Raw genomic sequence first — 1,153,433 nt, 5'->3', positions numbered from 1 at the left:
AATTACCAAGGCCTGGGTCAAAAGGAAGTCACATGCTGATAGAGGGAGAAGCGCCTAAGCCATCCCTGCCATGGTCCCTCTGGTCTCTCTGTGTCCTGTGGAGGACCCCCTCACTTTGACCCTGCCCTCTCCACTGACTTCCTGGAATCCCACTCTATGTCCATTTTCCCTCCAGCCCGAATGAGGCCAGAGCCGTTTTCTCTGTCTGTTCTTAACACGGCTGAGGTAGGTATGACTTTTCTGGAAGTTCTTTACGAAAACATTATGTAAGCCAGAAAGGAGATACAGGAGAAGTGAAGGCCATTAACTGTGTATACACACAACATAAAGATTTCTGGATCTGTGAAGTTCATTGAACATGGTGAAGAACTAGACATAGAACCATTTGAGCCTGCGACGGCTCCCTTGACACAAGCTGGGGGGCTAATATAGCAATACCTTGGTCAGCCTTTCCCTTCTCACCTCCGGTGTCCGCTTGATGCCCGGGAGCTGTCTTCCCCAGCCTTGTCCTTCACACAAGGCAAAATGCCAACTTCTTTTCTCCCAGCTCATACTTCCTAGGCTTCCTCCAGAACTCAGATTTTCGAGCTGGTCCACCGTTCACTTGGGGGCCGCAGTGATGGGTAATCATTCCAAGAAGCCCCAGCAAGTCACCTAGTCACCCTGATTCACATTATCAGCTACGTTTCCCTTTTCCGTCTCCCTGTCAATGAGTCTGGAGCCTGGCTTCTTCCCAGGGAAGTCAACTCTTAGAATGATCGAAAAATCAGTTTTAATTTGCAGTGTTACCACCCTCTGCTGATTAAAGGCAGATGCTGTGATATGGTTAACCCTCTCTATAGCCTCATCACATGCTTTTTACAAGCCTGCCAAAATATAAATATATATCCTCCAACCCCTTCGTCACCAACCCCTTGCTGACAAACCAAACTGATGAGAAAACGGAGATGAAAGTATTTCGAAAACTCCACAGCCCTTTATAAACTGCAAGCCTCTCCCCTCCCACCATGCTGTGATAACCCACTTCCTATTAAAATAGCTTCATTTGGTCAAATCGTCAAAGCCTCTCATTAAATTGCAATATTTTACCAAGGAGAATGACACGTGAACGCGTTAACAGGAATTTGTCTAGGAAAACTGCTTTTATTTGAAGGAGGGGAAGTGTGGTAGACAGAAAGGAGAGTGCAGGGTCTTTCCGGAAGTGAGGGGCCATCGGGGTTGGGGGCAGGAGACATGAGGGTCTGTGGGCAGATGGCCCAGGAGGAAAGTCCTGGAGAGGGTGGGGGATGATGGGTATAGATGAGAAGATCCGGAGATAGTTCATCAGGGTATATGGGGGATACACAGATCCAGGAAGAAAAGCCAGCTCTTGCCCAAGCTTTGCCTGGGACTGATTGAAATCCCTGGACGAGCCTGCTTGATTTTAAACCGCAATCAGCTAATCAATAATTTACAAATTTGGAAAGCTCAACAGCACATCCAAGTTAAAGGAAGCAGCGGACAGGGTAAGATGCAGAAAAAGAAAGAAATGTAATCACTTGACTGCCCCAGTAAAAAAAATATTCAGAGACATCAAGATCTTTTAAAACGTCTACCTTAGAGTGAAATGTCCCTTGTTGGCAAAAAACGATCCTTAGAAAATGTTCACGGGTGCTTTTACCTGAATAATGAAATCTTCCTCTGAGGTGAATAGAGAAATCTGGGCAAGTAAATTATTTGAAAGGATTCTGACACAAGCATCCTAAGCGCTAACAAAAACAAAAGGCGGTTGTTTTAAGTACAAGAAGAACCACGGTACTCACGGCGGTGCTTTAATCCTAGCAGGCATCCCCGTCCACGGCACACCCCTGTCTCCCCTTTGCAGGTCTATTTGCGTGTACTCAGGACACAGCAAAGTCTAATTTTCATACCGGACCAAGGAAGGCTTAATTAAAAGAAGCGCTTCTCAAAAATCATATACCACATTCCTTTTCTTAAGTCAAACCCCCGGACTCTGTGTTGGTCACAAAGTATAAAACCCCCGCATTACTCACGACGCCCCAAGTGAGCAGCTCATCTTAGCCATCACCATTGGCACTAATAGCCGCTCGCCTTACTTATAATAATTTGCAAAGAGGCCTGTCTTTCTTTCCTCATGCTTCTGACACACTGCGTCAAATTCATCTCTCTCAGCTCAGAACTCAACCCTTCTTCCCTCGGAAAACCTTTGGGCTCCGATGTCCAAGGACCCTGACTGCCCGTTAACCCCCTTACAGACAGACCTGATACCCCTGTTTTCTCGACTGCAAGATTTAGGTCATCTCCTGCCAATGGAAGTTTTGTAAGGCATTAATTTATTTTCCTAATAAGTTTCCAGAAGAACAAACCTCAAATTGCATTTGGTCCGGAGTCAAATGACCAAGAGGCAAAAACTTACGTGTGACTGAGTGTGCAGACACCTGAGGAGGCCGTTCTCGCTTGGTTTGCTCTGCAGCTCTACCTAACACAGGCTGTTCTTTGAACTCCTCCAGGTTTCCCACCTCTGAGCTTTTAGTCATGATGCTCTCTGCCTGATGCCCTCCTCCTCGCTCTCTTCGCGCCTGTGGGTTTCACTCCCTCCCTCAGGGTTCACACCAAATACCCCCTCCCTGGTGGGGCCTGCGTCTCTCTCCCTTCACCAGGGCAGCCAGGGTGCCTCCTGCTCTATCCCCTGGAGCCCCCCACCTGCGTCCTGGGGCAGCACCTCGCACAGGGCAAGTCTCCACGGCGTTCAACTCTGTCTCCTTAGGAAACAGCAAGCTCCTTGAGGAATCCCTTGCTGCTCCGGGGTCACTGCCTTTTTAAACAGAGTTTCAATCAAATCTCTGGCCCCTACCATCCAAGGAACTGAACTCAAACTTGGAGGTGCCAGCTGATAGAAAGAAGGGGTGAAAAAGCACATGTCATCCAGCACGACTGGGACGTCAGACCTTCGTGTTTGCAATCGGTCTGATTTCTAAGAATACAGACAGGTAGTCTGGGTCACTGTGACTCTTCATCAGTCTTGGATTTCATGATTTGAAAAGCAGTTATTTGGCTTTTTACCCTTTCCTTGGTTTCATTGCTGATGGATAGGGTCCCATCAAACAGAGAAATTAGCACGTGCTCTTCTGTTTCAGGGCTCAAGCCTTGCTTAGTTAATTGGCCTTGTGGGTGGGGAAGAGCTGCCATTTAAAATATCCTGAATCCAGATGTCCTACCTGGAAAGTGTAAATGTCAACATGCCCCTCCCTCAAGCTCGGCTCATTTGGCCATTTCATTGCACGAGCATCGCATGATACCATTTAACAGTAAGGAAAATTATTTTATCTGGAGAAAATAGACCTTAGAGCAATGATATATTTCTTTTCTTATTTTTAAAGTGACAGCCACAGAATTAGTTCAGCGCGTTGGACACATCGCTCTGTGGAGCATTTGATCCCACCATCTCACTTTTGTGGGGATCCGTTCCCATACCCCCTCTCCTGCAACGGGCTGCAATGATAATAGCTACAATGGATGCATGTCATGTGGAGTCCTGCCCGGCTCATAGTGGGCGTTCAATAAATATGTGATGATGAATAGCATTTTCTCTGTGTGCCGTTTTTTTGTGCAAAATGAGGTTTATCTCTAAATTCTATTATGCAAACAAGCACACCAGGGAGCGGAGATTATAAGTAAACTGGCCCAAATCATAAAAATCAGTTACCAGAGGAGAAGCATCTCCCCAAGGATGCTGACTCACAAGTTTCTCTCCGGCATGTCAGAATGAGTAGAAAGTCGGTCGTCCCCCCCGCTGCTAATGGTATGCAGGGTGCAGGCAAGCCATAGTGTCTGTATTTTTAAGTACCTCTAAACCACATAAGCACCGCACCTCATTTTTAAAACTTCTAAGCCAGAAACCTGGTTATGTGACTCGACATGTTTTCCAAAAGTGGATGTAAAAAACAGCGTGTCTGTGGAACAAGAACACTCCCAGGTTTGTATAGTTTACGTTCACATTTAACAGACAGGACGCTCTGTGCTACAAAGACATCCTGTGTACCTTATTTATATTTATCTGGCAGACTAGCAAGACCAATTTGTAGACTGTAACAGGAAGGGAATTGACTGGGTAGGCAAGATTGAATTTGCAATGACCAGCAGAGACAAACTTCCTCAAAGTGCTGCATTATTCTGCAACAGTTCTGAAACTGACTGTTGAAATGTTAGCATGCCTTTGGGTGATTAACGGTGGTACATATCCTGAGACTGAGGCTAAATAGAATCACCTCTACTTTTTTGAGCTAAACAAAACCTCAGCTGCATTGCTGTTTGCATAACTGGAGTGTCTGGAGATATACTCCACCCTCTGTCCCAACCCACCCACCCTGGATGTGTAAACATCCCCATCAGCCCTGTTATGTATCTCCCCCTACAACTAACGGTGAGCCCTCCACAAAAGCCACCTCATCACCTAAGTAGTCAAATCACTACATAAACAAAAGCTATTACCTATGAATCTTGTGGAAATTCTGTGTAGGAACGCAGTGAACAATAATTTGCATTCCAGGATATACACACAGGGATGCAAAATATTTCCCATAAATTCAGAGAACTCATGGCCCTCTTGGTGATCAGCCGAGAAATAAATTCAGGTAAAGATTTCCTGGCTCTTTCTAGGTACTTCATGTATGTTAACCAACATAAACTCCCCTCCCTTTTTTTTTTTTTTTTTTTTTTTTTGGCTCACATAAATGTATGGCAACCTCCATATTTTTCTTTTCTGAATACGGACTTCTTGATCCAGTACAATAGCACTGATGTTTCAGAATTCACAGGATGGCTAAGGACAGATATTATTTTACGCACTGAACAAACAGACCCAAGGCTACTAAAAAGCCCTAAAACAGTGACTTTAAATACATGTGAATGTGGTCAGCTACAAATGTCAACAGGCAGTTTTGGAACTGTCGCCAGCCCTCACTGCTGCAATGAGAGGTCTGTTCCCTCTGACTGTCACTGCAAAGTCAGCCTGCAGATGTCTGCTTGGGTTTGGGAGTGAACCCTGTTGTTCTGGCTCACCAGCTCTGGGTCAGCACAAGAGCTTTCTCTTCAGCCTGAGCCCTAACCTCAGCTTTACTTCTTCCCTGTCTTCATTTTCCTCGTAACAACTGCTAGAAGAGTTTTGAAGGGGCTGCAGGGCAAGGCTGCAGCCTTGCTGAGAAAAATCCCACGTGAGTGCCCAGTCAGTACGTGGGGGTACCAAAAGGCACCAGTAGCAAACTGGAACTTGTAACCTCATACAATACACCTTACTGTCATACCCAGTTTTCTTTCTCTTTCCTTGTGTGTTTCCTAATGCACAAGGGTGCTTGCTGATACCTCAGAATGCTGGAGCTGCACAGGGCTCACCACGCAGGGGCACCAGGGATGGTCAGCATCATCATTATGAGTTGTTGAGTTGTGATTCTTTGTGAACAAATTAAAACATCCCTGTTACATTTTGGGAGGTTGGACGTTTTAGGTGAATGGAAAAAAAAATACTATAATGGACAAATAGCTTTCGAGAATAATTTACTGCAGCTTAGCAAAGAAAAGAGCCTATTTTACTACTCTTTTATCCAGTATCAGTAGCATAAACTTAAGCATGCTTTAAAAATAAAGGCACCATTACATTTCACCCCCCTCGTATTAACTTTACCCGGCAACTGTTTAATTAGACTTTATCTGACATCTAGATCTAAATTCAGAACTTGGATCCAAAAGCATCTATGTGATCATTGCTCATGCATGAATCGTAAAGTTAGAGAAAAGCATTAATTAGCCCATCAAAGACACAGTGTTGGTCAAGTACCTGGGTCTGGCTGAACAAACACTTGATCCATTTCCTGGTGGAACAGTTACAGGTAGTTACAAGCCTCTTTAGTTCCCATTCTTCCCGATCAAGCTGTGTTGAAGCAGTAGACAGTGGTAGCTGCTAGCAGCTGATGGCACACCCCAGATCTAAAGCTGTTGTTTCAGGCTTAGAAACTTCCCATTAAAACCCCCGAGTTAAAGGAGCATCGCCTTTCTGTGTGAGGCATCATTAGCGGCCAATACGGCTGCTTCTTTGTGGCGAGCCATGATTTCAGTTCTGCCTCAGCAACTCTTCAGAGGATTCTGCTTCAGTGAGTAGAGGCAGTATCCTAGCAGTGTGTCTGAAATCATCTTCAAGAAAGCATTAACATTCAAAAGGAGTACGGGGGGGGGGGGGGGAACATCACAGGGCATTCCCATACCTTTTCAAAATCAAAGCCATAAATCTAGCAGTACTCTGTTCTTCTGTATCGATTGTTGACACGGTTCCTCTTTGGGGATGTCAATTAGCACCTTGCAGCGACCAGCCTCCATATTGATTACGGTTTATGACCTTCGGGCCAACTTAATTAAGAGGAAGACTTCTAAGGAAGGGCATCAACATAGTATTTGGGAAATGAAGGAAAGGCTGTTTTTCCTAAAGAAAACAAAACTGACCTTTCAGAAAAGTAGTAATGATAGGAGGCACAAAGGAAAGAACAATTTAAAAAATCATATTTTTACCACCTGTTTGTAAATTTGCTAGGCTATAGTTTTCCAGGTCCCGTGTATCATTGGTCGGCCTGCGTAATTGTGACCTTGGCCCATACCCCACCCCACACAGGCTGTCAGAGACTGCTGATGAATAGAGCTTTGGTGAGAGAAAGTTATTCTAATTCTACAGATTCTAGTTACATGGCACAATACTTAAATTATTTTCCTTGGATAGAGTGCCTAAATAAATTTGGAAAATATTTTAGGATAAAATTCATCTTTAAAAAAAAAATTGCTTCTCTGGAAAGAATTCAACACAATCCCTAAGATGGAACATCCTTGTTTTTTGGCAACTCACCACTTTCTTTGTTGAAGTGGAAACACAGTTAGCAACAACACCCACCCACCAAATGATGGGGTGCATGGTATTTAAAGCTCACTCTGACTGTGCCTGTCAGCTTTGCTGTCTCTTTGGCTCTTGCAAGAAGCCGGCCATTACCCGGTAGCTGTAGGGGCCTGGAACAGAGCTCATTTTCTAAGAAGAAAATTTCCATCTGCTAGCAACAGACAACAATCCTGGATAGACCTCAGACCCAGGAAAATGTCATTGCCAAATGTTATGATCTAATGTCAGAATCAAACGCTTGCCATCAGAAGCTAAGCCCACCAGAATATGAGGGTTCTCTACACATGTTTTCAAGATTTTTAACTGAATCTCCTTCTATTTAGTTTTTCTGACTGTTTTACACACACACACACACATACACACACACACACACACACACACACAGAGCAATGGGACAAATGAAATCTGACAAAGCACTATCATTCAATACTAACTGGTATCCTCTGTGCTTTTCAGCCGTCGGCGCTGGTAGATGGAGGGACCTGTCTCGGTAATGCCCACAGAGTGTGGCTCAGGGAACATTCTGACCCCACCCTTACTTATCATTCCATGGGCTGAGAAAGCGCTCTAGTTAGAAATGAGCCTGAGTTACTGTGAGCTCACCCTGCCCATGAGGCCTCCTCAGATATTGTTTTCCTCTACAGACTCATAGAGGTGGTAGAGAACATGAGAGGCCGGGGCTGCCCTTCAGCTCCCCCGCAGGCTGAAACCATCCCAGAGAGATGAGTGCCTGGCCTATTTTTAACACTCTCCAGAGAATTAGATTCCATACCCTGCTCTCACAACCTCTGTTTAAACTAACGTCTCCGTTGCTGACTTAGTCTAAATGGGATGGCATATTTCCTTTTCATGATATCCTAGCGGCAGAAAGTCAGTCATTATCCACCATACAATTCTGTGAGAGCGCTCTTCCCCCAAGGAAGCTGAGCTTGGTCCACCAAAGAACCTTTGGGGAAGGTCCCACAGCGAAGGTTGGCTGTTTCTCTTATAAGATCATTGTAATTGAAATTATAAGACTGAGCCCTCCCCCCATGCAGCTACACTTTGTGACTCGTCGTGACTTCTGAAACAGTCAATAAGGATTCATGAAAAGTCGAGTTCTTTGAACGTTTCATAGTAGGTCCTGTTTCTTGATTCTTTAATACTCTTTTTACCTCTTCTCGGAATTCTTCTTCAAATTTCTGCTTTCCAGCTTTAGACAGGGAACCTAGAAGGCTACACAGAGCTGTATAAAGCTCAGACTAATATGGATTTGTATTGAATAGAATGATTTCAAGCTGTGCTTCTCTTATATATTCTGATCCCAGGGTTACTTCTCAGTGTTAATTCAGTCTTTCTTTTTAACCACGTAACATCATGAGTCAATATTATTAGAAATCTACTTTTTAAAAATATTTATTTTTTGAGAGACAGAAAGCGTGCACGTGAGTGGGGGAGGGACAGAGGGAGAGGGAGAGAGAGAATTCCAAGCACGCGGTGCACTGTCAGTGCCGAGCCCAACATGGGGTTCCAGCTCATGAACTGTGAGATCATGACCTGAGCCAAAACCAAGAGTCAGATGCTTCACCGGCTGAGCCACCCAGACACCCCTAGATATCTATTTTAAGAACTTTGTCTACATTGTAATTTCAAGTGTCACCTTGAATATTCTTTAGATTACAACTCTTCCCTCAATGTTCCATGTCACACTTTTTCATAAGGTAACAGACAATGACTATTAAAAAACAAAGAAAAAACGCTCCGTGAGCCATCACAGCTTTATGCCAACACAAAGCTGTTGTTATTAACATGACCATTGTTGCGTTTCTTTCTGACTGCCTGATTCTCAAAATGGAATGGATTCTTGGTTTGATCTTCAAACTGATCTTCCACATAGAAACATGACTCTCTTTTCATGTTCACCACTAGGTTCTTTGTAATAATCTGTTTCTTCCCTTGTGTACATCTTCCTTTCATGTAGTCCAGAAGCATTTGCTCAGTTCATTCATGAAGCGTCAGATGTGTTCTGTGTTGGGTGTTGAAAGAAGGAAAAATAGGGGAAGTCAGTCCGTGCGTGAGTTTATTCAAGGTTGTCACTGCACAACTCTCAGAGGCTCCCTGGTGAGGAGCTGGAGGAGGTCCACATCCAGCAGTGGTGGCCACACTCCCACACAGACCAGCCCACCTTCACTGCCTCCTGCTCCCGCACACCCTCTTCACTCCTCAGCCAGCAGACCGCTGAATTATGTCCTCACTCTTCTACAGGACTTGATTTCACAAGGTCGTCTGTGGCTTCTCATTGTCTCAGACAAGCAAACAAAAAAAGTTCTTGCATTTATCGTCTTCGCTCCCCCTGGGGCAACACTGAACATAGCTGTCCGCTCTCTTCAGAAAAGTTCTAATAAAAGGACACGCAGAGTGAGGCAGAGCAGCAGTGCTGATATCTCATTTCAGCCCTCTTCCCTCCTGGTCTACCCCTCTGCCCTGATGCCCCCTTGGCGCCTCTCCTTCCTTCATCTCTCATCTTCCCTTAGAGGCTAAAGCCAAGTTTAACTCAGGAAACCACCAACCAATATGAAATTAAGGGTGGAAAAGCAGGCAGGCTAGGATGCGTGTTAATGGCTCCACCACTTTGAACTCATAAAAAGAAAAAAGTGAAAGTCATTTTATTTCTTATTTTTATATTTATCTCTTCTTAGTTTAAAAAAAGTAAATCAATATATCATGTCATATAAAGTTGGGTTTTTTTAAATTAAGATAAGCTCTATTTCTAATAGCCCTCTGATTTGCCAGGTCTAAGTATAAGTTTATTTATCCACTCAGCTATCTTCATGGGTCGGTGAACATTCAAAGCACAAGGGACGGGAGGGAAGGTTTAATAATATTCACACCAAGCCTATAAATTAGGATCTATATTCAAGCATTATTAAAAGCAAGCAGGTGAAAGTCCAGCCACAAATTGGCAGCCTCCTGGTTTGATCTTTTCTTGTATGCATCTCTACCCATCACAACTGTGATATGTTGAATGCTCAATTAGCAGCTGATGAATCTGGAACAGAGTAGTATTTGAAATGAAACGAGGAACAATCAATGCTGCAACTCAGTGGAAATGTATTTGCAAGAAACAAAACACCGACAGAATGTAATACATGTGAAGACTTCAGACTGCCCTGTAAAATGAACAAGTTCACTCATTTTTCTCTTTACAAGTAAAAAAAAAGGGGGGCGTGCCTGGGTGGTCAGTCCATCAAGCATCCGACTTCAGCTCAGGTCATGATCTCACAGTTCGCGGGTTCGACCCCCATGTTGGACTCTGTGCTGATAGCTCGGAGCCTGCAGCCTGCCTCAGATTCTGTGTCTCCCTCTCTCTCTGCCCCTCCCCCGCTCACACTCTGTCTCTCTCTCTCTCAAAAATAAATAAACATTAAAAAAAAAAAAGTATCAACGAAGGAAATGCATCTTGAAAACACTGATGTCCAACCCTGTTCTATTTAGAGACAATATTTGCAAACTTTCAGATATTAATTCTAATTACAGCATGAAAGTATGAGAACGTCAGTATGGATTATTCACTCTTCGAAAGAAATTCATACTGAGGAGTTAACAGCCTGGTGGATAAATTTATTCTTTTTAAATGACTTGTACCATAATAACAGTTTTCTTAATGACTCTGAAATGCTTAATGCCTTTAAAATGTCATATAAAGTGCCAATTAGAGTTTTATACAAACCACCCCTCTAAATTTTTATGCTCTTATTTTGGCATTATTCTTTCTGTTCAACAGCTGTACATTAGAAGGGACCTCTACTGCGTGGAAAGTTGGAGGACTGCGCAAATTACAACATTGAGATGATTTAGAAAATAAAATAGAATAGGCCTGAGAATTACTTACCTGTTAGCCTGACTTTTATACCTGACCAAATTCTGGAACTAAAAATCTTGCCACTGAAAATCAATTTGAAAATCCCCAGAGGAGAAAAATAATCATACGAGGCCATTTAAAAACGCGGGTTAAAAAAACTTATGAAAAACGAATCCCAATTTCTGATATTTCAGCTTGTGGAAACGATGGAAAGGAGGCTAAAGAAATGGCCCTAAACAGAAGTTATGATACACAGTCGCTGGATGCAAATTTCAGCTGCCTCAGTGGGTGATGTCACCAATTGCTGCTTGAAAATCACTTAACTTTACAAGTATTTCAATATTTCACTGAGATCAATCAAAAGTTCTGGTCATGTAGCACATTATTTTAAAAGGCAGGCATTAAGAATACATCTTTCTTTTCCAATCCTATGTTTCTTTGTTTTTTTTTAATTTTTTTTTTCAACGTTTTTTATTTATTTTTGGGACAGAGAGAGACAGAGCATGAACGGGGGAGGGGCAGAGAGAGAGGGAGACGCAGAATTGGAAATAGGCTCCAGGCTCTGAGCCATCAGCCCAGAGCCTGACGCGGGGCTCGAACTCACAGACCGTGAGATCGTGACCTGGCTGAAGTCGGACGCTTAACCAACTGCGCCACCCAGGCGCCCCTCCAATCCTATGTTTCAAACTTTGATAAGCAGCCTACCGTCTATAATTTTGCCTGTAAATAATATCTATTTTATATTTATATATATTAAGTGTGTGAATATTATCTGTCATCTGTATTTCTATTATATGTGATATTAGATTATCTCATGAGCTTGTTAAGCATGCAGGTTTGAGGAGCCCAGGCCCACGTTTGCCTTTTTTTTACTTTTTATAGACCCACATTTTTTTTTAATTCATTAAGGCCAAGAATCTGTAGTTTGAATAAGAAACCTATATGACTAATGAGATGGGGAATATGAAGTCTACCCTCGGAAAATGATAAAGTTAATTGGTTTTTTTCCCTCCTTGACTGGCCAAATTAGGCATTTTATTTTACTATTATTTTGTAATTGAAATACAGTTGGCATGCAATGTAACATTAGTTTCAGGTGTATAACATAGTGATTCCACAGTTCCATCTATACGTTTTGCTGTGTTCACCACAAGATTAAGCATTTTAACTTCTTGAGGGAAGAGCTTAAGCTTAACTCTGGGGGTATCCCAGATTCTTTGATTAAACCCATGGACCCATCACTAGAAATATGTATGTACTGTAGCCTGCTTATAGAACTTCTGCCTGAAATTTCCTTTCAAAATACGTGCATCTTCTCTTTCTTCCTCCCCATCTTATGTGCAATAAAGTGGTAGTGAACAGTGACCACAATAAAGGCCGGTAGTGATGAAGACAGCAGAGTGGAACTAGAGGCAGAAAGGAGTTTGGTCTCTTTCTATTTCGGGGACAGGAAATGAACCAAGGAGGGCTGACTGGTGAAGCGAGCTCAGAAAACATGCAGAGGGGGCTTCAGCTGGAACTGACATGGGGGAGGGGGGCACCTTTCCAGCAGTGGGGTCTAAGCTCAGGAAGGAGAAACGGGGCTACAAACAGGAAGAAGTGCAAGGTCTGGGGACAAGCGAGTGACGCCCCTGTCTTTTGTGGTTGTACACTATCCAGTGGGCCCGGGAACCCTGATGTAATTATCAGGAGAGGCAGTGGTGAAGATTGAGCCAAATTGTCACTTAGGACAGCAGGGTAGGAAAAGAGAATGTCAGCATTGATAAAATAGGAAAGCGTGAGGTCAATTTGTTAATAAGAAAATAACCAGAAAACCTGAAAAGAGCAACTGTTAAAATTTTGTTCTGTCTGAGATGAGACCTGAGAGGGGAGGGTAGCCCCCGGGAGGGCTACTTTTCACTATAAGCCTTTCTAAGCAATTTGATTGTTTAACCATGTGCATATTGTTTAACTATGTGGCATTTCACTTTGCAAAAACTGTAAGAGTAATATGGGCAAACCATTAAAAAAGAAATAAAATGCTTGCTTGAAACCCAGGCAAGGAGTCTCTTTATAATGGCATTTTAGGGTCCAGCAACAAATGAATGGATAATTCTTTGGGGATGGGGGCTTCTTTGAACCCCTGAATCTCCCCCACCCAGGATTACAGTCCTTTCTGCTTATAAGTAAAACTAGTCCTTCTAGGCACTCTTCAAACATCTTGGGTGCCCTTAAAACGTGATTTCTTGTAATCACATGCAATGCAATAAAAGCTAAACTATGGCCCTGATTTCCCCGTATCATTCAGACATCATCTAATTTTTATACCTGCTATTTAGCTAGCTAGCTAGCTAACTTGTGTTCAATTATTTGTTCATTAATTTATGTGTATATATTTATACCCCATTAAATTTCAGAAACGTGTGAAGAAAGTTGTCAAGTAGATTATACATCATTAGTGGTAGCAAAATACCACTTTTATTATGTATTCAGTGAATTTTCCCATGGCCAATCTAAAAAAAGGCTAGATGTACTTGTTTTCAAATTTTGAAAAATAAAATCTTTTCAGAATGGTTTCTTGGCTGAAGCACTAGACACCATATTTAAAAATTTTAAAAACCTTGTTTTTTTATAAACTTGACTTTTTAGGAAATATATATATATATATATATATATAACAAATGCAACCACATAGCCATCAATAAGTTCAGTGCATATTACTAATGCCAAGCTGAAAATGTTGCATGGGTAATTAATAGAGATTGAATATTAATTCAGGAAACATTCTCAAAGAGCTTGTGAAAAAGGCAACTCTTCACTTGAAATGCTGGAGAACAGCACCTTTAAAGTGCCCTGAGGCAGAACAGACTGTCACTAAGTCTCACTTTCTTTTGCTTTCATCCTCATGAGAATGCCCTTCAGCATCACTATTAGGAAGGGTCCTTGCTCTTGTGCTCAACATTTTTCTTAATTCAAAAATGGATATGGAGTCAATTGAGAAAAATGAACATTTAGCATTGCCAATAGCCATGCAATTGGTATTGCATATCATGAATATGGTTAGGGGCTTGGGTTAAATGCCAACACGATATTCAGTGGACTATGGATTACTAATGTATAAGCCCAGAAAAGCTGTGTTTGCAGATGAGAAAAGGATGAAGAAAAATCTCTATCACTCCCGGCACATGCCCACATTTCTAGGCCAAGTCAGGATGGCAGAATGGGCCATTCATCAGGAACAGTCACCCCTTCTCTGGTCCTGCCTTCGAAAATTAGCCTCTATGATTTCAGATGAGCTCTTGCTGGCTCTGGAGCTCTGTCTTGATTTCCATCTGAGGATGGAGTCCAAGCCTTGTCTATCTACCTGATTACAGTTCCTTACATCTTTTTTTCCCCCCAAAACCTTTCTCATTCTGTAGTCCCATCGCTCCAGAACCACAACTTTTCCTCAAGCATCTGTTTATCTAAAATAACAAATTGCCCTTCTCCCATCATGTATTGTCCATTCAAAAGCTACCTGGCTTAGGAGACTAAATATGACAAAGACAAACAATGTAACTTATTTTTGCAACTCCAATCCACAACCACTCTTTTGATAGCTTCTTAATGTCTAACACCACAAAAGCAACAGTAACATAATAATTAGAATAACAATACAATTGCAATAATAAAATTCAGCAATCTTATACCTTCAGTCTCCCTAGACTTTAAACTCTTGCAATGGCAAGAATTGTACCCGTTTACTTGTTTTATCAAGTGAACGTAGGGTGTGTTCGTGTGTGTGTGTGTGTGTGTGTGTGTGTGCATGCACGTGTGTGTGTGAATTTGTTCTCACTTTCTGATTAAACCAGAAGATACTTGAGAATAAAGGAGGCTGAGCCTTCTCTTAATTTATTTATTAATTTATTTTGACTGACTATGATATTAGCAGAAGTAACAACTTTACCCACAGACTACATTCTCTATTACACATTGTCCTAAATAAACATTATAGTTGTATTTTTTTCTTACTTGTTTTCTCTTGCAGCATCATTGCCATACTTTGCCAGCCATATTAAAATAAGTCTAACCAAGCATAACCATTAATCACTAGCTTGCAACCAGTAATCTGCATTTGTATCTGTCAAGATGGGCTAGATAATGCTGCAATTAAAAAACGAATGCATTTTCAGTGGCAGAAAATAGCAAAATTTATTTTTTACTACATGTCCATTAAGGGTTACCTCAGGATTCTGTTCCAGTGTGATCATTTTCCTCATTCCAAGACCCAGACAGAGAGGAGACAGCCTCTGCCAGCCATGGAGGTCATGGGAAAAGAGAGCATAGCAAATCATGTGTTGGCTCTTAAGGCTCTACAAGATGGCTTAAATTACATGGGCAAAGTAAATCTCGTGGCCATGTCTGAATTTCATAGGCTAAGAAGTATAACTCTTCCCTAGGAAGGAACATGGGACACTGTCAAACAATGTCATAGTCTACCACTATGTTTAACTAGCGTTTTACTCTTTACATAATGACTTCCCATAGATGGTGCACCCATGATAACCTTTGTCTAGCATCCCCTGTCATCTCAGCATCTTTGAGCTTCATCCTGAACCAACATTAGCTCCCATCCGGTCATTACTCCAGTTTGCCTTGACCTTGGCTGGATCTTCTGCTTCAACCTCCTTGTCTTCCCTTTGCTCCCAATCTCAGATTGGATTTTCATGCCTGGGTTCATTTGGTTTCTCTAGCCTCTCATCTCCTGGGTTCTCTTTCAGATTATGTCTCGTCTCCTCTCTAGCTTGGCACAATAACACAGTCCATCTAGCATGCTGCCCTTCCAGCGCAGTTCCAAGAATCTTTGGCTCTTGCGTAGAGGGCAAAGTCACAGCCTGACATTTCTAGATCTGCTCCCATACCCGGACACCGTCCCTAATGGGTCAAGTGTCACAACCAGTACCTCACAGGGGCCATACCCTCCCAAGATGGTTAATATCATTATTCCAATTTTATAGCTACATAGACAAGGTTTGTGGAGATGAAATGATTTGCTCAAGAACACAAAGATTGCATTTAAAGTATTTTTGCCTACCTCTCTTTTGTAGCACCTCAGATAAATAGACACTGTGTCTCAGAATAACTCAAACTCTGATAGGGTACTCTGGAAAAACATTCATTTCTTAGTGGGCAGAGAAAGGGGATGTGGACACTACAAGAGACTGCATCAGATCTGGAGTTTGAGCGCTGACCCTCTGGTCTGCAGAAATGTCTTATGCCAGCAGAAGTCAGGAGAGAGCATGGTGTGGGGGAGACTGGGAGGCAGGTGGAGGGCAGGGAGCTGGATCTCCTCCATGATAAGGCAACCAACCCTTTCTCAGGTTTGAGATCCTTAGAGGAAAGTCGTTTAGGTACTCCCTTTTCATATTTTTGACCTACCTGCCGTGTCTCAAAAATAACCTTCTTATTAATCAGATTGCTTTTGTCTTCCTTGTTCTCTTTTATTGTTTCGTTTTTTTTTTTCCTAACTGCACACCCCTCTCAAATCCTTGCAACCACCTTGAACTTGGCCACGCCCTCTCTTGGATGCACGTAGAATCAGAATTCGAAAATAGCAGCCACATTTTTTTTTTTAAGGATAGACTGTATTTACTTATTTATTTTTTCAATATATGAAATTTATTGTCACATTGGTTTCCATACAACACCCAGTGCTCATCCCAAAAGGTGCCCTCCTCAATACCCATCACCCACCCTTCCCTCCCTCCCACCCCCCATCAACCCTCAGTTTGTTCTCAGTTTTTAACAGTCTCCTATGCTTTGGCTCTCTCCCACTCTAACCTCTTTTTTTTTTCCTTCCCCTCCCCCATGGGTTTCTGTTAAGTTTCTCAGGATCCACATAAGAGTGAAAACATAGGGTATCTGTCTTTCTCTGTATGGCTTATTTCACTTAGCATCACACTCTCCAGTTCCATCCACATTGCTACAAAAGGCCATATTTCACTCTTTCTCATTGCCACGTAGTATTCCATTGTGTATATATTTCTTTATCCATTCATCAGTTGATGGACATTTAGGCTCTTTCCATAATTTGGCTATTGTTGAGAGTGCTAGCAGCCACATTTCTAATAAGGTGGAAGTATTAGTTGAGACTGCTAGAGAGACCATAAGGTGTAAACATTGTGTAATGGTTTTGTTTCCTCTCTGTCCTCGGAGGAGAACAGAAACCTGATACCGTCCTGCATGCAGACACAAAAAGCTCCTCAGGGCTACCAAAATGAACAAAATAAAACAAAACACCCTCACTTGATGTTGGTGTTCTTGACAGGGACTGGCCCACTCAGCTTCCTGTGTAGATTTAAGAGCTTTTAAGTTAATATGGGCCTTGAAGAGGCCACTGTGTGGTAAGACCACTAACCCAACTAGTGGACCGCTGAGATCCCTTGGTCCTTGGCTACCTGTCCCCACCTCTCACACTGAGACACTTGAATTTGCTCTTGAGTTAAAATATTGTATCATAGGTGGCTCCCCTCAGCATAGCAATGGGTCAGGGGTTGGTTGAGGGAATAGATTGTCTAACCCATAAGTCCACAAAGATATTGTAACTTGAGGGACACCTGGGTGCCTCAGTCAGTTAAGCATTCAACTTCAGCTCAGATCGTGATCTTCCGGTTCGTGGGTTAGAGCCCCACGTCGGGCTTTGTGCTGACAGCTCAGAGCCTGGAGCCTGCTTCGGATTCTGTGTCTCCCTCTCTCCCTCTCTGCCCCTCCCCTGCTCACAATCTGTCTCTCTCTCTCTCTCTCAAAAACAAATAAATATTAAAACAAATTTAAATATGTTATAACTTGATTTAAAGAAGAAATTTCCATCAATGTTTTTGATGTTTGTGTTTAATAGTATAAAACCATTTCTCACAACTGTACTCTAATTAGCTTGGCACCAAAAGAGAGCTCCACACTCCATCTCTGTGATGTTTTACTGCAGGGGGTATCAATAAATAAAGCAATCAGAGTTTTGCTAGCTTAAGAATACTGAGTTCCTTTATTTCAGGGAGAATTTTTTGAGTCTCTGGCTGTATATTATGACAAGAATGCAAACAAGCTGCAGTTTGGAGGGAATCTTATGCAACCGTGGACACAATAACTCATTCAGAGCAGTGTAATCGACCACTGAGAAAAGACGATGGAACGTCGTGGGAAGACTCGTGGGTCCTTTGGGTTGGGACGTGTGGGAGGTGAAGCAGTGCCTGGAAGTTTGAAACTTGTATTCTGGGGCACCTGGGTGGCTCAGTCAGTTAATCATCCGACTTTGGCTCAAGTCATGGTCTTGTGGTTCGCGACTTTGAGTTCCGCATCAGGCTCTCTGCTTTCAGCCCAGAGCCAACTTCAGATCTTCTGACTCCCTCTCCTTCTGCCCACCCCCCACTCATTCTCTCTGTCTCTCTCAAAATAAATAAGTAAGCTTAAAAAAAAAAAGGAACTTGTATGCTTACAGTGGCTGTGGGACAGTTATCCTAAGCACGATAGCCCTTGGGTCCTGCTTTCCTCAGCTGCTAAATGAAAGAGTTTATATAACTAGACCTAAAATGTTGATTCTATGCCTATCATATGCACACAAGAAAAGTATCACCACCATCTTCCCATGCTTGGGTGAGCCTTCCAGAGCACATACCACCTTCATCAGGATGACTGGAAGGAGCACATAGCCCTTCAAGGACTCCACTCTTCCAGAGTAGAATGGTTACACCAGCATTTCAGGAAGAAAATTAGAAGGTAATTTTCAACTGAAGGATGAGAGCAATTTCTTGAGGGTTCTTGGACGTATTTCAGGGGGCTGAAGTATTGCCTTACAGACTGCTTCTCTCAAAGAAAGAAGAAATGGGGGCAACTCTACTATTTGCCTCGAGACTTCACCTCCACAGGCAGAAGTCAACTGTTGAAATCTGAGGAGTGAAGGCTCTGAAGCATGGCAGGAGGTGGTGAGCCGTCATTCCCTGCTGCAAGAGCTTCTACCCAAATCTAACATGTATGCTTGCCACCCTCTGGGGGGCAGAAGAGACGATCCAGTAGGACTGAAGTACAGTTACAATTTCCATACACAGTCCTGCCTCTCACATCGAAAACATCCAATATCCGGAAGTATTTTCCACAATCCATTTGAGTATCAAAATAGTTCAGTGTTGCCTGTAAACCAATCATACGGAATTATAGTGTTATTCTAAAATGCTTGAGTTTTCTTCTTACTGATAAACGATGAAAAGAAAAATGCAATTCTACAAGCATGTTTTCATAAACACAAAGAAAACTAATCCAAATCCATCATGATTTGAGTAATGGTTCAATTCAAACTTAGCGGCTGGTAACAGCACTAGCTATGTTCCCTTCAAAGGCTACTATTTATAAAATGAAAATAAATTCAATGGATTTCAAGCAGAAGCATATTCTGTGAAGACCTAAATAAAGACTCATTTCAGGGAGTAATTAGAAATCATGGTGCTTTCATCTGTACTTTGAATGGAAATTTTCTCATGATGCTTTGCTAAATGAGTTTTTGCCATTAAGATTCCCCCATAAAACAACTAAGTACCTACACTCCAGCATCTTTACCCTTTCGAATGCTGGTCGTATTGAAGCGTAATGTAATTTGAAAATTATTTCTGTTGTTAGCAATTGTCATTTGTGTTAGCTTCTCCAATTCTCTGACCCATCTCTTAATCCTCTCCAGAAACCACTCATCCACCATAATCCATTCCTCGATTAGCTTGGCCCTATCCCCAAATGATCCTCCATAAAATACACAGTCAGCAAAATCTTAGTATAAATAATTCATAGACAAAATTTCACTTAAAATATTACACTAATAGATGACAAACATATAAAAGAATGAGGTCTAAAGGATGGCCAGGAGTTCATAGTTACCATGAATGTAAGACATAAAGCAATTTGAATAACTGCATTGTCCTTTTCTCTCAATTTCCTTGTGCCTGTATTCTTACATATGTAAAATGGGTTTAATAATAGCACTCGCCTATCTTCTAGAGTTGTTGTAAGGATTAAATGAATTAAAATCATATAATCGAGCTTAAAATCATTCCTGGCACATAGAAGTATAGTCTATTATATAAGTACAAGCTATTATATAATCATAATATTACTTTTATCTTTTTTCTTCTGATGACACTAATGATCATAGCACATTTTCCCATGATAGAGTACGTTATAATTTTTCATTTCAGCATAAATCCAGTAAATTCAAATGTAAGCAGAGTTTTAAAACCTACTACCTAAGCTTAAGTTGGAATGGAAACCTTAAAGAAATAGTGAGATCTATTCTGAATCATTAACGTATATGTCAGAGTTATTTTTTTAGCAAACTTTCACTATATGCCAAGCAGCTTAAAGATGCTTTACATGTAACAGTTTATTTAATCCTCACAAATTAGGTATTATTATCCTGATTTTGCAGCTGAGACATAAGCTGGTTACGTGACCTGCCCAATATCACACAGGTAGAAGGTGATGAATGAAGGATTCAAATGGAGGCAAGTGGCCCCAGAGGTCATTTGTTTACACTCTATCCTGTTCTTGATATGGATGGAAAATTCCTCATCTCACTTCCTGAGGTAGCAGTTACCACTGTGCAGTAGTCAGTGCTAAGCAACTGCCTCTGTAACTTGGCAGAATTGCTCAAGTTCAGATCCTTTACAAGGAGCACAGTTTTATTTAATGGACATACTTCTACAGAGTATATATCCTATCTCCCTAATTACGTATGAACCTTCATAAGGAGGCTTGCATCCTCCAGAAAGTCAAGCATGGCTTAAGGCATGTGGGAGACCCTCCATATATATTGGGACATAGATGATACAATCCCATCTGATTGTAAGCCTCACAGAATTCAGTTTGAATGAGGTGATTTTTCCACTTCTGGTTAAGGACAGGCTTCCCCTGACAGTACTTCTCCCTTACGGCATGCATCTGGTCACTCTGTACTGAGTTCACTGAGCCAGGCTTTTTTTTCATTCTTTTGAGAGCCATCTGCCTCTCTCTTCGTTTTAAAAGAAAGTTACCACTCAGCCCTTGATGTAAATATGGAACTCTCCAGACAAGGTTAGCTTAAGAGCTGAAGTTGTCATATGTGGGGCTTCAAGACCTTCTTCCCAGGAGTCTTGGTGTACGTAACACAGGTCATATCATGCATCTAAGGGAAATATCCTCACAGGGATGCAAGGTGCTAAGTTGATATCTTTAAACTATGTCCAACGGAGACAGCTAAATCTAGACACGTAGCTTTCATTATATTCTACAACAGGGTGGTAGTTATGGTATGGAAGAAGAAGCCTAAAATTTCTACTCGATAGTACAAACTCTAATTCTGCCAGTTCCCAAATTCTATACACTTGGGTAATTGACTAATGTTTCTGAGCCTCAGTTTTCTCAGATGTGAAATGAGGATAGGTGTGCTAACCCTCCCATATGCTCTCCGTGAGTGCCTTCTTGTGCTTTATTTAACTCCTGGGAACACTTCAACAGCTGAGTATGCCTTTTAAAAGGCATACTGTGTAAGGCGCTAATGAGGAGTCAGGATCATCATTCTAGAAAGCTTGTTCTTTCTTCCGTTCCTCCCTGACTTTTTCCTCTTTTGAAACATTAACCAGTAGACAGGACTTTCGGAAACTTCACAGGGGAGTGGAGCTTTGAAAATGTCCATCTGAAAGCACGTACCCAAATAAACTGGTGATTAAGACCTGTTAACTGAATCTCTCCTCCATCGAAATCCTGCCATTTGTAGCAACGTGGATGGAACTGGAGGGTATTATGCCAAGTGAAATAAGTCAGGCAGAGAAAGACAGATATCATATGTTTTCATGCATATATGGAATTTGAGAAACTTAACAGAAGACCATGGAGGGAAGGAAGGGGAAAAAAATAATTACAGACAGAGGGAGGCAAACCATAACAGACCCTTAAATACAGAGAACAAACTGAGGGTTGATGGAGGCGGGAGCAGGAAGAGGGAAAAATAGATGATGGGCATTGAGGAGGGCACTTGTTGGGATGAGCACTGGGTGTTGTACGTAAGCGATGAATCATGGGAATCTACCCCCAATCCAAGAGCACACTGTATACACTGTATGTTAGCCAACTTGACAATAAATTATATATACACATATATATGTATGTATATATGTGTGTGTGTATATATATATATATACACATATATGTATATTTATATACATTTGTATATGTATACTTATATACATATACATATGTATATGTATATACATATATATGTATATATGTGTATGTGTATATATATATATATATATATATATATATATATATATATATATTTATAAGACCTGTTATCTGAACACAACATGCAGTGGATTTATGCATTGTCAGTGTCCTCAACCTCAAAGATAGGATGGAATTGAATGCAAAATGGTGAAGTAGGTAGAGGGGAGGAGGCTGTGAATTTAGAAGTCAGCTCTGTGGGAGAATCTTAGGGAAGCATTGCTTCTCTCCACCTATCATTCTTTCAGATGTGAAACTCTAGGCCCAGACTCTTGTTCAGCCCCTGAACTGCCAAGGCTCTACTAGGGACAGTAGAAAATTCTCCTCCAATTCTGTTAGCAACACCCATTTATTTATTGAAATTTAGAAGATTTTGGATATAAAGCAAATTTTTCCTTCTCCTATGGATTCAGTTTTCTTATTTACTCTGGAAGAAGCCATTTCCTTCTGACTCACTGTAATTATAGGGTCACCTCAGCTTGCATTGGCCATTATGGTTAAATACTCTTGGTGGGGGGAAAAAAAACCTCCACGAATATGAGATGTCTTGAAAATATTAAGTACTAATAACTGATTATGGAAAATGTAACCACCCAAGGCACTTAACTCATTTCCCCTCAGAGCATCACTTTCTTTGTGTCTACATTTTATTTATTATTTTTTAATGTTTATTTTTGAGAGAGAGAGAGAGAGAGAGAGAGAGACAGTATAAGCAGGGGAGTGTCCGAGAGAGAGGGAGACACAGAATCTGAAGCAGGCTGCAGGCTCTGAGCTGTCAGCACAGAGCCCGATGCGGGGCTCAAACTCACAAACCATGAGATCATGACCTGAGCCCAACTAAGTCTCTTAACCGACGAGCCACCCAGGCGCCCCTTCCCGTCTTCATTTTAGAACTCACTGTTTTATAGTCTAAGTCAGGGGTCAGGAAACTTCCCATAAAGGGGCAGAGAGGAAGTATTTTCAGCTTTGTGGGCCAGGCAGTCTTAGTATTTACTACGAAATTTTGTTAGAGCAGGAAAGCAACCAGGGATAATGTGTAAACAAATGAATGTGTCTGTGTTCCAGTCAAACTTTATTTATGGACACTGAAATTTGGCTTTCATATAATTTTTCACGTGTCACATTATATTATTTTTCATTTGATTTCTCCCTAATCACTGATTTATTTTTGCTTAGTATTTGGGGGGAGGGGCAGAGGGAGAGAGAAAGAGAGAGAATCTTGAGCAGGCTCCATACTCAGCATGAAGCCCCAATTGGGGCTTGATCCTAAGACCCTGGGATCATGACCTGAGCTGAAAAAAAGAGTCAGATGCTTAACCAGCTGAGCCACCGGGGTGCCCTTCCCACAATCATTTAAAAATGTAAATGCAGGGGCGCCTGGGTGGCTCAGTCGGTTCAGCGTCCGACTTCGGCTCAGGTCATGATCTCGCCATTCGTTGAGTTTGAACCCCGTGTCAGGCTCTGTGCTGACAGCTCAGAGCCTGGAGCCTGCTTCGGATTCTCTGTCTCCCTCTCTCTCTGACTGTCCCCCGTTCATGCTCTGTCTCTCTCTGTCTGAAAAATAAATAAACATTAAAAAAAATTTTTTAAAAATGTAAATGCATCCATAGCTCACAGGCCATTCAAAAACAGGTGCGCCAATTCTGACGCCCAGGCCCTAGGTCCTCTGCCACTGTTTCAATTCACCTATGAGTCCTTTGAAGGCAACCGCCATATTTTCTTCAATATATGAAAATCAGATTTTGTAATATCAGCAATGAATATTAATGCCAAGAATCACAGGAATGTGCAAACCAGTACAAGAAGGGAGAAAGGAAGGAAGAACAGGAATGAACGTAACTGCAATGTCACATCTTTAAGAGATGCTCAAATTGGCCTGTGCTCGTGTGAAAACATTTCTTGATGAGTTATTTGGAAACATTACCTTTTACTTTCTACGTTTGGAATTCTGGTCACAGTTGAACATGGATTGCTCCGTGGCGCTTCAAGAGGCTGCTGGGGCCTTGCCGTGATTAGCATCAGAACTGAAAAGATGGGATACGAGCCATGATTGTTAATGGAAGCAACGGCTTCAGCCCATTATCATTCTGCATGACAGACAGGCAGAAAACAAATCCAAATAGAAAGAAAGAAATCTCAAGCTTGTTTATGTGTCTTGGTGCTGAAGAGCATTTTCAGAATAATTCAAATAAGGCTACATCTCTCCGAGTCGAGGAAAAATCTGTAGTTGAAAAGATTCTTTCAGAGTTGTATGGTACTTCTGGATTTCAGTTAGCCATGTGAGCTCTGCTGGTAACTTGTGGTGTGAGTTTACCTGTTGTCCAGGGGGAGAAATGGGCTCCGTTCCAGTTGAGAAAGTTTCCCACTTGTTACTCTCCTGATCACCATGGATACAGTCTTTCTCAATGAGTGGCAAGATCACTAGGAGAGCTAATGCAAGGCCCAAAACAAAATCTTTTACTTTCAGATATTCATACTTTTTAAAAAAATATCACACGACTGCAGCTAGAAATTCACACAGATGAGTGCCTCTATGAAAGTCTCAAGACTTCTAAAACTTGAGCAACAGCAAAGACAGAAGGTCTAAACTATTTTCATTCCAACAGGAAATATCTTAGAATTACCAGGTTGGAGTAAACGTTGGGTATCACGTAGCATTCCTCAACAGTTATCAGAACAATACTGAGGTCATTTCAGTTAGAAGAAAACCCCAAGTCCTACATACATACTAGATCTCCTGTCCCAATATATATGGTCACCCCCACACACACACACCCACACACAGTAGATATTATCCTTGTGCCTAATTCGCATCCTGGAAGGCAGTTCACCTGCAACGCCTATTTTTCTGGAAACTCACTGATGATTTTACTAGCCCACAATACCAACAGCTGAGGAAAGAACTTTGAAAATTTTGCTGAGTTTGTAAGAACTGGGTGAGGTTCTTTTCTCCCTCTGCATTGGTGACTAACAAATTTTGCTAAATAGGAAAAGCAAGCTATAAAGATGACTCAGAAAACTCCAATCAAAAAGTCTGGTCCCAGAACAGTCCCCTAGTCTAGAAATTGAAGTGAGAAGATAAACTTACTGTGCTTAATATTATTCAGGAGCAACCAGTTTTGAACCTGAAGCTTTTTGTCTGGCACAATACAAGCTCATTTTCTACTTTTCATAATGCAAGCTCTTCTTTCATCTTTCCTAGGTCAACCACATCTATATTCTCTCTTCAAGTATACAGCTCCTCCCACAACATACATACCCTAAAATCTTGCTGGCTCCCTCTGAAAAACTGTGGGGGTCTCTCCCAAATCTGCTTCCTCTGAATATGTATTCTGATGATTCTCAGTTTTACCTACTAGAAAAAATGTCTACTGAAGTTGGTAGATTAGGGGCGCCTGGGTGGCTCATTCAGTTAAGTGTCCAACTTCAGCTCGGGTCATGATCTCACCTTTCATGGGTTTGAGCCCTGTATTGGGCTGTCTGGTGTCAGCACAGGGCCTGTTTCAGATCATCTGTCCCCTCTCTCTCTGCCCCTCCCCTGCTCATGCACGCTCACTCCCTACCTTTCTCTCTCAAAAATAAATATTTAAAAAACTAAAGTAGATAGATTATATCATCCTTTGAATGTTATAATGTGAATATTTATTTATGTAGTGGAACTGTTGAATGTTTAACATGTCTGCATGTATACAGATTTTATATCTTAGATTGACATTTAGGGTCGGTATAGGAACTGAGTTTAACTTATTTGGGGTCCCAGAGTTGTTCCGAGACATTGTCTTCAGTGCTGACCCTTTGTATTGTCAATTCACATGCTGACTTGAGAAAGTGCTTTCTATATTTCCCTGCATCAAAATTTACCAACTTCATTAGCACTCTGTTCTCAACTAGCTGTCAGTTAGGAAGGAGTTGTGATCAACACAATGATGTTGATGGATATTCATGCCTTAACATATGACTTTCTCTGGAATCCTGTACTTTAATTAGGATTATATTGAAGGGAATCAAAATGGCAGGAATGAGTGTGTATCACAGATGGAATTACAGGCAAAGAGGGAGGTATTTTTTGCCCCAAGAGCTTTCTCGAGATTCTCATATACAAGGAGACAGGTGCCTCATTCCCCACAAAGCTAGCCTAAATAGCCCAGCCCAGAGGAGCACTTAAAACACAGTCTTGATAGTAATGACTATATACACAGATTGTAAGTGAAAAATATTCATGCCCAATAGTATACATGGCAATATTTTTAAGGTTATGATTGTAAGGGGCCTCTTTGCATAATAATTATAAATAATGAAAAACCTCTAATCTCTGTTGAACTTATTTAAATAATGCTGTAATCATCTGAACTTCATCATATTGGCTATATGCTTCAGCTACCCATGGGCTTATGACCGTAATTAGTCAATTCATGAATTTCAACCCACTTATACTTCTAAATTTTTAAAAAAATTTTCTTGTATAAGTGGCTCAATCTTAAATAGGTCATTAGCTGCAATGAGAAAAGGAAAAAAAATATTCATTTGCCTTTCAAGGAGCTCGTATTTCAACCAGGCTTAATGTTTCTGGTGTGGTCTCTAATAAAGGCATACACAAATGTTTCTTGAATATATCTGGCAGCCAAAGACATGAGTGGTCAATGACCATATCAAGGAAAAGTAGTGAGAAAATTCACAAATCACTCTTCAGTATATATTCCTGTGATTAAAACAGGGAACAATTTTTAGGTTAAGCAAAACCATATGCCTTTATTATAGGTATAAATATTTGAGATAATTAACTGAATTTGTCACTGCTATTAAATTTCTATGAGTATTCAAAAATTTTAATGAAGGCAGAATATTTTTAAATAAACAAATGATTAGCAGGGAAAATAGATATATTTTTTAAATGTTTATCTACTTATTTTGAGAGAGAGATCTCACGAATGGTGAGATCATGGCCTGAGCCAAAGTCAAGAGTCAGACCTAACTAACCAACTGAGCCATCCAGGCGCCCCAAGAATAGATATGTAAATGGATTTTAAGTTATAAATGTGTTTATTTTTTCCTAGACACAAGTAATAACAAGAATTCTCTTTCTTTTTTTTTTTTTTGCCATGCATAAATATATATTTATTTAGGCAAGCTTTCAGGAAGAATTTTGAAATGTGTTTGGAAAAGGTGATATTGTGGCCATAAATACACTTCATAAATATATATCCAACATATCTAAAGGGGTTGGTTCCTCACATTTTTTAATTATATTCACTGACTTTTCTGATGAGAGAAACTCTTTCTGCCAGAATTCACTATTTATTGCTTAAAATGTCTCATTTATTCTCACAGATTCATTTAGAAGTCATTTATTTTAGTAATTACTTTGTAGCTGAAGGTAGGGAACATAAGTGTCTCTCTCTCTCTCTCTCTCTCTCTCTCTCTCTCTCTCTCTCTCTCTCTCTCTCATTTTCGCTCTCTCCTCCAGGTAAGGAGGCAAAATGATTTGCAGAGCAGAGAAGAAATTTTTAACCTCCTGCATGGCCATGCAATGTTGAAATCTATCGTGAAACATTGCTTTGTGTCAAATTCTTAAGATACTTGTATCCATTCACGCTTGGTTACTATTAGTTGGATGCATGTGGGGATCAACAAGCAGGCTAGTGGATATTTAAAAGAAAAAAGAAGGCAAACTTTAACATGGCCGCATTCATTTCTAGATCCCTTTCTACGCTGTGGGGAGTAGTGGTCCTCGTGATGGGGACAGACACTAGAAATGACAACTAACCATGGCACCCAGCCTCCTCCAAGACATGAGTAGCAATAGGATAGGGGTATCCTATTTTGCTCACTTCTGTAGTAAAGGGACCCAGCCTCCTTCTTCTGTAGTAAAGGGACCCAGCCTCCTTCTTCTGGAGTAAAGGGACCCAGCCTCCTTCAGAGATATTATATCAGTATTTCTTCCAGAGCCCTGCCAACTAGTTTCTGCAATCACTCTGAATGTGCTAATAAAGTGGAGTGATTGAGTATGCCGGTAACCTCCAAAATCCACACATTTTCAGCAATAACAAATAAACTTTTAGAGTTCTGATGGTTGGGAAATAAAAAAAAAAAAGCCCCTTTCCACGGAGTACTAATGATTTATACATTCATGCCAAGAAGGCAAAAATGACATTCTGAAAAAGATTACGTTATTTCTGAAGAGTCTAGTTTCCAACAGGATGGCCAGAAATTCCCTGTCACCTCAAGGCTGTGCGAGCCTAGCTCTCGCCTTGATTTTGCTCTTTAAAAAGTTGCATGAGAGCAGGACAGTGTGGACCGTGTTCCCTTTCTCCTCCCTTGTGTAAAATCAGGTGAAGAAAACTTCAAAGCCTGAGGTGTTGGGGTGTGGGACAAAAGCATGTCACCTTCTGACACCAGACATCCATCCTGAGCTTAGTTTAGAATCCAAGGCTCACGGCTCTCAGGAAATTTTCCACGGCAACCAATTGGCTGTACATTTGCACATGGTTGTGTTATTTGGAGTCTTATTCTCTTTCATCTCTTTGTGTCCACTTTGCACACACAAGACAGGAAGGCACAAAGCACTCTCATGCTTGAGCCCGGCCCTAGATTCTCAGAGGACCCTGAAGGCCTGAGGAGAGGCAGTGCTGAAGGGACAGCAGAGGGGCCGGGGAGGGGGGGAAGTGCACAGCTCCCGTTAGAAACACTTCTGGGGTGAGTGGGTGCAGTTGTACAAGTGTGAATGAGAAGTGGGAAGACTCTCACACCTCCTTTATGGATTTCACAGCCCTGCCATGGGGAAGCGACAAGATTATGCACAGGAGTCTCACCAAAGTTTTCTTCTAGGCTCATGGTATTCCAAGAACATATTTCACCTAAGTATCTTGAATAATGGGGAAAAGGTTGGAATGGAGGGCATTAATTGCTTTGTGTGAGTGTGTGATGTATATACCCCTGTATAATCTTACAAAATGTCAAACATATATAGAGATATGAGTCAAAATGCTTTAAATTCAAATAAGAGAAATATAGTGTGTATATTTGTGTGTAAAGTCATATATTCACATATGTATATAATATGTAAATTAATTGTGTGCATATGTATATTGTGCATATTAACATATAAATAGTTGTTCATTAATATGTAAATGTATATTCATATATGCATGCATCTATATCTATATATACATATATAGGTATGGTCTGATTATTCAAAGCATCTTATATTAACATTAATGGAGCCGTTCAGCCTCTCTCAGCAGTGTTTTTCCTTCCGTGACAAACCTAGAACTTCTTGACAAAAGGACAACCAGGAATTTGAAATCTCCTTACGTACTCTAGGATCTTTAAATTAGACTCACAATCTGTATTCCAAAATATGCCTCATACAATCATCCTTTCCAACCCAATCCAAAGTGGTAGTGCCATCCACAGAGGCATGCATTAAGCAGGGGTCGTTTGTTCCCCGAGTATTTACACACAGACATACAGATACACATCCAACTGTGTGATACGCTCAAGTACCCTTTGCACATGGGGAGTAAAAACACGTGCCTCTCTCAATCCCACCCCTGAACATCGTTCAACCTCGGAAGAAGAGGGAGAATAAAGAGGAAGTGGAAACCCTAGATCTATTTACCAGAGACACTTGAGATCAAATCTACAAGTAACACAGATTGCTTGAAAGTAACCGGATAAAAAAAGTTCCTGCTATTTGGCTGAGTAAGAAACGGAAGCATTCTATTCTGAGTTCAGAATTAAAAAATAAAGTTGCCTTTATTTTTCACACCTGAAGTTTATGACTGTAAGTTACATAACCAGCTGTGTGATTTTTAACTTCATTCACATCATAAGATTCAAAGCCAATATTCAGAAACTTTGGGAATACCAAATGGTACTCAAAATAGTGAGTTGTACGTCAGATAGGAGTTTTGCTGGGTTAATGCAAAGCAGATGGCATTAAAAGCTCTTCTGTCTTTAAAAGCAACTTCCAATATATATTTTAATTCATATGCTTTGTAACAGTTACAGTCTGACAGTTTCACAATGGGCTGGTCCTCATTGTTTATTTTCAACTAAATAAAAGGATTGGATGGTATGTTTTCTAGGCAAACCAAAGAGACTCTGCAGAATCGCCCATGACAAATATGATTTTCTTGAGGATAAACCGCAGAAGATATCAGCTATGAAATACAATTTTTTAAAAAAATCTGACGTTAGGATTAGGGCCATAAAACATAAATGAAGAAATTCCTTTGCAAGTTCTCTACATAAGCAATTAATTCAGATAGGCCGCAACTGAACTATTTCTGATCTCTCCTAGTCAGGTGAAAATAAACTTAAAACAATTTTTCCTTTCACAAAACAAAAATTGCCTTTGAACTTCATTAGTAACTTTTGTAAACAAAAGCAAAGTCATTTTCATTTCAGTAATAACCATTAGTTATCATTATTTTATCTGTCAAATCTTGACACAAAAATTAAAGAGAGAAGACTTTAATGAATTGAATAGATGGATTTTGACAGCATGGTTCACATTGTCTGAGGGAAAGCGTGGATCAAAACCAATTAAGAAGAGAGAATACCCACTGTCATAGGTGTGGAGACATGTTCCACTTCCAGGTGGTACTTGTGGCTGATGGGGCCATGACACGTCCTGCTGATGTCCTGAGGCACAAAGAAAAAACAGTACCTCACCAGTGAAATTCTCAAAGACGTTCACTAATGCTAATGTCATCCCAAACACTTACATATTCTAAACAACTGGCCATAGTTGAACTGAGTGCCATTAATTTATACAAAACAAAGCATACTAAAACAATCTAATAAGTGTATATTTCTTTGACAAAATCACTAGAATTCTAGTCTTTTTTAAGTTTTTTTAATGTTATTTTAGAGAGAGACAGACAGACAGACAGATAGAGCACGAGTGGGGGGAGGGGCAGAGAGAGAGGGAGACAGAATCTGAGCTGTCAACAGAGAGCCTGATATGACGCTCGGACCCACGAACTGTGAGATCATGACCTGAGCCAAAGTCAGACATGTAACCAACTAAGCCACCTAGGTGCCCCTAGAATTCTAGATCTTAAGATTAATAAAGATTAATTAAGATTAATAAAGATTAATAAATACAAAGGCATGTATTTTGGAGTGGTCTATGTGAAGAATGACAATCAGAAATCTCCCAGAATTGAACTGAAAATCAGACACACAGAACACCTCAGTTGCCAGAGAAAAAACAATTTTTCTATGTTCTTCAACATAGCTACCCATGTCAAGAGCATGGGATTCCTTAAAGCAAAATTGAGCTACAGACCTTGTCCTATTTTATAAGGACTCTCTTCTCCCCCTGACTGCTCCATCAGGGGAAGACATTCCCAGCCTTCCAGATTTCCTGCCAGGATTGACTTTGATACAGTCCTTGCTTCTATTATGCATAATGATTATGTTCTCTCAAAATAAACGTGGCAACCATCACATTCCCAGAGGTACCTATCCCTCATTAATGGAAAAATAGTGTAGCGTCTGAAGGATTAGATATAAGGGTGATATATTCTTACTCAGGTAAGATTGTGTTTTCTTCTTCATTCTTGTATATGGGAACCACAAGCTCTTACCACGATTTCAATTAAAAAAAAAATGACATCAATCTTTCGTGTAAACCATAATTTTTTAAATGTTTTAAATTTTTTTTAACATTTATTTATTTTTGAAGGACATAGAGACAGCAGTAGTGGGGGAGAGGCAGAGAGAGAGGGAGACACAGAATCCGAAGCAGGATCCGGTCTCTGAGCTATCAGCACAGAGCCGAACGCGGGGCTCAAACCCACGAACCATGAGATCATGACCTGAGCCAAGTCAGACGCTTAACCGACTGAGCCACCCAGGCTACCGTAGACCATAATTTTTTATTATGCCACCCTTCATTCTCAATCATATATCATCCTGGATCTTATCAGTGGTTTCAGTGACTTTCCTGGTACCTATCTCTTCCCTCTGGTTTGGGGGAAGGCCCACAACAGAGAAAAGCATTCTGCACTGTCCCTGGCTACAGGTTTTCCATCTAAACCTGTGGCACATTGACCCTGCATCCTGGGTACAGAGCAGCCTTCTTGAAATCCCTCCTCACTCTTGTCCCAAAGGTTCCTTTTCCCTCTCTTCTGTGTTGGATTTCTTGTTTCCTGTGTTCCATGTTTTTTTCCTGCTCCCTCAGTTTGGGTGTGTCGCATTTTCTGGAAAATGATGTCCGTCACGTTTGATAACATCTGTACTCTTTCCTCTTATTTGATTGATATTTTGGCTCTGTATTAAATTCTACCTAGGAAATAATATTCTTGTTGAGTTTCGAAGGGATTCTCCACTTTTCTAGCTTACAGAGTTGATAAGGTATTTAACATTTTGTATATGATTTGTTTTTCCATATGGACGCCTTGAGAATCTTTCCTGTGCCCAGTTCTGAAATTTCACAGTGACGTGCCTTACATAGACCTACTTTCGTTCATTGTTTGGGCCTTCTAGGACCCCTCTTAATCTGGACATTCGTGACCTTTAGTCCTGAAGAAATGCCTTCAATTTTTATGATTTCCTATCTTCTATATTTTCTGTTTTTGTTCATTTTTTTAAAAATACAAGTTATTTATTTTCTTCCAAGTTTTTCTTTTAATTGAAGTTAGTTAACATATAACATAGTATTTGGTTTCAGGAGTGGAACTGAACAACTCATCACGTACACATCCAACACCCTCCCAAGTGCCCTCCTTAATGCCTATCACCCATTTATGCCATCTGCCACCCACCTCCCCTCCATCAACCCTCTGTTTGTTCTCTATCTTTAAGAGTCTTTTATGGTCTGCTTCCTTCTCTGTTTTTATCTTATTTTGTTTTTCCTTCCCTTCCCCTATGTTCATCTGTTTTGCTTCTTAAATGCCACATATGAGTGAAATCATACGGTATTTGTCTTTCTCTGGCCAATTTATTTTGCTTAGCATAGTAACACTCTAGTTCCATCCATGTTGTTTCAAATGGCATATTCTGGTTCCTTTTAAACTTCTTTTATATGTATTAGATTTTCTGGACTGTTTTCTAAGTTTCTTATCGCTTCTCACCTATTTTTTTGTCATTGTTGCTCTACTTTCTGACTATTTCTCTAACTTTATTTTCAACTTCTCATGGAGTTTTTCAATTTTTAATCTCCAAAAAAAATCTTTTGGGATGCCTGGGTGGCTCAGTCGGTTGCGTGTTAGATTCTTGATTTCAGCTCAGGTCATAATTCTCTCAGGCTGCTCAGACTCCCCAAACGAGAATCTTCCTTTGTCCTCTCTGTGTGACGGAAGCCTAGCCCGGCAACCAATCACTCTGCATCCGATATGCGTATACATCCGCCTGAATCTTGTTTGCAGGCTGGATGGCGTATCCTTCCTTTGGAGACTGGTGCTCTAAACTCTCATTACTGCCCCCTCCCGGACCTCGCCATCTCGCAATCCATTTGCAACTTGCTGCTTTACAGTGTTAAACGTAAGGAGTGTGTTTCCACCTCATTGGCCACATCTAGTCATTGACTCATTTGTTGTTCGGGTATGAAGGAAGGACGCATACGATGATTTCTACATACAGATGGGAAAACTATGTCTTGGTGGTGACACTGGCTCTTCTGACCAGTACGCTGCCCTATTTACCTGGGAACCCTGATAATCATCTTATTTCTCAGCGTGTAACCCTCTTTCAAGTTCTAGTGTAGAGCCAGCAAACTGCAACTAAGCCAGTGTTTGTGAAGAGTAAGCACATAAAGCTATGGCAAATGTTTAGTGTGACTACGGTCTAAGCTTGCACTTTCTCTTAGTGCTGTAGATGGACAATAGCCTTCTTTTCCTTAGGGAAATTAGCTGAGGGAAACAGTAAGAAATGTAAGCGCAGGTGACAGTCATAAGAAATTCTCAAATATTTCTTCTCCTTCAGTCATCCATGCACTAATTTTTCACACCAAACAAATACTTCTTTTCCTTATGGCTTCCCCTTGGTCTCCATATTTTTATTTATGATGGTTTTTCTCTTCTATTTGGCATTTTCTATTAGTGTCTTTTCTTTCCCTTTCTTCTGCTTCTCCGACCCCTTTTCTACAACAGTTTCTCTTCCCTGTTTACGGAGTCAGCTCATGATCAGTGACATCTTCTAGCCAACAGAGTTCTACAATTATCAATAAATCAGCTGATAAATGATTATCTGAATAGAGTGTGTGTGTGTGTGTGTGTGTGTGTATGTGTGTGTGTGTGTGTGATGGAAGAATGTATAAACCCAGGAAATAAGACATGAGAGGTATAAGAAGCCATATTCATGAATATTCTATGAATTCTCTATTCCTATTCTATGAATATTCTAGTTAGGTTAAATGTATATAAAATGTAACATAAAAACGTGGGAGATGTATCTCTGATTAAATTTCCTCCAGCTGGTGCTTTGCCCTGACACTGACATTGCTGGGGATGATTAGCTTTCCACAACACCCAAGTTCACAGGGTCAGGGGTTGTGCACTTGTCCAGATGAACGGAAAGTCATTCTGATCCTGCTAATATCATTAACAAAAAATAACACGCTGGCAAAATTTGGGTTTGAGCTTCTGTCCTTTATCTGCTAAATTTCCATTTTAAATGTAATCAGAACACACTTTTCATATGGAAAGCGTCTCTGTAATAGCTGACATTTATTGAGCACTCACTACCAGTCATTCAATGTATAAAGATCACGCATTATCATATTTCATCCCTTCAGATCTCTGTGAGGCACTTGTGATTACTCTGCCTGCTTTACAAGTGGGAAAACTGGGTCTTCGATTAATAATGTGCTCACGGTCACATAGCTGGAAACATGTAAAATCTAGTCTTCATAGTTCCATTGTCCACGCTGTTAACCATGATGCCTTAGCGTCTCTAATATTGAGTAGGATAGCCTGTAAACAATCCATTAGAAACTCAGGGTGATCATTTTCTGTTTTTCTCTATGTGATTTTATTTATTTTTATTTTTTTTTAATGTTTATTCATTTTTTGAGAGAGAGAGACAGACTGCGAGCAGGGGAGGGGCAGAGAGAGGGAGACACAGAATCCGAAGCAGGCTCCAGGCTCTGAGCTGTCAGCACAGAGCCAGATGCGGGGCTCGAACTCACAGACCGTGAGATCATGACCTGAGCCAAAGTCGATTGCTCAACCGACTGAGCCACCCAGGTGCCCCTTTACTTTTTTTTAATGTGTATTTATTTTTGACAGAGACAGAGCATGAGTGGGAGAGGGGCACAGAGAGAGGGAGACACAGAATCCGAAGCAGGCTCCAGGCCCTGAGGTGCCAGCACAGAGCCCGAGACAGGGCTCAAGCTAGGTTAACAGCAAGATCATGACCTGAGCCGAAGCTGGAGGCTTAACTGACTGAGCCACCCAGGCTCCCCTGCTCCATGTTATTTTATTAAGAAAACATGGTAGATGATAATAAATAAAGAAGTCATCCAGTCCTACGAATCATGATGTATTCTTCATACTTCAAACCGGACTAAGCATTTGAATCGCTGTCTCTGTTACAAAGGTATTGGTAATTTATTGTTGCGGAATAGGAAAAGCATTCCTGTGTTTCTTCTCCTCTACTAACCTCTTCTGACGCCAGCTGTGTGAGTTATGTGACACGAAGTGGCTAGACTTAGCACAGTCCCCACAGGTTAAGAGCTCCACGTTACCAGACTGCCCCCACTTCAGATGCTAATCACAAGTAGTGGGTCCCCAGGTTACTCTCAACTACTGCCTGACTCCCCGATATAACCAAGAGCTTCCCGTGACACGATAATGATTTTGAAAGACCGGAAGTTCTGACTTGGTATAAAAGCCTGGCCCTGCTGATTCGAAGCTCAGCAATTCAAATATGAAACTTAATCCGAACTGCGGTTTTATCATCTGTAAGTGGATCCTAACACTGCAGGTTTGTGGTGAAGATAAAGCGGAATAGGGCATATAAAAGTACTCAGCAAATGACTGGCACTCGACAGACATAGGTTTGCCTTTTTCTTTTGCATAATTGGGAGAGATTGAGACCCCAAGACAGAGAAGAAATGTTCTATGCTCCCAACCTCCTTAAATTACCTGGCCTGCTCAAAATTATAGGACTAGGAAGAGATGTCTTGTCTGTAAAAGCTATGTCTGGAATAACCAAGGTATATCTATATAAGAAGAAAATTTCTCTGAGCTTCTGGAAAGTTTACAGACAATGCTGTTACAATTAGCAGTTCTCCGTGTATTCTACCATTTTCTAATGGTCTTTAAGAGAGGGTGTTTTCTCCCTAAAATGTTTGTCAATACTTCAAGGAATATTCTTTGGGTTCTTTTGTGTTCTCTACTGTTACTAGTAGCTTCCAGCTAATGTCCATTTTTATAAAAAACTGGGGTGTATAGCCTGACATACAAATGGGTTGTTAGAATGTATTAATTTACACGTGAATCCTACTAACGTTAATCCTACTAACATTATACAAATGTGATTGCATTAGTTATACTTTTAATTGCCCCTATTGAAAAGAAAAAAAAAATCCACAAAAACTAAACTATCCATTAAGGTCACAGTGGCCATGGCACTCACAACCCCTGGTATAGTTCTGGGTACTCTCCAGCCTTGCTTGTACAAGAAATCGCAGCTTTTTGGGATTCAGTGATTTCCAAGTCTTGAGAGCTACAAAACAGACTTCTAGGCTGGTGGAGAACAGGCACCCTTTCCCTGAATGCTTGACATCTCAACTCAAAAAAGTAACCTAATAGCCGTTAAACAGCCACTTCTTTCCCATCGCAACATTTTTATCTAAAGATAGTATAACAAGCACATAGTAAAAGGTACTCAGGATGGGAGAGCCTGACCTACAGAATCAATACTTAATGGTAAGAGCAGGAAAGGAACATTGCCAAGACAAAAAAGCCCAGCAAACCCAAAGGTTTTCTAATTAATGGTCTTAAAGTCTAAAAGTAAGTAATTAAATGGGCAGTGGACTATGTGGAAACAGAAACACCAGGGCAGGAAGGGCTCATGGTCACATTGTGGCTGTGGTGATTCCGGACAGTCCCAGGAGGAGTCTGCTACTTCTCAGGTAAAGGACTTTGTCATGAGATGTTTTCTTTTGAGGAGACTATGAGCCCCAGTTGTGTCCAGGTAAAAATAATCCACATTTAGTCGCTTTCTGCTTTGATTTTCATTCACCTCCCAATTACGGATGTGCATTCCAACACTGGGAAAGAGGCATCCAAGATAATAGATCTGACATCCACCAAGACACTATAATACTCGTGAACATTTACACAACTAATCACGTTGCTTTAATATAAGTTGAGGCTGTTAGATATTCAGGGGGGAATCGGCAAATCCATAATTGTACTGAGAGAATTGAATATAAATGTCTTAGAAACTGTTTAAGACAGTAAGGTCATAGAGGATTTGAGGTTTATCATAACAAGACTGGATGTTTAAGCCAAGAAATTGAGAATATACATTACTTTCAGAAACTTATTAGAACTTCACAAAAATTGACATAGTTAGACCAGAATAATCTTTAGTAATCAAAAAGCAGAAATTAGACCACATTCTTGTGCTATGAAGCAATAATTTTATAAAATACCTAGAGGGAAAGCCTATGAAAATTGAAATTAAAAAAATACTTCTCTTGGGGCACCTGGATGGCTCAGTCATTTGAGCTTCTGACTCTTGATTTTGGCTCAGGTCATGATCCCAGGGTCGTGAAATTGAGCCCCATGTCAGGCTCCACACTGGGCATGGGGCCTGCTCAAGATTCTCTCTCTCTCTCTCTCTCTCTCTCTCTCTCTCTCTCTGCCCCTCTCCCTTACTCTCTCTCTCTCTCTCTCTTTCAATTTAAAAAAAAAAAAACAACTTTTCTTAATAATGCAAGTTAAAGAAAGAAACTAAAACTGAAGAGGATATTTTCCTCAAAACAAACTGCGATGTTTTAGTCTGAAAGTTTTAGACTGAAAGAGCAAAGCCCAGAAGCGAGCACATGGGTTTTTGAGCCGATGGGGGAAGAATGTGTAACTCCAAATGGCTACCCATTTGGAAAAGGAAAGAAAGCTGTAGTTCCTTCTGACACTGTGTGCAAAAATTAAGTTTGTCTGGATCACAAAGCTATTTTTTAAACCACAATAACATTAAAAGGAAATTTAGGAGACATTTGTTGTAATATTATAAAGAGGGTGGCCTTCTTTAGAAAGCTACATATTTGCAAAGTCATGAAGAAAAAGATTTGCTTATATAAAAATGTAAAACAACACTTTTATAAGTATGAAAAACAACAGTCTGGGAGAAACTATGATTTCCAGTATACAACAGACAATGGGAACGTATTCAGGATATTTAGAGTACCTATGAATAAATAATTACTTGTGGTGAGAGACTGCATATACAGACAGAAAGGTTAGACCCTAAATAAAAATAGAACTCTGTAGCAAACAGCCCAGGAAGTCACTTACCCTGGTAGCACTTGGTGCAAAACAGCCAAGACTTGATTATTTATTAACTGACAGCTCTCTAATTTAAAAAAAAAATTTTAATGTTTATGCATTTTTGAGAGACAGAGACAGAGCAGGAGAGGGGCAGAGAGAGAGGGAGACACAGAATCTGAAGCAGGTCCCAGGCTCTGAGCTGTCAGCACAGAGCCCAAAGTGGGGCTCAAACCCATGAACCGAGAGATCATGACATGAGCCCAACTCGGATGCTTAACCGACTGAGCCATCTAGGTGCCCTTAAGCTTCCCTAGTTTTAACCCTGCTCACACCCTTGGACCAATAGGAAAAAGCCAAATATGTACCCCCAAGCAATCCTATAAGATGCCCTACTTCTGATTAGCCCACCTCCAGCTTCCCCATGCCAACAACCTCCAATCAGGACTTATCCTATGCCTTCCCTCTTCCCCTGCAAGGATTTCCCTCTTCTTTCCCTGCCTTTGGGTCTCTGCTGAACGCAAGTGATGGCGGCTGGCTCCCTTGCTGTAGCAAATTCTGAATACATAGTCTCTGCTTGTTCTCATTTGGGGCGGGGAGGGTCTTCATTTATTTCCACAATGGGAACTCACCCTATTCATTAACTTTCTACCTATATGAATTTAGAGAAAAAAACATTATAAAGGCATATTCTTGATTATACACTGATTGAGGATGGGGGGAGGTGGTCTCAGAGATCAAGGGGTTTTCACTTTTTTCTTACACATATCTGTATGATTTCAAGAAGGCCCAGTCCTGCTTTTGGGTGGCTCAGGTGGTTAAGCCTGTGACTCTTGATTTCACCTTAGGTCATGATCTCAAGGTTCGTGAGATCAAACCCCACACTGGGCTCCACGCTGAGCAAGGAGCCTGCAAGAGATTCTCTTTCTCCCTCTCTCTCTGCCTCTCCCCAACTCATGCACTTGCTCACTCACTCTCTCTAAAAAATTAATTAATTAATTAGTTAATTAAAAAATAAAGAAGTTCCAGACCTTTCTGTTGTGTTCTGGTGATAACAAAGCTACGGTTCTATTGTCCCTCCAATGGATCCTATCAGGAGTAGAATAAAAGTAAACCTGACCCAAAACTACAGTTTAGGTCACGTGGCAAGGTCCCAGAGCTTATCTCTCTCTGTGGCCCAGGGGCACAGCAAGTCCACAGGACAACATTTAAAGGGCTCAGCACACGCACTTTGCCATTTCACAACTCTCCAAAGCAAGCAATGAATTCTGATACTCAGTGGCTCAGTGGGTTAAGCGACTGACTTCAGTTCCAGTCATGATCTCACAGTCCGTGGGTTCAAGCCCCGCATCGGGCTCTGTGTTGCCAGCTCAGAGCCTGGAGCCCGCTTTGGATTCTGTGTCTCCCTCTCTCTCTCTGCCCCTCCCCCACTCATGCTCTGTCTCTCTCTGTCCCTCAAAACTGAATAAACTTAAAAACAAACAAACAAAAACAACAAACGCAGGAAGGGCTGATCACAATAGAGCCAGGGAGACCTGTATTTAACCTGTTTGACGTTTTCGTTGGGGTGGGTGAGGTTGGGTTTGAGATGTTTTCAGAATTTGCCAGAAAGGGAGCAGCCAGAATCAAGTGAACTAAAAACATCTGGACAGGAGAGTCCTGAATGACTTTCCCCCAAAATACGGTGACAAAGGACAGGAAGCAGAGTCAGGCCCACAGGAGAGAGGGGCATCCTGTCTGGGAAGCCTGATGCTTCTGAAACCATTTCATTTGAGGAACACAGCTCCTAAAGGGCACACTGAGCACACGGCCAGTGAGGTGGTTTCGTTAGCAGAGTCTTCAAGTCATTGGTATCCGCTAGCGTTTCCAGAGGTCTCCGGCAGCCGCGGCGACTTTTGTTTACCGACAAAAAAAGAAATGCCAAAACAGGGATGCAGCGTTGTGTCCGCATTTGAAATATTCAGTCCTGGCCGTGTACCTTTGTGACTACCTGAATAACTCGAGGCGGAGCTAACGTTTGTGAGTGAAGCCTAGGCACCACACAGAAGAGAGAACCAAAGGTTGGTTCTTAAAGATGAAGGTCCATCCAACGAAGACGGGCAGTACGTGTGATCAGAAGTTATTTCTTTCTCACATTTTGCTCTTAGTAAGGTGTATTTTCTTACTTTTAAGGATGAATTAACCTTCATTGACTGATCAACATTGATATTTTGGTCTGATTTGTGTTTATTTCCTTTTACAGTGTCTATACATTCTTCTGTCCATTACCCACCATGATATCAGCTGATAGGCTGCCATTTTCCAAATACCGTCCCTGCCCCAGTGTCACTTTCCTAAGCAACCCAAGGCAATTGGAATATTCTGTCTTACTAGCCCTCCAAACTTATACTTTAAAAAAAATTATTCAAGGGGCACCTGGGTGGCTCAGTCAGCGAAGCGTCCGACTTTGGCTCAGGTCACGATCTCACGGTCCGTGAGTTCGAGCCCCGCGTCGGGCTCTGTGCTGACAGCTCAGAGCCTGGAGCCTGCTTCAGATTCTGTGCCTCTCTCTCTCTCTCTCTCTCTCAATCTCTCTCTCTGCCCCTTCCCCCTCTTGTTATCTCTCTCTCTCAAAAATAATAAATAAATGGTATTTTTTTAAAATATTTAAATATCAGCTAAAATCGAAGTCGTCTCAGCCTCTATTCCAGCCTAATGTCTTCAAGCAGATTTTTCTCCATCCAGATCATTTATTCTGAGAAGCAAAAATGTTAGAGAACATATTCTAATTCCAAAAACATTATCACAGATGTCAGTGACAAAGTTACTAGGAAATAACTATAAATTCTTGGAAGGCAAACTTGAAGCAATTTGTCTCCTGTAGAATCTCGATGAGTTGCAGTTTGTAATTTATGAAGATGTTTTCCAACACCAGGACATTGTAGTCTAGTGAATAATAACCCAGTAGCAAAAAATATTGAAAAACAGATTACAAAATAGTGCAGAAAAGTACTTTTAGGACCTTTACAAGTAAAGGTGACTTGGAGACGTTATGGAAACATTCCATGAGGCCCAGACAGATTGGTTCTTCTCTTCTTAATGTACTTCCAAAAATACAAATGTTTAACAAATCAATTACAACAATTTAGAAGTCTAGGCTCCTGATTTCTATATATAACTAAAGACTAGAGCTGAAAGGCAAAGTTTCCTTGGGGTTACTTCTAACTGAAAGTGTATGGATGGAGTTTAGGATATGTTTTTTTGTTGTTGTTTGTTTGTTTGTTGTTTACCTAAAAGATGTTTCTGACTTCCATTAATACGCATTAGTTAGTAGTCAAAGAACAACTTCTCTGAGATAAACATTAGCACCAATTGTAAAATATGTTCCTCCTTCTTTCCCCCAGACAAGACCCAAATTTACTGCTGTGATAATTCTATGTCAGGGGCTTTTCCAGATCTTGTGTTTCCTGGAGAGGACAAGGCCTTCTCCCTGAGAGCAGATCTGAGGACTGTGGGATCATATTACTTATCAATTGTGTTTATATCATCCACCTAAATATTCTCCAAATAGAGGAGAAATGTTAACTCCTGAGCATCAAAGTAATCATCATTTTAAGTCTTTTATGAAACAATAAGTTCCTTTAGACTCTAAATCACTATTTCCTCTCAAACACGTAACAAGTTGATATCATGGAAAGAGGAGTGTTATGGGGTTAATTGCATACTCCCAAATTCCATTTGTTGAAAGTCTAACCCCTGATAGCTCAGAATGTGGCTGTATCTGGAAATGAGGTCTTTAAAGAGGTGATTATGTTAGAGGTCCCTGGGTGGCTCAGTCAGTTAAGTGTCCAACTCTTGGTTTCAGTTCAGGTATGATCTCATGATTCGTCAGTTTCAGCCACACGTTGGGCTCTGCGCTGACAGCATAGAGCCAGCTTGGGATTCTCTCTCTCCCTCTCTCTCTGCCCCTCCCCACTCTCTCTTGCACACACCCATGTGCACATGCACTCTCAATCTCACTCTCAATCTCTCTCCCAAAATAAATAAATAAACATTTTTAAAAACAAAAATAAAGAGGTGATTAGGTTAATCTGAGGCTATCAGCATGGGCCCTAATCCAATACAACCAACGTCCTTAGAAGAAGATATTAGGACAAGGACATGCTATCCAGGAAAGCCTGTGTGAACACATAGGAGAAGACAGCTACTTGCAAACCAAAGAGAGAGGCTTCGGAAGAAAACACCCTCACTGACATCTTGATCTCGAACTTCCAACCTCTAGAATTAGAAGAAAACAAATTTCTGCTGTTTAAGCCACCCAGTCAGTGGTACTTTGTTACAGCAGCCCTGGGTGACTAATACAGAGGCCAAGCCCTAGATTCATGGCCCACAAGTGCGCTTTCCTTGGGAGTGACTTAAACCCTCAAGATATCAGGATATGTATCCCCAAAGTGGACATAGTGCTTTCATCAAAACCTCCTAACAGTTTTATGGTTTTAAATTCTGTCTCTACGTGGCTACGCCTTCATGTCTATGTCCTGCCTTTTCCCAAATTCTATACCTGCTGCCATCTGCCCTCTCACATCTCCACCAGTGAGTCTAACGGGCATCTCAGATTTCAAATCGCCAAAGCAGAACTCCTGGTATTCTCCACAAAAACAGAATTCTCCCTAGTGGAAATTCTAACATTCTACTTGTTCAGGTCAAAATCTTAAGAGTCATGCCTCACTCCTCGTTTTCTGATGCCCCACATAAAATTCATCACCAAACCCTATCATCTCTACCTTCAAAACACATCCAGGTTCATGAATTGAGAGAAAGATCAATGGAATTGACTAGATAGTCCAGGAATTGATCTACTTTCAAACAAAAACACCAAGAACAAAATCAAAAGACAAGTGTCAAACTGCAAGATAATGTTTGCAACATAGATCTCAGAAAAAAAAAAAAGGCTATCATCTCTAATATACAATAAATGTTTTAAATGTTGATTTATTTTTAGAGAGAGAGGCAGGGATAGGGGCAGAGAGAGAGGGAGAGACAGAATTCCAAGCAGGCTCCATGCTGTCACCATAGAGCCCGACGTGGGGCTCGAACTCACGAACCATGAGATCGTAACATGAGCAGAAATCAAGAGCTGGACGCTTATTGACTGAGCCACCGAGGCCCCCCCCACGGTAAGTTTTTTTAATTGACAGAAAATATTCTATAGAAAAATCAGCAAGAGATATGAACAGATGATTCACAAAGTGGATCTAAAAATGTCTGTTAAAACCATATGAAAAGATGTTCCATTTAGCAATAAGTGGAGTACAAATTAAAGCTACACTGAGATACTATTTCTCATTCAACAGACTGGCAAAAATTCAAGAGCTTGACAATATAGTCTCTTGGTAAGGCCTTGGGGAAACAGGCACTCTCATACATTGCTGCTGGGAATATAAAATGATATCACCCCAATGGAGGACAAGTAACAAAATTACAAACGGATTTGCTGTTGACCCAGCAGGTCTCACTTCTGGGGATGTATCCTGAAGATACACATTCATCAATACAAAATATGCACAGAGTTACTCGTTTTCGGCATTACTTATAATTGTAAAACGCTGGTAACTTCCTAAATGTTCAAGTAGGAGATTAATCAGATAAACTATTGTGCTACACCCGGTGGGAGTCTATTCAACTGTGATTTCCAGGAGATATTAGCAAGTGGAAAAAAAGCAAAGTACAGAAGACCATATTTAAAATGCCAAAATTGGGGCGCCTGGGTGGCGCAGTCGGTTAAGCGTCCGACTTCAGCCAGGTCACGGGAGTTGGAGACCCGCGTCGGGCTCTGGGCTGATGGCTCAGAGCCTGGAGCCTGTTTCCGATTCTGTGTCTCCCTCTCTCTCTGCCCCTCCCCCGTTCATGCTCTGTCTCTCTCTGTCCCAAAAATAAATAAACGTTGAAAAAAAAAATAAAAAAATAAAAAATAAAATGCCAAAATTTTCATAACAAAGAAGAGAAAATAAGAAAATATGCACCTGTTTTCTTATCCTTACCCCCCCCCAAAAAAAAATCAAACAAACAAAACACACAGGAATAATAAAAACCCAGAAAATAATGAAGCTGGTGGTCCATAAGGCAGGGACGGTAGAAGGGAGACAGGAGGGGGCGACACTTCTCGGAGTATATCAGTTTGCATGGTTTTGGGTTTCGAAAGCATCTTAATATCCTACCTAGTTGAAAATGGAATTAAATCAATATGGACAGAAAAATAAAATTGACACTGGAAGCAAATTGAAACAAATGAATCTAACTGTGTGGCAAATGAATACACAGAAGGAAGGAAGGAAGGAGGAAGGGAGGGAAGAGGAAGAGAAGGAGGTTAAGGCCTTATCTCTGTGGCCTCATCCCATACTACTCACTCACTCAGCTCCAGATACTGGGACCGTCCTGCTGTTCCTTAAACATGCCAAGCAGCTCCCACATGTGGGTTTACACACGTTTACGTTTCTTCTCATTTACTTTAGGATTCTGGTCACAGGTCACCCTAATTGAGCGAGCTTGCCTGCCTACCACACTCCTTTTTCCTCTTTCGACATACTGTTGTTTTCTCTAGCACTTTCTGAAAGATACTTATATACCTATGTAAAATATAGGTGGTGTGTGTGCGTGCATGAGTGTGCGTGGGTGCATGTGTGTGTGTGTGTGTATAAAAACCGGGCACATAGGTAGTGCTCAATGACTATTTGGCGAAAGAATGGATGGTATTGTTGGGCCACGTGAATGAGCGCAGATCTGAAGGCCCAGACGCTGAACAAATGTTCTCATTCTTCACACACCATTCTTTGCTTTGGGGATTTCCATTTTAAAGCCTAGAACCTAAAAACCAGTCAAGAAATTCAGCTAAAATAGCAGGAGGAGATGTGTTCTGCCTCTAGCTCTTTGTGACTAATCAACTCAGCTTCAAGGGCCCCGAGGAGCTATTTTTCTCTCTACTATAGCAATTCCATTTAAAATGGTAATCCCAGGTCTCATTTTGTATTTTCTCCCGTACAAGGATGTGAAGGTCACCCATTTAGAAAACTCTTCAGTTGATGTGAAATGCATTTGGAAGCAGCAACTAAGGCAATATAAAAGTGAAGATGAATTGAAGTTATTTATATTCAGTAAAAATGTGCCGGAGGAGTAAGGTAAGAAAAATGTGGTCTCTCTGGCAGAAATGCCTTATACATGGTTACAAAATACCCATGGGCCACCAACCACCAAACTACAGTTACAAACCTCGCTTCTTTCCAGAAGCAGCCGGGGCAGGCAGCAGGCAGGGTAATGAGGATGTGCCTGGGGCACTTCCAAATCAGAGGCATCAAAGAGGTTGAGAAAAACCTTGAAATGATTATAGATATTGATGGCACTGAAGTACTCACCTTTGGAAAAATAAGAAGTCAACTGGTTTGTTATGCTTATTTCCCAGTTTAGTCTTATTTTCCATTTGAATTCTAGAATAAAAAAGCATCTTAATCTTTTCTGGGCTTCAGGTTCTCAAGATGGTCATTCCACGCTTTTCTAGACGCCCATTCAGGTCTCCTGCAAAAGTAAACTCCATCTTTCATTGGTCTAAACCTTACCTTTCCCAGTCATGTCTTCTCCTCTGACCCAACAGAAGAACACTGACAATCTTGGTATTTTTCCAGAATAAAAATACTCAGACCTTGTAACTTCTTTTGGGGAGGGAGACAGGGGTTGCTGGCCACAAAGAAAAAACATAGTAACATCTGATTCCCTTAGATACATGCATTTACCTTGTGTAGACATTCTGGATGGAATCCTCATGCTAAAAATGGAACCACAGGTGTTTATAAGCAGTACAACAGATTCCAGAGGAAACCGTAGCAACAATGTGGGCGGGGCAAAACCACCGCTGCAGTTTTTAAAAAAATAATTATCTTTATTGATAGTCTGGGTCACTCAATATCATTCTTTCAGAAGTCATTATAAATCAAACAAAAATAATTTTAACAAAAGCATTTCAACCATAATCTTCATGATTCAAGGATTTAACTTTTAATCTTTTTATAATACAATGTGTTCCAATAATTCATTTCACTTCCTCAGGATCATGTGTTTTTGTTTTGTTTTGTTTTGTTTTGTTTTGTTTTGTTGTTTCTAACTCAAAATAGGTTTTTGTATCATTTCGTAACACAGTGGTTTTCATACTGCTGGTCATGAAATCCATTTAGTGGGTCATAACAAGTGGCTTCTTAAAGAAACAGAATAAAATAGAAATATCACAGTACAGCTGCAAGAAGGGAAATTAGTTTTCATTAACTTTTGTTTCAAAACTATGTAAATGTGTATGTATACTATGTATATATTTGGATACACTGTAAAATGTACCTCTTACTGTGGATTGCAACAACAAAAAAAGTGTTTTGTTTTGTTTATGGAAGGCATGAATTTAATATTTGCGCTTAAAATTTTTTTTAATATTTATTTATTTTTGAGAGTCAGAGACAGAGTGTGAGCAGGGGAGGGGCAGAGAGAGAGGGAGACACAGAATCCGAAGCAGGTTCCAGGCTCTGAGCCGTCAGCACAGAGCCCGACACGGGGCTCGAACTCACAGACCGCGAGATCATGACCTGAGCCAAAATCGGATGCTCACCCGGTGAAGCCACCCAGGAGCCCCTGATATTTGCACTTTCATAAGCAATTAGCAAATACCCATGATAACAAGTAAAATCTAATTCTTAGGTGCCCCTGGGTGGCTCAGTCAGTTAAGTGTCTGACGTCAGCTCAGATCATGATCTGGTGGTTCATGAGGTCAAGCCCTGCATAGGGTTCTGTGCTGACAGCTCAGAGCCTGGAGCCTGCTTAGGATTCTGTGTCTCCCTCTCTCTGCCCCTCCCCTCCTCACGCTCTCTGTCTCTCTCTTTCAAAAATAAGTAAATATTAAAAAAAAAAAATCCAATTCTTAGATTAACTAAAAATGAAATAAGACTATCTGTGTGAACTAATTTATAGACAGACATTTAAAAATATTGATATTTTTCAAGAAAAATGGGTACTTTACTACAAGGAAAACACATTCCTGACTTCTTGAAAATCATATCCCTGAGTCACTTTATAAGCTGAAGGGTTAAAAAAAAAAATCTTACTTACCTTAAATAAACTTTCAGATTAGTATTTATGATAACTGGCTTGGTTGGCATTTTAATGACTAATTTGAAATTTTTTTTTTTTATTAAAACGAAATGCAGACAGATTTATTGAGATTTAAAAATCCTAACAGAGGCCTTTCCAGGGCTTATTTCCTTACGACAAAAGCTGTGATAACACTCAGTGGGGAGAAAGACATCTTTGGCAACTTGATGAGTGACATCAAATATGGGCACTTAGTAGAAGCTCTTCTGGTCTTTACCCTTACTCTGGAACCTTCGGCAGCTCCCCGTGTTGATTCCACAGAGAATCCGGCTGGGGAAGGAGTGCACTTCCAATGCCCTATGGAAGTCCATGTCAGCAGAATAAAACTCCAGCATAGGGGCTGCTCTGGAACTGAATGAAAAACCTAGAAGTTACACCTATAGATTTACCTTTGGGAGACTGTGGGGCAGTGATGGCTGAAGGTGTTTCTTGACAGCCCCCCCCCCCCCCCGCGCTTCTGAAATAACCTTGAGTGTATGGGGTCATGTCCTGTGCCAGTCTGGGGTATAGTTCTCTGACTGTGACCATTCAGCCTATTTTGCCCTTTGTGGACCACTCTAACCTTCATTGCTGTTTGCCAGAATCTTGGGAATTCTTTTGTCCCTATCTTGCTTCAAGGAACCCTTTCATTGAATGCCCCCCCCCTTTTCTGAATACAAAATCAACATCAAATGTGGTACCTGAGTGAAACCTGAACAGATGACTGAAGTACCTGCATCTTGATTTAATGCTTTTGGAAAAAATCTTGGTGTAAAAATTAATCTAGCCCATCAATAAGAATATTTGAAACTCATTGGCCAGCCTCTAGAAGCCCTGACAGGTCATTTTCAAAATGGCACAGACTATAAATGGGAAATGGAAAATGGAAAATGTTTTTGCTGGGAAGGAATCCAAAAAAGTAAAGCACTCCTAAAATTTATTTCACAGCATCTAGATATTCCTGCCCTCATTCTCTTTTACAAACAGCGGTATAGGTTTAAGAGCGAAGCTCCTAAGCCCAGATTCTATAAATAAACCTTCAGCAGAGAGACCCCCTGTGAGACAAGATGGTGTAAATATTAAAATTATAACAGTGGCTGCAGCTTAAACTTCTTCTCCTCAGTTATGAGAAGAGTGCCTGATAACTCTAAGGCATCCTGCTGCCCTCGTGTTCAAAAGTAAGCCCAGCGAGAAAAGACAAGACAGTATTTGTTTATTGTGGTGTACAGAATGGGATACATAATGGCCCCTCAAAGGTGTCTGCGTCCTAACCTCCAGAACCCGGGAACGTATAACCTTACGTAGCAAAATAGACTGAGCCGATGTGATTACGTTAAGGACCCTGATATGGGCAGGTTATCCTTACTACCTGGTTGTGCCCAGAAATCACAAGGGTCCTCACCAAAGAGGCACCAGGGGAGTCAAAGTCAGAGAGAGAAGCTGTAAGCAAGAGTCAGAGAGGAAACAAGACGTTCTGCCTCTTGCTGTGAAGGTGGAGGAAGGAGCCGTGAGCAAGGAAAGCAGGCAGCAGAGAAGGAGCTGGAAAAGGCAAGGAAAGGGATTCTCCCCTTCAAGCTTCCAGCAGGAAACAGCCTGATCAAAACCTTGAGGCTGGCCCAATGACAATGTTCTGACTTCCCGAAGAGTAGAGAATAACCCTGTGTTGTTTTAGTGCCTGGGTTTGTGGTAATTGATTACAGCAGCAATAAGAAACTAATGCGTTTACCAAGCTCCTAAAAGAATGAATGAAAATAAAGAGGGGAAACCGCTTCTATCACTTTTACTTTGGGTGAATATATTCGATTCTTAGAACAGTGACAGGGTTCCCACCCCCTTCCCCACTTTTCCAAACCAAAAAGGCCTTAGCCTGGGCCATTTTTGCCAGTTGCTCCTCACTTAAAAGCAGAAAATGGAGGATGAAAAAATGCCCTCACTCACCCAAATAATCTGAAAAATCCCATGATGGAAAAATGTTTTGACATAACATCTCAGGCAAAGTAGATGATTTCAGAGAAGTAAAAATTTTAGAGAGATAAGAATACATTCCAAACTGGATTAAGTACAGGAACTATACTTACCAGAACATATATAAACTGAAGTTTTATATGTAAGTCAGGCTTCCTTGAATAGTGTCCTAATTTTCAGAATTCCTCAGACTTACCTTTGCTTACCTTGGTCTGCATAGAAGTTTCTAAAACAAGAAGGAAGGGACTCAGTGAGCTTTTCTTCCTTATACATACATTATATTGCCAGGGGTTTTTTTCCCCCCATACTTAATACATATTTTGCTGTTTGCTTTGGAATGAATCAGGTAATTCAACTGAAATACAAATCAACCACATTTCCACAAGTAAGGTGATTTCGCTATTTTAAATCAAAACCTGTCAAATATTTTCTCCATCATTAAAACTTCAAGAACAATTTTGTGCTGTCAGGAACATATACTCTCCAAACTCTTTTTCTCCCTTCTTATGTCAGAATTTATCCCTAAATGAAGGACTCTTCCTTAGTATCTTACTTATATTAGTGATGCTTCAAACTAGGTTGGGTGAAATATAAATGCACATGGTTTTGATCATCTATTAATGTTAGGCTTTCGTATCACACACACACACACACACACACACACACACACACACACAAGTTTAAGGAGAAAAGGACGTTAAGAGAATGTCAGACTCTTTAGTTTGAAGCAGCTATCTCTTCAGTTTCCATGAAAGTGCTTACAAAACATAAAGAGAAATCATGAAAAGTGAAATTTGCCTAAGATTTGAGATATGAAAGTCCAAATGGTAGAATTCCAGAGTTTGCAGGAAAACGTAGGTCAGTGTTTCATCTTATCCGTGTTGTAAGTTTCTCTCTCTCTATTTTATTTTATTTTTTTACCCGGGACAGTTGGCCCCAGTGTAAAATACAGCCTGAGGTACAGAAAGTTCACACAAGAAAGTATTCACCCTAAAAACTTGCAAATAAAAAAGGGCCATGCAGCAAGCTGGCAGCAAAATGAGAAACAACCTCTCAGAGAAAGGTCAGGAGATGATGTGGAGTGAAAAATCTCCAGGGAACTGTCACTTTCTGAAAATGAAAATGACAAAAGTGACAAATTTCAGAGAGTCTGAGGAGAGCAAAGGACAGAGGTTGGAAAACAGAGAACAGAACCACCTGCCATCTTCTTTTGAGAGACCATTCAAGGTCATTTCCTCACAATCCCTTAGGAGTTCACTGGTAAAGAAAGAAAAAAGGGAAACCCTTACCCGGATCATTGTTAATAGGGAAGAGGTGCCTCCCTGACCAAGGTGAATCTAAGAAGACAGATCTGGGTTCCCTGAGCTGGCATCTATGGCCCCAGCCTTATTACCCAAGCTCATTGAGGCCTTTTTTTTTTAATATTAAAAATAAAAATGGGGGCGGCTGGATGGCTCAGTCAGTTAAGCATCCAACTCTCAATTTCATTTCTGGGCATGTCATGATCTTACAGTTTGTGAGTTCAAGCCCCGTATTGGGGTCTGTGTTGATAGCTTGTAGCCTCCTTGGAATTCTCTCTCCCCCTCTCTCTTTCTGCCCCTCCTCCCTCTCTAATAAATAAACTTTAAAAAGTAAAAATAAAAATGTATGTATGTGTCATACCAATCTTCTTCATAGTGATCTCCTGAGCAATAAAGACCAAGCTTAAATCTATACCTTCAGCACGCGCGCGCACACACACACACACACACGCGCGCGCGCGCGCGCAGGCACGCACACACAAACTCACAGTAAAGAGTTCTTAAGTCACTCCCCAGATGGCGACAACTAGCCCTGTCTAGCAGGGAACCATTTGTCTCCTCTTTCTTTCCCATCCTGTAGTCTCTTTCCACGTCCCCCTTCCCCTCAGGGAGCTTTAAAGGTATTGTGGGAAGCACCCAAAACATTTTACTTGCCCTGCTGATAATATTCAGCAATTTAAAAGGTTCCCAAGCCTTACCCTTTGTTGTGTTTTTAAGCATTCTGAGTAACAATGCAGCAACTTTAGTCAGAGAGCCCCTGACTTGGGGCCAAATGGAAGCTGAATGGAGAACAGCCCTGAAGGTTTTCAAATAAATATGCAAGCCCATCTTCCAACCAGTCACTTCAGCCTCAAAGAGATAAAGACTTGAAAAAGCCTCTCTTTAGAAAATAAAATATGTAATTATTTGTCCAACCACGAACATTCTTTGCTTTTTATTTCATTATCTCCAAATTTGGGATGTAGATTAAAATATACAGATATCCATCATTTAACTACTTTAAGGTAAGTTTATATCTTTGGGGTTTTAATCATTTCTTTTAAAAGTTATTTTTAACGATGTTCATTTTTGGAGAAAGCACTAAAATACAATGTCATTCTGCAACAGCGGTTTTGCATCAAATGCTTTTTACTTTAAGTTGTGAAAACAACATCGATTATACTGCCAAATGCTGCTTAAAAAAATGCTCTGCACCATAAAAGGATTTGGAGCCTTGTTTATTATCATCTAAATTGTACATTGTACACTTGTCGGCAACATATTGTATGCTAAAAAGCCTTTCCTATCTAAAACAATAGATGTTATAGTAAAACAGTTCACAAGTTTTTGGAAAAGCATGATTTGGTGGATTCCTAATCTAAAACAAATCTTTTTGTTCCCCGGAGACAAATGCTGATTGTGTGCCTGCCTCAATTGTTTCACCCCTTTGGTAATCCTGGTCACTCAGAACAGCATTGAAAGAGATCAGAGGGAATGACAGAGCTGTTGAAAGTGTCTGAATGCCATCCCCACGGAGCTGCCCTTCTGAGGCACAATGACTGGTTTTTGTGTGCATCACTCGGAGGTACTTCTGTGTTCCTCCTGGGAAATATCAAAGAAATTTCAGAAAGACAAACCTATTACCATTGATCGGAATCCAAGAGTCTGTCCTGGTCAAAGCTAACATAATTTGTCTGATTTCAAAGTTTATGTCACTTTGGAATCTAAATATGAGGTCCCAGTTCCCATGGTGGTGACCATGTTTCTTCAACCAAGTAAGACAAGGGGGAGTCGAAGTATTTCTGTGGTCCTAGTGCAAGTTCAAAGTGTTGAAAACATGGGTACTGATCTCATGAATTCCTAACATAACCGCAAAAAATGAAGATTGGAGCCTGTGCATTGTGATACGTAAAAATACGGGGTGATAATGGATAAAAACTGATGTAGAATTCACTCAGCTGGCTTTTGTGACACAGGAATGACCTGGCTTAGCCAATGTCTCCTATACTCTTATATACAGTACTTGATGGAAGATGATAACGCTCGATTTGATATCTGCCAATGTCTAGTTTCTTACAACTGGCAGAATATTCTAGGCTGAACTTAACACATTGAATAGTTAAAAAAAAAAAAAAGGATTTGAGTTATACCACTATCGTAAAACCCTTTTGCATTGGATTTATTACTGTCAGAAAATATAAGCTTTATACCTTTTATATTATTCACAAAAATGTCCCCTCCTTACCTGATCTTACAGATCTTATTGCTTCCTATCCAGAGGTGGGAATCTATGTCTCTTTCCCTTGAAACTGGGTGGGCCTCTCACCAATCAAAGGTGGAAGATGTAATGCCACATGACCTCGGGGGCTAGGTCAGAAAATACAACGCAGTGTCTTCCAGTCTGTCTTAGAAGAGTCATTCCTGGAACCCCAAGCCTCTATGTCAGTAAGAAGTACCAGGAAACCATGCTGTGAGGAAGGCCAAATTTGGCCAAAGAGGCCTCACGGTGGGGCCCCGATTCTGCATGAAAAGAGAGTGGTGCCTGGCCAACCCCCACTCTCTGACCACACTCACACAAGAAACCTGAGGCAGAGCCTACTCCCTCCCACCTCTGCCGGTCAAGCCATTTATGAATTCCTGACCCATAGAAACCAGGAGCAATAATAAATTATTTGTGTTGTGTTAAGCTACTATGTTTTGGGATAATAGGTTACACAGTTTTAGATAACAGAAAGAAGACTATCTTCTCCCTTTCTTAAGAGACCTGTTCAATAAGGGGCCTTGCAATAGATCTATATAGCATAGTGATGAGATTCTGCCTCCATTTCTCTGCATCCCATTTAGAACCAAAGAACTCATTCCCCAAGGTGAGAGGAATATTGTCTGCTGAGGGCTCATAGCTGTGTCCTTTTCCAGGAATTGTCCTCAGCCAAAGGACAGCCCACATCCAATACTGGTTGGCTCAGGATATGAAGCTCTGGCCTCCTTGCATTAATTCTGGTCACACAGAAGGGTCGTCACAGCTCCAGAGTTCCTTGGTGGGTAGGTTAAGATTTTGGTTGCAACTGTATCCATCCAACTTCTTCCCTGGCTCAGTCTTGCTTCCCTCACTACCTTACAGGTATTATGCCTGAACGTCTGCCTCAATAAACTACTACACACGAATCTCCATTTCAAGGACAGTCTCCAGATAACCTGAACCAAGACCGGACTTAGTCAAGGGTTAATTACCATGGAAAAGGAAGGTGAAGTCAGGCTCTAAGGTACTGTAATTCCCTGGTTTTCTCAGTAGACAGCAATAATAATTAAAGATTCACTGATTCTCACAATGACATGAACAAAATTTCTAACCAACTGACTCTTACCTGTACTCTAAAATGGTTTCCCTGCCAGTCTTTAAGGCATCTTGTACTCACGCTGATCCTTGCTGGGCATGATCTAATTTGCTTGCCAAAAACCTATTCTGGTTTGGGAAGCTTTCACTCTATGATGTGTCTGTAGAATGTTAAAAATGAAGCCATTAGCAATGAAACACTTGAAACAAGACCACACCCGTTCCTAAGTCGTGGTCTTGGATACACGGCAGAATTTAGATAGAATTCTGCTATGACTGTTTAAGAAAGAAGACTTTTTACAGAAAAGCTTATGAGATTTGAAGGTGCTTATGAGATTTGTTCCATTTTTCCTGAAAGCAAATATTTCATGTTTTATTTGTTGTTTCATCTCTTATTTTATCCAGGTGTCTTTTTTCCAAAATGATTCATCATTTCACAAAGACTGTGAAGAGAAAGATGGAATTCAGAGATCACTGCTAGAATCTGATGGTATGGAGACAGCTCAATGATTCAAACCACAGGACTTTCTTATTTTTCAAAACAGGTTCTAGTTTCCACTTCAGGCATTTATAACTAATTCATGAAGACAAGCTTCGGGCTTATTTTCTTACTTGTGTATCCTGTGTTTGCAGGCTCTTCCATAGCTTTACATGAGCCTGGCTTCCAGCAGGGACTACTGATTTCTCTAGTTTTTCAAAGTTTTCTTGAAGCCATTATATCACCACTAAAAACAAGTGGCCATTGAATGGGAACACCAATTTTTTGGCTTCCCAACAATCTGCACAGTGTAATATGGAATTGTCTGTCCTACATTACTAACTAGGGAACCAAAATAAGGTGCCATTCTTTTTAATATTCAAATTAAGTTTCCCTAACCCCCAATCCACCTGTGGGGGAAAGTATTTCTTCCATTCCTGTGGTCTTTCTTTCCCAAGACTCAGAGGCATTTGATGAGTCCAATGGGCCAGTTTTGATGACCAACTCTTCCAGGAGAGAAAATAGAACACCCTCCTTGGTCAGAGTCTTAGTCTGATCAGGCTGTTGTAAGAAAAAATACCATAGACTATATGGCTTAAAACACAAACACTTATTTAGGTGGATGGGTGACTCAGTTGGTTGACTATCTGACTCTTGATTTTGGCCCAGGGTCATGGGATTGAGCCCCGCATCGGTGTCTGTGCTGAGCATGGAGTCTGCCTGAGATTCTCTTTCTCTCTCCCTGTGCCCCTGCTTGCATGTGCTTTCTCTCTCTCCCTCTCTCTCTTTCTCTCTCAAATACATACATACCTACACACATACATACATAGGTACACTTGTTTCTCATAGGCTGAGAATTCCAAGCTCAAGGCCCTGGTAGATTTGGTGTCTGGTGAAGGCTCTCTTCCTGGTTCGTAGAAGGCTGTCTTCTTGCTGTGTCCTTACATGGTGGATATATCAAGGGAACTTTCAGAGGTCTCTATTATAAGGGAATGAATCACCGCTCAAAGGCCCCCACCTCCAACTATTATCACATTGGCAGTTAGGATTTCAAGATATGAATTTTGGGGGAATACAAACATTCATCTACAGCAATCAGTCAAGTAGGTGGCTCTCTTTAGCTGTAGTGATTTTATTGCCACTGTGCCAATGCAGTCTTTGTCTGCTGGAGAAATCATAGCACATCTGCCAATGTTGACCTGATAGGAGTTTCTCCCCATTCACGGAAGAGCAGCGTTCGTGTCTCATTTCGCTGAGATTGCTCTCAGACCTATAGCTTTATAGAGACACAGTTCCCCACCCCACACACAAACTCTGTCACTTTCCCAAGGTCACTCAAGATGGTAAAGCAGCTGGGGCAGAGGTGTCCAATCTTCCAATACATGTTCTTCCCAGGATTGCATCCTCCACCCAAACGGCACTTACTACTATGGCTTAATTAGGAAACACTCCTTGGAAAATGAGTGCCCAGTTCTGCTTTACTACACGCATGGTGATAGGCCAGGATCTACCGAATCGGAGGCGCTGACGACAGTCCAGGCTCCGTAAAGCCAAGGGAAGGTCAATAACCACATTAGATCTCTCCATCCTCCTACTCCAGGGCCCACCGACTTCCTGACCTACCGGGATTCATGGCCTGCCATCAACAATATAGACCCACTATCCCAACACACACAGACTTGATTCCCCATAACGCATCAACCAGGAGTAAGTAGCAGGAGTCTTAAAATAGCATTATTACACAGTTCTCTGATTCAGCTCCACTAGGTCTGTGGGAACTCGAGTACCTCTCCCCTCAAAATGTAGCATGACACCTGTGGGAATTCTCAGGGGTTCCTACACATGTTTGGTGAAACACTTCTTTGAATATTCGGGTTTTGCTTCTCTCAACAATCACAGCTCTTTCTGGCTCTTCACCACAAAACTTTCTCTTGTTGTGGCTGATCCAAAGCCCTAGTTCCAACTGCAACCCGTCGTCAGTCAGCAACATCAATGCCTGCAACACCAGCGTGCCACACTGCCTCCCACCTGGCCAGGTCCTAGCATATGACAAAGCCACTGGTGGTTCCCAGCAAAGCCACATCAAAGCTGGTGCTGTGCCCACTGAGGGAGCTACGTTCCATCAACGCCAGCTCTGGAGGCCTCTGTTGCGGGTTCCTCATCCCCAAGAGCTCATTAGCTTTTTCCCTGTCTGACTTCAGTGCTTCTCCCTTGGACACAGGGAGAAGCCACCTAAAAGCTTCCTGATGACGAGGAGGTGGAATGATCCGGGGCCACCCCTCAGTTATGATATTTTCATTTTGCCCTTGCTTCATCACCAAATATCCTTTTGATTTTCCTTTAGGACCTACACTTTCCCACACAGATGAGTAACGCCGTGTTTGCTGTGTGAAGAGAGAGACCCTCTAAAAGAGAAGATGTCTATTTTATAATAGCCTTCTCCACAGGCCCAGGGATTTAGAGCACTGTAGAGTTCTTTGAGGAAAAAATGTCAACTTTCTTAAATCCATGAGGGGAAAACTGTCAGCTCTATTCCTAAGGAGTCAATTAATTAAAGTTAAGTCCCCTCAAACACCACCAAATGCCAGCTCCAGATTAAAGAGTGTGCGCATGCATTACGCTTTGACCTCTTGTCACCAGTCGAGTACCTGGCAGATTTGTGGAAAGTAGCTTGTGTGCTGATCCAACAGAAATGGGTATTAGCTCACAAGGAAGGAAGATAATGAGTTCAAGGACAATCTCAAGCATTTTAAGTTTGGGACTTCTCGTCTTTTTCCCCAGCCCCCTCTGCTCCTCTTTGCAAAGCTTTCATCTTTTTGCTTTCCCCACCCACACGTGTATTGCTTGAATCACTCCAGTACCGTCTTCTCATGGGGTTGTGACAGGGTTGAAGGACTACTTTGAAGTCTGTCTGGTTTCACGTTTGAATAGGCACCTCTCTGAGGCAACCCTACCTCCCCTCTGGATGTTGCAAAGATGCAGAAAGATCCTGACGCAAGGCTCCCAGCTCAGTGCCAGGCTCGGAGGCTTACAGAAGAGGCAGCTGTCATCAACTGTAAGTAAGAGCTAAATTCCCACATTGGGAAAAAGGTTTGCCATCTGTGGAGCACCAACCTCATGGGGGTGCTTAATGTGGTCCTTCCAACCCTAACCCTGTGCCATCAGGGTGACACCAGTGGGAAAGTTCAGGATCTGAGATTTCTTCTCTACTTTTCATCTTCCACATACTTCTGTTAAAAGGTAATCTCCAGTCTAAGCAGTTGCCACTCCTTTCTACCATTAGAGATTAGTTTACTAGACTACTTTCCCAAATAAGTAGAGGAAACAGGGCACAGAGCAGGAAAGTTCAAGAATGCTGGGTATTAAGAATGAAAAGAGACACACAGCTAAGTGAAGGAGAAAGAAGCAAATAAATGGAATATCCACAGTGTACCACAACAACCCAGTTAAGTAGGTATTAATCCCCCTAGAGTAGGTACTCATTATTTTGGGATTTTTAAGCATGAGAAAACTGAAGTTCAGACAGGTTAATAATTTGAGCCACCACTGACTATGAACTAGAGATTCCAAATCAAGATAGCCCAATCCTTCTGTATGGTACCTCCCGGGAGTCTAACTCATCACTTGAACCACTTTCCCAGGGAAGCCCCAGCTGGTAGAGTCCCCACCCCTCCTTACCCTGGGGATGGATGGTTGCAGAGATATCTCTTTGGAGGCCTGATTTCTCTGCATCTTCAGCTGCTGGTTGAGAGTCTAGTTGGAGATGTCTTAAGGCAGATGCCCTGTAATAACCATTAAAGATAACTAGCATACTAATACTATTGTTTATAGAGATTCTGCTGCATCGCTCTGCTAAGCAATTTACAGACCCTGTCTCAGAGAGAATGCAAGTTAGTCAAATACCATCACCGGTCATTGGCAGTCGACCTTTTCCTTGGAACCCCAAAGCCACACAGTCTCAATGTGTGTTCAGGTCATGGAACGAGCTTGTTAACTGATCTAGAAACCAATTTCCTTTTATTTTTCTCTGCCGATTAAACTCCCTCACCTGCTGTCTCCCGATCCTGAAATAAAATTTTAGGGATGTCTCTGGTTTCCAATAATGCTTACATAATAAAAGTTCTCTGGTTACCTTCACACATTATTAAGTCCAGTCCAGCTGAAAATTATAGAGGTCAGTCTGTTCTAGGAGAATAACAAAACTCCATACTCATTCAGAGTTAAAGCCTCTCCTTATCCCTCCATCCGGTTCTGTTCTACCCTGGAATTCTGCCATGAGGAAGGAGAGGGGCAAATGTTGGGCCTCTTCTCTCTTGTCCTCCCATCTCTCCCCCGCCGTTTCTGTTTCTCATTGCTCCGTGACTAGGCCCAAGGGTAGAGGAGAGAGAGAAGGCACAGATATAAATTGGTGTCAGTGCCCTTTAGGCAGGGGGCATATCTGAGGTTGGCTTCTTTCTGGTAGGTATGTCAACAGGTTCCTAGGAAAATCTAGCTGGAGCCTTTGGCCATGGTGCCTTTTTCCTGGCCACCTATCACCCCGTTGACCTCTGGGCTTCAGAGGTCTATACCTCCTTAGGGTCCTTTTACTCATCCGGACTATCCTTGTGGGCAGGCTGGCTCTCTCATGTGAGGCCCAGAACTGATCCAGGGAAACCATTACTTCTACCCTTCCAGCTCCTTCCCTCTCCAGGAGGCACACCCTCCAGTTCCTCTGCCACATCCAGGCTGACCTAGCCAGAGAGTCAAGCCTGGGGACAGGCTGTGCGAGACACAAAGACCACTATTTGCGTGCTCCCTCGAAGCTCCCTTCACTTGGCTTACGGGGTAAATTCTCCCCTTTTCCATAGCAAAACTTGGGGTGAGGGAGGGAGGGAGAAGAGAAATACAACAGCACTTTGAACTGCCTGCAAAGAAAATGTCTGAATTCTTGGTCTATTTCACAGAGCGTCTGCCATCTCCTTAACAAATGGGATCTAACGTACTTAGCACCTCATCTTTTATTCTGTGGTTGGAGGCTCCACTGGGACAGCACAGACCCATCTTTGGGTCATACAAGACTTCATCTTGTATGGCAGAAGGGGAGGGTTGCATTCTGTGCTCAAAAGATTCTCAAAGAAACCACAAAGACAAGGCTGGGCAAAGCTCCACAATAGAGAAGACATCAGTACATGCAGCTAGGAGTATATACAACTGCAGGACAGACAGAGGGACAAGGAGAGGCATAAATGAGAGCAGATCCATAGACCTAAGAAATAATAGGAGATAAAGATTTCCCTACCAACATAGGGGCGCCTGGGTCACTCAGTTGGTTAAGCATCCGACTTCGGCTAAGTCATGATCTCGCGGTTTGTGAGTTCAAGCCCCGTGTCGGGTTCTGTGCTAACAGGTCAGAGCCTGGAGTCTGCTTCAGATTCTGTATCTGCCTCTCTCTCTCTTCTCTTCCCCTCCCCTGCTCACGCTCTGTCTCTCTCTCTCTCTCTCAAAAGTGAAAAAACTTAAAAAAAAAAATTCCCTTCCAATGCAAGAGAGACTCACAGACTTTTTCAAAAGTGAGACCATACCCAGCCATCTTTAACTGTCATAACACTAATACAGGGACCTGGACCGTGCACCTGATATGGTCCTCCTTTGGGTGTGATGAGAATAGCGACTGAAAGAATATTAAGGCTGAGAAGTAATCATTTCAGCCCTCAAATAACCCCCAGGAGTTTCTGAAAAGTTTTACAGAAAATTACAACCATATGAAAAGCAAGTTGCCCCAGACCTGGTGTGAGTCTTTTCATCTTATAAATCAGTGTGTCCAAGCCTGTGCTTCTAAGTGGCAGAAAACATCAACAAAGGAACCAACTAGTTTGAAGTCAGAGGTTTTTTCAGGCATTGAGCAGAGTTTAGAGTCAGCTTATTTACTAGCAGTAATCAGCTTTCTACTTTCCAGAGATCTTCTTTGCCTGGAGTTAATCTGTAGATAATCTGGATTAAAGAGTTCCAGCCTATTAATAATATGGACCACCTCCACCTGTTTCTGTGACAGGTACAAGACTATGGAAACATAGTTAGTCACTACCTTTTGCCCTCCTCAGCTTTCTTTTCTTTTCTTTTCTTTTTTTTCTTTTTTTAATATGAAATTTATTGTCAAATTCATTTCCATACAACATCCAGTGCTCATCCCAACAGGTGCCCTCCTTAATGTCCATCATGCACTTTCCCCTCTCCCCCACCCCCCATCAACCCTCAGTTTATTCTCAGTATTTAAGAGTCTCTTATGTTTTGCCTCCTTCCCTCTCTGTAACTTTTCTCTCCCCCCTTCTCCTCCCCACTGGTCTTCTGTTGAGTTTCTCAGGATCCACATAGGAGTGAAAACATATGGTATCTGTCTTTCTCTGTATGGCTTATTTCACTTAGCATAACACTCTCTAGTTCCATCCACATTGCTACAAATGGCCAGATTTCATTCTTTCTTATTGCCAAGTGGTATTCCTTTGTATATATAAACCACATCTTCTTTATCCATTTGTCAGTTGATGGACATTTAGGCTCTTTCCATAATTTGGCTATTGTTGAGAGTGCTGCTATAAACATTGGGGTACAAGTGCCCCTAGGCATCAGCACTCCTGTATCCCTTGGGTAAATTCCTAGCAGTGCTACTGCTGGGTCATAGGGTAGATCTATTTTTAATGTTTTGAGGAACCTCCACACTGTTTTCCAGAGTGGCTGCACCAGTTTGCATTCCCACCAACAGGGCAAGAGGGTTCCCGTTTCTCCCCATCCTCTCCAGCATCTATAGTCTCCTGATTTGTTCATTTTAGCCACTCTGACTGGCATGAGGTGGTATCTCAGTGTGGTTTTGGTTTGTATTTCCCTGATGACCTCCTCAACTTTCTAAGGAAGAATCTTTGAACTGCTCAGCTTTGAACTCTAAGGGCAATAGGTAAAGTGAAGAAAAGTGCTTAGAGACACTTCATATTCACATAAATTCAAAGAGGGAAGGGAAGGGAAGGGAAGGGAAGAAGGAAGGAAGGATAAAAAGACAAAGAAAGGCAGAAAGGCAGAAAGGCAGAAAGGCAGAAAGGCAGAAAGAAAGAAAGAAAGAAAGAAAGAAAGAAAGAAAGAAAGAAAGAAAGAAAGAAAGACACAAGTTCTCTGAAAAGGAAAATTTCCAGAAACATCAGGGAGAGGAGGAAGCAAGTGTAAGTATCTAGAGCACTGGAGAGAAAGCCAGCATGTCCCGGAGATTTGTAGACTGTTGGGAGAGCTTTGAAAGAGCTACTCCTGGGCAGGGTGGGGCCTCACAGAGTGGACCAGGTAAAGAGGTTTCCAGGCATTTCAGTCTTCCCTTACGTGATGCAACCCTCCTTCAGACACCTTCACTATAGACGTTATGTTTCAAGACTTGTGGAAAGCGGAAGTGTCTTTTATACATGCTATTGACTTGGGCTAGATCTTAGACCAGGGGTTGATAGACACAATTTGGGTGGCAAATGAGAAAGGGTCACATTAATGAGATGATGGCAGTTGACCTGCCCTTGAGAATGAAATGTCATGGAAATGGCCCAAACCTGGCAAGAGCCTTTGACCCTAACTCACATGTGCTTATGAGCAAGACAGATGAGCACCCACATGACCTCCCCCACATGTCCACCCCTGCTCCTCTCCCCTCAGTGCATCCTTTCAGTGATGGCTGAGCCCTGCCATGTCTGCTGGAACCTACATCACCTCACTCAGGCCCCACCACATTGTTTCCAGGAAATAGTCCCAAAATATACAACCATTTCTGACTGTGCTTGATTTATTTTCTTCCATGGATTTTTCTGTATTTTCCAAATGTACTGTGATAAACAAATAATATACATGGTTATAGTCCTTTGATAGGCACACATGTTATTTTTTTTTTAAAGCAAGCAAATCATCTTCTTAATTGTAATAGTGATTCAACAGTCAGTCAATTATAGTTGCTTATAGAATCCATGTCTACGGACATTTCCAAAGAATAACATCAATGACTCTGACTTTGGTAATTTGGAAGTTAGCCCTCTTGGAAGGATGGAACTCAAATCAATCATCCTTAATTGGCTCTTCTCTGTAATAAGGAAATTCTACTTCCTCCCTTAGCTTCCTCCCTGCCAATCCATTTTTATGCTTTAGCCTGAAAGATCAATGTCAGATGACACACACTTGGGCCGTCTTCAGAAATATACAGTGTTAACAGCTGAATTTAAGCCACACGGCTCTGCAAGATTTTTAAGGTCTTCCGTACACCAGCTACTTCACCTCTCAGATCCCACCAGCTACAGCTGACACCCTCCATGTTCCAGCCCCAGCCCTAGGGCTACCTCTGCTCCTGCTGGAGTGAGACCCCCACTCCCATCATCTCCCCACTGCCCACATCCACTAGACGCTTTAAGGTCCAGATCAGGTGTCCCATCCTCCCATGCACCCTCTCCTGTCAGCCTTCATCCATGCCATGTCGACAGCTTCCATCTTTAAATTTCTTTGAGTTTATCACTTGTACTATCTGCAGGGTTTTTTTCTGTCTCTGATTCTCTACTTAGTTGTTCTGCACAATTTAACTCTTTGGTATATTATAGTATATCATTACAATCCTACTTACGATGCCACTGTGGCAATGAGAGAATGATGCAGGCCCTCCCATGAGCGGACTTTAGACTGCATCTTCTGGCAAGGAAGCTCACCGAGTTCAGTCGTCAGTCCATCTGATCCCCAGAGATCCATTTACTTCAGATTCATATTTTAATTGACTTAGAAGGGTTCTTTTACTACCATCATAAAAAATAACCAAGAAAGTTACCTTAAGAGGCAATAGTTTCACATTACAGGCTATAGAACCAATCGTATTGCTAAGCATGTAAATGACACATTTAAATTGTACAATAAAATGGATCAAAAATTTGTTCTTTGGGATATTTACAGACACCAGACATACCTGCAAAGAATACACAGCAGTCAAATACAATCAGTAAATACTGGGTCAAATGAGCAGATGTCTTTCGTGTAGACTTTCTTGAAGTTTCATAACATTGGCACTGGGGATCTCCCTGAGCGGGTTAGTGTACGTATGTGGGTATTTCCGCAACAGAGATGACCAGAGGCCCATTTTCCTATGGCGTGAGTTCTGGGGTGCGTGTTCCATGGCACTCATGCTGGCTGATGTTGATGTGGTTCACACGTTCCCTTCCAAAGCCTCCTCGGCAGGATCTTGCTTGAACCTTCAGCGAGGGGCCTCTAAGGGAAATGTTTATTTTCTGTTCCTCACTTCCTCTGTGCTCTGTTCCTCTTCTGGTCATGGGAAGGCCCTTTGCTCCTGTTCTGCGCATGTCACATGTTTAGTGCTGAGCCACATCCCAGAGTGCGAATAGTTCTTAGCCTCTTTCTGCATTTGTTCAGTTGGCATTGCAGTTCAGGAGGCAGCCCCATGTGCTGACTGACAGTGTGGACTCTGGAGTCCCACGGCCTGGCTTTCAGTGATCACTGCCCCGGCTGTATAAACCGGGGGCATTTCTTCAACTCTCAGTGCCTCACGTATAACGTGGCAACAATTACAGAATACACTTCATGGGATTTTGTGGGGAGTTAAGACAGAATCTGACCTCTAGTGCATGCTGTTGGTGTGAATCAGTGTTAATCCTCAAGAATTCTGTTTCTCCGACCATAGCTTCTTGCTGTTACTATTGGCTATTGCGAGGACCCATGCAAATCCTAAGACATCAGGAAACCTAGCTCATGATTTTTGAAAACTAATTGCTGTACTTGCCGGAGAAAAATTTTCTTTCTGTTCTTGGGTGGGAAAAAGAGAATAATAGCAAGAAACAAGTACCTGTTCTTAAGGAGAAGAGAACAGTTTCTGGGCTAAGTGTGACCTCAAGGAGTTCTTTTCTATTACTCTGCTCTGGGGGTCAGCAACCTTCTGTCAATAGCCAGACAATAAATATTTTAGGTTCCGCAAGATGAAAGGTCTGTGTGGCAACCGGTCAACTCTGCTATTATAGTGTGAAAGCAGCCATCAGCCATACGTAACTGAATGGGCATGGCTATCTTCCAGGAAAATGTTATTTACAAAACCAGAAAGCTGGCTGGATTTCACCCATTGGTCTTGTTTTGTGACCTCTGCTCTGTTATAAACCTTGGATTTCCCAGCCATGGGATTTGAATAGGAGTTCTGGGGTGTCTCCGTCTACCAAATGTGAGTAAGGCATCTGACCGCTCTGGAAACCAGTAGAAGTGAGAGAAGCCAGTCCAAGGGAAAGACCAACAAATGTTGGAAATAACTGCAGGGAACGGATGCACAGTCCCGGCCACGTTGTAAACTTTTGGATCAACTCTGTCGAAGCCTGACCTACCTCGGGAGTCTTGGTTATATAAACCCATAAATTCCCATTATTGTTTAAGCCACACTGAGGCGCGTTTTCTTGTCATGTGGAAACCAAAATCTTCTACTGAGACAACATGCTTATAGCTCAATGAAGTACACCAATGAACAATTTATGGTGGACGCTCTTGGTGTTCAATTTGCGTTTTATCTCTAGTTAAAACTTTTGCTGACTGACTCAGAAAAGAAATTTAATGATGAAACCCCCATCCCCAGATGAATTCAGAGTCATTCATTTAAACATTTCTAAGCGCTTTCGTCATTTCTAAAGTGCTTGAGGACATTATCCTTCAAGTATATGTTATTTCTAGTTTATTTATAAAGCTCTCTTGTATTTTGGTTTTATTGCTTCTGGCTCTTCTGTTATTTTACATAATAAAAACAAGCAAAGTCACCCATCAATCTACAACCCCTCAGAGGTCTGACTCTAGTTGAAAAGGACTCTGGATAAAATCAGGAGAGGCTTTTGCAATGCCTTCATAAATCAACTTTTGCTTGTAAGCTTTCTTTAATGCCTCAGTCAGCCCTAAACATAAAGTTCCCTGATGCTGTGGCTACCATTTCTGTCTTGTCTAAAGCAGACATTTCTGTCTTGTCTAAAGTAAAGGTGGTACTCAGGCAGAGGGGTCCGGAAGTGTTTTCCGAGTCCACTAGAGATTCTGCATCTTGAACACAAGAAATGGTCAAGGACTCACTGATGGCATTTATGCCACAGGTAGGCACCTTCCCTATGAGGTCTCTGAGTATATGGCAGAAACTCCACACCAGACATCACCCATCCTTGCTCATTCACACCCTCAGACATTCCCTGTGCTCATGGAGCCTCACTGACTTGCAGACCAATCCCCAGAGGGCTGAGAATGACCCAGTCTTCGCCTTGTACATCAGTTCCACACCGGCCAAATGACAGCACTCATGAGACCCAAGGTCCCACCTGGACATTAGGGATGAGTCAGTGATTTTGTTCATATGATGAGTCAGTTTTCTGTGTTGCTGTAACAAATTACAATAAACTTCGTAGCCTAAAACAACACAAATTTCATATCTTACAGTTCTGTAAGCAGAATTCTGATGTGAGTCTCACTGGACTAAACTCAAGATGTCAGCTAGGCCTTCTGGAGGCCATAGGAAAGAGTTTCCTCATCTTTTCTGGCTTCCAGAAGCTGCCCGTGGTCCTTGGCTCATGGCTCCTTTTCACCTCCAAAACCAGCAAACAGGGACTGAGTCATATCAAGTTGCTCCAATTTATTTTCTGCCTCCCTCTTCCACCCAGCTAATCCAGGATAATCTCCCCATCTCAAGGTCAGATGATTAGCCATTTTATTTCTACCTGAAGTCTTAATTCCCCTTTGTCATGGAGCCTATCATATTCATAGGTGTCAGGGATTAGAACGCAGACATCTTTGGGGCCATTATTCTGCTTACCACAGGGGGATAGACAAGGAAAACACAAATAAAATATACTTAATGATAGATGATGATAAAAACAATAGAGAAAAGCAACAAAGGAGAAGGAATCGGGTATGCTAGACAGGTGTATTCTTTTATACAGGTTGATCCAAAAGGTATCATGATTTGACTCTCGTGAGTAAAAATCTCTGAGAGATAAGGGAAGTATCCAGGAAGGTATCTTTGGGGAAAGCCTTCCTGCAAAGGGGACAATTAGCATCAAGTGAGGGCAGGCTGAGAGTGTCCAGGGTCAGAAGAAGGAGAGGGTAGCTGAAACTGTCTGAGGTACAGAGGGAATGAGAGAAGAAGATGGACAGAGTGTGGGAATGGGGGGCATCACATCACACTTTGCAGGCTAATGAAAATGACTTTGGATTTGGTTTAGCATAAAATGGAGAGGTGGGGGTTTTTTCTTCAGTTTTTATTTATTTATTTATTTATTTATTTATTTATTTATTTATTTATTTATTATTTTAGAGAGAGAGAACACACATGTGAGCAGGTAAAGGACAGAGAGGGGGGAGAGAGAATCTCAGGCACGTTCCATGCTCAGTGCAGAGCCCAACACAGAGCTCGATCCCATGACCAACATCGTGACCTTAGCCGAAATCAAGAGCTGGATGCTTAACCGACTGAGCCACCCAGGCACCTCATCTTCAGTATTTTTAGAAAAATTTTATTTTTAAATAATTGTCGATTTCCAGAAGAATTACAATTATCATCCAGAAAGACCCCATATACTTTTTACCCAGCTTCCGATCATATTAACATCTTTTATTACCCTGGCATTTATCAAAACTAAGTAATTTAAAGTTGGTACAAAGCTATTAGCTAAACAGGTTACCGATTACAGGTTTGGGAGAAGATTCCCACGGAGGTGAGTGCCCTTCTTTTCATATATCACGGGGCACACGATATCACCATGGCTAAGTACCGGTGGTGTTAACTCTGATCACTTGATTAAAGATGTGTCTGCCAGGATTCTCCACTGTGAAGTTCTTTTCTCCTTTCCATACGCTGTTCAATGGACGTGAATCCTACGTTCAGCCCACACTCGAGGGAATTAAGTTCCAGCTCCTGTAGTAAAGAGTTATCAAAGAATTTGTGAATATATGATAAAACTGCCACAGTAATTAATAAGTATTTCGCAGCAGATACGTTGAGGCTATGGATGTATCCTGCTTCTCCTTAAAGCTTTACCTGCTAATATTAGCATCTATCAGTGGATCTTGACTATGACAAGTAGTGTTCTTATGCTCATTTTCTATTTCCTTCATCCCTACTATGTTGACTATTTGGAATTCTTCTGTAAGGAAGATTTAACCCTTCTGCCCTATTTATTCAGTTACTGATATCAGGATACACTCGTGTATCATCATTTTGTTCTTTGGATTATAATCCAATACTGTCATTATTTTCTTGTTTCTCCAACTTTTCTGGCTTTGGACATTGAGAACTCTTTCAGATTAGTTCCTGTGTCCATTTGACATGCTTCCATTTCCTTTTTTGTTTTAAGCATATTCTTCTTCTTTTTTTTTTTTTTAATTTTTTTTTCAACGTTTATTTATTTTGGGGACAGAGAGAGACAGAGCATGAACGGGGGAGGGGCAGAGAGAGAGAGGGAGACACAGAATCGGAAACAGGCTCCAGGCTCTGAGCCATCATCATCCCAGAGCCCGACGCGGGGCTCGAACTCCCGGACCGCGAGATCGTGACCTGGGTGAAGTCGGACGCTTAACCGACTGCGCCACCCAGGCGCCCCTGTTTTAAGCATATTCTTACGTTTTGGTACTACAAGATATAGTTGTATTTTCTTGGTACTACAAGATTCCTTGAGGGGTGACGTGGTGGCTCAACCAGGCAAGTGCCTGACTCTTGATTTCGGCTCAGGTCACAGTCGCATGGTTTGTGAGATCAAGCCCTGAGTCAGGCTCCATGCTGACAGCATGAGGCTGCTTAGGATTCTCTCTCTGCCAGCCACCCCCATCCTGCTTGTGCTCTCTCTCTGTCTCAAAATAAATCAATAAAATTAAAAAAAAAAATTCTTGATACTCCGGGCTCATCTTGTATTTTCTCTATACCAGCCCTAGAATTACCCACTGCTCTTAGCAACCCTGGTTCCTCTAACTGGGGCATGGTATTAAAAACCCAAGATCTGGGTGCAGGTGTCTCACTGGAGAGATTTGGGGAGAAGAGATACACATTCTGACTTATGTTTTCAAATGATGAGTCTTCTTACGGCTGGGTTGAAAATAGCTACATGGGGGTGATTATTGCAATAATCCAGACTCCCTGACTTTAATCTAGGAAAGTTGTACAGTGAATAATCCCATCACTGTGAAGTACCTCAGAGCCTTTTCCATGAGCCAGCACACAAACCACAGCTATCCTTTATTTGTCAAACTCTGACACTGAGCCCCACCGTGTCTCAGGCATTATGCTCTCTGCTGATGGTGCAGATATGAAAAACAGCACTCCCTCTCCCTGGGACTTTCACAGACTGCTACAACAGGCACAGCACAGTGTGATACGGAGGGGAGTAAAAAATTGTAAAAGGTAAAGCGTTGGGATAAAAGAGAGAGTAACTTTTTATCGGAAGGCCAAGAAAGCAGAATGCAAGGTTGAGAAGGTAGTACTGAAGTCCTATTGATGTGGTTGGAATCTGGCTTTTACCCTGTATTAGCTGATGACTCTGAATCTTCGAGCCTCAATTCCCTTACCCGGAGGAAATGACATCACCTACTCGTAGGGACCCTGCCACACCCACCACAGAGTTTCGTCCTCATCCTGTACTTCACGGTTCTCCTATAGCTGCGGGGAGAGGGGACCCTATGTCAGATTGTGGCCAATACAATGCGGAGGAAGTGATGGAATCCCACTCAGAGACCTGGCCCCTAAAGCCCCCCTATGATCTCTCACTTACTCCCTCCCTTCTATGCAAAAGACTTCAGGAAAGTGGAGGTGCATTGCAACCCTCTGCTCACTGCTTCAAGGACGGCACTCACGAGAGCCGTGCAGTCACGAGCATAGCTCCAGACACTGCACGAGAGCAAGAAACACCCTGGCTGCAATTCTGGGACTACATACTGCAGCGGTTAGCCTATCCTGATTAGTATACCACGTCAAAGTTTGCTGGAACACTAAGGGAGATCAAAAGCCTGTGATAAGCCCTCAGTAACTGATAGCCTTTGTTATCTTAGCCATGATGTGTAGGAGAAACACTGAAGAGTGGGGACTTGAAAGTATTTACTAGGTGCATGGCAGGCGAGAGGAGCTTAGAGCTTTGAGATGAGGGTACAAAAATGCCAAGTAAAAAAAAAGGAAAAGGGGGAGAAGTAGTGTCAAAAAGGGAGGAGGGGGGGAAATGACATGAGACAAAAGGAAGCAAGAGCCGTCCGTGTCACTGGAGAAGCAGCTGCCCTAGACATGTGTCCTTCCCCGCACGCCCCCCGCCCCCCAGCATGTCCAGCCTGTGACACGCACAGTGGCGTGGCCAGGCTCGCCGTGCCTGAGACAGCTGCCCAGAGCCTCGCTGATACTCCTCCCTCAGCTGTTCCAGATCCAGACTAAGCAACTGGAGGCCTGGCTTTTTCATTTGTTTGAACCTGCTGGCAAGATCCTTCCTGGACCCGCTTGTTTTTACTATTTGAAATGTGTTTCTTTTATCACCTTCCGGTCACAGGAATAGTCTTAATGGAGTGTAGGATCCAAATTGGGGGCAGAAATTCTCCACTCAGGAGACGCCAACCAAACAAAGGACAGAGGTGTTCTTTGTCTCTCTGGCCTGTCAGGGAACAAAGGACAAACGCGTAGAATAGGGTTAGAAAAGCTGCAAAGGATACTTTTCTTTAACAACCCCTGTGAGCAACACAGACGTTTCCCTGGGCTTTGGGGCTCACCATGTAGCCAATACAACTGCTTTCAACCGTGCACCAGAATGTTTGAGAAGAGTCTTCATGCTTTTGAAAGGTACTATTGGGGTGCCTAGGGGATTCAGTTGGTTGAGCATCTCTTAATTTCATCTTGGGTCGTGGTCCCAGGGTCGTGGGATTAAGCCCTACAATAAGGCTCCATGCTGAGCATATAGTCTGTTGAGGATTCTCTGTCTTCATCTCCCCTCTCCCCTGCTCGCACTCTAGATAGATAGATAGATAGGTAGGTAAATGGTACTACCTATTTAGGTTTTTGCTAAACTCAGTAGAGTTCACTTAACCAAAAAGTCATTGTCCTGGGGCCCCCATAAATGTTGTTGAGCTCTGAGGATGGTTAGGTTATGGCTTCTGCTTAGGCGATGAATAGGAACCATGTCCACAGCCAGAAAATTGACACCTGGCCGATCAGACCAAATCCGCCTCATTTATTACAGAAATCTTATCCCCCAGAAAACCACATGTTAGGAAAAATCTAGGAGTCAGTGTTTCCAGGCAAAAGGACCACCCGTGGCTGAAAAACAGGAAATAGCTAAAACAAAGAAAACCAGATCCAAATAAAATTTGGAGGCATGTGAAAGTTATGAACCCTTTAGAGTGAGATGTTGAAGTCCCGGCCTCAAAAATTCTGTGTCCATGTCTTCCCTTCCCACCTCCTCGTCTTGGGGGTTTTCCAGGTTTCCTGTCTACCCGTAAGCATTTGGGAGCAATGCTTCCTGCTTAAAGAGTCACTCTAAGCAAGCCCTGACTACAATACAGGCTTCTAAAAGAGCCCCGTGTGTGTAAATTAAAGCACATTAGCCCATCACGCCCTTTTCCTGGAAAGGAAATCACATCTCCTTATGTGTATCTGTAAATCAAAACCTACTTGTCTATGGCTTTCTCTTCAGCATGCCAAAACAAAACCCGGTGCAGGGTTGGCCTGGAGGAGGGCTGAGCACACAAAGAGATCCATTCAAGCCTTTGGACTTCAAGAGAATCATATGGTCCAACCAAGGTCAACAAGATGATTGCAGCCTGATATCAAAGATTAGTTTTTAAAGGGACAATACACAACTGCTGCTAAATTCTCTTTTCCTTTACAACAAATGCTCAGAAAAGAAACAAGCAGTGGAAGAAACATCTAATCTGATTTGTGGTCCTATCTCTGAGATACGCAATTATATAGTGAGTTGAATCTGAAGTCTAATACAAAAAGAAAGAAAGAAAGAAAGAAAGAAAGAAAGAAAGAAAGAAAGAAAGAAGGAAGGAAGGAAGGAAGGAAGGAAGGAAGGAAGGAAGGAAGGAAGGAAGACTCCTTACATTATGGGATTTTACTAATAGGACATACTGTGGAAAATTCCCTGACATGTTTCATCAATACTTAAACACACAAACTTCCTCCAGATCTCAGCTGCCATAGTCTTTTGGGGGAAAATTATCTTCCTTTCTCTCTTTAGCTTCCTTTCTTCCTTCCTCCTTCTTCTCCCTCTTCTCCCACCTACCCGCTCTTTTCTTTTTCATCCTTTTTTAGGAAAGAAAGGGAAACAGAAATATACTAACATTTATTGAGCTCCTGCTTTGAGATGAGAGTTTTCCATGTGTTATTCAACAACTATAAGGATTCCTTCCCTTGGCTCAGTCTGACCTGCCATGCTTCCAGTGAACTCACTTTTAGTAGAAATCAAAAAGTAACTAATGCAATTTATGACGTGCCAACAGATGTCAGAGTCCTCTGAATGACTAATATGCCCAACCGCATCTAAAAAGCTACACCACCTACTAATGTGCAGAGAATACTTTTTCTGTTTTTCATACAAAAACGCACGCACACACACGAACAGATGTTCTTTCTTTTCATTCTGTACTTCATACGCTAAGTTTTATTGGTGGCGGGTTCTCTATCTCCCCCTCCCCCTTCTAGGACTTGATTAGCCTCTGGGAATGGGGAGTATCTTGAACAGTGTTGAGAAAAGCAGCTTCTCTGCCCTTCTAAATGCCATTCTCTCCCCTTCCCCATCTTATTCTTGCCCTCACCCACTGTCCCACTCCGCTACCCCGGGCTTGACATCTGAAGACCTTCCTGCCCCATCTTCCACCAGGCAGGAGTGCGGTTCCCAGGAAGGGAACCTGGTCCGAGAAATCAAGGAAGAGGCGTGTGATTACTCCGTACTTTTCCAGAGAAATATCTATTATTTCTTCAGATTAAACATTTATGGAATAAGACAGTTACTCAAATGGAAACAGGTTGTGTTTATTTAAAGGATTATGTGGAATCTTGATATATTAATACACAGCGTCCCTTATACGGACCCCACTTTCTCCTCGACACCCCCGCTGTCATCACTTGGCCTGCGTCCCCTGCACACCTTCCCAGGCAGCCTGGGGCCTTTCAACAGACAGGATCTGATGTGGCTTCACAGACTGGCTATTCCAAAGGGAAGGGCGCCGTCTGCTTTTTTGCCAGAAACCTCATTCCTTCTCCTCCATAGTAGTCAATTCCTTCCTTCGTTGCTTCATCATACTTTATCCCATGATAATATGATTTCATCCAAATAAACTTTATAGGGAAGAAAATCTAACTCTTAACCAGAATGGCTTCTCAGACGCATTTAGGGAAGTTAGCTTTCTCCCCAGGAGCGTCACACCCTCGGTTGGGCAGGTGCTCTCCCTTGGTCTTCTAACAATAACAGCTCGCACCTGTTGCGCTGTTTCTCCCCTGATCTTCTCCAGACTATCAGAAAGGGACTCTTGTAGCGTCATCTTACCATGAGGAAAGTGAAGCACAGAAAGTTTAAGCAGCCCACGGCCCATAAGTGTCTGACTGAAAAGCGACATCTTTTCTCCAACCACACTTTCACTCGTGCAAAGGGCCTCGGGAAGCCTGGCCCACGACCTTGAATGCCGCCGCCCACGCATCGCCCAAGTGCTCAGAAAGCCTCGTTTACAGGTGCAGATGATGGTAGCAATTACCCCGCTGCTTATGGGGAACCTGATCGGGCTGGTTTTTCGTGGGCTAAGCCGTGTCGCAGATGAGGTTGAGGCGCGAGGTGACGTCGCTGAGGCATGGTTGGTGCCAGTAAGTAAAAGGTGCTGTCCTTCTGTAGCAGGGCTCTCCCACAGAGGGACGGGACACGGAGGCTTTTCTGTCCAGGAAGCTACTTTATTCATCATGCTGGCATGGGGTCAAGGGCGGGGGGGAGGGGTCGTACCTTAAAAACTGAGCCCTGAGCACAGCCGGGTGTAGCCTTTTATGCAATTTCTACTTCTTTGTCTCCCATATATGGTGACGTATAGTCTGATTGGACACATTCCAAGGTGCAGACTGGGGTCAGAGCTACGGGGGACGTGTATAGGAGTTGATTGGACCCCATCGCTTTCCTTTGTTCGGAGGAGGTCTCCACCACATTCCGTAGGGAGGGGCTCAACCCCACTTAAGCAAGAAAGTTTCTTCTGTGTCCCCGGATTTCTTATGGTAGGGATAGGAATCTCTAAGTGGAAGATAAAGCATGCTAAATTTTCTACTTGTGTTTGGTCACAGAGTCTTTTGCGTGGCTAGAAGCAGGGGGCTGCGTATTTGCCAGACCCCTGACAAGTTATATTCATGGTGTATCTCACTTAAACAGTTTTTGTAGCGTATGCCTGTGAATTCGTTTATCAGGATTTTTTTTTTTTTTTTGGCGGGGTTGGGGGTGGGGTTGTTTTTAATTGTAGAAAGAGCCGGTACAGCCGGGAGCATGCCTGAGGGTGCCAGCAGGGCTGAGTCAGACGGAGGTGGTGGTGTACTTGGGTAAGTGACCTCCCTCCTTGCAGCCTCAGGTTTCCCCTCTACAAAATGGGTGCGATAAAATCTCCCATGTGGTGTTGTGAAAATCAGAGCGGAGGGTGGTACCTGGTACAGAGTATGTACGTGGTCAGTGCTGGCTGTTATTTATTATCCTCTTCGTTCTTAAAATGAGCATGATGACCGGGGACAGTTTTTGAAAATCCATCTAGTCTCATTTCTTTCTCTATAAAGTAGGAATCATATTTTACCTTTCTAAGAGGGTTGAGTTGATACCCAACCTAGCTCTGGGATGCCTGGGAGGCTCAGGCGGCTAAGCGTCCGACTTCGGCTCAGGTCACGATCTTTCGGCTTGTGGGTTCAAGCCCCATGTCGGGCTTTGTGTTCACAGCTCGGAGCCTGGAGCCTCCTTCAGATTCTGTGTCTCCTTCTCTCTCTGACCCTTCCCTTTTCTCTCCCAGTCTCTCAAAAACAAATAAACGTTAAAAAAAAAAAAAGAATGTTTTTTAAGCCTAGCTCAGTGTCAGGCACTGAGTGGTTTCTCAGCATGTGATGTTACCCTGTCCTCCAGCCACCCCCGCCCTGATAGTGTGAGGCCCCTTCAACTCGTTTGCTTCCGTCCTGGAAAAGAAATGAGGATTCAAAGGGCAAGAAAATCTCCTACTTCTTAATCCCTCTTTTGCCTTCTACTTGGGCTAATTTCTTTCTCCTGGGTTCACTTAGCCCATCAATCAAGCCTCACACACTCTATTGAGAAGCCAGTGGTTTCGTTTCCATTTTTAGAGGATAAAGCACAAAGCACTCTGTGATTAAAGATGCCGCCTGACAAGGCTTCTGTATGCACAGAAGCTGCCGTGAAGCCCCTAACGGAGGGCTCCCACAGCCCGTTCTCTCTCACCAGAGGGCACTTACACCTGACCTGATAATGGATGTGCCCAGGCTAGGCCAGGTCCTTGCAATTCTTTTCAGTACAGAGGACCTGTCAGCACTCAACAGAATCAAATCGTTTTGTAGTAAATGCTCACTTCCTTCCCCCCTCCTAAAAAATGCAAGACTCCGTGTTAGGGAAAACATCACAGATAAAACAATGAGCCAATTTTGCTTGAATGAACTGAAGCAGTCTTGACACAAGGGTCAGCCTCCTGAGGCAAAGCCGGGAGAAGGAAACTAGACCGTTAGCAGCTTGCTTGGGCCGCTGTATTTCTGTGCAGTCACTCACAGAGTAACATAAATGAAATGTCGGGGCAGTTTTGCTAAATCTCCGTGGAAGAACCCGTCATCTTGGTTTCCTGGAGACATCTGTGCTGTAATGCGTAAAGTGGGGAATTTCATTTTGCCGTGTTGCTGTCCAGGAGAGACATTCTTGTCACACCAACCCTTTGGTTGCAGAATTTGTAGTAAAGCCATGTGCAAAGTTGATGGTTTTCACTCGTTATCTAGCACAGAAGAGGCAGGTAAGGGATAGCATAGACTGTGTAGGCATGCAAGTCTGTGAAAAACATACCTTCTTCGTATCTCCCATCCGTATTATTAGATTGCTGAATTAAAAGAAAAATCTGAAAACACTGTAACCTCAGTAGCAGAAATGAAGCGAATAAGGATGGGGTAGTGGGAGAGCTACCTCATTATGAGCCTTGTTTTAATGTGACGTATTGTTGTATTTGAAGAAAGCTTGGCACGGGAACGCTTAGACATTCTACATGCAGCTGGTGCCCTCTAGTGACGGGGAGTGATCTCCAGCCATTGTAGCCTCTCCTTTTGAAGCTTGAAGAAATCCACTCTTCCTAATTTATCCTACCCCAGATTTACAGGGAGGGAAGAGAAAATGAAGAAGCTCTAAGGCAAGAAGGTGCTTTGGAGTGCCTTTGTAATTCAGAAGGCAAATGCCAGCGGGCATCCTTGGGTTTACAAGATAAGGGTCCCCAGATGAAGACGCTGTTCTGCCTGGTATCGCTGGGAGACTTCCTAGCTGGAAACAGGTTTTCGAGGTGGTCTCTGATCATTGAAATAAGCTCTAAAAATCACACAGTTGCTCTTGGCACTGAGAAATGGTGGAATAAGGGGACATAACTCAAACATTGCACTATCTCTAGCCAGAATAGAACACAGACCTCTTGTGAGCTGAAATACCTTCAAGCCAGCAGAAGACCAGAGCTAATATCCACCTAAGTATCCCTACATAGCTATTTGCTGTCCGGTCTTTGTTCCCATACAAATGGCTCTTAGGCCTGGAGGATCATCTGTATCGCTGGTACCCACCTGTCTCCAGGGCAGAGCCCACATTCCTCCTGAGTTGACATCTTTCGTCCCCCATTCATCTGTCCTGGACACTGCGCCTCAGTTCAGGCCTTGGTCATTTCCCATTGTGAATTTTTTTATGTCTCCCAAGTTGGGTATCTTCTCCCCCACCCACTGACTTTTTTTACACGGCTACTAACTGGTTTGTCTCAAAAATGTATTATCTGGTGAACTTAGGAGAAAGTACAACAAAATGAAATGACCCCCCCCCCTTACTTCTTCATTGGCTTCTCACCTTTCCCCTCCTCATCTTGCTGTGCTCACACAGGCTTGGCCCTCGGTGCAGAGCTCTACAGACCACTGGCCATCCTTTGTGTCCTGCACATGTCCTCTCCAGGAAGCATCCCAGTATCCCAATGGCTCCTGCCCATGATCTCACACCATCTGCTTGGACAGCAGCACTGCTCACAGGAATCTTGCTTATGCCACTTGCTTATGCATTTATCTCTACTTTGACCTCCTCCAGAGCAAAATTCTACATTTTAATTTAAAAACTGATTTCCTTATTATATAAAATACAGTGCGCAAAATCTGCATAAAATGTAGTTTTTAATTTAATGTTTATTTTTGAGAGAGAGGGACAGAGACACAGGGTGAGCAGGGGAAGGGCAGAGAGAGGAGACACAGAATCAGACTCCAAGCTCTGTCCTGTCAGCACAGAGAGTAATGCGGGGCTCAGACCCACAAATTGCAAGATGATGACCTGAGCTGAAGTCAGACGCTTAACTGACTGAGCCTTCCAGGTGCCCCACTTTTTGATTTTGTTTTGTTTTTGGGATAAAAAGGACATAGAACATTTTATTGGTTTCTGGGGTATAACATCATAATGCAATGTTTGTATATTGTGTAAGGATCCCTACAATAACTGTTGCTAACACCTGTCACGAATGGAGTTAAAAAACCTTTCCCCTGGTGATGAGAACTTTTAAGACGTATTGGCAACTTTGAAATACGCAAAACACGGTGACAGTCATGATGTGACACATGATATCCCCATTACTTTATAACTGGAAGTTTGTACCTTTTGACGATCTTCAGCCCTTTCACCCTCCCACCCCACCCCCACCTCCTGCGTCTGGCAACCACCCATCTGTTGTTTTGTCTTTAGCTAGGTATATATGTATATAAACCTATTGTATATATGTTGTATAAGATACTACACAATTTTGAACATGAGCATCGTTTTATCCATTTCTCACCAGTCAAAATAGGAGTATGACATTCCACACACCAGACAGGACAGGGTTTGAGTCTTGCTGTCACTTAATAGCTGTGTGCCCTTAGGTAAATACTTGAACTTTTTGAACCTCAGTTGTTCCACGTAGAATGGAGATAGTACTTCCCTGCCAGGTGAAGACTAAATTACTTCATGTACGTAAAGTGCCTAGGCTTAATTGGAACTGGGTGCTCCCTGAATGGAGATGAATCCATCCATTTGATATGCAGTATATGTATGTATATAATTGAGTAGATTTGATCTTTCTGCAGCAACAGTGGAAACTCAGAAAATCTAGTTGTCCCTTTGATCTCCTGCTGAATACATATTTTCCACCGTGATTCTGAGCACATTTGCACTAGGATTTGGCATAGACTGATTTTTTTTTTAAAGTAATAGACGCTTATTCAAATGGCAATTATTGCTTCATGGAAATATTTGTCTACCGTTCCTTAGTTCCATACCAAGAAGCAGGGGGAAAGTCTATTTTTACTACTAGGCTATTGAATCATTTCTTTCCCTTTCACCGTGTATGTATCCAGTGGGGCCAAGTCAGCTGAAAAAATAATAAAATCATATACTCAGACTTCTATTTCATCATCTTGTCTCAGAAACCCCTGCTGGCAACACATATGTCATTTACCCCAAGGTGGGGCGTCCTAAAGGAGACCGGCTGCATCCCCCTAATTTACTGCCTTGCTGTTCATAGCATCATATGCATAAAACATCACCTGGGTGGTTGGCTGTCTCAGTGTCTTGAGGCTGAAGCAAGGCACAGGGGGTCCGGGAAGGAGACATGAGTCGCCAAGTCCCTGCTGACAAGAATACTTGACTACACCCTTTTAAAGCATTTAACACAAGCAAAGAAGCAGAGGAAAAAGACCCAGCTTGCCAACAGACCATTACGCAAATCTAAAAATGTGGTATTAAGTTTTGCTCCATAAGTGTTCTTTCCGTGACAAGCCCTGTTAATTAAGCTTCAAAACTATTTCAGTTTTTGTTACAGAAAAGACCTAAGAATCTGGTTAGCTGTGTTTGTTGGACACATTTGCATTTTCATGTTAAATAAAGTAGTGATAAGGAGTAAAGCTAGTTGGACAGTTTTAGGCCATTGCACTAGGTCCTGATGTTCTTCAGAGTGTTGGAATTTACCCTGTGTGTACCAGCTTCTGCAATGGCGGGAGAGAACTTATTTTTATGTTACTTTTGGAAAGCATGGGTGAAACAGCCCAACAATAGGAAAACAAAAGAATCATAGGTAATCTTAGTGACAGACAGCTAAAATGAATTGATCTCAATATCTACACATTATGTATACTATCCCATGCAATTTATGCAATAACCATTTTGGGAGTTGAGTAGGTACAAACATAGATCTTAGTGCCGCGCCACACCTGTCGTAGAGCTCTATTCATTTTAAAGCTCTTGGGGAATTGACATGAAGATTTGTGTAATCTTGTACATTCCAGTAATTCACAACTGGTATCCCACACGCTGGATCCCAAACCTCTGTCATATTTTCGTTGGTCAGGGTTCTAAGAATTGGGCCATTTTCTATAAAAATCCAGACATTTAGCTGGTCTTGAAAAAACCAGATGATCTGGCCTCACCAAGGCTCACAATTTCACATGACAGCAATCAGCTGAAACTGAAAGCACCTGTTTCCCATGGGTGGGCTGTGGCTTCTCCAGGGTATCCCCTCCATCCTTCTCACCTGCACTGCCTCCCTGACCCTGACCCCTGCAGGCACTTGACTTTGCCTCTGATGCTCTTTTATATACCGTGGTCATTCGTTTCTGTATTCGCTTGCTCAGGCGGCCATAACAAAATCCCACAGCCTGGGTGACTTAAACGGTAGAGATTTATTTTTCACAATTCTTGAGGCTAGAAGTGCTGACAGCAAGATGTTGGCAGGATTGGTTTCTTCTGAGGCCTCTCTCCTTGGCTTGCAGATAGCTGTCTTCTCCCTGTGTCTTCACATGGTCTTCCCTTTGTGTTTCTGTGTCCAAATCTCTTATAAAGAAACTAGTCATATTGGATTAGGACTCAGCCTAATGGCCTCATTTCAATTGCCTTAAACTGTTATTCCAAATACAGTTGTATTTTGGACTGCGACAATTAAAAGGGGAGAGTCACAATTCAGCCCGTAACAATTTCTTACAGATTAGAAGCCAAGCATCAAGTCCATTCCATTCTGTTCCAACCCATACTTCGGTAGCAATTAGTTTCTACAAAATGGGTAAATGGGTAGATTGTGTAATCTGGAAGTCTGAATAGTTCATGTAGCACCCCTAAATTTCAAAATCACAAACACATGTGAGAACAGGCATCTCGGAACATTACCCCAGTTTCTAGTTCATCCCATGTTGTTTTCATTGGCTTAGATGAGACCCTTGTCAGGCTTGAAAGTGCTCATTGCATAGTTCTCCCCCATCGTTCTATTTTTTGTCCTCTTTCCATAACTTAGCATCCTCAGCCCTTTATTGATATCCTCCCTTTCCATGAAGCTAACTTCACTATTTTTTTAAACAGATATAGTTGATATATTAGTTTCAGGTATACAACATAACCCGATAGGTTTTTTTTTTTTCAACATTTATTTATTTTTTTGGGGGGGGGAGAGAGAGAGACAGAGCATGAACGGGGGAGGGGCAGAGAGAGAGGGAGACACAGAATCGGAAACAGGCTCCAGGCTCTGAGCCATCAGCCCAGAGCCTGACGCGGGGCTCGAACTCACGGACCGTGAGATCGTGACCTGGCTGAAGTCGGATGCTTAACCGACTGCGCCACCCAGGCGCCCCCCGATAGTTTTATATAAATGATCACCACAGTAGTCTAGTTAACATCCATCACCCTACATAGTTAAAGCACTTTTTCTTGTGATGAGATGTTTTAAGATCTACTGTCTTAGCAACTTTCACCTGTATGTCTACAATATTATTAACTACAGTCACCATATTATACACTCCATCCCCATGACTAAATAAGTCATAAGTTTTATAATTGCAAGTAGTAAATTTTGACCCCTTTCACTCATTTCGTCCAACCCCAATCCCTCAGCTCTGGGAACCACCAATATGTACTCTATTAGGTTTGGTTTTGGGGGTGGGTTTTTTTTTCTTTCTTTTAGATTCCACACGTAAGTGATATTGTACAGTATTTGTCTTTCGCAGTCTGACTTACTTAGCATACTGCCCTCTGTCCATCCATGGTGCAAATGGCAAGATTTCTTTCTTTTTCATGGCTGAATAATATTCCAGTGTGTATATATACTACAAATTCTTTACCCATTCATCCATAAGTAGACAGTTAAGTTGCTTCCATGTGTTGGCTATCATAAATAATGATGCAGTGAACATGAGGGTGCCTATACCTTCTTGAGTTAGTATTTTCATTCCCTTTGGATAAATGCCAAAAGTGAAATTGCTAGCTAATTTGAAATTGCTAGATAAGTTGTTAATTCTTTTTATTGAAACTCTACACTGTTTTGTGTAATGGTTGCACCAGTTTATATTCCCACCGAAAGTGCACAGGGTTTCCCTTTTCTACACCACCTCACCAACACTTGTTATATCTCTTTTTTCCAGTTTTATTGAGATAGAATTAACATGAAGTACTGTTTATTGTTATACCATAAGTTTATTAAACTTATTACACCATAAGTTTAAGGTGTACATCGTGATTTCAGCTGCATATATCATTAAATAATTACCACAATAAGTTCAGCTAACATCCATCATCTCACATAGATAATATATATCTATATAGATATATAGATCTATATAGATCTACCTATATATAGATAGATCTATATTTATATAGATCTACCTATATATAGACAGATCTATATTTATATAGATCTATCTATATTTAGATAGATCTATAGATATCTATATGTAGATATATATCTATATATATATAGATCTATATAGATCTATATATATATAGATATACAGTCTACAGTCTATATATAGATAGATATAGATCTATATATATTTTTTTCCTTGTGATGCAAACTTTTAGGATTTACTCACTGAATTTCCATAAATACCATACAGCAATGTTAACTATAGCAATCACATTATAGATTACGCCCCCAGTGCTTAGTTATCTTAGAACTGGAAGTTTGTACATTTTGATGTCCTTCATTCAATCTTCCCTGCCTCTAGTAACCACAAATCTGATCTCCCCTTTTCTATGAAGAGTTTGGTTTGTTTGCATGTATGTTTGTTTGTTTTTATTCCATACATGAGTGTGATCATACAGTAATTGTCTTTCTCTGTCTGGCTTACTTCACTTAGCTTATGCCTGCAAGTTCCCTTTATGTTATCACAAATGGCAGGATTTCCTCTTATTTAAGGTTGAACTATATTCCATTGTGTATGTATGTATGTACATAGGTGTATAATATACACACCAGATTTTCTTTATACATTCATCCTTCAAATGCCACTTAGGTTATTTCCATGTCTTGGCTATTATAAATAATGCTATTAACATGAAAATACAGATATCTTTTTATCATAGTGTTTTAATTTTCTGCAGATATATTCCCAGAAGTAGAATTGATGGATCGTATAGTAGTTCTGTTTTTAATTTTTTAGACGAACCTCCATACTGTTTTCGATAGTGGATGCACCAATTTACAGTCCCACCAATAGGGTATGGAGGTTCTCTTCTCCCCACATTGTCCCCACTATATGCTCTCTCTGGTTTGTTTAATATTAGTCATTCTGACATGCATGAGGTGATACCTCATTTTTGTTTTGATTTGTATTTCCCTAAGGATTAGTGATGTTAAGCATCTTCCCATGTACCTGTTGGCCACTCATATATCTTCCTTGGAAAAATGTTGACTAAGGACTTTTGCCCATTTTTCAGTTGGATTGTTTGCATTTTTTTGCTATTGAGTCACCTGAGTTCTTCATATATTTGCATTTTTACTCTTTATCCTACATATGGTTTACAAGTTTTTTTCCCATGCTGTAGATTTTCTTTTTTTCTTTATTTTCTTTCTTTCTTTCTTCTTTTTTTTTTTTTTTTTTTTTTTTTTTGCTATACAGAAGTTTTTCAGTTTGACATAGTCCCACTTTTTAATTTTTCATTTAATTTTTCATTTGGTTGATTTCACTTTAGTTGTTATATCCAAAAAAATCTCATTTGCAAGGCCCATGTCAAGATGCTTTTTTCTTAGGTTTTCTTCTAGAAGATTTATGGTTTCCAGTCTTATATTTAGATCTATAATACATTTCAAGTTAATTTTTGGAGTTGTGTGAGATAGGGGTCTAGTTTCATTCTTTTACATGTGACTAGTTTGTGCAGCACCACTTAATGACAGTACTGTCTTTCCTCCATTGAGTATTCTTGGTTCTCTTATCCAATATTAGTTAACTGTAATGTGTGGGTTTACTTCTGGACTCTTGATTCCATTCCACTGGCTTATACATCTGTTTTTAGGCCAGTACCATACTGCTTGGATGACAATAGCTTGATAGTATAGCTTAAAATAAAAAAGTGTGATGCCTCCTGCTTTATTCTTCTCTCTCAGTCCTGCTTAACTATTAGGGGTCTTTTATGGTTCCATATAAAGTTTAGGATTGTTAAGATTCTTTAGAGATTCCGCTGGAATTTTGATACAGATTGCTTTGAATCCATAGATGGCTTTGAGTAATATGAACATTGTTGCAATATTACTTTTTCCGATGCGTGAACATGGGACAGCTTTCCAGTTACTTGTCTTTGATTTCTTTCATCAGTGTCTTGTAGTTTTCTGAGTAGAGAGAGGATCTTTTACCTACTTGGTTAAATTTATTTTTAAGTATTTTGTTTAGGATGCTATTGTAAATGGGATCATTTTCTTTATTTATTTTTCAGATAATTTATTGATAGTGCACAGAAATGCTACTGAGTTTTGTATGTGAATTTTGTATCTTGTAATTTTACTGAATTTAATGATGAGATCTAAGAGTTTTTAGGTGCAGTCTTTACAATTTTCTGTGTATAGAATCCTGTCATCTACAAATAGAATTGTAATGAAGGAAATAAAATTTTCTCTAAGACTTGGATTTCTTTCCTGTTTTTTTTTTTTTTTTTTCCTGATAGGTCTGGCTAAGACTTCAATTTGTATGTTGAACAGGAATAGTGTGAGGAGACACCCTTGTCTTCCTCCTGATCTTAGAAAAAAAACTTTATATCTTTTGTCATTGAATATGGTATTACCTGTGGGCTTATCATATATGATCTCTGTTACCTTGTGCTACATTGCTTCTGTTCCTGATTTGCAAAAACCTTTTGTCATGAATGAATGATGAATTTTGTCAAATGCTCTTTCTGCTTCCATTGACATGACCATATGATATTTAGCTTTCATTTTATTAATGTGATAACTTCACATTGATTGATTTGTGTATGTTGAACTACCCTGGCATCCCAGGGGTATATCCCATTTGATCTTTGCGAATGATTGTTTTAATGTGCTTCTGAATTATGTTTGCTAGTATTTTGTTGAGAATTTTTGCATCTGTATTCATCAGGGATATTGGTTTATAGTTTTCTTTTCTGGTAATGTCCTCATCTGGCTTTGGTGTCAAGGTAATGCTGACCTCAAAATTACTTTGGAAATGTTCCCTCCTCTAAGATATTTTGGAAGAGTTTAAAAAGGATTGGCATTCTTTGTTTAAATGTTTGGTAAAATTCATCAGTGAAGCTGTCTGGTCCTGGGCTTAACTTTGTTGGAAGGTTTTTCCATTACTCATACAATCCCCTTGCTACTAATTGGTCTATTAAGATTTTTTGTTTCTTCCTGCTGCAGTCTTGGTAGATTGTATGTTTCTAAGAATTTTACCTTTTCTTGTGGATTATGCAATTTGTTGACATATGCCTTCTCATAGTAGCCACTTAGGATCTTTTGTATTTCTGTGGTATCAGTTGTAGTGTCTCCTTTTTCATTTATAATTGTGTCCATTTGGGTTCTCTTTTCTCTCCGGTTAGTTTTCTTTGGTTAGCTAAAGACCGTCAGTTTTGTTTATCTTCCAAAGAAGCAGCTCTTAGTTGTGTTGATCTCTTCTATTATTTTCCTGTCCTCTATTTCAGTTTCTTCTCTAATCATTATTATGTCCTTCCCTATACTAACTGTAAGCTAACTCTGTTCTTTTTCTAGTTCCTCAGAGCATAAAGTTTTGTTTATTTGAGATCTTTTTTCTTAAAGTTGGCATTTATTGCATAAACCATTAGAGCAGCTTTGACCAAATCCCACAAGTTTTGATATGTTGTGTTTCCATTTTTGTCTGTTGCAAGAAATTAAAGTTTTCCTCCTGTTTTTGACTTCTAGTTTCATACCTTTGTGGTCAGAGAAGATACTTGGTACAATTTTGTTCCTCAATTTGCTGAGGCTTGTTTTGTGGCCCACGTAAGGCCTCACTTAGAAAATGTTTCATGGCCATTTACTAGGAATGTGTATTCTGTTGTTACTGGATAAAATGTTCTATGTATGTTTGTTAGATCCATTGGGCCTACAGTATTGTTCAAATCCACTGTGTCCTTATTGATTCTCGGTTTGACCCATCCGTTGTTGAGAATGGAGTATTAAAGTCCCTAATTATTATTGCATTGCTATTTATTTATCCTTTTAGCTCTTAGTTTTGCTTTATGTATTTAGGTGCTTCAATGTTGAGTGCATAAATATTTACATTAGTTATATCTTATATAACAAGATGTTTATATACACACACATATACATGTTGGTGGAGATATATATGTAATTATAACAAGATGTTTTATCCATATATAGGCATATATATGTTGATGGATCAACTCCTTTTATTAATATATAATGCCCTCCTATGTCTCTTTTACCTCTTTTGAAATCCATTTTGTCTAAGTACAGCCATACCTGCTTTTGGGGGCAGGGTGGGCGGTTCCATCAGCTTGAAGAAACTTTTTTTGTCCGTTCACTCACAGCTTATGCGTCTTTAAGGCAAAAATGAGTCTCAGGTAGGCAGCATATCATTGAGTCTTATCTTTTTATTCATTCAGCCATGAATGTTTTTTGGTTGGAAAATTTAATCTTTTTATTTTGGGGTAATTATTGATACATAGGACTTTTGCTATTTTGTTCATTATTTTCTGAGTGTTACGTAGATCCATTTACACTGTTTGCTGAGGTGAACGTGACAACCACTATACTACGGGAACTGGCCCATTTTCATTGTTTTGTATCCTACTGTTTTTCGTGTGATTTCATGTCTTTTGGTATCAGTGTACTTTGACTTCTCAATCATGTTGTGTGTGTGTGTGTGTGTGTGTGTGTGTGTGTGTGTGTGTGTGTGTAATCACTATAGAGCTTTTCCTTATGGTTACCTGGTTACCATGAAGTTTACATAAAATATCTTAAAATTATAACATCTCATTTTTAACTAACAACAACTTTGATAGCATTTCTAAACTTTATACTTTTACTTCTTTCCCTCACATTCCAGGTTATTGATGTTACTCTTTCCATATTTTTATATTGTGCAGCTCATAACAAATTGTAGTTAGGTTTTGTTTTTGCTGCTTATTTTTAACTTGTAAACTAGAGTTGTAAGTGAATAATGCAGTATTATTACCATATTCCAGCATCTAATTTTGACTGTGTATTTACCATTACCAGTGAGATTTTCTTTTTTTTTTTTATTTTTTTTAATGTTTATTTATTTTTGAGACAGAGAGAGACAGAGCATGAGTAGGGGAGGGTCAGAGAGAGAGGGAGACACAGAATCCGAAACAAGCTCCAGGCTCTGAGCTGTCAGCACAGAGCCTGACGCGGGGCTCGAACCCATGAACCGTGAGATCATGACCTGAGCCGAAGTCAGAAGCTCAACCGACTGAGCCACCCAGGTGCCCCTACCAGTGAGATTTTGAATACTTGTTTTACATTTTAGGATGTTAACTAGTGTCCTTTTACTTACACTCAACTGCCTGCATCATTCCTTAGAGGGCAGGTCTAGTAGCGATGAATTCCCTTAGTATGTGTTTGCTCAGGAAAGTCTTCATCTCTCCTTCATGTCTTCATCTCTCCTTCATTTTTCAAGGATTGCTTTACCAGGTGTAGCCTTTTGTTTGACAGGCTTTTTTTTTTTTTTTTTTTTGAGACAGGGCACAAATGAGTGAGGGGCAGAGAGAGAGAGAGAGAGAGAGCGAATCCCACAAGGGGCACAGAGAGAGAGAATCCCACAAGGGGCACACAGAGAGAGAGAGAGAGAGAGAGCGAATCCCACAAGGGGCACAGAGAGAGAGAATCCCACAAGGGGCACACAGAGAGAGAGAGAGAGAGAGAGAGAGAGAGAGAGAGAGAGAGAGAGAGAGAGAGAAAGAAGTGGGGCTTTCCTGAAGCGAGGTTCATGTTTTTTACCCAAGATGGGGCTCATGTTCACTAGAAACAGGTCTCGGGCTCACCCACTGTGGGGCTGGAGCTCACCCAAAGCATGGCTCAAGCTCATGAACCATGAGATCATGACCTGAGCCACAGTCAGAAGCTCAACCGACTGAGCCACTCAGGTGTCCCTGACAGGTTTCTCTTTGAATATTTGGAACATATCATCACATTCTCTCCTGGTCTGAAATATTTTTCTTAGAAATCTAATAATCTTATGGGAGTTACCTGGTGTGTAATGTCTTGCTTTTCTTCTGATGCTTTCAAAAATTATTTCTTTGTCTTAGAATGTTTAGTTATATTGTGTCCTAGTGTAGCCCTATTCATTTCAATCTCTTTGGGGTCCTTTGGCCTCATGGATTGGATGTCCATTTCTTGCCTGAGTTTTGGGAAGTTTCCACCCATTATAGTATGAACATACTCTAAAATTTATTTTATTTTTTTAGTAATCTCTACACCCAATATTGGGCTCAAACTCAGAACCCTGAAATCGAGAGTCACCTGTTCTACCAACTAAGCCAGTCAGTGCCTCGTTATATATACTTTAAATGTATTTGCTGTCCCAATCTCTTTCTCTTTTTCCTTCTGGAATTGACATAATCACAATATTGTTTCTTTTGATGATGCTGTATTATTTCTATAGATTTTCTTCTATCTTTTTCATTCATTTCATTCTTGTTATTGTTGTTCCACTGACTGGATAATGCCAGATTTCTTGTCTTGAAGGTAACTGATTGTTTCTTCTAAATGGTTGAGTCTGTTTTGAAGTTCTTTATTGACTGCTTCAGTGCAATCATTGTATTTTTCAGCTCTAGAATTTGTTTGGTTTTAGGTTTTTTGATGGTTATGATTTCTTCATTGAGCTTCTCATTTTGTTCATGCATTGTTTTCCTATTTTCGTTTAGTTCTTTGTGTGTTGTTATAGTTCACTAAAATACTTAAAGAGAATTATTAAGAATTATATGTTGGATGGTTTATAGTTCTCCATTTCTTTAGGATAAATTATTGGAGCTTTATTAGTTTCCTCTGATGGTGTCATGTTTACCACATTTTTTATGATGCTACATTTTTTTACCTTAGTATCTGCACATTTGAGTAAGTGGCCTCCTTTATTAGACTTTACAGATTTGTTTGGCAGAGACCATTTTCCATCAGTCAGCTCAGATCAGATGTGTGGATGTGTCTGCTGGTCATGTCTTTGGGCAGGTAGGGCTTGCTATCAAGGTCAATGCTTTGAATCAGAAGGAGAGGACATGATGCAAGCTGAAAAGAGTTGAGTAGGACTGCTGGTTTGCTTTCCTGCCTAAGTGAAGTTCTAGGAGGAACTATGAATTTTCTGAGTTTTTCTTGTCAGACTTACTATACAGTCAGACTGGGTACTATTTGCAGCAGTCGATGGAGTTATGAATCAGCTTCTCTGTTTTAGGGAGGGTAGCAGGGCTGGGCCCAGGGCCCACCCAATGTATTATTTGTTGATACTAATCAAAAAAGACTGTGTATTAAAGTCACTGGGCAGACAGGACCAACAGTTGTGCTCTGTCGATTGGGGAAGCCGTTAGTTTTTCTGCATGGGTGCAGTAGAAGAACCAGCTCGGAGGCAGGTAAGACTCTTTGTTGTCTTGATGGTGGCTGATAGAGGCTTCAAGTTCTCTGGCTTACTAAGGCCAGTGGCTTATTCTGTAGACTATCAGCTCTGGTTGCCAGACTTTGCTCAAATATTTCTGGATATATAGCTTTACATTTGTTCCTGTAGGGTTCTGGTGTGGTGGGGCTGAGATCTTCACTCATCAGTGGCTGGGGCAATGACTGTGCTCACCTTAGATGGGCAAGAGAAGACCAGGAGGCAGGCCTGGAAAATTTGCAGATCCAAAATAGGCAGACCTGCACCCCCAAGAATTCCCTGCTCTGAGTGTACCATGGGCTTGATTCTGGTGATGAGCAAAACTAAACTACTGATTAGGACTACTTGGGTGCTTCAGTCTCCATCCTTAGTTTTCGAATTCTCTCAATAGTGTCTTGTCCAAGAATAGTTGTTAATCGTTTGTTTTGTGAATGGGAGTGAAATAAGCAATGTTCAATGTCACCATCTTGGTCATTCTTTCTTTTCTTTCTGATAATAGCCATTCTTTTTTTTTTTTTCTTAAGTTTACTTTTAAGAGAGAGTACAAGCATGAGTGGGGGAGGGCCAGAGGAAGAGAGAGAATCCCAAGCAGGCTCCACACTGCTAGCACAGAGCCTGATGCTGGGCTCGAACCCATGAACTGTGAGATCATGACCTGAGCCAAGACCAAGGGTCAGATGCTCAACTGAGCCACCCAGGTGCATTGATAATAACTATTCTAAAAGGTATGAAGTGATACATCATTTTGGTTTTGATTTACTTCTTTCTCCCTGATCATGAGTGATGTTGAACACCTTTACATGTTCCTTGGATATCTGTATGTGTTCTTTGGAAAAACAGCTCTCTGTATCCTCTGCCTTATTTTAATGAGATTGTTTGGTTTTTGCTATTGAGTTGTATGAATTCTTCATGTATTTTGGATAGTAAATCTTTTATTAGATAAATGGTTTGCAAACATTCTCTCCTATGCCACAGGTTGCCTTATCAATGTTGGTTGCTTTCTTTGCTGTGCAGAAGCTTTTTAGTTTGATATAGTCTCACTTGTTAACTTTGGGTTTTGTTTTCTTGCTTTTGGTGTCAAATCCAAACATAATTGGCAAGATCAAAGTTAAGCAACTTGCTGCCAGTTTTCTTCTAGGAGTTTTATGGTTTCAGGTCTTGAAATATTTCATCCATCCTGAGTTGGTTGGATGTTGCATCTGGCATAGGTTGCATATGGCATAAGAGAGTGGTTCAGTTTTATTCTTTTCCGTGTGGCAGTCCAGTTTTCCCAACACCATTTATTGAGGAAGCTGTCATTTCTTCATTGTATATTCTTGCCTCCTTTACCCTAAATTAATCAACCATGTACATGTGGGTTTATTTCTGGGCTCTCTATTCTGTCAAATGGATCTTCATGGTTTTTTTAGGCCTTTTACAATACTTTTTTGATCACTATAGCTGTAATACATTTTGAAATAAGGAAACATGATACCTTTAGCTTTGATCTTCTTACTCAAGATTGCTTTGACTGTTTGGGGACTTACGTGGTTCCTTAGAAGTTTTAGAATGGTTTATGCTGATTTTATGAGTGCCATTGGAGTTTGGATAGAGATTACATTCAGTCTGTAGTTTTCTTTGGGTACTATGTATATTTTAACAGTATTGATTATTCAGTCCGTGAGCATGAGCTATCTTTCCATTATTTTTGTCTTCTTTAATTTACTATTTCCATTACTATATCAATACCTTACAGTTTCCACCCCCCACCCTGCTTAGTTAAATTTGTTGCTAAGGTATTTCATTCTTTTTGATGCAGTTGTAGGTGAGATTATTTTCTTAGTCTGATAGTTTATTATTATGTAAAAAAAAAATGAAACAGATTTTTGCGGGTTGATTTTTTGAATCCTGCAACTTTATTAAATTTGTCAATTAGTTCTAGCAGGTTTTGGTAAAGTCTTCAGGGTTTTCTATATAGATTATCAGGCCATATGCAAATAATGATAGTTTTAATTCTTCCTTTTTGATTTTGATGCATTTTGTTTCTTGTCTAATTACTCTGCCTAGGATTTCTAATAGCATGTTGAATAAAAGTGTTAAGAGCGGGTATCTTGTTTTTTCCTGTTCTTAGAGGAAAACCTGTCAGCTTTTCACCATTAATATGATGTTAACTGTGAATGTGTCATATGTGGAGTTTATTAGGTGGAGGTACTTTACCTCTATACCCACTTGTTGAGTGTTTTTATCATACATGCATATTGAACTTGGTCCAGTTCTTTTTCTGCATCTCTTAAAATGATCATATAATTTTATATTTCATTGTGTTAACATGGTATATCAAACTGACTTGTGAACAGTGAACTGTCTTGCCTTTCTGGAATAAATTTCACTTTATTATCATGTATGATCTTTTTAATGTACTGTTAAATTCAATATGCATATATTTTGTTCTCTTTTTTTAAGTCTTTTTATTTTTTGTAGTAATCTCTACACCCAACATGGGGCTTAAACTCGTGAATCTGAGATCAAGAGTTACATGCTTTTCCAAGTGAGCCAGCCAGGTGCTCCAGAAGACTTTTGCATTTTTGCATTTATATTCACTAGGGATATTGACCTGTAATTTTATTTTCTTGTGGTATTCTTGTCTGGTTTTGTTATCAAGGTAATGCTGGTCTCATAGAACGAGTTTGGAAGTGGTCCCTCCTCTTGAATTTTTTGGAATAGTTTGAGAAGACTTGGTATTAATTTTCCTTAAATGTTTGATAGAATTCACCAATCAAACTAATCTCATGGCCTTTGGATTCTTGGAAGACTGTTGATCACTGATGAAATCTCCTTACTCTGTTCAGATTTCCTATTTCTTCATGATTCATTCTTTGTAGGTTGTATATTATTAGAATTAATCTGTTTCTCCAACATTTTTCATTTTTTGTTCTATAATTGTTCCTAGTAGTCTCTTATGATCCTTTGTATTTCTCTAGTATTGGTTGTAACCTATCCTCTTTCATTTCTTTTTTTATTTAAAAAAAAAATTTAATGGGCCGCCTGGGTGACACAGTCGGTTAAGCGTCCGACTTCAGCCAGGTCACGATCTCGCGGTCCGGGAGTTCGAGCCCCGCGTCAGGCTCTGGGCTGATGGCTCAGAGCCTGGAGCCTGTTTCCGATTCTGTGTCTCCCTCTCTCTCTGCCCCTCCCCCGTTCATGCTCTGTCTCTCTCTGTCCCCAAAATAAATAAAAACGTTGAAAAAAAAATTTAAAAAAGAAAAATAAATAAAAATTTATTGTTTATTTTTGAGAGAGAGACAGAGTGCAAGAGGGAGACCCAGAACTCAAAGCAGGCTCCAGGATTTGAGCTGTCAACACAGAGCCTGACATGGGGCTCAAACTCACAGACTGCGAGATCATGACCTGAGCTGAAGTTGGATGCTTAACTGACTGAGCCACCCATGTGCCCCTCTCCTCTTTCATTTCTGATTTATTTGATTCTTCTATTTTTCTTGATGAATCTACATAAAGGTTTGTCAGTCTTTTCAAAAAACAGCTCTTCGTTTCATCTTCTCTATTGTCTTTTTTGTCCCTATTTTATTCGTTTCTGCTCTGGTCTTTGTTACAACCTTGCTTCTACTAACTTCAGACTTCTATATTCTTTTCCCCCACCCCCAGTTTGATGAGGTTTAGAGCTGCTTTTTATCTTATTTTTTTATATCTTCTTTGACCCATGGGTTGCGTAGTATCATGTTGTTTAATTTCCACATATCTGTGAAGTTTCCATTTTTTTTCTTATAAATAAAGTTTTAAACTGTTAGAACCAGGAAAACTGCTTGTTATGATTTCAGCCTTAAATGTAATAAGAGTTTTTTGTTGCTCAATATATGATGTATCCTGGAGAATGTTTCATGTGCACTTTAGAAAAGTGTGTATTCTGCTTTTAGATCGAATGTTTTATAAATATCTATTAATTCATCTCAATGTGTAAGTCCAATGTTTCCTTATTGGTTTTTGTTCTGGATAATCTACCATTGATGAAAATAAAGTGTTGAAGTTCCCTACTGTTACTGTGTTATTGTTTGTCTCTTTTGGTCTTGTTAATGTTTGCCTATCTGTTTAATTGCTCCTTACTGGTTTGGGGTGCATAAGCCTTACGAGTGTTATACCCTCTTATTTGATCGCTGTATCGCTGTATGATGACTTTGTCTCTTAATGCGGTCTTTGATTTAAAGTAAATTTTCCCTGATAAAGAACAGTTATCTCTGTTTTCTTTTGCTTTGCTTTCTGTTTGTATGGAATATCTTTTTCTATCCCTTCACTTCCAGTCTGTGTATGTTCTTAAAGCTGAGGTAGTCCCTGACAGGCAGCACGTAGTTAGGTCTTTTTTTTTTTCCCTTTAAATTCATTCAGCCAGTCTGTCTTTTAATTGGAGAATTTAGTCCATTTACTTTTAAAGTAATTATTGATAGGGGCACCTGGGTGGCTCAGTTGGTTGAGCGTTCAACTTCAGCTCATGTCATGATCTCACAGTTTGTGAGTTCGAGCCCCGTGTCATGCTCTGTGCTGACAGCTCAGGGCCCGGAGCCTGCTTTGGATTCTGTGTCTCCCTCTCTCTGCTCTTCCCCTGCTCACATGCTGTCTCTCTCTCAAAAATAAAAAAGATTAAAAAAATTTTTTAAGTAATTATTGATGGGTATGGACTTACTGTAATTTTGTTCATGGATTTCTGACAGTCTTTTAATGCTTTTGTTCTCTATTCTCGATCTGTGCTTTTGTTGTTTGATTTTTCCACAGTGATGTGATTAGAATTCTTTTGGTTTACCTATTGTGTATCTACTATAGGCTTTTGGGATTTTTTGTTGAAGTATAATTAAATACAATCATATATTTTAGGCGTACAACATACTGATTTGACAATGCTATAAGTTACTTAATGTTCACCATGATAAGCATAGTCCCCATCTTATCACCATACAACATTATTGTAATATTGTCTATATTCTGTATGCAGTATTTTTATCTGACTTTGTAAGTTATAAACTTCCAGTTTTGACATTCCTGTCAATGAGCACGGAATATCGTTCTATTTATTAGTGTCATCTTAAATTAATTTCATCAGTGTCTTATCGTTTTCAGAGGATAGGTCTTTTACCTCCTTGGCTAAATTTATTCCTAGGCATTTTGTTGTATTTGATGCAATTGTAAATAGACTTGTTTTCTTAAATTCTCTTTCTCCTACTCTCTTCTAGTCTGTGAAAACACAACAGATTTCTGTGTCTTAATTGACTATCCCGCAACTTCACTGAACTGATTTGTCAATTCTCATAGTTTTTTTGTTTGTTTGTTTGTTTGTTTGTTTGTTTGGTGTAGTCTTGAAGGTTTTCAGTGTGTAGTGTTATGTTACATGCAAATAGAGAGTTTTGCTTCTTCCTTAATAATTTGGATGCCTTTATTTTTCCTTGTCTGATTGCTGTAGCCAGGACTTCCAGTATTGTATTGAGTGAAAGTGGTCAGAGTGGAAATTCTTGTCTTTTTCCTGATTTTAGGGAAAAAAAAGTTGTATTTATCACCATAGAGCATAATGTTAGCTGTGAATTTGTCATATATGGCCTTTATTATGTTGAGGTATGTTCCCTCTGAACCCACTTTGTGGGAGTATTTGGTGGCTCAGTCAGCTAAGCAGCCAACTCTTGATTTCAGCTCAGGTCATGATCTCACATTCAGTCACTCTGTCTTTTGGTTGGATCATTTAGTCCATTTACATTTAAAGTAATTATTGATCTGTACTTATGGCCATTCTGTTACTTGTTCTCTGGTTGTTTCTGTAGTTTGTCTCTGTTTGTTTGCTTCTCCACTTGCTTTCTTCCCTTGTGGTTTTTGATGGCTTTCATTGGTGTTAAGCATGGCTTTCTTTCTCTTAATTTTTTGGGTATATATTACAGGTATTTGATTTGTAGTTACTATTGGGTTTATTTATAGCATCATTGTGTATAACAATCTATCTGAATTTGAGGGTCACAGAAAGTTCAAACACATTCTAAAAGCACTACTTTTTTATTCCCTCTGTGAATATGGTACATGATACCATATTTTCCTTTTTTTTAATTTTGCTTATCCTTTGGCTAATTTTTGTAGAAATAATCTCTTCTACTACTTTTGTATTTTAACCTCCATACTGGGTTTACAAGTGATCTACTATTTTACAAAACATTTGCTTTTACCGGTAAATTTTTTTGCTCTTCCAATTTTCTCCTAGTTGTAGCCTTTGCATTGAAAGAATTCCCTTTAACATTTTTTGTAAGGCTGGTTATTGTGGGTAAACTCTTTATCTCCTTTCTTTGATCAAGGAAATTCTTTATTTCTCATTCTCTTCTGAATGATAAACTTGCTAGGCAGAGTATTCTGGGTTGTAGGTTATTTCCTTTCATGATGTATTTTTTGGAATAGATCATACTATTCCCTTCTGGGTTGCAAAGTCTCTGCTGACAAATCAGCCCTAGCTTTATGGGGCTTGTTGTTTGTATATATGTAACTATTTTCTCTTGCTGATTTTAAAGTTCTGTGATTTTTGCCATCTTAATTATTATGTGTATTCATGTGTACCTTCTTGTATTCATCTCGCTAGGGGTTCTCTGTGATTTCTAGCCCGGGATGTCTGTTTACTTAACCAGATTAGGGAAGTTTTCACCTATTAATTTTGCAGATAAATTTTCCGTCCCCTCCCCTTCCTCCCTTCTCCCTCTGGAATCCCTGTATGCCAATAGTATTATACTTGATGATGTTTCTGAGTTCCTTTAACCTATTGTCATTTTTTATTCTTTTTTTTCTTTTTGCTCTTCAGCTTGGTTGCTTTCCATTACCCTGTCTTCCAGATTGCTCATCTCTTCTTCTGAATTCTCTAATATGTTGATACCTTCTAGTATATTTTCAATTTTAGGAGCTGAATTCTTCAGCTCTGATGCAGGTTATTGCTTTGTGGTAAACTTAAATCTTATATAAAACAACTTCTATTAGCCTATTTTAAATTGATAATAACTTAAGTTTGAATGTGTTCTAATGCTCTACATTCTTATTCTTCCCCTGCTTCCATGTTTTATGTTTCTGATGTCACAATTAATATTGTTTTATCTTGTGTATCCATTAACTTAGTGTAGTTATAGTTACTTTTACTAAATTTATTTTCTAAGCTTATACTAACTTTATAAGTCATGAGCATACAACCTTCACGCCACTAGATTATTTTAAATTTTAACATAAATATTTATCTTTAATAATGAGATTTATAATAGGTTTTCCTGTTACTAATTATCATTCCTTTATTTCACCTTAAAGAAGTTCCTTTAACATTTCTTGTAAAGCTGGACTGGTGGTGATAAACCTTTTAAGCCTTACCTTATCTGTAAAATTCTTTCTCTTTCCTTAAATTCTGAAGGACAACTTTGCCAGGTAGAGTATTTTTGGTCACCTGTTTTTTGTTTGGTTTTGTCTTTAATTTCATTTCAGCCCTTTGAATATATTGCATTTCATTACGGCCTGCAAATCTGCTTAAAAATCTGCAGATAGTCTATGTGAATTCATTGTATGTAACAAGTTGTTTTTCTCTTGCGGGTTTTAAGATTATTTCCTGGTCTTGAACTTTCAACACTTGAATTATAATGTGTCTTGCTGTGGGGTCTCCTGGGGCTCCTCTTGTTTGGGACTTGCTGGACATCCTGGCTCTGCATATCTGTGCCTTTCCAGGTTAGGGAAATTTTCAGCCATGATTTTCTTCAATTAAGTTTCCTTCCTTTTCTCTGTGTCTTTTCCTTCTGAGTTCTCTGTAATGTGAATGGTGGTCTTTTTATGATATCCCCTTAACCCGTTAAGCCATGTTTACTCTTTTCATTCTTTTTTCTTTATGCTGCTGTGATTGAGTTTCACTGCCTTAGCCTGAGTTCATTGATCCTTTCTTCTTCATTTAGACTTCTGTGAACCTCTCGGTGTTTTTCAGTTGGCTTATTATATTCTTTATCTTTTGGACTTTTATTTTGATACTTTATTGTATTCCCTTTTGGTTGAAATTCTTTTCATCCATTCTTCTCCTTAGTTAAGTGGGAATATTTATGACCATTATTTTGAACTCTTTATCAGGTAAGTCACGTAACTTCGTGTCATTAAGGTCTTTCTCTGAAGTTTTGTCTGGTCCTTTCATTTGGAACACATTCCTCTGTTTCTTCATTTTCCTTGATTATCTGTCTTGGCTTCTTTGCATTGTTTAAAGCAGCCACCTCTCCCATTCTTGAAGGAATGGCGTCAACATTCAACCTTGTCCTAGTTCTTGGTTGTCTACCAAACCTTTGCAATTTTCCAAGCAACTAATTTCTTTCTAGTGGCTTTAGTAGTTGAGGGTGTAAGAGCTGTCACTGTTCCAAAGAGGCAGATCTCAGCACCTAAATGTAGGCTGAGTGGAAGCCAGATCCTTAGGCAGCAGTATGTATGTATGTATGTATGTATGTATGTATGTATGTATGTATGTATTTAATGTTTATTTTTAAAAGAGGGAGAGGGAGTACAAGCAGGGGAGGGGCAGAGAGAGAGAGAGAGAGAGAGAGAGAGGGAGACGGATGATCCAAAGCAGGCTCTGTGGTGACAGCAGACAGCTTGATGCTGAGCTTGAACCCACTAGCCATAAGATCATGACCTGAAGTTGGACAGTCAACCATCTGAGCCACCTAGAAGCCTCCAGCAGTTTTTAAAGTATGCAAAAATACTTCTTTCAGGAGAAGACTGGGAGGGTGATGTTTCTGCTTGTGTCCTCTGTGCTGAGCCCTGGAATGACCCACAATTAAGAACTGCTTCTTGGGGCACCTGGGTGGCTCAGTCGGTTAAGTGTCTGACTGTGGCTCAGGTCATGATCTCATGGTTCCTAAGTTTGAGCTCTGCCCCTGGCTCTGGACTGACAGCTCAGAGCCTAGAGCCTGGTTCGGATTCTGTGTCTCCCTCTCTTCTCTGCCCCTCCTCGTCCCACCCTCTCTCTCTCTCTCTCTCTCTCTTTCTCTTTCTCTCTCTCTCTCTCTCAAAAATAAACATTAAAAAAAAAAAAGGGACTGCTTCTTGGTTTACTACCATCCCATTGAACCTGTCAGCACAAACCCTACTGGCCACTAGAACCAGACTATCAAGGGATGTCCTCCGGGCAACAGACATCATGGCCTAATTGCCAGATATGTACATAAGGTCTTTTTTTGGAGACTTGAACAGCCCAGGGTGGGGCAAAAGAAGAGCATGAAGTCCGCACCTCTGGCCTCTCTAGTCTCTGGAAATGACTGCTGTCAGCCTCCGGATGTACGTTTAAGTACAAACCTGCCCCTCAGGCTGCAGCTGCGAGAATAAGCTCAGGGGACTCTTTCACAGACAGACTGTGGGGACAGGTGTCATTCTGCTGTCTCTGCGCTTGCCCTGCAAGGGAGGTAGGTTGTTAAAAACTGTCCATTTGTAACAGTCCCATGGGGCCTGCTGGCGCAGATCCCTCTGGCCACCAGAGCCAGGCAATTAACAAGTGTTTACCTTGGCGGCAGCCACAGAGATCAGGGCACCAGATGACTGGTTCCCCAACCCCCACCCCCAGGAGATTCCAGTGACCCAGAGCGAAGCAGAGGAGAGTCACAGAGATGGTGCTCACAGGCCTCTGTCCGCAGACAGTGTCTTAGTAGGTTCCTAGTTGGGAGCCAGACCAGAAGCCTGCTTCTCAGGCCAAAGCACCAAGGCAGGCACACGGGTCTTGTTCATACAAAGACTGGAGATGTTACAGTCTGATTATTCAGTACTTATCCAGATGTTACACGCAGGTATTTTTCTGCATGGAGCCATAGTTTCAGTGCATATGTAGGAGAAGGTGAGTTTAGGAATCTGCTTCGTCACCATATTCAACCAGAACCTCATTTTTTTTTTTGCACTCCGGTAAGAGTTGTCTTGTTGTCCTATTGGGAATGTAACACGTTTTTGTTTGTTTGTTTGTTTGTTTAGTTGGTTTGGTTTTGTTTTTAATTGTGTGATATTCTAGTTGAGGTTGTCATCAAATTTCTTACTGCTCTGGTTTCCAAGAGGGATGAGTTCTGAATAATCAGACCCTAACACCATCCGTTCATGTAACTTCTATTTCTTAGACGCAATTATACGGAAAGCAAAGGTTTTTGGGAATACATTTATCCAGTCACAATAGAAGTGTCTGTGTGGTGAAAACCATCCTTGAAAAATCAGCCCTGAAGGACTGATAGAGGAGAGCAACGTGGACGTGTCATGTTATGCCCAGCGTAGCACATGCCGCAGTGCTGGGTGGATGACTGGTTGGCTAGCACTTAGGGTTTCCATTACATGAAACATTCCCGTTTTCCAACATCACAGCCATCATCATGGTGGGCAGATGTTCAGAGTAAATGGACTTAAAGGAGTTGACTGTGAATATCACTTAATGTATTTCCCACAATGGTCTTGTGCCTGTGGTATCAGCACTTGTGTATTACTCATAAAAAATGTGAGGCTTGAAGAGATGAAGAATTTGCTTGAAATTACCCAGGTCCTGAGGGCTGAGCCCGTGTTTCAAATCCAGAGTTTCTAACTTGGAGCTCTCCCATTCTGCAATGGTTGCTTTCAGTTCTTCACTCCTCAGGAGTTCAGTCTGCAGCTTTCAGTAGTCTGGTCGTTTCAAGTTGAACACTTCTGATGGACAGTCATCTTTAAATCAATTTAAACTCCTTCTTTCATCATTAAGTGACTGACAGTCCTTTCAAAGCCAGACTTGCATTTGATATTTTTTTTAAAATTTTTTTGTTTATTTTTGGGACAGAGAGAGACAGAGCATGAACGGGGGAGGGGCAGAGAGAGAGGGAGACACAGAATCGGAAGCAGGCTCCAGGCTCTGAGCCATCAGCCCAGAGCCCGACGCGGGGCTCGAACTCAGGGACCGCGAGATCGTGACCTGGCTGAAGTCGGACGCTTAACCGACTGCGCCACCCAGGCGCCCCGCATTTGATATTTTAAAAAAGTTTTCGTACTGAAAAGAAAGAGCACAACATACGCATTAAATAATCATCCTGCATGGTACAGAAAAAAAAAAAAACTGGCCTATGGGGTCATACACACTTGAGCTCCTTTAGTCACAAGATATTTACCCATTTTTGTATTAAATTTATTAATATTTATAATCGTGTCAAGCCCTGAAGTATAATGGTAGATAGGACCTCCATGGTGTTGGTGTTCCATGGGCCATCCTTTGAGTGGAATAACCTTTTTAAAAAATGTGTGAAATGATACTAACACTCACTTTGCAGGGATGCACTAAGAATTTGGAACTAGGCATTAAAAGTGGGTCGTATGTGGGGCGCCTTTGTGGCTCAGTCACTTGTGTCCAACTCTGGATTTCACCTCAGGTCATGATCTCACAGTCCACGACTTGGAGCCTTGCATCAGGCTGAACTGCTAGTGTGGAGCCTGCTTGGGATTCTCTCTCTCCCTCTCTCGCTGCCCTTCACCTGTTCAAGCTCTTTCTGTCTCTCTCTCAAAGAACCATGAAAATTTTTTTTTTAAAAAAGAGGCACCACTCATAGAAACCATCTGGCTCTTAGTACCTATTATTGAATTGATAGGGAATAATGCTAATTACAAAGCCTCCTAAGAGGCAAGTAGATTTTAGGATGATGGGCAGGTACTGCGTTGTGGTCAGGAAGTTAAATCTGTACTCTGACGAGTGGCTGCTTCTGAGCAAAAGCCACCACCACAAACCGCGATAATCTAGGTATCTCCTACCCCTCTGACATGCGATAACCTCACTGGTGTGCAGGGTGTGTGGAGGTGTAATTTGAATACTCCGATAGACTCCTCTATAGTTCTACTTGTTCTGATATATTTCAAAAGAACTTGCTTGGAATTTAATGGTTTTCTGCAAAGGACTTTGGATTTGAAAATTCTATTAAATGATAAATCTCTGCATTTCCCTGACCATATACTTAGAGACACAATAGCTTTTATTTAAATGACAAGGTGAGTTTTACTTTTAGCAACAGCAACTGAGATTTTTAGATACAACCCTCCCAGAAAGAGCAAATGAAAAGCCAGACAACATATCGTATAAAAAAACAAAAACAAAAACAAAAAACATTTAGTTGAAATCAGGAAGCTGCGAAAGAAGTGAAAACTTGTGGAACCAACGTCCAGGAGTGAAGGGAGAACAAATTTTCCATGTATGTAGAAAAAGGCATAAGCCTGGCACCAATTGAATCACTGGGAATATTGCGAAATATGAAAGCGGTGGCTGAGGTAAGAAATGGAACACAGCTTTTGTCAGTTTCGCAGGACTAGGGAGAGAGAAACGGAGTGTGAGACCTGCCACGGGTTTCAGGTACATTCCAGGAGTAAGACTGAGCCAAAAATAGAGCATCCCACTCCTCAGAAGGATTAAAAGCACCTTAAATTATTTTAATGTCTTAGTGGGTTAAGTTGATATGCTGCTAACCTGGTTCCTTGCAAAACTAGATCCTCTCTGAAGGAAAATACAGAGTCTCAAATTACCATGGCGGTTCTCATACACGATGTTTAGCCCTCAATCAAAAATGAGCAGCTGTTACAAGAAGACAGGTTTTTACCAGAAACTAAGAGAAAAGAATCAGCAATAGAAACTGACCCACAGGAGGTTCAGAAGATAACGCTACCAGATGGGATCTTTAAAATAACCAAAATTAATATTTTGAAGGAACTAAAAGAAAAAATGGAGACTTTTATCCAAAAATGGAAATTACCGGGGCGCCTGGGTGGCGCAGTCGGTTAAGCATCCGACTTCAGCCAGGTCACGATCTCGCGGTCCGTGAGTTCGAGCCCCGCGTCGGGCTCTGGGCTGATGGCTCGGAGCCTGGAGCCTGTTTCCGGTTCTGTGTCTCCCTCTCTCTCTGCCCCTCCCCCGTTCATGCTCTGTCTCTCTCTGTCCCCAAAATAAATAAAAAACGTTGAAAAAAAAAAGGAAATTATCAAAAATACAAAAATAGAAATTGTAGTGCTGAAGAAGAGAGTATCAAGAACTCAGTAGATGAGTTTAGTAACAGAGTAGGCACAAGAGAGGAAGGAATTAGTAAACTGAATGCTAATTGGAAGAAAATGACCAGACTGAAGTTCAGAGTGAAAAGGACAGAATAGAGAACAGAGATCAGGGACACAGTGAAAATGTCTATTGTACATGTAGCTATAGTCCCAGAATAGAGGTCTACAGAATTTGGAAGTAATGGATTCTCAGCACATCATGGTACATCTGCTGAAATCCAGAGGCAAAGAGAAAATCTTGAAGGCATTTCGAGTAAAAGCCTGTATCACCTGTCTTCAAAGAAACAACATTAAGACTGACAACTGGCTTACAAATAGAAACAATAGAAGCCAGAGGATATAAGTATGTTATCCTTAAAAGTGTTGAAGGAAAAACATATGTGAAACCGGAATTCTATAACCAGGGAAAGCATCCTTCAAAAATTATGAAAAAAATTATGGAATACATTTTTAAAAAAAGGATGACCCCAGAAGATGCACAATAAAGGACCTGTAGAAAGCGGTTTCTTCAGGGTAAAAAAGAAAATAATCCCAGAAGAAAGTTCAGAAACACAAAAAGAAATAAAGAGCAATAAAAAGAGTAAATCATAGGTAAATATAAATGAATGTTGATTTTATAAACAAAACCAATGATGTATACTGAGATTTAACATACGTAAAGGGGTGCCTGGGTGGCTTATTTGGTTAAGGCGTCTGACGTTGGCTGAGGTCCTGATCTCACAGTTCATGGGTTCAAGCCCCAAACTTTGTGCCAACAGCTCAAAGCCTGGAGCCTTCTTCAGATTCTGTGTCTCCCTCTTTCTGTGCCCCTCCCCTGCTGGTGTTTTGTCTCTCTCTCAAAAAGAAACATTAAAAAATTAATAAAATACACAAAATTTCTCTTTTTAAGGAAAGAGAAGCACATATGGTAGAAGGACTTTAATCCAGTTAAAGTGCTGTAAGGTCAGTAAATCTAAGGATGGTCTTTTTTTTTTTTTTTTAATTTTTTTTTTTCAACGTTTATTTATTTTTGGGACAGAGAGAGACAGAGCATGAACGGGGGAGGGGCAGAGAGAGAGGGAGACACAGAATCGGAAACAGGCTCCAGGCTCTGAGCCATCAGCCCAGAGCCTGACGCAGGGCTCGAACTCACAGACCGTGAGATCGTGACCTGGCTGAAGTCGGACGCTTAACCGACTGCGCCACCCAGGCGCCCCTAAGGATGGTCTTTTACACAAATGGTATCAGCAAAACTGTATATTTCTATTGAGGGGAAAAACTTGTAACCTTTATGTCATGCCCTTTATACACATATAAAATGATTCCAGAGGGTCTGTCAATCTCAAATACAAAAGCAACAACAGTGAAGAATGTGTAAGTCAATGTAGAATGTCTTCAAGAACTTGGGGTAAAGATTTTCCTTTATTTCCTTTTTTTTTTTTTAATAGGACACAAATGGCACTAACCATAAAGGAAGAGAGAAATAGCCCTCTCTGTTATAATCTAAACTTTTGTTCAGTGACGCATACCACAGAGGGAGTGGAAAGACAAGTGTGCGGTATCTGTAACATGTATTACTCAGAGTATATAAAGAGTTTCTAAAAATCATTTGAGAAATAGAAAAAACTTAATGGGAAAATAGGAGACTTAGTACTTCATAAAGGAAGATAACAAAATGGCAAATATATGAAAAGTGGCTCATATTCATTTTTTTTTTAATTTTTTCTAATGCTTATTTATTCTTGAGACAGAGACAGAGCATGAACAGGGGAGGGGCAGAGAGAGGGAGACGCAGAATCTGAACCAGGCTCCAGGCTCTGAGCTGTCAGCACAGAGCCCGACGTGGGGCTCAAACCCACGAACTGTGAGATCATGACCTGAGCCGAAGTCGGACGCTCAACTTGACTGAGCCACCCAGGTGCCCCTCAAATTCATTTTTTAAAATTTACTTAAGTAGGCTTCATACCCCATGTGGGGATTGAACTCATGACTGTGAGATTGAGAGTCACATGTTCTACCCAATGAGTCAGCTAAGTGCCCCTTAAGTTTATTTTTATAACTTATTAATATTTATTTATTTTCACTTATTTTTTAGAAAGTGTGAACAGGGCAGGGGCAGAGAGAGGGGGAGAGTGAGAGAGTCCCAAGTAGCGTCCACGTCCAGTGTGGAATTCAATGTGGGGACTTGATCTCACGACCCGGAGATGGTGACCTGAACAGAAATCAAGAACGGGTAACTTAGCTGACTGAGCCACCCAGGTGCCCCTCAGATTCAGAGAAAAGTAGATTGAAACCCTAATAAAAGGAAACATTTTAATGAATTGTAGCAAGAGTTGGCAAGGATACGGAATTATTAACTGTAGGAAAGCAGAAGAAATACGTACTAATGGTGGGAGCGCAAAGTGGTTTGATCACTTAGACCACATTGTGACAATACCTACTGGAGTTAAGCGTATGCGTATATTATGACCCAAAACTTCCACTCTTCTGTATATTTCTAGCAGCATTGCTCTACATGTGCATCATAATAACTGTACCAGATGTCTGTCCACAGCTGCATTACCCATTATGGTTAAAAAAAAAAAAAAAAAAAAAAAACCAAGGGGCCCCTGCGTGGCTCAGTCGATTGGGCATCCAACTTCGGCTCAGGTCATGATCTCACAGTCCGTGAGTTCGAGCCCCGCGTAGGGCTCTGTGCTGACAGCTCAGAGCCTGTAGCCTGCTTCAGATTCTGTGTCTCCCTCTCTCTGACCCTCCCCTGTTCATGCTCTGTCTCTCTCTGTCTCAAAAATAAATAAACATTACAAAAAAATAAAAAAAATAAAAAAAAAAAACCAAAAACCCAGCACTGGAAACAGGCCCACCTGTCCAGTAACAGAAGAAAAAAATGCATAACTTACAGTATATTCAGACAACAGAGCACTACACAGAAAGGCAAGCGGACAAATAATGCTGTACCAACATCACAAATGATTGACACAGACACGGTGTTGAAGAAGAGACGCCACAGAAGTATTTAAAGTCCAACGACAGGCAAAAGCCTTATTGGTGTTGGAGCGCGGGATAGGGGTTGGTCACCTTTGGGTAGGAGGTAGAGGACTGATTTCAAGGAGGCCTACGGGGTGATTTGAGGGGCTCGCTTATTGATCATAGCGGTGGTCGTGTGAGTGTGTCCACCTTATGGTAATTCATCAGTTCATTTGCTACTTCTGTGCTTTTCCCTCTGTATATGTCGACATGTGTGGCAAAATAAACAGATACTCTGCTTTTTTGTCTTAAAGTGAAGAAATTCTTAATTTTCTTTTTTTTTTTTTAATTTTACTTAACATTTATTTGTTTTTGAGAGACAGAGCATGAGTGGGGGAGGGACAGAGAGAGACACACACACAATCCGAAGCGGGTTTCAGGCTCTGAGCTGTCAGCCCAGAGCCTGACACAGGGCTCGAGCCCACAAACTGTGAGATCATGACCCAAGTCCAAGTCAGATGCTCAACTGACCGAGCCACCCAGGCACCCCTTAATTTTCTTCTTTTTAAAGGCTGCAGAAGTGATTTCCACTTTGTACAGTTGAGAAAAGTTTTTTGCACCAGTTAAGTACACAAATCCTATAGATTTTTTTCAGAAAAACCTGAGGAAATTAGTATTGTAGCACTTAACATTGGTGAGGATGTCAGATCAAGTATTTAGAGTTCTGTTAATTTATGGGGAGGTGTGTTCACTTAGATTCTGTATTGCTTTCATAAAACCTTTCTCCAATAGTAGTTGATTTTTGAAGCATCCTTCTAATATTTGTGTTGGTGCCTTGTGGACTTTCTGTTTTGATGTGTATCCTTTATGTACATTTGCATTTCTTCATAGTTGTAATTTTTCCTAGCTGACCCGTCTGTTCATTATTTGAATATTAAATATAACTTGCCAGATTTGTTGCACTATTGGCTCATAATGATACACTGGTTACTCCAATTAATAGTTGACTGTCAGAGGCTGCCTTTTTCAGATAAATATTGTCATAGTAACACAAACTATTGTTGTAGAAAAATCAAGTACGTAAACACGTGAATGGTATTGTTAGAGAATAACTGATATACAATGTAGTATTAGTTTCTGGTGTATCGTTTCTGGTGATTCAGTATTTATATACATTAAAAATAGTCACCACAATAAGTCTAATTCATCCATGTTGTTACAAATGGCAAGATTTATTTTTTAAGTCTGAGAAATACTCCATTTATATATGTGTGTGTGTATATGTATGTATATGTATGTGTGTGTGTGTGTGTGTGTGTGTGTGTGTATATATATAAATCGCATCTTTATTAGTTGATGTGGACATTAGGTTGCTTATGTATCTTCGCTATCATAAATAATGCTGTCATGAACAAAGGAGTGCATGTCTTTTTAAATTAGTGTTTTCATTTTCTTCAGGTAAATACCTAGAAGTGGAATTGATGTGTTGTATAATATTTGTATTTTTTTAATGTTTTTTTTTTATTTTGAGAGAGAGAAAGTGTGAGTGGGGAGGAGTAGAGAGAGAACGAGAGACAGAGAGAGAGAGAGAGAGAGAGAGAGAGAGAGAGAGAGAGAATCCCAAGCAGACTCCGTGCTGTCAGTGCAGAGCCCGATTAAGGGGCTCAAACCCACAAACTGTGAGATCATGACCTGAGCTGAAATTGAGAGTTGGACAGACTGAGCCACCCAGGCACCCTAGTATTTGTATTTTTAATATGTTTAAAAATCTCCATGTTTTCCCTAGGGGCTGCACCCATTTACATTACCACCAATAATAGAGCACGAGGGTTCCCTTTTCTTCACATCTTCAGCAACACTTATTTCTTGTCTTTTTGATCATAGTCATTCTGACTGGTGTAAGATGATAACTTACTGGGGTTTTGATTTGCATTTCCTTGACGGTGAGTGATGTTGAGTATCTTTTCATGATAGGTTTGTATCCTTTGGGGAAAATATCTATTCAGGCCTTTGCCCATTTTGTAATTGTTCTTTTGCTATGGAGTTGTAGGAGTTCTTTATATACTTGGATGTTAAAGCCTTACCAGTTTCATCATTTGTGGTTATCTTCTCCCTTTCGTTGTGTGGCCTTCTTGTTTTGTTGATGGTTTCCTCTGCTGTGCAGAAAGCTTTTTAATTTCATGTCCCATTTGTTTGTTTTTGCTTTTGATGTCCTCGCTTAAGGAAATAGGCCTCCCAAAATATTGCAAAGACCAGTGTCAAAGAGCTTACTGCCTATGTTGTTTTTTTCCTGTGAGTTTTACAGTTTCAGTTCTTATATTTAAGTCCTTCATCCATTCTGAGTTTATTTTTGTGTATGAGGTAAGAAAGTAGTACTCTATTATTCTTTGCATATAAGCTGTCCAGTTTTCCCAGCAACATTTTTTGATGAGATGGTCTCTACCTCTTTGGAGATTTTTGCCTCCTTGCTGTAGATGAATTGACTGTATAAGTGTGGTTTTATTTCTGGCCTGTCTGTTCTGTTCGATTGATCTGTGTATCTATTTTTTTGCCACTAACATACTGTTTTGAACTGTAACTTCATAGTATAGTTTGAAATCCAGGAACAGGATACCGCCTACTGTGTTTTTCTTTTTGAAGACTGCTTTGGCCCTTTGGAGTCATTTGTGGTACTATATAAATTTTAGAATTGTTTATTATAGTTCTGTTTTTGAAAATGCCATGGATATTGTGACAGGGATTGTATTGAATCTGTAGATTGTTTTGGGTGGTTTGGACATTTAAACAATATTCTTCCAATCTGTATGATAGATCTTTCACTTTGTTTTGTGTCATCCTCAGTGTCTCTCATCAATGTGTTATAGTTTCAGAGTACAGATCTTTAAGCTTCCTCCTACGTTTTTTTTTTTTTTTCTTTTTGATGCAGTTATACATGGAATTGTTTTCTTAATAACTCTTGTTGATCGTTGACACATAGTTCACGTGTATAGAAATGCAACATATTTCTACATGTTAATTTGGTACCTTGAAACTTTACTGGACTCATTTCTGCCAGTAGTTTTTGGATGGTGGCTTGAGGGTTTTCTATGTATAGTATCATGTCATCTGTAAATGTTGATGGTTTTGCTTCTTCCTTTTTAACTTGGAAGCCTTGGTTTCTTATCTGGTTGCTGTGACTAGAACTTTCAATAATACACTGAACAAAAGTGGCAAGAGTAGGTATTCCTAATTCTGGTCTTAAAAGGAAATCTGTCAGCTTTTTATCATTGAGATGATGTTAGCTATAGGCTTATCACATATGGACTTCAGTAAGTGGTGATATGTTCCCTCCATACCCATGATATTGAGAGGTTTTATCAAAAGTGGATGTTACATTTTGTAAAATCCTTTTTCTGTATTTATTGGGATGATCATAAAATGGCCTTCATTTTGTTAATGTGGTGTATCACGTTGATTTATAGATACTGAACCATCCTTGCATGCCTGGAAGAAATCCAACTTATTCATGGTGTATGATCCTTTTAATGTGTTAGTGAATTTGGTTTGCTGATGTTTTGCTGAGGATTTTTGTATCTATAGTCATAAGGGATACTGGCCGATAATGTCTTTTGTAGTGTGTTTGTCTGATTTGGGTATCAGAGTAATGCTAGCCTTGTACAATAAGCTTGGGAGCATTACTTTCTCTTGTTTTTAGATAGAGATGGGATCTTGTAGTTTCTGGGTTGGTGAGACTCAAAAGAATCCAAAAATTTTTTTCTTGGATTTTAACAAAATGTTTTGAAGAACACACACTTGTTGAGTTATAATTATATGTATGGAATGGCAAAATTGCCATTTAAAGAGGTAGGCAGATTTTTAAAAATTCTTCTCTTTTCCCCCAAACCTATTAGGATTATGCTTTATTGTTTTGGAAGAGTATTGTTCTTAGTTTTTTCAAATGCCACTTTTACCACCTTACCCCAAAACTTACTCATAAAGGTTTTTATTTTATAGCTTCAATTAATACAAAAATTAATAGACTTAATTTTCACCTCTAACCTATTCTTCATATTCTCTCCCATATTGTTTTCTATTGTATCCTCTTAATTCTTAATCTTGGATTCTACTTTACACATGTGGGCATGTATGAAAAAGCCAACACAAAATTTAGTATCACCTTTCTGAATTACAATCAGTAATGGCAAGTTCCTTTCATTCCTTATATTTTCTAAGCCTAGAAAATTTTCCAAGTAGGTTTGTTTCTACAAGAATTACCAAATGAAGTGTCTGAAGAAGTCACATTGTTTATTTGAGATCTTTGTTTCTTAGTGTAGGCATTATTGCTATGAATTCCCTCTTAGAACTGCTTTGGCTGCATTCTGTAAGCTTTTGCATGTTGTTTTCATTTTCATTGTCGGAAGATAATTTTTATTTTCCCCTTTAATTTCCCCTTTCTGCTGTTTCCTTCTTTATTCTCTGGATGATCTGTCCAGTGTTGAAACGTTGGTAGAAAAGCCCCAATTATTGTATTACTGTTGATTTGTCTTTAAGCGATTCATTTTTCCTTCATTTATTTAGGGGTTCTGATATCGAGTGCATAAATATTTACATGTGTTACATCTTCTCAGTGGATTGATCCATTTATCATTATATAATGTCGTCTCTTATTATTGTAGTCATTCTTAAAGTCTATTTTGTCTGACAAAAGTAGAGCTTCCCTGCCTTTTTATTTGCTTGTTTTTGGTTACCATTTGCTTGGAATATCTTTTCTCATCCCTTTATTCTCAGTCTGTGTCCTTTTTAAGGCTATAGTGAGTCTCTTGTAGACAACATATCATTGGATCTTGTTGGTTTTTTTGTTTTTTGTTTTTTTCCCCCAGCAGAGCCATTCTTTGTGTTTTGGAGAACTTAATCCATTTAGGTTTAAAGTAATTATTGATAGGTAAGGACTTACTATTGCCATTTTGTCGTTTGTTTTCTGGGTGTTTTGCAGATCCGTTGTTCATTGTTTCATATCCTCTCATTTTGTGTTTTGATATCTTTTGGTACAGATATCCTTTGAACTGTAATGTTGTTTGTGTAATTCTTTAGGTTTTTCCTTTAAAGGTACCATGAGGCTCACATAAAATATCTGAAAATTGTAACACCCTATCTTAAACTGAAAACTTAACTTGAATAGCATTCTTAAACTTCATGCTTTCCCCACCCCCATTTTTGTTTACTGATATTATAGTTTGCATATCTTTAAATATTTGGTTTCTAGTAACAGACAGTACAGATATGGTTATTTTTACTATGTTTTAAAACTTCAAGTATAAGTGCATTATCTACCACCCTTCCATGTTACAGAATCTAACTTTGATTATGTATTTACCATTACCCGTGAGTTTTATGCTATCTTCTTACATTTTTCTGATGTTAATTGGATTCTTTTTATTTCCACTCAAAGAACTCCCATTAACACTTCTGGTAGGGCAGGTGTAGTGGTGATGAACTCCCTCAGCTTTTATTGATTGATAAAGTTTTCACCTCTCTGTTGCTGACGACCAGCAGCTTGGCCGGGTGTGGAATTCTTGGTTGAGTTTTTTCTTGCAATATTTTGAATATATCACTCCCATTCTCTCCTGGCCTGGAACATTTCTGCTGAGAGATCAATAGTCTTTTGGGAGCTCCCTTGCATGTAACTCTGCTCTTTTTTCTTGCTAGCTTCAAAATTACTTACCTTTGACTTTTCACAGTTTAATGATAATGTGTCTCTTTGCAGCCCCTTTCGAACTCAACCTATTTTGGGTCCTTGGGGTCAGGTTTTGGGAAGTTTTCAGCCATTTTTTATTTAAATCTACTTTGTCACTTACTGTTTTTCTTCTTCTTCTGGAATTCCCAAGGAGTGAATATTGTTTCTTCTGATGGTGTCCTGTTGGTAGTAGGCTTTTCATTCATTGTTTTTTTTTTTTTTTATTTTTCCCCCTTTGCATAATTTCACCTGTTCTCTCTTTTAAGTCACTAATGATTTCTTCTGCATGATCAAATCTGTTTTTGAAGCTCTTTATTGAGTTCTTCACTTCAGTCATTATACTTTTCAGCCCTAGGAATTCTACTTGGGTTTTTGTTGTTGATGATTGCTCTTTATTAGTGGAACTTTTCAGTTTGTGCATGCATTGTTTTCAAATTTCATTGAGGTATCTGTGTATTCTTACAGTTCACTAAACATTTTTTAAAGAATTATTCTGAATTTTAGTCTGATATTTGAGACCTCTCCATTTATTTAGGGTCAGTTACTGGAGTTTTATGTTTTCTTTGGTGCTTCTTGCTCTCTTATTTTTAATGATCCTGAATTCTTGATGTTAGTATTTGCACATTTAAATAAGCAGTTCCTCTTCTCTACTTTACAGATTCGATTAGGCATAGACAGTTTTTCCCCAGGAAGCTCAATATGGTAGGAAGTATCTGCTAGGCGCATCGTTGGGCTGGTGAGGTTTGCTTGCAGGGTCTATTGTGGGTTGAGGCCACTGCCCAAGCTCTGGTCTGGGTTGGGAGGTGGGGTGTGGCTTTGAGAGTGGTTGGACTGAACTCCTGGTTTGATTCCTTGCCCAAGTGAAGTGGTAGGATTCTCTGGTCAGGCATACTAGATGGTTGGGACTGGATACTAAGCAGCGTGGGGAATTAGCTTCTGTGCCCTGGCAGGGCAGCAGGGCAGAACCCAGGACATGCATGGTTCATTGATTGGGCACCTGAATCACACAAGAGTACACAATGTATTTCCTGGCCAAACAAGGCCCCTGGTTTTGTTCTTTATAAATGGGTAAACTCGTGAGCTATTGGATGGACTACATGTGCTCTGGCTAACTTCTCTGGGAAGGCAGGCTGAGGCTTTATTCAGCATTGAGTGAGGCTATGAATTAGTTTCTCTGTCAGAGCACATTGGGAGAACCAGCTCCAAGGTGGGTGGTAAGGCTCTTTATTTATAGTCTTGTCTTAAACCATTCTCTGCCTCAATTTCCCTACCTGACCAGGGTTACTAGCCTTGCTCCGCAGACTGTCAGCTCTGCCTTCTACATTCTCTGCTCAAGAATTGATAGGCTACTTAGCTTTGCAGGTGGTTGAGCCAGGCTTTCTGGCTTGGTGGTGGTGGTGGGAGTTTTTACTTAATGGTGAGTGGGGTATGAATTAGCACCTCTGACTGGGTCACCTGGCACTGACTTCATTTTGTGGATGATCAGCTCTGCCTACCATACTCCTTGCACGAGCACTGCCAGGCTATGCAGTTTCCAGGGGTTTCTGCTAGCCTTTCTGGGTCATATGGGGCTAATAAGAGTCACACTCAGCAGAGGGCTGGGCTCTGATTCAGTTCCACTGCCTGGGTGGGTGCAGACCAGGATCCAGGTCTGGTGAGGCCGTTGATTTATAGGACTGAAAGCAGGCTGACCTGCTCCCTGCTGAGTTCCCTCATCAGACTGTGCCACATCCTTGGTGCTGCAGATGAGCAAAACCACTTGTTGGGACCACTGCTTGGGGGCTGCAGGGAGGAAATGGGTTGGCCAAGGTGCCAGTGCTGGTTGTTGAAAGCCTCTGCTTATTTTTCCGTCATCATCAAATTCACTGTGCTCAAGTCCTGCAGATTCGCCCACAGTACCTAGGATTCAAAACTAGAGTAGGAGCTCCCAAGAAGTAACCCATAATGTTGGGGGAGCTGGATGTCCAGCCTGGGTTCTGTTCCCCACGGAGGGACAAGAGGCTCAGGGAGGCTTTCTCGGTGTGGTGCTGTGCCGGCCTGGTGGTGCGGCAACAGAGTCCCATACCGTCGCTGCTCCTCCTGCCCTTTTCACATGGTAGGTCCTAGTCTCTATGGCGGAGGGGTACATCAACCTCACAACCTTGTTCTGATCCTCTCAGTGGTATCTGTTCCACGAATAGTTGTTAATTGCTGTTCTGAGAGGAACGGGGAAGTTAGGAACGACCTATGCTGCTATCTTGGTGACCTCACCCTCTAAAATAACTTAGGACATTAAGAATGAGTCAGGAATGCTATCACAGCAGTGGTTCTCAAAGTGTGGCCCTTGGAGCAGGAGGACTGAAAATATTAAAATACATTTTGAAAGGTATGTGGTCAGTACCTTGCCTGAAGACTAGACAGTAAGGACATTTCTGGCTCTAATCCTAAAAATGATACTCAAATGTGAGCCTAGTTTCTGGATTGTTGCATTTGGGAGAATATTCAATTATCACAGATACATTCTCATACCCGTTGGGAAGCCCCAGGTAGCACTTGAAACTAAAAGGAAAAAATATGAAGAGTGTTTCTTAAACATAATATTGTAAAACTAAAAGTACACCAGGGCAGAGTCTCAAGGTATGAAGTTGCATTCGACAAACATTTAAAAGATTAGCTGTGTGCCCACTTAGTGAAGCAAATACACAGGATGCTTTGGAAGAGAAGGGTTTGGTAACACCCTCCATGTGACTCCCTTCTCTGTAACTCACTTGCTGGGATGATACTGATGGAACAGCTGATTCCGTTTCACTTCCATCACCTATAAAAATACGTGTCTACTGCACTAACCAGCAGTATGCATTTATCACGTAACTGTCGGTTCCTGGTTTTCTCTCAGCTTTAAATTACTTCACATGCGTTCACATTAAAGAGAATTTCAAAGATACCCTTCATGTGTAAGTTTCTCTTGCCCAAACTTCTCCTCCAGTTAATTCTGAAACAGATTATAAATTTAACAGGACCTTTCCTAGGTTCCAAATGGGTGTTTTTCTAGTCTTCTGCAAACAATATTGTTTTCCTTTGGCAAACAAACAAAACACCCACATGAACATTTCGTTGTCTTTTGTAAAGTACACCCTTGCCTACCAAATCAAAAAACTCTGCCCTGAGATCACAGGCTCAGAATAGCATGTAACAAGGTGGTTTTGTTGTGTTTTTAAAAAAGGTGTTTGTGGAGGTTAAGGGTAAATTAACCCCCTAGTCAAGAGATCTCAGGAATGCAGGCCATTAACTTCTTGCCCATCGACTCTATCTCTAGAATATCCTCTCCCCTTAATATTCTGAGTTCTCTGAACTTGAAATCAGCATTTCTAGTACATCTGAATGCTACCATTGAACTGGGAAGATGTGTTTTAAGTTGCTACCGTGTAAGAATTCTTGACAGCCAGTAGCTAGTTTACACGAAGGAATGTAGGTCCTCCTAATACGTTAATATGACTTAGCATTAAAAAAAAAATCACTATACACCTTAGGGCAATAAATTGAGGTATTATTTATTTATGACATATTTACATACTTACAAAATTGTTTTTATCCAATATGTCATCCTGCATAGTATCTGAAGAATGAACATCATATTCTGGGAGTAAAAAATCCAAGTTTTTAAATAATTTATACATAACCCAACATCTCTTGGGTCACAAAATACCAATTTGGCTTCAGAGAACACATATACCGGTTTCGGGTTTTTTGTAGTTGAGGAACAAAGTAAATTTAACAACATATTAAAGTAATTTAGCTGACCCTGAGTATATCACGAATTTGCGTAATTTTCGAATACATGCATATAATACTTTCCTTAAACTTAGAATTGCACTACCATTTGGCTGTATATTCAGTCATCTCGATTTTCTACCTCATTAATCCTTGAGATAAAAAGGAACAGAGAGTGGAGAAGTAGTAAAGAGACCAGGAGGGGAAAACTACAAAGACTACCTGAAGCTTTCCAACTGCACGAGTCCGCGGCAAAGCTCTGGGTCTGGGGTTACGTGACAAGCTTATTAAGAGGAGGGTCTTGAACTGAACCATCTGAGAACCTTCTGTCAACTGAGGTTACATGACTCTTCCTGCATTTTTCCTGTCGTCTTTGACACTACTTAATTAAAAGTGTACAAGCTGAGAGAATTCAGTTAAGTAATTACTTGAGCACTTCAGAAGAAAAACGTACTGTGGCCAGAAGTAAAGGGCCGTGTTAAAGTCTGGTTTTCCTGAGAAGCTTGAGGGACAAAAAAGCAAAGACCCCTGGGCTGACGGATGACCTGAGTTATCTCATGCCAGCACAAGGAAACCCTGCCTGCCTGCCGCTGCCAGGGCGTGAACAAGATCACACGTTACTGTTCTCGCCCCGAGTACAACAAAGAAAGCTAACAATGAAAAAACAAGCCTGAGGTTGGGAATACAGCATGTGTGCAGGCAGTCACGCTCAGACGCCTTTCAATGGCCGAGAAAGGAATCCAGAGGCCGGAACCAGATCACATGTGCCCTTCCCGGATCCAGAGAACGGAAGGCTCAGCAAATTGGCAGGAGCGAGGAGATCACTTGGCTTCCTTCACCCAAGTGGCAGAAGAAGTGAGTAACTGGAGAAATGTGGGAAAACTGTCATCTGAGGGAGGTCCGTTGTTGTGTCCTTAAAAACATAAAATATTTGCGACTTGCTAAAATAAAACAGACATTCCTTAGGATCTATAAAATTCGCTATAACAGGAGGGAAAGCGGCAGAAATATGGTAGGGGCACCCTTCATCCCTAACTGTGTTTTCTCCTCAGGCCAATGCCGCAATAAAATACTGTTAGCTAAGAGTACCTTTTTAAAAATAAAGGAGAAAAGTACATGGTAGAGAAAAGCTCTTTTTTATTAACAAGATGGAGGAAACATAGATAGACTGTTCCACAAATAGCAATAAAAGAGGAGAGAAAAGTATTCGATCCCTATTATGCCACAGCAGCTGGTTACAAGTCTTTTCTCTCTCTCATTACTTTTAATGACAAGTCTGAATTTCACCAAACCACAGTTGTGAAATTAATGCTTCTCATCCTCAGGTAAAAAATAGCACGGATCAATTAAGTACTCAATACAAAGAAACCGGTACATGTAATGACAGTGCAGGGTAAGAGCTTTGATACCCTTTATAAGATTGTGCTAATTCTGGTCCATCTAAAGACTTGTATAGACGAGTAAATAAAAATTAAATTACACTTAGGTAAGAAACTGTCTTCAAAAAAGTTATATGAACTTGCATATATAGAGTCCAAAAGTATAAGACAAAACTATTTAAATTTTGATTTATAGAAATTCAAAAACGGTAAAATATATTATTTGGGGGAAAAAGAAGCTTTCACTAAATACAAACACAATGAAGTAGATAAACCAGAATGAGTATTAAATAGTTTCACTGAAAACTTCCATAAAGAGTAAAGGCAGAATGGCACCAGGTTAGAAAAGCAGTGTTTAAGGCAAACTAAACATTAAGTAACCTTAATTAAAATAAGAGGCGTACAATCCCATAAATAACAAAGCAATTCCTCTGAACAATTTCTCTACAACGGCTGAGAAAACACGAGTGGAAAGAGAAATAAAGGCCAACATCAGAGTTTACTTGGAAATACTGAATAGTATTACATGAAAATAACCCAAATGTTTCTGATGTAAAATACACTTGAATCATGTGCCACTTAGTTGTCCCACAGCCACGGCAAACAAAACCCATCACGCCAACGTTTGACAGTATATATCTGTGAAATGCCAAAACTTACTTTGAAAAAAATCTTTCCTTTTTTAGACTATGTATGTGTGTACATGATAACACCAACAAAATTATCAATTTCATTATTTTGGCCCATGTAAAAAATATGCACAGAAATGCAAACCATCTCCCTGCAAGAAGGTGTCTGAGGGTCAACTACGAGCACATGGCTCAGTGTCTGACCTGAGATCACCTGCACACACAAGAAGCATCAAAAACTAAGAAGGAAGAGATTAATCTTGAAATAGAAGAAACAATGACACGTTCTTTAATGAGTTAGGTCTTCTTAACGAGAAAAATCAAGTACATATCATTAAGTTAAATGTAGTAGGCACATGAATTTGCACCTTATAAATTTGGTATATCAAAGTATCTTATAAAAATATTTATAGATTTTCTTTTTTAAGAACTGTGGTACACGAAATGACACGATCAAAGAAAGGATCTGTTTCTTTTCATCTACTGGAATGACCCCGTGCCTTTCTAAAAAAGAACAACCGCAGCGCACAGGCAAACTATCAAGACGGCTGCGTTCACTGAAGCTGTCCACTTAGGGGAGGTACAAGGTCTAAATACCGCCAGGCCCCAAGCGAAGGAGTCTCCGTGCCCGGGGCGAGCGTTCCCTCACACGGTCCTGGGGGGCAGGCGCTGTCTATACATGCCGGCAAGGGCTTTGGCCGCACTGTAGATCATCTGTCGCCGAGACATGCCGGTGAACGTCCTGTGCCAGTCAGTCCGGGTGACATTTACTAAGCTCTTTTCCAGAACTTCACCCACCGTCACCAAAAGGCCTGACCACCTCAGATGGTAGTCTTGGGGAGTGAGACTTTGAGCCTATGGAAAAAGGAAATTTATCAGATTTATAATACATTTTAAAAACGATTGGACCTAGCTCTGACATTCCAAAGTCTCTCATTACTTTTGCTACAGATGAGGACAAACCCGGAGAAGCTATGCGAGCAGCTACAGGAAGTGACCAGGCTACAGAAGAACCTAGAACAATGCTGCACACACCTCCTGTGTTTACTGTCCACAGTAAGCTCATTCTCTTGCTCACATGTCACGTCAGCCCTAATCGAACGACTCCCTCTAACAGAGCTCAGTGTCCAAGGGTTGAGGTCTCAGTGCCAGTCAGTGTGTTGGTCCAGGTAAACAAGCTGAGTGGTGAGAGAGCGCACCTTCCCGTCCTTTTCCACAGTCCCTCGCTCATCAGTGTGCTCTTCGGAACCTTTCCACCATGTGAAATTTTCATTTACACGTTTCACTTCTAAAGTGTCTAGTCTGGGGCATGTCTGAGGATCTAACATTTTATCAGCAGGTCTGATTTTTGCTCTGTCAGTACACACATACCCTTCTCATCCCAATTTGCTAACAGGTTATCGCTGTGGTTATTTGTAGCAAATACATGTCAGTTCTGTAGAAATACTTTTTTCTTCTTCAATAGGTTTTGAACTGTGTGAGTTGATGAGCTGTTGCTTGAACCATCAGACCGTTTCTGGCATAAACCTATTGTGGCTAGGCTAGAATATCGGTGATACCGGGACTTACAATAAAAAATATACTTACACGTGACCACTGAACAATGCAGGGGTTAGGGACAGTGACCACCTGGTATAGTTGAACACCCACATATAACTTGTGATTCCCCAAAAACTTCACTACTAAATAGCCTACTGTTGAGCAGAAGCCTTTGTAATAACAGAGTCAATTAAGACCCACTTTGTACCTTATATATATAACATATGCTTACAATAAGCTAAGCTACAGAAAAAAATGTTAAGAAAATCATAGAGAAAATAAGTACTGTAGAAAGTCTGCATGTAAGTGACCTGTGCGGTTCAAACCCATGGTGTTCACGGGTCAACTGTGCTTGGTCATCCCATCCCCTCCCAACTCAGGGGAGGGAGGGAGGCTGCAAGGTGACCAAGTAACCACGGGCCCGATGTACCAATCATGCTTATCGAATGGACTCCATAAAAACCCAGAAGGATGGGGCTGGGAGAGCTTCCAGACTGGCGAACATGTGGAGATCAAGGGAGAGGGGCGGGCTGGGAGAGGGCATGGAAGCGCTGCACCCTCTCCCAGTACCTTGTCCTCTGCCTCTCATCCATCTGGCTGTTTCTGACTTGTATCCTTTCGTAACAGGCAAGCCATCTAGTGAGTCACCAGGCTTCCTGAGAAGGAAGGTGTTATGAGAACCAACGTGTGGCAGTGGGGCCAGAAGCAGAGGTGATCACCTGGACTTGGCCCTGGTGTGTGAGGTTGGGGAGGGGCTGTCTTGTAGGACCGAGGCCTTACCCTATAGGATCTGACACTATCTCCAGGAAGACGGTGTCAGAACGGAGCTGCAATGTATGATACCAGCTGGTAGCCTAGAATTGCTGGGTGGTGTGGAAAAACCCCTCCCACACACTAGAAATGGGTAGGAGACCTAGTTAGTAGGTGTCAGAAGGGGTAGCTGGCTTGCACAGCCGTGGCTCATGGAAACATGTAGCTTGCCAAGAACAAAGATGAAAAATGAGGGAGGAAGACCGTCTGGTTGCGGGGCGGCCACCACTTGCATAGAACAGCATCTGGGATGTACTCGGTTACTAAAAGGTCAAGTTACCAGTGAAAATTAGAGACGGATCCAACTCCTGGGAAGCTGATTTCTTGGAAACCCAAAGAAATGCAAACTATTAACAAAAAGGCACAAGAGTCCCTTGGTGGTTGTTCTCTACCACAGCTACACTCTAAAAGAAAATGGTGAGTCCAGCCTTGATGCTGGGCCCAACTCAACTTGTCTGGCTTCGCTTATGCCACTAGCCTCAAGGCCACCCTCTCCAAGGTACAAGTTATGCACGGACAACACAAAGAACCTCTCAGACCTCTGGTCACTAAGAAGGTGGTCAACGGAGAGGGAAGACCTATCCCTTGTCCCTCTTGCTGGAAACACAAAGACCTGTGCACACAAGCAGAGACAATGGCCAAGAGTGGAGAAGAGAGGTTTCAAGTCCCTTGAGCTGCACTACCAGGCCTACTGGTGAAGCCGTGATGAGAGCTACAATTAGAAAGTGAAAATGGAACGGTTGATTGGGTTATGGAAGCTGAATTGTTTCAGCAAGTTTTATGTGAAGGTGTCTCCTTGACTTGGATTTTATGTGCAAATGGTGATCATGTCTGTTTGGGGAATAGGTGCCCTGCCTATTATTGTAAAACCATATCCTGTGGATAAGCTCCAAACAGAGTCTAGCGTTAGGGGGATAAAAGTACAGATCGAAGTACCAATGTGTAAGGAAACCGTTAGGTTTGAACAAGCTTTATGTGAAGTGTTTTTTTTTTTATCTGATTGCATTTTGGGCATGGACACTGTAATCACTGTGGAAAGCTTCCTCAGCCTAGTGAAGGGCTGTAAATTCACCCTTCAAGTATCATTTATTGGCCATGCTATACAGTAACCACTAGGACTGGCTGAGCCCACACTGTGTGAGGCAGAAGCTGTGAGCTGGCAGTGACAAACTCTGTGCCAGTCCGATGCGGAGCTCAGACTGAGGCTTATGGCAGAAATCTGAGTGCCATCCAGCGACATTTCCTGGGACTCGGGAGTAGCAGGTTTCCATCTGAGGGGCATTTACTACCTTGCTACCAGACTATTAGTTAAAGCTACCCCGTTCACTGAAGGACATAAAATGATTTTGAAATGTGAAATACGCATAACGTCTAGGATGATATTGCAGAATCCCTTAATAGGACGGCAGTGTCCAGGAAAAGTTCCCAATATGGAAATGGTTTACATACAGGATCATGATGCCTAGGGAGACAGTCATGACCAGGGCCCCTCTTTTCCTCTAGGACTCACTTTGGAGCCATGGGAAAAGCTGTGAGAACCAACTGCCATGTAGACCGTGCCCAATGAACAACTCTCAGCTGAAGAGCAAAGAGCTAACTGCTTGGTCCATGGATGGCAGTTCCACAGGTGAGGGGACAGTCTACCTGGAAGGCCATCACTTGGACAGAAGAAGGTAAAAAGGAATCAGCTCCATGGGCTAAAATGCACACTATTTTCTCAGCATGATTGGGGGTTTTACCAGTGTTTTTTTTTTTTTTTTTTTTTTTTTCCTGTTTCAGTTTTTACTGACTCAGGGCAGTGGCCAATGGTCTGACCATATGGTGGGGCAGGAAGGCACATTGGATATGTTACCTATTAAAAGGTTGCCCATGTGGGGCACAGCCCTGTGGAAATGAATCTGAGGGGTGCAATGAAGCAGGACAGGATCCCATCAGAACTACTTCCAGGTTTGGAAGGTGAGTGGAATGGACAAACAGATACCCCTGTTTTAGATGGCTACCTGGGTCTACAAAATGAGTGAATAAATACAGAGGTAGGCTGAATCTAGACAGAGTCCTCTTGCATTCTCTGAGACAAAAAAATGCTAATATGAACTGTCTCCCAACCGGAGACAGAAAGCATGCAAATGGTTATGCAGCACGTTCCCTGCTGGGAAGACCATAAACACAGACGACGAAGGAGACTGATGGCGACAGCTCTGGGGGCTACAGATGAGCCTTGGCAGGAACAGACGTTGACTTTGGATGGAGCTTTCCTTACTAAGGGGTAGGTGCAAATGTTCAGACAGCCTAACAGAACCTGAATAGAAGATACTGTGCCAATATGGATGGCTGAGCGTTTCTCCAGAGCAAGGAACACACCTGACAGCCCGTGTCTAGCAATGGACACGATGGACAGAGATAACCTCCTTCGAGAACGAGTTTGGTCCAGAACAGAAATGGGCAACAGAAACACAGTTGTCTGAAAAGCTGCAGGTGTAGGCATTTAGGTGCCGGCTCACATGAGTGTGGCACTGAGCGTGAGTGGGATGAAAGAGATGAAAAGCTCTCTTTTCCTGTGGATGTGGGGCAGGGGGCAGACGAGGATGATGGTCTCACGCTGCAATTCTGGCCAAGGGAGGGTGACCCTGGTATAATGACTTGTTCTTTCTTCCTTAGATCACTTCAACTTTTCATTCCCCTGTTCGATGTTGCAAACACAGACGTGGAAACAGGGATGACTCCTAAGCAAGAAACTCTAGGTATGGTTTCAAACTTGACATTACAAAGTTCCTAAGGGCCTACGGGGCAGGATGTGCCCGCACTGTCTGTGGCAAAACTGGGTGACAGGGAGTGTGGCTACACGTACCAGTGGTGGAGACAGCCCACCATAGGGAGGCGTCATTTTGTTGCATCTCGCTTTACCGCGTGTTGCTGGTACTGCACTTTTTACAAATGGAAGGTTTGTGGCAACAGTAAGCAAGTGTATTGGTGCCACTTTTCCAACAGCGTTTGTCATTCTGTCTCCTAAATACGTAATTCTCACAATGTTTCCAACTTTTTCATTATTTGTGATCTGTGATCGATAATTACAACTTGCTCGGTGCCCAAATGAATTTTTTTAGCAGTCATGTATTTTTTAATTGAGGTATAAACGTCATATTGTTTTTTTAAATATAATGCTAATTTGGGATAGAGGCAAATAAGACCGGAAGCAATGGGAGGAATAATTCCAGAAAAAAAAAATCACTAAGTAGAAAATTAAACTTGCCAGTTTTATGAGAGAATAAATACTATTTTATCAACATGGGAAAAAAATAATGCTATTGTATGTTTAACAATATAGTGTATCTCAGGTCTGGAAGCAAATCTGCAAGATCTCTGCACCTCTGTAACCTCACCTTGTCTGAATACAAGTGGACTGAGTGGGGATGTACTTGCTAGACTACTACGGCCGCCTCCAAAGCATGCCAGCAGACGCAAGGGAAAAAGTTTGAGTATGAAAAGGAAAACAGGGTAAATAGTAGCTATGAGTAAAGGAACGAATTAATGGGTTATACAATGAGGGAAACCAAACATTATGCTAACACCTCAAAAGGCCAGGGCAAGAGCTAACACTGGCTCTGAGCTCCATTATACCACAGGCCTGGAAGGGTAAGGCCACCACACCCGGTTTAGGAAGCCGACAGAAGCCTACAAACCTGAGTGGCCTCTCCCTGTGGACATTTTGACAGGATGTGATGACACACTAGATAGTTAATTATTACTGAATGGGACTCTAGTAATGTGCAAGTTGTCTTAAACCTTTGTGGTGGTTTTGCTATAAGGAATTTGTGTTTGAAGACCAGGCGGTGGACATGTAATACTGTGGTTTATAGTAAGAAATACATATTGGATCTTGGACCCCAGTTTTTGGCACAGTGCTCCTACCATCCTTGTAATTTCTTAAGGACTGAGAACCACAAAGATATCTTTTGTTAATCAGGTTGAAAGCCCGAACCTATGGGCTTGGTAACATGCCTCCATAACATACTCGCCATAAAAACCCACAAGGATGGGGTTGGGAGAGCTTCTGAGTCAACATGACAAATCTGGAAAAGTGGAGGGTCCAGCCAGCATGGGACCTCTGTCCCCCTGCCCCATGCAGTTCTTCCATCTAGTCATTCTGGAGTTAGATCCTTTTATAATAAATCCATAATGGAGAAAAAGTGGGTTTCCTGAGTTCCAGGAACTTGTTAGAAAAGATGAACTAAAAAGGAAGATCAAGGCAACAGACAGGAATAATTAAGGGAACCAAAATGGTAGATAACGAAAAGTGGATATAAAACCAGAACTGGTAAATCGTTTTTCTGTTGTTAGTAGCACAGCACAATCATAAAAACAAAAGAGGAAATTAATGATTAAGGTTGCCAAGTATTATCTTTTCAAAGACAGCTGGAAAACGAGGAAGGTACTCAACCTGAAAGAAATTGGAAAGCAAAGAGAAAAAGCTGAAAGGGGAAAGAATTAAGAAGCAAAATCAAAAATGTATATCCAGTGAAAAATCTAACAAAAGCTTTTATTGTTAAAACAGTATTTCAAGTTTCTGTGGAGTATAATGAAAAAGGAGAAAACCAACCTGTTGTACAAATTCCAAAGGCACTGGTGTGGCCTGGGTAAACGTTTCAAGGTGAATGCCATGGGCAGGATCTTCAACTATCAAACAGCCAATGTCAAACCACCTACAACGGGATGGATGAGGATTAAGTTGTTGATGTGCCATAAAAAAAAAAAAAAAAGTTACAGTGAATAGACAAAACTAACCCAAAAACTATTATCGTTCAAACAGGAAATGTTTTTCTAATCAATTTTCAAGAAAACAATCCATAAGAATAATACATAAAATTACCTATTAGCTTAATTCCAAGAGGAGGGAGGACACTTGGTAAAATATGAGAAATTTTACATTACCATCTCCATCGTTAATACGTAGCTGATTTGCAAAGTTAATAGCAAATTAAGCTCAGAGGAAATAAATCTTCTCATTTTTGATAATCAGTCTTTAAAAAACACTTCAAGAAAACTTTCTTCTATTTAAAGTTACTCATAAATTATAAAAATACATTTTATAATTGCCTTAAGTCATCTGTAACACTACCAGCATTTTAGATAACTAGAATTATGCAACCACCAGATGCCATGAAATCATAAGCCTGAATAACAAGAGGATATATACAGCAAAAAAAGGTCACTATTTTTAAAAGTATGTAGATCTAATAAAGTGTGATGGAAGAGAAAATGAATTAGGTAACTTCTATTTACATATTTAAAGAAACAGCAAAGTAAAATATAGAATAAGTTTTGCTGAGGATTAAAATGATCAGACATTACATTCTTAGTATTCATATCCTAAAATCTGGTTTCAAAATAACAACATTAAATCACACTATTTATTTGGCATACTCATCAGTAACTTGTGTATAACTGTAGTGACTGTTAGGCAAGCACTTGCTGAAAATGAGATTCACTGAAGGTAAAAGTCCCTTGGAGATGCTGGTGAAGACGCATTAGAAGAACTACAAGGTCCTCTTTGTTATCTACAATTCCATCAGGCTCTTGAGCATGTCAACAGGGATGTGGCTAAAACTGCAACCAAGATCACGCCCTTGGAAACCTCCTGCATTTCTTTCAAGAGTGCTATTGGCCAGGGAAACTTTGGGTCCTCCTCCTCTCCCATATACTATCCTTCAAGAACTCCAAGGGTACTCCCCACCACACATTCATGGACAATCACTGAGGATCCCTCTCCAGGTAGCTGCTAAAATAACCAATCTCATGTGGCTGCCATTTTGACTAAAAAAGAGCTCAAGAATTGTGATTCCAAGATACTTGAATACCTTTTACCAGCAAAAATCTCAAAACAGAATGTGGGAACCGCCACTCTATTTTACAAAGACAGACCACCTACCACCACCACGTCAATTCACACACAAAAAAGACATTTTAATACTTTTAACACAAAACCTAAGATTTCTGAACTTGACAGGTTAATCTCTGAATAAGGATAGTCCATGCTTACACGGGCTTTTGTCCAGGCATGGTACAGACCATGTTAGTTTTCCTCACATAACATGAACTGATATAAAATTCATCAGAGAAGTATGTCTGTACTGGCTCTACTCTTGGTTATTAGGCGTCAACACATTTTTTCGACTGACTGGCTCTTCCTGGATGGGTATCTTCTTAATTGTAACCGTGGTTTTGACTTTATCTTCCCGGCATTTATTTCCTACAGGACCAGGACCACAGCAGAGAGAAAGCAGGAACTGTCAAGTGGTTTGATTCTAGGTTTGCTATTTGCTCTGTATGTTCTCCCTCTCGGCTCGTCTGCACTTTCCTATCACAGCCTTTCCGTCCCCTCCTCTTTAATCCACACTAGAAACCAACAGATTTCCTAATACTACAGTATCCCCTCGAACAATGTGGACATTTGGGTTGCCATGACCCCCTAGTGCAGTCAAAAATCTAACTTCTGACTCTCCAAACACATAGAAAAGCCTACTGTTGACCAAAAGCCTTACCAATAACAGTCTATTAAAACATGTTTTGCATGTTTTATAGGTATCATCTACCATATTCTTGCAATAAAGTGAGCTAGAAAAAAGTAAGAAAATCGTTAAGAGGGGCACCGGGCTGGCTCAGGTCATGACATCACAGTGCACAAGTCTGAGCCTCATGCAGGGCTCTGTGCTGTCAGCACAAGCCTCATATTCCGATCCTCTGTCACCCTCTCTATGCCCCTCCCCTGCTTGTGCTCTCTCTCTCGAAACTAAACACTTAAAAAATCATTAGGAAGAAAAAAAGGCATTTATAGTACTGCATTCTATCAGAGAAAAGCTGTGTAAGTGGATCTGTACAGTTCCAATCTATGCTTTTCACGAGTCAATTTTTTTTCTATCCCTAATCTTCCTAAACGCCACTGTATTGGTTAAAAGGTAATTGGTAGGAAAAATGCCACAGCTAGCTACAATGGGGCAGTTTATGGCAGACCAATGCTCCCAATGAAAAGGTGGATGAGGTATGTAAATCCTATATGTAACCAAATTAAAGAGCTGTAAAAGCCAGGAGGGCAAAATGGAGTAACGCTCTGGATGGGGAAAAGCTTTCAGAGTGAAGACTTTCAGTTGGACCTAAAGTACCACCTAACCTTAATTCAGCAACTCAACTAGAAGTGAAGGAAGCTCATTCATTAAGTCCACAGCATCTCCCAAGCAGTGGGGAAATTGTTAGACTTTTCTCTGGGGTGGGAGGTGCTCAGGACCTGTGACAATGCAGACAAGCTGGCATGCCACCTCAGTGAGCCCTGGCCCCTAGGACACACACACCAGCTCAAGCCATCTTGTGAAGGTGATGCCAGCATGGTATGCCCTGGGACCTCCCAAGACTCCAAACACACATCTACACAAAGCCACGCCTTCAAGACTGAGAAAGGTAGGTGTTTTTGCCTAAATCACAAACTCCTATGCTTCAAAAAAGAAAAAACTTAGAGCTACACAATCTAACGGATAAAGCGTTCAAAGTAATGGTCACAAAAATGCTCACTGGACTGGAGTGCGTAAACTCAAAACATAAAAAAGAACTAATCAGAGTTAAATACAATAACTGAAATGTCAGACTAGAAAGAAGAACAGATCTGTGATCTGGAAGAGAGGGTATCATAAAGCAAAGAGGCTGAAAAGCAGAAAGAAAAAAAATGAAGATAGGTAAAAGTGATCTCTGGAATAATAATAAGCATACTAACACTCACAGGGTAGGGGTCCCAGAAGAGAGAGAAAGGAACAAAACCTTCCCTGACCTGGGGAAAGAAATAAATATCCAGGTCAAAGAATCACAGCCCAAAGTAAGATGAACCCAAGGAGGTCCACATAAAAAACATAAATAAAATATCAAAAAATAAGAAAATCCTGAAGACATCAAGAGGTAAACAACCAGTTATATACAAGGGAAACCTCATAAAGCTCTCGGATTTCTCCACACAAACTTTGCAGAAAAGAAGGAAGTGGCATTATAATCACAGTGGAGGAAAAAAAAAGCCTACAGTCATGACTATTCTACCTGGCAAGGATAATAGTCACCACTAAAACAGATAAGTAGTTCATTACCACTAACCCAGGCTTGTAAGAAATGTCACAGACTTTTCTAAGAAGCAAAGGCCACAGAGATAACACTATAAAGGAAAAAAATTTACGGGTAAAAGCAAACATACAGCAAAGGGAGTAGATCAATCACTTATACAACTGCAAAGGTTAAAAGGCAAAAGTAGTAAAACCATATTTACATTAATTAAGGGATTCACGGTAAGATGTAAAATATGACATAGAGAAAGGGTGGAGGGATGAGTAAAAATGGAGTTTTTGACTGGTGTAAGTTAAGAGACCATTAACAGACTGCAATATAGGTAAGGTGTTATATAGAAACCTTACGGTAACTACAAACCCAAAACCTCTAATAGATAAAAAAAATAAGGCTACGTATAACACAACAGAAAGTCATCGGTCATAATGAAAGAACGACACAACTACAAAACAACAAAATGTCTAAATGCTCCAATCAAAAGACACAGGGTGACTACATAAAAAGACAAGATGCATTTATATGTGGCCTAAAGGAGACTCACGTCATACCTAAAGACACATATAGACTTTTAAGTCTGTATGTCTTTTTTAAATAAAAAAATATTCCACACAAATGGACATGAAAGAAACGAAAAAAAAACTGGGGGAACAATACTTAGACCAGACAGACTTTAAAACAGACGATAATGAGAGACAAAGAAGGGCATTACATAATAATAAAGGGAGCAATCCAACAAGAGATTATAACAATGGCAAATATAGATGAACCCAATAATGGAAGATATATAAGGCAAAATTAGCAGATACAAAGAAATTGACAGTAAAACAGTAACAGTAAAGAACTTTCCCACCCCATTTGTATCAGTGGACAGATCACCCAGACAGAAAATGAGTAAGGAAATGGTGGCTTTCAACAACACATCACACCAGATGGGCTTAACCGATCTACATAGAACATTCCTTCCAAAACCAGATGAAAACATACTCTTTCCAAAAGCACATGTAATGTTCTCTAGGATCACTTAACAACCAAGAAGGTGAAAGATCTCTACTCTGAAAACTGTAACACAGCCAAAAAAAACCTGAAAACTCAAAATATATAGAAAGATATTCCATGCTCCTGGACTGGAAGAATTACTATTGTTAAAATGTCCATACCATCCAAAGCGATCTAAGATTCAATGCAATCTCTATCAAAATTCCCATGGCATTTTTCACAGAAAGAGAACAAGACCCTGAATAGACAAAGCAATCCTGAGAAAGAAGCAGCATCACACTCCCCGATTTCAAACTGTATTTCAAACAATATATATTACCAAGCTATACTCATCAAAACAGTATGGTATTGGCATAAAAACAGACACACATCAATGCAACAAAGTAGCTGACAAACCTACACACATGGCCAATTAAAATTAATTTACGACAAAAGACCCAAGAATATACATTGGGGAAAGGAGAGTCTATAGGATAAACGGCCCTGGGGAAACTAGACTACTGACACCATACACAAAAACTCAAATGGATTTAAGACTTGAACTTAAGACCTAAAGCCATAAAACTCCTAGAAAACAAGAGGGAGTAAAGGGCTTGCTATCAGTCTTGGTGGTGATTTTTTAGATTGGACACTAAAAGCAAGGGCAACAAAACCAAAAATGATTCAGTGGAACTATATCAAACTAAAAAGGTTCTACAGAGCAAAGGAAACCATCAACGAAATGAAAAGGCAAGCTACTGAATGGGAAAAATCATTTACAAATCCTTTATCTCGGAAGGTATTAACATACAAATATATTAAAAACTTCAAGAGCACAAAAACCAAATGATTAAAAAATGGGCAGAGGCTCTAAATAGTTTTCCAAAGACATACAGATGGCCAACATGTACATGAAAAGGTGCTCAAAACCACAATGCGATCTCACCTTACATCCATCGGTATGGCTATTACCACAAGTCAAAAAAATAACAAGTGTTGGCAGAGATGTGGAGAAAAATCCCTTGATGAGAACGTAAACTGGTACAGGAGTATGAAAACAATATGGAGGTTCCTCAAAAAATTCAAGCATATGATCTATCAATTCCCCTTCTGAGTATTTATCTGACGGAAATGAAAACTAACTTGAAGAGATACATGCACCCCTCACCAATGTTCACTGCAACAGTATTTACAATTAGCAAAACATGGAAGCAACCTAAGCACGTCAGTGGAAGAATGAAGAAACTGTGATATATACACACACACAAACACACACACACTATTCAGCCATGAACCAAGAAGGAGAGTCTAAAGGAAATAAGTCGGAGAAAACAAATATTGCATGATCTCACTTATATATGGAATAAAAAAAAACAAAAAAACTCACAGATACAAAGAATAGACTGACGGTTAGCAGTGGGGGGGGGGTGGTTAAAATGGGTGAAGGAGGTTAACAGGTATCAACTTTCAGTCATGAAATAAGTCGGGATAAAATATATAGCACGGTGACTATAGTTAATACTGTACTGTGTATCTGAAAAATGCTAAGAGAGTAGATTGCGAAAGTTCTCATTATAAGAAAAACAAATTTTTAATTATGTTAAAAGAAAAGAAGGCTCTTACTTGTCAGGTAGCAATTCTGCGATGAAGTTTTCTACTGACACAGCAATCTGTTTTTCATGGATCACTCCATTTCGACGCAAACTATCTATCCGTTCCTGGGCGCCCTGAATGACAACGGCATAGGTTAGAAGCCATTTCAAGTTACTCAGTATTCTATATACTAATTCATGGTTACATAAGTAATATATACATCTACACCAAACACACCTATATACCCACTGCATATATCCAAAGAATACAGAAGTATCAACAGTACAAGAGTCCAGTCATGTTCTCCTCCGTATTAACGTTTACAGAGCACTTTCCATATACACTATTACTTTGGTTGTTACTATAAAATGGATTATTTTTACATTAATGTTCTAATTGGTACTAATTGTACTAATATGAAAACTGTGTGGTACTTCTTAATGTTGATCTGTCAAGAGGATATCTTACTGATAAATGTTTTTTTAGTCCTAGTAGTTTTTATTCAATTTGCTCTTGAGTTACCTAGGTAGGCAATCGTATCAACAGTAAATGTTTTTCCCTCTTTCTTCTTATTTCCTTTAAATATAGCCTTAAAATAAGCACCAAAATGACGGTTGATGTATTTTTAACTGCAAATGGATATACTGCACCAAGATTTATTCAGGAAAATACATTTACAACAAAACTGAGGGGCTGACAATGCTACATAACTCAATATCATCGATACATATCTTACGACACAAAACTACAAGTTAACAATAAGGTTGCTGTTTACCTACTTTCATCTTAATTACTTCATAAACAGTGATAAGGGAAGTGACAGGAAATGTCTAAAAAGTTAGACAAATGTGTTCTAATTTTTAATAAAACTTGCCATGGAGAATACATTAACCTATTTTTACTATGGGTAACAGAGCTAAGTAGTGATTAAGAAAAAGTGGTCAATGCTTATCAAATGAAAATTTAAAAGCAAGAGCACTTCTAGAGACAACTGAACTGATTTTAGAGACAACAGAAATAAAGAAAGTGATAACTGCAAGAAAATGGGTAAATCAATTTAAGACATTAGCTTATAAAGATGGATGAAAGAATGAACGAAACTGTAATAGTATCAAGACTGTATTTTTGCTTACTCTTATCTCTCCAGTACCTCACATAATGTCGAACTACATGAAAAAAATAAAGGAAGAAATAAAGGATTTCTTAAAAAATTTTATCACTCATGTTAATCTTAATAGTGTAAATTTTCTAGTAACAGTGAATGAGGAGGCACCTATTGGATTTGAAAGAAAATCTAAGAGATGTTATACTGGAAAATGTAAATTTGCCCCAGTTACTCCTCCCAAGAGGAAGTTAGTTATGGTTAAATTCTGATTATGAATAAGTTTACATAAATGTTATTTTACTGTTAACTCAGTAAAAACTATTAGGAGATTCAACCCTCTTTGAAGAAGGTATCTCAGCTATGCACAACACAATATTCCTAGATTTAATGCTTTCAGGAAAATAAACTTGTTCATTTTTTACTATCCTACCACATAGGGGTTTGTATTTCACAAGGAACACAAAGAGAGGGTTATATGTGCCTCTCTTCTCCCGTGACGTTAGGTATGGCATCTTCTGGAGTCACAAATAAAGACACTTTAAGCAGAGCCCCCATCCATGTTTTGAGAACACATTTTAACTTCATTTTCAGAAGTGTAAGGAATCAAGAATTAGGTACTTTTGAGGCCACAATGAAGTAATGATCTCAAATGGAAGCAATCCACAAAAGGCCACCAGAGCTTACACTAAGCAATTTGGTTTAATCAAAATTCCATACTTATAAAATGCATGTGGATTTTTATCTGTATCTGTTGAATAGAAGTTATAAAACAGTGGTCATAACTATCATTGGCTTTTCCATACAATTAATGGTTGGCATACACGTTTCAGAAGCTTCCTAATTTTAATTACGGCAGGTTTATTTCCTGAAACACTCTCATGTGCTTAAAGGAAAACTTGGGTTTAGTTGAGAAAAGTCATTTAATTAAAATCTGATGGAGAGTAAAAAATCTGTGTTGAAATTTTAAATTCTAGGATTCTAAGTTACTTTTCTTCTCATTAGCTCCCTCTGCTGTTTGTGGGGAAAAAATAGTTGATAAATTTATGAAGATTTTCCTATGTATCAGTTTCTGTGAATTTTGATTTTAAGCTTCTTATAAGAAATCTGTATGTCTGAAGGGAAAAAACCAATAATAAAAATGAATCTGTCAAACACTAGAAAAGAGCTATTAATATTATCTATTATCTAAAAGATGAAGCTCTTCTTGCAGAAAAAAATTTCCATAAGCCTTTCAAAAACAGCACCTAATGATTTTAAGTATCTTCTTTTGAGACAGAGGGAGCACGAACAGGGGAGGGGCAGAGAGAGAATCCCATGCAGCTCTACACTGTTAGCACAGAGCCCGATGCAGGGCTTGAACTCAAGTGAGAGAACCATGAAATCATGACCTGAGCCAAAAACAAAAGTTGGCTGCTTAACTGATGAAACCACCCAGGCACCCCAATTTTAAATCTCTTCTGTGTAATAATATTTGACATAACAAAATATTTCAGACCCATCTTTTAAAAACCATGAAATTTTGAGTTACAGTCCAAATATCACATGGTGATTTATCTTCAAAAATTATTAATGACCTATCAAGCTGACAACTGTGTCGGTCCTTTTTCAGTATTGATGAGAACAAACAAGATTTTACTTCATCATTATGTCATTTGTATTCCCAACACTTAACACAGTAATTTGAACCGTCCCTTCAAATGACACTCAAGAGCATTTTATGTTCTGGGGCAATGTACCATATGAACATTTAGTGGGGAGGAGGTAGGTCTCATTTCCCAAAGGGAAAGAACAGAGCCTCTCAAAGGCTGAAGCTGAATTCCTTAAAGCTCTTGGGCTCTCCTGAGACCCTGCAAAATGTTTGTGTCTCCACAGAGGTACTTCTAGACCAGTCTTAAGACCACTGTGTGACTGTGGAGGTACAATCAAGGGATAGTGATGGGTGGGGGGCAGCTAGAGTGCTCTTAAGTGAGCTTAAAAAATCTCTACTCTTCTCATGAAACCGATAGGACGTTAACCAAAACTGAAAGCAGATCCCACAATGAAAATGTCTTGTGTATCAGACTGCTTACTTGAGAAAATTAATAATTTTAAAAACATACCCTAGAATTTTTAGTTCTGATGTTTGCAATTCAGACATCTTGAAAAAACTGTTAGATACTCACTTTGAAAGCACCAAGCACTTTAAGAGTTCACATCTCTGAACCAAACCAAAATTCCTACTCCTGAGGAACTTAATTCTTGTGGGGACACATTCCGAAACAGGAATACAAAACAAAATGACACAGTGTATCAGAAGGTGCTGAGAACCACAGAAATAAAATGCAAAATGCAGGACAAAACAAGGCAGTCAGGACAGGCCTTGCCGTGCAGGCAAGATGTGCATGAAGACTTAAAGGTTTAAAGAGCCTGCCAAGCACATGTTGGAGGGAAGAACGTCCCAGACAGAGGAAAGACCTAGTGAAAAGGCCCTACAAAGACAAGCAGGCCAGGCAAGTATGAACAGCAGCAAGGAAGCCACTGTGACTGGCATGAGTGAGCGAGGGGACGACCAGGAGTTGTAGCACTGAGAGAAGAAACAAAAGGCCACGTCAGCCAAACTGTGAGGGGCCGTGGAAGCCACTTAAGGAACGTGGGCTTACGATGAGTGAAATATAAAGTGTTGAAAAGGAGAGTGATGTGCTCTGATGTATGATATGAAAGGATTATCTGGCCACTCTGCTGAGAATGACCTAGAGGGCTACAAGGTCATTACCCTGTCAGGGTAACCGTAACAGCTGGATGGCCTAGTCAGAGAGGATGGCAAGATTCCAGCAAGGCACTGCAGTGGCGGTAGAGACGCGAGAAGTCAAATGCTGGCTGGACACACCATGAAGGCAGGATGAACAAGATTTCTTCATAAACTGAACATGGGGAAAGAGAGAAGGGTGACTCTAACATTTCTCACTGGGTAAGATGGAAGGATAGTGCTGCCATCAATCAACAGAGATGGAGAAGGCTAGGGGCAGACTGGGAGGAAAGAAAAGTAGGTGGATGTTTGAGGCACTCAAGTTAAGATGTTGAGAAGGCAACTTTTACATAAATCTAGTTTACATGAGAGGTCTGTGCTAGAGACAGAAATCTGAAACTGTCAGCACACAGATGGCATTTAAAGCCATAGGACACCATGAGCTCACCAAGGGAGGGAATGCAGACAAAATCATCAGAGGGAACCAACAAAGGAAGCACAGGGGAATGAACAAATAGTGAGGCGGGGGAAAACATGTGGAATCCCAGAAGTGAAAAAAACATTAAAGAAGCCTAAGTGTCTCAAAAGCTACAGACGGGTAAAACCAGATGGAGACCACTGGTGACCTGGACAGCATTCTCTGTGGGGTCAGGCTGATAGCCTGGCTGGGCTGAGTTTCAGAGACTATGAAGGCAAGAATTAGAGATACAGGATTAGCAACTCTTTGGAGAAGTTTTGCTGCAAAAAGAAGCACAAAATAATAAAAAATTAAGGTGAAAGATGATGAGTTAAATGAGGTAAAAAATTTTGTTAAAATTTCTTTGGTTTATTTAAGGTGAGAAAAATATTTGCATGCTAATGACCTGTTCAGTATTCATTTGCTCGAGCATTGCACGTCTATATGCTGGTGGTAAAAAATGTATGAAAGAAAGGATAGGATTCTTGGAATTTTAATGTTTGCGCGAGACACAGACAGAGCATGAGTAGGGGAGGGGCAGAGAGAGAGAGGGAGACAGATTCCGAAGCAGGTTCCAGGCTCCGAGCTGTCAGCACAGAGCCCGACGTGGAGCTCGAACCCACAAATCATGAGATCATGACCTGAGCCGAAGTCGGAGGCTCAACCGGCTGAGCCACCCAGGAGCCCCTGGATTCTTGGAACTTGAATCCTCGCTAGCTTAAGAAAACCAGCTCTAGTTCACTGGGAACTGGACAGGTTTTACACAGATTAGGACAAGGTTTTGAACTGTAACAGGCCAGAAGACAAACTGTAAAATTTAAATGGTGGTGTGAGTATGCAGTGGTGTGAAATTTCTCTTTAAAACAAGTCATTCTATCATCTGCCCCTGCTACAAACTTGATCACAAGATCCTCTTCCTTCATTATGGAGAAAATAAGACCGCATCTTCCTTTTGATATTAGTGCTAATGAGATTTTAAAAGTTTCTATACACTGAGGAGACCCTGAAAAACTCTGGTTATACACAGGTATTGTACCTATAAGGTAGGTGCCAGGCAGTCAGGTCTTTAAGACAAAGGAATTAAAAGGATGGAGGAGAGGAAGAATCAAGGCAAGGAAGCTAAGAAAAGCTTTCCAGACGACTGCTAAGTCCCTTCACCAAGTACAAGGCAAAAGGGACATGTGTAGGGTCAATCGAGATAGCACCTGCCTACTGGCACCCCATTAATAGTCGGGAAACTTTCAAATATATTAGACTTCCCCAAACCATGAAGAAATACATAAGTATAAAGTATTACTTACAGTGAAGCAATAAAAAGCTTAAAGAATTCAAGAGATACTATAATTTCAGTATAAAATGATAAATTACATGCTAACACTGGGTTAAGATCTCTCCTAGCACGAACTATTCTTTGTGTTCTCCACGTGTTTCCTCCCGTCCCATCATTGAAACCTACCCTTTCTTTAAAGTAAAACTACACAACGGTTGTCTAATTAAAAACCAAGACGATCAATATTTCAGAATGTAAAAAGCCATTAGCGCCATAAAGACCAAAGGATTACTATCAGAATTCTGAAAAAATTAGCTTCCAGTTTCTATATACTGAAAAAGTTTTCAATTACTCACTTTTAACCCAGCTGCATACCCGACCGGCTGTGGGGCAATATTGGACTGTCCAGCTTCCCCTATCACCACAGCTAAGCCAAAGACCTCCTGGAAGGCATCTCGGACGGCGGCAACTTTCACTTCTTTATTCGAGGTCACTACGATATCCAGTTCACCTCCAGATTCTACCAAGACAAGAAAAAAATTTCAACTCCAGATTAATGGAATTGTCCTAATCATTGTCATATGGTAACATTACATAATTATTACTAAGCTCACAAAATAACGCAAGACACAGATTATCAACTTCTTTATAGGCTGAGGAAGCTAAGACTGATAAGACCTTGCCAACAGTAACATAACAATTTTGCGATGATGTCAGGATGCAAACCTAGGTCTCTCACACTCCGAAATCCTCTTTCACTACACCATCTGCTCTATCAGACACACTTTCACCCTCTAATCTAACAGCATCTTATTCCAAGTGTTTGGACGCAAACTACCAACTTTTCCTGACTTTTAAAAATGAGCATTTAATGCATTACCTGAGACAGTCTAATTTGCAGGCGGGAGATACTGCATACCTTCTCAATGTTCTGAACATCTCATCTGCCACAAATAGAGCACAACAGTTGTTTTCCTATGAAATGCTGTTCCAGGGTACATTAGTAGATCCCTTTAAAACAGCCATTTTGTGATCAAACAAGCTTGAGAGATGCTCTACACATTTCTCTCTTAGAAATCCACAGGGAGGGGCGCCTGGGTGGCTCAGTCGGTTGAGCGACCGACTTCAGCTCAGGTCATGATCTCACGGTTTGTGAGTTCAAGCCCCATGTCGGGCTCTGTGCTGCCAGCTAAGTGCCTGGAGCCTGCTTCTGATGCTGTGTCTCCCTCTCTCTTTGACCCTCCCCCATTCATGCTCTCTCTCTGCCTCAGAAATAAACATTAAAAAAAAAATTTTTTTTTAAAAGAAATCCACAAGGAACATTAAGAGTCTCAGAAAACCAACAGTTAAAATTCATGGCTTTAACCCAGTACTTTCCATACTTTCCATCTGTTCATGGACTACTTATTTAGCATCTAATGACGGCTCCTACAAAGTCTTCCACAGATGTCAATTTGGGAAATAATGTTTTAACAGCTATGAAAAAAGTTTAGTTTTCTATTATGTTGCTCTATTAATTTCACAAGATTTCATTTTCTGGGAAGTTTACACTTTGGATAAAACACATTGCCATTTTTAAGGCTGCAAATCACAATGGATTTCCTGCTTTCAGTTAACAAAGACACACACCTGTTATGCGTAAACTTCTGATACCATGAGGGTGCTGGAGTTCCAAGTCCTTCAACTAACTGAGCGATCACAGAAATTAAATACGTGGCTTGTGGAACCCAAGTTGCACATTTAGGGTATGTTACAGAAAATGAAAATGAAGGCTGTTATTGACAATAAGGGATGTGTCAGAGTTGTAAAAAAGTTCTGCACTCAACAAGGGCTGCCATGAAACGTACTTTTTTTCTAGAAAATAGTTTACATGGTGAGTCAACTTTTTTATCCTACGTCTCCATCATTAGAAGAAAAAAACAGCATATGCCATAAATAAATGCGTTATCTGGCTATAAATTGTACATCTATTATTGTCCTAATATGCAAGCATATAAGGAAATGGAAGTACCAACACATATAAAACTTGAAATCTAAAAAGGCAAAGAGCAATATGAAATAAAAATTCTGAAACAGTTTTAATACATCACTTCTAAAAACGGTGTTCCATTTACACAGGGTAATTTGATAAATACACCTAATTATTTTTTTAAAACCTTAATCTAACATTTTGTGACATACTGAGTTCAAAGACCTATTTCTAAGCACTGCATACGTTGCCACCTGGCGTTAATGGCTGTCACGAATCAAATACAAAGATCAAGAGAGCGGTTTGTATTGTAAAATATTTTGCCCCAGAGACAATGTTATGGTATGCCCTAATAAACATCTTGTGGAACAGCTGAAAATATTTTCAAAACATCTGGGCTTTTTATCATGAATCTTTCTTCCTATTTAATAGGATGATCCACAGATCCCATCTGTACTAGAGTTTCTTAAGTTACTAAAACCTAAAAGCATTGAGTCTCATAGGAGAGAACAAATACACTTTTTTTTCTAACTTTTTCTCCATGTGGCACCTATCTCTTGACTCTAGCTGAGTACCATTCGATTAAACTTCAGCTCAAAAGGCTTCTCAGCCTTTTTTTGATGAGCAGTGCCACCTTTAATGACGACGAGGAAAGTAATTTTAAGAATTCAGGAAGCTAAATTGTGTTAAAATCCATTTCTAATATTCTTGTGCCTTCTTGATACAAATGAAACTGTAATGATTTCTAGAATATTTCCGTAAAAAATTTTTTTTTTGAATTTTGTTAGAATGGTCTTGCTTTCACCGTCACTAAAGACTTGGCTTTTTCACATCAGTTTTACTGCTTTTTATAGTTAACTGATTAAGACTATATATTACGTTACGATATTTGCTGGGAGACAATTTATTTGATATTTTCCCTTGCAACCCGACCCCTTTCATTTTCTGCCTTTTTCATGATGCCACGCAGACCACTGGCCTGAAAAAAAGCCCAGGATGTGAGTCCTGACTCGATTAGCTTGGTCACCTCGGGGCAGTCAATGAGCTTGTTTTTTCACGGAAAAACATGTGCCACCTCAGGGGGCTTGTTGTTATGGTAAAGTAACTGCTTTCACAGTCTAACACAGTACCTGTTAAAATAGCAAGAGCTTCAAAGATACTAATTGCTTTCCTTCCCTCATTCAAAACATGAGCTTGCGAAGAATATATATGATGCATGAATTATGTCAAACTTGATTATTATGAATACGAGAAATCAGTATCTATGACAGGGTCTAATTTCTAAATCCTCTGGCAGTTACAAACACAAAGAACAATTCAGCTGATTTAATACTTGATTCAATTTTCTATTTCCAGAGAAGCAAGTGGCTAAGTGTAAAACAAATTGAACATGGGTTCAATCTAGCTCCACCAAATTGTATACGACCTACGATAATAATCTCTCCTAACCAAGGTTCTTCATCTCCAACTTGAAGAAAATACTTACCCTGCAGAGGTCTTATGACAAGTACTGCCTGGCAGAGCAACCACTTAATAAAGGATACTCATTCCAATTAGGTCCTGTCCTTTGACATTTACTAGCCAACCACCAAATATCAAGACTCCTGAAAGCTACTAACTTTTCCCTTGCTACTCAAAATCTCTGTTCAAGTACCTGGTGCATGGCTCCGGCTTTTAAGTTGTTATCTTTAATAGAATTACTAATAATTGGTCACTGATCCTGCTAACGATTATGCTTGTTCACATATTAGAACATGTACCTTCAAAATTAAACAGCATAGAACATGTGTGTCTATGTCATCTGTCTGGAGAATTCTTGGTAATGGGGATTCAAAGGTGGTTAAAATAACTTCCCCAACAGACCTGGTAATCAGACATTATTAGTAAATAGATCAACTCCCTCTAAAAATATTCCCAGGGTAAGCACAATCACTTAATTAAAATAGATGAAGTGGAGAATTATCAAAACCAAGTATAAACAAAGCATCATTTCAAACGTCAACAGTGAATAAAATACAATTCACACAAAACAATACCAACCACATTTACAATTAAAATACACTAACTGCAATTAAACTATACTATACCAATTCATATGGGTTTTACTCCTCCCAAAGTTGATTCTGTGAGTTTTCAAAATGTATCTGTGACTAAGAAAAAGTTAAGATTGCCAACACTAAGACTTATAATCAAGAACATAAGATCTCCAATGATTACAAGACTATGGGTCACAGTGAGTGGCTGACAAAGGCATATACTTTAAAACCATACGGCAGACGCAGCTCTATCTTAAGTACATACTGATATACGGAGCCATGCCAGGGTCCAACGTTGTAATCATACTTTCCACCGAATGTTTTGTTTTGTCAAGCACAGATTTCACCATGGGATTTCCAGCCACACCCTGCACAAGACAAATTAATATATAAATGCCCATTCTAACTACAGAACACCTGACGGTGGAAGAAAACTTTTTTGAAGTTTCTGATACATGGTAGACCTGTGATTTTGTAAAATGTAAGACAAACATGGTTATAGCCATGTCAAATTGCTGTTAAGATTTCAAAATGCTTACCCTCAATTTCTCTTCTTATCGCAGACCCACAGCAGTCTACAGACCACACTGGCCTGTACATCCACATGTGTATGTATTCATTTTGTGGATGTATATATTCATACGTATTCATTTGAGACACACACACACGATCATTTCTCTGTATGTACATATTCTTATTGCATTTCATTTCCACTTATTTATATGAAAGACTATGCAAAACTTATCCATTAAGGTCCCAAATAAAAACTGTAATGAGATGTCTCCATAAACTCATACTTGATTCCCTAACCAAAAAATAAAAACAGTAATGATTCTCACCCTTATTCCCCACAAGTTACCTATTAATATGTATCACTTTGCTATGTTCTACTAACGTTTCTTTTTTCCTGCTTCTTGTTTGTTGCGTTCATCCCCAAATTCTCTCCTTTAACCCAGACCCATTCCTCTGAATTCTTACAACCACACTATTAAGCAGAAGGAACTAGGTCTGAGTATTCCCTTCTTATGCTATACTTCTCCCGTGGTAAGAGACTTCTAGGGAGAAGTGCCTCCTGAGATGGCATCTGACTAGCAGGCTTTTCCAATCTACCACTGAACTAACTGGAATCAGAAAAAAGTTGAGTTCATAACACATGCTATTAACAAAGGAAACTAGTAGTAATCCCTATATAAGGAAAAACGTTTAAAAAGTACAGAAGGATTTAAAAAAAAAAAAAAAGGAAGCTTAGAAAAATACCATCCCTGTGTAACATAAAGCTCAAATGTAGTAAATAAGTTAGCTACTTAGCAATTTAAAAATATGTTTAATATATAATTAAATTGTAGCCAAACTCTCCGCAGAATACTGGGAGAAACTCTGTCAGAGTGATTCCAAAATTCATTAAGAGAAATAAATGCAGAAGACTAGTAAAAAAAAATTCTTAAGAGAAACCTGCAAACTTATAAAATTAAATACTGATAAATCACGGCAAAAGCAGGCACTTGGAAATGACCTTTATATCTTACTCATCAATGAATATTCCTAATCTCCCTGAGCACAGAGTCAACTTTCAATAAATAATAGTATAATAATAAACAGAGTTAATAATAATCGAAATAGTGAGGTACTATTGCAGGGGCAGGCCAAACAGTGGAAGAGAAACAAGTCCAGAAAATGACATTAACACACAGTTTCGTAATTAAAATAAAGATGACGTATCAAAACACTGGGATACAATGTTGCCAGAGTCGAGTCAGTGGTCAGAAAAAAATTAAGTTTGACTTCTACTTCATGTAATAAAGTATCAGCAACAAAAAACTGGTGGGTATAAAAAAAATGAAACCATAAAAGAATTAGAAGAAATCACAGAAAAACATTCATGATATATTGTGGTGGTAAAAGGTCATTTTTAACATTAAAAAACAAAACAAAACATAACACTGATATGAAGAACTTCTGCAAATCTAGATTTTGTCTCAAAAAAGGATAATATAATTTAAATGTATGATAAAAATAGAGAAAACTGCAACATATGATGGCATATAATAAAACATTCTTACTACATTAGGAGCTCTTATGAATTTGTGTTCAGGGACGAAAAATCATCCCAATTCAAAAATGGGCAAAGAAAAGGACTAGAGACTTAAGAAAAAAAATACGAATGGCAAAAAAAATCACATGAAAAAAATGTTCAAATCTGTTGAAGAAATGCAAATTAAAACAAGGTATGTGTTTTGTTTATCAAATCAGAAAAAGTTGTATTTCAAATTCATAATCAGTGGTGACAAATGAAAAATGCTGGGACAGTCAGACATTCACTCTGTTCACGCTGACATTCATCAGAAATTAACCTCAACAAAACAGAGATGAGCACAAAGATCTGCCTACAAGCATGCTCATCACAGCTGTATTATAAGAATTACAATGGAGAATACTAAAGTCCGTTAGCAAAATATGGGAAATAAATGCCACGGCATGAAGGGCAAAGCAGCCATAAAGAAAATTTCTGAAGAATGTTTATGGCTTGGAAGATGTTCCTGACATGTGCTACATAAGGACAAGCGAGACACAAAATAGTGTCCACGTGTCACTACCCCATTTTGACTTTAATTTTAGAAAAGATCTATCTACGCAGATAAGCACATAAAAAAGATGGAGAGAAACTATAAAAAACTGGTCATAAGAATAAAAAGAATTTTTACTTTTCCTTATATCATTTTGTTCTTTAAAAATTATTCTAGGGGCGCCTGGGTGGCGCAGTCGGTTAAGCGTCCGACTTCAGCCAGGTCACGATCTCGCGGTCCGTGAGTTCGAGCCCCGCGTCGGGCTCTGGGCTGATGGCTCGGAGCCTGGAGCCTGTTTCCAATTCTGTGTCTCCCTCTCTCTCTGACCCTCCCCGGTTCATGCTTTGGCTCTCTCTGTCCCAAAAATAAATAAATGTTGAAAAAAAAAATTTTTTTTTAATTATTCTAATGGCCATCTAATAATTTTAGAATTAAAAAGTTCAGCCTAGTTTTTACACTAAATACCCCTTACCTTAATAAAACCCCAGAGTCCGCCAGCAGATGCTTCATCCTGACCTCTACCAACTCTGGGATCTTCTTGTTCCTCTGGAAAAGTAATGGCTGATGTGGTTCCAGGTCCCTGTGCCAGAGATGACAAACTGGCTTGCTGAGTAATGGGAGTCGGCAAAATACCTAGTAAATGGCAAAAATTTCTAATATGTGTAATTTATTTCATAAACTATTTCCTGTAAAAAGATGTATGAGATGAGTAGCTCAAAACAGCTTCAATAATGTGAATATATACTCAGGCATTTCTTTTTTTTTTTTTTTTTTTTAATTTTTTTAATGTTTATTTATTTTTGAGAGAGACAGAATGAGCCAGGGAGGGGCAGAGACAGAAGGGGGGCAGGGGGACAGAGGATGGGAAGAAGGTTCTGCAGTCAGCATGGAGACTGAGGTGGGGCTTGAACTCACAAACCGCGAGATCATAACCTGAGCCGAAGTCCGACGCTTAACGAATTGAGCCACCAAGGCACCCCTATACTCAGGCATTTCAGGACTGAGTTATGTACTCCAAGAATCACCTAAATCTTTATAAAATACAAATGAAACAAGATTCCAAAGAACAAATTTCTTTCCCTTTCTGTAGACATTTTTATGAAGTGTCCCAAAAATGGACCAAATGTATATCAAAAAGTACTTCCTATTGGCCCTATTTAGCACTTGGATGTGGGCAGCTATAATAATTCCAATCCCTTTAATGCATAAAATTAATTGATGTGAGCACCCAAGCCTATCATATAAAAGAATATGACAATAAGTACATATTCCATGTGCTCTACTTGAACTCAAAATAGAAAATTCACACATTCATGGACGTATTACACTGTACTAAAAATTCTGTTTTTAAAGGTAGATAAGCAGAAACCTTGGTAATAAAAATCACAAAAAAGTAGCTTCTTTTTGTAAAAGGAGAAGTAACAGGCAGAAGATGACAAGGCTGAAGTTTGGATACTGGTTTTCAAAAACCATTCAGGGAAGACAAAAAAGTAGGTATAACCAACTTAGAAAAGGAAAATGGCCCAACACCACAAACTTAAGGTATACATGAGCTTTTATTTGGTTCTAAATTTTTACCTGGCTAAATAAAACTATTTCCTGAACCATTCTGCCCATATAACCTTTCAAGTAAAGCTTTAAGAAACTCTAGAATTTCACCCTGGTATTTCTCTGTAGGAGAAACTGCACTTCATATACTAAACATGTACATTTTACAACATATTAACTTTAGCATTTACTAAGTTAACAATAGCTTTATTTCGATAGTTAAATGTCAATGGGGCACCTGGGTGGCTCAGTTAGTTGGGCATCCGACTTCAGCTCAGGTCATGATCTCATGGTTCGTGGGTTAGAGCCCCGCATCCAGCTCTGTGCTGGTGGCTAGGAGCCTGGAGCCTGCTTCAGATTCTGTGTCTCCCTCTCTCTCTGTCCCTCCCTGCTCATGCTCTGTGTCTCTCTCAAAGATAAATAAACATTAAAAAATATTTTTTAAAGAAAAAAAAAAGTCAAAACATGAGAACATTCCAGAGCTTAAAGGAGCTAAAAATAATGCAGCAAGAAACAACAAAGTTAAAAAAAAAAAAAAGTAACACAGAGACAGTGCTGAGGAGAAAGTGAAATGGTACAACTGCTTTGGAAAAGTCTAGCATTTTCTCAAAGCCAGCAATCCTGTGCCTAGGTATATACCCAAGAGACATGAAAACATGTCCTCATGAAAACTTGTACACCAATGTTCATAAAAGCAGTATGCATAACACCAAAAAGTAGAAACAAAACAAAGTTCATCAACTGATGAAATAAAATGTGGAAGGAATATCCATACGACAAACAGAGTACAGAAACATGCTACATATGCTAAGTGAAAGAATCCTGTCACAAAAGCCACACGCTGCATGATTCTATTTATATGAAATGTCCAAAATAGGCAAATTCGTAGAGACAGAAGGCAGATGAATGCTTCCTTCGGGCTGTGAACGTTGGGAGCAAGTCAGGAGTGACTGCTAAGAGCAATGGGGCTTCTTTTCGGGGGGGCAGGGGGGGCGGTGTGATTAAAAGGTTCTAAAACTGATGATGGCGATGGTTGCAGGACTCAGTAAAAACTCTGACAACCACTGAATTGTATATTTTAAAGGGGTGAATTATATGGTATGTAAGTTATTTCTCAATAGAACAGTTATTAAAAAACAACAACCACATACTTAAACATTACCTACAGCCATTTACTTCAAAGTATCAGTAAGAGAGGATTACCTGTGACGGGAGGTGCAGAGAACGACGGCATCAGGGGTGTCTGGGGAGCTCTTCCTGCATGTCCCCTTGTAATGTCATAAGCCGCCCCAACAGAAAACCCCGATGTGGGAGGACCAGAAGAGGGTGCAGGTAAGAGCGTGTTTGGGGCAGAAGATGGAGGAGGGAAGTGGGACAGAGGAGGGCTAGTGAAGGCGGCAGCAGGTGCTGGCGAACCCGGAGGTGGCACGGAGGCAGCAAGCGCTGGGACAGAAGGGACGGGTGAAGGTGGCACCAAGGGCGCAGAGGGCCTCACGGGAGGAAGGGGCGGCTGGGGGGTGGCATACACGTGCGGCGGCAAGGTTTGTATGGAGGACACATTGGGAGAAGAAAAGGAACCGGTTGCAGCTAAAAAAACAGGTGGGGAGGGGAAAAAAAACAGAAGACTGAAAATGTTTTCACTTGATTTTCAAAGTATCTTATCACATTTTTCTTGCAAAATCTAACACATTAACAAGCAAGCCATAACTGAGTATTTAAAATGTACAATTTGAATTACACAACAAATATGACTGAGTGCAAATGACTTTCAACTCCCTTAAGTAAAAGAGGCAGCCGTATATAATTAAGTTACAGTCCCATTCATGAGCAGATCTTTGTGTTTTCATTCATTTTGGATGTGTTTTTAATAAAATAGAGCTGTTTTTCACCACTGCTAACTTCAGCATAAAAACCTACATACTGGCTGAAAAATTTTGGCCAGAAAGTTAATCATCAAACCCACAGAACATGAGACAAAACCAATACGTGCTTCTTAGGATATTTTTATAAGAAGATGATTTAATACAGTCAGTATAAATACAAAGAACAAAACTTGACCCCAAGCAAAACAACGTTTTCTACCTGCGGGCTTAAATAAGAAAGGCTCCTTCCTTTCATCCTGGCAAAGATCACAAGAGTTGTAAATATGTAGTCTTCTAACTGACTCTGAGAAAAGTTAAGTGTCTTCACCGCCCTCCAGACACACTAGACACTCGACAGCTTCATGTACCTGAAGGAAGGGGGGTTGAAGACACAGCAGCCGCGGCTGGTCCTGCAGGATGTGGAGGAGGAGTCCCGGGCGGGGTGGTCTCTATTCCGCTCTCTTCCATCATTTTTCTTCAGTTATGGTTTACTGTAAAGATATAAAATTGTAATAAATATTACACGGTAATCAAGTGTACTTCTAGAGAATAATTTTAGAAAATAATCATCAAGAGACAGAGATCTGTCTTTGCTATTTATAATGCCATTTATTTCTACATAAAGGATCTGTCAAAACTCCTAGGAAAAGTCTGTGCTTATGTTTAATATGCACATAATATGGGACATTTTCATATACTATACTTTGTAATTAGGAAATAATTTGATGTTAACTAATTACCCCAAAACTTCAAACAGTAAATGACTAATTTTCTATCACATGAATGTATGTAAGTCTTATATCTAGATTCCAGTCACTGTTACATTTAAATTAAAAATGAATTTTTTAAGCATTAAGTATTACTCAGTATTTTTTGAGGGGGAGGGGACAGAATCTTAAGCAGGCTCACACCTAGCCTGGAGCCCGACACAGGGCTCATTCCCACTACCCGGAGATCACGACCTGAGCTGAAATCGAGAGTTGGACACTTAACCGACTGAGCCACCCAGGTGCTCCTATTATTAAATATTCTTAACATTACTTCTCTCCCCATAATGTATTATGTGGGCTATTTCTGTTAACATGAAAATAAAACTGAAATGTGCTCCATTCCCAGTATCTCTAGTTCACATCTTAAGTCATCTTTAGTAACTGTGAAATGATATGTTTCACGTACTGGAAACATTAACTTCAGCAAAAATGTTATACAGTAACTAAAGGGCAGGTCTGGGGCGCCTGGGTGGCTCAGGCAGTTAGGCTGTCCGGCTTCGGCTCCGGTCATGATCTCACGGCTTGTGAGTTTGAGCCCCACATCGGGTTCTGTGCTGACAGCTCAGAGCCTGGAGCCTCTTCAGGTTCTGTGTCTCTCTCTCTCTCTCTCTCTCTCTCTCTCTCTCTCTCTCTCTCTGCCCCTCCCCTGCTCACACTCTGTCTCTGTCTCTCAAAAATAAATAAACATTAAAAAAAAAATTTTTTTTTAAAAAGAGCAGGTCCTAAGACAATAATGAAGTACAAAATATGGGAAAACTTCCTTAAAAATGACAAATTAACAAGCTTGTCTCAAATATAAAATCAAAACTTCCAAATAAAACTTCAGAATTTGCTTTTGATGTTTCTATTCATTTAACAAATACTCAGTGAAAGTCAACTGTTTGCCAAGCACTGTACTGGTGCCTGTGGACATACAATGTATGCAGAAACAAACAGGATACATACAGTCCAGTAGGAGAGACAATAAAATAATACCACCCATGTGCAATGAACTGAATTATGTGCTCCATGGGTAAGAACACAGTCTTGAGAGGAATATGATTCTGAGTTGAAAGGGAGGAAAGACAATCACATATAAGCAGAGATCTCAAAGATATATAGAATTAAGCAAGGGAAAAGAACTAAGGAGAGCAGATTCCAGACAAAGTGAAAATAAAGGAGGTGAACAAGCCCTGTAAGGGCGGGGGAAAAGACAAGTTCAAGAAAATCCATGTGCACCGAACAGAAAAGAAGAATGAAGACTGGAGACACAGGCAACAGCCCACATTGGGGTGAACCTTATACACCAGGTCAAGGAGTTGGGGTTTTTAAGAACAGAAAATCATCGTACAGCATTCAAGCTGGAAATGAAATCTCTGTCTTCTGTTTTAACTTTTTAAAAGAAGTTTTAGAGGCACCTGGGTGGCTCCAGAGGTTAATCGGCGACTTCGGCTCGTGTCATGACCACAAGGCTTGTGGGTTCGAGCCCCACACTGGGCTCTGTGGTCACAGCTCAGAGCCTGGATCTGCTTTGAATTCTGTGTCTCCCTCTCTCTCTCTCTCTCAAAAATAAATAAGCCTTAATTTTTTTTTTTTTAATTAGATTCAAAGAAAGATGCAAAATAGACCAGAGTTCTTGGACTACCCTATACTCAGCTTCTCCAGCAAGAGCATCCTACCTAACTGCAGTACGGTGATTAAACCCAGAAAATTAACATTGGTTCAATACTAGTAACTACAGATTTTATTTGCATTTTCACCTGTGTGTATGTTTGTGTGTGTAGTTCTATGACGTTTCATCATCTGCAAAGACTCATGTAACCAACACCACAATCAGGTTACAGAACTGTTCTATTACCCTAAAGAAACTCCCTCTGAGTGTTCCTTTGTCGCATCCGCCCACTAACCATAAGCCGTGGCAACCGACTGTTCTCTATCATTTTCTCATTTCATGAAATGTTACCTAAATAGAATCATACAGCATACGTTTTTTGAGATCAGCCTTTTTTTTTTTTTTTTTTTTTTTTTTTTACTCAGCATAATGCTCTGGAGATCCATCCAAGTTGTTGGCTCTATCACTAGGTAGGTTTTTTTAACTGCTGAACAGTATTCCATTTTATAGATGTGCCACAGTTTAGCTACTGGTCTGCTCAAGGATGTATTTAAAGCTAATTCCAGCTTTTGCCAATTCGTATTTGTGTCCTAAGTATGAAAACATTCCTTTGACCACAGTATGCAGACAGGGACACGGGACAGTCAGAGTAAATGCAGAGAGACTATTAAGAAGGACAGAAGTGGTTCATATAAAACTGGTAACACTCTAGACAAGTGGCTCTCACGTGCAGGAGGAAAAGAGGATAATCCTGCCTCTCACGGTCATTTGCCAACGTCTGAAGACCTTTGTGGCTGTCAGAACTAGAGGGACTACTATCATCTAGTAGGTCAAGGCTAGAGATACCACTAAAGATCCTACAATGCACAAGACAGCCCTCACAAGAAAGAATTATCCAGCCCCAAATAGCATAAGTGCCAAAGGTGAGAAGCTCTGGCCTAGACACATGATGATACGGGAGAGAGAGGAGAGTAGGTCGACTGAAGAACTGGATACAGGGCAGTGGCAGGAAGAGGCATGACTTGCACAACTGCACAGATGTCTACACCATTCACAAAGACAGGGATACAGGAAGAGGTCAAGGTATTTGTATGACATCTTCTTTCTTGGGAAGGGGGCATTGTGCAGTGTTTAATACTGGACACGTCAAGTTTCAGCTCCTTGAAACACCCAAATAGAGACATGTGACTTGCTCTGCGGTTTCAAAGTAAGTGGGGGTGGGGATGTCTTCAGTTTACTGATAGCCTCTAAAGTCACGTTCTGGAATGAGGTTACCTAAGAGAATACCATGAAAAGAGAAGATGACCCCATCAGTCCTTGAAAAATAGTCTGGCAGAAAGAAGATGAGCTTACTGAGAAGAGGGAGACGACCAAAAAGAAGAAAACCAGGAGACCATAGTGTCCAAAAGCTAAAGAAGAGTTTCAAGGTGGGAACAGGCAGCAATATCAAATGCTGTGGAAATGCCAAATACGATGACTGATGTCTGAAAAAGTCAATGGCTTGCCCAAACTAAGATATGAACACAGTGACAGCGATTTCCATGCAGAGTGGGGCTAGAAGGCAATTTCAACCACAATGAGTAGAAGGTGAGGCAGAAATACACACTTTCAAAAAGTATGGTTGTGAACCTACAGGAAACATCTGTGTCATTAAGAAGGAACGGGGATCAGGGAGGCAAAATCCTTTCATTCAGTACCCATACACCTAAGGGCAATAACCTCGAACACAAATGGCCTTCTGGGGACTTTATCACTCCCTGCGAAAGCTACCTCGTTTTATCTCCCCATTTTCTGTTGGTCATTCAGTCTCCTACAGGTGCTGCCAAATCCTTACACTGGCTGGTGGAAGTCAGGTTTAAAGATAATCTTGATCCATAACACTAACGAATGTGTTGGCAAAATGACCTATGCAATGCAAACAATCTATAACCTGCAACAAAAGGTCAATTTTTTTCAGTCTTTAAAAGATACCGTTTAAGAAACAGCTTAATGACAATACTGGATAAATGTTGTGTGCATAAACATGAACCCTTCTAAAGAAAAGCTATCGTGACAACAGTGAAATGTCAAAGTTGATAAAGGTTTTAGCGCAGAAGTCTCAGCGTAAGAAGTATTATAGATGTATTAACATTAAAGAAAGTGATGAAAACGGCTTAGAAAAATTGAGCCCTCAGGCTTTGGCCAGACCCTCCTCTTCCAATTTGCTTCCCATCAGTTTTCTGTTAAAAAGTGAATGCCTACTTATTAGAATACAATAAAAGAAATGGAATAATGCAGCTTTGATGATAAAAGCACTAAAAGCCATTACTGATGTTCTACTAGCGCAAAAGACGGTCTCCACTAACAGACAAAACAGTGCCAAAGCAGGATGTGAGTTTTGCCTTTGCATTCTCAGTTGTGAGGCCAAAAGAAACTTCCATAAACGTTAAGTGAATGAAATAATGGCCCTACAGGAGAAAGGCTGGCATGCCAAAATGTGTCACTTTCGCGGGAATGTCCACGGTGCCTCTCAAAGTACCTACTTTGAAATGCAGAAATGGATGTATCACTGGGCCAATCTAGAAGAGGAGATTTCCTGCAAACTTGCCTAAAGACTTGGCTCCAGGGAGGAACAAAGAGACAGCAGAAGGCAAACATCCTCTGGAAAGGGGCTCGGCCCGACTGGAGAAACCTAGGGAAAACAAGCTACTTCCCAAGGGCGGGCCTGGGGTGTGCACCCCAGAGCCGAGAGAAGGCCGAAGCTGCCGAAACTCTGTTCCTGGAGGCAGCGGCCTCCCCGCAGGCTCTGCCACGTCTCCAGGCTGGGCTGGGCCGGCCTAAGGTCAGCGGGCGCCTGCCGCCGGTCCCGCTCCCACATTCAGCGCTCTGGAAGGCGGAGCCAAACGGCCAGGGGCGCCAGTCTGGGTCGGCGCCCCGGAGCGCAGGGCCGGCACAAGACCCACAACCCGCACTCACAGGGCTGAGCACGGCAGGGACTGCTGGCCTGGCGAAGCACGCTCGCACAGCTTACGCCCGGACTCCACGACAGCAGGGCTCCGACGCGACCCTAACCATCTCCGGGCGCCGGCCGGCCCGCCCACCCGGCAGGGACTGCGCCCGTAGGCGCCCGCATCCCATCCCGCCGCCCGCAAGCACCCGCGTCGCTGCCAGGCTGACGCTCACCTGGGGGGGGGCCCGACAGAGCGTCTGCGTGGCAGTTGAAAAGCGCGGGACGTGGAGTTCGGGGTGCTAAGAGTAAAGCTCGGAGAAGACCACGAAGACGCCGGCAGAAGCTCAGCGCCGCGCGTCCCCGCCTCCAAGATGGCCACCGGAGGCGCACGCCCCTGCGGCTGCCACGTCGACCGCGCGTCGCCCCGCCCCGTCCGCTGGGAGCCCGGTCTCTCCTCGCCCCGCCCCGCCCCCCGCCCGCCCAGCCGAAGGACGCTAGTCAAACCCGTCCGAGTACCTCCCACCTAAGGTGCCGCTGCCGGCGGGGTCTCGGCGCATTCCCCCCAGAAACGTTCTTCTGTAGCACGGTCATGCTTTCCACTCCACATCCCCGCACCCGAGAACGGCACCCCCGTTACCAGGTGTAGCTCCCTTTATCCTGTGCCGTGGCTGCCCACGGGATGGAGATGAGCCAGCCAAGGTCGTCTAGTCCAGCCCCCACCTGCAAGCAGGACCCCGCTTCACAAACGGGGGACTTGCATATTTACAAAGATTTCCAGATAACAGCAGTGGCTTGCATCCTGAGAAAGAGACAGTGGGCGGGTAAAAGGTAGCAGCTACTGTTACATTTTCCTCAACCACAGTACGTGTACATTATTTTTTCTTTTTAATTGACAAACCAAACACAAAGATTATCAACCTTCTTAACTTTATGTGCTTCACTTAAAACAATACTTGAAACAGTTTTGGCTCCATAATGTACATTAAATAAATAAGCGAATGGCGTGCAATGGAGGAAAATAAGGGATTTGAAATCACAAGTCTGGGTTTGGGGCTGAGACTACCCTAATGCCAGTGGTGCAGCTATGTCCTTGTACAGGTCGCTCAGCCTCTTCCCGTCTCCCTATTTCCATCTGTAAGCTGAGAATAGTATCATAGCTGAGAATAGTATCATCTGTCATCTCTAAGTCAGGCAGGTAACAGTCCAAATGAGATGTATGAAAGCACTTCTTAAACTGTGTCGTGTTAAACACATGAATATTTGTTTTTGCTGTTTCCAGATTCCTTTAGGAACCTATAGATTTCACATTAATAGATCTCTTGGACTTGACAGTCATGAGCACTCTAACATGCCTCACTAAAAAGTTAATGGTATTTAACTATGCCCAAACTTTAGATCATGCCTTGCCACTACAATGGGTTGTTCCTTTTGGTGGTGACTCTTGTCCTGCCCATAGAGAATGGGTGTAAGTAGGTATCCAGGTTACTCTTCCAAAAGTACTGTTTGGGGTGGGGCTGAAAGTAGTTACCATCTCCAACCTGTTTGGCTGAAACCCTTAACAGCTATAAGGTTTGTTGGCTTCTTCATTCATTCAACAAATATTCATTACTGGCTGCAATGTACTGCACATGAATGCTAGAAATATAGAATGAACAAGACAGACAAGGTCCTGACACTTCATTTTCACAGCAGACAGAGACTATGAACAGGAAAATACACTGTAATGAGCACTTTGAAGAAAATCAATAAACCAGTAAGTTACAGACAGTAATTGGTCACTTTGGATAGGGTGAATGAGCAAGGCTTCTCTGAGGAGGTTTGAACAGAGACCTGTAAGGAAGCAGGCCTGTGGTTGTCTGGATGGAAGGAAGGGCACACAAAGGCTCTAAGAGAGGGTGCTTAGCACCTTTCCAGAACAACAAGGAAACTGGGACTGGGGGGTAAGAAATGAGGTCAGAGAGATAGGAGGGCTAGATCATATCTAGGCTTGCAGGCCCTGTAAAGACTTTTGGGTTCTATTACGAGAGAAATGAGGAGTGGAAGGTTTTGAGCACAGGACTCAGAAGATTTGACTTCAGGGTGAAATCACTCTCTGATTGCTGTCATTGTAGGGACACAAGGACTAACATGGGGTTGCCAATAATAGCACGTGAGTTGACCTGTATCTCTAATTGGGCAGGAAGAGGTGATACTTGGTCTAGGTATATTTTGAAGGTTGATTACCGATGGATTGAATGTGAGCTGTTACCAGTTTCCTGGGACTGCCCAACAAATCACCACAACTGGTTAGATAAACAACAAACGTTTTTTTCTCTTCCAGTTCTAGAGGCCAGAAGTCCAAACTCAAGGGTCAGCAGGGATTCTCCAAAGGCTCCTGGAGAGAATCCTTCCATGTGTGTCTAGCTTCTGCTGGATCCAGATGCTCCTTGACTTGTACCAGTGCAACGTCCATCTCTACTTACCATTGTATGTCCTTCTCCCTAGTGTCTCTGTGCCTCAAACCTCCCTCTGCCTTTCCTTAAGCATACCTACCATTGCACTGAGGGCCCATCCTAAATCCACAGTGATCTCATCTCTATATCCTTAGGGGTCTACACCCAATTCCCAAATAAGCTCCCATTCACAAGTTCCCAGTAGACATATCTTTTGGGGAGGCCACTATTCAGCTCACTACATGGGCCATGACAGACAGGAATCAACCGAGTAAGATTATGACCTCGAATTGCATTTAAAACATTTTATGTTTTACTTTCCACTTTCCATTGAAACTTCAAAAGAATGTGTGGCAGGTAAGATTACTGTTCTAACATTAGGAGAAGACTTTGAAAATTGTGTGTAGAACTGGAATTGAAACCCAGAATTCTTTACCCCAACTGCAGGCCTGCTTTTGGGTGGTAATAAAATGTGTTCCTAGATAGAGGGCAATGAGGGGCATTGACAGAAAATTGCTGCCTAATGACACAGAAAAGATCTGCTTAGTTTGTTTAGTTATTACTAACAGATCTCACCAAGTTTTTTCCTTCTGGGAAGTCTCTCATAAATAAGAAAGTCCAGAGGCGCCTGGGTGGCTCAGTAGGTTAAGCGTCGGACTTCAGCTCAGGTCATGATCTCACTGTTGGTGGGTTCCAGTCCTATGTCAAGCTCTGCACTGACAGCTCAGAGCCTGGAGCCTGCTTCGGATTCTGTGTCTCCCTCTCTCTCTGCCACTCCCCAACTCACACTCTGTCTCTGTCTCTTGAAAATAAATAAATGTTAAAAAAATTTTTTTTTTAAATAAGAGAGTTCATTTTTCAGCCATAATGAGAGATACCATGTTAGAGTGGAAATTTGATTTTATCACCCCCAGGCAAACGGAACTATTTCCCACACGAGTTGAAGTTTTTTAGCTCACTACAGAGTCTACACTTAAATATGCTTAAAATAGTCTATAAAATGTGTAATATTCATATGGATATTAAAGCATGTAGTTTGGTTTTATTTTTTTATCATTTATTATTTTTGAGAGACAGAAAGAGTGCAAGCAGGGGAGGGGCAGAGAGAGAGAGAGAGAGAGAGAGAAAGTCAATGCAGCCTCCAGGCTCTGAGCTGTCAGCACAGAGCCTGACATGGGGCTCAAACCCACGAACTGTGAGATCATGACCTGAGCCAAAGTCTGATGCTTACCTGACTGAGCCACCCAGGTGCCTCTAAAGCCTGTATTTTGAGGTAGGAAGGAGAAGAGGCTGGAACTCTGGGCATCTGCAGCATGACCAGGAATAAAGGCAGAACTGAACCTGGTCAGAGATACCATGGGCTGGGCTGAGAAAATGCTCCACGAGGTCCATATACACAAAAGACACATTAGCAGATACATCAAGGCTACCAGCCAACACATAGGGACCAGGGGCCCACAGCCAGGCAAACAGGATCTAGAAGTTTCCTAGGAAGGAGAAGTATTGATCCAAACATTGCATGGGAAATGCTTGTACTGAACGATTATGCATGGTTGCTCTGGAATTCAAGTTTAGGAGTTAAGCAAGGTATGACTTAGAGTCCGCAAGGCAACGTGGTATAGATTGAGACACAGTTCTTGGTATAGACAACCTGGATTTGAATCCTTGCTCCAGCACCTGCTATGCCAACAACTAGCCCTGGGCATGTCACTTAAGCCCTGCCTGGATTTCTTCACCCATGAAATGAGAATATATTAATACCTACCTCATAGTTTTTTGCTTGAAGAAAAAACGTGTTGAGCGCTGGTGTGAACAGCACCTGGCATAACATTGTCTAGGTAAGTGTTACCTCTTACTCTTGAACTTTGAAATTGTCTAAATAGTCCTCTGATGATGACTTTTAAATCAAAAAGAAGTTTACTTAGATGAGCCTGAGTTGTAATTTCCAATTTTTTTTTTTGCTTGTTTGCCATCAATGAAAAATTTCCTTTAGTTATAAATAGGGTGGCCCTGCCTCTCAATTTGCCCAGAACTCTCCCAGTTTAGGACTACTGTCCTGGTATAATTATGAAAAGTTCCCACCTTTTATTCTCAAAAATGTTCCAGTTTGGACAATATGTCTTATACTCATTCTAGCTACAGAGATATTAAGAAATTAATCTTCTTTCCAAAAAAAAAGTTATTCTTCTTACACATGAGTTATAGTGTGAAAATTTCAATACCTGCCTCTCAACCACACACATGTAAGAATCCATTTCCATTTGCTACAAAGAAGAACTTATCTTTTATATATATATTATATATATATATTATATATATTATATATATATTATGTATATAATATATATATAATATATATATAAAAGATAAGTTCTTCTTTGTGTGTGTGTGTATATATATATATATATATATATATATATATATATATATATGTTATGAAACATTCTTGGGCACCTGGGTGGTTCAGTCAGTTAAGGGTCTGACTTATGATTTTGACTCAGGTCATAATGTCACAGTTGGTGAGATCCAGCCTGGGTCAGGCTTTGTGCTGGCAGCATGGAGCCTGCTTGGGATTCTCTCTCTCCCTCTCTCTCTGCCCCTCCCCAACTCGTGTCCATCCCCTCTCTCTCTCCCTCCCTCCCTCCTTCTCTCTCTCTCTCTCTCTCTCTCTCAAAATAAGTAAATAAACTTAAAAAAATCTATGATTCTCCACTGCCTGAATGATAAAATCTTAAATTTACCCTCACTTTCTAGACCCTTTCCTCTTCCCGAATCTTCCTTCATAATCCCTAGCCATCAGCTGCATAGATCAGCCCCCTCTAGAAACCATCTGCCTTTGCTTCTATCAGTCCCTCTACCTGAAATGCTTTTTTTCTCTTTCCATCTTCTGCTAATAGGTATGCCTCATTTTTTAAGGATGTGATCAAAGTTTACTTCCATCATAAAACATTTCACATTGCATCTTTGTTGGTTGTACATGTCTACAGTCCCTGTTTGCTTATGAGCTGCTTGACAGCAATAACTTTGCTTTTAGAATCTCAATACATTCAAATTTTCACTCTATGAACATTTTATTGAATTGATTTGAATTTCTGATGAAGACAGAAGTGTAGTATACACATTGCAAGAAGTCCTCATAATCCTTTTACTCCCCTAGATATGATTTCACTAAAAATAATCTTGTAGGAAATAGAACAAATATGCCTTTCTGGCAACTTTGAAATTTTACTTTGAAAAAGAAACCATGCAACCCGAGTGAGTTCTCTGGCCAAAGAAAAACTGTTAAGATGCAATAACATATTACAAAGTATTTACATTTTTTTTCTAGAATTTCATGTTTTTGCAAAGTCAAAAGTTTGCATAACTTCAACCAGCAGCTCCCAGTGCAAAGTAACTCCTAAATATTCATATCTTGTAGTAGTGCTTCTCAAAGTCTTTGAATTCAGTTTTTGCCTCTAGGCGTTTGTATCACAGTTTAGGAAAAGAGTAGGAAACATAACACAAATGTTCTTACAAGCATCTTCATTTTCAAGGAACGTTTAAAGCTCACAAGTTGCACCCATTGTGTTGGCAATTCAGCATGTCTCTAAGGCTTAGAATTGAAATTTGAGGAAGAGAGCCTAGGAGATGAATAGATCCAAACCATATAATTCACGTATAAACCCAACTGCATGTGAACAGCCACTCAGTGTCCTCCCCACTGTGGTCTCATAGAACCGCTTCTGAGCGGGTCATCTAGGTAAGATGGAACACACAATGGATACGGAATCTAGTGCAATCACTAAGTAGCAATGCACCTCTGGGGTTATCGCCTCAGAGCTTTAATTTCCTCCCTTGACAAATGAAGGCTAGTTAAGGGATTTCTGCAGTGATGTTAATTATGGTTGGCTTCCTAATGAGACAAGAAAAGGAAATGCTAACACATTTTTACATACCAGCACAGATGGAAAATCCTAGATGAAATCTTAGAACATGGAATTGAGGACTGAGTGGGCATAAGGATGATAATACATTATGATTAAGGGGGTATTTTTTGCCCCAGGAATAGATGGGTTGTTCCGTTTCAGAAAAATGTTTCATCTGATAGAGGGCATCTACAGAATAACATGGCAAATATCATACTTAACGACAAGATATTAGAAGCATTTCACTTAGTAGCAATGTAAAAGGAGACACAACTTTGTAACATAAAATGAAGGAAATAAAAACTACTCTTATTTGAAGTAAAAATTCATGTTGAAATGATCCAGCACTCAGTTCTTGGGTCTCTTTTCCCAAACTTTTGTGGACTCCCCCAGGCCATTGCTTTCAACATTTATATTCTAATGATGCCCACATTTATATAGCTAACCATAACATCACTTGTAAACTCTACACCTCTTCAATAGCATTACTTTGATGTCTAGTCAGGAGACTAATTAAAATTCTTAATGTTTAAAAAAACAAACAAAACAGGGGCACCTGGGTGGCTCAGTAGGTTGGACATCTGACTTCGGCTCAGGTCATGATTTCATGGTTCGTGAGCTCAAGTCCTATGTCGGGCTCTGTGCTGACAGCTCAGAGCCTGGAGCCTGCTTTGGATTCTGTGTCTCCCTCTCTCTCTGCCCCTCCCCCGCTGATGCTCCATCTCTCTCTCTCTCTCTCTCTCTCTCTCTCTCTCTCTCTCTCTCTCTCAAAAATAAATAAACATTAAAAAAATTAAACAAAACAAAACCCTGTTCCATTTGTGTTTCCCTGGTTAACAAATGGAATCTCTGGTTTTCCAATTGCTCTGGTAAAAAAAAAAAAAAAAACAAAAACAATGAAAAAACAAAAAAACAAAACAAAACAAAAAACTACCTTGGATCACAGTCAATATCCACAGTGATAAGTCACGTTGATAGACTCTGCCCTTCACAGGCTGTGAGGAAAAAGGCACTTTCCTCCCCCCCCTCCCCCCACCATAATCCTGGTTTAGTCCTGGGAACAAAGATGAATTCTACATATCTAACTAGTATTCCTCCAAACTGGCAATGTCATCCCAAGTAAGGAAAGTCTGAAAAACTGTTGCAGCCAAGAAGAGCCTAAGGAGACAAGGCTACGGAACACAATGTGGTCTGAACGCAAACCCCACCCAATAAGAACAAGAAAAGGTTCTTTATTCAGACTTTCTCTGACTTTCTCTGGCTGGTCCTAAATTGGAAGCTGTCAATTATTAATCGAACCCTGGCCACGTGGGGCTGAATGCGACAAGGTTTGCTGTCTGGCTTCCTCGACAGCTAGCTGAGGGGTCAGAAGTCTATTCTTATATATGGTCTGGCCATTCAATCTCTGTACGTTCAATCTCTCAGTGGTATCCTGGTTAAGATCCTCGACCTGAAAGGAACATGACGTAAAAACTAAGGAAATCCGGATGCGAGTATGGGCTTTAGTTACTAATAGAACAACAGTGGTTCATTCATCGTAACAAAGGTACCATACTAACGCAAGGTGTTAATAGAGGAAACAAGGTGTGGGGTGTAAGGGAACTCTGTACTATCTTCTCAATCTTTCTGTGACTCTAGGCGTGCTTGAGTGGCTCAGTCGGTTAAGCATCCAGCTCCTGCTTTCTGCTCAGGTCATGATCTCGTGATTTGGGAGTTCATGGGGTGCCCGCATGGGGCACACTCTGACAGCAAGGAGCCTGCTTGGGATCCCCCCCCCCCCCCCGCCTATCCTTTAAATAAATAAACTTTAAAAAAAATATTAAAAAATCTTTCTGTGGCGGCGCCTGGGTGGCTGAGTTGGTTATATGTCTAACTTCGGCTCAGGTCATGATCTCACAGTTTGTGGGTTCAGGCACTGAGTCGGGCTCTGTGTTAGCAGCTCAGAGCCTGGAGCCTGCTTCAGATTCTGTCTCTCTCTCTTTGCTCCTCCCCTGCTCTCTCTGATTCTCTCTCTCTCAAAAATTAAAAAAAAAAAAATTAAAAATTAAAAAAAAAATCTGTGAATCTAAAATTGTTGGGAAATATAAAGTATATTTTTAAAAACACCACCACGTTAGAAAAATCCTGGACCCCTTGCTATCTTTCACCCTCCACATCCAGTCCTCTAACACGTCCTTAGACAGGACTTGACCACAGCTCGTCCACTCTGCTGCTGTCACGTTGGCCCCGACTTTGTCATCTCACACTTGGAAGTCTTCACCAGCACCCTGAGGGCCCCCCTGCTCCTGCTCCTGCCTCTACAGAACTTTTCCACAGACCTCTGTGTCAGACCTGCAGGATACAGCCCCCGACACCTGTCTGCCTCGCTGTTTCCACAGGGACCTCGGTGCTGTTTCTCGAGTGCATCCACCCACTCACACCTTGGGCTGTTTGCATCTGCTGCCTCTTCCTGAACACTGGTTGACTTCCTCATGTCATTTGAGACCCAGAGAGGCCTTTGCTCAACCCTCGCTTTCTTTTTCTTCCTAACACTTAGCACGTTCTGACATTACCCTATAAACGGTGATATTTCTTTGCTTCCAGTAATGTCCTGCATTATAAATGCAAATATCGGGGCACCTGGGTGGCTCAGTCAGTTAAGCATCAGACCTCAGCTCAGGTCAGGATCTCACAGTGCGTGGGTTCAAGGCCCATGTTGGGCTCGGTGCTGACAGCTCAGAGCCTGGAGCCTGCTTCGGATTCTGTGTCTCCCTCTTTCTCTGCCCCTCCCTTGCTTGTGCTCTAAATAAATAAATACATACATAAATAAATAAACTTAAAAAAATTTTAAATATATATATATATATATATATGAACTCAAGAACAACTTTCTGTTTTGTTCACTGCTGTCTCCTCAGTGCTACTCTCAAACATCTGTGAAATGAATGAATAGATAAGCGAATGTACTGAGGGCCAGGAAGCTAATGCTGCAGAATGCTCTCATCATTCTTTTCTAAAATCTCATGATTTTGATTCCATCAAATTAAGAAAACAATTTTAATTACTTTTTTCTTTTTTTTGATGTTTATTCTTTTTTGAGACAGAGCAGGGTAGGGGCAGAGAGAGAGGGAGAGAGAGAATCCCAAGCAGACTCCATGCCCTCAGCGCAGAGCCCAATGCAGGGCTCAAACTCACGAAGTGTGAGATCATGACCTGAGACCCGGCTGCCTCACTGACTGAGCCACCCAGGCTCCCCAAATTAAAAATATTTTTGCAGAGATCAAGTTCTTTGTTTGCTTCATGCACATAAAACACATTTTGTTTAGTGTGGGTCCATTCAATGTGGCCTCAGAAATGTGATCCGTGAAGGCAGTTCAGGAAGATTCCTGACATAATCTGTGAGCGTAGGCCTGTGACATCGCCCACAGCTTAACTTTGTAGATGTCACAATTTCTGGAAACATTTCCAAGTATTCACTCAAGCAATGTTTACTGACTGAAACACTACGCTGGAAGCCACGGGCCAGAAATAACATGAACTAATTCCTGCCCTACAAGAGATCCCAATCAGTAGGAAAGATATGCGCCCCAAACACAAAAAGACAAGGAGGAAGACTGAGGGTCTTCTAACAACTACACGCACAATGCCAGGGAGAACATAAACTTTGGGACAATAACTTCACAGCGCTGTGGAAAACACCTTACCTTGTTCATACAGCTTTTGCAGCTGGCTACGAGGAGATAGACCTTGGTGGTTTTGTTCCTCAGACTTTCACACACCATTACTTTTATGGAATAGGCCATTCCTTTTTGAGAGCCGCTCTTCCCTTGGATCTATGATGCTGCACTAATTGTTTCTCCTACTCCCTCTGACTACTTCTGTCTTACTAAATTTACTATTTTCTTTCAGTCCTGCTGTCTTCTCATTTGAGAAATACCTATTTCACATGGAGATCCTGCACTGGAGTCATTGAACAAAGGTTTAAACTCCGGCTCAGTCACATTTTGTTCCTGCTGTCGCCAGACACACACTCATGAGAGCCAAGAGAGGAACGTGTCTCACACTCCTTCTGTTGAGACGGGCAGGAAGCAGCACACAGTTGACAAATCTTCACTCTCCAGCTCAAAAGAGTCAATGCGTACCACCCCCCCCCCCAGGGCCCTCATGCCCTCATCTTCCTCTCCAGACGCTCCCCCATCAAAGCATCTCACTTTTCAAGACTGCCAGGCCCGTGTGTACATTCCCTACTTATAGACAAGGCGAAGAGTCTACTCTGAGAGCTTTAACAGAAACCCTCAGTTCTGCATGTCTGTCTCTAATTCGTCTCTACAACATTGAACCACCTAGAAAGCTCACCACCTTCTCATGCTCAACCAGGTAAGAGAGAAACTCGTCATCTTATCCATGTAACTACTTAAAAATTTTGCCTTTTCAATTTCATTGAAACTGAATTGAATGATATCACTATTATCCAGTACTTAGAAATGTGGTCGCTCTCCCTCCTCCACCAACCATATTCATCAAGCCCCAGACGTGTTAAAGCTTTTTATTGCCTCATAGACCATGGTGAAGCTCTGTGGGTCCATAGGAATGTAGGGAGATTTCCAAGTGAGCCATGATGAAGCTGGGGCTAAGATTGTAGCAGGGGGCATGGCGAGCATGGGCTCAAATAATGACCCTGCCTAACTCTGCAGTTTGCTGTTTCCAGACACTGGATCCTGCAAGCACAGGTCTTGCTTGTTTGGTAAGCACAAATCCAGATTTCTGTTTTACATGCTAAGCACTTTTTAAAAGTTTTATTTGATTTGGTATTTTTTTTTTCATAGACAACATATGGACACAGTGCAAAAATAAAAGATACAGAAAGGTGTGTCATGACAAGTTGCTCTCAGAAGCCTGTTGTCCAACCTCATAGTCCCACTGCTCTGTATCTCAGAGGCATATATATATGCATATGCTTTCTCTTGTATTTTTTACACAACTGGAAATATGCCAGATATACTACATTATACCTTAGTGCTCAGGGTGTGTGTGTATAAAATACCACTCTATGTACACACACATGCACTCGCACACACATGCATATATCTTGGAGCTCAATCTCTATCACTGTATTTACAGCTACTTCATTTAAAAGAGCTACAGATGCTTCCATTAAATGGATTACATTGTCAGTAATTTCTTTAACTTGCACCAATTCCTGAACATAGTTGATTCTAATATTTTGCTGATACCAGCAAATCTGTATTGATTCTACTTAGATACATGTCATTTTACACACATCCAAGCATAACTGTTGAATGAATTCTCCTAAGTAGAACTACTTGATCAAATGGCATTTCTATGTGGAATTTTGATACATACTTCCAAATTGCTCTGCATTGAGACTGTGTTAGTTTCTACTCCCACCAGTTAAGTAGGAGCTAGCTTTTCTCCTTCTTCTCCAAATGTAGTGTTTTATCAGATGTTTGACTGCTGATTTGCAAATGGAAAATATATCCCTTTGCATTTATCTTAAGAAGACTGAGGCTGAACATTGTATGTAATTAAGAGTCCTTTGTATTTCTTTTGAAGCGGTCTCTATCTTCTGTCATATTGTTGATTTTTAAAAATAGTTTATAGGAGGTTTTTATGCAATAAAAATTGTCCTATTTATGCAATACCCATTGCAAATGTTTTGCCTTCTTCGTAGTTTGGATTTTGACTTTGTGGGGTGTGTGTGTGTGTGTGTGTGTGTGTGTGTGTGTGTGTGTTGCCATATAGAAAGGACTGTAGAAAGAGTCAGAGTTATTAACTTTTAACAACCAGTTCATCTATGTTAAAATAAAACTCAGATGACATTTTCATTGGAAGCCTATTATATAAATAGAGTTAGAGAAAATTGACATTTTTATAGTGCTTTGTCTTTCTATCCATCAGTCTTTTATATGTCCCAGCAGTGTTTGATTTTTTTTTTTTTTACAAAATACAAAACTTTAGTATTTCTTAACCTTTTCTTGGGTATTTTATCATTTTTCTTGCCATTGTCAATACAGTCTTTTCTTCTACTGCATTTTCTAATTGATTATTACTTCTGTATAGGAAGGCTATTTATTTAATAACATCAATTTTGTAACGATTCACTTTACAGAACTGGCTTACTTCCAATAGCCAATGAAGTGATTTGCTTTTATTTACTCACCCTTTATCATATTTGCACTTATTTATTTCTATCATCTAATTTTCTTAAGTGGACCAAGATTTTGCTTGTGTCCTACAGGATGGTCCATTAACTCCAATATTTTATGGGTGCGTGAAAATAATGTGAAGGCATGAAAACTTCATTCCATGCAAAGCAATTATACCTATGACTTTCATTATGCATATGTTCCACCCGACAAACATTTTTTCTTCACCAGCTATGTCATGAACTGAGATGCGGGAATTGAAATCTCCTATTTCCTCTTAGGTTTCCTGTAATTTTTGCTTTAATTATGCTGCCACAAGGTTATTTGATTCATAGGTATCCATAACAGTGAGATCATCAAAGTGGATATACCCTTTATTATCTTCTTCACATTTGCCTGACAGGCCTTCACTCATGATCCTTTGCTTTTCAGTTTTTAGGAGCTATTTTATTTTAGGTATATCTCTTGAATTGGGAAATAAAATTACATTTTGCTTTATGATTAAAACTTTTATTTCTGTCTTTCAATGAGGAGTTACTCAACCTACTTTTATTTATACGACACGTATGTTTAGTTTTTATCTGACATGTTTTTTGTTACATTTTTTCTTTTTTATAGTATTTTGTTATGTTTTCTATAACGTATGTGTGTGTGTATTGTCTGATCATTTAGAAAGTTCATGTTTTTGTTCTGATGTTTATCTTTGTAATTACTACTTTATGCAATAGATTTGACCCCCTCTAAAGTATCTATGGAAGATGAAACCAGGAAATGCCCATGGCCTTTCCTTACTGCTACCCACCCACTTTAGCTGATTACCTATTTTTGGTAGTATCTACCCTTATGTTTTGTTTTTTTTTTAATTTTTTTTTCAACGTTTTTATTTATTTTTGGGACAGAGAGAGACAGAGCATGAACGGGGTAGGGGCAGAGAGAGAGGGAGACACAGAATCGGAAACAGGCTCCAGGCTCCGAGCCTTCCGCCCAGAGCCTGACACGGGGCTCGAACTCACGGACCGCGAGATCGTGACCCGGCTGAAGTCGGACGCTTAACCGACTGCACCACCCAGGCGCCCCTACCCTTATGTTTTTAAATCAAACACCTGTGTTACTGGATTTACTGGTTTAATACAATTCCCAAGAGTCTTCTTCATCTACCAGGCCATATCTCCAACCTTAACCCTTACCTCATCTGAGGGGCAAAACCAGAGACTAGGACAAGCCAGAAACCCAGTCCCTGCAGCAGAAAATCTGACAGGGCATATGCAGACATCAGTAGCTATTGGCAATTCTGAGATCTTATAGTTTCAGAAATCTGGAGAAAGAGGAGCAAGGAGACATTAAGGAAAGCAATACTTTCAGTTAGGTTTGGAGAAGCAAATAAAAGGAACTTTGCTTTTGAGACAATTCATGAAAGCCAAGTACTTTAGAACGTTTGTAGAGTTGGAGTCTGTGAAGGGGGTCAGTGCAGTCAAGTTCATGTTCTGTACATGGGGTTTTGGCTGCTACCATAAACAGAAGAGAGGACACCTCTTGGTATAAAGCCTAATAGTGCACCTGAAGATTAGCAGGTAAAATGGGTTTTGCTTCTTTGTAATGGCAAAGGGTGATCTTGCTAGATCAACTCCTGCAACGACAACTAAACTTTTGATGGTGCATTTCTCCTGGCAAGTTCTTGCCCCATCCTGTCCTCTAACATGACTATCAAGTTCTAATACACACAAAGAAAAGGAAGGCTAGTGGGGGCACCTGAGTGGCTCAGTTGGTTACGCTGACTTCGGCTCAGGTGATGATCTCACAGTTTGTGGGTTTGAGCCCTGCATGGGGCTGTGAGCTGAAAGAGAAGGGCCTGCTTTGGATCCTCTGTCTCACTCTCTCTCTTCGCACCGTCCCCACTCTCTCTCTCTCTCAAAAATAAATAAACGTTTTTAAAAAGAAGAAGAAAAAAAGAAAAGGAAAGCTAGAAAAGTTACTAAATGTGGAGTGCCTGGGGCACCTGTGTGGCTCAGTCAGCAAGGCACAGTCTGACTTTGGCTCAGGTCATGATCTCATGATTTGTGGATTCAAGCCCTGCATCTGGCTCTGTGCTGACAGCTCAGAGCCTGAAGCCTGCTTCAGACTCTGTGTCTCCCTCTCTCTCTGCCCCACCTGTGCTCGTGCACGCTCTCATTCTCTCTCTCTCTCTCTCTCAAAAATAAAGAAACCTTAAAAAAAAACCTTTTCTAATAAAACATAAATAAAAAAATAAATGTGGAGTGCCAATGGTGTACCAGGCTTTCTCTGGAGTTTTCCTGTGTTAGCTCAATCAAACCCCAAATAATTCTACAACGTAATGATATGATGTTCATATTCTCATGAGAAAATTTAGAAGCCAAAGCCCACACAAATGCCAAATGGGAGGATTAAACTCTGTGTCAGATTTCGAAACTCTCTCTCTTTTCCTTTTTAATTAATACTCCATATTTTAGAGCAGTTTTAAGTTTACAGTAAAATTGAGTGAAAAGTACAGTTCCCATATACTGCTCCCCAACCAAAGCTTCTCACATATTAACTAACGTCCTGCATTAATGTAATATATCCATTACAGTGATGAACCAATATTGAAGATACAGTTTCACTGCGCTGAAGTTTCCCAATATTCCACCCGTTCACCCATCACCCTGAACCCCTGGCACCACTCATCTTTTTTTTTTTTTTTTTAAGTTTTTAATGTTTATTGTTGAGAGAGACAGAGAGACAGAGCACGAGCAGGGGAGAGACAGAGAGAGAAAGACAAAGAATCCGAAGAAGGCTCCAGGCTCTGAGCTGTCAGCACAGAGCCTGATGCGGGGCTTGAACTCTCGAACTGTGAGGTCATGACCTGAGCCAGAGCCAGACATTTAACCGACTGACCCACTCAGGCACGCCACTACTCGTCTTTTTAATGTCTCCATAGTTTTGCCTTTTCCAAAATTTCATATAGTCATGCAGTATTTAGCCTTTTCAGATTGGTTTCTTTTACTTAGTAGTGTGCATTTCAATTCTTCCTTGTCTTTTCCTCGATGGCTCGATGGCTCTTTTCTTTTTATCACTGAACAATATCCCATTGTACGAATGTACCACAGTTTGCTTATATATTCACCTATTTTTTTTAAGTTTATTTAAGTTTATTGACAGAGAGACAGACAGAGCGAGCAAGGGAGGGGCAGAGAAAGAGAGACAGAGAGAATCCCAAGCAGGCTTCTTGCTGATAGCATGGCTTGAACTCACAAACTGTGAGATCATGACCTGAACCAAATGACCCACCCAGGCACCTCCAATTTTTGTTTTCATTTTCATTTAGTTCAAAATATTTTAAGTATCTCTTAAGATTTCTTTGATCCTTGTGTTAGCTAGAAGTGTGCTGCTTAATCTCAAGCACTGTGAGATTTTACAGCTTTCTTTCTGTTATTGATTTCTAGTTTAATTTCACTGTGGGCCAAGAGCATACATTTTATGATTTCTAATCTTTTAAATTTGTTAAGGTGAGTTTTGTGGCCCAGAATGTGGTCAGTCTTGGTAAATGTTCCATGTGAACTTGAGAAAAATGTGTATTCCACTGTTGAAGTAGTCTATCAGTGTTAATTAAATTCAGTTGATTGATGGTGTTGTTTAATTCAACTAGGTTCTTACTGATTTCCTGCCTACTAGATATGTGAATTACTGATAGAGAGATGTTGAAGTCACTCATTTTAATAGTGTATTCATTTATTCCTCCTTGCAGTTTTATCAGTTTTTGCCTTATGTATTTTCATGCTCACTTGTTAGTTGCATACACAGTAAAATGGTTACATCTTCTTGAAGTGACCTTTTTATCACAACGACTTCTTTATCCCTGATAACTTTTCTTGCTCTGAAATCTGCTATCTCTGAAATTAATGTAGTTACTCCCACTTATTTTTTATTTGTATTAGCATAGCCTATTTTTTCCATCAATTTGCTTTTAATCTATATGTGCCTTTATATCTAAAGTGGGTTTCTTGTAGACAACACATAGTTGGGTCTTGTATTTTATGCACTCTGACAGTCTGCATCCTTTAAGTGGTACATGTAGACCTTTGATATTTAAAGTGATTAATGACATAGTTAAATATCTACCATATGTTTTCCACAAAATTTCTATTTATTGTCTTTTTTTTTCTTCCACTCTTTTTCTGCCTTCTGTGATTTTAACTGACCATTTTGTGATTACATTTTTCTCTTCTCCTATACTTACATTCTTTTGGTAATGACTGTCCTAAAGTTAGCAATCAACGTTTACAACTAATCCAAGTTCATGTTCAAATAACACTCTACCACTTCACAAGTGACACAAGTTCCTTTTGATGGAGGATTCTCAAATCCCCTCTCCCATCCTTTATGACGTTGTTTTTCTCATTTCATTGATTCATAAGCTATAGTCACTGAATATGTTGCTGCTATTATTATTTTGAACAACCTATTAACTGTTAGGTCAATTAAGAATAAGAAAAATATTTTATTTTACCTTCATATATTCCTTCTGTAATGTTCTTCCCTTCTCTATGTAGCTCATGGTTTCTTGCTTTTAAAGTTTTTTTATTTTGAGAGAGAGAGAGAAAGAGAGAGGGTGAGAAACCTATGCAGGCTCCACATTCAGCGTGGAGCCCGACGGAGGGCTGGATATCACAACTGTGTAGCTCACTGTTCCTAACCTGTATCATTTTCTTTCTTTCTGAAGAATTTCTTGTAACATTTCCTGCTATGCAAGCATACAGTTAACAAATTCCCTCAATTTTTGATCTTTGAAAAAACTGTTATTTCTCTTTCACTTCTGAAGGTAATACATAAATCTGTAGATACAGAAATCTACATTGTGGGATTCTCTTTCAAAGGTTTAACTATTTCACGTCAATTTCTTTTTATACATGAAATGCATGCCACTTTGAATATGTACAGCTCATATTTTTCTGTCCTGATTCCAGTCAATAGATTTTGTGTATGAACATGATCTCATGAGTACTTTTTGTGTGTGTGTGTGTATATATATATATGTATATATGTATATATATATAAACATACATATTTATATATATATATACATATATACACATATACATATATACATTTTATATATATATATACACATATACATATATATACATATACATACATATGTATATATATATACACACACACATACAGAGACAGAGTGAGTGGGGGGGGGGGGCAGAGAGAGGGAGAGAGAGGGAATCCCAAGCAGGCTCTGCACTCACAGCACAGACCCCAACATGGGGCTCAAACCCATGAACTGAGATATCATGACCTAAGCCAAAGCCAAGAATTAGCAGCCTAATGGACTCAGTCACCCAGGTACCCCTCATGAGCACTGTGCTTCATAATTTGATTATAGCTACAATGTACCTTTATTTGTTTTATACTTACTATTTCCTAGTTGCTGATCCAAGCATTTTACCAAGACTAAATTCTTGTCATAATAATTCTCTGAAGTAGATATTATTATTATCATACCTATTTTACAGCAGGGGTAACTGAGACAGATAGAGACTAGGTTCTCCAGCACAATAAGCATGTACAGCCAGCACCCAGGCTTCACCCAAGCTCTCTGGATCCAGAGTGTGCTCTCATAATCTCTTGGTATGATCAAGTTATTGATAAAGGAAGCACAGCCGATCACAGAAACATTCACTATAAAATAGCATTTTTCATCATCCTCTCAACTTTCATGTGTTTTAAAAAAAATTTTTTTCAACGTTTATTTATTTTTGGGACAGAGAGAGACAGAGCATGAACGGGGGAGGGGCAGAGAGAGAGGGAGACACAGAATCGGAAACAGGCTCCAGGCTCTGAGCCATCAGCCCAGAGCCTGACGCGGGGTTCGAACTCACGGACCGCGAGATCGTGACCTGGCTGAAGTCGGACGCTTAACCGACTGCACCACCCAGACGCCCCTCATGTGTTTTTTAAAAAAACAATCTCTCTCTCTACTAAACTATAAACTCCATAGGAACAGGAACTTTGCTTTATTTTTGCAACTCAGAGGTCCAGGTACTCAATAAATAGCTGATGATTTGAACTGAATGAGATCATGACGGTTTATCTATAATGACGCACCTTTTAAGAACATTAAAAGAAAAAATTAACTCATTTATTCATGAAATGTGTGCAAATTATTAAAAAAAAAAAAGGAACCTAGAAGAAGTGAGAAACACATAAAGTGTTTAACAATAAATATTCATCAGCATATACACATAGAGAAGATACTCTCTTCCTGTTTTAAGTTTGTTACATTTCCTCAACCACAAAATGACAGACTGGACTAAATAGTATTGAGAGCTCCATCCAGTGCTTTCTAAATTCTATGATTTAATCTCTTAGTTTGAAAATATTTTTGTGTCATTTTTATAAATATCCACCAGGGGGCGAGATAATGTGTCTCTCCTAAGTAACATAGGCGAAAAGTATAGGCTATTTCCACAGCACCAACAGGTGCACATCAATTCATTGCCACCACAGACACTTCATTTGCAGTGAAGCAGCCAACCGAATTCTTAAAATTTTAAATACATCTTTACGTGAGATTGATTCCTTAATTTGTCTTACTGTTTCTGGGAATATTCTCCCTGGGCCACAAGAGGGAGCTCAAAGCTTGTTTGTTTTTTTCCTTCTGCTCTTTGAGCACTTGATTACCTAGACTCCTCATCTTTAAGACCCTGAATTTTCCTAGACTGTTTACAAGATAAAATGAAGTGCAGGAAATCTGCCTTCATATAATCATATGGTTGATCACTTGGATAAAGACATTAAGTTGCTGATAAGGAATTACTTATGTAACTATACAAAAATATTATCTCAGTATACAGTAGTTAAAGAATTAATTTACTTGTTGTCATTTTAACCATGCAAAAAATAAAAAATAACTTTAGGGGCACCCGGGTGGTTCAGTCACTGGAACATGTGATTCTGGATCGCAGGGTTATGAGTCCAAGCCCCACATTGGGTGTAGAGATTACTTAAAAATGAAAAATTAAATCTTAAAAAAAAAAAAGGAAATAACTTCAGAGAACCTCAAATATTAAAATGAAAAAATAAGAATGAATCATTTTTTTAAAAAAGCCCAGAGTGTATCTATGATCTAATATAATGAAATCTATAAGCAACATCCTACTGGCCATTTAGTAAAGGTTAAAAATTTTATACAGGTAAATTTTTTACTATATATTTATATATAGGAGACATATGTGTGTGTGTGTGTATACATACACATTTTTCTTTAAATTAGATTTTAATGCACAAATTTGGATAGTGATTTTCTTCATAATTCTAATTATTCTGATATTCTTCTTCTTCTTTGACAATGACTCATTTAGAATCGTGTCTTATATTTCTCTACACATGAGGATTTTATTCATCTTTTTATTTATCTACCTCTAATTTTATTGTATTGAGACACAAGAACATGGACTATAGCATGACAGTCCTTTGACATTGAGTGTTGAGACTTGCATTGTGTGTGTGAGTGTTTTTTTTAAGGGCTTATATTGTGGGTGCAGAGTGGTTTGTGTGAAACAAGATATGACTTTTTTTTAAGTTTTATTTATTTTTGAGCAAGAGAGAGAACAGAGGAGGGGCAGAGAGAAAGAGGGAGAGAGAGAAGCCCAAGCAGGCTCCTCACTGTCAGCACAGAGCCCAAAGCAGGGCTTGAACTCACAAACTGTGAGATCATGATCTGAGCCAAAATCAAGATTAAGACACAACCAGCTGAGCCACCCAGCCACCCCAAAGTGTGACTTCTTTTGTTGTCTCGGTGTTTCAGCAGAAGTCAGGAAGCCAGTCCCTGTACCTCCTTGCTAGGCATTCTAAGAGAAGAGGAAACTAGTTTCACTACCTATAGGTCATCACTCACTTATAGGTGGTATAGAGAGTAAACTAGGGGATTGGTTATGTGATGATGAAGGGTCAGAAAGGACATATTTCTTTGGAGAGAGTAGGAGAGCCTCAATCTTTCTCCTCTCCATCCAGATGTGGTGCTAATGTCACTCTTCTTTTAATCAAGGTACACATTTCAAAGAATCAATCAGGCAGCTAGATAGGTGCTCCCTAGAAATTTGGGGACAGAGTAATTGGTACCTGACCCATGAATCAATATTCAAAAGGTGAGGGACTGGCTAAAGCAGTCTGTCTGAAGATATGATGTACTTTCACAGTCTGTTAAGGAAGAAGCAGATGCCTAATTCCTTCAAGATTTTATGGATGCTTGAGAGGGAGACACCCCCAAGAGCACAACTCGCAGGGGGTGAGGTGACTACAACAGAAGGGTAAACTGTTAGAAGTTAATGGCCATGCAGGGGATTTAGAAACTGCCATTAATAAGGGTGACTCAAGGGGCACCTGGGTTGGGTGGCTCAGTCAGTTGAGGTCTGACTCTTGACTTCGGCTCGGGTCATGATCCCAGGGTCGTGAGATAGAGCTTCATATCAGGATCTGTGCTGGGCTTGCAGCTTGCTTGGGATTCTCATTCATTCTGTCTCTCTCCCCCCTCCCTTGTTCATGCACTCTCTCTCTCTCTATATATATATATAAAATAAAATAAATAAGGTTGTCTTTAAAAAAAAATCTCATAGAAGTACCTAAAAGAAAGAGCCAGAAATTTGAGTGTGGCAGACAGGGCAAACTTCGAACCAGACTGATTCTGTTGAGCCTCCCAAGGTTCTTTCCTTAATCCCATTTTTATGCACTTCCTTCTCTTCCCCATTGGCAAAACAAAACAAAACAACACAAAAAACACATCTAGGAAGCAAAGAAAGGCACGTACAAAGCAAGGAGGAGAGAAGCCAACAACCACATCCTACTTCCCCATGTAGGCTGTTGAACCCATGACTGCTAAGCTAAGGAGAATCATCTACAATTGGGTAAGACTGTGGAATTGGTAATATTGGACTAGACTAGATATTTTTTAAGGGACTGGAGGAGCTGAACTCGTCAAGATTACATCTAGAAGAAAGTCCTTAGAGGTGGAAAGATTAGCTGGTTTCTCCTTGCACATTACAACCAACTCGACAATTCAATACCTGATATATAAAGACACACACAAATATATCTGTATCTTTATCCGTATCTATATTTATATCTACATACACAATCTACACACACACGCGCGCTCATTTATGTTCACCAAAGTTTGTTAAATATGCTTTCAAAGCATGTTCTACTTTTCCCAACTTTGACATTTTTCACTTTTCCTTGAAATTCTTTCCATTTTTTGTCAATTTCAGGCTCCTAGTTAGGCTCACAAGGACTCAGAATTACGGTTTCTAGCTACATTATGTTATCTGTATCTAAAACTTAGCGTCCCTAATAAATCTTTCACCTTACAGTCTATGTGATTTGACATTAATCTAATGAGCCACTTTTCTATGGCATTTGTTTGCTGTATCTTTTCCCATCTTTGCAATGTCTACTTTCCTGCATCATTATGGCTCTAAGAATGTCTTTTAAATATCATAGAGCTGGATTTTATTATCTCATGTAAGACCCTTTGACTTACATGAGATATCTGACAAGTTCAATCTATTTTATTATTTTTATTTATATTTTAGATTTACTTCTATAATTTTACTTTGTACTTTTATTTTTATGATTTTTAGAGATTTTTCTTTTTTCAATTTGATTAATAAAGATTTCCATAACTTTTTTCCACTTCACTGACTGCCCCCCCCCCCACTGACTTTATTTCTATACTTTGTAGATACACTTAATTGAAAAAGTTAAATTTCTTTTTTTTTTTTCAACGTTTACTTATTTTTGGGACAGAGAGAGACAGAGCATGAACGGGGGAGGGGCAGAGAGAGAGGGAGACACAGAATCAGAAACAGGCTCCAGGCTCTGAGCCATCAGCCCAGAGCCCGACGCGGGGCTCGAACTCACGGACCGCGAGATCGTGACCTGGCTGAAGTCGGACGCTTAACTGACTGCGCCACCCAGGCGCCCCAAGTTAAATTTCTTAATACAAGAAACTTAATACAAAGTTTAAGGCTTATTATATAAAGGAGTAGGCTCAACCTTCCTATTCTTAAATCCCATTCCCCAGAAGCAACCCCTTTGAATACTTTTAACTCTATTCTAATCATAGTTCTATCTCTCAGTAACATTTTTCTGCTACTTTTAAATTTTAGACACTATCTATTGAGTTACTGCTATGGCTATTTTCCTAGAATTTTCTCTTTACAATTATCCTGGTTTTAAATGTTTTAAATTTATTTTTACTTTTTGAGAAAGAGAGAGTGCATACGTGGGCGTGCAAGCAGGGGAGGGGCAGAAAGAGAGGGAGAAAAAGAACCTTAAGCAGGTTCCATGCTGTCAGTGCAGAGCCAAAGGCAGGGCTCGAACTCATGAACCCCATGAGATCATGACCTGAGCAGAAACCAAGAGTTGGACGCTTATCCAACTGAGCCACTCAGGCATCCCTCTATCCTTATATCTGTGCACTCTCTTTCCTGTCCCTAGACCCCATGATTTATTTCTTAGTTTACGCACTTGTTTTGACAGACTACATCTTTCTGTAGATTACTTACAAAGGAGTTTCCCAGGAGGCAAATTTTTCTCTGAACCTGCATGTCTAAAATATATATATATATTTTATCCCACTGTGATATTTGATTATTTGGCCAGCTATGCAGGTATGAAATTCTAAATTGAATATCACTATCCCTTGGAATCTTAAGGGCATTTTCTCATTGCATTTTATCTTCCAATATTTCTGTTGGGAAATGCAATGTCATTCTCTCTGATTCTGTGATTTCTCCTGGAAACCTTTGTCTCTTTATATAGTGTTCTGATATTTCACAGTCATGTGCTTTAATAAGAAACTATTTTTTCTGGGGTACCGGGGTGGCTCAGTCAGTGAAGCATCTGACTCTTGGTTTAGCTCCAGTCATGATCTCACGATTCGTGGGTTCGAGCCCCTCGTGGGCTCTGTACTGGCACTGTAGAGCCTACCTGGGATTCTCTCTCTCTCTCCCTCTCTCTACCCCTCCTCCACTGGCACTCTGTCTCTCTCAAATAATAAACTTTTTTAAAAAATCTTAAAAAAACAAAAACCTTTTTCCCCCATTCATTCTACTGTGCCCTCACTGGGATGTTTCCAGTCTGGAGTCCCATGATCTTTCGTTCTCAAAGTTTCCTGTATCATGTCTTTGATGTTTTCCTTTTCTGGGTTTTCTGTCCTCTCTTTCTAAACCCCCTGTTATTTGGATATTAGAGTTCTTGAACTGTCCTTTAATTTTCTTATCCTTTCTCTCCTATTGCCAGTCTATGCTTTCTGTTCTACTTTCTGGAATATATTTTTTAATTTTGTTTTCCAACTCTTGTATTAAAATTTTTGTTTCTGTATTCCTGTTTCTCCTTTCCCAAAGTTTTTTTACTCTCTGATTTTTCACGGAAAGAGTGTAGTAACTTTTGTCTTTCATAGAATATTAATCAGGGTTACATTGACTTATGTTCCAAGTTCCTCTTTTCCTCTTCCATTATTTTTATTTCTCCCTTTTTGTGAGGGTTCCCTTTCATGCGCAGCAATCAGGAGCTCTCTATTCATATTTAAGAACAAGGCCCTTAAAAGCTGACCAGAGTTTCCGTCACTCTGTTGACCTCCCCACACGATAGAGGAGGCAGAGTTTTGTTTTGTTTTGTTTTGTTCTTTTAGGGTTGGTTAGTTCCGTCAAAGAGGAGTCTTTGTATCTTGTATCTGACAGTGTCAGCCTGAGGTCCAGCGTTCTGAGCGCCCGGAGAGAAGCTTACAGAACCTTACTCAACTACCTCTCATTATTTAGCACCTCACCTCTGCGCTCAGATCTACCCAGCACCCACATCTCTAGAACTTGTCTAGGCCAGCTTCTTCAGAGAAAAAAACTATAGTTTCTGCTGCAGGGAGGGAAGGATAGTCCCCTTGTTTGCAGCACAGAAGCGGTTTGAGGTTCAGACTCTTTTTATGCTGCTTTTTTTTCTTTTTTTTAAGGTTTATTTTGAGAGAGAGAGAGAGCATGAGCAGGGGAGGGGCAGAGAGAGAAGGAGACACAGAATCCGAAGCAGGCTCCAGGCTCCAAGCTGTCAGCCCAGAGCCCGACGCGGGGCTCGAACTCACGAACCGCGAGATCATGACCTGAGCTGAAGTCGGAGGCTTAACAACTGAGCCACCCAGGAGCCCCTCGTGCTGTTTTTCAATCAGTCCTCCTAGTTTGCCCATCCTCCAACCCCAGCTTCGGCAAAACCCACTGCCTCCACTGCTGTGGCCTTTCCTGACGCTGTGGCACGAGTCAGATTGTTTCTTACGCGCTTCAGAATTTTCCTTTTCCCTGCTCTAATCCATTCTTCTAGTTCGTAAACTTTGTCACCATTTTTTCCCCCTTAAACACGGCCTATGTGTTGTCATCCCCTCTGTTTGCTTTTTTTCTTGTGGGCTTATTTCCTTCTTACTCATTTATTGCCATTTTGATGGGATTTGGGGAATAAATGGTGCTTAACACATATATACAAACTGGCATGTTTGTAAGAAAGCCTACCTTCACTTTTATAGGCCTACTTGACTTAGAAAGGATAAATTGATTCAAATAGATCTACTGTCCTCCTGAATCATACAAGGTCCATAAAATGATTAACAGTACTTATTTTTCCATCTCCCAAGCTATTAGGATCTAGTTGTTTTTTTAAAAATCTCACTAATTATATCATTTTGTGGCTGTGTTTATATTTAATTCTACATATTAAAATATCCCCATTTTGAGGCCTCCCTGGGTGGCTCAGTCAGTTAAGCGTCTGACTTCAGCTCAGGTCATGATCTCATGGCTTGTGAGTTCAAGCCCCATATTGGGCTCTGTGCTGACAGCTCAGGGCCTGGAGCCTGCTTCAGATTCTGTGTCTCCCTCTGTCTTTGCCCACCCCCTCCACTCACACTCTGTCTCTCTCTCTCTCTCTCAAATATAAACAAACATTTTTAAAAATCCACATTTTATCAATATTGATTGATTCTAGGGCCCTTTGCATCCTTCTGGGTTCCTTATTTTTTATTTCTGAACTACATTAGCAAGGGCCTATGAGTAAAAAGTCTTGCCCTCAGTTTCAGATGATAGTTTATGTCATAGTTTTGCGTTCTAGATGATTATTCTCCAATTTATATTGCAGATCTTGTTCTGCATTCGCTTGGGTCCCCTGAGAAGCAGCCATCATGATGGGATTAGAGTAGAAGACATTTACTGAAAGCCATGATGATGAAGAAAAAAGGGAGGAGGTGGAAGAGGATGTGAGCTGACTGTGGTGCAGGTCTAACCCCTGGGAAGGAGGGAGGGAAGGGTACAGTGTTAGGTAAGCAGGGTCTTAAACGGCCTAAGAAAGTTTCAGTCAGACCAGTGGGAAGCCTTGGCATAAATCACTTATTCATGGGAGTCTTGAGAATCTCAGGACGAGGTCTGCCTCAGTTTCCCTAGTACACTCAGGCCCTGGGTACAACCAGGCTTTTGGAAGCATGTCCTCAGCATGAACGAACATGGTGGCAGATTCAGGGCACAATAACTGGGCCACCCATGGATTATGCGCCCACCCCCCAACCAGATCTGGGTGACACAACATTATGGCTGCCACAGATTCCTTGGTCACCTGTGTATGATCAACACTTTAACCCTGACAATGTCAAGGACACTGTGCTTCATGTCTAGAAATTTCATTTCACTCTTTGTGAAATCTGTTCATTCTTTGGTCTTGATGCCTTGGCTTTCTGTATGGATTCCATTCCTTTGTTTATCCCTCTCTTTAATAAAAGCATAATTTCTTTGCTCTCTCAGATTGCTCTATTATCTCAGATTCTTGGAGGTGTTACCCTTCTGTTTACTGTGTTTATTGATTTTCACTCAGGATGTATCATTTCCTTATGTTTTCAAATACTGATTGTGAGTTCATCTTTAGTAGGAGTTACTTTACCTTTGATAATCCTAAGGGACCTGGTTTATAGAAATGACACCCCCAAATCGTATTAATTTGTACAATATCTGATACTATAGGGTCATCACTGGGCTCCGAATGATTTAATATCAAATTTTCATCTTGATGATTGTTTTACCAGGTGAATTGTTTCCTGGAGATTTTTTTCCCCGTATGGATTGCTCAGGACATTCTTTACCATCCCGAAGATGTAGGTTTTTTTTTTTTTAGCTTCCTTTGATGGCAGGAGTGGCCCTTCCTATCTTCATGGAGAGTTCCAGCTCTTGTCTTCACGGGAGACCAACGCTTTGACTTTGGTTTCTGTGTGGACATTAAGTCTCGAGCTTCAAGGCAACTAAAACCTAACTTTGGGTCTGATATCCAACCTCGTGACCACAGCAGGAACAGTTTCTACCGCTGCTTTGCCTTTCAAATTATTCTTTTGTTCTGACACGGGAGGACTGCCCTATCCCCCCTCCATTTTTTTTTTCCTTTTGCAACATCAACCATGTATTTACATTAAAACAAACAAACAAACCCTTTCCCCCAGAATCTTCAGGTGTTTGTGGCAGAAGAGATTCCAGGTTAGCTGAGTCTATCCTGTTTGGGAAACTAGAGAAGTCCTTCTTTGTTTATTCCTTCTACCTGGAATGATCTTTTGCATTTTTTTTTAAGTCCTTGTTCTAGTCACTCTTGGGTCTGGCTTCCCAAACCCTACACCTTCAGCCAGAAATAATCACTCTCCTCTCTGCACAACCATACTACATTATTTAATATCTGTCTTATGGCATAGCCATGCCCCATTTAATAATAGCTATTGGAATGCCTTGAATTTTGACGAAAAGGGCATGTATCCACAGTCAAACCTGTAACACAGTATTATCTATAAGCACAGTGTAGTGGGGGAAAAAGGCAACATTGAGGGCTATTTACCTAAGTGCCTTAACTTTTTACTTATCTATAATATGAATTAGCACACCCACTCTACTTACTTTGCAGAATTACAGGGGAGAACATAAAAACTGTTTATATAAAAGGGCCTTCTTAATTTTAGTGAATTAGATACATCTAAAATATGTTTTATTCCACACGGCATCAGTGTTTGTTCAATCAAGAGACAGCATCTCAAAGGGTATATTTTATGATTTCATGGAAATGCAGTGAAGAACATTTGGAGAGGACGTGACGTGCATGTTCATTAAAATGAATCTTTCATTCAAAGAGAAATAAACTTAATGATGAAAATAGCAAACCTACATTGCATTTGAAGTTCTGGGGGAATTATAAACTGCAAGCATGTCACACACATACAGAAGAAACATTTCCTTGGTATTTGAAGGAGCATAAAATAACTTAGAAGGTGTGTGAAAATACAGTCTCGCTGCCCCATCTGTTGAGTTATCAGATTTCACTGTTAATGCAAGTTTCCTTATCCCCTCTCCAGCATTTTGGTCCTGGAATCTGTGAAAGGACTCAACCAAATTAGGTCTGTGAAATTATTATTGCTTGAGTATGCATAGTTTAGTGGTTAAGAACACAGGATCTGGGGGCAACCCAGTGGCTATGTCAGTTGAGCATCTGACTCTTGATTGCAGCTTGGGTCACTATCTTGAGGTTTGTGAGTTTGAGCCCCACAGTGGGTTCTGTGCTGACAGTGCAGAGCCTGCTTGGGATTCTCTCTCTCTCTCTGCCCCTTCCCAACTGTGTTGTCTCTCCCTCTCTCTTTCTCAAGATAAATAAAAAAACTTAAAAAAAAAAAAAAGAACACAGGATTTGGAGCCAGACTACCTGGGTATAATTTTCTGATTCTATGACCTTGGACCATGATTTAAACTCTCGGCTGTGTTATCTGTAAAACGGAAATAATATTTCTTACCATTAATACTCCTCGTTGTGAGTATTAAATGAGTTATTACAAGTAGGGTTTGGAACAACACCTGTCATATATATGTAGCAGCTACAAGGACAAGACATGTACTACTGGCCAGGCAATGGGTTAAGTACTCAGAATATGAAGCTGAACAGGGTGCTTCCAACAAAAAGGTAGGAAACTCATCTTGAGCTAAATATTTGTCAGAGAGCACAGATTAATGGTTGGATAGCAAGAGAAACCAAAGAGACTCGGCAAAAATCTTGATGTAAAACATCAAATTACCTTTGAAGCATTGAAGGGAAGGTACATTTAGCTCTTGTTACCTGGAGTGATAGAATGAAGCAGTGGTACCAATCATCGCAAATAAAAGATGTTCTGAAATCCATTTCCATTTGGCTTTAACGAGCATAATGTCATCAGGAGGGGCCAGTTTGTCTTAGGCTATCTTACTGAAGTCAGCATTAAAATGATCTTTCGTTTTATGAAGACACCAGTCCATCATGGAAAGAATCAGTACATAGCTTGACAAAGGAAATCCAATCTGTATCATTATGTGGTCATAGATAATTCACCGAATATATAATACAGATAGAGGAGAATCAGCATCAGGAAATGTTCTCACATGAAACAGGAATTCGACATCAGCGTAAAATCATTTTTTTCTAGAGAGAGGGGTTAAAAATCTCGGAATCTGTTCTATTATTGCATTAAATTAAATCCTTTTTTTTTTAACCTTTATTCATTTTTGAGAGAAGACAGAGACACAGTGTGAGTAGGGGAGGGGAAGAGAGAGAAAGACACAGAATCCGAAGCAGGCTCCAGGCTCCAAGCTGTCAGCACAGAGCCCGACGCAGGGCTCGAACTCACTGATGTGAGATCATGACCTGAGCTCCAGGTGGACGCTTAACCAACTGAGCCACCCAGCACCCCTAAACTAAATTCTTACTGTAAATGAAGTTAACATTTGTCTTTAACAATTACATTCTTTGTACTGTTCGAGTATACCTTCTCAGAAACTTCTTGTTGTTAGAATAACTCCCTCTGTGGTGGAGTACAGAAGGAGCTATGGTTTCTCGTGGAAATAGAAGCTCCCTAATATTAGAAAAAAAAATCAGTGACAAAACTAAATTGTGGAATAATGAATAATTCTCAGTTGTGTTTGTCATTTTTACAACCTTCATTTTAAGTGACCTATCTTTTTGGAAATGTGGAATGTAAAGCTGGTAAAATTCTGATCTTCATTCAGAATATTTGTAAATCCTTGTTTACTTTGTTTCCTTTTCTCCTTGGGCTTCTGTTGCAAACTGGTGGTCACATCATAATGAAACATTATGAATTGCCTACTATACGTTTTTTCCACTTTTCCCAACCATAAGCCTAAAGGGGTTATGGGAAAATTCATTTAAAAGAAAATTATTCATTTTTACTATTCTATTCATTTTTACTAGGTTCATTCATCAAATTATTTTTCTTAGTAACAATTGAGGTAAGCTGTAATATAGAAACTATATTCATTTTGAAACAATTCTGAGAATGCAGGAAAGAAACAAAGAGACATGTGGAGACAAAAACTAATTGAGGATCTTTTTGTGACGATACAGAAGTGCAATGACTTTGGAGTTGCAAGCACATTCAGAAACAAAGACCTCAAAGTTCAACATGACATTTCTAAAACTTTTGAGGGAAATCTATCAAATGGGGGACAAACACAGTACTTCAACCCTTATCATAAGCTACTATGTTTCATACATTCAAATATTCCTTTTTTTTTCTGCCACAATCACGGAATTCTGAACTCCAGCAGACAATGAACAGAAGCCCAAAGATCAACGTGTTTGTAAAGGATTATATTGCCGCCATTGCTTCCCAGACTATTGGTTTATTGTGAGAAACTTAACTCTTTCAGACTTTTTAGTAATTCACTCCTTTTGTCTATGTCAAGATGAAGTGGTCCCTTGTTTCTAACAATGGGCCACATCATCAAAGCCCCTGGAAATGCACAAAGCAAGGGGGAATGTCACACTGTGCAAATGGCCTTCAGCTTGACTGCCATGGTAGTGTCACCATTGTGTCACAAGCCGGCAAAGCCACTGCCACAGAGGATAGAGAGCCATTGGGCTGGGCCATTTCCCTGGATGGAAGAATTCACTTACAATACAAATACACTCCATGACCGAACTCTTGGGACAGACTTTACTTATTGATAGCAGCAAATCATGATTCTCAACCCTGTCTGCAAAATGCCTAGAAATAAAAGCAAAGAATGGGGAATGATAATCAGAGAATACGGTGTTGAAAAACAATCCTTCCCCATGGTGAGAATGGCATATTCTATTTAGAAATAATTCCTCTTGGGTTTTGTTTGTGTGTGCTTCCTCTGTTCATGACAATTTGGCCATCCTGGCACAAAAGAATCTCATGTTTCAGATTGGCAAATGAGGACTATTTTCCAAAGATGTTGGATGCAAACAATATAGGAAGAAAAATAAGGGAGGAGGTTACTATTAAGCAATACTTTCTCCTATAACTACTGCAGTTAGGTTCTTCCTTCCATCTGCACGAACCTATTTTATCACCATTCACACTACATTGTCATTTTAAAGACAATGTCTGTTTCCTTCATGAGCCTATGCCCTCCTCGTGGGCACAATGATATCCCTCTTATTTTTCTACTGTTTTTAAATTTTGCAAACCTGCTATTTGGATATGGTTTTAAAAAAATCAGTATAGGGGCACCTGGGTGGCTCAGTCGGTTTAAGTGTCCGACTTCGGTTAAGCGTCCGACTTCGGCTCAGGTCGTGATCTCACGGTCAGTGAGTTCAAGCCCCGCGTCGGGCTCTGTGCTGACAGCTCAGAGCCTGGAGCCTGTTTCAGATTCTGTGTCTCCCTCTCTCTGACCCTCCCCTGTTCATGCTCTGTCTCTCCCTTTCTCAAAAATAAATAAATGTTAAAAAAATTTTTTTAAAAAATCAGTATAGAAATATATACAATGGATAGGAACTTTCCCACCCATGATTGGTTTTCTGGCACACGTCCTTCAAGAGATTTTCTGTATGCGCACACGTCTAACAAAACGGCACTGTTATAAAACCTATTCTGAGCATTATTTATTTCTCTTTAACAGTATTTTTCACAAAGCTTTCCACATGACCCTATGATTAACCTCTTCCTTCTGAATAGCAGCAAGACATTCCTTTTTCTGGATATTACATATTTATTTAACAGATTTCTTATGAACAGACATTTGCATCATCTGTTTTTGTGATAAACAAAACCTCAATGAACATCCCCCTTTGTTCCTTTGAGCACCTATCTGAGAATACCTATATATTAAATTTGTAAAATCCAAAAGCGTATGATAGTCTCTTTGCCCACATTTTAGTGCCATGTACTAGTAAACATGATGACCTTTTCCAATTTGATAAATAAAACATGGCATCTTATCTAAATAAGTGTTTTTGAAAATTATGGGTAAATTTGAACATTGAAAACTATGTCGTCTCAATTAGCCTGGGGTGCTAGAATACAAACAGCATAGACTGGGTGGCTTAGACAACTTAAATCTACTCCTCATAGTTCTGTAGGCTGAGATGTCAAAGATCAAGGTGCTGTTTGGTAGCTGGGGAGAGTCACTTTCCTAGTTTGCCTCATCAGCTGCTTGGTGTATCCTTACACAGCGGAGAGAGAATCCACCTCTCCTGTGTCTCGCCTTAGAAGGGCGCTCATCCCATTCATGCGGGCTCCACTCTCATGACTTGGCCTCAAAGGCCCCACCTCCAAATACTATCATTTTGGGCATTAGGGCTTCAACATACAAGTTTTGGTGGGACACGAACTTTCAGACCACAGAATATGTATATATTCCATTTATATTTTATAAGACATTTGGGAGCATAATAGTAAATAGTTTTGTAAAGTATTGCAGGAGCAGATTTTAAGGTGTGTTCTCTCCTTTTAGACTATAGAGTTCAATGTATCAAGTTCAATGCATTTTCTTATTTATTAAGTTCTTTTCTATCCTTTCCTATTTGTCTGTTTGGTCTGTCACAGACCGACTTGAAGAGTAAAGTCTCCAACTACTATTGTGTTTCTCCCTTTTGCTTCTTTTATTTCTTATCATTTTGACTTAGGACTTCTGATTGTGCATATGCATATAGTTTATTAAAGCACTTGTTGCTATAAATTATCTTTCTTTTTTAAGGTTATTTATTTGGAGAGACAGAGAGTGCACACATGCACGAGTGGGGGAGGGGCAGATTTATATATATATATATCTGCAGATACATACACACACACACACACACACACACACACACACACACACACACACACAAAGAGTGACAGAGAGAATATGAATCTCAGGCAGGCTCCACACTGTCAGTGCAGATCCCAAAGTGGGGCTCGAAATCATGAACCATGAGATCATGACCTGAGCTGAAGTTGGATGCTTCACTGACTGAGCCACCCAAGCACCCCAAGAAAGAAATTATCTTTCTTTCTCATTTAATGCTTACTATCCTAAGTTCAGCATTTTCTGATATTAACATCAAAATTCCTGATTTTTAATTTTTTTAAATGTTTTTTTATTTATTTTTGAGACAGAGAGAGACAGAGCATGAGCAGGGCAGGGGCAGAGAGAGAGGGAGACACAGAATCTGAAGCAGACCCCAGGCTCTGAGCTGTCAGCACAGAGCCCAACGCGGGGCTCGAACTCATGGACCACAAGATCATGACCTGAGCCAAAGTCGGATGCTTAGCCAACTGAGCCACCCAGGCGCCCCTAAAATTCCTGATTTTTTAATTTTTCTTGGTATATTTTGCTCATCCTTTTATTTGTAACATTTTGGAGTTATTGGAGTTATTTTGGAGTCATGCCATTTTGTTTTACATGCCCTTTTTTAAATAATTCTTTAGATGTTCATCTTCTGCATAGAATGTGTTTTGTTTTGTGTCTTTATCTTCTAGTAACTGGGAATTTGCTTCTCCCCCCCCCCCCACCCCCATTGAAATGTAATCTTTATAATTGGATATAATTTACTTAAATCTGTATTCTTTGATTAGTCCCTTTCAGGCAGCATCTATTAGCTGCCCACTATGTAAATGAAGAACTGACATACTACCTTTCATCCTTCACTGAGATGAGGCATTCCCCAAACTGCACCATCTAATTTTTGCTCATTATATTATTTTTAGTTCTCCTAAGTTATATCTCTAACATGTTAAAATATTCTTTTCTTGACCTATTGTCTAGAGACAGTATCTTTTAACACACACCCCGCTGTGAAAGATGTGTCAGTCAACATACTTATATTTGTTATGTCTTATCTTTTCCTTCTCATGCCACCAATTTGTGTCTGTTAGTCATATCACTACTTCTAAATTTTTTTGGTTTATAACATTTATATTCTATTCAGAGATGTGAATTCCAAGTATCACAAGGCCAGACATCTGAGAAACTCTTCAGACTCAACAATCTACAGACTCCATGCAATCCCTATCAAAATTCCAATGGCATTTTTCGCAGAAATAGAACAATCCAAAAATTCCTATGCAACTCCCAAAAACTCTGAATAGCCAAAGCAATCTTGATAAAGAAGAACAAAGCTAGAAGCAATACATGTGCTGATTTCAAATTATACTACAAAGCTATAGTCATCAAAACAATATGGTATGGGCATAAAAACAGACACAGATTAATTCAACAGAATAGAGAGGCCAGAAATAAACCACACATGTACGGTCAATTAATTTACAACAAAGGAGACAATAATATACAACAGGGAAAAGACAGCCTCTTTAACAAATGGTGTCAGGGGAACTGGACAGCCACATGCAAAAGAATGAAACTTGGCCACTTTGTTACACCATATACAAAAATTAACTCAAAATGGATTGAAGATGTGAGTCTTAGACCTGATGCCATAAAACTCCTAGAAGAAAACAGGAAATAAGCTTCTCCTGACATGGGTCTTGGCAATAATTTTTTGTATTTGGTACCAAATGCCAAGGCAACAAAACCAAAAATAAACAAATGGAAGTCCATCAGACATTAGACAATACACTTCCATAAAATACGAACACCATAACAAAATGCAAAGGCAACTTACCAGAGTAAAATATTTTCAAATCATGTATTTGACAAGATGTTAATGCCCAAAATATATCAAGAACTCATACAACTCAAATGCAAAAAACAAACAAATTTGTTTAAATAAATGGACAGAGGACCTCAAAAGACATTTTCCCAAAGATGACATTTAAATGGGCAACAGGCACATGAAAACGTGGTCAACATCACGAATCATCAAGAAAATGCAAACCAAATCCACAATGAGATATCATCTCCCATCTGCCAGAATGGCTATTATCAATAAAGGTAAGAAATAAGTGTTGGTGAAGATATGGAGAAAAAGTAGTCCTTGTGCACTGTTAGCAGGAACATAAATTGGTGTAGCCATTATTTTCATTCTTATGTGGATCCTGAGAAACTTAATAGAGGATCGGGGGGGAAGGGAAAGGGGAAAAAAAAAGTTACAAAGAGGGAAGGAGGCAAACCATAAGAGACTCTTGAATACTGAGAACAAACTGAGGGTTGATGGGGGGTGGGGGAGAGCGGAAAGTGGGTGACGGGCATTGAGGAGGGCACCTGTTGGGATGAGCACTGGGTGTTGTATGGAAACCAATTTGACAATAAATTAAATATATTTAAAAAAAAAAGAATATGGAACTTGCTCAAAAAAGTTAAAAAAAAGTATGTGCCCCATGTTCAATGCAGCATTACTTACCATAGCCAAAACCTGGAAACAATCTAAGTGTCAATGATGAATAAATGGATAAAAAAAATGTGGTATATATTCACAATGGATTGTTACTCAGCCATAAAAAAAAAAGCATTCTTGTCATTTTAGAGAAGTCTCATTATACTAAGTGAAAAAGTCAGAAAGAAGAAAACAAAAACTATATGATCTCACTTATATGTAGAATCTACCCTCTCCCCCCACCAACGTTGGTAAAAAAAAAACAAGCTCATAAATACAGATATCAGATCGGTGGTTGCCAGAAGTGGGTAAAAAGGTACAAACTTCCAGTTATAAAATATATGAGTCATGGGGATCTAATGTACAGCATGGTGACTATGGTTAATAATACTGTTATTTATTTGAAAGTTGTCAAGAGAGGAGATCTTAAAACTTATTCGAAAACATGTGATGGACGTCAACGAGATTTGCAGTGATCATTTCAAAACATACACAAACACTGAGTCATTATGTTGCACACCTGAAAGTAATACAATGTTATATGTCAATTATACCTCAATTAAAAGAATGTGGAAGAAAAAGATTTTATCAGCATATCCATATTATTTCTTCATAGCTAAACCTGTAACATATAAAAGCCATCAAAGGTGTATCTGTGTATCCCTGATGAAACATAATGAAATTGGAAATTAGTCCCTATGTATTGTACACACAAAAAATAATGCATTATTGATTATATTAGCACTTGGGACTCTGAGCGAATAAAATATTCTTACTGACATTTTAAGTTAAAAAAAATTTGGAAACATAACAAAGCCAGACATCTAAGAAACTCTTCAGATCCAAGCATCTCTTTATAATTCATTTCAGTTCAGACGTACGTGCTTGTAGCTAAGCCAGAATTGACCTGAGCTGAGGCCCAAGGCCAAATGCGGTTTACCTGTCTCACACGTTTCTGACATGGACATCCACACACGTGAATGTTTGCTGGGTTAGAGAACACTCTTTAGATGTTCACGGGGTGCCTTTTTAAATTGGGTTGCTTATTCACGTGGAGTTTTGCCTCTGATTGAATATAAATCTATGGCAGGGGGCTTAGATGCCTCATTCCAAACTTGGAAGAATTCCTACTCCTTTCTGAACATGTACTGAGGCCAAATTCCACTTCTTGTGGAACTCATTTGATTTCTGATGGAAGCTTTCATCTAGGAGAACTCCAAGCCCTCTATGAAAAATGTCAAGCTATCATGAACTTAGACGTGCTGCATTTTGGCTGTTGCACAGAAACTTTATGAAGAAAAAAAAAACAAATAACAAAGCCATGGGGTGTTATCTGTGCAGACTTGATAATGTGTCACACTCCAGTGTAAGCTCTGAGCTATGGACTGCTTGTTTTAAAGCCTAGCCCCACCTCATTGATGTGTTGAAGGACTGTGAAAAAATCCTTAGCTTTCAAAAGTGATAAATGACCATACTCCACTTCCATTTAAGCCCTGGAAATACTTAAAAAAAAAAAACTTAAGATGGATCACATATGATGAGGAATCTGGGCAAAACATTCTCTGATAGCAGGAGCAGAGATGATAGCAAGTATTGAAAAGTCATGAGACCAGTGAACAAGGTATCTGAAAATAGTTGCAAAGAAATAAAAGGTTACCAGCAGTATCCAACCTCTATTTCTTTTGAGTTTGTCTTAACAATTTATGCAACTATTTGGGTGCCTTGATCAGAGATAAATGAAATCACTTGCCGCTTAAAATAGAACGTGATTTATGGCCCAGCAATGTGTCGACAGGAAAGGATTCGGCCATTCATCCATACATGTTTGGATGAGAAAAACAGAAGGAAAAAAAAAGAAAAAGAAAAAGCATAGAATTGGGCTGTTGAAATGAACTTTAGATTCTTTCAAGGGAAGAAGCACCAGACCCAAGCAGTGAAAAAATGCCCGCTTACATTTACTTTAATGACTATTTTTATTCTGAAGATGCATCATTGCATTTTGACATTTGAGAACTTTATGGATTCTAAGACTAGCAAGTACCAACAAAAGATATTCATACTTTTCCTCGCGGCTTTGCCATCACGTACAAAAACAGTTAAGAGTTCCGTTTGGACTGGAAGCTCTCCAAGGGCAAGGGTAATTTTTTTTTTTTTTTTTTTACTCTACAATATTCTACACTGCACCATATATGGGAAAAAACATGATATAAAGAAAAAATTGAACTTTCAAAATGCACATGTCTTCTATTAAAAGAAATCAGCTGAGGGGTGCCTGGGTGGCTCAGTCAGTTAAGCCTCTGACTTTAGCTCAGGTCATGATCTCGTGGTTTGGGAGTTCAAGCCCCACATCAAGCTCTGTGTTGACAGATCAGAGCCTAGAGGCTGCTTCTGAATTCTGGGTCTCTGCCTCTCTGCCCCTCCCCCGTTGGTGCTCTGTCTCTGTCTCTCTCTCTCTCTCTCTCAAAAATAAATAAAAATTAAAAAAAATTTAGAAAAAAAGAAAGAAATCAGCTGAAATGCTAATCATTGAATATTTCCAGTAATATAAAGTAGGCCCTTCTGAGTGTGTATTTTTTAATTTATTTTTAAAATTTATTTATTTAAATTCAAGTTAACATACAGTGTAGAACCTATAAGTAGAACCTATTGGTTCAAGACTGACATAGAACACCCAGTGCTCATCCCAACAAGTGCCGTCCTTCATGCCCATCACCATTTTAGCCCACCCATCTCCCCTCCAGCAACCCTCAGTTTGTTCTCCGTATTTAAAAGTCTCTTATGGTTTGCCTCCCTCTGTTTTTATCCTATTTTTTCCTTCCCTTCCCCTATGTTCATCTGTTGTGTTTCTTAAATGTCACATATAAGTGAAATCCTGTAGTATTTGTCTTTCTCTGACTTGCCTTGTTTAGCATAAGACACTCCAGTTCCTCCACATTGTTGCAAACGGCACTATTTCATTCTTTTTTGATCGCCCAGTAGTATTTCACTGTATATACCTACCACCTCTTTTTTTTTTTTTATCTATTTATCAGTTTTGAACCAAGGAGTAAAGGTCTTTTGCTTAATGGAGAAGAAAGAATCTGATGTTTATTCTGCAATGCAGTTTCTCACTCCTAATTTTCAGAAGTCATCATCTCTTTGACATAAAAATGATAGTTCAGACCTCCGGTTTTGAGTCCAACATGTAAGGAGCTTTGAAATCACTGCTCCACCCTAATAACCACTGGAAAGAGGAATACACTGAGAAGTCAACTCTTTTTAGATCTGTCAGAGAAGTGAGGTCACAGGGCAAACCACTGCTCCCCAAGCTGACAATACAGGTGGATAAAGAGAATCACAACTTACCAGAGCAGAAACCCTTGCAGGAACTTGTGTGGACCTGAACAGCAATGAGCAAATTGCTGGAGGCTCAGTGTCGACCAGCCTGAGAGTTAAAAACTCCAGGAGGACCCAATCATACACAGTTCCCAAGTTGTTGTGAGTTTCACCTCCAGGAGCTCCAACCCGTTTTTGTCAGGGAGCCTCAGAGAAAACCCCCTAGTAAAGAGGGCAAATGAGAGCGAGTGGAACCATGTTGGAATGCACCAGAGCACTTTACTCTTAACAAGGCCCGACCCCAGAGGAAACTCGTTAACCAAAGCCTAACCTGCTGGGCTTTCTTCAGAGGCGACCTGACTTGGGAGGAGGGACATACCCACCTCTACTCCCTCTAGCCATCCTATCCCGCCTAAAAGGAGGGGCAAAAAAAAAAAACCCAAGAAGCACCTGTGAAGATCACAGCCCAAGGACACGTGCTCCTGAAAAGCTGAGACCAATCACTGGACCACAGAATGCTTCCCTCCCCCACACTCACCACTACATTACCCTGGTTCTTTTTTACCTAATACATCACATCCACCTTTCAACAAAAATTTATAAGGCATAGCATAAAGCAAAAACAAAGCTTGAAAAGATGGAGAAAGCATCAGAACTAGAGTCAGATATGGCACAAATGTTGGAATTACCAGACCAGAACTTAAAAAAAACCTGTAATTAACATGCTAAGGGATTTAATGGAACAGTAGACAACATGTAAGAACAGGTGGATAATGTTAAGCAGAGAGATGGGAATTCTGAGAACAAAAAAGAAGTGGCAAAAATCACGGTCACTATGCCTGGTGGGCTCATACATTGGACACAGCAAAGGAAAGAATCTCTGAGACTGAGGACAGGACGATAGAAACTCCTATAACTGAAAAGAAAAGAGAAAAAAGACAGAAGAAAAACCACAACAAAGTATCCAAGAACCGTGGGAGAACTATAAAAGATGTAAACACATGGAATAGGAAGAGCAGAAGGAAAGGAAACCAGAAAAAGGAACAGAAACAGGTGTTAAACAATAATGACTGAGAATTTCCCCCAATTAATGTCACACATTAAACCACAGATTAAACAGAGAAAGTTGGTGAAATAGACAAAGAAATTAATTGGAACAGAATAAAGAGCCAGAAAGACCCACATAGATGTAGTCAACTGACCTTTGAGGAAGGAACAAAGGCAATATAATGGAGCAAAGAGTCTTTTCAACAAATCTGGAAAAAACTGGACAGCCATGTAAAAAAAAATACAGACCGTGTGACCTTCTCCAAAATTAATTCAAAATGGATCATAGACCCAAACTTAAATGCAAGACTATAAAACCCGTAGAAGATAGTATAGAAAAAAGCTCCACGTGACCGTGCATATAATGAAAACTTTTTAGATACATCATCTGTGAAAGAGATCACTGATGAGAGACCCATCTGGCAAAGGACTGTCATTCAAAACATGCAAAGAACTCTTTAAACAGGAAGAAAATAATTGATTAAGAAATGGACCAAAGACCCTTAACAGATACCTCACCAAAGAAGATACTCAGATATGAAATGATGTTCGACATCCTATGTCATTGGGGAATTGCAGATAACACCCCTACGAGAGTAGCCTAAATCTGGAACACTGACAACACCCAATACTGGTGAGAATGTGGAATAGCAGTGACTGTCATGCATTGCTGGTGACAATTCGAAATGATACAGGCACTTTCAAAGATAGGTTGTTGGTTTCTTACAGACCCAAACATACTCGCCATACGATCCAGCGATTACACTCCTTGGCATTTACCCAAATAAATCGGAAACTTATTTCCACACAACAGCCTGCACCACAGATGTTTATTCATAACTGACAAACCTTGGAAACACCCAAGATGTTCTTCAGCAGGTGGATGGATCCACAGTGGTACACCCAGGCAATGGAATATTCTTCAGTGCTGAAAGAAAACGGCCTGTCAAGCCATGAAAAGAAAACTCAAATTCATATTACTAAGTGAAAGAAGCCAATCTGAAAAAGCTACACGCTGTATGATTTCAGCTATATGTATCGTAGAAAAGGCAAAACTACGGAGACAATAAAAGAATCTGTGGTTTCCAGGGGTTAGTGGGGAGGGAAGAATGAGATAGAGCACAGAGGGTTTGGGGCCAGCAAAACTATTCTATATAATAATACAATCGTGGATACATGTCATTAAACATTAGCCAAACCCAGAGAATGTACATCATCAAGAGTGGACCCTAATATACACTATTGACTTTGAGTCATAATGAGGTGTGAGTGTACGTTTGTCAGTTGTGACAAAGGTACCACTTTGGTGCAGGATGTCAATATTGGGGTCGTGTACGTGGAAGGGCAGGAAGTATATGGGAACTCTGTACTTTCTCCTCAATTTTGCTGTCAACCTAAAATTGCTCTAAAAAATAAAGCTCATTAATTTATTTAAAAAGGAGTATTTGACTTACAGGAGATGATGCCTATATTAAAAAAGTACTTGCCATTTTTATAGCAACATTATTCCAAAAAGGTTAGGGCTTTTCCAGAGATTATCACGTGGACATTTTTTCCCCCTGTCATTATTTCTTTAACGTGGTCATCTGCTGGAAACCCCAGATGTTACTCATATGGGAGAAGGTAAAGGGATTTAAACAGCCCAGAAGGTTCTTCGGCTGAGCAGTTTAAATCAGGATTTGAAATACTGATTTTTCCTCTTCATGGTTACATCCATGACACCATCCTGTAAGAATCTATGGAATGACCAGTCAGCCCAGCGATGTGCTTTATGTCATTCTGCTAATTGTGGAAAATTGCACCTATAGATCTCTTCCTTCTTAATCCTTCTACAATGATAATTTTGGTAAATGTGAGTTTCCACCAACTATTTCAGTAACTCTTAAAGCTGTTTTATATTATTTTCCAATATTTGGAGTTTTCAAATATTACACATCACATGTTCTGCCAATTCTATGAGGAAGAACAGTAGCAGTATGTTTTCTTTTGGTGTGAATAAACCAGAGTCAAGTGAAACGAATTACCTTGACCACGATCACACAAGGCATCAAACCTGGAAATTTGTCACCCATCCTGCCAACTCCATATTCCCTCTTGTTTCTATCATTCTCACATGATATTGACTTAGAGTATGTATGTTCCTCTTGATCCTAGACAGAATTTGTAGTCATAAGAATAATCACTTCCACAGCACTGCAAAAATAAGCAATGAAGATAGTATGGTATGGGGCGCCTGGGTGGCTCATTGCTTAAGTGTCTGACATCAGTTCAGGTCGTGATGTTGTGGTTCGTGGGTTCAAGGCCCACGGCGGGCTCTGTGCTGACAGCTCAGAGCCTGGAGCCTGCTTTGGATTCTGTGTCTTGCTCTCTGCCCCCTCCCCCCACTCATGCTCTGTGTTTCTCCATCTCTCAAAAATGAATAAACATTTTTAAAAAATTTAAAAAAAAATCTTAAGATAGCGTGGTATAAAGAGAGAAGGTAAACTATGCAAGTCTGGAGACAAATAATAACTGGGACTAACCATAAAACTGAGATCAGAATTCCTTAAAAATAATAGCAAGGTCTTCCTTGCATCATAGAGCTATATTACTCAGAAGACATGGTGTGGTCTGTAGGGGGAGTGATGTGGGCAAAGTGGGGGCCTTCAAGGAAGGGTGAGGTGACCCCGCAGACCAGCAGACAGACAAAAATCAGATCAACACCTTCATGTTGTATTTAGGAAAGTGACAGACCTTCTTCCCCGATCAACAAAGCAAGGGCCGTGCACAAGCAAATCTCTCCACTTCCGCGTGCTTTAAGTAACAAGATGCCGTGAACAGCTGTGAGTCAAAATATCAGGAAGAAATCCACCACGACCAGAGGATTTGGGTGCGGGTTGATCACACCCGTAAGAGCTGAAGTCACCAGCCAGTTCTGTCATTGGATAAAGGGCTGTGCCCTCACCACCTCTCGAGGCCATTGGTGGTTTCCCCAGATTCCTCCAAGGTTTTCCTGGAGAACTTGTTTTCTCTTAGCCTCTGAGCCCAATTCTAACAATCTAAGAGCTCTGACTATAAAGTGGTGAGTCTAGTTTTGAGGAAAAAAATGAATAATTCGGGATGTAAACACCCAAGCTAACGTTTTCCTTGAAGTAATCAAGATTATTTGAAAACTAGCTGCCTTGGGTTAAGTCAGACTCTCTATAGAACCAGTAGCAGTCAAAAAGGAATTGTATTGTATTATGTATCGTCTTGTGTCATGTAATATGTAAAGCAACATGACAATGTTTTAGTACATTGTGCTGAGGCATTGAGCTTTTGTTTAATAGCACCGTGACTTTGTATTATGTGTGATATTTAAGACTGACTTTTGCTTTAAAAGTGTCTAAAGCCTTTAATGAAGTACATAATGCTCTTATGTTTGTTCATTCAGTCAAAATCATTTACTGGAAACCATTTTATACATGTTAGGTGCTGAGCTCATCAAAGAATCAGATGCTTTACTAAGGGAAAGGGCACTCTTAATAACCAAAAAGGCATTTTCTAGTAATTAATTTGGCCACATGGTTCCTCAATGCAGGCTTAACGGGATTCACTGCCAATCACCTTCTACTTTTCTCTATGAGGGAAAATAGCAATATTTTGAGCCTCTGCATCTTTTTTTCCAAGGCTTCCCCCCTTTTTTTCCTCCACTCTTTAAATAATACATTCTCCTGGAGCTCAACATCTCAGGCAAGCACAAAAAACCCCTGCCTTTCATCCTGCTGTTTTAAAATCATCTTTGTCAAGCGACTCAACTCTGGTTTGTTTTCTGCCAGAAATAAAATCTACCTGCAGTGCACATAAAATATTCGGGACATTTTTAAAATTTAATTTGCAGCCGCAATTCAAGCATAAAGGCCACTGCTATGTATCAGTGCCTAGAGATTTAGTGAGAATTACTAAAGTGAATCTTTTGAAAACGAGTGCAATATGAAGAAAAGAGTCAATCCAGTTCTAGAACATGGTCATCCATTTCTCCTGGTCTCTGTTAGTTGGCTGTGAGTCCAAAAGTCTCATGTGGGTTCCACTACCCATCTACAGGGGTAAAGAAGTCTGTCTGTGTATGGGTATAAACAATGGTGATGAATAGCTTTGTACCTCAGTGCCTTTTCCCAAAGTGGCAATTCATAAATAGATCTCATGCTATGAGTTCGTATGTTATATGGAGCCTAGGACTCTTGAGTAAGGTCACCTTCCAATTCAGTGCTTCCCAGAAAACCTAAGATGGGGACTCCTTCATGGCTGAATAATTAGTCTAAAAATCTCCCAAGAAAGAGAGAATCCAGTTCCTATTGTTTTTTTTTTCTTCTGATAAAATGAACACTGAAGAGAAATATGTGCATTCGAAGAAGTCTGGCTTATGGCATTTTCAGTAAACAGTGCTTATTGAATGTATAAACTTTCTGGACTTCAGTTTTTCCAGATGTGAAATGAAAATGGGTCAGAATAATGTGCTCTGAGCTCCTCCCTTCCAGCCCATACATTGTATGCACCAGCGTCAGGGTTTTGACTTGGGTTTGTGGACTCCTTACTTGGACAATGGGAAATGAGGGTTGTGGTAATGATGTGCTGAAGCGGTTCGTACCGGCATGTGAGAGCCAGTTATTAAATTTTCAGGAATTCTGTGAGCCAGCTGTTAAACCCAGCCATTATTAAAACGAAGTATATAAACCTACAATTCAATACTTTATATTTTTACAGGTAACAATACTCAAAACTCAGCAATTTTCATTATTTTACTACCTTCTACTATGAGGAATGATCTTGAGGTCATTTACATCTATCATGCTTGTATTGTGGAAATACTATGCAATTGTATGATAATGAGCATGTCTTCTTAACTCCACATCCTGTGACACCATATTGGTACTTTCAAATTGGCCACGGTGGGAGTGTTTATACCATGGAAATGGAAAAATGCTACAAATCAATGCCTTTTAATTTTCTCAGAGAGCTGGTTTCAGAGAGCATACTGCTGGGGTCACCAGGCTGAGACCAAAGAGAGAAGGGAGCCATGAATTTTAAATAAGAGTATCAGAGTGCTCCCATAAAGCAGACCATACAGATGTTTCCACAGAGCAAATTTCACAAGGCAAAGTTTTATGTGGAAACCCCTGGGTCATATATTCTCTTTAGCCTGAGTCAAGTCTGGTCCTGTGAAGGAGAGAGTGAAGGAATAGTCTACAATGCAAGCAGAATTCTAAGAAAGTTTAAGTCTGGCCAGTGGGGATTCTTTGAGCCAAAACGGACTGTCAAAGGAATCCCTCATTTCACAGGCAGAAAAAGCTTTCTTTGGGTTGCCCTCCTGCACTCAGTCCCTGTGAGAGAGCAGCCTGTCAGAACCATGGCCTTAGGGCAGATTTTGTGGAGGTAGGGACAGGGACAGAGAGACAGAACACAGGAAAGTGCAGGGAAGAAGATGGTGGGACCTGGAGAGGACACCAGAGACCAGCCAACAGTATAACATGGCTGTAAAACACGGCTCAATAGAAGCAAAACGTGAGAGATGTCAATCATCACATGTTTAGTTAAAATCCACTCTCCTGTAACATCTATTCATAAACACAACAGAAATGCTCTCAGCATCCAACATCACTGTAGCTGGTAGTCTAAGCTTTGTGGGTAAAAATATCCAAGACCTGACTTGAGCTTTGAAATAAAGTAAGAAAATATTTTGCTAGCTAGTCACGGTCTTGTCCTACATCCCTTCAGATTACCAGCTTCCTGAACTTGCAGCTGTCAGCGTGAACGACTGCAATCGTAGGATGGGACGACAGGAGCAACATCTCCAAGCCACCTGAGAAGAATGACAAGGAAGAGCAAAGCCAAACCCGCAGTGCCAAAGTAAGCAGGAGCCATTATTCATTCATTCCATCTATCGATCTCTATTGTACCCATATCATGAGTCAGACATTAGTGTTCTTGTAATACAGCAGTGAACCATTCAGAAAAGACCTTGCCCTCGTGCAGCGTACATTCTAGCTGAAAAGTCAGACAATGAAAGAATAAACAAAGAGATCAAATAGTATTTAACTTCAGAGACCAAGCCTCCATGAAGGCAATTAGCCAGGGTAATAGGATACAGGGTGATGGTTTTTTTTCCCCCACACAAGTGGCTAAGAAACACCTTTCTCAAGAAGTAATGATTGAGCAACAGCCAACATTAGAGCTTTCCCCATTCCTGATGAAGACTATAAATTCGATTCCAACTATTCTAGCTCCCTCTGGCTAAGAATAATTGCATATCAACTAACACAACCTCCGTTTGATATTGACCTCATTTTCTACCACCTGCTCAAGAGTTAACAGATATTATAGATAAATACATTGAAGCAGAATAGTCTATGCTAGCTTCTTTATTCCAAGAGCAATTGTTATAAAAATTGCTGCAATGTTTTGGGGGATAATAGTAAATTATTAAAGATAATAATAACTAGAATCCCATGAATATGTAAGCAAGCCACAGGGATTTTTAAAAAGCTTTACTTTTTTTCTTTAAAAAGTTATTCTTTTAATTTTTTTCTCAAGCTATCAAAAGGGTGCAAAATAAAAAGTTCTTACACATGTAGATGTGTACAACTTAACATCATTGTCTTAAATTATTAAATTCCATCCAATTTGGGATAAAAAGGATGATAAAGTAGTTCATATGCAAAATATGAGGGGCCCAGAAAGAACTAAAACCCTCTTCTTGCATGTTACACACAGGATTTAGATATTTAATCTGAGGCAAAATAATTCAGCATTTTGGCTTTGATATTTTGACTAACTTATTTTTTTTTTAATTTTTTTTTCAACATTTTTATTTTATTTCTGGGACAGAGAGAGACAGAGCATGAACGGGGGAGGGGCAGAGAGAGAGGGAGACACAGAATCGGAAACAGGCTCCAGGCTCTGAGCCATCAGCCCAGAGCCTGACGCAGGGCTCGAACTCACGGACGCGAGATCGTGACCTGGCTGAAGTCGGACGCTTAACCGACTGCGCCACCCAGGCGCCCCTTGACTAACTTATTGTATCATATAAAAATATTATATTACTGCCAAGCCAGGCTTACCAGTCATCTATATGAGGTAGGTAATAAGAAAGAGGATCTCTTTCCCATTAACTATAAAATCAATTTTACAGCATGACTCCAATCATCGGAACGTGATGGCAAATACTCTCTGTGCTTTCTTCGTATCCTCCGTGGTGGGTCATGCTTGGTAGAACTCAGGCATGAAGGTTCCAAACCCGCCTGTGATATGTAATGACTACTGTGTCAATATGCTTTGGCTTTTGCCTACAATCACTAAATTCTTTACCTTCATTTCAGTATGGCATCTAAAGCTCTATTCTAAACACTTGGGAAGCTATGTCTCGAGTCCCTGATCATGGCTGGCACTTCAGAGAAGACACTGTTCCTACCTGTTCTCCTTCCTGTCCCGATGTCCAAGATGGATCTGAAATAAAAAGGCTCAAATGTTGAGCGATCTAGTCTCTGTTTTGTGTTGTATTTAGTAGAGGTTACAAGAAATCTGCTCTTAGGTATTTCAAGATGGCTTGTTCCATAAGTGTCTTAATCCTATGCTAATAATCAAAAATACCATGGCAGCCTGGCCACTTTGTGGCATATGTGGATTTTTCTATTGCTTTATCGTCATTGAAGAAATCCAGGCCAACAACGTAGGAGGAAGAACAGCCCTCCATAAGCCAACAGCCATGCAAGACTTCCAATTTTCTTCCTGAACACACTTCTGATGATTCTTTGATAAATTCAGTGAAGGATGATAAACTGGTGCTTTGATATGTCTAGCATATCTTGTGCCAGTCCATCACACAAGCTCCTTTTCCTCTTCCCGTTGCCCTGTCTCTTGTGGTCCATGCTAGTCGGGTCAGAGGTCTCGAGCAGAATGGAAAGTGGGCTATTTAACAATCTGCTGGGCAGTAGCCACGCTGTCCTTGGGAAGATGGGCAGTTGATGCCGCGGTGGGAGAACAGCGGGCAGCTATATAACCCTTTCCCTGCCCTTTCCCACCTTGGCCCCCTCCCCATTCCTGCTCCCACCAGACACTTTATCTATCCAGCCTTATTATCTTGCCCTTATGAGCCATCTGCTATTTCTGCTTGTGCCATTATGAGTTTGTTCTTCTAGCCTCAGAGTCCGGGAATGTCACCAGGATTTCTCTCCGCCCCATATATACGTATTTTTCATTAATTCTGTTTCATCAGCCAGGTAGGTCCTTTCACAACTGAAAGATCTAAAGGTCTGAAAGATTCACATTATGAACGGATATAGGTTATGGAAGTTTTCTTTGATTGTCTCTTTGATTACTATTTCTCCAGGGCGCCTCTGTTCCCCATCTGTATTAGCAACTGTTTCAATATTGGGTCTCCTGCTTGAGTTTTCCTGTTTTGCTTACCCATGATTACCATTTCTGGAATTTTCACTTGGTTGCATTTCATTCTCTGAAACATGAATTCGGCTTTAGCAGTTACTGACCTCTTTTTTTTTTTAATTGCTCTATTGAAGTTTTAAATTGGGACATCACTGTTTTCAGTTCCAGGAAACTCTCTATGGTCCTCTAATTATATCCTTTGTAAGAGTTTAACTCCTATTTATCCAGGTTTTCCTCCATTTTTCACATTAGCTCCACCTCCATAACAGAGGTTTACTGTGGTTTTCCATGTCAGCCTCTTCCCATCAGTCTGAGCTGCAATGTTCCCATCACGTGGTTGCCTTGTTTCTCTGTCTCTTCACGTGAGAGCGTGTTGGCTTTCAACATCTCTGCATCTCTCTGGTTCTTGTTTGTGTACTGACAGCCAGGGTAGGGATTTTTCCTTCAGTGGGCTGCCAGTGATGCCCTTTGTGAAGGCATCTCAGGTCACAAGTCCAAGTAGGGATAGGCTGACCTTAGCCCAACATGCAAACCTTGCCTCCAGAGATGCCATCAGGGAAGGGACAGTTAGCCTTTCTCACGGCTGCGTCACACAAACAGCAGAGAATGTCTTTCCTTCCCCCAGGTCAGCTGGCCCTCCTCTCACACCCCCTCCCCTACAGTCCACTCCCATCAATTCCAGCAACTCCCATTTACATGTTGCCTCCCACGCCCCCTGCCCTGCCATTTGCACCTTCTTTCAAGAACTTGGTATCTCACTGTGTGGAACCTCTTCAGGTTGCCAAAAACAGTCCCTGACTTTTTCTTAATGGCTGGATTCTCCAGGATAGAAATGTGAAGCCAGGTTACCATCTTTCCAGAAACCCACATCCACACATTTTCAAAGCCTCCTCTATTCTTAGGCGCTGGGAGATGAAATCATACGATTCTTGCTCTCCTAAATTACCACTCTAGTAATAAAATACATATGGAATTTTGTGATAGTACAAAAATAGATCAGGATAAGGTCACACAAATATGTAGCTTTTATAATATTCATTAAATGCTCACTCCTGATTTACCAGCCTCATCATTCATGTGGTTATTGCAAAATGGCTCAGGTTATTAGCTAATTTTTCATAATAGTAATGATAGCTAACATTTACCAGCTGCCTACTATATGTCAGGCACTGAAGTGTTGTGTACGCACGAAGTTATTAACTTCTCACAAAACCCCTATGAAATAGGTACTTTGATTTCCAACATATTATAATATAGGAACCAAGGCCCTGAGAAGTTAAGTAACTTACCAAAGTCACGCGCCTAGTAAGATGATTCATTTGCCTGATTAAATAATGAGCTACTTTAAAATAGCTCATGTATCATTGTTTTCTGCCTCCCCAACTGTGCTTGGCACTCAGGACCTCAGTAAATAAACAGCAAGTGAGAGAAGGAGCAATGTTTTATTCATATTTGATCCCTAGAACAAAGTGCTATAAAGCGGATACTCCAAAAATGTTTTAATTATAAAAGAAGGAATTAACAAGCTCCTGAGATTTAAGAAACAACTTCACATAAGATAACCTAAAGCTATTTACAGATACCTGACTTTCAGCCACTAACCTGGGTTCTGGGAATCCAAATATGTACAGAATGGTGCCTCTGCCCTTAAAGAACGAGTGATCTGAAGGGGAAGCAGATACATGAGCAGTTAAATATAATGAAGTGCAATTGTTTTTACATGTCTCTATCAAGGGCTATGGTGTCACACGTGAAAAAAATATTAATTTTTCCAGTAAGATCATAGGTTCTTTTATTCTCATTAATTAACAATAGAATCAGACATAGAAATAAACGCTAAAGTTTTTTTTAATTAGAAAGTTTATTGCATTAATCTATAAACTCATTTGGTGATATAAATGACAACGGAGGCGAATACTGACCAAAGTTAACCATCTTTGGAAAATAGAGATATTTTCACACTGAAAGCATTTTTTTTGTTTGCTACAATCAAGAAAATTCTTATGTATTTGGATTTTTTTTCCTTAAAAATATATGTTGCGATTTGTTCATATCAAAAGGAAGCCTGGACTAAATACGGAATGAAAACAAGCAGACCCAATGTTAGGTCACCACTAGTAGGAAGACCCTAAAAGGGCAGTTTGCTGTACATCTTTAGTCAAGAAATAAGCACTCATCCACACCACGGGACTCACACTTGCACATCTATATACACTTCCGTGACATAAAGCCTTTAAGACCAAAGTATCTATTAAATACTTGGTTCAAATAACAAAGACATTACCCAAAGATAGAAAATTTGTTATTTGAAAGAAAACGTGACCTTAAAATGTAATTTTTTTAGGACTTTATCTTATTTTAAGTGGTAACCGGACTTCTAATAATGACACGAATTCTAAAGAGTAGGGTAATCCTTTTGTACAACTTTTTCAATATACGTGGATTAAAAATCCCCAATAAATGTCAAGTACTGCTGTGGCTCTTTGGATGTCCACATTTTCCTAAAGTTGTTTGCGTTTCTCTCAAAACACGTTGGTTGTGCTAATGGAATTGGCTGGGAGGTTATAACTATCTTATAAAATTCCATATTGTTTTTCCTAAACTTGGTGAATGTAATTTACCATAGAGAAAATGCTAAACACATTAAGTTCTTTCTTAGCATAACTGCTATAGCATGTGAGAGGAATTTATATCAAGTATTGTAAATAATTATGAAATATTCCTTATCATATAATTACCTATAAATAACATATTCTCCATATTGATGCAAGTACGTAAGCTATTAATCGGGCCAATTTTGATGTATTTATACAAAATACAAATAGTTCATAAATTTTCTGTTACATCAACCTCTAGGGAAAGAATAGTTTGGCTGACATTCCCATGTGAACGGCTTTTCCTTTGTATTGCCAAACTCATGCCCTGCTCTGACCACTGTAGGATGTAGAGAAGAAATTAATTTTATGGTCCCAAATGAATGAATTCAAAGGTCATGAGAACAGATTCACTGCGTGTGATGAATGACATCACATTAACTTACATTTGATATCTCTGGAAGAGTCCAAAGGTGGTCATTTCAGGGAAAATAAAAACGTGTTGGGTCCTTTTGTCTTTTAAATTTCATTCTGACAGAAGTATTTCTCTCTTTACCCAAATCAATATAAAATATCGAGGAAGTTTTGACTTCTTAACCAGACCTCTCAAATACAACATGTTGTTTTACCATTTCCAAAACGCTGTATGTGTTCTGTTATTTGAAATATCTTGAGCGAACCCTGGTGAGTAAGACTCACCTCTGATGCAAATGCAGTGTCAGGACAGCAGCAACCCTGAGCAACTGAGTTGCCAGAAAGAACACACAGGGACGGACGGCAGAGCCCCGTTGGAGTCGGCATCTGCTGCCCAGGCTTTCTGCTGGAGATGCTGTTGCCTTTGTATGCGAAGATTTCAGGGTTGTCTTTTTGGTTTTTGTTTTTTTGTTTATGTAGTGGAATGAGAAAAAGAAAGTTGTTTTTGTTCAACTATCTCTAAGGAATAACGGGGAAACTCAATGTATCGCGGAGCACTGAAGAGATGCTGCTTTAAAAAGAAGGGGGAAAAGGTTCTTTTCTTAACCAAAAAAGGCCACAAGTGTCTCAATTTGACGCCTACTCCCTACTGTCCAAGGGTCAGCCTAAGGCTAACTGTTGGAAAAAATCAATTGTTTCTAAGGTGTGCTCCGGGTAATTCTGTGTTTCCTTGAGTTAACTTTGGGGTTCTCTGTAAGAAGCAGCCAAGCCATCAAAGGAGTGAACGCTGCAGGTGTGTGTTCTATCACCTCCCTGACCAAGTCGCCATCACAGGTGCTGGTGTGTCACGTGAAATCCCTGCAGATAAGTGGCAACTCAATAACTGGCAGGGACAGTGTCTCACGTATGCTGCTGGCAGAATGGATACACAATACACATAGGTTAAGTGACTCACCGAGACAGGATACCACAGAGGGTTTCATGCCTTTAAAGATTCACAACCAATCGTTCTTTCTCATGAAGTCGCTTCCTCATGCAGCTTTTTAGCCCTTCTCCTTGCTCAGGTAGGTCAAAGAGAAACCAGCTTTCTTCCATTCTATTGGCATTCTCTTGAGACAACTGCTTTGAAGCGAAAAATATTATTGCCTGATAGGTATGCACAGGATGAGCATCCATTCTGGGTTACCTGGGACGGTCCAGATTTAGGCCCATTGCAGGTTAATTATTAACAATGCCCTCATTTACACTCAAAAGTGTCCCAGTTTGGATGATCAATTATGTGATCACCCTAATGAAGGTCTTCGTAAGAACAGCCTGTAGTACGTGCTCAATAACCAATGGTTCCTCGCTCCCCTTCTCCCTGCTTTAACCAAGACTCAGAACACACAAATCAAAAGGAGCTCCATTTTGAAATAGTAACAAGTTTCTCTATTTCAAGCATGAGCCATTCGCCTATGGTTACTTTACTATTTTAGTAATGACCAATTTTAATAGATTTGATTTTATATATTCTCATCTCCTCCCTCCAAAAGGAAAGAAAGAACAATGCATTTTTGTCAGGCAAAAAGGTAAGTGGCAATAATACAAGAAACAGAGAACATATAACATAATTTTTTTTCATTAACAATCCAAGCACTACAAAACGTAGACTATACAACTTAAAAATGGAAATACAAATTAATGAAAAACGGGGTACATGTCATATTAGCAATGCAAAAGACCAGCTTAAGCATAGTTTCTGTAAATCGACAATTAATAAAAGGAAAGTGCCCTTTTCTCAAATATGCACAAAAATATTTCGGTCACGTCTAGGGAAAAATTAATCAAAACTTTCTGCTAATTCTATATTACAGCATGTGTCGCTAATGGTTTACAAAACCAAAACGTCTTCTTACACTTAAAATTTACACCCTTTCCCAATCATTATACACTCGTTCAATCCCGTCTGTCAAAAATAAAACAATCTATTTTCTGTATTTATGAAATAATTATTGATATGTCATGGACCTTACATGGTGAATGTGTATGATGGGGACAGGGATCAGAATGATGTCACAGATCTAAAGTGGGCCAAGGGTCAAAGAAGATTAACCTCTGCCTGCCACATCTGGACAGTGATTTCTGAAATAATGCTACTATGGCTAAAATAATTCTAATTTTTTATTTCTTCATCCTAAAAAAGTCTAAAGTTTTCATATTTAAATTTGCTAACCAGTTCTAGAGTTTATTCAAAGTCTATCCAGTATGCCACTCGACAGAACTTTTCTTCCTGGGTTCATATTATCCCTATAATTCTAAATCCAGGTGCAAAAAAAAAAAATGTAAGGACTCGATAATACTCCCCTTTTCTTCTACATGTTTAGTGATTCACACCAGATTTTATGATAACTGCACAATCCTAGGTACAGGTCTGCAATGCAAATGAGAAAGAAAATACTTAGATTTTAAGGTTCAACCAAACACCAATGTCACTGCAGCCCACAACTCCCTCCCAAGGACTTCTACAAGTTCATGCTTTTAGCCAAGATCTTATAGGAAGTCATGCTTCACGAGCGCAGTTCTAAAACTAAGAAGAATAGGAAGTCACACTGATATCTCCTTCCAGGCCACCAGTACAAGAAGGACCTACGATCAGCCAGCCTCAGCTTTGAGCTTTCTGGTTCACGTCCAACAGTTGCCTACCAGGGAGATGAACATTCCCATAAGGTGGCAAACTCGAGGATAGAGGAGAACCAACTGCAGTTCTGGAAACTTCCAGTGGCTACCAGGCGGATCTTTGGTGTCATTCGCTGCTGCTGCTGCTGCTGCTGCCGCCATCCTCTTGCTTGGGGGAGGAGGAACTGTCTCGGACCGGCAGCAGGTCGTAGTGGCAAGGGATGTGACTGTTCTTTGGGAGGTCATATGGATCCTGGGTGAGATGCCCATTGTTGCTGAATATTCCTTGGACAACACTCACTGTAGGTTCTGTGACAACCAGGGACACGTGAATTCATCAGCAGTGGAAAATTTAGACAGAAAAGAGTATGGCATTTCTTGCAAATCTCAAACATACAAGAGGGGCATTTATAAAAAGATAAATATTATTTTATGAAACAAATGATGCTTTTATAATCACTTAGGGGTGGCTACTCTGGGCTGTGAGACCAGCTGATGCACACAATGGTGTTCTGCATGCCACTGGTTTGGATGGAGACATCCAAGGAATACACAGAAATCCTGGATATGAATCATTGTCTGAAAAACATCTTGGAGATGATCTAGTCCAAACCCCTGACTCCACAGGTCAGAAGATTAAGGTCCTTGTAGGCTAACTCAGTTCATGGAAATACTTAACAAGTTCATTTTATGACTCAGGACCCACGCTCTCGGTTCAGCTCTGTGTTAAAGTGGTGGGTTTACAGGACGGTCCAAAGCGGAATAGTAACTGACTTTTCAACGATAAATCTAGGTCACTACAACTTCCACTGTAAAAAATCTGCCTTAATTCTTTATGAACAGTTATTTATCTTCTCAGTGACATGTCGATGGCCTAAGTTGCTAGTGACTAGAGTTAAATCGGCCACTTCATTTACAAGTAGTAGAGAATTTTCTAAAGTTTAAATCATAAACGCTGAGAACGAGAGAGAAAAATTAAAATACATGGCCCTACTCTACCTACTCAATGATACTTCTGATTTGTTTCAACTTTCCCCGAACGGTATTTGTAAGGGGCAATCAAAACAATTCTAATTTTAAATTGAATTCTTATTAAGTTCCATCAGATTCACATCTGAGAATATTAGCAATGTATTAGACACATTTAAAAGTAAAATGTTCAATCCTGCTAAGAGCATGAATGTAATGGATGCAATCAGGAAATGGAACCACCTGCTTCATCCACCTGAACCGCTTGTTTTGGCCAACGCGACATAATAGCTGAGGTGACACATGCGCTATTCCACATGGGGGCTCAAATATTCACTATGGTTCCAAAGCAAGAGATGGGTGACCAGGTGAGAGATAGGAAAATTTACTTTAAATTTTCTAGCTGGTATCTTCCCTTAAAAATTTAGGTGACGCCAATTAATATGATCACTGTAAACACAGGTTTGCACTTAAAATATGACCACTGTTTGGAATAACGTTTATATGAACTGTTATTGTACTCTCAAAGACTCCCAAAGACTTTAAAATCGTTTCAAAAAAAATTCTTAGGTGAGGCTCTTCCTTTGGTTAGGGGAACTCACCAACTTCATAGACATTCTTGTTGGCTGACGTTGAGTTATTGATCTCTGCATATGGGGAATCTCTCCGTGCTGGTGACTTCATCTCCACATAGCCACACTCTGAGTTTTTGGGGATGAGTACAGGTGGGTCTTTAATAGTGGCATATGGGTTTTCAGAACTGCTTAGGGAGCAATTACTTGAATTATATTCAGAATTCTTTCCCAAGTCTGTGAAGAGAGATGGGGGAGGAAAGCATGGACAACATTGTTTTTTTCCCCTGGGATGACTTACTTGGACAGATTACTTCTTTTCCTTTGTAGCTAGTTTTCTCTAATTGTATACGCCGACAACAAAACCATACATTCGTCACTTACTTTGGAGAGACTCTGCTATAAAATGACTCAGGCATAGAGTAATTTCAGCTCCTCTCTAAGGTGAGTATCCACGTATACACTGTGGATTTGATTTAATTTTGATTTTCACACTCCAAATTAATTCCATTTTAATTTACTAATTCCCAAAGGCTTCAATCAAGAAACCACCTGCTGATGGCCCCGGGAGCACAAGAAGGTTCTATCATCATGGCGAGGGAGGCATGCGTGACATGAAGATTCCTGGTAAAACCCCAGGACTGGGCACATGAAGTTATTCATGTAACCATGTGGAGCTCTTCTTACTTTCCCTGCTGTTTCCATTTTTGCATTTCTCGTTCCCCATAAGTCATATATCTTTTCAAGGAAATATGAGTGTTTCCCCAGCAAACTGAAAAACCTTTGTTCCCCCAAACTTATGCCCTAACATGATCCACCTATGGTCATGCTTTTGATCTCAGTGAACGTTGTTTGTGTTGTTTCATGGAGTAATTAACCACACTAACAACTCTACATTTTCTCTAAACTGCCACTCTTGCTTGTTTAGCAAATTATTTCAGTCTCTGAGATAAATTAAAAAAAAATTATGATTCTGATAAATGTACTTCTTCCTTAAACTTAGACCATACCTTTCAAGGATTTTCCCATATAACTTCTGTCAAGTCCAAAAGCTCCTGTGATAAAGAAGAAAAAAAAATGCCCAGTGAGATCTGGAAACGAGAAAAATCCACTTAATGTTCCAAGGTCATGGAGGAAGCTCGTTTGAGCACCTACTACTTCCCTACCGCAGGAAATAACCGAGCTGCTGCTTTCCAAACCTTTGTACCCAGATCACTCATACCTGGTGTCTTCAGTGCTTAGAATTTAAAATACATATATATGTATCATTCTGATCATTCTGCTCATTTACAGTGCATTGTGAAAGGTTAATCAGTAAAGGTAGAGAACGGGGCATGGATGGATCGGTACACTTGATTCAAGGTTGTACTATGGGAAGGACAAAGCCAGGACTAGAACTGAGACAAAGGACTTGCATTTCATCACTTGCCCACCACGTGACTTAGACAAGAGGTTCAGCTCTCTCGGTGTCAACTTTTTTGTCTCTCAAATGAGGAAAACAAAACCTGCCTTGCAAACTTTACAGGGTGGGTGTGATCATTAAGTGAATTGGAGCATATGCAAAGCCTCATAAATTCTGAGGCACCGTATAAATGAGTGGTGTTTCAATGACCGTAATGTTGAACGTGTCCTGTGACCCCCAACTTCAGTCTACATGCAAGCATTTCAAGGGCTCCTCAATGATCTTTTAAAGAAATGTTATAGACTTGGATTAGAAAGAGAGAATCAAGTAATGACTTGTGATGAATAGTCACATAAGAAGGAGAATGGTAAGGAGAAGGCCCCCGGCCACTGTGCATGTATTCCTTGTATGTCCTGTGGGACACACTTTTGTGGAGAAGAAGGGAGGATCCCCTAAAGGGAGAGGATGTGTGTAATATCAATCATCATGGGACGGGAAATGGGAATGTCTTCCTCTCTCAGAGGCTGTTTTCCTTCCTCTTGGGTCCAGATTGTGAAGCCCAGTTCCCAGGTGGTGGGAAAGGTGCCCAGTTACACAGGGAGGCAGGACAAGGATGAAGAGTGAATTAACCTAACCAAAGTGAGCCTCTGGCTTTCACCCTAAGAACTGCCTTAGAAGGTGATCTCTATACCCTTGGGATATCCCACCCAGTAAACGTGTTTTTGTTTATCTGGGGCCTAGGGCTACACTGGATCGTCTAACAAAGTGATTTATGGAAGGGGGCTTGGCACTTGGTGTCACTTTAATCTCCAGATGGTCTGGATGAAAGGTTAACGACATGGGTGGTCAACTGTGTTGACCTGATCGAACTCTAATAAAAATTCTAGACGCCAAGGCTGAAGTAAGCTTCCCTGGCTGGGAATACTTCATGCATATAGTCATATACTGTAGCCAGGAAAAGTTAGCACTTTCCATGATTCTACTGAGAAAGGATAAGTGGAAGTTTCTGACTTTGAACTTTCCTTGATGCTGCCCACTGTGTCTCTTCCCTTGGTTGATTTTAATCTGTATCCTTTGGCTGTGATAAACTGTAACCATGGGTATTAACAGCTTGCAGGGAGTTCTGTGAGTCTGTCTGCCAAATCATTGATCCTGAGGATGGTCTTGGGGATTCCCAAACTTTATAAAGAGACCGCATGAAGACGGGCAGGACCTGTGGCCTCTGAGAGCTCCCTATCAAGGAACCCTGTCCTTGCTACTCTGCCAGATTCATTTAGCTGTCTCCGAATTGTAGCAAAGTCTCATGAGATGTCCATCTTGGTCTTCGCTATGCAATGGCTAGAGTCCCCCAAGGGGCTCAGGAGAGAATCAGCATGAGGCAGATAGTAAATTAGGGAACACGAGTGGCACTGTTAGACCAGCGCCCCTGCCAAGTTCTCTCTGGGTGCTGTTTTAGCAAGGGAGCAGGCGGGTGTTCTCATAAACTCCCCCATGTCTCAATTCCTGGATAGATGCTTTCAAAAGCCTACCTTAATCTAACTCATTCAAGGAGCCACAACATGATCACTATTCCTAAGTCACAATGAAGAGATCAGCTGCAGTGGAGTGATTAGCCCAGCGCCCTATCACAGAAGTAGGAATCAATCTCAGGGCTTTTGTGTCAAGTTCAGGCCTCTTTCACACAACATCACAACAACTTTTCCATCATTCAAATCACCTACTCAGTTTATCATCCATAGGGTGCCTTATCCTGTTCTTGGTAAGGGCAGACTTTTTCTGTGCAACAACTGTAAAGGACAGACGGGAACACATGAAAGAGATCCAGAATTTCCAATGAAGATTTTATACTTTTAACAATCAGTTCCGTGGGCAGAGAAGTTTATCTGTGACCATTGTAGTGACTGTGTTCTACAGTCAGGACCATGGGTAGCAGGTGTAGGTGGAATAAGAGAACTTTTCTCTCATTGGTGCCAGGTAGTACTTTACTAATACCAATTCATGTATTTCTTTGAGCTACATTACTCATGTAATTTAGACTTAAAAAAAAATCTCGGGGTGCCTGGGTGGCTCGTTGGTTAAATGTCTGACTTCAGCTCAGGTCATGATTCACGGCTTGTGAGTTGGAGCCCCAAGTCAGGCTCTGTGCTGACAGTTCAGAACCTGAAGCCTGCTTCGGATTCTATGTCTCCCTCTCTCTCTGCCCTCCCCCACTCTCTCTCTCTCAAACATAAACATTACAAAAAATTTATAAAACAAAATCTCTCTGATGTTAAATGATTTAACCAATACATATAGTGTGAATCTGGTATATAAATAATTCAACTATGTTCAGAAATACACAGCTACTTGATAATGTTCATGTAGAATATAAATAAAAGTAAAAAATTTGTACTCATTTTCCTACTTTAACATTTGCATTCCAATAGTAATAAGGGATTCCAGAGCCCTTAAAGATTGGTTCCTACATCCAGCTCAGGTGATTTGACATATAAGGGCTTCACAGAAAGAACAGTGGAGGAGTAGTTGGAAGACCACCTTTGAGACCTGGCTTTACCCCATTCCTCTATGAAATCTTGGATGATAAGAGAGTTAACCTCTCTTTGATGACCAGTTTATTGCTCTATAAAACAAGATTCATAGAAAGGACCGCCCAGGAGTGTTGTCAGATGCAGCAAATAAAAACACAGGAAGGACAGTTACATGTGAATTTCAGAGAAACAACAAATTATTTTTAGGGGAAGTATGTCTCTTACAACATTTGGGATATACCTATGCCAAAAATATTTGTTGCTGCTCTGAAATTCAAATTTAACTGGGTTTTCTGGAAGCCCCACCATCAAATAAATACAAAAGAAAGGGTTCATTACCCATAAGGCAATGCACACATCCGTTATGGTGTCATCAAGCACCTCTTTGAAAATGAGGTGCAACAGCTTGGCAATGGCACTATTCTTTCATTGGGGAATCACAGCAGCTCTTTAAGGGTGGTCTAGGAAGCCCTACCCCCTTTTCAGCAGTGCCACGAGATCAAAACTATTCTCATAATAGCACAACGACATTATTTTCCTGTTTCTCTCTCATTCTCTCTCAAATGCATAGTGGTTTTTCAAGAGCTGCACCAAGTGTGGGATCACCACTGACTGAATGCGGAAGCAGATACGAGAATCTATCCTCTACTGAGCCAGATGTTAAAGAGATTTATAAAAAAAGGTAGAGCAGTGCCACTCTTCTCACTAACTTGTTTTTGTTTTAGAAAATGTAGTGATTTTTTTCATAAAAATGTTTTATGTTATCACGAAATGAGGTGACCTCTATTACAAGCAAATAAATAACTACTTTAAATGGTCTCAGTTTTAATTTGGAATATGGTGAATATCAAAAGATATAACCCATAGTGACAGAAGCTCTTTGGGGTTCTTGGTAACTTTTAAGAGTGCGAAGGGGTCCTATTCCAAAATGTTTGAGAAGCATTGGCTTACTGTACTCCTGTTGATAGTTTCATTTCTTCACCTAAAGCGAAGGGGTTCTCACGTGTGGGTGGCCCGTGGTAAAAGAGTGCAAAGAGGAACACATAGCCTGGTACCACCCTGACAGGATTAAAATCCCAGCGCCACCATTTAATAGGCTTTGAGACTTTTCTCAAGTTACTTAACCTCTTCGTGACTCAGTTTCTCAACCGTCGCACGGACACGATGGTGACGGTAACAGAACGTACTTACCAACAGTGCATACTTGTCAGAACGACGTAAGTTAACATATGTGGGGTTAGAATGGGAGCTACACGCAGCCAGGGATTCTTGTCTCTTTGTCTCAATCCCCGGCACATACCAGGACCTTAACAAATGTTTGTTGGATGAATAAAGCACCTAGGACAGCAATAAGCGCCATACGGGCATTCGGTATAATTCTATCATTCTGCTTCTTTAGGGATGTTTCCAAGAAATCGGTTTGGCAGATCATCAACCTGTGACTATCGGAGGTGACTAAAAGATGAAGGAGCCCGCTGAGGACGGACACGGGGAGAACTTGCCCAGCTCGTTGAGGTAGCCGCCGTGTTTCCAGTCTGCCGGCAGCGTCCCCGTGCAGTCCGCCGCGGGGCCCCTCTTCCCGGGATTCACATTTTTCAGATTCACAAACAGCTGGTTGTTCTTTGACTGTTAAAAACACAAACCGTAAACGGCGTCAAAAGAGAACGCAGCATGGCACAGCACAGTGTTGCCCATCTGGGGAAAGCGTGTCCGGGGCAGGAATCGAGGGCTGCTTTTCCAGTGAGGACGCACAGAGGGGCAGAGGTGACCACCGGGCAGGCCGCAGAGGGCAGCAGGAGTACGTGTCTCTTGGCCCCAGCTAAACCCCCTCTGGCCTCAAGTTCTTCACTTCACTTAGTCGCCCTGTTCCCATTAGATTTTACTTGGGTTAACGTGCAAAGAACTTTGAAGTGAAAACACCAAACTCTGGGTTTGAGCTCTCCCGCCAAACACTGCATGATTTTGTATGAGTCACCGGTGACCCTGAGCAGTTTTCTTAGCTATAAGTACGAGGATGAGATGAGGGACTTTGCCTCCTTCTCTGAAAATGTAGGCGAACAGACGGCAAGATGCACACGGAAGTCTCCCGGGAAGGTGAAGTACTATCTACCTATCAGGCACTGTAGTTAAAAGCCAGCTGCATTAATTTAATTGCAACTGGATTAATTTAACTACCTTGGTTTTTCTTCCAGCAGAGAGCTGGAATCAGACGATCGGGATTGGAGGAGCACCTGGGTGGCTCAGTTGGTTAAGTGTCCAGCTCTTGATTCGGGCTTGGGTCATCATCTCATGGTTCCTGAGATTGAGCCCTGCATCAGGCTCTGCACTGACAGCATGGAGCCTGCTTGGGATTCTCTTCTTCTCTCTCTCTGCCCCTCCCTTGTTCTCTCTCTCTCTCTCTCAATAGATAAGTAAATAAATAAATAAATAAATAAATAAATAAATAAATAAATATTTTTTAAAAAAGACAATGGAGACAGGAAATATAATTTGGGGCGCTCAGAAGGAAGAAATGTTTGGGATTTCGGAGCAATCTAGAAGAGACTGGGGTGAGGTGAGTGACACAAGAGGAGAAGCCTGGGTATCCAACCTCTCTGTGCATCTATATAAAATGAGGATAAAAATCACTCTTGATTCATAGAGTCGGTATGAAGATTAAACGAATTTATATTTGTAAAATGATTAGAAATGCTTGGCACCTAGTTTGTTGCTATTTGATCATTTAAGAAATTTCAGGTGGTTGAACCCAAATAAATGCATGTGGTTGTTGTTTTTGTTAGGAAAGTGCAGGGGGCCCCCAAAGGGCATTAGAAGAGACGTGGTCAGAAAAGACAAAAGCAAAGGCCCAGGATGGAGTCTGCTTAGGCCTGCTCTGAGACATCCTTGGAAACCTCATGCAGTATGAGAAACGTTTTTCCAAAGAGGTGCAACGGAAACAGCGCAAATTGGAGACAAGGAGACCGGGGACCATGACTCACCCTGCAGCTGCCTCCCTCAGCAACTAGAAAGCTGTGTTTTGCAGTGACTTAAAATCCCCAAGGCTTGTGTGTTTTACCCGTAAACTTGGGATTCTAATACGCACCCGCAAGACTGTTGGGAGGAACCAACGAGATAAGAGATATCAAGCTCCCAGAACCCCATCTGGGAAACGGCAGCTCTCCCCGATATGCCCGTTCCTCTCCTCGCCCCCCTACCCACCTTCGGCGACCTGGAGCCATTTCCTCTCACCTTTGCGATGGTCATCCTGTCTCTGTTGTTGACGTGCGGAGATGTGGCGCACTGGGTAAGCGTGTGGTAGCTGGGGTTGGTGAAGTAATGACTGTTAGCATTTCCGCTGTTGCTGTGGGGAAGGGTTTCTGTAAGAAGAGAAGGAAACGGTTAAGGTGACAGGCTCTTCTAAATCCGTGCAGGCAAAAAGAAGGCAAAATAACAAGTATGAATATTGGTACCATTCCCAAATCACAGGCTGGGCAGAATCCCCTCCTGCTTAGCATACTCAGCAAAGCTTCTAGAAGCAGCAGGTGTCTGCCCTCCTACCTGCCTCCCAAAAAAGTGTGCCCGGGTCCTCAGACAAGTCCTCTTTGCTTTGAGGCTTACACACCTGGAAAGCCATTGTGTTGAAACGAATCCTGTTGTAACTTTCCTCTTTTTTTTTTTAAGACACTTAAGCTCTTGCCATAATATTCTTTGCTAGAAATACACTATTAAGTAAATCAGCTGCTTTGTGTATTCCCCCCAGAATCAGTGTATTTATAGACATGTGACCCACCTGAAATCCTGCAATAATTGCCCAAAATAATAAATACTTAAGTGTTCAAGTTTATGTGGTTACTTCTGATGGATAAGCAGGTCACTTAAAAATCTACCTTTATGGGGACGTGTGCCAGAGAGATTCTAAGGAGTTTTCTTAATGAACGGCTTTGGTTCTTGGTAATCCCACAAAACTATTTCTTATATAACTTGGTTGCTATGCAGTTAATGATGTGTATGGGCCCAGGGACAGGTTAGAAGGCACTGTGTTAAGAACCCAAGGCCAGAGACAGAAGACCTGCTCCATGACTTTGCCAAAATTATGGACACCTCCTTCTCTCCACTTCCTATCCCTGACATATGGCAAAAGCTTAGATGCCCAGGAAAGCTGCCACCAGGTTGAAATTCCCTAAGTCTAAAGCAACCTCAGGGATGCCTCGGTGGCTCAGTCGGTTAAGCAGCGGGCTTCGGCTCAGGTCATGATCTCGCGGTTTGTGAGTTCAATCCTCATACCAGGCTCCGTGCTGACAGCTTCGAATTCTGTGTCTCCCTCTCTCTCTGCCGCTCCCCTACTTGCTCGCTCTCTCTCTCTCTCTTTCAAAAATAAGCAAATATTAAAAAACTTTAAAGCAATCTCATAATGAATTCAATTTCAAAACCCTCCTAGAAGACAACGGTGGTCATTCTGCTCCTGTCAACATATAAAACACAGCTGCAACAAGGGATGTTTTCCCAACATACGCTTTCCTCCAGGCTGATGGACGGCACAGCCAAACACCCAGTTTCAGAGAGCCAGGATGAAACCTTACTTTTCAAGGAACAGGATGGCTCTAGGGACCAGTCTTACCTGAAATGGCATAGTCTGCATTCATGACCCTGAGAGCAGGGGTGTAGGTAACTGCTGGCATGCTCGATTCCTTTCCCTTCTGCTTCTGTCTATAAATAACGAACAGCGCGAGGAGGAAGAGAACAACCAGCACCAGGATGATGATGCCGACGATGGCCCCGATCTGATAGGAATCGGCAGGGAGAGCCGTGCTGGTCCTGCTCAAGCTGTTCAGATTTCCAACGATTATGACACCAGCTGGCCAAAGGAAAAGAAGAGATCTGAGCAAGGACAACAACCCGCCAGATGAATGTTTGCACTCTATTCGCACGACTGTCTCACCGTGCCAATGACTGGGTATGTTCAGACAGTGAAATGCTAATTCGGAAACCTTTGGAAACAGCAGGAAGGAAAAACAAACATTCTTCATTTGCAGATGCTCTTGGTTTGTCTGTGCCCAGAACAAGGCTGCTCCAAGCCTCAAAAATGAGACCAGATTTCCTGAACCCAAAGACCCCACACTAGGGTTTGGGAGCTTCCCACACACTGCAGATTAAATGCTTAGACCAGAGGCGGAATTCATTGGTGGTAACGACTTATCTAGTTTTTACCATGCTTTATTTATTACGCAGTAGCAAGCTTATGAAGGGCTTACTACTATCCTCAGCATTTCTTTTTTTTTTTTTTAATGTTTATTCAGTTTTGAGAGAGAGAGACAGAGAACAAGACAGGGAGGGGCAGAGAGAGAGGGAGACACAGAATCCGATGAAGGCTCCAGGCTCTGAGCTGTTAGCACAGAGCCCGACACAGGGCTCGAACCACGAGATCATGACCTGAGCTGAAGTCACTTAATCAACTAAGCCACCCAGGAGTCCAAGTATTTCTCTTTTTTAAATTCTTTTTGAGAGCGTGTGCACAGGTGCACCCCCTGCTTCCCCCCCGCCCCACAAGAGCGTGTGCAAGCAGGGAAGAGGGGCAAAAGGAAAGGGAAAGAGAGAATCTTAAGCAGGATCCATACCCAGCATGGAGCCCAACGTGGAGCTCAATCTCATGACTGTGAGATCATGACTGGACCCAAAATCAGGAGTCAGACGCTTCACCAACTGAGCCATATAGGCGCCCCTATCCTCAACATTTCTAGGAATAATTTTCCTTCCAAGGAAACTCCATCAAAAATCTAGTTCAAGATGAGGGTCTGCCTTATCCTAATTTCAGTGGACTCTTTACCCCAAGTTGTATTGTTCCATATAGTGATATTTTTTTTGTGTGACAGAAAGGTCTGTTCCAATAATAGCTGATGACATCACCTTAAAACCTTACTCGTTAATATTTAAACTTTAGCTTTATATAATTTCTCCTCGCGTCCCATCCAATGGGGACAGGAAAGCTCTGAAGTGGGAGTCAAGAAACCGGGCATCTAAAAAACTGATCCAGATGTCCTGAACTTTCCTTTAGGCACTGAAGGCTACAGTTTCACCATCTACAAACAAGGCACCTGGCCGCCCAGAAGGTGCTTCCAGCTCAAACGTCCCTGTGACCTCATGATTCTAAGCATTAGACCTCCTCATTAGAGAGCGTGCCCTGAAACACACAGCAGTGTGCACCGTGATCACAATGCATGTGTCCTGATGATGTGACTGTGGAACAGAACATCTTGTTGTTACGACAGACAAATACAATTCATGAACATGCAAAAGTTATTTAATGAAAGACAATGAAACAGGAATACATACAGAATGTACGTTTTAAGATGACTGCCCCACAACACGGTATGAATTTTCCAAAGCCCCCTAGAGCCCATGTGGTTGTTACCCTCTGAAGCAGAGTCACACATTTCAGGAGCTCTCTGGTGGCCACGCTTTAGAACCATCAGAAGAACTTTCTCTTTCTTTCGTTTTCATTTTCATTTTTTTTTTTGAGAGAGAGAGAGAGAATGCATGAGCAGAGGAGGGGCAGAAGGAGAGGGAGAGAGAGAATCTTAAGCAGGCTCCACTCTTAGTGCACAGCCTGATACAGGGCTCGATCCCACGATGCTGAGATCATGACCTGAGCTGAAATCAAGAGTCGGACACTTAACTGACTGAGCCACCCAGGTACCCCAAGAACTGTCTCAAAGGCCCCATCCGTTCCAGAATCAGAATTGCCCAAGTAGGACTACCTATCTGACCATTCTCAGGTTACTGTGATACACCCTTGTCAAAAACCATAGGCACAAGCTTCTTAAAAAGGTAAACATATGCCTGTCATATGTCATATGAGCCTATCATTCTACACCTATAAGTTTATCCGAGAGAAATGGAAGTATGTATCCATACAAAGGCTTGACACATTATTGTTCATAATAGCTTTATCTATAATAGCAAAAACTGGAAACAATCCAAATGTCCATCTACGGGTGGATCAGTAAACAAATGATGATATATCCATGCAGAGGAATACTGCCCGGCAATAAAAAGAACAGAAGTATGGATTCATACAGCAACGTGGTTCAACCTCAGAATAATTTTGCAGAGCAAACAAAAGCAGACAAGAAAGAGTACAGTGTGATTCTACTTACATGAAATTCTAAACAATACAAACCCATCTGTAGTTACATCAGTGGTTGCCTGGGGCCCCGGGAGCAGTGGTGGCAGAGAAGGGCATGAGGTAACATTTGGAGGGGGGCGGGGGGCGGGGGGCGGGGGAGGGATGTATTCATGATCTTTATTGTGGTTGTGGTCTCATGGGTATATCTGTTTGTCAGATTGTATCAGGTTATATATATACTGCATGCTGTACATATATACATTGTGTATGTATGTATATATGTGTGTATATACATATATATTTATATATATACATATATATATACATATATACACATAATATAATGGCATACATGCATTGCTTTTTATGGGTTAGTTATATCTCAATAAAGGTGAAAACATTCGTAGGCACAGCGGGAAGTTCCTGAGCTTTGGAATCAGACAAACGCGGCATCTAAGCCCTGACGTACATATAGCTATGTATTCGATATTAGCTACGTCACGTTGGGCAAATGACTCAACCTCTCTGAGCCTTACCTTCCTCACCCATAGGACAGCAGCAGTGAGGCATCCATCTGGCAACTAAACAACCAGCTACACCTTGCAGTGGAGGTGCAAATACTTCATGTTGCCTGGTACATGGTGGTTACACAGTTTGAGGCAGTAGGACCTTTTACTAGTATCCTTACCTTGATCACATCGCGCCCCCTTCCAGCCTGGGCTGCAGTAACAGGTCCCAGTGATATGGTCGCAGGTGGAGTTGTTCAGGCAGTCACATATCTGGCGACAGCCATAGCCATATGTTCCTGCAGGGCACTCTGAGAAGGAGATGAAAATCCAACGTAAGCTGTCCAGCCTTGGGGATGTGGGGCAAGGCTGTCTCTTACTATATGATCCTCTGTGTCTCAAGGGCAGCCCTTCGGGGGATCCTTACGCAGGCAGACCCACCCTGGAAGTCCTAGAGCTGGCCAGGATTCCCTGCCACATGGGATTCGGGGCCATGAGGCACAAGGCCAGACACTGAGCTCCTTGCCACAGCTCCTGACTCCTGCAGCTTCTATGTACCCACTTCCCTGATGGGTAAGTTGAGAGTCTGCAGAACCCAACGGAACTGATGAAGATCGTGAGCAAGGGCAACCTGAGATGACCCCGCTGGGCAAAACTGTGAGATAAAACACTGAAGAGTATGGACAAGAGATGGCATCCTTGAGAACGTGAGCACGTTCCTGACGACTCGGGGATCTTCCAAGTGGCGCATTCCGACTCGGATTAGCTGGGAACAGGGACAAGGGAAGGGCAAGTCTTGTTAATTTTCTAGGTAAGAACTTCATTTGCCATAGAATGGCTCAAAATTTGGATGTGCAAGTTGAAGCCTGAGAGACGAAAATACTGATATTTTTATGACGCACTCTTTATAAGAGTTGGGTGTGAATTTCAAAGAAGAGTCAAATCCAAAAATCATCACCAAATACTGATGTTTTCTGTAAAGTGAGCAGCAGGGGGCAATGTTCTATTATTATTGGAATTCTCTGTCAGTGTTTCTGTTTACAAAAGAGCATCAGGAGAGTTCTCCAAAAATAGGGATATTTTAATTTGATGTTCAAAGTAATCACGGAAGCACTTAAGCAGCTTTTATTTAATAAGAACCATAACCGGTCTGGCATTCAAGGGAAAGTCAGTTTAGAGTCTGTTCTGATTCTAGGTATGTGCACATATGTTTAGACATTTATGCACACATACACACACACGCATACACATACACACACACACACACACAATATTTACATACACGAGGGGTATGCAGGAAACCGTGTGACTCAGTACGTGTTTCAGGATGAAATGAATAGCAGTAAAAAACTAAAATTGGGACATCCGTTTCCAGGCTGATTCCTGGAGGTCACTCCTGTTATATTTACTATACAGGAAGATATGCAAAAATAACTCAAGGGTTTAGTACACAAGACTGAGACGACCTGGATATTCCAGGGGTGCTGTGAGGTGCTGCTGGGGTAGAGGGAAGGCGATGGTTTATTGCCAAAGCCCCGTCCTGCTGATCTGCCTTTCCGGCCATAATGCTCCCACAGCCCTGTAATCTTTGCTGCGTCCTTCCCAAGAGCGCCCTCTCTGGTAAGCAAGAACGCTCCTGTCCCTTTCTTGTCATCTATGATAAAAGACTGAGCCCCATTACAGCTCTAAGACCCTATTTATTCATTCTGAATATTGAATGAAAGTCACAGAGGAAAGTAACAAGAGACTACTTTGAAATACTCAATCTAAACCTAATTTTCTTATACCCTGCAGACGCATAGCTGTAGCGGCAGAAATGGCAAAAAAGGCTGCGTAATTCCAACAGAGCATATTTTTCTGGAGTGGGATTTTTACAGCAAAAAATTTTAAGGCGATATATTGTCTTAAATGTCGTAAAGACCGAGATGCACAGTTGCTAGGGGAAACAGTAGAAAAATACTATCTAGCAAAGGTTGTCGGAAGGGGGGCAACGTTTGCATGGACCTCATTCCACACCCACTGAGGGGCTGGGAGCCCCTGCCTGCCTTTTGTGCACTCAGCCTGGCCCCAGAGAATGCATTCTCCTCCAGTGTGGACCCGGGCTCTGACTCTGACTGGCTCGTAACGCCCTTGAGCAGCCACGTTCCAAAAATAAGCAGGAGAGTTAGAGAGAGCCAGGGTGAACAGATGGAAAACCTGAATTCTGTCTTCCTTCTTGGAGCCACACCCCCTCCACCCAGAGCACTGATTACTTACCCAGAAGAAGTTTAGGGGGAAAGAGAGCCAGCAAGGACCCCGAGGTGGCCAGCTCTCTGGGAGGGTTGACCGTAACGGTCAACAGTGCTAGTAAGTGACCAGCCATCCATTCAAACAACTTGACAGATGCAGGTCCTGCCTTCATATTGTTCAGGCATGTAGGAAAACGGATTCTAGGGGAAAATACCAACCAGACGGGTCACCCTCCCGTACTTACTCTGTTCACAGCGCTTCCCCATGAACCCGGTCCGGCATGTACACTGTCCCGAGATGTGGTCACAGTCAGCTCCATTTTGACACTGGCATATCAACGCACAGTCCTTTCCATAAAACCCCAGAGGACATCCTGTGCAGGACGGAAGGACAGCAGAGTCAGAGGCTGCTGAGGAAAAACACAGCTCTTGCTTCCCACTGTTTGTGTTTAAACCTGAAAGGTTCTTAGCCACTGGAGAGTGAATAAAGACAGTAATGCAGATCTCAGCTTGTCACAAAGGCTTCTTTGAAGTCCCAAGATGGGGCGCGTGCAAGGAGGTCATAATTCATGAGCAGGAGGCAGAATGGTTCCATACCTGGTGCTCCTGGAGACAAGACTAGTATCTTCTGACAAAGCACGCCATCAACCCCGCGGAAGTATGGGGGCAATTCCTTGCATTCTTTCCCTGAACTACTCGACTCCTGGACTCAAATGCCATGGACTGAAATGGGTATTATATATTAAAATTACCCATATGCTTTTACTTACAGCACAGAACGTCTCTCAGTCTGCGGCTAGCCCTGTCCACCGTATCTGTCACTGACTCAGATAACATCTCCTTCACCAAAGATATAGAGTAGAATGTTAAACTCAAAACAAAACAAAACAAAACAAAACAAAAAACAGCACTTCATAGGTGCTTTGTAAAAAAAAAAAAATCCATAAACCTAACACTGCTGTATGATTTTCCAGACCCAGACCTCTTGGCTGAGGACACACGTAAGCCCCACGGGCTGTCCTGGGCCAGCAGCTGCCCAGCAAGGGTGTGGGCTCTCTGGCATAACAAAAAGTTCAATACAGGCTGCTGGGATGGCTACTTCTAAGTATCCCATGTGGATTTTTATTTTCTCTTTTTCTAATGGAGGTTTTAACCAAAGTTCAACTTCCAAGAAACAGAGGCAGAGCACAGATGCCAGCATGCAATGACAACTGCCATTGCCATATATTTATTTAGCACCTAATCGATGCCAGATGCTTTGCATGCATCCTCTCACTGAATCTTGACCGCAGTGCAGACACACAGGGATGGGTATTCCTACCTATAGCTGGGAGCTCAGCCCCAAGCGCTCTAAGTCACACAGCCAGCACACTCAGGCAAGTCTGGCTCCAGACCCCATGTCCTTCCCACTTTCTTGTGCTATGTCCATTTAAAAAGGTCCTCTGATTAAAGTAGACCCTAATATTGGAATGCTAAATAGTAATGTGTAAGTAATTTTCTCTAAGTAGCTGAAAAACTTTCTATATATACAATCTTGGCAGAATATGCCTGAGACAAGATCTCTACTTGCCAATGCTCCCTTTTGAACAATGGCTCAAGGTTTACACCCACTTCCAGGAAGTTTCAAAACACTTGTCCAGCCTATTCTCCAGTTTTCTAATTAGTGTTAAACAAGCGATGCCCAATTGTTTCATTAAATTTTTTAATGTTTATTTATTGTTGAGAGAGAGAGAGATGAGCAGGGAAGGGGCAGAGAGAGAGGGAGACACAGAATCCAAAGTAGCCTCCAGGCTCTGAGTTGTCAGCACAGAGCCCGATGCAGGGCTCAAACTCAAGAACCACAAGATCGTGACCTGAGCCGAAGTCGGATGCTTAACTGACTGAGTCACTGAGTGCCCACCTAATTTTTTTTTAAAGATTTTATTTTTGAGTGACCTTTACACCCAACATTGGGCTTGAACATAAGACTCTGAGATCAAGAGTCACATGCTTTAATGACTGAGCCAGACAGGCACCCCAAGAATTGCCTAATTTCTGACCTATTTTTCTTTCTCATCTCATTTCTGGGATTTCTGGGTGCTCATCGATTGGGAGAATAAATATTGTTGAAATTTCAGTACTACCCAAAGCAATTTGCACATTCAATGCAATCCCAATCAAAATTGCACCAGCATTCTTCTCGAAGCTAGAACAAGCAATCCTAAAATTTGTATGGAACCACAAAAGACCCCGAATAGCCAAAGTAATATTGAAAAAGAGCGAGGCATCACAATCCCAGACTTTAGCCTCTACTACAAAGCTGTAATCATCAAGACAGCATGGTATTGGCACAAAAACAGACATATAGACCAATGGAATAGAATAGAGACTCCAGAATTTGATGCACAAATGTATGACCAACTAATCTCTGACAAAGCAGGAAAGAGTATCCAATGGAAAAAAGACAGTGTCTTTAACAAATGGTGCTGGGAGAACTGGACAGCAACATGCAGAAGGATGAAACTAGACCACTTTCTTATACCATTCACAAAAATCAACTCAAAATGGATAAAGGACCTGAATGTGAGACAGGAAACCATCAAAACCCTAGAGGAGAAAGCAGGAAAAGACCTCTCTGACCTCAGCCGCAGCAATTTCTTACTTGACACATCCCCAAAGGCAAGGGAATTAAACGCAAAAATGAACTATTGGGACCTCATGAAGATAAAAAGCTTCTGCACTACAAGGGAAACAATCAACAAAACTAAAAGGCAACCAATGGAATGGGAAAATATATTTGCAAATGACATATCAGACAAAAGGCTAGTATCCAAAATCTATAAAGAACTCACCAAATTCCACACCCGAAAAACAAATAATCCAGTGAAGAAATGGGCAGAAGACATGAATAGACACTTCTCTAAAGAAGACATCGGATGGCCAACAGGCACATGAAAAGATGCTCAACGTCGCTCCTCATCAGGGAAATACAAATCAAAACCACACTCAGATATCACCTCACGCCAGTCAGAGTGGCCAAAATGAACAAATCAGGAGACTATAGATGCTGGAGAGGATGTGGAGAAACGGGAACCCTCTTGCACTATTGGTGGGAATGCAAACAGGTGCAGCCACTGTGGAAAACAGCGTGGAGGTTCCTTAAAACATTAAAAATAGGTCTACCTTACCACCCAGCAATAGCACTGCTAGGAATTTACCCAAGGGATACAGGAGTGCAGATGCATAGGAGCACTTGTACCCCAATGTTTATAGCAGCACTCTCAACAATAGCCAAATGATGGAAAGAGCCTAAATGTCCATCAACTGACAAATGGATAAAGAAGCTGTGGTTTATATATACAATGGAATACTACTTGGCAGTGAGAAAGAATGAAATATGGCCCTTTGTAGCAACGTGGATGGAACTGGAGAGTGTTATGCTAAGTGAAATAAGTTATACAGAGAAAGACAGATACCATATGTTTTCACTCTTATGTGGATCCTGAGAAACTTAACAGAAACCCATGGGGGAGGGGAAGGAAAAAAAAAAGAGAGGGAAGGAGGCAAACCATAAGAGACTCTTAAAAACTGAGAATAAACAGGGTTGATGGGGGTAGGAGGGAGGGGAAAGTAGGTCATGGGCATTGAGGAGGGCACCTGTTGGGATGAGCATTGGGTGTTGTATGGAAACCAATTTGACAATAAATTTCATATTAAAAAAAAAGACTCTGAGATCAAGAGTCACATGCTTGAATGACTGAGCCAGCCAGGCACCCCAAGAATTGCCTAATTTCTGATCTATTTTTCCTTCTCAGCTCCTTTCTGGGATTTAAAATTTCATATTATGATTAAAAAAAGAATAAAATGATATATTATTGGGGCACATGGCGGGCTCAATCAGTCAAGCATCTGACTCTCGATTTCCGCTCAGGTCATGATCTCATTCGTGGGATCGAGCCTTGTGTCAGGCTCAGCACGGAGCATGGAGCTGCTTGGGATTCTCTCTCTCCCTCTCTCTCTCTGCACTTTCCCTGCTTGTGCTCTCTTTCTTTCTCAAAATAAATAAATAAACTGAAACCAAGTGTATACTATTATTGGTAACCATCATGCGTGCTTTCCCGTGCTGTCTCCTTTATTCATTTGAAGGCAAGAAGATAGAGAATAGTCTTTTTTCTCCCTGACAGTGCTGAGCTGTGGACTACTTTGCACATTATATCCTATGATGGTAAAAACCTCACAGAAGAAGAAATGGTTGGGGCACTATGTGATATAAAATGGAAAAAAGAACGAGTGGTTCTTGAAGCATGATCCCAGACTGGCATCACCATGTGGAAAGTTGTCAGCAATGTGAATTCTCAGGTCCCACCCCAGACCCAGTGAATCAGACACTCTGGGAGTGGGGCCAGCAGTCTGTGTTTGTCATGCCACCTGGGTGACTCTGGCGCTCACTTAAGTTTGAGAACCACGGAACAGACTCTTCTCCAAGAGCACACATTACGTCGGGGAGCAAGGCTTGTGATCTTCACTGTCTTTCTAGCCACAGTCACTTATCCCAACCTTTGTGCTGTTGGAATAAATGACAGGGTGGACATCCATGTAACCACCACCCCACTTTGAACCATTATATAGAACATTTTCATCACCCTTCATGCACCTTCCCAGTAGATAATCCTAACAGATCAATTTGTTTGTTCTTGATCTTCATACAAAAGGAATCACAGGGATGTCTGGGTGGCTCAAGCGGTGGAGGTCTGACTTCGGCTCAGGTCATGATCTCACAGATTGTGGGTTCGAGCCCTGCATGGGGGCTCTAGGCTGTCAGCACGGAGCCGGCTTTGGATCCTCTGTCCCCCCTCTCCCTCTCTGCCCCACCCCCTTTCACACTCTCTCTCTCTAAAAATAAATAAAAACATTAAAAAAATAAAAGGAATCACATACTACAAAAATGTGTACATATGTCTGTACAAAGATACATGTATTGATAAATGATAGGGAGTTTGGTGCATATACATAGGGTCTGGCCAAAGGAGAGTGAGGAAAGAAACTGCACACCATCACATACAGCACTGCTCCACTTCGGTGTCCTGCAATGACATACAGACAGAAAACTTGGAACGTGACAGCTCATAACCACACAGAGGCAGTTAGACGTCTAGTGGTCACGGCGGAGATGAAACAACACTCCAACGCCAGGAACCCTGGGTGAGCTCAGCTCTTGCATGCAAAGGGCGAGGCTTGGTTCCGTCCCCCTTGGGTGTGGCTCCCTTGGTGAGTCTCGGAAGGCTTGTCACTTACTCTGAGTGCAGTACAGCCCCGTCCAGCCGGGAGTGCATTTACATTCCCCATCATAGGCGCTGCAGAAGGCCCCGTTGTGACAGTTGCACGTGTGGATGCAGTTCGGGCCCCAGTGGGCAGGCGGACAAGCTGAAACCACAGCACGCATGGAGAGTTCGGTTAGAGCCTGGAGACCAGCACCCAGCAGAGGGAACTCCGTCCTGCTGCCCATCTCCTTGCATATGGGAGGTTAGCGGTGTGCATCAGGACTAAGAAAGCACGGTGCTCCCAGACTGACTAATACCCGGATGGCAACATTGACTGCAACGGCAACCATCATTACTGCCACTGTATTCATGGACAGACTGCGGAGTGAGGCAGGCAGAACAAAAAGTATCTACAGTTCATAGATTTACTTGCCTAACAAATGCACGCTGAGCTCCTATGCGCCCAGCACTGTTCTAGACACAGAAGAGATAGCAGAGGACCAGGCAAGGTCCAGACCGCCCTTTGAAACCTTATACAGTAAAACCTTGTTTTGCAAGCATAATTCACTCCAGAAACATGCTTATAATCCAAGGCACCTGTATATCAAAGCGCATTTCAAGAACCATTGGCTCAGTTGTGATCATGTGACGTTGGGCATCATGTGCTCCTTGTATTGCAAGACATCGCTCACCAGAGCCACTCCCTCAGGGAAGGCTTCCCCAAGGAGAGAACATTTAAGCAGAGATAAGATGGACAAAATGATAGGACTAAGAAAAACTAAGGGATCTGGTGTCACGTAAGTCACACACCAGTCGCTCTGCTCCAGAGTTGTCACTAGAGATTTGTTTACAGTTTAAGGTGTAAATTATACGTAAGAATTGGTTTACTCATGAAAATTCTTAATTGCATGAAGCAGAAAATAATAAAAGGAAATCATTGGAGGGTCACTGTCCATTTAAGAGCAAAAAGAGCTTCAGATAAAGTATCTGTGAAATAATATCATATTATGGGGTAAAACGATTTGATTTACCAAAAACAAACAAAAAAACACACAGAAAACCTTTTCATTTGTACTAATGCTTTGAGAATAAACCTGCTTTGGGGCACCTGGGTGGCTCAGTCGGTTAAGCGTCCAACTTCGTCTCAGGTCATGATCCCAGGGTTGATGGGTTCGAGCCCCGCATCGGGCTCTGTGCTGACAGCCCGGAGCCTGAAGCCTGCTTTGGATTCTGTGTCTCTCTCTCTCTTTCTGACCCTCCCCCACTCACACTCTGTCTCTCTCTCTCTCTCTCTCTCTCTCTCAAAAATAAATAAACATTTAAAAAAAACTTTAAGGAATAAACCTGCTTAAAATGAGGACAACCATTGTATCTACGTGAGAAGATGGGTCTTAGCAGAACCAGCTGATCATTTCAAAACAAAAAGAGACCAAACCATCATGCTGTTTACATTAAGAGTATACAGTGATGTATGTTAATTATTTCTCAATAAAATCGGAGGAAAACAAAGCAGGACCATCTATAATTTTTATTTGGTTACCCAGTAGGGAATATGGCCCATTGGAGATAGTAAGTCTGAAGTAAGTAAAAAATAGAAAAAAAATTCTCCTGAAATTGTGTGCACCATAATTTGCCCAAGAACAAGGGAAAAATGATAGGTGATGTTCAAGGTCTGAAATTAAACTTAGAATGGATTTTCTGAGCCCAATACCCTCATTTTACAGATTAAGAGTTACTGAAAAGTGAATAAGCATGCTACCCATTTAGGCTCTTTGCAAGACCTTATTTGGATTTAACATAGGAACACTGCACAGAGCTCTTAGTGGGGGAAACAGCCATTTAAAAATTAAAATAACGTATATCATAATTATTCATATATTATTTCTTGATTATATAAACACTCTAAACTATAGTGTATAGTGTATATACTAAAGTATATAAACACTTTAGTCCTAAAGAATTTGAAAACCAGTGAAGATCAATGGTTGTTCCTAAATAAGACTTACGTTGAGAGCAGTCACTGCCAATCCAACCCGGGTAACACTGACAAGATCTGTCAATGGGGTTACAGGTTCCATTGTTGGTACAGGTACAAACCCCTGCACAGTTTTTCCCAAATCTGCCGCTGGGACACACTGTGAATAAGTTTTAGGTCAGTAACGCACAATTACATCTCATCGCATGGAACTCGAGAGTCTCGGGACAGAAAACAACTTTGAAAGCCATCAGCCCGGCTGCCCATTTAGTAGCTGCCTCCTCTCAACAGCACCCCGTCATCTGGAATGGGCTCATTTTTAGAAACACATGAAGCCCACCATTCTCATTAAGGCATCACAAACCAGGAGACATCATCACGTTTCTGGAAATCTGACTTCATGGCTTCTTGCTCAGGGAGTCCAAACCCTCCCTGATATTGATTTTTCATGGGATGCTGTTTCCAATTAAAACCGAAGAGCAGCACAGCTCAGAGAGTAGAGAGATTCTGCCGGGGCGGCAAGCCAGCTTTTCCAAAGTCATTTCTGCAGAAGCTGCAGAAAGGGCATCCCAGAAGGCCTTGATAGCTGGTGGCTGAAAACGTCCTCGGGGAAGCCCGAGAGGAAGCCTGAGGACAGATTGCACGGGGCTTGCCCGGCACCACGCACCTCCCCCCAGACACTGTGCGCCTTACTTACCTTCATTGCAGAGAGCACCTGTGAAGCCAGGCAAGCAGTCGCACAGGCCCGTGATGTGGTGACAGGGCCCACTGCTGTGCACACACTGTGGACACGTCTGGCTGCAGCGATGCCCATAAAAACCGGGGGAGCAGACTGAAAATAGAATGGAAATCAACAGTTATCTTTCCTGAGACGTATTCCTCTCAAATTCCACATCAGGATCTAGTTGAAGTTTGGGGCAAAAAAATTTTTTTTGTTTAACGATACTGAGGATTTTCCAAGTCTAAAACAAGCACCAAAGGAAGAAGGGTAGTCCTTAATAATGAAAAGAAACCATTAAACTGAATTGCTGGAGGGCAGGCAACTGTCTCTGTCCTCTTTATTTTCTCACTTATGGTCCCAATTAACCTGGGGCCTGGCACACAACAGAGGCTTGAGGAATTTTTGTTGAACAAATAAATGAAAGGAAATAAAATTCTAAAATCTAATAAGGCCACATAAATACTCTCAAGCCATGTCTTGATCCTTTTTTCTTTAAGAGTCATTACTGGCAATAAACAGATCTATAGTCTGAATTAAAAGATTGTTCCTCCTCAACGTGGTCCAGATTAATGACTGTGATTGAGAAGTGAGCAAGCAAAATGCTACATAATTAGGTTCTCCTCAAGACATTACTTGGATTTAAACGCAAGACAAATGCATAGAGCTTTCGCTGAAAAAAGAAAAAAGTCATCTAAAAGTAAGGATAATGTGTCTTAGAGCCATATATTCTTTTCTTGATTACATTTACCAAAAGATTTCGTAAAATCTTACGGATCCCCTCCTCTCTTAAAAATCCCATTAACCAATGTCAACGGCCTCCATTTTTAACTCTGCAATTCTATTTCCCCCACGGCGCTGGCTGTGAGACTACTAGCAAGATGTATGATTCGCCGCAAGGTTTGGCTGATGTTGACTTCTGGTAATTGAGGTAAGGCCAATGCCAAAATTGCTGAATCAAATATTTACAGGTCAATGGATTTCTGGAACACCATTTGCAAGATTTAAGGCAGGATCAAGAAACGTATTCTGACGACGATGCCAATGAGGCATTGAAATCATTACTGAGAAGGCAAGGCCAGAGCCCCATCTGTTAGGCTCGTCCTGGAGGTTGGAACGAATAAACCTCTTCAGGCAGTGCTATCAAGGACAGCTCCACAAGGGACAGAGACCTATTACAGTCTCCTCCCCACTCCACTGCAACAGAACAGCGCCACGAACTGAGGTGTGGGACAGAGATAATAATCCTGCACACGGTACCTGAGAAGGGAAGGCAGACCTTTCCACGTACGGAGACACTTACTTCTCTGACACGTGGTGCCTCGGAACCCTGGCGCGCACTCACAGATGCCATCATCTGGGGAGCACGAAGCCCCATTTTTGCAGTAGCAGGGCAGAGAGCAGTTGGGGCCCCAGCGTCCCTCAGCACACACGCTGTCACAGTGGACACCTGAAACAACGCACACGGGCAAGGCTGACTAAGAGGCAGTGGGGGCTGGTGCCTCTGGGACACAAAGTCCCAGACGAGGAGGAGGAGGAGGAGGACGGTCATGGTATCCAAGCTGGGTTATCTCTCCAACGATGAGCGGGATGGCATAAGGTTTAAAATTCACTTATATACGTCAGTACATCATCATACACTGTGTCATCAGGTATCGTATCATCATAGCATTAAAATAACCCCAGGGTGATTTTCTACCAAGTCATAAAAGAGCAGGCATAAAACACCTTTGTTATACTGATTTTTTTATTTTTTACATATACATAATTTATTGTCACGTTAGTGATGTTTCTTTTTCAGAAGGATGAAGCAAATGGGAAGCCCAAGGGCTCGGTCTCTTAAAGGGAAAATTTATCAAAAATATTTTTATCAGTGAGCCCTCAGCAACTTCCTTCTTCCCCCATCCTTTATCTTTACAGAAAAACCAAGTGTAAAAAAGATAAAAAGAAGTAAAAAGTGGTTAAATTGTTTTACATAAAGAAAACTCTCCCCCTGGAGCACACACCATCTTAAAACATTTTGGCGATAGGGGCACCTGGGTGGCTCAGTCAGGTGAGCGTCCAACTTTGGCTCAGGTCACGATATCTTGGTTCATGGGTTCAAGCCCTGCACCCGGCTCTATGCTGACGGCTTGGAGCCTGCTTTGGATGTTGTGTCTCCCTCTCTCTCTGCCCCTCCCTAGCTCATGCTCTATCTGTCTGTCTGTCTCTCTCTCTCTCAAAAATAAATAAGCATTAAAAAATTTAAATAATAATGAAAATTAAAGAAAAAAACATTTTGATGCTACATTGTACAGGATGGAAAGATATACTAATCGGTGCTACTAAATTCCTCTTTAAGAATTGAATCTGGGACTGGGCAGATAAAGGCAGAATATCACAACTGATCTTATTTGCAGCTGTTGTCCAAGTTATTGATTATTAGGATACTACTCTATGTAGGTGTTTAACTCTCACCCGGAAACAGAAATTCTAGAGTTGGTCACGAATGAACAAATGCCTAAGGAAAATGCAAGGGAAAAAGCAAAGTCGCAGAAATAAAAATAAAACCAGGTTTTACGTGAGGTAAAGAGAAGTCTCTTTGGGAAGTTTGTGTTTGAAATACAACAGGGGCCTCTTTCTTGTAAGTCAGAATTCTCCCCAACTCAAAGACACGCTCTTTGCATTGAGAAGCAGCGAGTTATAATTAGTAGTGAACTGGCAACCGCTGGCTTCACACCAAGTGCAAACACAGTAAGAACAAGCACGCACACACTTAGGGATCCAGAATGCTGTCACCACCCAGCACCAAGGAAGCTGAGAAAGCCATGTTTCGTATTACAGTTTTTGCTTCGAAATTGATTAGGAGAAAAGTTACCGTGGCCCAAACCTTACAACAGAAGCAGCCCCAAACCATAATGTGAACGTTGCTGATTGGCACAGTCATTTCTGCTGAGCCATAACTCCACTTTTGACTGTTCCCGTTTCCTCCTTCTGAAAATCTCCCACATGGTAAAGGCTGTTAAGTAGGCATGAAAGCTCACAGACCTCATTGTGTCTAGCTTGAGCCAACAAAAGACTATTATTTTAGCTCGCGCGCTGGCTGAAGTAGGAGATCAGACCCGTTAGAAGCTGACTGGGGTTCAAGGCTTCCCTGTAGAATAAAATACGGAATTTTGGCCTCCTGTGATTTTTTTTTTCTTGAGTCCACAAACATACGATCTTTTCTTTTTCTTTTCAAATCTCTTTTGAAAAGCTGAGGTGGAATCCCACAATGCTATGCTCACCAAATGTGATTTAGCAGCTATAGAGTTGTATCTGGTGTTTGGGCTCGCACCTACACGAGGCAGGGCATTTATTAAGGAGCAAACCACTTCAAAAAGAGGCTGCAAATGGAAAAATTGTGTTTTATGAACTTAAAGGAAGTACCAACAAGGGTAATCTTGTGAAGGGTCACAGGCTTCACTGTCTTTTCAAATTCAGGTTCTGAGCGCTGACCATGAGCTAGGGCCCTATTTAATGGCACCTAAGACGGGGACTCCTGCTTGACAGATATTCGGACAACTCTGGCCATTTTTGTTTGCAGCCGTCCATGCAAATCCCAGTAAGGACTTTGGAGAAGTAGAAGTTGAAAATCATCCTGAAAATTAGTCCTCATTTCTGGCACATTGTTGTGTGGTGGGAGCTTGAGGAAAGGGGAAGGGGCGGGATTTAGCCATTTAGGCTGTTTTGGTTCATCAGCTACTTGCCAAATCTCTCCACCACATTAAATAAATGCAGCTAAATCAGAAGGGAACACACTTGAGGTCAAAATTATCTGCTGCTTTTTTTGCATTATAGATTATCATAATTTATATGTGCCTTAGCACATTCTCAGTCAGAGCATGTTAAGAAAACTGACCCCAGCACAGATTGGTAAATCTGAATACAGTGATCCTTTATTTCCTATCTGATTCCTCTTCCCTAATAGGTTTGTCCAGCTGGATAGGACAGCCATCTGTCATAATCAACTTTATCGAGGTAATTTTCATAGAGTAACAAGGCCCACGATATAGCAAAGAGATCCATTACAATGATACGCTTGTTTCACATGATTTACCCATGATTTCATTTCCAGAGAATCACGGGGAATTTTAGAGATCATCTATCAAATCTGCTGTCTCCAATCATAAAAGAATATTTCAGCAGAACCAAGCCTACTTTTAAATATCTTTTATTTCAGGATTGCAAATAAGTCTCCCCTTTGAAAGTAAGTTACAGTAATTCTATGACCAACTTCCTCTAAAAATTCAACCTCTTTTCTTTTTCTCTACCATCAGTAAAATGAGTCATCACTTTTCAGATATTAATGCCTAATCTATTTGTAGACAAACATAAAGTATGCCTCAGGGGGCAATTCTAGAAAAAAGCATGAAGCTGCATTTTTTCCTCTTGCTGTCCTATTTTCTCCTACTGATACTCCTCCCCCTCAGAGCTCTGTGCCCTCCTATTATCTTTCCTTTCATCTTATAGTCAGGAAAAGGTAAGGTAAATTGATTACTGTTGAGTTGTTACCTTCTCTAGGGAATACTAATATTTTAAGAGAATACACACGTGAGGAGCCTAAGAAATAAACCTCTAATTGTGAAATATCAGACACTGAGGCTCACAGAGGGGGTCCCTGGGTAAGTGTTTCTCTAGGCCACACTAGGTATACGGCTACTGATGTGACCTCCCTGTAAGACTAACCCTTCAGTAAAACTTTTTTCAGGATAGACAATTATAAGTTTGCTTTAACCTGTGTGTGTGTGTGTGTGTGTTTCCTGAATTATTTCCATTCAACTCATCCCAATCTTTGCAAACTTGCTGGAGTCCTATAAGACATTTTTATGTTTCCTTTTTTATCAAAGACAGAAAAGAGAATTCAACTTAATGAAGATTCAAGGGATCCAGTGGCTATTGGCTTCCCGGTGATAGGTTCTCTAAGAAAGAACTTCAACTCTAGAATGATAATGGCCCCAGAATAGGCACACCTAACCCTGTCTTGGGATCTCAGTCAGAAAAGGAGAGAGCCTGGGAAGGTGGAGAAGGGCTCCAAGCTAATGGAATGGTGGGTGCAAGGCCCAGAAGCCCAAAGAAGCATATGGAAATGGAGGACAGCTGAAACTGGGGCGGGGAAGAACAGGAGAGGTGTTTGGGCAGCCAGGCAGTGGTCACATACCCAAAGCCAGAATGCCACGCTGTGAAGTGTGAGCTTCCCCCTTGGGGTTGACAGGGACCAAATGGACAATGAAGCAGGAGAAGCACATAACTGAATTTGTGGTTTGTAGGAGGGCAGAAGACAGTTTGAGGATGATGGGTCTGGAAGAAAGAAGACCTGTGTCAGGGGGCTGTTTGGGGTTATCCAGGTAAAGGAAAAAAAAGACAGACATGACAAGGTCTTAAACTAAGTCAAGGGCAGTTGGGATGCAGGTGGGGGGGGGGGATAAATTCCTCAGAAATGCAAGAGACAATGGAGGTGAAAGATCTGTACTTGCACTGGCTCCTCCCGCCCCCATATTCTGCACAGGGAAATGAATGAAGTCTGGAGCTCTGTCAAACAGAGACGGTGTTTCTGTTCACCACAGTGCCCAGCACACGGAGGGTGTTAAAGATTTGTTGAGTGAATCAAGAAGCACCGCCTCTCTTTCCAACTTGATACTCAGAACTATTTCCAACTGGATGGGAGCAACCATATAATTCTTTCTTTCCCTAAAGAAGTGATGAGAGACCCATGCAGACCAGATAACCCAGCATATGTATATTTTATATGCCTCAAATGGTGACCTTTCCGATCGAAGGGGGTAGAAATGTCTGCCTTGCTGATTTTTGAGAAGATATACCTTCATGAGCTCAGGCCTGTGTTTTTTAATGCTAGCCCAGATTACAAAGCAACTGAAGAATTAGGGAGGCATCTTGAAGAAATTGTTTTGGAATGTTTAACGAAGAAGAGATAAAGGCTCTAATGGGAGTTACTTTAGGAAACAACACCCTAATGCTTTTGGAAGAGGGCACAAAATGGGAAGGGGGGATCTTTAAATTTGCAAGGATCTCTGGTTCAGTGGAAGCATTTTTTCCTGATCAACGTTCTAACGCTGATAAGGCGATCTGTGAGGGACTGTTTTTGCCAGGACTGAGGACAAAGAGCTCTTTGATAGCCTTCCCAAGTTGCTAGGCAATGGCTGAATGATCGTGATAAACTTCAGCTAAGCAGCTCTAAAGAAATGTTCGTGCATTTCATGCCTGATGCATTATGCCAGCGGCCTCAATGTGAAACCAGCATTCACTAGGCATTTGTGATTGCATGAATGCGGTAAAATAAATCATCTCGGGTGTCATTACTTCTCCCTCTCAGAGATAGAACCCAAACTCCTCGTCTTGCTAATTGTTCGTATTCCTAATGCCCGTACTGCACTCTTTGGGGGCATTAGTGAACGAAGGACATGATTTTGATGCGATGTCTGGTTCCTGAGCAACAAGCTATTAAACATCTATTAGAAGGAAGAGAGGGATTTGTTACTAATAATTGGGCTTGATGAGTATAGAAGAGAAGAGCCAGAGTAAGCGTCGTAATACTTTTGCTGCTTTTCTAATCCTCTCGCTAACAAAGCAGAGGCTTACTGTTGGCGTAGAGACGTTCTTCGTTGGTGTAACCACCTGTGCCCACGCTGTGTCCGCCCTGAGAGGACGTGAATTTCTGCAGGCCAGGAGCTGGCCTCGCTTCACCCTCGCGCTCCCAGCATCCAGCACTGTGGCTGCACACAATTTGGAGGCACTCAACATGTGGTTGTTAAATCAAATCTTTCTATTTGGATACTATGAGTTGTAAAGGTGGATTAAAAAAGGATCTGCTTTACAGAGACGACCAGGTTGAAAAGGACATCCTGATAAATCATATAGATCATCGATGTGTGCATTTGTAGCTGCAAGACAAAAACACCAGAGGGCATGACCTGCCTCAGTGCGGACCTGGATAAAAGTAAACAGCACAGACTGCTAAGCAGACGGGGGGCCCTGGGAGCTCTGGCTTTTTCTGCAGCCATTCTTTTGGGAAGGCAAGCCCCTTCCTCCACTCTCACCTCAGGGACTCCACCTTCTGCTTTTCCAGGACTCCCTCCCCCACAAAACTGCACAGATAGAGAGACATAAATGCTGCATAAATGTTGTCCACTCTTCAACACCCTGCTTCATTGGATGCATGCATGTTAATTGAAGCTCACTTCCCCTTGCACTTTGATGTCACTGCATGAAGAATTAGGTTCCCCCTCATTATAACAACTCAGGCATCGCTAACACCACAGGAGAGATCACTTTGGCACAGATCAGTAGCTAAAGCCGCAGTTCACTTACTCACCTGGTCAACCTTGGAGAATTTGGGGAAACACACACATTTCCTCTTTGTAATGCCCCCTGCCTCCTGGCTGGGCTCCAATAAGCACCCCACCTCTCTCCCTATTCTCTGTGCCCCTCCTTACCCTCCTACATAGTTGCCAGTCCCTCTCTCTTTCCCAAGGCTTCGAGAGGTTGATTTGGTGCCTTCAACTCTTTCCTCTTAGTTTAGCATTTAACTTTTTTTTTTTCTGCCATGAATGCATCCCTAAGCCTTTTGCCACTGGTTATGAGGATTCTGCCACAGAAATGCTCCCTGCAACCCCCACCTCTTCAATAGTGAGAGTAAACATGCATGACAGAGGCCAGTCTACGGACGGGTAATTGTCACTGCATGAGCCACTGGTGCAACCTTTTTTAAGCAGGCTTCACACCTAAGAGCCTAACATGGGGCTTGAACTCACAACCCTGAGATCAAAACCTGAGGTGAGATCAAGAGTCAGATGCATAACTGACTGGGCCACCCAAGCACCGATGTATAACTTGTGAAATGACAAATGAGGCCACCAAGTAAGGTTGTGCAGGCTGTACACTACACAAGAGCCTCTGGCCACAGGGCTAAGTGAGGGCAGAAATCCACCTTGCCCTCCAGCTGCCAAGCAGTACAACCTGAAAGATTTCCAAACATTCTCCAAATTTGTGCAAAAGGTGCTTTATGGTCAGGCAATAGCTCTGCCCTCTTCATGCACCCCCCAGCTCATCATTCACCAGGTGTGAGGTGGGGACAGGGAATACACAAGTTAAAAAAGTTCCCAGGTGACAGTGATCTTAGCCAGAACTTGGAACCAGGCTGGGGACAGCATATGTTCCCCCACAGCCAGAATGAAATCTTGATTAGCTATAATACTCAGTGAAGAGGTGTTTTGGCTGACTGAAGTCAGGGCAAAAAGGGAGGAAAAAAGTCAGCATGTGTCTACTGTTTTTGGAAAATACTTTATAAAGCATTATTACTTTACTACTGTGGAAATACACAAACATACACAAACACAACTAATTACATTTCTTTGACATCTGGGACTTCAAAATAATCATTTGAAAAGCCAATCTCACTTTACAGCAGTGTGTGTGTGTGTGTGTGTGTGTGTAGAGGTGTGGGAGAAGGAGCCCAGGACACAGCCTATATTTTGGATAGTGTTTCATTTTCCCCCATTTTTTTTGCTACAATCTGCCTCTTTTGGTAAAGTAATCAATGGGCTAAAAAATCCATATATTAAGGTTTTAAATAACTACATATAGTAAAAGTCCTTGTCTTTTTTTTTTTTACGTTTTTTATTTATTTTTGAGACAGAGAGAGAGACAGAGCATGAACAGGGGAGGGGCAGAGAGAGAGGGAGACACAGAATCAGAAGCAGGCTCCAGGCTCTGAGCCATCATCCCAAAGCCCGACGTGGGGCTCGAACTCACAGACCGCGAGATCGTGACCTGAGCTGAAGTTGGACGCTTAACCGACTGAGCCACCCAGGCGCCTCTGTCCTTGTCTTTTTTTAATGGTACATTTCTTTCGGAAGTAGTATTTGGGATGTCAGATGTACCTTTTGCTTTGAGTAATCTGTATGGCCGTACATTTTGAAAACTTGTTTTAGAGCCAGGTAAAATGGAAATATCAATGATAGAAATAGAGACTCAGTTCCTTTAAAAGAAAAAGCCAGTCAAACATTAAAATGATGGTAAAGTCATGAGGAGTGGTGGATGAACCCAACCATGAAAAAGCAAGCTGATTCTCTTAGGTTGGCATATGATTTCCTCAATTTAGACGTGTCAATTTCTTCGTAAAAAGGGATAAAGCTCTCCCTTATCTCTGGCTTTAAACCCAGAGGACTGATGAGCAACTCCCCACAGCGTGCTCAGTGACCCAGCACTGTTGGTGACTCTGTGCCTTCTTACTGATTTGGTCAGGGGAAGAACCCAGTCCCCGTGTCAACTGCATTGAAGCCCCACTATTAATCTACACATGACTACCTTGTCCGGTGATACTTAACATCTCAGCTAAAGCAATCTCGGCAACAAGGAGAAGAGGAGTCTGAATCATTTACTTCCCTAGGCTCATGTTATTTATCTGGCCCTGCACCTGGTATCCAAATGAAAAGCAAGGCTTTCTTTATGTTGAGAAACATTCTTACGAGGCACTTACTCAAAAGCAAGCTTGTTGATAAAAATTTCTGGGTCTCCCCAGGGCTGACAATGAAATGGTATTCTATGTAAATTACACAGAGTCTACTCTTCCTTCCTTTTGGGAAAATAAACAATTCTTCGTGCAATTGGAGGGTGCTTTCTGGAGCTCCAGTAGCCTTCTTTTCCTCTATCTACATTTGCTTATACCAAGTGTGTTCTGTGAATGTGGTGGATGACTTCTCTTTAAAAAAAAAAAGTCTCAGAGCAATCTTAGATCCTCACAGATCAACAGCTTACACAGAAGACCCAGAGAAATGAGACACTGGGGCCATGAAGCAAAGAGACAGTGGGGCAACCAGTCACAGATGGACAGAGCATTACGAGATTATGCTGTGTGACAAAGTTGCTGCATTCCCGCAGGAGCTCCATAGGTCTAAGGCCAGATGGGATAATTTGTCTTACCCCATGACCCAGACTGTGGAATGTTACAAACACATTTTCTGGCTGGCTTCAGGCCAAATCATATCTCCTGCTTTTTTCATGTAGACGAGAGTATGCCTTTCACAGTCTGGCTCTAAATCATCAAAGCAGGTAGATACTTGAGCAGTGACTCGTGTGTTCGAGAACACCTCACACTTCCTCTAAAGTCATAAAACAAAAGTGGATTTGGTGGAGCATGGTCCCAAACGGATGACAGGGCCTCTCTGTTAGAAAAGTTCTGAACTTGCCAGGGGGTTCAACTATTTAACCCATTGCTATTTAACTTCATTGTGGTCACAGAGAACTTGGTACCAGTCATTCGATTTGAGAACTTCAAGAACCCTAGGGAAGTCACAAAATCTGGTCTATTCCCTAGAGCGATGTAGTTGTAGCACTGAGTGAGAGCCCCGCCGAAACATGGGGAGGTGGAATTTCACAATGTGAAGTCAGAATTATCTCAGCTTTTGCAAGTCAAGGAGAAACTAGAGGGTGAGGGAGTCCTTGTGTTTGTGGATAACTCCTATTGACAGAAAAAGTCCATGACCCCAGCCTTGGTCTGTTTCCCAAGGTAGCTCTCAGACACTAGAAATCAAGCACATGACAGCTCATCTCAGTTTACTCCTGTCAGAAGCCAAAGCAGCTCTCAACAAATTCCAAAGGACTGAGAGACACCGCTGAAGAGGTCACTGATGACATTTCCCCTTCAAGGATGTGAAGACGTGTATTGTCAGGTTGGTAATACTCCCCACATTGATCTATAAACTCAATCCTCATTATATCCACAGTGTTTCTTCACAGGAATTGGCATGTTGGCCCTCAGATTCATAGAGAAGTTCAAAGGACCCAGGATAGCCCAAGCAATCTTGAAAAAGAAGACAGAAGTTGGAGGACTCACACTTCGCACATTTTAAAACTTTCTACAGAATTATAATAATCCAAACAGCATGGGGCTGACATAAGGATAGACACACATATCAATGTAATAGAAGTGAGAGTCCAGACATAAATACTCTCACATTTATGGCCACTGCTTTTTGGCAAGGGTATCAAGATGGTGAGGGTGGGGCAGGGGAAGAAGGATCTTCTCAACACATGATGCTGGACCAACTGGGTATCAGCATGCAAAAGAACAAAGTTGGACCCTCACCTCACACCATATATAAAAACAAACTCAAAATGGATCAGAGACCTAAATGTAAAAGCTAAAACTCTGAAATGCTTAGAAGAATACACAGGCATGAATCTTTGTGACCTTGGATTAGACAATGGTTTCTTAGACTTGACACCAAAAGCACGAGGAACAAAAGAAAAAAACACAGACAAGCTGAACTTCATCACAATAAAAACTTTTCTATGGAAACAGACAGCATGAAGAAAGTGAAAAAGTAACACACAGAATGGGTATATTTGCAAATCTGATAAGGAATATCTGATAAGGAATATATAGGTAGAATGTGTAAAGAAATATTGCAGCTTGGGGTGCCTGGGTGGCTCAGTTGGTTGAGCATCTGACTTCCAGCTCAGGTCATGATCTCGCGGTTCATGAGTTCGAGCCCTGCGTCGGGCTCTGGGCTGATGGCTCAGAGCCTGGAGCCTGCTGCAGATTCTGTGTCTCCTTCTCTCTCTGCCCCTCCCCCAATCGTCCTCTCTCTCTCTCTCTCTCTCTCTCTCTCTCTCCCTGTCTCTCAAAAAATGAATAAATGTTAAAAAAATTTTTTAAAGAAATATTATGACTCAACTATAAAAAGACAAATGACCCAATGAAAAAAATGAGCAAAGTATGGGAATAGACATTTTTACAAAGAAAATATACAGATGGCCGAAATGAAATCCAAAGATGCTTAACATCATCACCTATTAGGGAAATGCAAATCAAAAATTCAATGAAATAACATTTCACACCACTAGGATGGCTTTAATCAAAAAGACAGATAATAAAAAGTTTTGGTGAGTATACAGGAACCTCACATAACTGGTGGGCATGTAAAACAGAGCAGCTGCTTTGAAAAACAGTGTAGCAATTCCTCAAAAAGTTAAACTGAGAGTTATCACACAACCCAGCAATTCCACCCCCGAATACATACCAACTATACACACATCCAGACAAAAACTTGTACTATGTTCATAACAGCGTTATCCAAAATAGCCAGAAAGTGGAAACAACCCAAATGTCCATCACAGATGAATGTGCAAATAAAATGTGGTCTGCCCACACCATGGAATATTAGCCAGCACCCAAAAGGAATGAAAGAATGATATAGGCTCCAAAACGAATGAACCTTGAAAACAAGCCAAGAGAAGGAAGCTAGTCACCAAAGACCACATATTCCATGAATCCATACAATACCGGAAGAGGCAAATCTATGGAGACAGAAAGTAGATTAGTGGTTGCCTAGGGTATGGAGAAGGGAGATAAGGTTGCCTAGTGGTGAGTTGGGGGTAAATGGAAATTAGTGAGTATTAATGGGGTTTCTTTATGAATTGATGAAAATCTTCTAAAAATGATAGTGATGATGGTCGTACAATTCTTTGAACATATGAAAAGCCAATGAATTCTACAATTTAAATAGGTGAATTCTATGGTATATCTTTCTGTCTCTGCCTCTCTCTCTCTCTCTCCATATGCATATATATACATGTAAACACACACACACACACACACACACACACACACACACACACACACGAAGAGGTTGCTGCTTATCAGCACTTATCACCAGGTCCTATCATATAATTCTCAGAAGTCCTCATCCATGCTCAATTAATCTCCACCTAACTGCCCCTTCCCCAGCACTTTCTGGAAGAAATGTGTGCATGGCAGAGGGTGCAGTAATTAAGAGAGCTGGAGATGCAGTGGAAAAGCAATGGTGCAAATCCTGTCTCTCACGTTTACTGACCCTGCAGCCTTGATCAAGCCACTCAACTTCTCGGTGCCTCAGTTTCTTTGTCTGTAAAGAAGACAGAAAAATATTTTCTACCTCACAGAGCTGCTGCGAGCCTGCAGTAAGCATTCAAAAAACATTACTTATTATTTCTTTGTTCTTCCTTTTATGCATTTTTGCTAAAAGGTAAGACCACCTTGACTCCATAATTTCCTAAATGTCACATCTCTGGTATGGATGCATAAGACTCTACTCTGAAAGGTCCACGTTCTTAAAATATAAACCATCACTAAAGGGGGCACTGGCTTGTTACTACCAATTTCTCTTTTAGAGGACAAGTTAAGAAACCATGTTGGAAGGTACTGAAGAATGACCAACATGGAGATAGTTCTGCCCTACAAGTCTCCCTCTCTTCTCTAAATATAGATACAAATATATTTAGATACAAACACAACATATACAAACATACACACACACACACACACACACACACACACAGATGACTTCGAATGAGAATTCTGAAAAGAGAGTTTTGGTTCATCTAACTACCTCCGGTCCCTAGTTTCCCAGCACTTCACTCTCAAATGGCACATTAGCAATCAACATTTTATTTTACTTTCAGAAGAAATGCTCACAAATACACCCAGTTCATTCATCCCAATGTTCAATAATTTTCTTGGTGCACTCCCATTTGTAATTTTCCTAAATAAGCTTTTAAAATTCTGCTCATACTTTAGGATTTTGTTTTCATTTTTGTGGTTTTTTTAATTTTTTTAACGTTTATTTATTTTTGAGACAGAGAGAGACAGAGCATGAACAGGGGAGGGGCAGAGAGAGGGAGACACAGAATCTGAAACAGGCTCCAGGCTCTGAGCTGTCAGCACAGAGCCCGACGCAGGGCTCGAACTCACGGACCGTGAGATCATGACCTGAGCCAAAGTCGGACGCTTAACCGACCAAGCCACCCAGGCACCCCTCATTTTTGTTTTTAAAAATAGGCTTGACTTGGTGTGAGAAACAGAAAAGCAAGATCTCCCTTTGCTTGGGCATTTAGTTCCCTCTCCCGAGTCTGTTGATCACGAGCAAAACGTTGTTCTTTTTCCAAGTCCACTGTTACTTTGGTAAACTTCCTGTCTGGAGCCATGAAGCCATATTAATAAGGAGAAACTTCCGCCTTTTGGTCACAAAACTGACACTCAATCGTATTAGGAAATTTATGACTTAAGAATTATTATAAGAAAAAGGAAGTTTTAAAGCTTTTGTGTCTAGCAATGAATATTTTAATACTTGCACGTTGACCATATTAATATTAATACTTAACATTCTTGCCTCACCAAGGTGAACTTAGTTACATTCTTGTGGTTTATTTCAATCGTTCTTTCCTCAAAGTTCAAAAATACCACAGAAGCCTTGATAAACCCTTCACAGCAAAAACATTTTCCCCTCTTGCTGCCCTGAATTCTAACAGTTGGATCTTCAATTGAGGTTCAAGAGAATTGCTCCTATATGTTTCAATAAGAAGTCATTTGGGGTGCCTGGGTGGCTCAGTCGGTTAAGTGGCCAAGTTCAGCTCAGGTCATGATCTCGTGGTTTGGGAGTTTGAGTCCTGTGTCGGGCTCTCTGCTTTCAGCACAGAGCCTGGAGCCTTCTTCAGATTCTGTGTCTCCCTCTCTCTCTGCCCCTCCCAGGCTCACACTCTATCTATCTTTCTCTCTCAAAAATAAAACAAAACAAAACAAAAAAAGAAATCATTCTCAGATTACAGATTAATTTGGTCTTCTTGGGTAAAACTGTGGCAGTTGACTGGAGACTTTACCCTTTTTCCTTCTCTCAAAAGCTGACCCGTGTGCATTTCTGGAAAGTAGCAAGGGAGAGCACCAGGTGTAACTGACATGTTTCCCGATTCAAGTAGCGGTCCTCGGCTCACCTGACCATCCAGGAAGGCAGCGGCAGTGGCCCGTGGTGGAGTGGCAGCCATCCGCATGGCTACAGTCACAGCGCTCCGCACAGTTCAGCCCATACGTGCCGTCCTGCGTGGGAGACAGCAATGAGGTCATGGAAATCCACAGGGAGAGACGACAGGGACCTTACTCAGCGACTTCAGATCCAGGATCTCCTTTCCCAAACACCTCTCAGCAACATGCATTATAATCACCTCTTCCCGTGTCTTCTCAGCCCCCCAAATGGAGGAGGCAGTGTTTTAAAGTCACTCAAACTGTAGTTTTTGTCCAACAAAATCATGGTCGGTCCTATGAATGATGAAACCAACTATGCCACTAGGCTGATGGGCACATATGCAAATACATGTAAACATGCTAATTAATTAACAGAATCTTTTTATCTTATCCTAAGCCACCACCCATAAAAATATTTTCTTTTGGGGCGCCTGGGTGGCTCAGTCAGCTAAATGCCTGACTTCGGCTCAGGTCATGATCTCAAGGTTCGTGGGTTCAAGCCCCGCATTGGGCTCTGTGCTGACAGCTCAGAGCCTGGAGCCTGCTTTGGCTTCTACGTCTCCCTCTCTCTCTGTCCCTCTCCCACTCATGTTCTGTCTCTCTCTCAAAAATAAAAAAAAAAAAAAAAAATAAAACATTAAAAAAATTTTTTCTTTTGCTCCTAGAGATTTTTATACAGTAGTTCAGTGTTCCCTATAAGGCATGCTACTTGATGGTGGAAAGGGAGGACACTGACTCACGTAAAGAAGCTCTAAACTTAAAAGGAAATTGGGACTCCTGGGGGGCTTAGTCAGTTAGGCATCCAACTCTTGGTCATGATCTCTTGGTCATGACTCTTGGTCATGGAGGTCATGATCTCACAGTTCATGAGTTTGAGCCCCCCATCAGGTTCTACGCTGGCTCCACGGAGCCTGCTTGGGATTCACTCTCTCCCTCTCTCCATGCCTCCCTCTCTGCCCTTCCCCTGCTTGTACGTGCACACACACCCCCTCAAAATAAATAAATGAGCATTTAAAAATAAAGAAATAAAATTAAAAGAAAATCATAGTGCTAGTTGAATTAAGTTCATTTCCATAAACTGCCAAGGTGATACCAAGAACCGTAAGGAGAAGTGAAAATCTTCTGTTACTTTTCCTAATTAATGTCCTCTTCTCCGTGAAGAAGTCTAAACAACCCGTGTATTCTGATTCCATCTAATAGAAGGCTGGAGTACTTGTTGGCAAATATTCCTCCCTGGTCTATTCCCAGGCCTTACAGTTTTCACAAGTGCATCAGTTTGGGTCCAACAGAGACAAAACTCTTTGTGGACGTGACCAGTTAGCCCATGGGAGGAAAATGGACAGCTTTGCCTATACAAGCCCTGCCCTTTCAGGCCAGATCCTGATAAACGGAGGAAGGATACCGTAAATCTTCAGGGGGTTCACCATTACCAAGGGCGAGGAACCTGAGAACCAGCATAAAACAGGCTGTGGGTGTCTGAACACATAATCATTTGTCTAGGGTTTACTAAAATAAAAATTAGGCCCCACTAATGTTTGCTGGGGCTCCATGGCATTTAGCTTTGCCACCATATGGGCCACTTAAACCACCATCAGCTTCCACTGAATTTTCTAATGCATCTAATATATTAAAAAAAAAAAAAAAAAAAAAAGGACAAGATTATGCCGGGGGCTTTGCTCTCTTTGTCTATAATCAGACTGGGAGCGAAAGGTACTCTCAAGCCCATCTCAGAGCACCAATAATTTGTTCACTGGTGGATAAGAGGCAGCAAAGCTAACTTCACTTTGTCCTAGGGGGTTGGAGGGCAAGGAATAGCCCAGGGTGGGATGCTCTCTAGTTGGGAAATGGGTTGTACTTGATGAGGGGGAAGCCCAGGGGGAAAGCAGCTCCCAGCGCGAGGGGCCCACTTCAGGGGTGGGGCATGGTATCATCTCGCCATCTCTCCCGGAGGCAGAGAACACACATCACTGAGAAAATGCTTAATGGCTCAGGAGGCAAAAAAAATGAGGAAGAAAGAGTAATGAAAAAGAGGGCAAAGAAACGGGCCAAGGGCTTCAGAGGAAGAAAGAGAAATCGGCCTGTTACTGCGGAACGTGTGTCCTGTTCGCAGCCTCTGCCTGCCTGCGGTAGACAGAGTGCAGGATTTCTAACTATGAGTACCTCTAAAGTAGGTCAAGGGAGCAGAGTCAGCATCGAACAAGGCAAATCTTTGGAGCTGTTAGTGACTCTGGACACACTTATGTTAGCAGACGGTTGTTTCTAAACCTTTCACCATCTTGACGAGCATTTCTGTGACGCCCGTCACCACCCCCTTTCAATCCCCTGACGCTTTCCACCCCAGAGGCGGCAGGATTTCCATGATAATGGAAACACAATATTGGGGGAGTTGACAGGTATACGCTGGGTGTTTGACAAATGCTGTTGACTGGCTGCCACAAAAAAATGGGTAGATGAGAATGGAGAAAACAAGAAAGGGCAGTGGGGGTGGGGGTGGGAACCAGGGCAGAGATGAAGGAAAAGAAGGGAGTGATTCTCGCAGAGCCACCTAACTGATTTCCACGTCTGCCCCTTTTCCAACCGTATGGCCCGTGTGAGTTCAAAGACCTCAATTCTTCTAACAGTTTCATTGGGTTCACACTCGCACATGGGAAATCAGGAAAACTGCAACCACGAGCCAGCACTCTGCAGGCCTCCGAGCTGGGGCGCTGGTTCAGTCGTACCTGGCAGGGAAGTTCACATTTTTCCCCGCGCCATCCAGGTGCACACGTGCACGTCCCGTCCAGGGTGTTGCAGGCCCCGCCGTTGAGGCACTGGCAGGTTAAGTTACAGCTGAAGCCCCACGTACCGCTGGGACAGCTGATGGAGCAGTCCACCCCGTGCCAGCCTGCCACGACAAGAAGGCCAGAGCATGGAGCAAACACAAGCAGCAGGGAGTGTGGACGAGCCTCTGCAAGCCACGTTTCCCTGTAGACATGCTGGAGGTGCACAGCAGGGTCCCCGGCACAGAGAGCCATGGCCCTGCCATGTACAGCCTCCATCGGCAATGACCGCGGTACCCAGAATCCACCTTTGCTGTATGATGGGTCAAGGATGCCAATACCAAGAAGCGCCATGGGGCTACTGGGAGAAGATACGGAGTGGGGGAGCCTGTAAAGTGCAGTGATGCATAATGCACAATGCTGAGTATTTTTCCAGTTGAGAAAGCGAAATATTTACATGGGAGGGTAAAGGAAGGTTAGCGTTTGAAAGAGCAACCTCATCTTTAAAGCAAACGCCAGTAACCAATGAACAGTGAGCATCCAGGACCCTGGCTGTTGCAGCAACAACAGTTAGACACGGTTTGGCCCTCGCATAACATTGGAGCTTGGCTGCATTTCTTGTTGTGACTCTGGGCCCGTCAATTTAGGGGTGTGGATACATGTCTACCTGCTTACTTTTACCCAAAGCACAGAGACTCCCAGACTTCTGGAGCTGGCGGCAACCTCAGAGATATTATATGAACCCCTTCTCTTGGCCCAGAGAATTAAGAGAGCCCACCCTGGACAACGGGCTGGCTCAGTTCAGAGGCTGAATGTTGGCACAGCTGAAGCCAGAACCCGAGTCAAGGTTTCTTCCCCGTGACTTTCAGAGGTACCAGGATAAGGATCAGCTAAAAGACTCATTCACCCACTTACCTGCCTTGCAAGCGCAAGACCCGTCCACAGGTGAGCAGACAGCATCATTTTTACAACCACAGGGAGAGGAACAGTTGATCCCATAGGTTCCCAGCGGGCATGGGATAGAGCAGTCAATTCCCTAGACAGGCACGGATAGGAAAATGCAATTATACTGAATGAAATATGGCCAACACAAATAAACAAAAATACCTCTTGACAATGCTAATTATAATCCCTCTCTAATTTTAACACTTGTATTTTTTAAAATTGCTAAATGCCACCGGTATGCAAATTTTAAAGCTTCAAGGGCAATGCCAGCTTGCCTGTTTAGGATACAGTTATTAAATAGGGGCTGTTATTAAATAGAAAAAAGCCTGCTGCCTTCATTAGCTTCCCTTCCTAGCAAATACAAACCCCTTTGTCCTGGCTCAGACGGGCAGATATAGCACAATAAACTACAAATTACAGTCAATAAATAAATACGCATAAATATAAATTATACACTAAATGGCATAGCACCCTACACTTCTTTGTATAACGTGCAATATGATTAGCGGGTGAAGCAAAGCATCAGAACATACCCTCCGCCTGCAGCATGATTCAATTTATTATCTGACAATAAGCCTGAAACACAGAAGTGGGCTATCAAGGATGACCGGAGGTCATCTCCTCTCAAAACAGAAGAGACTTCACGCAAGGCTAATTCAGGGCTCCAGCAAAGAATACTGACATAGGCTAGAAAACCTGTAAAGATCCTCTCAACTCTGAGGCTTTATCACTTACTCCACATTATATGCTCTAGAATAATCACCAATGTCTTCATTGGTTAATACTGTCCTCTTTCAAATGGGAGAAAATACTCAAGGCCATTTTCCTTTAAAACAAAGATTCCTAATGCGTAGCTAAGAAATCCTAGAAACCAGGCAAAATTCTGCTCTATTAGCACACAGGCATATGTGCAAGGTCTAGACTCTCAAAGGCACTGAAAAACCTACAAAGCGCTAACCATCACATGCAAATACACAATAAATACTAACTCGATACGTTCTGTGCCTTCAAATTGCACGAGGTTAAGACAAAAGCCATTAACAATAGTATATACCCTACTTGGAAAAGTCATTTCTTTGTTGTCTATCTAACGTAGTAAAAGAATAGTGTAAGGAAACAAATAATTATGTAAGGAGTAATTAAAATACAGCCATATATATATATGACATATATTAAGCCATGACATATATTAAGGAAATCATTAATATCAATGCAACATTTATAGCTTTACCTGCTCTCCCATCATTATTCTAAGGGAATGACTTATGTTTCTTATCAGTACTTCTCTCTTTACTCTCTTTCTTGCTAATGATGTGACCGATTTTAGCACCTTTGTTTGTACGTCAGAAAAGGTCACATACGGTATATGGTATCAGTATGCTCCACGTCGTACCCCTCGGCTCCTCCCTCCAGAGCCACTCACTTTGAATCCCGGGGCACAGGTGCACTTTCCAGTCACACTGTCACAGTCAGCCCCATTTTGGCAGCTGCAGATCTGTTGGCAAGCTTCCCCGAAGAATCCAGGGGAACATGTTTCATTACAGTAGAGTCCCGACCAGCCCGGCTTGCAGGCACACTCTCCAGACATGGGGTGACAGCTGAGAGACACGGATGAAAGGAGAAAGTCACTCCCGGGTAAACATGACACCCAAGGCCCATGCAAATGTCGCCTTAGCCATGAGCAATTCAGGGGTGGGTGATTCCATGCACAGTAATTTAAATTTCATTCCCAGGCTTGCTATGATTGAATTAATTGGCTGAAACCCGATTGGTACCGCAGAAATGTTGCGTGAAATCGGCATCACGCTCTAACAGGAAGACGATCACAACCACATCCTTTTGTCTGGAACTCACTGTGATTTTCATAAACTGAAAGCGCTAATTCGGCGAGAGGCCAACTAGATGAGAAGGCTTCAAGAATGACTCCGTCCAATGAACAATACCAAATCAGTGAAGCAGGGTGATGGCCGAGGGACTCCAAAAGCAGTGACCTGGTCGACCTGTTTCCTCTCTCGTTTCCCTGTACCTGGTGGTGGCGCAGCTGTCCCTACCTGAAGCAGCAGCTGCTTTGACAGGCCAGGCAGCCAGCTGTCACTCCAGAGCAAATGGACACATCAGCTGCGCCGAGAGGCAGGCGTTGGTGAGGCTGACACAATAGGGCGCTCTGTGGCATGCAAAACACATGTGCTTCTCACCACAGGAGAATCTCAACCATCAAACAGGCTCCACTCACAATTGAAACACTGTTTGTTAAAGACGGTCTTCCTCCCCCCAGTGGAGATAAAGCCCCTCCCATTAATGAGAGCCAACAACAGAACCCACTGTCTCATCCCGACATTTGGTAAGTGACTCTCATCTGAAGACAACCCATAGATTTTCTACTCTTAGAAAGAATGATCTGCTGGGAGAGGGGAAGGCTGAGATGTAACTCCAGCTCTCCCACCACCTGGTTACCTTAGTGAAAGCACACAACCTCTCCGGCCTGACGTCCCAATCTGTCCAGCGAGGGCCTCCACCGCACCCCTGTGGGTAGGATGCTTTGCTCTTCTGCTGCAACTAAGTGTCCACAAGCAAAGGCCTAGGCGTCTGTCAGAATCATGACTCAGGGAACACGCTATGAAGAAATACCCAAGGACCACTCTACATTGAACACGGGTTCTTGGGTATAGAAGGTCTGGACTTAAAAGGCAAGGGTTAGTTGGGCATCTGGGCGGCTCAGTTGGTTAAGCGTCCGACTTCGGCTCAGGTCATGATCTCACGTTTCGTTGAGCTCGAGCCCCGCGTCGGGCTCTGTGCTGACAGCTCAGAGCCTGGAGCCTGCTTCAGATTCTGTGCCTCCCTCTCTCTCTGACCCTCCCTTGCTCATGCTCTGTCTCTCTCAAAATAAATAAACATTAAAAAAAATTTTTTTTTTAAAAGAAAGGTTTGAGTGTCAAGTCAAGGTTTGAGTGTCAAGGTCTTACTTAGACCTACTCAGATCTACTTATCTGCTCCTTATCCTTGAGCAAACACTGGGCACCGTCATCTCAAACTTAGCATGTCAAATACCGAGTCTGTTCTTCCCTCTCTTCATTCCCCAGGGTTTACTCTCAATCGCCTCACCGGAACAACGGCACCACCAGCCAGTCAGTTGTTTAAAGCAGAAACCTCAGAGTTATTCCTGGTAACCCCTCCCTCATTCCACTTATCTACTTCATCACTAGAACCCAATACCCTGCCTCCACCATCATCTCTCCCTCCTCCCCGTCACCATGCTACCCGAAGCCACGGCCGTCTAGCTTTGAAAATCGGGACAGCCTTATGCCCTCTAACACGAGCATTCACTCATGCCTTGTCACCCAAAAAAGTCGACGCTATCCTATCATTCTTGTTAAAACTCTTCAAAAACTCCCACTACGCTTAGAATAAAATCTATGCTAACATGGCTCAAGTGACTGTGTCATTTATTGTCTAAACCAGGACATTTTCAAGAGCGAAGAGGGAATTCTTCATAATTACATTAAGAGAACAGGCCCTAATGCAAACAGTCCCTGTGACCCTAGAAATAAGATCACCCTAAATACAGCCCACAGGTCATTGTTATCTGGCCACTGCCTACTTCCCCAACCTCTTCTTTAGTCATTATTCTCTCTTTATTACTACACTTAACTGCAATGGATTTCTTTTTACTGATAAAAGCATTGAGCGTCAGGGTGCCTGGGTGGCTCAGTCAGTTGAATGTCTGACTTGAGCTCAGGTCGTGATCTCATGGTTCGTGGGTTCAAGCCCCGTGTCAGGCTCTGTGCTGACAGCTCGGAGCCTGGAGCCTGCTTCGGATTCTGTGCCTAAATCTCTCTCTGCCCCTCCCTTGTTTGTTCTCTCTTTCTCTTTCAAAAATAAACACTAAAAAAATCATTACAAAAAAGAAAGCGCTGAGCGTTGCCAATGTAAAGCCATCACATGGGCTGTTTATTCCATATGACTAGAGTACCATTTCCCCTTTCTCTGCCTGGCCCTCTCCATTCGACTCATGTCTTCCTTCCCCTCTAGACTGGGGGTTCCCTGAGGGCAAGAACCAAGCATGTTTTATTACCTGTCCCCAGCCCACAGTGGGTGCACAGCAAATACTGATTAAGGGAGTGAAAATAGCTTGGCTGAGGGGTAGTGGGATTTGACTGTGAATTCTTGCTTTCCCACATGGACCTACTTCCCCCATATCTCCGAGTCATCCAGCAGGACTGAATGATAATCTGCACACCTGCACTGAAAGGCAAGATTCACCCTAGAATTAGTTTTTAAAACATCAACGTTGTGGCTGAAAGGGAACCACCATGAATTTCAGGGAATACTCACTTACGTGACATTTATGATGACACTGTAAATCAACGCATAGGCCAGCAGCTAGCATTTACCAAGCCCTGGATAGGAGCTAACATCATGCTCCACAATCCATGTGCATTACTTCATTTAATACCTAAAGATAATAAAACTACTCTACAGGTTGGGTATCCACCCACTTTGTAAATAAGGCAACAGGGACCTGGAAAGAGTAATTGTTCAAAGCCCAGCACGGGTAGAGCAGAATCAAAACCGAACCCAGATTTATTTGTTTTTACATCAAAGAAAAAGTTGGGTAGCAACCTGCTAGGTGGGCTACTTAGGGAAAAAAAAATGGCTAAAATTTAGGATTTAGCACAGATCAATGGGACAGCAGGAGCAATAAAAGCCTGTATTGTGCAAAAGCAGGGACAAATTTAAATTAAAACTTCAGAAGGTTCCGACAATTGAGAAAAGGAAAAGAAATATTTCAAGCCACGGATTGGTTGAAGTCATTGACGTTATTTCAACATACTGTTACAAGGACATCTTTTTGTAGAAACTATTACTTTACATTGAAAAGTAGAAAGTCATATTCATGGTATAGACATAAATGTTAAATGAAATAGATTATCTGGGGACAGGGAATTGAACTAAGCTACAGGCAGACACAGAAATTGATATTCAATGCCCCCTAGTGAGTATTAGTTCAGCACACTGGTTCTCAGATTGATTGACACCGAAATTAGTATTCTGTAATTTGTAATTAGATGTAGGAAGCCAGAGCACTTTGGAGGCATTTGATGGGTTCTCAGGCAGGCAGCTTAATTGGTAATGAGATTTACGTGTTGATGTTAGTGCGGCAGACTGGAGGCTGAAGGGTAATACACTACTATCCGTTTTCTTTCTACAGAACAGATTGCTTTGTGTATCTGAAAATAGGATTATACATGTATAGGAATACCTATCATTTCATCACATATGTAACTAGATACAAATACTCTGGTAAAACTTTCAATTTCACAGCAAATTATTACAAGGGTCCAATACAATATTGGCTAAAATAGAATGAGTCCTTGAACTTCCTTTTATTCATTTCCTTAGATGTTATTAATGCTCAAATGTAATGACAATTATGTGGCATTTGCAAATAGGCACATCCTGATTGCCCACAGCTATTAAAAGTCCTTATTAATAAGACCTAATATACATATCCCATGGGGAATCTTAATAAATTTCAAATTTTATTTTCCTGTTCAAAATCATTTCCACCATAAAAGCTAGTTTTCAGCTGAAAAGTCCAGGCCACAGCGAATGTCTTAAGGCTCTATAATAGGGCTATACCTGAAAACAGAAATGTCACTTATAAATAGATTTAAATTAGTTTCAACCCTATGATAGACTGCAAAAACAACAATGGCCACACATTCTTCGCAACTCCTCCTATCAGTTGAAACTGTAGTTGGTGTAGACCTGTTTTGACTAGAGGGATGTTAGCAAATAGGAGATAACCAAAGGTTTGAAAAGTGTTTGCACGTTGGGGCCTTTTCCACCTCTTTTTGCTTTTGGAAGCCAGGCATTATGAAAGAAAGCCAAGGTTAAGGTGCTAGCTGCTGAAGACATGTGGTTCAGGCACCCATCAACCAGCCAAATGGTAGACAAGTGAGGGGGGAATTCTAGGACCAATCGACCTCTACTTGATCTGCCGGCTGAATACCAGGAGAAAAGCAGAAGGACCACCAAGATGTGCCCAGCTCAAATAGTCAAGCAAAAAATCAACTGCTGGGATGCCTGGGTGGCTCTGTCGGTTAAGCGCCCGAGTCTTGATTTCAGCTCAGGACATCATCCCAGAGTTGTGGAATCCAGCCCCACATCAGGCTCTGCACTGACAGCACGGAGCCTGCTTGGGATTCTCCCTCCCTTCCTCTGCCCCTCTCCCCCGCTAGCTTGCTCTCTCTCTCTCTCTCTCTCTCTCTCTCTCTCTGTCTCTCTCTCTCACACACACACACACACACATACATTTAAATGGTAAAATGAACAAGCTAGATTTTCAATTAATACAAAGATTCTATACCTCTTGGTTCAAAGGAGCCTTGTGTTTCCAGGAAACACATTTTCACTCACCAAGTGTTTACTTAACCTTGTCATGTAAAGAGCGGCAACATTTTCCAATGAAGAAAACCAAAGTTGATTAAAGCAGCTTGCAAAGTTGCTTGAGATACATTAGGAATGCACTTCTTTGATATGTCCCACTAAAATGTATTCCAAATATTCTCTCTCTCTCCCTCGTTTGCTCGCTTAGAGTACAAAGTCTGCTTTTTCGTTCCTAACAATGGTTTAAAGAAGAGACCAACCGCACACTTCTATTTACATTTACCTTTTCTGCATTTGAGATTTGACGTGGCCACAAGTTACTTTTCTGGAGCATAAACGAAGTAACAGCTGTGCGGAATTCAAATAAGTAATTCTTGTAACATTTGAACTGCTATATAATGCACTACATTTTTGTCAGACCGAGCTTTTCCGGCAGTCTGCAAAGGAGACCCAGAATCTAAGTGATAAGTATGTGGTCCTTGGGGGAGGGAGAGGAAGAAATGGGGTAGAAAGATGTTTTCAGGGGTAGGCAAGGAACACTACGGTGGGTGGGATCATGGTTTCCTGTTCTTAAATTCTTCGAGAAAGTTTTGAGCTAAAAGGCCCCTGTGAGTCCTATGTCAGAGTAATCAATTCTGAAAACATATTTCACATGTGACAGCCACATGCGAAACACTTTTACGAAACTTCCACCGGTACCCTTCTTTTCTACACAGATGTGCTGTCATGTCAAAGATGCTGCAGTGAGAACCATTTTTGGGATACTTTTACGTACTACACTGGGCTTAACTCATGTCTTTCATTGCATCTTTGCTTCTAAGGGAATGTCACAGAATCCCCCTCTTAGGGAAACATTCTACGAACCTCAGCAAATTTAATTTTTGGCAATGGCCATCGATAGAGAATAGAATTTGATATCCACCCAAGAGCCTCTACCGGTTGGAGCACTTCCGGCCTGGACTGTCACCCACTAAGTAAAGAATTCTTCCACTCACTTAGCGGCTCCTCCCCAGAATGATGCAGAGGCGGGAAGGGTCTCAGGGTGGGCATCCCCCTGTCAATCTCTCCTTCCAAAGAGTGGTCACTGCAGTTCAAACTGTAATAGGACACATCCTTCCAGGGGCAGCTAACCCTCACCTATGAGTGTTATCCAGGTGGCAGGGACACCGCTTGTCACACTTGATGCCATACAGCCCTTCTGGACACAGACGCGCCTCGCAACGCTCGCCAGCAAAGCCTGCTTCGCAGAGGCACGAACCGCTCACGTGATAACATTTCCCTCCATTGACACATTGGCAGGTCTCCGCACAGCCAACTCCGTAGGTGCCAACGGGACACTCGTCCTGGCACCTGTCAAGCAGGAGGCGAGAGCAGAAGACAGATTAGTCAGTGCCGTGTAAAAATACACAGTCCATTCTGATAGGCTTTGTGATGTATAAACTGAACCTGCTTTTCGCATTTGATACATTGTTTTCGCGACAGTCCCGTTACAGGTATAAAAGCAGTAAGCTGAATCACTCTGGCTACAGATAGTATTAACAGCAGTATGAGTCTGTTCAAAGGAATAACAAAAACGAAACCAAAATAAAATTATGAACTTGCCACAGGAAGAACATTTTTTACCTCGTGCTTGCTAAAGATATATAGATATAGACACAGATACAGATATATCACTTGAGGAGATACCGAAAACAGGAGAGGAGTAATTGCCCAAATTAGGAAATTAAAATATTGAAATAGATGCTTACCCCATTTTAACGATAAAACTTTGTGGCATATTTCAAACAATGTTAATTCTCTTGGCTTTCACGGTGGCATCAGTATTTAATCTCAGCCATGTGTCTGCTCTTTTCAAAGCTGAATGACAATAATTGCCCCTCATTTAGAAAGTTATGCATTTAATAAACACAGTCCTCTTTAGATCCGGGGAAGTCAGAGCTATAGCTATCAGGTTTCCTTGATTCCACCTGGGGAAATCTTGCCAGGAGATTCAGAGACGCACAGAGTTTCCTAGCACAAATTTTTTGCAAAGTGGGGTATCGTCCTCCGTAAGAAGGGTTGACCAACAGCAAGGAAAAAATATCCGGTCCCCAAAATTGACTTTATCTTGTAAAAAATAACATTAGAGTCTGGTCCTAAAGGAAGGACAGGGTCTGGATAAGTTGGATCAGGTGGGAAGCTAAGTGGCCGCAAGGAAGTATGATGGAGAAGAGAAAATTCTCATCACGCCATAGAATGCATGACCAGTTGTCCAGCCAGCCAAGTTTCTTTGTGACCCGGCAAGGTGACTTCACGGAGCCTCCCAAAACAGAAGGAGCACTTCCTGCCAAGGGAGAGTGAGATGGGGTCTCGTCTAGCCAAGTGCCGGCCATAAGTAGGGTACACTTTGTGGATATCAGCAGACACTTCCCATGTGGCTCTCATGTCATGCCAGAACCACGGTCAAAAAGGTAGGTCAGCACTGCATTTTTTTAGACCAGTATAATGCCAACAGCAAGTTCAAAACAATGAATTCAAGGATACCTAAAGGCACTGGCAAAGGGGCTGAAAAGCAAACATTTTCCACAAGGTTTGCTTATGTTTTATGGGGCGTGATTAGTAACAATACCAAGACTGGCTGGGATTCTATTTAAGAGTAGAAGATAAATCTCCAGATCCCTTTGACACTTTTCTGGTCAGGCCTGGCTCTAGCATGTATTTCATGAGACAGAGGAAAGGAAAGGAGCCTCCGGTAAACTTGGTTTCACCTGACTCTTAAGACCATCTTTAGGCATGTTTGTCAAGAGGCAAAATCTTCAGATCAACTGCTCAACAGATCATTAGCAAAGTTCTGTAGTAACTATCATTTAGCATAAAATCAGATGTGTGTCTTAAGGTTACCCAGGAGTATACCTATTTTTAGACCAGAGTATTTTTAAAGGGTACTCTATTTTTAACTTGTAAGAAGCTTTAATAAGCCAAGTCACTTAGTTTATTCCTTAAAGATGTAAACTTTAGAGAAAGAAATGCTGAAGTACAGTAATTTGGCCTCGTCATGGCTCGGCTAAAGGATGGTAAGACAACTATGCAACCTGTTCATTCAGATCTTCCTGCAATTCAGTCCCAAAAAGATAAAGATAAACAAGGTGAAATAACATTGCTTCCTCTCTCTTATATGGATTTGAAAACTAACCAAAATGTGAAGCTTTGGGATCCATGATTTTAACTTAGTAAAAAGCTTAGCTCTAAAAGTGGGTGAACTGAGTATAGATCGGAAGCCTGGAAAAAAACGTCTGTCCACTGACAAATGACAGGGAAACAGTGTGTATATTTCATCCTATCTTGGCAGAGACTTCCTTTTCTTTGGGAAAACAAAATCCATAATAACTGGTCCTGGACCATATTTACCTTTCTAAGCTATAATAAAACATAGTACTAGTTTGTATTATAAATGGCAAAAAGCCATTTGAATTTTACTTACTGAAGTAGCCATTATGTAAAGCTCACTTCATAGTCTCCTTTCTTTTTCATCAATGTTGCACTTGTAAGAGAATCCTGTGAATAACAGTTATGTCTATTTCCATCTACTAAAGGTGGTAGGGTAGGTACCCTTCCACCTACCAAGGTGGTAGGGTATCTTCCTAGAAGTAGACATTTTCCATCTTTGGAAATAAAAGCGATCACGAGGTAGCTTATACCTTTCAGGTTAGCAGAGTTAAAAGTCTTTGTCAACCAGACTTATCTCCCTTTTTGGCCCCTTTATCTAAAAGAAGCATCATTCTCAATGAAGTTCATGCCCGTAATGTTGTTTTTGTGGTCCCAGGCAGAACAATGGGGGAAAAAATCTATCTTAGGAATTAGTAAAAGAGGTAATAGATGTTCTTAGGAGAGACAGCAGAGAGGCTGATAAAGATATAGCAATAAATAGTGGCCACAGCAGAAATATAGAAATTTGGAGTTTATACATTCTTTCATTTTTTAAAATATTTTTTAACGTTTATTTATTTTTGAGACAGAGAGAGACAGAGGATAAATGGGGAGGGTCAGAAAGAGAGACAGACACAGAATCCAGGGCAGGCTCCATCCAGGCTCTGAGCTGTCAGCACAGAGCCCGACGTGGGGCTCGAACTCACAGACCGTGAGATCATGACCTGAGCCGAAGTCGGTTGCTCAACCGACTGAGCCACCCAAGTGCCCCTTTAATTTTTTTTTAATGTTTATTTATTTTTTGACAGAGAGAGAGAGACAGAGCAGAGACAGAGGGAGATACAGAATCCAAAGCAGGCTCTAGGCTCTGAGCTGTAAACAGAGAGCCCGACATGGGGCTCGAACTCACAAACCATGAGATCATGACCTGAGCCGAAGTCGGACGCTTAACCGACTGAGCCATCCAGGCACCCCTCATTTTTGTTTCTGAATAATGCTCTGGGATTGGAAAAAAAAATGGATAAGCTTTAAGTAGAGATAATAAAATACAACCCCAATTCCCAAACCAATGAAGGTCACAGGCTTATTTTAATACCATTTTGATTATTATATTGCATCTTGTTACAAATGGATGGAAAAGGAAGTGAGTTAGCATATAAGGGGTGGCAGCTCCTTTCTGCCTGGTCCTTTTGAGCACGTTCCCTCCCTAGAGGGCTTGGAATAATTGGGCCAAACCATGATTTCGTGGGAAAGAATCGCATTCCTCATTAAATCTGGGATCGATGGATCAGCTGCCTGCCTTTCAAGCATCTGGAACTACTGCTCTGGGGGAAATATAAAAAGTGCTGGAAAACAGCCAACTTTTCCACAATCCTAGGTACCAGAAAGTTCCCCCATTGGAGACCAAAGCCGCATCCCCCTCCCCCCCAGCCCAATTCCTGTCTGTAATTTCTGACTTTACCTCCTCTGACCCACATTCCTTCTTCACTTGCAGGTTAATAGGGAACACAGGCACGGCCAGACAATCTTGGCTTCACCTTAACAGACAGCCGAACTGAGGCACAGATCTCTCCATGCAGCTCACTCTTAATGGAGCACCAGTTACAGGAAAGGACCCCAAAGGTCTGAGCGATTCCATGGTGACCCACTAGCATGAAGAACACTCTTTTAACCCCTTCAAAAGAATTTGCATGAGAATCTGGAAACCACCAGATGGTAGGATATCTTTCTAGAAGTAGACATGTTCTATCTGGAAAATAAAAGCAATCATGACGTAGCTTATACCTTTCAGGTTAGCGGAGTTAAAAGTCTTTGTCAAACAGACTTAGCTCCATTTGGGGGATATAAGGGATAGATAGATAGATAGATAGATAGATAGATAGATAGATAGATATAGATGATATAGATGATATAGATATAGATAGATATAGATATAGATACAGATATAGATATAGATGTAGATATAGATATAGATATAGACATAGACATAGATAGATATAGATATCTTCCCTCTTGCCTGGTTGTGCCACATTACAGTTCCTCACCACAATGTCCTCCTAAACTGTCCACAAGCCCCAGGGACTATTATTCGGGCATCCCATGAGCCTCTCTGCCTGCCTACAAGGTGTCTGTTCTGTTTTTTCTGCTTCTACTGTGGCTGGGAGTGCGTCCCCACATCCTGGAAATGCTCTGCTGACAGCTACCAGTGGTGATACCTGCTCCCCCAGGCAGCAGCCCTCTGGTCTAACCTCAGTGATCAAGTTACGCTGACTTCTTAAAATAGGGAAATGCCAAGACCCCAGGCCCTCAAAGCTACTGTCACCACAAACTGCCCCATAGCTGCTCATTTTCCCCAATCGTGGTGACAAAAGTGCATGCCGTGCGTGTGTGTGTGTGTGTGTGTGTGTGTCCAGAACCCAGATGGGCATGGTATAATTAAAAACAGAAATCAGGGGCGCCTGCGTGGCTCAGTCGGTTAAACGGCCGACTTCGGCTCAGGTCATAATTCGCGGTCCGTGAGTTCGAGCAGCACGTCGGGCTCTGTGCTGACAGCTCAGAGCCTGGAGCCTGTTTCAGATTCTGTGTCTCCCTCTCTCTGACCCTCCCCCGTTCATGCTCTGACTCTCTCTGTCTCAAAAATAAATAAACATTAAAAAAAATTTTTTTTTAAAAACAAAAAACAGAAATCATGTTGTCAAGTCACCAGAAAAACAATAGTTAGTGGAACAACAACTCAAGAAGATGTTCCCTCTTCAACTTCCTTGTCTTCCTTTGGCTCGTTGCCTTCCTTGCCTTAATCTAAAATTCACCTGGCAATTAGCTGTTATCCCCCCCTCCCCTGCATTCTAAATAAGATGAGTCTAAGTCTGCATTATACGTTCGCCTTACAAGTTTGCCTTATATGTTTGTTGTCTTTGTGTTGCCTCAGATTTGAGACTTAAACCAGTAGAGGACAAGAAAAACGATTATACAGCTGATCCTCAAATAACATGGGTTTAGAACGCACAAGTCACTTATATGCTGATTTTTTTTTATAAATACAGTCTGCTACTGTAAATATATTCTCTCTTACTTACGATTTTCTTAACATTTTCTTTTCTCTAGCTCACTTTATTCTAAGAGTATAGCAATACATATAACATAGAAAATATGTGCCAACGGACTGTTTATATTATCAGGAAGGCTCCCTAAACAGTAGGCTATTAGGTTAGGTTTTGAGGGAGTCAAAAGTTACGTGCAATTTTTCGACTGAATAGGGGGTCAGTGCCCCAAACCCTTGAATTTTTCAAGGGTCTGTATTTAATTTTTTAGTGCCCTAAAATATTAGACAAAGCTATTATCCTCATCTATCCAAAATATAACAATAAGCCAGGATGTAGGTCACATAAACTTTTTGAGAAGCTCAGTTACATGTTACAAAAACCATGCTCTGAAAGGTGTCAATAATTTGCAACATCAAAAAATAAAGGTAAAATACATAATTACATTAACAAAAGATGAAAAGCCTTTAATGTAGCCTTTCATTAACTTTAAAGAAGTTAAATAGATAACACTAATAAAAGTTCCTAATAAAAACAGGGATTAAAAAAAAAAACACCCAAGCATGAAAAATTTTACTAAAAACCAGTAATGAGCATGAAACTACACTGAAGCCATTTTTAATGAAATTAGGAAGAAGACAGGAATTCCCAGTTTTACCTGTTTGTCAACACTGATTTAAAGGTTTCAATTAATGCAATTATTTCAAGAAAATGAAACAACCCTTATAAATACAAATAAATGAAACAACCCTTATAAATATTATAGAGACAAATATCTTTTTTTTTTCCTTTGGTAGGTGATAAATAACTTTAGTGTTTGCTAAGTAACATTTGAATTAATTAAAAATTTTGGTAGAGAGACTAAATAAAAACACTCAAAATCAAGCCTGTCTTTATCCTGAAATAGCCAATTAGAAACTGAAATGGGATTTTCCCAAAAATACAAAATACTTAGAAATAAATTCAATACGAAAGTGCAAATTCTAAGTTGGGAGGGGGAAGTGAGAGACCACACTATATAGCATCATATTTTTTTCTTTTCTTCTTCTTCAAAGTTTATTTTTATTTTTTTACTTTAAATTATACTTATTATTATATATTCATAAAAATAAAATTATAATAAAAACACATATTGATTATGTAAAGTTAGAGAAATTACATAGCAAGAAAACAAATTTTCCAGTATTCCCACAATCTAGAAATAACTATCATTTACATTTTACTGGATTTCCATTAGTGCTATAGTATCTTATTAAAAGTCAAAAACAGATCAGCCTTTTGGAAAAAAAAATAATGAGGGAAGAAAGTTGAAGAAATTCTTAGGTCACAGATATCATCAAAAATAATGATAGTTAATTTTTATTTGGTCCCAGACATCACTCAAATTGACAATCACTAGTATTTATACAGTTCAGAGAAATCACTCAACTATAATAACAGCTAATATTTGTAAGCTTCCACGCTGTTCTAACCACTTTAATGTACTTATTGAATCCTGAGAGCAACCCCAAAGGAAAGTAAAATTATTTTAGCGATAAGGATGTATCTAAGGACACAGGTTCCAAAAAATCTTTGTTGTGAGCCATTATAATCAATCTCCTACCTCTCAAGTCTTTTTTCTCTAATTGTATGCACATATCCAAAAAGCTTGGTTATCTGGTCTTTTAGGATGTAAGAGAGGAAAGAGAAAATTAGAAAGAGTAAGGTGTGCAAAGCCGTCTAGGGTAACCCTTCACTGATACAAAAAATGACAGTGGATGGAAGGGCCAGGTGAACACAGCCATTCATTTGCTCTTATAATCTTCAAAGTCCCATTGGATCTCACTTGGTCGCTACTCCACAGGGAAATGACTGTATTCTTAATGGAATACTGAATCATAAGAAGGTAACTTTATGCCCAGCATACTTTTTAAAGCTAACCAAATACACATCCAATTTTGGAATAAATCTATCAAAAACTATTTAAAATGTAAAAAGTGGCTGTCCAGCCATTCAACTGTTGAGCACGAAACATTTATCACGGGTTCTGAATAGCTGGGATTTTATTTCTTTATTTTAATGCTGTCTGTCTTCAATTCACCATCACTGTCGATGGTTCCATTTCTACACAATGAGTTGGGAAAAAAATCTGTCGAACACACTGATACCTTATAGATGCCTCTGGAATATTATAGAACAGTCACAGACACGTAGTAGCAAAGGTATTCCCTGGGCTCTGCAGGCTTTCCTTTCACACCATTATGAACAGTCAGAGAAAGATAAGACTATCCCTTACCGTTCCCCTGTGTATCCTGGGCTGCAATGACACTGGCCTGTGGCAACGTCACACGTCCCTCCATTATGGCACTGACATTCTTGTGAACAGTTCTTTCCAAAGCGACCCTGAGGGCAAGGCTGACCACACACTGTGCCCTGCATTGAAAGAGATTTGGAAAATTACATGGGCCTCCAGCCAGGGAAGGGCTAAAGGAGGAGGGAAAGAAGAGAAGAAACAAAAGGAGGAGGAGATAAGGGAACAGGGCTGCAAGATAATTAGATGAAGGGGATTTTAGAACACTCTGTTCATCATCTAAAAAATGTTAGGAACTTTAAGTGGACTTATTTACTTGGTAAGCCTAGATCTCAAGATACGTTCAAAGATGCAGAACAGGGGCACCTGGGTGGCTCAGTCAGTTAAGCGTCCAACTCTTGATTTCAGCTCAAGTCATGAGCTCATGGTTCGTGGGTTCGAGCCTCGCATGGGGCTCCGTACTGACAGCAGGGAGCTTGCTTGGGGTTCTCTCTCTACCTCTTTCTGCTCCTCCCCTGCTCACGCACTCTCTCTCTCAAAATAAATAAGTATTTTTTTAAGAAAAGATGGCAGAATAATCTTAATAAATATCCATATTAAAAAACTGAAGTTTAAGATAAAGTTACACAAAATTATTATGGTAACCTAAGGAATTTATAAATCCTCCTAAGCGTTCTTCCTTGTGTCATACATGTACAATAAGTCAACAATACTTACTGAACATCCATTACATGAATGGCAACATCTGGTGCAAATACAATATCCAAATGCTTTACCATATGTTCTAAGGAAAACACACATTATCATTGGCTTTATTTCTTACAAGGTATAATGTAGCATAAGACGGAAATTTTGTGTACCTGGATTAACAGTAACATTGCCTAAGAAGTAGTTCTACAAGAATGAACCTAGACATTTTATTATGAGAGAAAAACACTTTTATTTTCAGCAGGTTGAACAAACATTGGTGGGCCAAGATCAATAGGAAAGCTTATTTCCTGGGAAGAAAAATCAAGAGAGGAACTTGGACATGTTTCCTCACCCTAGAGGCTGTCCATCTTGTCAGGCACTGTCACTATATTTAACCCAATCCTCTGCTTTATATGAATAAGTACCAATAAGTCAGTGAAATACCTTCCCGTTTGCTGCTTCACTTGGCCATATAACTCGGGCTTGTAGCTTATCATCTGTTTATTGGAGTTATTGTTAGAGCAAACAACATTTCCCAAATAACAAGGATTTTTAAACTTTTTTTTTAACTGTTGGCAAGCTGTTGCTTTGTCCTCCTTCTCTCTAAAAAAAGGCAGACTGTGGGCACTCTGAAATTGGAGGCTAGCAAACACCAGATGGTTTTGTAAATGTTTATTCTGGATAGCATAAGAAAATACATTTCCTCTAACTCCTGGCTACCCACAAAGGCAGTTGGTGTGCTAATTAAGTCTCCTCTGGTGGTTTCTAGCTATCTACAAACAGGGAAAGTTCTTCCACAGACTCTTGGAACTGAAAAAGCCTTTGAGAGACGATTCAAATCAATGCCTCACTGAGAATCATCTATGCATCAGGCATAGAGTTAAGCTCTGAGAATCAAAGTGATAAGGTCACAACCTTTAATTAGTTCACAATGTGATGAGGGGGACAGATGAAAAAATAGCTCTAATCCCTCCATTCTAGCACACCATAACAACACGACTGAAAAAACAATGTGCCAAGGGTCAATCTGCAGTAAGCAGAAATTCTGGTGAAAATTCTCATTCTCCCAGGGACTGACCCTACCCACATTTTGTAATGGTCCCCCATCAGCTTTAGAGATGTTGTTGAAATATTGTTTGTGAGTAAAGATTAACGTGAGCAAATAGCTTTAAGTAAGGCATTCTTAAGAGTTGAAATGCATGTGTGTGTACATGTAAAAGGTATATATTTCATCTTTGAAAAGCACCTAGAGTAATAGCACAAATAAAATATTGTAGAGAGAAGTGTACCTTCGAAGCTCAGCTCTCAATTCACAGATTGAGAAATGACCCGAAGCATTCAGTAAGAAACTTCTACCAAGGTAGCAGCCTCAGAGTACAGACACACTGGAGAATGGGAAGATCCATCTACCCAGTAATTGGGATTCATGGTCCAAGCCTGTGGCTGTCAGTATCCCACACCATAACCATCCCAACCAAGAAGAAAGCTTCAACCTCAAGATGAGGCAACTATACAGACAACATCTATACAATAGTCCTACAGTAGAATGCCTATAACTCTTCATCCAAAGAACACGGAGCTTTCTGTATACTCTGCTGCCCCAACAAAATCCTTCCCTTGCCAAGAACCAAGCAATGTCCAACAACGGCAAAAGACTGCTTATAAGAAATGAAAAAGAGAAGGAGTCAAAGGTAATTCAGTATTTCTACCTTGGGCAATAAGAAAGAAATGCTGGTTTTAACGAAGATTTTTAAAAAGCAGAAAAGGAGTAGCCTTAAGAAAGACTTGGGTTCATGACAAGTTTTGTTTCATTAGCAATGACTTTGATGTGGCTCGAGCCAGTTCAGTACTTCTCAATAGCTCCCTTGTTCACCCCATCATCAGCCACTCAGTAAAAGGCCCCTCACTCTGACTCCACTGATTTAAGGGGTTTCTTTGGGCTCTGCCTCTAGAACCAGACCTTGTCTTGTCTGCTTACCTTTCTAACGCTCACCTTGGGTCTAATATTTCTTTTCCCCTTGTCTCCATGGTCCTCACATCTTGAACTCTCCCTTACTTCCCATGACTGGGATGTGAACTCCAGTTCTCCTTTGCTTCAGGACTACAACAAGGGCATTCACAGACCAATTCCACTCCATGTCTGGCTCTTAAGGCTCCAGCTTGGGTGGAGCCCAAGTAGATGGTGGCTTCATGTCTACAGGTCATCTGGGTTGGGGTGTTTAATAGGACAGTGACAAATATATGTCTGGACTCCGAAGGAAGGTCAAGATTTGGGAAAAATCAGTAGATGACTGCTAAAGCCATGGATCTGGGTGAGATTTTCAGAGATTTATAGTGAGAAAAGAGAAGAAGGATAAGACTGAAACCTAGGAAATACTGTAATAAAGAGGTGTGAAGAAGAAGGAGGTTAGGAAAAGAGATCTTCAGTAAGAGAAGTAGGAGAGGGGGTTATCAAATAAATGGAGAAAAAGATTATGAAAGGGAGGCGAATGAGCAACAGGGTTGGAAGCTTTGGTGAAGTCAAGCAGAATGAGCCCAGAAAGGTCAGCACTGGATCTGATAATCAAGAAGTCTCTTATGACCCTACAAACATAGTTTCACTACAGCTGCTGGTGATAGAAGGGGATAGTGAAGTGAACCGTTCTCTTAACTTTTGTTTGTTATTGAAGGAAACAGACCTTGGTCGTTCACTCTTGTGCCTTCAAGCAGATGTACGCACAAACCAATGCCGGTAATGACCATATCACACCCAGGTTTCAGAGAAAGCTAGTTAGCAAATCAGCTTTGATATTGTGTTGCAATGTCGCAAAACACTAAGCCCCTGAGACACGACATGAAGAAAGTGTAACATGGTCAAAGTTTGGGAAGTGGGGTGAGTGACAGCTTCCCCTTGGATTTGCATACAAAAGGCTTTGAGAAACTCTGCCATACCTGGTAATAAACCTGGTTCACCTCAATGTGCCTCCACAAATATATGACCAGATCAGTTGTTCACACAACACTCACTCTGTTGAGAATAATGGTCTCAAAGAACAATAGTGATCCATGGAACTTAATTATAAAAACAATTGCAGACATATTTCATTTACTGTGTTTTGCCTTATTGTGTTTCACAGGTACATTATGTGTTTTGTCTTTTCTTTTCTTTTCTTTTCTTTTCTTTTCTTTTTTCTTTTCTTTTCTTTTTTTAACATTTATTCACCTTTTGAGAGACAGAGACAGAGTGTGAGCAGGGCAGGAGCAGAGAGAGGGGGAGACACAGAATCCGAAACAGGCTCCAGGCTCTGAGCTGCATAGAGCCCGATGTGGGGCTCGAACTCATGAACCGTGAGATCATGACCTGAGCCGAAGTCAGACGCTTAACTGACTGAGCCACACAGGTACCCCGCGTGTTTTGTTTTTTAAACAAAATGAAGGTTTGTGACAATCGTGCATTCAGCATGTTCAGTGATACCATTTTTCTTTCTTTTTCTTTTTCTTTTTTCTTTTTTTTTTTTTTAAGTAGGCTCTATGCCCAACTTAGAGCCTTGAACTCACGACCCTGAGTTCAAGTGGGGCTTGAACTCACGACTCTGAGATCAAGAGTCACACGCTCTACTAAGCCAGCCAGGGGCTTATTTTTTCTGTGTTGGCGCCATTTTTTTTTTTTGTTTTTTTAATGCTTATTTATATTTGAGAGAGAGCATGTGAGAGAGAGGGGAGAAGGGCAGAGAGAAGTGGGGACAGAGGATCTGAAGCAGGCTCTGTGCTGATAGCAGAGAGCCTGATGCAGGGCTGGAACTCACAAACCATGAGATCATGACCTGAGCCAAAGTAACTGAGCCACCCAGGCACCCCGGCACCATTCTTCTAACAACATTTATTCCTTTCACATATCTGAGTCATATGTTAGTAATTCTAACATTATTTCAATTTTTTTCATTACTTTTATGTTTGTTATGGTGATCTGTGATCAGCGATCTCTGATGTTACTAATGTCATTGCTTTGTTACGTACATTGGTTTTTTAGACATAATGCCATTGCACTCTTAATAGACTACAGTATAGTATAAAATAACTTTCATACGCTGTAGGAAACCAAAAAATTCATTTGACTCACTTTATTGTGGTATTCACTTTATTGCTGTGGTCTAGAACCAAACCCGAAGTATCTCCGAGGTAGGTTTATATTTAGATTCTTCCGGTGTTTAAACATTCTTCTGGTGTTTAACAGCATTGTCTGTCATACACGAGATGAGATATTTCCCTCTTTTTTTAATCCTGAGGGAAAGTGCAGGACAGGTGGCCACTATGTCTTCCAATGAGGACCCTTAGTGCACTTCAAGATATAATCACCTTCTGCCTGAAAATGGACGCAAGGCTTCCAGCTTTAAAAATGCTCAGGTCTTTCCAGTTTTGCCACCTTTAACCATCGGGACAACTCTCCTTTGTGCTAAAGTCTCCTATGTGCCCTTTGGGGTGGGGGAGGGGAGGAAGGGAGCTTACCAGCCAGCCAGGAGGGCAAGAGCATTCTCCGGTGACGTGATGACATGTTCCTCCATTTTGGCAGGGGCATCTCCGCTCACACTGTGGGCCGTGCTTGCCGGGGGGACAAAGATCCTCACAGCTGAGGAATTGGGGTGTGACAAAAGATACCATTACTGACCCAACCACACGACCCTCGGGTTCAGACACAACAGCACCCAGGACCCTAAAACAGATAGCTTTCTCCGTTCGGAATTCTTCATTTCGTTAACGTCAAGGTATTAACCACATTGGCTGGAAAGGTCGTTGAGGGGTCACCTAGACCTTTCCTTTCTTTGGGGCTATTTTGTAATGAAACTGTTTTATCTGCTTTTGTTTGTGTGTCTGTTCAAACCTCAAAGGAGACTGAAACACTGGCACAGCCCCTGCTTTGTGTACATATTCCTCATAATTAATCTCCAACAATCTCTTCTTGAAACTGATCGCTTTCCATGACTTTAACCCCCACCCTTTTTCTATGAGTGAACTTTCCTCGCTAAGGCTTTGTCTTGTCTGCTCTCCTGTAAAATTGGTCCAAGTTTTCCAAAGCCCATTGTGGCCTTGATAAAAACCCGTAAGAGCAATATTAACAATTAAGTCGTTTGAGATGATCATTCTCCCAAAAACCAGGGCTTTCTAGGCTAATGCAGTTTTTCCTTTAGCTCTACTTTATAGCTGTTAATACTGTTGGCGGGAAGTATTTACCTAATCAGCCGCATTTTTTCAAGTTTTAGCTCTGTGATTTACAAGTGTAATTTTCCCAGTAAGAGAATGATATTTTTCTATATCCTACTTTTTTTTTTTTTTGGCAAATTCCGTCTCTTATTCTGTTTGCTTATACAAGCCACTGAAGAATGACCTTCATACCAAATAAAGAAAGTAGTGGAGGTTAAGAAGATGCTCCAATTTGATCCAGAAAGAATGAAACTATCTGCACCCACATATCCTACACAGATGTGATACATTTCTTTCATGTTCACAAGGCAACATATGTATCCACAGGCATTAAATAACCCAGTTAAGCTTTTATCATGGACTATTTCCAACATCTTCCCCTTTTTCTCTTTTCTAGGGCACTAAACCCACCCCAGGTTTCTCCAGCTAATTAGTTACCACACAAAGCAGAACAGCATGGATCATTACCTATGAGCAGTGTAAAATAAACGCACTTGTCGGGGAATCGAAGCAGATCCTCAAATCTGCCCCCGCAACCCCCAAATATTTCCACTCAATGCAACATCCCAGTCCTCTCTGTCTCTGCCCTGCCAGAAGCCGGCCCTCCGACTTTGGCTGGGGTCTGATGTTCAAGAGTTAAACAGCAGGAACATCTAGTGGCTGTCACTGCTGATCTCCCCATCTGTGTCTGGAGCCCCGACCTCTCCGTGACTTCAGGCAGCAAGAGAAACAGAAGCACGGGAAGGCGATGGTGGCAGCAGCATGAACGGAGAAGGTGAGAGGCCTCCGCCACCTTGCGCGGCCTTGTGTCACTTACAAGGCTCCAGTGTATCCCGGCGGGCAGCGGCATTCCCCCGTGACGTGGTCACAGGTGGCTCCATTCTGACACTGGCATCGCTGGCGACAGTCATTACCGTAGGTGCCCTGCTCGCAGCGGTCCTCGCAGCGCCAGCCCCGGAAACCTGCAGCACAGTGGCAAGCCCCCGTGATGGGGTTGCACAGAGCCCCGTTTTTGCACTGGCACCGGCTGCTGCAGTGGGGCCCCCAGTGATCACCATCACAGGCTGAAGAGGGGGAAAAACAATGGAGGGTGTCAGAGTATGGATGCGGGTAAGAGCAAGCTCTTCAGAACCCGCTTTCCTCTCCCCTTGACGAGATGGCTTCATGACCCCTTCACTGCTACTCCTTAGCTGGACATCGAGGCTCTGACACCAGCCAGGCAACGCTTCATAAATGTGACCAGCACTAAGTGGGCCACTTCCAATCACTCCATCGCTCAAGCAGAGCTACGTTTTCCAGCTTCATGACTTTGCTTGGCCTGTTTCCTGCACCCAGAGTGTTGAGTTTGATGTGGCTAGAGTCAATGGCTAGGGGAGATGTAAGTAATGGGGTGTGGGGGGTGGGGGGAGAGGAGGCTGGCTACCCAGATGGGAAGGTTCACCTCATACAAGGGCTTAAATGCACACTAAAGAACTGGATTGCATCTTGAGAATACGGTATTGGCCATAAAGGATTTTGAACAATGAGAGACAATGCAGATTTGTGTCCTAGAAAGGTCATCTAGCTACATTCTGAGGAAGGGGCAGGAAGGAGCTCACAAGAGGCAGGGAGATGGGGCAAGAAGAATGGCAGTACATCAGGAAGTAAGTGAGGTTCAGGGGCCTGCCCTCAGGCAGTGATCCTGGAGACCAAGAAGGGTCCTGCAGGCAGAGCTACTGTGGAGTGGACCCACCCTGCTATAGGTCTAGGCTGGAGTAATCCAAAAGAAACCTGATCTGCTTTCAAGGTGTCAAAGAATGTGTGGATTGGGAGGTAATCAGAAAAGAGAGAAAATTATTGATACAAATACTTAAATTCACTGGCTTACTGGGGCGCCTGGGTGGCTCAGTCAGTTGAGCACCTGACTTCAGCTCAGGTCATGATCTCCTGGTTCGTGGGTTTGAGCCCCACATCAGGCTCTATGCTGACAGTTCAGAGCCTGGAGCCTTCTGTGGATTCTGTCTCCCTCTATCTGGCCCTCCCCTGCTCATGCTCTCTCTCTCTCTCTCTCTCTCTCTCTCTCTCTCTCTCAAAAATAAATAACTGTTAAAAAAAAGTAAACTGGGGTGCCTGGGTGGCTCAGTCGGTTGGGCATCCGACTTCACCTCAGGTCATGATCTCACCAATCCTGAGTTCGAGCCCCTCATCAGGCTCTGTGCTGACAGCTCACGGCCTGGAGCCTACTTCAGATTCTGTGTCTCCTCCTCTCTGTGCCCCTCCCATGCTCATGCTCTGTCTCTCTGTCTCTTAATAATAAGCGTTTAAAAAATAAATAAATAAACTCAGTAAGTTTATTTAAACAGTAAGACAAACATGAAGCTGAAAACGGACAGCAAAGGAAAAGACAACAGGCACACGAAACCAGGTAAGACAGTAACAGAAAAGAACATTTGAGAAATAGATTTGAAAGCATAATTCCAAAGGAAAGGAAGAATGACTGCAATTCAAGTCGATGAGCAGGAATAGGGGAGCAGGAAAGGAAAAATTTTCAATCCCGAACGTTCTACAAATTGTAAAGGGGGATGATAAGCAAAACTAACTCAATATGCATTGCCTACCCAGCTGTGCATTTATTTACTAATTAGATGCTATAAAAATCACTAGGGAAGAAGCACCCTGCCTGGAGCTCTTAGGATAAACTGCTTTTATGACTTAAGACACAGTTTCACTTCGTAAAAATTCTGTAACTTTAACAGATCTAGAATCAACCATTGGAAAACAAAACAAACTAGGCACACAGCAAATAACTTAGAGGAGATGTACAGGATTCACCTTCCAATATTAGAATCAACCTTTCATTTTATAACATCAAAAGGTTTAAATGAATAATTTTGTTTTTAATCAGCATGGCTTCGTTCTCATTACCACCTTAATAAACATACTTTAACGCAATTAAAAACAATAAGAAGATTATTGAATCTAAAGCAGATCAAGAAAGCAATTACCTAAGAATTCACAATCATCTTTCACAAAGAAAGATTAGGTACTAGTTCTGAGATTTAAGCCTCATTGTTATTCATACAGTTGTTTCCTTTATTGCCTATGGATATGGACAAAGAATTTTTTGTTCAATTATAACTCTTTCAATCTAGGAGCTATACTTTAAAAAAAAATACACAGTATGTTTCTTTAAAGCCCCTCGGGTATCCAAGTAGAAAAGAACATACCCTGTTTTTAAGGTAAGTTACACAGTCCTTTGTAACTTGTTCCCTGGTTCATCAATCCTAAGAGTAAGGAACAGCTTCATTCCACATAAGCCAAATCCCTTATCCTATAATCTGAACCAGTCGATTTGATGATTTGGTTCATCACCGTTCTCTGTATTATAAATGATCTTATTCCCGAAATGTGAAGGTATCCTTGATCCCACTTCTTGCGAGATTAAATACAACCTTCAACACTTTTACTTATTTTTTAAAAGCTATTCAGTTTCACTCACTTTCTCTGCTCAACCATCTCCAAAGTTTCCATATCCCTCTCAACTTGTGGGAGCCTCATATGCTAAGTTAAATATTCATTTTTTCTTAATGTATCCTGGGGTATTAAGTGAGCAACACAAAACACAATTTTAGTTAATAATACTACCTTGATAAGGACAACCTGACTGTGTCAGAAGCACTTAGAAAGAAAAAACCATGATGGGTTAGAGTTCTTTCTTCCCACGGTGGCAGTGGGATAAGGGTGTGCTGGCATGCATACATTTTATGGAATATGTTTTACAACATCAGGAGAGGAGTGGGAAGAAAGAAGTCAAGGTACTGAGGGGACAGAACACGTCTCTCTTCTCGTGATTCACTTCCACATCCCATCCAACAATTTCTCTCCCAGAAGAGCAGTCAGGGAGAGACCAGTCCTATTTCCTTGGGGTTAGATAAATGCAAAAAAAAACCCCAAAAAACAAAACACACACACACACACACACACACACACACACACACACACACAAAACAAAAACCCTTAAGACACCTCCTCATGATAGAAACAAGTTCATAGCAGAAATTGATAACTATCAGCATCAAAGAAAGGGTTTTAGGCTTTAAAGGAAATATTATCATGCCGACATGGTTAATTTCCTGTCTATATCTAAGCACTGTGGTATGCTTTGAAGTGACAGCTTCTCCCTTTGGGGCTGTGTTTCCCTAACAGGCCATTGATACATGGACCTCACCATGTGAATACTGGGCGCCAACATAAGCGATGCTGGGGGTGGGGGGGCATCCACATACAGAAGCATACAGACAAATAAGCAGGAAACAGAACAAGTGGGACACAGAAGCCTGGCTTGAATTTACGCATCACTGTGACTTCCTTTCCTCTCTTCATTTGTCATATTCAACTACTACAACACTTCCATTTTTGCAGCTTATCACACAAAAGCCAGCTTTCTTACCCGATTGCTACAAATACAAGGGTATGTTGACTGTCTAGACAAGAGGCAGAACTTGCTCCTTATGAGCGTTAAGCTTGACCGGTTATCCTGAATTCAAGTACTGTGTTTGGAAAGGCAGTTTGGAGACTCTGAACTGAAATCACTTCAAGTCTTTTACTTAACACCTCACTGTAATCTCACAGGGCAAGCATTTCATGCCTAAAGAAAAAGTGACTAGGTTGGTTATTGCCACTGAAAACCTTAAAAAAAAATTGGTTACATTAAGACAGCAATAGCTAGAATATTCTAATAGGAAAAGGTAGATGAACCAACTTCTGTTTCAAATTATACTGAGAAAAACTCTGATGCTTCGAAAGGAGTGAGGACTCATTTTCAGCTTCTGGTTTCATCTCTCTCTCTCTCTCTCTGTTTAATGTTTATTTATTTTTGAGAGAGAGACAGAGACAGAAACAGCACAAGCAGGGGAGGGGCAGAGAGAGAGGGAGACACAGAATCTGAAGCAGGTTCCAGGCTCTGAGCTGTCACCACAGAGCCCGACACGGGGCTCAAACTCACCAGCGGGGAGATCATGACCCGAGCCGAAGTCAGAGGCTTAACCGACTGAGCCACCCAGGTGTTCCTAGTTTCATCTCTTGCTGTGCTGGTAGCTAGAAATGGGCTCTAGATGCTATGTCCCTAGATTCGTGCATCTGTTTCAGGGAAAGCTTAATGAGGGTCTCAGGCAGCATGGATAGCATGCTCTAATAAGCTCTCACAATAAGGTGAAAATAAAAGGAAGTTTAAACTACTGTGTAATATCAGAAGTATACCGTCCATGCTACAACCCTTAATGACAGCTAGCGGAGCACTGGATCCTCGCAAGACAATGGGCTCGCCCCGGAGCCCTTATGGCGATAACTTCCAGGGCTACCAGTAACCACAGGTTACATCCATGGGCTGGGTACTGAAATTCACTCAATTTACACCTCTCAAGTACCTGCCATGTGCCAGCCATAGGGCTAGGCTTAGAATTCAAAGGAGAATGGTAGAGCGCATGCTTCTGGAAGCTTACAGGTTATCAGCAGACACATTAAGTTATTAGGCACTAAAATACCCCACGATAAGCAGTAGGGGGAGGTACAAGGTACAACAGAAAACAGAGGAATGACCCCAAAACGGTGTGGTTGAGCTGGGAAAATAATGTCTAAGTTGAGACCTAAAGGCAGAGTGTGCCCTGTTTAGGTAAAGCATGGAGGGTTTGTACAGAGAAAGACGGGGGACTGGAAAGGGAGGGAAGCTGTAGGAGATATTACATGTGGAGAGAATAAGGCATGCAAAAGTCACAAGGCTTTTAAATCGCGAACGTCCATGAATGCCCCCTTCTACGGCATCATGGCGGCGATCATCTTCCTGTGCACGACAAAAGAAGTAGGTATAGAAACACGTAGATGTGGAGAGGTGTTAGATACGTCCTCTCCCTCCATCAGTCCTTCCCAGGTTTCCAAGCTCAGCCTGGAAATCTCTGTCCTTCAGGTACATCTTTTCAGACCCAATCTGAGATGCTCTCTGAAGAAGACACCCATATATATATCTGCCATGACGCTCATCTTGCCCTCACATCACAATTTTTATATATGTTTGCCTTGTTCCCTATCAAATAAGACTTAATTAATTTCACAGGTGTTAAGACACACCGACAGCCTTTCTTGATCTCAGCAGTTGTCAACAGAAGGTCCCACACTGGCATGTCACAGCAGTTATCCGGGTGACTCTGATGGTTGGAAGCATTCTGACTTCAGGGATATTAAGCCATGAAAAACCGCGCACCCTCAGTCACGAGGTGGGGTCACAACAACGATGAATCTGATACGTACAGTGATGGAGATAACCTCCCCCTTTACATGAAAACAGCGCTTTTACACACTTCTGTGGGAGAGCGGATTACCACACCTATTTTAGAAATTAATCTTGAATCGGGTACTGAGAGCTCTTCAGTCATAAATTCCTCCTTTGAGATATTTTTCCAAAAGAAGTAAACATATGTGTATAATGACAGAAACGATTCACAGTAGTTAATCCATTAGTAATATTTACAGTGTGCCCACAGACATTCTCCTCGGCACTAGAGACAGATGAATTCTCACAATGGCCCCATGAAGTAGGTCCTATTTGGAAGTTGTGCCCATTTTGTGGAAGAAGAAACTGAGATCCAGGTGACTTGTTATAGGTACACAGGCAGGAAGCAGGGAAGTACAGACCTCTGCCTTTTGTTGGCATTCCTTTTTTTTTTTTTTTAATGTTTATTATTTTTGAGAGAGAGACAGAGAGAGAGAGAGACAGACAGACAGAGTATGAACAAGGAAGGGGCAGAGAGAGAGGGAGACACAGAATCAGAAGCAGGGTCCAGGCTCCAAGCTGTCAACACAGAGCCCGGCTGCGGGGCTCGAACTCACGAACCCCAAGATCATGACCTGAGCCAAAGTTGGATGCTTAACCAACTGAGCCACCCAGGCGCCCCCTTTAGTCTGCATTCTAAACCATGATACTTACTCCCTCCAAAACTGTCATGTTTATCCTAGCACTGTTTATAGCAACAAAAAATTGAAAACAATCTAATTTTCTAGTAATGGGGGATTGGTGAAAAGAGACGGGTATAATCACACAATGGAACATTACATATCATCTAAAAGTGATATTATAGAAGAATATTTAATGAACTTGAAAAACATCAGCAATGTCTTCATTGTAAAAAAGCAGATTAAAATGGTACCACATGATCCAATTTTAGCAATATATTCGAATGAACTAGATGAAAGTGTTGTTAATTTAGGTCACAAAAGGCCAAATATCAGCAACTATATATGGCTGAACCTAATATCGGGGGAGTCAGGGAGAAGAAAGAGCATGACAAAGGCAGAAAGACAGACAGACAGACTTAGATAAATAGATAGATAGATAGATAGATAGACAGACAGATATTGAGAGGCTCTATGATCAAATGGCACCACTGGGGATCTCTTGGTCTTAAGAATATGCTTCATATTCCCTTTGTTCATTTAGATTAACCACCTTTTCTTTTTTTAAAAAAAAATTTTTTTTTCAACGTTTTATTTTATTTTTGGGACAGAGAGAGACAGAGCATGAACGGGGGAGGGGCAGAGAGAGAGGGAGACACAGAATCAGAAACAGGCTCCAGGCTCCGAGCCATCAGCCCAGAGCCCGACGCAGGGCTCGAACTCACGGACCGCGAGATCGGACCACGAGATCGTGACCTGGCTGAAGTCAGACGCTTAACTGACTGCGCCACCCAGGCGCCCCATTAACCACCTTTTCTAAGTTCTCTGCAATCGTTGTACATCCTTTTGGCAGTATGCGAAAAGCAAGCAAAAAATGATTTTTCAAGGGTTCGATCTGCTGGGCCTTTGTATTGTGCCAGATTCTGTGCTCCATGCTTCAGACACCACTTTCTGGTCCTCAGAGCAATCACAACAAGGTGGGTCATCATTATCATCTTCAGCACACGGAGGATATTTAGGATGAGACTCTTTAGGTAAGGTGTCCCAAAACACCAGGCTGGTGGTGGGGGGGCATCCGTATTCAAAGGCCAAGCATTTTTCAGGAAGCCATCCTGCTCCTGAAGGGGTGAAATTATATATTTTGCTTAAACATAATATCCCACAATTTCAGCAGATATGACCCATGAAGGCAGGGCAGCAAATGACAAAACCTGTCACTGAGCCAGCCCATGGGGTTAGCCAATGACTCACTATTTAGGGGCACTGGAACTAGGAAATTACTTCAGTCGTGAGAACATAGTGAAAATACGATTGAGGAGATGTCATATCTGAAGAGCTTCTGTAAGTTGATAATGATTCTATGCAAACAAAAAAACCAATAAGCTCACTGTGAAAATGGTATTGATGTCAACTAGCTTTAGGAGCACACCAAACTGAAAACTAGACCCATGTGGCACATGGCCAGCGTTCGTGGTCTGTTTGGTAGAGGAATGGAATCGATCGTGAATGTAGATCCACATTCCACAAGGAGACCAACGGGTAAAACTATCTCAACACCTCTGGGAACATTCTCCTCTCCTGACCCACTTAAAAAAATTTTAATGTTTATTTTCTGAGAGAGAGAGAGAGAGAACAAACCAGAGAGGGGCAGACAGAGAGAGGAGAGACAGAGAATCCCAAGCAGACTGTGGGCTATCAGCGCAAAGCCCAACTCAGGGCTCGAACTCACCAACTGGGAGATCATGACCTGAGCCGAAACTAAGAGCCAGACGTTGAACCGACTGAGCCACCAAGGCATCCTTCTCGTGACCCATGTTAAACCCTCAGTCCAATCTCCCCTTCAAAGGATGGGACGAGAACGAAGGGGTTGTAAGATACATCAAGTTTCAAACATGCGGGAGCCTTATGCAGCTATTTTTTTCAAATATCACAATAACTCAATGCCACAGGTATAATTATTCCAACACATCATGTGCCAAATTAACTCAGATGATAATTTGCTCAGTCACTTAGCATTCACGTGGCAGTGGCAAGGACTCAGCCGAACCTGTCAATGCCTCAAAGCTGTGATCTTGCCGTACCCCATCAGGCCATCCCAGGCAACTAATGCCCAACGGTGACAAAACCTGCCATCAGCGCACGTTCACGGCTTCTCCCTGATTTTCAAAGGGGAACGTTCTAAGACAAAAACATCTCACAGATGTTTGAAAAATATTTTTTTGGCCTAAAAATGGTATTTGCCAGGCTTTAAAGTGTTAACAGCAGTGTCATCAGAATGGTTTTGATGCAGAATGTCTCAACATGTCCACAGACACCCATGTATCGACAAAAACGTGGCATCAAGAACATTCTTCGAACAAACAGCAGATAGTTTAGTAAATCTCGCGTCTTTGTGTAGAGAAAGAATGAAAGAAAGGAGCACAATGAGAGATACACAGAAATGCCAAGTTGAGAGATGCTTTGGAGCAAAGAACAAGGGCACATGAATACATTGCCTCAGCCACAACATTCCTCAACAACGACAACAGAAAAAAAGGAAAGGATGAAATCATTTTTCCCTTAGATTAAGGAGTAATGTTTACCATCAAGTTCACCTTGTTACAGACCTTCATCAATCACGAGCTGGCTCAAGGAAGGGTATAATCATTCAGCATCAGACAGACCTGGACCCTAGCTACTGTCACTTCATAACCATGGAACCTTGAGCAAGTTCCCAAACTTTGTTCTACTTAATTCTCTCTCTGTCACATGGGAATGGTGGGACATACTAATCACACAAAACGTACCTTTGGTATGTGTGACACAGCATGGATCCAGTATAGCAGAAATTTTATTCCATGGTCAGCACATTGGAATATCCCACCCCCGTAAAAAAAAACAACAACAACAACAAAAAAAAACCACCCTAGAGAAACATCCGCCAGCTGTACATAAAGCTAGAATAACAGGCCTGTCGTTGGTTTGTACTGTCTGCCTTGCATGAATCATTCATGACAAAGGCACAACTTGGTTCTCCCAATGTGAATTTCAAAAACAAATTGCCCACAAACTCCGCAAAGTAAAAGACGAGGTGGGGTGTCATCCCTTTTGACCATTTTCATAAAGCCGAATGGAAAAAGCTCAGGCCTGCAGTGAAACCCAGTGCTAGGTGACATCCTATTTTTACTTGCCAGATAGAAACTGGATTTAGAAACTTCCCGCTTGCGGGTGACCAGTGTGCCCAGAGGGGTAGGCGGGTACCTGGAGGCCAGAAAAGTAAAAGGAGGAACCAGGAAACAACGCATGAACTCCTGAGTAATCCTCCCCTTCGCATAAAGAAATAGGTGGCCATAAATAAAACCTACAGAATCTTGCCGTATTACTAGGCACCAAAACCACTGACTTGATCTTGCCTCAGCCTCTCTATGCCCACTAAGACAAGAGCAGCAGCCTTGAAACCCACACTGAACTTCAAGATGCTTTTCTAAAGCGACTGGCTCTAAATTACAGAGAACAACACAAGTGGCCAATTCTGTGCACTTGTGTTAGGTCTAAACCAATCCCAGATGAAATGATGAGTGGTCTGCATTTTGTTGTTGTTTTATTTTGTTTTTATTTGTCTTGGATTTGACCTCTAGTATATAAGAAGTCAAATCGTAGAACCGCATGGGGTTTGAGAAGCTTGTGGATACATCTGTCCCAGATACTTCCAGCAGGATAATATATGGAATCTGGGAACTAGGCTTTATCATCGGGAAAGTGATGTCAGCTTATAATATATAACTACCCTCACCAGGGTTGCTGATTGAAGAAACTAAGACTAAGTGCCCTTAACATTTAAATGTCAAGTATCTTTTAGGATACATTAGTCAGCCATACTGACTTGAAAATGTATTTTTGTATGGTATTTTGCTGTAATGTTCACCATTGACTTTAAACACAGGGCAATCTGTGACTAGGAGAGAAATTAACAGGGAAGACGTTCAGCCCTTCACATTCTAATACATACAGACAAAGCACAAGTAAGTCACTTTCAGGAAAATCGCTCTACGGAGTTTCAGGAGCGACCAAAATAAACTTCCACTGTCTCAAAGGATAGCAAAACATGGTTCTTCTTGAAATATACACCCTTTCTTCCTAAGCTCTGGTTCCCTCAAGTTCTTTTATCTCCGTGTGATTTCATTCCCTTCGCTTCAGGCTAACAAGGCTACGGTATGTCATTCCCTTTGTTAATGCAGAAGAAAAGACCCTCATTCAAAACATCAAGTGCTTTAAAAATAAAACAACTTTGTAAAGCTTCTCCATCCATGAAGAAGAACAATAAAAATGTATTTTCCAGATCCTCTGAAAGCACTAAAACCTCACGTCCTTCACATGTCAAAAAAGCCACTGGAGAGCTGACAGAGAGCCAACGATCACTGTGGACAACCACCCAGTGCTGTTGATATTAATATTATTCAGTGGCTGAGAGAAAACCTTTATTCTTCTTTTTTTTAAAAAAAAAATGTTTGTTAAATGAATTTTCAAAGCATGAAATATCATTGTAGAACTGCAGCGAATGCTTATCTCAAATTATGAAGCAGAAAAAAAGGGCGTGAAATGTTTATTCTTTAATGTGTCTAAATATAAACGTTGATGTCTCTCAATGAAAGCATATTGATGACCCTGTTCACGGTGCAGGAAAATCTCAAGGCTATAAAATGTAGGCTCGGCTTAAGTGAAGGATTTGGGGGGATTACATTGATCCACTGAAGTCAAAAGAATAATAAAAACCTCAGGAACCATTACAGGGTGTCTTGCTTTACAAAGTCCAGCCGTATTTTTGCTCTTTTGCTCATGTATTTTTTTTTTCATGAAACATGTATTAAGTATCTTCTAAGGCCACGACGTTCTGTTTGTTGAGGAACACACACTACCTGATCCTGCCTGACATGTTCCACAGCAGGATTTCTTGATCTGCTGGAAGAGACTGGTCCCCAGTGAGACTTATCACAAAGCAGGCGTGCTAGGTGTTACAGTTCACAGGATGCTCGAGGGACACAGAGGATCTATGTTATGTGTGTACTGAACCTTTGGGCAGAGGAAAGGAGGGATGGGGAGAAGGTTTCCAGGCGAGGTGAGGCTTCAGGGGAGCACCGGAGAGTAAGCACTCGTCACCACCACTGGGCAAGTACTAAAGCTCTTCATTCCGGACGTGAGAGTCAAAGGGCGGAAGCCTTAAATGTTTGCTTAAAATCCCACAGTGAGGAAACTAGACCCCCAGCCCTCACTGTTCCCTGGATGGTCTGGAAAATATACAGTTTTCTTGGGAAAAAAAAAAAAAAAAATTTTTTTTTTTTTTTTTTTTTTTTTAGCTATGGGAGACTACAAGTAATACTGTAACAAAGGCCCGTGCACACACAACCTAGAATTAACAGTTGGGAATGCTACGTCCCCTTTGCTTCATCATTTGATGCGAGAAATAAAATATGAGAGATGAAGTCCCCTTTGTCTTCTCTGTGCCTGGTTCCCAGGTCTCTCCCTGCCCCTTCCTCAGAGGTAACCGCATGATTTTAACCTGCATCCTGCTAGTCTGTGTGTGTCCAGAAATAATAAACTGTATCATTTCATGTAGTTATTAGTTTTACATGAAATGTATACATCACTGTGCATCTTGCTTTTTCTGCCCTGTCTGATGGTATTGAGATCAATTAATATCACACATCTGCTAGCACAGAATACTGTATATCAATTTATAGGAATGAATGGCTACACAGCATTCCTCCATATTAACAGCCTGTAACAAACTTCTATTTCTCCTTATTCATGGCCATTATCTGTTGTTCCCAAATTTTCACTGTTACAAAGATGGAAAGAATAGATCCCCCAGTTTAAGCAAAGCAAAGGTTTCTGCAAGGTCTGTAGACAAATGACAAAGGAGTAGGAGTAGAATTCCTGGATCCTATGGTGCACACAAATTAGAATTTTACTCTCGAGACAGGAAAATTGCTCTCTAAAGTTACTCTGCCAATTTACCCTCATGGGAGCGGTATATGGAATCTTCCTTTCACATCCTTGCCAACATGCGGTGCTGACAGACTTCTTAACTTTTGCCGATCTGATGGCAAAAAATGACATCTTGTTCATTTACTATGCACTTCGCTGATTATGACAAAGAGAAGCGTATTCTCATAAACTTATTAGCCGATCGGGTTTCCTGGTCTCTAAATTATCTTACTGTGCTGCCCATTCTAAAGTTGAGGGGTTTTTCTTATTGACTTGTGGGAATTCTTCATGAATTCCATATACTAATCATTTGCTTTATACATTGCAAAAATCTTTTCCCATCCCTGCTTCTATTTAACTTTGCTTAAGACATTTTCTGTCTTGAAGAAGTTTTTCACTTTGATGTGGTCTAATTATTCTGAGAACTAATGGATAACATGGATAAATGTGATTTATGTATTACTAATTTTACAGCATAAGGTTTTTTTTTTTTAAGGGGCTGCTTTTCTTCAATGTATGAACAAAACTTCACAATTTAGATACCAACATCCAGTGCAAGCAGTTCCATTGAAATTTAAACTTTCTTTGGAAGTTACTTTCACTAGTTTTGTGGAATAGTGGTGAGTAGTAAAACATTAGGCTTTCGCAGAGGTTTAAGATGATCCTATCATTTATGATTCAAGAGCTAGGCTTCTCTTGCAACCTCTTCTATTTTATTCTGTTGGAATAGTCTTTATCACTTATTACTTTCTATACTTTTCAAAGAATATTTCAGGGAGAGAGTGTGGGGAAGAGGGACAGATTGAGAGAGAGAGAGAGAGAGAGAGAGAGAGAGAGAGAGAGAGAGAGAGAGAATCTTAAGCAGGCTCTACGCTCAGCGTGATCTCATATTCCTGGGATCATGATCTGAGACGAAATCAAGAGTCAGACACTCAAGTGACTAAGCCACCCAGGTGCCCCTACTTTCTTTGCGTTTTTAGTTTAAACATGGCAAATGTGATTAATTTCTCTAGTATACAGGTACAAATGTTCAAACTTTTAAAAATCAATGAAGTTGTCGATGAATTAAAAGATGATTTTGACAAAAGAAAGAAAAACACAGTGACGGGCCCCTTTTCTTGTTTGCCTTGAAGAAATTTTCACGTGTTTTAAAAAAATTCTCTCATACAATCGCAAACAATAAGAAATCATGTATAATTGGCGAAAGATACCGGACTACATAATACACCACAGCACTTAAATATTTTATCCAATTAACAACATAACTCCGTAAGATGAAATGTAAGTAGTTCTACTAAACTCAAGTGTCAGCACACCCATTTTACAGGTATGGTGACAAATAAGGCTTCGGGACCGCCTAATACATATCATTATTTCACTCTCAGCACAACAGCCAGGAAACACATTTGTGCTGTCAGAAACTGGTTGCTGTGTGATTGCAAATAATTTGTAGTCTGAATTTCTTTGTCTAATTTCTTACTGCTCCTACTCCATTGTGGTACACATTTCACTAAGTTCCACATTGTCATACAAAATCCCCACCTTGAGACATAATACGCAGAAGTTTAGATGGCAGAACCGTTCGGCGTTACCTGCTGGAATGAGGGCGGACTTACAAACACCTTTCTTAGTCTTGAGGCCGCTGTGTCAGAAGCCTCACCCCTCTACAAGTAGTAACCTTGATGTTGGTACTATAGCTTTCCCTCTCCTGAGGCCAAGGAGCTCCCACATCCCCACTGCCTAATAGTTCATGGAAACCACATCGAGTACATGTCACCTGGCGTCTATGATTTCACTGCAGGTGACTGTTTATGGACAAGGAATCTTCTGCTAAGTCACCAAGGAAGAATGGGCCCTCTCTACACATAGCCAAGAGCCACAGGAACCCAAACTATCTTAAGGCCACTGAAGAGAAGAACCCTTCATAGGGTCATACCCTTTCTCTAGAAGACTTATGATCACTTCCTTCTTAACTTCTCTGGATATTTTGCTTATATATTTGGGCACATACTTCCAATCCCTGTTAAACTGAAAGCTCCTTGAACAAAGAGTCAGAGTCTTATTCATCTCTCATGTCTCGCTTTTATATCCGTTACTATTCCTGGAACATTTATGCCTTTATTCCTCCCTTTCACAAATATATATTGAGCATTACTGTGTGCCCAGTACTGTGCTGGACATTAAGTGAGTAAATTAGCTACAGAGCAGTGAAAACAACAGACAAAATTTTAGGGGCCCTACGTCCCAGAAGGAAAGACAGTCCCAAAACAAAAGAAAACAAAACAAGATATTTTCAGTGCCATAAAAAAATTAAAAAGGAGATGTGATCAAGAATCATGGGGAATACTCTTTATATATAAAGGTTGGGGAAAGCTGAGACCTGATTGGCCTCAAGAAGCCAGCCACATAAAGATCTAGGGAGAAGAGTATTCCAGGTTGAAGGAAGATCGAGGGCAAAGGGAGAAATGAAACCAGTGTGGGGACGCCTGGGTGGCTCAGTTGGTTAAGCGTCTGACTTTAACTCAGGTCACGATCTTGCAGTCTGTGGACTCAAGCCCCACGTTGGGCTCTGTGCTGACAGCTCAGCGCCTGGAGCCTGTTTCGGATTCGGTGTCTCCCTCTCTCTCTGCCCCTCCTCTGCTCGCACTCTCAAAAATAAATAAACATTAAAAAAAAATTTTTTTGAAACCAGTGTGTCCCATGAGAGGAAGGGAGAGGGCTGGGTAGTACGATACCCAGAGAGAAAGTGTGATGACAAGGGATAGATGGCATAGGGGTGGGACAGGTCAAAAAGAGCTTTGGCGATGATTCCATCTTGGGAAATACTGGGGAGTTCTGTTTTATAGAACAGTTTTGCAAGGTCACTCTGGGGTCACTACAGAGAACTGACCCCAGTTGGGCCCAATTAGGTGTAGCATCAGAGGCTATTGGGTGAGCACCGATTAAAAGAGGGCAGTGACATGGATTGGAGAGGTAGCACTCAGGTCATGATCTCACAGTCTATGAGTTCGAGCCCTGTGTCAGGCTCTGAGCTGTCAGCACAGAGCCTGGAGCCTGCTTCGGATGCTGTGGTTCCCTCTCGCTCTGCCCCTCCCCCACTTGCTCTCTGTCTCTGTCTGTCTGTCTCTCTCAAAAATAAATAAACGTTAAATTTTTTTTTAAATAAAAGCTTAGATCTTTTTATATTTTGAGGTTGAACCAAGATTTTCTGATAAGCAGATGTGGAGGGATATTGAAGAAAGCCAAAAGAAAAAAAAAAAAAAAAGGAAAGAAAAGAAAAGAAAAAGGAAACACATGAATACATGATACGGAACGGAGTTTAGTAACATGACAGCCAAGCCTGGTCTTTAACAGCCGCCGCGTGTGGACTAGCGCAAGTAACGTAAACGTCTACAGTGTTCTCAGTAAGCCAGAATGTAAACCAGACATGAATCCATCTGGTAAGGACATCCACGTCCGGAGGTGGAGAATAATGCAGGAAACTGCACCAGGGCTCTGTCTGGGGGACCTCGTGCCCAGCAACTGTGGACAGAGAGAGGCTTCTGCTAAGCAAGGGGGTGGCCTCCAGGACTAAACAAGATGTCCACAACGAGCGTCTCCATCCACTGTTCCACCCACACACTGAAGTCTAGTGGAAGCCACATCTGTCACACAAAGAATCGCAAGTAAGTACCAGGTACAATGCCGAGCAGGGAACAGCTACGGGGTCATCTAATCCTCACGGTTAGATCGTCTCATCCTTATTTCAGCACGAGGAACGTGAGGCCCAGAAACAGCACCGAAAGGACAGCAGCCAGGACTCCTGCAATTCAGCTCCAACACGGGGTTTAGAGGGAGCAGGGGGAGGAGGTTCCCTGACCCTCCAGAGAGAAACCGAGAACAGCCCAGTTTTCAGCGTCCTTCGGAAAGGCCAAGTCCGCATTTTGTGCTCATGACCTCTATGGAAAGATGTGGGCAGTCCATCAGCGAAACTGCCTTCAGGCGGGTCTGATGAACCCTTCCCAGCTCCGTCCTTCCCACCTGTCATCAATGCCCCTGCCCCCACGCCAGTGAGCCCAAAAGATCTCTTAGTCCTGCTGCTTCATCAACCCGATTTCTAAAGTAATTCTGACAGCGCGATTGGGCATGTTAACGACTCACTGTGAGGACTGGGTTCTGAGCGTCTTCTCTTCCCAGACACCATCGATCCGACTATTGTGTCCAGTCGATAGAGCTTTGCAGCAGACCTTGCTGGGGAATAAGCCAGCTTTTTGTGTCTCACGATTTCTGGCTTGCGCTATCCTTCAAATGGATTCCCCGATCGGAATATCCCGCAGGCAAAGTCTTATTACTTACTCCCTGCTGCACAGCACGCCTGCTTTATATAAAAGGTTATCAGTGTTCCTAATGTTGTACCTGAAAATGTTTGAGCTAGTCTTGCCTCCCAGGCATATTTTTACTGCTTCCAAGTACATTTAACCAGAAACGCTATCGGTGGCTAAATAAGCCCCAGTTTCGAATTTCTAAACCGAAATTAATTTCCAGGTTTGCCTCTACTTGGTACTCATTTCAGAAGCCTGCGGAACAAGCTTTGAAAGCTATTTGCGGGCTACTGGTTGATTTAGGGCTCTCCCTTGCATCCTGGAAGTGCCCTATAGCCAGAGGAGAAACACATTTCTCTATAGACGTTTAGAAAAATCATAAACAGGATTATATAGATTGAGAGAACAAATGTGTTACTGCTACTCATGCAAAAGCTTTAAAGGGTTTCCAAAACAAAGAAAGGTCTCAGGGATTGCATATATGTAAGTATTAGAGAAAACCACACATAGAATCACAGGTTGGAAAGGGATCGTAAGTATAATTTGCCCAACATTCTTAATATTATAAATGAGGAAATGAAAAATTACAAAATGAGAACATCCAAAGGGGTGTCATTTAAAATTCATCATCTCTGAGAGTGTGCCTTTGACATCTCTCAGAGGGCTTTTCTTTCTTTTTTTTAAAAACTATTTTTATTTTTGAGAGAAAAAAGACAGAGAGACAGAGCATGAGCAGGGGAGGGGCAGAAAGAGAGAGGAAGATCCAGAATCCGAAGCAGACTCCAGTCTCTGAGCTGTCAGCACAGAGCCCGACGCGGGGCTCAAATCACAAACCACAAGATGACGACCTGAGCCGAAATTGAAGCTTAACCGACTGAGCCACCCAGGTGCCCCTCAGGAGGCTTATTTTCACATTTGTCTGGTGCTGTCAGCCCCTGCCTCCTGCTCTCATTCCTCTCAGGGCCACGGACCCTTGACACTTTAATCAAACCTCCTTTCCAATTTCACGAGGCACTGTACCCTTGTGGTTAAAAAGACTGGCCATAAAGGGGATGTGACTATGCCTCCACCATTTAGTCGGTGTTTAAACTGAGACAAGTCATTTAATTGTTTGGCACGTCTGCTTCTTCATCAGTAAAATAGGAACAAGAATTGTACCCATGTCACGTCTGCCACGAGTATTAAACGTGACTCCTATAAAGCCCTTGCGGTGATGCTGTGCACATGCCAAGGACGCAAGGACTATTACCGTCATCATCATCATCATTATGACCCAACTCCGGCACCCTTTCACGTCGGCAGATTGTCTCTGTTGCCAGTTTACCCAAAGAAAGGTCATCAGATACGAACCCCCTCAAGCTCTCCCCACCTTTGCCCACTAGCTCCCTGATTCCACACACCTCTTGACATCTCTGCCAGCCCTTCTTTCCTCTTCATGCCAAATCCAGTTCTCACTCCCGTACCCAGTGCCATTTTTGGCTTTCTCCAGCCACCTCTGTTCTGTGTACCTGCCTCGAAGCCGTGAGCTCTGTGAGGCCAGCGAAAGCTCCACATGCGTTTCCTTATCCCCAGCATCCAATACAGTTCCTTGCACACAGCAATCACTCAATGAAAGCTCACACCATGAACATGCGGATGACCTTCATGGAATCATACAGCTCATTCAATCTAATTAAATAGAACAACCATTCACTCTGCTCCAACCACATGCCAGGCACAATGGAGGCTAACGAGATTAATAACACACAGCGCCTGCCTTCTAGGAGTTGTTTTTCATGCCCTGAAAGAGGAAGAGGGATAGAAGATTGATGAAGGGATGGAGAGATGGATGTTGGGGGGAGGAAAAGGGAGAGGGGGAAGAGGAGGGAAGGGAGAGATGGAGGTAGGTTAGATTGATGTCATATAGGCTAGGGTATGCATTAGAATGCCAATAAAAGTAAAATATGAGTGAGGTTTTTTTTTTTTAAATCATTTAATCAAATTTTAAAAGAAGCAATATGTCTGAGTTCAGTCAAATAAATCATGATTTTACTCCAGGGGAAGAAACTTTGTACAGTCTTCTGACACACTTGTTTGTTTGTTTTTTTTTAATACAGAGAATACATTGAGATCCAGGAAGACTGTCTGTACATCACAGACAGGAATCCATCCGTCCATGGACAAAGTAAACGGTCAGATTAAATCTCCAAGGGAAGCCTTTGTAAACCTGCACCTGTGAAAGTACCTGTTCCTTATTCTACCACGTACATTAGTAAAGAAAAAACACACACACCCAGAGATAGCTGTGTGTGACAGGTATTGATTTACTGCCATCTGATTATCTGGAGTGAATGATCCTGATTATCAGGCAGAAATTGGGTTGCACAGTAGGATAAAGGAGAACCATGTCTGGAAGCCAAGAGATTCCGTGGGTTCCTAAGAAGTATTTCCATGCCCAGAAGTAAAGGTCAACAGAGAAATCAACCCAAAAAAAGGGGGGGGCAGGACAACTGGAGATTCAGATCCTTCAAGGGGGATAAAGGTTGAGGTTGCTCCACCAGGTAAAGAACCCCAAGCAGCTGAGGTGTGAGGGAGGAGGGGGAAAATACAGAATGAGGGGTGGAAAGAGGAAGCCGTATGTACAGTTATAGCCTTGTGACAAATGACAGCAAGGAGGCCTGCAGCAGTTTTTAATATCTTCCATTTGTTCTATGTATGTGTTTGTTTGTAGATGCTATTTTCTGTTTTCCCCTCTCTTTCCACTTTATTTTCTATCCAAGCGGTTCTAAGTCAATTTTAGTCCAGCAAACACACTATTCAGTGGAACCGTGACAGAATTTGAGGAAAAAATCATGTCATCCATAATGGCTATGTAACTGTTGGGTCTTGTTATCTCCTCACTTCGGAAAGAGAGTGAGAATGTTTTCACTTGTAAGACGGAGAGCTGCATCTTGTTGGGTGGAAATGGAGGGCTGTTTCCTTGACGTACAAGAATTCGCATGTGTGTACACATGGGCAGAGAGGAGCTCAGCAAACAAAGGACTGGGTGTAACAGTAGTTATCAGTTTATTGGCTCTCGGTGCTAAATTTATCCATTAACCTGTGCTCTACAAAAGACAATATAGGCCCTTTAAATAGTTTTACTTTGCCAACTGACCAAATGTTAAGCAATCTGTAGAGGGCGCTAGAGAGACACTGCAGGAGGAAAGTTTTCTTTGGTGGTTCCAGCCTGCTAGCTCAACTGACTCCTACAGGGCAGGTGGCTCCCCCAGCACCCTGCTCCTGCCAAGCAAGCACAGGGGGAGGCACTTCTCCAGCATCCGGCTCCGTAGCACCTACATCTTGCATGGTGCCCAGTTTCTGCAGCACGACCAGCTTCTCCAGCCCAGCTCCTGGCTCCCAGAAGCATGGGCCACTTCTCAGCACCCAGCTCCTACGCTAGCAGGTGAGTTAGCTAGTGGCTAGCAGCACCTGTCAGCCAACAACTTCCGCTGGCATCCCTCTGGGCCTTTTCTGTAGCAGAGCACGTCTCATAAGACACTTCTCCCCAAACAGCTTTCCCAAACATCCTATAGTGCAGATTTCTAGCAAATTCCAGAGGGCAGATGTCCATCAAGTTCTACCAGAATAGTACAGCCTCTTGCCGCTCGGTGACCTGTGGTGTACCTTCTCTAAGAACATCTGGATCCCAGCCCTAGTGGGGATTCCTTTTGGACATCCTGTCTCAGCCCTAGAAGTAGCGGCTGCTCCTTAAATCTGCTATTCCTGTGTTCTTTCGAGCGCTATTAATTCTACTAGCCAATTCTTCATTATGCCAGTCCCCTGTTATAGTTAAAAATGTTTCATAAACCCTGTGTCAATATGTCAGTTTGACAAACTAATGGCAAGATATTAACAAGGGGGAAAACTGGATACAGGCATATGGTAACTCTCTGCCATCTTGCAACTTTTCCGTAAATCTAAAACTGTTCCAAAATAAAAAAGGTTGCTTAAAAAAAAGTTTCTGTCGTTTCTGTCTCCGGATTGGACCCTGACCGATGCAAGCAACTAGTCTGATTATCAAGGCAATCATTTTATGGATCTAATATATATCATCCACTGTGTTCATAATAATAACCAGAGAGGAGGGGACAGAGAAATAGAATCTTTGGAAAGGAGGTCATATAAACTGTGCTACTTAGTAGATTACTCGAGCGTGCGTTTTGTTTCAGGAATTATTTGGCCTAGAGTAATTAAACTATACACCTTCGAACAAGTGATATTAAAGCCACTGCTGCAGACAAAACCCAGGTAACAAGACACAGCGCTCTAGCTCAGAACAGCATTTACTTATGTGCTTAAAAAAGGTATCAGAAATGTTTTCCTCAGAGCACCTTTGAAGACTGTGTTTATTTATGCTTTTGTTCATTTTAAAGCCAAAACATAAGTTGTAAAGAATAGACTTAACCTTGCATCAATATCGTATTCTAGGACAGAAAGAAGAGGTGTCCTCAGAATTCTAGAAGCTTCATGCAAAAATCAGTAAATTCCAAAAGAAAGCAACAAGTTACGTTTTAGAAAGCCTCACCTCCAAAATAAGGCAACAGTTTGTTTTCTAGAAGGCCTAAATCAGTTCTGGAAAGTCTGAAACTCATGTAGCCTTTTCTTCACACAAACACTCATCTGGTCTGTTCTCTCAGCTTGAGGCAGGCGTAGTTCTTCGTAAACTAACTCTGAATAACCACTGCAACATACTTGCCAGGGAATTAGTAACAAATCTCACTTTTCAAATACGTCCACTCTTTTCATTGCCACTAGTTTATATAATAAAGTTATTTTTTCTTCAAAATGTGGAGGCGCAACTGATTTTTAAGCTGGAAAAGTTAATGAAAGCAACATTGCATTTGAGGTCAGTCGGCCAGAAAAATGGCTGTGAGCCAAATCCCACATCCCAAACATTTGCCTCTGCGGCATGTGAACAAAATGCCCACTTTCCTCCTGATCTCCAGCAGAAGCAAAACAAAACCCTGCAAGACAGTTATCCATTGGAATTGGAAGCCTTTCAGGGGCAGAAAGACACACACACACACACACACACACACACACACGAGCGCACGCACACACACACACACACACACACACTCCCTGTTGAAGATACAATAAAAAGGCTCTTTCACACAGAATGTTCTGTGCACAGGCAGCACAAGGGACTAGTCCTGGAAATGCTGTTTTAGGGACAGCCAAGAGATCACAAGCCTAAAACAAGTAGTTTCAACAAGATAAACAGTAATCTCCCCGATTCCAATTATAAGCAAGTAAGAATTCTTAAAACCGTTTTATCCAAATGGCTTGAAATCCCTTCAAACTAGTTTCAGAAAATAGTAATGTATGAAATGAGGCTGAATTTGTGTTGTCATCCGATCCTGCTAATTTTTAAAACTATTCTTTCCTTTCTCTAAACGTAATACTTTGGGCATTAAAATTCAGTTGCACTTTGATTCCCCCTCACGTTTTTCAAAGCAAAAGGGAGTACGAAGAGACAGGAAGTAGCCACAATTACACGCGCGGCAACGAGCTAGCCAGAAAACCAAAGTTTTAACTGTGAAATTTAGAAGAGCAACTGTATTATATGAAATTCCACTGCCTAATCCTCTTAATAAAGAATACTAGGTTTTAAGCGCAAGCTGTTCATAGTCCAAAATACCATTATGTTAGAATTATAATTCTAATTATAAAATTATAGAATTATAGAATTCTATATTATAATAATTCTAATTATAGACTTATATAGAATTATAGAATCTAATTCTAATTATAGAATTATAGGATTATAATTCTAACATAATGGACACAAATTATATACCATATTACTATTTGATTTAATACCAAAATGTTTGTGAATTTTCAGTTATGACCAATATTTCTCCCCAACATTTTCTGAGCAAGTACTGATTATTTGCGTACCAGATATCAGAGAAAAATAAACATACTAAGCATTGAAAATATCAATTTTACTTCTGATTTAAAGGCAACAGGTGGTAAATTTTAATTACCATGGAAGTAACCTTGATCAGTCAACATGTAAAAAGAACAGTTAGGACATAACAGTTATGTTACCACAACAGCTTTCCTGAACCAAGGAGCCTAAATTTTGGAACACATATTCATATTTACAAAAGTACCAGCATCGGACTATTGACATCTTCTTTCTAAGGACCTTTCTTTATCCTCAATTAACAACAGTTCTGAACATAATATATACACTGATGTACAAGAAACTGTCTTCATGAGTTGGACTGGGAACCCACACCATACTCTGCATAGGCAACTAGAGGGAAACCCATGGTTCAGGATAAGCTGCAGACAGGGGGGCCCACGCAGCAAAAACACTCCGAGATGGACAAGAACAGGTGGAAACTTACCACTAGAGCAGTTGGTCCCACCCCAGCCAGGCTCACACTGACAGGTGTTCGGAGCAATGCAGCGACCGTGGACACATTTATCAGCACAGTGGGCTGTCAGAGAGAAAATCAATCAAATAAGGAAAGTTGGCACAAGAAGAAAAAAAAAAAAAAAACAACCCAACAACACAGCTGTTTCACATCCCAGTCTCAAGTATCACTTAAAAACAACATGCATGCTTGACAATTTCCTTCAATCCATTCCTTGGCCCTGTCAGGGTCCGCTGTGCAACCAAACAATTCCCCTTCTGATTTTGAGATCTCCAAATAAATTCCTTCATTTCTATGATTTCATTCTACGTCATGCTAAATTAGGAAAGGAGTTGCAAGAAAAACTGCCTCACCCACATTTTTAAAAAAATTATCAGTGACTACCGAATATATCCTCTTTGTTTCAGGAGAAGCATACATATGGGTTCAGGAAAAAAGCCCCAAAGGGAGATAGTGGGACTCCAGAGTGACAGAGTAGACCCCAGAGTAGACCCATAATACCTTCCCTGGAAAGCAAAGTCAAATTTCTTTGGGTGCACGTTACTCCCAACTATGACACAGCAGAACGAGATGCCCTTTTCCTATCAACAAAAATATTCAAAAAATGTCACTGAGGTCTTCAGGGATTAGTAAATCTTCATTTCTGTTTCATTAGTAAATGTCTTAGGTGTGGCCTGACCCGTGGAAGTAAGGGTTATCACCGCAAACATGAGCGGACAGGTAGACTGACATTTCCAAAGCAAAGGTCTGTAGCCTGGTAGAAAGGAACATCAACTATATTCTGTGCCAAACATAAGCATTACGTCCAATGTTAGCGCCGCTCACTTTGATTAAACACCCTTTAGAATGGCTGGATGTATGAGTAATTGTGAGAAAAACACTGTGTAGTTTGGGGTTCAGATATTCCAAAATTTTATGTAAGGATGAGACGGAATAAGGTATCCTATGCTTTACAGATAAGTTTTATTAACTCACGTCTTATTACAAAAGTAAAACAGATTTTAAACCAATAAGCAAAGTAAACCTACCTATGGTTCCATCAAATGGTAACATTTCTATGTATGGAGACACTCAGGAAATTTTCCCTATATATTTTTCTCCTCAAAGAAAAAAAAGAATCTTAATAGTTTTCAATTTTCCTTTCCATTAACATAAAGGTAAAAATCTTCCCACATCATTAAATATTTTTCATGTTGATTTAGGCACAATTATGTGTATAGTTTACATTTGTATATATACTGTATATACAGTGATATACATAGTATATATTTACATATGTATATATATATATATGTGTGTATATATTTTACATACAGTTTCTGGACCAAAAAATGATAACCACTCCTATTATTTTTATCAAAAAGAATTTAGACATGCAGAGATCTAGGGGAAGGCATTTTAGCTGAAGAAAAAGCAAAAAAAAAAGGGGTAGAAAGAAATCAAATGAAAGTGAGAAGATCTGTTTGGGTGCAATGTTCAGAGCAGTAGCTTTAGAAGATGTAGACCTTCCATGAAAAAATGCTCAACATCACTCAGCATCAGGGAAATATAAATCAAAACCACAATGAGATACCACCTCACACCTGTCAGAATGGCTAACATTAACAACTCAGGCAACAACGGATGTTGGCAAGGATGTAGAGAAAGAGGATCTCTTTTGCATTGCTGGTGGGAATGCAAACTGGTGCAGCCGCTCTGGAAAACAGTATGGAGGTTGCTCAAAAAATTAAAAATACAACTACCCTGCAACCCAGCAATTGCACTACTAGGCATTTATCCACGGGATACAGGTGTGCTGTTTCGAAGGGACACATGCACCCCCAAGTTTAGAGCAGCACTATCAACAATAGCCAAAGTATGGAAAGAGCCCAAATATCCATTGACAGATGAATGGATAAAGAAAATGTGGTATACACACACACACACACACACACACACACACACACACACACACACACAATGGAGTATTACTCACCAATCAAAAAGAATGAAATCTCGCCATTTGCAACTATGCGGATGGAACTGGAGGGTATTATGCTAAGTGAAATTAGTCAGAGAAAGACAAAAATCATATGACTTCATTCATATGAGGACTTTAAGACACAAAACAGATGAGTATAAGGGAAGGGAAACAAAAATAATATAAAAACAGGGAGGGGGACAAAACAGAAGAGACTCATAAATATGGAAAACAAACTGAGGGTTGCTGGAGGGGTTGTGGGAGGGGGGATGGGCTAAATGGGTAAGGGCCACTAAGGAATCTACTGAAATCACTGCTTCACTATATACTAATTTGGATGTAAATTTTAAAAAATAAAAAATAAAGTTAAATAAAAAAAAAAAGGTGTAGACCTTCAAAATCAAAGTCAGTTGTTAGGACTGAGAATTAGCTGGGAATATTGTAAGAAACATATAGAATTATCACAACAAACCATCAGGTAGAGGACACCACAAGGGAATAAAGTGACCATCAATTTGAAGAACTAAAGACTCACTTCCTTCACCAGAAGGCCATGTGGTGAGGGACGCCACGTCAAGTGAGCTTGGGACGTTGGGCCGGTGTAGAGATATTAACACTAGCATTGCAAGGAGATGCTCAGCAACTTCCCCAAGTTGCTGTGATTCAGACAATCACATATTTCGCTGTAATTAAAAGCAAAATCAGCCTGTAACATATGAATACACCGGCTCTCTAAAATGTTGCCTCATGCTGCCAGGTTAAGTCAGTACGTGCCAACCTCAGGGTTCAGCGTCTCCTGCCATCTCTAAGCATGTGTTTGGTATTGCAGATGTGCCATTCATTTGTAAGGTCATGGCTCTGCACTGTTCTCTAAAATGTAGATTTGCACATACAAGCCAGAAAACCACCATACCTGGAGTATGCAAGGGTCAATTCATTGCCACAAAAGGCTCAGTCTAATTGCACAGGGGGCATGCGCTGGATGCTGGATCACACCATGTTATGTGGCAGCCTGTGCACACAGCCACAGGACACTCCCACCTCACCCAGAGCGCTGGCACCCACCGTAATATGTAAATATGACAGTGCCTTATCTCACTCGTCTTACGCACTCAGGACATCTCTGTCTGAGGCATGTTGCAAACCTAAGTCTTCCTACCCCGATTTACCAATTTCTCCTTACTCAAGATAGTAAAACTATTCAAAATGCCATTCGCACATCTAAGAAGTTGTAAAGATCAGATCCTAGTCGCCTTTCGTATGAAAGAAGAGCTACCCGAGAACACAGAAATTGGATATGGCGGCCGCTGAAAACAAGGGTTGCCCATATCCTCAAATTTCACATTTTTGAGATCGCTGAGTAATGAATATGAATGCTCTCATGTTTGATTCCTGATGGGATAAACTTTGTGTTTTATGAAATGAACACCAAGCAGTCCAGTCAGCTACAACAGATAAAAACAATAATCCTGTGATAGTAATGTCAAAATCCAGATTATTTTTATAAATGCCTTGAACTAACATTTGGCCAAAGTCTGGAGCAAAATGTCAATAGATAGTTAGCAGCAAACAAATTCATCTGTAAATTAATGAGAAACTGGAAGGGGGATTCTGCTTCCCTAATGATTTTTTTTTAATTAAAGCTAAAGCCAATGAAATTGCCCCTGAGCAGTGAAGCCTCAAGTCAAGTAATTATCTAAGTAATGCGGAGTATTGTTGGTATGGATTCCAGAAGGAAAGAACACGAATTCTACTGCCACAGTGCAGAATCCTCACACAGCATTAGATTCTGTCACACAAGTGCCATCTGTGTTCCAAGCTCTTATCCCACCAGCTCTGGACTCTCCACATCTAATAATAACCTTCACCAAGAAACAGCTGGACCAGCAGGAGCAAAAGGAGACATCAGAAGGGAAGACAGTAAACTATAAAACTCTGTGCTTTCAAACATCCCAATTTGCCACATTGCACGGACACTCACTGTGGTGTATATGTTGACAGTGACCCTTGCCCAAGGACATCAGCTGAGCTCGATCCCTACCCCTGTCCCACCTTCCCTCAGTTAGCTTCGGATGCCACCCACTCTGGGGGCTATGCTTCCATAACTAAAGCACTCCATGTGAGAAATAAAGTAGAATAAAGGTGTCGATTTGTCCTGTAGAAAATCCCAAAGTAGGCACCTGGGTGGCTCAGTCGGTTAAGCGTCCCACTTCAGCTCAGGTCATGATCTCACGGTTTGTAGGTTCGAGCCCCGCGTCGGGCTCTGTGTTGACAGCTCAGAGCTTGGAGCCTGCTTCGGATTCTGTGTCTCCCTCTCTCTCTGCCCCTCCCCTGCTCATGCTGTGTCTCTCTCTGTCTCTCAAAAATAAACATAAATAAATAAATAAATAAATAAATAAATAAATAAATAAATAAAAGAATGAATGAATGAATAAAAGAAAATCCCAAAGTGCCCTAGAAAGAGAAAAGGAACAGAGGTTCCCCTTAACAAATGTTTAATCACTTAGATTTCAAGAATAGTTACCTAAAAATAATAATAATAATAATAATAATAATAAGTACTAAAGACCCATCATAAGTGTGGCTCTCCTATCCATGGAAAACAGGCTTCTTATTCCCTCTTCATGTCCTTTCTTCTTATTTTTCAAATCAGGAAAATGCTAGCAAAGACAAACTATCCCATAGGATTTAATTTCCCCATCTCCCTTGGAGAAGATCATCAGATTTCATACTCTGAGATTTTAGTAGTCTTTTTTAGAGACCGGATGTAAGTAGCAGCTCTGGGCCCACACTAAGCACTGCTGTAGACGCATCAGTGTCTTGAGGGTAGCCAAGGCATCTTCTCCCTCAAGAGCTGGCAGGCAAGAGACACTGATGAGAAGTGAAAGCTGTGGACAGTCTGTCTGCCTGATGGACAGGTGAGGACTGACATGATGACCTTAAGATCTTCTCTAATTAGGCTCCTATTTCAGCCTTAGATCCTAAATCCACTTAAATCCCATTACCAGTGCCACGGACCTCATTTCTTTCACGTGTAAATACTTGGCTTTAATACCAAGAGCCACTAACGATACTCAATAGTTTTCTCTTCTGTCATGTACATTTCACTTTGGATTTACACCTAAAAAAAAAAAAAAAGTGTGGGAAGACTAAAGATTCCTTTATAAACCAATTATATCTCTAAATACAGTGCTTACTGTTGTTCTAATGGATATAATATCAATTCGTGTAAGTTAATTTGAAAAATGTTTCCATGATCAAAGTATCTTTTGAAAATAACTGTCCAATGGGAATGCAAGCCTTCCAGACAACTCATCTTTCCACAGAAATTCCTTTTATTCTGGTATTCTGAATTAATAACACGGGTCAAAATCTTGCCTGCACTCATTTATTCTGAGTTGCTATAAAAGAACACATATTATTAGAGTTAAAGGTCCCTTTCCCAAACATAATTGCCACATTTTTTTCAGACAAAGAAGCCAAGACTAGAAATATGGAACGGGTTTTCTCAACATTCATAGCTGGTGGTAAAGGTAGAAGGAAGAATTAAACTCTTGTACCTGGCTCACAGTAGACCAAAACTTATGATGGATTTTAAGTGGGGGGAAGGGGGGGAGCAGAAGTGAAAACAATGGTAGATGTTTTATGCTGGGTCAGATACTAGGGCAGGTGAACTGGGTGGCTAGGAGTCATATCCAGCCATTCAAAAATCCGACTGATACTATAGTGTTCAGGTATAGACAGGAATAATCTTGTTTTCATATTTCCAAATTTACACTGCAGCCTCTCCTATTGTGTTTGTTTATAAAAAGGAAAGGACGTCTCTTTCCTCCCATTTAGTATTTACTGATGTAACAGGCACATTGCTAGCACTACTGTAGACACAGAGATGGCAGACGAGGGACTCCTACTCTGCAGAGGAAGTCAAATACAAGCTCCGCAAACTCCATAGACACAGAGCAGAATGCAGCTGTATCAGCAAAATACTGCGAGAGCATACTCAAGAATTCCATTTCTATGACACGTCCAAGGGACAAATCTACAAAGACAGAGAGTGCATTAGTGGTCTAGGATTGGGAGGGATTGGTGTCAATGTGGGGTGATGAAGATGTTCTAAAATTGATTGTGTGATAGTCGCACAACTCTGTGAATATACCAAGGGTCACTGAATTGTATACATTAAAGAATACTATAAGAACTATACCTCAATAAAGCAGTCACAAAACATACTGCAGGAAATGCAGGAGGGGAGTGTTTAATTGCAACTGGAGTGAAATCAAGGAGGTTCTCATGAAAGAACATCTGAACAGAGGAAGTGAACACCTTTATAATACACTTGCAGGAAAGAGTGGCCAACAACAGCTGTTGCCTTTTCCCTTCTCCTTCCATCCCATCCCCAAAGTTGCCACACCCACTGCTTGGGGTCAGAACTCTTGCTCCCCAGCCACCAGTGGTGCATATATGACCTGCAGTGATGGCTGATCAGTCATGGAAAGGGAGAGAACCCAGGGAACTTAGAACTCTGCATTGAGTCAATGTAATAAAAAATACTTAGCTCAAATTCCTTTCCCTCCATTCCTAAATAGGGCTTTCATGGCCCTTAGGCACAGGCACAAAGAGCATTTGCCAGCAGCATCTTTGGCAAACGTTGCTAACTGTATACCTAACGTCCATCCTTCTTTCCATCCTTATTAACAGAATCCCACTCTCACCAGGGACAATAAGGTACCCAGCAATAAACTACATTTCCCAGCCCTCTTTCTGGATTGAAGTGTGCAGGAAGAAAACAGTGTGGGGGACAGACTTAATTGGTAAGTGTAATTCCCCTTCTCTTTCTCCATTCTGATGCCTAGTGTGTGGACAAAATGGTTGAATCTGCAAATACCATCAAGAACTTGAAGGAAGGACCCAGAGAATTGTGGAAACTTTTGCTCTGAATTCATTGTGTGCATGAACGTATGCCACAAAGCAACAACTTCTGGACTTCTTATTACATAAAGATAATAAACCCTTAGTATGTACCTGTTTCTATTTTTCAGGCATCTATTTATTGTAGCCAAACACAATTCCTAACTAATACATTGCCCTTTTGGGGGATCTTTCAGGTGAGTGAGTTCCTCAATTAAAAAAAATAATAATAATAGCAGAAAATTATTATCTCAAAAAAAGGCTGAAAAAGCATTTGGCAAAATCCAGTATCCATTTCTGATAAGAATTTTCTGTGAACCAGGAACAAAAAGGAGATTTCCCTTTTCCTTTTCCTGATAAAGGGCAAATATGAAAAGCCCACTACTAATGTAATAAAATAATGAATGTTCCCACCCATACATGCATGATTAAGAACAAGACGAGGAAGTTTGCTCTTATAATTTCTATTCAGCGTTGCACTGGAAGTTCTAGCAAGTATAATAAGGCAGTAAAAAGGAAATAAAAGATATCCAGACTGGGAAGAAAGAAGCAAAACTCCCCTTATTTACAGATTATATAAATATATCTCTATATGTAAAATATCTGATGGAATCTACGAAAAAAGCCACTAAAAATAATGAGTTTAGGGAAGTTACATATACAAAATTGTACAAAAAATATACTTCTATACACTAGCAATGAACAATCAGAAATTGAAATTTTAAAAGCCATCTACAATAGCATCGAAAAGGGCAAGTCTAACCAAAAATGTGAAAGACGTGTACACTAAGAATTAACAACACTGCTGAGAGAAAGTAGAGAATTGACAGTCAATTTGACCTATTTGACACTTACAGAATTCACAGCAGCAGAACATACATGCCGTCTCCAAACAGAGACAGACCTTGTTTATAACTCTGGTGATTCAATATTGTTAACATATCAATTCTCCCCAAAGAGATCTATACATAGACATAGATTCAATACAATACTAATCAATATCCCAGCAGCTTTTCTTATAAATATTGACAAGCTGCTTTTAAGATTTATGTTCATGTGAAGTGCCTAGAAGGGCCAAAACAACTTTAAAAAGAAATACAAATACTACTTAATTTAAAGACTTATAGGGGCGCCTGGGTGGCGCAGTCGGTTAAGCGTCCGACTTCAGCCAGGTCACGATCTCGCGGTCCGTGAGTTCGAGCCCCGCGTCGGGCTCTGGGCTGATGGCTCGGAGCCTGGAGCCTGTTTCCGATTCTGTGTCTCCCTCTCTCTCTGCCCCTCCCCCGTTCATGCTCTGTCTCTCTCTGTCCCAAAAAAAAAAAAAAAAAAAAAAGACTTATAATGCTTATAAATACATGTGACATTGGTGTAAATATAGACAAACAGATCAGTGGAAAGGAAAAGACAGTCCAGAAATTAATTTACACATATATGCACAATTATCTTTTTACAGAGCAACAAAGGCAATTCAGTGAAGAAACAGTGATGGAAAATTGGAATATCCATATGCACATCAGCAAATGTGGGTAATTGCACACCAAATACAAAAATTAACTCAAAATGAATCCTAGACCTAAATGTAAAACCTTAAAGTTTAAAATCTGTAGAAGAAAACGGAAGATAAAACCTTTGTGATCTTGAGGTGGGCAAAGATTCCTTAGATACAGCACCAAAAACACAAAATGGAAAAGAGTAAATGAATCACTTTGTCCAAGAAAATTAAAAATTTTTGCTCTTCAAAAAAACATAAGGAGAATGACAAGACAAGTCACAGAATGAAACTAATATATTTTTTAATATTATCTGATAAAGAAGTTGCATCCAGAATATATAAAGAGTAGTAAGAAAACCATCAGTGTAATTACAAATAAATAAATAAATAAATAGGCAAAAGATATGAACACTTTAGCAAAGATGTACTAATGGCAAATAAGTTCATGAAAAGATGCTCATTATCGTTCATCACCAGAACAGTGCAAATTAAAATCACAAGATAATACCGCATAACTGTTCAAATGACTGAAATGAGGAAGACTCTACGAAGTGATGGCATAGATGTGGAGAGGCTACAACTCTCCTACAGTGCTAGTGAGAATATAAAACGGACAACCACTTTGGCAAAGTCTGGCAATTTCCTAACGTGTTCATGGGTGTTTGGATTGTTTGCAGGGTTCAGCTATTACAAATAAAGCATCTCTGAATGTAGTGTATGAGGAAGAACTTGTACATGAGTTCTCAGAGCAGCTTGATTGGTAATTGCCCAAAATGGTCCACAAACACATGAAAGGATAAATAATAAATGGTGGTATATCCATGTAATAGAACACTACTCAGTAAAATGGAATGAGTTAATGGTACAACAATATGGACGAATGCCAATATGATTACGTTGAGTGAAAGAGATTAGGCACAAAACAGAACATACTATATGATTCCATTTATATAAATGTCTACAAAATACAAACTAATCAAGAGGGACAGAAAGCAGATCAGTGGGTACCTGAATAAGTGGGGAGCAGGTAGGAGTGGTTGGAAGGAATACAAAGGCATGTGAGGAAATGTTTGTATGTGATGAGTAAGTTCACTATCAGGACTGACATGGATGGTTTCATGGTTATATACATGAAATGCATACCAATAACTATCAAATGGTACACTTAAATTTGTACAGTTATTTTTTGTCAATTTTACCTCAGTAAAGCTGTTAAAAAACAATCCAGAGTGTGAGGAGAACTTCCAAAGAAGGACAAAGAGACTTATCTCTATTCAGGAGGGAAGATTTAAAAACTCTCAAGTAACATTAAAATGCTGTGCACACATTACAATTTCAGTAAGAATCTATGGTCATTGATGGATGGGCTCTGTAAATACTTAAGAAGGTACTGGCTTTAGAAGCTTCCAAGAAATATTTATTTGGGGAAATGCTCATATTAAAATCTCACATGCAATATTCTACTAAAATTTTCCTCTACAATGTGAGTTACTTAGAAAAAAAAAAAGTTTGTGTAGAAATGGACTCCTGTAATGAATCCTACACAAGGGACTGAAATACCATCTGTAGAGCGCATAATCCTATTCATTTATTTGAAAATGGGAAGAGTTTTTAGCTTAATTCCACACATATACAGGCATTATCTATTTTGGCCACGATTCTGCCATTGTCTCTTTAGGTTAAATTAGATTTAAGTCACATGAGTAACATGATCCTAACGGACCATAGTTTCAAAAAGTTCATAAGCGCTGGAATAAACTCTAATTTTCCAAAGCACGAATCTGTAACAACTCAGCCTACAACCAGGGTGATGAGACAACTCTAAACTGATTCCATTTGAGCAGGATTTCAAAATCACCAGCACACAGTGTAGAGAAGAAACCAGAAGGAAGGCACCTTTGTGTGTGATAAATCATCTCCCTCCTGGTCTTGTCATGTTTATGTCTGTGAGGAAAGTATGATGATTCTACAGGAAGTGCCATACCAGGCTCCCCTGTTTTTAGAAAGGCATTCCTCGTGGTTCGACCACTCTCTATGGAGCCCTGGAATTCTTTCACAAATACTCTTTCCCAAAGCATGTTTTCCACCACATGGCATTTCCCCCGGTCCACCCTATTTCATCTCAATGACACTTGTTCCCAGATACTTTGCTTCTGGTTAACCAATACATCTGAATCACATGTTAATAACAAAGGCCAGCTCTAGGGAAAGTTGAGAGGGTAATGGGTGTCAGAGCTATGCTTTTCCCATTCAGTGTCCTCACCCCTGCTTCCTCCTCGCTGGTCCCTGGACACTTCCTTTTGGACTCTGGTGCCCTTATGTTCTTTCTACAGGCCTGTCTCCATTAGCTTGACGATGAATGGAGTCCTCATAGTGAAAGGTCAGTGACTAATAATAGCAGCTAAGATTATTTCCTCATCAGAGTTATTTGCCTTTCAGTATTGAAGACTTAAGCCCAATATACAAATTAAGTGGTAGAACTTCTTCAAAGAGAGGAGGATCAAGGGTCTGAGAGAAAACGGGCAGCTGGACTTTTGCTAATAGAATGCCCCATGGAAACCGGGGAACACAAGCTCAAATGCCTCTAGGAACCAAGTGGGATCGATGAGCAGAGTGAGAAGTTCAGGTGAGGCCTGAGAAAACTCAGGGAGCACTTACTCATCTAAAAGGGGCAGCTCTAGGGGCATCTGGATGACTCAGTTGGTTAAGCGTCAGACTTCGGCTCAGGCCATGATCTCATGGTTCATGGGTACAAGCCCCACGTCGGGCTCTGTGCTGACAGCTCGGAGCCTGGAGCCTGCTTCGGATTCTGTGTCTCCCTCTCTCTCTGCCCCTCCCCCATTCACACTCTCTCTTACTGTCTCTCAAAAATAAACATTAAAAAAAAATTAAAAGGGGCAGCTCCAGGGAGTCAAAAGGAACAAACTTCCTATTATAAAATAATTAAGTGGCTATATTAATAATACTATATTGCCTATTTGAAAGTTGGTAAGAGTAGATCTTAGAAGTTCTCATCCCAAGGAAAAAAATATTTTACAACTATGTGTGATGATGGATGTTTTAGTATATGTGCTGTTGAAACAAGCACATGTGGTGATGGATGTTAACTAGACTTACTTTGGTGATCATTTCACAACACTTACATACATGTTGAATCATGGTGTTGTACACCAGGAACTAATATAGTGTTATATGTTAATTATATCCTTATTAAAAATAAATAAAGGGGTAATTCCCCTTCAGTGTCTCTAGCCTTCTGCCACCAAGCCAATGCTATCAATTGCCTGGTTTCTCCATGGAAGAGGAAAGTCCTAAGTTTTATGTTCAATTTTTTTTTTTTAATGTAAGACACTCAGGGCACCTGGGTGGCTCGGTTAAGTATCTGGCTTTTGTTTTCAGCTCAGGTCATGATCTCACAGCCATGAGATCGAACCAGCTCTGTCAGTGTGGAGCCTGCTTGGGATTCTCTCTCTTCCTCTCTCTCTGCCCCTCCCCAACTCACGCTCATGCTCACATGCCAGTGCTCTTTCTTTCTCTCAAAATAAATAAGTAATCTTAAAACAAACAAACAAAAACAGGAAAACATTCTGTGTACCAAACAAAACATGATTACACACCAAAGCATCCAGCCCGCTAGTCTGCCACCTCTGGCCTAGACTATTGGACTACAGATCAGTGATGGACTGCAGCTGTTCAGAATAAACAGCTTTTAAGTTCTTTAACAGATGGCATTTTAAACTTAACTGTCCCTTTTTCTTAGTTTTCGTTTTTTGCCCTTGAATCAAATCTATCATGTATATAGCTGTTTTGAATTTAATATCAAGATCAGCTTCATAGGCATACTCACTGATGCCTCTACGTTTGGTGAACAACTGTTGACCATGAAATACCTCTGTCAATATGGTTCAAAGCTTGGAGGGGAGGCCCCACCAATGCTGGCCCAGTTGATGAAGCCAGGAAATAGGTACATTTTCTATGCCATTGTGAAGGGAAGAATGTCTGCTATATCCCATCATGACTCGACTAAATTTTGCCCTTTCCGGAGTTGTTAAAATTCCTTACCCTTAAAGGAAATTAAAGAGGAGTGACATTAGCAATATTCCTGAAAAAGACATCCATCACAGCACTGCACCTCAGCAACAATTTGGCATCCATCCATGGACAAAAGTGCCTTCATGGGAGCTGTGGAATTCAACACCATACTTCAAAGGACTCGAAAGGAGTCTTGCCTACCCAAGCATCAGATAATAAAACATACAGACCTCAGCCCTAGCTATGGACCCTGAAGTGGCCCATTAACTGTCTCCAGTCCATCTTGGCCATGGTCCAGGAGTCCCTGGAGAACACTGTCTTAAACAATCACCCATGGATGATAGAGCCTTTGTGGAAGATCAGATTTCCAATAAGGAAGCTCCAGAACATCACTGAAGCAAATAAATAAATAAATAAATAAATAAATAAATAAATAAATAAACAAACAAACAAACAAACAAACAAACAAACAACTGTGGACACAATGGAGAGGATAAGAGGAAAAGTTAGACTTTACTCATCATCCCTCCCCCAGGGCAGTGCACCTCAGTACCAACAGAGCCCTTCTTAGCCTGTGATTTCTCATGCCAGGAAAAGTGAGAGTGTGTGAGTGAGCACATAGCTCCCCCAACTGTGTAGAACTTTGTCAAAGAGCCCCATTTCTCTCCTTGACACATCGAGAATATAGAGTTGTGAACCACATGACTAGGGAAAGGGACGAGGTTGGGAGAGCAGCAGATAAGTATCTTGGAGGGCATTAAAGGAACATGGATCCTACTATCTGTGTTTCAGAGTCCAACAAGAAGCCCACCCATGAGCCACTGGGAATTCCCAGCCTGTGGATTCACCCCACTGGCCCAACAACACTCCCAACACTCCATGCACCTCAAACTACCCCTCCCCCACAAACTCTGTGTCCACCTCTCTGTGCATGTTCCCAACAGTGGTAAGAATAAGCCTTGAGAGATGGCTAGTGAAAATGTGCATAAAGCCAGCCCGAATCTGTGGACCAAGGAGAGACTATAAACTTGAGCTTTTGCTCTGCCCTTGGGAGAGCAAAGGAGAGGCTGTCAGCTCCTGACCTGGTGTGTTCCAGATTAGAAGGCATACAAGTTTCACAATTCTGCCACAAGAGGGAGCAAGAAGAGAGAAGCAGCCCAAATCGATACAGGTTCTGAGAAAGCCTCAGAATCCCTAGCAGAGCTGAAAGAACATGTTGCTCTTCTAAAGCAGTTAGTAAAGACTGGAGAAGATGAGTGCCAATACAAATGTGAAGATAACAGGAACAAAAGACTTCAAGGAACATTAAATACCAGGAAAACATGACACCACCAAAGGAACACATAAATATTCCAATAACCAACCTCAAAGACATGGAAAGCTGTGATTGACTCAATAAAGAATTCAAAATATCTGTTAAGGAAGCCCAGTCCACTACAAAAAAAAGAAGAACAATTCAATAAGATTAGGAAAACAATACACAAAGAAAATTAGAAGTTTAACAAAAAATAACTAAAAAGAACCCAATAGAAATTCTCAATCTAAAGAAAACAAAGAATCGAATAAAAAATGCAAGAGGGCATCAAGAGAAGAATAGATCAGGCAGAAGAAAATAATCTGTGAAATAGAAAACAGATATTTTTTACATTTTCAAGCCAGAGGAGAACAAAGACAAAGAATGGAAAAAAAAAAGGTGAAGAAAGACTACCTGTTCTATAGGATACCATTAAAGAAGCAATTTGCTAATTATTGGAATCCCTACAAGAAAAGAGAGGGAGAAAGAGGCAGAAAGCTTACTTAAAGAAATAATGGCTGAGAATATCCCAAATCTGAGGAGAGATTTGGATACTGGAGATCATAAGCCTCATTAGTCATCAAACAAACTCAAAGGTATCTTCTCCAAGACACATTATCATAAAAATGTCAAAAATCAAAAACAAAGAGAGAAGCTTAAAAGCAATGAGAAAGAAGAAGCTTGTAATTTACAAGGAAACCTTCATAAGACTATCAGTGGATTTCTCATCTGAAACCTTATGGGTCAGGAGAGATTGGAATGATCTATCCAAAGTTCTGAAAGAAAAATAACCTGCCAGCCAAGAATACTCTCTCCAGCAGAGTTGTCCTTCAAAATGAAGGAGACTTAAAGACTTTTCCAGACAAATAAAAGATGAGGGAGCATTTAGAAATGCTAAAAGGAGATCTTTAAGCTGGAGTAAAAGGATGCTATTTAGTAGCATGAAAAATATGAAAATTTACAACACACTGGTAAATGTAAGTATACAGTCACATTTAGAATAATATAAGCAAGATTTTGATAAAATATACACACTCCCACATTTAATGCAGCATTATTCACAACAGACGAGATATGGAAACAAACCAAATGCCCATCAACATTTGGATGAGTGAATAAAACAGACGTGGTACACATACACAATGGAATATTATTTAGCCACAAAGAAGGAAGATATTCTCCCATTTGCAACAACACAGATGGACCTTGAGCACATTATGTTAAGTAAGTCAGAAAGACAAAGACAAGTACCGTATGATATCACTCATATGTAGAATCTATTAAAGCTAAACCATAAAAAAAAATAGAACTGAATGGTAGTTACCAGGGAACAGGAGTGACTGTGTTTAAGGGTACAAATTTGCAGGGTGCCTGGGTGGCTCAGTCGGTTAAGCATATGACTTTGGCTCAGGTCATGATCTCATGGTTTGTGAGTTCCAGTCCCATGCCAGGCTTTACTCTGACAGCGCAGGCCTGCTTAGGATTCTCTCTCTCTCTCTCTCTGCCCCTACCCAACTTATGCTCTCTCTCTCTCTCACTCTCTCAAAATAAAGAAATAAACTTAAAAAAACGGTACAAACTTGCAATAAGTAATAAATAAGTCATTGAGATCTAATGAACAAACATTATAATGAATACAGAAAATAATATTGTACTATAATTATATAATGTGATAAATATTGTTACATTGGTAATCTATTACAATATATAAATATATCAAAATAACAAGCTATACACTTTACACTTACACAATTTTACTCTAATAATGTAATATGGTGGGGGGGGTGTTAACCTCTTTAATATAAAGGTTAAAAGACACGAGTGTTAAAAAATATATAGCTACAATAATTTGTTAATGAATACATACATAAAAAGAGGTAATAAAGTGTGAAATAAAAACATAAAAGAAGGAGAGGTGCCTGGGTGACTCAGTTAAGTGTCCAACTCTTGATTTCAGCTAAGGTCATGATCTCATGGTTCTTGAATTTGAGCCCCACATTGGGCTCTGTGCTGACAGTGCAGATCCTGCTTGGGATTCTCTCTCTCTCTCTCTCTCTCTCTCTCTCTCTCTCTCTCTCTCTCTCCCCCTCCCCTGCTCATACATGCTCGCTTGCTCTTTCCCTCTCTCTCTCTCTTTCTCTCTAACTCTCTCTCAGTAAATAAATAAACTTTAACCAAAAACATAAAAGAAGGGGAAAGAAAGAGTAGAGTTTTGTTAAGTCTCTATAACATAAAATAGATTATTATATCTATCTTTATATAGGCCTCATGGCAATCACAAAGCAAAAACCCACAGTAGATACCCAAAAGAGAAGGGAATCAAATGACCACTATAGAAAAGCATCAATTCACAAAGGAATGCAGAAATAGAGGGAGAAAGGGAGAAGGGAACTACCAATCAGAAAACAATAAGACAGCATTATTAAGTCCTTACCTACCGAAAAGTACTCTAAATGTAAATGGATAAATTCTCCAATCAAAAGGTACAGCATAGCTGGATTGATGAAGAAGAAGAAGAAGCAGAAGGAGGAGGAGGTGGAGGAGGAGGAGGAGGAGGAGGGAGACCGAACAATATGCTGCTCAGAACAGACTCACTTCAGCTTTAAGCATACATAGAAACTCAAAGTGAAAGGATGAAAAAAGATATTCTTGCCAAGCGGAAACCAAAAGAAAACAGGGATACCTACCCATACTTGTATCTGAGAAAATAGACTGTAAGCCAAAAATGGTAATAAGAGAGAAATAAGATCACCATATAATGTAAAGGGGTCAATTCATCAAGATGATATAACAACTTGGAGCACTTAAATATATTAATCATATACCAACAGATCTGAAGGGAAAAATAGACAATAATATATTAATAGTAGAGGACTTCAAAACCCTACTTTAAACAATGGATAAATCATTCACACTCTGAAAACCAATAAGGAAATGTTGGACTTGAACTTTACTTTAGACATATAAGAAATATTTGACCCAAAAGCAGCAGAATACTTGTTCTTCTCAACTGCATAAGGAACATTCCTCAGGATATCACATGATAGGTTACAAAACAAGTCTTAGCAAAGTTAAGAAGACTGGAATCATATCAAGCATCTTTTCCAACCACCATTGGTTGAAACCAGAAATCACTACCAGGAGGAAAAGTAGAAAATTCACAGTTATGTGGAAATATAACAACGTACTTCTAAACGACCAATAGGTCAATGAAATAAAAAAACTAAAAATTTATTGAAACAAACAAAAAAGGAAACACAACATACCAAAACTTATGGGATACAGCAAAAGGTGTTCTAATAGGGAAGTTCATAGTAATAATCTTCATTAATAGAAGATCTCAGAAAACAAGAGGAAGGTTCCTACATATCAAGGAATCAGAAAAGAAAAAAAAAAAAAGAGACAACTAAGCCCAAAGTTAACACAAGGAAGGAAATGACAAATATCAAAACATAAATAAAAGAAATAGAGATCAAAAAACAATAGACTGAGAGCTGGTTTTTTGAAAAGATTATCAAAATTGACAAATCTTTAGCTAGACTACCTATTGAAAAGTAAATAAAATTAGAAATGAAAGAGGAGATGTTACAACTGGTAACACTGAAATAAAAAAGATTTTAAGACAATACTATGAACAATTATAGATCAACCAATTGGAGAACTTAGAAGAAATGTATACATAAAACCTACCAAGAGTGAATCATAAAAAAACAGAAAATCTCAACAAACCAATTATGGTAAGGCAACAGAAAACTTTACCACGAAGAAAAGTCCAGGACCAGAAGGTTGGCCTGGTGAATGTACCAGACATTTAAAGAATAACTCATGCCAATTTTTCTCAAACTCTTCTCCAAAACTGAAGAAAACACTCCCAAACTCATTTTACAAAGCCAGCGTTATCCTGATATCAAAACCAGATAAGGACACTATAAGACAAGTAAATTATAGGTCAATATCCTTGATGAATACAGAAGCAAAAGTTCTCAGCAAAATATTAGCAAAGAAGACTCAGCAACACATTAAAAGGATCATACACACTGTGCAAGGGGAATTTATCCTTGAGATACAAAGATGGCTAAACATAAAAATACGTAATACATTACATTAGTCCAATGAAAGGCAAGCTGAGTGATTATCTCAGTAGATGTAGAGAGAGCATTTGACAAAATACACATCCTTTCATGATATAAACTCTCAATAAATTGGGTATGTAAGGAATGTAGGTCAATGTAATAAAGGCATATGTGACATGCCTACAGCTAACATACTCAGTGGTAAAAAGTGAAAGCTCTTCCTCTAAGATCAGGAACAAGACAACAATGTCCACTTTCACTACTTTCATTCAACTTAGTCCTGGAGTCCCATCCAGAGCAATCTGGTAAGGAAAGGAAATAAAAGCATTGGTACTGGAAAGGAAGAAATCAAATTGTCTCTGTTTGTCGATAATATTATCTTATAGAGAGAAAATTCTAAAGACTCCACCAAAACCAGTTAGAACTAATCAACAAATTTGGTAAAGTTACAGGATACAAAATCAACATAAAGAAATCGGTTTCAGTTTTACATGGTAATGATGAAATATCTGAAAAAGAAATAAGTAAAACAGTTCTATTCACAATAGCATCAAAAATAATAGAATACTTAAGAATATATTTAACGAAGGAAGTGAAACTTTTGTACACCGAATATAAAACTTTGATGAAGAAAATTTAAGAAGACACCAGTAAATGGAAAGATGGAAGTACTAATATTGGTAGAATGTTCAGAGTACCCAAAGCCTATTCAATCCTATCCCTATAGCATTCCAATAGCATTTTTCACAGAAATAGAAACAACAATCCTAAATTATTTATAAAACCATAAAACAGGGCACCTGGTTGGCTCAGTCAGTTAAGCGACCGACTCTTGATCTCAGCTCAGATCTTACGCTCAGGGTCATGACTTCAAGCCCCACATTGGGCTGTGCACTGTGTGTGACATCTACTTAAAAACAAACAAAACAGCCAAACAAAAACCCATAAAACACTGAATAGCCAATGCCATCTTAAGAGAAAAAAACAAACCTGGAGGCATCGTGCTTCTTGATTTCAAACTATATTACACAGCTACCATAACCAAACAGCCTGGCACTGGCACAGGGACCATAGGAACAGAATTGAAAGCTCATAAGTAAGTCCTGGCATAGATGGCCAACAATACTTGATGAGAGAACCAAGAATTCCCAATGGGGAAAGGACAGTCTCTTCAATAAATGGCACTAAGGAAACTAGATAATCACATACAGAAGAATGGAATTGGACCCCTATCTTACACTAAAAAAAATAACCTAGAAATGGATTAAAGACTTAACTATAAAACCTGGGGTGCCTGGGTGGCTCAGGTGGTTGAGCATCTGACTTGGTTCAGGTCATGATCTCACGGTTCATGGGTTCAAGCCCCATGTCGGGCTTTGTGCTGACAGCACAAAGCCTGCTTCGGATTTTCTGTTTCCATCTCTCTCTGCCCCTCATCCGCTCACTTGCTCTCTCTCAAAAATAAATAACATTAAAAACATTTTAAAATATAAAACCTGACACCATAAAACTCCTAGAAGAAAGCATAGGGGGAGAGTGCTTTACATTGGTCTTGGCCATGATTTTTTTTTTTTTTTTGATAGGACACTGAAAGCACGAGCAATGACTGACAGTAAAAATAAGTAAGTGGGTTACATCAAACTAAAAAGCCTCTGCACAGCAAAAGAAACAACTGACAGAGTGAAAAGTCAACCTACAGGATGGAAGAAAATATTTGCAAATTTTATGTCTGATAAGGGGCTAATATCCAAAATATATAAGCACTCATACAACTCAATAGTAAAAACCAAACAATCCAATTAAAAAAGAGAACCTGAATAGACATTTTTTCCAAAAGAGTCATATACATATCCCCTCACACTTGCTAGGATGGCACTCATCAGAAAGACAAGGGAGAAGTGTTGGTGAGGACACAGAGAAGTGCCCAACCCTTGGGCACTGTTGGTGGGACTGTATGTTGATACAGACACTATGGAAAACAGTATGGAAGCTCCTCAAAAGATCAAAAATAGAACTTCCATATGCTCCAGCAATCCCACTTCTGGGTACATATCCAAATGAAATGAAATCAGGTCTCAAAGGAATATCTGCCCTCCCGTGTCCACTGCAGCAGTATTCATAATAGCTAAGATAGGGAAACAACATACCTGTCCTTTGGCTGATGAATGGACAAAGAAAATGTGGTATATACATACAGAGGAATGTTATCCATCCACAATAAAGAAGGAAATCTTGCCATCTGTGACAACATAGATGGTCCTAAGGGCATTATCCTAAGTGATGAGTCAGAAAGAGAAATTCCATATGATGTTATTCTTTGCAGAATCTGAAAAAGCTGAACTCATAGAAACAGAGTGGAACAGTGGTCCCAGGGCTGGAAAGGTAGAGGAAATGGGGAGAAGTTTGTCAAAGGGTACAAGCTTGTAAGTAACAAGATGAATAAGTTCTGGGACTCTTCTGTACAGCATGTCAACTATAGTTAATAATACTGTATTATATACAAACATTTACTAAGAAGAGTACGTCTTCAATGTTCTCACCACAAACAAGAAACAGTAATCATGAAAGATGACGGAAAGGTTAACTAACCTTCTTGTAATCATTTTGCAATATATGTAAGTGTGTCAAATTATCATGTTGTACACCTTACATGTTATATGTCATTATATCCCAATAAACCTGGGTAGAAAACTCAAGAAATTAAAGCTCCAAAGAGTCTCTGATAAAGTTAGACAATTACAGTTACCAGTCTAGAGTTATAGAAAAGAAAACTGAATCCCTTAAAGCATTATTCCTCAAATAAGTAGAGTCTGAGTATTACCAGTTCTATCATGTTCTTGGGGTTGAAAAGGGTGGGAGTGGGGGTGGAATTTCATGGCCAAATAAACTTTAGACACACCTTTACCCAACCATTTCCAGAGCCTTCACCAGACTACCATAAATATTTGAGAAAGGGGATCAAACACAAGGCATTTCCCAATCTTCCTGGATGATGCAACAGTGAATTCTACAGGATGGATATTCAGTAGCCCACACTAGAGATAATGCACAGGGTCCAAGTTTCTGGAAACCTAGTCTCCTTGGATAAACACACTGATTTCATTTGAGGTGGCATATTTCGTTTTTTTCCCCCAATGACATGCCAAGTACAATAGATTAACCTAGTTATTATTGAGCTTAAACATCAGTGGGGGCACCATATTTTTAGACTTGTCATAACAGCTTTGCCCCTCCAATGTGCCTCGATGGTCAGGGAGGCCCACCTTCAAATCATGCTCCCTTCTGTGGTCTGAGTAAGAAGATTGCTTTTCTTCTTTTTTTAATGTTTATTTATTTTTTTGAGAGTCAGAGAGAGAGCATGAGCTGGGAAGGGCAGAAAGAGAGAAAATCCCAAGCAGGCTCCACGCTGTCAGCACAGAGCTTGATGTGGGGCTTGATCCCACAAACCATGAGTCATGACCTGAGCAGAAATCAAGAGCCTGATGCTCAAATGACTGAACCACCCAGGCACCCCAAAGGACTGTTTTTCTACAGAGTGGTTCTCTTGGAGGCCTAGCTGGTTTCTTTCAACCCTCTTAGAATTATTCTTCAAGAAAAAACTTGGGATATTGCTGCAGCTTAAAGACAGAACAGTGTCCATGCAACACTGCTTGTATCAGTGCCTGTCTCCCTCTCCTTTAGCAGCTCCGTGTGTGGCCCAGAGGGATGGAATAGGTTTACCACTGGATTATCTGTAAAAGTACTGAGAGTCACCATCCTGGACTAAAAAAATGCAAGTTCTGCAACCACCTGGCCAGATCAATGTTTTGTGGTTGGACATTTAAGCCAAAATGTGCTTTTTCCCCATTATTTTAAAATTACTTTGCTGTAAAAAGATTTAAACCATAGTACAATAAAAATTGCTTCTCCATTCTGAGCTTTCCTATTAGCTATTATCTATCTCTGTAAGGAGGCTGTGTAAATTATTAGACCTGTAAGAATTCCACCTGTCTTGTAAAGGGTAAAATTGCAGGAACTCATTTTCTAGAGATAAGGCAAGGATGTTTCATGGCCTTCCTTTGGCCTGCTTCCATGGGACTCTAAAGTCAGGCTTTCTTAAGCAAAAAAAAAAAAAAAAAAAAAAAAAAAAAAAAAAAAAAAAAAAAAAAAAAGGCAGCAGACATGATTTCCATCTGTTTAAACTCAAGGTATCTTCAATTTACTATTATATTCATAGTTTCTATTTGTGAAATCCTAACTAGTGAGCAAACACTGACCATCGAGAAATCAACAAAGATCGTCTGCATTGTTTATCAGATTTCCTATTTTCAGTAGTAGCTGAGACCAAAGACCAAAACTGGAGACCTGAAGTTTAGGTTCCAATAGATGTGTGGGAAAATTGGAATTTCTGCTGGTGAAACATGTGGACAAAGGGCCTTTCCCAGTATTTACTGATAGGTTCCTCCAAACCAAGTCGGGCTCCATAGCAACAGAACACAGGGTCCCTATGGAAACATGAAAAAATCCACTGCCGTGGCAGAAAGGGCATCATGAGTAGGTATACTTAGAAACATACCATCTGATTGCTGTCAGCTCAGGGTCTCTTCGGCTAGCCCAATAGGATTGTCTCACTTTAATCCGGCCTCAAAAGAGTCTGTTCAAGAGTCGACCCACCACAGTTGTTGGGAAATATTTGACAAGATCACAACTCTATTATTAATCAAGCTTGTGAGAGTCAAGCAAATCCAGAGCAGAAGGCTCAGAGTGCCTTCAGCTTCAGAGAGGTGTTGCCCACTCCTTAAACTCTTACCGTGCTCCCCTCCCTCCCCCAGAGATGCCCAGCTCATCAATAAACAGCCCTCTGCCAAAGGTGGAAATTTCTCAGCCCACACAAGGCACCTTGCCCTGGACCCTAGCACTTGCCATCTTGAAAAATCTCAGCCCCAATCTTTTCAGCAGCAAAAGACCAATAAAGAATTTTTTTTTTAATTTTTTTTCAACGTTTATTTATTTCTGGGACAGAGAGAGACAGAGCATGAACGGGGGAGGGGCAGAGAGAGAGGGAGACACAGAATCGGAAACAGGCTCCAGGCTCTGAGCCATCAGCCCAGAGCCCGACGCGGGGCTCGAACTCCCGGACTGTGAGATCGTGACCTGGCTGAAGTCGGATGCTTAACCGACTGTGCCACCCAGGCGCCCCATGAATTTAATGCATTCTTCTATAATCTCCAGGTGAGGGAAATGAGTCCTTGCAGCGCTGCTATTCCTAAAACCCTTGCCCATCAGGACGCTTTGCCTGCAATGCCCTTCCTACCAGATCCTCCTATGCCTACATGGAGGCAAAATGTGGCTGTTGAGTATCTGTTTCCGTTCCGTAAATAAAATTGTTGACAATATAATCCTGAATATTCCAGCTCACAAAGAGAAAGCTCATTTCTCTGGGGGACAATGGGAGAAACAAGTACATACGACTTCAGAGTTAAATGGAAAAGCTAAGTATAACAGGAGTCTATGGCCAGCTGTATGATTCAGGAACCTCAACTGATACCTCCACGATTCAAGAGGTCCAAAATGCCACAGGATGTCATACAGAGTCTACCAGAGGGATGGCGAATGTGAGGCACTAGGGCCACCTAATGATAATGACAGAAAGCACTAATGAGTCACTCCATTCTTTCCCTTAGCACAAACATGGCCTCAGAATCCTTCTAAACACAATGTTCCAGGGAGCTACTTCTAAGAGATGGTGCCCCCTCTCCCAAAAGGGAAGCTTTTATTAATTCCAGTTTAACATAATATTCCAGGACAAAATATATATATATATATATATATATATATATATATATATATATATGGAAATGTGTGGGTTCTATGGCCCTTTAAAGCATCACCTATGTGGCCTATTTGCCTCCTGGAAGAAAAATAGTCCTGGGTAAGTGAGCTACAGATGTCTCTAAGCCCTTAACCCAAAATTTGGACTTACAACCCATTGCTTACTGAAGCATGACATTCAAACAAGAGTAAGTTCATTTGCAAGAATTATTTTTTGTGTAAACAGCCACCCCAGTTCTAGCTCCCTACTTGCCTATAACCAGGTCTGTTTTTCATAAAATTGGCCAAGTTAAAAATCAGCTGTGAATATTCATTCACTGCTATGGTAATCAATTGTCACACTCATCTCTGCTAAGAACAGGAAATCATATACAGTTCAGTGTGTGGGAGTTAAGGCTTCTTGTTTACAGTTCCAGAGTTCTCTTAATGAATGCCAAAGACAGGCAGGGCACATCCATGGGAACCGATCTTCCACAATCAGGGCTGGCCTACAAGGCAATAGAGTGGATGACCCAGTCCACAAATCTCTTCCACTGTCTTGCTCGCAAGCAGCACTGCCTGTAATGCCCCCATGGCAGCTTGAATTTGAAGTTGCATTTGACCTTCCCTATCTAACAAAAATAGGAAAACAGAGTTAAGTCTACCCCCAAAGAAACATTTGTCAAAATGGTCTTTTCCTTTGCAGCAGCATCCAGTAGAAGACTGGGCATGTGGGGCAAAAAGATGGGAGCCAGGGGTGCCTGGGTGGCTCAGCCGGTTAAGCGTCCAGCTCTGGATTTCAGCTCAAGTCATGATCTCACGATTCATGAGATCGAGCCCCCAGTCGGACTCTGTGCTGACAGTGCAGAGCCTGCTTGGGATCCTCTCTCCCTTTCTCTCTGCCCCTCCCACTTCTCAAAAATAAATAAATAAACTTAAAAAAAAAAAAGAACACTAAAAAGGAACAAACAGGGGTGCCTGGGTAGCTCAGCTGCTTAAGCGTCCGACTTCGGCTCAGGTCATGATTTCACGGTTCATGAGTTCAAGCCCCGCAACAGTCTCTGTGCTGACAGCTCAGAGCCTGGAGCTGCTCCAGAGTCTGTGTCTCCCTCTCTCTCTGCCTCTCCCTGCTCATGCTCTGTCTCTCTCTCTCTCTCTTTCTCAAAAATAAATAATAAAAACAAAAAAACAAACAAAAGGTTGAGAGCTAGACAGGAGAAGGGACCCCTGGTCATGTCGTGTGTCCATTCACAATTCTGCCACATGCAACCCTGCTTACACCTGCCTTCTCTGCCACCAGCCAAGGTGAGACCCAGGACACCAGAATGAGAATGGATGGCCAGCCTTGTTTCATGATTAAGCAATCCCACAGAAGGAGAGGTGCCAACTTCCCACTCTGCTGCTGCTTTTCCTACGAGCTTTTCCTAGTCCCGTGAAACCAAATCAATAAGAGATTCCTACTTGCTAGGGGGTCAGGTTTCAACTATGTGTTTGGAAATCAGTTGTGTGTATCGCAAAGGCACCTGCCTGAAGTTCTATTGTTGTAAATAATGGTGAGGCACTTAGGGCTGCCTCCAACATTCATTTACTCCAAAACTGCAGTTCCATGAAGATCATGAGTCTGGATCTTGGCTCCTCTCCATGGAGAGTGCACGTTCACTGCTTCAAGCTGTCCTCACTGCCATGGGAGCAGAGAGTATTCCTCTATCCTCAGGGCTCATGGTGGGGAGCCATGGGAGAAGATAAGAGGCCACCAGGCTCTATGCCATCCCCAGAGCTTCAAAGAGTTGAGGTCATGGGGGAGAGGGACCTGGGGAACATTGTGGTGAGGAGGGAAAGGACGCCAGCAACACTGATGATGGTAAGAAGCTCTGAAGGGCCTGAGTCTTCTGCTGGTTTGACCCTGGCATTTATTATTCAAGCTGTAGTCTCACACTGTCTCCCTTTTTTCTCTACTTCCCCTTCTTGCTTCTCATCAGCATTTCTGTGACTCTCTGAAGAGCAAAGCAGTTTCACTGTATCCTCCAGACTGTTCTCATCCTTGAAGCCAAAATACAAATGGCTGATGAATATATGTTTTTGAAGAGAACACCATCACTAGTAATCAAGGGAATGCAAAGTAAAGCAAGCAAGTTACCATTCCACCCCCCCCCCCATAGGTTGGAAGCAATAGTAATACCTAGTGTTGGTAAAGATATGGAGAAGTGGGCACGCTCACACCCTTCTTGTGGGCAAGCAAGTTGGTACAACCTGCTCGACAGCAATTTGGCAATCTGTATCAAAAAGTCTTAAAATGTGGCTCAGATGGCTCCTGTCCCCTAATATTCATTATTACCATCCTATAACAATAGATTTTTACCAGGCAGGTTCCTGATCATCCAGAATTAAGAGGCTCTTACAGGTTAGTAAGGCCGGTGACTATATTTTGGTCAAAGTGGAAATAGAATGCAATCACTTCCAAGAACTTTCCTTAAAAGACAGCTGCCTTTGCCATTTGCCTCTTACTCTTGCCTCCTCCATCCACTGCTTGGGAACAAGACTGATACATAGAGATCAGTAATGGTACATGAAGATGAAGGCTGTACCTCAGAGATGGTAGGGCAGAAAGGTGGAAATTGCCTGGGCCCCTCCTGGTTTACCCAAATCTGGGCTCATAGGTAAGAAAGAAAGAAACTTGTATCTCAGAACTGAACCTAATCCTTACTGATACAATATTCATGCCCTTTGTCCCAGAAGTCCCATGTAATTTATCTTACGAATCACTCACATGTGCAAAGAGAGATATAAAATCATGCTCACTGCATCCACTAAACTGTTTAAGTGTCCAATAATTGAATGAGTGAATAGGTAAGTACGTAGGGAGGGAGAGAGGAAAGGAGGAAGGGAGGAGGGGAGGGAGGAAGGAAGAAAGGAAGGAAGGAAAAGTGAGGGAGACAAAACAATGAGGAAGACATCGATGTTAATTTATAATCTTTGAACACACTACATTAAGGCTAGTTTGTGTTGTGCATCTTTTCATTTCAGGAATAAGAGAAAAATTCTAAATGAGAAACCTATACGGACTATATACAGGGGTGGGGGGTTGACAAGATGGAAGATGGGAAGTATCTGGAGACTGCTCATCTTACAGAGGAAATTAATACCTTGGAGGAAGAGCCACACAACTGTCACTCTTGTAACATTAGACTATACATGGGACTTGCATCAAAGCAAGGTGAAAGAGAGTGAGTAAGATGACCTTAGAGGTTATGATTTCACATTCCAACCATGAGATATGCAACATGCAATGAGATATCATTTTCATATTTACAAGAGATATGAGTCATAAAATATGACTTACATGAAAAGAATACATAATTATAGTAATTGCCACAGTAAATTTAGGAAAAAAAATACATTTACATATTTTAATGACTAAAAGATATGTCACATTCAATCAAATGGGGTCACCAACTGGGTTGATAGTTCGAACCTAACCTGAAAAACAAGACTAAGACAGAATGGGTCTCAGATTTCAGGGATACAGAAGGCAACATCTGGAATAGACAAGGGACTCAGTATGTTCCATCAAGGTAACAATAAAGAACCAGGTTCCCTGATATTTTAAAAACTTCAGAAAACAATACAAAGGAATATTATGTGGACTTAGAAAAGTAATTTCTAGCAAAAGTTATAACATGGATGAAACTCGAGGACATTGTACCAAGTAAAATAAGTCTGTCATAAAAGGACAAAAATTGTATGATTTCATTCATATAAAGTCTCTAAAGTAGTTAAAACCCCAGAAACAGGAAGTAGAAGTTAAAAGGTGATGGCCAAGGGCTGGAGTAAAGGAAGAGGGGGGAATTAAGATTTAATAAGTACAGAGTTTCAATTTAAAAAATGAAAAAGTTCTAGGGATCTGTTACACAACAAAGTAAATACACTCAACACCACTAAATAGTACACTTAAAAATTATTAAGATGGTATTTAATGTTATGTATTTTTTACTACAATTGAAACAAACTAATTAATTAACCAAAAACTTCAGCAAACTGGGGGTGTCTGGGTGGTTCCATCAGTTAAACATCTGACTCTTGATTTCAGCTGAGATCGTGATCTCACGGTTCGTGAGTCTGAGCCTCACATAGTGCACACTGTTAGCAAGAAGCCCACTTGGGATTCTCTCTCTATCCCTAGCTCTCTGCCCTTCTCCCACTTGTGCACACATGCTCTCTCTGTCTCTCCCTCTCTCAATAAATAAATCAACTTAAAAAAAAAATACTTCAGCAAACTGAAAAGAGACCACCAAATTTTTTTTTACAGTAAAGCAAAAACATGAGATGATATAATTATTTTCTTAGAGGGTAACTATTTTTCAGCCTTGTGAACATTTTGAATTTAATGTGGAAATGTGTAAGATCATCAAAATCTATAGTGTCTATTCCATTTTAAAAGCATAAATTCCGTTTTAAAAACTTGATGGTGTTTAAATTTGTAAAACATGAGTTAGAGGCCCTTCAGTGTGTTTATTAGAGTTAGACTGATGAATAAAACATCTCTAAGCTAAATTTAGCATATCAAACACTAGGTTTTTAGATTTATAAACTCAATATATCAGTTATTCCAAACAATGGATTCGAAAAATTAGTAATGTTAAAATGTCCATACTACCCCAAGCCACCTACTATTCAATACGATCTCTATCAAAATTACAATGATGTTGTTCACAGAAATAGACCAAAGAAACCTAGAATTTGTGTGAAATCACAAAAGAGCCCAAAAAGCCAAAACAATCTTGAGAAATAAGAACAAAGCTGGAGGCATCACACTTCCTGATTTCAAACTACAGGAATCAAAGCAGTTTGGTATTGACATAAAAACAGACACAGGGATCAATGGAGCAGAACAGAGAGGCCAGAAATAAACTGACTCATACATGGTCAATTAATTTATGGCAAAGGAGCCACAAATATACAATGGAGAAAAGACAGTCTCTTCAATAAACGGTACTAGGAACACTGGACAGCCACATGCAGAAGAATGCAAAAAAACCCGGACAACTGTCTTTCATGACACACAAAAATAAGTTCAATTTGGATCAAAGACTTGAATGTAAGACCTGAAAGCATAAAACTCCTAGAAGAAAACATAGGCAATAAGCTTCTTAACATCAATCTTAGAGATAAGTTTTTGGATATGACACCAAAAGCAAAGGCAGAAAAAATTAAAATAAACAAGTAGGACTCCATCCAACTAAAAATCCTTTGCACTTCAAAGGAAATCATCAAGAAAATGAAGAGCAACCTACAAATAAAAAAAAAAACTTGCAAATCACATATCTGATAATATATCCAATAAGGAGTTAATATCCCAAATATATTTTTAAAAATTCACACAACTCAAGAGGAAGAAAAAATATCCATTAAAAAAATGGGCAAAGGATCTGAACAGACATTTTTCCAAAGAAGACATATAGATGGCCAACAGGTATATGAAAAAGTGTTCATCATCACTATTCATTGGGGAAATACAAATCAAAATCACAATGAGATATCATCTCCACCTGTTAAAACGTCTATTACAAAAAAGACAAGAAATAACAAGTGTTGTGAGGATGTGGAGAAAAGGGAGCCCTTGTGCACTGTTGGTGGGCATGTAAATTGGTACAGCCACTATGAAAAACAGCATGGAGGTTCCTCAAAAAATTAAAAATAGAACTACCGAGGGGCACCTGGGTGGCTTAGTCGGTTAAGTGTCCGGCTTCAGCTCAGGTCATGATCTCACGGTTTGTGGGTTCTAGCCCCACATTAGCTCAGAGCCTGGAGCCTGTTTCAGATTCTGCGTCTCCTTCTCTCTCTGCAGCTCCCCCGGTGACACTCTGTCTCTCTCTCTCAAAAATAAACGTGAAAGAAAGAAAGAAAGAAAGAAAGAAAGAAAGAAAGAAAGAAAGAAAGAAAGAAAGAAAGAAAGAAAAACTTCCAAATGACCCAACAATTCTACTTATGGGTATTTATCTGAAGGCAACAGAAACACTAACTCAAAAAGGTATCTATACCCCTATGTATATAGCAGCATTATTTATAATAGCTGAGAGAGAAACAACATTAGGGTCTATTGATGGATAAATAGATAAAGAAAACGTGTTATATATACACAACGGAATATTACTCAGTCATGAAAAGAATGAAATCTTGGGGTGCCTGGGCAGCTCAGTTGAGCATCCTCCAACTCTTGATTTCAGCTCAGGTCGTGATCTCATAATTGGTGGAATTGAGCCCCACAATAGGCTCTGTGCTGACAGCACAGGGCCTGCTTGGGATTCTCTTCTCTTTCTCTTCCCCCCCCCCTTTGTCCCTTCCCCATTAACACATACTCTAAATAAATAAATAAATAAATAGCCTTAAAAAAAGAATGACATATTAAAAAAAGATGAGTGGATAAAGATGTGATGTGCACACACACACACACACACACACACACACACTGGAATATCCTACAAAGAAAAGGGTGAGATTTTGTCATTTATGACAACATGGATGGACCTAATGAATACTATGCGAAATAAGTCAGACAGAGAAAGACAAATACCATACGATTCACTCATCTGTGGAATCTAAAAAACAGAACAAATGAATAAATTAGAAAAGCAAAATCAGACTTACAAATACAGAGAACAAATCGATGGTGGCCAGAGGGAAGAGGGTGGAAGGGTGGGCAAAAAAGGTGAAGGGGAGTGCAAAATATAGGCTTCCCATTATGGAATGAATGAGTCACAGGAATAAAAGCCACAGCATAGGGAATGTAGTCAATGACACTGTAATTGCATTTTAGCTATTATATGGAGCCACACTTGTGGTGAGCATAGCGTGACATATAGAGAAGCTGAAGTATACAAGAATCACACCAGAAACTAACATAACAGTGTGTGTCAACTATACTTTAAAAAAAACACTTACTACACATACTACATACATATATACACAGATAAATGTGCGCGTGAGCGCACACACACACACACACACACACACACACACACACTGAACCCATTTCATTCCCCTGTGCTTTTCTTCATTACTATTTGAATTTCTCCACATCAAAAGTAATTAAACACAACATTGGGCAAGAATAGTTACCCTGAAAGATGAATACACTTAAAAGTTTAATTATTGTTAGGAATAGGTTAAAACCTCCTCAAGAAATCATGGACATTTTCAGGTCTAGTAATATTTTCTTTATGAAAAATTTTCCAAACATTCCTTTTCCCACCCAGATTCCAATGCTATTCCCTACGTTCTCCGTCTTGATTCTTCCTGCCTGATGACACAATCTGTCTTCTGGACAGAGACCCTGGTGACTCAAAATGTGCTCTGTGGACTAGCAGCCTCTACACAATCTGTCTAGAGGAAATGCATCATCTTTAGCAGGATGAAGCAGAGGTAATAAAAATAGAGCTTGCTCTCCAGAAGGATCTAGTCCAGCTAATTAAAGGATACTTTTTTCAAATATGGGTATGTATTTGCATGAAACCATCCTTTTTGCCTTCTAGGAAAACTTACTACCAAAAATTAAACTAAAATTATAACCAATTCTTGTGTTTCAATTCTGTCTGGTAACTAGAAACAGTTAACAATGATGACTATTCTGTGTACCTGACAGCAAAAACTAATTGAAAAGGAGAGCAGAACCAAGAGTCCTGTCTTCTCTCTCCCTTCTCTATCCACTAGGGTGCCTCACTGCAGCCAGCTGTTGAGAGGACAGAAGACTGACTGGAGGCATCCCCAAGAACAAGGAAACAAGGGAAGCTTGATCATCCTCTGGGGTAAAGCTATGAAATCAAGACATCAGAGTGGAGAGATGCAAAATACCTTAAAAGAGACCAAATAGCTCCCAGGCCTCTGAGAGGAGACAGTAAGCTGATCAAATATATTAACATATCTAAAGGAAAAACGTTTCAGTCTCCAGGGGCAGTTGGTCAGGCAGAAAGGCTTAGAAAAAGAAGAACTTTAGAGGCAAATGCTAAAGCCATCAGGAGGACACCTTGCGACCCACCTAGTGTGAGATAAAGGAAAAGTCATTTCTATCATTATAATATCGACGTGTGATGATGCTAGAGCTGGGCAGCAGCGATGCAGAAAATGACAGAGGTGTTGGGTTCTGGAAGGCTGGGACCAGGAAGCACCAAAACCCTAACAGACCTTGCTTGGATCCATGCTCCTCCCACCAGCTTGCCAGTAAAATCAAGCTTCCTTAGCGCAAGGCCTTCAAGGAAAGAAGGTACGACAGAAGACTGCCCAAACACCTCTCCAGGCTCTACCTAACTTAATGCAAGAGCATCCTGACTTTATATATAACATTTCTGTGACCTGGGTAATAGAAAAGAATCCTGGGAGACACAACCACTCTCTTATTCTATTGATGATTGTTCTTGTACGTTAGAGCCCCGGCAAGGGCACCAAGATAACGTCACCCCGAAGCCCCTGGGAAGTGGCCAGCCCAGACAGCCAGGGTCCACGCCCGTTCTGCCTGGGCGCATGCTCAGGGCTTTGCTTTGAAAACTCCCATCAGCCTGGGCCACAGAGATCGGTTCATAATTATTCGCTAAGATGTTTGATTATAAACATGTAATTTTTCTTATTTGACATTGTTAATCAGAGGCATGCAAACTGAGAAAAAAAATTACCAAAGGGAAAATTGGCACACAGTTTAAGCAAAAAGCATTTCCAAATACTGTAAGTAGCAGCAGAAAGCAGAAAGACACCAAACATTTTAAAAATAGGTATATACCTCTGGCCCAGGAATATTACTTCTAACAAGGTATCCTTACCTACTAATTAAGGGTATGAACACAGATTTAACCATGATGATGTCTTCTAGAACAGGTCATAATAGGTAAAACATGGAAATGGCACAAATATTCAACACTTGAAACTGGTTAAGTATCTACAACGCAATCGCACAATGACATTTGCAATATGCTACAAAAGTACATTTACTGACCAGGGAACATACTCTCAATGTAGTCTCCTTTTTTTTTTTTTTTCATTTTTTTTAATGTTTATTTATTTTTGACAGAGAGAGACAGAGTGTGAGTGGGGAGGGGCAGAGAGAGACAGAGACACAAAATCTGAAGCAGGCTCCAGGCTCTGAGCCATCAGCACAGAGCCCAGTGCAGGGCTCGAACTCACGGACCGTGAGATCATGACCTGAACCAGATGCTTAACTGACTGAACCACCCAGGCACCCCTCCTTTTCTTTTGTTTCGTTCTATTTTCTTTTATTTATTTATTTTTTTTTAATTTTTTTTCAACGTTTTTTATTTATTTTTGGGACAGAGAGAGACAGAGCATGAACGGGGGAGGGGCAGAGAGAGAGGGAGGCACAGAATCGGAAACAGGCTCCAGGCTCGGAGCCATCAGCCCAGAGCCTGACGCGGGGCTCGAACTCACGGACCGCGAGATCGTGACCTGGCTGAAGTCGGACGCTTAACCGACTGTGCCACCCAGGCGCCCCTGTTTCGTTCTATTTTCTAAGTTTTTCAGTGAACATTTATTATCACAAAAAGCCCTGGTTCTAAATCAAAGTTGAGGAACTGCTGCTGTTCATTTAAAGAATAGAATCCAGTCACTGGAAAGAAGAGGGCACACACACATATCCATTTAACTCCTCTCTCCACTAGAGAGCAAAGGAGTCTCAAAGAGGTAGAAAGGGCTTATCTGAGGCCACCCAGGGCTATTACCCAGCGCTGCAGATACTCATGCTAAGAGGTGTTCAATTGATCCTAATGCCATCCAGTTAGAGCAGAACCTTGTCTCTCTATGCAACTCAACACCAGTGTCTCAGCTCAGAAAACAAAGTGGCCCCTCTAGCTATGTGTTGAGCCAAAATATTTGAATAAAACCCTTTCTAATGATGTCCTCTCTATGTCCTACACCCAGTAGTAAGAAACCTCAGTTTGCAAACTTCATCCCACACGATATTCTAGGATTTTTCTGAAGTGTATCATAAAATATCAAGCTTGCCTTGAGACATTCCAGAGTGAACCGGTGAGCTGGGGAAGGGAGAGAGAAAATGACAAAGAAGAAGGTCTACTTTGTGACTCAGACTTAGTGTCGGTGCTTAGCGTGAAAACTCTTCTACTTTGTGAAAGCCTTCATCTTTCTGTGCCCCAGAAAAGAACACACCCGCCTCTCAGAAGCTGACTTGGGGCTCCAGTCCACTGCTGCGGGAAAGTCATGCCTCTCTTCCCTTCTGTGACCTAAGTCGAGTGACAACTTGACCCATTTCCAAAGAGACACTTATTGCAAAACTGTAATGAACACTGCCACATCCAGCCTTCAATAATCCTTTTATGACATCTGTTTTCTCCTCAGGCAACATTCATTTGGAGATTTTTTATAACACAGAGGAACAGAGCAATGCTTCCCTCATTCCACAGACCAGGAAAGCAGCCATCAAAAGGGAAAGGGAATAGTCCAAGCTTCCCCAGCTCCCCAGGCCTCCGTCTTGGCTGCCATTAACAGATGCACACCAGCACCAGGAAAAATAAGTGACCCACAAAGAGATAAAGGTCTTACTTACGGACACACATTTCCCGGCTTTCATAAAATCCAGGACAACACTGAGATTTGCGCCTATACATAGTTTTCTCTCCGTGTCGATAGGCCGTCCGATAACTGATTCTATACAGAGGGAGAAATCACACTGTTACTTCTTTTGACTGACAATTTGATTAGAAATCAAGAATTTTTATTTTAATACCAAAGGGCTATTACATATATATATATATAATAAAGGTATGAAGAGCAAAGTATTCTAAAACAGTTAAGAAGAAACAGGGAGGGGCACCTCAGTGACTCAGTCGGTTAAGATTCCAACCTCGGCTCAGGTCATGATCTCACAGTTCGTGAGTTCGAGCCCACAGTTAGGCTCTGTGCCGACAGCTGGGAGCCTGGAGCCTGCTTCGGATTCTGTCTCCCTCTCTCTCTGCCTCTCACTGGCTCTCCCTCTGTCTCTCTCTCTCTCTCAATAATAAATAAACATTTTAAAAACTTTTAAAAGAAGAAGAAACATGGAATAAATGTCTTGATGAATAGTATGCTAACTCTTAATCAGTTTGCTAAGAATATATTAAAATGGCCCATTTAAGTCAAGTTATACTTTATTTCAAGGGATCAGAAGTTTTATGACTTTCCTATTTCACTTATCTTGAGATAGCTCAGAGAGTATAATTAATTTCAGCTATGACACTGATCTAATTACCATTCACATATGTTTTAAAGGAAGAATTCAGAGAATTCCTTGAAAAATGAGACAACACAGTCTCATCCCACTATAAAATAGAAGTATACAGGGGCGCCTGGGTGGCTCAGTCGGTTGAGCGTCCAGCTTCAGCTCGGGTCATGATCTCACAGTCTGTGAGTTCGAGCCCCGCGTTGGGCTCTGTGCTGACAGCTCAGAGCCCGGGGCCTGTTTCAGATTCTGTGTCTCCCTCTCTCTCTAACCCTCCCCCATTCATGCTCTGTCTCTCTCTGTCTCAAAAATAAATAAACGTTAAAAAAATTAAAAACAAAAATAGAAGTATACAGACAAAGGACCCTCACATTTAACTAAAGCTTCATTCATTCACTGATTCATTTATGCAACACACGCTCACTGAGTGCTTAATATATTCCAGGCACTGCTCTAGACACTGGGGAAGTAGCTCAGAGTGAGCAAAACAATATAAAGCCTTGCCCTCAAAGAACTTACACTCTACTGGGGAAGACAGACATATAGAATTTAAGTGCAGATACATATTAAACAAATAAATCGGTCATATCATGACTAGTAATGATTATATAGTGTGATGAAAAATAAGGCCTGAGTAAGGAAAGAGAGCGTGACAGGAAGGGAATACTTGTTTAGACGGAGTGGTGGAGGAAAGCCTGTCTGAAGAAATAACACTGAGTATAACATTTAGTGCAGTATAAATCAACAGGTGTCACATTAGACCCATGACTCACACCATGGTAAGCATTTTACCAATAAAAGTAAGGCATCGCTGGTCCCTTCCTTATTAACATTCATATTTAAGATGTTTTTCTTCTCTGTTTTCACATTTATAGGGGAAAAAATGTGGCTTAAGTTGAGTTCAAGTTTAAATTAGTCCAAACTGAGTCAGATATTCAAGTAGAAACGTATGCTGGAATATGAGTTTCTTGAAGTCCATAATTAAGAGTGTCTCCCCCGTTTATGCATCACACAAAAGCTGCATGAATTCTTGCTAACCAAACTATGGTAACCAGGAGACACTTCCCCTGTACGCTCATCAGGGGCATGGACAGGCTTTTTTTTTTGCATGTCTGTATCTCCTATGGTTTGGAACAAGGCTAGGACAGTAACAAGCACTCAATAACTATTGACTAGATGAACAGACGCATCTTCTCATACATGTAACGTCTCTGTAGTAAAGCACTTCCCAGTTAGCCAAACTCCATAAATAGACCTGAGCTTTGATTACCTGTGCCGTGTACATTTAAACCAGTTCAGAATGTCAGTGCAGCTGGTGTAGTAAATTTGATCGAAGGGATGCGGGTATGACTCTTGCACAGTCACTGAGTAGCTGAAAAGAAGAAGAAAGGTAAGGAATCAGTAGTTCCTATTCTTACATTAATGATGTACTGTGTACATACAAGCATCATAGACTAAATTATCTCCATTTGCTGACTTTCAAAAGAGAATCTCCACGTGTTTACAGGTTTTTATTTGACTGAGAACACCAAAAGGACCAATATTAATAATACATTTAAAAGATAAGAATTCATGTTCTAAATTCATAAAAAAATTCTCTTTACTACTCACCATTAACTCTGATAACCCTAAACTTGAAAACATTACCACCATGTACGTTTCTGTATTTAATGGCATCCCCTCATCCCAGGTGTCCAGGCTTAACCCAGAACTTACACAAGGAAGTTTTCAATTGAAATGTGCATGCAAATAATAAGCTAAGAGACAATGTGAATATTATTACTAGTACATTTTGGTAGTGATTCTGGAAAATCAAAAAGAACACACTTCTCAGGTTGGAACTTGAATTAATTTGGTTTTGGGTTCCTGCCCTACTTTTCAGGCGGTGGAAGAATATATACAACCTCTGAATAAAAACTACAAAGAAGTCTCTAAGCTAAGTTCTAAACACACAGCTGAAACAATTAGCCTGAAATATACATACCCACAGCCTGCTGCTACTTAGCCTGGCTTTTCAATACATTTCACTAACAGCTTCTTGTTATGTTAAAGTAAAGGCATGCCATCCTAAGAGCCTAAGAATGCAGGTGGAAAACATCCACGAAACACAAAAGCATTCAATGTTCAATGTCATATTTCTTCATTTTAAAGCAGTCTATTACATGGCTCAAGAGCTTAGAGCTCCTGCCTATAGGAGAACCCGAAGCATCCTCTTGTCCAAACAAGTTAATTCTCTTCTCTTTAACAGTCTCAAAGATTTTCACTAAAATCGTTAATTCACCCTAGCAAACAAAACAGGCCACAATTATGAACTCACTTGCAGCAAATCAATGGACCAACTTCATTATTAGGTACAGATGAGACTTCTCTAGTCTAGGTATTGACTAGAGAAGGTACAGAAGGAATGAGTTTGAAATGTTGGCATAAAGAATTCAGGTTAGGGGTGCCTGGGTGACTCAGTCGGTTAAACATCTGACTCTTGATTTCAGCTCAGGTCATGATCTCACGGTTTGTGGGATTGAGCCCCACATCAGGCTCTGTGCTGACATTGCCAAGCTTGCTTGGGATTCTCTCTCTCCCTCTCTCTCTCTGCTCCACCCCCTGCTCACCCTCTCTCCATCAAAAATAAATATTTCAGGTTAGATATAGGGCAGAACCTTCTCATCTGAAAAGCTATGCGGTGCTGGCCTCCCCACCAATGGGATTTCTTTCTCTAGCCAGTCTCTGTTAGCCATAACATACTTAGGCTTCAATAGGAAGTCTATAAAATAACCTAACTATTCACCCTTTTGTGTATTTCATTCTTTGGACCATTGCACCTTGATTGCTAGGTAAATTTAGGGATCCTCTACAAATCTTAGGCAGATGCAACAGGTCTTACTGAACAGATCATTGGATTACCAGAAGACAGGGTTATCCTGATCAACAGTAAGAAACTAGATGGCAATCAGCAAATAACCTTCTTTTCCTGTTTTTATTTTTTTTAATGTTTTTATTTATCTTTGAGACAGACAGAGACAGAGCATGAGCAGGGGAGGGACAGAGAGAGAGGCAGACACAGAATCGAAGCAGGCTTCAGGCTCTGAGCTGTCAGCACAGAGCCGGACGCAGGGCTCCAACTCACCGACTGTGAGATCATGACCTGAACCAAAGTCAGACGTTTAACTGACTGAGCCACCTAGGTGCCCCTTTCCTGGGTTTTGATAACCACATCTTAAAACCACAAGGTCAGAGGTAGTCTTGAAGATCTCTTCCACTTGGCATTCTGAATTTCTAACGTACATTTTAGGTGACTATTTTCTTCTCTACCATATGCAACCTGAGGCTACCGGCAAGAACAGGTTCAGATGATCGCACAGTATGCAAATGCCAACATCTGTGACATTACTCCTTTAGGGGAAAAGAGGCCTCTGTTAAAATACAAAGGTTCTTAGGGTGGGTGCCTGGGCAGCTCAGTCACTCAAGCGTCTGACTCTTGATTTCGGCTCAGGTCATGATCTCACATTTTGTGAGATTAGAGCCCCATATCCTGTTCTGTGCGGACGGCACAGAGCCTGCTTGAGATTTTCTCTCTCTCCCTTGCCCTCTTGCCCTCCCCCCACTCATGCTCTCTCTCAAAATAAATAAATAAGTGTTTTAAAAAATATATAAAGTTTCTTGGAACAAAATATCACAGTAAGCTATTAATGTCTTCTGACTTCAGCACTGTTCTGAGGTTCACGTTAATGCAAATTAGAAGACCTCGCCAACTTTTTTCCTGCCTCTCCAGCTGCTTGTAAATAACTGAACCTTGAGGTCTGTAGCATTATTCGTCCACTCCGTTTTCAGTGGACAGCAAAGCAGATGAACATCCTCTGTATATGAAACTACCATACAGGTGCGGTCTTGTGTTACCTGTGAACAAAACACAGCTGCTTTCCTCCACTAGAGGAGTTAAAAAGCAGCCACTCTAAATCAATGCCAGTTGAGTGACAACAATATTCTACCAGGCCCTACAGCACTAATACAAGTGAACTACATTGGTTTGTTGGAACTACACCTAATGCTTTATTCCCATAAAATTTCAAAGGTCATGTTATGACATTAAACGTCTGTATGCCTTCAAAAGCAGAAGTGATCATAGACAAATGGGTCCCGGGCAAACGCAGCCCATTTGATGTGGATGGCAGAACGGATTCCATAGGCAATCATGAGAAGTATGTTCACTAATTTCTAGCAGCCTGTAAGGTTGTTTCAAATGAGAAGAAATACTGAAGAAGAGGAATTTGCTCTCTGGCCTCTTGCCCCTCACCAACAGCACACACTTGCAGGATGCTTCCGTGGTTTTAGAAGATACAAAAGCTCTTCTCCATGAAAGGGTCATCGAACCATTTAGGATTCCAATTCAACGAAAAGGTATTCAACATCTTCTCTGCAGCTCCCACCCCCTAAGAGCTCTCAGCAGAGGCCAGCTCACAAGGCTAAAAACAACACAATATGGCTTTAACAGAGACATATGTACAGTTTGGGGAATAACCAAAGACAAAATTGACGATGCTTTGAGCCTTTCTCTTCCACCTCGACTCCTCTTCTTAAAATTATTGGGAAGCTAGGGGAGCCTGGGTGGCTCAGTCGGTTAAGCGGCCGACTTCGGCTCAGGTCACGATCTCACGTCCGTGAGTTCGAGCCCTGCGTCGGGCTCTGTGCTGACAGCTCAGAGCCTGGAGCCTGTTTCAGATTCTGTGTCTCCCTCTCTCTGACCCTCCCCCATTCATGCTCTGTCTCTCTCTGTCTCAAAAATAAATAAACGTTAAAAAAAATTAATAAATAAATGTTAAAATTTTTTTTAAATTATCGGGAAGCTCAAACTCAGTTCAGAACTGACTGAAAACAAATTACTTGGCACGATGATCAGAAACAGGCTTCTAGTCAAGTCTGTGGGAGAAAGGCTCTAAGCCTTTTCACACCAAATTTCCTTTCTGTTGCATTTTATACATTCTTCCTCTTTTCTAGACAATCTTTCTCTCTTTTCTTACCCATTTTTAACGGCATTGCAATCACACTACAAATTTTGGAAAACAACATTTTAAGGAGAGAGTTCTCTAACTCATACGTAACCACCAATAGCATATAGCAGATTTTTTTTTACAGTCTCCAGGGGTTTTCGTTTTTTGTTTTAGTTAGCTTTTTAGTTTTTATATTATTACAACCATACAATGCACATAATTTTGAAAATTACTGTTAAACTCGAGTATATTATAAGCATGGACTAGTAAAAAATTTTCAAATTGTGACTGCCAAATACTCCGTAAATTTGCTCAATACCCACCTAACTAGTTGAACAACTAACTTGCCACTTTTCAAGGGGCCACTTTGTGGAAGCTGTGTGCTCGTAATCTGAAGGGAAAGGTCTCTGAACAGGCTAGCCTCCTCTGGGTCTTTATCACAGCTTCCGGGCTGCTGTTTGAACTTCATCAGCGCCTCTGCTAACAGTCCACACTTCCATGTTCATCAGCGACTGTTTTTTTTGTTTGTTTTTTTTGTTTTTTTGTTTTTTTTTTTTTAATTCTTGAGAGAGAGGGAGAGAGAGAGAGCACCTGCAAGTGGGGAAGAAAGGCAGTGGGAAGGAGAGAGAGAAACCCAAGCAGGTGCCATACTCAGCGTGGAGCCCAGTGACGGGATTTATCCCACGGCCCTGGGACCGTGACCTGAGCCGAATTCAGGAGTTAGACGCTCAAACGACTGAGCCACCGAGGCTGCTCTTAAAGGCAGTGTGGGAAGGAACTTTCTTGACTGTCTACTTCAATTGTGTGTTTTTCCTTCAATGTTTATTCATTTTTTTTGAAAGAGACAGACACAGTGGGGTAGGGGCAGAGAGAGAGAGAGGGAGACACAGAATCCGAAGCAGGCTCCAGGCTCTGAGCTGTCAGCACAGAGCCCGACGCGGGACTTGAACCCAGGAACAGTAAGGTCATGACCTGGCCGAAGTCGTACGCTTAACCGACTGAGCCACCCAGGTGACCCCAAACGTGTTTTTATCACAAATGATCAGCACGGAGCTCCCTGTGCTAGCAGTCACTCCACAGCCAGCACTAACACCACGGCCCCGAGACACCACCCTGTCCCATGCTACCTCTCGGATGTCATTAGAACATCTAAAGCTTCTAAAGTAGACAATAAGCGCCAAACTGCGGTATCAATGGAATCTGATCTCAATTCTACGCTACTTTCCCCACAGCGATGCAGAACTCTTCATCTCCTGCTTGTTTGCTTAATCTTCTCAAATACACTGAAAACATATCACCACCGTGATTTTAACCTATTAAATATCATCCGGGGAGAAACGCCAGCAAGATTTAATGTAAGGTCAAAGAACGGGGGGTGGGGGGGGGAAGCCATCATCACTTGGATGCATTCCAAAGTGGTTAGTGACATTTTATCTGCCAAAATGATCTTGTTACTTTCATCAGACATGGTAGGAATTATCATTTCTTATCTCTGCTCGCTTCAGGACTAGCTGCAATCAGTACCACTTCTGTGCTCCACCCCCAAGGCGACGGACAAAGAAGGGCTCCTCTTCACTTGTGTCTTCCTGGGAGGAAACCCTAATAGATGCAAACACTTCAACTCCCAGAACAGGGAAAGGGATGCGGAGAAGAAACAGAAAGTTCACGGAATCATCAGTCTCCCCCAGGACGCTGCGCAGGCTGCCTTTAACAACAAGCACCCCCTGTATATTCTAAATGATTTAACTTTCGTTAATTTCATTTCATGTACACCTTCTGAGAACCGCTGCATTAAAAGGAGGCCTGCTTTTGTCTGAAAATAAACGATTCAGCAGGCCTGGGGCAGGCCTGATGGTCTGCCTTTCTGACAGGCAATGCTCATTAAGCACACTGTGGAAAGCAAGGCTCCAGCCGAATCCACTTGGGACAGGTGGGGTTTAGATAAGGCACAGCTACAGCAAGCCCCGCTCGGACCTACTACCAAGAATTTTGTCCTTGAAACTCATCTTCCTCTCCCCATTTCAATTCAAGCCCTATTTCACTTTTTTTAATGTTTACTTATGTATTTTTGAGAGAGAGACAGAGAAACAGAGAAAAACCCAAGCAGGCTCCACGGCATCAAGATGGAGCCAGACGCTTAACCGACTGCGCCACCCAGGCGCCCCTACCCGAGTGTTTTGGAAAATACAGGACAATGGGGCGCCTGGGTGGCGCAGTCGGTTAAGCGTCTGACTTCAGCCAGGTCACGATCTCGCGGTCTGTGAGTTCGAGCCCCGCGTCAGGCTCTGGGCTGATGGCTCAGAGCCTGGAGCCTGTTTCCAATTCTGTGTCTCCCTCTCTCTCTGCCCCTCCCCCGTTCATGCTCTGTCTCTCTCTGTCCCCCAAAAAATAAATAAACGTTGAAAAAAAAAATTTGAAAATACAGGACAAGGCGTCACCCGCACTTTCGTTTGACCATTTTAATTTACATTCCTTCCTTCATTCTTGTCAAACAATCCCACTTTCCTCTACCTTTCTTCAAAGAATCATCATCTAGCCTTAAAACGGGAAATGTATCAATAAGAAGATTACGGTTGTCCATCTTTTTTTCTAGCAGGTCATGGGAAAAAAAATACAGTCAGGGGGAAAAAAAAACCCCTCCATCATTTCCCTACTCTTTCACCCTCATTTGCCATCCCCATTAGTTAGTATTTTAGAGGTTACTCTAATCACTTCTTCAACAGTGGGATTGCATTAGGTTTAGAGACCAATGTGCCCCCTGTTGTCTGTCTCTCCTCTCTCCCCATTGCCCCACTGATTTCCATATGAGGTCCTTTCATTCCTTGTCAGAAGGTACTCAAGCAACAGTTATTTCTTGAGCACATGCCCTAAGCAAGGCGGTGTTTTAGACGCCGGGAATTATCAATGGCAAACAGAACATGCAATTATGTGTTGCCAAGTTTCGTCAAACCGTTGAACGAGGAATCGGGGCAAAATGTGCGTGTATGAGAGGGTGCTGGATTAACTCAAGTCTTGGTTGTTTTTTCTTTATAGCCTTTCCCTCAGAGAGCCCACCTGTTCAATCTTATCATGCTGGGGACTCCCAATCCTGTACTCCCAAACACAGCCAGGCCCACCTCTCACACCGATCTTAAGAACACAACATGGCAGAACCACACTAACCTCTTCCCTCTCAAATCAACTCTCTTCCTTTAATTTTTTTCATATGTGCAATGACACCTCCACTCTTTCACCGGGCAGGCTGTAAATCCCCCCCTTGCCTGCCTCCTTCACATCCTACAATCAGCGTATGACCAAGATTCTGACTGATTCTTATTTCAGAGCATCTTACGAATTTGATTTTTTCCTTCTATTCCAAAGCTTGCATCCTCCCACAAATTCAACTGTCAATGGCCCTCCCTTTTTTAAATGGGAAATGTACCCCTTCTTATATTCACGGACTCATTTTTATGCATCTATGGGTGGTTATTATGCACTTCGTAAGTGAAATACTTATGGGAGGTGCTGTAACGATTATGAGGATAATTAATAGGAGGTCCTTCCCCTTCAATTCTATGTAATATAGTTAATACTGCAAACACATAGAACTTTATCACATACACGTATTTCCTCTATAGCTTAAAGATTCATAATGGAACTATGTGTGTAGGAACCAATGCGCCCCTCCAATACCCCAGCTGCTGTGCTGGGAAGCCTCTGACCTGTGCTCGTTTGTTTGTTTTTTTTCCATTTATTTATTTATTTTTCACTTATTTATTTAAAGTCAAGTTAGTTGACATACAGTGTGGTATTGGCTTTTACCTGGTGACTGGAATGTGTACCCTGTGGTGTGCTACTCATGGCGCTGGGGGTAATGGGGACAAGCGATGGAGAGGTGGATGCAATGGCATATACACCTATCGAACATACCTATTACTCTTGAGTACTGGGGCATACTAGAAGGATGCCACCTCCTCTTTGAAAAACTGACATGTACAATGTTACTTTTGGATAAAGATGTTTTCTTAGGAATGCAACTAGCACAGGAGAGGGGCGTAGACGACATTTGACTGTACTGTAATGGCACTGGATGGTCTGTGCTATCTGTGTGTTCCCAAAAGGACTAGGGGATCTCTGACAATGACCTGTTGTGTCGTACGCCCTCTGTATTTCCCACTGCAAAGTGCCCTGATCTGCACACTACATCGTCTGATTTGCTGTAATCTATTCAACCACGCCCTCCTGCGGTCCTGTACTAACACTAGTCTTTTGCTCAAGGCCCTCAGCGGTCTGGGTAGCCCTGGTTTCAAGCTCCCTTCCATTCCCAGAACCGCACATCATCACCGCCATCCACTTGTCTTATTCAAGTCTTTGAGAACATCTCAGCCTTTGCCCCGTTCCTCCAGAAACCTTGTCTCCCTTTTCAGGCCACATAAAGCCCAGTTTTCTTACACCATACATTCCAACACTTCAGGACGGTATCTCATGCTGTCTTTCACTGCTCATGCATCGGTTCCTCATGCATAAGTCTAGCTCCCTGAGCTTACTGCAAATAGACCGAGAGCAAGGAGAAGATGCCTGGGAGATCATTTTGAGGGAGCTAGTAATATTTTCCCTGCATCATACAATTGCTCCTGTGTTGGAATCTACAGATCAAGTTTTCTTTCACTTTATATTCCAGAAGACCAAGGTGAACAACACCGTCTAGTTTATTAATATAACCACTGCTTTTTACATAAATAAGTCATTTCATCGTCTCTTCTCAAATTCTAATTTCATAGATCAGACTGCTAATGATAGTACATTAAAAAATAACTTATCCAAAATCATTTCGCAGAGTACTTTCAAAACTATTACCTTTCCCAGTGACTGCACACATTAGGGTCTTCAAGATTCAGCGAGGATGCTGTCCTGCTCCAGAGACATAACAATAAACCAATGAAGCTCAGGCATGAGTTCGAAGAAATAACCATTTTTTTTTTTACTGAAGAACAACCTATAAGAAAAAAAAAAACACTCCAAATTAGAGATGCATTAAAGTGACCCAAACATAATTCTTTTCAGTACAGCAACCATTCGGTACCAGTTGTCACTAGGGCCGAACGAGGCATAACAAGCCATGTGTTTAAATAGACAGGTCACCAGATTTCATGGTCCAAGAGAGAGGTATTCCTTGTGCTGTGCAGGGGGGACACCACTTTGTAAATTACAAAAATGTGCAAATCATCATTAATTGCCACCACAACAAAAGCCCTTCTCATCCATGCCAGCCAACATTAAAGGAATCTACCCGAACAACACAGAGCAACACAGGCTTCCAGATTCTCTCACCAGGCACATTTCCCTTCTGGAAGAAGAGGGCTCACAGAGGAATCTGGCCTCATTTGTCCCAGAGGATAAATGATGAAACAGAAGCTCCATTGACTCAAGAGAGAGGCACCTCAGCTCAAAGTGAGATTCATTCAATAATTCATTCAATGTGCACTGAACGCCTGCTCTATCCTAGGCACCGTGCAAAAACTGGACATAAAATACAGATGTGGTTTCAGTCCCTGGCCAGTGAGACATTGATAATTTAATCATCATGATGTACAATTGTTATACGTAGTGCTTCACTTTTCCCATTTGCTCAACAGAAACAAAACCAGCTATCTTATGGACGGTTCTTCATAGGTGTACAGAAACAGGTATAAAGCTGTTTAGATGTGGGTGTTGGAGAAAACCATCCTGGTATTACTGAGAGGAAGAAAGAACACAACAGAGAAGCAAATAATAACATATCTGCAAAACAGGCTGGGCAAAGGAGATACCAAGAGGAAGGAGAATGGTCCACACAGAGAAAACCGGAAGTAAGGGATGGTCAGGCACATTTTAGGAAGCTCAAATTCATTCAGCCAAGAAAGAGACAGAGGCATATCACAATGGGTTTTATACACCATTGCAAAGTACATGAACTTCACTGGGGAATAACACAGACCTTGCAGGGAACTGACTGAAACTGAGAGGCTTTTAGGACTTGGAATCCATTGAACTTGGTGACGCAAGGTGGGAATCAAAGAGAAGAGCGCTCCCTGGGATAGCCCCATGGGTCGAGGGCATGTTCTTCACTAAGATGGGAGGCACAGACACCCTCCCCTTTCGGAAGGAAGAAGCTGAAGTTCAGTTTCAGATACATCAAGTATGAGGTTCCCATGAGATACTCAAATGAAGTCATCTGCAAGCATCTATTGAACACCTACTATGTGCCAGGCACTCATCAGCTAGGATGTTGTAACAGCAAGCATGGCCTGCACCTGGAACCCATGCCCAACTCCTAACCTCTAGGAACTTATCACTTAGTAAGAAGGAAATGTCTAATTGTCACATGTATATAAAATGATCTTATATAATTATTATAAAAACGAACATGGATGGTTCAGTTGGTTGGGTGTCCGACAAGATTTTGGCTCAGGTCATGGTCTCACAGTTCCTGAGATCGAGTCCCACATCGGGCTCTGCACCGACAGTGCAGAGTCTGCTTGAGATTCTCTCTCCCTCTCTCTCTGCCTCTACCTCTCTCTCTCTCTCTCTCTGTCTCAAAATAATAAATAAACATTAGAAAAATGGGACAGGGAACTCTAAATAGCTGAACCTATTACTAATTAAAAAGAGAATAAATATCAACTGGACTGTTGGTAAACTAGAGAAACTAGTAACAATAGGCCAGATTATGTGACTAAAACAGTTACTTTCAGGGTGAAAGCTGGCATTTTGAGAAGGAAACTTTGGCTCTCTCCATCTCTAACCTCTTTTTTTTTTCTTCCCCTCCCCCATGGACTTTCTGTTAAGTTTCTCAGGATCCACATAAGAGTGAAAACATAGGGTATCTGTCTTTCTCTGTATGACTTATTTCACTTACCATAACACTCTCCAGTTCCAAAAAAGAGTAAGATTATCTTCAAAAAAACATCGACAATAATACCAGCAAAAACCTCACTGTAGGAAATAGTTTATCCTTCAAATTCAAGAGAACCGATCAAGTGAGGAAGTGCTCAGTCTTCCAAAATCAAGACTGATTATAAGGATAGTAAGTCTCTCGTGATAAGTCATCTATCTCTAAGTGGAAAAAAGCTAACACTGAAGAAAACATTGATTTGGAATAAGGAAAAAAGATTACGAATTTGTAGGAAAATTAAAAGATACTATAAGCCACTATGAGAGGTCGTGAAATCTTCAAAAGGGGGAGTTTCAGTCATCACAAAATGTATTCTAACATAAAGAGCATAAGTGGGTGGCCAAAATAGGGCTTATAAATTAATTCAGATTATTGGTGTTTGTCTCGAAGTTGTAGGATCTGAAGCTTAACATGACGTATCTAAAGAAGCCACTCTGCTTAACAGGAATGAATATAAGTGATAACGAAAGGCAGTAACAGCTCACATTTCCTGACCGATGGCTGGGGGCCAGACGCTGTGTCGAACCTTTGATGTGTGTTTCCATCCAACGCCCCACAGCCATTTACCTAAGAAGTGGTGTTTTTATTATCCCATCTCACAGTTGAAGACGCGCGATAGACTGCCAATGTTTCCCTCACTCCTCAAAAAAACAAAACCTTTAATATATTTAGTGGTAACAGATAAGCATGGCAAGTATCTGTCTCATTGCTTTATCTATGTTAGGATAAGCGTTTTGTTTCAATGAAGTGTGAAATATGTATATTAACTTTCATTCTTGCCTCAAAGATAAAAACGCGTACTAGTCAGCAGTAATGGGCCATCTACTTACCAACAATTACCCCAAATTGGAAAACTTATTATATCGTGAGTCACCCACATCTTCGACTCAAACCATCCATTTCCCAATTAGAGATGTTTAGTCTGTAAAGTTAGAAATTGCTACACGCAGTGACTCAAACTGCCAAGAAAAAGAAAAAGGCTGTGTGTTTTCTTTTAATGTAAAAATGTTAAGGCTAATCTTTCGGTAGCCCTTCCTGCTCTGCACTTGATGTGTGGCTCTGCAAAGGCTTTAACCTCTCTATAGGAATGGCAGAGAAAAAGCAAAAAAAAAAAGCAAAATTTGGTCACCTCCCCTTTGCTTTTGAAATTTGGCATAGAGAAAACTCTGTGTTGCAAAGCTACTGGAGGTGTTCATAGAAGGGAAAATATAAGTACATTTTAAAAATGTATATATACGTCAGCTTGTCTCATTCCCAAAGGATTTTCTGCATTCTAGAAAATTAAGTGAATTCTAGAATAACCTACGTTAAAGTATAAAACATCAAAAGCAAAAATAATTGCTAGATCAAGATTCAGGGAACATGCAAACACATATACAAGTTAAAACCATTTAAGAAAATGATTCAAATATTTCATATGGTGAGGGGAGAGGACATTGCAGAAATATGCCAATGAGCTGTAAAAAACTACAGAAATACCGCATTTCACTATATTCAGAAACAGATGTTTCTTCGTTTTGTTCTGTCTTGTTGAATAAAGGTACTGAAAAGCAGAGGTGCCTGGGTGGCTCTTGACTCCTGCCCAGGTCAGGATCTCATGGTTCCTGAGTTCAAGCCCCACTTCGGGCTCTGCACTGACAGAGTGGAGCCTCCTTGAGATTCTCTCCTTCCTCTCGCTCTGCCCCTCCCCTGCTCCCTCTCTTTCAAAAATAAATGCACATTTAAAAATAAAATAAAATAAAATAAAATAAAATAAAATAAAATAGTAATGAGAGGCCATCCAAGTCAGTGGATAGGGCATTACATACACCCTTTCCCTATTTCATGTTTTCTTCTACAGGTTTTGATGAGCAAATGTGGGTACCTTTTTTTCCTTTATATCTACCCTGAAGGAAGAAAGTTCAATACATTCCCCCCCTCATGTCTCTGTTTTAAGCTATGCCATCTTGCCTTACACTCTAATCTTCCACTTTGAAAACAAAATGCAATCTTTAAAAAAAATAGCATTATTTCAATTGAAAAAGAAAGGTAACAAGGTGATTTGTTTCATTAAAATAGACATTTGGAAAATATTCAAAATTCTAAATAAAGAGTTATGCTACCCCCACCCACTCAGTCTTCCTCTTCCAACAACTTTCCTTATGATTCCATTTAACAAAATGTAAAATGTAAAAAAAAAAAAAGAAAGAAAGAAAGAGAGAGAGTCATTTGCATGAACCCCCTAGTGCCAAACTTGATTGCATTCCATATCATTCACTTAATTATTATGGAAAAATCAAAACAGAAAATCAGTACAACTGATTAGCATTGCTAAAGTGCTCCTATTAGAAAAAAGAAACACAGCAGGCAGAATTAACTCTTGCTGCCTACTAGGAAGGTAGGCTTTGCTTATTCTCACAGAAACCTCAATAAATAATCAGGTTGAACCCAGTCCTTACAGTAGATGAATCAGGGTTCTGATGAGAGGGAGCAGTTTCTTTCTCAGTGTATTAGAGTGACATAAATAACAGGGCGTTGATTTACTAATTTATTTTTGCAACAACAGAGGAATAAATGATACCAGACAATCCTTTCTGGTTCTAAAATCTATTTCCTTCCTAGAATCATTAAGGGCACACATAGAAATAACTTTGATGCCCTCACCCAGTTTTTTTTTCTTTTTAAGCACATTTCCCTAAAATCATCTCACAATTTTCTAAGTGAAAAGACATTTCTATTTATTTATTTATTTATCTATCTATCTATCTATTTATTTATTTATGTTTATTTATTTATTTTGAGAGAGAGAGACAGTGAGAGAGACAGAGAGCACAAGGAGGGAGGGGCAGAGAGAAAAAGAAAAATAGAGAATCCCAAGCAGGCTCCACTCTGTCAACCCAGAACCCGATGCAGGACTGAAACTCACCAACTGTGAGATCATGACCTGAGCTGAAACCAAAGTCAGAAGCTTAAACTGACTGAGCCACCCAGGTGCCCATGAAAATAAGTTTCTCGATTAAGAATAGCCACATTTCTGGGGCTCCTGGGTGGCTGAGTAGGTTAAGTCTCTAACGCTTGGTCTTGGCCCAGGTCGTGACCTCATAGTTTGTGGGTTCAACCCCCCGCATTGGGCTCCAAGCAGGCAGTGCAGAGCCTGCTTGGGATTCTCTCTGTCTCTCCCCTCCTTTCTCTGCCCTTCCCCTGCTCACACACTCTCTCTCAAAGTAAATAAATGAACTTTAAAAAAAGAGAGAAGGAGAGGGAGGACAGCCACATTTCCACAATCCCCACCCACTCTCTGGGTACCAAAAGCCACCAATTTTAATCACTCCAAAATGTTATCTATAGAGAACATACTAGCTTTTCTTCAGAACGGCCACCCAGGTGGGGCAGAAGGTAGCCTCCTGTGTTCTTCCTGGAGCTTCATGCCTATGAATCGAGTATCAGAGCTCCAGCTCTGGGGTATCTCTTGATTCATGTAACTCTTGACCTCAGGTTGTGAGTTCAAGCCCCACCTTGGGCACAGAGCTTACTTTAAAAAAAAAAAAATTAATATAACTTGTGCTGGTTGTCCTGAGAAAAATCCCAGATAAAAATTTCCACAGAAATACTACTTTGCAGATAAAAAGAATCCAGGAGGCACTGTTGTGATTTCCATTTTCACAGTCCAAAGCTAGTTATTCTAGCAGTGTATTACTTTAACCAAGCATAACTCTTCATCTGAAGCAATACAAGAACTATATACATTTTGTGTGTGCAGAGCCTCACATCACGTTGCTTACATCAAACAGCACAACAGAGATATTCTTCTGAGTCAAATTAAATCATCTCATGTTGGCGGTCACACAGCATTCTGTGGAAGACTCTAAGACTACAAGTTAAACGAACGTGACTATTGACATCAAACAAGTTCATCAGTTCCTATTTTATAAACTTGTGATGTTCTCATAACCAAAAAAAAAAAAAAAAAAATCCCTAAACCTTAGCATGAAGTGAGTGTTTAATACCAGTTCTGGCATTCACTGGATACTTCACATCAAACAAAAACTGGGCAAAGCACTGAGGATGCCAAGCACTGGGCTACCCTGAGGGAGCTCACCAGCCACAGGGAGAATGGCCACAAATGGACCATTTCAATACAGCACCATGCAGGCATGGTTAAGACCAGAGAGGCTATTGTGCGAACACAGAGGTACAGTCTCATCTACTTAACCAGCCAACCCCATAGGTGTTGTCTAGGTGGCATTAACAGGGAGTTCGTGGGAGACCCTGGTCACCCACATGTCCTCAACTCTGGGAGGTACTCCACACCATCTCTAGGAATCCCAACCCCATATGGAGAAAACTCACAAACAATACTCACTAAGGATCTAAGTTCAAACAACTGAGGGGACCACTATGACTTACAAGGCATGGTCTCTGCCCTCAACGGGTCAAATTCTAAATAAAATATCATTATTTGCCAAATGAGGCAACACAGAAATAAACTGCCAGAGTTTTAACAGGAGGGAAAAATCAATCTGAGCAATACAGTTTCACGAAAGGGGTCAAACTTGAACAGGAGCGTTCAAAAGAAAATGAACTAGAAGTCACTGAGCATCTATCTCATGCCTTGCACTTCACATACGTAATCTCATTGGCTGAGGTTACACGCTTCACTGGAAATCAGACAATGAAAACAGCAGAGACGTGAACCAATCTGGCTTATGACCTACAGCATCGGCGATCGGTTGACAGCTCATATCTGGGTAAAAGGGAACCCTGAGTAAATGAAAACCATGGCAACAGGTCATGAGGCAAAGGGAGAAGTGGGAGCCAAGCCTTGAGGGTGGAGAGCAGGAGGTCTTACAAAGAATCATGAGAAGCAGTCTAGACAGGTAGGTAGCACTCGATAACAAAGGCTCTTGAGCACCGGGCTATGGAGTTCATATGGTTTTACCCTGTCTGCAGTGGGATGTACTTAACTCTTTGAGCAGAGTGCATTATTTAATGAAAGAGGTGTTTGGGAGATTAATGCAGAGGGGCGAGCAAAATTCAATAAGGGAACAGATACTGGAGGCAAAGAAAGTGGGCAGAAGTTAGTGCATTCAGGTAGGGGGCAGAACTGCCCATGGAGGGGGTAGGAAGTATGGGAAAAACCAGTAAAAGAAAGAATTGGCAGGACTGAGAGAAATAATAGTAAATAAGGTCGATATTAAGGACAGCTGTTGTGGTTTTAAACCATTATGAATCACAGTTTTATTTTCTTGGTTCGGTCTACTTATCTCCTATTGGGGAAACAATACCTCTCTTTTTTTATTGGAAAAAGAAACTTCAAACACTCCTTCTCATTCCAGGCTTCAGTGAATAAAATCATCTTGATTTTTCCTAAACTTCTCACGATTTAACATTCTTCATTAACATTCCCACTCATTCTTCTCGATCTGGAGTCCTCATTTTTTGGCCCGTCCACAAAAAAAAAAAAAGCCCTATCATCCCTTTTGTAAAATTTACCATTGTTTCCTTTTTCAACAACTATGCCCTGGCAGCCCTAATCATGCCCTAGCGTCGTAGCCGACCTCCAGGATGACGTCCAATGACCCCGGCCTTGTGTAAGCCCATCTCTCAATGAATAGACTGTGTAACCAAAAGGATATTGCAAAAATGACAAAGTATTACTTCTAAACCTAGGTCACCCGGGGGTTTGCGGTCTCCATCTTGCTTTTTGGATCACCATTCTGCAGGAAGCCAGCTGCCCATGTCGTTCAGACACCCAAGCAGCAAAGGGAAGAACTGAGGCTGCCCGCCAACAGCCATGCAAGTGGACCCCCCAGCCCCAGGCAAGCCTTCAAGTGACTGTAGCCCCTGCAGACATACGGACCACAACCTCAGGAGACCCTGAGCCAGAGCCACCAGCTAAGCTTCTCCCAAATTCCTGATGCACGGAAACCGAAGTAATGAACGTTTGCTGTTCTAAGCCACTAAGTTTTGAGGTAATTTGTTACACAGCAATAGATAGCCCGTAAGTCTGTATTTTAATATACCAAACATATTTCGTTGGACTTCCAAAATGCTCTCAATGATGCTCACGATTTTGCTGACATCTTCAGTAGTCACGCACAGCAGAAACCACCTGTGATGATTCTGAAATCTTTTCCCCGCATTCTAACTCCCAGCAGGAGACCATCATCTTCTAATTACAGCTCCAGTTATTTTGTTCCAAGAGGCATGACCTCACAATGCCTGGGTTTGGAGGTGTATCTGCTGCTTTTCCACACAAAGCATTGTCCTACATTATCCTGCCACTTATCCTTGATCGTTCGCATTTGAATATCCAGGAGAACCGACCTGCGCCACGATAACCTGGAGAGTTCATCATGTGCTCCGTACCTTATAAAATATAACAGATACTTTTTCCTCTACAAATAAATGTTCCTTTTACTTTCCTGCATTTGAAGTCGTTTTTTTTTAATCTCTGATAATATATCTGAATAAAATATATATACAAAAATTAAAGTGTATTTTTTTTAACTATTTTGAAATAATTTCAAATTTATCTGAAAGCTACAAAAATAAAGAATGCCCTTCACCCAGACTCACCAGCTGCTAACATTTTGCCACATTTACTTTATAACTATCTACTTACACACACACACACACACACACACACACATATATAACCATTTGAGAGTAATTTGTACGTAATCATGCCTCTATACCTCTAAATACATCAATGTACATTTCCAGAACAAGGACATTTACATATATAATTACAATTATCTAAATGAAAAAAAAATTAGCCTTGATGCAATACTACTATCTAATCTAGAGACTGGATTCAATTTTCATCAACTGTCCTAATCATGTAATTATTTTAACCATCTGTCACATAGAAATTTTTCAAAATTTCAAACAAACAATTGTTCTTTCGATCAGCAAACACCAGAGAAGACTATCTTTGCCCTCAAAGAGTTTACAATTGAACACGAGAGTGGTATCATGTGTATGGTAATGATAAGGCAACATAAAATGTGATTAGAGTCAAAGGGGTTATGAAATAAGTCTGAATATTCAGAAAGTATTCCCAACTGGTGAGGGGGCATAGGAGTTAGCACTGTTGAAGACTGTGCTGGGTAGATCGAGCAGGGGAGGTTGTCCCCAGAGGAACCACCATGGGCAAAGGCAGAGAAAGAAACTTTCCAGAGGGAAAGGCAAATGGGCAAGACTGTCCGGAACACAGAGTGGAAAAGCGAGGGAGTGAAGAGGAATGTTAGACCCAGGTCAGGAATGGCACTTCATATCGTGGTTCAAGATCGACCCAAGGTAAAATAGCTGAACACCTAATAAGACCTCAGGCAAAGAATGAATGGGTTTGAGAAAAATGAACTAGAAAATAGAACTTGGTCAGCCCAGGAAGAAAGGGAGGCTTACTGCCATTTTTTTTTCTTTGAACCAACAATACAGATCGCAGAAGCTGATTGGACAGACCAATCAAAATACCAGTGGGAAATTCTCTGACATGCAGCATGATACTTGAGAATCATCAAAATCTTAGGTCTTTCCTTGCATATGGGGTTTGGGGGGGGACAGGGGCAGTAATTGGGAGCCTAAGTGTTTGCATGGTCCCTCTCTCAGGAAGGTCCTTTTCATTGGTGCAAACTGCTATCTGCTATCACAGGAAGGATGACCACCCTCATTCTGCCCACATCATTCACATGACAAGGGTCACCTCTATGTCACATGGTCTCCTAACTCTGGGTCATTATGTTAACCCTCAATTTCTGAGATACTTACTATTAGTGCAGAGCTGAGCAATCCAAGTCAAGCCTTCATTTCCCCAAAGGTTACTTCTTTTAAATTAAATTAAATTAAATTAAATTAAATTAAATTAAATTAAATTAAATTAATTTTACTTTATTTTAGAGAGAGAAGACATGCCAGGGGGGGAGAGGGGCAGAGAGAGAGAGAGAGAGAGAAAGAGGGAGAGAATCTCAAGCAGACTCCATGCTCAGCACAGAGTCTGGGGTGGGGCTCAACCCCACGACCCTGGGATCATGACCAGAGTCAAAAGCAAGAGTCGGACCCAACCAACTGAGCCACATAGGCGCCTCAAAGGTTGTTTCTTAAAGAAGAAAATCCAGAGGAACAAAGACCCTTTGAGGGAAAGAATTTCCGTGGAACCAAGATTTTAGAAAATTTTCATATCAACTGTATCTGTCCAGATTCTATTAACGCAAACACACACACACACACACACACACACACACACACACACACAACACTCCTCTATTTTTTAATACTTCATAACAGGCTTGTAACATTCATTTGGCTCCCAAAAGTTTCCAGGGCCCTACACATATCTTGGGGTCCACAGAGCTTTTATACTAAAAAACAGAACAGAAAGTTAGAGTTTAAGGCCTTATGGGATCCAGTCAAAATCATTTCATTTTTTAATTTTTTTTTTTTTTTGAGAGAGAGACAGACAGAATGTGAGTGGGGGAGAGGCAGGGAGAGAAGAAGACACAGAATCCAAAGCAGGCTCCAGGCTCTGAGCTGTCAGCACTGAGACCTATGCGAGGCTCAAACTCATGAACCTGGAGATCGTGACCTGAGCCGAAGTCGGACGCTTAACTGACCAAGCCACCCAGGCACCCCCAAATCCTTTCATTTTTGTGAAAAAAATAACTGGAGTCCCCAAATGATGGTGACTCAGTTACATCACGGAGCTAGTTTGCGGGTAGTCTAACACTGGAACCTAGTAGACTCAGGGCTCCTACTTTCAGTCAACTCTTCACCCGGTGAACAAGCTAGGGTCTTTCTAAAATAACACTCCACCTGTATAACAGAACAAGAAATGCTTCTTGAAATGCAAATTCATTAAAAGCTAGATTCTCCAAGTGACTAAGCTATTTCCTGGTCAAAACTGAGAACCTGAATTGGAAAGTACGAAAGGTATTTCCATATTTACAGCATACAGATGTTTCAAATAATCAGTGACATGGGTTTCAACTGCCATTCTTCCCAGGGTTACTCACTTCGGAACCACTAATCCAGACCAGGATGCAGAGTGACCACAGACATCTCTTGCAGCAGGCACGGCCACAAAGGAGTCTGGACACTTTCATCCTTATGGTTTTCAGCCCACATGGTCAAAAGCTTTGAAGGTTTCAGGCAAAATGTGAGGAAACTGCTGAAGAAATATAAGTAGGCGGAAGGACATAATTATTCAGAGTTGCGTTTGGCCAGCACATTAAGGAGAAAATCCTTGGGCAGCCTTCCCTCCCACCTCCGCTTCCTTACCAATTGCATATATATGCAAATATGAGAAGCCACAACCCAAACCCCAACTTTACGACTCCTAAAATAGGGCTTTGTTTGAGGAGATAAAGTACCACATGTTGAAGTAGCAACACCACTTCCTGTGGTATCTAGACAGATCCTTTATTCAACAAGTGACCCTGTCTGACCCTGTATAATGGTTCGAGAACAATCTCATATTGATAGGAAATGAAGGGCCATTCTCCATATTACTTCCTTTATTCACATGATCCATAATCCTCTCGTCTGATTTCCGTGCATCTCTGTACTTGTTCTTCTCGGCCATTTTTAGGGTAATTCAGTATCTGCAAGTCATGGGACAGGAAAGTATAGCGACTGAGGTAAATTCTAGTCTGGCTTGGCATCAGACTTTGATCACTGCCGCGTCGTTCATTCTTTCTCTGCTTTATTTCCCTTTCACAAATATCAGCCAGGAAAGCAACTTGCATGGCAAGCAAACTTAAAAAAAGAGAGTTGTATTTTTCATTTGTCTTTCTTAAAAACTTCCAGAATGCCTAAGAGTCATTGGCTTTTGTGTGAACATAGCCTTTAGCAGGAAGCTGGTCCAATACTTTAAATTTTACAAATGGTGATGCCGTGGTCCAGAGAAATTCGGTGTATGCCCAAGGTCACAGGGCTATTTCATAAACAGCTTCTCCTTAGGCTAATATTGGCGCCAAATTTAAGATCCTGTCAGTTTTTCTTGCACAAAATTATGAATTGCTGCACAGCAAGATAATCAAGACGCAATTACATTTTTTTCCTGTGGCTAATGCCAGTCTTAATAGAATATAAATATACAAATTATTAGTCCTAGAGTTCTTACAAAAGCTTAACATAAATATTGATGGAACGTCCAAGGCAACTTGTGAATGATCCTTTTCATTTCAAGGAGGAGGAGCTCACAGTGAATTAGGTCTACTTAATCTGTGCATCGAAGGAGCAAATTAGACACAGGCCTCCTCAAAGTTTTGCTAATGGCTGCTGCAAGGAAATTGAAGAAAGATAAATATACAACCCCCAATTTCTTCAGTGCAATGACGCTTTTTGGTTTTCTCTGGCATCCTTGGCCCCTAGAACAGCACCTAGCAGAGAGGAGGGCAAATGAATGGATGAATAAATGATGAATGAATGAATGAATTTAAAGAATAAAGTATAGAGAGGAGTTAAGTATGTAGATTTGAACAAAGAATTAAAAACAAAAAACTTGGATCTAGCAAGACCTCTCGAGTCTAGCAAGGTTCGGAATTGGTAAATTGAACAAATAAATATCTGTTGAAAAATACATATTTCAAGTCAGGAGTTTTACAAGAATTAATCATTTTTATGCACTAAGAAGCAGTTGCACATCACTTATGTACCTTAAATTACCCTAAAAATACTTCTCTTTCTTTGTTTTTTAAAAGTTCTGGGAGAGGACTTTGAATTTGTTAGTTTGAAATAGGGCAGGTTTTATCATTTTTATGGGCGTTTTAGTTTTTTCTCTCTCATTCTCAGCCAATTATGCTTGATCTGCTTATCGGAAAAGTTTTCCATTAATTTATTTTTTACAATTTTTCAGGCATCAGTCAATGTTCCAGTGGCAAAATTGTTGTAAGAGTGCCAACTCTTAACTCACGCGTTTATTGTATATTCTAGGATGATTTTACTTTTTTTGACATAACATTTGACCACTTTATCTGCTTTCCAAAGTACTTTTAAATTCATTTTCAGCCAGCCATTTTCAACTGTACCTACTTAGCATGATCCATTTCTTTTAAATTATCATTTTTATATATTAGCAAAAACTTCGATCAGAAATGAAGAAATGGCCACTTTTGGTTGGCTATTCCTGAAAGGGTTATTAAGTTTTAAATTTCATTTTAATATCTAAATACAAAATAAAGGGTTGAGAAATATATGCCTCTATCATTTATCATTTATATACTATTATTTCTTGTTCTATAGCAATAAGCAAGTAGCTAGTATTGGTCCTTTCGTTTGACTTTTTATTGTAAAGATGAAGTAGGTTTTACTAAGAGCAAGTTTAAAACCAAAGTGTAGAAACACTAACTTTTGAACAGCTTTTCAGTTTGATTGATTTATCCTTTTTACCAATCAACTTCCAATTGGTCCTCCATGCTCCCACCAATTCTTTCAAAACACAAGTAACAGGGGCACCTGGGTGGCTCAGCTGGTTAAGCGTCTGACTCTTGATTTTGGCTCAGGTCATGCTCTCAAGGTCATGAGGTCAGGTGCTGGGCATTGAGCCTGCTTAAGATTCTCTCTCTCTCTCTCTCTCTCTCTCTCTCTCTCTCTGCCCTTTACCTGCATGCACGTGCGTGCACACACACTCTTCTCTCTTTCTCAAAAACAAAAAGAATGAAAAAAACTCACAAATCAGAATATCACACTTCTATACTTCAAAGTTTTTGAGAGCTTTCCTTTTCGGTCAAGTCCAAACTGCCACTCCTTCATTCAAGATGATGTGACTATGTATCATCTGTATCTATCACTTAAGCAGTGACTGCTACTCGAATTTCACAATTCTTCTTTTTTTTTTTTTTAAGTTTATTTATTTTGAGAGAGAGCAAGCATGTGCAAGCAGGGTAGGGGCAGAGAGAGAGGGACAGAGAGAGAGTCCCAACAGGTACGGAGCCCGATGCGGGGCTGGAACCCACAAACCATGAGATCATGACCTGAGTCAGAGTCAGACATGTAACCGACTGAGCCACCTAAGCGCCTCCCCCCCACCCAATTATTTTTTAAGAATCAAATGTTACTTCCCCTTAGGAGCACTCCCAAGCCAACCCAGACATCCTTCCTCTTTGTTCCCATACTCCTGGTGCATCCTGGGAGTAGAAGATGTGGACATTGTCAGAGTGGTAACACATGCTATTTTATTCACCATTTTCCTATTCATGTCTTTACTAGCTCTCTTCATGTCAAAACAATACACTGTTCATCTCTACATGTTCTTGCTACATATGGGGGTGGGGCTCAATAATATTTATTGACTACTGATCGGCTGACTGAATGGATGACCCATGGGAAGAATAAAGCTCAGAATATGTAAATCAGCTGTTCGGGAGTTTGAAATATTTTTCTCATTATATAAAGGAAGAAATGGAAAATAAAGGTTTTCCCATTTAATTGCTAAACTAGACAAGTGCAAAGGAAAATCCCAGAGTTGAAACTAGATAATTACAGTACTGGTGATTGTAAATGTAGAAAAACAACGAAAGCTTTGCTGGAAAACTGTTTGGCTCAATTAGAGAAAAAAACTGTTTTTTTTCTTAAGAGAATTCTATGGACACTTTCAAGGGCTAAATTAGCAGTTATTCTGTAAATTCTTTTAAAAAGTTAAGGCTTGGGGCACCTAAGTAGCTCGGTTAAGCATCCGACTTTGGCTCAGATCACAATCTCATGGATCATGAGCTTGAGCTCCCCATTAAACTCTGTGCTTGACAGCTCAGAGCCTGGAGTCTGCTTCGGATTCTGTGTCTCCCTCTCTCTCTGCCCCTTCCCTGATCACACTCTGTCCCCCTCTCTGTCAAAAATAAATAAACTTTTAAAAAAAAAAAAAAGGGCACCTGGGTGGCTCAGTCGGTTAAGCATCCGACTTCAGCCCGGGGTGACTCTCTTGTAGTGAGTTCGAGCCCTGCATTTGTCTCTGAGCTGACAGCTCAGAGCCTGGAGCCTGCTTCGGATTCTGTGTCTCCCTATCTCTCCCTGCCCCTCCCTCACTCACACTCTGTCTCTCTCTCAAAAATAAATAAACTTTAATTTAAAATAAAAAGTTAAGGCTTTTGGGGCACCTGGGTGGCTCAGTCAGGTGAGTGTCCAATTCTTGATTTTGGCTCAGGTCATGATCTCAGAGTGGTGGGATTGAACTTTATACGGGGTTCTGCGCTGCATGGAGCCTGCTTAAGATTCTCTCCCTCTCTGTCTCTGCCCCTCCCCAGCTGATGCTCTCTCTTTCTCTCCCTCTCTCTCAAAAAAAAAAAAAAAAAAAAAAAAGGTTAAGGCTTTATTTTCATTGGTGTTCCTTTATTCTCGGTAAGTGGCCCTGCTCAAGAATTAGCAGATTATTACAGCCTACAGTAACTAAAGGACTTCCCTGTTTCAATGTGTTCATGAAGTGTAACATAAATATAATCTAGAAGAGGGAAATAATATATTATAAGGAGATTTAAAATATATGCTTGAAATACACACAAAAAGGAAAAGAAAGGGGTTCATGTAATTTTAAGGCTTAATTTTGAGAAGCGACTACGGTCTTTGGTAAAGATCACAATACAAGTACACCTAAAATAACATTTTAATGGACCCCAAATGTACATTAGTGTTTGTATGTTACCTAAATAAGGCAAGAAAATTGATGCCACAGATGGGCATAAATGTACAAGTATAATGTTAAGAATAAATAAATTACATTAACATTAAATAGTAAACATTAATATTAAATAGTACATATTAATATTAAAATAATATTAATTATTTATAACATTAACATTAAAAAATTACAGATTTCACGGTGAATCACACCTTCACTCTTAAGCAGATTCTGATAACTCTTTAAGGGCATTTGAAGTGAAGAGACTAAAGGTATCTGAACTGAAGCCATGAGCTCTGAACTCTGGCGGGCCACAGGCCCAATTTATGACATTTTGTTTAATGTCTTCCCTTCTTCCATTCTTGCTTTAAAAAAAGGTCATTTCTCTAAGGGCGCCTGGGTGGCACAGCCGGTTAAGCATTCGACTTTGGCTAAGGTCATGATCTCACATTTCATGGGTTCAAGCCCCGCATTGGGCTGTCTGTGCTGACGGCTCAGAGCCTGGAGCCTGCTTCAGATTCTGTGTCTCCCTCTCTCTCTGCCCCTCCCCAGCTCATGTTCTGTTTCTCTCTGCCTCTCAAAAATGAATAAACGTTAAAAAAAATAAAAAGGTCATTTCCCTTTTGCTTTTATTATAAATCCTCTTCCTTGACTCTTTTTTTTTTAATTTCCAAATCTCTAATGGCAATATCTTCACTTTGTCATCAATAATAGAAACTACAGGTAGCAGAAAGCATTCAAGTTTAAGTTGACCCCATCACACTGAATGCATCCATTTCCTTCTTATGAAGAATCAGTTCGTATAAACTGTATCACTGTCATTTGTTCAAGGTTTTAAACATTCTAATCATTTCATCTAAAATGGAAAAATAAAATCGGATGGATTTAAGCTATCCATGAAGACCGTCTGAATTGGAGAATCTGTGGAGGGTGGAAATGGTTTCCTGCACAGATTATATTTTTTCTGCCCCACTAATTTTCAAGGGTCTGTGATTCAGGTCTATAATTCCCTTGGGTCAACATCTAAGCCTCACTAAGTGCCTGAAATTCACACCATTACATAAGCTTCCTGTCAACTTACTTCTCTCTCTGCAATAATTTATTCTCTCATTAAATATCTAGTTAATGATGTGTTAGGACCTCAGTAAAAATATTCTTTAGTCTTTTCACTAAAAACTGCATAGAAACCTCTGATGCAACCAGCTCAGCACATCCTTCGTCTGATAATGTGTATGTTACCTGAGACTGCAGTTCATCTTGGGACTTCAGTCATGCCTTCTCAACTAGACTACAAACCCCTTGAAAGCAGAGCCCATGTCTTGCTCTTGTCTTCCGCTGCCCTTCTCCCTGATTATCGCTTCTCTCCACATCTGGAAGACTATAACAGAGGCTCCAGAAATGGTTGTTACTACTGAGCTAGAACAAAACTCGAGGCTACGGGGCACAAGACATTCACATCATACCGGGCAGTGATCTGAGAGGTCAAAGGGCAATCAGCGGATCACACCCTGTGAATCATAAGTAGTTGACATGAGTCCAAAGGCTTGAGGTGAGAGATTAATAACTGAGGAGGGGAATCCATATTGGGGAAGACAAATGCATCATTTGGGAGCCCAAGTAACTTTGAGAAAGCATTCCTGATGTGATCTATTCCACCAGGAGATGATACTTTCACCCAGGGCCACTCTTGCTTGGCCAAGTTTCCACTTCATCACTAATTTATAGAAATATTTCTCCAACAATAGAGTTAGAACTGAGACGCCTGGGTGGCTTAATCAGTTAAGTGTCCAACTTCAGCTCAACTCAGGATCTCACGGTTCATGAGTTCAAGCCCCACGTCAGGCTCTGTGCTGACAGCTCAGAGCCTGGAGCCTGCTTTGGATTCTGTCTCCCTCTCTCTCTGCCCCACCCCCGCTCACGCTCTGTCTCTCTCTCCCAAAAATAAGTAAACATTAAAATTTTTTTTTAAAAAAGAACTAGAATTAAACATAAGCTGTATTATCCCAGAATATCTTGCTGTTCTTAGAAACAATATAAGAAAACTAATCCGAATCTTATTTAAAGAAAGCTTTGCTGACTACAGGGTCTCTGCTTGAACCATGGGTCTTTCCCACTATATCTTTGTTTTTTGTTTTTTAATTTTTTTTTAATATTTATTTATTTTTGAGAGAGAGAAAGCAAGAGAGACAGAGCATGAGCGCGGGAGGGGCAGAGAGAGAGGGAGACACCGAATCCAAAGCAGACTCCAGGCTCTGAGCTGTCAGCACAAAGCCCAACCTGGGGCTCGAACTCACGAATTGCAAGATCATGATCTGAGCCGGAATCAGATACTTAACTGACTGAGCCACCCAGGAGCCCCATTTGTTTCTTAAATTTCTACGTGGTAAAAATCTGAGCCTAAGCATGCCTGCTTTCATATTTGGCAAGAAACCTGTTTGACGTGAATGATGGAAAATGTTGCCTAAATGGATAAAGGTGCTTAAAAGTGAATTATAAACACTGGGTGTCAGAGGAGTCAACAAATATGGAGTAACATTAAGGTTGCTAAGGCCTTTACACAAACGTGTATATACCAATGTTAAATACATTCAAATTACTTGTTCAGGGCTAATCAGACAAGTAGGTCAAGTTTATGCTTCACTAATATAAGAATTGAGATTACATCTTGATTATGCTCTATGAGTCACCTGCTTCATGTGGGTCAGATTAAAAGCTAAGTTAAGAATACAGCCATCTAGAAATCCTCATGGAAATATCTTGGAAAACTCAAAATCATGTATCACGAGACAAGGAAATGAATCAAGAATTTTATAAAATGGGATCCAGAGCCTTTTCAAACATTTAAAACAAAATGTCTACACAAATCTCTACGCCTAAAGCCACCATGGACTAGAAACAAAAAAATTATCTCCGTGATAAAAATGCAGCTTCCAAATCTACACTATCCAACAGAGCCATGTCAGATATGGGAGGCACCCTTGGCTCCTTCCCAAGAGCAACACAATTGCACAGAAGCAGCTCTCAACTCTTCAGCGGAGCTGAAGAGGAAGTTCCGAGCTGCATTCTCTTACTGTTAAGGACATCTACTTTTTCTACCTGTCCCAAGTCATTAAATTCTTAGATTCACTTTCTGTAATGATGAGCCAGACTCACGTTCATCATTAAAAAAGAAGAAAGAAACAACCTTAATGAAGACATTTGCTTTAGAAACTGCCACAATCAAAGACAGACCTTTTCAGATGTAATTAAATTTTTTTCCAAGATCATTTATCCTATTAAAATATGGTAATTTACCATGGTTTCAGGTTCTGTGAAACCTCTCTAAGATTGAAAACCGAAGTGACTTTCTTGCTCTACGCAGTATAATTTGAGCCTAAGAGAATCAGGGAGCATTTTATATTCACACAAGCATGTAGAAGCTAAAACTGTTCATATGGAAGGTACTTAAAGGAATCTGATTGTACCCCTGGAATCTTCATATGCTTTGCTACTGGAGTCCAGAGGGCGCTATAGACAGAGCGGAACTGTCCTCCCCCACACTGATCCAACCTTTCCCTGGCAGCACGCTGGGCCGATAAGGACCTAGGAAGAAAGCCCTTGCAGAGATGACATTTTGGACAATATCGGTGCGCCCAATTCAAAAATCAGCACGATTGGAGGTTTAATGAGGCACTTTGTTGTTCCCTGCAATAAAAACGAGAAAATAGAGACAGAGTTCTTCAGGCTCAATTACCACATCTGTTATTAGGCACTTTACCGTGATTGACTGGAGTGCATGTTGGACACAGTGCCAAAAAAGCCTCCCCATACAAGCAGCTTCCCGCTCGCTGCCTGAATGGCATCGGTCTCTGTTCCAACCAGGATTTCCATGGCAAACAAGCAAAGCTCGGGGCACACAAGCGCCCGTGCCAGCTGAAGCCACTTTCCCCCGATGCCAGTTAAGATGGTCGCAGGGCCCAGTTGGCTTGCTCTGACTTCGGCTTGTCCCCCTCCTCCGGGCTCCCCCACATTTCCCCGCAGCAGGTGACACGCAGGGATGGCAGAGGAACTAGGCGGCGGGGGAGACCAGGGTCCGAGCTGGGGTTTTCTTGGGATGCCTGCTTGCAGACATCGAAATGAGGAACTCCGACGCTGCAGGGGTACGCCATTTTCCAGCTTCTGCGGTAATTATGACGTTAAAAAGTACGGCTAACATGCAACCCCAAGAAGCTGCTTTCTCAGGATCCCGGACCCTATGAACTCACCACCAAATTTGATTTTAGGAATGTAACCCTCATTCTGTAACATGCGTATTAGAGAAACTTCCTGCCACCATTCCTTGTCTCCAGCAAAGCGAATCACTGAGACCCTCAAGCACAGAGACACGTGTGGATATGCTAACCAAAGTGCAATTCATTTGACAAGTCCTGCTTTTATAAAGTTTGCCACCAACTTTCTCAAGGTGCAAAAATCCCCACACGCACAGCTCAAGTTACTATGTAGGCAACAGCAACATACTGACAATTATTGGCACAGAAAACCACTCTTCAGACTGGACCTAGGACCTACATTATGGCCAGGAAAGTCACAGCAATCTCATACCTGAACACACGCCAGGGAGGGAAACACAAATATCACCTAACACTGGTTGCCTCAAGTAAACAGTAGCCCAATGCTACAGAAGTTGGGACACGCGGTTGCAACATACGTCATGAGAAAATACTAAAACGTATATACCTTGTGACTACGTTCTTCTGGAACAATCAAGAGAAAAGAAGAAAGGCCTGGAGGCATTCTGTGTCTGTAATTTGCTCCTCCAGGATGAGAATGTATAAACTTACGAGGTGTTCATCAATTGTTCTTTTTTACCAAGCGATATCCATGGCATTTTGGGGGTGTGGCTACCGTTAATGGTGATTTCTGCACAGAATACCATCCAGAAAAAATAACAAGCGAAGTATGGAAAACTAGCTAGCAGGGAAAGGATTTTCTGAGCTCTTAGAAGAGTCTTACCAGCATTTAATAAAAATAAAAGTAACATATGGTGTTTTCTAAAAAGGAATGAACTTTTATAAAAACCATTATCCATACACTTCGGGAAACGTATATGGAACAACTCTTTCGGTCCTTGGAATAGAGATTGGAAGTCAACTCCCTAGAGGTTCACCCCTAGGGTGTGCCCACTTTTCGATAATCTTCCCAGCCTGAGGAGGGAAAAAAGAGCTTCAGGAAGTAGATTCCAGCCTTCTAGACAAATGGCAGTCAAGTTTGGTGTCACACACTTCCTGTCAGTCATGATCACCAAAGGACCCTCTCATGTTCCCTAGACTTCTTAAATCTGGCCTTTCTCTTCTCAGCCTGCATAATATACATGATTGAGGCCGTCTTCAAACTAAGCCTTTCCCTCATTCTTTTTTTTTTTTCTTTAGCCACAAATGAGCCTTTGTGATCCCTTGAGAGGAGAAGAGAGATGGGCAGAGCATGGCAAAAGTGAAGTCAACCAATTCCGAAATTATACAAGGAATGGGTTTTGTGATATTAAAGAGAAAGGAGCTATATGTTGAAATACTTAAAAGTAAATTGGCAATGATCTCTTGGATATGATACCAAAAGCATAAACAACAAAAGAAAAAAACAGACACATCAGGCTTCATAAAAATAAAAACCACAATGGGGCGCCTGGGTGGCGCAGTCGGTTAAGCGTCCGACTTCAGCCAGGTCACGATCTCGCGGTCCGGGAGTTCGAGCCCCGCGTCAGGCTCTGGGCTGATGGCTCGGAGCCTGGAGCCTGTTTCCGATTCTGTGTCTCCCTCTCTCTCTGCCCCTCCCCCATTCATGCTCTGTCTCTCTCTGTCCCAAAAATAAATAAAAAACGTTGAAAAAAAAATTAAAAAAAAAAAACCACTGTGCATCATTGTGCATCAAAGGACACCATCAACAGATTGGAGAGGCAACCCCCACGGATTGGGGGAAAATATCTGCAAATCATAAATCTGAGAAAAATCCAGAAAATTAAAAAGAAACCTACACTCAAAAATAAACAGCCTAATCAAAAGATGGGTAAAGGACACGAACAGATAATTCTTTAAAGAAGACGTAGTAATGGCCAGTACGCCCAGGAAAAGATGTTCCACCTCACTAATCGTTAGGGACACGCAAATCAAAACCACAATGAGATAGCCCGATGCTCCCATTAATATGGCTATTATCAAAACCCAAAACAAACAAAACCCCCAAAATGGCAACTGTTGGTGAGGACGTGGAGAATTCGGGATCCTGTGCTTTGCTGGGGAAGTGTAAAATGTTGCTGCTTCCGTGGAAACCAGTATGGTGGTTTCCCAAAAAGTTAAAACCTGGAATTCTCACATGATGCAGCAATTCTATTTCTGGGTATATATTCAGAAAGAACTGAAGCAAGGACTTGAACAGATTTGCACACTAAGGTTCACAGCAGCATTATTCCTACTACCCCAAAAGTGGGAAGGACACAAATGTCTATTAATGGCTACAGAAATGACACGAATGTCTATTAATGGCTACATGGATAAACAACATGGGATATACACACAGAATGCAATATTATCGAGCCTTTTAAAAAGGAAGGAAATTCTGACACGTGCTGCAACATGGATCGACCTTGAAGACATTAAGCTAAGTGAACTAGGTCAGTCAGTCAAGACGACAAATACTGTATGATTCTACTTCTATGAAGTATCTAAAGTGGTCAGATTCATAGAGTCAGAAAATAGAAGGGTGGTTGCCAGGGGCAGGCGGCAAAGGAGAATGGAGAGTTGCTGTTTGATGGATACAGAGTTTCAGTTTGGGAACCTGAAAAAGTTCTGGAGACCGAGGTCGGGGTGATGGCTGCCTAACGGTGTGAATGTACCTAATGCAGCAGAACCCCCGCACTTAAACCCCACACTTAAAAATAGTTAAATGTTACTCTGCCACAATAAAAAAAAGAAAGAAATATCTAGAGTAAGCCAACTTCTGAGGAGTAACAGATGTCTGCCCAAGAGGTAGGGGACTCCTGTTTGCTTCTTTTTATGGCCCATCAGCATGATTAAAACAAACATTCACACATTCTTCCAGGGCTCACCATGGACCTGTAATCTGGTCTCTAGAACCCGAGGCAAATGTCAGCAAGTGTAATAACAACAGTGTGATCCTTTGTCGGCCCCAGATCAACACAGCCTCCTCCCAGGCCAGAATGTCACCTCTCTCCTCTCCTAGAGAGCTATAAAACAGATGACAATTCCTCACAGAGCCACCCGACTGTCTCTCAATGTTAAGCAAATGGAAAGCAAAGGGCATCAAACATTTCGAAGCCGCCAGGCCAGGTCGGGATTCCCGCTCTCTGCTGCTTGTTGGCCTGAACTCTGACTCGACTGTTTAACTTGGAACGAAGGCACTTCGAGATCTGGACTTGGGTGTGTTCCTTCCTTTCGCAGAGAAGTTCTAAGGTGTTTGAGGTTTGGGAAGGACTGACCTTCCTCGATTTCAGGTCTCAATTCCTCACCTTGGATTTTCCGGGTCATACCAAAATCCCTTTGCTTTGGGGTTTTATTCTCCCCCCCCACACACACACACACACTTGCCAGTGAAGTTAAGATTACACAAAACAAGGCCTTCTCCAGTACAGAGCGCAGATCGCAATCCCTCCTGGCAGGTACTCCTGCGGACCAGTTGTTATTTATAATACCTATAGGGAGAGGAGAGATTAAGAGCTCAAGTCACACGCTGCACTTCCCCACAAAGCAGGCCACAGGGCTACCACGGCTTCTGAGCAGCTGCTCTGCGAGGAGACAGCAAGACCTCTGTTGTCCTGCAGGGTCCGTTCATGTCACCGCATGTGGCACGGATTAGAGAGTCCTGGTCCTCTATTCCCCGGGGGGGGGGGGGGGGGGGCAGAACCGGGGGTTTACACGCCGCCCTCCCAAACCAAGGCTCTGTGCCATCACGTGACACTCTTCAGGGTCTCCTGGGGAACAGGAGCAGACATCAGACTTCACAAAATGTTTCAAAGCGAACCAGTTCTTTTCTTTCTTGTTTTACGTTGGTGTGTAAGTTTTAAAAGGAGATAGAGAGCAACTCGTTTTCCCAAAGCTCTGTCATAATGGCACCGAACACAACGTATCCATCTTGGAGAGGAGAAGCTTTGGACTTGGTCTGAAGTTAGCTAAATTTGGACACTTAACAAAAGTTACGCCTCAGGAGGAAGGAGTCCCACACGTTGGCCGGAGGCTGTGTCCTAAGCATGAGCCAGCACAGAAAAAGAGCCCCCGGGAAAACAGCTGTCCCAAAACTCACACTCAGCTTCCGAGACCATAGAAGGGAGCAGAAAGGGTAAAGCTCTTTCTATCACGCAGTTGTGTTTCCCCCATTTGCTGTCTAGCTCCCGGTCGTGCCAGACGGCCACTCAGGCAGAGCTGTGCCTCTGCTCTGGGGGCCGTGGGCGGGAGGGAAACTAGAGGGACTCCATTTAAAAAAAAATTTTTTTTAATGTTCATTTATTTTTGGGCAGAGAGAGAAAGAGCATGAACGGGGGAGGGCCAGAGAGAGAGGGAGACACAGAATCGGAAACAGGCTCCAGGCTCTGAGCCATCAGCCCAGAGCCCGACGCGGGGCTCGAACTCACGGACCGCGAGATCATGACCTAAGGCGAAGTCGGACGCCCAACCGACTGAGCCACCCAGGCGCCCCTGGGGACTCCATTTTAGAAAGGCTCCATCTCCACTGGTTTTCTGCGAGGCCGCATTCACTCATGACCCGCATTTTGCCCTCGAATAAACCAAAGAAGCCATGCTCCCATTTCAAGGGGGAAGCGAGCCAGTTAATCATTCTCTGTGTTCTGTCCTAGGCCCCAAACACCCGATAACACCTAAAAGCCAGGTCCCAAACATGTCCCAGGGCACGAGCTTCAAACAAACCTTGGCGGACGTTGGCATCAATTCCCGACTCTTGGTAACTTATGGAATCGCTCCTGTTGTTCACCTGACACCTCCAACAGGGCCCTACTGCGGACTCCTGGAGTATCCTAGAGTCTTTTCTAGTATAAACCCCTAACCCCAAGCAATGATGAGACTCGTTCTCCTTTGCTTTCTGAGTCTCTCAGACATTCCATCTGCTGTTCTGTCACTCACACTGTTCATCAACTCCGTTTCCATTTTCTCTGGCTCGCATTTGATTTCCATCCTGCATGAAGCCAAGAACCCTCTCCTGGGTTCTTGGACCCAGTCTACCTGCATCACTCACCTACCCTACTCTGACCTGCCCACTCTGTGGCCCCAGAGGCTTCCTAGCCAAGCCCATGCAGTTGGAACAGGCCTTTCTAACCTCCCCATCTTATAAATAAGGACATCCTCCCAAAAGAGTTTTTTTAGCTGCCGAAGATCAAACCAAGGGAGCTAGATCTCAAGACAAGACCTTTTTAGTCACTAGACACGATACTCTTTCCACCATTCAGGGCTCCCTAATAGAGTTCTAGGGGCAGAAAGCAGGCTCCTTCACTCAAGAAACATTTATTTCTTTCACTGAAGGGCATGCCAAAAGAATTAAAAATTTAATGGATTAGCGACACTGACCTTAACATCGGCATCACAGTTAATGCTTTTCATTGTCGCTTAGGATTAGAAAACACCAGAAATTACCTCGAATTGATACAGTTCTAAAAGTGAACAGTTACACTCATGAGTCGTGCTGGAATTTTGACATTGGGTGATCCCACTGCCTCCCACGACTGAGCCTAAAGCCTAAAGCCTAAACTTGAACTGAATCAATGGAGTGAAATTTCCCAAAAGTCAATCTCTCCTTAAGGCATTTTGCTTCATCTGGACTTCTTGTCTTGAACCATGGGTTCACCACTGAGCCTTCAGCGATGACTTTTTTTTTTTTTTTAATTCTGAGAAGTCACATTTTATTTTTTTTCTTCCGAATTTTTATTTAAATTCTAATTAGTTAGGGGCGCCTGGGTGGCTCAGTCAGTTAAGCCTCTGACTTCGGCTCAGGTCATGATCTCACAGATCGTGAGTTTGGGCCCTGTGTCAGGCTCTGTGCTGACAGCTGGGAGCCTGGAACCTGCTTCGGATTCTGTGTCTCCCTCTCTCTCTGCCCCTCCCATGCTCATGCTCTGTCTCTCTCTCTCTCTCTTTCTCAAAATTAAATAAACATTAAAAGTAATTTTTTTAAATAAATAATTTCTAGTTAGTTAACCTACAGCGTAATATTGGTTTCAGAAGTAGAATTCATTGATTCAACACTTACATACAACACCCAGTGCTTACTCCAACGAGTGCCCTCCTCAATGACCATCGCCCATTTAGCCCGACCCCCACACACCTCCATCAACCCTCAGTCTACTCTCTATCGTTAAGAGTCTCTTATGGCTTGCTTTCCTCTCCCTCTCTCTTTTTTTTTTTCCTTCCCTACGTTCTTCAGTGATGATTCTGAAGCCTGACACTGACCTCTCAGAAGCATCTTCACTTTCCCTAACTGCACAGCTGCCAACAACTGCTGGGCCAAAAAGAACGGGTGGGACGGCCACTACACATGGCTCCTTCTTTGCGGTCACAGTGACCAGAGCCAGGCAGAGGCCTGATCGTCTCCCCACGTCTCAGGGACTACACCGTGGAAGAAACGGCACCATGGTTCCCAGCATACCCTGACGGGGGTTTGCTCTGCCTGGGGTCTTACTTGTGATGGATCCAACCGCTAGACAGACATCGGGACGCTGCTTTTGTGTCAAGAACTAGTTCTCAGAAGTCAATGACAAGACTTGCACGGCTTCCACAGTCCTTTTAGTAGCTGACACTTTGTTCTGAAAGTCTGCCTGTCAGGCCTTGGGTGCCACCCTGCTCAGCAGTGGGGCTTGACACATTCACCATCAAAGGGAAGAGAGAGGACACATCAGCCCCTAACACACAAAAACACTGTGGTCTCCCTTATGTGCCAGTGAATGAATCTACGTGCCATTGGACCCTAATTTCATGGTTGCATTTTTACAAACAGCTACGATCTGGCCAAGAAATGAAAAATGCTCTTCCAAACTCTCTGGCTAGACAGAACTTCCCTTAGGTCAGGCTACAAGCCATCCTCCTTGGACAGAGAATTGAGCTCTCTGTATGACACACCTGAACTTTGGACAGATCCAGAAAGATCAGACGTCGGTCCTCTAGGGAGAGGGCTACACATAAGCACATGTTAGTTTGAAATTCTAAAAGCAAATTTACGGGATCACTTTTAGAAGATCCCTTGGTTGCATCACAATTCAACATCCTCAACCAAAGACACGTATGCTGGGAGGTGACAATGGGACCCTCAATGGCTTACAGGATGATCACCATCATAAACATTAAACTCTACAGAAGCGACAGAAGGCTATGGCGAGGCCCTCGGAATGGTCCCCAGGGGCTGCACAAACAAAACTACAAAGCATCATTTACATACTGCCTTGAAAGAAACACAAGGATTTTTTTTTCCCCCAGCCCCAGCTTGGCAGAGCTCCACATCGTAAGCTTTTTCGTCTCTGCTTTTGAACAGCGGAAGAAAAGTGCCTTTGCTCCAGGCTGGTCTTCACCAAAATAAAAGTAGACCATCTGGCCAGCTCTGCTGAGGAAGCCTCTGCACCTGAATCCATCCGTGGCTGGGCTCAGATCTAATCACTGCCCTTCCTGGAGGAGGACCTCTCCTCCTTGGTGTGAGGAACCACCTGGCCTCTTCTGGCTGAGGTGAGATGCAGCCTTATGGGTGTGGCCGCCTTACTTACTCTCCCTCACATTCTGTCCACTTCAGTCCTGCTGCGTCCCCAGAAAGAACACCTAGGGAGTCAAGTGTTTAAAACCTGAAAATCTAAAGAGAAACTGCGCAAGGCCTTCCCTTACCTTCCGCCCTCCCAACAGCAGTGTGCACTTCCTGTTGGCTATTTCCCCACTCATACATGCCTCCACTAGAGGAAAGATAGGATGTCCTGGGGAAGTTTGAATCAAGCAGTGACGCTACCTTGCAGCCTCTGCTGGTTTGTGGCAGGTGACGAAGGCAAGATTATCCATTTGAGTGAAGATTAGGACTGTGAGTCAGGTTCATGTTTTCATGTGATTCTTACATCCCTGTAGTTCTGAATAATCTTGAAATTAGTCCAGTCCATAAAGATTTAAGTTCTTAGTCTATTTATTTTATTTTATTTTTTAAGTTTAATTTTGAGAGAGAGAGAGAGAGAGAGATAGAGCATGAAGAGGGGAGGGTCAGAGAAAGAAGAACACATAGGATCTGAAGCAAAGACCCCGATGCAGGGCCCTGACAGCAAAGACCCCAATGCAGGGTTCGAACTCACGAACCATGAGATCATGATGTGAGCTGAAGCTGAATGCTTAACCAACTGAGCCCTGCAGGTCCTCCTATTTTGTTTTTTTTAAAGAAGAAAGTAGAAAAAGTGAACATGTCCTGTTCTACTCAGACTGTCATAACAAAATATCACAGACTGGGTGACTTAACAGAAATTTATTTCTCATAGTTGTGCAGGCTGGGAAATCCAAGAGCAAGGTGCTGGCCAATTCAGTTTCTGGTGAGAGCCCCCCCCCCCCACCCCGCCGCCCCGACTCGCCGTTGGCCTCCTCACTGTGTTTGTACAGGATGGAAAGAGAGACCTCTGGTGTCTCTTCCTCTTCTTATAAAGTCATCAGCTCTATTGGATTAGGGCCCCACATTATGACCCCACTTAACCTTTATCACTTCCTCATGGGCCCTTATCTCCAAATATGGTCACATTGAAGGATAAGGCTTCCACATACGAATTATGGGAGATACAATTCAGTCCAGAGCACTATGCTTGGCCATTGGAGTGGGGGGGGCTGAAAGGTAAATAACATAGGTCCTATGTGCTCAAGGACCTTAAGTTCTAGAATCCATTTATTTTAGAAATAGAAGGGCCCAGAGAGTTTATACAGTCTCTTCTCACTAGCTCCAGGGATTCCTTCCAGACACGCTCCAAAAATGTGCCTCTGTGAGGTCTTTGGCTATTTCACTCTGCTTCAAGAAAGAGACACAGAGGCACAGAGATGTGAGGTGGCCTGGGGCACTGATGAGGTAACACAAATTAAATTCAAAGTGCGGCTGTGTCTCCAAAAGGAGACTCGAGATGCTAAGGTCTGGAGCATCAAACATATTCCTTGTCCCTAGACTCCTAACACTGACAGGGCAGTACCTCCCTAGGTGTTTATAAAGACTTTTTGATTCATAATGTAGGAGGTGCATTAGATGGAAGCTTGTGCCCAAGACAAGACTGTAGTTTGGTAGAGAGAGCGACTTTGTTGTTTTCCTGAAGTATGAAAGCAGAGTTTGGATGCTAATGAACTCGACAAGTTCAACATCCAAGACAGTATGGCATATTAAAGACCTTAGACCCGAGACACCCCTTACCACACCGGCTTCCTGCAAGAGCCTCACTGAGCTGAAAAGAGAAATGACCGTAACAAATCCTTGAGTAGAACTTGATCAGATGCAAATAAACAAACAAAACTTACTGAGCATTTGCCATATGCCAGATAGTGTCCTTTTCATCTATTATCTCATTTAATCTGCATAATAGGCCTATGAGAGACCCACCATTATTACCCACACTTAACTGACACAGAATCTGAAGTCTGATGAAAATACACTTCTCCAAAAAGACATCCAGATGGCTAACAGACACATGAAAAGATGCTCAACATCACTCATCATCAGTGAAATGCAAATCAAAACCATGATGAGATACCACCTCATACCTGTCAGAGTGGCTAAAACTGGCAACACAAGAAAAAAAGGTGTCGGTGTGGAGAAAGGGGACCCCTCTTGTACTGTTGGTGGGAATGCAAACAGGTGCAGCCACTCTGGAGAAGAGTTTCTCAAAAAACTAAAAATATGGGACACCTGGGTGGCTCAGTCCATTAAGAGTCCTACTTCAGCTCAGGTCATGATCTCATGGCTTGTGAGTTTGAGCCCCGCGTTCTATGTCTCCCTCTCTCTCTGCCCCTCCCCCACTCATGCTCTGATTCTCTCTCTCAAAAATAAATAAACATTAGGGACGCCTGGATGGCTCAGTCAGTTAAGCATCAGACTTCAGCTCAGGTCATGATCTCACGGTTTGTGGGTTCAAGCCCCATGTCGGGCTTTGTGTGACAGCTCAGAGCCTGGAGCCTGTTTCAGATTCTGTGTCTCCCTCTCTCTCTCTCTCTGTCCCTCCCCCGCTTGCACGCACACGATCTCTCTCTCTCTCTCAAAAATAAATAAATATTAAATAAACATTAAATTAAAAAAAAAAACTAAAAATAGAACTACCCTATAATCCAGCAATTGCACTATTAGGTATTTACCAAAAGGATACAGAAATACAGATCCAAAGGGGCACATGTACCCCAACGTTTGTAGAAGCACTACCAACAACAGCCAAACTGTGGAGAGAACCCAAATGTCCACTGACTGATGAATGGATAAAGAAGATGTGGTATATATACACAATGAAATATTACTCAGCAATCAAAAAAGAATGAAATCATGCCATTTGCAATGATGTTGATGGAGCTAGAAGGTATTATGCAAAGCGAAATAAGTCAGTCAGGAAAAGACAGTTACCATATGATTTCACTCATATGTAGAATTTAAGAAACAAAACAGATGAGCACATGGGAACACAGGGGTGGAGAAGACAAGAGAGGGAAACAAACCACCAAAGATTCTTAATGACAGAGAACAAACTGGGTTGATGGAGGGAGATGGCTGGGGATGGGCTAGATGGGTGAAGGGTATTAAGGAGGGCACTTGTGCGGTGCACTGGCTGTTGTATGTAAGTGATGAATCAATGAATTCTACTCCTGAAACCAATATTGCATTGTATGCTAACTAACTAAAATTTAAATTAAAAAAAAAAAAAAAGAAACTGAAGTCTGGAGTAACTGGCTTGGGGTCATACGTTCGGTAAACATTGGGACAAACTAGGATTTAAATCCAGGAACCCACACTCGGAGCATACATTATAGCATACTTGGGGCTTCACTTTTCAAACACGTTTGTCCACGGGACTAGCAGTCAGTGCTTGAAGTGTATACTAGAATGCAAATCTAAAAGGGCAGGGACCTCGTTTATCTTAGGTGTCATCCCATCGCTACCACAGAAAATCACATGGAACGTAACAGGTGCTCAGTAAATATTTACTGAATGAATAAATAACAGATTATGTCCGATTCAGTGAAATCACTGCCATAGTCTCCTCATCATCTTCCCCATTTTTATCCGATGTTCTACTTCTATCGTCAATGGCCATCTTTTGCTACCCACTGCCTGGTGACTTTAAACAGCTTTCCAAGATTTTCCAACCTGGCTCCAACCTACATGTCCAGCCTCACGTGCTGACAGTCCATTATAAAATACTCCACTCTGGTCACTGCTGCCCTGCCCCTGCCCCTGCCCAGCCGCCTCTCGCCCAAGCCATGTGCCATTCTACCAACTGAGATATCCTCTCCCTCTTCTCGGATTATATGGAGCTCACTCACCTTTCAAGTCCAATCTCTTCCAAAAAGCCTTCTCTCATCATCAAGTGCACAGTGCTATTTTTCTCTCCTGAATATGGATTCACCTGGAACATATCACCCACTCCCTCATCCTTTCCCATCTCCACAAAGAGACAGAAGGCCAAGGCCATGCCGTGTCATTTTTGATATTCTCCCCAACATACAGTAAAGGCTTGGCTTACAGCAGACACATCAAGAATAGAGACTGACTGACTGATGCAGAATATGTCTCATCTAAATGCAAAACATCTATTGATACGGTTTTTTTAAATAAAGGTTAAAAAAATTTCATTGAGATAAAATTCACATGACATAAAATGTTATCATTTTAACCACACTGTGCAACCATCACCATTACCTAGTTCCAGAACTTTTTCATCGCCCCAAAAGGAAACCCCATTCCTGTGACACAGTCACTCCCCGCTTCTTCCTCTCCTGGCCCCTGGCAACCACTACTTTCTGTCTCTATGGGTTTGCCAATTCTGGACATTTCACATAAATGGGATTATACGTGTGACACGCGGTCATTGGTGTCTGGTGTCTTTCCCTTAGCATTATGTTTTCAAGGTTCATCCATGTCCTTGACGACATGTATCATATTTCATTCCTCTTAATGATTGAGTAATATTCCATTGTGTGGATATATGACATCTCATTCATCCACTCTCCAGTCAATAGCCAGTGGAAATTCGGGTCGTTTTCACCTTGCGGTTATTGTGAATAATGCTGCTATAAACATTTGCGGACAAGCTTTTGTTGGAACACTTCCATTCTGCTGATATCTTACTAGGAAAGAACAAATTAACTAAAAGCCTCATCCTGATTCTATACCAGATATAAAACTTTTCTTTTAGTACATTATTATCTTCATTAAAAAACATTCATGCTCATGAGTAAATTTAACTGTTATTGTTTTCCAGAATATTTTAAATTTCTGATAGCTTATGTTTTGTCTCCCAGACTATTTTCTAACTTCTACATTCAATTAACAGGATCTTATGTAAACACTTGGATGATTCTTTTACAAAAGGCATACACAAATCTTATTCCTGGTGATTATTCTTCACTATTTTAACATTATTTGGTGTTCAGTAATGGTAACTAATATTGGCTGAGAGCTTACTATGTACCTACCACTACGCTAAATGTAACAACACTCTTGGAAGTACATACTGTTAGCATTTCCCGGGTGATGGAAAGAGGTCTGGAGAGCTAAAACAGCCTGCCCAAGGTCATAAAGGTCCAAGGGGTAGAGATGGGATCCTGAGCCAGGTTGCCATATTTCATACAGTAAATGACAAGGCCAGCGCGGAATAGACCCAGACCATCAAAATCTTGTCTCTTAATTCACGATGTTAATCACATGTGTTTGTGTAAGTCAACAGTTAACCTTTAAGTCCAATACCTAAAGGAGGTATACAGAATGGATATGGAGATGCCCCACAGATGTGCTAGAACCATTCCAAGGCCAAGAACTCCACATTCTCCTTCAAAAAACCTACGAAAAACAAAACACTCCTGTTTTCTCTGTTTCAGTCTACTAGCTCTAGATTGTAACAGCAAGTTAGAATGTTCTACAGGTAAGATGCCCCACACTGCTGATGCCTGATGTCCTCTCGACAGAAATAGGACCACAGGCCACTCTTGTGCCAGAAGCATCCTTTTGCTTATGGGGAAGCTTCATATTCAGAGGTACTGCTCGTGGAGTTCAGGAAATGATGCCTGAAATAAGTGAGAGAGAGGAGCCCAAGACGCCATACCTCCTATCGCTTTGTCCCCATTAGCAAAATGTGAGGAAAAAAATGAAAGCATTCCAATACTAGACTTGAGGAAAGATGGCATCTAAAACTAAGGAAAAAAATACACAGTCTATAGTCTTGGTCTGATTTTCCTGACAGATTACAATGAAGGCGGAGGGTGGAAAATGGGACTGAGATTTGCTAGTTGGCCAATTTGGAGGGCTGCTTGTGTTTTAGTTTCTAAAGAGTGGGGCTCTGCTAATGCTGTTGACTTCCTAGTCACTGGATTTGCTGCCTAGAAACGTCAGTCAACTATGTTGGTGCTGGCCCATTGCTTTCTGACACAGAGCTCTACCAACCACAGAAAGAGGGGCGAATTAATGGATATACAAAGCTCCAGACCCTCATAGCTACACCAGGTTCCAAATTATATGACAGTTGGGGAGTTGGGGTTCCCAAAGTTGGCTGTTTTCTATCACTGTATAACTTTAATTCTATATTAAACACTACGCTTCAAATGTTTTTGAACTTTTTGTTTAAGTATAAAATACATACCAAGAAAGGATACAAACAGAATTGAACAGCTCAACACATTTTCACAAAATGAACACACTCACACAACCAACACCCAGATTAAGCAGACCAGAAGCCCTCCTCGGCCAGGGTTTTAATTCTGACACAACATGAAGGGCCAGCAAGCATCCCATGCCTAAAAAAGCATTTAGTACGGAACGTGCCATGTGGTACATAAACCACAATAAAAGACAACATATCACTTCTCTATTTGTTCAACGAAAGCTGCATCAACACAGAACTTCAAGTAGAGCACGGTCATGCCTCATAGCACCCAGGAGTCAGCCTCTCCAAATCACAGGAGTGGAGCCAAAGGAACAGGCCTAATGACAATGAGGTAAAAATTAATTAACTAATCAGGAGCATGGTCAACACAGTCTTTTCGCCACCTGCAAAGAACAGTTTTCCCTTCCCCTTCTCCACTTCAAAAGTACCTACATCACTGGTAAAACCAAATATCCACTTAGTAAAGTATAAACAAACTGCAAGAGGAGGGAGAATGGAAATACAATGAAGAAAATAAAGCCACTTGCCTCTCTGCAATCCACTTGCTTCTCCTTCTTTAATGGATTTACAGTAATAGTCTATCATCAAGGTACAATGACAGACTTAATTACAAGAAGCTCTAAGTGATCTAAAGAAAATCGTATATTGCCATCTCCTGGGTACAAACCTCCTTAAGCCTAATCTTCCCAGTCAGGAAACCTCTTATCTCAAAGACAAAAGGATTCCTACTGGCCAATGAATACCAGCTGTCTGAATACTCTTTGTAAAAGGGCCCTCCACAGCCCACTACGTCCAGAAAAGACTTTCCGCATTCTACCTCACTCAGGGCTGTATTCTGTGCTGAAGGAAGGGGAGGGGAGGGGAGGGGAGGGGAGGGGAGGGAAGGGAAGGGAAGGGAAGGGAAGGGAAGGGAAGGGAAGGAGAGAAAGAAAGAAAGAAAGAAAGAAAGAAAGAAAGAAAGAAAGAAAAAGAAAGGAAGGAAGGAAGGAAGGAAGGAAGGAAGGAAGGAAGGAAGGAAGGAAGCCTTCTACAAATATCCACAGGAACTAGGGACTAAGTTTCCCTTTGAAGGAAACTCAGAGGCAAAGGCTGAATGAATGACATACTTTTTCATAAAGGGAGTAATGAGGCTAAAAGAACAATCCTGTGCGAAAAGTCTGTGACCTATGCTGAGGCTATGACCTTGAATTTGAATCTTCGGACACAAAGAATGTAGCCAATTGTTGAGCTCTGAATTAGATCTTTACAGGAAGTTTGCAAGCCTTTCCCTCTGGGGCTAGAATCCAGTTTGGAAGTTGAGGGTGACGGGTGGTATCTAAATGATAGGGAAGCCCCCAACATCATAACTGTCCATACACATCAACTTTCTAACGGATTTAACTGTATCTCAATCGCAGAAAAACCTTCTTGGCTTCGAAATTTATTATCTGAATCTAGATTTGGAAGGATTATGAACATATCATCATATACACAGGAACCATACCCCTGAACAGAGTATCATTCTTGTAGTTTATAGGCCTTGATTTAAGTGGACTTTCAGATCAAACACCTGTCTTTGATGAGCCCAGGGGAAAGAGGTGGAAAAATGTGCTTGCACCTCTCATGGATAGAGAGAGGTCTTTTTTAGGTTTTAAATCAATAATAAAAACCTGCAATAAGGTGAGTCAGGGGAACATATTCAGAAACAGTTCTTCATTGGCCAAAGATCAACTGGGAGTTCTAACGGACCTGTGTCTCCCTAACGCCACATCTCATGCTCCCAAACCAGATTAATGGTGCTTCTACAGAATTACTTTCTTCCTTCCCAAATCCTACCTCTGACACATTGCTGCAAGTAGTTTAACTGTGAAAGGCCTTGACCTCCTTTCTTTGTCTCTCCAATTCAAGTGTGTCTGTTTCCTTGGGGCTACCAAGCTCAGTTGGATGGCTGGCCGGAGCAGAATGTAGCATCAGCCAACCCCGGAACAATGGGCCCCTTTCTCTCGCTGTCACATGAACAGCGTAGTGTTACAGCCATTGTCCCTCTAAGCGGAGAGGGAGAGGCACGGGTTCTCACAGACTAGCTATTCTCCCTGACCCCCTCTGACCAAGTCACTAAAATGTTTTTTGTTTTTTTTTTTAAAAAAAGAAGAAGAAGAAGAAAGAAAAAGGAAAAAAGTTGTGCCTTCTGAATGGAGCAAAAGAGCCCTAACAAGGATTGCAGGCATCCAGGGACCACCTGGATCAGAACACCTTGCCAAAAATAAACATCCCTGGGCCCCATAACACACCAATGGGGTCCAAATCATTAGAACGGGGGCCAGTGTCTGCCAGTGATTCTCAGGCCTCTGTTTGAAAACAGGCTGCACAGAGGTCTCAAGTCTTGCTAACCTCTCTAACGAGCAGAGTATGCACGCCCCTCTGTTCAAGGGAGGCACAGGAGATGGGGGTATACTGAAAGGCAGATGCTGTCTATTACAGGTACCAAATCTCAGTGCTGGGGGGGGAAACACCAAGAGAAGGCAGGTGAGAATGATCGGGGCACCGAGGAATGTGGAGAGGAAGACTGGACATGAAAAGAAAACAGCTGGTCTGAAGGTAATAAGAATTTGGGGGTAGGGTCAGCAATGAGGACAAGGGGGAGGAGCAGAAAAGTTAAAAGAAAGCACAGAAGCCATCTAAAAGAGGCTGGAGCCTTCAGCAAAAGATGGACGGGAAGAAAATTCCAGGGATGGTGGGAACAAACAGCTTTTAAAAAACCGGTTTCATGTCCAGTTTCAAATAATTTAATAATTAATAGTAACCAATAATAACGTATGAAAAGATTATAATTAATATACGATAGTTAATAATAATGAATGGTTTGATAATTTAAGAATAGCAACCAATAAAAATATATGAAAGGATTATAGTTAATACATAACCATTAACTATACTAATAAATTTTTTTAATGTTTATTTATTTTTGAGAGAGACAGAGAAAGAACTCAAGTGGGTTGGGGCAGAGAGAAAGGAAGACACAGAATCCGAAGCAGGCTCCGGGCTCCGAGCTGTCAGCACAGAGCCCGACGTGGGGCTCGAACCCAGGGACTGTGAGATCATGACCTTCGGTGAAGTCGGACGCTCAACCGACTGGGCCACCCAGGTGCCCCAACAATAACAAATAAATTAATGGTTTCATGGCTTTAAGTCTTAAGACGTGAACTTCCTCCACAGTCCCAAGCCTTAAAGGTCAGCTACTCAGAGCTACACGTTGGGTGACGCTTTGTAAAATTAAAGAAAGAGGAAGTGACATCCGTGGTTCGGTGGACAACTTCACGTGAGAAGACACGGCACAGCAGTGTGGCAAGATAATCCCTAAACTGAGGATCTGAAGGGAAAATACGAATTCAGATCCAGACGATGCCCCTGGCCCTACCCCCACCCCCAGTAAGCCCCGTAGTTGTTGAATGAGTTAAGTTTCCTCATTTCACGCCTTCTCATGGAACGGGGGCTCCATTTTTATGTGAATCCCAATAGGTGTCCCAAACCACATCTGGTTTAGATAATGAAAGAGCGGTGTCCTACGAGGGGCTCCTCTCATGTCCATAGTGCTGTGGGAGCAGGCAGAATCCAGTCCTGGGGTCCCCTGTATGTTAACTCACCACTCCCGTGGAATGCTTGAGCCACCGTTCTTTGAAACATCTAGCAAACGTCTGCAGCCGTGTGTTGGCTGAGCTCGTTTCCTTATCTAAAACGTGCCGTGCACACTCGAGTCCTCTCTCTTCGAAGCCCCACAGAGCCAGGAAAATTTTGGCAAGCACACCGAACCCTCTCTCTAGAAGGAACTCTCGGAGAAGTTCTCAGAACGGCCTACCGGCCCTTACAACACCCAGCCTTACCCACTCAGTTGTATTTTTTTTTCATCTTTATTTTTCTTAAGGCAAGTATCTCAGTAATTCCACATAATAATCATCCCCTTGCCCTATACACCTGATAAGTATCTGAATGGGCAAAAATAAAACTCAAACCAACTTCTTTCTTCAAGAATGCAAACGTCACATCTTGGCCTCAATTCCTTGTCCAAAAACAAAAATAAATAAATAAAGTGGTGTTCTAAACATATCAATGGAGGTAGGTATTTAAAATTTTTCATTTTGGTGGCAAAATTAATCCCCTGGGCCCCAAACAAAGATTTTATACTTCTGTTTTGCTCCTGGAGGAACAAGTTACGTCTGTGTTTTCATTTTCAGTTTACCATTAAAAAAATATTTTCAAAGAAGACAAACATGATTCTTTCCCAGAAGGTATTTATATGGTACATAGTGAGATGATCACCTATGGCGAGGTTTGAGAACTAAGCAAATCTGTGCAGCTCATCCGGATCGGCCAGGATGTTCGTGACAAGGCACTCAGTCACCCACCCTCTAGGATAGGGCCTCCTTGCTCTCAAAGATAAGACGTTTTTAACAGATGTTAATATCCTGCACATGTACCCATTAAGACGAGGTTCCCATGCTGAAATACTGTTTTCTTTGTCTTAGAAGGGGGGAAGGGTACAATTTATTGCCTTCTGAGTAGGAAACTGAGGTGGTTAAAATGCTTTACATAGTTTCTTTATCTAATAGCATAAATCACTACAAATGAAACGAGAGAGGAAATCACTGGAAATGAACCTCCATCATAAGAGGATAGATGATCACATTCACGCTTTCCAGACTGGCTAATGGCAGAGTACGCATTATCAAATGACATCCACATGCCAACCTGTAGTTTCGCAAATAAAATTGTATAAAGTAAAACAACACTGGTTTGTGCTTTCTTTTTTCCCTCATCACATGAGAAATCTTTGCATCAAGTGTGATAAATTAATCTTCTGCAATAATTGTCTTTAAAAGAGAGCGATCACTGTGAAAAATAATCTTAAATTGTGAGGAAAAGAGAGTAGAGATAAATACAAAATCTTGGGAAATTCAGATAGAATGAATGAATGAATGAGTGAGTGAATGAATGAAGGAATGAAGGAAGAGATGAGCTAAGACACTCACAGAAGTACACACAGATGCAAGCTTAAACTAAGGTAGGAAAAGTTCATTTTGGAAATAGCACTGAAAAGGAAGACAAATCAACAAAACCCAATGAATTGCAGTTGGTTCTTAAAACTGAGCTAATTTTTAACACAGAACACTGGGCGCACATCCTTGAGAAATGGAGACCACAGGCAATTCTTAATATTGTTTGTGTGAAGTCCAAACAATCAGGACGTTTGTACTCTGTGTGCTGATACTGCTCCCTTCCTGCCCTATGCCACCGGAACTTTCATGCATCAGCCTATGAATGAACACTTTTCGTGGTTCATCCTTTGGTGAAGCTGCCCATGAGCTAAAATTTCCATCTTTGTCATTACCCCGCAATGTTTGTTCACTCGTTTGCATGTTATTGCCTATTTCAATAATTACAAAAAATGGGTGAGATGGGGTGCCTGGGTGGCTCAGTTGGTTGAGCGTCCGACTTTGGCTCAGGTCATGATCTCACGGTTCATGAGTTCGAGCCCTGCATCGGGCTCTGTGCTGACAGCTCACAGCCTGGAGCCTGCTTCAGATTCTGTGTCTCCCTCTCTCTCTGCCCTCCCCCCCTCACGCTCTGTCTCTCTCTCTTTCTCAAAAATGAATCATAACACATTTTAAAAATATTAAAAACAAAAAAGGAGTGAGAAATGAAACAATTAAAAACCTAAAGTGATAAGAAGAAGTTTTTGTCTCATGAAACTTAACACAAGTGACCAAAAACGGGCGTTATTAGACACGCAAAATAATGGCCAATCTTAAGCCTGAATCAAGACATTTGCTGAACTTAAACAGATCAACTGTTGTTCAAATGAGAAGGAAAGCACCAAAAGTATAGAATGTTTAAAGCGAGAAAAATTAAAGAAAGGAGTAAACACCGAATGCAGTGTGTAAATGGCTAACTATAATTAAACATTTTGTAATTCACGTGGCTCCCAGGGCCAGCATCCCTTATACAAGGTAGGCTTTTGCACCATCGATCTTTGGACCTATTTTTAGGAATGCATCCTGTACTAAAGTAGGAAAAAAGAGTACTAAACTGGTCACCATATTTATGATTGAATATAAAAACAAATACAAAGGGATGTATAAATTGACAAGCACGGGGCAAAAGTGCTTTGCTTTTACTGGCACTGGCACTTCCAGGGCCCCGACACTGTCATTCACAACGAAGACCATCCCACAGGTATCATACGCTCAGCTCTTGTATCATAGCTCTGCCACGGTGTTGAACATGCAACATCAATGCGATGGCATCTAGTGTTTCATAAGTCTCAGGATAGTCTATCTTGCCCATTTACCACTGCAGGTTACTGTGTATACTATGCCTAGCCAAATTGTAAGTTCTTGACTGGCTTCTCCACAGCCCTTGGTACGTACGTAGTGCCTATCCCGAACGCTCTGTGTGCTAAGGAATGTCACCTAGCATTTATTCATTCCATCTTCCCCCACCTTCCTTAGGCATTTATTATGTAACTCCTATGTGCCAGCCACGCAGATAAAGGCTTAAAATAAGGAATGGTAAACTCACCAATCAGCTGGACAAACATCCAGGGAACAAACACGTTTGACACAATATCATAGATGCCACAGTAAAGCTATCCACACAGTAGACTGGGAATCATAAGAGATATCGCTGAGTTTCTGACAGACAATTAGGAAATTAGGGTGAGTCTTAACTTGAACTGTATCTTGTAGGATGAATGAGTAGTATGGGGATTGGACAAAAAGAGGAACAAAGACATTTCGGGCAGAGAAAACAGCGTACACGGCTAGGTTGGGGCGAAGTAAGAGCAGGCAATGTATCTTCTAAGGAAGAAAAACAAGGTCAAGATTAGTGGGGCAGGAGGCCCACAGAAGAGGCGAGCAGAAAACCTGCTATTTTGCTCTTACGTATCGTGTTAAAGACGTTAAGCGTTATGCTCTCCACCGGTGTTACTCCAATTGTGATCTTAGGTTACCTCCACCAGATTCATTTAGGGATCTGCTCAAATGCAGATGTCTGGCCCTTGCATCTAGAGTGAAGTCCTGGAATCTGCATTTTCAATAAGCACCTGGGTGATTTTTAAACAAGGTAATGACATGATCGGATTTGTGTTTAAAATGTTTTTTTTAACATTTATTCATTTTTGAGAGACATAGAGCATGAGCGGGGAAGGGGCAGAGAGAGGGAGACACAGAATCCGAGGCAGGCTCCAGGCTCTGAGCCGTCAGCACAGAGCCCGACGTGGGGCTTGAACTCTCAAACTGCAAGTTCATGACCTGAGCTGAAGTCAGTCGCTCAACCGGCTGAGCCACCCAGGTGCTCCCGGATTTGTTTTTAAAACCATGCTACTAGACTGAGCAGACAACCACGAGGAAGGTACACTCACGGCTGCTACACGAGCATGTCACTGGGGTTTGCCATAGGGAACTTGTAAAACTGCGGACTTTTCACCTATCTCCCAAGACTTACTGCACGTGGATCAAAGTGGACGGGGCTGGGATTTTTTTTTAATTATTTTTTAATTTTTTTTAATGTTTTTATTTATTTTTGAGACAGAGAGAGACAGGGCATGAGTGGGGGAGGGGCGGAGTGCGAGGGAGACACAGAATGGGAAGCAGGCTCCAGGCTCTGAGCTGTCAGCACAGAGCCTGGCACAGGGCTCGAACTCACGAACCGTGAGATCATGACGTGCGTGGGCTGAAGTCGGACGCCTAACCGACTGAGACATCCAGGCACCCAGGCGGGCTAGGATTTATACTAGGTTGAACAGTATGAAATTGCCATTTTATATAGGTCAAAAATGGGCAAATTGTGGCCATTTCTCATAGCCCAGTCTAACTAAAGCTCAGAGTAACTGAGGATGTGCACACAGAGCTGAATACTTTTCCTCTTCTATTAATTATCGACCCCATTACTCACTTGGCCTGCAATGATGGAAGTGACATAATTTACAGACCTAAGACAAACAGGAGGTTCAAAAGCAACAACCAACGAAGCAAAGCAGCTAATCTGGGGGCTGCAGAGACAGAAGGGACCCTGGAGATTCGCCTGCTCTTTCCCCACCTCCCAACACAAATGTACATAGGAGGAAGCTGATGGGAGAAGTAACCTGCTGGAGGTTATCCTGAATATTTTGTTCAATTTCTCAGTGATACGTTCTCTTCATTTTAACAGATCTTGAAATCGTTATAGCTAAAAAGTACTTGGGATTTAATTTGTGGAGAGCTAGTGTCACAGGATGCCCTCAAATGCATAACATGGGGGGAAGGGGAGACACGAGGCCAATACTCACGCGTTTTTAAAATGAAGCCAACAAACTTAAATGATATGGAACATAGACCAGCACTTGAAATGTAATAGAGACTCAATAAACATTCATTGAGCGGATGAATGACCTCCAAGAAATAGGTTAACGGAGGTATATTCACGCGAGGAGTTTCTAAGGCAGTGTGCGGGGTGTAAAATACTGTAGATCTCCCACCGGCCAGTCTGTCCCAAGCACCCTTTGGCCCCCAACCATGACCTCTCCTCTAAAATCCCAGCCCTGCCACATGCACCTTTCTTTCCTCTGAAAGGGTCCCAGCAGACAGCAACACAAAGATCATGTGTGAGTTAAATTTGGCATTACATCTCGTCCTAGGTGATTGTGACGCACACATGAGCGCAGCCTTCACAGCTCATCCCAGCACAAATAATAGCTTACACTTTGCTACATTATGGTGATACAATGGTTAACGTTAGCTGTATGGTCATCACCATCACCATAACTAATTATCTGCCAGGCTTTTAGCACTCCACGGGCGCTGACTCCCGTGACTCATTGAATCCTTTTAACAATCCTCTGGTGTAAGGATTTTCATTACCATTCAGAGTTTATAGATGAAGATAAGAGAGATTAAGTCACTTGCCCCAAACGCCACAACTGGAAAGGGGAAGGGCTGAGAGTTGACCTCAGGTGGCCCGGTCCCCAAACTCACCCTCTACTTAACTCTTTGATCTCAGAGCAGCAAAACTAAAAGTACCCTGCAAGCCAAGCCCCCAGAGCAGTCATGTCAGGAAGATGACGCTTCTGGACAAAAAGATTGGATCCTTGTCTTTTCATCCATAAGGAATGAAGTATCTTCAGTTGAGAAGACCATACACAACATGAGATCCAGGCTATGAAGGAGAAAGGCAAGAAGAACCAGCGAGAAAGTCATTCTCCTCTGTCTAGCGCGGATTTTACTGTCTGAGAACTTTTTGGCTAATAAAAATCCCAAGCTTTAACTCTTCCCCCTAAAGAGTTTGGGTCTTCCTATGGGGATATTATCTAAAGAAACATCAAATAAATCACTACACCTCATTTACTCCATGGTACCACCCCCAATTCCAGGAAGAACTATAAAGACAAAATATTTCCCTTAAAGCAGGGCTCAAAGTCCAACTTCTTTAAAGGACTGCCACAAGATAGATCTTTCTGTGGTCTGAAGAACCGCCCCTCCTAACATTCCCTGTGAAGCCAGGCACACCAACAAGGAAGAGATCCCTCTGGTCTAAGTCACCAGGCTGTGATCCTCACACCCCTAAAGGACTCCGAGAACGCAGGAAGAGGGAGCATCCCAAGCCTGTCTGCACAATGCGAATTATCAAGTCCTGGAGAAAGAAAAGTTTGGAAAATAAGGAAAGGTCCCAGAGAAGGCAAGCTGGTGTGGAAGAAAGGGTCCTGCTGAAACTGTTTGTCCTTCCCAGTCTGATTCCACGCTCAAAACCTCCCTACATCCAGCTAGGACACCCGTCAACAGAGAATAAACACAGAAAAGGCAGTGCAAGGGCAGAAATTATGCACAACAAAATGCGTAATGGAGGTGTCTCCCCAGGAAAAATACTCCAGGAAGTTCCTATATAGCCCCCCAAAACAGGACCAAATGTAAACAGTAACAATGAACCCTTGAGACAAAGTAAACAACCCAGACTGAGCCCATCCCGCCCCGGCTCACACGGCACCCGGGTCTCCAGACTAAAGGAAAATATGTCCCCAACCCGTAACAAACCAGCCAGCGTCGGGCCAAGGTCCAGGAGGTGCCAGAAGTGAGTTTGCCCAACTCTTACCCAGGTCCCGAGATCCTGAGATTTGCAGCACAACCCTTTCTGCCCGGTTTTCACCCAACGCCGGCCGAGAAACAAAATCTCTTCCAACAGCGCAGTTAGCCTCCAAGTAGCGTCCCTGAAGAGAGCGATACCTGGGGGGGGTCAGGCTCCAAGGTGGACACGCGGGAAAGGAGGCCGGTCTCCGCGCGTTTCCAGACCCCTAGTTTTGCGCACCGGGGAAGTACTCGTCGCAAACTTCAACCAGGCTTTCCCCGTCTGGCCCGAGATGCTGGAGGAGGAGGGGAGTAACCCGAGCCGGGGCTGGGATGCGAGCAGTTGCCGCTGCTGCAGCTGCCGCCGCCGGGGCAGTGACCACTGGGGGGTGTCACTTGGCGCCTCTCACTCCCTAGAGCACCCGGCAGGATCCTACCGGCCAGACTGTGAGTCCCGACCGCGGGTCTCCCCTGCCCGGAGCGGCTTCCACCCCCTGGGAGTGACCCCAGCAGAGAGACCGGTCACGAAGTTGGCAAAAAGGGTGGGGGCAGGGGAGTCACCGCAAGAAATGAACCAAGGGGTGGTGGAGAGGGTGCTTGTCTGCGATGAGCGCGCACGCCCTAGTCAAAGTCCCTGGCAGGTGTTCTAGACCCTGTAGCAGGACTTGAGGTACTGGGGACAGCGCCCGAGCGGCCAGCTGGATGGACGGTTCGTCCCCACTGGTGCCAGGGAAGGAGCGCGAATGGGGGACGGAGAAGGGATAGGTAACCTAGGCGTGCCAGAGCGTGCGCTGCGGCCACAAAGTGGTTGGAAGGTGGAACGAGGAATTCGCGGGGAGAGGGGGGCAATGAGGGAGTCTGCTTTATAGAGGCGGGGCAAAGAGAACTCCCGGGACCCGCAGGAGAATCCATCCAGGCCCTCCGCCCGACGTCGCCCAGAGATTTCTTGGGGAATGGCTCCCTCTGCCGACTAGCCAAGGAGGCCCCAGGAGACAAATCACAGAACGTGAGAAGGAAGAAAAGGTTTTCCTCCGTTTGAGGGTTGGCCTAGACGCCAATTCTGCAATCTGTTTCTCTAACTGTCCATCTTCTTCTTCCCTCCCAAAGAACTTGCCCGCGTCCAGACGATGCAGGCGGACACAAACCTTTAACTGATGGAGACTTCTTATATAAAGCTGCATTCTCTCATGACCCCTCACACACCCCTCCACCACCCCTCCAAAAAAAGGCTTGCGCTCCATGCCCAGGCCAGACGATCCTCTCCTACCAGATTTCTCTTCCTTATATTAGCATGAACTCTTTCTTTTTGGAGACCTCTCAAACGCATATGCGCCTCCAGTCGGTAAAAGCATCGGCACTAGTCCATACTCAAAATTATGCTTCAATGAATAAAGCATGTATCACCATCTTCCTAGGTCACACCCCTGGAAATACACAAGGGAAGAATGCGTTTGTTTGGTCCATTGTTCGTTTACCAGGCATCATTTCCCCTTCTTCTGGTTAACGGCAGTTCCATTTTTTTTTTTTTTTTTTTTTTGGAGGCCACTCCTGCCACACCTAGCGCAGTCTGGATCTGAAGGTCTCTCAAAATGGTCCAGCTTTTCCAGGTCCGAGAGTGGGCACCTGCCCTAAGCTAGTCCCTTCAGACCTTCTCTGCCAGGAGTGTAAGTTTGATCAGAACCACAAATCTAGAGCTGATTGACCATATGACTGTGTTCTGAAGTTTGGCCAGGAGCTCGTGTCACTTAATCCCCAAAGCTATCCCCGCTGTAAGTTTTATGAACTTGGTTGCTCCACTGCCTCTGATTTTTCTAATCAACTATATTGAGACATGATTTACATTCAATGAGTTGCACTCATATTAAGTATACAGCTCGATGAGTTTTCAGCAAATGTGTACATGCATGTAGCCACTACCACAATCAAGATGATGCATAACTCCATTGCTCTAGAAAGTTCCTTTGCACCCTGTTGAAGTGTTTCCCACACCATGTCATCCCCACCCACTGAGCTGCTTTCTGTAACTACAGATTGAATTCATCTTCTCTCGAGTTTCTAGAATGGAATCACATAATATGTATTTCTTTGTGTCTGGCTTCCTTCACTAAGCCTAATGTTTCTGAGATGCATTGATGTCGTTTGTATCAGCAGCCTGTTTCTTTTTATTGCTGAGTACCATTCCACTGGATGGCTATGCCACAATTTGTTTCCCCATTCACCAAATGTTGATAGACATTTGGGTTGTTTTGAGCTTAGGTTCATTACGAAGAAAGCTGCTAGGAACATGGTTGCACAAGTCCCTTTGTGGACAGGTGATGTTATTTTTCTTCTTTCAAAGCACTGGAATTACTGATTTATACAGTAAGTGTATAATTATATAATAGTTTTCCAAAGTGAATGTATCACCCTTACGTTCATACCAGCAACGTTGGAGAGTTCCTCCACATCAACAGTTGGTACTGCCATTCTTTTTATTTTGGTGACTCCACTGGATATACAGAGGTATCTCACGGGTTTTTTTAAACGTCTTATTTACTTTTGAGAAGGTCTGTGTGAGTGGGGGAGGGGCAGAGCGAGAAGGAGACAGAGGATCTGAAGCAGGATCTGTGCAGCGCAGAGTCCGACACAGGGCTCGAACCAACCAACCGTGAGAGCATGACCTGAGCCCAAGTCAGACGCTTACTCCATTGAGGTGCCCCTCTCATTGTGGCTTTAATTGCATATCCCTAATGACTAATGACGGTGACCATCAAAGGTGTTTACCATCTTTTCGTGTGCTTGCATGCCATTTGTCCTTCAAGGAAGTGTCCAAATCTTTTGCACATTTTTTAATGAGGTCATTTGCATTCTTGTTATTGTGTTGTAGGAGTTCTTTATATATTTTGAATACCAGGCCTTTGTCAGATATGCGTGTAGTACACATACCCTTCTGATCTGTTTCTTGCCTTTCAACTTCTTGACGTTGTGTTTCAAACAACATAGGTTTTTTATTTTGATGAATTCAAACTTACGAATTTCTTATTTGATCGTTGGGTTTTTATGTTTTGTCTAAGAAAATGCTTACCCCCAAGGTCATTAAGATACTCTCCTATGGCTTCTTCCAGAAGTTTAGTTTTAGCTGTTACGCTTAGGTGTGTGATCCATTTAGAGTTAATTTTTGTACATGGCATGAAGTAAGCCCATTATTTTTCATGGAGGTATCCAGTTGTTTCGGTACCATTTGTCAGAAGATTGTCTTTTCCCAGTTGAATAACTTTGGCACTTTCACGAAAATCAACTGGCCATATGAAAATGAGTCTGTTCCTGGACTCACCACTCCTTTCATTTGATGTATATTTCAATTCTACGCTAATACAATGCTGTCTTGATTACTAAAGCTTTATACTAAGACTTCAACTTAGGTGTAATAAATTTTCCAGTTTTGTTCCTTTTCCTAAATTTGTTTAACCCTTCAAGATTGTGTTTCTAAAACTTCATTATAAAGTTTGGAATTAGCTTGTCAATGTTTTAAATTTTTATTTTATTTTATGTTGAGAGAGAGGCGGGGGAAGGAAGGGAGGGGCAGAGAGACAGGGCGGAAAGCGAATCCCAAGCAGACTCCATGCTTAGCAACAGAGCCCAACGTGGGTTTCTGTCTCAACGACCATGAGATCATGACCTGAGTGGAAATCAAGAGTTGGACATTTAAACGACTGAGCCACCCAGGTGCCCCACCTTGTCACTGATTTAAAAATTCACCTTGGAATTTTGATTGAAAATGCCTGGTATATATCGATAACCTCAAAGAAAATTGATACATGAATAGTATTGAATCCTCCAATCTACAAACATGTTGTATCTCTCCATTAATTTAGGTCTTCTTTAATGTCTCTCAGTAATATTTCTTACTTTTCAGCATACGAGTTTTTCACATATTTAAAAAATGTATCCCTAAGTTCCTTTTTATTTTTGATGCTACTATAAGCTGAATTATTTTTCAATTTCAGTTTCTGATTATTACTAGCATGGAGAAGTAAACTTGGAATTTTGTGTGGTAGCCTCGTATATTTTACAGCCTGACTAGATTTACTTATTAGCTCTAGCAGTTTTTTTTTTAAAGTTATTTAGGATCTTCTACCTACAAATAGGGTTTTGCTTCTTTTATTTCTTTTTCTTGACTTATTGCTCTGGATAGGATACCCAGGACAAGGTTGAATAAAAGTTGTAAAAATGAATATATTTGCCTTATTCCCCATCTTAGAGCAAAACCAGTCTTTTGCCAGTAAATAGGATGTTAGCTGTGGACTTCGCATATTTTATTAGGATGAAAAAGTCCCACCATTACAAGTTTTTTCACCATAATGACTGCTGTGTTTGCTCAAATATTTTTCTGCCCCAGTTGAAGTGATTGCATAGTTTTTCTCCTTTATTTTGTTAATTGGTTGAATTGTGAAGATTCTTTTGCATTCCTGCATTAAGGCCTACTTTGCCTATGTGTATTATAGACTTCATGTACTATTAGATTTGCTCAATCAGGAGGAATATTGGTCTGTATCATTGTTTTCCCATGATCTCTTGGTCAGGCAGAAGGGTCATCAGTCTTTATCTATTTGAGGACTTTGCAGTCCTCTCCACAAAGAAACCAGGGCCCTGAAGATCTTCTGCGTACATCATCTCTCCAACGCCTCCTGCCCACACTGGCATTCCAGTGTCCTCTTTACTACCACAGTCATAGCTTATCTGCGTCCTGGAGGTTTCCCAGTGAGTCCCTGCACTGTTGCCTGTGAACTGGAGGGTGTCTACTGACATTCTGCTCCCTCTCCAGGCCCCTATGTGGCTCACATGCAGCCCAGAGGATTCCCACAGAGCTCCTACTCTCTCTCCATGTTCACACTATTCACACTACTCAGTTACTCATCACCAGTGGTTTGCTTGCACACCAGAGGGTTGCTTCCTGATGGCTTAGGGACTTCAGAGCAGCTCTAGCCTGGGCACACCAACGAACTTCTTTGCTCTCCAGTATCCTGAACTATACCTTCTTCAGGGAGGTCTACACCTTTTCCAATTTTATCCTTTCTTAAGCACTTTCTTGGCACTAGAGTATCATGTAGAATGGCCATATCATCATTTTTCATTAACATTAATAATCCTTTACATTAAAATGCCTCTGCTTAACCAACAGTGTGGCTTCTATCTCCTGAGTGGACCCATACTGCCACACTGCAATAAGGTACGACCTTTCTGGGGTCTCTATTCAAAGACCCCAGATGTTCAGTGAAAACTATGCACTCTTCACTCTGCTTATCAGCCCCACAAGGGTTTTCAGTTTCCTGATTGGTATGTGCCTAATCTTATACAGTTTTACCCGATTTAACATGGCTTATGATTCAGCAATACAAGGACTCTATGAAAATTTCTGGAAGTTTCTCCTCCTATAAATCTTTCTTCTTTGGTACACCACCCTCCGAAATCCAGCCACATCAGCCTCTCAGCATCTCACTGTCTCCCCTATGCTCCTCTACTCGGTGGTCCAGGAAGTAGCTCTAGTCAGAAAGCTGGAGAGATTCTGGGGTTCACCACATATGCTCAGGGATCACAGTCCTCTTGCCCAAGGTCTGGAAAGAGTTGTTTTGGGTTTTTTTCATGTATCTTGTCCAATTTGTGGTTGTTTAAAGCTGGAGTATAAGTCCAGTCTAGTTATTCTTGTATAGCCAGAAGAGGAGGTCTTTTCCTTTATTTTGAAAGAATACTTTGAAAAAATTCCTCCACATGGTTTCGATGTTTTTTATTCCTTTTCTTTGTTGTTACTTATTTTGCTTGAGATGAAAAGAATTGCATTTTGTCACTTTCATCCAAAGACCTTGGAAAGATACACATGCGGTACCCAGAATGAACACATGAAGCATTTCATTCAGATAAAGCCTTGAACAACCTGGATTACAGTGAGGGTTTTTTTTTTTTTTTACTACCTCTGTTCTGAACACTATAGTATTATTAACATAAGATTTTATGGGCTTTTGGTGGTGGTGGTGGTGACCATACTATTCTGTTAACAGAGAATTTATAATCTACTAAAACTCCAATTAGTTTTCCTATTTGCTATTAAGCCTGACTTTTAAAAATATTATTTACACAATTAGTTGGGACTTTCATAGTAATTTTACAGGACTATTCATTTAGTCCTTTGAAATTCCATTTTTCTATATGCTGTCAATCTTTAAAATTTGAGATCTTGGTGGAACGAATGACTGTCCCAGTATATTAGCTAGCCAGCTCAAAATCATGATATATGAAATTTGATCGGCAAGCCACAATACTCTTCAGCAAATACTTGTTTAACATATGGAAGCAGGTAAAATTCAGAGACACATTCTAACAGAGAGACATTATTCTCTGTTTATATCTATTCTCATCCTGTAGTATGGCTATTCAACCACGTATAAATGCTACAACTCCACTATATCCAGCCTCCTTTTTTCATCTGAGTCACAAGGACTTCATAGGATTTTTTTCCCCGAGTACCTTATACATGCAGATGTGTTCTCATCCCTTTAATTTATATGTCTGGTAATATTTCCAATAAAGGAAATCAAGTCAGCCTAGTAATTCTACTTCTTAGCAAATAAGATTAGCTTCTTACACCCATGACTTCCTCTCTGTACTGCTCTCAATCCTGTCTTTAAATCTATGATTTAAAAGCTTGCTTAGTTACAGCAACAGACTAAAGTTCACAGAATTTACTTCCTTCCCATCACCAAAGGAAAGAAAAAAAGGAGGGCGCGTTGCAGAGTGTTAATTTATAAATACGGCACAAAGTTCACATTTTTCACTTCATTCAATCCTAACAACAGAAAGTTTTATTGCTGTTTCACAGAAAACGAAGGCTCAGAAAGATCAATTAACTTTCCCATGATCTCATAGGTAGTAAGAGACACAGGTCTGATTCCAAAGACCTTGCTCTCTCCACTGTTTCACCTGCCTGAGAACTACATTTACCTATTCTAGTCTCCTGACAGCCCACTGTGGCTCTCTAAATTTCACCAAATGTGCTAGGTTTACTCACTTTTTCCCCCATTGACCTTGAAAACCTGCTTTGTAGGATTCGATTTTCCCTAGAGTCTCTGCTCAGGAGTCTTAGAAGCTTTTGGGTGTAAATAGCTTCATCTTTCCCCCTAGTATGAATACAGGCCAGAATGAAACAGGCTGTTTCTTTAATCATAAGACTCAGCCAAAGGATCGGGAGAATTAGCAAGGTGGAGTTCAGGTCCCTTGAGTGTCCCCTCTGACTCCCTCCTTTCAGTCTCTCCCTGAGACTGACCTAGATTTGCTTTATACTTCCTTCGCAAGGATGACTCTTTCTACCTTTTTAAAAAGATTACTCTCTTTTAAAGATATTGGTGGGAAGAAAGGAAGAGACAGGACAATGAACAAGAAAATTGTATCTACAGCACTTGACCATGAATTAGAAGTTAAGAGCATTTTTCTGTCTTCCCTTATGTAAGATGTCTCCACAGATAGGAAGGATCTTGTTATTCTTGGGGAGACGGGCAACATCCACCTGTGTATTCCCCTTAGTGTAGTGTCTTCCAATTTTTTCGGTTTCATTTTTGTTGTTTTTTGTTAAATTTACCTGTTACCTCTGAAAGATGATTTTTCAGCTTTATTGAGCTCTAAGGACCTATAAGATTGTCTAAAGTTAAGGTCTATAATCTGATTATTTGAGACACTTTTACATTGTGATAGGATTACCGCAAAGTAAGGTTATTTAACACCTCCATCATGTCACATAATTACCATTGCTTTTTCATGGTGAGAACATTTAAGATTTGCTCTTTGGAACTTTTTTTATTATACAATACAGTAGTGTTAACTACACTTACCATGCTGTACATTGGTTCCCCAGAATTTATTCACATTCTAACTGGAAGTTTATCCCCTTTGACCACATATCCCCATTTCTTCTATCTCCCATTACCCCATTACCCCATCTATCTCCCATTACATTGGTATCTCCCAATACCATTCTATTGTATGTTTCTATCCATTCACCTTAATTAGAATCCACATATAAGTGATATTCTACAGTATTTGTATTTCTCTGATTTATTTCGTTAGCATAATGCCCTCAAGGTCCATCCACATTGTGGCAAGTACCAGGATTTCCTTCTTGTTTGTGATGAAAATAATATTCCATTTTATAGATATATACCATAGGTTCCTTATCTATTCATCTCTGAAAGGGCATTGAGGCTGTTCCACATCTTTTTTTTTTTCATTTTTAAAATTCGCATTTTTAATAAAATGGTTTTAATTGTGGTAAAATACACAAACCTGAAATTTACTATTTAATTATTTTAAGTGTACAGTTAATAGTAATAAGTATGGGGCGTCTGGGTGGCTCAGTCAGTTAAGCATCCCAACTCTTGATTTTGACTCAGATCATAATCTCCCCGTTCGTGAGATCAAGCCCTGTGTCAGACTCTGCACTAACAGCACAAAGCCTGCTTGCGATTCTCTCTCTCCATCTCTCTCTGCCCCCAGCCCCCTCTCTCCCTCTCTCTCAAAAAATATTTTAAAAAATAGTAATAAGTAAATACATATTGTCATGCAACCATCACCACAATCCGAACTTTTCACCTTGAAAAAAATATTTGCCTCTCACATATATGAAACTCTATACCATTAAGTGATAAATCCCTTTTCTCCACTTTTTCCCAATGCCTGTCAACTACCATTTTAATTTCTGTCTCTATAAATTTGACATCTCTACATAACTTATAAAAGTGGAACCACACAGTATCTGTCTTTTTGTAACGGCTTTAATTCACTTAACATAATATCCTCACAGTTCATCTATGTTGTACCCTATGTCAGAATTTCTCTCCCTCCCAAGGTTAAATAATATTCTATTGTACGTGTGTGTCATATATTGTTTATCTATTTATCCAACAGACACTTGAGTCACTTCCATGTTTTACTTGCTGTGGATAATGCCAATATAAATACAGGTGTACAAGTAACTCTTGAGTTAATCTTGCTCTCAGTTCTTCTGAGTATATATCCAGAAGCGGAATTGCTAGATCATAGGGTGATGTCATTTTTTTTTGAGGTTCCACCATCCTGTGTTCCACAGTGGATATACCATTTTAAATTCTCAACAGCAGTGCACAAGGGTCCCAATTTCTCCACATCTTTACCAGCACTTACTATTCTCTATTTTCTCTCAATAGTAGCCATCCTAATGGATTTAAAATGGTATCTCATTGTGGTTTGACTCGCATTCCTAGAGATATTTTTAATTAGGCTTCACGCCCAGCGCAGAGCTTGAACTCATGACCCTAAGATCAAGACCTGAGCTGAGATCAAGAGTCAGATGTGTTACCAAGTGAGCCACCAGGTGCCCCCTGACTTTCATTTCTGTAGTGATTACTGATGTTGAGCATCTTCTCATGTGCTTATTGGTTGTTAACCTTCTTCAGAGAAATGCCTATTCAAGTTCTTTGTCCATTTTGGAATTGGATTGTTTTGTACTGTTGCAGAGTATAGGTATTCTCTATATAATTTTCATATTAATCCCTTGTGAGGCTGGTTCCATACCTTGACTGTTGTGACTAAGGCTGCACTGAACATGGTGGGGGGCGGGTGCACATATGTCTTCAAGATCCTAATTTCACTTCCTCTGGATATATACCCAGAAGTGAGATTGATGGATCATATGTTAGTTATACTTTTAATCTTTTGAGGAAACTCCTCACTGTTTTCATAATGGCTGAACCAATTTACAGTCCCACCAACAGTGCACATGGGTTGCCTTTCCTCCACATCTTCACCAACACGTGTCATCTCTTGTGTTATAAGAACAGCCATTCTAACAGGTGTGAAGTGACAGTTCATAGTGGTTTTGAAATGTGTTTGCAGTTTCCTGATGCTTAGTGATATGGAACACCTTTCCATGTACCTGTTGGCCATATGTATGTCTTCTTTGGGGGAAAAAAATGTCTATTCAGGTCCTCTACTAATTTGTAATGGAATTATTTGGTTGTTTTTGTTTTTTGCTATTGAGCTGTATAGGTTCCTTATACAGTTTGGATATTAACCCTTTAGGAGATACAAGTTGGCAAATGTTTTTTCACATTCTATAGGTTGCCTTTTCATTTTGTTGATTGTTTCTTTTGCTGTGCAGAAGATTTTTAGTTTGATGCAGTCTCATTTATTTTTGTTGTTGTTGTTACTTGTGACTTTGGTGTCGTATCAAAAGAAATCATTGCCAAGACCAACGCCGAGGAGCCTTTTCCCTGTTTTAGTTTACAACTTTTATAATTTCAGGTCTATGTTCAAGCCTTTAATCCATTTTGAGTTAATTTTTGTGAACAGTCTGTGATGGGGGTCCAATCTCATTCTTTTGTGTGTGATTATCCAGTTTTCCCAACACTATCTGTTGAAGAGATTGCTCTTTCCCCATTGAGTATTCTTGGCTCCTTTGTCAAATATTACTTGAAAATTATTCATGGATTTCTGGTCTCTGCTGGTCCACTGGCTTATGTGTCTATGTTTATGCCAATACTCTACTGTTTTGATGAACATCATTTTGTATTGTAATGATGTTACAATATAGATTGAAATCAGGAAGTGCGATTCCTCCAATTCTTCCTCAGGAGTGCTTGGACTACTTATGGTCTTTTATGGTTCCATATAAATTTTAGGACTATTTTTCCTATTTCTTTGAAAAATTCCACAGGAATTTTGATAGGGATTGCATTGAGTCTAGCCGGTTTGGGTGGTGTGACATTTTAAGAATATTAATTTTTCCTGTCCACAAACACAAGATATCTTTCCATTTATTTGTATCTTCTTTCATTTCCTTCATCAAAGTCTTAGAGTTTTCAGTGTAGTGATCTTTCACCTCTTTGGTTAAATTTATTCTAAGTACTTTAATGTTTCTATTGCTATTATAAAGGAAATTATTTTTGTCATTTCATTTTCTAACTATTTCATTGTTAGTGAACAGAGACAACTGGTTTCTGTATGTTGATTTTGTATCCCACAACTTTACTGATTTGTTAATTAATTCTAACAGGTTTTTTTTTGTGTGTGTGTGGAGTCTTTAGGACTTTCAATATAAAATTATACCATCTGCCAACAGAGACAATTTAGTTCTTTTATTTGTCTAGCACACCTGCTCTGGCTAAAACTTCCAGTGTTGTGTTGAATAAGAGTGGTGAGAGTAACCAACTTTTTCTCATTTCTGATCTTGGAGGAAAAGCTTTTAAACATTGACCATTGAGTATGATTTTAGCTGCGGGCTTATCATATATGGTCTTTAGGTTAACACTCTGTCTAGATCAAGTTTGTTGAGAATTTTTATCATAAAATGATGTCATACATTGTCAAATGCTTTTTCTGCTTCTATTGACATGATTATATGATTTTTATCTTCCATTCACTTAAAGTGAGATATCACATTTGTTAACTGAATATGTTGTAACTATCCTTGTATCCTAGGGATAAATCCCACTTGCTCACGGTGTATGATCCCTTTAATGTGCAGCTGAATTCAGTTTCATTATATTTTATTGTGTATGCTTGCGTTTATATTCATCAGGGATAATGCTGTATAGTTTTCTTGTCCTGATCTAGCTTTGGTATCAGGGTAATGCTGGCTTTGTAAAATGACTTTGTGATTGTTCACCCTCTTCAATTTTTTGGAAAAGTTTGAGAAGGATTAAAATTAATTCTTCTTGAAATGTTTCTTTTAAATGTTGAGAAGAACTCACCAGATAGTCCTGGGCTTTTCTTTGTTGCAAAGTTCTGATTACTGAATCAATCTCCTTACAGGATATTGGGCTGTTCAGGCTTATTTCTTCATGATTCAATCTAAGTAGGTAGGTTGCACATTTCAGGAATTTATCCATTTTTTTCCTAGGTAATCCAATTGTTGGCATGTAATTGTTTATAGTACCCTCTTATGATCGTCTATATTTTTGTGGTTTTCAGTTAAAATGTCTACTCTTTTATTTCTAATTTTGAGTCTTCTTTTTTCCACAGTATGCTAACTAAAAGTTTGTCAATTTTATGTTTTTGAAAACCTAGCTCCTAGTTTGATTGATCTTCTCTATTGTTTTCTGGTCTCTATTTCTGCTCTGCTATTTGTCAGTTCCTTTCTTCCATTAACTTTGGACTCAGATTGTTCTTTTTTTCAGTTCCTTGAAATGAAAAGTTAAATTGAGATTTTTCTTTTTGCTTAATGTAAGCGTCTATTACTATACATTTCCTGCTTAGAACTGCTTTTGCTGCATCCCATAAGGTTTAGTATGATGTGTTTCCATTTTTGTGTTTCAAGATATTTCCCTTTTGATTGATTCTTTGACCCATTGTTTGTTCATGAGTATGTTGTTTGATTTCCACATGTATATGAATTTTCTAATGTTCCTCCTGTTATTGATTTCTAGTTTTGAACCACTGTGATAGAAAAAGATATTTGCTATAATTTCAATCTTCTTAGATTTCCCAAGACTTGCTTTGTGACCTATCATATGATCTATCCATGTTCACTTGAGAAAAATATGTATTCACTGCTATTGGATAGTATGTTCTATACCTATGTCTTTCCGGTCTATTTGGTCTAAAGTATAGCTCAAATCCAATGTTTCCTTATGATTTTCTGTCTGGGTGATCTATCTATTGTTGAATGTGGGTTATTAAAGTCCCCAACTATTATTGTGTTATTAGTTCTCCTTTCAGATCTGTATTTAATATATGTAGATGCTCCAGTGTTGGGTACACATACATTTGCAACTATTTTAGCCTTTTGATGAATTGACCCATTTATTATTTATAATGACTTTGTCTCTTGTAGTTTTTGGCTTAATGTCCATTTCATCTGCTGTAAGTGTAACTACACTTGCTTTCTTTTGGTTTCCACTTGCATTGAGTATCTTTCTCCATACACTCACTTTCAGCCTATGTGTGTATTAAAACTGAACTGAGTCAAAAACAAAACAAAACAAAACTGAGTCTCCAGGCACCTGGGTGGCTCAGTCACTTTAGCGGCCAACTTCAGCTCAGGTCATGATCTCACTATTCGTGGGTTTAAGCCCGTGTCAGGCTCTGCACTGACAGACAGCTCAGAGCCTGGAGCCTGCTTCGTGGATTCTGTGTCTCCCTCTCTCTCTCTACCCCTCCTGCATTTGTGCTCTTTCCCTCAAAAATGAAATAAACATTTTAAAAACATTTTTAAATGGAGTCTCTTGTAGGCAATATATAGTTGAGTCTTCTTTTTTTAAAACCCATTCAGCCACTTTATGCCTTTTCAAAAATGGCTTTTTTTTTTTTTTTTTGGCAGTATCCCACATAGCTGGCGAAACTGGGTACTCACTCATATGCTTGCATTTTCCCTGAGGGAGAAACCATGGTCTGAGAAAGTTTCTCTTGGCACTGAATTGGGCTGCCCTAAGGGAGGGGTGACCTGGATAAAGTCAAACTGTTCCTCTATCTCTAATACATCTCTATTACAACTGCCCCAGTGGAGTCCTGGACCCGTCCAAGGACTTTCTGTCAGTGACTGCCTAGGTCAGTGTTCTCCAGAGGATCCTGGACCATGGCCGAGTGGAGCTTTATCAGTTCATGGGTTATCTGAGGGTCCACGTTCAGGGCCAAGGTCTGCCTATTACCTGAGGCACAGGTGGGTGAGACTCCTCCTGGGTCCTTTGTCAGATGGTGCTGGACCCCACGGCTCCTACAAATTCACTCTTTTCCATGGATTGAGGTCAAATTTTTCTTGTTGGAGGGCCACATGATGAGAAGGGTCATATTTGGCCATCTTGCTGACATCGCTCTCTCCAATTTTTTTTTTATTGTGACTCACAGTAATACATTTTTCATTAGGACCAAATTCATATTTTATATATAATTGGACACGTTTCATGAAACAACGCTGACTCTTACTGTAGGTAAGGTCCTCTGATATTTTCTATTCTACTGCTTCTCAAATTTTAATATGGTTAATCAGCTAGAGATTTTGTGAATATATGATTGTGATTCAATATTTTGGGAGAGGCTACATTTTAACTAACGCCGACATGGATGCTTCCGTTACTCAGACACACCTTGAGTAGCAAAATTCTATTTAATTTTATTTAAATGTGAAATTACTTTTAAGACTCTTGGGTGTATCCGGACTGTTTTTAAAAGCACTGCTGGCACAGTTCCTGGTGTAATACTATGTTTGCAGAAGCTCCTGAAAGAAAACCAGATATATTTGGGATATTCTTGTAAAAGTAGACTTCCTGTGGAATGGGATCATGCTTGGGAGCAGTTCAACAGGAAACCAGCTCGTCCTTCATATACCAAGATCAGAAAATGATAGAAGTAAAGACAGGGATACCTTTCTGACATCACTTTTTAAATTCTCACGTTTGGCCCAATAAACACATCCATTCCAGGTTGGAATAAATCAATGCCATCTGCGCAATGAGGACTCTCATCACTGTGTACAAAGGCAAAGTTACAGAAGATGATCACAAGTGACTGTGGCAATGATATGAGTATTTTTTCTTTAACCCAGCATCTCCTGTGGTGTGGTCTCCTTTTGTCTGCAATATGAATGCCTGCTGTGTCAGTCAAGGTTCTTGTCCTCAAGCAGTACGAGTCAACTCTGACTAACCTAATAAAACGAAACTGGGGGAGACCATTAAGGGATTCCAAAACAGATGGGAAACTGTGAGACCAAATGTCAGAGGCCTGTGCAACTACAGCCCCGGCAGGGCCTCTTGAAGAGCCCAGCCTTGCATTGCATGTCAGCAGCATCCAGATATCCCCTCTTCAGCCAGGATTGGCCACCCGATGCGGAACACCACAGCAGCAGCTAAGTAGAGTATGTCGGTCCTTCTCATTCCTCCTCTGGGACCCCAACACTCTAGAAGAGATAGACAGATGGACCCTAAAGATGAAGGGGAAGCAGAGGAGGGAAAACAAAGCACACCCAACTCCCCAAGGCAGGGCCATGTGCACTACTGGTCAAATCTGGGCATGGTGAGGGCAAGAGCATCACAATGGATGTGATATTCAAAATTTAAACTGGAATACTTTAGCCTCAACATTTTAAAACCTGAAAATTTTCTGGGATGCTGCAAGAGCTACCCAAGATGTTGTGTAGGGGCAGAAAACACTTCTTCATCAAAACATACCTGAAAACGGAGGCCACCTGGGTAGCTCAGTCGGTTAAGTGTCAGACTTCGGCTCAGGTCATGATCTCCCAGTTCATGGGTTCAAGCCCCGCATCAGACTCTGTCCTGACATCTCAGAGACTGGAGCCTGCTTCACATTCTGCGTCTCCCTCTCTCTCTCTCTGCCCCTCCCGTGGCTGTACTATCCATCCCTCCCTCCCTCTCTCTCTCAAAAACAAACATTAAAAAATAGAAAATAACTGCAAACGACGTTGGAAAAATAAAAGGGTTTCATGTTTCCTTTTAGTGTCCCACTGAGTCCAGAACCTCCAATAAACTGGTTGCACAGCAAAAGAAATGGACGTTGAGGAGTTTAAGTGGAAAGGAAATTCACTGAGAAGCCACTGGGTGCTCAGTGAAACACTAGGAAGGCTGGAGGGAAAAGTCGGGAGGGGATGCAGGCACAGAGCGAAAAATCACACTGGGGAACTGGTCTAGGGACGCCCTGCCCCACCAGTGGAGAGCAGATGCTGGAGATCTCATCACCAACACCTCCAGCCCTAGATCCTGACTGAGGCAACGACCACTCCCCAGAATGGGATGTGGCTGCCTCCCCTGTGCTACAGAAAGAATTCTCCATTGTCCCACTTCCCAAATCCAAGTTCAGGGCCCATGCACCTCATTGGCTGAGCCTAAGTCACATGTCCAAGGCCCAGTTGCAAGAGTCTGAAGAAGTAAGTGTTCCTTTGTGTTTCTATCCTGAAGGGAAGTGTCTTCCTCTAATCAAGTCTCCTAAGCAGAATTGCTATTAGCGGCTATGGTGCTTTGTGGCCATTGTCGAGCTTTGGGGCAGAACATGCTGGAGTTTTCACTCCATTTGACCACTCTGCTGGAGTATTCCTGTAGAGTACACATTGCACAGGTGTATTCAGTAGTCCTGCTGTTAAGGTAAATGTTTAATCAAATTCAGAAAGGGGATGCAGCAGAGATGACAGACACATACTAAAGAAAGATATCCAGCTTAGAGAGAAATATGTTCACGGATGACATCCACGTAGCTTGATGGAGAAGAGTGGAGAAATGCTCTCATGAATCCAAGGCGAGTGAACAAAAGCTAGGCAACAACTGGACTTCGCGGAGTCATTACTTACCGTGAACCTGAATCACCATCACTAGGAGAGTCTCTCTTCACCATGTATGGAGTTTGGCTTCCAATGATTGGAAACACAAAGTGATACTGACCCAGGGTGGGCATATCTGAATCATCATGCAGAATTATTTGGATCCATTTAAAATTTGGGGCGCCTGGGTGGCGCAGTCGGTTAAGCGTCCGACTTCAGCCAGGTCACGATCTCGCGGTCCGTGAGTTCGAGCCCCGCGTCAGGCTCTGGGCTGATGGCTCAGAGCCTGGAGCCTGTTTCCAATTCTGTGTCTCCCTCTCTCTCTGCCCCTCCCCCATTCATGCTCTGTCTCTCTCTGTCCCAAAAATAAATAAACGTTGAAAAAAAAATTTTTTTTTAATTAAAATCGGTATAGCATGTTTAGATTCACATCAACTCCCCTTCCGGTTCATGAAATAACCTCATGCTTAACAAACAAGGAGAAGACGTATGGAAAAAAAGTGATATATTTTCATGTTAAAACAAATAATCATTTGTTCACAATTATAATAATTTATTATTTGTGAAAGAAAAGGTATGTATTATTTCAATATTGTATAATAATCTATATAAAAACTTTTTTGCCCAATACACATTATGAAATTAAAAGTAAACACTTGTAAGTTATTTCCTGTTTTTATTCTGAAAATAGTAGAAATAGTAAAGGCAAGCAAACTGAGCAGATCATTCCATATTGATTAATCAGGGAACGGGGAGTAGATTTGACTCAATAAAACCCTCCTGCATCAGATCAATTCCATGTGCACATATTACACAGTGAGTGCTTCTGGGTTCGTAGATTTTACAGCTACTACATCTGGACTGTATTTCTACAGTGGAGTCATGGATTGAAAGTCTATTTGGAGACACTTGAAGACAGAATAGAAAGAGAGGTATTTGACAGAGTATTGACAGCTTTTTCAAATTTGTTCCACATTGCAACAGAAAAAATGAGACAGTAATTATTTTTTGTTTTAAGTTTTTAAAGTAATCTCTGCACCCAGTGTGGGGCTTGAACTCACAACCCTGAGATCAAGAGTCACATAGTCCACCAACTCAGCCAGCCAAGCCCCTGTGAGACGATAATTACTAAGTGATGTAGGATCAAAGAAGGGTTTTCATAGGTGAACGGTATTACTGGTTTTGTATCTTGTTGGGAATGACCCAGTGGAGGGCCAGTGTGGGTGAGAAAGTGGCTTCCTGTCACTTAAACACTGCCTCTGGGAGTTCCTGGCTATTTTAGCCACCATCCATCCTCAGAACTCTTCATCTTGCAAAAGTGAGACTCTGTACCCATTAAACATTAACTCCCAATTTCCCTTTCCCATAGCCTCTGGCAACCATCATTCTATTTTTTGTCTCTATGAATGTAACCACTCTAGATACATAAGTGGAATCATACAGTATTTGCCTTTTTGTGACTGATGTATTTCGCTTAGCATAATGTCCTCAAGGTTCATCCATATTGCAATATATGTCAGAATTTCCTTCCTTTTTAAGGCTGAATGGTATATAAATATATATACCACACTTTGTTAACCATTCATCTGTGGATGGAAACTTGGGTTGCTTCCACATTGCAGCTCTTGTAAATAAGGCTACTATGAGCATAGGTTTATGCATATTTTTTAGAGACTCTGCTTCCAATTATTCGGAATAAACACTCAAAGTGGCATTGCTGGATCACACGGTAATTCTATCTTCAATTTTCCTAAGAATCGCCACACTGTTTTCCGTGTGACTGCGCCATTTTACAGTCCCACCAAGAGTCCAGAAGGGTTCCAACATCTCCACATCCTGCTGACACTTGCTATCCGCCCCCCCCCCCCCCCCGCCACCACCTATTTATTTTTCTGAGAGTAGCTATTCTATAGGAGTGAGGTGGTATGGCACTGTGGTATTGGTTTGGATTTTTTGATGTCGGACATCTCTTCATGTGCTGTTGGTAATTCCTTTCCTCTTTGGAGAAATGTCCACTCAAGTTCTTCACCCTTTTTTAAAAAATTGGGTTATTCTTGTCAAGTTGTAGAAAGGAGTTCTTTACTTACTCTGCTGTCCTCTTGTTCGCTCCACTCCAGACAGATTGGTCTCTTGGTATTATTCCCCCCTTAGGTCCCTCCCTGGAATGTGTGGCTGGCTGTTTCATTTCCTTCATTTCCAACTCCAGGTATGACTTCTCAGTGTAGATTCCTAGCAAACATCGCACCACATCCCTGCTCCCCCAGCACAACCAATCCCCTTTAAAAAGTTCCACGTGTTTTCATATTGCTTTCCACCTTCTAATGTGCTAATTTACTTACTCATTATGTTCACTGTTTGGTATCTGTCTTCTCCCCACTACAATATGAGCATTCCAAGTAAAGGGCTATCCTTTTTATTAATGTATCTCAAGCACCAATTGACATCCTTGTGCCTACTAAATGCCTCAAAAATAGTGGATACAGTTTAAACGTAAGTCTTATAAGTCACGGGATTTTTATTTTCCACTGGGAACTTATCTTTTTTAAGTGGAAAATTATTTTTTAAGGCCAGGGAGTTCTCAATGTGCATTTATTTTTGTTGTATTTTTATTTGAGAGACAGACAGACAGACAGCACATGGGTGGGGGACATGGGGGACAGGAAGAGATAGAATCTCAAGCAGGCTCCACACTCAGCGTGGAGCCCCACAGGGCACTCAATCCCACGACCGTGAAAACATGACCTGAGCTGAGATCAAGAGTCAGACTTGCAGCTGACTGAGCCACCCAAGACACCCCAGAGTGTGAATTTCTTTCATTCGCTTAACACATCTGCCCAAACCACAGAGATGCACAAATATGGCTCTCCGTAGATTCTGTCTTATCTCTCAGATTACAATAACTATCTCATTTTGCAATAAAAGGGGGAGGAGATGAATATAAAGAATTAATTAATCAAAGTCTTAACTTTTCTGAAAACCCAGGGAATTTTTATCAGCCTTTGTTACTTATCTAACATTCCTCTCTAGAATATTAATATCCTAGCCTGAGATTTACAGCTTTCCATGGCCATGATGTATTCACACGGCAGAAGAGCAAATGCCCCCCAAAAGAGTCTTTCCTTAAACTTCGTGTGTGTGAATTCACATTCAGGAATATCATTCACATTCAATCAGAAGACTGTTTTATTAAAATGCACCATCTCACAGCCTTTTTCATACTACATTAAGAGGATAGTTATGTTTATACAACATATTGGGATAAACAAGGGAATTGGAGCCCTTTGCAAGGCTTCTCTGGTTTTGCAGCCTGCTCGGCCACTGCGAGCCACCCCAAGGGCTGTGGTTCTTGCACCGGGGGGGGGGGGGGGGGGGGGGGGGGGGGGGGGGGGAGCAGCTACTAGGTTACATGATGTCATAGGAAGTGAGCTCTTACCAACCGTGGGTGAAGCCAATCCTCTATGACAAACATGGGTTACAACTGCAAATTGTTTCCTTCAAAAAACACTCTAACAGTCTACTACAGAATAGAAGGCTGAGAAGTCGATTTCTCAGATACCCTAACCAGCAAAGTTCTGAATACATTTTTAGGGTCCTTCTTACAGAGAAACATACATAATACCTCAAAGACAGGTATTAGGAAACAAATGTATAAACTCCCATTTCTTTGATATAAAACATTTGACAAACATACAGCTGTCAGTTTCGTTTTATGGTAATAGATATGTTAATATTCTCTAATATTCTTTACATGCTTCTTTACATTGCCTGTGCCATTGCCAGAAGGACCATGGTTTCTGCCGCAGGTGCTTTTAGTCAAGAGTAAATTAAAGAATATCAGGCTCTTAATGTCCTATTTCTGCACTACCCAAAACACATGAACAGAAAAATAAAAGGGATGTGGATCTATAAATGGAAATCAGGGGCTCTTTGTAGAAAAAAAAATTGTGAATGAAATTAGAGAAGCAAATAGCAACTATTCACTACCATTTCACTACCTAAAAATACAAGTCATCTTTATTTTGTACATTACAACAAAACAAAATTCAAACAGATAAAAGACTTAAGTGTTCAGAGAAATAGTCCATTAAGATAATAGATTATCTCAGTGACTATTTTTAAAAGTCTTGTTTAATAAAACATTTTCTGAGTGTGACTTCAAAGGCAAAAACCATTAACTAAAAGTTAGGTTTTTTGGGGTGACTGGGTGGCTCAGTTGGTTAAGGGCCCAACTTCGGTTCAGTTCGGCTCAGGTCATGATCTCGCGGTCCGTGAGTTCAAGCCCCGCTTCAGGCTCTGTGCTGACAGCTCAGAGCCTGGAGCCTGCTTCAGATTCTATGTCTCCCTCTCTCTTTGCCCCTCCCCTGCTCATGCTCTCTCTCTGTGTCTCAAAAATAAACATTTTTTAAAAATTAAAAAATAAGTAAATAAACAAACAAACAAACAAACATTTAGAAAAATTTTTAAGGAAGCCCTTGAGAGATAGGGAACATTTTGATTTATTAATACTTTGAAGTTTTATCCTGCCACATATGGTCATGCTCCTGATAGGATGGATATAGGGATGAGGTGGGTGTGGGGTGGGGTGAAATCTTATAGTATTGACTGAAAATAACAATTGGCTGCCATACTAAGACAAAGGAACACAACCAAAAATTGCTTTAAGAAAGATATGTGGTCCTAGGAGTTGCCTACCTTTAAAGATACATTGCATTACTTTTCATAATTTTGAAACAATTGGAAACATACTAAGTTTTTTTTAAATAATGAACAAAATCTTAAAGGTACAAGAGCTTATTTTAGATAGGCTATTAGACCACAGAAAGCAGCATTTGCCTGACAGATTGGGAATATGGTTTCACAAATGCGATACAGAGCTCGAGAGACAGGGGTGAGACTCTGGGGACAGTAGACAGATTCTCAAGAAGGAGATGAGTAATTACAGATAAGGAGCTAAAATTAATAGGTAAGCAGGACATTGATGCCTTTGCTAGAGATTCCCAGTTATCATTATGCAGGTATTAGGGCAACTTGGCAATGATTTTACAACTGTATTCTATAACAAACCGTAGCATACTAATATAGACTGAACTGTTTAAACATCTTGCAGACTTTAATTTATTCAGCTTAAGAGCTTAGTTGAAAGGGGAAAAAAAAATAATGGAAAGTAAGCTGTAGGATTGCTTTTCCTGAATTCTAAATTTAGCTTAAATATATTTCTAATCCTCCATGCCAGGGATATTTTCTTGAAAATTCATTTGAATTGTATAATCTGATCACCTTTATTAATGCAAGGATTTAGACGGGCATAAACATGCTTACTGTATTTTACTGTGTCGATTTTTAGCCTGGGTAATCCTGTAAATGATTAGCTAATTATATTCCGTCTGATTATCAAGCTACTTAACTTAAATCCACTATGATGATAAAAGGCAAGTAAATCTTCAGTACCAATAGAGACGCTTCTACACATGGCTACATTTAAGAAGGCAAAAGAAACTGCACCATATGAGCAAAGCCAGAGCAAGATTAAATCCCCATTATATGGATGACAGCATCCGGAAAGGAATAGACTGAAGGGCAACACAAATTCACAGCCATCAATTTGGGTCTGTACTGCCTTCAAAGACAAATCTGACTGCTCCCTAAACTGATTGTCTTATAAAACCAGAGAGGGAACATTCATTCCATCACCCATTGTAGGAAATGCCCCTCTCAACTTTTAACATAGGTCCAGGCGACTTCACATGACAGCTGGGTATAAATGGAAAACTTTCAAGGGAGCAATAGAAAAGGAAAACACTGTGTGAGGACTCAAGGGTCTGGTGTCATTTCAGCTCCCAGGGGAAGTATAAAAAGGGAACTAGCATATTCAGAGTATCTCTCACATGCACATCATCCTATCTCATCTAGTCCTCACAACAGGCCTAAGAGGAAGGTGTAATTATCTCAGTATCTGTAGATGCTCACAGACCCTGGATCACTGGCTCATTAGAATCCAGTCTGCCTGATTCCAAATTCTCTGCCTCCTTGGTTGTTAAATTTTGACAGCACTCTTTCAGGTACAAAAGACAGAAGCACCCTTCTAATTGGCTTAGGAAGAAACAAGGACTTTATCAGCTCATAAAACTGACACCTATAGACCTGATCCTCTTCATTCCACATTGTCGGCTGCAGGCACAGTTGGATCCAGGGGCCAAGAGGAAGTCTTCCCCTCTAAGTCTCACTTCTACTCTTCTCCAGGTTATGTCTGCCGTCAGGCAGGCTCTCAGGAGCTCCAGCTTCAATCTTTCAAGTGTCAATCTCATGGAAAAAAAGATCCTTTTTCTGAATTGGAATAAGAGATCCAGTATTGAATCTCACTGTCCTTGCTTGGTCTAAGTAATTTCAACCACACACTATAAACAACTTAAATGGAAAGTGAATGTGCAGGGTCATCTATATCAGGAAATGTGCACTGTAACGCTTAAGCCTTATGTATATATGTTAAAGATGCAGATATAGGGCGCCCGGGTGGCTCAGTCGGTTAAGCATCTGACTTTGCCTCAGGTAGGTCATGATTTCATGGGAATTCAAGCCCAGTGACAGCTCAGAGCCTGGAGCCTGTTTCGGATTCTGTGTCTCCCTCTCTCTCTGCCCTTCCCCCACTCACCCTCTCTCCCTTTCTTCCTTTGTTTCTGTCTCTCTCAAAGAAAAGTATGTATTTGAAAGAGAGGAAGGCCAGCATTCATCAAACCCCTGCCATGTACAGGCAGAACATAGGTACGTTATTTCCACTTTTTTGTTAGACAAATGATTCAGTGGGCACTAGCCACACATGGCTACTTAAATTTAAGACTTAAAGTAATTAAATTAAAATTTAGTTCCTCAGTTGTAAGAGTTGTACTTATAGTGCTGAATACCCATGTAATAGTGGCTTCCACGATGAATGGCATAGTTATAGAACATGTCCATCATTGGAGAAAGTTCTATGGGACAACTCTGGATGTGTGTCTCAAATTTTCCCTTTTTTTCAGAATAGAATCTGGCAACCTTAAGTCATGTTAGGCAAGACTACAAAGAAATAATCAGCCCAGAATGTGTACTTTCTATAAGAAAACCACTCTCAACTCTTAGAAAAATCAGTGTCATGGGCAAAAACATACAGGTAGAGATATTAGATAGCAGATATTAAGTGATTATATGAAATTATTGTCAATTTTGTTAGCTGTGATAAAAGTATTGTGGTTTTGATAGAGTATACTCCAACTCTTTGTAGGTCTGTGCTGGAGCATTTAGGACTAAAATTTTGATGTTTTTCATTGACTATGGGATGATAGAATAAAAACCAGAGAGATGAAGTGACTATGGCACAATGTAAAGAATAGTTAAATCTAGCTCATCAGTACCATTGTTTCTAATTTTGATGTATTTTAAAACATAACAAATGAAAACATTTTTGAAAAACCTGACTTCTTGAAGAAAAATTTTCATGTTTATTTATTTTTGAGAGAGAGGGAGACAATACAAGTGGGAGAGGGGGAGAGAGAGACGGAGACACAGAATCTAAAGCAGGCTTGAGGCTCTGAGCTGTCAGCACAGAGTCCAACACAGGGCTTGAACTCACGAACCGTGAGATCATGACCTGAGCTGAGGTCAGAAGCTTAACTGACTGAGCCACCCAGGCGCCCCAAGAAAGTATTCCTGATATGATCTATTCAACCGGGAAATGGTGCTTTCACTCAGGGCCACTCTTGGTTGGCCAATTTTCTACTTCATCATTAATTTATAGAAATATTTCCCTAACAACAGAACTAGAACTGAGGTGCCTAGGTGGCTCAGTCGGTTAAGCAACCAACTTCAGCTCAGGTCATGATGTCATGGTTCATGAGTTTGAGCCCCACATCAGGTTCTGTGCTGACAGATTCTGTGTCTTCCTCTCTCTCTGCCCCTCCCCAGCTTGTTCACACTCACTCACTCTCCTTCTCTCTCTCAAAAGTAAATAAACATTAAAAAAAATTAGAAGGAGCAGCTGCAGGGGGTCAAAAGGAACAAACCTCCCGTTATAAACTAAGTAAGTGGCTATATTCATAGCCATATACCTAATGAGGGACTTGTATCTAGAATATATTGAAAACTGCTATAGCTCAGTAATAAAAAGACAAATAGTCTAATTAAAAATGGACAAAGGCTCTGAGGAATATTTCTCCAAAAAGAAACACAAATGGCCAACAAGTACAAGAAAAGATACTCATCATTTACCACCAGGGAAATGCAAGTGAAAAGCATAACAGGATACCATTTCATATTCAGTAGGAAAGCTATAATCAAAAAGACAGATGGGGAGTCTGGGTGGCTCAGTCGGTTAAGCATCCGACTTCAGCTCAAGTCATGATCTCAGGGTTCATGAGTTCGAGCCCTGTGTTGGGCTCTGTGCTGACAGCTCAGAGCCTGGAGCCTGCTTCGGATTCTGTGTCTCCCTCTCTCGCTGCCCCTCCCCCATTCATCCTCACGCGCTCTCTCGCTCTCTTAAAAATAAGTAAACATTAAAAAATTTAAAAATAAAAAGACAGATAACAACAGTGTTGTTGAGGAGGTGGAGGAATTTTGGAACCCTCATACACTGCTGGTAAGAATGTGAAATGGTTCATCTGCTTTGGAAAACAGCTTAGCAGTCCTTCATGGCAGTCCTCATGATTTCACTCCTAAGTCTATGCCCAACATCTATACATCCATATAAAAACTTGTGCATGAATGTTCATGGCAGCATAATTAACAACTAGAAGGTGGAAACAACTCAAAGGTCCGTTAACTGATGAATGGATAAATAAGATGTAGTATATTCATACCACTGGAAGAGTATTCAGCAATAAAAACAAATGAATACTGACACATGCTACAACGTGAATGAACCTTGAAAATGTTACGCTAAGTGAAAGAATCCAATCACAAAAGACCGCATATTACGAAAATCGATTTCTATGAAATGTCCAAAGTAGGCAAATCTACAGACACAAAAAGGAGATTCATTTCTGTCTAGGGTGGGGGGTAGGGAGGTGGGGGGCAGGATGAGTAAGGGGATTGAAAGTGGGGTCACGTCTGAGGAGAAAGGGTTTCTCTAGGGGTAATGAAAATGTTCTGACACGGATTGTGGCGACGGATACAACTTCTGTGAATATGCCAAAGCCAGTGAATTACAGTAAAGCCTTGAATTGTTCCACGAACGTTCCCCAAGACGAGCAAACATCTAATAAATTTTAACTTGATAAACGAGCGACAATCTGCAATACGAGTAGTACATGATGCCGAATGTCATGTGCCCACCACTGAGCCAACGGTTCTTGAAGTTCGCTTGGATGTAGGAGTGCTTTGGATTGCAAGCATGTTTCCAGAAGGAATTATGCTCACAAACCAAGGTTTCACTGTGTACCCTTTGCATGCTTAAAATCGTTCCAGCGCATGGCATGTGAATTATATCTCAATAAATCTGTTTTCCAAAAAAAAAGAGTGAAGGGAAGAAGGAAGAAAGAGCCACACTTGACTTTGGCTGTGGTAGCAGTGTGCCCCTGGTAAGGACTGCCCTGGGTCTGCAGGGGCGTAAGAGGCTCAGGCATGGGCTCAGAGGCATTCAGGGCTAGAAAGGTGTGGTCTCCCACAGGGCCAGGAACAGCTTCCTGGATCTCCTGAACACTGAGTCATACTACCTTACCCCCTCCTTTTTCTCTCATCCACCCTTTCCAGTGATTTTGTGGCTTCCTTTCCTATGTGAAATCTTGCTCAGCTTGAAGTTCCCAGAGGGGTCTGTTTTCCTAACCAACTCCTGATTGATCTTATTGCCTAGAGAATATCCATTCTCCTCATTCTCTTCCTAAAAAATTCCAAACTTTCTTCAGGTACTCAGCCCTGCTCCACATAGACAAGTGCCTCAGGAGACGGCGATTCCACTCTTGGCTTCTGGGTTCAACCAGAAACCAGTTGATTCAGCGGCGCCTGGGTGACTCAGTCAGCTAAGCGTCTGACTTACGGTTCGTGAGTTCGAGCCCCACTTCAGGCTCTGTGCTGATAGCTCAGAACCCAGAGCCTGCTTCAGATTCTGTGTCTCCCGCTCTCTCTGCCCCTTCCCTTGCTCTCTCTCTCTCAAAAATAAACATTAAAAGTAAAATAAAATAATAAAATAAAATAAATTGATTCAGAAATAAGCATGTGATTTTAACACTGGATGTTAACTAACTGGAATTCAAATGAGAAACTTCAAGTAAAAACAACAAAAGGAAATAAGCATGTGACCCAGCCATACCAACAAGAGATAAAGAGGGCTCTACCAGAGGCTTCTGGGCAGGTCCTACTTCATTTTGAAAAAGAAGCTCGAGAAGCCAACTAGATACAAAAGACAAAGCCATCATGTCCGCAGGCTAGCATACAACCAAGACATGTATCCACTTTGGAGTAAAGATGACAGGCAGTGGGCAGGCGGAGAGACAGAGAGAACCCAGTTCTGTGACTGCATTTTTCAACTGTTGGATCAACACACCTTGAAGCTCGCTTCACCTCTTAATGTCTTGTATGAGCTAATAACTTACCTGGAGGCAGTTTGAGGTAAGTTTCCTACTACAGCTGGAAATTTACGCACTGAGACACTTCAAAGTGGCAGCGCCTCTATGCAGACAGAGCCGGAGGTAACTCCCCAGTTTCCCACAGTCTCAGGGTGGCATGAGGTGTCATCCAAAAGTCATCTCCACAACCTGAGACATTAGGTGAGAGGGGGCTGGTGGAGCTTGCAGCCAGGAAAGGAGACACAGCAGCATGAAGCGTATAAAACCGGGCACGCTGTAGGAACGTGAACGTCATGGCAGCAGGGTGAGGCCAGCGAGGATCCAGGTGGATTTCTACATCACGGCAAACGCCAGACGGGCTAGATAATAACCTGCGGTTACAGCCTCCCCGCTTGACACCCCAGTGCAACGTAGAGCCTCTCCCCCTATACCCTCAAATCTCAGGAGAAGGAGAAGGAATTGGCTGGGTTGAGTTTCCACCACCAAACAGAACGGAAGCTCAAAATAGAGACGGTTGCATCACAGAAAAGTGAAAGAAGCGATGGGTTGGGAAAAATCCTAAATGTGTGCATTCCAGTTATGCGGAACTCATTCTTTGGCCAGTGGGTGGCAGACGAAGCATGATCATCTTGATCCCCATCCCCATCCCGTATTTACCAACCTCACCATCCCGGAGGGTCACACTCAGCCTTTTCCAAGTCCTCTTTCCACTGCCTCTTCTCATCTGCAGTTGTTCAGAATTCAAGCTCAGATCCTCCCGCAAATGAAATTTCTCTTGCAACGGGCTCTTGGATGCAATCCTAATCAGAGGGCTTATTATGGAACTGTGACCCTCAGTCACTCTCCAGCAGCCATCCCCCCAGAGTCTTTTTAATCAAAAAACTGATATATAATTAGGTCAGAGAAACTCAGAGAAATGGCCATAAAAGCTGTCCTGCAACCCTACACCTTTTTCCTTACGTGTCTTTCAAAGTCATATTGCTCCAAATCTGAAGCAAAGAATAAATTTTTAATAACTCCTGATGGATAATATTCAACTCGAAGTTTGTCTAAGTTGGAACGGGAACGTACTTACAACTCTTCTCTGATTCATTTTGTGAATTTAAATAGCACAAGGCTTGTAAGGAGCTGTTATCATTTCCTTCCCTATTTCTTAACTTTCTTCTCCCTCATTTGTGTTCCAATCCCTTAAAACCAATGTCATTTCCTTCACATTGTCAAAGATTACCCCCAAGGAGAGATGACTGATGTTAACACAAATGTCCTTTGGTCCCTATGCTGAGATTAAGAAGATTTTCCCAGTTTTCAATGGAGAGAAAAGAAAATTTGCTGTGCAAAGCAAGAATACTAAACACAAGTAGAAAATAAGGTTAAATATCAGATCAATGGTCTCTGGTTCCTGTTATTAACCTTCTACTAAAAACACATTTAAACCCATGGACTTGCAGAAAATAATTTCATCTTCATATTTCACCAGGTTAATGATATTCTTAAGTTAAGCCTTTGAGAGAAAATGTTACTGGAGGGAACCTCGGTGGCTCAGTCAGTTAAATGTCTGACTTCAGCTCAGGTGACGATGTCATGGTTCGTGGGTTTGAGTCTCACGGTGGGCTCTGTGCTGACAGTTCAGAGCCTGGAACCTGCTTGGGACTCTGTGTTCCCCCCCCCCCATCTGCCCCTCCCCTGCTCATGCTCTGTCTCTCTCTCCCACTCAAAAACTAAAAAATAAAAAGTTACTGGAATAACAGAAACAGATCTTATTTTTTCAAAGAATTTTAAAATTTTTTTTTAATGTTTATTTATTTTTGAGACAGAGACAGAACATGAATGGGGGAGGGGCAGAGAGAGAGGGAGACACAGAATCGGAAGCAGGCTCCAGGCTCTGAGCCATCAGCCCAGAGCCTGACGCGGGGCTCGAACTCACGAACCGTGAGATCGTGACCTGAGCCGAAGTCGGACGCTCAACCGACTGAGCCACCCAGGCGCCCCTCAAAGATTTTTAAAAAGTCTTTTTCCTTTTTGCTCTCGCTATTAGAACTTTAAAAATTGGTAAGTAATATTTAGCAATTATGTACCTACCTGTTACCAAGAAATTTAAATGAAAACTATAGTTATTCTGTATTCTGTCACCAAAAAAGTTGAGTTTCTGCCTAAGTCTGTTAATACAAAGCTTTCAGGTAATATTTGAAGGTTTATTTTTAATATTTCTGCCGAACGTTGGCTTACGATCTTTCAATTAGACCATGTGTTACGGGTAACTATGCTTGCTGAAATGTTTGCTATAAAAAACCATGTATGTTTACTTAAAATTGTAAACCAGATTTGTCAAAACAGACTGGTTTTACCTACCTAACCGATGAGCACAAACCTTCTGGGGCACTACCTGATGTAGCCTGGATTATTCCAACCTGCATAGAAGGAATGGAGGAGATTTTCTTAGGATTAATGTTTCTTAACATTTAGAAATGTGGCTTGGAAAGGTATATTGAGGAAAAGGGTCTGAGAGATGAATTCAAAAGACAATAGCAGAGCTACTAACAGGCAGGAGCGGACGGCCACAGGGGCTTCTGGGCATCACTGAGGGACAGGGATGGCAGCACAGGGAGCCCAGAGGGTGCCCCTGGTTGGTCTGATCTGGAATGGCAAAGCCAACAGCAGTTTTCTCTAGTGCCTCGTGGACAGTGGCAGCGGTATCTCCTCCCTAGGTGAGTTTCACAGCACAGTTCCCTGCAATCTACTAGAGGAAGCATCCCCCCCCCCCAAACAAAGGTATAAACCATGAAAGAGGAAGACATGGTCGCCAGCATGTGGGAGCTCCAACATCAGCAAAAGGAAAAGGAATGTTCCGGGGATCGAGATAAAGGGAAGATCCTGACAAAGCTGAGCAGCGAGTCTAGACAGCAACCAGTCCACCGGGAAGGAGAAGGCTCATCCAGTACATACACTTTGAAGCAAAAGTCAACGTCTCAGGCTTTTCTCAAGTGTTCGACTGAGTTGAGAAGTTCTTTTCTCCTTTTGTTTTTTCCTTCTCTCTCACACTTCTCTCCCTCGCTCTCTTGGCTCTGTCAATTGTCTCAATAACAAAGCAAATTTAAAAGTCGACAATTACTGGGGCGCCTGGCTGGCTCAGTCGGTAGAGCATACAACTCTTGATCTCAGGGTTTTGAATTCAAGCCCCACGTTGAGTACAGAATTTTCTTAAAACAACAACAACAACAACGACATTAACAACAACAATAAAAGGAGAAAATTGTTAACTTCCAGAAAAGCTAATTATACGTGAAGGCAAAGCATAGAATACTGCGAGACTCAGCTATGTTTAATAATATCTACATAGACATACTGATTTTAACATCGAACACCGAGAGAACCAAAAATATTGTCAGAGTGAAGAGAAAGTGAAATAGATACACATTTGTGAGATGTGTAGGTTGGGGATGGCGGAGGGAGTCTGGTTGAGGTTTGAAAAGTGGATCAGAGAATTCAGCATTCCCTTTCACAGTAAGAAGTGAAGGGATAATCTCCAAAACTGCGAAGGGAAAACAAAACTTAATTAGCAGAAAAATCCTCTTGCTGGAAAATAAAGATGTAAACACCAGTAAAAGCTGCTCAAAATGTTGGGTACTATCCACTCTGGAAGTGTGAATCAAAAGCTGGAAAGAGGAAAGCTGAGGATTGCTGTTACAAGCTAGCAGAACTCATCATACTTAAAGTCAATATGTATCTTGGACAAAAATAAAGATTCAAATTTTAAATAAGAACACTCTCTAAATTCCCCTCCCCTCAAATTACATTACTATTTCCACTAAAATTCCATTGACTTTATAAATGATTTAGGGAGAAATGACATCTTTATATAAATTCTGAGAAATTATTCTAATTTCTTTCTAAGATGGTTAGGACTTCTTTTTTCATCCTCAGAGTTTTACCATTTTCTTGTTATGGGTCTTGGGTGTTTTCTGTGCTTTGTATCAAGGCATGTTACATTATCTTTTGCTGTGATGATGACATTTTTTTCCCCACTAAACAACTGTTGCTAACATATTTTAAAAAGCACTCCCTATATTTTGTAACTTGCCACCGGACTGCATGCACGCTTCTAGCATTTTTGTGACTGGATGTCTTCAGTAATTATCATCGTTATGTGACAATTTTCCATCCCATGCATAGGACTCTTTTGTTTCCCCGATGCTATTGCATTGGTTACAACTTGTTGAATACAGCTTTAATGATGGAATGAGTAGTTATATATTGCTCTCGACTGGAATAAAAATACTTCTGGTTTTCCCCAACATGAATATTATTTTCTACTGATTTCAGATAGAAATCTGATCATCTGTTTATTCTCTACTATTTTCCCTATCTAAGTACTCTCTCATACCTCAGCATTAACATTTTTTTAGTTTGTTTTCCTCCCTCCAACGCATGTTTCTAATGGTACAGGATCAGTGTCTGATTTTATCCCAGAACTGAGAATAAGGCCTGGCTCTAAAAATTTGTCGAATGAATGACTCAGTCAGTGATGGGCAGGGTGCTAGAAAATCAAGTGCTTCTTTGTCTCTTTTAGCATATGAAAGGCATTAATACTTGTCATACTGTTAAACCACTCTTGCATTTATGGACTACACATTAATTACTTCATTGTGGTGTACTAACTGGATTTCCTCATATTTTATTTTATTTTTAAGTGGTTCTTTATTTCTGAGAGAGAGAGAGAGAGAGAGAGAGGGTGAGGAGGGGAGGGGCAGAGAGAGGGATACAGAATCCAAAGCACACTCCAGGCTCTGAGCTGTCAGCACAGAGCCTGATGCAGGGTTCAAACTCACATACCGTGAGATCATGACCTGAGCTGAAGTTGGACACTTAACCAACTGAGCCACCCAAGGTGCCCCTCCTAGTATTTTATTTTAAATGTCTGCATCTGTGCCTCTGAGTATGAACTGTAGCTTTGTTGGAGTTACGGCTTATCTTTGTCGGCTTTGGTTTCAGGATGTTAGCCATATTAAAATAATTAAAATATTTCATGTGTTTGCTCTCTAACAGTTTTTTTTTTATTTTTTTTTTCAACGTTTTTATTTATTTTTGGGACAGAGAGAGACAGAGCATGAACGGGGGAGGGGCAGAGAGAGAGGGAGACACAGTACCACCTTAATTTATATTTCTCTACCAATGAGGTTGAACACTTTTATAGAGCATATTGAATACCTGTGTTACTTTACATATCCATTGTTTTTTTAATTTTTTAAAGTTTATTTATTTATTTTGAGAAGGGGGGGGCAAGAAAGTGGGGGAGGAGCAGACACAGGGAGAGACTCCCAAGCAGGTCCACATTGTCAGCACAGAGCCTGATGTGCGGCTCAAACCCACGAACCCATGAGATCATGACCTGAGTCGAAACCAAGAGTCAAATGCCCAGCCAACTGAACCACCCAGGCAGGCACCTCCCACCCCACTGTTCTTTCTTTTTTTTTTTTTTAAGTACACTCTTTGTCCCATGTGGGGCTTGAACTCAAAACCCCAAGATCAAGAGTTGTGTGCTCTACCGACTGAGCCAGCCAGGCATTCCCAGTGTTCATTTTTCTATCGGAGTATTTTTTTTCCTATTGATTCATATTGATATTAATCCTCTGTTAATATCATGCAGACATTCTCAGGCTGTATGTTGTCCGTTAATGTTGTTATTCTTTTTAATTTTTATGTATTTAAATGTCATTATTTTTTTATGACGCTCATGTTTTCTATCTTGCTTAAACAGCATTTCTTCATTCCACATTTTTTTTTCTATACCTTCATCTAATACCTTAATGTTGAGTTTTTTGAGTATTACGCAAGGTATGTGTACATTTCTCTCAGAATGAACAACTCATCACCCCAGGTGTATTTCTTCCAAAATTGATAACACACCAATCTTTGCCCTGATTTAAGAAGTAATCTATATTCTTCCTACTGATTTGTTTATTATCTTTATGATTCATAGCAGCTAACACATAGTTCCGACCATATTCCAAGCTCTCTTCTAAGGGCTCTTTGTATATTAAGTTCTTTAATCTTCCCAACAACCCTCGTATATGGGTGGTAAATGGTCACTATTTTACACAGAAGCCAACTAAGACAGAGAGTTGAAGTAACTTGCCCAAGAATGCACAGCGACTTCAGCCTGGCTTGAGATTCAATGCTCCCAACAAGGCCAAATCCCAGTGTACAGACTCATGTTTCTAAATTCTATACAGTCTTCCTCGTGACTATCTCTGCCTACACCTGCACCAATCCTACACTACCACAATTCTATTTTCAAATGTGTTTTAATTTCTGCAGGAGAAGTTACTACAATTTTTTTCCTCTCAGAGATTTACAGGCTATTACTTGCTATTTTCTTCTATCATGTGACCTATAGAATCAGCTTAAGTTTCATATATAATGATAAGGATTGCACTACAGTTCTATGTCAACTTGGGAAGATTTCTATCTCAAAAATAGTGTCTTACTGGGTTGTTTATTTTTTTTCCTACACCTTCATTTAAAAAAAAAAGTAGGTTTATTTATTTGAGAGAGAGTGAGAGAGAGCAAGCAGGAGAGGGGCAAAGAGAGAGGGAGAGAGAGAATTCCAAGGAGGTTGCGCACTGTCAGCACAGACTGAGATGCTGGGCTCAAACTCACCAAGTGTGAGATCATGACCTGAGCTGAAACCAAGGGCCAGAAGCTTAACCAACTGAGCCACCCACGCACCCCTTCCCCACAGCTTTATAGTTTTTCTTTTGGTGAGAGTAAGTTCCTTTTTCTCTGTTTCATTTTTTTAATGTATTGTTGATAATATATAAGAAACCACTGATTTTGCTTTTGATTTACCTAAACCTCATATTCAATATTGTACTGATTCTAGTAAATTTTTTTCTTGGATTTCTAAGACAATCTCTTGTTTGCAAATAATTTTATCTGTGTCTTTCCTTCATAGTATATACACACATATATATATATACACACACATACGTATGTATATATGTATATATATTACTTTTTTCTGTCTTACTGCATTAGTTAGACTCTCCATTACAAGATTAAATAGCAACAATGCTGGGAGCAAATTTATCTTAGGAACATTAGTAGGAACGATTGTAATGTTTTACATCAAATATTTGCTCTTGGTTTATGCTAAGGTTTATCAGCTTAAGAAAGTTTCCTTCTATTGCAAGCTTGCTGAGAGTTATTGTTTACTTGTTTTTAATCAAGAGTGATGATTGAATTTTAGCAAATGCATTTTCTCCCATATTGAAATGTCATGAGTTTTACCTCCTTTGATCTATTTATATAGTGAATTACATTAATGGATTTCCTTGTGTTGAGTCATCCTTGCATTAAAAATAGTTATATGTGCCAGGAGTTATGTCAAACACAGTAATTAGATGGATACACATTTCAAACTGTTGTGTCTTCTTAATGAACTGACCTTTTTTTATTATGAAATTTATTATTAACTGGAATATTTAGTGCATTCTCAGTCAATAAAAGTATTAATATGGTTGTGTTGAATTCTATCATCTTGCAATTTGCTTTTTATTTGTCCCATATCATGTGTGTTTCTTTGTTCTTTCTGGCCTTCTTGATCCAATAAAATATTTTTTAGTACTCCATTTTATTTGCTTTTTGGTGTGTGTGTGTGTGTGTGTGTGTGTGTATTAGTGATTGCTCTAGGAATTTGAGTATATATCCTGAGCTTGAGTCTACTTGTAATTAATATTATAACATTTCATGTAGAATATCCGAATCTTTTAAGGGTAGAATTCCACTTAACCCCCTGCAATTCTTAATGCTATGGACATGTGTTATCATTACATATGCTAAAAATATCACAATGCATTGTTCTTACTTTTGCTTGAACCAATCGAGTATGTTAAGGAAACTTAAAGGTAGGAAAATAAAATTCTTATTTACCACATATTTACCATTCCCAATTATGTTCATTCCTTAGTAACATCCTAAATTTTATCTTCAGCCCAATGAACTTTCTTCGCCATTTCTTTTAGCTCCATGACTACAGGAGCTAAATTGTATTAAGTAAAATTATATTAAGGTATAGTCCTTTCCAGATATTTTTTAACCTCTAATCTTAAAGATTATTTTGAGAGATATATTGCTTTTGGTTTTGTGACTTTCTTACATCTGTAGATTGATTTTTTTTCCAAGTTTGAATATTTAAGGTTATCATTTCTTCAAATAGTTCTGACCCATTCTTTTTTTTCCTTGTCTTCAGAGACTTCAATTACATATAAGACAAGTGAGATCATTCTACAAGATACAGAGGCTCTGTTCATTTTAGAAAATAGAAAATAAAATTTATTCTGTTGTTCAGTTTTGATATTTTCTAATTGATCTATTTTCAGGTTCTCGTACTTTTTATTCTGCAGTATCCAATCTCCTCTTAAGACACTGAGGGAAATTGTTATTTCTAGTATTTTTAATTGATAGTTTTGTACAGCTTGTATTTCTGAGATTTCCCAGCCTGTTCATTATGTCCATTTTTTGTCTTTAAATCCTTGAACATGCTTACAATCACCATTTTTAAACTGTGTTCTAGCTCCAAAATCCGAGCCGTTTTCAGGATCTCTTGTGGTTGTCTGTTTTTTAATCTTGATTACGAATTCCATTTTCCTGCTTCTTTGCATATGCATTAATTTTTATTGCATGCTGCACGTTACAAATGATATATTGTACAGCATCTGGATTATCTTGTCTCTCATTTAAAGGTGTTATGTTTGGGGGCGCCTGGGTGGCTCAGGAGGTTAAAGGCCCGACTGTTGACTTTGGCTCAGGTCATGATATCCTGGTTCCTCAGTTTGAGCCCTGTGTGGGCCTTGGTGCTGACAATGCAGAGCCTGCTTGGGATTCCAGGAATGCTCCTCTCCTCTGTGTACTCTCTCTCTCTCAAAAATTTAAAAAAAAAAAACTTTTTTTTTAAGGTGTAATGTTTGGTTCTGGCCAGCAACTACATAACAGGTTCATTCTTTTAATCCTTCAGGCTTCATTTTAGGCTTTCTTTGGGCAAATCTATATTGATTTTGACCTCAATTCTAGGATATGCTCCTATTCCTTATTCCAAAAGAGTGGCATTCCTGGGGTCTCAGTCGAATGCCCCGTGTGCTCAATGACGTCTTTCCGCCATCGTTGGGTCAAAACTCCAATATATTTTAGCACTACGTGACTTTTGGCATTTCCATTCATTTCTTAGTGCCACAGCAGCTGTGGTCTTGCAGAATCAAGAGGTCTTACAGAATCTTACCCTGTACAGGCAAGGCCCAGAGCAGCTCTTAGCCAGAGGTAAGAAGAATCTCCACACAGACTTCTGACATTTCCCTTCTGCAGAGCTCATTTGCCTCTGGAATTCGATCCTGTGAATCCCAACTGCCTCTTCATGCCCTCTACTGCCATTTCTGTCTCCTCGGCTCAGTACGACTTGATGTTCTTCACCTGGGCTCTTCACTTAGCGCCAGTTCAGCAAAGCGCCCCCAGACATAAAATCAGGTTGGATGTGGTGCTCACCTCATTTATTTCCTGTCTTGCTGAGACTGGAGTCCTGCACTATTTTCCAGTGCCTAAAAGTAGTCACCTCACATGTTTTGCTCAGTTTTAGAGAAAGGTAAATCCGTTCTTCCATCATGGCCTTGAAGTTGTAATAGAGAAACCTAATTGGTATTTCTCTAAATCTCAGTCTCATGCTCTCATTCTCTCTCTCTCTCTCTCTCTCTCTCTCTCTCTCTCTCTCTCTCTCTGTCACACACACATACACACTTTGCCATCCTTTGAAATAATAATGCTTCCCTTTTTTTCTTTCTTTTCCAATGGCCTCAGTTTAAATTGGTTTTGTTTAATGTTTTTAAATTTGTTTTAATTTATTCTCCATTAATGTCAAGAATGAAGTTACCGATACAGACCCTCCTGGTTCGACAAGAAAAACTTCATCACACTTTACTCTCTCCTTCTCCACCTCTCTCTCTTTCTCCCCCCCCCCCGTCTTTAGGAGGTTTTTAAAATTATATACATTTTTCTGTTTAAAATTCTTTGTTATAAATTGTACATAATTTCACAACCACATTACAAGCGGTTCTCTAGATTTTCATCTACGTTTTTCTTGCTCACTGCTCTTTTTTTCCTAAAACATGTCTGTGTCTTTATTAAATTCTTTATTTTGATTAATTTTTGCTTGAAGGTCTACTTTAAGTTCTGTTTTTCCGAAAGCATACCCAGGTCATCTAATTTCTGAATTCTTTTAAATCTGAGCCAGGCTTTCATTTGCCTTTGCATTTAGACAAGAGCTTGGCTTGGAATATAATTCTTGAAACCTAACACTTTTTTTCCCAGAAATCTATACATTTTCTCTAAGGTTTTCTAACGTTAATGTTGCAAGTAAGAAGTCTAATGTCATTCAAACTCCCCCCCACCCCACCCCTGCTTTGGTGACTTTTTTCTCCCAGCTGACTGCTTCCACCTGACTCCGTTCATACCCCCTAAGTCTATGCTAACCCTGCTCCATATAAAAGGCTGACTGTTTCAATTCAGAGAAGCTGCCTTCTTTTGTTTACTTGATTATTACTTCTCATTCAGCCACTATTTTCTCCTTCCGGAACCCACAAAATCATGGTACTACTTCTCATACTTCAACATTTCCTGCCTCTTGAATTTTCTTTCTTGAATTCCCCAATCTTAAAGGTTATGCTCTGCGTATCCTGGAAGAGTGTCCTGTACCTACTCTTCTTTTTATTTCCAAGATTGGTTTTTTGTGTCTCAACATGTATGTTTTTGTGGAAGTTTGCACTTAAGAAGCTCAAAAAAGGATCCTTGTGAATCTAATTAAGAAAATGACCTCCCCCAACCCCAAAGTTCTTCCCTTTATTCTACAGGAGGTCTGTTTTACTAGAGATTATTGTATCTGAATGCTCATGTCTGATCCTCCCCATTTGAACTACTGAATTCCTTAATGTATCTGGAAATTTTTCTCTCATCCTTACAGAAGAAGAATTAGTTTTGTGTGTGTGTGTGTGTGTGTGTGTGTGTGTGTGTGTGTAGGTCGGTTTGTTTGTTTGTTTGTTTGTTTGTTTTGAGAGGGTGGAGAACCTGAGATCATGACCTGAAATTAGAGTAGAACCCTGAGATCATGACCTAAGCTGAAATCAAGAGTCGGACACTTAACTGATTCAGCCACCCAGGCACCCCAAGAGTTAGTTGTTCCAGAACAGACAGTCAAAACGTGAACAGTGGCTCATCAGTGTCCCCTTTATTCACTCCTACCTGTTCCAACGCCGGTTACACTCCTCAGCTTCATAGATGCGGTGACAAGTTTCCAACAATAATACACAAATGATATTTTTATACTCCTTTTACACTCCTTGGGACTATTCCTTTCTGAAATGGGAAAAAGGAAGGGATCAAACAGGTGCAAAGGATATCATCTTTGTCACACAAGTTTCTCTTTCTTTTCCTTAGACTATGACAAGAGAAATTTTGTTTGTACTATATTAAGAAAAAATAAAATTCTTTAGGAGAAAAAAAATGGCTATACTACAAGTTCTTTCCTTAAGGAGAAGCAGGGAAGTTACTTTGATGTCTCATTCTTACTATGCAGTGGGGTGGGGAGGCAGGGTATGAGATCTTAAGTTACTTTCCCACCACTAAAAGCCTTCTGAAATACTTTCCTTGGAACAACCTCTCACAATCTTGAATTTGCTGTGGACTTGTGTGTCCAACTGCCTAAACAAGGACAGGGAAATATGCCCATGAAAGTTAACCTTTGTTGAATGCAACCATGAGGTAGAAAAAACACTGGGAACATCTGTATTTTATCCTGCCAATATGTTCTCTCTTATTCTAGAAGCACAGGATGTCTTTACTCTGTCAGCTGCAAAAATATTATCTCTCTGCAGGAATGAAACAAGTGTGGAATATATATTATGCTACCACATTACACGCATACCTAAGCAGAAAACAAAGAAAATAGCCATTTAATATATAACTCAATTTTGTCTCCAGGGACAGATAAAATTTTTTATTATAATACCCAAATGGTACAGTACATAAATATACATGGGAAATGTGATAGGGCTAAGTCAGGCTCTTTTGGCTAGATGCTGATGGCTAAAAATTTATCATCTGACACCCATCCTAATCTTGCCTTCCCATAGACATGAAGTAGGCTATATTTTTTACAAGGGCCAGGAATTTGGGGCAAGAGAGACCAAACCCATCACCATTTTTCAGCAGATCATTAATTTCTAAATGTGTGTGGAAAATAACCATTGGCTGTTATCTTACGTTCCATTTCAAACATTATACCTTATACAGTTTACTTAATAAATAACCAAGAGAGTAAAAAAAAAATAATGACAGTAACTAAATTGGTAATTTAATAACTTCAGATGATTCTTGAGGCTTAGTGGTGTTTATCCTTTTTGAAATCAATAACTTTTCATTTGGAATCTTAAATCCACTTTAATGAGCATTCTGCTGGCAGTAGTTTTATTTAGGATATGAGCTTATACAAACAAAAGTAATAGAGGCTTTTTCCTAGATAACAATTTACAGTGAACTCTGCAGATCACATGACTGATTGGAATCTATAAATCTCTGCAATTCCATTATATATGCTTCTCAAACATTTTAAATGCTTTTAACCAGAGAAGAGGTTATACAGGAAGAGCGTTCTCAACATGAGGGAACTTTCCCAGTGATTTGAAGTTTCCCAGTGATTTGAAACATGTCTGAAATGGCTCTTCTAACACTGATTCTATTTTTGAAAAAGCCCACGTAGAGCAACAACACCACTTTCTTATAGACAACACGTGACAAGCCTATGATAATGTCCCTTGCTTTTCGTGTAAGGTGCATGTGTTACCGAATTATCAAAATGAAACATTTACCAACACACAATAATCTATTCCTTTGTATCCTCCCATTAACTTACTCTAACTTTTACGTCTTCCGCATTGATTCCCTCTCTGCAAGAAAACCTTGGGGTCAAGCAATCTACCCATATAAAACTAATTAGAAACACCTTCCATAAACCAAGGGGCTAAGTCTCTTGTCACTGTAATCCACATTACACTGCCCTGCGCCCCAGAGACTCAAGCAGTTCTGGAAGTCTCCACAGGGAACTCAGGAATGAAACTATGGCTTTGGGGCTCATGACTGTTCTCCGTGAGATGCCGTCCTCTGTTGCACTGATGTCGTCTCCTGGAAGCATTTCAAAGCTATCACGCCCTTCAAGCACCAAAACTGTGTTGCATTTCCTTCATAGTTTAAAAATCCTTTATAAAAACAATGATTTCACCTTTGGTTATAATTCTGCTTTTCTCACAGGCTCAAAAACTAATGGTGTCTCCCCACCTTGATCATCTCACAAGAGAGTTTTCTAACAAAACCCCTCCTTAAGCCAAAAAAAAAAAAAAGTGCAGATTACACTAATAGATATCCAGGCAGACTCCAAACCCCAGTTTGGGCTGGGCTGGAGCCCCCTGCCCCATTTGTAAGTATCTGAAGTTCACCCCTGTATCAATGAATGACCTACTGTTGTTATATGAACACTCCCTTGCTGGGCATAACTCAAGTGCCCGCCTGAGAATGAAGTTAACCCAGAGGAAAGCAAGTCAGGAGAGGAGGAGAGACTGCGACCCACCTCATCTGAGCTTGTGAAACCAGCATCCACCTTTGGTCTCCCCAGTTATGGGTGCCAATAAATTCCCCGTTTTGCTTAAGTCAGTTTGAGATTGGCTTTATGTCACTTCCAACTGAAACAATTTTGACTAATATGCTAATAATTACCAAGTTTTATTGGGTTGTATAAGTATCAATGCCTCAAGAACTTGAAATAACGCATCCCAGAGATTTCCAACCATGAAAACCACAGGCTGATGAGTGATTTAATTAAACATGTACATATAGATCACTCCCCAAACCACACATAGAGAAATGAGGGAAGACAAATCTGAGGAAGGACAAAAACCTTGCAATTGAAACAACATATTAAGGAGAGGACATCTGCCCAATGTTTTGGACTGTGAAGATAAATGATTCCATTTTATGCTGTTATTAAATTGTATTACTCTTCATTAAAGTTAAATGCATTTAGAGGAATTAAGCTTATCAAAAACTTGGCAGTGTAATATAAGCGATGATTCTTTGTTTATTTGACGACATCCTCCTGTGGGTTGATTCACAATTTTAATTTTGGAAAACAGTATTTCCTTCATGGGGACTGACAGAATGATGTGAACTGCTGCATCATTTTGCATGAAGTCATATCGATTATGAAAGTAAACAGAAGCCAAGTGACTTAACCCATTTTTCAAGGAGCATTATGACAATAATGTGTCTATATTGTCAGAGGGGATCATATAAACTTCAGAACTGAAATTAGCCTCAGTGAAGGGGAAAAAAATAAAGACCTGGAATGAAGCTTCAGAAGAAAATACCTATTCTTTTTTAAGTTAAGTACGATGGAACTCGGTAAAGATAAAAATTCTAAATATTTTTTAAGCCCGTGTCAGGCTCTGTGCTGACATTCTCAGAGCCTGGAGCCTGCTTTAGATTCTGTCTCCCTCTCTCTCTGCCCCTCCCCCACTAGTGCTCTGTCTCTCTCACTCTCTCTCTCTCTCTCTCAAAAATAAATAAACCTTAAAAAATTTAGTTTTTTTTAATTCTCATTATTTTTACTGGGAAAAAAACCATTTTAAAAAGCATGTATTAAAAGTATGTATCAGTTACTAAGATCCTGCTATGGTGACCATGGTAAGCAAAACAAATACAAGAGAGAGCCTGCAACCTAGTGAGAGCAGAAAGCAGTAATCCAATCACAGAATTTTCATTGCTGTTGGGGTAAATATTACCAGAGACATGTGTCCTATCACCCTAGAAGCCTGTACCGGGGTTTCACCCTAAGCAGATAGACCAGGAAGAACTTGGCAAAGAATTGATGTTTGAAGAATGAGTAAGCAGTAAGTAGGTAAAGAGGGAGAAGAGGATCCTAGTGAGAGAGAGGAGCCACAGGTGGAGGGAAGAACACACAAGTGCATGTGTATGTGTGTCTATATGTGTGTCTATATATGTGTGTGTCTATATGTGTATATATGTGTGTATGTGTACATATCTGTGTATGTATATATGTACGTGTCTATATGTGTGTGTCTGTGTGTCTATATGTGTGTATGTCTGTATGTGTGTGTGTCTATATGTGTGTATATGTATGTATATATATGTGTGTATATATGTGTGTGTATGTATACGTGTGTGTGTCTAATTGTGTGTATGTATGTGTGTCTATATATGTGTGTATATGTGTGTCTATATATGTGTGTGTCTATATATGTGTATATATGTGTGTATGTGTACATATCTGTGTATGTATATATGTACGTGTCTATATGTGTGTGTCTATGTGTGTGTCTATATGTGTGTGTGTCTATATGTGTGTATATGTGTGTATATATATGTGTGTATATATGTGTGTGTATGTATATGTGTGTGTGTATATATGTGTCTATATATGTGTGTGTGTGTGCATGTGTGTATGTGTGTGTGTATATGGTGTGTATGTGTGTATAGGTGTGTGTATGTGTATGTGTGTGTATGTATATGTGTGTGTATGTATATGTGTGTGTATATATCTACGTGATATATATGTGTTTGTGTATATATGTATGTGTGTGTATCCACTTACTATACCATTCCCACACAGATCTTTTAAATTTATGAACATTTCAAACCCTCCAAAAAGTTGTGAGAACAGTACAATAATCACCAATTTGTCATTCACGCAGATTCACTGTTAATACTTTATTAACTTTATAAACACACACACACATATCCTTTCTATGCTTGAAAGAGCAGTGGCATTCTCTTACACAATTACCACACTCAGGAGACTTAACATTATCTAATATGCAATGCATATTCAAAATGACCAGTTTGTCCCAACAATGTCCTCTACAGCTGTTTTTTCTCCTGATCCAGAATCGAAACAAGGATCATACATTGCATTTCATCGTCCTGGCTCCATCAATCTTAAAGAACTCCTTGGCCTCTCTGTCTTTCATGACACTGATGCCTTTGAAGAGTCCAGGCCAGCAACTATGCAGGATGTCCTTAAATGTGTGTTTGTCTGAGCGTTCCCTCATGGTTAGATTCAGGTGAAACATTTTAGCACTACTATCACATAGATGATGTTGCATCCTTCTCGATATGTCACATCAGGCGCCATATGATGTCAGGTATGCCGTTATTAATGATGATCCTTTCAGTTTTTCCACAGGTTCATATCCTGTGGCCATAATCCATTACTGAAGAATCCAGACAAGGACAGCAAAATATAATTTCTACTTCCCCACGAGGCATCTTAATGCCAAGAGACATTAACACAGGTCATTTATACAGACAAAGCTTTGTCGGTTTTATTCACGAAAGGTGCATATAGATCACAAACACACAGTGACAGGGAATGAATCTTCTACAGCAATTCGACAAAACTGGTGCACTTGGGAGGAAGAATGGTGAGAAGAAGCAAAGCTTGGAGGTGAAGCCCAAGGCCTCAGGAGCCAGACTGTACAGGACATCACCCTGGCTCTGCCACTCATCACCTGTGTGACTTTGGGCAAGTTACCCACCCCTTCTATCTCTGCTTGCACATCTGTAAGTGGGCAGTCAGAGAAGTCACCTTACGTGGTTGTCAGGAGCACTGAGTTCCTACCACACACAACACGGTGTAATGATGATTATGTTTCCAGTGAAGGACCACTGACTTAGCTCCCTGAGCTGACTAAAGGAAGACCCTAGGTCTTCTTTATTAAAAAAAATATATTACCTGAAATTTGGACCCTGTTAGTAATATAATCTGGTAAAAATGTCTTCACGTTTGCATAAAAACACTAACATCATCTAATGAAAACTACTTAGGACACAAGAGTTTTGATTTTAACGATCAGACGACAAATGTTAAAACATTTCCCAAATCATAAGCAATAATCTTAACAATAAAATGTGTCCAGTGCCATTTCCTGTAGAGTATTTGATTACCTCCTGTTTCTCAGGGATATATGTGTGACCTGTGTCTGGTGTGAAAGCATATATATAATACTGTCAATCCCATGGAAGGATCTCAATCACAGACAGAAAGTGTCCTGCTCAGAGATCAACTCAAAAATATAGTCTAGTATTAAGATCACTCTTAAATCTGACAATCACAACTTGGTTTTCAAATTTCAAAGATATTTTTCTGATTAGGAAATTTGGCCACAGTATCTTTACCCATCGTCTTATGTTTATTTGTATGCAGGATGGTGCTGATTCTGGGAGCCCTAGGCATTCTCCTTGATCTTACCCCATTACCTCTTTTTGAAAAAATTACTTTCTTTTCCCTGTAGTATTTGTACCGCTAGTCATTCGTGGCTTAGTAAGATTAATTTTTAATATACTTTTTTCCCTTTGGTGTAATAATTATATTATCAAATAGGAAAAAAGAGCTACCCTTAACTTTCTATTTTTAGGATTTGAGTTTCTCCTAAAATGCGTAACCATAGTAGAGTTCTTCTTTATTTATTTTTTTCTTAACAAGGGTAGAAACATTTTAAACGTCTAGAAGGGACGTGTTATTCTTTTAAGAAAAAGGGGATCGAGGATCAACTGACCTACATCAACACTTTAAACAGAGAAAAGAAAAACATTTAAATCAGTAACACAATATTTATATTTACCATGTCATAGCTAGTTCAGGAGAAGATAAGGCAGGGCATAAACATCTAGACAAAACAGAAACAGAGGAAGGGAATGGCAAGAAGCAAGGAGAGACAAAGTGATAAAGGGAAAGGCAAAGTCCAACACTGCTGACCCCTGCATCCCCAAGATTCCCCCTGCCCAAGGCTCAGGGTTAGCGCCCTCATTCCTTCCATCACTCTCTGGCTCACTTCCCTAAACATCCCCCTCTGACCTTCCCCCCTGCCCAGAAACCCAGACTTCAATTATTACATCGCCAACTCAGCCTACCTACCTATACCCCAAACATCCACTGCAGATTTTCTTCTTTTTCTTCTTTCCTTTATTTTTCATCTGTTTCCTGCCCTTTGTCAAAGTTAACGTTGATCCATTTCACAGGCATCAGTTTTACAGTCACGAGACCCGGATGTACAAACAGGAAATTCCCTTTATTTCTTCAAAACTGGCAAAGCTCACGAGCCCCCATTTCCACAGATGGGAGAATACCTAACTCTGACAATTGAAGGCATACTCGGGGCATTTCTGAGTTCCGTGGGGTAAATATGTCATCAATGTAAAATTCACACTCACCCCCTTCTGTTCTTTCCATCAATCCTCTAAATTGGTAATAATTATAAGGATGGAACAGCATGTGCTACAGAGAAGACGGAGATCAGCCTAGAGAAGACAGTAGAATAGTCAAGTAAGTGTCCAGTTACAACACAGATGAGTTTCCTGAAAATGTTATGGGAGTACCGAGTGAATTTAAAGAAGCAAGGAGGGGGAAGACAGAAGCATTAACTCAGCCACAAGGGGCCAAAGACATCTTCTGAGAGGAAGTGTGTTTTGTTTTGTTTGGTTTGCTTCTGTTTTGTTTGTTTCCAAAATTGTATTCATTCGTTTTGAGAAAGAGAGAGAGGGAAGGAGGGAGGGGAAGAGACAGAGAGAGAGAGAAAGGAAGGGCAGAGAGAGGGGGAGAGAGAGAATCGCAAGCAGGCTCTATGCTGTCAGCTCAGAGCCTGACCCGGGGCTCAAACTCATGAATTCTGAGATGATGACTTGAGCTGCGATCAAGAATCTGATGCTTAATGGACTGAGCCACCCAAGGGCCCCTTAAGTTTTATCTTCCAGGGTGAGTAGGAGTTAGTTTAAGAAGATGGGAAAGGAAGTGTCAGGGCGCATGAGCTAAGGTGCGGAATCCTGGGAGAGTGTGACATGCTTGGGAGATGAAGCAGCTCTGGAATGTCTAGGGCACAGCCAATGTTCAGAAGAGCAGGTAGGAGGTGAATCTAGAGAGAATGAAGAGACCGTATGTCAAGCCCAGGAACCGGGATCATACTCTCTAGCCCTGGAGTCAGCATGCTGGACATGAAGTCCCAATCAAGCCTGTTGCCTGGTTCTGTAAACAAAGTTTTATTGGACACAGCTACGCTCATCTGGTTAGATCTAATCTGTGGCTGCTTTCCTGCCACCACATCAGAGTTAAGTCATTTTGACAGAGACCGTATGGCCACCAAAGCCTAAAGTATCTACTATCCAGCTCTTTATCTGATAGTTTGCTGACCCTGCTCTAGCCCACCTGAGTGATACACCCACCCTTTTTAAAACAAAGAGTTCACATAGACCTGAGGTGCCACTTGGGTATCGTTAGCATATTGCTGTTTAGATTTGTACAAACCTCAAACTACAGGTAAGCATCTTTTAAATTACATGTAAACTAACATTACATTTAAACTAACAAAGATAATAACATTCAGGGTGCCTGGGTGGCCCAGTCAGTTAAGCGTCCAACTCTTGGTTTTGGCTCAGGTCATGATCTCACAGTTCGTCGTTGGGCTCTGTGCTGACAACACGGAGCCTACCTGGGATTCTCTCTCTCTCTCCCTCGTTTTCTACCCCTCTCCTGCTTGTGCACTCTCTCTCTTAAAATAAATAAATAAACTTAAAGAAAGACAGCACTCAAATTGATGGTATTCATTCAACATGACCAATGATACCATTTCTACAGAAACAAACTTCCACTCCTAACATCAGACTCGCTCTACCAGGACAGGTTATTTGGAATTCAGCAACTTATACCTCTAGGGCCATAGTTTTACTTATTTGAACTAGCAGGAAACCTTTGTTAAAATAACAAAATACAGCGCCTTCATTGAACTTTATGTGCCCCAAATGCCTCATATTGGAAGACAAAGTCCCTCTGCCTTCTTTTTTCTCCTGTAGGCTATTGATAATTATAGTAATGCCCGTTGGTACAATACAAAACACAAACACCTACACAGGCAATGAAATCAATTGTCGGCACTCACTACTAAGGCAGCCATTCAGGTGATCCACAATTGTTTACATTTTTAAAATGTCATCTAAATGAAAACACAGTAATTGGAAAATATCGCAGAGAGCTGCACATCCTAGATTACATGCGAAGCCATTCATGAAATGAAATAAAACATGGGATACTTACTGTGGCAACAAAATAGCTAAACACAGCTCGTCCAAACTGGGTGAACCCAAGAAGTGGCAGTGGATTCAAGACAAGATGACAAATATGAGAATACGTGGCATACTACCTGGACAAGATTGTAACATCAAATGGTTGTGGGGAGGAAGGAACACGAGGGAGGTTTCAGGAAGGACTCCTGAAACCTGGGAATGTACACTCATTGATATGAGCGACACAGAAGACGAGAAAGTTTGGAAGGAACAGACATTAAGTTTACTCGGGCATGCTGAAATTAAGGCACCCGTGACACTAAATCTGTAATGAAGAAAGGTACAGTGCAGAGCAGTCATGAGTGAGGACTGGCTCTGATACAAAGATCGGGGAGCGAGAAAGAAATGTGTTGTTGTTTTTTTAATGTTAGTTATTTTTGAGAGAGAGAGAGAGAGAGTGTGTGTGTGAGGGCAAGCGTGAGTTGGGGAGGGGCAGAGAGAGGGAGACAGAGAATCCGAAGCAGGCTCCGGGCTCTGAGCTGTCGGCACAGGTCCCAACGCGGGGCTCAAACCCACAAACCATGAGATCATGACCTGAGCCAAAGTCAGATGCTTAACCAACGCATGCGCCCCGAAGTGCTTGTTGATGTATCCACACAGAGAAGTAAAAAGTCAGAGGAGAGAAGGTACCAAAAGATGATTAATCAACAACTGGCCATTTGAGGCAGCTGTGTAAATAACTACACACATGCACCCCAAACATAATCAATTCAGGATGATGTTCACTAATGGAGGAAACTGTAACATGCATCATATCAATTACCAATACAAAAATCACTTTTATGCCTTTGGACAGGTACACAGAGAAGAGAAGAGTTTGCAGAAGATTTACTTTTGTTTGCTGAAACTTGGTTTGTTCTCCCAGAAGGCACACTAACTTGAACAAAAGGGCAAAATAATATGGAATGTGGCAGTCGTGGCTAGGTGCCTACTTGATATCCATTCTCCTTTCTTCTTTACTAACAGAACCTTAATTTTTGTCAGGGTGGTAATGAGCCCAGCTGAAAGCTACAATTCCCAGCCTCCCTTGCATCTACGGATGGCCACACGACACATTTCAGGACAATGAAGTATAGGTCAAAGTCACCAGATGGGACTTTTGGGAAAGCCCTTCAAAAGGCAGGTAGCCTCGGCTGACTAGATCCTTTGTCCTTGCCCTTCTTCCTGTCTGGATACATGATGTAATAGGTGGAGTGACCATATTATAACCTCGATGCCCCAAGAACGAGGTAAAGGATTCCTGAGGGGAAACATAAGACGGTCCTGGGGGCTGCATGAAACCCCAGTATCAGTACTAGACCTTCTACTTCCAAATGTAAGAATAAGAAAACCTCAATTTTTTTTTTTTAGTTTATTTATTTTGAGAAAGAGAGAGACCACACGAGGGGCAGAGGGAGAGGGAGAGAGAGAGAATCCCAAGTAGTCTCAACACTGTCAGCACAGAGCCTAATTTAGGGCTTGAACCCACGAACAAGAAGATCATAACCTAAACCAAAATCAAGAGTCCAACGTTTAACTGACTGAGCCACCCAGGCACCCCTGAAAATCTCTAATTTTTTAAATCACCGTTTTCTAGATTCCTGTTCCTTGACTCAGTGCAATTTCTACCAACCTAGAAGCCTTATTTAAAAATTGGTCTCAGGGGGTGCCTGGGTAGCTCAGTCGGTTGAGCGTCTGACTTCGGCTCAGGTCATGATCTCAAGGTTCGTGGGTTCGAGTCCCACATCGGGCTCTGTGCTGACAGCTCAGAGCCTGGAGCCTGCTTCAGATTCTGTGTCTCCCTCTCTCTCTGCTCCTCCCCTGCTTGCACTCTGTTTCTCTCTCCCTCAAAATAGATAAACATTAAAAAAAAAAATTTTTTTTAAATGGTCTCAGGTCCAATATCTGCTAAGATAACCTTCAAGTTAATATGACATCTAGGAAAAAATGAAGAGTTGATTATCACCAACATGCAACAGGAAACTCCTTGTTCTGTGACTAGGGCCACCCAAAGTAAAGGGAAAAGGAGACGAACATCCAGGAGATAGCTGGCCAGTTTAGAAGGGGTTGCCTATAAGACAGTGTCCACCAAATCCAGAGGCTAGCATCCCCCACCATTTTTTTTTCTTTTTGGTTGGCATTTTCCCCTTCATCTTTAAACCAATGGAAGAAAAAAAATGAACAATAAATGCTAACACAATTACTTACTTTCGGTGGCTTCTCATTGCCCCACCCAATCAAGTAGATGTTGGACAGTTTAATTGAACTATTAATGTGTGCTTTGTATTACCAGTGATGTCTTCTCCTACGCCAACCAAGTAGCCAGGTTAATTGCTGCCTTGCTTCAGGGGAGCTTTGCAGCAGATGCTTCAAAGCAAATTCCCTACTAACCTTGCCTGCTGTTTGGAATTCAGGGGCTTCGGTCCCTCGGGTGGATTATGTTGGAGGGAGGCAGAGGAAGATGGGGCAAAGGAGAAAACAGAGTCTGCCCTACATGAGAAAAGCATGGTGGTCTCTACTAACAGCAGAGACCTGTGTTTACTCCCGACAGTCTCTGGGGGAGCAGCCAGGGCTTCTGAGGGGCAGGACAGGTGTAAAACAAGACAGACCGTCCCCGGGACAACAGGGCTCCTATGTGAATGAAGATCACTGCAGCTCAAAGAGAGTCCAGAAACAACCACTACCTTTAAGGTTCTGTGACAGCTGTAACAATAGAACTACCAGTATGAGCCAAAAAATTAGGGGCAAGTTCTGTTTTTCAAGAAACCCCAAAAGTCTCTGAGATACCGAGGGAGGGAGAAGAGCCCCCAAATGACACACTGAATTTACTTGTAGCAAGGTGAGATGAAGGCTCAAAAGAGTCATTTGCACACTCCTGTTTGTGATTCAAGAGTTATTCCCATTGCCAATTCCTTCCTCTGGAATCTGAGCCTCAACAGCTCGATCTCCTCAACGTGGAGAGGAGCATGAGTCTTACACTCCACTCGTGACGTTTTCTGTTTGGGGGTTGTTGTTGTTGTTTTTCCCCAGCATATTCTGCCCTTTGACAAAGTACACTCACCCATTCAATACATGAGTGCCCATTTTTTTTAAATCTTTAAATACTTTCCCTTCACAAAACTCTCCCTGATCCTGAAATTCCAAGTCCTCATTTCTTTCTTTACATCTCCATATTACTTGTTGGCAACTTCTCTTGGGACATTTACCCTGTCCCACTTTGTGCTCCAATCTCCTAGCTGTTTCCCCACTATCAAACACCTTAAACAAAATAATAAACCCTTATTGAACATCTACTATGCACTCGAAGGAGAGGGATGTCTGTTTCCCAAGTATGTGGCATAGTACCATATATGCATTCGTTTACCAGCAAATATTTTGTGAGGGGTCTACTACATCCTGTCACCTGGAATAGAATACAGAGAGAGTCTTCAAGGTCCCCGAAGTCTGTGCGTTATGGTCAAGGTTCACAGGTTGGAACATCATCAATTCTCAGTATTTGTTATCAATTCTTAGCATTTTAAAGCCACACTGTACTTTGAGCAGAATGGGGAAGATAATTTTGCGGGGCAGTGACCTTCTTGATATCTCAGAATATGCCACGTAGGCTTTGCAGTTACTAGAAGCATAAATAGCAAGAAAAACTTTAAGTAAGCTTTAACCATTTCCATTTTGAAATCAGGTAAGTAAGATCATTTTTCCTTTCTTTTCTTTTTTATTTTATAGACTCTTCATCAAGTTTATTATAAAGTAAGCCAAAGACAAAGAAGAACTGTGAATCACAGGTGCAATCTTGCATCAAGTTCAACATCTAGTTTACTTCCCTGTTTTATTTCATTATTTGTTTAAAATTGTTTTCTTTCTTTTTTTTTTTTTTTAATTTACATCCAAGTTAGTTAGCATATAGTGCAATACTGATTTCAGGAGTAGAATCCAGTGATTCATCCCCTACATGTAACACCCAGGGCTCATCCCAACGAGTGTCCTCCTCAAGGCCCCTCACCCATGTAGCCATCTCCCCACCCACCAGCAACCCTCTGTTTGTTCTCTGTATTTAAGAGTCTCTTATGTTTTGTCCCCCTTCCTGTTTTTATATTATTTTTGCTTCCTTCCCCTATGTTCATCTGTTTTGTATCTTACATTCCACATATGAGTGAAGTCACAGGATCTTTTTCTTTCTCTGGCTGGCTAATTGTGCTTAGCACAATACCCCCTAGTTCCATGCAGCTCATTTTTATTTTCAAGGCAAATGTGCAAATAAAAATATGTGAAATTCATGCAAAATGCTGAGATGAAGGAACTGTTATCCAAGAGAAAGCTACTTTCTCTTCTCAGGACTTGCTTCCTTAGCCTTTTATTCTTCCCTGCTGTCACTGCTGCTTTGGAATTTGCTGTTATGTGTAATAAGACTCCATCACAAATGTTTGTGGAGAATTCAAGAAATATTCACTGGAGATCTTGGCACAGACCAGCCATGACTCCATCTCTGATCTCCCTTCCCACGCTCCCCATCCCGTGTTCAGGCTCTCTTTCTTCTTCCCAGTTAGCCACTCTCCTGACTCGACTAGCTGCCGGGGGGGCAAACTTCCTGTTTTCCATCTCTCAAATATGTCACAAACCTTATGTATTAAGGGCTAGTGAAGTAAGGAACTCTGGCCTAAGCATCAAGAAGCCTGAGCTTATGTGGTCATTTATTCAACAAATATTTTAAAGCATTTTATATGTTTCAGGCACTGGGTTAAGCCTTAGAAAACAGGGATGAACTTGGGACACCTAGGTGGCTCCATCGGTTGAGTGTCCAAAGTGGGCTCAGGTCATGATCTCACGGTTCATGGGTTCAAGCCCCGCACCAGGCTCTGTGCTGACAGCTCAGAGCCTGGAGCCTGCTTTGGATTCTGTGTCTCCTCTCTCCCTGCCCCTCCCCTACTCATGCTCTGTCTTGCAAAAATAAATAAATGTTAAAAAAAAAAAAGTTAAAAAGGGGCATCTGGGTGGCTCAGTCAGTTAAGCATCTGACTTCAGCTCAGATCATTATCTTGCAGCTGGTGAGTTCAAGCCCCACGTTGGACTCTGTGCTGACAGCTCAATCTGGAGCCTGCTTCTGTGTCTCCCTCTCTCTCTGCTCCTCCCCACTCATGTTCTGTCTCTCTCCCTCAAAAATAAATAAACATTTAAAAAGACAAAGAAAAGAAGAAAACAGGGATAAACAAAATGGGAAATTCCTGGTCTTCAAAGAGCTTACATTCTAAGGGAGAAAAACGATTAACACATTCACAGATAACCAGAAAGCTTTCAGATAGTGAAGAATGCTCTGAAAGAAAGAAATGGACAAGTGTGACAGATAGCAACTGTTGGCAGGTGCTTCCAGTATGGCGCTTAGGGAAGTCTTCTCTGATATTTAAGTAGGTTTGATGAATCTGGCCAGAGTCCAAGGAAGAACATTTCAGGCATCTCGGCCCAAGACGAGAAAAAGTTGAAGTCACAGAAAGGAGATAGCCCCTAGGATGGACAGAGACCCTATGTGAGGCCAGGAGAACAGGGTTAGCTCATGAAGGGCCTAGGAGCCACAGTGAGGAGATGAGATTTTAACTTAAGAATATAGGATGTATTTGATGTGCTTAAAGCAGAGAAGTGACAGCCTCTTTTTTTTTTTTTAAAGATCACTATGGCTAACAGGTGGAACAAGGAATTAAAAATACTGATTAGGAGATTATTGTATAAATTCAGGAGAGAGAAGGGGAAGGACTGGATACATGAGAGTTGGACCCCATATGTGAGCTGAAAGAGAGCCACCAAGGTATCACCCAGGCTTTTAGCTAGAGGGCTTGAATAGACGGTAGTTCCCCTTACTGAGATGGGAAAGCATTCTAAACCTGCCTTACCTGACCCTGGGTAATGTGGTCTCTTCAACTTGGAAATGCAGATATTGAAAGAGAGAGAATAGACAGCCTCAGATACTCCTTCAGCACTACAATATCAAAGCTCAGTTGGGTAACCAAGACATGATACGCTTTTCTTGTATTATTCCCATAGGGGGAATAATACAAACTTTGGAACAAAAGAGGCTGGGAGCTCCATAAAGCTTCCAGAATGCTCCACAAGGCCGTCTGACTTTGGCAAATAAACCACCTGTGCCTCAGTCTCCTCATCTTCACAATAGGATGATAAAGCTGACTTGCTTCGCTGGGCTGCTATCAGGAATAAGACAGTTGGAATGTACTAGTAATCAGGTAATCACACAGTCTCCTTTCCAGACACACTCAACACTTGTTCTTTCTTTTCCTTCAATCACTCCACTTTGTGAATCTCTTGACCCGGGGATTTTCTTTTCTTCTGAGGGCGAAGCAGCAACTCCAACTCTGGGGGTTCCCAGAGCAGTATCTCACGTGTGTCCCTTCCCGCGATGGTCACACAGCCCTAGACCTCTGTGGCTTCTCGCCTGGAAGGCCAGCGTTGCAGGAGGAGGGCAACACAGCCAGCTCCAAGCCTGTGGGCTCCAGGTTATCGACCTAGGGTTTCATGCTTCACTTTGACTTATCAGCTTCCCCTGCCATGAGCTCAACCCTCTCCCTGATGAATGGGACTCCAAGAACTGGGTCTGAGAAAAAAGCATGATGGAACGCTTCACACTGCTCATTCTCAGACACACCGCCCACCCGCCATGTTGCCGTGGCTCGCCATGTTACATGACACTCGGGGGATGAGACGGGCACGCCACAGGAAGGGAGAGGACGGTCTCATGGGCTGCCTACACCCCATTTTTAGTTACCAAAACCTAAAAATTTTAGCCACCATAAAAATTCACTAATGAACAAGCCCCGTCCTTTTTTTTTTTTTTTTCACATATGCCTCTCTTGTTTCCATTTCTTTCATTTGTTCACTTTTCCTTTCAGAACAAAGTCCAAATGATAGAATTCCCCACACATCATGCTTTTCCAAGGTTTCCCGCTGTCCAGACAGAAAGCCAGGTTATTGTCGTCATTTCTGCTGTGGCAGCTGGAGGGCAGTGCGATTCTCTCTTTCTCTCTCTCTCTCTCTCTCTCTCTCTGTCTCTTTCTCAGTGCGTGTATATGTCTCTCTGTGTCTCTCTCTCAGAGCTTCTCATTTCCTCCCAGCCCCCTCCCAGTCCCCTCCCAGCTAAGTGAGGAGGGGAAGAGACACAATGGAGGGGAAATAAGCCCACAGGGCACAGGAGCCCTGGGGGAAATGATGTAAAAAAAAAAAAAAAAAAAAAAAAAAAACAAGCAAAGTCAAGCTCACAGATCCACATCCTGGTCTAGCTTCCTCCGCACTCACACAGGACTAGCTGCTTTCACACCCACCCAACACGCGCTTCCCTTTCTACAACTTCTCCCTACACCCAATTCCTCAAATTCTTCATGTGTGAGCTCAGCTCAGCCTCACCCTTGCACGCTCACACACAAACTCAATCAGCACCTCCCCCGTCTTTCCTCATCTCCAGCTCAGGGCTGGCCCCCAGGCCTTGTGACCCGGGACTGGGAGAGGCCACTGTGGTGTGACCAGGTCTGGGTGTGGGACAATAAGGCAGACAGTGAGGCAGAGCCTGACTCCAGAGAGGCCGGCTGTTGGAGAGCGGCCCAGCCCCACAGGCAGGGAGGGCATTATCGGCAAACGACCCGAGTGACTACTGGCAGACAGTGACAGAGCCCAATGCATGAGGGCCCACGGTGCCACCCCAGGTCACAGAACAAGCAGGAGCGGCTGGTTTTTGTGGGCAGGGCCAGGCATGGAACTAGAGCAGGGGAAAAGGAAGCCACAGTAACAGTCGTCCATTTGCAGGGAGCTTTGTGCTTTCCAAAACTGAGGCACCTTGGTGCACCTGTTACTTCAGGTAAGACGGGCATATGTTACGATGCCCTCTTTACAGGTGAGAAACGGAGCCCGTATAAAGGTAGAAACCGTTCTAATTAGACGTTTATGACAGAGCTGGGTTAGATTCCACGCCTGGGGTGACAGCTTTACCCAAAACATCACTGACCTGCATAAAATCACGTATCAGGAGCAAAGTCATCCTGTAGGGTAGCATCCCTGATAGGGCTTTGCAAGGTCAAAGTCAGATTTTTCACCATCTCAAATACAAGGGCCCCTACTATGGCCCTTCAATATGTCCACGTATTCTTTTTTAAGTTTTTTTTTTTAACGTTTTATTTATTTTTGAGACAGGGAGAGACAGAGCATGAACGGGGGAGGGGCAGAGAGAGAGAGGGAGACACAGAATCAAGCAGGCTCCAGGCTCTGAGCCGTCAGCCCAGAGCCGGACGCGGGGCTCAAACTCACGAACCGCGAGATCATGACCTGAGCCGAAGTCAGACGCTTAACTGACTGAGCCACCCAGGCGTCCCAATATGTCCACGTATTCTAAGGAAGGACAACAAAAGAGATCTCAGGTAAGGGCCAGCAGAAATATGGTGATCAAAAGAACATGCTTGGCACCAACCTCTCATGACAGGTTTCAAAGCTATGGCCTCCCTCTCTTCCACTCCCTCCTCATGGAACGCACAGAACTTATTGACAGAATATTGTAACTACACGAGCCCATGGTGAGGAAATTACAGACTATCTGCTCCAAACTGTGTCTGCAGTAAGCTTCTTTCTTTGCAATGCAAAGACAGAATATTTCTTTTAATAGACTTCCCCTTCTCCCCTCGCTACAATTTTTAAAAAGAGAAAGAAAAGACCAAATATGAAAGGTATCTTCGTGGTAAGCGACGGTTTGGAATGAGACATAAGTGCTTTGATTTTGTTTTTAAAGTTATTCTCCTTTTCTAAAGCTTTTATTTTCCCAGAACAAATTAGCGGTGAGGCATTGCAAATTCTGTATTTTTGTACTCACTCTGTTAGGGGTGCCTGGGTGGCTCCTTCGGTCGAGCGTCCGACTTGGCTCAGGTCACGATCTCACGGTTCGTGAGTAAGAGCTCCATTTCAGGCTCTCTGATGTCAGTGCAGAGCCCACTTTGGATCCTCTGTGCCCCCCTCTCTCTCTGCCCCTCCATTGCTTGCTCTTGTACTTTCTCTCTCCCTCTCTCTCTCTCTCTCTCAAAAAATAACTATTAAAAAAAAATCATATTCACCCTAGACTTCAATACGATATTTTGACTGTCTTTTGAATTTATGACCTAGATCAAGCTTCTCTGTGCCACATTAGTAAAAATTAAAATTGTAGCTTCTATCGATATCACGAACATGTTATATGGGCTGGGAAAGCAACCTGCCGTGAGGCCCTATTTATAGGGTTTAAAACTAAACTTCTCTAAGATGCCAATACCTAAGGGTCCTTGGGACACTTCTTGAAACTGCGATTCTGCTCGTTTTTCTTTTAATTAGGAATCTATTTTATTTTACTCAAAAACAAATAAATAATTCCAATGTGGAGAGCCAAAGTACATGCTAATGGTAACAGGAGTCAAGGAGCCTATTCACTGGTAGAGATCACATATCTTCTTTTACCTGAAATGTTTCACCTGAGAGGACATTCAAGTAATGGGACTACTTGCTGATCTCTCATATATACCATAGATTCTTTTTTTTTTAAGTTTATTTATTTTTGAGAAAGAGAGAGAGAGCATGAGCAGAGGAAGGTCAGAGAGAGAGAGAGAAAGAGAGAGAGAGAGAGAGAGAGAGAGAGAGAGAGAGAGAGAGAGAATCCCAAGCAGGCCCTGCACTGTCAGGGTAGAGCCCAATATGGGGCTCCATCTCATGAACCACAAGATCATGACCTGAGCTGAAACCCAAGAGTTGGACACTTAACCCACTGAGCCACCCAGGCATCCCTACCATAGATTCTTATGATTCGGTCCCTTCAACCCTTGCACTTCAAGATGGCACACCAAGCATATGTGTTGACTTCCACTCCCTCACAACATTCACACAGCATGTATGACAAAGAAATACAGCTAGAGTAACGCTGAGTAGGGGGGAAGACTATCAGTGAGAGACATATTTTGATAAGTAAGAAAGAAAATGGGATCATATTACTAGATAAACCAGAATGAAGGAAGCTGAGACCCAGAACGCAAATATAAGAAGGCTACCACAGAGGTGGGAGCCATTTCTCACCACCGCGTCCTAGGAGCCCTTAAACGTGAGGTTGGTAAGAAACAAGAGCAGAAACAGGAGGAGGAGTACCCAGTGTAATTAGCTAAAGGAGTATTTATGAAATATCTAGTCCAGGGAGCTCCTCCCACCTCATTCCAATCCCCTTGCATCAAAACAACTACAGACTGTGGAATCTGAGCTGCAGAAATGCTGCCTACCCACTCCATACTGACGTGCCCTCAAGGAAGGCCTTCCTCTCAGCGCGTCCCACCCACAGAGCTCACAGTCAGACCCCTGGTCCTGCTGGTTAGTAGAGATCCTTGTAAGAGCAGAAGAACCACAGAGCAGCAGGGGAAAGCAATGACAGTCACCTACAGGACTGATTCCTACCAACACCCAAAGTAATCCACAGCCAAGATGGCAGATTTGAGAAGGAACCCAGAGCAAAGTTTTGCATTGAGCAAACTATTCTCTATCTTGTTTATGATGCTAGTAACATGACTACATGCACTTATCAAAACTCATCAAACTAAGTATCTTGAAAGGATGAATTTTGCTGAATGTCAATTATACTGCAATAAGTCTAAGTTTAAAGAAGAAGCACAAACGTATGCAGGGAAAGAAGGCTGAAGTTGGTGACATCTGACTTGGTCTCAAGCTGTCCCGGACAGTTTATCCACTTGTAGAGCAGAACAGAGTGGTGACAAACAGAAGGACTGGCTCCAAAATTAATAAAGGCATTAAGCTATTCCGATAAACTCAGAAGCAGAAGGGAGAGAAAGTACCAGACAGTCCAAAAGACCTTATTTTATACAATTCACATCACAGTGGATATGACTACCTAAAGAAATGATCCTCACCTCCTTCGAAAGAACTATTTGGGGACATCTTAAATTATCTCAGGACATCTAGATAAATGCTCAATAAAACGGGAACTAAAGGTTGTGTAGACAAAAATAGAACAAACCAAAGAGGCTTCCTATTAAAATAAAAGGAACAAACAAAAATAAGAAAGTTACTGGAAATTAAAAATATGCTTGCTAAAGATTTTTACATGTAATAAAAGGGTTAAAAATTAAAACCAAGGAAATCTTCTAATATATTCAACAAAAACAAAGGAATCAAAGGTATGAAAAAAAAAGGTTAAAATCGTAGAGAATCCATATAAAAAGTCCTACAACCCAGCTAAACAAATCTGAAGGAAATGAATGTGGAAAAAATTAAAGAAAGAGGAGTGGATACATAAAAACAATAAAATGTGGATTATACAGACAACGACATATTGTTCAGCCATAAGAAGGAATGAGGTACGGATATATACTATGATATGGATGAATCTTGAAAACATTCCACCAAATGAAAGAAAGCAGATACAAAAGGCCATATGTTGTATGATTCCATGTATATGAAATATCCAGAATACATAAAATCATAGAAACAAAGTAGATTGATGGTTTCTAGGGGCTGGGGGAAGGAAGAATGGGGAATGAAGGATAATGGCAATGGGGTTTCTTCTGAGAATGATGTCAATGTTCTAAAACTAGACAGTGGTTATGGTTGCAAACCTTTGTGAATATGCAAAAAAACATTGATACGTGCTTGAAAACAGTGAATCCTATGGCATGTAAATTAGATATAATTTTTAAAAAGAAATAGTAAAAAAATCACAGAACCGAAAGAAAACAAAGCAATAAGATTTAAGATTGAATATTAACTAGAGCAAATATACAGATGCTCAGTCCCAAAACCATCCTTACAAAACTGAACACCAAAAGAAATAAAACTAAAAGAGCATCAAGAAAAAGTTACTTACAGAAAAAGTGAAATAAAAATGTCAAACTTCTCATCTGCAATACTGCTACAAGACAAAGGAACAATGGCTTTTCATAGTTCTGCAGGAATATGTTATTGACAAAATTAGAATAGGAAGTCATACACCTACGAGAATATCTTCTAAAAAGTATTTTCCATTGAACACATAGTATGATTACTAAGCTGGTATCTAAGAGTTTAAAGTAATTATCATAACTCAGCAATAGTCTCTGAACTCAGGAGAAAAATGAATGAACACAGTGAGAGCTTAAACACAGAGACAGAAAATATTAAAAAGACAGCTGAAAAATACAATTGAAATGAAAAAAACACTAGAGGGAATCAAAAGCAGATTAAATGATGCAGAAGGGATGCCTGGGTGGGTTAGTGGGTTAAGCACCCAACTCTTGATTTGGGTCAGGTCATAATCCCAGGATAGTGGGATTGAGCCCTTCATTGGGCTCCATGCTGAGAGTAGAGTCTGCTTGAGACTCTCTCTCTCTCTCTCTCTCTCTCTCTCTCTCTCTCTCTCTCTCACTCTCCCCCTCTCCCCTGCTCGTATGCTCACGTTCACTCACGAAAGAAAGAAAGAAAGAAAGAAAGAAAAGAAAGAATCCGTGATCTGAAAACAAGATTCTAGAAATAATCAGAAAAACAAAAAGAAAAAGGAATTTTTAAAAGCAAGGACAGCTTGGAAGACCTCTAGAACATCAAGCACACTAACATTCACATTATAGGGATCCCAGAAGGAGAAGATATAGGAAAAATCAGAAACCTACTAGAAAAATAGTGGCTACAAACTTCCCTACACTGATGAAGAAAACAGACATCCAAATCCTAGAAGAAAACATAGTCCCAAATAAGATAAATCCAAAGTTTACCCCACACCAAGACACATTAAAATACAGTGTCAACAGTTAAAGAGAGAATCTTAGAGGCACCTGGGTGGCTCAGTCAGTTAAGCATCCGACTCTTGGTTTCGGCTCAGGTCATGATCTCGCAGTTTCATGAGTTCAAGCCCCGCATCAGGCTCTGGGCAGGTAGTGCAGAGCCTGCTTGGGATTCTCTCTACATCCCTCTCTTTCTGCCCCTTCCCCACGCCAGCTGTCTCTGCCTCTCTCAAAATAAAAAAATAAACTTTAAAAAAATCTATTAAAAAAGAGAGAGAATCTTAAAAGCAACAAGAGAAAAACAACTAGTTATGTACAAGAGAATCACTATCAGTTTGTTTTTCTGCAGCAACTTTGCAAACTAGTATCCTAGACACACAGAAGCTAAAGGAGTTTATCAACACCAAACCAGCCTTATAAGGCATGTTAAAAGCGTTTCTTTCAATGGATAAGACAAGGCCATAACTAGAAATTAACAAATTATGAAAAAAATCTCACTGGTAAAACTACATGTATGGTAAACAGATTGGATCAACCAGTATGCAAACTAAAAGGCAAACTAGTAAAATCATCTAGACCTACAACTATTAGTCAAAAGATACACAAACTAAGAAGATATAGAACATACGATCTTAAAAACCTAAAATGTGGGTGGAGAAGTAAAAATATAGTACTTCGAGAACATGATGGTCACACTTAGTGACCATCAATTCACAATAGATTTCTATACATATAGGAAGCTATATATGAACCTCATGGTAACCTCAAACCCAATACCTATAAGAGATACACATGCACAGAAGAGAAAGGAATATAAACCTAACTCTCAAGAAAGTCACCAAATTACAAGGGAAAAGAGCAAGAGAAGAAGAACAGAGAACTACAAGAACAACCAGCAAACAACAAAATGTCCAAAAGTACATACCTATCAGTAATTCCTTTAAGTGTGAACAGACTAAATGCTCCAATCAAAAGACAAATGGGACAGAATGGATTAAAAAAACATGTTTATTTGCTGCCTACAAGAGACTTGCTTCAGAACTAAAGACATACACAGAAAGTGACCAGATGGAAAATGACATTCCATGAAAATAGAAACAAAAAGAAAGCTGGAGTAGCAATACTGATATAAGGCTTTAAAATATACTTGAAGTGGAGCCCAGGTGGCTCAGTCAGTTAAGTGTCCATTTTGGCTCAGGTCATGATCTCGTGGTTCGTGGGTTCAAGCCCCATGTCAGGTTCTGTGCTGACAGCTCAGAGCCTGGAATCTGCTTTGAATTCTGTGTCTCCTTCTCTCTCTCCCACTTGTGCATTCTCTCTGTCTGTCTCAAAAAAAACATTTAAAAAATGTTAATATCCTTTAAAAATGGGTGGGTGTAACAAGAGACCAAAAAAAAAAAAAAAACGACATTACATATTGATAAAGGGCTCAATCCAATAAGAGGATATGACACATATAAATATATAAACACCCAACATAGGAGTACCTAAATACATCACACAATTATTATCAAACATAAAGGAAGAAACTGACAAAATACAGTAATAGTAGGGGACTCTGACACCCCACATATATCAATGAGTTGATCATCCAGATCGAATATCAATGAAGAAACACTGGACTTAAACAACACATTAGAACAGATGGACTTAATGGATATATATAGAGCATTCCAACCCAAACCAGCAGAATGCACATTCTTTACAAATGCATATCATTTTCCAACATGTATCATGTTAGACCACAAAACAACTCTCAATAAATTTAAGAAGACTGAAATAATATCAAGCATATTTTCTAACTAGAACAGTATAAAATTAGAAATCAATTACAGGGAAAAAAAAACCTGGGAAAAAAAAACAAACACATGGAGACTAACCAGCATGCTATCAAAAAACCAATAAGCCCCCAAAAAACAAATAGGAAATCAAAACGTACCTTGAGACAAAAGAAAATGGAAACAAAACAGTCCAAAACCTATCAGACATAGCAAAAGCAGTTCTAAGAGGTAAGTTCATAGCAATACAGACTCACCAAAACAAACAAGAAAAATCTCAAAATATATAACCTTATACCTAAAGAAGCTAGCAAAAAGAACAAAGCTCAAAGTTAATATAAGAAAAGACATAATACAGATTAGAGTGGAAATCAATGAGAGACCAAAAAAAAAAAGAACAAATGGAAAAGATCAATGAAAGTAAGAGCTGTTTCTTTGAAAAGACACAGAAAATTGATAAACCTATAGCAAGACACACACACACACACACACACACACCAAAAGAAAGTATCCAAATAAATAAAATCAGAAACAAAACAGAGGAAGTTATAACCAATATTATACAAATACAAATGATCTTCAGAGACTATTATAATTATATGCCAAGAAATGGGACAACCTAGAGGAAATAGACAACTTCTTAGAAACATACCATTTTCCAAGAATGAATCAAAAAGAAATAGTTGGAATAGACCAATTACTGGTAATGCAATTAAATAGGTTTCAGACACACAAAAGTCCCCAAGCACAAAAGTCCAAGACCAGGTATCTTCACAGGTGAAACTGTACCAAACACTTAAAGAAAAAATAATACCTGTCCTTTTCAAACTATTCCAAAAAACTAAACAAATACTTCCAAACTCATTAAATGAGGCCAGCATTACCCTGATACCAAAATGAAAGACACACACACACACACACACACACACACACACACACCAAAGGCCAAGATCCCTAATAAACACAGATGCAAAAGTCATCATTTTGCAATCATCATTTGAAAAATATTATCAAACTAAATTGCAACAATACACTAAGCAGATCCTGTACCATGATCAAGTAGGATTTATTCCAACGATATAAGGATGGTTCACCATCCACAAATCAATGTGACACAACACATTAACAAAAAGAAGGATAAAAATCCTATGATTATCTCAATAGATGCAGAAAAAGCATGTGACAAGATTCAACATCCATTTATAATAAAAACTCTTAACAAGGTCAGTATAGAAGGGACATAGCTCAACATAATAAAGACCAGATATGACAAACCCACAGCCAACATCCTACTCAATGGTGAAAAGCTAAAACCTTTCCATCTCAGATCAGGAACAAGGAAAAGATGCCCACTCTCACCATTTTAATTCAACATACTATTGGAAGTCTTAGCCACAGCAATCAGAAAAGAAAAAGAAATAAAAGATGTCCAAACCGGAAAGGAAGAAGTAAAAATATAACTATCTGCAGACAACATACTATACACAGAAAATCCTAAGGACTCAAAAAAAAAAAAATACTACGAAAAAGATGAATTCAGTAAAGCTGCAGGATACAAAATTAATATACAGAAATCTATTGCATTTCTACACATTAATAATTAACTACCAGAAATAGAAATTAAGAAAGTAATTCCATTTACAAGTGCACAAAATAAAATACCTAGGAATAAATTCAGCCAAGGAGGTGAAAGACTTGTATTCTGAAAATTATAAGACATTGATGAAAGAAATTTAAGACAACACAATAAATGGAAAGACACACTATGCTCATAGACTGAAAGAATTAGCATTGTAAAGTGTCCACACTAACCAATGCAATCTACAGATTTAATACAATTCCTGTCACAATACCAATGGAATTTGTCACAGAACTAGAGCAAACAATACTAAAATTTCTATGGAACCACAAAAGAGCCCAAATAGCAAAGGTGATCTTGAGGGGAAAACACAAAACAAACAAAGCAAACAAAACGAAAAAAAAACAGAGCTGGAGGTATCAGACTCCCTGACTTCAAATTATACTACAAGGCTGTAGTAATCAAAACAGTATGGTACTAACACAAAAATAGACACATAGATCAAAGGAGTGTAATAGAAATCCCAGAAAACGAACAAACAAAAACAAAAACAAAAACAAAAACAAAAACAAAAACAAACACCCCCATGCTTATAGTATCAACTAATCTATGACAAAGACAAAAATATACACTGGGAAAAAGACAATCTGTTCAATAAGTGATGCTGGGAAAACTGGACAACCACATGCCAAAGAATGAAACTGGACCATCTTCTTACATCATATACAAAATTAAAGTCAAAATGGATTAAAGACTTGAATGTAAGACTGGAAACCAAAGTCCTAGAAGAAAATTCGGGCAATAAACTTTTGGACATAGGTCTTACCACTATTTTTTTTTATCTGTTTCCTCAGGCAAGGGCAATAAAGGAAAAATAAACAAATGGGAATACTTCAAACTAAAAACGCTTTTTCACAGCCAAGGAAACAATCAACAAAATGTAAAGGGAACCTACTGAATGAGAGAAGACATTTGCAAATGTTGTAACCAATGATATAACTGATAAAGGGTTAATATCCAAAATATATGAAGAATAAATAGCAAAAAATAGCAAAAAAAAAAAAAAAACCTTAAAATCCAATTAAAAGATGAGAAGACTGAATAGATATTTCTCTAAAGAAGATACCCAGATGGACAATAGACACATGAAAAATGCTCAACATCACTCATCATGAGGGAAATGCAAATGAAAACTACCATGAAATATCATCTCACACCTGTTAGAATGGCTAGTATCAAAAAGACAAGAAATAACAAGAGTCGGTGAGAATGTGGAGAAAAGGGAGCTGTCACGCACTATTGGTGGTAATGAAAAAATGGCACAGCCACTATAATCTTCCACTATGCAGTTTCCTCAAAAAAAGTAAAAATAGAATTACCATATGATTCAGCAATTTCACCTTTGGGTATTTATCCTAAAACACGAATTCAAAAAATATATATGCACCCCTATGTTTACTGCAGCATTATATAATAAAAAATGTAATAAAAATGGAAGAGAGTAGAAGCTGAAAATAAATTCCTCATCTTTTACTTCTATGTGGAATGTAAAACACAAAAGCAACAAAACAGAACAGAAATAGACTCATAGATACAGAGAACAATCAGATGGTTGCCAGAGGGGAGGGGGTGGGAATATGAGAGAAAGAGGGAAAGGGGATTAAAAGGTACAAATTGCTAGTTATAAAATATGTAAGACAAAGGGATGCAACATACAGCGTAAGGAACAGAGTTCATAATACTGTAACAACACTGTATGGTGACAGATGGTAGCTAGATTTATCATGGTGATCGCTTCATAATGTATATAAAAGTTGAATCACTATGGTGTATACCTGAAACTAAAAAACGGTGGGGGAGGGGGGAGGGGAGTTGATATGTCAGTGATGTAATGCAAACATTCGTGTTTCCACTCTCAAGAAAAAAAAAATAAAGCAATTAGCAACAAGATAAAAGATGAGCAAAAACAGTTGTTTAAGAAACCACTCTACAGGGGCGCCTGGGTGGCTCAGTCGGTTGAGCACCCGACTTCGGCTCAGGTCACGATCTCGCGGTCTGTGAGTTCGAGCCCCGCGTCAGGCTCTGGGCTGACAGCTCGGAGCTGGAGCCTGTTTCCGATTCTGTGTCTCCCTCTCTCTCTGCCCCTCCCCCGCTCATGCTCTGTCTCTCTCCATCAAAAATAAATAAACACCAAGAAAATAAAAAAAAAAAAACAATGTACAAATATGAACTCAAGTGTGGCATGACTTCAAAGAATTTGAGTATGAAGCAAGAGAATCTAATGCCTAGAACGTGCTCTCTTGAATAGTTTAATGATATAGAATTGCATTCTCTTTTCTAGGGATTAAACTTCTTCACTTTATTTTGAAGGTAATAATGCTTATATAGTAAAAATGTGAGAAGTGGTGTTTACTGATTTAAAGCTACAAATGTAAACAATAAAGAAAATGCAATAAATATGGGAGGGAGTGGAAGGTGAAGATACATTCCTCATCTTTTGGAGTGGGGAGGCAACAGGTACTGTCCAAATAATATATTCAGAATAGGCAAACAGACAAGTTACTTTAAGTTATAAGCATCAGGGACTAAAAACCGAAGTAATTAAAAGCGGGGTGCTTTCTTCTGAAGGTGGTACCGGGAGGGAGGATGACAGATGTTCATTCGTCATTTAATGCTTTTATATATCGTTCACATTTTGTTATACTACACGCAAGTATGACTTTTATAAACTAAAAAAACATAAAGCAAGAACAATTCCCAGGCCTGACGACTTAACTGTAATTGTTAGGAATATTTCCCGTAGCAATATACAGAAAACATGACTAACAGCGGCTTATAACGCGACGTTGCTGCTTTTAAAAAAAAGAGATCCAGAGTTAGGCAGAGAGGTTTGGGGGCCTGATGACATCAGGGAGAACCCAGGCTCTTTCCATGTTTCCATTCCGCCGCCCACAGCACTGTCTACGGTCCCCACTCAGGATCCCAGCAGCCTGCCAAGCTGCAGCTACTAGTTGTCTCACGACCACATCCAAAACTGACAAGGAAATTAGCAGAGGCACAAAGGATTAACTCCCACATGATAATCTCTTCTTATTTCTTTTCCAGAAACCACCATCCCTTCTCCTTCCAACTTCTTCAAACCCTACGTCTCTTACATTTTATGGGCCAGAATTCGGTCACCCTCTTGCCCTCACACCAGTCACAGGCAAAGGCATAGTTTACCTTAATTGGCTTATACCAATCTTATCTCATTAGCTGGGACAGAGCGCATTGCTTCCCAAACAAAATCATCCGTGTTCTTTAACAAGGAAGAAGAGAGGATTGGCTGTTAGATAGGCCATAAGAGGGTCCACCAGGCTGACTGACCAATTAACTTAACAACTACTGTCCCTCAGTGAGGAGATGGCGGGCCACCTGTCAGAATCACAAAATCTGGACTCTCGCAAGACAAAAGTCAATAAATACAGTCATGAGCCCTTAGTCCTATGTTGATTTAATGTGTATTAATCTTTTGAGATAAAACCATTAGTCATGTGTTGGCATCTGCAAATTAACACCGGCTTCTGGGGAGAAACTGTTGAGAGGAAAAAAAAAAAAATCACATCCCTGCATTTTTCAAAGGTTTAACATCAAAAATTTATCAAGTGTAAAAACTCAGTCTGTTTGATACTGTTGAAATGATTAATTTTACAAATAGCTACTAGAAACAAGACACATCTGACAACTCGAAGAATTAGAAGAGGAGGCAAACGTTTTCCTTTCTGAGTTAAAAAAAAAAAGTGAGTCCCCATCATTTTCATTTTCTCTCCCTTGTAGCATTTTATTGTCTCTGGCACATTTCTTAAGTCAAAGACTTTCCTGAAGATTCCATATATCAGACACTTATTGGCTTGCTTTTCAGCAACCCCGTCATGGCTGATTTACTAATATATCCTATAGACTTTCCGTGGAATCTATACAGAGAAAGCCCATAGCGCCTCATAATTCCCACCTATTTTAAGTTAAAGACTTAATGCGTAGATAGGATCTGACATATGAGTGTTGCTCACCAGTTCACTGTCAGAGCAAGCTTGAATAATTAGTACCAGCAGCTCTTCTCTCCAGATATTAATACCTTATATCATAAATGTCAAGCAGAGCGCAAAGATGCAATTGGAAAACCTCCGAAGGGTAGGGGGCCCATAAATCATGAAGGTTTCACTCTATTTTCCTTCCATTTTACTATCAGAAAATAAACCCAGGATGGTGAGATTTAAAATCTTGACCTCTTTTTATTTATTACGTATCACTGTGCCTTCCCTGAAGGGGTATCCTGGACGGAGGGCTGAGAGGGTGGGTGAAGGGGAGGAGGGTGGAGACTGCTCAGCTGGGGAAGAATCAGGAAGCATTCAGGGGGTAAGAGAGGTCACCAAAGAAACAAAACCTCACAGCAGTCCTCCGGGGCTGTTCTGTGCCCTCTCTCCAGCACACCAGGCTGTGTGCCTTTGGGACATGGGGGCTGGCCCTTTGCAGGAGGCCGGCTCAAGTGAGGGAGGTGTTTCTATTTAAAAAACATGCAGCCCCTGCCCTACTCCTGCCCCTGCCCTAGCGGTGAAAAACAATCTCTTTTATGGTTAGAGAACAAATGTGAGAATGAACGTTGTAATAAATTTTAATGAGCTTATTAAGGACACCAGGCCCTAAATAAACACCCTATTCAAACGAGGCACTCGTTCCAACCCCACCTCCAGTACCAGCTAGGACTCCAGCTGCAATCATAGGCTCTCTAATTCAGAAAGGAGGAAGTCCTCCTGCCCTAAGAACAAACTGTTCTATCTTTAGAGCGTTTTGACTATTAGCAGGTTCCCATGATAATGAGCTGAGGTCAGCCTCCCTGAAACTCCTGTCAGTTTATCCTATATCCTCCAGGGTCCCACTGGGCAATTCTCTCTCCTTGTTCTTCTGGAAGTCTTTGGTGCATGTGTAAATTGCTGTCTCAAACCTCCTGTATACCAAGCTGACCAGCCCCGAACTCTTTAACGCATCCTCGGGTGACAAAGTTGCACATTCCAGGGTCTCATCTCAATAATCTCCAATTTATCATAAAGACAGTGAAACTCAAAGCCTTAAGTCATTACCCTCAGGCTCACACAGTCTGTAGGAAGCAAAGCCAGGCATCTTTGCCCCTGGGCCATCTTATACCCCAGAGCCACAACTATCACTTTCTTTATTCTTAGGCTCCCTACTTTTATAAATATGACCAAAGACCAAATTCTTATTGTTTTTTTTTTTTCTTCTCTCTTTTTGGCTCATTGAGTTTGTTCTCAAATCCGTATCTTCAGCCCAAATCTCTCCCTCTTCCATAATTTTTATTCAACCGCCCACTGGACATCACTATTTGGAAAACACCGTATCACCTCAAACTCAACAAGTCTCAATTGAATAGATCATTTTTTCTCCCAAAGATGCTCCTCACCCATTGTTCCTCAAAATTAAAAAGTGCTTTACTATCCACTCAGTTGTCCCAAGACTGAAGCCTGAGAATCACTTTTTTCAACTTTTTTTAACATTTATTTATTTTTGAGACAGAGACACAGAGCATGAATGGGGGAGGGTCAGAGAGAGAGGGAGACACAGAATCTGAAACAGGCTCCAGGCTCTGAGCTGTCAGCACAGAGCCTGACACGGGGCTTGAACTCACAGACCGCGAGATCATGACCTGAGCCAAAATCGGACGCTTAACCGACTGAGCCACCCAGGCGCCCCTGAGAATCACTCTTGAGTCTTCTCTTGCCTCCACACCCAAACCATCACCAAGTCCTGATTCTTTTTCTGCTTTTCAGCTCTGCCCACTTGGTTCCATCTGCACTGTCACTGGAGGGGGCCACCAACATCTCTAACCTCAAGGACTACAACATGCTCCCAGCAGGTCACCAGGCACCTATTATGCCCCCTCCTGCCTCTTCCCTTCTTTACAGTGAAGCTGGTGGGAAACTTCCAAGATGAAAATCTGACTAAGTCACTGTTGCTTAAGACTTTTTCATGCTTTCTCATCACACACACACACAGACACACACACACACAGAATCAGTATGATGTACACCTGAAACTAATGCAATATTGTGTGACAGCTAGAGTCCATAATAAAAAACTATCCAAGCTCTTTACCTGACTTGCAAAATCCTTCCAGACCTACTCCAGTCTTCACTCTCCAATTTCATCTCTCATTACGTTTCCCACCCTTTATGCTATAGTCTTAATAAACCTCGTCCCCTTCCTTCAACATTTTATGTCGTATTACTTCCAGGCCATTACACATGTTGTTCCCTCTTGCGGCATCATTCTTTCTCTCCCCATTGCCTGGCAAGCCAACTCCTACTCATCCTCCAGATCTCAGCTTTAATGTCACTTCCTCAAAGTGAACTTCCCTTGATATTAAGGCTATACATTCCCTAAGATACTGCTTTTATTCACCATTGCATAATCAATCATTCCTTGTTTTCCTTCTGGTTTGTTTCCATAAGAAAATGAATCATGTCTATCTTGTCTACCTTCAAATCCCCAGCACTGACAAAGAAGTTGAAGAATATTTGTCAAATAAAGGAATGAGTGACAGTTACAATGCCGCTCAAATATGGTGGACCTGGGGCACCTGGGTGGCTCAGTTGGTTAAGCGTCTAACTTCGGCTCAGGTCATGATCTCAAGGTACATGGGTTCGAACCCCGCATCAGGCTCTGTGCTGACAGCTCAGAGCCTGGGCCTACTTCAGATTCTGTGCGTCCCTCTCTCTCTGTTCCTCCCCTGCTCACGCTGTCTCTTGCTCTCAAAAATAAACAAACATTAAAGAAAAATCAAATATAGTGGACCTAAGCATGCACCCTTCAACATATATGCATAAAGTTGGTAGTTTGGACTCCAGAGAGCACATCAAATTTATTTCTCATTAATCTTCACGCTGTTGGCTTATCTCACCACTTCAGACTGCTGAGGAGATTTTGGAACCGGATTCTTTTTAACTTACTATCTAGCATATTAGCTATCGCTGCCAATTTAATGTTACCTGAAAACTTAATCAGCATGCCTCTGTATCTTCAACAAACAAGGACAGAAGACTCATTACACCCATTAGACATCCACCTCCATTAATAAGCACCCATTGGATATGCTGATTCAATCAGGTTCAAATATACTACATTTCTCCTGTCAAATTCAAGAATATCATGGGTCAACTAATCAAGAGACTTGACAAAGCTCAAATAAAGACTTCTGTAATTCCCTAAACCCATGTTTCTTTTTGGCCTATCACACTCACAGATAATATTCAGGTAATATCCCCTGGGCATATGCAAGCTTCTGTGAAATTCCCAGAAGCACAGCTAGAACTCCACCTCTTTCACTCTCATTAAAGAAATCACACTGAAGAGCAACTCAGTTAAATGTCACAACAGATCTGGCAGGGGGCCTGGCTCTTCTGGAGTTGAGGCTTATATCTGTGCCTGGAAGCAAGCCACCAAGTGCTCACTCCCACGTCCATGCCGCTTGTGTTATGGCATTTTGGCCCTAATTCCGCACTCTTCTTCCCATATAATCCTTTATTTCTTCCTGACCCAGTCTCCTGCTGGTCTCCAAACATACCAGGATGAAAAGGACTAGGTGGTTACACTGATACTATTAAAACCAGCAGAGACCAAAGAGTGCAGGGAAATTTTACCTAGGAAACTAGATATTCTACCAAAACAATTGTACTATGAAATGACCCATCACCTCGCTGCCCCAGCTGGCAACCTCTGCAGACCTAAGTTTCACAAGGTGATGAACATCAGCATGGACAACGTCCACGAATGACGCCAAGATCAGTGAGACAGACTCCAGGGACAGCACGGCCTCCTGGTTGCAGGGGCATCAAAGCAAGTGAAGCAGAAAAGGATGTGTTCCTTCCGCTCCAGAGTCCACTTGTATTGCTGGCACTTGGTAAGGTCTCTGGGCCATTCCTCAAAGGAAACCAGAAGTTAAATTCCCTAACAGAGTGGGATATTACAGCAGCCCACTTCTAATATATCAGGCTTTATGGACTACAAGTCTATTAAAGACTGGCAATCAGATCAGCAGCAAACGATGGTTGAAAAGAACACAAATAGGGGCTCCTGGGTGGCTCAGCTGGCTGAGGGTCCAACTTCAGCTCAGGTCATGATCTCGCGGTTCCTGAGTCTGAGCTCCCCATCAGACTCTCCAGTGACCATATGGAGCCTGCTTGGGATTTTCCCTCTCTCTCTATCTCAAAATAAACAAATAAAAATAAAATAACACAGAGAAAAACAGCAAAAGCATAAGGATGCCAGTTTTCCAGGCAGTGAAGGGAGGGGTGTTTGAGACGGGTATGAGGAAGGTCAAGGCCTGGTCATCCAATGGTGGGGGCTTTTGATCCAAAACCTATAAAAACCTAAGAAAACTTTAATCCAAGATCTTGTGAGACAGGAAAACATGAGGGTCAGCTCGCTGTGGCAGACACTGCTAGCGGCCTCTCCATATCTACTCCCCTCCACTTCCTCCTAAAAGAATTCTGAATTTTTAAAAGGAAGATACACTGCTTTTCACCTACAAGATTTCTTCCCAGCTTCCTTTTCAGTCAGCTTAGGACATAACTAGTTTTGGCCAATGACCTGAGCGAAGAAATGCTGTGCTGTAAGTTCAAGAAACCTTCTTGTAAGGGAGGGGTAAATATCTTCTCTCCCTCTGTCCACGCTGCTGCTTGTAAAGATGATGTAATGGCTAGATCCAAGCAGCCATCTTGGACTGTGAGGTGGCCCTGAGGATGGAGGCCACACACAGAACACAGCACAACAAGAGCAGTTTCCTGGCACTGTTGCTACCACACCAGCCCTGGATTGCCGTATCTCCAGGTTTCTTTTTTAATGAAATAAATAGAAACAATCTTGTTTAAGATATAATTTTTAGGACATTGTCACTTTCAGCCAAACTCTAAATCATCACTGCTCCCTCTTCTAGGAGTTCACAAAAGACCTGGGCTTAGCACCTCTGTCTAGCTGCCCAGGCATTTTGCAGAGGGATCCAGGCCAGTTAGGTCAGGTCTCACTCCGACAAGGGGCCCCAAATGGAGACTTGTAATCTTTTCTTCAAATGAGACTATACATAAAATCTTTCCAAGATTTCTGATGGTTAAAGCATTGATTTGCATGATGTAACTGAAACACACCACAATGCTTAGAACATTTTGGCAAATGTCACTTGTTTAATCCCTAGAGTCTTAAATAAAAAGAAGAGACTCCGAGTCCAAGGGTGACTGCTTGTTGCTGTCAGCATCCTACCAGCAGTGCTGTGGGAGGAAACCTGTTCTGAGACTTTTATAGTTACTTGTTCCCCTAGCTGTCCCCAGAACAGGGGACTGGGCAGAGCGTTATAACATCTGTGTCACTAAGAAAGTTCAGCTCTGATCACTGAAACTCTTGTGCCTGAGGAAAGGGAGAAGAACACAAAATTGCATTTTGGCCCAGTTCTATCAAAGTGGACAGGAGAGTAGGTGAGGTGGGTCCCATGTCTTCAGTGAAATTTAAGGTAAATGGGAAGAGGCCATGTGAGAAGGGATTTGGGCCCTACCCTCAACGCTGAACTCCATCATCAGCCCTTGTTGAGATGCTTCTTACTCATCAGTACCCACAAACACAGCCTTCTGGGGCTACGGAGCAGGGATCATGCTCAAGTGCTGCATCCTGTAGGGCATCTCCTCAGTGCAAAGAGGTCCCAGAGAAGCTACAGCCCTGATACCATCCATGGGAAAAAGATGTGGGATCACTGTGGACCATGAGTGAGACCCTTGTCCAATTCCCAGATCTATCCTAATTCCGTGGCAAGGTCACGGCCAGCCTGATGTCAGAGCCAGGGGTTCAGGCGGCCATTCCTACCACTCAGCTCAGGGAATGATTTAACCCACAAGATTTTTGATCCCACATTTTCAACTCTAACCCTGTGCAAAGAAAACACTGCCTGCCCTGATATTAGAGAGGCAAAAGGCACATCTCCGCAAATATTTTTGTACTCTTTACTAACACATTTAGCTCCGTCATTATGAATAGAAATGTTCTAAAAAATCTTTAGCTCCAATTTCTTTCCCCTTGGGATATTAAGTTTCATGGTTTTATAATCCATAGTGTGAAGGACCTGGTAGCTCCACTGACTTAGTCTGAATTCATTCATCATTTTCAAGCCTGAATTTTGTACCTTTTCAGTCAGATCGCTTCAGCTATCAGGTCGCCCTATCTACCAGTGACAGGGTCATCAATGAACTTGAACCAGAGTCATTGCCCAGCCGGCGCTCACAAAAGATGCCCAACCTGCCTTTAGGGACCGAGGAGCACTCATTCCTTCCTACCTTTTCAGCAACTCTAGAGAGCCACTATCTGGGTCCCTGGACTCAGCTAGCTTACCATCAGCTGGGGATCTGTATCCAAAGAGACTGTTGGGAAACCATTTGGCACCACCTTCAACAAAGGAAGATTGGTTGCTTATGCTCTTCTTGGGTGTCACCTCAACACTCTCCTGTGTATGTGCCCTGTTTCCACAGCAAAAGTCAGACCCTGCATCTTCAAATCAATAGGCAAGGTCTCTTAGTCCAAACAGAGTAAAGCAAGGTTATGGGCCACATTTGGGCCACTCCAACGGTCACGTGCAGAACTGACATCTCCCCTAGGAGAATATTTATCCTTTCAGTCTCACGTCAGGGTTTTGATTTTCTGTGAACTTGAGCAGTGTTATCATTTCCGCAGGTGCTGTCTGAACCCAACCAGATACATTTCTGTATCCAAAAAAGAGAGAGCACATTAGACTGAATGGAAAGATCTTCAAGAGGTGTCAGGATACTAAGGGTACGTCAACTCTCCATATGTGAGTGCTGTCCCTTTCTTTCAGATATTTTAATGGGAAACTTATGAAAAGTGTGTTCAAGGGAAGAAATATTGTGTTTGGAATTTACATATGTAATTAAAATAGTGTTCCCAGGCTCCCTAGTTCTCAGCTAACTGTAAACAGGTTTTTCTTCAGCTCTTAGCAATTCTCATCTGATAAACATTATGATCAGAAGCTCCGGCTGCCACGGGCCTGTTGGGACTGTTCTGCAAGGAGTCAATATTACTCAGCTGGAGAAACAGTCTCTAAAATGTCAAGCAGGCATTGGTTGGCCACACATTCAATTCAGTCAGTCTGAAAGACAGTGATACTATTTCCAGTCATTGAGTGTTGCCACCCACTTTCAAGTCCGGTGCTGAAAGCCTCATCCCGTGATCTACAGAGGCTTATGGTAAGTTAACCTCTCCTGGCTAGTGAGTTTTCTGTTAGCACTTGGCACGTAGAAAGTCATCCATATCGGGGCGCCTGGGTGGCTCAGTCGGTTAAGCGGCCGACTTCGCCTCGGGTCATGATTTCGCGCTCTGCGAGTTCAAGCCCCACATCGGGCTTTGTGCTGACAGCTCAGAGCCTGGAGCCTGTTTCGGATTCTGTGTCTCCCTGTCTCTGACCCTCCCCCATTCGTGCTCTGTCTCTCTCTGTCTCAAAAATAAATAAACGTTAAAAAAAAAAAAAAAGAAAGTCATCCATATCATACATTCTACAGGGGTTCATGGGTTGGGGGAAGCTATGGAAGTCAAGCCTCAAAGGTGAAGCACAGGTGACCATCATCAGAGGTGCTTGTCTTCTACAACTGTTGAGCAATACTTGATGCAACGTGCAGTACGAAGGTATTAAGGAGGTCCCATCGTCTACTTCGGATGGTAAAAGCTCTATAGGGTAACATCTTAGGATTCGCTGTTAATATCATTGTCTAATGAGCTCCAAGAATCAATAGAACATAATATGGGAGCTCTATCTCCTGACAGGAAGGCTATTCCCAGACTTCACCAGAAAGGCTTTTTTTTTTCCCCCTCTCCAATATATGTGAAGTTCTTCTGCAATATATTGCCAATTTGTGATTGGGTCCCCCTTGAAAGGGACATTTTGTAAGCATCCACATGACATGACTGTAAACCTATAGTTTTTCCTTTATAGAGCAACTGAGAATATCAGGTATCATAAGTACTGTCACTTTAAATGAAGACGTTTAAAGGAAATCGTTAATTCACAGAAATATCCATGTTGCCTTTTCACCTCACCAAAGAAGATAAACTGATGACCGGTAAGCACACAAAAAGATGCTACCCGTGATATATCATCAGGGAAGTGCAAATTCAAGCAATAATGAGATACCATCACACTCCTATAGGAACAACCAAATTCCACAACACTGACAATGCCAAATCCTGGTGAGGGTGTGAAGCAATAGGAATCCTCATTCGTTGCTGTTGGGAATGCAACGGTGGTTATAAAACCAAACATATTCTTCACCTATGGCCCCTCAGTTATGCTCCTTGCTATATGCCCACACTTATGTACACACAGAAACGTGCACAAGGACATTTATAGCAGCTTTATTCATAACCGCCAAGACGTTCAATAGCTGAACGGATAAATAAGCTGTAGTACATCCAGACAATGGGATACTACTCAATGCTAAAAATAAACGACCTATCAAACCATAAAAGACATGTTGGAAACTTAAACGTATACTAGTAAGTGAAAGAAGACAATCCGCAAAGGCTATGATTCGAACTAGATGACATTCCGGAAAAGGCAAACTATGAAGATAGAAGATGACTGGTTGCCAGGGACGAGGGGAGAGGAAGGGATGAACGGGCAGAGCACAGAGGACTCAAAGGTAGTGAAACGACTATGTACGATACTCTAATAGTGGATATATGCGATTAAACATTTCCCAAACCTGTACGATATACAGCCCCAAGGGTGAACCCCAGGGGAAACTATAGACTTTGGGTGATTAGGATGTGTCAGCCCAGGTTCATCAACTGTCACAAATGCTCCACTCAGGTGGGGGGTGTTGATTATGGGGAAGGCTACCCATGTGTGGGGGCAGGTGGTATATGGGAAATCTCCGTGCCTTCCTCTCGATTTTACTGTGAACCTAAATTGCTCTTTAAAAGATGACCTTTAACAAAATAACAACAAAACAAAACAAAAAAGCAATCAAAAGATGGCTGGAAATAGATGGGTCTGAAAGAGCTGGAAAAGGGCACACACAGACTGAACATTCTAAGGTCCTCCTCTGTGTCTCTGCATCCGCTGGCAATCATCCATTGGGTAAAAATCCGCCTGGATTCCAGCTTTTGCTGTCTTTTTCCGAGCACAGCCTACTCACTCCGGGCCCACGGGATGAGTGATGGGGGACGTGTCAAGTGGAGAAAGGCTGCCAAGCCTTGCAAATGAGCGTGTAGTTAATACCGAGGCCGGTTACTTTCCAGATGCTTTCACATATACGAAGGACGCTCGGTGAATGACGAGCTTTTAACCTTGCAGCTGGTCATTTATTTTACTGATTAGGACGTGCCACTGTCTCCACTTCCAGGTGATTGTTCACTGAAGGCAATGGAGGTCTCTTGTTTACTAATCTCCAAACTGTGCGGTGTGCTGCTGGCTCATTATTGTGTTTGATCCTGCCTCTGAGTGGCAAACATTAGTGGATAATCACTTTTGATCCTTCTCACTTTGTTGTGTTAGAGAAAACCATAGAATATTTTAAATTCAAGCCTTCGCCGAGGGAAAACAAAAATTACGTGTGTGTTTCAAGAAGACAAATGGAATCGAGGGGTTCCAAAACAGAGCAAACCCAGTCAACAAAATGCGCTTTCCAAAGTCACATACGGAACAATGAACCCCCAGGTAAAAAATACTCCTCAGAGATGCTTTCTGTTAGCCAACTGGGCCCTAAGGACCACACACTTCTACTTAACAATTTAGCATTTCATTGCTGTATTTATAATTTACGTAATTTCTACCCCTCCCTTCATGTAAACTTTAATAAAATCAGGGATTTGAACAAAATCTCCAGTGGTGTGTACTTTCAGAATTGGGCAAAATCTCTTTGTTATGGTAGACTCAGAATAATTGTTTCATTCTCTCGTTGAGAGAAAGCCATGATTGCTTAACCTACAGTGGTGCATAATATGGTAAATCAGCTTAATGATGTGTGAATAAAACTATATTAAGAAAAAAGGGGCTTGTTTTCCTTGATTCAAAAGGGCCGAGAAAAAAAAAAAACAAAACAACCACCATTCTGGGTGCTTCAGGGAGCTGGAAAATCTATACCACAGAGTTCTAGGATTTTTGTTTTCTTCAAAGCCTCAGAGCAACACGAGAAAACTGAAGTGTCTTGGACAAAAGGCAAGCACATGAATAACCCACTGGGAGTGAGCTCTCAGCTTGGTTTCATATTTACACATTATAACCGGGAGTTAAAATTTTAAAATCCACAAAAGAACCAACATTGGTTTGAAGGGATGGGCTCAGGGGTTGCAGGGAGAGCAGTCGTCCCCCCCGCTGACAACATGAAGTCCCAGTGTTCGCTGCAGTTGTCATAACAACTGTTTTTAAATAAAATTTGCAGTATTCATCAAATATTGGCATCTGAAACCCCGTGCCACGTAAAAATTATTAGCTATTCGCATCTCCATAAATTGGCTTGTGTGGCTAAGGGAAGAAAGAAGGTGGGATTCTAGGTCACAGCATAGAATGGTCAGTGAAGGGGGCAAGGTTTACGAAGAATGCCCATCGTCCCAATTTGTTCCTCTAACTTTCCCTCGTAAGCCATCTCCCACCCGGGCAGACTGGCTGGTGGGCAGGGGGTAGGGACAGGGCTGAGAGGCAGGCGCCACCCTAAAAATGGTGCAAGGTGCTGTATACTAAATGAGAAACCCCAGTAGCTGCGATTAAGAGATTTGATTTTAGGGAAATGCATCTCTTGGAACCGCTAAATTCCAAAACTCCTCTCTCCTATCCTTACTTTACCGTAAGTTTGTAAACATTGTAATTCTTGCACATGAAAAATTCAAACAATACAAAGGACTGTATAATGAATCATAAGCCCCTCTCCCTTCCCAGACTCCCTCCAAAGCTACCCTTGATACTAGGCTCTATTTGTAGGCAAACATGCATTTTTATTTTCATTCAAATATTTGGAGTAGTATACATACTGTTCTGTAGCTGGGTATTTTCACTTAACAGACCTTGGAGAATATTCCGTATCAGCATGTCGAGAGAACTGCTTTATTCTTTTTCAAAACTACGGAGCTCTGTTCCTATTGGTTGGTATTTATATTATTTCATTTGTTTGTTTTGCCCCTGTAAACAGTGCGGCGACAAGTATCTTTGTCCTTTTTTCTTAAGCGGCCTAGCCTTCTCATGGGCTTCCTCAGCTTCCTTATTAATCCTCTCCAGCTTTCTGATCCCCATATTCCGACCCGAATAATCTATCTCCGTGGCGGGATCGATCTTGTCACACCTCAACACTTCTCCCATCACACACACAGAACATATCCAAATTTTTCAGCACATAAAAATACTCCATGGGGTCCCAACTGCCTTTGTAGTCAGACCACCTACCACCCACCCCCCCCTCCTGCCCCCCACCAAACATGATGGATGATGCCCTTGCAGAAACAGGAATTCTGAAAATGTTTTCAGCTTTCCCATGGATCCATTATCCTGGCATTACTTACCTTTTTTCCTTCTACAACTTGTTGGTCGTGCCAGGAGTCAAGTTAGGTTTGACAGTTCTGAGCTAGGATCCTTCAGGGAAGCCATATCTAACTGCTTCCCACCACAGGTTTCCACCTGCTGGTCCCAGATGAGATCCACCTGAGACATCAGAATTAGCACACCTGAAGCTTTTTGTATGAAGTGGAATTAATGTGTTGCTAACTAACATTTGCCTCTTGACACCTTGCCTGAACCTCAGATGTTGCTTTTGCTATGGCCTCTGCAACCCGTTAGATACCATAATCGAACTGCCTGGCATGTAAGGGAATATTCAGATAAAAGTTCTTCCCCGAGGCCACTCTGGTTCCTACTCCGCTGCCTTCCCCTGATCAAAGATGCAGGCTCATTCCCCGATTCTTAAAAGTTAGCCTTCTGGCTCACTTTCAGTCTGACGATAGCTGGCATTTCCATTCTTACCAGTCAGCAACTTTCCTTCCTCCAAACACCATCCTTGGTATTGTTTTACCCAAGTGAAACATCATATCTCCTCAACTCTAAAGTAGGATGATATTGTTCAGCTGATGAAATGCCATTTCAACCCTACAAAGATACTGGCACAGGAAAAAAATACATATTTGTTCCTCGAGGAAGGTTCTGACACACACAAGAAACAGAAATAGGCTAATAGGGGATGGCTCCCTGCTCCTTTTCCAAAGTCTAACATTAATGCAGGCCACAGACAACTGAATTGAGGAACACACATTTTAAAACGTGATTGGGGCTAACTGGTCTACCAGTCATGCATTGTGTTCAAGGGTGCAGTTGACATTGATACAATGCCAAGGATAAGCAGGAAGATCTTTAATCAATGCCATTTAAAATGAATATTGGTTCTGATTCCTCCTTCCTCTCCACAAACATTCACCGGGAAAGAAGGGGTAAGTATCTCTTCAGAGCGAGGTCACTTTTATGGGCCAATGGATGGACAGACTATGTGTCATGATGAAAATAAGTGAACTCTGCTTTAAAATGTCCCCCGTGGGACCAATTGTTAGATTCATTTGCTTGCACTAAAGCATTGTCTACAAAAGAGCAATATTAAAATATAAACCTCTCTCTTGGCAGGGGCAGCCATACACGAAGGCAAAGAGACGTGTGTATTATCTATACATTTGTATTTAGCAATTGCCGCTCTGCTCAAGATACTTTAAAGTAGATGTTTAAGTACGAAAAAAATAAGACATCACTCCTTTAAGAAACAAACTGCTGTAGAAAAGAATATTAATCAGATACTGTTACGTGAAAGGAAGCTGATTATAAATGTGCTTTAACACGATCTCACTTTTACAGATGAGAAAATATGCAAATGCCAGACCTCTTTCCTCCCTGAAAAAACTGGAAGAAGCTTCACATCAGTCATAGTGCTGATACCTAAGTGGTGGAATGTGGGAGATTTGTAAATCTTCTTTCCAATTCTTTTTATAAAAAAATTTTTATGAACATACATTTTTATGATAAAATGTCCACGAAAGGTATAATTATATGTACATATCCGTGCACTTTTCTGTATGTGTCTTTTTGGGAATCAAGGTTTCCCATTTCTAAGTGTTTCTAGGTTTAATTAAAGCACACTCTCAGTGGAGATGAGCATTTAATGTGAAGGAGAATGAATAAATGGGATTTGAGAGGGAGAAGGATTGTACAGATCCTTTCTCTCCTGATAGCTGCAGCATGTGGCCTGAGGGAATTTTTTTTTTTTTTCCTAGAAGCCAGATGAATTCAGGGCAGGTAGTGTGAGCAGAAAACGCCCTGGGAATGCTCCGGGTATGCGCGGGCACACCTTGCTTTCTTCCTGAGGAGTTCCATGAAGGAACTGCCAATAAAATTGGAGAAAAACTGCCTTCCTAGGTTTTGACATCTAAGCAAAAACTTCCTGAGTCATGGGAGTGGCTGTGCAGGGTTTTAAACAGCATAAAAATGGAGGGAAAAACCAAAGTTCTCTCCCAGAAGCGAGGGAAAAAATAGGTTCAATACTAGTTTCAAGTTGACGCATACGTGATAAACTTACCGCATTACACCTACGGTCAGTTGCGCAGAAACTTCACTTGTACGAAGATGATCAATATTTACTTTTTAAATTAACGTGTGGTGTCTGATGAGGGGAAAGCATACTGAGTCGACCTCGGATCTTTCTCGATAGGCAAGGCTACACAGCCTCTCTTCCCTCTCGCGACCCCCCCTCGCCTCGCCTCCCCTCCCCTCCCCTCCCCTCCCCTTCCTGGGATCCTCTCCTCCACGAGGGCAACAGAAAACAAAGACTCTGCCGCAGCTGTACTGCCCCGGTGAGGCATGCTGGTTTAATTGCATTGGTTTATACAGACTGATCTAATCAAATCAAAGTGCAGGCTTTTAAAGCCTTTCATTTCTACACTCCAAGTGCAGCGGTACATCTATAATTAAAAGGGAAGTATTTTTTTTAACTGCACAGTAGTTTTTAGTTTATAAAATGCTTTTTAAATATTTTCTCACTTCATCTTCAAACCAACCCAATTTAAGTAGCAACTTTAAATCATCTCTAGCTGCGCCGCGCTCAGAATTCTTCCTCCCACTTCTGGTAACATACCTCAGTTTCCCTTGGATAGGGCACGCCTTTCCTCCTTGCATATGATTCGGATGAGACTTTCTCCCCTCCCCAAATCCAAGTGGGGACGTGTGACCTGGGCTTAGGCAAGCAGTGTGTCCCCCGTCCCCACTCCTGGCCCCGGGTGATAGGCCAGGAGACGGTCACGTGACTTAGATCAGTCTGCTGGATTAAATTCCGAGATATTGGTAAACCGATGAGATGTAAGATGAAGGCTCCCGGCCATCAATGTGATGAGAAAAGTTGCCTGTCATGGGGCCAACCCAGAGGGAAATAGAGCTGAGACATCAAGAGGCACAATGTCCTGACGAAGCTGTTTAGTACCTGAATCGGCCACACCTGAAGCCAGAGATACCGTTAGACCTTTCAGTTATGCAGTCCAGTGACCCCACCCACCCTCTCCCTCATCCTGCTGGAGTCGGGTTTGTGTCACTCGCAATCAAGAGTTCCAGCAGATACAGTCTCTACTCTTCACCAACTCTCAGAAAAGTGGGGCCACTTGGTCCACACAGCCCCCGTTCTGAAACACCACTGGTCCCCTGAAGGCAGATACCTGAACTGCCTGTTAGTTCTTAAAAGAAAATGAGTATTCTAGAAGGAGGTGGCTGATAAGTCATAATTCATGAAGTATGAGTTATCACAAATTTATTAGCATCTATTAGCTGAGATCCACTCACTGAAGCCACATGCATTAATGGGCAAGTTCATAAGGGGATCGAATTCTGATCAGGAAAAACCCATAGGTTAGAATACAGACAGGTTCCAATGACCGGTTCTCAGTTCTTTGCCTAATTTCTTAATCTTCTGAACCTAAGTGTCCTATATAAGCAGTAAGTATTAAGAAAATCAGTATTTTTTTAAAGCATGATGTTTGAAGAGGGGAAGACACATTTAGTTGACCATAGACCTTTCTTGATATGTAAGGCTAATGTTTGTGATAATGATATCCTAAGACTTGTGATATTTTAACATAAAATACTTAGCACACTCCAGGGCACAAAATAGATTCTCAATAACTTGATATGCTTTTAATAATTAATTAAAGAGGAGATACCCCCAGGGGGACAGTCTGGTCAGCATGCTCTGACAAGGTATAAAGCCACTAAAGAAATCAAGAACGGAGTGGACCACAGGCCACAGAAAGAATGTAAGAAGGCAGGAAAGATAAATATGCTGGAATCTACCATTTTTCCTGGCGCCAGTACTGCCAAAGAATATTCTTTTGGATTCCAAGACAAGCCTGGATAACAAACCATCCCAGTTTGACCTGGACTGATGTATCTCCTGGAACTCAAGACTTTTAGTGCTAAAACTAGTGAAGTCCTGGATAACCAGGTATGAACTGGTCATCTTACCAGCTACCACACTGCTACATTTCCTGAGCAGTGAGAGCTCCACAGCCCAGAAGCGGAATTACCTACCAGGAAGGGCATCTGACCATTCTATGGCGGAAGACCAATGGCTATCACCATTCTATGACCTTATGGCGGAAGACCAATGGCTATCACCATTCTATGACCTTATGGCGGAAGACCAATGGCTATCACCCTACCACACTCTAAGAGAATCAGTGCCCAAGGTGTCAGGCAGGAACTGCAGAGAGAATGAAGCTACCAACAATCAGTTCCCTTACTCTATTTAATCCTTAAATGATTAGGAAAAAAAAAAACTAAAATCATTTTTAACAGTCTCGTATTTCAATTATCAAGTGCTGAATTAAAATGGAATGCAAACACTAAAATTTGACACACTGCTAAAAATGAACATGTCTAAAATATTAATAACAACTCTAAATGATTTATAATGCCCTCTTGGGCATATTTTATGATTTATTGATGTCATTTTAGCTGCTCCATGGGTGACAGAGTCACCTCACTGTGTGTGCGCTCTGGCAGCTTTCTAGGCTAGTTATTCGGAAAACTACACGTTCAGACCTTGACTGCATGCACCAGACTGTAGATGATATAGAAAGAGTAAAGATGTTAATTTCCCCCATAAATCAGAGAATTGTGAGGCTAAAAGGGCTTTAAAACTGGTTGCTTCCTGTTTTCTCAACTTCAAACAGGGGCATACTGGAGCTATCCTCAATGAATATGAATCTCACAACCTCCCTTATTAATTTATGATGTCCGTCTTTGTTGACAAGAAATTCTACTTTAGATCTAATCTTGTTACCCTTTCTGCATCAAGTGAAGCCTACTTTCTGGTGAGCTTTGCACCATGGTTTCTTTGAGAGCTCACTTCCTTTCTTTGACCTAATAATGCACTTTTCAAATCTTTCTGCCCATCCCACAGATATTGCCCAGCTTATTGGGATTATTGCCCAGCCCTCCACCTTATGAATTACTTCTAGTCTCTCCCCAGACTCTTTTTTGGTACCCAGTCCACTCTAATCAAAGTTGAATTTCTCTTCCGTTTCCTTCTTCTCTGACATCGTCCCCATCTCTCAGTTGGTGCTCCCTCTCCAGAGACTTAAAGATCTCATCCGTCCCTCGGATGGCCAGACTTTGTTATCATCACTGACACATGTCTAGACACACATCTAAAAAGCAATGACACAGGCCTGTAATTCTAGGAAATGTCCCGCATTTAATAACGACCAGTCCCTTCCCCTCTTGTCCTCCTTCAAAACTCCAAAGCCCTCCACATAGGGATATTTAAATATGGGGAGCTTTCAGAGAGCCCATTAAATTAAATCAGGTTTACAACTGCCTGTCTCCCTATTTGAAATTGTAATCAAGACCCAGGACTCTGTGTAGTATTAATAAACTAGAAAATAAACAAGCAAACAAACGAAAAGAAACAACAACCAAAACCCAACCATCAGTCTTACTCTTTATTTTTCTGTATCCAGCATGTGATTGACTTTGTGAACTCTAGTTCATTGTTGCTGACTCATGTGTGTTTTTTCACCGGAGACATAGCTAGTCACTTCTTATCTTATTTTGGTGACATTTGTTTTTCCTCACTATGTTACAACACTGTAATTATGTAGGCAGCTGCCAAGGATCCTCAAATACAGTATGTAATTGCTGAAGTTAAAACTCCAGCAAACAATTCACCACAGGAACCAAAGGCTACATAGAGGCACGGTATATAAATCTGCCACATTTCTTCTTTATCTCAGACATTGAGAAGAGGTGATTATGCCTATAAAGATAGAAGTACACAATGGTCACTCAACATGCACTTGTTTATTGAGTGACTGTGTATAACTAAGCACCTCTCTTGTGGTGAATGTCCACTGAGTACCAGACTAGGCTTGGCCAGGCACCAGTTGAGGGTCAGGAACTTGGATTAGGTTGAGAGGGAGGTCTCACTTGAGCAGTGGGAGCTGTTGGTTGGGACCTCTGGGGAGAGGCTCCAAGATGGCTAGGAGACAAAATCTTTACAGTACTGGTCAGAGACACTGTGTAAACAAAAGGAGAGAGTAGGATTGCTCATGGGAAGTTGTCACACCTGTGACATGATGCCAAGCTGACAAGGTCTCTATCAGCCCAGTGAGGGGCGCTGAGCAAAGAGTGGACTTAGAGGGATCAGCACTGGTGGAAGTGGCCAGGCCTGGGGGCCTGAGAGTTTGGCCTGAGCCCCAAAGCTGAAGCAGACTGAAGGGGTGAACAGCGGGAGTCAGCTAAGCCCAGTCCTTGATGCTGTGCAACACATTCTTTCTTCAAAAGGAGTCTGAGAGATGTATCTCTGGGTCTGCTGCTAAGACAAAAAAAGTAAGGGAGAGCCAAGGATCCAAAACTTGGTGAAATAAGTTCAAGCCAAATGAAGGTCCGGGTTAAAAAGGGTGGGAGCCAGTGTTATCACTCCGGAGTGACCTGAGCATTAGGCTTGACACCAGCTGGAATTTAAGACTTTTTTTTATGGGCAAGAGAAGCCACAGGCGTGGATGGGTCATTCTGGCCGAAAGTGCCAGGGCTATGATGTACAATTAAAACCATATGGAACATTCCCTAGGTATCTTTGCTTTAAGTAGGTACATGACTTGAAAACTTTGGGGAATATATGCCATTTGTTCTACATTCTGGTCCTTAGTAAGAGAAGCCAAATAAGCATAGATGCCACTGTCGAATATGCATGAATGAAGTCGGGTGTGGTTGCTAAGAAGGCAGGCTCTGGAATGAGACCATCAGTCCAAGCCCCAGTACTACCACTACAAGTTCTGTGACCTTGAGAAAGATATTTACCCTCACAACCTTAGTTATTATATGCAAAATAGGGACAAAAAACAGCAGCTGTCTCATAGGGCTGTTGCTCAGGTTAAACCCATGTTACTCAAAGTGCGAGTCCTGGACCAGCAGAGTACCACCATCACCCAGGGTTTTGTTCAAAATGTAGACTATCAAGCACCATGCCAGTCTTATGGAGTCAGGATCTACATTTTCACGAGACCACCAGGTGATTCTGTGGGCACGTTAATGGTTGAAAAGCACTGGGTTAATGATATGTTACCTCAAACACTTCCTGCAGGGTTTGCCGTGTAGTAACCACACAACAGATATTACTTGTTATTATTTTTGTTATTATAATCATTGTTATTTTCATCTTGAATCATCTTGGGCAGGCACAGCACTTAAGAACCTGAGCTTTCTAATCTGTAAAATGGGACCATACTAATATCCCACTGCTTGAAGTCCAGATCATCTTTCAAAGCCCTTCCAAACCCAGGAGACCTCTATGATTGTTGCATCATGATCACAGAATGGCAATGGCTAGGATTTGGCCAGCATTTGCTAGGTAGCAGGTGCTGTTCTCAGTGCTTTATGTGTTTCATCTTATTTAATCATCCAGCAATGCTCTCAGGTAGGATTATTTTTAATGCCTACTTTACAGATGAATAAACTGAAGCATGGAGAGATCACATAACTTGCTCAATAAACTGACAGGAGTAAAGTCAGAATTTGAACTTGGCAGTCTAATGTGACTATTCACACTCTTATCCTTGCCACTACTCTGTCCCTGTAGCCAGGTCATCAAGGAGAGAGTTAAACGAAATGAGACTAACTCCAACACAATCAGTGTGATCAGATGCAGCATTTGACGAATCATGGCTACAGCAGGCAATACTCAGGCTGTGGGTTCTCAAATCTGGCTGCACATTAGAATATTTTTAAGAGTAGAGATTTTTTTTTAAATTTTTTTTTGATGTTTTTTTATTTATTTTTGAGACAGAGAGAGACAGAGCATGAGCAGGGGAGGGGCACAGAGAGAGGGAGACACAGAATCTGAAACAGGCTCCAGGCTCTGAGTTGTTGGCACAGAGCCTGATGCGGGGCTCGAACTCACGAGCTGTGAGATCATGACCTGAGCTGAAGTCGGACGCCCAACCGACTGAGCCACCCAGGTGCCCCAAGAGTAGAGATTTTTAAAAACACAGACTTCTTAAATCTCATGCCTACAGATTGTTTCAGTAGTTTAGAAGTGGGACTCAAGCTTCTTTTTTTCCCCCAAGCTGTTAGAGATTAATCTGATACAGACAGGATTAAAAAATGTATGGGTTAACAAGCTACCAATTCTATGTCCAGTAAGTAGTAAGCCAAACTTCTTTCCAAAGTAATTGGAAGGAATAGGAGGAAAGGAAGGAAGAGAGAGAGGGAGAGAAAGTGAAAGGGGAGGGAGAGAGATTTTATATTGGATTCTGCTTCAGTTGTCCTAAGAAGAATTGCAGAAACAAAAGGAAAGCCTAGGAATATGAAACTAATTAAAAAGAAAAGGCACTTAGTAATGTGACATAAATACTATGTTAGCCATTGTGGATGTAACAATTCATTCATCTCTTTAAGTGCTTTGTGCCTTCCTAATGATGTCAAACTGTAGAAGGGTTAACAGAGATAGTAGTTTTTTGGAAAAGGATGAGTTCTGTATTGGTCTGCAGTGACTCAGTTTAGATACGAAAATAGGTTCTGAAAATTGACCTGTTTGGTCCATCTGATTAGACTAGTTGATGTCCGTCTGATTGGCACTGATTCATCTTACTAGCAAGGTAAACAAATTATCAAGACTCCTCCATCCTTTGGCCAGACTATGTATTTTGGCAAAGTATGTGAAGAAGAGACTCAGTTTCCAAGTAAAGGAACTTCATTTGGTTGGTTATGGAGGTACAAGCAATTCTAACTCCTGCAACACATATCTTTGTGTCTAAGTGGTTTCCTTGGATGAGTGGTAGATGGGAGTCCTACATCTCCCGAACCACTGTTACTTAGGGGTTGTTTAATGGTACTGAGTAGAAAACATCTTGGTACCACTTAATGGAGGAATCTATTTCACCTTACCTCCATGAGGGAGAAAACTCTTTCAGCCAAAAGAAAGTGAACAGAACCCTCCACATCACCCAACAGAACAGTGGGAGGGCCATACCACAGCTGGAAGAGAGAAGGTGGATGTGGGACAGTGCTCAGATGAGAAGCAGAGAATGGAGGGATGGGCACTAACCCATAGTTGCTCCCAGGCACACAGGTAGAGGAGGACATCAGTATTTTCTAGAGTATTCCACACTCAATCAGATCTACAGAAACAACTGGTAAGGCCTAGACTTGAAGCAAACAGTAGCCATGACATACATAGAGAACAGTCTGAGAACAGCAATATGAGCCCATCCCATAATAGACAGCCTGGGACACTGAAGAATATGGACTGTTGTCGAGGGAAAGAGGAACCCAGGAGGACAGATATACTAACAGAAAATATCCCCTGAGCCACACGTGTAGGAGAGGGAGAAAATTAGCTGAAATTCCACTTGATGACAGCTGGTAGTTTGTTGTCTGTATTGATGCTAAACTCGATAATTAGTTTTAATTTCAGGATTTAGTTTCAATTATTCTCAAAAACTTATTTTATTATCTTTATAAAGCCCTTGGTTAAAAAAGACTCTCAAAAATATCATACAAGATACCTGGAAAAATAAACCCAAGCTGAACATTATGTTACGATTCTGCTGTGCAGCCTTAGTAAACAGAAACACCTAGAAAACAATGCCTCAAGCTTTATTTTGCTCTCAGTGTAACACATTACATAGCCATCCCTCAGAGGCTGGGAAAGGATAACGGCTTTAGCAAGCAATGTGAAAGGAATCACTGTTTTTTGTGAATAGGGTATTTTGAAGTGAAAAGGATGGAATAACATTCAGACTACAACATACCCATGAAGAATCCTAGATTTGAATGAAGTGAAATCACTAGCAGAAATGAAGAGGCATTTGGGTCCAAAACAAACAGATGAGCATTTATAAATAAAGCTTTAATTAACATTTGTCCTTAAATGAAATCCTACAAATTTTACTTTCATCATTAACCTCACATCCCAGAAGTCTTCAGGGACGCATCAAGGGACTAACCAGAGCAGTGAATAATTCATGTGGAAGATAGAGCCATACATAAAAAGAGAAGAGCAGTTGATTGGTTTTTTTTCCCAAGAAATTGTTAATGTTACATTACATTTTATTGAACCAACCTCAAAAAATAACAGAGCCTGAACATTATTATTGCCGTTATTACCTTTCCTTTCCAAGTGCCATATCTTGTTCTCTCTTGAGTTGATACATTCTGATTACTTTTGCTTACTTTAGAGATTTGCTTTTTCCAGTGAAAAATGCTTGACTAGAACCTCTCATATTCGAATTTCTTCAAGTTATAACCACTTGCTATCAAACTTAAATAATCTGCCTTATCTTATTGGAATCCGTTTGTTCATTTCCAACCTACACCTTCCATTTAACACATGGAACTGTTCTTTAGTGCCCTTTCTCCCTACCTACAAAGGACAAGCGTGTCTATCATTAGTCACGGTCATAGCTACACCCCCACATCACCCAAGGAATCAGAGCAGCTGACACAATGTCTGTGCAAACATGGCTACGGGAGAATTGAGTGTGACCGAAAGATTCCCTGGGTCCAATTCACCTTGGATTAAGCTAGGGAACTGATTTCCAGGACCTTGAAAATGGCTGTGATGGAACAGACAGGCCATTTAGTGAGAGACACAGATGTGGGGCCTGGTTGGGGCTATTTGCCTCTTTTCATTTCCAGAAAAGCTTCTGCAGCCAATACTGCCCTGCAAGTCCTATCAGGCTTATCATTGTCTGTTGAAACTGTGTTATTCATCCTGGTGTATGAATCTACAGATGCACCACGTGTTTCTTTTATTCGGGGTTTTTGTTTTATGGTTTTGGTTTTGAGTTTTCTTGTTTTTAGTTATTGCTTAGGGAAACTAAAGGCCAGAGCTCCTTATGCTCAGCTTTAAGCTGCTATGCTTTTCTTCCCTTGGATTTAAAAAATCCAATGTATTCCAAAAAACAAGTTAATGTTCTGAAATGGCTTTTCAAACCACAGAATATACAAATTGGATTCAAATCTATCCTTGTGAGCAGTAGAAACTACTCTGGTTTAACAGGGGCAAGTCGGGGTGGACTTTGGACAAATAAAATTATGTCAGCTCCAATCCCTTCCACTTTTGGCTCCTTCCTCTCCCCAACCTTTTGTCGTGACATGCTTAGGAAGAAAGAAAGAAAGAAAGAAAGAAAGAAAGAAAGAAAGAAAGAAAGAAAGAAAGAAAGAAAGAAGGAAAGAAAGAAAGAAAGAAAGAAAGAAAGAAAGAAAGAAAGAAAGAAAAAGAGAGAAAAAGAAAGAAAAAGAAAGAGAAAGGAAGGAAGGAAGGAAGGAAGGAAGGAAGGAAGGAAGGAAGGAAGGAAAAAGAAAGAAAGAAGAAAGAGGAAAGAAAGAAAGGAAAAAGAAATAAAGATAGAAAAAGAAAGAAAAAAGAAAGGGAAAGAAAGAAAGAGAAAGGAAGCAAGGAAAAAGAAAGAAAGAAAAAAGAAAGGGAAAGAAAGAAAAAGGAAGGAAGGAAAAATAAAGAGAAAAAAAAAGAAAGAAAAATAAAGAGGAAAGAAGAAAGAAAGAAAGAAGAAAGAAAGAAAGAAAGAAAGAAAGAAAGAAAGAAAGAAAGAAAGAAAGAAAGAAAGAAGACAGGAAGGAAAGAAGGTAGGAAGGAGGGAGGGAGGAAGGGAGGAAGGAAGCACAGGTATCTTAGTCCATTCAGGCTGCTGTCGTAAAAATACTGTAGACTGAATGGCTTAAACATCATTTATTTCTCAGAGTTCCGGAGGCTGAAAAGTCCAAGATCAAGGTGCCCACAGACTTGGTGTCTGGTTAGATCCTGCTTCCTGATTCAAACATGATCATTTCTTCACTGTGTCCTCACATGGCACAAGGGGCAAGAGTTGTCTGAGGTCTCTTTCATAAAGAAACTAATCGCATTCATTAGTGTCAAAAGTTCCAATTTTGTGACCTAATCACCTCCCAGAGGCCCTGCCTCCTAACACCATCACATGGGGTGGGGGTGGGGGGCAGGAGGGGAGGGTCCAGATTTCAACATAGAAATTTGGGGTGGAGTGGGGAAGGACACAAACATTCTGTCCATAACAACAGCTAGCCAGAGCTGCTAGTGTCCAGAGAAGTTGAGAGACAGGGTGAGTAAATCATAATATGTGTAACCAATATGTCTTATTTCAGATTGTTCCTTTTTTCAGTTTTGTTTATTTAAGTAATCTCTACGTCGCACGTGGGGCTCAAACTCACGACCCTGAGATTAAGAGCCACAGGTTCCTCCAACTGAGCCCCCCAGGCACCCTTCATAGACTCCTGAATAGCAGCCAGCCTTGTCCCGGGGGTCCCTGATGCCACGCTCAATAACCATTTTAGCAGGAAATCAGTTTATCTCTTGGAATCCCTTGTCCCCTCCATCCATGTAGAAATTCCAGGATTCTAATGAGTCTCAGGAAGGAATCCTGGTTGTTCTTATCTCACTGCTTTGCTGCTCCAGAAACCAAATGTACTCCCGTGAAGCCAAAGAAATTGGTAAGAGTTTCTGCAGCTGATTGTCATGGAACAAGTAAGCACACCGAAGGTATACAAAGTTGTAGCCGAGGCCCAGACAGCCTAGACTGGCTTCCTCTGTCTGATGCTGCTGTTTCTCCCGGTGCTTAAGTAGGGTCCAAAGTGACCCCCCGAGGCTAGCCTCCGCCTATACACTCCCCTGCCCGGGGTACAGTGGTTTTTATAGGTTCCATGGGGGGCAGATTCCAATCTCTTAGGGCTCAGCTCAGTTCAGAAGCTCCATATATCACTTTTCTGCAGCTTCCTACTCCAGCTCTCTAGATTTCACTCCCCAGCCTTTTCCCCATGTCAGGAGTCGTACCCCAGGTGCTGGTGCCAGGAACTTTAGGGACCCCAATTCACCAGCTCTCTTACTTGTCATCCCCTGGAAGAAGAGCCTCCTTCCATTTTCAGATCTCAGCCTAGGTTCAGATCCTACCACCAAATAAGTGAAAGGGGAAGAAAAACTCACCAACTGCTATTACAGGGTCTCTAACGCCTACACCCCAAAGTCTGTTTAGGTACAAGGAAGTTATCTACTTTGATGTATAAAGCCAAATGTGAGAATTTTGAAAGACTTCCCAGGATCCCCTTCATGTGTGCTAAAAATGCATTAATTGTATATTCACATACACTAGCAGTGAAAGTGGTTGCTTCTAACAGTAAGGAAATGGGATGGGGGGGGGGGACAAAGTCCGAAAACAGCTGTTTTTTCATAAGACAACACACAGAACTTTCTGAACCTTTAAAATATGACCATTTAGGGGCGCCTGGGTGGCGCAGTCGGTTAAGCGTCCGACTTCAGCCAGGTCACGATCTCGCGGTCCGTGAGTTCGAGCCCCGCGTCAGGCTCTGGGCTGATGGCTCAGAGCCTGGAGCCTGTTTCCAATTCTGTGTCTCCCTCTCTCTCTGCCCCTCCCCCGTTCATGCTCTGTCTCTCTCTGTCCCAAAAATAAATAAACATTGAAAAAAAAAAATTAAAAAAAAAATATGACCATTTATAGACTTGACAGCATAAAAAGCAAAAGAACTAAGAGTAAATACTACTTTGATACAAAACAAAACAAAAAAAGATTTGCAGAGAAGTAAATCACATACAGACCCAGGAAAAAGAATGGCTTCAGAATTCTCAGCAACCACACTGAAAGCCAGAGGCAATGGAGAAAGGCTTTCTAGTTTTTGAGGAAGACGAGTTTCCAAATTAGAAATCTGTTCCCTTTCAAACTCACATATCTTGCAGTAGAATCACGATACCTATAGGCATACAAGGCACATTGGCCAGGTTAGACTAACACAGCAGAAGTTACTCTAGATACTTGCTACGGTTTAAATGTGTGTGTCTCCCCCTCACCGCCCAAACTCACGTGTTGAATTTTTAGAATTTTAGAATTTTCTAACCCCCAATGCGATGGTATCAGAAGGTGGGGGTGCCTTTGGGAAGCGATGAGGTCACGAGGTGGAACCCTCAAGAATGAGACTGATGCCCTTCGAAAAGGGCTCCCTTGTCCCTACCACCATGCGAGGGCACACTCAGCAGTCAGCAGTCGGCAAGCTGGAAGGGGATTCTCGTCAGAACCTGACTTTGGACGTCCAGCCTCCCGAGCTGTGAGAAATACATTTCTGTTGGCCTTAAGTTTGTGCTATTCTGTTATAGCAGACTATAACAGACTCTAACACACCAATTTAAGCCAAAGGGACAAGTTACAAGATACAGAGAGTGCACAGATTGGGAGAAAATGGACTGTACTTCCAGGACTGACCCCCCAGCACAGGCCTGCCCACTGAGGGAGTCAGTGCCTCGGACAGAAGCCACCGCATCAGGATGCTGCCATCACCACAGGCACCAGATCCAGGCTCTGCCTCTGCCATCATCAGGAGGCTGCAAACCAGATGCTTCAGTCACACGCTGGATTCCAGAACCCTGCTGGGCTGCCTCACCCAGAGATTCCCCGGCCAAGTGGAAGCCTCGGCCCTGCCTCTTTCCCAAGTAATACGGCTGGGGATCCAGATTCTCACTCTGGCACGGATGCAGCTGAGTGGTAGGATCAAAATCACAGGTCTGCAATCCAACAACCGGAGAACGACCTGAACAGGGTTCTTTGTTAAGAATATAGAATTTATAGGGGCACCTGGGTGGCTCAGTTGCTTAAGCATCTGACTCTTGATTTCGGCTCAAGTCATGATCTCAGGGTTCGCGGGATTGAGTCCTGCATCGGGCTCTACACTGACAGCACTGAGCCTGCTTGGGATTCTTTCTCTTCTTCTCTCTCTGCCCTTCCCCCACTTGCACTCTGTCCCTCAAAATAAATAAATAAACATAAAAAAAAAAACAAAACAGAGAGACAAGCTGTTCACAGAGTCATAATAGTAAAAGCTCTAGAGGCGTCTGGGTGGTTCAACCAGTTAAGTGTCCAATTCTTGATTTCGGCTCAGGTCATGATCTCACGGTTTGTGGGATCAAGCCCCATGTCGGGCACTGTGCTGATAGCACGGAGCCTGTTTGGGATTCACTCTCTCTGTCCCTCTGCCCCTCCCCACCTCAAAATAAATACACAAATATTAAAAAAAAGAATATAGAATTTATAACGCGGGAAACTGTTAACAAAATGGGAAGGGGTATTCGAATATTTGGGGCTGCCTAAATGGCAAATGATCACCACACCCACACTTAAACTTAACCTCCTACGGACTCTTTCTTGGGAAGCAGCCAAAAGAGACTGCTGGTGTTTCAGCACCAAACAAGGGCAAGTTTCAAGAAAGAGAGAGATACAAAATTAGGAAATGGGAGGCCTAACACGGGAGGCAGGCAAAAGAAGTTGCCGAGGTGATAAGCAGGAAAATGAAGTCTGCACAGAGGGATGGGTATGGGGAAGGGAAAGAATCCGCTAGATTACCTGGTGTTTTCAACCCTTATCAAAGTATTCAGAGAACTGTGGGAGGCACAGAGAGCGCTGACCACTTGGGGGTGGGGAAGGCAAGTATTAACCCTAAGAAAATAAAAAGAGATCTAAGAAAGGAAATATGAGGGGCGCCTGGGTGGCTCCGTCAGTTGAACGTCTGACTTCGGCTCAGGTCATGATCTCACAGTTCCTGGGATTGAGCCCCAAGTCAGGCTCTGTGCTGAGGGCTCAGAGCCTAGAGCCCGCTTCACATTCTGTGTCTCCCTCTCTCTCTGCCCCTCACCCCACCCTCACTCTGTCTCTCTCTCTCAATCAAAAATGAATAAACATCAATTTTTTTTTTTAAAAAGGAAGTATGATCTTAGCATGCTATATGTCTGAGGCATGAACAGGGTTTGCACACACATGATACTGTGGACAAGCCATATTGATGATGGAAGGGATGGTGTATGTACATCAGGAGGCCAGGGTAAGAAGGGAAAAAGGACACACTGGAAGGGAGAATACAGTGGTGTACAGGTTCGAGCTCTTCATCTTCTAATTTAGGAAGCCAAGCATAGTATGTAACTTTTAAAAACGAAGAAATACTAATAAAAGCATGTTACTTAGAATATGGAAATAAGGGGCGCCTGGGTGGCTCAGTCGGTTGAGCGTCCGACTTCGGCTCAGGTCATGATCTCACGGTTTGTGAGTTCGAGCCCCGCATCAGGCTCTGTGCTGACAGCTCAGAGCCTGGAGCCTGCCTGGGATTCTGTCTCCCTCTCTCTCTGCCCCTAACCCACTCGCATTCTGTCTCTGTCTCTCTTAAAAACAAATAAACATTTAAAAAAAATTTTTTTAATGTGGAAATAAACACTTCAAGAAGGTTTTTAAAATTTTTTTAATTATTTTTTAAGAAAGGTTGTTTTTTTTTTTAAGTTGAAAATTGTTGCCGTGGGGCACAATATTGGGGTAGGAAAGGGTGAAAATTGCTATTTTTTTTTTAATTTATTCATTTACTTTGAGAGAGAAAGAAAGCTTATGTGGGAGAGAGGGAAAGAGAATCCCAAGCAGGATCCTCATTGTCAGTGCAGAGCCCCAGGCAGGGCTCAAACTCATGAACTGTGAGATCATGACCTGAGTCAAAATCAGGAGTCAGACACTTAATCCACTGAGCTACCCAGGTGCCCCAGAGATCGCTGTTTTTCAATGATAAGCCTGATAGCATTATTTCACTTTTAAAGTCATATACATACATACATATGTCCATATACACACTTATACATACATGCTCATACATATTAATTAATAATTTTAAATTAAATGCAGAAAAAACACCTCTTGAGGTTAATTTGTAGCCTTCCTCTCTTAAGATTCCTGCAACTGCTGTCTCAGATTCTCTCCCCTTTCTGTTGCTACACCTGCTCATTCTATAAACCATTTTCTACTCCTGTCAAGATGACAAACTACATTAGCCACTGGCTCCTTCCTGAAAATCAACCCTAAAGAAACTACAGAAGCCGGAGGGGAAACTCGAATTTGAGGAACTAACAACAAAGAATAAAATAAAATAAAGCACTATAAAAAGTCTCTGGGAAGTCTGCATACTCAGGAAACGGATGGGGTGGGGGGTGGGGGGTGGCAGGGACATGGCAGGGGGTTGGTGGGGAGAATGGCTTCAGCCTGGGGAGGGGAGCCAGAGGAGGACAACTTTCTGTTGCTTCTCCCCGAGGTGGACAATCAGTTTGTTAATCACCACAGAAACTGGCAGCAACAGCTGAGACTGCAGGGGTCAGCAGGGTACAACAAGGGCAGAGCAAAAGCCCCACGGAAGTGAGGAGGGATGAAAAGAGGGAATGTGCCCTCACCAGCTACCCTTGGGTATTCACCACTGGATCCCTCCCACTCTGAACCCCCAGGGCAAGGAGAGCAAATCAACAGAGACTGTAATGTTTTTAGAGTCTAGAGCCTGTTTCCCATTTCCCTTAAATAGGAAATACACACTAGAGAAGTTATTTCTGGATGGTGGGCAAATGGGAATGATCACCAACAGTTCTGTGGCCCCGGGGCTCTCTTCCCTGGCTTAATTCACTTACAGGTACGTCAATTAGAGTCTGGGCTGGAGCCATGTCCCAATCCATAACCATGTGTGGTAGCTGGTAGTCAAAGGGAGCAAGAGATCTTGGGGCCAAAAAAGACAAAAAAACAGAAAGAAAAAAAAAACCAGAAATCCATGTAAGGATTACAGCTACTATGTTAGAAAGATAGGCAAATTCGACAGTATAGACCACATGAATCAGAATTATGCCAAGAGATGGAATGAGAAATTAATGACAACAAATACATTAAGAAGTTAACGGTGATGTGGGGAGCCTGGGTGGCTCAGTCAGTTAGGCGGCAGGCTTTGGCTCAGGTCATGATCTCGCAGTTCGTGAATTCGAGCCCACATGGGGCTCTGTGCTGACAGCTCAGAGCCTGGAGCCTGCTTTGGATTCTGTGTCTCCCTCTCTCTGTCTGCTATTTCCCCACTCGTGCTCTGTCTCGCTCTCTCTGTCTCAAAATTAAATAAACATTAAAAAATAAAAATAAAAATAAAAAAAGTTAACGTTGATGTAAGCAACATGAAGTAAGAATAAGAAAACATTTAAAAAGGACCAAATTGAGAAGCTCCTGGGTGGCTCAGTTGAGTAAGCATCAGATTCTTGATTTGGGCTCAGGTCATGATTTCATGGATCATGAGATCGAGCCCTACATCGGGCTCTGCACTAACAGTGCAAAGCCTGCTTGGGATTCTCTGCCTCTAAATAAATAAACAAACAAACAAACATTTTTTTAAAGGGGACCAAATTGAATATAAGGTATGAAATAAGTAACAGCTGAAGTAACTAAAACACTAGTTAAGATATAAAGCAAGATGGATAAAGGTGATGAATAAATCAGTGAGTTGAAAGCTCAGATGGACAAACTCTCCTGGAGGTCAGCAGTAAAGGGTAAAGAGAGGAAATACAGAAGAGAGCTCGAAGACGTGGAGGGTAGGAGCAAGAGTACTAACACGTATGAGCACTGGCTTTGTGGCCGCTTGACCAGGCTGACTCTGGTTTCCCCAAACCCCATTTTCTGTGCATTTCCATTTAGATGGGCCATAAGCAAGATCCCTGTGAAAGGTTTGCAGGGCACTGTCGCTCACCTGTCAGCTCACCTCACGACTGTGAAGCAGCCGGGGAGTTTCCAACAGCTGCACCTTCTGCAGATCCCCACGAAGATTCACTGACCCCCAGACCAGGGTTGTTTGCTAATCATGATATAAGGCTCTAGTTTCTGTAGGAAACACGAAAAATCAAGATTAGAGGCAACAGGAACTAAAAGGAGTTTTGGTCTGTCCTCACAGGCTCCGGCTTGTGTTTACGGGTTCCGGCTTGTCTTGATCACCCCCTCTTTACTTCCGTCTTTCATTCCAAACCTCCTGACTCCAACACTCGACGTAAACACCATAGCCTTATAAAGACTCTTTAATCAGTGTTCACATTTCATAAGGTCAAATCCCTGCAATATATATATTCCCCTTCCCTCAAAGGGGAGTATATACTCGTATTATATTATCTCAGGTGTTTTTGGATATATTTGTAATATATTTGGATATATTACAATTTTATATATATTTGGATATATATAAAATATTTGGATATATTTGTAAATTTGTTCCTTTTCTCACTCTGGTCCTTAACAGGGACTTTGTCACCTTTACCATATTTCTTGAATATTGAGTACTGCTTCCAATACATGTTTTCAGTATAATGTCATTCTCAGTCTTATCTGAAATAAATAAACAAATATATGTATATATATAAATATATTTATATTTTAACAATATAATATAATATATTATAAATATAATTATAACTAATATATATAGTTATTATATATATACGTTTCATATATATATATATGTATATATATATTTAAGCCATTACATTGGAAAGACAATTTGAAAGATAAATACAAAACTCTAGGTTAAAATTTATTTTTCTTTAATATTTAAAAAGTATTTTCCCATTTGTCATCTTGTGCCCACTGTCTAACCTAATTCTTGTTCTCATTGATGATCTCTTTATTTTCTCTAGAAATTTTTACAATTCTTTCCTCGTCTTTGAGGTTCTTAAGTTTTATTTTGATGTTTCTAGGTTTGGAGTTTTCCTTATCTTATTTTAACCTGTCCCCTCTTTCTGTATTTGGGTATAATACAGTTCAATTAGAGAAGCAGAACCATTAGGACATGTGTGTGTGTGTGTGTGTGTGTGTGTGTGTACAATAATAATTATATACATATATATATATACACACACACAAAAAAACACTAAATTATTTGTTTAGTTAGAAGAAATATACAGATATTGATAAGTTCAAGAAATTAATAAGTAAACATGAATAAGAGTCTTAAAGGCAGCCACACTTGAACAAAAATAAAATAATTTTTTGAGCCAGGAGAAAACAAAAAGAAAATGCAATAAAATATGAGATATGGTAGGAGAAGTCATTTCTTTTTTTTTTTTTATATATGAAATTTATTTACAAATTGGTTTCCATACAACACCCAGTGCTCATCCCAAAAGGTGCCCTCCTCAATACCCATCACCCACCCTCTCCTCCCTCCCACCCCCCATCAACCCTCAGTTTGTTCTCAGTTTTTAACAGTCTCTTATGCTTTGGCTCTCTCCCACTCTAACCTCTTTTTTTTTTTTTTTCCTTCCCCTCCCCCATGGGTTCCTGTTAAGTTTCTCAGGATCCACCTAAGAGTGAAACCATATGGTATCTGTCTTTCTCTGTATGGCTTATTTCACTTAGCATCACACTCTCCAGTTCCATCCACGTTGCTACAAAAGGCCATATTTCATTTTTTCTCATTGCCACGTAATATTCCATTGTGTATATAAACCACAATTTCTTTATCCATTCATCAGTTGATGGACATTTAGGCTCTTTCCATAATTTGGCTATTGTTGAGAGTGCTGCTATGAACATTGGGGTACAAGTGACCCTATGCATCAGTACTCCTGTATCCCTTGGATAAATTCCTAGCAGTGCTATTGCTGGGTCATAGGGTAGGTCTATTTTTAATTTTCTGAGGAACCTCCACACTGCTTTCCAGAGCGGCTGCACCAATTTGCATTCCCACCAACAGTGCAAGAGGGTTCCCGTTTCTCCACATCCTCTCCAGTATCTATAGTCTCCTGATTTGTTCATTTTGGCCACTCTGACTGGCGTGAGGTGATACCTGAGTGTGGTTTTGATTTGTATTTCCCTGATGAGGAGCGACGCTGAACATCTTTTCATGTGCCTGTTGGCCATCCGGATGTCTTCTTTAGAGAAGTGTCTATTCATGTTTTCTGCCCATTTCTTCACTGGGTTATTTGTTTTTCGGGTGTGGAGTTTGGTGAGCTCTTTATAGATTTTGGATACTAGCCCTTTGTCCGATATGTCATTTGCGAATATCTTTTCCCATTCCGTTGGTTGCCTTTTAGTTTTGTTGGTTGTTTCCTTTGCTGTGCAGAAGCTTTTTATCTTCATAAGGTCCCAGTAATTCACTTTTGCTTTTAATTCCCTTGCCTTTGGGGATGCGTCGAGTAAGAGATTGCTACGGCTGAGGTCAGAGAGGTCTTTTCCTGCTTTCTCCTCTAAGGTTTTGATGGTTTCCTGTCTCACATTTAGGTCCTTTATCCATTTTGAGTTTATTTTTGTGAATGGTGTGAGAAAGTGGTCTAGTTTCAACCTTCTGCATGTTGCTGTCCAGTTCTCCCAGCACCATTTGTTAAAGAGGCTGTCTTTTTTCCATTGGAGGTTCTTTCCTGCTTTGTCAAAGATGAGTTGGCCATACGTTTGTGGGTCTAGTTCTGGGGTTTCTATTCTATTCCATTGGTCTATGTGTCTGTTTTTGTGCCAGGAGAAGTCATTTCTAATACAACAGCAATTACAATAAATATAAATGGAGTTAACTCACAAATAAAAAACAAGTATTCTCTAATAGTATTAAAATATAAAAATAAAATCCAAAAATATGTTGTCTATGAGAAATATTCATAAAACCAAAAGACGCACCAAGAAAACCAGCAATGATAGTAGCTGACAAAAAATGAAGTTGATGTAAAAGGTAAACAAAACAGGGGCGCCTGGGTGGCTCAGGCGGTTAAGCATCCGGCTTCGGCTCAGGTCATGTGAGTTTGGCTCCGCATCTGGCTCTGTGCTGACAGCTCAGAGCCTGAAGCCTGCTTCGGATTCCGTGTCTCCCTCTCTCTGTTTCTCCCCCACTCACACACTGTCTCCCTCTCTCTCAAAAATAAATAAAGATTAAAAAAAATTTTTTAAGGTAAACAAAACAATAAAGCAAGAAGATATAACCATCACAAACATATATGAACCTAATAATAGGTTACAGTAACTGACAGCATACAGAGAGTAACATAAAAATAGTTGTAATTTTTAATACCCACTTATCAGAAATGTATTAAGTAAACAAAAATTAAGCAGATTTTTATCTAAACGGTATAATTGGTAGGCTTATACTATTAATTATACTGTTCACATCTTTGATAGGTATGTTCTAATGGTATGCTGTGTATAATAAATATCTTCATATATATATATGTCATAATAGTTCATGCAACAAATTGCAAATACACATTTTTAGAAACACCCACAAAGTAACATGAATGTATCAGGCCTACATGAAGTCTCAATAAACTCACCAGGAGCAATGTCTTATACATTACATCTTCCAAACATAATGAGATAATTTTAGAAATAAATAACAGAATTTCTTTAAATGTTCCATACTTTAAAAATACCACAGGGGCGCCTGGGTGGCACAGTCGGTTAAGCGTCCGACTTCAGCCAGGTCGCGATCTCGCAATCCGGGAGTTCGAGCCCCGCGTCAGGCTCTGGGCTGATGGCTCGGAGCCTGGAGCCTGTTTCCGATTCTGTGTCTCCCTCTCTCTCTGCCTCTCCCCCGTTCATGCTCAGTCTCTCTCTGTCCCAAAAAATAAATAAACGTTGAAAAAAAATTAAAAAAAAAAATACCACATTAATGGGGCGCCTGGGTGGCACAGTGGGTTAAGGGTACAATGGTTTGTGGGTTCGAGCCCTGCATCAGGCTCAGTGCAGGCAGCTCAAGCCTGGAGCCTGCTTCGGATTCTGTCTCCCTCTCTCTCTGCCCCTCCCCCGCTCATTCTCTCTCTCTCTCTCTCTCTCTCTCTCTCTCTCAAAAATAAATAAACATCAAAAAAATTACAAAATTAAAAAAGCCACATAACTAAATAACTCATAGGTTGGGGTGCCTGGGTGGCGCAGTCGGTTAAGCGTCCGACTTCAGCCAGGTCACGATCTTGCGGTCTGCGAGTTCGAGCCCCGCGTCAGGCTCTGGGCTGATGGCTCAGAGCCTGGAGCCTGTTTCCGATTCTGTGTCTCCCTCTCTCTCTGCCCCTCCCCCGTTCATGCTCTGTCTCTCTCTGTCCCAAAAATAAATAAACGTTGAAAAAAAAAAATAACTCATAGGTTAAAAATGAAATTATAATCAAAATGAAGAAATATCGAATTAAATGAGCATGAAAACACAAAATGTATGGGATATAACTAAACAAATTTTAGAAGAGCATTTACACATGTAAATATGTTTATCAGGAAACAATAAAATTTGAAAAGAAATATACTCAGCATCCAACTCAAGAAGTGATCAAAAAGAACACCAAAACAAAGAAGAAAAAAGAATATAAGAAAGGATATAATGAGAAACAAAATAATAATTTTCTCACATGGAGGAAATTTTAATAAGAATAAAAGTTCTGTTTTTGAAAAGATTACCAAGATAAACCTCTGATAAGACTGATAGAAGAAAAGAGGTTAAAAAAAAACAACTAAGTAAAACCTGATCAAATAATGAAGATGAGGAAATAATTAGAGATTTTGAAAGCAAAGATAGATAAAAGGCATAAATTTCTTGAAACTACACCAAATGCCAAACTGGCACAAGAAGAAAAACGTAATTTAAAACAGATTCACAAGGATTAAAGAAATTTAACTGGTAGTTAAAACTCCACCCCAAAGATCTCTAGACGTGGATGCTTTTAAAATGGACTCTGTTAAACCTTTACAAACACAATTCCCATATTAGAGAAGTTGTTCAAAAAATGCAAAAAGAAACAATAATTCTCAGTTCATTTTATGAAACTAATATAATCCCACTTCCCTTAAGGTTTATGGATTTTAAGCCATAATTCAGAAGACATTCCCCACTCCCAGGTTATAGAGGAATTTATCCACATCTTTCCTGGTCTTTCCTTGTAAGGTTTCATTTTATTTTTACATTTATGTCTCTGATCCATTTGGAATTTATTCTGGTACGTACTGTAAATAATAGGTCCAATTTTCTCTATTCCCACAAGGCTGGTGTGCTGCAGCTGGCTCATGGCAGCTCATAAGAGCTGACTGTTAAATCTTCAGGAATTTTGTGAGCTGATGGTTAAACATAGCCATTATTACAAAATAGAGAAAATCGATTAAATCTAATCTAGAAAGAAAATCTAAATGGCTTTGAGTATGCTGATGACTTTTTAGATATAACACCAAAGGCGTGATCCATGCGAGAAATAATTGCAAAGCTGGACTTCATTGAAATTAAAAACTTCATGGGGCATCTGGGTGGCTCAGCCAGTTAAGCTTCCGACCTCAGCTCAGGTCATGAACTCGCAGTTCGTGAGTTCGAGCCCTGCGTAAGGCCCTGTGCTGACAGCTAGGAGCCTGGAGCCTGCTTTGGATTCTGTGCCTCCCTCTCTCTCTGCCCCTCCCCGGCTCGCACTCTGTCTCTCTGTCAAAAATAAAGAATAAATATTAAAAAAATTCTTAAAGAAATTAAAAACTTCTGCTTTGTAAAAGACATTGTCAAGAGAATGAGAAGACAAGTCACCGACGGGGAAAAATTATTTGCAAAAGATACATCTAACAATGAACTGTGATCCAAGCTACACAAAGAACTCTTAAAACTCAACAGTAAGAAAATTTTAAAAATCTGATTTATAAAAGGACAAAAGACCTAAATAGACACCTCACCTAAGAAGATACACGGTCAGCAGGTGAGCATTCGAAAGGAGGCTCCACATCGTGTGTCATTAGAGAAATGCAAACTGAAACAACAATCAGATACCACTAACACTTATTGGAATAGCCAAAATCCTCAACGCTGAAATCCCAAACACTCTCGAGAGGATGTGGAACAATGGGAACTCTCATTCGATACTGCTGGAATGCAAACTGGAAGAACTTCTGGGGAAGACAGTTCAGCGGTTTCTTACAAAACTAAACATGCTCTTACCACGTAATCCAACAATGGCCCCTCTGGGTATTTATTCAAATGAGTTGAAAATGTACAAAAAACCTGCACCCAGATATTTATAGTAGCTTTATTTTCAACGGCCACAACCAAGATGCCCTTCAGTAGGCAAACGGATAAACTGTGGTACCTCAAGACAATGGAATATTACTCATTGCTAAAAAGAAGTCAGCCATTAAGCCATGAGATGACAGAGGTATTTTAAACACGTATTACGAAACAGAAAAGGTCAATCTGAAAAGGGTACTTACTGTAGGACTCTAAGTATATGACATTCTGGGCAAAGCAAGAGACAGGAAAAAAATTAAAAAATAAAAAGAAATCAGTGGTTGCCAGAGGTTAGGGAGGGAGGAAGGATGAATCAGAGAGCAAGAAGATTCTTAGGGCAGTAAAAGTATTCTGTATGATGCTATAATGGTGGATATATGTCGTTATATATTTGTCAAAACCCACAGACTCTACAACACCAACAGTGAACCCTAATGTACACTTGAACTTTGAGTGGCTATTATGTGTCACTGTAGCTTCATTAATTGTAACAAATGTACCAACCACTCTTGTGCAGGATGTTGATAGTGGAGGAGGCTCATGGGGGACAGGGTTATATATGGGAATTCTTTTTACTTTTCCCTCAATTTTACTATGAACCTAAAATGTCTCTAAAAAATAAAGTCTAGGGGTGCCTGGGTGGCTCAGTCACTTCAGCATCTGACTTCTGCTCAGGTCATGACCTCATAGCTCGTGGGTTCGAGCCCTAAGTCGGGCTCTGTGCTGACAGCTCCGAGCCTAGAACCTGCTTCAGATTCTGTGTCTCCCTTGCTCCCTGCCCTTCCCCTGCTCATACTCGGTCTCTTTCTGCCTCAAAGATTAACATTAAATATTTTTTAAATACAATAAATAAAAAATAAAGTCTCTTTAAAATAACAAAACCAAAACGAGACATTCTCTTCCTTCTATTTTATCGGCAGATATTGGAAAGCTGGGTCATGCCAGGTGTTGGTGGAGAGATGACAATATCATGCTTTGTTGGTGGGCATGTAGACTGGTGCAACCCGGCAAATCGAAAGCACCATTTGGTCAGATTAAGTGTGAACATAACTAGAACCCATTCCTGAGGACCTATCACAAAGACAGTCTCACATACATCTATAACGGGACATACAAGAGGTTATACAATTCGAGGTTGTTCATAGGGACAGAACATTGGAGACTAGGTAGGTGCTCATTACCTGTGACTGGGGAAGCACTTAGAAGGCTACACACTTGAAATACACATGGAAACATGTATAATATTAAAAATATAGTGAAAAAAGGATATAGAATGAAGTATAGAACACAGTACCATTAAAACTACATTTTTATATGAACCATCAAAGAACACATACAAACTAAAAGATGCACATTAAAAAAATACATTGGAGGGGCGCCTGGGTGGCTCAGTCGGTTAAGCATCCGACTTCAGCTCAGGTCATGATCTCGCGGTCCGTCCGTGAGTTCGAGCCCCGCGTCGGGCTCTGGGCTGATGGCTCAGAGCCTGGAGCCTGCTTCCGATTCTGTGTCTCCCTCTCTCTCTGCCCCTCCCCCGTTCATGCTCTGTCTCTCTCTGTCCCAAAAATAAATAAAAACATTTAAAATTTTTTTAAAAAATAAAATAACTTAATTTTTTTAATGTTAATAAAAAAAGAGAAAAGAAAAACTAAATTAAATAGTATCTTCGTGTAGACCAATGCTAACAATATGCCATAAACTGAAGGGTATGGTTAATTTAAACGCCTGCACCTGAAATCCAACTAAAGCCAGATGAAGACGATTGATACATAGGAAGAAAGAAAGAAAAGAAACCATTCTCTGTCTACTTAGGGCTACTGAAATACCACCATGACCACCACCACCCCAGCGAGTTCCATTCTCAATCCACTTGACCTTGGCCTCCTATGGAACTTTGAAGCTCGTTATACAAAAACGGTTAAGAAGGCCTTCTATTTCAGGAAGTAAATTCCATCCATCCAAACTTCTGTCATTTCAGTAAGTCCTCTCCCGCTTTCCACACCTTGTGCTGCAATTTCTGGTTTCTCCGCTCCCTGCTCCTTACAAAGCTGATATGAACTACACAAATGGAAGAACAGAGGAAGGGTCTCCTTACAGAGGGGGAGAGAGGGCACTGCAGGGAGAAAGGACAGCACGTGTCAACCCACAGTGGCCTATAGGACACATTCGGAGAACTGCATTCAGACATTTAGAACTCTGGTGTGACTGCAGTTTGGAGTGAGAAACAGAGGCTCCCAGAGATGACTCTTCAGAGGGGAGACAGTGTCAGATCAATTCACAAGGGAATGTATGGGAGTCTAAGGAGTTTGAATTTGGACCTGAGGCAAATGCAAAGTCATTCAAGAAGGTTAAGCAAGAAAAGGAGTGACTTGATTGGATTTGTGTTTAGAACCATCACTCTGACAGCAATGGGGAGAAAAAGGAGGGCAGGAAAGGGGGAGCCAGTTAGAAAGATGCCTCCGTCATCCATACTAGAGCATTCATGAATTTAACAGAAGACCAAAGTAGTAACCCGACTCTCTTCCTGGGTTTGGCATACACTTGCAAAGCAATGGGGCTAGACAAAATGGTTTCCACAGGTCCCTCCCAGCTTTACGATTTTCAAATCCCACTTACTTTATATTTAATCAAAGAAGGGAGTGATGAGGCATAAGCTAGAGAAATTTGCAAATTTGTGCTCAATATGCAGAACTCACATTCAGCAGACAGGAGGCATTAAAGGCTATACATGACGCTGATTGCCTAGATAATTCTCTGTGATCAAGCACACTTTACAATTAATGATAATTTTTTTTATTCAGGTGAGATCTGCTGTTTCTAAAAGTTTTCATGTTTGAAATTTTATGGAAAAACTCTATCGAGTTTAATGCTGAATATTCTAAATAGCAGCAGAAATATTTTAACATCACTAGAGTCACTTCTGCGTCTCCCATCACAAATAAGATTGGATTTGATAGAAAAATCTAGGGCATTGCCATGACAATTACCAGGCTTAATCTTAGTTCCACTTAGGCTTTATATAACTCCAATCAGATAAAAAGCAGAGGGCTATGAGGGGCAGAGATGGGCGCTCACTTCTGCCTCTTGTTACCACAGTGTCCCGACTCCAACAGTAACGCAACATGACATTAAGCCACTGGTTCTCAGCCCTGGCTGCAGGTTAGAATTACCTGAGGATCTCTGACAAATTGCGGATGCAGAGGTCCTGTCCCTAGAGTTTCTGATTTAATTGGTCTGGAGTGAGAAGGCTTTAAAATCTTCCCCGGTGATTTTAATATGCAACCAGGGTTAAGAAGCACTGCACTAGGTAATTATCACAGCAATTCTCAAGGTGCCGCCCAGGGATGGTGAGACGTTGGCAATGCCTTCCAAGTGGCTGCCGGTCTGGATTCGTGCGTGTTTGGATTCTTCCATGGTTTGGCAAAAATAATAGAACTATCACATTAAAAATAAATCAGCTCTATCATTAGCATTCCATCTAAAGGGCACCAGTGTTTTCACAAATCCTGTTTGATAGTTTTATAGAATTGTTTTAAATAGAGCAAGGGGGAGGAGGGGAGGAAGAGAAGGGAGGGAGGAAATGCAGAGGTCCTACCAAGAGCCTTCTCACGTAAGAGTCTGAGAACCTCTGGGTTGAACAAGAAGTTGGGTGAAGTGCAAGCAAACAGCAGTTGTTCAGGACAACACCTGCTTCCCTTATGCCCTCGGGGTATTTTGAGCTGTGTAATTATTATAGTCTTCTACCTTATAACACAAAATTGCCAGATTTTTTTTTTAAGGATCGTGGATCAGAACATTGCCAAGTGACCTATCAGGGTCTCTCTCGCGGTCTCCCTTTTAATAAGAAGTCTGGGGGCTCCTGGGTGGCTCAGTCGGTTGGGTGTACAACTTCAACTCAGGTCCTGATCTCACAGCGCGCGAGTTCGAGCCCCGCATCGGGCTCTGTGCTGACAGCTCAGAGCCTGGAGCCTGCTTCGGATTCTGTGTCTCCCTCTCTCTCTCTACCCTCCTCTGCTCATGCAGAGCATGCTCATGTTTTAAATAAACATTAAAAAAAATAAAAAAGAAGTCTGAAATCAATAGAACACGTTCACTGCATCTTTTAAGTATCACAAGTAGGTCTTAGGAATCATATGCCATCTTGTTTCCAACTCTTAGATTTTATTCATCAGACTGCTGAACTGTTTGTTAGTTGTTGTTGTTTTCTTTTCAGAGACATATACCATCCCAAATTTTTCTGATATTCTTGCTTTTAACTGTTGTGTCTGAGTCAAAGCAGCTAAACATGATACAAATTCAAAGTCATTTCCTTCAAGACTTAACTCATCTTTCTGGGCTTGAGATACTGTACAAGCAATGGCTGGCCTCACCCAAACCGTACAAATGTATTTTTGACCCCCAAACTTACAGATCTCAACAAGAGACCCATTCTACTGAATACTAATGAGGATGGAGAAGTGAGAATACATAGACCTCACCTTGCCATGGAAGCCCAGTATCTCACCCTTCATCACGTGCTGTACGTGACCGCTGATAATCTGAACTGTATCCAGTTCCTTTCACTGTCCCCACTACTCTAGGCTGAATGTTTGTATTCCTCCCAAATTCATCTGTTGAAACCTAATCCCCAATGTCCTGGTATTTGGAGAAGGAGGCTTTGGGGGGTGATTAGGTCATGATGGCAGAGCCCTCATGAATGGGATTAGCGACCTTACATAACAGACCCTCAAGAGAGCTCCCTTTTCCCCTCTGCCGTTAGAGGACAGCGACAAGACTGCCATCTGTGAACCAGAAAGAGGGTCTTCACTGGACGCTCAATCTGTTAGAGTCTTGATCTTAGACTTCCAGCCTCTAGAACTGTGAGAAATACATTTCAATTGTCTATAAACCACCTAGTCTGTGGAATTCTATTATAGCAGCATGCACTGAGTGACACTGTTTGTCAACCTGCAGCCTCTTCTTTTTCTTCCCAAGGAAACTGAGTTTTATATGGATGTGATTAAAGTCTCTGGGATCCTTAAAATAACTATGCGTCCCCCTTCAGATCGAGGTTCACATTTTCTGGCATATTAAAAGTCTGGTTGCTTAGGATGGTCTTCATTCTCAGAGTAGATGTGGCAAAGACCTCAAGGGCTCTTGTTATTCATATGGGTAGGGGTCTTATTTATGGTGTCCTTTTTTTTATCATTTCAAAAAATTATTATTATATACAAATATAAATATTTGTCAGTTTCTTGTCACTGCCATAGCAATGTTCCAAAAAGCAGATGACTTAGAAACAAGAGAAATGTATTGTCTCATAGATCTGGAGGTCACGACTCTGAAATCAAGGTGACAGCAAGGCCATGCTCCCCAGAAATCTGTAGGTGAAATCCTTCCTTCAGTCTCCCTGAAGCTTCTTTTGGGTTTGCCCCCAATCTTTGGTGTTTCTTGGCTTGAAGATGCATAATTTCAGTCTCTGCCTTTCTTGTCACATGGTGATCTTCACTGTGTGTCACTGTCTTCACAAGTCCATCTTCTTATTGTTTTATTTTTGAGACAGGGAGAGACAGAGCATGAACAGGGGAGGGTCAGAGAGAGGGAGACACAGAATTTGAAACAGGCTCCAGGCTCTGAGCTGTCAGCACAGAGCCTGACGCGGGGCTAGAACTCACGAACCGTGAGATCACGACCTGAGCTGAAGTCGGCCGCTTAACCGACTGAGCCACCCAGGCGCCCCTCAAGTCCATCTTCTTATGAGGACACCAGTCACGTTGAATTAGAGCCTACCTTATTCCAATATGACTTCATCTTGACTAATTATATCTTCAATGACTCTTTTTCCAAATAAGCTCACATTCTTGGTAGTAGGGGTTAAGACTTAATATGGAGGGACACAATTCAACCCATACCAATATCCCAATGGATTACTTAGGGATTTTTAAATTGCTTTAATTAAAGCAAAGGAGAAAATGGAAGGAAACTTCTCTGCTGGTTATTTTGTACCAAATTTTAACTTTCTTTAATGTTCACTTATTTTTGAGAGACAGAGACAAAGACAGAAACAGAGCGTGAGCAGAGGAGGGGCAGACAGAGAGACACGGAATCTGAAGCAGGCTCCAGGCTCTGAGCTGTCAGCATAGAGCCCAATGCGGGGCTTGAACCCATAAACCATGAGATCATGACCTGAGCCAAAGTCAGACGCTTAACCAACTGAGCCAACCAGTTGGCTCAGTTTTTTTTTTTTTTTTTTCATTTTTCTTTTTTAATGATTTCCTGCCAAATTTTAGTCAGGAGTTTATCTTAAAACCTTGAGTCACATTGGCAGGGTGAGTATTTGTAGGGACTATTCAAAGTTACCATCTTTATTACTGTGAAATAAGAGAATCTAAAAGAATGAGTGGAAAAAACTACTCTAATTTTTGAAAGCTTTTTTTTTTTTTCTGTTTGCAGTGCTTAAGATAACTTGAATCAGAAAGACCTTGATGATATAAAATGTTATTCCTTGAGGGTTTTTTTTACTGGTAAAATGACCCACATTTTTTCTATGCTATTGAATGAAATTCTACCCCTCATTCTATTCAACTAAAAAGAATATCCCTATCAAGGATCTAATATCATGAAACCAAAGAGAAAGAAGTTTAGAATTTTTTTCTCCTTTCACATAAACTTACACTAAAAATTCTTAAGATTAAAGATACAGATATGAATAGATAGGTAGGCAAATATCAAAACTCCCCATAGCGTTTTACTTTTTCACTACTACTGTAAAAGTATAAAGCACTACCTAAAAAAACTGAGAAGACAGAGTATGGGAGTCCTCACTTCAAATAACACTAAAGATTCTCCTGAGCGTGGGGTCAGAATGTCCTCATCCACACTGCCCCAGATGTAGGTGAGTATGGTCGTGTTCACGCCTTGCAGTGACAAGGTGTAAGTGACAGAAATCCAACTCAGACTGTGGTAAGAAAAGAAAAAAAAAGATTTGTAACTAATTAAACAGGGCTGGTCAAAGTGGTCAAACAATGGGACCAGGACTCAGCTCTCTCACACCTTTTCCCTCTGCTTTCTTTTGAATTGGCTTGGCTCTCCACATGGAGACACCCAGCAGGCTTACACTTTCCAGCTTCAAGCCCAACAGAAAGCAAACACATCTCTGTAGTTTCAAGAGGGATCCATGCATGTACCCTCTTGAACTGTAGCCAAGGAGACGGGAACCCTTTTATTAGGCATCTGAAAACAGTGCCCACTCTGGGATGAGGAAGTTGGATCAGCGTTAACCTGAACTCCAAAGGCTGAGTGGGGGAAAGACCATGCCTTACACAACATCAAGAGCTATTATCCGGGGCTCTGAGACTGGGTGAGCAAACACAACCAATGTCCATTTCAAACGGGGATAAAGAATCCAGAATAGGAAGAGGTCTACTTGGAGAGATGAACCAGACCTTAAGTCTCCTCTTTCCAAAACTGTGATAAACATATACAAGTAAATGTTACTTTTTCTGTGTTCCGTCAAAAGTAGTGTGTCAAATAGTAAGCACTCTAATGCTAGGACGACGTGAGTGAAACTTAGAAACATGACACTAAATAAAAGAAGCCAGACGCAAAAGGCCACCTATATGATTCCGTTTATATAAATATGCAGAAAAAAAGTGCATGCATAGAGACAGAAAGAAGACTGGTGATTGTCAGGGATCAAGGACAAAAGACAATGGGGAGTGACCACTTCAGGGGTGATGAAAATAATTTAGAACTTGATACAGGTAGCAGTTGTACAACATCATGGATGTGCTCAAAGCCACTGAATTGTACACTTTAATGTAGTTAATTTCATGCTGTGTGAATTTCACTTCAATTTTTTTAAAGGGGAGGGAGAGGAGTTTTAAAGAGTCTGTGCAAGACTTAAACTGGGTAGAAATCCTGATCTTGCCTTTCTTTCCATCTCTATTTTTGATCACCTGCTTAAGTACCAACGCAGGTTCACATACCTTTCTACTTTTGTGCCTATCAAGCATTCATCTGGCACTCGAGGAATTGGCCTTCCCTTCCTTGCTTCTCGGCTAAAACCAAACTGACCATAAAGTTTTAGGTGGTTTTATAGGACTTGGTCTTTGATCACTCACTCCCTCCTCAGCCTCCCTGCCTCCAGCAAATCGGGAGCTGGTAAGCTTTGGCTTAGGACATACTCTATTCCCTCATTTCCTGCCTTCTACTAAAGTGCTACTGTTTTTAGTGCATAAGAGTTTAACTAACACTGAAGTGATGAATTCAATTTCCACATTGTGAAATTCTGGGAGAGTCTCGATAGATACAGACCCCCACAACAACCTGCCCAGAATTGTTTCCAGAAGAGAGTCCAGTCATTTGAAAGACAGCTCTGGTGGGTTTTGCTAAAGGCTTTATTTCTACAGAGTGTCATGTCAAATCTTTAGTCTGAAGTTTCTAAACTCTGCACAGTTACCAGGAAATTGGCTGGAAACCACAAGGAGTCAAGCAGTCTTGACTCCTTGACTAGTGTGTGAATAGTGTGTGAATTTCTATCTAGATCATACCTGTGAAACTTCAGCGGTTCAAAGAAAGACAAGAGTAATTGTTTAAGACATATTTTAGGGAGAAAAATAAATTGGTATAGTGGGTATGAATCTCAGTGAATAAATTCTGGCGTGCCAGAAATAAAACTTTATTCTTTTATCATAAGACTTAATTTCTATATGGAAGGCCTAATCCCCTCAGACAACTGGAAGTTCCCTGGTCAGTTGGAAACCCTGAGACTTGCCCTTGGGTTGTGTCTAAGTTCCAGGAGATCAAAGTCATGCCAAGTTTGGGGAAGGAAGGCCTCTGGTCATTGGCTGCAGCCCCTGCAGGGTGGCTAGGACATCCCCTGATTCCATCCATCTGACTCTATCCCTTCCTTCCAAAGCCACGTGTTTGGGCATCACCATCATCTTGTGATTCTTTGCTTGATTAGGATGTGGAAAGCTGCTGGAACCTACAGACTTGTCCACACCCTCTAGGCCTACACTCTGTGAAGACATTCCCTTCTCTGGGGTCTTTCAACCTCCTCAGGACTCTTAGTGTTACAAGGCCCTTTTGGTCTCAAATTGCTCCCTTTCTTTCTAGGCTTTTATCACTTTCCCAGCACTCTGCTTGGGAAGCAGGGTACAGAGACTCTCCTTCTGATTTTTGATAAACTCTTGACAAACCCATCTCACATCAACTTCCATCTCCCCCCACTACCCCCTAACATGTACATGCATGTGTGTGCGCGCGCACACACACACACACACACACCCCTTGCTAAGGAGAATCTCCTAGCAGGGAGCCCAGAACTCAGAGAGGCTCGACTGAGAGAAAGGGCAAGGTAGGAAATGGAAGGGTTCCACTGTATTTTTTTTTTAATATATTCATCTTGTCTTGTTCATTTGAAGACTGCAGACTAGACTAATATAACTTTACGTCTACTTCCCCATCCCCCACTGCCAAAAGAAATAGTGGATAAAATTCTGGACATAAGAATGCACCTGATTTCAAGACATCTACCTTGATTCTTTTCTCCCACCCAAGCTGGGACAATGACCACCTCCTAGCCATCTCCTTGCATAAGCTTCCTTGTTGTGAGTCTCACTGCAGCAAGGGGATCCATTACCACCTGAGACACCTGCTCACTTATACACTCCAACCTCAACATGGTTATAAAGAGGAGTATGCCTACCTTGGAAAACACTGAAAATAATGGCTTACGCCTCTTAAATGTGTAAGACAATGTTTACATGCATCTTAATTTAAGGAGAAGCTCAATGAGCACTTGTGCCCACACAGATGTTACTGCATTCCATTCTCTTCATCATAATTTTGATAAGTGCCATCTACTCTTATTAAATTTGCATGTGGGTATACTGGTTGGGGGTGGGGAACAGTGTTTGCTCCCCAACTGGATATTAAGCTCCCAGATGGTGTTTTATTTTGCTTTAAAAAAAAAAAACACATCTATGGCTGCTTATTTACAGGCTGGGAAACTGAACATCTCCTCTCCCCAACACAGCAGAAACAGGAACAGCTGGTTTCAGTCAATGGGAGTTTTTAACGATGATAGCAAGGATTCACAACTATCACACACCCTCATTTTCAGGTGAACCAAACGCACTGTATTTGGGTGTTTTGTTCACCTCCACGGCAGAAGCCCTAGCAGAGGCCTTGGCCAATGAAGATTTTATTCAGTCACCGCCTATGTACAGTTTATACCTAGGACCTCCTGTCCTTTTGCTTAGGCACCTGAGTGGGGTGGTTCTGCCCCGCATCCGAGCTGGGAGCTCCATGTTTTACAGTCCACTTTTTATCCTATTATTTTATTCTGTGTGTGCAATATCGTGCTCTGTTTATAGAAGATGCCTCAAGAAATTCTTGCTAAAGAGGATGGATGAATGAAAATCATACACTATTAAGGGTAAAATGATCTTGAAAATTTATCTACCCTTTTCTGAAACCTTCAGGCAGGCCATACGCTCAAGCCAACCCAAATAAATGAGAACTGACTCAGTGTTTTTAAACCTCCAGCAAAAATTTCTAAATCCATTTTCGTAAAATGGTATTAATATGGCATTGAACAACTCTGTCTAAAACTTCCCCACCACATCTAACATGAACGTGACAGAGAGAAAACACACCAGACTGAGGACTAGAAGGTCTGCAATGGGGCCTGTCTGTGACCCACAGGGCCTGATCTTGGCAGCATCATTTACCCTCCAGGGACTTCATGTACTTCCTCTGTAAAATTAGAGGGGTTGATGAGAGGATCTCTAAGCTCATTTAGACGCAAATTCTATTAAACCTCCTCATTTGTGTGCCAGGATACGAATAGTGAGGCTCTTTTCATACTGGAGCTTGACTGTATGTATTTTTCCCTTGTTCTCTTTGCCACTTTAAAGGGATAGAACACAAATGTTTTCTCTTACTCTCCTGGGAAGACTTAAAGATTAGCAGCCCCTCCGGCCATAACGTTTGATCAGTCTTCATTAGAATCATTTTATAAAATTTAAAATGTATAAGATTTCCTCTAGGGAAAATAGAAAGACACATCAGTGTTTGGTTGATCAAAATATTTTTTTGATAGCTGGGATACATAAAACGGGCCTTCGCACATGGACATCATCAGTGTTTTGTAGTACTACTATAGGTTTGTGCCTGCGAGTATAGGAATTCTGATAGATTCTATGTTGTGCAATTCCCATCGAAAAGGAAAAAGACTATATATGTGGAGTTTTTGCAACTGCACGCACTGCATTAAAAAATATTCCTTATAGGAGAGAACTTCCATTTTAACTAGGCATCAATGAGAACATAATCCTCCACATAAGATTTTTCACGCCAGGTATATCCAAAAGAATTGAAAGCAAGGTCTTGAAGAGGTATTTGCATCCATGTTCATAGCAGCATTATTCACAAAAGCCAAGAGGTGTCCGTCAAAAGATGAACAGATAAACAAAGTGTGGTAAATCCGTACGATGGAATATTATACAGCATTAAAAATGAATGAGATTCTGACACATGCTATAACATACACGAACCTTGCAGACATTATACTAAATGAAATATGTCAGTCACAGAAGGACAAATGTTGTATGATTCCACTTACATGAGGTTATCTAGAGCAGTCAAATTCATAGAGACGGAAAGTAGGATAGTGATTACAGGGGCGACGGTGGCAGCGGGAAATGGGGGGGACCTATTGTTTAATGGCTCCAGAGTTTCAGTTTTGCATGGTGAAGAGTCTTGTGGATACATGGTGGTGATGGCTACAGAATAATGTAAATGTTCTTAATGCCATTGAACTGTGCACTTAAAAATGGTGAACATGGAACTTAACAGAAGACCATGGGGGAGGGGAAGGAAAAAAAATGGTTAGACAGGGAGGGAGCCAAAACATAAGAGACTCCTAAAAACTGAAAACAAACTGAGGGTTTATGGGGGGTGGGAGGGAGAGGAGGGTGGGTGATGGGTATTGAGGAGGGCACCTGTTGGGATGAGCACTGGGTGTTGTATGGAAACCAATTTGACAATAAATTTCATAATAAAAAAAAAAAGATACAAAACTTAAAAACTTTAAAAAAAATGGTGAACAAGGTAAATCTGGCATGTCTATTTTGCCACGATTTAAAAATACAATAAAAAAATTATACAAATGATTGTGGGGGTGCCTAGGTGGGTCAGTCAGTTAAGCAACCGACTTTGGCTCTGGTCAGGATCTCAGGGTTCATAAGTTCAAGCCCCATGTTGGGCTCGCTGCTGTCAGCGTGGAGCCTGCTTCGGATCTTCTGTCCTCCTCTCCCCCTAGTCCTCTCCCCCTTCCCCACCTCTAAAAAGTAAACAAAACATTAAAAAAATTTTTTAAGTATAAATATGATTGAAAGAATTATCTGGAGTAGCTTCCGGCTCTATACATTTCACACATGGTTCTGCTCTGCTCTTCAAACACTTCTAGTACTGAAAGCCGCAAGACGCATTGATATCACTCTGTGTGACCTCTGGCTCCACACCTTCAGCTCATGATGCCACTACGGTGGACAGAAGGAGTATTCCTGGAAGCCATTCCCATGCCAGATGCCTAGGAATCACGTAACTACGCAGGGAAGTGCCTGTGGTCCCCATAACTGTGTCCCGCTAAATGCAAACTAAAGGTACCCTTGGCTCAATTTCCTCTTACTTGGATCCCCGAAATGCCCCACCTGTTCCACCACCATCCAACAAAAGGGGAAGTATGACACAGGGAAAGTCAAACGGGAAAGAAACAGTGATCTGAACTGATTGCAATTAAAATGAATTGCTTTTGCACATGTTAGAAACACAGACGAATACGGGGACATGCGTCTAGCCCATCTCCTAAGACGTTAGAAGGAGCCCATGTCGATGAGGGCCTTGAAGGGTAAGTGTCCCTGGCTTCTCAGTGAATTCACCTCTGAACTCCCATTTCACTAAAAATCCTCTCTAGATCAATATCTTTGCCACTGGTTTTGCTCTCACATGATATGTGAACTGCCAGGTCAAAATTCTTTGCACAATGATCCTCTCGGGTAGACATTCTATATCACTTTTTATATTCTCTCCAAATATGTCTAGTCTTTTTAACTTGACTTTGCAGCTATTGTTTTTCAAATATTTTATAATGCTTGCATCTGTGTGATCTATCACAGATTGCGAACGACTTGAAAACAAGGAGATTCCGTGGCATACAACAGACAATCATGGGTCTGATAAATGTACTTGGACAAGGTAATACGTGTATGTGTGTGCAGGGGTCTTCTCTGAAAGCTTACCAAGTGTCCATATCCATCTGTGGGTGTGGAATCCAGATATGGACACGGAACTCTGCCCAGTGTTTTAAAATTTTATTTTAGTGTGTGTGTGTGTGTGTGTGTGTGTGTTTACTACAAAATGTATCTACATCTGCATCAGTTAGGAATTGAGTTCAACTGTGAGTAGGCAGAGACCTGAAAAAAGGATGGTTTTAGATTTATTGCTTTCTTGTGTAATAAGAAATCCAAAGGTGAGCCGCGCGGGGCTGCTGTGAGAAGTCCCTGTTGTTAGGGGAAACCGAGGTCACTTTCAGCTCTTTTCTGAGAGTGCTCATTCTTATCCTTATGCTTTTAAGGTGGCTGCTTAGAGCACCAGCCTTTTGTGGGCCCTCGTATCTTCATTCGGAGCAGAACGAAGGATAAATGAGGTAGGAAGGCAAAAAAAATGCTTCTTCGAGGTCTGTCCCTTTTTCAAGGAGTGTTCTTGAGAGTTACAAGTAACTTGTGCCTGTGTCTGATTGGCAACCCTCGGTGGAAGGAGTGAGATGGGGGAAATTTAGAAATGTGGTCTCAGGCAGGACACAGGTTTATGCACAGTGAAAACTGGGGCTCTTGGACCACAGAGAAGGATGGGTACGGGGTAAAATACCACCACTTCTGGCCTGGTCCCAGGCAAACTGGGAAATTGAATCTCTGGCGGCCCCTTGCCTTGACTCTCCCCCCCTCCCACTCCTACTTAGGAACCCATATCGTACTTCAGAGAAAAAACCAGAAACTCATTCACACTTAGGGATAATGATAAAAAATTTTAAATGCTACTTTTCCCAAGAATGTGTGTTTTAACCAGGAACAAAGGCTTGAATTCAATATTCATGTACCAACAGGTAAGATACAGATAAATCGGTTTGGGAAAGAATGATTGGATTTGGATTCCCTTGTCTCTAAAAATCAGACCACACAAGACAATGCTCCTATTTGGATTTCTTCCCTTAAGTAATCTCTGTACCCAACATGGGGCTTGAACTCCCAACCCTGAGATCAAAAGTAACATGCTCTATCGACTGAGCCAGCCATGCGCCCCTGCATTTTTTTTTTTTAATATTCCTGTTTTAACTTCAGTCTATTTCTTTTTTTTTTTTATTTCTTTTTTTTTAACTTCAGTCCATTTCTGAGCACTAATGGTAAATGTGTTACCCACCGTGAAGCCTAATGTTTTTCTTTTTGTTTTTGTTTGTTATTTGCCCATATTGCTCATCATTCCGCTGATTATAACTCAGCAGTACATATATTTTTCCCCTGAAATGGATGAAAGTCTTTACCACACTAATACCAATTGGGCTTTAGCGCTGTGATGTTTATTGGCTCTTTATTATTCACACAGCCATCGAGGAGGCATGGTGGAGAAGCGCTCTTCATTTCATGTTGTGGTTACTTGATAACAGACCTGCCCCAACACACACTTGGGCAGTACACGAGAGACGGTCAGAGACTTCTTATTGCCCCAAGTCTGTCAGGTGGGCATCAGGCAAAAAACGAAGTTTAGTTTCCTACGCCACAGTAAAACACATGCTTTAAAAAGAAATACAAGTGCCTCTGAGTTACGGTGGGGTCTTTGGGCAAATATTTCTGCAGCCAGCTTTCAGAACGGAAGGCAATAACTGACGTTTGTAGAGCATGTTCTGGTTTATAAAGCATTTTCACGTTTATTGTCCATGCCAACTTTTCTCTGCTCTCGGCTGCTAGCAAATGGGGATCTCAGTGCCACAGCTTTGAGATGGCTTCTGGGACAGAGCTTTTGAGTTCCTCAGCCTCTAGAATGGATACCGGCGCTTTCAATAGCGGCCTCAGTCACAGGTTTGCAGAAGTAAGAGCAGACTGACCACTTCCTGAACTTTTTCCACCCCAAAATAAGGCTATTCCCATTGACGCCAACAGTTCCCTGCCAGCCAAGTCCATGAGGAAGCAAGGATTACAGAAAGAGAGGGATGTCGGAGGCTAACAATGTTATTCTTCCTCTGTTCTCATTCTGTGCTGACTCAGGACCCCCACAGGCCAGCAAACACTCTTATGTTTCTTTGGGCCTTCAATAAATCAATCACTGAACCTCTGAGTTGACAGAAAACAGAAAAGATCTGAAGACCAACCAGACAGACCTATATTCTCCAAATGGGAAAGGGACAAATTTCATCTTCTGGAAGGAGAAACAGGATCCAGAGCTGGGAGTTCCCAGGGAAGAGGGGCAGACAGGGTCATAGATAAAAGGGCCTTGTGTCATCCCACCTTCTGAATATTTAACCTCTCTGTCTGTCTATAAACATGCTCAAGCATCTACCATCTTTAAAAAAAGAAAAATACTGAAGTATCTTCCATCTTGAAAAAGTGCCCTTGGATACTAGTCACTGGAGCCAATCACAGCCCAAAACCTCTTAAGCGTTGCTCTTCCAAAACTCTCCCTACAGTGTCCCTGGCGTCACTCCTTCTGCCTCTCACTCAGTCTATGGAAATTTGGTTTATTCCCACCACGACCTCATCTGCATCTCTCATTACTTCCTGTGGACAAATCCAAGGCGAATTTTGTGATCTTTTTACTGCAAGACTAGGGCATTTAGCAGATTGATGTTGGTTACTCTTAGTGCTGCTATGACACCAGACTCTCCTGTCCTCAGACATCCCTGTGGTTTGTTCCAACACCTTCCCAAGTTCCCTTTCCGAGTTCCTGTGCTTCCTTATCTCCATACCCCCCGGGGTTAGTTCATTCATTCCCTTGCTCTCAATCACTACCTGTGTATGAATGCTTTCTTAACCTGCCCCTAGTGCCCACACTTCGGCCCCAGCCTCAGACTCAACATCATTTTTCTAAATGAGTTGCCCTAAAACTAAACATATTGTCTCCCTTTAAGCCATCTTCTGTCTCTACCCCCGTTCTCATCTGATGATCTACCATCCGCTCACTGGCCCAGGGTAGAAAGCCTATGCTTCCTCTCTCCCCTCCATCAGTCCTACATCTAATCTCTCTCTTCTCTTCACTCCTGCTGTTATGACTTTAGTTCACAGCTCTGTCACCTCTTGTTGGAACAACTGCCACATCCCCTGATATCCACACGTGCATATTTTCTTGCCAGAGTGGTCTGTGTGAGATGAAAATCTAAGTAAAAAGAAAAGCCCAAGATCCTGACTGTGGCGTAGATGCTCAGGGCTTTAGTACCAGCTTCCTTCTCCAGCCTCAGAGTTTCGTTCTACCCATGACATTCTTTACACTCCAGCAAAAGAACACTGCTGCCAGCACCCAGGACTCACTACTGTGGTCTTCACCTATATGCTGGACCCTCTGCATGGATGTCCTGTCTGCCTCTTTCTCCTTCCCCTGCTCATCATCTAGTTAAAACATAGCCTTTAAAAGTGATTAGAAATAGGGGCGCCTGGGGGACTCAGTCGGTTAAATGTCTGACTCTTGATTTCGGCTCAGATCATGATCTCATGGTTCCTGAGTTCGAGACTCATGTCGGGCCCTGTGCTGACAATGCAGAGCCCGCTTGAGATTCTCTCTCTCTCCCTGTCTCTGTGCCCCTCCCTTGCTCGTGTGTGTGCATGCACACAATCTCTCTCTCTCTCAAATAATAAATAAACTTAAAAATAAAAAACCTGATTAGAGATAGCCTTTCCAGGAAACCATCCCTGACCTCCAGGTATGGATGAGTTGCCCTTCCTTGGTGCCTTGCTTATTTCTACTCCAGAATTTGACCCCTTTTAAACACAAGTGAATTTACCACGTAGTTAATGAAGCTAGATTTAGGGCCTCTGCTCATATAGACTCCTTCCAAGGCCCTTTCCTAAATGAGTATTCAGAATTTTGCATTCTTTTTCTTAGTAAGGGCCCCCAAATTTGTATAAGCTTCAGGTCCCACAGAATCTAGATCTGCCCCTTTTTATGTCTGTTTATCATCTAGTTTGTGAATTCCGTATGGGCAGAGCCTATATCTTATTTACCTTTATGTCAACAACACACCTCAGGCATTTAATAGTTGGTTGCTGAATGAATGAATGAATGAATGTTCCAGAAATCTAAAGCAGGATTAAGAAGGGATGAAGAGATGGAGCGCCTGGGTGGCTCAGCCAGTTAAGCGTCCTACTCTTGATTCCAGCTCAGGTCATGATCTCACAGTTTGTGAGATTGAGCATGGAGCCTGCTTGGGATTCTCTCTCCCTTTCTCTCTTTGCTCCTCCTCTGCTCGTGCACGTGTGTGCTCTCTCAAAATAAATAAATAAACTTTTGTTTTTTAACATTTACTCATTTTTGAGAGGCAGAGAGAGACAGAGTATGAGCTGGGGAGGGGCAGACAGAGAGGGAGACACAGAATCTGAAACAGGCTCCAGGCTCTGAGCTGTCAGCATAGAGCCCGACACGGGGCTTGAACCGTAGAACCACAAGATCATGACCCAAGCTGAAGTCGGACACTTAACCGACTGAGTCACCCAGGTAACCCAAATAAACAATTTTTTACAAAAAAGAAGGGGGTGAAAAGACAAGCAATGAATGCAAACTGATGCAGGGTGTGGAAGAATTTCAGGACAAGGAGTTTCCTGGCTCCCTGAACAGCCAGGAGAGGGACATTAGCCAGGATACCAGCATTAGAACAAGGCCACGAATGAGACTCACAAAGAGAGCAACGGTGAGAAGCCGGGCAGACAAACACAGGCCTGGAGTGTGCCAAGCCCAGTGGGAAGAGCAGAGCAAAAGGTACAAGGCCAGGCCAGTGACCAGGCAACAGAGGAGCAAAACAAGCGAGCAGGAAGACAGAAACAAACTGCAAGGACAAGCAAGCACTTCCTGCTCAGCCCGCTATGGTTCTTCAGCTACAAACACTACCCCAGGGCATGGGGCAGGAAATCCAAGCACCCCGCCAAGGGATGGGACATGAAGAGGGCACAGGGGCCGATGTTCTTCTCACTCGGATTGGTGTCCAGGGTCATCTAATTCCAAACCTGGGCATCTACTGAACATGAAATGATGAAATTCTGCTGAATTCACAAAGCCCTCTTAAGAAAGGGGGGGAGGGCATAAAAAATTCTGTATCTATCTCATTTTGAGGTATTCCTTTAAAGATTTCCTTTCAATGATGTGACAATGAATGGTTATGTTGTACTATGAAATCGGGACAGCAGTTATGTAAAGGAGGCAAAAATTGCTTCATTAAAATGCATGGAGGGAGAAGCGATGGATTATAGTATAGATCATGCTACAGATGAGCAGATTACTGAGCACCAGGCACACAAGGGAGACAGATTAATGAAAAATAAATAAAGGGGCTTCAGAAAAGCAGCATGAAGCTGAACACTGGTCTGCTGCTTATCACAGACTGTAAGCCCAAATGTGTGTGGCAAAACATTTCTTTTCATTTGGAATGTTGACTTGAAAGTTTATGTTATGTGCTTCTTTCCCTATTCCTCCAGTTTATTTATTTATCTTTTGGATAATTAAAGATAATTTTGAAAACTAGGAAGCATCAACACGGTAGAATATCGAAGGCAGGGTGCTTACCCTGGAAAAATGTCAAGGGTATGGCGCAGTTTTCTTAATAGTGCAGATATGAAAATTACAAATTACATAGTGCAGATACTGAAAATTACGAATAAAATAAATGATACCTCTCCTCATGGCTTTACTGTGTTTTTTGCCTGAAAACTTCCTGGATGTTGCTTTGAAGGGAAAAATCACTTAAAGCATCAGGAGAGGAATGGAATTTGGAGTCAGATGACCCAGGGTTGTAAAAGCAACTCCAACATTTATATTGTGTGGATTTGGACAAATCACCAGTCTCTTCGAACTTCAATTTTTGGCAAGAAAAAATGAAACCTGCTTTAATTAACTCAGAGTTTTCAGTGCATCTGAGATGATATATTATTTAAAAAAAAAAACAATTTGTAAAAAGCTGTACCAACATAAATTATCAATTACATATACAAACTCCTCTGAGGTTTCAGCTGGATTTGGGTTACACATCATCACTCTGAGAGATGAAGAAGAAAGCACCCAGCAATCACCTGAAAATCACACCTATCATTTATAATGTCGATACTGACAGTGAAAGACAGGTAGTGATGACTTTTAAGAATGGCATTCATTTCCAATATTTACTTAATCATTTTGAAATTAGGCTAATGATTGCTACAATGTGTGAGGTTAAACAAATCACCTCTTTTGAATTTAATAAGCTATGTTAAGTATTTACGATAATTATACATACTTCTGAGCATAGATATGCTCAATTAGAAGCTTAAAAGTTTTCAGGCAAGGAAAAATAGTTGAACTCTGTGTAAGAACTCGGAGGAAATGGTGACATATCTATTAAAGATCCAAGTGGAGATGTGGGGCAGTCAGCTGCTTACACAAGGCAGAAGTTGAGGAAGACAATGGGATTGGAGATATACATTATGGAGTCATCAGTCAGTAGATGGTTTCTGAGTCATGAAAGTGAGAGTAAGTATAGCTAGAGAAGGGGTCTAAGGCCTGAGCTGCGGGACTCACTGATGTTTCAGGGCGGCGGAGAAGATGATGATCCAGCAACAGAGACTGAGGAAATCAGCCAGTGAGGTAGGAGGAGACAAGCGTTCTGAAAGCCAAATGGGAGAAATAGTTCAAGGAGGAGGTAACGTCAATTGTGCCAAATACTGCTGACCAGTCAGAGAAGATACAGAGTAAAAGGCGGCCAATGGATCCAGCCACTTGGAGGTGGTGGGGACCTTGACAAGGGCACCTTCAGGAGACTGGGGAGCAAATGAAAGTGGGAATAGGGAAATGCTGACCTTTACGTGATCTTCCTCTTGACACTCTGATTTCCTTGTTAACCTGAGCCCTTGCATTTTAGTAAGTGGGGAGGACACAAGAGAGGTGGGGAGAGCCTGAAATAAGTTTTAGCCCTAGTATGGCCAACAAACCCAATCTCAATTTACAAAGTATCTGTAAGACAATAAAATCAGTTATAACTGAATCAATTCCCCCAACAGAAGGGACCTCAATAGACCCCCCCCACAATTACAATCTCCACATTTTCTGCACCAAATGTCCAACAGAGCTTTTCTCTGAGTCCTGAACTTTGTCACAAAACTTTGGTCTTACATTTAAACATGTATTGAAAATAGCAAAATTACTTAAAACCATAGATGTTCCAGGGGTGCCTGGGTGGCTCAGTCAGTTGATCATCCAACTCTTAGCTCAGCTCAGGTTTTGATCTAAAGGTTCAAGCCTTGAGTTCAAGCCCCACCATGGGCTCCACGCTGGGAGTGGGACCTACTTAAAAAAAAAAAAAAATAGATGTTCTGGAAAATCTGAAGCATATAATGACTGTACATAGAGCTCATTCTCTTGCCTCTAGGCAGATATACATCTGAACCTTTGTGAATATTTAATAGTTAATACTGGTTTTTAACCCAACAGCATTTAACCTAACAGCTACTGTGTGTAAAGTAGTATGTTAAGCAAAGACCCTTATCAGGACCACCTTCAGTCACCGTCACCAATCCCATTGTACCATCAGAAAGCTCCAACTCAGATTCCCTGGAGAGATCTCAGTGTGGAACATTTTAATGAGTTGGGGCTTTTTGTTGAGCCTAAGAATAAACCATTAAATGTTCACTTTATTTTATTCCCACAAAATGTGTCCCAATGAAATCCTGCCTCCATCCTCAAATCTCACCCCATCCTTCACACTATCCTTTGCATTAAAATGACTGCTTGGGTTTGCCCATATTCTCTTTCACTGTGTTCCCCAATGTAATGGGTGATGTGGGAACATAAGGCAAGCTGACAGGCTGCAAACACCTCCCCCCACCCCCACCAGGTGAGATATGTGTGATATTCCTCAGGGACTCCTGGCTGCCCAAGAACAAAGGAAAGAAAAGAAAACAAATGGTTAACTGATAGAGATCACAGTCATGTAGGACCTGAATCTCCATCAGTTTACAAATGTCTTAGTAAATTACAAGAAATAGGCAATCTTCTCAGTAGTCTAATCTCCAGAAACCTATAGACTCAGTTTCCTGGAGCCCTAATCTCACCCTCCCCTCCATAGTGATGTGGGAATGAAGGCAAGAAGGAAAGGGCAGGTAAAATAAAATTTCCTTATAACCTGCAGCCCATTGACAAATACTTGTGGCAAATACAGACTACTTCTCCAGGAACCTCCTACTGGCCTAAAGTTAATACCTTACTAGAGGAAAAACAACCTAAGCTTGACAATAGCAAGGCCTCTGGGATCTTATTAGTCTTCTTTAGCATATGAAAGTCCTTCTGGAGGCCTCCCTTTTGACTTTACCTCCAACTCCCAGGTATATAATCAGTCAGTCTTCATAATCCCAGTGCCACTCTTTCTGCCCATGGGTCTTGTCCCCGTGTATTAATAAAATCACCTTTTTGCACCAAAGAATTCTTTCTTGGCCATCAGCTCAGAACGCTCATCACTCCAAAGTTCCGTTAAAATGATTACCATTCCTGTAATTTGTCTCCATTAGTCCTTTTCTCAAGCCCAACAGCCATTTTTCCCTCTCCTGTCAAACCCAGTGGCTACCGAATTCTAGGCAAAGTCCAGCTCAATTTCTCAATGATTTGATTATTCTACAGTTCTTACAAATTCAGTTTCTCCTAAAAAAAATACTAAGATGTTACTTTTTAAAGTTATTATTATTTCTCTTAAAATAGAAAATGTTGCCTTTCAAGATGTCCTTCTCAGCAAACATATTATTTATTCCACTTACAGTAAGAATTTTTATGCTCATTTTCCTCTTCAGTGAACTACTTTCTAGAATTTCCTTTCCTCTTCCCTATAATTAGTGCCACATACCACTGATAAAGGACCCACATCATCAGAAAGAAGACAGCCATAGGAACATACTGAGCATTCCCAGAGGAAAATATTCCAAACACATGAGTTTCCAATATTCAAATAAGTGGTTGCTTTCCGCACAAGAAAGTAGAAACAAATAGACTGGAAAGCTTGCTTCCTTTATAGACATTCATCTATTCAATGGTTATTTAAGAAGCAACCATTATATGCAAGATATGGAGACCCTGTTGAATACAGAGATGACTAGTTACAAAGCCTGCCCTGGAGGAACTCACAGTCTAGAGAGGAGGAAGTAGGACAAGTCTTGTTACCATGTAGTGGAGTACAGAACAGGGACAAAAAGCCTAAAGGAGGGCAGTGAGGAAGTGGCACCTAAACGGCTCTTGAAGATTAGGTCGCCCTTAGAGTGGTGTTTAGGGAGCTGAATGAGGGGAGCAAGCTTCCAGAAAAAAACTTGTGTGAGACAGGAGAGCAGCTAGGAGGGCATGAGTCAGGGCAGGGAACTAGGGATCTATTGCTCAGAAGTGTGCATGAAGGTGAGTAAGACAAGATGAAGTTGGAAAGACAGGTTGGAGCCAGGCCTTGCCATGCTTAGGACGCCAGTTGGAAGAATACGGGCTCCATCCTACAGGCAAGGAGAATCCCCCAGGGATTTGTGGAGCAGAAGAAAAGGAAGATGAGAGCATTAATGTATAGGATGGATTGGAATGAGGAAAAGGAAGGCCAATTACAGGGTTTGTCACCATAGGTGGGGCCTGGATGAAGTTGTAGGATAGCAGGGCTGTAGAATTAACAGAGGAGGGGGAGGATTTGAAGATACTTCATAGAACTGATAGAATCTGGCACTAATAGAATGTGGAAGGTGTGGGGTAGGGAGACGTCAGAGTTCACCTCGACCATGGTGGGAACTGCTGAAATGAGGATTATAGAAGAAGGGCAGATGTATGAGAGAAAATGTGTGTGTAGAAGATGCCTGATGGCTGTGCTGGAAAAATAAAAGTCTTTTAAGAAAGAATTCAGAGATGGAGGTAGGAACAAATTTGGAAATCATCTGCACAGATGTGACAACCAAAGTCACGACTTTGGATGAGATTTTTAATTGGGAAACAGTCACAATTACTGTCTATACATCACAAAGTCAAATGGTGTTTTGCTAATTACCCACTTAGGTTGATGAATGTAGACAGCCAATATCAGATCATTACAGCCTAGCTATTCTGCAGACCGAATGGCCCACTTCTGCGATCCACATCAATCAAATTAAACAAATCATTGTCAAATCTGCCCTTGGCTTTCTGCTGTGTCAATACAGCCAGTGGGCACATGTTCAAATTGAAATTGAAAACCTGATTCAAGACCCTGAAGTCCCAGCGCCAGATCTCCAGATCTCCATCACGTCAACTGTCACTCGACCATAATGCCTCACGGCAAGGCCCCCCTGTGCAGGGCGCGGGGAACTTCATGAACAGTGGACCCTTTACATGAGACTTCGTTCGGCATGACAGATAGGTTTGCCTCCATTTCAGAGAGGCAGAAACGGGATGCCCAGAGAGGTTGTAAATAACCTAGGGTCATGTGGCTAATAACAAGGGGAGGTAAAACTAAACAAGGCCTCAGACTCTAAGCAGATGGCAGGGAGGATTTTGTCGGGTGTTTGTTTTACTAAACTGTCTGCCTGACCTTTTTAAGAAAATTAGTATTATGTTCTAATTTGCACGGCTGAATGGAGCAGGAGTTTATCTGTGCCCATTGTCCACTTTTCTCCCTCGTAGCTGCTTCTTCTGCCTTCTCTGTATTACCTCACTGAAACTGATTGGGTGAGTCAACGGTACATTCACACACACATACACACACCACCTTCCTCATTAATCTCCACCTAGTAGGCCAATTTAGGAGAGCTACATCTCAGGGGACACTTAGGGTCCAAAGCGTAGGCTCTATTTCTGAGTGTACTTCTCCGGGTTCTCCGGCAACCGCACTGCACAAGCTAAATCTGTAATTTGATGTAACTTTCACCGATTTCAGAACACAGCTTCTAAGCCAAGCGTCACAACGAGTTCCAAATTTCAAAATGAAGGCCACTACTTTGTATAAGAAAAGCTCAGCGCAAATGAAAATCAAGGTGTATTTTCCAAGTAGGAAGAAGAGAAGAGCGAGCGAGAAGTAAAAACCACTTTCTGCCTTGCTCTATGCTTACAAAGCTTTACAGTATTTCTCTGTACTCTGCTGGATAGTAACATGGAAGGTTCATGATACCATACTTAGAAAAACATTTTAAAACCCAATCAGATACAAACATCCTAATGTACCTTAACTTCAGTATGTGCTGCCCTTCTACTAAGAGTCAAAAAGGAGAACCATTAGCCATTTCTTTTAGTTTGTTTGGTTTTGGTTTTGGTTTTGGTTTTGGTTTGTTTTTTATTTTATATTTGAGAGAGAGACAGACAGACAGACGGAGTGCGAGCAGGGGAGGGGCAGAGAGACGGAGACGAAATCCAAAGCAGGCTCCTGGCTCTGAGCTGTCAGCACAGAGCTTGATTGCGAGGATTAAACTCACAAGTAGTGAGATCATGACCTAAGCCAAAGTTGGTCACTTAACCAACTGGGCCACCAGGCGCCCGTCTTTTTTAAGTTCATTGATTTATTTTGAGAGAGAGAGAGTGCACAGGGGAGGGGCAGAGAGAGAATCCCAAGGAGGCTCCACACTGTCAGCATGAAGTCAGATGTAGGCTCAAACTCCTGAACCGTGAGATCATGACCTGATTCGAAATCAAGAGTCGGACACTTAACTGACAGAGCCACCCAGGCTCCCCAGCCATTTCTTAATTGTAAGAAGGAGGCTTAGTAAGACAGGTACTTAGCCACAGATGCTTCCAGGAAATGGACTGAGGAAAAAGCCTTCCTCCCTTTAACCATCTGTATCCCCTTATTGTCACTGGGATTGAAGAATCTCCCGAGGGAAAAAGACAAAACTTGAACCATCATACTATTGGAATCCAGATATAAACCACCATGTCTGATGGCCCAACTGAACGTCCGATTACAAAGAGAAGCCAAGGTGCATCAGAGGGAACATATCAGCTAGAGCACATAGTCGACATGCTACAATCCAAATTGTTTTCTATTTCCATGCAGAAACTTCAGAGTTGGTGACAAGATTGGGTGAGACATCTCTTAGACTCTTCATTTATATAAAGGGCATAAAAACAGCTGGGCTCAGCAGACTTGGGGAAAGAGGTTTCCTTTGAAGAGCACAGGGTGATGCAGCCTTTGTGTTCTGCCATTTTAGAAGGGTGGGGAATATGTGTTGCTCATCTGCAGCCTGCTGACAGGATTTTAACAGGACTACAGTTGGAGAACACACGAGCGGCTATCTGTCTCTCACTTCAAACGTAAAACAAGCTGACAAAGAAGTCAAAAAATAAGTGGCTGCACGAGGCAGCCTACACTCTCAGAGTTTGTCAAGGGGAAAAGGGGCAAACGTTTCCCACGGGCAGAAGTGGGTTGTATCAAAAGTGAATTTGACAGGACAGCTTTGGTCCTGTCCCAAAAGAGTTCCCAAAGGGGGACACAGGCCCCAGTGGAGAGAAGCTAAAGATATTGCCGGATATCTGGAGGATACAGAAGGAGTGAGCAATTGGCCGTAATGGAAATGCCTTTACTTGGGTCAATGGAGCTTCAGATGAAAGGTCTCCAGGGACGGGACTCTCCAAAGAATCAAAGCTGTCAGGCCCACAGACCACAAACCCATGAGAGAGTTTGAGTCACGTGAGACCTTTTCTGCTCCCCACCTCTCCTTCACCTCTCCTTCTTCTGTTATTATATTCTGGCCCTAGAAGGGCAGAAACACATTCTAGCTCCTGTTCTCCACCTCTGCCCAGTCTCTGCCCCCCTTCTCCCCACCAACCAGTAGTGTAACTGGGGGAGGGAGAAGATTGGACCTCAAGTGAAGGTTGGAGTGTTGATATTTTATAGGCTGGACTTTCTGAATATAGATTATGTTTGACAACCTAAAAATTTTATGCACTGTTTGGGGGGTGGGGGGGGGGAATAAATTGGCTCTGATTACCCCCTACGAGTTTTGCTTGTTCACCACATCAATTACACACATTTTCCTCCCACTTAGCCATTTGTATCCAGTGACTTATTCGGGATCTGCGGGGCTTCTGGAGAGGGCTAAAACCTAGAAACCAGTGGGATTCAGACACACACAGCCAAGTTTGATGGGCTGAGGTGGATAAAAGACAGCAAGAGGGGGTACTTAGGTTGCTATCCAGATATCACTTGAGGTCACCTTGTTCCTGAGAATTACATAAAATTGGCTGACACTCTGCCCATCTCGTGGTTAATGGAAACCCAGTCTCTTCCAAAATATCTCCGTGAGTCTCCAAAGGCTCCCCTTCTGATTTCTCCCTTCCCCAGTGAAGTTCTCAGTCTCTCCAGGCTGCTCTATTCGCTCTGCATTCTAGTTCTCCGATCTGGAGCAAACTCTTTCTCTTGATTTCCCAGAAACACCACGGGGCACAGGCTTTACCTCAGGCCATTACCTAGCAGCACCGAGCAAGCAGTAAAACAAAACACAAACACAGAACAACCTTAATCTTGTCTTTGAACATCATCTGGCCACTGGTGATGGTCTAACAGGTTGTGGTCTCGCAGTGCACTCTGGGTTAATGCCTGATTTCTCCTGGTTCCTTCTTCTTTCTCAGCTCTCCCACCCCTTCCCTCCACAAAACCCGTATTTATTTTTTATGCTGATTGGCTTAGCTATCTCTTTGTTTCAATGCCTCCTCCCAAATCATGCCCTGGGGGCCTCATCTTTGCTAAATAAAAGGCTATTTACTCCAGAGAGAAATGATGCTACTTCCTTACAAGCTGAAGCTGCCACAGTCACTTGTGGTTTTATACAGTAATTGCTTTATCTGTGCTATAAGACCCAGCAACAGGGCTGGAATTTGGAGGGGTGAAGTGATTATGGTTATACATGATGGCAGATTCCAGAACTTATTGCCACCTGAGATTTGTCCTGAGGAGAAAAACGTTCTGGGTGTTAATTGAAAATATATTAAGGGGCGCTTGGGTGACTCAGTCGGTTAAGCATCTGACTTTGCTTAGGTCGTGATCTCATGATTCATTAGTTCAAGCCCCACACCCCCACACCCCGCCCCGTTGGGCTCTGTGCTGACAGCCCAGAGCCTGGAGCCTGTTTAGGATCTTGTGTCTCCGTTTCTCTCTGTCCCTGCCCCGCTCACACTCTGTCTCTCTCAAAAATAAACATTTAAAAAAATAATTTTTAAGAAAATATATTAAAATGCTGGTGAAATCACTATAGATCCTTTGTCACTTTTTCTTGTTCCCCACCCACGCATCTCACTCCACCTCCTCCGCCCTTTACACACACACACACACACACACACACACAGGAAAGAGTTCTCTTCTTCTGGTGCCCATCAGCTGTGGCAGCCATCAGGTTCCCTGACCTTGAGGCGCAGTAACGATACTCCTGATTTATCCAACTCAGGGCAGTGGGTTTCAGCTTTACCAGCACCTATGCATATTATATCATTGAGCCTGGCCACTGCAGAGTCCGGGCACTGCCCTCTGCAGCTGTAAGCACTCCATCAGCAATCACGGCATCGCACGGCCAATCCCAGCAGAGCGCAAAAAAATACAAAAGAAAGATCCTCTTGCACTCACAGAAACCACAATGAGGAGGATGTCAGGCCTTGCGGGAAGCAGTTCTGCACCATTTTGAAAATGACATTCCTTGGGGGGGCTCTCTCCATCTTCACTAGCAGCAGCCGTGCCAACGAGAACGGAGTGGCAGGGCTGGGATCAGCAACTCTGGAAAGGATGGGACATAAAGCTCCAAGTCGAGGCTCCGCAAAAAGTGCTGAGGAAGAATTGTGGACGGACGTGATCACCCCGTGGAGGCGGGGCGGGGGGTGAGGGGCACAGTCTATAAAGGTAGGGCTTCCTTGAGTCAATAAGAAGCCAGTCAAATGGGGGTCTGCTCACTGCTATTGACATTTGGGGCTTAATCTGATGTGACTGCATTTGCAATCGGTATCTGCTAAGCCCTGAGACACCGGATTACATGCCATAAACGGCTTTTGTCTATGAGTCTATGAAATTCACAGAGATACCAGGCTGTGCTATGGTAGAATTATTCTGTGACTGTGACTCATTCTCCTGGCCATGTTTCCCAGAATGCCACTAGAAAGATTTCCACACAAAATATTAGAATAGGAAATAATACCCAAACACCACCTACGAACATTATGTCAAGTGCTTTACCTACCTTATCTCTGTCTCTCTCTTTCTCTCAAAAATAAACATTAAAAAAACAAAATTAGGGGCGCCTTGGTGGCTCAGCTGGTTGAGAGTCCGACTTCAGCCGGGCTCATGATCTCACAGTTCGTGAGTTCGAGCCCCGTATCTGGCTCTGTGCTGACAGCTTGGAGCCTGGAGCCTGCTTCAGATTCTGTCTCGCTCTCTCGCTGTTCCTTCCCTGCTCACGATATCTCTCTCTCAATCTCTCTCTCTCTCTCTCTTTCTCTCAAGAATAAATAAACATTTAAAAATTAAAAAAAAAAATTTAAATTCCTACCATGGCCTGGAGAGGTGTTATTATCCCTCATTTTAGAGATTCAAAAAGAGCCTCAGCGATTTTAAATAACTGAAGGTCAGACAAGTGATGAACTTTGAAACTCCTTAGTCAAACACACGGAAATAAACACAAAACTAGGGCAAGCAGAAGATTCTGGAACATACTTCTTTATGTTTAGTCCAGGCTCCCTCGAAGCAAAGTAGGAGACAAGGACTCATGTGCAAAGGTTCTGGCAAGAAAGGTCTCTAAGAGAACACTGATGGGGGTGAGGGAAGCCGGACTGGCTAGCAGCAAGTCAGGCAAAGGTGCGATCTCAGGTAAAGACCCAGAGACAGCTGACTTCACCTGATGCCACCAGGGAGCTCCAGGGTGTAAGCTACACCTCACAGTCATCCAGGCCGACCAGAGGCACTCCCATACCTGTTGGTCAGGGCCATTCCCTGAGGAGAAAAAAAAAAAAAAAAAAAAGAAAGCCACAAGCCTGGCCACTGAAAGCAAATCACACCAAACCCACCAGCATGCACAAACAGTAAAAAGGAATCTGAGGAATCTGGCCAGAGCCCAGACATTGTCTGGTAATGCATTCAGCAGCACAGCTGGCTCTCAACCACTCGCACATCCTTGAAAGTCATCCCCGGTGAGAGTGTTTCCATCATTTGGGCTTCAGACAGACGGTGAGTACCCATAAGGAGTAAAAAGACTTAGGTCAGCCTTTTTGTTTATTGAAACTGGTCCGTGATTTGGGAGCCCAGCATTCTCAGGTTCCATAAGGGTAATGAGTGTGTGGTCAAGGAGGCGGGTTGATATGGCCAAAGGATCGTGGCCTTGCCCAAAGATGAGGTATGCTTCTCCACACATGTCCCACTGCCCGGCTCGGTGACCCTGGGCAAATCACTTCACTATGTGAGTCTCAGTTCCCCCAGAGGGAAAGGGAAAGAAAATATGCACCCCAGAATTTGCCGGAATAACCAAATGAGATGATAACCTATAAAAGTGTTTTGTAAATGGTCATGATATTAATATTAGTTATTAGTTAGCAGTGGGTTGTAGTTGGGTTAAACAGAAACATATTTCCATTCAAATGGGCTGCACATAGGCAGATATGACCATGATTAGGTATAAATTCCAGAGAAATGGAGTTTTATCTCATTCCCAAAGCAGCCTGGCTCTGCCTACTCCCTAATGTCTCTATCTAAGCCATCATCCAGCTGGAGATTAGATGGATTTGGAAAGAGAGCTGCCTTGAGCTTCAGGAAGTCCCCCAGCTCCAACCACACAAACCAGTCAGTCTCTCAGGTTTGGACCTCACTGCCTGCTCATCCCCAGAGGGGTGCACACCTCTCATACCTTCACACATACCATGGCTCTGGCTCTCCCTGCTTTCATGTTTCAAGGCAACTTGAACTCTAGAGCACTCCCAAAGAGAATATGACATGATCAACACACTGACAGGAAGGTGCAAGGGACATAATGGAATCAACATTCCCCCATTGGGCACAGCCTTCACCCAAAGGAACAGCTCTCAAATGTTGATAAAGAGCTGCTTTCAGGGTGTGCGATAGATATTTCAGCACCCAGGGCAAGAGTCTGAAAATCACACCAGACACATGATTTGGTCACATAAAGCTAACGTTGTTTATAAGAAGAACGTTTCCGCTGAGAATGATTTCCAAGTGCAGGGCACAAGGGACCTCAATTATTATAGAACGTTTCCTTCTCAACTATCTTTATGGGCAACTGAATAAGAATAGACTTTGGGATGAGAACAACGTAACTGTTACAACTGACTTTAGCATTTAACAGCCATGTGACTTTCAGCATTATCTGAACCTCAGCTTTCCCATCTGTGAAATGTGATTCAGAGTACCCTCCTCAGGAAGTCACTTTAAGAAATAAAGGGCACGGGGCACCTGGGTGGCTCAGTCGGCTCAGGTCATGATCTCACAGCTCGTGAGTCCTAGACCCGCGTCGGGCTCTGTGCTGACAGCTCAGAGCCTGGAGCCTGCTTCGGAAATTTACGTCTCCATCTCTCTCTGCCCCTCCTCCTCTCTCACTCTGTCCCTCTGTCTCTGTCTCAAAAATAAACATTAAAAAAAAATTTTTTTTGAAGAAATAAAGTGCAGGTGAGCTGCTTAGCATAGTTCCTGTAACAGTAGCATACATTCAAAAATGTTACCAACAAAATCCACAGTAATACATAAAGGGCCTAGACCGGTGGTTATGACAAAATAAAACATTTATTAGTATTATTGTTACTGTAATTATCATGCTCCTCAGAGAGCACGTCAGTGGTTTGCACTTGGTGGGCATGTGCTAAATGCCGGTCAAAGAAATGACTACACAAATGACTGCAGTCAGCAAACTTAACTCACAGAGGAAAGAGAACCCTTTTGAATTCAATGCGTGAAGAATCTCTTACCTCCTAACTATCTTAGAAAGAGCCCTGTCCCCCAGCCCAGGTTTCATGTGCTATGCTGTCACCACAGCAGCTCTTCCCTTGTGGGCCCAGGAGGAGAGCAGTGGGCAGCACAGGCAGCCTTCCCAGATGACGGCATGGACGTGAGGCCATCAGGTCAGCAGGCCTGTGAGTCATCAACCCTTTCTGTCTGGAATTGGGGCAAATGCTGTGACTACGGGGCTGTGCTAATTTACTTGGCCCCGAAGCCAGACCTACAACACCACAGGTGTTTGTGTTTATTCCTGAGGTAGCATCTACTTCGACTTTGCACGGAATATGGAGACATTAGGTATCCCAGCACTTGACGTCAAAGAAGAAAAGGGCAGAAACACAGAACAGCACCAGCAGAGCAACAGATATCCTCACTCTGTCTTTACAGCTATCCCCGCCACTGGCAGAAAACCCTTCCCTCATAGACTGTGAAGGGCAAGAACAAGGTGGATTCACCTACTCTGCAGCCTATCCCAGAGGAGGTGCTGTCTCCTTGAGCGAGGACCGAGAAAAGCCAGCGGGAAAAATACAGAACGGGAATACCTTGGGAAGAGGTGGCTTACCGTTCCATAAACAGGGTGAGGTGGCTGCATCGTCTTAGCCACACGAGAAGGAACCAGCTGGCCTGAAGTCCGATTTCAAACAGGTATCACCGGAGCATGGCTGAGGAATCCTGGGAAATGACAGCCTCCTGAGTGAGGAAGAGAAGGGAGACAATATTCACCGAATAGCTGCATGACAGTGACAGTGGTCATTTAGTTAGGACATAGGCAGGGACTCCATGCAAAAATTATCTCCTTTAGTTGCGTGATAACCCTCTCACAGACACTGTGTTAGTTTTTTTCTAGGGCTGCCATAACAAAACAGCACGGCCTGGGCAGCCTCAACAACAGAATATATCTGCTCTCAGGTTTGAAGGCTCCAAATCCAACATCAGAGTGCCAGGGGGCTGGTTTCCTCTGAGGGCCATAACGGAAAGGGCTTTTCTAGGCCGTTCCCCTTGACTTGCAAGTGTTCACTCTTTGGGTGCCTCTTCACACAGTCCTCCCCTGTGCATCCCTAAGAGTCACTTTTGTGGGTCCAATTTCCTATTTTTTAAGGACATCAGTCAGACTGGATGAGGGGCCCACCCTGATAGTCTCATCCTAACTTAATCTTTAGAGGCCCTGTCTCCAAACACAGTCACATTCTGAGACACTGGAGGTGAGTACCTCAATGTATGAATTTGCAGGGGCTGGGGGAGGTGGGATACACAATTCAGCCCCTAACAAGTACTGTGATTCCTATCTTACTGGTGAGGATTTTTTTTTATTTAAAAAAAAAAAATTTTTTTTTTAATGTTTATATATTTTTGAGACAGAGAGAGACAGAGCATGAACGGGGGAGGGTCAGAGAGAGGGAGACACAGAATCCGAAACAGGTTCCAGGCTCTGAGCCGGCAGCACAGAGCCCAACGTGGGGCTCGAACTCAAGGACCACGAGATCATGACCTAAGCCGAAGTCGGCCGCTTAACCGACTGAACCACCAGGCGCCCCTTACTGGTGAGGATTTTAAAGTCTGTTGTGTAACATAGCCAGTAAATGGAGGAGGCAGGATTTGAATTGGGGTGTGTGTGACATCAAAGTCTGTAACCTTCACCCTATGACACTGCCTCTGAAAGCTGATGAGTAGCGCCTAGATGAAGTTAAGAGTGACATCAGCTTCAGTATTTACAGGCTACGGATACGTCTAGAAGGTATGATAGGCGACGTACTGAGAAGCCCGCTTTGAAAGGCGTAATACGTACAAATCCTGCGGTTGTGGATTAATTTACATTTTGTTCCTTTGTTACTATAGAAAATTTCTCCAAGCGACAGAAAAATCTGTAATCCACCCCTGCACAGGCACATACCTGCCCTGGCTAATTAGGTAAGACACTGTTCCAAGCTATGCTCCTAATTAACAGGGTGCACTGCTTATGCCAAAACACAGGCCCAGTGTCTCCTGCAGTTTGTAACCCATCTGGTCTCCAGACCCACGCTGCCAGTGTCCACTGTGGCTGCTGTCTGAACGTCACCCTCTTCCCGCATAGGGTGGGAGGATGGGTTCATGGAGGATAAGGAGTCAACAGCACTCAGCCAATCTTCTGGACTCTGTTGGCACGCAGAGCCAGTTTCCTTCGGTGACTAATTACACTTGCTTTTTGCAGGAGGATTAATTCCCTTTTCTGCAGAGTTTTTCCAATTTCTGCTATTAAAAAGCAAATCTCAACAATTCCCCTAGCTCAGAAGGAACGGAGTCCAGTTCAGGGTGGGTCATCACTATCGCCAAAATCCACGGCTTGAAAGAGAGGATGGTTGCATGTAACAGGAAAGGTGTGTGTGTGTGTGCGTGCGCGTGTGTGTGTAGATGCATGTAATATGCACAAATACGAACATGAACCTAAAGTTTGTAATAATTACGATTTTTCTCCCTAAGGTGACTATATGTCCCTTTTTTCATGGTTGCCACCTATTTCAAAAAACCTACTAAAATAACTGTACAAGCAAATCAGATACTGCACGTTTTAGATAATAACACATTCAAAAGAAAGGAGCAGATAATTGGAGACATATTCACAATTAGACATAACTCTCTTCAAACAAAGAACGACCCCCCAGTTAATTAATGTTTGTCAAGCACTTTAGAATCATACAATTCAACAACCTAGACATTCCTACCTAAAGGTAGGGACACAAAAGGAGGGGAAAGCAGTGTAGACTGGCTCTGGGTCTGTCTTGCTCAGTTATTCATCAGATTTACCAGAGATGGGGACTAAAAACCACACACACACAAAGTAGCTGGAACTAAATTTCCTTAAAAGCTATTGCTCTGTCTCTGCTTCTCATTTTTCTTTATGAGTGAATGGGGAATAATTCTCCTGCAAATCATTTCACAGGAGCAAGAACATCAATTCTTAATTATTAATATCACAATTTGTTATTTATTAAGCATCAACAGTGCATTAGATGTTGTACAAAACACAGATAGCTCAGGGTCTTAAATCAAGCCGATTCACTCAGAAATGTGGGTCTTTACCCTTCTTTTTTTTTTGGTTGGGATTTGGGCACTGAGCTGGATAATGAGATGCCGCCTGCCTTGGAGGAAAGTGTCTCTCTAGCACTTAGGTTTTATCTCTCACCAAATAAGAGCACAGCATTTGCCTGAGAATCAAAGATTCCAAACTAGGGAATGGACCTTAAAGGACATCACATCCAGCGGCCTCTGAGCTTGCTGACCATGGGTCCACCTTAGTTTAAACATGCACCCTGTTATTTTTACAGATTCACTTATATGTTATATACATACACTATTACATCAATACATTATGATCATTACAGAAACCTACAAAATAAGAAAATGTTTAAAAAATAAGATGTAGATAAAATGTTTGAAAATAACTTTTCTATTATTTTTATTAATAGGAATAAAGAATTCTGCTCTCACTAAACAGATGCCACAGCTGATAACAGTTCTTTACTGAATAATATAATTGAATAGGAGTCATTATTTTTTCTTTGTTTCATACTTTGTGATACAGGGATTTGGTGTGGTGTAACTTTTCTGACTGCCGCTGCTTGGAAAGATGCTTCTCAAAAATACATCCATCCAAATGAGGCAGGTGGGGGGGGATGATGCATTGCTGGTCGTGCTTAGTAAATCATGGAAACTTTTTCTTTTTAAAGTAATCTCTACACCCAACGTGGGGCTCGAATTCACAACCCCAAGATCAAGAGTGGCATACTCTACTGACTGAGCCAGCCAGGAGCTCCCCTCATGAAACTTATTTTTTAAATCATCCACCAATTATGTGAAAGCGTTTGTAGAAATCTGCTAGTCAATTTCAGTTTTTTTCCTACTCTGTCATTTGTTCTTGTCAACAAATTGGAATTTACTATATTTTTATATATTTAATAAAGGAGTTCAAAATACACAGAATCCTTTGTTTTTAAATCAGTTTTGAAATTCTATTCCTATGTTTCCTAAGTTTGAGATGTCATGGCTTTTTAAAGTTTACAAACTTCTACAGCTTTGGCAACAAAAATAACATTAATGATGCAAACGTTTCCAGCCATTATTTTTAGAATGCATTCTCCATAGCATAAGTTCCTTTGAAAAAATAACTGATTTCATATTTTAGAGGAGTCAGTTATATTAGTTGACTGGTTAAAAGCTTTCACTTAAACCCCTCTTTCACTGACTAACTGAGTGACCTTAAGGAAGTCACTTCACCTTTCTGTGCCTCAGTTTCCTCATCTGTCAAGTATAGTTAGTTCCTACCATCAACGACTGCATGAAGAGTCATTAACTTAACCCATATAAAACAGAACAATGCCTGGTTCATACTAAACTTTATATAAGTGAAACACACTAAGTGCATTTAGTTTTTTTAATAGGCTCCACGCCCAACGTGGGTCTCGAACCCATGACCCTGAGATCAAGAGTCGCATGCTCTACTGACTGAGTCAGACAGGCACCCCGAGTACGTTTAGTTTCTCACAAATTTCTGCCAAGAGCCCTACTACCAACAGCTACTTGTCATCACAGGAGGTCAGTATAATTGGACACATGTCTTTTTGTAAAAGAAAAATGTACAACTTTGACTATGCTTTAATTATTTTGACCTAAGAATGCCCACAAACTTCTCTGTGACACAAAAAAGTTGTCATCGTTATTCCCCATTTCATTCAAAATATTATAAAGCTTCTGCTATTTGCAATTCTATTATTTAAGATAACACAGTCCATACATTTCTCTAACTGGGCACAATCAACTACAATGTATGGAAACATGCCAGCGCGGACGAACGAAGGAAGGCATGGCCGCGAGCTTCAGTGTTGAAGGGCTCCTGCTCACTGCAGTATCAGATGGGACACCTCAGATGCGACAGAGATTGTGTGCTTCCCTAGACACTAAATATTAGTAAGCTTTCTTCGGCTGCTCCTGCTTTTTTTTTTTTTTCCTTTTAGATAAAATGTAAATGTGAAGGAAATGTCCTCCTTCTTCTGCCCTCCACTGTGGAATCCAGGGATCTGGTCCAGTGGTTTCCCGACAGAGATTCTCCAGACTGCACCCAGAGCTGCTGAATCAGAGTCTCCGGTTAGGCCTGCTTCTCGTCCAGCTCCCAGCCTGCATTAGTCTGACAACCAGCTGACTATCTGATCTCCCCACAAGGGAGGCTCCCTTACCAGAGCCCTGATAGATGGTCATCTTCTTGAACCTTTCTAATGACAAAGAGCTTATTCCTCCCAGGGCAGCCCACCTCAGTTTTAGAGTTCTGTGGTGGTCAGAAAATGTCTTCTCCCATGTCCCTGTCATTCTACCTTGTGTGATTATTTTGCTCTCTGGTGTCACACGGAAAATGATACACAGCGTCTCCTCTCCCATTCCCCCCATCCCGCCCCTGCTCCTCCATAGACCCTTCAATCGATCCCCATTTGACTTGTTCTCTGGGATATCCTGCCATCCCACTTCCCCTCCCTGGCTGCTCTCCTACTTGGAAATGTTGCTTAATATCCCCTATGTCATCAGACCAGGTCAGGATGCTGTGGGTGGGTGACCTCCTCAGATTGCTGCTGAAGTGGCATCATTAAGGCCAAAGGGATTCATCATTGCCAGCTCAGGCTCACATGCTCTCACCATTTGGGTGCTTCATGTAGATGCACCACATATATTCCTTGGTAATAAAAATACCTTTCATAATTGAGTGGAAGCATATTCCAACCTTCATCAAGACATTCCCTGTGTCTTCACGTATAAAATATATTGGTCTACAGTGCAAAGCCCTGAAGATTTGATATTGTCTACTTTGTGTCTCTCTTTAGTCTTGTTTCATGTCGTAAGAAATATGGGATGGAGACAAACAGTAAACTAGAGTCAGGGCAGCTGGTACCACCTAGGCCCAGTTCTACTACATCAGTTTTAGCAGGACACTTACCCTTTCTACATCTTTCTACGCTCATCAGTGGCATGAGAATATGAATGCCTGCCCTTCCAACCTGAGAAAGTTTTAGCAAGAATTAAATGAGTTACAAATTGTAAAAGCCTTTTAAGTAGTTTAAACGATAATAATAATAATATTATTATGCAACCTATAGGCACTTAATAAATATTAATGGAGAAATGAAACAGACAGATAAATGGTAGAGAGCAGGCTGAATGATGGAAAGAAGGGAGGATCAGAGAAAAGATAAGAGATAACAGCAATTCAAGCTCTTGGCACCTTAAGCCAGTGTCTGTCACCAATGGTAACACAGAAAGAATCACGATGCTTTAAGTCCAGGGCAGTGTTTAATAAACGCAGGGCTTAGTTTCTGGTGAGGGATCATCTCACCCAGAATTTCTGTAGCTCCATGCAGTTAATGAGGCATCTAACAGCACCTGTTCAGATTTTACCCAGGAAGAAACGTAATGGGTAGGACACAGGAGGTAAGACACAAGGCTCACATTCATCAATGCACATTGCTGGTTTTCCAGGGACAGCAAAATATTTAACAGCTGAGCAGCAAATCCCATTTGACTGTTTAAGTAAAAGGTAATGATTAATATCAAGCTAAAAGTGTGTGCCTTTCTACATTTTTATTAAATAAAATACACTAATGGCATATGTATGAAATAAAACTGCATTTTCAACAAGGTTTTCATTCTCCTGTGAACTAAGCATCACAGGATACTTGGTTCTATGCGTTTAGTCATCCATCCATTTATTCGAACAAACATCTCTTAAGTGAATATTATGTGCCAGGCTTTATCCCACCCAGAGCAGGACTAAAAGATGAATAACCTCAGAGTCTGAGGACTAGGGCGGAGCGGGAAGGAGAAAGAGACACACATGCGCGTGCTCATGAGCGCGCGCGCACGCACACACCCGCGCGCGCGCGCACACACACACACACACACACACACACACACACACACAGAGAGAACAATGTAAATGCAATAAGATGTGATAAAACACAGACTGAGTCAGCATGCAGCAGGCTCACAGGTAATCTTTAAGCAGCGAATGAGTCAGGAGTCAGCTACAGATCAGAGAAACTACACTGTCTTGTTTCAGGAGCAAGAGATTTAACACAGGGAACTAGGTGCTAACAAAATCATGGAAAGGTCAGGAGGAGCACTGGGTCCATGCTGAGCCTGTACAGCAGTCCTAGGAGGATACTGCAGAACTGCACCCCAGGGGGAGCTGCCCTCTTGGCCACCTTCAGGAAACAGGAATCCAAAGACCCCAATGCAATGCTGGCTCCAGAAATGCACCTCATTAGCAGCTCTCCAGAGATGACAATTGTTCATTCCTGCTAAATCCTTACTGGGAGATAGACAGAAAGATAGGCAGGTAGGTAGGTAGGTAGGTAGGTAGGTAGATAGACAGAAAGATAGACAGACGATTGATAGATAGATGATAGATAATTAGTAGATAGATAGATGGATAAAGGTCTAACAGACCACCATAGCTCTTGCCATTTAACTCAGTTCTGAACTTAAGTCTTACATAAATCCACCTGATTAGCAGAGCCTGAAATCATATCTGGACCCCTAACTGCAAGGGAGTCTCTCTGTAGCTTTAGCAGTCCAGGAGCACTGAGAGAAGGTGTGAACAGGTGTGAGTGTGCCCAACTAGCACACCCAGCCCAGCGGAGAATGTAAAGATGGACAGATCACAGGGTGGAGAAGGGGAAGAGCTGCAGCTAGGAGGCTCAGCATGTGCGTGAACCTAACCAGTATTGGAAGTATGTCCCGGACGAGCTATGAATAGGACCAAGGACAGCATTTTAAATGTCACCACCTTTTGGGTTGTCATCGTTACTGACATGTTGACAGTAAAGTCAATCCACACGAGTGCAGTGTTCTGGTGAAGTAAATAGGAACTTGGAGTCGAGACACAGCAATGTTCTTCCTAGCTCTGCCACTTACAGTGTTCCTGGGATGTCACTTAACACCTCTGGCTTCATTTTTGCCATCTGCAAAATAGGGATAATTACCATGATCCTTTACTAGTAAGTCAGGAATTAATAAGAAACACAAACATCAAAACTCATAATCTTGGTGGGAGTCGTTTTACACACACTAATTGGATATTTATTTAATGGGGGGGGGAGGGGAAGCTTCCCAGCATTTGCAGAAACTTTCCTAATAATACAGTATTACAATTTTGTTCGGATACTGTTAGAATAATGGACGTCCAAACAATATTTGTTGATACGAAATAAAAATGTAAGCATCATGGAATTCAGTTTTCCTTGGAAACGCAGAGCTCTTCCCAGCTTTCCTCTCGTGGCTGGTCGTAGAAACCTGCCCCAGCACTGCGCACGTTGACTGGCAAGGTAAATAAATGAGGGAGCCAGAGCTTTGCATTGTTTACCGAGCCTTGCGCTCGGCCAAGGTGACTGCCTGGCAAGCGGAGTAGTCTTCCGTTACACAGTTTTCATGAATATGTAATTCATCTGGTCGCAATAGATGTATTTCATGCCATTTGGAAAGCCACATGTTCTTTCCTTGCAATAATGGCCTCTTCTACCCCTGTGCAGAGACGAGGAGGTTCAGCAGCTGTTGAAGGTCAAGCTACCACTGAGTTACCGAGTTACAGCACACAGACGGTGGAGACCATGTGGCATGTAAATCACCTGCAGCAGCACGGGTGACGTCAGATGGCAGGGAACTTTAAACACCTCTCTCTCCCTCTCTCTCTCTGTGTTCCCCTGCCCTCCCCCCAGACCAAGAGGAAAGGGGAATCCAAGCAAGCTATAAGAGATGATACACAAACAGATAAGCTTTTAAAACAGGTGACGAGCAGAGAAAATACAGCGAAACATGAACTGACAATACGATTTCATTGGATTTTCTGTCTCACCATCTGCATCTATGTGACAGTCAGTGAGGAAGAGAAAGGAGACCAGTGTGAAACCAGGAAGCCACAAATAACCCCAGAATTAGACCCTGGTAGGTAAAAGCTGGGAAGAGATGTCTTCAAAGCGACCATCTACCTCTCCACTGTGGAAGGAAAGAGTAATTCTGAGTTGTGAGCTTTCCCTAGAGGAATGGAGCTAGTAACATAAGTCACTGCTGTGTCTCTGTTTCTTCATTTTCACACACACACACACACACACACACACACACACACACACACTGAAGAAGAAAGAGAAATTTCACAAAGATGTCCTATGCCTTAACCAATTAACATTACAAAATAAGAAATATGACAACCCTATAATTGAATTGTCACCAGCAGTACAAGAGGGCAATGCCAAAGTTTTCTTGTCCTTATAATGAGATTTTCCTTATATTAAATGTCTTTTATTCCATCTAGCTTATGCCAATTACTCCTGTCTTGTCTCTCTAATAAGAATAACTGATGCCCACATACTTCCTATCTGCCAAAGTCTTATTATCCTTTAGTCTTCCTTTTCCCCAGAAAGTAGCTAACACTCTCGATTTCATAAAGAATCCCTTAAAATTGATTACCATTTCAAGAAGTTTCTTTGGAATTTTGGCCAACTTACTGCTATTAACAGAATGAAGTGTTTAAGTGTTAAGAATGCTTTACACCTGCAGAGTAACTAGCACAAATGGGTGGTTTATATGGCTAGGTTAAGCTGAGATTTCTTTTTTTTTCCCCCTCTGCTTTAATGTTTTTAATGTGTGGCAGCCATCGAGAGTTTGTATAGAGCTATGAGAAGACAGTCATGGCCTTAAGGGGGGGTCCAAATGTGGGTATCACAGAAGAATGGCACCTGTGACATCAGCTGAAATACTGTGTTTAAAGGGTTGTTATAAGGACTTAGTAAGGGCAGAGCAGAAATTGTGGGTATAGAAACCCACACAGGAATTATGGGAACAAAGACCATGCAGAGCTAGGGAGCCCAGCAACATGGCAGGAGGCCTCGGGTTGAACCTCACAGGCCATTCTGCCAGCATTCTCTGGTCGTCTCAGGACTCCTGGCCCTGCCATGAGTGCCTTCTCTGGGGCAGACACCCTTCCTCAGCAGGCAGGAGTCATGCAGATATGGCTTGGTTCAACGGGATACCAGGTGGTCCTCCAAGGCTCAAGAGCATGACTGTCAAGTTTACCAAGGAGGCCCGTCTGCCCTTATCAGCTAGAGAACACAATTTCTCTGGCTTACTGTGGGGGGGATGGAGGGGTCAGCCAACTCCTTCAGGGCTAAAGAAGAACATTCTCCAGCTTCTCCAACCAACAACCCAGGCAGGATTCTCAAAGCGGGAGAAGACCCTGGAGATTTCTTGCCTAAATGTCCAAATACAACATTGTATTGTATTCATAGTCTCTGGGTAATTGCTCTGCTTTTTGCTTCATTTTGCCTGAGCAGTCTCAGTGCCCGTGAAGTGCCTGCAGTACGGGTGGAAGCTTCCACAGAGGCAGTACATACTGGCCACAGACGATACCTTTGCCAGCCGAAATTGTTCCCATTCTCTCCAAGCTGCGTACAGAAGACAAAATACAAAAACATCTGCCTTATTAATTATTCTAACCATTTGCCAGTTACTTAGGTTTTCAGGAAATTGTTATGTGTTTTAAAAGCACATTCGTGTTAAACACCCATGTAAATGGAGCGCAGAAATGAACCGAAAAGGTGCCGCGTAGGATCCTCGTTCATGGAGGCAGTAGTTCTTCCCCAATGTCAACGATTTCACCCAACGGACGTTAAACTATTACCAAATCGTCTTCCCTCCCAGGCCTCAAAGACAGACGTAATTTCATACAGCTCTCAGACTTGATGGCTAATTGCAATAGTGCTGAACACAACATCTGGACTCACTACAGGAAATCATTCCCTTCGTTTTGAGAGCCGGGCGCAAACCTGAGGGAGCGGCACGTAAGAGCTTCTGCTAGTAAAGAAACGCATCACAAGGGTTTTCTATGAAGTGAAGCAGGAGACTGACAAGAAGCGAAAACTGAACTTCAGAGAACATCCTCCTGCCATCAAAGTGGTCATCTATTTGGAATGCGCAGATTTACAAGATGGTAGGGCAAGAGATACAGAACACAGGATTTTTCACTCTTTTTAAAAGTAAATTGCAAACACTTGGAGAGCCTGGGTGGCTCAGTCGGTTGACCATCTGACTTTGGCTCAGGTCATGATCTCACGGTTCCTGAGTTTGAGCCCTGCATCAGGCTCTCTGCTGTCATCACAGCTGTGTGCATGCATGCACTCTCTCTCTCTCTCTCAAAAATAAATAAACATTAAAAAAAACCACACACAAACACTCTTATGATTGGCCAAAATCATGCACGGTACTCTAAAAAGGATGATAGAAAAATTGCAGGGTAGATTTTTAATAATAATTGTATTTGCAACCTTGGTCCTATCCCAACAAGTTGGAGAGAAGGTTGACCCAAGTCCCCAGGCTAGAGACTGTGGAAATCCAATATATCTCTAAATATCTGGGTTAGAGAGAGGGTTTTACAGTCACAAAATTACTCTTTTCAGCCTCTACCAAACTGATGTTCACTCTGAGACTTCCTGTGATCACACTTTTTATGTTAGTAGCCCTAACATAGGACCCGAATCCTTCTCAGAGACTCCACTTGTCACTTGTCCCCTCACCTTTACCACCTCTGCCAACAAGTTTTTGCTAGCAGAAACTTCACTGAAAAGGCGGGAGCCACCACATGGCTGTGATGGGGGACACGTTTTGCAGGCTGTCACATCTTACACTGTAAGAAAAGCACTTGAGAACCGCTTAGCTATCTGCAATTTCTTAGTGGGTGTAGCCAACCTCACCATTTAAGCTCCCACGGTTTTGCTGATTCTTCTCACTACTCTCCCTTCACACCTGTTATGGGTTGAATTACATCTCTCAAAAAGATATATTTGAGCCCAAACCCCCACCATCTGCAGACGTGACCGTCTTTAGAAATAGAGTCTTGAGGAGCCTGGGTAGCTCAGTTGGTTAGGCGTCTGACTCTTGGTTTCGACCCAGGTCATGATATCACGATTCTTGAGTTCGAGCCCTGAGTCAGGCTCTGCGCTGCCAGGGCACAACCTGCTTGGGATTCTCTCTCATTCTCTCTCTCTCTCTCTCTCTCTCTCAAAATAAATAAACTTAAAAAAAAAGAAAGAAATAGAATCTATGCAGACGTAATCAAGTTAAGATGGCGTCATTAAGGGTGGGTCTGATCCAATTTGACTAGGGTCCTTATAAGTAAAGAAGGGGCACAGAGGCACACAGGGAGAATGCCTTAAGACCACAGGGTAGAGATTCGAGGGATGCAGTCTGCAGCCACAAGCCAAGGAACACCACAGATCTCCAGCCACTGCCAGAAACTAGGAAGAGGCACAGGCAGATTCTACCCAGAGCTCCATGAGAGAACATGGCCCTGCTGACACCGATTTCACATGTCTCACCTCCAATACTGCGACAGAATAAATGTCTGTTATATTAAGCCCCCCCTCCCCCCAGTTTGTGGTATTTTGTTACCTCAGCCCTAGGAAAATAATACAACACTTTCCCCCACCCTTCTCTCTCTTTCCCTCCCACATTCTCGGCAGGGATACTTAGCATCTCTTTTATTATCTTGACACCTACCCAACTTTGACCCGTGAGCAGCTAACGAATGTATTTTCTTATTCAAGGACAGCTCCCTCCCAAAGGTGCCAGCGGTCATGAAAATATTGTTTTCTCCTCTAGCTATAATGTATTTAGATTATAAAAACAATCCAAGTGCCCCCATTAGATTTCGGGGCCAAAACAAACTAGCTGCTGCAGACCCTTTTGCTTCGTAATCATTGACAGCTTTCTGGTATGAGTAGGGACGAAGACCTGCATGCTTGTCAGAGCCTACAAAGCTGGTGTGAACTGGCATCTCCTTCCCTCTGCCTCATCCCGGACTGCTCTCCCACTTCCGCTCTTTGCGTTGATCATACTGGCCTCTTTCAGTTCCTTATTTTCCACACAGCATGGACTCTACTGCTCCTGCTGCCTGGAACTCCTTTCTCCAGACCCCTGTCCCAGCCCCTCTTTGAGCAAATGCCTAGTTACTCTCTGATCGCAGCTCAACTGTAATTTCCCGTGAGAGGCCTCTCCTGCTGCCCTGGGACTGAGTCACATTCCCCAATTACAGACCTTTATGGCACCCACCGCTTTTCCTTAGTAATGTTTACTAGTTTTTAATTACAATAGAAACTCTTTTGATTGAGCTGGGGGGGGGGGGGCGGGGAGAGGGTTGAATTTACTGACGTTTTCAAATCCATCTGTAAAACGTATTGCCTGATGGCCCAAAGCATGATAGATGCTTGTGGCTTCTGTAGCCTAATACCCCCATCCCTTCTATCCCCGCCAACTGAGAGTGGTTGTTTTTGTTCCCTAACCTGTTTACGGCAGTTGTACTTGGTGACTATAATTATGTACTTTAATTAAATATCACATCAACTGATCAAATATGAACATAAAAAGAGAGTTGCCATTTCTATGAAAACTAAGTTACGGGGTGCCTGCGTGGCTCAGTCGGTTAAGCATCCAACTTTGGCTCACGTCATGATCTCAGAGTTTATGGGTTCAAGCCCCACATCAGGCTCTACACTGACAGCTCTGAGCCTGAAGCCTGCTTCAGATTCTGTCTCCCTCTTTCTCTCCCCCCCCCTTCTGCTTGTGCTCTCTCTCAAAAATAAATAAATAAACTAAAAAAAAATGTTAAATGCTTTGAAAAGACTTGAAAAAGCTGGGAGGAAATTGCTCTTAGATTAGCGACAGGTAAGACAAGTGTAAAGGACCAGAGGAAAAAAATAATAAAAATTTAAATGAACTCAAATTATTTTGCAAGTGTCTTTAAGTTCTCCCTCTATATTAAAGTATCTGAAACTGAAAATTGTAGATGATATGCATTTGAGTATGCTGTATGCAAGAAGGGTGACCCTATCAGATTTGGCAAATAAATGTTCTTTTATGTATTTTAAGTAAAAAATAAAAGTTTTACATATATATATATATACACACACACATATATATACATATATACACAACATTTACAATGTGTATACACACATATATGTATACACACACATATATAAATGTATATATGTATATATATATATATGAATGTATACATATACTTATGTGTATGTGTATATAAATACACATCTGACCCTTCTTGAACAGCACGGGTTTGAACTGGGTGGGTCCACTTATACACAGATTTTTTTTCAACACAGTGAAGTACTGTAAATGTATTCTCTCTTCCTTGTGATTTCCTTTTTTTTTTTTTTAATGTTCATTTATTTTTGAGAGAGATAAAGTACAAGCGGGTGAGGGGCAGGGAGTGAAAGCAAGAGGATCTGAAGCAGGCTCCACGCTGACAACAGAGAGCCCACTGTGGGGCTCCAACTCACCGACCGGGAGATCATGACCTGAGCCGAAATGGTACCGTTAACCAAATGAGCCACCCAGGTGCCCGCCCCTTGTGATTTTCTTAATAACATTTTCTTTCCTCTAGATTGCTTCGTTGTAAGAATACAGTATATAATACATATAACATACAAAGTATGTGTCCGTCCATTTTTATGTTATCAACAAGGCTTCCAATCAACAGTAGGTCATAAATTAGTTAAGTTTGGGGGGAGTCAAAAAGTTATACATGGATTTATGAGGTGTGGGTGCCCCTGGCCCCCTTGTTATTCAAGGGTTAAATGTATATGTACGTACACACACACACACACACACACACACATATTTAATGATTTCCCACTTTAACTGCATTTTCCAATTACCTAATCATCTACTAGTCTTGTTCTCACCAGAGCAGAGGCCTCTTACAGTATGTATTTACTGTTGTGATCATGTGATTCATATTCATCTCCCCCCCCTTGATGGTGAGTTCCATTACAACAAGAAGCGTGTCTGTTAGATTCAACCCCAGAGTTGAACTCCTACTGCCACAAAGTACATACTCAGTAAGCACTATTCTGAATAAGTAAGTGAAAGATAATTTTGCTTAATTTTGTCTTGTGCAGATGTAACAGATAATATAGCGAAATATTCAAGCATAGTATTGAAAGATGCCCGAAGCAGTGAAAAAAAAAAAAATTATCCCTCAGAATTCCTCAGAGCGGTAAGTGTTAACTTTAATTCTGTGCAAGACTGTCCAGAATGTTGGGGCATATCTGAGGACAGCAGTGTCTTTTCTTTCTGATGGGTAAACTGACTGCCCTGTTTTATCTGAACAGGACTCCATGGATGGGTATGAACCTGAACCAGAGAACAAAGGAAACACATTTTCCTCTTTTCTCATCTCTTTATGTTGTGAGAAATCTATCGTCCTCCATGATAGGAGGCTTAGTGAAAATAACAGATGGGTTTAATCCATAAAAATGAAAAAACTTTTCCCATTTCAACTCCATTTCCTGCTTTTCTAGGTAAAACAAAACTTTCCCTGAGGAAATGATGTAAATACACTCACATGTTCTTAAAAGATCCCACATAGCACAAAATATTGCTATGAACTACACATGGTTTTTTTCATTTATGTTTAAAAAGTAATATGAATGTGGTAGTAGGAAAAAACGATAGAACTTATGCAGTGCTTTCCAATCCCTGTTTCATTGTGACTTCCCTCCCTAAACTTCAATTCCCTTGTCTGTCAAATGAGGTTGGTAAAAATATACATACCCTACCTAGTTTACAAAATTATTGTAAAGGATTAATTTTCATAACGTACATGAAGACTTCTGAAATACTATAAAAGGTGATACAAATGCATAGTGTCATCGCTACTCCAAAAGGTGATACAAATGCATAGTGTCATCGCTACTCCACGGTCTCTGTGCCACATTTCCTCAACAGCTTCTGTCCCTGCCCTTCTTCACACAATTCACTTCCTTTAACACAGACACAAGCAGTCTTCTGTTATTGCACTTGACTGTACAACGGAGGCTACTGATTTTGGAGAAGATAATCATGGTCCTGCTCCAAAAAACCTTCTGGGGAAATCCATGGGATACTCAATCCACATCTCTGCCCAGAATCTTTTCTAGACAGACTTAACATTTACTTATTTTTGAGACAGAGAGAGACAGAACATGAACGGGGGAGGGGCAGAGAGAGAGGGAGACACAGAATCCGAAGCAGGCTCCAGGCTCCGGGTTCCGGGCTGTCAGCACAGAGCCTGATGCAGGGCTCGAACTCACGAACCACGAGATCATGACCTGAGCCCAAGTCGGACACTTAATCGACTGAGCCACCCAGGCGCCCCTTTTCTAGACAGATTTAGAGAGGAGGCATAAGTCAAGGACTCTGTTAAAAAGCACAGTCTCATTGCCAGTATGAGTTTAAACTTTAACAGCTTTGGTATCCATCTGTAAAATGTCACTTCTGTTGGTTCCATCCTAGCAGCTCAAACATAGAAAATCACAAATCCACCTCCCTCAATGAAATGTAAAAGTCTAGAGTGTCTGCATAATATATGTGCACTCAAGCTATACTAATTTATCCCACAATTACTTTTATTTTTTAGCATTTTTATTTGGCTCTTATACTACATAATTAATGATGTTTACATGAAAGGTTCTTTAATGTAAACAGCATAAGTGGATTACTGAGCAAGCCTTAAAACAAACATTTTTCTCCTTTTAAAATTTTCTTCACTCTCCTCTGGCACAAGAGCAGAGTTTTTTTAAATGTCAAGGGGAATATAGAAATCAGGCTTCTGAGGTCCATTCCCTCCTAGTAAGACAGGCTTATAATTCTGTTTCCTGTAACGGTTGGCCTGGGGGGGGTTCAACAGTGACCCTGCTGACCCAACACATCCAGACTCAGAAGCCTGTCTTTTCTTTGGGAGGTTGCCACTGTTTTTCTCCATGACCTTAAACATAACACAATATCTGGCCCTTCCAGATCATTTCCTGCAGAGTTTGCAGGGCTGGGGATGAGACACTCGTGAGATAAATAAATAAGCTCACTGTAAAGACCCGAGAAAGGCCACGGGAGAAAACCTACCAGGTTTCTAAATCCTTCCACCATCACGATTATGTCAACATCACCCAACTGTGGCTATTACTGGAGACTGTCCCTCCTAGTCAAAGTTCAGATCGCATGTTTTTTGAGTAGCAGTATGGAGACAGATTACTGTAAAATAGAGTTGGCACGCTAGTCACTACCTGTCAGGACACATATTATTGTTTTAAGGTATTCTCAAGGGAAAGCAGTGACATCAAAAGCCTTTCCTTTACTCCTGTTCTCCCAAAGGCAAAGCCAAGGAGCTGGGAGTGAAGATACCTCCCTTCACACCACACACCCAGCCCTCAGGAGGCCTTGGGGGAAGCCTGGTTCCAGGTCATCTCTGGAAGAAGAAAGGGTGATGTGTCCTTTAAGACACCCTTCAAGCTATCTCAGGAGGTACAGACCAGACTATACCAGCAGGCTTTCTCCAGAGCAGCCTTTAGTCTCAGGAGTGAACATAGAGCTGGAAGAGCCTTGAGATCCAACAGAAGAACTCAGCCCATGTGAGAGATCCTGACACCAGTCCTATCAAGATTCCCAGGGTATAGTTTGGAACTGAAGCCCAGACCTGGATGGAGGACAAGAGATAGGTCAGGCGCCCCTGACAAGCATGTTTGGAGCAAACATAACTGTATAAGACCTATTGCTATACTAAGACCTTCATATTCTCTAACCGCTCTTACTTGTACATCACTTCAGATATGTTAAAATGTGTACACATCCCACATTTAATTATTTTGCTATGAAGAACTTTATAATTTTGCTTTTGAAATTATTTGGCTAAAGTAATTAATTTAAAACATGCTGTGATTTCAGGGCACCTGGGTGGCTCAGTCAGTTAAGCGTCTGACTTCAGCTCAGGTCATGATCTCACGGTTCGTGAGTTTGAGCCCTGTGTCAGGCTCTGGGCTGACAGCTCAGAGCCTGGAGCCTGTTTCAGATTCTGTGACTCCCTCTCTCACTCTGCCCCTCCCCTGCTCATGCTCTCTCTCTCTCTCTCTCTCTCAAAAATAAAAATTTTGAAAAATTGTTTTACATAAAAAAAATACACTGTGATTTCTCAACACTCATCATGTATATCCAGGAATTTTCAGTTAAGAGCATCTCATCTACAAACTATTTTCCAATGTAGTGAAATTGTTATGAACAACAAATCCAGCAATTAATGAAGCTGACACAGTATTATATTTTGTGACCATTTAATAAATGTTGTTTCATTTTGCTCTGACAGTTTTAATTTCTAATTTAGGAGACTGTAACTTCTCCCACTCAGACTCCAGACATTTTCCCAGGCACAGCTCAAATGCTGAGCACTGTTTTCCCTGTGTCTAGAGGCAAAGCTTGTCCTCTGGGTTTGTGGCATTCAGTCAAGCACTCCTGAAAAGACTGGGCCTGGAGTACAGTGAGTTCTTAGCCATTTCATGGAACTTGCACCTTCAACCAAAACAATCATGAGGAGGTACCATACCTTGTGCCTGAACAACCCAAGAAATTCTTATCAAATTCAAATTCTGATGATTTTTGTGAATTTTTGACTCCTTACCGAAACTTACCCACCACAAATACTAAAAGACTTCACTATTGGCCTTTGGCAAAGTCATACTTTTCCTGCAGTGGGTGAAACCAGCTTTCATAAATCAAATTTATTTTGTTTTCCAATAAGAAATGAGATGTGGAAGCTGATTTGGAGTTGTACTCCCAGGAAGCTTTTCTATCACTCCACAAAATGTGAGTCATGCATGTTCCACCAAGGTGTTTATAACTAGACTCAAGATAACTTCTTTAAAAATAATGTATCAGCAACTGTGCAGTGGAGTGTACTTTGTAGACTGACTTTTTTTCTTCCCCCAGAAAGGCATTAGGTCTTATCAGTGTATCAACTCAAAAATAATCATAGGCAGTCTATTGACAGTCACAAATTGCCCTCTTTTCTGTCAGCAAATGCTAGAATGATACAGTAAAAATTTGGGAACTCTACTTTCTAGATGTGTCCTCCAACAATATCACATCATTAGAGTGGTTTGTTTAGGGGATGCATTCCTGACCTTATTTTTTTTTCTATCTTTTTTTTTAAATCACTAAATTCATACTGAGTGTATAGTGATAAGCTCATGGTTACTGGCATCAGACAGGATGAGATGGAATCCCATCTTGACCATTTTCTAGCTCTGAGAATTAGGACAAGTTATTGTTTTTTCATCTGCAAAATTGTAGCAAGAAGGCTTAAAAGGATGGTTCTCAAGATTAAACAAGTTAATGAGTGCAAAGCTGATGTGAGCAATCAATGTTGGCTTTGAGCACTAGTCTTATTTTATTTTCTCACTATTTCGAGTACCACCATTCAAGTCCGGGGTCCTCACTCCTGGACTACATAGGGGCCTCCTGCCTTTCCAGCTTGTGCTCTGCTCTCACCTACCCCAGCCCCTTCTCATCTCCTTCCCAAAGATGAGTGAGACTTTCAGTATGGAAAGGCAATCAATTCAAGCCCCTTCCCACACACAAACAAAAACAGAGTAAAACAAAAATTCCTCCAGCTGTCCTTAACACAAAACTAAAAGAAAGGCCCTAGGCATGGCCTGGCTCCTGCCTATCCTATGCAGACGGTTTTCACGTCTCTTCCCCTCTCCCTCTATGCCTCAGCCATACTAGTCAGTCTTCTGGGCACTGTCCGTGCCAGGCTCCCTCCAGTGCCCCCTTCCCCAGGCCTGGAGAGCTCTGTCCCTGCCCAACCTGGTGCTTCACATCCCAGCCTAAAATCTACTTCTTCAAGTGGTCACTTCCATCATTTCATAGGTACACATTCCTTCCCTTTCAATGCATTTAGCTCACTGAAGGCATGGCCTATTTAAAGGATAATGTCCTTATGTCTGATTTGTTTACATAACTTTACATCTGAGAAGGGTACAGCTGCCACTTTCATTCATCATCTTGTTCCCCATAACCTAGCTCAGCCAGAACCCAGGGGAAGAAGGCAGTAAGCGTTAAATGAATGAGTGAACAAACGCAGAAATGAGTTAAAATAGCCTTACAAAAAGTTGGCTCGTTATGAAATGGTTCCCGAACAGGCTGAGTCACTTTTCCAAGGGCTTATTTTGTTTTCTTTTTCACTTTGGCCTTGGTTTTTGCCTGTCTCCTTACCCGCGCAACAGCCCAGGCGCGGTCGCCACCCTCAGAAGACAGACACGAGGTCCCACAAGGAAATCCGAGCAGCACCAGGCCGGGGCGGAAGTGCGGGACAGGGGGCGGGCACCAGGCCGGCTCGGGCGGAAGTGCCGGGCGCGAAGCGGAAGCGGCGAAGTCGGCGGGCGGCTCAGGTGGGTGCGGATGGCCAGGCGGCAGCAGGTGGGCACTCACATCCCCGCCCACAACCCGCACGCGGGCGGGAGGCGGGGCACGCGAGCCATTGGCTGTGCCATGCGCTGCAGATTTCGATTGTTGTTAGGGGGGACTTAATTAAACCGGGAGCCATTAATCCATGAACTTCAGCGGGCGGGAGAGGGGGAATTATTGGCGCGCGCGTGCGTGCGTGCGTGTGTGTGTGTGTGTGTGTGTGTGTGAGTGCGCGTGCGGTGGCGCTCTGGGAAGTGAACAAAGTAACGAGCGGGAAAAGGCGTTTTTTAAAGAAAAAGCAGAAAACATCTCAGCTTTACTCTCTTTCCAGTTTTTCACAGATGCCCAGTCCTGGGTTTAAATCAATTCAGTGAAGTGGCAATATAATCTCAATTGGCAGCCCGCAGACATGACTGCCTTTTTAAATAAATATTTTTGAGCAGCCATGTTGGCCTTTAATTGAGGGTGAAAAGGTTGAAAGGTGCCGTAGGCAACGTTGTGAGTCCCGGGGCTTTCTGGACCTCCTCTCTGCTTTACCGGCAAAAGCCGTCCCCTGGGTGGGGAACAATGTGAGACTAAATCAGAAATTGTACAGTTCTCAACAAATACTTAGCCTTGTTGGTCACCCCTGATGAATACCACAAGATGCAGGGGGTTTTTTTGTTTTGTTTGTTGTTTGTTCGTTTTTGAGAGAGACTGGGAGTGGGAGAAAGGGAGGAGAGAATCCTAAGCAGGCTCCATGACCTGGGAGTGGGAGTGGGAGAGCGGAGAGCTCAATCTCACAACTGTGAGATCATGACTTGAGCCAAAATCAAGAGTCCCATTCTCAAGGGACTGAGCCACACAGGCACCCCTCATACAGTTTTTTAATAGATCCAGAGGTAAAGAAGTGCCAGTGAAATTACAAACATGAATAGGAAAGTGCCTGTTTCTAATGCTGTCTTTAACAAGGTTTTTCCTGGATGATCTTTATTCTTGTTTCTTATTATAAAGTATTTCATACAGTACTTTATATTGTAGAGCATATATATATACATATATATATGTATATATATGTATATATATATGTATATATATGTATATATATGTATATATATATGTATATATATATATATGTATATATATATGTATATATATGTATATATATATATATATATACATATACACACACACATACATACACAGGGCCACCTGCGTGGCTTAGTCAGTTAAGCATCCAGCTTCGGCTCAGGTCATGATCCCCTGCTTCGTGGGTTTAAGCCCCACGTCAGGCTCTGTGCTGACAGCTCAGAGCTTGGAGCCTACTTCAGATTCTGTGTCTCCCTCTCTGTCTCTGCCCCTCCCTTGCTTGCACTCTCTCTGTCTCCCAAAAAAATAAACATTAAAAAAAATTTTAATAAAATAAGATAAAAATATATATATATACAGTGTGGCCCAGCTTGACCACAAGCTATAAGCTCCTCCTTAACAGGGATAGTGTCTAGGACCCGTTAAGCCCCCAACACTTTCTAGCACATTTCCCACCATAAGCAGGGCTCTTGTAATACATTGCGTTGGTTAAACAGTTACTGGTTAAGAGACATACTGGAACCATGTGTCAGTGTGCATGGCACTGTACAAGTTAAGGTAGCTATTACAGGCCGCAGTCTTCTCATTTAGTAATTTTATGAGGAATAACTTATGAAAATGCATATGAAGCTCTTTGTTCTCTATTTGGAGCTGTATACATTGAGATTTAAAACACTTGGAAAAAGAGGTGTCCCCTGGAAATACTGAGTGATTATGGTAATATCAGGATAAGGCAGGGCTAAATCCTGCTTCTGTGTGAAATGTCATAGCCTAATAACCTGGGTTCTGTTCTGCTGAAGAATTGCCTGGAACCCGAAAGGTACTGTTGTGAAAATTAAGATTCGTGGGGCTGGTGCTTTAGACAGGCAAACTCCCCAGATTTCCTTTCTTCATGCTTGTTGTGGTCAGTAGTAGCCGCTTGCTGGGGAACAATCAGTTTGGTTTTATTTTTGTCTCCTTCACTAGAAGAAAATGTTGCTATGTGGTTTTATTTAGATAGATTGATGGCAGGTAAAGTAATAGAAATGAGGATTTTCCAAGTTGGGAATTTACTGGACTGTATTTCTATTTTATTCCAGATGCCTAGCTCTGTTGTACCTTTAAGTACCAGAGGCAGTGTGGAGATAGGCCTTCAAAATAAGTTATTTTTTGTTTGTAAAGTTTTTGTATTTCATAACATGTGCATACTCTAGATGGCTGCTACATTCAGTTACTCTAATGCCAGGGTTCGGGGTTTCACACCATAGCAAGACCTTGAGGTAACATGGTACAAATAGTAAGGTTTTTATGCTCCTTATTTTAAATCTAATTTTGCCACTATTTTATTTAAGGGGTGTACATCAGAGGAAGCCAAAAGCCAGTTGGGATAGTTCCTGCATGCAGCTTTAATCTCGTTTGCAATTATTTTGAAGGGAAGAAACCATCTGGATCCAGGGATCCACACAGGTAGCAGGGACTAGGCAAGCTTCCTTCATCCATCTCCATAGCAAGTTCAAGGGACAAAATCATTTGAGAAAGAATATGCAAAATGAGATGTCTGGGCTACGTTTCTCATAGATAATTATCCCACATCCCTAACATCCCAGTTACAAGAAAATGGAGTCATGAAAACATAAATTCTGGGGGCGCCTGGGTGGCTCAGTTGGGTAAGCGTCCGACTTCAGCTCAAGTTGTGATCTCACAGTTGGTGAGTTCAAGCCCCGCGTTGGGCTCTGTACTGACGGTGCAGAGCCTGGAGCCTGCTTCCGCTTCTTTGTGTGTGTGTCTCTCTCTCTCTGCCTCTCCCCTGCTCATGTTCTCTCTCTGTCTCTCAAAAATAAATAAAAATGTTAAAAAAATTATTAAAAAGAAAAAAAGAAAACATCAATTCTAATCCTTACCAAAGATGGGGTTTCCAGAACAAAACTCAAAATATCTTTTGTTTTAAGAAAGTATCCATCTCCAAGGATTTCAGAGCATTTCGCCAGTAGTATCAACTAACAACTGTTTTACTACTGTAGGCTTCATCACTGCAGTATTGCATTGTTTGTAAATCTTTCTTCTGCCCAAAGTGTGAGGTCCTTACGGGCAAAGAAAGCATCTTGACACTCTTACATTTCTAGTGCCTGACACGCTGCAAACACTCAGCACATGCTTTAGAAATGAAAAGACAGTGTCCCTGAAGGGAGGTTGGATCTATAGCATCATTGGGAATGCAACAGGTAGAGAAAGGAATATAAAACAGTAATCTTTCAAGAGATTACTAGATGCAGTGTAAATACGGCAGTTACTAACGTTTTGATGAACAGCGTGGAGTAGGGAAGTGCATGTTTGAGAATCTCGGTATGTATGTGGTCACCAAACTGCCTTCCAAGGAGATATGACCTGATCGGCTGCAGGGCCTTGGTTGTGTTCAATGGAATATGCAAGCTGAAAGGCTCCAGGAGCGCTGTCTCCACCCTCCATCCAGCCTGCCATGCTCAACTCCTCACCCAAAGACCTGTTGAGCAAATATCTGAAGAGTGTCCTTTTGAAGCATACTAATTTGCTAGCTTACCTAGGGCACTAGTATCTTTGTTTCGTCCTGCCTTCAGGATAGAGGATCTATGTATGGTCGTTATTTTAAGGCTAGGTTGCCCAAATACGACAGAAAGAAAGCCACAGTCATCTTCTCTACTTTGCTAACATTCCCAAGGAGTTCAAAGTTGACAGCTTTTTGTGTTGTCATGGAGCAGGCAGGTGGGATACACTGCTCCCTTCCGTTGCCGGTGGGATTGCCACAGAAACCAGAATGTTACTTCTGGAAACACATGAACTTCCTTTCTTTGTTCCTGTACTTTTTCATATTAATCATGAAATCTCGGGGAAATGGCTTCTAGTTTAGTCGGGAGGAAGGACATGAGTTTCAGTGATTTGATTATTAATTCTTTACTGTTTAAAATACATAGTTCTTCCAGTGAGCCAGGAGGAAGGATACTGTTACTTAATAGAAATTCAGTCAGCTGAGGCAGCCTAGGACATTAGACTGGAGAAAAAAAAAGAGAGAGAGAGAGAGAGAGAGAGAGAGAGAGAGAGAGAGAGAGATCTAAGTTCAGCTCTGTTTCTCCAGGTTCAAAAATGAAGTTAATCTTTATCTTCTTAGATTTAGAGACCAAACCTCATTCTTATAATAAAAGAATTCTGCTGTCTGAAGCTGAGCCTTTCCTCACTCTCCATCTTTAAATTAAACTTTAAACAAAATGCAATATCTCATCTGCTATACTCTGAGGATTTATGTATAAAGCTTGCTGAGATTTTTTTGGGGTGGGTGGGGAAGAAAGGAGGTTGAACTTGGAGATGCCTTCTCATTCTGGAAATTCTGCGGTGGTCTCATTATGTATAAAAATAAGCCATTGTTCAAGGAAAAAATATAGAAAACCAATATAAGAACCAAAAAAATGCAGTGTGAAAGGCTTCAGTTAAACATTAGTTTCTTTATCCATAAAACAAGGGGATCTGCAAAGTCACCTCCCAGTTCCAAAATATGAAGATATTCCATGATAGATGTTGTCACAGAGTAGGATTCAGAGGATTATAGACTCTTCTATACTGAGGGTTAGGGGAGCATGACCTCACGGGGACACTGTTTCCAACATCAAGACCGAGCAGGTCTAGGTATTGTTGATATCACAAGTCCAAGAAAATGCTGGATTTAGTAACTCAGAGGTTCTACACTCACTTGCTACAAAATGGCTAAAAATGAATGAAACATCTTTTCAGCTCTTGTGTGGTCATGGGGATAACTTTGCCTCTTTGGCAAGATGAATTGGAAATAGTAGAGTATTAGTGATGAATGGAAGACACTGCCTGGATGGATGGATTTTGAACGGCAGAGAGTTGTTTTTGGAAATGGGATTGTGTGCTTTGTAAATAGCGAGGAAACTGGCATTACTAGCTGGGTACAATAAAACTAAGATACTTTAATGAAAATGCCTTCTTTCTGGGTCAGTATTAAATATCACAGATATCTTCAAAGGGAGTGGGTCATTTTGGTTAAGAAGGATAATGTGGAAAGGAGTCAGCCTAAGTCCTTATGCACTTTGTTCCCATCCCTTGAACTAGAATGATTTTGCCCTCATCTTAATGCCATCTTTATGGAATGAAGAAATTTTCAAATTGGTTTTTAAACTCTATTAAGCCCTCATGTATGATATAACCCAACCACATCATTCAGGTTTTCTTGGCTTTCAGGAACAGTTTGCAGCCATTATGTCGTAATTGTACTCAACATTGTTGCACGCTCTGAATTCAGAATATGCCTCTCTGGCTCCAGGCCAGATGCTGACTGAGTGTCTTTCGGAGGAGAGGAGGGGTGCAGTGTGTCCTAGCCCTATTGTGTTAACAGGAATTAGTCCAGAATCCCCTCTGGACCTCCGGGGGCTAGAGGGAATGCATAGTACGAGTACACTGCTGTTTCTGATTAGCATCTTCATTTTGGTTTTCTCAGCTGAATGTTCCTCTGCAAACCCTTCCCTGACATTTTCATGTGCACCAACCCCATTACCGAGCAGACTGCTCTAAAAGCAATGATCTGGAAAGTGTGACTGCTGAGGTCCAGAGATTCTAAAACAAACTCTTGTTCACACTAAGGATTCCTCTCCCCTTCCACCTCACATTTGTCGGCTTGCGAGGCAAACACAGGCGTGCTTCTGGAGGGGGAGAAGAGCGCAGAGATGACGGGGGTCTGTCATTAAAAATTATTTTTAAAATGTGTCAAATAGTAAGAGAAAAATACATCATTCTGCCTTTTAGGAGGCGCTTTTCCCTCTCAGAGGCTCCAACAGTTGCAAAATGAGTTCCTGGCAATGCTAACATCCCCTCCTCTGCTGGGTCTTTTCCGATGCCAAGGCTTCCTGGTTATGATTGAGGGGCTGGAGAAGCCAGCGTGCAGTTCTGCCTGGATCTCTGTGGGAGTTCTGATCCTCTCTAAATGGTCTGGTTAAAAACTACTCTAGATTCTTTGTTTAGGGCCTTTCAAAGCCACGGGCTATTTGCCATGCCATTTCTTCAGTGTGTGATGCCCCTTCTCTGATCAGGAGGACATCTGATATCAAAGCTTGTGGGCACAGTTTCTCCCTGTCTGTAAAATGAGGGAACAGGACAAGGGGTCGTGTTTCCGTTGTGCAGCTGATGAAACTGAAGCTTAAACGGATGACGAATTGCCAGCATCTCCGAGCTAATTAGTGGCAGTTGCCTGTCTTCAGGGTTTAGGTCTATGAAATCCTCGCCCAGAAATGCACCCAGGAATTCAAACATGCTGAATTCCAGCCGAAACTCTGTATGAAGAGTGATTTTTGAAACTCTAAATGAGGAATTACCCATTTGTGCTCCGCCCCCCCCCCCCCCCACTGCCCAACTGAGGATTTAGTGGGAGCTGTGTTTATTTACAGGTATTTTACCCTCCCTACACAAGTTATTCAGAATTACTTTGGAACAAGTTTTGTCTTGAGAGATGATCAATAAAATCCAGCTTTACCATTTCCTAGGCAGCTTGTTTGATAGACATGCATCAAGCACATCACTGGTAAACATTTTTTTAATCTTTGAAAACATAATGGCAAGTATCGCAAAAAGCAACTGGAAAGGAACTGGCCTTTGTCTAAAACCTATCAAGGGGAAACCTCGACATCTCAAAAGTACATTTCAGTGCCCTGTTCTGTTATTTTCTGAAGCCCGAGGAAGCTAAACCAATATTTGGTGCCACGGTATTGGAAGGTCTAGATAGACAGCCAGTCTCACCTGGACTTAGTGACCTCCTGAGTAGAAGGTAAATATGTTGGTTCAATCAGCAATATCGTGTCTTAGAAATTCCTATTTAAGTAATGTCCACAATCTCAAGTTTTCGGCTATTTCTGTTTGAAATATTTTTCAGTTTTTCAATTTCCTTTTTCTGAGACTGCTATAGTAGAAGTTTAAATCTTCCTCTTGAGGCCAGTAAAAGCACAGTTTAGTCAATAGAATCAGCATCATAATTTTTGGTAACAATACCTTACTTTTAGTATCATTTTAGTAATAAAGTTAAGGCTGATTTCTCTATTCTGCTTTATAACTTATCCAAAGATTTTTTTACATTTATTGTCTCTTTTTGAAGCTACCCAATCAACGTTTACCTGCACTCCTCTGCAATCCACTACTTCTGTCCTCACCAGAAATACACACTTTTAGTTAAGATGTTATTTTAGGCAAAAACCAGACAGGTAGTTCGTGTTAGGGGTAGGCCTTGGTTGGAAGATTTCACTGCTTTGAAGCAACATCAGACCCATCCCATCTGATCTGTAGTAGATTCTTTCACTACTCCTGTTCTCGTTCTGGAAGCACCTTCTCCCCTTGGCCTCTGTGATGACACACTTTCCTGGGTATCATTGTAACTCACCAATCTTTCTTTCTGCTTCCTTTGCTGGCTCCTCTCTACACTACTTCTACATGCTGGATTGCCTCAGAGATCTGTCCTGGGCCCTCTTCTTTCTCTCTATCATTCAGATAATCTAATTTCCAGATTATCTAAACAGATGATCTCATCTGTTTCCATAGCTGTAAATACAGTCCCTAAATTGATAGAATCTCAAATTTTTATCTTGAGCCCTGGCTTCTCTCCTGAATACCAAACCTGTGAGGCCACTCTCTCCATGAGCTCCAACTTGTCCCTAATAGAGCTGTCCCATATACTCCTCAATCTGTACGTGCCTCCGTTTTCTCCTCATTTTAGTCAATGGCATTGCCACCCACCAGAGGCTCAAGGCCAAAACTGGAATTGTTCTTACCGTCATCTTTAATCCCTCATATCCAATTCATTGCCAAGTACTATTGGCCCGATTTCTGTCCTTGTCTACACCACCATCCTTTCTTACCTTGACTAACACAGTGGCCCCCTAACGGGGCCCCTGTCCCCCACCCCCATCCATTCTTTACACAGCAGCTAAAGTGATCTTTTAGAAATGTATTTGAGATCATATCACTTCCTTCTTCTAAATCTAACTGTAATTAAAACCTCAACATAGCACATGAGGACTTAGGTGATCTGCCCCCCAGAGACTGTTTTTGAGTCCTATCCCCTTCCTTGTTTACTGTGCTTAAGCCACATGCTCCTATTGGTTTCTCCCAGTAAGTTGAGGTTGTCCTCACCTTAAAGCCATTGCACTTCGTATTCCTCTCTCCAAAATGTTTCTCCTTCAGATTTTTGCACCTTCTCAGCCTTTGGTCTCAGTAAAACCAACACCTGCTCAGAGTGCTTATTTCAAGGACCTGCCTTAATTACCATCACATCACCCTGTCTTACTCCCTTTCCTCTACCTGTCACTATCTGATATTGTTTGACTGCAGCATCACTGGAATATGGATGCCACAAAGGCAGGTACCTTGCTTTCCTGGTCACCACTGAACCCAGCACCTACAGTAGCATGTAACACCTGGAAAACATCAGATAATTGTTGAATGACTCTCATCCCACACCCAGGCTGTCATAACTGACCTCAACTCTTACTTGCCTCTGTCTGTCCTCCTTTCCTCTGCCGTCCATCCTGAATGCAGCTGTTAGATCAGTCTTCCAAAACACAGCTTTTATCATATCACTCTGTCGCTTAAAACTCTTCAGTGGCTCCCATCAAACAGGCCACGGCATTCATACTACAGCGCCTTTGTGTCTAATCCCAGCTTTGAGATGTTTCCCCTTTTTGGTACATATCCAAATCCGAGATGATTTAGGATCCTACTCTTGTGAAGCCACCTCTGATCTCAGCCCACAGTACTCTTCTTTTCCTTTCCCTTACAGCATTTAGAGGTGGCCGTTAAATGTTCCGGTTGTAATCCCTCCTGTATTTATATTGTTTCAGTTAAGAGTTTAACTCCCTTCTCCTGAATCCGCTGAAGTATATCCCTCTATTATTCTTGCTGCTGGTATCTAGTGTGTGGAGGTGACTTCTCCACAGGAGAGTTTTACTTGGGCGGAAAGAAATGGGCTAAACACCAAGCAGGATGAAGGGGAAAAAATGGCTTAATTTACTGAGAATTTGAAGGAGGTGGGATATGGGGACAGGACACTTGTACTAAGTTTGTACTAAGTGGTAGGTGTAAATACCTTCAGTGAAATTGTAATCTTACTGTATTGGCAAGTCCCACACTTGAGAGAGTTAAAGGACTTACCAGAACGGTGTGTTGAATGAAAATTAACATAGCACCACTGAGTATAAACAGGGAAATAGAGACATCCAGATACCTGGAAATCCCATAGTCATGGTAGTAATGTGAAGGGGAAAAAAAAGGGGTTTTGTCTCTAGGCACTCATGTGACCAGTCATTCCTTTCTGGGACTGATTTTCTACTGCCTTCTCTGGCCCCCTGCGTGGTGAAGCTGTTGGCACTGAAATCTGGAAAAAGAAGCTGCAGGAAGGGAGGTGGACATGTGGTGTGAGAGGCCTCTTCTCGTTCCCCGGGCCTGGGCCATGACGTATGGTTTCATGTGCTGTGTGGGCTTGAATCAGCAGTCCAACTCCGTGGTCAGAAAGGGGCTGTGTTGATTGTTTCATGGGAGATACAAATAGCGAATCATTATGTTCGTACACCTGAAACTAATAAAATGTTAATTGTGCCTCAATTCAGAAAAAGAAGAGAAGAAGGAAGCTGAGCGTGACACCACGTGCCAGTGGGCCTCAGGTGGGTGGTCAGCTCGGATCTTTCTTGCAACACCTTGCCTCAGTTGGCTCCAGGGCTTTGGCAGTTCCCCTGGCCTGGGACTCTGACTGCCGAGGCTGAAGAGCCGAGCACCTGCCGTCCCACCCGTGCCAGTGACTGAGGGCCCCAAGCTCTGCTTCTATCCTGTAGCCTCATTCTAGCCCCGCTTCGCCCCTTGGGGTTGATGCCTCACAGTATCTGCTCCATTTTCAGCTTTGGTTGCATCCCTTTATGCTGCCTGTCCTCGTCCCCCAAGAGCCCAGGCCGGGCTCCCACTTGTTTGGAGAGAAGGAGGCTTGGACACAGGTGACACAGAGGAGCACTGGCGAGGCAACAGGTGGCCCTGTTTCCCTGGATTAGCTCGAGCCCAATGACCAGACAAGACCCCTAAGAGCAACCTCACCTCATTACGTACACTTTCAGTCATCTAAAATGATGGGCTTTTGTTCTCGGTAGAGGTGTGTGGTGCGTGTGTGTGCATGCGCGTGTGTGCGTGCGTGCATACACATGTGTGTTTCCAGTCATTTGGGTAAAAATAGGAACGTTATACTCAGGGGGTAATGAATGTGAATTGAGGACTTAGCATCTCATATGGCACAAATGACTAAATGGAAGCCCCGAGCCCCTCCTTGTGGAACACAGGTTCAGCAAGAGCTACTGTAATAGTGTTTGGTTAATGTCAGCTCAGCATTAAATTTACATTATACTCTTGCAAAGAAGCTCCAACATTACCTGTTAATAACCAAGGCAGTACGTGGGCTTAGACAGACTTGTTCATTTTGCACATGAACTAACACTGCAGCTTGCTGATGAGGGATCATGTGAGCCTGGAGATCCAGCGTGCCAAAAGGTTCTTTGTATGAAATAAAAATTCTGGTCAGTGAAGGTCAGTTTCTCTACTCAGGCGAGAACAATGTTGTTTCCCTTCTAATCAGACACACGCAGTGTTTGAAGAATCCAGGGACCCCACGTAAGTGATACGCAGCCCGAGTCTGGGCAGCTCCTCATGCAAGAAATGAATAATCCCTAATAAAGGCTCAAACGACCCTGGCTTCTTTCTGTACTGTAATCAGTTGCTTTAATAGTATGCCCTTGAGTGCCTCACAGGGAAAATGCTATAAAGTTAAGTTATTTTCCTTATCTTGCTTCAAGGAGGGCTGAATGGGTCCAATCAGTCCTCCCCCATGTTGTATTTGATTCCGCCATAAAGACCACTGGAGTCAGCCTCAGTTTTTATGAAAAGCCGGCATTCCCTTTCTCTTTCAGGGTGATCCACGCCTCTGAGCAGCAGTGGACTTGAAACAGCAGGAGTCACCATCTTTATTGTTAGGCTGTGGAATTTGTTTTAGGCACATTCTAAATCCAGTCTTAGGCCTTTTACTTTTTTTTTTTGGTCTGTGACAAAGGTGACCCAATTGTGCTTCTTTGATATTATGAACACAGCTCTTTTTGCTCATATCACAGAGGCATGTAACAAAATACAAAGGATAAAATTGTGTCTATATGTAGTAAGGACACAAGTTTCATGACTAAATTCAATGACATAATCAAAAAGGTGCTGTCCTCTCCCAGTCATGAGCTAACAGACAGAGACTGCCTTTCAGAGTATTTTTTTATAATGCTGAGATAGTGTTCAAAAATAATAGAGCTAATGAAAATGTCACATTGACAGAGTAGCCCATATTAAGATTTTACTTCAAGAAGGCATGATTCAGTGAGTGTGACATTGACAGCAATAGTGTTAGGGTTTACAGAGTTAGTAAAATATTCTAAGAAGAGTATTAGAGAGTTCCAATTGGAGTGTATCGTTTTTCATTTATTTCTAAAACTAAGGGGACTCCAGTGTTCAGAATTGCAGCCTTAATATCTTATTTCTGCCTAGGAGAGGTATAGGGAGCTTTTTTTCCTATCATACTCTAATATAATATTCTCCTACAGCGCTTACAAAGAAAAAAAGTTAATTTAACAATGTGGTAAAATGCATGTGCCTTAGGACATGTGGAAGATACACAGGTAGTAAAATTACATAATGCTAAGTAAGGCATTTCTCAGTAAACAAATACGCCATGTTTAAGTGATTAAGTACATGAGAAAAGGTAGAGATGGAGACTAATAATGGAAAGAGAACTAATTTTAAATAGAATGGTTGTAGCATCACTAAAGACTCAGCTCTCTGGGTTGGGTGAACAAATATTTCAGCAAATCTGGAATGAATAGCATCTCTGTTTACTATGACAGGTTTTATTTGTCTTGGGTGCAACCAAGACCACATGCTGTGTTTTGTCATGTTGGAAATACCGAAGCAGATTTCCATTGTGAATGTGAATTTTTTTTTAAAGCCTTTAACATCTCAACTCAGCTAGGTAAAAGCAGTAAGTTCTTTTCCTTACCAGCGAGACATCAATAAATCTTAAACCCCTCCACCAGAAGCATGTAGGTACAGTTCACTATCCTGGTGATAGTCTTAGGTCACTGCCATAGAGGGCCTGATCCTTCTCATTTCTAAGATCTGTGGTTCTGTCTTTAATGAAACTAATATTTTGTTTCCTTTCTCCTTCATACAGTACAGCTTTTTAAATTCCATTCCCCAGGAAGATGTGCCACTGTGGGTGTAGGGCCTTCCCAACCTACACCCAACCTGGTTTGGGTTCCCAAAACCAACGGGGGAGAAATTGTTACCTAGAGTAAACATGGCAAACAGAGACCTTCCCTCCTCATTTATATCATGTGTAGACAAAGCCATGCTTGGAAGCTGTTGTTTTCAACCACATTTACGTACTGGAGTTGTTGATTCTGCTGAATTTATAGAAAATGTGTATGCCAGGGCTTACCACTTGGTTGAGAGTAGCACAGCATACTGTGAAACTGTTTAGATCTACTTTCCATCTTGGAATAATGCTGAGTAGCAGATCCTTGCACAGTGCTCATCACGTTCCTTCCTATGCGTTAGGGAGATCACTCAGTTAGCAGGGAGATCCAGGGACAAGTGGAAGGCTACCAGTTTAAGAGTGAAGGAAAGATTATTGTTTTACAGATCAGAATCCAATCTTTTTGTCCTCTGGTCTTTACATTAGTTTGACATGAGATGGTATTTTTCTCCAATATCATATAATTCTGTTTGAATGAGTTTAAGACTAATCTTACACTAGGAAGCCTAGTCAGCAGTAGAGATTAGCACATAATTAATAGAGTCATGCTCTGTGGAATAGAGCAGGCAGAGATCTGAGTTGGTGGTGAAAGGGTTGGGACCAACTGTAGTGCCCATAGTCTTGTGGGCACCCTGAGGAACACTAACCTTTAGCTATGACATATGATCTGCTTAATTAGTGACCACTGTGCACAATGAGTATCTGATCAGGGTTAGAGGTGAGACAAAGAGGTAGAGAAAGACTCACTCCAATACCTTAAATATTCAAACGAATATCTGAACACCTACTATGTGCCAAGTTAATTGCAGATGCTTGGGGACACTGGGGTGAGAAAGTACCTAGCCCCTATGGCACTCACATTGTAGTAGAAGAGACACAGAGGTAAATAAATAGTTTCAGGCAGTAAAAGATAAAAGAAAACTGGGCGCCTTGGTGGCTCAGTCTCTTAAGCATCCTATTACAACTCAGGTCATGATCTCGCAGTTCATAAGTTTGAGCCCCGCGTCGGGCTCTGTGCTGACAGCTTGGAGCCTAGAGCCTGCTTCCAATTCTGTGACTCCCTCTCTCTCTGCCCCTCCCCTGCTTGCTCTCTCTCTCTCTCTCTCTCTCTCTCTCTCAGGAAATGAATAAACATTAAAAAAAAAAACATAAAACTATAGTGAAGCATAAGGATGCAGTGTGGTGGGCTAGTCAACCTTGGTAAGGCAGTCACTAAAGCATGACCCAGGACAAATGAGAAGCTACCTAAGGGCTTTTTATGCAAAAGGACATCGAGTGCAGGGATCCTGATGAAGAAATGATCTTTGGGTATTCAAGGAACAAAAGAGAATCTCTGTGGCTGCAGCGTGCCAAGATAAGGAAGGGAAGGTGAGGTGAAGTTGGAGAGAAAGAGTAAAGCAAAGTTAAAAAATGGATATCCCATGGGGCGCCTGGGTGGCGCAGTTGGTTAAGCGTCCGACTTCAGCCAGGTCATGATCTTGCGGTCCGTGAGTTCGAGACCCGTGTCAGGCTCTGGGCTGATGGCTCAGAGCCTGGAGCCTGTTTCCGATTCTGTGTCTCCCTCTCTCCTCTGCCCCTCCCCCGTTCATGCTCTGTCTCTCTCTGTCCCAAAAATAAATAAACGTTGAAAAAAAAATTTTTGAAAAAAATGGATATCCCAGGAATGAATTCGTCTTGAGAATATTGATTAATGATAAGTCAACAGTGCATATGTGTTTTAAAAGTGAAATTACCATATTTGTAGTTTTAAGGACAAAGCTGGAGGCTCAGTAGAATAACTAGGAATAAGTAGGCTGTCTTATGTCGAGAAAAGTAGCAAGATGGGGGAGCTTCAAAGCCTAGTGTTTGACATGCTGCTATTACCAAGCTGTTCGTATTGGAGTATCTCCAGTAGTAACACCAGTACATTTGTGTATGTTTTAAAAAACGATGGCAATCTCCTTTTAAAATACTGAAGGAGTTGAGTAGATCTTTGTTTCTGACAAGTCAACTCGACCCAATTCTCCCCTATAGTTCCTCTTACTACTGTTCTGTGTTTCCCCATCTTTTGCAGCAGGGGGTGGGGGAGGGGGATATGGATATCCTAAAAAAACAGCCTTAACCTTCATTTGGGGATTTGTGCTGCTTAATTACTGTTTCCTTTACCATGAAGGTGGCTGTGTGTCACTGAAAGCTTGCCAATAAGATAAGCTATCTCTGCAAATAAAAACCATCTCAGGAAACCTCCACATTTTAGGGAATCAGGATGCTGGCACAATCTGCAGGTGAAATTTAATTTTGTATTCAAATGAACAAACCCATGCAGTTTGCTTGCAGAAACCAAGTGATTAGGCACACAGCTCATCCATAAATATGGATATTTTCCCATTCTAAGTTCTGTTTTGTTTGGAATACACTGAATGTTGAGGCAGTGTGGAGACTTGCCAAACATCTGGGCCTCTCTGACACTCCTGGACTCCAAGAAGTTCTCAAGTCTTTAAATTCCATCAGAGGCTTGCAGCTTACTGTTCATATTATAAACAGCAAAATCTAGGGCACGTAAGTTTACTGGTCTATTTTTCTTTTGGCAGAGTTAAGATGCTCTGGTTTCAAGGAAATAGCATGCAACTTGCCAAATACTCCTTTCGACTCCTCTTGAGAAATCGTTCTGCCTCTAAGACTGTTCTGCCTGTGCTGACCTTATTTACAAAGGTACAGAGTGAAAAAGTAAAATTACTACTTCAAAACCAAAAAGTATTAGAATGCTGGATGAAGAGAATTGTACATTGAAGAAAGGGGAAAAAAGTTGACCGAAAAGCAGTGGAACAAACTTTCCTCAGACCTGCTCCTCCAGTTTTCAGATCCACTTAGAACAGTACTACTCTCTTTTCTTTTCATGTTTGAGAGAGAGAAAGCATGTGTGCGTGAGCAGGGGAGAGGCAGAGGGAGACAGAGAGAGACGGAGAACCCCAAGTAGACGCCACACTGTCAGCGTACTCTCTTTTCTACCCAGATACCTCACTGTCTCACCATTTTCAGGGAGTAAACTAATATATTTAATAGTCATTTGATCCCTATGTCAGAAGAAAGAACTATCAGAATAGATGATGTTTATAAATATATCACTTAGAAATACAGTTAATTCTTTTCATTTGTGGTAGCTATGTTCTATGAAGTCACCACAAACACTGAATTAGTGAACACCAAACCGTTCCTCCCAGGGGAAATACAAGGTTTGATTCCTGTGAGTTTCTGGTCACAACATTTTTGTCAACTGATCAATACATAACCTTCTTTGATGTATGTTTCTATTTAAAGACACTTTATTTAATATATATTGTTGATTCATCAACGTCAAATTCATGGCCAAGAGCACCACATCTCATGCCTGAACAAAGTTTATATAACACAATATTTTCTCTGTAAGGCACATCACAGCTTTCTTGTGTTTAGAAACACTAGAAAGCACTTCAGCAGTGTGCGGGGACCATTCTAGGTAGCAAAATCCACAAAAAGTACAAACATGCAAAAAGCATGGCCGTCAGATCATGAAAAGGACACTTGTTGACAGTAGGAGACCTGAAACAATAAGGGGGACCACTGTTTTGTTTGACCTCAGCTGGGAATGGACACTTTTGAGTGACTCAGATTTTTCACTTCTCTGTGCAAGTCCTCAAATATTTTTGAATGACCACAGAAGCACCACAAATAAGTTTCAATGATAAGCAACTTTGCAAATATTAAAGCTACAAATAACAAGGAGTGACTGTACTTGTTTTGTAATCCCTAACACTAGTTTGAAGCCACCACTGTTTAAAATTTTTAAGAGCTTTTTCCCCCTGAAATTTATAATACAAACATTGCTGAATTTCCTTTTGCTAGTTAACATTTCTTTGTGTGATCCATAATCAAAGAAAGAAATAAAGTACAGGGTAATGGACTTAACTTTAGTGAATAATAGTCCTGATTCAAGCAAAAAAGCTCTCTTGTTTATTAGGTTTTTCAGATTTCAGGCATTTTAGCAATCTGAAAATATTTGATGGCTGTCTAATAGTAAAGTTTAAGTCATTTTTTAAAATTGAATTTCTTGTTGAGGCTATAGTTTATAATTCTCTTTATATCCATAAGTATATAATGCATTGTTGGAAATTATGGAATAAAAATATTTCATCATCTGTGTCTATATATGCATATGAGAATTAACCACAAAAATAAAATAATCCCTTAAGGCTAATGGTGCTCATTCGGCCTAACAATTCTGCATTATTTGTCAGTATGAACAAAAGACAAGTTAGCCAAAAACATTTGCAAAAAAGAAAAAAGAAAAAAACCACAATAATTTTCCATTTAGCTTAAAATTTGTAATGAATCCTTGATTCAGGTCATTAGGCATATAATTGGCCAATTAGATTGGCCATATGGCATATATTGGCCGTAAGATTGGCCAATCCCTGAGTCATTCATAGGGAAGAGGGATAGGATGTGTTGATGGACTCAGCCTAAGTCAATAGGGAAGAGGGACAAGATGTGCTGATGGACTCAGCCTAAGTCAATCAGGGAGAAGGAGAGGATGTGCTGATGGACTCAGCCTAAGTCAGTCGGGGAGAAGGAGAGGATGTGCTGATGGACTCAGCCTAAGTCAATCGGGGAGAGGGAGAGGATGTGCTGATGGACTCAGCCTAAGTGAACTGTTCCACCCTTCTTGTTCAGGGATGACGTCAGCAACTGCTGAGAGCAGGTTCTGTGAGGCAAAAGCACAGAATTCCTGCTACCAGAAAGGGGAATGGGATGGCCAACCCAACAAATGTCCACTGTATTTCAGGGACAGAGTGAATAAGTGCTCTTTTGGTGTCACGGAAAGTCCTAGATAAGGATGTTTGAATGGTCCAGACCACTGGTCTTTTTCCATTCATAGGCCTCTTTAAAATTTGATGAACCTTTCCTTACAAAAATACATATACACATGATAACTTGCTCAGATTTTCATATTTACAAAAACAGAAAACATGATCAAGGTTCTATGGAGTTTTTTATTATAAAAGCAAAATGTTGGTATATTTGGTCCTTCTGTAGTTTAGCTTGTTCCTGTTTTGCTTCTGCTTTAAAATCCTTGGTTGGGGGGCACCTGGGTGGCTAAGTTGAGTGTCCAAATTCAGCTCAAGTCTTCATCTCATGGTTCATGAGTTCAAGCCCCACCTTGGGCTGTATGCCGACAGTGTGAAGCCGGCTGGGGATTCTCTGTCTCTCTCCCTTTCTCTCTGCCCCTCCCCAACTCTCATGCTCTCTCTCTTGCTCTCTCAAAATAAATAAGTAAACTTTAAAAATAAATAAATAAAATCCTCTGTTGGGGTGCCTGGGTGACTCAGTTGATTAAGCATCTGAATCTTGATTTCAGTTCAGGTCATGGTCTCATGGTTTGTGGGATCAAGCCCCACATCGGGCTCTGTGTTTACAGCACAGAGCTTGCTTGGAATTCTCTCTCTCCCTCTCTCTCTGCCCCTCCCATGTTCACGCGAGCTTGTACACTCTCTCGCTCTTTCTCAAAATAAATAATAAAAAAATATGTTGACTTTTTATAACTTTCTCAGAAAATTTCACATGATTATCTTGAAACATAACAGACTATCCATAATCTGTTTATTGATGATGCTCATAATAAATGATGAGCCTAATTCTCTGAAGCAGGAAGTCAGGGCCAGAAAGACCCTTCTGAAGAAAAACTGCCTTTTGAGGATCTGGGTCCTTATTTTGAAACAAGCTGGGAGTTAAGCTGGAGGAGGGGCCTTTCTTTTATATAACAGCTCACCTCTTCCTGTCATGTTAAAAAGCAGGTTTTATATAAGCATCAGTAACGTTGAGTCTATTTTCAGCTCGTGCAAGAGAACCTATAGCTAGTCGCTGTTCATAGAGTCTCGGGCTGAGAAGATTTTAAAATCTGCCAGAGATCCATAGCATTCTAAACAGATTTCTCTACTAGGTGGTTAAAGAATACAAACAACAACAGGCACTAAAAGTTGCTTGCTCCTATAGTGGAGAATTAACCTGGGAAATTTATTACTGATGCTTGTAATGAGAAAAAAGGAAAACCATTGAAGAGTTGGTACAGTCATGATCCAAAGTAAATAGAGATTTCTCCCTTTTTGAAGGTGGGGCAATCACTATCTAACTCCATCTCAGTGAGTTTATTCCTGTGGACTGATGAGGAAAATCAGGCAGGCAAAGCTCAGCGCCTTCAAAACCAGACTCTCAGCTATTATGGTCATGTTAGCCAGGCCAGAAAAGTGCTCCTGACACAGGAAGGACAAAGCCGTTGGACTAGAGTCAATGAAAGATAATCTTCCCCAATATGAATTAGATAAAGCCAGTAACAAAAAATATAAGCATTTAAATTATGGTGTGTTTGTGTATATATCTATGTTTACACATATATACTAAATCTAGATGCTTAATTTGTTACACATGTATGTGTATGTATATGTGATATGTACATATTAATGTACACACATACATGTGTAACAAATGTAAGCATCTAAATTTAGTATATATGTGTATACATTTATGTATAGGTAGATTAATTGTGAAAAATCAAAACTACTAAAAAGTGCTGACAGCCCGTTTACCGTGAAACTCTAGCTATTTATAGGATTCTATGGCAATGTTTTGCTTTGGAAATAAAACAGTATAACTAACCTGGTGAAAAAACAAATCCTTTAAAATAAGCATAATCTGCTTCTTGTGGTTTTTGTTGGGCTACATGTCATTCCTTGGATTTAATGGCTTTATTTTTTCCTTCCTGTAGGATCCATGCCCCCTTTGTGATGAAGCCAAGGAAGTGCTGGAGGCTTATAAAAACAGGGTAACACCAGTTTCCCCCTCCGCTATCTGCAAGTAGAGCATTCCTATCCAACCTTCATATGCCGAAGTGGTCAGAAGCAAAGGAGCATTTAACGTTAATTTATGTAGAAAAAATTTTTAGCATTCCCAGATCCAAAAAATAACCTCTCTCAGGCTTTCCCGATACTTCAGGACACATCTTGCTAAAGGATGCACAGAATAAACCGAGGTAAAGCACAGATGCTCACAGACACAGTTCAAAGCTCTCGGGGCTGGATGTTGGATGCTGCCGTAGGTTGGCGGGGAAGGAGCTTGGCGGCACCACTCTCGCTGCTCACGGTGCCCCGTGAGTCTAGAATGGCCAAACGCTGAGCACTTTTTTCACCTTTCACCTTTTTTCATGAAAGCAAAAATCCCTTTCCGATTTTTTTTTTTTCAGGTAGCAAAACAGGTACTAATGTAGGTCTTTCATAATAGCCAAGTGGCCTGATGCAAACTTTCAAAAAGCAGGGGAAACCTGCCTAACAGAGTGTGGCTTTATGTACATGGAATGGAGAGCGTAGGTAGTATAGAGTGTTTGCCTGGATCCTTTCTTTAGGAAGAAATTAAATGATTTTTCATTAAAATTTTCTTTCTATTCTTCAGAGAGAGATTTCAGTGCTAATTTCCACAAAACTCATTACCCCGAAGTGTTTTTCTCTGAGCAGTGCTGGTTTTCTTAATATGAATCAAAGCTAACTAGCAGGTCCATGTTGATGCTTTCTTTAAACTTTTGTCCGCATTCCTTTTACCTTACTCTGTCATTTCCATCAAAGTGTTTTCCTGCAGCAAACCATGACACCTTTCCCATTCTCACATGCAAAGCACATCTGTCTTGATTCTCAGCCTCCTGGTCGGGACGTATTTTATTTCACTGGAAATGGAGTAGTGACCTGACGCTGAATGTAAACAGGTGTGGCAGAAAAATGGCAAAACAGAGAGTTAAGGAATATAATGAAATCAATCAAGTTGTGGAAATCAGGGACATGAGATCACTTGGGACCTCAGACCACAGCAAACCCCTCCACATGAGAGCAAGTCTGGGCATCAGGTTGGCACTGTGGCTGTTGTATCATTCCGTGGTCTCCAAAATTCAGAGCTTTAGTCTGTCTCTGTTTCAGTTTATTTTACAGGAGGTGGACATCACACTTCCAGAAAACTCTGCTTGGTATCAAAGGTATAAATTTGACATCCCCGTCTTTCATTTGAATGGCCAGTTTCTGATGATGCATCGAGTAGACATCTCAAAACTTGAAAAGCAGCTCCAGAAACTTGAGCAGCAAGGTTTATGATCCTCCACCCTCTCTGTCCAGATGGCATCTTCCTGAGGACATGGCCTTTCACACACCCTACAGACGTTCTAGACCAGGTGGTGCCCAATAAATGGTGACATTACTTTTCCAATTGGTGGCTGTACCGATGTGGGAATGGTTTACCTGTGGGCATTTTATAAAATAAGAGGAGTGTATTGGCAGCGAGAGGATGATGGAGGGCGGGAGAGGTCTGTTTGTTTTATTTATTCTTCCTTTTTGTATTAACATGGAAGCATTTCACATGCACACTGGATGGTACAGTTTATAGGAAGAAGGCTCTGCATCCCTGCTGCTGCCCTAAGGGCTTAACTTTTTAATGAAAGAATAAATGCTCTTCTACTCAGTAGATAAAGTGAAATGTGAATTGTTAATAACTGTGCACAGTCAATAAAGGGATGTTTTAACAAATACATCTGCATGAAGCCTATTTCAGTGGGATTTAATAATACCTGTTTAAAATTAGAATTCATTTTTTTGGGGGTAGAAGAGAATAATTATCCTAGTGAGAAAGACTTCATTTGAGAAAAACAAAAGAAGGATTTAAACCTCCAAAATGTATATAAGAATCTCAACATGCTTTACACGTAGTCAGTGAATTGATTCATAATATTTGAGGGCTGCCTTGGATAGTTATTCACTCGTCATCAATTGAGTTAATTCAAATTGTAAAACAGTATCAGGTTTTAATATCTTGGAGAAAATTCACTTCTGGACATAACTGGATAGCTATGTCATCTAAAGACAATATTCTTCACCATTTAGGTAAAGTATTAAAAATGTGGTTGTGTACCCTGGCTTATATTTAGGCAGGTTCGACCAATAGAGCAATGGCTTCGCTTTAAAACAAAATTGCCTTTTTCTCTTAAAATCACGTCACTGTAATTTCATCTATAATGAAATTCTTTTGTGAACTATTTTAATGAATTTGGATATTGTGAGTCACTTGGCTAGATTTTAATTTGAACAGTATGATTTAGTCTCAGAAATTCTAGAATATTAGAGCTGGCCAACTTTATACATGGTCTAGTCCCACCCCTTCATTTCATACACAATGAGAAATCTGACATTCAGAGAGTTTCAGGGACTTAGCCTAAGGTAATGTAGCCAGTCAGCTGTTGGACCAGGTCTTGCTACCCACCCTGAATTTCCAGTGCTACCTGGGCTCACTGTAGGGACCTCCTTGTATTATGTCACATACAACATCCTCGATGATTCTGTACTCAACACAGATTTGGGAGCAACTTAAAAAGCCTTCCAAAGTGACAAGAGGGAAAAAAAAAAAAACCATTACAATTGAATAGCACTGTTTATAATTTACAAATTTCTGGGACACATCTTATTTGATATTATTTGTTGAGCCCCATGGCAGGCAATATTCTAGGATGACCCAAGCAAACCCTCACCCTCGTATAATTCCTTCCCCCTTTGAGTGCGGATGGAACTCACTGAATATGATGAAATATCACTGCTGTGTTTATGTTACATCATATGGCAAAACGAAGATCATCCTGGTTGGGCCTGATCTCATCAGGTGAGCCCTCTTAAAGCAGAGTTCCCTCTGGCTGGTTGCAGAAGAAATCCAAGATGTGCTCCAGCTGGCCTAAGCATCAGTGTTGTGAACTGCCTAGTGGGGCCACATAGCAAGAAACTGTGGGTGGCTGCTAGGAGCCGAGAGCAGTTATTGGTCAACAGCTGGCAGGAAAATGGGGACATCAGTCCTACAGCTTCGAGAAATGAATTCTGTCAACAATCAGTGAGCCTAGAAGAGGATCCTGAGCTCCATATGAGAACCTGCGCCTTGCATAACACCTTGATTTCAGCTGAGACTGTGATGAGAGGATCCAGCCACATCATGCACATACTTCTGACCTGCAGAAACTGAGATAATATGGGTGCCTGGGTGGCTCAGTCAGTTAAGTGTCCTATTTCCCCTTAGGTCATGATCTCATTGATCATGAGTTCCAGCCCTGCATTGGGCTCTGCACCAAAAAGTGAAGAGCCTGCCTGGGATTCTCTCTCTCTCTCTCTCTCTCTCTCTCTCTCTCTCTCTCTCTCTCTCTTCCCTCTCTCTGCCCGTCCCCCACTTTCTCTCAATCTCTCTCAAAAATAAATAAACTTAAGAAAAAAAAAAGAATCTGAGATAAACGTGTGTTGTTTCAAGCTACTAAGTTCATGGTCAATTATTGCACAGCTACAGAGATCTAAGAGAAGTCCCTACAACACTGAAGCACGATGGCAGGTGGTGGGAGCACAATAATGAATGAGTCTATGTCTTAGACCATCACTGTCTCCTGGGGAGCAGGAAGAGGCAAGTTAATAAAGCAGTGATGGCTAGAACTGAGACATGTATAAAATGGTAAGGCAGCCAGATGGGGAATGTAGCAAGAAATCTTCACAGAAAATTAGACTAGGATTTGATGGTTGAATAGGAGCAATAGAGTGGGGCTGGGAATAAGGAGCATGTTCCATTTGAAGGAACAGCATGTGGAAAATAAGAATATGCAAGGGCATGGCATGTTTAGATAAAGTTGCAGGTGGTTTTGTGTGGCTGGAGTAAAGAACATGCAGCCAGGGGCGCCTGGGTGGCGCAGTCGGTTAAGCGTCCGACTTCAGCCAGGTCACGATCTCGCAGTCCGTGAGTTCGAGCCCCGCGTCAGGCTCTGGGCTGATGGCTCAGAGCCTGGAGCCTGTTTCCGATTCTGTGTCTCCCTCTCTCTCTGCCCCTCCCCCGTTCATGCTCTGTCTCTCTCTGTCCCAAAAATAAATAAACATTGAAAAAAAAATTTAAAAAAATAAAAAAAAAAGAACATGCAGCCAAATAGATTTGGGGTCTACACTGCGAGGGACCTCAGGTAATGTGGTTTTTCCCCCTTGTAACCATGTCCTCCTTTACTTCTTGCCCTCATCCACAGTAAGCCCTTCGGGTTCAGGATCCTTCAGGGGTATCTGGCCTCTCTATCCCATCCTCCTTGGTCCTTATAATCCTCAAGCATGCTAAGCTCAGCAGTACTCTCCAGCAACCCTGCGGGACATTCACATCTTCAAGGCCAATGGGGAAGGGGGCCACAGGTAAGACGGCCCATTTGTGTGGCTGCAGACATCCTGAGAGCTATGTGTCCTCTGTGTCCTAGGGTTGCTGATCCTTCTCCTGGGTCACCAGTGAGAGAAGTTCCGAGAGTTTAGAGTCTGCTGAGCTAAAAGAGAATCCATGGCCTGGCCAGAGACCCTGGGAGTTTGTTCTTTCGGAGCACTTCCTGCCTAAGTATAAGCATGTGGTTATAGGTGTACAGGAAGTGCAGAGGCTTCATCCAAACAACACATTTCTGACATTAGATTTTCAAACAAGTAGGGGCACCTGGGTGGCTCAATTGGTTAAGCATCTGACTCTTGATTTCAGATCAGGTCATGATCTCACAGTTGGTGAGATCAAGCCCTACATCTGGCTTTTTGCTGACAGCAAGGAGCTTGCTTGGGATTCTCTCTCTACCTCTCTGTCAAAATAAATAAAAAACATTAATAATAAAAAAAAAGAATTTCAAACAAGTAAATAAAAACGCGTATACTTTCAGAGTGTTAAAATGTTAGCTGACGCACCATGAAAACAGTAGATGTTACATTCCAAAGAGTTACTGCATCACATAAACACTGCTGGAGACTGACAAGACAGGATATCTGGAGGATTTTTGTTTTTCTTTTTTAAGTAAAGTGTTCTTTCACTTCTCACTAAAGTAAAAGGTTGCGGTCACCTAATGTCAAGAGAAAGGGACGTGCGGGGGACTCGTCAGAAAGCCTGATGTGTGTCCCAAGGTAGTAGGGAGGAAGAACGCAGCGGTCTAACGCCCTGCTGGCAAGTCACGTGAGAGACGAACTAGCAAGCCGCTCCGATTGCAGAGTGTAGACCTGCCATCGCTCTGAGCTTCCCCAGAAGAATAGATCAGATGTGGGCCCAATGTGAGAGAGGGCAGGCTGGGGGAGCCTCAGGAGAGAAGCAGGGACAGAATCCTAGGCTCCTTGGGGCTGAGGAAGCAAGCAGCTACTGAGATGGAGAGTGCATTTGCCGAAATCATGGGAACTGCAGGTGAAACATCTCCCAAAACCCCGCAAAGGCCCCTGTGAAATGTCTACTGTAAATGTCTACCAGGCCTGGGAGGCTGGAAGCCAGCTCACAGCTTCACCACTCAGTGACAACACTCCTGCCCCTGACCACGTTTTCTGCCTTTCCCCATCCCAGTTCTACAAGAACCAGAGCTTCCAGGAGCAAGGAAAGAAAGGCCTTCCCCTTCCACAGCTTCCCACCGGCACATGGCTTCGCACTACCCTGCAGGTAAGACAACTTTAAAGCAAGTTCTAACTTTTGATTTTTGACATAGCAACAGACACATTAATCACAGTTTAAAGTGGACACGGTGGGGCACCTGGGTGGCTCAGCTGGTTGAGCAGTTGAGTGTCCGACTTCAGCTCAGGTCGTGAACTCGTGAGTTCGTGAGTTCGAGCCCTACACTGGGCTCACGGCTGTCAGTCTGTCAGCAGGGAGCCCTCTTCGGATCTTCTGTCCCTTTCTCTCTGCCCCTCCCCAACTTGCGCTCTCCCAAAAATAAGTAAATGTTTAAAACAATAAAAATAAAAATAAAGTGACCACAGGACTTTCTGCTGGCTGAGAATACTCAGAAGAATCCTGACACTTACTACTGTTTTTATTTTTTATCCTGAACAGAGTAAGAAATCCCACCATTGAATACATTTTATAAGGATAGCGGGAGACATAAATAAAGATGCTCTCTGATTGTATTCCACATTCAGAGTATTGATTATATGTGCCTAATGTTGTTTTTTTACCTATATTCTGCCAATCTACTTATTAATTCACATTTGAGACAGGAATGTGGTCATGTGACTAAGAATCCTGGAGGGCTTTAGTAAACCCTCTGTTCCACTAGCTGAAAAACAGAAAGGTAAATATCTAGAAACACAGCATCTAATAGGTAGTTTGATTATCCCACTGTTGATAAGTATTAGACAATGTTCAGTAATTATTATAGTTGTTTTCACGCTTTTCCTTTCTGAAATTATGTTTGCAGGCATCAGTTTGTTTTTACATAAAGACTAATTTTGACTCAAGAAGCTCATCATAATATTCTCCCACTTCCAAAGTAAATACCAATATAAACTTTTTTTTTCCTAAGCTAATGCTTTAAAAAGGAGTGGGGGGCACCTGGGTGGCTCAGTCAGTTAGGCATCTAACTTCAGCTTAAGTCATGATCTCACGGTTTGTGAGTTCAAGCGCTGCACTGGGCTCTGTGCTGACAGCATGGAGCCTGCTTGGGATTCTCTCTCTCCCTCTCTCTGCCTCTCTCTCTCTCTCTCTCTCTCTCTCTCTCTCTCTCTCTCTCCCTCCCTCCCTCCCACTTTCTCTCTCAAAATAAACAAACATTTAAACAATAAAATGAAATAAAAAGGAGTGGAATAAACAATTGCTGCTCTTGGTTACAGTGTTGCTTTCTCCAGATGTCTCATACAACATTAAAAGGGCTTACTGGAAAACATCCTTTTGGCCAATTTATTGCAGGAAGCAGGGGCTCACTCAGACTAGGGTTGTTCTGTTTGTTGATAATAATGCAGCAACTCATGGAAATCTGACAACAAGAATCACAGTGGGGCCGGGCTGCAGGAAATAGTCTTGGAGAGCCGCAGAAACGGAGGCAGCACCGTTGACACGGTGCCTCAGCCTCTTTCTTTCCCTTTCCCCTCCTGACTCACCAGCTCCCCTCCTTACTCACAGTATCTGCTTTCTCATCACTGCAGCTTGCCCGTGCCCATCATTTCTGCTGATCCTTGTGTTCAGCAATACAGGGGTCTGAGTCTCCAGCTTCGTTATTCTGGAATCCCAAAAGAGGGATTTTACTCAGCTTGTTATTTACTAGCAGCCACCCAAGTCGTGTCGGCTGGCTGGGACTATCGCCGAAGCCACCCTCGGATCACGTGCCCATCCTTGCTCCAGTCAGCTCGGGGAGCCAAGGTGAGGTGGTGAGCAAATCAGTCACTGCCCACTCAGCAGAGACTGAAAGGATGACTGGTAATGATCGATCACGCAGCAGGTTTGAGAGCATGTCACTCCATCATATTCAAGAGAAGTCAAGAGGAACAGTTTCTAAGTTGATTTATGTCCTACTCATGGGAGTAATGAGGACTTGAACCAGGGCAACGGGAGTTAGACAGAAAGAGGTATCAAGACGCATTTCAGAGAGAGGTTGACAAATCTTCATGACTGACTGGAGAGGTGTGGGGGAGAGAGAGTAGAAGTCAGCATGAAGTCTGAGATGACCGCCAGCCTTCTTGCTGTGGCTACTGGGTAAATCCTAGCACGTACTTTTCTTTGAGACAGAGAGCATAAAAGGAAGGGAGGTTAGTTTTTGGTTGTGCTTGGTGGATGGGAAAGGTGGGACAAGGTGAATTTGCCATGCCTGTGGGACATCCAGTAAAGATTAAAGTTGGAAGTTCAAATCAGAGGTTTGGGCTGGAGGTGCAGATCCAAGAGTCCCCATAATATGCCCGGAACTGCATCCATCTAGCACGGGCAGAGAAAAGTGAGCTAGGACTAAGCCCAGGGAAATACCAAACTTGACCATATGGACAGAGGAAAAACCAGGAGAAGAAAAAGAGAATAAGAGGAGTGGGGAAAGGTCATCTAATTTGCATTCTTTGCTGCCTTTGATTATATGATAATACCATGCGCTATTCTATGCAGTGAGGACAGGGCAGCAGATGGATAGCCAAGGGTCCTACTCAGGGGCTTGCATTCTAAAGGGAGAGACAAGCAACAAAGTTATCACATCAATGGAGAAGAGCCATTTCTTGACAGTCAGAAAAGGGAATTTTCCCCAGACTAGGTGACAGTATCTAATGTCAGAAGAGCTAGGATGAGGAATTAAAAGACGACGACACTGGACTTGAAAATTAGTACATCAGTGCTGTGTTAGGCTGAATAATGTCCCCCCAAAGGTATCCAGGCCCTAACTCCCTAGAACCCATGAATGTTACCTTATATACAAAGGGTCTTTGCAGATGCCATTAAGTTAAGGATCTTAAGATAGGGAAGCTACCCTGGATTATGCAGGTGGGTCCTAAATCTAACCACGAGGGTCCCTGCAAGAGGGAGACAGAGCTACTACAGAAGATGAAGTATGAGATATGACAACAGAAGCGAGAGGCTGGGATGATACAAGAAAGGGTCATGAGCCAAGGAACGCAAGTGGCCTCCAGAAGCTAGAAAAGACAAACAGATTCTCCCCTAGAGCCTTCAGAAGGAACATATGTTGCCAACATCTTGACTTCAGCCCGGTGAAAGTGATTTAGGGCTTCTTCTGCCCTATGGAACTATAAAAGAATAAACTTTTATTGTTCTACACCACCAAGTTTGTGGTAATTTGTTGCAGCAGCAATAAGAAACTAATACAAATGATGACTCAATCTTATTAAGAGAAATTTTGGTAGGGAAAGGGAAGAAGATATAGCCTGAAAGAAATTTGCAGTAGGATGGGAAGTGGAAGGTGCAGAAAAGGCTGTAGAGTGTCTATCTTTCAGGAAGTTTTCAAACATATTTTGCTTAAAGAGGACAATTAAGAGAACAAAAAGCATCAGAAGAGCTGAAGAGTTGATTAACCGATTAGCTCAATACTCGAAAATCGCAAGCCATTTGTGAGAGTACCATAACTTTTAGCTTATCTTAGAAGAACTAAGCATTTAGGCAGTAGTTCAGGGGCTTCGAGAGTGACTCTGATACTGGAGAGTAGACCATGGCAGCCCATCCCCATCCACAGACGCACATACCAGACCCAGGGCTCTTGTTCACCACAGAGACAAAAATATTTTGACACTGGGACCCAGAGTCCTGCACCGGGCACAGACCTTCTATCTCTCTATTAAACAGGAATCCATGAACAGTGAGGCACAGCCAACAGACAATGGTCTCGTCTAGCCGGTCTTTCATTTAGACGCTGATGTTCAGCATTTTACCTCCCCTCTCACATTCAAAAAGAATGACCACCAAAGCCAAAGTCCTTTGGAGTTATGAAGGATAGAAGGAATAAAGCTTCAGGAGAAGGGAGAAACATTAAAATCACACAAAGCATGGAGAAGAAAAGCTCATAGGAGCAGCACCAGCCAAAAGATTGGACACAATAGGAAGAATCCAGCCAAAGGCCCACACTGAGCGGCAAAGGCATCCTTTCTTCAGGCCAAGATGTTATATTTGAACTATTCCTGATGGAAAGCTTTCACCCTTAGAAATAAGGTAGGGCTAATATTAATTGAAGCTTTTCTTAATAATTTGGAAACACTAAGACAGAGAGAGGATACAAGTTAAAGGAAACTTCAGGCTATGGCCTCATTGTGCTACTCACAATTCAACCACACAATCCAACTCGGCTGGGAAACCCTGATAGGCTTTACTGCAGCACTGTATTGCACAGAAGACCCCCAGCAATGATCCCAAGTCGTCTTTTTTTTTTTTAAGTTTATTTATTTATTGGGGGGGGGTGCAAAGATACAGGGAGAGAGAGAATCCCAAGCAGGCTCCTCACTGTCATCTGCATAGAGCCCAATATGGGGTGCAATCCCACAAACCGTGATATCGTGACCTGAGCCAGCTGAGAAACTCCCTTATTCCTCGGCCAGGCAAGTGAGGCAGTGTCATATGTTTTTTTTGTTAGGAATGTAAAGCTAAGAAGTGAAAACGGGCATCTATTCATGACCTGGTAAAAAAGAGCTGTTAGAAGTTGGGAAGGAACTGCCAGAGGAGCTAAGTTTCAGGATTTAACTCCACCTCCCCCTATGTTCTCTTTGTAAAGTTATCCCAAAGTAAGGCCAGCATCACTCTTTTAAGGTTGAAGGAGATTAAGACATTCAGAAATCAGATTGTGGGATTTATTCCCATTGTGATTGCTGACTTCTAGTATCAGCCTTTTGTTCTGCATGACAGCTCTCATCTTGCAAACTAGCAAGATTCTTGAATTTGGCAAGGATCCTGCTCTGTGAAGCATTTTCAAGTTAGAGTTTTTAGCAATGTCACATTTCTCTAAGCCCTTAATAAAGAAAAGGTTGCAAGGGCAAAAGAAGCAATGGAGTTCTCACCTACTAGCATAAAACACCTTCCCAGCTGGCAGGTGCAACATGTCCAGGGTGATCACAGTCTTTGAGTTACCAAAGGATTTTATCTTTTTCTTTAAACCTCTTTACTCTACCAAGTAACTATAATAGCTAAAACGTAATTATCTATTTCCCCCTTTTGCTCGATTCATTTAAAATGGTATTTTCTAGAGAGGCCTGGGTAGCTCAGTGTGTTAAGAGCCCGACTTTGGCTCAGGTCACGATCTCGTGATTCGTGAGTTCGAGCCCCGCGTTGGGCTCTGTGCTGACAGCTCAGAGCCTGGAACCCGTTTCGGATTCTGTGTCTCCCGCTCTCTGCCCCTCCCCTGCTCACTCTCTGTCTCTCTCTCCTTCAAAAATAAACAAACATTAAAAAAATTTTTAAATAAATAAAATGGTATTTTCTATTTGTATATGTGTGATTACATAAAAATGCAATTATTACATTTCTTGATATGTTCTATAACCTATACACCAAGTGAGACCCAAAAATGCCTTCAAGAGAAATAAAGGATACTGCTGTCATTCTCCATACATTTTCCAGGAGTAAGTAAGAGTAGAACAGATAATTACAAATACGGAAGAAGAAGCATCACTTTGCCAATGGTGCAGAGAGCCTACAATTATGTGCAATTCCCTACTTAGACTTTTTCGTTATGCTGAACATTGAAACAAAGATAATGATTGGGAGGAGACAAGGGAAAGGAGGAAACTGAAACAGTGAATGTAAGGAGTTCATTTAAATGGAGATGTCGCCTCACCCTAATGGGGCAAGCAAGAGTCTGATAATCCCACGGGCACCCTGTTGTCATTTTTTTTTTTTTTAAACCATGGATTTGGGATCCTTATAAATGTTCCTTATTGTTGTGAAGTCAAGAATGGTTTCTCCTGCTCACAAAACATGATCACTTTCTATTGGTATTTTTTAGTGTTCTGACTGGTTTTGCCTATCTGGAAAAGATACATCTTCAACCATTGGAAATAAATCTTTTTCTTCTCTGCCAAGTCCGTAATATGATCCTTTTCTATCACTGACAGCACCATCAGATAAGTAGACATGCCTTGCTTGGTTAGAAGTATGCTGAGATTTTTAGCAGGAGCAAGAGTATAGTTAGAGACCCACATTAAGACAGATTCAGCACACCTTAAAAATTTTCGGTTCTGTCCTGGAGGTATCCTCTTGAGCCCCAGTTTGACTATGGGACTCATGCAGGGCTGACATCCTTCCAAATCAGTGTCTCAGGAAATGGAGAGAGGAGGCCTTTAAGATGGGCTGCAGCAAGTGAAGTTTAGATGAGACTAGATGGGTGCAGTGTTTTGGTCTCTTGAGATTCTCAGGGTCTTCTCCAACCCCTCAAACTAAAGATGAGTTTCCGAGGCAAATCTGAAGATGAGCAAACCACAGTGCCACTCAGAGGCATCAGAAACTAAAGTCTCAGGGGCGTCTGGGTGGCTCAGTTGGCTAAGCAGCCGACTCTTGATTTCAGCTCAGTCCATGATCTCATGGTTCGTAAATTCAAGCCCCACATTGGGCTCTGGGCTCACAGTGCAGAGCCTGGTTCAGATCCTCTGTCTTCCTCTCTCTTTGCCCCTCCTGCACTCACACTCCTTCTCTCTCTCAAAAATAAATAAATGTAAAAAAAAAAGAAAGGAAAGAAACTAAAGTCTAAGATTCTGCAATAGCACAGTTTTTTTTTTTTTTTTTCTTATTCCCTTTCATCACTTGTGAGTAAAATGTAGAACAGGAGAAAGGGAATAACAGTTACACTACCTAGAGTTGTATGGCATTTTCTATTTTTCCCCAACTTTTATTTTTTTAAAACTGTTTTATTTTATTCTTTCAGCAATCTGTGATATAAATAGAGCCAGTATTATTATCTTTATTTCTGAGATGAGAACAGTGAGGCCCAGAAAGGGGAAGTGACCTCCATCAAATCATGCAGTGACTCAAAGACGGCCCAAGGAATAATACCCAGTTCTGCTCTCATTTAATCCAAAACATTTACCCTACTGGCTTTAAACGTCCCTTTCCTCCTTCGTTTTTGGTGGCGGTTCTCTTTTGAAACGATCCCTCGCCAACTGTAGAGTGAAGACGGATCCATGTTCAGAGTTGCAGAGAACTGTTGTTTAAAGGCCCCCCAAGGGGCCTGTTTCCATTGCTTACCTGCAAAACCAATGTTTGAACCTGTGACGGAAGTCCCTTAGAGGCATCTGTTGGGATTGCTCCCACCCGAGACGGCTTTAATTAGCTCTGCTAACAACTGTGATTGAACAGGGTTTGTTGTAGTCATTGTTCACTGACAGGCACAGAAAAGAGCCACATCTCAGCAAGTGGTGTTCTAAATGGTGTTTCCTGCTTGGTTAAACTCACATACGGCACTTGTCAGGGATGCTATTCCCAAACTCGGCTAGCAGCAGGCAACGTCATTGCCAACACCTTCCAGAGCCCATGGAGAAGGCCATGACAGATTCTCAGGGAATGCACTGCCACGCGATGGGAAAGACTGTCTCTATTTGACTTTGCCCAGGATCTGGATGCCCCTCCTTCTTATGGAAAACACAGGTGTGGCCTGGCATGATTAAGGGAAAAGGCAGTCTTTGTATTCCTGATCCTAAAGACTCCCACAGTTTCAGATCTCCCATTTGAGAACACTTGTAAGCGAAAGTTCTAATGTGTGGTACATTCGGCCGGTGCTTTTCTGAGACTGTGCTCTTATTAGAAGCAAAACAAAATGCTGCTTATGAACACCTGCTGGTGAGCACCAAGCCAAGAGGCAGCGTGGGCGTTGGATGAGAGGTGTTGCCCTGGCAGTAAATCTAAGTTGCTCACACCAAAGTAAGGGTTTCTAGGGAAGCTATCTGAGCGAGAGGCAAATACTTAGTCATTCAGAGTAGGCCATAAAGGAGTGCTTCTTTGCCATAAAGGAGTGCTTCTTTCCAACAAGGGAAGGTCTGATTCCAAAGAGCTTAAAAAATGGTTAGCATTTCTCTCTTCAATCCATCCTTTTATTCACAATATATATTTCTTTGTTAAGAAATTGGAGGCTCTGTAATCAAACCCTTGTTGACAAGTTGTTAAAGAGCTACAATTTATCTGCTTGGTGTTACTTCAACAATAGTTTTTGCATTATGATTCTAAGTCACTTAATAAAACAGTACCCAGGCCCTGGTGTGGTCTAAAATACTGGAAGCTTTGGTGGCTCAGTCGGTTAAATGTCCAGCTCTTGATTTCAGTGCAGGTCGTGATCTCACGGTCTTGACATTGAGCCCTGCATCCCAGCTCTGTTCTGACAGTATGGACCTTGCTTAAGATTCTCTCTCTCCCTCTCTCTGCCCTTCCCCCATGCTTACACAGGTGTGCTTATGGGCACATGCTCTCTCTCAAAAAACAGAACAGAATAGGGGCGCCTCGGTGGCTCGGTTGGTTAAGTGTCTGACTCTTGGTTTGGGCTCAGGTCATGATCTCACAATTCATGAGTTTGAGCCCCTCTGCTGACAGCACGGAGCCTGCCTCAGATTCTATCTCTCCGTCTCTCTCTGCTCCTCCCCCCTACCGCCCGCCACCAAGTAAATAAATAAACTTAAAAAAGAAAAGAAAAGAAAAGAAAAGAAAAGAAAAGAAAAGAAAAGAAAAGAAAAGAAAAGAAAAGAAAAGAAAAAATAAAATAAAATAAAATAAAATAAAATAAAATAAAATAAAATAAAATAAAATAAAATAAAATAAAATAGTGTTGTATGTATCTTGTGTCTTCTTACCTACTCCCCAACACCACCAAGTTTTAAGATTTGACTTCTTAAGCATTTCCTATAATCGGTCTCCTTGTTTCAGTGCTCACTGCTATTGCCGCCATAGTTCAAGGATTTATCGTCTCTTACCTACGTACTGCAAAAGCCCAGTCTCCTAAATGGTCTCCCCTGCTCACTGGCCTCCCACCCCATCTCCCATCCATCTTATCATCACCTCCAATTATCCTTCCAAATCACAGGCCAAATCGGATCACTCACAAACCCATCATGGCTCTCCAATGCCCACAGAAATGAAGACCAAACGAGAGAATTCAGCATCATAGTAAAAGCCCTGCATCCAGCCTCTACATAGTGTATCATTCATGTATCCTAATTCCTACTGATTCCAGATAAATTACCCTTGCATTAAAAAACCATCATTTCGCATCTTGGAGCCTTCCATCTTACAAAATCACCCCTCTGTTTCAATTCAATTGCAGCTTCCTCCAGGAAATTTTCCACCCTTTCTTCCAACCCAAATCAATCACTGTCTCCTCCAAGCTCATAAAGCACCACAGATATGTGTATATATGGTTAATTGAAATATGAGTCACATACCATACAATCCACCCATGTAAAGTGTACAATGTGATGTTTTTTAGTACAGACTTGTGCAGTCATCACAATTTTAGAACATTTTAGTCACCCCAAAAAGGAATCCTGTACCCATTAAGAGTGCCTTCCCATTTGTCCTCCCCCTGCCCTACACAATCCTAATCTACTTTCTATCTCTATAGATTTGCCTATTCACAAAGCTTCATGTAACTGGAATCCTACAATACGTGGTTCTTTGTGACTGGCTTTTCTCATTTTACACAGTTTTTCCAGAGTTCATCCATGTTTTAGCACGCATCAGTACTTCATTCCATTTTATTGTTAACAGTCCGACGTATGGATACACTATGTTTTATTTATTTTTTAAATCAATGACATTTGGGTTGTTACAACATTTTAGCAATTATAATGCCTCATGTAGACTTTGATTGTCATTTAGTATGTATGGCTTAGTACTAGAGGGTTTCCGTTTGTTTGGCCTGGGTCTGTTTTATCACTTGATGATAAACTCCTATGGACAAAGAACATTATTTTCATTCCGTAGTCTCATATGCCAAGTATTCAATAAGTGTTTGAAAGATGGATAAATGCGCAGATATCAGAGGTTTTTACTGTCAATTATAATACAAGGTACTCCAAATAAAAATATTAGAGTGGAAGCACTAATAACACAAGGAGAGTCCCCATAAGTTTACCCAGTAAATTATAACAAACACAGGTGGTTCTTAAATAAAGTTTAATCTTGGCGCTATTTCCTGGAACTCCACACATGGATCCTACAGTTGATTTTTTTCACGGAAGCAGTTCCTTTGTTAATAATAGTGGCAAAGTAGGTAAACAGAAGCCTGGAAGATGCTAGACTTTTTCTCCTAAATGGACTCCACAGTGTTTTCTTGTTGCTCTTGGCTTGTCTGAGTTTATTATTATCGTCTGTCTAGGACAGTGGTTCTCCACCCTGGCTGACCATCAGAATCCCCTGTGGAGCTTTACAAGATACAAATTATTTGGGTCCCGCCTCCCAGAGTATGATTCTAAGCTTGGGTAGGGATCCAGGTTCTAAAAGCTATAAAGATGCTTCCGATGCATAACCAATTTCAAGAATTCCTATATCAAAAGTTGCCCTGAGGTTAAAAGAATTAATCATATAAAGCATGTATGAGCACTTGACTCCTAGAGAGTATTTTACTCATCCTGGGATCATGCCCATTAATACTACCTAACATTTATAAGGCACTTTTTATTTGGAAAGAGCTTTGCAGTCATTTTTTCTTAGCTAGGCTTGCATGCTGGGTGACCTTGTACAAATCACATAATCCCTTTGTGTCTTAAACTTCCTCAAATGTAAACTGTTGGCAGTAATACTGACCCACCCTCAAGGGGTATTGTGGAGACTAATGGGGGCTGAAAGGCACTCAGCAAACAAAAATGTTACATGCATGCTTATTAGACAGGTATGAAGACCTAGTCACAGTCTTTTAAAATGAAACAAATTCCAAAATAAACCCAAGCCTTTCCTCCAATCTTCGTCATCATCTCAAAGATACTTTCCCAACACCAAAGTACAGTAGTTCTCCCTTTCCAGCAAGCCTAATAAAGTGACATAATCTATACTCACAAAGATACAGCTATTCATGGCAGCAAATATGTCAAACAGCCCTGAAGTATAGTTTGTTAACCTTCTCATTTATCATTCATAATGCAATTTAGAGATTGTATCTAAAAAACACACTCTTCTGAAAAATATTCTTAGAAAAAATTCATGCGTGTTCACACAAGATTGTAAGCTGATGCTACATACTCACTGTTGATGTTAAGCCTGAAGGTGCTTTCTAGTCTGCTGGTTGTTTTTTCCATGGCTATATTTAGCCTCTTCTCATCCTCCCCCACGTGGCTGAAAGAATATATGGTCAAAATGAGACTTTGAGACCTAGCTCAAGTTGGGGATCGGTGAGAACGGGAGGCAGAGGAAGAGTTTCTAACCTTGGAACCAAAGACAGGTCTTGCAAGGATGGTGACCCACAACTAAGAACTCATTTGTAATATATTTTCAGGTTCTTGGAAAAGGGAGTCACAAAATAGCCATAGTTTTCCCTTTTTCCATTTTGCTTTGAAAAGGCCACAAAACTTTCAGGGGCCAGGTCCAATTACATATTCCAATTCATTTGCAAGTGAATAGTTTCTTTGACTCTGAATAAGAATTAGTGCCCTCATGCCCACCACAGCTGATTTGAGCTATGAATTCTAAGCAAGCATGACCTTTCTGGGGACACTCGACCTTGACTATGCTCTTTTCTCTTTGGACTTCTGAGAGATTGGTTGTATTTCCAAGGGCAGTTGTCTGCTTTAGTTAAGCTCAGAACCTGCTAACAATTAAATTCTATCAAACAAATATTTACTGAGTACTTATACCTGAGGATAATACTGTAGTGATTACTGCAGAGGCCATGAAAAGTACCTTGAGATGCTATAACTCAATGACCTTGGGTCCTTGACCCAGGACAAGACCAACAACCTCCCCACAAAGACTCCCAGGGTTTAGTCAGCTGACATGCCTGTTTCCAGACGCATCCTAAATTGGCCTTCACCAGACATCAAGATGAAATGTCATTAACTTCTCACACAGTATTTTGCTCCCTGCAATATCCCATTAGACCTTGTTCAGAATTCAGAAGCTCCTGTGAAAAGAGCCTCAGTCTTATTGGTTGGGAAAGTTATCTACTGCGCATAGTTTTTGTTTTTTAAACAAGGTTAATTCTGGCATGTTTTGGCCTCAATCATCTTTGAGAGTTTCAGCATTTTTGCTGCACATCTTAAGAAGAGAAAGAACCCACGTTAGCTTCAGTTTTAATAGGAGAAATTAATGCTAATACATGCCTTCAATGGGATTCACTTAGGTATCCTGAACACTTTCTTCCATCAATATGGAAAGTCCCCAGATGTATGTATTGTGGATTTTTCCTCTGTAAAGAGATGCAAATGGTTACAATCAGTTCTATGATTTCCTCTGAGTCTTTCAAAGTTCTGTTTTCTCTGTATCTCAAGGTAAGCATCCCTGCTTTGCAGATCTAGAAGCCAAGACAACATGGATTAGTTTTATCACTTTCCTCAGTGAAACAGAGACCATCTTGTCCCAGCCCATTGCTCTCCTACAAAGCACAGGAAAAAGTTATGGCATTTTAAGAGAGAAGAGAAATCAGATACAGTTTTCTGGTCCAGTGCTTGTTTTCTTTATCTTTCACACAGAATCCTTAAGATCTTAGATGAAATTTAATGATCCTTACATGTTAACTTTACTTTCTTTCAACTTCTTTAAGAAACAAACAAACAAACAAAAAAAAAAACATGGAAAAACACCTAACCACTTATTTGTGGATCTCTCTATAACCCGGGTCATAAAATACAATCCGGGCAAAGCCAAACAAGGCACTAGAGGGTTGAGAGACAAGGAGAATGTTACGCATTAGATTTAGGATTTTGAAATATTCCGTTTTAGTGGTTTCCTGTTTTTCTTCACATACAGGGTCAACAGTGGCCTGTCATTTGTTGCAGGTATTTAGGTATTTGCTCTAGAGGAAAACTTCTCTGACTGATCACGGACAGGAATTTACCAAACAAAAAACAAAACAAAAAAACCCACTCTTCCATAATACCAGATCAATAAGAAGTGCCCTATTTCACAAATGTTAAAATTTTCAGTTTTAATTTTTATGTCACCTAAGTTTTCTCATCTCACCCACCCCTTGAGGGCATCTCTTTATTTCTTTATAGGAAGATTTAAATAAGCAATTGGTTTCCTTTCTAAGCATTTTTGGATTAACAATAATACTTCTCTCACTTGTATTTTAGCCCAGATGATTAAACAGTAAAAATGCTAATTAGTAGCCTGTATCTGAAGAGAAAAGGCTATTTCTTAATGGGCAAAATTCAAGATGAGATGGAGACCTCATAGGGCACTACAAGAAACGGGTTAGGTTGCATGCTAAGGGGAAAGGATTAGGGACCGAATTGACCAACTCCAGAGAGAGATTCTGGCTTAGTGGAAACACTAAGCTGAGATCCGAATATATTAAAGATACTGACAACACTAAAGTTATCAAAATGCAGACATTTGTTATCAATCGTAGAGCACAATTTGTCTTTGTCTTTCTTACTGACCTGCAGCTGACTTTAGAAATAAAATAAATTACATGCTAAGAAATTAATTTTATTTTTCTTCCCTTTACTTTTCCTTTCTGGAAAGACATTGAGCCAGGGTGGAGGGCATATTATTAGATGAGCACTGTGAATACAATGTCCAGAATCTGCACCCTTCTTCCCACAAACACCTATGAGGAAGTCAAAAGTCCTACTTCCAAATTCCACATCTGTCAGTTATGAGCTCCATAATGGTGGGCAAGTCTGAATTTCCAAATGCATTAGTTTTCTCATCCACTGAAGGAGGAAAAATAATATGTATCTCGTTGGAATGCTGTGAAGGTTAGAAAAGCCAGTGTATGAGAAAACATCTGGAGACTAAGTGTATATTAGCACTCAGTGCGTGTTAGAATAATGAGGGAATGGAAGAAGTCAGAGAGGAGTCGAGCTCTCATTGCCCACAGGCTAAAATCTATATATTTAGCCGGGCATTCAGTGTGCTGGAAAATCTGCTTTCTCCTCACCAGCTCTTTCTTGACAAACGTCCTGCTGTGGTCAAACATTCTCCAATACACCTTGAATGTGCCCACCTTCCTTGCTCTGGCATTCACACCACCCTCAGCCTCTCTTTGCCAAAATTCTACCCATCTCTCCAGGGTCTCAAACCCCACTGTCTCCAGGAATGTGAGGGGACTCACCTTCTCCTCCTCTAAACCCTGGTCCTTGCTGGCTAGAGCACTCCTGGAGACACCATCCACAAAACGCTTACTGCCCCAGCAGACTCCCTGCACGTCAGGGACCACGCATACAGTACCCATCGCTATACGCCACACACTGTGGTACCCTGCCAAGGAGAGGTGCTGAATAGACCCGTGATTGAATAAATACATGATTTCTCACCCTGCCCCTGTTGTGCGCTTGGACAAAACACTTTGCCTTCAGTCTCAGTCGCCTCAGCTGTGAACAGAGGATAACAGCATGGATATACTCCCCAGGTGTGCTATGAAGAATAAACCAATGACTGAAAAGCAATTTGAAAATGTAAAATGAAATGCTATATATAAATGTTACATAATCAAAATCATTTCCCTCTGTATTATGGTTTATTTGGCTTTATATCTTGGAATCCTTTGTTGGTTTCAGAATCTCACAGATGCAAAACCATCCACATTAGCACCTAAATTCTCTTGGGTAATAAACGATTGTGTGTATTATAGCTCACGGCTACTTTTCCCTGGCATACTTACACATGAATCTGTCATAATTTGGGGCATTCATAATAACTAATGATACAATTCATTTCTTAAGGATAATCCATTCTTTTCCTTCTTTAGCCAGTTACTGTTCCCACATTGCTGCCTCAAGGGAACTAACTTTCATTAAACCCCAAATCCAGATGATGAGCACACTGTCTGGAAGCCCAAACTGAGGAGGTTATAGTCGTAGACCTGGAAGTGGTTTGGAGTTTTGAAGCACCGTTTGTTTTCTGTGGCCATTTTTGTCCTGAATTCGGAACCTGTCACTCACTTTATTGCATGTTACCAAGTGCTCAATGCAGCCTAACTGAGGTACCAGGCAAGACTGGATTAGCCCTTTCCGTAGGAAAACAGGCAATGCTAGTTGCAAATACTATTACTAAAAGAGGCTGCTGACTTTTAGTCCATAGAAGAATATAAATCTTAGAACAGTCCTTCCACATAGATAGCAACTCTGAGGAAGGAAAGACAGTAGCAACGTTAGGGGCTGATTGTGAGCATCAAGTGAGTAATTAGATGGAAAGGTATGGAACAGCACAGGACATATAGTGAGTGTCAATAAATATGAGGCATTGTTATTATCAGCAGAAGGACCAGTATGAGCCCAGCCCTGTGCTAAGAGTTACACAGAGATTCTTGCTTGAGATTCATAATAAGCTAAGCAGAAAAAACTCAACATTCTTCACCGCCACCCCAATTATCTCAGAGAAGCTAAGCACCTTGTCCGAGGTCTCAAAGTTAGGAAGCAACAGAAAGGAAATAAAACCTTCAGTCGATCATGTTTCTTCAGCCCATATTGTTTGTCGTGTTTCTCAGAACACCCTGCTGTTCTTATTTTTAACTTAGGTTGGGAGTCTGTTTTTCCTTCTTGAGTACATGACCCTCCCTTTCCAAATTCCTCAGTGTTACTCATTCTGAAGTTGTAAAATTAACGGTATTTTTTAATCTCTTCTGGTGGCCTTCTGACCAATGTGTGTAGTTTTATGTACCAGGCCATCTTCCTTAGATCATTCTAGCCTTTCATCAAAGTTGTCCTCACACGGTGGCATCCATTTTTAACAAGTTCAGTGTAGATTTTTTTCCTGGGCATGCATGAGGAAATCCCAAGTTTGTGTACAACAGAGGCTTCCCTTTCCCACACATTTCTGTTATCACATTTTTCCTTGGTTGGACCTGAGGCAACAGAACTTTGACAGGGGGTGCCTGCAATATCATTTAAACACATGAGATATCATTGTTTTGTGGGTGGTATCACCCTGGCTGCAGACCTTGTGCCAGAGCAATCTCTCTGTTACAAAAATAGCTCCTAGTTGCGGACAAACTAACACCATACTCGAGTTTGCAAAATCACCTACGAGATATTTTGTCCTCTCTAGGGGAATTAATATTTCAGAGTGCCTTATCATGAGTTATCTCTTCTTTCTGTGAAATTAATCAGAAGGATTGCTGTTTTGTAGTTGGAAAACTCAGGTTAATGGCTTGCCTGTAGTCCTAGAACGAACCTATGGCAGGGCTGGTATTAGAATCTGCTGCTTCTGATTGCATTTCTTTGCTAAGGTCTTTAGCTCAGCCTGTTCAATTTCTGAATAATTTTCAAAGTGAATACATGATGAGAGAGGTGGTGGAAACGGAAAACGGGGAAAAACACTATTCAGTTGAGCAAAGCTCCCAAAACAAAGAACAAGGACAATCAAAGAACAGGGTAATCAAACAACAAGGACTGTGAGGACCCTTTTCCGTCATTTCCATTTATGGAATAAAAGGACAATAATCCAACGAGATTAAAATGAAGAGAAATTCCAAGTGTAGAGAGGAACTGTTCAGACCACACTGTTTTCCTGTTTCAACATCATTTTGTTCTCCTTTTCAACAATCGCTACTGCTATAAATGGCATGAACTGGCAGTGCTTTTTAACCGCTGTCACAGTGTCCCCCTTCAGCAGCTAAACAGAGTGGGTCAATTCTGCCACTGCTGTTTTATGGAGAGGAAGCAGGGGTAAACAGAGGTTAAGTGACTGCCAGGAGCACTCACAGCTCAGATTAGAACCCAGGGCTCCTATCAGTCACATCCTGCTGAAATTTACAAGGCTCCAAAATGTTGTTTCAGTGTCAGAGATGGGTGACAGTGCCTGAAGGGAGATTTGCTCACCATCCACAAAAGGACCAGCCCAGCTTCCACGGCCTCAACTCAGTCTTCTCATTCCCAAGCCATTCCACAAACTTCTTCATCCTTTTGAAGGAAAGAAATTGTCTACACTGAAATAGGTTAGTACTAAGCAAGTGTCTTCTGTGTCTAGATTTCCCTGGTTTTCTGTTTATTTCATACAGATAGGACTACAATGAGTTCTTATGCACGTAAATCTCATTTTTTTTCCTTTGTAGAATATGGGGACAGCCCAAACTCAAGAGATCACTGGGAGAATGACACCAAAGGATTAAGTCTGTGCCAGAGTGACAAACTCCTATCAAACACCAATTACAACAGAAGATGGTATGGAAGTACGAATGTAGTCTAGATGTGCTGTCTCTAAATGCCATCCACTCCATAAAGGAAAATAAAACCAGTTACTTGTCCAAAACCCCATGGCAATTATGTCTGTATGGAACAAAGAGATGGAAAACCCTGGAAATCAGGAAATGGAAGTCACCCATCTAGTTCTTATTTCCTAAAAAGAAACTTCCTATTTCCTTGTTTCATCATCTAACACAAATACTATAGCATGTACAGTCAACAGCCAATGTTTAGCTCCTATTACCAAGGTGATTTTTAAAATAATCACTAGCATCTGTGAAAAACCTTCACAGGGTGTTAACATGACAAACACTGTTGGCAAACTTTTCCTGTAGTTATAGACAGGAGTTGGGGGGTGGGGTGGGGTAAGGAATCCAAGGAAATATACTTTTCCCCTTATCTTCCAACCCCAACCTAGGCAGAGATCTGGTGTATATTCCATTCAGTTGGTCTACAGCTCATTCCTTGTGGGCAAAGGCCATTCTCTCAAGCCAGTCAGCAGTATGGTAAACAACTGCTTACCACGGAATGGGTTGGACTCCCCTGGCTACACCAGTCCTTTGATTCACTCAATGAGTAATTTCTGCAATCCAAATCGGTTTTTAAGGCCTACTAAGGACTGTCCAGAGCCTGATTTTCTTGCTTGACAACCTGTCTTAGGGACCTTTCCCTGCTGAGACAGGGAGCTGAACAGACACAAGTTGAAACTCAAACCAGGCCAGAGAGCCCACCTCAGAGCTGTAGCCTTCCCTGCTGGAGTGGCCATTTCAATTCCTTTCCAGCTACAGGCCTTTTGCCTTCCTTCTTGCCAATGACCCTCATCAGGAGGGTCAAGCAGCTACCGAAATAACACCTGTAATAGTCCATACTCCCTCACGCACAAGAAACTAAAACCTTCAGGACTTGTGAATCTGAGGGAGCCAATGGTCAGTGATGAAGGTGTCAGGGCACCAGAAAGCTTGACCCTTTTCCTACTACGCGTAAGTTCATTTTACTAACACGGTTTGAGTGCCTACCTATGCCAGGTGCAGTTCCAGGCACCCATTGGCCGCTCAGCACCCAAAGCTATGGGTCTACAGCTTGCTAACATTCTAGGCCTCAGCCTGGAAAGCAACACCCAACCCCGTTGCTTTTTGACTCTATACCTACAGCTCCGTGTATGTGTATACTTCAGTCAAGGTAAGGGCTTAAACACAGGGTGAAGGGCATCCCTGCCAACAAAAGGAGCAGAAGTGACCGGGCCGGCCAGGAAGGGCAGAGCCCACAGAGCCTACTCAGAGGGGCTACTGCGCTGCGACCGACCAGAAAGCTCAGGATCCTCCGGTGCCCGCCGCTAGGGAGGTCTCTGAGCTTGGTCCGGGAACATCCGAAGGAGCAGGGGACGACAGCGCGCATTGTGGGCACTTGTGGCTCGCTTGGAGGCGTTCCTGCTCGCGAGGATTGGGCGGCCCTGGCCCTCTGGCGGACCCAAGGAACAACAGCAGCAGGAGCCATGCTACGAAGTCCCCCGACAGAGCAGCCCGACCCTAGGTTGGGTATCGAGGCCTCCGGCGCCGTCTAGCGTCCGAGCCTCCCTTTCGCCCCCGGGCTCTGCCCAAGCGCCTTAGGCACTTTGGGCCGGGAAGGGGGCCTAGGCGCCGGTAGGCTTCCCTCTTGCTGCTGCTGTTGGTATGAAAGCACGGCTGAGGAGGGGACGTGTAATGAACTTTCCAGGAGGTCCGCAGAGTCGGAGTTTTGTTTTGAAGATAACCACCAAACCGCAACCAGAACCTTTTCCAGGGAGCCCGGAGCTCCCAGTTCCGGGCCCGGGCCTCCAAAGGTGACTGGGTGAGGCGGCCCGGGACTCACCCTCTTTGGGTATCGGTTTCCTCGCTGGGGCTCCTTTGGGGACGCCAAGTTGGGCGCCTCCCGCGGACACCAGGTGTGGGCGTTGTCAATCCGGAGTCGGTCCGCGCTGCGGCTGGGCTTCTCGCTTCACAGCGCGCCGACACGCTGCGGCTCTTGGGGCTCTGGACGGCCCCAGACCTCTCTAAGGCAGGGGCCTTCCGGGGCCGCCACTTCCCTCCCGAGGCACCCGGGTCGCGGGGCAGCTACCCCGACAGCACCAGCCCGCAGCCCAGGCACCCCACCGCAGCCAACTTCCCCGCCGCCAGCGCGTCTCAGATCCAGCCCTCAGCCGCAGGCGATTGGACGGCGGCAGCGGGGCGGGGCCGGGCGCTCGGCACTGCCCGCGGCCGCCCGGATTCCCGGAGTCGCCGCAATTGGCTGCGGGCTCCGCCAGTCACGCGCGGAAGGCGCCCCGCCCCGCCGGGCTGGCCCAGGGCTGGCTCCGCCCCGCCCGCCGCGCGGCCCCGCCTCCCTCCAGAGCCGGGTAGCCTCAGCTCCGCGGTCCGCCTCATTCGCTAAGCTGGTCCACGAATTGTCAACGCGTTCGGGCGGCTGTTGAGCCGGGGCGCCCGCCGGGCTTGTCGTGCTCCCTCGGAGGTGCCTTCCCGAACCAGTGTGCCGGGTCCGCTAGGGCCAGAACGGTCGCCGGTTCGGGGCAACTTGGGATTCAGGACCCTCTGCAGGGGCGTCGGTTTGTGATCGGGACTCGGCGAGGAGGGTGAGTGGCCGCGAGCGAGGCGAGCGGCTCCTCTTGGCGCTGTTCGGCGAGCGGGGGGACTGGACGGGTCCTGGCGGGCGTCGGTGCGTCGGTCCTAGCTTGGCGGCTGTGGGGAGGTCAGGGCCAGGCGGGATTTACTCCTTGCTAGTATCCCCACTCCCGAACTTGTTTCGGAGAGTCGCAACTCGGTCCGGGACGCGGCTCTGCGTTCTCACGAACTTGGCATGTTGTAATTGCCATCATTAGGTGGGGCCTGGGGACGCGTCCCTTGGCCCTCTGCGGCGACGACACGCGCGCTGGGGGCGGCCTCGGTGCCCTGTCGTGTACGGGCAACAGTTCCTAGATGGCTTGCGGACGGGTTTCTGAAAAATTAACCAGCGCCAGAGGCGGTGCGGCGCGACAGTGTCCTATCCGTAGCCTGAACCAGGGACCATCGTGTTCGGGGTGGGTCTTGAGCGGTCAGAGAACTTAAGCGACCATCTAGGTTCTGTAACAGGGGCTTCAGTGCTTTGCAATTACTGAAAGGAATTGACAGCATGGATATTAAACTTTGGTAAAGTAATTACTTTCTATTAGCACTTGTATCCGCATCCCTCAAGAGGTGCTCGGACCTCCACATCACCTGCAAGGTGTGTCGGAAAGACTTCGTTAGGACCAGGCGGGGAGCTGCTGTCTGTCCCAGTGCAGGGAGCCTGGGAGAATCCAAGACGAAACCGTGAAAGGGACCACCAGGCTGGTGGGTTGTGTGTGTTTTAAGCGATGAAGTTGTGACAGGAACTGACAACAGAGGATTCAAGGTTAAATTTGACACTTCGTTTGTGACCCAGTCTGGGATATTTTTTCTCTGTTTTAATGATAAGGGTTAAAAGCAGCTGGTTTTTCTGAGGGCAGTTGCATACATGTCCTTTATATTATGTGTGGACCAAATAGAATTAAATGTAATATTTTCTTGTCATTCTTATTTGATGTGAATGAGAGCTTCCGGAGTGTACTAGAGACTTGGAAACACAATTTGGGGGAAAATTTGTCTTTGAAAATATACCAAAATGTTGAGATATATAACTGTTCATGCTTGAATATGCATATGTAGATGTGCGTGTGTGTGTAAAATTGATGGGTGAATGAGATAGAAATATATGGAGGGGGAAACAGCCTTGAACTTGCCCTGGGTGGAGAGATGGACCCTCTGATCTATGGAGTGTATGATCAGTGTGTGTGTGTGTGTGTGTGTGTGTGTGTGTGTGTGTGTGTTTGCATGTCTGAATCTGCGTGGTCTGTCTGGGTCAGTGTATGTCCATGAACTTTACGAGCATTTAGTTCAATACCACTCGGTGCAGATTCCGAGTTCCTGTTTTACAGCCCAGCAGCCGCCAGCTGGCCCATCTGTTAAAACATAATATGTACGCTTAAGTCACTTCATTTGGATCACTAGGGTGGAGTGTGGGTAGGGGGCAACCCTTAGTAGGAACAACATGCTACAAACAAAGACTGCCTCTCAAGTTCTATTTTCATTCTGTATTCAGCCTGAACTTGTGATTTTGGTGAGGGAGAAAAGGAGTGTTTGACTCTTCGGGAATGGCAAACTACATTTTGTGAAATAATTACAGTCGTGGTTTGGGGAAAGAGAGTTTATAAGAGGAAAAAAAAAATTCCTGTAGAAAAGAAATGTGTTTGTCACATTACCATGCAACACTGGTTTACTGCTTTGCAGTGGCATGTATATCAGGAACTGTTTTCTTTTGCTTCTTAAGAGAATGCATTAAAACTGAATTGTTTTGCACCAAAAAAAAAAAAAAAATCCTTAATAGACGTAAACAGAGCTTTATTGCAGAGGCTATTTAATCTACCAGAGTTAAGACTGGCTTAGTAATTCTAATGAAACATGTTTTTAGGAATTTATAACCTGGATATAAATTCATATTCAGCCTAATCACTGGTTGCAGTGGTTCACAATTTATAGTTTAAGAAATAATAAAAAACCTTTATCACAAAAATTCTGATGACTAAAAGGGTATGGGAGGAGTAAAACAGCTTAATAAGTTCCTGCAGCTAAGTGACTGATACTTAAAAAAACTATAAATTTCCTTAATAACGTAATTACTTTTGGTGACAAAATAAAGGCACAGTTTTGAGAAGGCTAATTGATATTTTTGCCAATAATTTTATGCTCATAATTACATTTTAAGAATGGTGTTTATTATTAATGTGGGCAGAATAAACTGGCATGGTTCTTAAGAACTCATCACAAGAAGTATTGTTTTTATTTTTATGGTACTTAAAACATTTTGCAGAAAATATACATATCTCTAATCTGTGAGTGTCTTTTAAGTTTCTCATGCACTACAAAGACAAAATAATTCTCCTGCCTTGATATGGATCATCTGAATCAACTTAGAAATTCAGTTTGTGGGCTGAACTCTGTTCTCTAAGATTTGATTCAGGAGTCTGGGGTGGGGTTCAGTTATCTGTATTTTGAACAAGCACCCCCTCTCCTCGAGTGATTCTGACGTCAGGGATCCCCTCACCGTATTTTAAGAAACACTGGCATGGTATTTATGATATAACAGAATGACCCTAGTCTGTGAGGTCATTTAACAAGTAATTGTTCTGATATTTCCAGGTGGCATTTATCAGCCTTGTGAAATTTATAGGCAACACTCTAATACTCTGTCCTCAACAATGGCACCTTTTGTCCTGTATTCAGGAGTCTGTTTAGAATCCTCAGCTATCTCTCTTCTAGGTTAGCCCCAATTCTAAGGAAGTCTCTCTGGAGAAGCAAGGTAATTTAAGACCCCTCCAGTCTCAGTTCCTCCAGTCTATATTCAAAGTCAAGTGGGTTCCTGGGGTGCTCCAAGGGGACTTTGCCAGTCATAACTCACATTGTTGGACATTTCTCCCTAGAAGGTAAAAGAATCCCGGTCCTTGGGAGCCACCTTTGATTCTAAAGCCAATCTGCGCTTGGGAATTAGAACCTCAGTAGGACTAGGACAGACTGACACAAGATCAAGGATCTCCTTAGGAAGCTGTAGCTGATCTGCCTCTTGCTCAAGGGAGAGTCCGGGTCACCTATCCAGAGGCCCAAACATTCTCGTTTTCTGAAACTCATCTTAGAAGTATTTCAAGCTGTCCAATTAATTGGATAGATTTTTTTTCAGCATCATAGAGTGATGGGTTGAAAACTGATTGCTAATAACTTCTCTTCTCAAATCAGTGTGAATTTGGACTTATTAATTATTGCCAATTCCCTTTTTATGTACAGTTTGATACACATTAAGAGTCTATTCTTGGGGCTCCTGGGTGGCTCAGTCCGTTGGGCGTCTGACCGGCTCAGGTCATGTTCTCACTGTTCGTGGTTCAAGCCCCGCATCAGGCTCTGTGCTGACAGCTCAGAGCCTGGAGCCTGCTTCCGATTCTGGGTCTCCCTCTCTCTGGCCCTCCCCCACTCATGCTCTGTCTCACTCTCATCTCAAAAATAAATAAACATTGGGGCGCCTGGGTGGCGCAGTCGGTTAAGCGTCCGACTTCAGCCAGGTCACGATCTCGCGGTCCGTGAGTTCAAGCCCCGCGTCAGGCTCTAGGCTGATGGCTCAGAGCCTGGAGCCTGTTTCCGATTCTGTGTCTCCCTCTCTCTCTGCCCCTCCCCCGTTCATGCTCTGTCTCTCGCTGTCCCAAAAATAAATAAACATTGAAAAAAAATTAAAAAATAAATAAATAAATAAACATTTTAAAAAAATTTTTAAATAAAAAAAAAGAGTCATTCTCCCATTTCAGACTGGCACAATTCTCAATTTAAAACTTCTATATAAGGGTTTTTTTTTTTAATGTTTATTTATTTTTTTTGAGAGAGAGAGACAGACAGAGCGTGAGTGGGGGAGGGGCAGAGAGAGAGGGAGACACAGAATCTGAAGCAGGCTCCAGGCTCTGAGCTGTCAGCACAGAGCGCAATGCGGGGCTTGAACTCACAAACTGCGAGATCATGACCTGAGCCGAAGTCAGATGCTCAACAGACTGAGCCACCCAGGCGCCCCTAAACTTCTAGATAAGGTTTTAAAGAGAATGGATCTATCAGAGGTTGTTGCCCTTCCCTCGTTCTACCATCCGTGCACTTAGGAAGACCTATTGACTTCTCAGAGTTCAGAATTGCCTGGGATATTTACTTGCCCGATGACAAAAGGACTTGGATAGGCTGGGACACTGAACTTGGATTGTTCCAGGCCACTGGATCATTACTGGGACTTTCACAGAGCAATTCCCATTTAAAGGAGCACTTGGCAGAAATGTTTATAGGTCACTTATCTTAACAATCCTTTGAGTACGATGATTCTTTTCCAGATGAGCAAACAGCAGCCACAAAAGGCTGGTAATATTTATATCCTGTCTTTCCCATTCAAAGATAACACCAATAACTGAGAAATTGGCCTTGCATTTGAATTATTTTTTCTTTAGCATGCTGGTAATATGACAGGATTATGCTTAGTCATTCATATCGTCTATAATTTTTTTTACCTCTTTCTTCACATTTATTTGTATAGTGAATGTGACCTTGGGACAGTTTTCTTTATAAAGTTAACCACCATATGTGATACTTGGTTCAATGAGCCTAACCTTAACCAGCCAGGCTTGACCCAGAATGGCAAATAATTTGCTAAAGGTCACAGAGCACGATGGCAGCAAAGCCTATATGTAGAATTCTTTGGACTCATATTTTAGACGTTTCCATTTGCTTATGAGTCCTATTATGCTGCTAGTAATGTTTTTATGCTGGCAGAATAGAATTGTTTGTATTTCATTTGCCCAGCTTCTGCATGACGAATGGGACCCAGAACATTTTAAAAGCCTAAGTTATAATCCCAGCCTGATTGTACAATGGGATTTATGCCTACTTCAAAAAACTATGGTAGAATGCTACTTTTCTTGAAACTGGGCCATAGGTCACTGCAAGCTTCTAAGCAACAATTCTTTTTTTTTTTTTTTTTTGGCCATGGCATACTTTTGGCAAAAGGAATTTGGTGACTTCTTTTCTCGTTTTTTCACCCTTCTTTCCCCACCCCTATTCCCATGGCAAAATCTACCTATAAAGTATTTACTTTTCAAGTCAATCTGCCCTTTTAACATCTCCTAATACTTGAATTGTAGCCATTTTGACTCTTTTTCCCCCAACATACCCTTACCAAGTTCTTACCTTTACTTTAGATTTTTGGTCCTAGACACGTCCTCATACAGAATACTGATGGAGCTATGTAAGTTTTACTCTAGCTTTTGCTTTGTGGATTTAACTACAACAATGGTAAGAAAAAAGGAAGAGAAGAGTAATGTCAAAGTCATGTTGTAAGTATCATGTTAGATATTACCAGCTTATTGTTTCCACGGGAAATTTAAGATCGAGATAATTGAAGTGACAGATGCGTTCATCTGTGGCCTTGCAGACACTCTTCTAATAGAAGATGAGAAATATAACTGAAGACAACATCCTAGGTTACAGAAGAAAAACAAATGTTAAGTTCTCAGAAACGAACAGACAGAATGTGAAGAGTAGGGGTGGGGTGGGATGGGATGGGGAGGGTGCTGGGAAAGAAGCCCCAGGAACATGCCAGACAGAGTGGTGAGAAATTTATAGAGGTGCTGATGGTTTGGGGTTTCTTGGGGGCATTGATTCTGTTTTATATTGTCTTCACAACCCGCTCGCCCTGCTTGCTTTAAATAATTTATTATAGCAGCAGGCCTTCCTCTGTTAGTTTCCTTTTTTATAACTTTTTCCTTCTCATCTCTGGGTCTAATCAGAGGCATATATAATAGCATGGCTGCTCTAGAGTACTTAGGAAAATCCGTGATCAATATTGCTACATTATAAACCCATGGCTGTTGTGTTCTATTTTGCAATGTTTTCTTCCTTGTTATGTTAACTGCGTATCTGTGTTTTAAACAATATTTTATTCATCTTTGCACAATGAGACTATGGGCTTAGTCTTCTTGGCTGGAAGTATCTTTGGAGTAATCCATCATCAGAACACCATTGATCTAATGATGTATTTATTGCTCACTATTGCAGCACTGGCAAAAAACCCAGTATGATTCTAAAAATTTGATTAAAAAGAAATCAAGCTTTTGCAAGGCGTAGCCATCCAATTATGTTAGCAGCTGCCAAGTGTAGTTTATGCTAAAATATACACACATATTTCAAGTGAGCAAAACGTGATCTTTTCAAAAGCTTTTAAAACTTTTTGCTATGAGACAAGTAGACCAAGAAGATGTCTCCTAATTAGAAAAACTATAAGTGTACTCCCCATCTCAGCCAAAGGTAAGGTCTAGTATTTTTTTTTTTTTTTGGATTATATCCCTAGACTCGAAAATGGACAGGTTTATCTTTTTCATCGACATAATAAAAACAGTGGGGATAAGAACGAACTCCTAGCCCTTGAACGATTTTCCAGGTAATCATTACAAATCGGAACGAACTGAAATTAATTAACAAACAGTGACTGAGTACCTATCATGGGTGGCACCTCCTTTCTACTTGACTAACTCCACATTGCAGTTCAAGCATTAGAGCCTTTGGGAAGCTTCTCCATGTTCCTCTTTGGGCTGGTTGTATGCTGTCAGCAGGACCTTTCCCTCTTGTAGCCGCACTCCCTCCAGGTCAGCAGCCCCTGGAGGGCAGGGCCTCTCACCTTCCAGTTTCTCAAGAAAGGATGCTTAAGAAATAGTTGCCAGGTATGCTAGAGGGCCACAGAGAGTTACAGGTGAACACTTGCAAGCCCTCTGAAGGATGTGCACGCGTATACTCACCGCCAGTGTATTTATTTAATGTTTATTTTTGAGAGACAAAGACAGAGCACGAGCAGGAGAGGGACAGAGAGAGAAGGAAACACAGAATCCAAAGCAGCTCCAGCCTGAGCTGTCAGCACAGAGCCTGACACGGGGCTCGAACTCCCAAGCCGTGAGATCATGACCTGAGCCGAAGTCGGACGCTTAACTGACTGGGCCACCCAGGTGCCTCTCACCACCAGTTTAAATGGCAGTGATAATTGAATCCCAGTGCCAGAGTTCCAGCGTTGGCCCCAATCTCAATGCTTCATGTAGCTGCCATCCGTTCCTGCTCTTTCGTCTTTATATCCCCTCCTCTTCATTCCTGGCTTTTCCTCCTCTTGTCACTGCCTCCTGTTGTGACTTGTTCAGAAATGCCCCCATCTCCACCCTCCTTCCACTAGTCTGGGCCACAGCCCCTGGTACCTTTTGTGTTCTCACACTCCTTGTGTCCTGTCTTGAGCAAGCAGCTAACTCACGGGCCCCACTTGGAGACTTGGGGCAGCCTGACCACGCACATCTTTTCAAGTCTCAGACGGCTTGGTCCCTCTTGCCTTCCAGGGCAGCCAACCAGCTACTTTTGGCCACGGAGGTCTGGGCGCCGTGGAGGAACCAGGTGGTTGCTGGGCCTACAGGCCGCTGCCAACCAAAGCTCAGCATAATGGGCAACCTTGACATTTGTGCAGTGAGGCTTTTTAAAAAATAATAATCCCAGCAGATTTTTATTGCCGAGACTAACTTTTATAAATGTTTTTCATCTCTAAATCTCCTTTCGTTCAAGAACGACCCCCTGCACAACTGTGCTTATGATGTCATCTGATGACTTAGGTACGTGCTTACCTCAGAGTGGGTTGCTGAACTGCTGCACGGACCGCGTGTCCAGGTGGAGTTTATGGGGCAGCAAAAGGAAGCGTAACTGCCTGGGGTCAGGGCCTTAGCATCGCCCTTTTAGGTGAGATCTTCATGCACTTCAAATGACTGCAAGAGATCAAGGACCCTTGTTTTCTGTCTCATCTGGGAGGTTAAGCCTCACTTAACATAGGTGCTTTCTTCTCCTACCTGCCAAGAAAATCCCATTAGAAAATTGGGTGATTACATCTAAATATTATTCAAGGCAACAGAGAAGATGAGCAATCCTAGATTAGGTCATGGACTCACTGATGTCTTTTGGACCTTTTAAGTCAGGAGCACTTGCCCCTGCATGTCTCAAAGCTTCTTTCTTTCATCTAGGTGCTGCAGGCTAGCAGGGTTTGAGGGTGTCTATATGAGGGGGGGGGGCAAACGTTTGTGGAACCCCTCGCCCATGCCCTTCCCTGCAGCCGGTGGAGGCTCTCCCTGTGGTGCTTTGCTTTGGCATTTTCTCAGACCTGCTTTTCAGCATCCCGTATACCAAAACTTCCTCCTAATACTTTGTGACTGTGTTATATAAACTGAGGTTCTCACAGCCAGAAAGTTCTCATCCTTCACCTTCTAGGTCTCCGTGATTTCGACTTTTCTCTTTCATTTAGTCCCACCCTCCACTCATGTTTTCCTCTCCATCCTTCCTGTTCAGGTACGAACTCTATTTTATAAAGCTCTATGATAATCATTGTTCCCATGAACCTTTTCCCTGCAGGAGAAACTGCATTTTTGACCATTTCCAGAGGACTTTCCTAGAGGAGTCCAGTGTGTCTTTCTCATGCTAAGGAGATGATCCCAGTGATGCGACTTCTCTCTGGGATAATACATGCTCTGATGGCCTTACCCAGTGAGAAAGGAATTCATCTTGCAAAACCTCAGTTTTCACCAGCCTTACCCATACTTGCCAGGGACACCCCCCCACCTCCAACCCCTTACCTGCTTAATCACCCTTACTGCCTTCTGCTCACTTTTTGTATTGTTAGGAAACAAGATCACAAGCCTCTGCTAGCAATAGACATATTCATTGCAATCTAGGGGATGGACCTTTCTACAGAGACCTGAACAGGTAGACACTGAATAGGGAAAAGAAGGACTGGGCTGCCCTGATGTTTTTACAGACAGGACATGTGCGCTGGTGCCTCTTCCGCTGATAAGTCCTTCATCTGTTGTTCTAACCAACCATGGACCGTTTCCTTTTGAGGCTGGGTCACTGCCTTCTAGCTAACACCCAACACTGGTCCCTTTTGGCTTTCCCTTTGGAAGGATCGCAGTGTTTGGTTTCCTCTCCTCCTCCACTGATTTTACCTAATTTTTATTTCGGGTGTTTCAGGTTGTTTTACTCTGATCTACCTACTTAAGTCGTGTTGTTTCTAACCTCCGCAGATATTTTTCTACCACTTTCCAGCCCTTGACAACATCGCACAATTAGACACCATCCTTATATTGAACGAAATTCCATTTTCGCCGCAGATCAGTAATGAAGACATTAAGTGGCATCCTGATGGTGACCCTTTCAAGAGCTAAGGCACCATTTGCTATTCTGTTTTAATTACGGTCTCTTAGCAAATTTTCACCAGTTATAATGTTCACCCCATTTGATAAGTAATATCTCTCAAATACTCTACAAAATTATAAAACCTATGTGCCTTATATTTTCTGTTCTCCATTATGGGCTAAATTTATAATTCTGTAATTTTTCTTAAAGAAAAAAATACTTCTTAGACCAGAATGGCTAATTTGGTTTCAAGCCGTACTGCATTTTGCTTATTGTGAACCATTAGACATTTATGTGATCTTTTATTTTACCTCATTCCCAACCCCCACCGGCCGCTCTGCTGCCAATAATCGCAGTCCGACCCTTCCCTCTACAGTCAGTAAGCATCTAGGCTTTTTTTGCAAGATGGATATTTTATTTTACCAGTCCCTGATAGTTTCAACTTCAAACTAACTCTACATGGCCGAAGCAAAAATAGCCAGTGCCCTATAATGATTATATTCCCCCCTTCCTTTCTAGGCGGGTCTGTCTCCTGACAACAAATCATAAATCTGCACCTCTTCTGCAGAGCGTTTCTGCCCCTTAATCCTCTTGTCCCAGGAGAGTGTGAAGCTACTTCGGTTTCCTTAGCATCTGCCCGGTGCGTGGGATCTGTGCTAGATCTTACGTGGTCCCTGTTGAAATTCTTATAACTGGATAAGAACTCAGAAGTGGAAGCCTTATGAAACAAAAGCCCAATGAGGGGTGTGCTTCACTGAGGCCTTCAGGGAAGAACACGTCAACTAGGCAGGCGAAAGCTGAAAGGCAAAGTTTATAAACAGAAAGCCAGAGATAGACCATTCGGCACCAGCTACTTACTCCGAAGCGCCATCTTCCTGTTGTGACTTCCGGGGTGTTTTCCCCTTGGCCTTTTCCCGGTGACCGTTCCAGTATTGTAAATTACAACGCTGGATCATCCCATATCCAGAACTTTGGAGTGCACTGAGCTAGAGTCAGAAGTCCTCGTTCCATTCCTAGACCTTCCCAGAGACAAAGAAACGAGGGATGCTTCCAAATGGAAACGTCCGTGTGAAGGTGATGTGGTCCACTTGCTAGGAAACCTTCCGCACACAGCACAAGACTCCAACTCCAACTGACCTACGCGGGAAGGAAGTGTATTAGCTCGTGTGAGAAGTAGGGCAGGCAGCAGGATTGGTTGATTCAGTGGCACATTTACATCATCAAGGATACAGCTTCCTTGCACCTCCCTGCCACTGTCATCCTTAGGGACCACTTCCCTCTAAGCCTGGGTCTTACCTTCTTGGCAGGATGGCTGCAGTTGTTCAGATGGTACTCGTGGGCATGACAATATCTAGAGCACAGAAAATGGACCACCCCCTTGTACAATCTCCTTTTGAAGGAGACAAAAATATTACTAAGAAGTGTCTGAGAAGACCTGTCTTCTTTCTTATCTCATTGATCAGAACAGGATCACATGCCCCATCTGTACATCCATCACTAGCAGGATATTCTCCATCATTGCTTGAGAGAGGGGGCAGGTGAATGTGAACAAAACTGGGATTCTGTTAGTAAGAAAGAAGTCTGTGTATGGGAGTGAGGGGGCAGTAGATGTTGGCAAGCAACTGTATTTAGTATACATTGTGACTTGGAAAGTAACCATGAAATTCCATTTATGACTACTGTGTGGCTGGTAGGTACCACTGAAATACTATACACATCTGGACACAAAATGGCAAGGCTAGGTTGACAGGGAGAGAAAAGCCACAATGCAGACTAATTAAGGACGGAGAAATGAGCCAAGATCAATAATTATTCTGATTAGAATCACAATAAACCCTAATGATTCAAATGTACTAATTTATGTCTATTTGTCCTCGAGGAGTATATGATCTTTACTGAATAAAAAACAAGATTAAAACGATTTGCTCATTTCGTAAGAATTCTGTATTTTGGATATATTTTTTTGCAGTATCAGTCTACTTGAATGTAAACATTTTTTACCAACTTTATTTACATATCACAGCATTAATAATAATAATGATTATCGATGATGGTAAATGGCTATGATTTATCGAGTACCCTTTTATAAATTAGGAAGTTAGCATCCGAGAGGAGCCAGTAACTTGCTTTTAGCTCACATAGCCACCGAGTGGTTAAGCTAGGATTTAGACTTCGGTTCATCTGCCCATGTCCCTTCCTGGCCCTCCATGGCTTCTCTTTGTGTTCGAAGACTACCATTGCCTGTACGGCCTTAAGTGATCGGGCCCTGCCCATCTCTCTGACCTTATTACTTACTCGCTTGCCCTCACTAGTTTTCCAGCCACACTAGCTTCCTTGTTGTTTGTCTCATAAGCTGGTCTCATTCTCACCCTTGACTCTGCATCTGTTTCGTCTGCTTGGATCACACATCCTTAGCTCCTACGGCTCCGTTCTTTCCATTCAGGGCTCCCCTTCACAGTGACCCCTCAGGACCATCCCATCTGATCTCCTTAGGGGATCCCCCACCCTCCAATCCTCTGTTTCTGCTCCGTTTTTGTGTCCTCTATGGTATTTGCCATAATCTTACATAATTTACCTGTCTACTTGGTTTTGCCTGTCCGCTCCCCCACCCCCACTTAGAATAGAAGTTCCACGAGGGTAGAGATCCTAGCTGTGTTTATAAAGTGAATGGAAAATCAAGGGACTAAGTTAATAAAGAAAGGAATATTTAGAAGTTTTGACCTCTAATGATCCATAATCTGCCTTTATCTCCCACACTAGGACTAAAGATGGATGACAGTTGTCAAAGAGCTGAGTGCATGCACGGTAGCTTTTTTCATATAAAATCTGGAAACAACAAAATCTACTTTTCTCTCAGTCTCTCTGTGAGAGTAAAATAAGATATAGATATCAGAATTCTTTGGAGAGAAGGTAGACTTACTACAATAATATTACATAAAGGTTTTAAAAGAGCTTGGTCGAAGAGGGAGATTTGAGTAATACTCTTAACTTCGGTTTTTATTTTGATTATAGTTTTAAGGATGCCACCTCCTTTAGTGTTAGACATAAACCCTTAAAAGATGGAGGTGTACATATAAAGCTCAGTTGTAAATTGGAAGACTTATAATTGCATGATAATTTGCAGTGGCAAATTCACTAAAACAAAATTGTTTTCTCTGCTTACACATAATTTTTCACTTGAACTCACGTATCTACTAAAATAATGTATTCCTAGAACTGTGTTCTTAATTATTCTGAGGTAATTATGAAGGTGCAAATTGAAAAATAGCTTTACCTCCCATGTTAATTTGGAAGAGACTGACAGAAGTGAATCAGTGCCTTCCTCTGAAGCTGCTTCTCTCTCTGGCTTTCAGCTCGGGACCCTCTCGGCTAAAATGTGTGCGTCTGTGTTTTCCTTTCCCTGTCGTTCTGTGGGTTGCTGTGTCATTTGTTGAGTGCGCTGTGAACCATTATTTTCTGAGGCCTCCAGTGTGACTTTACCACTCAACCAAACAAATCATCATTTCACCTTTGACAGGAACTTCACATCCCCCTCCTACCTGCTCACCTTCCCCAGATCTTTCCTCAGGTGACCTCGCCAACCACGGCATCACTCTCCACGCGGGGAATCAGTCTAAACCCGCGTGGTGCTGTTTCCTGCCTTCTGGGCTTCCCGCTATCACAAAAACCTGTTGGAGCCGTTACTATGAAATACACTTCTCAGCTAAACTCCCCGTATCAGACTTCCAGAAGCAGATCTAAATGTTATGGTGAGAACACATCTATATTTGAGAGTAATTTTTAAGTCTAGTTCTTCCAGATTGTTTTTATGTCTTGCATCAGAGACAAGTCAGTAAAACACAGAATGGGGAGGAAATGGAAAAGGATACTTCGATGTTGTTCACATGGTACCTTCCTCCTGTGTGTCCTGGAGGGGAGCCGTTTCTTCCTCACTTTATAAGCTAGGTAGATTTGGGTGTGTGATTGGGGAAGAGCCCCTCAAGATCCAGGTGACAATGAGATGGGTAATTAAAGGGCTGGGCCAACATATCATTATTGAAATTAGGCAGGTTCATGGTCTACATAAACTCTTGAGAGACAGCTTTTGACAGGGTAGTTTTCATATACAGTAGATTGGCCCTTTTATGGCTCGACAAAGGCTTTGTTTCTTTTTTTTTTTTTCTCTCTTTCTTTCTAAGCTGTGTGGGTGGGAAACAGCATGAGGTTATAGAAAATGTATAGCACACGCAGTAGCAATGAGAAGGAATCCATAATGGGTACACACATATTGCTGGAATATTTCCCAAGTACTTGGAGGGGGGCGGCCGTGAAGCTTCTTTGGCAGAGGCAGAGAACATGTGCTTTTCCATGTGTGAACACCCTGTGCTTTGAAAGGTCCTTTATGATTCACAAAAGCAGCTGCTTCTGAGCTGGTGTAGCCACAGAGTTTGGGAGAGTCACCGAGATAGGTATACTGCAGGCTCCTGACATCTGTTTTGGGGGTTTGGTTAACTTTTGGGAATGTGCTTATTCACACGTGACATGGAGCAACTTCTCTTCAGTAGAGTGCGGGACCCCTCTGTTCACGTCGTTAGGGTTTGCGGATCGAAGCTGACAAGGTTTAAAATTGTGAACAGTCGTTTGCTGTGTTACATGCATACAGACAGACATAGATTTTTATTGAGGGCGGTATTCTTAATTTTGAAAACTGTGTGTGACGGCTTGACTTTTGCCTGGTAAATCAGCTGTCCTGTGTGGCTCTCAGACATATTTTGTGGCATGGGAAGGCTTTCTTGCTAGGTATTTGTAATCCTACTCTGTGTTGTGTTTTGGTGAGTTTTTAGTTTTGTCTGCAGTTTTACGTAAAAAATCCTGTGGTTGTGTCTTTTGTATACTTCTGTTCCACCTCTGAGTGCTAGTTTCTGTCTCCTCTTTACTTACCACTAATAAGTTATTTTCATTTTGCTAAGGATTTCAAGCCTACATAATACCAGCAAGTGTTGTTCCCTATCACTCTCAACAAGAGTCATGTGTGCCCAGTTCTTCAGATGAGATAACGAGGACATGATTCTTTCACTTTTTGCTAGTTTTCAATTTATTGGATACTGGCCTAATGGAGCGTGTGCACTGTTTGCTTTTTAAAAAAGGGGCGGGGGGAGTGAAAGCTTTGTTTTTAATGTGTCGTTTCCAAAAGACAAAGCAAAACACAAAACAAAACAAAACAAAAGATCACCGCAAAATAAGATTCGTGTGGATATGTTCAACTGAAAATCATTTGAAATGTTTCACGGCTACACTTTGTGCTAAATATAAAAATAATTGTGTTTCCCATGTGTGAGCATCAAAAGCCCCAGTTGGGAAATCACATGGTTATAGCAAGTAGGTCACTATTGATGGTAGAACATGAGACAGGAAATGTCACAGCTAAGATTAGAGGCCCAAGCAGTACGTCTCGCCATGCTTTGCTGCATTGTTCGTCCTAAGTGGAAGGACTCAACAGGGTATAACTAACTTTAGCCCAATTTGAAAGTATTAGCAAGGATAGCCTTTTAATCTGGCATTCCCATTTGTTTCTAGATAACTCACTTTCCCAGTTGGTCAAAATAATTGAACTGCTTGGGTCTGCACATTGGCAGACCTCTGAATACCAATTAAAATGGCAGTCTTTACATGCTAAAAGTATACATGGGAAGCAATACTCAGCTGTACAGAATCGTAGCCCCGGATCTACCTGGTGTTTGAAATCACTCACTAGGAATAAGCAATTAAAAATGAATTCTCTTAAAAATCTCATTTATCTTCGTATTTGAAGGTAAGGTGGGGATGGGGGGGGGCACTTTTAGGGAATCTAGTTACCGTGCCTTTTCTTCTTTGAGCAATATGAGGAAGATTTATTATTTATTTGTGGGAATTTTCACCACAGAGTATGCCTAATTTTGCATATGTTTGCATATTCTCATGTTTAAAGAAAAGGCTAGGAAGAAAAGCAGTGGTTTCCTGTGTCTGCCCCCATGAGAGACAATACCTTACTTGGGGGGAGGGGAGGACAGGCCAAGATGGAGCCTTGGATTCAGAGAGAAGCCATCCCCTCATGCTACATTAGGCAGTTGAACACAAGCCCAGAGAGCCCACAGCTATTTGGAAGTGGAGGTGAAAGCCTGCCGAGATGATTGAATTTGAATCTGTTGCTCAAGGGCCCCGAGTATTCGTTCACTTCTAGCACAGAGTCCTTCACAGAAGCACCTTGGCTTACAAATTCCATGCATTCTGTGTGGAAAGTCTCACTGCTTGAATCTCAGAGGCCTTCCCAAGCTCACGCTTTCAAAGGTCATTAATGCAGATTAAAACACTCTACTTTGAACCGGGATTATTCCCTGCAGCTTGTAACTTTCAAGAGGGGCGGGGAGGTGGTGTGGAGGCTCAGTGGAATAAGTATTTTGACAGTGTTTTTACTCTTTATTCCTTCTCCAGCTTAAATACAGAGCCTAGATTTGTATACCTGATCCAGGGATAGAATGTTGGAAAGGGGGGTTGGAAGCACAGCTCTTAGAGAAATCTCTCTGGAATGAAAATTCTGGAAAAGGTTTCCAACTGGCAGTCAGAGATACTGGCTTCTGATGGGAGAAACCACAAGGGATGTGGCACTCGAGACTGGCTGTGACATTGTGTGTGCCTGGTTCACACCCATCATAAAGCAAGCTGCTTGTGAGCTGTGGAGTTAGCTCACTTTCTAGGCCTCTGTCAGAGAATGTCAGCTGATAGTGGGAACATCTTGGAAAATATTTTGGAGCGTGTGAAGTAGATCTTTGCTTTGGAAATCTTTGAAAAATCCCTTTTCTAGTTTCAAAAATGTATGCATAGCTAATAAATATTTACATCTTTAGGTGCCTGGTAGAACTCTTTACCATCTTATGCGATTATTAGTTTCATGTGAGTTTCTGCTAGGAGTTTTCTCTTTGATATCAGTATAAATGACCAGATGGCCAGGCGCCCCATTCTCCCTCGACCCCAGTCAGAATCCCTGAGCCTGGTCCTGGTCCTGCCTCTGATAAAGGCAGATATAGAGCAAGACACCTTCTGGGAAAGAAACGGAAAACTGGATTATTTCTGTGGACTTGGTCCGGCATCACGGCCGTGGGATTCTATTCATCTTTCAAGCCTGTTTATTTTTCCTAGCTATAGGGAGCAAGTTGTAAAAATTTCTGGTTGGTAACTTTTATTTGTAAGGAGAGTACTCACTCACCAGGTTGCTAGTTGGCTGCTTAAGTTCCTATTGTGGCTGTTTCTTTCATCTGTGTTGTATCCAAGAACTCAAATACAATGTGTCTGATCACAGATGCCAAATAAGAGTAACCAGTAGGTTTCATACTTCAGTGCAGAAGAAGCAATTTCTGGTGGTGGGGGGTGGTGGTGATTGGGAGAGGTAGGTTGTGGAGCTCTGGTTTCCTAAGAAAATAAAAGAGAGGGAATCCAGTATACAAACATGTAACAGGAACCCAGCCTGGATTCACACGGTTAATAACCTGTGTCTCTTTGTATAGGAAATACAATACCAGCACTTATAAACCCGTGGGCAAGGGAGTAGCACAAATAAAAACTTCATTTGTAAGAGCCATCTTGTCATTTTCCAAACACCTTAATGAGAAGGGTATTATAATTTTAACGGAGATGCAAATAATCTTTTTTTATCTTCAGTTTCTCTGATGATAATGTTGGTGGAATCTCTAAAATACAGAAAACAACCTAGACTGGATTATTTTTTGTTGTCTTTTTGTTAACAAAACTTTTTTCCAACGAAAGAAATACACCGCCCTGTCCTCAAATACAGACATAACCAATCAAGCTAATTTCCTAAGGGTGAATTATCCTTAGCTTCTGTGAAGGAGCCTCTGGTTTTTGAGCGTTTGACCCCTGGAAGGAATTGGAGGCCTCGGAAAGTCCTTAGGAGCTGTTTGAGGAACAGGCGAGAAGCTAGTTTTGATGGAGGAAATGTGACTGGAGAAAGTTCGGAGATGATCTTTTGGTCCTGTCTTTATTCTAAAAACCTACCTATCTTGTTGTAAGTCCATTCCTTAAGAGATTTTACTCATGGGTCACCAGATCTTGCCTCCGAACAAAGAATGTCTCTTAGATATGTATGACTGTCCTCCCCGACTCTTGAAAGAGGCTGTGGTCACTGGACTGCGTTTTCTGGCGGGCTGCCTGGCACCTGGCTTTGTCGCTGCTGGATGCAGTCAGTCTTCCCCGACTTCCCCAGCTCCTGGGACTCGCCAGGCAAACGTAGGAAAGCAGGCTCAGAGTCAACAATCCAGGTGATAAAAGACTCTAAATTTAGAAGACTTTTCCCTTCCACATAATACAATTTGTTTCTTCTTCCCACACAAAACAGGGCTGTCCAGAACAACTCTGAAAACACATGACCCTGCCTCATCCCTCCCACTTGCAGCTGTCAAACCTTCCAAGGGAAATTCTTGTGCCCTGAACACTTTTGCTGCGCCACACATCATAATCCCATGGTTTTTTGTTTGTTTTATGTGTGTGTGTGTGTGTGTGTGTGTGTATATATATATATATATATATATATATATATATATATATATATCTTCTTCTTTTTATATAAGAGTGCAAGCAGGTGAGGAGGCAGAGAGAGGGGGACAGAGGGTCTGAAGTGGGCTCTGCAGCTAACAGACTGATGGCAGCGAGCCCAAAGTGGGGCTTGAAATCACGAACAGTGAGATCATGACCTGAGTTGAAGTCGTGATGCTCAGCCGACTGAGCCACCCCAGGTGCCCCCATAATCTCATGTTTTAATGTTTGCTGACGCTGAAAACTGCTAGTCCGTGTGTGCGGAGTGTGAAGGTAGGCTAATGGGGAGATAGAGACCTGTCAACCTACCCAGTTCTTCTGGATGGATTCAACCAGACTCTCTCGTAGGTGGCAGCAGGGGAAGAGCTCAGCCAGGTGACCAGCCTTCCTTCCTCACTCACGGGGTTTTGGGGTGGAGGGTTTCTCCGGAGCTGCCAGGAAACATAAATTCGGGGGTGATATAGGAGTTCTTTGAGCAAACAAAGAGAGCCAGTGCCCTGCTAGCAGAATATCCATTAATTTTTAATTTTTGAGTTGGAAATGGCACCAGAGATTATCCACATCAGGGTTTCCGAGGTGGAATTTGCAAGATAAACCACTGGGGCTAAGAAAGAAAATACAGGAATTTGTACACATTTTTATACCCCAAAAATAAGAAAAATTAAGTTTTACTAATATATGGATTGACAGTTGCTCCCTCTCCTGTTCTTTAAGTCAGAAGGGTGTATGTTCGGGGTCGGGGGTGGGGGTGGGGGCGATGGTTGCTCACTTGTCCACAGCATGTTGCATTGTGTCTGTACATGTTGGGTTAAATTAATTGGCTTAATATTAATTAGTTTCAACTAAAGTAGCCCTCAACAGCAACCACAACAACAACAACAACACAAAAAAACAAAAACCAAACAGCAACAACAACCAAGGCAAGCAGCTTTAAAAGATTCTGGTAAAAGGGCACCTGGGTGGCTCAGTCACTTAAGCATCCAACTTCAGCTCAGGTCATGATTTCACATTCCATGAGTTCAAGCTCTTCATCGGGCTCTGTGCTGACAGCTCAGAGCCTGGAGCCGGCTTCAGATTCTGTCTCTCTCTCTCTCTCTCTCTCTCAAAAATAAATAAACATTAAAAATTTAACAAAGAGGGGCGCCTGGGTGGCGCAGTCGGTTGGGCGTCCGACTTCAGCCAGGTCACGATCTCGCGTCCGTGAGTTCGAGCCCCGCGTCAGGCTCTGGGCTGATGGCTCGGAGCCTGGAGCCTGTTTCCGATTCTGTGTCTCCCTCTCTCTCTGCCCTTCCCCCGTTCATGCTCTGTCTCTTTCTGTCCCAAAAATAAATAAACGTTGAAAAAAAAAATTAAAAAAAAAATTTAAGAAAGAAAGAATCTTGTAAAAAAAAAAAAACAAAGTATAAATTTAAAGGTATCACTAACTGTGCAAGCAAGAATAAGTGAACACTTTGAAATGGAGTTGACAACTTTGTTCTAGGACACACTTTGTTCTAGGTTCTTGGTTTATTAGCCAAGCTGGGAGTTAAAAACTGTAACACAATCAGTACTGATCAAACGTTAGCCCCCAATTCCAAAACTATCAAGATGATGGAATGAAACACAGACTGACATGTACTGTCATTAAGAATGAATATATTGGAAGGAAGTGTATACTTTGCCTTGAAAAATGATAATATGAAAGTGCCACAGAAAAATATGAATACCCCTGCGCTGGTGAAACCAATGTTTAAATTCACCTACTGATCTTTATAAAATTTCACTAAATGATGTTCTGAAGCCTGTTTTGAAGTTTTTACTTATATGCAGAAGTAAAAAAGCTACATATGTTTAAAAACTGTCTTTCTGGGGCGACTGGGTGGCTCCGTCGGTTGAGCATCCAACTTTGGCTCAGGTCATGATCTCAGTTTGTGGGTTCGAGCCCCCATCAGGCTCTGTGCTGACCTCTTGCTCAGATCCTGGAGGCTGCTTCGGATTCTGTGTCTCCTTCTCTCTCTGCCCACCTCCCTCCCCCCACTCATGCTTTGTCTCACTGTTTCTCAAAAATAAATAAATGTAAAAAAATAAAAATTAAAAAAACCAAAAACTGTTTTTCCTCCCAGTACAAACCCAGATAAGATACTATGTTGAAAACTATCTAAAATGAGTTTCTCTGTCACAAAGTGCTGTGAAAGTATTATTGAAGGTGTTACTGTATCTTGAAGAAGCAAATACATATTGGAACAGGTTGCAGAGGGCAGAAGACTTATTTTGCATTTGTAAGATGTTAGATCTAGCCTATTGTATTTGCTCATTTCTGTTTGACCAATGAAATACGCTAAGTGCCCCCTTTTGGTGAGCCATCACTAGATGAAATTCATTCACAATCTTTATGAAAATGTTTTGTGAGAAAAACCAAGTAGTGTTCCCTCTTGAGAAGCAGCTGTTTCTTAGAGAAGGATTCCAGGGTGAGGTTATAAGAGATAAATTCATTCACTGCATCATTCATAAGCAAGCTAGGGCAGCCAAGATGTTGAAGCCAGAGGTATACCAAATGCTGCGGGATACTTCATAATTAATTTTATAAAAAACAAATGTGTAATGTACAGTGTAGTCAAAGCAATACAATATTTTGTATTAAGTTGAGAAGGGACCATGAAAATCTTCTGTGCCACACAGAGATTTGCTGGTTATCTTATAAAAAAATAATTGAGTTGTCCAACTTACAGATAAGTTACATTCATTTTTCTTTTTATAAAAAGTAAAGGGTTCCCTTGGGGCGCCTGGGTGGCGCAGTCGGTTAAGCGTCCGACTTCAGCCAGGTCACGATCTCGCGGTCCGGGAGTTCGAGCCCCGCGTCAGGCTCTGGGCTGATGGCTCAGAGCCTGGAGCCTGTTTCCGATTCTGTGTCTCCCTCTCTCTCTGCCCCTCCCCCGTTCATGCTCTGTCTCTCTCTGTCCCAAAAATAAATAAACGTTGAAAAAAAAAATTAAAAAAAAAAAAAGTAAAGGGTTCCCTATTTTGTTAACCATTTCTGTGATAATGAGCCACTCTAGTATGCTACCTGTGGGTCATTGTTTAAAAATACAGAGCATAACTAATTTGTCCTTTCAAGATAAAGATGTCATTTTAAGAATAAGAAGATAACTGAATTTTAACGAAACTTATTATAGGGAGAACATTGTGAAAAACAGTGTTTGGAAATGTTCACACTGTGATTTTTTTTTTTTTTTTTTTTTTTGCTTAGAACTATGACAGCCATTAAAACCCAGCTATGTAAAATAAACCGAACATGGAACTAGACCTTCAGATTAACGTATCACAAATAATTAATCTAGCTTTTCAAATATAAGGCATATTCATTCACACTATTCTTGATAAAATAATGATTATTTTTTAAGATAAAGTATCTGTACTCTTAGATATATAAAGAAATAAATATTGTTTATTTACCTTATACTTTTTGTGCTTTTGATGCTAGTTTGATAATGCACCTAATATAGTACATCGCACATATCTAGTAAGTAAGCATGGCATGCATGCTCCAAAGTATTTTAGTATTGGGATTCACGAATTCAGTAATTTTTGAGACTCTAGCTCTCAGCTAAAGATTCTGAAACTTTTGGTGGCAGGGAATAGCCACAGAATCTTTGAGACAATAAAAGATAGGTGTCCTCTTTCAGAAAAATGATACACAGATGCCAAATAAAATTGTGCCCAGAATCAGGGCGATCCCACGGCCCCAATGAGTAGCTGTTGTCGTGGACTCTGATAAACCCCCTGGATGAGGACAAGAATGCCCTAAGGAGTTATGTGACTTGCGCAGGGTCGCACAATGCCATAATCTCATCTTTCAATCAAGACCTGCTGAGCATATGTCATTGCATACAGGCTTCTGTCTGGCAGCTGAGGATGCAAACAGGACGATGGAACTCTATCTGGGTCGCCGAGGAATCCACAGTTTCAGCAGGGACTCCAGGGTGCAACCAATAATCACAATTCCATTTGTGTTTGGGAGAAACTTGTTTACTTGACCAGCATTAAACGCGTGTGCCCAACTGTGTGAGGGCATTTTGCTAAATAAACTTCATAGAAAACGCAGAGATGGGTAAGGCGACACTTGTAGATAATCAAGTGCCAATTACCGGCTTCAGCTCCCAGTGCTTTTTCTAATGCACCTTTTATATTGTGAACGTCCTGATGCTCCTGATTGCAGTTTGCCACTCTGTTTCCTTCATGCACTAAATGATGATGTACAAGTAAAGGGAGGTGAGGCGGGGGGGGGGGGGGGGGGGGGGGGGGTGGCGGGTCACACTCCTTCCTATTTCTAAGCAACCAAAGCTCACTCTTTGGGTTTACGTGCACCAGCATGCACTCCCCTGCCTGTGGAATAGAGCACTGAACTCTTAGATAAATTGGCAAATGGAAGAAAACAGGCAGTAATAAAGGAGGTATGGAATTTTATAAGCTTCATGATCTCTTTCCCCAAAGGCCTGAATCTATGTAATGAGGTAGTAGAACAAATTCCTGCCGAGTCTGAATTTATTCCTATAAGGAAAAAAGAAAAAAGAAAAAAAAAAAGGAATGATAGGAATAAAGTAAATGCAAAATTGTTTTTTCTGCTCAGGTCATTAGTTGGTAATATTCTTGAAGGTGATGTAGAGTTTTTCCTACAAATATTGGGCTCTTTGTGGGGACTAAAAATAAACAGAGCAGCACAGGGAAATAGGCAAGCACTATTGATCTGCGTCAGGGCCGTTTCCACTTTAATGTTTGCAAAAGGCACAGCCCGGTTGTGCAAACCTATTTATAGGGAACAGCTTCCTCATTGCTATGTATAGATGATAAAAACAAGGTGGACTGTCAGGTAATTTGGGTTTATTGTTAGGAAATAGGACTGGGGGGCGGGGAGGGATCTCCTCCAGAACTGGTGAGGAGGGCTTATCCCACGTGTTCCTGTGCCTGGAAGGAAAGACCCGTGGAATCCAGTGTCTGTGCCCACACTGCCCGTGGACACACCTGTGGCCTGAGTGCCGCCTCCAAATGGTGTTTGTTTACCTCTCAGCTGCCGCAGCCTCCCTCCCCTTTCCCCGGTGCCGGAAGCAGGACCTAAAACAAACAGGGTGCCTCCAAGACCCCCCTGCCCTTCTGTCCCTGTAGAGAGCTCTGACTCCCCACTGGTATTGAGGGTGCTTGTGCCCACCTGTGCGTGAGCGTGTGGGTCTGGTGCACGTATGCACACCTGGAATGTTTTTGTGGCATCCTAACATTTGGTTCTCCCTTTTTTTTTTTTTCTAATTTGTTTTCTCTCCACTCATTTCCTACCAGAGTTCTTTACTCCTCGAACACCCTCCCCCCCACAAACACTTATTTTTCTAGTTCCCTTCCCACCCCATTCACCAGGTCTCCACCCCTGGGCTCTTCTCTTCTCTTTTCTTACACCTGTCAGTTCAATTCAACAAGCGTTAGTGAGTGCTGAGCGCCTGCGAAGTTCTGGGACTAAAGAGACAAACAAGACAGGATCTCTGTCCTCAAGTCCTCTGTCCAGGGGGACTTGCGGTCTGCTCTCTGCCCTCTGCTCTCCACTCCAAGTTATCGATCGCTCCCTCCAGGCAGAGGTTCCCGCCAGGATTCTCCACTGTAGTAACAGCTAAGCTTTGGTTCAGAAAACAATAATTCCCCCCCCTAATGTCTGAGTTATGAAAGGAACGGGGGCTTGCAGCAAGGGGCGCATATACCCTGAAATGTGATCAGGGCTTGAATTCTGTGTGTTAAAAATATCAAAGGGATGCTAATGGCCTCTAACACCTTCTAGAGGCTCCGAAGTGATGCTGTTTCACCTGCAGGCATAGTTGTCCAGGCTCTGGGAAATGGCCTGTTGACAGTTTCCACTCCGATGTGGTATTCTTAGTGCCAGTGCCATTGCGGCACTGGGATGCTGAAATAACTAACCGTTTTTAAGTCGGCGCAGAAAACAAACGGACCAACCCTGATGGAGCATAGTAACAGTGTGCTCCAGGCTGGGTGGGGCTGGAGAAACTGCTTTCCATCATCTCTGTGTCCGTTTCATCCCTTTAGATCTTTTACACTGTAAGTTTCTCTGTCCATCCAAATACAACATGAGTTTATTCTCAACGAACGAGACGCCAAGAACAGTGACAGGCAGTACATGTTTCAATCACAAAACGGTGTGCCAGTTGCATACAGGCCAGACTTAAAAGCAAGAGGTGGAGAAGGAACTGGCCAACTAATAAACATTTTAAATAGAACCCTCATCTCTATGCCTTGGTCTTCTGATGATCACCAGACAAATGGTATTGGGGCTGAGATAATGGGAGATCTTTACCCTTCAAGGCCTCGCTGTGTGGAGGGAATTCTCAACTGGTTTCATCATTCGCAATAGGGTTAATGTCTTTCTGGTGGCTGGGAAACCTCACTGGCTTCCCAGCTTCATTCTTTACATCCTTTTGTGCCTTGTCATGCTTCACCGAGTCTACTCTGTTCATCCCTGGTCTTCCTCTGTTTCCCATTCCATGCCCTCTGGAATGTGTCACTATGCGTCTTTTCCATTCCGCCATGTCTCTAAGTGGCATGCATCCAAATGATTACAGCTGTCTTTCTTGAGCCTTATGTAAAGTAATTCATTCTTGCCTTTTCAAAGAGGAGTGAGGGTGTGAGGTCAGTGACACTGCCATATCCAGATTATTCCTCATCCTGCTTCGTGTTCTAACACCGCCCACTGTTCTAGAGCAAATAAAAGTGGCCAGGACCAAATCCACCACAACTTTCCCTGATCATTCACCGTGGCATGGAGAACAGATTGGACGTGGGCACAAGTGGAAGCAGAGGAACCAATTAAGAGGCTACCTGAATAATTCAGGTGAGATCTGATGATGGCTTGGGGAAGATGAAAACAGTGGCGATGGAGACGGTGTATAATTTCAAGGTGGAAGGACAAACGGGACTTGATAACGATCTCACTATGTGTGATAAGGAACGGATGGAAGCATGATGCCTCCTAGGTTTGGGGGATAGGGAAGTTAATGAGGGGGGTCTGCCAGAGGGGAGGGGAACAGCCCCAGCACAAATGAAGTTGGGGAAATGATGTGAAGGATCTCTTTCAACTAGTGAAAATTTGACTTAAGATCATGAATAGTAGGGGTGCCGGGGTGGCTCAGTTGATTCAGCGACCGACTTCGGCTCAGGTCATGATCTCACAACTGGTGGGTTCGAGCCCCACGTTGGGCTCTGAGCTGTCGGCACAGCTGTCAGGTTGGAGCCTGCTTCGAATTCTGTGTCTCCCTCTCTCTCTGCCCCTCCCCTGCGCGTGCTGTGTATCTCTCTGCCTCTCAAAAATAAATAAAAATGTTAAAAAGTCATGAATCTTAAAATACACGGAATAGCTCTTTGAAAACTATGAAGTTTGGGGTGACTGTAAGGCATTGGTATTATTTGCTTTGCTCCATAACATGGCCCTGATGGCCTGGTCTGACTTCCACCCAGCGTGGTGCATTAGTAATGCCTCAGTTCTGTGAGGGGGAGGGCAGTGCCTTATCCACTATCCCCTTAGTGCTGACGGTCTTGCAATGAAAGGTGTTTGGTATGTTTATTGGACAGGTTAGATCGCGTATTTGATTTAGAGAAGAGTTGGCCCTCTGGAAACAAACAGCAAGTTTTGAAAATACATCCGTCTTTGAGGGGCAGTGATGCCCCCCTCCAATGCCAGAGCACCAGGGACTAAATCGGCTGGGACACATTACCACCAGGTGACTGTGTGTGCAGAAAGTGCAGTGGCAGTGAGGTCCGTTTATGGCTGGGAGTAGCACAGGGAGGGCCCGATCTGAAAGTCGGTCAGAAAGTAGTCTGGAGAACAAGGATTGAAGCTTGGAGGCCCAGGATGCAGGTCAAGTCATTGAGGTTTTCGCCCTGTAAGGTGGCTCCTTGTCCCCAAGGCGCAGGCTACTCAGGAGGTTGTGCTGGGCTGGCTCTCATGGGCTCATTGGAAGTTGGTTGGGGCATAAATGCCATAAAATTAGGCACCATATAAGAAGAGAAAAAAAAAAAAAGTCTGCCACCTGAAAAAAGAGAAAGAAAATGGCCCCCTTTTCCAAACCATCTACATTAGCTAAAAACTTCTTATACCAACTGGCAATATTTTATGTGTTTGCCCCGACTGAGGCCTATAGCTCACAGACCTGCCAGTGTTACACGATCAATATAAAAATTCCAGTTGTTTTGCTGACTTAGGTATTCACTGAGGGATTATCTGGGAGACAGACCTGAAAAGCAATTATGTGGAAAGTTCAATATGCTAGTTCTCCTTCAGCGGGGTTGCTGAGAGGGTACTTTCTGGAAACTTCGCCGGTTTTTTGGCAGGTGCACCTTCCTCCTGATGTCTTGTGCCTGTGGCACCACATTTCCAGTCTTAGTGTCGTACTTCAGTCTGTCGCTGTGGGGCCTCCTGAAGTCACATCCACAAATATTTTGGAGCTTGTTCTCTTGACCACAAATCGTAATAGTCTTTCAGTTTGTTTTGGCCTGGCCTGGGATCGGCAGGAAAGAAGTGGTGCAGGCGAAGGAGTGAGCTTCTTGTTGAAAAGACCACCTTTCTCAGGTTGATATCCGTGGAGATATCTGTTCGTTTCCTCCTGGCGTGGATTTTATAGCGTCCGTGAAGCTCCCTCCTCTCCCCCCGATTCTTGGCCTTCCCCCACCTCACCTCCCCACCCCCACCTCTTCTCCCCAGGGTGTGAAAGTACATTTGCGGCCGTCCCACCTGAGTCCCACCTGATGGCTGCCGTGTGTGTGTGTGTGTGTGTGTGTGTGTGTGTGTGTGGCCTCAGCCATGGAATGCTGAGTGTTTGCACAGGGGTTGCTGAGAGTCAAGTCAAGAAACAAGCCTGTTGGGGGGCGCCTGGGTGGCGCAGTCGGTTAAGCGTCCGACTTCAGCCAGGTCACGATCTCGCGGTCCGTGAGTTCGAGCTCCGCGTCAGGCTCTGGGCTGATGGCTCGGAGCCTGGAGCCTGTTTCCGATTCTGTGTCTCCCTCTCTCTCTGCCCTTCCCCCGTTCATGCTCTGGCTCTCTCTGTCCCAAAAATAAATAAACGTTAAAAAAAAAAAATTAAAAAGAAACAAGCCTGTTGGTACGAAGCCAAAAGCCCATTTAGGGTAGCTGCTTCAGTTTCACCCCTGATCCAAGCTGGAGCGGGTTCTCCAAGTGGAGGAAAGCGGAGGAGTGGCATGAAAAGGGAGCAGGAACTTTGGGCTTTACCCTTCAGCTGCTGGAGCAGAATTCTGGTTCACCACAGGTCAGCATCTTCTGTTTTCTGATCAGCAGCCCAGCCTGATTGGTTCGCGGTTATTCGGCTCACTGGGGCCACTTGGAAGATGCTTCTTTTGCATTTCCATGATCCCCCTTCCACCACCACCCCCCCTTTCCTTGCCCATCAAGTTTTGCAGTTTACTCTGTGACCCACATAAAGTAAAAGAAAACCCCCACGACCTAGGAATTCCCGTGTTGTGAGATATGTTATTTCCTGCCATTGAAAGGATTATTTTACACTGCCAGCAAGGAGGGCTTTCAGGAATACGCTAACACTCTATTTCCTCCCCCTTAGTATTTCCTCGGTTGTCCTTAGAGTGCCAGTAACCTCCACTGGGTTTCTGTACTAAAAGTCTTTCAGTGTCTCCTGGCTAATGATAAATAATCAGCCGACTATTGATTTTGATCATCTTCTAAAATAACTGGCCGTGTTTCCTTGCCACATCGACGCTATGGCACACATGGCCCATTCCTCAAGAATGGTAGCAGTCAAGCCTAGGTTGACCACATGTACTCAATCGACACAGAGACGCCCGGCTGGCTCAGCCGGAAAAACATGTGACTCTTGATCACAGGGTTGAGTTCAAGCCCCACCTTGGGGGTAAAGATTACTAAAAATAATAAATAAACTTAATTGAACATGGAAATTGTTGCTGACCTAACAATGTCTCGAGAGAGAGAGAGACAGAAGATACAGAAAAAGGATACTCTTACTAAAAAAATACAGTGTCCAGTCATTTTGGGTAAACTGGCATTTAGGAAGATAAATCGGTTATTCGACTGTTTCTGTTAGAAACAGGATCTGAAGCTACAGGCAAGACTGGCCTGAGTTCCCTGGTCCTTTCACTTTGGGGTATCAGGTGGTGAGAAATAGCAAGCCTGTTGACCACGGAGGATATTCTCTTCTTCCTCCCATCCCCGCCCTTGCTAAAGGAGGACAGTGTTTCCCTGATGATGAGCCTTTGGATGATTACCGGTGTCTTATCGGTAATGATAATGCGGCAGCGAAGGTTCTCATGCATTCATTATTAGTGTTTTCACTAACACTGCTCCCTGAGGTGATTAAAGATCCTGGATCCAGACCCCACTGGAGGGGAGCAAGTACTCTAACCCTGTTTAAAGCCACCACCTCTGTGCCCTCCTGTCCCTTTCCCTGTTGTCATTGTTTCCCAAACTTGACTCTTCATAACCCAGTGATCGACCACGAGTGACCTGGGTCCCGGCTGAAATGACTCTATATGGACAAGGCAGGTGACGTAAACATGTGATGCTCTAGTGCATGAGGGAATAGGGGAGCACCAGACTCTCAGAGAACAGAGAGGCCCGAGGCCTAAAGATCATGAAATCCTCCCCCCCCCTCCCCACACCTTCCCCCCTCCCCAAATGTAATACCCATGACTTTCAGGCTCCAGGATGCCAGCTGAAAAGTGATTTAAGCAAATCTGCACCCATAAGGCCCGTTATGCAAAGTAGTTCCTTGGCCTGGAATGTCTGCAGTCCCACATCTCATCCTCCACAGCTGGGCTTGAATTCCGCCTTCCCAGACAGATCCAGTCCCCCTCCCCCTTGCTGCTTAGCGCCGTAGTTATGCTTCTGCTCACCACATATCACACTCCGCCTTCCACTGGACGTACTTGGGTAGCTGTAGTAGGCTGCTGAAAGGCTGCATCTTCGAGTTTCTCATTCCATCTGCCCTTAGCATTTATTTCCATATAGTGGATTCTCAGTAAACCTTTCTGTTGGGAAAAAGGGGAGAAAGCAAGCCTAGTTTCAAATCATAACCATTCAAAATGGAGACACTCTATTATACTATAGTCGTGGCATCCGGTGGAAAAGTAAGCAAAAACCTTTGCATGCCCAGGACGTGAGTGTTTCTCTGCCAAAAATAATTCTGAGCCAAGTCATCTATAAGCATATCACAGAATTAGGGAAGTCCCTTTTTTCTCTTTGTTATGTCCAGCTGGACTGTTAACGATTAATGTGGTGCATTCATTCATTTGTTTTTTCACTTACCACTTCATTTATAGAAAACACAAGCACAGGGCAGGCTTGAGTTCTCTGTCTGAAATAATTGCTTGACTCCGGGGATCACATAACCTGTGGCATCCAAGCAGTTAGAACTCTAGGAGAAGCAAAGTAGGAACCATGCACCACCCTGGAAAATAAATAGCACCTTAATGTCAGAATGTGAGAAGCTGTCTCATGAAGAACAGGCTTCAGAACATCCTAAATGAGTAACCTCATGCACAGTAGCATGCTGGCACAGTGGCCGTATTGATTTATGTATTAGTGCTTTATTTAAACTCTGTGCCCAAAGGTAACTGAGTAGTACACGGCTTCTGAGTCCCACCGGACCGGCCTGGGAGAAGGCCTCCAGATCTTGATGTAGGCAGGAAGTTAATCTGTTGTTTTGACGTCTGCCTTTGTTAATCATTGAGCCTTTGACACTGAGATTTTAGTTTCAGGTTGGGTTCATTGAGGTGTAACTTGGACTAAGTTTACCCTTTTTTTAGTGTACAGGACCATGCATTTTAACAAATGCATACGGGTGTATGATGACCATTGTGATCAAGATACAAGAGAGCATCAGCACTCCCCAAATTTCTTTTATGCCCTCTTGAAGTCAACCTTCCCTTGCACACCTAGCCCCTGGCCACTACTGACCTGTTTTCTGACCCTGTAATTTTGCCTTTTCCAGGATGTACTATAAAGGAAATCATACGCCATGCAGGCTTCTGAGTCTGGTTTCTTTCATACAGCATAATGAGATCCCTCCATGTTGCTCTGTGCATCGGTAGCTAGTTCCTTTTTATTGCTCAGTAGGATTCCCTTCATCGTATAAATGTACTACTGTTTATCTCTTCACCAGTGGAAGGACATCTGGGTTCTTTCCACAGTGGGGTCATTATGAATAAACATTCCTATCCCATTTTTTGTGTGGGAATATGTGTTGTCATCTACCTTAAATAAATACCTAAGCATGAGATTGCTGAGTTGAATGACAGGTGTATGTTTAATTCTTATAAGAAACTGCTGAATCATTTTTCAAAGTGGCTTTTCTGTTTTTGCGTTGCTATAATATTCACCGAGGGAGGTCCACCTTTAAGGTTACATCCACACCATTTTAGATCATTTTGAGAGGATTATATATTCCAGGGAGATTGAAGATCCCTCAAGGTGTCGTTTTGCTTGTCCTGCCTCAGCTGTGGGTACCTTGAGAGGAAAAGAGAAATGGAATAGGGATGTGGACCCCAACTCAATGGGTTAAGCTTTTTATTTATAAACAGAACTTTTTTTTGTCTCCTAACTAAAAATGATTAAAGTGAGTGTTTGGCTGCTTGGCAAGACTCTGCCCTGATATTCAGAGGAGATTAGAGTAGCTTTGCAGATAAGCTCCGAAAATCTAGCTGGCCACAGAGTCATTTCCCAGCCCTCAGGCAGTCGCTGGGTGTCCTGGTGCTGATGTCATCGACAAGGTCGAGTCCTGGGAATCTGAAGATGGCACATCTTTTAAAAGGTGATATTTCCAAGCCTTGGACAAACTCTCAACTGCCTAACAGCTGATTTCTTTTACCTCCTCACCCGAATGCTTTCAGATCCTGACCAGTGGAGACACTTTGCAGGCGAGGCTTCTTATCACCTAGTTTATGTTTGGTTGAAATCAGGGATTATGGAGTTGGCCTCCACACCTGGCCTCAGCCCTAAAGCAGGGGAAATATGTCTGAGTGCTTTCTGGCCTTGGCTATGGTCAGCACCTTTATGCTCAACAGGAAAATCAGTTCAAAGGCTATTTGCGTTGGAGGCTTGGTCCTCCTGTGGCCTATTGTGGGTCACGGTAGCTGGCTTTAGAATCGGCGGGGGCATCCCAAACAGGAAGGAAAAAAAAAAAATCAGTGACTTGTGGAATGTCTGATGCCCTCTGGTAACCTTCAGAGTTCTGTGGTAACCATACAGGCAACCGTGACCCGCAAATCCAGCCAGTAACCCTCCAGGAACGGGTTACTCACTGTGTTTGAGTAGGAATTCATGGAGTGATCCTGACCAAGGAAAACATTCAGCCAAGGGCACTCGACTCCGTGGGGCTTTTGTACTTTACCCTCAACTCCACTCTAACAAAACAGAAAGAGGGGCGGGGTGGGGGGGGAGAGTAGATGGAAAATGATCATTTTCTGTCTGATTTTGCTTCATGGAAGCAAATGGAAATGTCCATTCAGTACCCACCTATCAGCCACAGAGTTGCAAGCGCCTGTTCTTACTTCCCCGAGCATGTGTCCTCCTCAGAGGTACTGGGAAAGGCTCTACAGCATTGTCAGACATGTCTTGTGTTCCATCAGGCTGATTTGACGTTCTTCTTATAGACACCAGTTTGGACAGAATGGTGAAGATCAATAAATAGGATACCTGTGGTATGGAGAGGAAGAGGTTTGTTTTGTTTCCAGCTACAGATGGGCCTGCGGGTGCACTTTTTAGAGCCAAGTTACCAGAATGTGAGAGCAGAGGAGAAGATGGGCTGGGTGGGGGTGGGGGCGGGGAGACAGTCACAGGTTTTGATTGTACCATATTCCCTGGGGCATCCAGCCCTTTTGTGACTGTTGGGCATTAACTAAACCCACGGGATGGCTTTCCCTCTTACTGTCCAGTAAATTGTTTCCCCCAGAGCTGCCAGCATTTGCAGCCAGATGACTTGTTCACCTTGGTATACTGCACACGGCCTGAAGAAGGCCCAATTGGCAGGCCCCGTCTGTGGATTCCGAGAGGCAGCAAGTGCAGGGAGAGATGTGGGGGCACTCTTGCTTGCTAGGCATATGGTGAGTTCACAATGCTAGACGTTTTAGCAGGCCATGGAGTACCTTTGCCAAGGGAAAGAATACAGCGATAATGAAACTAGGGACAAGAAAATGCTGTAATAGAAGACGCCATCATGCTGCTAAATTTCATTCTTATTCCTAGGGCAAGTTGATACTATTGCAGGAGACACTAAGGATCAGAGCATGATAGAAGAGGAAGCTGTTCACAAGCATCAGTGATGTGCTGTACGGATCGTGATTCGCGTATTCATATCGGTGCTAGCAGTAAGAGGTTTCTTTCCTTTACGTAGTTCACAACGCATTGTTTGCTGGACCATAGTAGCACTGAATACTGCACAGATCTCACCCTTCAGCGGAGGGAAGGGGTCAAGATGAGCCAAGGGAAGGGGTCGAGTTGGGTCCGTGTCCCAACTCATTGAAACGTTTGCTCCATTTTTACACTTAAATTTACAGGGATCTGGCATTTGTATGCTGGCAAGATCCATAGCATCTGGGGGAGGGGAAGGGGTTGCTAAATTGCCATTAAAAATTCCTTTGCTTTCTGACAAAGAAGTCAATTCAGAAACTTCCAAATGGTCTTGCTACTTGAGCCTCTACGTCTGCATTTGAAATTGTTCCCCTCTAGTCCTAGTATCATAGGCTTTTTTCTTCATCAGTGAAGTGTGTACAATCTCCTTCATGTCTAAGGAAACCAACTTTTCTGTTTTCTCCTTTTAAGTTTTTGTGAAAATGATACAGGTATCAGTTAAAGAAATAAAGTAGCACGGAGAAATGATTATATTGAAAAGCCATGGGACTCCCCGCGCCCCCCGTCCAAAATGGAAACCACACTGAGAAGGGGCTAGATTTGGGCGCATGAGGGTGGCTCAGTCGGTTAAGCCTCCGACTTCAGCTCAGGTTATGATCTCGCGGTTCGTGAGTTCAGGCCCCGCGTCGGGCTCTGTGCTGACAGCTCGGAGCCTGGAGCCTGCTTTGGATTCTGTGTCTCCTTCTCTCTCTGCCCCTCCCCCGCTCATGCTCTCGTTTTCTCTCTCTCTCTCTCTCTCTCAAATGTTAAAAAAATTTTAAAGATAAAAAATTTTAAAAACGAAAAAGAAGGCGCTAGACTTTTAGTTAGGAGTTTGGCGGCAGGGGTGGGAGGCGGGAATGGTGCTTAAAATGCCCGAGGAGAAGGTTTTACTGCACAGTATGTTGGCACATATTCTAGCCCTTCTAGTTCTTGCCAGTTTTTTTTTAACGGTTTATTTTGAACTCATTTTAGATTTACAGAAAGGTTACCAAAAAATAGAATTTCTGTATATGTCCCTCACCCAGCTTCCCCTAATGTTAATATCTTACATATAGCACAGTTTGACTTGTAAAAGTAAAATTTGGGGTTTCTAGCATCGGGCACGGACCTAAGGTGGGGGGTGGGGAGGGGAGAGAAACACGAGGAGTCTCCGCCGGCCCAGTGAACCGCTCTCCTTTTCACCCCCTTTGGAGTCCCGTTCTCAGCTGCAGGTGCCCGGTGAGGCAGGGGCTTTCCTGGGACACTGCCAGGCAGCTCTGACGTCCTCCCACCCTTCCACTCTCCCAAAGTTTTCTCCTACATGTTCTAGGCTCTTACCTCTCAGTGTCTATCAGCCAGGGTTCTTCTCCAGAGGAAGGAACCAAAGAGATAGAGATGTAAATGACAGATATAAAATTAGCTACAGATACAAATGCCGATACAGTGAGAGAGACAGAGATAGATTTATTTTGAGACACTGACTCTCATGCACGACTGTGGGGGCTGGAAAGTCCAAAATCCGTAGATCAGGCCGACAGGCGCGAAATTCAGGTAAGACTTGATGTTGCAAGTCTCGGAGTCCTAAATCCCCAGGGCCGGCCAGCAGGCTGGAGACTCAGGCAGGACTTCTATGTTACAGTCTTGAGGCAGAATTCCTTCCCTGGGAGACCTCAGATTTTGCTATTAAAGCTTTTAACTGATTGGATTAACACGCCCAGGCACACACACCACCCCTCGAATTATGGAGGGTAATCTCCTTTACTTAAAGTCAAATGATAAGAAATAGTAATCCCATCTACAGAATACCTTCACAGCAGCATAGAGACTAGCGTTTGCCCAAACACCTGAGCGCCACAGCCCTGTTCACACATAAAATTAACCATCGTCTGTTCTGTTCTCTTTGCCAGCCTCTCCTTGACCTCCAGAAATTTGTTGCAATCTTTCTTCTTCCCCTGATGCTCCTCTCCCAGTTGTATCCGAGTTACATCCCTCCCCTTTGTGTTAACATTTTATTACAGTCTAAGGAGATAAGCGCTTCTATTCATTCTACTGTCTTCTACTTGTAGAAACCAAAGTTTACTTGTAAAGAAAACCTGATTGCTCCTGCAAGTGCCTCTCCTAAATACAGGCGTGTAGGCAGAGGTCAGCAGTCCTTTTGAGATTAAAAACAACAGCAACAAAAACATCACATGATTCAACTCCCATGTATTTATTTGCTTTACATATTGCTCAAGACAGATTTCCAATATTGATTCTTAGGGGTGTCTACTGCATTGTACTTATTTGGAATTTTTCAAATATTTACTTTATCTAAAAGGACCTCTCCAAAGGAAATTGCTTATTTTCCTGTTTGTTTGGATGTAGGTCCTTCCAACTTTGAATATTTGAAAAATCTTCACGATATGAATCCTCAGCCTTCAGTCTGACCCGTAACTTTATTATTTTAATTTTCAAAATCACAAACAAAGCTCTTTGAAGGGCTTACTCGCCTCTGTAATTCACAGCACCTAGAACGGTGCTTTGTCCCAAGTAGGTGCTCAAAAATTTTTTTTAAACGTGCTTAAGTTTTTAAAAACATTCTCTAGCTCTGTATAATAATGGTATGATTCAAATGCTTCAATTTATGATAGTTCATTCATTCCTCAAATTTGATAGTACTTGTCAGGTAGGGTGGGAGCAGGCACTTTTAAGTCTCATTTTATAGGAGGGATACTTGGGCTGTGTCTGAAATGGTAAATAATTTGCTGAGGCCATGTAGCTGACAGTTGCTGAACGTGCCTGAGTCCAAGTCTTCTGATTCTTAATTTTATGCTCCTTATTTTGCATGTATCACAGTATGTTCTACATATCCTTATGGAACATTAGACAATGAACATATTTCTATAAATCCTACTACTGTTAGATATGCTTGCAATGAACTCACATTCATGTCATGTTCTGCTAATACGCTAAACTATCCCTTTCTTTATAAGAAGTTAAGTTTCCTTGAACAATCTACCTTGTTGTTTCCGTATGTGTTCTGTACCCATGGACCAAATAGTCCTCCATGAAAATTGCTCTCAGCTTTAGGCTCTCTCCCAGCAAAGGTGTGTTTGAGAATCAAAGGCCACTAGATCACCCAGGGGGCTCAGTCACTTAAGCGTCCGACTTCAGCTCAGGTTATGATCTCGCAGTTAGTGAGTTTGAGCCCCACGTCATGCTCTGTGCTGACAGCTCAGAGCCTGAAGCCTGCTTTGGGTTCTGTGTCTCCCACTCTCTACCTCTTGCCCGCTCACACTCTGTCTCTCTCTTTCAAAAATAAATAAACATTAAAAAATTAAAAAAAAAAAAAGAATCAAAGACCACTGATAAATAAGACACAAGGATACACTGAACAGCATAGGGAATATAGTTAATAATACTATGACAACTCTGTATAATGACAGACTGTAGTGGATTTATGGTGGTGACCATTTCCTAATGTATGTAGTGTTGAATCACTATGTTGTATACCTGAAGCTAATTGTATGTCAACTACACTGCCATTAAAAAACAGAATCAAGACCCCCTTTGTGTTTTCAGAATTTGAGCCTTCCTACAACTGCTGAAAATTCATCTGTACAAAAAAGACATGCTTCTAGTCTTAATATAAAACCATCAAATTAAACCTAACACATCATTTACTGATAGCAAATGGAGGTGCAACTCCTCTCCCACACCTCCCAAGATGCATCTTTTCAGAAATCAGGGGCCCCTGGGTGTCCCGGTTGGTTAAGCATCCGACTCCTGATTTTGGCTCACTCCGGCCGTGATCTCGTGGTTTATGAGATCAAGCCCCACATTGGGCCCCTTGCTGATGACAGCACGAAGCCTGCTTGGGATTCTCTCTCCCTCTGTCTCTCTGCCCATCCCCTGCTCTCCTGCATGTGCACACGCTCTCTGTGTCTCAAAATAAATAACATTTTTAAAAAATCAAATCAAACCCATCACATAATTTACTAATAGCAAACAGACTTGCAACCCTTTCTCTCCCATACCTTCCAAGATGCACTTCACCAACCGCCTTGTTAAAAAAAAAAAAAAAAGGTCATCATTACAAGTACAGACTCCCTGTTACAAACCTATAGTGATATTTTTTAAAGAAATACCACGTGTCTTGATTTAGTATGAAACGCAAGTGACAGAACCCACGTGTGGTCCCCAAGAGCAAAGCCCCGTGACCCAGAGCCGTTCCCATGGTTCTCAAGCTTCTCCTGCCACCAGCCAGCAGCACACAGGGGGACAGTTTCCTTGCCACGCACTCTCTACCTTTGGTTTCCCCATTTTTCTTTCTTCCTCAATTTTTCTGGGACCTCTCCCCCCCCCCCCCCCACCAGGCCCTGTCATTCCACTGGACTTGCACACACATCGAAAGCTTAAATGCCTCGCTCATCTTAACTGCATTTTATGTATTATTCAGACCAGTTTCATCAGGGCAGGTCTCATCTGATTCCACTCAATTTGCCAGAGGTTTAAAGGATTAAACAATCCTTCAAGTATTTCCTGTTATCACTCCTCTTCTCTCAGTGCATGGGAGCATCCTTTGGGCCCGGACGTCATAAGCTCCAGTGTGTGACCTGGCCTTCAGGGACCCCTGAAGCCCCGGAAGTGAAGGGGGAATAATGTGAAGCTGAAGTGTGCTTTCGAGGGGAGTGGCTCTGTAGTTTTCCTCAGATCCTAAAAGGGACCCATGACCCAAAAAGGTTTAAGAACCTTGACTGGCTCTCAGTGGCCCTGCACTCCTGCCAGATCATTCTGTTTTCACTTGAGGCCTGGGCAGGGCTCTGGCAATGAGCCAGCAGGCCCTGGAGCCACAGCCTGTGTCCCGGCTGGTTCCCCGGTCAGCCTCCCGGACCCACTGGGCTTTACCTCCGGAACTTTCCAGTGTGCTGCCCCTGGGCTGGGCCTCACCTCTGCTGGGCTTGTCTCATTCCTTCCCACATCCCCCTGTCCTGGCATGGAAGGTGTTCCTGTCCTGTTTCTTTCCCAAGCAACGTCGCTCCGGTTTTTGTTTGTTCTGGAGCCTCTTTTCTGAATATGGAGGTCCACCATTTTTCCTCAACCTCCTGTCTGCCCCCCCCCCCATCCGTGTACCTGGCCCATCGCAGAGCCACTGCCCTCCCTAGAGGGTGACACACTCCCTTCTTAGGGAATCGCATCACTCAAAAGACGGATAGCATCCCCATGCCTTGAGAAACCCTGGCAGTTTCTTCCCTTCCAGCCCCCTAAAACTGCAGGGCCCACACGAACATGGTATAGTTCCATCCAAAGGCACCTGGATGCAAGCAGGTCTTACCCTGCTTCAGCCTCATCTAAATAACCTCTGTCTCTCTCCCTGTCACATGATAGCGGGTTTCCCATTCTCTCTCTCTCTCTCTCTCTCTGTCTTTTAAGTTTATTTATTTAGAGAGAGAGAAAGAGAGAGAGAGTATCCCAAGCAGGTGACAGGAGCCTCGAACTCAGACTGGGAGATCATGACCTGGAGCAAAATCAAGACTCAGATGCTTAACCAGCTGAGTCACCCAGGCACCCCCAGGTTTCAGATTTTCTGATCAACTTTTTGCTGTTAGAATTGGCAAAAAAGGCGCCTGGGTGGCTCCGTCGGTTAAGCGTCCGACTTCGGCTCAGGTCACCATCTCACTGTCCGTGGGTTCGAGCCCCGCGTCGGGCTCTGAGCTGACAGCTTAGAGCCTGGAGCCTGTTTCAGATTCTGTGTCTCCCTCTCTCTCTGACCCTCCCCCGTTCATGCTCTGTCTCTCGCTGTCTCAAAAATAAATAAATGTTAAAAAAAAATTTGTTTTGGGGCGCCTGGGTGGCGCAGTCGGTTAAGCGTCCGACTTCAGCCAGGTCACGATCTCGCGGTCCGTGAGTTCGAGCCCCGCGTCAGGCTCTGGGCTGATGGCTCGGAGCCTGGAGCCTGTTTCCGATTCTGTGTCTCCCTCTCTCTCTGCCCCTCCCCCGTTCATGCTCTGTCTCTCTCTGTCCCAAAAATAAAATAAACGTTGAAAAAAATATATTAAAAAAAAAATTTGTTTTAAATAAAAAAAAGAATTGGCAAAAAAAAAAAAAATAGCCAACACCGATTAAATATGCAAACCCTCAAGGAAGGTGGACACAGATAAAAAGATAGGAAAAAAGGTAAAGTCACACAGATTTTCAGTGCTTTCTTCTGGTTTGGGTCTTGGCTTTACGTTAGGCCTCTTCTAAGAGAACCTCTGCATCCTGTGCTCCTACTGATTTGCTGCCCGTGAGGTGTCTGGAGGTGCAGGAGGCACAAATGGAACGTAAGTTGAGGGACATGACTCCTTGACCATTTGAGCTTCAGTGGGCTGAGCTGGCATCATAAATCACGTTGGCAGAGAGGGTGGATTTGGGGCCCTGAGTGAACTGCCGTTCCAAGTCCAAAGTTAGCTCCCCACGAGGTCTGCATTCTCAGCCTGCTGACACTTCCGATAGTCTTTGCTGATACCCAAAACAGAGAATTCGAGCCCTCCCATATTTAGATCCCTGCCCTAAGTCGGAGTTCTGAGCTGCCGCGTTGCTGTTTCTGATACACGATCCTGAGCCGAGGAAGTGACCGGCCTGTGGCCTCACAGACTCGAGAGCCGGGTCTGGGGCAGAGGGCTAGTTCCTGTCCTCAGATAGGGATGGGCACACCACGGCCCTGCCAGATCTCTCACCTACCCCTTCCCTCCCATCCTGAGGCCAACTTTTCAGAAGGGATCATCTGTCCCTTTGTTACTGAAAAACGAGCAGCTCTCTGGGGAAGCCAAAGTCCCTCTAAGGGTGTGGAGCAACTGCTGGGCATTATGCGTGCAATCCAGCCATATGATTCTTCTGCATGTTTCCCGATCCCTTGGTCCTCCTGCAGAGGAGAGATAATGCAGGCGTGCACGGCTAACCCCACCGGAAGCCCTTCTCACGGTTAAGAATTGTCGATGAGACTTTGCAAAGTATCCTAGGGCCCACTGCTACCAGATGTCTCCGTCTAATCTGTCCAAAGAGTTTTGGGGAGGGGGAAACATTATGATCGGTGTTTAGCTGGCTGTGTGAACAGACTGTCAAGAACAGCCTAAACCCATGTGGACACAGTGGAAGCGTCCTCCTGTCACATAGCACATTGAGCTCTCCCAACTTCTGACCACAAGTCCTTCTTCCATGTAATTATCTTTTTTTTTTTTAATTTTTAAATGTTTTTATTTATTTTTGAGACAGAGACACAGAACCCGAGCAGGGGAGGGGCAGGGAGAGAAGGAGACACAGAATCCAAAGCAGGCTCCAGGCTGTGAGCTGTCAGCACAGAACCCAACGTGAGTCCTGAACCCACGAACCGTGAGATCGTGACCTGAGCCGAAGTCAGACACTTGACTGACTGAGCCACCCAGGTGCCCCCACCCCTTCCTCCATTGAAAGAAACTAAAACAGGGATGCCTGGGTGGCTCAGTCAGTTAAGACTCTTGATTTTGGCTCAGGTCACGATCTCACTGTTCATGAGTTCAAGCCCCACATCAGGCTGTCTGCTGTCAGCACAGAGCCCGCTAAGGATCCTCTCTCTCCCACTTTCTCTCCCTGCTCCTTCCCCACTCACTCTCTAAAATAAATAAACATATGAATTAATTAATTAATAATGAATAAAAACAAAACAACTCTTGATTTCGGCTCAGGTCATGTGATCTCACAGTTGTGAGACAGAGCCCCACATCAGGCTCTGCGCTGACAGTGTGGAGCCTGCTTGGGATTCTCTCTCTCTTCTATCTCTGCCCCTCCCCTCCCTCAGAATAAAAAAAAAAAAAAACCTTTCAGGATAGTAATAATAAAGAAACTAAAACAGCACAAAATGTTGACATCTGGCTGTGCTCCTGTAAGGTCTGGACTCCCCTCAGCCAGGGAGGTCGTTTCTCCTTTCACAAAAGGACTCAAACACACTGGTTCTTAGTTGTCACCCAGCCATATTAGCGATGTGACAAAGACAATTCAGAACAAGGCATGTACACCCTCTCCGCCCCCTACTTTCTGAGGAACTTCTCTGTGCCAGGCCCTCTGCTTTGTACTTCATATCTGATTTAATTAACACTCAGAACATTTCAATGAAGGCGTATTTAGTTAGCCCATGTTACAGATGGCGAAATGGAGGGTAGACCATTGAGGTGCCCTAGGTAGCGCAGCTAACCTTCGGTAGAAGGAGGTTGGAAGCCAGGTCTCCGGATGTAAGAACCCCTGCTTGGTCTACGACACGTGCCATTGCGGCAGTCTGTTAGATCCCAGAACTAGACTTTAGAATCATCTGGGGGACTTGCAGACGAGGAAGTCAGAACCTCTTGGTGCGGTCCCGGCCACCCAGGGAAGAGCTGCTGAGCACTCAGCGTCCCCTCGAGCACTAAGAGGACAGCCTGTCTCTCCATTATCCTGGGACGAGGAGGAAAAGTGTAGAGGGAAGATGCTGAGAGCGTGTTGCACACGTTGAGTGTGAGGTTTTACAAGAAGTTGGCACAGAGACGGCCACTGGCAAGTGGAGATTTGTCGTGAGACGCAGCAGGACTCACTCACTTTCCCAAACGCGTGCAGATGGGATGTGAACGCCCCAAAGAAGGGGAGAAGGTGAACGGCAAGAACCGCCCGGGTCCTCCTGGAGCCGTCAGACGGTGCTCTTGTGTCTGTGTGTATACATATCTCTCTCTTGAAAACGTGCTAAGTGACAAAAACGGACTGGAAGAGCCACATAGTATGTGACACCACTGGTATAAAATGTCCACAGTACGCAAATCCATAGTGACAGAAAGTAGATTTGCGGTTTCCAGGGGCTGTGGGAAGAGAGGAGTGGGGGGTGGCTGCTAATGGTATGCAGTCTCTTTTGGGAGTGACAAGTTTCTAAAATTGATTCCGGGGGTGGTTACACAACTCTGGGAATATACTAAAACCCATTTCCAATGGGTGAATCATGTGGCAGATGAATTATATCTCAATTAAAAAATAACGGTATACAGTAAAACCTTGGTTTGCGAGCGTAATTCGTTCCAGAAACATGCTTGCAATCCAAAGCACCTGTCTATCAAAGCGAATTTCCCCATAAGAAATAACGGAAACTCAGATAATTCATTCCACAACCCAAAAACACTCATGTAAAAATGATTATACAAAATACAAAATAATACAAAATAATAAAGAAATACAAATACTATAATACAAAATAATAAACAAATACATAAAGAAATAATAAAGAAAATACAAAATAAAAGGAAAAATAAATTAGCCTGCACTTAACCTTTGAAACCCTTTGTGGCTGGTGTGAGGGAGACAGGAGAGAGGAGGGTTATCGTGTAGGACAACTTTCACTATCACTAACGGAATCACTTCTATCTGTTGGCTCAATGGAATCGTTTTCTTTTGGTGCACCTTTAACAAGGAACCTATCCCGTGACCCAGAATGAAGCAAAGCATTCCTAAACTTACTCTTATAGGGAAAGGCAAAGGACTGTCCATAGGTGCTTTGAAGTAACAAAAAATACACCAGTGCCAGTTGTAGGCACCTTCCAAAATTCTGAAAAATCACTGATTTCTGCCAAACACCATGGCCTGCAACCGAGCATCTGAGTATGGGAGAAGATCACCCACAATCCCGCAGGGAGAGAGAGAGAGAGAGAGAAGAACCATTGGCTCAGTTGTGATCACGTGATGTTCGGCATCACGTGCTATTTTATTGCAAGACACTGCTCATTTATCAAGTTAAAATTTATCTAAAAGAAGCATTTGCTCATCTTGCAGAACACTCACAGAACAAGTTATTCACAGTCCCAGGTTTTACTGTATGTATACATGTATGTCGCTCAAACTGTCATTATTTACTCGACCAAAAATAAAATCCAAAATAAAATTACAAGTTATATCCAACCTTTAATTTGATGTGGGCACCTTGACTCCTTATGCAGAGTCAACACACCCTTTATCCAGCTCCCCCTTCATAGGTTACCTTAACTGTCAGGACAAGAAACAAAATCCTGTAAATTAGGACATGGGAGGGCAGTTTAAGGAATAATTAGATTCTCTATCTCAAGAACCGCATTTATATGCAGTAGAGAAAAAGCTCATGATCGTTTGTGCCTTGTTTGTTCCCTGTGGGAACCATTCTCACCTGGCCTCTAACATACAGGTTCTTCTATATTTGGGTATTTAAAAACTGGGCTAGAAAAGGAAAAACTGAACACAGGTTCTTTCTTTCGGATTTGCATTAAAATATGCATTTGAGGGGCACCTGGATGGCTCAGTTGGTTAAGCATCTGACTTCAGCTCAGCTCATGATCTCATGGTTCATGAGTTCGAGCCTCACATCAGCATCGAGCCCTCTTCGGATTCTCTGTCCCCCCCACCTCGCTCGCCCCCCCCCCCCCCCCGCTCACTCACATGCTTTCTCTCGCTGTCTCTGTCTCTCTCTGTCTCTCTGTCTCTCTCTCTCTCTCAAAAATAAAATTTAAAAAAATTTTTTTAATGAAAAAAGTATGCATTTGATCTTGGTCCACAGTTTTTAAGCCTGAACAGCACAGATGTTTGGACAGTGGCACCAGGTTTCATTATCGCTGGGTTGTCCTCCTGACATGTTGGAACTGGGTATCGAAACACTCGAGGTAACCTGAAGCAGTCCTTCGAGCTGACTTCAAAGGAGAGGAAAGTGTTAACCAAAGTAGAAAGGAGTGTTTGGAAACAGCCTTAGCTATTTCACGGCAGACTTTGGGAGGACTCCAGGCCAGGGCTTCTAAATACCATAGTAGTCAAGTAAAGTGTTCTTATACAAGTAAAATGAGCCTGCCTGGCAGCCTGTGCAGAAGGAAGCCTCACTCCAAACATAATATTTGATGCTGTCCACACTTTAGCACTCTGTTACCGTTGGCTTACGTATCAGATGTGATGTTTTCTCTGGTGGTTGTTTAAAGAAAGGGGGCTGGAAAATCCCCAGTTTGTTGGTATGGCGGGAGGAAAACTGTGCATACGCAAGCACGGATCCCTCTCCAAACTAAACACGTATACGGCACCTTCAGTTGAAAGGGAACGGCGTTTAGTGTTACTTCCCAACGCCTTGCGAAGGACATTAATACTCCGTATCCATTTTACTAACGTATTTAAAGCAAAGGGGTCTCCAGGAAGTTTTCTCCACATACAATTCCTACAGCTGGAGCGGAAACCAATTCTGAAACATCTCCCCTTCTAAATTATGCCTCTGCCTGGCTTTCGCCATCAGAAGCTCCTGAGGCTGTACTGTCGGGGAAGTGGGCTCTGGGCCCCAGATGCTCATGTGCCAGAGTCGCGGATCCCCAAACGGGTCCGCATTTATTCGGCCTTCTGCACAGCCTTGCTTGACAGAGTAAAAGGCAAAGTAGGGGCCTCCTGTTAGGAGAAGTTCCATTCTTTTGAGAAGCTTTTCTTTCTCAGTGGACAGCGAACTATCCAGAGCAATCCTGGAAGAAGTCATTTGTTCACGGCTGGAGGCTGATTTGCCGCCCCGCAGAAGCACACGCAGTGCAAGAAGACATGCGGCGAGTCGGGGATTTTTCTGCACATTCAGCAGGGCACTGCGCTCGAACAACCGCTTGAAGAATGCTGAAGTCATGTGTCGCTGCGCACTGGAACAGTTCTTTGTGCAGCAGAAAAGCTTGACTGGTAGCTTCAGGGAGAGAGTCACGCACAACTGGTCCTACCCGCCCCGGATTTTCAGTTCGGGGCCACGGAGAGCTTATTTCAAATCCACAGATAGTCTCAAAACAACTTCAGACTCTCTTTCAACCACCCCCCCCCCCCCCCCCCCCCCCGCCAGACCTTTCAGTAAAGATGCTAACAGGCTGCCAAACTGACAATAGTAATTTCTCCTCTCCTCCACGTACTTTATCTGCCTGGCTGGGCCAGAAGATCACTCTGGACGTTCGCCGAATGAAAGTTTCGTTTGTCAACTAGTGGCCCACGGGCCCACCCAGCCTCAGATGATGTATTTTGTTTGGCCTTTACTGTGTTTTCAAGAAATGTGTGAGTTGTCAACCTGTAAAACTCAGGACATTCCGCTTAAAAATCTACGTTTCTGGTTTCTCTTAAAATTCTGAAGTTCTGGTGATCCCAGGCCCACATTCTCAAGGCATACAGTGTGGTGAGGCCAAGGGGTAGCTCTGTGCTCCGGACCAGACGTCCGTGGTGACGCGGTCCCTGCCAGTGTGAAGTGTCACCTACTGATGAACAAGATTCTCCCACACATGCCAGAGTCCTCAATTCAGAGATGGGTGAAATGAGTTCAGTTTAGGGTACAGGACTTCACTCTCATGTCCAAGAGAAATAACCACTGTATCAAACCCAGAGACCGTAAGGAACAGCACACTTAGCTGGAAGACAGGTAACACGGCTGTGTGACACAACTCCCCTCTCTCCGTGCTGCTACCTCAGTTTCCTTACCTGCACTGTGGAGGTATTAGTAGCTGCCACTCGTCATCTTATTCAGTAATTCAGTCATTTAATAGCATCTATACAGAGGGACCAACCTCGAGGGTTTAAAGTCTCACAACAAGGATCCGCAAGTAGGACTTCATTTTCCCCACATATAAAGGGTCACAATAATAAACCTTTCTGCACCTGGCATATTCTGTATTCTCAATCATCGTGAGTTGTGTGTGTGTGTGTGTGTGTGTGTGTGTGTGTGTGTGTTTTAAAGTACCAACTGTTTGCCAAGATTTGTGCTAGGCCTTGGAAATATGAGTTTTTTGGGTTTTTTTTTTTTTTTTTTTTTTTTAGGAGTTCCATTATCAGGCTTCTAACGTAAGAGGTCCTTGGTATTTAGGGGGCCATATGTGAGTCAGTACATTTCCCCCCAGAAAAGTATACACACACACTAACTTGCATAACATTCCAGGGGTGTGGCAGTTCCTAAAGCATGTTCAGGGGGCCTGCTCCATTGGGTAGGTCCTCACGAGGGGTGGTCCCACAGGATGCGGAAGTGGTAGTTCCAGAAGACGCAAGAGTCTCACGAAGGAATAGCCAGGCAGCGCGGTTCTGTGTGAGGGCAAGGGGCAGAGGTGAGATGGGCAGTAAGAGCAATTTTTAATGGACACGACATCACTCTTTTTTTTCAGATGAAGAAAATATTCCTATTACAACTCATGCAGTCAGACCTAGCATTTTGTCTATCTCTCACGTGTGTAACTGCAACTCCTTTTTAAAAAAATTTTTTTCATGTTTATTTATTTTTGAGAGAGAGAGAGAGAGAGAGAGAGTGTGCAAGCAGGGGAGGGGGAGAGAGAGGGGGAGACAAAGAATCCGAAGCAGGCTCCTGTCTCCGAGCTGTCAGCACAGAGCATGAGGCGGGGATCGAACTCACAAACCGCGAGATCATGCCCTGAGCCTAAGTCAGACGCTTAACCGACTGAGCCATCCACGCGCCCCAGCAGCTACTGTGATACATGCTATGTTCCGGAATTATCTTCTCTCCTACGGTGCTTTAACCCTTTTTATCTAAATAGCTCTAAGTCATCTTGGGTATGGGGACTCATCTCAGTATTTATTAAGCCGGACCGCTGCTTTTGCATAGGGTTGATTAGGCATATTGGCTTTTGTCCATATTCCAGTCTTTTCCTAGTTTTCAACCTGTAGTTCCCAGTATGCACAGAACTAATTGCACATGGGACCTGATTATCTGTTGGTGACCCAGATGGGGCCAGTGGTCACTCTGGGCCACCTCTGCCCTTGAGCCTCTCTGACATTTAGGTTGGATGCAGCACTTTATCACGTTCCCTCCAAAACAAATCCAATTGCAAAAGTACTGGGAGGTGGGGAGGTAGGTTTTACTTAGAGTGTGGGAGACAGAGTGAAAATTCACTGCATTTCTCATCAAAATGCCCACTAGACAACCCCCACCTGCTGAAGCTTTTCTCTTTCAAAGGCCAGACTCTGGTCTTTCCTCTATCTTCACCCACTCTGTAGCCTGTGCTAATTCAGAGAACGGAACTCCTAAGCTTCTGCAATTTTGCTTCCTCATTCCTGTTATTTAATACCGGGTGAATTATGAGAAAGCTTCCGCGCCGAGGATGACAATTTTGTTTACACCATCCAACAAGCAACAAGCCCTCCTTAGTATTCCTGCTATTTGTGGGGGGGTTAGGAGGAAGTTAAATCACAAACATATCTTCCTCTCCTCCCACCCCCACCCTACCAACAACTGACATTCTTCCCTTATTACCTTGACGGCACCCTTGATGTTAGAACACATAAACTCATCTCTCATTTTTGGACAGCCGCACGGTGTGCCGTTGTATATATGCAGGATGATGCATTGAGCCATGCCCAGAAATTTACTTTATTTTCCTTTTTCCCATTACAAACAGTGCGACAAATATCGCACACTTGTGTATGGGTAGGATAAATTACTGGAATCGGTATTTCTGTGTCATGAATGTGTACGTTACAACGTTTAGTGGATACTGTTATCCAGGGATTTGTCTCCCAACCCATTGTGTAGAAGAGACTATTTTTGTTTTCCTAAGATTACCTCGTTTTTTATGTTTGTGTACTCATGGTCCCACCTTGATTCAGTAAAGGTTTAAGGTGGGTGGCAGAGAAATAGAACTTATAGGCAGATGGGAAGGGAAAATAGAAAACAAAGATAAAGACATAAAATGGGGGCGCTGGATGGCTCAGTCAGTTGAGCGTCCAACTCTTGATTTCATCGCAGGTCATGATCCCAGGGCTGTGGGATGGAGCCCCGCATTGGGCTCTGCACTGAGTGTGGAGCCTACTTCAGATTCTATCTCTCCTTCTGCCCCTCTCCCCGGTTTCCGTGCTCTCTCTCTCTCTCTCTCTCAAAAAAAAAAAAAAAAAAAAAGGTTTTAAAAAAAATACATAAAATGGACTGGTGAGTAAGTAAGGGTATTATAAAAATTCATTCAAATTCACTCATAAACATCCGTTCAAATTGGGGCACCTGCGTGGCTCAGTCGGTTGGGCATCCAACTTTGGCCCAGGTCATGATCTCACAGCTAGTGAGTTCGAGCCCCGCGTCGGGCTCTGCGCTGACAGCTCAGAGCTTGGAGCCTGCTTTGGAGTCTATGTCTCCCTCTCTTGCTGCCCCTCCCCCGCTCATGCTCTGTCTCTCTCTCTCTCTGTCAAAAAATAAATAAACATTTAAAAAAAAATCCATTCAAACTCATGCAAACCAGGCATCCTTCAGGTTTAGCACTAAGCTTTCCAGCAGCCAATGCAAAGAGGGGAAAGTGATCGATTATAGAATCCACAACTAAAAACAGCCATGACTTGCCGGCCTCATCCAAGAAACATTGCACACTGAGACTGTCCTCGGCAGTGTGACCTCGTGTGAACCCCACAGCACCCTGGTATCTGCCCATTTTTCTCACACCCAAAGCAGAGCCCCACTGTTACATGCACACGTGCTGATTATGTTGGGTGGGGTGCCAGCCTGGTCACGGCTGATAAACCAACCCCCTGCCTCTGAATATGGCCAGATAACAGGGTGTTTATGGTAGGCATCGTCACTCGAACACACAGACCTTCCTTCCTCTTAAAAAAGCTTCTGGGACCTGCCTTAGAGGATGAGACCAGAAGTAAATCTGCGCCAGTGGAGGGTAAGCGCAGTCAGGAAAGCTGTCACACAGGCACACTCCCGAGCACCTGCTGGGTGAGCAGGCAAAGGGGTGGATGGGTGTGTTCCCCATGCTGCCCAGGGCTGGGGACAGGGATGCCCCGAGGGAATGAGGAGCCAGGGGACACCTGTGTAAACGGCCAGCAGCAATCACCACCAGTGGGCTGAATCCCCTGACATGGGTCAGATGTCTCCACAAGCTCTGACCCAAAGCAAAGGGAGTCGAGCTGGACCACAAGCAGTGGAGGAGCTAAGGAACAACGGAACTCGGGCATGGACTTGAAAGCAGGGCGAACTAGCGAGAAGGGAGCGGGTGTCCAAGGGAAGACGCTGGCAAAATACAAAACAAAATGGACTGAGTCACATAAGGTTTTGTCCCCAAGCCCCACTGAGCTCTGGGTAATTTTACCCACAAGCTACCCCGCACTGAGGTGTGGACACCCAGACGTAACCAGGAAGGGACCTATCGGCAATGTATCGTGAGCAGAAAGAAAAAAAGAGTTAAGAACGTGTGTCTCAGCCCCATGAATGTAGAGGGGTAGCATTTTCATTTGTCATTCCCTGGATGACAAAGGAGAAGAAAGTACGAGAAAGTTATTTGAAGGGAAAGAAACAGAAAAGACCGTGGGCCCCTGATTGAAGGATTTTTTTTTTTTTTTTTTTTTTTTTAGCATCTCCCTGGGGATTCACCAGAGAAAGAAAGAGACGTAAGAATAGCAGGCCACTCCCCAGGGAGTAAAAGGAACCAAAAGACACATAGGGACATGCCTGTAGGGGACATGACGTGGCATGGAGAGAAAATGAGGTACATTTTCCATTTAGAGAAGACCGATCTTATTTAATGATCCTTACATTCCCTTGATTCAAGTGCTTCCACGTGAAGGTTGACTTTTGAACCATGAGTTTTAGCCAGTACAGCTGTTCTGGGTTTTAACTTTACCCACGCGGATCCTGACCCACTGTCTAAAAGCCTCCTGCCCTTCACACTGGTCTGTGAACACACTTTGCTCTGCCTAGACCCAGGAGAATGCCTTCCCCATCCCCATGTTCTGTGTACCTCCAGGCTAGCAATCAGCATCCCAGGATGTCTGGCTGATGAGGAAATATGATCCCAAGCTGGAGCTTCTCGTATAACTTCACCAGAATATTATACCTGTGAAAACATAACTTGAACTTACATGTGGGAAAACACGAAAGTGTGGTAGTCAGGTTTCACTATGAGACTGCTGTATTCTACGTTGAAAGATTTCAGTAGGACTGTGTTAGCCAGATGACTTCAGGTATCACGTGCAACTTAACTTGTCACTAAGTTTTCAAGTTTATTTGGTTATTTTGAGGGAGAGAGAGGGCGTGCGTCGGGGAGGAGCAGAGAGAGGAAAGAGAGAGAATCCCAAGCAGGCTCCTTACTGTCAGCACAAAGCCTGACTCGGGGCTCAGTCTCATGAACCATGAGATCATCACCTGAGCCAAAATCAAGAGCCAGATGCTTCATGGGCTGAGCCACCCAGGCTCCCCTTTGTTAAGGCTTTTAAGTCATTGATAAAAATGAACTTATTGGGATAAAGTCGTGCCCAGACTGTGACAGAATATATAAAAACGAGTGTAGGTTACAGAAAAAAAAAAAAAAAAAACACCTGTTTTCTTACTGTCCAAATAGCTACCATTTCCATGTGTCATATGGTGATCTGAAATCGTGGTCAGGACTCCTCCTAATCTATTTTTAAATGAGCTCATCACATGAACATGGCTAGAAAGTTGCCACCTTTGATCAATATGCGAAAGACTGAAATATGCCACCTTTGATTTTGATGCGAAAACCCCCAGTTAAGGCTCTTAATCATTTCCGTGGTGAGTTCTGAACAAAATACAAGAGCAAGAGTATTATGAAAAGGTTGCTTATGTTACCCTCCTCCTCTGATTATCCAAAGAACAACAAAGCCAAAATGTGGAGAAAATCAAGATGCTCTTTTAGCCAAAAAGACTGGTGAGGCTTATACCTCCTTCGGTGGTGACTTCAGACTTTTTTCCCCTCAGCTAGGCGTAGCCTTGACAGAGGAAGGTGGGAGCCAGGGGCCTGGACCATCGTCGTCAGCAATCAGACCCTCTTGGGAGGAGGGTCCCCCACCTTAAAAAACAGTTTGCTTTGTAGTATGAGGCATTCTTCTGCCCCTAGATTATAATGAAGGTTTTTAGATAATGTTGCCGGCCATCGCCTTGGGCAGTTCTACATAGTGAGGAACTACAAAACTGTGTGACGTATATTCCAATAGACAGAATTTACTACTTTATAGTTGCAGAAGCAATAATTCAAAAACATTGCTTTCAATGTTGTTTTGGGGAGAGAGAGTGCAAGTGGGGGAGGGGCAGAGAGAGAGAATCCAAAGAAGGCTGGGGGGGGGGGGGGGGCGGTCAGCACAGAGCCGGACGCGGGACTGGAGCTCACCAGCCTTCTACCTGTGAGATCGTGACCTGAGCCCAAGTCGGACGCTTAACTGACTGGGCCACCCAGGTGCCCCACACTCGAACATTTTTATTTCTAGCACTGCTGAACTGAGTGGGGTCATCACGATGCATTTTAGGCAAACGGGGTGTGAGAGTTAAGGACGGTTTCCCCCCAACTCCCTGTGCTGCCTTCCGAGCTCCTGGGATTGTCTAGCTGAGTGTCTGAGGGGGGTGAGAGGCTGAGTCTCCGCTGGAATCAGGACGGGCAGGACCTACGGGGCCGCCAGCTTTGCACGCGCATCCCCTGCAGGTGAAAGCCGTGCTGCCTCTCGCTTGCTTCGCCTGGCACGATCCCCAGAGGAGTGGGATTCCACTGGGCTGCACCTGCTCAGGCCCCCACAAATGACAGGCTGCCGCAGGATGTGTTGACTCACCCAGTTAGTGTGACCCAACACGCAAGTCTGTGGGCACAGGGCAGTCACCGCCCGCCCCCCACCCCGCCCCACGCCCCTGCCCCCTCCCCTGGGAGCCTGCAGAACTATGCAGGTCAGGTTGTGAAAGCACACCATCCCTGGTTATTTAGAAAGGTGTTTGCAATTCCCAGGAGGTTGCTCTTGTTAAACTCTGCTCATTGTACTAGTAGAAAACAATGAGTGTGATTACTCTTTATTCTCCCTAACATCTCAAGGGAGCTCTTTGCCCATGTGACTCTCCAGGGAGACATGATGACATGGTGACATCTACCTATACCCAGGCAGGTGGCACAAATAACTAAAGAAAGAGTATGGGGGAAAAAATAATGAAATTTTCCAGTAAAATGTGTAACTATGGATTATAAACAAATACTTATACTCAGTGTAAAAAAGAATATATTTGAAAACTGACATCATGAAATGTAGAGAAATAAGTATCTAATTTTTGCTGGGTATAAGGGGGAAATGCAGTGTATAAATCATGCAGAAAACAAATTTTCTCCACTGCTGGAGGGTATTTGCGATTGGTAGCTAAAACTTTTTAAATCTACAGGTCTTTTTCCAGCATTATTATTATTATATTTTTTTTACATCTTGTCCCAACATCTAGATCCTAGACATTGGACCTCTTTTCCCCAAGATCAGGATACTTTTTTTTTTCTCTCCTCATTCGTACAAGAGGCCAGTGAGGACGAATTCAAGCAAACGGTTGTAAAGGCCTCTCTTGCCGCACTTAGGATTTTTACAGCAGCCACAGAAAATGAAACCAGGGACGCCTGGGTGGCTCAGTCGGTTGAGATTCCGACTCTTGGTTTGGGCTCAGGTCATGATCTCACGGTTCGTGAGATCAGGCTACATGTTGGGCTCCATGCTGACAGTTCGGAGACTGCTGGGGATTCTCTCTCTCCCTCTGTCTCTGCTCTTCCCCCCCCCCCCCAAAAGAAATAAACTTAAAAAGAAAACAAGAAGTTGAAACCGGCTGGGGATGTGAGTGGATGATGGTAAGGCTGTACCAGGTGGGAGGAAGATGCTGATAGGGGAACCTGACCTACAATTAATGAATGACATCAATGCCTTTCATGTGGAACAGCACACCCGGGGGCTGGATGAGACAAGCACGAAAGAAGAGAAAGATATCATCTTGTTAATTGACCTAATCGCACCTCCTCCCCCAGAACTACAGATGATTTATAACACAGAACTTCCTCTAATGCCATCAAACTGCCTCTCCCAGAAACACCACATAGTAGCGATGGTGAATGGTGATCATGAGCGAGGAGAATTTTTGCCCCTGCCTCCTGGCCATTATTTCCTCTGCGAACTTACTTAGGGAAAGCTGATGTGAAACTCACTTCTTGGCTTAGGGTGGGTTTTTTTTTTCCCCTTTATTTTTTTGTTTTTAATTTGAAGCAGTCACACCCTCCACCCCAAACAGATTGCAGATCCCGCCGTTGTGTTCCTAACTTCGTGTTACGAACGTTGGACTCTGGAAAGCAACAGCAGTCTTGGCGGAACCGGTGTGGATAATCCAAGCTTTTGGTATTGGAAAGGGAAAAAATGAAAAGGGCTGTGCAGGAACAAGAAGTCTGGCATTTTTTCCTCATATTTCTAGGTGATAGACAAATTGTTAGTTACCACACGTATAATTTATTAGTAATTGCTCTAATTTGCCTCCTAAGTTTCTAAAGTCGCCAGTTCACTGAGATCAAGTATTTTGTACCTATAAAATAGGAATCATGTGATAATTTAATGAAGTAGCTACCCAGTTAGGGCGATTTCTGTGCAAATGCAGTTATTGACATTATAATTTAGAAAAGTGGGGGAGGGATAACAGCGTCGAACTCCCGAGAAGCCTAGTGACTAATATCACTCACTGGGATTAAAATGCTACGTACACATTTCCTCCTGTGGACATAGGGATACTAAGGTAACTTTTCTTTGGGTTGGTTTGCAGTCTGTTTAAAAGAAAACGTGTGCTTGCTCCTTGGAGCATGGTAAGGGCTGGATACCAGATCCGTCCTGTGGGTGGTCTGGGAGACAGAGGGCTTGGGAGTTTGCAAACGACAGTAGAGCAGAGCCCCGCCGAGCCAGCTGCAGGGATGCTGCAGACTGACTGGGTTGGCACAGCACTTCTGGCTCTTCTCAAAGCAAACGTTCCACTTGTCTCAAAAAATAATTAGCTGACTTCCAGTACTGTTTTAAGGACCTAAATGCAAAACGTATTCTTGCGGCTGGCCTGACAGATTTCTCTGTTCCTGAATCTCTGCGATTTACCCACAGAGACATTTTCTACTTACCTTCTCTACTGAATAGCCAAACAAGCTGAGGTCTCATTCTGTCTCTATGGCATCAGCAAAATTGTAAACTCCCCTCTGCTTGCTGAGCTCTGTTCTTGCTGATTTGTAAGAGGCAGGAACACAGCTTAACATTTGGTTCTCAGGTTTAAACTTGTGGTCCTGAAAATGGCAGAAACTAGGGAAATGAAGTTTTTAGCTGACCTTTGACAACGCTGGAAATAGAGGTGACGGAATAAACATGAATTGCTCAGGACATTTTGGAAAGTCACTCCTTTGTCAAATTCAGCTGGCCGACATCCTGGGACTGATAAAATTCCTTTGCAGTTCATCAGAATATAACTTTGGCTCAATCTGTCAAAGTCACAACCACATCTCTCACGAGTACCATTTGGCCACAGGTCAAATCCATTATCACAAACACAGGAGATGTTCCTGAATAGCATTCCTAACCACTGTCGATGTCTACATGCATGGAGTAAGAGCAAATATCAAAAAAAAAAAAGTAAGAAAAACAATGCAATTTAGATGATCCCTGCTATTTTTATCGAAATCCGGAAACTCTTCCAAGTGACCAAATGGCATTTGGAAAAATAACCGTACCCTTGGAACCTGAAATCAGACTGTTGATGAAGATTTTAAAATAATTTATGGCTTCATAACTTCCTTGGTATATACTTTTAGCATGTTCACAACCAAGGAGGAGCCCCAGATGAGTCTTCTGGCTTAATGCTTGCTTGATCAATGTTCTGGAAGCAACAGGGCAGGATGGACCACCCATTTATCCTCAAAGTGGGATCCTAGGGCCATCATCATTAACCTAATCTGCTAGCATATCAAAAAGGCAAAATCAGGTTCCCAGCATTTCTGGGAGTGGGGCGCAGGGATCTGGGTTTTTACAAGCTCTTCTGGTGATCGCGACGTTCACTGGAGTTTGAAAGCCACTGGCCTCAGGGTCTCTGGGACAAACTGTCAACTGGCAACTGATGGTTTGTGGTTGTACCTGCTTATCTTTCTTTCTGCAGATGGAAGAAATGTGGCAATCGTGCCATCGTCCTTTGAAAGCTAGCTAGGTCCCAGCTGCTGACTTTAGCTTTCTCTTCTCCACAACATTTCCCAATACCTGGATCAGAACTATGGGGCACCATACGTTGAAACTGACTTAAGATGACAGTCTGTATGTTAAACTTGGAACGTGTAAGGAGCTCCTCCTAAACTTGTTTTAGTTTGTTTGGTACTAAGAGGTGACTATACGTGACTATACACCTAAACAGTAATACACAGTCTTCCTGAATCAACTCTCTGAACATCTTAGCCATCTGTAACCCAGAAAAAGTAGACCGAAAAGACCTTTTATCATTCAACATGTATATTATGAAAACTGCACACCAAAGCTTGTTCCTTTTTTTTTTAAGTTTATTTATTTTGAGAGAGAGAGAGAGAGCACAAGGCAGAGAGAGAGAATCCCAAGCAGGATCCACACCACCAGTTCAAGCCTGATAGGGGCTTGAACCCATGAACGGCAAGATCATCACCTGAGCCGAAATCAAGTTGGATACTCAACTGACTGAGCCACCCAGGTGCCCCAGAGCGTGTTCCTTTTAAAGAAATTCTTGGAGGCTGCCAAAATCTTCTCAGTCTTAAAAACTAGTCGTGCCTCAGAATCACATGAGAAGCTTTTTTTTTTTTTTAACCTAAATGTAAGAGCTAAAACTATAAAACACTTAGAAGAAAACTTAGGTGTAAATCTTCATGATCTTGGGTTAGGCAATAGTTTCTTAGCTATGACACCTATAGTACAGGCAATCAAGCAAAAAATAGATAATTAAAAATTAAAACCTTTGTGCTTCAAAGGACACTATCAAGAGAGCAAGTGAAGAGTAGGAAATATTTGGAAATCATATATCTGAAGAGGGTCTAGTACCTAGAACGTATTTTTAAAAACTCAACTTACAACTCAACGATAAAAAACCCAAATAACCTGATTTTAAAAGTCATCAAATAGGGGCGCCTGGGTGGCGCAGTCGGTTAAGCGTCCGACTTCAGCCAGGTCACGATCTCGCGGTCCGTGAGTTCGAGCCCCGCGTCGGGCTCTGGGCTGATGGCTCAGAGCCTGGAGCCTGTTTCTGATTCTGTGTCTCCCTCTCTCTCTGCCCCTCCCCTGTTCATGCTCTGTCTCTCTCTGTCCCAAAAATAAAAATAAAAAACGTTGAAAAAAAAAATAAAATAAAATAAAAGTCATCAAATATTTGAACAGACATTTCTCCAAAGAAGATGTACACATGGCTGATACGCACAAAAAAAAATGCTCAACATCATTCATCATTAGGGAAATAGGAGTCAAAAACACAATGAGATGGCACATCACACTAAGATAGCTAGAATCAAAAAGATAGAAGATACCAAGAGTCAACAAGGATTTGGAGAAATTGGAACCCTCACATGTTGCTGGTAGGAATATAAAATGGCACAGCCACTTGGGAAAACAGCCTGGCAGTCCCTCAAAAACTTAAAAACAGAGTTACCGTAGGACCCAGCAATTCCACTCCTAGGTATATACCCAATAGAACAGAAGACATGAAAGCTTGTACATGAATGCTCGCAGCAGCCTTGTTCCTTAAAGCCAAAAAGTGGAAACAACTCAAATGTCCATCAACTAATGAGTGGATAAACAAAATGTGGTATATTTACACAATGAGGTATTATTTACCTTTAGAAAGGAGTTTGAAATACTGATACATGCTGTGACATGGATGAACCTTGAAAACATTAAGTGAAAGAAGCCAGATACAAAAAGCCACATATTGTGTGATTCCATTTACGTTAAATGTCCAGAATAGGCAAAGCCATAGACACAGAAATGTGACTAGTGGATTCGTGGTTGTCGGGGGCTGGGGGAAGTCTGATGGCCACACAACTTTGTGAAATACTAAAACCACTCAATGGTAGACCTAAAAGGGTGTATTTTATGGTATGTAAATTCTGTTTCAGTTTTTAAAAAACAGGCAGCAAGGTGGATTTGGCCAGTGGGGCCAAGCATATTTCCATAATCAAAAATAATGTGTGATATACACTGAGTTAGAATCACCGAGGACAGGGCCAGGGCTGCTATGGTTTTGACAAGTTTCCAGGTACTTTACTTGAAACCAGTCAACTGCCGATTGGAAAATCAGTGGTTGGGGACCACTGCTCTCTATATGGTTCTGTTAGTCCGATTCTCTTAGAAGGCTGCGAGAAAAGCAGTTTCTACAGGGAGACAAACAGGAGAAAAAAAAAGTATGTATATATATATATATATATATATATATATATATATATATATATATGACATAAATATATAAATATAAATATAAATATATATATATATATTTGCTGACAACCAAACAAGACACAATCAAGAATAAGATGCACATATAACAGCTGAAAAAGCCTAAGTATTCTGAGGCCACTTAGCCCAGAAGCAAAGAGTCATATGTGCCTTAACAATCCGACATCATCGCTATGTTACAACTTGTGATATTCACAGCGATGACCTGGAGGCATTCAGAGAGGATTAAACTGTGTTCCGTAAATGTTATTTAAGGCATGTGGAGGTAAATACTCGTTTTAGAAAATAGCATTTTAAGAATGCTCCGAGTAGTAAAACCTCAACAATTGAGGAAATCTGATTATCCAGCTAAGGTAGTTGAGAAATCCTTAATAGCTTTATTTTAAAGTTTTCTAATTTTTTTTTCCACTTGGCTTTCACAAACAAGAATCAGTCTTGCAACTAAGGAAAAATAACAGGATATAAACTTCCTGAAATGAGCATGAGACACAGAAAACATTTCAGGGGAGAGTGACAGAGAGGGAGAGATTTTTGGTTTTTCAATGCATACTCCTTTGTCAGCCAGTAGGCCTTTCTGTTTTTAATCGACCTTAGTGAGGTATAATTCATATACAATAAAATATTTTGAGCATATGATTTGAATGCCTTTGACAAATGTGTACGCACACCCATGTAACTACCATTCCATCGATACACAGAACGTCTCCACCTCCCTCGAATCATGTGCCCCTTTGCGGTCAGCCGCCCGACCATGTACCCACCTTGCCCCAAGCAACCAGTGATGTGATTTCTGGCACTATTGATTAATTTTGCCTCTAGAATTTCAGACAAACAGGCTCATACTCTGTATGTCCTTGGGTCCAGCTTCTTTCAACACAGCTATGACATACATGTATGTTGCTGCGTGGGATTAGTAGTTCATTCCATCTTATTACTGAGTAGTATTCCTTATATGAATATACCAAAAGTTACTAATCCATTCACCTCTTGCTTTCGGTTGGGGGCTGTTAGGAATGAAAGGGCCCAAGTCTTTTCATGGACGTATGTTTCCATTTCTCTTGGGTAAATACCCAAGGCTGGGCCGTGTGTTAAATATATGCTTAACATAATAAGAAACTGCCAAACCTCCTCTCAAGTAGTTTCACCATTTTATACTCCCACTAGGAATGCAGGACAGTGACCGTGAAAGCCTCTACCAGGACTTACAAACTAGTAGAGATAAAATCCTCTCTCTAGGTGACTTTCATGTCTCACTGATTCATTATTTTGTCTGCTATTGTAGGAGTTTCACCTTGTATCTGTAACACTTCTCTATACAGTTCCAAACCCTGTTTAGGCTTCAACCAGCGTTAATAATGATACACTATAAATTAATTATGTATATCATTATCAGCATACTATATCATTAATATGCCATTAATAAAACTAAAGTTTCAGGGCACCTGGGTGGCTCTGTTGGTTAAGCGTCCGACTTCAGCTCAGGTCATGATCTCACAGTTCATGGGTTTGAGCCCCACGTCAGGCTCCGTGCTGACGGCTCAGAGCCTGGAACCTGCTTTGAATTCTGTGTCTCCCTTTCTTTCTGTCCCTCCCTTGCTTGCACTCTGTTTCTGTCTCAGTCTCAAAAATAAACAAACATTAAAAAATAATAATAAAATAAAAATAAATAAAACTAAAGTCTCAAGCACAAAACATTTCTCCTGGCGGTGATAGCTAAAAATGGCTTCCCAAACAGCATTTATGTATGTTCCTTTCTAATGAGTGGGCAATGGCTGTGAATGAATCCTTGACTGTGTAACATCTTGGCAGTTTTTGTTGTTTATCCTTTCCAAAATCGACCTTCTGTGAAGTCAGTGCCTCAGTTCACAAAAGAGGAGCAGTACAGTTTAATGTTAAAGAGCCCTAGCTAAAGAGGTAGTCAGACCAGTGTGAACATGGTGAATTCTTTCCATGGGCCTGTTGTTTAACACACAGAGAGCTCTGGATCCCTCATCTGCAGTCTGGGAGATGGGCGTTATAAATATCCTTATCTCATATAATCGTTCGGGGGACAATGATCTCATGTAGGTAAAGCCCTTGGCAATGCTCCTAGTTCATATTTATTGCTTAAGAAATGGAAGCTTTAAAAAAGACACGTTCCAATGTGAGTGAAGGAAAAAGTCATCATAGGAAACGCAGCTCGAGTTCTGGAAGATAAATCCCCTCTCCTTGCTTTGTCTAGGAAGCCTGCTGCCTCTCTCTCCTTGGAAGTCAGGGAGATCCCCGTTCCATTAGCTGCCAATAAGCCCCATCCTCCACAAGGTCATTCCCTCCCCATCCTCTGCTCCTGCTGGGACTGGCTGTGGGAGGTCGGGGGGGGGGGTGGGGGGGCATGTGACCCTTCTCTCACCTCGTGCCAGTCTGGTTCACCTGCTCAGAAGCCTGGACTCACCATGCTGCCCTCTGCCTCAGCTGTTTCTACTGATCTGGCACTGAAACCTCCCGCTTCCTTTCAGAAGTCAACATCCCACGTGCTCAGGAGACCTACCAGACCCATGGGCTGAGGGATTAAGAGGCACCGGCTCTCTGGACCCCAGCCTCCAACAACCATAACAGGACCATAGGAGAAAGCTCACTAGATGCACATCTTAAAATTCCAGAAAATCATTCTTTAAGCTTAATTCTCCAAAGACGTGGACCGTTAGGAAGAGAGAAACCCTCCAGATTCGGGCTCTCAATTTAGAAACCATTTGGTAAATGTTTCTTTTTGCACCTGCACTTAGCGCCTTTATGCAATAGCCAGTATTGCATCTGCCCTAGCTCCTAACTCTGGAGAAACTGCAGTCTGTCAGGAGGGGAATAAACCATACCAGTTAGTAAGTTAATTAGGAAATGGAATGTGTTTAGGTATGTGTAGGAAAGAGAGCGACCAGGGAAACTCGGATTAACCAGCATTATGTTTTTAAATTGGTAAATCTGCTGACCGGAACACTGCACTGGGGCGGATCTTGTCATCTTCTCTGTGTTGCGCCCTTCACCCTACGGTGTTAGTTCCACCTCAGGCCAAGGACGGGTGAGACACAGCAGCGGGGAAGTGGGGAGGAGGGCAGAGGTTACGGTCTGGCAGAATCTGGGTGAAGTCATGCGAACGAACCATAGTTCCAGATCCTTCTGTCAGATACCCTCTAAGGTATCAACTGAAGGACCGGCTGACGTCTGTGACACTTGGCCCAAGCAGCTAGTTCACTGAGGGAGCGAGCGCCCTCAGCCAGAATGGGCGAAGGTGTGAGACAGTCCAATGTTGTATTAAATATTGAAAATAAGCCCCAAGGTAGGAGTACTCTTTAGAGAGGCGCTTTAGCCCTCTGATGCCACCCCTTAGGCCAGTTTTCTGTTACACACAGGAGAGAGAATGCCAGAAAATACTGGTGAATTAGTTTGACGAACTTCAGGAGTTTAAAGTGAGTATCCTTGACATTTTGACATCCTAGCCCATTTTCCTTTGGCTTTCCTAACGGAAGACGATGGAAGAATTGATTCTCCGCTTGCTTTTCTTCAGCTGCTGAAAAAACTCCCTCGATTTTTTGTTTCTTGAAAGATTCACCAATTTAAAAACTAAGCTTAAGTTTCTGTCAGCTTCCAGTTCTAAAAATTTTCAGTGTCTTAGATCAAACTGATCTTCTGTTAGTTCAAACTAATAAATAAATCTCTGTAGCAAACATCTTTTATGCCATTTACTCAAGCAGAAAATGCAGGTACTTGGTTTGCTTTTCAATTTTCTTTTTAAGGCAGCATTTCCCTTCCCCGCCCCCCAACAATTAGCAGTAACATCCTAAGGGTTTTTTTTTTTTTTTTCCTACCCGGTAACTTTGACAAGTTACCTAAGATTGGTCAAATCTTCTATTTTGGTTTTTATGGGTATTGCACCTGATACTGTCTTGCTTCATGCGACAAAAATACCAAGGGCGATGTATTACCCTAGTTTATTTTTTAAAGGACAAATACATTGTTTTAGGATCACTTATTTCTGTTGAAGTATTTCCCAAATTCAGATGTTGCTTCTCTAGACAACGAATTCATACAAAAATTTCTAACAGGTCATAAAAATACTTTCCCTTGTAAGTAGACAATCATGAATCTATTCAATCTTTGCTCACTTGTTTATAATCAAAACAAAAAGGGCTAGAAAACAGATGAAAACCTGTCTATCAGGTCCCTACTCTGTGCCACGCACTGGACTAAATGTTACATACGTTTTCTGGGTAATTCTCACAATAGTCTATAAACCATGATAGGTGCTGTGATTATCTTAATTTGTATATAAGAAAATTAAAGCTCAGAGAACAACAAACCTGCCCACAGTCACACGGACAGAAAGGAAATCTTTTGTTATTAAAAAAAAATAACAACAAAATGGATTCAGTAATAAATTACAGAATCACAAGTTCATATTTAGTTTTCTTGTTGCTGTTACTGAAAGCATGCTTATATGTACGTAAACACATGGCCCTGATACTCTCCTTTGCCACATGAAGAAGTTAAGGTCCGTGGACGTGAAATGACTAACCCCCAGGGACACAGCCAGTTAAGTGGATTTCAGAACCAACCAGCAGATGCATATGGCGAGGCTCCTGTGACATGAATTCTTAAGATGTTGGCGGTGTGTCCAGAACCTCCACCCCTGGGTCCTTTTTTTTTCCTTTTTTTTCCTTTTTTTTAAGTTTATCCATTTTGAAAGACAGAGGAAGAGAGAATGAGCAGGGAAGGGGCAGAGAGAGAGAATCCCAAGCAGTCTCTGTGCTCCATACTGAGCCCGACACGGGGCTCCATCTCATGGTTGTGAGGTCATGACTTGAGCCAAAACCAAGAGTTGCTCACTTAACCGTCTGAGTCACCCAGGCACCCCTTCCACCCCTGGGCTCTTAACATGTGTAGCAGAACTACTAGGCTCACGGCATAGACCCGTCCTCACTTCTTCATGTGATGCTGGCACCTCTGTTTCATTGGACAAAGAAACACAATGCGTATTCCTGTTAAGTGTTCAGATGGCTGTTTGTTTACACTGCGGAGGAGTAACCGTGGTAGTTCCAGGGCTGTCACTAGTGAGCCTGTCAATGTAATTGTGTGGTGACACCACCGCAGTTGTGAAGCAATCATTCATATCCATCCTTGTGTTTATATTTAGCAGTGGCTGTTAATGGTGTAATTATAGGATATAAACAAGCTCCACCCAGAGTGAGGCCGAATGATGAGATGATTGCCTGGGGACCTAGGTTACCCAATGCATCTTGCGCTATGAAATGAAAATATCCAGCACGGACAACTTTATTGTGACTATAAATTTGGCCTCCCACTAATACCACTTCAAGCCAAATTATGTATGTCTGATGAGGCATAATTTCTTATTAGATTCGGAGAATGCCAGGGCAGACTACATCATGATGGGATTATAATTTGAATTTTAATCAGGTTTTGTTCATTCCCCCATACTAGCTAATGAAATTGATTTGATAACATAGTTAGTCAAATGAATAGGGGACAACATAGGACAAAAAGGGAACAAATTGTATTGCTTACCACAAAGAGTACTACACTCTTTTATAATAGTAAGTGTAACTGTTGGCATTTTTTTCCTGACCTTTCCACGAACCCTCTTTCATCAGCCTCGTGGTGGTCCCCTCCCCGAGACAGATGTCGGAGTCTGGGTTTTGGCCTGATTAGGGATTTAACATATTGAATTCAGCCTTCTAATGATTCGCTACAGTTTTATTTTGACAGCCCTCTGTGCAGACCCTGCCTGTATATAAATCAGTGCCCCTCATTGCTGACCAAGAGAGCGTGTTGAAAGCTCTCCATCAAAATATCTATCATTCGGGAAGTGGAGAGAGAAGTTCGTCTAACAGACTGTGGTTTGCTCCCTTGTACGTACTCTGTTCCTCTCTTTTCTTCATCTAGCACACCCAGGATTCAGACATTTGGAATAAATGTTTAAAGCAAGAGATTCCATTAACTGTATGAAGTCATTGCTAGAATAGCTATGTGATCTTGCTGTCGTGTGATCTTCTAAGTCATAGCTAGGATAGCCTCTACCCTGTGATCTTATTGTCGGTCCTCACCACACCATCAGCTACCTGAGAATAAGTCAGAGAAAATTAAGTTGCCTGAATAATGACTCATTTCTCCTTAAAACTAGCCACTTTTAACTCATTCCAGTGAGTATTTAGCTTCTAACCAGAGTATTTATTACCTGGTCATTTTTTCTGAATCACAGTTACATATCTAAGTACATGAACAACTAGAGTTTCATGAAGATTAAAAAGTCAAGTAGAATAAGCTAGTGGAAACAAGGTGATACACTTGTGAATATTAAAACCATGGTATTAGGGTGCCTGGGTGGCGCAGTCGGTTAAGCGTCCTACTTCAGCCAGGTCACGATCTCGCGGTCCGTGAGTTCGAGCCCCGCGTCGGGCTCTGGGCTGATGGCTCAGAGCCTGGAGCCTGTTTCCGATTCTGTGTCTCCCTCTCTCTCTCTGCCCCTCTACCGTTCATGCTCTGTCTCTCTCTGTCCCAAAAATAAATAATAAACGTTGAAAAAAAAATTTTAAACCATGGTATTTGCCACACTAACAGACAGTTCTCTCGTTTTTGAATGCATAAAGATGGCAAACTGTCATTACTGTGAATGGCTTGGGGGCCAGGTAATATATTGTTTCTCTAAAGTATTTAAGTCATCAAGGCAGTAGCAAGAGGTCAGTGTGTGATTTGCTTAACAGCTGGAGGCAGATCAGGGTGAACGGAGACTTGTTGTCAAAACATTCTCAAAGGGGAAAATATTGATAAAAAATTAAAAAAGAAAGTTCTGGAGTTTGCATAAAGTGAGAAGGAATAGAATTTATTCCCCGCCTCTGTAAGGGTACTGAATATCACTTCAGTTTGCAAATATTGATACAACTGTCATATTATTTTCACACTGCGACAATTTTGAGTTTTCTTCACTTGAAACATTGTCCCAGGGGGCATTGTGACTGTTAAACTAATCTTTATTCATGATTTATGCAGCCTGAACTCAAGTCTCTGAAACAAAATTAATAAATCATGTGTTGATGGAGAGAATGGCAGAGACTGGAGACAATTTGAAGAACAATTTCTATGTGATTGGAACCACTTAGACCAACTTTTAGTTTATGGAAATTTTCGGCTTAAGATACAAAAACTCTTAGGGCCTCCTGGAAACTGTACCAATTCGTTTTTTCTGTTTATTTATTTTAAGGGAGAGAGTGAGTGTGTGAGCATGTGCACACAAGGGGGGGAGGGGCAGACACAGAGAGAGAGAGAGAGAGAGAGAGAGAGAGAGAGAGAGAGAATCCCAAGCAGGCTCCACGCTATCAGGGCAGAGCCCAACGCGAGTCTGGATGCCACATGATCCCACTGTGAGATCATGACCTGAGCCAAAATCAAGAGTCAGATGCTTAACCAAGAGAACCACCCAGGCACCCGACAGTTCATTTTCTTGCCTGATTTACTCAAAGACGTGCTAAAGCCAGGCTACCCAAACTGACCTATCGTCAACTCACCCTTTAAAAGATACCTAGCTAGGAACATCACATAGCTTGACTTCACAGCACACCAGAACTCTAACTCAACCCCTTCCGACTGCAAATTATGTCCATTTGTTCTTGCTGTTTTCTCAGAGGAGCTTTTAGAATTTAACTGAGTACCCTCTATGGAACTATAACCAAGCAATCACCTAGGAGACAAAGGTACATTGGTAATCAGTCCCAGATGCGATGCTGGTTGGAATGCCAACCAGGGCTAGCCGTTCATGAGTTACAGTTGTGTTCCACCATGGTGTGTGGTAATCACAGCTTTAAGAACACCAAGGAATTAAGGTGTGATTATTTCTTAAGTCAACTTTATTGGGGCCCCTGGGTGGCTCAGTCAGTTAAGCGGCCGACTTCGGCCCAGGTCACGATCTTGCAGTTTGTGAGTTCGAGCACAGGGTCGGGCTCTGTGCTGACGGCTCAGAGCCTGGAGCCTGCTTCTGATTCTGTGTCTCCCTCTCTCTCTGCCCCCTCCCCTGTTCAAGCTCTGTCTCTCAATAATAAATAAATGTTTAAAAAATTTTAATAAGTAAATAAACTTTATTTTTTAGAACAGTTTTGTATTTACAGAAAAACTGCAGATAGTAAAAAAAAAAAAAGTTCTCATATACCTCCCACCCAGTTTCCTCTATCACTAACACCTTAAATTAGTATAGTATCTTTGTTACAACTAATGAACCAATACTGATGCATTCTTAGTAACTCAAGATTATGCTTCATTCACATTTCCTTAGTTTTTATGGAATTTTACGTAATATGCTTTTTGTGTTCCGACAGTCAGTTGTCATGTCTCCTTAGGCTCCTCTTGGTTGTGACAGTTCCTCACACGTATGCCTTGACTTTGACAACCACAAGTCAGTATTTTGTAGAATGTCCCTCCATGAGGATGCATCTAGGGTTCTGAGTTTGGGAGAGGAAGACAATGCAAGTCAAGGGCCAGTGTCATCACACATGAAGGCCACATGTTATCAACATGACTTTTCCGGGTTGATGTTGACCGTGATCACCTGACTGAGGTGATGGCGTGTACCAGGTTTCTCCACCCTGAAGTTGCTCTTCTTCCCTCTCTTCCATACAGCATCCTCTGGAACGAAGTCACCATGCCCAGCGACACTTGAGGAACGGGGAGTTATGTTCCACCTCCTTGAGTCTGAGCATGTACATAACTTATTCAGATTTCTTCTGCACAGGAGATAGGTCTCTTCTCCCTCCCCCTCCCTTGATTTATTTATTCAGTCACTTATTTGTAGAAGTATGGACTCCGATTTCGTACTTGGGCTCATGGTGCAATACTACTTTTTTTTTTATTTTCCACCTGTAGTCAGTGGAGCTCTTACACTTTGATCCTCTGTCTTTTTGAAATAACTCCATTATTGTGTGTGTGTGTGTGTGTGTGTGTGTGTGTGTGTGTGTGTGTGGTGGGCTTTTGTGATCATTTCTCTTTAATTTAATTGTATCTTGCACATAAAAGTCAGCCAAAGTGGTAGTTACCAGCTTTTCTCCTCTGTGTGCCAGTCATCAATCAATTTCTTTTCAAGTGAACAAGTGGCATTTTTAAAAAACCTGTCACATTTGATGTTTGACCCGAAGATTATTTGGTACCCTTGATCTTTCCTCTCCTTGTCTGTACCATCCAGTCATGAGACACTTTTTGGATTCAAAGGTAAATTATTTTAAAAGTAGTAATAAATAGAGTAAATCAGAAGAGACTAGGGACATAGAATAAATGGAATATGAAGAATTTGATCACGAAAAACAAAATACAGAATACAAAAGCAACGGGCTTTTAGAAATTTAAAAAAAATTGCACTTTAAAAAAAAAAAGCTGAAAATTCAGGATAAGTACACAAGACCATTTCTGAAACTAACATATATCTTAATATGATCAAGAACATTGAGACCAGAATAACAGCTCAGAGCACACTAACTAGTAAACTGGTAAGGACAATAAACTAATACCTCATGAGGATCAGGACCAAGACTCCCTTCACAAAGTGATCACTCAGTATTCTGCTGGAAGCTACAGCCCATCCAGGAAACAGAAATCTGTGGAAAGAAGGAAAAAGATCATCATTTATAGGTGATGTTTCTGTTTACCTAAAAACAAGAGAATCAATCAAAATATAATGAATAAAAATTTAATTAAAAAAAAACCCCTATCTACAAAATAAACCAAAATCAATAGCTTTTCTGTCAATGAGCAATAAGTGTGTGTAAAATATAATGGAAAAGATCCCATTTACTAAGATGTAAAATATTCAATAATAATAAATGAGTACTTGGAAAACTGAACTATTTGCTGAGAGAAATAAAAGCAAACTCTAATAAAGGCTATGTAGCTAGATAGGAAGACTAAATATTTTCAAAATGTAGTTCTTTTCTATGTTATTCTTCAGGTGAAACACATTTTTAAGAAAATCTCAGGGGCGCCTGGGTGGCGCAGTCAGTTAAGCGTCCGACTTCAGCCAGGTCACGATCTCGCGGTCCGGGAGTTCGAGCCCTGCGTCGGGCTCTGGGCTGATGGCTCGGAGTCTGGAGCCTGTTTCCGATTCTGTGTCTCCCTCTCTCTCTGCCCCTCCCCCGTTCATGCTCTGTCTCTCTCTGTCCCAAAAATAAATAAATGTTGAAAAAAAAAATTTTTTTAAAAGAAAATCTCAACTTTAAAATGGTGACTCAAGGTTAAGAAAAAAACAAAAAACAAAGAGAAAACAAGAAAACAACAATAACCCAGGAAGAATAAATAGAAATGATCAACAAGATGGGGGGGTGGGAGGGAGGGAGGGTGGGTGATGGGTATTGAGGAGGGCACCTTTTGGGATGAGCACTGGGTGTTGTATGGAAAGCAATTTGACAATAAATTTCATATACTGGAAAAAAAAATTTTAAAAAAAAAATGATCAACAAAATGTGGAAGACAAGAGATCTTTGTCTAACAGTTACTGAAATGAATTATAAAGCTATCATAACTTTGAAATGTGATGTTTTCCAAATATAGATTAATGAAGCAGTGCCTAGGGAGAGATTCTACGATGAATAGGGATTTACTGTTGAGAACAGTGGCATACACATGAAGAAGTTACCAATAAATAAGATTGAACCAGTTGATAAACAATTTGGAGAAAATGAAAGCTGGCTTTTGACATCACACCATACACCAAAATAAAATTTAAATGTATTGAAGAATTCATGAAATTATAAAAGTCACAGAAAATCTACAATGAGGGGCACTTGAGTGGCTAAGTCTGTTGAGCATCTGACTCTTGATCTCAGCTCAGGTCTTGATCTCAGGGTCATAAGCACAAGCCTGTTGTTGGGCTCTATGCTGGATGTGTAGTCTACTTAAAGAAAAAATCTAGGATAAATTTTAATCTGCTCTTGGAATGAAGATTTTTCTCAGTAGAGGAATAATAAAGGATATCACAGAGAAGAATATCTAAAAATTTTTGTCAGGGGCGCCTGGGTGGCGCAGTCGGTTGAGCGTCCGACTTCAGCCAGGTCACGATCTTGCGGTCCGTGAGTTCGAGCCCCGCGTCAGGCTCTGGGCTGATGGCTCAGAGCCTGGAGCCTGTTTCCGTTTCTGTGTCTCCCTTTCTCTCTGCCCCTCGCCCGTTCATGCTCTGTCTCTCTCTGTCCCAAAAATAAATAAACGTTGAAAAAAAAATTTAAAAATTTTTGTCAAACAGACTATAAACAAAACTAGAAGACAAATGATAGGATTTTTTTTTTTTTTTTAAAGAAAGAGAGCGTGCACAAGCAGGGAAGAGGAAGAAGGAGAGGGAGAGAGAGAGAGAATCTTAAGTAGGCTCCATGCCCAATGTGGAGCCCGACACAGGGCTCGATCTCACAACAGTAAGATCATGACCTGAGCCAAAATCAAGAGTTGAACTCTTAACTGACTGAGCCACCAGGCATCCCGGGATTTTTTTTTTTAATTTAAATACAAATAACAAAGAGTTAATATTTTGAAGATATATAGAGAATTCACTAAGAGAAAGGCAAAAACAAAATCAAAGATTGGGGGAACATGAGTAAACAAATCAGAAAGACAAAACACTATGGCCAAGAAACACATGATCAGGTTTTTTTTTAATTAATTAAATTTATTTATTTGAATATGAAATTTATTGTCAAATTGATTTCCATACAACACCCAGTGCTCATCCCAACAAGTGCCCTCCTCAATACACCTCACCCACCCTCCACTCCCTCCCACCCCCCATCAACCCTCAGTTTATTCTCAGTTTTTAAGAGTCTGTTATGTTTTGACTCCCTCCCTAACCTTTTTTTTTCCCTTCCCCTCCCCCATGGTTGTCTGTTAAGTTTCTCAGGATCCACATAGGAGTGAAAACATATGGTATCTTTCTCTGTATGACTTATTTCACTTAGCATCACACTCTCCAGTTCCATCCACGTTGCTACAAAAGGCCATATTTCATTCTTTCTCATTGCCACGTAGTATTCCATTGTGTATATAAACCACAATTTCTTTATCCATTCATCAGCTGATGGACATTTAGGCTCTTTCCATAAATTGGATATTGTTGAAAGTGCTGTTATCAACATTGGTGTACAAGTGCCCCTTTGCATCAGCACTCCTGTATCCCTTGGGTAAATTCCTAGCAGTGCTATTGCTGGGTCATAGGGTAGGTCTATTTTTAATTTTTTGAGGAACCTCCACACTGTTTTCCAGAGTACCTGCACCAGTTTGCATTCCCACCAACAGTGCAAGAGGGTTCCCGTTTCTCCACATCCTCACCAGCATCTATAGTCTCCCGATTTGTTAATTTTGGCCACTTGACTGGCGTGAGGTAATATCTGAGTGTGGTTTTGATTTGTATTTCCCTGATGAGGAGGGACGTTAAGCATCTTTTCATGTGCCTGTTGGCCATCCAGATGTCTTCTTTAGAGAAGTGTCTATTCATGTTTTCTGCCCATTTCTTCACTGGATTGTTTTTCAGGTATGGAATTTGGTGAGTTCTTTACAGATTTTGGACACAAGCCCTTTGTCTGCTATGTCATTTGCAAATATCTTTTCCCATTCCATTGGTTGCCTTTTAGTTTTGTTGATTGTTTCCTTTGCAATGCAGAAGCTTTTTATCTTCATGAGGTCCCAATAGTTCATTTTTGCTTTTAATTCCTTTGCTTTTATTTTTTTCAACTTTTTTTATTTTTTTATTTTTGGGACAGAGAGAGACAGAGCATGAACGGGGGAGGGGCAGAGAGAGAGGGAGACACAAAATCGGAAACAGGCTCCAGGCTCCGAGCCATCAGCCCAGAGCCTGACGCGGGGCTCGAACTCACGGACCGCGAGATTGTGACCTGGCTGAAGTCGGAGGCTTAACCGACTGCGCCACCCAGGCACCCCTAATTCCTTTGCTTTTAATTGCCTTTGGGGATGTGTCAAGTAAGAAATTGCTGTGGCTGAGGTCAGAGAGGTTTTTTCCTGCTTTGTCCGCTAGGGTTTTGATGGTTTCCTGTCTCACATTCAGGTCCTTCATCCATTTTGAGTTTATTTTTGTGAATGGTGTAAGAAAGTGGTCTAGTTTCATTCTTCTGCATGTTGCTGTCCACTTCTCCCAGCACCATTTGTTAAAGAGACTGTTTTCCATTGGATATTCTTTCCTGCTTTGTCAAAGATTAGTTGGCCATACTTTTATGGGCCTAATTCTGGGGTTTCTATTCTATTCCATTGGTCTATGTGTCTGTTTTTGTGCCAATACTATGCTGTCTTGATGATTACAGCTTTGTAGTAGAGACTAAAGTGTGGGATTGTGATGCCTCCCGCTTTGGTGGTCTTCTTCAAAATTACTTGGCTGTTCGGGGTCTTTTGCAGTTCCATACAAATTTTAGGATTGCTTGTTCTAGCTTTGAGAAAAATGCTGGTGCAATTTTGAATGGGATTGCATTGAATGTGTAGATAGCTTTGGGTAGTATTGACATTTTAACAATATTTATTCTTCCCTACTAAAGAATGAATGGGTCAACCAGGCAATTAGAGAAGAAATTTAAAAATATATGGAAACAAATGAAGATGAAAATACAACAATCCAAATGTTTTGGGATGCAGCAAAGGCAGTCCTGAGAGGAAAATACATTGCAATCCAAGCTTATCTCAGGAAACAAGAAAAATCCCAAATACAAAATCTAATAGCAACCTAAAGGAAATAGAAGCAGAACAGCAAAGAAACCCCACACCCAGCAGAAGAAGAGAAATAATAAAGATCAGAGCAGAAATAAACAATATAGAATCTAAAAAAACTGTAGAGCAGATCAATGAAACCAAGAGTTGGTTTTTTGAAAAAATAAACAAAATTGATAAACCTCTAGCCAGGCTTCTCAAAAAGAAACGGGAGATGACCTAAATAGGTAAAATCATGAATGAAAATGGAATTATTACAACCAATCCCTCAGATATACAAGCAATTATCAGGGAATACTATGAAAAATTATATGCCAACAAACTGGACAACCTGGAAGAAATGGACAAATTCCACACACTTCCAAAACTCAAACAGGAAGAAATAGAAAACTTGAACAGACTCATAACCAGCAAAGGAATTGAATCAGTTACCAAAGATCTCCCAACAAACAAGAGTCCAGGACCAGATGAATTCCCTGGGGAATTCCACCAGACATTTAAAGCAGAGATAATACCTACCCTTCTCAAGCTGTTCCAAAAAATAGAAAGGGAAGGAAAACTTCCAGACTCATTCTATGAAGCCAGCATTACTTTGATTCCTAAACCAGACAGAGACCCAGCAAAAAAAGAGAACTACAGGCAATATCCCTAATGCATATGGATGCAAAAATTCTCAGTAAGATACTAGCAAATCGAATTCAACAGCATATAAAAAGAATTATTCACCATGATCAAGTGGGATTCATTCCTGGGCTGCAGGGGTGTTTGAACATTTGCAAATCAATCAATGTGATACATCACATTAATAAAAGAAAAGAACCATATGATCCTGTCAATCGATGCAGAAAAGGCATATGACAAAATTCAGCATCCTTTCTTAATAAAAACCCTTAGAAAGTCGGGATAGAAGGAACATACTTAAACATCATAAAAGCCATTTATGAAAAGCCCACAGCTAATATCATCCTCAATGGGGAAAAACTGAGAGCTTTCCCCCTGAGATCAGGAACACGACAGGGATGTCCACTCTCACCGCTGTTGTTTAACATAGTGTTGGAAGTGCTAGCATCAGCAATCAGACAACAAAAGGAAATCAAAGGCATCAAAATTGGCAAAGATGAAGTCAAGCTTTCACTTTTTGTAGATGACATGATATTATGCATGGAAAACCCGATAGACTCCACCAAAAGTCTGCTAGAACTGACACATGAATTCAGCAAAGTCGCAGGATACAAAATCAATGTACAGAAATCAGTTGCATTCTCATACACTAATAATGAAGCAACAGAAAGACAAATAAAGAAACGGATCCCATTCACAATTGCACCAAGAAGCATAAAATACCTAGGAATAAACCTAACCAAAGATGTCAATGATCTGTATGATGAAAACTATAGAAAGCTTATGAAGGGCAATGAAGAAGATACAAAGAAATGGAAAAACGTTCCGTGCTCATGGATTGGAAGAACATGATCAAGTTTTAAAGGCGTATTTATTTGCTTCATTCCATTTCCTCATCTTTTTTTTTTTAAAGAAGAGAGAGAATGAGAGTGAGTGGGTGGGGGAGGGGCAGAGAGAGAGATGGAGAGAGAGAATCCCAAGCAGGCTCCATGCTGTCAGTGGAGCCCAATGTGGGGCTCGAACCCATGAAATGTGAGATCATCACCTGAGCCAGATCAAGAGTCAGATGCTCAACCGCCTGAGCCACCCAGGTGCCCCCTGTTTCCTCATCTTTAAATAAAGAGGTCTGTTTAAAAATATGGCCAATGTAAGTGAAGACAGACAGAGTAGTACTGAGACTGGGTGAAAGATGGGAAACTTAGGGAGCAAAAGAGAATTGTTTCAAAAAAGAACCTGACAAATCGCAGATCCATTCATTGTAACATCATAGAAACCACAGAAACAATCTTCAAAATATATGTGGGAACTTGGCAGAGGGTAGACAAGGCATTAAAAATAAGGGAGAAAAAGAAAGATTGTTTAATAAATGATTTAGCTCTCATTATGACAAAAAGGTAGACTAATGCCTAACTCATACAGATGGGTAATTTTAGATGAATTAGAGGCCTGTGTGTGTAAAATAAACCTTTAAAATTACTAAGAGGAAATAGAGGGGAGAATTTCTTTATGACTGTGGGGGAGAGATTATTTTTCAGTCAGTATACAAAAAGGACAGTTCATAAAGGCAAAGATGGCATTAAGAAGTAAAATTCTTTTATGCAGAGGCTGCTATAAATAAAGACACAAACCCTGAATTGCAAAAATATATTTTCAATGTATAAAACAGAAAATGTTTTTGCTTCCACACTGTATAGATGGAGAACGTTACAAGTTGGTAAGAAAAAGACAAACAACTAACTACAAAAAAGAGCAGCGAAGGATCCCTTCAGGGAGTACACAAAGGAGATTTAAAGGACCAATAAATGGGAGAAGAGATGGTAAGCCTCACTAACAATTAGGGGAAATGCTTACTAAAACCAAGAGGCACCATTCCTCGGCCATCAGAATGGCAAAAATAAAAGAAGTATGACTTTCCAAATGCAGAGCAGGATGAACAGAACAGACAATTCTCTCAGCTTGCTGGGCATGCCATCTGATGCACCACTTTGGACAGCAAGGTGGCAATACTTGGTCACATTGAAAATGTGGCCTGTGATAAAGAGCTTTACCTCTCTAGAAATATTCACTAGAGAAGCACATGCAATCAAAGCCTGGTACAAGAACAGTCACTGAAGCAGTATTGGTCATGGCAAAACCTAATGTCTGTGGACGGAGGAAAGATAAAATATGCTATGTTCGTATTTTGTTTCCTTCGTGGCTGTGCCTCCAGCCACCTGAACGGTTTCAGGAACATTTTTGGTGCACATTAAGTATTTGTTAAATGAATGATCATGAGGATGCTCACAGCAGCTGAAAATGAACAAACTGGATCCCTGTGTATCAACAAGGATAGATTTTTTTTTAAATGTTTATTTAGTTTTGAGAGAGAGAGAGAGAGAGCACAAGTGAGGGAGGGGCAGAGAGAGGGAGACACAGAATCCAAAGCAGGCTCCAGGCTCCAAGCTGTCAGCACAGAGCCTGACACGGGGCTCAAACCCACAAACTGCAAGATCACGATCTGAGCTGAAGTCAGACACTTAACCAACTGAGCCACCCAGGCAGCCCTCAATATGGACAAATTTTAAACAAGTATTGGGTGAACAAAATGTTTCTGGAATATGTCTACTATGGTACAGATTTAATGTACATAAAACAATACTGTGTACTCTTCAAAGATAATGACATATTAAAAATAGTAGACATGGACTAGAAGAAAACCAACAAAATTTATAACGGTGATTGCCTCTGGTAAGAAGTGAATGATGGTAAGAAAGAGAAAGAGGGAAGAACAGAAGTAGGGATAGGGGTTGGGGGAAAAAAAGGCCACTTCAGCTGACCTCAATGGTCTCATTTCTTTTAATAAGAAAAGTATCTAAAGCACAAATGACAAAATGTAAACTTTAAAAAAAATTCTGAATTGTAAATACAGAGGTGTTTATTTTCTCTGTAAAACTTTTTAAATAAAAAGAATATTTGTATCCAGAAAATAAGAAGAGGTGACTATATAAATGGAAGTTTAAGGAATAAAAACAGTGGAAATTAAAAATTTGGTGGATGAGGGTCACCTGGGTGTTTCAGTCGGTTGAGCATCCAACTCTTAATTTTGGCTCAGGTCATGATCCCAGGGTCATGGGAACAAGCCCTGCATTGGGTTCCACACCAAGCATGGAGCCTGCTTGGGATTCTCTCTCTCTCCCTCTGCCCCTCCCCCCTCTCTAAAAATAAAAATAAAATATGGTGGACGAAATTTTCAAAATTCATTTTCTGCATTTATTTTTAACTTTTATTTATTTTTGAGACAGACAGAGACAGAGCATGAACGGGGGAGGGGCAGAGAGAGAGGGAGACACAGAATCGGAAGCAGGCTCCAGGCTCCCAGCCATCAGCCCAGAGCCCGACGCGGGGCTCGAACTCGCGGGCTGCGAGATGGTGACCTGAGCTGAAGTCGGACGCTCAACCGACTGAGCCACCCAGGCGCCCCACATTTTCTGCATTTAAAACAAAGTCAAGTATATGGCCTAGATCTTAGAACAAAAAGACAAGGAGATATAAAAGAATATTTCATGGACATGGACAGCCCATCCTAGAAGTCCAACATATGATTAAGAGCTCCAAAAAAAGAATAAAGACAAAGGGGTGATACAAGTATTTAAAGAAATAACATTTCCCAGAGCTTCAGATTAAAAGGGCAAAACTCTATGAAATTCTCAACACGAATGAGAAGGAAAAGATGCTAACAATATTCAGAGAGGGGGAACACTTTAAAGAAATAAGAATCAGACTGGCATTTTATTTGCCATCAGCAACTCATGAAAAAATTAATTCACAGCTCAGAAGGAAAAGAGTTTGAAACCTAGAGTTTATTTATCATTAAGCTATTAATTGAGAGAAAGGGAAAATAAAAATTTTAGAAATGTCTGGAATAAAGATCTCTGGGGGAGAAAATTGTTTGAGAATATTCTATAGCAAAGGAAGCAGAGGACCCAAAAGAAAGGAGAACATATTTGAGAAAATATTGACCCTAATTTCAAAGAGTGTGATGAAAAGAAATCCTAGGGATGTGGCATGTTTAGAAAACAGTGTGTCTGAATTACACAGTATGTCTGACTGTGTGAGTCAGAGAGCAACAGGAAGCATGACTTCAAGAAGAATGTGGATTTTCTGTAACGATTTGATTAACCAGATGTATGATCTTAGCATTTGGGTGAAAAATAGGCTACTATTGCCAACAAGAAAAAAATAAAATAAAGGCAATTCAAACTGTCAGGAAAAACAAAAAGCTCCATAAGAAATACATAGTGCAACTATGAAACAAATGAAAATGTGTTGTGATTTAGAGCAATTGGTAAAAAATAACTTAAAAATTTTTAAGTTTTGTTTTTGTTTTTGTTTTTTTGAGATAGACAGGGAGAGAGAGCAAGCGAGCCAGCAGGGGAGGGGCAGAGAGAGAGGGAGACAGAGGATCCCAAGCTCCAGGCTGACAGCAGCAAGCCCGATGCAGATCTCAAACCCATTAACCATGAGATCATGACTTGAGCCAAAGTCGGATGCTTAACCAACTAAGCCACCCATGTGCCCCCCCCAAAATAATTAACACTTTTATAACAACTTTGAGGCCTGGGGCATTTTCTTTCAAGCAATATGGATTAAGGAAACCCACATCACCTTCTGTCAGTGTCTAGTCACACTACTTAGTTCTGAAGCAAATTGTATCTATGGCGACTCATAATGTTAAAATGCTTTCTTGGTTTTCGTTTTCTAGAACCTATTCGTAAAGAATCTGTGGAAGACAAGGGTGATTACAGACAATTAAGTTATAAACCCTAAGAATGCAAAATTGATGTGGCTGAGAGAATCTATGTGAGTGATGGAAAAGAGAAGCAACAGAGGGAGGTAGAATAGTGCCAGTTTCCTCGACTTACACAACTGGGGGGAGCTTAAGAGATACTGGCTGAAGGTGAACTAAAAAAGAAAAATACAGGACCATTATTTAAACCTATAAAGTTAACAAAGAACTTAAAAGTAAAAAATATAACAAAATTTAGGGAGAGGAAAAAGGAGGGAAAAAAGGGAGGGGGCTAAATTTCTAATTTTTTAAAAACAAGGAATTGATATTGCTTAAATTTGATAAACCAGGAATTGTTACAAGTGTAACCACTTGTAATTCCAGGACTAGGAGTCGTTTGTGAACTAGAGGTATTTTGCTTCCATGTATACCCTCCTTTAATGAGTGAATCTGTTTTTCCATGAGAATACATCACTTTTACAATAACTTTGAAAAGGGAGGTGAAAATTTACGATTTTCTCTGCCTTGCTGATTCCCCCTCCCCATAAGAAGACAGTCTAGCTAGAGAAAACTCAAGAGCTTGCTTTTGAGTTTTTTATGTTGTAACTTCTGTATCCTTCTTAGAGCATTAGAGACCCTCGATTACAGTTGTGCCAAAACTAAAAAACCTACAGAGCAATCACTCAACAATGGACAAAAATGCCCAAACAACTCAGAAGGAAACATTAAAGGTCAGTTGCCTTGCAGACAGTGCTATGTACATGTCATCTCCTCTTGGCCAGATGAGTCAAACATCACCCAAAATCAACAGGGAACAAATGAGTCCAGTGGACCTGGTCAGTAGAGAAATGGATGATTCAAGGCTTGAATGATTCAAGAGAGTGTACAGACGTATAACAAAGGTGAGAGTCTATACTCGTTCATTGTTCACTCAAAGGAATTTAAAAGAGTATGACTCAAAATGTTTATGAAAAAAAATTCAGGAAGTAGTACATTTTGAACTCCATAATTATGGGGTGCCTGGGTGGCTTAGTTGGTTGAGCACCTGACTTTGGCTCAGGTCATAATCTTGCAGTTCCTGAGTTTGAGCCCTGCATCAGGCTCTGGGCTAATAGTTCAGAGCCTGGAGCCTGCTTCGGATTCTGTGTCTCCCTCTCTCTCTGCCCCTCCCCAGCTCACACTCTGTCTCTGTCTCAAAAAATAAACATTAAAAGGGGTGTCTGGGTGGGTCAGTCCGTTAAGTGTCCGACTTCAGCTCAGGTCATGATCTCGTGGTTCGTGGGTTCGAGCCCCACGTTGGGTTCTGTGCTGACAGCTCAGAGCTGCAGCCTGTTTCAGATTCTGTGTCTCCCTCCCTCTCTGCCCCTCCCTCGCTCATGCTCTGTCTCAAAAATAAATAAACATTAAAAATGTATTTTAAAAAAACATTAAAAAAAGTTTTTTTTTAAATATGTGAACTCCATAGTTTTTAGAAAGGTAATGATAACTCAGTGCCTAGCATGTGCCAAGCACATGCTGAATGCTTTACATGTATTATTTAATCTTCAAACGAGTCCAGTAAGGTTAATACCATTTAAAGATGAGGAAACTGAGTCACCAGGAGTTAAATAACTTGCTCAGATTTACATAGCCAGTAAGAAGTGGAGCACAGATTATATCCCAAATCTGCCTGATTCCAAAGCCTGTCAGTTTAGAAAATACAAACACATTTTTTTAGAAATAAATCGATAACTAACTATAATCACAACACTCAGGGATTGCGATGTATTTTAATGTATCTCACCTCCCTAATGTATTTCCTATGCATAATACATTTTTATTTCTTAACAATTCAGGGATCATACTGTAAATACTATATATTGTTTGCTAATCTACTTTTTTCACTTAAGAATAAATTATTATTTCATGATTCGGTATTCTTCTGCATATCAGTCTTCAGGTCTTCTTGGTATTAATTTATTCATTCAGTCAATATTTATTGATGCACAAAGTAGTACTCCAGATACTTGTACTACGTAAGTAGACAAGCAGACAAAAATGTCTGAAGTCAGGAAGCTTCCATTTTAGTGGGAGGAAATGACAATTGACACAGTAAGCAAAGTGTGTATCATGTCGGAAACTGACACATAGTACAAGGATTAAAATATAAGGCAGGATAAGAGGGATGAGAAGAGCAAGGAGGGTGGTAGGGTGTTTGAAATTTTCACTGAAAAATGATACTTGAGCAAAGCCTTGATGGAGGCACAGGAGTAATCCGTAACATTATCATCACCCCCAACAAGACCCTGTGCCCAGTCGCAGTCACTTGCCATTGCCCTTTCCCCACAGCCCCTGGCAACTTGGTGTTGCCAACTTTCTGTCCCTATGGCTTTGCCTCTTCTGGACATTTCATGTAAATGAAACGGTCACAATATGTGACCTCTTGTGTATGGCTTCTTTCGCTGAGTATAACGTCTAGACGTTTCATCCAAGTTGTAGCACGTATCAGTACTTCATTCTTTTATGGCTGAATTATATTTTGTTGTGTGGATACGCCACATTTGTTGATCCATTCATCAGTTGATGGACACTGAGCATTTCCACTTTGGGGTACTGGGAACAATGCTGCCTTGAACATTCATGTGTAAGTTTTCGTTGGAAGCTTTGTTTTCAATTCTAGCAGGTATATACCTAGGAGTGGAATTGCTGGATCAGATGGTAACTCTGTATTCAATTTTTTGAGGAACTTCCAGACTGTTTTCCAGAGTGGCTGTGCCAGGAAGAAAGCACTTAAAGCCAGAATGAACAGCTAGTGCAAAGGCCACCGTGGCTGGAATGGAGTGAGCTCAATATGGGATGGAGAGATAAAGCGGGGGGGAGGACTAGAATGTGTAGGGCCCTTTAGGCCATTGTAAGGAAGTTGGCTGTGATTCTGAGAAAAATGGGGAGCCATAGGAAGGTTTATGAGCAAGGGATCATGTGACCTAGCTTCATTTTTTTAAGTTTATTTATTTTCAGAGAGAGAGAAAGTGGGAATGGGGGAGGAACGGAGACAGGGAGATAGAGAATCCCAAGCAGGCTCTGCACTGTCAGTGTGGAGCCGGATGCAGGGCTTGAACTCAGGAACCACGAGATCATGAACTGGGCCAAAATCAAGATTCAGACAGTTAACCGACTGAGCCACACAGGGAACCTCCTAACTTCATTTTTAAAAGAATCTATGTGGCTGCCTTATAGAAAACACACTATAGGGAAAAGAAGATTAGGAGACCATCAGAGTAAGCCAAGCAAGAAATGACCAAGTTGGAAGCAGTGGAGGCAGTAAAAGTGGTTAGATTCTGCCTAGGTTTTGAAAGTAAAATTAAGCAGATTTTCTTTTTTTTTTTAATTTTTTTTTCAACGTTTTTATTTATTTTTGGGACAGAGAGAGACAGAGCATGAACGGGGGAGGGGCAGAGAGAGAGGGAGACGCAGAATCAGAAACAGGCTCCAGGCTCCGAGCCATCAGCCCAGAGCCTGACGCGGGGCTCGAACTCACGGACCATGAGATCGTGACCTGGCTGAAGTCGGACGCTTAACCGACTGCGCCACCCAGGCACCCCAAATTAAGCAGATTTTCTGATGGATCTGGTGGTGGTAACACAAAGAAAAAAGTCAAGAATAAGTACTCAGCTGTTGGCTGCCCGAGCATCTGGAAGGATGGAGATGCCGTTGACCAAGATGAGGACGACTGTAGGAGAGCAAATTTTGTAGAGGGGTAGATTCAGGAGTTCGGCTTTCAACATGGTACACTGGAGAAGTGGAGATCTTACCTAGGCAGTGGGATGTACGAGTAAGGAGTAGAAGAGAGAGGTCCAGGATGGAGAGAAATTTGGGATTAATCGTGTTACTGGTTGAGGATTATGAAGGAAGTGAATTTAGACAGAGAGGAAAGGGGCACCATGGACTGCATCCTAGGGCTCTTTACGGTAAGAGGATAGTGAAAAGGGGAGGAAACCCAATCAATTACGATGTCCTGGAAGCCAAGAGAAGAAAGTGTGCCAAGATGGAAGGAGAAAATAAATAGGTCAATATGCTGCAGAGGTCAAGTAAGGTAAGGACTGAGGATCGACCGTTCGATTCAGGAACATGTAGATAACCAGTGACCTTGACCAGGAGTTTCTTTGGAGTGGTGCTGGCAGAAGGCTCATTAGAATGGGTGGAGGACAAAAGGAAAGGTACTGAAGGAAACTCTTGAGGGTTATGGATGGCTTCATTATCGTGACTGTGGTAATGATCTCTCAGTATACACATATGTCAAAACCAATCAAATTGTACACTTTAAATATGTACATGGTAGGGTACTTCAGTTATACCTTCATAAAGCTGCAAGAGACAGAGAATGGGAGGACAGAAAGAAACCTCTTTTGATGATATTTGCTGCAGGGGGAGCAGAGAAATGAGGTAAGAGCTACACAAGGCAGAGAAAAGAGGATTTTTTGAGGTGGGAAAAATAACCAGCCATGTATGTGTATGCTGTTGGGAAGGGTCCAGAAAGAGAAAAACGAAGAATGATTGTGGGGCAGCATTCCGGGCTCGGTCTTGCGGTCACAAATTTCCATTCGGTGCAGCTCTGTGTTTTTCTCCAGTCATATTCAGCAGCAAAGGGTATAGGCGTAGAACTGGCAAAGAACTGGATCGTGCCCTTGCCAAGAGAATAGACAGGAAAGAGGCAAGAGTTGTGGGTACATGCAAACAGATGGCTTCTAAGGATGGAGTTTTTGTTTAAATGGGCTTAGGACCAAAGGACAATCATCAAGAGGATGAGGTAGAGTCAAAAGGGAGAAGAATCAATGGATTAGAGGTTCCAGGGAAATTGAAAGCTTGTTGGAGTTGGGGTACTGGAGGAATCGTCAGGGGTGGTGGTCATACTGGGAGGCATGACCCAGCATTCCATGATATGGATGTGTACAGTTTGTTTAACCAGTTCAGACCCCTTTCTAAGATGAGCCTTTAGGATCATGGAAGCTATCTCCTTCCCTTCTGCCACCTCTTATTTCCTGATCATTCCTGATTCTCCCTGAGATCCCAGGAATTTCTACCAGGTTCAACCCCTCCCTTCTCAGATGACTTAACCCTAATCTAACTATTCTCTATAAGCACCTCCGCCTCTCTGATCCCAACCCTCTAATAACATCTGCCCGTGTATGCTGAGAATTCTACGATTCCCTTGAGAACCAGAAGGGAAGCCAGGGGAAGCAGGCCAGGCGCCATATGTCTGTCCCTCTAGGGTATCATTGGGGGCAGTCCACCTTATCAAGGGCTCAGTCTTTCATGAAGTGTTGTTAGATTGGAGAGAGATGGGGTCTTTTCCTTTTACAACTGGGGCTCTAGCTCCAGAATTTGCAAAGACAAAAGAGTTTAGGTCTTTGAGTGTATAGCTCCACCTTTCTAGGACTCTCATTGTATGGAATGTGATCTTTGTCACAGAGGACACTATTTCCCGTTCCATCAAAACCCCTATAAATGTTGTTTAGACATATACTGACCATTGTAGTGTCACCATATTTTTTTCTGTATTTAAATGATCTCTGTGTTACAATCTTTAATGGGAAATCAGTTTAACAGAATAATTAAATCCTTTAGGGAGGATGAATTTGAACTCTCTAAGTTATTAGCTGTTGGTATCTTGTTTTCTTTAACACATGTACGTGATGGGAATGGCATTTAGATTTTTTTTTTTAATTTTTTTTTCAACGTTTTTTATTTATTTTTGGGACAGAGACAGACAGAGCATGAACAGGGGAGGGGCCGAGAGAGAGAGAGACACAGAATTGGAAACAGGCTCCAGGCTCTGAGCCATCAGCCCAGAGCCTGACGCGGGGCTCGAACTCACGGACCGCGAGATCGTGACCTGGCTGAAGTCGGACGCTTAACCGACTACGCCACCCAGGCGCCCCATAGATTTAAATGCATGTGTAACTGTTTACCTCCTAAACATTGTCTTTTAACGGTATTTCCTTCCCTGGTATATCATCTTGATAAAGCTTCACGGAAGGCAAAATTCTCCCTCCTCTCTCCACACCCACCTTTTTCACCTTTCCAACTCCATAGCTGCAAACCAATAAAGGCACACACCCATAAAATCACATGCGACGAATACTGCCTAGCCAAGAAACCTACCCTCATCACAACACTTTCCTCAGGCTACCTCTGCCAATCAGACAGTTAATGCCATGTCAGCACCAACATATGGAAGTCCATCATGTTTGTTAATTCCCTGGGGTCTGTACGTCCTCTTTCGACACTAGTCTTACCATGTAGATCACCAAGTTCCATGCTGCCATCCTGTCATGGGTGACACAGCCATACTGAAATCCATGGGAGTTTAAGACATAACCCCCACTGGGGGAGTGTGGGTGGCTCAGTCGGTTAAGTGTCCAACTTTGGCTCAGGTTATGATCTCAGTCTGTGAGTTTGAGCCCTGCATCAGAGCCTGGAGCCTGCTTCAGATTCTGTGTCTCCCTCTGTCTCTGCCCCTCCCCCACTCACGCTCTGTCTCTCTCTCTCTCAAAAATAAACATTAAAAAAAAAAAGACATCACCCCCATTGAACCTAGCTCAAAGATCATTATGCATAACTCCATGGACCAGAGAAACCCCAGTGCTACAACCTTTCAACCCTTCATTCTCTCATGCATCTCTTCTTGCAACTGTTGTGGTTTTCTCTCTTGCTTTGTGCCTTTCTGCACAAACCCTAGTCTGGCGCATACAGTAGATGCTCAGTTATTAACAGGCTGAGCACTCCTTGGAAGATAGCCAACAGAGCCATGCACTTTACCTAGGGTCTAACTGAGGAGGACTTTCAGTAGAGTGTATGGAATGGAAATGGGCAGTTCCTGGCTCAGCGTTCATTTTAATTTGTTTTAAGTTTATTCATTTTTGAGACGGGGAGCAAGTGAGGGAGGGGGAGGGGCGGGGGGGTGGGGAGAGAGAGAAAATCCCAAGCAGCCTCAGCACTGTCAGCACAGAGCTGGACGCAGGGCTCGATCCTATGAACCCTTGAGATCATAACCTGAGCTGAAATCAATATCAGACGCATAAGCAACTGAGCCACTAAGGTGCTCCCAGCATTGGTTTATTGACTTAGGAAGCGTATACTGCTTTCTCCCTCCCCCAGAAGATGATTTTGTTAAGTGAGAAGCATAGTAGGAAAATGCAGTTAAGGCGGGTGCTGCATACCTAGAGATCATGGATGGAGATGTTTTGTCTGACCAAATACACAGTTGTCATGTCAGGGTAACTGTCCTCACATTGTTCATGCCTCCCCTCCCCACTCCCCACCCCCCCCCCCCCCCCACACACACACCCTCCTCAACCCGTCTAAGAGGCAATCTCCTGATGTCTGTGTTTTCACTTGATGCCTGAACTGGGCACTGGGCGGCCTGCACTGGGGAAAAGACATTCTTTTGTTCTTTTGCTCCCTCACCTTCCTCAGTGGAATCAAGGGTTTACGAGGTTATTTTTAGCCACTTTTGTCAGCAGGGAAAGGAAGAAAGGGAAAAATGAAGGAGGCCCGATGTTCTGCTGCAGCTTCCTGGAAAGAATGGGCTTTAAAAAAACACCACTGGTGAAGATTAATTCCTTTGTCAATAAATGTGGGCAGCTAATCTAGTGCCAATTGCCCATGCCTGGGGAATGAGCCCTGAGGACTCGAGGAAACCAGATCGTCTTGCGGTAGGGCATTTGTTTCTCCCAAACACTGACCAGGCATCTGCCATTACTTTCCATTTTTTAAAACTGCAGAGGAAAAAAGAAATGCCAAATGGTTTCTGCAACTCCAAAGGGCAAACTGGATATGTTTTGACATATGATGAAAGCAAATTATTCTAAAATCTATTCATATATAGAATTATCTTTCTGGGACACACCAAACTAAATGTCAGTTCCATGCATGAGTTCCTTCAATGCACTAAGCCAGTGGGCAGTGACTTGTCTTGGTTGGTTTTAGTTATTGACTTGGACTCACGGTGGGGTTGCGATTACTAATGGGGCCGTCGTCGGAGGTGCTTAGTAGCCCTCCTTTTGCCTCCCAAACAAGCAACCACCCCCACTAAGAAGATATGGTCTCCCTCCCTGGCTCTTGGCTTTAAGGGTCACTTTCATGGGCTGTCAGTTACTCTGGCTTCTCATCAGGAGATAAAGCCTAGGGTCCTACCTGGTGCAGGGAGCATCAATTTTTACTGGAAGCTAAAAAGCCTTGGAGACCTGGGGGAATAAATCCCCTACCGGAGACATTAACGATCTCTAGGAGAGGGGAAAGCCAGGCTGGCCCCGCTTGCCTCACCCTCTCGTCATCCAGCCCCCAGAGCTCAGGAAGCTTCCTGATTAAGAGCAGCTTTCACACTTTTTAATTTTTTTTTTTTAACTGTAGCCCTCAGGGATCAGTTTTACATGGCAATCCAGCACACCCAAACACGAGACAGAACTTACCTTGCAAAGTACAAAGGACGCCAGCCCTTGTTTTTTGCCTAATTCCATTTAATTCTGTGTCTTCCTTAAGTGCTGCCCAAGACACTTGTGGATTTCACAAGCCACCAGTAAGTCACCCCCCAGAGGACGAGAAACACCGTCCCCGACTAGCAGAATACCGGTGTTTGAAGGTGGGCAGGGGCTGCAGAAACAGGTCCTCCCAGGAGAACGTGCGCCTCTGCTCTGCGGTTGGCTAGTCTGTGCTTGAATGTCTGCCCGGCAACTCTGAGGAGCCAGGCAGGTGTTGCACGCTTTCCCTGCGGCTTCACAATCACCACCAGGAGGTCTGAGTACTGCAACGACCCTCATTGTACAGATGAGCCTCAGCTGACGGAAGAAGCTGGAGGTGCCAGCTGGGAAAGCCAGATTTCAAAGGCGATCGCTCTGACTCTGAACCCGCTCGTAACCTTGACCCTACCTGCTCAAAGCCCACTGGTAACCACTCATTACCCGCAGGGTCGGGTTGAACTTTTTAACCTCTGTAGCTTCATTTTACTCCTTTCCTCCTTCCTCCCTCTGCACTACAGCCCGAAGGAACTTCCTTCAGCTGGGCTGACACTCTAGGACTTCCTGGAACTCTCTTCTCCCTTTGCTTGGTTTGCTCCTCTTATTTAGACCTTATCTAGGTGTCAGTTTAAACCTCATTTCCTCTGGGACCTGTGCCCACCCCACCCCCACCCTCCACAGTCGTGATAAGTGCCTCCCTGTGAACGTGCAGACCACGGTGTATTTTTCTCTGCCCTGTTGCAAATGTTTCTATCTCCAGGGGTGTGCTGGTAAATGTCCAGCAACCAGCTCTCTGGGGAATAGGGGGCGGCGGGCGGGGGGAGGGGGGGTGATTTAGCATTTGCCCATTTCCTTGGTGTAAATACTTCCACACTTGCCAATTTGAAGCCATCAACATGGCTTCACTGAATGTGAACTTGGAAAGGCATCAGTGGGATTGTGCAAACGGGTTCCAGCGCATACCGCTGGATGTCTGTCTTATCCTCTCTGACCTGGGGGAAGGCAAGGATCATCTCTGTCTTGCTGACCATTGTATATCTCCTCGGTGAATAAGAAGGGCAGGCAAGGGCAAGATAATGGGCTGGTGTTTGAGACATATTGAGATAGTGAAATGTGTTGCTTCTTCCCAATGAGTAAGGAAGGAATGGGAGAGGAAAGGGTAAAGGCCGGGTGTAATAAAAATAATAACCAACAGGGGGGTGCCTGGGTGGCTCAGTTGGTTGAGCATCTGACTTCCCCTCATGGTGTGATCTTGCAGTTTGTTGAGTTTGAGCCCCACACTGGGCTCACTGCTGTCAGCCCAGAGACTGCTTCGGATCCCCCGTCTCCCTCTCTCTCTTCCCCTCTCCCACTCCCACTTGTGCTGTCTCAAAAAATAAACACTTAGAAAAAATAATAAGAGTAACCAACAATCACTGCTTCCTTACAGACTATACCATATTTCCACACACACTGCGTCATGTGATTGTTTTCACAGAAAAGTAAGGAGGAGGGGTGTTATTTAGTCGATGAAGAAACCATCTCCCCAAAGGTATAGTGATCTACACAGGATTACACAGTTCACACCTGAGCTAGAACAAAGTTTTTCTTGAGTTTTAGCCCCACATCCATTTACTGTTCAGGGTGGCTTCCCACATCGACGTCCCTGCTTGTCGTGAGAAAATAGACATTTGGGCAAATGCAGAGATTGAAGCAGAGAGGATAATGGTGCAAGGAAGAGCAAGCACTGCCCAGGTGTGAGGAATGTTGTGCCTGTGCACGTGTGCACACAGGCCAGCCACACATGACACAGTATCTTGGGAAAGGAATACCAAGTGAGTGACAGAGCCATTGGTGACAAGACCCCTCAGCAGTGAGAGATGGGATTGTGAGCACTTAAGAGTGGGGCTTAAATAAGGCAATCCTGAGAAATAAAACCAAAGCTGGAGGCATTACAATCCCAGACTTCAAGCTGTATTACAAAGCTGTAATCATCAAGACAGTATGGTGCTGGCACAAGAACAGACCCTCAGACCAATGGAACAGAACGGAGAACCCAGAAATGGACCCACAAACATATGGCCAACTAATCTTTGACAAAGCAGGAAAGAATATCCAACGGAAAAAAGACCGTTTCTTTGGCAAATACTGTTGGGAAAACTGGACAGCGCCATGCAGAAGAATGAACTTGGACCACCTTCTTACACCATACATAAAAATAAACTCAAAATGGATGAAAGACCTAAACATAAGACAGGAAGCCATCCAAATCCTAGAGGAGAAAACAGGCAACAACCTCTTTGACCTCGGCCACAGCAACTTCTTACTTGACATGTCTCCAGAGGCAAGGGAAACAAAAGCAGAAATGAACAATTGGGATCTCATCAAAATAAAAAGCTTCTGCACAGCAAAGGAAACAATCAGCAAAACTAAAAAGCAACCGATGGAATGGGAGAAGGTATTTGCAAATGACATATCAGATACAGGGTTAGTGTCCAAAATCTATAAAGAACTTACAAACTCAGGGGCACCTGGGTGGCTCAGTCAGTTAAGCATTTGACTCTGGCTCGGGTCATGATCTCACAGTTTGTGGGTTCAAGCCCCGTATCGGGCTTTCTGCTGACATCTCAGAGTCTGGAGCCTGCTTCAGATTCTGTCTCCATCTCTCTCTGCCCCTCCCCAACTCGCGCTCTGTCTCTCACTCAAAAGTAAACAAACAGTAAAAGAAAAAAAAAAAACAAAAAAAAACCCTTACAAACTCAACACCCAAAAAACAAATAATCCAGTGAAGAAATGGACAAAAGACTTGAATAGACACTTTTCCAAAGAAGACATCCAGATGGCCAACAGACACATGAAAAAGATGCTCAACATCACTCCTCATCAGGGAAATACAAGTCAAAACCACCATGAGATACCACCTCACACCTGTCAGAATGGCTCACATCAACAACTCAGGCAACAACAGATATTGGCAAGGATGCGGAGAAAGAGGATCTCTTTTGCATTGTTGGTGGCAATGCAAACCGGTGCAATCACTCTGTAAAACAGTGTGGAGGTTCCTCAAAAAATTAAAAATAGGGGTGCCTGGGTGGCTCAGTCAGTTGAGTGTCCAACTTTGGCTCAGGTCATGATCTCACCCTTCGTGGGTTTGAGCCCTGCATTGACAGCTCAGAGCTGGAGCCTACTTTAGAATCTGTGTCTCCCTCTCTCTCTGCCCTCCTCAGCTCACACTCTGTCCCTCTCTCTCAAAAATAAACATAAAAAAAATTTTTAAATTAAAAGTAGAACTATCCTATGATCCAGCAATTGCACTACTAGGTATTTATCAAAAAGATAAATTCAAAGGGGCACATGCACCCCCGTGTTTATAGCATCACTATCGACAATAGCCAAAGTATGGAAAGAGCCCAAATGTCCATCAACAGATGAATGGATGAAGAAGATGTGGTATGTGTGTGTGTGTACATGTATGTATATATACATATATATGTATATATATATATGTATATGTATATGTATATGTGTATATATACATATATATATAATGTAATATTACTCAGCGATCAAAAAGAGTGAAACCTTGCCATCTTCAACAACGTGGATGGAACTGGATTGTATTATGTATGCAAAATAAGTCATTCAGAGAAAGACAAATATCATATGATTTCACTCATGTGGAATTTAAGATACAAAACAGATGAACATATGGGAAGGGAAGCAAAAATAAGATAAAAACAGAGAGAGAAGCAAACCATAAGAGACTCTTAAATACAGAGAACAAACAGGGTTGCTGGTGGGGTGTTGGGTGGGGGAAGGGCTAAAGGGGTGAGGGGCATTAAGGAGGACACTTGTTGGGATGAGCACTGGGTGTTCTACATAAGTGATGAATCACTAAATTCTCTTCCTGAAATCATTATTATGCTGTATGTTACCTAACTTGGTTTTAAATTAAAAAAAAAAAAAGAGTGAGGTTTAAAGAATTGGATACCTAGGTTCAGATTCTGTTCCACCCCTTGGCTGTGTGACCTTGGTCTTGTAACCTTTTTGTGCCATCATTTCCTGCTACTACTAATCAACCCTCAGAGGACTGCTATGAAGATTAAGTTGGATAATCCATGCCAAATGCTTACAGCTGGGCTTGTTCCATAGTGCACCCTCAATATTATTTTTCTAACTTCCATTACAGTGTGTTTTTTTTTTTTTGTCTCTTCTGTAAGACACTGAGGTACTTTCTCATGCTTTATTGATGTCGATCATAGGAAAAGAAAACCTTGCAATGGAGTAGTGCATTAGTACAAGCAGAGATACATTTCCACTGGGCGTTTGAGCTCAGTGTGTTTCTGAGGAAGTTGCAAAACATGTTAAAAAAAAACAGAAAAAGAAAAAAGTCTTGGGGTGCCTGGGTGACTCAGTCGGTTGAGCACCTGACTCTTGATTTCGGCTCAGGTCATGATCTCAACGTTTCGTGAGTACGAGTCCCGCGTCAGACTCTGCACTGACAGTGTGAAGCTTGCTTGGAATTCTCGCCCTCTCTCTCTGCCCCTCCTGGGCTCTCTCTGTCTCTTTCTCAAAAATAAATAAAGAGCCTGTGCGGTATATAGTTCTTTCTGTGTTTTCTTTCTATGTCTGTGTCTACAGTCCTCACTTTAGATGGCACACCCCTTTAGGGCAGGGCCCGTGTTTGCTTTTGAACCAAGAGCATGGTCTTTATATTCTTAAAATTACATTACAAAAGTAAAACAAAGATTAGTATTTTGTGATGTGTGAAAATTACATGAAATTCAAATTTTATTTTCCGGGAATGAAGTTTTATTTGAAGTTTTTTATAGCCAGGCAATGTAGCTAATATTGCCTGTGGCCTTTTTCACACTACAATGGCGGAGTTGAGTCTTTGTAACAGAGATCATAGGGCCTGCCTGCGAAGCCTAAAATATTTCCTGTCTGGCTCTTTACAGAAAAGGTTTGCTGACTTCGGTCCTAAAATAACTAGTAGGTCTCCTAAAAAGTTGCTATCCCCTCCCCTATTGAGATTCAAGGTTTTGACTGTTTATCAAACCACACAGGGAGTGGTAAAAACTGTGCTGTGATAACCTTTTTTTTAATGTTTATGTATTTTGACAGAGAGCGCGTACACACACGTGCCTGTGCACACAAGCGGGGAAGGGGCAGAGAGAGAGGGAGAGAGATAATCCCCAACAGCCTCCCCGCTCTCGGCATGGAGCAGATGTGAGGCTCAATCCCATGACCCTGAGATCATAACCTGAGCCTAAATCAAGTCAGACGCTCAACTGCGCCACCCAGGTGCTCCTGTGATGCCATTTTTTCAAAAGCCACAGTGTGATTAAATAGCTCCAAATGCTCAAGAAGGCTTCCTTTCGGTGTCTAAGATAAGCTGTCATGGGGAAATGAAGTTAGTTTTAGATAAGAAATACAAGGCAGGAAGACCCCAACCTTGAGTCTCAGCACCATGATTCTCTAAACCAGCAATGGTGGCCAACATTGCACAGGGCCGTGTAGATCAGCTAACATGATGATAACGTTGTTATAAGATACCGTCACTGCACGCTGACCCCTTAGAGGACCTGACTCTCATTTCCTTCCCAGACCTCTTCCACAGGCTGGGTGCGAACAATGGTGGTGCGGGGTCCGGGTGACTGCCAACAGCGCCACCAGCAGAAGGACCCCCCAGGCGCTTCCCTGAAGCCGTCACCGATAAACCAACACATGAATGAAGGAGTGTGCTTTTCTGGGATCAGGGCCCAAGTGCAAACAGTGCCTCTGCCAGAATCTTCCTTTAATGTTACGCTGGACCTCAGTCCTGCCTTATTCAGACTATACTCTAAGGGACGCTACTGTCACATACATAACACATGCTTTGGCTTCAGTTTTAAAAAACCAAGCACAGTTCTGAGAACTGTTTCTAACGAGTGTGAATTTTCCCACCTGTTTCTCTTTTTTTCTTCTTTTCCTATTTATTACACTTCTTTTTTCTGTTTCTCTTTTTTTCTTTTGTTCCTATTTATTACACTTCCCTGTTGGGTGGCTGATGTCAACGTTTTCCCCCACAGTTGAGAGAAGGCAACAACGTTTTTTTGGTTTTTTTTTTTTAATTTTTTTTTTTATTTTTGGGACAGAGAGAGACAGAGCATGAACGGGGGAGGGGCAGAGAGAGAGGGAGACACAGAATCGGAAACAGGCTCCAGGCTCCGAGCCATCAGCCCAGAGCCCGATGCGGGGCTCGAACTCACGGAGCGCGAGATCGTGACCTGGCTGAAGTCGGACGCTTAACCGACTGCGCCACCCAGGCGCCCCGGCAACAACGTTTTTAAAAACTAGGTTTGAACTTCTAATCTCACCCACAGTGGTAGGAAGCTCCTGAAAGGCGGCTCGGCACGAGGGGCTTTAAAGGACTGAGGCCTCGTTTTCCACACTTATACTTGAGGATCTCTCTCTTCCCACAGTACTTAGTAATTGTTTATCAGTTTTCTGTGAAACTCTGAACATAACTTTGCTGAACCAGAGTCAGTTGTAAGGCACCAACGGTAGTTAACATCTCTGTCTGTTCAGTGATAATGTGGTCTCAACGCTGTGTTCTTTCTACAATAGAAAATTGGAGGGGATTTTGTGAACTGAGGGGTTTTACACTTTCCATCACTCCTAATGATGCTCATTAATTTGTTTTTATATTTATTTATTTTTGAGAAAGGGAGCGCCAGCGGGCTGGGGCCGAGGGACAGAGGATCCAACGTGGGCTCTGCTCTGACAGCAGAGAGCCCGATACGGGTCATGAGATCATGACCTGAGCCGAAGTAGGTCTCGGCTGAGCCACCCGGGTGCCCCACGCTCATTAATTTTTGAAAAGCAAAGCTTCTCACAATGATTTACTTTTAAAAAAACAAGCATAAAACATAATATACACCTGCACTACAATTAGAATGGCCATCTGGCAAAAAAAAAAAAAACCAAAAAAACAAAAAAACCCATATATATGCATACATATATATGTATATATATCTCAATGTTTAGCATCAAAGATCAGGTTAATTGAAGCTATATCAGTGTCAGGGAGAAAGAGAGATAAAGCAAGATCTGCTGATGGATAAGGAGTAGAACTTCTCCACTCAATCCTTATTATTCACAGATTCCACAACTGAGAATTCACCTACTTGTGAAAATTTATTTGTAACCCCAAAATCAATACTTGCAGTGCTTTCACGGTGATTTGCGGACACGCACAGGGTAGCAAAAAATTCGAGTCACCTGACACACATGTTCCCAGCTGAGGTCGAGCAAGGTGACGCTCAGCTCTTTCAGATCTCATAATGTAAACAAGCGTCCTTTTCCCACTGTGCCCGTGTGGGCTTTTTGTTGGTGATTTTGCTCTTTAAAATGGCAGAAATGCCGATGTGCTTTCTAGTGTTCCCAAGCACAGAAGGCTACGATAGGTCTTACAGAGAAAAACAGAAGTTCGATAACTTGCATTATCTAACTTCTATAAGAAGAAGAGTCACATAAGTTTAATTCAGGCATGGGTTGTAGTATTGTGGGCCCTGGGTTCACTGTTAATGAATCAACAAAACATGTTAAATAAGCATCTTTAAACAGAAACACACATAAAGTAAGGTTATGTAGTGACGAAAGGTTATCACTTGATGAAAATGTTATGCCCAGAGCCTTGCAGGAACCCAGCACTGGGTTTCTGTTAGGAGCAATGGTTCAGCATTGGCTAATTCAGCATTGACAGCAATTTACAGAACGTAACAACCTCGAATAATAGGAATCCAGTGGTATTTGGATTCCCTTTCTATTCAGTTCTCCTATATGGGGCTTAAGTACCTTTAGTCCAGAAGAATCTCTGGCTGTTAAAATTACAGTGACTTTTTAAATAATTATACGTTATTTTTAAAGCACCAGCAAGGATATCTTCCAGTTCTTCCAAGATCATTAGAGCCGTCTTATCTCTGAATACTGTCCCATGTTCCAAAGGTGGTCGTACCGCAGGTGGTCACTCGCACAATGGTACAGGTAAGGTTAGGGGATCAGAAGGAAATGGAGACACAGGTAGAAGCCACGAGAGTGCTAGTTGCTAGTTTGTGTTCTTTCATTTCAACCACTCTGGAGACCTTTTGTCTATCCTGGCTAAACAGTTGATACCATTTGGGGAAGCCTTCCTTTCAAGTGAAAAAGAAAGGGCATGGGGGACAGGGAGGTATATAGGTGAGACGCTGGTCCTAACCTTCTCTAATAGGGAAGGTATACCCAACAGGGTGGTGTTGTCTGTGAAAAATTAATAATAACAGAGTTTCAGCTGAGGGTCACCTGTTATAATCAACCTCTGGCATAAGGTTTTGTTTGTTGTAGAACGGGACACTAATTGGAATTTGTACCTGTGTTATCATCACACAGTATCCAAAAAAATGGGCAACGTCTGGCAACTTTCATGAGGTTTTCTAAGAAAAAGAGCCATTTGCATCTTTAGTGACTAATATATCCACAGAATTCACTTTTATTCAAAGAGAGGACGATCTTAGACTTCTCCCCTACTCCCCAGATACCTGATTATAATAGCAAAGGAGATCACTGTATTTTTCCCCCTTGTTTGTAAGAAATAAGGAAAATTATTTATTTTGGCTTCTGAAAAACTGACGAACTGTGACATTTTCTTCATTGTAATGCACATATGAAGTTATTTCCCCCAAACCAGATTCTAATTTTCTATAATTCAGTAGGACAGCTCGCAGAACTTTCTTGCCTACAGTTTGAAAGTGCTACGGGGAAAAATTAAATCATGGCACAAAAAGGGAAGTGAATGAGTTGTGATACCCAGGAAAATATGTGGTGACTCACAGATATGAAAAGAAGTTTCATCTGCAGCCTGAGACTTTGGGAATACTAAGGAAAGTGACTCGGCTTTCAGTTTTTTTCGTATTTTCTCTGTTGTGTCCTCTACGTTAACTCCCAACTTGGGGAGAGGAGGGGAATGTTCAATAGAATCAGATCAACAGAGCTGAGAATTATGCTCTCCTCTCCTCTTAGTAAAATGTGAATTGAAAAAGTCTGAGGAACTCATCAGCGCCCATGATGGCCATTGCAACTGCATATTATAAAAGTTAATCATGAAATCTTGTAGCTGTTCCACACTGTCTTGCCCAAGCATTAAATACCAAGAATTCTTCTTGTTTCAAAATTTGAGTCTTATCAAAAGAGCATGTACTTTCCCGTTAAGCAAATGCAGTCCTACTCAATGTATTAGGAAACTCTGAAGTTTTTTGTGGAATATACTTGTCATAACTGGAGAAATCACCAACTTTGTTAACTCCAACTTTGGAGGAGGAAAAAAAGTTTTCAGTTCTATTCCTCTTGCCCTAGTCTTCCTTATCAGAATGACTAAGGGCACCTTGCATCATGTAGACACTTCATCAGTATTAAATAATAATTATGGGAGCCTGGCAGAGAAATTGAGATCAGAGAGGGGAGCTTGGGTGGCTCACTTGGTTAAGCATCCGACTCTTGGACAATTTCAGCTCTGGTCATGATCTCAAGTTTCGTGGGTTTGAACCCTGCGTCAGGCTCTGCCCTGGTAGTGCAGAGCCTGCTTGGGATGCTCTCTCTGCCTCACTCTCTGCTCCTCCCCCACTCACACTGTCTCTGTCTCTCTCAAAATAAATAAGTAAACTTAAAAAAAAATCTTAGGGGCGCCTGGGTGGCTCAGTCAGTTAAGCGTCCAACTTCAGCTCAGGTCACGATCTCGCCGTCCATGAGTTTGAGCCCCGCGTCGGGCTCTGGGCTGATGGCTCAGAGCCTGGAACCTGCTTCTGATTCTGTGTCTCCCTCTCTCTCTGCCCCTCCGCCATTCATGCTCTCTCTCTGTCTCAAAAATAGATAAAAACTTAAAAAAAAAATCTTAAAGAAATTGAGGTCAGAGATGTAGCTACCAAGTTTTTCCACGAACTTCAGGGGGCTGGGAAAATCATAGAATCCCTTTGCTTTGGTTTCCTCATTTCTGAAACAAGTGAAAATACCACCAGTTCTCCTAAGGCCACATGGTTTAAATATACAATTGATGGGCAGGCAATTTGGATATAGAAATTCCAAACAGGAATGTAAATGATGCTTTAGGAAAGTTTGGCTGATTATTACAGCTCCTGTTTATAGATTTGTCTTCTCTAGCAAGGATATGACTCATGTTAAGTATATGGATTTTTCATCTAAATTGGCATGTCTCTGGTTAAAAAGAAACAAGCTAACCAAATGTTAATTTAGGCACATTGTATTTATGTGGGGGGGCAGGGAAGAGAGAGTATCCTGTCTGGGTCATTTCGTCTCTCCACTGTTGACATCTGCGGCCGCCACCAAAGTGGGGGAGGAAGGGCCACTGGAGGATTCGCTCATGAACCTGGTGTTGGAGACCATTGATGACCGTGTTACGTCACTGTAGTGCTTTGTACGTGGGGGTATTTGCACAGGTACCACTCCATTTTATAATGACAACGCCCTGAGGAGCTCCTTGAGGACTATTTAGTTCTCATGTATTACTGATGAAGAGGCAAAGCTGAGGGAATATAAATGATACAGTGGGGTCCCCATGCCTGTCCGAGGCAAAACACCCAGGGCCTCTGGGGTCTGACCCAGGGGTCTTCCCACTAAACCAGCTGCTTCCTGGAGCAGGCTGCCTTGGAGAGGGGTTGTTGCATATCCTTCCCTGGATATCTCTAGTGTCATGTCTGCACCTAGAGAAGAAAGGAAGTGGCCTTGGTTGATTTTGGATTATTTATGATGAGGACATAGGCCTTTTTGAGTTTGGGATTGGCTTGCTCTCGTTTGGTTGTTGTGTTTATCATTTTCCAAAGGTGGTTTAATGTGCTTCCCCTCTTGAGGGCTCTAGGATGTTATTTGTTTATCCTTTTTAGTCTAAATATGATAAAAATACATTTTATTTTGGAAAATAAAAAAGCCTGCACAATAAAAACGAAACAACAATTGCTTATTACCTGGAGAAAACCACTGTTCACATGTTGGTATAGCATCTTTCTCCCTTTGGTAGTTGAAATTATAGATAGGTATTTGTATAGCCTACTTTTTTTTCATACGGCCTTATAGCCTTATATTGTATTTTCCAGTGCCAGTACACCTGTAGTATAAAAGTAGTGTTAATGGCCCCACTAATAATCCATGAAATGGGTATGATCTGTTTACTTAATCTTTCCCCCACTTCTGGGCAGTTGTCTGTGCCACTTGAACACTGGAGAATATAAAAGAGAAGTGTGGGTGTGGACTGTGCATACTTCCCTGTTTGCATTTCTGATCATGCCCCTAAAATGGGTTCCATAAAGAAAAGACTCAAGCATTATATCCTAAAAGAAAGATTCCTGAAAAGAAAGGTCCAGCCATTGTAAGACTAGCAGCAGAAACCAGCAAATTGCTCTGCACTGTATGTGGAGGCTCATCACCCTTGCCCATGTCATCTCTGCCCAGCCTACCCCAGTCATCCACCCTCTGCATAGAGTGTCATCAAGGATTGTAGGTTACCTTTTACATGGCCTGAGCATCACCAGGAAGGAAATTGGGAACTTGGTTAAATTTTGCTTTATGGATTTTTATTTTATTTTATTATCATTTTTTATTTTTGTTTATGGATTTTATCTTCATTTTTTGCTTCATGGATATATACGTGTATGTACATATACACTTTTTAGATCATCACCTTTTTGGCATTTCCTGCTGTATTAATCAGTGTTCTTCAAAGAAGCATAACCAACAGAATAGGAGATGATAGATTGATGATGATGATGATAGCTGATAGATAGACAGATAAAAAGAGATTTATTATAAGGAATTAACTCATGTGATTATGGGGGCTGACAGGTTTCAAGATCTGCAGGGTTAACAGGCAAGCTGGAGACCCAGAAGGGCCAATGATGTAAATTCTAGGTCATAGGCCGGCAGATTTGAGACCCAGGGAAAGCCAGTGTTTCAGTGAGAATCTGAAGGCAGGAAAAAGCACATCCCGGTGCAAAGGCAGTCAGGCAGGAGGAACTCCCTCTCATTCAAGGGAGACTCAGCCTTTTGTTTTACTCAGGTCTTCACCTTATTGGATGAGACCCACCCACATGAGGGAGAGCAATCTGCTTTACTCAGTCTATGGATTTAAATGTGAAACTCATCCAAAAATATCCCTCACAGGAACACCCAGAATAATATTTGACCCAAGATCTGGGCACCCTGTGGCCCAGTCAAATTGACACATAAAATTAACCATTACACCCTCAATCCTGTGCCTCCGTGGCCTGCCTACCTATCCCTACCATTCCCTACAGGTGACTCTGAAATAGCAACCTCTTTTTTTTTTTTCTTTACAACAATAGCTATTTCTAGTGGTTTTGTTACTTCGTATCATTCAGAAACAGAAGGGACAGGCTTCCTCAACTTGTGCACATGGTATCTTGTGACAAATAGAAACCTGGTCATATGATGGTTAGATTCCAGCACCAGCTCATAAGAGCTCAGTCACCTGAATACGGAAGTAATAGTACCATTTCAACTATAGCCAGCCATTTTATCAACCATGGGAAAAATAATCTATCCATGACTTCCGAGTCAGGGTCCCACAGAGATCCAGCTTCCACCATGCTTCTACTCAAGCCACAGATCAGGAACCTAAGTCTCGGTAGATCTTCGAGCCACAGATCCTCCTTTTGTGCACTTTCAAAGGGTTCTGAATTGACGGGAAAATGGGAACTGCTTTACCTCCGAAGTATTTTGTATCTTCATCTACTTAGTCATTTATTCATGTATTCATTCATTCTTTGATTTTTTAAACAACACACGCCATGTCAGCTTAAGGAGACTATGTGCATAGGAGGGAATAGGAAGGGAAATTAGAGATTCTTTATTTTAGAGATACTTGCAAGCCATGTTTAGGTTAAGAGTTCAAATTCATAGTCCGCCTATTAATGACCTGTACCAACGAGCACCTGATTCCAAGTCTGGTCATGAACAAAATGATTATTCAGGATTCTCCTTCAATTAAAAAAAAAAAAACAAAAAAACTCCACACACATAAAAGGATTATTCAAGATTCATGGAAAAAAATAAAATGTTGGCAACCATTAAATAGCAGAGGGGATACTGGACTGCCTAGAAGTTAGGGGCACCTGGGTGGCTCAGTCAGTTAAGTGTCCGACTCTTGATTTGGACTCCGGTCGTGATCCCAGGGTCATGAGATCGAGCCCCACGTTGGACTCTGCACCTCTCTCCCCCAAAAAGAAAAAAAAAAACACTTAAAGAAGTCAGATAGAAAGGATTGTACTTCTAAGTAAAAGAACTAACTGTTTCAGCCCTTTGTTGCATGACTTTAAACTTGGATCCAGAATTTGATATTAAGATAGTGAATTCATTTATTCATTCACTGAGTCAGCAGATATTTTTAAGAGCTCATTATGTGCCAGGCACTTGTTAAAAAGTATTGGGTCTTTTTGCAACAACATGGACAGATCTAGAGAATATAATGCTAAGCAAAATAAGTCACTCAGAGAAAGACAAATACCATCTGATTTCACTCATATGTGGAATTTAAGAAACAAAACAAACAAGGGGCTCCTGGATAGTCCAGTCAGTTAAGCAACTGGCTCTTGATTTTGGCTCAGGTCATGATCTCACAGTTCATGGGGTCGGGCCCAATATCAGGCTCTGCATGGAGCCTGCTTGGGATTCTCTGTCTCCCTCTCTCTCTCTCCCTCTCTCTCAAAATTAAATAAATAAACTTAAAAAAATAAATAAAAAAAAGAGACTAACCAAAAAACAGACTCTTAACTAGAGAACTGATGGTTACCAGAGGGCAGGTGGCAGGGGCGGGGGAGGTGGGGGAATGGGTGAAATAAGCGAAGGGGGTTAAGGGTACACTTACCATGATGAGAATGGAGTCATGTAGAGAATTGTTGAGTCACTACATTGTACACCTGAAATTAATACAACACTGTATGTTAACTGGAGTTAATTTTTTTTAATTAAAATTTAAAAAAACTTTAAAGCATTAGATCTTAATAATATTGTTTTTAAAAAGAAGAAGAAGAAGGTAGAGAAGAGCTAGAAGGTAGAGGGAAGATCTATAAACTATACGTTTTAGTGTGGTCTTCCCAATGGCTGCATTGCCATTAAAGAAGATTGCTCATGTAAAGAAACCACGTATGTTTTGTAGTTTAAAAAATAATGCAGTTTACTGAAGCAGATTGGAGTTTTATTCCTTGAAACTAATAAAAGAGGCTTATGGGAGTTGGAAAGAAATAAAGACAATGACTTTACAATCATTTGTAGATACACAAGTATCTTTAGATGGCCTTTTTACTCTTTTTAATGAAACTATCCAAAAACCTCCACAGTAATGGCTAATTCACCTAGGAACTCATCTTCATTATTTGTGTAATTTTTAATTCTCCAAGCTTTTAGTTTCGTGTACATCAAAAACCACTTAAGGGCTGTAAAAAGATACTGAAGAGAATGCTACATTTAGAGCAGAAAATTCTGTTATTGAATTTACCATAGTGATCATCGGTTGTAAATCTAAGCAATCAGTCCAGTTTATGAATAGACCAAGCTAGAGAAATCAGCATGCCTCATTTGCATACATACACACCGTCATCATGGATTAGCTTTGGTTGCATTTTCTCCCCTGGCAAACAGGACACGTATTTTATGTCACCTTGAAAGGAGAACTTAATAAAAAGCATGATACGGTATATTCAACCTCTTTCAAGTGTCCAGATCCTTACAACCCGATATCCAAAAAGTCGGACATTTCCCTTTCTGCATATCCCTCCTTTACTGAGAGAACATGTATTTCTCTCATGTACCTAGTAAACATCTAAGTGGGCCCAGTGCTGAGCACTGTGTAAACAAGATAAGTGAGGGCCTGGTTTTACGAGTGTTGACATCAACGGATGGAAATGAAATGACAGACTCCGTTTAATTGTCTCCTCTGTTGTTAGGAAAGTCCAAAGACATGCCCTCCCCAGCAAAGAGCAGGACCATTCATTCCTCTGTGTCCATCTTAAATGCTTCAGGGTAGCTACCTCATCTGGGGCCACAATGGTACCTGGCTCTTGGGCAAACCCATGGAAGATAAAGGGAAGGTTCCAAGAGTAATCGTGGCCCATCTGGCTCCCCAGAGCCTCAGATTTGCCTGCCAGCAGAAACAAAGGGAGACAGTTTTATATTCTGTATTGGATTGATGCTATGTTTTAAGGTAATACTTTCTACACACCTCGCCTTCTAATACGTAATTTCTTTTAGATTCCTAGGATGCCTCTGTGTGTGTGTGTGTGTGTGTGTGTGTGTGTGTGTGTGTTCTGTCTCAACCCGCTGTTCCCCTGGCACGTTCTGGTCCATCTGCCCCAGCCCAGGATCCCCAGGGTCACACCACCCACTGACAAGATGCATCAGGCCCACCTCTGTCCCTCCCCAGAGCTTCATGTAGTTTTCTAATAATAATGACAGAGACTGCTGAGTGGACACACAATGGGCAAGGCACTTTACATACCCTGTCAGCTGAGGGCACGACCACTCCGTAAGGAAGTCACTTTCTCTTTTTCACAGATGGGCAAGTTGATGTGCAGGGAAGTCAAGTCACTTATCCAAAACCGAGCCCTGGTAACTGGTGGCAAGAGCCAGTATTCAAAACCGTGTGCCTGATTCCTAAGCTCGCGAGTTGTTTTTGTTTTTGTCTTTTGCTTCCCCACTCTGCCTGTCAAAGCATTTTGTTGCCTCCCCTATTAGTGTCAGTACTGTAATAAATGTCTCTTGGCTTGAACAGAAATACTGAAAGCGACAGTGTGCCCTGGAGACCTGTGCGGTTGCCGTGGCCCTGGCCCAATCATTGCAGCCAGCAGTGTTTGCTGTGTACTTTAGATACATTGTTTCATTTCATTCTCCAATATGAAATGGGCACCATTTTATCCCCAGCTTGAGGAGTCATAACTGGTAGACGGAAGAGCCAGGATTCAAACCAACAGTGTTCAACTCCAAATCCCACATGCTGACTCACTGCAGCAGAGAGAGCTTTGCAGAGAGAGCTTTCTCCCACTTGGCATTTTAGAAAGAAAATTCCAACACTTTTTAGCGGGGAGGCGAGTGATTTCTGGCATCTATGCTAGTCAAGTTGACCATTGCCACTGGATGTGACGGCACCTGCTGTCCTCCTGTTGTGCTCATAGGACAACTTTGCAGTGGGGATTACACTTCAGTAGTCCCCGGGCTCCATGGCTAAAGTCCACGATGGTAAGATTTTATGGTGACTAGTTAGCATTAAGATGGCATTATATTATAATCATTAACTGAATACATTGACGTTTTATTGGATTGAAGAAAATAAAGAGGGTATTATATGGGACCTGTCTGTGTGTGTGTGTGTGTGTGTGTGTACTAGAAGATACGCATTAGCCAAGAAGTCAGGACCCGAAGATACTACCGGAGGTCCAAATATCTGAGTAACAATATTACTTTCTGACAGAGAACTATTTACTAGAAAGATTCTCAGAAGGAATCGAATTGCTTTTATTAGTTTATTTATAGTGTGCACTTCCTTTTTCACCTCTCTCTCAAAAGAGGGTATTTGCACTTTTGCAGAATGTGTGAAAGTCCTCCATTTACAAAGTCCTGGAAGATATTTTTCTGCCAGTTCCTTGGTTCAGCAGCTCTCAGGGAGTTCCAGTGAAGCCCACCGGGGGCGGGGAGGGGAGGGGGGGGAGCGTCTGTCCTGCTCCTCCTCTCTGGCATGCATTTCCTAAGCCATTCCCCCTGCTTAGAGCAGGACACCCACACTGGCATCTGCAGGGCCACTTGGGAAGCTCTTCTGATCCGGGTCTCCCTGTTATCCCTCTTCTCACTGCTTTATTATTCTGCACTCAATTTCAAACTAAATAGAAATGCAGATGGGCACATGAGCATCTAGGTTTCCCAAAATACACATTTTTCTTGAGTGCTTCCCTCTTGGAGTGTGTGGACAGAGCCAGCATATTATCTCCCCATTATCACTCTGTTTTAATGTCTAACTGACAGGTGCCTGTCAGTAAAACAAGGCAGTAATGGGCAGAAAATGTCTCTGCTCTTAGAGAGCCAAAAAGACCCTGGATTCCTGTCAGTCTCGGAGACACTCATCAGCCATTGTTAAAGAAGACTTATAAATGCCTCTTTGGGGAATACCCATGAATGGCCTAAATGTTTTCACCCTTATTAGTGAGAAGAGAAAAGGGGAGCTGTTTCTCATTACATGGGCAGATTTCACCCACAGTGCGTATTTTTCCCCCAGTGGAAGCTTGCCCAGCACGTTACTGTGTTATTACCGCAACCCCGGAGCAGGGTGTGGCCAAGCCAGATGGCACCTGCAGGCTTCATTGGGTGAGAATGGCTTCCTGATGAGTCACAGACAAGGTCCAACTGATACAGGCCCAGTGACCTCAGCTAGTCAGTCTGAAGCCATGTGGTTCTGCCAGTCTGCTTCCTTCAGATGCATCCAGTAAATAATATGATGGCGGAAGTCTACAGGGGCAAGTGACACCAAGTGGTCTGTGTCGCAGTAAGCAAAAGAGGCGATCTTTTAGATTTGTTTTCATTTTCCCAGGAGATTAGTCAACGCAGAAGGCCTCTGTCTATGAGGGAAGTTCGGCTTAAGGAAAGACTACATCTTGGGGTGCCTGGGTGGCACAGTCGGTTAAGCATCCGACTTCAGCCAGGTCACGATCTCGTGGTCCGTGAGTTCGAGCCCCGCATCAGGCTCTGGGCTGACGGCTCGGAGCCTGGAGCCTGTTTCCGATTCTGTGTCTCCCTCTCTCTCTGCCCCTGCCCCGTTCATGCTCTGTCTCTCTCTGTCCCAAAAATAAATAAACTTGAAAAAAAAATTTAAAAAAAGGAAAAACTACATCAACCATCAAGACAAAGTCAGACACCGGGGCGCCTGGGTGGCTCAGTCTTGGTGAAGCATCCACCTTCAGCTCAGGTCATGATCTCACGGTTCGTGGGTTCAAGCCCCACGTGGGGCTCTGTGCTGACCACTCAGAGCCTGGAGCCTGTTTCAGGATTCTGTGTCTCCTTCTCTCTCTGGCCCTCCCCTGCTTGTGCTCTGTCTCTCTCTCTCTCAAAAATAAACATTAAAAAAAAAGACAAAGTCAGACACCAGAGCAGGTGAGAGAACCAGTGCTTGGCCTTCTTACTGAGAGCACTCAGCGGCAGAGACCAGGCCCTTGACTTATTTTGTGTCCATTTAAACCACAAGTCCAGTTCTCAATATGAGAAGGAGGGCTAGTTATGGTGAGGTGGCCTGACTTGTTTTTTTCCTTAATTTCAGTAAAAACAGGTGGACCTTCAAGAATAATACACACGATAACAAAACAACTCAGTTACTGTACCATGTAACTAAGGCACAGATTCCTTACTCTGAAAATTGACAATCAAAGGAAAGAATTAAACAGCGATCATGCGTTTTCTATGCAAATCGGACTTCAGCATAACCAGATTGCACTAGTTGATGAAGGAAAGTTGTTTCCAGAATTCTTGCTACTAAAGGTGAAGGGAAGTTCCACTTGGGAAGGCTTAATTTTGTGGCCCCCAAATAAAATAATGGCTTCAAGCGACTATCATCCATGGATGCAATCATTAGACCATTAGAATATTGATGGGGAAGGATGAGGGAATCATCCGCCATCACTTGAACCCATTAAAAATGGGACACCCATTAGGTGTCTCCTGATGTGATACAATGAGAAGTATACAGTGTCACCTATGAGCTATTGTTGCCTAAGAGTTGAACTCTATCAAGGCCACTTACACGTTTACAGAAAACATAGGGGATAGAGGAACAAATTAAATGATACCGCAAGAAAGCCAATTTTGAATGTGGCTTTCTTCAGCAAGATAGTGACAGGGAGAAGAAAAGGAGGTGGCAAGTAAGAGGTACCTAAATAGACATCTAAATGTTGCATACTGGGGTGCCTGGGTGGCTCAGTCGGTTGAGCATCCTACTCTTGATTTCCGCTTAGGTCATGATCTCACAGTTGGTGGGATCGAACGCCAATATCAGCACGGAACCTGCTTGGGATTCTCTCTCCCTCTCTCTCTCTCTCTGCCCCTCCCCCCAGTCGTGCACACGCATGCACACACGCTCTTTCAAAATAAAAAAACATTACAATAACCTTCACAGGAAAGAAGAAAAGGAGGGGAGGAGAAACAAGTGTGGCAAAATTTTGATTCGTTGTTAAATTGGCATGATGGGAGTATATCTACGTCAGTTTACTTAGTATTCTCTCTGCTTAAAAGTTTGCATGCTGAAAATATTAAGGAGAAGAATAACTGATCTCTCTCAGAGGCGGGAGTGTGTGGATCCACTGGGGCCGTGACTAGAAAAAGGTCATTATCTGATGATTAAAAAAAAAAAAAAAAAAAAAAATTATTTTTTGAAGGTATCCTTTTTTAAAAGAAAAACTTGGGGGCGCCTGGGTGGCGCAGTCGGTTAGGCGTCCGACTTCAGCCAGGTCACGATCTCGCGGTCCGGGAGTTCGAGCCCCGCGTCAGGCTCTGGGCTGATGGCTCGGAGCCTGGAGCCTGTTTCCGATTCTGTGTCTCCCTCTCTCTCTGCCCCTCCCCCGTTCATGCTCTGTCTCTGTGTCCCAAAAATAAATAAACGTTGAAAAAAAAATTTAAAAGAAAAACTTGTTTTGTTAGCTTTTGGGGGTAGTCACTGCAAACCAATTCCATTGCCTTACATCAAGCAATTGGAGGGGAATTTGGGTAACAAATAGTCTCTGGTGGAAAAGTGAATGCTGATCTTAGCTGGAATAACTTGCTTTCTGCAGCATCCGCAGTGGTTGGTCTCCAGGGGCTTATCTGGCTACATGTGTTTTTCACATTTATTAGTGAAATTGGAGATTCAAGAATAAAACACAGTCCTCAGGAACATTTTGTTAATTTGTGACACACTAGAGATTTTTTCGCCCATAAAGCAAATGAATGAGCTCCGTGGGGGCATAACTGTTATTTTCACCCTGGAAGGCAGTAAAGACCCACTGTATTTATTAAGCACTTAGAGAATGGCAAATGAATAGTGCTATGAAAATAGAAAAATATATTCACACTATTGCTATTAATAGTGTAATTTCTTTTGTGTGTTCTGAAGGAAAACCCATCAGATGAAAATTTAAAAGTAAAGATAGACAGACCTCTGTATAATATGTGACTGTTTTATCTTGGATGAGAATTCAATTCAGCGTCAGTATAAAGTTGTTTTGTTTCTGTCAAACAGGCTGGATCAGGTTAAGGAAACTCACCCCTTCTTTTTGGCGGGGCTGGATATACAAAGAAATGAACAGACCAGATATTTGATTCAGGACCTTCTTTCTAAGCGGCCACGGGGCCTAACGGGATGTTCTGGTAAAAACAGTCCTCCATGTACGTGATGTGCTGCGATATTTCTAACAGGCTTTAAAAATACTCAACGGCTGGGGCACCCAAGTGGCTCAGTCGGTTGAGCGTCGGTTGAGTCGGCTGACTCTTCAGCTCAGCTCAGGTCATGATCTCATAGTTTGTGAGCTCTAGCCCCACGTCGGGCTCTGCGCTGACAGCACAGAGCCAGCTTGGAATTCTGTCCTCCTCTCTGCCTGTCTCTCTTTCTGTCTCTCTTTCTCAAAGTAAATTTTAAAAATAAACTTAAAAGGAAAAAATAACATACTCACCTGCACGGGAGGCTTGGGGACAGCGCTGGCTGGTCCTCACACCGAAAAAGCCCAGATGAAGCCGATACTCCAGCGGATGGGGGCTGTGTCAGATGCAGGGATTGATGTCAAGACGCAGGGTAAGCTGGGCCAGGCAGCAAAAGGAGCAAAGGCCAGAAGGGGGCATGTGCTCCCACGAGGACAAAGTGACTCCTCAGATTCCTTTGAAGGAGTTCATTGAATGCTTTGCATCGAGGTAGGTAGGAAGGAAGAAAGAGGCCTCATTCGGGTGAAGAACAAGAATCCAGAAGACCCTGTGAAGAGATTAAGTGATCAAGTGATCACGGATAACTCAGTTGTTGGCTATGTGGTGCGTTTTCGTGTGCTTGTTTGCACCTTGATTTAAAAGACTAGACCCGTTTATTTTCAGGAAGCACCAAAAAAGAAGCTATGGCTTGTCTCTGCATGTATGCGTATGTGTGTGAGTGTGTGTCGCGGAGAGGCAGGGAACAGAGTCGAAGGGCCAAGAAGAGTCATTCCAGGGGGATGTTTTTGTGCTTTTTAGCTATATTTACACAAGACTGTCAAAGCAGATGTCAGCGGTTGTGCTTCCGTGAGACGTTTGCTTGGGCAGATGCGAGGGTAGCAAGGAGGGCTTGTAGAGGGGATGGGCCAGGCAAGGGATCTGGAAGGAACCCCTCACACCCTCCCTGGCCCCCAGCTATTGTCAGCTGACCCCGCTGCACTACAATCTTAAGTACTGTCTGTTACCAAGTGCCTTCCACATGCCAGGCACACACCTATCCCAGGTCCTCATTGTCAGGGAGGAAAATGAGGCTTAGCTCTGGGTAAGTCTCGTCCATTCATAAGCGCTGGGTGGCAGTTATAAGCCAGGGCTCTGTCCCCTTCCCCCCACCATCCCAGAGTGCTCCTGACCCCAAAGCCAAATATGTACAAAAGCAACGCAAAGACACCCAGAGACTATGGCACGTCTCTAGAGCACATGTGAGATAATGAGCACATGTGGAATTTGGGAGGCTTTTAATGTCATGAAGCACACGATAGGGAGTCCCTCTGTAATGCCAAAGACAGGGCTGAAAAGCGAGATCCAAAGAGTTTTCATCTTTACTCTGTGCTTGCCTTAATACTCCTCACCAAGCTGAGTCACTTAAGTCAACCTTGCGCCGAAGCCAAGGGTAATGGAGCCAAGTCTCTTGGGACCTCAAGGGCCTGAAGTGAGGCCTGGGCCCCCAGAACCTGGCAGAATGTAGAGCTTGGACATGAGCCTGGGAGAAGGCAAGAGTGCAGCCTCCCCATGGTCTTGGTGAAATGCAGACGGGGAAAGCCCCAAGGCACCTGGGCTGAAAATATGCTAACAGCTGGCTTTATTCTCAGGGGTGGGAGGCTGAGGTTAGGCACACCTACACACCGGGCACAGGGCTATTTGCACAGAAAAGGTGAGTGAGGTACAACTTCCTTTATGGTGGGCATTCACCTGGATGCTGGTAGAAAATGAATATGAGTGAAGCGACAGACCGGGGACTTCTGGTTCTTAGGGTTTATTCTGCCCTCCTTTGGAGCTGAAACATTTACCCCCTGTATCACCAGATATCCTGGTTAGCATGTTGTACCCTCCACACTTTTCCTTAGGCTAGACAGGCAGCTGTCGGGTGCTAGGCATGCTGAATGTCATTTGAAGAATACGCTTTTCTTTTTCATCTCCCTGCGATGTCCCGGAATGTCTTACTCTCTTTTGCCTGCTCCCCTCTGTGGTTTTTCAACTTGTCACTTAAACATTTCTGATGTGTCCTGATTGCTCCCCGGTCCCCAGAACTCATCAGAGAGCCCTGCCCCACGCCCACCCCCCACCTTGGGAAGCAGGGGTCTGTGTCCCGGGTCCTGTTGTCACTTGCAAGTGTGACTCAGCTGCCGCTGTGTCTTTGAACACACAAGGCAGTTGTGGGATTTTTAATTGCCATTTTCATCTATATAATTAAAATTAAATGAAAAAATGGATAGCCTCCAAAATCCGAATTAATTTTATGAGTACTTCTTGAGGGGGAAAAAATATGTATAAACACTATAATTGTTACTTGATTTGCCTTCAGCAGAACGAGAGGATTTTACCTGCCTGAAGAGAAAATTAGTAATTTTAAATGAAAAAAAAAAAAAAAAAAAAAAAAAAAAAAAAGATTAGCCTGATACTCCTGGTGCTTCTTGTGGCTGAAAGTCAAAAATAACAACATGGATGGAGAATCAAAACTAATAACAGGGAAGGGATAAATAACTCCGTGTGTCACTTTCAAAAAGACACTGTGTGATTGGAACTCTCTGGATCCAACTTGCCTTCATGCTAGTCTGGATTTTTTTTTCCCCCCGCCTGATTCATCACCGGTGTTTACCCCCACATCAAAACCTCCTTAATGCTCGGAAACCGGCATTTCGCCTGCTTACTCTGCTATGCAAGTGTGACAGTGCGCACGTAAGCGGAGCATAATGAGAAAACAAAAAGGCAAGTTTTTTGTTTTTGTTTTTGTTTTTTGCTTTTCTGTTTTCTAACCCACTGGGCCAGGCAGTGTGGCAGTGCGCAGTCTCATGAGGCGCCTGACGGACATGTTTGTAAAGACTTGGACGGTCACTTTATTTGGAATGACAAACCCTCCGCTCCACATAATGAGGTCAGTGAAGCATCCAGAAAAGAAACGTATAATTTGGTAGCGTGGGTCTGTAAGCACAGCCCTGCCGAGGCTATTTCAGTTTAATGAAGCAGCTACTTTACCGCTACCCACTCTTAGTGAATAGCCTCCTTGGCATGTTTTTGAAAACTTGAATGTTGCTGGTAATCATGTCCCAGCAATCTCCTTAGAGAGCCTTTGTGCCCTGTCCTCAGAAGAAATATGCCGCTTTTACATGTTAATGGTTTTGAAATTAGTCATTTGCTCCATTTTCATTGGAAAGGAAGGTCAGTGTGTGATTTCCCGCCTGCCTTCATTTTGTCTGAACATTCCAGATACTCCCAAGTCAGTTCATCAGGCATGCAGGGCACTGCCTGGTTATAACGTGCCTCAAAAGCCAGGGAAATGTTCTATCAAAGAGCATTCTTATTCTCAGAGACTGTTCTTAGAATTCAGAGTCTAAAAGTCTCCCTCAGAGGGGGAAGTTCCTGGACAGCCTTTATTGCCTTTTTTTTTTTTTTTCATTTCAATCACCAACTGACTTGTCCTGCCCGCTCATTGGTCTCATCATTGGAGGCCTTGCCCCCCTGAGTATGCAGCCCCTCTAGGAAGGCGAAGGGACGTTTTAGAGATACTTCCTGAGGCAAGTATCATGTAAAACGGAGGTCCACCTTCTGAATCCTGGACCAGGGTGAATGATGTGCAGTTCTGTGGGAGCAGAAAGCCATCGAGCCATTCCTCAGTTGTGCATTTCCATCCTCCAGCCCCCCACAAATTTAGGGCAGTTTCCCCCGAGTAAGCAAAGGCATGATTGCTAGTGGAAAGATGCCTTGCCCTCATGGCTCTGCAGCCCCGAAGAGGGTCTGGGAAACATTCCTCAAGAAATGCAAAGCCTGGCTTGAAAGGTCTGGACACTACACCATCAGCAACTTCGAAGGAGTACCTAGTCATCTCTCAGAAAATATTTCTTTGAGCGGACAAAAGAATGAATACATTCGCTTCTTGGATTTGCTTTGTGGACCGACTCTGGTTGTGAGAGTGACAGGGCACCCTTCTAGAACATATTGAGACCTGAGGAGCGTGCTTCTTAAAAATCTCAGGAATTACTAGCATCGAATTTGGAGGTCCATTCTTGCCACAGATTGCCTCTCCAGGCTTGGGCCTGCTTAGTCCACTGCCCAGGCAGCCTTCCTGACCAGGTTAGTGCCAGCTAACACACATACTCTTATGCTCTTATTTTCACCTTTAAACCCCATGATAACTTGTACACCCAAACAGAGGTGCCAACATAACAGATTCCTCCCCCAGACATCTTGTCCTACAACTAAAAGATTCAAGTTGAGTTGCCGCTGAAAATACGGTTCTGATAGAAGCAGGCACTTGGGGGCGTGGCTTGCATTTTATTTCCTAGTATATTTATCACATACTAGATAAGCTAAGATAATGGCAGCTGCTGTAACAAATAAACCCAAATCTCTCAAACATAATACATACCTTCACTAAACATTCATCATGGACAAGTGACAACCTGTGTGCAGGGATCTGAAGGAGACAGGGCTGAGGAAGAGAAATAGATGTTCAGGGAAGAGGGTCCCTTCGTGCTCCCCCACCAAGAGAGACGGAGCAGTACAACGTCAGAGCTCAAGCATGATCCAGAGGTACAGCATGGTGGAAACTGACCAGCCACGGGGGAAGGGAGTTTTCAAAGGGAGAAACAAGATGCAACTCAGCCTAGAAAAAAGAGCAGGAATTAAGGTTAACGTGGCAATAGTCCCCTGCACGCGGCTCATCCCAGTTTATGGAGCGTGTTCACATGTGTTATTTTAGGCCTCACAAACAACCCGATCAAGTGGCTCAGGAATATTAGTGCCTTTATTCCAAATACGCAAGAGATCTCAGCAAAGGCTGAGAGGCTATGTGATTTAGCCAGGTGAGCAATGAGCCAAGGTGCAGGCGTGGGTGCCCTGCCTCCGAGAACAGAGCTTCCTCCCGGAACTCTGTGATCCTCAGGGAGGTTTCAGGGACTGCGGGGGCCAGGGGGGCTGAGGAGGTGAACAGAGGGCCCCTGCCTTCCCCTCCCCCACGTCCTCCGGCCGCATCCTCGTGGTGCCAGCCATGTTCCCATGGAAATCACTGACCAAAGGCAGACCGTTCAGAAACATGGCAGCAATTAGCCGTAGCCCGGCTGGGTTCTTGCTTTGGTAAAACCTGTACTGTCCTTTAAAGGGGTCACAGTTTAACAAACAGGCCTTTTTAATCTTCACAATGGTCTCATCAGGCTTTCATTCATTTAGCCACTCCCTCCTCTTTTGCCGGCTCCCTCTCCTGCACCTAGCGCCTTCCTTTTCACTCTGTGCAGATGGATTTGGCCGATGCCAAATCATGTTCTATTCACAGCCTGAGAAAGAAAGAATACAAGGTGTCAAGCCTGGCCAACAAAGGACCTGCCCTACCAGTGCAATCTGATGTTCAAGTTTACACAGACACACCACCCCCCACGGGCACTGTGGTTTTGTCCTGAACAATCCCAGACAGCAGAATTCTTGGCTGAACCAGGAAGACATGTTCCCACAAGAGCAGCAGTGTTGATAAGAAAGCGGTCGAATTGGTGCTTGAAATTTTGCAGAAAGACCAGTGGAAGCCCAGTTAGGCTGCAAACCGACAGCTCAGCTCTTTCCAGCGTCCACAGCAACAGCCTGCTGTTTTCCCAGGTGGCCCTAAAGGAGACAGGGAAATGCAGTGGGCCATTTGTCACTGCCCCCAGTGCAACATATGTATGCCAACTGGTGCATGCAGCCTACACAGGCCCACTCCTGCCCCAGGCCTGGTCTAGGCCTCTGTGCTTCCTTTTGACTGAGACTGGGGACAGTCTCCTCCTCCTCCACCTGGGGAGATGACTAGATCCACTCTTGTGGGGTCAGAACCAACTTAGCCCTTCCCACCATGATCTCAGGTGCCCATGCTCTGCATAATCCCTTCTATCCAATTTTCAATTCAAGATATGATCTTGTAGGGGCACCCGTGGGTGGTTCAGTGGATTAAGTGTCTGACTCTTGATTTTGGCTCAGGTCATGATCTCGTGGTCGTGGGATCAAGCCCCACCTCAGGCTCCATGCTGAGTATGCCTGGAGCCTGCTTTAGATTCTCATTCTCTCTCTCTGTCTCTCTCTGTCTCTCTCCCTCCCTGTCTTTCTGCCCCTCCCCTGCTTGTGCTGTCTCCCTCAAAGTAAATAAATAAACATTAAAAAAAAAAAAAAAAAAAAAACATGATCTCTTCAAAGTGTGCGAACTCATCATGGGCATGCCAGGCTTGGTATCTCAAGATTATTCTGATGCATGGTGGTCTGTGAATATGGTGGTGTATTCAGTGAGTGCTGGACTGGAGCATCGTATCCATCAGATCCCAAGTTGGGTTCAGGGCTTGCTTGCAGAAGAAGGCAACGTAGAGGAGCCTTCCTTCCCTTTATGCTCAACTCCGTGCCCAGCACCCACTGTGAATGAAATGAACTGATCAGACCGCTGATGATCCCTTTTGCCTTTGAGAAGGGAAATTAAATGATGAAGTATATCACCCAGAAGTGAAATTACAGATATAAAATAAGTTTAAAGGGAACTCTACTTCGTGAATTGTTGTAAGGGCATTTTATTGCAGATTTAGGTCATATATTTAGAACTGCTTCCTTTGATGAGAACTTAATCTGGGTTATAAGTGAACGAACTTGGGGACATTGTGTGCCTGAGCGATGTCCCGTCACTAGAGTTAGCTTAATTACTGACTGCCTGGGTCTCATCTTCTCCCTCTGTGCATCTCTCCTCCGCCTCCTTCCCATGACATCGAGCATAGGGAGGGAGCGTTTGGTCCTAGGAGTTGAAGTTATGCAGAACCTGAAAATAGACTCACAGAATGCATCCAGACATAATGATTCCATGTGGCAAGAAGGTCACTGTGTCTGCTTTTCCTGCCAACAGACCCCTGGCTCTTTATCTCTGGCTGCCTTGTGAGGCAAGAGAGCTGTGCCAGGAAGTTACACTTGGTGACTAGGAGGCATTATTAGAATTTAAAATCACGTCAATGGGGTTTTATAAGAGCAGGGATAGGGAAGGGGGATTCGACAGAGTTTTAGAAGTCGGTCTGTGAACATCCTTTTGTTCTGTGGCCTGAGAGCTACTATAACTCAATTACTAAAAAAAAAAAAAAAAAAAAAAAAAAAAAAAAAAAAAAAAAAAAAATCTGGCCTCAGTTACAAATCAACTCCGCCCTGTCAACCCTGCCAAAAATTAAAAAGACATCCACCCAGAAAGTTTACTGTGGTTATCCAAGTGGTGGGATCATCTGTGAGTCGTGTTGTTTTCTTTGTACTTTTCTGTACCTTCTATAACATACATTTCTGGCTTTTACAGTATTAAAAACAAACAAACAAAGGCAACAAATCCTATTTAAAAAGCAAAACCAGGGGTACCTGGGTGGCTCAGTCGGTAAAGTGTCCGACTCTTGGTTTCAGTGTAGGTCATGATCTCATGGTTCGTGGGTTTGGGCCGCGCTTCAGGCTCTGGGCTGACAGCGCGGAGTCTGCTCGGGATTCTGTTTCCCTCTCTCTCTGCCCCTCCCCTACGCATGCTCAAAGTCCCTCTCTCTCTTTCTCAAAATAAATGAAGAAACTTTTAAAAAAAATAATAAAAAATAAAAAGCAAAACCACACTGGCTAATTATCCGGGTGTGTCCTTGACTGCCCAGTGCCTGGTGGTTGGAAAGCCCACCAGGGAGGTGACGACAACATGTGGGGACAGCCCTGCCTGTGCCCCTACATCGGGCCTCTGACCAGGGCTGGTTGTCCACTACCCCGTCCTCACTTCCGGCTTCCAGAGGTCTCCCAGGACAGGCCAGATCACAAACACTAAGAGCAATGGTGACGGCCAAGGACAGGAACAGGAACATGCTGGAGCAAGGCCAGCCAGACACCTCAGCACAAGGAGGGGACTCCGTTCCTGTCCAGTTGCCCCTGATGGCCAGGCTCCTTGACATGTGCTTTTCGGGAGGGATAGTGTCAGTTCAAGTTCACCTGCAAGCACTATGTTCTCATCCTAATAACATCCAGTAGATGCAGATTGTTCTGGAAGTTGGGATGATCCTGTTTCCCAGACCCATAGGTGTCAAGTACTGTATAATAACCAGGAGAAACAGCTAGGAGAAAGCAACCCATTGAGGAATTCCAAAAATCTTTCGGGGGCTGTGAGGTGGATTTATTTTGATTTGGGTCCTTTACCATCCAGTCTGGTTGTTGATGTGAACTCCATCCGTCAACCAATCCTGCCTCTGTCTATAGAGTCTGGGCTGTCATAGGCTCCGGAGCTTGAGATGAGCAGGCTGGGCAGAAATAGCCATATTCCTAGAGGTGAGATTCAACGCCTGCAAGTTTCTGTAAAGATGTCTGTTTCTCATGTATCACATGCAGACCTGTTACTGGATACGGTGGGGTTGCTCACTCCGGTGCATCTGGGTGCTTTTAATTTGAGGTCTGGTTCAAGCCCCCACCACACTGATCAGGGACAGAATTCCTTGCAGACCCTGTGACAGACTGTGTGTCAGGGAGGCAAGGCCTTTACTAAGAATGGATTTTAAGAGCCTGTAGAGAGCTCATTCGTCATCATTTCTTGCGTTCCTCTGTGATGATGCAGTGTCCCTGGATTTTAGGTATTCCACTAACAAAAACTCAATTCTAATGTCTTGATTGTGATGTCCATTAGGAAAAAATATAACGACCTCGTCCAACTAATCATTTATCATGAGTAACTATTTAAGACAAGGCTAAAATAGGTTAAGTTTTTAAAGGAAGTTAATTGTCAAGATATATTAAGTAGATAATTGTATTATGGGACACAGATATGGCAATGGTCAGAAATGTGGTACATTAATTGAACGATTCACTTTGGCAAATATTGTCCTAGAAGGTGCTACTTGGCCAAAGTCTTTTTTTTCTTTCCCTTACTCTCTTTTTTTAACCTTAGCATCTCAGAATGAAGCCGAATGGAAAATAAATTGCTTACAAAAAAAAAAAGAGTTGCGAGCGGTTTTAATAAAGATTCTAGTAACTTTGAGAGAGTGTCAACAAAGACTTATTGCTTCTCCGGCACAGAGCAGGAGAACTGCTTATCTCCTCTTCAGATCTGGCTCCAGAGCCATCACGCCCTCTCCCCTCCAAGAGCAGGGATCCTAAATGTTCACGTACACGGCTATTTACGTATGCCCGCCATCTTGTTCACAACCACATCCACTGTTTCTCGTGGGTTCTGTGTGTGTGCACACACGTGTTACGTGGTAACAAGATAATGTACCACGTCTAGGCTCCCCGTGTTATTCCTGTTAAATGACGACACGGCGATGTTGGTGGCCCGTAGTTCTCCATTTTCTACTAACCACCCTGCCCAAGTAAACTGTTTTCTGATCTCTCCTAGATGGAAATCTTGCATGAACGTGGAAGCCATTAGCAGAGTAATTGCTGTCTGTTACCATGACAACCAGCCGCTGCAGTCACCTGCCGGAAGTGCTGCCAGACTGCACCAGCTCGGCTGCGCCCGTGGTGAAGACCGTGGACGACTGTGGCAGCCTCGTGAATGGGCAGCCGCAGTATGTCATGCAAGTTTCAGCCAAGGACGGGCAGCTGCTGTCAACAGTAGTGCGGACTCTTGCCACCCAGAGGTAGTACCGCTATTAAATAAATGAATCTGTAACTGAGCCGGAGCACTCTTTGTCAGATGCAGGATGCTAAAAGGAATGTAAACAGTGCTCAGGGCTTTGTGTCAGGTGAGAGGAGGTGCTGAGGGAAGAAAAAACTATACAAGTTCTCTGATCAGCGTTTCTATAGCAATGGGGTGTAACGCTAAAATCCACACTCCTGAGTTCTCCACTTAAAACACTTGCAGAGAGCCAGGCAGGGAAGGATCCCACAGGACACAGGATGGCTTTCTTTACCTGTGTTATTTGGACAATGCCATGGTAAATTACACTCTCTGTCGCCATGTGCTAACAAAGGTAGCTCTTTGTTAGAAAGGAGGGAAGGAGGCACCTGAATTCTGGTGACAAAGCCAAAGTGATTAGACTTGTGGGCAAAACTTCTGAAGTGACCTTCCTAGTGCTTATGCTAATCAGCACCGCCTGGTGGGAGCACTATTCCTGGGTGAGTCGCTTCTGTGGTATGTCCCCACTCGGGAGGGGGGGCACTTCTGTTGCCCCCTCCTTTGCGCCCCATGGGCCCTTCACCCCTGATCCTTCACAACATACCCTGCCTGCCCCCACAGCTTGTCTCCCTTGGATGATGAAACAAAACAAGGCCGTGGGCTCTGAGCAGCCCTGAGATGGCTTATCCAGGCCGGCACTTGGTCCCTGGAGCTCTCCCCTTGTCTGGTGGCAGACTGAGAGCCATGGGCTCTCCGGCCAATACGTGCTCCTTGGCTTCTCCAGCTTTCTTGCAGAACAGTTACGTGCAACTTTGATCTAATAATGTAAAATGCCTGTCAACACTGGACCTGCCCTAAGATGCCGGCACTGCCACTCCTGATTCTCGAAGGTTGGGCCAGTAACTCACATGTTGACTGCTTATCTTTGTCTGAGGAACACAACCAAGCCCTACAGTAGAGATACAGGCCCACATGCACCTGCAGCAGGACTGTGGGGAGCACCACAGCGTTTTCCGTTACCCCAGCCTGGACACAGAAGCCACCAGACACAGACTTACACACTCATGCATCTTGTAAACATTCCCCACACACCGCCTTCTGCCAATCTGTGCAGCTAGCAAAGGGATAAAGTAGAAGAAAGTCAATATATATGTTCCCACCTCTCGGAAAGCTTCTAACAATTGGTTTAGGACTCAGAATGTGATGAGGCAATGAGCACCATTGCTCACCTGCTAACTGAGACAGATGACCGGGTGTACCCTGAAGCCTTCAGACACCTTGTTTTTTAATTTTTTTTTAACATTTATTTATCCTTGAGACAGAGAGAGACAGAGCATGAACAGGGGAGGGGCAGAGAGAGAGGGAGACACAGAATCCGAAACAGGCTCTAGGCTCTGAGCGGTCAGCACAGAGCCCGACGCGGGGCTCAAACTCAGGGACCGTGAGATCATGACCTGAGCCGTAGTCGGACGCTTAACTGACCGAGCCACCCAGGTGCCCCAGACACCTTGTTTAATCAGAAAAACAGGCTTGACTTAGACCTATGAGCCAGTTGTGTGAGAGTGTGTGTGTGTGTGTGTGTGTGTGTGTGTGTCTGTCTGTCTGTCTGTCTGTGTGCGTGCGCGCAGGCGCACAGATCAGGCATTTTCACGTGTTCTACCAGGTGCTCAGGTAAACCAGACGATTTTCGACTTTCACGTGCATTTGGCTCAGTGGGAATGAAGGAGGCCAGGAATAGTCAGAGACAAAGTCAACTCTACTCCTTAAACTTCCTTCTCTCAGCCCTGAGCATGAGTGGATCCCACTTCTGGGCAAGTGGGAAGATTTTTTTCCTCTTTTAAGCCTTCACTGGTTCCCAGGATCATCCCAGAAAGGTCTTTGGGAAACAGCAGTTACTTCCATGGCCATTTCCATTTGGACCAAAGATGGTGTCAAAGAGAGGGATGGGTCTAGGTTGGGCGAGGACCGGTGCAGAGGCTGTTCTTCGGGTTGGCACATACAGTGATAACATAGTTTAAAACCTAATGCCCAGTAAAGAAAAATATGAGAAGCAACATAAGAAGATGTCCATCAGAAAGGAATGGTCCTCTCACAAAGACACAGTGTGCACTGGGAGGTGAGGCCATGTCAGTTTGAGCCCTCCATCGGCCACTAACTTCCCTGATGAGGGCCGTGTCATTGGACTTTTCCTGACCTGAGTTTTTCTGCAAGCAGAAATAGTTACCACTAACTACGCATGTATTACAGGCTGGTCCCTATTCTCAGCTTCTGATTTGAACTGTCACTTTTCCTCACAGTCACACAAGAGGAAGACACCATTTGTGCAGCCGCTCTGGAAAACAGTGTGGAGGTTCCTCAAAAAATTAAAAATAGATCTACCCTATGACCCAGCAATAGCACTGCTAGGAATTTACCCAAGGGATACAGGAGTGCTGATGGATAGGGGCCCTTGTACCCCAATGTTTATAGCAGCACTCTCAGCAATAGCCAAATTGTGGAAAGAGCCTAAATGTCCATCAACTGATGAATGGATAAAGAAATTGTGGTTTATATACACAATGGAGTACTATGTGGCTATGAGAAAGAATGAAATATGGCCGTTTGTAGCAACATGGATGGAACTGGAGAGTGTGATGCTAAGTGAAATAAGTCATACAGAGAAAGACAGATACCATATGTTTTCACTCTTATGTGGATCCCGAGAAACTTAACAGAAGACCATGGGGGAGGGGAAGGAAAAAAGAAGTTAGAGAGGGAGGGAGCCAAACCATAAGAGACTCTTAAAAACTGAGAACAAACTGAGGGTTGATGGGGGGTGGGAGGGAGGGGAGAATGGGTGATGGGTATTGAGGAGGGCACATGTTGGGATGAGCACTGGGTATGGAAACCAACTTGACAATAAATTTCATATTAAAAAAAAAAAAAAAGAGGAAGGCACCATTCTTTGTGCCTGTCTTAGAGATGAGGAAACTAACATACAGAGACATGACATTAATTGCGCCAAATTAGCCAGTGTGGGTAGGCACCAGAGCTGGGGTTCAGGCCCAGGCACCACTCCAGAACCTGCCTCAGGAACCACCACACCGTGTGCCTTCAAGAAATGCGCAGGGCTGGTTTTTCTAAATTCATGGCAGAGCTCTAGACTCAGGCCACCTCTGTGGGACACACCCATTACTTGCGTTGAGCTTAGTATCCTTAGCATCCTAGGAAAGCTCAAAGGATCACCTGCCGCTCAGCTCACGGCTCTGGCTCAGACCTCAGTTCTGTGCAACAGCTTGAGAGCTGGCTGCCAGTTAACTTCCCACCCCTCATTCTCCCACCCTTATGGAAGGAGAAAGGAAAAGAACCCGTGAGTTTTTCCAAGTGTCCTGGCTTGATTCAAAAGACGAAGTTTGCCTGGAAACTACAGTTGATGTCTTTTCAAAACAATTTCTGTTTTTAAGGGTGAGGAGTAGTTTTTATTTTTCGATCGGGAGTCTGCCTGAACAACATTCACGCCCAAGACAAAAATAACACACTGCTCGCTTTCACCCACTTTTGGTCCCGGGCCATCCCCTGCTTCTTTATATTGGCGAAGGGAGATGCCCAAGGACCCCCCCCCACCCCCATGTACACAGAGCGTACATCTAGGGTTTGAAAGCAAGCGTCTGTTGGAGCAGCTGCCACTGGGGAGGGTCTGAGGGACGCAGAGCCAGAGGACCATCCTCTTGGTGATGGTCTCCAGCCTGGTGACCAGCAGGCCCCCCTCCTTCTCTTGCAGCCCCTTCAATGACCGGCCGATGTGCAGAATCTGCCACGAGGGCAGCAGCCAAGAGGACTTGCTCTCTCCCTGCGAATGCACAGGGACCTTGGGGACAATTCATCGGAGCTGCCTGGAGCACTGGCTGTCATCCTCAAACACCAGCTACTGTGAACTCTGCCACTTCAAGTTTGCAGTCGAGCGCAAACCCAGGCCGTTAGTGGAGGTCAGTAATTGGGGCAGGTCCTGAAAACTTAGCTCTAATGAGCAAATGATGTCTGCTTTGATGCCCAGATCACAAACCCCACGCAGCTCAATGAAGCACAGCGGTAGCAATGTGTAAGTGTGTGTGTGCGTGTGCATGTGTGTGCGTAACACAGACAGAAACGGCTCACGAGCTCACTCTGGAGCCGACAGTAGAAAAGTGATCTCCATGAAGTGGAGACAGGAGATGGGAAAGCAGTGTGAGGAGAAAGGGGAAGTTTATAAAGTTGCTGTCCATTTTCCCTTTCCTGAGAAGTGAGACAATACTTTCGCTTTGCATACCCTCTGCCCCAGTTGAAGCAACAGATACGTGGGCATTTGGCTTGCGTATTCTGCGAGGTCTCTATGAAAAAAATACAGCTGCATAGTATAATGGATACAGACCCAGACTTCCTGGATTTGAGTAGTGCCATGACCTTAGGTAAGTAACTTTACCTCTTGAAATTACTATGTGGATTACATGAATTAAGATTTCTAAAGCACTTAGAAGAATACCAAGTACATATCCAAGTGTTTGAATTAAAAAAAAAAATCTCTCTTAGGAAATTATACACAAGCTTTTTTCAGTTAATAACCTAATATTGGAATCTCTTTTCTTAAAAGGAAGGCATTTCAACCCAGCTATTAAAATGGCAGGACACTCTTTCATATTTTAGGAGCCACACATTTCTACGTTAGACCAAGGGTCTGGTCTATGCATTAGCTAGGGGAAGTGGAAAATATCACTAGAATATTTTGCCCTCTCTCCTACCCTCAATGTCTATTAGACAGTTAAAAATTGGATGTTAGCAATAATAACTATTCTAATATATTATGAGCTGGAGCTAATTGAGAGAGACCAAGATCAAGATTATGTGCCTATAATCCAGACCCGCTGATAACCCACTCTTTACTTCAGCAGCTGACCCAGCGAAACTTGGGCATTAAGCTAGAGCTAGAAATCAAGACGCCCTTCTCAGAGACTATTTAAAACAGTATGTTAGCGCCTCAGCACTTAAGGCTCTGGAGAACTCTGTATGTACATGCTCTTGGGTTTGACCTTGAGAATTTAATCAGGACCTGTAACTGGGGCCTGTTTTAGCAATGACTTACTTGCCAAATGGCATAAAATTTATTGGACTTGCCTCAATTCACCCTATGCTTTAAGACTCTGGATCAAGTGACCTCTTAATTTAGCAGCCTTGCTGCTTGACATCCACTCTCAGAAATTCATATTTGTAGAGTGCCTGTCAGGGATCTGGCCCCATGCCACGTTCACTGGGATTTACATTCCAGAACTCTGCAGAAGGTGCACGGGGAGGTACATAATTAAATAATAAACAAGGGAGGTGGAAGACTTCTCAAGCCCGAAGGCAAAAGTTAAAAAAGAAGCCTACTTGTCCTTTCCAGAAACTTTCTGGAACCTCCCCAAGTTGGTATTGCGGCTTCTCCAGGGAAGCTAACTTCCCAGAGTTAAAAACCAAAAACAAAAAAAACCCAAACAAACAAAAAAAAACAACTCTGCTTTAAAAGGGCTGTGCATCCAGTGGTCTTGACTGGTCTCTCCCCGGTAAAGAAGACTCTTATTTTCACTTGGTAAAAACCCCATTGTGTGTATGTGTGTGTGTATGTGTGTGTGTGCACACGTGTGCATTTCACATGCACACATCTTGGTTTTTCTCAGCTAAATTGCCTGCATCGAATCACCCAGTGAACCCCTTCCATCTCAGAGACAGAAACATGTACCTATACACAAAGGTTCTTCAAAGTGGCCTATGCTTGGCCACAGACTCTGGGATCTTAGGCAACTGTCATTAAACAAGGAAACGGGGCAAATGACCTTGAGAATGTGTGAGGTGCTCTGTAAGATTTAGGGCCATGCCTACAAAAACTTCACCCAAACGGTCACCAGTGGTGAAATTTTCATTGCACAAATGGAATGTGACATTTTTCAGAGTTAATGATGATTGAACAAGTTGAAAGTGAAAGGCAAACCTTCTCAAGCTGGGGGAGGCTGGCCGTTTGATCATCCCATGGCGAAATGAACTTGCTGTTTGACCACAAGCAATAAAAAGAAGTTGTCTTTGGTTTCTCAGCTGGAGGACAAATGAGAACCAGGTGCAGGCATAGTTTTAAACAAATGACATTACTAATTGACTTTTCCTCTCTTACCAAAGGGCAGGCTTATCCACACTGAGCTTTGCTTAATATTTTTATCTCGAGATAACCATGAATTTTTTTTCTGGAAAATCAGCAAAACCTGCCTATTGGGGTTAAGCATTCGGAGTAGCTTTACTTTATTTCTTGTTTGCACTCTTCCAATTGCGTTAATCATCACGTACCAGTTGGATCAGCCTTCTCATTAAGGCACGAAAATTCTATAACAGTGAATTTCAAAATCATAATAATAACAGCTTCTTGTTTGCTAGAGGAAGTGGTTGAAAAAGTCATTTATAAATGTTATTTGTCAGCACCCAGGGGTTAGCAGTGGTCAGAATCACTGTCACACCTCAGACTCTCACACTCTTCCATAAACTCCCCCAGTCCTTCCTTCAAAGTAAACCTCACCCTCCATATCTCCCCATCCATGGGACACTGCCCCATCCATTCCTTTCCTGCACTCTCCGCACCCAGCAGCTGGATGTTCATTTGTAACCGATCAGAAACCCAGGGTTTCTGTCTACGAGTTTCTACCCATCATGGCCAAAATCAATGGACTGGTTCTCATTAGCACCTCCAAAGTGGGTATCACCTCCCCATTTAGCCACTGTCCATCTGTGTGGCATGCCTCAGTTTCTCAGAGCTGCAGGACAATGAACTGGGGGCTCTCCATTATATCCTTGGTGTCTATGAATACATTCAAAAGCTATATCCCACACTTAAAAATGAGAGCATTTCATGGTACTTGATTTATAACTCAATAAGGTGACTCTGTGTGTGCCCATCTACTAACCTTCCTACCTCCACGGCCAGACCAAATCATTTAGTCTCCTCTGGTAAAATCACTGCCAATTTTATATCCTAATTTTTTTTTTCCTGCTAAGTAAGCCAGTATAACAAGAGAACTACACTGATCATCTGGTTTATTTGGATATGGGTGAATTTCCTCCAGTCCAGCTTATGTAAATCTCTTCAGGTCTGTGTCAATCAGCCAAAGCTTGAAAGGGAAGCATTCAAACTGCACGTAGCAAAAAGGAAGAGCAGATAAGACACATTTCACACCTCCACACCTAGTACTTCTGTCTTATAAAGGCTACATATTTTTCATTGATGATGGAAATTTTACCCAGTGGCAATTTGTCAGATAAAGTATCCCCAAGAATAATGACCTGGTAGAACGCAGTAAATAGACATGCACTAACCATAAAAGGATTCACTGAATGACCAGCCTGGGTGGTTTTATGGGCTCCTTCCTGCTCATTTTTAGTTTTCCTCATTTCTCTCTGTAAATTGAACTCTGATGCCATTCTTTTATAACAAAGGGAAGAATACAGAAACCCAGTAAAAGTACCATGATGCTTTCCCAAAAACGTGTGCCTTGACTCCCGACTACCACTGTGATTGTGTATGTGATTGAGCAGTTTGCCAAGGAAACCCATCTTATTACATGCAAACAGCATGCTTGCAACATGAGTTTCCACTGGTGGGAGTGTCTGGCACTGGGCTTTCCTGAGACATGTATCCGTAACACCCACGCTTTCCCAGGGGGCTTATGAAGTAATAGATCAGCTGAGCAACGTCCTGATTAAAATGAAATAGCCAGGAAATGGTGCAAATCTGGGGGGTGCAGCGGGGGAGGGGGGGGAGGCTTTCTGCGCTCTGATCTTCCTCTGATCAAGGAGACATGGTGATTTTTCACAGAGGGAGTGATTAGGTTTCCATACTTCTAGTTCCTTTACACAGACCCAGCTGATTGATAAGAACTGTATGAACAATTTAAAAGCTGTTCCCTGTGACTCAGAGGGTTAGCTACAGTGAGACCGATAATGTTTTCACACAGATCAGTTACTCAGAACAGTGGGATGTAAAGCTAGGGAGAGGAGGATTAAGGGTTTTTTTTTTCTCCCAAACTTTTTTTATTTACCATATATATATATACACACACACACACACACACACATATATTTAAGTCATTCGAGGAAAATGCTTCTAAAGAGTGCCCTGGATTCAGTATAATCTCCAGCTACACAGCAGGAAGCAGAGTTGGACTGCTGGGGAGAAACCACTTTGTACCTTGGCATTTGCTATTTAACTAGATTTAAGACTTCCCTCAAACCCTCTGAATATGGATGTATCAGACTTAGGCAGTGACATTGCTTGGCGATTTTCTTTCTTTTCTTTTTTTTTTTTTTTCAACGTTTATTTATTTTTGGGACAGAGACAGAGCATGAACGGGGGAGGGGCAGAGAGAGAGGGAGACACAGAATCGGAAACAGGCTCCAGGCTCCGAGCCATCATCAGCCCAGAGCCTGACGCGGGGCTCGAACTCACGGACTGCGAGATCGTGACCTGGCTGAAGTCGGACGCTTGACCGACTGCGCCACCCAGGCGCCCCGCTTGGCAATTTTCGATACATCTATGTATTGAATGGATGAGCTTTTGGTTTCTGAGTGTTCATATTCATTAGCAAACCTTTTTAGCATTGGGGTAATTAGGGAATGACACCATAGGAGATATAAAGGGATTAAAGGCGCTTCCCAGGCACGCGTACGACCTAATCCATCCCTTGAAGGCAGGCAGGCATGCTCCCCTCTTCATGCCAATTCGTGAGCGCAGCCTGGTAAGGGAGGTGGCTGGACCATGATCGCTATACATGATAGGCAGTCAGGAGGTGTCTGCTCATTACATAAATGCGAGAAAGGAGAACCTCCCCTCCCCCCACTTGCAAACTTTTTTCATACTTTCGGCCTATGGTTGTAAATCAAAGAAAGTGACACCACGTCTTTACGGCTCAAGTTGGACACAGCAGGACAAGATCTTACACAAGACACGCTAGTGACACAGCTTTGCTACAGGGCACGTGAGAAGATTCTGACCAATCCTGGCTCCCGCTCAGTCGTTGGTCCTAAATCGGGTTTTGAGGAAGGACAGGCGATTGCAGCCCTGTGTGCATGGTGACCAGGTGGCCAGCGAGGGGAGAACATGCACTCCAGGACTCAGCAGGAGAGTGCTGGCCCAAGTTAGAAAGGGTCGGGAGTAGGGTGGATCAGGCTGAATGGGAAAAATTCAGGCCCGGTGAGCCCCTGCCAAGCTTTTAGGAATCCAAGCACTGTACAAACACTGCACCATAGTCTTGGGGAGAAAAGCCCATATTGACCCTTGGATAGAGGAAGACATAGATTTACCATGGTTGCATTAGGTCACAATCCCTCGGCGAGGAAGAAGTGAGCCGGTCTCATTCACTGCCCTCAGACTTCTCTCTCCTACTCTGTGTCCTGTTCTGGAGGGACAGAATGGATGACAAGGTCATATGCTGGCATCTGTAAAGTGGGAGGGAAGGACTTCAGTTGAAACCACAGAGGTTCCCACTTCTTTTTTTGTTTTTTTAAGTGTATTCATTTTGAGGGGCGCCTGGGTGGCTCAGTCGGTTAAGCGTCTGACTTCGGCTCGGGTCATGATCTCACGGTTTGTGAGTTTGAGCCCCGTCTCAGGCTCTGTGCTGACAGCTCAGAGCCTAGAGCCTGCTTCAGATTCTGTGTCTCCCTCTGTCTCTGCCCCTCCCTGGCTCACACCCTGTCTCTGTCTTCCAAAAATAAATAAATGTTAAAAAAAAAAAATTAGAATGGAGACTGCTTTAAAAAAAAAAAAGTTTATTCATTTTGAGAGAGACAGCAAGAACGAGTAGAGGAGGGGCAGAAAGAGAGGGAGAGAGAGAACCCCAAGCAGGCTCCATACTGTCAGGTGCCTGGAGCTTGAACTCACCGACTGTGAGAGATCATGACCTGAGCCGAAACCCAGAGTCAGACGCTTAACTGACTGAGCCACCCAGGCGTCCCAAGAAGTTCCCACTTCTCACACTCACTCCCAGGCTAATGCCACCACCTGAGCTCAGGACAGGTGAGCGTGGGTTCCCCCTGCTCTGCCCCCCAGCTTACTGGGCCCCTCCTAATGTGCAGCAACTCTCTCAACCGCTCCAGATGAGGCTAAGGCCTCACAAAGCAGAGGAAGGACCCCTAGCGCGAAAGACAAGGAAGTATCCGTTACCAGAAAGGGGACTGTGTTGAGGAACCTGTGTATATGTTGTGGACAACAGAGCGGAGGCCCTCCCACTGAGAAATCCATGCCAGTGACCTTGCCAAGCGGGGCTTAATGTCCCGTCTCTGTAACCCATGTTGGGCTGGCCACTCACGATGTGCAGGGAGACCTTGGACAAGTCACGGCTCGTCTTTATGCTTTAGCTTCCTCCCCAGTCAAGAAAAGCAGAGCTCACACACTGGCTTGCTCAGGTGTGCTGTCAATCAACACTTTTTTTTTTAAAGAATCTTTTTGGGGTTTCTTTATTTATATAAAGAGAGACAGAAACAGCATGATCGGGGGAGGGGCAGAGAGGGAGAAGAGAGAGAATCCCAAGTAGGCTCTACGCCAGGAGCACAGAGCCCAATGTGGGGACTGAACCCACAAAACCGCGAGACCATGACCCGAGCCAAAACCAAGTCTTGCTTAACCGCCTGAGCCACCCAGGCGCTCCTACACCTTTTTTATAAAGGAATTTGAATATCCCTAGATCTGATGAGTGATGGCAGTTCACCCGGGCCTTACCTCTTGCTCGTACCCACCCGGCCCTCTTCGCCCCCTTGCATTATCTGCCTGCCATTTACCTTGGATTGCGAAACTGGGTGATTTCTCCCACCTTTAAGAGTTTTCTGTGTGCATTTTTTTCTACCAGCATCTTTCTTTCTGGGTAGTAGAGACCGACCCCAAGGATATCCCTTCTGTTGTGCCCACATTGTAAGTGAGCTGAAGTGGCTGGTTCAGAATCACATGGCAAATGAACCACGGAGAGACGGTGTAGCAGCCTGGGAGGGGTCAGGATAACAACAGTTCAGATACCTTACCCCTGCAGCCACCGTTAGCATTGGCCAGGCGCTTCCTTAACCAGTCTCTGGATGGGCCACCAGCCTGCACACAGGCTTGGGACACCATCTCTGGTGCCAGCAGTTGAGATGACATCCCAGATGACCTCAGCCTGAAATCCTCCACCTTGTGGCTGTTCTGTCTTGAACTTTCCTCTTGGTGTCGGTGGCTAATTTGGCAGTTGCTTCTTTACTTAAAGCTTAGTTGCAAAGAAGCTGTTTTAAGGTAGCTATTAAATTCACAGCTTGCTTCATTAGAAATCACTTCATTAAAAAAGCAAGCCAACCGAAGTGTTCACATGGCCGTGCCAGATGGAAGTGAGCTAAGTGCTTGGTGCCTGTGTTTTCAGCCCATCCACTGCTGGTACAGGATTAATTTGGAGGGAAAATCCAGCCCCATGCATAAAAAGAATTACATGACCAGATTCTATTATTTTAAATTGTACTGATCCTCGCGGCGAACTCGGTTTGAAATACAAATTAGCATCCATGTTCGCAAGAGGACCTCTGTCGGTCCAGCCCTGCTACCTTGCACTGGCTCACTGAGGACCTCGAGAAGCCGAGACAGAAAGAGGCAAAACACCAAGAGTTGCTTCGCCCAACTTTTTAGTTTTAATTCTGTGTTTTAAAAAAAAAAATCCAAAGGAGGACAAAGAATAACGTGTCAAACAGGAGTGTCTCCACCACCTAGAATTAACAAACCTTAGCGTTTTGAGAGCAACACACCTTTTGAAGGAACAGCTTCTTTGCAGGGGGCGGGGGGGGGGGGCCGAGGGGGGGAGGTGCAGAGAGAAAATGTCTTCACCAATTCCCCCTTAGGCATTCTCAAACACAGGAGAAAAAGGAGCCAGGTTTTCCTTAAACACATCTGGGCCAAGAATAAGAGGAAGTAAACAAAAGGAGACTGATAAGCCCGTGAGATTCTGGACCCTTTTAGCTAACTCCAAACGTGAGAACAACTAGCCCAGCCAGCGTTGGCCACTGAGAGGTCCGCTTCTTTCAAAGGCACATGATTAGAAGTTCAGAGTGGTGGTGGGTGGAGGTGAAAATGTCCCGGGGCAGCCGGCAGGAGAGCTGCGTAAAGGGGAGTCTGAGAGAGGAGCAACGCGACGTCATTGAATGACTAAAGCTGGTGGTAATCAGCTCTCCCTAAGGTCTGCCAAAATAACAAGGCGCATTTAGCTCCCAGGCGGGAGTAAGAGGCACCAGCCTGAACGGAAAGGAGACATTGATTGCGTACCCCCTGGCCCAGGTTTCAGATGCAGAGTTAGACTATATGCACACAGCCCCCCTGCCGAGGGCTCCTGCCAGCCCCTGCTCTGGTCTCTTCAGTTTTAAGTGTCAATAACTCCAAGGAAAGAATACGCATTATTAAATAATGGTGTGAAATATCGCAAGCGGTACATGATTATAGTTAAATGCTGCCTGATGGACAATTGTACTCGAATGAGCAAAGTGGAGAAGGGTCTTCTGTTAGGAAGTGGGAGATCAGTGGCTGTTCATTCAGAGTGATAGCCTGCTCTCTGCCTGTTGTCACCAAAAACTTTGTGTTTTTTTCAGAATAGGCACAGATCTTGACGTGACACCCAAATACAGGGGCATTAGTTGATTTCACTTTGAGTCCACCTGTTTCTGTCCCGACGGTGTCCACCTCCCAGAGTTTTCTTCTTATTAAATTATTTCCCCTTTTTTAAGGGAAAGGGAACTATGCTATGCCATACCGTTTCTATACCCTTCTTATTTCAAAGTCCGCATCGTACGATCCCTGTAACAGATAGTAACCCATTTTGTAGGTAAAGAAACTGAGACTCTGAGATGTTAGGTCCCTCTTAGGAGATCTTTTTTTTTTCCTTAATGTTTATTTATTTTTGAGAAAGAGAGACAGAGTGCAAGCAGGCAAGGGGCAGAGACAGAGGGAGACACAGCATCCGAAGCAGGCTCCAGGTTCTGAGCTGTCAGCACAGAGCCCGACGCAGGGCTCGAACGCACAAACCAGGAGATCATGACCTGAGCCGAAGTCAGACACTTAACCAATTGAGCCACCCAGGTACCCCTCCCTCTTCAGAGATCTTAAACACTCTCAGCCACAGGGCCAGTAAGTGGAGAAGGCAGAAGAATCTAGATCTCCACAGCCCCTCATCTGTGCTGTCCCCACCATGCCTGGATTCTTCAGTCTCAGCTGGAAAAGTACTCCCTCTCACTTGTTCGTTGACATGCATATGCACAAGCACACACAGAGCCAAGGGCTTCTTCCCAATTGCCAGCCTTTCTAAGAGACTAACTGTATGGATGATTAAAGCTGTGATCTCCTCTTGACACTGAATTTGTCTATTAAACCTAAAGCGGTTACAGGGTGGGAAGGATGAACACAGGATTTTTAAGGCAGTCAACCTTCCCTGAACAATGGTGGGTGAGTGTCATCTTGCATTTGTGCAGACCCATAAAATGAACAATACTAAGAATGAACCCTAATGTAAAGGACGACTCTAGGCCATAACAGTGTGTCCATGTAGGTTACTGACTTTAACAAATGCACCACTCAGGTGGGGATGTTGATAATGGGGGAGGCAGTGTATGTTGGGAGGACAGGAGGCATACGGGAACTCAATTTTGCTATGAACCTAAAATTGCCCTAAAAAATAAAGTCTATTAAAAACACACACACAGGGGCGCCTGGGTGGCTCGGTCAGTTAAGCCTCCGACTTTGGCTCAGGTCATGATCTAACAGTTATGGGTTCAAGCGCTACGTTGGGCTCTGTGCTATCAGCTCAGAGCCTGAAGCCTGCTTCAGATTCTGTGTCTCCCTCTCTCTCTGTACCCTTCCCCCACTTGCGCTCTATCTCTCTCAAAAATAAATAAATATTTTTTTAAATATTTTAAAGCAAAACCAAGCAGAAGAACAGACTTGGGCTGGTTCTGATTGAGAGCCGGGATTGTGGAATAGCATTCCTTCTTTGCGCCTCTTTCTGCCCTAGTCTGATGTAGTCTAAGCTCTTAGGTACAGCAACCCGTTAGGAGCTAGAAAAGTTTCTTCCTTTCCAAGGACTTCACACCCCTTCTTTGTTTCTTCTCGTCTGGTTACTCCTTTTCAACATTTGAGTCTTCGTTTTACTGAGTTATTATGTCACCAATTTCTTCTGAGATTTCTCCTAAGAGAGATGTCATTAGAAAGCCGGGTGAACACAGTATTGTTCACCTTTTCCCTCCTTTTATGAACAGTTGTGAAGGTTAATCACTCTTAATGTGGTCGCCCACATTTGTGAGATAAATGTCTTTAAAGACTGTCATCTAGATCTTTCGGGTTGGCAAAACTGGTTTTGCAACTCATGAAGGAAAACACCGGCTTTTCTCTTGAATTATTTGTATAATTGCCTCAATTCTTTGCTTCCCTTCCCTGACAGGTGCTGCAGATTTGGGGAAAGATAAGAAAGACCCTGTCAGGTCCTGTAGCTTGGCTTCCCTCCTTTATTTTTCACTAACTGTGTATTTCTCTGCCTCATCAACAGCCTGCCTGTATGCTTCAGATAGGACCCTGTGATATTGTCTGATAAAACTTTTCTTTGCAATCCATTATTACAGAGTTGGATAGAATTACACTGCGACGGATATGTGAGAGGAAAGTTAGGACTGTATATGCATAATGTGAGAGAGAGAGAAAACTCTACTGAAGCTTTTAGTTTACTGAAAAATGGGTTTAATTCTTAGATGTGCCATTTATGAAAATGTGTAAGATGTGTTTGTGAAGAGTGAGCTCAGATTAAAAGAAGGAAAGGAGGTGTACCTGAGTGGCTCAGTTGGTTAAGAGCCCGACTCTTGGTTTCAGCTCAGGTTATGATCTCACAGTTGGTGCGTTCGAGCCCAGCATCGGGTTCTGTGCTGACAGCGCAGAGCCTGCTTGGGATTCTCTCTCTCTCTCTCTCTCTCTCTCTCTCTCTCTCTCTCTCTCTCCCTCCCTCTCTCTCTGCCCCTCCCCTGCTTGCTCTGTATCTCTCTCTCAAAGAAATAAACTTTAAAAAGAAGAAAAGGAAATATTTTCTACTCATCACTTGATCATTACTTCACTTCCAGCAGCACTATTAGAAACCGGAAGCTGGAGGGGCGCCTGGGTGGCTCAGTCGGTTGAGCGTCCGACTTCGGCTCAGGTCATGATCTCGCGGTCTGTGAGTTTGGTCCCGCATCGGGCTCTGTGCTGATGGCTCAGAGCCTGGAGCCTGCTTCCAATTCTGTGTCTCCCTCTCTCTCTGCCCCTTCCCTGCTCATGCTCTGTCTTTCTCTGTCTCAAAAATAAATAAAAAAACATTAAGAAAAAAAAATTAAAAAAAAAAAGAAACGGGAAGCTGGGATAAATGGCAAGGTTCAAAATCTTTTGGGCCTTGGAGGAAAATATAGGCTAATATAGTGTATATAATATGCTGGCAGGTGGTTGCAGCAGGAATGTTATAAAATAGAATTTATAGGCATTTAAGAACTTCTATCTGGGAAGAATCAGTAAAAGCAGAAATTGCGAGACGAAGAGGAAATAACCACCATCCTAGATAATCATGCCACCCTTCCTATTTTCCTACTTGCAAAGACCTCATCTTTGCATGAAAAGTAGGAGATACCAGGAGGAAAGGCATGAGAGATGGGAGAATAAAAGCATTCGAATGTCCTTCTAAACACTGACGTATCTGCTTTAAAATCTATGACTCTCATGTTGAAACCCAGAAGTCGTGCATTCACCAAAATAAACCCATTTTCAGCTGTTGGGAAAACATACCTGACAGATACCTATCTGAAAAATAACCCAGTTAGATGAAGATGTGGCATGGCCAAAGGAAATGCCTACAAACGAAAATCCGCACGGGATGGTAAGATTCTTTAGGGGAATCTACAAGACACTTCAAATTATTTTTTACCCAGGGAATTTTCCAGGTCTCAGACTTTTTAAGCAGCTTTAATGAGATGTAATTCATATACCATACAGTTCACCCATTTAAAGTGTACCATTTGGTGACAGGGTATTCTACTAAACTATTTTATGTCTCTATGGATTTGCCTATTCTGGGAATTTCCTAGAAATGGAACCCTACAGTACGTGGTCCTCTGTGATTGGCTTCCTTCACTTAGCATAACATTTGCAAGGTCTAGTCTCAGACTTTATAGAAAATGTATCTTAACCGTCCTTGCTATTATTTTATGTATTTTTGATTCTCTCCTGATATCCTCCTTAATATACGATTCCTACTCGTTATCATTGACTAGTGCTTACCCTGCACCCCTGTTCTAGGAGCCTAGTGCTCTATTTGCGGGGGGCCCTAGGTGGCTCAGTCAGTTCAGCATCTGACTCTTGATTTTGGCTCAGGTCACGATCCCAGGATTGGGGGATAGAACCTCACATTGGGCTCCATGCTGAGCATGGAGACCACTTAAGGTTCTCTCTCTCTCTCTCTCTCTCTCTCTCTCTCTCTCTCTCTCTCCACTGCCCCTTTCTCCCACTCACTCTCTAAAATAAAATAAAATAAAATATTAATGTTCTATTTGTGTATACAGCCATTTTAGGAAGGAGGAAAAGGGCAGATGACAGGAAAAGGGCAGATTGACACAGACGTCAATGGTCCTTTTTCCTCTTGAAGTTTTGCCTTTTCCCCATAACAGTCTATGAGCTGAAACGCTATTCGTTTTTTAATATTTTATTGTATGGAAATCATATGGCACATTGATTTTTTTACATTGTCTGAATTTTTTCCATCTTTGCTCAATATAAATCCTTTTCTTCCTTTAAGCCCATTAATTTAATTTGGTCGCTTTCATGATTCTGCTGCCCTGCAACTATACAATTAATTTTTTAAATATCACATTTTGTGCCCTAGGGCAATTTTTTTTAAACCAGTGTCTAAGGAAAAATTACGGCTTCTCAGAAGCCAGTCAAATCCTACTGCCCACATTCTTAAATTTTTCAAAGCTCAGAAAGTTGAACTGGACCCAAGCAGTGTCTCAAGACAATTTAAGGAAATGCTCTGGAATAGCATTTCTTACCCTCAGATATGTTTGAGAATTTGATAAAAGCTTGAACTGTCTCCTCTGAAATGCACAGATGTCTAGTGCTCAAATACAGTCTCAAAGCGGGGGTCACAGGTTTTCCAAAGCCCTGCGCCCTGGTCAAAGACCCCTGATCTGAAAAGACAGTTACATAAACTGCAAAGGAACATGTAGGGTTTCCCTACAAGTGTCTCCCACACCCTTAAAATGTTGTGTGTGTTTTATTTATTTTTTTTAATGTTTATTTATTTTTGAGAGAGAGACAGAGCACAAATGGGGGAAGGGCAGAGACAGAGAGGGAGACACAGAATCCAAAACAGGCTCCAGGCTCCGAGGTGTCAGCACAGAGCCCAACGTGGGGCTCGAACTCAGGAACGGTGAGATCATGACCTGCACCAAGGTCAGACGCCCAACCAACTGAGCCACCCAGGCACCCCACCCGTAAAATGTTTTAACAAGAAAAGTAAGTGAAATTTCTCAACACTTGGCTGCAAACTCCCTCTTCCATGAGGAGGCTACTTTATAATTCTGTGGGTGCCCCAAGAGTGGATATGATTTGCTGGTCTGGAGGGGGAGAGCCAGTGATTCAGTTATGCATATATACAGGACTGAGCTAGTTATTAACTCAGGCTCTTCCATGGTTGGCTTGGTTCCGCATAGGGACATACCGGGGGCACATGTCTCAGGATCACTCAAGCTAAAAATGTATGTCTCCCAGCTGGACAAGCGTTTTCCCCCAAGACAACAATTTGGTGCATCCAGCCGGACTCCTGCTTGCCCTTCCATAAATGCCAGTCCTTGATGTCATGACCTTTGTCATTTGAACTGTTGTCCCTACCCCTTTAAGAATGTCTTCCCTGAAGACAGCTCTGTGAGTATTTGTAGCAAAACGGTCTATAAACATTGAACATAATCAAGAGAAGCGACGCCAGCGAGTGGAAAACAGGGCCCTCCCCTCATATCCCACCAAGGCATATTTTTGCCTCATTATATTCAGAGCTCTGTAACCAATGAAGGAGATCCAAACAGTCCAGAGGAGTGACAAAAACAGGTGGCTGGGTTGGTCTGGACAGCCAGAGGGAGACTCTCTAATCTAGATGTGAGGAGGCTCAGGAAGGACATACCTGAAATCTTGAAAATCATGAAGAGCTTAGACAATGTGCACAGGGAGTGGGCAGCACCATCTAAATTGCTTGCATGCTATGGGGATACCTTTGAAATTTGAGGACAGGACATCTCAAACAAAAATAAAGAGGTATCAGCACATGAACTTAGGCCATTGGCTCAAAGGGAGCCCTGAGAGGTTCCAGATCCAGTCACCGCTCAGAGGCACTGCACGTCAGCAAAGTTGGCTGGGCCATCCTATATAGTTGGGGTCCTTTTCGGCAGCAAAACACCGGGCTATAGGGATTGTGACTCTAAAAGTTCCTCTGTTTCCACAGCTTCACGGTTCTTCCATCCGGCAGAAATCTTCCCCTTTCTCAAAGTGCCACTGTTCTTGCTTATTTCAGGCGTATGTGGCCATGGTGAGACTGTGCCTTCTGTTCACAGTTCTACAGGTACCTCCTGTTTCACTACAACCCCTCCACCACACTCTGCCTGGAGAGTTCTTGCACTCATATCCTCCCTCACTCCCTCGGAGGGACACCGATCTTTAAATGTGGTCCCGTTTTGACGACCTGGTTTTGAATTTGGTTTCTCTCTATTCCCTCTCTCTCTCTCTCACTGTTCCCAGAGATCAAGATAGAGATTTGTTATCCTTGTTCACATTATCCATCATAATCTCAGCTTTTGTTCAAGATTCCAAATGGGGCTCTTATTTGGTCCATTGTCCAGGCACCTTTTGCCCTGTGATCCTGTCCTTCTGCTGGAAGTCATTATTCGAAGCTTATGGCCCACAGCAGGCCAGAAGACAGGGTGTCAGATGCCAGCAACTGTACTGGATGCAGGGCCAGGAGCCCCAAAACAGCCAAAAGAAACAGGGCTCAGGGACCTGGGGTGGCTGGTGGGGTCCTGTTGATAACAGACTACACAGTATGAGACCATTGCCTCCCAGAAATCATTTCTATTTTGGGCACTATGCTTGTCAATTACTAATTTCTTCTAGAAATTTCTGTTTTCTTGTCCTCCGTCCTCTCTTGATCTCGTCTCCTTTTGTCTCTGGCTTCACATTGATCACATATGCCACAGAATCGTGCAGCATCCTCTCATATTCCGGATAAGCAGTCTCCATTTGGCTGTGATCACGTCTGCACAGGGATGATCTAAAATAATTAGAGCAAAATGATTCCCATTTTGCTTATATCTGAAGTTGCGAGTGAATATATGAAATTACGCTGCCATCTAGTCCTGCTGTGCGGCTCATCTCCTCTTTGGAAAACTTCAAACCATTGATGTCAGCATGTGTAGCATTTGTTTTAAATAATGCCAGCACCAAATTACAGCGTCTCAGGTACAAATATGGTATTTATGACACATTGTAGCCCATTAATTGGCTTATTGGCCTAAGTCCTCCAGGGACTGTCACAAATCTCCAGGGTGCCCTTGAATGTGACTTATGCTTCAGCCAAATCACACCTGTGAATGCCAGAGCAACTGCTCTAACCGTGTGTCTGTGGCAAAAAATTACTTTACGGTGTTTGACCAGTAGAGTCAGGGTGAGTGGTCTTTATGTACGTAGGGATGGATTTCAGTTAAACTCATCCTGTTTCCACTCAAAGTGATCCTCTGAGTCAGGAGGATTTATATTCTTCTTCAGCTAATATTTATCAAGCACAAACTAAGTATTCCTGGAAGTGTGAATTTTATAACTGTGAACACGCCAGAAGAATGTTATTATGTACTAAGAGAGCTTACCTGCTGGGGAGAAAGACATGGGATAAACAAATGAATAAAAAGGTTATTTCTGATGGTGATAAAAGTTATAAAGAAAGAAACAAGTTGTTGTAAAGAGTAACGTGGTGAGAGAGTGCATGGTGATTCGTGAAGTCCTCTCTGAAGAGTGATCTTTGAGTAGAGGTGTGGTCAAGAAGGAGCTGGCCATGGGAAGGAGAGTGCTAGACAGAAGAGAACCCCTGCAGAGGTCCTCATGCTTTTCTGAATCAGGAAGAAACATGGAAAAAGAAGGAGCACTGCTTGAGAGATCAAAGGAATCAGATTCCAGGTGCCTCAACTTTTCCATAGAGGACCCAATGGCAATCTGTTGAAGGCTGTGGATCCCTTCTCTCAGATCATGTTTTTAATTACATAAAATAAAAAAAGTAGGAATACAGGGACAACCCATTACATTATAACACAGCGATCAAAGTATTAAAAAGACAAAAGCTGGGATATAAAATCGAAGTGCTTCTTTAACACATTCTGTGGCAGATCTAATAACCAACCATGAAGGAGCAATATGTCAAGATGTCTGCAACAGTTTAATGGGATGGGAAATAGCTGTGATTTTTTTTTATTGATCACAAAGCCACAAGTGCTGCTCCAACCCATAAGATCTTCTGCATAACTCAGTGAGATGCCAGATTTCAATTAGAGGCTGTGAAAATCCCCCCAATCACAGATCCCATGAATCCTGTCCTTGGCCTGCTTGGGGGTCTGTGGAGCCCAGGGTACAAACACACAGGGCTTGTGGGCCGTTCAGAAGCCTTAGACTACATGCCCTGGGGAGCCGCCAGGGAATTCTAAGCAAGAGAAGTGATTTGAGTTTGCTACTGTGCAGACACTGGATTCTCGGCTAACAGGAACAGGAGGGTGAGGAGGCAATTATGTGGCTCAGAGGAGAGTAGTGGCTTGGAAGACTAGTGACACTGGAGAGAGAGAGAGACGCGAACGAGTTCAAGATGTATTCCAGAAGAACCAACAGGACCTGCTGATTGGTTGCATGTGGGGGGTGGGGCGTCGAGGAAGGATGGGGTCGAGGGTGTGCACCAGAGCCACCAGTATTGGTCTTGCCACGCCCAGGTCTGGGACAATGCGGGCAGGAGCTGGGTGATGGAGGTGAACCCAGTGCTCCATTGTGGACCGTGTCAAGTGTGAGGTGTTGCTTGCACAGATGGAGAGACGTTTAGGAAGCAGCGAACGCACAGCCCGAGCTCAGAAGATGAAACACACAGTCTCTAGTTGAACCTGATGTTTTGAACAGAAGTGGGAACTTGAGCCAAAGAGAGACGGTCTTGCACCACTCCCTTCGAAGCTGAACCTTCCTCACCCCTGTGAGAGGGACTCCTGTTATTTTACTGCCCCCAGAGAGGCGAAAAAAACTGGATGAGGGTCACACAGCATTTGGGGGAGCCAACAGGGGACACTAGAAGCAGTCTCCTGTCTCCTCCGGCTACTTCCCCAGCCTGTAGGGGCAAACAAATTAGGATCAAGATTTCATGTAGTTACATGTGCAACTGATACTGTATAGCATTATACGTCCATTATTACACTTCAACTAAACATTTTTTAACGTTCATTTATTTTGAGAGAGAGAGAGTGCGTGCAGCAGGGAGGGGCAGAGAGAGAGGGAGAGAGAGAGAGAGAGAGAATCCCAAGCAGGTTCTGCACTGTCAGCAACATGGGGCTCAATCTCACCAACCGTGAGATCATGACCTGAGCTGAAATCAAGAGTCAGATGCTTAACTGACTGAGCCACCTTAAGCATTTTTTTAATAAAAAAAATTTGGGGTAAGATTGTATGTAGTGCAAAAGCAAGCTGAAAGAAAGACCTGAAAGAACATTAGGCTGGAGATCTCAAACCCTGGCTCCTCTGCCCTGTAACCTTGAACAAGTACCTCCACATCAATGAGGCTTAATATCGTAATTCAAAATGGGAATAACAACACCAGCTGGCGTTATTAAATTCAGTGAAAGTATCTGGCACATAATAGTCACTCAGTACATATTTTTGGTTGAACCGGGGTTGTATAATTTTTAAATGGGCATCTGATATTGTCTCGTTCTCATGTAGTTCAAGGTAGTAAAAAAAAAAAAAAAGGGGAGGGGGGTATTAAAAAAAAGATAGTAATTGTGACTAAAACACTAGAAAGGACCTTAAATAATTTAGTGTATTTGTCATGCTATCTCATGACCTATGGAGAAATAGATGGCATTCCACAATTATTTACATCTCAGGGGGAAAAAAAGCTTGAACAGAAAATACAGGTTTCCCACCTCATAGCAACAAAACAACATGTAGATATTTCTCTTGGAAACCTACAAAGAGCAAAATGTTCAGGAATACCATCTCCCGTCCAGAAGGCTGAACGCAGTGATCCTCAGGACTTGATGTCTACTCACCAACAAAAGTGTCTCCTTACCAACCAATTTCATTCGTCTAACTCATATTGTAAGATCATTTCTGGTCAGGGGTCCTGGCATCCAGATGTTTGCTCATTCATTTTCATTAAGCATTGACTGCATTCCAGCACTGTTCTTGGATTGAGGCATGCAATAATGAACAAAAATGAAGTCCCTGTCATCACGGAGTTCTCACTGAAGTAGGGAACAAAATGTAAACAAGGGAACAAACAAAGAGAGCATCTTGGGGCGCCTGGGTGGCGCAGTCGGTTAAGCGTCCGACTTCAGCCAGGTCACGATCTCGCGGTCCGGGAGTTCGAGCCCCGCGTCAGGCTCTGGGCTGATGGCTCAGAGCCTGGAGCCTGTTTCTGATTCTGTGTCTCCCTCTCTCTCTGCCCCTCCCCCGTTCATGCTCTGTCTCTCTCTGTCCCAAAAATAAATAAATGTTGAAAAAAAAATTTTTTTTAAATAGAGCATCTTTTCAGAGAGTGCCATAGCTCTGTAGAAAATAGAGCAAGGCACTGTTTATTGGTTCAGGAGTGTTTGCAGTGCTAAGTTACCCTCTGAGCTGAGACCTAAGTGATCGGAAGGAGCCAACCGTACAAGAATGTGGACAAAGCCTGCCTCCCATACGGGAACAGCCACAGGTAAAGGTTGGAAATGAAGGGGGAGAGGTGGTAGGAGATGTGGTCAGAGAGGTAGGCAGGTGTGAGGTCAGGTCTTCTTGTAGTCCTAGATCAAGAGTACAGACACAGTTCTGACCACTGCAGAGCCTTAAGCAAAGGTTCAAAATCCTCTGACTGATGTATGTACAAGGTCTCTCTCCCTGGTTTTGGAGCTGGACTGTAGGGAAGCCAGAATGGAAGCCGGGAGGCTATTGCCTCCCAAGTAAGAGATGATCGTGGCCCGGGGATAGAGGCAGTGGATGTGGGAAGAAGTGCACAGACGCCAGACTTATTGAAGGTGGTGCTGATAGGACTTCCTGGAGGGCTAGGCACAAGACAGAAAGGAAATGGATGGCTGAGCGACTGGGTGGGTGGTGATGTCATTCACTGAGATGGAGGAGACGTGGAGAAAAGAGAGGTTGTGAAGTTAAGTACTAAATCAAGAGTTCTGTTTCGGACGGATTGAGTTTAAGTCGCCTGTTAGTCATCTAAGTGGAGATGTTGAGCGGGCTGTTGAATATGCGCATCTGGAGCTTTGGACAGAGGCCAAGGCTGGAGAAGGACATTTTAGGATCATGAGCAAATCCTCTGTGAAGTTTTCATTTGAGGCGCATTGCTGTGAGCAGTGTCAGCATCCACTGATGGATGTCCCAAACAAGCATCTCCTCAGCTCCCCGGCATCGGAATTTCTTTCTGTGAGACTTCAGCTGTCCTGGAAATTGACTGACAGACTGGAGTTCAGGGATTGAGAACACCGGTAGGAGTATGTTTCCTTGTTTTTGTTCTCTTTTGTGCCTCCATTAACTGAAATGCATGGTTTTCATGTTTCACGGTCATTTCTAAATCATGGGAAGGACCCATCACCTACCGTCTAATCACAGCACTGCCCCTTCCACTTCGCCGCTCCCCAGGCAAGCAAGACAGCTTAGTGTAAAATGAGTTGGGCTTCAAAAATAAGACCCATCCCAAGGAAGGTAAGCCCTTGGTTAATAACTCTGCCAAGTGTCATATTAACAAGAGACACTCAAGCAGATAAACCCACATGAGACAACATTGTGAGACCATGCCTTCTTTTTCTTTTTCCTCTCCATAAATTTGTGGTGGTCCTATCAGTTGTTATCCCTTCTATCAGTTTCTCCCATTCTCGTGATGGTTTCTCATTAAGGAGATTCATGGGGAAGGCTGTAATCGATCAGAGCTATTAGCCACCAGAGTGTAATCTGGTTCTAGTACAAACTGACCTGCAGGCTGTCCTATCTACCTTGAGGATTTAAGCCGATTAACTCGGAGGCTGGGAGGCAGAATCTAATGTCCTATAGCACTGCACCCCCTTTGCCCCTACTCCCCAGGAAGGGATTTAACAAATTGACACTGTAATTATATCCGAACCCACAGTTACTCCACCTTGAAAGGAATCACTGGTGCCCGGCTCACCTTGGATGTACACTTACGGCCAGTGAGTGATGCTGTGTCACCGGTGGAATGATACTTTCATTCCCTCTGCTGTCTATGGCCCTACAGTGCTGATTACCATGGGGCGGGGCGGGGGGGTTCTGTTTTGTTTAGATGGTTGGTTGAGTGGTTGGTTTTTGTACATATTTCCAAGAGCAGATCAATCTCCGGGTTCAGGAACGAGTTAGCAATTGGAATGAGATCGCCACAGAAAAATAGGCAGCTCAGTGCCAGGGCTTTTAATGGCGCAGTCTCCCTGCTTTACGTTTCTGATGGAAGCAGAGAACAGAAGGCCGGAAGGGTGCCCAGGTTGCCGACAGATCCCCTGGAGGCCAAGGAGGTGAGCTGGCCAGGTGAGAGATGCCAAATAAATTAGTATTCTCAAACATTGGCCACAGCTAACCCCCAAGTATAAGCAGAAGACCAATGTTAATCTAAAGCCTCTTCAAGAATGATGACGGAGGGGCGCCTGGGTGGCTCAGTCAGTTAAGCGTCCGACTTCGGCTTGGGTCATGATCTCGCGGTCTGTGGGTTCGAGCCCCGCATCGGGCTCTGTGTTGACAGCTCTGAGCCTGGAGCCTGCTTCGGATTCTGTGTCTCCCTCTCTCTGCTCCGCCCCCGCTCATGCTCATGCTGTCTCTCTCTTTCTTTCTCTCTCTCAGAAATAAACATTAAAAAAAAAAATAAAAAAAGAATGATGACAGAACAGATTGTTTTGGAGCACAGTCTTTAGAGCTAGAGTACATGGACCAGAGCCAACACCAATCTTCTCTGTGCCTCAGTTTCCCTATCGGTAAAACGGTGGTGTAGTGGCACCGCCTTCAAAGATTATCGGAGAGTAAAGCAATTACTTCATGTGGCATATAAGAGAGTGCTCTGCATTTCACAAGGTGTGAGTCAACATAAGCTCCTGTCATTGATTTAGCATTGTAAACGCTGAACGTGCGAGATGCCAGTGTTCTAAAGGGTCCACCTCAGGTCAGGTCGGGTGGCAACACAGACACACAAACAAACCTGCCATTCTGCCGAAGCCTGCTCTTTTATTAAATGTTTGGGAAATGAAGATACTGCTACAGAATAGGTTTAATATTCTGTGTATAATATGTATAACTGATTAGAGAGGCAGGAGACACAGAGGAGCAAAAAACCACAGTGAACAATAATTGAGATCAACCCTTTGTCTGTTACGAATTATGCCAAAGTGAAGCTGTGATTCAATGCCCACAGATTGGACCGCATTGTGATCTGGTAAGAGAATTCACATAGAACGGAATAGTAGCCTGAGAATATTTTATAAAGTTACCACGATACCATCCTGGCCAGCCAGTCCTTCACCTACCTGATAAAACAGTAAAATGGCAGGATTTACCATATCCCACCTCGCTGAAAGCCTGCAAAAAATCTAGTGACTGCGCGTGCACACACACATACACACAAGTGCCATTCGGTGCAGAAAGAAAATGTAAGCATGGAAATCAAGGAACAGCAAAGTGAGGCTGGTTTGAATCCTGCCTCGGCCACCTACTTGCTGTCCACCCTTAGGTCAGTTATTCTTTGTTCCCCAGTGTCGGCATCTCTAAAATGGGGATGATGTTAGCACATGCTTCAGAGAGTTATTGCAAGGACTCAGGGAGATAATGCATAATAAACTCGGATTTCTAGCACTGAGCTTGCCCCAAACATCTGTCAGTACTATTTATTTATTTTTCTTTTTATTTTTTTACTGCTATAGTTTGCTAAGCACTAGCTGGACAGCTCCCTCCCTCTTCTCTCCCTGTCTCTCACTCAGGGTCCCCCTCTCTCTTTCCCAAGGTTTCGTACACAACTAATACATACATGTGTAGCTACATGGCGAATCCATGTTCATTTTAGAGAATACATACAAAGTGAAAAAAATTAAAGGCCATTCATGATTCCAACACCAAGAATAGCCACTATCTTGCTGGGTATCATTCTGGTCTTTGTCTGTGTAAATCCACTACATCTTGGTAGGTGTAAATGTCTGTGTGTATGTAACTATCTCATCATATATACAGGATCTTACTACACATTCTGTCCAGTAGAACTCTTCTCGCTCAGCAGTACATCATGTCAGGAAATATAAAATGCGCATTATCATTTGAAATTACTCGATGGTATTCTGCTCTAAGTAAATTCCATAATTTATTTTGTTTTCCTAATTTATTTAGACATCCCCCCTCTTGCTGGAAATTTGAGGTGTAATCAGATTTTCTCGGTTATAATCTCTGCTTGTATAAATATCCTGTTATCGACCAACTTGGAGGCTTTGACAGACATTCTTACTGTGGCAGAGGGTAGGGTTTTTCTCAGCAACAGATACTACCAGTGGTCCTGTTCATGGGACTTAACATTTGTGTAAAACATAAATGACACCTGGGATTCTGAAGAAGTCACCGATTTTGATATAACGCTACCTAGGGTGTAGCTTCATACCTGGGCACTTGGCTGGCTCAGTTGGTACAGCATTCAGCTCTTGATCTCAGGGTCATGAGTTCGAGCCTCAAGCTGGGCACAGAGCTTACTTTAAAAAAGAAAAGAAAAAAGAAAAACAACTTCATACTTAAATATGACCCAGCAACAAACAACATAAAAAGTTGAGCAAATTTATATGACTCATGGTCTGGATTCTGCACATTAACTATAAATATATATTTATATACATACATTTATAAACACACATATATATGTATATATTATATGTATACATACAATACATACACATATATATTATATACATATATATATACATTTATAAACACACATATGTATTTATAGCTAATAATATGCAGAGTCCAGATTTTGGGTGATAATGTATATATAAAAAGGCCTGAAAATTTTTCAAGAATATAGAAAATCACCAGCGCCTGGGTGGTTTTGTAAATTAAACAGCTGACTCTTGATTTTGGCTCAGGTCATGATCTCACAGTCGTGGAATCGAGCCCCATGCTGGACTCCGTGGTGAGCATGGAGCCTGCTTGGGATTCTTTCTCCTTCTCCCTCTACCCCTCCCCTGCCAACACTCGTTCTTATCTCTCTCTCTCTCTCTCTCTCTCTCTCTCCAAATAAATAAACATCTAAAAAAAAGAATATAGAAACTCAGAGCACAACTAGAAACTGAGAAACCAGGAACCAGCATTAGTAATAATAATCTTGCCTTTGTAATTTATCTTACACCAGACAGAGATAACTAGTGATTTGTAATTACCTCCTTCCACACCTGAGTCATTTCACTGGGTCATGTTAAGGGCCACATAGATAAGTAAAATTCTAAATTAATTTTCATAAAATGCATTCCGAATTCCCAAGCAGCAGAAATTGAGGAAAGTCTTTGCCAGTGAGGTCGGCTTGTCTGTGAACATCTGTTGCATATTTACTGAGAATTTCCTATGTTCCAGCAAGGGAGGCCAGGCTTCCAGATCTGCTTCCAGGGAAAATCTGCAAGGGGAATCAGGTTGCTGCGATTCGAGCAAAATTGTTTAAGGATCTGGATTTCTGCCTGTCTTGCAATTTTAATATTTTTCGAGTATTTTACTGATAGGACACCTGAGCAAGAGGGGAGCGATGCGAGTCCTCTCCTCAGTTTGACCTCCGAATCACCTGGAGCGATCATTTAACCTCACTGAGCCTCCATAAAATTAGGATAATCGTACCTGATTTCTCCTTTCCACCTCACAGCAATCGATATTCCCAGTGTTTAGGCAAGAAAATGTTAATTAATAAGAGCTCTTTGAATTTTTCTGAAGCTGCTGAGATGTGTAAGGTAACATGACAACAGGCAGCAGGGTCAGCATCATTCGCACTTGATCACTTAGGGATTTATGTGAAATTTTTTATAATGCAGTATTTATATTCACAGACAAGTTGCCTCCTCATTACTGAGCTGAGGTTGACTTCTTTCAGCATCTGAGCACGATGGTAAGGTGGGTTGTCCCTGGAAACTGGTATGTTGGGCACTGTGGGTCGTTTAATATTGGCCCCAGGCAAACACTCAAGGAAAGGGTACCTTTCAGAAAAGCTCTTACTTGCCTTTTACCATCTCTCCCTGCCACCCATCTCCTCTGGTCACTCCCTGAAGCTTTTGCTGGCCCTTCCATTGCTCTGTCCTCACCTTGCTTCCTCTGTCTCTTCCTCCTGCTTGACCATGGCCATCCCTTTACTCTCCACTGTGCACCATCTACTCTCATATCCCCTGTCATGATGCTTTCACTCCCACCAATGTTTTTGTGGGAACTGCAGCCCTGGCCATTTGGAATGTGTGCTCAGCAGCCCACAGTGCTTCCATTTGGGGGCCAGCCCACGGCACAGCTAAGCACCCGTTCGTTTAGGAAACAAGATGGAAAACAGACTCGGCCTGCGTCTCTTGCCACTCCCACCCCCAACTGTGCTCAACCCCCCCTCCTCTGGACCCTTTGGGCACAGCCACTACTACATGGGGTAGTGAGGCAGGGGTATTTGGAGACATGTTTCAATGCCAATCTGAAGAAAAGCCACCTGACCTCATTACTGTCGTGCACCGACACCCATACGTAAGCATGACTTTTCCCAGAATGGATTATGGAGAACATTTCAGCAGGCATTCAGCAATTCCCCAAGTGGGACAGCAACTCTGTTCCCCTCCTGTAGGAATTCTCCTCTCTGGTCTTTCAACAACCACAAAGTTTTGCCCACCCTTTTTTGGGGTTGACTCAGTCAAGAGGGCAACCCAATTAAAACGTCAGGGAGCACCCTAAGGAGGAGGTCCAGGGTCCTAACAAGGAGGGGCATCCCTCAGTTCATGGAGTCACATGAGTCACATGAGTCTCACTCTGTGGGGGATCCCCAAAACCACCATCAGCCTCCATGATTGAGTAGAAGGACTCACAGGAATCAGAAAAGCTCTTTGACTCATGGTTACAATTTATTACAGCAAAAGGACACCAACTAAAATCAGCAGAAGGAAAGGGTGAATGGACGGGGTGAAGTTCAGAAGAAACCAGGTGCGACTTCCCAGGTGTCCCCTCTCAGTAATGTCACACAAATCTGCTTAATTTTTCCAGCAACAATTTGTGACAACACATACCAAGCGTTATCAACCCAAGCCTTGGTGTCCAGGGTGTTTATTGGGGTCGGTCACATAGGCATTCAGCGCCTGCACGACTGACCTCAGCTGCTCATATTCCAGCGCCCACAGCGAACATAGGTGTTCAGCATACATCACGCTGTTGGCATAAACTATTTCATTATACTCTTACCATATGGCCCAAGGCCTCAGGCAAACAAAGACACTCGTAAAAGGCAAAATATTGCCAGGACTCAGAGCTCATTTCTGAAGAGCCAATCTTGAAAACGGGTCTTTCAGGGGAACATGCACAATTTGAGCCACCCCGGCCTGCTGAGTTAACCCTTTCCTGTAGACATCTCCCAGAGCCAAGATCCTGGAAGGCTTTGGCCACATGACAGCACTTTTTCTATCTCAGCTATTACCTTCCAGAAATAACATCCTCTCTACCTTCCCATGGGGTTGCTATTTAAAATGATAACCATCGTTTCAGAAACAGCAGGCCATCGACAGCAAGGACACTGTTCAAATTATTGTTTTTATCATCATCACTATTGTCACGTTAAATTATCACCATAGTCACTATAATCCGGTGAGGCGGGGCCTGGGAATGAGCCCTTAATGCTGCCTTGTGATCTCAGCATGGGTCAGAAGTGCCCGTTCCCAGTTTCCTGAAGAAGACAGCTTGCGGGTAGTGTATCTCCATGCCATCCTGGCATTTAACCGTGACCTTGCTTTTCTCTTCTCTCTCCTCCCTTTTCCCCGCCAGTGGCTCAGAAACCCAGGCCCCCAGCATGAGAAGCGGACTCTGTTTGGAGACATGGTGTGCTTCTTGTTCATAACTCCACTGGCCACCATCTCGGGCTGGCTCTGCCTGCGGGGCGCTGTGGACCACCTGCACTTTAGCAGTCGGCTGGAGGCCGTCGGACTGATTGCACTCACTGTCGCACTCTTCACTATTTACCTCTTTTGGACACTAGTAAGTATGGCCCACCGTCCGGGGGGGGGGGGGGGGGGTCAGAGCAGCTGGAGCTGGCTGCCCCAAGGCTGGCGCAGACTTCCCTCTTGTCCGTCACATGTCCTATCTGCCCCGTGGGAGACAGACCTGCAGGTGCTGGTGAGAGAGTCTGATGCGATTTATTACCACGTGTGTGCGTGTGTGTGTGTGTGTACGCGTAGGTGTGCTGCTGGGAAGAGCAGATCAAGTAAAGAAAAAGCCCCAGCTTCTGAGAGCCCATCAGTCAAACACACACACCCCAGACATTTCTCCCCTCCAGCGTTCTAGGACTCCATCCGTTATGAGGCATGGCGTTTCCTTTCTCTGGTTTATGTTCCTCACTTTTGCTGGGATTGTAGTGTATTATGAATGATGCATTCGGCCACCGTTGCTGTCACTGCCTGCGCACATCATGAATCCTCCTGCTGGTTATTTTCTTCTTACTTCCTGACGCAGCCTCAAGTCTTTGTTGGACGTGGGGCTGCACTTTGCCTGATGATTATTCTCTGTGTCGGGATATTGACTCTGCTGCCCATAAAAACACTCATTTATCTAGCTGAGAAGCCGCCACCAAAGAAAACCAGTTCCCAATAAGTGTGCCTGCTGTACATGAGGAAGAATTCTTAAACATCTCTGTTCTTTCCGTTCACTGAACTCATGAAGTGAGTTGATGGCTTGGGCACCAGTTGGCACGGCATTGATCTCACGCTTTATGTTTCCCTCTGGGACCCGCAGAGAAGAGCGTCACTAGCCTCTACAACAGTTTCAGAAACCAGGCCCCCTGCTTCCTGGCATTACTCTCCTGTGCCTGCTCATTTCTAATCTGAACACGTTCCATTGATATTTAATATGTATTTCCTGTCCAGAGTGTACCACTCTCATATCCCGTAGCACAGTGTGTCAGCATGTGGAAGCTTCTAGCGCCTGCTCACACTTGCTCCTTTGCTCTGCCTTCCAAACCCGGCCCCACCAGCTCCCACTCCCGCTACGAAAGAGGAAAAGAAGGGTGGAGGAGGAAGAAAGGAAAGGAAAGGAAAAGTTTTCCTAGGGGAATGCAGATGCGACCCATCTTAGATGAAAGAGGGGATTGGGTGGGAAAGGTACCTAGCAAGGGCTCTTTCAGGAGAATGAGAACATATTCTATTCCAGAAATGTTTCCAAGAGGCAGTGCTGCATGGTAAGAGCACATATGCATTTAGAATCCAAAGGCCCTGTGGTTGGACCCAAGATTTACATCCTAATAGCTGTGTAACTCTGAACAGAGTACTTAACCTCTCTGACCAGCCTTATGCAAAAAGGTGGAAGAGCAGGCGACAGCCCCTGGGTCCCGCTGCTGTGATGATTAGGCGCGGAAACTTCGGGAACATTTATCAGAGCACCCAGAACAGGCACGGGGCTTTCTTCCTCTGCATGCCCAGCCGTCTACAAGATGCAAAGCGTTTGGAGGGAAAGAAAGGCTTTCTCCCCTTTGACTGGTGCGGAAACCGCGATGCCCCGCGACAGTAGTTACTGAATCTAGACTAACTCCCTCCCTGATAAATGCTGCACCCAGCAGCCCTGGCAGGAGCCGTAAGTCAGGAGCTGACAGCACGTGGAAAGTGCCCTCCGGCAGAAACCCATTGTAAACAAGCTGTCAGGCTTCGGGAGAATATGCTGTGAAAATGTCTTAGGTAAACAAACACAGTGTCAGTCCCAGCCCGGCTGCTCAGAGGAGCCTTCCTGAAAGGGCCTCGCGGGCGCAGCGAAGGGGGACACACAGCCTCCCCACCATCTCAGACTCAGCCGGCCTGCCTCTGCAGTCTGTGCGCAGATCTGGCGCAACTCAGGGGAGCTGGGCCTTCTGGAACCTGCCGTGCGGAAACCCGTACCAGGGACCCCGGAGTCCAGGGCGCGAACCATCTCCGCCGAGATCCCGGGGAGAGGTGCCCCAGAAACGTCACTGCCCACATCACAAACCACTTGAGCTCCATGCATAGTCAAAAGCCGGATGAGAGCTGAGTCCACGCTCAGCGTTAGGAAGACATCCAGGGTGGCACTTATAATTAGCTCCCGTTGAGAGGTGGGGAGCAGGGGGGCAGGGGGGGCGGTGCTGTGACCCGGGGGAAGCCCCTCAGCTCACCGCGTCCCTGATGGAACCAGCACTCAGCACAGAAACCGGTTAAGGCACAGAATGGAATGAATGAGTGATCTGTCTCCTCTGGCTTGCTCCCAGCCCGATGGGGTAGTCATTTGAATTCTCCTTATAACACGGGGAAACCTTCTGTAGGACATTGTCCAACAAGGGTCACTGCCGGCTGGCTGAGCCGCAGCCCAAATAGCCTACGGTAGCCTGAGGGGGTTGAATGTGACCCCGTGCCCAGTCCTGCTCCGCATCCCATTTGCTCACACAGCCCACCTCCGCGGTACAGCCAGAGTTCAGGGAGCGGCAGTCCGTTTCTGGGAAGGTGACTTACAAGGCCCTGGCCCCATCAGCAAGCCTCAATCACGCCAAAACCTCTGGAGAGAAAGGGCAGAATAAAAAATCCGTAACGAGATTTCCCAAACCCTGCCGTGACGTTACAGTAGACCTTAGGTAACAGCCTGTCCCCTCTCTGACAGGGAGAGGTGGATGCTGATGTATTCTAGCCCTCCTTGCCCAGTCTGTGACCACAGCGCTTCGCAGGATCTGGTCCACAACAGGTTAATAAATACCCTTTGGACAAAGAAATGAATACACCTTAAGAAACCCACCCCAAAAGGAACAGTATTTTTAGAATAGTGGCCCTGTGCTCTTGCTTCCTCCTTTCCCCTTAAAACCTCAGACATTTGGGCCGCCTGGGTGGCTCAGTTGGTTAAGCATCCGACTTACGATGTAGGCTCAGGTTATGATCTCGCAGTTCATGGGATGGAGCCCCCAGTCAGGCTCCATGCTGACAGGGCAGAGCCTGCTTGGGATTTTCTCTCTCTCAAAATAAAAAATTAAAAACTCACACATTTAAGAAATATCTAAACGAAGTTCCTAATGTTACAGTTGCCACAGCTTCTTTTTGGTTTGTGTTGTTTATTTTTCCGTCACTGCCTGTTTTTTTTCTCTAAAGCAAACCTCCCTTCTTCCTATTCTGCCCCACTGCAGGGAGGGGGCGTCTTGGAGCTCTTGGTCCAGGCTCAGCATGAACCCAGGGCAAGCGCAAACCCAAGGCCCCGTCTGCATCATGCCCCAATCTATTTTACTGTCCCCCGATAAGAAGTCATCTTTATATGATGCTTTCTTCTTATTGATTGAATTTGCCTGCAGACTGTGATGGTTAACGGCAATGAAGATAGATTAATGCATAATAAGATCTCATTCGTTTGTCTCAACAAGCGGGCTGATTTTTGTACCTCCTGGCCAAGGCACCAGGAGAACTGCTAAGTTGTTGACTCCTGGGTCGCCTGAAGCAGTGCTTCTCAGGCTGGAATGTATCTGTGAATCACCTAGGGATCTTGTTAAAATGCACGCTCTGATTCCTTAGGTCTGGGTGGAACCCAAAATTCTGATGTTCTAACAAGCTCCCAGGTGATGCAACCTGCTGCTGACCCCCCGCCACATTGAGAGCAAGGGAAACAGCCCTGTTTTTCTCTTTTTCCCCCAGTTCCCCTGTGTCTAAGAAGGAGCGTCACAAAACCGTCTTCCTTTCCATATTTAACACATCAAAAATAACAGGCCGAGAACACTAGCGCACGTGAGGCACTGTGCTAAGTGCTTTCTGTGCACTCTGAGATACCACCATTCACATTTTGCAGCTGAGGAAACTCAAGCTTGGGGATGGTAAGCAACCCTCCCAAATGTGGAGCCGCTAGGCAGAGGATGGGATTCAAGCCTGGGGTGCCTGGCCCGAGAGCCCAGGGTCTGCTCCCAGCATCAGAAAAGGAGCTATCTGCAGACGCCCACAGCTATTTCTCTGCTTACTGAGGTCCAGCATGCACGGCTCTTTAACATACAGAAGGGTCTCTTTTGTTTTTTAAGTTTATTTATTTTTGAGAGAGACAGGGACAGCATAAGCAGGGGAGGAACAGAGAGAGAAACACAGAGAGAGAGAGAGAGAGAGAGAGAGAGAGAGAGAGAGAGAGAATCCCAAGCAGGCTCCCTGCCATCAGCACAGAGCCCAACATGGGGCTTGAACTCACGAACCCATGGGTCGAAACCAAGACTCGGATGTTTAACCGACTGAGCCACCCAGGCACCTCGGGTCTCTTTTTTGTTTATTTATTTTGAGAGAGAGAGAGAGCGCGAGGGTGAGTGTGCATGCGAGAATGAGCGGGGGAGGGGCAGAGAGGGAGAGAGATCCCACTGCCCCCCTACCTGCTCCCACCCCGACGTCAGACTCACAAACCGTGAGATCATGACCCGAGCGAAAATCACTAGTAGGACACACAGCAGACTGAGCCACCCAGGCACCCCCAGAAGAAAGGTCTCTTGATTGGAAACCCAGCTTTGCTATAGTATTTCCAGATTCCCGACTTCCAGGACTGCCAAAGCTCTTTGTTAAGTACTTGTCTGCATTCTCCTCTGTCCCTGCTCTTAGCCCCGAGCAGCGGGCTTTCCAGCCTACCTCTCTCACATTCATGAGTAGCACCAAGCAGCAGCAGGACAGAATAGATACATGAGAATCAAGCTTAAGGAAAAAAAAAAAAAAACCTGATCCACTTTGGCATGTTCAGGGCCTTTTGGAGAAAAGCACATCTGTGTGAGTTGAGAAGCTTATATTTTCGTATCCAAATCTCACTGGCACTCAGCCTGTGGCATCTGCTTTCTAGCCTCAGAAATTTGAGCTAGCGGCCGTGAATTTCATGATCCTGCCAGACGACTGGTAAGCCCTTTCTGATCAAGGGCCTGTGCTCTCCTCTGCTTGAGAAACACTGAGGTCCAACCATAGGTCAGCCCTCTGATTACCATAGATCCTGTGCCGGGATCATCCCAAACCGCCCACCCCAGATTATTAAACAGCCCATACCGGGTCATTTGTCAGCCTAAGCTCACGGGCATCTTCCTTCCCAGCACCTACCTCGTCATCTGGATGCTCCCAAACTGGAACCTACCCCCAGTGTTAAAGACAGTTTATGCATCTTCAAAAGTACAGACTCTGAACTGCCTGGGCAGTCCATCAATGCTGTAAGCTAGCCTTCTCCAAAACAAACCACAGATGTGTCTCATTCCAGTGTATTTACATGGGAAGCAAGTACTTTTCGGCGGAGTTATGCCACAATTGGCCATCAGTTGACTGCTTATAATGTTGTGTATTCTATAAGAGAGGCTTGAATCTGAAGCAGTGGTGCAATCAGAAAGCATAGGATATTTATTCACTCAGCAAACTCTACTGAGCAACTTCCTAAGTGCCAGGCGCGTGCTAGGTGCTAGGCTTACACAGGCGAACACAACTGAAACCATGCTCTCAAGATGCTTCTGGAGCAGGGAGACAGAGAAACAAATACACTAAGGTACAGAGCACTCGATGCAATGCTGAGGTAGGCACAAGGCATTGCAGATGCCCACGGAAGTTGAACCTACCCCAGGCTCTGGCTCAAGAAGAATTTATCAAGGGACCTGGCGCCCATGCCAAAGCATCCCCACTGGAAGCCATAGAACACCGTAGCTACAAGCAGTTGGAGTTCACCCATCAGGGCCAGCTAGTACAGTTGTACAGGTTGTGCATGGCACAATTCGAAGGGTACATTTGCTAGTCTGAATATTGAACTGTGCAGAGTCCAACCTGCAGGAGGATACATGAGCATCCCTCTCATTTAACCTGAAGACCAGAAAGACACATTGCCATATCCCACACCTCGGGGAGGGCTAGCACTATACCCACTCTGCCCAACTGCTTGTGGCTAACTTGCTTCACAACTGACGCTTTGGGGCCCAAACACTACTACCCCAAAACTAAATCCAGACTCCAAAGGAACCTCATTTCCTCTTCATATCCTAATTTTATCCAGTATTATGGGGAATGGAGGAAGCCACCCTGGGAGCCCTGCGTGTGCCCACACATGGGTGTTCTCTGGTTGGTCCCAACCTCCCAACCCTCAGCCACTTGCAAGAGCCGTTTTGCCCATGCGGCCCGCCCCGCTGTACCACCGCCAGCTGTTCAGAGCTGTTTTTGTAAACGACGTTCTCTGTTCCTTGGTTTGATTCTCGGCTTCTGCTTACCTGAAACCTTCCCTTATTTTTTCCTCTCCTGACCCCAGGTGTCATTTCGATACCACTGTCGATTGTACAACGAATGGCGTCGGACCAATCAGAGAGTGATTCTCCTCATTCCAAAGTCTGTCAGCGTACCTTCTAACCAGCAGTCCCTGCTGGGCCCCCATTCTGTCAAGAGGAACTCTAAGGAGACCATTGTTTGAGGCTTGTGTGGTTGGTCGGTTGGCTCGTTGTTTGGGGTTTTGGAAGTCTCCGCACGGGGGCCATGCACTGAGCCACTCCCGAACCCCTCCTTAAGCCGTGGGTCTCAGAACACCCTGAGCCTTGTGAGCACATCGCCCCAGCAACGGACTCGGCCGGAAGAGAGCAGATGCTGTTTGACTTCAAATCATGGATGCTGCAATCCCGTGATACTTGCTCAGCTGCCAAACATGCTTATTTAGCAGATACTATGTGGGATTTTCTGAACACCTCTTTAACATATGAGGAAGGTTGTCCTGCTAAAGATGCAATTCAATGCTTCCTTTTTTATTACTATTTCAAATATATATATATATATATAAGTATATATATTAAAGTCAGATGATAATTACAGTCGAAAAAGCCAACGTTACAACTGGTTTCTTGGTTTGGATGAGTTTGGTTTGGGTTAGTTTATGCGTTTCCCAGTTTCTACTGTAGATTCTTTGGGGGTAATTTGATAACTTGAGTGGTCTTTTTCATTGCCTTCTTCTCTCTCACTCAAGGGGACAGCGTAATGGCTACAGAACAAGGCCTATTTGGAGGATGTTTTGTACTAAACTTCATTTATTCCGTTTTTAAAGGGGAAAAAAGGTGTGGCAACTCTCCCTACAGTGAACTGTTTATTTAAATTTCATTAAGGAGGGAAAGAAAATTACGGCGAGAAGCAGGCTCCTTTCGAATTGTTTGATACTGCCAGCTGATAAAAGCTATTTTCTAATAATAAATATCCAGTGTGTGAAAGACAAACCCCGCTGATTGCAACATTCTTTTTTTAATTATAAAACCTGTGAAGTTTCCCCAAAGTAGGTTTTAAAAAGAAAAGAAAAAAAAAAAAAAAAGACAAGCAAAAAGGTTGGTGTTCTTACTCCCATCTCGTTTAGTGCATGTCTTAATTCTGCCTTCACAAGGAACTGGTGGATCATTAGACATTTCTAGGAACCCTGGACCTGTTTTGCATATCAATTAGCATTCCCATTGCTCTATTGAATTTCTAGCTTAACAGGTAGATGTGGCAAAAAACCTGTCCTAGCAGCCTATGGTCCCTTTGTCTGATTTCTTTAAAAAACGCATCCCACACAGTGCCTTCCCCCAACCATGAGCCAATGCAGTCACAGGCTGAAACAGACCTTTGCTAAGGACTTCCCTGTCCCTGTTTTACCCACCACTGTGTAAAGGCTCTAAACTGCACCCTGCATTTGTAGCCACTGAAACCACGGGGCACATGTGTCGTCTGAGGAAAGCCCTTGCTGGCGCTGGCTCCCCCATCCGCCTGCCTGCCGCCTACCCACACGCCCAGGAGGAGAAGGCGGAGCCCAGCGTTGGGGAATGCTTAAAATATAGATTTCTAGAACATGACCCACATTCTGAATATCGCTCCAGCTTCTGCCTTATGCTCCCCAAGTGGGAGAGCGGAAAAGTGCAAAGGAACAGGCGGCCAGGAGGGGAATGATTTTTGTGTGCAGATCGATCAAGCGGATGCAGGTGTCACCTTTGTCTGCCGAGCACCCCCCCTCCCGTTCACAGACTGCTCCCCGAGCTGCCTGGGGAGGGAAACAGCTGTACCGCTCTCTGCTGCAAAACTCAGATGTGCTTTATGGCTGATGACAATAGATTTCCTCCCCACCACGCTCCCCTTCGACACTCCGTTCCAGTAATCTACGCCTCAGCCCTTCTGTTTGTTCGGCCCTGCTCACCCCTCCAGGCTGTCATTAGCTGCACCGCCATCAACCGTTTCTTAATTGACCTTTTTAAAATGCTGGACACCACTGGCTGCATGCAGCTGTCACACATTAAATTTCCAGAGCCAAGAGTCCAACTTGGTAGCTTGTGAACTACAGCCCTGTAATAGATTGGATAAATAACATCCACCCAGCCCTGGTCCCTGAGCTGTCAGGTTAACCAGCGACACCTCTCAGTTGAATGGCACAAGCAGTCATGAGAGGACCAGCCCCCTTCTCCTCCCGGCTCCTTCCGTGAATTAAGGAAGTGAGAGACTCCTGGGATCATTTCCTGTTGAGGTTGGCTGCAGGGAGTCCCTGCCATCTTGGTTCATGAGATGAGATACATTGACTCAAAATATCAAAGGCAGACAGGTGCCCAGCAGTTCGCTGAGGCCCCTGCACTGGGAAGGTTGGCACGTTGGTACTGGGTCTGTGCCGAGTCCAAATGCAAGGAGTAGATTGCTTGCAGGGTGGTGGGCAGGACACTCCTGGGAGCCCAGAGTAGCATCAGTGCCTTGCTTCCTGGGCCAGCAGCTTGGGTCCTCCTCAGGAGAGAGACCCTGAGCTCTAGCAGCCCAGCACCCATCTGAGATCCTCAAAGTTCTTGATCCACTCTTGGCCCTTTATGACATCATTCAAGGTTAGAGAGCATAAGGAACTGCAGCACGTGCACAAGGCACCAGCCAAGAGGCCGGGGACAGGTGGGGACTGCCGTCCAGGCTCTGTGTCTGTCACCAAGCCAAGTTGCACCTGCCTGGAAGAAGGGGTGCAGAGGTGCTGCACTGGTCACTGCCAGCCTTGACCTCTTGCTTTGATTCTTTCTTTTTGAAAAGTCAAGAATGAAGCAGGGTGAAGAATGAGGAGGGGCAAGTAAAGGATCCTGGGGATTCACAGCTTCCCTTCCTTCAACTTCTTCAACAGCCCTCTCTTCTCCCTCTTTGCTGTACCCTGTCCTAACCTTATGTCTTAAGGATATAGGGTAGAGACAAATGTGTGTCACAGTGAAGCCAGAGGGGAAAGGGGCAGCGGAGACAAATCCAGTGCATTCTTGCCTGCCCCAGGTGTGTGTGTGTGTGTGTGTGTGTGTGTGTGTGTGTGTGTGTGTACATGCTTCTGCATGTTCACATCTGGGGAATACAGAGCACACGGAAGGTTCACACAAATTCTACAGCTCAGACTACTGAGCAGAAGCTCAGACGAGCTAGAAAATCCAATGGAGGGAAAAAATAAATGACATGACTTAGAAGTTACTTGTATTTGTCTTCCGTGGCCTGGTCTCCCTTTCCTGTGCCACAGTGCCATGGACTATCACTTACAGCTGGACTGAAGCCACAGTTACTTCATCTTTAGTGAAAGTGACTCATCTGAGGGCGTAGAGGAGCCACGGAGAAAAGGAAAGAGAAAAAGCAGCCTGCTGACCTGCACTTGGGCCACTGGCCAGCTGGAGGCTCCACTTTCATCCCAGGCAAACACTTCGTCTTCAGTCTTTCTCACCAGGGAGAATCCCAAGGCGGAAAGAATCTGAGGACAAAAGATACCTGGGAAAGGAAATTGGCACATTCTTCCTTTCCTCCTTGATTTATAATGTTCCCAGAAGCTACCCGAAGTCAGCCACACAGCTCTAAGACCTAAAGCTGGATGAGAGATGCAGGTGGTGATTCCGAAGCCATGAATGGGACAGGAGGTGGACTTGTGGGTAAGTACAGAGTTCAGGATTATTTCTGGACCAGATGTCGGGACATGGATGCACCTGGCTGGATGCCATCCCTCCTGGCCAAGCACGTGGAGGGTCTATGGTCTGCCAGGCTGCCGCGAGAGACCTGGGACTGTGGAGGCTGGAGTCACAAGAAATGTGTACTCCAAGGCCATGCTTGGGCAAATGCATGCTCTCTGCAAAATGGGTCAGTTCTGCAAAAATGCACGGGCCGGTATATTCTACCGGCATCTAGTGCCTGGGATTTGGAGTTCTCAGTGTCGAGGGATTGGCTCTTTTCCCTTGTTGATTAGTTGTTGTGGGGTGATTCCAACTCTCTGCTTCCCAGGTCGATAGAGTGGGAGAGAACCAGCCCTGAATCAGGCAACCTAACATTGAGCCTGGCTCTACTGTGTCCCTGCTACTGACTGAACAAGTGACCCCACCTACCTGCGCCTCAGTTTTTTGCCTCTGTAAAATGGGGCAATACCTACCTCAGACAATCCTTGTGAGATTGGTAGGGCTTAGCTCCCAATAGTTGATGAATGAATGGCAATACCCCTTCTGCCCCCTTCAGTCCACTCACTGTGGCTGATGTGTGGGTTATTCTGCCCTAGCTTGGGTTTTGCCAAACGACTTTAATAAATGATTTGAAGGACCATAAACAAATAGTTTAAAAATCCTTTTCAAAAAGAAGAGGGATTGCTTTTAAATGATCAAGAGATATTTACTGAGCACACTGTGCCTGGAATAAAAACTAAGAGACCCTTCTGGAGGCTGAAATTACTGACTTGATTGAGATCTTTGAATCATGTGTAGATTTCAGTTACCCTTGCATTTCCTGACACTGGAGACTATGGCTAATTGAGAATTCATCACAGATGAAAAAAAAAATTTTTTTTTTTTTTGCTAGTTCTGGATCTAGTGCTACAGAGGAAAACAAATATAGTCTATCAGTTGTCTGTGTTCCCAGAAATGAGGAACTCATGAGTCACTGAGCTCATACATCTAGTGCCTTCGCAGAGACTCTGAATTTTGTGCACAAAGACAACACCAGATCAGCTTCGGAGCCCTGCTTCTTTTGAGAAACTCCTTTTCAGACACACTTTTCACCTACACCATCCACAGTTACCGTATTAAGGAAATGAATACATGAACCCTATCCAACGTTTTATTTTATCATATTTGTGAAGGCCAGATGCAAAGACCTGAGTTAATCATACGTTTAGTCCCTGACAACTTCTGTCACCATCAGCCTAGACGGGTCCTTCTTCTGTTTTATTCTACAAGTATGTACCTAGAGCCAAACTCTTTGTGCCTAACAAACCACACCAAAATTCAGCGCTCTAAGACCACTATTTCATTGCATTTCACCATTCCATGGGTTGGCTAGGGCTCAGCCAGGCGGTCTGTGGGCGGCGCCCCTTCTGTGCACTTGGATGTCTCAGTCAGATGGTCCAGGTGCTCCTTCCATGTGTGGCCTTGCCTCTTCACCTGGCATCTCAACTTCAAAGGCCCCTCTCTTTCCATGGCAGCTCAGGGCTCTAAGAGGGAAGAAGCTTCTGTCCTGCATAAGGCCTGGGCTTGGAAGTCCTGGAGCTGTCCCCCCCCTTGAATTCTACCGGTCAAAGCAGTGACAAGCCCTGCCTGCTGACAGGAGGGGCAGAATCATTTGGGGCTGTCTTTGCATCTTTGCACATCCACTACCAGACCCTTAGAACAGAGGCAGAAGCTTAACCTGGGAATTTAGTTACTTGCCCAAGGTAACAGAGCTAGTAAGAGGCAGATCTGGGATTCAGAACCGGACTCTGGAGTCCATGTTGCCAACCACTATGCCTTGATGCCTCTCAGCTTCTATTTTATGGTGGTTTCCCTTTCATTCCTGGTCTCCACTCTCATCTCTTCCCTTCCTTAGGCATCCAGTCAACAAAATATGCAGAGAACTTTGTACTAGATGTCTTAATTTACAAAAAAGGTGATTATGCTATAAATCTCATTCTTTACCCACCCCACTCCCCACTTAACACTATGTTCTTAAGATCTGTGTTGCTTCATGTGTGCCTAGGTCACTGTTTCTAATGGTTGCTTGGGATTCCATTTCATGTTTCTATTCCCTTTGTGCTACCACCAACTCCCTGACCCAGCCAACAGGGCCCTGAAACAGACACCCGGGTAGTCATCTCCTTCCAGTCCTGCTGGAAGATTCCTCTGGACTGGTATGCATGCATGGGAATGCCAGGTTCTAGGACACTGACATGGTTAATTTCACTATGTTTGAATTGTTCTCCAGAAGGAATACACCACTTAAGACACTACCCTGTAGCAGCTGAGTTTTGCAATTTCTCTGCTAGCTAGTCTTTACTTTGGGGCCAATCTGACCATACAAACCTGTGTCTCATTGCTTGTATATGTGCAAATGCACACTTTTAATTTTGCCTACCAGGTTGGTGATCTTCCCCTTTATATTTTCCCTAGTCAGTTCAATGTGCTTCCATTTGTCATTTGTTCAACTCTCTCTTAACTTTGCCTGTGCTATATATACTTTGTTAAACAGAAATCCTTAACTTGGACATAGCCAGATCTGGTTGTCATCATGTACTCTGTACTATGAGTGGTCTTACTGAAATTTAAACGTCTTTTTTTTTTTTTTTAATTTTATATAGAGAGAGATCATGAGTTGGGGACAGGGGCAGAGGAAGAGAGAGAGAATCTCAAGCAGGCTCCACACTCAGCACAGAGCCTGATGGAGGGCTCAATTCCATGACCCTGGGATCATGACCTGAGCCTAAATCAAGAGTCAGAAGCTCAACCGACTGAGTCACCCAGGTGCCTCAACAAGTCCTTTTTCATTATAAAATCACAAAGACGGTTTCCCAGATTTTCTGCCTTTATGGTTTCATGTTTCACCCTTAGGCTTCTGAACTATCTGGAGTTTACCTCTGTGCAGGATATGAGACAGGGATCCAGCTTTATCTCCCTAAGTTCCCCTCGCCTTCCACAAAACAATCTCCCCTTTTGTCATTCACTTGTGGTGTCACCTGTGTCGTATACCCAGTTCCATGTAGACATGGGTCTGTTTCTGCAGTCTCAATCTGTGACTTTTGTCTACTGCTGTGGCCCTGCATTACCTCGCTGTTCTTCTCCCTATGGCTTCATCCTGAGCCTCGGCATCTAGTGGAATGAGCAACCCTATCCCCTGCCAATTTCGCTCTACTTTTTTTTTTTTTTCAAAACTGACTCGGTTATTTATAGACAAGCTTTTAATTCTTGTGCATAAATTTTAGAACAGTTTTGTTAACTCGTTTAAAAGGTCCTGATGGAATTTTGATTGGAATTGTAGTGAACTTATACATTAATTTCATGAAAATTGCCCTCTTTGCAATTTTTAGCAATCCCATATGATGAAAATAGCATAACACCACTTATTTAAGTGTTCTCGGTGTCCTGAAACAGAGTTGTAATCATTGTCAGTAAAATTCTTGTGTCCTTTGCTAGTTTCATTCTTAAACACCTTTAGTCGTATTGCTACTGTAAATGGTACCTTTTCTTTTTTTGAAATTTTGTAATGTTTTTATTTATTTTTGAGAGAGAGACAGAGTGCGAGTAGCAGAGGGGCAGATAGAGAGGGAGACACAGCATCTGAAGCAGGTTCCAGGCTCTGAGCTGTCAGCACAGAGCCTGACGCAGGGCTTGAACTCACGAACCGTGAGACCATGACCTGAGCCAAAGTTGGACACTTAACTGACGGAGCCACCCAGGCACAGTATCTTATTTCTATTTTGTATCTTATTTTCCTATTTTCTATTCTCTTTTCTTGTTGGCTAGTATTATCCTGTACTAGCATCTTGGCTGAACCTGCTGTTAGTTCTTGAAGGTTGCTGATTCCCTTCTAAGCCTGCTCTTCCCTGGCCGGGTGCAGTGGCCAGGTCCTCTCGGACCCTTCCATGGCAGTCATGACAGCAGGCACACTGGCTGGATTCCAAGTCTTAATGAGGGGTCAGAGTTTCTCCACCAAAGACACTTGCTATACGTTTTTCTTCTATCATTTTGTTGAGTTTCTGTTTCCTTTCTATTTCTAGTACTTTGTGAATTTTTACATCATTATTTTAAATACCACACTGAACTAGTAATAATAACTACGCCTGACTTTCTACTACCTTAATCCAAGTAGTAAGACTTGCTACTGTTAAGCCATCCTTTTGATCTTGGATCAATCTTACTTAAGATTTTGTACATCCCATGGCACCTGGGTGGCTCCATCCATTAAGCATCTGACTCTTGGTTTTGGCTCAGGTCATGATATTGTGGTTCATGAGTTCAAGGCCGGCATTAGGTTCTGTACTGGCAGTGTGGAGTCTGCTTGAGATTCTCTCTCCCCTCTCTCTCTGTCCCTTCCCCTCTCTCTCTTTCTCTCTCTCTCTCTCAAAAATAAATAAATGAACACTAAAAAAAGATTTTGTGTATCCCTCTCTCTATATATTGAAAATCAAGAGTTCACACCAATAGCACCAATTCAAATCCAGTGCCATAAAGTTCAATCATGTTTATATTTGCCATATTTATAGCTTCTTCAGCTACCAGGAGAAAGCTGGCTTTCATTGCCCTTAATTTATTTACCTATATAATTAGTGTCTCTGTAGGTAACCACTTTCTCACCTCCACAGACATCCCCTCCCCTGTGGAGACATCCCCTTCACCTTTCTCTAGCTCTGACATCCCATACCAGGTTACCCCTCTCAGGGGACACTCACTTGATCCCAGTCAGATTCTGGTGCAGCCAGTGGCTGGTCCTCACCTTCACTCATTTGCTTCCAATTTCCTTCTTCATTCAGTGTTTTATTTCCATCTTCTTTTTTATTCTTTTGTCTAGCCAATCTGAATTAATGGTGCATTTCATTCATCTTGAAAAAAATAAGCTTAGAATTTTCTTGCTATTCTCTTTCTCTCATCCTCTTTGCCTTCTGCTTTATTGATTTTAGCCTTACCTTTATCATGGCCTTCCTTTTTGTTTTGTGTGTGTGTGTGTGTGTGTGTGTGTGTGTGTGTGTGTAATTCCCTCTCGTTTCCATCTTTTTGTTGTCTTTGTTCTTAGATAGATTATTTAAAGTTATAAATTTTCCTCTAGGTACTACTTTATCTCCTACAATTTTTGGAAATTTTCAATGTTTAAATTTTAGTTCTAGGTATTTTTTTTATTTCTCTCATGTTCCTTGTCTTTATCCCCAGAGTCATTTAGTGGGGAGATTTTTCTCTTTCAGCAAATAAGCATGGGGTGGGTAGTGTTCTTTTGTTTTGTATTTCAGTTATTTTTACACTATGGTCTAAGAACGATGATTTCAGTAATGTTGATTCTTGGTAATTGTGGCATTTATTTGTGGCTTGATACATGGTTGATTTTTTGCAAATGTATATACATATATGTACATATAAATAAACAAGCTACAGTGTATTAATTATTTACATCTTCCAACTTTGCTTTTTTTCATGCTTGATCTGTCAGTTTCTGAGGGGGACATATAAAATTTCATTACAACTGTTGATTTATTTACTTCTTTTAATCCTGTTGGTAGCTGCTTTATGTACTTGTGGCAATATTTACAGGTTTATCTTTGCCATTACATCTTTTTAATGGATTTTTCCTTACCAAATTATAATATTCCTATATTGTGTTTGTCCATCTTGATGTTTTAAAATTCTCTTTTGTCTGAATTTGTATTAAACATTTCTTCGTTCTTTTATGCCTCCTATAGATAGCATGCTGCTAATTTTTTTTTATCTGAAATCTCTTATCTTTGAGTTGGTGAGTTTATCTATTTAAACTTACATAAACAGATATATTGGGTCAGAATTCTACCATCTTATTTCATCTCTCATGATTTTTTCTTGTGTTCCCATACTTTCCTGAGCATCAACAACCTTGGCTACTGACATGTGCCCACAACGAGGGCAGCTAAATCCCGGTGGGCCAGCGGAAGAGGAGGGAGATGCTCCGTGCTGGCATTTGGACTCAACGACTGTCCACATGCCACACCTCAGCAAGTGACTGCATCCCTCAGGGAACATCCCCATACCTCTTTCCTGATCACCATTTCCTGATGCCTGGATTTTCACCATTTTCCCCTGCCCTGGATTGCAACCAACTTGCCTTTCGAGAACAGAAGTGGGAAACTCCATTCAGCTGGCAAAACAGCCTATACGGAAGTTATCCGCAGCTACCCCAGCATGGATGCAATACAGCCCTAACGTCACCCCAATGACCTGGTGGCACCACACTGGCACTGCTCTTTTCTTTCTGGGATGTGATAAAGCAGACCTTGATCCATCCAAAACTGCTATACAGGACAGAGAAAGGGACACAGCATCCCCCCCATAGTTGTCTCCCAGCTATGCCAATGAGCCCTTCCACATCCACACCTGCTGTAGCCCAAGTGTTTCTAGGTTTTTATATCCTTTTCTCAGATTCACCACCCATCCTCTTACTTCTTCAGCACTTCCAGGGTGAAGTGGGGGGAGGAGGGGAAAGAAGCCAATGGTCAGGGTAAGACTGCCCTACTTTCTACCATCAGCACTTCTGGAGGTGCTGTGGAGACAGGGCCTGGAAGGAGCCCCCCAGCCTTGGCTCTGGTGCCTCAACTCCAGTCAACTACTTGATGTCTGCTCTGTATAGTGGGGATCTGGGCTAGATTTCACTGGAAAGAAGAACAACAATGTTGAAATTAGGTCCTTTCTTGTTCTAAAACTCTGGGCAATCTCATCTGGCTCCCTGGCTCCTGGGGACCCTGAGTTTGCAAAGGGCAGGAAAGGATGGGGCCACGTGGGCCTGTCCTGTATGAAGATGACTAACCATGTGCTACCCACTCCTCCTCCCTGTTCACAAGAGGAGGCAGCTGTGACTTTCAACCCAGCTGCAAATAAGAAACACTTAGCAGACATAAGAAGTGTGTTTTATTCTCAGACAAGGCTTAAAGGCTGCTGACGTTAGGATTTTTTTTAAATCAATCTTGAGATTTGTGGGAGAAAATGTCTGGGAGATGCTGTGAGGGCACCTCTGCAGGGCACCCCTCACAACCCAGGTGGTGCCATGGAGGCATGAGGATGCCCTGGTGATGGGCAAGGGGCACTACTTTTACAGTGTAACAACTAGAACTATGTTTTCTTGCCCTTTAAACAGAATGGAACAGTCTAGAAGTTCAGACTGGCTTTTGCGAAATTTGCAATTAACTTTGCTATCATATGAAAATCCATTTGGAGTTCAAAAATGTCACTGGGTTTTCTCCATCACTTACCTTCCTTTCACTCCCCTTGCCTAACAAATGCAGAGCCGGCTCTATTTGATGCCTCTGGTTCAGTAGCTGAGGGTGCCAGGCAGCTTGGTGGGGTTCACAGGACATCACTCAGAGCTCACCCTCTTCAGGGCCTCTCAGCAGCTAAGGGCTCCTGGTGAGCTTGGCCCCAGACCATGGAGACAGATTAAGCAGAGTCCATGGTAAGCGGTCTCAGACTCTGTCATAAGGATGAACCTATTCTCCATCTATTCTGCAGTCCATCTGAAGGCACAGGACTCTTTGTAGGCAACATCTTATGACAAAATTAGTGGCCCTGAGTTAGGGGTCTGTGCATGAGGAGACACTCCCCCACCCCCAAGGCATGCACCATTCTGGAAGCAGTGGGGGGTCCTACCAGAGCAACCTCAGGAATCCTGCAGAACCCTCTCCAAGTCCTCAGCCTGAGACTCCACTTTCAGAAGCCTGTGCCAGCTACTAGGGGCAAAGGGAAGATTTCCACACTGGTGATAAGTCTCCTTGATGCCAGATAGGAAGGATGAGGAATAAGACTCAGGCAAGATCAGCCAGGATCAAGGAACTCTCAAGCACACACTATTTGAGAGGAAACAGATGGGATGTATTCTGTTTCATGCACCTGGTAAAAATACTGTGGCAGGTGATCACATCCACGTGCAAGACATGAATCCCTCCATGTACACCTGCATCTCTTACAGATTTGTCAACACTTACACAAAGTCTTCAAAAACTGGGCAGCCCTGCTTATGGTTGCTACATACCATTGTCCTACTAAAAGGAAGAAGATCTCCTTGGAGAAAGGTCTGACTCTAGGTCAGGAAAGAAAATGTGTTAGAGGAATCTGAAACACCTTGTCATACCAGAAAGCAAAGAAAACTACAGTGGTTGTATCCAGCGGACACAGGATACAACTTAAACAGGCTCCCACCAACCTAAGATGGAACTATATGGGCATCAAAAAGGAATGACTTGGGGCACCTGAGTGCCTCAGTGGGTTAAGTATCCAACTCTTGGTTTCAGTTCAGGTCATGATCTCACGGTTCACGGGATCGAGCCCCATGCTGAGAGGGCAGAGCCTGCTTGGAATTCTCTCTCTCCCTCTCTCTCTACCCCTTCCCTGCTTGTACTCTGTCTCAAAATAAATAAACATTTTGTTTTAAAAGGAACAACTCATGAATTGTTACACATATTCGCTGGTAAAATTCATGAGTTTACAATGATACTTAAAATAAAAAAGCTCCCAAGTCACCTCTGGAGCACGCTAAAGAACCAAATCATTGTGCTGATAAGTGCTTTTTAAAAACTACTTTGTGTATTCTGTACCTTGGGGTATAATTGATGAATTACAGTTCTTTAGAGAAGACTTTCACCAAACAAATGTAGAAATAATGACAGAATCTAAATGAAATAATCAATCTGTCTAATGATCATTAACAGATGCTGAAACCACTGGCCGATAGGGAACTTTATAATGAAAAGGATCAGAACCTCCACAAAACCCACAAATCAATCTTAATATCACAGAAAAGCAAAAGGCTGACATGACATACCTTCTGACATGATGCAATGGGAAGTACAGAAACACCCACGAGATATTCTTGTGAAACAACAGAACTTGCAAATGATCAAGCACTGTTATCTAACTGCTGGTTTACAGGAACGAGAGGGGCAAAAACATTGTCAAATTGCACCAGTCACAGGGTTTCTCAACAGCAGCGCTACTGACACTGTGAGCTGGATGTTTCATTTGGAAGACTTACAACATCAAAAAACGTAACATGTGGACTGGGTTTGGATCCTGATTCAGAAAACCAAAGGCAAAGAAAACATCATGAGACAGGGAAGTTTGAACACTACATATTTGATCATATTAAGAAATAATTTGGGGTGTCTGGATGGCTCAGTCGGTTGAGTCTGGCTTCAACTCAGGCCATGATCTCACAGTTTGCGAGTTCAAGCCCTGCACTGGTCTCTGTGCTGACAGCTCGGAGCCTGGAGCCTGCTTCATGTTCTGTGTCTCTTGCTCTCTCTCTCTGCCCCTCCCTGGCTCATACTCTGTCTGTCTCTAAAATAAATAAACATTAAAAAATATTTTAAGAAATAAAAAGAAATAATTTGTGGGGAGGGGGCCAAGATGGTGGAGGAGCATGGAAGTGATTTTTGCCTCTCTCTTCCCTGAAATGCAGCCAGAACAACACTAAACCATCTTGCACACCTAGAAAACTGATTTGAGGATTAACACAACAATCTGCGCAACTTGAACCACAGAATTTGGCAGTCATGTGGTGTGGAGAGTTGAACTGGGGGAGAGAAGCTGCAGAGGGCAGGGAGCTGTTTTTGCTTGTGGAGAGAGGATGGAGAAAAGCACCCCCCCCCCCACCATGAAAGCAGCTGGAGAGAAAAGGCAAGAGTGGAAACAGCTGCATGGGAAAGAAGATAAAAAGGAGAAAGGAGAAAGCAAAGGATTTAAATTCCATTAAGACTCTAAAAACAGGGGGAGCAAAGAATCTGAAACTCCACAGCTCAATATCTGGCAGTGCTCTGGTGGGAAGGGTGAATCCCCAGGATCAGAGAGCGAGGTCTGAGGGGTCTTATGGCCACATGGGGAGTGGCAGTTCCCCTGCTGGGAGGACATATGATAGAGGCTGTGAGACCTCCTACAGGCAAGGGACCCAGCAGATCTTGGAAATCAGCCACATTTTCTGGTGTCAGAAGAGGGTCATTGAGGTGAAGCCTGGTGCAAAATGTGTGATGTGGTTTCCTGTAGCCCCTGAAACACTGCTGCTACATGACCACATGAACTTTTTCTGGGGTGGGCTGGTGCCCAGGCACAGTCTCTGGACATCAGCAGCAGCACAGTTGCTTGAAGGTTCCTGGGGGTGGACCGGCACCCAGCCATTGCTCAGCGAGACCCTCCCCCAGAGGGTCTGAGGTGAAAGCTGCAGTCCCTCAGAAGTGAGGGGTTGAGAAACACAGCCGCATCTGAGATAAAACTCAGGAGGGAGGTGCTATCTGGCAGCCTGAAGGCTTGGTCACAGACAGTGTAGAAGTGGGGAGTGGATGAAAGCCAGAGACAAAGGAGGAGTGCTTGACTGCCTGTCAGGAGAGCACAGAGTTCTGAAACCAGAGACTGGGTAGCTGAGTGACACCATTTTCACCTGTGCATGTGCATACACGCCTACATGTGCCACAACAATCTACCCCAGTTAGCTAAGCAATGGCACCTAGTGGAGAATGGGGACGTTAAACTAAGCCAACTGTGCCAACCAGGCTCTTGAGGAACACAACAAGTCTCTCCGCCTCCTTAGTTTACAGAGTAGACAGTACTTCATAATTTGACTTCTAGGGAAAACTGGATGTAATTTCAATCATATTTCATTCTGTTCGCTGGTCCATCTATTCTACTTTTTTTCTTTTTCTTTCCTTTTCTTATTCTTGAATACAGAAAGAGAAAAAATTATTTTTATCTTCTGTTTTTATATAAAAAAGATTTTTTCTTTAATTTTCTTCTATATTGTTTACTTTTTTGTAAATTTGTTAAATTCTAGGTTACTTTCATCATTTCATTTTACTGTATTCATTTTTTCAAATTTTGAAATGTTTTCCTTTTTTTTCCTCCTTTTTTCTTTTCTCTATTCTATCAAACTTCTTTCAACAACCAGATCAAAACACACCAAGGATCTAACAACCTTTATTTGATTATTTTATGCTGTTTTTAATTTTTTAATTTCTATTTTTTTTTACTTTATTAATTCCTTTTCTTCCTTCAAAATGGCAAATTGAAGGAATTCACCCCAAAAGAAAGAACAGGAAGAAATGACAACCATGGACTTAATCAACACAGATACAAGCAAGATGCCCAAGCCAGAATTTAGAATCACAATAATAAGAAAACTAGCTGGGGTTGAAAATAGATTAGAATCCCTTTCTGTGGAGATAAAAGAAGTAAAAGCTAGTTGGGATGAAATCTAAAATGCTATAACTGAGCTGCAATCTCAAATGGATACCACGGCGGCAAAGATGGATGAAGCAGAGCAGTGAATCAGAGATACAGAGGACGAACTTATAAAGACTAATGCAGTAGAAAAATAGAGACAGACTGAGGTAAAAGAGCACGATATAAGAATTAGAGAACTCAGTGACTCATTAAAAAGGAATAACATCAGAATCATAGAGGTCACAGAAGATGAAGAGAGAGAAAAAGGGGTAGAAGGTTTATGTGAGCAAATCACAGTGGAAAACTTTCCTAACCTGGGGAAAGATACAGACATCAAAATCCAGGAAGCACAAAGAACTCACATTAGATTCAACAAAAACTGACCATCAACAAGGCATATCAGGGGCACCTGGGTGGCTGAGTCAGTTGAGAGTCCAACTTTGACTCAGGTCATGATCTCGCGGTTCGTGAGTTCGAGCCCCACGTCGATCTCTGTGCTGACAGCTCAGAGCCTGGAGCCTGCTTCAGATTCTGTGTCCCCCTCTGTCTCCACCCTACCTCTGCTTGTGCTCTGTCTCTCTTTCAAAAATGAATAAATATTTTTTTAAAAAATTAACAAGGCACATCACAGTCAAATTCACAAAATACTCAAGCAAGGAAAGAATCATGAAAGCAGGAAAAAAAAAAAACGTCCTCAGCCTACAAGATAAGACAGATTGGGCTCGCCAAAGACCTATCCACAGAAACATGGCAGGCTAGAAAGGAGTGGCAGGATATATTCAATGTGCTGGATCAGAAAAATATGCCAAGAATTCTTCATCCAGGAAGACTGTCATTCACAATAGAAGGAGACATAAATAAAAAGTTTCCCAGACAAACAAAAACTAAAGGTGTTTGTGACCACACTCTCCTTGAGGGCACATGGAACATTCTCCAGAACAGATCACATACTGGAACATAAATCAGCCCTCAACAAGTACAAAAGGATCATACCATGCATACCATGCATATTTTCAGACCACAACGCTTTGAAACTCAAAATCAGCCACAAGAAAAACTTCGGAAAAAAAAAGTCTCCAAAGACTAAAGAACATCCTACTGAACAATAAATGGGCTAACCAAGAGGTTAAAGAGGAAATTAAAAAGTACATGGAAGCCAATGAAAATGATATCACCACAGCCCAAAACCTCTGGGACACAGCAAAGGCAGTCATAAGAGGAAAGTATCCAGGACTTCCTAAACAAGGAAGAAAGATCTCAGATTCACAACCTAACCTTACACCTTAAAGAACTGGAAAAAGAACAGCAAATAAACTCAAAACCAGTAGAAGACAGGAAATAATAAAGATTAGAGCAGAAATCAATGATATTGAAACTAAACAAAACAGAAACAGTAGAACAGATCAATGAAACCAGGAGCTGGTTCTTTGAAAGAATTAACAAAATTGATAAACCCCTAGCCAGTTTGATCAAAAAGAAAAGGAAAGGACCCAAATAAATAAAATCAAGAATGAAAGAGGAGAGATCACAACCAACACAGCAGAAAAACCAACAATAATAAAAGAATATTGTGAGCGATTATACACCAATAAAATGGGCAATGGGGGTGCCTGGGTAGCTCAGTTCATTGAGCGTCCAACTTCAGCTCAGGTCATGATCTCACAGCTTGTGGGTTCAAGCCCCTCACCGGGCTCTGTGTTGACAGCTCAGAGCCTGGAGCCTCCTTTGGATTCTGTGTCTCCCTCTCTCTCTCTGCTCTTCCCCTGCTCGTGCTCTGTCTCTGTCTCTCAAAAATAAATAAACATTAAAAAAAATTTTAATGGGCAATCCAGAAGAAAGGAACAAATTCCTAGAAACGTATGAACTACCAAAAGTGAAATAAGAAATAGAAAAGTTGAAAAGACCCATAGCCAGTAAAGAAATCGAATTAGTAATCAAAAATCTCCCAAAAACAAGAGTCCAGGGCTTCATGGCTTTCCAGGGGAATTTTACCAAACATTTAAAGAAGAGTTACCACCTATTCTTTTGAAGCTGTTCCAAAAAATAGAAATGAAGAAAAACTTCCAAACTCGTTCTATGAAGACAGCATTACCTTGATTCCAAAACCAGACAAAGACCCCACTAAAAAGGAGAACTAGAGACCAGTTTCCCTAATGAACAAGGATGCAAAAATCCTCAACAAGATACTAGCCAACCAGATCCAATAATACATTAAAAGAATTATTCACCACAACCAAGTTTATACTTGGGATGCAGGGCACTGGTTCAATTTCCACAAAACAATGTTATACATCACATAAATAAAAGAAAGGACAAGAACAACATGATCCTCTCAATAGATGCAGAGAAAGCATTTGACAAAATACAGCATCGTTTCTTGAAAAAAAAGCCCAAGAAAGTAGGGGTAGAAGGATCATACCTCGAGATCATAAAAGCCATATATGAAAGACTCAGTGTTAATATCATCCTCAATGGGGAAAAACTAAGAGCTTTCCCCCTAAGAAACACAACAAGGATGTCCACTCTCACCACTATTATTCCACACAGTATTGGAAGTCTTAGCCTCAGCAGTCAGACAACACAAAGGAGTAAAAGGCATCCAAATCAGCAAGAAGAAAGTCAAACTTTCAGTCTTTGAAAATGACATGATACTCTATATGGAAAGCCCAAAAGATTCCACCAAAAAACCACTAGAGCTGATCCATGAATTCAGCAAAGTGGGAGGATATAAAATCAGTGCACATAAATTGGTTGCATTCCTATACACAAATAAAGAAGCAACAGAAAGTGAAATCAAGGAATCGATCCCATTTACAATTGCACCAAAAACTATAAAATACCTAAGAATAAACCTAACCAAAGAGGTGAAAAATCTATACACGAAACTATAGAAAGCTTTACCAAAGAAATTGAGTAAGACACAAAAAAAATGGAAAGATATTCCATGCTCCTGGATTGAAGAACAAATATTGTTAAAATGTCAAAGCAATCTACATATTCAGTGCAATCCCTATCAAAATAACACCACCAATCTTCACAGAGCTAGAACAAACAATCCTAAAATTTGTATGGAACCAAAAAAGACCCCAAATAGCCAAAGCAATCCTGAAAAAGAAAAACAAAACTGGAGGCATCACACTCCCGGATTTGAAGCTGTATTACAAAGCTGTAATCACCAAGACAGTATGGTACTGGCACAAAAATAGACACATGGATCAATGGAACAGAATAGAGAATCCAGAAATGGACCCACAAACGTATGGCCAACTAATCTCTGACAAAGCAGGAAAGAGTATCCAATGGAATAAAGGCAGTCCCTTCAGCAAATGGTGTTAGGAAAACTGGACAGCGACATGCAGAAGAATGAACCTGGACCACTTTCTTACACCATACACAAAAAATAAACTCAAAACGGATGAAAGACCTAAACGTAAGACAGGAAGCCATCAAAATCCTCGAGGAGAAAGCAGGCAAAAACCTCTTTGACCTTGGTGGCAGCAACTTCTTACTCAACATGTCTCTGGAGGCAAGGGAAACAAAAGCAAAAATGAACTATAGGGACTTCATCAAAATAAAAAGCTTCTGCACAGTGAAGGAAACAAATCAGCAAAACTCAAAGGGAACTGACAGAATAGGAGAAGATATTTGAAAATGACATATCAGATAAAGTTAGTATCCAAAATCTATAAAGAACTTACCAAACTCAATACCCAAAAAACAAATAATCCAGTGAAGAAATGGGCAGAAGACATTAATAGGCACTTCTCCAAAGAAGACATCCAGATGGCCAACCGACACATGAAAAAATGCTCAACATCACTCATCATCAGGGAAATACAAATCAAATCCACAATGAGATACCATCTCACACCTGTCAGAATGGCTCACATCAACAACTTAAGCAACAGCAGATGTTGACGAGGATGCAGAGAAAGAGGATGTCTTCGGCACTGCTGGTGGGAATGCAAACTGGTGCAGCCACTCTGGAAATCAGTATGGAGGTTCCTCAAAAAATTAAAAATAGAACTACCTGCGACCCAGCAATTGCACTACTAGGTATATATCCAAGGGATACAGGTGTGCTGTTTCGAAGGGACACATGCACTCCCATGTTTATAGCAGCAGTATCAACAATAGCCAAAGTATGGAAAGAGCCCAAATGTCCATCGATGGATGACTGGATAAAGAAGATGTGGTATATATACACAATAGAGTATTACTCAGCAATCAAAAAAATGAAATCTTGCCATTTGCAACTACGTGGATGGAACTGGAGGGTATTATGCTAAGTGAAATTAGTCAGCCAGAGAAAGACAAAAATCATATGACTTCGCTCATATGAGGACTTTAAGACAGAACAGATGAACATAAGGGAAGGGAAGCAAAAATAATATACAAACAGGGAGGGGGACAAAACAGAAGAGACCCTTAAATATAGAGAACAAACAGAAGTTTGCTGGAGGGGTTGTGGGATGGGGTTGGGCTAATGAGTAAGGGGCGTTATGGATGAGCACTGGCCTCTACTCCTGAAATCATTGTTGCACTATATGCTAACTAACTTGGATGTAAGTTAAAAAAATAAATAGGAAAAAGGAAAGGAGGAAAAAATATTTTTTTAAAGGAAATTATTTGTTTTAGGTATGATAATAGAACTATGGTTCTGTTTAGAAAAAGTCCCAGTCTCTTGGAGATACATTTTGAAGGAATATCTGCAGTTATGTAATATGTGGGATTTGCTTTAAAATAATCCAGTGGGGGGCACCTGACTTCAGCTGTGGTCATGATCTCACGGTTCTGCGTTGGAGCCCCACATCCAGCTGGCTGCTGTCAACACAGAGCCCACTTCAGATCTTCTGTCCCCCCCGCCCCGTGCCTCTCCCCCATTCGTGCTGTCTCTCAAAAATAAACATTTAAAAAAATAAAATAATCCACCAGATGGCAGAGCAAAGGGAGGGAGTAGGGAAGAAACCAGACTGACCACATACGGGCAACTGTTGAAGCTGGCTGATGGGCACACAGGGTTGACTCTTCTCTCCACATATACCTATGCTTAAATTTTGCATTGTAAAAAGTAATTTAAAAAAACAGAACAAGTTGGTGGGACACCTGGGTGGCTCAGTCAGTTAAACTGACTCCTGATTTCAGCTCAGGCCATGATCTCACAGTTCATGGGATCGAGCCCCTGTGTCCAGCTCTGTGGTGACAGCTCGGAGCCTGCTTGGGATTCTGTCTCTCCTTTCCCTCCTTCTCTCTCACTGTCTCTGTCTCTCTTTCAAAATAAATAAATAAACTTAAATAAAATAAACAAATAAAAAATTAAAATAAAATAAAATAAAATAAATAAAATAAATAAAATAAAATAAAATATAAAATAAAATAAAATAAATTAAAATAAAATAAATAAAATAAAATAAAATAAAATAATAAAATAAAATAAAATAAATAAGATAAAATAAAATATAAAATAAAATAAAATAAAATAAATAAAATAAGATAAGATAAAATAAAATATAAAATAAAATAATAAAATAAAATAAAATAAAATAAAATAAAATAAAATAAAATAAAATAATAAAATAAAATAAATAAAATAAAATAAAATAAAATAAAATAAAATAAAATAAAATAAAATAAAATAAAATAAAATAAAATAAAATAGAGCAAGTTGGGCCCAGCCTGACACCAGCGCTGTCCGAAAGCTGAGACCAGGAAGCTGAGGAGAGCGTGGGCTGCAGCTAGCACAATCAGAGTCAGAGGCATGCATGAACAGCATGCAACGGTGAGAAAGCAGCAGTGCATTTTAACTAGAGGCTATAGGCTCAAAGTTGGTGACTGTCCTTAGAGATGCTTATACGTGGCCAAGGCTGACTATTTTGGTGTTTGCCCTGCTGAAGCGAAACTACATCAGGTTCGACAGCACGGACTGTGAGCAGCCTGTGCACTGATTGCCAGGAGAAGGTCAGAGAAGGGGCCTCCAGGTCTGTGCCAGAATGATGCTTTTCTTCCCATCGTGGATAGAAGCCAACCAGCCTCAGAGCTTCTGACCTAAAAACCACATGACCTGGGCCACCCAGGTGACTCAGTTAAGAGGCCAGCTCTTTCTTGATTTCAGCTCAGCTCGTGATCTCACAGTTCGTGAGTTTGAGCCCCACACTGGGCTCTGTGCTAACAGCTCAGAGCCTGCTTGGCATTTTTTTTTCCCTCTCTCTCTCTCTCTCTGCCCCTTCCCTGCTTGTACTCTCTCTCTTAAATAAACTTAAAAAAAAACAAAACACCCCAAAGACACGTCCCGCTGAGACTGCACAGTGCTGGTGAGGCTGTCACTGACCAGACCAGTCCTGCTGAACTGAAGCCACCCACCACACTCTGGAAACAGAAATCGCCACAGGTTCCCCTGAAGCCCTGATTCTCCTCTAATAAAGCATGTGGGTGTGGGCGGAGGTTGGGGAACACTGAATTGTGAAATTTAAAGCAAGGCAACGGGGTGCTCTTGCCCGTTGCCTTGCTTTAAATGTGGGGATAGGCCACCTCCTTTCATTTATCAAAATCAAGGTGAAGTCTTCTGAAACCCCATCATCTCCTCTCCTCCCATCCCACACTCCTAATGACAGCTCCATGTGGCCACAAGGAGCATCACTCAAGGAAAAAATGCCTGGAATCAGGTTGCGTGAGGAGGAAGAAGAATGAGGCAGCAAGTGTGAGAATCAACAGTGAATCCAGAGAGGATTCGGGGGAAGAAGTGGCCACAGGCACCTCGGGGGTCAGGGGATCGGAGATAAGGAGAGGATACATCTGTCTCCACAACCTCCTGGTGGCTCCTGTGAACATAACAGGGGTCACGCACCCCCAGATGGGGACAATCTGCCATATGAACAAGTCATTTAACGAGTAGCACGTATGTCCACATTTCCTGCTCCGCCCGTTGTTTCTTGGAAGTGAGCAAGCCCCTCACACAAAGCCTCCTGGAATCCTGTCGGCCTCCTGGCTTCCCCCACAGACACAGCATCAGTGAACTCATGTCTCTCCACTGAAACCATCCCAAGTCATTCAGCATTGGCTACCGAGCCTGTCGAAGGTAGCACGCTGACCAACAGATTGGTTCAGAATAGCCCGGCACCCTTTGGCCGCCCATTGAATGAGGTCTGCTCTCGTTCCTGTCACTTAGGATGCACGTGCCAAAGAGGACAAGAGCACCCCGTCGCCCTGCCTTAAATTTCACAATTCAGTGTTTCCCAACCTCCACCAAGCGTTTTGGCAAAGAGCTGCCAAAGAGCCACAGTTTCTTCTGGCCACCTGGGGGGTGTGGGGGTGTGGAGGGGGGAGGGCTATGCTGGTGGATCACCTGCTGCATTAGAACCCCCGAGGCTTCGCCCACGGACACATTAACCCCCTCTCCCAGCTGAAGGCTTAAACTATTCTTTACTTAAATGAAAACCTGAAATCCACCCACAGCCAACATCAAGCGGGACCCTGTCATCTCAGCCCCGTGGATCACGCACAGCAGGTCGGCAGGCAGCTTTTGTGCAGAGCGCAGACACGACTTTCCAGCAGCGCGCAGGCCCTGTGCGCCGGGAAAGCGCTGAGAGGGAAGGATGGCCAACTGGCACGAGCGAAAAGATTTTCTCAGCGTTTGGGTCTCGACGGAAAACTCAGAAGTGACTGCCAAACATGCTCCAGAAATCCTCTCCGTGGTCCCATTTGAGCCCTGAGCACATGGGGCACCTGGACCGTCACTGTCCTCTTTGGTTTTAAGCAACAAAGGTGTCAGTGTGGCCAACCTGTCACAAGTGTTGACAGAGCTCCCAATGTCTTCTTCCAGTAGAAATGGAGACGGATCTGACAGGGACGCCGCACCTCTGCACGGGGGAGGCGAGCCACAGGACTACATGTTTAAATGATTTGGAACAAATCGGTACAGTGGGGACCACGGCAGGGGAGAGCCGACATTTGTCTAAAACGGAAAACTCGGAGTGCACTTTCCAAAGCTTCTAACTGGGAAGTAGTCATCTAATATTCGCTTTTCAAAGAAAAAAGAAAAGCCGATGTTGCTATGCTATCCCTGATTTGACGTTGCTTTTGCACACCTGTCTGCACCTGGCTGGGGGGGTGGCAGTGTTGGGGGGGTGGGGAATGATCCCCTTTCAGGTATGGGTTTCTCTACGTGAGTGACTCACAAAGCCTATCTTCGGGCAGCCTTCGATCCCCAAAACTCCCAATTTCCAGGAGCTTCCAGGTTGCAGCCCAAACCCCATCAGTGACAGAGGGCAGAGTCTAGTCTCGGAGAGCCCCAGGACGGTTCTGAATTCCTTTCCGGGGCTGGGTGAAGGACCTGACAGACGTGGGCACGTTCGCCTCCCATGGTAACAATGGTTGACCTACACCCTTGAATCGGTGCCTGTCAATTTTAGGTCCAAGAGCCCCAGGGAGACGGGCCGAGACGCAGGCCGTGGATGGTGCGGATACCCCCCTGGGGATCTGACCGCTCTTCACTGTTCCGCCTCCATCTGCACAAGGGAGCCCCGACTGGCAGTTGGACTGACCCAGGCTAGAGCGAAACGGCCCTTCGGGACCACCCGATGCCCCCTTAGCTAATGCTGTGCGAGGCGGCGGCCACCATTTCCAACAGGCTCCAGTAACCCTACTACGCACGAAGCCAAAGAACTTGAACACAGTGAAAATCACGCCTGTCGTGACTGTGAAGGTGTGCGCAGGGGAGCTCTTCCCAGGTGGCGAGAACCCGTCTTTGAAACCCGGCTTCCAACCGGACGCGTTCTCCCAATGGCCATCTCCCACGGGAGACCAGGTGTCTCGAAGCCAGCTGTGTGGTGCCGTCCCACGGCTGTGCGGGGACGTGTCTGTGCGATTGTTCGGCTGATGCCCTCCCGGAGCTGCAGCCCCGTCGGCGTCAGGGCAAGATTTCTCTGCGCGCAACACTGCCTTCCCGGGGCCCAGGGCGCAGCTTGGCACTCTTCGAGCGCTCAGAGACGTCTGTGGGGTTAACATGTATTCACCAAATGAGCGAAGGGTGGGATGCTTCCGGCATTCTCAGAGGCATTCCTTGCCTGAGCACTCAGCTGACGGGGAGAAGCGTCAGCTCTGACCTGCACTGTTCTCACACGGAGACTTCCAGACACGAACAGCCGCGCGATGAGAACCTCACCCTACTTGCCGACACCCCTTGTCAAAACTTCTGAAGTAACCATTCGCTTTAAATGACTACCTATCGGGGGCACCTGGGGGGCTCATTCGGTTAAGTGTCCGACTCTCGGTTTCGGCTCAGGTCATGATCCCCTGGCTCGTTTGTTCGGGCCCAGCATCGGGCTCTGTCTAACGGTGTGGAGCCTGCTTGGGATTCTCTCTCTCCCTCCCTCTCTCTCTCTCTGCCCCGTTCATGCTCGCTCTCTCTCTCCAAATAAATAAATACACTTAAACAAATCACTATTTATTTATTTAGACCTACTGTCTTGGCGTGATCTTTCCTCGGGATCTAATACGCCCATCAACACTCTTTTTTGCGACAGGGCTTTTGGTCTCGGTTTGCGGATAAGCAAACTGAGAAGCAGGAATGTCAGCTTTCTCCAGACCACACTTTCTGGGACGGCGACTTCTTGTCACTAAGGGCTGCAGTCTCCAGGGGTTTCCATTCCCAAAGCTGGTTCAAAGGAGAAAAAATGCTGCCTTTTCTATTTACAGCCCGTCTGAGGAGAAGGCCCACCCATGTGGGGAAGTACAAACTTGGAACATAACCCAGGACCGCACGGGGCATGGTTTACACAATGGTTAATTCTCTATCATGTAACAAAAAAACACCACCACTATTTTTTTCTTTCACCTCCTTACTAATCAGAGCTGAATCACCACCAGTTGCAATCATTCCCGTTACTCACAGGCCGTCCACCACCCGCTAGGAGGACTGGGGGTGCTTGTTCCCGCCCCGGGACACGTCCCACAGTTCCAGATACATTAGTAACACGTTGCCTCACCGAGGCCCGGCCTGCTCTGCAGGACTTGTTGCGTCTCCACCACCTCTGTTTAGCTTACCTAATGGTGACTATCCCCCAGAGGTGACTTTTACATCACAACACTTCATTACCTCCCTGACGGCAGGAAAAATGCATCCTGCAGGGGAGGCAGCCCGCTCCGGCTCCGGGAAGGGCGGCGCGCGGGGAGCGCGCGCCCGCTGTGGTTCCGACCCGGAGAACAGGAGGAGGCGGAGGCCGGGGGGAGGAGCCAGGAAGGCACGGCAGGGGGAGGGGCGCGTCGTAGTGGGGGAGGGGCGAGCGGGGGGGAGGGGCGAGCGGGGGCGAGCCTCCCGGAGAGCAGTCAGCCGGCCTGTCCCGATCAAGCCCCGGCTTTACAGGCTGAGAGGCACAAGTGAGGTCGAAATACATGCGAGAAAGCGCTTGCTAAACTGCACCACGCCAGTAATATTTATTACATTCGCCATTAATTTGAGGAACATTCGCAACAGAGATTTGAACTAGGGATGTGGGGATTATCTGACAGCTGGAATTGTTCCCGTTCATTCTGGACAACGAATAGCACGGTTTTCATTTGTAAACCGGCTGTGTAAATTATTTTCTGACAGCTGCCGGGGATAAAGTAGGCAGAGCTGTCGGATACAGGCCTGTGTGAACAGAACGAGTTTTTCAGAAAACCCCTGGATCTCTCAGCTCCGTATTCCAGAAGCCTTGTCTGGCGGTGGCCGCCAGGCAAACGCAAATTCCCCGGGGTATGGTTGCTGAAGGAATGAATGAGTGAATAAATGACTTCACCTCTAGGCAAGACAGCCAGTCTGCAAAGCAAGGATACCCCTTACCCAGTGCGGTACAGCAAACTTTAAGTTAGGAAACCTTTAGGGGTGCCTGGATGGGTCAGTCGGTTAAGCGTTTGACTTCAGCTCAGGTCATGACTTCCAGGTCCAGGAGGTGGAGCCCCACGGTGAGCCCCGCGCTGGGATCTGCACTGACAGCTCTGGGTCTGGAGCCTGCTTTGGATTCTGTGGCTCCCTCTCTCCGCCCCTCCCCTGCTTCTGCTCTCTCTCTCTCAAAAGTAACCGTCAAAAGGGGCACTTGGGTGGCTCAGTCGTTTAAGCATCCGATTTCAGCTCAGGTCATGATCTCATGGTTTGTGGGTTCGAGCCCCAAGTCCAGCTCTGTGCTGACAGAACAGAGCCTGGAGCCTGGTTGGGATTTTGTGTCTCCCTCTCTCTCTCTCTCTCTCTCTCTGCCCCTCCCCCATTCGCAAAAATAAACAATAAAAATTTTTAATTAAAAAAAATAGGGGCCCCTGGGTGGCTCAGGCAGTTGAGCGTCCGCCTTTGGCTCAGGTCATGATCTCTCAGTCTGTGAGTTCGAGCCCCACGTCCGGCTCTGTGCTGACAGCTCGGAGCCTGGAGCCTGTTTCGGATTCTGTGTCTCCCTCTCTCTCTGCCCCTCCCCGCTCATGCTCTGTATCTCTGTCAAAAATAAGGTTTTTTTTAATTAAAAAAAACAAAAACTTTTTTTTTTTTTTAAGTAAGTAAATCTTTGATGTGCCACACTGCATTTCCAGAACCCTGTCCCTGCTGTTTTCTCTTAGTTGCGTCCCTAGTCTCCCAGGTGCATGACACAGCCAGGGGCCCTGCTTCAGGCTCCTGTAGGAACTTCTGGCAGGAGGCCACCCTGAGCCTCCCAAACATGCCTCTCTGTGCCCAAACCTTTCCTTCCCCACCCAAGGACCCCTCCCATATTATAAACCTAAGCACTGTTCCTGGTGGCCCGCAGCTGCAGCTGAGTCCGGGCCAGACCCACCATCCCCTCGGTGCCAGTAGAGGGATGATTACACAACAGGCACTTAATCAAGACTCTTCAGCTCCTTTTTTCTAAGGTTCAAATTTCCAGTTTTTCTCTCAGCAGGACAAAGACTTAAAAGAAAAGAGCAACTGAGAAAATGAATCATAGGAAAATTTTGGCTCCACATTTAGCCTGGGTTCAGTCCCCTCTTGACACTGGCTGGAAGGTAACAAAGGAGTGGGGGGGAGCTAGCAGCAAAGAGGAAGGAAGGCTGGGTGGTTTCACAATCCCAGGCTTGGGAAGACAATGTTCCAGTGGCCAACAGCTGGGCCACAAAGTAGCCTTTGGTGAAGGGTGGTGTGAGCTGGGACTCTCCCTGGCTCAAATGGAGAGCCTGGAGAAAAAGAAGGGAAAAGAAAAGAAGGGTTCTGGGATTCAGACTTTGGGGAAGTGAGACAATAAACAAGTCCTCTGAAGACCACGCTCAGCCACTAAACTAGAAAGCCAGCCTCTGCCAGATGAGACCAACTCAGCACAGGACACCCGTGTCCCTCTGGTGACAAAGTGGACACTCTAGCTAACACTGGGAGCTTAAGGTAAGTCCTGGCACACAGGCCTATATGGAAGGCAGTTATGGAAACACTCCAATGGGGGCACCTGGGTGGCTCAGCCGGTTAATCGTCTGGCTTCAGCTCAAGTCATGAGCTTACAGTTCATGGGTTCGAGCCCCGCGTCGGGCTCTGGGCTGACGGTTCAGAGCCTGGAACCTGCTTTAGATTCTCTGTCTCCCTCTCTCTGCCCCTCCCCCATTCACGTGCTTGGTCTCTCAATAAATAAATAAATAATAAACATTAAAATAGATTTCAAAAAAAGACTGGTGTATTCAACAAACTAGACCCTTTGAAAATAATTACCCAGAGTGTATTACAAACACTGAGGAAAAAGAAATACTGGTGTAGGTACCTCCACTCTATTACAGTTTCATGGGGAGATCTGCCCCCAATGCTGGATGTGTGGGGAAAGTGAAGCCTGGTGGATGTGACAGGGCCAAGAGGATTAGGACACCCACTCTGAGGGCTGAGTGCATCATGAAAGGAGGCTTAAAAGGCAAGTGGGGGCACATGGGCGGCTCAGTCAGTTGAACATCTGACTTTGGTTTAGGTCATGATCTCATGGTTCATGAGTTCAAGCCCCACATACATCAATCAGGCTGGCTGCTGTCAGCACGGAGCCTGCTTTGGATCTTCTGTCCCCCTCTCTCTGTCCCTCCCCTGCTTGCATTCTCTCTCTCAAAGATAGTAAACATTTTTAAGAAGGCAAGTGAGGATTTTCTTATTCTAAATCAAATAAACCAACAGCAATGTTTAAGAAAATGGTATAAGAAATTTTCAGAGAAACCATTAGGTTCCACACACCAGGGCCCATTTGAAGCACTACAAAGCCAAAGGAGGTATAAAAACTCCTGAAATGGAACAAGAGCTGTGTTTCTCTGAGAGCAAACTTGGCTGACACTTAAACTGAGAATTCCAGTTCAGATTGGTGGAGGAAGCACTCACATAATAAATCTGGGGGGATATGTGCTTTATCGTTGTAACACTACTTAAGCTACCGAACCGGCTGTCTCCTTGAACTGAGAGGTGCATTTTAGCCTCTGGTGAAAAGTCAGCAAAAGACAGGACTTACTGTGCTGTTAAAAGTGAAGGCAAATATGTAAGAGAAATGAGAGAAGGGGTGCGGGTTCGCACTCTAGGTCCCGTGCCGGTCTCCAGGGCCAACTGGTGACTGGTCAGCCTCCACGATGATCCTCTGCCCTTCACTTTGCATGACCCTCCAGATCAGCCAAGCTGCATCCATTCGCCACTGATTAACTATTCTTCCCGTTCAGCGTGCTCACATGAAGCTCCCTCCACAACACCTTGAAAACAACTCCCGTGAGTTTTACTTGTGTTTTGCCTAAATTATTTTCCTCGCTGCCATCAGTTTGGTTCTGAAAGTCTCCCTAGTAAGACAGACAAATGGCAGAAACACAGAATACTAAATATTACGTCCTTCTCTGCCTTTTTTTTCTCTGGCAAGGGAGGGAAGGAGTATTCCCAGTTTCAGAATTCTGGGCTTTCCTAGGTAACTACGTGGAAATACCAGAACATTGCTTCAAGGGGCCCAAGTCATTCTGTTCTCCATGTGATTTGGCCAGGAAAAGAAAGGGCATTCAAGTAAGTTTCTTTGTAATTTAAGATTCCATGAAAGGGATGGTGGGTGAGAAACTGAAACCAAAGGGAACATGATTTAGAATCAGCATCTCTCGTAAAATACGTACACATACACACAGGCAAATCAATGTGCACATGCTTGTATTGGTGTGTGATGAGGAAATAACTGACAAGGAGGGGCTCCTTCTATCACTATAAAATTGATAACCTGTGATCTTTGTTTTAATAGAGAGCCAGGCTTAAAATGAGAACCAAAAATGCCCAGGTGCCATAAAGGAACAAGAATTCAGAGTGTGAAATGGAAACTTTCAGGATGGAGGCTGGGGGGTGGGGGTAGGAAACAGGGCAAAACTCCGTGCAAGGACAGGACCTACCCAAAAGGGAGCTGGTTGCAAAAGGTTCAGAACCATAAAGTGCTCCCACACCTCCCATTACAGCAAGCCCAAAGACCCAGAGCAAAGGCAAACTTTTTTTTTTTTTTTTTTGCTAGAGCGAAAACGTGTGCACGCATCCGTGAGTGGTGGGGGGGGTGGGGGGTGGGGAGAAAGAATCCCAAGCAGGCTTCACAGTCTGCGCAGAGCAGACAAGGGTCTTAATCCCATGACCCTGGGATCGTGATCTGAGCCAAAATCAAGAGTCGCACACTCAACTGACTGAGCCACCCAGGCACCCCAATGGCAAACTTTTGATGCAGACCGAGGGGGAGCATGTGGAAGTTACCTGTGAGAAATAAAGAATACCCATGCACCAGCATCCAAGTGGATTTTTTTTCACTACCACCAGATGAGAAAACAGCAACAAAGGTCCAATCCACTATCATCATTGGGGAGCTGGAACAGAAAAGCACCAAACTACCCTGTATGTTAGGCACACAAACCACTCACAGAATAAACACCTGTTGAAGGGAAGTTCACAATCTAAAAACCCCATGAGGAAGCAAACCATTTTTGGCTCTCAAACCATTTTGGCAAACCAAATTAGGCTCTCCATAAGAACTCAGGAAAATATGTTAGAAACCATACAAGTGTGCCTAAAATGACCCTTTAAAAGAAGAAAAGAACTATAGTGAAGAGCTGAATTTGAAAAAAAAATCAAATTCCAAAAATGAAAAGTACAGAAATTACAAACTCAATGAGCAGGATAAAAAATAGAGATAAATAGAAAGAAATTACTGAGAATACAACAACACAGAGAAATCTACAAGATATGAAAGAGAATGGGTTCGATAAAAAATCTAAAAGAAACCCCAGAAGGGAAGAACAGCAAACAGGAAAGAGATCACACTCAACAAAATAGGAGCATCCAGAATTTTCTTAGTGAAGAACAGAGAGGAGACCTACCCACAAGAGAAATTAAAAAAAATAATAATAATAAAGAATAAAGAAAAAAAAATCCCTGTCCAAACACAGGAGTGAGACCAGAAAACCAAAGAGAAAGCGGAAGGGAAACCTCATGCCGGGTGTAAAACAGGTCAGTAATCCAGAAATGTATCCCAAAGCTCCGTGGATGTGGAGACACAGAGCATACACGGGAGGCAGGTGCTCGGGCCCTCTGCCTCTCCTGCTCCGTGGGAACAGATACACATGCAGCTCGTTTTCAGAGAACCTGTAGTTTCACCTTTGTCAGACTAAGTGACCACCACCAGCTTCTGCTTGCAACACACCCAGGGCACCAAACCGCGTGGGTACAGGGTCCCGGATTTTCCCCCTACATCACCAGACGTGCGTCTACGTCGCCCGAGTACCTACTACTCTTCCGTGTCACGGCCGTCGATTCTTAGTGCCCACCTACTAAAAAGGGTTGATTTCTAGAACCTGACTTACCCAGCAGGAAAGTACCCTGAGTGCATTTTGATGACAAGAACCCCATCTTGTGGCAAAATCTGTCAAAGCCGAGTCTGACTGCACACTGCAGTGCCACGCTCATTGTGAAGACAAATCTGTGCTGAGAAGTTATCATTTTATCTGCTTCACCTGACACCGTATCTTGCCCGGCATTTATCTTGTGTCTGTGATGGCACCAGCGTATGCAGTAAATCTGCAGAGCACAGTAATTCTGAGACTTTGTGAGTTATTTTCCAGTGAAAGCCTCGAGTCTTTGCGCAGCTTACTGCAGGAATATTTTAAGGGAAAACCAAACACTGACTCCGGGCTGGCTTCCGAAATTTATCATCTGTTCGTTCGACCGGTGGTGCAGGCATTCCACTTCCCACAAGATGAACACACTTGGAGAAAGCAATTGCAAGACAAAACTGGCCCAAACCCCTAAGGATCGACACCCTAGATTACCACTATACATGACAAAGCCACCCCATAAGCACATGGCCTCCCTGTCACATCGCTCATACCTTAATCCTCTAACAGGTACGGTTACGGATATCTTTTCTCTATTTTATAAGTCGGTAAAACTAGATTCTAGAAGAGTATTCTCTCCCTCTTCTCCCTTTAAAAGGAGTATCTTCCTCAGTGTCTTCTGCCACTGTCCCTGTTCCCATTTGACTTTCCTATTAAAGGAGATTTTGAAAGGCCTAATTGTTAATAAGCTAAAAAATATAAAGCACTGAGCACGGTATCTGACCCCAAAACATAAGCTACTATTATTTTTTTTAATGTTTATTCATTTCTGAGAGAGAGAGAGAGAGCGCACGAGAGAGCGCGTGCGAGAGAGCACGAGCGCACAGTGGGGAGGGGCAGAGACAGAGAGGGAGACACAGAATCCCAAGCAGGCTCTGAGCGGTCAGCATAGAGCCCGACACGGGGCTCAAACTCAAGAACCATGAGGTCACGACCTGAGTTGAAGTCGGAAGCTTAACCAACTGAGCCACCCAGGTGCCCCTATTATTACTTTTATTATTGTTATTACTGCTATTGATTAAGACAGAGTACTGAAAGGGGGAGGGGTAAAGACCTCAGAGCGGTTTGTGGTTTCCTCATTATCAAAGCTTAAAGAAACACCTAGTTTATTTAATTTTTTATTTTAATTTTTTTTTTTGAGAGCGAGCGAGTGCGAGTGGAGGAGAGGCAGAGAGAGAGAGAGAAAGAGAGAGAACGCTCAGGATGGAGCCCAATTCGAGGCTCAGTCCCACGACCCTGGGATCATGACCTGAGCCGATATCAAGAGTCAGATGCTCAACCGACTGAGCCATCCAGGCACCCCAAGAAACATCTACGTTAAACAAGAAGCCAAATTATTTTTATGAAAAGCACAGGTAAAACAATACTCTTCTTCCCCCCAAATCAGGTTTTTAAAGTTAAAAGAGACCAATTAATATTAAAACAGCTTTTATTTGTTAATGTATCATAGGAAATTAAAGCAAGTTACACTATCTTTAAAAACACAGCTAATGCATTTTAAGAGAAACCCGTCCCTCCCACCCGCTATCCCCGCATGAATTAAGAATCTAAGAGAAGTAACCATAAAACAAAGTTTTGTGGAATCCTTCATCCAAGAGTGCTTACATGATGATTAGGTTAATATTGCCTTCTTACAAAATTTCTCTTTTCTATTAAAAAAAATTTTTTGTAGCCTTGATTGTTTATTACAAAAAAATTCAGTACAAAAGTTTGATATATTGAAAAATGTCCCCCCCTCACAGCACCGTTATATATAGCAGAGAGTAATCAAGAGCAGATTGCTAATCTAGATGGAGCAATCTTCAAATTATACCCAGACACACAGTGGTTTATTTACCCTCCCGTCCCCTTCTTGTAAGAACTTAAAAAAACACACATACAAAAAAATGTCAAAAAATTTGAGGAACCCTTTCCAAACAGTACACAGTTAGTTCAGTGTCAATAATTCACATCTTGCAACAAAGTGTATGGATATGGTTTCTTTTACAAAACTTTTTCAGTGTCAAAAAAGGAAATTAAGGCCATCAGATTCGCAGCTTAAAAATTCACATAAAGGAAATATAAAAATATTCTGTGCTTCTGAGAAGGCTCTGCACTGCATGTTGGTAAGGATTACCGTATTTCTTTGTGTTGAGGAAGACCGTTGACTTGAGAAGTTTACATAATTGCACAGCTTCTATTGGATGCTCTTGGGGTTCCCTGACGAGGAAAAGCAGAAAGAAAAATCAGTGCTAAGAAAATGGAGGACAGCACTTTAAAATAAGGCAGAGATGGCACAAAACCGTATTACCTAACTTCAAATGAAACTTTATCATTTTCTCATTTTTAACCTCCTCTTATAAACTTCTTCCAACAAACTCCACAACAGTGACACTAAACTCCAGCTGCACATTCAGATCCTGAAGAGCTTCAAAAAAAAAAATTCTGATCTGGGTCTCTAGATAAGAATTTCTCATTTAAGTGGGGAAGTATATCTATTTATATATAATTTTAAAATTCCCTAAGTAATTAATGATATGCAGCTAAGGCTGAAAGTCACTATTCAATAAAGAACCTTCTTTTCTAACCGGAAACAGGAGGTCAGCAGGCTCCATTGTGAACAACCACATCATGGAGCCCAGCTGGCTGGGTCCTCTGCTTGCACATCCCAAAGCACAGGCTCCGGCATCATCCTCAGACGTGAAGTCAACATGGCTCTCTCTGTTCTTGTCTTTCACCACGCACTAATTCCTTAAAACCACACAGTCGGACCTGTCACTCACCACCAGACTTGGCTGAAATTGGTTTCTTGAAGGCCACCAAAAAAACCTTATCAATTCGAAAGGCCACTGGACCCATTCTCTAATGAGAATTTAAAATATCTACCCTTCCATCTTCCCTCTTTTAAAACTTGACATCATTATCTACTCTGATCACCAAAGCTAAACGCCTCACCCATCTGCCTTCTTCTCCTTCTCTCCCCTCTCAAGTTCAGTCACTAGGTCTTAATGAACCTCCATTCACAGTCCCTCAGTGTCTCTCTAATCTCCCTTCTGGAGTCAACTGCAGATTAGTATTAGCATCTGCTTGGCTCCAACGTGTGCAGAAGCTCTCTGCCCAGGCAGCCCAGACTGCACACTTACCACCAAAGCTTCCCATTTCATCTACGTATGACGTGTATCCTACGATACAACTGGACAGATACACCTAACACTGACATCCTGACACGTCCTTTGTGGTGAACAGAAGATCACCGCAGGTTCTCTGCCTCACTCCTCCCCATCAGAGCTGAGGACTATTTGCCCTTGCCTACGGCTGAAGATGGCCTACAGACTCACTTTGTCTAAGAGAATATGGGCCTAGCCTTTAAGAGATCTGGTGCTCTCTTTCTCCCCCTTATGGAAGCCAGCTGCCATGTTATAAACAAGAGTTCAGCTAAACTACCAAAAGATAAAACAACGTGGGGGCGCCTGGGTGGCTCAGTTTGTTAAGTGTCCGACTCTTGGTTTCAGCTCAGGTCATGCATGATCTCACGGTTTCGTGGGTTTAAGCCCCGCATCAGGCTCTGTGCTGACAATGTGGAGTCTGCTTGGGATTCTGTCTCCCGCTCTCTCTGCCCCTCCCCAACTCACATTATCTCAGTCTCTCCCAAAATAAATAAATACTTAAAAAAAAAAAAAAAAAAAAGATAAAGCAACATGGAGAGAAACAAGGAGAACATTCCAGCCCCAGCCAAGATCCCAGCTGAATACAACTGTGTCATTAACTTTCTCTCCATCACATGGAGCAAAAGACTTGCCCAGCTGAGCCCAGTCAAACCACAGAATCAAGGCAAGTAAGAAACACTTGTTCTAAGTCACTTATGTTTTGGGGTGTATGTTAATGCAGCCAACAGGTAATGCAAACACCACTGTGGGTTTATTTGGGTGTATTTGGGTCTTCTGATACCCAAATAACTGCCCAACTTTCAAATTACTGGATAAGCATATTTCCCAGGGATCTTCTCAACAATTCTGGTGGCCTAGACAGTCTTCTCCAGCATCCGACCTGCTACAAATCATACTCTGAGCCACTTCTCTGCCACCTTGAGAGATCTCTTACATTGTTATTTTACTTCCACTCATTATAATGCTTCCCACTGGGGGCAGGAAATGGATCTTGTCCTGGTTTCTTGTGAAAGTTAAGGCTAAAGTAGCTGTTCTTGAACAGTCCTCCAAAATGTATTAGGAAGTATCCCAAAGTTCGTTCTACCTCATACAACCCCCATCACGTGGTTCTCAACCCTGGGGGTTAACCACCTAAGAGAATGTTTATTCGGAGTAGGACTGGGGCCAATGAAGCAAAATGAACCGACTTATAAAGCTGGAAACATAGAAACAAAGTCTTATAAGGATAAGGGTAGGAATTTTGATTAATCACCTGACTCAAACAGCTTGAGACTATAAACTGAAGGCTTATTACTTATTAATAATTCCAATTTAATTAATTAAAATCAAATTTGGAGTTTATTTCAAGGGCTCTCAAAAGCCCAAGCATCAGCTAAAATCTATCTTATAATTAGATGATTTGGAATTTAATATAGTTTAACCGACTGAGCCATCCAGGCGCCCCTTGGAATTTAATATAGCAAGAATTTTTGTTTCCCACTGCAGTAGAATATTACTCTGGCTTTTTTAAGTTTATATGCAGATACTCTAATTAGTGATCTAAAATAAACCTCTATCACAGAACTCTCCAGTAAATAATTTTGAGCATGCATTCCAACCCATATATATTTATTTATAAGTGATACACAACATGTCCTGCATATTATGTACATTATGAAATATGATAAAAACTGAAATTGGATATAAGGAGAAAAAAATTGTTTTAAAGAAGTGCTATCATTTTCTTCTAACACTGTCTAATGTACTATCTTGAATGTCCCCTCGGGAAAAACAAACCCCAGGAGGCAAATCACTCATCTGGTTCAAGTAATAGGGAAAAAGACCAAATCCACTGCTGATTTTGGTTTCTGTGTAATTCTTTCAATAAAATTTTAAATAAATATATTAAAGTGATACCTGCTGGTGGAAAATCTCTTCCTCAACAACCACTTCAGGTGCCGCTTCCTCCTCCTCCTCTTCTTCAGGTATGGTTGTTTTAAAGACTGTACTTCTTTGAGCAACCTCCTGAAAACAAGAGTAACTTTTAAGTCAACGTCATAACTATCGCAAAGGCAGTTGGGGAGAGGGAACTTATCTTTGCTTAACTTTTAGAAACAGCACCTTTCCTGCATCAGGGATTATTTTCTAAAAAAGAAGAAAGTGCTTCATCAATAGCTTTAGCTAGTGAACAGGATATTTTACACGACTAGTAGCAGTTGTTAGATTTTCAATATTCCCCACAGAGGAGCTACCGGTATCCAATTTGAAATACCGGCTGCAAAGATTCCAATGCTTCTGATCCCATTCGCTTACTAAGAACTCTGTGAACAATCTGGCACACGAGACTCTTTGTAACACTCAACCTGAATGCAGCTTCAAGGTCCTGGCTCCTCACAAAAAGAAGGCACTGAAGAAACTCTGAATTAAATGAAGCTGAAGGCCAAATGCTGTGATCGCAGGCAACACGGTGGCAACAGTCCACCTTCAACAACTTTCCTCTCAGGAAATGGAACCAAGACAGATGAGCGCCATTTACTAATAACACACCAGTGAAGCTCCAATGTATTCTGCACAGAAAATAGTTTCATCATTCACCGTTTCCATTTTCTCCTGAAAGGCACCAGTACAGATGCCTCTCCTGTGGAGAACGCTGACTTGCACAGCACAGCAGTATGTGTGTGTAAGCAAGAGGCTGACCTGACGATCTGGCAGCAAGTAAATGAGTGTCCTACAGCCTGCTGCAGAGCATCTCATTTTATTCTGTACCAAGTCCTAAGGTCACTCAAGAAGGATAACTCCACAGACAAAGATGCTAAAATTCCGTCAGTAAAAGCTTATCTGGAATTTAACACACAACCAGCTCGTTTAAAATAGCAGAGAAAGAAAACCAAAGAAGGTTGTCTTACAAATCAGAGTTCAACTTTAAATTTATGTCCAGGGATATATCTCATAAATGAAGCAAGGTAGTACACTAGTGTTTTGTGGGGAATTTTGATTACGTTACACGGCCAAGGAAGACAGAGAGTGAGAGTCTCAGCTGGAAACTTCAACTCTGTGAGGTCAGTCAGTGCTCAGGTACACGAACAGCCACTTCACAAACATTAGCGTGCTCTGACCAAATCAGCACTAACAAAAAAGCATGTGAGCCTTACATCAATTATAATTCTTTGAAGTCAGGTATCAATTGGGGGATGGCGGCATACAAAATAGAAGAAGAATTCTCAAAAAGTGCTCAGAGTACCCAGCCTTCCACAATTCATCCTAAAACGAGGCAAGAAAAGTCAAAGAAACCCTGCTACAGAATTCTCACATTCCAGCTCAGGCAGCACGTGACAAACATATACACCTCATCTTGCAAACATTCTTAAAGCATGTGACGTTATTTTCCTCAAATGTGAAACTCCGTAAGCAGGAACTTGCCCAACTAAGTTAATTATAAGTTAATTCACCTGAACTACTTTTTATTTTTATTTTTTTTATTTAAAAAAAATTTTTTTTAACATTTACTGATTTTTGAGACAGAGAGAGACAGAGCATGAACAGGGGTGGGTCAGAGAGAGAGAGGGAGACACAGAATATGAAACAGGCTCCAGGCTCTGAGTTGTCAGCACAGAGCCTGATGCAGGGCTCGAACCCACGAACTGTGAGATCATGACATGAGCCGAAGTTGGACGCTTAACCGACTGAGCCACCCAGGCGCCCCTGAACTACTTTTTAAAAATGTTTATTTTTAGGGAGAGAATGAGAGAGGATGGGCATGAGCACATGTGGGAGAGGGGCCGAGAGAGAGGGAGAGACAGAATCCTAACCAGGCTCTGCACTCTCGGCACAGAGCTCAATGCGGGGCTCAATCTCACGAACCCATGAGATCATGACCTGAGCGGAAATCAAGAGCTAGACACTTAACTGAGCCACCCAGGTGCCCCTCACGTGAACTACTTTTTTTTTTTTAATGTTTTATTATTTATTTTTGAGAGAGAGAGACAGAGCATGAGCAGGGGAGGGACAGAGAGAGGGAGACACAGAATCCAAAGCAGGCTCCAAGGCTCTGAGCTGTCACTGACACAGGGCTCAACCCCACGAATTGTGAGATCATGACCTGAGTTGAAGTTGGACGCTTAACCAACTGAGACACCCAGGTGCCCCTTTAGTTATTTTTAATATAAGCCTGCTGTTAAGCACCTTTCATGTGATGACATTTAAAAACCAAATAATCCAATGCAGAAGGCCTGTATAGAAAATCAGTGTACTAAATAATGTCTAAAAATTGATAGAAAAATCATAAAACACATTTAGAACCAAAAATCGTTGGAAGGGTTGGGCCCAGGAAATTATTAGTCAAGGCGCTAATAAGTGTCTTTATCCAAAAAGTTCCTCTCATCCAACCCTATCAAGTGCCCTGAAAGACACATATAAATGGCCTCTCTGTAAAACGTATTAGGAGTCTGTCCCTGTTAAGCCTTGCACGCACAAAGGTACACTATTCAGGCATGCACTGAAGCCAGCCAGTACCAGCTGATGCGCTCACCTCTGCCAACTGTGCTCAGTCATGACATGCGGATATGCTGGAAACACCACAGTGACAGTATGGGATATCCACAGCACAGAAATCAGCAAATGTTACAGGGCTGTTTTTCGATGGAGGAGCTGTTAAACTATGGTATCTCTGTACAGACAAGCAATCATTCACATATATAAAAGCTTCAGTTAGGACTATATTCCAGAAGGTAGAGACTTTTATTTCTTATTTCCCTCACAGAAGAACATTTTAGCATGTCAACACTTGGGTGTTTTTAATCATCTAGCACCTCCTCCCTCCTTTCTCAGTGAGAGTCCCCAGTTTCACCTGGGTACCCATCTCTCCTGTGGAGATGGGACAAATGAGTCACAAGGAGCAGAGGGGATCAAGCTGCTAGAGAGAGAATACTCAAGCTCTGTCCTCCTGACTCCAGGAACCGGGTTAGAAGGGAGCCTGTGAGCCATGCTGGTACGAGGAGAGTAAAGCCCAAGATGGGAATGTCACAGGGAAAGAGGCTCTTTCCCACAAAAAGCCAACCTGGAATGATGCACTTCCAGGAACTCCAGCACCCATCCCACATCAACCACAGAGACGCTCAGCAAACAGACAAAGAAGATCCTTGGTGACAGTGAGTGAACTCCTGGATCAAGTCCACTACTGCTGGATTTCTGGGTGTGTGAGCCCAGATATTCCCAGGAGGGTTGGTTTAAGTGGGTTTTCTGACATTTCCAATGCCTCAGGCAAGAAGAAAATATATGTAAAAAAATAAACTGACTTATGCCAATTACCTACAAACTTACAGAAAAATGGTCTTTATGGTAGTGATTATGGATTGTTGCAAATATGGTCTGGAATTTACTAATAAACACGGTTTCAGAATTAACGACTAAATACCAAATTTACTTGGCTGGCAACCGCAAAAATAGAAACTGTATTCATCCTATTTTCCTCATTTGACAAAAGTCACTTTAAATACAGCCTAGCAAGCAGAAGACAGAAGTCTGTTAAAAGAACAAAACCGACCAAGCAAATAATCTAATATTCAATGGTTTAAGTTCAGAGAAACCAAAGCTTCAGTCAGCTTTATCGAAACGTCACTGTAATACCACCTTCAAGCCTGACCCCAGTCACGGGATCTGCTTTGTTCACATGTCACTCTATCTTGTGGGCTTTAAACTGCTACATTCCAAATACCTTCCCATAAGACCACTTCTAACTAGATAGGCTTTCACAAATGGTACACAGGTGATGACTGGATTTCCATGGTTCACAAAAGCCCATCTCATCTGCCAGGGCCCCTTCTAACGGTGCTTTTCAACCTGAGCAAATCGCCACTTTCGGCAACACTGTGAGAGTGTCAAGTGTGCTGCCCACATCAGGTGTCGGGGGAATGCAGCACTTGGGTGGCGGCCCCAGCGACCCTGGGAAAGTTTCCAAAGTGCTGATGGCAAGAAGCCTCTTCTTTCTCCTGCGGAGAAGATCCAACACCTTGAAGATGGAGTAAGCAACAGCAAGTGTCAACTACGCCCCCACCGGAGAGGCTAGCCAAGGACCTGGAGGGGAAATCTTCACGCGTGCCCTGAAATCTCATACGACCGTACTGAGGTCTACGGTGAATCAGAACCACTCAGTCTGAGATCAAGGGCACTCTTCATCCAGCAGACCGTGAATTCATGTGAAAAGCGGTCCCAACACCAGCGCATGTGTGCAGTGAGAGACAGACAGGAAGGTGGCACGGCACGGGGCTCCTGATGCAAACACCCCACACCCACATTGCAAACGTGTTACTTTATTTCTCTGAACTCAAGGGAAGGCCCACGTTTAATTAAAATTTTTTTATCCAGTAAATTCTTACTGAAATATGTGCCAAGAAAATTCACCGTAGGTCCTCACCCTCAATGTGCTGTGCTGATTACTGTAATGAGACAGGCCAACCAGACAAGCCCCGTACAGGTGAGAGGTCTGCACTCGGCATTACAGCGGCGGAGAAGGAAGCCCTAAGGGGCTGCTGCGAGTTGGCCTGCAACCGCTCCTTCCTCCGCAGACTCCCACTTCTTGAGTGGGAGTGCACGTGCACATATGGTAGGGGTGTCTTTACCTGACAGCACGGGTAGGTAAGGTTCTTTGATAAGAATCTAGGACAGACATGTTAAAAATAGAAATATCAAGCAGATGTACACTCCACAGTCTTCAAACTCACAGTTTCACAAACACTCTGAGCTAGCAACAAGGTGAAAACATAAGCAGTCACCAGAGGCCAGATGCTGTTGCAAGCATTTCCCAACGATTATCTCATTTATATTGTATTCCTCCTATTAATACCATCACAATTATATTACTTGTCTTTATCATCTCCACTGTAAAATGAGAAGACTAAAGTAAAGGAACTTGCCGAAAGTCACAAAGCCAGTGGCAGTGGAGACAGAACTACTGTCCTGTATGTTCAGAGTCCACAATACATTCCTACTTCACTCCTAAAATCTGAAGTCAGCTTCACTTGGATTTACTGAGCGGCCTTGGTCTGGTGTAAGCAATCAACTACTTCCCATTTCAATGTGATTTCTGAAGAGAAATCGTCTTGCACAATGAACTTTCAAGGGGAACATACAGTGTGGTAGTGCTGACAAAATGGCCTTACCTCTCCCTGAGAATTTTTCAATATCACCTTCACATCTTCACCAGTGCCCCAAGAGTTCTGGTTCTTCCAGATGAGGTCAGTGGGAGGACTGGCTGTGACGCCAGCATTTGCAGCCCAAATCTAGAAAAGAGAAAGGACATGAGTCGATCCAGATCCCAGCTCTCCCACATCCCAACGACAGCAAAATAACCAAGAGACTTGGATACTTTATAAGAGAACGGATTCTAACTCTCAGAACTGAGTCCCAGGTTCAGAGACCTGCTGTATGACTAGCTGTGCATCCAGGAGAACCTTTCTAGGCCTCGGCTTCCCCAACCGATAAATGTGAATGGTGATGCACAGGGATCTGAGGGGACGTTGTCCATATTCACCTCCTACCCCTCAACATGTCAGCTGAATGTGTGCAAGTGACCTTACTCTCATTAGGCATGAAATGACAGAAGTGAAACCTGGAACGCATGGGATTACTCTACCCGCACAGAGGGGCTGGCTCACTCGGCAAAGCTCAGCTCTCACTGTCGCTACTGTTACTCTATGGGTTTTATGGGCCATTCTTCCGGGGTGGAGCCCTCTGACCAGCTCCAATAGTAGCCTCCAGCTGCCTAGAGCAGGAAGTTAAGAGATACCGCTAACTTCTCTCAAAACTTCTGCAGCAGAGAGCCCACCTAGAATATTCTAATATAAACTAGTAGGTCTCCAACTAGGGGCTCTGTCACAATACGTCAGGAGTGTCTGATACTGAACTCCGAAAAGAAAACAGGAAAGGAACAAATCACCCATTACTCACTGATAAACAGGAATGCTACTGAAATAGGCAAAACCAAAAAAATTACATTTCCCTCCTAATAAGCATGGAAATTCTGCCATATTTTTAATGTATTTTATAGGCAAAAGAGTATTGGTAGAGTGGAGAAAATGTGAGTCAAAAACTCTGGCTCTGAGCCAGGGACAAATCACTCCAGCTCCACAACCTCCATCTGTAGGGACACGACCACCAATCTTGATGCTTCTGAAAGAGTATATGAAAATAGAGGGGCGCCTGGGTGGCACAGTCGGTTAAGCGTCTGACTTCAGCCAGGTCATGATCTTGCGGTCTGTGAGTTCGAGCCCCGCGTCAGACTCTGGGCTGATGGCTCAGAGCCTGGAGCCTGTTTCCGATTCTGTGTCTCCCTCTCTCTCTGCCCCTCCCCCGTTCATGCTCTGTCTCTCTCTGTCCCAAAACTAAATAAATGTTGAAATAAATAAATAAATAAATAAATAAAATAAAATGCATCTATTGTTTAAAAAAAGAAAAAAAAGAGTGTATGAAAATATAAAGGAAAGTCTTACACCCCATAAATTATTTTACAATATAAATGGCTACATGATGGCAAAATGAAGACTGGAGATCATACAGGCAGACATCTTTTTAAATGGGGAGGAAAATCTATGAATTACTAACTACGAGGGAGCCCATCCTCTGTAGATGCTCACCTGAAGCTTCAAGATCTTTCGTCAGCATTATAGCTGGAAACTGACAAGGAGCATTTACTGGGGTAAAACAAAAAATGAACTGGAACTAGGCTGTCAGGTTTGTGGAATGTTAATGTTTTCCTCGATTCAAGCAAGACATTTTCACTAGTCCATATGGAATCATATAGTTGGTTTAGTGTTGTTAATAATCACAAAATGTCAGTAACCTTACTGGGTAATTTAATCTACATCTAAAATGTCCCAGAGTCTAGGGTGCTTGGGTGGCTCAGTCAGTCAGGTGTCCGACTTCAGCTCAGGTCATGATCTCATGGCTTGTGAGTTCGAGCCCCGTGTTGGGCTCTGTGCTGACAGCTCAGAACCTGGATCCTGCTTCAGATTCTGTGTCTCTCCCGTTCTCTGTCCCCCCCATGCTTATGTTCTGTCTCTGCCTCTCAATAATAAATAAAAGTTAAAAAAAAAAAAATTAAACATCCCAGAGTCATCCTGTTCCATGTGCTAGCCATATGTGGTTTCTGAACATTTGAAATGTGGCTGGTCAAAATGGAGATGTACTGTGAGGACAGCTGTAAGTTTGAACACATAGTTTAAAAAAAAAAAAAGGTAGGGGCGCCTGGGTGGCTCAGTCGGTTGAGCGTCCGACTTCAGCTCAGGTCATGATCTCGCAGTCCGTGAGTTCGAGCCCTGCGTCAGACCTCTGTGCTGACAGCTCAGAGCCTGGAGCCTATTTCAGATTCTGTGTCTCCCTCTCTCTCTCTGCCCCTCCCCGGTTCATGCTCTGTCTCTCTCTGTCTCAAAAATAAATAAACGTTAAAAAACAATAAAAAATAAAAAAATAAATTCTAAAAAAAAAAGGTAAAATATCTGACTTAATAATTTTTTATACTGATCACATGTTGAAAGAATAGTATTCTGGATATAGTGGATTATATAAAATATAACACTGAAGTTAATTTCACATCTTTTTTACTTTGATGTGGCTACAAGAAAATTTTAAATTAAGTACTTCTTTCTTTGTGTTCTAGAGCTTTAAATTAATCTTTGCTATTGTCTAGTACAATTTTACAGGAAGATTACTTATCACTACCATGTTCCAAAGAGCTTCTTATCATATTTAAGGCTAGCTACTTAAAAAAAAAAAAAAAATCACATTATTTTATATGATAATTGAGCTCCACTAGACCTATAGTATATTTATCTATTTGGTCCCTGAGGAACTATATCTAATGGAAAAAGCCTATGATTGGCATAATGGTTTCACATTACTTTACAGAGACAGAGAGCACACTCAATTCTGAAATCTTCTGAATTAAAATGTCAGATTCTCTCCACCACATTATGCAACCTCCAAAAGACATGTAAGAGGACTGAACAATTTTCTCTCACTATAGTAATGACTAATGAGAAGAAAAGATAGTGTGGTTAGAATATTTGTTTCCATTTTTTACCCATTATTACAAAATTAGCATCTCATATTTTCCCAATGTGGTATCAAGCTCTAGGACACTTTTTAAAAGAAAAGTCCTAACTAGTTTGAGCCTCTGATCTTAAACACTAAATGTGTATCAATCATAAATTTAAAAATATGTGTTTAGTATTTTTAAAAGAAATTGGTAAAAGTTACTTCTCTATCCTTCAAGAACGAAAATATGAACCATTTTCACATCTTTATCAAAGTTAACAATTTACAAAATCTACTAAGAAAAAAAGAAATTTTGTGTTTGCTCAATGATGCTACTTCTATAGAAAGTATGCTAATGACATTTAGTAACTATTAAAGATGTGATGTTTCAGAGCACAGCCAACGGTCAGTGAACCACTTAGAACTCAAAATACAGAGTGACACAAAAAGCCCATCTCTCTGCAAATCTAGAAATGTAAACACTATGTATGTAAAAACCACGTTACCCTCGCTAAATTATGTTTAAAAAAGTGATTCTGGGGGCACCTAGGTGGTTCAGTCAGTTAAGCGTCTGACTCTTGGTTTCAGCTCAGGTCATGACTTCATAGTTTGCGAGCTCGAGCCCATGTCGGGCTCCGTGCTGACAGCGCAGAGCCTGTTTGGGATTCTCTGTCTCCCTCCCTCTGCCACTCACATGCGTACACGCTCTTTTTCTCTCCCTCTCTCTAAGTAAATAAACTTCAAAAAAAAAAGTGATTCTTTCTAGGATCTATCACTTAATGACTATTGTTCAAACCACAGGTCTCTAATCCAACACCAGAGATGGTGACTAAGGGTGAGGTGGGTCCTGGACACCAAAGCACTACCCAAATGATGCTGAAGGTCAGTCACCCAAGGCAGACAACTGTCATTTTAAGGCATACCTTAGCATTAAAAGATTATCCTAATAGTTCTTTATGCTAAGCAGTATCTCCTGAATCAGACTGGCTACAATAATGTCAAGAGACAGCTGTTTTATATCTACTGGAGTAGACAAAATAAAGATTATTCACAGGTCAATACTTTCACTTTTAATAGTCAATTACCACTCTCAATAAAATAGGATTTTAAAAATCTTTAATAGTACTTGTAATTCCCTAATAATGTCAAAGATGTTTTAATGCCCACTTCTAAAATGCTTCCCTTGAAGCCAAAAATTTTCTTGAATTACTTTAACTGTTAGTTAAGACACTGAAGTTAAATTAAATGATGATTAAATTCACTTACTGTAACAGTCTGGCCTGCCTTCAGCACATATCTTGAGGTATATTTATAACTGACTGATGTGTCTCCAATTTTTCTGATCATTTCCCAGCCTCCCATTGGCTGATCCTATTCACAAAAAGAATAAAACAAGGTCACATGAAATATACAGAAAGCGATAGATAACCATATAAATGAACTTACACAGGCAGTTAAACTAAGAAGGCTCTATGGGAGTCTTCCTAGGAATCTATTTTCCTACTACAAAAAGAAAACATGGTTTTGTCATTTAGCAGAGCAGTAACTTCAATAGTGCTACAGTTTTAATATTAAGGTACTTTATTTTAAAGAAGACAAAACTGGAATAAAAGGAATGTGAACCAAACTAAATGGTTCATAGTCACTGCTAGATCAGGTGGGTCTTTGAAATTTACAACACAATCTAGCGGTCATAATCACGATCATAAACATCTAACATTTGATTAATTTAAGCTTTAAAAAAATACAGACACATAAAAACAGATGGAAGAAAATGTGTCCTTTATCTTTTGCACCTATACCACTTCTGCCCACATGTAACTCCCTTACCTCAAAGCATGAGGGGCTGAAAAAGGGTCAGTGATGCAATGAGCCAGTCCCAAGTGAGGTCTATCACCGCAGGCCCCCAAGCTACCCAGGGCTGCCTGACACCCGAGAAAAGGTGCAGGGTATTTAAAGCAATTAGCTGGACTGATCTATATCCATCTCTAACTCAAAGCCAGGAATAAACCAGGCTGAAAGCCAGCTGTAGAATAACTCAACACAGGGCTATTAGGCCTTTTGAAAAACAGCCAAACTACAATAATGGAGCAGCAGAGGCTACTCTTTTTCTTCAGGTTTTAAAGTCGTGACTAAGAGGGCACAGAGCCTGTTCTCTTTTAGTATGTGAACTACTAGCTTTCCTTTGCCCATCCAAATTATGTATTCATACACACACACACACACACACACACACACACACACACACACACACACACAAGGCAGCTTCAATAGCTCTGGTGAGAAAAGGAGTGGTTTTCACGAACAACATTTGACAAATCCTAAACAATGCTTCAGGAAGTGACATTCATCCCACTGCACCCCCCATGGAACCCCCAGGCCTGCCATCCAGCATCATCGCACATACCCCTGCATGGCCTCCAGCTCCATGATGCCTAGCCAGGAAGGAACTTCACTTCTGAGCTCTCAAAAACCCCAGCTCAAAACCTCACAATTCCCTGCTATGAATATTTTGTCTAACTTTTAAACAAATAATTTCAAGATAGGGCTCCATACAATTCTTCATATAAATTATATCATGAGTTTTTATTCATTTATTCATTTAAAGAGCAAAATACTCCCTGCATATATCTGACTCTAGCCTCACATTTCCTTCCTTTTCTGATGTTAACGGCTGTGAAAAAATATCTCCCATTTTCACACTCCCACTCCAACTTTTCCACCAATCTGGCTAGGGAAGGGTGTAACAACAACTCATCCTTAGGAAGGCCACTGTGACAGAATGGCCAAGTGTGACAAAAAGCTGTGGCTCTGTACAGAAAGGCTAAGGAAGGACATCTTTAAATCACTAAGTGTACCCTCTCCTCTTCCTCCTCCTATTTCAATGTGTATTTTACTTCGTGAATTTAAGTAAAAAATAGAGGAGGGCAACTCTTATTCTGTGAAGACTACTGAATCCAAATAAAGGCTGAGGAATTATTAGCAATGCAAAATAGTCTACCAATCAGCAAAGCCTTCCTAGAAAAAAAGGGGGAATCTGTTTTTCACCTGTTCAGAAGTGTTCTTCAAGCGGATAAATTTCCCATCAACATCGATCTCTTCAATGCAGACATTGCCAGTGGCCGAGGCGGAATGAGAGATGCTGACGCTACTGCTCGCCTCAGACTCTTCTACGTCAACTCTCTTCCGCTTCCCTCTGGTCGTGCGCACGCTCCTACTTGAGGATGCTCGGGACACTGTCACACGAGAAGAAGGGCTTGGAGAGAGCTTCAATCTACAGGGGAAAAATAATCCATTTATGAGACAATTATGCACTTCCAACTTTAGTAAAAACGGTATTAATATCCTGCACATGCATTTCTAAAGCAAAACATCACTGAAGATCTGCTGAACAAGGCTGATATACATCTTAACTAAGACAAAAGTCTTTGTGCTAGAGTGCCCACCATAATGTTCTTTAAAAAATAATATCGGAATGTTTTTCCCTAGGAACAGAATGTAATTGTTATGCAGGAAGTCTGGAAAACATGGGGAGAGGAACCAACCCACCTACTACAATGTATGTAACACTGAAACTAAATGGCTTCTCATTCCAAATTTTTTTTTTAACATTTATTTATTTTTGAGAGACAAAGCATGAGCAGGAGATGGGCAGAGAAAGATGGACACACAGAATCCAAAGCAGGCTCCAGGCTCTGAGCTGTCAGCGCAGAGCCCAACGCGGGGCCAGAAGTCACAGTCTGTGAGACCATGACCTGGCCTGAAGTCGGATGTTTAACCGACTGAGCCACCTAGGCGCCCTGGCTTTTTATTCTAAATCAGACACTTAGGCTTTGCAACTTTTTTCTAAGAACAGGTATCAAAGGATTTATACACTAACCATATTTGAAAAATAAGCATAAAGGTCTCTTTCAGCAAATGTAGTATTTTACAACATAATATTTAAAATCTCAAGAAAAAGACTCTGCATCTTGACACAGTCCAGCATTTAAAATAATAGTAACAGGGACATCTGGGTGGCTCAGTTGGTTAGCGTATCCAACTCCTGATTTCAGTTCAGGTCATGATCTCACAGTCACGAGATCCAGCCACATGTCAAGCTCCACACTGGGCATGGAGCCTGCTTAAGATTCTCTCTCCCTAACTGACATATTAATTAACTCTGGGGTGAAAAAAAAAAAAAAATTAACTCTGGGGTGGGAATCTTTTCACAATGTATACATATACCAAATCATCATGTTGTACACTTTCAATATATTGCAATTCTATTTGTCAATTATATCTCAATAAAGCTAAAAAAAATTCCAAAAACAAAAAATCTATCCCCCTTCCTCTGGCCTCTCCCCCACTCGTGCTCGGTTTCTCAAACAATAAAATAAAATAGAATACGATAGATAGAATACAATACAATAAAAAAGACTGCTTGAATATTTTTGTTGTTGAGAGAGATAGATGATCCATTTCTACTTATATCTATACTCCAGTGTTAAAATATGACAGAGAAAATATTTAAGGTTGCCTTAAATGCTAAAATAAAATTTTTGCAAAAGCTCAATCCTATTTACTACTCTTAAATAAAAAGGGGAAGGACAAAAAGTATGGGGCAGAGTGACACCGAAGTTACTTACCTCTCCTCTTCGCCCTCTAAGAGCTTCCTGTAAGCACTGATTTCCATGTCCAGGGCTAACTTTACATCAAGAAGTTGTTCATAATCATTGAGCTGTTGCTGCATCTGATCCCTTATTTCCGCCATCTCTCGCTCTTTGTCAGACAGCATGCGCCTAGAGTTGTCTCTTTCTTTAGCGAGCAAGTCCTCCAACTCTTGAATCCTCTCCAAACATGCTCTAGACTTCAGAGTCAAGGGAACACAATTACTTTCTAGGAATGTTTCAACATTAGCACAAAGCACCTATCTTAAACCATTTCCTGGATGGGAAAACAAATAAAGCTAAAAATTTTCAAAAATAAATAAAATAAATAAAAGATTCTCTCTATCCCTCTTCCTCTGCCCGTCCCCCACTCAGGCTGGCTCTCTCGACACATAAAATAAGAAGACTGCTTGAATATTTTTTGTTAAGATCGATAGATATATGATCTCCCTCTTTCTCAGTCCCTTCCCACTTACATTCTCTATCTCTCAAAATAAGTAAACTTAAAAAAAATTAAAAACCAAAATCTCTCAAATACAAAATACAGCCCTTGGGAAGTTTTGACTTGTAAAAGACTTCAAAAAGAGGTAAATTCTTCAAATGCAGTATGTTATAAACATACATATAATTTTTCGGTATTTGGCCAAATAAAACAAAATTTTTAAAGTTGTGGTTTTAGTAAAAGTCGAGTCTGGCTCCCCTACAAACCTTTTCACTCAAAAGTATAAATTAACAAAAGTAAAGAACAAAAAAAGATAGGAAACTCAGTGGTAAAGAACGAAAAAGGTAGGAAACTCACTGACAAAAAGAAACCTAAGGGAGAAAGTATGCTTTGGAGAACTGCTGGAATTATGCAGAAACCACAGAAGGGGATTCTGGTAATTCCCAGGGACAGTGTCCCTTTAGGACTGCTGCGCTCTCATGATCAGGCAGCATACAAAGACTGTACAATATAGTGTGGTTTGTAAGATACTATTTTAAGCATAAAACTTTGCATTTGGTATTTAAAAAAATTAGGGGCGCCTGGGTGGCGCAGTCGGTTAAGCGTCCGACTTCAGCCAGGTCACGATCTCACGGTCCGTGAGTTCGAGCCCCGCGTCGGGCTCTGGGCTGATGGCTCAGAGCCTGGAGCCTGTTTCCGATTCTGTGTCTCCCTCTCTCTCTGCCCCTCCCCCGTTCATGTTCTGTCTCTCTCTGTCCCCAAAAATAAATAAACGTTGAAAAAAAAAAAATTTAAAAAAATGAGAAATCACACAGCCTAAGCCAGAAAGTTCATCTGAGAACCTTGTGGCTCACTAGGTTATTATTCTTCTGTATTTCTCCAAGACAGAATTCATCTCAGTAACCTCAAAAAAATGACAAAGGTGATCAACTCAGCCTGAAAGATAGTTCACACCCTTAGAATCACAAGTAGCTGCATCAGAGCAGAATCCAAAGGGCATGTATCGTGCAAAAATTAAACCTAGAAGGCTAAAAATCAAAAGAGGATCTACACTGTGCAGAAACACTACCCTTTACTCGGTTTATGTGTTTCTCACAGGGGTATGGGTTAAAATTTTTGAAAGTGCTTTACATCTATACTTGGGTTGAACAAATAAGTAAACAGGATGGAAGAAACTAGGTTTTTTACTCTCAAAGAGAAAAGTTATAGGGGCGCCTGGGTGGCGCAATCGGTTAAGCCTCCGACTTCAGCCAGGTCACGATCTCACGGTCCGTGAGTTCGAGCCCCGCGTCGGGCTCTGGGCTGATGGCTAGGAGGCTGGAGCCTGTTTCCGATTCTGTGTCTCCCTCTCTCTCTGCCCCTCCCCCGTTCATGCTCTGTCTCTCTCTGTCCCAAAAATAAATAAACGTTGAAAAAAAAATTAAAAAAAAAAAAAAAAAAAAAGAGAAAAGTTATAGACAAGCAAACAAGAAAGCCTAAAATGAACCCTGTGGGATGGGGTTAGTCAGAAACATCTTATTAACTTAGGTTTTGTTTAATATAAATACAAGTGGACAGAAATACGTTATAGAAAGTGTGTAAACTCGGCTTAGCATAATACCTATGTCAGCTAGCTCCATCCACAAGAGGGCCTAGAAGCAATGACACCCCCAGACCAGTGAGACACTCAGTGTCCAGATCATCATTTCTATATACTATTCTCTAATAAAAAGAACCAAGGCTCCATGGAGAAATGTCTGATTCTAGGGCTAGTGCAGGGAAAATACAAGATGAACCTGGAGTATCTTACAGTACTAGAAAGTAAAAAAGTGCTTAAAAAGGGGGGACATGATAGGCAATCTGACAGAACTCCTAATAGCCAAAGCTGGGACCATCTAAGCCAATAAAGGAATGTAGAATTGGATTAACCCAAAAGATAAAATAAATATTCATGAGTCCATACTAATATAAACAAAATGAATGAATAAAATATAAATAAATTTTAAAAAGAAGAGACACATCTTTACTAGGGAATTCCACTTAATAAATGTAGATACCCCTTCAGGATGGAGAGCTTATTTCCCATCCCTTAACCCTCAAGAGTGGGCTGGACTTAGTGGGTTGCTTTCCAAGAACAGAGTATAAAAAGAAAGAAATGGTAATGACAGTGGAGAAACCTGGCAAACACTACCTTAACCAGTGATGAAGGTTAGTATCACCAATGATGTCATGTGACCCCTGACATGATGAGACAAGAAAGGCACTTAAAACCCAGAACCCCAGTCTAATCATGAGAAAAACACCACACAAACTCAGATTGGGAGACAGTATACACGGTAAGTGGCCAGTTCTTCTCAACACTCTCAAGGTCATAAAAAACAAGGAAAGCCTAAGAAACTGTCACAGGCCTGATGAGACTAGGGAGACAGGTGGTACCCTGGAGAAGGAAAACAAGTGCAATAGAAAATGTGATAAAATCCAAATAGTCTGCAGTCTAGTTAGTAGTACTGTACCAACAGCAGCGCTTTCATTTTGACAAATATACCATGATAATATAAGATGCTTACAATGGGAGAAAACTGGTTGAGGGAGACAGGGGAACTGCCTGTACTACCTTTCTAACTTTTCTGTAAATCCAGAATTATGCCAAAATAAAAAGGTTATTTAAAAAATAATTAATTAGGGGCGCCTGGGTGGCTCAGTCGGTTAAGCGTCCGACTTCAGCTCAGGTCACGGTCTCACGGTCCGTGAGTTCGAGCCCCGCGTCGGGCTCTGGGCTGATGGCTCAGAGCCTGGAGCCTGCTTCCGATTCTGTGTCTCCCTCTCTCTCTGCCCCTCCACCGTTCATGATCTGTCTCTCTCTGTCTCAAAAATAAAAAATAAATAAATAAATAAATAAAAAATAATTAATTAAAATCCAGAGCAGCATCTGACAGTCCATATCAGAAGGAGGCATTCATCTTAAGAGTGATACTAAACATAATCCCTACCTCGAAAACTTGCATTTAAACTGCATTTGCAGGGGCGCCTGGGTGGCTCAACTGGTTAAGCATCCAATTCTTTGTTTTGGGACTGGTCATGATCTCACGGTTTCTGGGTTTGAGCCCCGTGTCAGGCTCTGTACTAACAGTGAGGAGCCTGCTTGGAACTCTATCTCTTTCCCTCCCCTGCCCACGCTCTCTCTCATTCTCTTTTTTTTTTTTTCAACGTTTATTTATTTTTGGGACAGAGAGAGACAGAGCATGAACGGGCGAGGGGCAGAGAGAGAGGGAGACATAGAATCGGAAGCAGGCTCCAGGCTCTGAGCCATCAGCCCAGAGCCCGACGCGGGGCTCGAACTCACGGACTGCGAGATCGTGACCTGGCTGAAGTCGGACGCTTAACCGACTGCGCCACCCAGGCGCCCCTCTCTCTCATTCTCTTGCAAAATAAACAAACATTAAAGGAGTTGATGAAAGGCATGAAGTACCCAAGATTCAGAGGTAACCTCTGAGCCCAGATTTGTAAACCTAAAAATGTCTCTACTTTTCTGCCTCTGATATTACAGAGCTATATAAGTGGGGAAAAAACAAAATCAAGGTATAAAAAAGTTTTAAAGTTACTCTGAATCATTTAGAAATAAATTGTATATATATTTTTTTAATTTTAGAGAGAGAGAGAGAGAGAGAGAGCACAAATGGAGTTGAGGGACAGAGGGAGAGAGACAGAGATAGAGAGTGAGAGAAACAGAGAATCTCAAGGAAGTTCCAAGCTCAGCATGAAACATGACGCAGGGCTCGATCCCACAATCCCAGGATCATGATGTGAGCCAAAATCAAGAGTTGGATACTCAAGCAAGCCACCCAGGCACCCCTAGAAATAAATGATATTTTAAATAGCTACACAACACCTGTCGTGTAGGCAAACACAAAGAATACAACATGAGAGACAGACCTAGATTCTTCTTGCAAGTCTGCCATTAAGTACCTTCGAAACTCTGGGCAAGCTGTAACTAACCTCACTAAACCAGTATCCACATTTGAAAAATGAAGAAGTCAAACTAGATTATCTACATGTATGATCCTACCCCTCACTCTAAAATACTTTATAGCTGACTTCTGCTGGTCTTTTGTTTGTTTGTTTGTTTGTTTGTTTGTTTGTTTTAATAGTATGTAACATAATTGTACTAGTTTATTAGGGTCTAGCTACAATAGAAGCTTCCAGAGTCTGAAGGTTAGAAAGAAAAAAAAAAAAAAACTTAGAGGTGCTTTCAAAGTGCTAATGGAGAGTCTTCTGCAAGCCAGACAGACTGTGATCAACCAATTAATTTGGCCACTAAAAAACTAGACAGAAATAAAAGAAATGCTGTAAGCAATATACAAAATTCCTAATTTCAAAAGACTACTACTATCGTATCTATGTTATTTAAAAATATTTTAAGTCAGCATTTTAAAGGCTATGTCAATTTTATTTTTTTAGTATTATTTTTTTTATGTTTAAGCAATCTCTACACCCAACGTGGGCTCAAATTTCCAACCCTGAGATCAAGAGTCTCATGCTCTACTGCCTGAGCCAGCCAGGTGCCCCAAGGCTATGTCAATTTTAAATCAAGTTTAAGAAGTACCTCACTAGCATAAGTCAAATAACCAAAAGGAAACTGTATGGCCTAAGAGGCAGCATGAGGAAACAGGTATGGCCCAACAACAAATGCAGTTAAAATGCACAATGGGAAATACTGGGAGGGGTGGCTTTTTGCTTCTCTTTCTAAGAGGCTAAAGTTTATGAACTAATGAAGACACTCTTCAAGATATATTACTTACCATAAAATCTGATACAAGTAATGAATGGAGGAAGGACACCCTGCCCCCTGCAGCTCCCCAAAGTCAAAGAAATTCAAAACTATTCTGGCTGAAGGAGGTGCATCTCTCCTATTTCGTAAGGAGTTAGCTCCTGGAAACCCAGGGCCCCGCCTAACACTGTTTAAAGACCATTAACCAGAAGTTAACAAAAAACTGTCAAGGACAGGAGTATAACTAAGAAGCCAAGAGGGAAACAGCCCTGAGCCTGAGTCAGGAAAGGTGGCTACCAAGTTTCACAACCTATCACTATTTAACAGGCAAGTCTGTGCCTCTGTCTGTAAAACATCTATACCTAGCATAACTAAGCGGAATATGCAGCTGCCAAGAAAGAAAAGTGTAGGGGCCATGTGAAATTCAGAGAAAGGTGATGACTAGAGTATGATTTATTAAATGGAGAAAAATAGTAAATGTCAACACATAGTAGGAACACAGAAGCCTATTTTTTTTTGGAAAGGTAGCTCTTAAGATGGTGCAAAGGAAAAAAAGATTATCTTTAAAGAGTATGAGGGGTAAAAGGAAAAACAGGGAACTAGGAGAAAAACCCATCTATCAGCCTGCAGCCTCTTGGGCAAGTATCTAAACTCACCTAGATCTGTGTCAGACTGAGTGAACTCAATCACTTCTCCGCCTTTGGCCTAAGATTATTATGTGCGGACTGAGTGAACTCAAAGATCCTTCTAGACCTATTGCTACATGAAAACTTCAAAATACTGTCAGGACAAAATAGGTCTAAAATAATTTTTTAAATTATGTCATGAATAATAAAGTACACAAAACAGGCAATATACAAGTTTCTTTCTTTTTTTTAAATTTTTTTTTTAACATGTATTCATTTTTGAGAGTGAGAGAGATAAAGCATGAGCAGGGGAGGGGCAGAGAGAGAGGCAGACACAGAATCAGAAGCAGGCTCCAGGCTCTGAGCTGTCAGCACAGGGCCCGATGACGGGCTCGAACTCACGGACCGCGAGATCATGACCTGAGCCAAAGTCAGATGCTCTACCCACTGAGCCACCCAGACGCCCCCCCCCTTTTTTTTTACATTACCCCATTTTATGTAACTCACTGTTTACCTTGTTTTCTAAATTCTTGCAAAAAAAAGTCTTCAGTTTTATAATCAGAAAAACATTTTACTAAAAATAATAAAATAAAAATAAAATAAAATAAAATAAAATAAAATGGAAGGAAAACTTGATCAAGAATAGAGTTTATTCTTATGGGGAAAATTTAAAACAACAAAAATTTCCTCCCTGACGGGAAACGGAGGCTGAAATTACTTGCCAAGTAATTAAGGGGAGCGGCAGATTATCAAAGCATTCTGCATACTTAAGTGGTCGCTTGTGTACTTTGTGTCCACATCAACACCACCCATACACTGAGACCGGTTTCGAGCGGCGTCCCCACCGCTTGGAGATGCACCTTCAGGGCCCCATCACAACTGGGAGGCACTTCGTCAGCACAACCAGCAATGTCATCATTTGCAACTTAGGTGTACTGACGAATGAATCAGTTGCTAAATTCTTAATAGGCAACTAATGCTACATCTGATGACCCTAATTATTACGTAGTTCAAACATTGAGAGAATCTGTCCAAAATCACAAAGCATTTACCACTCACAAAGAATTTTTGCATGTTTTTCTTATTATGGCTTCCAAATGTGAAGAAAAAGGATGAGGCTGCTAGATGGTTCAGAAAATCTGGGTCCAAGGGGTAAGCCCTAGAAATAAATCAGCATGTCACTTCCTAAGGGAAACCTCTTTAGTTCTGGGTAATCTATTAATTTAGGAGTAACAGTCCTACCCAGGGGACATTTATGTAGTGCAAAATGAACAAACCAGGAAAGCCCTGTGACACAAGAGTGTAGAAAACTACGATGCTCTCTGCACAATGACATCAGGCTGAGCCAAGCAGGTGGACGACAGTGGTCAAGGTGGCCTTCAAGAGCAGCTTACATTATTCTTGGAAGAAGACACTTACTAACCTCTTTCTGTAGATTGGAAAGCTGAGACGAAAGGCTCTCAATTCTCATACGACTTTCCATCAGCTCTTCCCTGGCACTGTTGACAGTAGAAGTATTCATCTCTGATGACAGTCTGGCATTCTCCAGCTAAAAGAAGAACAAACAAGAGTCAGCCTTATCTAGTGACTTAGAGCAAACAATGAGGAAGTATGATTCATCTCAAGGCATTTCGGTTCAAACCTAAGCCCTACTAGTAACTGGCTGATGAAACAGGAAAAGCATCATGAAGTCTGCTGACATGGTATGAATTATCTTACACGTCTTTCTGACTTTAGGTTCAATTCCCAACATATGAGCTTAATAATGGTAATACATGAGGTTCTCTCCCCAAAGTTTATTACTTACATATTTTACCTGAGTATTTCTAATGTGTTAGGTAATACTGCTAATGAGGAGACTGGGTACTAGCAACTTAATTGTGGGTGATGTCTGTAGAAAAATAAACATCACATATCTCTAACCCACCAAATCTAATTAGAGAAGATAAAGCCAGGGGCGCCTGGGAGGCCCAGTCGGTTAACTGTCCGACTCTTGATCTCTCGGCTCAGGTCATGATCTCACCGTTCGTGAGTTCCAGCCCCACAAGTGGCTCCAAGCTGACAGTGTGGAGCCTGCTTGGGATTCTCTCAAAATAAATAAACTTAAAAAAAAAAAAAAAAAAAAAGATAAAGCCAAAAGCAGAGAGTACTAACTCATAGATTATTTCCCACCAAGTAGAACACTTCCTTTCAGAAGCAAAATATAGCCCCTTAGACAGAAACATCCTATTTCTCCAAATGCCCATAACATTCAGCTCTGCGTGTGCCTCAGACACATTTTTCTGGACGTTGTCAGTCTGTTGGCTCCCTCTGGGGACACAGTCTATGTGACGGACGAAACCTACGTTATACTTTGGCTCCTTCACTGCCCAGCACAATGCCTAGTATGGAGTATCAGACAATTCAATGTAAGGTTTCAAAGATCCCTCCCTTTCACTAGCCAAGGACTACTTCAGAAATGAATTCAAAGCAACATCAACAGTTTGAGGCCATTCAACAGAAATTATATTCAACATTACGATGACCTTAATTTTTCTAAGTCTTCCACTAACCCCTTTTTTTTTTTTTTTTTTTTTTTTTTTTTTTTTTTTTTTTTTAAAATTTTTTTTTCAATGTTTTTTATTTATTTTTGGGACAGAGAGAGACAGAGCATGAACGGGGGAGGGGCAGAGAGAGAGGGAGACACAGAAGCGGAAACAGGCTCCAGGCTCCGAGCCATCAACCCAGAGCCTGACGCGGGGCTCGAACTCACGGACTGCGAGATCGTGACCTGGCTGAAGTCGGACGCTTAACCGACTGCGCCAACCAGGCGCCCCCCACTAACCCTTTTTAATCAAATCATTTACATTTCACACACTGGGATAAAATCATTTATGAGGAAAGCCTACACTCATTGGTGTTAAAGATTTCTGCATGATCTGCTAACACAAGTGGAAAGTTTCTATAGTATTTTTAGATGAATAATGGCGGCAGAGGAAGAAATACCACACTTTCCATTTAGCCTCTGTTCAAAAAAGCTTGAGTTGTGGTGGTCGCAACCAATGCACAACGATGCCATGCAAGTCAGAACGAGGTGCCGTCTGACATTCATTCGCTGTTAAATGCACATGTAGGACAGCATGATTAGTACTGGCCACGGGGAGGGAAGTATTTTCAGAAGGCTTGGGTTTAACTATTAAGACACAACTTACCTCTATTAAGAAACCCTTACCCCTGATATGGGTGAAATAACCCTACTTTCTTTCAATAATTTCTAGTATCATTTACGTTATAGAAAACTTTTTTAAAAACTCCATTTTCGAGGCGCCTCAGTGGCTCAGTCGGTTAAGTGGCCGACTTTGGCTCAGGTCATGATCTCGTGGTCCATGAGTTCAAGCCCTGCATCGGGCTCTAGGCTGACAGCTCAGAGCCCAGAGCCTGCTTCGGATCTGTGCCTCCCTCTCTCTGGCCCTTCCCCGCTCACACACTGTCTGTGTCTCTCAAAAATGAATAAACGTTAAAAAAAAACTTTTTTTAAGTCCATTTTCTATTTTCATAGAGACTAGGGGAACTCATTTAGGAAAACTAGAACAAGGCAACCGTCAAGTCATGTTCTTCAGGGTGCCTGATGCAAGGGTTCTCAGGACTCAAGCCCGTGCTCACAGGAGACCGCTCACTTTGGCATGGTAAGTCTGCTCCAGCTCCTCCTTGTACAGCTTCACTTGGGCATCGTGTTGCTCTCGCATCTCGTGAAGGGCCTGAGCCAGCTTGTACTCATACTCAATCTGACGTCCAGAATCCACCTCCACCAAGCGAGTTTCATGCTTCCTCCTGGTCTCGTTAATCTCCTGGGGGAAAAAATTACACGAAACCAAGTTACCTACCGCGGCTGCACTAGTACCAGTCCAAGCAACATCGGGGCCACTTGAAGTGTTACACGCTAACCTCCCTTTGTCTCTCCTACAGCGGGCAGGTGAAAAGACCTCGCTTTTGCCTTTGCTTGCAAAGGAGATTTGTGAGATGGAACTAATGACAGAAACGAGAGCCCTAAGAATTTTGTGTTTCTTTTCAGTGGCACAGCTATATACTTCTCTCAAGACCAGAAACGGCGTGAAGACTTACAAAAGTACCATGCAACCATGGATTAACTACGTGCACTGATTACCATCTGTTTTTCTACACTGGTGTAATGATGATCCTCAGGACATCTCTAGAAAAAATCCACGTGAAAAGTTAAACTTGCCAACCGGGGCAACTTTAACTACAAGATTTACGTATAATAAAACTATCTACTTAAACATACTAAGATGCAAGCTAATTTATGTGACTTATTTTAACAGCTGGTGCTAAGGCATGAATATCAACTGATATGAAACTGTACTAACAATGGGGCACCTTGGTGGCTCGGTCAGTTAAGCGTCCAACTCAGGTCACAATCTCATGGTTTGTGAGTTCCAGACCCACATGAGGCTCTGTGCTCACAGTGCAGGGCCTGCTTGGGATTCTCACACTCTCTCTCTCTCCCCTCCCTGCTCACATGCTTGCTCGCTCTCTCTCTCTCTCTACCAAAAAGAAATAAATGTTAAAAAAAAAAAAAAAAAACACATTAACAATATTACTTTACTCTCTCAAGTACATATGATCATTCACTATTTAAGATCAGAAATAGTAGGCATAATCCTTCACTTTATGTTATAAAGAAGTATCCAAAACTAGGATGCCTAGAAAGACAAGTCCCAGAATAAAACCTCCATTCCAGCTTCTAGCGCTGGAAATACAAAAGAGCTGTCTTTAATGGCAATAATTCAAGAGGCCACAAGAGGGGGATATAACCCACCGACATTTGTTTTTGTGTCCTCTTCCTGCACGTGGTTCCCTATGCATTTCCTCATCTTCCTTTTAAATGTTCATTGCAGAGGAAAATGCGCTTGACAGAATCTGAAAACCAGGGTTCAAATTCCAGTTCTGTCTCCCAGGGCTGACATAAACTTGATGAAGCAAATGACACTTAAATCATGAAAACACGCAAATGAAAGGTTTTTAGTTCAACAAATACTAAACACCTACTGATTTTGCCCTTTGTCTACCTCCTTTCCTCCTCTTCCTGTTTTTCATCTTCCTCTTTCTCACCTCCTAATCCTTAACTGTTCATAGTAAGGAACTTAAGTATATTTATTGAAAAGTATTATATCCTCTGTTAAAAACATGAATATTTTACATTCATTCTCTCATAAAAGGCAAAACCCAAAATATTCAAAGATGCTATGCAACCCCCAAAATACTACTTTTTGTTGGTGCCATTTTTCATTTATTATTTTATGTAGAATCCGTGACTTGCAAAGGAAAAAAAAATACCCTATTCTTGGTTTAAAGATGCAGGAGTCCACACACAGCATAAAAACTAAGTAATGATACACCATCGGCAATTTTATCAAAACAAAACAATAATGTAAGCCAACTTAATATAAAAATATCTCCATTTATAAAGCAAAGCTGTAGTTAACAATTAAATGACAGCATTCACTATAATCTTTACAAGGAACTACACAAAATATTCCACTTTGATGGTCACCACTCTTCTAAGAAAAAAATAGCAAGTATTGGTATTTCACTTTTAAATAAATGACTCAAGAGTTGTCCAAAGTCTGTTAGCCCAGTAAGTGCACTGTGCCCCCCATACCTGTATGTTTTAATAGCATGTAGTTACAAAAATAGTCAAATTTCTATTTTATTATTTTTTTCGCCAATTAACAAAAAATTTTAAGTTCCACACTAATTCCCCATTTTTTACATCACTGTTAACAGTTTTCAAAAATTATATTACCTCTAAAATCATGAAGTATTTAATTGCAGGTTCCATATACCCTGGGTTCATTCCAATCCTCTTCAATTTTGAGGAAATATACGTACATTCCCCGTTCTCTTCAATTTTATTACTTGTTTTTTGGCAACAGCTGCTACCTTCCCCAACCAAGGCTTGACCACAGAAGTCAAGGCTTGTAAACAATATTTTAAAATATACATATATAACTGTAAATGCTGTGGGCAGCCTGCCTTCAAGATGATCCCCAATCTTGATTGCTGCCTCCTGACAGTCACACCCTTGTAGAATCCCACAGTGCATCATGGTTGGTCTGTGTGGTAAGAGAGTGAGGGTACATCACTCTGTGGGATTAGAAAGGTTATAGCAGATAATGAGGCTTCTGTCTTGCATTCTCTCTTTCTCTCTCATCATGAGGAGCCCCATGGAAAAGCCCAAGATGAAGTGACTCTTCATGCCAGCAACCTGTGCATGAGCTCAGAAGCGGTTCCTCCGTCCAGGATGAAAGCCTGACGGCAGCCTCATGAGAGACTCTAATAACAAGGCAGTTAGTTAAGCAGCTCTCAGATTCCTGACCTTCAGAAACTGTGACATAACAGAGATCTGTGGTTTAAAGTTGGTAAATTTTAGAGTAACTTATTAACGAAGCAACAGATAACTAATACAAATGCTTAAACAGGTTGATATTAACTGCTATGACCAAGCCTCTATGAATCAGATAAAGTGAAATCCTATCTGTTTATCTTAAGAGTTTGAGTTCTTACATACAACATTTCAGCAGCAGTGCCTTGGATAATTCATCTATAAAACCCCTCCAACTTTATATATATATATATATATATGATTAGAACAAATCTTTTAGGATCCCCCCGTTTCTTACAAAAATAAAACTATACAGTTACCTCCTCATACATGTTTTTACGAAACTCCAGGTCCTCAGTAAGGCTCTGACAGCGATTCTCTAAATCCACTTTAAGTAAAGTTTCATCTGCTAACTGTTTCTTGGCAGCAGCTAAGGAGGCTTCCAACTAATACAAGGGAAAAAAATTGATGAAAATCACACAGCGATTATTTAGTAATGAATTTAATAGACACCTATGGACTGAATCTAATCAAGTCTTAAAACTTCCGTATCTCTCATCTTTATCTTCTCTTTTACCAATATACGAGAGTCTCTTATTACAACCTTTATCACAGAACTGTGTAGTCAACTGCTGGTCCCACCCAGAACGTCACACCAAAACCTCTCAGATCTGGTAACTGCCAACGAGTAATAGACACATACTGATGATTTTTGCCACTACTTTCATTTGTTTCCTGCGTGTGGAGCAGTGGTATGAGTTTTTCTTTTCTGATCTTACAGTTTGGTGCAATAACCAAAGAGGTTTTGAGAGCAAAGATAAGCATAAGCACAACAAAAACGAAGAAGAGCACCAGTAAGATCTGCATGACCCACAAGTGCAATGACTGAGAAGCGAAGATACTTTGTATGTCAGCTGCGTTAACACTATCTTTCAGGTAAGCCCCAAAAAAAATCATGATAAATTTTAAAAACAAAAAATATTTTCAAATTTAATTCAAAACTCAATCAATCAACCGAGTTGGATGGGGCAACTAAACTCCCAATATGGTTCAAAGGCAGAGTTTGCCTTACCTGGGCAATCTGATCCTTCAGATCCTCCAAATCTGCCTCTAAACTTTTTTTGTCACCAAGTGCAGTGGCCAGAGCTGCATCTTTAGAATTCAATGCTGCTTCATATTCTCGAAGCTTGATCTGGGCTCCATTAAGATCCGATTCCTTCTTAGCATAACTGTAAGACATTTAAAGGTACAAGATACCAAATTATACCCCTGACTTGAAGCCTTCCCCCTCCTTGCTGAAGGGCAAACAAAAGAAGATGCAGTTTAAATAAAGGCTGCCATAATCTACTAAAATTAGATGAGCAATTCAGGAGCACTGCATCTACAACTCTGGTGGATAACAACATCCTCTTTCAATGCCTTTCCTTCCATGATTACTAATGATTCTAGGTCAAAAAAGAAGTCCATAAGGCCATTGTTCCAGAATCTTGGCTGTCACTAAGAACGTATGCCCTTCTTGTTCTATAAGGAGACACTACATATTTCAATAAGAGATGTTTTTGAAGAGGGGCGCCTGGGTGGCGCAGTCGGTTAAGCGTCCGACTTCAGCCAGGTCACGATTTCACGGTCCGTGAGTTCGAGCCCCGCATCAGGCTCTGGGCTGATGCTCGGAGCCTGGAGCCTGCTTCCGATTCTGTGTCTCCCTCTCTCTCTGCCCCTCCCCCGTTCATGCTCTGTCTCTCTCTGTCCCAAAAATAAATAAATATATAAAAAACGTTGAAAAAAGAGATGTTTTTGAAGAAATAGAAAAGTATTATTTTAAAATACAATTAATATGGGGCGCCTGGATGGTTCAGTCGGTTAAGCGGCCGACTACGGCTCAGGTCATAATCTCAGAGTCCGTGGGTTTGAGCCCCGCACTGGGCTCTGTGCTGACAGCTCAGAGCCTGGAGCCTGCTTTGGATTTTGCGTCTCCCTCTCTCTGCCCCTCCCCCACTTGCATTCTGCCTCTGTCTCTCAAAAATGAATAAAACGCTAAAATAAATAAATAAAATAAAATTAGCATTAAATCCAAGACCCACAGGACACATAAATCAAGATATACAATGAGATTAAATAAATGAAAATGAAGTTATTTTAAAAAGCAGTTTTATGACCTGAAAATACATCATATAGAAATCTTTTAATTTACTTTTATTTTAAGTATAGTTGATACACAATGTATTAGTTTCTGGTGCTCAACACAATGATTTTGACATTTATATTCATTTACAAAATACTTATTACCATGATACGTGCAGTTATCATCTGTCACCATAGAAAGTTGTTACATTATTATGGAGCACATTTCCTATACTGTACTGTACATATCGCCATGGCTTACTTATAACTCAAGTTTGTACCTCTTAATCCCCCTCACCTATTTTACCCAACCCCCATCCCCCTGGTAACCATATTAGTTCCCTATATCTGAGTCTGTTTCTGTTTTATTTTATGCAGACACTCCCTCAATATTACATAAGTACTAACTGATCCCAGGCTTGCAAACACTTTCCATTTCTTACAGAGGTGATTTTAAGATTTCCCTAACTTAGAAATAACGGCTTCCCTAATACCTCGAGGAAATACTATTTCAGTTTATACTATTAACCCTCCAAAATGAGATTTGAAGTTTCTGTGTCTTCTAAATTACATCACTTTTCGTTAAATGAAGTTCTATATTATAGAATTAAGTCTCCTTTGGATATATTTTGTCAAATAATTATATTTTAAAGGAAAGTATTTTTTTCATTCCAAACAATAATTATTAGGCACCAGGAAACCCTCAAGACCAAAATTCTCCGTAACAATTCTTAATTAAACTGCTATTGTCGAAGAACGTTTCTACAACTGATGTTTGAGAATGGTCTAGAAGAGGAATCCTTAGTTAACAGGAATTTTTAAATTAATCTTATACTACTCAAATAAAATGGAAAAAAAAAAAACCTGTCCAAAGTATTCATCTCTTACTCGTTTGGTATCATAGAACAACTATATATATAAAATCGCAGCAGTCCTTTCCCAGTAACTTTTTTCCTAAATTCTGTATTTTTAACAAACCACAAGATGGCATCCTTTCACTGATGTCTTGTTCAGGAGAGGGGAAAAATTAGTTGTTAAAAAGCAATCCCATACAGTCATTAATTTAAAACAAAAATGCTTAGTTCATACAACGGCCAGGTTCTAAAGCAGAGAATTCATTAGAACAGAATCAGTGTTCGTGAGGAGTTCTGTCCCACATAAATGAGCAGAGCTGGGCAGAAACACATGTCATAAAACATGATTTAAAACAAACTCATATTTTACAGATTATACAATATTCACAAAAAATACTGGCTTGCTTAACAATCACAAAAAATTCTACTACACTATCTTTGTGTGTGTGTGTGTGTGTGTGTGTGTGTGTGTGTGTGTGTGTCTGTGCATAACACGTGGCTTATTTATTGCTGAGTGAGTGAATAAATTAAGGGGCTACAGACTGAGCCCACATTTGGGGCCTGGGGTTGGGTGGTGGCAGAGAGGGCCTTGGTAAGATTCAGGCTGGGCGTGGGGGCAATGGGCAGAAATTGGCCACAGGTTCTGAAAGACTGAGTCTTGAGAAGGGCGGGGTCTGCCCCTGCCTGGGCAAGGAAGGAGTCTTACCCGGTAACTGACCAGGTCTGTAGTCTGGGGTCACAGCCTGTGAGGCCAGCCCTCCCTGCCATGTGCCTTATCCTGTGGGGCCTGTGTGGTGGGGGACTGCCTTGTCCCAAGGGGCAAGGGGCTCCAAGGACAACCAGGGAGCAGGGGTGGGGCGTTGCAAGCTGACATTTAGAAGCCTGGCCAAGTAGGAGCCTGTGAGGTCTGGCTAGAGGCAGGCCCAAGCTCCAAGTATCTCCCCACCCCCCAGTATCCAGTGTGTGTGTGTTTGGGGGGGGGGTACTTTGGATTGGGAGAAGGAAAGCCTGTCTTTCACAGGCACGTGGCCCAGGCCAGGTTGCTAGAAGGACCAGAACTGAGTGTGGGTTGTATACTCACAGTATCTATATTAGGTACTATTAGGTACCAGTATCTAATATTTAAATCTCAGATCATTATGTAGTGCTTCCAAATGTGGTACCTCTTGGCAGGAAAGAGAACCTGTGCTTCCCAGAAACCAAACGGTCTACCAGAAAGGATACTGAATTTTTTTTTAATATGAAATTTATTGTCAAATTAGTTTCCATACAACACCCAATGCTCATCCCAACAGGTGCCCTTCTCAATACCCATCACCTACCCCCCCCTCCCACCCATCAACCCTCAGATTGTTCTCAGTTTTTAAGAGTCTCTTATGGTTTGCCTCCCTCCCTCTCTTTTTTTTTTTTCCTTCCCCTCCCCCATGGTCTTCTGTTAAGTTTCTCAGGATCCACATAAGAGTGAAAACATAGGGTATCTGTCTTTCTCTGTATGACTTATTTCACTTAGCATCACACTCTCCAGTTCCATCCACGTTGCTACAAAGGGCCATATTTCATTCTTTCTCATTGCCACGTATTATTTCATTGTGTATATAAACCACAATTTCTTTATCCATTCATCAGTTGATGGACATTTCGGCTCTTTCCATAATTTGGCTATTGTTGAGAGTGCTGCTATAAACACTGGGGTACAAGTGCCCCTAGGCATCAGTACTCCTGTATCCCTTGGGTAAATTCCTAGCAGTGCTATTGCTGGGTCATAGGGTAGGTCTATTTTTAATGTTTTCAGGAACCTCCACACTGTTTTCCAGAGTGGCTGCACCAGTTTGCATTCCCACCAACAGTGCAAGAGGGTTCCCGTTTCTCCACATCCTCTCCAGCATCTATAGTCTCCTAATTTGTTCATTTTAGCCACTCTGACTGGCGTGAGGTGGTATCTGAGTGTGGTTTTGATTTGTATTTTCCTGATGAGGAGCAACGTTGAGCATCTTTTCATGTGCCTTTTGGCCATCTGGATGTCTTCTTTAGAGAAGTGTCTATTCATGTCTTCTGCCCATTTCTTCACTGGATCATTTGTTTTTCGGGTGTGGAGTTTGGTGACCTCTTTATAGATTTTGGGTACTAGCTCTTTGTCCGCTATGTCATTTGCAAGTATCTTTTCCCATTCTGTCGGTTGCCTTTTAGTTTTGTTGGTTGTTTCCTTTGCTGTGCAGAAGCTTTTTATCTTCATGAGGTCCCAATAGTTCATTTTTCCTTTTAATTCCCTTGCCTTTGGAGATGTGTCAAGTAAGAAATTGCTGCTGCTGAGGTGAAAGAGATTTTTTCCTGCTTTCTCCTCTAGGGTTTTGATGGTTTCCTGTCTCACATTCAGGTCCTTTATCCATTTTGAGTTTATTTTTGTGAATGGTGTGAGAAAGTCGTCTACTTTCATTCTTCTGCATGTTGCTGTCCAGTTCTCCCAGCACCATTTGTTAAAGACACTGTTTTCCATTGGATATTCTTTCCTGCTTTGTCAAAGATGAGTTGGCCATACGTTTGTGGGTCCAATTCTGGAGTCTCTATTCTATTCCACTGGTCTGTGTGTCTGTTTTTGTGCCAGAAAGGATACCGAATTTTAAAAATCACACCCATGTTATAGGCTATGGCATGTTCTATTTGATTTCACTGATTTAATGGATAATGAAACATGCACATTTCCAAATTCAGAATGTCACAGTGTAAATGATAGAAACCGTGCAACATCTTGAAAAGTACAGGAAATCCAAGAAGTCAAAAGTAAGATGGTACACTAGTACAGGACTAGAATTTGGTGAATTCTGCAACAACAATCAAGACCAAAGAGTGGTGGAGTAAAGTGGATGGATGAGAGGAGGATATACTGATGTGTGGTACCTTGAGCCACCCAATGGTACCAGCCGAAACTTGGTGTCAAGTTCTTAGCTGCTTATACCATTGCCAATCTGTAAAAATATAAATTATTCCATTACAAATTCTTTCTTAAAGCTTTGTCACATTAGTAATTAGGCAGAAAAGAAGTCAGAAGTTGAAAATGTGCTTAAAATTACAAATAAAAGCTTTATGTGCCCGGGTACAAGATGGAAAAGGAAGAGAGTTAAATAACTACACCTTGCACCTATCTTATATTACCCTTTCCATACAAACCCGTGTTTGTGGATGTACTCGGCTACTTCAACAGACTGAAACTCTTTCAGGGCAAGGGCCATGACTTACTACCCTCTAACTTCTACACAATCTGTAGATAATGACTGTTTTGGTAATTCTTAAAAGAAATTCCCCCATACAGTCCCCAGAAAAACTCACTCTGCTTTTTCCCGCTATATAAAAATACCATGTTTTTTCCTAGAAGGAAAAAATAACTGTGATACTTCTATCATCTCTACAATTCACATTACCAGAGGCCCTCCCTATCCCCTTGCCAATTTCCTAGGCTGGATGTATCATAAGAAAATTATGAAGATCACATGCAACTTTCAATCTAATAAGCTATGAAATCAATGAGTTTTACCTGGCACATGAGCTGCCAATACCAAGGACACATGGGAGCTGTGCAGAAAGCACATAATCTTGTGACAGTTTTCTAACTGCATTATTATTTTTCACTCATTACAAAGGACACAGGAAGTCTTGATCTAATTATCAGTGCTTGGTCAAATTACAAAAACCCGTGGAACTGACATCCTAAAACATAACACATTAATTGACTATAGCCACCACCTAAGCATAGAGTAGCATCTGACGCTACCCCGGAACAAACAGCAACTGAGACAGGAGACCAAAGTTACCAGAAGCTATCGCTTAAGGGCATGGTGGGCATTTTTCTTTGACAATATTTTACTGTTGTTTATTTTTGAGAGAGAAAGACAGAGTGTGGGTGGGGGAGGGGCAGAGAGATAGGGAGACACAGAATCCAAAGGAGGCTCCAGGCTCTGAGCTGTCAGCGCAGAACTCAACACGGGGCTCGAACCCATGAACCATTGAGATCATGACCTGAGCTCAAGTTGAACACTTAATCAATGAGCCACCCAGACGCCCCTCTTTGACAGTATTTCCTAACTGGATCTCTTCATAGTTGCTGACCTACCCTAAGTTATTCCCCACCTCCAGATAATGAGACTTTCCTGTGTTTTCATTTACATTCATTCAGCATGTGAATCTACCACTAGAAATATGCACACTGCTAAATATTAAGTCAGAAAACATGCTCGTTTACAGCAGATGCTTACAGATGAACAGAAACTCCAAATGCAGCCCAGAAAACCTTTATAAAATGTAGTTGACACTCCATCGTAATTAAGTACTGCTTCCCTCAGGGCCGCCTGGGTGGCTCAGTCAGGTAAGCGTCTGATTCTTGATTTCAGCTCAGGTCGTGATCTCATGGTTCCTAAGATCGAGCCCCGTGTTGGGCTGTGCACGGACGGCACAGAGCCTGCTTGGAATTCTCTCTCTGCCCCTACCCTGCCAGTTCACTCTCTCTCAAAATAAATAAAATAAACTTTAAAAAAAATTGCTTCCCTTAATAAAAATAATATGAATAAAACGAAAGCTTTCATTTCAAGAAAACTTGAATTTCACCAGGCATAACAAGTAACCAGGTCCAATCAAATATATGACCATTAAATAATCAGCTTGACAGGAGACACCTACATTCCTGTTAATATCCTATAGCAATGGCTCAAGAGTAACAGACATAGTTTCAATGATACAGCATGGATATACTTTCCCAAGAGAACCTAGTACCATTAACTTTTGGGAAGCAGCCTACAATCTCCTGGGGTCTATCTGACTAACCTGAATGCAACTGCTTACTTGCCACTTTCGGAATTACTCCTGATCACCTTCTATTTACCAACAACACCACTGTACTTCACTGTTTTCACCATCTTGGTTTTTCATCCTACCACCTCTTTGACCTTGACTTGTCTTAGGATCATAATTTCAAACCTAGCTTCTGCACTGAATTACTGGCTCTGGAACTCAGTGCTTGAGCTTGCTTCAATGTCTGCACTACCCTTCCCATTTGGAAGATTCAAGTCTCCTACTGAAGTATCCTTCATTTTGTCTAAGTGAACCCAACTCCGACAACCTCCACCAATAAAGAAATGGGAGATTCAAAAATGCACTTGAGGTGTGCCTGGGTGGCTCAGTTGCTTAAGCATTCAACTCTTGATTTTGGCTCAGGTCATGATCTCATGATTCATGAGCTTGAGCCCCACATCGGGCTCTGTGCAAACATGGAACCTGCTTAGGATTCTTTCTCTCCCCTTCTTTGGTTCAAGCTCACACTCTCTCTCTCAAAACAAATATATAAACTTAAAAAAAAAGTTTTTTATTTAAAAAATAAAATGCACTCAATTACAGAATCACTAGAAAATGAATGTTCAAGGTAGCTCTTAGGGAAAATACATCATTACTAGGTAATAAATGTAGAGCACTTTTTAAATAAAGTCATACTACATACACAGAACACACAGAAAGTGACTGAAGACCTAATAAGCATATGACAGTAACTATTTGAAAATGAATTAATATAATTAACCACTTAAACAGTAACAAAGAACTAGTGTAAAACAGGAACCAAGAAGTAAACTTAGAGGGACACACACTTAGAACATAATCTGAAACTCATTACACAACAGTTTAATTAGATAATGGCAAATTATTGCCCTTCTGTTAACATTTTGTTGGTCACACAGGTCAGTTTGTATCACAAATGCTCAGCTAAATGAATTGTCTAGTTTGGCCAGTAGCACAAATACAAAAAAAATCTTGGAGCTCAACTTTTTTTTTTTTTTTTTTTTTTTTTAATTTTAAGTAAGCTCCACATGAGGTTTGAACTCAAGACCCTGAGATTAAGTCACATGCTCTACTGACCCAGCAATCCAAGCACCCACCCTGGAGCTCAGCTTCTCTGTATCACCTACAATGTATCTGTGAACAAAGAATCTGTGTTAGTTTTCAGGATAGGAACTATACACATGCTTTGCTTCGGTTTGGTTTCCTTCTGTCACAAGTGCCATAATTTTCAAGGTATTTTCTCAAAAAAGCCCTTTTGCCCTTGTTCTTTGATTTTCATATATAGAGTATATATGGGCACAAAGAGTTCCATTAGGCAATTCAAAATAAGAGACCCAAATTATAGATGGTCTCTCAGTTGTTCTAATAATTACATACCTATAAAGGTATGTAGTTTCTGTATGTATGTAAGAAAGTAAGTAAATAAATAAAGTTTCTGGATATTAAATGTCATTTCCATGAAATTCACCAAAGATTATTATGCTGCATATAACCAAGCATGGACAAGGGCAAAAATTTGTGTTCAATAAATACTGAGAGACTTAAGAATATAGAATTGTAAAAGCTCTAAATTTGACAAACAAAACAAAAACAAAACAAAAAACCAGACCAGGAATATTCATGCTTCTAAATAAAAAATAGAAATACAAGTATGTGCGGTTTTTTATTACTACTTTAACAGGTCAGACAAAAGAACAGTGTAAGGAAACCAAAAATAGACCACTCTCAAGTCAGTTTTAAAATCCACTCATAATATTCTACAGCAAAATACTATGCAACTCTGGTTTCTTAGATCACTTCTTAGCAATTGGGAGAAGCCCTTAAAGATTGTCAGGTTCATCTTATAGAAAAATAGACGCTCGAGGCACCTGGGTGGCTCAGTCGGTTAAGTGTCTGACTTCGGCTCAGGTCATGACCTCAGGGTTCATGGGTTCAAGGCCCACAGTAAGCTCTGTGTTAACAGCCTGGAGCCTGCTTTAGAGTCTCTCCTCTCTCTCTCTCTCTCTCTCTCTCTCTCTCTCTCTCTCTCTCTCTCTCTCTCTGCCCCTGTCTGCTTGCACTCTCTCTCTCAAAAATAAAAACATTAAAATATTTTTTTTGAAGAACAGACACAACAAACAGATTGAAAATTTTCCCTAATGCACGTATCGTGATACCCTAGATAGAAATGAGATGATAAAAAAAAATGAAAAATGAACACAAGAAATCCATGCCAATGACACCCCTTCTCTGTCCAGCTGCCTTTCTTAACTCAGCACTCAGCACTAACATTTCACTTCAGGACCATTCTTATTTAGAAAAAACAAATAAATGACAGAGGGTGAAATGGAAAAGCTATTTCGTTTTTCACCTACAGCCAGATATAACCTAACAGAAACCATTCTATATAAACCGTTATTTCTAACATAACCACAAAGCAAGGATTTTAAATCCCCCAGAAGAGACCTACTCTACACGGACAGCCAGGCCAAGTATGGCCAGCTGTTTGAGCCCTGTGCTGGGATACACCGTAAGCTTCTTCTGACAGTTGTCTGATGGCAGCTGGACACCACTCCACACGACAGCAATCATTCAAGTGACTATCAGTGCAACTTCCGAGGCTCTCTTCACACCTGGAGTTCAAAATGAACATGGCCTTTACCATCTATCTAACCATGGTCTAGGCTTTTTAAGAAAAAATAAACTTCCCTTTGAATTTAAGGTAAGGATTATTAATATACCCAAACACAAACTTTGTCTTTAAACTAATCTATTTCAAATAACAATGTACTCAAAATGCTGTTAAATAAGCATTTGCTCCAATATTCATTCACCAGCTTCAATTCTGTCCCCAAAGTATCTTCCTTTCCAAAGGAAAAAGGAATGTGATCAACAGTAGTTTTACTGAGGAAAATAAATGAATTCCTCTGCAATTAAGCTCAATGTAATACACAAAATCTCTAGAAAGTCATATGATCACAATTTCCATGAACGAGGGTCTCCTCTGGCACAAGTAAAAGGACTAAGATGCTTCTATACAAGCCCAAAGGTTGAAATTAATATTTTTTTGTGGGAGTAAAATTCTGCTAGTTATTCAAGAAGCTGAGCAGTCAACAAATTAGCAGTAATCCAATCACAATCAGGCAAAACCTAATTGAAATTAGATTGTAATTAGGAAAAATACCAAATAAGACTCAAACTGGACCTCACATCTATTTCTTCGAACGAAAGAGATTCACATAGTTACTTCTGTGCTTGCTTATAGCACAGACTTAGACCTTAAATCCTAACAAAAAATGACTTATTAAGGAAAAAAAAAAAAACAAAAAAACCAGTAACCGCCACTGTGTGCCTGACCATTTATCAGAGGGCTTGGAAACCAGCAGTGAACAAAATATAACAAGTCCCTGCTCTTATGGAAGGTATTTTCTGGTAGGTAGAGGCACAAAGTAAACACATTTATATATGGCAGAGGTAATCAATACTTTGAAGGAAATTAAATCAGAAAAACAAGTTAGAAATTACTAGTATGACTACTTTACTGCTCCTCTATGGGTTTCACACAACCCAATCTTGTAGGAAAATAGCCTCCTGAGAAAATGGTAATCATTAAGTCAATAATTATCTTAGGAGAGCCTAGAGGGTACTGGAAAAATGTACTGATACAACAGGAAACAAAGTCAGACACTAACCCTGTCCACAAAGAGACTCCACTCTCATGAAGGAATCAATCAATCATATAGAATTGTCTTAACACATCAAATTTGTCGGCAGCCTTCTTGATACACAGCGCTCCAAGAGTACATGATACAACTTCAGGGTAAAAATGTCACATTAAACGGGACTCCCGAAACTTCTGGGTTAAAACATCACATTACACATGACTCCAGAAACCCAACTAAAACAAGCAAAGGCACAAATTCACAATGACAAAGGCAAAGGGAAAATGACAAAATCTTGGAAGCTGAACATGGATGGATAAGTGAAAATGAGCTTAGCCAACACAAGAGTGCTGAATCCTAAGCCAGGCACAGGGATATCTGAGAAGTAACCTACTTTATACTGCAGATGTTGTTGATAACAAGAGATACCTTGGTAACTCCGAAGTATAACTAGCTGACAATCTATTACAAAGCAAAGCAAATAACCACTCCATACCACACTCCTGGGTCAAAGGACCCTCATCCACCATGGCAAAGATGAAAGATCTCCTCTCTGAGGAGAGTGGGGCAGATTCCTAGACCTGGTAGTTACACAACACACCTGAAGGCAGCAGTACCACACAGAGGGTAGGGGAGCTCAGTGGACTCTCCAGACACCAAACCCGCTCTCAGCCTCTCTCAGCTTACAGCAGGCTGGGCAGCAGAGCCCAAGGAAGACTTGAAAACATGACAGTGGGTATTCTCAGTGACGTGATCCTGCCCTATCACCCCCGGGAAGCTTGGTCAAGAAGCCCCACTTATGCACACAGCTTTCTATCAGCTTCTGAGGAACACTTCTGAATATAAAGGGACATACAACAGTCATCAGACAACTGAGAAAGACTCTCATGTGGATTAACTCACCCAACGTCTGTTCCATCCTCCTAGTTGTGCTTTCCTCAACTGGAAAGGTAAAAATTACATTTTCCAGAATGCCTAGACGCTAGGATATGGCAGGAAAATGAGGAACTCTAATGCACCTATAAGGAGTATGGAAGAAGGAAGTACCACAGGACCACCTTCTTGGTCCTTGTGGCAATTTTCCTGCTGAAAACCAATCATTAAAACCTGAAGCTTTTCTGTCCTTATGCAATAACACACACATTAATGGAGCTTTGGAGTGAAATTTAAAATCAGAAACTGAATCCTCCAATTTTGTTTTTTGTCAAGATTGTTTTGGCTACTCTGGGTACCACAAATTTCTGTATGAATTTTAGGCTTAACTTGTCAACGTCTGCAAAAAGGCAGCTGTGACTTTGATAGAGATTGCACTGAATCTGCAGGTCAATTTGAGGAGAAATGGCACCTTAACATCTTCCAATCCATAAACATGGGATATCTTTCCATTTATGTAGGTCTTCTTTCATTTATAGTTTTCAGTGTACAAGTCTTATACTTCTGTTCAATTTATTCCTATGTAATTCATTCCCTCTGATGCTGCTAAAAATGGAGTTTTCTTACCTTCATTTTTAGACTGCTCATTCTTCATGGCTAATGTACAGAAATATACTTGAGTTCTGTATATTGCTCCCATGTCGTAAACTTTGTTGAACTTACTAGCTCTCAAGAGTTTTGCTTTTGTTTTTTTTATTAAATTCCTTAGGATCGCCTATGAAAGCATGGCACCTGCAAATAGAAACAGTTTTACCACTCCGTTCCTAATGTGGATGCCTTTTACTTCTTTTTCTTGCCGAATCGCCCTGGCTAGAACGCCCGGTACACTGATAATGTTAACAAGTAGTGACAGTGAGCAACCTTGTCCTGTTCCTGGTCTTAGGAAGAAAGCAGCCAGTCTTGACCATCCAGTATATTAGCCGTAAATTTTTCATAGATACTCTTCATCAGGTTAAGAAGCTCCCTTTTATTCCTCATTCGAATATTTTTACAATGAAAGAGCAGTGTACTTTGTCAAATATTTCTTATGCATCTAGTGAGAGGGTTTTTGCCCTTCATTCTATTAATATGGTTTATTACATTATAGACTTTCACAGACTGAACCAACCTTGCATTCCCAATATAAAACCCACATGATCAGGGGACCTAAGCACCAGCTCAGGTCTTGATCTCAGGGTTGGGAGTTCAAGCCCTGCATTGGGGCCCCCGCTGGGCATGGAGCCTACTTTAAAAAACAAAACAAAACAAAAAAGTAAAAAAATCCACATGGAGATAGTATATAGTCCTTTTACATGTTGGTAGGTTTGGTTTGCTAGTATTTGGTCAGGAATTTTTGCACCTATATTCGTAAGAGACATTGGTATGTGACGTTTTTCTGGTCTGAAGTTTTTCCAAAACAGTGTCCCAATGTCCATCTCCAGTTTGCTAGGTGTCATGGGGCAGGTGTTTGCAGCAACAGCAGTGGCAGCTTCCTGGTCCTGAACTGTAACTATAAACTGTTTTTTGTTTTTTTTTAATTCAGTGGCTTCAATGGTGCCTGAGACATAAAAGCTCCCAGAATCTACAGTGTTCTAGCCATCATTCTAGCTCTCTAACGCTTTTAATAATTTTTTCTAACCACCTGCATCCCATATTGTTTTCTTTTCTGCTTAAAATATCTAGTGGATTCCATTTCCTGCAGTGAGACACAAAGACCTAAATAAACAGAAAAAGAAATTAACTTGGAGCAAACAAAAACTGTGAAGGAAAAGAGACTTCTTAAAAGGTAAGAGGAAGTACTGCACCTACGAAATGTAAACAAGATCAAGATACTATAAGGAAACATCGAGACAGTAAAAAGAAGCTATTAGAAATTTAAAACAGGACAGCAAAAACTGGAAGGTAAAATGGAGAATATCTACCAGAGAAAAAAAAGTTTTAAATGAGAAAACTAAAAATTTAAGAAGTCCAACATCTGAATCACATGAGTCTCAGAAAGTATAAAATAGGAGAGAACCATGAATAAAAGAATGTGTTGTTTATATATTTATTTTGAGAAAGAGAGAGAGAGAGAGAGAGAGAGAGAGAGAGAGAGAGAGAGAATGAATCCCAAGCAGGCTCCACATTGTTAGTGCCAGAGGCCCATGTGGGGCTCAATCTTACAAACCATGAGATCATGACCTGAGCCGAGATTAAGGGTCAGATGTCAACCAACAGAGCCACTCGTCACCTCAAATAATTTTTTAAAGTTGCCAAGGACTGAAAGACATGAATTTCCAGAATGAAAAACTATCACCACATGACCAGCACAATGGAAGGAAAAGAGATCCACACCAAGGGACATTCTTAAGAAACTTCAGAACTGGATCAAAAAAAGGATACTATAGAGGCGCCTGGGTGGCGCAGTCGGTTAAGCGTCCGACTTCAGCCAGGTCACGATCTCGCGGTCCGTGAGTTCGAGCCCCGCGTCAGGCTCTGGGCTGATGGCTCAGAGCCTGGAGCCCGTCTCCGATTCTGTGTCTCCCTCTCTCTCTGCCCCTCCCCCGTTCATGCTCTGTCTCTATCTCAAAAATAAATAAATGTTAAAAAAAAAAATTTAAAAAAAAACTCATGATTCCAAATGACTTGATGTTTTAAGAGTTAGTATCAAGTCTTTCTATATAATTAGATAAAACTAAGTGGGAAAAAATGCCATTTCCGTAAGTAAACAAAAGATGGTATAGGGAAGAAAAACTAATGACTACTGAGTTCTGTGGGAGATTATGTCCATAGTACGTCCAGGCATTTCTGCCATAACACATGTGTTCCTGAAAACCCTTCCACTAACAAATCAAATGGAAACATAAAGTTGGAACAATCCTCTCAAAACCTATGCAGTTTTGTAACAAGAGCACTAGCAATAATAATATAAAACTAGTACCTCAAGAAATGACTTGGACAACCCAGGCAGAGAGTTGTGTGGCTATAACTACCTCAAGAGATACTTATAAATGCACAAGAGTGGTCATGCAGGCTTGCGGGAATTGAGACGAGACAGAAAGAAGTAGAGCTCTGAACATACCAAAGGGAATGTACCTGTTTGGGAGAGGGAATCCTGGGAGCAGCACTCATGTTTAATCTTCTTCAAAAAAAGGTGAAAAGCAGAAACAGACTCATAAATGCAGAGAACAAACAGATGGTTACCAGAGGGGAGGGGCGTGGGCAAAATAGTTGAAGGGGAGAGGAAAATACAGGCTTCCAGTTACCTAATGAATAAGTCACAAGGATAAAGGCACAGTACAGGGAACACAGTCACTGGTATTGTAACAGAGTTGTACAATGGTATTCAAGTAGAGTCATACCTTAACAGACAGCAGCTACACTTGTGGTGAGCACAGGGTAAGTATACAAGTATGGAATCACTATGTTGTATACCTGAACCTAATGTTAACAGTGTGTCAACTACACTTCCATTAAAAAATAATAAAACTAAAATAACACACAGCTGAAAGTGCAACTGAAGGCTTTCTCTACCTCTAAATTCTACTCTTGACCTTCTGGTTCCTTTACTAGGAAAAGTCACATATAAAGCAATACAACCTCCAATTACAGTAATATCATTTCTCGATTTAAAAGCCAAATATGAGCTAATTGGTGTTAAAGAAGCATCTGTAGCACCACACTAAATTAATACTTTAAATACCAAAAAACTGATCTAAACCAGTCCAAAATATAATGTAAATGTACAAGGCCAGTCACAGGAAGAAAATGTGTTATGGAGAACACAATGAAGAACTCAATTCCCCATCTTTCAAAGCACAAAGTCAATAATGTCATTTAGGTAAAAATTCCAAATGAGCAGTGAAAATAGTTGAAGGTAATTTCTTTTTATGAGAAGCCTTGGGAGAATCCTTGGAGTCCTTAAATTATGTACACACATACACACTGCTGTATAGTCCTGGGTTGTTTTTTGCTTTGTTTTGTTTTTTTCTTTTTTCCCAAGACTCAAATTGAAAACATCTGATAGTCAGGAAGGACTTCCCTAAAAAATGGATGCAGTGGACATCAGAGAGATGAGACGTTAACCCAAGGACAAGAGAAGTCCAGACAAGGAAATCACTTCTGCAAAGGACCTATTAACAGGGAGCGTAGTAAACAAGGTTGAATAAAGGACTTCAGAGTGAGGAGAGAGCAAGACCAAGTATGGTGGGAGACACAGGTGGAGTCAGAAAGCAGCCAGCTCGTGCAGAGAAGAAGTCTGAGGTAGGATGACCATCTTGTCCCAGTTTGCAAAGGGCAAGTTCCATTCATGCCAGTTGTCCCAGCATAATTTATACCTCCCTCTTTCACACACAAAAGCATCCCTGTTTGGATGCTAAATTATATGGTCACCCTGCAATTAGGCAATACTGAGGGTCTTAGTCTTTATCCTAGAAGTTACTAAAGTGTTTTAGGCAAAGTGGGTTAAGTGCGTTATCTTAGAGGGTAAGTGTTCTGGTCTCCTAGCCAATGTTTTGTGATACAAAGTTGGAATGAGAATCTATTTGTTTCTTTTTTTGATGTTTTTATTATTTTATTTCTGAGAGCGCGTGCAAGCAAGAGAGGGGCAGACACAAGAATATGAAGCAGGCTCCGGGCTCTGAGCTGTCAGCACAGAGCCCGACGCAGGTCTTGAGATCATGACCTGAGCTGAAGGTGGACGCTTAACCAACTGAGCCACCCAGGTGCCCTGAGAATCCACTTTAAATAAAACTTTAAAAATGTCTTCTCTTCACAGCCAACATTCTTATACCAGTAATCTCACAATCTTTCTTCCCATTCCTTCCTTCATTATAGCCCATGGCTTTGATCCCACTGCCAAAGTTACTAGCATTACACACTCCTCACAATCAACAATAATCTGCCAGCCACCAAATGTAATAAATAACTTTTAGGACTTATCTAACCAAAACTGTCCTAGCATTGCTTTATAAATCTCTGTCCCATGACTCAACTCTTGTCCTGCTTCTCTGGCTATTGCTTACCATCTCCACTTTTCCTTTTTCTACCCAGTCCTCATATGAAGATGTTTTCCACGTCTTTGCCCCTCCTCTCTTTTGTCTTTATCCCCAAATATCAGCCCTGCTCCTGCAAATGTATCTCCATTCAAAGTCTCTCCATAGAGCTCCAGGCAAGTACTCTAGATTGCCATGTGACATCTCCACCTAGAAGTCCAACAAACACCACTAATTCACACTAACCTTGAGTAGGTTCTCTAAACCAGTCCCCTATCCATCAAGGTCTAAAAGCAACACTTCCCCCCGGCACCCATGCATGGAAGCAGGGTCACTCTCAACTCTTCTCCTGACTCTCCCATGCTTAGTATCTCTTAAATCCACTTTCTATCCTTTCCCACTGCCTACCTGAGCTCAGGGCCCGCCTCAAGTGTTCTTACCTGGGTTTTATCTGTACTCTTTGTTTCCTCCACAGAATGGCCAGACCATTCTTCTGTTCATGTCACTTTTCTACCTGAAATTCTTGAGGCTCATTTCCTAAAATCCAACCGCCCTCTACCACATACGTGCATGCGTAGGTATGTACACACACACACACACACACACGCACACACGCACACGTGCCAGTCTAGTTAGAGGAAACTAACTGCCATTTGGGTAACCACCCTCTCCTAATGCTTTTCAGCCAACTCCTAGTTACTTACCTCCCAACACTCAGCCCAGTTCCCTGGCGATGTCTTTCAAAACTTCAGAAGGCTCCTGTCTGCCTTAGTCTTTTCTTCCACAGCACCATGTAGATACTGCTATCATAACACCTATTACACTGTATTAATGTACCACATTAACAGCTCACAATAGCATAGTGTTTGTTTTCTGCTTTGCCCATGAGACTGTCAACAACTTGGTAACAAGAACTGAGTGTCCCATCTATTCGCAGCATCTGGTTCAAGGCCTGGCATATAGTATTATTTCCACAAATGTGTGAATAAAAAATGAAAAGAACATTTCTCAAAAAAATAATTCAAAAAAACAGTATTTCTCTCATGAGTAAAGACTTAAGAGATTTTAATTCCTCTTAAAATTATTATTAAGGCATAGAGTAAAGTAGGAAAGTAGCTTTCTAAGAAGGAAGATAAAAGAAGTCTTTTTCAGTAATTCATCTTCACCCTTTCCTCATGAGCAAACGAAGCCCTCAGTATTTCCAACAGCTGCTTCCATTACTGCACCCTCCTGACAAATCCACAATCACCTCCGGGGAGCTATGAACTATCACTGTGAAAAACACACATCCAGTACCATCTGCAAAAGTAACAACCAAATGGACCTGAAAATCAGCCGTCCTATGTAAGATTTCAAGTCCCAACCCAATGATAGTGCATGGTGAGCCTGCTTCAGGCAGAGAAACCAAAATCACACCTGCAAAACAGCAATGATGTAAGGATTACAAGAAATGACCCGGGGGGGGGGGGGGGGGTTGGTGGTGGGAGGCTGGCTGGCTCAGACGGTAGAGCGTGCAACTCTATCTTGGAGTTGAGTTCAAGCCCAACGTTGGCCAAAGAGCTTGCTTAAAAATGAATAAATGATCCATGTAAAAACTCTCTGACAACGCTGTAACACAGAGCTCAGACCTAGTCTAGCTCTACCACTAATCTGCTAAATTCTCTTAGCCTGAAGTTTCCTCACTCATCAAACAGGGTTATCACAAGGCTTAAAAGACAGTGCATCTAGCAGAGTGCGTGGCAAACATGTTAAGCGCGAAATGAATCTTAGCACCTTCTGTCCTGTATCTTTGATAAGTACTTTAATCTAGCTCTCAGTTTCTGCACCCACAAATCAAGTTGGTTAGACTGCATGATCCAAGACCCCTTCCAGCACCAAAAGGGCTCTGATTTGATCTGTGATTAATAAATGTAGATGCAGTGAAGGCAAAAAATTATATTTAAAAAGGACCAACTAAACAGATTAGCTAAGGAAAACGTCATTTATCATCTAGTCATACACCAAAAATATCAGCAGAAACCTAAGATTATAACCTAAGTTTCAATCATTTTATGCCTTTATACCAGCAATATGACCCTAACAATATAAAAATGATCAAGAACTAGAAAGATTCCAAAATTAAAATAAATTGCTCAGACACTCATCTGTTGCTGGTAGCATCAAAAATTGGCAAAATTGTCATTTCTTCATCCAGTGGTTAACATTTAACCAGTCAGTTAGTTAACATTTAACCATTAAGTTAACCAGAGGAAAAAACCTGTTAACTGTCAGCAAGAGAAGATAAACATGGCCCTCTAACCATCTCGGAGAAACTGGGGACATACAGTCACTGAGAAGTACACATGCTTGGTCACAGCAAGCTAAGTGATCAATAAAAGTTATCAGTGTAGCTTTAAAATGTGTTAAATGATAGTATAGTACATTAGCTGATGTGAGAAGAAAATCACAAAACAGTGCTGCATGAAAAAAGGTTACATATCAGTATTTAACAGGAATCATTTTTTGTTAACAATATGCTTATTAATAGGAAAACTTCAGAGTTCTTTTTTACGGAACTAAGGATGATTTTTACTTTCTTCTTGGTGTTTACCTGTATTTTTTAATTTCCCATAACAAACATAATTTTTGTGTAATAAGAAAGCTTTTTTTTTTTAATTCCCGAAATATAACAGCCAACACACAATCCCTTATCACAGAAGTACAGTGAAAAAAAGAAGTTAAAAACCCTGATTAGGAAACTTCCTTAGACCCCAATAATAATTGGGAACTTCAGTTACGCTCCCATCACTCAAGTAATGCCTCAGCCTCAATCTCACTATCTGTGCATGGAACAGACCTACACTGAAGATATAAAATTCTCAAGATCTCTAACTCAGACATACCAGAGGTGATGTCATCTGAACAAATTAAAGGACAAACATTAATAGATTGTGCTGGCGGGGGGGGGGGGGGGGTGCGGGTGGGAAGAATCGGGGCACCTGGGTGGCTCAGTCGGTTGGGCAAACAACTTCACGAATGTCATGATCTCACAGATCGTGGGATCGAGCCCGGGATCGGGCTCTGTGTTGACAGCTCAGAGCCTGGAGCCTTTTCAGATTCTGTGTCTCCCTCCCTCTCTCTCTGCCGCTCTCCCATTCATGTTCTGTCTTCAAAAATAAACATTAAAATTAAAAAAAAAAAAAATCAACAGCATATTTTTTTACTGCTTTATCTTTCATCCTGTGTTTACTTTCTTGAATCTGGGTACACTAAAAGATTACCTAGTTTATAGGATTAAACCTAAGGATTAAATTCCAACAACTCTAAAAGATATCCTGCTCTACCAGACATCCTTTGAAAGCATAGGAAGGAAGTGTTATGCCAGTTTAATTACCTAGGATCTGCTTCCTAGATTTTGACACCAATTCTAGGGGTTTCGTCCTTCCAAGTATTTCCCTGATAATTAAGTTTAGCATGCAGTTTTATAGCTCTTATATTAAGGCCGGGGTGTTGCTGTCAACTTGCTTCTACCAGAGCAAAATTAGGACATAACCGAAAGACGAGGCAATACATGTGATGAAGGTTTTTGTTTTTAAATTAATCATCCTATGTCCAAAGAAAATTCCCTAAAGCAGGTTAGCATTTATTATTTTAAGTTTGAAAACTGAATACAAATGTTAGAACAACCCTGCTGATGTTGTTTAGTCTGTGCACCTTCCCTAAATGTCATTCTGTGACTAAAATAGATAGAAAGCCAACAAAGTATATATATGCACTAAGTCCAAATTTATAGTAAATCCCAACCCCTTTCACCACTAGGAAAGTAACAGGAAAAATTATTTTATCATATTTGCATTTCAGTACTCTTTAAAAGTGCTAAAATGTTAGCAACTTTCCTTGGTAAATTATCAGCAATATTTTATCCAACTATTACTGGATAAAAATTCATCCATTATTATGACACAAGTAAATAAGAGGCTAAAAAATGATATAAGTGTCTTAATTCTTGCTGAGATTCACAACACTACTACTTACTCCTTATCTCAATTATACAGATGAGGAAACACAGGCTCAAAGAATTCCAGTAACCAAGCCGCAAAAAACTAAGAAGTTGCAACTTTGCGAAGTACCCTTGCTCGATACTACCCAACCTCATGCTATTGTGGTTGACAGTGTCCCAACATACTTGTTAGTAGCACATAAGTACCTGTATGCATTTTTTAATTACAACACACGCAAATCCAAATTTCCATTATAAGTTTCCTTACTAGGGGCGCCTGGGTGGCTCAGTCAGTTGAGCCTCCGACTTCGGCTCAGGTCATGATCTCACAGTCCGTGAGTTCGAGCCCCGCATCAGGCTCTGTGCTGACAGCTCAGAGCCTGGATCCTGCTTCAGATTCTGTGTCTCCCTCTCTCTCTGCTCCTCCCCCACTCACACTCTATCTCTCTCTCAAAAATAAATAAACATTAAAAAAAAATTGGGGGGTGCCTGGGTGGCTCAGTTGGTTAAGCGTCCAACTTCGGCTCAGGTCAGGATCTCACGGTTTGTGGGTTCGAGCTCCGCATCAGGCTCTGTGCTGACAGCTCAGAGCTTGGAGCCTGCTTTGGATTCTGTGTCTCCCCCTCTCTGTTCCTCCCCCACTCATGGTCTGTCTCCCTCTCTCCTTCAAAAATAAATAAAAACATTTTAAAAAATTTTTTTTATTTTTTTGAAGCGGTTAATTTAAAAACACAAATCCATACTCTCTTACATGCACTTCCAGAGTTTCTAAAACCTAAAATTTTCATTAATTCATTTGGTGGCAAAACCTGACCTAAATGGATATGAGGCTATTTTTAGTTGTCTTTCTCCACTGACTATAACTATTAATATCTTTCCTTACAGAAACATGTTTCACAATGGAGTGCCACCCCAGACCCCACTGGGGGTATTCTATATGGTACACGCATATTACCTGAAAATTGAAATTGTTTTTACTTCTGTAACACACCTGGCCTTAAGGATTTTACATAAAAAACTGTGGACCTGTATCAGCAAACGAAAAAAAAAAAAAGTATGCATCCATAAAATTAGTTATTGAACAATTGACCAACAAACTTACTTTTCTCTTACATCTACCTTTCCTGTATAATGAGTTAACACTGAAATTCTGCAATGTCAATCTTCCTTTACTTTTTTGTTTCAAGTATTAACTGATGGCACTCATCATCATTCTTGGAAACTGTTCACCAAAACAGCTTCCAATGACATATAATTAGGTTTGGACTGAATCAGAGTAGCTGTATCTTAAATCTGAGATGTGTTCCTGTGAGAGACCACATGGATGGAAGCGGATGTCAAATTCTCTCCAGCAGGACCAAGCATCTCCAAGAATTATTCTGTCTTTAGGTACATTGTGTACTGAGGAAGCAAAAAGGGACTAAGTAATTTCGGAATCTATGATTTTTTAAATCCACTTACATGATATACTAACTTACAAAGACTCTTAACTCTGAATAAAAAATTAAAAACAGAAAATTCTTAAATAAAAGAGCTAAATGGACCCAAATAGACAAAAACAACTTCTTGCTTTACATCTTACAAATTATACTGCAACTATTGCTCAAAATTAAATTATTCCCAAGATTTCCAAGAATTACTACATACAGGCAGCATTAGTCTACCCACTAGACCCTAATAAAAAGGCAGTTAAACATGCCACATAAAATAAATTTGTATCGGGGCGCCTGGGTGGCTCAGTCGGTTAAGCATCCAACTCCAGTTCAGTTCCTGATCTCACAGTTCATGAGTTAAAGACTCACTCAGCTCTCTGCTGTCAGCTCACAACCAGCCCACTTCAGATCCTCTGTCTTCCCTTCTCTCTGCCCCTCCCCCACGCTTGTGCCCCCTCTAGCTCTCTCTCAAAAATATATCAACATTTTAAAAAAATAAATAAACCTGTCGCACCAAAGAGAATGGGAGAAGGATCATTAAACATTCCAATGAACTTCTAAAAAACGATGAAAAGCAGATAAAAGTACATATCACAAAATATGCACATAAGGACTACAGGGGAAAGTGAGGGAGACTTAAAATGGGGGCATGAACTCATGAAATAGCTTTATATCTGATTCTCCTCAGCATCCCTTAGCCTAACTGCAGGCTTTCCGACCAGTTAGTCCACAGCACATCCCAATGAGATATAAAGAGGTCCTAATGTGTTCTTCCATTAGAAAAACCAGGGAAGGAGCTACCTAAACAACTAAAGCACTAATGCTCAACCAATTCATTTGTAAATGTTGACAAGCGAGAAGGATCCCACATGTGACAAAAATCACTTGCAAGAAAAAATCCAATCCAAACAAAAAGAACAACTGAATAGGGAGGAAAAAAGAGATCATCCGGTGAAAAGTATTTTAAAAAGAAAATCCTAAATATTACCTTCAGACAGATTAAAGAAAATAATACATCCTTAAAACAGAAACAAATTGGGGCGCCTGGGTGGCTCAGTCAGTTAAGCATATGACTCCGGTTCAGGTCATGATCTCACAGCTTGTGAGTTCGAGCCCCGCATTGGGCTCTGCGCTGACAGCTCGGAGCCTGGAACCTGCTCAGATTTTGTGTCTTCTTGTCTCTCTCTGCGCCTCCCCTGCTCACACTCTGTCTCTCTCTCTCAAAAAATAAATGTTAAAAAAAAATTAAAAAATAAATAAAATAGAAACAAATTGAATAAAAGAGAAATATCTGTACAAAAAAAATTCTTGGAATTAAAAGCATGACTTCAGTCTTTAAAATGTCACTACTGAAAAATAAATTAAGTAATTAAATAAAAAGTCACTACTCAACTAGAGAAGAATCAAAGTAATTTCCCAGAATGGAAAAAGAAAAAAAAGAGACAAGAGACAAAAGTGGTTAACATCCCAAACAGAAAAAAGAAAGAAAACAAGGAACAGAAAGATTTGGAATAAAATAAATTTCCCAGAGCTAAATAAAGTTCAAGACTTTAAATAGAAAGAAACCACTTGTAACAGGTGGGATGCATAACAGAAATATCCTTTCCTAGACTCATTGCCATCCAATTTCAGAAAATCAGGATAAAAGAAAATTCCAAAGCTTCCAAAGAAGAAAACCAAAAGCAATTACCAAAAGAAAATAACTGTGACTGACATCAGACAGATAACACAACACAGGCCACTAGAAGACGAGGGAGCAATATCGTAATTCCCAAGTTCTGAGGAAAAAGGTTAGAACCAATATTCTATACCTATCCCAACTACTAACCAAGCATGACAAAACAAAGTTATTTTCAGACACATGGGACTCAGAAAGTTTAAATCCTGGGGAACTTGCAGGGGCTCGGTGATTAAGCGACCAACTCTTGATTCAGGCTCAAGTCATGATCTCACAGTTCCTGAGATAGAGTCCCACTCAGGGTGCTGACAGCAAAGAGTCTGCTTGGGATTCTCCTTCTCACTCTGCCCCTTCCCTGTTTGTACTCTCTTTCTACCAATAAACTTTAAAAAAAAAAAAAAAAAAAAGGAAGTTTACATCCTGCCATCTTTTCTGAGTCAGTTTCTTAAGGATGTTCTCCAACAAAATGAGGGAAGAAACCAAGAAAAGAAAAGTATGTGATCTAGGACAGCGCGTTGAAATCAGGTCAATTCCTAGGATGTCAGCTACACACAGCACATTTTTTTTTAATTTTTTTTTTAAAGTTTTTTATGTTTGACAGACCATGAGCGGGGGAGGGGCAGAGAGAGAGGAAGACACAGAATCCGAAGCAGGCTCTGGGCTCTGAGCTGTCAGCACAGAGCGTGACGCGGGGCTCGAACTCACAGACCTCAAGATCATGACCTGAGCCAAGTCGTTCGCTCAACCGACTGAACCACCCAGGCGCCCCTACACACAGCACATCTTAAGCCCAGAAAGCTTCAGGGAAAAAATAATACTCATGTAATAGATATTATGATTATATATTTTCAGAAAGACTTCTTTAGTCAACAAGAAAAATGAAAGCCCATTTAGGAGCAAAATTCCTTAACCACACCATCCCTTCACCCTATTTTATCTTTATTACCCTGGCACCTGTTATTACGTAAAATTATATCACATACATTATTTTATTGATTCTAATACATGTATATTTTACTTTTTAATCTTGCTAAAACTAGTATGCATCTTACAATCCACACACAGCATTTTTTTCCACTTTTTTTAATGTTTATTTATTTTTGAGAGACAGAACACAAGTGGGGTAGGGGCAGAGAGAGGGAGACAGAATCTGAACCAGGCTCCAGGCTCCAGGCTCTCAGCTGTCAGCACAGAGCCCAACATGGGGCTCAAACCCATGACCGTGAGAGCACGACCTGAGCCAAAGTTGGACGCTTAACCGACTGAGCCACCCAGGTGCCCCGCATGTTTTTACACTTGAATTGACAAATAACTGACACACATCACTGTGTAAGCTCATGGTGTACAGCAAATTGTTTGATTTACATATACTGAGAAATGATTAACACAATAGGTTCAGTTAACATACATCTTCTCACATAGATACAAAAAGAAAAAAGGAAAAAAATTTCTCCTTGTGATGAGAACTGTTAGGATTTTACCTCTTAACTTTCCTATATATCACATGATGACCTATAGACATCCTGTTATACATGACATTCCTACTACTTTATCTTGTAACTGTATGTATCTTTTGACTGGCTTCCTCTATTCCCCCTCCCCCTCCATAGGCAGCATTTTAAAACTACAGTCAGCCAGGTGGCAGTCTTGTTACTGTATTAAAAACCTTCAGTAGTTCTGAAAAGATTACAAAAGCATCAACATCGAAATGCCTCGGGTTAGATGAAATAGGACCTTTATGTGCTGGTTAGGTATCTCCCCTACAGTACTCAACTCAGCAACACAAGGGCAATAATTTATTTCTTTAAAACAATCTCTGTAGTCTCTCAACATACAACAGTGCTGGCACATAACAGATGCTTAATCTGTCACATTTTAACATCTCTGAAACAAATATGGGCCCAACAGAATGGATCCTACATAGCTGGTCCTGACATTTTTTTCTTAGTGGTGCATTTCATAGCAAGTCGGCATCTAGGATTTGAAGAAATTCAGTAACAAAAATTGGACAGTAATGTGAGTGCAATGACCCATTTCAAAAGATGCCTCCAAAGGTTGGTAAATCCAAGAAACAGAAAAAATAAGCTTATTATTGAGTTTCGAAACTAAACACCCAAATAAATAAACACAAAAAGAGCTAAACACGACTGCCTCCTGGAAATAGACAATAGATTGTCAACAGTCTTTCACCAGAAGTCAGCCCATTTTTTTTATCAAGTGCACACACTTTTTATGAACCATTTTTCAAATATTAATAAGGGGGAGGGGTAGATTCACGCATACAAAATCAGAGAGAGACAGGAGCATTCACACAGACAGAAAGACATTCACGGACAGAGTCAAAGTCGGAGTCAAGCATCTCCAGAAATTTCAATGAACAATGGAGGATGGAGACCGAGTTCTGGAAGCAAATTTAGCAAATATCTAAAACATGACATCAACCCTAGTTGCCTACTGATTGATTACAAGTATGCCCTTTTGCTCACCAGAAAGTCAAGGTAGGCTCAGCAAAGGCTTGCTAGTTTATCCTAGTGCCCTGGTCTGAAAACTCAGACCTCCTTAGGTGGAATAATTACAAACTCGCCACAGCACTTCACGTTTACACAACAACCCTTACACCTGCCCTGGCCTGTCATTAATTACAATGACAGACGCGGGCGCTGAAAAGGTCTCTCCATTACCAGAAAGACCAACTGACTACATTAAGGGGGTGCAAAAGCTCGGGGAAGGAGACTGCTGCCGGGGGGGGGGGGGGGGGGGGGGGCGTGGGGCGGTGAGTAATGTGGTCCACGAATCACGAATCAGAGAACGGTGGCCACGCCATCCAAAACCCCAGCTTTCAGCACCCAAGGGGACCCGCGACTATCTTCTTAGAAACGGCACCTTTCCCTAGAGAAAGCTAAAGAGCTTAAAACCCCAACTCGGCCTGGGCCGGCAGAGGCGCTCAGTTCAGACCCCGCCCAAGACAGGCGTAGAACGATTGCAAAATGTCACAGGGCCCAGATTGAGCGCGCCAAAGCGGGACCCACCCCCGGGAGACGGGGACGCTGGAGGCAGGTCCCTCCCCTTCCTCTCTCCGCCCGCGCACAGCTCATTCATTCTTGAGGCGGGCAGCCCATCTTCCCGGCCGGCCATCCCTGCGCCGCAAACCCACCAGCCGCTTTGTCTCTGGCCCGGCCGGAAACAGGAACGCGCATTGGAGCGCGCGCCCAGACGCCACCTCCCCACACCTGGGGCCCGCCGGGCATTCCCGGCCGGAGAACCCTTCTGGATCTCGGGGTTCGAGGTCCGAAGCTGGCCAATCCACCTTGGCGGCCTCAGGTGCGCGCTCCGCCCGGCCCTGCTAAAGAGCGGGCAGTCGGAAATGTGCATCTCTCGGTCACACCGTCGCTACAACTCGAACCCTCCTCCGCGACCCCTCTCCCCGCTAAGAAACACTGTATTCTTTCGCCTTCCGAAGGGCGTGGGCACTCGGCCCCGGTCCTCCCGCCCTGGGGCTGCGCCCCCCGCCCCTCGCGTGAGCTAATGCGGCCCCCAGACGAGCACTCACTTGAGGAGCAGCTGGTCGTGCTCGGCTTTGAACTTGCCCAGCTCGATCTGCAGCTTGGCGCGCTCGCGGGCCGTGTCGTCGAGCGCGCGTCGCGCGTCCGCCAGCTCGGTCTCGTAGAGCGCCTTGAGGCCGGTGAGCTCGCGTCCGCGCACCTCCTCACGCTCCGTCACCTGCAGCTGCAGCGCGCTGTTCTCTGTCTCCAGGCTGCGCACCTTGTCGATGTACACGGCCAGGCGGTCGTTGAGCTCGCGCAGCTCCTCCTTCTCCTGCAGCCGCGACAGCCGCGTGGGGCTCAGCGGCGTAGCGGGGCCGCCGGTGCGGCTACCCGACCGCGGCGGCACGGGGGTCGCGGTCGCCATGGCGGGCGGCGGGGCGGCTGGCGGGCAGAGCAGAGCGGGGAAGCCGCGGGCAGCACGGGACGCGTAGGGAGCTGCAGAGGGCGAAGCGATGATCCGAAGGCACAAACCGACGACCCGCGCCCGCGGAGAAGCCGGCGTGGGAAGGGAGAAGCACCTGGGTTGGCAGGAGCCGGGTTACGGCACAAAGGGCAAAGGGGGAAGACTGCCAATCAATCAATCGTAAAATGCCCTTTTAAGAAAACACGCACACACACTCACACACACACTCCGGAAGATTTGGGGCGAGGGTGACCGGGAGGGGCCGAGCTGGGTCCGCGCGCCGCCGCCGCCACCGAGTCTCCCGCCCGCAGCACTTTGTTTCCTCTCAGGCGGCGCGGAGCGGCGGGCGGGGGGGGGGTGGGGAGGGAGGAGGGCGGCGGGGGGCGGAGGTGGCGCGGGCAGTGGCGCCGCACTCTCCAACATGGCCGGCGCGCGCCGGCACCTCCACGTGACCGTCGCCGGCCAATGGGGAGCCGGCGGCGCGCTCCGGGGTTCGGGGGCTGGGCCTGTAAATTCAAAATCGGGGCCTCGGGCAACCGTCAGCTTGGCGCGCGGGGCTGGGCGTGGCTGGGGACGGACTGAGGGCGGTGGAGCCGGGCGCCGAGGACTGCTCGCCGGGCGGCCCAGGGCCCAGCGCCGGCCGGGCCTTCCCACCACCCCGCGGGGACCCCCGGAGGGGCTGGGCCTGCGGGTGGCGGGAAGGAGCCCGGAGGTTTTCCGGGGCGGGCCAGCGCCGCAGCCCACACCCAGCGGTTCAGGGAAATTCAAACATAAACGGCCGTAACAGCCGCTCGCACAACTCGTGGAGGCCGGGACAGTCGCAGACGTTGTAACTTTATCCCCGGCAGCCGTGGAGTTACGTAATGGGCTCTGCTGTCTGAGGTTCAAAGCCCGCTACGTGCCGGTGCCAAATGCAAGCCTTTATTTTTCTCTGGGACGGAAAACGGTGTATCCAAACACCTCCTCCCACTCAAGTCGACGTACGCGTGTCTTGAAGCGACAGAGACCGCACAGAAGCCAGAAACCCTGACCTTGGAGTCATTTGCTACCAGTGCTGATCTGATGGTCCGTCCCTGATCGGTTGGTTTCTGAACAATTAAAGGGTTTATAAAATCAAAACCACCTCGCAAGAAGTAAATAGCGCAAGCTGTGAATTATCTTGCTTCACTAAAGTCCGATGCAGCAAAATCGAAGCTTGTGCAAATTTAGGTAGAAACGACTTTTTGCTTGAAAAAGGGATCCCTCTAAAATGTAATTGTCAGCTAGTTCTAATCAAATGTCCCGTTGATCCCTTTGAAAAGCCTTTACCTTGAGGCGAACGTTCATTGGCTTTTACTGTGCCCTGCAGTGATCCGTCCACGCAGACGCTCTGTGGTATGGGGATTGTTTTCGTTTGAAAATTCACGTTTAACAGACGAAATTCCTCAAGGCTGCCCAGCAAGTGACAGGACAACGTTTGAACCCAGGCAGTTTCGGCTGACCCCAGAGCCTAGCCCTTAACTATAACCTAGGCCACCTCACGATGTATTAGTAAAGTACACCTCACATCTGTAATTACAGCTTAGCTGCCTTAATAATGGTAGAAATGAAGACCAGGATGTTCTTTAAATATTAAGTTAGGTACATAACAAGTAGTGAAGGGCACCAGGCTACATCATCACCCTGGGGGGATTTCTGGGCACCCTGAGTGATGATACTGTCCTTACCAATGGTTCTATTTCCTGCCCTGTTACCTAAAATGCCTTTCCTTAACCTCGCTGAGAAAGAATTGAAAAGCTTCTATTTTAGGGGCGCCTCGGTGGCTCAGTAGGCTAAGCCTCCCACGACAGCTCAGGTCATGATCTCATGGTGGGTGAGTTTGCGGAGTTCGAGGCCCGCCTTGGGCTCTGTGCTGACAGCTCAGAGCCTGGAGCCTGCTTCGGATTCTGTGTCTCCCTCTCTCCCTCTGCCCCTCCCCCACTCGTGCTCGGTCTCCCCGTGTCTCAAAAATAAATAAGCATTAAGTTTTTTAATAAATAACAAAAGAAAAGCTTCTGTTTAAGAGGGTCTAAAAAATCCAGATTATTGGAGAAGAAATGAGACCTAAGGAAGATGAGTGCTGATCCGACGTGGTGGAATCAGCCCTGGAATGTAAATCCCCTCCACCCATGGTTTGGTTTTTGCTCCATACTCCTACACCCCCCAAAAAAATATATATTTTGAAATCTTTTATTAAAGTATTTTCTTTCCACTTTGAAAATTTTAAAACTGTATGTGAAGTGTCATCAGGCCTAACCTCTGTTACTCTCAAACCCATAAAGCCTTTTTTTTTTTTTTAAGTTTATTTTTTGAGGGGAGGGGGGCAGAGAGCCTAATGGAGGGCTCAAACTCATGAACAGGGAGATCATGACCTGAGTTGAAACTAAGAGTCAGACGCTTAACTGACTGAGCCACCCAGGCACGCTCATGAAGCTTTCTCCTGATAGAATCTTTCAATTTTAGATTCTTTTTAGGAGACTCAGATTGTGTCCTTTTGTCTGAAACAAATACATTGGAGTCAATTAAGGATTTGCCATTGATTGCTGTGTAACAATGGAAGTTATTCCTTGGTTTCCTCATAGAAAAATTGGAGTGATTTCTACATTCCAGGAGGTTCATAAAGATTAAATTTTAAACATATAATATGAAATGACTAGTAATTCTTCCTAGTAGTAATTCTATGTCTCCAGCCAAAAGCAATTTTTAAAAAATGGAAAATCTCTTACCATAAAATGAACCAATTCTGCAAACATTTGGTCAAGAACTTTACTAAATGTACATTTGCCTTACTCTCTTGACTATTCCCATGCCTAACCCTGTACCTGGAGTGCCTTCCCCCTGCTCTTTCATAATAAGAGGCTGTTCAGCCCTCTTAAATAATTCCTGTAATCCCATCGCTGCCGATGTGTTTCCCAATTAATTAGAACAGAAGTAACAAATACTATGTTTTTGGTGACAGTGTTTTCACATTTACCAGGATAATCGTATTTTCAAATATTCTGCCTTGTTTTTATAAATCTTTACTTTCCTGTCATGGCACATGTTCTCATTGCTGGTTAGGCCATACATATCCCCACCAAGCCTCAAGTTGCCGCGACATTGTTTCCCTCTTCAATACTCCTTCCACTGCACAGACCTACTTGACAACATAGACACAGCTTATTTGACATTTGCCCTACTTTCTGTATGACATTTGGATCTGGGACAGAAAAATACAGGACACCTGTCCTACCTGGACAGAAGGGGCCCAGACTAGGATGGAGGTGGGGAGGCAGGAAGAAGGGAAGGAGATACTGAAAGCTTGCAGTACCTCACTTACATCCCAGGGGAGAGGAGTGACAGCTGGCAGTTAGCTGAGCATACAGTGCAAACAAATGGACTAGCTAGGACTGCAGGGCGCAATGAAGAAACATATTGCTGGGTGGTATCCCCTCAATATATGTTTGCTGAAAGAATGCAAGAAGAAATAAATACATGGTGTTCCTCCAGGCCACATTGTTTAATACACTTTGCAAAGTTAATATTTTTTCCAGTTACCATAAAAGCATAACAATAAGTCAGGTTTCAGAGGGTTGAAGGACTATCCAGAATCCCTTCAAACTCTGATTTTGATTTTCGTGTTTTAAAAAAAGACTAAGGGGCGCCTGGGTGGCTCAGTCCCTTAAGCAACCAGCTGTTGATTTTAACTCAGGTCATGACCTCACAGTCCTGACCTTGAGCCCCATGTTGGACTCCCTGCTGGGGTGAGAGGCTGCTTGGGATTCTTGCTCTCCCTCTGCCCCTCCCCTGCTCCAGTTCTCTCTGTCTCTCTCAAAATAAATAAACAAAAATAACAATATTAATAAAAAGAACCTAAATAGTTATAAAGGTGTCTTTATCATCTTCAATAGCATTCTTCTCTTAGCAAAGCTGCATGATATTTACATATGACTCAAAACTGTTTTCCAAATTGTTAAGATCTGGATAATTTGGCAATAGTAGAAATGGCACAGTTATTTTAACTCCGTGGTTCCATTTTCCTGAAAACTCATGAGTTGATCAAAAAGAGAAACCAATGGCCCCTGGGTGGCTCAGTCTGTTAAGCATCCTACTTCCACTCAGGTAATGATCTCACGGTTCATGAGTTTGAGCCCCACATCAGCCTATGTGCTGACAGCTCGGAGCCTGGAGCCTGCTTGAGATTCTGTGTCTCCCTCTCTCTCTCTCTACCTCTCCCCTACTCATGCTCTGTCTGTCTGTCTGTCTCTCTCTCTCTCTCTAAAATAAATAAATATTTATTTTAAAAAAAGAGAGAAACCAATCTTCACGCTTGCATTTCAGTTTTACTTTATGCCAAAATATGGTCATAACACTACTTTATTTAAACAGAATATCTTTAAAACCATTTAATAAGCTAGTATTTATGTATCTGATTTTTTTTTTTTTAGATTTTTAAAAGCCTACCAAGATATGCTCCCTCACACTATATTCTGCATCTTTACCATTAGAGTAAAAAATAATAATAATAACAATAAAGACTGGAGTCAAAGTGTAGAGTTTATACATAGTTCAGCTGTTTGTGGTCTGATTGGAACTGACACTACTCAAAAGTTAAGGGCTTTCCTTTTTCATGATCCGTCTCCAGTCAGCCAGCATATTTATCTTCATAGATGGTTTTATCCCTACACAATAACATTTAAACATATTCATTACATGAGACGTTTCTCACCTAAAACATCTTTGTTTCCAGACCCCATGGTTGAGTTCAAGAAAGCAGAGGAAAAATGAAAATACAATATTCGCATAGTTGATATTCTAAAATAAAAGAATGAATTTTCAACCAGATGTTAGTGTGTTCATTACCACAATTCTGGGGTACCATTCTTCTCAAGATGGCATTGTAAAACCAGGACGAAAGACAATCACACCATTTTCAGCTTTTAAGTTTAATAATTTTGATATAGGTATAGGAAAAGATTTGAAAAGTAAGGTAGTCTGGCTGAGCCAGTCCCATCCATTCCATCTTTCCATCCCAACCTTCTCAGCCCCAGTAGCTTTTTCCTGGCTATCCTGGCTTGCCAACATACCCTACATGTTTTGGACTTGGTTAACCTCCCTATTCACATGAGCCAATTCCTTAAAATAAATGTGTCTACATATACATATCCTGTTAAATCTATTTCTTTGGAATCGGTTGCATTCCTATTCGCCAACAATGAAGCAACAGAAAGAGAAATCAAGGAATCGATCCCATTTACAATTGCACCAAAAACCATAAAATACCTAGGAATAAATCTAACCAAAGAGGTGAAAAATCTATACACTGAAAACTATAGAAATCTTAGGAAAGAAATTGAAGGAGACACAAAAAAATGGAAAAAGATTCCATGCTCCTGGATAGAAAGAACAAATATTGTTAACATGTCAATACTACCCAAAGCAATCTACATATTCAAAGCAATCCCTATCAAAATAACACCAGCATTCTTCACAGAGCTAGAACAAACAATCCTAAAATTTGAATGGAACCAGAAAGACCCCGAATAGCCAAAGCGATCTTGAAAAAGAAAACCAAAGCAGGAGGCATCACAATCCCAGACTTCAAGCTATACTACAAAGCTGTAATCATCAAGACACTGTGGTACTGGCACAAGAACAGACACTCAGAACAATGGAGCAGAATAGATATCCCAGAAGTGGACCCACAAACATATGGCCAACTAATCTTTGACAAAGCAGGAAAGAATATCCAATGGAATAAAGACAGTCTCGTCAGCAAGTGGTGTTGGGAAAACTGGACAGCGACATGCAGAAGAAGGAACCTGGACCACTTTCTTACACCAGACACAAAAATAAACTCAAAATGGATGAAAGACCTAAATGTAAGGCAGGAAGCCATCAAAATCCTCGAGGAGAAAGCAAGCAAAAACCTCTTTGATCTTGGCCGCAGCAACTTCTTACTCAACACATCTCCGGAGGGAAGGGAAACAAAAGCAAAAATGAACTGCTGGGACCTCATCAAAATAAATAAGCTTCTGCACAGCGAAGGAAACAATCTGCAAAACTAAAAGGCAACCACCAGAATGGGAGAAGATATTTGCAAACGATATATCAGATAAAGGGTTAGTATCCAAAATCTATAAAGAACTTATCAAACTTAACACCCAAAAAAACAAATAATCCAGTGAAGAAATGGGCAAAAGGTATGAATAGACACTTCTCCAAAGAAGACTTCCAGATGGCCAACAGACACATGAAAGCCAAAGTATGGAAAGAGTCCAAATGTCCATCGATGGGTGAATGGATAAAGAAGATGCGGTATATATATATATAATGGAGTATTACTCTATAATCAAAAAGAATGAAATCTTGCCATTTGCAATTATGTGGATGGAACTGGAGGGTATTATGCTAAGCGAAATTAGTCAGGGAAAGACAAATATCATATGACTTCACTCATATGAGGATTTTAAGAGACAAAACAGATGAACATAAGGGAAAGGAAACAAAAATAATATAAAAACAGGGAGAGGGACAAAACAGAAGAGACTCATAAATATGGAGAACAAACAGAGTTACTGGAGGGGTCGTGGGAGGGGGGATGGGCTAAATGGGTAAGGGGCATTAAGGAATCTGCCCCTGAAATCATTGTTGCACTATATGCTAACTAATTTGGATGTAAATTTAAAAAAAAATTAAATTAAAAAAATAAATAATAAAAATAAAATTGCCCTCAGAAAAGAACAAAAACTCTATTTCTTTGGAGAATCCTAACACACTTTCCCTTTTTCCATAAAAGAAGGATGTAGAGGAGCTAAGAGAGGCCAACAGATTGAAATGAGAGAATGAGACAGGAAAGCTGTAGATTGACCCAGATGAATGGGCCGCCAGAAGCATGGTGGAACTGTGTACAACTCAGCAGAAGCCTTGAGGACAGAGGTGACAGAGGACAACATACTCAGGAGCCGCAAGAAATCACATCTGGAAAAGGCCAGCCCAGCGTGGAAACTGAGTAAATCCAAAAAGTAGATGGCTTTCCCAACAGCTGTAAAGAATCTCCTTAGATTTGGAATCAATCTCAGGGAAGACAGGAAACATGAAAAATCTGAGAGATATTAAACTTCAATGTGATTGAAATATAAATATAAACTGGTCCACACCACTAGAAGATTGCAATCCTGGTCATCAGAATGGTCCTCCATATCTCTTTACACTGCTTTTCTCCACCTGTAGGTTTTATTCCAACACAAGCTCTCTCTACAAGGTGGAAGAGCTGGCTTCTGGGCCACTCCACACCTAAGTTCTCCTAGTATGTCCCAATATAGCTAATCTCAGGAAAACAGATTTGCTTGTTTGGGTCGCTTCCTCAGCCCTGAAACAATTACTATATCCTTTGATTGGAGAGGCCTAGGCCAAAACCCACCACGATGATAGGCAGGGGTCAGGGAGAGTCTGGAGTCAAGGCTACCCTCACCAAACCACGTGGGATGGGATTCCAAGAAGAATGAGGAGTATGTCCCAGAAAGTGATGAAGGGATGCTGGGCAAGGGATGCTGGACGAGCAAAAACAATATGTGTCAGGGCACCTGGGGGGCTCAGTCGGTTGAGCGTTTGACTTCGGCTCAGGTCATGATCTCGCAGTCTGTGAGTTCGAGCCCCGTGTCGGGCTCTGTGTTGACAACTCAGAGCATGGAGCCTGCTTCGCATTCTGTGTCTCCCTCTCTCTCTGCCCCTCCCCTGCTCATGCTCTGTCTCTCTCTGTCTCAAAAATAAATAAAAACATTAAAAAAAAAAAAACAATATGTGTCTACCTCACTAAGGGAGAGTAAGAGAATTAACCTAAATGGTCCTTTTCTGGATAAAATTCTTTAAAGGTCTGCATATTTTAAAAAATGTTAAAATACAGGGGTGCCTGGCTGGCTCAGTCAGCAGAGCTTGTCTATCTTAAGGCTATGAGTTCAAGCCCCACAGTGGGCGAACAGCTTATGTACATACGTGCATACATGCAATAGAAACTCTTAAAGGTTTAGGATACCTAAAAAGCCATTTTCATCTACCCATTAATCCATGCATTTCTTCATCAAACATTCGTGGAGGACTTACTACATGCAGAGCACAGGCCACTGAGGTACATGATTCCTGCTCTGAGGAGCTCAACAGGCCAGTCGTGGACAGGCAAACAGAAATAAATTCTGCCTCAACGTGTCAGATACTGACAAAGAGGCATGGACAAAGGAGTGCAGGCACACCGAGAGCCAGACAGTCCTCTGTGCTGGGGAGGAAGTCACTATGAGCAAACAGACGATCTCCAAGCTGGGCTTGGAAGCATGTCAGCCTCCAGGGACTGGAAGATGAATCCGGTACTTTGTGGAGACCTGTAAATGGCAAACCACAGGCCCCAGGGAGAATTAGAGGGAAACCCCAGACGGACTCCCTAATCTCCTACGGTGTGCTTTTTATTTCAAACCACAATATGCAAAGGGTGCTTTAAACTAGGAATTAGTAAGGTGGTAAAGGAACCAGATTTTAGTCAACAATTATCTTTAGGCCTGGCTTCCAGTAGTCAACAAAAATGGAAAATTGGGGGAATTGCCATATAATTAAAACAAGTAAATTACTTAAACTGCATCAACACCTTGCCTAAGGCAAAACTAAGATAGAAAGGCAATTAAGCAGGAAATTTTATCGAGCAACTCTTGTGTGCAAGGCACTATGCTGCATCCTATGAAAGAAAAAAAATTTTTTTACATTTATTTTTGAGAGACAGAGATAGAGTGCAAGCAGAGAAGAGGCAGAGAGAGAAGGAGACACAGAATCTGGAGCAGGCTCCAGGCTCTGAGCTGTCAGCCCAGAGCCCCAGGCGGGGCTCGAACCCACAAACCACGATATCATGACCTGAGCTGAGGTCCGACACTCAACCGACTGAGCCACCCAAGCAACCAAAAGAAATTTTTTTAAGTGTGAAATGTGATTCGATCCCTCAATAAAGATATCCATGAAATATATACATGGATTAAATAGGTCAATCAATCAAGCTGTGAAAGACAGAGGTCCAAGGGAGTGGTGTTGATGATAAGTGTCATATCACTGGGAATGCTAAAATCTGGGGAATGAATAAATCCCCGCAGGCCAGGACAGCATGAGAGGACATTGTAGAAAAAGAGAATCTGAGCTAGACATTAAAGTAGGGGAAGACTTATTTCAGTAAGTGATTTGATTTACAAAAAAATTAGCTTTATGCACCAATTTTTCAGGAATTTTTCCATAAAGTTAGATGATGCTAGAGGCACCTGGGTGGCTCAGTCAATTAAGCATCTGACTCTTAATTTCAGCTCAGGTCATGACCTCATGGTTCTTGAGTTCGAGCCCCATGTTGGGCTCTGTACTGGCAGTGTGGAGCCTGCCTGTGATTCTCTCTCTCCCTCTCTCTGCCCCTCCCCTCTCTCTCTCAAATAAATAAACTTAAAAAAAAAAAATGTGGGGCGCCTGGGTGGCTCAGTCGGTTGGGTGTCCGACTTCAGCTCAGGTCATGATCTCATAGTCCGTGAGTTCAAGCTCCGCGTCGGGCTCTATGCTCATAGCTCAGAGCCTGGAGCCTGCTTCAGATTCTGTGTCTCCCTCTCTCTCTGACCCTCCCCCGTTCATGCTCTGTGTCTCTCTGTCTCAAAAATAAATAAACATTAAAAAAAAAAATTAAAAAAAAAAATGTACCTACCCTGCAGGTCAGTAATTCTACTCTTAAGACAAATGAAAGCACATTTCTACTGAAAGACTTGTGGAAGAAGTTCATGCTAGTGTTATTTATAACAGACCAAACTGGAAACCATCCAAATGTCCATCAAGAGAATAGACAAGTGAATCATGGTATAAGTACTATTCAGCAATGAGAAAGAATGAGCCACAGATACGTTCAACCATGCGGATGAATCTCACGAACATTATAGTGAGCAAAGAAAAAGTACATTTTATGGGATTCATGTATATGAAAGCCAAGAACAAATAATTGGAATCTTTGTAAAAAGAAATCAGGACAGTGGATGTCCAAGGTGGCGAGCATTGATTGGAAGGGAGCATTAAGGAACTTTCTGGAATGATACATTCACAGGTGCATGGACATAGTTGTCAAAGCTCACTAAATCACTAAATTGTACGCTTAAGATGCTCATTTCACTGTATGTAAATTTTACCAAAACTTAAAAAAACCATATTCTGGTCTCTTTTAGTTTAGATTTTAAAACTCCTGAGATGCACTTTCTACCTTTTTCTGTAAGTAGACAAGTTTCCACCTTATTTGTTGCTTGAATTTCAAATTTTCTGTGAATTCTTCATTTTGCACACCCATGCTATACAATCTGTGTGATTTCTTCAGGAATTAGAAAGTGAACACAGCCATTTTTTGGTTTATTTATTTATTTTGGGTTATTTAATTTTTTTAAAACAATGACTTGTTGAGATTTCAAAGGTGCATTTGAACGAATATAATTGCTAATTATACTTCAATTAAACATTTTTAAATAATAAAACAAAAAATGTATTTGAGTAATGAAGGCAGAGGTGTTCAGGCTGAAAGCTGTGACTTGAAAAGAACGGCTGATGGGGCGCCTGGGTGGCGCAGTCGGTTAAGCGTCCGACTTCAGCCAGGTCACGATCTCGCGGTCCGTGAGTTCGAGCCCCGCGTCGGGCTCTGGGCTGATGGCTCAGAGCCTGGAGCCTGTTTCCGATTCTGTGTCTCCCTCTCTCTCTGCCCCTTGCCCGTTCATGCTCTGTCTCTCTCTGTCCCAAAAATAAATAAACATTGAAAAAAAATTTAAAAAAAAAAAAAAAGAAAGAAAAGAACGGCTGCTGAAGTGCTGAGCACAGAGCCTGCTTGGGACTCGCTCTCCCTTGTTCTCCACCCTGCCCCCACTCTGTCTCTCTCCCAAAATAAATGAATAAACTAAAAAGTAAAAAAGAAAGAAAGAAAAGAATTGCTGCCATTTTTGTCTTGTCTTAGAAAGATCGGAATATGTTGGAACATGAATACTACAAAACTGAGAATTTCGTGAAGAAAAAAGAAAGAAATCTGAAAAAATAGTTTCTACTTTTCACTACTATATTCTTTTTACTTTGTAAGATTATATATTTTGTCACTGATCATTCTATTGATCACATACAAATATCAATCTCTAGTAATCCAGGGACCAAAATCCTTTTTGTTTTTTTAAGTTTATTTATTTTGAGAGAGAGTGGGAGTGGGGGAGGGGCAGAGAGGGAGAGAGAGAGAGAGAGAGAGGAAGAGAGAGAGAATCCCAAGCAGGCTCCGCACTGTCAGCGCAAAGCCGACATAGGGGGTTCAATCAAACCCACAAACCATGAGATCATGACCCAAGCTGAGTCGGATGCTTAATGGACTGAGTCACCCAGGTACCCCTAAATTCTTTTAATAATATAACAACTTTCTTTTTTTTTTTTTAATTTTTTTAATGTTTATTTATTTTTGAGACAGACAGAGACAGAGCATGATCAGGGGAGGGGCAGAGAGAGAGGGAGACACAGAATCTGAAACAGGCTCCAGGCTCTGAGCTGTCAGCACAGAGCCCGACGCGGGGCTGGAACTCACGGACCATGAGATCATGACCTGGGCCGAAGTCGGACGCCTAACCGACTGAGCCACCCAGGCGCCCCAATGTAACAACTTTCTAAACAACTGAAGGCACACCGTCAGTTTAATTCACTAAAAGTAGAGAAACAATTTTTAAGAAGGAAGGGGATGAGAAGGGAGGAAAAAGGGAGTTATCAGAAACGGGGGTAGCTTTGTGACTTATAAAGGATATTTAGTATTATAATATCATATTTTATATTTCAAAAGCAAAAAAAAATGCCTACAGGTTTAATAACACATATTTTAAAATTTGACTCGACTTAAAATTTGTCTTAAATTTTCTCAGCCAAACAGGCTTTGTAAAAACTGTGATTCCCAAATGGCTGTAGTGAAGAAAGACAGAAAGCCTCTGTTTCTAAGGGGCTTTTTTAGATTGGAGGGAGCAGGAGAGCATTTTAGGTTTATTAAAAAAGAGTTCAAAGTTATGAGACACTGTTGTGGACAACAGAGAGAAAGTATAGCACACAGCTCCTGCCCTTAGTCTCGCTGGGGCTCTTGAGTTACATGCAGAACCATATAAGCAAGTACACGATTACCTACCAGAAGCTACTGGGTCAGACAACCGGCCAGGACAGCCATGACTGTAGACAAGTTCCGTTGTGACATTCACTTAGAAAAATCACCCTGTGGTGACTTGAATCAGCTCCCTCACGAGGTTTTCAGAAACCTGTTGTCATTCAAAAGAAATTGGTTTCACTTCTTTAATCTTAACCTCTTCGTTTTTGTCATTTACTCTACACTTCCTTTAAGGGATTTCATCTGCGTTGATCTCAAAGTGAGGAATGGAGAAAAGAGGTCTCAACTGTCACAGGGAAAAGGCAAGTCACAGGGGGTGAGCCCAGCAATTTTATTTTTAAAAGTAAAATGAATCCAAAATGTCTGCTTCACCCTAAAATACTGAAAATGTCATTCCTCCTATGAACTCCTGTGGCATTATCACCTACAGCAGTCATTTGGAACCTAGCATATTGCTTTTTGGTTTGTCATTTCAACCAAATCGTAAGACTCTTTAAGGCAGAAGAATGTCCTTGGGGGACACTGCAGATGAGGAAATACTGTTACTTTCCTGTCCACGGGCATCCATAGTGGAGTAGAGCGACATACAATAAGGATGCTCTTAGGACCCTGGCCTTCACCACTCTCTTATATTTCACGAGTCCACCTTATCTAAGAGATACTTCAGTATACTTCCTTTGAGCAAAGGACTTGCATAGTCATGAGTCGAGAGATACTCATAAAACTTCTCAAAACAATTATTTGAAGACTTTATAAGAATTCCATTTGGAAAACTTAGTTTTTTATTATTCTTGTCTGAAAGTAAGAATGTGATCCTAACATCTATTTAAATGACTATCCATGGGGCGCCTGGGTGGCGCAGTCGGTTAAGCGTCCGACTTCAGCCAGGTCACGATCTCGCGGTCCGTGAGTTCGAGCCCCGCGTCGGGCTCTGGGCTGATGGCTCAGAGCCTCGAGCCTGTTTCCGAATCTGTGTCTCCCTCTCTCTCTGCCCCTCGCCCGTTCATGCTCTGTCTCTCTCTGTCCCAGAAATAAATAAACGTTGAAAAAAAAAATAAAAAAAAATAAATGACTATCCATTATTGGTAAAGTAGTACTAGGTGATAAATAATAACATATAATGGAAAGCTTTTTCTCTTTCAATACCAACGGCCTATTTCAGTTTCAGGTTTACTATGTCATCTCAAACGCTTCCTCCAAATTTGGTTACAATTGTTGATGAAGAAATTGCAGGAAATAAACTACTTGATCAAAAATGCATATTTTAAAAATTGAGAGTTGCATGCTAAGCATTGAGAAAGAGAACCGTAGATACATAACCCACCCCAAGTGGACTCTGGTTAATATCAGACATGTTGCTACATCTAAAAGACGTTCAGCCAGTAAGACAAAAATCAAATACAAGAATAAGATACATGTGTCATATATTAACAAGTGCAAGTGAATGTGACAGTTTGGAAATTTGGTGGAAGGGAATCACAGCACTGTATGTCATAATCAGAATTAGTTCTCTGTTCTAGATCACCAGAAACACACCATTTCACTTCCCATTTGTCTCTTAATGCTCCCCAAATGATCTGAGTTAGGAGACTGACCAAAGACCTGAATGGCAAATCTCTTTCTTTCACTGGAACTGGAGGAGAGAAAGAACACGGAGAAGGCTTCAGAGGCCGATTTGACTGATCACTGGACAAACAAAACTGAAAATATTTGGGGGACCAATGGAGATCTATTAGGGTCAGGTAACATAAAGTCAGGACAGCACAGGCTTCAGAATCAGGAATACCCAAGTGTGAATCCTGCACAGTCATACACTATGTGACCTCTAGTGAGTTACTTAACATCTGTGAACCTCCATTTCCTCATTTGTAAAACCCAGAGAAAGAACTGCCTTACAGGGTTGTTGATAGAATTCAATACGTTAATATGCACACAGTGTATCTGGTACATATTCGGTGCTAAGGAAATATTTATTCCATTCCCTTCCTCTACAAAAACAGATAATTAGAATTTTTACTTCCCCATTTTAAAAGCTTCCCATCAACTTAGCATATAAAACATCATACCAGTACTGAGAAAAATGTGTGCCTGTAACAACACTGCATTTTCAAAGTGTTAACTCTTTTACATTGTCATGCTTACTAATATTTATCTTGGCATAGAGTCAATAACCGTACAAATATTGCATAGTACATGTAATGACTGCCTTACTAGAATCTGATTCCGTTTCGTAAACTTTCAGTGAATACCAGTATGGCCAGCTCTAGAGACATTACAAAATAATCAGACACAGTTCCCACCCCACAGAAACTGACAGCGTGTGTAAAGAAAGGCCAATGTACTTCTGACATGTGCTCTACTGAGTATTTTTATAATTATCTGTAAGCTGACCTCTCTCTAAGGTTGAGTTGCGTTTAGATTTCATAGCCCGTTTTTGTCATTTTATTGATTGTTTTTTAGATATCCAAGCACAGTTTGGTTCGCATTGATTTTTATAATATAAAGAATACATCGCTTCCGGTTAATATTATCAAAATAGGAATGGGCACGCAGTTAATGGGCACCTTGCAAAAGATGGAAAGAGACAAGATCTCTTATCCCGAGATCTTATAATACTTAAACCAAGATTTTCGCTTTGTATGTCTCTCCACCACTTCCACGTTTTGAAGAGGGAAAAAAAAAAAAAGCACACTCTCTGCGTAACCACAGCATCAACCACTGCTGCCTGCTGGCCAGAAAAAGGGTAGTATTAAGGGTGCAGTCATCTGCTTGCCACAGACTGCTGGCAAGGCAAGAAAAGCTAATTAGCACCCCAACCCTCACCCTTACTCTGACCCTCCTTTCCATGCCTCCACCATCTGGCTGGCCTTCCCTTCCCCTACTGCTCCGGCTTCTTTCTGCATCCTCTGGCTTGGGGAGGTCACAGACGTTTGCCTATCCTAGCAGGAGACAAGAACAGGCTTCAGCAGCACGCTAGACCGTGAATTTCTAAAAATTTTAAAGGAAATTGCACAAATCACCTCCTCCCTCTTCCCCCCAACAGTGTTCTCTTTCACCGGTGCCTGTTGTCTTACTGAAAACATCTACTCTGTCTAAGACAATCTTTAGGTCTGGAATCCGATCTGCTTTGTAATTGACAATTGTCTTGTGAAAGGTAAGCACCTAGTTCCTACACTGAGTCTCTCTCGCCGATTTGATTGGGACTTGGGGGACAGCAATAGGATATAAAATCATTAAGTAAATATAGTACCTTTCAGCATAAAGCCACAGGAAATGGTGAGAGGTACCTTTGGTATGAAGCAGCAATGACAGCTCAAAGGCCATTACTTATCAAAGATGCCAGAAAAATAGGGTCTCAGTGAAGTCAACTAACATTTTGAGAATTCACAGAATAAAAAGAGTGAAACTTCCAACTAGTAATCACATATAGACTATCAATTAACGGACAAGAATTATGATTTTCCTATTTACCTGAGACATAAAACAATCTAAATACACTGAGGTTTCACTAACAAAACTCCTTGTTACTAGGTTACTAGGATTTGGTTACAAAAACAACAGTATATTTTTTTTCTGTATTTTGTTCTTGCGATGACTTATTTTTTCTCTTCTTCTACCTTATAGTAATATAAGCTATACACTTTTTAAAAGAAAATCTAGGAGTGCCTGGGTGACTCAGTCGGTTAAACATCTGACTCTTGATTTCAGCCCAGGTTGTGATTTCACAGTTCATGGGATTGAGCCTCCTCATTGACAGCTCAGAACTGCTTGGGATCCTCTCTCTCCCTCTCTCTCTGCCCCTTCCCTGTTTGTGCTCCCTCTCTCTCAAAATAAATAAATAAACTTAAAAAAAAATTGTAACATTGCCAGCTTAAAAAACGAAAGGTGATAGAAAACAAACTTTGAAAATTACAAAGGTGGGGCACCTGGGTGGCTCAGTTAGTTAAGGCTCCAACTCTTGATGACAGCTCAGGTCATGATCTTGTGGTCCTTGAGTTCAAGCCCCACACTGTTGGTGCAGAGCCTGCTTGGGATTCTCTCTCTCTCTCTCTCTCTCTCTCTCTCTCTCTCTCTCCCTCTCTCTCTGCCCTCTCCCGCTTGCTCAACGCACACGCATTCCCTCTCTCTCTCTCAAAATAAGTAAAAAAAAAAAAAAAAAAAAAGAATTACAAAGCTGTAAATATTAGCTCAGAATAAAAAGATGATTAGAATCTTGGAGAGAAGCTTCAGTTAAGCTTACTATGAAAAACACTTGCACCTATGAAATACATAGATATATTCCAACCACAACAGTGTAAATTTGAAAAAAAAAAAATACTGTGAAGTTTTGCAGTGAGAATTTCTGCCTCAATAAACAAACTTTCTAGAAGAAAGTCCCCGAGGATATCTTTTCATTTTCAGAACAGGAGGAAAGGGAGACTGACAAACTCCAGTCTACATTATTCTTCGAAATTGTGTAAAATTAAGCTGTGACTCAGACCCGTACAGAACGCCAGAGGTTTCCTGCCGGTAGGGAACACCTGTAACTTTTTTCCCACTCACCCTCTGAACTGTCTTCTTATGTTTGGAGAACTCCTCACCATTGGAGTCTCAGCAAGACACAGGGTCTGCCTCCCACTCTATAGATGCTAAAAAAGCCAGCCAGCCATTTCTTTTGCAGGCCTAGGTTTGGCCAAGTAGATGCACTGGCCCAGAATTTGACCCAAAGCAATAGAAATGTGGCAGATTTGTTCTAGTAGCTCTAGCCAATTTCGGAAGGCAGCTGGGACAGAGCATCAGCTTATACACAGTGTTGGTGGGGGATGGCAGCTACAACATCAACTCTTTCTTGGCAGCAATAATGACCTTCCCAGACATGTTCCGGGGCCCTTGGCATGTAGCTTCTTTTGACCCCTAGCCGTCCCACGATTCTGTGAGCAATTGGTACGTCTTCAGTACCTTCATTTTCTGCCGTCAGAATCAGCCTCTGTGCTTACAACTAGGAACCCTAAAGGGACACAGAACCTCTGGAATAGTGACTTAGAATTAAAAAGACAGGAACCAGGGAATACAGTTTCTCTTAGAAGCTACATACTGCCCACAAAAGACATCCAGTTGAAGGTCAGAGTATTATTAGTAAAGAGACACGTGTATATTTTTCCTTCACGTAAGTCAAGGAGGTGTGTCCGGGAGGATATGTGGGGAAAAGGCCAGTTTCAGTGATAATCTAGAAACAACGAAGGGAAACCTTATCCCTTTATCTAGGTCCAGACTTAGATATCTAACTTACACAGTTAAAAATGCAGGAGTACAAAATAACTGTAGGCATTCTACAATTACATAAAACAAAAATACGTAAAACAAAATAGAGTATACTAAACACGCGAAAATGGTCCGCCTGGGGGAGGCGGACATAGGAGTGGGGAATGGAGTTGAAGGACATGGTTGCAGAAACATGTGCAAAATGCAAGGCTTATGTCTGAAGTCCTCTGGCCTACATGCCTGGTGACATTTCCTCAGTCCCTGCAATCTCCGAAAGAGAAAACAAAACTCTCCAGCTGACCAACCTTCAGGCTTGGAGATGAGCAAAGCAGCGAGGAGCCTGAGGTAACAATGGGACTGAACCACCAAGCTGAGGCTCCCCACCCAGGTGCAAACAGACAGCAGGGGGTGGTCAGGATACCTGCCACGGAGATCGACCAGCAGAGGATGATGATGTCCAACACCCTCTTTTACCAACAAAACTCTTTCCATCTATGCCTAACTATAGTACAGTGATATTCTATAGAGTCATGTTTGGGGGCGATGAAAGAGTTTGGAAATAGATTGAGGTGAGGATTGCAATAACATCACGAATGTAACTAATGGCCCTGAATTGTATCCTTAAAATGCCAAGGTTTGTAAGCATGGAAGTTCCTTAAAAAGTTAAAAACAAAACTACTCTCCGATCCAGCAACTGCACTAGTAAGTATTTACTCAAAGGATACAAAAGTACTAATTCGAAGGGGTACATGCACCTTGATGTTTACAGCAGCATTATTAACCATAGCCAAACACTGGAAAGAGCCCAAATGTCCATCGACTGACGAATGGGTAAAGAAGTTGTGGTATACATATACAATAGAATACGACTCAGCCATCAAAACGTATGAACTCTTGCCATTTGCAATGACACGGATGGAGCTAGAGAATATTACGCTAAGAAAAGTAAGTCGGTCAGAGAGAGACAAACATCACTGATCTCGCTCAGATGTGAAATTAAAAAAAAAATCAAAACAAAACAAACGAGCAAAGGGAAAAGAAAGACAGAGAGGCAAACCAAGAAACACGCTCTTAACTTTAAACAAACTGATGGTTACCAGAGGAGGGTGGAGGGATAGATGAAAGAGAGGATGGGAATTAAGGAGGGTACTTGTGATGAGCACTGGGTATTATATTTAAGTGATGAACCACTAAATTCTACACCCGAAACTGACAGTACACTGTATGTTTTTAACTGGGATTTTAATAAAAAATAGAAAAGAATGCCAAGGTTTGTCATATATATTTTTACCACAATTTAAAAATATTAAAAATGACATACACTAAAAACCACTGGAATTACACACTTTAGATGGGTGAATTGTATGGTACGTGAGTTATATCTCAACAAAACTGATGAAAATTATTCAAAGTATTTAGGATTTTTATTTAAACCATTGGCATTTGGTGCTATCCATCGCAATCTTTTGGGAACTGAGAAATTGCTCCTCCTGTCTGACAACTAGTCACTTCCTTTCGCAGCACATTAGACGGGTATATTAGAAACCACAGAAACACCCAGGTTTGAAACACACCAGAGGGGCACACCTGGGTGGCTCAGTCGGTTAGCGGCTGACTTGGGCTCAGGTCACGGATCTTGGCACTTTATGAGTTTGAGCCCCATGTCAGGCTCTGTGCTGACAGCTCAGAGCCTGGAGCCTGCTTCGGAATCTGTGTGTGTCTCTCTCTCTGCCCCTCTCCCACTTGTACTGTGTCTCTCTCTCTCTCTCTCTGCCCCTCCCCTGCTCATGCTCTGTGACTCTCTCTATCAAAAATAGATAAAGTTAAAAAAAAATTTGAAACACATCAGACGTTCATTTTTGAAAAGAAATGGAAGGGAACAGGGGCGCCTTGCTGGCTGTCTCAGTCGGTAGAATGTGCAACTTTTGATCTCAGGGTTGTGAGCTCAAACCCCACACTGGGTGTGGAGATTACTTAAAAATAAAATCTTAGAAAGAAAGAAAGAACCAGAAGGGAACAAATAAGTAGAACCTGGCAGAGACAGGCTCTCACCTAGAGATGGGCAGCACAGCCAGAGGGAAGTTAAGAAGTATCCAGGGGAAATGAAAACCACGCTTGGTAGTGATGGGCTTTTTATTTTAATCTATGAGATTTCATTGAGCAGCTACTGGCTCCAGGCCCACCCAGCAGGAGACAGCTCCCCTCATGTGATCACCTGTAGCTGTTGGGTCTGAGCTGCAATGGGAGGCCTGGGCCTGGGGAACCTCGCAGCTGTGCAGGGATCAGGGCACAGTTTCTCCATGTCTAGACAGGCTCCTGTGTTGGTCCTCCCCATTCTTACCTCCATGCCCTCAATCACGCTGCTCCCTACACCTGCAAAGTCCTTCCCACTCATCAGCGTTTCTCTGAATCCTCCCCAACCCCCTCCTTCCCTAGCGCCCAGGTGGAGAGCCACCTTCAAGACAAACCAAACTGGTTTCAAAATCATTGTAGACACAGTTCCCAGATACTTTTGACCAGGCAGGGAACGGGGTGGGGTGGGGCGGGGGGGGGGGGGGAGTGGAAATCAGAAGGGTCTAACAGGCTCTCATTTTTGGCAGGGGTAAGGCAAGCAGAACAGGGCTAAGGGAAAATAGTGCCCCTACTATTCCCTACAATTCTCAGGAAGTGGTGTGAATCCTCCAAGTTTACACCCCCTAGGTTACCTAATGATCTTCTTTCAACACCATTTGCATTTCTTTAAAACAATTCATATAATATATTTAGTGACTTTACATGTTAATTCAGTGTAATGGCCTGTCTTTACAAATCATCCTTCTGTAATTATAATGGGAAAAACAGGTTATGTGCACATTTTTCCTCTCCAAGTTTGACATCTAGCTTTTGTTAAATTCCTATTAATTGCTACTTTTGGGGGCTTCTAAGGAAATGTTTGCACTGCCCAGAACAGTTGCTTCCCAAGTTTTCAAAAGTTACACACGTAGAAAATGATAGGGGTGCTTGGGTGGCTTAGTCAGTTAAGCATCTGACTTCGGCTGAGGTCATGATCTGGCCATTCATGAGTTTGAGCCCCGTGTAGGGGTCTGTGCTGACAGCTCAGACTTGGAGCCTGCCTCGGATTCTGTGCCTGCCTCTTTCTCTGCTCCTTCCCCACTCATGTTCTGTCTCTGTCTCTCTCTCAAAAAAAATAAACATTAAAAAAAAGAAAAAAGTCACACACCTAGAAAATGATAATTATTTTTTATTTAGGAATACAAAAGCAAAGGGCTAAGGCAATCATATCCCCAATTCCTCTGCGCAGGGCCCCAACTCATTCATTCATTCATTCATTCATTCATCCATCTATCTCCTTCATTCATTCATCCATCTACCAATCTATCTCCCTATCCATCCATCCATTCATCCATCCCTTCCTCTTTCCTTCATTCTCCCCTCCTATTCCCACTTCCCACAGACAACAGTTCTGAGTGTTTAATGTGTATTATTTTGTCTCCTGTGTTATTATAAAATGTATAGTTATTTCGTACTCCCGAATGTTCAGTTTGTGTAAGTGACATCATGTTGTAGATCTCATTTGCTTTCTTCCTTTATTCCCTGAGCACGGTCTTGCTGTGTCTACATCTAAGCTGTTACGTTGGATTTCACGGTGGACACCTCCCACGCCTAGCACCCACCCCCAGGGTGGGCACCTGTATCGCACCTGCCATGGCGATTGCCCTCATACGTACCCCCTTATGGACCTGAGAAGGATTTGTTGAATCACAGGGGTTACAGATATTCGTCGTGAATAAGTACCGTCTACTGCTCTCCAGACTGCTGTCTACCCTAGTCTAAGAGCTGTGTGTAGCATTTCCTACAGGCCCACAACCACAGCCACACCTGGCATGGAAATGAGAATATTGATACGGACACCAGAGTGAAAAGATAAGAAAAATAGGCCCTGCCCTTGGGCAGCCTGAGGCCCTCCAGCCTCCCGGAGACAGAACACCCATTCACATCACAAGGCATTTCTCTGTGTCACAACACAGACGAGGAATGCTGGGGTAGGATGCCCTCCCCACTGCTACTATCTTCTGAAAAAATGACTCAAGCCTCAGGATTGTGTGGAATGAGGGAGAGTCACTGTTACATTTCTCAGGATGTCACTTTGGCAACCTCTGTTCCACCAGGAACAGTCACGATTGCTGACCATTCTGCCACCATCCTGGGAGCTATATCCATCTAAGGAAGAAGCATATGCGGACAGAACTGGTCAAGGCCTCACGGGCAAGGTTCTGAGGAACAAGCGGAATCCAGGCCTGCTTGACTGCAAACCACAATCTCTTCCTATGCCTTTGTGGGACATATGTCAAGAAGAAGGGGCAGAAATAAGGGCTGCTCAAGAAGTTGACTTTGCTCCTTGGGGAACGTGGAAGTGTTCCCTGCAGAGTCACGACCGGGCTCCCCCATGAACGCTGCAGATTCCAAGAGCACAGGTCCCTTTCTTTTGCTTTGTCACCTTGGGGTTTTAGGGATTTCAGTATAGCAGTTGAGATACAAACCCGTAAACTTTATTTAGAAACGTACGATGATCTGAGAACCATAGAGTTTGCTTTGTTAGGTTGTGTGTGTGTGTGTGTTGTTTTCCTTTAGAAGTGTAAATTAAGTGACTGATGTGTTTTCACAGTCTGTGGGTTGAGGCTGACAGAAAGAGTAAGGTAGGTACCTTTTCCATTCCTAAATAATGGAAAGAAGGAAAAGATCCCAAGAGTTTATTTTTTACAAAACCCTTTGGAGAAATCCTGGTTTATGGGGATGATAAGGAGATAAATAGCTCAAGAGATGACATCTTCATTTATTCATATGAAATGTAAATGTTTGCTGCAGTCCGGAATGAGAATTTTCAGGATATCCATATACATTAAGTTCCGGAAGAGGGAGACACATTTGCTTACATGCTTCTCTAGAAATGAAGATAATATATTAACCAGGCAGAAAGCTAATCTAGTATGCTTGGCTTACATTTCGTAGTTTCTGACAGAACCACAGGCTGAGGATAAGGAGGGACGGACATAATCCCCTTCCTAGTAATGAAGTGTTTGTCTATTCAGGGGTCATCGCGGGCATACTGAGTGGTTCTCTGGATTTCCAGAACAGCATTTCCACCATCTTTCCACCTTGGTTCTTTCATTAGATGTAGGATGTCCAAAATATGTCATGGGGACTTAGGACATTAGTGTGAGAAAAAGAAATGGGACTTCAAAGAAAGAATACCAAAACAGTGACTCCAACAGTTATAATTACATGTACATAATTTAGACACGGTTAATTATGGTTTCCCATTTACATATTTAGAAACACTGTAGATAGCATAATTTTTGGATGTGATAAGGTACGATGATATCAAAATACACATGCACGTGTCTACACAGATACACACATGCAAGACCAGAAGCCAGGGCGCCAGGGTGGCTCAGTCAGTTAAGTGTCCGCCTCTTGATTTCAGCTCTGGTCATGATCCCAGGGTCGTGGGATTGAACCCTGTGTAGATCCCCCTCTCTTTCTGCCCCTCCCCTCTCCTCTTTCTCTCTCTCATTCTCAAAAAAAAAAAAAAAAAGGAAAGAAAACACTCACACCTAACTTAACCAACACTGCCCCCACTTTTAGGCCATTGCTTTAGGGGCACAAAAGAGATCAGACAAATCTGAATGGAGATTTTCAGGGACAGAGAGATACTGCTGTTTCCAAAAGTAAGGGAAGGACAGAACCGTTCAGTTTGTTTTCATGAGAGAAACCATGAAGAAGAAACCAGAGGTGCTTACCAAGATTTTAGTTTGATGGGAAACACCCTGAGTGTTAGACCAAACCGAGATTGTCGCTTTCATCTGTACTTGAGACGTTGTGGAGTCCCTGGGGATAATTCTGCTGCCCTCCTCCATACTAAACAATTTGCACCTATTAAGTTCTTCCAAAGACAAGCGGGTCTGTGAGACAACATCATCCAGCCCAACGAAAGTGGCAGAACAGGATACCACATACTTTGTGGCTGCTACTGTAGTCTGCATGTGTTGGTGAGAGTTCTGCTCTATTTCCTGCTGTTCAAATGTTTTTAAAACCTCACTGCCATCTAATGACTTAGGACTTTTACATCCTGAGTGGGTCAGCATAACATTCATATCTGGTGCTTAATCAAAAAGAAGGTTCTTATTGGGTTAGAAGAAACTGAATGGTAACTCGCAGGGACGGTTCAAAATAGTCTCCCGTGTGATGCTGGGCTTCTAAAAGGAAGGAAGTCTAACAGACAGACAGACATTCTTTACCAAAAAAAAAAAAAAAAAAAAAAAAAAAAAGTTTAGTATTTAACAGGTCCCACATTTTCTTACAAATTCCTTAAATCATTTTCTATCACACTGCTTCAACTTCACCTTCAAGTAATTCTAAACACTTTGGTTGTGGCTATTTAGAGTTTTTGTACTCCAGAAAGGACAGAATTAGGCAGAACATGACTCTGTGATCTTCATTTTACCATAAACCATAAATTCCATGTTAGCACTAAACTAACATCGCATTAGACATGTGTGTTGTTTTATGTTAAATTGAGTTTCCTCTGGTTGCAAGTGACCAAAAAAAAAAAGGCGGGGGGGGAGGGTTGGGGGGGGAGAAGACAGAGAGAGTTTAAGCAAAAAAACCAAAGGGTGGAGGCACTTGTGGGAGAACCCAGGAGCATCTGCTAAATGCAGGGAAAGAGGGACACCAGGCTTTGAGAGGGCAGAGACAGAGCATCTCTGGGAACCTCGCTGAGCACAAACACAGGCAGAGATTTTCTGCATCAAGTGCTTGCTGCCTCAAATGGTTCTCGATCAAAGAGAAACTGACTGTCCCTTCTTCCCTCAGGATTCAGCTCTGGACCAGTCAGCCTTGACGATAGGGTAGCACCAAAAAACAAACAAGACTTAGAAGAATCAAGAATCCACCTTTGTGGGCTCGGTGGGAAGTTCTTGGAGAGAAGGGGGCAGCCCAGTGCCACCCACACTTTGACTTTAATACTATAACCACATATTACAGTTAAAGGCAAGCCTTGCTAATATTCCATAGTAGAGTGATGAACACATTAAATGATGTGTTCTTTCCTAATATTTTATTTTCATGACTTCTTCTTGATCTCACAACCCTAAGATCATGACCTGAGCTAAAATCAAGACACTTAAGTAACTGAGCCACCCAGGTGCCCCTAGATGTGTTCATTTGGATTAGAGTTCCAATCTGTATGTAACTAAAACATCCTTTTATTGACTCCTACCCCCTTCCACCAATTAATTAGTGTTGTTTTTTTTTTTATCCTTCGAGGAATTGTTCATAAGAGAAGACATTAAAATAATTCTTAGGTTTACCTTTTCCTGAGGATGTCCTATAAGACCACACTTCCCCTGATCTAAATGAGAATTTCAAACATCTCCTAGGGATCGCTCAGTTAAGTTCAGTGAATGAGCGCTACTGTGAGCCCAAAGTAACAATTCTCACCACACTGTAAGTCCCTGAGTGCCAAAAGCTTGTCTAATTCGCCTTTGGATCCCTGCACGCACCCTCAGGCAAGCTCAAAAAAAAAACATTTGTCAAATAAACGTTATCTTATTTATCTTTCCTATTCAGATTTACTCCTCAGAGGGAGGAAGAGCCACGTGCATTTAAACTTCAGGTGCCACACGGGACTGACAAATGGCATGCATGGGGAAAGAACTTCAGATGTATCTTAACACGTATTTCTCAAATTAAAGAAAAGCAGTTAATACAAAGAGAGGTCAAATTTTTTAACGTTTATTTTTGAAAGAGAGACAGAGGGTGAGTGGGGGAGGGGCAGAGAGCCAGAGGGAGACACCGAATCTGAAGCCGGCTCCAGGCTCCCGAGCTGTCAGCACGGAGCCCCATACGGGGCTCAAAACCGCGGGATCATGACCTGAGGCAAAGTCGCACAGACCGACTGAGCCACCCAGGCACGATACATGGAGATTTTAGATATAAAGGGTCTCCAGTCAGATTGAAGAGATCGAACAAGGTTTCTAAAAAGACCACTCAAGAAACTCAGGGCTTTGCCTCGAAGCCAGATGAGTTGCCCCCCAAAGCAAGCTCCAGAATAGAGGACGCACAGTGGGCTGGAAATGTGGGGAAAGACCCATGTGAGAGGTGGAGCCACTCAGGCTGCAAAGGTTGGGTGAGTGTCAGACCCGTGACAAGCCCACCACCCCAACCTCCGCAGGGGTTCCTAAATAGTCATGACCTTGCTCTTTTCAGTGGGATGATGAGTCAAACCAATATTGGCATCAAAGCTGCTGGACTTTTTCGCCCCGTTTTTTGATTTTTGATTTTGGTTTGTTTGTTTGTTTGTTTTGTACCCAAAGCATAACAGGGAAAATAAAAAGACAGCAAAAACTTTGGCAGTCACATAGGACGCTTGAAGGAGTGATTTATTTGTTGCCTTTGGCAGGTTTCCACTAAAAGGTTCACTAAGCCTCTCCCTCGCTGGAGTTTTTGGGTTGGGGGGGGGTGGACAGGAGGTGAAGTCGGGAAGGACTGATTTTATCCTTCTCTGCACAAACTTTCACCCACCCTGCCTCTGAAAATAACTCTGTCTGGATTTTAAGAGGAGGGATCTCACAGAATACCGCATGTGAGATTAAAACTTTTTAAATGCGACAAAATCTAATGCGACAAAAGCTGTTGAATTGTATACTTTAAAATGGTTAATAGTGGGGCACCTAAGTGGCTCAAGTCGGTTGACCGTCTGGCTTGATTTCAGCTCAGGTCATGACCTCAGGGACTTGGAGGGAGCCCTGTGTCAGCCTCGGCACTGAGTGTGGAGCCTGCTTGAGATTCTCTCTCTTTCTCCCTCTGTCCCTCTCCCTCGTTCTCTATCTCTCTCTAAAATAAAATAAAATAAAATAAAATAAAATAAATAAATAAATAAATAAATAAATAAAATGATTAATAGTTAATTTTATGTTATATGAATTTTACCTCAATAAAAAGAAATGAATGGAGCACACTTAATTTGCCAAGGCCAGGAAATTTGTTCACTGTACTTTGTGTGTGTAAGCACTAGACCAAGACTAAAAGTAATTTAGCCCTCTGAAGGAGTCCTGGGCAGGGATCTGAGTTTTGGTCCCAGCTCACCTTCATCGTGGGCAATCTTTAAAAAATATTTTTAAGTTTATTTATTTTGAGAGAGAGAGAGAGAGCTGGGAAAGGGCACAGAGAGAGGGACAGAGAGAGAGAGAATCCCAAGCAGATTCCACATCCCTAGCACAGAACCCGACTCAGAGCTCGAGCTCACAAACCATGAGATCAGGACCTGAGCTGAAGTCAAGAGTCAGATGCTTAACTAAGCTGTGCAGGAGCCCTCAAATTTCTCTTATAAATTACCAGGATTGGAATATCTGGTTACCTAGGTCTCTTCCAGAAGTGAATTGTTTGATTTTGAAGCAAGACGGATTTACATCTTTATTTTTATCTTTCAAAAGGGCTTCTTTTTACATGTCATTTACCCAGTTAAGTCTAAAGGCCCAGTGAAGTGACAAAACCGTTAAAACCTAAGCAAATCATTTTGACTGGATCTCTTCTCACCTAGGAGCTCCTTCATTGAAAAAAACCCCACACTTTAACACATTCCAAGACACAAATGTGTATAAGACCCAATCCTGCCCCCAAGAAGTATGCAGCCTGCTGACCATCGTGTAAGCATTTAGAAAAGGACCAATCACAGCACAGCCCAGGAAGTGTCCTTAGTGATCAGGGCTGGGAAGCAGCTGGATCCTGAGGATGACCCACCCACAGGGCAGAGAGCTCAGGCAAAGGCTGGGACGGTGCAGAGGAGAAGGAAGCTGGCGAGAGCAGAAACAGCCCCTCAGCACCCTCACCCTCACCTGGAAGATGAGGTGGCTTGTGATATGTAGCTCCTCACAATGTTATTCACTACCAAGGGAAAAGTAGTTACCCTACCGTGGAGGAAACTGGCAGACCTCTCTAGCCAGGGATCAATGCTAAAGTCACCACATAGGTAACGAATTGATATAAAGTGCTTCCTGATATAATACGCTGAGACTTCTGCGCCACAAATGCCTAATCTCAATTTAATCGCGAAGGAAACACGAAAAAGACAGAGGAACTGTGTCCCCACTGATGGAGACTAAAAAGATGGAACCAAAGGCAGTACATGTTCTAGGATCTTCTCTCACTGTAAAGGACATTATGCAGATAATCAGAAAGATCTGAATAACATCTGTTGATTAGACAGTAATATTGTATCAACGATAATTTCCTGACTTTGTAGTCATCTAAAAGTGGGGTGCCTGGGTGGCTCAGTTGGTTGAGTGTCCAACTTCAACTCAGGTTATGATCTCACAATTCATGTTCAAGCCCCGCATCGGGCCCTGTGCTGACAGCTCAGAGCCTGGAGCCTGCTTCAGATTCTGTGTCTCCCTCTCTCTCTGCCCCTCCCCTGCTCATGCTCTGTCTCTTTCTCGAAAATAAATAAACATTAAAAATTAAAAAAAAAAAAAGGATGCTCTTATTTTTAGGAAATATACACTGAAGTAGTTAGGAATAAAGGGGCATCATATCTACAACTTATTCTCAAACAATTTAGAAAAAGTGTGTGTGTGTGTGTGTAATATTATTATACAGTATGTTATATATGTTATATTTTTGTTTATGTTAGCTATCATTATATTATACTACTATATATATAAATGCAAAGAAAAAAGAATAAAACAAATACGATACAATGTTAACATTTGTGAAATCTGGGTGAAAGATGTTTGTGGGGAATCTGTGTGCTATTGCTGAAACTTATTTGTAATTCTGATTTTACACCACAATAAAAAGGGAAAAAAAAAAAAAGAAGTTGAGCTTCCTGTTGCTAAAATACAAACCCTGTATTTGTCTGACCATGTTTTTGAACTTTGCCTATTTACCTCCTTTCTATGTGACATATTGGATGAATAATAAATAATATTTATAATAAATTTATAATAAGATGAGGCATTTTGGATTTTTTACTGCAATACAACTCACATACCATAAAATTATCTTTTTCAATGTATAATTCAGTGGGTTTTAGTGATGCAACCATCACGGCTAATTCCAAACCGTGTTCAACACCCCTAAAAGAATTCATCAGCTATCACTTTTCTTTTCTTCCTATTTCCAATCTCTGACAATGGCCTTCTGTTACTATAGCTGTGCCTTTTCTGGACATTGAATTTACATGGAATCATGTTATATGCAGCTTTTCGCATCTTGTTTCTTTCATTTAGCATACTGTTTTTAAGATTCATCCATGTTGTAACGCTTACCGGTATTACATTCTTTTTAATTACTGAATAATATTTCCTTGTATATAGATGGCACATTTTATCGATTCATCACGTGATGGATATTTGGGATTTGGTCTGTTATGAATAATGCTGCTGTGAACATTTATGTACACATTTTTTGTGCGGTTATATACTTTCAATTCTCGTGTTTACATACATAGGAGTCCAATTATTGGTATACATACTGTATTAGCTTGCCAGAGCTGACATAATAAAACGCCACAGATCGAGTGGCTTCAACAACAGACACTTATTTTCTCATAGTTTGGAGACTAGGAAGCTGAAATTAAGGTATTGGCAAGTTTGGTGTCTTCTCAGGTCTCTCTCCTTGGCTTGCGGACACATCCACGAGCAGAAAATGCATTTTCTCTTACTAAGAAGGTTTGCTTTGGATGACATAACTTCTAAGGCCTTATCATATTAAAAAACTGGGGGAGAGGCATAATGAGGGTGTGCGTGCACAGGACAAAGTCCCTTTTGCCATTTGGTGCTTTATAAGAGCGTGGCGAATAAAAAAATTATAAAGAAATTCAGTGATTAAACAATTTTTAAGTGAGTTTCATCCACCTATACTAAATGCCAGTTGGAATAGTATTTAGCTCTTTCTGACACATTAAGAATATTTTAAAGACATTTTTATTTATTTTGTTTCTTGTTGTTGTTAAATACGGAGATTTCTTTGGCCTTCCATTCAGAAGGGAGGGTCTGAATCTATCCCTCGCGGAGAGCCTGAAAGGGCTCATTCAGAAACCACTAAGAGCAGAGGTGGAATGCCCAAAAGAGCCAGGCAGGACTGGGCTGCTGACCACTAGTGGCTGAACTTCTGGTCCTGCTGGTCCTCGGGGTCAGGTTGGGGACCAGAACATCTCTCACCTTCAGACACTGTGCACAGCTCCAACCCATCCTAGGGAGCACCAGCCAGGGAGGCGTGTCTAAAATGAATTGTCCGGAGTGAGCCAGTGGCCCGAGGCAGGTCAGGGAAGGTAAGAATAAGGAATGTCCAAAAGGTCAGAGGAATCGCAATTTCAGAGGCTTTAGTTACTGCCTAAGGTGGAGCTTTACATTCTACTAATAGAGCGTTGCTTGGTCAGACTGGATGGTTTGGATTTTTCCAGAATGGAACACATGGAAGGAACAAGAAAGTTTAAAAGAGGGTTTGGGTCAATGACACAAAACACAGAATACGGCTGAGCAGAGGGAGGCAGAGGGCTCTGACAATCCCCCACGCCCCAGATTTGATTCAGTTATTCGGGAGAGCTGACTGAGTCAGCAACTTCTAACAGGTTTTGAAAAATATTTTTTATATAGTTTTATTTATTAAAAAAATGTTAAGGTAAGTGCTATTCTTTTTTTTTTTTTTAATTTTTAAATGTTTATATTTGAGAGAGAGAGAGAGTACATGAGTCAAGGAGGGGCAGAGAGACAAGGAGACAGAATCCAAAGCAGGCTCCAGACTCAGCACACAGTCCAATGCAGGGCTCAAACTCACTAGCTATGAAATCATGACCTGGGTGAAGTGAGACGCTTAACCGACTGACCCACCCAGGTGCCCCTAAAGGTTTTTGGGGTTTTTTTTTTTTTTTGCTCTTAAACACTTTGAACTTTTTTTCATCATTATCCTTGGTATTATGTGACTTTAGGTTTCAAAAAGGAACTGACTTCTATTTTGTAATAGTCATATCAATATAAAATACTACTTTTGTTTTTTTAGTTTACATTCCCAAAGCTTTCCATGCCCAAATGGGAGTGCCCGCTGCATTATTCAAAACTCACAATCATTTGGTAAACGTATAATGACAGAAGGCAAACAGCGTCTTTAGGGCATGCCAAAACCTCCCAGGTATGTGTCATAGACACTTTATTTTGGCAAATTGGAACTTGTGTATTTCCATAATAAGCATTGTGATTTTGTTTATTTCTCAACCACTTAAAAGGAGGTGAAATTGTGTTCTTCCAAAACTCACACAAAAATCCAGTGTGCAGAAACAGATCTGCAGGATTATCTTTTGTTATAAATGTCAGCAGAGAGCTACGTGAGTTTGGTTGTGTTGGTGTGGTATTTACAGAAAATCCCTCTAACATGGCCACTTGTCTAATCTGCTTGAGTAAAGAACTAGGACTAACTACAGATATTGAGGGTTTACTATATGAATCATTACACCTATGTTACGCAATAAAAACTCCAAAAGAGTATAGGATACATTTCACGTTTCTAGACATTGAGAGCCTTTTAGTTACTTGATCAAGCCTGCTGAGCATCAGAACCTTAGGATATTTAAAGGAATTACCCAAAGGAAACAGAATAACAATAAAAGCAGACTATTTAAGGTGTTGTGACCTTCTTACAGTATCAATTCACCAAAATTCCTCAAAAATAGATTATTGATTCAAAGCACGAGACATACTTTTCAGTTCTATGAATGCCCAGAATGACCAGAAAGGATTCGCAAGCTATAGCTGGAATATACCAAATTTGCAATTTTATGGATTTTTTTCCCCAAAGGGTTCATTCTTGAAAGTATATACTTTTTAGACTCAGGTAGCCGAAGGACACTTGTATTTGCAGGTTAAATAAGTTTGCTTGGGGGGGGGGGGGAGATGAATCTACCAGGAGACTAATTATTTCCTTCTTAACAAGGCCTATTTAAAAAAAAAAAAAAAGCCAGAAACACAAAGAAAACCACAATGTATGAAGGGATTCTTCTAGTATTCCTACTGGAATGAACAGGTCTCCCTGAGCTTATTTTTCATGGGAATTCATATTCCATTAGGGATATCTCAGCAAAATAACGTGCTTAGCACCACTCAGGCAGGAATCTCGCTGGCCATAAACATTTCAGAAATACACATCTAAGCCAGCTTCGGCTAGGAGCCAAGACAATACACTAATCCACTTGGACAGCTGAGGAGGTAAAGTTGGGTCAGAGATAAGTAGCCCTGGCTGAACGTTCATAGCTCACCTACCACCTGACAAAGCCCACGGGTGGGGGGGGGTGTGCAACTCAGGTGTCCCGGCTGTGCCTGCCTAAGGCTTAAACATTCCGGGATCTGACCTCTGTTACTGTAACCACACACTTTACCCACAGTATTTAAGATTTGCCAAACTGAATAAATTCCCTAAATTCATGGATGGATGCTGAATTTAGCTGCTGAAATAAAATCCTCATTGGTTTTTTTTTTTAATTGTCTCCTGGGTTTCATCTCATTTATTCAATAAATAATTATTGAGCGCTTCCTGTGTGTTAGGGTTTTCCTTACGGCTAAGCCAAACGCAGGAAAGAGAGCTGCCAAGGTTTGCCCTGTTGAGTTTCTTTCCAAGTGAGCAAACTCCCAAAGGAGGCGGCAGTTTAGAATTGATATTTTCTGTGGCAGCTGCCAGCTGCGAGGAAACAAAAGTGTCATGGATTACTGGTGACAGATGGAAATAATGGCTTGGGCTCAAAAAAAAAAAAAAAATGCAAGTTTATGGACCGACATCATAAAAAGGCCAAATTACTTTAACTAGTTACACAATGTTTAAGGTATGACGTAGTACGAAAATGTAATTTTAGATAAGCCCTTTGATATTACCAAAATAGTAGTAGATTTGAAAATTAAAATATTTCCAATATGGAACAGGTTAACACTGTGTCTATACTCCCTGACTCTAGTGTATTAGCCAGCACACTTCCTGTGGCTAGTGACAGAAACCAACTCAAAGTAGTCCGAGCATACGAGAGTTTATTGGCTTGTGTAACTGGTAAATTCAGGGTAGGGCTGGTTTCAGGATGACACATCCAGGGTCTCAGATGAGCTTGTCAGGTTTCTCTCTCAACTTTGTTTTTTTTTTTTTTTTGTTTTTTTTGTTTTTTGTTTTTTGTTTTTTTTTTCACTGTTCTGATCTATTCTCTTCTATGCAGGTGGGCAAATCATCAGACAATATCCCTCAGTCATCTGCCCTCCTCTTCAAAATGCAAAAAGCAAAACACATTCCCATCTAACTCTAAATGTAAAGCCCAGAAGGGATTTTCCTTGGCCTGACTTGGGTTGCGTGCCTTTGCTTACTAAAGCCAGATAAATGGGATATTAGGAATGTCTGGAATGTTCTGTGCCCACGGAGCAGGGTCCCAGTTTAGCAGCCCCACCAAAAATCACACGATTGTACTGCTGTGGGGGAGAACCGATTCCCCAAAGGAAGAGGAGCTATGCAAGCAACGTCAAAAGACATTCCGGAAGATTCCAAACCTACACTTTGAATCTGCGCTTACCTCTTGGTTCAGCCATGTTCCACTGAATGTTTGACTAATATGGTTAATATTTCTGGCTTCGTGGTTCTTCAACTGTAACTTGTACCAGAAACATCTGGAGGGCTTGTTAAAACACAGATCGTTTGGATGCACCCCACAGTTTCTGTTTCAGAAACTTCAGTATCTAAGTGATGCTGCTGGTCGGATAATCATACTTTGAGACACTGTACTGGGATTTTATTTTTTAAATTGTTAAAGAGCTTCTTATTCGTATAAATATCTTTCCTGGATATACTTCACAGGTAAAAGCTTTCTAGGGTTCAGGAGCACATCATTCTGATGCTGATTAATATTGTGGTCTTGGGCAAGTTACTTAACCACTCTGCCAATTTTTTTCTTGTGTGAAATGGGAATAATGGTACTTACCTCATATGGTTGTTGCAGAGATTAAATGAATTAATATATAATATTAATATACATAATACACACTACATACATACCCTACATTACACTTAGAAGTATGTAAAATGTGGGATGCCTGGGTGACTCAGTTGGTTAAGCATCCAACTCTTGATTTTGGCTCCAGTCATCATATCCCACAGTTTTGGGATCCAGCCTCAGGGCGTCTTCTTGCTTACAGCATGGAGCCTGCTTGGGATTTTCTCCCTCCCTCTCTCTCTGCCCCTCCCCCACTTGTGCTCTCTCTCTCTCTCTGTCTCAAAATTAATAAATAAATTTAAAAAAAAAGTAAATGGTATATAATATAGAAACATTTGCAAGTATTTAAACCGCTCCAAAAAATAGAGAGGGAAGGGGCACTTGGGTGGCTCATTTGGTTGAGTGTTTGACTTCAGCTCAGCTCATGATCTCACTGTTCGTGAGTATGAGCCCTGGGTCGGGCTCTGTGCTGACAGCTCAGAGCCTGGAGCCTACTTTGAATTCTGTGTCTCCCTCTCTCTCTGCCTCTCTCTCTCTCTTTCTCTCTCAAATAAAAATAAAACATTAGAAAAATAGAAAAATTGTCCAAAGTATTTTATAATGAATCAAAATATCAATATCAAATCCTAAAAAGGATTATATACACCTATGTCCCCGATAAATTAACCAACCATGAAAATCCTAAATAAAATAGCGGCCATGGAATCCAACCATATGTTCAAATGTTCAAAAAATACAATATCACAACCAAGAGGCTTTTATCCCAACAACGGGAAGATGGTTCAACTCAATCTACAAATTTAGTTCCTATAGCAACAGGTCTGAAGCATAAAATCATATGGTCATTTCAAATGCTGAAAGGGTAAACATTATCGACTCCTGGGGAAATATTTTAATAAAGTCAGAATAGATGGGTAGTAGACTTCGTCATTTCTATTTTTGACTATCCAGCATCAGCATCCAATTATGGGATATGGAGTTGTGTCCATCTTAGTGGGATATGGGGAACCACTCGAAGAGACCCTGGGAGCCGCAGTGCAAGCACCAGCCCAACCCGATCACCCAGGACTCTGCCTCAGGAGTGGTAATGCAGAGAAGTAAAGGTGAATTAGAACTGAGTCTGGTGACAGCAGAGGTGGCACAATCTCCAAGGGTGGCAGAGACATCTCAACCTAACTTGTTTTGGGGAACAACTTTGGCTACAGTCTGGATTCCCAGCTTTTTATTTTTTATGAGGTAAAGTTCAAGGGGCATGTGGGTGGCTCAGTGGGTTGAGCGTCAGACCTCAGCTCAGGTAGTGATCTCACAGTTCGTGAGTTGGAACCCCGCATCGGGCTCTCAGTTGTCAGTGCCGACCCCACCTGAGATCCTCTGTCCCCCTCCCTTTGCCCCTCCCCAACTGGTGCTCTCTGAAAAATAAAATAAACATTTTTTTTTTAAGGGAAAAAGAGAGACGGGGCGCCTGGGTGGCTCAGTCGGTTGAGCGGCTGACTTCCGCTCAGGTCATGATCTCTCAGTCCGTGAGTTCAAGCCCTGTGTCAGGCTCTGTGCTGACAGCTCGGAGCCTGGAGCCTGTTTCAGATTCTGTGTCTCCCTCTCTCTGACCCTCCCTGTTCGTGCTCTGTCTCTCCCTGTCTCATAAATAAATAAAACATAAAAAAAAATTTTAAAAAAGGGAAAAAGAAATTTTGAACTTATTTTTAAATTGTTTTAATGTTTATTTATTTTTTGGGAGACACGGAGTGTGAGCAGGGGAGGGGCAGAGACAGAGAGGGAGACACAGAATCTGAAGCAGGCTCCAGGCTCCAAGCTGTCAGCACAGAGCCTGATTGGGGGCTTGAAATCACAAGCTGTGAGATTGTGATGTGAGCCAAAGTCAGCCGCTTAACTGACTGAGCTACCCAGGTGCCCCTGAATTTATTTTTAAAAGATCAGTATGATTGTGTCTTATGAAAAATGGTAAAAAAGCAAGGTAGGCAGAGAAAAAAAAAATGCATTAGGTTTGTTCTGATGACCTAAGGGATAAAAAGAGAAACATTGGGTAAATGCTACAGGAAGTCAAAGAAAATTAGCAAGACCTTTACTGGCATTTACACATATCTGATGGGTCACCGCTTGGTAGGAACCTTGTAGCAAAGACTCAATTATCAGAAGAGGTAGTTGAACCAGATGATTTCAGATTTGCAAGCCTGAGATTACTGGATGCTTCCCATGAGATATTCAAGGCGTAAGCAATAATCCAAAACTTCAAGGGAATTCCCAGTTTCATGATTACCAGTTCTTCTTGTTTTTATAGATTACATTTAGATCTTCAGCCTTCCCAGAGATTCCATGAGTGATCAAACAGCCTTCCAAAATGTCCTTCTGGGACGTTACCCTGATTCTGTTTCTGATGGGAAAGAACCTCAAAACCAAGAATTTTCACTAGAGCAAAATGAATATCGCCTTGACCTGATTTTAAGAGTGTACATCTTAAACCAAACACCAACATTATATTTAGTGGTGAAACACCAGAAACCCATTAATGCCAGCAATAAAACAAGTGTAATCTCTATGATCATCCACCATAGAAGTCTCTAGTTGTGTCTGTCTGTCTGTCTGTCTGTCTGTTTGTTTTAAGTAGAGGGTGGTAGGGAACAACTTTTCTATCACCCAAACCGTGCAAACAAGCGTGGGCAACATAAGCTGAGTGGCCAGTAGAATGCCTGAATCCAGTCAAGGAGAGATTTCCAGAAACCAGGCAAAAGGAGCTGTAGCAGGGGAACTTGATAATATGTCCAAAAATGTTTAACAAATATTCACTCCCTCTCTCAGCAGTTTACTTCTGGGGATTCAGCCTAAGAAAACAATCAGGGCTGAGAACAAAGACTTGCGTGTAAAGGGCAGAAAATTTGCACCTGGCCACAAGAGATGACAGTCTCTTTTAAGGAGGCAACCAATTTCTTTTTCTTCTCCTTGTCCCTCCTCACTTTCCTTCCCCTTCTTTCTACTTTCTTCTTGTCCACCCCCCCTTTCCCTCCAGTTCTTTGACCTCTTCCTCATCATCCTCCTCTTCTTCCGCCTCCTTTCTGTCTCTGTCTCTTTAACTTTCTACCTTAATTTGCCTTTTCATCATAACAGAGAAGGTCCTGGGCTAGTCTAAAGGGTTAAGTAGGAAAAAAAAGTAAGGTCAGTGTTTCTGAGGACAGATACACTGAGGTATGAGGAAAAACTATAATCCTAATGACATTTCTAAAGAAAAAGGAGATAACTAGACACTATAGAAGACTAGTCCCTAAATTACTGTGTTTATACTATCCTACACGACCTTATTCTATGATTTTAGCATAAAGCATTCTGTGTGGGTATTCCCCTCTTGTACTTGGGAATCTTAGGATTTTCAGCTCCTGGACCTTCTTGAGAGGCATGTGGTTTATAACCACAATTTATTGAAGTCTCATTATTTTCTAAAAATCTTCTTCTTATGGAGATCACTTCATTTAATTTGCACAAGTGCCCAGTGAGGTAAATGCTATTATGATCCGTAATGGAAGGATGAGGAAGCAGAGGCTTCAAGAAGTAATGACTGAATCCAGGCAGATGGGCACCTCCCACTCCTTTTTTTTCCCCCATTAAGTAGTAAGAATTTATTTTTTAAAAAAAACTTAAAGTAAAATATAAAAAAATAAAGCTTTTTAATGTTTATTTATTTTTGAGAGAGACAGAGTGTGAGCGGAGGAGGGGCAGAGAGAGAGAGAGACACACACAGAATACGAGGCAGGCTCCAGGCTCTGAGCTGCCAGCACAGAGCCTGACGTGGGGCTCGAACTCAGGAACCACAAGATCATGACCTGAGCTAGAGTCGGACGCTTAATTGACTGAGCCACCCTGGCACCTTGTAAGAATGTATATTAAATAACCTATGGTTGATTGAAAGGGAATTCATGACAAAAATAGAAGATACTTGAGGAAAGATGTGAGAAGTGGACTCTGCACACAGGCTAAATGGACGCTGCCCCGAAAACTAGTGATTATGGCAAAGAAAGTCTTCACATTAAAATTCTGCTTTTTATGGCTTTTTTTTTCTTCATTTCTTTACACAATTACAAAAGAAAGAATAAAAGTCCTAAATTCTTAACTATTTTTCCTTTCTTGGACCACATACTCATTTTCCTCTAAATTATTTTTTTTTTTTAATTTTTTTTTTATTTATTTTTGGGACAGAGAGAGACAGAGCATGAACGGGGGAGGGGCAGAGAGAGAGGGAGACACAGAATCGGAAACAGGCTCCAGGCTCCGAGCCATCAGCCCAGAGCCCGACGCGGGGCTCGAACTCACAGACCGCGAGATGGTGACCTGGCTGAAGTCGGACGCTTAACCGACTGCGCCACCCAGGCGCCCCATCCTCTAAATTATTGACCTGTGGAACTTTTTACACAATAAAATCTTTCAAGGGAAGGCCTGGGTTTCAAATGAAAAAGATGGATATCTGAAGGGTACAAAGAATGCTCAGAACAAAGGACGATGAGAAAATGGCTTCAGTCACTGATTATTTCATTATCCTTAGACTCAATCACCCTTCATCCCTCCCCAGCCACAATCGACACAATCTTTAAGATCAAGAAAAAGGTGTAAACAGTTTAAAACAACTAAAAAGAAATAAAAATTCACATTTAAAAAGCAACACTCCAGTCAGGAAATATTTTCCCATCATGCTTTTCTGTGACCAGGTCAGAACCCCCACTCCTAATCGTTAAGCTACAATACCCACGTTAGCTAGTAAATCCAAAATAAACTTGGAAACTAGGCGTTTGGGTCAAAGTGGCTCCCATTCTCCAAAGCCGGTTTGGTAAAATGACATGGGAATCCTTGTCCTTTTCAGGAGCCAAACTTCACGGGAATGCATCAAGTCTTTCCACATTTCTCGACTATGTCTCTCTTCCGGCTGCCCACTATAGCGTACAGAGGTTAAGCTTTGGAGGCATACAGACCAAACCAGCTTGCACCCTGGGGGCTCGCTACAATGACTGGGTCTAAAAGGTTGTCTGGGTGGGAGTCCAGGCCCTGTGACAGACAAGAGCAGGTACCTTGCAGAGCAGCCAAGAGGGTGAGACACATCTGTGTTAGCGAGACCGTTTCAGCCATGTTTCCTTGAACAGGGCAAGCAATGCCACGTGACGGACAGATGTAAGTAGAGAATTTCTTTGATTATACAGGTTTCACATGGATACCCGACTTCCTCCTTCTGGAGGAAGCAACAGCAGGATAGAGGCTCCTTCTGATCTACAGCAACTTCTGGGTGCCTAGGTGGCTCAGTCGGTTAAGCATCCAACTTTGGCTCAGGTCATGATCTCATGGTTCATGGGTCTGAGGCCTGCAAGGACTCTGCACTGACAGCTCAGAGCCTGGAGCCTGCTTCAGATTCTGTGTCTGCCTCGCTCTCTGCCCCTCCCCGCTCACGCTCTCTGTTTCTCTCTCTGTCTCAAAAACAAAATAAACGTTTAGAGCAACTTCTTTAGATGTAGATAGTCTGTAAGGCAGGAGTGAGAAGGGTAGAGGTGTCCTAAATACATTGGGTGTGGGGATGGGGGAAACGGGATAGAAACTAAACTTGCAGATCATCTGAGGATGTGCACGTGAGAGGCATCCCTTGCACTGAAAATTATCATGTGGGACGGGCACCTGGGGGGCTCAGTCGGTTAAGCACCAGACTTTGGCTTAGGTCATGATCCTTTGGCTTAAGTCATGATCTCTCGGCTCATGAGTTCAAGCCCTGCATCCGGCTCAGAGCCTGGAGTCTGCTTTGGATTCTGTGTCTCCCTCTCTCTCTGCCCCTCCCTTTCTCATGCTCTCTCTCTCTCTCTCTCTCTCTCTCTCCTATCCCTTAAAAATAAATAAAATACTAAAACAAATTTTTTTAAATTATCGTGCAGGATACCTCAGTTACATTTTGAAGAGAACAGAACATTTATACTATTGCTGTGAAGTTCTGAAATCTTCATATTGGGTGCTGGAGAGGACTTTAAAGATTGTCTCATTAACAGCCCACCCAATATTTACATCTCCTTGCCAAGAATTGCCCAGCCTATTTCGACAGATCCCGAGACTTAGGCCCACTTTTTTTTTTTTTCCCAAGCCCCTCATCCTGTGTTTGGAAAACATTAATAAAATGGTATTTTGGAAATTTTGCCACAATGTATCTCCCTGCAAGGTTCAACCTTTGGTCAAGATTCCACATCCAGAGGCAATATGGGCTAGGTCTAATCAAACAGTCTTCCACAAATCACCTTTCATAACTGTAAAAGCAGGGGCTTTTATGTAAATAAAACCTCTTATAAATGTAAAAGCCTAAGTGGCTCAGTCGGTTGGGTGTCTGACTTCTGCTCAGGTCATGATCTCATGGTTTGTAAGTTCAAGCCCCATGTTGGGCTCTGGGCGGAAAGCTCAGAGGCTGGAGCCAGCCTTGGATTCTGTGTCTCCCTCCCTCTCTCTGTCCCTCACCACTTGGGCTCTGTTTCTCTCTCTCTTTCAAAAAATGAATAAATGTCAAAAATTTTTTTAATAAAAAAAAAAAAAGTAAAGGCAGCCAGAGTCGGAGAGACAACTCTCTCCAAAGCTACACACGCTCAAGTTAGTTTGTGCAACTCTTCCCCGTGTGACATGTGTCAAGGCCCTTCACACTCCTGATTTCTCTCCATGAGAACTTGACAACGGTCTCTTTTGCTTACAAGATACAACATCCAGAATTAAATGTCACACTTCTGAAGTAGGGAGCAACTGTCAACTATGCTTTCCTATTGATGCAGACCAAGAGCACACTGGCTTTTTTTTTTTTTTTTTTTTTTTTGGTAAAAACCTCAAAATGGGTGGAAATTGCTAGAACGGCTGGCTACATTCCCTAAATCATTTTCACATGAGTTGTTTCTAAACCCTGCTTTTGCTTTGCTCAAGGCAGCTGCTGTACTCTTGTGAGACTCAAACGCCCTCAGGGGTAAGTTCCAGCAACAAAAGCAATAGTCCATCCAATATTATTAAATCCGTGTTTCCAGGTTCAAGACAGTCTCATGTTTTCAGTCACACATTGTATCTTTTCATAAAAGAATGATTTAGTATCTCTTAAAATGCCAGAGAGGGTGCCTGATTCCCTAATGTTCTAGCCATCATGCTTTGCGATGCAGATGTGGAAACAGCCTCAGGATTTATAGGCACTTTTGGGTGTTCTGATAAAATTTAGCTTTCGTTTAGAAATATCTTTTCTATTCCACTTCTAAAACGGTGGATTCTTAGCAAAATGCACCAGTATTGGCATGCTGCTTAAGGACTCCTCTTTCAGACTGTCAGGGAAACCGCTACTTTTACCGTCACAAAGCGCAACTCTTAAAATACAAAATGGTAACTCGCTTTTCAGTCTCCAAGGGTTCGAAAAAAGATTAAAACTAAAGTAAGTGTTAGCGATTGTTAGGCACCCTTAAAGGATTTTTCGAGCACTAGATCGTTGCCCTTTTATCTAAGTTTAGTTTAGATAAGTACTTAAAGCCTCAGAAATCAATGTTACGTAAGCAGAGTGTCCGTGCAAGATTACTGTGCTTGGGACTGTCGGCACGCTTCCTATCTGCCTAGCATAGCAAATGGGATTGGTCAAGTTCTGACAAGTGTGTGAGTTTCTAGGTTTTTCCAAAACAATATTTGGGTCATTAAAGAAAAAACTCTTACAGATAATTCAGCTGAAACTAGTTTATTAGTTCAAAACAAATGACTTCATAATTCGTCATTCTTTGGAATTGTATGTATTTTAAATCACATTTGGCCGGGGCACCTGGGTGGCTCAGTTGCTTAAGTGTCCAGCTCTTGGTTTCGGTTCAGGTCATGATCTCACGGCTCGTGGATGCAGGCCCTGCATTGAGCTCTGCTGACAGTGTGGAGCCTGCTTGGGATTCTCTCTCTGTCTCCTCTCTCTCTCTGCCCCTTCCCTGCTCACTCTCTTTCTAATTAAATAAATAAACATTTAAAATAAATTAATAAATCGCATTTGGCCACAGCGGTTCATGGCCTTATTCAATATGTAATGCTATATAAAGGGAAAAGTATGGAATATATTTGACCAACTTTGGTGTTAATAATCTTGAAATATTTAATCTTTTTTTAAATTTTTTTAACGTTTATTTATTTATTTATTTATTTTTTAACGTTTATTTATTTTTGAGACAGAGAGAGAGCATGAACGGGAGAGGGTCAGAGAGAGAGGCAGACACAGAATCTGAAACAGGCCCCAGGCTCTGAGCGGTCAGCACAGAGCCCAACGCGGGGCTTGAACTCACGGACCATGAGATCATGACCTGAGCGGAAGTCAGCCGCTTAACCAACTGAGCCACCCAGGCGCCCCTAACGTTTATTTATTTTTGAGACAGAGAGAGAGCATGAACGGGGGAGGGGCAGAGAGAGAGGCAGACACAGAATCTGAAACAGGCCCCAGGCTCTGAGTGGTCAGCACAGAGCCCAACGCGGGGCTTGAACTCACGGACCATGAGATCATGACCTGAGCGGAAGTCAGCCGCTTAACCAACTGAGCCACCCAGGCGTCCCTAACGTTTATTTATTTTTGAGACAGAGAGAGAGCATGAACGGGGGAGGGGCAGAGAGAGAGGGAGACACAGAATCCGAAGCAGGCTCCAGGCTCCAAGCCATCAGCCCAGAGCCCGACATGGGGCTCGAACTCATGGACCGCGAGATTGTGACCTGAGTTGAAGTCGGAGGCTTAACCGACTGAGCCACCCAGGCACCCCTAATCTTTTTTTTTTTAATGTTTATTCATTTTGAGGAAAGAGAGACAGAGTACGAGCAGGGAAGTGGCAGAAAGAGACAGAGAGACACAGAATCCCAAGCAGGCTCCAGGCTCTGAGCTGTCAGCACAGAGCCTGATTCGGGACTTGAACTCACAAACCGTGAGATCATGACCTGAGCTGACTGAGTCTGAATCAGACGCTTAACCAACTGAGCCACCCAGGTACTCCGAAATATTTAATGCTTCTAGAAGTAAAGAAAGGCAACGTGTTTCATTTGAAAACTTACTGAAAAAAATACCGAATAAAAGAATAAAACTATTCATGTTAATGTAGTCACCCTGCAAAAAGACAACTGTTTTACTCCCTGGTGTGCAGATGGCCAAAGTTACAGACAGGACTGGCTCTCCTTCTTCACCTTTCCCAGAGTCCAGGGTTCTGGATGGAATTCCCAGAGGCGGGGGTGGTGTTCTGGGAACAACACAGCAGAAACATCCTCACCTGACTGGAGACTAGATGGCCTCTAAGAAGCAGACCCACCACAGACACTGGCTCTCCTGGCCTTTCTCCACCCCCTTCTCCCTGTGTGGTCTCTCTCCTCTTTCTATCCTTTCCTATGGAATCTTAACTTGGTTGGAGGTGAGGAGGGGTGGGTGGGGAGAGGAGGGTGGGGAGCTGGAAATGTGAATCTGAATTTTTCAGTCTTCACCTAGACTTCACCAGTGGCTTTATAACCTCAAGATGCCAGTAATGGAACCCATCTCTTAAAGCAAAGAATGACTCATATCTAGTTCACCCGGGAAAGGCCCTCAGGTGCAAGGGAAGAATTACAGTGAGAGCAGGGTGGGCGGGAAGCTGTCAAGATTACACACTATTTATCTTTTGAAGTTTTCTACCTGCAAATGACTTTAGAGAGAATGGCAGTGGATAACCTGCAATTAACAACAAACTAAAAATATTTACATGCTGAGTTCTTCTAGGTTCAGCATATACGCGAGATGAGAGAAAAACCATAAAAATAAAAATACATCTTGAATGAAAATATGTGCAATTCTTGGGAAAAGTGATGTTGGCTGAGTGTTTATAATATTGAGTATAATAATATAATATTACCATTATATTTTTTTAAAGATATAATTTTTTTTAATTTTTTTTTTCAACGTTTATTTATTTTTTGGGACAGAGAGAGACACAGCATGAACGGGGGAGGGGCAGAGAGAGAGGGAGACACAGAATTGGAAACAGGCTCCAGGCTCCTAGCCATCAGCCCAGAGCCTGACGCGGGGCTCGAACTCATGGACCGTGAGATCGTGACCTGGCTGAAGTCGGACGCTTAACCGACTGCACCACCCAGGCGCCCCTTTAAAGATTTTATTTTTAAGAACTCTCTACACCTGGGAATGGGAACTGGTACAGCCACTCTGGAAAACGGTATCGAGGTTCCTCAAAAAATTAAAAATAGAACTACCCTACGGCCTAGCAATTGCACTACTAGGTATTTATCCAAGGGATACAGGTGTGCTGTTTCGAAGGGGCGCATGCACCCCAATGTTTATAGCAGCACTATCGACAATAGCCAAAGTATGGAAAGAGCCCAAATGTCCATCGATGGGTGAATGGATAAAGAAGATGTGGTATAGGAACGCATGAGTGACTCGGTTAAGCGTCTGACCTCAGCTCAGGTCATGATCTCGCAGCTCGTGGGTTCAAGCCCTGCATTGGGCTCTGTGCTGACAGCTCAGAGCCTGGAGCTTCCTTCCGATTCTGTGTCTCCCTCTCTCTATGCCCCTCTCCAGGTTGTGCTCTCTTTCTCTCAAAAATCAATAAATGTTAAAAAAAAAAAATGTGGTATACACACACACACACACACACACACACACACACACAATGGAGTATTACTCAGCAATCAAAAAGAATGAAATCTTGGGGTGCCTGGGTGGCGCAGTCGGTTAAGCGTCCGACTTCAGCCAGGTCACGATCTCGCGGGGTCCGTGAGTTCGAGCCCCGCATCGGGCTCTGGGCTGATGGCTCAGAGCCTGGAGCCTGTTTCCGATTCTGTGTCTCCCTCTCTCTCTGCCCCTCCCCCGTTCATGCTCTGTCTCTTTCTGTCCCAAAAATAAATAAACGTTGGAAAAAAAAAATTAAAAAAAAAAAAAAAGAATGAAATCTTGCCATTTGCAACTATGTGGATGAAACTAGAGGGTATTATGCTAAGCAAAATTAGTCAGAGAAAGACAAATATGACTTCACTCATATGAGGACTTTAAGACACAGAACAGGTGAACATAAGGGAAGGGAAGCAAAAATAACACAAGAACAGGGAGGGCGACAAACCATGAGAGACTCTTCAATATGGAGAACAAACAGAGGGTTACTGGAGGGATTGTGGGAGGGGGGATGGGCTAAATGGGTAAGAGGCATTAAGGAATCGACTCCTGAAATCACTGTTGCAGTATGCTAAATGACTTGGATGTAAATTTAAAAAAAATAATAAATTAAAGGGCAAGATGTTATATTTACTAACAAAGTAATAAAAATAGTTTGAATTGATTAAAAAAAAAAAAAGATATTTCCCAGTTCTTTTGCCATGAGAGTTTCACTCAGCAGATTGTACTTCGTACATCGCAGCTTCACACGGGAAACCAAATCTCCTGGAATCTATAGTGGTCGAGATATCTGGTTCCCTGGGGTAGCTGTAATGCAGGTTCTACCCTGCCCTTCGATGTGCCAAGCAGCAGATGGCCCCGGCAGTGGATTTCACCGAGAGCAGTCCATGTGTGGCGCAGAGCTTCTCTTTATATTTCATTCTTGGCTGTGTGGCATGCAAGCCTCAGTCCCTGACCTTCCCCAAGAGTCGGCATGAAACTAAATATTTTTAAATAAATTGTTTGCTGTTGTCATCATAAATCCTGACCAATAAAATATTTGTCTACATAAAAGAAAAAAATTCTCTACACCAAACGTGGGGCTCGAACTCAGAGCCCTGAGATCAAGAGCCACATAATCTACGGACTGAGCCAGCCAGGTATCTGGATCTATTCTTAATTTCTGTTGTAGAAGGAACTTGTTCTTCTCCAGGGTCACCAAAGAGCCCATGTTGCCAAATAATCACTTTTTATCCTATTTTGTGTGTGTGTGGGGGGGGGGGGTGGTCATTCAACACAACTGACCACACTTTTGAAAAAAAATTTTTTTTTACATTTATTTATTTTTGAGAAACAGAGTGAGACAAAGCCTGAGTGGGGGAGGGGCAGAGAGAGAAGGAGACAGAACCCAAAGTAGGCTCCAGGCCCCGAGCTGTCAGCACTGAGCCTGATGCAGGGCTCAAACCCACAAACTGTGAGATCACGACCTGAGCTAAAGTCGGGCACTCAACCAACTGAGCCATCCAGGCGCCCCCACACTTTTTTTTTTTTTTACCAAAAATTATATATACACGGTATAAAGAGTCAAATGATTCCATAAGGCTTATTAAAAAACAAAAAAAAACAAAAGAAATTAAAACAATGTTTTAATCTCAGCTGTTTTACCTTCCAACCTGTCACCCTACTCACATCTTGTCGCCATTTCCCATTTCCCAGAGCTTTGAACTATTTTTTGTCATTATTTCAATACTTACCTCCAAGTCTCTAAATAATGTGCTTATACTACCACTTCTTTAACACTATGGGTGGTGAGGAATTAATATGTGTTTGGTTGGTCTGTCAGTCTGTCTCTGTCCTCTCTCTTACACACACACCCCCACACACACACACACCACATACACTGCCTTTGGCAACAAGCATACTTTTCATCCTCTTGACTCCAAATAGAGTTACATTACAAAAGTGTTTATTTTTTTGATGTTTATTTGTTTATTTTGAGAGAGAGCGAGAAAGGGGAGGGGGCAGAGAGAGCGGAGAGAGAGAGTCCCAAGCAGGCTCCCTGTGAACAGCTGGATCCCATGAACCGTGAGCTCATGACCTGAGCAGAAATCAAGAGCCGGATGTTTAACTGACTGAGCCACCCAGGTGCCCCTCATTATCGAAGTATTTAGATAAATGTCCAGTATTTCGTTGTTATGACTATGTAAATGCTAGCCAAGTGGTATACCTGAATATCCCCTTTTCTGTGTGTCATATCTCCCTGCCTCAACTCTAGTTTTCAACCCTAGATTTAATCATTACTTCCCTCGCATTTGCTCAATCTTCTCCCTATAGAGTTTCTTACTGGGTCACCCCTGTCTTAGCGCATTCACGCTGCTAGAACAAAATCCCACAGACTGGGTAGCTTATAAACAGCAGAAAGTTCTCACAGTTCTGAAGGCTGGAGGTCCAAGATCAGAGTGCCAGCACGGTCCAGTCAGGTCCTCTTCCAGACTGTAGACGCCTCATCGTACCCTCACGTGGCTGAAGGCGCTGGGAAGCTCTGTGGGGTCTGTCCTTATAAAGGTACTAATCCCATCCATGAAGGCCTCGCGACCTAATCACCCCAAAGGCCCCACCTACTGAAACCATCACCGTTGGGAGTTAGGATTTTAACATACAAATTTGGGAGGAGACACAAACATTCAGACCATAGCCAACCCTAAACTTTTCCTTGGTTTTGAAATTCTTTTCTCAGCAAGATCAGATACGTTAGGTATTTAGTCAGTTCCCTGTGCAGCGATCCCTCCTGGAGCTTCCCAGGGGGTTCCAGTAGGAATCAGTGGCCCTCCAGGCCTGGTGAACAGCTCTTGCTCTGGGACCTCTCTCCTTCATTGTTCTGGAGAATCCTTTCATCTTTCCATTGCATTGGAATCTTGTTTTCTCAGAACCTATGTCTTTATCTTGGTTTAGTCCCTTAATTAAAGCCACATTGTCTGGTAGCCTCCTGAGAAAAAATACATGAGTGATTCATCCTTTTTCATTGCTGTATGGTTGTCCACGGTGCAAACGTACTACAGTTTGCTTTTTCCATTTTGCTGTCGATAGACTTTTGGATTGCTTCCTTTTGAGGACTATCACAAATAGTGCCACCATAAAAATTCTAGTGCATGTGTTTTGGTGATTTACTTAAGAATTTTTGTTGCATATATACTTACAAGTGAAATTTTTGGTATAGGAGATGCACTATGTTCAGACTGAATAGATATCACCAAACATTTCCCAGAGTTGGACTGACTTACACTCTTCACAAGAATATCTGAGAATCCCAGTTCCTCTACAGCCTTGCCAAAAGTTGATATTTTCTGCCTTGTTAATATTACCCTTTTGGAGGGGGTGCCTGGGTGGCTCAGTCAGTTGAGCATCCACCTCTTGGTTTCACCTCAGGTCATGGGATCAAGCCCCCACATTGGGCTTTGTGCTGGGCGTGGAGATGCTTAGGATTCTCTTTCTCTCTCTCTCTGCCCCTCTTCCCCATTCATTCTCTCTCTCTCTCTCTCTCTCTCTCTCTCTCTCTCTCAAAAAAAAAAAAAAAAGATAGCCTTTTTTGTGAGTTTTAATGGTATCTTACTGTGGTTTGAATTTGCATTTTCCTGATTACTAATAAAATTGAATGGCTTTTCACATGCTTGTTGTCTATTCAGACATCCTCCTATTTGGTGTCACTGTTTAAATCATGTCCCTATTTTCTTTTGGGATTATTTGTCCTTTTTCCTATAGATCTGTAGAAGTTATTATATATTCTAGATATAAGTCTTTATTAGATACATGTTTACCAACTATCTTCTCTCACTCTGTGAATTGCTTTTATAATCTCTTAATGGTATCTTTTGATGAACTAAAAATTCAAATATTAATAGGGTCCATTTTATAATTTTTCCTTTTATGGTTAGTGTATTTTACATCCTGTTTAAGAATTCTTTCCCTTTTCTAAGATCAAGAAGATATTCTCATATTTTTTCTTCTAAAAGCTTTATTGTTTTACCTTTCATCTGGAATTGCATCTGGAAAAAATTTTCTGCACATGTTGAAATGTTTCAATATGGTGAAGTACTCTAACACATTGTCCCCTGTTGGCTCAACCTTGCAAATCCAGACTCAACCCAAACGGACTGCGAGATATTATCTTTGTTATATACTCCTGAATTCATTTGCAAATACTTTGCTTGGCATTTTTATTATCTTTATGTTAATGAGTGAGGTTAAATTGTATCCTTCTCTCATATGTCTTTTGGTATCAAGTTATGCTAGCTTATTAAAATGATTTGGGAAGGGTTTATTCTTTATCTATGGTTGATAATAAGATTGCCATTAGCTCACACTTGACTTTTTGGTAAAACTTGCTTGTAAAATTATTCAGACCAAAATGTTTGGTTTATTTTGCAGGGAAAGCTTTTAAACCTATTAATTCAATTTATTTGTATGTTGTTTCTGTATTTCATCTTGATCTATTACATAAATTTATTACATGAAATCTTTGAAACAGGTTCCTAATTTTTTCCTTTCTCGTTAATCTGTCCTGCCCGTGTACACACACACAGAGAGAGAGAGAGAGAGAGAGAGAGAGACAGACAGAGACAGAGAGAGAGCCCCCTGTTCTCCCCCCCTGCCCCCGCTCTCGCTACCCCCTCTCTCACTACCCGCCCCCCTCGAATGAGAGGGAGAGGGAGAGAGACAGGGGAGAGAGGGGAGAGAGATCCCACCCCCCACTCTTCCCCGCCACTCCCCCCCCCCCCGTCTCCCCCCACCCCCCTTCGCTCTTGCTCTCTCCTCAAGTGGTGCTCACAGCCTAAAACTCCTAAACTGTGAGATCATGGAGAGAGAGAGAGAGAGAGGAAGAGAGAGAGAGGGGGGAGAGCGAGAGCGAGAGAGCGAGCGCCCGCCCCCGCAGTACTGATTGGCGGGCAGCGGGCACCTGCGCAGGTCGTGATCTCACAGTTCAGGAGTTTTAGCCTGCGGGCACGGTTTTAGCCTCTTGCTCTCCCTCTCCCTCCTCTCTTTCCCCCTCCCTCTCTCTCAGGACCTAGAAATTTATTAGTTTTTAAAATATTTCAGTGAAATTTATAGTGTTACAGACACTGTGATCCTTTTTTCGGATGGTTCTGTGCTATATTTTGTGGCCTACCACATAAATAAATCTTAAAAATGTTCCATATGTGCTTGACAGGAATGTATCTGATTATATGTCCATTAGATCTGGCTTGTTAATCATGTGTCTAAATCTTTTTTTTTTTTAATGTTTATTGATTTTTAAGAGAGAGACAGAGCATGAGCATGAGCAGGGGGAGGGGCAGAGAGCAAGGGAGACACAGAATCGAAGCAGGCTCCAGGCTCTGAGTTGTCAGCACAGAGCCCTACATGGGGCTTGAACTCATGAATCCTGAGATCATGACCTGAGCTGAAGTTGGATGCTCAGCCAATCAAGCCACCCAGGTGCCCCTTGTTTAAATCTTTAATACCCCTGCTGATTTTTTTTTTCTTCTGCTTAAGGATCATTTACTGAGAGAGATACATCAAAATCTCCTTCTTGGATAAGGAATTATCCCATTTCCTCTCAAAGTGCTAATAAATTTTGCTTTCTAGATTTGGTGCTATGTTGGTAAATTCATAAAAGTTTACAACATGTATATATCTTCTACCTAATTGAGCCTCATATTAATATGTAGGGATCCTTTTTAGCTCAAATAATGCTTTTTTTCCCTTATAGCCTATTATTATAGCCTGATATTATGATAGTCTTCTCTGCTTTACACATTATTTGTATATATCTTTTCATGTTTGAAATGCAGGGAACTTTAAATCATGTCTTACTAGGAAAAACCTTTTGGGGTGCCTGGCTGGCTCTGTCTGTGAGAGCGTTTGACTCTTGATTTCAGGGTCATGAGTTTGAGCCCCATGTTGGGGGTAGAGGTTACTTTTAAAAAATCATATGTATACACACACACACACACACACACACACATACACACACATATAATTTTCTTTTTGGTTTTTAGCAGTTTCACTGAGATATAATTTATATATCATGAATGTTACCCACTTAAAGTATATAATTCATTGGTTTTCACAGAGTTGTGCTATCAACACTATATAATATTGGAACATTTTTGTCACTCCAAAAAGACTGTACCTGTTACCAGTCTCCATTTTCCACCTCTCCATTTTCCACCTCTCCCCTTGCTCTCCTGTGGCCCCTCGTAACCACTAATCTACTTTCTTTCTCTATGAATTTGACTGTTCTAGCTATCTCATATAAAAGGAATCTTATAGTATTTGTCCTTTTGGGTCTGGCTTATTTCACTTAACATATTTTCAAGGTTCATCCAAGTTAGAGCACGTACTTCATTCCTTTTCACTGATGAATATTTTATTGTCCACACATACTACATTTGTTTATGGATTCATCAGGTGATGGACATTTGAGTTATTCCTGTTTTTTTAACTATCATGAATAATGCTGTTATGAGTGTTCATGAACAAGTTTCGTAAGTACATATGCTTTCCACACGTATGTTTCTTTTGGGGACATGCCTAGGAGGGGAATTACTGAGTCTTAAAGGAAGTGTATATTTAACATTTTGAGGAATGGGCAGACTGTTTTCTAAGCAGCTTACATCATTTTACAGTCCCACCAGCAATGTATGAGGATTTTAATTTCTCTATGTCTTCAACAATACGTGTAATGATTCATCTTTCCAATTAGAGCTACTCAAGGGTGTATTAGGTCGGGTCACCATAATGCAATCCCACAGACCAAATGGCTTGAATAATGGAAAGATTTCTCATGGTTCTAGAGGGTGGGAAGCCAAGATCATGGTGCCAGGCACTTTGGTTCCTGGTGAGACTCTATTCCTGGCTTGTAGGGAGACACCATCTTGCTGTGTGCTAACATCGTGACTTCTTCTTTGTATGTGTGAAGAAAGAGAGACCTATGGTCTCTTCTTCTTATAAGAACACTAATCCTATTGGATTAGGGTCCTGCCCTTAAGACTTCAACTAACTTAGTTACCTCCATAAGGGTCCTGACTCCAAATACAGTCACATAGGAAGTTAGGGCTTCAAGATACAAATTTTGGAAAGTTACAAACATTCATGCCAGGACTTAGAAAATACAAAGTACTGTCTCATTGTGGGTTTGATTTGCATTTGCCCAATAATAACTACTTGAGCATCTTTTCATATGTTTTATTATCCATTCACGTATCTCCTTCGGGGAAGTGTTTATTCAAATCTTCTGTCCATTTTTAAATTGGGTTTTTGTCTTTAGTATTGAATTGTGAGAATTTTTTAACAAATTCTGGATACAACCCCTTTATCAGATATATGATTTGCAAAAGCATATATTTCCTAAAGTAAACATTTTAAATTATGAAAGTCAACAAAAATGGGGGTGCCTGCTGGCTCAGTCAGTAGAACATGCAACTCTTGATCTCGGGGTGGTGAGTCTGAGCCCCATGTGGGGTGTAGAACTTACTTAAAAATAAAATCTTTAAAAAAGAAGTCACCAAAAATGAAAAAAAAAATCAGAATTATCAAAAGAACAAAAGCAAATTATATCACAAAAGAATTTTAGAATTATCAAAACAAAGTATCATTTAAAATGACATAAAAAAATGGGGCGCCTGGGTGGCTTGGTCGGTTAAGCATCCGACTTCGGCTCAGGTCATGATCTCATGGTCTGTGAGTTCGAGCCCCGCGTTGGGCTCTGTGCTGACAGCTCAGAGCCTGGAGCCTGTTTCAGATTCTGTGTCTCCCTCTCTCTCTGCCCCTCCCCTGTTCATGCTCTGTCTCAAAAATAAATAAACATTAAAAAAAATTTAAAAAAATAAAATAAAATAAAATGACATAAAAAAAGATCAAATATGGGTGGCTCTGCTGGTTGAGCATCTTACTCTTGACCTCAGCTCAGATCATGATCCCAGGATCTCAGGATCCAGCCCCATGTCAGGCTCTGCACTGAGCGTGAAAACTGCTTAGGATTCTCTCTCTGTCTCCCATTGCCTCTCTCCTTCCTTGTGCACTCCCCCCACCTCTGAAATAAATAAGTGAGGGGCGCCTGGGTGGCTCGGTCGGTTAAGCGTCCGACTTCAGCTCAGGTCATGATCTTGTGGTCTGTGAGTTCGAGTCCCGCGTCGGGCTCTGTGCTGACCGCTCATAGCCTGGAGCCTGTTTCCGATTCTGTGTCTCCCTCTCTCTCTCTGACCCTCCCCCGTTCATGCTCTGTCTCTCTCTGTCTCAAAAATAAATAAACGTTAAAAAAAAGTAATAAAAAAAGAAAAATAAAATAAATAAGTGAGCAAATAAGTAAACAAATAAATAAATAATTTTTTAAAAATCAAATATCCCTGTCACATCAAAAAAAAAACAAAAAAAAAAACGAAAATGTGCTTATGTACCTTTTAGAAATAAACAGATTTTCAGATTAGATCACAAAGCAGAAGCCAAACTTTATAGTATGTAAAAGAAATACACCTAAAACAAAATGATTCACAAAGGTTGAAAATAAAAGAATGGGCAAAAGTAAACTGGGCAAATGCAGATTAAAAGAAAGCAGGAATTGGGATCTTAATATCAGGCAATAGGAATTCATGCCAAACACACATAAAATGAGACCAAGTGGTGCTACTTACAATATTAATTGATATGATTTACAAAGTCAGGGATAGACAGGCTCTGAAAACACAGTGGCAATAGTCAAAGAACAGATATTACAAAAGATACAACAGAATTAGATACACTTACCTTAGGAGACTTTAATTGCATCTCAGGGTCCAGAGCAGATCACATAGACTTTTTAAAAAGGATGTGAGGATATGCACAACACAAACAACATGATAAGGTAGAACTGGTCAATGTTATCACATTTCTTCGAGCGTAAGATGTCATCAGCTGTAAAACCTATCACTTTTTTGGTAGCCCTGAGAGAATGAATGCTATCATTCACAAGTGTGACACAAGGGGGCGCCTGGGTGACTCGGTTCGGTTAAGCGTCCAACTCTTGACTTCTGCTCAGGTCATGATCGAAAGTGAGATCAAGCCCTGCAAGCAGCTCTGCAATGATAGTGCGGGAGCCTGCTTGAGATTCTCTCTCTCCCTCTCTCTCTGCCCCTCCCCTACTCGTTCTCTCTCTCTCTCTCAAAATAAATAAATTCGTGAATTGGAAAAAATAATAGAGTGTGACACAATGCCTTAATTGTAGCCTGCAAAATGCACGAAAAAGAACGTCAACTGTGTGTTGTGAAATTTATTTCAGCTCTTTTGAGGGACTTGGCAATTTCTCCTAAATTCGTTTGCTCTCTCTGGTGTGCAACAAGTATACTCCTGTACATATCTCAGGAACAAAATGTCACAGAGATCCATCCACTCATACCTCACTGTCATTTATTATTTGAAGGTTCTACCAAGTCTTTGGTTATTTTTGCAAGAAAATGTGGAATTATAGCAATTCTCCCATCAACAATATTTGCTCCACTAATATCAAGTTTATACCTTTCAGCTTTATTTCCAAGCTTTGCTCTGTGCCCAGTAACTTTTAGTTTCAGGGCCAAAACATATACTATAATCTTTTCGCCCATATTTAAAATGGTAATTAAACCCAACATGTATAGAGCCAGCAATGCAAACATAACTCAGCTGAAGTGTAATGATATAAGCAGCTGTGACCACGTTTGTCCATGTGCCAGCAATAGCAACCACATTACAAGTGCCATCTGGCCAAAAGGAATTATAAGATGCCAAAAATTGAAAGATGAATCCCAATCAGGGATTTTAAAATGTAAAAGAAAGACACTGTGACTCAGATGCAATAAAACCCAGTATACCGTGTTCCCTTAAAGTCGATAATATATCTGCATTTCAAGGGCCCTTTGAACCCTAACCATATCTGGGTCCCCAAAAGAGCCTGAACAGAGTTCAAACAGTGGACGCAATTCAAGCCACACTCTGCAATCACAATTCAAGAAAGCTAGACTTACACACATTATCAGAAAAGAAAGGCCCTTCCATCCAAACATGTAAAGAAAACACATTCTCTTATATCTTGAATCAAGAGGGATGTACTGGGGCCACCTGGGTGGCTCAGTCGGTTAAGCGTCCAACTTCGGCTCAGGTCATGAATGCACAGTCGGTGGGTTCGAGCCCCACATCAAGCTCTGTGCTGACAGCTCAGACCCTGGAGCCTGCTTCAGATTCCGTGCCTCCCTCTTTCTCTGTTCCTTCCTCTCTCTCTCTCTCTCTCTCTCTATCAAAAATAAACAAATCATAGATTTGTTTTCTTCTAGGAGTTTTACGGTCTCACATCTTGGGTGTGAGTCTTCAATCCAGTTTGAGTTTATTTTTGTGTATGGTGTAGGATACGGGGTCCACTTTCATTCTTCTTCTTCTTTTTTAAGTTTATCTTATTTATTTTGAGAGAGAGAAAGAGAGCACACAGGAGAGGAAGAGAGAGAGAGAGAGAGGGAGAGAGAGAATATCCCAAGCAGGCTCTGCACTGCCAGCACAGAGCCCAATGAGGGCCTTGAACTCACTAACCACGAGATCATGACCTGAACCAAAATCAAGAGTCAGACGCATAACCGACTGAGTCACCCAGGCGCCCCTCCAGTTTCATTCTTCTATATGTGGCTGTCTAGTTTTCCCAACACTATCTATTGAACAGATAGTCCTTTCCCCCACTGTATATTCTTGGCTCCTTTGTCCTAGGTTAATTGGCCATGTAAGCTTTTGTAGGTTTATTTTGTTCCACTGATAAGATGGGTCTGGTTTTTTTTTTTTGTTTTTTTTTTTGTTTGTTTTTTTTTTTTTGCCAAAACCACTGTTTTGATCCCAGATTGGATTGAGCCCCACCCAAAAGGCCTCCTTTTAGGTTAATTACCTCTGTAAAGGTTCTGTCTCCAAATACAGTCACATTCTGGGGTCCTGGGGGTCAGGGCTTCAATATATGAATTCTGAGGGGACACAGGTCAGCCTGTAACAAAATTCGTAATAAAATATTATGTAATTGTACCGTATTTCAATATATCAACCATAGCATATGGCTCCATTATCTCAGTGCCTCTCAAAAGTTAGATGCACTTATGAATGCCCTGGCAGTCTTGCCAAAAGTGCAGACTGTGATTCATTAGTTCTGGAAGGGATGTGGATTCTGCAATTCCATCCAGCTTCTAGTGAGACTGATGCTCTCACTGATATCCACACTTTGGACCACAAAATGGACCACGCTTTGGATAGTAGTAAAACACTGCAAGACAGGAAGCAGTCAGATCCTTGTAATCAAAAGGATTGGATTTGAGGGGCACGTGGGTGGCTCAGTCACTTAAGCATCTGACTTTGGCTCAGGTCATTATCTCCCAGTTTGTGGGTTTGAGTCCAGCATCCGGTTCTGTGCTGACAGCTCAGAACCTGGAGCCTGCTTCAGATTTGGTCTCTCTCTGCCCCTCCCTCACACTGTCTCTCTCTCTCTCTCTCTCTCTCTCTCAAATAAAAACATAAAAAAAAAAAAAAAAAGGATTGGATTTGAGATATAACAGGACCAGAAGATATTCCATGCGAAAAAAACAGAAAAATTAAACAGCAGAGGAACAAATGTGATTCATATTTGAAGATGACAAGAGAAAGCGATTCAAATAAATTAATGATAACATGCCAAGACAACATACTGTCTTCGTGGAGAAAATGAGAAGGTACCATATCCCTGCCAAATGAAGACGTGAATAGTGTTAATGTACCCCATCAGGGCTGTCCGATTTCTAAAACTGCGAATTTGCAAAACACTTTTTCACGCCACTGCATCATTTCAACAATACTACAAGTGATACAACGGGAGGCTTACCGTATATCATCAGTGATAACAGATACATTTTTAAAATGGGAAATTATTCAATCAGCACTAACAGCTCCCTTTCCAACTTATTTACTGCCAATTTTTTTTTTAGTATTTATAATCATGCATCACATACAGAGGAATCTCAGACTTAGTAAATTATTCAGAGACTATGTCTTTAATTCATTTGGGTTTCCTTGTCCATACCACCTTCTCCAAAATTACAGGGATTTTTTTGTAACTTTTCTTAAAACAACAACAATAAACTCTTCATTATTGGGGCGCCTGGGTGGCTCAGTCAGTTAAGTGTCCAACTTTGACTCAGGTCAGGATCTCGCAGTTTACAAGTTTGAGCCCCGTGTCAACCTCTGTGCTGACAGCTCAGAGCCTGGAACCTGCTTGGAACTCTGTGTCTCCCTCTCTCTCTTTGTCTCCCTTGCCCACCCCCACCATGCTCTGTTTCTCTCTCTCTCAAAAAAAAAAAACAAAAAACAACAAAAAAACAAAAAAACAAAAAAAAAACAAAACATAAACTCTTCACTATTAAAACATATCAAATTACCATCGATTTATATTTGTAGTCCGTTAACGCTGGTGGAAGACAGGCAAATCATACAAACTGAAGGTAACTTTCTTGTGTGAGACATTCCCACACCCTACAGGAGGTTTAGCATTCCTGGTTCCCGCTCACTATAAATACTGGTGTTGAATCTTCCAATCCTTGTGAGGGATACAAAGATCTCAACAGATGGCCAAAGCTTATGAGCATGTTGACCGTCACCACATAGATCATCAACTAGACTACACTTTACATCTTGAAGATTTAGTGCAATTGCCAAATGCCTGACTTAAAAACCAAAACATCAAATATACCAAAGCAGTAAATGCTTCACAGCTATCTTGTAATCCAAAAGTTTCATGCAGAAAGGCCAAGCCCCAGAAAAGTCTGACATATTCACTCAGGGTTTATGACTGCAAACCTCAGGTAGTTAGTTGGCTAGCCAGTGAGCTCTGAAAGTTCTTCCCTTATAACCAGAAATACAAGAACAACAGCTTCCACTCTTTTTGTAACCTGTTTTACCCGGCTAGGAGCCTCTTTCACTCAGCTGAAAACAACATACCTGGAGACACTTTGTTTAAATTCACCGGCCTGCCAGACTTTGTAGCGTATCTTATGGAAAGATAGGGCCGTATTTCATAACATAATTTCCATGCTTAATTACCCTGCCCTGAATGAGGTAACTTCAGGGGACCATCTGTTCAGAAAATAACTGGATGAACACTTCAGAGAAAATATGTGAAAGGGTAATTAATGTGGCAAGCTAAACAACAATAAGACATACAAAAACATATTTGGTTCATTTGGAAGATCTCATCTGACACTTCTTTTACCGGAGCATCTGTATAAACTCATGTGATGTCTGTATCAAGCCCTCTAATTTGCAAAGCTGTGGTCTTGCCAACAAATTAGTAAACTCTGGCTTATTTGTCCACGTGGATATTTGACCCTGAGATCAAAAGCTGGATTGATTAGTAGCATCAATAAGTTAACTCTTCATAGCCTGACTAAATTATGAAAAAAATATTCTAGCAGTGACTTCCTAGATTCACAAGATGCCCTTGTTTTTTAAGTTCATTTATCTATTTTGAGAGACAGAGAGAGGGTTGGGGAGGGGCAGATAGAGAGGGAGGGAGAGAGAGAGAGAGAGAGAGAGAGAGAGAGAGAGAGAGAGAGAATTTCAAGCAGGCTGTGCACTGTCAGCACAGAGTCCGATCTGGAGTTCAATCTCACGAAACCCTGAGATCATGACTTGAGCCAAAATCAAGAGTCAGACGCTTAACTGACAGAGTCACCCGGGTGCCTCACAAGATGCTCTTTTTTAATATAAGTTAAAGCCACGTAATTTTACAATGACTGTCACCAACAGACGTCAGTTTACTCCAGACATTAAAGTAAATGGGTCACATTTTAATTGTTTGCTACGTCTGATTGTAAGATATCCCACCTGTGCCCTGTATATGTAGAATAAAATCGGTAGGACTAAGCCACAATACACTGACAGTACTTGTCTCTAGAAGCTCGGATTACATGTAGTCTTTGTTCTTTCTATTTTGCTGGTTTTTTTTCTAAAATATTTTCAATACGCACATTTTACTTTTATAATCAGAAATACATGAGGGGCGCCTGAGTAGCTCGGTCAGTTGAGCATCCGACTTCAGCTCAGGTGGTGATCTCACGGTTAGTGGGTTTGAGCCCCACGTCGGGTTCACTGCTGTCACTGCAGAGCCTGCTTTGGATCCTCTGTCCCCCTCTGTCTCTGCCCCTCCCCCACTCATACATGCTCTCTCTCTCTCTCTCTCTCTCTCTCCCAAAAATAAGCATTAAAATAATAAAAAAAAAAGAAATACATGAAGAACAGTTACTTTAAAAAATATAATGCATTACCAGCAGAATGTTGACCAAGCTGGTTGTTTAAACATGTTTTACTGAATGGAAATAAATGCACCCTATAACAGGAAGTGCTGAGAACATAATGCACTGGAAAGATTAAAACCACAGACAATGCCAAGCATTACCTGGGAAAATGAAGGGCTTAGATAGTGGGCAGATAAAATATCTGGCGTGGCGCCTGGGTGGCTCAGTCGGTTAAGCACCTGACTTCGGCTCAGGTCATGATCTCACAGTTTGTGAGTTGGAGCCCCATCTCAGGCTCTGTGCTGACAGCTCGAAGCCTAGAGCCTGCTTCGGATTCTGTGTCTCCCTCTCTCTGTCGCTCCCTGACTTGCGCTCTGTTTCTCTCTCAAAAAAAAAAAATAATAATAATAATAAACATAAAAAAATATATATCTGGCAATAAAAGTCATAATGCAGCATTTAAACAAAACCTTTACTATTACGAATTAAGTTTAGGAGTGCCTGGCTAGCTCAGTTGGTAAAGCATGTGATGCTTGATATCAAGGTTGTGACTTCAAGCCCCATGTTGGGTACAGAGATTATTAAAAACAAAAATCTTAGGGGTGCCTGGGTGGCTCAGTTGGTTAAGCAGCCGACTTCGGCTCAGGTCATGATCTCACGGTCCGTGAGTTCGAGCCCCGTGTCGGGCTCTGTGCTGACAGCTCGGAGCCCGGAGCCTGTTTCAGATTCTGTGTCTCCCTCTCTCTCTGACCCTCCCCCGTTCATGCTGTGTCTCTCTCTGTCTCAAAAATAAATAAACGTTAAAAAAATTTTTTTTTAAATAATAAAAATAAAAATCTTAAAAAAAACGAATTAAGCTGAAAACTGAAGGGGAATGGGGGTGCTGAAGGAACCTAAGGACCCTCTGAGATGAGACAGAAGCTCCAATGTCAGATTCATCTCCTTAGAATGCTACCGACCTTCAAAGACCATTTTAAACGAGGCTTTCGGTCCCAGCCTCCTGTACTTTCAGAGTAGGGTTCTGGCATCTTGCTTACCCCACCCACGTTATCCTATTTAGTTATTTTGGAACAAATTCAAAGGTTTTCCTCCCCGATTCCCCCTTCAGGGCTCAGGAACCCATAGCCCTGCTGTTGGAAACATTGACAACAATTGGCATCAGCTGCTGGGAGCTGCCTCTCCCAAGATTTCGTCCCTCCCAGATGGTAGCCCCGGGCCAACGACTGGATACTGAAGTTTCCTTGCCTCAGCTGGGGACAATGCCGAAGAATTAAACCAGCTCCGGAGTCCCCCACACAACTGCAGGACAGGCCAAGGCTTCGGCTGCAACTTATGAGGTGGGTCATCTCCCTCTACTCGACTCCGCCTTCTCTGCTCCCCGGCAGGTGTATCTCCTGAGAGCACTCCCTAGTAAACCTTCTGCACTCATTTTTGTCTCAGTGTCTATTTCCAGAAAACCGCATCCAAAATTGTTGGCAAACGGCCACCTGGGTGGCTGGGTCGGTTGAGCGTCTGACTCTTGATTTCAGCTCCGGTCATGATCCCAGGGTTGTGGGATGGCACCCCAAGTTGGGCTCTGTGCTAAGCATGCAGCCTGCTTGGGATTCTCTCTCTCTCGCTCTCGCTCTTGCTCTCGCTCTCTCTCTCGCTCTCTCTCCCTCCCTCCCTCTCTCTCTCTCTCTCTCTCTCCCTCCCTCTCTCTCTCTCTCTCTCCCAATGCCCCTCTCCCCACCACTTATGTGCTTTGGGTCTCTTTTTCTCATAAATGAGTAAATAAATAAATAAAATTGTTGCTTAAAAAGCTCCTTCCCACAATTATTCTCCAGCCACCCACTTGCTTTCCAAAGGCAATCATATTTATCAGTTTGCCATGCGTACTTGCAGAGATATTTCATGTAGCTATAAATATACATGCATATGATAGCTTAAAAAACAAACCATTCTTCACTTTGCTTTTTTCTTTTAATGATATATTTATCTCTTAATAGTATGTTTTGCAAGGCTGCCTTATTATTTTTAATGGATGCTTCCTATGGAGTTACCACAATTTATTTAACCATTACTCTATTATTATTGCCTATAGAAATTGTGTCCAATTTTTTTTAATACGTGCCACACTGTTAACATACAACTCTGTGTGTGTATCTTTTCATAAATATGTGATTACATGTCTAACATACAGAGCCAGAAGTCAAATTGCTTGGTCAGAGATACGCATTTAAAATATTGATTGATATTGCTAAATTTGCCCTTCATAGAAGTTGATTCTGAGAAGGTTTATTCTCTGAGTTATTGACGTTCTTGATCTTTATCAATCTGGTAAAGAGGAAATCATCTAATGATAGCTTTAACTTGCTATTATGAGTCATATTGAGTGTCTTACGTTTAAAAAGCATTTAGAGGGGGCTCTTTTTTCATGAACTGTCTGTTCTTATCCACTGTTAATTTGTCTTTTGGGTTTTTATCATTGTTTCTCATCTTTTTGTAGGAGCTCTTTGACTATTAGGAAACAGTATTATAGTATGAGCTACAAATACGGTTTCATGGTTTGTCACTTGCATTTGACTTTGCTTTTGGTGGTTTCTGTCATGCTAATTTTTAAAATGTAGTTTAATATCACTTGTGTGTGGTTTCTGAGAAAGCCTCTGAGATAAAACCCAGGGTGTGCTAACAAGGAACATTCTCATTAAAACTGTGGATGAGACCAAAACTATTTGCAATTATCGCCAAAATTTCTCCAAAGAAGACAGGCAGATGGCCAACAGACACATGAAAAAATGCTCATCATCACTTACCACCAGGGAAATGAGAATCAAAACTGGAATGAGGGGCACCTCGGTGGCTCAGTTGGTTAAGCATCTAACTTAGGCTCAGGTCGCGCTGTCACCATTCATGAGTTCGAGTCCTACACCGGGTGAGATTAAGCCCTGCTTCAGTTTCTCTCCCTCTCTCTCTCTCTCAATCTCTCTCTCCCTGCCTCTCTCTCTGCCCCTCACTCACTTGCACCCTCTCCCTCTCTAAAAAAAAACAAAAACAAAAACAAAAACAAAAAACACTGCAATAAACTATCACCTCACATTTGTCAGAATGGCTAAAATTAACGACTCAGGAAACAACAGATGTTGGCCAGATGTGGAGAAAAGGGAACCTTTGTACCTTTGTGCCCTGTTGGCGGGAATGCAAGCCGGTGCAGCCAATCTCAGTATGGAGAGTCCACAAAAAAGTGAAAAATAGAACTGCCCTACAACCTAGTAGTTGTGCTACTAGGTATTTACCCAAACCAAAAACACTAATTCAAAGGGATATATACACCCCTATGTTTTTTTGTAGCATTATTTACTATAGCCACACTACAGAAGCAGTCCAAGTGTCCATCGACAGATGAATGGATAAAGAAGATGTGGTGTATATATACAATGAAATATTGTTCAGACATAAAAAAGAATGAAATCTTGCCGTTTGCAATGACGTGGATGGGGCTAGATAGTATGGTGCTGAGAAATAAGCCAGAGTAAGACAAATACTACATATTTCATTCATATGTGGAATATAAGAAACAAAACAAATGAGCAAAGAAAAAACAGAGAGATAAACACATCCCACATTCAACCCGTCAGCAGTTCTTATTCTTATTTATTTGTTTATGTTTATTTATTTTTGAGAGAAAGAGAGACACTCAGTGCAAGTGGGGAAGGCACATAGAGAGGGAAACACATAATCCAAAGCAGGTTCCAGGCTCTGAGCAATCAGCACAGAGCCTGATGCGGGGCTCAAACCCACAAACCGTGAGATCAAGACCTGATCTAAAGTTGGGCACTTAATCGACTGAGCCACCCAGGCACCCCAGGAGCTCTATTTTTAAAAAAAATCTCTAGAATCTGACCTCTTTTCAAAACCTTCACCATTATGCTGGTCCAAGTCACCATCATAGTTTATCACAAAGGCTCCTAAATGGTTTCCCTGCTTCTACCCTGGCCTGCGCAGTTTACTTTCAAGTAGTTAGATCTTTTAAAAATATAGCAGAGATCACTGACCCCCTGTACTCAGTGCTCTGCATTGTCTCCAGCTATTTGGTTTAGGGTAAAAGCCAAAGTCTTTCCAACGGCTTTTAGTCTACTAAGACCCTCCAACCTTGTCTGCTCCCACACAGTGCCTGACTCACTCTGTAATCTTTGCTATTTATTACTAGAACACTATAAGTTCCTGCCTCAGGGCCTTTGCAGGCCTTGTGACTATCTTTAGAATGCTCAGTAGCCACAAGTTCATTTTCACCCCTTTTAGTATTTTGCTGAAATGTCACTTTCTCAGTGGGACCTTCTGTGATCACCTTGTTTCAACTCCCCCCCCCTCTTTCCAACCACTTCTGATATTCCTCTGATATTCCCCTTCCTACTCCATAGTTCAGATCTCATATGACACTCTAAATATGTTGCTTATTTATTTATGTATTTATTTAATATCTTTATACCCTAGCACTGCCACCTCCCATTTAAGCTCCATGAGGGCAGGAACCTATTCCTGTTGGGTTCAATTTTACATCCTTTACCGTAGAACAGTGCCTGTCAGATATGTGTGATGGGACGGTCTTGAATTGTACCTGAGGGATTCCATTTCCTAACTTGATTCCACAACAGTGTACTGCAGAGTAGCTATGTGGACGATGGCTCTGCATTTGGAGCAGTAGGAAAAAACAAAAAACAAAAAGCAAACACAAAACAAACCCAGACCCTACTCATAGGGAAAAAGTTTCAAAGAAGAATCAAGGCAGAGTATTAAAAAAGGCACATATGTAAGAAAGCTTAAGTTTTCTCAGGTAGTTAGTTATATTTGAGTTGGATGTGTGAAATAGATACTAGGAAATTAAAGCTGGAAAATGCAAATTTGAGCTTCGTTTTAAGAGATTCTGGGGTTGGGTTGTGCGGATTTAGACGTGCAAATGCAATAGGAAACCATGGTCAAGAATTGAGCAGAACTTGATATGATGGGAAATGGACTTTAAATGCTTCAGCCGCCAGTATGTCTAAGATGGGGCTGAAAGACTGTAGTCTCAGGCTACCGTGTCAGTGACAGGGCCTGAGGTCAGTGATGGTGGCCTTAGAATGGAATGACATGAGAAACCCTGTGTATGTTGAATAATCGTAAACTTGCACATGATTGGCTATAGGAGGCAAAAGGGGGTGGGGGTCAGATGGTGCTGAGATTTTAAGCCCAGGTGATGCTTAAAGCGTGTTCTAGAAGCTTTATGGAACCAGGTCTTGGATGCTTCAACATGTCCTTTAGTGGTGTGGTGTATTTGTATGTACTGAAACTTGTGATTACTCCATAGGCCCTCAATGGAGAAAGCCAGCAATGCCTCACCTCCAGGTGCTTAAGGAAATAGCTGTGCCCTTTATACTAGTAACAGGAGTGTAAGGAATAAACAGCCCAACACAGGGAAGCCAGGTCTGTAGAGGGTTGAGCAGTGCCAAACCCTTGGTAAAGAGGCTGAGAAGATCGTCTGCCTTTTCTTTTCCTTTAAGTGTTTTCATGGAATGTCATTGCTCAAGCCGTAGTGAACCCCTAGAATGGGACACAATTTACCTCTTGGGGAAAGTGTAATCCCAAGCATGAAGTGAATCCAGCCTCCAACCTCTGAGGATTGGTCCTCATCCTCACCTGCGGGAAAATCAGACGCATGAGAATCTGCATATTATGCAAAAGGTAAGACAAAGGCAGTCTAATAAAAGGTGAGAGAAAGCCCCAGATATTTTCTGACACCTTCCTTATATATGCTTGGCCTAAGTTTCTTACACAAACATCAAGAGACTAGTTAAATGCCCCGCCCAATACAAAAATTAAAAAAAAAAAAAAAAGAAGAGAAAGAAAAAGAAAATCTATGTGATTCAGAGACACAGAATGTTAGAAGACTTTTTAAGTTTTATTTATTTATTTTGAGAGAGACAGAGACAGCGTGGGGGGAGGAGGGGTAGAGAGAGAGGGAGAGAGAGAATCCCAAGCAGACCCCGCACTGTCAATGCAGAGCCCAACGCAGGGCTCGAACCCACGAAACCATGAGAGTTGGACGCTTAACCGCCTGGGCCACCCAGCCACCCCAGAAGACTTTATTTTTGTGTGTTTATTTATTTTTGAGAGAGAGACACACAGAGTGCGAGTGGGAGAGGGGCAGAGAGAGAGGGAGACGCAGACTCTGAAGCCGGCTCCAGGCCCTGAGCTATAAGCACAGGGCCCAAACTCAAGAGCCATGAGATCATGAAGTGAGCCAAAGTCAGACGCTTAGCCAACTGAGCCACCCAGGTGCCCCCAGAATGTTAGAAGACTTTATATTTACCAGGGTAAAAGATTTATCTGTAATTCCTTGTGGAAATTTTTCTTTAATAATTTTGTGACTTCTAAATGACTTTCTTTAGGTTTGTTACATTTTAAAAAAATGATTACTGAAACCTGTAAACAAAATCTTATTGGAACATAGCCATGCCTATTTGTTTATAAAGGAAACAAAACTTCATTCAGCCTATAAGCTTAATGTTGGATTAATTCTCAACATGGGCCTATATGTCATTGCCACAGTCATGGCCGAGTGCCCTGGAGCATTTCTTGGCCTTGCCAAATACGGCCATTTCCCATTGGACTCACTTGGCCCTGTTTCCCCCTGCTCTGAAACAAATCTTCCCCAATTATGCCTTAATTGAATGGAGTATTTGAGCTATTTGAGACAACTTGACTACCTAGAGCCAAAAGCAAAGAACCTAGTGTCTTTGACTCATCTCCAAATTTTGAAGTCCAATAATAAAAGACACTCTGTGATTAAAAAGTTTATTATAGGTTAAGTTTAATGCAGTATTAATGCACTAAAGTCCTGTGCTCCCACTCCTCCCCCGGCTTATAAAAAGCTGATGCTGTATATTTCTTGAAGAGATTTGATTTTAATACAATATAGAGGATCAGTAAATATAAGCGCTAGAAGGGATCTAAGAGGTCATATTGTACATTTAATATTTAATTTGTATTTTTCAGATGATGAAACTGAGGTTTGGAGAGGTAAAGCCATATTTTACAGGACTCTGTCACAGGCTGGGAGAGGAGCTTGGAACTGGAATCCAGTTCATCTGATCCAGTGATTTTGAACTTTACCATGTTTACTACAGAATAATTAAGGGATACTGTTCAATAAAGTAAACCTCAAGTGAAATAACTCATCATGCAGCCATTTTTCAAGGAAATGTACCAGAGAATCTGTATCAGAATTGACCTTGGAAACATCCAGTTCAACATCCTAGTATTTCAGGAATCCCCTTAGAGTTCACAGGTAAAGAGTATATTAGAATAATGCCAGCTGCTATAATGAAACAACCCACAAAGTTTAATGGCTGAACAGAATTAAAGTTTACTTCTCATTTAACAATATAAGTATGACTAATTGGGGGCAGTCTTCCACAAGGTAACTCGGATACCCAGACTCCTTGGATCTGATGGCCTCCCTACTGTAGGGTCATCTATGTGCCGGAGGAGGATGAGGGAAAGAAGAAACAGAAAAGACATCTTAATCTTGGTCTTGAGAGAATATGCCTTACCTCCTCTCACATTCCATTGGTTAGAGCCCTTCATATGGGGGCGCCTGAGCATCTCAGTCTTTCAGGCACCCGACTCTTGGTTTCAGCTCAGGTCATAATCTCACGGTTTCTGCGTAGGTTCCAGCCCCAGGTCAGGCTCTGTGCTGTCAGCATGGAGCCTACTTGGGAATCTCTCTCTCTCTCTCTCTCTCTCTCTCTCTCTCTCTGTCCCTCTCTCTCTCTCTGTCTCTCCCCCACTCTAAATAAATAAATAAATCTTCATATGGCCCCGTCTAGTTGCAAGACAGGCTGGGAAATGTAGTCCATGGCTGGACAGCACCTCTGTGCACTGTAGAAGTGGGAGTACAGATGTTTAGAGAACCTCCCTGAAGTGAAAGGTCTGGGCCTATATTTCTGCATCAGTCAGTAAGTCATTGACTCCAAGCAATACCTTGGGTGGGAAGTGGCTTAACCTCCCAGCCATCTGTGACTTAGACAGTTTCCTTCAGCCAAATGCAAGTCTTGGGCAGAGCATAGGTGTGAGGCATTAGCAGCCAACACTGGCACTCCAGCCTGTAAAGGGAATTTAAAGTTCTTTTTTTTTGAAAGAGAGAGAGAGAGAGAGTACGTGTGTGCAGGAGGGGGAGGGGCAGAAGAGAGAAAAAAGAGAGAGGGTGCATGCACACATGTGGAGGGGGAGGGGCAGAGAGGGGGAGAGAGAGAATACCGGTGTGTATGCTCAGGAGGGGAAGGGGCACAGAGAAAGAATCCCAAGCAGGCTTCACACCATGAGCACAGAGCCCAGTTGGGGGGGGGGCGCCAAACCCATGAACTGTGGGATCAGAGCCTGAGCCGAAATCAAGAGTCAACCGACTGAGCCACCCAGATGCCGCTGTAAAGGGGATTTAACAAGACACCGGTAGCATCTGCTCCACTCCACCCTTTGTACCACTCAGAGCCGATTGTTCCCCATGTTAATGTCACTCTGTTTGGTTACAGGTCCTGCAGGATTCTGGCTCGTACGATTTCTGGTTACTTATAAAAGGAGGCTTTCTGGAACATACTACCGCCCTAACTGTAGCACGTGGTCCACAGTTGATGATAAATACAATTAGGCGCAGGATGAATTATTGTTCTTTCTAGCACGAAGGGGGTCTGATAGGATCATTTAGCCACCAAGTAGCTGGGTGGTTTTCTCAAGGGGTTGTACCGTGGGGAGAGCTCCAGTGCTCTTTATTCCTGGTGGGTGGATATGTGGCAGTGGCAATAGCTAGATCAGCCTTGAGGGGAGGCAGCCCACGCTGTTGAACTCACCCGTAAACCCCACGGCTGCCACCACGGCTCCTCTGTTCATAAGCCAGTTGCGCAAGGGCTCGTGTGGCTGAGGATGGAAGCTCTCTGGCATCTGCTGAGTGAGTCTTCCTGTCGCTTGGTCAGTTACTGCCTTGTCTGTAATAGATAAGATCTGCTGAACATTCCCTAGCACTTCTCGCCTCCTCCCGCTGATTCATTCACATGCTTGCCTCTAGACCTACTTCTTCATGATTTTTTTTTTAAGTTTGTTTGTTTATTTAGAGAGAGCATGAATGAGGGAAGGGCAGAGAGAAGGAGAGAGAGAATCCCAAGCAGGCTCTGCACTGTCAGTGTGGAGCCCAATGCAGGACCCCAATCCACAAACCACAAGATCACAGACCTGAGCTGAAACCAAGAGTTGGAGGCTTAACCAGCTGAGCCACCCAGGTGCTCCTTCGTGATTTTCTAATCTTGCTCTTTGCTAGGCCACTACCTGACCTGCCAGGCCGTTTGCCCCTGACCGTGAATTTCCACATAAACTTTTGGGGGGGGGGGCATTTTCTCTCCATACAGAGTAGGTGACCGGGAGCACCAAAGCAGATACCCGCTGGCAGAATTTGTTTCCACCCCCGTCTTTTAGCCCAGATGGGCTGTGGTAGCTGTCTATTTTCAACCCATGTTAACATGCCAAGATGAGGATTTGTCCTCCGCCATCCATTGGTCTTGGGGAAACTTCAAGAAGCTATGAGCTTAAGGAAAAGTCCACGTAAGAGAAGCGAGAGGTATGCCATCTGAAGTACTCGTTGGTACAGCTTACCTACAACTTGGGGACCTGCGTGAGTCCTGTCTCAAGACACACTGTTTCCATCTTTTTTTTTTTTTTTCAACGTTTATTTATTTTTGGGACAGAGAGAGACAGAGCATGAACGGGGGAGGGGCAGAGAGAGAGGGAGACACAGAATCGGAAGCAGGCTCCAGGCTCCGAGCCATCAGCCCAGAGCCCGACGCGGGGCTCGAACTCACGGACCGCGAGATCCTGACCTGAGCTGAAGTCGGCGCTTAACCGACTGAGCCACCCAGGCGCCCCTGTTTCCATCTTATAATGGAATGCTGCTGGGGTCCCCGGTCTTAGGTCGGAACAAGCTTCGCCCAGGGTGGGCAGCTCTCATTGCATAATTGCCTGATGTCTCGTAATTAAGAGTCTCTTCCGGGTCCCAACAGTGTGTCAGAAGCTCCCATTTGAAGCTGCTCAGACAAGTGCGTAGTTCTCTGCTGCAGGTGGCATGGCCTTGCCCAAGTACCCTGCAACGGTCACATTTGGGCTTCCTGAGTATTTCACACAGCATTTTTATTTACCATGGATCAACCTCGTACCCTAGAATCCTTTGGGTCGTATGGCCCAGGCAGCACTGTTTCTTATGCTCTAACCTGGATCCACAACAGGGCTCTCTTCTGCTCTGAGTCCCAGTTAAACTGGTGCTAGACCAGAGCAGTGTTTCCCAGATGTGATAAATACTGCCTCCAAAATGCCTGTATCTTCTGTGCCTTTTTTAGTGGCAAGCGGCACAAGGTGCAATTTCTTATCCTTTAGCAGAGAAAAGATGTCCTGGTAAGCCCCAGAACGCTGTGCCTCTAAAAATGTTTACTTTGTGGGGGCACCTGGGTAGCTCAGTCGGTGAAACGACTGGCTTGATTTTGGCTCAAGTCATGATCTCACAGTCCATGAGTTTGAGGCTCACATCGGGGTCTGTGCTGACAGTGTGGAGCCTGCTCGGGATTCTCCTTCTCTCTGCCCCTCCACCACTCGCTCTCACTCCCTCTCTCAAAATAAATAATCAAGCTTTAAAAAAAAATGTTTATTTTGTGGCAGACTTCTTCGTCTTTTTAGTTTTTATCTTCCAGCCCCTGAAGGGCTTGTGTCTTACCAGCATTCTCGACCACTTGCCATTTCCTTCTTATCAGATTCACTTAACATGCTATCGATATGACTGACCAGAGTGATATTCTGTGGACCATCCACATGATCGAGGTCCCTTTGGATTCATTATGACAGAGCCTAGGTGCAATAAAATCGGCCTGAGGCAAAGTTGCAGGTGTATACTATGATCCATTCCTTGTAAATGCCAACTCTTTCTGACCCACCTTTCTGATGGGCATAGAAAAGAAGTATTTGCCACACCACATACCAAAAGCTATATTAATTTGTTTTAGTAAAGGTACCACATTCAGTCAAGCAACTTTGATTCGGGCTGCTATTTGCTTGAGTTTCTGGTAATCCAAGTCATGGGCCACAATTCATTTACTTTTCGGAGGGGAAAAGCTATTGAATTGCATGGCAGTTACGTGGGAACTATTGTCTCCGTATCTCTTACCTCCTTGAGGATGCTACAGACACCCACCATTTCACCTACGATACAGTATTGTTTTCACATTACGGCAGTTTATTTCCTTGCTTTTAATTTATTTTTATTTTTAAAAATTTTTTTGAAAGTTTTATTTATTTATTTTTGAGAGAGAGGCAGAGAGAGTGAGTGGAGGAGGGGCAGAGAGAGAGGGAGACAGAGAATCCCAAGCAGGCTCTGTGCTATCAGCACGGAGCCCGATGTGGGGCTCGAACTCACACACCGTGAGATCATGACCTGAGCTGAAACTAAGAGTTGGACTCTTAACCAACTGGGCCACCCAGCGCCCTGCTTGCTTTTTATTTTTTTTTTCAACGTTTATTTATTTTTGGGACAGAGAGAGACAGAGCATGAACGGGGGAGGGCAGAGAGAGAGGGAGACACAGAATTGGAAACAGGCTCCAGGCTCCGAGCCATCAGCCCAGAGCCCGACGCGGGGCTCGAACTCACGGACTGCGAGATCGTGACCTGGCTGAAGTCGGACGCTTAACCGACTGCGCCACCCAGGCACACCGTGCTTGCTTTTTATTTTTAACTTTTGATTTTGAAATAACTACAGACTCAGAAGTTGCAAAAATAATACAAGCAGTCCTGTGACCCAAGCCTCTCCTGTTTTCCCCAAACATGTTAAATATTTGCCAGCATCCTTGCACAATTGAACGCATTCTCTTCTACCTGTATTTTGTCCCAGTTGCTACAGGTAAAAATCTCAGCAAAGGCCCCGCTCCAGCAAGTTATAAAGGCTAACGTTTTTTACCCACTGACAATGATGGGGTTTCACACTGCCATCTAGTGGTTGATTTTCCCAATCCCAAATTCTAGATCTACTCCACTTCTGCACCAACTATCTTAGATTATGTTCCCGGTGAACAGAGCCAAGGGTGGGAATTCCCGTTTCAGTGATCTTAAGGAGAGTGGGAAAAGTAGCATACAGCAGCGGATGAAGTTTGGCAATTTCACGTCCTTAGGAAGGAGTCTAGTCTCAGCTTGATCCCATGGGAAGCCCTGAATCGTGAACTGCACCAAAAAGCTGTCCCACCCAGAGGTGAGGAGGCTGGTGTCCCTCCATCACTTGGCCACGTCCCTCCCCTGGGTGGGAGGATGTAATCTTCGGCCATCGTCTCCAGGACCACCACTAGGTGAGGAGGCTCCTGTCAGCCAGGGGCAATCTTTCATAAAAGAACAAAGCCCTGAGCCTTGAGCAGCCAACACCCACGGCATCTGGGGGATGAACACACAGCCCGTTAAGAGGGATATGGGCAGGCCACCCAACAGCATCCACTGTACCTCCCTAAGAAGAGGAGAGTTACACACACACACACACACACACACACACACACACACACACAAAAGAAGAGGAGAGTCACTTTATGGGGCGCCTAGATGGCTCAGTCGGTTAAGCATCCGATTCTTGATTTCGGCTCAGGTCATGATCTCACGGTTTCGTGAGTTTGAGACCCCTATGGGGCTCCATGCTGACAGGGCGGAGCCTGCTTGGGATTTTCCCTCTCTCCCTCTCTCTCTCTGCCCCTCCCCCAATCACACTGTTTCTGTCTCTCAAAATAAACTAAAAAAAAAAGAAAGAAAGAAAGAAAGAAAAAAAAAAACCAGAGGATTGTCTCTTTAAAAACTGAATAATGAGAAGGAGTGAGCCGTATGAAGCTCTTGGGAAGAGCATCCCAGGTAGTTCTGAGATGGGGGCCAACTTGGCATGTTTGAAATACAGAAAGAAGCCCCATGTGAGCAGAGTGTGGTGACAGACACGGGGAAGGGGGAGACGGTGCTTGCACATCTCCCAGAGCAGCTGGACAAAGGGTTTTTACTCTGATTACTGCTTCCTTGAGACACGTTCTATCTCTGAAGCTTGGTGGTAACTTACTTGTTTTCTGATAAATAAATAACTCGCTCCAGGAATGACTTCTTTTTAATAACTGGAGAAGTGACAGCTGAGTGATTCTCAATGAGGAAATCGGAGCTAGTGACACCGTTAGAAAGGTTTTTCCTGGGGCGCCTGGGTGGCTCAGTCGGTTAAGCGTCTGACTTCAGCTCAGGTCACGATCTCACGGTCTGTGAGTTCGAGCCCCGTGTCAGGCTCTGGGCTGATGGCTCAGAGCCTGGAGCCTGCTTCCGATTCTGTGTCTCCCTCTCTCTCTGCCCCTCCCCCCTTCATGCTCTGTCTCTCTCTGTCTCAAAAATAAAATAAACGTTAAGAAAGGTTTTTCCCGCTTTCATTAAAAACGCACATTCACACATCACCTCAGACCTTTTTTCCAATGCATCAGATCTTAGATATCTCCCCCTTCATGAATTTTCATAAGGTAACAAAGTGGGTCGGATCTTGACCTTGGGTGCCTTATCTATTCCTTCCTAATGAAGCTGTACTTAAATGAACCATCTCTGAAAGGGAAAACAGATTAGTCACACTACATGGCTTTTAAAAAAATACTTCACCATTAAAAAAAGCACTGTTTGCTGCTTCCTATACCACACGTTGATTTTTTTTCCTCTCTGTATGACCTGTTTTCCTCTCTGTGTTATTATCTGTTTTTTAATTTTACAACTTTTTGTGGAGGTTAAAATGGCTCTCCCTAATACTGCCTTACCGACCTCATTTATAAAGGTAACTACTAAGTGCAGTGAAACTCTTCCTGTATAGGTCTATCCTGTCTCCACGTGCACAAGCCTCTCTTGTGCACATGATTCACACTAATAATAATCTGTCGAGAGGGAGCCCCCTATTTTCCATGCACATTGCTTTGATCCTAATCTGGGCCTTCTCACCTGGGTGTATTTCCAAACAAATGTCCTTATTCTCTTAATCTCCCATCCATCCTTGGAACTATTGACAGATTCATTTTTCTAAAACCCTATTTTGATCATTAACATAACTCTCCATAGTAACCTATTTTACTCACTCGTTTGACGATTTAAAGTCCTCAATAAGCTGAGTCCCTTTTCCTACAATTACCTTCTTTTATTTCCCAAGAGAAAACTCCTGCTCTGCCCAGGATATTCTCACCATCCTGCAAACGCAATGGCTTTTTCCTTCCTTGTTGCCTCTGTTCATATTTCCCCAGATGTAGTAACTTCTTTCCAGTACTTATCTGCTCACATCTCACCCATGATTCAAACCCTCCGCATCTCCTGTAAGCAGAAACAGTTAGGGGTGCCCAGAAAAAGAAGCTTTCTTGCAACGAGACAAGTCATTTTAGGGGCACTTGGGTGGCTCAGTTGGTTAAGTGTCCAACTTCGGCTCAGGTCATAATCTCACGGCTCATGGGTTTAAGCCCCACATCAGGCTCTGTGCTGTGCCTGGAGCCTGCTTTGGATTCTGTGTCTCCCTCACTCTGTGCTCCTCCTCTGCTCACACTCTGTGTCTCTCTCAAAACTAAGTAAACATTAAAAAAATTTTTTAAAACGTCATTTTAGGCTGCCAGCCATCACGTGAAAGAATGTAAGAATCGTGACCTTGACCTGGACTCAGACACCTTAAAATGACTTTTGACCCATTTCCATGCTGCATTCTCCATTGTGCAAGTTCCTTCGTGAATCTATATGCAACTTTAGCTTAAAACTTCCCCAGTTGTGTTGTTCGGGGGGATGCTGCTTTGGGAAAGATATCTGGTGTTCTCCTTTACTTACTGGTGAACCCAAACCCTTCCTTTTCCTATTCCTTGCCGAGATTGTGTCTTTTGGCTCTACACTCATCAAGTGGCAAACCCTGGAATTTGTCCTGATTCCTTTCACTCTCTAAAGCTTCTCTCTCCTCTGAAAGGTAGCATGAGTCAAGGACAGGTCAACTAGCAATCAGGATAAAATGCACATGCAATTGTTCAGGAAGATTCCAGGGCAACCATGATCTGTGCCTTCCAATATCAGGATGGCAACGAGCCTTGCTGTGGTTGCCCATAATTATTTTAACTCCCCAGGAAGACCAAAAGGGTGAACAAGTTTGTTATTCCGAGCAACCAAAGAACAGAATACTCACAACTCATTGCTGGGGGAATCAAGCATGTTCTAGGGGACTCCACAGCAAGAAGACTCCTGGAAGTTGATGCCAACTGTCCCTGGACTTCACACCATGTGCCTTCTCCCCTCGCTGATGTTGGTTGCTTCTGTCTTTCTATTGTAGTAAATCACAGCCGTGAGTATAACTATACACTGAGTTTTGTGAGGGCATCCTAATGAAGCCCTGGACTTGTAAGTGCTCTGGGGACCCTCCAGCATGCAAGTCAAAGGATAGTGACTGGAAGAATGGACAAACAAATTATGGTAGATCCATATGGTGGAATACTCTTCAGCAGTAAAGAACAATAAACTACTGATACGTGCAAAACATTGGATGGATCTCAACAGCATTACACCTAGAAAAGCCGACGTCAAAGGGTTGCATACTGTAGGATTCTATTACTATGACATTCATGAAGTGACAAAATTATAGTGCTGGAACACAGATCAATAGTAGTAGATCCAGGGGAAAGACGTGACTATCAATAGGTAACGTGAGAGAGTTTCTTTGTGGTAATGAAACCGCCCTGCGTGCTAGCCGGTCATGATGGTGAGTTGAATCTATACTTTTGATAACATTTCACAGAGCTATATACTCCTCTCCGCCCCCCCAAAAAGAGTGCATCTAAGAACTGGTGAAGTCCAAATAAATTCTGTATCTCTACACCTGAATTAATAGTGTTTTAACAAAACCACTTTCCTGGTTTTGACCAATTACTATGGTTATATAAGATACGATCATCGTGGAAGCCGAGTATAGAACGCATGGGAACTCTTTGTCCTATTTTTACAAATTCTTGTGAGTCTCGATAATGTCAAAATAGAAACGTATTAACAGAAAAGAGAGACAGTGTGCGTGCATGTGCGCGTGTGATTTGCCCAAGACTTGCCAGAGGAGACGAGAAGTTTGTAGAGAATAAAGAGCATGCTTTTTCCTCACGCTGCCAGAGAGCAGAGAAGACTCCCTTTTGTTTAACACCTGTTTGTCTTTGCTCCATTTAAAAAAATGAATTGCTGGGCGCCTGGGTGGCGCAGTCGGTTAAGCATCCGACTTCAGCCAGGTCACGATCTCGCGGTCCGTGAGTTCGAGCCCCGCGTCGGGCTCTGGGCTGATGGCTCGGAGCCTGGAGCCTGTTTCCGATTCTGTGTCTCCTTCTCTCTCTGCCCTTCCCCCGTTCATGCTCTGTCTCTCTCTGTCCCAAAAACAAATAAACGTTGAAAAAAAAAAAGTTTAAAAAAATGAATTGCTAATTAAGGGTAGTAGAATATGCCATTCCCAGATATGTCAGTTTGGCATAAGGATTATTTTGAGCTAAGGGCAATTGAGAAGATGCAGATACAAGAAAAGCTCTCTGCCTTCCCACTACTTGCCTAAAACAGGAAATCATTTGTTGTGTTTTTTTTTAAGTTTATTTATTTATTTGAGGGGGGGATGAAGAGGGAAGGGACAGAGAGAGAGGGAGAGAGAGAATCCCATGCAGGATCCTGTGCTATCACTGTGGAGCCTCATTGGACTGGATCCCACAAACCATGAGATCATGACCTGAGCCACAATCAAGAGTCAGATGCTTAATCGACTGAACCACCCAGGCAATGCAGGAAATCCACTTGTGAAGTTGTCCCCAACTTCCATCTCTACCAAGGAAAACAGAAGTTAATCATCAGAGACAACTCTACACCCTTATCAGCCCAGAGGAATCTATATAGCAAATCTTTTTTTTTTTTAATTTTTTAAATGTTTATTTATTTTTGAAAGAGAGAGAGAGAGAACCAGCGGGGGTGGGGCAGAGAGAGAGGGACACACAGAATCCGAAGCAGGCTGCAGGCTCCGAGCTGTCAGCACAGAGCCCGAGGCGGGGCTCGAACCCACCGACCATGAAATCATGACTCAAACTGAGTTGGACGCTAACAGACTGAGCCACCCAGGCACCCACACTGTATAACAAATCTTGCTTAAATTGGCCCTTATCTACCAATGGTTTCTCCAAATACCACCCTCTTCAATCTGCAACCTCTGTAAGCTCAAAGCCCTTTTGTTTTGTCAACTCTCTACAAAATTATGATTCTTTTGTTAAGATGCTATAAAACTCAAGTTCTAACATTGTTTTGAGTTACTCATCACTGCATACTCCCATTTGTATGCATGTTGCATGTAGTAACACACTTCTGTTTGTTTTTCTCTTTTTAATCGGTCCTTTGTCAGCCTACTTTACAGGGGCCCAGAAGAAGAACCTGGGAAGATACGTGAAAAAAGTTAAAAATGTCCTTCCCTACACTCATCTGTTTCCTATTATTTGAAGAAGCTCTTTACACTTTCTGAATGGAGGTCTTCGGATTTATGTATTTCATTTTCTACCAATCTGTGACTCTCTCCTTGTCCACTCTCTTAATGGAGTCTTATGATGAAAAGTTTTTTTTTTTAATTTTTTAAAACCGATTTATTTACTCTTTGAGAGATAGAGCATGAGCGGGGGAGGGCCAGAGAAAGGAGGACACAGAATCCGAAGCCAGCTCCAGGCTCTGAGCTGTCAGCCCAGAGCCCAACATGGGGCTCGACCTCACGAACCGCAAGATCATGACCTGAGCTGAAGTTGGACACTCAACCCACTGAGCCAGCCAGGTGCCCCATGAAAATAGGTTTTTAATTTTAATGAAGTCCAACATTTCAATATTCCCTTTATGGTTAGTGCTTTCGTATCCAGTTTAAGCCATCTTTGCTCCCTTCAAGTTCTTCAAGTCAATGTTGTCTCTGTTTGCCCCAGAATATACTGTCCGTGACCAGCTTCTGGTCCAGTACTCAAGACTCAGCACTCCATATCTGGTGGGGAAGGATGGCTCTTCTCTCACTGTTCCTAGTATGTCCTATTTTCAAAAGACAGGTCTGAACTCTCTGGGAAGGGATGGTAATGACAATAACTTACACACCGTATGGCACTAACACCTATCCATCAGAATGCTTCCTGATGGTAAATGCCCTGAAGTAGCAGCAGCAGAAACATCGTCACTGCTTCTAGGGAGTGAATACCACTTACCCATAGTCCAGATTCTCTAAGTCTGTATTAGCTGTGGGGGCTGTGGCTTGGAATACCTTTGGACAAACTATCACATTTAAGGAAGGACTGGCCACAGTAGGCTTCTTGCATAGCAGCCCTTTCTACAAAGATGCACTGTTACTTAGAGTCTGGTCTACACATAAACTTCACCTGGCAGTGTGTTAAAAATTCAAATTCTTGGGCTGCCTGCGTGGCTCAGTTCATTGAGTGTCTGACTCTTAATCTCAGCTCAGGTCATGATCTCATAGTTTGTGAGATTGAGCCCCGCATCGGGCTCTGCCCTGATGGCGTGGAGCCTGCTTGGGATTCTGTCTTTCTCTCTGTCCCTCCCCTGCTTGTTTTCTCTCTCTCTCTCTCTCTCTCTCTCTCTCTCTCTCTCTCTCTCTAAATAAAAAAGCAAATAAATAAATGAATAAATAAATGTATAAATAAATGCAAATTCTTGGGCCCCATCTCAGACCTACTGAATTAGAATCTCTGGATGTGGGGCCCATAAATCTGTGCTTTAATAAAATTTCCAGGCAATTCTGATGTACACTAAATTTCAAGAACCACTACAGAATAAAATTCCTTATAGAAATAGACCAGAGAGGTGCCTGGGTGGCTCAGTCGGTTAAACATCCGACTTCAGCTCAGGTCATGATCTCATGGTTCGTGGGTTCAAGCCCCGTGTCAGGCTCTGTGCTGACAGCTCGGAGCCTGGAGCCTGCTTCAGATTCTGTGTCTCCCTCTTTCTCTGCCCCTTCCCAACTCGCACTCTGTCTCTCTCTCTCTCTCTTAAAAATAAACCTTAAAAAATTTAAAAAAAGAAATAAACCAGAAACTTGAAATTCATTCCCCAGATTAAGTATCTGACACCTTATATATGCTCAATAAATGTTTGATGAACAAAAACAAGAGTGCATGAATGAATGTGGGAAACTGAATAAAAGACACTAATCATACTTAATCTTACTTCACTCCGTCTACATTCAGTTGTCAACATGTGTCCCCTATTCTCTCCTTAAAACTTAAAGCAAAAACGTCTGTGAAAAGAGTAAGTCCAGTTCACTTGTGATTAATCCTTTTTAAAAAAATGAACTGCATTTTTGAAGTTATGATAGTTGGTTAGAATATTTTGTTTTAAGCAGGGTTCATGCCCAGTGCAGAGCCCATTGTGGGGCTTGAACTCATGACCCTGAGATCGAGACCTAAGCTGAGATCAAGAGTTGGACGCCTAACCAACTGAGCCATCCAGGCACCCCTGGTTGGAACATTTTAAGGTCTTTGTGAGAAAAACGCTGTTTTCTGAAATAAAGAATTCACATTTGTATTAGATAAAGGGTCCAGTCCTCAGTTGTGATCAAAGCTCTTTGTTTTGTGGTTTTGTTTTCTTGCCACGTAGGTTAAATTTTTTTCCTTATGTAAAAATGGTCCTCTTTGGGGTGCCTGGGTGGCTTAGTCAGTTAAGCATCTGACTTTGGCTCAGGTCATGATCTCACAGCTTGTGAGTTCAAGCCCCGTATCAGGCTCTGTGCTGACAGCTCAGAGCCTGGAGCCTGCTTCAGATTCTGTGTCTGCCTCTCTCTCTGTGCCTCCCCTGCTCACACTCTGTCCCTCTCTCTTTCAAAAATAAATAAACATTAAAAAAAAATTTTTTTAAAGGTCCTCTTTTCCACTACAGTTAGGAAGTCCAGAGTCCACTATTAACCCGGACAAATCATTTACAATGAAGTTGTATCTTTACAATGGAGATCGAGACATAATACTGACTTCTGGCCTGAGGCAAAGTTATATTATGCACAAGCACACATTCTTCCAAGGTTACTTTCCTGGAAGGTAAAATATTGTTCAGCAACAGTTTATTGAAAAGATAATGATGAATAGATGTGTACAATTGTATCAACATTAGTTGACTATCTTACAAATTATGTCCTTAGACCATTCAATAGTAAAGAACTGTCAGGGCACCCAATGTGTATGTAGAATGAGAAATACAGAGTATTCCTTTCCTACAGTAGGTGTTATGGGAATCTAAGGAAGATCAACTGTGAATCCCCTCCATTTGGCCCCACAATTAACATGAAATTTCATTATTTGGAATTTCGTGGCTGAGATGAAGCAGAAAAAACCAATATTCCAAAAAATAGCAAAATAAAATGTATTGCATGAAAGCACATACTTTGAATACTTTGGGGCAGTTATCGGGCGTTGGGTGCTTAGAGTCAGGCGTGGTGCAAAGCTCTCCAAAGATCCCAGGTGCCCTTTCCAATTCCTCCTTATGTCTCTCGCCTCAGCCATTCAATAAACATTCACTGAAAAGTCTCCTCTGTGCCAAGCACCAAAGTCAAAGCAAGGGGAAATATCAGGAGGATTAAGGAATGGTCTCAGAATTTCAGAAGATTTATACAGGCGGAATAGCAATATAAAAGTGCCATGGGAGCCCAGAAAAAGGGAGGATTACTTCCAACATGACAGATGGAAGACTGAACGCTTCGTGGACAAAACAGGGTTGAGCTGTACTTTGAATGCATAGATCAGTGCATGGTAATATTAGAGAGGTTGAGGTGGGGGAAAAGAGGCCAAACTGAGGACAAAGCACAGGCCATGCCCAGTGACCATGGAGGGAAGTGATCTCCAAGAAAGGACAGTGAGGGGGCGCCCGGGTGGCTCAGTCAGTTAAGCGTTTGCTTTTGGCTCAGGTCATGATCTCACGGTTCATGGGTTCGAGGTCCACGTCAGGCTCTGTGCTGGTAGCTCAGAACCTGGAGCCTGTTTCTGATTCTGGGTCTCCTTCTCTCTCTGCCCCTCCCCCACTCACGCTCTGTCTCTCTCCTTCAAAAATAAATAAACATAAAAAATTAAAAAAAAAAAAAGAAAGCACAGTGAAGTGAAGCATGTGGGGGTGGTAGTATGTGTGTCATGGGCAATAAGATAACCACCAATGCCCCTTTCACTGTCCTGGATGCCAGACACTGTCCCAGTGAAGATGACTGGGATTCGATGGTGATGGCCCTTATATAACATTATGCTCTCCTCTTTGGATCATTGACAGGTTTTTGTGCGTGTATGTGTGTATGTGCGGTAAAGCAGACATATCAGAAAACTTACCATTCTAACCCTGTTAAAGTGTATATTGGCAGTGGCATTGAGTAATTCACATTGTTGTGCAACCAACACCACCATCCGACTCTGGAACTTTCTACGAATGATTTTTGAGCAGGAGAATGAAGGTAGCACAGAGGGCGTTAGCAAAACTACTCTAGTAGCAGCATGCGGGACGGACTGAGCTGCCCCCAAACATCTATGGGGGAAGGTGAGAGAGGGGGCAGAGAGCAGATCAGGAGAGTACAAATAACTTGGTGCAAGGTGGAGAGTAGCTCCCTACAGGGATAGCTGTGTCTCCACCCCTGTCCACCTGCAAGGACAGATGTGATTGAACGGTTTTGTCAGAGAAGGGAGCACAAAAAGTCCAAAGTGATTTCTGAGACCCAGAAAACTGAGACTATGGGGCATTATTAATTGATGGTATCTACCAATAGTAGATAATTTTAGGAATATGCAAGTCAGGAGGGAAAAAAAAGCAGGTCTGAAAGGAAGAAAAGAGCGGGAAGATGAGCTCATCTGATGAATTTGAGACTCTTAGCAAGACAGTTGTTTCAAACAGGCAGCTTGGAGTAGAAATTCCAGCCTAGCCTGTAAAAGAGACTAGAGATGTCAATTTTTTGGTTTTCTCTTAGGCAGGAATATTTGAAGCCAAAATGGCAGAGGAAAAATGTTCCCGTTCTTGGGGTGCCTGGGTGGCTCAGTTGGTTAAGCATTGGACTTCAGCTCAGGTCATGATCTGGTGGTTGGTGAGTTCGAGCCCCACTTCCAGCGCTGAGCTGATGGTGCAGAGCCTGCTTGGGATTCGCTCTCTCCCTCTCTGCCCCTCCCCAACTCACTCACGTGCACCCCTCTGTGCATGCGCACATTCTCTCTCTTAAAATAAACTTTAAATTGAAATAAGTCAGAGAAGGACAGGTATCATATGTTTTCACTCATATGTGGATCTTGAGAAACTTAACAGAAGACCATGGGGGAAGGGAAAGGGGAAAAATAGTTACAGAGAGAGAGGGAGGCAAACCATAAGAGACGCTTAAAATACAGAGAACAAACGGAGGGGGGATGGAGGGGGTGGTGGAGAGGGGAAAATGGGTGATGGGCACTGAGGAGGGCACTTGTTGGGATGAGCACTGGGTGTTGTATGTAAGCCAATTTGACAATAAATTATATCAAAAAAAATTGTTTTACTTTAAAAGAAAGAAAGAAAAATGTTCCTCTTCTCATTTTCAATGACTTACTATTTCCTGAATTCACTATATTCTTCCTCTCCAAAAAAGCTACTTTGTAACTAAGTCAGTCATGGTATGGCTAAAATTTGACTGGTAACCTAACCCATATGCCCATCCACAGGCCTAAGAATATGCCAAGCGGTTTACGTTATGTAATAGACTATACACAACCACGTTCTGAATTAGCTATCGCTAGCCCCATTTTCCAGATGGGAAAGTGAGGGAGAGGCGTTGGGTATGTGAAGCTTGCTTCAAGCCACACAGTAAACAGTGGAGTCAAAATTTTACCCAATTCAGCCTAACTATAAAGCCCATACTCTCTGAAGCCCTTCACTGATGGTTTTTAATTTGTCCCTCGAAAAGCTATGTTTTCCTGTTTAAATACATTCTTCCTTGTTTTCTCTTTTTCTACTTTCAATTTTTTACATATCAGATGAAATTCGTTTGCGACTCTATAAAGTGCTAGGTACTAACGGGGGTAGTCCTAAGGGTTCAAACTCCCCTTTGTTGATAAAATACCGTTGGATAATTTGTTAGGTATAGAGGCACTGAAAAACTTTTCTCTCGAACTTCTGTAACACCATACCTTCAACAGGTAAAGGCAAAATTTTCCTTAATTAAATAAATATATATTTTTTAAATTTTTTTTTCAACGTTTATTTATTTTTGGGACAGAGAGAGACAGAGCATGAACGGGGGAGGGGCAGAGAGAGAGGGAGACACAGAATCGGAAACAGGCTCCAGGCTCTGAGCCATCAGCCCAGAGCCCGACGCGGGGCTCGAACTCCCGGACCGTGAGATCATGACCTGGCTGAAGTCGGACGCTTAACGGACTGCGCCACCCAGGCGCCCCTAAATAAATATTTTTTAAAAAACTGTTTTTGGGGGGCACCTGGCTGGCTCAGTTGGTTAAGCATCTGGCTCTTGATTTTGGCTCAGGTCATGATCTCATGGTTTTGAGTTCGAGCCCCACATCCGGCTCTCTGCTTTCAGTGCAAAGCCTGCTTCAGATCAGATCAGATCAGAGGATCTGTGCCCCTCTCTTTCTGCCCTCCCCTGCTCGTGCTCTCTACCTCTCTCTTTCTCTCTCAAAAATAAATAAGCGTGGAATATAAAATTCAATTCAATTCAATTAAAAATAATAAATTTTTGTTCTTGGGCAATGCAACGGAGACCTCTTCTGGTCAAGAAGCAGAAGTCTTCGGCTGAGAACTGACCTGAAAAAAGTTAGGGTGGGAAGAAGTGGCGAAGGAAAAGATGGAGTATGAAATAGGTTTAGTGAGAGTTGACAATGCATTAAGTGAGGAATTCTGACAAGCAGAGCAGGGAGAGGGCTGATCCCACAGATGGGGAGCAGTGTGTGCAGATAATTTATAAAGGCATAAGGATGTAAATAAGACTCATTCATAACTCGACCATCCAGAAATTACATTATAAACATTCTGATCCACTGGCTTCCGGCATTGTTTTCTGGTGACGTACATTCTCTTTTATGCGCAAAACTGGGTAAATCCGGGTTTTTTCATTCAGTGTTTTATCACACTTCTTTTTCCATATTCTTTTTTTTTTTTTAATGTTTATTTATTTGAGGGAGACAGAGCCTGAGTGGGGGAGGGGCAGAGAGAGAGGGAGACCCAGAATCTGAAGCAGGTTCCCGGCTCCGAGCTGTCAGCACAGAGCGCCCACACGGGGCTGGAACCCACGAACCGTGAGATCATGACCTGAGTGGAAGTCGGACGCTTAACCCACCGAGCCACCCACGCGCCCATCGGTGAGTACTTTTATACTGGTGTCTATACCGCCAGGGCCCCAGTCAGTGCACTGACACACACACAGCATGGTGAGCAGGGTGCTGGCCACATTCCAGCTGCTGCTCAATTTCTTTGCCGGACTCTCCTCTGCCAGACCTGCTCTTGGTGGCCCTTTGGCCCGCCAGGAAGCTAGCTAGTAAAGATCCAGTATGATCACCAATGTTCTCAGTACGTGAAAAACACATCAACTGGCATTTTTGACTTTGGAAATCCCAGAGATTTCTTGTCCAGGATGGAACTGTTCCTGTCCAGGATGTCATGTCAACACACGGAAATGCTCTTCCTGGTCAGAAACACAGTATATCCAGCCAATCCTCAAGGCCAAGCCAACCATGGATTATATACTTACTTCCTTATTTCTTATTCTTTTTTTTTTAATGTTTATTTATTTTTGGGACAGAGAGATCACATGCAGGGGAGGGGCAGAGAGAGACGGAGGGGCAGAGGGAGACAGAGAATCCAAAGCAGGCTCCAGGCTCCGAGCTGTCAGCATAGAGCCCGACGCGGGCCTCGAACTCACCAACTGTGAGATCATGACCTGAGCTGACCTGAGCTGAAGTCGGATGCTTAGCTGACTCAGCCACCAGGCGCCCCCCCCTTGTTTCTTATTCTTGCCTTCTGTCCCATTCTGTAGTTCTCAGGAAAGGCAGTCCACCTAAAGTATTAGAGTTTTTTGTATCACCTAAATTCTCTTCTTTAATAATTTTTTAATATCCGGTATATATATATATTTACTTTATCTTTATTATATGTATATATATATTTACTTTATATATATACTTACTTTACTGATCTTTAAGTTGGTCCTAAGTGGACATCTATATCCTTTTTTATGATAATTTCCTTCATATGGTAATCAGATATGAACACTGCCTGAATGAAGCATAGTTTAGACTCACTATGATCTCTTTTTTTTTAATTTTTTTTTAATGTTTTATTTATTTTTGAGACAGAGAGAGACAGATCATGAACGGGGGAGGGTCAGAGAGAGAGGGAGACACAGAATCCAAAGCAGGCTCCAGGCTCCGAGCCGTCAGCACAGAGCCCGACGTGGGGCTTGAACTCACAGACCGTGAGATCATGACCTGAGCCGAAGTCGGATGCTTAACCGACTGAGCCACCCAGGCGCCCCTCACTATGATCTTTTTTAAAAAAAACTGAGGTACGGGGCACCTGGCTGGCTCACTTGGCATAACATGCGACTCTTGATCTCAGGGTTGTGGGTTCAAGCCCAACACTGGGTGTAGAGATTACTGAAAAACATAAAGAAAATCTTGGGACGTCTGAGTGACTCAGTCAGTTAAGCGTCCAACTCTTGATTTCGGATTAGGTCAGGATCTCACGGTTCGTGGGACTGAGCCACGTTGTCAGATTGGATCCTGCTCGGGATTCTCTCTCCTCTCTCTGCTCCTGTCCTGCTTGTTCTCTCTCTCTGTCTCAATGAACAATAAGTAGTGCCTGGGTGGCTCAGTCAGTTGAATGTCTGACTTCAGCTCAGGTCATGATCTCATGGTTCACGGGTTCAAGCCCCACATTGGGCTCCCTGCTTTCAGCACACAGCCCACTTCAGATCCTCTGTCCCTTCTCTCTCTGCCCCTCCCCTGCCCACGCTGTCTCTCAAAAACAAATAAAGCCATTAAAAAATAAAAATAAAAACATTTAGCAATGAGTAAGTAAACATTAAACAATAAACTAAAAAGAAAATCTTTAAAAAGTTTGCAGTAAAATGTACAATTCAGTGGCAGTAAGCACATTCACCTTGTTGTGCAACCATCCACTTCCAGAACTTTTTCACCATGTCAAACTGAAACTCTGTACTCATTAGACAGTGACCCTATTCTCTCCTCCTCTGTAGCCTTTGGGACTGCTATTTCTTCCTTTCTCTAGGAATTTGACTATTCTAGGTATCTAGGTATCTCATACAAGAGAAATTACACAATGTTTGTCCTTTTGTGTCTGGCTTATTCATTAGCATGTTTTCAAGATTCCTCCCTGTTAGAGTATGTATCAAATTTTTAATACATTTTGTGGCTGAGTAATATTCCATTGCATGCATATACTGCATTTTATTTATATATTCATCTGTTAGTGGACATTTAAATTATTTCCCTGTTTTGGCTACTGTGAATAATACTACTATGAACATTGACAGACAAATACCTGTTTGAGTCCCTGCTTTCAATTCTTTTTTTTTTTTTAAACTTATTTAGCTTATTTTGAGAAAGAGAGAGAGAGAGAGAGAACACGGAAGGGGGCATAGAGGGAATCCCAAGCAGGCTCCATACTGTCTCAGCATGGAGACTGATGTGGGGCTCGAACTCACCAACCAGGAGATAATGACCTGAGCCAAAATCAAGAGTCAGGAGCCTAACCGACTGAGCCACCCAGGCATCCCAATTCTCTCTTTTTTTAAAGACTTAAAAATAATTTTTTTAATGTTTATTTTTGAGACAGAGAGACAGAGTGTGAACAAGAGAGGGTCAGAGAGAGAGAGAGAGAGAGAGAGAGAAAGATACACAATCGGAAGCAGGTTCCAGGCTCTGAGCTGTCAACACAGAGCCTGATGCAGGGCTGGGACTCAAACCACAAGATCATGACCTGAGCCGAAGCCGGATGCATAACTGACTGAGCCACCCAGCCGCCCCTTTAAGACTTTTTAAAGTTATCTCTACACCCAATGTGGGGCTCAAACACACAACCCCAAGATTAAGAGTTGAAAGATCTACAGACTGGGCCAGCCGCATGCCCCCCTGCCTTCAATTCTTTTAGGCATATACCCAGAGGTGGAAATGCTGGATCATGAGGTAATTCTTCTATGTTTAACTGCCTGAGAAACCACTACACCGTCTTCCACAGTGATGTACCATTTGCATATAGTCGTCTTTACGTTTTTAAATTACGTTTATCCATTCTTTGCTATAGGAAATTGATACTTAGATACAGTGAACTGGTAGAAAATCATGCGGTGTATCAAAGAGGTATCTGCCAAACACTGCCAGTTACCATGGTGATGAGTTACCAGTATGCAGAGACTTGGTGGGGGGAAGTGTGTTGGCGAGGTGGGGCAGGAACATGGTGTTGGGGCAGTCGGAAAAGTAGGCGAAACAATCCCACGTCCTGCCACTCTGTTTCAGCTTGGCTCATCTGAGGCTGAGTTTTGGAGGGGATGAACAACGAAGGGGTGAGGACAAGACAAAGAGGAACATGGTGAGGATAGATGGTTGGATTGGATGCATCCTCGGGTTCTTCAGTATTTGGTGTGAAATTAATTTCAGGGAGAGTTTGCCTTGCCTCCCCACTTTATCTTAGATGTTCGCAGAGCCTATCTCCTTTCAAAAGCCTTTATAAAGTAGACAGGCTCTTGGGTGGGTCAGAAGGTCCGACTTCAGCTCAGGTCATGATCTCACGGTTCGTGAGTTCAAGCCCCACATTGAGCTCTCTGCTCTCAGCACAGAGCCCGCTTGGGATCCTCTGTCTCCCTCTCTTTCTGCCCCTTCCTCGTTCGCATGCTTTCTTCCCCTTTCAAAAATAAATAAACATTAAAAAAAAGCTTTCGTAATGTATAAAGTGTACAACTGACTTATAGCCTTTAAACAAATGGAACCTGTAGGTGAAATACAGTTGTATGATGGCCTTCAACACTCATGGGGAAAGGAAGAGATTGAGATTGAAACACCTCGGCACTTTATTCTTTTGTCAGACCAGACGCCTCCTGACGCCGTGGGAAATCACAGTGCTTTGGTATTTGGAGAGCGGTGAATGTAGAGGCATATCTGCAATTTTTATTTCTGGTGGGTCTTTCTTTAAGACAAGTTTTCGATCTTCCCCATGACAAAGCCTTTCGCTGTGATTCAAAAACAGAGAGTCTTCGAAAGGGCCAGCGTGGATCCCACACACTTCTGCGTGCTAAGGGGGAAAAATCTGCTATAATTCACACCAAACAGCACTTTATTAGATGAAGATGGAGATTCCCTGATAGTTTTTCTAACTAACCCCGCTAAAGAGGAAGGTCTAAGGGACAGAGCAACCTAACATCTCCACCTTTTTTTTAAAGCATGCTCTCTGGCTGGTGTCTGGACCATCCACAAGAGCAGTGTGGACTGCTGACTACTTATGTACTTACTTACTCACTGCTTATGACCGTGTACAAGTCATTTGCCCTGCTGTGAGACTCAATTTTCTCAAATATAAAATGGTCATTTTTTAAAATGTGTATTTATTTTTTTGAGAGAGTGTGAGTAGGGGAGAGGCAGAGAGAGAGGGAGACACAGAATCTGAAGCAGGCCCCAGGCTCTGAGCCATCCGTACAGAGTCCAACGTGGGGCTTGAACTCACAAACCGCGAGATCCCGACCTGAGCTGAAGTTGGACACCCAACTAACTGAGCCACCCAGGCGCCCCTAGGAATCCTAATTTGAAGTCTCCTATTATAGTCTGATTATTACAATAGATTCTATTCCCCTTCAAAGAAACAACTTATCTTTTCACAAGTGATCAGCTCATCTGAATTTGGAAAATGCTTTGAAAATACTGAATAGCAGCAATGAATGGGCAGTGAGTCTTATCTGTAAATCTAGCCAAACTGTTCCTGTAGCTCTCAACCCACATATGCAGTACAGCTTTAAAAATGCATGCTCTGTACCACGCTTTAATATTAATGACATACTTCATTAATATTAATTAGGTCCGTTTTTTTTTTGTTTTTTTTTTTTACCTTTATTTTTGAGACAGAGAGAGAGCATGAACAGGGGAGGGTCAGAGAAAGAGGGAGACACAGAATGTGAAACAGGCTCCAGGCTCTGAGCTGTCAGCACAGAGCCCGACACGGGGCTCGAACCCACAGCCACGCGATCATGACCTGAGCCGAAGTTGGACGCTTAACTGACTGAGCCACCCAGGCGCCCCTTAATTTTCTTTAATGTTTATTAGTTTTTGAGAGACAGAGAGAGACAGCGCTTGAGTGGGGGAGGGACAGAGAGAGAGAGAGAGAGGGAGACACAGAATCGGAAGCAGGCTCCAGGCTCTGAGCTGTCTGCACAGTGAGATCAGGACCTGAGCTGAAGTCGGATGCTCAACCGACTGAGCCACCCAGGCGCCCCTAATTAAGTCCGTTCTTAACTGTGAGTTGGCATTATGTGGACAGAAAGGTAGACAGAGAGCTCTGAAATCTTTTGGAATATCTATTTTAAGTTCATCTTTGGGTTATTTGAATAGATAATGCTATTTAACTCTTCCTTGCAAGTTCACATGAAAGTACATCAAATAGTTTTTGTCAGACAGGAGAATGGTGGTTGCCAGGAGGGAGGGGGAGTGGGGAGACACAAGTCAAAGGGCACAAACTTTCCCTTATAAGAATAAGAAGGTCTGAAGATCTCTTTTCAGCATGACAACTGAATACTGTTAATAACACAGTATTGCATACTTGAAAGTTGCAGAGAGTGGCTCTTATGTTCACCAGGAGAAAAAAAAGAGTTAACTATGTGAGGTGATGAATGTGTTAATTATCTTGAGCCTGGTAATGATTCCACAGTGTGTATGTTTATTAAGTCATCAGGCTGTCCATTTAAAAAATGTATATTTCTGTATTATTCCCTATAAAGCTGGAAAAAATAAATATGAATTTAAAAATAGCTTTTGTAGGGGTGCCTGGGTGGTTCCATTGGTTAAGTGTCTGACTCCTGATTTTGGCTCAGGTCATGATCTCAGGGTTTGTGAGTTTGAGTCCCTTGGGCTCTGTGCAGACAGTGTGGAGCCTGCTTGGGATTCTCTCTCTCTCTCTCTCTCTCTCTCTCTCTCTCTCTCTCTCTCTCTCTCTCTCTCCATCTCTGCCCCTCTCCCACTCTCTCTCAAAATAAATAAATAAGCTTAAAAATAGCTTTTGTATAGTTATAGATATGTCTATTCATAGATATATTAAATTATACTATAACTACGAATTTTTTTATTATGAACATTTAGAGGAAAATACCTTCAGATTCATGTTCCTGAATTTCATATTTTCTTTCCAAGGCATAACATAACGTCTTGGGATCATCCCGTGCTTTACTGAAAATCGTGGCAAATGAATCCCAGCATTTGGAGCACACCTAGAGATTGGGAAGGCAGGAAGGAAGGATATCTTGTGAGTTAAATATAATTGTTTTAGCATTATTGCTGCATCCATGATGTGTGGATCCCCATAGCTTCAGGACACAGAGCTATGGCACTGTTTGAGGCTCATCTAATAATGAACCCACTAAATCTCCAAGTATCACCAAGAGCCAGAGTCCGGGCTGGATATCTGAGCCTCCAACTGCACGCTGTCCTTTACAATTTGCTCTCAGTTTTCATTTAACCATAGTAAGGGAAAAGGCAGCAGACTCCATGATTTTCCCCAGGCCTACAAGAAATCTCTGACTGGCCACAAAAACCAGCTTCTGAATTTAGTATCTGCTTTACACTCAGGTCAGACTTGCTTTCTCCCTGCATATACATTGTTTTCCTCTGGGACGCAAAGTTTTCCATACAGATGCCAAAGGAAGCACAAAATGTTTGTCCTTATCTTTGTAGCTCCGAGATTGCAAACAAAACAAGGAATAAACCCCCCTCAATCCAGAACGCCTAGGTCCTCACTCATTAGAAGGCTTATATGAACTCTCATCAGTGCAGCTGTTGGCAAGCTTAGGTAAGATAGGACACGTGTCCTTGCCCGAAGCCATCACCTCCAGGAGGGACAGAATTCTCATCTAGAACTTCACTAACGCACTCATGTAATTATGATGACATTGCTGCCTCAGACATCACACTGTTTTGCTAACTTCATAGCAACCCACAGCAGTTACATCAGCAGTTAAGAATGTGGAGTTTTCAGGGGCACCTGGGTGGTTCAGTCGGTTGAACGTCCGGACTTTGGCTCAGGTCATGATCTCGCGGTCTGTGAGTTTGAGCCCCGCATCGGGCTCTGTGCTGACAGCTCCGAGCCTGGAGCCTGCTTCTGATTCTGTGTCTCCCCTCTCTCTGCTCCTCCCCCGCCCATGCTCTTTCTCTCTCTTTCAAAAATAAATAAAAACATTTAAAAAAAAGTTAAAGAATTACATGTTTGACATTTCAAAAAAAAAAAAAAAAAAGAATGTGGAGTTTTTTTAAAAAAAAATTTTTTTTTCAATGTTTATTTATTTTTGGGACAGAGAGAGACAGAGCATGAACAGGTGAGGGGCAGAGAGAGAGGGAGACACAGAATCGGAAACAGGCTCCAGGCTCTGAGCCATCAGCCCAGAGCCCGACGCGGGGCTCGAACTCACGAACCGCGAGATCGTGACCTGGCTGAAGTCGGACGCTTAACCGACTGCGCCACCCAGGCGCCCCAAGAATGTGGAGTTTTCAGCCTTTAGTGATGTTATAGCTGCATGACTAAAACGTTCCCATCATGAACAATTTTTAAAAAATGAGGATGCTTCCGGACATAGTACAAATTTGACACACGCATACTAGACGGCACTCTGGACTGTATCATTATTCACAAAGAAGCCCTCCATGTTCACATTCTTTATTTGCCCTTAGCTTATTTTCTTACTTATGCATGGTGGTTGTGCTACCGACTGCTTACACACACACTTCATGAGTGGGAGTCAAATATGTTTCGATCCAAGCCAATTCAAGCCATTTTACCCCTGAAGATCTGAGATATATTGCAGAATATTGGAGATTATAAAAACTCATTTTATCACAGCGACTGTGTCTTAGAGGAATGACACTTAAATCGCCATGAGAGGTGGAGGGTTATTAGTAGGTGGAAGGTTATTAGGCTCGATCCCATAGCCAGCAAGTAAGAAGTTAGGCTGAGTGGCACCTGGGTGGCTCAGTCAGTTAAAGCATCTGACTTCGGCTCAGCTCATAATCTCACACTTTGTGAGTTCGAGCCCGACATCGGGCTCTGTGCTGACAGCTCAGAGCCTGGAGCCTGCTTCGGAGTCTGGGTCTCCCTCTCTCTCTGCCCCTCCCCTGCTCACGCTCTGTGTCTCTGTCTCAAAAATAAATAAATGTTGGGGCGCCTGGGTGGCGCAGTCAGTTAAGCGTCCGACTTCGGCCAGGTCACGATCTCGCGGTCCATGGGTTCGAGCCCCGCGTCAGGCTCTGGGCTGATGGCTCGGAGCCTGGAGCCTGTTTCCGATTCTGTGTCTCCCTCTCTCTCTGCCCCTCCCCCGTTCATGCTCTGTCTCTCTCTGTCCCAAAAATAAATAAAAACGCTGAAAAAAAATTTTTTTTTAAATAAAAAAAAAATAATAAATAAATGTTAAAAAAAAGATTAAAAAAAAAAAAAAGCCTGAGCATAAGAATTACGGCCAGTTTCGTGAGAGTATTAACTGAATATATACCTGGCAATAGTTTGGATAGACATTTCTTTCTTATTTATTTATTTATTTATTTAATTTGAGAAGGGGTGGGTGAAGGGGCAGAGAGAATAGGAGAGAGAGAATCCCAAGCAGGCTCCACACTGTCAGCGCAGAACTGGACCTGGGGCTCGAACTCACAAACCATGAAATCACCACCTGAGCTGAAATGAAGAGTCGGACTCTTAACCGACTGGGCCACCAAGGCACCCCTCTTTTTTCTTTTTCTTTCTTTTTTTTTTTTAAAGTAATCTCCTCACCAAACATGGGGCTCAAACTCACAACCCCAGGACCAAGAGTTGCATTCTCTACCAACTGAGCCAGCCAGAAGCTTCTGGATGGTTAGACATCTCCAGATTTGAATGGGCAGAAAGGTTCAGAGAAGAGTAATTTTAATAGGTAAAAACATAAAGAACCCTCAAGGTTGAAGTGTTGGAGAGGACTCCAAACCCTGGCTTGTGCCCCAATAGGACCCTCACTCCCTTCTGACCAGGTCACCTTGCTTCTGGAGCAGGTCTGGGAGCAGAAGACCTCGACGAATCCCCAAACCCTGCAGTTTCCAGAGGGCATACCGCCTTCCCCAGCAGGACGCTGGTGTTCACCGTCAGTGGTGTGAATCATCAGGCACAAATAAACAAAAGCAGACACAGAGGTGGAGAAATTCCTTCAGGAGAATCTGGCCGTGGATGTATACCTCCACGGGGAGCTGATGGTGAGGACTCTAGGCAGCAACAACAGGTGATTGAGGTGACCGAGGAGCGGATGGGTAGATCCTCGACTTTGAGGTAGTGGCCACGATGCTACTTTACTTATTATTACTATTTTTTAAATGTTTATTATTGAGAGGGAGAGAATACACAAGCAGGGGAGGGGCAAAGAGAGGGGGAGACAGAAGTTCCGAAGCAGGCTCCGCGCAGTCAGCACAGAGCTCAACGCGGGGCTCAAACCCACAAACCGCGAGATCACGCCCTGAGCTAAAGATGCTGAACTGACCGAGCCACCCGGGGCCCAAGATGCTATTTTATTTTATTTATTTATTTTTTTATTTTTTTTAAATGTTTATTTATTTTTGAGACAGAGAGACAGAGCATGAACAGGGGAGGGTTAGAGAGAGAGGGAGACACAGAATTCGAAGCAGGCTCCAGGCTCTGAGCTGTCAGCACAGAGCCCGACGTGGGGCTTGAACTCACGGACGATGAGATCATGACCTGAGCCGAAGTTGGACGCTCAACTGACTGAGCCACCCAGGCGCCTCCCAAGATGCTATTTTAAAGAGGAAGGATCACAGTAAGAGTCTTTTTCATACATGTACTCAGTCCTGGGGTGACCTGGACATGAAAAGGCTTATGGGGCTGTTAGAGCCATCAGCCAACAGCAGTATCCCCATCTTGGGGCTCCTTTTTCCAGAGGCTGCTTTCGGTGGAGTTCACAGGGCTCCATGTGGTACCTTTGTTCCCTAACTTGAACTTGCCACCCATGATACTGAACCTGAATTGCATCTCTTTTGTGAGGTTAAGGCAGTTCTTTCACACTAATGAATAAACCGATCTGGGACACGTCAAAAATCCTGCTGAACATTTGGCATCAATTCCCTCAGCGCATGGCTGCAATGGGTATTTGTAGAATTCCAGGAAGTCAGTTTCTATACAGAGGTACCGGTGAACGCCAATTGATATCCTTCTCTGGGTCATTTCAGAAAAATTTTGCAGTGGGGCACCTGAGTGGCTCAGTCGGTTGAGCGTCCGACTTCAACTCAGGTCATGATCTCACTGTTGGTGAGTTCGAGCCCCGCATCAGGCTCACTGCTGTCACCCTGTCAGTGCAGAGCCTGCTTCTGATCCTGTCCCCCTCTCTTTGCCCCCTTACCCACTTGTGCTCTCCCCAAAATAAGTATTTTTTAAAAAGGAAAGATTTTGCAGAATCATTTTGACAGGTTTGTTCGTTTTTTTCGAACCTTCAGTACCTTGTGGCAGAAGTACAGGGTAAGAATCCAAGATGAAATAATAATAATAATATGGAATGGATTCCTAAAAAACTAAAGACCTCAACTGTTGGTTTGCATTTAACGTTAGGGTTTAATCCATACCAGAAACCTGTACAGTTTCCAGATAGTAAGGTAACAACTGTTGGTGAAAATGAACCAGGATGGTCCATTTAGTGAAGATGAACTAGACTGTAATGTTAATGCTCTTCAACAAGTGTAACTAGAAATATTAGCAGTATTTACATGAACGTGTGGCATATAAACTAGCACTTAACTGGATGTTATTTTTCCCAAAGTATTACACGTTTCTTATTATTTTTAATGTTTATTTATTTTTGAGGCAGGGGTGAAGGGGCAGAGAGAGAGGGAGACAGGGAACCCCAAGAAGGCGCCGCTCTGTCAGCACAGAGCCCGATGCAGGGCTTGAATTCCCGAACCGGGAGATCACGCCCTGAGCCGAAATCGAGTCCGACGCTCAAATGACTGAGCCACTCAGGTGCCCTATCCCAACGTAACATACCTTTAAGATCACCTCTCATAAAGAATCTCAGAAACAATATTCAGTTACGTATTTAAAATAGTTTTCTTCCCTTGGTTATAGCAATTTTATGAAAGCATGTCTGAGGTTTCAAAAACAGTCACTTGAGGGGCACCTGGCTGAGAGGTGCCTGAGTCTCTTGAACTCACAACGCCGAGTTTGAGCCCCATGCTGGGTATAGACACTACATAAATGAATAAATCTTAAAAAAAAAAAAAAAAGTCACTGCACAAAATCTAGTTTTATTTTTGTGTTCGTCATGAATAAAAAGCAACCAATAACCATTTTCCTCTTCTTTTCCCACTTGTATCCTTAGATCCAACTTCAATGACTATGTATTCCAGGAACTAAAGAAAAACTTCAAGAACTATCTGTAAAGAAGAGTTTACAATTGCTTCTTACATATTTTTGCCCAATCTATTTTGTAGACTAAAGTCAACCCTTGGAACACCTTAACTACTTTTATTTCCTTCAATAAGAATGAGTAATTTGACACTTCAGGCAGATGTAACATTTTTAATACCCAATTTCCTTAACATAAGGTAAAGCAGTCTTAGGCAGGCAACCACCGGGAATTTTTTAAAAGTACATGATAATTACACAGGTATGGATCACATTCAGTATTCAGTGTAAGATCGAGTTAATTTAAAGGAAGTCAAAAAAAAGTTAAGAATGAAGACTTCTTTGAAAAGCTTCTGATGTTAATTTACTTCCTGACAAATAAGTTTATACTGATGAGTATAAACTTATTTTGTCTCTGTCCTTAAAATTGCTTGAAAGTTCTCAGAACACAGAAAAACTAAATTTGAATGCATTTGTAACAGTTTAACAATTTATGTGCCTTATTAAGATCTTTTTACGGAATGTTTTGAAACCAATCATAATTCGCTACAAAGATAAATCAAAAAAAGAAAACAACTTTTTGAATGGCATGTTACAATGACCTGGACAAAAGTAATTATCAACTAGTAATAACTAACACATGCAACAGATTGAGAAATTAAATCTCTGCTATATACTTTTAAATATTTTGTCAGACATGAGAAATGGGTCTATCAATAACATTCATCTTCCCACAAATTCAACATTATTTTCAGCAAGAAAACAGTTCTTTCTGTCCAGATTTTTAGGTTTATCAGTGCAAAGTAAAACGAAGCAATCTCAGTAGAAATGGCTTATTACAAGGTTATTCTAGAAAGGCTTAATCCTCAAAATGTACTAAAAGATGTCCAAATCGTGAGAATGATCGACCTCGATGGCTTCCTCTGCATCCAACTTGGTCTCTCCGTGGCCTTCCTGCGGCTCGTCAAGAGAGGCCAGGGCCTCGTTGGTGTCACTTGCGAAAGTTTCTCGTGATGTGTCATCATCTTCTTGAAAATTTAGATTTTTAATAGCTTGTTTCATCTTTTTCCCCAACACTTGTGTTCTTCTCTTCCTAGCAGCCTTTTTATTTTCATACTCCTTTTGATTTTCAATGTAGAAAATGTCCTACAATAAAGGAACAACCTTAAGCAAGAAGGACCGTTTATTAAATGTTTGGTACAAGGTGGACCCTTCGTGATCTCCATCTCTCACAAAAAACAAGGAAATATTATTAGACTCGTAAATGACGCACAGAGTCTAAGACAGTAGGGGAGTCCCCACTGCAGACAGAGGATGAAGCTGTAACTCCAACTCAACCCCATGTTCACTCCGGGGCCCACGCTTATTCAACCATAACATACCATCAGAGCTACAGGTTTCCTACGTGGGACGAGACAGCAGGAAAATCACGTCATTCAGGAGTTAAAGAAAATCTAATTTGTGACAAGAAAAACACAAGTCTTTGAAACAAAGTGTACTAACTTGGAAACTGTCATAATAACCATACGTGACTGCACATGCTAAGAAACCAAGCAACACCTGAAATGTGTGACTAAGTATGATCACGTAACCTACGCAATGGAAAACATCCATTCCTTAAAAAATGTCACTGTAATTAACGTGGGCACATAAATCTGTCAAAAACTTAGACCACAAGGCATAAACACAATATAGTCAGCACTAGGATATATTGCAGGAAGTTACAGAAAAGGGATTTTATAACACAAAAATACGAGATTGTTAGTCCAGGGCCCTCCACCTTGGCGACCGCTGTGGCAGTCTGCCACGCGCACTGCAAGGTGTTCCGCAGCAGGCCTGGCCTCTACCCACTAGCATATATCCACCCATCCCCAGACTGTGACAACCAAACACCTCTCCAGGCATTGCCAAACGTCCTCACCTCCTCCAAGAGGCAAAACTGCCAGCAGATGAGAGCTGAAGGGGAAAATGCGTTTTATTAAACTATTACAGGGAAAAACGTTAAAATAGCCTCTGGGAACCTTGATACAGACGGAGAAGTGTAGATTCAGAGGGTACAAAAGAAAGAAAAGTAGGTCAGGGATCTGAAGAGAAGGCCAAAAATGACGGCTAAGACAGAGCAGGTTCAAAGGTTTCAAACAGAAGGTAGGATGGGCACCCTATTATCTTCTGGGAAGGGATTATTAAAAGCTGTAACCAAGTCAGTCTCTATTATGTTCTTAAAGTGCACAAATCACAAATCCCTCCTTGTTTATAAAAACCACTGTGGAAGACGGTGAAATAAAGGGGACCCTCTCCAAAAATTTATGCTGAGTAGTTACAAGCAGCACACAGAATTAGCAGAGGAAGGAGTAAGGAACTCTTAAATGAAGGAGACAAGGGAAAGCTTCAGAAGATGAACGCTTCGGTGGACAGGAGGACTAAAAGTATTGGCTAGAGAAAGGACAAGGGATTGGAGGTGGAGAAGGAGGGTACGCGTGTTAAGAAGTGGAGGAAGGACACAAGAAAGTGACGAGAGGAAAATGAGGCTGGCAACCGTTTACTGAACAGGCACATTTACACGCCAGGCATGGTGCAAAGAACTGTTCATTCTCCCCAGAAGCTCATGGAGTGGGCATTATCCTTTTCTGACGAGGAAAGGGAGAGTGCCCGCATCGGCAGCACACACATTAAAATCCGATGAGGAAAGTGAGGCACAAGACTGCAGAGCCAACAGGTGAAGGTATAAAAAGTTAGCTCATCTAGTAGCTCTCGAAATTCACATTCTTAAAACCGACTGCGTGGCCTTCACAGAAGAGTGACAATTCACAATCTTTTCAAGAGTCTACTTAACCTTCAAACGGAGAGAGAAAAAGAAGCTGCAAGGAGAGGCATTTCCATTTCATGGGAAAGCACATCTGAGCATGTTGATAACAACAATTCTAAGTAGTACAATGCTTGGCAACACTCAGTGAAATTATAAAGTTGCCCTTTTCACTACAAATATATCAAGACTTTTTAAAAAGAACTGCATTCCATGGGTTATGAATGTGATAGAACAAACTGGGAAACGGCCCAAAGAAATGTTGTAACCTGTTGTTAGTGTTGTTATGACAAATGCAAACAAGAGATAATCTGAGGGCAGTTTTTTCCTACGTATATATAATTAATTTTACAAGTTAAGAACCTCAACTGTATGCTATTTGTGGAGGGGGACCATTACAGCCAAACTTTTAAAAAATATAGCAGCTAAGGGGTGCCCGGGTGGCTCAGTCAGTTAAGCGTCTCGACTCCTGATTTTGGCTCAGGTCATGGTCGCATGGTTTGTGGGATCGAGCCCTGCATTGGGCTCTGTGCTCACAGCACAGAGCTTGCTTGGGATTCTCTCTCCCCCTCTGTCTCTGTCCCTCCCCTGCTCATTTACATGTGCACGTGCTCTCGGTCTCAAAATAAATAAATAGACATTAAAAAAAAAAGTGTGTGTGCGCATATATATATATATAAAGCAAATTAATTTATTTTTAACTACTCGTTCTTTTTTTTCTCTCAAACTTTATACTTTCCAAAACAAAACTTAATTACAAACCAAAACAAAATGGCACGTCACATACCAAAACACAAATTTTAAAAAGGCAAAAAGACCCACTCAATTCAGCTCCTGCTTCCTTCCGAATTCTACAGACTGAATGTTAGCATTATAGTGATCAAAGGACAATTATAACATTATCATTTGATGACACTTAAAATGACCTATGATGAAATACTATTTGCTTTAGGTTTTTTCCTCTAATAACAAAACTACTCAAGCCATGCACCATGCATAAAATTTGGAAAAACAAAGGAAAACCTTAAAAGCCAACACATTTAAAACCCCCTAAAGTAGACCAAATCATTGGTAACTTTTTGCTATTTTACATATCAACTAATTGTCCCATGCCTCTTTTTCATTATAAATTTGTAGTTTGCCTTTCAAAAAACTTGAATAATACTGCATTTTTCTCCTTTTCTTAAAAATGCTGTGAAAAGGGGTGCTTTGGGGGGACTCAGCTGGTTGGGCGTCCACCTTCGGCTCAGGTCATGATCTTGCCATTCTTGGGTTTGAGCCCTGTGTGGGGCTCTGTGCTGACAGCCCGGGACCTGGAGCCTGCTTCCGATTCCGTGTCTCCCTCTCTCTCTGCCCCTCCCCGACGCATGCTCTTTCTCTCCCTCTCAAAAAATAAACTAAATGTCGGAAAAAAAATTTTTTTAATGCTTCACAAAAATAGAGGCTAAAGGGCAGTCCTTTTAAAAATGTCCCTCTTGGGGTATGCCTGGCTGGCTTAGAAGAACATGCAGCTCTTGATCTCAGGGTTGTGAGTTCAAGCCCCACAGTGGGTGCAGAGATTACTTAAAATAAATAAACTTCAAAAAATGTCCCTCTTGGTCAACATTCTTTAATTATTAGGTATTCCAAATGTTTCTACGTTTGTTGTTACAACGCAATGTTTCTGGTAGTTTAACATAACCTACTAACATTAAAATCTCTTTCTCCACAATGAGTTAGAACTGAATTTCAAAGACATGTGATTCAGTGAAAAAAACCTGTTTCAAGTCAGTATTCTGTGCAATCCCAGGCTAATCATTTTTATTACTCGTCCTGTGCATAACACAGGAACATCTACTTTGACAGAATGGGGTGCAGATTAAATCCTATAAATAAGTGGCCCAGTGCTGCAGACATGGTGAATAAATGTTATTTTCTTCTCTTCTGCTTGTGGAAACTATCTGTCCAAAGTTTGGTTACCTAGAAGAACCTTCTCCAGATACCACTTTCTTTAATCCTTTCAGAGCTCTATTCAATAGGCAGGGCACTTATTACAGTCCCCACTTCATAGATGACAAAATTAAGGCTGAGAGAAAGTAAGTGCTCTGTTTGTATTCAGGTAATCACTAAATGGCAAAATTAAGATTAAAACCCAGATTTTGAATGTTAGAGAATTCTTTTTATCTCACCTTGCTATTTCTCTGTAAACAGGGACATTCTGCTATGAAACAATGTTTAATGTTCCTCAGAAGAATGCTCCTTCTCAGTGCACACCTTTTGTCAGGGATTACAGTGTGGGAGGAGGGAAAACCAAGCAGTTAAGCCCCGCTCTACTACTCAGTAGGCTGTTCCTCAGGAAAATGACATTGTTACAAATCTACCAGTCATTGTTTCAGGAGGAAAAAAAGGCAGTATGGACAAGAGATTTCAAATGTGCAGTAACAGTAACATTTCCTGTAGCAATTTCAATAGCAGATTTAAAAAAAATGACTGGAAGTGGACAGCCAGAAAAGAGGGGAAACAAACTAACATTGAGGGGCGCCTGGGTGGCTCAGTTGGTTAAGCGACTGACAAGATCTTGATCTCGGATCAGGACATGATCTCACGGTTCCTTGGGATCGAGTCCCAAGTCTGGCTCTGTGCTGACGGTGCGTGAGCTCAAGAGAAGTGGCTTTTACTTACCTGTCATCATTAGCATTATAAACGGCTAAACCACAATGCTGTGACATGTGCTATCCAGTTATAATAAAGAGAACACAAAGCTGATCCAATACACCATCTGTGTCCCATGTCCATCACCTCTTTCCTATGCAAGAAGCAAGTTCTTAATCTTCATTGTATCTGCTAAATGTAATCACGTTCCTTAATTAACAAATTAAAAGATAAATGCTGAGCCATGAAAAACTCACACTGCAGAAGAACGCCCAAAGAGGACATTCTAGTAACGTACAAATGATTAATAGTGAAGAGGCTAGCTTTTGTTCCTAAGAACTAATGGAGACAGAGGAATGAAATGAAACAAATCCACAAGGAGACAATGACCACAATGTGGTACATTCTATTAGACAACCATCTCAGACTCTTCAAAATGTCTAAATCATGAAAGAAAATGTGGAGTTAAAGAGAGCAAAAGAGATACAATAAACGAAATGTGAAAATCTAGATGGGATCCGAGTTTGAGGGAGGGAAAAAAGGTAGAAAATACATTCTGGGGACAATTCAGGAAATTGGAATACGGTCAATACCTGATACTAAGAAATTGTTTTTCTTTCTCTTAGGTGATACAATGTAAGACAGTGTCCTTATTATTAACAGTTGCTTCCTACAATAATTGGGGCTGAGTGTCATGATGTTTGTTACTTTTTTCCAACTGGTACAGAAGAACAACTGTAAAGTAAGAATCTCAAAATATTAACAACCCCGAATCTTAAGTGCAGGAAATTCATCCCGTTACTGTTTCATCTATTCTCCATGTTTGAAATCTTTCATTAATAAAAGGCTGTAGGAGGCTAGAAAAAATAATCACATGCTAAACGACCAGGAAAATGGCCATAAAGGAAACTGTGACGCTGCTCAGCAAGGGAAGAAAACGAAGAGGAAGAGTTTATAAAGGCACACGTTTTACTTGAAATGAGACAATGACAAAGTTGGTCAATTTAAGGCAAAATAGGTGATGGGAATTAAAAGAAGCTGAGGAGAAGTCAAATTATGATGGGTCTTAAAAGTCAAGGGCACTATAGTTTTTATTTACCTTAATTTGTTCCTCGCTGATACTAGGAGTATTTTTCAGGAGATTCAGGAAGACCCCACCTGGTGTTCTTCTTCGACTACCATTCTACAAAAAGAAGCAGAAATATGATACTGTATACACTCTTTCCACGAATGGCCAAAGGGTCTTTTAAATAGACAGGTACCAGGGTGCCTGGGTAGCTCAGTCAGTCAGGTGTCCAACTCTTGATTTCAGCTCAGGTCATGATCTCACGGTTCGTGAGTTCAAGCCCGTGTCTGTGCTATCAGCAGCGCCCAGAGCCTGCTTCAGATTCTGTGTCTCTCCTCTCTCTCTACCCCTCCCATGCTCATGCTCTATCTCTATCAATAATAAATAAATGCTTAAAAAAATGTTTTTAATAAAATATTAATGAATCTATAACTTTGTGTTCAACTATTAGCAGTGACACAAGAAGGGGTGCCAATACATTCATGACTATTTTTTTTTTAAGTTTATTTATCTATTTTGAGAGAGAAAAAGAGAGAGAGCACAAGCAGGGGATCCCCAACAGGCTCCATGCTGCCAGCATAGAGCCCGATGCAGGGCTGGAACTCATCAACCTAGAAATCATGACCTGGGCTGAACCCAAGAGTCAGATGTTTACCAACTGAACGACCCAAGCGCTCTTCGTGACTATTATAACTTGTCTTGTTGTTAACTTCTATAATCTGTGCTCACAGGGTATTTCCTTAGCCACTGCTATCTATTCTAATGGGTTTCTTTCCTATTTCTAAAGTAATATTGACTCACTTTCACGTGATGTTACTTTTCAAATTCATGAAGAGCAAATAAGAAAGAAGCCATTCAGACTTCATCCTCTCCCAGTGTGAAAGCTGAATTAAACGTTATCTCCAAAACCATTATATAGGATAAACTGCCACTGCGTGTGATCTGGCCTAAGCAAAAATAGTGGTCTTTCTGGTCATTCTCAAATGGTAGTGTTTCTCACTTCATACCTGTCAGAATGGCTAGTATCAAAAAGATAAGAAATAACAACTGCTGGTGACAATGCGGGGAAAGGGGAATTTTTGTACGCTGTCGGTGGGAATGTAAATTGGTGCAGCCACTATAAAAACCAGCATGGAGGTCCCTCAAAAAATTAAAAATAGGAATACCATATCGGGGGCACCTGGGTGGCTCAGTTAGTTAAGTGTCAGACTTTGGCTCAGGTCATGATCTCACCGTTCGTGGGTACGGTGTCCGGGCTGACAGCTCAGAGCCTGCAGCCTGCTTCAGATTCTGTGTCTCCTTTTCTCTCTGCCTCTCCCGTGCTCGCACTCTGTCTCTCTCAGTCTCTCAAAAATGAATAAACATTAAAGGGGCGCCTGGGTGGCTCAGTTGGTTGAGTGTTCAACTTCGGCTCAGGTCATGATCTCACGGTTCGTGGGTTTGAGCCCTGCGTCGGGCTCTGTGCTGACAGTGCAGAGCCTGCTTGGGATTCTCTCTCTCCCTGTTTGTGTTTCTCCCCTACTTGTGCTCTCTCTCAAAATAAATAAACTTAGGGCGCCTGGGTGGCGCAGTCGGTTAAACGTCCAACTTCAGCCAGGTCACGATCTCGCGGTCCGTGAGTTCGAGCCACGTGTCGGGCTCTGGGCTGATGGCTCAGAGCCTGGAGCCTGTTTCCGATTCTGTGTCTCCCTCTCTCTCTGCCCCTCCCCCGTTCATGCTCTGTGTCTCTCTGTCCCAAAAATAAATAAATGTTGAAAATAAATAAATAAATAAACTTAAAAAAAAAAACATTAAAAAAAAAAAATGTTAGCCCCTACTTTCAACAAACCCTGTAAGAGATGTGTTGTTGACCACTCACTAACAGGATACAATTTATGGATGGTTTTTGTAAGAAAAGTAATAAATGCAAAAACCAACGATACGGAATTTTTAAATTCAGTTTTTTAAAATCTGAAACACACGGCAATAAATTGGTAAGTAAGAGATCCAAGAATCAGAGATAAGTTTATTTTGTAAAATAATCACACGAAACACAATATAAAATGGAAACAACAAAGTAGTTAGTCTTACCATTATGAAAAGGCCGCCGTTTTGTTCAACTTCAGCTGTTTCCATCAGAAGTTCAATTGCCTTTTTGTTCCCAATTATCCTCACTACTCGTGCTATCAGATCTTTCTTTGGTTCCTGCAACCTGATAAGGAACAAACAGAGCAATATTAACTTCTTTATTTGTTGTACAAAGTTGAAGAAATCTACCTTAGTCTCCTGGGTTAGTGCCCAAGTAGGATCAAAATCCTATTCTGCTAACATCTGTGTTTTGAAATATTCAATATTTAACCTGAGAATCACTGATAGGGAAACGCTGCTACCTTGGGTCACCCAAGAAGACAGTAACCTCAAGGTTCCACCTCAAGTCTCATAACTCGCCTCCTCATTTTGCCTTCATGGATTATGGTGGTTTCAAAATAAATGTGCCCATCCAGCAAAGGGAATGCAAGCCTAAAAGCAAAAGAAGGTAAGTCCATTCTTTTCAAAACAATTAAAAAACATACACTATGCTTTCAATTATTATGCCTAAAAGTCCCAGAGATGTCTGGGAGCTTTAAAATGGATAGCACCTTCCTCTTAGTCTCTCTGCCTCAGAACAAAGGCTATGGCTAATATTTACTGACTTACTATGGGATGCGCACAATCCTAAAAATTTTGTAGGCGTTATCCCAGCTAATTGTGTCAACAACCTTATGAAACAAGTACTTATCCTCATCCTACTACGGAGAGGTAAAAAAGAGAGGAAGCCTAAGTAACACTTCTAACGACAGAGTCCAATACTCCAGAGAGATAAAGGATTAATATGGGAGTTTTACCAGTTCTCTAACCAGACCTGGCTTCCTTGCTCCTTCTCAACAAGAGGCACTGTATTATGGAAAGAGCACTAGACTAGGAACAAAGGGACCAAGGTTTAGTTCCGACTCTGACACAACTGTGACTTTGAGAAGTCATATGAACTACTGGGTCTCAGTGTCCTGATCTGTAAAGTATGTCTTTGGTTTATAAACTTTGGTTTATAAACTTTGGTTTCCAAACTTTCTCTGCAGGTTAAAAATCCAGTACTAACATTGACAGGCTTGCCTGGAAGGTAAATACTTGTTTTCCTACCACCAATATTACTCTTGAACCATATCTGTTTTCAAGTGACATTATTCATTAACAACTTAGAGCTAATAAAAAGCTAAACAAAATTTGAGCTTGTTAAAAAAATGAAATATCAATTTACTACACACCAAGAAATTCTATTCTAGGCATTTACCCGACAGAAATTAAAATGTTTCCAAATATCTGTATGTCAAAGCTCATAGAGCATTATTCATAATAGCCAAGAATTGGAACAGCAATTCAATATGGAGATTTGTATATGTATATAAATTAAAAAAGTGTTGATTCCTGCTACATGGACAATCTCAAAAATATTACATTAAGTGAAATAAATCCAGCACAAGAGAATACACACTGTATGATTCCAACAATATGAAATGTCCAGAAAATTCAAACTTATGCCAACAGAAAGTAGACTGGCAGTTAGTTATTTGGGATAGGAACAAAGAATAGCTTAAATGGGCATATGGGTATGATGGATCTTATTGGGGCGATGGAAATGTTTTAAAAGTGGTTTATGGTTATTGTTGTAAAACTGATAAATGTGCTAAAAAATCAACACCAAAAATGGGTGAATTTTATCATGTGTACAATATGCCTCAATGAAATTATACAAGAAAGGTGATGAGTATTTGAAAACACTAAAGAACAGGAGTGCCTGAGTGACTCAGTTAAGTGTTCGACTTCGGCTCAGGTCATGGTATTACGGTTTGTGGGTTTGAGCCCCATGTTGGGCTCTGTACTGACAACACGGAGCCTGGAACCTGTGGGGTTCTGTGTCTCCCTCTCTCTCTGCCCCTCCCTTACTCACTCTTTGTCTCTCAAAAAGGAATAAACATTACAAAAAACTAAAAAACAAAACAAAACAAAAACGCTAAAGAACAAAACAAAACCCCACAATTTGAAAACATAAGCTTTTAAAAAGCACTAAATGGGAAGAGCTGCTAAAAGTTCCTAAAAGCTTGCAAAATTATTTTATCAGGCCTGTCCAAATTTAAGGAAACACAGATATAGTCCTATAACCAAGTAAGCCCAGAGTCCATCCTTCAAATTTAAGAATCTCAAAAGAGGGGCACCTTGGTGGCTCAGTCGGTTAAGCACTGAACTCTTGGTTTCAGCTCAGGTCACACTCTCACAGTTCCTGGAATGGAGCCTGGCATGGGGCACTGACAGCACGGAGCCTGCTTGGGATCCACCCTCTCCCTCTCTCTGCCCCTCCCCTGCTCACTCACTCACACTCTCACACACACACACACGCGTGCACGCATGCTCTCAAAATAAATTAAAAAAAAAAATTTCAACCTTAAAAAGAAACATTCTTAATGTACCTAGATTCATTTCCAATAAACGGAAGATTGTTGGCCAAGCACTCATTTGTAGGCCAAATTTTAATGCTCACCTGAAAGAAATTTCATCAGCTACTTTCTCTTGCGAATCATCCTCTGTGATCTCATACCGGCCTTTATAGTTCATTTCTAGTCTGTCCCCTAGTCGGTCTCTGACAGGTCGTTTTCGTTTGAGATGACCTTGCCCGTTTTCCTCTTCCTTTGATTCCATTCTTTTGCCACCGTGCATATAGTCATCTAGCTCTTTGTCTAATTCTTTTGTATGTTCTTGAGATTCTCTCTTAAGTTTCTTCGCAAGCAAATAATTGTAAGTTTCGGACTGTCTGCTTTTGTCAATAGTACCCTCCATTCCCAAGATACCAAGTTCAGTGGCCACTGCATCTTGATTCTGTTCTTGTAGCACAGCACCCCATATGTTGTTAACCTTCTTTCCTCCAGGAACAGGTAGTTTCTGGCTGCTCTGGCCAAACTGAAAAGGCTCTGGCTTGGGAGGAGGATTAAAACATTTCTGTCGCTTGCGTTTCCAAAGGGAGCTATCATCATCGGAATCAGAGAAACTCTCCTCACTGGAATCCACACTTTTAACAGTCCGATAATGTGACACTGGTGCACAAGGCGTTGCAGTACCCTGGAAGGGCCTCACTATGCTGTCCCCACCCAGTGTCTTCTGCAAGTGAAAAGAAATGCAATCAATTCGCAGGAAACACATCAGCTGCACCCAGCACGCCCCAGTTTTAAACAAGTTATTTTGGGATTCAGCGGGACCACCGTGAAGCAGAACAATCCTCAATGAATCTCTGAAACCGATCCAGTCCCTACTTTTCTAAAGTTCTACACGGAATCTTCCTATTTTAAAACCACAAATTCTTATTTGTAAAGCTAATACAGCACTTAGTTCTAAGGCTTTTTTCTAAAAACTTACCGAAGCTCTTAATTGCCACCTTGGAAGATTTTCACTATTTTCATTTATCGTCAGAATGTTCGAAAATGACATACGCCATAATTTTTAGTACCAGTTGTGAAAATTAATAAAAGGAAACCTCACTAAACGAGGGTCAGCAGGCTAGAAGAGGGAGTTCTCCTGCCCTATCATCAGGAAAAGACCATAACTTGCACCTAACACAGAAAGATGCCTATACCTTACTAACCCAGCAAGCGGAAGCTTTTCTTGTACCCTGGCAACAGCCCAGCCACTGAGAGACTGTCCCAACTCAACCAATGAAAAGCCACTATACTTTAAACTCCCAGCTTATTCCCTCCCAACTCTCCCCCCTCCCCTATAAAGAGGAGCAGTCCTCTTCTTTATTCCCACTTGCCTACGGTTTTGCCCTAGCAACGCTTGGTCAGAGTTGTGATTCTCTGCTGTTTCAGAGTAAATCCCATTTTTGCTGGTAAAATAATTGGCAAGTTTTATTTTAGGGTGAACACAGTTATGACAATTTTTCTTTGTTTCAAAACACGCCGTTCTTGCGCTTAGACAAATCAACTTCCTTTGTAGGGTTTTGTGACCATATTCTTTTGATATTGGATAGTAAACTCCTACACATAGGAAGCCCTGACTACTTCTAAAACTGCACAGTTCACGCTATTAAGCTTACCGAGTCATGGGTCAATCTATGTAAAACAACTTGGAAAAGACTGAAAACCAAAACTGAAACCTTTGTATCAATTTCCTAAGACATCATTCAAAAGGGAACAACTTTGTACTAAACACAAGTATGTGCCAGAAATGGCAGGCAGGAAGGGGAGCCAGTTTTCCCTTTTTCAAGTTAACTAAGGCATCTAAGATTCGTCAGGCATTGCTGTGCACTGTATGACTCACTAAATCCCTAACAAATACCCTATCAGCGGCGTATTCTTATCATTCCCATTACACAAATTGGGGCACGAGGCTAAATACCTTGGCACTGGTCACACAGTAGAGGCGCCAGTTTTCGAAGGCAAGCAGCCTAGCACAAAGCTCGCTCAAAGTGAGCTACTTAGCAGGCAATCAAAATACACTCCCATTTAAAAAACGGGGAGGTTCACACAAAACCGGGTGTCACATTATTGCACGGCGAAGCGGCGTCGGTTGGGACTATGGAAAACCAGGCCCCTGTGCATACGATGAATTTCATTACCGGCCCTCAGTCTCCTTACTTGCCCAAGGCGAAAAGGAGTGCCACAGGCTGTTTCTGGCCGCTGTCCCCAGCTCATACATTTTCGGCAACATCTGCCGGGCCGAGACAACCTACTCGCGCCGCGGCAGGCAAACTCCGCAAATTCGGGAAACCCAGAGCACCGCAGGGCAGGCGAAGCGACCGCCGCACGCCAGTCTCCAGGAGGCCGAAAGCCACGCGATCCCGCCTGGCAACGAAATGCCGCGCCAGGGTTCGGACGGCCCGCTGTCGCGTCCCCGCCCAGCGCCTCTCCCCGCCGCCAGGGCCCGCGTGCCGGGCCGGGGACGCCCGCCCGACGCTCAGCCACACCGCCGCGCGTCCCTTGTGCAGTCCCGGCTCCGCGCGCCCGCCCCTCACCCACACCGCCGCCCGTGCCTCCTCGCAGCCCGGGCTGCGCGCTCCCGGTTCCGAATTACCCGCCCGCCTTTCACACTCACCGGCACCTGCAGCGGCCTGTCGCTGGGTGCGACCGTCATGTCGGAATCCGAGTCCGAAAGCTGCCCATCTTCCATGTCGCCGGCGTCCTGCGCCATCTTCCCGCGGCGTGGCGCGGCGGGTCAGGAGAGCACTTCCGGCGGGGCGGCGGGAAGGTCCAGACGGCGGCGGCTGCTCGGGCGCCCCCGCGAGGGGCCGGCTCCCGTTTTGACCTTGCGCGCGGCCTACTCCGGATACCTGGGTCAACGCCGGCGGATATGCACAATCATTGCAAACTGTGCACCACTAGCGCCGCGCCGTGGAAAATCCATCTCCTGTTTCCCCAACAGTTTGGCACGTTTTCTCTCAAACTTTGTTTTCGTGCAAACATAAGGTTGTGCATGGACAGCGGCCGTCGGGGATTCCTACCTTGGCCTCACATCCCTCACCAGGATGCTCCACGCAAGGCTTCTTGCTTCCATTCTTGCTCCTGCTCAATCCACTCTTCTCGTAGCTTCTTGGGGAGACTTTCAGACAGCGCGTGAGGTAGCTCTCCAAGCGCACTGGGCTCGGTGCACACTGTCCCTCAAGCATCCTTTGTTGTTCACGGTTCAAGGCAATTGCAGTTGCTGTGGCCTCTGCCTTGCGGACCCTTACTTCCATTCTTTGCGCAGGTTGTTCTCTTACATGGTTCGGTTTTCTGATTAAATGCTGCCTTCTCAGGGAGGCCACCTTCAAACACCTTAACTAAAACAAGATCCTCTGCTCTCACTCTTGAACAAACGTTTGTTTTTCTTCATGACATCAATAGCCATGTGTATTTGTTTTCATTTTGTTTTCTTCTCTCCCCCCCCCCCCGCCCCCCCGGAATGTCTGTTTTATTTACTGTTGTTTCTCTCCAGTGTTCACTTCCCCAACTGGTAGGGCCGATCTAGAACCCACCAGCTGTGAGATCATGATCTCAACCCTTAAGTGGTCGCTGAACAGACTGAGCCACTCCCCACACTGAAGCATGCTACTCTAGATCTTGGCATTGTGAGTTCCAACTTCATGTTAGGGGGTAGATTGTACTTTTAAAAAAGCTTTTCAAAATTTAGGAGCACTTGTGTGGCCCAGTGGGTTAAGCCTCTTACTCTTGATTTTGGATCAGGTCATGATCTCCCAGTTGGTTAAGATTGAGCCCCATATACAGCTCAGTGCTGACAGCATGGAGCCTACTTCAGATTCTCACTCTCCCTCTTTCTCTGCCCCTCTACACCCCCCCCCCCCCATAAATAAACTTAAACAATTTTTTAAAAACTAAAAAAAGAAAATACAGGAATTTATCCTGGATACTTTTTAATGTCTACCTAGTATTCCCTTGCTTGGAGATACCATCATTTATTTAGTCTCTGATGGTACCCGTTTAGGCTGTAGCCAATTTTGCATTTAACACATACTTTTATAAACTTGTTTTATTATTTCCTTGGAATAAATTTCTAGACTGTAAGGAATGGAATGAATGTAAATTTGTGAAATGTGAATTTAAAACCTATAAAGCAGGGTGCCTGGGTGGCTCAGCCAGTTGAGCGTTTGACTTCGGCTCAGGTCATGATCTCACAGCTCTATGAGCTCAAGGCCCACATCGGGCTCTGTGCGGATGGCTCAGAGCCTGGAGCCTGCTTTGGATTCTGTGTCTCCCTCTCTCTCTGCCCTTAACCCACTCGCATTCTGTCTCTGTCTCTCTCAAAAATAAATAAGCATTAAAAAAATTTTTTTTAAACCTATAAAGGAAGTTGGAAATCACCTGGTCCAATTCCTTATTTTGACAATGAAAAGAGATTGCAGCCATGCTATATAAGAGCTGAGTCTTCACTCCAGGTCTCTTAACTCTTAGACAACTTTATGGCTTTATCTTTCCTACCTAAAATTACAATCCCCCTGGAATTGCTTGTGTATGGTGTGAGGTAGGAGTCAAATTTCATGCTAGAATTAACATCTTCCTATGTAGTATGAGATGCAGCTAAATATCATAAAATGCATAGAATAGGTCCCTTTCTAAAGATTTTCTCCATTGTTTTCCTCTAGAAGTTTTACAGTTCTCATTCTTACTTTTAGGTCCCTGGCCCTTTTGGGGTTAAGTATGGTATATGATATGAAGTGAAAGTCAAGGTTCGTTTTTTTTTTTCTTTTTTGGCATGTGAATATCTAATTAATATAACACCTTTTGTTGAAAAGACTATCCTTTCCCCATTGAATTTCCTTGACACCTTCATTGAAAATTGACTATATATATGAGAGTCTATTTCTGGGTTCTGTATTCTGTTCCATTAACCTTGATGTCTATCTTTATACCAACGTGACACTGTCTTGACTACTTAGGTTTATAATAATTGTACAACTGTATAATAATTGTTAGAATTAGGTAATGTAAATTTGTTCATTTTCCCCAGGCTTGTTCAATCCTTTCCATTTAAACTTTATTTATTTTTTTCTTTTTTTTTTAATTTTTTTTTTAACGTTTATTTATTTTTGAGACAGAGAGAGACAGAGCATGAACAGGGGAGGAGCAGAGAGAGAGGGAGACACAGAATCCGAAACAGGCTCCAGGCTCTGAGCTGTCAGCACAGAGCCCGACGCGGGGCTCAAACTCATGGACCGTGAGATCGTGACCTGAGCTGAAGTCGGACGCTTAACTGACCGAGCCACCCAGGCGCCCCTCCATTTAAACTTTAAATCTGCTAGCCAAATGTGGTATTGTGATTGGGACTGCACTGAATCTATCATTTAATTTGGACACTGGGGAAACTATCTTAGCCTGATGCCATTAAATGCTGGCGTCATATTGCTAATCAATAATTCTTCTGATTCTGGGCTTGTTAAATAAATAGGTTTTGTATCCTGGGAGAGAATGCAGTGATCACAGGATGTGAATTGTTGGTCCTTTCTGAAGATAATTTTCCCAAAAAATAATATGCCAGCTTTCTAGTTGGAGTATCATTTCTTTGTGAGCTTGATTAATGAGTTTGCCCAGAGCAACGGTGTCACTCACCAATGCTCTGACAAATCAGGTTTTGAGTTTGCAAAACTGAAATTGTATCCCAAGTGGTGGTGATTTCTCTAATTTATCGCTGCCTTGGGGCAAGCATTCATGTTCAGGTCACATCCCTCTGCCTCCTGGCTAGCTCTCCTTGAGGAACGAAGACTTCTAGCATTCACTGAGGACATCATAAGCACTGTTCATGTGACTCCAGAGTCCTTGTTTTAATCACCATCCTACAATGCCTTTCAAAAAGATATTTGGAAAGCAGGATTGGCTATTTGCAGATGGCCACTTCTACTACAGAATGCTTTCAAGGTGTCCTGAGTTCAGTCTGTACATTTACATTTCTGTAGGGCTTTGCAGTTTTTATATATGCTTGCATATGTGATTCATTTCATTCTCTTTCATATATGAAATGTACTCTTATGATTCATTTAATTGTCTCTTCCTGTTCTGCCCCATCAAAATTCATTGCTTATAATTTTTCCTGACCTCCTATTGGGCAGGGCTAAGTCAGTTTTGAAAAATGGATGCAAAAGAGAGAGATGCAATCTCTGTTTTCAACGTAGGCAGTTACTGGTGTCTCTTTTCCTAGAACTGGTTTAGAGAGACAGGAACTTCTCTACTTGACATAGTGGACAGAAAGAATCTGACATTCCTTGAGAGGCATTACGTATTTCTCCTAAAATTTAGTACATCTGGGAGCGCCTGGGTGGCTCAGGCAGTTAAGCGTCCGACTTCAACTCAGGTCATGATCTCGCGGTTTGTGAGTTCAAGTCCCGCGTCAGGCTCTGTGTTGACAGCTCGGAGTCTGGAGCCTGCTTCAGATTCTGTCTCCTCCTCTCTCTGCCCCTCGCCTGCTCATGCTCTGTCTCTCTCTGTCCCAAAAATAAATAAAAAACGTTGAAAAAAAATTAAAAAAAAAATAAATGAACATTAAACAAAATTTAAAATTTAGTACATCTGTGAATGTCTTGTGAATTAAATAGAGGAGAAGAAAAGGAAGACTGGGGTGTTGGGATACATGTATAAGGAATCTTACTATCTCAGCCAGAAAGTGAGGAGAATTAAATTCTCGGTTAAAATGACTGAGGAAAAAAATCAGAGTTAGAATGAAGGAAATTAGTGCTTCAGTCCTAGGGGTAGATGAAGATAGTAGCTGGGCTGTTGATAGATTACCAGTGCTGGACAAAGTATCCATGCCTACTACTCCTACCGTGTATTCAGGGATTCATTTGTTCATTCATTCATGTAAGCGCACGTGAGCCTGTTCAATGCTGGGAATTGTGCAGCCATGCAAGGCTCAGTTAGAGATGATCCCTGCCTGAATAGGTACAAGTGTAACATTTACAAACAGAAACATCATTTGTGTATATGCAGCACTTACATTGTAGTTTCTGGTAGTTGTTTGATACATACAGAGTGATTTTTGAAATTATTTGAGCCACAGGTTGGAACAGATAAAGGTCAATCTTGAATGCAGAAATGGAAGGAAGAGTTTTACAGGTGGGGAGAATGGTAAGGGCAAAAGCACAGTGGGAAGAAAACAGGCTTGTATAGAAACAAAGGGACTTAGTATGTCTGGCTGCAATGTGGAAGGCCACCTGCAGTTAGAAGTAATATTTTGAAAAGGTAGGTTGGGAATCACTGAGGGAAGTATTAACTCAATTGATTCAACAGTGCATGCCTATTTTTAACTCTTGGAGAAGTTAGTATTTTCCGTACACAATGTAGACCCAGTCACTGTGGAATAAGATGGGAGATGGTAAGCGCCGGGGAGGTGGAGAGTGAGTGGAAAGGCTACTGCAGGAAAATCGAAGAAATGGAGAATGGAGAGACTTGATCAAAATTGTCTTCGTTCTTCAAAAGCAAGAATATACACTGGCAGGGTATTTAGAAAGAAGTGTCATCATTTAACACTTTTCATTAATTAGAAAACTTTAATTTGTAATTTAACAAAGCAGTGAAAACAACCCTCTGCCTCCCTCCATCAAAAACCTCCTCTGGCTACTTCCCGGAAACAACCGAGCCACCATCACTTGGGAGCTAATTAGAAACGGCGGCGGCTTTCAGACCCCAGCCCAGGGCCAGCGAATCAGAATGTGCATTTCAAAACAACAACAACAACAGAAAAAGAAAAAAAAGAAATGGGGGGGGGGGGAGCCTGGGTGGCTGCGTCGGTTGGGTGACCCACTTCGGCTCAGGTCGTAATTTCGCCCTTCGTGGGTTCGAGCCCCGCGTGGGGCTCTGTGCTGAACGCTTGCTCTGCTCGGAGCCTGGAACCCTGCTTCGGATTCTGTGTCTCCTCTCTCTGCCCCTCGCTCGCTTGTGCTCTGTCTCACTCAGCCTCTCAAAAATAAATGAATGTAAAAAAAAAATTGCATTTCTAGCTGAAGTCGCGTTCCCGGCGTCTTTCACCAGATGGCACTAGCCTGCCTTCTCGCTTCCTCCCTGTGGCAAGCGCTCCGTTCTAGGCGGGCGCGAGCTCCGCGCGTCCCCGGAAGACCCAGGCCGGCCGGGCGGCGCTGCAGGGGCGAGCTCCAGGGGCGGGGCCCGTTCTGCCCAATAGGCTTCCCCGGGCGGGGGGCGGGGCGCTATTTCAGCCGCTCCCCGGGCCGCGGGCGCGCTGAGCGTCCGGGTCTCATTATGTGGCGCGTGCCCCGCCAGCTGTGTGCGCACCTCTTGAGGGGAAGCAAGCTCTCGGACACTTGGAACAGGCCTGCTGCCTTCATGTCCACTTTGCTCATCAATCAGGCCCAGTACGCTTGGCTGAAGGAGCTGGGGCTCCGCGAGGAAAACGAGGGCGTGTATAATGGAAGTTGGGGAGGCCGGGGAGAGGTATGCGGGCGTCCCGGGAAATCAGTGCGGCCTCAGTGCGCTCCGGGAGGCCGCGCGGGCACTGCCCCCACCCGACCCGCCGCTGCAGCTCTGGACCGTTGTACTGGGTGGGAGGTTTTGAAACCACACAGTAGAAGTACCCTTGTGTAGCGTGCCTTAAAAAATGCCCCTAGATTTCTCGGTCTTTGTATGCTGGGGCGAAGCAGTGTCATTTGGGAGCTGCTGGGGCCTGAACTTTGCATGCATGCTTACAGGTTTAGCGGCAGAGTTCTGCAATGGGTAGTGAGAAATGCCACACGCTTTAGCGGTGGGAAACTCCCTCAATTTTGTGTTTGGCTCCTCTGATGTGACACGCGCCCCAGGTAATGAGCTGACTTAGTTTTCCACTGTCTTTTCTGCAATCTTTTGTTGGAGTTTGCAAGCTCAGACTTGCTGGAATCCTGTTCTGTTTTCGTGGCCAGGCACCATGACTGGCACCCAGTTAAAGCTCAATAAAATGTTTTCTAGAATACAATGGAAAGGTAAGGTTATTTTCAATCAGATGTTTTGAAGGCCTCATGCAAAAGAAAGGTTTGATAAGATAATGCTACATAGGGGCGCCTGGTTGGCTCAGTTGGCTAAGCGTCAGGCTTGGGCTGAGGCCATGATCTGGCGGTCAGTGAGTTCGATCTCGCCTCTGGCTCTTTGCTGACAGCTCAGAGCCTGGAGCCTGCTTCGCACTCTGTGTCGCCCTCTGTCTCTGCCCCTCCTCCACTCACGCTTTGTCCCTGTCTCTGAAAAACGAATAAATCTTAAAAAAAAAATAATAATAATAATAAAAAATAAAAGAAGTTACATAACATGCCACAAAGTTTGTTATGTGTGATATAATGAACTTAGTCTGTTACAGGAAACATCTTTTTGGTTATCTGTGACTGTAGGAAATGCAGGTGTTTTAAATTATTTCCCTAATCCCCTCTTCTGTTGGTAGTTTGAACCTGTTTTTCCTGTGGCATCGAATCATTAGGCTCCTCGATACATTAATCTCTCCTGAAGATCTTTTAGCTACGTCTTGATTTTTTTCTTTCTAATCTCTGCAGTTTGGGTGGACATAGCCCTTTCCCATAGTTGTCCATTGTTGACTATTTCACCTTCTGACCAGGGCAGAGTAAGAGAGAAGAGTAAGTAAAACTCGTCAGTTTTGTCTGTTATTAATAGAAAAAGTGGCAAAGTAATTAAGTCAGGCTATTGCTTTTAAACCTAACATTCAGAAGGCAAGGGTGGGTTTTGCAAAAAGTGCTTCTGAATGTTTAGGTCAAGAATGAAAGCTCTATGGGTGGCCTATTTGTCATAGAAGTTAGTGTAAAAATTCCCAGTTTGGGTGTGGTATCTTTTTTTTCCCTTTCTCCTCTTTTTTTTTTTCCCCATTTGATCTTTTCTGCCAGTTTGGAAACAATTGCATTTTCTAAGTCATCTTGTTTTTGTTTTAAGGTTATCACGACTTATTGTCCTGCTAACAATGAACCAATAGCAAGAGTCCGACAGGTAAGTTTTTTTTGTGTGTGAGTTTGAGTCCTGAGTTGGGCTCTGTGCTGACAGTTCAGAGCCTGGAGCCCGCTTCAGGTTCTGTGTCTCATTCTCTTTCTGCCCCTACCCTGCTTGTGCTCTGTCTCTGTCTCTGTGTCTCAAAAATAAATTAATGTTAAAAAAAAAAAAGCAACATGAAATTTCAAAGTCCGAGACTAATGTGTTTCTTTTTCATTTCACTTTTAAGAGTGTCTGGGAGAGACTGCCCACTCTTTGTCGGGCGCCTTAGAAAAGGTGGAACAGAAAAGTTGTGAGGGTGTGTCCCTTTGAGGCCATTTTTCAGAATTCTCTCCTCTTTGAAAGAAGGTTCTGACCTGTGGAGTCTGGGATGGAGCCCATGTGTCTGAATTTCTGATAACATGTCAGGTGTTGTCCCCAGATGAGGCTAATGGACCTTGCTTCAAGAAGCAATGTTGTAGAGGGGGACAAAACATAAGAGACTCATAAATATGGAGAACAAACAGAGGGTTACTCAAGAGGGTGTGCGAGGGGGGATGGGCTAAATGGGTAAGGGGCATTAAGGAATCTACTCCTGAAATCATTGTTGCACTATATGCTAACTAATTTGGATGTAAATTAAAAATAAAATAAAAAAGAAATGTAAAAAAAAAAACCTTTCAAATGCTGCTGATGGAAGGAAATAAACTAAATGCATTATATATGCATAAAAAGAGCAATGTTGTCAAAAGCACAGCTAGATTTGAAGTTGTCTTACTGGGTTCTCATGAGTGTTTGGATACATAGGCTGTGAAAATCATTGGAATCTACAAATCTGAGGGTCACCCAGAGAGATTCCAGTCCTTTTGCAAAAATCTTGTAGCTTCTCACAAGGGGATCATTGCTTCCTTTTCTTTTTCCCTTGGTCTCCCCCCTAATTGTTAATTTAGGCCAGCGTGGCTGACTATGAAGAAACTGTGAAGAAAGCGAGGGAAGCCTGGAGAATCTGGGCAGAGGTGAGTATGAAGGTCACAGCACCATGATCTGTTGTAACTGCAGGGAGATATAGAGAAATGTGATGAGGAGTCGGCGCTCTAAAATGGGAGTTCCTTGGGGGTTGTGAAAATCTCCTCTGCTGTAGACCTGGGATTGTGCCTTTTCCATATTTGGCTTTCAGTAAATGGGTGATTTAAAATGGATTAAAAGTCTCTAGTGATGTAGTGTAAACTTCAGCTCTGAATACTCTGTTTTCCCAATGAAGTTTCTTAAATTTCTTTTATTTTTTTGAAATTCCTTAAATTTCTAATTGAACAAAAAGAAAAGAATATGTATGCTAGAAACACCCTTTTTATCGCAGTTTCTTCCCACTCCCCCTGCCAGCTTTATGCAAAGGTGGGGATGTGGGAGTGTGGGAAGGAGCGTCTCAGAAATTCCTGGTTCAGAGGACAGGGGCTTGAGTTCCTCCACCATCTGATTAGGCCTGGAAGCAAGTTGTGCCTCCTCCGTCACTGTCTCCACCAGGGATAATATGAGCGGCTCTAGGGGCTGCGATTGGCCTGGGCTGGGTCACAGGGAGCTGTCACTAGGTGAGGGCCAGGCTCTGGAGGAGAAGAGAGGGAAGAACTGGGGTGGCCTGGATTTCCCAGTCCTCCCTCTCCCCTCCCACCCTGAATATCCCTTTTGATCTACCACCAAAGGTTATAGGCCTGAGGCTGGAGGAATATGGGGATGGTTTAACCCAGCTCTCCCCCCCTCTGTTTTGTCTTGTAAATAGAGGAGACCCAGAATTCCTCCTCCTTTCCTGAAGTTTTGGTGAGGTTTAAACGAGTTACTAATTGGAATTGCTTACTGGAGAACGTGGCCTTTGCCAACCTCTGTACCTGAATTACAGAACCCAGTGCTGCCAAGTTGCGGGCTGCTGAGCCCGTGTTTTCTCAGAATCAAAGATTGCTAGGGTGACTTGGGGAGGGGCAGGCTCTCCCAGAGAGCCCTGAATTGGATGCTCCTTAGCTGTCAGCCCCGGGACCCCCTCTGTGCAAAGCGGGAGAAACATCTTGACTTTATTTTTTTTTTTTAATATTTTTAAAATTTTTTTTTTTTGACGTTTATTTATTTTTGGGACAGAGAGAGACAGAGCATCAACGGGGGAGGGGCAGAGAGAGAGGTAGACACAGAATTGGAAACAGGCTCCAGGCTCTGAGCCATCAGCCCAGAGCCCGACGTGGGGCTCGAACTCACGGACTGCGAGATCGTGACCTGGCTGAAGTCGGACGCTTAACCGACTGCACCACCCAGGCGCCCCAGAAACATCTTGACTTTAAATGAGGCTATAAATTGGCTCAGGTTTCCATTATGTGCTATGAGAATATCCTTGAGCCGTGAAATACCACTTCCAAAAGTAAATAGAGTGGTAACTAAAGTTCACCGTACCTAAGAGAAGAGTGTCCAAAGCAGTACCAATTCATTGTTTTAAAAATAATTATTTTGAGGGCTCCTGGGTGGCTCATTTGGTTGAGCATTGGACTCTTGATTTCGGCTCAGGTCATGATCTCATGGTTTGTGGGTTCGAGCCCGGTGTTCACTCCATGCTGACATCTTCCAGACCCTGCTTGAGATTATGTCCCTTCCCATCCCCCTGCCCCTCCCCATCCCCCTGCCCCTCCCCCCTTCACTATTCACTATCTCTCCAAATAAATAAATACATTAAATTTTTTTTCTTTTTGATCATAAATACCTATTCCTTGCTAAAAAAATGGATAATGCACTAAATGAGATAATTAAATTTAATCTCCTTACCTCCTCTAGTTCGATACAGAATGTTTGTTAGAGTTATGTTTTGGTGCATTTCCTTCCAGGCTTTTTTTTTTTTTTTTTTTTTTTTTTTTTAATTTTTCAGGGAGAGAGAGAGAGAGAGGCAAAGCATGAGCAGGGGAGAAGTAGAGAGAGAAGGAGACACGGGATTCGAAGCAGGCTCCAGGCTCTGAGCTGTCAGCACAGAGCCCGATTCGGGGCTCAAACTCACGGACCGCAAGATCATGACCTGAGCCAAAGTCTGACGCTTAACTGACTAAGCCACCCAGGCACCCCGATATATATATATATTTTTTTGGTTTGTTTTAAGTTTATTTTGAGAGCAAGAGAAAGCACGGGTGGGAGAGGGGCAGAGAGAGAGGAGAGAGCAAGAACCAAGCAGGTTCCACACTGTCAGCTCAGAGCCTGACTCAGAAACCCTGAGATCAATACCTGAGCTGAAGTCAGACGCTTAATTGGCTGAGCCCCCCAAGCAACCCTCCTTCCCGTCTTTTATGTATTTCATAGTTGTGATTATTATACCTACTTCCTATGTACATGGCATGTGTAAAAGTTTGTGACCTGTCATCGTACTGAATACAAGCTTAAAGTTACTGCGTAATTTTTTAAAATCATTGTTTCTCTGTACGTAAGCTATTTACAAAAAATTTAATTACAGTTTATTTTTTAGAGCAGATTTAGTTTATAGTAGTATAGAGTGATGAGGTTTTTTGAGGTCCTAATGGGGTTCACGGGGTCCAGACCCGACGGCCAAGAAAATTCTTAAAGACATCTTTGGTGCAAAAAGGTGATTTTACTAAAGCACAGGGACAGGACCTGTGGGCAGGAAGAGCTGCCCCAGGGCCATGAGGAAAGACTGGTTATATACTATGGAGTGGGGGGTGGGGGGTGGGGGTGGGGGTGGTAAAGTCCAGTGGAAGTTTCCAGTGAGATTTTCATATGCTAAAGAAGACTGTCAGGATACTGGAGGCCTAGCTATTGTTGAGCTAAGGTGGTTTTCCCTCTAGCAAAGCATTAGCATTAAGACCTTAGGAAGTTCCTGGAGAAGCTTTTTACTCTCCTGGCCTCATGTATTCATCAATGGGCTGCGGATTATAAGGATATTTAATTTTATCTGCCATTTCCTTCTGCCTTTGTTTCCCACATCATAGAGGAGGAAAAATTTTTTGTTTTCACTTTTGTGTATTGTGGCTGGTCTAATACCGGACCTAAAACAGATTAATAGGAGGCCCTGGGTCTCAGTAGGTTAAATGACCAACCCTTGATTTCAGCTCAGGTCATGATCTCATGCTTCGGTTCCTGAGATCTGGCCCCTCTCTTTCTGCCCGTTCCTTGGCATGTGCTTACTCTCTGTGTCTCTCTCTTTCTTAAAATAAATAAACTTAAAAAAAAACCAAAAACCGCTAACAGGAGAGAAACAAATTTAATTTCTTATGTGGGGCGGGTAAGGATGATGATGGTGAGCAAGATCGAGACCCAAAATAGCCAGACATCTAGGCTTATATACACCCAGAGCTCTGGGCCCTCATGGAGGAAGAAGGCAATTCACAGGAAGGTGAACGGAGCAGATGTTCAGAACAGAAATGTTTTCCCTTCCATACACTAGGTCTCTCTTTATAAAAGTTCTCTTTTTTTTTTAATTTTTAAAAAAATTTTATTTTTTTCCTTTTTTTTTATTTTTGTGAGACAGAGCATGAGCGGGGGAGGGGCAGAAAGAGAGGGAGACACAGAATCTGAAGAGGCTCCGGGCTCTGAGCCATCAGCGAAGAGCCCGACGTGGGGCTCGAACTCACAAACTGTGAGATCCTGACCTGAGCTGAAGTCAGATGCTCAACTAACTGAGCCACCTAGGCGCCCCTATAAAAGTTACCTTTGGTGAGGCACCTAGATGGCTCATTTGGTTAAGCATCCAACTCTTGATTTCACCCCAGGTCACGATCTCAGGATCCTGAGTACAAGCTTGGCATTGGGGTCTGTGCTGGGTGTAAAGCCTACTTAAAAAATGAAATAAAATTGGGGTGCCTGGGTGGCTCAGTCGGTTAAGCGTCTGACTTCAGTTCATGTCACCATCTCGTGGTTTGTGAGTTCGAGCCCCGCATTGGGCTCTGTGCTGACACTTTGGAGCCTGGAGCCTGCTTCAGATTCTGTGGCTCCCCTCTCTGCCTCTCCCCTTCTTGTGTTCTGTCTCTATCTCTCTCTCAAAAATACATTAAAAACATTTAAAAGAACTATAAAAAAAATAAATTAAATAAAAAAAGTTTGCTTTATTTATTTATTTAAATTTTTTTTTAATGTTTTTATTTATTTTTGAGACAGGCAGAGCACGAGCAGGGGAGGGGCAGAGAGAGAGGGAGACACAGAATCCGAAGCAGGCTCCAGGCTCTGAGCTGTCAGCACAGAGTCCAACACAGGGCTTGAACTCACAGACCGTGAGATCATGACCTGAGCCAAAGTCGGACGCTTAACTGACTGAGCCACCCAGGCGTCCCAAAAGTTTACTTTGATAATAAGAGTAGTAAGATAATAATATAATACATTAATAATAAAAATAAAAAATAATAAAAGTAATAACAGACTTCTTGGCATAGATCCCCTTTGTAAGTTCTTTACAAAGGGGTTGAAAGCTTTTCCTGAGTCTGTTTGGCCTTTGCCTTCTGCTCAAAATAATCCTCATGCCAAAGTGGCATAGTCTGAAGTGGCTTATTCTGACCCACCATCAACAAAAAGATAAGCAGAAAGTAGGGAGTTCGTGTACTTTATCACACTTTCCGTGTTTCCCTCTTAACGTCATCTTGTGTTAACCCCATACATTTGTTACAGTTGGAGAGCCAATTTGGATAAATCATAATTTACTAAAGTGCACAATTTACATTATGATTGACTGTGTGCATGCACTGTTTTAAATGCTAGTGAAACTTTTGACCAGAAACCTTTAATTTATGTGCGTATTTACCCAGGTGTGTGTGAATTCAGGATCTTTCTTTTCCTGAACGGGCTTTAAAAAATTTTTTTTAACTTTATTTATTTTGACAGCGAGAGAGAGAGAGAGCGAGCATGTGTTTTGGGCAGGAAATGAGAGAATGCCAAGCAGGCTCTGGTGTAGTGCAGTTTGACCCATAAGAAAACGTTTCTGGGTATCATAAAGGTTTAGGGGTGTTTAAGGTATTTTAAGTCTTTTCTAGAGTCATTCGAGAGGTGTGTTCAGTCTCTGAATTTCTCGGTGCATATGGCACAGTCCCTTGCTCTCCAGGAGCCAGTCGTCTGGATGTTTTCTGCGTCTCTTGGTATCGGTTTATGGGATGTGTGATAACCACGTTCTTGATGTGATCAGGAAGTCATCTGATGGGTTTGTAGTTCTCTCACAGCACATTGGTCTAATACTGTGTTACAGATGTGAGTTCACGCTTTGAATCAGACACTAAGATTCCATTCTCTCCTTAGGTTCCTGCTCCGAAGAGAGGAGAAGTAGTGAGACAGATTGGGGATGCCTTGCGGGAGAAGATCCAAGTACTAGGAAGTTTGGTAAAGTATTTTTGTAGTAAATACACAGTCCTTTGAGTGGGGCATAAGACTGTTGTGCATCTGTGTTTAAGATTGTGATCCTTAAGGAAAACAGTTCATACATTTAAAATCTTCTTTTTAGAGGAAAGGTGGACAAGAGGAACAAAGAAAAATAAAGACAGTTCTTGGGTTTTTTTTCTTTTTTTAATGTTTATTTTTGAAAGAGAGAGAGGGAGACAGCGCATGAATTGGGGAGGGGCAGAGAGAGAGGGAGACACAGGATCTGAAGCAGGCTCCAGGCTCTGAGCTGTTAGCACAGAGCCTGACGTGGGACTCGAACCCACGAACTGTGAGGTCATGACTTGTGCCGAAGTCGGACGCTTAACTGACAGCCACCCAGGCACCCTGTTTTTGGTTTTTTAAATTGTTAAGATAATAACAGACTTTTTTAAGATCATTACCTTCACAAAAGAGACCCAGAATATGGTTTGCTTTCCTGCCCGACCTCCTTGCCCCATAAATTTAGTAATTAAACTGTGAATTGTGTCGGAAAAATGCTTCTTGGCTTTTTGTTTTTTAGGTGTCTTTGGAGATGGGGAAAATCTTAGTGGAAGGTGTAGGAGAAGTTCAAGAGTACGTGGATATTTGTGATTATGCTGTTGGCTTATCACGGATGATTGGGGGACCCATCTTGCCTTCTGAAAGTAAGCAGTGAAGTCAGTTAAACTAAGAGTTTTTGACTCTTAGAGCTCCAAAAAATGTGCTGGCTGTGAACAGTTTGCAAAAGAGGAATTGCATATATCACATAAAAATATGAAAATGTCTTTAATCTCTGCATGAACAAATGTAAATTACAATAGGTGAGAACATCAGATGAAGATCCTTCTTAAAATTTTCTATTTTTAAAGATTAGACTGTTTTGGCAAGTCCATGGCTGAGACAGCTGTTCTTTAATGGGGACTTTTGGTAACATGAATAACCAGTCCATCAGGAAAACAATTCAAAAATCTATGCAAACGGCCTGAAATATTTAATGCCAGTTTCAAGAATCTAATTTGAGTAAATTCCCTGAAATGTGACAAATGTTTATATGTAAAGATGTTCCTTGTAGTGTCAATAGGAAACATTTGAAATGATCTAGGGGCAGCTGGTTGGCTCAGTTGGTTGAGTGTCCAACTTCAGCTCTGGTCATGATCTTGTGGTCTGTGAGTTTGAGCCCTGTGTTGGGCTCTGTGCTAACAGCTCAGAGCCTGGGACCTACCTTGGGTTCTGTGTCTCCTCTCTCTGCCCCTCCCCCACTCGTGTTCAGTCTCTCTTGTCTCTTAAAAATGAATAAATATTTAAAAAATATTTTTAATGATCTGAGTGCCATTTTATATGCCAAAGGTTAAGCTAATTTTGGTAGTTTGTTGGTATATGTATGTGTGTGTATATGTATATATTATTTTCTTTTTATTTATTTATTTTGACAGAGTGTGTGAGCACAGGAGGGGCAGAGAGAGAGGGAGAGAGAGAATCACAAGCAGGCTCCTGCACAGAGCCCAATGTGAGACGCAAACACATAAACCGTGAGATCATGACCTGAGCCGAAATCAAGAGTCAGACATTTGGGGCGCTTGGGTGGCTCAGTCGGTTAAGCATCTGACTTCAGCTCAGGTCATGATCTCACAGTCCGAGTTTGAGCCCCACGTCAGGCTCTGTGCTGACAGCTCAGAGCCTGGAGCCTGCTTCGGATTCTGTCTCCCTCTCTCTCTCTGCGCCTCCCCTGCTCATGCTCTGTCTCTGTCTCAAAAATAAATAAAAACATTAAAAGAAAAATAAAAAAAAAATAAATATAAGTATTCTCCTTTAAAAAAAAGTCAGATGCTTAATTGAGCTGCCCTGGTGCCCCAGTCTATTAGCATATATTAAAAGTCATACTTGGGAAGATTGTTTCCCACGACCGCACACTTTTATGGGAAAGTTGTGTTTACTTTTAAATCGTTCTAGGTTTTTTTTTTCTTTTTTTCTTAAGAGGTGATAAATTTGTATCACAAAATTGAAAAAGAATGAAATGGTAAAGGATGAAAAGTTATTTTCTTACTCTCCTGGATGCTCCCAAATATCCCCATGGAAGTAGTGAATGTTTCTGGTTTCTTGTATATCTTTTTAGAGCTTTTGTTTTTGGGTGGGCAAATATGTGTCTTAGGCACACAGACATGACCAAGCTATATGTTCTATTCTATACTTACTTTTTACTTAAGGTGTCTCAGAGATTGTTGCTTCTCATTCCAGGAGGGGACTTCCTTCATCTTTTTTTATTAGTCTGTTTGTTGTCAGGACACTAATTTTGTAGCCAGTTCCCAAATAATGGATACGTGGGGTATTTTCTCAGTTTTTTGCTGAAAATGACTATGTTGCAATGACTGACCTTGTACTCTGAGGAGGTTTCAACAGTGAGGATAAGGGTTTATGTGATTTGGAAAGTTTGCATTGTTGATGGAGCAAAACAGGTGACTGCATGTCTGTGTAGAAAGTACCTGGGAATGGAAGTTGGCCAAAGCAGTCCTGGTGGTTGTCTGTGTGTAGCAGAATTACTGATGGCTGCTATTGTCGTCCTTCCTCCCTCCCTGTCTTTCCTTTGTTTCTTTTAAATATTTATTTATAAATTTTGAGAGAGAGATGTGGGGAGTGGGAGAGGGGCAGAGAGAGAGAGGAGAGAGAGAGAATCCCAAGCACAGGGCTCAAACTCATGAAGTGTGAGATCATGACCTGAGCTGAAATCAAGAGTTAGACACTTAACCAGCTGAGCCACCCAGGCACCCCTGTTTCTTTTTCTTTTTATGTTTGTTTGTTTACTTTGAGAGGGAGAGAGCGAGAGCGAGCAAGCACGAGCAGGAGAGGGGCAGAGAGAGCAGGAGACAGAGAATCCCAAGCATGTTCTGTGCTTACAGTGCAGAGCCCGACATGGGGCTCAACCTTAGGAACTGCGAGATCATGACCTGACACAAAGCCCAGAATTGGATGCTTAGCTGACTGAGCCACCCAGGTGCCCCTTATTGATGATTTTTAATAGGCTTTTCTAGTTTGAAAAGTTAGTAAATTTCCAGTTTGGAGAAATATACATCTGCAAACAGGAACTTCTTTGATTTATACCTGCTGAGATGTCTGCCTCACTAATTAAAACCTTTTTCATTTGTTTTACACCTATTTTAGGAGAGTAGATTTATTCACCTCTACAGAGGCTTTGCTGGTAACTTTGACTTCATTGATATAGTAGATGCTTACTGAGTGTCTAGCAGGTGCCAGGTGAACGGATAGGTGATACTTGATCAATAAGGCGTTGTCCTTGCCCTAAAGGAATTTATAAGATTGAAGATTCTTCATGTTTTAGAGTGGGAGGCAAGTAATGGACAAGTAATGGGAGGAGTGTAACAGCATGGTAAGTCCTGTGGTGGGGTGCAGGGGAGGGTGGGGCCCTGAGCCAGCCTTGCAGGGGTCAGAAAAGGCCCCTGGGAGACAGTAATCCAAGGCAAGGCTTCAGGGGTGAGAAGGGTGGGGCAGGATGGTCTTAACACTGGGCCAAAGCCCACATGAAATAAGCTGGGAGAGGGGCGCCTGGGTGGCCCCGTTGGTCGAGCGTCCGACTTTGGCTCAGGTCATGATCTCACGGTTCGTGGGTTCGAGCCCCGCGTCGGGCTCTGTGCTGACAGCTTAGAGCCTGGAGCCCGCTTCGGATTCTGTGTCTCCCCCTCTCTCTGCCCCTCCCCTGCTCATGCTCTGTCTCTCTCTGTCTCAAAAATAAATAAAAAATTAAAAAAAAAAAAAGAAAGAAGCTGGGAGAATGTGGCTTATTTGGGCAACTGCCTTGGTTGCACACAGCTTGCAGGCACCATCTGAGTGGGGAGGCAGGGTGGAGAGGGAGCCCCGGGAAGGCACTTGTCCTGTTGAAGAATTCGGACTTTGTCCTGAGGGCAGTTACGGTAGTGATCCAGATACCACAGAGTTGTAAGCAGGGGAGGGAGGTGATCAGGGCTGCACTGGCCTCTGTGGGGGGAAGGACAAAGAGGGGAGGGCAGGAGAGGAGGAGGCAGGCCCTGCCAGGAAGAGTGTGTCAGCACATCATCTCAGGGAGGGGAGGAGGATTGAGGTGCGTCGAGGAAAGGGAGGGCAGCAGCTCCTGGGCACCCTGTTCCCGCAGGGCGAGTGTTGTCAGAAAGATGGACGGCTGGGAGCATCACCTTCCAGTCGGTGTGTGGTTTTAACTCCATTTGTGAACTGTCCACTTCCTTGCTCCAGTTCACTGCTCCATCTGCCTTTGATTAAAATAGGCCCTTTGAGGTGCCTAGGTGGCTCAGTTGGTTAAACTCTTGCTTTTGGTTTGGGTCATGATCTCATGGTTTGTGGGAGTTTGAGGCCTGCCCAGCCTTGGGCTCTGTGCTGACAGTGTGGAGCCTGCTTGGGATTCTCTGTCTCCATCCCTCCCTCTCTCCCTCTGTCTCCCTCTCTCTTCTTCCCTCTGTGTCCCTCCCCTGCTCACGCTTTCTCTCAAAAATAAAGAAGTAAACTTTAAATAAATAAGTAAACATTAAAAAAAAATAGGCCCTTGTGGGATGGTGGGTGATGTTACGTGTAAAATTTGTATATAGCGAACACATAGTGTCTTTGTAGTTCCCATTTTTCTCTATGAATGTGAAGCCTTGTGCCGGTCACTCATTTAACGCATATGTAATTCTTAGAACTGTTCTTGTTCCTTGTGAGTGAGTGTCGTTGCCTTCATATGGAGAGGTTGGCCAAGGGCTTTACAGGCAATATAAAGAATAGGAGTCACAACTCCTGTGTTCTGCCCTTTGCATTCACCTCACCCAGGGCACCTCTCATCACCTCTTTGAGCTTTCCTCGTCTCTTGGATGGTGCTCATGCTGCCCTGATCCACACGGAGTTCCTGTAAGCGTCAGAGGCATAATGGTATCCTTACAGTTTATAAGGTAGTGCGGTAATAGCAGCTTTTATGGTATGCCGATTAGCTGTGTAAAGTGAACCACTGTGAGATACCTGGAATCCCCTCTTGGTCTCATGCACCTTAGTTCTGAAAATGAATGATTTCAGGCTTTGTTATTATCACCATCACATGCATTAAATCAGTATGCTTAAGCACGGTCCACTCCTTCCCTGTCCTCAGGACCTGGCCATGCCCTCATTGAACAGTGGAATCCTGTAGGCCTGGTTGGCATCATCACTGCGTTCAACTTCCCTGTGGCAGTGTATGGCTGGAACAATGCCATTGCCATGATCTGTGGGAATGTCTGCCTTTGGTAAGACCTGCTTACTTTCTTCGTTCTTCTTCTTTCCTTTTTTTTTTTTTTTAAACATTTATTTATTTTTGAGAGAGAAAGACAGCATGGGGGGGGGGGGAGGGGCAGACAAAGAGGGAGACAAAGAATCCAGAGCAGGCTTCAGACTCTGAGCTGTCAGCACAGAGCCCAGCGCGGGGCTTGAACGCACGAACTGTGATGTCATGACCTGAGCCGAAGTTGGACGCTTAACCAACCGAGCCGTTCAGGCACCCAAGACTGGATATATTCTTTATACCACATTCTGCAAATAGAAAACCCAGGTAGAAAGTTGGAGAAAAAAGAACTTGGGAAGAGTCCCAATCCTCTTTGTGAAACTTGACTTTTTTCCCATTCAGGAAAAATTTCATACTGAATTCCCAAGTGATTCTGCAGCCCTTGACCATTGTTCCCATTGATACTTTAACTTTTACCTCTCTGGAAAATATGGGATAGTAGATGTTAGTTGGGAGAATGTCTGTATTTTGTAGATGACAAAACAGTTGCTTGTTTTTAACTTCTGTGTTGAATGGGAGAAGTTAGATTAGGAAGGCCAGGACAGTTGTCTTTGCCCATTTGGCATCTGTTCCACTGGTAATTAACTTACGTTAATGCTGTGTTCGGTTGAATGCTTTCACAGACTCTCTACAAAGGCCAGGCATCGGTGGGAGATTGATGATTTGGCACCATGTTGCCAAAGGGACCCATGCCTTTTAATGTTTTAATCCATAAGGACTAGTCGTGTGGTTTTTTTCCAGCCCCTTGAGCCTTCTAAGGAACTTGTAAAGTTCATGTTGATAGATTTCCATTTCCGTAATTGACAGAGGTTAATGTAACAGTTCCCGTGATCAGTGCAGCAAGCAGGTTCAAAATTGCTTGGTGCCATTTTTAGGTTTTTCAAAGTTTTGTAGTACCTGAGCTCCCAAAGACGCAAAGCTCAAGGACAAATGTTGATATCACTTATTAGGCTCTGTGGTTTAATTGGACAGAACTTCTCAGAAAGACTTGTTTCTGCTTGACAATAAAAGGTATTTATGATTTCCACGAAACTAAGTTGCTTTTTTTTTTTTGATCCTCTCAAGGAAAGGAGCTCCAACAACTTCCCTCATTAGTGTAGCTGTCACAAAGTAAGTATGTGTGGCTTTCTTTTCCTGAGTTATCGAATAATCGGAAAAGGTGATCGGTAGGCACTGGCTTTTAATCCAGTGTGGAAGGGTCATATTTATTAAGCATGGAACTTGGGTAAACTTTTTTTCTCCTTGGCTTGTAATCAGATTTTTTTTTTTTTTAATGTTTGAGAAGGAGAGAGAGAGAGGCGGCGGTGGCGGGGGAGGGGTACGAGGGGGGGGGGGAGAGGGAGGATCTAGCAAGGGAGGGGCAGAGAGACAGGGAGACCAAGGATCCTAAGGAGACTCCATGCTAACAGCACAGAGCCCAATACAGGGCCTGAACTCAACAATGGGGAGTTCATGACCTGAGCTGAAGTCGGCTTCTTGACTGACTGAGATATCCAGGTGCCCCTATAATAACTTTTACATCATTTTACGGTATATGGAGCTCTTGCAGAGCCGTGTAATTGAACTCTTTGGAAACAAGCCAGATATTGATAAAGGTATTGAAATTGGGCTCTTCAAAACGTTTATGTCTTTTGGGAAATAACACCAAATCCAGTGGAAAGGAACTATCCTTACAATTTACGGACTGTATTTAGTAACTTCTAAACATGATCATGGTTTTGATTTTTACCCAGGTGATAGTTTCCTGGCTTTTGTTTAATAGGTGGTTGGCAAAACAAAGAAATGGTTATTATACTGTTCTATTGACTCTTCTGACACTATCTAAAATGTATTTCATCTTTTGGTAACAAAAATTTTTTTAATCATTTTAGAGAACTTGACAACTCTGATTAGGTCATAAAATCAGTATTACTGGTTTATCGTTGTGGCATTTAGAGTCTGTATAGAACAGGATGTCTTCCCGTGTCGAGTGGTGACCGTTCTTGCTGTTCCATTGGCTGCATGGTCTTCTTTCTCTGAATTAAGAATTCCTGGTAGAAAGCCTGTGGAGTCTTTATGGAAGAGGGTCCTTGAGGTTAGAAGTCCATTGAGGAGCAGTGGCTTAGGAATTGACACATGGGCTGAAAGAGAAAGTAGTATGTGTTAGTATTTACTTGAAAGGAATACATGATATTGAGGAAACTTTATCCTCTAAGGCAAGATAATTAAATTTAACAATTAAATAACTACTGACTTATTTATAATAATTAAAATTTATGATTATAATTATACTTGAATTATAATTAAGTACTAAAGACAACTCTAATCTGCACGACACATGAGACAAATCACATGTATAAATATGAGATTCCTGGGCAGTTTTTAAAAATAAACCTTAAAAAACAAACCCAAAACAGTTAATGTCGACAGAGTGAACAGACTTACCGATTGTTATTAGGCAGCTTTTTTTTTTTTTTCAAGTTCATTTTTTTATTTTGGGAGACAGAGAGGGAGAGAGAATCCCAAGCAGGCTCTGCGCTGGCCACACAGAGCCCGACCATGAGATCATGACCTGAGCTGTAATTAAGAGTGGGGCACTTAACCGACTGAGCACCCAGGTGCCCCATCAGCTGGTTTAAAATATTTATTTTGATAATAGTTTCACATGTTCTACGTGATTGCTCCTTTGATCTCATTTATTTGCTCTAAATAGTTTGAAGGATTTGAAATGTTCCTATGGGAGTGTGGCTGATTTTTTAGGTAATTGAGAATGTTAGCTGATTCTGTTAGAGAAGACAGTAAATAAAATGATGCTCGATTTTGCTGGAGTTAACTAAAGGTGCTGCAGAGTCAGCTAAACGTTCAGATTCCTAGATGAACACTGCCTACGCGTTGTCCCTTTTTCTATTCATAAAGATGTAGGAAAGGTCGTAGTTTGCCAGGAGGGATAGCATCCAGTATTTCTCTTTATTCTGTGTCTTTGTAACATTTTATGCAGGAGTAAGGAGGTGAGATCTGCTTTGGACAGGTGTGGGGGTTGCTCTGACTCACAAGCCTGCTGACTCACAAGAAGCAGAATGTCTTAGAAAAATTCCATAGGCACAGCTTTCAGTTACCCATAAGGGACATGAAGTTACAAAAGTCCCTGTGCTCAGGGAAGAGCAGAAAGCCTGAGGTTCCCATTTACAGTTCTCACGTTGTTATGCCAGTCCAGATGGAGTTCACCGGTCAGGGGTCGTGGCTACCGTAAGTCATGCTGTGTCTCTGTAGCACTGGTGATGCCCTGACATTGACCAGGTCACCTGGGCAACAGAACGAGAGACTTAACCCAAAGTCAGAGGCTCATGCAATAGGGAAAAGGGTTTTGTAAACCCACAGACACAGAGCAAAATCCTGAGCCTTCAAAAACAATCCGCCTCCTTCTGCAGTGTATATACCCCGAGTCTGTGGAAAAAATTGTACGACCTGAAATCTAGGTTCAGACATTACAACTGCATGTATGATCCTTGGTGGGCGGGAAAAAAGAAAACCACTATAAAGGACAGCTTCGGGGACAGTTAAAGAATTTATGTTTAACAGCGGTCCCTTTTTTTATGGAAGTGTTTGTTTTTTTAATTTGGATTTTTTTTTAAAAATTTAAACAAATTAGAAATTAGGAAGTAGCAAGAAGGTTAGGAGGATTGATGAATAGTCTTGGCTGTATTCAGGAAGCTCAAAATGAATGAAAGAGAAACCAGAATTACCATTTTTTACAACTCCTCATCAGATTTAAGGTGTATGGAACTGTAGTTATTATTTTGATTCATAGAATAAGTTGTATTATTCAGTGTTAAAAAACTGCTAGCCCACAGTGCTTTAGCCTGGAGGCTGCTGATATTTCTTTAGTAAAGGATTTGGTGTGAAGCCAGTGGAGACTAGTCGTGAACTTGTTGAGGTTCTGTTGTCAGGTGTAGCTCCCTCTGCTGTACCTCCTCAGCAACTACACTAGGTTTGGGGGCCTCTTTCGGTTTCCTCCTTTACCACTTCTCTGGCTGGCCTTTGCTTTGCACAGATGTGTTGGGATTTCATTTGCTGATGGGGACTACCTTTCTTCCTTTTTCTTTCTTTATTTTTAAAAATTTTTTAAGCGTTTATTTTTGAAGGGGAGAGAGAGAGAGAGTGAGAGTCATAGCATGAACACCGTAGGGGCAAAAGAGAGGGAGACACAGAATCCGAAGCATCTTTTTATTTCTTTGCCATCATTTTGATGGATTTGTGGCAAGAGACAAAAACAAAAACCAAAAACAAACGTCCTGTGATCACTCTGTTGTCTTAAGCTAGATATGTGTTCCTAGTTTGGCAGAAAAATGTTAGAAAACAGTGAGCAGTTGAACTACCTGACCATTGCATTGTATCTTTTATTTATTTAGTATGTTTTTTTTTCTTCTAAAGATTTTAGGGGGAAAAGAGTTCTGCCTTTAAGTATTGGAAAACCTCGTCTGTAATATGTGAGGTGAAATGCAGGCCTGCATGTTTGGGGTCAGAGTGAGGGAGAAAGTTGGAAAAAGGAAGTCACGCAGTTGGAAATCATTCCTAGTTTTAGAAAAACCCTTAGAAATTGTTTTCTTTCTTAGTCATTGCTTTTTCTTTTTTAGGATAATAGCCAAGGTTCTAGAAGACAACAAACTGCCTGGTGCTATTTGTTCCTTGACCTGTGGTGGAGCAGATATAGGGTAGGTCAACGGGCCCTACGTCTTTTTCTGTTGAAGGACTCCGGGTTGATTGATCCGAATCATCTTTTTTTTTAAGTTTTTTCAATCTTTATTTATTTTTGAGAGACACAGAATGCCAGTGGGGGAGGAGCAGAGAGAGAGAGAGGGAGACACAGAATCCGAAGCAGGCTCCAGGCTCTGAGCTGTCAGTACAGAGCCTGACGCGGGCTTCAAACTCATGATCTGTGAGATCATGACCTTAGCTGAAGTCAGACCCTTCGCTGAGTGAGCAACCCAGGTACTCCAGAATCATCTTTATTACAATAATGAAACCCAGTAAAGCTGAGGAGGTGTGAGTGGTTTTTTGGAATCATTATTATTACGTACCTTATTGGGCTTTGTCTTCATTAGTCTTTGTTGGAAGAAGAGTAAGAATTATTTTTTTTAATTACCCAGAGCTACTTGTGTAAGATGTTTACAGCCTAAAATAAGAAACTGCTGGAACATTGGGACGTCTATGGCTTCCTGACACTTGATTTATAAAGGTGCTTACTCACAAAGCAAAGCTGTGGAATTGGAGTCTGGTGTATTCCTCCCCCCACATCCTATTGTCTAGGTTCTTGAGCTGAACGAAAAAAGGGGCCCCTGAGAATAGAGCCTCTTTTTAAAAATGTATTGTTTTAAGAAAATTGCTATATAATTCACATACCATGAAATTTTCTCTTTAAAAAGGTACAGTTGAGTGGTTTTTAGAATATTCACAGTGTTTTGCAACCATTACCATTATCTTATTTGAGAACATTTTCATTTCACCAGGAAGGAACTTTGTACGTATTAGCACTCACTTACCATCTTCCCTCTTCCCCCTGGAAACCACTCCTGTACTTTCTATCTCTATAGTTGGGCCTGTTTGGGACATTTCATGTAGATAGAATCGTATAACATGTGGCCTTTTGTGTCTGGTTTCTTTCTTTCTTTATTTTTATTTATTTATTTATTTATTTATTTATTTATTTATTTATTTATTTTAACGTTTATTTATTTTTGAGACAGAGAGAGACAGAGCATGAACAGGGGAGGATCAGAGAGAGAGGGAGACACAGAATCTGAAACAGGCTCCAGGCTCTGAGCGGTCAGCACAGAGCCCGACGTGGGGCTCGAACTCACGGACTGTGAGATCATGACCTGAGCTGAAGTCGGCAGCTTAACCGACTGAGCCACCCAGGTGCCCCGTGTGTCTGGTTTCTTTAACTCAGCATAACATCAGAGCCTGTTTTTAAGCTGGGAACTGACTCTGATTGCCCTGAACAATGATGGAAGTTGAAGTTGTTACTGGTGGCTTAGACTTTGTTTATGTATTTATTTTAAGATTTTATATTTAAGTGATCTTTATATCCAACGTGGGGTTCAAACTCACAACTCTAAGATCAAGAGTCCCATGCTCTGCCCGCTGAGCCAGCCAGGTGCCCCTGGCTTAGACTTTAATTAAGTGTGGTTTCATAGGAGTCAGGCCTCACAGCCCACACTGGTGTAGTTAAAATGTTGATCTCCATACATCACTGTTACCATAGTACTCCACCTACTGGTCAGTCTCAAAATGAATGAATGAATCAGTCCTTTTTTATAAAAATGGGAACGTGTTAGAAAATACAACTTTCACATATAGAGTGGATAGTGAAATAATATCTAAATGTCATTTATAAAATGAATAATATATCCTTTGACCTAGTCTTTTTTGCGCTTTGTACTTTGTTTTTTTTTAATGTTTATTTTTGAGAGAGAGAGAGAGAGGAATCATGAGTGGGGGAGGAGCAGAGAGAGAGGGAGACAGATTCCCAAGCAGGGTCCGCACTGTCAGGGCAGGGCCGATGCGGGTGTTGAACCCATGAACCATGAGATCGTAACCTGAGTTAAACTCAAGAGTTGGACGCTTAACCAACTGAGTCACCCAGGCGCCCCTCTTCTTTGGACATCAGTCCTTCACTTTGGTCTTGAGCTAGCTCAGATAGTGTAGTGTTTGCATTCATGCATTTAGTAACAGCCACTTTGAGTATCCATATCCGTGCTCACGTTTGCTGGGCTGAACCTGGGGAAGTCTCCATGCATAATCTCATCAAGCTGTTCCAGCCTTAACATAAGTTTGATGCTCTGGCTACCCTGCATGGTCCATACTGAGTCCTTTGAACCTCTGAACCAGGAGCCAGGTGGATCAAATCGATAGTATCTGATTTATATTTCTTAGAGGTAACTGGAAATCCTAGCACAGTCTTTATTAAGTGAGCTTTCGTGAGAGATACTTAGGATGCTTTCCTGCAACCTTCACATTTTTAATTCTTAAAGGAATTAGTAGTTGAGGGGTCTGCAGAATAACTGGGATGTTAATCAAAGAAGTGCTAAGGTCATAATGTATAGGAAGGACTTTCATCCTTAACAATGTCCTCAAGGTGATTTCAGTTTACAGAGAGCTCCCAGACCAGGTTAGCCTATTGTGCTAGATGGCTCTGCCTGTGAACATCTAGTTCATTTTCATGAAAACTTTCCTTTGCATCCTTGGGATAGACATATTTGTATCTTTGACTGAGTGTCTTTTTGTGATGAGGAAATGTTCTGACCTGGTTCCAGCAGGTGCCACTGTTGCTGGGTTTCTCTGCCTTGGGTGACTGTGTTCATTCCCCTGCAGCACTGCAATGGCCAAAGATGAACGGGTGAACCTGCTGTCCTTCACCGGGAGCACACAGGTGGGAAAACAGGTGGCCCTTATGGTGCAGGAGAGATTTGGTAAGTGTTGCCTTTTAATGAGATTTGCAGTTCCATCAGGGATGGATATGAAATCTGAAAGTTGGGTTTTTCCTCCCTGATCCCTTCTGAAGGGACAATAGCCATGTTTATTTGAATATCCAGGTAACAGAGGGATACAGCTATTAATGGGGAAATTGCAAATTTAATAGCATAATTTTCAGAAGGATTTCATTTTCCCCCTAAATTACCATAGTGAAATCCTATCAAATACATTTCTTTATTTCTATCAGAAGTGTTTGGCAAATTAAAAACAGAAAATCCACGCTCCAAGCAGGACCAGGGAGTACAGGACCTAGAATAAGTATGGAACGGAAGACTTAAATCTGTTCTTGTTTACATTTTACGTATGTATGACTGCAAAGGGTTTTATACACACAGCCTTGTATGCTTTATGGCTCATTAAGGCAGTTTTATTATTTATTTATTTATTTGTTAAAAAGATTTAATTGTTTAAAGTAATCTCTACCCACAGTGTGGGGCTTGAACTCACAACCCCAAGATCAAGAGTCCCATGCTCTACCAAACTGAGCCAGCCAGGTGCCCCCACAGGCATTGGTTTTCATTTCATTTCATTTCATTTCATTTCATTTCATTTCATTTCATTTCATTTCATTTCATTGTGTGCTTATTTATTTATTTTTTTAAAATTCATACATTTATTTTGAGAAAGAGGAAGAGAATCCCAAGCAGGCTCTATGCTGTCAGCCCAGAGCCCAGCACGGAGCTTGATGCCACCAACTGTGAGATAAGACCTGAGCTGAAATCCAGTCTTAACACTGAACTGAGCCCCCAGGTGCCTGCCAAAGGCATTGCTTTTAAACAGCAAGTTTACAAACCAGTAGAGCTAATAACTAAGGTCAACAAGGTTACAGGATACAAGATACAATACAAAGATCACTTGCATTCCTTTACTTTGACCATAAGCATTCTCAAAATGAAATTCTGAAGACATTTACACTAGTGTCAAAAAGAATAAAATACTTAAGAATAAATTCAACAGGGGCTCCTGGCTGTCTCAGTTAGTAGAGCATACAACTCTTGATCTCAGGGTTGTGGGCTCAGGCCCCACGTTGGACGTGATTACTTAAAATCTTTAAAAAATAATAAATACAACAAAGGAAGTTGGAGTCTTTCACACAGGAATTAATACAGACTATTATTGAAAGTAATTAAAGAACACCTAAGTCAATGTAAAGACATCCCATTTTTACTGTTTGGGAAACTTAGTATTATTGTAGCCTAAGATCAATACTGTCCTAGTAATCTACAGATTCACTGCAATCCCTTTCCAAATGTCAGCTGGCTTCTTTGCAGAATTGACAGGCTGATCCTAAAATTCAGATGAAATGCAAAGGACCCCAAGCAGCCAAACAGTCTTGAAAAAGACCAAAGGGGGACCCATATGTCCTAATACTGCAACTTACTATAAAAAATTCAGTATAAAAAATTCAAGACTATGTACTGGCATCAGGATAGACATAAAAATGAGTGGAATAACAGTCCAGAAATAAACCCTTCGAGTTACGGTTAACTGATTTTTGATAAGGGTGCCAGGACATTTCAATGGAGGGAAAAACTAGTCTTTTTAACAAATGGTGCTGGGACAACTAGATATCCAAGTATGTACATATGAAAGTAGACCCCACCTCTTCCTGTACACAAAAATTAACTCCTAATGTATCAAAGACCTGAATGTGAGAGCCAGAACTATCAAACTCTTAGAAGAAAACATAGAAATAGGTTTTTGTGGCCTTGGATTAGGCAGTGGTTTCTAGGATATGGCCCTTAAAACATAACCAACATGAGATAGACTTCATCAAAAATAACACTTTAGTGCTTCAGGGGCGCCTGGGTGGCTCGGTCGGTTGAACGACCGACTTCAGCTCAGGTCATGATCTCACGGTTTGTGAGTTTGAGCCCCGTGTCGGGCTCTGTGCTGACAGCTCAGAGTCTGGACCCTGCTTCTGATTCTGTGTCTCCCTCTCTCTCTGCCCCTCCACCACTCATGCTGTGTCTCTCTGTGTCTCAAAAATAAATAAACATTAAAAAAAATTAAAAAAATAAAATAAAAAAAAACAAACAATTAAAAAAAAAACTTTCGTGCTTCAAAGGGTACTATCAAAAAGATGGACAGAACAACCTACAGAATGGGAGAAGGTATTTGCAAATCCTTTATCTGATAAGATATTGGTATCTAGAATAAATAAAGGACTCTTAAAATTCAGCAATATAAAACACAATCCAGGGGTGCCTGAGTGGTTAGTCGGCTAAGCCTCTGATTCTTGATTTCGGCTCAGGTCATGATCTCAGGGTTTGTGAGTTCGAGCCCAAATTGGGCTTCTCGAAGACAGCGCAGAGCCTTCTTGAGATTCTCTGTGTCCCTCTCTCTCTCTGCCCCACCCCCATCTCAGAAATAAATAATAAACATTAAAAAAATTAACCAGTATATCCAACACTAGAGCAGTAGCTAAGTAAAATTTAGTCTGTCATGGTGAAGTACTATGCAGTGATTTTTTTAAAATAGCTCTTAACTTAGGTAAATGTGTAAGAGCAAATTAGTTTGTACAATCTCAAGTAAATAGAAATGAACATTGAAGAGATTTGAAGGCCCTATACCAAATTATGAGGAGAGATTTCATTATGCTTACGAGCCATGACTTTTTGCCTGTTTGATACTTTCTGATTAAAACATTTTTTCCTGCAGTGAGCACATACTTGTTTTAAAGTTTCTTTAGTTTGAGAGAGAGTGAGAGTGAGAGAGAGTGAGCCAGCATGAGCAGGGTAGGGGCAGAGACAGAGGAGGAGAGAATCTCAAGCAGGCTCCACACTATCAGTGCAGACCCCGATGTGGGGCTTGATGCTATGAACTGTGAGATCATGACCTGAGCCGAAATCAAGAGTCAGATGCATAACTGACTGAGCCATCTGAGCACATAATTTTTTAACTTTTTTTATTGTGGTAAAAAAATGTGTGTGTGTGTGTGTGTGTGTGTAAAAACATATATGTATATATTTTGTATTATGTATATAATATAAAATGTATCATTTTAACCATTTTAAGTGTATACTTCTGTGGCATTAAGTACATGTTCATTGTTGTGCAACCATCACCATCATCCATCTCCAGACCTTTTTTGTTTTCCCAACATCATCCCCATTAAAAACCACCTCCGTATTTCTGCCTTCTTCCAGCCCTTGGCAACCATCATTCTCCTTTCTTTCTTTTCTGGATTTGACTCTTCTAACAACCTCCTATAAGTAGAATCACCACCCAATATTTGTCCTTTTGTGACTGGCTTACTTCACATAGCATGTCTTAAAGGTTGCAACGTGTGTCAGAATTTTCTTCCTTTTTAGGGCGGAAGGTTATTCCCTTGTATGTATTTACCACATTTGGTTGATTCATTCATTCATTTAAAAAAAATTTTTTTTAAATGTTTATTTATTTTTGAGGGAGGGAGAGACAGAGTGTGAGCAGGGGGAGGGGCAGACAGAGAGGGAGACACAGAATCCAAAGCAGGCTCCAGGCTCCGAACCGTCGGCACAAGTCTGATGTGGGGCTCAAACTCACAAACCATAAGATGATGACCTGAGCTGAAGTTGGACGCTTAACCGACCGAGCCATGCAGGCGCCCTGATTCGGGCACCTTGGGCTGCTGCTACCTTGCAGCTCCTGTTTTTTGTTTTTATTTTTGTCTCCACCTTGTGGCTGTTACAAACAGCGCAGCTCTGAGCATAGGTCTGCTCTTACCTGTTCACGTTCCTGTTTTCACTTCTATTGGTTAGGTACCCAGAAGTGGATTGATAGGCATATGGTAATCCTGTGATTGATTTCTTGGAAAGTTACACAGTCTTCCACAATGACTGCTCCGTTTTACACTAAATGTTTGTGGAGTTGGGGAGGGGATATAATTTCACATTTAGAGAAAAGTTACATGACTAACACAAGAAATTCCTGTATACCCTTGAACAAAATTCACCCACTACTTACTTGTTTCCCCATTTGTTTTATCACTTTCTTTCTCTCTGGCAGCATGCACACACATAAATTGTGGGTGCATGTTGTTTTTTAACCTTTGGGGAAAGGTGAAGACATTGTGTTTCTTCACCAAGTATTTTGGTGTATTTCTTAAGAAGGACACTGTGCCATATAACTATGTATGATAAGGTTATTAAAATCAAGAAATTTGACATCAATGCAATCCTTATGATAGAGTTTAAAAAAATTTTTTTTACGTTTTTTATTTTTGAGAGAGAGTGAGCAAGTGGGTGAGGGGCTGAGAGGGAGGGAGGGAATCCATAGCGGTTCCTCGCTGAAAGTGGAGCGTCCGATGTGGGGCTCAAACTCACGAACCATGAAACCATGACCTTAGCTGACGTCAGACGTTAACCGACTGAGCCATCCACGTGCCCCCTTATGCTACAGTTTAAATCAGAAAATAAACTGGGGTGCCTGGGTGGCTCAGTCTGTTAAGTGTCCAACTCTTGGTTTCGGCTCAGGTCATGATCTTGTGTTTCATGAGATTGAGCCCCGCGCCAGGCTCTGTGCTGACATCACGGAGCCTGCTTGGGATGCTCTCTCTCCCTGTCTTTCTGCCCTTCCCCTTCTCTCTCTCTCTGTCTCTCAAAATAAATAAATAAACTTAAAAAAAAAAGAAAACACAGTTGAGATAGGCTGTGATTTGAGGCCATCTTTCAGTGTGCGCTAAGTACTGAAATGGGCATTAACGTGTGTTTGTGTATTTTTACAGGGAGAAGTTTGTTAGAACTTGGAGGAAACAATGCCATCATTGGTAAGGCCGCCCTTTATTTGTTTGCTGTTGAGAATAGCTTCGGTAGCCATGGTGACCATACAGAACTTGGGTGGACACTCTTTCTTCCCTCCTCTGTTGTGTGCGTCTAAGACCTAATTTTAGGTTTCAGAGTTTCATTTGTGAGATACGACACAAAGGTTTGAAGGCAGAGATAACTAGAAAGGACAGGTGTTCATGCTGGGAAATGTTACCTGGGGCTTCGAGCCTGTGTCTGAGCCTTTGTAGCTTGGCATGATTTCTTGTTTTTCCTTCTGCTTTCTGAAAACTGGCCACATGTTTCTCTAAAGTAAGTAACTTTTACATGACTTGTTGATTCCTTTATATATTAAAAAATTAGTTTGTCTATAGTAAGATCTTGGTTGAGTGCTTTTTTATTGGGAAGGATCACTTCCTTAAAGCATTTTATCACCTAACCCATAGGCTTGGAGTTTACCCACTTCTCATTTTCAGTTGTCAGGCACAAAATAGGTTATCAGCCTTTTGTGGATAATGCACATCGATGGATTGAGATTTTTTTTTTTTTTCCAACGTTTATTTATTTTTGGGACAGAGAGAGACAGAGCATGAATGGGGGAGGGGCAGAGAGAGAGGGAGACACAGAATCGGAAACAGGCTCCAGGCTCTGAGCCATCAGCCCAGAGCCTGACGCAGGGCTCGAACTCACGGACCGCGAGATCGTGACCTGGCTGAAGGCGGACGCTTAACCGACTGTGCCACCCAGGTGCCCCACGATGGATTGAGATTTAATAGAAGCATGGATTTTGTGATAAGGCAAAACCTGGTAATTTGTATATTGCCATTGTTACCATGTGTAGATGCCTATATTGTTGTTGTGGTGAACACCAGAAGTTTAAAAAGCATGTGGCGATGGGTTTGTTCGGGTTGGACTTCTAATCTAGAGAGTGTTCATTTGCAAATAGTTAGCATTTAGTGAGCCCTGGGTAGTTGCAGGGACTGTGCTCAGCTGTTTCATATGAGTTTATTTCCTTTAATCCCCACAAAAATCCTGTCAGGTGCCTACCATTATTAATCTCCTCTGACAACTGTACTGAGGTAAAGACCATAGAGCTCGTTATTCTGCTCTTAATGGAGGCTTCGTGGTGTGAACATGCTTACATCACTGGGGTAATGCTGACACTGTCTTCCTGAGCTTTCTGATGGCATCATCTGGTCGACCGGTTAGCCCGTCTACATGGCGACACTGACAGGTGTGTGTTTTGTTTCTCCAAGCTTTTGAGGATGCAGACCTCAGCTTGGTCGTTCCGTCGGCTCTCTTCGCAGCCGTGGGGACAGCGGGCCAGAGATGTACCACTGCGCGGCGCCTGGTGAGTGTGTCGGCGTTGGGCGCGTGACGTTGTCTTCACACCCCACTTGGTTACACGTTGCGCTGTTAGGAAGTGGTGTACAAGTATTGCTGGAAAAATGTGTTCCCGTAGACAGAACACATCTGTGGCCCTGATACACTCTTGTGTGCTCAAGGCTGATCAACCAGGGATTGTGCCCAAGCTACAAGTGGTAGAGCTGGACTGGGGACGGAGACCTCGAACAATATGGACAAAGTCCAATGTCACTTGGAGAATAAAATCAGCTATAAGTTTGAAGAATTCGAAAATTTTTCGCTAAAGGATATGGAGCTTTGGCTTCGTTATAAAAACACTTCAGTAAAACATAAAGATACTAATTTGGGGCCATAAGTCTGGTCTTACATTTCTAGACTTGATGTGACATGGTTTATTGAAAAGCAAATGTGGGTTGTCTCTGGATGAATGTATAGTCTGTGCACACATATATAGGACACATTATTATTAAGTGCACAGAGGGAGATGTGATTTAGCATCAGCGTATGGGGTTTGGGAAGTTTAATGTCTGTACTTATATTTGAGCTGGATTTCGGTTTTGTGTGGGGTATCAGCCTGATTTTCATGACTCTCATGGTCCTGAAAACTCAGTACTACAACCAAGCAAGTTTTGATTAGGTACAAAGTGTGGCTACATTCGACATTTTAAAAATTATTATTGTTGAGTTTTCCTCTTGTAATTAAAAATTTCAAACAGTTGTACATTTAAATTACAGAGAAATTGGCTTTGTGTTTTTACTCTTAGCCTCAATATGAACCAATTCTTTATAAGGTTAACATAATCTAAATTAGAATAAAACGGGTCTGGAAATTAAGCCTACTTTTTCTGTAACTTTTCATACTCATTTTTTCTCTGTATTTTGTAACAGTTGGAGATCTGTCTTTCCTTTGTTTTTCTATAGTTGTTCTCCAAAAACATCTGAGATATGATATTCATAGAATGTTTACAATTTGTTGAATTTACTTTAGACATTTATTACACTAATGCTAAGAAGGAAACAGGTCATCCAAAAGATTATAATTTTAATGATATGGTGAAATGTGAAATGATATGGAAGTCAAGCCTTCGTATATTCAGCTAAGTTTTACTTTTCCTTTGTGTCTTGGAGCAAGTGTACAAGTCCATGCTTTACACTTAGTGTTAAACATTAAAGGATGCTATTGGTCACTGCCCAGATTGGTTTTCATAGGGACAGTGATGTGTAGAAAAACCCATTCCAGTTCTGTGCACCTCTCCATGACTGCCAATCCATTTGCTACATGAAAACCGACCCAGACAATGGATGGCTGGACCAGTTCACCTCTGTCAGTGGGAACATAGCTTGGAGCTCACATCCTACCTAGTGTGAGTCCAAAGGTGGTTCTCCTGGTTGAGTCCTCCCTCTGGAGACCTAATCCGCCGAGAGCATGCTATTACACAACAGCCATACCAGGGCAGACCAAACAAACAGCTGTCAATATGTGTTCACTACAACTGGGACAGATACACTTGAGGTTCTCTGGTAATTAAGATGTTGAATGCTTTAGAGTAAAAACAGGCATAATTGCTGTGTGAAGCTTGGCCAGGCAGGTCCTTAGAAACTTGGTAAAGACAAGGCTTATGATTTCTTTTTAACATCTACCAAGTGGAAATTTATTATCTTAATGTAGTTATTAAAAGTAGGAATTAAATAATTAAAGAACGTATACTTCTGTTTGCTTTTGTTTTCAGAGATCACAGTGTCTAAGAACTAGTATGAACTATAAATTAGTACTATTAATAAAAATCGCACATTGTTGACAAATTTATGTGTTTATTTGAATCTTCCCTTGAATGTTTCTTTTATCGCTTAGTTTTTACATGAGAGCATCCATGATGAAGTTGTAAATAGACTTAAAAAGGCCTATGCACAGATCCGTGTGGGGAACCCTTGGGACTGTGAGTATCTGGTTGATTTCAAAGGTATTCCTTTTTGACAGTTGGTGGTACCAGTGTTTCTATCTCAGACTTTTTGTTTTTTCTTTTCTGAGAGGCCTGAGGGCATATGAAGCAGGTTATCGGGCACGTGGGGCATCAAGTCTGCTCCTAGCTTAGGATCCTGGGTGCTTGATGTAGGCTGGTGGGTGAGTCTCATGAGATGATGTTCAAATGGGATGACTTTGACGAGCTTCTTCTCTCTGCACTCTTTTAAAAAAAAATTTTTTTTTTCTTTTATTAGCATTTATTTAGTTTTTGAGAGTCGGAGAGAGACAGAGTGCGAGCAGGGGAGGTGCAGAGAGAGGGAGACAAAGAATCAGAAGCCAGCTCCAGGCTCCAAGCCGTCAGCACAGAGCCAGATGTGGGGCTCGAACCCCCGAACTGTGAGATCATGACCTGACCCAAAGTCAGTCGCCCAACCGACTGAGCCACCCAGGCGCCCCTCTCTGCACTCTTATGACCCTTGTGCAAGCCACCACCATTCTCATGGAAGGCTGCAAGAGTGTCCCCTCCCTGACCTGCCTGCTTCCACTTCTGCCTTCCAGAGAAGCCAGAATGGTTTTTTTAAACATGTAATTAGATGAAATAATTCATTTTCCTGCTTCATACACTCCAGTGACTTCTAATGGCTCTTCAGCTGAAACCTGGATCCCTTCCAAGTCTCTCTGGATCAGGCTCACAGTCTCTCATGACGTGACCTCTGCCTCCTCCCCTGCCCACCCCCTGACTGGCTGTGTACCATTTCCTCCCTTGCTCCCTGAGCTCCAGCTTTCCCATCTTTCTTGTAGAGCTCCCAGTGTCCACGCTCCGTTCTGCTACTCTTTCCGCTGGAATCCTCTTCAGCCCGCTTTTCCCGTGACTGGTGCTCTAAGATTCCCCTGAGGCCTCCCTAGATCTCCCTTCTTCCTCTGTCCCCTGGCCACTTTTAATGGTCTGGATTCCAGCAGCCATATAGGGCTGCATCTGCTTTTCCCTGTTCCGTTCCACACCAGCTCCTGAGCCTGTGAACTTCTTAGAGCATGATCTCATGGTCATGAATAAACGGATTGTATATTTTAAGTGCGGCGCTCTGATTAATTGGGAGCCATTCCTTTAACCCAGGGATTGACAGATTTCACTACCTGCTTATATAGAGAAACTTTAAGCAGGACACAGTCCCACCCCCTGGTTTAAGTGTCTGCTGTGACTACTGTGGCAGAGACAGCCTGTGTCATGCAGAACGTTGACTATTTCCTGTCTAGCCTTTTACCAGAAGAGTTTGCTGACTCCTTGTCTACACTGAGAGGCTGTCTGAAGGGGTGGGGCTGTTCATTGGGAAAGGTTTTCTAACAGTAATGATGCCTTTTGGGGTGAAATGACACACATTCCTTTTTCTCTGCAGCTAATGTCCTCTACGGGCCACTCCACACCAAACAGTCAGTGAGCATGTTTCTTGGAGCAGTGGAGGAAGCAAAGAAAGAAGGTGGCACTGTGGTCTATGGTGGCAAGGTAATGACAGCCCAGCTCAGTAGTGACAGATGTTTGCTTCCTTTCCTTTCAGCTTGAGCAGGGCTCTGGGCAGATGGCGAAGGGTCCCCCAACTACTGACTTTGCCTTCTCCATCTTTTCATAAGGGGGAAATAGGTGTTTCAATGAGTGACAACAAAATGCATGGAACACTTCTGGAAGGACACACAAGAAACTCCGAGTCATGATGGCTGTTGAATTGAGACCCTGGGAATTTGTATGGAAGGGAGACCTTTCCATGGGACAGTACAAGACTTTGTATTCAGAGCAATCAGAATCTGTATTTAGTGGTTACTTTTAAAAGTCAGTTAAGGCAGGAAATCAAAGGATATGAAGCAGTTTCGCTGTAGATCTCTTGGCTGCAAGTGTTTCCACCACAAACGTTACTGTTGGATAACCAATCGGTTATAAGGCACTTTGGTATAAAGGCAACAAAAATAACTGACCATTGGTTGGGCAGTGTGTTGGTCTAGTCACTGGGTTGACTCCAGGGTTTCTTTTTTCCATTGATGGTGTACTCCCATTTTTGTATCACATGAATCTTAGCCCTGATGATGGTCACTGTAGTGGTGCCGAGTTCTGAACTCACGTTTCCCATGAACTTTGAACTTTGCATTTCCCATAGAGCTTTGAAACGTCTGTCAGGGGACACGCAGCGACATGTGTAGAACAACAAACACAGGGTAGAAGGTTTTCATAGCACAATACAAAGCTCTGTTAAAAATATGTATCCTAGTATTTGGGAACTGATACCTCTCTGTTTTTTTTTTAAATGTTTATTAAAATTTTTTTTTGTTAGAGGCACCTGGGTGGCTCAGGTCATGATCTCACGGTTTGTGGGTTTGAGCCCCGTGTCGGGCTCTGTGCTGACAGCTCGGAGCCTTGGAACCTCCTTTTGATTCTGTGTCTCCCTCTCTCTCTGCCCCTCCCCCACTCACGCTTTGTCTCTCTTGCTCACTTGCTCTCTCTCAATAAATAAAACATTTAAAAACATAAAAATAAAGTTTTTTTGTTAATGTTTATTTTTGAGAGAGAGCAAGTAAGTCACATGTGGGAGTGAGGAAGGACAGAGAGAGGAAGACAGGATCTGAAGTAGGCTCCACACTGACAGCAGAGAGCCCGATGCAGGGCTTGAACTCATGAATCGTGAGTTCACGACCTGAGCTGAAGCCAGACACTTAACCGACTGAACCACCAAGGCACCCCATTAAATGTTTGCTTATTTTCGAGAGAGAGAGAGAGAGAGAGAGAGAGTGCAAGCTGGGGAGGGGCAGAGAGAGAAGGGGACAGAGGATCAGAAGCAGGCCCTGCTGACAGCAGAGCACACACACACACACACACACACACACACACACACACACGCCTTGTTAAATAGAGGTGTGTTTGTATATTTGTGTATTTTTTGTTACTCATGTTACCTTTTTTTCTTTGGGTAACATGTACGTAAGTTATGTAATGCAATGTGTTACAGTAGTAGATACTGCTGCCATGCATGGGATTGGGAGTTGATACAGTTGACTCTTGGAAAACACACAGCTCAAAGAATAACACAAACCCAGTGGAGACTAGACCACCCAACCATGGGCATCAAGAGTATTTTACAGAAGGAATGCAAGCATTAGTTAAGTGGACATGAACTGGTAATTTGGTTCCATGGAGGTTGGTTAGAGTGTCTACAGTATACTCTTGGGGCTTTTGATTTTTGTACAGTATGTATTGGTTTGCTAGGGCAGACTGGGTCATTTAAATGACAGAAATTGACACAGTTGTGGGGCTGAGTCTAAAATCAAGGTCCTGGCAGAGTTTCTGCTGAGGCCTGTGTTCTTGGCATGCAGATGGCCACCATATTGGTGTGCGCACATGGCTTTTCCTTTGTGTTTCTGGTATCTCTTCCTCTTGTAGGGATGTCAGTTCTGGCTGATTAGGGCCCCTCACATGTGACCTCATTTGAACTTTAATTACTTCTGTAAAGATTCTGTTTCCAGGGGTGCCTGGGTGGCTCAGGCAGTTAAGCGTTGGACTTCGGCTCAGGTCATGATCTTGCAGTTTGTGGGAATGAGCCCTGTGTCAGGCTCTGTGCTGACAGCTCAGATCCTGGAGCCTGCTTTGGATTCTTTGTCTTCCTCCCCACTCATGTGCGCGCACGTGCTTTCTCTCTCTCTCTCTTTCTCAGAAAAAACATTCAAAAATGAATAAATAGATGTTCTGTCTCCAAATTCAGTCACACTGTACCGGTTAAAGCTTCAGTATAGGAATTTGGGGATGGGGGACACAGTACTGTCTTTATTTATTTATTTATTTATTTATTTATTGTAATTTTTTTTAATGTTTATTCATTTATTTTGAGAGAGAGAGGGAGAGAGAATCCCAAGCAGGTTTCATGCTGTCAGCATAGAACCCAATGTGGGGCTCGAACCCACAAACTGTGAGGTCATGATCTGAGCCGAAATCAAGGGTCAGACATTTAAATACCTGAGCCACCCAGGCGCCCCTCACATTACAGTCTTAAAACACAGACAGTTTAGATGACGTATTTTTACATTGTGCAAGTTTTTTTTTTTTTAATTTTTTTTTTTTTTTAACGTTTATTTATTTTTGGGACAGAGAGACAGGGCATGAACGGGGGAGGGGCAGAGAGAGAGGGAGACACAGAATCGGAAACAGGCTCCAGGCTCTGAGTCTTCAGCCCAGAGCCCGATGCGGGGCTCGAACTCACAGACCGTGAGATCGTGACCTGAGCTGAAGTCGGACGCCCAACCGACTGAGCCACCCAGGCGCCCCAACATTGCGTAAGTTTTTTAAAAAGCCACCTGTAACAGTGGTGTTTCAGTGTAACCTCATCCTTTTTTTTTTCTATTTTTATCTGACTGACTAACTTAGGAGCGATAGGAGGCAGAGAACGTTTTCATTCGTGATGACGTTATTTTTGGGAAATAATTCACCTGTAGATGGTGTTTGTCTGTTTTTTTTCAATTTTCCTCCACAAGTACGGCAAAGATTGTATCTGATGACCCAAAGTAGCAGAAGACAAAATGCTTTCATTCTTGTAATTTCACTTCTCTACTGAAGGTTATGGATCGCCCTGGAAATTATGTAGAACCAACCATTGTGACAGGTCTGGCCCACGATGCGTCCATTGCCCACACAGAAACGTTTGCTCCGATCCTTTATGTCTTTAAATTCAAGGTAAAAATGGGTTCTGTTTGCTTTTTCTCTAGTTTAATGTTGAAAAAACAAATGAGAAGAGTAAAGAAAATGAAAGTATGTGAAATTTCACTCTGTTAGCCTATAGGGAGGTTTTAGGTAGTAACTCTGCAAGAAAAACTGCCTGTGGAGAATAAAAGAGGCACCTATGTCCTTCTCGGCTAAGGTTAGACAAAAACTGACCGCCACCCCTCCCAGGTCCACTCTCTGCAATCCCAGGAGATTGAATCAAGATTGGAATGTGCCGTAATTAACAGTTAAAAAATAATGAGAATTGTGTCTTTTTACAGTTATATGATTGATGTTTAAAACACTTAAATGGTTTATCACTGGTTTACATGATGTCACTAGAGGTATAATTTCATGTTTTATAGTGTGTGGCTAAATTCTTGAGCAAATTATTTAGTGTCTCTTGTCTAATCTTTAAACCGTGGATAATATAAAACCTGTATCATCGGATGAGGATTAAATAACTAAGTGTACTGTAAGCAGTTAGATCTGTGGGTTGTGCATAATTGGAGCTCTGTAAATTAATTCTTACATAATAGCTTGAATGGAAGCATGTACTCCTTTGTTTCTCAGAGCACAATTAAGGGAAAAACACACAAAGCTGTGTATCAGAGAAACGGAATTAGTAGGTTAATCTTTAGTTTACTTTTGTGCCCTAAAGTTATACGTCTTATGAATGTACCATTGTGAACTTGGACCTGAATTCTGTATCATTCCACTGTCTGTCCTTTTAGAGTGAAGAAGAAGTCTTTGCATGGAATAATGAAGTAAAACAGGGACTTTCAAGTAGCATCTTTACCAAGGATTTGGGCAGAATCTTCCGCTGGCTTGGGTATAACTTTGTCTATTTTGAAAACTTATGTAAGTCTAATTTGTCTCGTGATTGGACTTATAAAAAAGAAAGTGAAACCATCCTAGTTGAAATATATATTTGAGCATCTAGAGTCTTAGAGGTTTGGATTTTTTGTTTGTTGGGTTTCTTTTTTTTTTTTTTTTTAATTTTTTTTTTTAAATTTTTTTTTTTTTTCAACGTTTATTTATTTTTGGGACAGAGAGAGAGACAGAGCATGAATGGGGGAGGGGCAGAGAGAGAGGGAGACACAGAATCAGAAACAGGCTCCAGGCTCTGAGCCATCAGCCCAGAGCCCGACGCGGGGCTCGAACTCACGGACCGCGAGATCATGACCTGGCTGAAGTCGGACCCTTAACCGACTGCGCCACCCAGGCGCCCCTTTTTTTTTAATTTTTTAGTGTTTATTTATTTTTGAGAGAGAGAGAGACACAGAGCTTGAGCAGAGAAAGTGTAGAGAGAGCGGGAGACACAGAATTCAAAGCAGGCTCCAGGCTCTGGGCTGTCAACACAGAGTCCAATATGGGGCTTGAACCCATGGACTGGGAGATCATGACCTGAGCTGAAGTCGGCCGCTTAACCGACTGAGCCCCCCAGACGTCCGTTGTTTGTTTTGTTTCTTAATTTCCTAATGGGTTGCTCTCAACCATGCTTCCCTTTTTACACACAGACCGAAAGGATCAGACTGTGGCATCGTAAATGTAAATATCCCAACGAGTGGGGCCGAAATTGGAGGTGCATTTGGTATGTAAAGAATCCTTTTCCACGTTGGGGGCAGTATGTTAGATGTTGGCGTTGCCATAACAAAATACCATGGACTGGGTGCCTTAAAGAACAGAAATTTATTTTCTCACAGTTTTGAAGGCTGTGAGTCCAGCCAAGGTCAAGGTTTCGGCGATGTTGGTTTCTCCTGAAGCCTCTTTCCTGGCTTGTGTCCTTACGTGGCTTTTTCTCTGTGGAAGCACATGTATCACTGCTGTCTCCTTTTTTCTGAGGACACCAGTCCTGTTGTTTTAGGCGCCCACCTTTATGACTTCATGGGTTTTTTTCCTTATGACTTCATTTAACCTTAATTACCTCCTTAAAGGTTCTCTTGTCAAACACAGCCACGTTCTAAGTATTGGAAGTTCCGTTCCGTCTTCCAGCTTGGGAATTTGGGTGGGGACACAATCAAGAGAGCACAAGAAAAGCAGTAGTAGCTTTTAGAAAAGTTTGACTAAGAAACTGGAATAATAGAACCTGGTAACAACCTGGTCTTACATGCTTGAGAGAGCTTATGTGTCGTGTGCAGAGTTCTTGTCCAGGGTCTGACTTTTTTCTCCAATGCAGTATCCCATTAGAGCCAGGGCCCTTAACCTAAGATATGTGACCCCTTGAAATGGCATCTCTTTTGGGGGGAAATGGTCCATGACCCCGACAGCATTAAGAACCCTTGGCTTTAGGCATAAGCCAGCAAGTTTCACATGAAAAATTCTGGTTTTTAATTGCTAAGCAGTGTGCTAAGTGTCCAACATTATCTTTATTTTAGATAAAATACTAAATTGGTTTTTTCACCAGGTTCTACTTGTATTTTCTAAGTCTTGAGGTTTTTTGTTTGTTTGTTTTAATGTTTATTTATTTTGGGAAAGAGAATCCCAAGCATGCTCCATGCTGTCAGCACAGAGCCTGAGATAGGCTCGATCTCATGACCCTTGAGCTCATGATCTGAGTCGAGATCAAGAATCAGATGCTTAACCAACTGAGTCACCCAGGTTCCCCTCCACAGTTAATTTTTAGATGGAAAAAGCTGTTCTCCCACTTTTCCTCCTCATTACCAGAGGCAACTACTTTGAGATTATTACTGGGGGGAAAAAAAAACAAACATAAATTTACCTTTGAATTTACTTCAATTAAAAAAAAAAGTATTTATTTATTTTTAATCAAATTTTTTTTTTTGATTGAGAGAGCAGGAGGGGGGAGGGGGAGAGAGAGAGGATCCAAAGCGCGTTGTGTACTGATAGCAGCAAGTTCGACATTGGGCTCGAACTCAACAACCTTGAGATCATGACCCGAGCTGAAGTCAGATGCTCAATCAACTGAGCCATCCAGGTGCCCCTAATTTTTATTTATTTATTTTAAGCACTCTCTCCACCCATCTTGGGGCTTGAACTCTTGAACCTGAGATCCAGAGTCACATACTCTACCAGCTGACCCAGCCAGGCGTCAAAGTAGTGTTTTAACTGCTTACTCTTTCTCAATTTTAGACATTATGTGTTGACCCTCTGTTAGGATAGATGAACCTTCTTAACCCTCCTTCTCTGTGTGTGTGGCATGACATTATCATGCCAGGAGAGATTAAGGGGAGACCAGAGGAACCAACCAAGCTTCTAAGAGTGCTCTCTCTCAGAGTCAACACAGGATGTGCTTAATTCTTCCAGCAATGGATTGTGACAAAATACCTAAAATGTCATCTACCAGGAAAGTTCGTTAGAGATTCAGCGCCCACAGCGTTTACTGGGGGCTGGTCATCTAGGCACCCTTTCCCTGGCATGTACCAAAATTCCAGACTCCCTGAAGGAAAGCAGGTGTTTAACATAAACCCCGTTGTATGAAAACAGGTGAGGCCCAGTGAGACACTTGTATCTTTTAGGGAAAGTTTTACAGTGTCGGGAAAGGTATAGCAGCCAGGTTCCCAGATGCAGCAAGATCACAAGCCGTGCGTTTCCTGTGTAGTTGGCAATAATGTTTCCTCAGATTTGTGACGTTATCCATGGGCATTATGGTTTTTGGTTTTGTGGTTGGAAAGCCCAGTCCACTTTGATTTCTGATCTCTTTTCTTTTTTTTCCCCATATCAAAAAATTCGGGGTCTACTTTTTATGTCGGTGGAGATCACTATAAAAAATTTTCTTGGCAGTGGGCCAGTGATGAGCATTAGAACATTGGGGCTCATTTTCAGTACTGGGGAGTTTTGACTAGTTTTGTTTTGGTAATGTTTCTTTGACAATTATTTTCCCTTCCTTTTTTTTTTTTTTTTTTTTTTTTTTTTTTTCCAAAGATTTTATTTTTAAGTAATCTGTACAGCCAACGTGAGGCTTGAGTTTACAACCCCAAGATCAGGGGTCGCAAGCTTTACTGACTGAGCCAGCCAGGCACCCCAATTTTTCTCTTGCTAATTACTAGAACTATTACTTGAATACTAGCTCTTGAAGAATTGTCTAATTTTGTTATCTTTTTCCTCCTATTTTGCATCTTTTTGTTTTTATGGGTTTTTTTTTTTCCATATGGGAGATATCCTCAGAATTTTTTTTTTTGTTAAGATTTTTTTTTTTTAGGTAATCTCTACATCCAGTGTGGGGCTTGAACATACCACCCCGAGATCACGAGTCTTATGCTCTTCTGACTGAGCCAGCCAGGTGCCCCCTCAGATTTTTCTCTTAGCTCTTCTGTTAACTATTTTCTCCTCTGTTTAGTATCTGTATAGTATTTAGTATCTATTACTAAACACAACATCAAGACTTAATGTCTTGTGATTTGATGGCACACTTTTACATAGTATCCTTTTCTTGTATGGAATCATTAACTTCTTATAATCTAAGGATATTACCATAGCATTTAAAATATTATAAAAGCAGAGTATGTATATTGTAGGTAATAATACAGCTAAGCATAAGTGAGAAAATAAAATTTTATTTGTACCATCTAGAGGTTTCCCATTTTAACACATTGTCTCATGGTAAGGTTGGTTTTCTTTTGCTTCTTGGCAAATTTGTTTCCTCTTTATTCCTCCCCGCCCCCCCCCCCCGCCCCCCTTCTAGTTCTTTCTTCCTGTTTATTTGGTTTATTTGATCTCTTTTTTGTTTGTAGAGGAGATACTCTGAGCTAAATGTAAACTCACTGGTTGGGTAGCTGTGGTCTTCTTTTGGTATCTTTCTGTGCTGCTGAGTAGGAGCCAGTAAAGACAAACTGCTCAAGAGATACAAGTTTCTTGTGTGTTTCTCTAGGAGGAGAAAAGCACACTGGGGGCGGCCGCGAGTCTGGTAGCGATGCCTGGAAACAGTACATGAGAAGATCCACTTGGTAAGACCAGGCTTTGGGAGGATGGGTTTGGGCTTCGAGCTGTTGGTTGGAATGCTCTTTTAAAATTAAAAGCTCTTCTACTTCCTGTTCTGTGCACAGCTTCACTTAATTTTGGTTTGCTTCACTTAGTTTTGGTTCTTTCTTTCTTTCTTTCTTTCTTTCTTTCTTTCTTTCTCTCTCTCTCTCTCTCTCTCTCTCTCTCTCTCTCTCTCTCTCTTTCTTTCTTTCTTTCTTTCTTTCTTAGGCTATAACTATCTTTAAAACTTTTTTAATGTTTGTTTATTTTTGAGAGAGAGATGGAGCATGAATAGGGGAGGGGCAGAGGGAGAGAGAGGGAGACACAGAATCCGAAGCAGGCTCCAGGCTCTGAGCTGTCCACACAGAGTCCGACACGGGGTTTGAACCCACAAGCCATGAGATCATGACCTGAGCTGAAACCAAGGGTTGGACGCTTGACTGAGCCACCAGGAGCCCCGGGACCCTTATAATAGGGATATTGTTCCTCTCAGGAGAAAATATAGGTATATAATTACTAGGCAAGATATTTATTTTCTAAAATATTGCATTGTATTTCTGTTGGAATGAGAATATCTATGTTTTTCCCTCTAGTTCAGTACAAGTTATTGAGAGATAAATGAAGAAAATTATATTCCCCATATTCTTGTGCCCTGAAGACTATGAATAACATGTTTGATAGGTGTTTTCCTAGATGTGTTTCTCTCCCTCTTTTTTTTTTTCCCCTAACACTGGCTCTATACTAACTTTGTCCTAATTTTGTTTTTCCTCACCAACTTGTATCTTGGACATCTCACCTTATAATATATACAGATAGGCTAAATTTTCTTAATGGCATAAAATAGTCTATATTATGTGTGTACTACTCTTTTTGTAATTTGTTCATATTTTTTTCCCCTCTAGCACCATCAACTACAGTAAGGACCTTCCTCTAGCTCAAGGAATCAAGTTTCAGTAAAGGTGACAGTAAATTGGCGTTACATCACAGCTCACAGGCATTCTCGCAACTCTTTCTTCTGAAGACAAAGAAAAATTAAGATTTGCCCTGAATAAATAAATGCATTATTTTGAATATGCTTGGCTAATCTCTTAGCCCTGAGGCCCCAACTAAGTCAAGAGACTTATCTTTAAACAAATAAAAATACAGATGTCACAATATGAGCCATATTTAGTAACAGATAGATTGGGTGAATTTTTATGTTGCTAGTAGTTAATGCTTTAAAAAAATTTTTATATTATAATTTAGAAGAAACTAGTAGATGCTATAGTAGGAATTTGGAAAAACACAGAATGGAGAAGAAAAAGGAAGTCTTCTTGGTAGGCCGAGTGTGAGTAAAGGTTTCTGTAGTAAGTATTGATTCACCTTACCCTCGAGCATGTGTGGGGAAGAGTGGTGTTTGAAGGGAGTGTGTTGATGTTCGTGCACGTCGAGGAGCACAGCGCAATATCCATGGGGAATGCCTTGCTTTGTGTGAAACGACTAAGGGTTATTCATCGCCATTACCGCTTGCCTTGCTCATGTCCACTTGTGTCCCCACAAAAGAGCTGTGCATGGGTGGACCTAGGTTTTGCTCCTGCCGTAGAACCTGTACCCACCAAGGGCTGTGCCTATGTCTACTGAAAGTGTGCTGGGTTTCTTACGCAACATTAGACCATTGACTTTAGCTATTATGTTTATGCATTTGCCCTTGGATTTGTTCTGGGAGAATGACTACAGTGTGTGTGGCAGCATGTGGTAGTAGTGACCTGAGGAACGTTCACTCGTTCGTGGCTGAGAATCTGCCTCCTCCTCTCAGGAAGCTGAGTCTTTGGAGCGGGTCATCCCAAGGTTTCCTGTTGAGTCCGTGTTGGCTCTTGAAGGTCTCCTGTCGTCTTGGCAGTCTGTACTCTCTTGCCAGTTTGGACCTGGGCGGAAGCCTTCCAAGAAGATAACATTTGTAGATAATTTGATGCATCAGGATGTATGGACAGATTTGGACAACTGGCAAAGAATGGGTTATGACCCAGAGAAGTAATAAGCAAATGAGAAAACCAGGCAGTTATAAATTTATCAGGGTGGGAAAGGTATTCGTAATATGTCCGATGGCGTAGCTGTGACTGGTGTTCACCAATGCATGCTGTTGTCAACCTTGAGTATTAATTAAGCAAAATGCTGATGATGTGTACCTCTTGAGAGCTTGTTGGCCAGAAGAAGTCGGGGGTACATTAAAGAGGTGGACGGTTCATGTTCTTCAGTGGAAAATCAATAGTGCCTAAAATTACAAAAGAAATAGTAACAGGCTCATGCAGGTAGGGAGATAAACTTTTAGGAATCATATACTGACAGGCCATTATTATTTTGTAAAATTCTGCAAGGTGATTTTTTGATTGAAATATTTTCTTATATCTTGGGTTTTTCCAGCATATTATTTTTAAACAAATGTTCTAAATTACAAGCTGTATCAGTATTTTCACTTAACGTTTTTTACGTTTATAATTTCTGTTAGGTATTTAAGGAGGCTCTCCACCCTCCTGTGTATCTGTTAAAGCCATGACATGGTGGCCGATTTCCTAGCATGCTGGGGTGACTGGCAGCCCTCGTCTTGGGTGTAGAAGCCAAGTAAAATGAATTTTGAAAGCTTTTTTTGAAACCAATCCATAATTTTTCTACATAATGTTTCTAGCAGTTACAAGGAAATGTTTTTGTCACAATGCTTATTAAAACATTTTGCACTTAAATTGGCCCCCTTTGTTCTTTTTTACTGACCTAAGAAATAAAAGTTGCTTATTAGTGGGTTTTTTTTTTTTTTTAATGTTTATTTGAGAGAGCAAGCAGGAGGAGGGGCAGAGAGGGAGAGAGAGAGGGGGAGAGAATCCCAAGCAGGCTCCGCACTAGGAGCCCAGAGCCCGATGTGGGGCTTGACCCCACAGACTGTGAGATCATGCCCTGAGCTGAAATCCAGAGTTGAATGTTTAACCGAGTGAGCCACCCAGGCGCAAGCAAGTGGAGGTGTCCATCCGTGTGTGTTGTTACGGTCATATTTTTTCAGGTGCTAGCGATCCTGCAGTGTTTCGTGATCGCCGTTTCCACGGAGTCCCTCGTGACTGCTTGCATCTGCTACTGTAGTGGCACTGCCGGTTCCCCATCCCCTGTGTGTCCTGTGTGGACACAGGAGGTGGGGTTAGCGTGCCAGCTCCCACTCTGCCGTGAACCCTGTTTCTTGGCGTGTTGCTGTACTTCTCCAGGCCGGGGAGAGAGCATCCCGACGGCTGATCCTACGATCCTGACTCTTGTGCTTCCACCAGCAGGCGTCGGGATGCTCGATTGTTCTGGCTTCCCTTTGGGGAGGGGCACACTCGTGATGAAGACCACACGCGGTGGTGATGGGGCAGTTTTCTCAAAGGCAATGTGGTGCAATTTTTTCACTCCTCTCTTCCCTATTGTGTAACCACAGATCATTCTTGGTGGCATTTGTTGTCCCTGGGAATGCTGAAGGGACTGAGGAGTGTGCCTCCTTGCCCTTCTGCCCTTCCCTAACACTCACAGATTTGTCTCCTGTTGCCTTCACTGTAACGCTCTTTTATCTGCCTGCTAGGTGTAGACATTTGCAGTGATGACTGTGCTTTCTCCCCTTTTCCTGTTTATCCCCTCTTGAACGTAACTGCTCATGTTTGTTTTTTTTCCCTGCTGTTTGTTGACCTTAACGGGTTTTTACGAGGATGTATGATGAGATTAAGTACCAGGACATTTAGTTTTCAGTTCCAGAAAATGTTCACACATTCTGATGCACTGAAGTTTTGGACTTTTCATGCAATCAAATTACTGATTAAAAAAAAAAAAAATCTTTATTTATTTATTTACTTTGAGAGGTGGGGAGAGAGAGAGTGAAAATCCCAAGTAGGCTCCACGCTCAGTGCGGAGCCCAGTGTGGTGCTCGAACTCAAAATGGTGAGATCATGACCTGAGCCAGAATCAAGAGTCAGACAGTTAACTGAGTCATCCAGGTGCCCGCTTGGTTTCTTTTTTAAAGATTTTATTTTTCAGTACTCTGTACAAACAACATGGGGCTTGAACTTAACAACTCGGAGATCAAGAGTCACATGCTGTGCCACCTGAGCCAGCCAGGTGCCCCACATCTGTTGATCTCCTATAGTTTTAACAATTTAAGTGTAGAAAGTTAGGTTATAGTCTACAGCCATACCACCCTGAATGCACTCGATTTCGTCTGATCTCAGAAGCTAAGCAGGGTTGGGCCTGGTTAGTACTGGATGGGAGAAAGGTTATAAATTTTTCCTCTGCTTTTTCTTTTTTTAAAAGCTTTTTTTTTTTTAAATAGTTGTACCCAGTTAAAAATTTAATGAACCTAGAATGCTTAAAACACAGGCTGTCCCTCTTACTTCCTGAACTGCCCCCCAATTTACCAGAATGACCTCCTGTACATTTTCTAGGGTTGCTGACCACCTCCTTTCCTAAGTAATAAGATCCTCCTGCTGTTTTTCAGTAAATCAGTTGAGATGTTGTCTGCAGAGTTCTCAGTGTAATAGGTGAGGAGTAACTTTTTTATTTTTTACAATTTTATTAAGTCATCTCTACACCCAACATGAGGCTCGAACCCACAATCCCAAGGTCAGGAGTTGCCTGCTCTACTAACTGAGCCATCCAGGCCCCCTAGGATTAACTTCTTATCAGCTCTTCTCATTCCCCCCATTCCTCTTTTCTGTTGATAGCACAGCATTTGGTTAAGTCTGTAGTCATGATGTAATTATGACTGCAAAAGGCAATAAATCCTGCCATAAAGTCATGCATAGTTATCTTTTGTTTTTCCTGGAGTTAATAATTGTCCTTATTGCTTAATTGGCTCTATGTTTTTTTCTGTCTTAGTGTAGTAAAATCTAACATAAACTTCATTTTAACCATTTTAATGTGTGCGGCTCAGTGGCATTTTGTACATTCACTCATCGGTGCAACCATCACCACTGTCTGGTTCCAGAACATTTTTATCACCCCTGAGGAAACCCCATATCCGTTGAGCAGTCATTCCCCTTTCTCCCCTCTGCCCCAGTCCCTGGCGACCACCTGTCTGCTTTCCATCTCTACGGATTTGTCTATTCTGGATATTTCATAAAAATGGACTATTACTAATGATTTCCAAATGCCTGAGTTGTGTCACATGCCTATTAATATTTGCCAGTTACTCAGGTAGCTGTTTTTTATTTTTCCTGGAATCAGCTCTCCCAGTGCTCTGTCCTCTGCTTCAATTAGACTGGCCGCCCTGGGCTAGCTTGCAAGTGACATCTGTGGGTATCCCTTTGCTGCTCTTTGATATAGAGACTCTTGTTTCCTGGCTCCTATGCATTCCTTCTGATGGCATTGATACAGTAGTTTGGGTGGGGCACATCCTGCAGAAACTTCCCGAGTATGGTGATTTGGAGGTAGTTTTTGCAAAGTCTTCTAAAGGAAAGGGCTTTGTTCTTAGTTGGAATGGAAGATTTGGTGTAGGGTTCTGGATTTAAAATACAGATTGTTTCATTTTATTTTTGTATTGGAAAGGCCCATAAGTGTTTTGTGGTATTGACCTGTTGATCTTTAGTCCATTTGACCTTTGGGTATATGTTATGATTTGATCTGAATTGATTTTCCCAACTCCAAATTTGATGAAATGAATTTCCCTTTCCCCACCGATGCCTTGTGTAATACAGTGCATTTTTGTGGTTACCAAGATCTGTTTGTAGGTAGTATAAACTGATTTGTTGATGGGTGTATATATGTGGTTGTGTATATACAACCGGCATGGAGCCCATTGTGGGGCTCGAACCCACAAGCTGTGAGATCATGACCTGAGCTGAAAGTGAGAGTCGGATGCAGGCACCCCAATGAAAATTAAAATCTTGAAACAGCAGGCAGTGGGCCTAGCTGGATCATTTGTGAAGTATTTTACCTGCCCGTTGTCTTTTTTTTTTTTTTTAATTTTTTTAAATGTTTGTTTATTTTTGACAGAGACAGAGCACAAGTGGGGGAGGGACAGAGAGAGAGGGAGACACAGAATCTGAAGCAGGCTCCACGCTCTGAGCTGTCAGCACAGAGCCCTGACGTCAGGCTTGAACTGACGAACCTTGAGATCATGACATGACCGGAGCCGAAGCTGGATGCTTTCTGACTAAGCCACCCAGGTGTCCTAGGCTGTTGCTTTCTAAGGAGGTAGATTACGTTTGGAAATGGAAACTCAGATCCTTTAACTGTTCTACATTTGCTCTGGGCTGTTGAAGGTCTTTTTCAAAAGCCCAGCAATTCTGAAGTTTGGGATACTATTGAGTTGTCTTTATGGTGTTGAGCTGTAGGTGGCAGTGTTGGTCAGAACAAGTGCCTCATTTTGGCAGGGACGTGAGTTGTGTTGCCTGTGGTGTCTAGGTCACCATGGAAAAGGTGTTCTGCTCAGCACACAGATGTGGTAAGCACCATGCTCCACTTTTATGGGCTGTTTTACATTCCAGCACCCTTGGTAACCCCCTTTTCCTACCTCTGGTCTGCTAACTGTACAGATCACCTGAGCTTCAGTCGATTACTCACTTGGGGTAAAACCTAAGCCCCAGAATGTCAGAGAAAAAAAAACAGCATTTGACTGTAATTGCAGATTAGTGTCTTTTGTTTTAAATTAAGAAATGTTATTAAGTTGTTTTATTTTCCATCCACTCCCCTCCCTGGCGTATGTGTGAGTTTCCCCCAGTTTGAGCAACCCCGGGGGATATTGTATTTGTTTTACTTAAACTTTTATGGTACTTCCTATGTTCCAGGCACTTTCCAAAGCACTTAACAAATGTAAACCCACTTAATTCTCCTAACAAGGTGTGAAGTAGGTACTATGATAATCCTCAGTTTATTAATGAGGAAACTGAGGTACAGAGAAGTTAAGTAAATTTTCCCCAAGTGAACCGGCTGATAATCATTGGGGCTGAAATGTGAACCAAAGCAGTCTGGCTCCCTAGTTAGTACTCTGGTGACAAATCACCTAAAATTAGGGAGTGTTTTTTTAAATAATTTTTTAAAGTTTATTTATTTATTTTGAGAGACAGAGAGTGAGTGAGCAGGGGAGGGCCAGAGAGAGGGAGAGAGAGAATCCCAAGCAGGCTCTGCTGACAGCTGTGATGTGGGCTCAAACTCAAGAACCTTGAGATCATGACCTGAGCCAGAACCAAGAATCAGATGCTCAACTGACTAAGCCACCCAGGTGCCTCTAAAATTAGCAAGTTTTTGCAGGACTCTTCCTGCCTACCTCTCTTTTAATTGCTCTCCATTCATTTTTTCTTCTATACAGTTCTATATTTTTTATTTTGGTATAATAACAAACTTAAAAATGGCAAATACAGTGTAAAGAACTTGTTTCCCAGTAAGTATTTGGGAGTATGTTGTTGACTTCATCTCCCATCCCCCCAAATACTTGCATATTTCCCACAAACAAGGACATTTTCCTACATAACTGTAATAAGTGATCAAAATCAGGGAGTTACGGATACATTACATCTTATTGTCAGCTCCCATCCAACTTTTGCCCCTTGTAGCAGTAATGTCCTTTATCCCAAAGGACATTTTGTCTTCACTTTTTTCTTGACTCTCATGACCTTGGCACTTCTGAGATTGCAGGCCACTGACTTGCTCGAATGCCCCTCAACTCGGTGTTTCCTCTTGAGTAGATTCAGATTTTGTGTCTTAAGTACAGTCATGGGTGATGCTGTGTTTCTCTCGCAGCATCTTCTCAGGTGGTGCCTGGTTGCAATTTGTCTATTACTGAGGATGTTAATGTCTATCTCCCTCTTAGGGTGGTGTCAGCCAGCTTTCTCCATGTAAAGCATTTCTTGCCTCCTTTGTAAATGAACATCTTTTGTGGGGAGAAACTTTGAAACTACCTACGTGGCCTGTTTTCCCTCAAATTTTTCATTTCTTTACTTATTTCTATTTGTACTTAGGTTTCTCTATTTTTCCCAATAAGTTACATGCTCCCAATAAATTTTGATACCTGATTTGGCCAGCAGGATTCCTGTGAAACTGGCTACTTTTGATGTGTTCTCACTCTTTGAGCCCTTCCTTCCTTTTTGGGGAAAGACGTCTCAGGTCCTTCTTGGACCTACCTGTACCGGCCCTGGAATCAGCCATTTTCTCTGAAGAGCTCTGATGCCTCTTAGTCAAGAATCTTGGTTAGAAGCCAAGGCGCGTCAACGTGAAGATGTCAGTGCTCCTGGGAGTTCAGAGTGGACAGAGCTGGGAAATAACATGCACACACAAATACATCTGTACTTATATAACCTTTCTGCATTTATGGACTCCCATGAGGCCACATCAGAACTTCACGTCCAGTTCAACATCACAGTGCCTGTTCTAGTTTTTGCCTTCCAGGATTTGCTTCTCTTGTCTCTCCTAGTCAGAAACCTGCTTCCCAGGACCCTTGTGGCTTGTTCTCGTCGGTTTAACCAATCTCCCATCCTCCCGAGAACACCCTGCTCACCTCACTCTGGTTCTCAGGGTGCTGGGCTCACCTCCAACATGGCCGTCTTCCTCCCCCACGTCAAGCTCTGGTCTCCACCCACACTTTCTTCTGCATGGGGACGTCCTTCTTACCCATGTAATGGCTTGAGGACTGCACGGTTGAGGAAGAGAGGCACTAAAGAGGGGCTGCACAGTTTTAGGTCAGATTCCCAATGGTGTTTGAGTGCCCCTCACGTTGCCTGCCTGCCTGCCTGCCAGTCACGGAGCACAGATGCCTGGGGCTTCAGCTGGGTGTACAGGGAGACACTAATCTGGGATGTGGAACACCTGTGTCTTAGGCACAGCTCGGCTTCTAGTGGGCTGAAGGCCGTGTGAGAAATCATCTGACCTCTCTGGCCCTAGCTCTTGTGTGTCAAGTGAATGGGCCGGACCACATCTGCAGTCACGAAGCTGGTGCCTAATAGGGTCGGGAGGTGTGGCGCACCTGGGCGGCTCAGTCTGTCAGCCGTCTGACTCTTGATTGCAGCTCAGGTCATGATCTCCTGGTTTGTGGGATCGAGCTGCCCGTTGTGTTCTGTGCTGACCGTGCAGAGCCTGCTTGGGATTTTCTCTCTCCTGTTTCTGCCCCTCCCCCGCCTGTGTTCACCTGCTCTCTCTCTCTCAAAACAAACATTGAAATAAAAGTTAAAAAAAAAAAAACAAAACTGGTGCCTGATGGCCCATGACCGGCCTAGGTGCCTTTTCTGTTTGGGATTTAGCTTTTATAAAAATCGAATTAACATTTCTTACAGTGGAGGTGGTGGACTTTAATTAGCCATGCTTGGGCACAGCTCAGACCTTATCCAGCTTCACACATTTCTTTCCAGCCCAGGGGCTCAGTGGCTTTATTCTTTTGGGTCTCATGAATTAGGCATATCTCAAAGAGCCCTTCTTGGCTAAGGACAGTTTTTCTGCCAAGAGTGAAGCAGTTTCTAGACTGAAGTCAGGGAGCTGGCATTACTTAGGATATTACGTTAGCTATTTGAACAGATACTACAAAGAATAAAGGCAAAACAAAATTGTTTCTCTCCTTTAACAGTTCAGGTGTAAATAGTCCAGGATGGATCAGTGACCCATGGTGTCCAGGCCTTAGGCTTCTGTGTTGTTCCACATAGTGAGAGATGGCTCAGTGCCATCACACATTTCAGCTCATAGGTAGTCAGGGGAAGGCACTCTTCCACTGGAGGGTGTGACCCAGAAGCGACACATGTTACCTCCACTCACGTTACAGAGGCAGAACTTAATCACACAGCATACACAACCCATGAGAGTTTGAGAAACAAACCTTAATTCTTTTTTCTTTAATGTTTGTTTATTTTGAGAGCGAGAGAATCCCAAGCAAATTCTGCACAGCCAGCGCAGAGCCCAGTGCAGGGCTTGAACTCACGAACCATGAGATCACGACCTGAGCTGAAGCCAAGAGTCAGACGCTTAACCCACTGAGCCACCCGGGTGCCCCACTTTTTTCTTTTTTTAAAGCAATCTCTACCCCCAACGTTGGACTGGAACTCATGACTGCAAAATCAAAAGTTGCATGCTCTGTCGACTGAGCCAGCCAGGCACCCCCAAAGCTTCCTTCTTGGGAGCTGCGTACCCAGTCAAAACTTGGGTGTTGCATTATGTTGAGAGATGATAGAAGAGTTATTGGAAAATTAACAGCTTCCAAAGCTGTATTTATTAACAAATATTCTCCTCTGGAATTGTCTGGGATATTCTCCGTCCCATGTCGTGTTGCTTCTTTATGTGGGTAATCTGCCAGTTAAGAATGTATTTGGATTCTGCCTTCATCCCTTAGCAAAAAAGAGAGGTAGTGAGCTCCCAAAGCAGCTAATTAGGGAACTTTCGAAGTTGGTTAGGGAAGAGTGGGAGGAGGTGGAACAGAGAAATTTGGGCAGATGGGATGAGGGAGGCAGGGTTGGCAGAGGTAGGTGGGAAGCCCTGTGGAAACAACGGGCTAAAAGGAAGGAGCAAATCCTGGGGGAAGGTGGTGCTGGTACAAAAGGGGTAAATGAGAACCCAGGAACCAGGACGTAAGCTTCCACCAGTGAGGCCTCTCTGCTCCGTTTTCTATTCTCTGGCTCAGTGGATTCTTAATCCTTCACCCTGGGGATTGTCACAAGGGTTGGATTCGATTGCCAGCTCTGGGCCATGTGACGCTGGGAAAGCCATATCTCTTCTAAGACTCACTATCTTACTCCGTAAATTGGGCCTGATCCTCCTTCCATGCTTCTCTTCCCAACACTCCCGTAAGATACAAATGCAATTTCACATAAGAAAATTTTCTGTGCAAAGTCTAACAGACCGATGGTACCGATAGGAGGGATAGAGCTCCCTGCATTCTGTGTGGAAGTGGTGTAAGCCTGGGCCATTCCAGGGGCAGGGATTTTGTTAAGACGAGGTCACAGTTGTTGACCCATAGGGGTCACCCTGATTAAAAGGTCATTCCTTTCGCAGATACGGTCCAGGGGAGTAGGCCCCTATTTGACAGGTCCTGGGTTTCAGAGTAGCCACCTGTCTGGAGAGATGGAGAAGAAGATGAGTGTGTCTCAGGTGGATGAAGAGAAACACCTTAGGCTGGGCCATGGAATCGTAGCATCTCCAGAGCGGCCTCTGATGGTGCCCAGTCCCTTTGAGGAAGTCCTAGCAGGGGACTTTTGACAGGGGCCCAAGAAACATGGCTTGAACTTGTCTGATCTTGGATTGCTGGGAGCCAAATAGCCACAGAACGAAGTGTGTCCACATTTGACCTGGTTTGAGCTGGTGATCTCGTCACTTGTTTGGTTTTCAGCTGTGAAAATCCCCCGAGGGGACTGAGTGTGCTGCCACCTGAGGACATGCAGCCGTGAGCTAGGAAGGTGAGCTTTGCTCACTCTCTCCAACAGTGTGTGCGAGCGAAGCTTGACCTGTGTTCTTTTTCATAGCCTAAGTGCCACATTGCCTTATCTTTCCTAGGGCTAGAAGGAGGGGGACAGCGTCCCAGGGATGCATCTTGTTGTATTTCACACTGCAACTTGGAGAATCAGGTGTTTGTGTTAGACCACATCCCTCAGTATTAACAGCTTTAATTTTGAAGTCTTAACAAACCATTTTAAAAATAATCAAGATTCAGTGAAGATTTTTTTTTCCTTGCCCTGAAGTAATCTGTTCCAACTTACAAAATTAGGCGTAATCATTGCAGTATTTCCCCAGTGGTTTGTTTTGTTTTACCGATTGATGGAGTGATTGAGAGAGTCACAGTGAGCAAGGGGCAGAGAGAGAGAGAATCCCACAAGGGGCAGAGAGAAAGAGAAGTGGGGCTCACCTGGGGCTCGTGTTTTACTCCGTGGGGGTGGGGGGCTCATGTTCACCTGAAGTGGGGCTTGAACTCGCCCCAGGCAGGGCTCCAGCTCACAAACTGTGAGATCCTGACCTGAGCAGAAGTCAGATGCTTAACTACTGAGCCACCAGGTGCCCTCCCCGGTGCTTTAAATTGTGACTCCAGATACCCAAAGCAGAGTGATCAAATGATTTTAACCTCTTGAGATGGAAAAGAACCTTTAAAGGAAAAGTTTCAGGGCATTTTCTACAGCTTCTGGGCTGTAGACTCTTCATCTGGTGACTCCGTGAATTTTTATTCTCACAGTTTGCTCCACGCAAAGAGTCAAAGATAGGACGTTTTCTCGCCTCGGCCTCCCTCTGCCATTCCCCTTAGCTGCCAAGTAAATGACAAATCATTCTGGTATTTTCTGTGAGTTCAGGTAAGCTGAGGGCCTCCCAGCCTTCTTGCCCATTTGTATTTTTTGACCTCTACACGTTTAATGATGCCTTTCTCATGATCGTACTGCCTCCTTTCCTCCTTGAGGGATTTTGTTTTATTCTTGCTCACAGAAAGTACAGCCATGTTGGCTGCAGGTGGTTTGGACTTCACCAGAACTATCTCCACCGTGGCCTTCCAGAACATCCACACCACAGAGGGCGCGTGCCTCACTGTAGAGATTTCATGGGCTGCATGCCTCTCAGGCTAAGTGGCTGGACTCATCACAGTCTTGGGCTTTTATAAATAACCTAGTCCCTGTGTCATTTCATCCGCCCTACAGGATGCTTCTCTGTAACATGCTTTTTCTGAAGTGGGCAAAAGCCTGATTGCTCCCTTAGAGTTGCCTAAATGACTTGAAGAGCTTGAATTTTTAGTAGCTTTCAGAAAGAAAGGGGGCTTTTAACTATTTCCTCCAGCAAAGACTCTCTGGCTGACTTGTGTACCATCAAGGTTCATAGTGCCAGCCGCACTGTGACTCATACTCAAATAATCACTACAGGAAGTTTGCTTTAGGATGCTTCTTGGGCTTACAAGGTCTACTTCTGGTTCATTGTTATTTCTTTTTTCTGTGTGGGTCCCCTAACAAGGAAGGTTACAGAAAGCTTTTTACGAGCATCTTCACCCCCAAAGTCAAATTGACTTCTCTCTCCTTTTGCCCCCAGCAGTTAGGATGTGCCCTTATTTTCAGCTGTTTCCCTCAGTAAATGAAAGCTCTCTGAGGTCAAGACCTTGTCTAGTTGATTCAAGATTTTGTTTAGTTGTCTCTCCTGCATCTAACGAGGTGCATGGCACCTAGTGTGGAATCAGTACATGTTTTCTGAGTAAGCAAATTAATGGATGCTTTGTCGAAGTTTTGGCTTCTTTATGTATGTATAGGGAAAGAAAAACATTTTATTCTACTCTCTTAGGTTCGTTAACTGGGACCTGTGAATTAAACACTTCCTTCACAGTGACATGTTTATTTCTTAAACTAGTTCTTTCCTATACACACTGGTTGTCAAATCTCATTTCACTTACCCTCTTAACCATAAAGGAACAGGTAAATGGTGTCTTTTTCAAGGGAGTGTTGATTGTGGGTGACATGCAGATGGTGGGGCGGGAGCAGTCTATGAGCTGTGACTCAAGTTGAGCAAGTTTGTGAGCCATAAGAAAGTTCTTCTCCTTCATTTTTAAGAACTTTTTAAATTTTTCTATAGGAATTCTCATTAAGTTTAGACAGTTGTGAAATTGGGAACTTAATAAAGTTCTTTTTGTTTTGTTTTTAAATGATCTTTTTTAAATGAGCACCTGGATGGCTCAGTTGGTTAAGCATCTGACTTCAGCTCAGGTCATGATCTCATGGTTTGTGGGTTTGAGCCTCACGTCAGGCTCTGTGCTGACAGCTTAGAGCCTGGAGCCTGCTTCAGATTCTGTGTTTCCCTGTCTCCCTGCCCCTGCCCTGCTCACCCTCTGTCTCTCTCAAAAATAAACATTAAAAAATTTTTTAATCTTTTTTCTTAATGTTTATTATTTTTGAGATAGAGAGCGTGAGTGGGGGAGGGGCAGAGAGAGGGAGACACAGAATCTGAAGCAGGCTCCAGGCTCCAACTTGTTAGCCCAGAGCCCGACATGGGGCTCAAACTCCCAAACCGTAAGATCATGACCTGAGCCAGAGTTGGATGCTTAACCAGCTGAGCCACCCAGGCACCCCTGTTTTGTTTTGCTTTTGAGAGAGAGAGAGAGAGTGTGGAGGGGCAGAAGGAGAATCTTAGGCAGGTTCCCCGACTCAGTGCAGAGCCCTGCTCCATCTCATGACAACAAGATCATGACCCGAGCCGGAATCAAGAGTTGGTTGCTTAACCGCCTGAGCCACCCAGATGCCTCTGGAACTTAATAAAATTCTGATTGAAATAAAGGGACATTGGGCCTCCTGGGTGGCTCTTTCAGTTAAGCATCTGACTTTGGCTTAGGTTCTGATCTCATGGTTCATGGGTTCAAGCCCGACATCAGGCTTTGTGCTGATGGTACAGAGCGTGCTTGGGATTCATTCTCTTTCTCTGTCTCTCTCCCTCTCCCTTTCTCTCAAAATGAATAAACAACAACAACAGCAAAAATCATGGGACATTAAAATAAGAAGTTTTGCTCTTGGATGGCTTCTGGACTTTGAACTAGCAGAAGGTCCCTTCAGGTTGGGCCACTTGGGGAACTTGAGCCGTTTGGGCATTGCCTCAGCTGACTCCACAGTCCAGTGTTAGGTGTCCTCCTGAACACTCAGGTTCAAAAACACCCTTTACATTGAATCCTGTCAAATCACCAGTTTGTTTTTAAGTTGAAAAAATGGTTAAATGTTAGCAGTTTATTTGGGCCAAACTACACATGAGGTTTTAATTTTCATGCTTTTTTTTTCAAGAAGAGTTAATTTCTAAGAGTTAACTTAGGAGGCGTCTGGGTGGCTCAGTGGGTTATGTGTTCAACTCTTGATTTTAGCTCAGGTCATGAGCCCCATGCGGCGCCTGCTTGGGATTTTCTTTCTCTGCCCCTCCCCCTGTTTGTCTCTCTCAAAATAAATAAACTTTTTAAAAAAGGAATTGGTATCATGAATATTATGAGAAGCAAAATATTAGATATGAAGCAATGGCTGAAAGTTTCAGTGAATAATTTATAAATAAGGAAAATAACCTCAGAGAAATAGAGATCATTTGTCCACGTGCATGGAGCTGGGAAATAGATAATTAAGGGAACCTACATCTGGCTAAATCTGAAACCCATGAACTTTTCATGAAGTCTCACTGTCCCTTGATTTGTATTCAGTCTAGTAACCTCCTTGGTCAAGTTTAGAAGTGAGCATTCACTGGAGCTATTGGAAAGCCTTGAGCTTCTCTACAATTGTGTGGTTGCTTGAAATTAAAAAAGCATTTCAGTATGTTGTTAGCATTAACAACCATCTTTTTTAAATGTACAAATAAATTATTTTCTTATTAGGGAAGCAAGGCATTTGGAAAAACCAACAAACCAGAAAGTATATGTCGGCCGAAGAGACAAAATGTGGCAGCCGTGATCTCACCACCTGGAGACTAGCACTGTCAACAGTGGGATGTTTGTCCTGATCTCTCTGTGCTCATTTATTTAACAGATATTTATGCAGCACCCACTCCGGACCATATACTGTACTAAGTGCTGGGGTAGTTTGGAGAACAAGCAGACATAGTCTTTGCCCTCAGTCTAGAGGAGGCCAAAGTCAATCAACAAGTAAACCAACAAATACATTGACTATACGTTGAGATATTGGAAACAAAATGCCATTAAAAAAAGAGGGGAGCTGTGATAAGGAATTCTGGAGTGAGAGAGGAATGAAGACTATGCTGATTTAGACCGGAAGGTAAGGAACGACCTTGCTGAGGGGAAGGCATTTCAGCAGAGATAAGAATGGTTAAGTAGTCATGATACAAACTGCCGAATGTCTGGCCAAGGTACAGTCAGGGCAGCGAGGGGGATCAGAACAGGCCACCCCAAAAAAGGTCTGCTTTGGCATACTGCACATTGAGAGCTGAAGGTGGTTGAGAAACAGCAGATACGGGAAGAGCTCTCTGACCTCTCCCTTGGTGCCTAAAAGTGGAGCGTAGCTCTCCTGGAAGCAAGGTGCCCTCCCTGTGCCGGGAAGAGGAGCGCTTTCTTACCTTTTTACGCAGGGCGTCAACACAAGATGAGTCTGCACAAACAAGCCTTAGGAAAACAACATTTTTTTTGGTGCTAACTTCCTCCTTGTATTTCCTAGGCGCTTTTTCACACTTTACTGCTTTTAGCCCCAAACCACTTTTCCTTTGTCTTGTCACCTCTCTGCAATTTATTGCTCTTTGCTGTACTGGTACCCAAGCCCCAGGTGTAATTGCTTCTTCGGGGTTTTCACTTCTGTCTAGGAAAACACCCATGTATTTTTCTTATTACATTTTTTATTTTTATGTATTTTGGAAAAGAGCATGAGTAGGGGAGGGGCAGAGAGAGAGGGAGAGAGAAAGCCAAGCAGGCTCCCATGAGCAGTGAGATCATGACTCGAGCCGAAACCAAAAGTCAGAGGCTTAACTGGCTGAGTCAGTTCAATTCCTGGGCCCCAGCCAAACAACCTGAGAGGGTCAAGGAAAAGTCTCTCCTCCCCTTCAGCAGGAAGGAGGCTGGCACATTTGACAGGCTTTCCAAAAGGAGCAACAGGAGACCAAGATGGCTGGTCTGGAGTGAGGCAGGGCACACGGGCTAGAACCTGTGTCGCACATTTTCATAGGACACAGAAGAGAGAGAGAGTTGTGTCCCATGGGGACATTAATTATACATGTAATTTTAGAAACAAAAAAAAGGGGGGAAATTGTGTGCATGATTACTGTCACTTGTTTTTGTTTGTTAGTTTTTTCATTATCAATACATAGATGGTGAGTGCTTAGTCTCTGTGCATGAATGTCCTTCCATGGGTAACCCTGCCTGTTCTTTGCTCTCCCACTGCCTTTGTGAGAGAAAAAACTAGGCGACCTATTTCTGCTGACATAACATAAATTGGGAAAAAGAAAAACTGCTGCTTTCTTGTACACAGAGCTATGAAAGTAGGTCCCCGGGACTGAGTAAAACCCACACATGGACATTTTCCTTCCTGGAAAATATTTTTTGTTACTGGCCTGTCTCCTACCCTCTTTGAAAGCTTAGGCAGAGGACAACAATCAAATGTGTACAGTGTTAATATCATTAAATTCTAGCACCTTAAAATCACATTATCTACCTCCTCTTATTTTCTTCCAAATCGGTGTTTAATCAGAGCCATCCATACTCTGATTTTTCCAGGAAATTCATATGCCCCCTCTGCCCTTCTGTGGGGCATTTGCGAAGATAGTTTGTTCGCTTTGAATCACTGTGCTCTTGTTGGTCACCGTCAGTGTTTTCCATTGATCGTCACTGAATGGCCACAGGGAAAATGGCACGTGCCAGTGCTGGGATGTGATTGTTTCTCCTGACAACACTGAATATCACAGTATCTGGTCCTGACAAATCCACCGTCACAGGCTCAAGTGTGAAAGACTATGTTTTGAGAGGCAAGTACGACAAAAATGGTTGGCGTATTTTGGGTGGTACTTAATGACAAGCTTACCCAAGACAAAGCACAGAAAGAAAACAAGCCAGGGACCATTTTTATACTTGGGTAATTTCCCAGGGCTTGCACTGGCCTCAGAGAAGAGAAATTTCTTTTCAGGTCTGTGCCCTGGAAAACTTGACTTGGTTAGACTGATTAAAAAAAAAAACAAAACACCTCCACATCCTCACACACCTGCTCTGAGGGAAACACCGCCTGCAATCTCCACCCAACTGGAATTCCCCACTCGATCCACTTTTTGGTAAAACTGAAATATGAGATGTGACGGGTGGCTCCAGCTCTCGTCCCATGAACCAGAACATTCCATGATTAGTGTTGGTGTGTGTGTATCGGGGGGCAAAATACACTGCAAATTCAGACCAGTCTGATGCTTAAGAGATTGGGGATCATTGTACTGGGCAGTTGTTTTTCCGAATTATCACGAAGGGAGAAAAATCTAATACAATTAGGTTATTGCTGTTAATGGATTTTCTTCAAATCCAACCTGTTTCCTGGCCGTCTGTCACCTGTGAAGGGAGGAAGACATGTGAAATGTGTTTCCTTTTAAATGTTTGTTTATTTAGAGAGAGGGAGAGAGAGAATCCCAAGCAGGTTCAGAGCTGTCAGCACAGAGCCTAATGTGGGGCTTGAAACCACAAATTATGAGATCATGACCTGAGCTGAAATCAAGAGTCATATGCTTAAACGACTGAACCACCCAGGTGCCCCTTGAAATGTGTTTTATTAAGCAAGTCTGAGGCCCAGAAAGAGGGCAAGTTTCCTTGAGGAAGTAGGGGAGCTGTAAGATTCCCAGTTGGGTCCTTTGGATGCAGCATTTGAATGGGTGGATGGAAGCCAGGTATGGCTATTCTTCCCTGAATGGCCTCTCAAAGCATGGGAGACTCTATTTAGTGGGGATAACTTAGAAGCAATGCCGAATACACTTGCAAGCCTTCTTTAGAAAAATTCAGTGTGGGGTGGTGGCTGGGTGGCTCAGTTGGTTAAGCATCCGACTCTTGATTTCGGCTCAGGTCATGATCTCATGGTTCATGAGTTCAGGCCTTGTGTTGGGCTCTGTTGCTCTCCCTCTCTGTCTCTCTTGCACTCTCTCTTCCTCAAATAAATAAATTAATAAGCTTAAAAAAAGTTAGACGGTATGATCAGTACTGAATGTGCTTTACTTGTTCTCATGGTAACTGCAAGGACAGGTTGGGCTCCAGACTATGTGCCAGGTGGAGGTCATCTCTGACACGCAGTGGTCTGGGGTTGGCACTTGCAGGGTGGTGAAGCATGAGTGACTCAAACAGAGAGGGTGACCCTGTCAGCAGAGAGGCTTGCTGTCTTCTGCCTGAGTGGATGCTGGGCTCCCTGCTCACCACTCTTTCCTCTTTACTGCCTGTTTCTCCTTTCTTCTGCTTTATTTCTTATCATCTTCTGTTTCCCCATCGCATTATGGCCTCATACAAAGAGTCAGACCTGGTCACCAGAAAACCAGAATGCTCGGGACGCCTGGTTGGCTCAGTTGGTTAAGTGTCCCACTCTCGGTGTGGGCTGAGGTCATGATCTCATGATTTCATGAGTTTGAGCCCTGCCTTGGGCTCTGTGCTGACAATGCAGAACCTGCTTGGGATTTTCTCTCTCTCCCTCTCTCTGTCCCCTCCTGGTCCTGCTTTCTCTGTTGTCTCTCTCAAAATAAACAAACTAACAAACTTGAAGAAGAAGAAGAAGAAGAAGAAGAAGAAGAAGAAGAAGAAGAAGAAGAAGAAGAAGAAGAAGAAGAAGAAGAAAGAAGAAGAAGAAAGAAGAAGAAAGAAGAAGAAAGAAGAAGGAGGAGGAGGAGGAGGAGGAGAAGAAGAAGAAGAAGGAGGAGGAGGAGGAGGAGGAGGAGAAGGAGGAGGAGGAGGAGGAGGAGAAGGAGAAGAAGGAGGAGGAGGAGGAGAAAGGAGGAGGAGGAGGAGGAGGAGGAGGAGGAGAAGGAGAAGGAGGAGGAGGAGGAGGAGGAGAAGGAGAAGGAGAAGAAGAAGAGCAGAATGCTCTTTTCCTTCTGGCAAGCCTCCAAAAATTGTGTTTTTAGTTATTCTTAGAGATGTTTCTCTTTTTAATTGGTTTTCCTGTGCTTTTTAAGTCACCAATTCTTGCTTTCTTTTCCTTTGAACTATTAGGTTCTGAGGTAGTCTGGGTGCTTGAGAATTCTGGAGGTTTGCAACCTGGATAATGGAGGTGATGTAAACGAGTTATGTAGCAATAGAAACTAATGGAACAAATGAGGATTTTCATTGTTACTGGGGAGGAAAGAATTTTTAAGATCAAAACAAAATGCCTTAGACACTGGCATAGAATCTGGATGTTTAAATCTTATGTGGTAGGACCAGAGTCCTAGGAGATATTCAGTAGCAGTAATACATTGATTTACATTTTCCTAAGATCCAGAAGATATTAGTTTCAAAAGACTTTGTGAACATCAATTAATTCTTAGCAAATATAGCTTGGTAATGAATTTGTTCCCCTATTAATAATGGCAACCTTCCATGTGAATTAAACTTACTCATATTGATGCAACTGTAGGGGAGCAAAATTTGCCTCTTCAAAATGTGTCTCTTTGGCACGTGGATTATTTTAGACTGTTTTCAAGAAACAGAAGGCTCAGAAAGAATCTTTGACCTTTCCCTTAACTGCCTGAAAGGACCTAGATAAACTTCTCCAGGAAAGGAGCTACGACCATAGAAACTATAGTATAATATGAACTAGGTATGGTAGACAGAAGGAACCTATCAGTGCCTATTCAATCAAAGTTCTCTCTCTGTCCCATTGTTTTTGGATGGCCCAGCAAATGTTTGTTTACCAAACATTGACTCTTTACGTTATTCCTATGAATTGCCTGCCTTCTCTTTATAGCACCAGACTCAGAACCCCTCCTCCTTAGTCCAGAATGTCCTATAAATCTCCTCTTGCCTGACTGTCTTTGAAATCTCTCATGTTTATGTGGATTCCCTGTGTACACATAATTAAATTTGAGTTTATCCTGTGAATCCATTTTATGTCAATTTAATTCATAGACCAGCCAGAAGAACCTTGAAGGTAAAGGAAAAATTTTCCTCCCCAACAAAATTACCAGTGGTAAAAATATAATCTGAAGCAAAGGAAAAGTCACTCTCTTTCCTTCAAGGTCTTCTGACTTACTAATTATTAAATTGACATGAGACAGATCAATAGAAGAAAAAGCCAAAGTTTTATTACATGCTCACAGAAGACCAGTAATGAAACTGAGACCTAAAGAAATGACCAAGGCAGGCGGGCACTTTTTTACACTTCATTTATGTATTTGCTTGTTTCTTTATATTTATTTATTTATGTATGTATGCATTTATTTATTTATTTATTTATTTATTTATTTATTTATTTATAAAGATAGACTTTTAAAAGTTTATTTATTTTGGGAGACAGAGAGAGGATACAGGGCAGAGAGAGAGGGAGTGAGAGAGAATCCCAAGCAAGCTCTGCACCATAAGCACAGAGCCTGATGCTGGGCTGGAACCCACAAACTGTGAGATCATGACCTGAGCCAACATCACAAGTTGGATGTTTAACTGACTGAGTCACCCAGGTTCCCCTTTATACTTTTTAGACAAAGAGACAATAAATCCCTGATGAACTGACAAGGCAGAGAAATTCTAAATGGAATTTGGGCTATGGTAGTAAAGTCATCAAAAAAAAAAAAAACCCAAAAACAAACAAGGAGTGGTTTAAACTGACTTCTTGGCTTTAAATTTCCCATCTCTGGTGAAAAGCATGTCTCTTCCTCCTGGTATAGGAAGGTACCTTTCACTTGGGAGATTTATTTCCTGCTTTCAGGGGGACAAAGGAGGTTCTGAGTGTCCTTCTTGTATAACTTGTATGTAAAATAGTCAATATGCCAAAGTAGCACCTTTTGGGGGCAGCCTGCCTTTGGCCCTTACAATCATGAATACAGGCCTTAAAATTGAACCTAAACTTCATACCTCCTTGAAGTCTTAGGATCATACTGCTAAATGGGTTTTGGTAGGCAATTGAGCACAACATTCTGCTCTTAAGCAAAGACAAATTGTCCCAAAAAGATCAAAATCAAATATTTATTAAAGTTTCTGGAGAAAGTTTGCATAACCTGAGGCAAAATGTAAATTCTTGGGCTTTTGTTATATTTCACAAAAAATGGAAACTGAGTAATTTTCAGAATGGTTGAATTTATCTTGTCCATATAATAGTTTGTGATGTGTTTGCTGGTTAATAACATGTGATATAACATGGAGTCTGCAATAATGTTAATTTGGGGTATCTTTGGAATTAGTTTTTTTTTCCTACTAGTTGTAAGATTTTTCAAAGTATTATACTCTGGATTTAGGACAAGTTGATGAAGCACAGAGTATGGTATGAAGAGGCTAGCATTTTGAATTCATCACCTGGATTCAAGTGCTTTTCCCTGCCATTTAATCCCTTGGGCAAGTCCCTTAGCTTGGACTTCAGCTTTCTCATCTGTACGATGGTAATACTAATATGTGCCTTAATTTTTTTAACCAGTTGTGTGTGTGTGTGTGTGTGTGTGTGTGTGTGTGTGTGTGAGAGAGAGAGAGAGAGAGAGAGAGAGAGAGAGAGAGAGAGAGAGAAAGTGTGTGTGTGGCTTGAAGGCTTGAAGGTAGATTGTATAAAGAAGGGCTTTGTAACAAGTTCCTATTTCTATTGTATAAGGAAGTTCATATAATTTGTCTCATAGGAAGAAACTGCAGGTTTGTTGTTAATTTCATTCAATTATGAGGTGCTCATCTCCAACACAAGTGACACTTAAACAAGTTTAAAAAAATGAAGGGAGAAGTATGTGCACAACATTCCTGGTAGGTGAGACTCAGGCTGTCTTCCTATCATGCCATCAACACAGCAGCCCTAAGCACTTGGTGACACTGTTATGCATCACTGTGCTCATTATCTCAATGAATCCTCCCAATGAATCTGCAGAATTGTGAGTCATTATCCCCATTGCAAGTGATGTGACTGATGCTTCGAAAGATAGGGAACCTTGCCAAACCTCATTAGTAACCAAAAGAAAAATTTGAGTCAAGAGATTTGGGTTCTAGATTCCATGCTCTCAATAGTTGATAATTTTGCCTTTGAGCTCACAAGTCATTGGGTTTAGGAATGTTATCTTCATTGGCCTATCTCTTCTTCCAGAACTTCTGGGATTATCAAGAACATTGAGGTCCTTTGGTTGGGTCAGGTCTGATCTAAAAATGTTAAGATTCTGGAGCACCTAGGTGGCTCAGTTTGTTAAGCATCTGACTCTTGATTTCAGCTCAAGTCATTATCTCATGGTTGTGAGATTGAGCCCTGCATTGGGCTCCGGGCTGGGCATGGAGCCTGCTTAGGATTCTTTCTCTCTCCCTTTCCCCCTCCCTGCTCACATGCATCTACTTTCTGTCTCCAAAAAATAAACAAACCAACCAACCAACCAACAAATAAATAAATAAAAATGGAAAATTCGTATTTTCATTCTTTGAACAGCACAATTTTTTTATGGACTTTACTTGATACTAAAAAAGAGGGACAATTTTTCCTCTACCCTTTCAGGTCCAGTTACTGTGGCACGTGAATTAGATTGACAAACAGCAGATTAACAGGAGAAAAGATACAGATTTTAGCGATGTTAATAATTTTACATGTATGAGAGACTGCATAGAAAAGCAATGAAAACCCCAAAGAAGCAGTGAGACTGGAGTCTTATATACCTAACTTAGTAGGAAAAAAGGAGTGCGAGAAAGGACGTTTATGAGAAAACAAATGACTTTTTGGAAAGATAAAGGGGCCCTTAGGGAACTATATGGATATGTGCTAGTCTTGTGACAGTGTCTTTTGGGGTGTGATTAGAGTTCTCAGGGAGGGTATTTATGACAGCAGTTCTTCTGGGAAGCCCTGCCTTTAGGAAGATAAGGGGTTGCAGGGACCCACATGCCTGCAGCCCACAATGATTCTTTTGTGCAAATGACGTGTTTGGAGATGGCATATTGTGATCTCTTTTAGTATGTTTGTGAACTGAGTTCTCAAGTTATCAAATAAATGTGATATTTAGAGTTACTATCACTTGGTCCAATCTTTGAAGACAGTCTTACTCCCTTTGCTGCTGGCAAGCAAATCCTTTGTAGGGAGGGCTTCATCTTTGTCCCTTGGGGACAGACGGGAAGCCTTTGGGCTGGGGAGGCTGTTTGGAGCATGCCTGTGGTGCACGCTCAGGGAAGTCACCCGGTGTGAGCAAGGACCTTGGCAACAGGCAGACTCTGAGGAGGGGGACAGGAGCGAGGGCAGGATGATAGCACAGGCCGGATAGTACATGATAAATGCTCTCCCCTGGACCTCTCACATCACAGGCAAATCTATACGTTTAGGAACTCGTACTGCAAAATGATGAAGACCGTGGTGGTCACCAGCACCCGCAGACACAGAATGGGCAACACAAGTACCACGCAGAAGTGAAACATGGAGGCATAAACGTATGAAACCAAAAAGTACATTCTTTTGGGAAAAAGAAAACTAATACTAAAGAAAAATACAACAAACTACACATACAATGGTTACTTTTATCTGTCAATTTGAACGGGCTAAGAGCTGCCCAGACACCTGGGCGTGTCTGTGCCGGTGTCTTGGGACAAGGTCAGCATTTGAATCAGTGGATTTAAATAAAAATCGCCCTCGTCAATGTGGGTGGACATCCAGCCCTGTGGGTGCAAATAGAACAAAAAGGTAGAGAAGGGGCAATTTGTTATCTCTTTCTGAGCTGTAACTGTTATCTTCTGCCCATGAATATCAGAGCTCCATGTTCCCGGGCCTTTGAACTCAGACTGAAGGATATCGCGGGCTTTTCTGGTTTTGCTGCTTGCAGATGGCATATTGTGAGACTTCACAACCTCCATAATTGCATGAGCCAATTCCCATTATAAATCTCCACTTATATATCTCTACATACCGTATTGGTTCTGCTTCTCTGGAAAATTCTGACTAGTATAATGCACTATGCCATATAGGATGCCTTAAGAAATTCCAAAAGGAATAATATCATCCAGACTGTTATCTGACCTTACTTGTCAATAATATCAGAAATCAGTAACAGAAGAATAGCTTAAACATCTCGCGTTGGAAACCAAATAACATCACTGAATAAATCTTAGACTTAAAAAGAACTCAAATTTAAAAAAAAAAATCAGAATTAAGAAATATTTGGAACCAAGTGATATGAGAGCTGAGATAGCTAAGGATAATGGATCCTCAAGGACTGAAGTTAGGTTGACGGACCTCTGAGGCACAAGAAGGCCAAAACTCTCATGAGTGTTTAGGCACTGAAATCCACCTGTTGCAAGAGATTCCGAAGCCCTGCTTTCCGCATTTTACCACCAATAATGTTGCAAAGTTTACAAAGTTTTTACACACCTAGATACTCTGAATTCCCACGTTTTTCTTGAAGGATATGTTTTTTGGCATATTACCACTTGGGTGACTCTAAGCCCCGGATCTCCTGGGACACTTCCCATTTACAGCTGCTGTCCTGGTGAAACCCTTCTCAGAAGTGGCACAGTGGGTACCTGGGTGGCTCAGTTTACATCAGTGGAAATTTGTGGTTTGAAATGTCCTCTGGCATCCCTCAGTGAACATTTTTATTCATGTTCTATACTGATGGTGGTTTAGATCTCTGGCATTAAGAAATCCAGAATAGGCATAACCATGTATCGTGTAACCGTGAAGGCAAGCCCTAGGTCACATCCTCAGTGCTAAAAAGAAATGCGGGATGGCCTAAAGGAATTCAGGGCCTAACCTGAGCTGTGTGCAATGTTGGCTGCTTCTTACTCCTTCTTTGAGCACTTGGACTTGGATTTTGCTTGCAGTGAATTCTCCTTTATGTTCTGAAAGGACTTCATGGTGTACAACCAGGGTCAATTTGGATTTAACATACCACTCTGGAGTAAGCAAGGAGGACTAGGTTCCCGCACCCACCACCGGAGATATTATTTCAGGAGATTTGATAAACATCTCGGGATCAGTTTTAACTAACATCTACTTCCTCAAGGTTCTGCAGTAGGCATTCCTTGGACAGTGTTTTGGGGGAGGGCCAATGTCTTTGAGCTCACTATGAGTTAATCCCTGGGGACCTGCGTGGTTGCTGAATGGAACTGCTGAATCAAGGACTTCCTCCTTAGAGTGGGTCCCTGGTCTAGGAGTCATTGAATTGAGAAAGATGTGTCGAGGCAGGCCTGTGTTTTCTCCAGGACCAGAGCGAGTTAGAAGAGCAGGGTGCCTGTGACAGCTCGAAAGGTAGCGAAACTTAATACGTAGGAAAATGGGCAGCTAAAGCTTCAAATGTTTCAACTTTGGGCAGCGTTTGTGTCCTAACTGATTAAATGAGGGTCTCATCAGGAATTTCAGTGTCTCGTTATACTGTTTGGGGTGTGTTCATTATTAGTGTCAAATACCAAAAATGAATAATGAATAATATCAAGCATGAAATAAGAAAGTGTTTATGGGATCCTACTACTTCCTGTAAACGAAATTCATGGGAGGAGGAACTCAGTTCCATGCTCATTCATTTCCTCAGATCAGTACAGGTTTATATGGATAAAAATACCTACATGATGAGCTCCCAGATTTGAAAGGAAGTGGAACCACCTACAGGAAGCCCCCCTGTAGGCTTCTTGGCCTCCTGAAAATTATTTAACCTTGCTGTCTCAGGTACTGTTTGCAAAGCTGAGGATGGGAGTGATACGTTTTGTCCTCTGTAAACATCATGGGTTGATTTATTAATATTTACCCACATGTCAGGAAGCCTTTCACATGTAAGAAGCCTGATGGTACCCAAACAAAAGACTGTAAAAATATTGATTTAGATATAGATACACCTCCTATTTTTCCAGGAAGACCATGTTCCTGGTTCTATGCATTCACCTCAGTAGGAGGTGTGGTAACATGGGAATAGATAACTGGCAACCTTTAACACAAATCTATTCAAGCCATATGGTTACTCATCACCGAGCTAATGCAGGTCTCTTAACATCTTCATCATACTGTGGTTATATGTCATTCTGTAGCTTCAAGGGCTTTATAGGTGTCCGTATTTCCTGTTTATCACCCCTTCCGCAGATGATATTTAGCAAACTTTTTTTTTTTAATGGTTATCTGTTTATTTTGACAGCAGGTAGGGGCAGAGAGAGAGAGAGAGAGAGAGAGAGAGAGAGAGAATCCCAAGCAGGTTCTGTGCTGTCAGGGCAGAGCCCAACATAGGGTTTGATCTCACAAATTGAGATCGTGATTGACTGAAATCCAGAGTCAGATGGTTAGCCAACTGAGCCACCCAGGTGCTTCATTATGTAGCAAATTTTAGCCTTCCCTTAGGCTTCACCATGTAAAAATGGGAGACTCTAGGGGCACCTGGGTGGCTAGGTCAGTTAAATGGCCGACTTTGGCCCTGGTCATGAATTCGCGGTCTGTGAGTTCGAGCCCCACATTGAGCTCTTTGCTGACAGCTCAGAGCCTGGAGCCTGCTTCGGAGTCTGTGTTTCCCTCTCTCTCTGCCCCTCCCCTGCTCATGCTCTCTCTGTCTCTCAAAAATGAATAAACGTTAAAAAAAATTAAAAATAAAATGGGAGACTCTAGTTCTGGTTGGACCCAGTCATGTTCTTTCCTTCCCCAGCTAAGTCAGGAGAGGGTGTATTTCGAAGAATCATCTTCTGGAAGTGACAACTTGACATAACATTTGGATTCCCACCTAATTTAATACTGTGGCCCTCAAAAGGAGAAATGACTGAATTGCTTGGGAAGGTTTACAGTTGTTCCAAATGACCACCAAACTCATCTCACTTTTGGAGACCCGTTTTCATGATCATTCATTCTTTGAAATTAATGATTATTCCTGACAGTGAAAGTACAAGGAAAAAAATCAGGAGCCTTGAGGGGTCTCAAGCCCCTTAGAAAGTCCATACATTGGGGCACCTGGGTGGCTCAGTCGGTTGGGCGTCCGGCTTCAGCTCAGGTCACGATCTCGTAGTCCGTGAGTTCGAGCGCTGCGTCGGGCTCTGGGCTGATGGCTCAGAGCCTGGAGCCTGCTTCCCATGCTGTGTCTCCCTCTCTCTCTGCCCCTCCCCCGTTCATGCTCTGTCTCTCTCTGTCTCAAAAATAAATAAAACGTTAAAAAAAAATTAAAAATAAAAAAGTCCATACATGATGTTATTTTCTTACAAAACTTCGTTCACAAGTCCATTTGTGCAGTGGGGTCAATCCAGTGGCCAAGCCTGCAAGACAGACCGGTCCCAAGCTAAATTTTGTGTTGTAGCATCACAGAAAATAGTGTTAGAGGAAAGCACGAAAATTATACACTCCTCGCGGATCATGCGAAAGGACGTAAAATACAACTGGAAATCTCCCTTACGGTTTTTCAAGAGTTAAAAAGCAATGACAGCACAAGGATGTGTGTGTTGAGCTTATTCACTTCTTCTACCAAGATTACCAGTAGGTTTCTGCTCATAGGGAGGAATCCGAACGCTTGGATGGAGACAACTTGACTGAGTTTTTTAGCCACTAGATCAGTGTTGGACAGGAAGATGCAGGTAGGAATCACCTAGTGTTTCACTGTGAGTTAATCCGTCTTCCCCCTTGTTATTTAATTTCCTTTACTCCAGGGTGACTTCTGGATTTATACAGCATTTCGTTCAGTTCAGCAGCCACTTGGCTTTGATTGTACAATCAGTACTCTGCCTTCAATTTTCTTCTGTCAGTAAACTACCTCCGTGGAACAACTGCCTGGCAAACAAATTGGGTCACAGTCTGCTTGTCTGTAAGGCCGACAGCACATCACATCCTCCACACCGCGTTACACAGATCAACCGTGTCAGAGCCCCAGCGTTGTCATGTGACTGTTGTTCTTATTTCTTAGTTTAGCAAGAAATGGCTTAATTTCCCAGGGGCGAGTTTAACCCTTGAACGGAAATTGGCCACAGCCTGTGGAAGAAAAGCAATTGCTCATTCACTGCTGTTTTCTCCTGAAGGAGTCAGCAGAACCATTTAATTGCATGCAATCTAGAAATTTCTTCACCCCCCCCCCAACCCCGACAGCTGACTGGCTCTGACTGACTTCCTAACTGAGCATCACTTAATAAATAGCATTTTAACAAGGTCAGCGCTGATGGGGAGGCAGACTGGAACCTGTAAATATCTCACTTTTTCTTTTTTTTGGAAGTATGGCTCTAAGGGCTAGAATCCTTGCCCTGGGTTCAAGCTAAAATAACCCATCCAAATTTTAATCTTAAAAAAATAGAGAATAGGGGCATCTAGGTGGCTCAGTTGGTTGAGCATCCGACTCTTGATCTTGGCTTAGGTCATGATCTCACACTTCATGGGATGGGAGCCCCCTCATGGAGCTCTGTGCTGACAGCTGGGAGCCTGCTTGAGATTCTCTCTCCCCCTCTCTCTCTCTGCCCCCCCCCCCTCACGTGTGCACTCTCTCTCTCAAAATAAATAAACATTTAAAAATAAATAAAAATTTAAAAGTCCTCAACATTAAAATAAAATAGAGAATAAAGATTGATTATCATTAAGTTTTGTTGTGGGTTCAACCACACAAACTTCCCTTCACGAGGGTGGACACAGCTGAGTGCCTGACCTAAGTGCCTAACCTTGGGAATAGCCTCACTCCTCTGCAGACCAGCCAGCCACTGGGTAGCAAGCCTATTCGTGTGGATCTCTCTTCCAGCACAGAGGGGAAAGAGATTTGTCTTCCTTGGAATAGATAGGTGTTCTCAATATTGGGCTGGCTTCCTTGCCCATCACGTTTCTGACTTACTCACCATCGTGGGGACTGCACACCTTATTGCTTCTGATCGAGAAGCCCATTCCACAGCAAAAGACTCTCAGCAGAGGGCTAGTGTTCATTGGATCCACTGGTTTTTGTCTCCTACTCTGTCAGCAGCTGCTGGCTTAAGAAGACTATGGCATGGCCTACTGAAGACCCTGTGAAGCTCCCAGTTGGGAGAGACACCCAGAAAGCATGTTTTTTGTTTGTTTGTTTGTTTTGTTTTATTCTAACAGGACGCAGCAGGTGCTGCGGAGCAGAAGTCAAGATGCATGCATCTCTCCTATAGTCTCCCAACCAACATTGGAGGCAGGCGTGGCTGCTTTCACTATGCCAACGAACAACCCGCTTGCTTTTTTGCCCTGCAATTTTCAGCCTGCCAGTCTGGGGACTGTAGTTCCCAGTGGTCAAGTGTTTCAATCGAGCTGGAAGAGAACACTGCCGAAGATCCATTTTCGTCTCCTAATGCCATGGAGTCAACAGGCAACCAACACAGCAGCAACAACAAACCACAAAAAAAAAAAAAAAAAAAAAAAAAAGCTCAGAACTCAAAGCCTTCAGGATAAAGATTTGGATCACCTGAGCACCTAAAGAAGCGTGAACAGCTGTGGTTCTGAGTGTGAGGATGAAATGGGTAGTGAAAGAAGGTTATAAATATATCTTTGTGATTACTTGCAGAAATGAAGACTAGCCACTGTGCGTATGTCCTTCTTTGCTTTGTGCATGTACGCGTGTGCAAGTGCATTTGTAGGGCATATTATCATAATAAATGTGTGTAGAGTAACAGTTGTCTCCTTTTCTCTTGTCCCTCCTGTTAGTACTTTATACAAGTTTCGTTGGAGGCTGACTTTACAACTTACTCATTAGGGAAGAGACTATTCTGGTGGGGAGGAAGAGTTAATAACGACACCTGTTAAATATGAAAAATTCATTATGTAAAGGGAGCTTTCAATTCCTTGTTTTTTTTTTTTTTCCCCCAGTCTTGGTCCAGTTAGTACAGACATTTCTGGAGTTCTCAGACCAGGAGCTAGGGCCAAGCACCAGGGAGAGAGAGGAGAAGGGGGTGGCAGACAGTGCTGGAGCTGGAGTCCTGGGGAAGGAAGGGTTCAGTCCCTCTCAAGGGGAGGCCCACGTGTGGGATTTCCTCTGCCCGCTTCAGGCACAGGGCTTCCGTTTTCCCATCCTCCTGGCAGGCAGAGGATATGTCACCGGGAATTCGCTGAACCAGGATGCGCGCACCACCTGTCCCGGTGTGCCTTCTGGTCCTGGAGGGCCTGCGTGATGAGGCTCTGAGACTTGGCACGGATACCCAAGAGCGGGCCCTGTTTCCTCTTTCTCCTCCTGCCTTCCTGGCTCCTGAGGTGCCTGCTCCAGTTTGTCGGGCTCTGCCGGCTGCTGCCAGCTCACCTCTATGGCCTACAACTGGAGCCTGCACCACCTTTCTTGGAGAAGGGGTCAAAGGGCAAACTCGGCCTCGGCGCAGGGGGCGTCGCGCAGGGGAATCGGGTGTCTCTCTGCTCCCACAAAGAAGAGATCCAGGCCCCCCCTTTCTGCTCCTTCATCACTGATGCTTGGAACCGCCAATACCAGGGCACCGGGAAGCAGGAGGCTCCGGCGGCGGTGGTGGCAGAGGCAGGAGAGGTGGAGGTGGCGGGAGGCCCGGTCCGCACGCAGCACCCGGAAGTCTCAGAACCACAGACGCTGACCCGCGCAGGCTGGGACTTCGCAGCTCATCATTTTCAGGTAAGCGCAAGGACATCTTCCTGTACGTGAGGTACAGTTGCGTCTTGTTGGCCAGAAACCTGGAGTTGAGTTTCTTGTGTGAGCGCTCCCAAATGCCTAGACCAGCGTGCACGGCTCAGCCAGAGGGGTGGACATCAGCCAGTTACTAACCTCAGCTCGAAGGCCTCCCTTCTAGATTCAGCTTTGTGATGCCGGTGTTGAAACTCTTCCAACCGCGTTTCTGTTGCGCCCGCCGCTGCGCGTTAGACTCTGCTAGGGGGCGCCAGCGAGAGCCCGTGAGGCTGGGACCGAAAGCGGGACTGCGCCTTCCTGTTTGCTCCCGAGAGCTTCCCGACTTCTTTCTGTGCCAGTGAGTGTTGTCCCCTTACTCTCGCTTCTTCACCCTGACTGTGGGGGTTTATTTCTGCTGCAGCCGCAGAATCCAGGTTGCAGTTCTCTCCGCATTTGCAGAACCAGCTTCCCTGAGACATGAGCGCTCCCTGGGCGCCCCTGGCGCAGATCGCGGGGCTTCCGCTGCCTGGAGCCCCTCCGGGGGCGACCAAGCTTTATAATAGTGTCAGCCACCTCTCTCTTGTTTCCCCCAACCTAGGTTTGCTACCTGTGTGCTGTGTTAGTGTTGTTTCCCTTTTCTGTCACCGAGTTGACAATTCTTTCTACCTGCTTGGTAGTCCTTGGGATAAGACGTTCTCTGGTGTGGGGATTCCATGTCTTTCCAGGATGGAGTTACCAGGGACTAGATTTGACCTCTCGTCCCTATGAAAAGTTTAGCAGTAGCAGTAGTGATACCCCCAGGGTATCACTAAAGTAGTAATAAGTATAAGTTTACTGTGCACACACCAGAAGGACAGTTTGGTTATCTGGTTGCCAAATAGTGAATGAGGCTCAGAGGTATATTGTTAGAAAGCATATTAAGTTATATAGTGAGAAGGCAGTGACTGTTTATTCTTGACAGCGACTGGTTATAATTTTAGACTTGCCTTAAGCAATAGGGAATTGGTCAGTGGTTACCTCTTACTCAACGTGGGGCAACAGTTCAGGTTTTGCTTATGAATTCCAGAGGCCTAAACAAGAAATGACCCAGGTGAGGTCAGTCCTGCAAAATAAGCTCAGCGAAGCTGTGCTCGTAGGGCTACATTGGTTTTGTTGACTCAGGGAATTTTCAAGGCTGGTCTCCATTTGTGTTTGGTTTGAACACCTGCAACACCCAAACACCGCTGACAAATTATATGAGCAATGATTTTCGGGACTCTGGAAATCAGGTAAGGAAGGGCAGTCCTGCCTGAGAGAAGGGAAACAATGGAAGTGAGCCCTGCTATTGTCCCAGCTGACTGCCTGGAGGGAGTTTGCAGGCTGTGGTGGAGGGAAGGGAACCTGGGCGGAGCCGCTGTAGGAATGGGTCTAGGATTAAGCCCAGGCGGCTTGAGTTTGCAGAGCAGAGTCCTGGAGGGGAGAGAACCTCTCTTGGAAAGGCATTAAGAGGGGCACCTGGGCAGTCAGAGGGTCGCATGTCAGGCTTCGGCTCAGGTCATGATCTCACGGTTGGTGAGTAGGAGCCCCACATTGGGCTCACTGCCGTCATCCTGTTGGCTCAGAGCCTGCTTCAGATCTTCTGTGCCCCTCTCTCTGCCCCTCCCCTGCTTGTGCTCTCTCAAAAGTAAATACAAAATTAAAAAAAAAAAAAAAAAGACCTAAGAGAATGGAAAGGCAAGCCACCATCTGGAAGAAAATATTTGCAAATCTCATATCTCATAAAGGACTTGTATCCAAAATATATAATGAACCCTCACAGCTCAAGAGTAAGAAAACAGTCCTATAAAAATGGACAAAAGGTGTGAACAGACTCTTCACCAAGGAAGATACACAGACGATGTCGGATAACACATGAAAAGATGGACCACATCTGTAGTCCTTAGGGAAATGCAAATTCGAACTGCAACGAGATGCCACAATACGCCGATGCTAGAAAGTCTACAGTTTGGAAGACAGATCATATCAAGTGTCAGGTGTTGGTGAGGATGCCAGAGAAACTCGGAATTTCATGTACTGCTGGTGGGTATGTTCACTAGTACCCTTGGGGAAAAGTCTGGTAGTTTCTTAACAAGTTAAGGATATACTTTCTATACGAACCAGCCATTCCACTGCTAGGTCCTTAGCCAAGACAAATAAAGTGTATGTCCATACAGAGACTTCTACAGGAATACTCATAGCAGCTTTGTCTGTGATAATCGAAAACCAGAAACAACTAAAATAGCCACCCACGGGCTGATAAATAAATAATATGTGGTGCATACATACATACGTATTATTCAGCAAAGAAGGGAATGAATTCTTGAAACATGCAGAAAGTTGATAAATGTTAAAATACTCAATGGAAGATTACAGACAAACAGTATGTACTGTATGGTTTTAATATAAAATTCTAGAAGACACAAACTAATACATAGAGACAGAAAACAGATCTGTGGTTGCTTGGGGATGGACCTTGTAAGGAGAGGCGCAACAGAGGGATTGCGGACGAATTACTTTTGGGTGTGTTGCATGTGTTTATTATCTCGATCGTGGTGATGGTTTTTCGTGTATATACTTAGGTCACAACTTAAATTCTGCAGTTTAAACAGGCATGGTTTACTGTATATAAATTATACCTCAATAGAAGTATTAAAAGTCAGAAATAAAACAAATTAGAAAGCTTTGGTGGTGATTCTGGTTAGATAAAAGTGCACACACATTCCTTTCGGCAGCTAACAAACCTATTTCTCTCTTACTTCTGCTGCCTTAGACTCCGCACTCCCTGGGGTAGCTCACCCTGGGGCAAACAGCCCCCAGCTCTAGGTCCTGGGGAAGATTTTTGTTGCTTGCGTCTGTGGCCCATGTATGTGCAGACAACAAGGAATAGAGTTCACACTCATCATCTTTAAATGGAAAAATAGCAAAGCGGTCATGGGATCACTGCCTGGCCAGGGCACAAGAATGGGGAAAAGCCAGAGCCTACACTGTTGAGGTCCAGAGATTGCTGGCTGTTCTGTCCTCCCATTATCATTTGGGGAGGGAAAGTGAAAAAAAATGTGTGACTGAATTTATTTATTCACATGTAGCTTAGGGACCATTAGAAACAGAATAAGGATCATTCTGAAAATGCCTAACTGTAGCTTTCTAGAGACAGGAGGAGGCAAGCTAACGTGTCCCCAAATCATGACAATGGTGGCAGGACAGACGGTTAGGCATGATTCCCTGTATGACGTCCTCTCTCACTTTTGTGTATCAGCAGGCTTTTTATAGTCAAGGTCATTTCAGAGCAGTCACAGTGAGACTTTCTAGAGGAATTTTTTTTTTAAATTTTTTTAATGTTTATTTATTTTTGACAGAGAGAGACAGAGCATGAGTGGGGGAGGGATAGAGAGAGAGGGAGACACAGAATCCAAAGCAGGCTCCAGGCTCTGAGCTGTCAGCACAGAGCCCTATGCGGGGCTTGAACTCACAGACCGCGAGATCATGACCCGAGCCAAAGTCAGACGCTCAACTGATCCATCCAGGCGCCCCTCTAGAGGAATTTTTAAGACAAAAGACGAATGGGCTGCATGGTTCCCCAAGACCCCCTGAGGTAGTTTTAACTATGGGAAGCAAGGCTATCTTCCCTTCCCACTTTTCATTACCACATACTTGGATTATTGTTACACTGGACAGTGTGTGTGTGTGTGTGTGTGTGTGTGTGTGTGTGTGTGTGTGAAGACAGACTATATAAAGTGGTTAGAAACAAATAGGAAACTACAAGAATTAGAACAGGTCTCTTTTTTTTTTTTTTCAAGTTAGGAAGTCTTAGCATTTAAAAAATTATCTTTGTTTTAAAATTTTTCTTTTGAGGGGCACCTGGGTGGCTTAGTCGGCTGAGCATCCAGCTTCAGCTCGGGTCATAATTTCACAGTTTGTGGGTTCAAGCCCAGTGTCAGGCTCTGTGCCGACAGCTCAGAGCCTGAAGCCTGCTTCTGATTCTTTGTCTCCCTCTCTGCCCTTCCTCTGCTTGTGGCTTGTGCGCTCTCTCTCTCTCTCTCTCTCTCTCTCTCTCAAAAATGAATACACATTGAAAAAAATTAAAAAAAAATTTTATTTTGAGAGAGAGGCTGCTTCAGATCCTCTATCCCCCTTTATCACTGGCCCTCCCCTGCTCACACTCTCTTTCAAAAAGAAACATTAAAAAAAATTTTTTTAATGTTCTTTGATGAGGGGAGCCTGGCTGGCTCAGTCTGTTGAGTGTCCAACTCTTGATTTCAGCTTGTGTCATGATCCCAGGGTCATGGCATTGAGCCCTGTGTTGGTCTCTGTGCTAGGCATGGAACCTGCTTAAGATCCTCTCTCTCTCTCTCTCTCTCTCTCTCTCTCTCTCTGCCCTTCTCCCCTGCTTGTGAGCTTTCTCTAACATAAAAAAATAAAATGTTTGAGAAAATCCACTTCCCTAGAAGTACAATTTCCCTAAGGAAATACAATTCCCTAGAATTAGACATATAATAGCCCTTTAAGAGATTAAAAGCAGACACTGAAAAGAATTTTGCATTAATAAGAGTAGCTAAAAACAGAAATTATTAAAAAAAATTTTTTTTTCTAATGTTTACCTATTTTTGACACACAGAGAGACAGAGCATGAACGGGGGAGGGGCAGAGAGAGAGGGAGACACAGAATTGGAAGCAGGCTCCAGGCTCCGAGCCATCAGCCCAGAGCCCGACGCGGGGCTCGAACTCACGGACCGCGAGATGGTGACCTGAGTCGAAGTCGGACGCTCAACCGACTGAGCCACCCAGGTGCCCCTATTTTTTCTTAAATTGAGGTATAATTGACATGTAACATATTCATTCAAGTGTACAACGTAATGATTTAAAAAAAATTTTTAAATGTTTATTCATTTTTGAGAGACAGAGAAAGACAGAGAGTGAGTAGTGGAGGGACAGAGAGAGGGAGACACAGAATCTGAAGCAGGCTCCAGGCTCTGAGCTGTTAGCACAGAGCCTGACTCAGGCTCGAACCCACACAACGTGAGCTCATGACTTGAGCCAAAGTCGGGTGCCCAACTGACTGAGCCACCCAGGTGCCCATAAAATGTAATGATTTGATATTTGTATATATTGTGAAATGATCACAATACATCTAGTTAACATTGGTCACCTTACATAGTTACAAAATTTTGTTTCTTGTTGATCAGAACTTTTAAGATTTTTTCTCTTAGCAACTTTCAAGCATGCAATATGCTATTATTTAGCCACCATGCTGTACATTATATTCTGATGACGTATTTTACTTATTTAAATTTTAAGTTTTAAATTTTTATTATTTATTTGTTTATTTTTTAATTGTTTTTTAAAAATTTACGTCCAAATTAGTTAGCATATAGTGCAACAGTGATTTCAGGAGTAGATTCCTTAATGCCCCTTACCCATTTAGCCCACCCCCCTCTTACAACCCCTCCAGTAACCCTCTGTTCTCCATATTTAAGAGTCTCTTCTGTTTTGTCCCCCTCCGTTTTTATATTATTTTTGCTTCCCTTCCCTTATGTTCACTTGTTCTGTGTCTTAAAGCCCTCATATGAGTGAAATCATATGATATTTGTCTTTCTCTGACTAATTTCGCTTTGCATAATACCGTCTAGTTCCATCCACATAGTTGAAAATGGCAAGATTTCATTCTTTTTGATTGCCGAGTAATACTCCATTGTAAATATATATACCACATCTTTATCCATTCATCCATTGATGGACATTTGGGCTCTTTCCATACTTTGGCTATTGTTGATAGTGCTGCTATAAATATTGGGGTGCATGTGTCCCTTCAAAACAGCACACCTGTATCCCTTGGATAAATACCTAGTAGTGCAATTGCTGGGTTGCAGGGTAGTTCTATTTTTAATTTTTTGAGGAACCTCCCTACTGTTTTCCAGAGTGGCTACACCAGCTTGCATTCCCACCAACAATGCAAAAGAGATCCTCTTTCTCCGCATCCTCGCCAACATCTGTTGTTGCCTGAGTTGTTAATGTGAGCCATTCTGACAGGTGTAAAGTGGTATCTCATTGTGGATTTGATCTGTATTTCCCTGATGATGAGTGATGTTGAGCATTTTTTCATGTGTCGGTTGGCCATCTGGATGTCTTTAGAGAAGTGTCTATTCATGTCTTTTGCCCATTTCTTCTCTGGATTATTTGTTTTTTGGGTGTTGAGTTTGATAAGTTCTTTATAGATTTTGGATACCAACCCTTTATCTGATATGTCATTTGCACATATCTTCTCCTATTCCATCAGTTTCCTTTGAGTTTTGCTGATTTGTTTCCTTCACTGTGCAGAAGCTTTTTATTTTGATGAGGTGCCAATAGTTCATGTTTGCTTTTGTTTCCCTTGCCTCTGGAGACGTATTGAGTAACAAGTCGCTGCCACCGAGGTCAAAGAGGTTTTCGCCTGCTTTCTCCTCGAGGATTTTGATGGCTTCCTGTCTTACATTGAGGTCTTTTCATGCATTTTGAGTTTATTTTTGTGTATGGTGTAAGAAAGTGGTCCAGGTTCATTCTTCTGCATGTCACTGTCCAGTTTTCCCAGCACCACTTGCTGAAGAGACTGTCTTTATTCCATTGGATATTCTTTCCTGCTTTGTCAAAGATTAATTGGCCATACGTTTGTGGGTCCATTTCTGGGTTCTCTATTCTCTTCCATTGATCTGAGTGTCTGTGCCTTGATGACTTATTTATTTTATAATTGAAAGTTTGTACCTTTTGACCCTCTTCACCCATTTTTCCCCACTCCTCCACTCTCTGCCTCTGAAAACCACCAATCTATTGTCTATGTAAAACTTCCCCGCCTCCGCCACATAACTCAGATTATAAAGTATTTGTCATTCTGTGACCTTTGTCACTTGGTGTAATAATTTCAAGTTTCATCTATATTGTTGTACATGGTAGGGGTTTTTTTTGTTGAAGTATGGTTGACACACAGTGTTACATTAGTTTCAAGAATATACCATAGTGATTTGACAACTCTGTAAATTATGCATTGCTCACCACAAATGTAGCTACCATCTGTTACCATGAAATGCTATCGCAATATCAGCGACTATATTCCCTGTGATGTACCTTTCAGCCCTGTGATTTACTCATTCCGTAACTGGAGGTCTGTACCTCCCACTTCCCTTCACCCCTTTTTGCTCATCTACCCACACTCCTCCCCTTTGGCAACCACCAGTTTGTCATCTAAATCTCTTTCTCCCTTTTTTTTTTTTTTGTTTATTTACTTTGTTTTTTTTTTTTAGATTCCACATGTGAGTAAAATCATGGTGTTTGTGTCTCTCTGACTTACTTCATTTAGCATAATCCCATCTAGGTCCATCCATGTTGAGGTAAATGGCAATATCTCATTCTTTTTTTATGGCTGCTTAATATTCCATTGTGTATATAACCACTTCTTTTTTATCCATTCGTCTATTGACCGTCACTTGGATTGTTTCCATAGCTTGGCTATTGTAAATAATGCTGCAATAAACATAGAGGTGCATGTAGCTTTTCAAATTAGTGTTTTAATTTTCCTTGGGTAAATACTCAGTAGTGGAATTACTGTATCATATGGCATTTCTATTTTTAATTTGTTAAGGAGCTTCCATACTATTCCACAGTGGCTATACCAGTTTATGATCCCACCAACAGTGCATAAGAGGGTTCCCTTTTCTCCATATCCTCACCAACACTTGTTATTTCTTGTGACTTTGATAGTAGCCATTTTCACAGGTGACACGTGATACCTTATTGTGGTTTTGATTTGTAATTCCTTGATGATTAATTATGATCAGACACATTTTTTCATGTTTCTGTTTGTTGTGTGTGTTCTTTAGAAAAACGTCTTTTCAGGTCCTCTGCTCATTTTTAATTGGGTTATTTGAGGGCTTTTGGTGTTGAGTTAAGTTCTTTATATAGTTTGGATTTCGATTCTTTATTAAATATTCATTTGCAAATAACTTCTCCCATTCAGTAGGTTGGTTTTTTTTTCTTGTTTTGTTGATGGTTTCCTTCACTGTGCAAATGCTTTTTATTTTGCTGTAGTCACAGTCGTTTGTTTTGCTTTTGTTTCCCTTGCCTGGTGAGGCATGTCTAAAAAATGTTGCTAAGATCATTGTCAAAAAGATTATTATGGTTTCTTCTAGGAGTTTTATCATTTCAGATATCACATTTATTTCTCTAGTCCATTTTGAGTTTATTTTTGCATATGGTATTAGAAAGTGGTTCAGTTTCTTTCTTTTGCATGCAGCTAATTTTCCCAACACCATTTGTTGAAGAGACTGTCTTTTTCCCATTGTACATTCTTGCCTCCTTTGTCATAGATGAAGTAACCATGTAAGTGTGGGTTTATTTCTAGGTTCTCTATTCTGTTCCATTGACCTGTGTGTCTGTTTTTTGTGCCAGTGCCATACTGTTTTGATTTTTAGAGTATTGTAACAATCTTGAAATTTGGGACTGTGATACCACCAGCTTTGTTGTTTCTCAAGATTGCTTTGGCTCTTTAGGTTTTTTTGTGGTTCCATACAAATTTTGGGTTTGTTGTAGTTCTGTGAAAAATGCTGTTAGTATTTTGATAGGTATTGCATTGAATCTGTATGTTGCTTTAGGTACTACTGACTTTTTAACAGTAGTAAATCTTCCAATCCATGAGCATGGATTGACTTTCCATTAGTTTGTGTTATCTTTCATTTCTTTCATTCATGTTTTATAATTTTCACTGTACAAGTCTTTGAACTGCTTGGTTAAGCTTATTCCTAGGTATTATATTCTTGTTGGTACAGTTGTAAATGTAATTGTTTTCTTAATTTCTCTTTCTGCTGCATCACTTTGAGTGTACCAACACTCAACAGATTTCTGTCTATTGATTTTCTATTCTGCAACTTTACTGAATTCATTTATTGTCCCTGATAGTTTTTTGGTGGAGTTTTTAGGATTTTCTATGTATAGTATCAGGTCATCGACAGTAGTGACTATTTTACTTCTTCCTTACCAGTTTAGATGCCTTTTGTTTCTTTATCGTGTCTAGTTACTGTGGCTAGGACTTCCAATACTATGTTGAATAAAAGTGGTGAGAGTGAACATCCTTGTCTTGTTACTGATTGTAAGGGGAAAAGTTCCCAGTTTTTCACCATTAAGTATGTTAGCTGTGGGTTTTCCATATGTGGCTTTTATTATGTTGTGATGTATTTCCTCAAAACCCACTTCGTTGAGAGGTTTTTATCGTGAATGATGTCAGATTCTTCTTGACATTCTTGAGAGAGAGAGAGACAGAGAGAGAGAGAGACTGACAAAGAATCTGAAGCAGGTTCCAGGATTTGAGCTGTCTGCACAGAGCCTGACACGGGGTTCGAACCCATGAACAGTGAGATCATGACCTGAGGTGAAGTCACACGCTCAACCGACTGAGCCACCCAGGCACCCCTGATGTCAGATATTTTTAAGGTTTATTTATTTTGAGAGATAGAGCATGAGCATGGGAGGGGCAGAGAGAGAGGGAGAGAGAGAGAATCACAAGAAGGTTCTGTGCCGACAGCGTGGAGCCTGGCACAGGGCTCAATCTCACAAACCATGAGATCATGACCTGAGCTGAAATCAATGAATACACCCCGTGAATGATGTCAGATTTTATCAAATGCTTTTTCTGCATCTATTGAGATGACCATGTGATTTCTATCCATTTTGTTAATGTGGCATGTCGTATCGATTGATTTATTGAATTGAACTGTCCTTGCATCTCCAGAATAAATCCCATTTGATTGTGGTAAATGATACTTTTAATGTATTGTTTTCTGCAGTTTGCTAATATTTTGTTGGGGATTTTTACATCCATGTTCATCAGGGATTTTGGCTTGTAGTTTTCCTTTTTTTTTTTTTTTTTTGTAGTGTCTCTGGTTTCAGCATGAGGATAATGCTGGACTCATATAGTGTATTCGGAAGCTTTTCTTCATCTTCTATGTTTTTGAATAGTTTGAGAAGAATAGGTGTTAACTCTACTTTAAATGTTTGGTAGAATTGACATGTGGATCCATCTGGTCCTGGACTTTTGTTTGTTGGGACTTTTTTGATTACAGTTACAATTTCATTACTAGAAATTGTTCTGTTCAGTTTTAATATTTCTTCCATATTCAGTTTTAAAAGAAATTTATCCATTTATTTTAGTTTGTTGTCATAATTTTTCATAGTACACTCATAACTTTTTTGTATTTCTTTGGTGTTGGTTACTACTTCTCTTTTATCTGATTTTATGTATTTGGGTCCTCTCATTTTTTCTTGATAGTCTGGCTAAAGGTTTATCAATTTTGTTTATTTTTTCAAAGAGCCAGTCTTGGTTTCATTGATATTTTCTATTGTTTTTTTTTCTTTTCTTTTTAGTCTTTATGTCATTTATTTCTTTTCTAATCTTTATTGTTTCCTCTTTTTTCTGATTTGGGCTTTTTGTTGTTGCTGTTGTTCTTTTTCTAGTTCCTTTATGTGTGAGGTTAGATTGTTTGAGATTTTTCTTTTTTCTTGAGTAAGGCCTCTATTGCTATAAATTTCCCTCTTAGAGCTGCTTTTGCTGTGTCCCAAAGATTTTGGACAGTTATGTTTTCCTTTCTGTCCATGTATTTTCTCTCTTCTTTAATTTCTTTATTGGCCCATTGGTTGTTTAACAGAATATTATTTAGCCTGCATGTGTTTATGGGGTTTTTTTCCCCAGCTTCCAATTTTTCTTGTAATTGATTCCTACTTTCATGATGTTGAATTCAGAAAAGATTCCTGATACGGTTTCACTCTTAATAAAGGTACTGAGACTTGTTTTGTGGTCTAACATGTGATCTATCCTGGAGAATGTTCTATATGCACTTGCAAAGAATGGGAATTCTGTTGTGTCAGGATGGATGTTATGTATTTATCTGTTAAGTTTATCTGGTATAATGTGTTGTTCACAGACACCATTTCCTTTCTGATTTTCTGCCTGGATGATCTATCCATTGAAGTAGGGTGTTAAAGTCCCTGACTATTATTGTGTTACTGTCAATGTCTTCCTTTATGTCTTTTGTTATTAGCTTTATGTATATAGGTGTTCCAGTGTTAGGTCCATAGATATTTACAATTCTTATATCTTCTTGTTAAAATGATCCCTTTATATTTATGTAACGCCCTTCTTTGTCTTTTGATAGAGTGGGTTTTTTAAAAATGTGAAGCCTGATGGGCGTGGGTCTCCATCTCATGAACTGTGAGATCATGACCTGCGCTGATACCAAGGGTGGGACCTTTAACTGACTGAGCCACCCAGGCACTCGGATACAATGTTAGTTTAAAATCTATCTTGTCTGATATAAGTTTTGCTACCCACCCTCACTTTTTTTTTTTTTTTTTTTTGCTTCCATTTGTATGGAATATCTTTCATCCCTTTACTTTCAGCTTGTCTGTGTCTTTAGGTCTGAAATGAATTTCTTGTAGGCAGCATATAGATGGGTCTTGTTTTTTGGTTTGTTTTTTTAATCCATTTCATTGCCCTAGGCCTTTTGATTGGAGCATTTAGGCCATTTACATTTAAAGTAATTATTGATAGGTATATTGGCATTTTGATAATTGTTTTCTGGTTGCTTTTGTAGTTCTTATATATTCTTTTCTTCTCTTGCTCTCTTTTCTTGTGAGCGATGACTTTCTCTAGTGTTATACTTGGCTTTCTTTCTCTTATTCTCTTGTGTATATATTATAGGTCTTTGGTTTATGTTTACCCTGAAATTTATATATAACATCCTAAGTTTATAGTAGTCCATATTTAGTTGATGCTTACTTAAATTCAACCCCATTGTAAAAGAACTTCATTTTTATTTCCCTCCCATGTTTTATGTATGTACTATCATATTTTACATGTTTTCATTTTGTGAGTCCCTTTAAGGAATTTTTTAGATATAATTGATTTTACTGTTTTTGTCTTTTAACAGTCATACCAGCCTTATTAGTGATTGCTCTATTAGTGATTCACTTATTAGTGATTGCTCTTTATTAGGTGTTTATGTTGGCTTTTACCTATGACATTTTTTCCTTTCATAATTTTCTCCCAAATATGGCCTTTTCCACCTAAATACGTTCCTTTAACTTTATTTTAAGGCCATGTTAGTGGTGATGAGCTTTAACTGCTATTTTCTGGGAAACTCAATTGTTGAGGGTGATAATCTTGCAGGGTAGAGAATTCTTGGTTGTAGGATTTTTCCTTTTAGCACTTTGAATATATCATGTCACTCTCTTCTCATTCCCAGAGTTTTTTTTGCAATCATCACCTGATAGCCTTATGGGGTTTCCCTTGTATAGATCTAGTTGCTTCTCACTTTCTGCTTTTATAATTCTCTTTTTATCGTTGATCTTTGACATTTTAATTATGTGTTGTGGTGTGAATGTCCTCGAGTTCATCTTGTTTGGAACTCTATGTGCCTCCTGAACCTGAATGACTGTTTTACTTCCTCTGGTTAGGGAAGTTTTTAGCTATGATATCTTCAAATAAGTTTTCTGCCCCCCTTCTTTTCTCTCTCTTCTCCTTGTGGGATCCCTATAATGCAAATGTTTGTTTACTTGATATTAACAAAGATATCTTGTACCTGTCCTCATTTTTGAAAAATTCTTTTTCCCTTGTGCTTTTCAGCTTGGGTACTTTCCATTACCCTGTCTTCCCTTTGCTGTTTTTGTTTTTTTTTAATCTTTATTTACTTTTGAGAGAGTGAGAGAGAGAGACAGAGTGAGAGCAGGGGAGGAATAGAGAGAGAGGGAGACACAGAATGGAAGCAGGCTCCAGGCTCTGAGCTGTGAGCACAGAGCCTGACATGGGGCTCGAACCCATGAACCATGAGGTCATGACCTGAGCTGAAGTCAGACACTCAACCGACTGAGCCACCCAGGTGCCCCAATTTGCTGATCTTTTTTTCTGTATCCTCTAATCTACTGTTGATTCCCTCTGGTGTATTTTTCATTTTGGTTATTGTATACTTCAATTCTGATTGGTGCTTTTTTATGTTTTCTGTTTGTTGCAGCTCTCACTGAATTCATCCTCTCCTCTCCAGTCTGGTGAGTTTTTTTATTACCATTACTTTGAACTCTTTATCATGCAGATTGGTTCTTTTTCTGAGGTTTTGTCTTATTCTTTCATTTGGAGCACATTCCTCTCTGTCTTCATTTTGTTTGACTTTGTTTCTATGAATTACATTGAACCGCTACTTCCCTAAACTTGAAGTAATGACCTTGTGTACGGTCATCCCATGTAGAAACTGTGTGTGCCCACTAACTTCGCTGTGATTAGTGTCGGCTGGGAGTTCTGGGACACTTTGTACTAGGGTTGCCTTGATGGCATGATATGAGCTGAAGTGGGTGCAAACTGTGGGGTCCTGCAGCTGTCTGCTTCGAGGGCACCCTGGGAGGCTGGCTGAAGTTGCACTCAGTACAAGCCAGGGTGTCCTGGGGTGCTCCATGCCCCCCGCGAGTTGTCTGGAGCCAAAGTAGGGTGGGTCTGGAGTGTTCTGGCATTCTTTGTGCCTGTCTCACCTCAGTGAGATGGCTGGAGCTGTGGTGAGCACTGATATGGAGGGTACCCTGCTGGGGCCGCCTTGGTGGGATGCTGGGGCTGGTGTGAGTTAGGAGCCAGGGGCTCAGTGAGGCAGCAGGCTGACTAGGGTGCCCATACTCTGCTCTTATGCATGCTATCAAGGTGGAGAAGAAACCTAAACGGTGGTGCTCACCAGCCCCTCCCACCCAAAGAGCAGTCCAGCAGCTTCCCTGCTGTTTGGCAGGACTCTAGGGTGGGATCATTTATAGTTGCTTTTATAAACTATGACTTTTTTTTCTATGCCCCAGGGCAGATGAATCTATTCGGGTTCCCTCAGCACAATTCCTCCCCACCGCACTTTGCATCAAGAGCGGGTTCCCTTGGTAACTATGTCTCCATCCCTCTCGCCATCTTCTGTGTGGTTTCTTCATCTTTTGGGGTGTGGAAGCTGTTCAGTCAACCCTTTGTTCTTTAGGTGAAGTTGGTCTATAAATTTGTGTAGACTTGGTGTGTCCATGGTGGAGGTGAGTTCAGGGTGTTCCCATATTACTGTCTTGGATTGGAACTGCCAAGAGTTCATTCTTATTTTATGGGATAATGTACATATTTTATAGAATAATATATTCCGTTGTATATATCCACTACATTTTCTTTATCCATTCATCCTTCAATATGCACTTAGGTTGTTTCCATATCTTGTCTATTATAAATAGTGTTGCAATATCATTTTGAGTCCATGTTTTTTTGGCGTGTTTCTTTGGGTAAATATACAGAAATGGAATTGCTGGATCCTATGATAGCTCTGTTTTTAATTTTTTTTTAAGTTTATTTATTTGAGAGAGAGAGAATGAGTGGGGGAAAGGCAGAGAGAGAGAATCCCAAGCAGCACAGAGCCTGATGTGGGGCTCGAACTCAAAACTGTGAGATCATGACCTGAGCCAAAATCAAGAGTCAGACGCTTAACCAACTGAACCCCCCCGTTGCACCTATTTTTAAGTTTTTGAGGAACCTCCATATGTTTGCTACGGTGGTTGCACTGATTTACATTCCCACCACCAGTGTAAGAGGGAGCCAGTGTTTGCTCTTTCTTGTCCTTTTGGTAATAGCCATTCTAATATGTGGAGGTGATACCTGATTGTGATATTGATGTGCATTTACCTAATGATTAATGATGTTGTGGATCTTTTCATGTGCCTCTTGGTCATCTGTATGTCTTTGGGAAAATGTGCTTAGTTCTTCTGCCCATTTTTTTTTTAAGTTGATTTATTTTGAGAGAGAGAGAGAGTGCACGATTGTGCACAAGCAGGGGAGGGGCAGAGAGAGAAATGGAGAGAGAGAATCCCAAGCAGGCTCCACACTGTCAGGGCACAGCCCAGTTTGGGGCTTGATCTTACAAACCTCAAGATCCTCAGCCGAAATTAAGAGTTGGACACTTAACTAAGCCACCCAGGGGCCCCAACCAGCTAATCTATTTTTAACTTTTTTCTTTTTTTTTTCATTCTAGAAAGGTAATGCTAAGGTTTTAAAGGGTGAGGAATATGGTTGACATTTGCTGTTATCTTGGCCACTTAACATCTGAAACCCCTTCCTAATTCAGAATTCCCCACTTTAGTATCTCGGGGGTAGAGGCTGAAAAATCCCAGATACTTGCTTTCCATTGCTTCTTTAGAGTTAATGTGCAGACATATGACTTGGGTATCATCATTCAGATGATCATACCAGACTTAGACTTAGGAGCTACTAACAAAAAATAAAACAAGGAACAGCATACCCAAAGCAAAAAGAGCAACTAAATTTAGAAATGATGAGGTGCTTTCTCTCTGGAAAACTCAATGTAGTGGTTGTTGGAAAAACCACTAAAAAAAGTTGCTCCTGGTACAGAACTAGGGGCATGGTTATTGGGTGAGGTGGGTGGAATGATAAGATCTGATTCCCTACTGAGAGCCACTTCCTGTTTTTAATCAACTTATCTGATTAAAAAGAGGCAGTAACTGCTCATTGTACAAACTTGAGAGAATATCGAAAAGGTCACTGTGCGTGTGCTTCTATATATACATATGTAGGTGTATACACATATATACGTAGCAAATGTTTGAGTTTCTTCATAAAATTGGGATCATACCATAGTTTTGTGCTTCCCTTTTTAATGGAATTTTCTATGCCATTCTTTGACAATACAACTCTAAATAGCTATATCATTTAAATATTCTGCTATTGAATGGAATCTCTAATATTTTGCTATCATGATGCTTCAAAGAATGTTCTGATATCTAAATCTCAGACTAGCTCTCTGCTTATTGCTTCCGGAGACATTTAGAGAGCAGATTACTAATTCCTGTATTTGTAACCTTTTTTATTTTTTTGATAAGTATAACTCTTTTCTTCAAAACTTTAATTTTTTTTTTTTTTTTTTTTTGAGAGAGGGAGAGAGCACGCGAGAGTGTGCACAAGCAGGGGAGGGGCAGAGAGAGAGGGAGACACAGAATTTGAAGCAGGCTCTAGGCTCTGAGCTTGTCAGCACAGAGCCTGTTGCAGGGCTCAGACCTGTGAACCATGAGATCATTACCAGAGCTGAAGTTGGACGCTTAACTGACTGAGCCACCCAGGTGCCCCAGGAGGTGTACTCTTTAATCATTATCACCTATTTCACCCCTCCCGCCCCCCCCCCTCCCCCGCCCATCTTCCCCCTGGTAACAGTATGTTCTCTGTAGTTAAGAGTCTGTTTCTTAGTTTGTCTTTTTTTTTTATCCCCCTTTGTTCTTTCATCTTTCAACATGAGTGAAATCATATGGTATTTGTCTTTTTTTTTTTTAACATGAAATTTATTGTCCACTTGGTTTCCATACAACACCCAGTGCTCATCCCTACAGGTGCCCTCCTCAGTGCCCATCCCCCACCCTCCCCTCCTTCCACCCCCCATCAACCCTCAGTTTATTCTCAGTTTTTGAGAGTCTCTTATGGTTTGGCTCCCTCCCTAAGTTTTTTTTTTTTCCCTCCCCTCCCCCATGGTCTTCTGTTAAGTTTCTCAGGATCCACATAAGAGTGAAAACATGTGGTATCTGTCTTTCTCTGTATGACTTATTTCACTTAGCATAACAGTCTCCATTTCCATCCACATTGCTCCAAAAGGCCATATTTTATTCTTTCTCACTGCCAAGTAGTATTCCATTGTGTATATAAATCACATCTTCCTTATCCATTCATCAGTTGATGGACATTTAGGCTTTTCCCACAATTTGGCTATTGTTGAGAGTGCTGCTATAAACATTGGGGTACAAGTGCCCCTATGCATCTGCACTCCTGTATCCCTTGGGTACATTCCTAGCAGTGCTATTGCTGGGTCATAGGGTAGATCTGTTTTTAATTTTTTCAGGAACCTCCACACTGTTTTCCAGAGCGGCTGCACCACTTTGCATTCCCACCAACAGTGCAAGAGGGTTCCCGTTTCTCCACATCCTCTCCAACATCTATAGTCTCCTGATTTGTTCATTTTAGCCACTCTGACTGGCGTGAGGTGGTATCTCAGTGTGGTTTTGATTTGTATTTTCTGGATGAGGAGTGACGTTGAGCATCTTTTCATGTGCCTGTTGGCCATCTGGATGTCTTCTTTGGAGAAGTGTCTATTCATGTTTTCTGCCCATTTCTTCACTGGATTATTTGTTTTTTGGGTGTGGAGTTTGGTGAGTTCTTTATATCTGACTTATTTCACTCAGATTATACTCTGTAGCTCCATCCATGTCTTTGTAAATGACAAGATTTCATTTTATGACTAAATAATATTCTATTGTGTATATATACCATCCATCCATCAATGGACACTTGGGCTGCTTCCATAATTTGGCTGTTGTAAATAATGCTGCTATAAACAGGGTGCGTGTATTCCTTTGAATTAGTGTTTCTGTATTTTGAGAGAGAATACCTAGTAGTGTGATTCCTGGATTGTAGGCTAGTTGTATTTTTAACTTCTTAAGGAACCTCTTAACGTTTTCCAGAATGGCTGCATCAGTTTGCGTTCCCATAATCAGTGCACAAGGGTTCCTCTTTCTCCCCATCCTTGCCAACATTTGTTCCCTATGTGTTTGATTTTAGCCATTCTGACAGATGTGAGGTGTTTTCTAAAGAACTTTTTAAAGTTTATTTTTGAGAGAGAGAGAGAGAGAGAGAGAGAGAGAGAGAGAGAGAGACAGAATGAGCAGGGGAGGGGCAGAGAGAGAGAGAGAGAGAGAGAGAGAGAGAGAGAGAGAGAATCCCAAGCTGATAGCACAGAGCTCCATGCGCAGCTCGAACCGTGACATCATGACTTGAGTCGAAATCAAGAGTCGAACATGGTTAATGGACTGAGCCACCCAGGTGCCCTGTGAGGTATTTTCTTACTGTGGTTTTGATCTTTTTCCCTGGTGAGTCATGTTGAGCATCTTTTCATGTGTCTGTTGGCCACCTGTAGGTCTTCTCTGGAGAAACACCTGTTCATGTCTTCTGCCCATTTTTCAACTGGATTATTAGTTTTTTAAGGGTTGAGTTGTAGCAGTTCTGTATATATTTTGGATATGCTTTATCATTTATGTCATTTGCAAATATCTTTTCCCATTCAATAGGTTGGTTTTTTAGTTTTGATGGTTTGCTTCACTGTGAAACTTGAGCCTTTTAAGGGCTTTTCATACCCGTAAAATTTCTCTGTATAGGTGGCTTACTCATTCTTGAATCCCTAGTGGGTTTTCATTATAAACTGTTTTTTTTTTTAAGATTTTATTTTTGTGTAATCTCTACACCCACTGTGGGGCTGAAAGCCACAACCCTCAGATCCAGAGTCACGTGCTTTACCGACTGAGCCGGCCAGGCACCCCTTGACTATAAACTATGGACCTAGAACTTTTATATGACTGGAATGTCAGACATGAAAACACTGCTGAAAATAACGAATATGGTACTTGGTCTGAGACTGTACTACTTGTGTGACACTGTGATGTGCTGTAGAAACAATCATCACATTGAATCCTCACAGTGACACACGTTTTGTTGGTAGTTTTGGTCACATAAATAAAATGGAGGGAAATGGCCAAAAAGCTTAAGGTCACACAACTCATAAAACGTGGACCCAGACATCAGGCATTATTTTCCTGATTTCATCTTCTTCCCCCTGTATCACTGCAACCCCAGAATTTAAATCCTTTTTGAGTTGTGGACTGAATGCTTGGGAGGCAAGAAGTACCAGTGAGTTGGAAGCAGTAAAGAAGAGGGGAGAAGCAGTTCAAAAAAAAAAAAAGAAAAGTATATTGTCTTATGCTTATGTTACGTTATGCTTATGCTTATGTTACAAGAGTTTACGAAGTGACAGGACACTGTTATTAGCAGGGCAGTTTAACCAACGAGTTTTTATTAAAAGCCGGGGTGCACCAGGCACAGTTGTACAGGAGGCTAACAAATCCAAATGTTGTAACTAATTCATTTATTAGCTTATCTGATCAAACAAAATACATTTCATAGAAATGATTATAAAACACATTGCCGATAGAAACAGAGTATCATTTATATTACAGATCTTATGGTACCTAAATAATTATTAATAAAAACCAGCCAACTCATATGGGAAACCGAAGTTAGTAAACCACCAGTTACTTCTTTATTTTCGTCAGCAAGAGGGAGAAGCATGCACTTGTCATGCTCAAATGGGCTTCAGCGTTCACTATGGACATCCTGTTTCAAAAGTAACATAGTTCACCTGTCCATTTAAAAGTTCACTGTTTTTCATCCAGTATCAAAGCACTATGGTACTTTTTGGTTTAAAGATTAGTTTTGGTTGCAGAGTAAGCTTAATTTAGTACTTGAGTCGCATGTGTCACAGTTTCTGGATCTGGGGTGGGTGCTGACCAGTCAAGTGTTAGTTGAACAAAACACAACACATGTGGGATAGTTTAATCTGCTCTGTGATATTCTTGCCAGTACTCGATTGAGAAGATATACAGGTGATTTAAAGCAGAACAGAACAGCAGGAGGGGGGAAAAGAAAAACATGTTGGTGTTGCTTGAGGCGAGTCTGTCCGTTAGAGCTATTTCTTGCTGTTTTGGAGAGTTCTGGCTAATTCTTGTAAGGATCGTATCAAGTTTATTGGCACATGATCTATTCCTTACTTTGAAGGTTGGTTCAGAGGGGTGTACAGGAGAGAAAAGGGGCAGGGAAAGGACCGAAAAGGCATGGAGTGGAGTGTGTTTGCTGACAGTCAAGTTAACTGTGGAACCACAGTCATCTGAGAGGGTGTCCACCAAGGCCCTTCCTGAGACCTCCAGAGATGGGTCTGTTTTCTTGAGGAAGAAGCACTGAAAACTTCCTCAGACAGGGTCCATGTTTATTGCACAGGAACCAAAATTATTTCTGTTCCCCCCTTTCCTGAGCTGGAGACCTCCAAGTGCACACATGGCTAGGGATGCCCATCAGCTCGCTCCTCTGGCCAGCAGGGAGCGCTCCACCACAATGACTGGGGGAACGAACACTTTCTTCAGAGGGAAGCACGAGGTATCATGTTGGCCCGAACAATGTGGTCCTTCAGTCACCATTCTCAAGCAGCTTCTGTAGGTTGTTTTGTATCTTAAAATAGTAAGAGAGAAGTTCCTGTTATTAAAGAGAATGGAGGGGCGCCTGGGTGTCTCAGTCGGTTAAGCGTCCGACTTCGGCTCAGGTCATGATCTCACGGTTCTTGGGTTCAGGCCCCAAGTCGGGCTCTGTGCTGACAGCTCAGAGCCTGGAGCCTGCTTCAGACTCTGTGTCTCCCTCTCTCTCTCTGCCCCTCCCCCGCTCATTCTCTGTCTCTCTTTCAAAAATAAACACAAAATAAAACCCAGAATGGAATATATCAAGGGCCTATCTGCTATGGCGTACATTTAATTCTGAGAGGAATCGATTCTACCTGGAATAAAAAGCTACCCATGGGTTCAATTTAAATCAGGCAAATGCTTTTAAGTGGAATAAAACTCTGTTGATAATCCACTTTAAAGTGAAAAAAAAAAGTGCTAAAAAAAGAAAGAATGGCACTGCAATAAAATGTCAGGAAAGACCAAGACAAGTCTGATGGAAGAAAAAGAACAAAAGCACAGGACACACCAAGTGTGACCTAAATGCAGAGAGAGTGGGAAACTGATCCTTAAAGAGCCTGTGTATCATGTGGTGTCTGATTCAAATCATCAATGTTTAATACTCCTACCAGATATTACACATTTCCCAGATGACTGAATGCCACAGATGAAGGGTCCATGACATGTCTTTGGATCTCGAGACTACAGTTCAGTGTTGGGCATTAAAAATGTGCTTGGTAGAGGTCTGCTGAGTAAGCGAACTTGGAAGATTTCTGAGCAAGGAAGTCTCAACGAGCAACAGTGTGATGGCAGTGGGGAACCCCATGGGACAAAAGAAAGAGGATATGTGTATGTTTTTGTGGAACAGTCTGCGATGTCCTGTAGGCAAAGAGGGAAGGATCTAGAATGCGTGTGCCCCAAACTTCATGTGTGCTCACCTTAACCACACAGAGAAAATTTCACGTATGATGTGGAGACACCACGAAACAAGACCAGCTACAGAGACAGGAAGTAGCAGAGGACGGATAAGAACACGGGTCTGTCTCTTCACTGCTCCATCACTAATGCCATTGGCAGCACTAAGAAGGTACGTATTGGTGCACCTGTGTGGCTCCATCGTTTAAGGATCCAACTCTGGCTCCGGTCATGATCTCACAGCTGGTGAGTTCGAGCCCCACATCGGGCTCTGTGCTGACAGCTCAGAGCTGGAGCCTGCTTCGGATTCTGTGTCTCTCCCTCTCTCTGCCCCTCCCTTTCTCGTGCTCAGTCTCTCTCTCGCTCTCTCAAAAATAAATATTAAAAAAAATATATTTATTTCATTACCGATGAAAGGCATTGCCTTCATTCTCTCATTCCTACTCCCTATCTTTCCTACCTACCCCGCAGGACCCAAGATAAACAGAAAAGCAAGAGTGGGAAGGTAGAAAAAGAAATGAAACAAAGGAGTTATGACCAAAATATATAAAACACACCTACAAAGAAACTCAAACCAGGGGGATAGCTGCTATTTCACCGCCAGGCTGTGCTGCATTGCTCTAGCGGAAGCCATGCATGAGACATGGCCACTGGTCTGCCTGTTGTGGACAGGCTCTCCTGTTTCTGTGTCCCTTCTTACAGCATGTGGTGCCTTAGCCAGGCCTGGCACAAGAAGGGGGCAGCGGGATTTGGTGTGCGCTTCTGGTCCAAGAATACCACTGTATGCCAGAGTGAACAAACCAGAGAATTCACACCATCCCATCCTCTAGGTCAGCATGGAAGCCAAACACTTGTAAGCATTTCATCACAAAACCAAAAAACTACCTCTGCTTCTCAGCAACTAATGTTTTATTGATTTACTCTCGAAAGTTAATTTATTTTGAGAGAGGGAGAGCAGGGGACGGGCAGAGAGAGAGAGAGAGAGGGAAACAGAGAATCCCAAGTAGGCTCTGCACTGTCAGCGCACAGCCCGACATGGGGCTTGAACCCACGAACCGTGAGATCATGACCTGAGCCAAAACCAAGGGTCGGACACTTAACGGGTTGAGCCACCCAGGCACCCCTAGGATGAAATATTTCTAGGGAGGAAAAGCAAAAGATAGACCAACAGGGAAAATGAGATTGAGACCTAGGTCTTTGTGGAAATAAAAAATATTCTTTCACATTTACCGTGCAGTCCCCTGGCTGGGTTTGGCCATTTAGGCTGCTTGCTGCACCCCGGAAGTGTTTTAAGCGTGTCGCCCCTGCTCTGTGGCCATCAACAGTCACCACCGCTACCACCCCAACACAGGAAATAAATGAGTCACCTTTTCTAATTTCATTATGTTAGCTGTAAGCTCTTGGCAGAGGACCTCCACGTTTAATTGGACTTGTGACCCCAGGCCGGATGGTGCTGTCTGTCTGTAAGAACAAAAAGAAAAACGCTGTGGGCAGGCGGGGGTGGCAAGGGAAGAAGTGGAGTGAACACAAATTTATTTGAACAGAAAATCAGGTTACAGTAGTAGACAGTGAGCCTTTAACTTGTGAAGATTACTGCAGGGCCTTTCTGATGTTAAGTCCAGACTGGGTGTTGAGGGGACTGTATCTTAAAAGCTCAGCTGGAAGTCTCTTAAGCTGTTTTTGTTGAGGTGGCTGTGTTGTGCCTTGGCTTCCAGACAAAAATCAGGCAATTCTGCTCAAGCACATGGCTTCTAAGACCTCTTTTGTTAACCTCTAATGTCCTCTCCATCCCCACTACTGCAGAAATTTGCAAGAATTATTGCTCTCCTCAGTCACAGGCTTTTTTTTTTTTTTTTTACGGGAGGAGGAGCCATTTACACTAGAACTTGCAGAATGTTTAGGAATGTCCTTAATCAAATTGATTGCTTTTGAAGCGTGAGACTTTAGCAATTCTGTTATTGAGACTTGCCGTGCCAATGTAACCTCTGTGGTCTTGTAACAGATGGAGTCAGTGTTTACCATTTGAACCGTTTATGGCATGGGCTCTTCTCTTCCCCAGGGTCCACTGGGGTCATCTACCAGCTAAAACTGTAGGAAATTAAGAGATATGTACATTATCCTGGAGATGTATGTACATTATGCTCTGAAGGCGTTTATTGGATTTTTACATTAAGGTTTAGAACAGGGGTCTAGAACTTCTCTGTGTTGCTTGACTGTAATTTATTTTTAGATATTAGGTTTTTAGATGGCAATGATGGGTCTATTTTACACAGGATCAGTTTTTCACATGGTAAATTTCAGATGGTGATTTACTTGGTAAATTATGATCATGTAAATATTAACAGAGCCATCAGATGTTTTTCTGTTTACTAGTACTAAAACAGTTTTTTCTTTACCCTTGATCCCTACCATCAAAATCTTATATCTCAAAAAAGGAGGCTGAATTGGAATGTTTCAGTGTTTAGATGAGGGAACTGCGATCCAGAAGACTGACCCATCAACATGAAATTCTGACAGTGTACAGGCTATTAATATACTAGTGAAGCTGGTAAAAGGAATGGTTCAACTAAACAAGTACAAATAGGGATTTAGCTATCGGGCAGCGTGGCTGGAACACCTTGGGTAAGAAAGATACGGGGGAAGCTCAGGTCCTGTAAAAGTACTTTATGAACAAATTTTTCCCGTCATGGGTATTCCTGGTCTCATGTCATAAATAATCATTGTGATTTTTCCTGTAAGTGATTATTTTTCAGATTGTACTTCTTCCTGAGTTGATTATTTAAATAGTGGAATGAAATATTCCATTTGCCCTTGTTAGTGGCATTTCCCCCTCATCATCACCAAGTTAGTGAAATGATAGTAGGACATGAGGTAACACTTTCCTAAAAAAACAAACAAAAAAAACAACCTTGTATATGATAGTGAACTAGGAAGTAACACTAGATTTTTGCAGACTAAGTATGTTAACAATTTGAGTAAGGGTATGCACTATTCCAGACTATTCTTTAGGTTCTGCATTACTGGTTTGTTTATATATATATATATATATATATATATATATATATATATATATATTTATTTATATATATATATTTATATATATATATTTATATATATATATTTTTTATTCTTTAGGTTCTGCATTACCTGTTTAAGTATATATATAACCAGTTATGCAGAATCTAAAGAATATATATATATACACACATATATACAATACGTATATATATATACACATATATATGTGTGTGTGTGTATATATATATATATATATATATATATATATATATACACACACACACACACACATACATACATACACACATGTCCAAAAGAATCTATACGCCAGCGTCTGTGTCAACTACTACTCAGACTTTAGGTAGTTGTTTGAGCACAAAGTTGTTTGTACCCAGAATGGTACAGCATAATAGTCCTCCAATTATAGACCCAGGCTGGCACCATCAGCATCAGCTGGGAATTGACAGAAATGGAAGTTCTCAGGCTCTCCTATCTAGTGCCTCAGAAACTCTGGAGATGGGCCCTGACATCTGTTGTAACAAGCCATCCAGATGATTCTGAAGCACAGTCAAAATAGCCTGACCCAGGTCCTACGCCGTACCTCACAACCAAGCCATCGGTGGGCTGGAAACTCTATCCTCTGTGTAGTCATACAGACTTGCATTTGAATCGTGATTTTACTACAAACTGTAAAACAAACTGTAAGACACAGTACTAGCGCATGGTACAAACTCTGTAAACGAGTATCTCTACTTCCAGAACTTGGGCTAAAAGTATGCTTTCTAATACAGAGTAGTTTATTTTACTTTTTTAGGTAATGCATCAAAATCCTTACATGAATGGATGTAAAGGAAAGAGCTCTAGGCCTTAATAGGTTTAATTAGGTCAGGCCTGTTAAAAATGACTGATGGGGATACCGTCTTCATGGTAGTGGCTTCGATGGCTGTGGTTGAGTCACTGACACGCACCTCTTTGTCCATGCCCAGGAGCTACACCCCCCTTGAGGTGAGGGCTAGGAGACAGTCGCCCAAATCAAGCCTCACGTAGGCTGGCTAGAGGGCATCGCTCCAGAAGATCAAGTTGTGCCCCTGGCAGGCACGCCCCTAGAGGATGAGGTACCCTGGGTCAGTATGGAGAAGAGGCTCCGACCACCTTGGAAGTAGCTGGCCACATGCTTGGAGATAAAGTCCATGGTTCCCGGACCCATGTGGGAAAGTAAGAGGGCACACTCCCAGGTTGGCCAAAGAGGAGAAAAAGAGGACAGGCCAAGCCAAGCGGTGAATGCAGTATACAACAGGCACTTTGTCAACGTTGTGCCCACCTTTGGCAAGAAGAAGGGCCCCAATGCCAGTGTTCCTAAGTCCACTGTAGTCCTGGCTTTCCCCAATAAGGCCAGTTAGTCCAGTCAAAAAAACAAAACAAAAACCCCAAAAAACACACTGTGAAGGAAAATCTTCACAGATGCATTCGGCTAATTACTAGTCACATGGATCTTCATAGTGGTCAAAAGTTTCGTAACTATAGGAGTTCATATAAAGAATTAATACATGAAAAGTGAGCTGAGGTACTTGAGTTGCTTCTTTCCTATCAATGTCTTCACCCACTGCCATTTTACTAAGGTAAGTTTTGCTGGTATAGGTTAATCAACAGGCCAAGGTCACAAGTGAGTCTTAGGATAATAGAACAAGATAATGTAAAATCAGGCTTGTTTCTTGCCTTATCAACCTAAGAATGGTTCAGAGGCACAGCATTCATTTTGGGGACCCTCCCACCTACGTCTTTGCTTCCCACATACGCATTTCAGAAAATGTCGCATACAGAATGTAGACTTAATTTGTGTTTGCTAAGGATGGTAAACGCCAGTCAAACATTATGCTAGTCTCAAGAGCAAGCAGATGATAGCACCAGAGGGAATTGTCTTACTCATTATGATGAATGTCCACAGTGGAGGTTAGTGACCCCAGCCTCTCCTCCAGAGTATTAATTCTGTATCTCATGTAGAAGGTCGAGATGATTAGTGCACAGACACTGGAAAGGGATAAAAGAGAAATTCTCAATAGGTTAATGAACTGCTGTCCATAAAACAATCAAAACTCAGAGCCAGTGTTGGACATTTGAGGCAAGATATTCTCCAAAATGAACTTGCCAAAGAGACTTGAAAAAGGTCTTTTTTCCAACAGGCTGATGCTGGTCAGAAAACTTGAGAGCTAGAAAGAGATTTAAAATTCCCTGGCCCAGCTTCCTCAATTGACAAACAATGGCCATCCTACTAGGATCTCTCAAGGCCATGCCCAAGGTGGATTACCAAGCCCATGGTCCTACTCCCAGTGCTGTGGCCCTCACCAGAAGGGCCTGGCAATGAGTGCCTAGTCTTGTTATCTGGTGACTCATAAATTCCCTTCTTTATCTGGAAACCAAACTGGGCACATCCTCCTTGATTGTCAGGAACAGCCTAGAACTAGGTCAGGCTATTTTCAGAAAAACAACTGATTACAAACTGGAAGCTGAGGGGGAATTTTTAAAAGTCAATGCCTGAGTTTTCGTTGAAGGGGATGATGGTATTTTAAAGCTGTTTTGGCTTCTATCCAGAGGACATGGGATAGATGGGAAAATAAACACTAAGGCCAACGATGCTTCAAAATTCACAGAACAATTTTCTAACTAATGGCATCCACTCAGAACTTAGTTCTCTGCTGGAACTGGCACATTTTGGTTTTCCTTCCTCCCTTCTATTTATTTAAATAAGGAGATGAGGGGCACCTGGGTGGCGCAGTCGGTTAAGCGTCCGACTTCAGCCAGGTCACGATCTCGCGGTCCGGGAGTTCGAGCCCCGCGTCAGGCTCTGGGCTGATGGCTCAGAGCCTGGAGCCTGTTTCCGATTCTGTGTCTCCCTCTCTCTCTGCCCCTCCCCCGTTCATGCTCTGTCTCTCTCTGTCCCAAAAATAAATGTTGAAAAAAAAAAAATTAAAAAAAAAAATAAATAAGGAGATGAATATGAAAATGTAACCTACGCCTAAGGGGGGAAAAATGTTGGAAGAAGACACAAAAATTATCAAAGAAAAGCTCTGGATCACATTAGAGACAACTGAGATGTATAAAGGTTCTTGCAACCATGAAATTATTTTTTGTAGAGAGCGGAATCATTTTCTAAAGTCATTCCTAATCAATTCATCTACTTACACGATTGCGTAAAAAATAAGAATATGGTGGAGAGTCGTACATGTCTGAGGCTTTACTTTGTGTAAGATTCCAATGGTTTCTGACTGACCTGTTGGGAAGAAAAAAAAAAGGAACAGTTTTAAAACTACAACACACCTCCTTCGTCCAGCAAAATCCCTATGGGGAAGGGATAGTTGAAAGAGATAATTATTCCTGGGTAACAGAAATAGGAGAAAACATGAAGTAAAGCCTTCCAGGTATCTTTTTAATTTTTTTTTAATTTTTATTTTTTTAAATGCTTATTTTTGAGAGAAAGAGAGAGACAGACCGACACGAGTGGGGGAGGGGCAGAGAGAGAGAGAGTGGGGACAGAGGATCCCAATTAGGTTCCATGCTGACAACACAGAGCCGGATGTGGGGCTCGAACTCACCAACCGTGAGATCATGACCTGAGCCAGAGTCGAATGCTTAACCGACTGAGCCACCCAGGGGCCCCTTTCCAGGTGTCTTTTAAACCAGTAGTTCTAACTCCATCCAACTCGTTTCATCCAGTATATACTTACTGAGAGCCTTCTCTCTGTCAAGCACTGCATTGGAGTGAATGGTAAACAAAACAGACACCGTCCTTGCCCTCACACCAGTATAATTGGTAACCAGTTAGGAGAATAATTAGTAAATAAAAAATAATCCAGTAATTTGAGTTTTACCAGCCATTTTGGAATCATAATCTCAAAGTATTCACAATAACAAAGGGGCCTCCATGAAGGCCATTTACCTTTGTATCCTCCATAGTAAGACACAGAACTGGGTACTGTTTGTTGAATGAATAAATGAATTAATATGCAAAGGAAATAGATGTTCAGTAGGAAGGGGAGGAGGGAATATGAGAGGCAGTCATAAAGTGAAATATGAGGGCCCTTTAAAAGTTACAGGCATGGGGCGCCTGGGTGGCGCAGTCGGTTAAGCGTCCGACTTCAGCCAGGTCATGATCTCGCGGTCCGTGAGCTCGAGCCCCGCGTCAGGCTCTGGGCTGATGGCTCGGAGCCTGGAGCCTGTTTCCGATTCTGTGTCTCCCCCTCTCTCTGCCCCTCCCCCGTTCATGCTCTGTCTCTCTCTGTCCCAAAAATAAATAAACGTTGAAAAAAAAAATTAAAAAAAAAAGTTACAGGCTGATGTCTGTCACTATCCCATTTACCCAAGACATTGATTCCTTACCATGTGAAGGGAGACTCTTGGCTTTTCCTTCAGGCACTCTATTCACATGGGCATCTGCCCGAGTTGGTTTTGTTTCTCCCTTGGAGACATTCAGAACTGTCTGGGATTCTGTCACATGGAAATCTATCAAACCAAAATGGAGCTGGCTGAGTTTTCTTCCCAATGCATTTAAAAAACACAGGAGCAACCACAAAGCAAATCAGTCTCACAACATGTGGAATGGCCAAGAATATAAAATGATCTTCTCACAAGTTGGTTCAGTGGTTAGGTATTGAAATCCAATACTTAAGCAAGTAAGAAAATGATATAAAGACAGTCTGTCCTTAGCCCAGTGACTCATGGGGACCATTCAGCTCTAACAGTGAATAGTATTACTGAGATAAGAAGAAAACATTCTATGTTTTTCTCTTTCAACCACCCTCACATTATGTCGATTTAAGAGATATTTATTGGGGTGCCTGGGTGGCTCAGTGGGTTGAGCGTCCGACTTCAGCTCAGGTAATGCTCCCACACTCTGAGTTTGAGCCCCATGTCGGGCTCTGTGCTGACAGCTCAGAGCCTGGAGCCTGCTTCAGATTCTGTGTCTCCTCCTCTCTCTGCCCGTCCCCTGCTCATGCTCTGTTTCTGTCTCAAAAATAAATTAAAAAAAGCAAAAAAAAAAAAAAAAATTAAAAAAAGAGACATTTATTGTGTATAAAGAGAAATGGATTTTTATCATGTAGACCATTCTTTTCCCCTAAAACTTTCAGACTACCCTTTCTCCAAAGTCCCTTGTCAATTTTTTTTTTTTTTTCTAAAAGTTTATTTATTTTTGAGAGGAAGGGCAGAGAGGGAGAGAATCCGAAGCGGGCTCCGCCCTGATAGCTCAGAGCCTGATGTAGGGCTCAAACCCATGAACCATGAGATCATGACCTGGGCCTAAATCAAGAGTTGGTCACTTAACTGACTGAGCCACCCAGGCACACCTTTCTCCATTGTTAATTAGTCCCTTCTTAATTGCGGATTAATTGACAAGGTATTGATTTCTGTTGGTTTTGTCTTTGTTTTTAAGGGGTGACATGAGGACGTTTTGTGGAGCATGACATTTTAGAAATTTCTCGGACCTCGAGAGTTCTCGGATTCAGGAGTCTGGGAACCAGAACTGCTGTATCCTTCCATGTCTTGCCTTCTTTGTCGAACTACTCCATCCAGATCTGAGAATTCATCGTTGAAATCCTGAAGGGAAACAAGGCAGTGTACAAAATCCAATTCCCCTCATTACACAGGCAGGCCTCTGGAACCCCCAGGCCTTTCCACTTAGGCCTAACCTATAAAATACTGAAAAGAAGGGAAGATTACCCCGTACCACTGGGATTTCCCCCAACAGGGCAGAGGATCTGGTTACTGAAACACATTTTTTCTGGGGAGTTAGAATCCTGCCAACAGTGGCCAACTTGTTTCAAACAACAAATGTCTAGGGGGAAAAAAAAAAAGAGCTGAACTAATGATTGAAAAGCTTCCAGGATAAAACTGGAGAAGTCTCTTTAGGATGTTGTAATGAGAAAAACTGATTGACATGGACATATATACGAGAAAAAATAAGATGTCAAGTTTTCTAAAATACATGTGTTAAATGCAAAGGTACTCGTTAAAACCCAGTTTAAAAAAGGTATGGAAAACAAAATGGAAAAGGGCTTTAACAAGTTACACACTGAAAGGAAAGTGTTGGCTATTTTTCTTCCCTCTCTGACTCCCTTAAAACCCAGTCAGTGCTATTACTTTTGAATTCCAGAGGAATGATGGAGGGGTAAGGAGGAGGGAAAAAGCAGGGATGTTTTAGTTTGTATTTCATTTCCCCCCACAAGTGCTTAAGAACTGGAGTCACAACAGGTGTCATTAAAATGTCCTGGGGAAGGTCCTGTTAGGCTGAGCTTTTCACGATTTAGGTCGCTGCCAAACGAAGAGACTTATCTGGTAAGCAAATGACCACGCGTTCAGCTGATACTAGCTATCTGTTGATCGTTTCAATAACTCATTTCCATTTCAGGCACGAATTTATAGGAGGCAGAAAGTTGAAAAATTCAAGTCTCTTGGGTGTAACAATTAGTAATTGAATGGCTATCATCTATCAGACAGTAGGCACAGCTCCTTGCGTAGACGACTGCACTCAATCTGCACAGCCACATCGTGAGGTTGGCATTTTACTGGATGAAGAAACTGAGCCACAGCAGTTCAAGAGCTTGTCTGATGGCATAACTCAGCTGGGTGGAGCCCAGATTTGAAACCAAGTTTGTTGGTTCCAAATCATATTGTGTTTCATTTTTTTTTGTCTTGCTCTCCCCTACTTTCTTTCAAGGTGTGTTTTTTTTTTTTAAACTGAGATAAAAATTCATGTAATACAAAAGACATCATTGAAAGCATACAATTTAGTGGTGTTTAGCACAATCACAATGTCATGCCGCCATCACCTCTGTCTTATTTCAGAACATTTCCATCACCCCCAAAGTGAAACCCTTTACCTATTAGCAGTCACCCTAATTTCTCTGTCTTCCCCCATCCCTTGGCAACCACTAATCCACTTTCTCTCCCTATCAATTTGTCATGTAAATGGAATCATCTAGTATGTGGCCTTTTGTGTCTGGCTTCTTTGACTTAGCATCATGTTTTCGAAGTTCCTCCATGTTGTATCTATCAGTTCTCCTTCCTTCTCAGGGTCAAATAGTATTCTGTTGTATGGACATATGACATTTGACTTATGCATTCAGAAGATGATGGACGTCAGGATTGTTTCTGTTTTTTGGCTATTATGAACAAAGCAGCTGTGGACATTGTTATACAACTTTTTATGTGGACAGGTTTGCAATCCCTGTACTTTTTCACAGCTCTTAAAAAAAAGATTTGTAGATGTTAAAACCATGGGCTCATACCATTACACCAAGGTATTTCAACATGTAACAGTGATTTGTTTGGGAATAATGACTTGAATAAATACGGCTAAAACTCGCTTGAGCCAACATGATGCCACCATAGGTAGAAAACGTGTACAAATGGGGGAGAGCTACTTTGCACTGGAGATTTACTGTACTGTCAACGGAATCTGAAGGAATCAAAAAATCTCTTTCACTTGGTCACTATAGAGTGCTTCTTTTATAATTATTTCTGGATGTTCCTCATCTTTTCTCCTAAGCTAGAAAGTCTTGGAAGGCAAGAACTAGTTTTGGGTTTTCTTGGTGTCCTTATAGCCTTACACTAGCACAGTGCCTTGAACAGAGAAGACAATCAGTGATTTGTGGGGATGGACCATGCCCCTCCCCCAACCATTGGTGAATCCCTCTAAAACAACACTGACAAGCAAAAGGAGCAAGATTTTAGGATCACCTCCACGGACCACCCACTTGCCCAGACAGCCATTATCCTGTTTCTTAAAAAAAATTTTTTTTATACTTTATTTTTGACAGAGAGAGAGAGAGAGACAGAGCACAAATGTGGGAGGGACAGAGAGAGAGAGAGAGAGAGAGAAGGGAGACACAGAATCCGAAGGAGGCTCCAGGCTCTGAGCTGTCAGCACAGAGCCCCCCGTGGGGCTCGAACTCACACACCGTGAGATCATGACCTGAGCCCAAGTTGGATGCTTAACCGACTGAGCCACCCGCAGGGGCCCCTATATTGCTTCTTTTCTTTGGTAGGACAGCTCTTCGATTACTTGGAAAAAGTTGATGGCCTTCTATGCCCCGCCCCGTTCTTGAGGACAGAAACACCCTGTGTCTTCAATTTTACCTCAGATATTAAGGTCCCCTGGTCATGGTGTCAGGAGAAGTGTAACTGTGGGACGCATCATCCCCTTTCTTTCGCACTGAGCTAGTTAGGTAGGCAACTCACCAGAGGCAGAGATGAAGGGCGGTCTGCTCGGAAACTGTTCTCAAGAGAAGACGGGTTGGGACTGTTCCCAACACTTGTATTCTGAAATTAGTGAAACAAAAAGGAAAACCACATCAACTACAAAACCACGGGAAATCCAGAAGAGAGACAGCAGGTGAGGCTCGGGGATGTTGTACTCACTTCTAAGTGTCCACACACAGATTTTAGTAGTTTGTAAGTGGAATCTCTGGAGAGTAAGGAGACAAATATGTACTGCAAAACAAAACAGAGTGATTACGGAACAGATACTGCCTGACCACAAGTCAGAGTTCAGAGTGCAGAACTTTATCTGCATACATGTTTTCTTCTCTTTTCCCCTGGTCTACAATCTCATTCACCTCTATCGGTTTTTATTCTGTTCCTGGAATGAACAAAATCTACTCCCCCACAACCGCAACAAAACCTTCAAGCCCCCTTTAAGTAATAAAGAAATGCTAAATGGTATGAAGGCTCCAATACCCTGACACTGATGTCCCCAACAGGCAGGCAAGACCTGGACACTAAGAAAAAAAAAGGCTAGTGATATTTGCCAGATCCTCTTTAAAACTTGTTCCCCTCTGCCTACCCCTTTTCTTTTAAGGTATTTAACAATTCCCAAGGGTCTGCTTTCTCTGTTCTGACCTAGATTTCCACTAAAAATTTCCCAGAGGCTCTCACAGGCTCGTTCTTTTTCAAGCCACTTCCAGATTCTTCCTTGTACAAATATGGAGATTTTTCTAGTGGATGCTTACACACAAGCGATGGGAAAGAAGTGAAATCAGATTAGACAAGTAATTTGGAGACAAATGACATAAGGAAAAGTAATTTTACTAAGCGGTACATTGAAGAAAATACTAAAACTCCCTCTTTCTCCACCTATTAGAGCCACAAAATCTTTTCACATCCCCTTTTCAGAAGTCTGTGATTATCCCTTTCACTCATCAAAGAGAGCACTCGATATGCTTTTTTTTAATTTCTTTTTTTTTAATGTTTTCTTATTATTGAGAGACAGAGAGACACAGATCATGAGCAGGGAGGGGCAGGGATAGGGGCAGACATAGAATCCAAAGCAGGCCCCGGGCTCAGGGCTGTCAGCACAGAGTCCGATGTGGGGCTTGAACTCACAAACTGCGAAATCATGACCTAAGCCAAAGTCGGACGCTTAACCGACTGAGCCACCCAGGCGCCCCTCGATACGCTTTCCAAGAAAGCATGTATTCCAAAGTAGTTAACACTATGGGTTCTGCATTAGACCTACTTGCAGAGTCTGGCTCTGACACTCAGGAAGTAGGTGACATTGGGCTAACAGCCCCACCACTCTTGGCTTCAGTTTTCTTTTCTTTTTTTTTTTTTTCAACGTTTATTTATTTTTGGGACAGAGAGAGACAGAGCTTGAACAGGGGAGGGGCAGAGAGAGAGGGAGACACAGAATCGGAAACAGGCTCCAGGCTCCGAGCCATCAGCCCAGAGCCTGACGCGGGGCTCGAACTCCCGGACCGCGAGATCGTGACCTGGCTGAAGTCGGACGCTTAACCGACTGCGCCACCCAGGCGCCCCTTCAGTTTTCTTTTTTTTAATTAAAAAAATTTTTTTTTTAATTTTTATTTTGGCAGGGAAGGGGCAGAGGGATAGGGAAAGAGAGAATTCCAAGCAGGGTTCATGTTGTCAGCGCAGAACCTGAGGCAGGTCTCCATCCCGTGACCCTGGGATCATGACCTGAGCTGAAATCAAGAGTTGGATGCCCCACTGACTGAGCCACCCAGATGCCACTTGACTTCAGTTTTCGTGACACCTACCCCTAATAGGTAGCAGTGTGGGACAAATGGGAAAACAGAAGGAAAGTGTTTAGCATATGCGTGGCGAGAAGTACATGCTTATTAGCCACTAACGTTAACTTTTTTTTTTCAAAATGTTAATATATTTCCTACCACGTCAGAATAGCCTCTTGTATCTTTCCTTCACTCTGCTTCCCTCTTCAATTTATCCAGTATGGTTGGAAATGGAATGTAGCTTTTATGCTTTCATAGAAATATTCAGTAAAATATTAAAACAATTAATTTCAAGGGGCGCCTGGGTGGCTCAGTCAGTTAAGTGTCCGACTTGGGCTCAGGTCATGATCTCACGGTTCGTGGGTTCGAGCGCCGCGTCAGGCTTTGTGCTGACAGTTCGGAGCCTGGAGCCTGCTTCGGACTGTGTGTCTCCCTCTCTCTCTGGCCCTCCCCTGCTCATACTCTGTGTCTCTGAAAAATAAACATTAAAACAGTAATTTCCAGTGACAAATGAGTAACCATAGAATTCTACTCCCTCTATTTGGCCAAGGGGAAATCAACACCACTCTACATGTAGGTATTTCTGGTTGCACACGTTTGGGGCAGCCCAGCAGTACCGAGCAGCTCTAGAATTTCTATACAGAAGAACATGAGACTTAAAGCAACCTGGAAGCAAAATGGGCCTAGGAACTGGTCCTGAAGCCACATGTGTACAGCAAGAACCAAGTTTATGTATTTGGGATGGTTCTGGAGAAATACCAAGGGAGAGTGTGGGGGGGGCTCTTCAATATCACCCTGCCTCACCCCATCAACAGTGGGGTGGTGGTGGCGGTTTCAAATATTAAATATTAAAGAAAGTGAATATATCAGTTTAGCCTGTTCTAAGAGATATTAGGGAAAGGGAAGCTGGGAAAGATTTTTTTTTTTTTTTTTTTGACCTTGATCAAGCAAGTCTAACGAAGTCAGCAGAAAATGCAAAATTGTCAACAAGTGTGTGAGAATAAAGTTCCTTCTGAGGGGAAACAACACTACAGAAATAGGACAAAGGAAAGGCACCTTGCTCTGAGGCGTACTCACCCGGTCTGTGACTGTCGCTATAATCAGGGCATTTGGCACCAGAAGGGCAGTTTTGGTTTTCTTTATTAGGGTGACGGAGAAAGCCGGAATAGAGATCTGAAACAGGGTCAGTGAGTTAATACGGGTTCAGGCTTCATAGGACAGGACTTCAAATCGTCATATTCAAGGGAAAAGTTTTTTAAAATTTAACTAAGAAATCAAAACCAGCACTAAGCTCTCCAGCCTCCAAGAAGAAAAACCAGTCTCCTCAAAGTTCTGTTTACACAGCCAGAGGGCAAATGTACATCATCAATTCTACTTCAGGGCTTGGTGGGAAACCTTCATCTTGAAACAAGGGAATGGATGCAAAGAAGCACAGTCATTTTAAAGACAGGCCCAAGGCTCTAAAGCAGTTATGTGGACATCCACTTGGGGTTAATCTCCGCATACACTGCTCTCCTACGTCCTGAGGCACATGCGGGTAGGGAAAACACTGAATAGCACTGGGAGACACAAAGCCTGGGACGTGAATTCTCAGCTCAGTTCTGAAAAAAGAAAACCTTGTTTTAAACGAACCTGGAGGCCAGAAAGGGGAGCTCTTGTGCCCCCACCTCTGGCCCTCAGTTGCAGACTCCAACAGGAAGAAGCCCCCCCTTTACTACTCACACCAGCTGGAAGAATTTCTCCTTGCCCAACAACAAGCTCAGCCAATAAGAAAATACATCTGATCCCGTGAGAAGCCCTGAATTCTCACTTCCCTCCAATGGGCTTGTGTTCAGAGCAACCCTTCCCAATTTCCTCCTTTTCTCTGTAATTTAACTTTCCCTCCTTTGATCTCCAGACTTGCCTATGATTTGCCATAGCCTGCATGTCTCAAAGTGCTATTCCTGAATAAACCCATTTTGCTGATAAAACAACTGGCTGTTTTACTTTTAAGGTCCACGCTATCTATGTGACCTAGTCAACCTTAAAAGCTACCCTTTCTAAGCCTCAGTCTCCTGATGTGTAAAATGGAGATAATCTTACCTTTCTCCAGGATTTTCTGTTGATTAAATGAGGTAATATATGGAAAATGCCTAGCACTCATTAAGAAAGTCACTCATTGTACTCGCTTAGGAAGCCTGTGCATAGACTAAAATTAGAACAATACAGAGAAGATTAGCATGGCCCCTGCACATGGATGATGTGCAAATTCATGAAGTGGTCCATATTAAAAAAAAAAAAAAAAAAAAAAAAAAAAAAAAAAAAAAAAGTCAGTCATTTCCTCATTTGTCTCCTAAAAAAAGATTGGGTAAAATAAAAGAACTCTAACTTCTTTTCTGGTTCAAACAATAGAGAATTAAAACAATGACAAATGAAGCAGCTACCATTTGTTGCCTCCTAGTCACCAAATGAGAATGTCATCTAATTATGACAGTCCTGGGAAGGAGTTAATTTTTTTAAAAAAATTTTTTTAGGTTTATTTTTATTTTTGAGAGAGAGCGAGAGAGCAAGCAGGGGAGGGACAGAGAGGGGGACAGAGCATCTGAAGCAGCGAGTCCGATGTGGGGCTCGAACTCACCAACTGTGAGATCATGACCTGAGCTGAAATCAAGAGTCAGATGCTTAATCGACTGAGCTACCCAGGGACCCCAGGAAGGAGATATTCTAAGACATAAGGAAATGTGTTTCAAGAGGTATGTGACTTGCCCAAGGTCATAAATATAACAGGTTACAAAGATGAACCAATCTGATCCAAGATGTGCGTTGTTTTTCATACAATGTACTACATGCATGGACCAGATACTATAAAGACCAGATGTTCCTGATACTTTTATGTTATATCCCTCCAACCCGCTTTGGATTCACAGAGAAATGGATAATATCCCTTTGATCCTGGAAAACAGAGTAACACACATCCATGGCAAAATGACCTGACTCCCTCCACGGGTACACACACTCACATGTACATTTTTTTGTTGTTGTTGTTGTTTTTTGTTTTTGTTTTTGTTTTTTGTTTTTGTTTTTTTTTTTTTTCAACGTTTATTTATTTTTTGGGACAGAGAGAGACAGAGCATGAACGGGGGAGGGGCAGAGAGAGAGGGAGACGCAGAATCGGAAACAGGCTCCAGGCTCCGAGCCATCAGCCCAGAGCCCGACGCGGGGCTAGAACTCACGGACCGCGAGATCGTGACCTGGCTGAAGTCGGACGCTTAACCGACTGCGCCACCCAGGCGCCCCTCACATGTACATTTTGTAAAAATGCTTTGCATATTCTAAAAGAGAACAAGGTCAGTGGGGGGAGAGGAGGGCCTTAGGTTAGTACTGCCAACTTGAAGGAAGAAAAAAGAGCTTTTAATTCTGAATACTTACATTCCCATATTTAGGCTTATGAGATGGAAATGTTCTATTCCTCAAAGTCCCAGATAGGAAGACTATGGAAGAAGGAGAGGCTAATCTTTTTTAAGTTTATTTGTTTATTTTGAGAGAGAGAAACAGAGAGAGAGAGAGAGAGAGAGAGAGGCAGAGAGAATCCCAAGCAGGCTCCACACAGCGCAGAGCCCAATGCGGGGCTCAAGCTCACAAATTGTGAGATCATGACCTGAGCCCCAATCAAGAGTTGGATGCTTAACTGACTGAGCCACCCGGGCGCCCCGAGGGGCTAATCTTAATGAGACATTTGCTAACAAGTATTTTGCTAAAGAACTCTACCCTCTAAAATTTTGAAGAATGAGATGACTCCTAAGTTTTAAGTTGGGATACCAAGATGGATGAGGATATAAAAGTGAATCTAATTTTGTTTCTGAGTAGTGACACAAACACACAGAAACTAGGGGCTATAAATTTGGGTATCTTCATAACCTAAGGCACGGAACACCTTTAAGAAGGAGTTTTCAACCAACCGCTTCTTAAGTATCAAATGACAGCCAGATCACATTTGAGAAATAAAGCGTCAATCCCCTTTCCGCTTGGGCCTAGATGGAATCTTATACGCGCATTTAATGTTATCAGCATCTGAAAATACTACCAGAATGATCAAAAGGTCCTGATTACATTTATTCATATTTTTCCAGGGGAGAGTGTCTAGAAAATGTCTCTTCCTAGAGTGCCCTGTTTGGTTGACTTTAGTTCATATTGGAAGGTGCTGGACCCAGTAAGGAAAGTCTGCCCCAGATCTGAGGACCCAATCTCCCTGACACCATCCTCAGAGGGGAAGAAACGTACAAATCACTCTCATGGCTCGTGTTTCCCACCTCCTGGTAATTTCCAGTCTCTTGTCTCTTAGAGTAGCTGTAGCACATCCAAAAGACCCACTTCCTGGTATTGTCCCTATCACTCTTTTTGTCGTGAGGGCATATCCTTAGCCAGTGTCAGGGCGACACGACCATCCAGCCAAATTAGGACTTCGTAAAAATAAGCTTAACTCTCCAGGGCGGTAGCAGCCCCAAGAGTCTGAAAGATGCCACATCGCTTCATGTTCAAGGCATGTGTTTCCACAACTGTGACAACAACGATGTACAGCCAGCCATTTACATTTGGTCACGTGCCTTCCCAAATAGCATCCCCCAAATAACCCGGGGAACTGGTGTCCCCATTCCATTCGTCTGGACAGTGTGCCTCAGGGAAACTGAGTCATTTAAATGGCACCACTCAGCTAAGAGGCAGAACTGGTCCTCCTCCCACAGGACATCTGCCTGACACGATTTTTTTTTTTAATGTGTATTTATTTATTTTGAGAGAGAGAGAGTGTGTGAGCAGGGGAGGGGCAGAGACAGAGGGAGACAGAGAATCCCAAGCAGGCTCTATGTTGTCAGCACAGAGCCCAGCGCGGGGCTTGAACTCACGAACTGTGAGATCATGACCTAAGCCAAAATCAAGAGCCAGACACTTAACTGACTGAGCCACCTAGGTGCCCCTGACAGGATGCTTTTGATTAAAAAAAAAAAAAAAAAAAAAAAAAGTCTCAGGAGCAGAACAGAGAGACAGTACAAGCAGGCCTTTCATGCCAAACTACCCAGAAATGGCCCTAGTATTGAATGTATTGTCCATTTAAGCCTTATGGTGGTCCTCTGAGGCAAGTAGTATATGTGCCTTCTGGCGCAGAGGAGGAAGCTAAGGCCTAGCGAGGCTAACTCACTAGGTCACAATCACACGCCAAGGGAGACGTGTAGCCAGGACTTGAACTCATTCATGGTTTGTGAGTTCGAGCGCTGCATTGGGCTCTGTGCTGACAGTGCGGAGCCTGATTGGGATTCTCTCTCTGCCCCTCCCCTGCTCCCCTGCTCATGCGCACTCTCTCCCTCTCAAAATAAATAAGTAAACTTAAAAAACAAACAAGAATTCCCCCATCCCTTCCATCCTTTAACAAAGACTAAGTCTTTGTTCACTAATGTCTCTAGACGCGCTGCTTTCATCAGAGATGTTGGCTCTGTCTGAATTCCTGAGAATTAGCCTATCACGCTGAACAGGAGATCACTGCTACCCAATCCCTTCCCTACTCCGTGAACAAGTTCTTATAAATGAGAAACCTAGAAATACAGTGGAGCACTGCTTAATCGTGCTTTGTGTGATACCGATTCGGGTAATAGTGTTTACCAAAGTATGTGTATCCAGACACGACTCTTTATGATTTGGGAACAACATTAAAATAACACGTCTGACCTGAAGAGTGGTGTGCTAGTCTGTTGACCCAACACCAGCAAAATGGAGAATTTCCATTGTATTTGTGATGTGGTCATTGTCTAAAAGCCTGACAGGGGCTTTAGGGAGACTATTTAAATAAAACCTATCTACCACTCAAAACAAAAGGTTTTCAGTCAGCGACTTCATGGATATAAAAGTTGCTTATTTATAATCGTGAATCAGAATGATTCAAAACTCATTAGGTCACACGACCCTAAGAAGGTGTTTCTCTGACTCCTCGCTGTGGTGGCCTGAATGGTGTGACATCGCCCGTCAAAGGGACAGAATGTCAGTGGGATGGAATTATCTTTTTCCTTCTTATGACACAGTCCCAAGGTCTTTGCTTAGGAAGGCAGTGCATTGGGAAAACTGCCAGTTCCTTCAAGCTATCCTCCTTAACAGCTCACGTGTCTTGGGCCTGTCCTCCCCCACATCTGCTTTATGAGAAGGACAAGTTGTCAGTTGTGGTCCACTGGGGATGGTGGGTGTTTGACTCTCCCAGACCAGGCCGTAAATGTTTCAGTTTCTGCTCATGTGGTGCTGATGATGCTACAAAGTGAGCTCTAATCACTAGCTTATTGATAGGCTTGTTTTTCTACGTGTCTCTGACTGGTAACTGATATGTACACAGTGCAAAAATCATTATTTATTTAAAAAAAGGTCTTGGGTGTAAGATATGTCTTTGAAACAAATTATGGCACACTCTCCAAATGAATAGCTGTAAGAGGTCTCTGGTGACATCTGGGTAAAAAGGCGTTAGCATAGGGTTGTGGGAGAGATATATGTGTATAGAGAAATACATCAAGAGTGGTCTTTAGGGGAAAAGGGAACTTGGTGTCATTTAGAGGCATTTAGAAACTAATATTAGGAACAACGATGAAGGAAATAAACATATAAGGGTATGATAACAATACAAATATTTATAAACACTTACATTGAAAATGACTGATATTCACAATATATAATAAAGTGCATAGCTTTCTTTTAAAAAAATTATACTAACCTTAGTGTCTTTTCCGAACACCTTGGAATGAAAACAAATCCAGTTTTCTGATACGAAGAGCTTCCCCTGGTATAATATCTCTTTCTGTAGAGCACACGTAAAACCTGGGAAAATATATATAAGAGCATTTAGAGTTTCCACGTAAAATAAAAATTGTGTATGTATGAGGGGGACTCAGGATTGGCAGAGGCAATACATTCATACTCAAAAGATCTGTCACTTCGTTGTCAGTCATCTTTAGTGGAATAAAGATATGGGGAAGAGGGTTTGTGTTTTACTCCCAAGCCTTACCCACAGGAGTACAACAATCAAAATGGCAAGACAAGGCTATCATTGAGAATTAGAGTTCAAGAATGGAGTTTCAAAATGTCCTCTACTTAGGAAGGTATGTCGGCCTGTGCTAATGTCGGCAGTCCTGCCCCTCCTTCCCTGGGACTGTCACTAACGACTCCTTTTGAAGTGGATGATCTCACTGTGGGAAGCGCATGTGACCCACATGTTTGGCCACCATCAGAGGCATCCTGCCTCAACATCTGTATCCTGGAAGCTAGAATGGAACCTTGGTCTTAATGGACCTAAGAGGAGCTGAGTAGGTCCTAACTGGCGTGCTGGATAAGATGTTCTGGTGTGATAATCACACCCAGTACAGCTCAGGGACGGACACGTGTCTGCACATGAGAATCTGTGTTTCCTTTCAGCCTTCTTCTAGTGGCCTCTCTTCCTCCAGCCTTGTTATCTGAAATCTCAGGACAGCCCAAATGCAGTGCACTGCAGCAGTGAATACAGAAGGTGAGGAGATCATTCCGGAATCATCTTGGAGGGTTCTCTGTCATGTGGAGGGATTCAGTTTCCCATTCTACTCTCTCATCTTTCAAGACGCTTGAGGAACGCTGAATGAAGCTGCCATCACCGTTACATCATAACTTTCGAACCCACGTTCCCCTTGGTGATTCTGTTCCCAGACGGAGCCCGCTTTCTCTCCCCCAGCCAACTAGCGTATTTTCAAAACAGTCAAACAGGTCAGAACTTACTCTGCCTCAATGGTTCTTCAGTTGGGACATCAAGAAACAGCTTGTGGAAGTGCATATTTGCCTTATACTACAAGGAGAACACAACACAGGCGTCACCGCTGGCATTTCTTGGCATAACATCACCAATTTTAACTTCAACGTAAATTACGTAACAGATTTCCCCTCCCTTCACAGAGTATCTTTAGGAACTCCTTGTCTCTGATCGTACAGTCTTCGACACAACCCCTCAAAGACGGCAGGGCACAAAGGTTTCATTTTCCAACAAGATAGTGACTTGCTGGTTGGAAAGACATGTGAAATCATGCTGCAGCCTTGTGCCAAGTGGCTGGCCAAGGAAGTTCCTAATAAATGACACAAAGGGATATCACCAGGGAAGGTAGTAGATCCTAGGACACTAAAGATCCAAGTGCTCTTGGAGGACAGCAGTGGTTAAGAGCTCAGATAAACCTAGCTCAAGTCTTGGCTACATGTCCCCTTTGGTGTGTGACTGTGACCTCGTGAGTTAGCTTTGCTGGGCCTCAGCTTCCTCCTCTGTGCCAGAAGGCACATATACTACCTGCCTCAGAGGACCGCCATAAGGCTTAAACGGACAATACATCCAAAAGACCCACTACTTGGTATTGTCCCTATCACTCCTTTTGTCGTGAGGGCATATCCTTAGCCAGTGTCAGGGCGACACGACCATCCAGCCAAATTAGGACTTTGTAAAAATAAGCTCAACTCTCCAGGGCGGTAGCAGCCCCAAGAGTCTGACAGATGGCACATCGCTTCATGTTCAAGGCATGTGTTTCCACAACTGTGACAACAACAATGTACAGCCAGCCATTTACATTTGGTCACGTGCCTGCCCAAATAGCATCCCCCAAATAACCGGGGAACTGGTGTCCCCATTCCATTCGTCTGGACAGTGTGCCTCAGGGAAACTGAGTCATTTAAATGGCACCACTCAGCTAAGAGGCAGAACTGGTCCTCCTTCCACAGGACCTCTGGCTGACAGGATTTTTTTTTTTTTTAATGTGTATTTATTTATTTTGAGAGAGAGAGAGAGAGCATGAGCAGGGGAGGGGCAGAGATACAGGGAGAGAGAGAATCCCAAGCAGGCTCTATGTTGTCAGTACAGAGCCCAGCACGGGGCTTGAACTCACAAATTCTGAGATCATGACCTGAGCCGAAATCAAGTCGGACACTTAACTGACTGAGCCACTCAGGCGCTTTCTGACAGGATGCTTTTGATAAAAAAAAAAAAGTCTTATGAGCAGAACAGAGAGACAGTACAAGCAGGCCCTTCATGCCAAACCACGCAGAATTGGCCCAAGATCGCCATAAGCAAGAGCTTTAGAAAGGTCCTACAGGCGATCGATGGGCCCCGCAAGTCAGCTATTTTATAAACGCCTCATGTAAAGTAGGTTATCTCATGCTGCTTCCTAAAAGTACATTTTGCATCCAGAAAGTTCCCCGGATTAAAGCGACGTGTTCCAAGGAGGCTTTCCTGAGATTCTTTTTTTCTTTTTTAATGGCTACAGTGAGCATTGGTGGCATGAGTTGATTTAAAAGTAACCTGGGCCAAGGGGCGCCTGGGTGGCTCAGGTGGTTATTTGTTCGACTTCTGCTAAGGTCATTCTCCTGGTTCGTGGATTTGAGCCCTCTGTTGGGCTCTGTGCTGACAGCTCAGAGCCTGGAGCCTGCTTCGGATTCTGTGTCTCCCTCTCTTTCTGCCCCTCCCTTACTCGTGATCTGTCTGTCTCTCTCAAAAATGAAAGCGTTTAAGGGGCGCCTGGGTGGCGCAGTCGGTTAAGCGCCCAACTTCCGCCAGGTCACGATCTCACAGTCCGTGAGTTCGAGCCCCGCGTCAGGCTCTGGGCTGACGGCTCAGAGCCTGGAGCCTGTTTCCGATTCTGTGTCTCCCTCTCTCTCTGCCCCTCCCCCGTTCATGCTCTGTCTCTCTCTGTCCCAAAAATAAATAAACGTTGAAAAAAAAATTTTAAGAAAAATAACCTGAGCCAGAAAATCCAAAAAACAACGTGGAACATGAACAAATGTGAATGTAATAAACGGAAGAAAAAAAAAAGAAAAAAAAAAGGCAGTGGAAATGATGTACATTAAAAGGGACAGATAGGGGCGCCCGGGTGGCTCGGTCGGTTGGGCTCAGGTCACGATCTCACGGTCCGTGAGTTCGAGCCCCGAGTCAGACTCTGTGCTGACAGCTTGGAGCCTGGAGCCTGCTTCAGATTCTGTGTCTCCCTCTCTCTCTGCCCCTCCCCTGCTCATGCTCCGTTTCTCTCTGTCTCAAAATAAATAAAAACATTAAAAAATTAAAAAAAAAAAAAGGGACAGATAAATCCATTATTTGGCTCCTGACTGGATTCATTTTGGGGGGGGGGTGGCAAAAAACATTGATGCAGGCACTGACTACTGGAAGACTGTGGAATTCTGAAATGGATTTTATAGAAGTAATATTTTTGTGTATTTACTATTCAGTTAAATTTCTTGTGTGTGCCAATGGGTTTTTCTCCTTCTTAGGAAACACATATTCGAGTATTTAGCGGGGGGAGTGTTAAAAAACAACCTCAAACTACTGGTCCCAGTAAGTATGCCACACTCCATGACACAGGACTGGGCTTAGTTACCTATCGGGGTGGGTTTTAGAGCGGAACCGAACTGCTTCTGGAGGAGAATCGTGACGGTCCACAGGTTTTCCTCTTCAGTGGGAAGCTGGGTTGCCTTCCATTCACACAGGTGCTGTATCACACTCATTTTGATGCAAGGACATCACAACTCTCTTAATCATTAGGCAAGCTAATTATCTTGGCTGGTTTTTAGACCAGCACATGACCACATAGGTCCCTGCTCTTGGGGCACTTGTCAGAGTTAGGGGTCACGATATGCAACTCACCGCCACCCAGGATATACCGGAAGGTCAGTGGGGAAATACGAAACTGATTAATAGTCGGCCGAAGGATCTGCATCCTGTTCTGTGTTCCAGATTCTCTACTATCTGCCTATGAGAGTCGTGAATGGCAGGAAGATACACATTTGGGTCCTTCCTTTCCCTTGGCTCTAGGGGTCCCCCCATCCTCTGATCAGTGCAGTCCACATTCCCAAGTTACCTGGCTGGAAGACGAAGACTTCTTCCTGTCCATCTTAGATTCACTTTTGCTCTCTGTTTTACAGTCGTTCTTATCACTTGCTAAAGAGGCACCATCAAAACTGGATTTTGACCTGAGCAAAGAGAACCCAGGGAGTCTGTAAGATGAATTGTTTAATGCTACTCATTAATCCTATTGTAATAAATCTTGATTAGCATGCCATCTCACAAGAAAACCTGACATTTGTTTTGTTTTGTTTTTCTGGACACCAGTGATCACTCCTAATACTCTAAGAGCATTTACACAGCATAGTGTGTGGGAGACTGGGATGGTTTCACAGGGCCACAACCTCAATCTGCAGAAATGCAGACTTCTAGAAGGGAGAAATACAAACTGAATTGTGAAGGTAATTATACCATCTCAAAGGATTTTAAGCAGTAAAAGTACTGTAGGCAAATTATTAAACAAAACTGCAGCTATAATTCGATCAAAGAATATTTTCGTTTCAGAATTCTATTAATATTTAACATGGGTTAAATGAGTAGGGCATTGTATTAAAGGCCTAGAGGGACACAAGACGGTCTTTTTCCTTAAGAAGCCTGTGAATGCATCCAACATCTTTTTTCTAAGGCAGTACAAGACGTAGTGCCCAATAATAATACATACCACAGCTATTAGGAGGAGGTATAGAGACCCTAAGTTCAAAAGGAGGTAAGAGGAGATCAACAGCACAACGTAGGTTTAATACACTGGGCCTCAGAGGATAAGCAGGAGTTGGGTATAAGGAAAAGAGAAACAAAACATCCCAGAGTGGGAAAACAGTAGAAGTGAAATCAGGATAAAAATGAAGACCACGTTGGAAAGTCAAGTTTTCCTTTGTTCTACTAAGGACAGAGGTCAGAGCTCCAGTATTTGTTTCTAAGGTGATTCTAGTCCTGGCTCTTCATTTGAGTAGGTGTGTGAATTTGCACATATCTTCAACCTGACAGACAAACAGAATCATTCTCAAGTGGAATGCATGTATGGTTTTCAGAGATGTATATACAAACAACTTTTATGATACAATTATGTATTTTTTTTCACTATGGGGAAAAATGGCACATGAAATCCATGATCCTACAGTATGATTCCTTAGAAAGAGGCTCAGTTAAAATGAGTATTTGGTTCGGGGCGCCTGGGTGGCTCAGTCGGTTGAGCGTCCGACTTCGGCTCAGGTCATGATCTCACGGTCCGTGAGTTCCAACCCCGCGTCGGGCTCTGAGTTGATGGCTCAGAGCCTGGAGCCTGTTCCAGATTCTGTGTCTCCCTCTCTCTCTGATCCTCCCCCATTCATGCTCTGTCTCTCTCTGTCTCAAAAATAAATAAACGTTAAAAAAAAAATAAAAAAAAAATGAGTATTTGGTTCAAAGCAGAGTTAAGAATCTTGAGTAATTCAGGTGGTACAAGGGTGTGACTGAGAGACAGAAATGACTGCAGTTAAGACTTTAGACTCTGGGTTTCTCAGCCCTGAAAAGATGGGCCAAATGATATTCTAAGCTGCTGCCAGCCACAACAGTTTGGGTCCATGATGCTCTAACCACAGGTGAAATACCTCTCATTGATTCCAGGTGTCAGATTTGGATTTAGCTACTGGCCACTGAACCTATTCACAGATACAAATGACTTTGGAATTCTAGGGATTACTTTTTTTTTTTTTTTGAAATTATGAGTAAACATTTGTAGTCAAAAATAATTTTTACAAATGGCAATTTACCTATTAGTATACCATCCACTAATCCGAATTAATTACCTCGACTGATTCACACTAGTAAATGTTAATGGAATCATCAAGGCAATGATCAGACCTTTTGAAGGACTGTAAGCAAATTCTGACAGGCAAGGCAGATGTATCCCTGACGAATCCAAGAGGCGCAAGCAGAAGGGGCTTGTGTGCACAGCACTGGTCTCTGGGGAAGGGGTGGAAGGGGCGCTTATTTATATGGCATTGGTATCTTTGTGTCTACGCTGTTACTCTCTCATCTCACAGGTCACTATGCGCAGGACCGGAAGTCGAGTGCAGAATGAAAATGTAGGGCCTCTTATTCAAGTATTAGGAATTTCCAGACAGCGAGAGCAGAGCATTACATCAAGCGTGGGGCTCTTTGCAAATGCACAGATGACACACCCACACCGTTTGACAAACACGCCCTCATGATGAGTGTATTATTCTCACCCAAAGCCTGGGGGAGGCAGAGAAAAAGCCACAGTGTTTTTAAAGCGCCTGCTGGAGCCAGTCAATAATGGTGAAAGATACAAGAAACGACATGCTTTGTGCTTTTGCCTGAGCCTCATTTGCTGAGTGAGGCAAGGTGCTCTGAAAGCAAACAGCTATGGAAAGAAATGGTGAAAGTGAGATGTGTCCAAACAGCCATGCAGAACTGATGAAGAGAGAAGTGGAAGGGGCTGGAAAGAAAAATGTGGGGGCGAGAGAAGACTTAGGCTTGGTCTTGAGTGAAGGAAGGATGTGGAGAGAGGGAATGGGCTGTGTAGCCAGGAAGGAAGGGAAAGGCAGGAGTTATTTAATTATCCTTTAGCAGAGGCCCAAAGACCCAGAAGGTACAGTTCTGACAGTTCCAGTAACAGAGACATGAGCAATCGCTCCACCACTCGGTACAGACCCCTGACTACATGCACCGTAACTGACCACTGAAATGATCATTCTCTGATGAGGGCACAAAAACAACTCTGAGCTCCTACTTCTTCCTTGCATGTGAGAAAAAGCATGTAACAAAGAGTCTCTGAGAGTGACAGGGACCGCGCCTCATCTCAAAACTGCCTGTCCCTTCTAGGCTCACGACCAAACTGACGCTGGACCTACCAGCACCGGCCCCAAGAAACAGACATGCACACCCTGTCCGGGGATCCCAGGCAGGGCTCCCCCTCCGCTTTTTTGTGGCTGCCAGGAAAGCGAGACAGCAGGTGTGCACACGCACAGGCAGAGCAGATACTCCAACCTGGGCGGGCTGCACCAGCACCCCGGCCAGCCTTTCCAGGTGCCGCATCAACCTATGCCAGGCAGTGGGCTATCCTGGCTTTATCACTCAGCAAGATCAGTCCTTGAAGAGAGGGGCAGGTGTTCTGCAGTAGGTTGGGGCAGGAAGGAGAAAGTAAGCTGCCAGAAAGGGATGAGAAAGGAAGGCACGCATCCGTGCCGAGATTGAGGAAAACCACCCCACTTCTTTCTCAGGGGGTTATCTGGTTACAGTGGATCCTCACTTGTGACAACTGCCATTGAACTAGAAACATCAGCTCCTCCCAGCCACCCCTCCTCCCCAAAGGCCCCAAAGAACCAAGAGTCAACGTGAGGACACTCACCGCAAGGAAATGATTCTCTTCTGGTCTGGGGACTCAGCCTCGCAGGACGGGGTAGGGGACTGGGCTGTTGGCGACCTGCAGATCTTCTTTTTCTCCTCCAAACCATTCTCAGCCTCTGAGCTGGAGAAGAGAGAAAAACGCTTCACCTTAGACATCCGGGGAAGGGGGTCATGTGGAAGGAAAAACGATGAGAAAACCTTGCTTTCTGGAGAGGGGAATGATGTTCAAGCCCCACAACAGGCTGAAGTCAGCGTGGACAGCTGTGCGCTTTCCAGATCTCCATTCTGAAGCCTCTCAGCTGGTGCCTCAAGGGCAGGAGCTCCAGGTCCTGCCTGCTGCTGCAGGTAAACATCCGACTTTGTGGGGACTTGGTGGCTGCCGGGCGTGCGCAGGAGGGCCCCACGCTGCCCAGCTCTGCCCGGCTAGCATGCTGAGGCGACAGATCACCTGGAGGCTGGGAGGGCCCCTGCACACACGTGCACAGCACACAGGCTCACAGCCAGCTGTGAGCCTTTCTGCTGGGAGCCCCCGCCCCTTTGTCTGCATTTCCCTTAACACCCAATGTTGTAGTTATATAGGTCCCATTTTGGGTTGTCGATGTTTTAACCAAGGACCTCTCTAAGCAATTTCCAGTCTAATCTACACCGCCACCCAGGCTGGGTAGGAATTATTACTCCCAGATTACAGATCTGGAATCTGAGGCTCTCACTTACCAACTTGGCCAAGTTCACAGAATCAGAATGGTTCTGAGTTGGGAGGCCTCTGGGGTCCACACTCACCTTCCTATTCTCTAACTCTTCTCCCTGCCATCTACCCCCCTCCCCCAGTCACTGGTCCATCCATCTAGCCCCCTTATTAGCTCTTTAGTGTGAGAGCTCCAGGGCGGGGTGAGGATCTTATTGACTTTTATACTGACCACAGAGTCTAGGTGAGTGCCGGTATATAATGACGATCACTAGGCTTGTAGGGCTGACGTTGGTAAAAGAAGGACTAGAGGCAAAAGCAAGTCAGGACGGTTTGCATGCTGAACCACAAACCAATGGAGGTAATGAGTGTGGTGGATACAGGAGTTGAGTTCCCTCAGTGTTAGGGACTGGGGACACCAATTCCAATACGAGCAAGAGGAGAGAAAGGAAGGCGGGAAGGCACATACACGGTGTTTTAATTTCCAAGGAGCAGACCTTCTTTGGTGTCAGTCTGCAAAGCACAGGATTCACAAGACAGATTTCTGAGAATGTGAGAACGCCACGGTGGCTGAACAGAAAGGGAAAATACTAAGGTAGCGTCGCTATGATCGTTCGGCTAATTTTAATCCCCATTCACCACCTACTTGGTGTCTTCACCTGCAGATGACCGCACAGGCAGGAAATGTCACCGGTTAGTTGAAGTTTTGTGGGTGCTTGCTTAAGACCCTTTTCACAGTATTTGAGGTTGCCAGCCCATACCAGTAACACTGCTGTAGTGTCACCATCAACACCAAGGGTATTTGACAAGGTATCCAATGGACAACCCCTACATATGGTGGATATTCTTATACTGTGGTTAGTATTTCTCTCTTCCTAAGTACATAAATATTCAAGGACAGACGCCCAACTTTCCACTTCTTCAATTCTCAAAGCACTCAAAAGCACTTAAGTACATTAAAAGAATTCAGTCCATAAATGAATTGCATTATGTGATGAAAGGTAAAGGGAAGGCTTTGAAATATTAATAAGAAAACACCGCTCTGGTTTAAAATAGAGGATTTTATTTAATGTTAGCATCCAGTTTAATTCACAGACTCAGAGAATTTGGGAACTCTTAAGGGGCTTTAGAGCATATCTCTCCTAACTGCCCTCCCCAAGACACACACATTGTGATTCTTCAAAGGCATCAGGCAGCAATCCACTTGAGAGCCCCTCTTGAAGTAGGGAGAATAAATCTGTGTGGACCCTCAATAAACCACTCAGCATTTATTTACATATTTACCGATTTTATACAAGAACCGAGCCACTGCTGTCCTGTCCAGCACCTCTGTGTACTTAGAAAGAGCCTTCCCACTAAGAAGCACTCATAAAAATGTGCCCCTCTGTATGGATGTAGCCCTAAGGGGACCTCAGCTCTGGGCAAATGTCTTATTTATCCAATTACTAAATTCCTTAAAAATGGGGAACTCGTGTGTTTTTTCCACAGCACTCAGCTCAGCATTTGGCTCATAGTGGTCCTTTTTAAAAAAAATTTTTTTAAACATTTTATTTATTTTTGAGAGACAGAGACAGAGCATAAGCAGGGGAAGGGCAGAAAGAGAGGGAGACACAGAATCCGAAGCAGGCTCCAGGCTCTGAGCTGTCAGCACAGAGCCCGATGCGGGGCTTGAACTCACAAACCGCGAGTTTGTGACCTGAGCTGAAGTCAGACATTCAACCAACTGAGCCACTGAGGTGCCCCTGCTCATAGTGGTCCTTAATACATGTTGACTGATATGGGATTCATCCGGTAGTGTCTCAAACACAAAGTGACACTGCTGTATGGGCTGATTTCAGTTTTAGAGTTTTGTTGACTTGAAGATGCTACAGAAAACTCAAGCAAGTTGATTCCTAACGCAGACGAGATCACTCCTGCAAGCACCCCTTACCTCTGACGTCCTGTGGCAGCAGACTAAACTATGGACAATCCCAACAGCAGAGACTGCCAGTGTCTGAGTGAGCAGAGCGTGGGAGGGGACTGGAACAGTTCCTTGAGGCCCCTCAGTGGCTCTCAAGTTACCATCACTAAAGCTGAATTCACCAGCAAGGGAGAGGAAGTAACAGGTCTCATTTAAAGCATCAAAATAAAGAAATCAGGTTTTTTTGTTTTTGTTTTTTTTTCTTAGAGAGAAAGAGAAGACACCTACATGAGTCAGGGAGGGGCAGAAGGAGACAGAGATCTTAAGGAGGCTCCGTGCTCAGGACAGAGCCAGACCCGAGGCTTGATCCCACGACCCTGGGATCGCGACCTGAGCGGAATCAAGAGTCAAACGCTTAAATGACTGAGCTACACAGGCGCCCCTCTTTCTTTTTTTTAAACAAGACAAGGCCTTTCAGGGACAGTGACTAGGAGGGTCAACTAAAAAATCCCCAAAACCAAACCAAAAGAATAATCTTTCTTTTCCTTTTCTTTCTTTCCTTCTTTTTCCTTCCTTCCTCGTTCCTTCCTTCTTTTCTCCTTTCCTTCCTTCCTTCCTTCCTTCCTTCCTTCCTTCCTTCCTTCCTTCCTTCCTTCCTTCCTTCCTTCCTTCCATGTATAAACTATTTATTCACAGACAAGGCCTAAAGATTCCTTGGACCCACCCACAGTATGGCCACAGCAGCCTGTGGTCTTTGAGTGCTGGCCTCGGACACGAAGTCCCCAGAAGGGGTGCCACCTTCTTTGGGCCTGAATCTTCGCCAGTCACTCCAGGCCTTCGCATAGTTTGGTGTTTGTACCATTGGCCAGGACCTGGTTGTATTTTTTCCATCCTTGACGTCCTTTCAGTCTGTTGCAGAACCAGTCTGGGAGCTTATACTGGCATGGATTCCGCATCATGGTACACACACGGTCCATGTCGTCCTCAGTGAGCTCTCCTGCCCTACTGGTGAGGGTGAGGTCTGCTCTCCCCAACACCCCATGAGCCGATCTTTGCCCCACACCCTTAGCTGCAGTGATGACAAAGGCTGTTTTCTGCCAAATAATTGCTGCTGGTGTTGGGTACTTACAAGACGTACTTGCTGGAACTTCTCAGAGATCATTGGAGGCGGCCCTAGTGGACGCCCCAGCAGTGGCACGTTCCAACCTTCCTCTTTCAACAAATGCTTATCAGAAGGGTTCCCGATGGCAGGGCAGGATGCTCAGGGCTGGGCAGCTGAACAAACAAGTGGCTGGTGGTTTTAAGGATGCTTAGAAGCAGCAGCAGGTGCTAGGGACAGAGGATCAATCTGTACTCGGCCTCGGCAAGTTATTTCTTCTCCCATCTCCAACCCAATTGAAGGGCCACTTATAGGCCCTGAAAGCTTTCAGTAGGGATTCCAGAGCAGTGAGACAGAGTCATACTCATGCTAACCAAGCCGGATAGTACTGTTTAGGAGAAGGCGTTCTCATCACCGGCTAGGAAGTGCTATTTTCAGTAAGAGACACTGCCCCGCACTGTTACGCAATCTACAAATAAAAACACGGGTTGGACAATCCCTATCGACAGTACATTATGTGTCAATTCCCAGACCTCATTAATCTGATGATAAGATGATCAACCTTTCACCATTTTTCAGAATCAGAATTCTTACACGAAGCCAAGTCCCATTCGTCCTGGAAAGAGTCTCTTTGAGTTTAAGGTAAACTCCACTCTCCTTTCTCCTGTCACATTCATCTCCCAGGCCTTTTGTCCCTCATACTGGGAATTTAGCCATCATCCCAAGCAAGTCCCAAGCAGAAGGCATAATTCAAAAGTTACAAGCTGTCCAAGGAGCTACTGGGCAGAATGAGGATTCAGTTGCATCTCATGTGAGTGAATGGGCTGTGTCTCCAAGTAAATGAGAACTGGTGCCTCCCTGGGGTTCAGTCCAGGTAGCTGTGTTCCTTTCCAATTCCAGTAGTGAAGTGGACTTGAACCTACCTTCAAGTTAAATCGGTCTAAGCGAAGGCATAAAAAATGTCATAAACTCCCTTATGGTAGTGTGGGTGAGGGTAGGTTTATATCCATTGTCACTTAAACAAAAAAATCCCTGATCATCATATCCTGAAACCACAGTCTTGACCAACAAAGTTCGGAAGTGACCTGAGGATAGGATATGTTTCCCCAGACAGTCTCCATGAGATAAAATCCTGGAAATGGGACTGTTGTGATGAAGGCCAGGTCTGTTACAGTATAGTGTTGTGCTGAAATGCTGTACTGAACACTCATGTGCACCTGGGCGAGCCAAGGCCTGGGGCACCAAACCCTTGATTTGGGTGTGCTGCTTGCTTAGTGGCTTCCAGACTGGCTGGCAGGCAAGGGTGGCGGTTTGTGAGAAGCAAAAGATGGGCTGTAAGGACAGAGGAGGGCTCTGGGGGTGGGTGGGCAGCAGCCACAGTACAAACTGAGACTTCACAGGAACCATAAGGGAACAGAATGGGGTGCAAAGGTGCAGGAGTTGGTGATGGAGACCAGGGCCCCTCTAAGACCCCTCAGCGTCTCCAATTACAAAGTAAATGCCAAATCTCCCAAACTAGATTTTTGTAAGTCAGGAAAAAGAGTTTCGTTTGTAATTCAGATACAGTCTGTCTTGGTCTAGAAGCTTTACATTTTATTTATCTATCTACATATTCATTTCTGAGTATTAGAAGCAGAAGGCATAATTCAAAAGTTACAAATGGAGCTCTGAAAACTGTAAAACATTGATGAAAGAAAGCGAAGAGGACACAAGTGAAAAGACAGCCCATGTTCATGGATTCAAAGAATATGTTTAAAACGTCTATCCTGGGGCGCCTGGGTGGCTCAGTCGGTTGAGCGTCCGACTTCAGCTCAGGTCACGATCTCACGGTTTGTGAGTTCGAGCCCCGCATCGGGCTCTGGGCTGATGGCTCAGAGCCTGGAGCCTGCTTCCGATTCTGTGTCTCCCTCTCTCTCTGCCCCTCCCCCGTTCATGCTCTGTCTCTCTCTGTCTCAAAAATAAATAAACATTAAAAAAAAAATTTAGGGGCGCCTGGGTGGCGCAGTCGGTTAAGCATCTGACTTCAGCCAGGTCACGATCTCGCGGTCCGTGAGTTCGAGCCCCGCGTCGGGCTCTGGGCTGATGGCTCAGAGCCTGGAGCCTATTTCTGATTCTGTGTCTCCCTCTCTCTCTGCCCCTCGCCCGTTCATGCTTTGTCTCTCTCTGTCCCAAAAATAAAATAAAAAACGTTGAAAAAAAATTAAAAAAAAAATTAAAACGTCTATCCTATCCAAAGCCATCTACACAGTCGGTGCAATCAAAATACCAACAGCATTTTTCACAGAACTAGAACAAATAATCCTAAAATTTGTTTGGAGCCACAAAAGACCCCAAATATCCAAAGCAATCTTGACAAAGAAGAGCAAACCTGGAGACATCACTATCCCAGATTTCAGGATATACTACACAAAGCTATAGTAATCAAAACGGTATGGTACCGGCACAAAAACAGACACATAGATCAATGGGACAGAATAGAGAGCCCAGAAATACACCCACACTTATATGGTCAATTAATCTATGACAAAGGAAACAAAAATGCACAATAGGGAAAAGACAGTCTCTTCAATAAATGGTGCTGGGAACAATGGACAGCTACATGTGAAATAATGAAACTGGACCACTTTCTTATACCATACACAAAAATAAACTCAAAATGGATTAAAGACTTATGTGTGAGACCTGAAACCATAACACTCCTAGAAGAAAACAGAGTGAATAATCTCTTTGACATTAACCTTACCAACATTCTTCTAGATATGTCTTCTTGGGCAAAGGAAACAAAAGCAAAAATAAACTATTGGGACTACACCAAAATAAAAAGCCTTTATACAGTGAAGGGAACCATCAACAAAATAAAAAGTCAACCTACTGAATGCTAGAAGCTATTTGCAAATGATTTATCTGGTAAGCGGTTAGTATTCAAAATACATAAAAAACTTATACAACTCAACACCAAAAAATAAACAATCTAAGAAAATGGGCAGAGGACCCGGATAGACATTTTTCCAAAGAAGCTATCCATGAGGTCAAAAGACACATGAAAAGATGTGTCTAATCTTTGCCAGTCATCAGGGAAACGAAAATCAAAACCAGGGTGAGATATTACCTCACACCCGTCAGAATGGCTAGACTTAAAAAAGACAAGAACTAACAACGGCTGGTGAGGTCGTGAAGAAAATGGAACCCTGGTGCACTGTTGGTGGGAATGTCACTTGGGGCAGCCAGTGTGGAAAACAATACGGAAGTTCCTCAAAAAATTAAAAATAGAAATACCATACAACCCAACAATCCCACTTCTGGGTATTTGCCCAAAGAAAACAAAAATACTGATTTGAGAAAATATATGCACCCCTATGTTTACTGCAGCATTATTTACAATAGCCAAGCTGTGGAAGCAGCCCAAGCATCTATCGATGAACAAAGAAGATCCAGTATAGATACACAATGGAATATCACACAGCCATTAAAAAGAATGAGACCTTGCTATTTGTCACGACACGGATAGACCCAGAGGGTATTGTGCTAAGTGAAAGCAGTCAGACTGGCAAAGACAAGTATCTTACGATTTCATTTATAGTGGGAGTCTAAAAAACAAATGAATAAATACAATCTAAAAGCAGAAAGAGACCCATACATACAGAGAACAAAGTGACAGCTGCCACAGGGGTAGGAGTAGAAGGATGGGGAAAACGGGTGAAGGGGACATTCCGGCTTCCCGTTATGGAATGAGTAAGTCGGGGATGAAGGGTAGAGCACAGGGAATACAGTTGGATGGTATTTAATACTGTACGGTAACTGCACTCATGGTGATCACAGCATAAGGTATAGACCTGTGGAATCACTATGTTGTACACCTGCAACTCTGTCACATTGTGTATCAACTAGACTTCAATGAAAAAAAAAGTTACAAAAATGGGGTGCCTGGATGGCTTAGTTGGTTGAGCTTCTGACTTCAATTCAGGTCATGATCTCACTGTTCTTTTTTATTTACTTTGTTTTTTTTTATGTTTATTAATTTTTGAAAGACAGAGAGAGAGCACAAGCAGGGGTGGGGTAGAGACAGAGGGAGACACAGAATCCGAAGCACGCTCCAGGCTCTGAGCTGTCAGCACAGAGCCTGACGTGGGGCTCGAACTCACAAACCTCAACGATCTCACTGTTCTTGAGCTCAAGCCCCACGCTGGGCTTACTGGTGCCAGCATGGAATCTGCTTTGGATCCTGTTTCCTCCTCTCTCTCTGCCCCTCCCCTACTCGTGCTCTCTCAAAAATAAACTTAAAAAAAAAAAAGTTACAAATCAAAAACCAAATCTCCTTTCTATCCCTATTTCACGGTGGCCCTGTTTTTCTCCAAAGAGGCACCCACTACTGTTCCTGGCAACTGTGTGTCTTTCCAGGAAGAGGCTGGGCACATCTGAGTGTGTATTTTTAAAGCACAAATGATACCATGTTATCATATAGTTTCCTTTTCTTTTCTTTTCTTTTTTTTTTTCTGTTTATATTGGTGCTCTTTCCCTATCAGAATATACAGGGCTTCCTCATTCTTTTTAATGATTGCATGAGTTCCACTGTAAAGGATGAATTATAATTTAATCAGTTCCTTATTGATGGGCATTTAGGTGGATTTCAGTCTAATGACAAATAAAAATAACACCGCAACAAATATCCTTGTATGTTTATTATGTGTGTGAATATATCCATAGGATAATTTCCTGGAAATGGATCACCTGTGTCAAAACAAACACAATTTAAAACATTTATAGTTGTTGCCAAATTGCCCTCAGTAGAGGTTTTGTAAGCCACACCCACCATATAAAACAGTGTTTATACATTCTTACTAGTAAAGTGTGAAACTAAAAAGAAAAAAATTTCTGCGTGCCTGGTACACAGGATAACAATAGTAATTTAATGACTCGTTTTAAATTTTTGATCTTTGCAAATGTGAGAGGTAAAGAAAAATCCCATTATCGTTTTGATTTACTGTTCTCTTCTTATGAGTAAGTCTGAGTATGTTCTCATATATTTTTAAATTTCCTGTATTGTGGATTAGCTGCTTGCATGTACATTTTGCCAATTTTTCTAATGGGCAATTGATTGAAACATTTAGGAGACACAGTCTTATCACAACTACATAACCAATGCTTGCAATATTCTAGAACTGACTTTTTGAATAAATGATGTTAAACAATTAGAAGTTCAGTGGATATTAGGGGTTGGCATAACATTAAAATAAAATGTTGGGGCACCTGGGTGGCTCAGTCGGTTAGGCATCAGACTCTTGATTTCAGAGCAGGTGGCGATCTCATGGTTTGTGAGAGTGAGCCCCACATCGGGCTCTGTGCTGTCAGCGCAAGCCTGCTTGGGATTAATATTCATTTCCTCCCTCCCTCCCTCCCTCCCTCCCTCCCTCCCTCCCTCCCTCCCTCCCTCCCTTCCTTCCTCCCTCCCTCCCTCCCTCCCTCCCTCCCTCCCTCCCCCTCTCTCTTTCTGTCAAAATAAATAACGGGGTATCTGGGTGGCTCAGTTGGTTAAGCGTCCGACTTCGGCTCAGGACATGATCTCATGGTTTGTGAGTTCGAGCCTTGCATAGGGCTCTGTGTTGACAGCTCAGAGCCTGGAGTCTGCTTTGGATTCTGTGTCTCCCTGTCTGTCTCTCTCTGCCCCTCCCTGTCTTGTGCTCTGTCTATGTCTCTGTCAAAAAGAAATAATTAACATTAAAAATTTCAAAATAAATGTCTCTGACAAATAATAATAAAGTATCTCTGACAAATTAACTTTTTTTTTTTTTTCTGATGGGCTTCCTGGCAGATAGAAAAAAATGCCCAAAACATAGTATTCTTTGGTTTCAGTGAAACCTTTAATGAAACCTGACAGGCTTTCTAGTTCAAGAGGGAGAGATCGAGCACAAATGTTTGTCTCTCCTTACTGAGCCCTTTAAAATAACTAAAAAAAGTAACACTCCTGCTGATAATGGAGGGAAACCATCAACAGAAGCGTTAAGTCCCCAAATTTCTGTAATATATAAAGTGGAAAGTAAAGTACAATATTAACTTGTGCAGCAACGTAATGAAGCTGTACTTAGAACATGGGCGTTAGTGGAAGATAAGAGAACAGTGATCTGGTCTATCAGAGTCCCGTGAGGTGCTGGAGGAGGAGGACTAAGAAGTGGATGAATACATGAGATTAAATTAAAGGTGTCAAGGAGATTTTATTATTTTATGCTATTTTATTTTATTTTATTTTATTTTGAGACAGCATGAATGGGGGAGAAGGGCAGAGAAAGAGTGAAAGAGAATCTTTTTTTTGTTTCAATATATGAAGTTTATTGTCAAATTGGTTTCCATACAACACCCAGTGCTCATCCCAACAGGTGCCCTCCTCAATACCCATCACCCACTTTCCCCTCTCCCCCACCCCCCATCAACCCTCAGTTTGTTCTCAGTTTTTAAGAGTCTCTTATGCTTTGGCTCTCTTCCACTCTAACCTCTTTTTTTTTTTTTTCCCTTCCCCTCCCCCTTGGGTTTCTGTTAAGTTTCTCAGGATCCACATAAGAGTGAAAACATATGGTATCTGTCTTTCTCTGTATGGCTTATTTCACTTAGCATCACACTCTCCAGTTCCATCCATGTTGCTACAAAGGGCCATATAGTTAAAGAGAATCTTAAGCAGGCTCCATGCTTAGCATGGAGCCCAAGGTGGGGCTCAATCCCATGACCCTGAGATCGTGACCTGAGCCAGAATCCACAGTCAGACGCTCAACTGACTGAGCCACCCAGGAGCCCCTGAATAAGAGTTCTTTAAATGCCTCCTCTGGACCCCCGCTCCCATCATCAGACCTACCATCAAGCTGGCAGATACTTAGCCATGGGGGTGAGATACCAGAAAGGTTGTCAACTAACAGACTGAACATACTTAGGTGCAGGGCACCCAGGATGGAGTGTGGAGCCCCACAGTAAATCCTTCTCATCCTCCCATTTGGAATCAAGTAGTCCCCAGGCTAGGCGCCAATCCACTACACATGTCCTTCCATAGATCCCAGAACAGCTCTCTAGTCCCTCTTTCTGAAATAGGAGACGACAACACAGGACTGCCAGCCCCTTGAAGAAAGCCTGAAGTCTTAACGAAAAGACCAACATAAACCAACAGCACTGTGGGGCTCCACACTACATCCTGGGTACCCTGCACCTAAGTATGTTCAGTCTTTTAGTTGACAACCTTTCTGGTACCAACAGCGAAGTAAAATCCTTAGGAAACAGACTTGAGAGCACAGAAGAAAACTTAAGACAGACAACCAAACAAGCACAAACCCATAGTCTTCTAATGCATATCTTCTGAGAGAGAAGATGGTACCCATGAAACAGATTATGGGGCAAGGGAAACCTTCCTTGACTCTTTAATTCTCTTTGTTTTTTTTTTTTTTCATAGTAAGTTTATTTATTTATTTTGAGAGACAGTGAGCGAGCAGGGGAGGGGCAGAGGGGGCAGGGGAGACAATCCCCATGGGGTTCCACATTGTCAGTGCAGAGCCCAACATGGGGCTCAAACTCACGAACTGTGAGATCATGGCCTGAGCTGACATCAAGAGTCTGACACTTAATTGACAGAGCAGAGCCACCTAGGAGCCCCGACTCTTCAATTCTGAGTCCAAGTCCATAATAGCTTACAAGGCACCTGGTGACCTGCCTTGTCCACCTCTCCTATGCTCCTGACACCCTCACTCACCTCCCTTCAAGCACACCCCCAAACTCTCATGAAAAAACCTGTTCACTGGCTGTTCATCAGACGTAGGTTGATATATTATTGAAAGAGATAAAAGAGAGGGGCACCTGGGTGGCTCAGTCGATTAAGCATCCACCTTCAGCTCAGATCATGATCTTACTGTTCGTGGGTTCAAGCCCCGTGTCGGGCTCTGGACTGACAGCTCAGAGGCTGGAGCCTGCTTCAGATTCTGTGTCTCCCTATCTCTGGCCCTCCACTGCACGTGCGCTCTCTCTCTCTCTCTCTCTCTCTCTCTCTCAAATAAATAAACATTAAAAAAATAAAGGGATAAAAGAGAAAATAGGACTTAGAGGGATATGCCTACTTAACATTGGGGGTAGGTAGAGGGAAGCAGGGAGTTAGTCTGAGTTGACTTATGTTCCATCAAAACAGGAAAGTGAAGAGATAAGGTTTAAAGTCAGTAAGAAAAAATATAAACATTTTTGTAGATAATGAAGTAACCACAAGAGGTAAATCAGGTACAGTCAGAAGAAGCTACCAGGGAGGCAGATGGAGAATGGGAGAGGCAGGAATTGAGTACTTGATAAATTTTAATGCACTGTATTATTTTGTGAACATTTAAAAACATGTTAGTATCCTTATAAAGAAGTTGTAAAATATAGCATAAATCATAAAAGTGGTGGGTCTGCTATCCAAGTCTTTGTTTTCAAGTGTTTTTATTTTTTAATGTTTTATTTATTTTGAGAGAGAGGGAGGGAGGGAAGGAGGCAAAGAGAGAGAGTGAGAGCGATCATGAGTGGGGGAGGGGTAGACAGAGAGAATGAGAGAGAATCCCAGCCAGGCTCTGCACTGTCAGTGCATAGCCCAACCCAGGACTCAAACTCACCAGCTATGAGATCATGACCTGAGCCGAAATCAAGAGTCAGGTGCTTAATTGACTAAGCCACCCGGGCGCCCCACTATCCTCCAATGTTTGAGTTCCTACTAAGTGTAAAATATACTGCCAGATGCTGCCCTCTCCAGGACTTAGCCTCTACAGGGAATTTTAATTTAGCACCTACGTAAAGCATAATATAGGTTATAAGGGATGTCTACCACAAAGATAGTGCCTTGGGAATTCAGAAATCTCTTCCAATTGTCAAGAGGAAAACCAGGGAAGATTTGTGGAGGAAATAAGCATGATCACTGTGTGTGTGTATGGGAGCAATATGTCTTTTCTCATTTAGCAGACACATATTAAAGCTGTCAGAAATACATTTCAGTACAAGAAACCGGAAGTGTAAATTGTATTTCTATTTGCGCTGTAAGTAAAAATCAATCAATCAATCCCGTTGGATGGAGAAAATCAAAACCTTCCAGTATCACAGTGTGGTCACCTTTGCCGCTTTTCTATCCAAACAGACACTGTATTTGTGCAACGGTCATTGGGGGAAGGAAGGATGGACGTTTGAGCTGGGTACATATAATTTAGACTTGTAGAGATTCCAAAAGGGCAGCAGAAATACAAGGAAAGGCAGAAGCAAAAACACGCAGACAAGGTAGAGTCACACATGCACAAGGAAATCTAGCAGTTTGGTTTTCTCTGGAGTATAGGCAGCAGAAAGAAGAGTCAATTATGTTGTGGTCAAGTTTGAGTCCCATGAGAGCGGGCTGCCTTTGGACTTCATTTGTTGTGCAGCAGGGATAAAGTGAACATTTGTAAGCAGAAGGAATTTTTAAGCAGACAGGATATTAAGTGCTCACCGTTTCCCACACTTCGATCGTGAAGACCTGATGAGCTACGTACTTCTGGAGGATTATACTCCACCTGTGGCCAGGCACAGGGGTGGGGAGGGGGGTGCTGGAGGCAGAGAGGAGGACGAGTTTAAGGCAAGAAGCAGAGACTGCACTGGAGAACAAATCCAGAGATAATACCAGAAAGGAGCAGAGAACAAGCAATGGAGAGCAACATCCAAGATAATCCCAAGGTTCTGGGGGATGGGGAAAACAGAACTGCCACCCAAAACTACAGGGACCACAGGAGGGAATGGAGTTGGGTGAGTGGGGTTTTGCAAACATAGATTTAGATGTGACGGTTCGACGTAACAGATGTCTATTGTCAGCAATAGGTGGCTAACATATCGTTAGCAAAGTATCTCAGAAACCATCAGAGCCCAAGAGAACAAGAGCAAAAAGGCTATCTGACTGCAGAAGGAAGGTTCTGCTGGCTGGAAACTACTTCTGCCGAGTCCCAAGCACACTGCCATAGCCAAGGGGCTAGCTCCTACTCAGCAGCTATACCAGGCAGGGAAGAATGGCTTACCCCAGGCCACCAACTGGCCCCAACACACCTCTCTCTCTCTCTCTCTCTCTCTTTTTTTTTTTTTAATTTTTTTTTTCATCTCTCTCTTTTTTTAATGTTTACTTATTTTTGGGAGAGAGAGAGACAGCATGTGAATGGGGGTGGTACAGAGAGAGAGGGAGACACAGAATCTGAAGCAGGCTCCAGGCTCTGAGCTGTCAGCACAGAGCCTAACGCAGGACTTGAACTCACAAACTGGGAGATCATGACCTGAGCCAAAGTTGGGACACTTAACCGACTGAGCCACCCAGGCACCCCTCCAACACACCTTTTTTTTTTTTTTAATTAAAAAAAATTTATTTTTCTAACGTTTCTTTATTTTTGAAACAGAGAGAGACAGAGCATGAAAGGGGGAGGGTCAGACAGAAAGGGAGACACAGAATCTGAAACAGGCTCCAGGCTCTGAGCTGTCAGCACAGAGCCCAATGCGGGGCTCCAACTCATGGACTGCGAGCGAGATCATGACCTGAGCCGAAGTCGGATGCTTAACCAACTGAGCCACCCAGGCGCCCCCACATCTCTTTAAATGGGTCCCACAGAGCTCCCCTCATTCGCATTAAAATGGACAAGTACCTAGCTGGTGACTAATCACGTGACTCACTGCTACCTTTCTATCTTCTGATTCTTTGTGCCCCAATCCCCGCTCTTCTCTCAATGCTTAAGGCAACTCAATCCCAAAAAGCATTTAATTGTCACGATTCTGATTCTGAAGGGACAGAAACCCAACTCAAACTAGCTTATGTGTAAAAAAAAAAAAAAAAAAAAAAGCCCAAAAGGGCTTTTGTCACTGCTTTAGGATGAAGTCACCAGCTCTGGGGAGCTGCAGCTGCACACGTTTCCCTTCGACATCTGAACACAAAGCAGTGATCTCCAGGGTCTCCCTCTGCAAGTCCCCTGGGACATCAATGCCCAATTCATCCTCCTGAGACACGGCCTCCATTATGTTAGGCCACTGCTCCAGAACCAACAGCGGCTTTCTATTGGGCATCAGATTGCGGCATCTGGATATGAGCCAAAACCTGCCAGAGTTGTGCCATCTTCCTTCGCTTTTCAGAAAGAGTTCTCCGTTCCAGCCATGTTGGTCTTCTCCCTGTGGCCTTGGTTGTATCATGTTCTGCCCTCCGTCTGTGCACTGGAGTATTCTCTGTGCTCTTTCCCAGCTCCCCACAACCTCCCCACCGCCCGGATCCATGTCCAGGGCATGTCGAATCACATACCTTTCTGACACTGGCCTCCATCTGTTCCCTTCCGACGTCTGGATATAAGAAACTGTGTGATTAATACTTGCTGACTGCACAACTTTGAGTATATTTGCAGCACAGGATGACAATCAGCATTTTAAAAAGGGCTTGGGCTTACGTTCTCTCTCAACCTACACGGTCATCTCCTTCCCAGGTGTGATTTACAGCTTGTATTGGAAGAGGGCCACGGGGAAGATGGGAGAGGGGAGAAAAAGGTGGTCTTTTCACTCTCCCTTTCACTGAACCAGCATTGTATGTAAATGATCATTAGTTAGGTGAGTGGTAATTTAAACCCTATGGCACCTCGAACAGACTGTCTTCATTGTTGGAAGAAACCATGATTGCAAGCAGAATCATAATCAAATGAGCAACTTATCAGTAGTGGTATTTAAAAAAACATTTTTTTTAATGTTTATTTATTTTGAGAGAGAGAGAGAGACAGAGCGTGAGTGGGGGAGGGGCAGAGAGCAAGGGACATGGAATCTGAAGCAGGGTCCAGGCTTTGAGCGGTCAGCACAGAGCCCGATGAGGGGTTCGAACCCACGAACCACGAGATCATGACCTGAGATGAAGTCGTACGCTTACCTGACTGAGCCACCCAGGCACCCCTCAGTAGTGGTATTTTGAGGCCAAGCACAAATGGAAAACAAAAAAAGAAAATGACAAGAGAATATATCAAGGAGGCAGGAATTGACTTTTCCAATTTCCAGGAAAGGTAGATTGATGCTGTTGATAGTTCGCTTTTATTATTTACACCCTCAGCATGTAAACAGTATTTTGTATGCTGCATTGCTTCGTGCTAACAAAATTTCTAAAAATATGTTTCACACAGCTCCTTTAAACAAAATATAATTTTCTCAGGGCCAAGGACTTTAAACTTAAACACCAGCAATTGCTAAGTGTCAGAATACGCCCCTTTCATGTACCTAAGATATATTAGGGGACATTTATTAAAGCTTTGGCCTGAAGGATGTGTTTGGGGAAAGAGCTAACTTTTAAAAGCAGAATGAAAAACTTACCAAAACAGAAAGACAGAATACAAAAGAATAGGGTACAATGGGTGGCTCAGTTGGTTAAGCATCTGACTTTTGATTTTGGGTCAGGTCATGATCTCAGCTTGTGGGATCGAGCCCTGACAGTACAGAGCCTCCTTGGGATTCTCTCTCTCTCTCTGTGCTCCCCACCCCAAATAAGAAAATAAACAATAAAAAAAAAATAGGGCATGAAACCCAGAAAAACAATAGTGAAAGTACAGTATTAACAAATCTTCAGCTATTATGGGAAATATTCAAAATATCAAAAATATTAAGATCAGAAAGTACCTCAGGTACTTTAGAAATAGCTATAAATTAAAACTTAGATTTTGGAGAGCAGCTGGATCATTAGGAATACATATACAGGAGGCAAGAGAGAAAAAGAATACGCCATGTGATAAATCAAAATAGCCACATGCAACTAAAGGCAATTCTGAATGATCAAAGCAAGGCTGTTTACATGAGCTGGACGTGTAACTGTTCAAGTTCATAAATGTGCCTATCGTCCAGAGCAGGAATGCTAGAATTTAAGGATAATTAAGAAGTTCTTTCAATGAGCTTTGCAGAGGGCCATGATTTTTAAACACCTCTAAACCAAAAGAGATCTTGTATCCAAGGTAAATAGCCACAGCTGGTTCAATATCCACAAAACAATCAATGTGATTCATCACATCAAGAAAATAAAGGACAAGAACCACATGATCCTCTAAATAGATGCAGAGAAAGCATATGACAAAATACAGCAACCTTTCTTGTTAAAAACCCTCCAGAAAGTAGGGATAGAAGGAGCATACCTTGAGATCATAAAAGCCATATACGAAAGACCCACCATTAATATTATCCGCAATGGAGAAAAACTGAGACCTTCCCCCCTAAGGTCAGGAACAAGACAGCGATGTCCACTCTGGCCAATGTTATTCAACATAGTATTGGAAGTCTTAGCCTCTGCAATCAGACAACACAAAGAAATAAAAGGCATCCAAATCGGCCAGGAAGAGGTCAAACTTTCACTCTTTGCAGATGACATGATACTCTATATGGAAAACCCAAAAGATTCCACCAAAAAACTGCTAGAATTGATCTATGAATTCAGCAAAGTGGCAGATATAAAATCAATGCACGGAAATCGGTTGCATTCCTGTACACCAATAGTGAAGCAACAGAAAGAGAAATCAAGGAATCGATCCCATTTACAATTGCACCAAAACCCATAAAATACCTAGGAATAAATCTAACCAAAGAAGTGAAAAAATCTATACACTGAAAACTATAGAAATCTTATGAAAGAAATTGAAGGAGACACACAAAAAAAATGGAAAAAGATTCCATGTTCCTGGATAGGACGAACAAATATTGTTAACATGTCAATACTACCCAAAGCAATCTACATATTCAATGCAATGCCTATCAAAATAACTCCAGCATTCTTCACAGAGCTAGAACAAACAATCCTAAAATTTGTATGGAACCAGGGGCGCCTGGGTGGCGCAGTCGGTTAAACCTCCGACTTCAGCCAGGTCACGATCTCGCGGTCCGTGAGTTCGAGCCCCGCGTCGGGCTCTGGGCTGATGGCTCAGAGCCTGGAGACTGTTTCCCATTCTGTGTCTCCCTCTCTCTCTGCCCCTCCCCCGTTCATGCTCTGTCTCTCTCTGTCCCAAAAATAAATAAACGTTGAAAAAAAAATTTTTTTTAATTTGTATGGAACCAGAAAAGACCACGAATAGCCAAAGAAATCCTGAAAAAGAAAACCAAAACAGGAGGCATCCTAATCCCAGACCTTAAGCTGTATCACAAAGCTGTAATCATCAAGACAATAATATGGTAGTGGAACAAAAACAGACACTCAGATCAGTGGAACAGAATACAGAACCAGAAATGGACCCACAAACATATGGACAACTAATCTTTGACAAAGCAGGAAAGAATATCCAGTGGAATAAAGGCAGTATCTTCAGCAAGTGGTGCTGGATTTATAGCTTGTCTTCCAGGAAAGAGAAGGAAGAGGGCCAGATGTTAGGAGAGAAAGGGGAAAAGCTACCAATCCCCAAAGCAAGTCGTCACTAGTCCAGTACTTGGGCAGAACCTGTCTCTATGTTAACAATGCCTCCTGAATTAAGTTTCCTTTCTCTTGGTACCATACGTGATAGTAACTTTTAATCGGGAAAGAGAGGGAACGTATCATGCCAGAAACACACGTACTTAACCAGAAGGGGATAGTTTACCTATTAATAGCACAGTAGCATTTAAAGGTTTAAAAAAACAAACCAGAGCCACTGGATGCTGGCTTCAAGAGAGAAATGTGTGTTTTTGTTTCGAGGCCCTCCCCCCCACCCCCACCTGTGTCCGTGGAGACAGGCTGGGCTGCTTTGGCCCTCAGCTGTTGGAAGAGACATTTGGACTGGAAGCACGGGAGATCCAAACCGCCTCTGCCCCCAGTGGCTGTCATCTGTGAGGACTGAAGTGCTTTCTTTCCTCTTACACCCTTCATTTCCTGGAACTCTTTCTGTTCTATGTAGCGGGTGTGTGTGTGTGTGTGTGTGTGTGTGTGTGTGTGTGCGTGCGCGCGCAGGGGGAGATCAAAAGTAAGCGAGCTGAAAAACCCAGATACGTGGGCATCGCAGCGGAGTTAAAAGTTGCCACAAGAGTCCAAAATAGCACCAGAGAGCGCTCCGGAAAACTGTCTCTCCTTTGTTTCCCCCCACTTGAACTACTTCCTCTGTCTTCTGTACTTTGCTCTCACGGTTCAGAATTGCATGTGTGTGAGGACAGCTCAAGATGTTCACTGAGCTGTGCTGTACAGGAATTTCCAGAAAAGTCAGCTTCAGACTTCCTGCCACATCACTCCCAGTGATCAAAATGGGCACAGACCCTTTGGACGTCATGAGTGCACATGAAAATTCTCTTTGTTTAAACACTTTCTATTTCCAAAAATCAGGATTTTTTTTTTCCCCAATGAAAATTAAGAGGACTCAACTACCAGATAAGAAAGGTACTGTCACTTTTAAAAAATGCAATACCCAGCCATTAGAGAAAACAGTTTTCTATAAGAAGATTTGGTTTAACCAAAACACTTCCAAACTAGGTACTTATTTAAGCAAAGAACATTTCATGCTACCCAAAGGCAAAAAAATTTACAAAGTGTACATTTTTGGTTGTTTCAAGTTGTAAGACTCAAAAGTATTCATGTGACTTGCTTATGAAAGTAAAGCCGTGAACTGTCTCTTACCTGTTTTTTTTTCCCGCTGGAATCTATCACCGTGTTTTTTACTTATTAGTGTTAGCGAAATATTTGATATTTATATAATGTATCATATGATATAAATAATATAGCACATATAATATTGCTACTAACATGATATATCATATAAATTATATAACATAATTGTTATTTCATGTATCAAAATAGGTAATAATTATAGTGACTCCTCACTGCTGGTGAAAAGAAGTGTTTATCCCAGTATTTTAAAGATAACTAACTTGCACAGGATGGAAGAGTTAGAATTAGTGTAATTTATACATGAAAATTATTTCAAGAAAATAAGAAGTTTAAATAGATTTTATTAAGTCTTACATCTGACAGCCTTACTTCCTGTCCTTAATTTCTCCCACCACAAATATGCATTTTCTCTACCTGCGCTGAAAATGTATTGCTTTGCCAAACCTCTGTTGTCTGCCTCTTCCCTCTCCCTTGCCACCCATTCGTATTGGATTTTCCAGAGGACTTTAAACTGGCATCGCTGTTCTCAAAGAGCATTCACACCCACAGCATGACACCATACCACGCCTCACGAGATGAGTGTGTAAGACAGGTATTATCCATATCTCATAAATAAGCAAACTAAGTAAGAGCACTGAGGGACTACCTAACAATCTGAGAGCTGTTACTCCCATACACTATCTGTTTCCCACTAAATCCATTTAGACACGAAGACCTGTGGAATTTATCTGCTTAATATTTTTCAGTTATGTCCCCTCCTGTCCTTTCCCAGTGCTGCTGGCTTTGCCGGGGTCCTCAATGTCTCCTGCCTGGGCTACTGTATTTCTCTACTTCATGTGAGCTATGAGAGACACTCCCTCCATCTCACACCTTACCCTGTGATCTTGGAAAAACCCAAATATGATACAATACTCATATCATCTCCCCACCACTACTCCATTGAAAACATTTCCAGTTCTCCACTGTCTAGAGGATGCTGCTAAGGATGAATTAAGGAGACCCTCTGCAATTTGGAACCCCCTCCTTGGCTTTTAACCTTCTGTCATATTGCCCCCCAGTCGTGCACTTGTACTGCTTAAGCCGTCTGTCTTTCCTGGTCCCTGGCAAGCACTGATTATCTTCCAAGATTTAGCTCTGGCTGGACTTTGTCCTATACGGAAGCTTCCCAGTCCCTGTATGCCCTGAGGACTGAGTCTCCTTTTTAAAAATTTTTTTAAAGTTTATTTATTTTGAGAGAGAGAGAGAGAGAGAGAGAGAGAGAGAGAGAGAGAGAGAGAGAGAGAGAGAGAGAGAAAATCCCAAGCAGGCTCCACACTGTCAGCACAGAGCCCAGCGCGGGGCTCGAATCCATGAATTGGGAGATCATGACCTGAGCCGAAATCAAGAGTTGGATGGCTCAACTGAGCCACCCAGGTGCCCCTTAGGCTCCTTTTATTTTTTAATTTTCATTTTTAAGAAGTGTTGCTTCTTAAAATTTATTTATTTTTTTAATTAATTTATTTATTTTTGAGAGGGGGAGGGGCAGAGAGGGAGAGAGAGGAGAGAGAGGAGAGAGAGAGGAGAGAGAGGAGAGAGAGGAGGGAGAGAGGGAGAGAGGGAGAGAGGGAGAGAGGGAGAGAGGAGAGAGAGAGAGAGAGAGAGAGAGAGAGAGAGAGAGAGAGAGAGAGAGAACCTCAAGCAGGTTCTGTGCTGACAGCGCAGAGCCTGATGTGTGGTTCCATCTCACGAACCATGAGATCATGACCAGAGCCAAAATCAAGAATCTAACATTTAAGCCACTGAGGCCACCCAGGCGCCCCATGAAAATGCTCCTTCCCAGTACCCTGTAAGGTATGACTTCCATGGCAACTACATGCATTAATGTGAGGTTTGCTTTAACATTATGAAAGGCTACCATAAGCCTCTGGGGGGCAGGATCCAGGGTCTCTGTGACTCTAGGGGGAAAGTGCTCCACTCATTTCTACTTAGGTTCATCAAATCAGCACCAGACGCCAGGCATTCTGATTTCTAGTCCAGAGCCCTTTGTGGCTACACCAGACAGCAAAAATAGCAACATGAAGGGATGCCCTTCACTTGGGATTCCTGGACTTTACAAAGCCTGGCGTGAGAAAGACCAGAGAAGTTTCCTACTGGGTTGGATATCCTTGTGGCAGACTTAGACGAAACTGGCCAGGGGTAGTTTTGGTGAGGCAGTGGCCTGCCCTTCTAATTCTTCCAGGCAAAGATCTGACAAAATGATACAGCAAATACTGTGGGTCAAGAAGGAACATTTCCATTGAGGAAGCTTTATGGTTTCTTCCCAGGAAACTGGGTGAAAGGTAGAGCTTTACTAAGCCCATATGAGCTCATCACTGCTGCTGGGAGGAGCCATCACACCTTAGTTGATTTGTTTTTTTAAGAGTCTAAAGGGCAATGCTTAGATAGTGCAGATGCCCAGAAGCTGGAAGCAAACAGGATTGCCTTCCTTCGTTTTACACCTCTGAAATGGCTAAGGCTCAAGGAGAGTAATCTATTCCATCATCTTGTGGCTTCCTAAGAGCAGCCCAATGCATGGTTTCTGGGAGTGGCACCTTCATAAGGGATGTTATGATATTTCGGTGTCTTAATGACAGCCTGGCTTTCTTGCCTCCCCCACACCAGGTCCTTGCTCCCACGGCCTCTGTTCCAGAGCTGCTCTCTGTCATACCACACTGGAATTTAGAAATTCTTTTTTTTTTTACCCCATTTTAAAAAGTTTGGGGTAAGGGAGCTTAGGGTAGTGCGTGCACTTTTTATTTGACCAATGGAGGTAGGTGATGTTTATAAAAAGAATAGTGACAGCGTTTGAAGATCAGTCATAGATCTCATTGGAAAAACTCAGGCCGGCCTACTTTTGGGGATTAATATTTAACTTACATCATAACTGACTGGGTAATTAAAACCTCCCACTCATTTTCATAAATTATTAGAAAAAATTTCCAACTACTTATTAGAAAAGTTTTATGATATATACAAAGTAGACAAAAGAATTATCTCCTCTTGGCCAATCGCGGTTCATCTGTATCCCACCCTCACCTCCCAACTCCCATTCATTTTGAAGCAAATCCCCATATTATCACTGCATCTGTAACTAGTGCAGTAGGAGGCTAGATGTTGAATTAAAAAAAAGGATAAACACAATACCGATACCAAACCCCAAAAAGATTAACAATAATAGCTGATTTAGAAAATATGTGAAATCTAGCTCTTGTTCAGGGAAGGTATTAGCATCACATACTATTACGGACGAGTAGCAGGACATGCCATCCCAAAAGATGCTGCTTCGGTATGTAGACTATTTTAAGCTGTAGGCATTTGAAGGAGGACAGGTACATGGAGAGGCTTACTCTGAACTCCCTTTCCCCACCTAAAGATGGATCCTCCAAAAGGAACTCAGGAGAGTTGCATCAACTATGAAGGACTGACTCATCACAAAAGAGCAGACTAGAAGCTCACACCACACCCACCCAGACAAACTGTCATAAATTATCATACCTCCTGCCTATTCTTCTTCTTTCCTAAAAATCATTAAGTGTCCCCTGAGAGGCCCATCTCTTCCCTCCCCTTTCCCTATAAAGATGGTATTTCATACTGAATTCTAAAGCCACCTCTCTGAGTTACTCACTTTTTCCTGGCTATCTCCCACATACACATAAGGTCAACATGTTAATAACATTCCTCGCTTGTTAATCTGCCTTTTATTATAGCAGTCTTGGCTAAGAACTTGGGAGAGTAGAGGGAAAATTATTTTCCCCCTCTCCAGTACTTAGGCTTTGAGCGGACGAAATTATCTCTAGGCATGTGCTGGATATCGGGAATATCTAGTATGGGGCTTGGGAAGGTTCATGTTCCCTGCACTAGTCCACATGGCTGGCACCAGCTTGGCAATTGGAGGTAACCCTTTGATATCTCCAAGTGCTGGAGTGTCTTCTCTTGGGGGCCTAGCTGCTTTGGCTACAATGGGGAGAAGAAACAGAAAGAGAACCTAATCTCAACACCTGGGCCGAATGAGGTCTTCTTGGGGTTGAAAGAAGAGAGATTTGCAGTTACATGGGTCAACAAGAAGCTGGTTCTCGTTGTGAACAGAACGGATCTAACGGGATGAGCTGCCATGACGGTAGGTGGGATGGCAGTGCCACACACGTATCTCGCCTGCAACTCATGTAGCACCTGCTCCTCTCTACCCCCTCCCAACTCTTGCCTTTCAATACCCAAGGGATATTCTTGAGAGAAACCTTACGCATGGCAGACATACGTGGTGGTGTGATAGCACAACCACCCATTTCCTCTGGGCCATCAGTACTATTTGTCAGTGAGGCCTTGGGTTGTGCTGGTATTCGAGGTTGTCTGGGCTTTCCCACAGATGTGCTCACTGGCTTCTGAGAATTTGCAGGGTTAGGTCAGCCCTCGTGGGCACAGTAAAGTGATGGAAAGTACCCATCTGAAAAGCAAGTAGCATGTGGGTTCGAAACAAAATATGGCATTCTAGGTGCAAAGATCAGCTATCTCCCTAAAGTGTTAGATTCTCAGACACTGTCAAGCATAAATATATGCCACAAATGATAACTGCCCCCCTCGCCCTTTGCGAGAAGTTCCTGCCCATTCTTACAACAAAAACCTCTAGAATCCTGCTCATGAAAAAAGAGCTTTTATGTAACAATAATTTCTACCCTCTCCTTCAACAGCTTCATATACCAAACTGTCAGGTTACCTTACAGAGAGTGCTGAGGAAATGTCTTTTCTCAGCTGAAGGCAAGCTTGTTTTAAAGGCAGCTACCAGCATGGTGTAGTTGGCTCAATCATGAGAGACAATGCGAAGGGCCCATCTTTTGCTGTATCCCTGAATCCCCTCACCACATCCCTGCTTGCTCTTCCAGCCCCACTCCATTATGCCCCCCTATACTTCTTTAGAGTAATCTCTGACAAGGTAGGACTGAACTGGGGAGGGGAGAGGAAGGCATCTCTCTCTTTTACTGTTTCGAACGTAATACCACCAACACGTGAAGTCTCTGGTGGCATCTTCCCACCAACGGCTCAGAGAAAGCTGGTTTTACAGAGGCACAGCAGCAGGTGACCAGATAAAGGCTACCTCTGGAGATAGAGGAGAAAGATGTGAAAGGGTGTGAGCAGGCTATGTGGCCTCAAGCTTTTGCCGGGAGGGCCCGACTTTCTTACCAACTAATGGGAGCCTGGCCTAAGACTAGAATGCTCAGAATGAAACAATATTTAGCAAAACCAGAACACAGAATACAAATAAGGCTGAAGGACTCTCCTTTCTTCTGTGACAGGTCATTTTAGGGGTGCTTGAGCCATATGGGTTCTAGTAAAATCTGTCTGCGAACTCCATAAATTAGTGGTTCCCAAAGTGGGGTGTAAGCACCTTCTACGTTAGAACCACCTGGGAGATGCTGGGGAGTTGTAAAACTGAACTTTTTTTTTTTTTTTTAAGTTCATTCATTTTTTGGGAGACAGAGAGAGCCAGAGCGTGAGCAGGGTAGGGGCAGAGACACAGGGAGACACAATCTGAAGCAGGCTCCAGGCTCTGAGCTGTCAGCACAGAGCCTGATGAGGGGCTCTAACTCATGAATCACAAGATCATGACCTGAGTCGAAGTCAGACGCTCAGCAAACTGAGCCACCCAGTCCCCCTTTTTTTAATGTTTATTTATTTTCGAGAGAGAGAGAGAGCATACGTGTGCAAGGAGTGGGGGTGGGGGTAGGGGAGCGAGGCTGTTAGCAAAGAGCCCGAGGCAGGGCTCAAACTCACGAACCTCAAGATCGTGACCTGACCCAAAGTCAATGCTCAACTGAATGAGCCACCCAGGTGCCCCAACACTGAATGTTCTTAACCCTACTTCACATCCTTTTAAGACTTAAGTCTTTTTTTCTTTTTTTTAAAGGATTTTTTAAAATAATCTCTACACTCAATGTGGGGCTCGAACTCACAAACCCAGATCAGGAGATGCATGCTCTCCTGAGCATGGTGCCCCAAGACTTATGTCTTATGCCCACTAAAATCTTCACATCCTTTTAAGACTTAAGTCTTTTTTTCTTTTTTTTAAAGGATTTTTTAAAATAATCTCTACACTCAATGTGGGGCTCGAACTCACAAACCCAGATCAGGAGAGCATGCTCTCCTGATCAGGTGCCCCAAGACTTATGTCTTATGCCCACTAAAATCTTAGAACTACTGACGTGAATATAAGCCAAACCAAAGATTACTAGGCCAAGCGAGAAGCAAATGGATTACTTTTGTTTCTTTCACCCAGTGATCTTATAGTGTGAGATGGGAAAGAGGGGTCAATTTATCAGCATAAACTAGTACTTCTGAAAAATAATCCCCATTGATGATGAATATGTTATGCTACCTCAGGAATGAAGTTCCTGTATTAGTTAAATGCACTATCCAGAGTCTAAACACCAACCATGGTTTGAATTTTCTTTGGGAGACACAATTACTCGTGATTTTTGTTTTATTTTTTGCTATGATCTATCATTGTCAAGGTTACTACAGGTAGCCTCTCATAATCACAGATGTTAATGTGTTTGAAACTTCTTTGAAAAAGACAACGGGCTCCTGGGTGGTTCAGTGGGTTGGGTGTCTGACCTCGGCTCAGGTCATGATCTCATGGTTCATGGGTTTGAGCCCTGCATCGGGCTCTGTGTTGATAGCTCAGAGCCTGGAGCCTGCTTCAGATTGTGTCTCCCTCTCTATCTCTCTCTGCCGTTCCCCTGCTTGCACTCTGTCTCTTGTTGTCTCTCTCAAAAATAAGTAAACATTAAAAAGAGAAGGAAGCATAGGGATAAGGTTGAATTTCAAGACACTAGTTATGCTCAATGTCTTAAACAAGAGCGAATTTTAAGTAAATGATTAGGGAGGAATTTTTAGCACAAGGCGCACAGGAAAATTTCTAAGTTTTATAATGCATAAATGTGAATACACCTTGGAAAATACATTTATTGTTATTTTAATTGATTTTAATGTTTATTTATTTTTGAGAGAGAGAGCGAGCGAGAGCAAGTACGAGCGGGGGAGGGGCAGAGAGAGAGAAGGAGACACAGAATCTCAAGCAGGCTCCAAGCTCTGAGCTGACGGCACAGAACCCGACATGGGGCTCGAAGTCATGAACTGTGAGATCATGACCTGAGCTGAAGTCGGACGCTTAAATGACTGAGTCACCCAGGCACCCCTGGAAAATACATTTTAGATAGTGTTGACTGAGTTTGTTTCAAAATTAAGAGTACTGTAAATATTCAGTTAAAGAAGGTAGTTGGCAATGAGGTTAAGAGTTAACAGGGTTTGATGTGCTCAAATTAAAACTTACAACATGAGAATCCAACACAACAAGCCACAAGTCTATCATTTAGGTTTATCTGGACATTCTTTTCTTTTCTTTTCTTTTCTTTTCTTTCCTTTTTCCTTTCCTTTTTCCTTTCCTTTTTCCTTTCCTTTCCTTTCCTTTCCTTTCCTTTCCTTTCCTTTCCTTTCCTTTCCTTTCCTTTCCTTTCCTTTCCTTTCCTTTCCTTTCCTTTCCTTTCCTTTCCTTTCCTTTCCTTTCCTTTCCTTTCCTTTCCTTTCCTTTCCTTTCCTTTCCTTTCCTTTCCTTTCCTTTCCTTTCCTTTCCTTTCCTTTCCTTTCCTTTCCTTTCCTTTCCTTTCCTTTCCTTTCCTTTCCTTTCCTTTCCTTTCCTTTCCTTTCCTTTCCTTTCCTTTCCTTTCCTTTCCTTTCCTTTCCTTTCCTTTCCTTTCCTTTCCTTTCCTTTCCTTTCCTTTCCTTTCCTTTCCTAAGTAGGCTTTACACCCAGCAAGTAGCCCAGTGTGTGGCTTGAACACACAACCCCAAGATCAAACCCTAAGCTGAGATTAAGAGTTAGATGCTTGGGGCGCCTGGGTGGCTTGGTTGGTTGAGTGTCCGACTTTGGCTCAGATCGTGATCTTCCAGTTTGTGAGTTCAAGCCCCGCAGTGGGCTTCCTCCTCTCAGCACACAGCCTGCTTTGAATCTTCTGTCCCTGCCCACTCCCCCATCTCTCTCTTTCAAAAATAAATCAAACACTTTTAAAAAAATTAAAAAAAAAAAAAAAAAGTCGGATGCTTAACTGACTGAGCCACCCAGGCACCACTAGTCCAGACTTTGTTAAATGCTTATTCTTTCAGAGGGATTTTAGAATCATTCTCTACTGTCGGGAGAGAGTCGCTCAAATTGTTTGAACTTAAAATTTAAGGAACACAACACTCCTTATAATGTTAAGTTTTCCTTTCCTTTTAAAGAGGTAAACCTCTCCATTAAGTTGTCTTCTATTGTAGGTGTACTGTTTTAACTCCTCTTAAACTTTTTTTCTGGCTCCTTCATATTTCTTGTTGCTTGTCTGTACATTTTCCTCCAATTTGTTTTCTAAATTTGTTACTGTCGATGTGAAAGGCAATGGATTTTAAAATATTTCCTGATGATCAATCTGTTGACTACTCTCTGTTTCTGTTGGAGGTTAAAAAGGGACATCAGTTTTCACCTATACTCAGCATACAGGAAGTCCAACCTCCCGGGGGTTAGTCTTGACAGCTGCCTCTCATGGTCCTTACCGCCTTCATCCTCCAAGAGAAGGACCACTTCCCTTTCTTGAGAACTTTGAAACCTGGCTCCTTGAGTGTCCACGTGAACGGCATCCAGCCACTTGGCACTAACTCCATTAGATCACTGACTGCTCAGACGGCTCCCTACGGAAATCCTCTCTCCTGCTGTCTGCCTGAAGTCTTCTATCATTCCCGTTCTCAACCCTCACCAGTCCTGCCATACATGCTTTTCAGCCTCAGACACAGACAACTGTCTTTGATAGTCTATGTTCTCCCTGGCTGATCAATCCCTTCTGGCTTATCTCCTGAGGTGGCTCAGACCACCTCCATGTCTGATGGCCTTTCTAGCCATGCCAGACCTTCTGCCAGCATCAACAACCCAAGATGGGCTCAAAACCAGCCAGCCCTTTTAACCTCCTAATTCCTGGGTGGTGACCACTGTGGAAGGGCGGAAATGAGCCCTTATTGTGGACTGGTGCTGCTGTCACTGGACACTCAGCAGCCCGTGGACATCCCTCCTGTCCTGTTCCAAGGCCCAAGCCAAACACAACTCATCCCTCTGGATGAAAGCGGCCATGTCACAACTCAGCTAAGAAAACTGAAATCTGGAAGCATTCAGAGGAACGTAGCCCCGTGTGTTCCCCTGACCCACCACGGTGTGTGGTGTGCATCTGTCGCGTCCGGGTACTTCTCCAGTTTCCGAAGACAAGGGCTCCCTCATACTGACGTGCAAGCCCATTCTCCCACACCGCTGGGCTTGTGCCATTGGGTAGTCCATATCTGTGGTACGTCATCTTTCCCCTCCCTGCTGGCTTGCTCAGAGTTTATGTACAGTCTCACAAAGCTCTCTCATTTAAAACCCCCAATCAATGGGGCGCCTGGGTGGCGCAGTGGGTTGAGCGTCCGACTTCAGCCAGGTCACGATCTCGCGGTCTGTGGGTTCGAGCCCCGCGTCGGGCTCTGGGCTGATGGCTCGGAGCCTGGAGCCTGTTTCCGATTCTGTGTCTCCCTCTCTCTCTGCCCCTCCCCCGTTCATGCTCTGTCTCTCTCTGTCCCAAAAATAAATAAACGTTGAAAACCCCCGATCAAAACCTTCCTTTGACCTCACTTCCTCTAGTTTCCTCCCTCCCTTTCCTTGAATTCTCAGGGGAGTCTCTTGAAGCTACAGCCTATCCATGCTGTGTCTCCCTCTTCATTTCTCATTAACCCAATTCACTACAGTCCGGCCTCCATTTCCAATGCTCCACTAAAATTTCTCTGGCAGAGTTCGCTGGTGATCTCTGTATTGCTAAGTGCCACGGGCCCTTCAGGAGTTCTCTTAATGCCGCTCCTGGTAGTGCCTGCCCCTGCTATCTCTTGAGAGTCTCAGTCCTTGGATTGTTTTTTCATGACTCGATTCCATTTTGTTTCATTTTATTATTGTTTTGTTTTCTGCTGTGCCATTGACTCTCCATCACCTTTGCGGCCTCTTCTGACCTTCATTCCGACATAAAATCATTCCTAGGTTCTCTCTTTGGGATTCTTCTTTCCATTGGAAAATTCCATCCACCCTCATGATTTTAACTATCACCTATATGCTGACATTTCCCAAATCTGCCGCCTGGCTCTGACCTTCTAGGGTTTTCTGACAACCACCACCAATTCTCTGATTCTCCAGACACCAGCTGGGGATCCAACAATCCAATCCGGACACAAATTACCTGGAGTTAGCATACACTCTACAGGTTAAGGGATCAGTCCCGAAGACTGCCCCCACTTCAAGATGCCAGCTCTAAGCCCCAGGCCGAGTGGCTGTAAATTAGGGGTTCTCATGACCCCCTCATCAGGTTCGATAATTTGCTAGAATGGCTTACAGAACTCAAGGAAATGCTTCACTTCTGAGTTTATTATCAAGAAAACAATTCAGGAACAATCAGATGGAAGCGATGCCTAAGGCAAGGTATGGGTGCAAGTGCGGCTCCCCTGTGTTCACTGGGTGCGTTAAATCCCTCAGTACCTCGATGGGTACGCTAATCTGAAAGATCACCAACTCCTGTTCAAGAGTTTTTACAGTGCCTAATCTCAAGCCCCCTTCACCTCCTAGGAGGCTAAGGGTAGGGTTGTAAGCTCCTATTCTATTCTCACTTGGCCATTTTGTTCATCAGCCCCACCCTCACTCCATCTAAAGGCCCTACCCTAAAACACGTTTTTAGCATAAACTCAGGTGTGATCAAAAGGGGCTTATTTTGAGTAACAAAAGATGCTCTACCATCACTCAGGAAATAGTAATTTTAGGAGCTCTGTGCCAGGAATTAAGGACAAAGACAAAGTACATTTCTTTGTTGTTTTTTAAAAATTTTTAAAATGTTTTTGAGACAGAGGCAGAGCATGAGTGGGGGAGGGGCAGAAAGAGAAGGAGACACAGAATCTGAAGCAGGCTCCAGGCTCTGAGCTGTCAGCACAGAGCCGGACATCGGACTCGAACTCAAAGACTGTGAGATCATGACCTGAGCCGAAGTCGGATGTTTAACCGACTGAGCCACCCAGGCACCCCAAAATACATTTTCTTTTTTTTAATTTTTTTATTTTTTTTAACGTTTATTTATTTTTGAGACAGAGACAGAGCATGAACGGGGGAGGGTCAGAGAGAGGGAGACACAGAATCTGAAACAGGCTCCAGGCTCTGAGCTGTCAGCACAGAGCCCGACGCGGGGCTCAAACTCACGGACTACGAGATCATGACCTGAGCCGAAGTCGGCCGCTTAACTGACTGAGCCATCCAGGCGCCCCCCCAAAATACATTTCTTATTACAGCACAGACTTTTATCCCAAACTTAACTCTTATAAAAGGAAATTCATCACTTTAATATCCCCAAACTCCTTTTTCTTCTACCTCCCATGGCTTTATTAATGGCATCACAATCTATAGAGCCTTCCTGGGGAGAGAAATTACCAGTCATTCTAGCTTCTTCCCTCCATCAATTCAACTCATCACCAGGCTCTTCCAATTTTAAGCCTTTTGACATTTCTCAAACCTATTCTTCCCCCACTTCTCCTACTAAAACAATGTCATCTGGATTGTTTCACAGCCAGTGAATCCCTGCTTCCAGTTTTGTTCTCCATCAAATCTACCCTAAACCTTGCTAATGGGGTCATTTCTAAAACACTCTCACCTAGCTGTTTCACACTGATTCCTATTTTTCCTTTTAAACTTAGGTTTCACTAAGTGTCACTACTTCCTGCCAGGAAGTTGTTATTCAGTCCTTATACTGGGCGACTTTCTCCTACACTATTTTCCCAAAAATAGCCTGTATAGGGGCAACTGGGTGGCTCAGTTAGTTGAGCATCCAACCCTTGATTTGGGCTCAGGTCATGATCTCATAGTTGTAAGAGCCAGCCCTGCGTCTGGCTCAGCGCAGACAAGGTGAAGCCTGCTTGGGATTCTCTCTCCCTCAAAATAAATAAACATTAAAAAAGATTCTCTCTCTCTCTCTCTCTCTCTCTCCCTCTGCCCCTCTCCCCAGCTCATGCTCTTTCTATATATAAAATAAAAAAAATAACCTGTACATATCCTTTTTATTTTTTATTTTTGAGAGAGAGACAGAACATGAGCGGGGGAGGGGACAGAGAGAGAGAAGACAGAGAATCCAAAGCAGGCTCCAGGCTCTGAGCTGTCAGCACAGAACCTGACGCGGGGTTGGAACTCGTGAACCTTGAGATCATGACCTGAGCCAAAGCTGGACACTCAACCAACTGAGCCACCCAGGCGCCCCTGACCTGTACTTATTATTTGTCACAATAGACTGAAATTCATATTTAATATCATATTAAGACATTGCTCAAATTACAGTGACATCTGCTCTAGAGGGCAGGGTCCATGTCTAATACAACCTAATATTCTTACAAAATAGTACTGTGGAAATGAATACAGGAAACCTCAGCTAAAATGGAGTCAGAGGCCTGGAAAGAGGGGAGCTGAAGCTGCACCCCTAGTTGCCCCACTTAGCCCAGCCAACAGAAAGAGATAGGCTTTGCAGTCCCCCCAAAGAAGAAGCCTACTTTAGGACTCCAGTAGGAGGAAGATTTTCTCCTTGCCTAGCAAGAGCTCAGCCAATGAGAGACTGTCACCAATCAGCCAACAAGAAGCCACTACACTTCAAATTCCCAGTTTGCACCAATGGCCTTTTGTTTTTAACAGCCCCTCCCAACTCCCCCTTTTCCTCTGTAAAAGAGCATTCCTCTCCTTTGTTCTCTGGACTTGCCTCTGGCTTTTCCTGGACTTGCTCGTCCCAGACTGCAATTCTTCTGCTGTTCCCTAATAAACCGATTGTGATGGTAAAATAACTGGTTGTTTCACTCTTAAAATAGATAGTACTGGGGCGCCTGGGTGGCGCAGTCGGTTGAGCGTCCGACTTCAGCCAGGTCACGATCTCGCCGTCCGTGAGCCCAGAGCCCCGCATCAGGCTCTGGGCTGATGGCTCGGAGCCTGGAGCCTGTTTCCGATTCTGTGTCTCCCTCTCTCTCTGGCCCTCCCCCATTCATGCTCTGTCTCTCTCTGTCCCAAAAATAAATTAAAAAAAAAAAAAATAAAATAAAATAAAATAAAATAAAATAGATAGAACAATCCCTAATAACAGCAAGCCCTCAGTCTGTGTGTGTCAAATTCACCTACCGGTGTAAATAAAAGTACTTTATATTTAAAGTACTTTATATTTTTATTTTATTTATTTATTTATTATTTATTTATTTATATATTTTATTTAAAGTACTTTATATTTAAAGCACTTTATATTTTTATTTTATTTATTTATTTATTATTTTATTTATTATTTATTTATTTATATATTTATATTTTATTTTATTTAAAGTACTTTATATTTAAAGCACTTTATATTTTTATTTATTTATTTATGATTTTATTATTTATTTATTTATTTATTTATATATTTATATTTTATTTTATTTAAAGTACTTTATATTTAAAGAATATAAAATATAAAATGCTTTAAAATGCTTTAAAAATTATTCAACTGAAGTGCCAAGCAAATATCCCTGACTTCATTTCTGAGGAAAAGGGCTTTTTAAACCTTAAAGTGTCCTCTGTATTCAAGTGAAGTAGATGATTATTTTCAGACCTGAACTATAGCTGAGAAGCTTCCAATTTGACTGATAAGAAGTTTGGTCTCCAGGGGCACCTGGCTGGCTCAGTCGGAAGGGCACAGGACTCTAGATCTCAGGGGTTCGAAGTTTGAGCCCCATGTTGAGTGTAGAAATTACCTAAATAAATATTAATTAAAAAAAATAAGTTTGGTCTCCATTTGTGTTATATGTTTGACATTAAATAACTTGATTAGGGTTTAAAAAAATTTTTTTTAATGTTTATTTCTTTTTGAGAGAAAGACACTGTGACAGAGCATGAACAGGGAGGGGCAGAGAGAGAGACAGACACACAGAATCTGAAGCAGGCTCCAGGCTCTGAGCTGTCAGCACAGAGCCCGACGCGGGGCTTGAACCCATAAACCGCGAGATCCTGACCTGAGCCGAAGTTGGATGCTTAACCAACTGAGCCACCCAGGCGCCCCATTGATTAGGTATTTCTACTATGACCGGTCCAGAAGGCATTGTGACCCTGTCAGCCGCTGCCAAAAGGCAAAGCAGAGAGGTCTGAATGCTACATGAATGCTGATAAGTATCTATAAACTTGTAAGAGAATGGTTTAGGTATGTTCCAATGGCAACCCTGCCTTAACCAGTTATATGTTTACCGAGGGAAGGAAAAGCAAAAAATAAGAGAAGCCAAAACCAAGGGAGAGAGCAAGGATTCTATTCACATTCAAAAGGCTTTCCTTGGTTTGTTCATTCTGATAGAATTCTTTACACAAAAGCTACAGAAGAGTGCAAAGAAGTAGGGCAGTTTTTCTTCAAAGACTCTTACTCTTCAGGTTGGAAGGAATCTAAAAAATCAGGTCATTCAGCCCTCTTTCTTTACATAGGAGAAAAGTGAAGACCAGGGTGAATGAATTCCCTAAAGTTCCAAAGAATCCATAGCAGAGCCAAATCCGGAAGTGAAGAAAGAGAACAAAGGAAGAAGAGCGTCCTAAATGGGGGCTCCAACTCTTCCCTCACTGTGTTCTTCCTAGTTCCCCCAGCCTGCACCATGCTAGCCACAGGAGACCTTTACATACAGATCAAAAATGCGATTATGAACTCTCAAGCAACCTATCCTTGTCCTTCCTAACGCCTGGGATAATTTTCAACCTTCTGCTGAGGCCAAATTCTTTCCTGCCCCTCACCCTCACTTCAAGTATCACCTCTTACCTCAGCTCCCTTCAAGGAAAACAAATTGCCTACATCTCTGTTCCCATGGGCAATTGATAACCACTGTGGAATTTTTATCGCATGGTATTAATTGTGTGTGTGCACCCATACCCCACTCTCTTCTCCCCAGAATCCTAAGGGCACTGCACACATGCCATTTACCTTGTAATCCCAGCAGAGAGGAAGCAGTGGGGAAATGCTTGTTGAATTCCAGGGGATTATGGAAGCGCAGAGGCATAGCACATACAAAGTATCAAACACATAGCATTAAAATCAGGTCTCAGATAAAAGCGCTATGCTAATAAATCCATTTGGACCCAAAACTGGGAAATCCAATTTGAACAAATAAATCCATTTGAACCAAAAGGGAAAGCTACATGCTGACAACTGACAGCCATCATGTGGCAAAGACAGGAGCGACATCTTGCATATGTGAAAAAAGTCCATCTGGTATAAAGCGGTGATATTGGGAGAGGGCCTAAAAAATGTAACTGGCATACAAATTCCTTTAACGTGTAATGAAGGAGAAGATAATACAAGATATTGACTGCTGAACCTCACTTACTTCACCGTCTGAACTCAGGGCAAGGTTTTAAAAAATTGTTTTCCCTAAAACATAGGGAATACACTTCAATGAGAAGATATTGCATGTTACATGTGCATACTCAATGTACTTTTTAATGCTTAGGATTTGGCCCAAACCTGCCTGGGCACATTACAAACACTGAAAAGTGATTTTAGGATGGAAAAATAATTGTAACATTTTACTGTTTTCATGCAAAGGTTGCAAAGTAATGACCTGAATTTGAAAGTATAAACTGGTTTGTGTCACTAGAAACTCAGTCTTATTATTTTAGAGTCACATCCTGTTTTGGAATCAAAAATGATCCTATCCAAGAATGCTTTAAAGGTATTGAAATTATTCTTATCCACCTAATTCACCACATTTGGCTTTAGGGTATTTCCAGAAATTGAATTCATTCTCAAAGGATGAGGATTTGCCAACCTTATGACTATTCAAAGAATGGGCTCCAGGCTTTGAAAGTAACTCTGCAAGAAGAGTTTCAAAAAGATTTTGTGCAACTGCAGCATTTTTGGAAAAGTTCTTGGGTTCCTTTGGTGACTACTTTTAAAGAGACAACATTCCCATGTTTTTAAAACAAAGCAGTCACATCACTTTATAGAAACATTCTGTGCTTATGCAAAGAAGAATCCAACCATGGTTTTAAAAACTGGTGTGTGTGTGGGGCGCGGGGGGTGCCTGAGTGACTCAGTCGGTTAAGTGTCCCACTTTTGATCTCAACTAAGGTCATGATCTTGCGGTTCATGAGATGGAGACCAGCGTCGGACTCTGGGCTGACAGCACAGAGCCTTGCCTGGGATTCTTTCCCTCTCTCTCGGCCCCTCCTCGGGCATGCATGCGTGTGCTTTTTGTCTCTAAAAATAAATAAACTTTAAAAAATGTTTAATAAATAAACAAAACCTGGAATTTATGAATGACTGCCATGCAAATCACATTGTAAAGCTGCAAATGCAATGATAAAGTTCCCTGTGGCCAGGTCTGAGTGCAGATGAATGCAGAAGGAGCCAGAGAGGGGTACCTGTGTCTGACAATACACAGAGGAAGTCTCCATGCTCAACAGAGAGCTAGAGGTGCTCCCTCTTTCCTGTCCTCTACATAACATCAGAAATCCTTTGAATGTTAGAATTGTTGAATGAAAATGAATCTTGGATTCACAGTTGAGAAAACAAACCTATTCAAATTAAGAGATCTGGGGTGCCTGGGTGGCTCTGTCGGTTAAACATCAGACTTTGTCTCAGGTCATGATCTTACGGTTCATGGGTTTGAGCCCCATGTTGGGCTCTGTGCTGACAGCTCAGAGCCTGGAGCCTGCTGCGGATTCTGTGTCTCCCTCTCTCTGTCCCTCCCCTGCTTGCAGACTGTTTCTGTGTCTCTCTCTCTTAAAAATAAACATTAAAAAAACAAAATTAAGAGATCTACTCAGGGATGCACAGACACTTAATGGGAGGCACTGCGCCTTCTGTATCTTTCCTCATCCCAAATCTAGTGAGGTTGTGTCATTAATTATTTTAGGGGGCTGGTTCAGATTAGACTGCACATTGGAATTTTGGCTTCAACAGCTGTTATGATCTTGGGCAAGTGGCTGTGTCTGTTATGCATAGAATGTGATGACAACTGTACCTGTGTCATATATGTGAAAGCACTCTAAATGCTGTCTGGCACATAATAATGGTATCACCTCACCTCATGTAAGCTTTGATGCATTTTCTGAAGCTTCTTTGAAAAAAAGATCAAACTTCAAAATATTGCTGTTCTCTACTCTTACTTTCCTTATGGGCAAAGGCCTTGTGTTCTTCAGCTTGGTGACTGCCATGACACTCAGGCTGGTGTTCAACACACAGAACTACTTACTCAATGTCAGTTGACAACATGAGCAAATCTCTCTGGTCATTATCAGCTGTTCAATAATCGCCTTTCTCCTAGCTCATAGGCCATTTACTATTAGCTCCTCTCAGGTACTGATGAAAGGTCTGATGTTTTGTGATTTTAGTATCTGATTTCAGCCAAGGGCCTGTGGCTGCTTGTAAAATTTTTAGCAAAGATTTGCATCAAAACAAGGACCAGCGTAGAAATCTACCAATTTGATGTCAAACTAGTCCAACTTCATACACTACAGAATTTTATTACGACAAGAAAGGAAAATATTCTTTAAGTTTTTTTTTTTTTAATGTTTGTTTTTGAGAGAGAGAGGCAGAGCGTGAGTAGGGGAGGGGCAGACAGAGAGGGAGACACAGAATCTGAAGCAGGCTCCAGGCTCTGAGCTGTCAGCACAGAGCCGGACGTGGGGCTCAAACTGACGAACGTGAGATCATGAGTCAGAAGCTTAACCAACTGAGCCACCCAGATGCCCCGGAAAGGAAAATATTCTTGATAGTTCCTATGGGCTCTCAGAAGACCACACTATATGTTATGTAACAGATCCAGCACCATATTTAAGTTGTTAGGATCAAATGAGGTGCTGTTTTCCAGTGAATTACAGAAACAATACAGCGATAATGAAAGCCATCATGATGAATTAGTTTTTCATCCTTGTTGATATACAGGAACTTAATTCACAAAACATGCTTAGGACTACACACTAGGGATTTCAAAGTAACTTGGAGGACCACAAGATCATTGTTTTCAGATGATAATCCTCAGTATTAACAATAAAAGACAAAAATTAGCCCGTTTCTAAGGTTCTTCGCATTAAAAAAATTTTTTTTTTAACGTTTATTTATTTTTGAGACAGAGAGAGACAAAGCATGAATGGGGGAGGGTCAGAGAGAGGGAGACGCAGAATCTGAAACAGGCTCCAGGCTCTGAGCTGTCAGCACAGAGCCTGACTCGGGGCTCGAACTCACGGACCGCGAGATCATGACCTGAGCCAAAGTCGGCCGCCCAACCGACTGAGCCACCCAGGCGCCCCGAGGTTCTTCACATTTTTTAAATCACCACACAAGATGGAAGACATCATTTGAAAAATCTAGAAGGCAACAAATATGGATATAAACACAAACCTGATATATATGGACTTAAAAAAACACACACCAACATTTATACGCAGACCAGCATCTCCATGAGTGGAGAAGAGGCATGTCAGCTACCCATGTCGGTGCCGGAGATTTCACCAACATGACACAGAGCAGTATCTGGAAAAAAGAGGAGAGAAAGCGGCCAGGATGCAAGGGGGAGACACACACATTAATGGCAAATTAACATTTTCTCTTTTCTTTTTCAAGGTAACTCGGTATCTCTCCTCAGTTTTTTCTTTTTTCTCTTCTCTTCCCATCTCCTTACTCATTGTCTCCACCTTCAAATTGCCACTTCTCCACTTGGATCTCTTCTTTTTTAAAACACGTCTCATCACTACTGTGACCTGTGTTGGCGTGTTCATGTTCATTTGGTCCTAGATAGGCCCCTGACCAGATGAGGTGGCCAATATACCTATCTGCTAATATGACCAAATACTGCTACCTCATCTGATCAGGGGCCTGTCTAGCATCATCCATTCAGGAGAGGGGAACAGAAGAAATAAGAAACTGAATCAAGGGCGCCTGGGTGGTTCAGTCAGTTAAGCGTCTGACTTCGGCTCAGATCATGATCCTGTCGTTCATGAGTTCGAGCCCCGCGTTGGGTTCTGTGCTGACAGCTCAGAACCTGGAGCCTGTTTCGGATTCCATGTCTCCCTCTCTCTCTGCCCCTCCCCCCACTCATGCTCTGTCTCTCCCTCTCCTTCAAAAATAAATAAACGTTAACAAATTTTAAAAAAGAAACTGAATCCGTAACTTGAGGATGTCTTAGTCAGGTAACAGTTCCTCTAATACCATGGATCCATTTTGCTAAGATCCATTTAAGAAAGTTGTGTTCTGATGGAGTTATTTATCTTTCAGGGCTAAAACCGAATAAGCCACTTCATTGGTAGATAACTATTCTGCAAAGAGGTTTGAGAAAACTGTGCTCTATGAGAATACTGTTTGCCATTCACCGAACTCTCCTACCGTGTGCAGTCCAAATACTGTATGATCACACTCACAAAGCACTTCATTTCACCAAGGCCAACCTTTTTACATGCATATTGGGAGATGCATATTCTAAAACAAACCAAACCTACAAAAAGCTGGATTCTTTTTGTATGAGGACAGCATGAGGACACAACGAAAACCTCAGCAAGCGGTTACCCTTGAGACAAGGAAATGTAACGTGGAAGGCAGGAAGAAGGCTCTCGCTTTTCATCTTGAACAGAGGCTACACTATTTTTCTAGCCTTATACGCATATTGCTTTAAACTATGTCAACACAGATAGGGGAGATTATGGTCCAATTTCTTAGGCTCTTCTTTGTATTACTCCGTCATAAAAGAAAAAAACAGTGATAAATGTCACCAGCAAAATTTTAAGAGGTTGTAAAAAATGTACCCAAGTATGCCAGCCTGAGTTATCTTTGTTAGCACTGTCACATCTGTTCACATCTTTGATAACACTGCACTTTGGGGGAGTTTTCAAAATCCTAAGTATGAATGTCACCTACTATCTTCTGAAGTGTAAGGTACTGATCCGCGTTTAAAGTGCTTACAGTCTTGGGAGGCCTGGGTGGCTCAGTCAGTTAAGTGTCCGACTTTGGCTCAGGTCATGATCTCATAGTTCGTGACTCAAGCCCTGTGTCGGGCCCTGTGCTGTCAGCTCAGAGCCTGGAGCCTGCTTTGGATTCTGTGTCTCCCTCCCCCCACCCCTCTCTCTCTCTCTGCCCCTCCCTGGCTCGCACGGTTTCTCTCTCTCAAAAAAAAAAAACATTAAAAAAAAAATTTAAAGCGCTTACAGTCTTGTTTTCCCGGATTGTGAAAGGATTTCTCTTAAAGCTATACCATACGCCCTCGTGCATTGCGGGTAGAAGCATAACACAGTATGGCTGCTTTGAGAAATTTTTCCAGTTCTTCAAAAAGTTGAACACAGATTGACCATATGACTCAGAAATTCCACCTCTACGTATATAAGAAGTGAGAGCATATGTCCACACAAAGACTTGCATACAAATATTCATAGCATTATTCATAATAACCAACAACTGGAGACCAACTAAATGTTCCTGAACAAGCCAACAGATGGACAAAATGTGGAATATTCACATAGTATCGCTGAATACTATTCAGTGACAAAAAGGACTCAGCTAATGACATACACTACTTTACAAACAGACCTCAAAAACCCAAGGCTAAGTGAAAGAAGGCAGATACAAAAGACCACGGATTATATGATTCCACTTATATGAAATGCCCAGAAAAGGCAAGTTTATAGAAACAGAAAGTAGACAAATGGTTACCTGGGGCAAGGTGGGAATGGGGATTAAACATAAATGGGGGGTGCCTGGGTGGCGCAGTCGGTTAAGCGTCCGACTTCAGCCAGGTCACGATCTCGCGGTCCGTGAGTTCCAGCCCCGTGTCGGGCTCTGGGCTGATGGCTCAGAGCCTGGAGCCTGTTTCCGATTCTGTGTCTCCCTCTCTCTCTGCCCCTCCCCCGTTCATGCTCTGTCTCTGTCCCAAAAATAAATAAACATTGAAAAAAAAAATTAAAAAAAAAAAAGAATGTGGGAATCTGGCACACAGAGTGACCGATGATGACATACAAACCAGTTTATCTTTGAGAATGCAGTTAAGTTGCTTTTGCTTCTCTTCTAGGGGTAAATAATTAAGTTTAGATAAAGCCCCTTCTTTCCTTTAAAAAAATTTTTTTTTAAATTATTTTGGAGACCGAGCTCGTGAACAGGGGAGAGGGGCAGAGTGAGAGAGATACAGAATCTTAAGCTCAATGCAGAGCCCGACGCAGGGCTCAAACCCACAACCCTGGGATCATGACCTGAGCTGAAATCAAGATTCGGACCCTCAACCAATGAGCCACCCAGGCTCCCTCCCACCGCTTCCTTTAAGAACAGTCACTGATATGGCTCTGGAAGAGTCTCTCTCAAGGACCTTTGAAAACGTGTGAGACGCCTAGAACTGAGCGTTAACAGAGTTAGACAGATGGTGAAGGAGAGCTCTTTTAGAGTTTAACAATTGGAAAACAATGAACAATGTAAAGATGAGGAGCCATGAGATAAAAGCTCAATGCCAGGAAGCAGGATTTCGAAAATCAATGGCTTGTAGATAAAAGTACTGAACAATAGATGGGAAAACACCAAAGCAGTAAGCAATATTTAAATAAGCTGGTAAGTCACTAAGTAGTTCTCGTAGGAGAGGTTTTTAACATAAAGTAAAAACCAAGGTGCCATGTTGGTTTCATGGAAGTATTGCCCCACATGTCTTTGAGGTCTAGCTGCTGAACAGAGGCTCACTTTTAACAGAATACTGGGGAAGAGGCGCCTGGGTGGCTCAGTCCGTTGAGTGTCTGACTTCGGCTTAGGTCATGATCTCACATGGTTTGTGAGTTCCAGCCCCTCACCGGGCTTTGCGCTGATAGCATGGAGCCTGCTTGGGATTCTGTCTCCCTCTCTCTTTGCCCCTCCTCTGCTAGCTCACTCGCTCTCACTCTCTCTCAAAAGTAAACATTAAAAAAAAAAAAAAAATAGAACCCTTGGGCTTGCTACTGTCAGAGTTAGGGCTGTTGAATTTTGACTAATTATCTTTTATGTAATCCTCCCACCCACCCCCACCCCAACACCACAGCATGTTCCAGACGCTCAGTGGGAAAGATTGACACAGCTATGGTTATCGAGAGCTAACAACATCAGACACTGGATGAAGTGAATTTCTTACACTTCTCATTTATAGTTGATAGCAAGCATCTATGAAGCAGTGATTTAAGTATTCCCCTTTACAGATGATGAAGGGGTGGCTTAGAGGTGTTCAGTAACTGGCCAGGGTCACACTTTCAGGAGACAGAGAAGTCAGATTTCAAATCCTACTTTCCTAGAACATGCATTCTTTCTTTCTTTCTTTTTTTAATTAAAAAAAAAAAATTTTTTTTAACGTTTATTTATTTTTGAGACAGAGAGAGAGACACAGCATGAATGGGGGAGGAGCAGAGAGAGAGGGAGACACAGAATGGGAAGCAGGCTCCAGGCTCTGAGCCATCAGCCCAGAGCCCAACGCGGGGCTCGAACTCACGGACCGCGAGATCGTGACCTGAGCTGAAGTCAGTCGCTTAACCGACTGAGCCACCCAGGTGCCCCTATTTTTTTTTAATTTTTAAAAAAGTAAGTAATCTCTACACTAACACGGGGCTCGAACTCATGACCCCAAGATCAAGACTTGCACGCTCCACCAAGTGACCCAGTCAGGTGCCCCTAGAGCCTGAATTCTTAACATCTTTACGAACTGCCTCAATAGATCAGCAATTTCCGATAGTAACCTTTAGCCATAGGACTGATCTGATTCACTAAATTCCTTTTTCAAAAACATTTTAGACCAGAACGCTGTTTCATTTTTCTCCGTCTTTTCAAACTCAACTGTTTCACTTTAATAACATTTTAATAGTTTCTAATGTCATAATTCTTTCTTCCTATTCCAAAGTTCACATTAAAAAGTATACCAGATAACCAGAATTACCAATTACCAGAACTGGTGACCTGGAAATGAGAATTTTAAAAAAACTGTGGGGGTACCTGGGTGGCTCAGTTGGTTAAGCGTCTGACTTCAGCTCAGGTCACGATCTCGAAGTTTTTGAATTTGAGCCTTGCGTCGGGTTCTATGCTGACAGCTCAGAGCCTGAAGTCTACTTCAGATTCTGTGTCTGCCTCTCTCTCTGCCCCTCTCCAGCTCACTCTCTCTCCCCCCAAAATAAGTAAATATTAAAAAAAAAAATTGGCACAGTCAGTTAGGCATCCAACTTCGGCTCAGGTCATGATCTCACTGTTTGTGGGTTGGAGCCCAGGTCAGGTTCTGTGCTGACAGCTCAGAGCCTGGAGCCTGCTTCCAATTCTGTGTCTCCCTCTCTCTCTGGTCCCTCTCCTCCTCATGCTCTCTTTCTCTCAAAAATAAAGAAACATTAAAAAATTTTTAAAAATTAAGATTGCATTACAAATATGTTACGGGTCATGTAATTTATTATTTGAAATATGAATCAAGAAAACTTTTGCTCAGAAATGTATCAGTCATTTTAGACAGTTTTTGTAACTCTTTGAAGGTAACTTAGCCATTAAGGGGAGCCTAGGTGGCTTAGTCGGTTGTGTCCTACTTTGGCTCGCGTCATGATCTCACAGTTTGTGAGTGTGAGCCCGGGTTGGACTGTGTGCTGACAACTCAGAGCCTGGAGCCTGCTTCAGATTCTGTCTCCCACTCTCTCTGCCCCTCTCCTGTTCGCGTTCTGTCTCTCTCTCCCTGATATAAACATTAAAAGAAAGAAAGAAAGAAAGAAAGAAAGAAAGAAAGAAAGAAAGAAAGAAAGAAAGAAAGAAAGAGAGAAAGAAAGAGAGAAAGAAAGAAAGAGAGAAGGAAAAAATAACTTAGCCCGTTAATAAATCAGATCCACAAGAGACTTTAAGAAATAAAAGTGTATCTCAGAAAATGTGTGTGAAAAACATTAGGTTAGAAATGTCTATATACTGGGAACATAACATTCAGAATGAAAAAAATACTCAAAGGGAGGAAAGTAGGGTCTCAAAAGGAAATATGCAGCTAAATTACCAGTTCTTGGTAAGAAGGGGGCTATTTTCATTTATTGGTTTATTTTTATTTTTTTTAAGTTTATGTATTTATTTTGAGCGAGAGAGAGAGAGAGAGAGAGAGAGAGCGAGAGCGTGAGCAGGGGAGGGGCAGGGGGAGCGTGAAAAAGAGAAGACTAAGCAGGCTCCATACTGTCAGCGCAGAGCCCAATGCGGGGCTCGAACCCATGAACCACAAGACCATGACCTGAGCTGAAGATGCTTAACCAACTGACCCTCCCATGCGCCCCAGAAAGGGGGTATTTTTAAATCAAATATGCATTTTGGTGATGAGTAAATCTGCAGCCTTACTGCTAACACAAAGATGAGTAACTCCCAGCTCTCAGGCAAGTCAATGCACCTAAAAATTCTAACTGCTACTGATAGAAAATTTGATTAAACAACTTTAACAGAGTAAAATTTCCCCTGAGATAGTCAAGCTGAACCTCAGTTATAAGTATATTATACACCTTAATTAGGGGGAATGGCGTCTCAGCCTCCCTAGCTCACTAACAGATGGTTATCGAAGGTGATTATTCGCTGGGCCCCCTGAGAAATTCAGGAAGAAAAAAATGTGATCAGAGTTTGCAATCTATTTAAGGTTCACTAATATATATGGGACTAGTGTGTGAGCTAGTAACTGTTAACAGCTTGAAATAGTACTTTGTACATAATAAATGCTCAATAAATGTTCACTGTTCATCAACAGCAATAACAGCAGCAGCTAAAATCTATGGGGTTGATCACAGACATGCAAGGGGAACATGGAGAAACAAGAGGTAAGTATGGCCAGCGATAAGGAAGGACTTTAAAGGAAGGAAATCGTGAGTTGATTTGTACAGGTATATTGAGAAAAAGAAAAGAGGGGACTGCTTAAGCAAAGGAACAGAGATGAGAGGGAAAGAATGTAGGTAACTTCCTTCAGCAGTCCCTTTGGCACACCTGTTCCTTATTCTTCTGCATCATCACCTCTTAAGTCTGGAGCGGCTAGTTACTGTGATTGTTTGGATGGAAAAGATAGTCATGCTCGTAGTATTAGGAATGAAGTTGACACGATCTACATGTACTCCAATGTCCTTAAATTCCTGGCAGGGGAGACGAGGTCATGCGGGCCATTCCAGATTCTAGAGTAGAGAAGTGTTCAAGTTCAGGCTCTAGTGTTAGAGTGCAGGCTCTGGACCTGAATTTAGCTGTGTCTCTACCTAGGTGCTTAACTTCTCAGACCTTCCATGTTCTTATGTGTCGAGTGGATAACGACAGCATCTGTCTCATTCTGTATGAAAATGAATGCAAAATGTTGAGCACAATGCCTGTCACACAGCAAGCATTCTCAATCAATGCCAGCTATTATTAACTAGGAGGCCAGGTTGTAGGTGATGAGGACTATGTGGCAAGAGCAAGCCATTCTTCTTTTTTTTAAATATTTATTTTTGACAGAGAGAGAGAGAGAGAGAGAGAGAGAGAGAGAGAGAGAGAGCGCGCGAACGAGCACACACGCGAGTGGGCAGGTGGGTGCAGACAGAAGCAGGCTCCATGCTGTCAGCACAGAGCCCGACGTGGGGCTCGAACTCATGAACCGTGAGATCATGACGAGAGCCAAAGTCGGATGCTTAAGTGGCTGAGCCACCGAGGCGCCCCAAGAGCAAGCCATTCTAATACTCCAAGAAGAAAACGCCCGTCAGGACATCCAGATTCCAACGAGTCTGAACTTTGTCATAATTAATCTAAGTTACAAAGTTCAGAGCAAAGAAGACTGGGTGCCTAAGCGTCAAAATTTTCCTACCCAAATGATTTCAAATATGGAGTGATCGCAATATATATATAACACTGACGATGTATCTACCTCCGTCTTAAAATTACTCTTCTTCTGGTACCAAAACAAGAGTTTAAAGCTCAGGAAATAGAGTGTCTCAAGTCTTTGAGTGATTCAGAAGTGACTTCAGCAGGGCTGGAAGTGACCATTTTACAGGGAAAAACAAACAAAAATCTCCATGAACCAAGAAAAACTTACTAAAGACTGTTGAACAGGCAAACGTCCTTAACTGTGGAGAAGATTCAGTTATAGGCCAAACTTTTTATAGTAGTATCTTGTTTGAGTTTAATGTAGCCACAGCCCCCAGCAATGTCCTCTGAACCCTCATTCCTGTATTCCCCCACCACGATGGAACCAACAGCAGGCGTTCCTGTATTTGTTGAACTGAAATGAATTTGTGAAACTAGCTGTTCCAAATGAGGGTGTGGCTGTTTGGGGCCTTCCACTTCAAGGTGGTTATGTTTATTGTCTATAAAATTATTTTCCCCAGCGTCTGAAGAGTTTGAAGTTAACAGAATTCATCTGAACAGATAACAGGCTTTCTCAATCTATTAAAACACTCTCCTCAACTGAGTAGACTACTGGGAATGCAAAGATGTAAAGACTTACCAGCGGCCGCATGGACTTGAATCATTTTGCTTTGTGTAACTGGAACTTAGCACTGCCTGGGCTGACTTCTAGGCTAGGAGTTTACAGTCCAGATTTCTAGTCTTGCTTGGCCCACTTAACACTCCTGTCACCACTATGAAGTGCTGTTTAGAATGCCACAATCCCTCTTTTTTAAGAGAAGTATATAAAAGGATGAACTGCAAAAGAAATGTCCTTTGCTACTTTATCTCTTTCTTGGGCTTGAGTTATTAGAACAGAATTAGGACTTTATTTTGGGGAGAGAAAACAAAAACATTTTGTGAGGGTTATACCTATGGCATTTTTCCCCCCTCAATCATCTTTTTATCGTTCATTTAAACAGGAAAGAATATCAGCTGAACTTGACAAAGCTGAGGGGCAGAAGAAAGGGCAGCCAAGGAAAGCAGACACTGGGAGAGATTATGACCAAAGCCTTCGACACAACAAATCAAAGCAGCTAGGAAAAGCTATTTTTCTTCCAAAACTTCAGCCCAAACTCCAATACACAGATGGAATATGCTTTTATAAACACCATTCTTTATGTGGAACCACACTGTGTTATAAAAATTGAGTAAATGTTGAAACAATGGAGATCGCACTTTCACTGTTTTTTAGCTACCCCCAACAGGTTGGTACCAAAAAAAAAAAAAAAAAAAATTTGGCTTCTTTAACAGGTTATTTATATATTTATCTTAGTAACACTTAAAGTTACAGCGACACAGAAAATAACCAAATACTGATCCTTTTCCTTTTGGAAAGAAGAATGTTTGGCAAGAACAAGCATGGAAATAATACTTACGGATTTTTAAAAAAATTTTTTTTTTCAACGTTTTTTATTTATTTTTGGGACAGAGAGAGAGAGAGAGAGAGAGAGCATGAACGGGGGAGGGGCAGAGAGAGAGGGAGACACGGAATTGGAAACAGGCTCCAGGCTCTGAGCCATCGGCCCAGAGCCCGACGCGGGGCTCGAACTCACGGACCGCGAGATCGTGACCTGGCTGAAGTCGGACGCTTAACCGACTGCGCCACCCAGGCGCCCCAATACTTCTGGATTTTAAAAACAGTAGTACAGGGGAAGATAAATAAGTTTTGTTACAGGAAGGTAATCCTTGTGATCCAAGTATCCGAGTTTTCCGTTTCTGAAACCAGAGGAGTTTCTAGGCCCAGCAATGTGCCAATCCTATTATGAACATGAATCTTTTAAGAGGATTGTCATAACCCAATGTTCGAAATGTTTTATGTTATTATATATTCATTGTGCTCCTACAGCCGCTCCCCCACCCTCTCTCTCTCAAAAAAAAAAAAAAAAAAAAAAAGAAAAGAAAAGAAAAGAAAAAAAAAGGAAAAAAAAGAAAAGTATGTAGCGAGTTTGTGTCAAGTTCCCAAGCAAAGGCAGACAGTCCTTGAAGGGAAAGATAAAGCGTATTTCATGTTTTCTCCTACTTCTCTCACTTGAGCAGAAACGAAGGAGATGGGGAAAAGACCCTTTAGTTCCGGATCAAATGACAAAATACACATCGCTGTGAAACTAATAACCAGATGGCCTCTGCGAGGTAGCTTCGTCTTCATACACGTCACGAAGAAGTAAGGAACAGAAGAAAGGGTCAGCGCTGTTCCTTGACCTGACTTAGACATCTGAATGCCTGCCCCAGACCTCCCTCGGGACAGATACCACGCCAATCGTGCTTTCGCTCCAATCCTTCACATCCCCACCAGACTGCAAGTTGCGGTCCGTTCCTCAAACGCTGCTGTGCCTCGTTCCCCACTACAGCATCGGAGAGAAAGAAGAGCACGGGCGCCCCCCGAAAGAGTTCAAGCCACGGGGCTGTCCGTCCACGGTCAAGTTCCAAGCCAAACCCGTCCCCGGCACAGAAGTTTGGGCAGCGCGCTCCCGCCCGCCCGGGGCCGGACGCTACTTACTGGGCTGAGCCAACTTTGCTGTCTCTCTTCGCGAGCACTTTGGCAGGCTTTGCGTCTTCCACATCTTGCTGTAGTTCGGTCATCGGGGCCGCGGGTGGAGGGCACCTTCAGACGTCCCCTCGCGGCTCCCAGCGTTCCGGGCGCAGGCCCCACGAGCCGCGCCTCTCCCCGCGCCCTCCGTGCGCCCTCCTCGCGCGCTCCCGGCCGCTCAGCGCATCCAGGCCGGCCCGGAGCCGCGGGGCCGCCAACCTGGACACGTCCGGGCGGCCGCGATTGGTCGGCGCCGGCGTGCGGGCCGGGGAGGGAAGGGGAGGGCCGAAGGCAAGTGACAGCCTCCTGCCCCAACCCGCGAGGCCCGGCCCGAGCGCCTGCAAACCTGTTGAACTAGTCTGGCTGGGGGAGGAAGCTAATTGGCCACGCAGGTGGAACAGTTGCCTAAGTAGGCTCCGTATATTTAGCCTCCTGGTAAGTTGGGCTTCCTCCCGCCCCCCTAGCACCCCCCCTCCAGCTGTAACCGGGGAGTTTTAAAAACGGGCGGCCTTCTGCGGCTACAGGAAATGGTTCGGACTGAGCGAGGCGCTCGGTCTCCCAGATGCGCGCTGTGGGCTGCGCGGTGTCCCGGCCTAAATTATTCAGACAGGATATTGCCTCATTGGGGACTGCTCCGTCGGGGCTCCAACAATAGGTCAGTTCAGTGACAAAGGTAGCGAGACGTGGTTGTCTCTAGAGGTTGTCTGGTTAACCCTTCCCCGTTATGGGGGTGGGGAGAGGGGTGGGGGTGGGGGTGCAGGGAGAGCGTTCCTCAAAATCTCATTAGCAACTTAGCGTCGACTGTGCCCCCCACCTGGAAAAGGAATGCCTCTTCTTCCCGCTTTTTGGTGAGGTTTTGGCTTGCTGAATCTGTCTCAAAGTTTGCATTTGAAACATCCTCCAGGGGCGCCTGGGTGGCCCAGTTGGTTGGACGTCCGACTTGGGCTCTGGTCATGATCTCACGGTTTGTGGGTTTGAGCCCCTGCGCGGACAGCTCAGAGCCTGGAGCCTGCTTTGGATTGTGTGTCTCCCTCTCTCTCTCTCTGCCCCTTCCCACCCCATCAAAATAAATAAATAAGTACGTAAATAAGTAAGTAAGTAAATAAGTAAATAAATATTTTTAAATATTAAAAAATTAAAAAAAAAACCCACATCATCCATTTCTTTCACATAGTTTTGAGAGCTTCTAGGTGCCAGGCATCCTTCTAAACATTCCCTTATTATAACAAATAAAGTGTGTGTTGGTGATTTTCTAAGTCGTTGACAGTAAGAGGAATGTAAAACCTTATTGTTGGAAGCCCAAACTGACTTTAAAACAATTACAAGTGGCAACAATAGTTCATGACATGGCTGGGGGGGGGGGGGGGGAGCGATCTTTCGGCCCTGCCTGCGGCTGCAAGGCCTTTCTGTTTCTTTAAATTTAAATTTTAGATTTCAGAATAATGGCAGAGACTACGGAACCATAGTGTTTTTGTTTATGTTTGTGTATCTGTGTATATAGGGTGTGTGTCAAAGAAAACACCTACCCTTTCGGATAACTGCACACAGTTGGGGGATCAAGGCCTTTCCAAAGATTTCTTTTTGCCTTTTCATTTACTAGCTGTGTGATTAGGCTGAGAGAACGAAAGCATCTTTTTGTAGCCTGCTTGCTCCAAAATTGTCCTAACACTTGGAAAAAATAAAATAGGGGCGCCTGGGTGGCGCAGTCGGTTAAGCGTCCGACTTCAGCCAGGTCACGATCTCGCGGTCCGTGAGTTCCAGCCCCGCGTCAGGCTCTGGGCTGATGGCTCAGAGCCTGGAGCCTGTTTCCGATTCTGTGTCTCCCTCTCTTTCTGGCCCTCCCCCGTTCGTGCTCTGTCTCTCTCTGTCCCAAAAGTAAATAAAAAATGTTGAAAAAAAAATTAAAAAAAAAAAGAAAATAAAATAAAAATGTTTTTGTAAAATCTACGAGAGTGGGCCTGGCAGATCGTGCCCCGTCTCTCATGCGCTCTCTCTTTCTCACCTATTTTGCTGCAAAGGGGGGTTGCTCTTCACCATTGACTCCTGTGGAAGCCTGGCTGGGTGTGGTGGGGAAGGCTTTGTGTGACCAGAAGGTTTGCAAGCTCTCTTAGGTATCCCTTCCTGGCTTTTCCTGGGGACATTACACCTTCAGCCGCCAGGTTCCTTCTCTAGCCAACTTTCCTACTCATGACAGGTGTGGGCCTGAAATATAGGAGGTTATCACCGTCCTAAACTGGGTAGTACTCTCTCCTTAAATCTCGGGTGCCTTCCTAACAGCACCCACTACGGATCAGAGGAGAGCTCAGTTTTTGCCCCAACTATTTTTTTATTGCAGTAAAGTATACATAATATCATTTTCGCCATTGGCCAGCGTACATTCAGTGACATTAAATATACTCACAGTATGTGTAAAAGTTACCACTCTCTATGCCCAAAACTTTTGTCCTATCCAACATCAACTCTGTATCCATTCAACAATAAGCCTTCCTCCCTTCCTCTGGGTCCCTGGTAACCTTTATTCTACTTTGTGTGTCTTTGAATTTGTCTGTTCTGGATACTTCATGTAAGTGCAGTCATGTGATATTTTTCTTGCTATGTTTGGCTTGTCTCACTGCGTATAATGTTTTCAAGTTCCGCCTAAGTTATAGCGTATCTCATCACTTCATTCTTTTTTTTATGGCTGAATAATAATCCATTGTGTGTATACCCCACATTTGTTTATCTGTTGACCTGTTCATGGACACTTGACCTGTTTCTACCTTTTGGCTCTTGTGAATAATAGTGCTGTGAACGACACACAAATACCTGTTCACGTCCTTGCTTTCATTTCTTTTGGGTATATATCTAGGAGTGGAATTGCTGGTCAGATGGTAGTTACATGTTTAACCTTTTGAGATACCTTGGCTAGGCCTCTTTTGATGCGTGAATAAAAACCAGTGTTGAAAGCTTCCTCAGCATGGGCTTACAGCTCAATCAATGCGCACTTGGGTGCCCTCAAACTTGTTCTGTAATGTGTAGGATGAGGACTGAAAATAGTGTGATCTTAAGGGAGAAAGGAAGGGAGGGGGGTGGGTTTAGGGGCAGGTGGTGGAAATAGCAGCTAGTCCTTCCCCAGAACGGGGAAGAATTACAAAGGAGGAAGTAAATGTTATTATTTTACTTAGTGATGTTTGTCTGGGTTTAAAAGACTTTGTCAGACAGCTTCATAATTTGTTTATTCATGGGGCTATCATACAGGAAAGTGGAATGCGGTATTTAAAAGGCAGCAGCAGTAGATGATAGGGGAAATTTCACTGTAGTGTGACAAATAGAAACGTAAGATTATGTCTGAAATATATTTTAGAGGGCTCCTTGATTTTGCTCCAATAACAGACCCTTTACTTTTCTTCCTCCTAGCCTCTGGGCACCTAATTTCTTGTTTCTAACATCAAAGAAGAGTTCTAGCTGTTACTTTTTCCAGTTACTTAATCAGATCCAGTAGTAAATGCCTAATCCATCACCTTTCAGGTTGCAGAAGACTCCTACTTAACGGCTTGGAATATCGACCAAAGTCAGTGTCTTTTTTACATTGATCAGATACACTGTGCGTGCATAGTCTCAGGGGCAGAGTTCAAATATGAGTTTAGAGATTTGAGTGGAGATAAGAGTGTAAGGTGTGGTCAAGTAATTGCCTAATTGATAACAAATGGCAGGCAATGTATTTATTAGTCAATAGAGGTACACTAAAGGATCATCACATGCCTGTAATTTCATAACTATTGTCTGACGACATGTTTAAGAAGCTGTTGATATTCTTACCAAGATACAAGCTGTCATCACTATGCATAATATTCAATGTATCAGTGTCATAAGTCAAAGAAATTCATGAACACTCATCAGACCATTCCCGTTTTCAATTTAAGCTCAGTGTTCAAAGGAGAAAATGGAAAACACTGCACGAGTTCAGAAGAGAGCCCCATGGTGACCCTGAAGGGTTTGATTTTAAGACTTCGAAAAAAAAGTTTTAAGAATGAAAGTTGAGAAGCATTTACTTATAGGAAGGGAAATTTCCTGATGAGCACAGCCATTAAACATTGGAATGGAAATCTATAGTAAGGCATGGAATCTCCTACTCTGCACATCTTTGAGAATAATATTTAAAAAAAGAATGGTTCTATATTTAAAATATTTAAAAATAGAATGGTTCTAAACCAGTATTTCCCAAGCCAGGTTATACTGCAAATGGGAAAACTTGAAATATTCTCTTCCTCTCTCTAGGGATGAGGCACGAACCAAGTTTAGCATCCATGTTGAGAGAAGTGGACAAGGTGGTAAGGGCTTCCTGGTGTAGGGGCCAGCAGTAGCTGGGAAACACTAGTCTAAGTCATGTTCTGGGAGAAAGCAGCAGCAGTAAACAAAACTCTGCCGGTCCAATGTTCTTTTTAAAAATTAAAATACACAGGGGAACCTGGGTAGCTCAGTCAGTTGAGTGTCCAACTCTAGATTTCAGCTCAGGTCATGATCCCAGGGTTGTGAGATTGAGCCCCACATCGGTCTCTGTGCTGAGTGTGGAGCCTGCTTAGGATTCTTCCTCTGCCCTTTTCCCTGGCTCAGGCATGCATACTCTCTGTGTCAAATGAAAATAAAAATAAAATACACAATGCCACATAATTAATACATTGAAATCGACCCCAGAGGTTTAAAGTAGATATCTGTTTTCTGTATGGTTAGTTACAGGTCACATGTGAAGTAAGGAAGCCCCTGAGACCATCCGGTATGTGGTTTTCACACCAGGTTCTGCGAGAGTCAGGGCTCTTTGAACTAGAGAGTTGAGGAGCCGGCCTTTCAACTGAGGTCTTCTGACAACAGCCTCCCTTTTAGCACCACTCAGATACACAGCCTCTCCTGCTTCTGCTAGACCTCTTCCTCTTAAATCTCTTTCATGTATTTTTTTTTTTAAGTTTTTTTAATGTTTATTTTTGAGAGAGAGAGAGAGAGAGACAGAGACAGAGACAGAGACAGAACACAAGCAGGGAAGGGCAGAGAGAGAGGGAGACACAGAATCTGAAGCAGGCTCCAGGCTCTGAGCTGTCAGCACAGAGCCCCACGCGGGGCTCGAACTCACGAACTGCGAGATCATGACCTGAGCTGAAGTTGGATGCCTAACCAGCTTAGCTACCCAGGGGCCCCTCTTTCATGTATTTGTGTTCTGTATTAGTTTATATTTGAAGAAGGGGAAAAGTGTTGCTTGTGCCACACTGAACAAAAATTTCAAATGAAATCTACAGTCCTTTTTCAGAGAAGAGCCTGAGCTTCAGAGGGTTGAGGGACTTGGCCAAGATGACAGTGATCCCTTGAGGATGAAAATTCAGCTTTCCTGAGTTTCACTGGGTAGTTGTAGGGGTGTAGGAGAGTGAGCAGAATGTCAGAGAAACGTACCTTACCAGAGAGTGTGTGGGAGGGAGATCCCAAGGACCCTACACGTGTATGATGTTTGTGAGCAAAGAACTGTTGGAGTCTAGAGCTATCTTTGGTGGCTGCATTTTGTCGTTAAATATTGCTGCATAACTACTTCAAAGTTTGTGGCTTAAAACGATAATTTAATATTTCCTCTCATGGTACGGTGGGTTGACAGGGCTCAGCTGCACAGTTCTCATAGGGGTCTCTCAGGCAGTCATTGTCGTTGGAGTCATTTGAAGACTCGATGGAGCTAGACATGCACCTCCTATGTCTGGTCCTTCAGCTGGGATAGCTGGAACAGGTGGAGAGTAGTGGAGCATTTTGTCTCCCTGCATGGCCCGCCCCGTGGCCAGGTGGGTTTCCTTACAACATGGCCATCTCTGTATACTTCGACTTTTTACCTGATGGCTGACTTCCTCCAGAGCACGTGTTCTGTAATGCTAAAGGGGAATCCACAAGGCTTTTTATGAGATAGCCTTGGATATCAGGCAGCTTCAGCTCTGCTTTCTAGTGGTCAAAGGTGAGCCCCAGAGCCAGCCCACAATCAAGGTGTAAATACCTGGAGTGTAGTTTACCAGGGACCATGTCTGGGGAGTGGCTTCCACAGTGCAGGTAATAGATGAGGCTCTCTGACTGGATACTTTTTCAATGTGGATGTGAATAAATGGGCATTTGTTTTTTCTTTTTAAATGCTTTATGTTTTATTTTGTATTTGATAGAGAAAGAGAGAGACAGAGTGTGAGCAAGGGAGGGCCAGAGACACGAGACAGAATCTGAAGCAGGCTCCAGGCTCTGAGCTGTCAGCACAGAGCCCAGTGGGGGGCTCGAACCCATGAACCGTGAGATCATGACCTGAGTGAAGTCAGATGCTTAACCAACTGAGCCTGAATTCAGGTGCCCCTTTCCTTCCTTCCTTCCTTTCTTTCCTCCCTTCCTTCCTTCCTTCCTTCCTTCCTTCCTTCCTTCCTTCCTTCCTTTCTTTCTTTCTTTCTTTCTTTCTTAATGTTTATTTATTTTGAGAGAGCACAAGAAGGGGAGAGGGGCAGAGGATAAGAGAGAGAATCCCAAGCTGGCTCCATGCTGCCATCGCAAAGCCCAGCACTGGACTCCATTGAATGAACTGTAAGATAATGTCTTGAGCAGAAACCAAGAATCTGACGCTTAACTGACTAAGCCACCCAGGAACCCCTTTTCTCTTTATTTCTTTTCTTCTTTCTTTCTTTCTTTCTTTCTTTCTTTCTTTCTTTCTCTCTCTCTCTCTCTCTCTCTCTCTCTCTCTCTCTTTCCTTCCTTCCTTCCTTCCTTCCTTCCTTCCTTCCTTCCTTCCTTCCTTCCTTCCTTCATGTTTATTTATTTTGAGAGAGAGCATAAGAAGGGGAGAGGGGCAGAGGATGAGAGAGAGAATCCCAAGCTGGCTCCATTGAATGAACTGTGAGATCATGTCTTGAGCAGAAACCAAGAATCTGATGCTTAACTGACTGAGCCACCCAGGCTTCCCATAAATGAGCATTTCTAACAGCACTTTTGTACATGCATGAGGTATACAAGTGAACAAAACAGGAAATATCCATGGTGTGTTGGGTCTTGCATTCTAGTGGGACAATTGAAAATGAGAACAATAAGCACATCAAGAACACAATTTCAACAGATGAGAGATACAAACAACAAAAACAGAAAACAATGGAGAACGAGGGAGGGCTATTTTACACAGGAAGATCAGGGAAGCCTCTTTAAGGCGTGACGTGTCAGACTTGAAAGAGGGAAAGGAAGAAGCCATGTGAAGTCTGAGTGCATATCTGGGCAGCCACTGGGGAGAACATGGCTAAAGGTGTCGAGGCAAGTCTGACCTTGGCCATAGTCTAGGGACAGCAAAAAAGGCCACTGTTCTCTACTGTGCCTGGTGTATAAGGAGGGAAGAGAAGGTTGGTGGGAGATGGTCTCATAGAGATATTATCTTCTCTGTCCATTTGTTTCTTATCTGTCCCCTCCCATAAGATTGGAATCTCCACCCCCCCCCCCCCCGCCCCCAAAGGGGTGTGTGTTTGCCATTCTATCCACAGTACCTGGTTAATGTTAGGAGCTTAATAAATATGTGTTGAATGAATGAAGGAATCATTGGGTGGTTGTTTCTAACCGGTGGTTCTCAGCCATAATCTTTTGGAACTCCAGATGACCTGAGATGTTCTAATGTTGAGTAGTAGCATTGGACCTTTTTTTAAAGTTTATTTATTTATTTTGACAGAGAACGTGAATGGGGTAGGAGCAGAGGGAGAGTGGGAGAGAGAGAATCCCAAGCAGGCTTCACGCTGCCAGCGCAGAGCCTGATGCAGGGCTCAAACTCACGAAATCATGAAATCATGACGTGAGCCAAAACCAAGAGTTGGATGCTCGACCAGCTGAGCCACCCAGGCACCCCTGACCTTCTTTTCAAGAATTTTCAATTTTTTTTTTTTAAGGTTTACTTATTTTTGAGACAGAGAGAGACAGAGCATGAACGGGGGAAGGTCAGAGAGAGAAAGGGAGACACAGAATCCAAAACAGGCTCCAGGCTCTGAGCTGTCAGCACAGAGCCTGACGTGGGGCTCGAACTCACGGACCGTGAGATCATGACCTGAGCCAAAGTCGGACGCTTAACCAACTGAGCCACCCAGGTGCCCCAAGAATTTTTAATTTTTAAAAGGGATCTCTACATCCAACATGCGTCTCAAACTCACAGTCCTGGGATGAAGAGTCACATACTCCACTTACTGAGACAACCAGGTGCCCCACATTTGTCGTGTGTGTGTGTGTGTGTGTGTGTGTGTGTGTGTGTGTGTGTGTGTGTAATTTGCAGGGGAAAAAGAGAGTTCATGAAAAAGAAATTTAAATCAAATCCTCTCACCCCGCACCTCCAACTTAAAAAAGAAAACCTTTGGTTTATGCTAGGACGGCACGTATTTCAAATGGGTCAGAGAGGTCCCATGACTCCCAGATGGTCTGGCTCCGAAGTAAGTCCAAGAATCACTGTTTATAATCCACAGGCAACGATTGTAAGTTAGGGAATCTCTCAGTTTTTCTTAGGGAAACATTCATACAGCAACTTCCTTTCCTTGTTCTGGGAACTGATGATCATGCCCTCCTTATAAGCACTGGCTGTGCTCTTTCCTTGTGCCTGGGTTTCACATGTGCTGTTTTGCTCCCTGTGAAATGTTCTGAGGAATCAGTCTGCATAGTGCAATTAGGACACTGTTTTGAAGCAGTTAATACTGAATTATTCAAAGGAGTTACTGTTGTTAAATTTTTTTCTTTATATCACCAGTTGCACACTTTTTATTTCTTTGGATTTTCTTTCCTTTTTACCTGCTTTCATGTTACTCCTTTTCAACAATTCCTGTTAGCATTTTGTTATCCTTTCTTCCAATTGGTTTTCTGATGGTATTCCTTTCTAAGAATTGCTTAACAAAAACGATAGCACAGGAGGAACAGGGGAGGAGCGAATGGAGAAAACCCTTCAGACAAACAAGAAAGTTTTTTTGTTTCCCTCAAGTAGCCACGGATTTATTTTGCTTTTACTTTTTGTTTCAGTTTTATATCTTATTTTATTTTTTAATGTTTTATTTATTTATTTATCTTCAGAGAGAGACAGAGAGTGTAAATGGGGGAGGGACAGAGAGGGAGACACAGAATCCAAAGCAGGTTCCAGGCTCTGAGCTGTCAGCACAGAGCCCGATGGGCCTCGAAAGCACAAGCTGTGAGATCATGACCCAAGCTAAAGTCCGACAGTCAACCGACTGAGACACCCAGGTGCCTCAGTTTCAGTTTTATAAATAGACCCATCATTTGAGGCAAATTTTGCAGTCTGGCCTTCCTTCTTTCCTTCCTTCCTTTATTCTAACCAGTATTTTCTTTCTTTCTTTCTTTCTTTCTTTCTTTCTTTCTTTCTTTCTTTCTTTCTTTCTTTCTTTCTTTCTTTCTTTCTTTCTTTCTTTTCTTTCTTTCTTTCTTTCTTTTGCCTTTCATGTGCCAAACTATATTCTGCATGATAGAGATTTAAAATAAATAAGCACCTATGTGCTCTGAGTGAGGTCACAGTCCACTGGAAAAGAGTTCAGTAAATGGTTATTTACAATATATACATACACAGAACCTCAGTCAAAACCTATCACGTTTATATATCAGGACCAGACCCTTGGATGTCAGATGGTGGGAAGGGGCAGGTGATGGCCATGGGATGCTTCACATTCTTCTGTTTCGGGTCACACACAAGTCACTCCCACTCTCCACGTGCCCCCCCCCCCCCCACACACACACATGCGCACAACTTGTTGGAAAGACTCTAGGCTGGAAGTCAGGAGAACTGGGGTCTGGTCCAGGCACTGTGCTTTGTGCTGGAATGTGCATCTATTAATGGAATACAGCATTGAAGTAACAGAATGCTGGCCTCAAGGAAGGGGCTCTAGACTTCGTGGTTACAGCTGTATCCCTTTCCGTCTTATAGAAACTAAAAGAATGAAGGGGGGGGGAAACTTTAAAAAAAAAATTTTTTTTTTTAACATTTATTTATTTTTGAGACAGAGAGAGACAGAGCATGAACGGGGGAGGGTCAGAGAGAGAGGGAGACACAGAATCTGAAACAGGCTCCAGGCTCTGAGCTATCAGCATAAAGCCCGACGCGGAGCTTGAACTCCCGGACTATGAGATCATGACCTGAACCGAAGTCAGACGCTCCGCCGACTGAGCCACCCAGCCGCCCCATTACCCAGAAATGTTGGAAGTACCAATTGCAAAATGACAGTTTTCAATAAATTTCCTGAGGCGAGAGTAATTATTACAGTCTATTCTCTTGGGAAAGTAAGTGCATTCGCCTCCTTCCTTTGGGGCCCTGTGCTTCTTTGTATTGGCTTCTACCTCTAAAAGCATACCAGATCACAACAGAATGTTTCCCTGTGTGTTATGATCACAGGATGACTAGAATCAGAATTTAATTCCTACTTTTAGTAGTAGTCAAAAATAAAATTAGGGGCATCTGGGTGGTTCACTTGGGTAAGCATCCGACTCTGGATTTTGGCGAGGGTCATAATCACACAGTTGGTGAGTTCAAGGTGACAGCACCTAGCCTTCTGGGGATTTTCTCTCTCCTGCTCTCTCTGCCCCTCCTCTGCTCACATTCTGTCTCTCTCTGTCACAATAAAATAAATAAACTTTAAAAAAAGAAATAAAATTAAAAGTTCATCTTTCCTTTTTATTAAAAAACATATAATAATCGCTTTAGTAAAACACACATTAGGGGGAGATTCAGACACTGGAAATGCTTAGTCCTATAGAATCCCGAAGAATCTCAAAGTCTCCAGATTTTGAGAAAATGTATAAATTAGTAGTAGACACTACAAAGAAACAGGAGGTGAGAGCTGGTGGGAATGGTCTTGATTCCTGGCTTCTCAGCTGAACTGCTCATGCAGTGCTAGGGTGTTTGCTTTTCTGCCCCTCTGTCTCTGTCCTTTGGTAAATAACTCCCCTTACTGGAGTTACTTGAGGGAATTGTCCTGTGGCAAAAGAGTCTCAGCCAGGGGAAGGGTGGGGATGAAGTGAGGTAAAATACAGAATGATTGAGATTCAAACTGATCTAAGAGTCCTAATATGCATTTTACTATCTTTGACTAGTGAGTTACCTCCTCTAAGCCTCAGTTTCCTCATCTGTGGGGAAAAAAATGGGAATAGCAGTAGTATCTATGTTACAGGATCATGGGGGAATTTAAAAAGCTAATGTATATAAAGGAATTAGTACAGTAAACTGTTGATTGTCCTTATCAGGTTGCTATTGATGAGAATAACATTTTAACAAATTGAATGTCCTGCCCTCCCTTAGATCATCAGCCCCTTAAATCATTGTGTCACCTGCTAGAAGGCATTACTAACTATAGAAGATGTAACATCTATTCCCCTCTGAGTCCTCAGTCCTCTTCTACCTAATTTCCTTATATCACAAACTAAGACTCCATCCTTAAATCAGTGACATCGATACATTTAGCCTGCTAGGCCTCATCTGTAGTTTCTGACGTGTCCTGGGTTTTTTCCTCTCTCAAATGTCTTTGCCACTCTAAAAGCTTTAGTTTAATGATAAAGGAGTCATTGGAATTAGGAGGTAATCAATATGAAGTCTGACAGAGGATGATTATAGAGTCTGGTTGCCTTGAGAGTCCTGATTCAGTCCCACTACTATGGCGTATTTATAAGAGAGTCCCCTTTTATTCTCAAAAGGTATCCATGTTTGGAAAAGTTATTAACAGACAATCTATAGTTTGACTAAACTAAAATATGGCATTAGCTCAGGTGTTGAGATTAGGCACGAACCAAACTTGTACATCTTACTGCCTTGCTGCCCAGTAGACCCCCTGTGTCACTCATAGTATTCCCAACTTTTACTAAAAGACCTGAAAGTTATCAGAACAAATGTGTTGCAAAAAAGAAATGTATGCAAGAATGTCAAACTATGACAGTTGGGAAACAACTCAAAGTTCGTGCTCCATTGGTGTCAAATCAGAGGCATCTCTATGCACAGTTGACTGCTTCATGATCCAAGCAAGAGTTGGGGTCTGACTCATTGTTATTACCTATCTTGACTTTGCTAACCCCAAGGCAGAATTTTTGCTGAGCCCTCATTGAGTCACTTATGAGTCTTTTATATTGACACTAGGTTTGCTGACAGTCTGGTTTAATTCTTGCAGTTCTTTCTTTAAGCATCTTGCTCTAGAAAAAAGAAATGGGTCATGGGACTCTTGTAGGGTAAGAATGTTCTAGGCTCTGGGTTTCAGTTTATCACCCAGTGGGCTAATTCCTTAGCACCTTGGGTATCTATTGGTTACTAAACTGCCCATGAGTAGTGTTTGTAATGAAAAACTAGCACACCCTAGGAAACACAACAAAATTACGTTTAGGACTCCTTTACTTTTTCACTGATCATTGCCTATTTTTGTATTTAAAATTGTGGAGAGAGGTTACCTTTTGGGTGTGGACTGAAAAGGGGATAGGAAACTTTCAGGGATTCTCGAAATGTTCTCTATATTGATCTGGGTGATGATTACATAGGTGTATGCATATATTAAAATTAACTGTACAGTTAAGATTGGTCACTTTAATATATGTTAAGTTAAACCTTAATTAAAAAGAAGTAAGAAGGAAAGAAAAGCCTCAAATCTCCTGAGCTAGTGCTGGTTAAAAAAAAAAAAAATGTATTCTGAGTTAGTCAAGAAGAAACCAAACATCTCCTTACATAATCTTGTTTTCTCCTGGATTTCAATATATTTGTCATTTCCCTTCTACAGATATGCTTCATGATCTCTATCTTTACTTAATCTTTGATAATAACACTTCAAACTATGCCAGTTTGAAACTTTGAAAACTTTCAAACAAACTAGTCCACTCCAGTATGTAACATTACAAAGACTTTGATTCTTTTAACTGTGCACTTTTCTGTAACTTATGGAATATTGAAAGCTTCCTAGGCCATATAAATCATGGCTTATAAATAGTATGTGCATTCACCTCTTGATTTCCAGTTTATCATGTGACTGTTCATTAAGGTAGTTGAGTTGTATAATGAAAGAGATCAAGGGGCGCCTGGGTGGCTCACTCAATTAAGAGTCTGACTTTGGCTCAGGTCACAGTCTCGTGGTCTGTGAGTTCGAGCCCCGCATCGGGCTCAGAGCCTGGAGCCTGCTTCGGATTCTGTGTCTCCCTCTGTCTTTGTTCCTCCCCCACTTGTGCTCTGTCTGTCTGTCTCTCTCTCAAAGATAAATAAAGATTAAAAAAAAAAAAGATCAAGAGAAGGAAAAAGTTGTTTTTTTTTTTTTTTTTTAATTTTGGAGAGAGACAGCACATGAGCGGGAAGAGCAGCACAGGGGGAAAGAGAGAGAATCCTAAGCAGACTCCATGCTCAGTGTAGAGCCCAATGTGGGGCTCAATCCCATGATGCTGGGATCATGACCTGATCCAAAATCAAGAGTCAGATGCTCAACCGACCCAGCCACCAGGTGCCCCAAAATCTCTGAGATATTTTAGAAAATATCCTTTTATTTTTCAATCTTCCTCCAAATTCTCCTAATGTGTGGCCAGTCACTCATCTAAAGTTTAGCTCGGTTCAAGAACTGAAATTTTTTGCAGTTAAAGGAAAAAGAAGGGGGAGTAGAGACTGAAATTAATCCAATCCCTCCTATGTGCCAGGCACTGTGCATAGGTTATTTAACCTGTACAACAACCTTATAAAGATGATCTCACTGTATCAACGAAGAAACTAAGGTTCCAAAAGGTAGACAACTCTCTGAGTGTCACATAGCTATTATTCAATTGTTTTGTCCCAAAGCTCCTTCTTTTTGTACTGTCTTTGGTGATGTCACAAGAGGGGAATTCTGAAGTGATTTAAAAGATCATGTCAAAAGAGGGGATGGTTCAGGTCATGATCTCATGGTTCATGGGTTTGAGCCCCGCAATGGGCTTTGTACTGACAATGGGGAGCCTGCTTGGGATTCTGTCTGTCCTTCTTTCTGCCCCTACCTTGCTCGCACATGCTCTGTCTCTCTCTCAAAAATAAACATTAAAAAAACTAAAAATAAAAGATCCAAAGGGACTTGAGAGATAATCTCATCAGTCTTGCTTAGAGATAAGGAAACTAGATCTAGGGAACCCAGTTGTTTTGTTGGAGGTTATATTGTGTCCATTTGGGCAACATACCTCTCAATTTCTACTTCCTCCTGGAAGCTCCCTCTTCTCCTTTCCCTACCTCCCCACCTCATCCTGCCTCCATAACTTACTGTAGTCAGAATTAGAACCCTTTGCATCTTATGTTGTGTGGTGAGCAGAGAGGTAAGTGGCATCTGGAGCCTGGGTTTACATCCCTGGTTACCACTTAGGAGCTGTGTGACCTTACGTAAGTTACTCAGATTCTCTGAGCTTAAGTTTTCTCACTGTAAAATAGCATAATAATGGCACCTGTCTCATGGGGTGGTTGTGATATATAATAAAACATGGAAAACCCTTTAGAATGACATGTGGCATGTAATATGTATCTTGTGAGTATTACTAATTAGCTGCTGGGGTGCCTGGGTGACTCAATTGGTTAAGCATCTGACTTTGGCTCATCTCACGATCTCACAGTTTTTGAGTTTGAGCCCTGCATCAGGCTCTATGCAGACAGCTCAGAACCTGGAGCCTCCTTCGGATTCTGTGTCTCCCTCTCTCTTTCTGATCCTCCCCTACTCTCTCTCTCTCTCTCTCTCTCTCTCTCAAAAAATAAATAAATGTTAAAAAAATAATTAGCTGTTGTTACTGTGTGCACAATACTCAATTTTTGGTTATATGTATACAGGCTTGTGTCTTCAATGGGATGGAAGTGATGTCTTACACATCTTTGTAATTCTCCCTTTAGTGCCGAGATGAGTGCTTCATAATTCTAGACACTGAACACAGGCCTCCTGGACTGATTTCACTTTCCTGGTTAATGACCTTCAAAATTTTCCCCATGGTCCAAATTTCCCAAGTTAATAACTTCATCAAGTACGTACTCCACACCTCCCAGACCTTATTCTTGAGGATCCTGATTACTGATTTCCAGGCGGGCATTTCTGTCCCACGGGATTTCTCATGCCTTTTAGAAATCTGAAAGTACAGGGGTAGTTGCGTTATGCCCGAGACTCAGTTCAGGACTTGGTTATTTCTTTTTTGTTCCTTTAGGGGATTAACATCAAGCATGGACTGACTTTCGGTCCTTGGTATTATGTGGTTGATGCGAACTGGCCTAAGGGAACAAGCATGTAATTCTTCTGTGTGCTTTCAACCTACAGCTTCCCGTTTCTGCTGATGGTGGTACCCTCAACCGCGCTACGAGCTGCCATGGGGAAAAGTAAGCCCTTTTTGTCTTCTTGCTTTCCTTTATATGCACTTTCTACCAAATAACCGCCATTAGAAAAAGGACTTGTGTGAATCCAAGGCTTTGTTTCCTTGGGTTGTGTTGTGGACTTTCTAGGATTTCCTGATTTCAGGGAAGGTAGAAGTTGTTTTTTGGTTTCCACTTAGAAAATTTAATCTTGGCATTTCAATGGCACTAGACTGTTGTTTTCAAAAGGATGGTATGTAGAATATTGGGACACATTTTCTAAAAATGTGGATGGCAGCTATCAGATCAGACACGAACGCTCCATCTCCTTTTTGGCAAAGTTGAGAACTTTTTTTTTTTTTTTTTAATGACAAACTTCCGCACTATTGTCTTGAGATTCAAATAGTGTTCAACATCTAAATTTTGGGAAAATTACGCTTTTATTCTACTGTGAACTCTGTAAGCGATTCTTTTCCAGATAAATTCTTTCTTACTAGCAGAACTTGGAGGATACATATATGTATTTAGAAAGTTTCAAATGTGGCACTTGAGTGGCTGTGTCGGTTAAGCTTCTGACTTTTGCTCAGGTCATGATCTCACGGCTGGTCAGTTTGAGTTTACTTTAATCTGCGTTTTACTTTCTCCCCATTGTCTCTCTGCCTAGTGTCTGAATAGTGTGAGGTCTGGTCCATTGTCTCTTGTTGAACCTTCTATTCTGAGTACCTGTTATAAGTGCCCAATACATATTTCTTGGACAATAAAATGGTGACACTTAGAAGAATATTACGTATTTATAGCTAGTGTCCGACTTAGAAATGCGTTGTGCTCTACATGGCATTTTGTATGCAGAATACATTTTCTCATATAAAAAGTAATGTAAAAGGAATGTAGATTCCAAGCTTGGCTTATAAAAGTGATCTGATCCCATAGTGTCAATTCTCTTGTTTTTGCTACTCCAGAAGCAAACTTTTCTGGCTTGGTTAGTGAATCAAATCTTCATTTTAAAGCCTGTTTGTATAGTGAAGGCAGTTCTTACCTTATGATGAGCTCCCCAACTGAATCAGGGAATGGATTTCCCTTTTTATTCATTTATTTTGAGAGAAACAGAGAGAGCGCAAGCGGGGGACGGGCATAGAGAGAGAGAGGCAATCCCAAGCAGGCTCTCCACCGTCAGCGCAGGGCCTGATGTGGGGCTCGAACTCACACGCTGTGAGATCATGACCTGAGCTGAAATCAAGAGTAAGTTGCTTAACCAGCTGAGCCACCCAGGTGCCCCTAAATTTCCCTCTTTGTAGTCTCCTTCCTGGGTGAATATTAGCCAAAGGTATACAAAGGGGTGAGGAACCCATTGCTCAGGGGTAAATATTGTCTTCTCCAGGTCTTTGGGGGAGACTCTACCCTAACCCCTGGCTCTATAAAAGTACTCCCCTCCCATTAAATTCCCCACTAAATTATGAAGACTTCCAATTTCCATATGTGACCTTTTCCTTTTAGCCACAAAATCCAGTATAATTAATTCAGGCCCTGGAGGGAAATAGTGAAGGAAAATTCTGGAATTAATTTTGAAGCTACTACAGATCCGCAGGCATTGATCCAAAACCCGTGGGGCCAGATATGTTTTGAATACAGAGATATTTTTGGATTTTAGCAAAGTAATATGACGCATATGCTGCCTGTTACAAAATATCCCCAGCTTGTAATTCAATCAAACAATATTTCTTCAGCTAAATATGTGACTATTCCTGCTAAGTCCTCTAAGGAGAGGCAGCTTACAGCCTCACATCACCGCATTTCAGATTCTGCTAGCTAAGTGATGAAGGTGGTGTGGTTTTCAAAGCTCTTCCTACCTCAGATTTACTGGTAGGAGACTGTGGACCAGGAATCCCAAAGAAATAATGGCTCAACAAAGAAAACAATGAAGGTTGTCCTAGTCTCAGAACCCTGGGCAGGTTCTTTTTTTTTTAAATTTTTTTTTTCAACATTTATTTATTTTTGGGACAGAGAGAGACAGAGCATCAACAGGGGAGGGGCAGAGAGAGAGGGAGACACAGAATCGGAAACAGGCTCCAGGCTCCGAGCCATCAGCCCAGAGCCTGACGCGGGGCTCGAACCCACGGACCGCGAGATCGTGACCTGGCTGAAGTCGGACGCTTAACCGACTGCGCCACCCAGGCGCCCCCCCTGGGCAGGTTCTTGAGCAGCAGGGATCCTACCTAGAGATAGAGGGGAATCACCTCCTTTGACCAGAAGGCTGAGAATATCTTTCTAGGTGGTTTTTTTTACCAGGGCTTCTTGGTTTAGCCAACTCGTAGGTTCATTAGCTGTACATTTCTTATCAGGAGGTCTACTTGCTCATCAAGCCAGGCTCTCTGAGTTGGGTAAAAGAACTGTCCTACTTAGAGAGAAGACTTTTTTCCACTGTCGGTGCTAGGAAGGAAGGTACATGGATGGTTTGGAGCCCCATTGGGGATGTTGGGAGGAGCCCTAAAGATAGAGGAAAAGGCAAGATGTTGTTGAGGATGCTGGACGGGAGGACCAATACTGGGGCAGGGTTCGGCCTGAAACCTGATTCAAGGACCCCCTCCTACACTTTTGATAATCTCTCTGGCTGGTTGCACTGTCATGAGATAAGTGACCCTCAGCTATGTAAGCCGACCAGTGTGTGTTGTTAGAATTTGAAAGCCTAACAACGAACTGGAAACTTTCCAATGTTCGGTTAGCCCCATTGTCCTTATTATCTTACTTGTGTGATTTATACATTTGTGATCCTGTGTATGCCTGGGGGTCCTAAGGGTTATCTCAGTATTTAATTGCCGGAGCTTAACCAGCAGCAGAGATAAGATCTGCTCAAGAGTATAGTTAGAAAACTGTACATTAATGGAAAGTATCATTGCTCTATTTGATAGTAAACCTTTCTATTGAAGGACTAGGTAAAACAGGTCTATATCTAGAAGTTTCTAGAAAGCATTCCCTCTTGTTCTGGAAACCGAGTAGCAGGTTCTCTCCTGCTGCTTATGACTTGGCAGTCCCTAACATTGTTCTTTTCCTTGTCTTTTAAACTTCTGGCATTCTAGCATTAATTAACACACAATTTCCTAGTAGATTTTTTTGTATTAGTTTTAGTATTTAAAAAACACTTCAGGGGCACCTGGGTGGCTCAGTTGGTTAAGTGTCTGACTCTTGGTTTCAGCTCAGGTCAGGATGTCATGGTTTGTGGGTTCAAGTCCCACATCAGGCTCTGCGCTGACAGCCCAGAGCCTGCTTGACGTTCTCTATCTCTCCCTCTCTCTCTGCCCCTCCCCCGCTCTCTTTGTCTCTCTCTCTCTCTCTCTCAAAAATAAACTTAAAAAAAAAAAACGCTTCAAAAGAGAAGTGAAATGAGCTTTTGTTAGTGCCAGTTTATTTTCCATCAAGACATGTTTATGAATTCTTTGTTGCCTAAAGGCATACTGGGAGGTTCACTGAGGCTAACTTCCTGGAATTTTCCCAAAGCTTCTCACCTGTGTCCCATGGTCAAACTAGGCAAACTCGCAGGGGCCTTGTAGCTACAAGAGGTAATTTTTCCATATCATCATGTGATTCGAACCTGAGATCATAGTTGTGAAATTGAGATTGGAGCAAAGTCATCCTGTCTTAAAATGTGCATATTACAAGTGATTAGAAAATGAACTTCACTAATTATAACTAAGAGACGAGAATCAGCTTTGTGTTAAGGAATTAATTCTGAGAATAAATGTGAGCCATTAAAAATAATCCTTTTCCTACGTTTCCTCAATGTATACCAGACTTGTGTTGCCTTCCTAAGTATATAACACTGTCATTCCCAAGGAAATGTGTCTTGTAACCATGAAGTTATGAAGCATGCTTCATAACTTTCTAAGTTATAAGAACTTTCATAACAGTTCTAAGTTATAAGAACTGTAACTGAGGTGCCTGGGTGGCTCAGTTGGTTGAGTGTCTGGGATCCGCTCAGGTCATGATCCCACGCTCTGTGAGTTGGAGCCCCACGTCGTGCTCAGCGTATCAACACAAAGCCCGCTTCCGATCCCCTCTCTCTTTGCCCCTTACCCATTCAGCCGCTCTCTCAAAAAATAAACAGCCAAACTCAATCAATCAATCAGCATAAAGAAGAAAAGGGAAATGTAACCAAGAGCAGAAGAATGATTCTCATAGCTCACTGTAGGAAAATGGGTTTAAAACCCTGATCCCAACAACCTCCCAAATGTTCTTTAAGGTAGCTGTAAGCAGTTTCATAGTTAAGAGTTGGTAATCTGGCTGGCTCATTCTTGGCAAGAAAAAAAACCATTTGGGGCTCTCCAAATGTAGAAAAACCTAGGGCTTTATTTCATGGAATGTTTGTTGAGATTAGGGAGAACTTGACAGGTCCTATCTGGTTGTATGTTTGAGTCCCCTCTAGCAATTCCCTCAGAGTCTACCTCTGAGCAGATCACCTCACCAGACCCTAAGTTGGATCAAAGCAGGAATCACAACCTTTCCAGTCACCTGTGTGTAGCCAGTGTGGAGCCTCTGGAGTAAACCCTTGATAAAGGAATGCAGAATGTTGAATGAACCTATCAAAGACTTGAATACTTCTGGATACAGGGAGCTCATTACTACTCACAGCAGCCCAGTTCATCCTTGGGAATTCTGGTTGTTCCACCTTCTCTTTTATAATGATTCGACTTGGGGCGCCTGGGTGGCTCAGTCGGTTAAGCATGCGACTTCGGCTCAGGCCATGATCTCGAGGTTCATGAGTTTGAGCCCCATGTCAGGCTCTGTGCTGACAGCTCAGAGCCTGGAGGCTGCTTTGGATGGTGTATTCCCTCTCTCTCTCTCTGCCCCTCCCCTGCTCATGCTCTCTCTCTCTCAAAACTAAATAAACATTAAAAAAATCTTTGTAATGATTGGACTGTCATCTCTTCTCCTTCAGGCCATGTAGATCGACTCTACAACGTGATAAAGCTTTAAGTATCTGAGCTGACCCTCTTGCCCTACTCTCCCCACCTGGCTTCTGAGGTTTACTTCTGCAGACTAATATCCCCAGTTCTTGCACGGCCGACATAGATCTGCGTGTTCACTCGTGCTCTCAGATCTCTGAGCATGCTGCAGAACATTACCTTTCCATAGCCTGACCATGGTTCAGGGAAGGCCTGACACGCATTGGATGGTGACTCATTCTGAAGTCTACTTTTGCTATTTGATATCAAATTAACTTTAACTTTTTAATTTTTTGGAGGGAGCAATTTTTTCAACTCTTCACAGAAAACTTCTCCATTAGTCTTAGTAAAACCTTGCCTCAGTGGAAGACAAGTTAAATGGAAGGCTATTACTATCTTGGAAACAGGCTTACTTGCTAATGCTTCACCTCTTGTGTCTTGTGCCTAAGGTGACTTTCTTGGATTCAAGACCTTTTGACTCCTTGTGAAGATTAAATGTGGATTGTTTGGTGCAGGGCCCCTCCCTGGGTGATTGATCTCTGCCAAGAGTGTGTCCTCCCTGTCCGTCAAGCGAGTCATGGGGCTACCAAGTCTGATCCTGGAAAACTGATTTCCCCATGTGGCTGTCCAATGGTTAAGGCAGAGCTTGGAAGACTTCGAAAGGCTGCTGCTAACTAAGAATTCACTGTCTATTTTTTCATAGGGCCAGAAGTGCAATTCAGTGTAAAAAAGAATTTACTGATTTTCATGACCTTTAATATTTGCTGAAGCTAACATTTATTTTATTTTTTAAGAAACTCTTTTTTTAAAAAAATATTTACAACATTTATTCATTTTTGAGAGACAGAGTGTGAGTGGGGGAGGGGCAGAGAGAGAGGGAGACACAGAATCTGAAGCAGACTCCAGGCTCTGAGCTGTCCATACAGAGCCCAACGTGGGGCTTGAACTCATGGACCGAGAGATCATGACCCGAGCTGAAGTGGGATGCTCAACCAACTGACCCACCTGGGCACCCCTCCTGAAGCTAACATTTAAATCAAACTGTTAATGTGGAAGATGCAGTAGACGCTTAGGCAAACATGCAGGAATTTTTGCTAGAAATCATCTGTTCGTGAGATACCATCTTTGGGCAATCGGAGAAATCAAATTGTAAAAGAAAACACTTGGTTTCAGTTGCTTGAACCGTTGGAAATTACAGCCAGTTTCTAACTGTTCGGGGGAGTTGGGGGAGTGAGGGGGAGGGAGAAGAAGAGACTGCGGGTGAAAGAAGTAGAAGGAAATTAGGAATAGGTGATAAAAGAAAAGGTAGGACATTTCTGAAATGCCAAGCAGGCACGGAAGCCTGCACTCTTATTCTCTTGCTTTTGGGTTCTGCCCTGCGTCGGTACATTTTGTAACTCACTGCTCAAAGTGCAGCAGTTCTTATGTAATAGAAAGTCATTGTTCTAGGGGCAAAAAAAAAAAACGATGTCCCTTCCACTTTATTTCCCCAGTCTATTCTAGTTTGTGGTGGTCACTGACTCTCGAAACAGTTGAGACAGCAAGTAGGTCCTTCCAGGCTTTCATGAGATATTCTTACGAGGCATTTGCAGTGGGGACATGGATGAAATCGGGTTCCTCCTGCTTGAGGTTTCTTTCTCGGGGTTGCCTCGTAGACTTTTGCATCTGGGCTACAGGAACAGCGGGACTGGTCAGTATTTCAGCAGTGAGTCATGAACTCTGTTCTGGGCGATAACCATTTCAACACCTGTACATCTGCGAGGATTCTTTCTTGAATGCCACAGGCGAAAGGTAAAGGTCAGAGAACCTTTTCCCTTCATCTCCCTGTCCTTTTATCTCTTTTCCAAAGGACACGCTGATTCCAGGATAGCACTAGGGGAGGTGTCTTCACCCAGAGGACTGGAGTGGAATACCCTGATGGTGGTAATAGCCAGGTGGTAATTTTCCCTGGAAAATCCCAGGAGTACTTCAAAGTGCTCAGGCCTAACTGACTCTAGGCTAGTCCTTGAACCAGTCCAACTTCCCAGGTCATGGATGTAGGTAGACTTTTGATGTAGGAGCCAAACCTTACAGTGTCCCCTTGGCCTTGAAACCCTGCTAAGTCTATTCCAGAGCGTCTCGGTCCTCTTTGTCTTTCCCTCAAGAATCTGTGTGTCATTGGATGGTGGTTCTGAGGGCTTTGTTTTTCACCCCTGTGCAGAATAGAGTCACCGTAGCAGGCCCGAGACTGGTCTTCTTAGAAGGGCTTGTTTGCAAGCTCAGCTCTTAGCTGACCCTTGGGAGCTTAGGTTTTGGGGGTGTTCCCACTTTTCCCAGGCTGGTAAAAGTGGCTCATGGGGCCTAGACTATGCAAGCAGTGTGACTGATGCTCAACATCTGCTTTCCTTCTGGGAGTTTAAATTTGGAGCATGTCTAGGCAGAGGGTTCCTATGTGACCAGCCTCCAATAAAAACCGTGGTTCCCCTGTCTCTAAAGGGCTTCTCCGGGCAAAAACATCATATGCCTGTTGTTACATTTTCCTTGATGGGGGAAGAGGGTGTTCTCTGGGACCTATCATGGGAGGGAGAGGGCATAAGGGAGCCTATATAAGGATTCCTCCAGACTCCACCTGAATCTTTGCCACTATGGCCCAGTTTACTATATCACGCTATTAAATCTTAGCCTTGTGTACTACTATATGCTGAGTTCTGTGGGTGCTTCTGGTGAATCCCTGGGTGTGCTTTAGTCATCTGGACCCTGGAACAACCCCTTTCTTACGGTACTTATTCTCCTACATCCTTACCTTAGCCTGGCACAATTTCAGGGAAAGGATAAAAGGGAAATGTTTTCAAAACGTTAAATGGCAAATTAAGAAAATACTGATCTAGAAGATCTAGCTTAATAAAAATATGTCATTTCTTTTGAAAATCAGGATGCCAATTTGTTGGTCATGCAAACATTATTTTTATGGTTTGTACTTACAGAAGGTGAGTTTAAAAAAAAAAAGGAGGGACGCCTGGGTGGCTCAGTTGGTTAAGCATTCGACTCTTGATTTTGGCTCAGGTCATAATCCCGGCATTGGGGGATCGAGCCCTGTGTTTGTCTTCATACTGAGTGTGGAGCCTGTGTAGGATTCTCTCTCTCCCTGTGGCCCTCTCCTCTGCTTACATACTCTCTCCCTTTCTCTCTCTGTCTCTCTCTCAAAAAAAATTATATATAATAATAAAATAAATATGTTGTCCTTTCATTACCAAGTTGTAAGAAATCTGTATATATTCCAGATATTAGAGCTTCATGAAATAAATGATTTGTAAATATTTTCATCCATTCTGTGGATTGTCTTTGACTTTCTTGGTGGTCAAAAACGTTAAAATCTTTTTTTTTTTTTTAATTTTTTTTTTTTTCAACATTTATTTATTTTTGGGACAGAGAGAGAGCATGACCGGGGGAGGGGCAGAGAGAGAGGGAGACACAGAATCGGAAACAGGCTCCAGGCTCTGAGCCATCAGCCCAGAGCCTGACGCGGGGCTCGAACTCACGGACCGTGAGATCGTGACCTGGCTGAAGTCGGACGCTTAACCGACTGCGCCACCCAGGCGCCCCCGTTAAAATCTTTTTTAATGTTTATTTATTTTTGAGAGACATAGAGAGATAGAGCACGAGTGGGGGAGGAGCAGAGAGAGGGGGAAGCACAGAATCTGAAGCAGGCTCCAGGCTCTGAGCTGTCAGCACAGAGCCCGAAGTGGGGCTCAAACTCACAGACCTTGAGATCATGACTGAGCCAAAGTTGGATGCTTGAACCGGCTGAGTCACCCAGGCGCCCCTTGGTGGTGTCTTTTGTATTTAACTTTGATGAGGTCAAATTTATTTATTATTTCTTTTGTAGGTTATACTTTTGGTGTCACATCTAACTCTCATATCAGATTTTAAGAACTACACTTACTTTAGAAGTTCTACATCCGTTAGCCCAATTCTGTTATTCCAAGATGAAAAGAGATTAACAGTTACAAGAGCTAGCGTCCAGTGGAGTAGAAATAACATGGGATTTAGAGTCTTAAGATTGAGTCAAGTCTAGGGGTGCCTGGGTAGCTCAGTTGGTTAAGTGTCTAACTTCAGCTCAGTTCATGATCTCACACTTTGGGGTTCGAGCCCTGTATTAGGCTCTGTGCTGACAGCTCAGAGCCTGGAGCCTGCTTCGGATTCTATGTCTCCCTCTCTCTCTGCCCCTCCCCCATTCACCCTCTGTCTCTCTCTCTCTCTCTCTCTCTCTCTCAAAAGTAAAGAAACATTGAAAAAATTAAAAACAAATTGAGTTAAGGGGCACCTGGGTGGCTCACTTGGTTGAGTGTCTGACTTTGGCTCAGGTCATGATATCACTGTCCGCGAGTTCGAGCCCCGCGTTGGGCTTTGCGCTGACAGTTTGGAGACTGCAGCCTACTTCGGATTCCGTGTCTCCTTCTCTCTCTGCCCCTCTCCCACTCACCCTCTGTCTCTCTCTCAAAAATAAGTAAACATTAAAAAAATTAAAAAAAAATTGAGTCAATGCTTTTATCATGGGAATTAAGTACTTCGTTTTTTAAAATCCTGGTTTCTTTTTTTTTTAATGTTTTTATTATTATTATTTATTTTGAGAGAGACAGAGACAGAGACAGAATGCGAGTGGGTTGGGCAGAGAGAGGGAGGCACAGAATCTGAGGCAGGCTCCAGGCTCCGAGCTGTCAGCACAGAGCCTGATGTTGGGATCGAACTCATGAGCTGTGAGATAATGACCTGAGCCGAAGTTGGATGCTCAACCAACTGAGCTACCCAGGCGCCCCTTTAATCCTCTTTTCTATCTGGAAACTGGGGTAATAATAGTTCCTGTTTCATAAGGTTATTGGGAAGTTTGAATTAGCTAATTTGTGAAAATGGCTTAGTAGTGTACCTAGCACACAGGAGACATATAATAAATGTTAGGTTGTTGTCCTTTTTATTACAAGATTTTAGAACCACGGCTGGCCCATATCAAGAATTTCCCAATGGTCATCACTGTGCTCTTAACCATGTATATTTGAAAGGCTACAAAAGTTACATAAAACTAGGTTTGCTTATGGTTATATAGCCTCTGGAACCATGGAAAAATCTGATAGGTCTATAGTAGGAAGATTTTATTTCTTTTGAATTCAAGAATAAACAATGCTTTTGCTTTTCGATATCAAAAGAAGGGGCAGAAAATTGGCATCTGCAGTGACTGGATGTTTCATCACAATGTGTACTCCTTTTTATTTCTCATGAATTAAGGGCCATGTATAGAATTACAAGGAAATTAACAAAACTCCTTCCCTGCCACTCAGATAGAAGGACTTTAAGAAAAGTGGTTTGATATTTCCGTTAAATATTTACTGTGCTTTATAGCATTACCTCAGAACTTCGATATTAATGATCCAATCATTTGGTGTTCACAGGTACAGAGTGCTTTAGGGCTACATTAGAGCACACTTTGTTTTATTACTGTAAACCCAGATATTGTTGAAAGTTCAAAGTCAAATCATCTCTTTAGTTCAGTGCTCCTGCAGTCTGACACACAGGCACCTTCCAATAGAGATAAACTTATTAATACTTAACAGAAAGAGCCTTTCTTTTTCTCTTTCTCTCTCTCTCTTTCTTTCTTTCTCTTTCTTTTTCTCTTCCTTCTTTCCTTCCTTCCTTCTTTCTTTTTAAAAAACTTTTGTTAAACATTTCAACCTAAAATTTTGCCAGTTTATTCATCATCAGAAGTTAAACTCTTGGTCAGTAATGGCATGACTGTATTTCCTAATCTGGACAGTTTAGCAAATATTAAGAACCTTTTTGAAATAAAAACACAATCTATACTGCGAAGCATTTAAATGAAGCCGTATTTAATTTAAATGAGGTTGTCTATTTTAGCTATTTCTCGACTAACTTGCAATCGAAAGAAACTGTTAGGGATTACTTCTGTCCTTACTAAGGACACAGGGCTAACAATATGATATAAAGATGAATAACATAGTCTTTTCCAGTATAAATATGTCAATTCAATATGTGATCTAGAGGCAAGATGTTGTCATTAGTGGGAGAGTGACATTGGGGTAAAATGAGAAAATTTCAGTCATTAATCACCCAGGTTGATAAAACAGTTTGTGAGGTGACAGTCTAGGGTAAAAAGTAGTCTCAGGTGTTGTAAACTGCACTGGGGCAGAGCTTGCATTCGCTAGGTAGGTTTCTCAGCACTTCACAAGCGTGGTCACTCATTCACTCCCCACGAGCACCTTGTGAGATAGCACCTGTCACTCCCCCTGTGTAACAGGAGCAGACCCTGAAGTGTAGACTTGCCAATCTCTTCATTGAGATGGGACCCCGCTCAGTCTTGCTCAGCACCTGCTGTTCTTAACTACCGTTCGAGGCTACTTCTCTCTCAGCTCAAAGAGGAATTATTATCGGTAGGGCAACTTGGCGAATTTCTGGAATCTCTATTTCTTGAAACCCCCCAAAATGTGGGATGTACTAATGTAGATAAATAAAAGATTCAATAATATTTTTTTCTCTCTCTTAGGAAGGAAAATCAAGATATTACCATGTTTATGTTTTAGACTAAAATTAAATTCTACATTCAATATATGTTATATACTCCAGTGTATGTGACTCATGGATTATATAATTTATGTAATATGATCATCTGGTATAAATGACAATATGAATGTCATATAATATACATCTGTAGGGGATAAATTTTATTTCCATATTTTCCAGGAATCAGTCATTTTGGAAAAACCCTTTCTTGTATCGATTTGTTAAGTTGTTAGTGGACAGTATCTCTTTTATTGATAAGAGATACTGTGATAATGTTAGAAAATTGTCTTGGTTGAAAAATGTGTGTTAACAGCAGCAACTGGGGCAGATTCAGTTTTGTAGGACCTGCAGCTTAGACAATATGGGGGACTTCTTTCAGAAAAAAAAAATCCAAAATTAGTTGCAGACAAAGAATATTGAATTAGAAGGGGTTCGTTCAGGTGATCAGCCCTGAAATTTCAGCTTCATCAGCTTTGTGGTAAATCTACCACATCAGATAGCCACTAAAATAAATTTTATTCATTTATTTTTTATTTTTCTATTTTAAATAAAATAAATGTTGAATACCATAAGACTAAAGTAATCCCTGAAAAGAATTATGCACTTTTTTCCCCCAAAAGGAGCTTATAATTTAAAAAATACAGGTATGTATATATTTCACCTCATTTCTTTTCTCCCCCCCTCCCTTTAATTTCTCCATTGTCCGGAAAAATCCTCTCTATGGTAGATTTCTCCATTTTGTGAGATGAGGAAAAAGAGAGGGTCTTTGATTTGTTCCAGGTCACAGAGGCCTATCAGGGCCAGGCCTGGGCTCTTTCCACTTAAACTCTTGGTGTATGAATTTAGAGAGATAATATTCTTTAAAAATTTTTTTTTTAACATTTTATTTATTTTTGAGACAGAGAGAGACAGAGCATGAAGGGGGGAGGGTCAGAGAGAGAGGGAGACCCAGAATCTGAAACAGGTTCCAGGCTCTGAGCTGTCAGCACAGAGCCCAACCTGGGGCTCGAACTCACAAGCCCCGAGATCATGACCTGAGCCGAAGCCGGACGCTCAACTGACTGAGCCCACCCAGGCGCCCCTAGAGAGGTAATATTCTAAGTACAACTATGAAGAAGCTTCTTCTCAGTGTCTTTACTCGTATTTTACTGGTGAAGAAGCTAAGGTTGGAAAAGTTTGCAACAAAGCCAGAACACAAACTCTCAAATTTCTGAGTGAAGAACATATTTCTTGACCACTTGAACTTGGGTTGTTTTCCTAGAGATAATCACATTTTCCCCTTCAGAACAATTGTGATTTTGAAAAAACAACCGAGCTCCATACTTTCCCCCCTGCTTACCTTATTTCCATGTTCCTTTAAGGTCATCATAATAGGGGACTTGGGCCACATGGGAAAAATGCACTAGCCTGACAGCTGCTGGGTTCTTCAGGTTTAGATGTTAAAGTTTTCATGGTGTCCACGTCTTTCCAAATATATTAATAGAAATACTTATTTTTTAGCATTATGTACTGCCCCCACCCTGTGTTTAGCTTTAAGGCGTTTATAAGTTACAAAAGAATGGATCGGGACAAAGAAACAAATCAAAAAAAACCCTTAGAGTTTGACACAGGGTTGTGTGGATAATGACTTCCAACTGTGTTGCCATAGTAACATTTCGCCTACTTTGTTACTATAATAGTTAGCGATTCTTGAGTGCTCTTACTTGCCAGCAACAATATATTATCCATACTTAATGCTCATAATAGTCCTCAGAGGTAGGTGTTATATTTTCCGTCTCACAAATGAGAAAGCTGAGGTTTAGAAAGTTCAGATCGCTGGATTAAGGTGAAATGGCAAATACCAGCATCGTGATCAAATACAGGCCTGCACAATTCTAAGGCTGCTCTCACTGCCTTCAGATTAGAAACATGTGGCAGCTTTGGTGACATCCAATACCTCTTGTGGTGACCATCCTCTAAGATGGCCCCAGATGATCCCCCTCTCTTGGTACCATCACCCTGTATTGTCCCCTTGCATACTGAATCCACAGGGCTGACCCGTTTAATCAACAGGATATTGCAAAAATGGTGGTGTATTTCAGAAACTGGGTCATAAAAGACGTCGTGTCTTTCACACTCCTCTGTTTTCATGAATCACCTGCTCTGGAGGAAGCCAGCTGCCATGTTGTAAACAGCCCTCTATCCACTTGGAGAGGAACTGAAAGCCTCCTACAGACACCAGTACTAACCAAGCGAGTCGCTTGCAAACACGCCCCGCAGCCCCAATCCAGCCTTTGGATGACTGCAGCCTTGGTTGATGGCTGATTGCAACTCATGGGAGACCCTAAGCTAGCACTACCCAGCTTTTCCCTTCCAGATGCAAAACCCACAGAGACTGCGTAAGATAATAAATGCTTATGTTTTTAAGGGGTAACGTTTTGGTGTAACGTGCTGTGAAGCAGTCGGTAACTCATAGAGCCTGTGTTGGCCGTTCTTCCTCAGTTTGGAGTGAGCCTCCTTGTCGATTTCATGTTCCGGTAAGTGAGTGATCTGGAATTGCATTGGCTTTTGCGTGTTGGGTAGCATGGAGTCAGGCAAAGGCCAGTGGGCAGAGCCTGTGTGGTGATGTGATACACAGCCACAAAGGAGAAATGAATGTCTTCTGTTCCCCAAATGTGGCATGTTGAAAGAGTCACTGCTAACTCAAAGTCTACATCAACTGGATACTATCTCCGACAGGAAGAGAAATAGGGATGTTATTATTTCTCTCAGGTGTTTTATTTTGTTTGGATATTGGGACCAAATTAAGCCTTTGAGTTTCATTTATACTCTTTTTTTTTTAACTTAAAAAATTTGTTTATTTATCTTGAGAGAGAGGGCATGAGAGAGCGCACATGCAGGGGAGGGGCAGAGAGAAAGAGAGACAGAGAGAGAGACAGAGGGGGGGAGCCCTAAATCCGAGGCAGGCTCCACCCTGCCAGCACTTAACCTGATGCGGGGCTCGATCCCATGAACCACGAGATCATGACCTGAGCCGAAATTAAGAATCAGGCACTTAACCGACTGAGCCACCTGCGTGTCCCTCATTTTTACTCTTTGAGGAAGGTGTGTCTGAGCTCTGCCTCATTTTCTCTGACTTCCCCTCTCCATCTCTTTGCTCCAGAGGTTCAGGGTTCTTTGAGCAATTTGAAATGCATTCTTCTGTTGCACAGAGAATAGCAAATGCTATTTCTTCAGTGTTGGGTTCTAGCTGTTTTCTGTGTTGTCTCCTTGCCCCACATTCAGCTCTCATATTTAATTTCTTTTTTTTAGTTATTATTTTTATTGAGCTATAATTGACACATAACATTGTGAAAGTTGGACCTGTGCAATCCGGTGCTCTGATGCATTTGTATATTGCATTATGATTACTACAGTAGGGTTAGCTAACACCTTTATCATGACCCACAGTTGCCGTTTCTTTTTTATGTTGCAAACTGCGTATCCCCAGGTGCTGCTTTGTGACCCGGAGGCTAGGTTCAGTCCCTTTGCTCCATTTACCTGTGCCCTGTACTCTCCTATACACGATGCTCAAAATCCTATTTATGTGTGTCTTCTCATGAAAGCAATGTTGGAACATGGACCACCCCTGTTGTATTCACCATTGGATTGCTGGTACCTTATTACACAATAAACATTTGCTGATTTAATACTGTTGGAGGGAAATGTCATTCCGGGCAGAGAGCAAACAAGTGCAGAGGCAGGAAGGTATGAAAGCATGTGGCGGGTGTGAGGGATTATTCATTAAATTAAAAATGAATGCCTTATTAAATTCTTTTTTCTCTCATATCTAATTTAATTCAATTTTATAATAATTAGGTTTATTTTTAAACTTAATTCAACATGAAAGTAAGTTAAAATTAAGTTTGCACTGGGGCACCTGGGTGGCATCCAGCTTTGGCTCAGGTCATGGTGTCTCAGTTCTTGAGTTCGAGCCGTGCGTTGGGCTCTGTGCGGACAGCTCAAGAGCCTGGAGCCTGCTTCGGATTCTGTGTCCCCCTCTCTCTCCGCCCCTCTCCCACTCGCTCTCTCTCTCTCTCTCTCTCTTTCTCTCTCACAAATAAATAAACATTAAAAACATAAAAATAATTAAGTTTGCGCTTAAATTTATGCAGACAGAAACCTCAGCCATTCTATTGCTCCTTGTAATTTTTTCCTTCTCTTTTCCCAGTTGCAGGGATGAAACATTTGGGGCCACAGCTGAGGCGAATGCCAGTTCAGATCTAATAATAAATGACTGTGGAACACTGAAAGGGTCCAGGACTATGAGTCAGAGGTCTGATGCATCATTTGGCTTGGCCACTAGCTACTCTTCCACACTGAGCCGATGGCTGACTTGTGTGCCCTGAGTGTTCTGCTGAGCCTTTGGCCTTCCCGGGGCTAGGTCAGCAGCACCCCAGCAAGGACCAGCCTTGCTTGTACACTCAGGGGAGCGGTTTATTGTTGTAACACCCACCACCATTTATTCAGCCCTGCGACACTGATCGTTGTCTGTTTCGTGCCAGGAACTGTGCTGAATGGTTGGTTAGAAACAAGGCAGCAGGATGAGGAAGAGAGACAAAGGTAACAGGAGCCGTTCAGTGTGTGGTAAACGCTGCCGTGGAAGGACAGCAAAGGATAGAATGTACCACGGAGTCGGCTGCCGGGGGAGGCTTTCTGAAGGTCCAGGTTTGAGGGATGGCACAGAACTTACCCTGCCAGAGTGTTGTGGGCGGGTCAGAAGGTGCCAAGACAGAACTAGTGTCCGTGGCTGGAGTGGGGGCTTCCTGGAGCTGGAGGTGGGACCAGGGAATGCGGCCAGGTCACACACGAATTTCCCAGTGTCCAGAGGACAAGTGTGTGGGATAAAGGCACACAGCTGACTGACCTCACCATTCCTGCTTCTGGGTTTCTTTCCTTTTCACAGGAGCACATTTGGAGTCAGGTTTATTCATGGCATATTGTTCTGCCCCTATGGGTTTGTTGGCAATAATAAAACAGCCTTCTTTTTCTCCAGGGTAGTCCTGACAGCTATTAGTATTTTTTACACCAGGTAAGGTTTATTCTGTGGCACTTAGCATTTGAAATGTGCAGTCATTTCTAGATGTAAGTTTTGCAACATGGGGATAAGCCATCAACATGCTGTGTGAGATTATAGATTAGAGAGTTAGGGTAATAATGTAATCTTCACAGTGCATGCACATTGCCTGCTTTGTACAGGAGCCTGTGTGTGTGTGTGTGTGTGTGTGTGCGCGTGCGCCCATCACCAACAGAATTTGGAGCCTCTGGAAGTGGGAGCTGGGTCTTTAGCCATCAATTTACTTCACAAGGCTCCTTTCTCATTATAGTTTCTCCTACGTGCCAGATGCTAGGGATAGGGAGCAAAGAATGTACTTCCAGCCTCTAAGAGTGCTTGGTGGTGACTAAATATACCATTATCTCTCTATGGATCATCCCTACTGCCTTACAATAACCACGGCTAGCGTTAGAACATTTGGTGTGTGCCAGGCACTTTATGTGTTACCTTGTTTCATATTCCCCACAGTCCTACCATTGTCTCCCTTTTACCATTGAGGAAAGCGAGGCACAGAGAGTTTACTCTGCCAGTGAGTGATGAAACCAGATGCGCACCAGACAGGGCTCCGTATAGCGTGTCCCCTTACAGCGATTACAGAAACAGTGTTCCAGAACTGTTGGTTAAATGAAATTACCCATGACACTTGTTCTTTCACCACTCCCGAAAAGTACCTAGGACCCATACCTTTGTCTTTTTACAAATGAATTTAACGGGAACCAACAGAACCACATCATGGGTCCGTATAGAACTGAGAATCCCAGGGTGGCTCCCTTAACCTTGTTCTTTCAAAGCGAGTCGCATGCCTACTTCTGAAACCGGTGTCCCTTCTGAGGTCATCACAGTCCCCCTGGGTGGGCTGAAGAAACTGAATTCAATGACCCCTGATGATGGATTTGATTTTCTGAAATAGCCCAAATGATTTGAAGTCACGCCAGGCAAACAAATTGATCGGTGAACTTGGATAATGCCATTTGGCCACCTATCTGGCTGTGCATTCACTACCTGAACTAATGTCATTAGCTTAATTTTGCCACGCAGCCACAACAGAAAACCTTTTTTCCTTTTTCTGTTCCTTGCTTTCATATCTAAGCAATGTAGACAGTAACGACCGTAATCCATCAATCATAGTGAAAAGCCACTAAGGTTTGTCAAGTCACATCTGTAAAAAGCTCCCATGAGTAAAAGCCACTGTGCAAATAGAAGAGGTTATTAGTACTGCTCTTGGCTCTAGACAGGTACTCATTCATCCTTCATGTACTTCTCAGCAGGGCTGGACAACTTGCCCTCCTGTAACTCCACAAAGTGACCCATGGAGGCAACTCTTAGAACTTGTAGCTCAGGTATGCTTGCCCAGCATTACCTTAGACAAGGAGGGGAGAAGGAGAGAGAGATGAAGGCATGTAAGTGAAGCTGATTAATTTTTTTTTTAAGTCTGCTATGGGGCGCCTGGGTGGGTCCATCAGTTAAGCATCCGACTTTGGCTCAGGTCATGATCTCACGGTTCGTGGGTTCCAGCCCCGTGTCTGGCTCTGTGCTGACAGCTCAGAGCCTGGAGCCTGCTTCGGATTCTGTGTCTCCTCTTTCTGCCCCTCCCCCGCTCATGCTCTGTCTCTCAAAAATAAATATTAAAAAATAAAATAACTTTAAGAAGACAATAGCTTTTTTTTTTTTTTTTTTAGTATTACCTTGGGTTTTTGCCCCATAAACACAGAAATTCTCATAAGTCATGCAATTACCACAAGAAAAGAAAAAAGAAAGTTTGGTGTACTTTTATAATGATATCAGCTGCATTATGGAGGTTACAGTCCTAACAGGAGAGAACTTGTGTTTGTCATTGGCATTGATGAGAATCAATCACAATTTATACATGTGATTACTAGAAGAGTTTGCCAGAGACTACCTTCTGGTTCTGTACATTTCCAGCCTTGTTTTCCTTCCACTGTCTTCATACTGCTGATAAATGGTACCCGGAGGACATATTCATATCATGATGCCATCTCTGGCCTTTAGTGGGTAGTGGAACGTTCTGGAGAGTCAGGTTGGCGAACAGCAACTCATGTACACAGGCAACTCACATAGACCAATTCCACTAATCCCAAAGTCACTGTATGTCCAAACAACTTCCCCTTAGCTCATAATGCCAAAAATGCCCTTGCCCACCCAACTGGAGGGCAAGTGCGACAGAGAGAAAATTGGAGTGAAGAGAGAGAGAGTCGTAATTATAGTTAAGAGATTGTCTGAGAAGTTTACAGAAATGTAGGACTAGGTGCAGAGCTTGCTGTAGACACTCCCAGGGCCTTGGGAGAGGCCTGTGTGAGTGAGTGAAGATTAAGCTTCACTGGCTTTATAATAAATACATCCCTCCTGACCATCCATTCTGGTATGTGGCCAATATACAATATGGCGCCAACAAGTAAGAAAGACTGCTACTCCTGAGGGGTGGAAGCAGGAAGTCTCCCCAGATGCTATCCTAGACCCTTCCGGAAGTGCATCAGGCAAGATGAGTGTGAATTTTTGAGGCAGTCACGTGGGTTTCCAGCACGTTCCAACACCTGAGGCCAGGATAGAACGTGTGTTTTGAGAGAACATTGGGTGCCTGGTGTGAGGAGACTGTGGGGAAGTGTCTGGCAAAGCTTGGAAACGAGACTGCAGGTCCTTTCTCCCCTGGCTAGGGTAGCTGTGGGGGGAGTTCTGTTTTCTCCTGCAGGGAAAATTCTGAACCTGCTCCCAGAGAGGACTGTTCCTGTGTCCTTTATTACCTCCTTGCTCCAACTTCTATAGCCCCATTCATCCTGATGTATTCCATCATTTCTCTGCCTTCTGGCAACCCGCCCTTCACTCTCCTCTGAGGCTCAGACGAGTTCACAGGTCCTGCCTGTGAACCTTACCCACTAAGAATACTCCATTCACTGAAATACTTACTCCACACTTAGGACACTGCTACTACTGTATCCCCTTAACACAGTCCTGCTTTCTTTGACTGTTATCTCCTCATCCCTCTTCCTGGAGAAGGAAGCCCATTTCCCAGAACTCTACTCCCTCCAGGTTCTAAATATAACCCTTTATGTCTACAACTCCAGCAAGCAGGAGCTGAGACAATGGGCTCCTCTGGTGACAATGGGTCATAATATGCCATGTACAGTGTTCTTCTTCTTTAGGTACCAAAAGGTGCTCTTGTTCTTTCCCTAATAGCAGGAGGAGTGGGCGTCGCTAAGAAAAATCAAGACTGGTGGGAAGGGAGAGAAGAAGGGCAAACACTTCCTCTGCCACTTACTGGTGGCAGCTGGGACAGTAGGCAGAATAGAAACAGAACCATTGGAGCCACTAGGTGGAGACATGATGCATATGACTCCAGGGCTACCTTGGACCTGACAGGGTTGTTGTTGACTGCAACCTGGAGTAGTCCCCAAAGCAGAACCCAGAAAGAGTCTGAGCCAGCCTCAGCTGGTCCCACTGTGGTCCCACAGTCCAGCTTAGTGCTGCCTCATCGTTTTGGATCTTGTTTGTTTGTTTGTTTTTAATCTGTCTTCTCAGGCAAAGACAACAAAAGGAAAAATAAATAGGCGCCCCCGGGTGACTCAGTTGGTCAAGTGTCCAACTCTGGATTTCTGCTCAGTTTGTGACCTGATGGTTCATGAGTTTGAACCCCGTGTCGAGCTCTGTGCTGACAGTGCGGAGTCTGCTTGAGCTTCTCTCTCCCTATTTCTCTGTTTCTGTGCCCCTCCTCAGCTTTTTCTCTCTCTCTCAAAATAAGCAAACTTAAAAAAATGGGATTATATCATACTAAAAAGCATTTCACACAGCAAAGGAAACCAACAAAATGAGGAGGCAATCTATTGAATGGAAAGTATTCACAAATGATATATCTGATAAGGGTTTAAAATCCAACATACATAAAGAACTCATATAACTCAATAGCAGAAAAACACACAACCCCATTAAAAAAATGGGCAGAGGGCCTGAATAAACATTTTTCCAAAGAATATGTACAGATGGCTGCCAGACACGTGAAAAGATGTTCAACATCACTGATCGTCAGGGAATTGTACATCAAAACCACAATGAAATAGCACCTCATGTCTGTTAGAATGGCTAGTATCGAAAAGACAAGAAATAACAAGTGTTACTGAGGATGCAGAAAAAAGGGAACTCTCATGCACTGTTGGTGGGATTGTAAACTGCTACAGCCACCATGGAAAACGATATGGAGTTTCCTCAAAAAAATTAAAAATGGAACTACCGTAGGATCCAGCAATTTCACTTCCACATATTTATCCAAAGAAAGCAGAAACACTGTTTGAAAAGCTGTACACATGTCTCTTTTCATTGCAGCATTATTTACAGTAGCCAAGATATGGAAGCAGCCTCAATGTCCATCAATAGATGAATGGATAAAGAAGATATCGCGCACGGGCACATACACACACACAGTGGAGTATTAGCCATTAAAAATTGAAATGTTGCCATTTGTGGCAATAGGGAGAGGCTAGAGGGTATTACGCTAAGTGAATTAAGTCTGACAGAGAAAGACAACTTACCATATGATTTTGCTTATGTGTGCATTCTAAAAAACAAAACAAAGAAAACAAAGCAGACTTATGAGATCAGAGGACAAACTGAGAGTTACCAGAGGGGAGGGAAGTGGGAGAATGGATGAAATAGGTAAAAAGGATTAAGAGGTACAGACTTCCAGTTACAAAATAAATAAGATATACATGGGGATGTAAGGTACAGCACAGGGAATAGAGTCAGTCACCTTGTAACAACTTTGTATGGTGACAGGTGGTAACTAGACTTATTAAGGTGAGCATTTCATAATGTATATAAATAGCACTACATTGTATATCTGAAACTAATACAATACTGTATGCCAGTTATTCTTCATTGACAATAAATAAATAAATAAATAACCTTTTCTCAGGAAAAAAAAGAGGAGGTTAGAGTAATTCATGTTTTTCAAGGTTGCCCAATGTTCTGTATATTTGGGGAAATGATGTTAAAGATTTTCGAACAAGGATCATCTCAGTGGAGGCCAGGAAAGTATTCAATAGTTTCAATGACATCTTGGAACATTGGAAGGGACCTTTTTTTTTTTTTAATTTTTTTTCTAGTGTTTATTTATTTATTTTTTTGAGAGAGAGACAGTGTATGAGTGGGGAGGGGCAGAGAGAGAGGAAGACACAGAATTTGAAGCAGGATCCAGGCTCCGAGCCGTCAGCACAGAGCCTGACGTGGGGCTTGAACTCATGAACCGTGAGATCATGACCTAAACTGAAGTCAGATGCTTAACCGACTAAGTCCCCCCTTTTTGTTTAATTAAAAAAAATTTTTTTTGGGGGGGGTAGACCTTTTTTAACCTGAGAGAAAAGGACTGATAAAACCTGAAATGTTAAAAGCATTCCATTTAAAATAGGAAACAAAACAAGAATGTCTGGAATTACTACTCACTCTCAACATTATCATGGAGTTCATTGCTTGTGTGATAAAATAAAGATTTAGGAGGAGTAAAGAATGGAATCGTGAAAGCAAATTTTTTTTTATTATTTCAAATAATGTTATTGTCTATAAAGAAAATGTCTTAGATTTTACAGATTGATTATTAAAATTAATAAGATTTAGCAAGAATGTTGAATATAAGATAAACTCAGAAATTTAGTTACATTTCTTTGTAACATCATCAAAAGAAATTGCAATTAAAAATGTATTTCCAGGGGTGCCTGGGTGGCTCAGTGGATTAAGCAACCGACTTCAGCTCAGGTCATGATCTCACGGTTTGAGTCCCTTGTTTAGCTGTTTACTGACAGCTCAGAGCCTGGAGCCTCTTTGGATTCTGTGTCTCCCTCTCTCTCTGCCTCTCCCCCGCTTGTGCTCTGTCTCTCAGAAATAAATAAACATTAAAAATTATATATATATATATATATATATATATATATATATATATATATACATATATATATATACATATACACACACACACACATATTTCCAATAGCAACAGAGGTGTAGAGTACCTAAGAATAAATCTAACAACGTATAAGGTCTTTGTGTAGAATATTCTAAAACTTTATCAAAGGATATTAAAGAAGTCCTAAATAAATGGAGGGACAAACCACGTGCATGAATAGGTATACTTAACACCCTAAATGAGCAGTAGACTTAAAGCAATTTCATCAAATTGAGTAATAGACTTAATGCGATTTCAATTAAAAATAAATCTTCATTTGATAAACTGATTCTAAAATGTAAATGAAAACGCAAAAGGGTCAAGAGTAGCCTATCACTTCTGAACTATGTAAGGATTCTTGTCTCATTAGGCAACAAAACTTTTAATTATAAAGTCATAGTAATTAAGACAACAATGTATGACAGAAAGAAGAAAGAAAGCACACTTTCAGCAGAAAATATGTAAGAACATTCTAATGACCCCAGGGTAGGGAGGGATTTCTTACATAAGTCATGAGAAGTGTAAATCATTAAGAAAATAATGCGTTGATAAATTAGAAACAAGAATGTGGATATGGTATAGAATGTGAAGAGACAGGTCATATGCTGGAATAAAATATTTACACCACATATAATTGACCAAAAATCTAGTATCTGAAGTGTTTTTAAAACTATGTAAAAATAAGAGGCGCTTGGGTGGCCCAGTTGGTCGAGCGACTGACTTTTGACTCAGGTCATGATCTCAGGTCATGACCTCGCTGTGAGAGCGAGCCCTGTTGTCAAGTACCACGCTGAGCGTGGAGCCTGCTTGGGATTCTCTCTCCTTCTCTGCCCCTCTCCTGCTCATGCGCATGTGGGTGCACACACATTCTCTTTCTCTCAAAATAAATAAATAAACATTAAAAAATATCTAAAAAAAAAAAAAAGAAAAAAAAGAAAAAGGCAGTAACCCTGCCTCCTGACCCAAAGGGTCAGGGAAATGAACATGGAAACCTCATTGAGATGGCATTTCACAGCTTCCATATTGGAAAAAACTTAAAAGCCAGGCAATGCCAATGTTGTGGAGGCAGCGGAATAGCTGTGGGTGAGAGTGTAAATGACACCAGTTTGGAACAGAGGTTGACATCATGAGCAGGGTTAGTCGTGCCTGTAATCTGTGACCCAGCAATTCCTCCGCTGGGTCCATACTTTACAGACACTCTTACAAGCACATGGCAAGGCAAGGGCAGGATGCAGTATTTCTTGACAGAGCAACGTCAGAGCCCATCTCTGGGCCAGAATGCCCTTCTACAGGGCAACAACACATCGTGATACTCCCATGTTCTAAACCTCCCATTGGTTTCCCACTGCAGTTAAAATAGAATTCTAAACCCCTACATCCAATGCTTCTCCCTCCGATTTCACCACTGTCCCCTGGTTCCTCAAGACATAAGATCCTCCCCACCTCAGGGCAACGTGTTCCTTCTCAGTCATTCCATGGTTGGCTCTTTTTTCATCCTCTTGGACGGCTGAATTATCACTTCCTTGAAGAGTCCTTTATTTCCCACCCCATCTAAGTTAGTTTTCCCTATTTTATTCTCTATATCAGCCCTGTAATTGTTTCCTATGATAATATATGTTAAAACAAGAATTATGTATGCATGTGTGGATGCATTCATGCGTTCATAATTTTTTATCCTCTTTGACATTAAACTAATAACCTCTATGAGGGCAGAGACTAGGTCTGTCTTGCTCATGACTGTATCCACTGTGCATTCCACATAGCCTAGCGTATGATAGTCACACACTACATCTTTGTTGAATGATTGAATAAGAAAACTGCATAAATTGTATCTGTGCCTACTTGAAGCAGTATGTTGATCTCAGAATACCTTTTAGCTCTAGTTCATGGAAAGGGTATTGGGATCCCACATCAGCCACATAAATTCTTAGTATTTAGTTAGAAGTTAAAGGGAAGTGTTTACCTGTTTTTGTTTTTGTTTTTGTTTTTTACCTGAAATAACTGACCAATGTGTTTCCATGAATTATTTTGAATGATTTAATATATAATACCTTAAGTAGATTTTTCACCTAGACTGAAAGTCCTTCATTGCTCAAACTGTTTGGAGATACGTGTGATGTTTTTAGATTGGTTCTGATACACATTAAAAAAAAATGCTTCTAGCTACTGATATAGGCGTTTGATGTTGACTATTCTTTAAAAAAAATTTTTTTTTAACGTTTATTTATTTTTGAGACAGAGAGAGACAGATCATGAGCCAGGGAGGGGCAGAGAGAGAGGGAGACACAGAATCCGAAGCAGGCTCCAGGCTCTGAGCTGTCAGTGCAGAGTCCGTGGGCACCTCAGACCCATGAACCATGAGATCATGACCTGAGCCAAGGTTGGATGCTTAACTGAGTCACCCAGGCGTCCCTGATGTTGAATATTCTGATATGCAGGTAAAATAGGCCTGGGCTGTTTTTGAAAGGGGCTTGAATTTAGGTTGATGTAGGTTTTTATTTTTATCCTATTTATTTATACTTATGTAAATAATATATGCATATTATTTAAATTATATTTTCTGTATTTTTTGCATTTAAAAATTTATTTATGTACTTTAATTTCATTTTGCCTGATTAGACCTTGAACTCCTAGAAACGTCTGCATTACAGCCTACACAAGAGACAGATGAAGCAGACAAAATGATTCGAGAAACATTTCAAATGTGGAAGTAATACAAAGTAATACAAAGATTTTACATGTTCAGTCATAGGAGTTGTGCTCATGCTCAGACAATTCACGTCAGATAGATGGATGTTAAAGATGGATGGAAAAATTAAGTTAACTTAAAATAGGGGCATCATGCAACATTTTGCGTAAATTCAGGCTCTTTGTTCCTAAAACTTCTTTAAAAAAATGTCCTCGCTTGTTTCTGTAACCCGACATTCTGATACCCAAACACCATTAAATGAAGTGGGATTTCTTGGTTTCTGTTTAATTTTTAAAAGCTATAATTTTGAGCACTTTTTCTTTTTTAGAGAGAGAGAGGGAGGGTGTAAGTGAGTGAGGGACAGAGAGAGAGAGAAGTGGGCTTCCAGATGTGGGACTTGAACTCACGAACAGTGAGATCATGAACTGAGCTGAAGTCAGATGCTTAATGACTGAGCCACCCGGGCGCCCCGAGCACTTTTTTGTATAAATGATTTAAAATGATTAAAAAACAAACAACCACCTTTCTGGCTGTGGTGCTGTGTAAAAAGTCAACTTCCTGTTTGGAGGTCACTTCTCTGCCTTCCCTTGACAGGTTTAGTGGAAGTAACATGAAAGTTGGGTAAGAAACTTTTTCTTGTAATTGATTTCCACTTGCATTTGATATCTTATGTCAAATTATATCTCTAGGAACTTATGAAGTATAAGTATACTTCATAAGTTCCTAGAGAATTATTATGAGACCAAAATGAATAAAGAGTTGTGACACAAATTTTCATTAAAAATATGTAATTATTAAGGGCGCCTGGGTGGCTCCGTCCGTTAAGCGTCCGATTCTTGGTTTGATCTCGCAATTTGTGAGTTCCAGCCCCGCATCTGGCTATGTCTTGACATTAGGAGCCTACTTGGGATTCTCTCTCTTTCTCCCTGCCCCTCCCCTGTGCATGCATGCACGCATGCTCTCTCTTTCAAAATAAATAAACATTTTAAAAAATGTAATTATCAGAGTGACGTTAATATAGGCATTAATATTTATAGCTAAAAAGAGCATGTTCTGAATCAGGCCAAAGCAGCTATAAATCACTATATGGTAAGTAGTTGAACCACACAGCACAGCTAATACTGTTTTGATAATTAATTTAGAAAGCCCCTGCATTTACTTTTTTGATATTGACACAGTAATTCTGACACCAAAGTAAGGTTTTGGGCTCAACTATTTGGGCTTCAGTTCCTATGAACCTGAAAGTGATCGGGAATTAAAGAATGGCAGAGCTGGCTAGTCGTCTAGTACTAAAAAAGTCCTAAAGAAGGCACTAACGATTATTTTCCCTTAATCATGGTCATAGCTCTATTTGCTCAGCAAGTCACATTCTTTGCTGTGTACCCCCTTCCAGTCCACTGGCCCAGATGCCTCGGCTTGTGCCTTCTCCTTCCCCTTGGCAGAGGATGAGGAAGGAGCTCTCCCCAGAACACCTGTCAGGTGGCTGAGGCCACCAAGGTGACACGCGAGATGTACCCACCTGAGAAGCACAGAGCTGGGGCAGTCTGCGGCGCTGTGTGGGGCCTCGGTGCCTGCCTTTCTTGGGCTGCCCGGAATGTCAAACCGGAACACCGTGTCACTGGAAGACAGCCTTTTCTTCACCATTGCGCCCGTGCCGATCGGCAGGTCAGGAAATAAGCTCAAAGGCTCATTTCTGAATCCCCCACCTCTGATGATGTGAAAATCCCTGCGTTTGGCTTTGCTCCGTTCCCCCAGTGCAGGAAACTCTTCACGTGACGCCTAATCTGGCTGAGGCTATTTTTTTTTTTTTTGAAGTCGGTTAATGAGTAACATGGAAGTATGACACAGAGTGGTTTTCATCCTGCCCACATTTGCTCTGAAGGAAAAAATAAACGTGTTTGGGAAATTCAGCTTTCGGTTTACTAATATGAACACCACACAACTCTGTGGGTTTAGGCAGCAAAGTGTCCGGGAAAGTGAACACATAAAAAGTGGGGTGCAGAAACTGTCAGCAGTATCTCCTGGGCCTGACCCCTGGGGTGGAGAATGTGGACGTGCTTTATGCCTTCACGTGTGCAGGAGATAACCAGCCCACCAGCACGCCACAGCCCACACTGTGGGCAAGTTTGGCAAGACTCACAAGAGCTCGGGGGCTGTGCTTCATGGTCCTTGGGACCCGAAGGGTTCTGGAATTCCTTTTTTTTCTAATGTGTATTTATTTTTGACAGAGAGAGCATGAGCAGGGGAGGGGCAGAGAGAGAGGGAGACACAGAATCCGAAGCAGGCTCCAGGCTCTGAGCTGTCAGCACAGAGCCCGACGTGGGCTCGAACCCACAGACCGCGAGATCATGAACTGAGCCGAAGTCGGACGCCCAACCGACGGAGCCACCCAGACGCTCCAAGAGTTCTGGAATTCTTACGGAAGGGGAAACGTACAAAGAGAAGCTCAGGATTCAGGCTGTGGATTTTGCTGGGTTACGGGCAGCCGTGACCTCTTTCACTGCCACCCCCACCACCACCAGAAAGACAAATAATCCGTAGGAGGTGAGGGTTCCAGTTCCATCTGTGTTGCTTTCTGGCTGTGTAACCTCCGGTCATCCCCAGCCTGCTGAGCGTGGTGTCTGCTATGCCTGTCTCACAGTACTCGGGTACCTGGGATGGCTCAGTCAGTTGAGCGTCCAACTTCAGCCCAGGTCGCGATCTTGTGAGTTCGAGCCCTGCATCGGGCTCTGAGCTGACAGCACAGAGCCTGCTTGGGATCCTCTGTCTCCCCCTCCCCGCCCCTCCACCCCCGCTCACATTCCCTCTCTCAAAAAATAAATAAAACATTAAAAAAAAAAAAGGGAATGAAATCTAGGAGAAAATGCTGTGGAAATTTGCCATACTGCTATGTGTTATTGTTATTTAGAACCCATTTAAGCAGGAAGTTCAGCAGGTGAGTTTCTTTATGTGACGTTATTCACTCACTCTGTGTTCACGCACAAGGAAAACATCTGTGTCCCGCCACCCATGGTCCTAGCAGCAGTGAAGGATTTGGTCCAGAGTGGCCACACGTACTGGCATTGGCGAATGGTGGTTTGAGTGAGTCACAGACTGTGGAAGAGAGCAAAGTTTCCCCGGGAGATCAAATCTTTAGCCTTGGCCTCGTTAGCCCTTTTCTCGAACCAGCTGGTCACCAGCCAGGGACAGGTTTGTGCTGCTCTGTGTGCAGCACTGACTCTAAGTACACTTTTGAAATTAAAGGAAGTATGTCTTTTGCTGGGATTTTAGTGGTTCCTAATAGGGTGACCAACTTATCCGTTTGTCCAGGAGTTTCTGGTTTTAGCCCTGAAGGCCTTTCTGTGTCCGCTCAGTGTGGGGCAAACCGTTACAGCTGGTCATGCTGGTTCTTTCTTTCTTTTTTTAATTTTTTTTTTAACATTTGTTTATTTTTGAGAGACTGAGACAGACCATGAGTGGGAGAGGAGCAGAGAGAGAGGGAGACACAGAATCTGAAGCAGGCTCCAGGCTCTGAGCTGTCAGCACAGAGCCAGACGCCGGGCTCGAACTCATGGACGGTGAGAGATCATGACCTGAGCCAAAGTCGAATGCTAAAGCGACTGAGCCACCCAGGCGCCCCCCCCCCCCTTTTAAAAAATTATATTTATTTATTATTTTGAGAGAGAAAGAGAGAGAGTGTGCAAGTGGTGAAGGGGCAGAGAGAGAGGGAGAGAATGAGAATCCCAAGTAGGCTCTGTACTTTCAGCGTGGAGCCCAATGCAGGGCTTGAACTCCGGGACCGCCAGACACGATCATGACCTGAGTCAAGTCAAACCCTCACCTGACTGAGCCACCCATGCTTCCCTGCTCACACTGGTTCCTAGCGCCTTCTGGCTGCAATTCTGATGGTGCGCTTCGCCCAGCTTTTCTCTGTCCTCTTTGATAGTGCCATATCTGTATTTCTCCTTTCCCCCTTATCTCTATGCTAATGTTGGAAAGACATTAGATAAACTAAGTTTTACTAAGGTGTTGGATTAAATAAACCAATATCATACTTCATATAAGAGCAACAACCTGTGAGCTAGTTTCTGCTCCTTGTAAACAAAAAAGTCTAAACGGCACATGTATTAATAACTAAGGCAACAGACTTTGTTACCATCTCCCAGGCACGGTTGGATTTTAGCTGGGGCACTGCTTAACTTAGGAGAAGATGTCTCTAAAGGAGGAAATTCCAGTGTCAGCAGGCAGTCTTTGGGTATATTTTTCAGTAGAGAAGCTATTGACTCCTCAACAAAGTTTTATTAGCAAAATTCCCTGCTAGCCACAGTGCATGATACAAAATTTTTTTTTTAACATGGGCCCTGCTCCCATCATGAAGCTAGGAAGAGACACTGTACATAACTGAAAAGTTAACTAACAGTACAGGAGGAAGGAAGGCAGTAAATCAGACTATTACTTCTCCCATCTGTGGACTACCTAATATCTTTTGAGTCTATGTATCATCTCTGCTAGGTAATTTTAAAATAACATCTCAGTCAATCCTTGCCCAAACCACATTTTTACAGACGATGAAACTTTATCTTAAAAACGGTTAAGCAACTTGGCCATAATTAAGTGGCCATAAGAATGCGGCCCTGCTGCAATTCATTTGTTCATTCAACAAATGTTTATTAAGCATATAAAAGGAGGAGAGATTATTTATTTACATTTAAGAGGAGGCAAGATATTTGAATCTGGGAAGATTTAGAAAAGCCTACAGGGACAGGTGGAGTGTGAGTTAAACTCTGAAGGATGAGGAGAGATTGGAAAGGCAGAAGGGGAAGGGAGGGGAGTTCATGAGCAAATAATTAGACTCTGACCAGGTGTGTGTGTGAGTGGAGACTGGTGAGGAAGGTAATAGTTTCGAACACTTACGTGGAGGCTGAGTGATGAAGGACCCCGAACGCCAGTGGCTAGTTCAAGCTTTATCTCATAGGTAGTAGGAATACAAAGATGCAAACTGAATTTGAAGGCCATGGACATGATATTTTGAAAGCAGAAAATGACCTCAAGCGTCTTGGTGATACAATTACTTCATTCAGGCAGCAGCTATCAGTCTTAGGGAAGCAACTCTGAAGTAGTTGAAGCAGTATTGACTGAACTCTTATGTAAGATGCGAATTCTTTTCTTATCAGAAGAAATTGTGTCAAAGATGAGGTTTGCTCAAAGTGGAGAGCAGGGGTCACATACTCAAGTACTGTCAAGAGCCTGGAAAGCAAGTAAAATTGTGAGGTGGGGCTAGAAGCCAGCAGAAAGTGGTAGAAAAGGGCAGTGTGTATGTTCTCCCTAGAGACCTGCAAGTTTTTTTTTGTTTTTTTAGTGTGTGTTTTTTGGGGGCGCCTGGGTGACTCAGTTAAACATCTCACTTCGGCTCTGGTCGTAATCTTGTGGTCTGTCAGTTCAAGCCCTGTGTTGGGGTCTGTGCTGACAGCTCAGAGCCTGGAGCCTGCTTCAGACTCTGTCTCCCTCTCTCTCTGTCCCTCGCCCGCTCGTGTTCTGTCTCTCTCAAAAAATAAACAAAAATTTAAAAAATGTTTATTTTTTTGAGAGAGAGAGTGCGAGAGAGAGCATGAGCAAGCATGGGTGGGGGAGAGGCAGAGAGAGGACAGAGGACTGAAGTAGGCTCTGATCTGATAGCAGTGAGCCTGATGTAGGGCTCAACCTCAACGAACCGTGAGATCTTGACTTGACCTGAGGTCGGATGCTCACCCGGGCACACTTGTTTTGTTTTGTTTTTAGTCCTGGTATAGTTTACACACAGTGCTGTGTTACTTGCACGTGTACAGTATAGCAATTCAACAGGTCTATACATTACTCAGTACTCATCACTATAAATGTATTCTTAATCTACACCACCTACTTCACCCATCCTCTCACCTACCTCCCCTCAGGTAACCACCAATTATAAAGAACTTACACAAGTCAACATAAAAAAAAAAAAAACCAAAAAACCAAAAAAACACACCACTGAACAATCCAATTAAAAAATGGGCAAAAGACACGAACAAACATTTCTCCAAAGAAGACATCCAGACAGCCAACAGTCACATGAAAAGATGCTGAACATCACTCATTAGTCAAGGGCAGTCAGGTTTTAAATGCCCAGATGCTGGTGGCATGGACATTGTGAACCCGCGTCAGTGTGGGATCCCGCTGTGGCATGCCCCCTGAACTTCACTTCTGGTTAGGAGCTGTCTATGCTAAATGTTTCAAAGTTTGCTAGTCGTTATGTTTGGACCTTATGGTCAAGCAGGAATGAGGTTCCAAAGGCACACGGCCACAGAGAGAAAACGTGAATTCTGATGCTTTATTTTTAAGATTAATGGCAGTTGCCCACTGTGCAGGAATCCACATCCGCAGGCACCCACCTGCCGTGTTTGACCCCTTCAGCTGTTTAGACGTGGCCGTTGCTCAGGGTGCTGCTTGCCTGTGCCATAGCTTTCATTTTTGTGTGTGAAAATTAAAACAAAGATCAGGCAATCAAAGATAAACACCTGGAGTAGGCTATTTATATAAATACAGTTATAACAGTAGCACACACACTGGAAAAAAATGGCAGTAGGTAGAATACATGTCAAATAAGGATTGCAGAGACCTTATTATCTCCTCCCATGGAAACTGAGATTACGAAAACCAAACAAGACAGAAGCTGACAGCAGGGAGCCTGAAGCAAGACCAGCGATGATTCCAATATCTCATTTTTCTGATGCTCTCCAGTAAGTCACACGTTATATCTTTCTTTAAAAAAAAAAAAAAGGTTTATTTTGAGAGAGAAAACGCGAGTGGGGGAGGGGCAGAGAGAGAGGGAGCGAGAATCCCAAGCAGGCTCCCCCCACACGTGGGGCTCGAACCCGCGAACGGTGAGATCATGACCTGAGCCAGGGTCGGACCCAGGTGCCCCAGTCACGTTATATCTTTATAAGTAGAGGCTGTAAAAGACGTTCTGAGGTAGAAAAGAGGACAATGAATTTCGCCTCTCCCATTTGGTAAGTTCAATGAACATCTCTGCGCTTTTTTCCTTGCTATTGAATGAAAAGATACTAGGCTGGATTTGGCCTGGTGACATCTGCTGTTTGGCCTTTGCCATGTTTCATAAGTAGAAATTTCTTGTACATTTCACAGAAAACATTTTTATCCGACCTTGCCTAGAAAATCGGATCCGCAAGTGTGGTAATAGTTGGCTGATACGAAGCAGTAGTGCCCCCTTGTGGCGGGGCTGATCTCTGCAGGCTGCCTCTGCCCTCAGCCCTCTCCATGGCTCATTCTGCCTGCTTTGATTCACTGAGTTCTCAAAAACGTGCTTTTGAGTTTAACACTGCCAGCTTACATGGTGTTGAAAGTCTTCTCTAGCCCTAATTTTCTCTCCTTAAACCCGAGTTTTCTTTCTTCAATGAAACAAGGTCTGTAGTTCCAAGAATTTAAGTCTTGTTCAGTGATGACTATCTTTAGTTATTATGTCTAGCCATTCTGAAGTCCACAAATAGGGACCTAATATGCTTACTGGTGCTCAGCTGGGTGGGGGGTGGGAAACTCATGCCTATATCTCCCCCCCCCCCCCCGCCCGCCCCGCCCTTCCTCCTTGAGGTGTAGGAATGGGATGCTGGGGCACAAGACCAAACTGAAAACACCAGATAAACATCACAGCCTCAAAACTGAACTTTCCAGAGGCATGGATTGTGAATATGCATTTAAAAATACACTAAATTTCCTCTACAATTGAGCAGTGTTACAGGTATTTGTGCTTTAAGATTTATCTGGTGGATTATGCTGTGTTCAGGTTAGTATTTTTTTTTTAATATTTATTCATTTTTGAGATAGAGAGAGAGAGAGAGAGGGGCAGAGAGAGAGGGAGACAGAGAATTCCAAGCAGGGTCCGTGCTGTCAGCAGAGAACTGCCCTGGGGCTCGAACTCACTAACCGTGATATCATGAGCTGAAACCACGAGTTTAACAGTTAACCCACTAAGCCAGCCAGGCACCCCTTAAGTATCTGATTCTTGATTTTGGCTCAGGTCATTATCTCACCTTTTGTGAGTTCGAGCCCTGTGTCCGAGCCCTGCATTAGGCTCTGTGCTGGCAGTGTGGACCCTGCTTTGGATTCTCTCTCCCTCTCTCTCTGTCCCTCCCCCACCTGTGTGTGCATGCTTTATCTCTCCCTCAAAATAAATAAATGAACTTAAAAAAAAAAAAGGGCGCCTGGTTGGCTCAGTCGGTTAAGTGTGTGACTTGATTTCAGCTCAGGTAATAATCCCAGTATCGTGGGATTGAGTCTTGCATGGAGCTTCACGCTGAGTGTGGAGCCTGCTTGAGATTCCTTCTCTCTTTCTCTATTTCCCTTTGCCCCTCTCCCTGTTTGTGCACGCTCTCTCTAAAATTAAAAAAAAAAATAAATTAAATTAAATTAATTAAATTAAATTAAATTAAATTAAATTAAAAAGAATCAGACACTTAACTGACTGAGCCACCCAGGTGCCCCTCAGGTTATTATTAATATAATTAATTTTATACTCTTAAGTGTATGTTAGTAACTTTTGGGCAAAAAAGTGTGTATTCTGGTGGAGTTGCCCTGAAATTCAGACTTCATCTTGGAATAGCTGTATATGGAAAACCGGTTTCAGTATGTTGTGAATGTATCCACATTTCTAGAGTGATTTATAATGTGTGTTTGGAGGGTAGGTTATTTGCATTGGAAGGGTAGCTCCATTGTTTCCTTGCTGTGTTACTTTAGAAAGATTCTTAACCTCTCCAAACATCTGGAAAAATGGCAATAACAGTATCAGTCTCAAAAGGCTCTGGAGAGGACTTGTTACAATAACATACAGTTTAAGCATGAAGCCTGTACTCAGTAAGCATGCAGAAGATACTAGCGATATGGTTGAGTGGTCTTATTATAATACAATCCAAAGATATAATTTCCTTCTCTGGAATGTGACATCAGCTGTGGGCCTGCATGTGGCTTGTGGAAAATCTAATCGCAGAGAGAGAGAGAGAGAGAGATCAAGTACTACCAATTTGTGCCCATGGGGTATTGACATTGGTGCTAATGGCCCCCCCAAGCAGCCTGGAATGCTCAGTCTAACTAATGAAATAGGTCATATCTCAGGTCCCTTGTTCCTTCCTCTCAAGCCCCTGTGGTCTGTGGCTTTTGTGATCACAATTGGAGAGGAGGTTAATTCCTCCTGTGAAGTCATGAGCCCTTCTCAGAGAGGATGCGACATGGGGCTCGAACCCACGAACCGCGAGATCATGGTCTGAGGTGAAGTCAGGCGCTTAACCGATTGAGCCACTAATATTGTTTTCATGTAGGACAAGAGAGGGACATGGCCATGTCATCTACAGCCTTTCATTTTCCACTGCTGTTGTGTGAAGTAACTAAAAAAAATTATTTTGCTCTTAGGCTTTAACTTTCTTTTCTTTTTTTTTTTTAATTTTTTTTCAACGTTTATATTTATTTTTGGGACAGAGAGAGACAGAGCATGAACGGGGGAGGGGCAGAGAGAGAGGGAGACACAGAATCGAAAACAGGCTCCAGGCTCTGAGCCATCAGCCCAGAGCCCGACGCGGGGCTCGAACTCACGGGCCGCGAGATCGTGACCTGGCTGAAGTCGGACGCTTAACCGACTGCGCCACCCAGGCGCCCCAGGCTTTAACTTTCTTAAGCTCTGTCGTTTATTATATTTTATTTTATGTTAAAGATTTTTTTTTTTTTTTTTTAGTTTTAAGTAATCTCTATACCCACCATAGGGCTTGACCTCATAACCTGGAGACAAGGGTCACATGCTCTTCTGACTGAGCCAGCCAGGTGCCCCTGTTTGTTACAATATTTTAAAATTTCCCCAGTTCTCTGAATTTCAGGGATTTCCTCCCCATATTTTGCTGTTGGATTACAGGAGCAGGTATATATTTTATTTAAAAACACAGACTCTCTGTGTTTGAATTCTGTTTTCTTTTGTAAATATTTATGTTGAGAGAGAGCACCTGTGTGTAATTAGAGAGAGAGAGAGAGAGAGAGAGAGAGAGAGAGAGAGAGAGAGAGAGAGAGAGAGAGAGAGAGAGAGAGAGAGAGAGAGAGAGAGAGAGAGAATGAATCTCAAGTAGGCTGCATGTTGTCAGCACAGAGCCTCACACAGGGCTTGATCCTAAGAACCGTGAGATCGTGACCTGAGCCAAAATCAAGAGTCCACTGCTCAACCGACTGAGGCACCCAGGTGCCCCTCTAGGTTTGAATTCTTATGATGCCTCTTAATAGCTTAGTTTTCTAATCTGTGAAATGGGAATAATAATGGTCTTTGCCTACCAGGTTTGTCAGGAAAGTGAATTAGTACTTGTAAAGACTTTGAATATTGCCTGAAACATAATAAGCTTTTACAATTTGTAATTATAATTTATAATATAACAGCTGTATGATAAGCTATTATAATTATTGTTACTAACATTTATAGTAAAATCATAGGGCCTTAGTTACAGGAACTATTTTTGAAGAGTAAAAAAACACCTTAACGTATAGTTTATATAACATCAAGTCCACCTGTTTAAAGTATTTAGCTTAGCGATTTTTAGCATGTTTACAGAGGTACTGTCTTTTCACCTCATCTCCTTTTGGAACGTTTTCCTCGTCAAAAAGAAACCTTGTAACCATTGGCAGTTAATCTCCATCCTCCTACCTCCCTGCTTCTCTGCCCTGGGCAACCACTGTTTTCTGTCTCTATGGATGAAACATTTCACGTAGAGATAGAAAGTATCTAGCTAGTCTGGATATTTCCTATAAATGGGAGGTACTATATGTAATCTTTTGTAACTGGCTTCTTTCACCTTTTTGTTGTTGTTGTTGTTTTTCAATACACTCCACACCCAATGTGGGGCTTGAACTCCTGGTCCTGAGATCAAGAGTTGCATGCTCTACTGGTTGAGCCAGCCAGGCACCCCTCCCTCACCTACATGTTTTCAAGTTTCCTCCAAGTTGTAGTACGCATCACAATTTCCCTTTTATGAGCCATAATGAAACCTTATGGATCCATGTTTCAATTGGTACATATTTGGATTGTTTCTGGTTTTTGGACATTATGAATGATGCTGCTATGGAAATTTGCATACAAGTTTTGTGTGCACATGTATTTTCAGTGGTCTTGGCTAAATACATAGGAGTAAAATTGCTATGTTTAACTTTTTGAGGAAATGCCAGCATCTTTTCCAAAGCGGTTGTGCCATTTTGCTTTCTAGCCAGCAATAGATGAAGGTTCCGATCGCTCCACACACTTGCCAACATTTAACTATTTTTTTTCTTTTTGGTGAACTGGTATCTCGTGTTTCTCTATTTGCATTTTCCTAATGACTAATGATGTTGAGCATCTCTTCTGTGCTTTTTGGCCATTCATATATCTGTTTTGGAGAAAAATGTATTCAAATCCTTTGCTCATTTAAAAATTGGGTTGTTTTTTTATTATTGGGTTGTGTCCTTTATATATTCTGGATATAAGTCCTTTATCAGATATGTGATTTGTACATATTTTATCCCATTTTATAGGTTGTCTCATTACTTTCCTTTTTAACATTTATTTATTTTTGAGAGACAGAACAGAGCATGAGCAGGGGAGGGACAGAGAGAGAGGAGACACAGAATCCGAAGTAGGCTCCAGGCTGTCAGCACAGGGCCTGATGTGGGGTTTGAAACCACAAATCATGAGATCATCACCTGAACCAAGTCGGACGCTTAACTGACTGAGCCACCCAGGTGCCCCTACTTTCTTGACAGTGTCTTTTGAAGTACCAAGTTTTTAAATTTTTAAACGTTGTAAATTTTTATTAAAAAAATTTTATCTTACTAAAAAGTTTTTTAAATGTTTCATTAATTTTTGAGAGAGAGAGGGAGAGAGATACAGAGCGTGAGTGGCAGGGGGGTGGGAGGTGGGGGGCAAAGAGACAGAAGGAGACACAGAATCTGAAGCAGGCTCCAGGCTCTGAGCTGTCAGCACAGAGCCTGACACAGGGCTCTAACCAGTGGACCATGAGATCCTGACCTGAGCCAAAGTCGGGTGCATAACCGACTGAGCCACTCAGGTGCCCCGGAGACACAGGCTTTTATCTTTTTTATGTATACTATGTAAGTCTAGAGCCAGCATTTTTGCTCTTTTCCCTCTATCCTGATTGACAGTCATGACATCATGTTGTTTAGATACTTATTTCACCTGTTTGTGACAATAGTAATAACCAAGAACACTAAAAATGATGACTCTCTACAGAATCATCAGGCATTTATAATAGCACGAGCTATTGCCAGTGATTACCGGTCTTCGGTTTAAGATTCATCCTGCAGGGTTTTAAAACAGTGAAGAGCAGCGAGGCTGGGCCGACTTCAGAACAGGTGCTGTCTAGGATAGTCTGGTCTTGAGAATTCAGCTCATAGGACCTTTTAAGATGTGAGCCGGGTCATAAGCATGCAATTTGTGGAGGAAAGAATGCACAGGGCTAATCAACAAATACAAAATATTCTCTCCTAGTTACCCCCAAATGCAGAAGATGACCTAATTGGGTAACAAATGGACAGAGTTTTTTAAAGGTCACTGCAGTTGTGGTGAAGGCGGTCGGTTTGCTACCATGCTGTGTGCAGTGCTGGAAGTGACTCTGTACGGGAGTTATCACCCGCGTTTTGCAGAGAAGCCGGAGGCTCAGACCATTTAATGAACTCGTCCATGTCTCCTAGTTTGTGAGTAAGCAGGCTAAGATTCGAGTATAGATCCAGATGCTTTCCCAATCTCCATAGACTTGGTGAGCTGTTAGCCAGACGGGTTCAGATGTCATTTTGAGGTTTCTGGTAAACCAGAGTTCGAAGTCTATGCCTGCCTGACACACCCACGAAAATGCTGTGAATTAAGGTGGGGTTTGGTGTTTGGACCAGACCATCATGGGGGGCTGTGGGGACATAGGCTGTTTATCTCTGAAACTCCGTTCTAGTGTTGGTTCATTTTTCAGGGACAGAGGATAAAGACTGCAAGGGAACTTAATTCTTGTTAAATTCCTATATGCCTGGTACTTTATGTATAGAAACTTTTTTAATCCTCTTAATAATGCTAGGGAATAGCATTCCTTATCTCCAGAAGATAAGAAGATAAGACAACCAAACTCCGGAGACATGGTCTCTTACCCTAGTGCACACTTCCAGTTAAACAGCTACAAAACTAGGATTGAAGGGCAACTTTGTAGAATCAAAAGGCACGCATCTTTCCCTTATTACACATGGTCTCCTGGAAGTAAAAGAAAGCACGTAGTTCCTTGTCTCGTCAGCCCATTTACATTTTATGTTACGTTTTCTGTTCCCGTCACGTCTCATGGACAATGTTTGTCTTCCCAGTGTTGTGTGTACCCATGGTGATTCCTTTAAATGTGTTTCTGGAGGCTTTCTCTCTATTATTGCCCTAGGTCTGGGCTGAGCCTAACAACCTTCCCATAAAATTGTCTTTCTTTTTAAGACATCATTCTTTGAGGGATTTTAAAGCAATTAGAGTTGGAATTCTCGAGGAATTTTTTTAAAAAATTAAACTCCTCCACATATAATTGGTACTCCCCCAGAGGTTTTACAAAATGTAAACTAGAGAACAAAGCAAAAGTCAGAACACCAAAAACCTCACCCTTAGTGCCTGCTTACAAGGAAGTCGATGAAATCGCACCTAAAACCAAACCTATCTTTCTAGATTAAAAGGAACTTAAAACTCAAACATGCAAGTGCGAAAGTGCAAGTGTGTCATAATTGCATTTTCTTTTGTTGTATTTTTCTCTCTGTCTTTCTGCTTGCCTCCTTGCCTGTCTTCCTTCCTTTTTTTTTCCTTTCCTTTAGATACTCCCTGATAGTCTAGTGGTTAGGATTCAGTGCTCTCCTTCTTCCCTCCCTCCCTCCCTCCTTCCTTCCTTCCTGTCTTCCTTCCTGTCTTCCTTCCTTCCTTCCTTCCTCCCTTCCTTCCTCCCTTCCTCCTTCTTTCTTTCTGTCCCATTTTCCTTTCACTGGAAAATACTGAATTCTCTTGAACAAATGGAGTCCTGCCCTGCAACCATACTTTTCAAGCCTCTCCTAGCATTGCTCATTGTCCTTCTCTACTCGAGGTCTCTTTTTTCGGTTTGAATAATACAAAAACCCTCAAACCTTGCCAGTTCTTCGACGCAATAACCCTAGAAGCAAAATACGCTTGTGTCATAGGTTGATATGTCCTAGGTTCCTAAAGCATGTGGGATCACTCTTGTTTTTTCTCAAGCCCTTGATGATAAACAAGGAAAATGCTCCCAATGGGCAGCCAAAGACCTCCCTCAAGTGGAGGCTTTCTGTCCTTGAGATGCTAAAGAGAGACCTTTTATATAACAAAGAGGCAATACCCTCTTCTCACCTATTTTTTTTCCAGGTCTGAGACCTGTCACTTACTGTTGTGGGTCTGGGTCCATTGGCTTCACTTCCCTCCTCTTGAACATGCTCTTATGGGGCAGGAGCTGGGCTTGTAAGATCTGCTGGATGTTCCTCTTTGCTTGAATGGCCTGCTGCCTTTTCCACATCTTTTAGAGGCCGCTGATCTTCTCTTTTAGAGGTCAGCTGATCTTCAAGAAACTCTGGGGAGTACCAGGAAGGAACTTTGAGTTTACTCCTGATTGGGCCATTGACAGCCCTTTCAGCCAGGTGGCCTGCTTTTCCCTCACTGTATAAGGTGCTATCTCAGAAGGTTTCTCTTTCAGACTCTGCTCAGGGGGATGTGATCGGCCACAGCCACGCCTGAGACATGCACGTGTGGGTCAGCAAATGACTCAAATGCAGATACCGATGCTTTCCCATCTCCTCCATGGGCGCAGCGAGTGGTTAGCTCAGACAGGTCAGGTGTCATTTGGAGCTTTCTGGTAAACCAGGGTTTGAAGTCTACCCCTGCTTGACACACCTATGAAAAAGCAACATCCTGTGTGACTCCTAAGATAATATTCCTTCTCACCTCGAGAGCTTCATCTTATCTTGATGCTGGTGTGAGGTCACTTACACTGACCCCTTGCTCATGATGACCTATGTCTTATTCCAATCTTTATGTCTTTCCTCCCTTCAGAAGATAGTGAGAATGTGCTACCTCAGAGATTGCACCCCAATTCTCCCTCCTCTCACTTCCTCCTCTTTGTATGACTGTGCCTTTTTTTTTTAAGTTTTTGTTTATTTTGAGAGAGAGACAGAGAGACAGAGAGAGCCCAAAGAGGGGAGAGGCAGAGAGGGTGGGAGACAGAATCCCATGCAGTCTGTATGCTGTCAGTGCAGAGCTCGACGCAAGGCTCGATCCCACGAACTGTAAGAGCATGACCTGAGCCAAAGGCAGATGCTTAACCAGTGGAGCCATCCAGGCTCCCCATGACTGTACATTGTTTACATTGAACATGCCCAACACAACAACTTTGATACTGATTGTTAAATGATATTATCAATGTTTTATCACCGCTGCCTCAGCTATGCTTTCTATAATCAGAATATACTTTTATTTTATTTATTTTTATTTAAAAAAATGTTTACTTATTTATTTTGAGAGAAAGAGTGCATGTGGGGGAGGGGCAGAGAGAGAGGGAGAGAGAATCCCAAGCAGGCTCTACACTGTCAGCACAGAGCCCTATGTGGGGCTCTATCTCACGACCGTGAGATCATGACCTGAGCTGAAACCAAGAGTCAGACACTTAGCCACCTGAGCCACCCAGATGCCCTCCAGAATATACTTTTAAAGAAATGTGTTTTGTGCTGTGTTCATTATGGTTCTTTTCTCATGGTGGGGATTCAATAAATATTTCCTGTTGATAAATTTGTCATACTAGAAAAGGTTATTTTACAGCAAAGTAGTTGTAAAAAAAGTTGATCTTTTTTATTCTTCTTTCTTTTTAGCTGTTCCATCAAATCACTAATGCAAACACTAAAGTTGCTCCTTAATTAGAAGAATAAAAAAAGAATGAGGGCACCTGGTTGGCTCAGTCATGAAGCATCTGACTGGCTCAGGTCACGATCTCGCAGTTTGTGAGTTCAAGTCCTACACTGGGTAAGCTTGAGCCCTGCTTGGGGTGAATGTGAGCCCTGCTTTGGGTAAAACACAAGCCCTGGGTGAGCCCCCTTCTCCCTCTCTCTTCCTGCCCCATGTGGGATATTCTGTCTCTCTCTCTCTCTCTCTGCCCCTTGCTCACTTGTACCTCCTGTCTCTCTCGGTCTCTCAAAAAAAAAAAAAAAAAAAAAAAAAAAAAAAAAAAAGACATTGGCTGAACTCAAATGATAAACTACTTTTAAGTATTTAATAAATTTTAATCTATAACCATTGCAAAACAAAACGTATGTGTGGAGGTGATTTACTTGTAGAGGAAAAACTAAGACGAAGATTTACAAATGAGAAGGAAGAGTACAATTTACTTGAGTTCAAGGCTAAATAATAGAAGAAGATTTCTAGGCATGTGATTATTAAGAATGCAAACAACTTTTATTCTCTATCTTCCCTTTTCTACTCTTTGAATCAAAATTTGTCCGAAGGTGTTGATGATCTCGATTAAATTAATGGCCTCTGTTTATCCGTACCCTTTGCCCAATATCTTTGTAGTCCCTGCTCACTCTAATTTGGGCTGGCCTTGTCACTTGCTTTGGCCAGTACAGTGTGGCTGAAGTGATGATGTGACAGTTCTGAGTCTAGACCTCAAGAAATGTTACATGTTTCTGCTCCCTCTCTGGCTTCTCTGTGGTCACCATGACAACAAGTCTGCATTTGGGGCATGCTCCATGTGAGGCCACATGGAGAAGAACTGGGTCATTTTAGCTATCATGGAGCCCTCAGCTCCCAGTTGACCTGCCATCTGACCACAGACCGAGCCCAGATAAAATCTGACGGGTCTAGATTAGTAGAACTACCTGCCAACTGGTAGCCTCCTAAGAAATAATAAATAGATTTTTAAAACCCCT

The 1,153,433-nt window shown here is 42.3% G+C and overlaps 11 protein-coding genes, 8 long non-coding RNA genes and 2 other non-coding genes across 45 annotated transcripts in view; 10 read left to right on the top strand and 11 right to left on the bottom strand.

Moving 5' to 3' along the window:
* CTXN3 (cortexin 3) overlaps window positions 1-6,191 on the bottom strand; it is an 11,142-nt gene extending 4,951 nt beyond the window's left edge. The window contains exon 1 of one of the 2 annotated variants that reach the window (XM_006927573.5): window positions 5,834-6,191. The gene's annotated coding sequence lies outside the window, so the exon portion shown is untranslated. Of the gene's footprint in view, window positions 1-2,416; window positions 3,353-5,833 lie in introns of those variants that run through there. The other variant, XM_019831650.3, reaches the window with a different exon arrangement.
* A 46,774-nt stretch (window positions 6,192-52,965) lies between these two features.
* LOC111560755 lies at window positions 52,966-121,657 on the top strand. Its single transcript, XR_002742731.2, has 6 exons — window positions 52,966-53,900; window positions 53,984-54,125; window positions 54,602-54,686; window positions 57,606-57,729; window positions 120,051-120,220; window positions 120,327-121,657. It is a non-coding gene; the product is annotated as an uncharacterized LOC111560755 (long non-coding RNA).
* PRRC1 (proline rich coiled-coil 1) lies at window positions 113,946-150,408 on the bottom strand. Of its 6 annotated transcripts, XM_045058556.1 has the most exons (10): window positions 150,269-150,408; window positions 145,114-145,236; window positions 144,087-144,470; window positions 141,808-141,968; window positions 139,037-139,139; window positions 135,123-135,286; window positions 129,240-129,343; window positions 123,145-123,247; window positions 116,796-117,053; window positions 113,946-115,103 (listed from the first exon to the last, which is right to left on the bottom strand). In XM_045058556.1, exons 2-9 carry the CDS (start codon window positions 145,214-145,216, stop codon window positions 116,844-116,846), a joined length of 1,332 nt encoding a protein of 443 aa, XP_044914491.1. In that variant the 5' UTR covers window positions 145,217-145,236; window positions 150,269-150,408; the 3' UTR covers window positions 113,946-115,103; window positions 116,796-116,843. The 6 variants fall into 6 exon arrangements, with proteins under 6 accessions (XP_044914491.1, XP_006927633.1, XP_044914461.1 ...); XM_006927571.5 differs by having other exon boundaries at window positions 113,946-117,053; XM_045058526.1 differs by having other exon boundaries at window positions 113,946-117,053; window positions 145,114-145,239; window positions 150,273-150,406.
* A 50,929-nt stretch (window positions 150,409-201,337) lies between these two features.
* On the bottom strand, window positions 201,338-378,855 carry MEGF10 (multiple EGF like domains 10). 2 transcript variants are annotated; one of them, XM_006927570.5, is made up of 25 exons: window positions 378,076-378,855; window positions 334,471-334,609; window positions 325,920-326,021; window positions 323,999-324,099; window positions 289,859-289,951; window positions 267,107-267,353; window positions 265,597-265,717; window positions 260,407-260,543; window positions 252,823-253,035; window positions 246,719-246,893; window positions 245,266-245,386; window positions 244,312-244,475; window positions 241,564-241,666; window positions 228,080-228,226; window positions 226,756-226,890; window positions 226,090-226,218; window positions 224,118-224,246; window positions 219,089-219,217; window positions 216,798-216,926; window positions 213,605-213,841; window positions 212,236-212,363; window positions 210,510-210,633; window positions 206,088-206,132; window positions 205,108-205,314; window positions 201,338-203,845 (listed from the first exon to the last, which is right to left on the bottom strand). In XM_006927570.5, exons 2-25 carry the CDS (start codon window positions 334,584-334,586, stop codon window positions 203,664-203,666), a joined length of 3,414 nt encoding a protein of 1,137 aa, XP_006927632.2. In that variant the 5' UTR covers window positions 334,587-334,609; window positions 378,076-378,855; the 3' UTR covers window positions 201,338-203,663. The 2 variants fall into 2 exon arrangements, with proteins under 2 accessions (XP_006927632.2, XP_044914447.1); XM_045058512.1 differs by having other exon boundaries at window positions 378,207-378,855.
* Window positions 253,970-285,687, top strand: LOC123385654. The gene is made up of 3 exons (XR_006598592.1): window positions 253,970-254,135; window positions 266,687-267,667; window positions 285,575-285,687. It is a non-coding gene; the product is annotated as an uncharacterized LOC123385654 (long non-coding RNA).
* Window positions 378,856-391,368: 12,513 nt separating the features above from the next.
* Window positions 391,369-568,953, bottom strand: LOC102900781. Of its 9 annotated transcripts, XR_002157782.2 has the most exons (8): window positions 568,863-568,953; window positions 513,275-513,402; window positions 509,350-509,496; window positions 475,308-475,438; window positions 423,159-423,245; window positions 416,121-416,234; window positions 414,375-414,495; window positions 406,776-408,369 (listed from the first exon to the last, which is right to left on the bottom strand). It is a non-coding gene; the product is annotated as an uncharacterized LOC102900781 (long non-coding RNA). The 9 variants fall into 9 exon arrangements; XR_002157779.2 differs by lacking the exons at window positions 406,776-408,369; window positions 414,375-414,495 and adding an exon at window positions 391,369-392,940; XR_002742727.2 differs by lacking the exons at window positions 406,776-408,369; window positions 414,375-414,495 and adding an exon at window positions 391,369-392,940 and having other exon boundaries at window positions 568,859-568,947.
* On the top strand, window positions 426,708-426,792 carry TRNAR-UCG. The gene has a single exon. It is a non-coding gene; the product is annotated as a tRNA-Arg (tRNA).
* Window positions 532,941-575,147, top strand: CA1H5orf63 (chromosome A1 C5orf63 homolog). 2 transcript variants are annotated; one of them, XM_045058485.1, is made up of 6 exons: window positions 532,949-532,994; window positions 547,981-548,101; window positions 552,189-552,245; window positions 557,807-557,899; window positions 574,558-574,715; window positions 574,833-575,147. In XM_045058485.1, exons 2-5 carry the CDS (start codon window positions 547,988-547,990, stop codon window positions 574,708-574,710), a joined length of 417 nt encoding a protein of 138 aa, XP_044914420.1. In that variant the 5' UTR covers window positions 532,949-532,994; window positions 547,981-547,987; the 3' UTR covers window positions 574,711-574,715; window positions 574,833-575,147. The 2 variants fall into 2 exon arrangements, with proteins under 2 accessions (XP_044914422.1, XP_044914420.1); XM_045058487.1 differs by lacking the exons at window positions 557,807-557,899; window positions 574,558-574,715; window positions 574,833-575,147 and adding exons at window positions 542,691-542,744; window positions 553,384-553,985 and having other exon boundaries at window positions 532,941-533,022.
* LOC111560738 lies at window positions 569,929-577,169 on the bottom strand. Its single transcript, XR_002742717.2, has 3 exons — window positions 576,811-577,169; window positions 574,600-574,680; window positions 569,929-570,020 (listed from the first exon to the last, which is right to left on the bottom strand). It is a non-coding gene; the product is annotated as an uncharacterized LOC111560738 (long non-coding RNA).
* A 153-nt stretch (window positions 577,170-577,322) lies between these two features.
* On the top strand, window positions 577,323-729,189 carry MARCHF3 (membrane associated ring-CH-type finger 3). 2 transcript variants are annotated; one of them, XM_003980726.6, is made up of 5 exons: window positions 577,323-577,567; window positions 691,289-691,532; window positions 695,271-695,475; window positions 721,812-722,021; window positions 728,244-729,189. In XM_003980726.6, the coding sequence occupies exons 2-5, from the start codon at window positions 691,345-691,347 to the stop codon at window positions 728,400-728,402; spliced, it is 762 nt and encodes a 253-aa protein (XP_003980775.1). In that variant the 5' UTR covers window positions 577,323-577,567; window positions 691,289-691,344; the 3' UTR covers window positions 728,403-729,189. The 2 variants fall into 2 exon arrangements, with proteins under 2 accessions (XP_003980775.1, XP_044914407.1); XM_045058472.1 differs by lacking the exon at window positions 577,323-577,567 and adding an exon at window positions 609,686-609,704.
* LOC102900144 lies at window positions 582,889-718,712 on the bottom strand. Of its 4 annotated transcripts, XR_006598571.1 has the most exons (19): window positions 718,438-718,712; window positions 700,838-700,932; window positions 697,488-697,588; window positions 687,495-687,552; window positions 686,330-687,233; window positions 682,182-682,474; window positions 675,371-675,422; window positions 643,422-643,508; window positions 626,403-626,498; window positions 622,591-622,746; window positions 609,325-609,482; window positions 608,854-609,033; window positions 608,640-608,741; window positions 606,646-607,845; window positions 606,234-606,368; window positions 595,641-595,762; window positions 593,989-594,191; window positions 587,625-587,903; window positions 582,889-585,349 (listed from the first exon to the last, which is right to left on the bottom strand). It is a non-coding gene; the product is annotated as an uncharacterized LOC102900144 (long non-coding RNA). The 4 variants fall into 4 exon arrangements; XR_006598559.1 differs by lacking the exon at window positions 697,488-697,588 and having other exon boundaries at window positions 582,889-585,430; window positions 686,330-687,552; window positions 718,438-718,707; XR_006598550.1 differs by lacking the exon at window positions 697,488-697,588 and having other exon boundaries at window positions 606,646-606,787; window positions 686,330-687,552; window positions 718,438-718,686.
* Window positions 729,190-749,253: 20,064 nt separating the features above from the next.
* On the bottom strand, window positions 749,254-753,106 carry LOC123385640. The gene is made up of 2 exons (XM_045058480.1): window positions 752,982-753,106; window positions 749,254-752,746 (listed from the first exon to the last, which is right to left on the bottom strand). Exon 2 carries the CDS (start codon window positions 752,095-752,097, stop codon window positions 751,366-751,368), a length of 732 nt encoding a protein of 243 aa, XP_044914415.1. The 5' UTR covers window positions 752,098-752,746; window positions 752,982-753,106; the 3' UTR covers window positions 749,254-751,365.
* Window positions 753,107-760,342: 7,236 nt separating this feature from the next.
* On the bottom strand, window positions 760,343-817,638 carry LMNB1 (lamin B1). Its single transcript, XM_019835509.3, has 11 exons — window positions 816,891-817,638; window positions 790,004-790,160; window positions 789,252-789,377; window positions 786,206-786,376; window positions 783,973-784,098; window positions 776,714-776,934; window positions 775,134-775,359; window positions 773,352-773,456; window positions 769,214-769,333; window positions 763,974-764,081; window positions 760,343-761,130 (listed from the first exon to the last, which is right to left on the bottom strand). Exons 1-11 carry the CDS (start codon window positions 817,247-817,249, stop codon window positions 761,089-761,091), a joined length of 1,761 nt encoding a protein of 586 aa, XP_019691068.2. The 5' UTR covers window positions 817,250-817,638; the 3' UTR covers window positions 760,343-761,088.
* A 16,051-nt stretch (window positions 817,639-833,689) lies between these two features.
* Window positions 833,690-842,454, top strand: LOC109500113. 3 transcript variants are annotated; one of them, XR_006598545.1, is made up of 3 exons: window positions 834,872-835,385; window positions 838,283-839,158; window positions 842,313-842,454. It is a non-coding gene; the product is annotated as an uncharacterized LOC109500113 (long non-coding RNA). The 3 variants fall into 3 exon arrangements; XR_002157749.3 differs by lacking the exon at window positions 842,313-842,454 and adding an exon at window positions 841,557-842,254; XR_002157748.3 differs by lacking the exon at window positions 842,313-842,454 and having other exon boundaries at window positions 833,690-835,385; window positions 838,283-839,262.
* Window positions 842,455-876,520: 34,066 nt separating this feature from the next.
* Window positions 876,521-883,222, top strand: LOC123385633. The gene is made up of 3 exons (XR_006598544.1): window positions 876,521-876,932; window positions 881,115-881,295; window positions 882,610-883,222. It is a non-coding gene; the product is annotated as an uncharacterized LOC123385633 (long non-coding RNA).
* Window positions 883,223-903,692: 20,470 nt separating this feature from the next.
* Window positions 903,693-906,788, bottom strand: TEX43 (testis expressed 43). Its single transcript, XM_006927566.4, has 3 exons — window positions 906,637-906,788; window positions 905,993-906,110; window positions 903,693-903,931 (listed from the first exon to the last, which is right to left on the bottom strand). Exons 1-3 carry the CDS (start codon window positions 906,747-906,749, stop codon window positions 903,722-903,724), a joined length of 441 nt encoding a protein of 146 aa, XP_006927628.1. The 5' UTR covers window positions 906,750-906,788; the 3' UTR covers window positions 903,693-903,721.
* Window positions 906,789-911,416: 4,628 nt separating this feature from the next.
* Window positions 911,417-925,009, bottom strand: PHAX (phosphorylated adaptor for RNA export). The gene is made up of 5 exons (XM_023254752.2): window positions 924,853-925,009; window positions 922,310-922,923; window positions 919,828-919,948; window positions 917,791-917,874; window positions 911,417-912,403 (listed from the first exon to the last, which is right to left on the bottom strand). The coding sequence occupies exons 1-5, from the start codon at window positions 924,946-924,948 to the stop codon at window positions 912,134-912,136; spliced, it is 1,185 nt and encodes a 394-aa protein (XP_023110520.1). The 5' UTR covers window positions 924,949-925,009; the 3' UTR covers window positions 911,417-912,133.
* Window positions 925,010-930,461: 5,452 nt separating this feature from the next.
* On the top strand, window positions 930,462-970,144 carry ALDH7A1 (aldehyde dehydrogenase 7 family member A1). The gene is made up of 18 exons (XM_003980723.6): window positions 930,462-930,689; window positions 932,160-932,213; window positions 933,143-933,208; window positions 938,445-938,525; window positions 939,085-939,208; window positions 943,666-943,798; window positions 944,899-944,943; window positions 948,447-948,524; window positions 951,184-951,281; window positions 956,054-956,095; window positions 957,347-957,441; window positions 959,308-959,392; window positions 960,813-960,919; window positions 964,007-964,123; window positions 964,885-964,982; window positions 965,671-965,744; window positions 968,982-969,057; window positions 969,976-970,144. The coding sequence occupies exons 1-18, from the start codon at window positions 930,498-930,500 to the stop codon at window positions 970,028-970,030; spliced, it is 1,620 nt and encodes a 539-aa protein (XP_003980772.1). The 5' UTR covers window positions 930,462-930,497; the 3' UTR covers window positions 970,031-970,144.
* A 48,792-nt stretch (window positions 970,145-1,018,936) lies between these two features.
* GRAMD2B (GRAM domain containing 2B) lies at window positions 1,018,937-1,138,231 on the bottom strand. 2 transcript variants are annotated; one of them, XM_019831574.3, is made up of 14 exons: window positions 1,138,003-1,138,231; window positions 1,048,302-1,048,421; window positions 1,044,969-1,045,080; window positions 1,041,862-1,041,928; window positions 1,040,831-1,040,934; window positions 1,035,187-1,035,282; window positions 1,032,503-1,032,574; window positions 1,032,323-1,032,403; window positions 1,029,568-1,029,679; window positions 1,028,465-1,028,587; window positions 1,027,271-1,027,358; window positions 1,026,014-1,026,118; window positions 1,022,440-1,022,533; window positions 1,018,937-1,020,173 (listed from the first exon to the last, which is right to left on the bottom strand). In XM_019831574.3, exons 1-14 carry the CDS (start codon window positions 1,138,125-1,138,127, stop codon window positions 1,020,132-1,020,134), a joined length of 1,341 nt encoding a protein of 446 aa, XP_019687133.2. In that variant the 5' UTR covers window positions 1,138,128-1,138,231; the 3' UTR covers window positions 1,018,937-1,020,131. The 2 variants fall into 2 exon arrangements, with proteins under 2 accessions (XP_019687133.2, XP_003980769.2); XM_003980720.6 differs by lacking the exon at window positions 1,138,003-1,138,231 and adding an exon at window positions 1,095,975-1,096,362.
* LOC111556763 lies at window positions 1,036,276-1,036,380 on the top strand. Its single transcript, XR_002736496.2, has one exon. It is a non-coding gene; the product is annotated as a U6 spliceosomal RNA (small nuclear RNA).
* Window positions 1,096,454-1,152,542, top strand: LOC123385632. Of its 2 annotated transcripts, none has more exons than XR_006598538.1 (3): window positions 1,096,454-1,096,659; window positions 1,111,259-1,111,317; window positions 1,152,381-1,152,542. It is a non-coding gene; the product is annotated as an uncharacterized LOC123385632 (long non-coding RNA). The 2 variants fall into 2 exon arrangements; XR_006598539.1 differs by lacking the exon at window positions 1,152,381-1,152,542 and adding an exon at window positions 1,125,184-1,125,494.
* The last annotated feature ends 891 nt before the right edge of the window (window positions 1,152,543-1,153,433 follow it).

The sequence above is a fragment of the Felis catus genome, chromosome A1 (assembly GCF_018350175.1).
Source record: "Felis catus isolate Fca126 chromosome A1, F.catus_Fca126_mat1.0, whole genome shotgun sequence".
In the NCBI taxonomy this organism is placed as follows: Eukaryota; Metazoa; Chordata; class Mammalia; order Carnivora; family Felidae; genus Felis; species Felis catus.
Note: the sequence above shows the minus strand (reverse complement) of the source record. Positions and strands in the feature narration are given on the sequence as shown.

Excerpts from the sequence above, each read along its gene's own strand:
- PRRC1 (XM_006927571.5), bottom strand. The coding sequence starts at position 145,216 with ATGATGGAAGAGAGCGGAATAGAGACCACCCCGCCCGGGACTCCTCCT. Across the intron at positions 135,287-139,036 it reads TGGCATGGCTCCGTATATCA|AATCTGGAGGTGAACTGGAT; the intron begins GTATGTACTTAA and ends TTGTCTTGGTAG. Across the intron at positions 123,248-129,239 it reads GCAGAATTGCTACCTGACAA|GTGGTTTGACATTGGCTGTT; the intron begins GTAAGAGCCTTC and ends ATCCCGTTGTAG.
- MEGF10 (XM_006927570.5), bottom strand. The coding sequence starts at position 334,586 with ATGGTTATTTCTTCGAACTCATGCCTGAGCTTCATTGGTTTATTGTTA. Across the intron at positions 216,927-219,088 it reads GGGGAAGCGCTGTGAACAGA|AGTGCCCTGCAGGAACATAT; the intron begins GTAAGTACGGGA and ends TCTCCTTCTCAG. Across the intron at positions 210,634-212,235 it reads ACAGGATGACCATCGCAAAG|TCAAAGAACAACCAGCTGTT; the intron begins GTGAGAGGAAAT and ends TGTTTTTAACAG.
- CA1H5orf63 (XM_045058485.1), top strand. The coding sequence starts at position 547,988 with ATGCTCTGGTTTCAAGGAAATAGCATGCAACTTGCCAAATACTCCTTT. Across the intron at positions 548,102-552,188 it reads TGCTGACCTTATTTACAAAG|GATCCATGCCCCCTTTGTGA; the intron begins GTACAGAGTGAA and ends TCCTTCCTGTAG. Across the intron at positions 552,246-557,806 it reads TGGAGGCTTATAAAAACAGG|TTCTACAAGAACCAGAGCTT; the intron begins GTAACACCAGTT and ends TCCCCATCCCAG.
- MARCHF3 (XM_003980726.6), top strand. The coding sequence starts at position 691,345 with ATGACAACCAGCCGCTGCAGTCACCTGCCGGAAGTGCTGCCAGACTGC. Across the intron at positions 691,533-695,270 it reads CGGACTCTTGCCACCCAGAG|CCCCTTCAATGACCGGCCGA; the intron begins GTAGTACCGCTA and ends CTTCTCTTGCAG. Across the intron at positions 722,022-728,243 it reads TTTACCTCTTTTGGACACTA|GTGTCATTTCGATACCACTG; the intron begins GTAAGTATGGCC and ends TCCTGACCCCAG.
- LOC123385640 (XM_045058480.1), bottom strand. The coding sequence starts at position 752,097 with ATGTTAACCCCACAGACGTCTCTGAGCGCTCGAAGAGTGCCAAGCTGC.
- LMNB1 (XM_019835509.3), bottom strand. The coding sequence starts at position 817,249 with ATGGCGACCGCGACCCCCGTGCCGCCGCGGTCGGGTAGCCGCACCGGC. Across the intron at positions 789,378-790,003 it reads TGAAGGATCAGATTGCCCAG|TTGGAAGCCTCCTTAGCTGC; the intron begins GTAAGGCAAACT and ends CCCTTGTATTAG. Across the intron at positions 773,457-775,133 it reads TGAAGAACACTTCTGAACAG|GATCAGCCAATGGGAGGCTG; the intron begins GTGAAAAACAGA and ends TTTTGTGAATAG.
- TEX43 (XM_006927566.4), bottom strand. The coding sequence starts at position 906,749 with ATGAGAATTCTGTCCCTCCTGGAGGTGATGGCTTCGGGCAAGGACACG. Across the intron at positions 906,111-906,636 it reads TCATATAAGCCTTCTAATGA|GTGTGCTCCAAATGCTGGGA; the intron begins GTGAGGACCTAG and ends CCCAATCTCTAG. Across the intron at positions 903,932-905,992 it reads TCAGGAACATGAATCTGAAG|CACGCAGAAGTGTGTGGGAT; the intron begins GTATTTTCCTCT and ends TTTCCCCCTTAG.
- PHAX (XM_023254752.2), bottom strand. The coding sequence starts at position 924,948 with ATGGCGCAGGACGCCGGCGACATGGAAGATGGGCAGCTTTCGGACTCG. Across the intron at positions 922,924-924,852 it reads ACAGGCCGCTGCAGGTGCCG|AAGACACTGGGTGGGGACAG; the intron begins GTGAGTGTGAAA and ends TTTCACTTGCAG. Across the intron at positions 917,875-919,827 it reads ACGGCGGCCTTTTCATAATG|AATGGTAGTCGAAGAAGAAC; the intron begins GTAAGACTAACT and ends TTCTTTTTGTAG.
- ALDH7A1 (XM_003980723.6), top strand. The coding sequence starts at position 930,498 with ATGTGGCGCGTGCCCCGCCAGCTGTGTGCGCACCTCTTGAGGGGAAGC. Across the intron at positions 944,944-948,446 it reads ATTAGTGTAGCTGTCACAAA|GATAATAGCCAAGGTTCTAG; the intron begins GTAAGTATGTGT and ends TTTCTTTTTTAG. Across the intron at positions 948,525-951,183 it reads TGTGGTGGAGCAGATATAGG|CACTGCAATGGCCAAAGATG; the intron begins GTAGGTCAACGG and ends ATTCCCCTGCAG.
- GRAMD2B (XM_019831574.3), bottom strand. The coding sequence starts at position 1,138,127 with ATGGTGAAGAAAAGGCTGTCTTCCAGTGACACGGTGTTCCGGTTTGAC. Across the intron at positions 1,028,588-1,029,567 it reads TGAATCCGAGAACTCTCGAG|ATTTCCATGTGACAGAATCC; the intron begins GTCCGAGAAATT and ends TTGGTTTGATAG. Across the intron at positions 1,027,359-1,028,464 it reads CAAGAGTCTCCCTTCACATG|GTCAGTCAGAAACCATTGGA; the intron begins GTAAGGAATCAA and ends TCTTCCCAACAG.